This window comes from Lissotriton vulgaris, chromosome 2_1 (genome assembly GCF_964263255.1).
Source record: "Lissotriton vulgaris chromosome 2_1, aLisVul1.2, whole genome shotgun sequence".
NCBI lineage: Eukaryota > Metazoa > Chordata > Amphibia > Caudata > Salamandridae > Lissotriton > Lissotriton vulgaris.
In genome coordinates, this window is record NC_141687.1 from 651,831,254 (window position 1) to 652,984,686 (window position 1,153,433).

The window sequence follows — 1,153,433 nt, forward strand, 5'->3', positions numbered from 1 at the left end:
AAATAAATAAATACATTTTTACCCCGCGGGGCCCTTTTATGACCCCTACATCAAACCTAGGGGATCAGGGGGGGTCTACCCCTGCCCCCTTATGGTCATTTCCCCCTATGTTTTTGCCACCTCTTGTGTCTCGATCCTACCGTGACACAAGATGGCGGCCGCTCCGGACTGTTTGGAATGTTTACCGACACCCGAGAGGCAATCAGCTTTCTGTGCGCAAGTCGCGTGGTGCGCCCGGAGCGCTCCCCGGAGCGCGTACCGGGGCGCGCTTATAGATATATATATTTTTTTAACCTAAATTACTCATAATCCACTGGAGCACATATCTTGAGACATAGCAAAGGCACATCGGGCTACCAGTCCCTACAATTTTGCCAAGTTTGGTGTAAATCCATTCAGCCGTTCGGGCTAAAAGTTGACCGCCCTATGGAAATTAACATGGGGAAAACGCGTTTTGGGACCCCCCTTTTATCTCGGCCCCGGCTTGACGCATCCCCCCCAAACTTTCAGGGAAGGACCGGAGCTCAACGAGGCCATTTTGAGGAAATTTTCAGGCAGATACGTCAACCGGCGCCAAAGTTATTCCAAATAGAATTTTGAGATTTAACATTAAAAAAAATCCTAACTATAACTACCTACTGGCGACCGCCAGTAGGTAATATATATATATATATATATATATATATATATATATTCACTGAAAAAACCATAGGTTATAGACCATATATAGTTAGGGATTAGCATTTACAAAACCTTGAAAATTCACTGAAAAAACCATTGGTTATAGACCATATATAGTTAGGGATTAGCATTTACAAAACCTTAATTTACTCGCACAAAACCATAAAAATTTGCATATATAGTTAGTTGCAATAACTATATACCGCGCACCCGCAATCCACTGCTGATGATGTCACATATTACATCATTCATGACATGGTCAGTGACATCACTGATGACATCACTGATGACATCTCAAATGACATCACTGATGACATCACCCAGTGACTGTATGTTTCTGTAAAGTTAAAATATGTCTTACATATTGAAGAATGAGTGAATGTATAAGTGTCTGGATGAAGGATTTAGTAGGTAGTAGGTGCATGACTGACTGTATGAATGAGTGATTTAATGTGTCTCACTGAGTGCATGGGTTAGTGACTAAACTGTCTTAATTTGTGCATCATTATGTCTGTTGTTCTGTAAACTGCTGCATGTGTTGATCAGTAGCTATATGAGTCACTATATGGGTTATTGATTGGTTGCCCAAGTATTTGTAAGGAAGACTGAGTGTGTGTGTGGGTGGCTGGGAGGTGTGTGACTCTGTGCATAGATGTGTGAGCAGTTGATTCACTAGATGTATGGGTTCAAAAGTGCATGTGGAAACAGCTTATGGGCGGTTGACTGTCTGCATGAGTGTATTGGTGAGTGAATGGATATCTCAGTGCTACATGTCAAAGTAAGTACATATGTAAAACACAGTACATGTGAGAGTTGACATATATAAATAACTGTGCATAAGAGCCAGTGAATGTGTGAGTGGCTGTATGGATCATTGTGAACTTGTATCAGGGATTGTATAAGAGAATAAATATGTGTTAGTATATGTTTGAATAAGTAAGGTGTGTATAACTGTATAGTTGAGGAAATGGAAGTGTGATTGATTCTTTGCATGACTGACTAGGTGTGTGAGTAACTCCATGGATGAGTGACAGTCTGTGAGTGTCTGTTTACACTGATTGTATCTAAGGTTATATTAGAGTCTGAAGAGGTTCATCGTATTATCACATTAATGATATCATCAGTGATGTGATCAGTAATGTCAAATGAGATGTTATCAGTGATTTCATCAGTGATGTCATTTGAGATGTCATCAGTGATGTCATCAGTGATGTCATTTGAGATGTCATCAGTGATGTCATTTGAGATGTCATCAGTGATGTCATCAGTGATGTCACTGACCATGTCATGAATGATATAATATGTGACATCATCAGCAGTGGATTGCGGGTGCGCGATATATAGTTATTGCAACTAACTATATATGCGAATTTCTATGGTTTTGTGCGAATAAATTAAGGTTTTGTAAATGCTAATCCCTAACTATATATGGTCGATAACCAATGGTTTTTTCAGTGAATTTTCAAGGTTTTGTAAATGCTAATCCCTAACTATATATGGTCTATAACCTATGGTTTTTTCAGTGAATTTCAATGTTTTTTTAATAGCAAATATCAAAAGCTGTAAAATGTATTCTTTTTTTACGCCCCCCTTGCATACATTATACCTGACGCAGGTATAATGTGGCGCAGGGTTTTAAAAAGTGACCCATCTATCTAGATGCGTCACTTTTTAAATATAGCGCAACGAGGTGCATTTTTTTACACCGCTGGTGCGATGCATCACTTTTCTGTGCGCACTCCTTACGATATTCCAGATGTGTCATATTTAATGTATGACGAATCATGTCAAGTCAAGTCAAGTCAAGTCAAAAAATTTATATAGCGCGCTACATACCCAGAGGGTCTCAAGGCGCTTGAAGAGGGTGGGGACTTACTTGTCAAATATCCACGTTTTAAGTTGCTTTCTGAATGCTAGGTGGTTCTGAGTAAGGCGAAGGTGAGTGGGAAGTGAGTTCCAGGTTTTAGCTGCCAGGTAGGAGAAGGATCTACCTCCCATGGTGGTTTTGTTGATGCGAGGTACAGTGGCCAGGGCCTGGTTGGAGGATCGTAGCTGGCGGGGGGGGGTGTAGAAGGACAGTCGTGTGTTGAGGCATTCGGGTCCGATTTCGTAGAGTGCTTTGTGAGCGTGGGTTAGGAGCCGGAAAGTAATCCTCTTATTGACGGGGAACCAGTGGAGGCTTTTCAGGTGGCCGGAGATGTGTTCTTTACGCGGGATGTCTAATATGAGCCTGGCTGAAGCGTTCTGGATGCGTTGGAGTTTTTTCTGGAGTTTTGCGGTAGTACCGGCGTAGAGGGTGTTTCCGTAGTCCAGTCGGCTCGTGACCAGAGTGTGGGTGACTGTTTTTCTGGTTTCGGTGGGGATCCAGCGGAATGTTTTTTTGAGCATGCGAAGAATGTTGAAGCAAGATGAAGAAACGGCGTTGACTTGTCTGTTCATCGAGAGTGAGGAATCCAGGATGACGCCCAGGTTCCGAGCGTGGTCCGTCGGGATGGGTGCTTTTCCAAGGGCCTCTGGCCACCAAGAGTCATCCCAGGCGGAGGGGGAGGTGCCTAGGATGAGGACTTCTGTTTTGTCTGAGTTCAGTTTTAAACGGCTGTGCTTCATCCATTCGGCTACTTCTTTCATTCCTTCATGCAGGTTGGTTTTGGCAGTGTTAGGGTCTCTGGTGAGTGATAGGATCAGTTGAGTGTCGTCGGCGTAGGAGATGATGTTGAGGTTGTGTTGGCGTGCGATGATCGCGAGGGGGCTCATGTATACGTTGAAGAGGGTGGGGCTGAGTGAAGATCCTTGTGGTACGCCGCAGATGACTTCAGTGGCCTCGGACTTGAATGGTGGAAGGCGGACTCTCTGGGTTCTTCCGGTGAGGAACGAGGTGATCCATTCCAGTGCTTTTCCTTGGATTCCGATGTTTCTGAGGCGTTGTAAAAGGGTGCTATGACAGACCGTGTCGAAGGCTGCGGAGAGGTCGAGGAGGATGAGGGCGACTGTGTCTCCATTGTCCAGTAAAGTTCGAATGTCGTCTGTAGCTGCGATGAGGGCGGTTTCAGTGCTGTGCTTGGCTCGGAAGCCGGATTGTGAGGAGTCGAGGGATTTGTTGGTTTCGAGGAATGCGGCGAGCTGGTTGTTGACCGCTTTCTCGATTACTTTGGCCGGGAATGGAAGGAGTGAGATAGGGCGGTAGTTTTTGAGTTCGGTGGGGTCCGCTGTGGGTTTTTTCAGAAGGGCGCTGAGTTCGGCGTGTTTCCAGCTTTCCGGGAAGGTTGCGGAGTTGAGGGAGCAGTTGATGACGTCTCGAAGGTGTGGTGCTATGATGGAGTCTGCTTTGTTGAAGATGTGGTGTGGGCATGGGTCAGTGGGGGATCCTGAGTGGATAGAGTTCATCAGACGGAGGGTGTCCTCAGTGGAGATTGGCTTCCAGGAGTTACTTTCTCCTCTCATACCTTTCTGTTCTTTCTTACTCATTCTCCTTTCAATTATCAATGCACTCTATTTCACTTACTCTTTTTCATTCTTTTAAGAATATAGCTCTTTGATGAGAATTGGAGGTAGTTCTGAAAAGAACTTTTGGTTTTCTTCTTTTTCAAAACTGGAACAAAAACAGGGAATGGAAACTGCTCAACAGGAGCAAAAAAACCAAAAAAATTAGGGGTGGGAAGGGCAGCGATGGTTCTCCAGTGCTCGAACCATGAGCTGGACACTTTGCTCCCCATAGGTGAGGAGTTGATTGCAGTATCTGCATCTGACGACCCCATGGTTAAATGCAGGTTGAATGTTTGGCACCTGCTCCTGTGATTGCTCCCTCCCAGAAGAAGTTGCTCCTCCGGTTGATGTAGAGGCCCCATCTTTGGGAACCTCTTGTGCCAGAGCCCTGACACTTTCCCTGGCGAAATTTTGGGGGTGCTTCCTCTCCACATGCCGGATCATTGTAATGTTCCCAAAAGAGTACTTTTTCAAAGGATTACCTCGAGACAGCTCTTCTTTGCAGATCCTGCACTGTTCTTTTGGAGCATTAACCTTTTTTAGTCCAGGTGGGATTATAAAAAATTTCCAAATGAAATGCTCCTTAACTTTTCGTTGAGGAGGCTGTTCATTGATGAATTCATTGGAGTCATCCTCACTGCTGGATTGTCTGGCAGCCATTGAAAAACCAAGAAATATCCTGGAGCAAAAAGGCAGGTCTTTCAGTCACAAAAGTGAAAGAAGAAGTGAAGGAAATGGGTGGGGATTTCATTCTTTGTAAAAAAAACTGTTAGCAACCAATGAAAAGTGTTATTTTAAGGTCACATGACCCGACGCGCTTACGCTGCGCGCTCAGGAGCGATTCTGGGTGCGTTTACGCGGCGCGAACGTAGGCGCTTCCGGGGCTCAAACGCACAAACGCGGCGCGAACGTAGGCGCTTCCGAGGGCGCTTACGTTGCGTGCCGAAGTGACGTCAACAAACTTTTACGGAAATGCATAATTATTTTCCTTATCTCTACTGATATATTTATTTTTTTATGCAAATTTCAGCACAAAAAAGGAAGGAGAACAGAACGTTTCCTTTGAAAATTGCCCTAGAGATGAACAATGAGAAAATCATTGAACGCATTGACTTGATATTCATGGACGAATCACGAGACCAAGAACTTCTACAATGTGTAGAATCTGTGGATTTGTTACTTCATTATGAGGACGATAAAATGTGGGAAGTTATGTTCACTCAACAAGAGGACATTTCGGACAGTCAAATATTAGACAGTCTATTAAATATTGAAAAAGAATCAGAAAAATCAGAAGAATACATTTATATTTAATAATCAAAAATTGTTCGAGTCTTTAATCTTTTTTATATGTAATTCATAAACTAGTACCAAATTGATTATAATGTAAAGTCAGACTTATAGTATACTGTAAAACTTGTTTATGTTACGTAGTAAATTTCCTCATAGTTACTTCCTTTCTCCAACTATATTATCTCCAATGTGTATTTAACATCTCTTTATCATCTCCTGCCTCCATATTGTTTCGGCTTTCCAGACAGACTATGGTATGAATTCCATATACCACAATAACTTCTGAAACAACTTGCAAGATATCTACAAAGGAGACGGCGTTTATTTATTTTTACACTCTGCATTGGTACCTACATGTTGCTACGTAAATAAAAATTTAAAAAACCAAAAAAACGAACAATCAATAAACATACAATATTTAAAAAGTCTTTCATTCTTGTTTCCCTATAGTACGCTCCCTGGACCGCTTTCGAGTGCGCGTACCGGGCGCACCCCACGTAAAAAAAACACATTTTTTTTTAAAACCCCGCGGGGCCCTTTTAAAGCCTCCACATCAAACCTAGGGGGTCAGGGAGGATCTACTATGCCCCCTTATGGTCATTTGCCCCTTCGTTTTGGCCTCCTCTTCTTGTCTCTTGATCCTACCGAGAGACAAGATGGCGGCCGCTACGGACTGTTTAGAATGTTGACAGACACAGGAGAGCCAATCAGCTTCGCTTCGCAAAGCTCCGTTACGCGAAAAGTACGCAAACTGGTTCGCTATCCAGGACGCTGTCACAGATATATCTGTTTTTTTAAATGTTAATTTCTCAAAATCCACTGGAGCACATATATTGAGACCCAGCAAAGGCACATCGGGCTAACAGTCCCTACAATTTTGCCAAGTTTCGTGTAAATCCATTCAGCCGTTCGAGCTAAAAGTGAGGCCAAACGCCCTATGGAAAACTGAAGGGGAAAAACGCGTTTTGGGACCCCCCTTTTTTCTCGGCCCCCCCTTGACGAAACCCCCCCAAATTTTCGGGGGCTGATCAGAAACAAAATGTGCCATTTTCCTGAAAATTTCAGCCGATTCCGTCCACAAACGCCAAAGTTATTAGACATAGAATTTTCAAAAGTTCCATAGAGAAAAAATCCTAACTATATATACCTACTGGCGACCGCCAGTAGGTAATATATATATATATATATATATATATATTTTTTTTTTTAATTTTTTTTTGGGCAGGGGGGTCTGCCAATAAATCATTTTATGCTCTGAAGCTCGGAGTGCCGTCTACTTTTTTCTGAAGAGAAAGCAAGTGTTCGTCGATATATATTTATCCATCTATATAAAGTACCATCTATTGCATTTAGGAAGGCTCCTTCTATGAGAGATGCCCCAATAAAGAGTAGCCCAGAGGTTGTAGAGAAAAGAAGTTGGCTACAACCAAGAAATGTTTTTCATAAGTGTTTGACATGCCGCGCCTGTAAATTGGATAAAAACATCCATGAGTACTCCACACCATTTAATAAAAAAACACATAAAATCAGAGGCACATTCAGCTGTAAAACTGAATATGCAGTTTATGGTTTGGAGTGCCACTGTAAACTCAAATATGTAGGAAGCATCAAATTACCGGTCCACCAGAGAATCCTTCAATCAACATCTTAGAGCGATCACAAATGTGGACCAGAATTACCCTGCTGCACACCACTTTGCTGAAAAACTAGTAATTTGAATGACATCAAATATATATATAGACTAAATATATTTTTTATCTTGATTCTAGATCTCCTAATGGCTTAAACTAAGAATATGACTTCTACACATTTTTATTGTTGCCTTGATATAAGGTATAGGCAATATAATGTTCACTAGATGTATTCATCTCTCCCTTAAATAATTTCAGCGCTTCGTTTCCCTATGCATTTATTTCTTTATTAAGTACTTTAATCACATGATGTTGGTTTACTTTGTTTTCTGCACTTAAACACTTTACATGAGGGCTGTGATTGAAATTAACACAACTTTAGATTTGATTTGATTGTAGAATCCTACGACTGATTATGTTTGGAATTGACTGTTATTTAATATTTTAGGTTTTGGAAGCCATTTTATTGAATTTTGAGATATGGACTGAATTGATTTTTAGAATTGAACATTGCTGTTATAGATAAGTGACGGAGGCTATACTGATTTTTGACTGTGACCCACTAATAAGTGAACATAAATGGATCTATTCAGTAAGATAGTAAATTATTGTGGTAATGGTTTCCACAATTGTATGGGGGTACCATATGGACAAAAAGCAATACATATATACAGATATACATACTATACATACACATATATATATAAACATACACATATAAACATTTATATATATATATATACACATAAATAAATATATATATATATATATATATATATTTCCGCACTTGCACTTTTTTCTGCGACAGTTTCAAATGCCCGACCATCAAACAGGAAAAAACACGGAAGACCCAGAGTGCAGGTGAGTTTCTTTTATTCTTCAGCACACCACGGCAGCATAACGTTTCGGCCTACACAGAGGCCTTGGTCACATGGCGCACTGAGAGAGTTGCAAGAAATTTAAAGGGCTCATTCACCAACGATGGACACATTGATTGGTTACTATGTAAGCAGTGGGAGTGTTCAACTGCAACGGAAAAACTTTTTACAATTGCAATTGTAAGGGCGGGGAATCACTTATCATAACGTAAAAGCCCTGAACAATGATACCTGTGTAAATACATTTGTGGAATCCGACAATTCGACTAGATTATTTTAGATTAATTCATGGGCATGCAAGATATATACAGAAAATCCTACAAAATTACATGTATTTACATAAAGTGCATAGAGAAACCCTCAATCAGATCTCATAGGGATTGAGTATTCTAAGGCTAACGGCATAAATGCTTGAAATGCACCAAATCAAATGCACAATATATCAGTGGTACCTCATATATAAAATATATACACCAGATTTCATATATTTACATCTATATACATCATCAAAGTTACAACTAGTACCAAAAACTATTTAAATTCAGTGCAGTAGTGTCAAAGTCGGATATGCAGGGCACAATTTTGCGTACATTTTGACATCTACCCATACCTTTTCCAATATACATATTTTTACGAAACCAAACAGCCATCGCTAATGTGTGTGCCAAATTAAACAAGTGCAGTTAAAAAAATAGTGTGTGCATTTGTTTCTACTTGAGAAATAAGCTTAAAAATTGATGACGTAAAGTTTCTGAGGAATGCAACAACTATTTGCAGCAACATACAAAAATTACCTAGTGTTGTTTTTCCTTTTATAGTCATATTTGGGTACCAAAGAGATCAACACCACTGACAGAAATGCAGGTGACTGTTATTTTAGAGATTGCTAATATCTTGTTACCAGGAAAGAGGTGGGGATACAACAAGAAGCTTTAAGTAATAGAATTTTTTACAAACAAGTGTAAAAGTCCTCCGTGGAGTTGAGGCCATTTGGGCTCTTGCTGTCCATCTCCAGGATATATCTGGTCTCAAGAGCCCTTAAGATCCCATCCCGGTTACCACCTCTCCTCAAGGGGCCTACAGAGTCAATAGCATAGTATTTAAGGAGGCTGCTGTTGTTACCATGGAACTCCTTAAAATGTCGTGCGACCGGGTAGGTGGCGTCATTGGTATTAATTGCTCGTATGTGCTGGAGAACCCTTTTGTGGACCTGCAATTTGGTACTACCAATATATTGCAGGCCACATGGGCACTCCAGCACATACACCACATACTCCGATTTGCACGTTAGTTGCTTATTGATCTTACGGGGCACTGCTGAGAATGCTGTGAGGAACTCAGATTTATTGATCCCCTGAGAGCAGGCTTTGCAGCTGGAACACTTCCTAAACCCTCTACTGGCAGCTAGCCAATTTTTGGGGGGTATTACCTCAGGACTAGACTTAACCAGTGCATCCTGTAAAGAGAACGCCTTCCTGTATGTAATAGCTGGTTTGTTAGGCATGTGTTCGCCAATGACTGGATCTAGTTTGATAAGATTCCAGTATTGGTTGTCGATCTTTCTAAGTGCCCCGTGCTGGCTACTGTAGGTCCAAATCAGCCTGATAGGCTGCTCAGTGTTAGCATCAGTGTTTTTCTGTACTTTCTTGTGGGTCAGTGCTTGAGTGCGTGACAAAGCGTTGGCTTTTCTAATAGCTGTGTCAATTAGCTGCTCACTATATCCGCGGGCAAGGAACCTTTGTTTGCTAGCAGCTTGCGCACTTTTACAGTGGGAGTCCGTACTACACACCCTACGGATTCTAAGCATCTCCCCATAGGGGATGCTTCTAATCAAATGTGGGGGGTGATGACTTCCCGCACGCAAAATGGTATTGCCCGCTGTAGGCTTCCTGTATAGCTTAGTTTCAAGCCTACCCTGACTGACCTCCAATGTAACGTCAAGAAAGTGAGCTACCTGCTGACTGATGTGAGACGTGAAAGACAGATTAAATGAGTTGGAATTCAAAATCTCAATGAAATTAGTTGCTTCTTCATGTGTCCCGCGCCAAATCATCAGAATATCATCGATATACCTGTACCATCTGATGATATGACGGGTACAGGTATCGTGGTGAATGCCTCTGAGGACCTGTCTCTCCCAGTACCCCATGTGGAGACAGGCGTAACTGGGAGAGAAACAGGCCCCCATGGCAACCCCTCTGACTTGTTGGTAATATCGATTTAGGAACATGAAATAATTATGGTGCAGACCGAAACTGATCATGGTCAGCAACATTTTGTTGTGCTCCAACAGTTCTATGGGTCTCCTACCTAGGAAAAACTCAACGGCCCTTAGTCCATCTGCATGCACTATAGTTGTGTATAACGATGACACATCTAGCGTAATCAACCAAAAATCATCATTCCATTCAAACTCCTCTAGCTTCCTCATCAAATCACTCGAATCTTGAATATATGATTCAAGTGACAAAACATGCTCTTGTAGGAACAAATCAATGTACATGGTGGCTTTTTCCAACAAACCCCCGCACGCCGATATGATGGGTCTACCTGGCGGCTTGGTTGCGTCCTTGTGCACCTTCGGAATCAGGTACAATACGGGGGTTACAGGATGGTCATTCTTTAAACACTTCAACTCATCCATACTAATAAGTCCGCTGGATCGCCATCCCATTAGGAGAGAATGAAAGTCTGATTGCGCCTTCTTCAGTGCATTAAGGTCACAATGTCTGTAGCAGTTTGGGTCATTGAGCTGAAGGTAAGCTTCCTCCATATATAATGATCTAGGCCAGAGCACAATGTTGCCGCCCTTGTCTGACGATTATATTTCCATCTGATTTCATTTTGTTGATCAATTTCCGATACTCATTGTTATCATAATGTTTGCGATAATTTGCCTTCAACGTTTTCACATGCAGTGCCTTTATCTGTTTGACAGCAGCATCCTGAAAGATATCGATGTTGTCATATGGAGTTACAGGGGTGAAGGTGGACCGTGGCTTAAAATTACTTAGGCCACCAGTTTGGAAATTCACTTCTTCCTGCGTGTTTTGTGTGTTGGGAGCCTCTGCTCGCAAGCCCGCCAAGTCCTGCATCAACGGGATATCATGGACTACCAGGCCTTGAGCAGTGGACTCCATACCAGGCCTTTTAGCAGTCCCCCGTGACTTACTGTTGGCAAAATGTTTCTTCAGTTTCAATTTGCGCGTGAATTTAAAGAGATCTATTCTCGTATCAGCATAATTGAAACTGCTCGGTGGGCAATATGACAATCCTTTGGACAGGATGCTGATCTCAGTATCAGAAAAAGTAGTGTTGGTCAGATTGATGACGGATAGACCATTGTCCAGTATATTTACATGGTTGCTGGTTTGTGCTGTGTTAGCTACTTCTTTTTGGTGGCGTTCCAACGCTTGTAATTCCGTTTTTTGGGCTTTTCGCTTGGCGCAGCTTTTTCTGCGCTCTCGTCGCTTTTCGTTGGGGCTTTTTCTGGTACTGGGATGCGTGGGCGCAACGTTTCGCGCCTGTCCTGTCTGACACACTCCAGTTCTTCCTCCACAGTCAGTCGTGTAAACCCCAAACGATCTGAATATCTACCAGCTTCAACCTCAGACCCACTGTCGATGTTTGAACTTAGATCTGTGAGGCTTGAACCCCCAGGAGAGTTGGATCGCACCTGAGTAGTGCTGTGAGCTTGACTTTGCATTGTGCGCGAGTTCTTTAGTTTTGAGGCCTTGATCGCATCATACTTGCGCGCAAACGTGAAGATTCTCCCTTCACTATAATCTGTTTTGTCGCACTGGAACTTAAAGGCTTTGCGCTTTCTGATAACATCTTCTTTCTGTACACGCTGTTCCATTACCTCTCGATATTTTTTACACTCCAACGCAATGTTAGTATCTTCCTCACATAGGCTCGTTATTTCTGCCTCTAAAACATCAATCTCCGCCTGTAGTTTTAACCTATCACTCTCCGCATAGCGAACCAGCATTGTAACTAAGCGGCGTGATGAATCCAGGCTCCACTCAGCCCAATCCTTGAGCATTGCTGGGTCCATATACTCGTAACTAGGAGCCAGCATAACCCTTAGCCCGCGTGGTATGCGGTTCACTTCTAGGTAGCGACTCAATGAGCGATGTTCCCACCACTTAGACTGCTCCCTTTTTAGAAGCTTTTCCAATGATTTAAATTTGTCACGGAGGTTGGAACCCCCGGTAGCACCAGCATCCTCAGAAACAGTCACAGACGGCCCCCCAGCCGGGGAGTCGTCAAACGCTTCCAAAGCGGCAACCTCTCTCCCCTTGCGTGCGCCGCCCGCCATGGTGTTTGCTGAAATTAAAACTAATGTCGCACTCACTCAGAACGGGGAAGCTGCAGTAATCGCGGCTCGTCCTCCGACTGTGCACAACTCCTCCACCGGAACACTTCTGTGCCTCAGTTCGCCGTCGTAGGTAAGCGGGCGCCAGGGATTTGAGACAGCCGTCCCAACACGGCTCCCGACAAACAGCAACAGCAAACAATTTCCCAGATGTCCAGGGGCTCAAGCAGTAACTCCCCAACGGGAGAAATAAAGACTTCCGGGTCAGCGGACGCCAAGGTTTCCTGCTGCTCAGCCACTTACGGAGGAGGGGTCTTCCAAACGCCGGAGAAACACCCAACCGGCTCGAAATGTTTCCGCACTTGCACTTTTTTCTGTGACAGTTTCAAATGCCCGACCATCAAACAGAAAAAAACACGGAAGACCCAGAGTGCAGGTGAGTTTCTTTTATTCTTCAGCACACCACGGCAGCATAACGTTTCGGCCTACACAGAGGCCTTGGTCACATGGCGCACTGAGAGAGTTGCAAGAAATTTAAAGGGCTCATTCACCAACGATGGACACATTGATTGGTTACTATGTAAGCAGTGGGAGTGTTCAACTGCAACGGAAAAACTTTTTACAATTGCAATTGTAAGGGCGGGGAATCACTTATCATAACGTAAAAGCCCTGAACAATGATACCTATATATAAGTTCCACAAGTTGTGAAAATATATTTAGAGTGGATACTTTGTGTTTTATTACGAACTATGAGGCTGATGCAAATACTGCTGTTCCCATAATGCATTTCTGTGAATTACTTCTATGAGATCACAAGGCCACACCTGAAGGCAATAAAGGGATATGTAAAGCAGCAGTCTTTGCTTTTTATCTTGATGTCGCTCTGCCTGTGATCAAGGACAACTTCTGTCTGAAACGCGTAAGGCAATTTTATTAACCAGTGAGTTGCAGACTGCGCTGTTGCCTTACTTTTCCGATGGAGAGTGCAGCCTAAAAGCTTTGGCAACTTATGGAACTTTATATTGTGCGCGGCAGCCATGCCGTGAGGATTGCACCGCTGCATTAAGTTCATGCAGTCTCGAGGCTGCGGATGCTGTGAGCCACCTTCAGTCCACCTGGATGGCTTATTATTTTGAACAGCGTTTTTATGCTTTCCCTGTTGAGCCCACTAATGGCTAAATTGTGAAAATATATTTAGAGTGGACACTTTGTGTTTTATTACGAACTACGAGGCTGATGCAAATACTGCTGTTCCCATAATGCATTTCTGTGAGATACTTCTATGAGATCACAAGGCCACACCTGAAGGCAATAAAGGGATATGTAAAGCAGCAGTCTTTGCCTTTTATCTTGATGTCGCTCTGCTTGTGATCAAGGACAACTTCTGTCTGAAACGAGTAAGGCAATCTTATTAACCAGGGAGTTGCAGACTGCGCTATTGCCTTACTTTTCCGATGGAGAATGCAGCCTAAAAGCTTTGGCAACTTGTGGAACTATATATATATATATATATATATATATATATATATATATATATATATAAAAACATATATGTATATGTATATTTAATATTACCTATATTACCTACTGGTTGCCAGTGGGTAGTTATAGTTAGAACCTAGTTTCCACAGGAAAAGCAGTTTTTTTTTTGCTAATAACTTTGGCGTCGTTTGAGGAATCTTCGTTGAATTCTACAAAAAAAGGTCTATCCAGGTCAGCTCCTATCCTGAAAGTTTAGGGGACTTTCGTTAAGCGGGGCTGAGAAAAACGGGGGTCCCAAATTTGTTTTCTCCATGTTAATTTCCATAGGAAACTTTAGCCACGGCTACAGCCCGAATTGCTGAACGGAAGTACACTAAATTTGGCAAAAAGTTTCAGTAAGCGACCTATTTTTAAAATGGTGTAAATCTGTTCAGTAGTTGCTGAGAAAATCAAAAAATAAAAATATCGATATCTAGAAGCGCGGTGGGTTAGCGAACCCTCCCGACCACAAGCTTCATTCTAATTGACTGCCAACACTCCAAACTAGGAAGTGTTGGCAGTCATCTTGTGACTCAGTAGAACAGAGTCACAGGAAAACAGTAACAGAAAGTGAAAAATGAAGAAAAGGGGGCAGGGTAGAAACAAGTTGACCCCCTAGGCCTGCTCGGGGGTCAGGTCCCATGGGCAATCGTATAATTATACCGCCACCTCCTCGGGGCTATGGAAATTAGGTGCGGGAGGGCACACGACCCTCCCACAGCACCAGGGACCACCACCACCCTGGGACGTTGAAAATAGAGGGAGGGGTCCACGCGGCCCCCCTCCTGGAGCGCTTGATGGCCTGGGGACCATCACCCCCCAAGGGCTGGCTCCTGCAATGTCCTGGGGTATCCTCCCCCGGGACATTGCCGTTTGCTATGACAGGGCGGGAGCATGGCTTCCACCCTGTGATAGCAAACCCTGGTTTGCTTTGTTGAAGCGTGAGGAGAACAACCTCCTCTCACTTCAATAAAGGAAAGGAGAATTGCTTTTGGGCAAGGGAAGCTGCATGTTATCAGCTCCCATTGCCCAAAAGGAATGCCGGCTCCTGCAGGAGGCGGGGAGCCAGCAGGACTGTGGGAGCATAGGGGTCCTCCCACAGTCCCCAACCTGGAGGCCAGGCCTCGGTGGATGGGGTCCCGGGGCAAGTAGTGTCCTGGGAGGGGGGTTTGCGGTCCACCTACCCTTTGAAAAGAAAATACAATTATGTAGATGTAGGCATGCCTCAGGGGATGGGGTCCCCGAGGCGAATGTAAATTAATGAAAGTGAACGTTTTTTATTTTTACCAACAAGTTTAGAGCTGCGACTCTGGCACTGCCCCCTAGTGTGAAAATGAAGGGTGCTCGGCTCTCAGCATTGCGCCCTAGTGTGAATACGAAGGGTGCGCGGCTCTCAGCGTGGCCCACTAGTGTGAACGCACTGGTTGCGCGACTCTCAGCGCTGCACTCAAGTACTTCTCAGGTCTTTATAACACCGAGGGGCATATTCTCAAGGACACATCATCGAGTTAACAGCACTTTATCGCAGCCAAAATGGTGATACATTTAATGCACCATTCACAAGATGGTGCAAACAGCCCATATCACCAGTTTACCAGCGATAGCAGCTTAAAAAAACATTGTCACGGATGACCCTGGCAAATATCGCTAATGAGATGCAGAGTACGCGTTCCCGTGCAAAAAGCAGCAAACACACCACTTCGCAACTTTCTCAACGACCAGCAAGATCAGCAAAGAGAACACAAAACAGGCGATAGGGTGGGCTAGCACCAGGCAGTTTACATCTGCTCTGACCTGGTGTAAAGTCGGACTACAACCTGCAACATGAAAGGGAGCCCAGCCTACAGCCACACCTGAACTACAACAAATGCCATGGAGCCAAGGATCATGCAGCTCGGACACCCAACAGTGCCCCGACACACCCTGCCACCACCCCCTTGTCCGCCATCCCCCTTGGCCCCCAACAAACAAATGTGACAGCAATCTTCCGAAATCTGGAATGTAACAAATTGTCTGATGTCACACAAGTATAACAATCAAGACGAATGTGAGGTTGGACAAATGAGAATCACAGTTATCTATGGATTTACATATAAAACATTTTATTTAAACAAAACAACAAAATAAAAGTAGGTACAGCCATGGCAGGTCATCCCTCAACAATCTGTGAATCACAGCCTGCAAGCCATAAAGCAAGATAAGATTGTGCATCCTGTACCCATCAAAGGAGAGAGAGAGAGAGAGAAAAAGAGAAAGAGTGAGAGTGAGAGAGGAAGAGAGAGAGAACGAAAGACAGAGAGAGAGAGGAAGACAGAGAGAAAGAGAGAAAAAGTGAGGAAGAGACAGAGAAAGAGAGAAAGAGTGGGAGAGAGAGAAGGAGAGAAAGAGTGTGAGAGGGGAAGAGAGAGAGAGAGAGAGAGGGGGAAAGAGTGCGAGAGAGAGGAAGAGAGAAAGAGAGAAAGGAAGAGAGGGAGAGGGAGAATGAGTGCGGACACTGCGGACAAAAGCCTTACAGCTCACCTTTCCTCCACTGGTGTGTCTCCAACCACGTGCCAGGACATGCTGCCGCCTCAAGCTCACTCATCTGAAATATAGTATTGAATCTGTAATGGCAGAGTACATACAACTGCACACGCCTTCATCGCTGCCCTGCCCTTGCGCACCCTTTTATTTCCAGGGTCACATGTCCAGTGACGTCTGTGCTGGATGTGTGTGGGGTGAATGTAAGCCAGCCCTCAGGGAATGTTTAGTGCTGGCAACAAGTACAACATTAATTATCGGATCACAAACAGAGATTCAAACATAAAGGGTCTATGACTTGTACTGCACTAAGGTAGGGGCACCAGATGTGAAGTAACACACAAAAGATTTTATTGTAAAGGGTCCATGACTTGTGGTGCAATGAGGCTGGGGCAGCAGATCTGAAATGATACGCAAAAGATTCTATCATAAAGTGTCCATGAGTTGTGGTGCACTGAGGTAGGGGCATCAGAAGCATTCCGCGTGTGCACAGCCAGCGATGATGCGTGGTCCGGGAGGGCCGCACTGGTAGCAATGTATGTTGCCTACTGGACTGCGTCATCTGAAATCGTGACTCAATCTGAATTGTGAGTCCGGCTGTCCGCAGTGTAGATCAAAGGCAGTAGTCAGCACAGACTTCGAGAAATGCTTTTTGTCACTTCCTCTTGACAAAATCTGAGGACATAGAGTACAATTCTCTCTGCAATTATTAAATCAAGACTGAATTCAAATTGTGAGCTCTGCTGCCCGCAGTGTAGGCATATGGAACAAAAGATGAAATATGTATGGACTACATTGTCTAAATATGTAGGCCTTCAGGGACGTTATAGTTAGTTGCCTACTGGTCTCTGAACTTAATGAATTAACACGGAATTCGAATTGTGAGCCCTGCTGATCGCAGTGTACGTTGGAGGCAGAGGTCAGGAAGGGCCCACAGCCACGTGGGGTTGACTTGAGCTGCACAGATTGGTAGCATTTGGTCTTCTTAACCAATTATAGTCTCTTGGGCAATTTGCATTGGTGCTAATCTTGAATTGTGAGCCCTGCTGACTGCAGTGTAAGCCGGAGGTAGCGGTCAGGAAGGGCCCACAGCCATGTGGTGTTGACTAGAGCTGCACAGAGTTAGTGGCACCTGAAGCATTCAGCTTGTGTGCAGCCTGTGATGATGCCTGTTCTGGGTTGGGTCGCACTGGGAGCAATGTCTTTTGCCTACTGGAGTGCATCATCTGCAATCGCGACTCTATCTGAATTGTGAGCCCTGTTGTCCGCAGTGTAGTCCGGAGGCAGCGGTCAGCAAGGGCCCACAGCCCCGTGGCGTTGACTTGGACTGCACAGTTAGTGGCACCAGAAACATTCACAGTGTGCGCAGCCTATGATGATGCCAATAAGTACTAACACAAGTGAAGCATTGAACTTCACATTCTTTACACCATACTCAAGCTCCTTTAGAGGTGTTTTGCTTTACCGCCCACCTGGTTCCCGCTCAGCATTTCTATCATCCCTGAGTCACTTCTTGGAGCCTGTAGCAGGTGAAAATAATTTCACAATCATAGGTGACTTTAATTTTCACCTCGATCTCTGTGATGATCCTGATACCATCACCCTTCTTACCGAAATGGATGCAGTAGGCTTAAATCAACTCATCCATTCTCCCACGCACATAGCAGGACATATATTAGATGGAATTTTTTCCAATCTTAAATCTCTCTCTATAGAGAAAATACTGCCCCTCACATGGCCCGACCATTCAGCTGTATGTTTTAACATTTCCCCTTCCAGTCCGCTTCCCACCAAATCTTATAATACTAACTAGCAGCCCGTCCCGACGTTGTCCGGGAGCAATTAGGCTTCAGGGCCCCCGCCCACCCGACGTTGTCCGTGGATCCCCCGGAGCCTTCCTCCATATATTGCAGTATTATACCTCTATGTTTACTTTGTACGCTTTTGTAACCTGCACACGTAACTTTTTCCTTCTGTAATGCACCGTTTGGCTCACTTTTTTAATGCTCCGTTTGCTTCCTCTTGCTACCTGCACACGTCACTTTTTCCTCCTATACCTCTATGTTTACTTTCTATGCTTTTGTAACCTGCACACGTAACTTTTTCCTCCTGTAATGCACCGTTTGGCTCACTTTTTTAATGCTCCATTTGCTTCCTCTTGCTACCTGCACACGTCACTTTTTCCTCCTATACCTCTATGTTTACTTTCTACGCTTTTGTAACCTGCACACGTAACTTTTTCCTCCTGTAATGCACCATTTGGCTCACTTTTGTAATGCTCCGTTTGCTTCCTCTTGCTCACGATTTTCATTTTTGCTTCATTTTTCCGCCGCTCACCGCTCCTAAATAAATAAATAAATAACCTACCTCATCCGCCGCTCACCGCTCCTCCCCGCCTGTCCGCCGCTCCTCACCGCCTGTCCACCGCTCCTCACCGCTCCTCCCGCACCATGTCCGCCGGTCCTCCTCGCGCTCCTGGTTGCCGTTCCTCCACGTTGGGCACGCACATCGCAGCCGGCGCTTCTTCCAAGGGACTACTTTTTTTCGGTACATTTTTTAAATAACGTATATTTATTAAGTTTATATATCCTATGTTCATCTGCACACCCTGACGATTACAACGATGTATCGGGTGTGTGGATTGGCGCTGTGGTTCCCGAGTTTACCCGCCTCAAAGGTTCAAAGTTCTTCCTTTATAATAGTAGTATAGCTACTTTCAAATCATGGAAAAGTATCAATATTGACGACTTTGAGAATAAATTACACACGATGCAGGATATTAACACTTCTAATCCCGAAACCGCAGCCACCATTTACACCAATTGCCTTCAAAGCCTAGTTGACACCACTGTTCCTACTAAAAAAAGATCTACCAATAGACAATCTAACTCTGCCCATGGTTCACTGAGTGTCTGAGGCTCGAAAAACAAAGTTGCAGATGACAAGAACGTAAGTGGCGGCAAAAATACGACCCTCTTGAAAATATCTGTTACAAAGAAAAATTAACTTAATACAAAAATATGATCATTACTCAGAAAAGGTTATTCTTTAACAATCAAATAGAGTCAGCGCAAGACTCAGTTAAACAACTCTACCAGGTTGTCTCACATCTCACAGGTCAGAATAAATCTACTTCTATAGAGGCCTCTCAATCTATGTGCGATGCCTTGTCAACTTACTTTCAAAATAAAGTTTGTGACATTTACTCAAAATTCAATAATCTTAACTACGATATCACTATTTCCCATACCACCTCTGACCCCATTTTTACTAATGTACCCACTTTTTCTTTTGACCAAGACCTGGTTCTTAAACTTATGATGACCATTAACTCTGGCTCTCCCAATGATCCTTGTCCTCCCTCAATATTGAAACTGGCTCCTGTTATCATATCTCAAACACTTTCTGACATCTACAACGCCATGCTCACCTCAGGTATTTATCCTTCAATATGGAAAAGAACAGTAATAAAACCTTTACTCAAAACATCTACGCTAGATCCTTCCAAGGTAACGAACTACAGGCCTATAGCATGTCTCCCCTTTCCTTCCAAAATCATACAAAAAATTATGAATAGCCAGATCTCGGAATTCATCGACAATAACAACTGTCTTGACAACTCGCAGTTTGGATTCAGAAAGGGTCACGGCACGGAGACGGCATTAATAAAAGCTTCTGATGAGATCAGTATGATCTTAGATAAAGGAGGTGCAGCGGTGCTTATAATGCTCGATCTTTCCGCAGCTTTTGACACGGTCGATCATTCCATCCTGATCGACAGTGTCAAAAAATCTGGAGTTTCTAGGATCGCCATTTCCCTTCTTTCCTCCTTTCTAGCTAACTGGGAACAATCTGTGACCATGGGCAGATACGCCTCCTGTTCCTTCTCTCTTCCCTGTGGTGTCCCCCAGGGATCCTCGCTGAATCCAACACTTTTTAACATTTATGTAGCGGACTTAGCGAGGATCATTGAAGCTCATCGCCTAGCAGTCACATCTTATGCTGACTATAAGCAGCATGTCCTGGCCATTAATAACAATGGACTTGAAGTAGCCAATAACTTCCAACGGGGAATGCCTGCGATTAGCAACTGGATGAGTAAAAACTGTTTAAAGCTCAATTCAGACAAAACTGAAGTCATGGTATTTGGTAAGCTCACTCCTAGTTGGTCCCCCACTAGGTGGCCTCAAGATCTTGCACTTCTACCTGTCCCTGTCACCAAGGTCAAGAACCTAGGAATGATCTTTTTAAACAAACTTTCCTACAAACATCAAGCAAATTCTATAGTTTCGGCTTCATTTCTCACGTTAGAAATGATTAAAAAACTACAACCTTACCTCCCTGTAAATACTACCAATACCTTGATTTCCACTTTACTCATGTCTCGAGTTGACTACTGCAATGCTCTTATGCCTAATGCACAGGAACAGGTGTTAAACAAACTCCAGTTGGTACAGAACGCAGCCGCCAGACTTGCCACTGGAACACCTAAGTTTAAACCCATTTCAAATGTCGTTCGAAAACTTCACTGGTTACCTGTGAGGCAAAGAATTACATTTAAGGCTTTGTGCATAGCCTTCAAATCCATCCATGAAAAAGGTCCAATTTTCTTAAAACACGCCCTCTGCCCATATAGACCTTGTCGCACTCTCAGATCCGCCAAGGCAAATCTTTTGGAGATAGCCAAAACAAAAAAAGTTACATGGGGAGACAGATCCTTCTCAATTGCCACGGCCAAATTATGGAATGCCCTTCCTAATCAACTTAAGAGCACTCCCACACTAATTCTTTTCAGGAAACACCTAAAAACCTGGTTATTCAACCAATAGTTTTGAGCTAATTCACTTATAAATCTAGCTCTATTTCGATCTTCTGTCTAGCGCCAAGACACCCCCGGGTAATCGCGCGCTCAACAAGTTGTATAAAATAAAAATAAATAAATGTGTGGTCCAGGCGCACCGCACTGGTAGCAATATCTTTTGTTGAATGAATTCTGCCTTAATAAGGCTATGTGGCGATGACTTGTGGTGCACTGAGTTAGTGGCACCTGAAGCACTCAGCGTGTGCGCAGCCTGCGATGATTTGTGGCCCAGGCGGGCCGCACTGGTAGGAATGTCTGTTGCCTACTGGACTGAATCTGCAATCGCAACTCGATCTGAATAGTGAGCCCTGCTGTCCACAGTGTAGGACGGAGGCAGTGGTCAGGCTGTCAGCAAGGGCCAACAGCCACGTGGTGTTGAGTTGAGCTGCACAGTTAGTGGCACCAGAAGCATTCAGCGTGTGTGCAGACTGCGATGATGCGTGGTCTGGGCAGGCCGCACTAGGAGCAATGTATTTTGCCTAATGAATTCTGCCTTAACAAGGCTATGTGGTGATGACTTGTGGTGCACTGAGTTAGTGGCATCAGAAGCATTCAGCCTGTAAGCAGCCTGCGATGATGCATGCTCCGAGAGGGCCGCACTGGGAGCAATGTCTGTTGCCTACTGGACTGCGTCATCTGCAATCGCGACTCAATCTGAATTGTGAGCCCTGCTGTCCGCAGTGTACATCGAAGGTAGCAGTCTGTACAGACATAACTCTGCTGTGCTGTGCTGTGGGTTCCGAGGAGTCCTGTGTCAAGAAGGCCGGCAGTCATGGCGGCGGCCTTGTGGCATGGAGAGGGTCGCCGCTCTGTCCGATGCGTTGGCCTTCCCAGAAGTGAACCACACCCAGAGCCCTGGCCTATTTATTCCCACTCCTTTGCTGGAGTGGCGTACATTGGACCAGCCCACTCCACGTCCGCTTAGAGGGGGGACGGCACAGCTTCATGACCGAGATCTTCCCCACTGCCTGAGGAAACATGGTTGTGTCCACTGTCCACAACACCACAAGCACCAGCAGTATATGTACACATAGAGAGGTCTGTGCTCTGCATAGTGAGGTCTGTCCAGCACATGACCGCTACACTTGGAATTGTGTGCATTGTTATTGATGGGTGACTTGTGTCTTTCACACATACTTGGTTGCCACCTCTCCCAACATTCAGCTATTGTGTGGCTGAGGGGCCATGCCGTTTTGGGAAGGTCCGCTGTCCTGTTCTTAGCTGCCTCGGTGATAGTGGGGGGGCGGTAGTCCGTGGGGTGATCCTGGGGGTGGTGGCAGTGGGTGTTGTGGCCTTCTTGGTTGTCGAAGCTGCATGATCAGTAGCTCTATGACATGTGTTGGTCTTCAGATGTTGGTCTGGGTTAGGCTCCATTTCATACTGTAGGTAGTCGCCTTGCTTTATACCAGTAAAAGGCAGATGTTAAATTCTTACTGGTAACCTTGCTTATCGCCTGTTTTTGGATCGCATCGCAGATTTGGCTGGTCATTGAAAATATCGGGAAGTAGTGTTTTCGTATTTTTTTTGCACGGGAACGCCTACTTTGCATATCATTAGCGTTAGTTGTCGCTCTCTTTCGTGGTGATGTTTTTTGTGGAACCTGTAGCTGGAAAACTGGCGATATAGGCAGTTTTCACCAGGTTGAGAATGGGATGATAATGTTTTCGCCACTTTTACTGAGCTACAGTGCAGATAACTCACCGATAGGTCCTTCAGAATATGCCCATTCATCTTTTTTCAATAATTGTTGGGCCCTGGGGTTTTTTGTGGGATACCCTGAGCAGGCCTAGGGGGTCAGGGTGTTTGTACCCTGCTCAAGTTTCTTGTTTTTTCATCTTTTTTCTTGTGATTCGCATGTAGCTGCAACAAAGTCCTAATAAACACAAGGGCTTGTTTTAGAGTCACCCTATAACCCAACAGTGGGGGCTTATCACCAAGTTATTGGCACTTTAGCGCAGCAAAATTGGCGAAAGAATTATTGCCCCATTTTCATGTTGGTGCACACTGCCACATTTCCCACACGCTGACGGTACCAACACTGTGGACAATCAACATCCTTCCACAGACAAAGCTGCTGGCTGTGCTGCACCTGTTGCCCTCTGGTACCTTCTAACTAACGACCGCCAGAGTCGGAAGAGTCTCACAGGCAGCCCTCTTAAACTTCCTCACACATCTTGGATGCATGTCCACAAAATCAATGTAGGGCCCCTGTATCCGCACCACCCGTTCGTCCCAATTCGTAGTATTCCTGCACAACCAATCACAATCCCAGCCGTTGCTTGTTGCCTCTGTCACTGCCAGTAGTCACTGAAATGGGGGTGCACCAGGTCATAAATTCCAGTAGTGAACAGTAGTGGAAAACAGAACTCTATTACAAAAACATAAATTAACAACACAAAAACATCAAACAACAAGTGACATTAACAACGGGAAATATAAAAAGGGCAACTTGTGGATCCAAATAACTGCAGATCGTCCCGGAAATCCCCACACTCCACATTCAGAAACCTTTTGGATAAATGGTGAGAATGGTCAAGTCTTAGTATGGTCACAAACGTAATATTGTACAATGTATTGCACTTGGACCAATTGGAATGCTTACTGGGATGATCAATCCTGCACAAAATGACCGTAACAGAAGAAAAGGTATAATACAATCACACGAACTTCTGTTACGGTCTCATTATGCAGGATTTATCATGCCTGTAAGTATCACGGTTTGTTTCAGCTTCATACACCTGCATCTTCATTTCACTCACAGTGCGCAGGAACAGCTGGAGACCAAGCAAGGTAACCTGCTATAGCAGGCTTCCTGCACGTGTTGGGGGCAATTGACTGCACAAAGGACTACTTATGCCCACTGTCGACCTGGTACACAATCACCGCAACAGAAACCACACGCATTCTAACTATGGGCAGGCAAAACTAGACCACCGGGCCTGTCCACTAAGCTTGTCTCAAACTTCTCAGGCAATGTGCATGATTCCTACATCTTTCGCAAGCATCATACCCTAGTTCCCAGACCAGTCTGCCCAGCGATGACTGCCGGAGTCTGCGCACCCAGACCTCAATGCTCACCTGCTGCCACCAGCGTGTCTCCAAGAGAACCCACCAAGTGCAGGACCAACCTCCTCAGCCGTCGCTGGATTCCGCGGCAAAGGCCCCCAGCGCATCCTGCTGCACCACATCAAGGAGTCATGTCTATACAGCCAGCAGCCTTAGGCGTACACGTGGTCCATTCAATAACAAAAATCCCTGTACCCTGGATTTTAGTTAGCAACCGTCTACTCGACATGAGAACCAAAACTGCGGAACCATTACTTTGATTCCAACAACACCTCCTTTGAATTTAGGGTTAGGTGTACGTTCTCTAATGTCATACTATCCATAACAAACCACTGTTTGTAACTATAAGTAGGAGACTCAGGGTAGGATTCAACTCGACACATCCATTGATGTCCGTCCCACTGAAACAGTCCATCCAACCACACTCAAACCATGCGAAGATGAAAAAATGTGTGGCGGAGAGGAAGGCACCTCACGGGCGAACAACCCTCGGGGGATCTTGGCAGATATTACCAATACTCAGCCCCCTTTCTCATCATTGGTTGCCATTCCTTTTCCAAGAAAAGAACAGTGTCAAAACAAAATAAAGGTGCTAAGCAGGCAGCTCAGGAAAATAGCTACCTGATGTGACAAAACAAAGAGAAGTAAAGTTTAAAATCAACAGACACACAAATTGTACAACTTTAATTACTAACTCGGTGTGTGCTGGTGAGTTAAAAAGGCTGGTAGCTTACTGTCGCATACCACTACCTGTAACCGACATGTTTCACTGCCCGGTAGACTTTATGGAAGATTCATCAGGGTTCACCACTCTGTCACCGTATCAGTGTTGGACATTTTTAAATAGGAAACTATCGAGTTGAAAAACAAATCCTACTTAAAATTAGTTTCTGGACCAAGTACACCTCCCTCTCATACCTAGTAGTGATAAAATAAGGAAAGACGAAGTCATTACCCTCAACCAGCTTTGTCCACTCATACCAGCTGGTCAGGACAATTCTCCGCCCTGTTGTCGATTGTTATATCAATCTGCAAATAAAATTAGAAGTTTGAGTTACGTTATCTAACTTTACTTCTGTCATCATTATGCATTAGCATCATCACTAAGCCATTAGTACTGACAACACACAACAATAGCTGTATATATCAACCATGCTTGTTCCCAAGCTGTGTGCAATGCACCGAGTCTACAACCCAAGTTTAGATGTCAATGTGGGCTTAAACACACTTGTGCAACGCTGTCAATGTATGAATACTCAGGTTGTGGTCAGCGATGTACAAATTGACCCAATCCTCATTCAGCCATATTTCGCAGTGGTGTACCCGGTAACACATAAACCATCACCATTCTGCTGTTCTCTAAAACTCCAATAAGCTAACCCTCCTGTTAGCACTGTCTAAGTTTTCAATATCGGGTGCACCGCTTAATTCGTATTTCCGGCACCCACTTTAAGTGAACCATCTAATCTTTAGAGTCCAAGCGCTCCCGAATGAAGACCAAGGCGGACAAGTCAAAGTACAATCGGCAGGGATGCAATCTCCCACCCTCTACTCCTCACCGTACAATTAGGTGCCAGGACCGTATCTCATCCCAGGAACACCGCCATCAGCGTGTTCCTGGTTTTTAAAGTTCCCGATCTGGTGCCGGTTCCTGTGCGCTTCCGATCACGTGTTCGGAAGGACACGCAAAAGGGGAGGGCCAGGTTGGTAGTGCAGCGCCAAACCATTGGCAGCTGCGGATGCCATATTTGAATAGGGTTTGTAGGCTTATGAACACCCACGCCAGTTCTAATTCTAGAAAGACACTCTCCCTATTCGAACGCTGTTATGCAAAACTCCGAGAACTTTGTAGGGTAAGCGAACAATTATCTGAAAGACCTTCATTTTGTCCATCATAACTCAGAATTAATCACATTTATCGTTATTCACATGTAGTCGATTACTACGGGCGCCATATTGTAGTGGGGTGTATGGCTATGTGTTATCAAAGCCGATTTTCATTATGGAGCCAGTTATAGTTAAAACCCAGTCCTATTGGACTTCATTTTCAAGAAAAAGCATATGACTTTGTATGCCACCATCTATGTGCCGGTACCCGTTTTTCCCTCTGAGCTCCTTTGTGATTACATGTACACGTGGTCCAGTCAAACTCACAGTTCAAATCGGTCTTGATTGGCAGGATGATGTATCGAGGCCTACGCATCATCGCAGGTTGCCGATCCGCTCAGCGCTGGTGGCACTAACTCATCACCATGTGCCGGGAGGCCCGTTTTGGACAAAATGCCTCAGCTGCCACCAACTCTTTGCACCTCAAGTCATTGCCACAATGCGGGAGGCCCGCGTCGGCCAAAGTGCCACGGCTGCCACCAACTCTGTGTACCTCAAGTAATAGTGCGAGAATCAAGAGGGAGAGAGAGGACCAGGTAGCTAGTCCAGATCCCCGGGTTATATGTAAGCAAATCAAAAGGAGACTAGCTAGAAAAGGGGGTTAGTCTGACATTGTTTTGTTATTGTCATAGCGACTCAGTATTGTTGGCGGTGGCACCTGTTGGGTGTCTTTAGAAAGCCCTCACCCACCAACCTAGTTGGTGGCATGCTTCATCATCGGGCCCACCCAGTGACACCTAGCGTGTCCCGAGTGTGCTTCGACGCCTGATTACAGCGGAGCAGGTATGTCACTGTGTGTGCGGTGTGAGGTGTACAGAAAGGTGAGGTTAAAACGGCTTGGCGGATGGTCCCTGGGGTGAGGAAACTTTATTAAAAGGGCCTCCGTCAGCGTTTAAAAATAAGGCTGAGGGACGTTAGAGGCGGGTTACGACCTCCTACGTCCTAAATGTGTCAACATGTTTCAGCCAGTGCCTTATATTAATCTGGCTTTCTTCAGGACTGTAAAAATATGTGTAGGTTAAAATTAGGGGAAGTGTAGTGTAGTCTATGTGTCTACACGCCCTAAAGTGTATATAACTGTGAGAGGGGGGATTCCCTTCTCAAGATCACCTGTACATTTAACATTGAGAGACAGGGACAAGACAGACATAGGAGAAAAAGAGTCACTAGAAAATATTGATCATATTTTATGACAGCCGGCTTAATAGCGAATTGGTGCAGGCTATGAGCGGCTCAAGTGTAATGATACTGGTGGTATCATTATTGTGGAATCGCACTGGAACTTCGAGGGTGAAGTGGTTAAAACAGCGGTAAAAATACTGCAGTAGTGAATAGTGAAGTATAGTGGCGCAAGGACCATGTCTTACGCTTTTAGAGGCTTGCTTGTGCTCCAAGGCTATTGAAGTGGCAAGGGGTGGCCCTGGTAGGGAGAAAGAGGACCACTGGGGTAAGGAGACCTGTGGGAGAAAGGGTAGCGCTTACCTATGGTAGAGATGTTCAGCATACTCACAGGATTTCTGGTCAGCACCAGCGTGGGACCTGTTGTGCCTCCTTCGCATAACCGGTAGTGAATGGCTGTGGTGACCGGTTTTTTATACTGTTGTTAACTGCATGATTAATGGCACCTGGAGGAGAGAGTAATGGTGGAAAGACTCGCTTTTCGGATCGAAATCAAGCTCAGGTGAGTTCCCTTCGTTTCGCGCTAGTGCGCGGAGGAGTGCTGCAGGCTTGGCGCATGCGTGCGAGTGGTGTGTAACCGCACGCATGCGCGGCCGGGAGGCGGTTAGCGCATGCGCGGCCGGGAAGTGGTCCGCGCATGCGTAGTGACCCGGGTCCTGAGTGCAGCGCGATTGGGTTGGCGCCCGCGCACAAGTGACTCGGTCATAATTTTCAGTAGCAAGTGCAGTGGCTGAGTTGATGGCGCTAGGGGCACAGGATGTTGCCCAAGTGCCAGTGGGTCCCACTGTGTAATGAGAAGATAACAAGGGGCATAAGGAATAAGCTGGGGGCACATGGTTGTTCCCAGGGATGTCCCACTATTTATATGGGTGAATAACAAGGGACATGGAACATGGTAGCAATAAAGGCAGAATGCCTAATGAGAGGGGGTAGCGCCCTGATGGGGTGCGTTCTGAATAGTCAAGCTGGTGCTGACCAGAAATCCTGTGAGTATGCTGAACATCTCTACCATAGGTAAGCGCTACCCTTTCTCCCACAGGTCTCCTTACCCCAGTGGTCCTCTTTCTCCCTACCAGGGCCACCCCTTGCCACTTCAATAGCCTTGGAGCACAAGCAAGCCTCTAAAAGCGTAAGACATGGTCCTTGCGCCACTATACTTCACTATTCACTACTGCAGTATTTTTACCGCTGTTTTAACCACTTCACCCTCGAAGTTCCAGTGCGATTCCACAATAAAGATACCACCAGTATCATTACACTTGAGCCGCTCATAGCCTGCACCAATTCGCTATTAAGCCGGCTGTCATAAAATATGATCAATATTTTCTAGTGACTCTTTTTCTCCTATGTCTGTCTTGTCCCTGTCTCTCAATGTTAAATGTACAGGTGATCTTGAGAAGGGAATCCCCCCTCTCACAGTTATATACTCTTTAGGGCGTGTAGACACATAGACTACACTACACTTCCCCTAATTTTAACCTACACATATTTTTACAGTCCTGAAGAAAGCCAGATTAATATAAGGCACTGGCTGAAACATGTTGACACATTTAGGACGTAGGAGGTCGTAACCCGCCTCTAACGTCCCTCAGCCTTATTTTTAACCGCTGACGGAGTCCCTTTTAATAAAGTTTCCTCACCCCAGGGACCATCCGCCAAGCCGTTTTAACCTCACCTTTCTGTACACCTCACACCGCACACACAGTGACATACCTGCTCCGCTGTAATCAGGCGTCGAAGCACACTCGGGACACGCTAGGTGTCACTGGGTGGGCCCGATGATGAAGCATGCCCCCAACTAGGTTGGTGGGTGAGGGCTTTCTAAAGACACCCAACAGGTGCCACCGCCAACAATACTGAGTCGCTATGACAATAACAAAACAATGTCAGACTAACCCCCTTTTCTAGCTAGTCTCCTTTTGATTTGCTTACCTCAAGTAATAGCCATGTTACATGAGGCCCGTGTCGGCCAAAGTATCTCGGTTGCCACCAACATAATAAGCACAAGGATACACCCAGATAGAAAGTGGAAATGACGTCGAGCTCGTGCGCCAGGCCCTTTTTTTTGGCAGGGTCACATGTTCTGTGATGCCTGTGCTGCATGGGTGTGGTGTGAGTGTAAACCAGCCATGAGGGAGTGACTGGGCCATGCTGACAACTAGACCTGTGGTCAGCAGATCACAACAGGGAAGACCTGGGACATGTAGCTTTGTAGTTCCCTCCATGTAAGCTTAAGCGGAGTGGGCTGACTGAAACGTGCATCCTTCACAACTTCACCAATATGGTGGTTTGAATTCACACACCCACCGAGATAGGTACACGATGGGTGCACGACTCCACTTTTTTATCAACAAAAAAAATATATATATGAATATTTAATAACATCAATAACAAACACAAAAACTATTTTTAGGATATTGAAGTTACAAAATTTCACACCATAAAAAATCAAAATTACTGAAAAAACCATAGGTTTAATAAAAATTAGAAATTAGCATTTAAAAAACCTTTGAAATTCACAAAAAACTATAGGTTTCAGGGACATTATAGTTAGAAATTAGCATTTAAAAAACCTTAGAAATTCACTGAAAAATCATAGGTTTCAGGCACGTTATAGTTAGTTGGACATTTCACTCGTACAAAACCAAAGAAATTTGTCCGTTATAGTTAGTAGAGCTAACTATAACTCGCGTCCTGCAATGCACTGCTGATGACATCATATATTACATCACTCATGACATGGCCAGTGACGTCACTGACGACATCACTGATGACATCTCAAATGGCATAATTGATGACATCATCCATGTGATAATTTTATGCACCTCCTCACACCCTAATATAAGCTTTGATACACCCACTCTAAAATATAGACTACCATTTTTGAAACCATAGAAAAACCAATAGCAGTTACTACATACCCACTGACTGATTCCTAGATATACACACATCCATTCATTCACCCATACAGTCACTCATACATGCAGTCACTCATCAATACAGCAATATCATATGCGCTCATACACCTATACAGACACTCAAACACTGCCACTCATCCATAGAGTTATTCACACACCTAGCCAGTAATGTAAATAATCAATAACACTGCCATTTACTCACCTATCCAGTTATACATTCACTTTCTCACCTATTCATACAGATCCTAACATATACTTCCTTGTCTTTTACAATCACTGACACAAGCACACACTCATTCATACAGCCACTCTCACAATCACTCACTCTCACATATAGTCATTTATATACTCCAACACTCACATACACTGCCTTTCATATGTGTAGTTGCTAACACTTATACCACTGAGGCATCCATTCACTCACCAACACACCCATACACACACTCACCCACCCATACAGCTATTTCCACATACACTCTTAAACCCATACACCCAGTGAATCACCCACTCACACATCAATGTAGAAAGTCACATCCCCCCACCCACCCACACAAACACTGAGACACCCATACAGATACTCACACAACCAATACATAACACATATAGACACTCGTGTAGCTACTCACCAACCCATGCAGCAGCTTACACAACAATAGACAGACTGATATAGACATTCACACAGTTTAGTCACTAACCCATCCATTCACTAAGACACATATATTCATTCACTTATACAGTCAGTCACACATCGATTAAATCCTCTACCCAGACACGTATACACCCACTCATTCTTCATTTAAACAAGCTGAGGGTAGGGGCTGTTGAAATCTGCACCTGAAAATATAGTATTGTGAGTAGGGTGTGTCAGTGCAAAGAACCAAGGAGCGCTTCCGTCTATACTCCTCACCAAGGAATACATTCCTATAAACACATTAAATCATAAAGGCTCAGCACTTTTACAATATAATCATACAATTAAGTTCCAAGCAGTGAGCACGCAAAGAGAGATCCAAATTCCAATTGTCCTTTTTTGTGCACAGGCTGTTCTTTATTACATTTTCATTAAAATGTCAAAAAATCATAGCTGACACGTTTCATCTCACACTGAGACGTCTTCAGGGCTATGGAAAAAACATACAAACATATATTTAAAACTAAATTTATAAATATACCAAATACATTTTTTCTTTTCATGAGAAGATGCCACTGTCTATTTTGCATATCAACCACCATTTAATTTGTTACATGAACTAGATCAAACTATTGTTTTAAGTGACATGATACATGATATTTGACCTATTTACATTTATTTACATGATGGGGACTGACTTATTGATGAATCATATTCAGTACATTATATAATGAACCAGATTATAACACTGGGAATATTTCTTATCAATAGGAGTAGCATAATTATTAATGGTAGCATACCTCATTTAAATGCAAAAGACGCTTTCAATGATTGCAACAGAATTTCATGGTCCCTGGACCAGACAAGTTCATTTATTCAGTGCTCGTAGCCGAAAATCACAAATGTATACAACATAAAGGATATATTCATTGCTACCATTTTTGTTCAGACAAATACATAAGTAAACAATTTAGTTTGCATTCATAATATTAGACATATTTTCACAAAAATGCCTGTTATTGTTACATTAAAGAGAGGGAGACTGAACAACATTATTGAATTTTATGGTCATCGAATTTCAATGATATTATAACGCTGTCAGTGATACATCTAAAACAGATTTTAGAAAAATAGTAAGGGAGACTGACAATCCAAATATTGTTTGCTTAAAAACCGTTAAAAAAAAAGATGGAGTTGTATATTAGAATCAAATGCTGGACGTTGTATTTCAACAACAAAAATTGGAAAACTTTTTTTATCTGATTGAACAAACACTGAAAATGGAACCCTATTTTAATTAAGCAAGTTCTTGAAAAATGTCACAAAGTATGGTTGATGAGTAAAAATCTCTAGGCATTTTCACAAACATTGCATGTTACATAACCGACAACGCAAATCATCAAAGATGCCACCGTATAGTGTTCAATTAGCATCATTTATTTTTTCATAACTGAATGGTTATGTAGAGGCAGGATAGAAGTAAGTGGCAATTTTTTAAGAACATTGGGGCATATTATCAAGGGGGTTTATCTCCGCTTTTTTGGCTTTAAAAGCCAAGAAAGCGGAGATAAAATTATCTCCCTATTACCAAGCTGTCGCTAACACCAGTTAGTGACAGCTAATAGGAGATAGCGACCATCTTGGGCCCCGCTTTGCATGTCAGTGATATTTATCACTAATGATATGCAAAGTGGGCGTGCCAAGATGTTAGCTACTGGAAACAGTCCCTAACATCGCTATCTCCTATTACCAACGTTTGGAGATATTCGCGCTAAGCACGAATATCTCCAAAAGCTAACACCTGCCCTAAGCAGTTCTTAGCCATGTTATCCAATGGGAGGTGGATAACATGGCTAAGAGCATTTGCTCGATAATGCATGAATATCGCTGACTTTTCAGCGATATTCATGCATTGCGGCCGTTTTTTATCGCATTTGCGATAAACCTTGCAAATAGCAAGGTTTATCTGCGATAAAAATCGCCGATGTGCGGCGATAATTTTTGTCTCTAAACAAGTTAGAGACAAAAATTATCGCTAGTTGTTGGTAATATGCCCCATTATTCTACAAAGTGATGTACTTTTTTTGCGTTAAACGTAGAGCCTCCTAAAATGTTGCAAATATGCAACATTCCAATACGAAGTCATACAATTCAACTTAAACATTTTATATGTAAATACGATGTCATCGACGTCAAGCAGTTAGTTAAAATAAAACAAGCAAATAACTCGCAAAAGATTTTGGCCAGAACACTAGCTTGATACGTTTTCACTCAAAAGGATTTATATGGAAAGTCCACATAGAAACAAACTAACCAAGTTGCATGTAACATTTTTGGCCAAGACACTCGCTTGATCCTGTATAGGTATATCTCTCTCCGTGTGCTCACTGCTTTGAACTTTATTGTATGATTATATTGTAAAAGTGCAAAACCTTTATGATTTAATCCTCTCATTCTTCAATACACCTTGGCATATATATATAAAACATATTTACACTTTATAAAAACACACAGTCACTGGATAATGTCATCAGTGATGTCATCAGTGATGTCACTGACCATGTCATGAGTGATGTAATATGTGACATAATCAGCAGTGCATTGCGTGAGCGCGAGTTGTAGTTAGCTCTACTAACTACAACGGCCAAATTTCTCTTGTTTTGTATGAGTAAAATGTCCAACTAACTATAACGTCCCTGAAACCTATGTTTTTTTCAGTGAATATGTATATATATATATCATTGATGGAGTCCCTAAGAGCATCAGAGGGGGTAACAGGGAGAAATCCCTCAGACAATTAGAAAGCAAGTACATTTTACTATTGGACACGAGGATCCCAAACGGCCTCAATACAGGGGAGGACCTTCATTGCTTTTTATAACATCACGACCCATGATTCAGCTATGCTGACTAGGTTAGGTGCATTATCCAGCCCCTCCGGATAACCACTATCTAGCGTCTTCAAATTTTGGGGAAGGCCAGCTGAGTTTTTTTTTGGACCTGTAAGAAGTGTGGGCAGTCCATAGTGTACCATCATACCTGCATCCATAATAAGAATTCCATCTTCATACTGCAGTGGTATCTGAGGCTTTCACCCCCTTGTGTTAAATCAGTTCCCCTCACTTTGGTGTGTATATATCTTCCTTTAAACACATCATTGATTATAATTTGGACATTTTGATCCATTTTATCTTGAATTCTGTGTTTACCAGCTGGAAAGTAATGACCAAACTGTCACGTTTTGATACCCTTAAGGCACTATGTCTGAATGTTATCTCTAATAGTTGAGATTGTATATATACTTCGGTATTTATCTGTATGGGGTATCCAATTTGCAAGTACTATAGTCACGTTTTATTTAGGGTTGGGAAGTAGGTTGAGTAGTTGTATTTACTCTTGCACATGCAAACCTCCTAATTGGCATAACATGGTTAAGCATGAGTATCTCCCAATTTTTATACTTTTGACCAGTGTGTTAAAACTTTGATAAACTAGTCACATATTAAATCACTTATTTTGATCCCTTTTTTTGAATTTCAGGTTATGGGTTTGCCCTTTCCCCCCCCGTTTTTTGCACACTAGGTGGTCACGTTAGGGGTTCAAATACCAATCAACTCGGGTTTGTGAGCGGGGAAATTTATATATTGAACAAGAAATATAATTGCGTACCATCTTTTGATTTTGCAAATATATGTAATGTAACACGGCATTGGGTTTGTAAATATATGAAAACAGCAATCTCGATGGATTCACGTGTACATAATGTATAGCAACAGTGATATAATGAATTGATGGATTGTACATAGTTTGTGCGTACGAACAGTGTGATCAGTTGATGGATTGTAAATAGTTAGGTATTTTTATATCCATTTCTTTGTTTGTTTTCCATGACAGGATGATGTGCATGAAGTGATTTTTTCAGTTTCCATTATTTCTCCCGCCCCTCTTGTTGATTGGTAAACCCTATATATACATTTTCATTGGTTTTGTTCGTCATGTGATCAAGGTCACCGTGGAGTGACCGAAACGCGTCATGCTGGCGAAATCGTGTGAATAAACTTTGAGAATATTTCATCCTTGCGCTGTGGAGTGGTTTGTACCTGTGGTATCCGGTGTGGCAGATTGGATCTTGGTCCTGATTTGAGGCAGCAGAACAGGACTGTGAATTGCATATATATATATATATATATATATATATATATATATAGATGGCCCAAACAAAGCTGCTTCTGCTGCAACGCTGTGACCCGTAGAAAAGTGGCGTACTCTCCGGTGAAGCACCCGGTAAATACTATGTTAAAAAAAGATAACGATATCTTGTAAGCTCTCAGGAACCACAAAAACAATCCAGTAGTTTTAAATCTTTGGTTTATTCACACAACGCGTTTCGGCGACTTGCCTTGATCACGTGTGATGAGTTTGTGTGAGTGAGTGTGCTATTTTGAATAAAGTTACATACATCGAAATCAAGGTAGGACATACATGTGTATACCATTGCGTGTCGGCCATCTTGCAACATATCTATATACTCTTGCAATATGAGGTTTCACACAGTTTAACAGATGTTCACGATAAAACGTACTCTGTTGTGGCCATGGATATGTACAGTGTAACACAAATTGTACCATAATCAATCCAAACACTTTTAAAATAATAAATGTAGGAAATGAAGTATATACATGTTTTCAGCAACCGTATCGTACATCACGTTCAGAGAATTTAGACGAACTGCACTATATTCAGTGTCTGACAACAGATGGTTAGGACAAAGTTCATACTGAATTAAACTATCAACATGATCTATACATTCATTGGGAATTACACCCTCCACTATATGTTGGAGAGCCTGCGCGGTATAACGCAATAAATTCATGTGATTCCCAAATATCGCACCTGAGGATTGTTGACAAGTGTCAGAATCTTCTATAGCCTCAGCTATGAGTAGAAGATATAGTCTATATACATTTGGAATTTGGAATTGGATTTGTAGAGCGCATAGCTACCCTTGGGCATCCCAGCGCTGAGAGGACCTAGTTTTTCCAGGGGGAGGGGGATGTCGGAAAGACAGGGTTTTAAGGGAAGAGCCATGTTTTTAATTGTTTCCGGAAGGAGAAGAGGTTGTGTTCTCTCCTCATGGCTACTGGAAGGATGTTCTAGAGCTTTGGCGCGTTGTAGGTGAACAAACGGCCGCCGTATCTTGACTTTTTTATTCTTGGGATGTTGGCAAGGGCAAGTGCGTCAGATCTTAGATTTTTGGTAGACTGGTGGGGCTTCATCAGGGGTCTGAGGATTGGGGGGCCTTTCTCGTGCATAATTTTGTGCGAGATGCATAGCGTCTTGAAGGTGATGCGCTCCTTCACTGGGAGCCAGTGTAGGCTTTTGAGGGCCTGTTTCGCCGAGCATCTTGCTTTGGTTCCTGTAAGGACTCTAGCTGCCGCGTTCTGAGCCACCTGAAGTTTCTGAATGACTGATGCAGGGGCTCCCAGGTACAAGACGTTCCCATAGTCTAACCTGGAGTTGACCAGCCCCTGCATCAGTAACTTCCTGGACTGGAAGGGGATCAGGTGGAGGATCTTTCGGGACATGCGAATAAGGCCGAAGCAGGTCCCTGAGGTTTTTCTGGCCTGGGTTTTGAAATTAAGGTCCTGGTCGAGCCAGATGCCTAGGCTTTTGACCTCGGTTTTTGGGGTCGGGTAGGTACCCATGCAGGGTGGCCAGGAGAGATTTGTTGGTAGTTTGTTCGGGTTGCCAAGGAGAAGGATCTCCGATTTGTCACCATTAAGTTTTAGTCGGGAGTCACACATCCATTGTGAGATTCCTTTGAGACATCTGGCGAGATTTTCTAGGCTGGTGTTTGATTGATTGATGGAGACCACCAGCTGAGTGTCATCAGCGTACATCACTGTCTTGATGTCGAAAGGGGTGATAACGTCTTCAAGGGGGGACATATAAACGTTAAAAAGTGTGGGGCTCAGGGAGGAGCCCTTGGGGACCCCACACTGCATGGGCAGGGCTTTGGACGTGGAGGTGCCATCTGACACCTGAAAGGATCTTCCTCAAGGAAGGACTTAATCCAGGCAAGGGCAGAGTCGGTGATTCCCACTCGACTTAGCCGGTGGACCAGGATGGCGTGGTCCTCCGTGTCGAAGGCGGCACTTAGATCGAGGAGGATCACTGCCACTGATCCTCCTGCGTCTATGATGCTTCTCGCCTCTTCGACAACTGCCAGTAGGGCGGTGTCGGTGCCTTGCCCCGGTCTGAAACCGGTCTGGGAGTCGCGTAGTAAGTGATTCGACTCCAGAAAGATGGAAAGTTGCTGGTTAGCTATTCGTTCGGCCACTTTGCTGATCCCGGGGAGGAGCGAGATGGGTCTGAAGTTGGAGGGATCCGTGGGGTCCAGGTGGGGTTTTTTCAGGAGGGCTTTGACGGTAGCCTTCTTCCAATTGGCCGGGACGGTGCCCTCTTTGAAGGAGGCATTGATGAGGTTGGTGAAGGGTTGGGCTACAGTGGGGGCAACCAGTTTTAACTTGCTGATGGGGGCTGGGTCAGATGGGGAGCCACTTTTCACAGTTTGCAGAGTGGCTAAGAAAGTCTCCGTGGTGATCTGATCAAAGGCTTGTAGGTATGGAGCCTCAGGATGAAGGGGAGGTGAGGTGGCATGGTGAGGGGCAATGGGTATAGGGAGTGAAGTAAGTATTTTGTCGATTTTTGCGGAGAAGAAGTCGGCCATTTGATTGCATCTAACGCCCTCTGGGTCTGGCGGGGGTAGGGGATCCTGGATTTTTGTCAGGAGACGTACAATGCGGTAAGTTTCCTTTGCAGAATTGGCCGCTGCTGCAATCTTTCCTTCGAAGAAGGTGGCCTGTGTAATTTTTATGGAGTTCTTGTAGAGCTTGATAGCGGCTCTGTACTCGTTTTTGGATACTGTTGACCAGGTTTTCCTCCATACGCGCTCAAGTTTTTTGCATATCTTTTTTTGGTTTCGGAGTTCCTGAGTGAACCAAGGTGATTTGGCCGTTTTCTTCCTGCTGGGCAGTTGTTTGAGTGGCAAAGTGGTTTCTAGGGATTGATGGATCCATTCATGTAGTTGGGCGTCTGCTTTAGATGGATCATGGTCGAGATCAGGTGTAGCGGAGGATAAGGCATGGGCCCAGGCGTTTATGTCCAATTTTTTCCATGGGCGATCCGAGGGTTGGGGGGGATGTCTGTCGGGGGCCTTGGTTGATAGATGTAATTTAAAAGGGACCAAAAAGTGGTCTGACCAAGGAAGGGGAATGGGGGGTTGAGTTGTTAATCTCGGGAGGTTGGAAAATACGGGATCCAACAGATGCCCTTTGATGTGAGTCGGTAGTTTATTAAGCAATTTGAGACTAAGAGAGCCCAAATCTGCTTTGAGGTCCATGGCAGGTTTGCTGGAGGAGTCATCGAGGTGGAGATTTAGATCTCCCAGTAGCGTGAAGTTCGGTGATAGGCAAGCAAGGGAGGAGACAGAGTCAATAAGCGACTCATTGAAGCGTCGTACTGGTCCCAGAGGGCGGTACACTAGCAGTCCCGAGAGGGTGAGCGAGGGCGGTCGGTGGACGGAGAAGAAGACGTTTTCGCAGTCTAGAATAGGGCTGTCTTTGAATTGGCATGAGAGGTAGTCTCTGTGTACGACAGCTATTCCTCCACCGATACCTACGGGTCTATTGTGGAACTTGATAAGGTATTCCGGTGGGAGAGATTGAATGATGTCTGGTTCTGAGCCTGCTGTGAGCCAGATTTCCGTTAGGAAGAGAACTTCTATATCTGAGTCCTTTAGGAGTAAATTAATTTCAATTTGATGCTTTGGAAGGGATCTGCATATTTAGCAGGGCCATGTTAAGGCAGATAGGTTTTAACGGGGGCTGAGGACAGAAACTGTAAGGGCAGTTAAGGCAGCGAGAATGTCCTTCCTCTGGGGAGATCGAGCCGTTGCATGAGGGGGCTGGAGGGATTCTTAGTCCTTGCAGGGTGTCACTAGAGTATTTGATGATGGCTTGAGTGGGGTGAACAGGGGGTCTGGGCTCTGGGCGCGGTCTGGCGCGGACGGGCGCAGACGGGCTTGCCTTAGGCGCGCCTTTGGCGCGCAAGCGGCGCGCCCGCTGCGCGTCCGGTATGAGCACATTTTAGTAGTGTGGAGGGGTGTGGCCTGAGTAAGTGGGCGTGGCCTCAGTGCTCGACCAAGGTGGCGGCAATTAGGATGATTTCCCTACGTCAGCGCTAAGGTCCGCTGCGTGGGAGTGCTCAGGGGGAGAGGCAGGTGAAGTAAAATACACAGTATAACAAGTTTTACAAGTTTTAAAAAACAAACAAGCAGTCTCCCGGCTTCCGCCTCAGGAGTAAACAGTCCTCTGGGCGCATTATCAGTCAGCGCGCCTTTTGTACTGGATGCGGGGGGCGTGGCCTGAGTAAGTGGGCGTGGCCTCAGTGCTCGACCAAAGTGGCGGCAATTAGGATGATTTCCCTACGTCAGCGCTAAGGTCCGCTGCGTGGGAGTGCTCAGGGGGAGAGGCAGGTGAAGTAAAATACACAGTATAACAAGTTTTACAAGTTTTAAAAAAATGAACAAGCAGTCTCCCGGCTTCCGCCTCAGGAGTAAACAGTCCTCTGGGCGCGTTATCAGTCAGCGCGCCTTTTGTACTGGATGCGGGGGGCGTGGCCTGAGTAAGTGGGCGTGGCCTCAGTGCTCGACCAAGGTGGCGGCAATTAGGATGATTTCCCTACGTCAGCACTAAGGTCCGCTGCGTTAGAGTGCTCAGGGGGAGAGGCAGGTGAAGTAAAATACACAGTATAATAAGTTTTACAAGTTTTAAAAAAACGAACAAGCAGTCTCCCGGCTTCCGCCTCCGGAGTAAACAGTCCTCTGGGCGCGTTATCAGTCAGCGCGCCTTTTGTACTGGATGTGGGGGGCGTGGCCTGAGTAAGTGGGCGTGGCCTCAGTGGTCGACCAAGGTGGCGGCAATTAGGATGATTTCCCTACGTCAGCGCTAAGGTCCGCTGCGTGGGAGTGCTCAGGGGGAGAGGCAGGTGAAGTAAAATACACAGTATAACAAGTTTTACAAGTTTTAAAAAACGAACAAGCAGTCTCCCGGCTTCCGCCTCAGGAGTAACATCAAGTAACAAACGATCAACATAACCTGTGCAATAAGGGTATTTACCATCTACAACATATTAGAACACCAGCGTGATAAAACGCAATAAAGTCATGTGGTTTCTAAATGCTGTGCCCAAGAATTATTGACAAGTGTCAGTAGTCCAAATCATATGTATAGGCACGCGTAGGTGACCACCTGGAAAGCTCCATGGAATTATTATTGTGTGACATTGCCGACAGTCTTAAGTCTCTACCATTAGACTTGTGTAACTTCTTTTGTGCTTAAAAGTGAAAAAATGAAAAGATAGCTGACCGTGACCCTATGTGCCTACGAATGGATGAAACAGGATGGGGTGCCCGTGGTGGTGAATCAATTCATGCTGGGAAACCCTGCCTGTTCTCCTGTAAAAGAAATACACAAAAGACCAAATTATAATTTAAATAAATAAAAAATAGTTCTAGCACAGATTTTAACATGTACATAGAGGCATAATTGTCACAATTGTTAATTATTAAATCTAAAGCATCCACTGTATACTCATGCGGATGTCACTACTTAACACCAAGAGTGATTAGATTTAGACGGGAAAACTCAGTTAAGATCTAGGACTGGATCTAAGTGTTATCTCTACGAGCCCTCTTTGAGATGTACTGATAATTCTTCATCTCAGTTAAGACCACCCAGATGTTTACTTTGAAAGTTGATTATATGCCTGGATTCATGTTGTCTGAGGGATAGCAATCTGTCCCTCCTCTTGGACTGGCATGGATTTGTTCAATTAGCATATAACTCAACAGGTTTGCATCAGAGTAGTGTTTGTCTTTGAAGTGTTGTGCCACCGGGTACTTAGGGTCCTGGTTGGTAATGGCCCTACGGTGTTCTAGTACTCGTTTTTTAGCACTACACTTGGTACTACCTATATACCATAGTTGACAGGGGCATTCTATGATATATACGACATAGCAGGTACTGCATGTGAGAAATTGTGTAATCTTTCTCCTTACTCCATTGTATATCAGTTCACTTTTATATGTGCTGTTGCTACAAGCTTTGCAGTGACTGCACGGATAAAATCCCTGAAGACCATGCTCTGTGTTATCTGGATACTGCGTGGCATCATTTCTGGCAACCAAATCCCTGATATTGAGGTTACGTCTGTACGTGATACTTGGTCTTTTCTGTACTTGACTGCCTATGACATTATCTTGTTTTAAGATGTCCCTATGTTTGGCGATCACTCGTTTAACCCCCTCAGATTTGCCATTATAAGTCAGTATCACTCTTGTAATGTCCTCCATCTCATCAATTTTTGTCTCTTGATTCTCCAGAGTATGTTTTCTGTCAACTTTTGCTGCCCTCTCTATTGCACGTTTGATAACCCAGTAAGGATATCCCCTTTCCTTAAATCTGTCTGCTATGATATCCCTCTCTGTATTATATGCTTCAGTAGTGTTGCAGTTTCTTTTAGCCCTCAGCAGTTCTCCATAAGGTATACTCCATTTGAGCACCTCTGGGTGACTGCTGAGGACATGCAGCACACTATTTCCTGCTGTCTCTTTCCGGAAAAGGGAAGTACAGATTTGGTTGTTTTTATTTTCAAGGCTGACATCAAGGTACTCAACATTAGTGTTGCTGATGGCTCCCGATAATTTGATGTTATATTTGTTGATATTCAAGTTATCAACAAATGTTTCGGCCTGTTCTTTGCTTCCCCTATAGACAATAAATAAATCGTCTATATAACGGAGCCACACCACCACCCTTTTGAAGTCTTCTTTCAGGGTGAGACTGCCATGGATCTCCTGCTCCCAGTATCCCATGAATAAATTAGCGAAACTGGGAGCAAAGCAAGAACCCATGGCAGTCCCATTGATCTGCCTGTAGAGGGCGCCATCAAATGAAAAAATATTGTTTTTTAGACAGAAATCAATCATGGACATGATCATTACATTATGTTCATAAAACCTCATAGGTCTGTTACGTAGATAAAATTCGAATGCTTCAAGTCCCTGTTGATGGTCAATTATTGTATACAGTGAATGTACATCAAGCACCATGAAGTTCAAATCTGTCTCCCATTTCAAATTTTCTATCTTACTGAGAAAGTCTTTAGTATCCCGTAAGTAGCTGGGTAATTGTACTACATAGTCTCTAAGGAAGTGATCTACATATTTTGAAATATGTTCACATACACTACCTATAGAAGAGACTATCGGGCGTCCTGGATGTTGAGTCTTATGTTTATGCAGTTTCGGTAACAAGTACAGTATAGGCAGGACAGGATGATCCTTTTTTAGGTAACAATATTCCTCCCATGTGAGTAGTCCTTTATCTCTCCACATGACGAGTTTGTCCCAAATTTCCATTATGCTTGCAATGTAAATGGATCGCATTATTTGTACATAAAACTTGCTATCACCCAATTGACGCATGCCTTCAGAAATATAGTCATCCCTATTGAGGATCACAATATTGCCCCCCTTGTCTGCAGGGCGTATGACAATGGAGGAGTCTTCCTGCATGGATTTGAGGGCTTGTCTTTGTTTTAATGTCAAATTATTGGGTGAATTAGACTTGGAGTTATTTCTACCTCCCTGTTGTTTTCTCAGTTTGATCAGATCTTTGACAGTACACTCATGGAAAGTATCTATATAATCATGGGCATGAATGTGGAACGTATTTTGAAATTGGTTATAGCAGCTGCTCCCACCTCAAAGCCTGCATCCCTGAGTATATCCACTGATGCTGGCTGAGTGTTATCTTGTTCTACTGGTGCATCTAATTCAGCAATTGCTAAGAGTCTGTCTACGTCTCCCACATTGAAGTCATTGGTATTATTTCTCTGTGATTGATCCGTATTGGGTCCATGTCCCAATCTTTTTAGTTTGTGCCATTTTTTCAATTTGATTTCATGCACAAATGTAAAAAGATCTATACGTGTCTCAGTGAAGTTGAAGTTAGCTGTTGGACAAAAAGAAAGACCTAAACATAAAATGCGTTTTTCTAGTTCACTGAAAGGTCTATTTGAAAGATTAATCACTGTCCGATTTACCATTTCCACATCCATCAGTTTGCTTTGTTGGAGCGAGTTACACGTTTTCCCATGGCTCCCTTTCCTTTGTCTGTGTTCCCAGCGTTGTTGAAGTCTTTTTTTGCGGTTTCTTCGTTTTTTTGTTGTTGTTGTTGTGATGTTTGACCTCTGCCTCGTCCCCGATCTCTCCCTCTGGATTTCTGTGGGGTATCCGCTCTTGTTTTTTGTCGATCTTTTTGCATTACTCTGAGCTCGTCTAAAAAATTCACCTGTTTAGGTATTCGATCTGGTCCCGATGCTTGTTCTTGTGAAGCATCCGAGTCAGTGTCACTTATTATTGGGATCTCCATTGATATATTCGAGGCTGCCGCTCCGACTTTTTCGTTTCTTTCCGCTCTGTAAAGATGGTCATATTTTTTACTAAAGGTAAGGATTATTCCACTTTCATAGTCTGCGTAATCCCTATTCATTTTCCGTTATTTTCTCAATTTGATGTCTTCCTCATGTTTGGTCAGACGTTCTTTCATTTGTTCCAATAGTTTTTTCATGGTGGATTTATCCACCGACGATTCTATCTCGTCCATAATGATTTTTATCTGCTTCAAGAGTTCTTCTCTGTCTTCCCACGCATATTTGATGAGGATTTCCATCATAGTCTTTGAACTTTTAGCAGAGTGATTTGACCAGTCTTGTAACATGTTGGGATTAGGTGACTCGTATGTTGGCGTTGAGGATTTTTATTACTCCAACATTATTTATTTAAATCATAATTTGGTCTTTTGTGTATTTCTTTTACAGGAGAACAGGCAGGGTTTCCCAGCATGAATTGATTCACCACCACGGGCACCCCATCCTGTTTCATCCATTCGTAGGCACATAGGGTCACGGTCAGCTATCTTTTCATTTTTTCACTTTTAAGCACAAAAGAAGTTACACACGTCTAATGGTAGAGACTTAAGACTGTCGGCAATGTCACACAATAGTAATTCCATGGAGCTTTCCAGGTGGTCACCTACGTGTGCCTATACATATGATTTGGACTACTGACACTTGTCAATAATTCTTGGGCACGGCATTTAGAAACCACATGACTTTATTGCGTTTTATCACGCTGGTGTTCTAATATGTTGTCAATGGTAAATACCCTTATTGCACAGGTTATGTTGATCGTTTGTTACTTGATGTATATAGACTATATCTTCTACTCATAGCTGAGGCTATAGAAGATTCTGACACTTGTCAACAATCCTCAGGTGCGATATCTGGGAATAACATGAATTTGTTGCGTTATACCGCGCAGGCTCTCCAACATATAGTGGAGGGTGTAATTCTCAATGAATGTATAGATCATGTTGATAGTTTAATTCAGGATGAACTTTGTCCTAACCATCTGTTGTCGGACACTGAATATAGTGCAGTTCGTCTAAATTTTCTGCACGTGATGTACGATACGGTTGCTGAAAACATGTACATACTTCATTTCCTACATTTATTATTTTAAGTTTTTGGATTGATTATGGTACAATTTGTGTTACACTGTACATATCCGTGGCCACAACAGAGTACGTTTTATCGTGAACCTCTGTTAAACTGTTTGAAAGCTCATATTGCAAGAGTATATAGATATGTTACAAGGTGGCCGACACGCAATGGTATACACATGTATGTCCTACCTTGATTTCGATGTATGTAACTTTATTCAAAATAGCACACTCACTCACACAAACTCATCACACGTGATCAAGGCAAGTTGCCGAAACGCGTTGTGTGAATAAACCGAAGATTTAAAACTACTGGATTGTTTTTGTGGATCCTGAGAGCGTACAAGATATCGTTATCTTTTTTGGATATATATATATATACCTATTATATATATATTACCTAGTGGCGGTGCCAGTGGGTAGTTATAATTAGAACCTATTTTCCACAGATAAAGCGGTTGTTGATTTGCCAATATCTTTGGCGCTGTTTGACGAGTCTTTGTGAAACTTTCAAAACTAATGGCCCGCTACGGTCAGCTCCTGTCTTAAAAATTTCGGGGTGATTCGCCAAGCAGGGGCCGAGAAAAAAGGGGGATCCCAAAACATGTTTTCACTGTGTTAATTTCAATAGGAACTTTAGACATGGCTAGAGCACGAACTGATGAACGGATTTACACCAAATTTGGCAAAAAAGTAGCTTTTGGTGCAGAAAGCACTCTTTTGTCTAAATAGAGTTAATCCAATCAGTAGTTGCTGAGAAATTCAAAAAAGAAAAATATCGATATTTGAGCACCGAGGAGGAGTTGTGACTCTTCCCAGGCAAAAGCTGACCTCTGAATGGCTGCCAACACTCCAAACCAGAGAGTTTTGTCAGCAATCTTGTGACTCAGTAACAGAGTCGCAAGAAAACAGAAAAAATCCAGGTTAAAAAGCAAGAAAAGGTGGCAGGGAAGAAACACCCTGACCCCCTAGGTCTGCTTAGGGTGTTCTACAAGGACCACATAAAAGCATTTTTTTAAATATTTGTGGCCGAATCGTGGCCTCCCGCACTTTGTTTGTTTCAAGCCCCCGGGTGGGCCAGGTCCCAGGGGCAATTGTTAACTATGGTGTGGGGGCCAGTGGGGGCACCCACAGCCATTATGACTGCTACCTCCCAAGGGCTTTATCAATTGCAGGGGGCACGTCTCCCCCTGCAGCCCCGTGGACTGCAACCTCCCCGGGGCTTATTCATAAAAATGTGTGGGGGGCTTCTGCCCCCCATGCAGCCTGGTGGACTGCCACCCCCGTGGGGCATTCCTATTTATGTGGGTGTCTTTCATGGACCCACCAAGCCCCAGAGACCACCACCTCCCTGGGTCTATATTCAAAATTAAAGTGTGGGGGCTTGAGCTCCCCACACTGCCCCAGGGACCACCATCTCCCCGGGGCACTAATTATTTAAATAGGGGGTCTGTTATGGACCCCTGGGGACCACCACTTCCCCCATGGAGCCCTCAATGGCTTTGGGGACTGCCATCCCTCAGGGCCGGCTCCTGCAATGTCCCGGGGTGCCCAACCCGGGACATTGCTGTTGGTGTACTGTTGGTGGGGCAATGAGGTCCTCTTGTGTCCTGAGGACCTCAGGACACAAGTGGACTTCATCCCCAGAGCAGCAGTGCGCAATGTTTGCATAGTGGTATAAAAAGGGGCAGACCTCAGACCACCTCTCAGCAATCCCACTGTGTGGGGCTTACTGGAGGTATCTAGTGGGCTAGTTGGCCCCTAAGAAACTCCAGCAGCGAAAGGGACTTCAATACCATCCAAGAGCACACCAGGGAGTGCATTTGCAGAGTAGTGGGCAAAGGGGGCGTGGCCTGTTATGAGAACTTAACAATCCTGCTGTGTGGCACTTACTGGAGGTAATAGGAGGGGTAGTTGGCCCCAAGGATGTCCTTGTGGGCCAACTACCCCTCTTGTTACCTCCAGTAAGTCCCACACAGTAGGATTGCTTAGACGTCTTCGGAGGCCACGCCCATTTCTTCACCACTCTGCAAACGCAGCTCCAGGCAGACTATGGGATGGAGGGTGAAGTCTTGTTTACTCCTATGGGACTTTGGGGGCCAAGAAGCCCTCCTGGTACCTCCTGTAAGTTCTACATAGAACCCTTTCTCCACCACTCTGCAAACTAGTGAAAGAAGCATTTGCAGTGTAATACGTTTTGCATTTGCAAGAGTTAGAGCTATTGGCGTTGTGAATTTAAAAGATTTTTACTAATGTTTTTTGGTGTAGAGTGGATGTATGTTGTGTGTATTGGAATTATGTGGTATGTTGTGCAGTTAAATTATGTGGCTAGAATGTATGTGGTACTCAGTGTACAGGAACTATGTAAAGTGGGAATATGTGTTATGTAGAGTAATTATGTGGTATTGTAGTCTGTATTGTGGAGTGGTAACCTCAGGTTTAGTCTTCTCATTTCCACAGAAGTTAAAGTATAAACTCAATAAGATGAATAAAAAGAAGGAACCACTGAAGAGCACTTCTAGGCCTAGTTAGAGGTATGAGCAGGGCACTGGAATTGTGTGACTGTTTGGCTGCACCAATTGGCACATAATTGAACATTTTGCGCTTTTGCCAAATATTCCATCATCTGCTGCCTAATCTGCAGATATGGACAAAAAAGCCTTGTTTCTAGCTCAAACGGCTCAAATCTTCCCAAAAATGCAGCTTCATGTGTTACAGCGTGGTGGAAGGCCCTTTGTAAAGATGGGATGGTCATGTGTTACTTATTGCTAAATGTGGGTGTTAAATTGGTACTAATGGGGCGGTAAACATCGTTTACCACGAAGTTTTAACAACGCGGTACCTTTACCATGCATCCATTACAATGCAAGTTGTTACCACGACTTGCACTGGAGGGCGCTAAAGGATTACAAATAGTAAATTTACTATCCCAACACCTTCCCTAGGGTCCACGGGGACTGGTGTTAGAATAGTAAACTATACTATTCGAAATCCGCACCCCCAACGCAAGTCGTGGTAACGACTTGCGTTGTAAGGGATGCGTGGTAAAGGGATGCGTTGTGACGGTACGCGTTGTACTGTCATACATCCTAATGGGGCACAAACCTCTCTTCTTTCTGTGCCTCTCTTGCCTCTTTCCGCATTTCTCTTGCATCTTTCTGTCCCTTTCTTCCTCTTTCTGCACCTCACTATCTTCTTTGTGCACTTCACTTGCCTCTTTCTGCACTTCTCTTGCCCCTTTCTGCACCCCTCTTTCCTATTTTTGCACCTCTGTTGGTTCTTTATGCACATCTTTTGCCTGTTGTTGCACTTCTCTTGCTCTTTCTGCACCCTTCACACCTCTTTCAGCACCTCTGTTGGTTCTTTATGCACTGCTCTTGCTTCTTTCTACACCTCTCTTCCCTCTTTCTGCACCACTTTTGCATCTTTCTGTACCTCTATTTCTTCTTTCTGCACTTCTCTTGCCTCTTTCTGCACCCTTTGTTCCTCTTTCAGCACATCTGTTGGTTCTTTCTGCACTTCTTTTCCTTCTTTCTGCATCTCTCAGGCCTCCTTCTGTACCTCTGTTGCTTCTTTCTGCACTTCTCTTGGTTCTTTCTGCACTACTCTTGCCTCTTTCTGCATCCCTCTTGTGTCTTTGAGCACCACTTTTGCTTTTTTCTGCACTTCACTCTCCTCTTTCAGCACCCCTCTTTCCTCTTTCTGCACCTCTGTTGCTTCTTTCTGCACTTCTATTGTCTCTTTCTGCACCTCTCCTGCTTCTTTCAGCACCTCACTTGCCTCTTTCAGCACCTCTGTTGCACTTTCCTGCAGATCGCTTGCCCCTTTCTGTACCACTCTTTCTCTTTCTGCACCTCTCTTGTCTTTTTCTGCACCCTTGTCCCATTTCTGCACCTTCCCTGCCTGTTTCTGCACATCTCTTGCTTCTTTCTGTATCTCTGTTGCCTCTTTCAGCAATTCTCTTGCTCTTTGTGCACCCTTTATGCCTCCTTCAGCACCTCTGTTGGATCTTTCTGCACTGCTCCTGCTTTTTTTCTGCACATCACTTGCCTTTTTGAACTTCTCTTGCTTTTTTTCTACACCTCTGTTGCTTCTTTCAGCAATTCACTTGCCTCTTTCTGCACATCTCTTCTTTCTTTCAGCACTCCTCCAGCCTCTTTCTGTACCTCTCTTGCCTTTTTGTGCAACCCTACTACCTTTTTCTACAGTCCTCTTGCCTCTTTGTGCACCTCTGTTGGTTTCTGCTATGCTCTTGCTTCTTTCTGCACCTCATTTGTCTCTTTCTGCACTTCTTTTGCTTCTTTCTACAGCTCTGTTGCTTCTTTCAGCAATTCTCTCAACTCTTTCTACACTTATCTTTCTCCTTTTTGAACCCCTCCTGCTTCTTTCTGTACCTCTGTTGGTTCATTCTGTACTGCTCTTGCTTATTTCTGCACCTCATTTGCCTCATTCTGCACTTCTCTTGCTTGTTTCTGCGCCTCTTTTGCAAATTTCTGTATTACTCTTAGCTCCTTCTGTACCCTTTTCCTTATTTCTCCACCTCTTTTGCATCTTTCTGCACTTCTCTTGCTTCTTTCTGCACTGCTCATGCTTTTTTCTGTACCCCTGTTGTACATTTCTGTATCCCTCTTGCCTCTATCTGCACCCTTGTTCCCTATTTCTGTACCTTTCTTGCCTTTTTCTGCACCTCTCTTGCCTCTTTCAGGACCTCTACTGCTTCTTTTTGCACTTTGCTTGCCTCTTTCTGCACCTCTGACTTAGAGGTAGTTTTAATCCCAGTCCCTATTATGCACTAGGGCCTTACAGAGAAGGTCATGCCAATCACAGGAGTACCCCAACCCATAGAAAACCCTTGTGTATGTAGGTGTTTTCACTGTATTCTAAGAGGTTTTTCAGGATAGCGCTGGCTCTGGGACGGGTTAGTCAAAGTCCGGTACCACCAGTACCAATCGGCAAAAAGTTGGGGGCACAGGATGACTTTGCAACAAGGCCTCTTTCAGCACCTCTGTTGGTTCTTTCTCCATGTCGCTTGCATCTTACTGTGCGTTTCTTCCTCTTTCTGCGCTTGTCCTACCTCTGTAGGAATAGTTAAAAATTAGCATTTAAAAAACCTTAGAAATTCGTTGAAAAAAACATAGGTTTCTGGGACATTATAGTTAAAAGTTATCATTTAAAAAAACCTTTGAAATTCACTGAAAAAATCATAGGTTTCAGGGACGTTATAGTTAGAAATTATCATTTAAAAAACCTTTGAAATTTACTGAAAAAAACATAGGGTTCAGAGACGTTATAGTTTGAAATTAGCATTAAAAAAACCTTAGAAATTCACTGAAAAAACACAGGTTTCAGGGACGTTATAGTTAGTTGGACATTTCACTCGTACAAAACCAGAGAAATTTGGCCATTATAGTTAGTTGAGCGAACTATGCACTGCTGATGATGTCACATATTATATCATTCATGACATCATCCAGGTGATAATCTGATGCACCTCTTCACACCCTTATACAACTTTGATACACGCACTCTACAATACAGACTACCATTTTCAAAACTATAGACACACCAATACCAGTTACTACATACCCATTCACTGATTCCTAGGTCACACACATCCATTCATTTACCCATACAGTCACTCAGTCACTCATACATGCAGTCACTCACCAATACAGCACTATCATATGCACTCATACACCTATATAGACACTCACACACCGCCACTCATCCATAGAGTTACTCACACACCTAGTCAGTCATGCTTAGAATCAATCACACTCCCATTTACTCACCTATACAGTCATACACACACCACCTCACTTATTCATACAGGCACTAACACAGACTTACTCCACACGTTTAATGACTCACTTTTACAGACAGTCACGCACCTACTAAATCATCCATTCAGAAACGTATCCACCCACTCTTTCTTCATAACACCATGGTATATATATATAACTGCCCCCAGTTAATCCGAAAGGTGGACTAACACCGGGGGAACTTGAATCATGGCATCGTCAGCAGAGGCTTTTTAAGTGGTTAGCAAAACATCAGGACAAATATCCACCACCCACTGGAGGGTTTCAAAATAGTTTTTAAATTGGACGCTGGCTACACTACAGGTACCAGAATGCTGTCATCAAACGGAAGTGATTCCTAATGGGCGGAGCTATCCGGAGCCATTAAAACATTGGAAAATCTTACCTGTAGCAAACCAGCGAACTGATTTGGTGGCAGGCGTAATCTTTGAAAAAGTTTCCAGCAGAAACGAAACATGTCGGAAAAGACACTTTGCCCTGTTACCCTGCATGAAATAAATGGCTAAAGGCAAGTTTGTGCGTCTCATGTTTCTCTCGAGGGAGATGCTTTGGTGGAATATATATCAGCGTGGTTCAGCTGAAGAGAAACGCACAACGGAACGAAGCGCCATGCAGCCCCGCACCTGAACCTTCCTTGCCAGAACCGTCACACGGATCAGGGGTCTGCGGTGCTCCCGGGGACTGGACTCCGGTATCCTGCCCCCAGTTAATCCGAAAGGTGGACTAACACCGGGGTAACTTGCATCATGGCATCGTCAGCAGAGGCTTTTTAAGTGGTTAGCACCACAACAGGACAAATATCCACCACCCACTGGAGGGTTTCAAAATAGTTTTTAAATTGGACGCTGGCTACACTACAGGTACCAGAATGCTGTCATCAAACGGAAGTGATTCCTAATGGGCGGAGCTATCCGGAGCCATTAAAACATTGGAAAATCTTACCTGTAGCAAACCAGCGACTGATTTGGTGGCAGGCGTAACCTTTGAAAAAGTTTCCAGCAGAAACGAAACATGTCGGAAAAGACACTTTGCCCTGTTACCCTGCACGAAATAAATGGCTAAAGGCAAGTTTGTGCGTCTCATGTTTCTCTCGAGGGAGATGCTTTGGTGGAATATATATATATATATATATATATATATATATATATATATATATATATATATATATATATATATATATATATATATATATATATATATATATATATATATATATATATATATATATATATATATATATATATATATCACTGCTCCCAACTTTCACCAGATCTCGCTCATCCGGTAAAGAAACAGCACTCACAAGGGGGGGTTCAATCCAATTTTTATTGTAACCCTTCGCACACAAGACGCGTTTCGGCAATCAGCCTTTGTCAGTTGTGAAGTTGGATTGAACCCCCCATTGTGAGTGCTGTTTCTTTACCGGATGAGCGAGATCTGGTGAAACGTAGGAGCAGTGATTTTCGAGCGGGTACACCCCCGCTGAACGAGCACCCGCTTTTTGAGTGCAGCAGGCTGGTGTTTCTGGGAGCAAAGATATATATATATATATATATATATATATATATATATATATATATATATATATATATATATATATATATATATATATATATATATATATATATTTCCCATTGCCGGTTCCTATCGCCACTCAGACAGCGCTCAAAACGGGTGCGGCGCCCTGCAGCTGAACCACACTGCTAATCCATTCAGCAGTATCCCTTACGGGGAATTTCTGAGAATCCGAAGGATTTGCAGCAAAAAAGATGAGTGGGAAAAACATAGCACTGCAACCTCGGAGAGATTCAAAAAACGCAAATATAACAATGGCATAGTGAAAAAATGCTGGGAAAGAACAGATCAAAAAAGCAGAGAGGAATGTCTTCAGAGAAAATCCAAAAAACCAACAGAGGAATCAGAACCTATACGCATGATAATTAACTATTCAAATGAAAGCAAAAAAAATGCAAACATCCTCAAACGCAATTGGAAAATTCTTCAATTGGATGAAACAGTAAAAGACATTGTAGGAACACATCCAACGATCACCTACAGAAGGGCAAAGAACCTCAAGGATCATCTGATTCACAGCCATTTTAAGAAAACAAAAAAGGATGAGTGGCTAAAAACAACGGGGTTTGTGAAATGCTATGCCTGCAAGGTGTGTCAGATTGCCAAACCGACTAAACAAGTACAAATGTCAAACAAAAAAAACTGGGAGATAAAGGAACTGATCACGTGTAAAACAACACATGTTGTTTATGTCGTCGAATGCCCATGCCCCATGAGGTATGTGGGCAGCACAGTGTGCGAACTGAAAAAACGCATTCTTGAACACGTTCGTGGTACCATCCATAAAGACAAGGCTAATGCAATAGCTAAACACATGGAACTGTATCATCGAAGTGACTGGAGCCAATTAAAATTCTTTGGTCTGGAAAGTGTCCCCAAGAAAGAAAGAGGGGGAGACAGAGAAAGGCTCCTGAGACAAAAGGAATCCCGCCATATCCTAAACCTACGAACCTTAACGCCCTATGGGCTGAATCAGTCTGAAGAGTTATACATACATTTGTGAGAGTTTCGCTTTGATAAATTGTTTGTTGCCCAATATATACTCACAGCATCATGACTGGGTATGACACGCGAAAGAGTATATTGATGAGAATGGAAATGTTACTAATGTTTGAATTTCATAAGCGGGACTCTAATACTATGATATGAACCTGAAAAAAGCATTATGGTAAAATGTTGGTGTCTAGAAGGTAGTCTCATTAAGGGGCAATAAGAGTCTAATTCTTAGTAATCAAAGATACCTAAGTCAATGTTTTCTGAATTAAGACCATTAAATTAAATACGTAATGTCATCCCACTAGAGGGAAAATATCAGTGGTAAATATTGCAACTGCTTATGTACTAACGGAGGTAAATCAGTCATCAAATTAAACATGATATGAAATACTACTAACCTATCCCACTAGAGAGATCCCAGCATCACTAGTGTGTCAGAATACATTAAATCATAATCAATGTGATGTAAAATTTGCAAAAATTGGGCAAATATGGAGTAAGGTTAACAATTTGATAAAAAACTACATGTCCCATAAAGCTAAGAGGCACTGACAAACCCCTAACAGGAAGTGATGTAATGAATACAATGTAATGCAGTATATCATGGAGGGGGAGTCAAGTGAACGGTTGATCGTGAGCAAGGTATTTGAAATACCGAAACGCGTAGATCGTAACATCTTCCTGTGGAATGTAATGAGAAAATAAAAAAAATTGCAAAAGATAACCCGTGGAGTGCGACCCATTTGTTTCCTTCGTGAGGGAGCTGTGGAGAATATATATATATATATATACTAGCAGCCCGTCCCGACGTTGTCTGCAAGATGTGAGGAAAGTCTTGTGAATGCGCAGTCTATTGCGTTTCTCCGTTAAGAAATGTCTGCTTTTTTTGTTTGTGTTTACCCCCCTGTGACGTCGTTGGTCAATGGGCAATGGTTAAAGACTTTTTTTTTGGTAAGCCGAAGTCGTGTGTGTGTTTTCTTTAGTGCGTTGTGATTGGTGTAGTATGCGATTAATCCTGCCCCCTGTGTGGCGTCATTTGACACTCCTCGTCGATGGAAGGCCCGCCCGGTTTCTAATGCAAAGGCGTCAATGTTGGTTGGGTAACTGCAACGAATGTGTGTATATTTCTTATAGCGCGCACCTCTGCTGTTCTTGTATATTGGTGTTAACGCGCTGTATGTGTGAGTTTAAATTCATCGAAAGGGCATTTCCGCTGTATGTGTTGGGATTTGCAAATGTTTGTTAGAAATTCATTGAAAGCGCATTTTCGCTCTATATCTGCATATTGTGCGTTCTAAATCCAGTAAAAGCGCATTTCCGCTCTATGTGTGCATATGTAAGTTTGTTGTGAAGTCGCTTGGCCTATGTTTGTTATTTGCACTTGGCAGGTCCCTGTAAACGCCCACATTTGTTGTTTGAGACGCCCACGGCCACGACCATGCCCCCAAGGGACTACTCTACCACTTTTGGTGTTTTTGCTTTTTTAATGTATATGGTGTACATATCTATAGCCTATGTCCTTCTGCCACATCTCCCCTTTCAAATGGTGTATTGGGTGTAGTGATTGGTGCATTACTTTTGTAGTTTACCTGGCTCAAAGGTTTGTGTTCTCTCTTTATAATATTAGTATAGATATATATATATATATATATCATATTTAAACTTTACAGAAACACACATTCACTGAGTAATTATGAATACAAATTCCTATACAAAAAACTTCCAACGGTAGCATGTTTTTACATGCTAACGAAAATCCACAAAGACAGCATCAATCCCCCAGGCAGGCCCATTGTCTCTGCAAAAGGTAGTCTACTAGAAAACACCTCTATATTCCTAGACTCATTTCTTTTACCCTATGTGTTAAGCCTCCCATCATACTGAAGGGATAAAACAGATTTCTTGAACAAAATTGAAGGTATCCCCTGGCAGAAAGATTTTACATTTGTGACCATTGATGTGGTGTCTCTTTAGACCTGTATAAAACATGTCGATGGTATTAATGCTTGCAAACAATTTTTCAGTGACAGGTCAGTATTTGTATAAGACCAGATGAATATGGTAATTGAAATGTTGACCTTGTGCCTCAATAAAAACTTCTTTCTTTTTGATGATAAATGGTACAAACAAGTGGTTGGGACCACGATGGGGAGTTGCTTTGCGCCAAGCTAACCTTGCATGATGATGGGATGGTGGGAGGAACAGATTGTAAGGAGCGATGTGAATGTGTACCTGATACGACATGTGGTCTTCTGGACCTGTTACATTGATGGTGTTTTTATGATCTGGGATGGGAGTGAATCTGAATTAGACCAGTTCCTCACAGGTTTGAACTCTAATGAAGTTAGCCTCCGTTTCACCCACTAGATTGACAAAGAGGAAATGGATTTCCTAGATGTGCATGTGATGGTGGAGGATGGTAACCTATCTACTTCCTTACATAGTAAAGCCACAGCAGGTAAAAGCCTCCTCCACGCCAGTAGCCACCACCCACCCAAACTTAAATGGAGCATCCATTATGGGGAATACATAAGGACTAAACGCAACTGCAACACCAACACTAGCTATGAGAAGAAGAGGAAGATCATGACCCAGAGGTTGAGGAAGCGTGGCTATCCTGATAGAGTCTTGAGTGCAGCGACCAAAAAAGCTGAAGGGGCTTCCCTACTAGTGAAAAGACCAGGCCCCAAAGATGGAGGAAATTAGATTAGCCTAATAACAGAGTACAAAGTAGAATGAAACAGGGTCCGGGAAACTCTGAAGAAACACTGGTACATTGTCAAGAATGACCCGGTGATAGGGGCAGTAGTTAGCAAAATTCCCTTGGTGACCTACAGGAAATCCAGATCCCTGAAAGACATTTTGATTAACCGCTACATGGGTGGGACTAAACAACAAAGTTGGATACAACAACAGAGGGGATTTTTTAAGTGCGGCAGGTGAAAGGCCTGTAGCACTAGTAAAAACAGGAAAACATATCCCCTTCCCACTGGCAAAACAGTTGACATATCTAGATTTATCAACTGCAATTCTGATTATTGTGTATATGCCATTGTTTTCCCCTGTGGTAAAATGTACGTGGGTAGTAGGATTTTCCCTGTGAAAAAGAGAATCCTAGAACACATCAGGGCGATAAAAAATTGTGATCTGAGCTATTCGACTGCAAAACACTGGTTGAAACATCATGACAAAAATGCTAATAATCTATCTTTTGTTAGTGTTGACAGGGTGGCAGTGAGTCCCCGAGGGGGTAACCGAGAGAAACAACTAGGAGTGCTTGAGTCTAGGTACATCTTGCTACTCGACACCAAGAACCCATTCAGTCTTAATGAGGACGAGGAACTCTCAGTCCACATTGGATGAGTACGACTTGGTTATTTGGACTCTGTTTTTGCCTTGTACAAGTGATACTGGATTTCTCTATACATACTGTGGGGCGGGGAGGGCTCTCCACCGCAACACAGTGTCAGTAGGTTGGAAAACTTTCACGTAAGGCCTGGTTTCTGCTATTGCCACCCTAGCTCCTCCAATTGGGTAAATCCCCTTCAGGACTTCCCTCCTTCCTTTTCCTACCTTAAATACAGGTTGTCACCTTCCCGCAATCAATAGATACAAAGAACCAAGGCAAACATAATAACCATAATCAGCCTGCATCCATTTGTAAATATTTTTCTTTTTTCACCCTCCTTTGTAAATAACCCCTTTTCACCCCCGACCACCGCATCCGCCAACCCAAGCACCAGCAACAACCACCTCAAGTGTATCCTGCTCAACACCCGCTCGGTCCACAGGCACGCCGTCGAACTCTGGAACCTCCTAGACACAACAGCACCAGACGTCGCCTTCCTCACCGAAACCTGGATGAACGCCTCTTCAGCCCCTGACATCGCCATAGCAATCCCGGACGGTTACAAAATCACCTGCGGGACCGCGCCAACCAAACCGGAGGAGGCATCGCCATCGTCCACAGAAACACCATCCGCATCACGACCAACGTCGAAGACACCCTCACCGCCGCCGAACACCTTCACTTCCAGATACACACCGACCCCAAGACCACCCTCAGAGGCACGCTCATCTATAGACCCCCGGGACCACGCACACAATTCAGCGAAGCCATCACAGACTTCATCAGCCCACACGCTCTCACCTCCCCGACTACATCCTCCTAGGGGACCTCAACTTCCACCTGGAGAACAACAAGGACTGCAACACCACCGCCCTGCTTGACAACCTCGCCAACCTTGGACTCAAGCAACTGGTGAACACCCCCACCCACCTCGCCGGCCACATGCTTGACCCCATCTTCTCCAGCAGCAAACACATCACCTTCAGCCACTCCACCAGACTACACTGGACAGATCACAGCTACGTCCACTTCAACTTCAGGAGACCCACAACCCACCACCACCAGCAACAGGGCCCCCGTAGAAGCTGGAGCAAGATCACCACCGACCAGCTCACCACCTCCCTCAGCCAGAACCCCCCTACCTATATGAAGGACCACAACGAAGCAACCCGCAACCTTACACAGTGGCTGACAAACTGCGCCAATAACTTCGCACCCCTCAAGAACCCTCCCAACAGATCAGGCAGCAAGAAAACCTCCTGGTTCTCCAACGACCTCAAACACTCCAAGAAATCCTGCCGTACGCTTGAGAAAGCCTGGAGCCACAACCAAACAGCAGAGAACATGACAGCCCTCAAGAACGCCACCCGCAAACACCACCAACTGATCCGCACCACCAAAAGAACAACCCTCAAAGATCGACTTAATAACAACACCCACAACAGCAAGGAACTCTTCCGCATCGTCAAAGAGTTCTCCAACCCCAGCGCCTGCAACATAGACATCACACCCTCACAAGAACTCTGCGACTCCCTCGCCCTGTTCTTTCACTGCAAGATCGCCGACATAAACAACAGCTTCGGCGCACAGACCACGCACCCTACGACCGATTCAGCTCCCTCCACCACCACCCTCTGATAGATAGATAGATTTTTTTTATTCAACAAATGCCCTGGAGCTTCGGGAGGGCACAGGGCAGCAATCCAGCCATCCGGCTTTCACCTTTAACTTTCCTCTGCATTCCAGTCAATGGCATGCTGGGATATGTATTTTCCCTCAAGCAGTCAATCTTCCCTCAGTGGGTTCCTGAAAAAATTCAAATTGAAAGTCATTTTCACATCCTTGATAGGACTCCGGGTGCAGAGAAAGGTTACTCATTTTTCCCACCACAGCCTAAGCAAGATGGTGCACCTCCCAACGACCGTACTGCTGTGTGTAATTTTATTCAACAAATTCCCTGGAGCTTCGGGAGGGCACACAGCTGCAATTCAGCCATCTGGCTTTCACCTTTAACTCTCCTCCGTATTCCAGATTGTTTATTCTTAGGCTGACGTGTTTCAATGCATTAGTATCTTCCTCAGAGGCTCACAAGAATTTGCTCAGGAAAGGCTCTCTTTTATGTTTACTTTTTGACATGCATGTCTATTTCCTGTTCCTTTAGTAGGTTTTGCATAGTGCAGTCAATGGCATGCTGGGATACGTATTTTCCCTCGAGCAGTCAATCTTTCCTCAGTGGGTTCCTGTAAAAAAATTCAAATTTCAGTGTACAGATATCAGGCAGCATATTTTGATTCCATATACGAAGTAACCTCTTCAAAATGGATGCTGTTTTCCTTTCTTTCACTATGCATTGGGATATGTAGTCCTACCTTTATTTTTGTGTAATTGCACTATATGTGTTTTGACTTGACAAGCAGTCTGTGACCCGTGACGAAGTTGCGGCAGCACTGAAACACGTTGGGTGTTTGTTTGCCACATTGTTATGATTAATTAAATAACGCTTTATGGATTTGGGCTTGAGTATGTTTGTTGATCTACAAAAGTATTTTGTTCATATATATATATATATATATATATATATATATATATATATATATATATATATATATTATTCCGTGTGCCCTGTGCATAGAGGACGCCACTCCATGAGGATTGAATTCACTGAACATTTATTCTCGAAACAGCCTTCCAAACAGAGTATTATTTCCAGCAATCCCTGACGCGTTTCGAGGCAAACATACCTCTTAATCATAGGGAAATAGCAGTGGGTTCACGGCTGCGCACTACAGTCTATTTCAATGTTCATCATCGCATACCGCTCACAGGTGAGTTTTCTTACGGCATGCTGGGGGTTGTAGTGCGTTGATTGTATGCCTCCAGTGGCTGCCGCGCACCAACATCAATGTTCGCTTTTTTCAATGTTTTTAGAGCCCTCCAGTGGGCCTCTGCGTTGAAAGCTGTTTGGTTTGGAGACAATCCTTGTGCCGCTTGTCCGCCAGCATGATTCCGACGAGCAGACCCGCACTTCCTTTACGCGGGCGGTGCATCCTCCCACGGCCGGGCTGCCGTGTAGAATATTATTCCGAGTGCCCTGTGCATAGAGGACGCCACTCCATGAGGATTGAATTCACTGAACATTGATTCTCGAAACAGCCTTCCAAACAGAGTATTATTTCCAGCAATCCCTGACGCGTTTTGAGGCAAACATACCTCTTAATCATAGGGAAATAGCAGTGGGTTCACGGCTGCGCACTACAGTCTATTTCAATGTTCATCATCGCATACCGCTCACAGGTGAGTTTTCTTACGGCATGCTGGGGGTTGTAGTGCGTTGATTGTATGCCTCCAGTGGCTGCCGCGCACCAACATCAATGTTCGCTTTTTTCAATGTTTTTAGAGCCCTCCAGTGGGCCTCTGCGTTGAAAGCTGTTTGGTTTGGAGACAATCCTTGTGCCGCTTGTCCGCCAGCATGATTCCGATGAGCAGACCCGCACTTCCTTTACGCGGGCGGTGCATCCTCCCACGGCCGGGCTGCCGTGTAGAATATTATTCCGAGTGCCCTGTGCATAGAGGACGCCACTCCATGAGGATTGAATTCACTGAACATTTATTCTCGAAACAGCCTTCCAAACAGAGTATTATTTCCAGCAATCCCTGACGCGTTTCGAGGCAAACATACCTCTTAATCATAGGGAAATAGCAGTGGGTTCACGGCTGCGCACTACAGTCTATTTCAATGTTCATCATCGCATACCGCTCACAGGTGAGTTTTCTTACGGCATGCTGGGGGTTGTAATGCGTTGATTGTATGCCTCCAGTGGCTGCCGCGCACCAACATCAATGTTCGCTTTTTTCAATGTTTTTAGAACCCTCCAGTGGGCCTCTGCGTTGAAAGCTGTTTGGTTTGGAGACAATCCTTGTGCCGCTTGTCCGCCAGCATGATTCCGACGAGCAGACCCGCACTTCCTTTACGCGGGCGGTGCATCCTCCCACGGCCGGGCTACCGTGTAGAATATTATTCCGAGTGCCCTGTGCATAGAGGACGCCACTCCATGAGGATTGAATTCACTGAACATTTATTCTCGAAACAGCCTTCCAAACAGAGTATTATTTCCAGCAATCCCTGACGCGTTTCGAGGCAAACATACCTCTTAATCATAGGGAAATAGCAGTGGGTTCACGGCTGCGCACTACAGTCTATTTCAATGTTCATCATCGCATACCGCTCACAGGTGAGTTTTCTTACGGCATGCTGGGGGTTGTAGTGCGTTGATTGTATGCCTCCAGTGGCTGCCGCGCACCAACATCAATGTTCGCTTTTTTCAATGTTTTTAGAGCCCTCCGGTGGGCCTCTGCGTTGAAAGCTGTTTGGTTTGGAGACAATCCTTGTGCCGCTTGTCCGCCAGCATGATTCCGACGAGCAGACCCGCACTTCCTTTACGCGGGCGGTGCATCCTCCCACGGCTGGGCTGCCGTGTAGAATATTATTCCGAGTGCCCTGTGCATAGAGGACGCCACTCCATGAGGATTGAATTCACTGAACATTTATTCTCGAAACAGCCTTCCAAACAGAGTATTATTTCCAGCAATCCCTGACGCGTTTCGAGGCAAACATACCTCTTAATCATAGGGAAATAGCAGTGGGTTCACGGCTGCGCACTACAGTCTATTTCAATGTTCATCATCGCATACCGCTCACAGGTGAGTTTTCTTACGGCATGCTGGGGGTTGTAGTGCGTTGATTGTATGCCTCCAGTGGCTGCCGCGCACCAACATCAATGTTCGCTTTTTTCAATGTTTTTAGAGCCCTCCAGTGGGCCTCTGCGTTGAAAGCTGTTTGGTTTGGAGACAATCCTTGTGCCGCTTGTCCGCCAGCATGATTCCGAAGAGCAGACCCGCACTTCCTTTACGCGGGCGGTGCATCCTCCCACGGCCGGGCTGCCGTGTAGAATATTATTCCGAGTGCCCTGTGCATAGAGGACGCCACTCCATGAGGATTGAATTCACTGAACATTTATTCTCGAAACAGCCTTCCAAACAGAGTATTATTTCCAGCAATCCCTGACGTGTTTCGAGGCAAACATACCTCTTAATCATAGGGAAATAGCAGTGGGTTCACGGCTGCGCACTACAGTCTATTTCAATGTTCATCATCGCATACCGCTCACAGGTGAGTTTTCTTACGGCATGCTGGGGGTTGTAATGCGTTGATTGTATGCCTCCAGTGGCTGCCGCGCACCAACATCAATGTTCGCTTTTTTCAATGTTTTTAGAGCCCTCTAGTGGGCCTCTGCGTTGAAAGCTGTTTGGTTTGGAGACAATCCTTGTGCTGCTTGTCCGCCAGCATGATTCCGACGAGCAGACCCGCACTTCCTTTACGCGGGCGGTGCATCCTCCCACGGCCGGGCTACCGTGTAGAATATTATTCCGAGTGCCCTGTGCATAGAGGACGCCACTCCATGAGGATTGAATTCACTGAACATTTATTCTCGAAACAGCCTTCCAAACAGAGTATTATTTCCAGCAATCCCTGACGCGTTTCGAGGCAAACATACATCTTAATCATAGGGAAATAGCAGTGGGTTCACGGCTGCGCACTACAGTCTATTTCAATGTTCATCATCGCATACCGCTCACAGGTGAGTTTTCTTACGGCATGCTGGGGGTTGTAGTGCGTTGATTGTATGCCTCCAGTGGCTGCCGCGCACCAACATCAATGTTCGCTTTTTTCAATGTTTTTAGAGCCCTCCAGTGGGCCTCTGCGTTGAAAGCTGTTTGGTTTGGAGACAATCCTTGTGCCGCTTGTCCGCCAGCATGATTCCGACGAGCAGACCCGCACTTCCTTTACGCGGGCGGTGCATCCTCCCACGGCCGGGCTGCCGTGTAGAATATTATTCCGAGTGCCCTGTGCATAGAGGACGCCACTCCATGAGGATTGAATTCACTGAACATTTATTCTCGAAACAGCCTTCCAAACAGAGTATTATTTCCAGCAATCCCTGACGCGTTTCGAGGCAAACATACCTCTTAATCATAGGGAAATAGCAGTGGGTTCACGGCTGCGCACTACAGTCTATTTCAATGTTCATCATCGCATACCGCTCACAGGTGAGTTTTCTTACGGCATGCTGGGGGTTGTAGTGCGTTGATTGTATGCCTCCAGTGGCTGCCGCGCACCAACATCAATGTTCGCTTTTTTCAATGTTTTTAGAGCCCTCCAGTGGGCCTCTGCGTTGAAAGCTGTTTGGTTTGGAGACAATCCTTGTGCCGCTTGTCCGCCAGCATGATTCCGACGAGCAGACCCGCACTTCCTTTACGCGGGCGGTGCATCCTCCCACGGCCGGGGTGCCGTGTAGAATATTATTCCGAGTGCCCTGTGCATAGAGGACGCCACTCCATGAGGATTGAATTCACTGAACATTTATTCTCGAAACAGCCTTCCAAACAGAGTATTATTTCCAGCAATCCCTGACGCGTTTCGAGGCAAACATACCTCTTAATCATAGGGAAATAGCAGTGGGTTCACGGCTGCGCACTACAGTCTATTTCAATGTTCATCATCGCATACCGCTCACAGGTGAGTTTTCTTACGGCATGCTGGGGGTTGTAGTGCGTTGATTGTATGCCTCCAGTGGCTGCCGCGCACCAACATCAATGTTCGCTTTTTTCAATGTTTTTAGAGCCCTCCAGTGGGCCTCTGCGTTGAAAGCTGTTTGGTTTGGAGACAATCCTTGTGCCGCTTGTCCGCCAGCATGATTCCGACGAGCAGACCCGCACTTCCTTTACGCGGGCGGTGCATCCTCCCACGGCCGGGCTGCCGTGTAGAATATTATTCCGAGTGCCCTGTGCATAGAGGACGCCACTCCATGAGGATTGAATTCACTGAACATTTATTCTCGAAACAGCCTTCCAAACAGAGTATTATTTCCAGCAATCCCTGACGCGTTTCGAGGCAAACATACCTCTTAATCATAGGGAAATAGCAGTGGGTTCACGGCTGCGCACTACAGTCTATTTCAATGTTCATCATCGCATACCGCTCACAGGTGAGTTTTCTTACGGCATGCTGGGGGTTGTAGTGCGTTGATTGTATGCCTCCAGTGGCTGCCGCGCACCAACATCAATGTTCGCTTTTTTCAATGTTTTTAGAGCCCTCCAGTGGGCCTCTGCGTTGAAAGCTGTTTGGTTTCGAGACAATCCTTGTGCCGCTTGTCCGCCAGCATGATTCCGATGAGCAGACCCGCACTTCCTTTACGCGGGCGGTGCATCCTGCCACGGCCGGGCTGCCGTGTAGAATATTATTCCGAGTGCCCTGTGCATAGAGGACGCCACTCCATGAGGATTGAATTCACTGAACATTTATTCTCGAAACAGCCTTCCAAACAGAGTATTATTTCCAGCAATCCCTGACGCGTTTCGAGGCAAATATACCTCTTAATCATAGGGAAATAGCAGTGGGTTCACGGCTGCGCACTACAGTCTATTTCAATGTTCATCATCGCATACCGCTCACAGGTGAGTTTTCTTACGGCATGCTGGGGGTTGTAGTGCGTTGATTGTATGCCTCCAGTGGCTGCCGCGCACCAACATCAATGTTCGCTTTTTTCAATGTTTTTAGAGCCCTCCAGTGGGCCTCTGCGTTGAAAGCTGTTTGGTTTGGAGACAATCCTTGTGCCGCTTGTCCGCCAGCATGATTCCGACGAGCAGACCCGCACTTCCTTTACGCGGGCGGTGCATCCTCCCACGGCCGGGCTGCCGTGTAGAATATTATTCCGAGTGCCCTGTGCATAGAGGACGCCACTCCATGAGGATTGAATTCACTGAACATTTATTCTCGAAACAGCCTTCCAAACAGAGTATTATTTCCAGCAATCCCCGACGCGTTTCGAGGCAAACATACCTCTTAATCATAGGGAAATAGCAGTGGGTTCACGGCTGCGCACTACAGTCTATTTCAATGTTCATCATCGCATACCGCTCACAGGTGAGTTTTCTTACGGCATGCTGGGGGTTGTAGTGCGTTGATTGTATGCCTCCAGTGGCTGCCGCACACCAACATCAATGTTCGCTTTTTTCAATGTTTTTAGAGCCCTCCAGTGGGCCTCTGCGTTGAAAGCTGTTTGGTTTGGAGACAATCCTTGTGCCGCTTGTCCGCCAGCATGATTCCGACGAGCAGACCCGCACTTCCTTTACGCGGGCGGTGCATCCTCCCACGGCCGGGCTGCCGTGTAGAATATTATTCCGAGTGCCCTGTGCATAGAGGACGCCACTCCATGAGGATTGAATTCACTGATCATTTATTCTCGAAACAGCCTTCCAAACAGAGTATTATTTCCAGCAATCCCTGACGCGATTCGAGGCAAACATACCTCTTAATCATAGGGAAATAGCAGTGGGTTCACGGCTGCGCACTACAGTCTATTTCAATGTTCATCATCGCATACCGCTCACAGGTGAGTTTTCTTACGGCATGCTGGGGGTTGTAGTGCGTTGATTGTATGCCTCCAGTGGCTGCCGCGCACCAACATCAATGTTCGCTTTTTTCAATGTTTTTAGAGCCCTCCAGTGGGCCTCTGCGTTGAAAGCTGTTTGGTTTGGAGACAATCCTTGTGCCGCTTGTCCGCCAGCATGATTATATATATATATATATATATTGCGACCAAACCAACCTTTTCATCAAAAGAAGGCGCTGACTCCGTGAATCATAATCCAAACGATATTTAATTGCTCAGTTTGATGCTTAGACGCGTTTCGGCGGCTTGCTCCCGCCTTGTTCACTACATCTGCAAGAACATTGTGTTAAACTATATATACATATACATGTTACATAATCACATGGTTATTCGAATGTTTCACAAGTTTTAATTGGCTAAAGGTTGTTATGGTTACAGGTTCATGACCCTCATGGAAAGGACATAGAAGAGTTCATGACTTTGCACATTATAACATCATGGCAGTCTTTTTACACTCTTGTCTGAAACTTTGAAAACATATATAAATCACAGTTTGTAAAAACGTCTCTAGTATACTTGATGTTTATAAATTCACACCCGTATTATTTAGACACAGAGATCACTCTAACATATCGAAAAAGTGCATCCTCACTAATTCAAGTTTTAACTTCATACATGTTACATTGTCCGTGGCATGCTCCATTGCGCCTAAAATTTGTGTGGCTGATGTTAACATTGCAGTCACAATCCCGGCCCAGTGGCTGTTGGACTTTGGCGCGTGCAATTAAAATTTGGTCGCTTAGTGAGATAGCATTCCAGGGTGTATGCCCATTAGCAAAAATGTGCTCGCTACTGTTGTGAGGTTATTACTACACTGATACGAGCAAAAAATAGCACTTAATTATCATTTATTTGCGGCATATACAATATGAATGAAAAGATTCCTACTAACATTCTTATGCACAATGTTAATTAATTACTGTTAACATCCTATGGTGTTGTGCATGTTTAAATGTCTCACAGCCAGTACTCGTGCCATGCTGGCAACAATTGTATATGATCACAGCACCGCGTAATTGCGCAATGGACACAAATCGTCTCCAAGTGAATATATATACATACTAGCAGCCCGTCCCGACGTTGTCCGGGAGCAAAAGGCTGCATCAGGGCCCCCGCCCACCCCGCAGAAGAGTTGTCTGTGCAAGTCCTGGCCCTGTTCAACTGATTTGGCCCACTTGTGTTATTTTTTTAATTTGTATGTATTGTTTTCCGCGTTTTATGTTGTCCGCAAGATGTGAGGAAAGTGTGTGTCACCTGTTTAATGTATTTTTTTCTTTCGAAGGCTCTTTCCGTGTGTTCGTTTTTGTATCCCTTCAAAGAAGTTTCCCTTTCGTTTAGTCAATTGTGTGGTGAAGTCCTGGCAGTGCTCGAGTGATTATGGGCAGTTGTGTTATTTTCGTTATTCGTATGTCTTTTTGTAAGCGTTTTATCTTGTCTGCAAGATGTGAGGAAAGTCTTGTGAATGCGCAGTCTATTGCGTTTCTCCGTTAAGAAATGTCTGCCCGCCCGGTTTTTAATGCAAAGGCGTCAATGTTGTTTGGGTAACGGCAATGAATGTGTGCATATTTCTTATAGCGCACACCTCTCCTGTTCTTGTATATTGGTGTTACCGCGCTGTATGTGTGAGTTTAAATTCATCGAAAGCGCATTTCCGCTGTATGTGTTGGGATTTGCAAATGTTTGTTAGAAATTCATTGAACGCGCATTTCCGCTCTGTCTGCATATTGTGCGTTCTAAATTCAGTGAAAGCGCATTTCCGCTCTATGTGTGCATATGTAAGTTTGTTGTGAAGTCGCTTGGCCTATGTTTGTTATTTGCACTTGGCAGGTCCCTGTAAATGCCCACATTTGTTGTTTGAGACGCCCACGGCCACGACCACGCCCCCAAGGGACTACTTTACCACTTTTGGTGTTTTTGCTTTTTTAATGTATATGGTGTACATATCTATAGCCTATGTCCTTCTGCCACATCGCCCCTTTCAAATGGTGTATTGGGTGTAGTGATTGGTGCATTACTTTTGTAGTTTACCTGGCTCAAAGGTTTGTGTTCTCTCTTTATAATAGTAGTATAGATGTGTGTGTGGTCGCACAGACACTACAGAAGTAAAACTAAGGGATGAAAAACACAGGATTTTGGAAGTGCGCACACAGCAAAGCATGCAAAATAGCAATCAACAAGCAAGAATTCATCACAGCAAGTGGTAAAATCTTATAGCATATTAAAGTAAAAGTAAACAAACATAAAAGTAACACGGTGGTGAAGCATATGGAACAAGATAATAAGAGCAACTCGGAAAAACTTTAGTATTATGCAATCGATCAGGTAACTAAATCCAAGAAGGGAGGTGACAGAGAAAGTATACTAAGACAAAGAGAATCATGTCACATTTTGAAATCAGGATGAAGAATTAAATGACTACCTATAACAAGTTGAAAAAAAGTTTCAGGAATTAACATGGGACTCCCCATGTCTACAACAAAGGATGACACTGTTCTCACTTCAGTCTCTGTGCTGTTTTTCTACTGGCAATAAATTAGACACACTGAAGAGATCACCTACTGAGGGGCAAATGGGTACACATACTGTAATATAACAAACGAAGGGTTGGAGCAAGATGCCTGCACCTGTCGTAGTCAGTGACACTTGAATAGTGTGATGGTGCTTGAGAAACCTAGGAACACAACCCCATAAGTTCCTTTTAAGGACAGAGTCCAAAACAAACAACAAAAGCTATGGAATCAGCACCCATCTACAAAGTACAATTGCAAATAATGTCCTTTGAAACAGTAGTACGCATCCGTGTCGAATGAACAGGTCCGAACTTGGCAATCATATATTTTCAATCCTTTATTTTGATTTCATAGTAGAAAAAATGATCCAATTCACAAACGATTTTCTTTTTCTCTTTTTTCTAGCCAACGCGTTTCGTCTCTACAAATGAGACTTCTTCAGGGCTCAAATATCTGTCTTATGTTATGCAGTATGAGCTGGCGAGTTCTTAATATACTTGAAAAACTTGTGAGAGATCTGTCATGTCCCACGAGTATTCAGAAATGACTTAGGAACGGCATGATGGCCCACTAAAACGAACAGCACGGATTCAAAGTAGCGAAAACATTTTCTTTTTTCGCTACTTTGAATCCGTGCTGTTCGTTTTAGTGGGAATTATGACTGTGGCTAGAAATGGCAATAAGCCACAGTTAAAACACAAATGATAATGCAACTAACTTTGCCACAATTCAGAGTGGGGGTGTCACCAACCACCAATGAAATTTAACTAACAATAATTCTCAGAACTATCAGGTGACATTTGACACTGGAGCAAATCAGTTAAACACGGAATAAAGATACACTGAAGTCATAGTAACTGGCCAATAATGAACTAAAACATACATAAAAGCTCTGCAAACCTCAAGAATATTGCATAGCATAATTCAGCACTTTACACTTGTATATTATCATTTGCAAATATTGCGTCTTAAAAACGATGGAATGATGTATTCATCGTTGCACATTATTTAAACTGAGAAAGCTTGTTTAATTTCTCTAAAAATGTTGCATTCATCATTGTACATTATTTGAATTGAGAAAAGTTAATTTCTTTTGTTTAAATTGATAAATGGAGGCAAGAGGGCATAGAAAGGAAAGAAAGACACTACTCAATAAAAAGTGTTGTAGGACTTAATAACAGCAGCCCGTGATCAAGGTCCAGCGGACCGAAACACGTCAGGTGCGTTTGCTGAGCCGACTCTGTTGTGTGAATAAAAAGGAATCTGTGCCGCTTGAGAGTGCAACCTGGTTTCTTTGACCATACAGAGAGGGAATATATATACGTAGATTACCTTCTGGCGGTCGGTAGTAGGTAGTTATAGTTAGAACCTAGTTTCCATAGGAAAATCATTTTTTGATTTGCTAATAACTTTAGCGTCGTTTGACGAAATCTACCCAGATTAGATCCTATCCTGAAGGTTTGGGGGTCAAGCGGGGGCTGAGAAAAAAGGAGGGTCTCAAAACGTGTTTTCCCCATGCTAATTTTTGACTGGGGTGAATGTGTGACATTGATCCACATTCGGTCCATCACTTGTTGTTTTTGCAATTGCCGCCCTAAGTGCGCTGGGGATACCCAGACGTGGGTCCCAGGCACTCCACACCACTTGGAGTCAAGCTAGCCGGGCTGATGAGAGGTGTTACCTTGAAACCGGTCTGGTCCTCGGATGCTTGATTCCGTTCTGGGAAGGACATGGCTTTTGTAGTTCGGACTGGACTGTTCCCATGGGGCAACAGGGTCAGAGCTGATTTGCATATCGCCATTGTCTAACCCAGGGTGGTGTGGAGTGCAAAAAAACGATGGATTTGGGCCCAGATCTTTTGACTGGGGTGAATGTGTGACATTGATCCACATTCGGTCCATCACTTGTTGTTTTTGCAATTTCCATAGGACATTTTGCGACGAGCTACAGCCCGAACTGCAGAAAGGAATTACCCCACATTTGGTAGAAAGGTAGAGCTCGGTTTAGAAAGCGACCTTTTTTTAAATGGTGTAAATCCGTTCAGTAATTTTTGAGAAATTTTAAAAATAAGAGTCAAAAAATCAATCTCCCATAGGAAACTATGTGCAAGGCTACAGCCGAATCTACTAAACGGAATTACTCCAAATTTAGCAGAAAGGTAGTGCTTCGGTCAGAAAGCGAACTTTTTAAAAATGGTGGAAATCCATTCAGTAGCTTCTGAGAAGTTAGAAAAATAAAAGTTTCGATATCTGGGCGGAGCCTAAGTTGTGTGCGCGAGCTTCACTGTGATTGGCTGCTAGCACTCCAAACCAGGAAGTGTTTGCAGTCATCTTGTGGCTCGGTAGAAGTAAGTCACCCAAAAACTGAGAAACAAAGGTATAAAGCAAGAGAAGGGGGCAGGGTAGAAAAGCCCTGACCCACTATGTCTGTTCAGGGGGTCCCAGAAGGACCCCCAGGGCCCAAAAAATCATAAAAATAATAATAAAAAATCGGCAAAAATTCACGCTCGGGTCGCGGGTTCTCGCATTTTGTTTTATTGAGGTCCTTGGGTGGGTTAGGTTTTGGGGTATTTCTTAAAAAAATAATAGCATGGGCTCACAGGGGTTGTGGGTGTCCGCTGCGGTCCACACAGCCCCAGGGCTACACTCATATTGGTATGTGGGTTTTGTGGCCCCCCTCCGGGAGTCTTTTATGTGCTTGTATCTTTGGCGTCATTTGACGAATCTTTATGAAATTATCCAAACAGTTTCTCTTTTTTTAATTAGCTCCTATATTGAAAGTTTGTGGTTGAATGGTGTAGGAGGGGCTATGAAAAAAAAGGGCCCTAAAACGTGTTTTCTACATGCAATTACCATACAAAACTTTACAGGAGACTACAGATGAAACTGCTGAACAGAATTATGCCAAATTTGGCAGGGAGAAAGGTGATGGTCCAGAAAGCACGCTTTTGTTTGAATGGTGTAAATTTGTTTAGTCGTTTTTGAGAAATATGTAATTTTACAGATATTGCTATTTGAGAATTTTGACATGTGATTGGCTGAGGGGTTACAAGCACCAGCTTGCGGCTTATTCACTGTGAATGGTTAAAACCAGGAAGTGTTGGCAGCCATTTTGTGATTTACTCCGTCAGCTCGCAACTCTCCGTGTAGAAGCCATCATTTTACCTGTGGGAGGCAACACTGGCATGTGTGTGAGATATGCCTTTTACGCTGCCTCTCCTCATATCACCAGGTCGCGAGTATGCCTTTAGAAGCCCGTCCGTCGGCTCGTATAGCGCTCAGCTACTCCGAGGAGTATCCCGGCGCTTCAAACCCAATGAGGAGCAGGGCAGGCAGAGGATGGCCGGTTCTACTGAACGAAAAGCCAGGACTTCATGTCTTTCCTAAAAGCTAGCAGGGTGACAGTCTTTCTCAGAGTGACCGGCAAGGAATTCCACAATTGAGGCGCTAGGCGTCTAAAAGAACGGCCTCCGACACGGACTCGTCGAATACCAGGAACGGCTTCCAAGGCCAGCGAAGCTGATCTAAGTGATCTAGATGGCTGGTAGAAGACCAGCCGCTTACTGATATACTTCGCGCCAGTTCCGTGGAGAGCTTTAAAGGCCAGCGTGAGCTTCTTGAAAACAATATGTTTCCGAATAGGAAGCCAGTTTTCAGAAGATCTTTAGCACTGGCTCTCCGGTGAAGGCCAAAAATGGGGCACGCGGCCGAATTTTGGACTATTTGAAGACGTGATAGGAGATACTCGAGAAGTCCGAGATAGAACGCGTTAGCATAGTCCAGGCGAGAACCTATAAGTGCCTGCACGGTGATTTTTCTATGGCCAGGGGAGAGCAACAGAAGAAATTTCCAGAGCATCTTAAGAATGCGAAAACATTTACCAACTAGGCCAAGAATCTAGGGCTTTAAAGTGAGGCAGTTGTCAATCATTACGCCTAGATTCTTGGCTGTGGCAGAAGCGGCGGAGGGAGGAGACATAGTGGCAGCCCACCTAGCCTTCCACCTAGGGGCTGAAAGGCAGCCAAAAAAGAGCACCTCTGATTTGTCCTAGTTGCACTTGAGGCTGTTTAGCTGGAACTATTTGAACACGGCCGCAAGGCAACCTTTAATACTCTCTCCATCAAAATCAGCGCCCTTCATGCAAGAGAAGAGGAGCTGGGTGTCATCTTGACGGCGATCCGCTAGAAAAAACTCGAACCAGCTGAACACCGTCTCCCGCAGACCAATCTCACTGAGTCTTGAAAGGAGACCGCAGTGGGGGACGGTGTTGAAGGCCGCCGAGAGATCCAGCATTACCAGCATCGCCTTTCCCCCCTAAATCCAGAACCTCCTTAATTGCCTCCGTAACTTCTAATAGAGCAGCCTCCATGCTCATATTAGTGCGGAAGCCGGACTGGGTGTTATGCAGGATGTTGTTGGTCTCAAGGAAGTTGGAGAGCGAGCAGTGGACATGCTTCTCCATGACCTTGGCAAATGCTGGAAGGAGCGAGATGGGCCTATAATTGGCATGTAACAAAGGATCCAGATTAGGCTTTTTGAGAAGCGGCAAAATAAGAGCCTGCTTCCAAGCCAAAGGGACCACTCCCGTGCTGAGTGAAAGGTTAAGCACAGGATTAATTCGAGCGTTAGTAGCTTCTGCAGATTTTGCGGGAAAATTGGTTGGACAAGGGTCCAAAGGGGAACCAGATTTTAATTTAGTCAGAAGATCCAATGAGGCTGACAGAGAGAGAGAGGAGAAGTTAAAAAGGGTAGGGCCGTTGGTAGCAAGGGGCGAAGAGGGGAGAACCGTAGTACTGGGAGCTACCGCTGCATCAGAAAGTAAAAAAGAGTCCCTGAATGGACTTGATTTTATTTGCAAAGAAATCAGCTAATTGGGTGACCCAGACTTCGGAAAAAGAGTAAGCAGGCGTGCTCGTATTGGGGGACGTGAATTCCTTAACAATTAAAAATATTTCTTTGCTGGTATTTATAGCTGCTTCAATTCTTCTAGCTAGGTAGGCTTTCTTCTCCAAGATGATGTCACAGTGGTATAATTTGATAGATACTTTATAAGCCATCTTGGCTCTGGGATCATAGTGGCGGCGCCAGACCCTTTCGGCTCTCTTACACTGCTGCCGCTTCTCAACCAGCACAGCTGTGAACCACGGGGCAGACGCGCGGCAGGTGGGCTTACCGGTGGTCACCGCCGGAGCTAATTCGTCCAGTCTCTCGGCAAACCAAGTCTGCACGAGGTCGAGATCGGCCTCAAGATTGCTTGACAGCTTGCAGGGCTGAGATAATAGTGCTTGTGCAAGCATGTCAGGGGATACGCGATGATAGGCTCGCGTGGTTTGGGTGAGGCGGCTGTGCATACTGAAAGGTAGCTTATCAGAGTGAAAGACCTGAAAATTCACTAGGTAATGGTCTGACCATAGGACAGGGGCTGGGGAGGAGATACCAATTGAAATGGTAGAAAAGATTTGGTCGAGCGTGTGACCTTTGTTGTGTGTGGGAACAGAGAGATAAGGAATGAGACGCAGTGGAGATGCAGTGTCAAAGAGCTTAACAGTGTCAGCATCATCTCTAGTGTCCATGTGAATGTTGAAGTCCCCCAAGAGAAGGCAGTGATCAGCTTTTAAACAAAGCGCTGAGACCACTGCGTGGAGCTCTTCTTGAAAGGAGCCAATGGGGCCAGGCGGTCTGTAAATCAGTAACCCCGAACAGGATTGATGAGGTAATAAGGAAAGGGAAAACCTCAATTCCTCACACCCATGAATATCGTCGGTTTGAATGATTGAGCAGGTGAGACGTTTGTTCACTACCATCGCGACGCCACCCCCCCCTTCCGTTGACCCTGTCTTTCCGAAGAATAGCGTAATTGGGTGGGAGTGCGGAGACTATGTCCGGGCCCGAGCAGTCATTCAGCCACGTCTCCATTAAAAAAATGCAGACGGGTTTAGTCTCGGAAAGTAAACAGTAAAGCTCTAAGGCATGTTTACTCAAAGACCTGGTGTTCAGGAGTAAACAGGTGCTCATTTTGGGCAGGTTAATGGGGGTGGTAACAGGGGCATTTCTCGGTAACCAGTCGTAGCCAGGGCACAGGCTCTTGCCTCTGGGTCGACTGGAGAAAACCGTACAACAATTCCCAGCCTTACCCCTAAGAGTGATGAGCTCCTTCACAGTATATTTCAGCATGACGACATTAAGAAGGAGCAGATCTCCAGCTCCACCCGCACCCTTCCACCTCCGGGACGCTGACGGGCGCAGACAGGCTTTCCCTAGGCGCTCCTTTGGCGCGAATGAGGCGCGACCACTGAACGCGTTCGCTGCGCGAAGTCGAGGGCCTCTAAATTTATGGCGTTGCAGGCGAGAGAGACCGCACCACTAGTCAGCCGACCAGCCGGGCGTGCCTTCCCCCAATATGGCCGCTAGCAAGGTGATAAACCTACAGGTCCCAGAATCCCCTTCGGTGCCAAATCAGCCGTGAGGGTAGGGGACAATGAGAGAAAGTGTTGCGCGGCGCGATTTCCAAAGGCAGAAGGATACAGGTGAAGATCGTACCAAAGACAGTAGAAGAGCAAGATGTTACCCGGCTTTCCGCCTCAGGTAACGAAAAATAAAGTCAAAGGTGCACAGCTAAACACAATGAATGCAGGATACAAGTTAAAACGCTAGTAATCAGCGACAAACACACAAAATGTTAAAATTGGAACCAGTCCTTGGCAAACAGTTATCAGAAAAAGGCACCACTGGCCCGCACGCAGCAACCATCTCAGGCTTAGGGGTTAAAGATGACCCCTCTTGCTGTGAGTCAGTCTGTCGGTACGATACCCTACACTAACCAAAGACTACTCAAACCCCACTGCATTGTTGTAAACTCCAAAACACTACCCTCAGCAGGACCCCTACACTACACAGACACCACAGCACAACCTAAACCCTACAATACTACCGCCAGCACAACCCCCCTACACTACCCAAACACCACTGCATACGAATACCCTAAAACAATACCCATAGTACTACCTCTAGAAGGACCCCTTTCACTATGCAAACACCACTGCAGTACCCTATATCCTAATACACTACCCGTACAGTACCGAAATACCACTGCTCTACCCTAAACTTTAAAACACTATCCCTAGCACCAACCCATACACTACACAGACACTACTGCTCTAACCTAAACCCTGAAACCCTACTTTCAGCTAGACCCCCTACACTACCCAAACACCACTGTTCTACCCTAAACCCTAAAAGACTACCTCAGCATGACCCCCTACAGTACACAAACCCCACTGCAGTACCGTAAACACTAAAACACTACTCCGAGCACGACCCTGTACACTACACAAACACCACTGCACTACACTAAACCCTAAAACACTACTCCCAGTAGGGCCCCCTACACTACCTAAACACCACTGCACTGCCATAAACCCTTAAACACTACTCCCAGCATGACCCCCTACACTACACATACACAACTGCACTACCCTAAACCCCAAAGTAGTACTCCCAGCATGACCCCTTACACTACCCAAACATTAGTGCATTGTTGTAAATTCTAAAACACTACCTCAAGCATGATTCTTACACTACCCAAACACCATTGCACTACCTTAAACCCTAAAACGCAACGTCCAGCACAAACCACCTACAGTACACAAACACCACTGTACTACCCTAAAGCATAAAACAGTACCAGTCCGTCGGCTTGCAGCTGTGCATCTGCGAGCCGTTGTGTCCATAGCTGTACATGTGCGAGTCAGTCCGGTAGGTGTAGGTGTGTCTCTGCTAACAGAGCCGTTGGCTCATTGGTGTCCTTTTGCGAGTTAGACCCGAGCTCTTCCTCAGCGAGCCAGTACGCTAGTGTGCGTTTGCGAGCTGACGGCCCGTAGCTCACACTGTGCGAGCCGAGCCGACGGGCCGCAGCTGTCCCTCTGTGAGCCTGCTCGACAGCCCGCAGGTGTACCTGTGCTAGTTGGATCAGAGCTGTCACTCTGCGAACCGATATTGGGAATATAAGGCGGCTCTAAAAAGAGGCCCTGTGTTTTTTAGTTGGAGCTACACATAAGTGTGGATGCACAGCTTCAGGTTATTCGGAAAAACTTGATTTCCCTGATCTGTGAAGTGTACTCCATCACTTCTGTAGATATCAACCATATCAAAATGTATGTTGTAGATCAACCCCATTCTATGGTCTCTGAGGTATGCAGACACAGCTTTGTTGACATTCTTCCTCGATTTTTCAATCTAAGGACAAAATTGGTTTGACCATTTCCACTTCTGTCTTTGGCATATATTGGAATATACAAAGACAGTTTGAGTCAAAAGCAACATCAATTGTCTAAAGGTGTTATTCATTAGCATTTCCAAACCTACCCCAGTCAATGTGCCTAGGTCATTTCGACCTTCAGTGCAGGATCAGGGTGTTGGAGATGCAAACAGCTTTTAACCAAAAGCAACAATTGGTGCCCCTTCAATCCTCTATGCCCAAACCATTTAATGTCCACATTTTGTAAACCTAGGTCTAAATCAATATGTCTCTGTTCTGCACACCTTTTGCACCAGAAAACATAGCTATGTCCTACGATACACACTAGCATGTTGACGGTATGGCTGGGAGGTATGGATAGATGTCTGTAGCTCATGCAGTCCGTTTGTAGAATAAGAGATATGTTTAAAGATGGGGGAACTACTTTTTTCCCTTACAAAACGATAACTAATTGGGAGATGAAAAGCATTGTTTTTTAAAAGTAGGGTGCACATTCGTTTTGTGAAAAAGCATCTTCGCGATTGGTTAAGAAAAAGCAGTTTAAACAGATATCATAGGATAAAATTTGCTCAACTCAACCACACCTGCTACTTGCATTTGGAAAGCACTGTTCGAATTTAAAAAAATCGTGAACTTTTAACCTGCATGTGCCATTAAATGTTTGAGAAAACATTGCAAAAAAATATTGTTATGTTTAAAAAAATTGATGAACTTTTAACCTGCAGGTGTTGTAGAGTGTTCTACAAAGTGTGTTGATAGAATACATTGCACTTCTGACTTCTATGTGTCCTTGAATATTAAAAAAACTGTTTATATGGAAAATTAAAAAAACAATAGAGAGAAATTTTGCAATCTAAAAGAATCAAGGAACTATTCTAATTTGTTCTTTACGTGTATTTATGTGTGGCGCAACAAAATTACAGACACAACAGCACCAGGAAGAGGAACAAGCAGGGAGTGGGGGGACGGGGGAGATTGGCACAATGGCACACCCACACAATTAAGTACAGCACAACTACAGACAAACCATGGCCAAAATGAAACACACCAACAAGGAGCACAAGTCACCCAACCCACCAACATCACACCACTGAACAAGCAAAGAAGTGAAAACCACACTGCCTGAAAGGGAGAAGGGTGAACAAAAGCTCACATGAAGGGACATCTCACACATAATGCAGCACACACACATAGGAAGCAGAGTACACCAACATTCAACACAATGTTGTTCAAACACAAACAGTCGCACAATCGATCACAGGACACAACTTCACTCGCCTGTGGTGGATAAACGTCCAAAAGCGTCAGTACGAAACAGGCACATGAGAACGCATAAGTACAAACCCACAGTCAGGATGGCGTAGCAATTCAAGTATGGTAGGCAGCCAGAGAGTCTGTGACACACATTGGCATCGAAATGGAGACACAACACATTTGGAGACAAGTTAAAATGTGGAAACTTTATTAAAAAAAAGTGTGTGTCAGTACAGCAAAAAGTAGTGCCACGATATGCAGACGAATGCAGAAGCATGCCTGAACAAGGAACGTAGAAAAACCTCGGGGTAGTCCATCACAAATACACGTCAGTGTCAAGCATTTTGGTTGTCCGCGCCTTGGACAAGAGTCAATGCGAATGCAGCAATGTCCTCTGTTGTCTTGGGACATGTAACCAGATGTAGAACATGTAATGATGCGGCGGGACACGTGCAATGTGGCACATCGAGTCATGGTTGCAGGTACCTTGTCACTCGTCCATGAATGCGAGTGCAGCGGCGTAAGCTACTATCTCTAATGAGTGATGGTTGGCCACAATATATGACATGTCAACGTCATCCATCAGCTGACCAGGACAGATGTGCTGACTCCAACCACTGTACCCAATGTGCACCAAATCAGAATTGGGAAGTGGGTGAATTTTCTCACTGCATACTACGACACCTGTAATCTTCCAGGCCCAGTTCCCAACATGCACGTCAAACATCCATGCATGCCATGAACGGGCATCACCATGACACTCCTGGTCGTGGGCCAACAGGGGGTGCACACACTCATCGTAATCCATGTGAGCTACCCACCCGTTGGAAGGGGCACACGTCCATGCACCACTCGGATAGGCCCATGCAACATTGCAATACAGGTTGAATGCAGGTGATGTCCGCAATGCCAAAGCTCAGCCAGAAAGTGATCCGCAGTCCTGCCAAAGGCAGTGCCCCCAGGACATGCGTCAGATGTGCAACGTATAGCTGGACGTGAATGGAGCCGAACATGTGTTCGGGATGCCCTGCCATTGCGTGGGTGGCTCTGCTTGTAGCTGCACTGGCTTGCCGTGTGCCAGTCTTGTGGATGAAATGGTACAGCTTGGTGCAATGAGCCGGGTATTTGTGAAATGGGTGCAAGGCAGAGGTGTGGTGGGAGTACGTGTGAAGGCCCTTTCATGTACGCTAACTACAACAAAAGACTTTTAAGTGTGGGATGTGTACTTGTTGTTCTCAAATCGGGCACTGCATAGTGTGGGAGACAAATGCAAATATTATCGTATCTGTCGGGGGGGGGTGGCCACTTGCAAGTTCCTTCTCCAAGCAGCAGATGTGCTAGCGCAAGATAGCTCAGACAAATAATCCTAACAACAAAAGAACCGGGGGTCTATAACGGAGCTTCAAGTACTCCGAGCTAATGCAAAACTCCTACATAAGTGAGTTAGGCGCTAATAGAGCTATATAAGTCTCTATATCAGAATGTGTGCCAGGACAAACCTGTCGAAGGACCTACTGAGATTGTTGGTAAGACCGGTACAGAGATGTGTTGGATTCCCATCAAATAGGTATGTAGATCAGGTGTTCTCATTTGGTCATCCAAAAATGGGGTGGTATGTCTCTTGATCAATGAGACCCATTCATCGCCCTTACTCAATTGGGTTGCACCATCAATCGCTAAGGTACCCATGAACAAATGATAAAGATGTGATCGAGTGCAGTGCAAAAATCAAAAGATGTGGGAGTTAAAAACAAGGGGTAAAAGGATCAATAGGCGAAAAACTTTAATGTAATTTGTCCTTTCCCCCGGTAGGGACAAGATCCCATGGCTTTATTCAGGGCCAGAGTTCTAAGCATTAGCTACTGCATACATAAAGTGAACGTAACGACAATCTGTAAAGGATATACATAAATAGTCCAAAATCGTGTTCCTCTGTACCAAACGGTGTCTCTTACATCTGAATAGTACAGGGAGTGTACCTCACCTTTCCTGGAACCCAGCTCAGGAAAAAGGAGGCCCCGCTCTGTCCGGCGTTGTCTCATCGCAGGACCCGAGCTTCGTGGAAGGCACGGTGAGGTACACTCCCTGTAATATTCAGATGTAAGAGACACTACCGGCTGAAACATGTTGGCATTGTAAATGCAGTTATATGTTTAGACTGCTTCCTCTGCATTGTTCTTGTTTGTTTGAGGGAAAGGACAAATTACATTAGAGTTTTTCGCCTATTGATCCTTTTACCCCTTGTTTTTAACTCCCACATCTTTTGATTTTTGCACTGCACTCGATCCCATCTTTATCACTTGTTCATGGGTACCTTAGCGATTGATGGCGCGACCCAATTGAGTAAGGGCGATGGATGGGTCTCATTGATCAAGAGACATACCACCCCATTTTTGGATGACCAAATGAGAACACCTGATCTACATACCTATTTGATGGGAATCCAACACATCTCTGTACGGGTCTTACCAACAATCTCAGTAGGTCCTTCGACAGGTTTGTCCTGGCACACATTCTGATATAGAGACTTATGTAGCTCTATTAGCGCCTAACTCACTTATGTAGGAGTTTTGCAGCAGCTCGGAGTACTTGAAGCTCCGTTATAGACCCCCTGTTCTTTTGTTGTTAGGATTACAGTTAGGGGGATACGAACTGGGCAGGTCTTTAAATTTCCCTCAGACCCTCCTTCAATTGTTTGTGTTTTACTAGCTCAGACAAATAACCTTTCATCCCTACAGTGACTTTTACAGCTGCATTCACACAGGATATGTACCAAGGCCGGTTGTGGGTGTTGTGGGATGTCTGCGACACTGGTCATCATGGATGAGATGCTTAGCATGTGGCACATGTGTGGGTTCACTGTGTGTTACATTGCCAAACAGCTGCTCCTCCCTCCCATGAGCCACCACACTTTTGTGCAGTGTGCTGTTGTATCTTGTGCACTCCTACGGCACACCATTGTAATGCCTATTTATTGTGCATGTCCTGCGGCATTCAAACCTCACCGTGACTCTGCCGTTTGGAGGTGGTGCATGCCACTTTACAACATTGACTGCTGTGGCCCTTGCGGCGGCCACACCAGACCACGGAGACACACTTACCGCACTTACTGCGCACGGACATGTCCGAGATACCCCGTTTCCCTTGCCCCCGTTCCCATTGCTGGCACACCCCTGCGCTGAAGTGTGTACACCTGACCAGCACATGCCGCTTGTGCATGCAAGGGGATGCGTACATAGCTACATGTCCAGGCTCACTGCCAACGCTGAGATGACATGGTAACGTCCGCTGAAGACAGCACACTGATGTTGCATGACCCGTGCCCATCATACTAACACAATGACCACACAGACACACTTGCTCAGATGTAGGTTCGGGGGCGTTGGCAGTCCAGGGGTTGTTGCGATGAGTGTTGTGGCCCTCATGGGTGTCCATGTATCATGCTCATTGACTCTATGGCACCTGTGGGTGTTCCAGTGTTGCATCGTAGTTTTTGTCTTTTATTGGGAAAGTTGTGATGTGGTTTTTTCAGGTACAGAAAAATAAACAAACTGGGCAGTGTATTCGGTCAAGATCCAGCACCTGACTCACTATTCCCAATCAATTTAAATACAATGAGATTTCTTCATTGATTTTGTGTTTACACTGTAAATGTACCCACTAGCACAGTGCAAATCAATCCAGGATTTTAATATTTAGAATATATTGCAAAGGTGCACCTCATGTCTTTTTGAACAGGAATGCCTACTCGGCATCTCATTATCAGCACTTTAATGCAACTAAAGTTGAGATAAATCTAACATACTATTCAGAAGCTGGTGCAAACTGCAGACATTGCCAGTATTCCTGCGATAACTGCCCCTAAATTTAACCCCATGGTGGACACCACCAAATAACAGTAATGAGAACGAGAAAGAGTCGCACAGCACTTAAGTAAGAACCAAAAACTTAGCAAACTTTATTTTTCCGTTAACGTACATTTAGAGGATAAACTAAATTTAATAAACTCAACACAAAACAACAAAGCAGAAGACTCCTCTTGGGACCATGTATGTCGACGACACAGCCTGGAAAATAAAGCACAAAATAACGATGTGTGTAATGCGCATATCACAGGAGTGAGACATAGAGAAAGAAAGAAGGAAAAAAGCCAGAGTGAGAAGGAAAGAAAGGGAGTGAGAAAGGGAGAAGGGAGAGAAAGTGAGAGAGATAGAAGGAAAGGAAGGAAGAGAGTGAGAGAGACAGTGAAGAGAGGGAAGTGAGAGAGACAGAGAGAGACACTGCTGCCCCTCCGCATCCATGACCAAATAATGACCTGCTGCCACCAGAGTGTCTACCAGGGGGCACTCCACGTGCCCATGAAAGCTCCAGGGCCCGGTCCCACCACCATGGCTTGGTGCACATTATGTGGACCCGCTCCACGGCCCAGTAGATCTCACACATGTCGCTGAGTCCTGAGTCATCAATGGCAGCACCACATCATGGAGTGGAGTGGCTCACTGGCTAGAGGCGGCAGACCCGAGAGCAGAGAACGGCCCGGGACCAGGGTTTGATTCCCGACGCGGCAGGGTCTTGGACCAGGATCAGCGGACTCGATAATTCTCGCATCGGTGCCTACTCCAACCAGAGATCACACTCGGCAACTCTGGGCATTAGCTTGCCTCATCTCCACAACGGCCCCTCACAAACGCCGGGGATGCCTGGTTTCACCTTGGAGACTCCCAGGAGGGACTATCTCACAGGGAAAGCCAGGACGGGTTACCCAGCAGTCTATAGCGCTACGAGGCCTGCGGTGCGGGTAGAAGTGCGCTTTACAAGACACACACAATTTGCAAGACACACACATCAACTCCTGGTGCTGGTAACCCTGTGCAACGCAAGTCAGTGCCATGTGGTTGTAGGCCGCTGATGGGTGTGAGAAAACAAGGACCTCCTGGGTATCAGTAATATACAGACTCCTAGGGCAGGGTAATCACCTATGTGGGTAAAAAATCCTAGGCCATCAGTAAAGTAAGTGAGCAATTAGTCTAGAACAAGTGGCGAAAAGGAAAAACAAATATGAACTGTATAAAAATATATATTTAATAGATATAAATAAAAATCATATAGAGATTCAAAAAATCAAACTATATGATAGGATAAAAGTATGGTTCATAAGGAAAACAACAACAGGTTTTATAAACAATAAGTACATATCATATAAATCATACAGGCTACAATAAAAACAATACATTCACATTAATTAATGACATGAAAAGTACTGAAGAATTATTCATTAAAACTCGACGCGCGTTTCGGCAGAAAAAACGCCTTCTTCAGGAGTCTCTGCTGATATTCTGGAAAAATATTTACAAGAGAAACATATATCAGATCAATGGTTTTGTTTTACATAACTAACACAAATTGTTAACAATACATGAAAAATTATTACAAAAAAGGACACATAATAAAACAGGTACATATTCTATAGATCAAATTCGTAAATCTTCGCCAACTATCAGGTTAAGACTCTAAATTTGGTCACTTATTGTCATATGATAGACAAATGTTATCATCGAGATTGTACAGTACTTAACTAGCAAACATCTGATCATAATTTATATAAGGTATAATTTTCTTAGCTTTTCTCATGTTAGGCTGTTTAAACATAAACTCCATATCGAGAAGATAGTGACAATAGACTCGTCCTAATCTTAATATAGCATTCCATGGTACATAGAAATGAACTTACATTAACAATACTGTGTTTCTATGTAGTATATTGAAAGTTGATGATATTTTCTTACATTCAAATAGTCAGAGCCACTTGATAAAGGCTAATTCCTGATCAAATGAAAAATGAAAAATAAATAAAATAAATAAATACGATCATATAATATGGGAAATGGAACATGATAGGTCACTTTGAACACATGGCGCCACACAGATTATGAAACAGAATGGTCTACATAATCTCATTAGGTAGGATATGGAACTGGAGGAGGGAATGCTGAAAAAAACCTAGATAAAAGAAGGTTCCATAGAGAATAAACATGATTTAATCAAGGATAACCTTATTAAGGAAATATATCAGGGTGTGGCAATGATATAAGATCAACCCCAATCTTAAGAACACGTGGAGAGTAAGGAGTTGCTTCCGCAGTTACTGGACGGGGAATACTCCTGATTCCCTGGTCAAGGATTAGAAAAGAACAATTGAAGGAGTATTACCCGATGAAGGGGATGAAGGTTTATTCCAGATGAGGAAGCACTGTTCCTTTGTAGGTAAACCCCTCACTCACCACCTAGTGGTGACTTGCTTCATCATCGGGGCCCACCCAAGTGGCCTAGCGTCACTTGGGTGTGCTTCAACACCTGAGTTGCAGTGGAGCAGGTAGTGAAGTGTGGGTTGTAAACAAAAATAGTGTGAGTGTTAAAATTGTCCTGGTTAATGCTTTTGTATAGATTTTAATAAAAAAGTAACTGGACAATATTAAAAAAGAACGGTGAGATAATAGTAGGGGAGTTACGGCCTACATATCTCGGCTATGTGTTGGTCGACATGTTTCTACCATTAGGGGCAATCCCCGGTATTCTTCAGGACCAAAACAAGGAAGTGGGAGGTGTGGGTCCCCTAAAAGACGCACCCTGTACTAAATCCTTGGTCATCCAGAAGGAAAATATGCTTCTGGGCAGACACTCCTAGAATGTAGGGTGCCAATAAAAACCTAGGGAAAGAAGAAGAGCAAAGGAAGTAGTTACTATCCTGTAACGTAGTGCAGAATTATAAGTGCAGAATACGTGCAGTTATCCTTGCTTTCCACAGTGGTGAATGAAATAGTGCCTTCATCAGTATAGAGCGTGTCTACCAGTGTTGTGGAAACGTGCTCATTATTGTGGGAGTAAACGTAGCAGCATGGTATATCTAAAGTCAGGAATTTAAGTTGGCGTCCTCTGTGCGTGCCTGGAATAGCATGCTTATGCCGTACATTTAGAGTGCACTGAACTGGAGTGCTCATATTATTACCGTCGTGGAGCATACTGTGCCAACTGGTTGTTTGCCATATAATACTTATTGTTTGCCATATAATCATTATGAGCTCGAAATAATCCTAATCAGGATCAGTGTTGTACATACAAAGACAGACTAGACTCATACAAACAAATAACATGGAGCTTATCACGAAGCGTGGCATGTCAGGAAAAACGGGTTTACTGGAGAAGTACTTCAGTTGGGTTTCATCAAGCAGGGGGTAGGTGCTTCGCTAGTAGCAACATATTCTAATTGGAAAGGCATATGTTGCAGAAATCAGTAAAGGAAAGTTAACCTGCATTTCGGTTTACGGGCTCAGACCGTTACAGGATCCTGAGTGGAGGGGGGAAGTTTTACTTACAGTTGCAAATCGCGGAGTAAGACGGTTCGCCTACATCTACCTTCTGCTGCTCGGATGCAATGAGAGAGCGCGCGCGGTAGGAGTTTATGGGCTAGCCTTCTTCCGGGGTGGATCACGTGGCCGCTACGGCGGCCCGTCCGGGAAGGATGGTTGTTATGGGAACTGCTGAATGCTGCGCATGCGTCTTAACTGCATCTCGGGGCCGCTGCTAAGGATCTTGGCCAGGCGGCGGTTGGCATGGAGACTAGTAAACGCTGCGCTTGCGCATATAAAATAGAAAGAGGCAATAGGGCAAGGTGCCCGTTGTTGCGCGGAAATGGGTTATACTAAGACCGTCAGTGAATGGGATATCAACTACTGGCCGCATATGAAGTGCATACATGTGCCAGGGAACTGAGAGGGGGGGGTTATTTGACTGAGACTGATGCCACCTGAGTAGTGATTCAGTGAATGGGAGAGAAGAATACAGTAGCAGCATGTAGGGTCTACATGGGAAGTTCAATTTGACTGAGCTGCGTTTGGATTATAGAGTATTCCTGAGTCAAGGGACATAAGATAGAGCTGGAGTTATTTGAGTACAGAGTTCCACGGGATATTATCGTTAAGACCTTGTGTATGTGTGGAAAGTCTGTAAATCCATCTCTGTTCTTTTTCAAATAGACGAGCCTGGATATTAGGGCCCGCTTGCAATTGTTCAATAACTGTCCACTTCATATCGTTGGTGGTGTGATGGACAGTTAGGAAGTGGTCCGTGAGTTTTGTTATGTTCTTCTTACATCTTATCGTGCTCCTGTGTTCGCAGATACGTTGTTTTATTTTGCGTGTCGTCATACCTACATAGGGTTTTCCACAGGTGCAGGTGATTAGGTAATTGACGTTATTGCTATTGCAATTCGTGTGGGATCTCTGTTCCCATATTTTCCCAGGTTCCAAGACAATTGTCTTGGTATTTTCTGTCAGGTGGCAGACCCTACAGTCCCCGCATCGGGAATGTCCAGTAATTGGTGGGAGACCCCATATCTGGGTTAATGTTGGGTCTCTGGTGGTAATGTTATTTTTTGGTCTAGTGTTGACCAAGGTGTTTTTCAAACTGCTCGCTTTCTTGTATGAGAAGAGAGGTTTTTCCCAATTGAACGATCCAGAGTTTATTATTGACCAGTGTTTTCTAATGCTTTTACTCACTTCATTGGAAATCACATTGTATGTGGTCACACAGGTCAGGGGTATATTGTCACTGTTATTTGTGGTTTCTTCCAAGAGTGCTTGGCGTGGTTGATTTCTTGCTCGTCGTTGGCAGTTCTTTGTGATTTTCGTTGGATACCCCCGTTGTGATAGTTTTTCTGTGAGGTCTTTCGCCTGTTCTTTGTAGTCCCCAAGGTTGCTACAGTTCCTACGTAGTCTTAAATATTGACCATAGGGAAGGTTCTCCCTCAATGGTCGCGGGTGAAAGCTTTCAAACCTTAAGAGGTTATTTTTTGCCGTAGGTTTAAAATGTGTTTTGGTGGTCAAAGTTGCTCCCTCTTTTCGAATCTCAATGTCTAGGAAAACCATGTTATCCTTGTCCACACTGTGGGTAAAGTGCAGATGTTGATCACAGGTGTTAAGCCAGGCGATGAAAGTTGTTAGAATTTCCTGAGGGCCCTTCCAGATTGCTAGCACGTCATCAATATATCTGCGCCAGAATACAATATTCTCCAGATATGGGTTGGTGGGTGAGAGAATGTGTTTCTTCTCGAAATCAAAGACATAGAGTCCTGCTATGCTAGGCGCAAAAACACTGCCCATAGACGTGCCCCCTATTTGTAAATATAGGGATCCTTCAAACTCAAAGAAATTTCTTTTGAGGGCCAAGGTTGCACATTCAATGATGAATTCCTTTGGTGTTCTGTGTTCCCATGTGGTTTGCTCCAAGGTTTCTTTTAGAACATTGATGGTGGCATCCTGAGGGATGTTTGTATATGCGGCCAGTAGTTGATATCCCATTCACTGACGGTCTTAGTATAACCCATTTCCGCGCAACAACGGGCACCTCGCCCTATTGCCTCTTTCTATTTTATATGCGCAAGCGCAGCGTTTACTAGTCTCCATGCCAACCGCCGCCTGGCCAAGATCCTTAGCAGCGGCCCCGAGATGCAGTTAAGACACATGCGCAGCATTCAGCAGTTCCCATAACAACCATCCTTCCCGGACGGGCCGCCGTAGCGGCCACGTGATCCACCCCGGAAGAAGGCTAGCCCATAAACTCCTACCGCGCGCGCTCTCTCATTGCATCCGAGCAGCAGAAGGTAGATGTAGGCGAACCGTCTTACTCCGCGATTTGCAACTGTAAGTAAAACTCCCCCCCCCCACTCAGGATCCTGTAACGGTCTGAGCCCGTAAACCGAAATGCAGGTTAACTTTCCTTTACTGATTTCTGCAACATATGCCTTTCCAATTAGAATATGTTGCTACTAGCGAAGCACCTACCCCCTGCTTGATGAAACCCAACTGAAGTACTTCTCCAGTAAGCCCGTTTTTCCTGACATGCCACGCTTCGTGATAAGCTCCATGTTATTTGTTTGTATGAGTCTAGTCTGTCTTTGTATGTACAACACTGATCCTGATTAGGATTATTTCGAGCTCATAATGATTATATGGCAAACAATAAGTATTATATGGCAAACAACCAGTTGGCACAGTATGCTCCACGACGGTAATAATATGAGCACTCCAGTTCAGTGCACTCTAAATGTACGGCATAAGCATGCTATTCCAGGCACGCACAGAGGACGCCAACTTAAATTCCTGACTTTAGATATACCATGCTGCTACGTTTACTCCCACAATAATGAGCACGTTTCCACAACACTGGTAGACACGCTCTATACTGATGAAGGCACTATTTCATTCACCACTGTGGAAAGCAAGGATAACTGCACGTATTCTGCACTTATAATTCTGCACTACGTTACAGGATAGTAACTACTTCCTTTGCTCTTCTTCTTTCCCTAGGTTTTTATTGGCACCCTACATTCTAGGAGTGTCTGCCTAGAAGCATATTTTCCTTCTGGATGACCAAGGATTTAGGACAGGGTGCGTTTTTTAGGGGACCCACACCTCCCACTTCCTTGTTTTGGTCCTGAAGAATACCGGGGATTGCCCCTTATGGTAGAAACATGTCGACCAACACATAGCCGAGATATGTAGGCCGTAACTCCCCTACTATTACCTCACCGTTCTTTTTTAATATTGTCCAGTTACTTTTTTATTAAAATCTATACAAAAGCATTAACCAGGACAATTTTAACACTCACACTATTTTTGTTTACAACCCACACTTCACTACCTGCTCCACTGCAACTCAGGTGTTGAAGCACACCCAAGTGACGCTAGGCCACTTGGGTGGGCCCCGATGATGAAGCAAGTCACCACTAGGTGGTGAGTGAGGGGTTTACCTACAAAGGAACAGTGCTTCCTCATCTGGAATAAACCTTCATCCCCTTCATCGGGTAATACTCCTTCAATTGTTCTTTTATAAGATCAACCCCGCCTATCTAATGGTGAATGCCAACCAAGTTTTTAGCAAATGTCTGTGCCGTATAACGCCACTTACATAGTCATGGCAGTTGACAAATGAAACGTGTGAATTGCTGCAATTTAAAAAACCAACATGGTGTAAGTACGTGGTACCTTAAACAAAAGGGACAATACCCGGACATAAAGAGTCTTCCTAAATAACTGATTACTGCTATTCAGCTCCAGAAATATCAAAAAATGGTCTGGTAATAAAACTACCTGATGTACTCTGTAATATTCTTGTCAGATGTGAGGACACGTTAATTTCAAACACGAAAATCATGTAAGGCCGCGAGGATGGATGGAGAGAAATTATTTAATGATGCCACAGATATCAGCGTAGACGATGGAACTATAAAGGTGGAGGAAGGGGGGGGGGGGGGAAGGAATAATAAAGGACCAAGCAGGTAGCGTGTTAGCAGTTGACGATATAAAATAAGATGTAAACAGTCAAGCATTTGAAATATTGCGTGAGTGACTAGCGAGTAGATCACAATTTTTAACAAAAGAATACCTTGCATGTTCAGATGCCAGTTCTGAGTTCATGTGGTATGGACTACGTCAGTAGCTTTAAACGTCAGCTTGTGGCCAATAGTTCATGGCTGTGGTTAAAGACAAGCAAACGATACCTTAAAATAGGTAAGACGCTGCTCAATCTAAGCTAGCTAAAGGGCTCTCACCAGCAGAAGGCTTGTGTGAGTAGCAACAGTACAGTATCATGACAGATACAAAACAGACAAGTACCTTGTATATTTAAAAGGAGCTTCTTGGTTCGTACTCTATATTCTAAAGTTAATGGAAAGCGGCGTCTGAAAGCACCGGGTACATCATAACTGTAAAGAAAAGAAAAAAGATATTCTACGTGAGTGGCACGAAAGCTAGTCTAAGCTAGGTGAAAAACGCCAGCGTAAGGGTCGTATATCTAGCGATAGCGTATATTCAGAAACGCTTGTTAGTTCTTACCTAGAATGGATGAAAATCTCATGGGCAGCAAGATGGTGCTGTTCCAGGGGACAAAATGTAGGTCAGGTAACTCCGGCCGAGAAAGTGAACGCTGCGGGTGAGGCCGACATTTAAAGCCCCAAAACGGCTCGTAAACTCGAAATAGAGTAGTTCGGTTGTAGAAAGTGATAACGGACTAATACAAACATGGTATTGAAAAAAACCTATTCCAAGATGGCGCTCGTGGATAGAAAGAGCGCGCAATAATAATATGACCGCAAAGATGGAAAAGAGCGCTGTTTATATAAGCAAAAATGCAATTCTCGAACGGGCATTAACATATTAAGCTGGAGCCTATATTGGTCAGTGAATGTAATATAGGGGATAAAAACCCATGCAAAAATGTAGATAAATCTATTCGACCAAGAGGAAGCATACTGAGCAAAGTAGCATGCTGTGGAATATGAAAAAACCACAATAATATACATGTCAAAAAGGGGGACACAGTCAAAAGTTCTATAATAAAGACCAAATATAACGAGTCGAAGAAAGGAGTTCTTTTCTTCCCAAAAGTCTTTTCTATTTCTTGTAGTCTGAATAAATCGAAGGAATGTATATATATTACAAGAGAAATTGCAAGTTCAGTATAATATGTAGAAGATCATAATTTAATAAGTTCCATGTAAAGTTACAGAGGCCTGGAATGTGAACTATAGCTGTAGACACGAGAAATTTAGATTATGGCATTCTCCCAAGGGATTTCAGCATTAAGTCCTTTCTTAAAGGTTCCCAAAGCAAAAATCCAAAAGACTTCCCTTTTTCTCCTGACTTTGTCACCACCTTTACTGTCTGGGAGTCTAATTTTTTCTAGAATGCGCCATTTCAAATCATCAGGTCCATGATGGTTTTCTGCGAAATGTTTAACTAGAGGTGCCAAGATCTTGTTTGTGCGGATGGCTGACCAATTTTCCGTGAGTCTAGTTTGTATGGGTCTAGAGGTTTCGCCAACATAACCAAGTTGGCAAGGTCATAAAATGAAATAGATGCAATTAGCCGTTTTACAATTCCACATGTCATTGGCGCTAAAATGGCAGCCATTGTGTTCAAAGGACTCACCTGTTATGATGTTACTACAAGACTTACAGGATGAGCATCTAACAGTGCCTCTGACTGGAAAGTTGTCACTGATTGACCTTTGAACAAATTCTGAACAGACATCATTTGCAGTGAAGCGAGAATGTACAATAAGATCTTTCAGGTTTTTGTTTCTCCTGTGAGCAAACATGGGTTTATCAAGTTTGCAATTGGTCGGGTTAGAATTCAGGATGTGCCAATTTGAATTCACAATATGTCGGACTGTGTTATTAAGGGTAGAATGTTTTGTAATGCAAACTAATTGGTTGTTTTTTGTAGGTGGCTTTGATTTAAGTAACGAATCTCGATCACAGAATCTTGCTCGCTTGTATGAATCTCTAACTAACCTATGCGGATAGCCTCTGCTTAGAAATTTTTATCGCATAATGTTCGCTTGTATATCAAAGTCAGCTAGACTGGAGCAGTTCCTTCTGACTCGAAGGAACTGGGAGAAGGTTATACTTTCTCTTTGACACCGGGGGTGAAAACTTTTAAAGTGAAGGAGGGTATTCCTCGCGGTGGGTTTGACAAAAAGATCGACAGCCAGTTTATTGTTCAAATGTTTAATGACTATATCTAAAAATTCAACTTGATTATCGTTGTTTTGAGCAGTAAATTTAAGATTTGCATCTGCCAGATTGATCCATTCTAGGAATTCACAAAGTGGGTCTTTCCCATTGGTCCAGATAAAAAAGATGTTGTCGATGTATCTGGACCAAGGGGAAATGGACTCAAAAAAGGGTGCTATTTCGTTATAGATGACTTTGGTTTCGAAGGCTGCCATGTAGATGTTGGCGATAGATGGAGCAACCGAAGCCCCCATACTGACGCCTTTTATTTGGCGATATTACTATATTAAGATTAGGACGAGTCTATTGTCACTATCTTCTCGATATGGAGTTTATGTTTAAACAGCCTAACATGAGAAAAGCTAAGAAAATTATACCTTATATATATTTTGATCAGATGTTTGCTATTCAAGTACTGTACAATCTCGATGATAACATTTGTCTATCATATGACAATAAGTGACCAAATTTAGAGTCTTAACCTGATAGTTGGCGAAGATTTACGAATTTGATCTATAGAATATGTACCTGTTTTATTATGTGTCCTTTTTTGTACATAACTAACAATTTGTGTTAGTTATGTAAAACAAAACCATTGATCTGATATATGTTTCTCTTGTAAATATTTTTCCAGAATATCAGCAGAGACTCCTGAAGAAGGCGTTTTTTCTGCCGAAACGCGCCTTTCGAGTTTTAATGAATAATTCTTCAGTACTTTTCATGTCATTAATTATTGTGAATGTATTGTTTTTATTGCAACCTGTATGATTTATATGATATGTACTTATTGTTTATAAAACCAGTTGTTGTTTTCCTTATGAACCATACTTTTATCCTATCATATAGTTTGATTTTTTGAATCTCTATATGATTTTTATTTATATCTATTAAATATATATTTTTATACAGTTCATATTCGTTTTTCCTTTTCGCCACTGGTTCTAGACTAATTGCTCACTTACTTTACTGATGGCCTAGGATTTTTTACCCACATGTAGGCCGGTGATGGCAATACAACTAAGGGTGCGACTAGCCCTTTTCAACTCAAGTCCACGCCACATGGTGGAAGATGGCCACATCAGCTTTGGGTCGCACTAACCCTGTGCAACTCAAGTCCACGCCACGTGGTAATAGGCCCCTGATGGCCATATCAGCTTCGGGTGGCGCTAACACCGTGCAACTCAGATGCGTTGTCCGGGCAGGTCGTACTGGTAACAATATCTGTTGCCTAATAGACTGCATCATTTGCAATCGTGACTCAATCTGTATTTTGAGCCCTACTCACCACAGTGTAGGCTGGAGGCAGCGGTGAGGAAGGGCCCACAGCCATGTGTTGTTGACTTGAACAATGTCTATTGCCTACTGTACTGCGTCATCTGCAATCTCAACTCGATCTCAATTGTGAGCTTTGCTATCCACAGTGTATATCAAAGGAAGTAGTTTGTACAGACATAACTCCGCAGTGCTGTGCCCCTGGGGGCCTGTGTGGCGGAAGCCAGCGATCAGCTGAGGAGGCTGGTGGTCATGTTGGCCGCCTCGTGGGAGGGTGAAGGGCGTGGCCCTGGCAGACGCTTTGGCCTTCCCACAAGCAAACCACGCCGGGAGCTCAGGTCTATTTAGTCGCACTCCTACACTGAAGAGGCGTACGTCGGACCATCCCACTGCGGTTACGCTTATGCTTACAGGGGGGGCGACACAGCTACATGCCTGAGATCTTCCCTAGTATTTGACGTAACATGGTTGTTTCCACTGTCCACAACACTGCAAGCACCAGTAGTGTTTTTGCACATGGAGAGGTGTGTATTGTGCATACTGAGATGTGTCCAGCACATCACTGCTACACTTTGCATCATGTGCATTGTTATTCATGGGTGAATTGCTTCCTTCACATATAGTTTGTTCACACCTGTCCCAATATTCAGCTATTGTGTGGCTGAGGGGCCTTGCTGTTTTCAAAAAATTTGCTGTCTTGTTCTGAGCTGCCTCGGTGGTAGAGGGAGGGCGGTCCTGGGGGTGGTGGTGGGTGTTGTGGCGTTCTTGGGTGTTGGAGCTGCTTGATCAGTAGGTCTATGACATGTGTTGGTCTTCAGATGTGGCTCTGGGCTGGGCTCCCTTTCATACTGTATGTAGATGTTTAATATTTTAAAAACAAGAAGACATTATATAGTTTAAATAATAATTAAAAAAATTACACAAACTATTTTTAGGATATTAAAGTTACAAAATATAAATAAAAAAAATCTAAATTACTGAGAAAAACCTAGGTTTTTTGAACTTTATAATTAGAAATAAGTACTTAAATAACCTTTGAAATTCACAATAAAAATTGGTCAGGAACATTAAAGTTAGAAATTAGTACTTTAAAAAAATATTCTAATTTACTGAAAAAACGATTGCCACATTTCCCAGCATTAAGCTATTATATGGCTGAGGGAACATGTCGTTATTGGAGGGTTTGCTGTCCTGTTCTGCACTGCCTTCGTGGTAGTAGGGAGAGGGGTGGTACGGGGGGAGGTCCTGAGGGTTGTGGCAGTGGGTGTTGTGTCCTTCTTTGGTGTCGGAAAAACTATAGGTTAAATGAACATTATAATTAGAAGTTAGCATTAAAAAAACATTGAAATTCACTGAGAAAACATAGGTTTCAGGCCCTTTATAGTTAGAAATTAGCATTAAAAAAACCTTAGAAATTCACTGGAAAAACCATAGGTTTGAGGCATGTTCTACTTACTTGGACATTTCACTCATACAAAACCATAGTGTTCCCCTGTTATAGTAAGTTCAGTTAACTATAACTTGCGTTCCCACAATGCTCTGCTGATGATGTCACATATTACATCATTCATGACATGGTCAGTGACATCACTGATGACATCTCAAATGACATCACTGATGACCTCACTGGTGATATCATTCATGGGACAATATGATGGACCTCCTCACACCATAATATAACCTTTGATACACACCCTGTAAAATACAGAGTTCCATTTTCAAAACCATTGAGACATAAACACACTCACTAACTCCTAGGTCTACAGACGCATGCACTCATTCGCCCATACAACCATTCGTACATGTAGTCACTGATCAATACAACAATATATTATGCACTCATACACCTATACAGTCACTGACACACCACCATTCATCTTACTCACTTGTGCACTCATCGTAGTCAGACATTGAAAGAATTAATCATAGTTCTATTTACTCACCTATACAGTTATACACACCACACCTCATTTATTCATACAGATATTAACGCATACTTACTATCATATATAATCACTAATACAAGTACACACTCATCCATACAGACACTCTCACAATCACTGACTCTCACATATAGTCATTTATATACTCCAACTCTCACATATACTGCCTTTTACATATGTAGTTACTTGAAAATGTACCACTGAGACATCCAAACTTTTACAAATGCATCTATACACACCACTCACCCACCCATACAGCTGTTTCCACAGGCACTCTTACTCCCAGTGAATCAACCACTCACATATCTATGCAGAGTCACACACCTCCCGCCCACCCAAACACATTCAGTCTTCCATACAAATACTCAGGCAGCCAATCAATAACCCACCTAGACACTCATGTAGCACCTGACCAACACATGCAGCAGCTTACACAAAAACAGACATACTGATACAGACATTCAGACAATTAGGCACTAACCCATGCACTCAGTAAGACACATTTAATCACTCACTTATACAGTCAGTCACGCACCTATTAAATCCTTCATCGAGACACTTATACACCCAGTCATTCTTCAATACAGCTTGGTATATATATAAAACCATATTTAAAGTTTAAAGAAAAACACATTTACTGGATGATGTAATCAGTGAGATCATCAATGATGTCATTTGAGATGTCATCAGTGATGCCATCAGTGATGTCACTGACCATTTCATTAATGATGTAATATATGACATCATCAGCAGTGCATTGCTGGGGCACGTGTTATAGTTAGCTGAACTAACTGTAACAGGGGGATTTCTATGGTTTTGTACGGGTGAAATGTCCAACTAACTATAACATGCCTCAAACCTATGGTTTTTTCAGTGAATTTGTAAGGTTTTTTTAAATGCTGGAGTGGAATGGAGAAGTGTGGCTCACTGGTTAGAGGAGGCAGACCTGGAAGCAGAGGTCAGCTCGGGACCAGGGTTCAATTCCCGGCTCGTCGGGGTCTTGAGTCCTAATATGTCCATGGACTCGACAATTCTCGCTCCGGTGCCTACTCGATTCACGGGTTCACACTCTGCGACTCTGCGCAATAGCTTGCTTAATCTCCACAACGGCCCCTCGCGGCGGGATGCCTGGCGTTCACCTTGCGGATACCCTGCCGGGGTTATCTCACAGGGGAATACCAGGACGGGTTCCCTAAGCAAGCGCTTAGAGACCGGTTGGTGATTTGCGCTATATAAATTCCTGTACAATGCTAATTTCTAACTATAACCTGCCTGAAACCTATGGTTTATTCAGTGAATATATATATATATTCACTGAAAAAAACATAGGTTTCACACTTGTTATAGTAAGCTGGACATTTCACTCATACAAAACCATTGAAATTCCCCCGTTATAGTTAGTTCAGCTAACGCGCCCGTAATGACCGTGATGTCATCAGTGATGTCATTTGAGATGCCATGAGTGATGTCACTGACCATGTCATGAGTGATGTAATATGTGATGTCATCAGCAGTGCATTGCGGGCACGTGAGTTATAGTTAGCTGAACTAACTATAATGGGGGAATTTCAATGGTTTTGTATGAGTGAAATGTCCAGCTAACTATAACATGTGTAAAACCTATGGTGTTTTCTGTGAATTTCTATGGTTTTTTAAATGCTAATTCCTAACTATAACGTGGCTGAAACCTATGGTTTTTTCAGTGAATTTCAAAGGTTTTGTAAATGATATTTTTAAATGTATTAATTGTTATTTTTTTATACTAATTTACTACATTGTTTTAAAGTATTTATTTTTAGATATTTTATTTTTTAAATTACATTACATATTTTTTATATAAATTGAAAAAAAATGTTTTTAAAAATATTGAAATTGTAATATCTTTTTATTTTATTTTATATTTTTTTAATTTATATATATTTTATATAGCAGGCAATGATATCCTAAGGAAGGAAATTCAAGTTACTGGTAAGTTCAGTTACATTTACTTTTCAGGAATAGTAGTGAGCTAAAAGATGCAGCACTGAGTTCTCTCCAGATAACAGGTGAGTAAATCGGAATTCATAGTTCGACTGATTTTTGAGGAATTTTTTTAAGTTCCAAAACTCCACAATTAGAAAAATTTCCAAGTGAAACCAGTCAATGTTAGCCTATGGAAGGAAATTCAAGTTACTGTAACTACGATTAGAATTACTGTTCAGGATCAGTAGTGGGCTGAAAGATGAAGCACTGAGGTCTCTCCTGATAACAGGTGAGTAAATAGGAATTTGTAGTTTGGCTGATTTTTGAGGAATTTTTTAAAGTTCCAAAACTCCACACTTAGAAGTGAAACCAGTCAATGTTAGCCTATGGAAGGAAATTCAAGTTACTGTAATCTCTCCTGATAACAGGTGAGTAAATCGGAATTCGTAGTTTGGCTGATTTTAGAGGAATATTTCGCTCAATAGTGAAGGAAGGGGGCGGGCCTGAGGTGATATGTGTGCAAACACGCCCTGTGGCACGTTTTAGTTTGGGGAATCAATTCATCTTCAATCCTGAGGTCCCCTGTGAGCCAACTAGCCCACCATGTACCTCCAGTATGCTCCAGTGAGCTGCGTTGCAGAGAGGTGTTCAAAGGGCACGTCCCCTTTTTACAACACTCTGCAACGCAGCTCCGTGGCGCTTACTGGAGGTCCCTGTTGGACTAGTTGGCCCCTAGGGGACCTCTGGATTGAAGAGGAATTTATTCCCCAATTTAAAACGCGCCACAGGGCATGTTTGCACACATATCACCTCAGCCTCCGGCCCCTACCTTCACCACTGTGCAAACACGCTCTGTAGCATGTTTGCACAGTGGGGGGTTGGGGGATTAGGTCCCCTTGCATACTGGGGATGCCTGGGGGCCAACTAGCTCACCAGGAACCTCCAGTATGCGCCAGGGAACTGCGTTGCAGAGAGGTGTAATGAGGCCACGCCCCTTTTTACACCTCTCTGCAATGCATCCCCCTGGCACATTTGCAGAGGAGAAACTAATTCCCTGTGCATACTGGGGGTCCCTGGGGGCCAACTAGCCCACCAGAAACCTCCAGTATATGCCCCTTTTCACAACACTCTGCAACGCAGCTCCGTGGCGCTTACTGGAGGTACCTGGTGGGCTAATTGGGCCCCAGGGACCCCCAGTATTTAAGGGGAATTACTTCCCCTTCTGCAAATGCACCAGGGGGCGCGTTTCCAGAGTGGTGCAGGGAGGGGGCGGGGCTTGAGGTGAGGATTGCACCACTATGCAGACACGCCAGGGGTCGCGTTTACAGAGTGGTGCCTTAATTTGGGGGGGGGATCGGCAGGGTACGCGTACTATACGCGTATTCCGCTATTTTTAAAAAAAATAATTGTTTTGGCCTTGGGGGTCCTTGTGGAACCCCCTGAGCAGGTCTAGGGGGTTAGGGTGTTTCTAACCTGCCCCCTTTGCATGTTTTGCAGGTTTTTTTCACTGCTTTCTTATGCCTCGATTCTACCGAGGCACAAGATGGCTGCCAACACTTCCTGGTTTCGCGTGTTGACAGACAGTTGACAGCCAATCAGCATACAGCTCGTGCTCGTAATTGTACATTTTACAGTATGCTTACCGTACTCGGATCGTGATTGCAGCGTAGCCCAGAATGAGTGTAGGGCTAGGTTTTTGAGGAGGGGATATCAATCAGAGATTGTGTAGAAAGCCATGTGCCGAGCAAATATGATGGGAAGAGTACAATTAGATCAGCTGCCCACTACGACTCCTCCCACATCTCAAGATGAGATCAGATTAATTCTAACATATAGCAGGCAACATCAGGCCAAACGTAAAATTATACAAAAATATTGGCCTTTGATCTCCAGTGACAATGTCCTGGGAGTTCAGCTACAGACCCGCCTAGCATCACATTTAGAAGGGCTAGATCCATGCGCGACAGCTTGGTCTCTAGCAGTCCTGAAGTCAAAATGACAGGTAACTGGCTATCTAGTAGTAGGACGGGGTTTCTCGGGGCTAGAAGTGGCCCGGGAGGGGGGCCATGTGGCACCCTCCCCAAACAACTGAATTTGTATTTTTTTTTTCTAAAAAGGAGGCAAGCCGGCCCCGGGGGATGGGGTTCCCGGGGCTAGAAGAGGCTAGAGATGGGGGCCACGTGGCCCCCCTCCTCTAAAAATATTTAAATTCAGGGTAGTTCTTTTTTTAATGGAAAAATTATGATACGGTACGGAGCAAGGCCTTCAGCACGACCTCTGGTGTGCACGCCTTTGGTACGCGTACGGTACCCCGTATGCTACCGTACCCAACCAAAAAAATAATAATTCAGATATCTATCAAGCTTATGTGTTTATATGTTGGGTGGCTCTAAAAAGAGCCCTTGTGTTTATTGGGAGATTTTAGTACCTAAAAGTAAGTACAAATGCAGAGTCTAAAGATGTTCCCCTCATCTGTAAAATGTACACCATCTCTCCTATAGATGCCATGCATATTGAAACGCAGATTGCTGTGGTAAATGGACCCCATTCTATAGTCTGGGAGAAAAACAGAAACAGATTTATTCACGTTTCCTAGCTGTCTCAATCTGTGAACAATTTTGGTTGGACCACTTCCATTTCTGCCTTTGGCATATATTAGAATAGACAAATGTAGTTTGGGGGAAAAGTGCCATCAATTCCCCAAAGGTGTCCTTCATAAGCATTTCCAGACCTACCCCAGTCAAAGAGCCTAGGTCAATGCCACCACAGTGCACTATTATAAGGTCAGGCTGATGGAGATATAAAAAGGATTTAAACAATGGCTTCAATTGGTGCCACTTTAACCCTCTCTGTCTAGTCCATTTAATGTCTACATTTGGTAAACCTAGGTCTTTGTGAATTCCTTTCAGTTATGTAGACCTTTGGCTCCAGAAAATATAGCTGTGTCCCACAATCCACACTCTAAGCATCTTGAAGAGAGGTGTGGATGCACTCAGATGGTCTCTGTAAATGAAATGGCAGTTTTTCTAAAATGGTGGATATCATGCAGTTTTGAAAAAGAAAAGAAATTATTGGTTGTTTGAGAACATTCTACACTGAAAACTAGGGTGGATGTTTCTGTTTTTTAAAAGCCTGATTTTTATTGGTTAACAAAAACTGATAGAAAAGAACATTGCATAAGATAAGCTGGTTTATTGACAAGTCAAGCACACTTGCTGTTTTGATTTGCAACATTGTGTGATGAACTTTTGACCTTTGTGCTCAGTTAGGTGTTCCATGAAGTGTTTCTATGGTAACAGGCAGAAGGCAGAATGAGGGTAGGGTTGAAAGTTATGTCAGTTGGAAAGGGTTCAAATGTTCAAGCAATCAAAACGTGTGTTTGCTTTTGAATTAATGTGGGAAGAAATGTGATTTGTTATTTATATGTATATGTGTGTACATTGAGAGTGTAGATTGAGAGGAATAGTTTGCTATTTGCCATAGGACTTCCTGACCCCTAGGCCTGCTCTGGGTGTCCAACAAGGACCCTCAAGGCCTAAAAATATATATATATATTTTTAATCGCGTGATACTCATACGCTACGTGTACGCCGTGAAAAAGAAAAAAAAACTAAGCCGCTTTATTGTTAATTAGCCCCCGGGGGGCAAAGTACTTATTTATATTGGGGGGCCCAGAGGGGCCACCAGCCCCGGGGACCGCCAAGCAGGGGCTTTAACACTATGTATGCTGGGGGCTCACAGCCCCCGCAGCCCTGGGGACCGGCACCCCCGGGATAAAAAATACCTGTGTAGGGGGCTCAAGCCCCCCCCACATGCCCTGGGGCCCGCCACCTCCCCGGGGCACAACATTTTAAAATGGGGGGTCTGTGAAGGACCCCCCCACCCCGGGGATCACCACCTCCTGGGGCTTTTAAATGTTGGGAGGGGGCCACGCAGCCCCCCTCCTGAAGCCTTGTGGTGGCCCTGGGGACCGCAACCCCCCAGGGCTGGCTCCTGGAGTGTTCCGATGATCCTACCCCCGGGACACTGTAGTTGCTATGGTAGGGCTGCTCTCTCTTGCAAATAGGAACGCAGATTGCTTTTCGTCAGGGGAGCAGCATGTTAACTGCTCTCCCTGATGAAAAGCAATGCCGGCTCCCAAAGGACGCGGGCAGCCGGCTGGGACCATGGGGGCATTGGGGCTCCCCCACGGTCCTCAGCGTTTTATATGAGCCCCATGGGATGGGGTCCCTGGGGATAATAAAAATTAGTGATAGCGGCAATTTTTTTTATGGTAAAATTAGTGTACGCCTACCAAGTGCGGCCGTACCACGTATGCTGCAGGGTTTCTAAGTCGTCCCGTACGTGTTCCAAGCAAGAAAAAAACAATTAACAAAATATAAATTTCAGATATCTATCAAGCTTATGCGTTTAGATGTTGATTGGTTCTAACAAGAGCTTTTCTCTTTACTTGTAATTATAAGTAAGTGCTTATGCAGAGTCTAAACTTGTTGAGGAGGAATGTTTTACAGTGTGCTTAACATTTTGCCTCTGTGGTCAGATGAGTTTTGAATTATCTGTTGGGGGTAGGGTTCAAAGTTATGTCAGTTGGAAAGGGTTCAAATGTTCAACCGATAGAAATGTGTGTTTGCTTTTGAATTAATGTGGGAAGCAATTTGATTTGTTATTTACATGTATATGTGTGTAGAATGCGAGGGAAAGGTTGCCATTTTCTGGTTTTGTTAAGAACACTGAAATACAGAGATTCTGTATAAGAATATCTGCTGTGTGACTGACATTCTTAAATTACAAATCAATTTGAAAGGTGAGTTGTTAATTTGTAAGGGGATGTATGTGGTGCATTTTGTTTATCCTCTTAAAGTGCAAGGAGTAGTTTAGTTGTGTAGAATCACATTCTGCATTTGTCTGCATTTGGATAACCACTGTGATAAAAGCATTTGGTAAGCTAATGTGTTTGGTGAGTCAGCTTTGTGCAGTAAAGTGTAGTTGTAAAAAATGTAGAATGTGTGAAGTCAGTTTTCCAGTTGTAAAGTAGTTAATAGTGCTGCTTGTTTAGAATTAGACTTGTGTTTCAAATCTACAATTTATCAGTCAGTATACATACACTACTGCAAACTCTCTGGGGCAGATTTACAAGCCTTTTGCACGTCTTTGTGATGCCATTGCGTCACTTTTTTATGCAATCTTGGCACAAATTATTTTCAAAATGAGTCAGGGGTGTGCACTTAAATGTCTAGAATCACACTGTGCGTCTGTGAGCATTTAGGAATAATTTTGAGAGAAACAGTTTTGTAGGTTTTGTGTTTGCAGACACATAACTGCCTACAACTCTATCCTTTTTTCAAGTTTTGAAAGAATTAGAAACTAGTTATTGTTTTTGTATTTGAAAAATGACTAATGGGTGTACAGTAAAATGTAGTATTTATATTTCTGGAATGTGTGCAGTTATATTAGCTCTTCAAGAATAAATAATAGTGTTGCTTGTCTAGAATCAGACTTGGGTTTCAAATCTACAATTTTCCAGTCAGCATATATACACTGCTGCATACACTCTGGGGCAGATTTACAAGCCCCTTGTGCTTCTTTGTTGTTCTATTGTACCACTTTTTTGATGTAATGTTGGCGCCAATACTGCAGGAAATTGATTATGTATTTGCAGAATGAATCAGGATTGTATAGTAAAATGCAGCAGTCATATATATAGAATGTGTTTAGTCACTTTACCGTTTCTAGACTAGTAAATGTGTTTTGATAAAATGCAAGATCTAATATTTTTTGTATAGAATCACACTATATCAGAGTGCATTTAGGAATTATTCTGAGCAAAGCTTTTATGTATGTTTTGTGTTTGCAGGCACATAACTGCTTAAAAATCTATCTTTTTTTCAAGTTTTGATAGAATTAGAAACTAGTTATTGCTTTTGTATTCGCAAAATGACTCATGGTTGTACAGTAAAATGCAGTATTTATATATCTGGAATGTGTGGAGTCATGTTAGCCCTTCAAGAGTAATTTATAGTGTTGCTTGTCTAGAATAAGACTTGTGTTTCAAATCTACAATTCCCAGGTCAGTATACATACACTGCTGCAAACACTCTGGGGCAGATTTACAAGCTCCTTGTGCCTCTTTGTGTATGTATTGTGTCACTTTTTGACGATATGTTGGTGCAAATAGTGCAGCAAATTACTTATGTATTTGCAAAATGAGTTAGAGTTGTATAGTAAAATGCAGAAGTTAGATATATAGTAGGCCTTACGGTATGGACTGCTTCAAACTCCTATGCACTATGCATGCACTCTTGTATCTACTTGCACATTTGTTTTTTATACCTTCAATTCCCCAGTCTGTATCTTTACACTTCCACCAAACACTCTGTCACTGCTGTTGCACTATTGTAGTAACCCATTTAGCAGTATGTGATTATCCATTCACTGTGCTAAAACTGAACCACTTATAAATTCAGTTAGGCACTCTCCTTGCAGAACTGTAATCATTCAGTCAGTACCCAAGTACTCATGCAGCAAAGTAGGCCTCAGGGCATGCACTGCTTCAAACTCCAATACACTATGCATGCAGTCTTCTATCCACCTGCAAATTTGTCTTTTATACATTCAATTCCCCAGTCTGTATCATTACACTTCCATCAAACACTCTGTCACTGCTGTTTCAGTATTGTATTGAGCCATTCATCAGCAGTATGTGCTTATCTATTCACTGTGCTGAAATTGAAGCACTTATAAATTCAGTCAGGCACACTCCTTGCAGAACTGTAATCATTCAGTCAGTACCCAAGTACTCATGCAGCAAAGTTGGCCTTAGGGCATGGACTGCTTCAAACCCCTATACACTATGCATCCAGTCTTCTATCCAACTGCAAACTTGTCTTTTATATCTTCAATTCCCTAGTCTGTATACTTACACTGCCATCAAACACTCTGTCACTGCTGTTTCAGTATTGTAGTGAGCTATTCAGCAGTATGTGCTTATCTATTCATTGTGCTAAAACTGAAGCAGTTATAAATTCAGTCAGGCACTCTCCTTGAAGAACTGTAATCATTCAGTCAGTACCCAAGTACTCATGCAGCAAAGTAGGCCTTAGGGCATGGACTGCTTGAAATCCCTATGCACTATGCATGCAGTCTTGTATCTACCTGCACACCTGTCTTTTATACCTTTGATTCCCTAGTCTGTATCCTTAAACAACCATCAAACACTCTGTCACTGCTGTTTCAGTATTGTAGTGAGCCATTCAGCAGTATGTGCTAATCTATTCACTGTGCAAAATAAGTCAGGGTTGTGCACTGAAATGTAGTAGTTATATGCATGGAATGTGTGCAGTCACTTTACCGTTTCTAGATTAGTAAATGTGTTTTGGCAAAATGCAAGGTCTAATTTTTTTTGTCTAGAATCACACAGTGTGTCTGTGTGCATTGAGGAATAGTTTTGAAAGAAACATTTTTGTATGCTTTGTGTTTGCAGACACAAAACTGCTTAAAAATCTATCCTTTTTCAGGTTTCGACAGAATTAGAAACTAGTTATTGTTTTTGTATTTGCAAAATGACTCATGGTTGTAGAGTAAAATGCAATATTTATATTTCTGGAATGTGTGCTGTCATATTAGCTCTTCAAGACTAATTAATAGTGTTGCTTGTGTAGAATCAGACTTGTGTTTCACATCTACAATTTTCCAGTCAGCATATATACACTGCTGTATACACTCTGGGGCAGATTTACAAGCACCTTGTGCTTCTTTGTTGTTCTATTGTACCACTTTTTTGATGTAATGTTGGTGCCAATACTGCAGGAAATTGATTATGTATTTGCAGAATGAATCAGGATTGTATAGTAAAATGCAGCAGTCATATAAATAGAATGTGTTTAGTCACTTTACCGTTTCTAGACTAGTAAATGTGTTTTGATAAAATGCAAGATCTAATATTTTTTTATAGAATCACACTACATCAGAGTGCATTTAGGAATTATTCTGAGCGAAGCTTTTATGTATGTTTTGTGTTTGCAGGCACATAACTGCAATAAGCCGACTGGTCGTGTACTGTGCCAACTCAGCTTATAGCTGGTATGGGAATTTATATGACGAGAAGCGAGGCCAGTTCCCATCAGCACTATATACAGTGACCAATCTTAAACCCGCTTAGGGTGGTACCTCAGTTGATAGTGCCCGAATTATCGAGACCCCTTTGGTACCAAGACTGTTAGTCTTGTTAGCCAGGATAGGCAATGCGCACATTAATCATAGGACCTGGGAAAAAAAAAAAAAAGGCAAGTAAACTCTCGCATTTTCAATATGGGGAGGGGGCAGGAAAGTTACTTGCCTGGAAAACAAAATCTGATCGGGTCCGTAACAACATATCTTCAGTCACATCAGCGGAGGGCACCGTTTCCAGGGATGAGGAAATTAGAGCAGTTTTCAGAATTTTTTTTCAATCTATATATCAAGACGATCTTAAGCCCAATAAGAATGACATAATTAATTGGTTCGAGGGCATATCTCTTCCGTCCTTAACAACAGAACAGTCCTGCTCCTTGGACGGGGAAATAACCATATTAGAGGTTGAGGAGGCCATAAAGAAAGCAAAGAGTGGAAAGGCGGTAGGTACTGATGGTATGCCTTGCGAGATTTACAAAAAACTTATCTCAGAGGTTTCACCAGTTCTGGCCACTTTGTTTAATCAAATTCTTAGAGAGGGCGAGTTACCACCAGAGTCATGGAATAATGCCTCTATAACCCTCATCCTGAAGCCTGGTAAACCCGCCTCTGACTGTGGCTCATACAGGCCCATTTCTATACTAAACGCCGATTACAAAATTTTTACATCTATACTAGCTAATCGGCTGGGTCGGGTAGCTCCTGATATCATAGCTCCGAACCAAAAGGGGTTTATAAAAGGGAGACAGCTTTGTGAGCTTACATATGAATTGATTGGTTCAATGGATATTGCTATAAAGGAGGAAATTCCACTGGTTGTTCTTACTCTGGACGCTACCAAGGCCTTCGATAGGGTGAATTGGTTGTACCTGTCGGAGGCCTTGAAGAGGTTCAACATTGGGGACAGATTTCGGAGGACGATAGAGCTTCTATATCGTAATCCATCTGCTTCACTGCTAATTAATGGAGGCTTGACAGAGCCCTTCAAGGTCATGAGAGGAACCAGACAGGGTTGTCCCCTGTCCCCCCTTCTTTTTGACGTATATATAGAACCATTCGCTCAGACTCTCAGGGACAACATACTCATTAAACCTTTTATTTATGGTGGCTGGGATAAGAAGGTGGCACTTTATGCAGACGATATTATGATTTTTTCCACAAGCTATGAAGAGGCATACCCAGAGATAATTGAACAGGCCCTTACATTTGGGAAAGTGTCAGGGTATGAAATTAATGCCCTCAAGACAGAGTCAATGTCCTGGAATTGTAATAGAACTAATAACAATGGGACATCCAAAAGCCAAATTCGCTATCTGGGGGTGAACATAGTTAAGGACATCAACGCGATTGCTTCTCTTAACTTTAACAAAGTAGCTGCAGAGTGCCGGAAACTGTTGAGAGATTGGTCTCATCTTCCGCTTTCTGTTCTGGGTAAGCTTAATTTGGTGAAGATGAGTATTTTACCGAAAGTTTCTTTTTTATTTAATTCAATACCACTTTATTTTGATCCAAAATTAATTTCTAAATTACAGAGTGCGATTACCAGCTTTATTTGGAATAGTAAAAGTGCCAGAATTTCGTGGAAAAAAATTAGGCGTCGTAGGGAGAAGGGTGGGCTGGCTGGCCCAGACCTTCAAATATACGCATGGGCGTTCCAGCTATCGCACATGCGTATGTTGCTTAAAACCCCTATATCTACAGGGATGGGCCCTCTTTTTTCTATATTATTGGAATGCGAAGGAGTTAATCATGCCGGTTTCTTGTTTAAGTTTGGTGACCCCAAATTCTTTAAGAAGATAAAATTGAAAGTTCTAAAAGGGATTGTATCTACTTGGTACAAAATTAGGCAAGCAATAAAGATTGGCTATTATTCAGCGAAGGCTCCGATATGGAACCTACCCGCTCTTCCCTTATGGACAATAGACGCCCTTAATAATCCGCTAATAGAAGCTGGTATTTATAGTTGGGATGACCTGTTTATGGACGGGGCCTTACTCCCATGGGATTATCTTATTAATAAAGTAGGCCCAGGGTTGTCGAGATTTAAATATATCCAGATTTCCAGCTGGGCTCAGTCATATAAAGATCAGCCAAAGGGACGTAACAAGCAGCCTATAGGCGGCTTTAGTGACTTGGTAACTTGTTTATTAGACAGCCCAGTGGCAAAAAAAGAAATCTCGCGTTGGTATAGCAAAATAATAGATGAAATAGATGTCAGTTTTCAGTTACCGACTACATTGTGGGCAGAACTAATGCCAGGCTTGGATGTGGAAGAGCTTTGGACTGCTTCTTGTTCATTGCTTTGGGATTTAGTTAAACCTTCGTGGCTTCGTAGGAACCACCTTTTTACCATACATAGGGCATATTATTCTCCCTACAGGTTAACTAAATTCTCATTAACAGGTCCAGTTCTATGTCCTAGATGCGGGTTAATTGCAGCAACGGATACACATATGTTTTTAGAATGTCCAAGTCTATCAGAATATTGGGAAGCTATTAAGAATAAGCTATCACAATCTTTGGGTGTACATGTCACTATAGACCTCGCACTTGTTATCTTTGGTCTGAGAAATAAAACCTGCAACGCAGCAACCAGATTGACATTTTATTCCATTCTTGCGGCACGTAGGGAGATATGCAGACATTGGAAAGATGTTCAACCACCAACAGTACATGAATGGCTAACATCACTCCTTCAAATTTCCAAACTTGATCTAGCCAGGGTAGGAAATCTGAATAGTAGAGCGTTCTGGGCAATGCTTGGATAGTCGTGATCACGCCTGGGTTTTTTTAATTTTTTTTTATTAGAAACTAGTTATTGTTTTTGTATTTGCAAAATGGCCCATGGCTGTACAGTAAAATGCAGTATTTATATTTCTGGAATGTGTGTAGTCATATTAGCTCTTCAAAACTAATTAATAGTGTTGCTTGTGTAGAATCAGACTTGTGTTTCAAATCTACAATTTTCCAGTCAGCATATATACACTGCTGCATACACTCTGGGCAGATTTACAAGCCCCTTGTGCTTCTTTGTTGTTCTATTGTACCACTTTTTTGATGTAATGTTGGCACTAATACTGCAGGAAATTGATTATGTATTTGCAGAATGAATCAGGATTGTATAGTAAAATGCAGCAGTCATATATATAGAATGTGTTTAGTCACTTTACCGTTTCTAGACTAGTAAATGTGTTTTGATAAAATGCAAGATCTAATATTTTTTGTATAAAATCACACTGGATCAGAGTGCATTTCGGATTTATTCTGAGCGAAGCTTTTATGTATGTTTTGTGTTTGCAGGCACATAACTGCTTAAAAATCTATCTTTTTTTCAAGTTTTGATAGAATTAGAAACTAGTTATTGTTTTTGTATTCGCAAAATGACTCATGGTTGTACAGTAAAATGCAGTATTTATATTTCTGGAAGGTGTGGAGTCATATTAGCCCTTCAAGAGTAATTTATAGTGTTGCTTGTCTAGAATAAGACTTGTGTTTCAAATCTACAATTCCCTAGTCAGTATACATTCACTGCTGCAAACACTCTGGGGCAGATTTACAAGCCCCTTGTGCCTCTTTGTGTATGTATTGTGTCACTTTTTGACGATATGTTTGTGCAAATAGTGCAGCAAACTACTTATGTATTTGCACAATTAGTTAGAGTTGTCTAGTAAAATGCAGAAGTTAGATATATAGTAGGCCTTACGGTATGGACTGCTTCAAACTCCTATGCACTATGCATGCACTCTTGTATCTACTTGCACACTAGTTTTTTATACCTTCAATTCCCCAAGTCTGTATCTTTACACTTCCACCAAGCACTCTGTCACTGCTGTTTCAGTATTGCAGTGAGCCATTCAGCAGTATGTGCTTATCTATTCACTGTGCTAAAACTGAAGCAGTTATAATTTCAGTCAGGCACTCTCCTTACAGAACTGTAATCATTCAGTCAGTACCCAAGTACTCATGCAGCAAAGTAGGCCATAGGGCATGGACTGCTTGAAACTGCCTATACACTCTGCATGCAGTCTTCTATCCACCTGCACACTGTCTTTTATACCTCCAATTCCCCAGTCTGTATACTTCCATCAAACACTCTGTCATGCTGTTTCAATATTGTAGAGAGCCATTCAGCAGTATGTGGTTATCTAGTCAATGTGATAAGACTGAAGCACTTATAAATTCAGTCAGGCACTCTCCTTGCAGAACTCTAATCATTCAGTCAGTACCCAAGTACTCATGCAGCAAAGTAGGCATTAGGGCATGCACTGCTTCAAACCCTATGCACTATGCATGCAGTCTCCTATCCACCTGCAAACTTGTCTTTTATACCTTCAATTCCCCAGTCTGTATCCTTACACTTCTACAAAACACTCTGTCACTGCTGTTTCAGTATTGTATTGAGCCATTCATCAGCAGATTGTGCTTATCTATTCACTGTGCTGAAATTGAAGCACTTATAAATTCAGTCAGGCACTCTCCTTGCAGAACTGCAATCATTCAGTCAGTACCCAAGTACTCATGCAGCAAAGGGCACGGTCTGCTTCAAACCCCTATACACTATGCATGCTGTTTTCTATCCACCTGCAAATTTGTCTTTTATTCCTTCAATTCCCCAGTCTGTATCCTTACACTTCCACCAAACACTGTCACTGCTGTTTCAGTACTGTAGTGAGCCATTCAGCAGTATGTGCCTATCTATTCACTGTGCTAAAACTGAAGCGCGTATATATTTTTGTGTAGAATCACATTTTGAGTTTGTCTGCATTTGATAACTATTGGGATAAAGGCATTTGGTAAATTAATGTGTTTGGTGAGTCAGCTTTGTGAAGTAAAGTGCAGTAGTAAAAAATGCAGAATGTGTGAAGTCAGTTTTTCAGTTGTAGAGTAGTTAATAGTGTTGCTTGTTTGGAATTAGACTTGCATTTCAAATCTACAATTTTCCAGTCAGTATACATACACTACTTCAAACTCTCTGGGGCAGACTTACAAGCCTTTTGCGCGTCTTTGTGCTGCCATTGCGTCACTTTTTTGATGCAATGTTGGTACAAATAATGCAGCAAATTGCTTATGTATTTGCAAAATGAGTCAAGGTTGTGCATTGAAATGTAGTAGTTATATACATGGAATGTGTGTAGTCACTTTACCGTTTCTAGATTAGTAAATGTGTTTTGGTAAAATTCAAGGCTAATATTTTTTGTCTAGAATCACACTGTGCGTCTGTGTGCATTTAGGAATAATTTTGAGAGAAATATTTTTGGATGTTTTGTGTTTGCAGACACATAACTGCTTAAAAATCTATCCTTTTTTCAAGTTTTGATAGAATTAGAAACTAGTTATTGTTTTTGAATTTGCAAAATGATTCATGGTTGTACAGTAAAATTCAGTATTTATATTTCTGGAATATGTGCAGTCATATATACGCTCTTCAAGAGTAATTAATAGTGTTGCTTGTCTAGAATCAGACTTGTGTTTCAAATCTACAATTTTCCAGTCAGCATATATACACTGCTGCATACACTCTGGGGCAGATTTAAAAGCCCCTTGTGCCTCTTTGTTGTTCTATTGTGTGACTTTGTGATGTAATGTTGGCGTCAATATTGCAGTAAATTGCTTATGTATTTGTAAAATGAATCAGGATTGTATAGTAAAATGCAGCAGTCATATATATAGAATGTGTTTAGTCACTTTACCGTTTCTAGACTAGTAAATGTGTTTTAATAAAATGCAAGGTCTAATATTTTTTGTCTAGAATCACACTGTGCTTCTGTGTGCACTTAGGAATTATTCTGAGTGAAGCATTTTAGAATGTTTTGTGTTTGCAGACACATAACTGCTTAAACATCTCTCCTTTTTTCAAGTTTTGATAGAATTAGCAAAGTAGGCCAGATACAGACTGGGGAATTGAAGGTATAAAAGACAAGTTTGCAGGTGGATAGAAGACTGCATGCATAGTGTATAGGGGTTTGAAGCAGTCCGTGCCCTAAGGCCTACTTTGCTGCATGAGTACTTGGGTACTGACTGAACGATTACAGTTCTGCAAGGAGAGTGCCTGACTGAATTTAAAAGTTCTTCAGTTGGAGCACAGTGAATAAATGCATCCAAAGAAGTGATGTGGAATACTACTGAGTTATTCCAAATGAAAGAAGCAAAGGTAAGTCCCATGAGTGTATAGGAAGAAAGCTTGGATGCTTGTTGTTTCCCTCAGTTGTTTCCAACAGGAAAAGGTGGACGATATGATGAACGACCTGTGCAGATTCCTGCATCTGAATACCGGACATCAAGATTGTATGCAGAAGATCCAAGATTTCGACAATGTATGTATGTCAATGTATGTTTCATCTTTTGTTTGAGAGTAACTTGTCTGGACTTTCTTATGTAGTCGAGCATGTATTGAAAACAGGTGTACATCTGCTAAATGTTTTGGCAAAGGAAGATCTCCGATTCTCTGATCGCAATATGAGACTTACTGGTGTCTGTTTTGGCACACTTAAGTCACTCAGTCGTTTTTTCCCTCTGCTCCCTCAGCCAGCCAAGGAAATGTTGACCCTGGCACTTATCTTGTCTCACTTAGATTACGCTAATGTGCTTTTTTTGAACATTCCACGCTACTTAATGAATAAACTCCAACTGATCCAAAATGGGCGGCCAGACTCTTATTTAACATCTCCAAGAGAACCAGCATAAGGGCACGCCTCTGTGACCTCCACTGGCTACCGGTGGCCCAGAGGGTGCAGTTTAAGACCCTCACCTTAGCACACAGAGCCCTGCATGATTCGGAACCCTCCTATATTAGGAAACGAATGTCCTTCTATACTCCCCATTGCTCTTTGCGTTCTGCCTCGCACCGTCTGATGGCCACCCCCCGCTTTCGACGTTACAGACTTGGGGGACATTCACTCTTGGTCAAGGTAGCAGCACTCTGGAACAGTCTCCCAGCTGCCCTTCGCCATACGCAAGATCTCAGTGTTTTTAAGAAACTTCTAAAACCTCACCTCTTCAAACAGGCTTTCTTTTAAGGTTCCCTCTCTCACGCACAAGTCCGTATCGCGCCAGGATACTCCAGAGTAGTTGTGCGCGTTATATGGCTGAGATACCCGCCACCCCCTCTCGACGCAATCCCCAAGGATGGGAAACAGAAACGGTTCTGCACTTTTGCAAGGCGGGAGGGAGTGACCCTCCCGGCCGTATTTATTAAAATATGAAACAAAATCAAAACATTAAAATAACAGTTTCATATTATGTACAATTTCATTTCCACATTACGATGTTTGGCTAACCTTAACATATTTCTAATACAAAGGTTCTCCTAGCCGAACTAACATCCTACAAAACATTTAACTTGAAATTGTACATCCTAACGTTAAGGGCCAACGGTAAGGTCGTAACCGGTGTCAGATCCCTAAACCAGAATTACCCCCCCCACTTGGGAGGGGCGACCGCACAGAGGCTGTACCTCAAATGCATCTACCAATTTCCCTTGACTTGACGGGGGCCCCAATGAACTCGACGCCATTTAAAGGTCGTCCGAGGACTCGTGTGAGGTGTCTAGAAGGTAGCGTAAACCCCCTCCCCACCCCACACAACTTACCACATCTGCCGTCGCAGGTGTCCTGGCCCCGGGAAATTCCCCAGGAGGGGCCCGTAGCCCCTCCTATCAAGGAAGGGGCCTTGACCGCCTTTCCTTTTCTTTCGGCGGCCCATCCTTAGAAGGGACCGCCTCCCCGTTGAGGGGCCAATGGCCACCTCCCCCGGGCGCTCCCATCCGTAATGGGTGACGCCCCCTCATAGGGATCTTCCAATTACTGCTCACCGATCATGACCTTACCGCCCGACCAAAATAAATACGACAATTAACTAAATTACTAAAGTAAAAAGACAACCATAACTACTTCACGTATGATTACTGATCAACACTAGTGCAAAACTTTATTCGAAAAACATACTCTAAATGATCATTCTCTTTATTGCATATACAAATGACACGTCAATCATCACAACCTGTAAGAAATAGAGTTACCACATCAAAACTTTATTTAAAAAAACCACTTGCTGTCTTCAGGGGCTGGTGGGTGGGTCAAAATTGGCTCTTCGTTCCGTCTCGAGCTCACGTGCAGCGGGGAGGTGCAGCTTCAGAGCACAGGAACAAGAGGATGCTTTCTTGGCTTGTTGCTCCTTTTATCCGTCTTCGGGCGGGCGTAAACCCGCCTCCGCCTGCCTCCGGGGGCGTGGCCGGCGGCGTCAGCGTCTAGGACAACCCACTCCAGGGCGGGAAAAGGCGCGCCCCGGCTACGCCGCTTCGGGCATACCAGCCGAGACTCGCCTCCCGCCCAAGATGGCCTCCCGGGGGGATCGGGGTACTCCACCATACGTTCGGGGGGACCGAGTGGTCGCCCCTTTCCATATGGCTGAGATACCCGCCACCCCCTCTCGACGCAATCCCCAAGGATGGGAAACAAAAACGGTTCTGAACTTTTGGAAGGCGGGAGGGAGTGACCCTCCCGGCCGTATTTATTAAAATATGAAACAAAATCAAAACATTAAAATAACAGTTTCATATTATGTACAATTTCATTTCCACATTACGATGTTTGGCTAACCTTAACATATTTCTAATACAAAGGTTCTCCTAGCCGAACTAACATCCTACAAAACATTTAACTTGAAATTGTACATCCTAACGTTAAGGGCCAACGGCAAGGTCGTAACCGGTGTCAGATCCCTAAACCAGAATTACCCCCCCCACTTGGGAGGGGCGACCGCACAGAGGCTGTACCTCAAATGCATCTACCAATTTCCCTTGACTTGACGGGGGCCCCAATGAACTCGACGCCATTTAAAGGTCGTCCGAGGACTCGTGTGAGGTGTCTAGAAGGTAGCGTAAACCCCCTCCCCACCCCACACAACTTACCACATCTGCCGTCGCAGGTGTCCTGGCCCCGGGAAATTCCCCAGGAGGGGCCCGTAGCCCCTCCTATCAAGGAAGGGGCCTTGACCGCCTTTCCTTTTCTTTCGGCGGCCCATCCTTAGAAGGGACCGCCTCCCCGTTGAGGGGCCAATGGCCACCTCCCCCAGGCGCTCCCATCCGTAATGGGTGACGCCCCCTCATAGGGATCTTCCAATTACTGCTCACCGATCATGACCTTACCGCCACAGGCCGGATAGTTGACCGGCTATCCGGACCCCCCACAACAACTCCTGCCTAAAGCTCATGTTTCAAACTCTTTAGCCAAGCTATGAGGTCTCCTATGAGTAACTCATTCCCCACCCGGGACAAATGGACCCCATCTCCCAAATACATACTGTCCCCCTTGATACAACCATGCGGAATAGAATGCAGTGCCTTTGAACGAAACAATCTACCCAACTTGTTATTTACTTTCTTCACTGAGTGATTCAGAGCAGAAACCGAAATCGCCCCCCGCCACACTTTTCGTGGAATCATATGGGACCATGCAATTGTGCACCCTGGAACTCTTCTCGCCAACCAACTTACAGTGGAAAGCATTGCCTCGAGAAGCAGTCGTCTACCAGTGGTCACCAAATCATTACCCCCAAGATGGACTATGATTATAGACGGCGGTGACCTTGTCCGCCCTAACAAACCCTCGAAAAAGGATTGAAACTGGTCAATACAGAGCCCGCCCCTTCCATAGAAGGTCACCCTATACCCGTATTCCCCAGCCATGTGAATCATGTCACCTGCTTCGAATACGTCCGCGGCACGCCTCACGTATGAGTGGCCCACGACCCACACCACTTTTTCCGCAGCCGGTGATGTCTGGCCGGTGGTTCCCAGGTGTCGGGTCGACTGCTCAGTCCGCCCCGCCTCTTAAGCTTGCGAAACTGTAAACCAAACAAAAACAAGAAGCGTGAGAGCATCATTACCGCTTCACAACATGTGCAACCGCACATACCTCTTGTAACAATTCGAGGACCAACGCCCCAAACGTTTCACTTTTTCCACACTCAGACCCCTGGCTGTAGCTTCAGTAGCAGCCCCTATCCAAAAGGAATGGGTCCCAAACTCGCCGGGGTTCAAACCCGCGGCCGAAATTGACATTGAAAGCACCCGCTGGAACTGAAACCTCGTCAGTGGGGTGGCGTCAGAGTGTCTCAACAAGGTCCCCCCCCATGATGCCACCCTCTGCGCTAAATATTCCTCTACGCAAACAACAGGGCACATGGGAGATCCGGGAATCCTATGTATGACTATGCAGTCCCCAATCGCACCCTGATCGGCCTTGGACCTGACAAACGAGACAGTCATCCTCCCCATCTTAACCTGAATGTGCTCTCGGCACAGTCCCCCCACCGTATCCTGCTTGTTCTTTGCCCCCAGTTCGCTTACCCGCATAGCCCCATGGAATGCTAACGCAAAAGCGGCTCGGAATAACACTGTTTCATACTGGGATGAACACGTCGCAGGGAGTACGGAAAATAACAGGGCCAACCTATCCAGACCTATCGGGTGTCTCTCATCTACTCTGCGACCCTCAAGGCGTTGCCACCCACGTAGCGCTTTCTGCACCACGAAAGACGCTGTCGGGTCCTGGATCCCATGAGCCTTTGCAATAAAGGAAAGGCGGCCCGATGCCTCTGGGCCATAACTACTGATTTGCCTGCCTGATGTAAGGACAGCAAAAATTTTACGACAAACTCTTCCTGGCCCCAAAGCTCCCCCCTAGCAGAACCCAAAAAGGACCAATAGGAACGAAACGCCCCTTCATATGCCTTCCTTGTCCTGGGTGCTAAACTCTCTCCCACGAGGTTTTGTAGTTCGGGGCACCGAGAGACCAGAGAGCTTCGGGAAAGGGTGCCGCCACCGGGTCCGCTGTGGGCAGAAAACCCCAGAAGGCCTGCATACGGAAACAAGAAAGCGCATCAGCCGCTTGGTTCAGCACCCCTGGGACATGTCGCGCCCTAAAGAGCACATTCAACTGCATACACAACAATACAATTTCTTTAAGCAGTCTTAGAATCCATTTACAACGTGCTGCCTGACTATTGATACACTCAACCACGGTCATGTTATCAGACCAGAACACCACAGAGTGATCTCGGAACCCCTCAGGCCATGTTTTCAGGGCCACCAAAATAGGGAAGAGCTCGAGGAAAGCAATGTTACTTGTCAGCCCGCACTCGTGCCACCATGACGGCCATTTCTGAGCCGACCATTGCGTACCGAATATGGCGCCAAAACCTACACTCCCCGCCGAATCTGTCCACAGCCCCAGCTCCTCGGAGGACACCGCCGGCTTGTTCCAGACAACTCGACCATTGAAATCTGCCAGGAATGCCAACCAAATGCGCATGTCCTGGCGAATCTCTGCCGAGAGCCTCGTGCGGTGATGTCCCTCCTTAAGGCCGACCATGGCTTGTGCAATCGAGCGGGAAAAGGGGCGGGCCATTGGGATTACTCTAAGGGCAAAATTCAACTGGCCCACCGTTTGTTGCAATTGATGCAGGTTTACCTTAGTCTCTCGAATACATGTTTCAAGGGATGCCCTGAATTTCAACACCTTCTCTTTGGGCAACCGAAAACAACCTTCCTCCGAGTCGAGCTCGATCCCCAGAAACTCGAGTGAAGTCGAGGGGCCCACAGTCTTACCTGGTGCCAATGGCACGCCAAAGTGATTCATTAAGACACAAAACTCTTTTAAAGCCTGTCCACATTCCGGATCCCCGGCTGCCCCCAGGAACAGAAAGTCATCGAGATAATGCATCACATGCTGAAAACCCGTCTTTCTTGTGAATACCCATTGCAAAAAACAACTGAACTTTTCAAAATAAGCACAAGATATGGAGCAACCCATTGGCATACATTTATCCATGTAATAGCGACCCTGAAACATGAAACCAAGGAGACGCTGATCGTCTGGGTGTACCGGGAGCAACCGGAACGCTGACTCGATGTCCGATTTGGCCATCAGCGCTCCGGGCCCCAGGCGATTCAACATGGCGACGGCCTCATCGAAAGATGCGTACCGCACCGAACACACTTCCGGGTCTATCGCATCATTCACGGAAAGACCTCGTGGGGCTGACAAATTATGTATTAGCCTAAACTCACCCGGGTCCTTCTTGGGGACCACCCCTAAGGGGGAACAAACAAAGTTAGCAACCGGTGGTAACTCGAATGGACCGGCAACCCGCCCTCGAGTCACCTCTTTCCCAATCTTTATCTGTACCACCGCCGTATGCTGCAGGACCGACAGTTGGTTCTTACCACTTGTTTTACCCTGAAAATCCCCCACCGGAATGCGGAAACCATACGAAAACCCGTCTCGCAACACCCCAGCGGAGACATGATCCGGGTACTCATTGAGCCAAGGAATCATTGCCATGGTATCAACCGGGGTAGGTAAAGGCGCCCCTCGGACTATTTCAGACCTGTTTGGCGCTTCCCCTACCATCGTTATCACCCGTTTTGGCTCTGCACATCGTCTCGGGATGAGAGGACTGTCCACACCCCCCACATTCGTGTCTAAACTTGCATGACCCCTGAGGCCTTGTACATTTTCCCCTGTTAAAATTCCAACAAATCCCCTTTTTACCTGCGTTGCCACTCGACTTCGAGTGATGCTCGTTACCTGCACCCGTCCGAAAGGGTGTCCCAGAGGTTTGGCGGGAAGACTCACCCCCGATACCCCCCAACAATGGTACCTTTAACATGCCTGAATTCTCCATTTTTTGCCAAGAAATGGAGTCATAACAATCCCAAGTTAGGGCTGGGTCGTGCTCCTTAGCCTTCCTAAAAATATTGTCATAACAAAACCACTGATTGCCCTCGTATGCTAGAGAATATTCCATGATACGTGTCTGATAAATAGGTAATTCCGTCAACAACTCAGGCCTTCGCTCACCCATAATGGAGGTGAAAATGCCAACGCTCTGCCCCAAGTACCTATGTTCTCGTTGACCTTAAAGGCGGCCATTTTTGCACGCCAAACACTCGGATGCATAAGCTCTTTTTGGCCCTTCACATGCTCGATCTCGTAATGATCAGTAAGCAAAGAAAACATGTTCACATACTTATCAGCCCAAATCTTTTCCTTAATTTCGAGTGGAACATGCTGGGCCACTTTCTCCCTTCGTGAGGGTACAGACCCCTCCCCCGCAATCGGCAGTAGCCGCTTACCTGAACTAGGTGCTGTACTTGCTGCCGAACTCGCGCCTGCTGCAATCTCAGCCACCGGAACCTGTGGGGGAACAGAAGATGGTGCCTTCGCAGCCTCTCTAGATTCCCGCAATTGTCTCATTACTGCCCTGGCGTCGTCCGCCGTGGTGCCCTCACTATCTTTTCCCAACCACGCTGCCAGTTGTGCAGCCAACTCGGGAGGCATATCTTCCCCGTTCACGGGGGTGACTACCACGGGGATCGGATGCCCCTCCTTCGGAACTGGGATTGGCTCCTCTGTCGGTGTATCGGGAACCGGGGCCTCCCCCCCAGGTGCCCCCCTCTTAGACCTCTTGCCTCTCCCGCTAGGGACAACTCCCGGCAATGCTGGTCCGACGATTCGCTTCGGGCCTCCCTCCCCGTTCTTTACCGCCATCTGTTTCTTCAACTCGGCTACCTCCTTCACGAGCATGCGGAGCATCTGATCGGTGCCGACCCGCTTTCCGACCTTCTTGCCCGGCATTCTCCAACGAAGATATCTGAAAGAGCAAAGACAAAAATTACAACGCTCAAAATTGGCTCTTCGTTCCGTCTCGAGCTCACGTGCAGCGGGGAGGTGCAGCTTCAGAGCACAGGAACAAGAGGATGCTTTCTTGGCTTGTTGCTCCTTTTATCCGTCTTCGGGCGGGCGTAAACCCGCCTCCGCCTGCCTCCGGGGGCGTGGCCGGCAGCGTCAGCGTCTAGGACAACCCACTCCAGGGCGGGAAAAGGCGCGCCCCGGCTACGCCGCTTCGGGCATACCAGCCGAGACTCGCCTCCCGCCCAAGATGGCCTCCCGGGGGGATCGGGGTACTCCACCATACGTTCGGGGGGACCGAGTGGTCGCCCCTTTCCATAAGTCTCTTATAACATAACATAACATAACATAAAGTACAGCAGAAAGATAATGTTTTGGAATCTCAGCTGATTAATCTCATGGCATGTCAGCGTGGCACTAATGAGTACTGGTACCGTCATCATGGAGAACTTAAATGTATCCTAAGAAACTTAGGAACTCCTACATGGTTCCTTACTCTAAGCTGTGCTGAATATGCTTGGGATGATTTACTTCAAGTTCTTCGAAAGGCAATTCCAAATATAGTAAATACTGAATACAAGACACCTGGAGAATTGTGCTCTTTGGAACCAGTTAATATATGCAGATTTTTCAATCATAGATTCGAAGCTATGATGTCTTTTATCGCCAATAAAAAAAATCCTCCTCTAGGAGAAGTTGTGGATTTCTTTTGGAGAAAGGAGTATCAAGAAAGAGGTGCTCCTCACATACATATGCTAATATGGATCAAAGATGCCCCCAAATTCGGAACAGATTCAGATGATACTGTGTTATCTTTTATTGAAGAATATCCTACATGTGCTATACCCAAAAGCACAGAAGAAAATAACTTAAGACAACAAGTCTTGCGATTCCAAAGCCATCGTTGTGGGAAATACTGTCGTCGAAAGTACAAATCTAAGGACAAGTTCTACACCAAATGTCGTTTTGGATTTCCACATCCTGTAATATCAAAAGGAAGAGTGAACAGTTTTATGGCATCTTTGCGACATACTATCACAAGAAAGTCTCCACAAAAAACCTATAACTTAAGAAGAAAGGAAGAGTCAAAATATATAAATGACTACAACCCAGTTATTTTGTCCATGTGGAATGCTAACATGGATATTCAATACGTTGCGGACAATTCCATTGCTGTTGCTCGATATGTAACATCCTACATAACAAAATCAGAAAAGACGGAATTGAAGGAAATGTGGGAAGAGATTTCCCATGAGAAGAGTCTAAGTAAGAAATTATACAGTTACAGTTTCAAGATGTTATCTCATCGAGAAATTGGAGCGTATGAATGCTCAGATCGCTTATCATCTGCAAGGCTATACTCCAAATCTAGAAGAATCATTTGGGTGAGTCTAGGTCTTGCTGCAACACGAAATCAAGTAGTTAAATCTGTATAAGAAATTGAATATTTAGCTGAAAAAGAGCCGGAAAGTACGGATATTGTGAAAACAAATATGTTGGATACATATTATCCAAATAGAAGTCATTATCTTGAGAACATTTGTCTCTATGAAGTGCTGCAAAACTATACTTTTAAACGGACTATTACAGAAAACATCAATAATGGTATATATGCTGTGATTGGTTCTGAAGGATGTTTGGTGAAACGAAGAAAAGGACATTTGATTAATCACCGTAAACTGAATTGCGATACTCCTGACGAAAGGGAATTTTACTATTTAGCTCTTTTGCAACTCTTCAAGCCATGGCGTTCAGAATTGGAATTACTTGGAGATTTTCAGAGCTACGAAGATTCGTTCAACGCAACTAAAGATACTATAGAATGTCCTGTTTTTGCTAATTATTTGAAAATGTTGAACGACGAAATTGAGCAAGAAGCTACAATTGCAGCTGAGATTGCTAGAGACAGTTTTCAAGACAGTCGAACTTCTTCTCCGTTGAGTCAGGATCCACTAGGAGAACTGATTGTTCAAAATGAAGCAGCAACTGCCATGGATGAGGTGGAAACAGCAATGTTTCAAGAAGATGTAACAAACTTAGGAAACTTGGAAGAACAACTAAATGTTGAGCAAAAACAAATATATGACCAAGTGAGAGAACAGATTGACCATGGATTACTTCATGAACAGAAAGAGTGCTCATGCTCGTCATTTCAACCTATCCGAATGTACATGAGTGGACAAGGGGGAACAGGAAAAGTTTTTTTTAAATTAAAGTAATTACAACTTATCTACAGAAAACAACTGAGTCGCATTTGTCTTGTGTTGTCACTGCTCCAACTGGGTTGGCAGTACTCAATATTAAAGGAATTACTTTACATTGTTTACTAATGCTACCAGTAGAGCATGAAAACAAGTTGGAATACCACAAGCTATCTGGAGAAGCTTGTTGTGAAGTTTCAAGAGTCTAGAAGAAAATGAAACTTCTCATTATTGATGAGGAAAGCATGGTATCAAACTTAATGCTTGCCATTCTGCATTTAAGAATGCAGCAAATTCTTGAAACAGAGTACGACGTGTTATTTGGAGGAAAACACGTCATAGTTTTTGGAGATCTACTACAACTTACTCCTGTAAAAGGACAACCAGTATTTGAAACACTTGCGCATTAAGATACCAGAAAGTCTTTGGGTAGCTTTGGAAATGTTAACATTTGGTCATATTTTGAATATAAGGAACTTGTTACAAATATGCGACAGGCAAATGATGCTGATTATGGAACTATTATTCAAGATATTAGAATTGGAAAAGTGACTGAACATGGAAAACAAGCTTTACAGAGATGATTACTTTCCAATTTGATTCCCAATGAAAATATCGTTCCAGAGAAAATATATATGAGAATTGAAGAAAACAAATCTGTAATCTGCTTAATGCCAACACTGCGTGAATGTTCTATATTCAATGAAGAAAATTTAAAGTTGGAAATTGAAGAAATTATACAACTGAAAGCTATTGATAAAATAGAGCAGGAAGGAATCACTATTATTTTGACTGAAAAGTTGAAGAGAAAATTGGATTCTTTAGAGAAATCTATATCTAAAACTGCTGGTTTTGAAAATAATCTATATGCATGTAGAAACTGTTGGGTAATTTTACGACATAATTTGAATGTGGAAAAAGGTTTAGTAAATGGAGCAGTGGGTAAAGTTGTTGATTTCATTAATTATGTAAACAGAGATGGTATTGAATTTTTGAAAATCAAATGTGATCAAATTGAAGAAGTACAACAATTTAGTCGTTGTTCAACTCAGTTTTTGCTTGTAAAAGATTTGTATGTTCGCAGAAAACAGTTTCCTGTATCTTTGGCGTATACAGTGACCATTCATAAATCTCAAGGTTAAGTGTAGGTCGTGCTTTGGTGAATATTGGAAGTACTGTGTTTAAAGAGGGTATGGCATATGTTGCTTTGTCTCGAGTCAGAACTTTATCTGGATTGTACTTAATTGATTTTGATGAGAGGAAGATTAGTGCAGATGCAAATTGTGTGAAAGAGTATAATAGGTTAAGAAGAGAATATGCTCCCAATTTAGGTCAATATCCTGTATTTGAAAAGCGTGTGGTAGGTCGAAAAAGAAGATATGAGAATATCTGCAGTGAAGCTGTAGAGAAAGAATATCTATATGCATGTAGAAACTGTTGGGTAATTTTACGACATAATTTGAATGTGGTAAAAGGTTTAGTAAATGGAGCAGTGGGTAAAGTTGTTGATTTCATTAATTATGTAAACAGAGATGGTATTGAATTTTTGAAAATCAAATGTGATCAAATTGAAGAAGTACAACAATTTAGTCGTTGTTCAACTCAGTTTTTGCTTGTAAAAGATTTGTATGTTCGCAGAAAACAGTTTCCTGTATCTTTGGCGTATACAGTGACCATTCATAAATCTCAAGGTTAAGTGTAGGTCGTGCTTTGGTGAATATTGGAAGTACTGTGTTTAAAGAGGGTATGGCATATGTTGCTTTGTCTCGAGTCAGAACTTTATCAGGATTGTACTTAATTGATTTTGATGAGAGGAAGAGAGGAAGATTAGTGCAGATGCAAATTGTGTGAAAGAGTATAATAGGTTAAGAAGAGAATATGCTCCCGATTTAGGTCAATATCCTGTATTTGAAAAGCGTGTGGTAGGTCGAAAAAGAAGATATGAGAATATCTGCAGTGAAGCTGTAGAGAAAGAATAATAAACTAGATGAAGTTGTGATTGCAAGCAAAAAGAAAAAGGACACTGTTGAAGAGATTGTTGGTTATCAGTTTGAAAATAGTTCTGGTGTCAACTGCTATGCTAATGTAGTTGTTAATTTTTTCTTGAAAGTTTGCAAAAGCAAATTGTTGAAAATCGGGAAAAAAGATTTTGTTTGTTGTTGTATTCTGTTTATGAGAAATGTAGTAGTGATAAAAGTAAAATACAAAGTGTTTCTGATATTCGAAATGTATTTGATCCCGACCATGATGGCGGCCCCGTGCGTGATTGTAAGATAGGACTTACATGCAGAGGAGTGACATTTGGAAACTATATAATAGAGAGGAAAGACGGACCCAGACGCGATTGTTAACGCACCAAACCCAGGTGTTGATAAGAAATAGTGGATGTACCTGTAGTGATTGGTTATCATCTGCTGCCGGATTGAGTCTGCTTGTTGTTTATCTCCCTGTCCTGAAGAGGCCAGACTTGTTGGAAGGCCGAAAACGCGACCGCGTCGACACTTTCAAAAATGGAGGAGTCCATATATAAAAATTGATTTCGGAAAGTAATGCCTTGTGACACACATGTTGATTTAGGTTCTGTAAAATTTATGCATTGAACCAGTGTTGTCTGCCGACCTCCTAGTGCACCCCCTAGACCTAATGGGAGGGCACTTAGCCTTTGCTACAATCTTCTTCTAAGGGTGAAAAATTATCTAGTTCTTTGGTTTTTGTTTCATTTTTGTCAATAGTGTTTTTGTTGTTGGTTGTATATAGGTGTGCATATATGGATGTATATAGTTGTATATGGTGTATGAAGCATTGATACTAAAACATATATATTATTTCTTGTTGTTTGTTTGAAAAAAAGACTATACGAAATAAGATAAAAATAATTTATGTGCTGATTACAAAAAATAAAATGTGTAATGATGTCCCCTTGTGCAAGTGATGATGTACGAAATGCTTGATTAACTTCACAGTGAACATTTGGCATGAAAATAGGTGAATTGATTGTCCCCTATTTTGAGAATAGCGCAGAATTTGTTCCTCCTTTTTCCATCGTTGTGTTTTTTGTATTCGAAATGTATTGGACATTGTTCTGGTTGTACTCAATTTACGCGAATATTCAGCAAGACTTTCAGGAATTTCTAATTTATATGCTTGTTGTATTGGAAAATGAAGGTTTAGATATTGAAAATCTTTTTGGCCTTTCTTATAAATGGCAACATGACTGTGAACATTGTTTGTTTACATGTAGCACTAACATAGACACTGAAAGATTTATATATTTGACTTTACCAGACTGTGAATCAGTGTCTTTTAACAACCTAGTTAGAGGAGTAAGTCAAAACATGGGGGCCGACTTATGAAGGCCTTGCGCCGCCGGTGCGTCATTTTTAACATGGGAAAAAGTGACGCACCGCCGGCACCAAGTCCTTCATAAATCTGCCCCATGGAGTGTAGGCAATGTAAATTACAAATTTCATCAAGATTATTTATACAAAGATATGGACAGTATGTAATTTTAATGATACAACGATGTACAGCTGATGGAAGAAAATGTGAAACTTTAATTAAAAATGTTGTAGCTACTCAAGTATCAATATCAGGAAGAACTTTTGAAGTTGTAGCAATTATTTTTCATGATGGTCCTTCTACAACATCTGGACATTACACTGCTTATTTAAAATGTGCTAAAGGTTGGATACATTGTAATGATAGTCAATTGGTTTTTAAATAACGTTTGCCTAAAGAATTACCAAATTCTTACCTAATATTCTTAAAGCCAAAGTTTTAGGAACAGAATTTGGCCTTTCAGGATTACTGCTGTTAAGGTAGGCTGGTCGGTGTTGTGAAGTGCTTTGTGCGTGTGAGTGGGGAGCTTGAAGGTGATCCTCTTGTCGACGTGGAGCCAGTGTAGGTCTCTCAGATGGGGGGTGATGTGGCTGCGGCAGAGTACATTGACGATGAGACGGGCGGAGATCAGAAGGCTGGGAGGCAGACGCTCAGGATTACTATTGGACAACTTCCAAACAAAGGATTTGACGCATACTATTTGGCCATGAAGAAAAGTATCTAAAACAATGAAGGACATTTTGTTGTATATTTTGTCAGCATATATTTCCAAACAACATTATTTACAGTGTATGAAAATTAATAATAATGTTTTGTTATTTTATGATTGTTTGAGATCTCATATTTACGTAAGAAATTTCTCTTAGAAAAAAACATTTAACATATGTTTTATTTCTATTTTTTAGATTGTTATTGAGAATGTTGATTGATTGTCGTTTTATTGCCCCTGTTATGTGATGAGTACAATTGAACTCACTGTTTCTAGTGAAATTCAATATATTTCAGCAAAAAAGGCAAATGAAATGATTTACAAATTATTCTGTGTTGTAAAATATATATTGTAACTGTATTTATTCTTGTCTTCCACAGATGCTAATTTTATAATATATACTTTTTTTATTATGTTTTATTTTTAAGGTAAGCATAAGTAACTATAAAAAATGGTGAATGTGCTGTGCTTCTACACAGCTGAAGAAACAAGAGATGGACGGAGTACATATCTGTGCAAAGATGGTTTGTATCTTTTAAAGATATATGAGAAAGTTAATATACATACTGAATGTCCCTGGGGACCCACTATCTTTGAAGATATATTGAAAAAGTGCCACAGAGTTTAATTACAGAGATGTATAAAATGGGACATGGCTTCAGAACAGCTTTCTGCAACGCACCAGTATGGTATTGAATAGAAAGACATGCTTGGCTAGTAGAGACCAGGGAGTTTCAGGATTAAACTAGACCAAATTGCTCAACATAAAATACGTCACAGGGTGTGTTTTCAAATACTCTTTTATATTTAGAAGGACAGGACAAATTACTGTGTGTAGCTTTTCTTCTCTATGTAAATATGTCCTCATCATACACAATACTTTGTGTTGAAGGGGTGTTCTATACCTGTTGCTATGAGTATTTCCGACTTATATAAGCAATGACTAGCTTCTGAATATGTTAAAAGGTGAGAACTGGATAGGTCTTTAAGGATTGATGTGTGTCAAAACACATGATGTATTCAAAAACTAGTGTGAGAATGGTACCTAAATACACAGGAATAGACAGTGTTATTCTGGACAACCAACAGTATCCCTTGCATTTTACTAAAGCACATTTCCTAGTTTGGAAGGGGTAAGGTGAATAGACATATTCTAAATTTGTTAGTACAGCATTTTATTATAAGCGCCTTAGTCAATTTCTATAGTCATAAGGAGTGACTGGTTTCGAATTTCACGAAAACGTAAGAACAGGATATCTTTATAAGTAATTATATTTATATGACCTTATAAAGTACTAAAACTCTACTGTTGGAATGTTATTAGACAAAGGAATTTACATAAATTTTTTTGGGGCAAAAATAGTTGGTGACGAGGGCCTGGGTGACCGTCTTCCTGTTTTCGGTCGAGATCCATCGGAAGATCTTGCGAAGCATGCGAAGGGTGTGAAAGCATGATGAGGAGACGGCGTTGACTTGTCTGGTCATCGAGAGGGAGGAGTCCAGGATGAAGCCCAGGTTTCGTGCGTGGTCTGTTGGCTTGGGGGCAGTGCCCAGGGCCACCAGGAGTTATCCCAGGCGGAGGTTGATGGTCCCAGGATTGTGGTAAATATTTTACCGTATACGAGTTTGCCAGATAATTTCGGAAAATTAAAGAAAATAGCTCAATCAAATGAGAAGCAGAGTCCGTGGTGTCTGAGTCATAAGGGTTTTAATCATAATCGATGACTAAATGACTCGAGTCAATGGAGATCTAATCCATCAATACAAGGGTTCGGGTATGCAATGATGGCAGGAAAAGATGTCAACGATTTATTCACAGTACATGGCATATATAGTAAAATGACACAATAGCATTGAATACAGTAGGCGTGACAAGTGAAATGTATATGATAAGAACACATGTGCGTAGCAAAAAGGCGTGAACATGGGTGTGCACAGAGGCGTACACTAGGAACGTCACAGAAAAGTGTCATAAGTGGGTGGATGCTTCGAGAATTCCTGCAGAGTCAGCTGAAACCTGTGGCCTGGATGCGCGCGCAGCTAATATGACGTGTGATTGACGTGCAACGGGAGGAAGCTAAAGATCTGACTTTTAACACTAGTAGAAGATACAGAAGTCTGGCATGTCAGATCGACCTGTCCCTATAACATATCTGATATCTAGTATTTGGAGGATGTTTAATCTAGAGGAAAAGGTCTCTTGGGCAGAGGCTACTCTATACTGAATGTTGGTGCGTGCATAGGTGTCTGCGTGTCTACGTGCGGATGCTCGAAGCCAGGGGCCTACCATGGTAACGGGAACTGTAAATTACTTGCACGGAGACAGGGAGACTTGCTCTTTGCTCTGCAGCCGGGGATATGTTTACCTAAATCACTAGACAGGAATGTGTTTTCGAGAAGCTGAGCTGGCTACGCTGATAACTTGAAGGTAAAATACTGTTTTTGGCAGACAGACCAGGCCGAGCCGGGCACCGCTCGGTTGGCAGGAAGTAAGGCAGAGGTCAGGGATGCATCTCCATGCTGCAGCTTTCAGAGACAGAGGCAGAAGTGGCTTGAAGACAGAAATCAGGGCCTAGATCGGCAGAGCCAGGAAAAACGTGAAAGTGCACCATATAAAGACGGTGGCACGGTATACTTAGGAACTGAATTATCAATCCATTCATGTTGGATCTGATAGAGGACATGTTAACGGTGGACGCAAATGTATTTGCGTCTTCAGATTCGGTCGTGGAGGGAATTTACATGTACTTGAAGTGCGTACATGGAGCCGTTGGGGTCTACGTTAGGGGACACAATTGACCATAAAAATTTCAATTACCTCATTCCCTCCTTGTCCCCTACGGACCCTTCATGATATGTCGATGTTCATGAGACCATCAATCTGTTCATATAACATCATTTGCTCTTCCTTCTTTCTTCTGGAATGGGAACGTGCACTTGAATGGGGAACACAAGCTGTGGCGCACAAGCCGCAAATCGCTGGCCCACATTGTAAACATAGACAACAACTGAAGACTATGGCCAATATGATTCCTAGGAAAGACAGTAGTTTCCATCCCCAGGCTGTTATTACACTCCAGAGCCAACCGGACCAAGTCCATGAGCCTGGATTCTGATGTATTAGATGGGCAATTTCGTGAAGTCGGGTAATGGCCTTATAGACTGATGGCGCATTATTTGGAATAAATACGCAGCAACTGGATCCGATGACTCTACAAGCCCCGCCCCTATCGGCCAGGATGACGTCAAGGACAAGGCGGTTCTGAAGAACAACAAGTCTCATAGCAGACTGTTCCTCTGTTAAGTTGCCCAAAGCTGAAGTAGTCTCGTTCACTACTGCTTCTAACGTTCTAGTTAATTTGCGTATCAATTTATTATTCTGGACAGGACCTACAAAGAAAAAGAATCCTTTATTGAAATCTGTATATTGTTCCCATGTAGTTTCAGTCTGATCAACTATTGGGATGTCTCCCCTGTGTCTAACAATGTTAAGGCGGGAATTCCTGTGATAGTCAGATGGGGCTAGAAATACTGGTGGCAATAAGAATGCAATAAAACAGGTACCATCCCAGTCTGGAGGTAAACGGACATAGGCTGTCTGACCACATATAAAATAGGAATGTCGGGAAGCTTTGAAAGTAGACTTGCCTTGATCACTAAATTCGACCACAGTAGTACAGTCACTGTGACCTAGATGTACTGAACCATTCTTCCTGACACATAACACACCTTTCACTGGTAGAACTGATATGGATGGCAAGTCTGGACTGGTTTCTGACTGAACATTTAGAATCATGAGGTTAAGTGTAAAATTGCCTAATCCATACACTTCGTTTTCTAGATCGGTCCCTGTCATTTGTGGAAGACCCTCTTCGTTCGGGAAACATGCTTTGTTCATGACTGTGTTCAGATTTCCCCATATCCAATTGCCTTGGGAAACCTTAGAGTCAGTGTCTATAGAAGATATTAAACTAAACCAGGCACCACAGGAACCATTATGTGTAAACGGGTATGGAAAGAGAGGCAGAGCTCCCTTGTAGTTCTGATAGGGAGGGAGTCGGCCACATATCCAACAATTAGTAGCATTGTTGATCTGGTGAGAATGGTGTAACATACGAATGAATGTATTGTTGCGCAGCGCAAGTCGATAAGACAATTCGTGTGGGGGTAGAGCACTAAACGTGTGTTCTGCAGTGTTATTAGAAAAATGTGCAAGAGGAAAATACATATATAGCATCCAACTAAAAACAATAATCGTAAGACTCAGAAAAAACATAATAAGTAATGTGCAGACGCATCTGCTCCGGAGACTTTTACAATATTTTCATTTCTTGGTCTCCTGTCTATCTCTCTCTCTATTTGGGTCTAACTTATTCATTGTCAGAACTGCCTAACCGCTTCACCCAGGGGGGGACTTAAACAATTAAATTGTCTGACTTACTAGACCTCAATTTCTGGCGATACTCCTCTTGGGGAGTTTTCTCTAGAAGGGGGAGTTTGGTATCAGTCACTGGTACGTGGGAGTTCTGGGATTCAGAGTTTGGCGGAAGTCCATGAAATCGTTTAACGTGACTGGAGTGCACCCAACCTTTGCGCCCCTCCAGTTTCACGGCAGTCCTGGTTGTTAACAAAACGATCTTCGGCTCCTTCCAGAAGGGGCTCCAACGGGCTTGACCGGTCAAAATTCCGAACGACGACAACGTCTCTCGGAACCAATTCATGGGGCTTCACCTCGGTGTGGTCTGGGAAGGCTGCCGCGACCTGTGAACGACATGATTGTAGTGCAGACATCAAGGAAGCAAGGTAATCTGTCAACATAGTACTATCAACATCGGTAATCTTTCGCGGCAGAGGCGTCCCCCACATATTAGGAGGTCTACCGAAGACCACCTCATACGGGGATAGCCCTGTCCTAGAGTGGGCTACCATTCTCATATAAAAAAGAGCAACTGGCAATGCTACTATCCAATCCACTCCCTTCTCTTTACACACTTTTGCAAGGCGAGTTTTCAGAGTCTGATTGTGCCGCTCCACGAGACCTGCTGCCTCAGGATGCCGGACACAGTGAAACTTCCACTGGTACCCCAATAGAAGCAAGACCTGCTTCATTAGTTCGGATGAGAATGGCTGACCGTTATCTGAATACACGACACGGGGCAAACCGTATCGAGGGAAAAACTCATGAACCAACTGCTTGGCAGTGGTCGGGGCAGTGTAATCTGGGATGGGATATGCTTCTGTCCATCGGGATAGGGCACAGACAACTACGAGGACATACTTGAATCCTCGGCATCTTTCCATCTGAATATAATCCATCTGGAGGACTTCAAAAGGGTAGTCGGGAGGATGGAATCCACCTTGCTCTACGGGAATCCCTTTTCCTGGATTGAACTGACAACAGATCTTGCAGGTACGCACTTTCTGTTTCGCTGCTGCTCGTAAATGCTTGTTGAACCAAAGATTCTGTACACTATCTAACATGGATTTTTCTCCTAAATGTGCTGGACTATGTGCTGTGTTAATGATAACTTGAACCATAGAGTCGGGGAGAAACTATGTGGTCTTTCCCTTCGTCATCCATCCTTGGTCTGTCTGGACCCCTCCTTGTTCAGCCCATTTCTTTATTTCATCTGGAGTAGCATGTGTCTGTATGTCGATGACATCTTGTGTGGGGTCCCTGACTGTCATGCAATATGTCAGTGAAGTTACATCTGTCTTGGTCATATCCGTCGTTTGAGTATGAGTCAGTGCTGTATGTTTCGCTAGTCGATCTGCAAAGTCGTTACCCTGAGAAATCTTGTCTGTGACTTTCGTATGTGCTTTACACTTCATGATAGCTATAGCTGTAGGCAAATGTATTGCTTCTAACAGAGCTTGAATGAGGGGGCCATGCTGTATCTTGGCTCCGTGAGAGGTCAAGAAACCTCTTTCTTGCCAGAGGACACCGAAGTCGTGAACGACTCCGAATGCATAACGTGAATCTGTGTATATGTTTACTTTCAAGTCCTTGGCTCGTATACAGGCTTGGGTCAGAGCAATAAGCTCTGCTGCTTGAGCAGACAGGGTGTCAATGCGATGTGTTTCTATGACTTCAGTTTCAGTGGCCACTGCATATGCGGCCACTAACTCTCCTGTACTTGTTCTTAAACATGAACCATCCACATAAAGTGTCAGGTCTGGATCGGATAATGCGACATCTGTCAAGTCTTGTCTGGGTTTCGTAACTGTGTCAACTACCTCCACGCAGTCATGTGGAGTGGGATCTGTTGTGCTCGATGGTAAAAGTGTAGCAGGATTCAGTGTATTACAGCGTCTGATTTCTATGTGTGGCTGGAATAATGTTAATTCATAACCTGTCAGTCGTGCTCCAGTCAAGTGTTGAGTCTGTGTTCTGTTTAAAAGAACCTCTACAGAATGTGGTACTTGTACTGTCAATTGATGTCCTAATACAATGGAATCGCTTTGTCGGATTGCTAGAGCTGTCGCTGCAACTGACTTTAAGCACGCAGGCAAGGCCTGGGCTACTGGATCCAATGTACTCGAAAAATAAGCACACGGTCTGTGTTTGTCTGCTTGCAACTGAGTGAGAACCGACAACGCTGTGCCATCGCGTTCTGTAACAAAAAGTGTAAAAGGTTTGCTGTAACATGGTGTTGCTAAAACTGGTGCCTGACATAAGGCTTTCTTTAATTCATCAAAAGCTTGTGTATGTTCCTGAGTCCAAGGGAGAACAGTCGAAGACGCTGCCTCCTGTGTTGTCAACTGTATGAGTGGTTTAGCTAGAAATGCATATTGTGGAATCCATTGTCTGCAATAGGAAGTGAGTCCAATAAAGGCTCGCACTTCTTTCTGTGTCTTGGGTTGCGGAAGATGTGCAATTAACTGAATTCGTTCAGGTGTCAGCTGCCTACCCCACTTGGACAGCTAGTGCCCAAGGTACACCACTTGCTGGGCACAGAATTGTAGCTTCGAAGGAGACACCTTGTGTCCCTTGTCCGCCAAGAAATGCAAAACTGTCAGTGATGCTTGTTCACAATCTGGTTCACTACGGGCGGTGATCAACAGATCATCGACGTATTGGAGTAGGGCAGTGTTGGCAGGCATGTGAATACTGTCAAGTTGTCATTTTAATGCTTGGCTGTAGATGCTGGGGCTTTCTGTGAATCCTTGAGGTGCGCGTGCAAATTTGAAGCTTCGGCCATTTAAACAGAATCCGAAAAGATATTGGCTTTCCGGATCAATGGGGACACTAAAGAAGGCGTTCTTGAGGTCAATTACAGTAAAGAACGTCGCCTCAGAATCAATAGCAGTCAATAGGGATGAAATGTCTGGGACCACGGGATACTGTGGTATAATACATTTATTCAATTCTCGTAAATCGATGACTAATCGATAAACAGGAGGTGCATTAGGATCTGTACGTTTAAGAATTGGAATGATCGGGGAATTACAAACATTGGAGTCGGTTTCTACAACCACTCCTTGTGCAATGAGCTCGTCAATGATTTTCAGTAAAGCCACTACAGCATCTGGTGGTAACTTGTATTGTCGAATGCGTGGTAGTACTACTCCTGGCTTGAGTGTGACACGGTATGGAGTAATGTGCATACAACCTACATCAGTGGGGCCTTTTGCCCATAAATGTGCAGGAACATTCTGTAACCTGGGGTCAAAATCTCTCAATACATAATGTACCTTAAAGTCACGAAGGAACAACCTTACTCCTTCCGGAGAACAACAAATTACAGCTCCTAGAGCTTTCAGGGTCTTTATACCAAGCAAGTTTTCTGGGCATGATTTCGTGAGCAGTAAATCTGTGGTGCGGGACAATGGACCAACTGCAAGAGGAACAGGTTTCGATACTTCATTGACTATAGGCTTTCCTGAAAATCCAAGGGAAACATTCTATGAGCCTGAGAGGGGTGCCCCTGGAACCTCTTCATGACTGATGGTTGTTCTGCTTGCCCCTGTGTCTATCAAAAATTTTCTATCCTTCCCTAATACCTGACTGTGTACATAAGGGCCTTCTTGATCTACAGGAACCTCGATAAGGGGCAAGCCAACCTCCCTCTCTAGGCTGTTTCATGTGTATTGCTGGTAATCGGGTTAGTCGGATTGCGCATACTGGTACATCTGCTGTGTGACATGTTGTGTTGCGGCAATGGGCTGTGGCAGCGGTACTGCTACGGTCTGTTGTGGAACCTGCATAGGCTGGACATTCTGTGGAACGTGTTAATGGACCTGGTCCTGTCTAGGAGGACGCAGTCTCTCTTTAGTTTTTCCCGTGGCTATGTTGTGTTTCAAAACTGCACAATCGTTTACATAGTGACCTGGCTGTTTACAATAGTTGCATATCCCTTTAACAGGAGCTGCCGAATTCGAATTATTTGATTGTGTCGTACCCCTTTTATGACCGTCAGCTGGAACTGACTGAGCAACTAGTACCTTCATTTTCGTGTCTTTCATACGTCTCTGTTCGTGATCATGTTCCTCCCTAATTCTGTTCTGGTGGTACTGTAACATTTGTAACATTTGGGAAGGCGTATTAGCTTGCCATGTGCTCTCGACTTTCAGTACACGGTTCTTAACCTGGGGCAGGGAATTCTCGACTAGTTTCGACACAAAAAGGTGTGGGTATGACTCGCTACTTGTTTTCAGGCCACTGTTGATAATAAAACATTTCTCAAATCGGGAATAAAAATCACTAGTGTCTTCGTCGGGTTTCTGTTTGCAGGCTGAGATTGCATCCCAGTCCTCCTTTTTAGTTGCTAACAATCTTGGCAAAACCTGTACTAACAATCCAGGTAACGTTTTAGTTTTCTCCCCAAGACCTACACCTGGGGTTCGACCAGTCTCTTCGGCTTCTAATGCAGCCCAATCAATCTTTTTGTCTCCCACCTCCCATTCTTTTTCTTTGAGTTTCTCGTAAATACCGGCAGGCAATAACACTTTCAATATTTTCATAATGTCGGGATAGGTATAATCTCCCATGAGTAACATGTCTTTTATTTCACGGTGGAAACCTGCAGGGTCTTTATCATGACTGGGCACTATTTTCTTCATTTCCAATAATTCCATTTTAGTTATGGGCGTGTATACATACACACGTGCAAAGGTATCATCAGGGTTCCGGATTGGATGTACTTCTCGTAAAGGATTCTGTTTGTCTAGGTGATATGGTTGCCTGACTGGGGGTGGAACGGAAACAAGATGTGGAGTCAAGAAAGTTCTATATTTGTGACGTTGTTCTAAGATTGTTTCAATTAGATCGGTACCTAGACCTCTCCATCTTCTCAGGAGTAAGTCTTGCAATAAACTATATAACGGACCTGGATCAGATGCTTGGTTTTCATACTGTATAATGAGGTGTTGGGTCATGTATATACCAGCTAATCGCTGTTCTTCTGGAGTAAGACTTAAAAATGTTTGCACTACTGAATCGTCTTTGTATATGCTGTCATCTCCGGCCCACTGTACTGCGGACCGGGCTAGTTCCTGGTCACGTAAGGTATTGAGTTCGTGATAACCTACCCTTTCTTTCAGTACTTTGTCAGTAGCTTGAAATACATGTTCAAGGGTACATCACTCTGGTATCGGACAAAGGTAACGTTTCTTATTTTCTAAACGAATGGGTCTGTTGAAGGGGCTATCAAGAGGGTACGGTTTAGGGAGTTTCTCTCTACCTACATATGCCACTATGTCTCTATTCGCCTGTTGCGATGTTTCTGCTGGATTCTCTGTTTCTTCCTCCTCTGAGGAGTCCTTTTCCTCTGACCCAGAATGCCTTTCAGATTCTCGACGGACATGTATTGCTATTATTTCTTTACGGATCTTTCTAACCATAGCATGTACACTCCTCTCTCTATCATGTTTACCCTCCGATATATTCTGACTCCATCTGATCAATCTATCCATCTCTCCTTGTGGAAAGCTGGGCTGATCTTGTTCCCTTATCAAACAATTAACCAAAAATCGCATTATTAAACCTTGAGTCTCAACTTTCTGACGTGACATGGCTTCACCAACACACTCCGGTCTTTCTCCTGTTCTAATAAAATGATACATATTGTCTAGATGGTCTGGCATTTCTGGTAGCAATATCAAATAATCTGTAACACGTCTTAAACGTAGGGAAGCTAACAACATGGGTCCTGTCTTTCCAGGCACCGTGTCATATCTGCAATCTGTAAGCTGTTCTTTAAGTTTTTCGGCTGGGGCTCCTTTAGGTGTACGCTGCATTGCGAATTCTCTCATTGTCATACGTTGTACTTGTGGCGGGGTGCGATAACCTCCTGTAGCACCTCCTGAGGCGGAGGCTTGAGCATAACCTGGCTGTAGGGTCGGTATTTGTAACGGGGTTGGAATCTGGCCGGCGCCAGACCCAAAGGGATTAAGCGGATGAATATCAGGGAGAACAATAGGGGAAGTGACAACAGGTGTAGGTGCGGGAAGCGGTGCGGGAAGCGGTGCGGGAGGGGTCAGTTGTTGCGGACCTGGGGGCAGATGATCAGCCGGTGGTACAGGTATATGGGCAGGTACATTGGTATAGGCGGGAGCTACGTCGTCTAAATAGGACGAAAGGAAAATGTCTGCTGCGGTCTTGTGACGTAATTTAGTCGGAACCAATGGAGGGGGCAGATCTTTCGGTGTTTCCGGGGTCGCCTTGGGCAGGCCCTCGGCCAGGACTGGATACAGTCCTGTCATAATGGCATTACTCTGTCTGTCGTGTTGTTCCATTCTAACTCGTTCTCCTTCTTCTAGTAGTTCTTTTTCTTTGGCTTTTTCAGAATCCTCTCTACTTTTCTCTGCTTTTCTGAGTGCTTTCTCTGTCCGTCTATGTGATTCTTTACGCCATAATTCAATGGCATCTTTCTGTGACTGTCTGGCTTTCTTTTTCCACAACGCCTCCTCAACTCTCATGATGCACTCGGCATCCCATGTCCCTGTAATGGGCCATCTCTGATTCTCTGCTAAGTCTTTCGTGTAGTCCACCCACAAGTCGAGAAATAATATGGCATCTAAGCCGTGTTTGTGGTACATAAAATGTCCAGGAGTGTCCCTGGGTGGGATGGGAACAGCTTCTTCAAGTATCCCTTTCCTAGTTCCTATCTGTCGTAATTTCGAGAATAAAGGCATTGCTACCTCGATCTAGACACTATACACTATAAACACAGTAAAAATGCGAACAATCACTCATACCACGACATTAAAACACATTTAAACATCATGAAACGAACAACAATAACTGGATAACTAGATACTAGATGCACTGCTAAACAGTACAGATACACTGCTAAAACAGTGCAGACCGGGTCTGTGTACCCAAACCCGTCTTGACCGGACACAAATTAATGCACCTGTGTAGATGCATCCCCAGCAACGGTACTCACCGGGAAGCACGGAATGGAAGGCCTCAGAAACTCGACTGGACTGGACTGACGTCACTGCTTCTGCTGCGCACTACGCATGCGCCTCGACACTACAGGTGGGTCTCTCGATACCTCGGACACTGCTCTCTCGGCTGGGCTCTGGTCGGGATCCTCCGCACTCCTCACCGCCTCGTCTGGATGTCGGCCGCAGTCTCCGTCACCTCCGTAGGCCTGAGGGAGATACAGGAAATCCTGCAGATGCGCATGGGGTCCGTCACAGCTGTAGTCGGGGGCAAAGCCTGCGACGCATCACCGGCGCGTGGGGTGGGGGAGGGGTCCCTGTTCGGGCACCAAATTATGTGGTAAATATTTTACCGTATACGAGTTTGCCAGATAATTTCGGAAAATTAAAGAAAATAGCTCAATCAAATGAGAAGCAGAGTCCGTGGTGTCTGAGTCATAAGGGTTTTAATCATAATCGATGACTAAATGACTCGAGTCAATGGAGATCTAATCCATCAATACAAGGGTTCGGGTATGCAATGATGGCAGGAAAAGATGTCAACGATTTATTCACAGTACATGGCATATATAGTAAAATGACACAATAGCATTGAATACAGTAGGCGTGACAAGTGAAATGTATATGATAAGAACACATGTGCGTAGCAAAAAGGCGTGAACATGGGTGTGCACAGAGGCGTACACTAGGAACGTCACAGAAAAGTGTCATAAGTGGGTGGATGCTTCGAGAATTCCTGCAGAGTCAGCTGAAACCTGTGGCCTGGATGCGCGCGCAGCTAATATGACGTGTGATTGACGTGCAACGGGAGGAAGCTAAAGATCTGACTTTTAACACTAGTAGAAGATACAGAAGTCTGGCATGTCAGATCGACCTGTCCCTATAACATATCTGATATCTAGTATTTGGAGGATGTTTAATCTAGAGGAAAAGGTCTCTTGGGCAGAGGCTACTCTATACTGAATGTTGGTGCGTGCATAGGTGTCTGCGTGTCTACGTGCGGATGCTCGAAGCCAGGGGCCTACCATGGTAACGGGAACTGTAAATTACTTGCACGGAGACAGGGAGACTTGCTCTTTGCTCTGCAGCCGGGGATATGTTTACCTAAATCACTAGACAGGAATGTGTTTTCGAGAAGCTGAGCTGGCTACGCTGATAACTTGAAGGTAAAATACTGTTTTTGGCAGACAGACCAGGCCGAGCCGGGCACCGCTCGGTTGGCAGGAAGTAAGGCAGAGGTCAGGGATGCATCTCCATGCTGCAGCTTTCAGAGACAGAGGCAGAAGTGGCTTGAAGACAGAAATCAGGGCCTAGATCGGCAGAGCCAGGAAAAACGTGAAAGTGCACCATATAAAGACGGTGGCACGGTATACTTAGGAACTGAATTATCAATCCATTCATGTTGGATCTGATAGAGGACATGTTAACGGTGGACGCAAATGTATTTGCGTCTTCAGATTCGGTCGTGGAGGGAATTTACATGTACTTGAAGTGCGTACATGGAGCCGTTGGGGTCTACGTTAGGGGACACAATTGACCATAAAAATTTCAATTACCTCAGGATGAGGACTTCCGTCTTGTCTGAGTTCAGTTTCAGGCGGCTGTTCTTCATCCACTCGGAGATGTCTTTCATCCCTTCGTGGAGGCTGGTTCTGGCGGTGTAGGGGTCTCTGGTGAGGGAGAGGATCAGCTGGGTGTCGTCGGCGTAGGAGATGATGTTGAGGTTGTGTTGGCGTGCGATGGCAGCGAGAGGTCTCATGTAGACGTTGAAGAGGGCGGGGCTGAGTGATGATCCTTGCGGGACGCCGCAGATAACTTCGGTGGCCTCGGATCGAAACGGGGGGAGGCGGCCTCTCTGTGTTCTTCCGGCGAGGAACGAGATAATCGACTTCAGTGCCTTCTCTTGGAGGCCGGTGTTGCTCAGGACTAGGGTGCGGTGGCAGACAGTGTTGAATGCTGCGGAGAGGTCCAGGAGGATGAGTGCCGCTGTTTCCCCGTTGTCGAGCAGGGCTCGGATGTCGTCGGTGGCTGCGATGAGGGCGGTCTCGGTGCTGTGGTTGGCTCTGAAACAGGACTGCGAGAGGTCGAGGGATCCCTTCGTCTCGAGGAAGGCGGCAAGCTGTCTCGATGACTTTGGCAGGAAAAAGGAGGAGCGAGATGGGGTGGAAGTTTTTGAGGTCGGTGGGGCCCGCTGTTGGTTTCTTCAGTAGGGCGCTGAGCTTGGCATGCTTCCAGCTCTCCGGAAAGGTGGCAGTGTTGAAGGAGGTGTTGATGACGTCCCGGAGTTGGGGTGCGATGGTGGAGTCGGCCTTGTTGAAGAGGTGGTGGGGGCAGGGGTCGGTTGGAGAACCGGAGTGGATGGTGTTCATCGTGCGGGCTGTGTCTTCGGTGGTCACCGTGGTCCAGGTGCGGAGGGTGGCGGTGGGGTGCGTTGGTTCGGTGGTTGGGTGCGTGGATGGTGCGCCAAAACTATTGTGGATGTCGGCAATCTTGCGGTGGAAGAACGAGGCGAGGGAGTCGCAGAGATCTTGTGAAGGAGTGATGTGGTTGTTTCCGGTGCTGGGGTTGGAGAAGTCCTTGACGATGCTGAAGAGTTCCTTGCTGTCATGGGCGTTGTTGTCCAGTCGCTCCTTCAGTGATTTCTTCTTGGTGGTGCGGATGAGCTGGTGGTGCTTGCGAGTGGCGTGTTTGAGGGCGGTCATGTTGTCAGTGGTCTGGTCGAGGAGCCAGGCTTTCTCGAGGGTGCGGCAGGTCTTCTTGGAGTCCTTGAGTTTGTCGGTGAACCAGGGGGCTTTCTTGCTTCTGGGTCAGCTGGGAGGGTTCTTCAGTGGTGCGAGGTCGTCGGCGCAGGCAGTCAGCCACTGCGTGAAGTTGCGGGCTGCTTCATTGGGGTCCGATGTGCTGGCAGGTGGGTTCTGGCTGAGGGAGGTGGTGAGCTGGTCGGCGGTGATCGTGCTCCAGCTCCTGTGAGGAACCTGTTGCGGTTGGTGGTGGGTTGTGGTTTTTCTGAAGCTGAAGTGGACGCAGCTGTGGTCGGTCCAGTGGAGTCCAGTGGAGTGGCTGAAGGTGATGTGCTTGCTGGATGAGAAGACGTGATCAAGCGTGTGGCCGGCGTTGTGGGTGGGTGTGTTGACCAGTTGCTTGAGTCCGAGGTTGGCGAGGTTGTCCAGCAGGGTGATGGTGTTGCGGTCCTTGTTGTTGTCCATGTGGAAGTTGAGGTCCCCTAGGAGGATGTAGTCGGCGGAGGGGAGGGCGTGTGGGCTGATAAAGTCCGTGATGTCTTCGCTGAATTGTGTGCATGGTCCCAGGGGTCTGTAGATGAGGGTGCCTCTGAGGGTCGTCTTTGGGTCGGTGTGAATCTGGAAGTGGAGGTGTTTGGCGGTGGCGAAGGTGTCGTCGGCGTCGGTCGTGATGCGGATGGTATTCTTGTGGACGATGGTGATGCCTCCTCCGGCCTGGTTGACGCGGTCCCTCCTGATGATCTTGTATCCATCCGGGATGGCAATGTCGGGGGCTGAGGAGGCGTTCATCCATGTCTCAGTGAGGAAGGCGATGTCTGGTGATGTTGTGTCGAGGAGGTTCCATAGTTCCACGGCGTGTCTGTGGACGGAGCGTGTGTTGAGCAGGATGCACTTGAGGTCGCTGCTGGAGTTTGGCTTGGCGGGCGCGGAGCAGGTTCGGAGGCAGGTGAACTTGCAGGTTGTGCAGGTGAAGGGTCCGTGAATGCGTTTCGGGGCGGCCCGGCAGCAGGTGGGGTTCCGGCCGGCATTGAGTGCGTTGAGGGCCGCGGCGTCGTAGGTCTGTCGGGTCGTCTTGCAGCGGTGGGGACCAGAGGTCCTGGCACTGGGTGCGGTCCAGGCGCGGACGGGCGCAGACGGGCTTGCCTTTGGTGCGCCTTCGGCGCACAATCGGCGCGCCCGCTGCGCGTTCGCACGGTCGCCATTTATGGCTAAGTGGGAGGGAGGAGCAGCTGGGAGGCGGGAGCGGGGAGGACACAAAACAAAAGGGGGCGTGGCCGCGTGAACGACGGCGGGAAGCGGGGAGCGGGGTGGGCAAGGCACAGGGGGACGACAATAAAAATAATACAAAGGCAATAATAACGCACACAGGCACAGGGGGACAACAGCAAAGATAAAACAGAAGGCAATGAAAAAAACACAGCAGAACCACAATAAATTGCGAAAACACGGCGGAGGGGCAGGGAGCAGCGAGGCAGGCAGCTAGGGTGGCAAAACAGCACAACGAGGCTGCGAGCAGCAGGGAGGGGCACTCACACAGGTGGTGGCCGTGCGGCGTGGGGGTGTCCTGAGAACAGGGGATGATGGAAGGAATGTTGAACAATGCAAGCACTCACCCCCAGTCAACTGATCTGGGTTTAATTCACCATCATTCTTTAGCTCACCCGCCACTCCAGTTCAGATAGGGCCATATGCAAATCAGTCTGACCCTGTGCCTCATGGGAACAGTCCAGCCAGAACTGCCAAGCCATGTCTTCCCTGGACCAGAAAAAAGCATCCTGGGATTGGTTTCTGGCTAATCAGCCGTCATCAGCCAGGCTAGCTTGAATCCAGTGGCAAAGTGAGCAAGGGACCCACGTCTGGGCATACCCTGCCAACCTAGGGCGAACAATGCAATACCAAAGGGGATGATGGATGAAGTTTGAACAATGCAAGCACTCACCCCAGTCAACTGATCTGGGTTTAATCCACCATCATTCTTTAGCGCACCCCGACACCCCAGTTCAGACATGGCCATATGCAAATCAGTCTGACCCTGTGCCTCATGGGAACAGTCCTGCCCGAACTGTTAAGCCATGTCTTTCCTGGACCGGAAACAAGCATCCTGGGACCGGTCTCTGGCTAAACAGCCATCATCAGCCAGGCTAGCTTGAATCCAGTGGCAAAGTGAGCAAGGAAAAGTGTCACCCACTTGAACCTTCCGGTTCAAAAAGGACTCAGTGCCATAAAGTGTAGAAATGATAAATAACAAATTCATATAGTTAAAAAGGTTTAGGTTGTAAATTCAAAACAAGGAAAATATTGGTCATCCCTGCATATGCACTATTTTATTTTATTAAGCTGCCGCTACTACAGTACATCAAATATTGAAATGCCCCTATACACCCACTATAAGTAAGTGTAGACGTCTTCACTCGCATTAAACCCTGCTGGTCTCTTTGTATCGAGCTCCAATATATATCTTGTTTCACATGACAGAGTTGGGCATCGCGATTTCCTCCCCTTCTCAGAGGGGAAATCGAATCAAACAAAAAGTACAGTAGGTGTGTTGGGTTACTGTCATGGCTCACCTCAAAGTGCCTAGCCTTGATCCTTATTTGTAATTGCCCTTATGTGCTGGAGTATCCTTTTGTGTACTGGGAGCTTAGTGCTACCAATGTATCTTAAACCACAAGGACACTGCAGCACATATACAGCAAACTCCGTCTTTCAACAGTCTTTTACTGATGAATACCGGGTCTGACTTGAATGGGGTTGTATAGCTTGTTTTATTGTTTGCAAATTTGCAAGCTTTGCACGTCGGGCATTTGATGAATCCTTTATGTGAGGTAAGCCTGCAGATTTTACAATATGGATATTGCTTTTTTTATAACATTCATTATCACTTAATTGAGTGTAAGCCTCCTCCATATACAACTTGCGCAGCCACAAAACAACAGTTCCTCCTTTATCTGATTGTCTTACTATAAGGTTATTGTTGTTTTGTAGCTTTTTCATGAGTTGTATGTAGCAGTGATTTTGTTGGCTGCATATATGGCTCGCGTTGTTGATTGATTTGTATAGATGTTTCAATTCCAATGTAACCTGTTCATGATAAGACATCCAAATTGTCATGTTTGGTTTAAAAGGTGTTTTCACAGTTCCGCTCATGTCGGTCATCTCTAAGCCAAGATTAGTCGCTGCAGCAAATTGTTCATTCTGTAGAGCCACAAGGTCTTGAAATAAAGTAACATCCCCTGCTGTAAATAGGGATGGACTCCCAATTGTTTGCTCCACAAGCAAATCCAGTAACACCGGAGTTCCACTACTTCAAAATAGAGGAACCTCCAGCGGAATACGTTCCTTTTGAGGACTTTGAAATTCCACTAACTTACCAAGAGCATCTGCTCTGGTTTATAGGGCCCTAAAACATCAAAATCACATTACCAGGCTTGGTCCACTAGGTAGACCAGGAGCTATCCCGAAGGATCATCTGGAGACAGTGGACTTGAATGAATGCATTCAGGTTGAAACTGCAGACACCAGGGTTAGTATACCCCATAAGTTATATGAAGTAACACTCCGGATGGAGGGGGACATAACTAGAAAAATAAGAGCACTCTTTTTGGAGAAGCTCTCTTAGGGCCATGACATTTTTCTAGCTGAACAAGACTGGCCATCTGAATTTGTCAGGGAGTGCCCACATGGCGAAGAGATAATTATGTCTGTTATGGGGGTGGACCTGCACACCTAATTGCTCCAGTTAATCAAAATTATCTCCGAGTACTCAGTTTTAGTGTGCGCACCAGTTATAAGGGGGCGTGCCCTGCTCCCTAAAACGCAACAACAATGTAAATATGAGCCCAAGGAAAACCCTGAGGTACTGGTGGCACTGCTGTAAGGCAAACAGCCTTTTAAAAGTTTGAACACATATTTATCATTTTTTGCACAAGTATTATATATTTATTTTATATTCCATAGAATGTTCTTCAAGGCAAAAGTAACAGTTAGTAATTCAAAAAATATATATGATGGTATTTCTTATTCATACATTCTTAACTTGACAAAAGGCAATGTTAAAAATCACAATCTCAATTTAACATTTCTTGTTTCATTGAAACTAACAACCAAAGTTCATGAGAGGATGTCAAAAATCCCAATGCATTTCAGGTTTAAACTCAACCCTTCGTCAGGTGATGTATAGGTAAAAGGAAAAGTTTGTAAATTGCAAGTGTTGACTTTCAATGATGTAGATTATTCAGGACCTACAAAACAGCAACAAAGGTCTATTTTACATATCTATCGAGAAATTACATATTTTTATTCAAGAAACTAAGGAGTGCTGCCAGGAAAAGAAAAACAGCTTGTGTTTAAGTAGTGAATTAGGCGTGAAAAAAAACGCAGCCCTCTTGAAATCAAGTGGGTTTATGTGCTCTGTCCGGCCACCATGAGTAACTGAAGAAAAACTAGTAATATAAGTGGCTACATATAGTGCACGAAACCCCAGAGGCGTGATGGAAAGCTGTGGATCAATAATTCATTAAACGTACTTCCACATCCTCTAATAAGGTGTTAGAAAGGTTAAATAACCTACACCTTTCTTTGTTCGGCCGTGTGAATGTTATTAAAATGTTAATTTTTCTGAAGTTTTTATATTTGTTTCTCACAATCCCTTTACTAATTTCATCACATTATTTTACTAAAATTGATAGAATGGTATCTAGATTCCTCTGGGGCTACCATCGCTCAAGACGTGCCTTAAAATGGTGTAGTCTGCCAAGATCAAGAGGCGGCTGGAGAGTCCCTAATTTCCGGCTGTATTATTGGCTTATCTTTTTAAGACATATGGGCATATTACTTTTTAGGGATGTTACCATTGAGGAGTCAGTGTATCCGTCTGTTTATGAATTACTGTTAGGTGATAAAGTATCACAAAGCTTGGTAAAAATATTAGAACCCAGCTATTACAAAAAACCAAATTTAAAATTATTATAGCGGCAATTACTATTTGGCGACAAATAAAGAGGAAAATGGTAGGTTTAAAAGAAATTCACTACTATTCTCCTATTCTGAATAACCATAGCTTGCCAGCAGTTTTCCATGATCAAATTATCAAAAGATGGTATCAATCCGGCATTTACGTACTAGGAGATTTATATCAAGATTCTAAACTTATTTCTTTTGCAGATCTTCAAGCTAGATATAGTTTGTCTAAAAATGATTTTTTTAAATACCTTCAGATTCGAAGTTTTTTAGAATCTAAAGGCCTTCTTGATAATAGCTGTATGAATAAAAATTCTATTTTAGAAATAAGTAAGAAAGTAAAAAAAATAGGTTTAATTTACGCTACTGCAATTAATCAATTTGAAGATGATATTTTATTAGTAGAGAGCAAATGGAAAAGGAAATTTGAACTTGAGAGCGTGGATATTGGAAGATCAATTGAACTATCAATTAAGATTCTTTTTAACGGCTCACTACAAAGTCAACATTACATGTCAATCTTTGATTTGTATTATTCTCCTATTAAAATAGCGAGATGGAAAACAGGTGCTGATGATAGCTGTAACCGATGTAACAAGACCGGGGCGGATTCTATTCATATGTTTTTTAACTGTCGGAAACTTTCACAATTTATTACTGATATAGAACTTTTCATTAATAATTGTTTAAAACTCAATGTAAAGTTAACCCCTGAATTAGTAATTTTAGGTATACAAACGGATCACATAGGTACTAGATCGACAGCTGAAGAAGCTTTTTTGTTTATTTGTATGTCAATTTTTCGTTATTGTATTACTTCTAGATGGATTGATGTTGAACCTCCAATTTTCCATCATTGGCGCTCCAAATTGCTCTCTATCTACCGTTTAGAAATTGCAATGTATAAACTTAAAGGGATGAAAGGTCATTGGGTTTAAAAATATGGGAGCCTATAATCAACTGGGTTTAATGTGATTTAAGTACCCTATAATAATTGTTTGTATGTCAGAAGTATCATTTAATATCTGATATCCTGATTCATTTGCTCTAGTCTTGATATATTTTTTCTTTTTGCTCATTGTACAGCTGACTGTTGAAATAACTGCAAAATAAAATAAAAAAATAAATAAAAAAAGACACTGTGCAACAAACCTCTAGTCTAGGCATAGCAAAAATAAAAGAATAAAATAAACCGTCTATACTAAAGCCCGTACCTGAAAATAACAAAACTACAGAAGGGGAGATAGACGTACAATATGTTTTCAAATTGAACAGAACTAGTCCTAATTGGGAAAAATGGTTAATCTGGCCCACAGACACCAATAACTGTCAAGATAGATTCCTGAACAAAACACAGGGTTTAATTCTTAACAGGCCAAATCCAAGATACTCCCTTAGACAACATCCAGGGATAGTAACAACATATAGTGTAGGGAAACTATGCCTTGAATGGCTGAAAACTTCTACACTTCCAGAAATTAAACAACACTTGACTTTACTTAAAGAAAGCAATGATTTGCGAGATTTCTTATTGGGACCTCGCAAACCACGGCAAAAACGTTTCATATACACCGGTATATATGCTGCGTACAATGCAGCTTGGAAAATAACACAATTAGAAACTACAGAAAGAATACGAGAAATTGATCGTATTAACTTGGAGAAAGCTCTCTCTGTAGTGGACAATGGGTTAACTACTCTGTCCTCCAGAATATATTCATTGGACAGCATTGTATTCTCTGCAATTGACATAATGGAACAAGACTTGCTAATGTTACAACATGGCCAGTCTCAATTACGTTCTATAATGCAGCTAGACTGGATATTGCAAAATCTGCGTTCAGGCTACGTGCCATGGAGGCTTATCAACACAACGTCATTGTTTACTGGGTTTAACCTTACAGATAAACAAATCTCTTTGGCACAAAGAAGAGCAGACTATACGGTGCTGAGCATTGAAAAACTGGAAAGAGTACCATTGACAGTTTCTGAGAAACCTGTAATAGAATGGATAATTCATGGCACCATCATGATTCCAGTGACGATTTTCCACTTTAAGTATTGTCTACAGCATATACCAGAAGGCCTGTATGAAAGGTTGGGTAAAGAATACATTAAGTCAACATGGACTTTACCATATGCACACAGTTGTTGGAATAAGGGGAAAGAAGTATTCTTTAGTGGGAAAAATTGTAAAAACTCACTAAGTGGTACACTTCTGTGCCAGGGTATTTTTTACACGGAAGATGGTTCTGCGAATAACTTTCATGCTACCTGCACGGTACTCCCTCCACACTGATAGAACCCGTTTTCAGGCAGCTATCCAATGGCAGTCACGTTATGTTAAATGATCACTGCTGCTGTGGAATGGTGCCAGGAAAAGTTTATCAGGTTAGTGTGTCGTCCATGGTCACTTGTTGTATGCAAGTATTGTATCCAACTGGCAATTCAGACAGTCAGACGGCAATATGGCCTTCATTGAATATCTCTTCTATATCAATTGATACTTTAAGCAGACTAAAGTCCATTCTTTTGCAAAAATCTGTGCCACTGACATCATCAAAAGAAACGTATGATCTGCAAGTTGCAAGGACATCTGCAGAGATATATGTATTATTATCAACAAACTGCCCTGTACATTTCGCAGAAATGTTAAGTCAAATTTTAAACATGTCTGATTCCAGTGGCATCGCATATGTATTTAAGATGATTTTTCGGGACTGTTAGCACCATTTGAAGCAGTCCTCTGCATTTTCCCAAATTTCATGCACTTTGTGTTCGGCGGCCTGCCTCTCATCTTGGGACTCGTAGCAGGAATACTATTTTTATTTCTTCTGCTCCGATATGGCAAGTCCAGTAACCGGCGATACCCAGAACATCATGAAACAGACGGTCAGTGCCCAGAGGTATCGTGAGAGGATAACACAGATTCTCAGCTTGGCTTGTTTAAGAGATCTGAATACGACATGGCTTCTATTGTTCAGACCAATCTGGCAAGATTGCATCTTACCTGTTCTACAATGCCTGCTTTGCGGAGAGGAATGCATGTTAGACATTTGTCTTACTCTTCCATCAGTCCTGCCATCGGATGTCGATGCCTTGCTAGGTCCTGTAACAGCTCATGCATTGTGTTGTCCCCAACGGCTACAGATCCTGATGACAGCATTCATTGAGATCTCACCAGTAAGTCTAACTGAGGGTGAGGTACGAGAAACACCAGGCACACAGGTACTATCTGATATGACCATTGCTAACGCGGCAACAAGCGCTGACGGCAATGCTTCTCATCTATGCACATTTGATCTGCTGGATCAAGTGGTTCCACTTTCACCTACTGTGGTAGACAAATTCTTTGCCAGCCTAGACGACTTGATATTTTCTCCTGACACCGAGAATACCTTTTGAGTCATAGACACAGTGTTCTCTGAACTCTGAAATTCGGCCTTCATTTTTTCAAAACAATGACTTCTAACATTTGGAACTATATTTTCTGATCTTCTGTTCATGACAGAAACATGGATGGGTCAGGCGTCCGACCCAGATCTTGTTATTGCCGTTCCTGCTGGGTTTACCACTCACAGATTGGATAGGCAAATAAAGAAAAAAGGCGGTGGCATTGCCATCCTTGCCCGTGACACCTTCGCAGTAAGGCCCAAAATGATTACACAAACCTCCTGTGAAGCCTTAGAATTTGCGATCAAACTGTCCCCTTCTCATACCTTCAAAGGGATTCTCCTCTATCGACCTCCTGGGCCCAGGAACAATTTCATTGCTGATCTTAGGTCCTTTTTGGAAGCATCTGCGCTTGACAACTCCCTCACTATTCTAGGTGATTTTAATTTTCACTTTGACACCCTAGACAATCCTGATACTGCCACGCTCTTAGCCGACAAGTCCACTTTTGGTCTTCTCTCCTTGGTTCATTCCCCCACACATGAAGGAGGTCACACGTTAGATGGCATTTTCACCAATGCCTTGGGCTTCCAAGTCACTCAAATACTTCCCTTAACCTGGTCTGATCACCATCTTATCCTGGCATCTCTGCCAGCGCAGGATTCCCTGGCTGACAAATCCAACCCCAATCCCCGCCAACCTTATTTGGCATGGGATGACATAGACGAAATCAGGCTGGAAACCCTGCTTAAAGACACCTCCCCCACACTATCTTCCGACCCTAACGCCGCTACCTCCCAATTCTACAACTGGGTGAGCTCTGCGGCCACAGACTTGGTTCAAGTCAAACAACGGTCTCCCAATAGATCAACCCCGTCGGCCCCATGGTATTCTGAGGAATTACGCACACAAAAGCAACAGTGCAGGAACAGAGAGAGACATTGGCGGAAAGATTACACAGTCGAAGCCAAATCTTTGTACAAAGAATCAGTGGCAAAATACAAAAACCTTATTTTTGACGCTAAGAAAAAGTATTACTGTGATAAAATACAAACTGCAAAAAACTCGAATAAATCTCTATACGAGACCACCAAACAATTAGCTGGTCTCTCTGTTGATCTTACACCTCCCCCGTCCCAAGCTCTTTGCGATGCTCTGTCCAAATTTTTCTTTAGCAAAGTTGATATCTATCGGATTTTTGCCAACAACGCCACCCCTTCCCAAAGGCCTTCAACTTACCATCAGGGTCCCATCTTTCCGCAGTTCAGAGAGGTCACTTGTTCACAGGTACAGAACATCGTATCGTCCATCAAATCGTGCTTGGCCCTAGACCCATGTCCCCTGAAGGTCCTACGTCCGATCATGGAGGCAGTTCTTCCGGCTATGACTGCTATTTGCAACTCCATGTTCTGTACAGGTATTTACCCAGAGACATTAAAAAAAACCCTTATAAAACCGCTCCTCAAAAAACCCACCCTCGACAAGGAAGAACTTAAAAGTTACCGCCCTATTGCCAGTCTCCCACTACTAGTGAAAATAGTGGAAAAAATCATGAACTCCCAACTCTCTTCCTTTATCGAGGAAAACAAATTACTGGATGAATCTCAGTTTGGCTTCCGCCAATTCCATGGAACTGAGACCGCCTTGGTCAAAGCGGCGGATGATATCAGATCCATCCGGGATGCGGGAGGAACAGCTGTTTTGATCCTCTTGGATCTATCGCGGCCTTCGACACGGTCGACCATGCCACCTTTGTCGACCGTGTCGAGAGCGTAGGCATCCGAGGCAATGCTAAGAATCTCCTTGCCTCCTTCCTGACAAACAGGACCCAGGTCGTCACTGTCGGACCTTTTGAATCCTCCCCCCTGTCACTGCCATGTGGAGTTCCTCAAGGCTCATCCCTAAGTCCGACACTATTCAACATTTATGTGTCGGACCTTGCCAAAGTCATCAGGGCACACAGGATGAGCCTCACTTCCTACGCAGATGACACTCAACTGGTCCTCGCCGTCAAGAATGACGGGTTTAAAATAGCCAACAATTTCAATCAGGGCATGTTGGCAATTGGGAGCTGGATGGCTCATAATTGCCTGAAATTAAACTCCGATAAATCGGAAGTTGTCATTTTTGGCAACCTATCCCCGGAGTGGTCCCCCCTTTGGTGGCCTTCATCCATGGGCCAGCCCCCAAACCCGGTCAACAAGGTGAGGAACTTGGGAGTCATGTTCGACAATTGTCTGAACTTTTTACCACACGCAAACCAGATTTCCTCCTCAGCCTTCCACAAACTAAGGCTTATCAAGAAAATTCTGCCTTTCCTACCCGAGAATGCCGGCAAAACATTGGTGAGCTCCCTGGTCTTGTCTACCCTAGACTATTGTAACGCCTTGTTTCTAGGTGCCCAGGAGAGATTGCTACTGGAAATGCAGGCTATTCAGAATGCAGCCGCCAGGCTCCTAGGGCGAATTCCCAAATACCAACCGGTGTCACCCACTATAAGACAGCTTCACTGGCTACCGGTGAGAATGAGGATCAAGTTCAAGTCTCTGTGCCTGGTATACAAGGCTCTACATAATGCTGGACCCGCGTTCTTCACCAAAATCTCATCCCCTACTGCCCATCCAGAACACTGCGCTCATCCAGCTCATATGAACTGGTGGTCCCCTGAACCAAATCTGTCACATGGGGTGATAGAAGATTTCTTGTAGCCGCACCGAAGTTGTGGAACACACTGCCACATTCAATCAAAACCAGCACCTCCCTCTGGTCTTTCCGCAAGCAACTTAAGACCTGGCTTTTTAATCAATGAACCTCAGCCCCCCTTGTTGGTTAAACACTACAGTAACTTCAGCGCCGAGATGCCCAAGGGCCTTCGTTCGCGCTTTACAAATGTTGTTATAAATAAAATAAATAAATATTTTCACAACAAAGTTGTAGTTTTTTTTCTCTTTCCAAAACATTGAACTTTAGGCACAGACTAATCTGCTTAAAGTAGAACTATTCCTAGAGAACAAGTCATTTTCTGAAGACTGACTAAAAGAACTATTTAGGACTCATTCCTATTAATAGAAAGATTGCTATGACATGTTATGTTATGAAATGATCTCAACTTTTTTTTTTTATTGGTTCAGTTCAAAGCCAGATATACAAAAACATTAAGTCATAGCCGGACATCATATATACGGACTTATGGTGCAGATATACACGAAACCAAGAAAAAAAATAAAGAAACATTACAAGGAGCAATACCATCATATACAATCAGACAAAGGTCATTCCAACGGGCCTAAATGGTCTATCATTGCCTGCCACATTTTACACCCCCTTTGCATTTTCCTAGGTGATTTAATACGATAAAGATTATGTTCTAAATAAAAAACATTATAGAACTTTGCTCGCCACATTTGGAACTATATTTTCACAACAAAGTTGTAGTTTTTTTTCTCTTTCCAAAACATTGAACTTTTGGCACAGACTAATCTGCTTAAAGTAGAACTATTCCTAGAGAACAAGTCATTTTATGAAGACTGACTAAAAAAACTATTTAGGCCTCATTCCTATTAATAGAAAGATTGCTATGACATGTTATGTTATGAAATGATCTCGACTTTTTTTTCTGTATTTAAGAGACGTTTTCATAAACGTAATCGCATGATTCTTTTCAAATTGCATACATTTAGACTAAAAGACTTTATGCTTAGAAATTTTTCCCTTAAGTATATTGTGTACTGTAGAAATGCTAAAAATATTTTTTCTGCTTACCACGCATATGACGGAATTGCAGCAAGGAAGAGGTGTTTAAAACAGAAAGGAGTAAGGCATTGATGAGATTTACGACCAGAGGATATAGCCAGGAGATAACTGCGAAGGCTAAGAAAAGGGTAATGGCTCTAGAACGTAACTACTTACAGACCAAAAAACTAAGAAGAAAAATGATAACAAACAAATGGTTTCAGTCATTACTCCCTATAATTCCATGTCACATGTTGTACAAAATCCCCAACAAAAATTGGTATATTCTAAATGTCGATCCTATTGTGAATAATGTCATCACAAACAGTATTATTTGCTAAAAGGGGCAAACAATACGGAACATACTTTGTCCAAGTTTCTATAATCCCAAAAAACAAAAGGAAGGGACACACTGGTTACACTCTCCACCAGTGGGCTTTTATAAATATTGACACTGTAATGTTTGCTCTTACACTGTGGACAGGATCAAAACGTTTAAATATTATAATACTATGGAATGTATAACTCAAACATTCATGAACTGCAAAACTAAATTTGTGGTCTAATCTGTCATTTGTGTGTGTAACAGCATTTATATTGGCAGTACGTTTAAACCTTTGAAAGAAAGAATACACAAACGTATAAGAGCTATTAGGAATGGTATTAACTATCCAATGGCGGTTCATTTCAACACAGTAGAGGTGGAGACTGGACACACTCTTTGTGGAAACTTAAAGCCACTTGGATCACTAAATTGAAGTCAGTAGATCTCAGCCTAAATAGAGACAGAGAACTGTTTGTTTTCCTAAAAGATTGAACAAGGTGACACAATATGGGTGCTAACTATTTGTGCTGACTGTTTTAATTAGAGATGGTCTAAGTTACAATCTATGACCATGTGCTAGCATCCCTAATTCCCAACTTAGTAGACATATGAACTGGTTGTTATTGCCAAATGCGAGTGATAGATTACATCAGACATGCAATAATAATTTGTTCATTGTGCACCTTGTGGCTCTACTGAAGTAGAAAAACCTGCCTATATGTGATGTAAAATGCATTTGCAGAGTTTCTTTAAAAACAATGTAGAATGTTTGATTTCAACTAATATGTCGCTTGAAACTTACATGTATGTTAATCATGTAACAATTGCCATGCCCAGAGGGACTGGTCCATTTGACGAAACTGTCTTTTTTAACATGTTTATTTCAAATCATTTTTTAGCATTGACTTATACGTCTGTGGGGTTTAACCGGCAACGTCACAGTAATTTTGACTAATTAATGTTTATTTGATGCGACTAACCCACTTACTCATTTCTTATTTTGCATGCTTCGTCTTATATACAATTTCATGGGCATCAAGTCCATGGGTTTGGAACACTTCACCATTTAAAGATGGGGCCCATGGTCCTGTACACGTTTCATTTTCTCACTTCGCTTTCTATGTTGATGTGTCTGCTGGTGTGCTCATAAGGATAAGGCCACTGTGCAGGCCACAGGAGACTATTCCATTGTGATACTAGTCAGAAGCCGCTACAGTGAGTTTTTCTCTTCCTTTACTGCTGTTGGCGACTTTCGCCGCAACAGAGAAAGTACGACGTGCTTTTGGTAACGTTTGGACTGAGAATTACCACTTGTGTATTGTACGCTTTCTGTGAGAGGACTTTGGCCTGGATAAAGGCTACGTCCTTCTACATTGTTCCCACTCTAACTCAGTGGTGAATCACGGACTAAGTGAGAGGTACGTTTAGCCATTAGTTATAATAGGCACTGTGCTACGGGTGTGCTGATTTAAGGAAAAACATTAAATATTATGAGGATTACTTAACGAATATAAAAAAAAATGTGGATGTGTGCTGAAGCCCAGTGTTTAAAGCATTGCTTGCTATACACTGGGACTCAATAGATTATCTAACTCTTTTAAAAATACTATTTTAGGAACCCTTTACATTTTCTTTGTACTCATGTTTGGGAATAATACTAGGGGTTGGCCTAACTTCTGACTGCATTATGTTTGGTTCGGCTGTCACAATGACCTTCAGAGTTTAGACCTATGACTCTTATACATTGCTATATGTTCCTCCTCTTCCAGTACTTGGGAGCATCTTCGGAGGTCTTTATTAGAGACCTATCCAGATCAAGTAGGTCGTGAGGATCCTAAAGTTTGGACTGTGTTAGACTTGGCATCTTTTGGTGTGTTTCCCCCGAGTTTTTGCTTTCTGACCTCCCGGTTTGACTCTGTTTGTGCTGGCTTAGTGTTTCTGCTCACTTTTCTCACTGCTGATCAGAGGTAAAGTGCAAGTGCTCCTGTGGTAAAATATGTTATGGATTGGTGTTTCCATGATTGGCCTATTTGATATATGCGTCAATCCCTAGTAAATTGCACTGAGTGCGCCAAGGCCTGTACATCAAATGCTGTTGGTGGGCTGCAGCACTGGATTTTGCCACCCACACAAATAGCCCGTAAATATAACTCAGGCCTGCCTATGCAGAGCCTGTGTGCAGTCTGGTACTGCCATGTCAACTTGCACCCACTTGTCAGGTCCTAACCTTCCCTTTTCTTACATGTCAGCACCCCTAAAGTAGGCCCAGGGTACCCCTGTAGGCAGGGTGCAGTGTATGTGAAAGGTAGGACATGCCCTGGTGTGTGTGGCATGTCCTGATAGTGAATTACTGCCAATTTCGTTTTTCACTATTTCAATGCTACCAGTTTCCCATAAGACAGAATGGGGAGTTTGTTTATAACATCTTATAAACATAACTGGCCCTGGGAACTAGGTAGGAAAATAAACGTTAGTATGCCTGAACTCAGAATCTAAAGATGCATCTTTTAGGGAAGTTGAATATTACATTCTGGGTTTGAAAATACCACTTTTAGAAAGTTTCTCCAAGGGCTTGAGGTAGAGTTTGTCCCCTGTTCAAGAAGTCTCAGGAACAGCAAATACTTCAAGTTCTTCTACCCTCAGCACTGGGGACTGTGTGTTGTGTGCTGCAACAGAAGAAAAATCAACCCGATGCCGCCTACAATGCTGCAGCGGCCTCCATGTCCTGAAGGCACCACAGAGGGCACCACCGCAATGCCACACCACGACCCTGATCCCACCAACGACGCCTGCTGCCACTGCCACCGAGCCGCTGCTTGCACTGCGACCTGTGTTCAACACACTCTGCATCGCCTCGCTTCACGACACTGCCTTGATATCCCCGACAAGGCCGCTCCACGCCGAAATCAATGCCTCTGCTTGCACCATGGTTCGAGGGCAGCGCTCGTAAAGTTACACGACGCACCGCCCTCATCTCGCACTGCAGTCTGGGCCTTCTAACACCGGTGCCATCAACTCCAGTTCGTCAGCGGACGACAGCACTTCAGCATTGACGACGCTTCTGTCTGCACCGTGACCTGCCAGCACGCCGATGAGCAATGCATCACTTGCGCACAGCGGCCTGAGGGCATTGCACGCCACACCGCTGCACTTCACACCGCAGTACCCGATGCCTGCTGACTCCTGCGCTCCTGACTTTAACCGCGAGGAGTTCGATCTGCAATACATATGACTTCAGGGGCCCAACAACTCCTACACCGACCTCTGGAACCAACGCCTGCGGACGCCGTGCTTACGGAAGCTCAACGAGAGGTCGCAGATGCCCTGCATTTCTAAAGGTACTGTTTTGCGGGACTTCCTGACACCGTAGCTGGCTGGCGATCCCGCGGTCAGCCAGAACTGTTTGGATTTGTTTGTTCACGACGCCATGATAGGCCTGGACGGAGCTATTGACTTCAAGGAACTGTATTTCAAGGATATTTTGAGAACTGAAGATGTCAAAGTACTGTATTGTGGATTTTTATTGTTTTTGGTCTTGTCTTGAGTGTATAAAAATATTGGATATTTTTCAAAACTGGTGTGGTGTCCTTTTGTAGTGCTTACACTGTATTACTGTTGGTTATGTACAACTGCTTTACACACTGCCTCTAAGATAAGCCTGAGTGCTCGTGCCAAGCTACCAAGGGGGTGAGCAGGGGTTATTTTAGGAGTGTAACTCCCTTAACTTGATAAAGAAGAAGGATCCCCATTTGGACAAAGGTGCAAGCCCTTGTCAACTAGAGATCACCATTTTTAACAGGCTCATGCACAGAAGAAAGGAGGAGCATAAGTTGTCTCCTTCACATTGAAAAGGATTACAAGGTGATCAAGAGTTTGTTTCTAGGGGTTAGTACTGAAACTGATCACTTAGAAGCATGTTTTGTGATGTGGGTAGATCTTTTGATTGAGTACACATATGAATATAAAAACTGAGTTAATCTATGTGTCACAAGCACAAGACTAAATATATTAACACCGGGTGTTTTGTTTGTTTTTCTCCTTCTTTATGGAACTGTGACTTTTTCTTACAGTGCAAAACGTGTGCACGGTCTCTAGTATTGTTTACATTATATATCAATATTTCATGGGCACTGTTAAGACCATTTCTTACCGGTGGTGGGGTACTACGTATGACATATAACTTTGGTGCCAAGGTGCCACCCATACAGAAGTTTTCATCTAATATATGGAATGTATATGTCCTTTTGTAAACAGCCTTGAAAAAGTTGTCAATACGACGAAACATGTGTCGACTATGTGCTTCATTTATTTGACCTGCGTGTCAACATACTTTTATTATCAGTGCCTTTTACTTATGGACTTCTGTATTATCAACCTTTGTTTTTGTATTTTCCAAATAATTAAATTGGATCTGCAATATTGGCGGACCTTAATTACTGCATCTGTGTAGTGCTCTGGAGTATCGAATAACCTTCTAGTGCATGTGCATAATAATTGGCTAACCTCAACAAGAATATCTTACCCTTAGGTAAGACAAGGTGTGCAGAAAGCCTCACTGGTGTAAGCTGTCTCCTGTAAGCTGTAGTGCAATTTTGCATGATTCACAGTCATGACTTTGTAAACATACCTTTGAAGCCCTGAAAGGCTGTAGGCAAAAGATGGCAGCTGTATCATGCCATTTTAGCCCCGTAAACACCTACTAACTGTGACTTGATGCCCCCAAGGCCTAGGTACATAGTGCACACAAGTTAAAGATGCAAAATATCTTACTTTGGCTGCCTCTGCAAAAAAAATTATTCTTGAGTGTCAATTAAAGCACAAGCTAAAGCAACTTCAACATTGGAGGGAGCATGTCTACTTCAACTATATAGCCCCTCAATCTACATCTCAACATGGGAAATGCTAAGAAACCAACTTTCTACATTCTGGTCAGTGTTTTAAATCTGATTTACTACCTAACAGACTTTTGGTATCAATTTTGCAAAGATATTTTTTATTTAAACTACATTGTTTTGCTACTGCGGTGATTGTGATTTGGATTCTTTAGTCCATGACCAACCTGCATTAGGTGTGGATGACAAAGATCAGAGGCTTCTGGGAGATCAAAAGGCCTTTGGTTCGTGATAACTTGCTGAAGGATCTCTGGCAGACGATGGGGGAGTTTACGGAGAAGGACATCCCCTACCACTTATCTTATGAGTGTGTAGGGATCAAATTCTCATACATGGCGCCTTCACTGACTTTGTAATACTACAATCTTTTATTTTAAAATAGAATTACAGCTTAGGCCTGACTTTTATCTGAGTCACGACTCAGGCATGTTGGCTACTTTTACTCAGTGAAGAATCGGTGGCACAGGACTAGTTTGGGGAGGTTTCCCACAAGGGAATGTACCTCATCTTAACAGACATTTGGGTGGGAGGACTGAATGATCTTTTGTGGAAAGCTTTTAGTCATCTTGAAAAAAAACACTGGGATTGCGGGAGGCCTGGGATTGTTTTTACCTTAAGTAAGGAGAACTGCATAATGGTTAGGGAGAGCCAAGTATAAGAACTCTGCTGCACTAGGCACACAGTTATCCACCAAACACCATTGAGGTGCCACTTTCTCAGGCACTTCAACACATGGAAGTCAGCATAGAAATTGCCTTGGAGAAGACATAAGAATGAGAGAAAGTTTGCGTGTCACTTTCTGCCTAGGAGAGGAATACATTTTTGTATCCTGTCTTCCCTAGAACCCAATACTCTGTAAAGAAATTCCCAAGGTTCAAACCACCTGCCTTCTTGTGTGACAAGGAAAATGAAGTACAAAATGGCGTCTTTGAATCTGCACACCCAGTGAGGCTGGAGTTTTGAGTGTTGCCCGAAGGAAGATGAAGCCTAGAGTAATCCATCTCTCCTTTGCAATTGTGGTTTGGCCCTCCCAAGAGAGTTACTTGAAGTCTTGGGGCACTGGTCAGCTTTTGACATAGGTGAAATTGGCCCTAAGGAAAGGTGTGGAGGAATTGGAGCCCTCTTCAAATCCATAACTTTTGTCCACACAAAGGAACAGTTGGAAAGCTCAGGAGTAGTGGAGTGTGTCAGCCTGTAAGATAATTGACTCTGCTCCAGCTCTTTCAGCCTTTATGAGGTAGAGCAGTAGTGTGCTGGTAACTGTTTTTCATTTTTGGTGCAGGAGTTTCTTTTTGTGGCCATGTTTGTTAATGCACAAAGACTAAATCTAACTTTGGTTGCTCCTTTGTTTCCTAAGGGCATTTTTAATTTTTCTTGCCCTTCCTTAAAGAATTTGTAATTGTTGTGATGCACTGAGAGAGGTACAATAGGGCCCACTCAGAGTCTCCATTTTTATTTCACATTTTTGCTTGACATAGTTTTCTAATGGTGACTTTAGTACACATTTTACACTTACACGATTATTCACTGGGAAACTATCATCCATGCACTTGGTTTTTAGCAAGTATTTTGATCATGTTATTCATACACTCTGTCCACGATTAGGTACATAGAAGACAATAGGTGTCAGTGTATTAGTAAATGCTCTTATAATTCCTTTTGGACTCACTAGACTAATGCTTGGAGAGAGGGAGAGAGCTCTTATAGTTCCTTTTGGACTCACTAGACTAATGCTTAGAGAGAGGGAGAGATGATCTAGCACCGGCATACAGAATATGTGATTCTGGGAAAGGACTCACAACGCGCGTCTGATATCCTCATTAAGAATAGACACTTCCACAACAAAAGTCCCGATTTGGTAAGAAGAAAATGGCAAATATTTCCACAAAACATACCACAAATACTGAAAACACTCCTTCAGAACAAGAAGTGCGGATTGACACTGTATTCAGCGAGGCAGAGGTCACAATAGTTTGCTAGAATGTTTGAGTCGCTCAGATTTTGAGAACAACTAATGAATTTATTCAAGTTGGAACACTGGATCAGCCAGTTAGCCCTCCAGATAGATTTTATGATGTGGGGTGACATACCACTTACAATCAAAGTAATTTTCTGGGAAAATTTAACAACCACCTATAACATTCTCATGGCTGAAATGGATTGGCCACCTGAGTTTGTTAGAAAAGTCCCATAAGGAGAAGATGTCATAATACTTTTGTTCTCTGTTCGTGTTCCTGAAGTCGATAAACAAGTATATGCCAGAGAATGGGCTCTAGCACACGCCCCAGCATTATATTGCAATCATGTAGGCTGGGACAAGGAGTCACAAGGAGTCACCTCCTACCCATAAGGTCCAGTCCACAGATGCAATCAAAATATCCGATTAAACATGGAGAAAAATGACCAGTTAGGGAAATTCTCTTACAATTAGAATATCAAGGTGTAGTAGAGCCTTACATTTCAGCAATGAACAATCCATTATTTCCAGTAGCCAAACTGGATCGTTCCTATTACTTACTTTTTAGTCATACACACACATTTGCAATTCAAAATTCACATAGCACCGCTCCAATGAACAACATAGTGCACAAAAATACAAAACCACTTTGGACATTTCCAATGGCTTCTTATGCAAAAGTATAGCACCTGAAGGCAGAGACTTAACTGTGTTTTGCGCTTTAGGAGTTCAGAGAAAAATCTGCAGACTTCCTCAGGGGGATAAGAACAGCCCAGGTCTGTTTTATGCTTGAGTAACTTCAATTCTACATGACACTTGTATCACAGCGCCAGGTTACCCGTAGGGTGTCAGTTGCACTCTATAAGCAATGATAATAATAATTGACACAGAAGCATTGTCTTATGTTGATGACCTATAACTCAAGTAAGAGGACTTAAAGACACACTAAGCCAGAGTAGATCAAATGTTCAAAAAACCAAAATTACTTTTCTCAGTGTCTTATTTTTGTCCTATTTTTGGGATACAAGTTCTCTAATTAATTCAAAAGCCTTGTCCCACATTTCCTAGAGAAATGTGCTCTCTCGCACACCATCAAATAGCTACATTCACATTTAGGTTTTCTCAACTTAGGTAGCAAATAAATACCAGACTACTCAACGGGTTAAACCGTTGTATGAATTGATCTATCCAGACTTCTCAGTACACATTTAACATCAGAATATACACAGATTCTCATATCTCTACAAACTGAAATGGTTGCATTTAGACACTTGCGCCAACACAACCAACCTGGTTGTGAGACCGACTGGCCATACATATGACACCTTTAACAAGGGCGGTACTGTTCCGATTGCCTATTTAAATCACATGTGTTATTTCTACCCACAGATGCAATTGGTTCAATCTACAGAATGGATCTGCTAGTGCTTTCATTGAGGGCTCACCTTCAGTGCTGTCCAATGAGGCTGTCATTGCTGCAGAATGCTTACTTTAAGCTATTATTACTAGCCAGCATGGCTCCTTCAGCTCAAGAATTCTTGGAAGCTAGCTCTCCTACTGCGGTTACACTACTTGCTGCTGCACCATCAGCATCTACTGTTTGGGCTGAATATGACCAGGTTTGTTGCTTGTAATTTGCTCTTAAGGCGACAGTGGATGCAGGTTCCTTCCTGGACCCGATGGACACTCGGAGCATGTTAAACATTCTAGGAGCCTCCTAGATATGTAATTCAGTCCCTTGTTCTTAAATCAATTTGACCTTTAATGGTTTTTTGTATTTGCATGTTTTTAATTGCCATTTTTTTATGGCTTTCATCAGCATTTGTTATTAAAATATATTTTTTTAGCATTTAATTAACATTTTAGGCTAGCTAATATGTTTTTAGCTGAGCCTTCCTTTGGTCAAGGGAAGGGTGTTTTGAGGTGCTGGGAAAGGTACATACAAAAGGGCCAGAACAGAGTCTCCATTTTAGCAGCATGTTTTAGCTGGACATCATTTTCTAATGGTGACGTTTGTACATTCCTTACACTTACACAATAATGTACTGAGAAACTGTTATACATGGAGTTCATATCTTAGCCAGCATTATCATGTTATTCGTTCACTGTGTTCAAGGCTATGCACATAGAATGGGATGCCCTTGTATTTGGTTGCCCGGTTGGAGACAGCTCTATGACTCCAGACAAAACATCGCATCAGCTCTGCATCTTCAACACAGTGCTAGTCGAACAGTGATTTTGTTATATAAAAGGCCTCTGTGCTACAGTCGGCAGAGGAGCGCTTCTGCTGGGAATGTAATCGAACACGACGCACTGTGAATGAGATAGAGCCCTGCAGACTTTGACCTCTATCCTGCAAAGGACAATAGCCTTTTCTGCACAGGCCGACTTCCCATCACATCATACTTGGGTAAGGTGGGTCAGGTTATCTCAATGGATCTGGCAAAGAATACTCCCCCTATGCTCTCAATAGTATAGATTTGTTATGTAGGAGTATGGTTGAACTGTTAATCTTCTCACCATTCTTGTAATGCTAGATACAATGCTTTGTTTCTTCTGCCTAATAGTTGCAGTTCAATCTTTCTATTCAAGAATCCAATTGTTTCAATAAATATTTGAAAAGTCATAGTCAGACATATCTTGTGTTTTACCCTGGGCATGCAAAATTCAACAATGAAACGGTAGATCTGTTTCCATGTTTTCCTTGGGGAATAAAGAGTGGTCATGTTTAAGGTTGCTGGTACCATCCGGTACCCTGATAAGGCTAGTAGTTCAGATGGGGCACTGTGAGCAAGCTAGGAACCAGGCCAAGATTTTCTGATGGTATGTTTAAACGGAGTTCCAATATTCTGAAGCTTATGTTGTCCAGATGCACAGTCCTAACTAATTCGTAGGAACCATGTAACATAAATCCTTGTCCTCTGTATCAATTATTTAAACATTACAGCATTCTTCATTTTAATAAGTTGGTTTAGCAATGTGGCTGTTTGATTTTTTGATTGTAATGTTTTGCTGCTGCTAAAATATTTCATACGCTTTTCTGTGAGGTAGGCCTGTCACTTAAGCCATACAATACCAGAGACAGTCAATGATTCCATTTTAAAGGTCTTTTTACTTCACAAGCATGGAGTGAATAGCTTTGTGAAAGTACATACACACTTATTTTCTTAGCCAATATTCTGAACATTTACAATAATTAATTGAAAATGATAACGTCACATTACTTTTTCATTGTTTTTCATTAAAATACACCTCCAATTGCCCAAATTCTTAAGTGTACATTGGTGTATGGTGTAGGTGCTTACCATTCTGGTGCCACGTTAAAGTACTTATAGAGTTCGCAATTGGGTATTACCTGGGAAGTCAGGTAGCTGTGCTCCTACCGACATCAGGAAAGCTTTTAATAAAAGAAATACCTGTGGGGCGTGGCTAAGCACGCAACTGTAATGGCTGCCTTTGGGAAGAGCTCCGCTCCGAGCTCCCCTTCCTGGCGAATTTATCCGCTAAAACACCACTCACAGCTGGCCGAAAATAACAGGCGCCGCTGCAGGACATCGAGAACGTACACTCGGCCGATTTTGGAGGAAATCGGAGACGACGAACGGCACCGAGGTATTTCCGGAGCAGTGGCCGGGTGGATCGGCTCTGGACCCGGCGCGGGCGCAGGAAAATCTGAGGCTCTGGTGGGAGAGGTAGGCCCAGAAGTGCGGCCTGCGACCGACGCTGACGGAATCCGGCCGGGCACACATAGGACGTGCCAGGGACATGCTCCGGAGGACCAGAGAGTACCGATTTCTACGCGCTGTCCGCCTTGAGGCTCGCTCACGAGGGGTAAGAAGCAGCGAGGCGGTGGCGGGAAGATGCGGCGCGTCGGCCTGAGCGCTGACGGCAGGAGAGAGGAGTGACCGAGTGGCGCGATCAGGCCAGAGACCCAGAACCAGCAACCACCGAGGCCCCGAACCAGACCCCCAGCCACGAGGCCAGCGCCAGGACACTTGTGGACAGCGGGGGTAAGCAGCGGTAGCTGGGGAGACGTGGGCGGCTGCAGCCTGGGGCACGGGCAGCAAGAATGCACAAGTGAGGGGGGCCGAAGAAGACACAGCCAACCACCGCCAAAGTGAGAACAGTGCAAGCAGTAGCCTGCGACTGGGAGAACGCCGAGCCGTTGACAGGCCCCACGCGCGCAGAGACAAGAGCGGGGGGGTGAGGCATATAGCGCCCCCATTGCTGCCTGAACCACTCGAAGAGGAATCACTTGTGGGGCACGAGAGACGCTACCGGTCCGGACGGCGAGATTACATCCCCCCCCCGGGACGGAGGCTCTGACGCGACGTGGTACACGAGCGATGACACTATGACCTGGCCAGCACTGGGATTTGCCGGACGTTCATGCCGTAATCGGGGGGAAGACTGAAGGTACCCCGGAGCGCTAGCAGAGTGCAGGTGGGCTGCAGCTGCCCCGGGATTCACAGCTACACAACTTTACACCCCGGCCCACCATCCGGGAGATAGGCCATCGCTACTCCTGCTGAAGCAACCGAGAGCGCAACAGTGCGCTGATGTCTGGCGGGACCAGAACCCGGACTGGAACCGGGGCACGAACACTAAGGGCAAAATGGACAAGACTGGGAAGAACACCGACCCGGATCAAATGGCGGCCAAGCTCGACACCATGCTGGCCGCTATGGAGCTGCTGGAGGAGTCCATCTAACTAACTCGTACTTCCTTGGCTACTAAAATTGATAGCGTTGTGATTGACCTCACGCACCTGAGAGCCGACCACAAAAAACTGGCTGACCGCACCGCGTCCTTGGAAGGCGATATGAAGGACCTCCAGCCCCAAGTCAGCCAATCGAATAAGCAGATGCAGGACCTCTTGAATAGGGTGGAATTCCTAGAAGAAAGAGATGAGGATGCGGAAGGTGGGGCACGAAGAAACAACGTGCGACTAGTGGGAGTACCAGAAAAATGGGAAGGAAGGAACCCGGAGGAGCACGTGGAACGGTGGTTGAGAGACATACTACCAGAGTGGTCACTCTCCCCGCACTTTGTGGTGGAACGTGCACACCGAGTCCCGACGAGGCCATTACCACAGGCTCCAACCCACGACCTATGCTGCTCTGCATACTGAACTACAGAGACAGAGACTCTATCCTGCGCGAAACACGCAAACTTCAAGACATAAGGATCGAGAACATGACGGTAATGTTCTTTCCGGATTACACGGTGCAGGTGCAAAGACAAAGACACTCCTTCCTGGCAGTGATGAGGCACTTGAGGCAGCTCAGCCTGCAATACTCTCTTCTGTTTCCTGCGAAGTTGAGAGTGGTGGCTCGCGAGAAAACTCACTTCTTTACCGACCCAGACGAAGTGGAGGCATGGCTCGACAGTGGCACGGGCACGACCCCTAGGGGAGCCGCTGACATGGCTGCCCGGCGTCACACCGGGGGAGGCCGGTGGAGACGCAGACCCCGACAGGGGCCGCAAAGCGGTACGCGAGACGCGGCAGGAGCCCCTACCCCGGCAGACGCCGCACAGCAGGAGAAACAAGACGCCCTTCACCTGGTGATGGAACTCAGTCGATCCCCTGCGCAGAGTGAAGCGACGGGCGGTAGCCCACGGGATCTCCCTAGCGACGACGAAGCCATATATGGAGTACCGGACTCTCAGGCCTCGGAGGAACGACCAGACGTCACACCTCAGACAGCGAATTTCATAAACTGACTGAACACCGGGCCATGATGCCCCAGGGACGCCTGCTGAGACGTTACGACCCGAGCCCAACTATAAATAAACAGGGCGGGAGTACACCGGATGTCTTCTCGGCGGACTCACGGCATGGGGATAGAACAGAAGCCCGTGAGTGACCGGCGCACGGGACCTGCAGTGACCTGCCTGGCGGCGAATTGATTGGGACACGTAACGTATGATGTTCAATGCATGTCCAACAAGATTCCTGCTTATACAAGTATGTTCTAGACTGATATGCATGTCCCGGGAGGGTGTGGGGCCCTCACACAACAGACTTTGCTAACTAGAAAACAGTTATAGTGCTACTTGCACAGCAACCCCCTTCGCTTTAAACTTTGTTACTCTCCTCGAGAGTATGGACGGGGGAACGTTTGGCAACCGACCTTTTGGTATTTTATATGTACATTACATTCCATGGCTTCTCGTTTTGCTAGTCATGTTTCTCCCCCCCCACCCCCTTATCCCAATGATGTGGTGTGTGGATATGGACACGATTTCGAGATGCACTGGTGGGAATGTTTTCTCGTTGGGAATTCTGCGGTCCACTGGGAGGTGGAGGGAGGGCCGGAGAGGGAGATTTGTTGATAACTTGCAATGTCTACTCTTAAGATCTGTACACGGAATGTGAGGGGCATGCACACCGTCCAGACGCTATCAGATTTACGCATACCTCAAACGCCACCACATCCAAATAGCCCTCTTGCAAGAGACACACCTCAGCGAGACGGAAACTCGTGTCTTACGACGCAAGTGGCGCGGGCAACTATATGCCACGCACTACTCCTCCTATGCTAGAGGGACGTTGATGTGGGTGAAACCGGGCACCCCTCTGACAGTACTGGACACACATATAGACCCCGGCGGAAGATACGTAGTGATAAATGGTAGGCTGGACGGGAAGCCAGTGGTCTTGGCCTCGATATATGCACCTAACACAGGCCAGGCGGATTTCCTAGCACAACTAACAGACACGTTAGCGCCCTGGCATGGAATCCCGTGGGTACTGGGTGGGGACTACAACTGTACACTAGATCTGACGCTCAACCGGTCTCATCCCCCGCCACCAGGCACACAGACACAGAACGCTGTGAAAACCTTACAGGCCTGGTCCGCGCAATGGAACTTGCAAGATGCATGGCGCAGTCGCAACCCCCACACCAGGGTATATTCATACTTTTCAGGAGCACACGCCTTACACGTACGTCTGGACAGATACATGATCACCAGCGAACTGCTTCCATACGTGACAGACACATATTATATGGGCCGCACGCACTCGGACCACAACCCACACTTCATGGACCTGACGTGGGACCAACCACGACCCCCGGTGCCTACCTGGAGACTACAACCAGATCTGCTTCTGGACGGTCCATTCAGAAACTCCATATGCGCAAAAACAGCGCAATAATTCGAAGATATCACGGGCAGGGCGTCCACTCCACAACTTGAATGGGACGCGTTTAAGGTGGTACTCAGGGGACAATGCCTGGGCACACAGGTTCACTCCCGGCGTCAGATAGAAAAAGATCTGAAACGTTTGGAATCGGACCTACTACAGGCAGAACAGGAAGCGACCGAGGGCACTACCGCTGGGCTACTGGCGGCGCGAGCGGAACATGACAAATTACTGGATAGGCTGCGACACGTTAACTACATAGAACACTCAGCCCGCACACATCACGCTGGGGATAAACCTGGCAAATTGTTAGCCTGGCTGATAAGCCATGAGGATCGATCGTCACCTGTGACGGCGATATGCCCCGCTGGCGGCCCAGTGGTGTACACACAGGTGAAGATACATGAGGCCTTCGTCACACACTATCGCGCGTTATACGAGTCGAGACTCCAGACGCCCCAACCGGGCATTGCCACATACCTCGATGAGGTCACACTGCCTGCACTGACTGACGACCAACGAGATGACTTGGGGCTGCCGCTCGCATCAGACGAGCTACGCTAAGCCATTTTTGCTCTCTCGAATGGCAAAGCTCCTGGCCCGGACGGGCTGCCGACCGAGTACTACAAAGCCTGTTCTGACATACTGATCCCGGAGCTCCTCCGGATATACTCTGTGGTGCTGGAGGACTCGTCCTTACCCCAGTCGATGAACGAAGCGACCTTAGTGTCTCTACTCAAGCCAGGTAGGGATGGCACACTCCTCGGCTCATACCGGCCCCTGGCACCCTTAAATACGGACTACAAGAACCTAACGTCGACCCTAGCCCAACGACTGGCGACCTTGGTGCCCACCTTACTACACAGAGATCAGAACGGCTTTGTGCCCACCAGGTGCACCTCCCAAAATATCAGGAGGTTGTTCAGAGTGCATGAATACGCAGTGCGACAATGGCCACGATCGGAATGCTTGGTTTTAGACCTTGAAAAGGTCTTCGACTCGGTTGAATGGCCCTATCTGCTGACAGTATTGCGTAAATTCAACCTTGGGGATGACTTCATCGAGATGATCGGTCTGCTTTACAAAAGCCCCAAAGTGTGAGTCCGCACGGGCAAACTGCTATCTGATGCCATTAAAGTCAGACGAGGCACCAGGCAGGGATGCCCGCTGTCCCCTTTACTTTTCTCGCTGGCGATCGAGCCCCTCGCAGAGATACTGCGAAGTAGAGGCGCAAACTGGGGTATCCCGTTAGCAGATGGCACGCATATAGTCTGGCTGTATGCAGACGACCTGCTCCTGTACGTTAGAGACCTAACTCAACTACCACCGGGGCATGCGGACATCTTCCGCACCTTCGAGGCTATGTCGGGCCTAAAGGTAAATTGGGCCAAATCAGGGGTGTATTCATTCGACCCGGACACCCCAGAGCCGGAAATCAGGATCAGTGGCGAAGGATTACCATGGTACCCCACCACGTTCAAATATTTAGGAATATATATATATAGAACCTCTCCAGACATATTGGATAGCAACCTGACGCGAGCCATCACGTCCATACGATCGCAGGTCACCTTTTGGAAAACCCTCCCACTCAACGTGCCAAGCAGAGTGACACTGGCGAAAATGATAGTGATACCTAGGCTGCTATATTACTATGCCAACATCCCGGTATACGCCCCAGCCTGCACGTTCAGGGAGCTGGAAACCATGGTTAGATAACGGATTTGGAACACTGGAAGGCCCAGAGTGGCACTGAGAAAATTATATACGCCTGTCGACGACGGGGGTCTCGCAGTGCCAACCCTGGAGCTTTATTAACTGGCGGCACAGCTACAATGGGTAGCGGCCTGGCTCGATGGCAGAAATCTGGACGATACGGCCACCGACGCAGACACGATGTCCCCTCTACAGATCCACACATTGTTCCACCCACTGACAAAAGTGAAGAGACAGATACAGCTACACGTAGCAGTGGCCACAAAATGCTATAGCAGGAGCCTTCGTCTTATGAAAACGATTAAGCCATATGCCCCAGCACTCCCGCTCCTAGGCACCCCTAAGACCACAGGTGTGGTAACCGAAGCAACGATGGAACACTGGACCCAATCGGGAGTGGACACCATGGCGGACCTGTACGCTGATGGCGCCCTGATACTTTTCGCAACCCTCGCTGACGATACGGGACTGCCGGCTGGACAGTTCTTACAGCATGCTTCCATAGTTCGGGCATACACACAGCGATGGGGAAGCATTGCGGAGGAACCACCCACACACCAACTAATACAATGCCTACATGTCATGGGAAAGGGCACACATGTGGTACACTGGTTAACGCAAGCACTGTTATCGCACACGCAACACACTCTACAGCCATTACGTGACAAGTGGGCGGTAGATAGGGGGAAGAATGGACGGACAAGGAATGGACGATGGTAATAGCGAGCCCCAGATGCATCCCACGAAACGCACGTTTTAAGCTAATACAATTTTACATATTGCACAGAGCGTACCTCTCACCAGACAAAATTAACCAGTACTTTCCGGGTGCCTCAGCGAAATGCCCGAGATGCATGCTGACAGGGGCGGACCTGCTGCACATGTTGTGGCACTGTCCGAGAATCCAGTCGTACTGGCAGACGGTGCTGCCGTTACTTGAGCGGAGCACGGCCATGCCAATACCATACACTTGGGAGGCATGTCTGCTAGGCCTCTACAATTGAACTAAACTTAACAAAGTCCCCTCCCGCTTCTGGGACCTAGGCCTGCTCACAGCCAAGAGACTCCTCACTAGACATTGGAAGCGCACAGAGCCACCACTAGCTGAACACTGGCGCGCCTCCCTCGACAACTAGGCGAGAGCAGAGAGCATAACCCTTCATAATGAAGAGACCGCAGGACTGCGGAAATTCCCCATTGCGACTCTATGGGACGAGACGTTGAGCTCCTTCCATCGAGAATGCCTGACACAGGGAATCCCCTCGAACACTACCCCCCTGACACAAACACGACATACCCGACAGGATAGACACCGCAAGCCACAGCCCCGATGGCCCCATCGAAAACAAACACGAATCTCCAGATTGGGACACCCCTTGACCTAATGGCAGCAATTATGCCTAGCCTTCGCGAAAGCGTCCCTCATCCCTACCATGACCCGCCCACTGACCGGCATACTACCCTCCCAGGAACGGACAAGCAGTCATGAACAACATGTGGCGGTATCTCCTAGCTCCCACCACCCTGATACGCTCTCACCATAACACACGATACACACCTCCTAGTTGACTACCCCCCCTCCATATCCCCCCATCTTCTTCTTCCTTCCCCAATTGCATCCCTACTTACCCTTCTCCTCGATTCTCCCGCCTTCTCCACTACTCCTACCACGGTCATGAATTTCCCCCTCATTTCCTAGCCGATCTCTTGACCGCACTGACAGACTCTCTTGGGCTACAAGTGTCTATGAGGCGGCCGTCACTCCCGACCGCCCCCACACGGAGATGGATATGCACGGAATCACCTGAACGGGGGAGATACACACTATCACATCTGACATGGCATTGATTGCAACCGGCAACCAGGTTTAGGACCAAGCCGCGGAGGTGGCAGGCCCTCCTGCTCACCCCGACACATGAGAGTGGCGCGTCAGTCCCACATCCTGGCCCCGCAACTGCAATGTCGCACAAACTACAACACTAACATCGAGGCATGCGATACCAGATAGATCCCCCCAATAGCCGCGACCTGGTGGCGGACGAAGGGAGCAGGGACCACAGTACCTCACACGTTGCACAAATATTGGGACTACGCGGGCTCCATTGCAGCCCGATTGCATGTGACATGAACCTGATGATACACCAAATGTGATGTAACATTGTATTTCATGAATAACCCCGTGGAGATACCATACACTGTGAGTTAATGAATGATGCACAGTTCATGTTTTTGTGAAAACAATAAAGATATATTTAAAAAAAATACCTGTTAGGTAAAAAGGATCAGCTGTTTTATTGTATCATTTGTTTGTGGATTTCCCTAGCTAATTAATAAAGGAATAAAAAAGGACCTTAAGGGTCCATCCAATAAAAAAACCAAAAAAAACATTTCAGAATGGCTGTTTTGTCAGTGATGACTAGTTGAACTTTGACACTTACTGTGAAATCGCTCATTGGACGTCCTCATGAATGACCAAGAACTTGGAGACTGGTTGTGTGCCTGATATGTACCCAAGACAACATTTTAATAGTAATGTCAAGTAATTATTCAAAACAAAAAAATTCTGGGGAGCTTCTATGAGAGCACTTGCAAGAAAACACCACACAGAATGTTTTCAGTAAGCTCCTTTGGCAAATTCCTCATAGACCACTGTGAATCAGCCTAGAAGTGCCAACGTTTACTGCATAATCAATTATTGTTCACAGTAGTCAGACCACTATAGCATGAACTTTAGCTGCCATAAACTCAGTTCACATTGAATTATAGGGTCTGGAGCTGAAATCTCCAGTTTCTGAAAGCTGCTATAAGATAGATGGCCGACTGATGGAAGAAAAAGTCCACTGAGTGCTTTATCGACCAACTGCCATACGGTGAACAACGGCAATAAAAATTCATGGAAAATTAGAAAAGGTGTCAATTATTCTAATCACCTCTCGCGGGCCTAATAACGTTGCACACAAATGCCAAGAACCAGACACACCACGTTAGTTAAAAAGTCTGCAATTTTATTTGCATATAAAGGCCGCTAGATATATATCACAATAAGATTAAGGAAACAAACGCTTTTCTAAAATCCATTAACAATATGACGGAAAACATAACGAAGCAAAATAGCATTTACAGTGCTGGGACAGAAATAACTAGCTGCAAAATCATTTTGAGCTAGAAGATTGCATTTACACACAGTGCAAAATTAAAATGAAAAAAATACATATGTAAAAAGTTTGAAATACAAAGGACAATAGAGCCTTAAATTCGACTTGATTGTTTTCGTTTCATTCTTTACATGCCAGAACCGCACACAGATAGCTCAAGCTCTTCACGGCTTCAAACTATTGGAAATATCTTGCATCCTTCATAATTTAGGTGAGATGTACAGCATCTACACTTCCAATAAGCTGTCCCCCGTGTCTTGCAACAATGCACAAAAAATACATATTATATATATTTATATAAATTCATATTTAAAAAGTTTGCATTTACACGCTGTAATGCATGACACATTTGCTTTTTAAATTTGTCCAGCATTGTACTCAGTAAAGCTAAAATAATTTATAAAAAATGGAGATCACAAAAATGACACATAATGTGAAAGAAAAGACACTTAAAATGAGGCAATAAGTTCCACCCTTATAAAGTTTGTTTTATCACTGAAAGAAACATTTCAAAATGAAATATATACTACACATAAAAAATTAACAATTACAAAACAAGTTAACAGTTGTGCAAATGTGGGTAGTTTTTGTAATGCTACCTGCATTTTTAGCATTATATGTACATTTTATGTATGTATGTATATTAGCTCACTTCATGAAAGAAAGCTTGGCTGTCCTTTACAGCTCACTAACAATTTACATTGGCGATTTTATTTCTGTTAACAAAAGAATTATTTTTTTACAATTTCAAATGCCTTCTTTACCTTTTCATTTAATGGATGATGCATTTTTCAAAGCACAACTTCTAAAATGCTGGTTCCAGGATACAAAATTTGAAAGAAGCAAAGTAACACATATTTTGGAAATAAACATGTACAATAAAAAGAATGTAACTTTATTATTAGAAAATTGGCAGTTTAATGACTCACCCCACCCACCCCGCCCACCTTTTCTGGCAGAATTAGTGCTTCATGAACCTTGAGGGTTTGGAAGGTCAAAAATAATAGGTGGGTTGGTTGGCTGGAAGCTGACAGTACACGTAGAAGCATTGATGTAAGTTGTGTAGCCGTCCGTCATAATGCCATAACCTGGGAGCAGAAAACAACACATTTAATATAAAGTAAAAAGAAAATTACAAATGACAATCATAGAAGTACTGGATATAGTGGCAGTCTGTCTGCTATAACATACAACATGTATCATTTGACTAGAAACCTTCAGCAAAATCAGTAATAACTCTTCTGTGGTGCTATCACATAGAGAATTTTGATGTTCTGATGACTCTGTCAAAGATGAGTCTTATAAAAATAAAAGACAATATCCCAGAGAATAAAAGTAATGCCTGGAAAACGTGCACTGGGCGTGCCACGGTTCAAAACTCTACATTGAGGCCACTGATGTTGAGCTGTATACAATTCATCCTGATATGCCTTTGATTTGGTCCCATAGAATTATCAACCAACAACAACAAAATGGCAGGCAAGCCCCGGCACACGACCATTAATGAACAGGCAGCCTAAAACTGGCATTTTATCAGTCATTTTTTTTTAAACAACTGAAGTCACAAATATTTTTGAGTACCTTGGTGAAGTCATCGCACATCTTCAGTCCAATGTGCCTGAAGAAGCTAAGCACCAATCATGCATTTGACAAAAGACAGGACCAACAAGCATCTGCTCTTCCTTACTGCACATATCTGATTCTGTCTCCTTCGTGTATATAGCCCTTCTTTTGGGGTTATTGTGTGCATTGTTTCAAAACTGAAGTCAATTTTATTTGGGGTGGCAGCCAATAGTCTTTTTAAATTCATGTCTGTATGCTTCCAGTGACTAAAGGTAAAAATTGGCAACCTGGTTTTTGAAGTTTTTGTAGCTTTTCCAAAATATTTTAGACGGACAGAGTTATTATTGCAAAGGCACGAGCTTAAAGCGTCTTCAGCTACATATCCTCTCTTCTTACAAAAAGAAAATCTGCCATTTGGCTCATAAACCGATATAAAACTTGCACATTTTCATAAGATTATTCACCTCTACCCCAATTGGTGGGATGCAGTCAAAAGTGAAGCCTAACTTTCAACCTTTAGAGGTTTATTATGGACAACCAAACTAACATAAGTTCACAGGCATCCTCCAATTCTAAGATACTCACTCTACACCAGGCAAACATTCGCTCATTTATTATTTGTGACATTGAGAGACATGCTTAACATCATAGTTATCCATCAATTTTTAAGCCAAGGTAGCATTTAGGGAAAGAAATTCCCTGCAATATATGTGGAGCCACGGTGTGACAGGAAATGGCAATAGCCAAAGTCTGATGGCTACTGGGGGCAGTGAAAAATGGATCAGGATGAAATGCAACAGCATACATACTGCCGGGGCTACACCTCACCCCATGCTGCCACAGGAGGTGGGAATAGAGAAATGGAATGACCACTCCAGTTTATCTCTCAGTTTAATGGCTGGAGAAGCCTCGCTAACAACCTACCTGAAGGAATACACGGAATAGCAAGAATTCACTGTCAATAGCAGATGGGATAAGGGAGACGCTAAGCTCCCTAGCGGTAGGAACTTTGATGCAGTGCAAACAGGATCAGAGGCTGCCCGGGTGAACCACATGTGAGTACCTCAGCGGCTTCTAGAAGGAGCCATTGGCAAGAGTTGCATGACAATATAGGTATAATTTAACCAATGGAACTCACCAGTGGCATTACAAATTACAGTTACCGTATCATAAAAGCAAGGGGAAATGCAGTTTTCCGAGAAGTTGCACATAGAGATGCAATGTACTTTATGCAGGGACAGTGCTCGAATTAGCAAAAGGCTTGATAATAATTATGGCTGAAAGACTTTTGTGGTCACTGAGGTGGACGTCGTGTTGGGAATATTTCCTGCATGGATGATAAAAATGCCCAAAATGCTGCTGGATGAGGGTAGATCTTCTATAGGCTACAATGTAACAACATATGATGTTCATGTTTCCTTTACTGCCTGCCTCTTCATCCTGATAAAATAAAGCAAACACAAGGAATTACAGGATGGAGAAGCGACCCTTGACAGCACCAGGTAGGTCGCTCCCCCTCGGCACAGCACCGCCTGTGTGCCCCTGACTCAGGAGCCGCTGCTGAGGAAGTTCAAGGCCCTTTACCACCCGCAGGCTACCACCTGCGCCTCATCCCTGGTGGCCAGTGGTAGGCCTTAGGTTTGTATGTCATTTGCCATTCCATTGTATTGCCCTTTCTTGGTGTCTGTCTCCCCTTCGTTGCCCCCGTGATTCTGTGCCTTTTTTCTCCTTCTGTACCCTTCACTGCCCCCGTGGATTCTGTGCCTTTCATCCTTCTGTCCAGTTCGCAGCTCCTGTGATTCTGTGCCTTTTTTCTCATTCTGTCCCCTTCACTGCCCTTTTGAGTCTGTGCCTTTTTCTCCTTCTGTCCCCTTCGCTGCCCCATGATTATTTGCTTTTTTTCTCCTTCTGTCCCCTTCGCTGCCCCAATGATTCCGTGCCTTTTTTCTCCATCTGTCCCCTTCGCTGCCCCCATGATTCTGTGCCTTTTTTCTCCTTCTGTCCCCTTCGCTGCCCCCATGATTCTGTGCCTTTTTTCTCCATCTGTCCCCTTTGCTGCCCCCATGATTCTGTGCCTTTTTTCTCCTTCTGTCCCCTTCCCTGCCCACATGATTCTGTGCCTTTTTTCACCTTCTGTCCCCTTCGCTGCCCCCGTGAATCTGTGCCTTTTTCTCCTTCTGTCCCCTTCGCTGGTCCCGTGATTCTGTGCCTTTTTTCTCCTTCTGTCGCATTCACTGCTCCTGTCATTCTGTGCCTTTTTCTCCTTCTGTCCCCTTTGCTGCCCCGTGAATCTGTGCCTTTTTTCTCCTTCTGTCCCCTTCGTTGCCCCCGTGATTCTGTGCCTCTTTTCCCCTTCACTGCTCCCGTGATTCTGTGCCTTTTTTCTACATCTCTCCCTGTGATTCTGTGCCTTTTTTCTCCTTCTGCGCCTGTGATTCTGTTTCTTTTTTTCTCCTTCTGCCCCCATGATTCTGTGCCTTTTTTCCCCTTCGCTGCCCCCATGATTCTATGCCTTTTTCTCCTTCTGTCACCTTCGCTGCTCCCGTGATTCTGTGCCTTTTTCTCCTTTTTTCCCCTTCGCTGCCCCCATGATTCTGTGCCTTTTTCTCCTTCTTTACCCTTTGCTGCCCCCGTGATTCTGTGCCTTTTTTCTCCTTCTGTCCCCTTCGTTGACCCCGTGATTCTGTGCCCCTTTTCCCCTTCGCTGCTCCCGTGATTCTGTGCCTTTTTTCTACTTCTGCCCCAGTGATTCTGTGCCTTTATTCTCCTTCTGACCCTGTGATTCTGTGCCTTTTTTCTCCTTCTGCTCCCGTGATTCTGTGCCTTTTTCTCCTTCTGTCCCCTTCGCTGCCACTGTGATTCTGTGACTTTTTTCTCCTTCTGTCCCATTTGCTGCCCCCGTGATTCTGTGCCTTTTTCTCCTTCTGTCCCCTTCGTTGACCCCGTGATTCTGTGCCCCTTTTCCCCTTCACTGCTCCCGTGATTCTGTGCCTTTTTTCTACTTCTGCCCCAGTGATTCTGTGCCTTTATTCTCCTTCTGCCCCTGTGATTCTGTGCCTTTTTTCTCCTTCTGCTCTCGTGATTCTGTGCCTTTTTCTCCTTCTGTCCCCTTCGCTGCCACTGTGATTCTGTGACTTTTTTCTCCTTCTGTCCCATTTGCTGCCCCCGTGATTCTGTGCCTTTTTCTCCTTCTGTCCCCTTCGCTGCCCCTGTGATTCTGTGCCTTTTTCTCCTTCTGCCCCCTTCCCCGCCCCTGTGATTCTGTGCCTTTTTCTCCTTCTGTCCGCTTCGCTGCCCCCGTCATTGTGTGCCTTTTTTCTCCTTCTGCCCCCGTGATTCTTTGCCTTTTTTCTCCTTCTGCCCCGTGCTTCTGTGCCTTTTTTCTCCTTACGCCCGTGATTATGCGCCTTTTTTCTCCTTCTGCCCCCGTGGTTCTGTGCCTTTTTTCCCCTTCCCTGCCCCGCGATTCTGTGCCTTTTTCTACTTCTGTCCCCTTCGCTGCCCCCGTGATTCTGTGCCTTTTTCTCCTTCTGTCCCCTTCGCTGCCCCCGTGATTCTCTGCCTTTGTCACCTTCTATCCCCACCGTTGCCCCCGGGATTCTGTGCCCTTTCTTCTGTCCCGCCGATGCGTCCCCCGTGGCCCCACCCCCCCTGGCTGCCCATTCGCTGCCCCCGCCTCCTGCCTCCCATCTGCACCTCCCTCCCACCTATCCATATATGGCGGCTGCTGAGCGTCCGAGCCACTGGCGCGCCGAAGGCGTGCCTAAGGCAAGCCGTCTGCGCCCGTCCGCGCCTGGACTGCCCCAGCGCCAGAACCCCTGGCCCCCGCGCCCCCCACGATGACCACTGCCGCTATGATGCCAGCACACTGCACACCCTCAACCCCGGACGGACCCACACCTGCATCAAGGCCACACCAAAACGCACACATGGTCCCTTCACCTGCCAGAACTGCAGCTACACAAGCCTCAGAGCCGCTTAACCACCGGCCAAAAAAAAAACGCAACCACCTCCGATGCATCCTACTGAAAACCCGCTCTGCAGGCAAGCACGCCATTGAGCTCTGGGACCTGCTTGACATATCATCCCCGGACGTCGCCTTCCTGACAGAGACCTGGATGAACGACTCCTCCGCACCCAACATCGCCATAGCCATCCCAGATGGTTACAAGATCACCCGCAGAGACCGCACCAACGGAGTCGGAGGAGAAGCCGCCATCGTTCACAAGAACAGCGTCAGGGTCTCGACCAACACCGACAACACTCTCGGCACTGCCGAACACATGCACTTCCAGATCCACAAAGACCCCAACACCACCCTCAGAGGTACCCTCTTCTACAGACCCCCAGGACCCCTACCCCAATTCAGCAACTCCATCGCCGACTTCATCAGCATGCACACCCTAACCTCCACAGACTACATCCTCCTCGGAGACCTGAACTTTCACCTTGTGAACAACAACGACAGCAACTCCACCACCCTGATTGACAACCTCGCCAACCTCGGACTGAGGCAGCTCGTCACAAGGCCTACCGATTCCGCCGGCCACAAGCTCGACCCTGTCTTCTCCTCAAGCTCCCACGTCTCCTTCAGCCACACCACCAAACTTCTCTGGACCGACCACCGCTGCATCCACTTCACCTTCCAGAAACCCACCACACACCACTGTACCCAACAGATCCCCGCCGCTGCTGGAGCCAAATCATGGAAGACCAACTACACGCAAACCTCGCTCTCAGCCCACTCACCGACACCTCCAACATCGACGACGCCACCTGCAACCTCAGACGCTGGATTAACGACTGCGCCAACACCCTCGCCCCGCTGAAGAAACCAACCCACAGAGACACCATCAAGAGAGCTAGCTGGTTCACCCCAGAACTCCTAGCCTACAAGCGAACCTGCCGGAAACTAGAGAAGAAACGGCACAATGAAAAGACACCGGACAGCCTCGCAGCCCACAAAGACGCCATCTGCAAACACCATCACCTGATCAGGTCTGCCAAGAGGACCTCCTTCAAAGACAGCCTCGACAACAATGCACACAACAGCAAGGAGCTCTTCAACATCGTAAAGGAACTCTCCAACATCCCACTGTCACAAGCCCTGTGCGACTCCCTCACCACCTTCCTCCACCGCAAGATCGCTGACATCCACGACAGCTTCAACGCCCAGACAGCCCCAACAGACATCAACACTCCAGACACCCCGCACACCATCTACCACAACCCCCTGCCAGCCTGGGCCAACGTGAACATAGATGACACCGTCAAGACCATGAGCACAATCCACTCCGGCTCCCTTTCAGACCTACTCCTGCACCACATCTTCAACAAAGCAGGCAGCTCCATCGCACCCCACCTGCACATGGTCATCAATTTCTCCTTCAAGACTGTGACCTTCCCAGAGAACTGGAAACACACCGAAATCAACGCCCTACTCAAAACACCCAAGGCCGACCCGAGAGACCTCAAGAACTTCCGGCCCATCTCCCTGCTTCTGTTCCCAGCCAAGGTCATCGAGAAGATTGTCAACAGACAGCTAACCCGATACCTCGAAGAAAACAGCATCCTGGACCCATCCCAGTCAGGGTTCTGCAGCAACCACTTCACCGGGACTGCCCTCATCGCCGCCACCGACAACATCAGGACCCTGCTGGACAACAGTGAGACCGCGGCCCTCATCCTCCTGGACTTCTCCGCCGCCTTCGACACCGCCTGCCACTGCACACGCCTCCATGATGCAGGGATCCAAGACAAGGCTCTGGAAAAGACCACCTCCTTCCTCTCTGGCAGAACCCAGAGCGTCCGCCTACCCCATTCCGATCCGAAGCCTCCAAGATCATCTGCGGCGTACCCCAGGGATAATCCCTCAGCCCGACACTGTTCAACATCTACATGGCCCCGCTCGCACAAGTCGCACGGCAGCACAACCTCAACATAAACTCCTACGCCGACAACACTCAACTGATCCTCTCCCTCACTAAGGACCCGCTCACCTCCATGAAGGAATGAAGGCCGTCGCCGACTGGATGAAGATTAGCCGACTGAGGCTGAACATGGACAAGACAGAGGTCTTCATCCTCTGCTCCAACCCTTCAGCCTGGGACGATTGCTGGTGGCGACTACGCACGCAACCTGGGAGTCATCCTCGACTCAACACTCTCCATGACCAAGCAAGTCAACGCAGTCTCCTCCTGCTTCAACACCCTCTGCATGCTCCGCAAGATCTACAGGTGAACCCTACAGATACAAGAAGAACAGTCACCCAGGCCCTAGTCAGTAGCAGACTTAACAATGGAAACGCCCTCTACGCGGGAGCCCCGGTGAAGCTCATCAAACTACTGCAACGCATTCAAAACGCCTCTGCACGCCTGATCCTCGACGTACCACGGCACAGCCACATCACCCCCCACCTGAGAAACCTGTACTGGCTCCCCGTCAACAAGAAGAATTCCTTCAAGCTCCTCATCTACGCACACAAGGCACTGCACAAGACCGGCCCAGCCTACCTCAACAGACGACTCTTCTTCTGCATCCCCAACCGCCAGCTTTGTTCCGCCGACCTCACCCTAACCACTGTCCCTCGCATCCAAAGAACAACCACCGGCGGCAGATCCTTCTCCCACCTCGCTGCCAAGACATGGAACACCCTCCCACTGAGCCTACAACAGACCCAAAACCTGCTGATGTTCAGGAGGCTACTCAAGACCTGGCTGTTCGATCAGTAGCGCCCCCCCCTTTTTTTCCCTCAGCGCCTTGAGACCCTCACGGGTAAGTAGTGCGCTCTGCAAATTTTTGATTGATTGATTGAAGAAATAGTTTAACAGTACTCCAAACTTTGTGAGCTGTCTTTCAAGCACTCAGTGTACTACTGTGGGATTGAGACATCTGAATATAAACAGCATGATATTTGTTACCCTCAATAAAATGAGTTCAAATTAAAATGACTAAACAAACATCAATCAATTTTTTCATTTTGAAGGTACCTCATCCAGCGCTATGAGACCGAGACTTTTTCACCTTACTGTAGGGAACTACACATGGGAAGAAACTTCTGCCGCATTATGAAAGGATTTGAACTCCCAGGGATAGGCTTCTATTTAAGGCATGTCCTCGTCAGCTCTACACCCAACTTCTATGCCAGTGGACAGGCGGGTACTGATTTGTCTGGGAGGGTTTCCCATACAAAAAAGGTGCAGGCTTCTCACCTTGTCAGATATTTATATCAAAACAGTATTATGGAACCAACCCTTCAAAGGCCTAGAGCAGTTGTACTTAATCTGTGTTCCATGGACCCCTGGAGATTCCTTATCCCTACTCAGGGGGGCCATGACTGCTTATGTAATTAATCAAAATTAGCATACTAATAAATTCTACATACATAAACATAGCAAAATTGAGTATCATAAAACGCTCAGTCAGTGCGAAGGCATTTAAAATTGTAAGCTAAAAAGTACGTTTGTTTCATTATCTTGATTTGTGGGAGTAGTACAAATACAGCAAACACAATCTAGAAGAGAGATCGTGGCCTCAAATGTACCCCTGGTGAGCACCAACAAAAGAGAGAGCATGCATCAAAGCAAAGAAGCCAAAGGGGCTGATTACGAGTTTACCAGTACAGGAGCGGGGCAGTCCGCCACCACCCAATTCCCACACCGCCAAACTCAATTGCCGGCCAGATTAGGAGTTTCCTCCTGGTCAGGTGGGCAGTCATTTGGCAGCACTGCAATAGGAACATCAAAGTTCGTTCCTGCACAGCATGGACTGTGAAGTCCATGCCATGCAGGAAAGGGGGTGCATGCTCACAGGGGGAACACTATGTGCCCCCCTGCCTACATCCCATGGGTCATGAGGCACCAGGGGGCCCTGTAGGCCCACTTTGTTTCTTCACCACCACCCTAACAAATGTGGTCTCACCACTGTGGTTAGGTATCAGAGTGAGGAAATTTGTACTATGCTTGGCATTGCTGCAGCAGCATGTCAAGCATATTGCTGCCTCGAGACTGCCGCACCATTGTCAGGGATTGGTCCACTAAACTCATGATCAGGCACAAAATTACTTTGCACAGCACTTCTTTCAGAAATAAAAGTACATTTTGAAAAGCTCCAACCTTCCCATTAAAATAACATTTATGTTTTATGATTTTATTTATATTTGTGAACTAAATTGTATAATTCAACATATCTATATTCGTTTTATGTATACTTGTTTCTGTATATTTCTGTAATGTTTGAGTTTTATGTCGTACAAAATTGCTTAGGCGGGGGCACTTGGCTTTCCGTAGTGATTCATTGGAACCCTAATTTGGTGGTATATCATGTCATGTTTTTAATGTCTGGGTATGAATGCGATAGAGTGCATGTAGTGGGGCAGACATGAGTATGGATGTGATTTTTTAACTTTCGAGGAGTTTTGGGGTTTCTGTCACTACTGGTTATTATATTAATTGTTTGTAAGTCTACATCTCCTTTTGATATATTGAATTGGGAGATGCTAAGACATTCACAATATGGAATATGTTGTGGTACGACAAATGGCTGCAACAGATCTTCTAGAAACATGCTGCATTGTTTTCCTTTGAACACCATTCTTACTGGCATGGATCCAAAGAGGCCCTGAGGACCCCTTTATTTTTAGAGGGAGAACACCAAAAGAGTTGGAGGCATTTAATTGACAATTACATTTCCATGTCTCTTACTAAATATTACATAATGGTTATACAACATCATATTTAAACTAAATTGTCTAGGTCTGTTTTTTTATTTTTTGTTTGAATCTGTTTTATCGGTTTTCGATTAACAAAACGGACACATATAGTGTAAATCACATTTTGTATCAGCTATTAAAGGCTGGATACAGTGGTGAGAGTGTAAATTGATACAAATACAACCAGGACATGTTTGCGCTTCCAGGAACAGTAGTTGAGTGCACATGCCCAGTTTAAATATGTATCACAGATTATCTTCGGGGTACAGTCAGCGGTCACTTAGCATCCAAGTTCAGCTTGTTAGTGATTTCAGTGAGTGTCCATTATGTGGTGGTCTGCAAACTGGGGCAGCAGGTAGGAATGAACATGGACAAAGTAAAACATAACAGGGGGTTGTGTGTCAGACTGGAACTCGTCCTGGTCCCCCGTATCTACGCTCCTCTTATGTGTATCATGCTAGGCTATTGGGGTGCCTACTCTGGGTCCAGCCCTAAGCTTTGCATGAGCGCAGCCAACAGTCATAGACTCTCATCTGCGGTCCTTTTGGGCCCCTCAGACCTCCCCGGGTGCATGTTCTATGGTGTAGTGTCATTCAACACTAGTGTGCCTATCTCAGTGATATGAATGTTGTGAAGTTAAGCTAATATTACGTCCCAGCTTGGAGCAAGTGGGGTTTTATGGATCCCTAATATGTCTTTTTGGTGTAGCGCTATACTCTCTGCCGTAGCCCATATCAATAAAGAATGCCTCCAAGCCAGTGCATGTGGGGGCTCAGGGGTCTTCCATTTCTTAGTGATCAGCCACTTAGCTACTGCCAGTACTAAGTCTAGAAAGTGAGATGTCACTTTACGTTTTTCCTTCTCCTATAGAGGTGTAGGATGTAAGTCTCCCACTAAAAAAGAACATCAGCTGGAGGGTGTGCCAGTATATTTGAAGACACGGCCATCTCCCCCACATTATATGAAGTATGTCTGCATCAACAAGGCGACAGCGATGGCAGACGGCATCAACTTGATGGAAATATCTGTTGATTTTGGCTGAGATATGCGCTCTGTGTGATGTAGTATAGTATGTGGCGAAGGCGCATATTTCGAGGGATGCGCCTGGGACCTTCTAAGACAGCAGCCGATTTGGGGTCCGAAAATGAACGGTCTAGGTCTCCCTCCCATTGGAGCCTCAGTGGTGCTAGCGTGATTGCGGTGTGTTGCCTAAGGGAAGCAGCAAACCACCTGGTGAGGTGCTCAACACATACTATCATGTGCAGGTATTGGAATGTGAGGTGTGTTGGAGGTTTGTTAGTTATGTCCCCCATTCAGTGGCGAGTGCTGCCAGGAGTGATTGACGTAACAGAATTGGCCTGGTTGCAATCCCTCTTCTTTGACCAATGCAGCATATGGTATTAGGACACCCTCTCAGTACAGGTCCCCTTTGTCCTGGATCCAGCCTCCCACCAGCTGCACAGTTCAGTTGCTGAGGTTATGGCATGTCCCCTGGGTGTGGCTCGGAGCGGTAATGCTGACGAGTACAGTGTGGTGGAGTGGGTGATTTATAAGTACCTGCTATAACATCAGTATGCCACATTAAGTAGCAAAGGCTCTGGTGTTTTTGATTTAACACATGGGTGAAATATATAGTCAGGGTGGCTAGAGACCAGTGTGGTTGTGTGGTTGCTGTATCGCAGAGATGGTCTTCAGCTAGCCATCTGGCCCCCACTGCAGCTGCGCCACCAGATATTATTGTTCCATGTTTGCCGCCGCACACCTCCCTGGTCTCTAGGCAGATAAAGTTTTTTGATAGCTACCTGGTGACGATTGTTACCCAAATAAGGTTTTTGATTATCTTTTCTATGGTGTGAAAGAATAATGGAGAGATGTACAGTGGCAAATTTGCAAAGTAGTATAGGAGTCGTGGTAGGATCACCATTTTAGTGAGGGCCACCCAGCCTGTCACTGATAGTGGAAGTGTGCCCCAGATGGATACTTGAGAGCAGATGGCAGCCAAAGCTCTGCCTAAGCTGCTGTCTAGTAGGTCTGCCTGTTGTTGGTAAATATGCATGCCTAGGTAGCAAAAGGTATCAGCTTGCCACTGCACGCGTACTCCATTGAGAATATATATCGGGTCCCGGCATACAGCAGTAAAGGGATACAAGCAGGACATCGCCGCGTTGACCTTCAGTCCTGATAAGGCCAAAAAATCCCTCAAGATGCACGCTAGTGGTAGGGGTTCGATCGGAAGTCCCTGATGTACACCATGATATCATCTACGTATAGGGAGATTGTGTATACTCCAACTCCGAGCGGGATACCCCCAACCACTCCCGTACAGATGGCCTCTGCCAAGGGTTCTATGGCTAGAGATAATAGAAGAGGGGATAACGGACATCCTTGCCTGGTTCCCCGTCCCACCACAACTGGCTCAGATATATATGGGCCCGTCCTCACCAGTACTGTCGGCTCTCTGTACAACAACTCAACCAAAGTGTTCGTCAAGACCATAGTTAGCTAGCACGGCAAACAAAAATTCCCATTCCAGGTAGTCAAAGGTTTTCTCTAGGTCTAATATTAAACATCCGGAGTGTGGCCGGTGGTGTGCTGCATATAAGGCGCCTCTGAAGAAGTGCATCAGATTTAAGGAGGTGCTCCGTGAGGGTACAAACCCATTTTGATCAGTATGGACCAGGGTAGGGACTGTAGGCGCTAACCGGTCAGCTAGAATTTTCACCAGTATCTTGAAGTCTACATTGAGGATGGCCAATGGCCTATAGGAGCCTAGCTCATTGGGGTCCCTGTGGGGTTTCAATAGAGACACCAGTCTTGCCTCGCACATCAATAGAGGGAGTTTTGACTCTTCTAGGGCTGTGTTGTTGAGGACGTGTAGGTGTGGGGTCAGTGTCATAGAGTATGATTTATAATATTCAGCAGGGAGCCAGTCCGGGCGCTTTACCGGTCGCTAAAGCTGTTATAAGGTCCCGGATTTCCTCATGGGTGATCGGATCGTCATGTGTCATGCGTTATGCGTTCTTCGGGTGATTCACTGATTTCAGAAAGCCATTCAATTGGTCTCTGTCACAGCAACTCAACGACTTGTACAATGTTGTTTAGTGTCTCACCATTGCTGTGTGTATTTCATGTTGCATGCATAACTGTGTCCCATGTCGTCATGGAGAACGTGTATGGGCCTGTTCCTGACATAACAGCGATGCGAGCATTCGTCCCGCTCTATCAGATGTTGCGTGTGCAGAGTGTGCTGCATAATTGTGGCATCAAAGTCTTTCCAATAAATCTGTCCAGGTCGGCATTTTAATGCAAACTAGCAGTGGAAGATGCTAAAACTGTCAGTGGTGATATAGTCTTGTAGTTCTTAAATCTGTTTTACTTAGAAAGACATAGGTTTGATTCCCAGCTCCATATTGTTACCTACTGTTGAAGAAATAAGAACAAGTACCCATGAATGTCTGCTTTGTACAATCAACCAACGAAAGTAAGCTTTATTCAGTTTTAAGGAGAAAAACATAAAAGAAGGGTACCATAAGATAAAACATCAGGCAAAATCCAATCACAATAAATACAGTTAAAAATGTACATGCAATATAAAAAACATAAAAGCAATTCAAAATAGGTAGACACAATTAATACAGTACATCTTTAAGAGGGTTTACCACTCTCCTAGGGTGCCTAGTCACAGCTATTTCTTAACCTTACAGCAACTTTGAAAAAAATGCTGTTTTAAGAATAGGAATGATATCTGTCTACCGGGGCATCACATAAAAATTACAAAACATGCTACAATGCAAGGTATCTTGCGGAGACCTATTGTCGCAGCCGCAGGATGCCAGTTTGTGACCCCTATTCCTGTTATGTGGATAAGCTAGTAGATATGTCCAGCCGGAACCTAGCTAACAAAAAGCAATCATACCTACTTTTAACAAAGAGGAGGTATCGCTCTGTGATTGGCCCAGTTTTCAACATAATATATCATCAGGCAAGGGGCTTCGCTAGGACAATCTCTGCTCTAGCCATGAACCTCTGCCTAAAGAAATGTTCTTTCACACATGTGCGGTCTGCTTTATGTATCCCATCTGTGGAAATCAATAGGTCTCCCCTGCCTAAACTCTGACGGATTACGGAGTTTAACAGGTAACTAAACATATAAATAAATAACATTAATTTCACTGCGTGCACTGCATCGCATTTGGTGATGCAGTGCACGCAACGAAATTCGTTTTATTTATTTATATGTTTACTTACCTGTTAAACTCCGTAATCCATACATTACTACCCCCCACCCTGCCCCTCCCCACGTCACCGCCCGGCCGGTACTCCCACTACCGTCCGCAGCTGGTAGAGTGGCAGGGTCATGCGTACGATGACTAGCAAAAGATTCCTTATAAAGCTAATATTTATTGTTTATAATGTACTTAATTGTATAATGCCATCAAACTCTTCGGGTGCTCAATGGGCACATGCACAAAACATTAAAAAAATATTAAGCAGTCATGTGCTACGGAAACAAAGTAGACCACAATTCATGATGCACCAGGCTCAGCCTTTGGAAGACATTTTGGGGTGAAGGATTTCATGATAGACAGGGTTCACAACACAGTCTCCTGTGTACTTTGGATTAACAGGATTTTGCACATTGTGGTATATTTTTGCATAAATGAGCCATTTACATTACTATGTCCCTGCCAACCCACCAGCATGCAACAATGGAGCCTGCACCTGTATTTTCACATGTATACGTGGACACATACATATATGTGTGCAGAAGTGTCTGTGGTTAGCACCCATACCCTCAGTGAGTAAGCATCTACAAGACTTAGCTGCATGCAATTAAGCTGCCCAACGGGTGACTTGGGCTGTATACTATTGGCTAGGTCTGCAGTAAGCATCCAAAAGGTGCTGTTCCTGTGCCTTCTTTATTTGGCCTTGGGTTATCGGAGGACAACTGTCACCATTTTCATGTATATTCCATAAGAAAATGAGCTTCCAAAATGTATTTATTTCTCATTACAAAATGTTAAGTCCATAACATATTAAAGCTGAATACTGAAGCGATATTTGTCATTCACAGACTGTTGGCTCCTTTGTTTGACTTCATTTTCCTGAAAACTGCATTTGCATATTGTGCAATTACTGCAAAGTGTTACATTGTCTCAGCTGTGTTTTACCAATTAAGATTCTGCATTATAATGGAGGCTTTCAATCTGCTGCCTATTCAGTCTACATCTCTCAAATACACTCTCTGGCTGTCAGTCTTTTATCATAAAAACTCTAATTTCTACCGCTGTACACTTCTACAAAACATGTTTTCCATTGTGCCAAATGCTCAAATCCACTTCACCTCGCCAAAACATTGAGTCCTTTTAAACACAGAAACACGTGTAAGGTTTTCTGGTCTTAGCATATGGCAGTGAATCAGGAGAGAACAGCTCTTTGTGTGGATGCACCACAAACTGCTGGTCTCAGTGTGTTGCTATTTTTATCTGTAATGAGATAACTAAGGGCCAGATGTACAAGCATTAGGAATACCAATTTCCTAATTGCGATTCTCTCTGATTCACAATTAGGAAATCTGTATTCCTAATGTATATAAATCTTTGAATTTCATTTAGGAATTCCTTGTGGGAGGGAAGAGGAGTGGTGCAGCGGCCAGGGTAACTGACGCTGGAACACGGGGGCTCACGGTTCGATCCCCTGAGCAAGCGGCAGGTCAGCCCAGCACCCTGTGACTCTGGGAATTAGCTCGCTTAATCTTCCCGATGGCCCCCAGTGACTTGACGCCTTTGCTTTACAAATACAGGATGTTAAAAAAAAATTCTGATAATTAAGGAGGTAAGTCGCAGTTTGCGACTCATTAGGCATCACAACCATCACAGGAATGGTGGCCGGTTGAGGTCAGGCGACACCATGTCTGTGATTGGTTTTAATAAAGATTTTTTTTTAATGCAGTCCGTTTTCCTTTAAGGAAAACGGGATGCATTTAAAAAGAAAGAAATGAAACATTGAAGTTTCATTTTTCAATAGTAGGCAATGGTCTGTGGGACCACTGCCTGCTCTTAAAAAATATTTTTATTTACATTCTCAATGGAGAAGCGGTCCCTTAGGGACCTCTTTCCCTTTCCAAAAGAGTTATCACCAGCTTTAAACTGGTGGTAAAATATTACTGCTTTGCGACTGGAATTCGGTCGCAAACTGTAACATATACCATCAGTATTTGGAAGGGATGCCCTAAACACACCCCTTCCAAATACGGAATCACAAATGCAAAATGCAATTCAGTAAAAAGTCACCGTATTGCATTTTGTACATCTGAAAAAGCATTTATTAATTCGCGAATGGCCCGATTCTGTGAATCAGTACGTTTGCGACTGGAACAATGCTTTGTACACATAATGATTCTTCACTAATCATCTACAGATGGCGCTTTAATGTAGGGCAAGTGACCTTTTAAAGGTGGTATAACAGCTACAATGGTTGAGGAAATTAATTCATGCAAAAGAACAAAAAACACTCACTACATACAAATAAGACAAAAAAGTTAGGACAGAAAAGATAATGATGAAAAGGTACCCACAACAGTTGGTTGAAAAATAATTTCTTGCAAAATGTTTATAAAAACATAAAAAATACAAAAATGCAACATGCAATATAAAATGAGTGTTCACAAAGTTATAGAAAACAATCAATTACAAATACAATTCATAGTGTAAACAAAAGACAATGGCACAGGGAAAAGAATACAAAAATAAATCTAATGAGAGGAACAAAAAGCTAAATCTTCTTTAATTTGCCAAAAGATGGGGACACACCTATGACTCAGACCTTAAAGATATGACAATCAAGGGAGTGGGTATACTGGCCCTTGTGGGCTCATTTGTCAGCTGAGCCGTAGCCAGAACCATTGGAATTATGTTTCAGGGGAGAACCAAATTATGCAGCAGGGTTGTCTAAATTATGCAGCAAGAAAATACAAATTATGGAGCATAGCATGGCACATTTTTTGGGAATTTGTACAAGTAGTAATACTATCTGGGCAAAAATTTCACCTCATTAGGCCCAGTACAAAAGCCGTAATCAGATATAGGGAACTAGATGATGACTAGTTAATCTTTGTGCAGGGCCTTCAACTGCATGCAAACACATTTTTGGGTACCTTTGATTTGTTTAAATTAGAAATATTCTTTTTGTTTAATCCAGCAGATTATGCAGCAGACAATGGATTATGTGCCAAATGCAGCAAATCCATAATTATGAAAAAAATCAAAGGCTGCAGAATCGCATAATGTCAGTGGCCCAGGACATAAGGAAAATGCTACTTACCAGTATGCATCTGTTCTTGGCATGTAGAGCTGCAGATTCACACACTATGCATAGATCACCATCTGGTGTTGGGCCCGGATGTTTGCAGTTGTTTTTGTCCAAAGTAAAGTCTTTGGAAGTCACGAGATAGGTGACTCCTCATGTAGACAATAGTGCGCATGGGCATGAACTCCATCTTCAGATTGTTTTTTCGTCAAGAAGGGAAATGATGGACTTTTGTGAGAACAGAAAGATGTCCATGTATGTTGTATCTAAATAAGATAATATTGGAACAGATAAAGGTAGCCGGGGAAGTGGGTGGGTGTGTGTAAATATGCAGCTCTACATGCCAAGACCAGATGCATACTGGTAAGTAGCATTTTCCGTTTGGGGCAAATGAGCTGCAGATCACACACTATGCATAGAATGTATAGCTATACCCATCCCTTAGCGGCGACCACCAGTATCTGTTGCGGTCGTTTCAAATAGTGTTTTGAGTACAGCCTGGCCCACAGTAGCTTGTTGTTTTGTTTGCACATCTACACAATAGTGTTTTGTGAATGTGTGCGGTGTAGACCATGTAGCTACTTTGCAGATGTCATCTAAGGAAATGTTCCCTATAAATGCCATTGAAGCCCCTATCTTTCTTGTAGAGTAGGCTTTAGGAGGAATCAATAAGGTATGTTTCGCTTTGTGATAGCAAATTTGTACGCACTTAACAATCCATCTTGCTATCTATCGCCAGATTTTGATATGTGGTGGTGAGAAAGATACAAAAAGTTGCTCGGTCTTACGAAAAGGTTGTGTTCTCTAAGTGTAATAAAGCAATGCTCTTTTACCATCTAGAGTATGAAGAGCTCTTTCTGCGACTGTTTGTGGTTGCGAGAAGAACACTGGCAACTCCACAGACTCATTGAGGTGGAAGGGAGAAATAACTGCATTTGCCATTTCAGCAGCAAGCTTACCTGCCAGCACGCCAGCACGCCGATAGCCCCAGCTCCTGGGTGGGGAACGCTGTAGTTTCGCTGCCATTGCTCCAACCACGCGGCTGGAGACTACAGCTCCCAGCGAGCTTTGCGGGCACTTCCTGCCTCCCGCACTCTTCGCGCCCGGAGGCGCTACAAAGATCAGACGCTCCCTCCGTGGAGCGGGGGGCCACTTTAGCAGCAAGCTTACCTGCCAGCACGCCAGCACGCCGATAGCCCCAGCTCCTGGGTGGGGAACGCTGTAGTTTCACCGCCATTGCTCCAACCACGCGGCTGGAGACTACAGCTCCCAGCGAGCTTTGCGGGCACTTCCTGCCTCCCGCACTCTTCGCGCCCGGAGGCGCTACAAAGATCAGACGCTCCCTCGGTGGAGCGGGGGGCCACTTCAGCAGCAAGCTTACCTGCCAGCACGCCAGCACGCCGATAGCCCCAGCTCCTGGGTGGGGAACGCTGTAGTTTCGCCGCCATTGCTCCAACCACGCGGCTGGAGACTACAGCTCCCAGCGAGCTTTGCGGGCACTTCCTGCCTCCCGCACTCTTCGCGCCCGGAGGCGCTACAAAGATCAGACGCTCCCTCGGTGGAGCGGGGGGCCACTTCAGCAGCAAGCTTACCTGCCAGCACGCCAGCACGCCGATAGCCCCAGCTCCTGGGTGGGGAACGCTGTAGTTTCGCCGCCATTGCTCCAACCACGCGGCTGGAGACTACAGCTCCCAGCGAGCTTTGCGGGCACTTCCTGCCTCCCGCACTCTTCGTGCCCGGAGGCGCTACAAAGATCAGACGCTCCCTCCGCGTCGCGGGACGCGCGCGGGCGACGCCGGGCGGAGCCCGGGCAGAGGGCGGGCCGTCTGTGGCCGTCCGGGGCCGACGAGGGACGGGACGGGCCATCTCCCTTTTGCCCAGGAACCTGGACTCTGGATCAAAATGGGTAAGAGAAAGTTACCCTCCCCTGCCGCTGGTGGGACCCCAAAGGTGAAAGCACCCAGGAACTCAAATAGTATTCTCTCCTTTTTGACTACGGAGGTGGGGAAATTGACCACAGAAATTGCTAGAACTGAACGCAAACTGGGATTAGAACCATCGTCGATTAACAAGGGGGGTATTACCCAATCGCAGACTGGTATTACAACTATCCCCCTTGAACCAAGGATTGTTATTGCCCCGCCAAAGGAGAGAGTTATACTTCTACCATTGCTACCGTTGAAACTATTGGGGTGATCCCTAACCTTTCTGGTGCTGCCGGGGTTAGCACAGCTGTACGCCCAAAGCAAGTCAAAAGACAGTACAAGAAAAAGACCACAAATAAATCTAAAGGAGGAAAGGGCACTGTGGACTCACTGGAAAATGCTATTAGAGACATGGTGGAAAAAGCTATTACTGAAAAGGTGGAGTCCACACTAAAAAAAATCGCTTCAGACATTATTGACGTTTTACATCAGTGTGTTGATGGTATCTGAAGTAAATGTGAGCGCTTGAATGTATGCCTAAAAACTGCTGAACCTGCTACATTTGTCTTTAAAGGGAACACGCCGGTGGTATCAGGATCCTCATGCACTCAGCTAACTAATGGTTGCAAAAGACCAAGGGAAGAATCCACAGTAGCCAAGAGTGCGGCAGCCACTTCTTCTAGTGGCCCAGCCCCCACCCGGGCAGATGCTCCCAAAATAGCAGGGGGGAACATTCTGTCTTCCAAACACGAGACTCCGGTACAACAGAAGTCATCTCTTTTGCCCAACCCGGCACGTCAACCTATAATTAATTTGCTCCCTGAGGCTGCGCCCTTTGTAGCCATTCTGGTTAATGTTCCTCCACTTAAGCCAGGAGAGTATGAACAATCGCCCCAACTGTTAGCCAGGGCAAAGTCATGGTCAAACACGACCTGTTCGGGAGACAATGATATATCCAGTGCGATTCTTTCTGCCCGGCGGGTGGGCTGGATAGGGCGCACAACCAAATCAGTAGAGGGCGATTGTGTGATAATAAACTTCAATAATCCTGGCGAGGCTCGGAGATTATTATGGGACGCTTCACCTCTGGAGGGATTAGATGCTGGGCCCGAGCTGTTCCTTTGGGCTTCTTTTACCCTACTACTAAACCTAACTTAACACTGAACAAGGGTCACGCTTATGGTAAGGAATACAACAGGATAGCTCCCCCGCCTACTCAACCTGCCTATACTCCCCAGGAACCTGACCATAGCTGGACCATGAGAAATAGGCCAAACAACTTTAATTCTGGCATATATACACCATTGACCTCAAACAGACCCATTCTCTTGCACAATAGATTTACGCCCCTGGCTTGGGCAGCTGACCAGAATTGACGCCCAGCCATCAATGATCCTTTGTCTATTCTACCCTTAGCGGATAATCCCCTGCCAGGAAATTTTAGTAGAAGGCTTAAAATTGTAAGCTGGAACATAGCCGGGCTTCGCAAAAAAAGGGAGGATAGTGCTTGGCTGAATTTTTTAAACCAATACGACATTATAGCCTTGCAAGAAACCTGGGACTGCAATAATAATTTTTGGGTCCCTGGGTATACATCTTATTTTGTCCCAGCTATTACATCCCCCATTGGTAGGGATAAAGGGGGCCTTATGATCCTGATCACCGTTCATCTGGCGGGAACTGTTAAACAAATAACCACCTGCTCCCCCAACTTCCTATGTTTAGAGATCAGTTTAGCTAACGGTCTCAAATTTATTCTTATTAACTTTTACAACTCCGTATTAGACGGAAAGCCAACTGAGCACCTTCGCTCCTTAGAGCATTTTATGATTAACCATACAGAACGTCAAACTACTTTTACGCACACCATAGTCATGGGGGATTTTAACACTCATCTCTGCGGGCTCTCTTGTCATATAGAAGATGTTGATTGCCCCACTTCAGCCCACTACCAACATTTTGAACACGGCCCTAAAGGTTATGCTCTTGAAAATCTCCTATCTATGGCTGATCTTTATGAACCGGGGTTCAATGACACTAGCGATCGTGTGATGACATATAGCGCTAGAAATTCTGAATCAATAATAGATTATATTTTTGTCTCCCCTGGTTTATTAAATTTGGTTTTCTTTTATAATGCAGCTGTGGCTGCGTTTAGTGACCACAACCCAGTTATCCTCGAGCTCGCTAACTCGGTTGGTTTGCTTAAGGAAGGAATTAACAAAACGGTAGTACCGGCTGTGCGGTCCACAGACCAAGGCAGAAGGGTGAAGTGGTCTAAAGTAGTACCTGTAGACTTTTTTAACAGTATAACATGTAAAGCCCGCAAAGAAATTGATATATGCCTAGATATCTCAAAACAGGGGGAGGAAGTGATCCCCGCCTATACTAACATGTGTGCACTAGTTTCTAAAGAACTAACTGTCAAATCCAGAAAGAATGCACAGCCACATAAGGGATGGTTTGACAGAGCCTGTTCAAAAGCACATAGCTGCCTTTTGGCAGAACTCAAAAAATCACCAAGGGATAAGGGGGAAGTGTCCAGATTAAGAAAAGAATATAAAAATACTATTCGTGCACGTAAAGATGCACTTAAAAAGGATGCATGGTCTGCACTAATGGAAAAGGCAACACTAAGAGATAGTGCTAGCTTCTGGGTCATAATAAATAACCCCCTCTTCTCCGGTGAGGATAATGACAACTTGGAGGCCAATATCAGTGAGGAAGATTGGTTAGCACATTTTAAAATCATCTATGGGAGCGACCACGTATGTGAAATTCCCTCTCTCTCTATAATTAATCCTCCCAGGTCGGCACTTTCCTTCTCCGTGGAAGAAGTTGAAAAGTCCATTATCAACACCCAAGGGAAAAAAGCCCAAGGCCCGGATGGTGTCCCAGCCGACATGTACAAGGCCAACTCCCCCTTTTGGGCCAAAATCCTGACCAATGTTTTTAACGCTGCCACCATCCATAGTCTGCCTGCTTCTTGGTCACAAGCAACCATTATACCTATCTTTAAGAAAGGCCAACGGGGAGACCCGAGGTGTTATCGCCCCATCTCACTCATTGATTCTTCATTTGAAATTTTGGGGAAAGTGATATTGGCACGAATCGATGAGTGGGCTGCTAGTAACAATATTCTATCAAATGCCCAATATGGGTTCAGAAGGGGAAGGGGGACTGAGGATCAGTGCCTTAACCTACACCTGATCCTAGGAAAGTATACAGTGGCATCTAGTGGATCAATCTACTTAGGGTTCATGGATTTGTCCACAGCCTTCGACCTGGTCAACAGGTCCAGGCTGTGGGAAATTCTCTTGGACCTGGGAATGGACCATTCCCTGGTACATTTTTTGGCTGAAGCGCACCGGGACCTAGAAGCCTCTATCAGGATGACTCAGGGGGGAGCTTGCACCGCTGGCTTCAAGTCCACTAGAGGGGTGCGACAAGGTTGCATCCTCGCCCCAGTGTTATTTACACTATACATAAACCACCTCGAATCCACACTGGGTCTGGCGACATTAGACGTCCCGCATTTTGGAGGGTTGTCCACCCCGGTCCTCCTTTATGCGGATGACGCCGTGCTCGTGGCACGCACACCTCTTGGACTACAGAGACTATTGGCGGCCTTTGACGCCTTCATGACCTCCCTTGACCTAAAAATAAACACAGACAAATCACACGTCATGTCAGTGGGCGGGAGAAAGAACAAAAACTTGAAGTCCTTTTTTTGTGCCAACACACCAATTTCCAGTGTAAAAACTTTTACATATTTAGGGGTGGTTTATGACGAAAATGGCACCTGGGCACACCAAATATCGGTAAAAGTTAATGCCATGAAAAGATCTGCGGCTGCTATCGCCGGCTTTGCAAAACGACTGGGAGGCAAACCTACAGAAGCAATGCTAGCAATTTATAGAGCCAAATCAATTGCAATAGCAAGGTATGGGGCTTCTATATGGGGCTACACCAACAACGCTGTAGCGATTCAGGTAGAGGAAAACAAGATCTTCCGCATGTTTTTAGGTTTGCCACAGTCCACGGCTACCTTTTCTGTTCATACGGAATTAGGCCAGGGGTACATAAGCGACATTATTAAACAGTCCCCAATCTTGATGTGGCTAAGAACTTGGCTAAACCCCAACTTAACCCTGAATCATACAATCTTAAGGGATTGCCTACGGTTGGACAACATGAAAAATATCCCGTGGTTAGCATACATTAAAAATACCCTTAGCTCCTTGGGCCGCCCTGATTTATTTTGTAATCCTGAATGTATTGTTAGAGCTGACCTGGAATGGTTTAAAACGACTTTTACTAAATATAGAGAATTAGAGCGGGAGAGCGGTGAGCTTGTGAAACCCACAGTGAGGGAGCACTATATTTCCAAGACAACCATAGCTATCGAACCATATTTAACGGTTGTGTCAATCCCGTTACACCGCTGGTTACTAACTAAATTAAGATTTAACCAGATTCATCTTTTGTTAAATGATTTTAAGGTGTGGGCTAAGCCCGAGGATTTGCCCGTCTGTAATTGCGATAGTTATTCCTTGCAGGATACTTTACATTTTATGTTTTTCTGTAGTTTCTATGCCCTGCCTAGGAAAAAATATATTATCCCGCTGCTCAAAAACGAGGGGTTTGTCCAAGCCGAACCAGCTCTCCTTTACCTAAAACAGCTAGACTCCCCACTAATAATGTTTAGTGTTGCTAATTTTCTGGTGTCTGCCTTTCGCCTTAAAAAACGCATCAGGAACAGACAACATAACACCATTGGCGATATCTTATGAAATCACTGATCTGCCCCTACTTTTTAAAATTTGTAAATATTTTAACTGTTCAATTTTAATAGTGTCATCAATTCTATGTAATTGTATTCCCCTGACTATGTATTTGTGTCTATGTGCTTTTTATGAATTATTATTATTCGAAATAAAGTTGTTTTGAACTTGAACTTGAACTGCATTTGTAAGAAAGGGTCTTGAATAGTTATTCTTGTAGTTCACTAACTCCTTTAAGAGAAGTGATGGTCACTAGGAAAGCAACTTTCCATGTTAAAAACAGTAGCTCACATTTATGTAGAGGTTCAAAGGGAGGGCCGATTAGTCTTGTGAGAGCAATGTTTAAATTCCACACAGGTGAGGGTGAGGGTGGTACTCTGGGAGGAATTATTCTTTTGAGGTCTTCCATAAATGCTTTGATGGCAAGTACTCTGAAAAGTGTTGCCTATTTTGTAAATAGGCTGCTATGACTGTGAGGTGCAACCTAATAGATGTATAGGCTAAGTTACACCTTTGGAGATGTAGTAGGTAACCTATGATGTGTTGGATAGACACATCTAGGGGATTGATGGTGTTATGACAATATATGATGATTCTTTTCCACTTGGCTGCATAGCGGACTCTAGTGGTGGGACGTCTAGCCTCCTTAATAACGTTCATACAGTCAGGGGGAAGGTTAAGGTAACCGCATTTAAAGACCTCAGCAGCAAGATCACAAGGTTGAGATGAGCTGGGTCTGGGTGTCTGATCTTTCCACGGTTCTGGCTAAGAGGCGTGGGGAGAGGTGTAGTTTTTGGTGCGAAACTACTGACCGTTTTAGTAATGTGGTGTACCACAGTTGTCTGGCCCAAGTTGGAGCAACTAGAATGAGAGTCAATGAGTGTTGCTGTAGCTTGCGCACCACCAGTGGAATGAGTGGGAGAGGCGGAAAAGCATACGCAAATTTGTCTGACCAATTCATCCATATCGCATTGCCTTTGTACAATGGGTGTAGATATCTGGCGGCCAAGCTTGGGCATTTGGCGTTTTCGTGTGTGGCGAAGAGATCTATCTCTGGTTGTTCCCACATTTGAAAAAATGTTTGAAGAACTTGTGGATAAAGTTCCCACTTGTGAATCTGCTGTGTTTGACGGCTTAACAGATTGACTATGTTGTCCTGGACTCCGGGGACATGTTGGGCTAGGAGAAAAATGTTGTGAGGTATAGCCCGTCTCCATATGCTTTGTGCTAGTTGAGAGAGCTGCAGAGAATGTGTTCCGCCTTGTTTTTGTATGTAGTACATGGCTGTCATGTTGTCCGTGCGGACTAGGACAGCCTTGTCTGATATTTGCTTCTGGAATGCCTTTAAGGCTAAGAATATGGCTAGTAACTCCAGGTGGTTGATGATGAGTATCTTCTGTTGAGGAGTCCACCTGCCCTGTATGGTGTGATGTAATAGATGAGCTCCCCAGCTCGAGAGCGATGCGTCCGCTGCCAAGACAATCTGTGGAACTGACTCTAGGAACGGTCGCCCTTTGGAATGGTTTTTGGTGTTCCACCACTGCAGAGAGCGATGAGTGCGACCGTCTACCAACACCAGATCTGTTAGCTGACCTTGAGCCTGGTTCTATTGGCGTACTTGCCACTCGTGGAGAGGACGCATTTGGAGTCTTGTGTGAGGCACTACGAATAGGCAAGAGGCAATCATCCCTATGAGCTGCTTGAACACTCGAGCTGGAACAGAGTGTTGAGGCTGAAATGTGGTTATAAGGGTTTGCATGCTTGCTATCCTAGCTGGACTGGGATGAGCGAGCGTTTTTGAGGTGTTTATTGTGGCCCCCAGGTATTGTTGTATGTGGGACAGTTGTAGATGAGACTTTGTGTGGTTTACTGTAAACGCCAAGTTGTTGAGTAGTTGAATAGTGACGTGGGTGTGATTTACACACTGACTGTATGAGCTGGCTTTTATAAGCCAGTCGTCCAAATATGGGAAGACGTGAATGTGTTGTCTTCTTAGATGAGCTGCAACTACTGCTAGGCACTTGGTGAATACCCGTGGTGCTGTTGTGACTCCGAAAGGGAGTACTTTGAATTGGTAGTGTTGACCGTCCACTACGAACCTGAGATATTTCCTGTGATATGTGTGAATGGGAATATGGAAGTAGGCGTCCTTGAGATCTAGAGTGGCAAGGAAGTCACCTTGTGAAAGAAGAGGAAGGACCTGCTGAAGTGTGACCATGTGGAAATGGTCTGAGTGAATGTACAGGTTTATGGGTCTGAGTTCTAGAATAGGTCTCAGAGAGCCGCCCTTTTTTGGTATGGGAAAATACAGAGAGTAAACTTCTGTATTTTGTTGGTGCAGGGGAACTGGTTCTATTGCACTCTTTTGTAGGAGGGAGATGACTTCCTGCTTGAGCAGTGATAAATGTTCTAACAGCATTTGGAGCTGTTTGGGTGGTATGTATGGGGGTAGAGGTAAGTTTCAGACAGTAAGCTGATTGAACGATTTGTCTCACACACCTGTCTGTGGTGATGTTGCTCCAGGCAGGAAGGAACTGTTGCATTCTTCCCCCGATGGGAGTGGAATGGTCTGGGGGGAGCGGAGGGAAGTCATTGGGTAGGGGTGGATGCAGATCGGGTATTATTGGTCTTGCCTCTACCTGTGTTATTGTTGCCCCTGTAGCCTCCTCTCTGGTAACCTCGGGTGAATGTAGACTGGGTGGGAGCCTTGTGAGAGGTGGAGGGGTTGTCAGAGGAGTAGCCTCTGGAGGTGCTATGGTGTCTGTGCATCATTTCTTAATGCACTTTCTTTATATAAAAAGGTTGGAATGTTACTTTGTGCCTGCCAATGTATTCCATGTATTACTTGTTTAGAATGTTTGGGCCAGGCACTGGAATTGCTTCACAGGCAGTTGGAGCTACCACCTTGAGCCCTTTATACATGTATGCTGCTGTATCCTCTTGACTGCAATAAAACCTTTCAAAGATTGAAGACTCCTGATTTATATGAGTGACCATCCGTATTACAGAAGAGAACACACTTCAGGTGCCTTTGTAGAAGGAGCGACTAAAAATACGTCTGGGAGCTTGCGATTGCAAGGCTCCCATTGATTTAGCTGTGTCTATGTCTATCTTCATCTTTTCAAGTGATGAATCTACATTAGGCCCAAATAAGTGTTCCTGATCGAATGGCTGGTATAAGATGGAACTTTGTACTTCAGGTTTAAAACCTGAAATGCGTAGCCAAGCATGTCTACTTAGGAGAATACTTGTGTTGACGGCTCTGGAGGCGGTATCTGCTACGTCCAGATCGCAACAAATGGAGGTGTTAGTGATGATTTTTCCCTCCTCTATGAGGTCATTGGCCCCGTTTTTAGGTTTTGCCTGGCGAAAAGATGCGCTCTGCGCATCTTTTTCGCGCAGGCGAAAACCTAATGAGAACTGTAGTGTGGGTTTGGGTCGGCCCTCGTCATTCATTGGCTGGCTCCATAAATGGAGCCTAGCCATTGGACGAGGGGCCTGTCCGTCAATGCCGGAGGAGACTCGGGGGCGTTCCCGAGATTCTTTGGCTTTTGCCGACGTCACGCGACGCCGGGAACGCCCCCGAATCTGTCCCGGCATTGAGCCGGCACCCTTTCCTGCTTGCGTGAGTGCTTTGCCATCCGTGTCCCCTCCCGCCCCCCGTGTCCCCTCCCGCCCCCCCACCCGCCGTCCGTGTCCTCTCCCGCCGTCCGTTTTGTAACATGTTGTGTTTTCAATTTGAGAAAACACAGTCCTCGGTGTTCCGTTTCCTCCCCCCCCATTGCTCACAGTGACTCAGCAGAGCCTGCCTGACAAAGGCGACGCTAATGACAAACGCTCGCTCTCCTCCCCCGCCATCTTACTACAGGGCCGCTCCCTCCCCTGCCTGAGCTCGCATCTCCCCGGCAGCATGAAATGCGCAGATCCGGTTGGCTGGCAGCCGGCCTCTGCTGGCCAATCAGCGCTCCACCACCCGGATCACAGGGTGACAACAGTGTTCCCACCGGTGCGTGCCTCCCCCGCCATCTTACTACAGGGCCGCTCCCTCCCCTGCCTGAGCTCGCATCTCCCCGGCAGCATGAAATGCGCAGATCCGGTTGGCTGGCAGCCGGCCTCTGCTGGCCAATCAGCGCTCCGCCACCCGGATCACAGGGTGACAACAGTGTTCCCACCGGTGCGTGCCTGGGCCTGTCACCCCTTGCGGCCTTTGATTGGTCAGCCTTTCAGGCAGACTGTGCTTCTCTTCCGTGTTTGGGAAAGCAACGAGACACCCAACAGACCCCTGCATTGTTCTCTAAAATCTAATATTCACTGTGCGTGCGGGGCTCATCCGAAGTCTCCCACAGCAAGGCCTGTGCAGTCTCCATGACAGCATTTAGCCCGGCCGGCCAATCCTAGCGCGGCCGGCCGGAAGTGCCCGCCCCCCCCGCCGCCCGGGGGAAGAAGGAAGACGGCGGCCCAGAAGCAGTATGGCGGCCCACGCGGGGCTCCCGTGGCCTGCCTGGAGGGAGCCCCGGAAGAAGCGGAGGACGTTGCCGGTCTTCCATGCTGAAGAGGGAGACCGGAGAAGTCAACAGATTGCCGCCGTCGCAAGGAGCCCCCCGGCGGCGGCGGGGGGGGGGCGGACCGGAGAGCGCGGTGAGAGCAGAGTTGTGCATGTATATCTACTGGCATGTTATAACTCAACCATCTCTTACTGTGCACAGACTACAGTGGTGCTATTGTGGTCTTTACACAGGCTAATACCAATATGTGTACATTTAATTTTTATTGTACTCGCATGGTTAGGGTGCTTACGGAGTGTTTGTTGCTGCGAGCCCTATGCTTTTGTGTCTTCCCTTTTTAAGTACTGGCGGGCCTCACTTTAACACTCGCATGACCATGAGTGCTAACATCGTGTTTAGCGTAGGAAGCATACTTGTGACCACATGATGACAAACAGGTTGCAATATAACTCTCTTGACTATTCGCCCACCACAGGGGTACAAATAGTTCTTTGCACGCGCTGTTTCCAATGCGGGACACTGAATTTTAAATAATATGGTTGAGATGAAAGCATTTTCTGATGTCAATTATGTCTGTTGCACCAATGGGACTCTACGGAGCTCCTGGAGACATAGGGAACACGAATCATGGGTATTGTTCACTGGGACATGCTCACGCTCTCAGGGGCTACTGTGTACTGCCCATGTTGACTTAAATATACCATTATATTGGGAGCAGCTTACCTCATATCATAGGGCTAAAATACTCTAAAGCTCATAGGGGGTTTCATGTTCACTTGTTACAGCCATGATTTGTTACTAGGCCTTTAGACCTGGGCGCATGCACATAATGACTTGTATACTGTAAGCTTTTTACCCGATTACACCAAGACTGCCTTTTCACCCATGGACGTTGCTTCGTTACAGAGACATATTCATGTTTATCTTATGATGGGTGATGTCAAATGAGTTTCACTTAACATGGTTTATACGAGGTTATCCTGAACCTGTGGTGATTCTACCTTACCTTGATTATGATTTACAAGAGATTGGGATTATCGCTTGTTATTAGGTACTTTGGGTAATATACATTAGTTTTTACACAGTTTTATATATAATAGGTTATTGCATATGGTCAAGATGATGCCATGGGAATTCCCATCACATCCAGCGCAATAAACTGGAGTGACTAAAGCAAACCATTTCATGCCTTCACTCCAGTAATATGGTAGAATAAGTTATCAGGAGTTGGGTGTTGTCACTAGTGAGTGGAGGTTGTATGGCAGTTCATGTTTGGGACTGGTAGGTGAGCTAGAAGAGGTTGCACATGAGGGGTTTGGCTTTAAAGATGGTTGTACTTGTGATCTTTGAAATGAGCTGTGCGGAAGTTGCAGAAATGCTTTAATAGAGCTTCAGGCATGCACGTGACTTGGAGAAGATTGTGCCCATGAAGAGATGACCTGCAGTGGATGGGGGAAAAGAAAAGGTCTTTTGAAAGGGGTTCTAGTTCGATTTTAAGTGACTGGTTTTCATGCTGGATTTTATAAATGGAGGGCTCGTTTTGTAACTACACGCAATTTGAGGATGCAAAACTCGGACCGAAGCAACAGTAGTTCAGTGTCAAGATAAGGCTACGTGCAGTACTTTTAGGATTCATTAGAATCCGTTGAACAGTCTGCAATGCTAGGTTCCTGCTAGGCCACTCCTTCAGCAAGGACAGCTCAGAGGTTGGAAGCTTACAATGACTGGCACGAGGCTTGAAAGATTCTGCGAATGCTGGAGCGGGTGACTGAGATTGGCTCAGAGTACGAATATGGCAGCTGACTTTCACTTTCTCTGAGTCACTATTTCGAAGCGCAGATTACAAGGGAAAACTCGGCAAAGCAATAGCTACGACCTATATATTGGGCAAATGGCACTGGTTTCCTGACCCACACTTCACATGAATTATGTCAAAGCTGAGATTATTACTTGTTCACAAATTACATATTTTAGCCAATCGAACGTGTGCACTTTCTAAACTTGTAGGATTGCATATTCATAAAGGTTACAATGTACAGAGACTTTATCTGCCAGCCTATGGCGTTACTTACCCAAGCGAAGGGTCGTTTATAGGAATTCCATTCCATTGTTTGACCCTCTACCCCTTTCCTAAACAATTCCATGTTCCGCATTTTATGCAGTCTATGCTTTATAGCATGTATGGAAAACTTGGAATCACTGAAAAATCATAAAAATAATGCATGTAGGAGGCGAGAAATGATCCACGCTTTGTAGGCAACGGGCATCTCTATGTAGGATCCTGGGCAACACCCACCCTCATGCTGAGGCAGATCTTTTTATCTTTTTGTTAGGAATGTCGCAAAGCACACTTTTGAAAACACTGCACTTCACGTGCACAACTCGACTTGTGTCATTTGTATCAGTGTAAACCTAAGATTTTGTGTACTTGACTGTACGCTTCTCCACATTTCAGTAAGTCAATGCCAAACATACTTTTATGATGCTAGTAATACAAAATATATCTCTCTCTCAAAAAAAAATATATATATAGATAGATACACATAGAGAGAGACAAATTGTGTTTATAACTTCTTGAACTACAGTAACTCATTATTCCTCTAATAACTAGTATATCTTTTCCGGAAAACCAACTGGCTCTGCAGATTTTCCTTTATTTATTCCAGTATTTTCTAAAGTGTTAATTTAGGGAATTGGATATCCTTAAACAAAGTAGCTTAACTTCCTAGTTGAAATATTCTCTCTATAGGTCAGAACTATGATCTTGAAACTCCAAATATATTTCCCTTACATTTTCTATTGTTGTTGAAATATTATTTCTACTTTTTTTTGCCTTGGTCTTCTACAATAGAATGACATTCCTAGCATACAATTCTCCAAAAGCAACCCCACCTCAGCTTACTCAAATTATGATTCAGAATGCCTTACGCCTAAGAGCTGTTTACGTGCCTCTGTTGCCTGCAATGTGTGGGGGCTCGCAGTGTGTGTGGGGGGGGGCTCGCAGTGTGTGGGGGGCTCTGTGTGGCTGTGTGTGTGGGGGGGCTCTGTGTGGCTGTGTGTGGGGGGGCTCTGTGTGTGGGGGGCTCTGTGTGGGTGTGTGTGGGGGGCTCTGTGTGGGGGGCTCTGTGTGGGTGTGTGTGGGGGGGGCTCGGTGTGGGGGGGCTCTGTGTGGGTGTGGGGGGGCTCTGTGTGGGTGTTTGTGTGTGGCATTTGCGAGAGATTAAGCTATTGGCATTGTAAATGACAATGCCATTTATTTATGTTAAAAAAACATAAATTAAAATAATGTCAAGAGCAATGCCAATAGCTCTAACTTTAACAAAGGCAAAACCATTGCATTGTAAATGCTTGTTAAATTTGTCCGGGAGGTGCTGCAATAGGGTCTCTAGTTCATCGTAATGTGCCCTATCGTACCTGGCTTACAGAGCTTGAGTGTTGGCGATACGCCATATGTTAGCTGCTTGTGACGCTGTTCTTTTGCCAGAGGCGTACAAGAGTTTTGACTCTTTATCGCGTTGAGCGTCCCCTGATGTCTGAGAGTTGGCCCTTTTCCTAGCATTGGAGACTACTAGGAAATTTAAAGGTACGGGCCACTAATGTAGGCTGGGTCCGCAGGGACAGCTTTGTATTTTTTCTCAATCCTGGAGTTAATAACTCTAGCCCTCACAGGATCTTTAAACACTTCAGGTGCATGCTTGATGACCCCTTTTAGCATAGGCAAAATAGAGGTGGACCTTTGTGAGGTATCAAAAGTGTCCATTAGGAAATCCTCTTCAAAAGGGTCTGTATGTAAGTTAACCCAGTGGTATTGGGCAGCTCTGTGGAGTAGCTGATTAAAACCTGTTGTGTCCTCTGGAGGGGAAGGCCTAGAGGGTAGATGTCCTCCTGTGGAACATTAGGGACATCTGGCGTGTTGTAATCGTCCCAGGGATCAGGGGAAGTATCCATCTGACACACACGCCCACCGTGATGTCAGGCGGCTGCCCGACGCATGGAAGGCGTTAAGTGGTTCGACTATATGTTGGCGTTTAATTACATTTCGCTTTTAGGTATTACTTATTGGTATATTTATTGTTAGGTTATAAGCATTGCATTTGGTATGCGAGTTCCAGTTTGCAAGGCTGGTGTGTGAGTTATGGATTGCGCTTCAAACTAAAACTGAATTTCAGTATTTTTTCAGTTTAATATCAAAACCATAACAGCACTTTTATATGTTATGTATGTGAATTTCTAAGGTTTTCTTAAACATAGGCAGAGGTGTTTTAACCATATCTTCATATAACTTCTATTTAACCTCTGCATTTGTCAGTGTACTTTTTTTTTGTTTATATACCAAGCCCAAGAATTCCCTATGCCTATGAAGGCGGCCAACACCATACACACAACCTTAGGCCATGCCCAGGGCTTGACCTCTGGTCAGACCCTGCGGCCAACCTCCTTTGGCAGCCAACATCCACGGCGCATGGTCTTCAGACGTGATCAGCAGGGGTTGGCAACAAAGCCAGGTTTCTGGATAAGCCCTGCGCCCTATTCTCTGCAGGCAGCAAACTACATGATCTTTAGTTATGCCCAGCATGGGTAGGATGAAGGGACTCCAGGCACCTTATCCTCTGTATGTACAGCCTTAAGCTGTATGTAGCATTGTTGGCACAGGACCTGCTTTCTAGCCTAGCCCTGCGTCCAGTCTCTATGAATGTCTGTTAGCAAAGTGGAGCAGTAGGGCTCTAAATACTTCTCAAATACAAATACTTTTAATATTTTTTATAATAGTTTTATTACTGATGGTGCCAGATGGGCGGGGGTAGGTTTACCCTTCCCACTACACCGGTTTTCTTGTTCCTAAATATGGTTCTCATTTCACCATGTTGGGCAATGGCAACTACAACTTAAATGTTTTTGTGGCAGCTAGCCAAGCAGAAAACCACAACAATGCCGCAAGTAGTAGAATTTAAAAACGATACATACATAGGTAGGGGGATTGATAGATTATCCCGAATAAGAGAACAAATCATAAAACGCAGCATAAACTAGTACAATATTTAACTACATGATAAAAAGTGTAGTGGAATTTTATTTGAGAATATATGGTTTCTGTAGGAGTGGCATCTAGCCGTTGTGACACTGTAGAAGCATGAGCATGTGATTGTGATGAGGTATAGGCTAGGAGAACTTGGTGGTTTGGGTATTTAGACTAGTTGATGTATGTATGTGTCCGTACTATGGAGGGTCAGGCACATCTTTGTACCAGTGCAATACCAGCTACTATGAATTCCTTTTGCAATTTTACCTGCATGTGTTTCACAGGTATCTTCTTACAAAATATCATGTGCTTTGTCCTGCAAACTCTTGTTTAATTGCCCCTCTTCTTCTCTGCCGTAAATAAATAAACTGAACATCGCTGTCCAATTTTGCCTCAAAAATTGCCCTTGGCTTAAAGTAACGTTTGTCTCACTTTGTGCATGTTCACAAAGTTGCTCTGGTTGGCAATTTTGGATTGTCTCATCCAAGAAGGTTCCACGTGATATTATTTTGACCATGAATTTCTTAGGGATTCATCTTCTGAGATTAATCTAGGGGTAATCAATTTCGGGATCCTATATTTACAAATATATTTGTATTGATGTGGGGTTAATGGCATCATTTTAATCTACTGTTAATCTCTTTGTTTATGCTAACCCTATCCTCTATTTGTAAATGTTTCCAGAAGAGACATCAGCAGGAGGCCTACATGAGGGTAAAGGAGCGTCGTATCGCTGCTGAAAGTGAAGGGAAACATGAAAAATAAAATGGTAATACAATTAATTTATTACCATTTTATTTTTAATTTTGGCAAGCACCCAAGTCTGAGAGGGCGGGCCAGCAGCAGGGAGCAACAGTGGGCACAGTGCACTTCAGTTTAAAGTGCACATGTCACTTTGGCCGGCTGTCTTGCGATAGCCGGCCAAACTGACATGGCCGGCCTGACATGCACACTTTAAACACTTCAACCCGAGCTGTTTTAGACAAATGGTAGAGAGACTGCAGAGGCCTCCAGTGCATGAAGGAGCTTCGGACCAGGGCACTGTAGCCAATCCTGAAGCTGCTCTCATGTTGCTGCTCTCATGTTGCCTGAGCAGCATGAGAGCAGCGCCAGGATTGGTAGAGGGGACTTGGACGAGGCTTTTTACTTGCTGCCTCTGCTGGAGGAGCCACAGAGGGCTGAGATGGGTAGGTACATCTTTTTTCAGTATTTTACTTTAAATTAACTCCCTGACAGGCACTATGAGAAACTCACAGTGCCTTCCGCCTCAATTCCAGGGTTCTCAATCGTGGACCGATGTAAACAATGTTTAAAATGGAACACGAGTGAGAGCTGTGGCACTGATCCTATGGTCACTGCTGTTTTTTGTTTTACCAGTGGCCGTCAGTGGGTTAAATATTTGCCCAACCAGTTTTGTTTGCTGCTAGCCACCACCGGGAGACGTCCCTAGTGCCACCTTTTTCGACACAGGTACAGAACCTCACTCGTTTAACTCTCCTCGGCCCCAAATCAAGATCCATTCCCAACTTGTGAGTCTGCCCTGCCTTTTTATCTTCCCAGCCTGTCACCTTTGCCCAAAAGCCACCTTGGCCTAGCACATAAGCATCATGGAAGATGGTTCACTGTCCTTGCTCAAGCATCAGCCCAGCCAAAGTGTTGTCTGGGCCCAGCAGTGTTATATTCCCTTGAAAATCGGTGCAATCTAGTGTCCTGTGTTATTGTCAAGGCTGGACTGGCCATTCTACCACTTCGTGGTGAGGGCCTCTTTAAGAGTGGGCTGGTAGGAACCTTCTAGCCAGGGCTGATTTTGGTTTCCAGTCTGGCACTTGTTTTCGTTCCACACTGCGTCTGTGTGTGACGCGCCAACAGTTAGTTAGTACGTACAGTTATGATGAGATCTGGTTTGCTACGATGTTATGGGAATGGTGCATTCTATGGTATAGTATTGTGTGATAACACAGTTTAAGGTGCAGTTTGATGGGATAAATGGACGCAGGGTGTTAGGGGATGCAGTACTGTGCAGAGTGCTGTGTTGCTGGCGTGAGGTCATATGTTGTGACATCGTGAGGTGTGGAGAAGTTTACAGAGGAGCGGTGAGGAGTACAGCTGCACACTGTGGTTGATATTGTACACGGTTGTGTGATTAGCTACTTTTGTGTGTATTTTTTCATGGTACGTGCAGTGTGGAGCGAAAGGGTGCCATATATTGGAGGTGGAATTTAGTATTTAAGATTGTGTATACATGAAAACGAGCCAAGGAGAGCGAACTGTAACTTACGCATAAAAAGCCCCTTTCACTGCTATCAGTGGAGAAAATACAAATGATGGTCTTAAAATTGCGACAGAGAGGCAGCAGGCAGTATATTTCTTACCTTCGTGAATCCCACCAAAGACGTGCAGCTTGGGCCGCACTCGCCGCTGCACCGTGTTTAAGAGCTCCACGCAGCCCACTCTTTGCAGCTCCTTTGGAACCCAGTCTCGGAAACCTAAGGCGAAATGCAATCGATACTGTTAATTTTCTCTATTCAGGTATGGTTTCGTTTAGGCTTTCAGGAAGCCATAATTCACCGCAGGTTTATTACGTTATCTGTAATCCTAACCTCCCCATTAAAGCCTGCAATTGCTTTTAAGAAACTTTTCTGTGCCACTTTATCTTCCCAGGGATCGTGTGCTTTTTTTTTTTTTTAATTCTCTTCTCTAATTAACATTTTTTTCCATAGGCCGTCTGATTGATTAAACTACATGCTAAGAATCGTATTTTCGTAGCTAGAAGGTCCAGAGCCTTATTTCCCAGCAGTGGTGCAATGTTTAAACCCTGCTCCCCTTCATGTCCCTTTCAAGCCAACGGGATACTGGAAGAATTCCGTGTGCTGGAAACATTACTCTACATTATGGCTCAAATAAGCCCTGTGCACTCCATCAAGGGCAGGATGAGGGGAAATTTGCACGAGACATTTCAGTCCGGACAATTATAGCGAAAGCACAGGTACCCAAGTTCCATATTTAGCGTTACAGCGTGCAAAATATATAGAGGCCTATTTACAAACTGGTCGTGCGGCGCAGCAATTCACTGTGCTAGGCTGTACTGCGTGATGGGAGGAGAGCAGGAATGAGCAGCATTTAAAGCAATACAGCGCACTCCTACTGTTTCTCCTGCTCTGGCGCCCTTTTGACAGCCTAGCGCAGTGCAGAAACCCTTACACTGTGGTGCAAGGTGGTGCATGCAGGATTGTTTTTGTGCAGTAAAGCGGCCCCTTCCTGCACAAAAAGAACCCTGAGAGGCACATTCCTCTTTCTATGTGTGCTGCACAATGCACCACACATTGGCATAGGTAAAACTGATATTTCTCCTCGTTATGCCCATCCTAGGAAGGCGTATCTTTTTTTCTCATTTCCAGGTCCACCAGTTCTGTTAAATGTAGCAATGCATCAAAAACCACGGGAGTTGCACTGTGTTGCCTTCCTCCAGATTTATGGAGCCACTCAGGCCCACGCAAAGTGGCCTTGCGAGGTTTCATAAATCAAATGTTGTTGCTCTTGCCCCACATTACGTGGTGCAAAAGCGACGCAAACCGGCTCCTAAATATGCCCCATGGTTTATGGTGCAATCATTACCTTAGGCCAGAGTAATCCAGTGTAGGCCCAGGCGAGATGGGCGCAAATCAGATTTTTAGGATATCCAAAGTACTTAAATATGATATTTATATGCGTTTTTTTTAATGTGGCTTAAATCTAAAATCATTAGGTCATTCTGAAAATCTTTCAAAGGTGTGCCCCAATTGGGCCTTGGATAGATTCCTGGTTTAGGGTCTTCACATCAGTGGTATACTTCTTGGAGACTCAATAACCATGGGCCTCTCTGACGAATAAAATAAGATTGATATTTTAAAACAAAGATAAACGTTTTTTTCCTACCACTGCAATATCTACACAATCTCTTGCCATGATTTCATGTCACCTTCCCCCCGTTTTAGGAACCAGAAAGGCCATTTTCAGTGCGACTAGGTTGGCTTTCAGGTTCAATATACAGGGCACTTGGGTGTGACATGCAGAGGCCTTAAACAGCAGAGTGTGCGGATTACCATTTGCTCAACCCACTCTATCGGCTTTTCGTGCGGGCATTGCAACACCTGTCCTCCAAAGGAACAGAGGGCATAAAGTGACAATGGATCACACACTGAGAGAAGCGTCTAGGAAGTCAGACAGCAGCTGAGGGAACCCTGCCTGCTTCACGAGGCTCGCAGATGGTCACGCCATACCCTACTTGCACTCTGCACTGTCTGCTGCTTGGGAAGGTATTAATCACTTCCTGCTTCAGGAGCACGCGAGCTTTCACTAAGCGATGCTCCACTTTGTTGCAAAAGGCATGGAGAGAGCTGACATACCACGTCTCCTGCTCCCTTGTGAACCACAATGTTGCAACCGCAATTCGCTGTGACAAATTGCAATGTCCATTTTTGGCGGTGCTGTACAAACCTGCCCCTGGGAGCATGGCTCTGCCTTTAACACACCAAGCCCTTTAGCGCATCTGACCCCCTACCAATGTGCGCCCTTTACACAGGGTCAAAACTCTTAAGAAAACCAGACTTATGTCAGGTCCTCAGTCAGCTGCAGGAAGAGCGAATCAGCACCGCCAGGCAGGTCGGTGCTAATTCACCATTTTATAGTAAAAGCCACTTAGTTTTACAGTTAAAATAGAACATCCATAAAAAAGAACATCAATTACAGCAAATGCCTTCTGTCTGGATTATTTAAGTAAGGTGCATAAAATGTAAGGGAGGGGAAGAGGAATAGAATAAGAAGGGATACGAAGAAACAGTGGAAAACCTTTAAATGCTGCTGTCATAGTTTGATTGACAGAATAATATCAGAGAAATAGTTAAACAAATTGAGTAGTAAAGGCACATCTGCCCCGATGTGTTCCCCCCCATGAACTACATCTAAAGAGATGCACCAGTGCCCCCTCCCCACTCCCCCCAGAGTTACCTGTGCTTCAAAATACCAACCAATATGATCTAGCTAGGGTTTGGAGAGGGAAGAAGGGCCTCAAAATTGTGAGAGTTCCTATTCAACTTTCTGATAACAAAACTGTTAGTTTTGGAGGTAAAATTAAAGTACTAGAAAGTGGGCTTAAACAGACAGTACTGTTCTAAAAAGGCCAGGGAACTGTGCTCCAACCAAGAGTTCTAGGTAGATATCTGGGTAACAGCTACTGACAGCTGATTCAAAGAAGAGAGATATGACCTGGATAAAACAGACTTTACACTTTAATCACTAGTTACAACAACACACTAATTTAAGACGCAGACCACCACTTATCCAATGAAGAAGGCATCAATAGCTTTAAAGCTAAAAGGGCAACTAAGTATGAGTTCCAGTCTGGCAATGCTCCAGAAGCACTGGTCACTCTGAACTTCCATTGCTAGCTCCTAAATCTTGATGCTACCTTGTGGCAGGTACAGCCTCCCAGGAGGACAACAAAAGGCACAGGTTGATGAAGCGAAGGCTAAATACCAGGGAAGAAATCAAATCAGAAATATAAAACACATCATGGGCTTCATGGAACTGAAAACATCATCACTGGGATCCAGTGGTGACTACAGAGAGTGGAGAAGAATGCCTTATGTTGAAATAAGTCCTTCACCCTGAAGCTCAAAGAACTTTCCAATGGAAGGCTCTGTATAGAGTGCAGCGCTGTAGAGCGAAGCCACTGGAATCAAGTGATGAACCAGTGACTCAAAGTCAGAGGTTGCCTTTAGAATATACGAACTTCACGAAAAAATGCCCAAACTGCAGTGGTGAGCTGTGTACAATTGTCTAAAACTAAATCCGAATTACCTTCAGGGTGTACATATTTCAAAATGGAAGAGGTCATGATCATTTAATCAAAAGATAGGAAGACAGTGATCTCTTGGACTTCACTCTAGTTTTATAAGGTTTAAGGCTTATTTATTAAGCTGTATTCAATTAAAGTCGAAAATAATGATAATAAACAATTTACGTAAAGTTTTCTACAGCACTTGCTGACACAGGATCTTACACCAATAAATAATAAAGTAAATACAAATTCACTTCAGTCTCTATGAGACAACTATTACCAAATTGAGGTGGTAGCTGAAAAGGTTATCAACGATGGATACGATTCTCCAGACACAACTTTCTTCTGACAGTGAGTGATTGCACAACAAACAGATCCTCATCAACATTGTAGAGTTTGCTTGATAAATCAATACAAATAAATGAAACGTATTTCAATTAATGTTAAAGGTTAAGGTTAAAGTTAGAGTACCACCTCAAAATAACTGCAAATATATTACATAAACTTTAATTTAAAGGTTCGTTTATTGAAACAAATAAATTAAACTAAATGAAGGCATTCATTTAAATGTTTGGGTTAAAATATTGTTTTGTTTAATGACATGTTTTAAAGGTTTTTGTTTTTTAATGTACGAAAAACATAAACCAAACTTCAAAACCTCAGGTTATATATAGCCGTCTTCTGGCCATATCATAATTAACAAGGCTAGTGTTGGCTCCCTCAAATTCGATAACATCTCTTTATACACACCCACCCAATAAACAACAATAAAGAATTGTCCTACATTACCTGAGGTTAGAAAAAGACCAGATTGCTGTCTTTATGTTCCCCATACGTTATCACATTTATCTGGGAAGCATCTAGATCACCTTATCTGCCTCCATACACTTGACTAGATTCCGACTCCATTAATCCTACAAAGCTACCATGAGACTGCTGCCTGGGCTATATCTCATTTTGCTATCACCAACACCAAGTTAACAAATATTTTATGATGCCTATCACCCCAGACACCCAGAAGTGATAACTAGCCCAGGCGAGAGCCCACAACTACTCGAATAGATAATAGTAATGCATATTCAGAAGATCTATACCACCATCATACACTGCTGTACAAAAGACAATCAGTGAAATTGTGTGAGTTCCAACCCCCACATGAATCCTTGGGTTATCACTCAAAGTTGTAATAGTATGTCCCCGGCATCCACAAAGAGATAGTCCGCAGTGCATATAGGAAAAGGGGCAGTTCAGTCATTTTAAAAAGTGCTGGTCTTCCAATCAGATATAGGGAGGGTGTCCTCCAACATACCACCTCGGCTCTTACAGCCACATGCATCAAGTGATTTCGGAATCGCAAACAGTGTGAATCGCAAAATTCGGCCGTTTGCGATTCCCAAATCACTATTTGGGATGCATCAATCCAAAACTACAAGAAATCGCTATTTTTTGCGATTTCAGAAAATGCGATTGCATTTAAGGAATCGCAATTTGCTTAAATAATCGTAGCCTGTGTGATAAGCTCTCAGTGACTGGTCCATTGGAGGACATTCACTTTCTCAATGAAAAATAAGTAGCAATGAAAACAACTGATTAAAAGGTAGAAATTATATGGGGGTTATGCGATAAGAGAGCTTCTGCCGCAGAAGTAAGAATAATATTTGAAACCTCACAAGGGTATAAACGAGCCATTCAAGGGTGGAGCGATCACACTGTGGAACTCACTTCTGAACAACATGCTGTCTCTACACAACCTTGTTTCGTCCAGAAGGTCCTCCCTAACAGATTTCTTCCAGCTTGGACTGGTATATATGTTTAACTCTTGAAACTCCATCAACCGTTCACTGTCCAAATGTCATTAAAATGTTGCTTATTGGGCACACTATACTTTTTTTTAGCATAGTGCTCAAGACAATGGTTACATATTGCATGTGAGGCTAGCTGACGCGAAGAGACAGTACAGAGTTACTTTAGTGCTATAGAAATTTGATAATCATGTTATAGTTATATGAACTATATAGGAAGTTCATCAAGAATCGGAGCCAGGGCAACAAAGGAACTAGCCGTACACCGCAGCCACAATAGGGTACTAAAAGAAAAATGGCCTAAAATGTTATTTGCTAGGGGAAAAGGAAAACTGAAACACCAATATGTGATTTTCCCTACGGATTTTAACATCCTTGCAAAAGAGCTAAACACTGTGGTGCATAGCTCCCTGTGAGCAACCAGTAGACATAATGCAGCTGACTGTATTCAGAGTGTGGCTGTATTCAGTGCTTAATTTGAGCCATTTTCTTCTGGTGCTCGGCATCGGCACTTAATTGTCAACACTAGCGCATGTTACAGTCTACCACAGGGTGGCATTGTCTGGCTAAATTAGAGATGAGAACAACAGTTAATTATTAATTCAATATACATTTAAAAATTACTATTACCCTCCATCCAAGCCATTCTTATAGCTTTGGGGGCCTGAAATAGGTCCAAGTGTCATACTTGAAGGACTGTGGTGGTAAGTATTTGTGTTGCTACTATCATTGGCAGCAGGGACAATGTGTGGTGCAAGCTGCAGTGACCTCCTGACGAGAGCCCTGTCACTTATGTTTTTTGCAACTTAAGTACTGGCTGTATTTGTTAGAGATTATAAACATTTCACAACACCTTGTGCACAAAAAAAAGTTTTTTTACTCTGTGCATAGACTAAAAGGGAAAAATGAAACTTGGTTCTAATAAACTGTGTAATGTTGTTTCATACAGTATGGCCTTAAAAGGTACTCTGAATCTAAGGCTTAATTGTGCACATCTACCGGCCCAATTATATAAGAAATGCAACACAGGGGCTGTTGTCACAAAACATCTTCTTTCAAAAGAGGATATTCAGTGCAAATAGTTTTTATTTTCTCCATAATTTAAAAAAAAAAAAATATATATATATATATATATATATATATATATATATATATATATATATATATATATATATATATATTCACTGAAAAAACCATAGGTTTAACACCAGTTATAGTTAGCTGGAAATTTTACTGACATAAAACCATTGAAATTCCCACGTTATAGTTAGTTGGACTCACTATAACTTGCACGTGTAATGCACTGATGACACCATCCAGTGAATGTGTGTCTTTCAGATAAATAAATATGTTTTATATATGTATGTTAAGGTCGATGGAAGAATATTTGTTATTGTCTTAATGGATGTTTTTTTAAAAAAAATAATTGGATATCTGCCTTATTAAGTGTATCTTAGTGAATACATATATTAGCGAGTGAAAGTAGGTCAGTCTCTCTGTCATCAGTGATGTCATGAGTGATGTCACTGACCATGTCATGAGTGATGTAATATGTGATGTCATCAGCAGTGCATTACACGTGCAAGTTATAGTGAGTCCAACTAACTATAACGTGGGAATTTCAATGGTTTTATGTCAGTAAAATTTCCAGCTAACTATAACTGGTGTTAAACCTATGGTTTTTTCAGTGAATTTGATAGGTTTTTTAAATGCTAATTCCTAACTATAACTGGTGTGAAACCTATGGTTTTTTCAGTGAATTTCATAGGTTTTTTAAATGCTAATTCCTTTCTATATCGAGTTTCTAACCTTTTTTTTTTTTTACAATTTGCTTTTTTTTTTTAAGTATTCATTTTTTTAATATATTTTTTTTCTTTTGCGCTCTGGGTGCGCGCACCGGGAAGCTTTCAGCTAAGCTCTCCGGTAAGCTTTCCGGTGAGCTCACCTGAAAGCGCACCCAGAGCGCTACTGTCGTTCGTGAAAAAAAATATGAATGAAAAGTTAATAATAATGCAAAACATTTCGTTCCATACAAATAAAATCCGTTTTTTTTAATAAGGAAAATGATTATGTATTTCTGTAAAAGTTTGATGACGTCACTTTGGCGCGCAACGTAAGTGCCCTCGGAAGCGCCTACGATCGCGCCGCGTAAACGCACCCGGAAGCGCCCAAGATCGCGCCACGTTTGCGCCCCGGAAGCGCCTACGACCGCGCCGCGTAAACGCACCCGGAAGTGCTCCGGAGCGCGCTGCGTAAGAGCGTCGGGTCATGTGACCCTAAAATAACACTTTTCATTGGTTGCTAGCAGTTTTTTTTACAAAGAATGAAATCCCCACCCATTTCCTTCACTATTGCTTTGTACTTGGAGAGAGCAAGAGCTGTTCTGTGTACTATCTTCATCTCCTACTTTCCTGATCTACAGCAATGGCTGCAAGAGAGTCATCCAGCAGTGATTCAGAGGCATTTGTAGATGAGGACCCTCCTAGGCAGAAGAAAAAAATCCATTTCATCTGGAAATTTTATAACATCCCTGAAGGAGAAAAAAAAGTCAACGCTCCAAAAGTAACCTGCAAAATATGTGGTAGTACTTTATCCAGAGGCAATCCTCTGAAAAAATATAGTTTTGGAAATGCCAATTTAATCAGGCATGTCAAAAGAAGACACCCAAACAACTTTGCGAGGGAAAGTGTCAGAGACCTGGCACGGAAATTACCCACAGATGGCGGCAGCACCTCCACTGGTGGAGCAACACCTTCGGGACCATCCCGTAGAAGAATGGTCCCTAACATACAGCCAGAGTTTGCAGGCATCAAATTTCTGTGCACGGAGTGTGACGAACTGCTCTGCTATGGGGAGCAGAGTGTTGAACTCATTGCCCAAAAGAAACAGCAACACCGCTGCCCTGACAGTCCCTAAATTTTCACATTTTTTTGCTCCTGTTGAGCCGTTTTGGAATCCCTGTTTTTTGTTTTTACCTTGACAAAAATCCAAAAAAATTATAAAATTGTTTTAAAAAGCCAAAAAAAGTTCAAAAAGTTCAAAAAACACAAAAAAAATATAAAACAACAAAAAGAAGAAAAAAAAAAGTTCTTTTTAGAATTACCTCCAATTTCTAAATAAAGGCTTTTTTTTTTTATAAACTGTCATCTTTTTCCCTCATTTTACGCTCCCCGGTGCGCTACCTGGTGCGCGTACCGGGCGCTTCCCCCGCGCAAAACGAAAAAAAAAAATATTTTAAATGCCCCGCGGGGCCCTTTTATAGCCCCCACATCAAACCTAGGGGGTCAAGGGGGGGTCTACCCTGCCCCCTTATGGTCATTTCCCCCTTTGTTTTGGCCACCTCTCGTGTCTCGATCCTGCCGAGACACAAGATGGCGGCCGCTCCGGACTGTTTAGAATGTTTACAGACAACTGAGAGCCAATCAGCTTTCTGCGCGCAAGTCGCGTCGGGAGCGCACTCCGGTGCGCGCACCGGAGAGCGCCTATAGATATATATATTTTTTGGAACCTAAATTACTCAAAATCCACTGCAGCACATATCTTGAGACATAGCAAAGGCACATCGGGCTACCAGTCCCTACAATTTTGCCAAGTTTGGTGGAAATCCATTCAGCCATTCGGGCTAAAAGTGAAATCGACCGCCCTATGGAAATTAACATGGGGAAAACGCGTTTTGGGACCCCCCTTTTATCTCGGCCCCCGCTTGACGAATCCCCCCCAAACTTTCAGGGAAGGACCGGAGCTCGAAGAGGCCATTTTGAGGAAATTTTCAGGCAGATTCGTCAACCGGCGCCAAAGTTATTCCAAATAGAATTTTGAGATTTAACATTGAAAAAATCCTAACTATAACTACCTACTGGCGACCGCCAGTAGGATAGATATATATATATATATATATATATATATATATATATATATATATATATATATATATATATATATATATATATATATATATATATATATATATATATATATATATATATATATATATATATATATATATATATATATATATATATATATATATATATATATATATATATATATATATATATATATATATATATATATATATATATATATATATATATATATATATATATATATATATATATATATATATATATATATATATATATATATATATATATATATATATATATATATATATATATAGTCAAAATACACAACCAAAACCCCATGTCAGCACTTTGTTTCATGCAGGATACCGCTATGGTACCTGTCTTTGATAGAACCTATATACTACATCCACAATGTACAAGAATAAAACACACCCTCATTCCATTACTAAAAGATTGTGACTGTTAGCGCCTGGATTGGCCAAATAGTATTTAAGACTAAACACTCAAATTCACAGATCTCAACCTTTGGAAATCCTGTTGGTGCTTGACAGGTCAGATAGACCATGGTGCAAATGGAGCTGAAAGAAAACATGTGATGCATATATCATCAACTGCCAGGTTCTTAATGTTCAGTCAATGGTGAGAAGTTGGATACGCTTTTAAAAGCTTTATTCATCTTAAATGATTATCTTGGTTTTGTCATCTTTATTCAGATTAGTCCAGTGTACAGAAATAGCGAGTAAAACATTTGATTAGTAACAGCATACAACAATACAGAGTGTTTTATAAAGGAAATCGTCACTAACTAGCTAAGAGCCTAACCTACTCTACACATAGAAACCTATTTAGAGTTCCTTTTCAGAAAAGAGAAAGATTTCAGAGACTAGAACTTCCTAAAAAGAGTCCTTCAGGGAAATCAGCTGAGCACCCTACAGCTGCAGTAGAAACAAGTCAGAATATCAGTGATAGTGGAATGATCAGTAGAGTAGCATTGATCAGATAAGCCAGAATGAAGTCACCTTTAGCAGTAGCTGTCAGCAACAAAGTGTGAGGGTGAAATAGAGTGACTCTCCCATAGCAGAGTTATGTTGGAAGAAGATCTCCAAGTAGAACTCAGAGGTCAGAAGGCGGGAAGAAGGAATCTCTCATAACTCACTAGGAATACTCATTAATATAAAATTATAGATTAATGTAACAAAAGTTAGTAGGTGTCCAATAATCTCTTTCAAGGGAAAATGTTCATCCGATGGGGTCGTCAACATCAGTTGCTTCTCCTCTCGATCCCCGCAGTGAACATTCATGCCGGTATATAATAGAACACTATTACCACTACTAGTAACATGGAGGAAATTTCTCATGAGAAAATTCTTACCTAAGGTAAAAGCTGCCTTCAGTGTCTTTTGTGAAAACAAAGGCTGGTTAGATGCTCTGAAACTAATATGCCAATGGTGTTCTAGTTAAGCATACATAAAGTATATCTACATTATTGCTCATTCTCACAGTCTATTAATTATGAATTCACAGCAAGGTTCAGTGTTATATGAATGAACTAATATGGTGTGATGAAGCTAAGGAAACATAAGACTGAAGACATCACATTCTTTAGCAGAATCCTGGTGCTAGGCAAAATGGTCTAAATAAACGTCTACTTAGCTATGATCAAGAGCCAAAAGAAAAGGATTGGGCCTAAATATAGGAGCACATTTAAGAATGATAGCTAAGTACAAAAGGTTTTCTTTATGCTATTTTCATATATATATTTAAAGCAAGCACATGTTCCTTATGTGCTATCTTCTATGTGAAAACTTTTTTTATCAAATCTGAAAAGCATTCTAAAGTGATTCTTTTACAAGTTTAAAGAAAGCACATTTTCCTACGTGTTATTTTTCGCTATGTGAAAGAATGTCTGCAACAGTTTAAACGCATTCTAAAATGCAATTCTAATATGGTCTGCAAGCCGGTATTTGTTTCAAAATTAATTCCTTACACAACTAATGTCCCTATAGCTGCCCCAATCCATATCCATTTGCCATTGTTCCACCCTCCGTGGTGTGACCACACCCCATAAGCATACAACATTTTGTTTCACCACTGCGAATCCCAGAGTGGATAGCAATCTGGGGAACTGGCCTGGGGTTTCCTCCCCCCACTTGTTCAAAAGGACCATTTTAACAGTGGTCCTGGTACCAAGACGCGCCTCCTTTCTAAGTTCTTCTCGAACCTCGTCCCAGAAGATCCTCAACTTCGGATAGTCCCAAAGTGTGTGCAAGAAGCCCCCTAGTAACCCACACCCCTGTTACTCCTGTTTGAGGAAGCCCATCCCATCCTATGCATAAGCACCCTTCTACAGGATCTGTGCAATAAGCGCAACTGAACTAATGGAAAGTGTGCTCTTATTGCCACCTCCGTGGATGACCGAATAGTTTCCTCCCATTCCTTATGGTCCATAGTTCCTACATCTACCTCCCAGGCCTCCCAAAGCTTTACCAGGGGATCAGGGGCATTGTGCATCAATTTACTGTAAGTAAGGGAGATCGCCCTCGTACGCAGAAGTTCAGTCAACAACCTATCCTCAAGAGCGAGACATCCTCCAATACAGTATTCTGCTCCAGATGTACCATCAAGGCATGCCTCAACTGATAGTATTGGAGGAACTCCCTGGGTGCCATGTCATACTCCTTCCGTAATGTCTCCTAGGCAACTCACTTCCCCCCATCCACACGTCCCCAGAACAAAAATCCAGATCAGTGGCATAATGAAATAAACTTGCGGGGGCTCCCCTGCAAAGTACATAGAGGGATCCCCACAAGCTATAGACCCAGTCAGGAGATCTCAGCCACCGCCTGTGTATAGTGCTGAGGGGAACCTCTGTATCTCAGGCCACCCGCACCACAAAAACTACGGGGCTATTGTTATGCCACTGATCCCGATTAAGTCCCATCTAGCACAGCACTTGAGCCTCCTCACCTCCACCAGCATATCATTGTCCCAGAGTGGTGTCATCGACGTGGGTTTCCCCAGTCAGACAAGGACTCTAGTAGCTATCCACCATACTGATGTCACAACCCTCGTCAGGGGAGTGAGCGATCTGTAGCCTCCCTTGGATTATAGTGCTCTCAGATAGCCCCCTGGGCTTATCACTATACCAAGTGCCCGATCTGAGAGCTCCTCCTGATGGGTAAAAACCCACTCTTTAATAGGATCAAATGGTAAGATCTGTAGTTTTTCTCCCCATCAGGGAGGGTAATGCCTCCATTATGCCACCCCCTCTTGAGTTTAGTGACTGCTATCCTAGCTGTTCAGACCTAACAGTCTGGTTAACTCGTCCAAAGAACTTTGGCAGAACCCGATATTGCAAATTCTGGAGAACATATAGGGGCTTCAGCAAGTTCATCATTTTATACATAGCCTCCTTGCCATGAAGCGATAACAGAAGCCTCCTCCAGTGCTGCACACTAGCTCTAAAGCAATCTAGTACAGAGTGCAGATTGACTGAAAGCAAGAGATCAGGGCTCCTAATAACATAAAAGCTGAGATCTTTAAAAGCCACATGCTCCACCATGTAGCCCACGCACAAAAGGGGTGAAGGAGGGACTTGCACCAGTCGATCCGAAAGCCTGAGTGGGTCCCATAAAGATGAAATACATGAATTAACCGGGGAAGGGTAGACTTAGGACTAGTCACATAGAGGAGGATATTGTCAGCATAAAGGGATATTCTTTCCTCCCAGCTTCTTCCCCAGTCCAATCTGCTTACCAGCAGGTCCGCCTGTACCCAGCATGCTAGGGCTCCACGGCCAAGGCTAATAAAAATTGCCGACAATGAGCACCTCTGTCTGGAGCACCGGTTTAGCAGGAACAAAATAGTGCATACTCAATTGACTTTGACCTGTGCCAACAGTTTGCAATAAGTAGCTAGATCCACCCGATATAATTAGGGCCAAACCCCATCATCACCTGGAAACGCCTGGGGAAATCCCATTCCAGGGTGTCCAATGCCTTGGCTGTGTCTAAGGACAGGTACGCCGATGGCTTGGTCCCACCCTCCGTGCCCTGAATGCAAGCATATAATCAACATAAAGCCATATTGATCAGGGTGTACCAGTGCCGGTATCACCCTCCCCAGCCTGTTATCCAAGAGTTTTTTTTTTCAAAGAATTTTGAACTTCATATTTACGAGTGAGATTCGTCTACAAGAGGCATTGCCTGTCCTCCTTATAGAACACTATGATAGTAGCCAGCCACTGGTCACGGGGAAGGACATCCTGCTTCCTAGGAGCCCGGAATAAATTACATAGATGCAGGTAGAGGTTGCTCCCCAGTATGATATATAGCTCTTCCGGGAGGCCGTTTGGGCCTTGTGCTTTCCTGTCTGAATTTCTCTGATGGCTAATACATCATCCTCTTGGCAAATGTCCTCCTCCATATCATTCTGTGCCTCCATCATCAGCTCCTGTACCATCAGGCCTCTCAAAAACTCCCTAATATCAATATCAGACCACAAAGTGGACTTACAGTAGAGGGAATAGTAGTAGGTTGCATATTCATTCACAACTACCAAGTGCCTCTAATTACCTCTCCCGTCTCTGTACGCAGTTCATCAACCCAGCTCCTCTCACCCCCCGATGCTCAATGAAGCCTGTAGATTTTCACCTGTTAGAAATGGGAGTCGCTAGTCGGCAATGGTTTGCCCAACTAGAGACCCTTCCTTCTTCCTAGTCAAAGTAAGAGGATACACTTCTAAAATACCCCCTGCTCACCCCCTTGGCAGCTTGGAACATGCAGACAGGCTTATCTCAGAGGCAGTGTGTAAAGCATTTGTGCATACATACAGTAATACAGTGAAAACACTACAAATGAACACCACATCAGTTTACAAAAATACGTAATCTTTACCTAAATCAAACAAGACCAAAATGACAAAAATCCACAGTACAGTAATCAAAGTATGATTTTTAAAAGGTAGAAACAGTTCTGTCCGTAGTAAACTATAGTTGCAACATTTTTCACACAAAGTACCTTGGATGCGTCGGTTCCTTACGCCAAGGTAAAGCATGAGTCGCTTAGTTACTTACGGGGAGCTGGTCCGTTGGTTCCTTACTGCCACGCAGGGGAGGTGATACGTCAGTTCCTTACTGAAGGGGAGGTGATGTGCCGGTTTCTTACTGGGGCACAGATGTTTTTGCATGCGTGGCGCCCTTGTGCGATGCGTGAGGATCAGGGATGCGCCGGTTCTTGATATGGCGGTGGCAACAGCACTGCATTGGTTTCTCCAGCTGCGGTCCCATGATGCATTGGTTCATGGAGCCGCACAGCAGGGCCTGCTTTGGAATCGGTACAGTGATCTTAGACTTAGTAGATCAGTGTACTCGATGCAGCGATTTCTGCACTGCAGGCAGGCACTGCGTTGGTTTCTTCGGTGGTGCGTTCCACAAATGATCTAAAAGTCTGGGGTCTTGGCCTCACTTTTTGTAGCACAATTTCCTTTGTTCTCTGGTGGCAGAGAAGGTCTTTGCCCAGGCAAAACCAATTGTTTCCTCTCTGGTGCTGCTTCCCGACAGGAGGTGGAGACAGCGTTTTCCAAGGCAGACCAGGCCCATTCACGTGTAAAAGAAATCTCCTTCCCCTTCTCTGAATGCAGCCCTGGTCTTATCAGCCCAGCCCTGACTCACTCTGGAAAGGCAGGACACACCCAACCCCCCAGGTGGCTGTCTGAACAGAATGCACATCCTAAGCCCATGTCATTCCAAAGCCAGACAGTCAATACACAAAACCTAGCAGAAGCACATAGGATGGCTACAGAAGAAAATACCTACTTTCTAAAAGTGGTATTTTCAAGCCCAGAATGTAAAAATCACCCTTACTAAAAGATGCACCTTTATATTCTGAGTTCAGGCACACTAAACGTTACCTTCCTATCTTGTCCCAAATGAAAGTTATATTTATATGATGGTATAAATAAACCCCCATTCTATCCTGTGGGACAGATAGCCTTTCAATAGTGAAAAACAAAATTGGCAGTACTTCACTATCAGGACATGCCACACATCAGGACATGCTCCACCTTTCACATCCACTGCAGCCTGCCCACAGAGGCACATTGGGCCTACCTTAGGGTTCACTCACATGTAAGAAAAGGGAAGGTTAGGGCCTGGCAAGTGGGTGCACTTGCCAGGTTGACATGGGAGTACTAGAATGCACAAGGCTGCTTGGGAGGGTGGCATTATCAGTGCTGCAAGCCCACTAGCAGCATTTGGTTCAAAGTTCCTGGACACACACAGTGCACTGTACTAGGGGCTTACCAGTAAACCAAATAGGTCAATTATGGAAAAACGAATCCATGCCAACAATTTACAGAGGGAGCACTTGCACTTTGGCACTAAACAGCAGTGGCAAAGTGCCAAAAGCATCAAGACCAGCAAAAAGGAAGTCCAAAACACAGTAAAAACACAGGAGGTAAAGGCAAAAATATATGGGAAACCCACACCAAGGATGCCAGGTCTAACACCACCTAAACACCCACCTCTCTGTAGCGAAAGCAATGCTGTGGCCTGAGTTCTCTGCCCTGTCCCTAAATTCCTTTTGCTTGAGCCTGAGCCTATGACGCTGCTCTGGTGTAAGCGGAGCCCCCCCACGTCAGTTGCCAGAGTCAATATTTCTTCCTCAAATCTATCAGCCAAACACTGTTTTCCTCCTTTTTCCCCACATTATCAAGGACATGGAATGACCATGTTATGTTATGTTATGTTATGTTAAATTGCGTTTGTATAGCGCTCGGCTACTCTGAAAGAGTGTCCCTGCGCTTTCCACAGGCAGCTCAAGTGTAGAACAACATAACAAGAAAAAGCAGACTCAAAAGAAGAAGAAACCCACCTAAACAGAAAGATTAAAAAAGCCAGGTCTTCAGATTGTTCCTAAATTGAAGCAAACTGGGGGTACTGCGTAGTGCCAACGGGAGCGAATTCCACAGCTGGGGGGCCTTGAGGCTGAAAGAGCACCCCCCGATGCGGGCCTTCCTCACACGCGGAACCACAGCAGTGAAGAGGGATTCAGAACGCAGTGAGCGGGCAGGGCGATAGAAAGCCAGTCTCTTCTGCAGATATCCCGCGCCTGAGCCAAACAGTGCTTTGTGCACCAGCGTCTGGGATTTAAACATAATCCGCTTCCGGATAGGCAACCAGTGGAGCGTCTGCAGCAGCCCAGAAGCTCGTGCTCGCCTATGCAGACCAAAAATCGCACGGGTTGCAGAGTTTTGTGCCACCTGCAAGCGCTGGACCAAGTAATCCGGGAGGCCTAAAAAAGGGCGTTGGCATAGTCTAGCCTGGATCCGATGAGCGCCTGCACCGTAATCCGCCTGTGCTCCGCAGATAATAAAGGAAGAAACTTGCGGAGCATCTTCAGAATGCCGAAACAGGTGCCGGATAGGCCGAGAACGTGCGCTCTCAATGAGAGCTTGTTATCCAGCTTAACACCAAGGTTCTTGGCAACCAAAGAGGATTGTGCCGGGGGACACATGGCAGCCGGCCACCATTGCCGCCACTTGGGGTCGGTGGCACAGCTGAAGAATAAAACCTCCGACTTACTGGAGTTGGCCTTCAGACTGTTCCGCTGGAACCATCCAAAAACCATGCCCAGGCAATCCCGAATTCTCTCCCCATCAAATGGCTGATCTTCACCACATGTGAAGAGGAGTTGCGTGTCATCGGCGTAGGACACGATCTGGGCTCCGTAAGCCTCCACCGCAGCCGCCAGAGGGGACATAAAGATGTTAAACAACGTCGGGCTCAACACAGAACCCTGTGGAACCCCGACTCCCAATGGCGGCATCTCGGCGGAGCTCTGGGAAACCCAGATCGTCTGGCGGCGGCCATCCAAAAAAGATGTAAACCATTTGAGCACCGTCCCCCTTAGGCCAATGTCATAAAGCCTGGCGAGGAGCGCCTCATGGGGGACGGTGTCAAAGGCCGCCGACAGGTCCAACATGACTAACATGGCCTTGCCACCCACATCCAAGGTCTCCCTGATGATCTCTGAGACCTCCACCAACGCCGTTTCCGTGCTAAAATTCGGACGGAAACCGGATTGGGATGGATGGAGCAGATTGTTGGATTCTAAGAAGCTCGACAAGACGCCATGGACATGTTTCTCAGTGATCTTAGCCAAAGCCAGGAGAAGTGAAATTGGCCTATAATTGGCCAAAACCTCGGCATCAAGACCAGGCTTTTTCAGGAGGGGGATCACCATCGCCCTTTTCCAGGTGCGTGGGACACTCCCCTCCCTCAGGGAGGCATTGAGGATCGGGTTGACCAGAGGGTTCACCACCGCCGCCATCCCAGCCAAAAATTTGGCAGGGCAAGGGTCAAGTGGCGAGCCAGATTTAAGACTGGCCAGCAGCACCCGGGACGCATCACTGGAGACAGGTGGAAAGTCTACCAGCACTGCCGTCGACATGGACGATGTTCCATGTCCTGCCCCGGGGCCGCAGCAACCCTCCTCCGAGCTCTCCAAGAAGGAGGCCTGAATCGCCTTGATCTTGTCGGTGAAAAAAGTGGCAAGGTCACACGCCCACGCATCTGATGATACTGGCGGGGGTGAGTAGGAACTAGGGGACGTGAACTCCTTCACGATCGTGAAAATCTCCTTACAGGAGTTCGCCGACGCCTCAATCCTCCTGGCAAGGTATTCCCTCTTGGCACCAAGAATGTCACGGTGATAGGCCTTCACAGCCGACCTGTAGGCGAGTTTAGCCTCCCCGTCATATTGAAGGCGCCAGGCCCGCTCAGCAACCTTGCATTGGCTGCGAGCCACACGCAGCGCCTCCGTGAACCACGGCGCAGATTGCCGTATTGCCGTGGACCGAGTGGTTGTCCTTGGGGCAAGATCGTCCAGCCTCTCAGTCAGCCACTGCTGCAAAACCTCAGTGTCTCTTTCCGGATCCCCCGAGAGATGACAAGGATGTTCCAAGAGCGCCTGCTCCAACATATCAGGCGTCACTCTGTGCAACGCTCTCGAGGCTGATCTAGGCACCGTGGGGGTGCAGTTGTCAGACCGCCCATTCTCCAACACGGAAAACCTAATCAGCCTATGATCCGTCCAGAGCACCGGACGCGTTTCAGTGTCAACAATTGGGACTGACGAGAACACTTGATCGAGGGTATGCCCTTTCTCATGTGTAGGCCCTGACACAAACGGGGCCAGGCCAAGCGGAGATGTAATGTCCAGCAATTTGATCGCATCCGGATCGTCTGAAACATCAAGATGGAAATTGAAATCGCCTGCCTGCAGACAGCGCCAGCTCTGAAATGGATGTCTGTAGGTCCTCCCAAAAAGAACCCACCGGGCCAGGTGGCCTGTAAACCAACAGCCCCTTAAGCGCTTGACCCGGAGATAGTTTGAGCAAAAAGTCAAGGGACTCAGAGCCCTCGATGGGATTCACAGGAAGAACTGAGCAAGACACGTTCTTCTTCACCACCACAGCGACTCCACCCCCCCTTCCCTTAGCTCTATCCTGCCGAAAAATGTTATAGGTTGAAGGAATAGCAGTGAAGATGTCCGGGTTGGACGCCTCTCCCAGCCAAGTTTCGGTCAAAAGAAGACATAGAGGATTTTCCCTGACAAGAAGATCGTAAATGTGCAGGGCATGGCTTCCTACTGACCTCGTATTGAGCAGCAGGCAAAGATGTTTCACACGCGCCTCGGCTGGCCTATGGACGCTGACCAGTGTCCCAGTAGGCGACCAGCGGCAGGCCGGACAGCGCCGTTTGCCCTTATAACGCCCCGGAAAAACTGAGCGACACGAGCATGATGAAGTACGCATGGCGCGAAGCGTCGCTGAAGTATAGTGGATCATCCTCACCCACGCCTGACCGGATCGTCGTCCTCCGCCGCCCCGCCGCCTCCGGGACGCTGACGGGCGCAGACGGGCAGGACTCCGGCACGACTCAGGCTAAGCGAAGGCGTCCACCTGCGCGTCCCGCTGCGCGTAGGGAGCGACTTTAAATAGGCTCTCCAGTGACCCCTTGGCGCGCGAGTCCGCTCCAAGATGGCGGCGGCCGCCGGATAAGAAGCCCCAAACAAAGATGGCGCCCGAAGTGGACCCCAGGTGCTTTAGAGGCACAAGGTGCACTTTTAAATGCGGTAAGGGGAGTGGGGCGCGAGCTGCAGGCAACAAAGTTAAAAACAGGGGTAAATATAAACAAAGAAGTAACCCAGATACAAAACGAGGGAAGCTTAAAAATACACAGTGCTAATGCAGCGCGATCGCAGCAGTGTGGTAGGTGGTATAGACCGCCACCACACGAAGTACTGCTTTATAGGCCTCCCATAGCATAATCACAGACTGTACCATACTCGCATTTTCTTGATAGTATGATTTGCTACCTTTCCTAATATAGTCCATAATCTCTTATTTACCCAGTTACCAGGGGTCCCGCCTCCATCCTCATCTAGGCTCTGAGATTGGGCTTCAGCAATCTACCCAGAGTTGTGCATGGTCTGAGATGCAGAGCACCAGAATCCTGGTATTACGGAACCCAGGCAGGAAGTTTACATGATAAGGAAAGTTGATTATGGTGGAGGTATTGTGATACACAGAGTAATCAGTGAAGTGTTTCTTCCTGAGGTTACGAGTCTTCCAAATGTCTCCCAGACCCATGACATTCCCCACATAAAGAAACCCTCACCTCCTAGAGGGCCACAGTCCACTGCAGCATCCAGGATTTGGTTAAGGTCACCCCCCAGAACAAGAACGCCTTCTGTGAACTGAAGCAGGATCTCCCCCAACTTCCTTAGGGTCTGTGGCTTCAATGTAGGTGGAACATATACTGCACACACATTCAAAGTCAGCACTATCCATGTGACAGTTTGGGCCATGTATCTCCCTAGGTTATCAATCCAAGTATAATGTGGGGTGCACAGTGTAGGTTTTTTCAGCAGGATTCACACCCGCTTGAATCGGATGTAAAGCCTGCATGAGCTGACAATAAATATCCCTGTATATTCAACATTTTAATTTTAGTACCCTTGAAGTGAGTTTCCTTTCAGGAAATACATTTAATGCATCACCCAACACCATCCTAGGGGCACAGCTCAAACAGCCACTGAAGAAAAAGCCTGCAAAGTTCTGAGGCATTGACTGCTCACAGTGTCCTGCAGTGAATCCAGGATTATAAAGCATAGACGTGTCAATGACATGTTAACATTAACTCCCTACCAACGAACCCCCTGCAAGACAGGATTCAAACTGTCTACCAACCTCAATTTGCAGGGTACCTGTCGCCCCATCAAAAGCATATCCCTCATGCTAACAAGAGCTCCTTTGTGTGACTAGTCACAATCCCCTTTGACAGCAGCAGCTACTGTGTCCGCAACCATCCCCCCTGGTGCTTTGAGCAGGAACCTACACAGTACTTACTTAAGGCACAGTCAGGGGCGTCCAGAGGCCTCATGCGCCCCCATCCTCAAGCACATCAGAATCCTCTCCTCAGACTTCAGCTGCTTCTCCTTCGGTATCAAGAATGTTTCAACACTCCAAACCTGCCACCCTCTGCTCAGGTACTCCCTCCAATGTACCCTCATACTTCACGTCACAGATCCATCGGTCCCCATTACTTCCTGGTATCCCCAGTTCGACACCTCACCCCTGTGCTCAAGCCTTAAGCTAGCTCCACATCTCCTCAGGCATACCAAAAGACCAGCATTTGCCCTCATGTAGCACCCTGAGGTGAGAAGGCAGCAGCATTATGTACTTTACTTCACTTTCATGCAGTTTCTTCTTCACCTCCGAAAAACTCTGTCTCGGTTGCTGGACCTTAAGGGTGAAGTAAGGGTAAATCTGTATCTTTACATTTTCAAACTGGAGTGTATCCCCATCCCTGCAGTTGCAGATGCAAGTGAGGATTGTTTTTTTGGAGGCACTATGGATCTCAGCAGGAGGACAGGCGCCCCTTGAGCCCATAAAACTGAAAAAAGTTGGCTAGCCTCTTGGACTTTAGCATTTTGAGTATAAAGTCCTTCACAACCAACTCAGCACTAGGTTAAAGAAGGAGCTCCAGAAGCTAAAATGGAAGCATATTTTCTGTATTTCACACTATCTTCCATGGCCATGCAAGAATACAGTCTGATATACTGAGTTAAACATGCACTTCCAACAGTAGCAGCCTTCCAGTTTTGCTATAGGAATTACATTTTGTCTCCATTTAAGATTTCTGTTTTAACTTAGCATCTTTCTGAGATGGTGGTTTGAAGATATTTTTCACTAGCATGACAAAATGCCATGTACACATTTATTATAGTTAGACATTGCTATTCTGTAGTCTGCTCTGTTAGTTTCAAGAACACATAAAAGAAAGTGATGTCCTTGATTTATTTTGTGTTTGTAGGAGACAACTCTTTTCCCCAGACTAAGTAAAGCGATTTTTCTGCGTCTTGTGCACAAGGAGATAAGGCTGGTGTTTTCATATTTAACAGTGTTGATTTTGAACTGAGGAGAGAGGCACTTCACACTGGAGTTAACATGGATGCTAGGGAGAGGTATGAATTAGATGCAGCTCAGCTGGCCCCGACATTCATTCGAAGCAGAAAGATAGGAGTAATATTTGGAATAATGAGCCTAGGCATATTATTCATATTTTTCACCATACTAATAATGCTTATAAAGATGTGTCTCATCTGACTAATAATTGCAGTTCATGTTTTATACACAAGGATTAAGTGTTTAAAAAAATATTTTTAAATGTATTATTGTCTCTTCTCTGTGAAACCTTGGGCATGCAAAAGAGGCAAACAAAAGGGTTAGATCTGTTTTCACACATTCCTTGGGAATTAGGGTGGCCATGTTCGAGGCTGCTGACAGCATCTAGAACTCTGGAGGTTTGGAGGTTTCAGAGTTTAGATGGAGAACTGTGAGCTTTTTGGTTCAACATTTACTAATGATAGAAGAAGACTCAGTCCTTGTATTAGTACTAGACATTATCGAGGAATATAAATGAAAGGTTACCTTTCATTTATATTCCTGGATAATTTCTAGAACGAGTCAAATGTATCTAAGCATGTAGAGTCATACAACGAGAATTTGTTACTTTTCCCTGAACACTGAATTTATCTTATATTAGTTATTGTTTGTATTATTTGTAGATGTAATCCCCTGAAGAAGGGCCAACGGGGCCCGAAATGCACTGGGCATTAACATGAAATGGAACACCCTCACGTCATCCATTTCGATTTCTGTGACAACAGAATAAATTATGTTTTCATTATGAAGCACTAATCTTGTAATTTCTGTATACTGTTGGAGTTGTGGTGTGGTGTGGTGTTTATACATATTGTGTTTTGAAATAGAATTATACAATAATTATTGTGTAAAGTAAATAGCAACAGCAAAAAATAAACAGTGCACAGAGGTCAAGTTGTAGTACTTGTAGTATGTTGTGTTATGTGTTTGACATGTTTAGACAGCATGTCTCCTCTGTAGCACGCTGAAATAAACAGGTTAGTGTCACCAAATAATTAAAAAAAGCAGGGAGTGCTCCATTTTTTTGCAATAATATTGTGGCATACCTCAACCCATCTTGATTGAATCAAAGCTGCTGTGAGTTATTTGGTTATTAGTTGTGTAATATATGAGGCCTTCACAAGAAACAGGCCCAAAATTGTCTCCTTAATGGGAACCAAGTACCCCATTGTAGCACTTGACTCTCCCAGGGTAGTGAAGCAGAGCAGTACAAAGACTACACAGAGGAGCTGCTGTGGGCTAGCAATCTCGATTTACTGGCATGCAACAGCAACACTCAATGAATTACTGTACAGTCAATGCTTTTTCTTTGAAAAAGGAAAGGCACATTTATTATACGCACACCACTAAATGACATGCATTAAGTTACAAATATATACATCAGGCAGCTGGCAATACCTCTAATGAGAATACCAAATCACAATACCTTCTAGTCAGGCAAGGTATCCTTGGCATGGTTTTCTCCTAACGTTTTGCTTTCAAACCTCCTATTTTTGCGGACTTTGTTTTTGCTGGCCTTAGGATGCTGTACACTAAACAGTGCTACAGTGCTTGTGCTCTCTCCTTAAAACAGGCTAACATTGACTTCTACCCAATTGGCATATTTAATTTACTTATAAGCCCCTAATAAAATGGCACTACATGTTGGTCACATGACTGGGTGTAGCTGACAGTTGGGCTTTGAGTATTCATCCTAAACAGCCACACACAATGGGGAGCTTAGGGGTGACTGCATGGGCCATCACAGGTGGGATGGGAGGGAAGAGCTGGGCACAGCCCTACTTACACTTGAATAGGCTGTGTCCTGCCTCCACACAAGGGGCTGCATACCTCTTGTAGTTAGTCTGGAGCCAGGAAGGCAGTGCATTTATGCAGTTCAAGGCCTGCCTCTAAAACCTCCTCCCAAATGCAAGGGCACAACTATGCATAAATACTGGACCTCAGACACCACCAGTTCAGTACACTTCTGGACCTGTGGATACTCTGACAGGAAGAAGGACTGCTGTGCTACTACACGGACTGGCACTTTTTTGGACTACTGCTCCAAAGCAACTACTGCCCTGCCTTACTGGCCTGCAACTTCATCTTGAACCCAGGAACCTAGATTGACTCCAAGGGCTTGTCTGCTGGCCTCCAGATCTGAGCATCAGAGATATAAAAGGGACAACTCCTGGTCCCAGCTGCGGCAAGCTCCTGACACCCAAGTGTTGCCCCTCAGGTCCAGGACCTTTGGTGTGGCACAGTATGCTAAATTCAAGCTTTTGGGTTCTTCACAACCGTGAACGAACCCATTTGCACTGAGACCACGCCACTTGCATCTGAAATCTCTGCGAGCTGCCGCCAGTCTCTTCACACAGCAGCATTGACCGCTTGCGGGGGACTGCCAACGCAAAGCACCAACCTGCCCACCTGTGACACTCTCCTTGCTCTGTACGGCCCTCTCAAACGTGAACTGGGGCCCTTGACACAAAACTTGAGAAGGAAAAACTTCAGCAGGACTAATCTGCATCCGACTAGTGCTCCATCGCAGTTGGCCAAAACGTTTTTCCTTGATCTGGTTAAATGCGACCAGATATCCCCAGTTGGCACTATCTGCTTTTTTTTTTTTAAACATACTTTTATTGTTTTTTCATAACATAGGTCTACATATCATTCCAATATATTACATTTGCACATATTTAGCCGCACTCTATCAAATATTCATACCTTTCCTAACTCTGTTTGGCACATCACATATCTATTACATTCTGTGGTGTTGCATTATTCACCACCTAACACTGCGGACATAAAACCAAATTTCCCAACATTGCCCCCCTCCCCCCACTCCCTGGTACTGTACAAGATTAGGGCACTTTCTCTGATTGCTGAGACATCTGCTGGGATACTTGTCACGCTTCCTGCACCAACCTAACCTCCCGCTGCCGCACACTCACCAGCTCGTTGTGTGGCCGCCGAGTGGAGGGGGGGCCACGCGGGTGAAAAACAACTTATCCCATCAGCCCTAGCGCCGCACCTGGGAGCAGCACGCCAAGCGGCGCATAAATCACAGCATTAGCCCCGGGGGAGCGGGGCACTTTCTCTGATTGCGAGACATCTTCTGGGATACTTGTCATGCTTCCTACACCGTCCTAACCTCCCGCTGCCGCACACTCACCAGCTCGTTGTGTGGCCGCCGAGTGGAGTGGGGGCCACGCGGGTGAAAAACTACTCATCCCATCAGCCCTAGTGCTGCACCTGGGAGCAGCGTGCCAAGCTGCGCATAAATCACGGCATCAGCCCCCGCGTCGCGGGACGAGCGGGCTGAGGGCGGGCCGTCTGTGGCCATCTGGGGACGGCGAGGGACGGGACGGGCCACCCCCCTAAGAACCTTACCCTGGTGGCTCTTGACTCTTGGTATGTGGACTGCCAGCCCTATAAATCTTGCTTAGTCCTACTAGTTGTGTTATTGTATATATTTCCTCTTCTTCTCTCCAAACCTCTTCCCTTTATATTATGTCAACACGATCTGGGAAGAGTCAGAGGGGGGAGGCGGGTGTGTGAGTGGAACCATGAACTAGTTTATCACTCGCGCAGTCACGTTAGTAGAGAATGAGATTGCGCTAACGGAGCGCTGCCTTTCCCCTGAGTCGCTTGCTCACAAACGCTCCTCCCTGGGACCCTTGGCATCGATCTCCTCCCCTCTGCAAGTTGCTATTCCCTTGCTTGAGGACTGTCCTGGCCCAGACGACCAACTGGTTAGTACCGTTAGAGCCAGTTTGGACAGACTATATTCCATAGCTCAGGGTGGGACTCTTGGTGCCACTCTCCCTGAATCCTGGATGGGCGCTGAGGTTGTCCCGATTTTTAAAAAAGGGAACCGGGACGACCCATCTAACTATCGCCCCATAAGCCTAATTGACTCATCCCAGAAAGTTGCAGGGAAGGTGGTCCTTGGTAGGGTGCTTCAGTGGGCGGAAGAAAACAAGATTTTGTCCGACTTTCAAGCAGGATTCAGGTCTGGCATGGGGACTATCGAGCAGTCATTTCGTCTACTGATGTTATACTGGAAGGTGGTGGTAGTGGGCAAAGGCAGTTTGTATCTCGCATTCATCGATCTGCGAACTGCCTTTGACCTAGTGCCCCGAGACCGCCTATGGAGGGTATTGTTCGATTTGGGAATGCCTCCGTATCTATTATCACTATTAATGAAGCTCCATTCCGGGAACTTTGCCCAGGTACGGTGGGGCAATCAGGGCCAAAAGACTGCTCGGATAATAGTAAATAGAGGAGTTCGCCAGGGGTGCGTCCTTGCCCCCACTCTGTTTTCATTTTATGTAAATGGAGTGGTGGAGGACCTCTTAAAAACCCCTGCTGAATCACAACTGGGGGGGGAGGAGAATACCCACTTTATTATTTGCAGACAATACCCTTCTAATTTCCAAATCCCCGGTTGGTCTTCAGACCCTACTCGACAACGTCCAATCTTTTTGTGAGTTAAGGGGCCTAAAGATCAACACAGAAAAAACTAAATACTTGGTCTTGAATCCTCCTAAAAAACTTGGCCGACCACCCGCTCTAAACATGGTACCTTTGGATAGAGTTAAGGAGTTTGATTACCTTGGCATTCGCCTCTCTGATACCATGAGGTGGAATAGCCACCTCCACAAAATGTTACTTAGCCATAAAAAGGTGGTGGGGGCCCTCCTTAAGGAACAGAGGTTATCTACCCTTAAACCTATTGCCCCGGTGCTAGATATTTATACGGCAAGAGGCGTTAGTGCGGCGCTCTATGGGACTGAGCTTTGGGGAGCTCAGAACGTAGATCAGCTATCCTGTTCTGAAAACAAATTCCTGAAGGACCTCATGTTTCTCCCCAATAGTACTCCCACTCTTCCGTTGCTTTTGGATATGGGTTGTCGCCCCATTAAAGACTTGGCCCGACTAAGACCCCTCCTCCTTTGGGCTCGCATATGGAGGGTTCCAGAACTTGGCAGCTACGCAGAAGGACTGAAGGAAATATTATCCATGCCCGGCTGGTCAAAAGTAAGGTGGCTAGTGGACGTAAAGAACTTGCTTGAAGAGCTGGGCCTCGGTGAGGCGTGGCACTCCAGGTCCGCACCCCCTAAGGAGGCTCTGAAAAGGTTTACTGGAACTAGGTAATGAACAAGAGAAATAACGACCCCAATTTATGTCAATCCTCTAGCGTTTTCTTAATGGTAAAAGATGTAGCCCTTCGGGAACCCTATCTCGATATTATTTCAAAACCTAGAGATAGGGCTTTATATTTCAAATTCAGACTGGGTATTCTTCCCGTGGGAGAACTGACGGCACATTGGAAGATATCGGCGCAAACTGTTCCTTATTGCAGTTTCTGCCCTCTCAGGACTGAGTCAGTGTCCCATCTCTTGTTCGAATGCCCTACCTATAAAGCGCCCCGTAATAAATGGCTAAAACCACTGTATAAAGATTTGGGTACCAGAGACCACAGTGTTGCTATGCGAATTTTAAAATCTGACACACGGCCCCTGTTTGTTTGTGGTATGGCGAAGTTTTCAAGTTGGGCATGGCTAATTAGGTCAAAAAGGCTTTTGCACATTGTTTAATTCAGGTCAATTGGACTGACCGTTTTTTAAAATAGTTTATTACCATCAGTTTTAATTGTATCTTACTGGCATTCTGTTTAAATGTAATATATGGCTATGTTTTTATCCTTTTATTACTGTTATAACTTGTATGCACTGCTTTTTAAGATATTTTGTATATCGAAATAAAGCCAATTTGACTGACTGACTGATTAGGTATACAGTAAAATTGTCACCTCCATTCTCCTCTGCTCTTATGAAGACTAAACACTTGTGAGTAAATACAGCAGTATTTGTGAAGTTGTGACACTCGATAGGTGCTCTGCGAGTTATGTGTTTTATTGTGTGCAGGCAGGGGTAGGATATTGCTCCAACTCCATCGCCTTAAGAGTCTCAAACATAACATCCCTCTCCAGCGCAATAGGGACTCTACGTAGGCCTCTCAGTTTTTCTCAGCGCAGGGCAGGGCACTGTCTGCTTTAGGTGCTATTTTACACTTTAGTCTTTAAAAAGTCTTTAGTTTGGTTCTACTAATTGGATTTTTGCTGTTTTGTTTTTGTTTTATTTATTAATTTCAGTTCTATTTTTCTCATCTGGTGTTGGATCCTTTTTGTGTGGTGTTAACACTGTTTGAAGTGTTGCCAATATACTTAGCACATTGCCTCTAAATTAAGCCTGACTGCTCTGTGCCAAGCTTCCAGGAGGTTGAGCACAGGTTAATTTGGGGTTTGCTTGTGCCTTACCCTGACAAGGATTGTGGTTGCTGCTTGACCAGGGCTCACACCTCAGTCAACCAGTAACCCAATTTCCCACACCCCATTATTTATACCAGGTGCAACATCACAATATAAGAGGCTGTCATTTGAAATAAAACATGTATATTTGCTTTGTCAAGGGGTCCCCACATCAATATATAAGGCAAGACTATTGGCTTTGCCAAGGGGTCACCACATTATAAGAACCGTAACCACATGAAGTAGTCATAAAACGACATGTATTGTAATGTTCACAAAAAATTCATTGTTAGCAATATATTTTAAATAAAGCAATGGAAATCGCAATGAAGTCTGTCAGAGTGTTTCTTCCATACCTTCAGGTCACATTAGGAGGCCATTACACCAACCACTAACTCACGAGCTGAAGAGAATCAAGCCCCAGCTCTGGAAATGCTTAAATGACGCTTAAGAGTGGGGCTGCTGCAACTTCTGAAGCCACCCTCCACAACACTTAAGTTAGTGGTGCCCCTGCCCCTCCTTTAGGCACCCACAAGAAACGAAACCTTTGCAAATAGACTCTAGCCAGGCATTATGGGGTGCTCCCGTGACATGTAGGAATGACTATCTATTCAGCTGGCCTCCTGCTGCTTTCCTTTTGTTGCTGAGCTTCATGCCATTTTCTCTATCTATGGGTTTATTATTATCACTGCATGGTTGTCATCTAGCTGCCAGGTGACAGTTGAATACTTACAAGCGTTTGGCTGAAAAATTAGAACGTTTTAAAAATACCTGTTACTTAATAGGTAGACAGAATTCTCTATTAAACTAGATACCTATAAAATGAGTCCTTGAACTATTTCTCTAACTGCTGCTAATCCATATTTAGGATTTATTTACAAGTAACAATATTTCCCAGTGTTTCTCTATGGAAGTGGACAACTTTGATTTACTGAAAATAGCTTTTGGGATACTGCACTGTGTGGACATATTCAACATTAATTTCTACATGTCTTACTTTTAAATATCATGCACTTTGCCTTTATGGATAATACGACCTACTTAGCAGCAACTTATTGCAATTTAGAGGAAGGCCTATGCCTGACAAAAGGGGTATTTTGGTAGGTCATATATAAACTCCCACAGGCACGCTACCTGTGTGCAGCTACCAATGTGCGTATGATGGTAGTCTCTCATGTGCAGCTCGCACACATTTGCGTCCCCATAGGTTCACTTGTAACCATCCCAGTGCCCCTTACCTTAGATGAACCGCAGCTGCTTTATCTTAAAAAGCAGACACTGGCGGTAAACGCACAAAGTCCAAATCATTAAAACACTTCCTTTACAAATTAGAAAAACTAGGATACATTTCCTAAGTAGGGTCATGAGTAAAACATTGACAACAAGACTGAAATCTACTTCTAACAAAAGCAGCAGCAGCACATCAGTTAACTCAGCTGCACATTTACTGGAGTGTTCTAATGTGCCATTAGAGTGCTAACATTCTCCATTTATGACATAAGTGTAGCACACCTGATCATCATCTAGGTGGACTCAAAGCTGTAAATCTGAAAGCATTTTGTGTAGAGGATATGACAGTAAATGAAGCATGAGGGAGCTTGCTAACAAAAAAGTCTCCCAGTGTGGCTGCCAGAGAAAGAGAGCACACATACAGCTCAAATATCACCCAAATGTGTCCCAGTGATAGAAGTGCACAAAACACTCCAAAAATACGTGCAACAAATAATCACGTTATCAACTGGATAAAGAAAACATAAAGACCTTTGTTGCTAAATAAGAACTCAGAAAATGGGTCTTTTTAGCTTTCTGGAGCTCTAACCATCATTTCTGTCAGAAAAAGAACCCTCTTATTTTGTTCATTTCTTAAGGAAATTCTTTAGGTTTGATTCCATCAAGATGACTTTAGGTATGTCACACTTTTCTCTTAAAAACAAAATGTTAGCGCTCTAGTTGTCTATTGGAACACTGCGGGGAGGGAGTAAGTAGGGGGGCACAGATTCAGAAAATGAGGAGAAGAGGCGGGGGCTACAAGTTGACAATGCAGGCCAGACAGGAGTGGCAACACAACAAACCATACAGGACAAGTGAAAGGGTAAAGCAGACCATGGAAGGCAGGAGAAAGGGGCAGTGGCAGCACAACTGACCACAGGGGTAGGAGAGAGAGATAGAGGCAACACATCTAACAATGGAGGGCAGGGCTGAGGGGTGAGGATACAGTGGCAGCAAGCTGACCAAACAGGGCTGGTGGAAGTGCCAGCAGAGGAGACCTCACAAGGCTAGTGGGTGGAGCAGGGGCAATACAATGGACAATGAAGAGCAGGAGGGAGCAGTTGCATGGACTTTGGAAGGCATGATGGAGGGGTTGGCAGGAACAGCAAGCTGTTCATGCAGGGCAGGTGGGAGGGGCAGTTGAAGCATAACACACCATAATTTGCAGAATGGAGTGGGGATGGGGTGTGCACATGGACAATGAAGATAAGGTGGGAGAGGCTAAGGGCCAGGGGCAGCAAACTGGCCACGTAGGGCTGGTGGGAGAGGCAGTGACAGCACCATGACAGGTGGGAGGGCTAATAGCACAACGGCCCATCATGTGAAAGAGGGAGGGGGACATGCACATGTACAAAGGATAACGGAGAGCACGAGGGAGAGGTTTGGGGCTGGACTCAGACAACGGAAGGCATCGGGAAGGAGGCAGAAGCAGGGACAGCAAGCTGACCAAGCAGGGCGGGGAGAAGGGGCAGTGACAGCACAACTCACCGCACATGTCAGAAAGGAGAGGCAAAGGTAACATGGCGTACCATGGATGGCAAGAGGGAGGAGCAGCACACTAGATCATGAAGGGTAGGAGTCAGCAAACAGGGACATTGACTTGGACTATGGATGGAAGGTGGAGGGAGCAGTGACAGAGGCAGCAACATGGCCATGCTGGGCAGGCAGGAAGGGCAGTTGCAGCAAAACAGACTGTGTAGGGCAGGCAGGGGCAGTGGACATGAAGTGTACCATACAGGGTAGGAGAGAGGGGGGAAGGGCAGGTACATGGACAATGGAGGACATGGGAGGGTAAGGGCAGCAAGCTAACCATGAAATCTTCCAGTTTCAACACTTATCAACCACGCTCTGAGCATTATTCTTTCCCTACCTCTACTATAACATTCTCTTTTGTGGCTTACATTAAGGGAGTTAAATGCTAAACAAATGTGAAATTCCATTTAACACAAAGTCTGATGATGATTCAACAGGTTAAAGTTGATCATTCTTTGCTCTTGTAGAGCAATCACCATTACATAAAGGAATATTTTTAGATGGAAGTAAGTGGCTCAGTAACCACTAGATTAGAAATACTGAAAATCCTAGTGTTTTTATATTGCCGATTATTTTTTCAAACATTCCCAAGCATCAAATATCAAATATTGTGACTTGCATGCAATCAGAAGTACTACATCCTGAAACCATACACAATGTGCAGCCAGACACATTGAAACCTAGACATCTCCATTTCAATTGCATGAAGTTTATTAGTACGGAACTCTAATATCAAGCCTAACAACCCAGAAGCAATGTTCATAGAAATCATTTTAACCTAATACAAACAGATATTGATGAAGACACAGCTTTAACATTCAGTGTATTGTAAAATCATCACAATTAACTGCATTGGGTGGACCTTACAGCCGGCCAGGGAGTGCATTTAATAGAAAAACTTCAAATATGTAATCTCAATAGAAATAGTACTAGCCTGGTACACAGATAAACAGTAGGGGACTAGGAATTAAATGCCACATGGCAACTCAGACGTGCCTGAATCCACAAACATTTATTAAAGATAGCTCTACCCCACTTCTATAAAATGTTATAAGATACATAAATGACATAGAAAGTTGAATAAGTAGTATAGTTAAGGCTATATGGCAGAGACATGCTGTGATATCCTGCTGCTCAGTTAGAATGACTGCCTGATGGAATGTTAGTGTTTGGAATGTGTGCGTGTGTGAATCAGTTGAATGAAGGGCTGAGCAGCAGGGAAGCTGCTCCTGGTGGGGCTCCTACTACGACTCTTACTTTACCTGTCTATGTATCTAATTCACCACTTAAATAAATCTACGTGGTAAACTACCTGGCTTGGAGCGTCCTTTCTTCAATACTACATTTTGGTACCAGGAGTGTTTGACTTCAGTCTGGGAAATCACCCACTTCAAGCATCAAGCCATCGTTCAACTTTGTGAAGCTGTAGAAACCTCCAGCCCATGATCAAGGTAAAGGATTCTCTCCAAATTTAAAGCTACGCATTTGAAAGTTTACTGACACCCGAGCCTCACCAGTGACCTTCCACCTGGTCGCCCACAACGTTTCTGTGCCAGTTCCTTTCTGCCTGCTACCTTCCTGCTGTTTACTGCCTGCTTGCCTTTGCTACTGCCCTGGAGCACTGTTCTGCTACCTGCCAGTCTCTGTTGTAATTTGCTGCCTGCCGGCGTGCTTGTCCTACAATCCTTCCAGGATTCCCCTGCCTTTCTGCCAAAGGTGCCAGTTCCTTCTGTATGCCCTGCTTTTCCTGAGCGGCGTTGCTCTGGAGAGCTTCTGCATGGATTAAGATACATTTTCATCGTGATGAACTTATAGTCAGGTAAGACAGGATCCCGTTTTCTCCTTCCCATGAGAATGAGCAACTTTCATTTGCTGTGAGACAGTGTCTACTTTTCTCCTGTTTCTACAGTTTGCACGTTTACCATCGTTTTGCTGCATTTGACTATTACTTAATTTACCACTCTATTATTGGCAGTTTAACAGCTTCCGTTTTTTTTTTTTTCATTGCTGCGCCATTTTAAAAAAATACGTCACGGAGATATGTGTTATCCTGCTGCTCAACTAGAATGACTGCCGATGGAATCTTAGTGTTTGGAATGTGTGCGTGCGTGAATCAGTTGAATGAAGGGCTGAGCAGCAGGGAAGCTGCTCCTGGTGGGGCTCCTACTAAGACTCTTACTTTACCTGTCTATGTATCTAATTTACCACTTAAATAAATCTACGTGGTGAACTACCTGGCTTGGAGCGTCCTTTCTTCAATACTACACATGCACAGAGCTTTCAAAAATATATAACAGATGTTTCCTTCATGTTGAAAATTATAAAGATACTTATTAAACAGTTACAGTTGTATGTTTTGAATGAAATTATTTGAGAAATCAGACTTCATTAATTAAGTGAATCAGGTAAATTCATTGTCTCTGTGCTTTGACCAAAGGTTGAAAATGTTGAACGGGAAAGAAGGGGAAGAAAATAATTCGCTTGAAATACAATAAAAGGTCAAAAAAAGAAGCTTTTGCCATAGAGGCCACCATTTTGTGGATATTCAGTGATACCTAGCAGTTAAATATGCAGGGCCTTAAACAGAGTTTGGCGGATGTGGAACAGCCGCCAAAACATAGCGCATGTCCCATCCACCCCCTTTGAGTGCAGAAAGACTGTATACAGTTTAAGCATAGAAGGCAAGTAATGTAGTGCTTTTTTTGGCAGATGTCTGGTATCCACCAAACTACATCAGTCTCATAGTCTTAAACGACATTTAAAACTGATTATTCAAACTGCAAACCACAAAACGTTGAGTCAGTAAGAGCCAATGTTAATTAATTTGTCAATAGACAAAATGAAGTCTGGTACATGTTTTGTAATCCCTTGAATGAAACTTATATGATAAACAAATAATAAGTGGCAAGTAATGCTTCTCTGATGACAAGGAAATGGGAAATTTAAATATATCACGAACAACCTCAGAGATTAAAATCACCCCATAACACATTCCAATAATAATCATAATAATTATTTTTTTAAAGTGAAAGCTCTGTAGAAAATTAGAAATATTGATGCACATAAGCAACGTTCATTTCCCTTTTCTCACTCCTCTCCCTGCGCGTACCATGAATACCGTAAAGCATTAACTACATCCTACTGCCAGCAAAGGCCTGTACCCATGTATACATGACAGCCATTTTAGGCACCCTGGCCCTTTTGCCCGCCTAAGATTAGAATCACCGGCTCCCCTTCTGCGTGTACACGACCCTGCCCTGAAAGGCAGCCCCTTTTGCTCGACCCACGCAAACCCCCCATTCCCTCTTGAAGAGGCACCCTTCGCCTTAGCGGACATAGCCCTCCCCAGCTGCACCCGACTGCCCCCGCTCTCTCATGTACGGGTCATAAGATCTATCTCTCTCTCTCTCTCTCTGTGTGACTCTGACCCTGTGTCCACCCTGGCTCCCCCTCCCTTCTCCTCACACAGACAAGTCATAAACCTTCTTTTGCAAGACCCTGTCCTTGAGAGTCGCGGCCGCGCCTGACCAACACCTCCTTCCCTTCCATGAATGCCCCTCTGTTGACAAGCCTTCCCTCCGCGCTCGATTGTCCACGCGGCATGAATACCACTCCTTTGATGACCCTTTCCCCCGAGTCCGGCTGACCACACATGTCCGAGGCCATCGCCTGGGCCAGGAGATACCATTTACTGCCCTTATTGTACGGAGTCACTCCTCTTCAAAGGATCCTCTATTGGTCTTAGCCACCCCACCCCCCCGGGCTATGATCCGGCGCACACATCCTACAAAACACCCAGCTGCGTGATTGCCCTCCCCTCTTATCAGCAGGTCAAGGGTCCCCATTGTGAATGTATATGGGTAGGATCACCACGAGGATTATAGGGATGTCTTTCTTTTGCGTCATACATTCCTGATTGTGTTATCAAGTGTTCTGTAGAGTATAAAAGCCAGAGTCTCAGCTCACTTGTTAGAGCACCTCCCGAAAGACACTGTGTTTCGTGTCCGAAATGACTTGCTCTCCTCATGAGAAATAAACTCTGTTCTTGATTCCTGCTTCCAGCGCCCGTCTCTTTATTTTAATAACTATTCAACATGGGAACTAAGAGGCGGTTTGCGCCAGCAGCCTGGGCATCGATAGGATTATGGGCTCATTTTCAACAATTGGCGTCCCAACGCGGGGCCCATCAGTGACATGGGGTGCGGTAAGAGAGATCCAGACGAAGAAGTGAACATCTAAATGATCGGAGCATGCCTGCCTTGAGAGGGCTCTCGCCCGGCTGCCGATCGACAGAGCTTCACCAATTCTGAACGGACCTCTCTTGCAGTGACCTATTGTCCTGACTGGAATCCCACAGGAATGCTACATGGAGTAAGAGAACGAACGGGCGCTGGAAGAGGAAGTCGAAGAACTGTCCGTATGGTCCGGTCCGGGTAAGATTAAGTAGGGCGTTCCTACGCCTGATTGGTAGGGTGGTTCTATCCACCTAATTGTTGATTGATTGTATTGAAAATCGGTATTTGTATACCGAAATTGCTGATTGTTGATTGTTTGTATTGAAAATCGGTATTTGTATACCGAAATTATTGGTATTGGTTCATTTAGCTTTGAGGGCTACTTGACATATTGGTTCTCTTCTGAGAACGAGACATTCTCTGTTTTCAAACAGCGGCGAATAGGAACGTCGTCCCTCTTTGCAGATAGAGAAGGGTAGGTAATACAGACTTTTGTCCCCGGTATTAATCCGTCATGCCTACTTTTCTCCCCACTGAATTGTTTGAAGTCGATTGATAACCGATTGTTGTTCTTTAAGAATTGTTGAAGTCGATTAATAATCGATTGTTGTTCTTTGAGAATTGTTTGAAGTCGGTTGATAGTCGATTGTTGTTCTTTGAGATCTTCCCTGTCTACAAACTGAGACGAGTAGAAATATTCTGTCTTCCTTTTTGGATAGCGAAGGGCAGGTAATGCAGACATTTGTCCCCATTGTAATCCGTCATGCCTGTTTTTCTCCCCACTGATTGGTTGGTTGCCTGGACATTGTTGTTCCAGGAATTGTTTCGTTTGAGGTATTTTCTGCCTGCAAACAACGTGGAATAGAAATATTCTATCTAGTCTTTGCAAGTAGTAAAGGGTAGGTTATGCCCCTTTGTGAATTCGTCAGTCCTACCCACTCCCCACTGTTTGGGGGGTAGCTCGCATGGTCCGCCCAGGAGACTACCCTTATGGAGGACATATGCTCCCCGCTCATGGGCCATTTAGTGGAGGTAGACCATCTGGTCCGTCCAGGAGGCTACCCTAGTAGATGGAAGTACATCGCTCGGTCTGTCCAGGATGATACCCCAATGAAGGAATATATGTTCCCCTTTTGATCGATAATCTCGTTCCACCCCGGACCATTTATTGGAGGGAACTCGTCTGGTCCGCCCAGAAGTACCCCCTAGTGAAAAGGACACATAAAAATATGAAGTGATCACCGTTCCCTACTAACAGAAAGCCTTAGCTCGAAACACGCTAAGGAAGAGAAAGAAAACTAAAAAGAAATCAGGCTAAGTCAGTAACCCCCTGATGAGCTTTTGACTTCACTAAAAATAAGAAACATTAGAAATAGTTCATAATAAGAAATATAAAATGGCGAAAAGTTTGGCAGCAAAGATAGCCACGAGGTAGCTAGGCTTCAACGCCTGTTCCTGCTCCCGACATGCCTGCCTCATTGCCCGCCACGCCCAAATAACGATCACATGAAATAGAAACAATCCGATAGGTACCTACCCTCATTCCGGAAGCTCCCAAAATGCAACAGGTCCGCGGTTACGCCCATCCGGAAGGTGAGGCCTCGAGGCACGAGGGGCTCGCCTGACCACGGTCGGGAGGAGATGATGTTGGGCAGGCGGTCCAAAGAATGGCAGAGTCCTCTCCTTCTCTCCTCTTCCGCTGCCCTGCAGGCCACGGGGGGGGGCTGTCTTGCTTCAGCCACCGACCACCCCCCCCTTCTGTCTCTCGCCTGGTCCGACCCACGAAGAAGGCAGAAGCCGAAGGCGAGAATGGCGGCGAATCAAGTAGTCCCGCCACATGTCAAATTCCCTGGATAGTTACAGGTAGTGCTGCCACATGTCGATGCCTGGACAGTTCCAGATAGTCCCGCCACATGTCAAGGGAAAGGGGGGGCTGTCTTGCCTCAGCCGCCGACCACCCCCCCATCTTCAATAGCCAGCACGGCCAATATCGAGACGACGGAGCCGAGTAACGGCGCGGGGTCGCTGGAAGGGGGAGGTGACGCGAACGAGCCTCCCCCACCTCCCTCCAGGTGGAGGCTTCCAGCGACACCCCAATGCTCTTACTTAAAGAGGGTCAACATCATAAAGTGGTCTTCTGCCCGGGATGGGCACACGCTCCATGCCTTCTCCCCTCAACCTTGAAGATTCTATAAGAGCCGGGGGGCACCTCGATCCCTCCGCATGGGTGCCCCCGCCCCCTTCACTGGGAACCACGACACCGGTACAACTCCTGCCGGCACCAGCCTCGGATTGGAAATGGCTAAAATGAAGCCACGGCACGGACTTGTTCAGTTCCGGAGGAACGCCAGGATGACCCGGTAGGAAAATTGTTGCCGCCCTTCCCACTCTTTGACTCATGGTCCATATTTGCTAAACTGTTAACAATATAGCACAAAACCTTTTTGAACTGCCAACGGAAAGTTCTGGACCAACCACGCGAGACTAGAAAATTTCTGACTGTGCTGGAACTTGCCTGACCCCACCTAAAATGGCGTCGCCGCAAAATGAAACGTACTTTGAATAAACTCTGTTACACCCAGATTGCGCAGCTTGTTGTCCCGAGATCTATGTGCAGTTTTTGGATAATGAAAGTAGATATGAAGGGCGTTGAGTATGTGCTTGAATAATGAATTGACTTAGGGTGGGTACTGATTATGATTTGGAAAATGAATTGGTATAACTTAGATAACGAATGAGTATTGGATAATGAATTTTTGAATTAATTAAAAATGAATTCTTGAACATGCACCATGCTTGCTCTGTAAGGGAATTTTAATACGATTTTATTTGCACTGCTGCACTTTATGCAATGAACTGCCACCAATTTCGTTTATTAAAAGTATTTTGAAGAAGAAAGCATGGTCGTAGCAGTTGCATTAATGAGTTTTGGATGCCTTACTACTGTGAGCGAAGAGTAAGTATGATGAAGGATGTAGATCAAAAGGGATCAGATATTTAGCAGCTACCTTATGTGCCACAAGCAGCCGGAAAAGTGTTTCAGATACCCTTAAAATGACACCACAGAAAATGCCACCTGACCGTCACCCTTGCACCCGATAAAGAGGGTTACGACCAAGTAGCTCATGTAGATACTCAGATCGTCAATGATTATCTATCTGACACCACTGGTCCCTCTGGGCTGAAATGCCGAAATGGCAAGGGAATGCAGTACGAGGAGATCGGGCGAGTATATGGTAGGTAAAAAGATTTTCAAACTACTGCATGATGATGTGCTTTGAATGCTGCCCCCCCACCCCTTCTTTTCCTCCCTTCTGCAGGTCACGTCAGAACGTCGGCTGAGGTGTGGAAGAGCGACGGTTGGACCACCGACGAAAGAGGGAATGGGGGAAATATGTGTTTAGTCGTTATAACAATAAGATTTTAAAAGACGTAGGCTTAACATGACTGTTCCTCCTTAGGACATAGCGACTGAGAGGATGGACTGACATAGAAACTGGACAGGTACTGAATGACGAAACATTGACTAGAAATGACGTGTTAAATAATGTAACTGGACGTTTGACTAGGTAGGGAAAGGACAAAGAAAATTTATACGGGTGAGGGTTGCCACAGCACCACCCGTCTAGGAAGTTAGAGATGTTGCTGATGTTCAAAAATGCACTACCCCCTTTTCTCACACTCTTATAGATATAGCCAAGCTGTCCGACTGTTCTCCCGATCAATACTTGCCGTTGCCTCAGCCTGGAGAACCTCCCACCAAAGAAGGGAACAGAAAAATGGCTTAAGATTCAACCATGGGTAACTAGCACGACCAGGTTAATTACTAATCGACCAGCCGACGTGTGAGTATTGGTAATTGGGAACGCTCGCAGGCGTGACAAGCGAGAAGGGAAAAGGGGGAAGGGTAGAAGGAACTAAGCACGTAGATAAAACAGGATAGTAAAAGATACGTAGGATATACATATAAAAACAGATCTTGTAGGCTAACAATTGTTTCCTGTCTTGTCGTAAATGTCTTATATATGTGTAATACATGTGCCGTCTTCCCTGTCTGAGTTTGTGTATAATGTACGGATTTATGTCTTCCCTCTGTCTGTATCTGCATGTTACCTAACCTTTGCTGTTCTGTGTTGTAAGCGCACTAAATGACCTATTTTTGTACACGTCTCCCTCTCTCTCTCTCTCTCCTCTCTCTCTCTCTCTCTCTCTCTCTCTCTCTCTCTCTCTCTCTCTCTCTCTCTCTCCCTACATGTCATACGTGTACCGAATGGCTCGTTTAGATTGCGGACGACTCTCACTCTCTATGAGAGTCTTCCTATTCTCTCTCTTTTGGTAAAATCGTGCCCCACCGGCACCAGTCTGATTGGATATTTATTGAACGCGAAGGTGTTCAGCGAAATTGGCTGAAACTAAAATGATTGTACCTTGCCATATTACTGCCTCTCCTTTCTGCAAAATGAATGAACTTGAATTGGCTGAGAAGGAAAGGACAGGTAAGACGACTAAAGTCCCCCAAATCTGGCCATTTATAGGGGAACTGTATGTCAATGGCACCGTGTATCTGTTCTACAGAAACGAACGCCACGTCCAGATTGAACCCCCAACGCCCGGATTGCCCCACCCCCCCCCTTTTTTTGCACCCAAGCGCAAGCGCTCGAAGCCTCCCCGCCCCATTTTTGATAAACACCAATTGCTGTCCCGAATATAAACTTGATGCACATGAGTAGCCGTTGACCCTCGAGAAGACCATGTCTTGCCTGACTCTCGATAATGGCACCCCCGCCCTGTTCGTAAAGGTTAGCCAGTCCTGAGGGGAAATGCTCTGTAAATGCTGAATATGATGTGATGCACAATTAATGGGAACCCCATTTACCTCACTTGATTTATAAATAAGACGATGAATAGACCTGCCATGAACCCAGTAGGAATACTGACACATGCACTGCTTGGTAATGGACCTCTGACTGTGACCAATGAGCGTATCTCCCAAATGCGTAGAATTGAGGAAGGAATTCACATGCGTAGATATCTTCTTTTGCCATTTCACTGAAACCTTGTCTTGTACCTATTCAAAGATTCACGATCACCGAAGGAGATGGGTCAGAAGTGACGTACAGCCTGGCTGCGGATCTTGGGACTCGTGTGACCTCGACCAAAGGTGGAGCCGCAGAGCAACAGGATACGGGACGAGACCGCAACTTCAACGTGGAAAATGAAAAACGGCGGGCCACCTCGAAGCCACCCGCCTGCTAAACCCACGTGTGCCTGGAGTCTCCGTCCCCCTTCCTTGAGCCCGATGGATGGGCCTGCCTGCTTGTTATCCTTTGCTCCCTTGGTCCCTTTTGTGTGTCCGAGGAACTCTGACCCAACTCCACCCTCTCCCCTATTGACTATTTGGACCACACTCACCCTCTTTTCCACGTGACTTTTTGCCAAAGGAACGAACAGCATCCCACTGGGAATAGGATGCTGCCATAGAACTATGGGTGCCGAGCATGAGGCGCCACCAACCGGATTGTTTAGGGAACAGGACTGTGGTCTAACAGCAGAGGACTGACCGCACCCTGCAACGCGAAAGGATAGAACAGAGCTGGACCTATAGCTCCACCGCCGGTGCTCAACAGCGCCAACGAAAGTACTCGGACTAGAGCCTACCAGTGATGGCTCACTGACAAAAAGACACTGGGATGAAGAAATATTGTATATTGAACTGAATTCCGCTCTCAACTACCTGGTCAAAACTGTTCATTGGTTACATTTTTTTAATCAGAAACATTTATGCTATGTAGTGCTTTGAAATGGTAGGAACTCGACAAATGCAATATCCTATGTGCCGTATTCTACCAAACACATCAACTGTCCATGATTATATACCATATGCTAATATTGACAGTGCTAATTCTGCGACCGTGCCTGTTTATATGTACCATCATCAATCACGAAAATGAACTTTTGCTATGTAAAAAGGGGCGACTGTAGAAAATTAGAAATATTGATGTACATAAGCAACGTTCATTTCCCTTTTCTCACTCCTCTCCCTGCGCGTACCATGAATACCGTAAAGCATTAACTACATCCTACTGCCAGCAAAGGCCTGTACCCATGTATACATGACAGCCATTTTAGGCACCCTGGCCCTTTTGCCCGCCTAAGATTAGAATCACCGGCTCCCCTTCTGCGTGTACACGACCCTGCCCTGAAAGGCAGCCCCTTTTGCTCGACCCACGCAAACCCCCCATTCCCTCTTGAAGAGGCACCCTTCGCCTTAGCGGACATAGCCCTCCCCAGCTGCACCCGACTGCCCCCGCTCTCTCATGTACGGGTCATAAGATCTATCTCTCTCTCTCTCTCTCTGTGTGACTCTGACCCTGTGTCCACCCTGGCTCCCCCTCCCTTCTCCTCACACAGACAAGTCATAAACCTTCTTTTGCAAGACCCTGTCCTTGAGAGTCGCGGCCGCGCCTGACCAACACCTCCTTCCCTTCCATGAATGCCCCTCTGTTGACAAGCCTTCCCTCCGCGCTCGATTGTCCACGCGGCATGAATACCACTCCTTTGATGACCCTTTCCCCCGAGTCCGGCTGACCACACATGTCCGAGGCCATCGCCTGGGCCAGGAGATACCATTTACTGCCCTTATTGTACGGAGTCACTCCTCTTCAAAGGATCCTCTATTGGTCTTAGCCACCCCACCCCCCCGGGCTATGATCCGGCGCACACATCCTACAAAACACCCAGCTGCGTGATTGCCCTCCCCTCTTATCAGCAGATCAAGGGTCCCCATTGTGAATGTATATGGGTAGGATCACCACGAGGATTATAGGGATGTCTTTCTTTTGCGTCATACATTCCTGATTGTGTTATCAAGTGTTCTGTAGAGTATAAAAGCCAGAGTCTCAGCTCACTTGTTAGAGCACCTCCCGAAAGACACTGTGTTTCGTGTCCGAAATGACTTGCTCTCCTCATGAGAAATAAACTCTGTTCTTGATTCCTGCTTCCAGCGCCCGTCTCTTTATTTTAATAACTATTCAACATGGGAACTAAGAGGCGGTTTGCGCCAGCAGCCTGGGCATCGATAGGATTATGGGCTCATTTTCAACAGCTCCATAAATAATATTGTTTTCATCTGTTGCTGACCCAAAGGACCATCAACCACATTTAGATTCTGCTTCAGCTTCACAACCATGGTCTTCCCACAGCACAGCATGCTTGTTTAACTTGTCGTAAGGTACGTATCGTACCATAATATATTGCCAATCAACCAACATTCTTAACACGTACATAAAGACATGCACCTGGTTTTGTTTATCTTAAATCGTATGGTGCTCTCTGGGAGTATGTTCTAATAGCTTTAAGGAACATTATATACGTTATTAACAAAGTTAGTTGTTACTGACGCTCGTTAAGTGCCTTACTTCTGAAGAAGCATAACTTTGTGCCAAATATCACATGATGACGTCCCCAGTAATGTGCATTAATAGCAAAAGAGGTTTTCCATCAGCATACATTTTTCTAGAATCCAGCGTGACTTTCATAATTATCTAAGGTTAATTCTTAACTCCTACGAGCCAATGTGGATCTGTGATGCTGTGAGATAAAAAAAAAGTAGTGAATAGAAAACGCTCCCTTCGGTGTGAAATGGTGTTTACTTCTCTAGGGAACAGATTTGAAGCAAAAGCATTGGAGTACTTGTGTAGGCAATCCATTCAGTATGTCTTTAAGGAAACAGAGTTTGGCATAATGAAAATAAAATGAGTCAGTTGATATTAAACAACAAAAACCTCTTATTTTGTATAACTTGGATTGGTGAGAGGTGTATAATTTGAAATAACGCATATTTGAAGACACTTTGTGATAGACGTTTCTGGTAGTGGGAAGAAACAAAAGCCTAATGTTCTACATAAAATGTTCTATTGCACCCAGACAAAGCTTTGCGCTAACTAACATCGCTCAAGTACAACTAAGTTACACCAGGCTCTCTATTTTGATAACATGAACAACCTCACGGCTTGACCATTTAGGAGGCAAAAAAATAAAAAACATCAAAAAGACAGTATAACAATTAATACGGCAGAAGAGATTACAAAAGCATTGTCCAATTAAAGGAAATTCAAAAAAATTGAAAGAGTAACTATAAAAATAGATATCACTATTGACCAAACAAATTATTATTATCCCAAGAATGGTCAAAATAAACAACCAGGGATAGGAATTGAGTTTTAAAGCATGGAAATATTTGAGATCTAGCTACAGCCCTCTGTCAGGTATTTAGTCAACGATTCTTCCCCAGATTCAAATGGAGGGAGTTGGGCTTGGGCCATTGTTTGGGGACGTGTCAGATTGTGGGCGTACATACTCTTGGGACCAAAGCAAGACTTAAGTAACAAATTAACTGAATTTATAGCCCCACATATCTTAGCGGCAGATAACTTCTTAATGGTCAGAGACTCGCTATCACACAAAATTAACATCTGACCCCGACACTACCAGTCTAATCACAGACCTAAAGTCACTAGGTATATATCCAAAGGTGATTGGACCTATATCTATTGAAGGGCACACCTTAGACCTACTGTTCACCAATGAATCAAAAATCTGGGTCAATCCCCCTTCCCCACTTTTCTGGTCACCATTACGCTATCGAATTCCACTTTTAGTCAGGATTTCCAGTGCAGGGGCTGGTTCCACCCGCAAAACCAAGCTGGACAAGGAGAAAAATTGATCGAGACACTTTCACCTCACATTTTCGTCCTCCCTCTTTAATGGGCCACAATAGTCCGGCTGAGGCCCTCAAAGCCTTTGAAAGTGCCATCTCTCAAGCATTGGACAAGGTAGCTCCTGTCTCGATGGAGAAAGACAAAACTAAGCATATGACTAAGCTGGCCCCATGGTTTACGGATCCCCTGAGAATAAAAAAGACAATGTGTAGGAAATTAGAATGCAAATAGAGGTCATCGAAAAAAATGAGGACCGATTATCTTAGAAAAGGACCCACAGACAATACTATGATAACATTAATTGTGCAAGGAAAGCGCATATTGTCAATTAGAATTGACAAAGCAGCCAACTCACATAAAGAACTGTTTAGAATTTAAAAGGAATTCATCAATCCCAAATCCTGTGAGGCATCGATTCCAGCCTCCAAGGACTTGGTAGAAGAGTTAGCAAATTTCTTTGAGGACAAAATAACAAAAATCTACAATACCTTTGTTAAGGAGAAGGCAGAAGAAAATAATAGGGAGTGTAGAAGGATGTAAACTACCCATAAAGTATTATTGAAGGAGTTCATCATGGTAACACAAGAGGATGTTAGTATTAAATAGGGTTAGGTCAGGATCATCGGGAGACCTCGCTCTTCCCTATAATATGTCCACCCTGGCCCCTGTATTTCTGAACAGTCTCACAATCCTGCTCATTAAATCTGGAAGTAGTTCCAGTAAAATGGAGATCCACGAGGGTCAAACGTATTCTTAACAAACCAATGGTAGATCTTAGGGAATTTGGAAATTTTAAATACATCTCCCTACTTACTTTTTTTGGGAAGGTGATGGAAACATTGGTAAACACACAAATGATGACATACTTGGAAAGTCAACAAATGCTCGACCCTTCCCAGTCAAGTTTCCATGCATGGCATAGCACTGACATAGCATTAGTGAAAGTACTAGACAACGTAAGACTTTCTCTTGACGATTGACACACCGCAATGCTTGTCATATTGGATCTGTATTCAACACCATCTCCCATGTAGTCTTAACTAAAAGAGATTGGTGCTGGATGGAAAGCCCTTGGCTGGCTAAAGATCTTTCAGAATGGACAGACACATGTGTTGCAGCTAGAGTCGTATGTCTCAAGAACCATATCCTTACACAGGGGCGTGCCTCAGGGATCGGCGTTGAGCCCTACTCTTTTTAACATACATGTGGCACCACTTGCACAAGTGATAAAATCATATGGCTTTGATGTCATGTCTTATGCAGATGACACACAGTTGGTCATCACAATGGAACTCAAGCTGAAATAGACTAAAATAAGATTTCGAGACTGCATGAATCCTATTGCCAAATGAATGCAGAAGAATTATCTAAAACTCAATGCAATTAAAACAGAGGTTGTACAGTTTGGGAAAAGTCATGAGTCTGGTGAGATGTCTGGTGGCCCATTAGTGTAGGCCCTATTCCCATAGCAAAGGCAACTGTAAGAAATTCAGGAATTATAGTAGATGACGAATTGTCAATGAACGAACATGTAAATCACATCTCAGGTACATGTTTTGCCATTATGTGCGCCCTACAGAAAGTATTTCAATGGATTCCACTCAGATCTAGAATATCAATTGTCCAGGCCCTTATTATCAGTGCCTTAATGGCCTCCATCAATGAAGAATTGTTCACCAAACCTCAGCTGGTCCAAAACACTTCAGTACGTCTAGTATGCCATCTTCCTTCCCTATCACCTTGAGGTCCCATTCTAAGAAGGGCAGACAATTAGAAAGCACACTCAATTTGAACTCCTTGCCTTGGCACACAAATCTCTATATGAAAATGGTCACCTGTATCTACAGAGAAAACTTAATTGGTATGCTCTGACTATGAATCTATGGTCCTGCGGGAAACATCTGTTACATCCCCATCGGAATTCAAACCACCAGAAATGGTGGAAGATAATTTTCATCCCCAATAATGGAGCCAACTCCACTTACAGCTTCGTGTCTGCACTGACCATAGACACTTTAAAAAAAAGCCCTAAAAACATGGATGTTTTAACCTGTTGCATCTCCACTGTTAATATCCCTTCAGAAGTCTTCCACCAGCAGCTTGAGACTCTTTCAGGGTGATTTGTTGCGCTTAATAAGTGTCCAAATAATAATCGTGAAGTCTTTCCCTCTCACTATGCTTTGAGGCATAATGTTAAGCTTCTGAAGGAGTGCTTCATTTGATATGCAAGAGGTTCGTAGATGTTATCATATGGCAGGGACTGTTTGTTGAATGCAGATATCATGAAAAGAAATCAACCTACATAAGTATATAGTTAAGTGGAATGATTATGTGGATGCACAATACCACTTTAGTTTGTGTTGAAAAGAACACCAAAATATAGAATACAAACATTTTCTATTAAAGAAATGAGCCCTGACAAGTATTCTAGGGTGACCCACAAGGGCTGAGAAAAGGGGGTAGATTTTCTATTTTTGCAAGATACCTAAAGGTAGGATCCCTGTTGTTATTACGCATGCTCTCTGAAGAGCCCACATTCACCGTACACTGAGCCAACTTCTCTCAAAGATTGACTTTCTGCTATATCTTTCATGGGCAATCTCACCTGCGATTGAGTTTTTTTTAATTGAAATCCATATAACAAGAAGTTTTTTTATCCATACATACATACATAAAATTCGTTAAATATGTTAAGTGATACAGAATTGTTAAATAACACCGATTGACCGGAAAGCAGTAAATCCTAAAATCAATAAAAGAGAGACAATATATACATTTGAGCCAGTATACAAAAAAATGAAACGCATAATATCTTGGAACAGCATCCACTGCCAATAATTAACACAAACTAAACAGTGGATTAGACCTTAGAAACCTTAAGCATATTCAGAGAAATCATCGAGTATTGCCAAAATACTATTTCATCCTGTGTTAATTAATATACCTGCATTACAAGAAGATAGAACGTGTCATATAATAAATTAAAATGCTGATATTACAATACATAGGAGTCAAGCATGCTGAAAATACTTCCTGAAATATAAGCTACATTTTGTGATGTTAATCAAAATAAGCTGCCCAAACCCTCTCAAACTTCTTAAGTCTGCCAATTCGCAGTTCATAGGCTTGTTCGCTTTTGTTAACCTGCTTCATTTTCCGGACCCATTCATTTTTAGATGGTATAAGATCCGATCTCCATCTCTGTAGCAAAAGTGATCTGGTGACAGCCATTGCAATATATAATAATTTAATCATCTTGTCTGAAAGAACAAGGTCTGGGTAACAGCCAAACACTATCAGCCGAGTATTCAAACCTATTGCAATTAAGCATTCGGCTTCCAAATACTGAAAAATGTAATTTCATAACATCTGGATAAAGGGCATTGTAATATGATATGTGTCCAATTGGCTGAAAGATAGTTAAGGTACTGGAAGCACTGCCCAGATTGGTTGGAGTAAACCTTAGATAGGAAAAGTGGAGTTCTATAAAGGAGCCATTTACTAAAACATAACATACTTCGCCAATTAGCCCCCCTTAATGTACTAAAATTGAGATTATTAACTACTGACCACATACTTGCTGTGATTTCCATCTTCTCATCGTCCACCTTGGGGCCTTAATAGTGAAGAAGAACTTTGGTCATTTGTGGGATGAAAATGGGTGAGAGAAATGCCCATCAAGGGCATAATTCTAATATTTGGGATTCCCCAATTACCGAAAAGTCGTGAGAACTGTGTGATAAGGTGTAAGACAAGTAAGATAAGGAAGGTCTAGCTAATGGATTCATTGAGATGGTTGAGAGTCAAGACTGATAATAGATCCTTACGGCTGTTGAGTAAACCAATTCTATGGCCTGAATAAAAATGCAACATTTATTTGTGAATATACAGTGCCTTTTTGTGTAAATAAGCCTTGTCATTTAACAATGTATGGATTGGGGCTCAGGGTCTGTTTGCCCATTGAGGGTGCAATTGGAATTACACGTGAAACATGATATTGTTATAAGAGATTCATGACATGCTCATTTTGGGCTTGATTGTAAAAAACGGGAGGTTGCCTGTGGGAGGAAATGGGCATAATATAAATGTCTTGTGGAGTGAATCTCTTCCACGCAAGATGGCCCAATCATGTTTTAAGGTCCCGCGTTGGATATTGTAAGCAATTATTTTTATAATAATTCCTAGTGATTTTTCTGCGATTATTGAGAAATAGCGTCCCACACGTATATGATGACTTTAATAAACTGCATAGTTTACTGGGGCAAGGACACAAACAACAAGCATAGCAAAGATGGCCGCCATGGAAATCCACTGTAGCGAGTAGAATAACTTTTCTTTGTTTTTATGACCTTTTTGAATGATTAAAAGTACAAAAAAACGGTGCATTCACATGCCTCCATCCATGCCTGCCATAAAGCACATCCCGCCCTGCACCAGGAAGTGAATCCTGGGCCCTAATACAGTTGGAGTGGTATTTATTAGGCAAAAGATAGCAATGTCATTATGCTATGCCACACTGCATACTCAAATCACGTAGAGGGCAGGCAATAGCCCCCCTCCCGCTCTTCCTCCTGAGCCGCCACAGTGTAAAGTGTAATCACAGAGCGACAGGTGTTGGAGCACTTTGTTAGTGTTTATATCTCGGATCATATGTAACTCTCACTTCACACTTTCTGTCTGTGTAATTTACAGCACTTACACATCTTCTTCATTGCACTAGTATCACTACTTTGAAGACGTTGCAGGCCGGTCTCTTCCTCGTATATTTACAATCTAACAAGTCGTCGAGAAGGCACTTTATTGCAATGCAATATGTCTCGCATTTGTGAAAATTTAAGCTATTAGTATTTTAAATGACAATGCCTTTTATTTATGCTTTAAAACCCAAAATATAAATAAAAGGCATTGTCATATACAATGCCAATAACTCGTGAATGCGAGACCTTTTGCAATGCAAATGCTTGTTCTAATAGGAAATTGGACGTTCCAAGGCTTAGGTACAAAGGCATCTAAGAGTACGTAAAATAATACTACTGTATTACTACCTCCTGTACACCCGAATGTTTTGGTGAATCGGCTCCAACATCTGTATAAAGAAGAAGTCGATACCTAAGGAAAGCATGTACTAATTGCACACTTCGTCATGAATAAATTACAGGCCTTGCAAAACTACATGATAGTTTCATACTGTTGCAGATTTCCAGTGACACAAATTATATTAGAGGACCTTAGGCTATTTGTGGCTGAACACCCCCTGCTCAAATGACACCACCTGACTATATTGTATCACAATTAATAAATGACGAGTTGAAATTACATATGAGCTAATTAATATTCAGCAGTAGAGGTTGCAAGCATGTCCTTTAACCCCTTCGCTGCGGGGTTTATTTTCCCGCTGTGCTGGGGGGCAGAGGGGGCGCGCATGGCGCACGCATGCTCATGACGAGCTGAGCTCGTCATGAGGCACGGCGCTCCTGTGCTCATGACGAGCTCAGCTCGTCATGGCCACACACATTCCCGTGGAACGCTCAGCATCGCAGGGGAATTATCCCCGCATGCAAGCGTTCCACGGCTCATGACGAGCTGAGCTCGTCATGAGTACCGGAGCGCCGTGGCTCATGACGAGCTCAGCTCGTCATGAGCATGGAAGGAGTTAAGACAAGTGGAGAGTATGTGATGTTAGTGGCACTATTTATTTATTTAATTTTTACAATGGACAGATGCAATTCAGAGATTTAAGAAGTTTAACGATTCAAAGGTACTAGGGAGAAGCATATTTGAAGAAAAAACGGAAACGAAGAAGCATTTGGAGTGAAATGGTGAGCAAGGGAGACAAAATCAAGAAGCAGCTTAAGCAGGACTGTTGTAATTTTAGACATTGCAACAAGTCCACTCCTCTCCTTTAAAAGCGCATTATGCCAGGTGCGTAGCCAAATCATGATTGATTTTTAAAAGATACTTTTCTGAACGTTTCAGACAGCCTCAGTCCTACTTCATGCAAGACTCTTGTACGTTCCGGGCGATCTTTGTACCCCACTTTCACTCCCCAAATACTTTCTTTCATACCTGCACCTTGGCATCGCCAGCTTTTTACAGTCTTGGCTCTGGGCTGAGCAACCCCCCTTGGAGAGTTTATCAGTGATATATTCTGTTTGCATTATTTAATATGATTTTGTATATGGTACAACATAATTTGAAAAGGCCATGACCTTGCATGATAAGTCAATTAAGATCAACAACAATAGGAGTGATGTACTCTCAAGCTTAGTGCAGGTATCCGGTTTGGAATGAGGAAGTGCCAGCCAGCAGGAGCCTGTGGTGAATCTGCGACCCCTAAGGTCTCTAATGGATACTATTTATAATCTCTACTCTTTTCTCCTTGGCTTCTTTTTCGAGATTTCTACGTTGAACCCTTTCTTTTCCTTTACCTTGAATATAAATAATTATTTAGGGAAAACGAGAAATAATCAACAATTAATTTTAACATTTTAGCCCAGATTTACATATTTTTTATGCAGCGCAGCAGCCACATTTACTGCACTGCACAAAAGTGAAAACAACACAGTGCCATATCACCAGCACTAGCCTGATGCGACTGTCATTCCCTGCTTTGGCTTTCATACACAGTCTCGCACCATGGTGCAGAGATGAGTGTGAGCTGTTTAGCACAGGATAAGTCAGAAAGCATACCCTTACAGTACAAATACCTAGACAAACTCATCCAACATGTGAAACATCAATGTGTCCATTTGTGCCTATTTTCTAAAGCAAAGCTGGACAGTCTATCTCAGTAGGTCAGGCTTTGCTTCAACACCTGTGGGTGTTTGTGCTGATACACCTCAGTAACACCCCAATGATTCAAAGTGTGCCAAGATGCTCAAATTGCTAACTGCAGTAAGAAAGGGGCACACTTTCAGCACAAAATACCTTGAGCATTGAACAGTAAATAGCATGCGCCGATTCGTATCAGTGCAAAGCCAGAGTAAATCTTGGCCTAAGTTTGAAATTCCAGTTGCTAAGTTCTTACTTAGATGACATACAACATCTTCTTGAATACAGCACTGACAGTGGGATTTGGGTTTATGCATTAGTGATGGTCGCAGAGTTTGTTTGCGATACCAACGTTTGTTTGAGCAAACATGGAGACAACCCAGAAATACTAAAGAACCATCTACCTTCTTCTTTGTTGTCATACTGTGCTAAACTATCAGAGGCACATGTGGTAGAAGATACAAGACATCATCTCCAAAATTACAACTACTTGGATCACAATAAGATCGGCTGTGTCCCAGACACAACACTGAAACATGATATTATCTGTCATTGATGATCTTAGATCAGATCTTGATGAGAGGTTTACCTCAGCATTGATACTACTACTTGACTTAAGCGCAGCCTTTGACACACTAGACCATCAAATCGTACTATAACATGTCCAGGCTACGGGGATAATTTAGACTCCATGTAAATGGTTGACATCATATTTGGAGAACAGATCACAGGCAGTGCAGGTATCCTTTTTTGGGGGAGCACCAATTAGCATAGAATGTGGCGTACTACAGGGATGGCCATTATCACTACACTTATTTAATATATATATTTGACTTCTAATATATGAGCTACTTCACAGAGGCTGTCAGATATAGAACTATGATGACAACTCCCAGATTCTGCTCCGTTTAGATGGCCATGCCCCTTGACACCGAAAACGTCAGGTCATCATGTGTTTTATTAGCGGTTGGGTGGAAAACAACTGCTTAAAACTAAACACAGAAAAAACTCAAATAGTGGTAATGAATGCAAATTAGGCACTGTGGACTAACCAGTTCTGGCCCAGGGAGATAGGACCTCTCCCTGAACCCATCAGCTTTCTTTGAAAACACATATCAGTGCAGCCAATTCAAAGTGTATAATGCATACATATATGTTATATATATTTTCTCACTATTGGTATTGAAAAGTATTATGGCGGTGGTCATTAGTTAAAGGCTAAATTACTCTAACACAATATTTCTTGGCCTACCTAAATGCGATCTTTGAAGCCCTGCGGAGAACCCATATTGCACTTTTGGTGTAAAAACTCCACTGGCTTAAAATCAATTAACGGATTCAATTTAAAACCTGTTGCTTAGTTTTCAAACCTATACATCGTCAGGCCCCTCAGTTTGTATCCAAACGAGTTTCTAGTTTCACAGACACTCAGATCATCTTCAGCAAGGTCAGCAATAGTCGCAAGATTTTGCACCACTAAATGGGGGCGGGGAGCAAACATTCTCTGCGCTAGCACCAGCATGCCTTACCACTTGATCTTCTCTCCCAATCCGATTTGGTGTCTTTCAGGAAAGCGTTAAATACATGGCTACTTATACAAGCCTTTGGTTCTTAGTTTGTAATTCATTACTCCTCTCATATCCCACCACATATAGCTCTCTATCAGTGAGCGCCAGGAAACCATGGGTGAACGTGTGCTCCATAAATATAAATTAACATTAACATGATAACAAACTTTTCACAAATTGAGTTCTGCTATCTAATAGCATTAACGGGTATGAATAGTGGTGTTTTGCTGTTGAAACCTGCTAAAAAAATTCAGATAGCAACTTTCACCTGAATTATTATTGCCAAGTGAAACATATACGCCATAACCATAAATGCTTCATTACAACTTAGGGACCTTTGAACAATTCATTATTTCATTGCTGCATTGGCTGCCAGTCCGAGAAAGGGTGAAATTTAAATCTCTCTGCCTTGCACATAAAATCTTGCAAGGTAAAGGCCCTCCCGCCCTTCAAAAGCTGGTGACCCTGTATAAGGCAAGTAGAACACTACGCTCAGACCAACAACACCTACTTAAGATCCCCAGGGTCAAAAAGGCCCGTTCAGGAGGGAGGAGATTTTCCGTAAAGGTTGCAACCCTCTGGAACTCACTCCCCCTAGGTTTGCGCTCTGAGCCATGCCTTTTGCGTTTTCGTAAACAACTGAAAACGTTTCTCTTTTGTTAAGCCGCTGTGCCTCTTACTCTCTTAAATTGTTACTCTGTTTGGTTAAGCGCTGGGATGCTCTAGGGTAACCACGCGCTATACAAAACTGTTTTAATAATAATAATAATAATAATAATAATGAGCCTAATCCTACAGTTAAAAATTACAACTGGAATATTTAACACAGGAAACGGTAAATTTACCAAGCACGGAAACGTGTCAACATTCAATTCAGAACATCTGCATAACAGAACATGACATTGAAACCGTTAAACAGTTTTCAAGTTTTCATGCTGAGCCATAGATGACGGATATATATTCTGGCCCCAAGAATCAATGGATCATAATTTTTCAAAAAAACTCTGGGAGCTCAGTTACTAAAATACACTCTAATAAATTATTTAAATATTTCATTTGTCATTCCATTTTTGAGTAGGTGATTTTTCACTTTAAAAGCAATGTGTTTGCATTCATTCTACACAATATCCTTCTTTGCCACACTTACCAAGAGGAGGTCCATGTGTCATTAATATGTCAATTCCCTCTGGGATTTGGTTCCACTTGTCTAGAAGTGACTGGCCTCTTGGAAGATTAAATCCCCATCCATTGAACCAAGGTGTCCTTAAGGGGAAGAAAACAACAAACTACAATGTTATACATGTCTTGCTTAAGTCGTATACATATTCCTTCATTAATGCTTCTATATTTGGTTAAATTCCAAAATCAAGCAAGTTTCAAAATGGTAAGTGGTAGCTCTAAAATTAAAGCATAAACAAGGGGAAGGATGAAATGCTTGAATTAATCTCAGTCTCTGGCAATCGCTCGGGCCGCATCCCGATATATAAATTTTCGCCCACCATGCTACATCAGTTTGGGTTCAGCCATATGCAAATCAGCCTTGAACGTGTTCCTCGTGGGACCAGACCAGCCCGAACTGCCATGCACCACCTGAACCAAAACACAAGAACCCCAGGACTGGTTTAACCCTTGTTATGGGCTGGCCATAGCTTGGTTCCAGTCGCACAGTGAGTCTGAGTCCCACGTCTGGGCATACCCATCACACTTAGGGTGTCAACTGCAACAAAAAAAGGAGCTAGATAAAATGCTTTAATTAATCTCTGCCCCTGGCTATCGGTAGGGTCGCATCTCAGTCCATCATTGCCAGTAGTGGAGATTAATCCAGGTTGATCTGTTCCCATAAGGAGCAGGGTCAAGATTGATATGCATATTGCAGGGTCCAAACTGAGGTAGCATGTTGGGAAAAAACAATGGATTGGGATGCAGCGATTCCAGTGGCTGAGATTAATGTAAGCATTTCACCCATCACCTTGTTGTTATAAAGCTAAACATGATTTAAAAGATAGCATAATGTCATTCTAAAAGTACCCAAAATAACCAGAGCATGGAAAAAACAGCATCAACTATGCAAAACTTTGAAGTTCTCATAGAACTTAATGGGTCAGTTTCATCATAGTATTTATATAATATTGCAGACATGCAGTGTCCTTTGCATTCTCACTTCATTAGGACTTCGTTAGCAAAATGTCATAAAAGCCAACACATCTGCTGCACATCTTATGCGTGGGCTAGAAAAAATGCCACATCATGTTTCCTTTATTTAGGTTCAATAGAACCATATAAGGTACAATGAAAAAAACATTTAAAAGAAGAAATATACTAAAACATGCAGATTGGTTTTGACAATTGCCGTCCACCAATACAAATTCCTCATGTTTCAAAATCCCTAATGGTATGCTAAAAGTTAATGAAAAAAATGCCATATTATAATAAACAAGTTGCAAGCCCAAGCCCCATGCAGTGCATCTCTAAATGTATACCTTGCCACAATTAACATTGTAGCAGTGCTTAGGTGCACAAAATCACTGGACATTTTTATAAGCCTGCTCCCTAATGGAGTTTTTAATACCAGTCCTTCAATGTAAAAAGTGCTTCCTCGCAGGGCTGATGCGAACATATAATTCAAAGACGATGCAATGTTTGTATAGTAGCTATTTTCAGGGGCCAATTTACTGAGGGTTATCAATGCTGAGTTATGGGGCACGTCAGAATATGTTCTTGTCACAACCCCTGCAAGAGAACCTAAGCAACTCCATGCAGTATTGTGATATGGTACAATCTGTGCTGTTTGCAAGAAATGCCTCAAAACCTGAGGGAAAGATGTCAATAACCAAATGGACAAATTAACAAATTACAAAACGCCAAAAGCTAGGCTATAGACTTAACTTTAGCCTCAATCAACCTGGCATTATGCCACCTACCTTTCAAGGACCCAAATTGCTTTTGGAGAAGAAGATTTATAGAGCACAACTAAAGCGGAGGAAACACAGCTCTCCGTGGTCTTGCCCCAAGATAGAGAACTTAAATATTTCAAGCCCATCCAGCCTCCCAAGCACTGCCCCATTTTATATAGATTTACATTTGATGTACTGAAACACAAAGGAATACACTTTATTCCGATATATATATATATATATATATATATATATATATATATATATATACAACCAACGCCCACTCAATTACGAATGAGCCCGACATATGCTGACTTGCCAACAGGATTTATTTAAGCAAAATTAGCAGAGTTCAGGAAACGCCAGGCAGACGCGTTTCAAGCAGAGATGTGCGCTTTCATCAGTGCCGGTTCCCGTTTCCTTCTTTTCAGAGCCTTGCACCTGCGGGTAATTAAAGTGTCCTGAGCAGTCTCTGGCCACTCCTTTGTTGGTTCCTCCCTGCCTCTGTTTGATGTTGTGCTGCCTCCTGTGCACGTTATGTACCCAGGGGAATGCTGGTGCTGCGAGTCCATATATATATATATATATTCACTGAAAAAACCATAGGTTATAGACCATATATAGTTAAGAATTCGCATTTACAAAACCTTGAAAATTCACTGAAAAAACCATAGGTTATAGACCATATATAGTTAGGAATTCGCATTTACAAAACCTTATTATACTCACACAAAACCATTGAAATTCCATATATAGTTAGTTGCACTAACTATATATCGCGCACCCGCAATCCACTGCTGATGATGTCACATATTACATCATTCATGACATGGTCAGTGACATCACTGATGACATCACTGATGACATCTCAAATGACATCACTGATGACATCTCAAATGACATCACTGATGACATCTCATTTGACATTACTGATCACATCACTGATGATATCATTCATGTGATAATACGATGAACCTCTTCAGACTCTAATATAACCTTAGATACAATCAGTGTAAACAGACACTCACAGACTGTCACTCATCCATGGAGTTACTCACACACCTAGTCAGTCATGCAAAGAATCAATCACACCTCCATTTCCTCAACTATACAGTTATACAAACTTTACTTATTCAAACATATACTAACACATATTTACTCTCTTATACATTCCCTGATACAAGTTCACAATGATCCATACAGCCACTCACACATTCACTGGCTCTTATGCACAGTTATTTATATATGTCAACTCTCACATGTACTGTGTTTTACATATGTACTTACTTTGACATGTAGCACTGAGATATCCATTCACTCACCAATACACTCATGCACACAGTCAACCGCCCATACAGCTGTTTCCACATGCACTTTTGAAACCATACATCTAGTGAATCAACTGCTCACACATCTATGCACAGAGTCATACACCTCCCAGCCACCCACACACACACTCAGTCTCCCATACAAATACTTGGGCAACCAATCAATAACCCATATAGTTACTCATATAGCTACTTATCAACACATGCAACAGTTTACAGAACAACAGACATAATGATGCACAAATTAAGACAGTTTAGTCACTAACCCATGCACTCAGTGAGACACATGTAATCACTCACTCATACAGTCAGTCATGCACCTACTAAATCATTCATCCAGACACTTATACATCCACTCATTCTTCAATATTGTCATGTGCTTATCTAGGTTCCTGATCGATACTGTGACCTTATGCCCCTATTCGGCTATAAATCCATTTATTCCCTATATTGGCATAACCGTTCAAGTGCGATTTTCTGTAAAGTCATCTCTGGCCTCACACGAGCAGAGCCACAGAGCCACATTCCAGCATGACTCTCTGCTACTTCCTTTGCGACCAATTAGTGCAATGACAGAGCAGCAGTCACTATCTGATATTCCTAGATAACACTCCGAGTTCTTCAACAAGATAAAAACTTAGCAAACCTGGAAATCCCCGCTTGCTATGTTTTGATTAGTAATGGAACTCTAATGAGCAACTGATAACTATCACTTCCTAGTGACATCTTTAATTGACGTCTTATGTCCAGCAAACTTGCGTCAAACCCGGCACCTGTCAGGTATAAATATTACCAACGTTGCCTTAAGCAATGAGCGAACATGTTGCTGATGCCAGCTGCCTGCATGACCCCGTGTTGGTAAAAACTAGCACTCTGTCGCTGCAGCCTGCTATCCTGTGGTGGTGAAGCTACTGATTACCATTATCGCCGCTACAGCGCGACCTATGGTGCAGTACGCTTGAGGAGCCGTGCAGCCGTCCTCTGCGAAGACATCCAGCCCAGCTGCCCGCGGACGCTGTCACCCCTCCTTCCTCGACGCGCTGAGAGAAGCCGCTGCCTTTCTCGTGCAGAGAAATCCAGTCCCGGCGCTTCCAGTTTACCCTCGCAGGTGACTGGGATATCGAGAGAGACCCCTGAAGGAGATACCAATCCTCCATCATTCTATTCAGAGGTATGGTGTTGACTAAACCCTTAGACGAGAATTCTTGAAACAAACCTTGGCAAAACCAACTTAACTTAAGCTACTTACTTACTCCCCCTTCTCACGTGTTAGGCTTAGGTCAGGCACACTGGGGTAGGCGTAGTTAGAAGCACCAGTTGAGTATGTTAGCCTAATGTATATATGACTGTATATATGTTTTATTACTTTTAAACCATTGTATGGCTAAGAAACCATATCAATGCTTTTACAGTTCTATTTCGCTATTCTTATCTTACTGTACGTACTTTTCATAATAACAGTTATTGCAATTGTGGCAATACATTTCTCTTGTATGAGAAGAAAGACTGTTCAATAAATGTTAACCCTTTATTGATAAACGCCCGTCTCTCTATTCTCTACATACTGTGAAAGTAAACTGCACTAGACTGACTGAGTGAAATCTATGTCTATTGTTTCACACGACCCTAGAGATCGACTCTTGATCTGAGGAGCAAAGTTGTCATGTTGCACGGTTGTTGGAAAGCTGAATCCCTTCTTGTCTGTGCCAAGGAAGCTGATCACTTCCTATGCAGAGAAGAAAGTTTCCAGTGACCTCTGAGCTAGTTGGTAACACAACCCAATTAAGTTTAGCATAGTCAGTGGAGGCCTGGAATATAAGCAGTTCCACGTCGATACTACTGTTTATGTTATTCCAATGCGCAGGGCCTAGTGGGAAACTAGGAACTACACTACATGGCGCCCAACGTTTGGTAAGGCGATAAACTAACGTAAGACTTGTAGAGTAACTCAGTCGTGCATATTTCACACCCCTTTCTCCCTTAAATACTCCAATAGACGTCTGGAGTGGGTGAAAGGTTAAAATCCGCCCGACCTTAGTAGGAAGAGATTCCTATGTAAAGCTCTGGTTTATTCAACGTTGAAGGATACAGTGTTCCAAAATATTGTGCATCTAATCTTTGTCTCCTGGGAGACCTACTCTGCAAAAAACTGCATTTATACAATGTCAGTAGAAAACAACGGCACCACTGGGGCCGCAGTAGATGCGACTCAGCAAGGTCCCGAATACACAGACCCGGGTGCTATTATCATCCCGGTCCAGTTAAGAAGATCTATAACTTTAAAACTTATAGAAAACGGACTGCCACCTCAAGGTGGTACAGTAATTTTCGTGATAGAGGCTCACGAGTATCGGCAGAGAGAGGTATTCTATTCATGGATAAACTTTCCAGCGGTAAACGCTATAACACAAGAGTTTCACTATTACAAAATAGAGGAACCTCCGGAAGAGTACGCTCCTTTCGAGGAGGTTGAAATTCCACTTAAATTTCAAGAGCACCTGCTCTGGTTTAATGGCGCCCTAAAACATAATGATCACATAACCAGGCTCGGTCCACTAGGTAGACCAGGAGCCACGTGGCCGGTTCTAGCCAGCTACACACCACATCCTGACATTGCAAGAATGTCTAGAGAAGAGCTGTTAGCACAGCTAAACACATTAATAAAAATACATAGGCAATTAGTCCAATATGTAATACGGACTGCAACAGTCCAGCCAGCTGTTAATTCACACCAGCTGACCCCTCATCAAGGGAACACAAATAAAATTACACCACAGAACATACAGTCATGTCTTGGTAAAACACCCGTAAAACGGGAACAAATTCCTTTCTGGTTAGCCCAGAAAATCACTCAAATAGAGGCAGTATTTCCTGATACTACCCCTATTGAGAAACACAGAATCTTGACCATCTGCCTTCCTATGGGAATCGCACCACACGTGGAGGACTGCGACACTTGGGGTACAGTCTTTGCTTCCATTTACACAAAAACACACGGTGTTCCGTCTATGGCGGTAATACCAGACGTGCTAAAACAGATTCAAAATGAATTCGGTCCAGAACCCGCTTTAAATCTAGGTATGAAATTACTGAAAGACTTCAAGCAGGTCACGGCTATATTATTAGCCAACGTAAAGGGAGAAGCAGCATCTGTGGCGATTCGCCAGAAGTTGAAGGAAACAGATATAAAAGATCCTGTTGAGCTTGCAAAAATCATAGAAAAATGCTATGAAGAATTAGGTAGAGACAGCTTGGGTGGGAAACCAGTTAAGCCCCAACTGCTCGAAAATCCTGAAAAATTATTTATTAAAAATAATTCAAACACTCCTAAAAAGAGCTGGGATGGAAATAAACAATCCACTCCCAAGGAAAAAGTTTTCCAGTCCAGAGGAAGGTCTCCTCGACGGAAGGAAAGAACTCCGACTCGAGAACGCCAGTCTCCCCAACGGGAGCCCTCTGAGAAAAGATATAACCTTAGAAATAGGGATAATATAAAAAAACCTGATAGATATCAAAGTATTGATACACGTCCCTCTCGATCTTTTCCACAGAATTCGGAAAGAAGAGGACGGTCAGACCTAGGAGAGCACACCAAGTCCAAAGACAAGGAACCTGCTCAAAATAAGAAATCTCAATTTCCTAAAAAGAAGGTAGCCAGTATTAGAGTAATCAACCATGCCGAGAATACTGAGGACACAGTTGAAAAACGGGGAGTGGGCATTGACAATGTTGGACAGTGCAGCAGAGATCAGTATAGCGCGCAAGATCTTGATGAGTCATCTGGAGACAGTGGACACGAATGAATACATTCAGGTTGAAACTGCCGACGCCAGACTTAGCGAGCCCCATAAAATATACGAAATAACATTGCGTATAGAGGGTGATAAGACTAGGAAAATTAAGGGTCTATTTTGGGATAAGCTCTCAAAAGGCTATGATATTCTGTTAGCTGAAAAAGATTGGCCCCCGGAGTTTGTCAGGGAGTGCCCTCGTGGCGAAGAAGTGATTATGCCTGCCTTCTCGAATCACATACCGATTCACAAAAAATACACATATGCAAGGAAATGGGCTGTAGCCCAGGCACCTGCATTGTATAAAAATCATGTAGGATGGGATGAGGATTCTACGCCTCACAAAATCCAACTAAAAAGTGAACCAACTGCCCAACGGCAGTATCCCATAAAGCAAGAAGCTAAAAAACAAGTCAGGGAGATCTTAGATCAACTTGAGTACCAGGGGGTGATTGAAACATGCACCTCTCAAATGAACAATCCTTTGTTTCCTGTCTCCAAGCCAGACAATTCATATCGTCTAGTTTTGGACTACAGACACCTTAATACATGTTGCAAAACTTTTGCAGTACAAAACTCGCATAGTGCAGCCCTAATGAATAACATAGTTAGGAAAAAATACAAAACGACATTAGACATTTCTAATGGTTTCTTTTGTCAAAACATTGCACCAGAAAGCAGATATCTGACCGCTTTCTCCGCATTTGGGTCACAGAAAAAATTCTGTCGTCTCCCACAGGGGTTCAAGAACAGCCCAGGACTATTCTCAGCTAGGGTAACAGAGTTACTACAAATCTATGATGATGAAGCATTATCTTACGTAGATGATATTTATCTCACAGACGACGACTTGGATACTCACTTGAAAAGAGTGAACACCATTATACTTGGGTTCGCAGCAGAGGGTTACAAATTCAACTTTAAAAAGTCTCGAATTGCCCATCTGACAGTACTGTTTTTAGGGTACGAATTATCAAGTGAAGGGAAAAGCCTAGCGGACAACTTCTTAGAGAAGTGCGCTGTACTCCAAGCTCCAAAAACGCTGAAGAATTTACAATCCATACTAGGTTTTCTGAATTTCGGAAGAACTTACATACTAAATTACGCAGAGAGGGTTAAACCTCTCTACGAACTAATAAAACCTGATTTAAAACAAATCAATTGGACTCAAAAACACACAGAAATTTTGAGATCACTGCAAACAGACATGTTAGCAAAAACAAAATTAGATACACGTGACAACACGATCGATCTTGTAATCCGAGTCATCCCAGGAAGATGCGGATTCACGTACCTAACCTCTAATGAGGGAGAAAAGGTACCTATTTCAATTAAATCTCACTTGTACACACAAGCAGAAAAAACATTCAGTCACACAGAAAGAACTGTGAACGCAGTGCAAATCGCATTAGCAAATGAAAGAGAACTAGCACACGGCAAACGGATTAATATCCTTACAGCGGAATCCGCCTTCGAAGCGCTATTCAGCCCAGTAAACCTGCCTACAGTGTCACTGGATCCGAAATGGATACAGTGCATAGATTCTCTAGGAGCGGAAGACGTGAAATACTATTTCGCCCCGCAATACGAAGAACTGAATGATTTAGAATATGAAGAAGAATATCCTCTGCCAATCGAAATCCTGCCTCTCCCACAATACGCATGTATAATCTATACAGATAGCTTTGTACAGCATTTCAACGTAGAGAGAAAATCCTACGATGCAGCATGTGCGATCATTAAAGGTCGTTGGCTGTGCGGTAAATTCAGACCGAAAGTAACAAAAACTGAATCAGTAAAGTACTGTTCGGTTCAAAGAACTGAAATCAGATCTTTAAAGATGGCGCTCGAAAATGCAGAACGCGAATTCCCCACACTTATAGTGTGCGATTCTCATTTTTGCGTCAATTCTTACAACAACAAACTGCAGAGTTGGATCGAAAACGACTACAAAGATGACACAGGTGCCACAATAAAGCATAAAAAGCTCTGGAACGAGGTAGCTCTTTTACACAAAGAACTACAAAAGACTCACGTGATTCACGCACAGAGTCTTCAACGTGATGGCGTTCACGTTGCAGGGAATTCATTGGCTAATGCAGCCACCGCGGAAGCAACTAAACCGGCTTCCGTAGCCACAAAAAAGCGTACAGATAAGTATATAGACGGGGAAACCATGCTGGCAGTAAAAACGACCGTAAAAGGCGACTGTGCAGCACTACCCGTAAACTATCCACTCAATTATGCATACATAATCGATGCAAACTCCGTTCCTTTTGCTCGAATCCCTGGAGTGGGGGATAGAGTAATTCCAAACAGGAGCAGGAGGGGCTTCCTCCTACTGGAAGCACACATGGGGTTGGGTCTGAGACACCAAACAATCAAAGCCTCTCTGAAAGAATTGCAATCAGAGTACTGGTGGCCAGGAATGAGTATAGATATTCAATGTTTTGCTCAAAATTGTGAAAACTGCAACAGAGATCGCAGAAATGAACAGGCCAGGGTAGTTTCAGGATCCCTTCTAGACAGCATAAGGCGGTCTATCTGCGCAATCAAAGAAGAGAAGCGCGTCCCAGTGTACACCATTAAGACGAAAAGCACTTAAAAAAATGAGGTCTCCAGCGCTCGGCTGACGCTAGAACGGTTATAAAAGATTAGCGAGTCCATATCGGCATACACGCAATTACCACGTTCCATTCTGACCAGGGTCCTGCTTTCAGCTCTCGAGCCTATAAGGAGGCCATGGCTAGCATGGGAATTGGGTTGTGGTATTCTTGTCCGTCGCACAAGTGTGGTAGAAAGAAAAAAACGGGACATAAAGCAATCTATAACAGCGAAGGTATTAGGTTCAGGCGCTGGGTGGGTCAAACATTTAATAAGTGTCCAGACTAGTCTTAACAACATGCCAAGAAATTCTCTAAAAGGTTTCAGCCCATACGAACTATTGTTCGGAATAAGAATGAACGTTCAGGACCTCGATAGTCAGATGTCAGTGGTACAAGAAGAAACAAAGCAGTTTGAAGTAAAAGACCGTTTGGCTGTTTTACAGGAACTGAATGAAACAAGAAAATCATTAAGCAACATAAAATTAAAGCAACAGCCAAATACCACTGACGAGGCACCACCCGCAACAGCCCCAGCAAGGCCTGTCTGGATTCCAAAGATTGGGGATCTAGTCAGAGAAAAGATCGCGGTTAAGAAGGAATTTGGGCCTTCTTACAGAAAAGCAGTACCTGTCTTAGCAGTCACCGGAACAAGATCAGTTGTGCTACCGCCCCTTGCTGGTAAAAAGGAGAACAGAGTCGTGTCTATCGATCTGGTAAAACCACAAGCATGTGGCCTATAATCAACAGTAGGCCCAGTGGACTCCCAAGAAACAATAGAATACCCAAACTTGCAACAATCCAAGAGGTTCAAACTGAAAGACTAATCACATTCGATCAGCCTGCAGTGCACAATGAAGGACTATGCAATAATGCCATGGAACTCGTGCCTCTTGAAAGACAGATTGAAACAGTTCGTCAAGAAACAACACCAGTCTACACTAATGTGGCATCAGAAAGTGCTACCGAGAGACAGATTGAAAGAACAATCCCATCAATTGACAGAACTGCCTCTGGTTATTTCATCAACTTCGACAACTTCTCTGAAGATTTTAACGACCCCGAAGTGATGCCAGAAACAAAAAAGTCTTTTAAAGAAAAAGCAACGGAACTCTTTCATCAACTGAAGGAAATCTACCTAATTTCCCCTTGGCTAGAGTTCTGGTTCGGTCTAGGTGTATTTTTCCTCCTGCTTTGGCTCATCATGGTACTATGTTTGGGAAAATTCATTGAAGGAAAATATATTACAATGGACACAGCAAGTCAGAACATCAACCTAGTCCTGAAACCACACAGATCATCCCACGTGAAGAAAAGAGACCTGTCAACAGTAAATGTCACAGCAATTCCAATACCTGGTGGGGTAGTATGGGAGAAAACAGACTATGAGATCTATGGTCCGGTCGAAATCCTGAAGTATCCTCATCAACTAAAGGTTTCCTTAAGTGACTTTGTGACACCAAGTACATTCTCTGATGATTGGGACTTTAACAGTATTAATGACATGATGTCTGATTTAGTAATGTCAGCTAGATTCACAGATCATGATTATTTACAAGGTTCATCTAGTTATGAGCAGTTATTCTGTTATACCCACTATGGGGATCATTACTTGCATAAATCTGCACAGCCTAGAAATGTTTTTATGTATAACCAATGGGAACATTGTTCTACACCACCTAAAAGCAGTTCTAAAGCATTTTTTGAGAAATTCAAATATTTTTCAGGGTTTAACACCAGTGATGCAGAAACGTTTTATTATAAACTGTTAGATAAAACAGGCATGAAAACAATGCTGACAAATTCTAAATTGATATATTCAGAAGCATTTTATGACAAAATGATGACATTTGGTTTTGATTATTGGAAAAATAATATTGAAACGAAATCAATTTGGGGTACAAAAGATTGGCAGGTGCAAGGCATAGAAGCACTATTTAGAACCTGCATGATACCAGAACAAATGTTATTTTTAAATGACACTGTACACCAAACATCTTGTCTTGGCCTAGCTAAGAACAAAGACCTTAAAACACCGTCTATACCAAAGCCAATAGCTGAGAATACAACTGCAGATAATGAGTTAGACGTGTCACACATTTTACATTTCAACAGAACACATCCTGATTGGAAAAAGTGGTTAATCTGGCCTACAGACACAAATAGCTGTCAAGATAGATTCCTGAACAAAACACAGGGTTTAAAAATGACCAGATTAGACCCTAGATATTCCCAGAGACAACATCCAGGAATTATAACCACATACAGTGTAGGTAAACTCTGCCTAGAATGGCTAACTACATCCACACTGGCTGAAATTAAGCAACACTTGTCTTTATTAAAAGATGGTGCTGATTTGCGCGATTTCATTCTTGGACCACGCAAACAGCGTCAAAAGCGTTTCATAGCGACCAGCATCTATGCTGCTTACAACGAGGCTTGGAAAGTAAAGCAAATTGAAACTGCTGAAAAGATACGAGAAATTGATCGTATTAATTTGGAAAAATCACTTTCTGTGGTAGACAATGGGTTAATGACTCTGTCTTCCAGAATATATTCTTTGGACAATATTGTATCCTCTGCCTTTGATGTGATAGACAGAGATTTGCTAATGTTACAACATGGCCAGTCTCAATTACGCTCTATTATAGAACTAGGCTGGACGCTGCAAAATCTTCGTTCAGGCTATGTGCCTTGGCGTTTAATCAACACAACGTCATTATTTTCCATTTTTAACCTTACTGATAAACAGATCAGTTTGGCACAGAAAGGAGCAGACTATACAATTTTGAGCATCGAGAAACTCGAGAGATTATCATTGACAATGTCAGAGAGCCCTGTCATTGAATGGATAATACACGGAATTATCACAATTCCGATAACAACTTTCCGATTTCATAAATGCCTTGAATACATACCTGCTGGCCAGTATGAACAATTGGGTAAGGGATATGTTAAATCCGAATGGAAATTACCATACACTCATTCTTGCTATAGTGACAGCGACAAAAATGTATTTCTTAGTGGTGACAATTGTAAACACTCACTAAGCGGTATACTTTTGTGTCAAGGTATTAATTTACACGGAGCATGTGATGGAAATTCAAACAACCTCTCATGCCACCAGCTAGTCACACCTGCAACTCAGATAGAGCCCTTCTTTATGCAACTCGCAAACGGGAGTTACATTCTAAGAACGGATCACAGGTGCTGTGGCCTCGCGCCCGGACTAAGTTATCTAGTAGAAGTAACGTCCATGGTCAAATGTTGTATGCAAGCATTGTTCCCGAGCGGGCCTCCAGACACAGTGACTCCCCTCTGGCCTCGTCTGAATCTCTATTCTATACGAATTGATACATTAAGCAAAATGAAATCTGTGCTTTTACAGACAACAGTGCCTATAACGTCATCTAAAGAGACGTATGATCTTCTAGTCGCAAGGACGGCTACCGAGGTCCATGACCTTTTATCAACAAATTGCCCCGTGCATTTCGTACAAATGCTCGACCAACTCTTTAACATGTCTAGTGCTACAAGCATCCCAGGCATATTTAAGACAGTCTTTACGGGACTGCTAACACCCTTCCAGGCAATTTTGGGAATCTTTCCTAATTTTGTGCACTCCATCTTTGGTGGTATTCCACTATTTTTTGGACTCATCGCAGGGATTCTATTTTTGACCCTTCTGCTACGTTATGGCAAGCCTCGGCTCAGACATAGCTCCCATGGGAATGGAAGAAACAATCCTAGCAATGCGCTACAGGGACAGGATAACTAACGTCCTCGGATTGGCCAGGCTGAGAGATCTAAACATGACCTGGTTCCTTTCATTCAGACCAATATGGCAAAATTGCATTTTACCTGTGCTACGGTGTATGCTTTGCGGCGAGGAATGCGTGTTGGACATCTGTCTTTCACTTCCATCAGCAGTACCAATGGACGTCGATACTTTGCTAAGTCCAATAACGGCTCACGCATTGTGTTGTCCCCAGCGGCTACCAATCCTGATGACGGCATTCGTGGAGACTCCTGTACTACAGCCAAGTGGTAACAGTGGAGCGAGTGACAAAAGCAACATCATCCAGGTACAACGTTCTGTGAGCATTGCTGATCCTGCATTCGATGACAGCAATCATTCTCACACCTGCCAAGTTTCAGCGCTATCTAATTTGGTTGAACTATCACCTGATTTTGTAGACCAATTCTTTGCGAGCCTGTCTGATACGATGTTCTCACCCACAGAGAAACAATAACTTTTGAGAAGCTTTCCGACACACGGCGTTCCCATGAACTCTGAATTCGGCCTTCAGTTTTGATCAACATAAAACTGCCAGGAGCTTTGGTAAACTGATTTTTTCTTTGAATTGGACAATTTTTAAAAAAATATTGACCCTCTCTTTTTGGCACGAACAATTCTTTGCTTAACGTAAAAACTATTCTTAGAGAACAGAAGCTTCACACTTCTATTTCTAAAAACACATCTAGAGACATAACAACATAACACCAGCCTCTAGCACACATATTATTACAATGCATTTTTATGTGATGATTTATCTCGCATTTCTTCTGTCAGAGATACTTCATGTGTAATTCTTTATGCATAATCGTTCATTGATTCCATATGCAATACCTTTTGAATGATTACTATGCTTTAAAAAACGTACAGTACCTAAATTCCATGTATTACAAGTACGCCTATTTCGAATGCATTTATGTATTTTGGGGTGGGCAATGTTACACATGCATCTAATTGCTTAGTTTTAGTAATTTTGATGGACATGAATTCGTGGAGTGGGTGTCATGTGCTTATCTAGGTTCCTGATCGATACTGTGACCTTATGCCCCTATTCGGCTATAAATCCATTTATTCCCTATATTGGCATAACCGTTCAAGTGCGATTTTCTGTAAAGTCATCTCTGGCCTCACACGAGCAGAGCCACAGAGCCACATTCCAGCATGACTCTCTGCTACTTCCTTTGCGACCAATTAGTGCAATGACAGAGCAGCAGTCACTATCTGATATTCCTAGATAACACTCCGAGTTCTTCAACAAGATAAAAACTTAGCAAACCTGGAAATCCCCGCTTGCTATGTTTTGATTAGTAATGGAACTCTAATGAGCAACTGATAACTATCACTTCCTAGTGACATCTTTAATTGACGTCTTATGTCCAGCAAACTTGCGTCAAACCCGGCACCTGTCAGGTATAAATATTACCAACGTTGCCTTAAGCAATGAGCGAACATGTTGCTGATGCCAGCTGCCTGCATGACCCCGTGTTGGTAAAAACTAGCACTCTGTCGCTGCAGCCTGCTATCCTGTGGTGGTGAAGCTACTGATTACCATTATCGCCGCTACAGCGCGACCTATGGTGCAGTACGCTTGAGGAGCCGTGCAGCCGTCCTCTGCGAAGACATCCAGCCCAGCTGCCCGCGGACGCTGTCACCCCTCCTTCCTCGACGCGCTGAGAGAAGCCGCTGCCTTTCTCGTGCAGAGAAATCCAGTCCCGGCGCTTCCAGTTTACCCTCGCAGGTGACTGGGATATCGAGAGAGACCCCTGAAGGAGATACCAATCCTCCATCATTCTATTCAGAGGTATGGTGTTGACTAAACCCTTAGACGAGAATTCTTGAAACAAACCTTGGCAAAACCAACTTAACTTAAGCTACTTACTTACTCCCCCTTCTCACGTGTTAGGCTTAGGTCAGGCACACTGGGGTAGGCGTAGTTAGAAGCACCAGTTGAGTATGTTAGCCTAATGTATATATGACTGTATATATGTTTTATTACTTTTAAACCATTGTATGGCTAAGAAACCATATCAATGCTTTTACAGTTCTATTTCGCTATTCTTATCTTACTGTACGTACTTTTCATAATAACAGTTATTGCAATTGTGGCAATACATTTCTCTTGTATGAGAAGAAAGACTGTTCAATAAATGTTAACCCTTTATTGATAAACGCCCGTCTCTCTATTCTCTACATACTGTGAAAGTAAACTGCACTAGACTGACTGAGTGAAATCTATGTCTATTGTTTCACACGACCCTAGAGATCGACTCTTGATCTGAGGAGCAAAGTTGTCATGTTGCACGGTTGTTGGAAAGCTGAATCCCTTCTTGTCTGTGCCAAGGAAGCTGATCACTTCCTATGCAGAGAAGAAAGTTTCCAGTGACCTCTGAGCTAGTTGGTAACACAACCCAATTAAGTTTAGCATAGTCAGTGGAGGCCTGGAATATAAGCAGTTCCACGTCGATACTACTGTTTATGTTATTCCAATGCGCAGGGCCTAGTGGGAAACTAGGAACTACACTACAATATGTAAGACATATTTTAACTTTACAGAAACATACAGTCACTGGATGTTGTCATCAGTGATGTCATCAGTGATGTCATTTGAGATGTCATCAGTGATGTCACTGACCATGTCATGAATGATGTAATATGTGACATCATCAGCAGTGGATTGCGGGTGCGCGATATATAGTTAGTGCAACTAACTATATATGGAATTTCAATGGTTTTGTGTGAGTAAAATAAGGTTTTGTAAATGCGAATTCCTAACTATATATGGTCTATAACCTATGGTTTTTTCAGTGAATTTTCAAGGTTTTGTAAATGCGAATTCCTAACTATATATGGTCTATAACCTATGGTTTTTTCAGTGAATTTTCAAGGTTTTGTAAATGCTTATTCCTAACTATATATGGTCTATAGCCTATGGTTTTTTCAGTGAATATATATATATATACATACATATATAAACATATATCATCTGTATATCTATATAAATACAAACATAAATGCATGCATACATATACTTATATGCATACAGATGCATGTTATTTACATGAAAGTTGAAAAAACACTAATAAAAGCAAAGCTAAAAAGCCACCTCATTACAAACAGAATGGCTTTAACTTAAACGAGGGCGAGATCTATTGCATTTTCAATGCTTGTTTACTTTGGTTCCATCAAGAAGGCATTCAGATGTGTCACACATTTGCCATAAAGTCTGAATGTTAGCACTCTAGTTGCACATTAGATCACTGTAGTAAAGCTACTGCTCACCAGGGACGTCTGCTGCTGGTATTCAAAGTGCATGTTTCAGTCTGCATGTCAGAATTTTTTTTATGAAATAGAAGAGGATTTGAGAAGTCACTCAAAATGATCCCTAATTTTTCTTTCTGAAGCACTAATCATACTTTCTATGGCAAAATTAACCCCCTCATGTTGTTCCTTTTTAAATTGAGTGTTTTCAGACTTACCACTTCATTCCAATCAAGATGGCTTCTGGTGTGCCATACTTTTGTCATAAGTAAGACTGTTAGCGCTCTAGTTGTTCTTTAGAACACTCTGGGACATTCTGTCTTTGGGCTATACTTGGGGTACATCTGGGTGATATTTGGGCTACATTTAGGCTCTTTTGTCTCTGGTGGCCATCTTGGGAGACTGTATGTCAGAATTTTTTAATGAAATTGAAGAGGGTTTGAGAAGTCACTCAAAATGTGCCCTAATTTTTCTTTCTGCAGCACTAATCATAATTCATATGGCAAAATATACCCCCTCATTTTGTTCCTTTTTAAATTAAATGTTTTAAGAGTTACCACTTTATTCCAATCAAGATGGCTTCAGGTGTGCCATACCTTTGTAATAAGTAGGACTGTTAGCGCTCTAGTTGTTCTTTAGAACACTCTGGGACATTCTGTCATTGGGCTATACTTGGGCTACATCTGGGTGATATTTGGGCTACATTTGGGCTCTTTTGTCTCTGGTGGCCATTTTGGGAGACTGCATGTCAGAATTTTTTAATGAAATAGAAGAGGATTTGAAAAGTCACTCAAAATGTGCCCTAATTTTTCTTTCTGCAGCACTAATAATACCTTCTATTGCATAATATACCCCCTCATTTTGTTCCTTTTTAAATTAAATGTTTTAAGAGTTACCACTTTATTCCCATCACGATGGCTCCAGGTGTGCTATACCTTTGTAATAAGTAGGACTGTTAGCGCTCTAGTTGTTCTTTAGAACACTCTGGGACATTCTGTCATTGGGCTATACTTGGGCTACATCTGGGTGATATTTGGGCTACATTTGGGCTCTTTTGTCTCTGGTGGCCATTTTGGGAGACTGCATGTCAGAATGTTTTAATGAAATAGAAAAGGATTTGAGAAGTCACTCAAAATGTGCCCTAATTTTTCATTCTGCAGCACTAATCATACTTTCTATGGCAAAATATACCCCCTCATGTTGTTTCTTTTTAAATTAAATGTTTTAAGAGTTACCACTTTATTCCAATCAAGATGGCTTCAGGTGTGCCATACCTTTGTAATAAGTAGGACTGTTAGCGCTCTAGTTGTTCTTTAGAACACTCTAGGAGGCTGCAGTAGAACACAAAGGAATCAACTGACAGTCTCTGTCCTTGTTGGATGTACATGTTTTACTGAGAATGTCAGACTTCATTTTCACATGACTGAGAAAGATAATGTGAATTTACAGAAAATATGCTTTCAGTTTAGCTTATAGATCCCCTTCCAAACCACTGTGGGAAAATCATGAGATATTAGTTTTCTTTCAAACAATATTCATGATATCACAGCAGAAGGTTTTTTCACATGGTAAAATCACCTTAGAACCCACCACAATTCCTAAAACGAGTATGGTACCATCAACAAATGATTTATAATGTAACTAAAGTCCTAAAACCCTCTATTAACTACAATGCTTTTTAATGAGGTGCTATCATGTATATTGGTCCCAAGATGGCTGCCAACACTTCTTGGATGAAGTGCTGACAGCCAATCAGATCAGATGTGTGGTTAGGCTCCGCCCAGATATATATCTTTTTTTGAACCTAAATTACTCAAAATCCACTGGAGCACATATATTGAGACCTAGCAAAGGCACATCGGGCTAACAGTCCCTACAATTTTGCCAAGTTTCGTGCAAATCCATTCAGCCGTTCAAGCTAAAAGTGAGGCCAACCGCCCTATGGAAATTAACATGGGAAAAACGCGTTTTGGGACCCCCTTTTTTCTCGGCCCCCCCTTGATGAAACCCCCCCAAATTGTCAGGGGCTGCTCAGAAACAAAATGTTCCATTTTCCTGAAAATTTCAGCCAATTCCGTCCACAAACGCCAAAGTTATTAGACATAGAATTTTCAAAAATCCCATAGAGAAAAAATCCTAACTATATATACCTACTGGCGACCGCCAGTAGGTAATATCCATCCATCATATGATTTATATTGCAGAACATTTTATTAAAATGACTGTGTGTGTGTATATATGTATATACAACATTTTCTGCAATATAAATCATTTGATGGATGGCCTTCATGACTTTCTCTTTTCTGTGTCCACTCATGTAATGCGGTGAAAACTACAAAATGCAAGCAGTCCAGTGTCCTCTGAAAACAACATGATGAGGCAGACCTATATTTGTGAATGTAAGAGGTGGGCTATTTGATGGGGTGTATTATCTCTAGGAAATTGGTCAATAGACTCGGGAGCATATAAAGCACAACCCTAATAAACTAAACAGCAAGAGGACTGCAGCAAGGATTTTAGGTGTTGATGTGGACTAATTCCTGGTCATGTTCTGACACAATCTTTCTGCAGCTTGAAAAGGGCCAACTGGCAAGACTGAGCCCGAATCGCGTTGATAGGGATAAACATAGGTCCCTCTAGAAAACGAATCAACATCCACCATTGATAGAACTTGTGAAATCCTTCCGGATAACAATCCATCAAAACACAGCCATTGCCCTGACAGTACTGCCTCTATCACAAATGCATGGTCTCTCTGATTTTCCCCCCAAAAAAGGCAATTAGAAGTTGGAACCTTGGAAATCTACTGAGCATAAACCTTATGAGACTGACACCATTATTTTTGGCCAGGTTTTGTCTTTTCTGTGAAATAAACTTGTTGGGCTGTTAGAATTCAGGAAGGATTTCAGTCTTTGCTACGTGGAAAAATAGTTTCGAACTACTGTGGCTTAATACAAGTAACAGCTTAAGGGCAGTCACAGAATGGAAGAACTTCCAGAATGTGGTTTAGAGAGCTCTAATGGAATACAGAATAGAAACATAGCAGGATTAAAAGATGAACACAATGTACTCACACAAATTACACCAAATTAACACAAACATAATTCAGTGATGGGAGAAACTATCGCTAATCCCAAGCAACAAGAGAGAAATGTTCTTTAATAAACAGGGAAACTGGAGACACCATCAGCTTCAGAGGCCAGACTGACTACCACATGATGTTTTGAGAAAGGATTAACAGGATTGTTTACAGGATACTTGCTACTCATGAATTTTGAATGTAGCTATGATTTTCAACCCCGGTATGTTGTTACCCTAGTATGAGAAGCAGGGTCAAGGGTCCCATTCTCAAGGCAAATGTCCCACTGAGCTTTTTGAAAATGCTCTGGAATCTCTTACAATTAGCATCAGCAAACTCAGGTGCCATCACCGTCCTATATAAAACAGACGGAGTGAAGAAGGTTGTTGCAGGGAATGAAGCTTTGGAAGCATAGCTACATATTCCAGATTACTTTGTTGAAACAAATGGTCCATTAACTCCTCGCCTGTCTTCCTGAACAGTTTTTAAATTTGAGAAGTTCCCTAGCTAGCCTAAAAAAATGCACCATCATAGCTGCTGTGTTCCCACCAGTCTCGAAAAAAGAGGAATTTACACCAGCACTTCCTGCATTTTCTATTTTTAAACAGAATGTTCCCTTAGCTGAAAAACATATGAGATAGTTTTATTCTGGTTTTTAATAGTATTTTATGCTTAATATATGGTATTTCCCCCATTGGAGATTAGCAATAGCAATCTCCCCCTTTTATGAGGATGCAGCACTACTGTCTTGCTTTATTATTTCTAGATCTGTTAGTTCTGATTTTAGGTAATCAAAATTGAATTTCTTCCATGCTCGATAAATGGGTACATGCAAGGTGGTATTTCTTGGGTATGTTCATTTGTAGTGTTATATGTTGGAAAGCTACCAAATGGTGGTCTGTGACCATGTGACTGGAGTAATCCTTTGAAAGGTAACTGGTTCTGGATTTGTCAAACTGCCATCTAGTATATGTCCAGCAATGTGTGTGAGTTTGTGTACGATCTGATGATGATACTTTTTGGATGGGGCATATTGGGTTTGTCAAATCAAATCTTTAAGTCACCAAGAATGCATAGGTTGGAGTTTAGTGTTCTAAGGTTTGAAACTATGTCTAGAAACGTGTCTGGGAATTTTGCATTGCTAAATGTCGGTCTGTAAAGCGGGAGGAAGTTAATGTAGGGTTGCGTCTGGTGATGCTGGCCTCATAATCTAGTATGGAAAGTGTTGGTCAGATGTATTCTTTGCTTGTATAGAATAGCTAGTCCACCTCCTCTTTTGCCTATACAATTTTTTATGATAGTTTGATAGCCTGGAGCAATGGCTTCATGCAACACTGGAGCCATTTCATCTGCCAACCATGATTCAGTTATGAAGAGTGTGTCAGTGTGTTAGGTCTTAGATGTGGTGCTGGTTTTATAACAGTGACCAAGCATTTATAAGTAAGCAGTTTAGAGATTGTGTTTTGCTGGTGCTGTGACTTTGCTGTCAAGAAAAGTGAGCAGTATTGTTTTAAACGTGTAGCAAGTGTATCATTTGTGCTGGTATTAACTGTAGGAGGGTAATAATAGTGTTGTTTTTCTATATCATATTCTGTATCCAGCATACTTAGAAGACACGTTGTTGGGTCTGCATGTACAGGTGGTGGAGATGGTGGTTGAACACAATTGTCAGTAACCAGCTCACTCCTCTGCTTGCGGTCCGTGGATGATTCTGCTCGTTCAGCGACATCAACAGTCACTACTGTGCAGACTCACCATACTGTCTCCCCGAATGCTGAGTATCTCCTACCTGGTATTTCTAGTCTTTCACTGATTTTCACAGTCACTACTGCTCAGACTCTCCTTGGCAATGTGCTCCACAACGCATCTGAGTGTACGAGCCCTTAAACGCCTGACATGAGATAGTGCACTATACGCACGTGCTGCTCATGACATGTATGCGCCTCCATTGTCAACGAACTCCTCATCACAGCAGCACAGCCACATAAGGTGATTCCTGGACACTACGGATTCAGACAGCTTCCCACAGCTGCCTCCTGGGGAAGTACAGTTGGCGCGCATCCTGCCAAACAGGAATTGCAGCGCAGACTTAATCATAGTGTGATGTGCCCTGGTGACACGTGTCACACTGCTCCAGAGCAGGGACACATAGTAGTCTTGTGTGATGTGCACAAGTTGACATGCTTCACACCAAGACTAATCCAGGCACATTGAAGTAGGCTGCCTGCAGGCTCAAGAGCTCCCTGCATAAGCTGATGCTGAGGTCGCGCCAACCATTCAATACTCTAACACGCAGTCATCGTGTAGTCCTGCCCCTCAAGTCAAGCCATTGCGGGGAGTCCGTTTGAAAGTATGGATGCAACGGAACACCCAAATACAGTTCATGAAATTATCTTTAGACGTAATACCTGTCCAAATAGGTGCGCCACTGCACTGGCTGCCAAAGTCCCCATGGCAAAATAAGCATTGCTAGATCTGCCAGTTAACTTCACAACCCGCTGCAAATCTGCATAACAGTGCTGCTAGTTCACAACAAATTCTTCCAAATGCGACGCTGCCAGTTAATTCCCCTCCAGCATGACTGGCCAAATGACAAAATCCGGCATCTTTAATCTGAGGAGCCGCCCTCAGGATCTGCTGCACACATTACGCTGGCCTGTAAAAATGCATTGGCCTGCTGGCTGTCTGATGTACATAAACACTAGTGGGGCTACCAGGCATAAAATACTTCCTTACAGGAATTTACAGGATTCAATCTATTTTTACTTTGTCATACTTAGCTTCTTCAGCAGTTCCACTAGTTTCTTCTTAATTTCATGTTCCTCACACATAGTTTATTTTCCGCACATCTCCAGTGTTACAATTAAGATACAATGAAGATGGATCCTTGTAGATTATATAGATGTAAAATGTAAAATGATTAGCTTAGTTGTAGGTTACAGACAAAGACCCACCAGGAGCAGCAGCCTGCTGCTCAGCCCCTCTCACTCCAACTGTCCACTCATCCAAGCACAAACACTCTCAACATTCCAGCCATATAATGACCTCACTCACTTGCTGAGTAGCAGGGAGCATCAAGGCTGTGAGGAGAATAAATAATATAGTAAGTGGCCACAACACACAGCCAACTCCAATCACTGGTAGCGGAACTTGAAACTTGGAGACCTCAATTGAGATGGAGAGGAGATGCCACTTGGACCTTACTTTGAGGGAGAGAGAGTAGGGGGATTGAATGTGTTCTTGCATGAGAAAGACAATTGCCATTTGGACATGGGCTGTATAGAAGCCAAGGAAAAATAAAAGGAAGCCGTTCTCACCGCCACTAGTGCACAGCTCTGGGAGAGTGACGTCTGGAATCCCCACAGTGTCTCTGCCGCATGAATTGAATCATGTACCCAGAATCAAAGAATCCCATGGGACTTGACCATGCACATATTCCTCTGAAGAAGCTGTACTAAGAAGCATCAAGGCACAAGAAAAGCTTCACCCCAATCCATGGTGAAAGAGCCAAAATGTTGGATATTACAACAATGCTATTCTGTCTTGGTACAGAATACTGGTAATCAGTCAGTCAGTATTTCTTTATTCTGTCCATATAGACCAAAAAAACACCAGAAAAACTGCAGAATACATATTTTAGTAATATTTAAAACATGATTGCACCTGACTCTTATGTAAATACCAACATGCCATTGAATTATGTGCAAATGACAGATAATAAGACTCAGTTAAAAAGCAGAAATAAGAAACAATATAAAAGGCTAGACCAACAAATAGTTGACATCAAAAACTTTAAAAAATAGGTCTGTCATGCTATCAGAAATTATTCAGGACTGGCAAAATATATTATAATTTGGCTAAAACGATTACAATTATTACTGGTAATCTTAGATGGATGCAGCTGAATAAGTGGGAGTTGTTTCTTCCCATCCCCAGTTTCAAAGCTTTACATTTTTTTTTATAGTCAACGTATAGCACCTGTCTATCTTATTTAGGGTAGGGAACACATGGTACAGACCCATGTTGAGAAGACTGTAAACCTTATGACCATGTGCCTAATCAGAACTTTTATTTTCACCCAGCAACCCTGTCATCGTCCCTAAACTCAGAAAAGCATCTGATGTAAGCAGGTAACAAGCGTAGAACCAGGTCCAGAACCTTCTTCTGTACAAAGGCATCCAGCGGTGGTTCCTCCGCAATGGCAGAGGACCATTGACCCAGTCAATTAAACATAAAATGAATGTTCTATAGCATTGCTTTATTTTTCATTTGCCGGCTCTGAGCCAGCCTGTTCAGGGAGAGGCAAGCAGGGCATGGGAGGAGGAGTACTATGTGCACTTCCGAAGTATGCATATGTGTTTCGGGCATCGCACGCCGCCCAAAACACACAAGCGCACTTAGATTTCTCCAGCCAGGCTTCACTGAACAGCTGGAGAAACCCCCACAGACTCCCTGGCCTAAGTGGAGCATCTTTTCAGCACGCTTAGGCCAATCCCCGTACTGCTCTCCTAGCAGGAGAAATGTGCGGGATTTGATGGGAGTCTGTCCCAGGGGCTGCCGGGATGAGGAAGAGAAGAAGAAGCGGAACGCTAGATGTGGCCGGAACCTTAAGGTAAGTTTATTTTTTTATTATTAACACCCCCACTCCACACTTTCCTTCCTCCCCCGAGCACCCTCCCCCGCCCCACCACCTTTTGTTTATGGTGGCCACCACTGAAGGCATCTATCATCTACCAAATGTTTTCCTTTTACACTGGCTGCAATCTACGAGAAGATAAGATCAGAAGAACAGGGCTTCTCCTTCAATCAATGTGCCTTATAATAGCCTTTACATTGAGCAAACTGAGCCAATCCCTGTGCACCTGTTATTAAAATAAGCCTACACAAGCAGACATGAATAATTTTGAAAGCATGCAATGGATTTTTGATGAGGTGGGTTTGTGAAAGCAAAGAGCGAAGCAATTTTTCAATAACAAAATTGGAACATCCGTAGTAACATCAGTCTCTCCATTAATTTAGTCAATGTGGTATGCCTAAATAGAATACAGCGAATGAGCACTCAGATGAACTCGAGTAGAATGTACATCTAGAAGAGACATATAGACGTTTCACTTGATGTGTGGCTGCTTGTGCGAGGAAACCACCTGTCTACTGCAGTCAAGAATTTGGAAAGGACACGCAGCCTTTTTTATCCTGCACATCAAACTAAATCAAAGAGAACGGATTTGCTCACAACGAATTGAATCTCTCTGCTCTTCAGTGTCTTCCACATGCCATGCAGCTGTCATTCCGGCCTCTGGCTCTTCTGACAGCTCAGCTCTCCCCTCATCATCTAGACCTAGCGAGCCGACCAGCCTGCAGCACGTCAAACACAACATGTCCCCTAGAGGACACAGCGCGCCATGTTTTCTCCAAGGTGGCTGCATTTTTAAACAGGGATCCACAACACCCTGCAACAAGACTTTCCGGCAAATCACGTCAAACTAATGTGGTTCGAGAAACATAACACACAAGGTAACCGCTTCAATTCAGCTATGAAGCAGCCTATGTATACATCACATGTCAAATAATACCTGATACAAAATTAACACATGCTTTCCAAGGATTTTTTGGCTATTTTTTAAGGTAACAATGGTCAAGCAATGAAATGGTAGACGAAGTTGAGATACCAAAGAGCAAGGTACATGTAGAGTAAACATTTTTGAAAAAAATGAAAATTAAACAGAAAATAAAGCAAGCATTGAAAAAGCAATAGGTTTTGCCTTTGATTAAGTTAACCATTATAGAAAATGGGGTAACCCAAAACGGTTGTTGGACCTGGGTGATCAGTATTATCAAAAAACAATGGCCCAACCCGTGATTGATTGTTAGCTCAATAAATCATATGCTCACAGTTGATCATTTACAAGGTTAAATGAGGATTAAAGTTGTTCTCCTCTTTGTTGATTAAATCAAAAAGTATTCATTCTGTTAAGAAAGCAACCACCTATCAAAACTGATTTATTTACAAAAAGGAGTTTTAATAGAATACTCCAAACACAGCGAGAAATTTATTTATATACATTTGTACAATATTCAAAGCAAACGGTAGAAGAAAAGGCAACGTGCTTCTACAAGGGTGCCGGAAAAAAGAAGAAAAAAGTGGTTTGAAGAAAAGGGGTGTAAGCCTCAACAGAAAAGTGACATAGGGTTTTATTAAATTGAAACAATACTGGAAATAATCCAGCGTATTATTCAGTCAGGCCACTAATGATATTATTCCATTTTTAACATTCATACAGTCTTGACTGGCATGTATAATGTTCGAAAGAATAGTGGTCCTGTTTATAGAGAAAGGGGGGCGTTCTTAACAGAATGAATACTTTTTGATTTAATCAACAAAGAGGAGAACAACTTTAATCCTCATTTAACCTTGGAAATGATCAACTGTGAGCATATGATTTATTGAGCTAACAATCAATCACGGGTTGGGCCATTGTTTTTTGATAAATTTGATTAAGTTAAAGCCATTTGCTTTGCTAGTGGTATTGGATAGCAAAGCAAATGGCTTTAGCTTAATAAAAGGCGAGACCTATTGCATTTTGAACACGTACGAGTAGAGAGTTAAGTTATAAACCATGTAAATGGGTTTAGGACCACTACAAAATCTGCCAATCTAAGAGCTAGCTGTGTAACGTCAGGAAACAAAGGTTACAAGCGCCCCCATACACCACAAAAACGTTACCTACACTGCCAAAGAGCACACGTTACAATAACCCCCTCCCCGACACACACAACTTTTGCAAGCAACCCCTTCCACCACTTACAGATCAAATAAAGCAGACTTGGTGGGGAGCAAAACCCCCAGCACACATCAGGCAAAGAAAGGTATGCAAAGCTTTCCCCAACACACGCAGAGCTTAAGTAAGCCAAGAGCTCTCCAACACATCAGACAAATGGAGCACATTGTCTTCCCCAATAATCCAAGATCAGGACAGAAGTAAAAAATAGCAGGAACCAAGACCTCCAACCAACAAAGGAGCAGACGACTAATTGCAAACTGGGCAACACCAATGATGGCCTCAGGTTAAGCAACCCAGCGGGAGTTGAGGTCCTAAAGAATTAAGGGCGCCATGGGGCAAGGGGGAGCTGATGTGAATACAGAGAGGCACTACTCTCCACCCCTCACTACACACATACACCCACAAGGAGGGCGGTCTAAACACAGGGATAACAAAGGAGCCTGTGCGTCTTCAGCCAAGGGGGTCAGAGCATCATTATCAGGAGCACAGGAAGACATAAATGTTGCTGTGCAAGAAAGGTGCAGACACCAGGCCTAAAACAACTACTACCCCCACTTCAGAAAGCCAGCAGCTTCAACATCATACAACCCACCCTACTAATAACAGCACATCCAAGGAAGAAGGAATTTAGTAACCCCTTAAACTAAAATTCAGGGAATGCACAAAAATATAATGAGTCTGGGACCACAAAACCAAGCCCTCACAAAGAAAGGTGCAATAAAAGGGCTTGATAGCGCAGAAACAGGGCGCCCGGTAACTCCTCTAATAATATAAATACGAAAGATAGGCCCCTAACTTTGAGACATGTAAGGGCGTCCCCACCAAACAACACAGGGCTGCGAACAATAAAAGCATTGTGGGTAAAACAAAAACAGTGCATGCAATCACCTAATAAAACAACTATAAATGCAACACAAAACAAGCGCGGTACCGCAAAGGCAGCTGCATGTTTATTTTCCCAAATGAAAGTGCGATGCGAAAATAAACACGCGGCTGACTTTGCCAAGTTGAATGTGAAGAAAAAAGTGCCTACCGAGTAATGAAGAAGAGAGTGTCACGCCGCCATTAAACGATTCAATTCCCTGTGGGCGGGCCAAAAGGAGACAAGGCGGCAACAAGGAGGGACATTTACAAGCTTCCTTACAATGAGAAGCCTGCGTTTAGCCTAAGCTATTACGCGAACCAAGCGGAAGAGGGGGCGGGGCTTCAAGTCCCCTTCCTCAACCGTATCGTATTGCTTTCAAGAAGCTCTCGGATGCGCTTCTATCGCCAGGCGAGACAATATTGCTCTTGTAAATCGTTGAGGGAAAGAGCAGAAGTTTACTGGGTTACTGACCCCCAGACTGCTATTACAGCATAATATGAGCTGCTTAGACCTGCCCCCTCATAATAAAATGTAATAGCCAGTGCATTACCGGTAATCTCTGGGATATTCAAAGTAATCCAACTTTATCGACAAATTCATACCCATGCCGAACAGCCAACTCTTAGGATGTTTCGACATATTGTCATCCTTATCGCTATCCCTGTATTGTTTTAACAACTCAACCCCAGTGATGAATGGATGCAGCCAATTCCCACTAAGGAGAATTTCTAATTTGTCACTGAATAAAGGGCTGAGAGAGCAAGGGTTGCTGATCTTTTATGGGGATTTAGGCTAGTGGAGAATTACAATGCGAGATGGGGTGGGGGCAGGAATAACAACTGAAGGACAAACCTCACGTGAGCGGCAGCTGGCCACCCTAGACCCACGGGAAGGGGGCACAGGGCCCAATTTTGGTTGCTGAGCACTGGGCCCTAGTCCGTTGCCCGCACTGCTCCTACCTGGCGCCGGCCCGAGTATGTGTGCTCTGCTGTAGTGCCCCAGTGCAGAGGTTCCACACATCGGATGTGAAGTGACTCACAAACATATGGCTGGTGGAGGGTTATTGCAGGGGCACCCAGCGGCATCGTGCTTTCTGGATGTGAGGTGGACAGGCTATCAAGTGCAGCTTTCGATAAAGCTAGCACAGCTCTGCTCAGATGCCTGCCTCCAAGAACACTCCAGAGGTCTTCGAATGACTAACGGAGCTGTAGACACAAGCACCAACAACCAGCTGTGTAGCACACACGCTCACTCATAAGTCATAACCCTCCATCCATGAGAGAGGGAGTCATCCATGTACTAGGATATTGTACCATCAGCATATACATTCAGCTGATAAATGAATACTCGAAGAGGCGCTTAGCTTGGTCATCAGACCGAAATTAATTGGATTGATTGTATTTAACGTCATTTGCTAACAAAACATTCAATTAGTTGGTGCTGTACCATTTACTTTCAGTACCTGCAGGACGGCTGGCCGTAAACAAATGTTCAGAGTGTTCTGGTTTTAGCCAGTAGATGGCCATCTAGGTCCACGGAAATATCAGAAGCATCCAGGGTTTGCCGGTTAATTCAGCTCATTTAGTAAACTGCGAACAAGGGCACAAATATTACTGCTGTTCTACACGTTCAAAAACTTTGGCCAAGGCGATATGATAGGTTGAGGCCAGGACAGATTCCAAGAAGCTGTGTGTGGCTGTATTACTTGCACATGTGTTGGTAACCGTGTTCTCTGTGTGTGCAACCGTGACTCTAAGTGCTAGCTGTGTGTGCTCCTGTGCACACTGAATGCATCGTCCCTGTGCGCAATGCCTGTTCCCTTGTGCATGTGACTGGAGGCCGGCCCAACACTAATATATTGATCTGAATGTAACATAAGGGCTGGTGTCCCTGTGTGACACGGCGTCCGGGCGGCTGCAGCTGCTTGAGAGAGGCTGGCAAGGCTGGGGCTCCTGTGAGGTGCACGCCGGCTTCCTTTATCTCTGGGTCCATCGCACTAGTGCACTGTTTAAAGTGAAAATACAAAGCCATTCGCGTGCACGTGCACATCTCTTGACGAAGACAGAGTTGAAGGAAGATGGCGGTGGACTGTCCACTCTCCCAGGAACACGTACATGCTATCTGCTTTTGGACAGATGGCAAGAGCAGCCATCTTTGTCCATGCAGACGCATGCATGAGCCCACGGGGAGAATTGATTCCAAAAGGTCCTCTCTGTCGAGAGCAGCACATGCGCTGCTTTCGCCAGGCGATACCTAAAAGATTTGAATCCTAAAATAGGGAGCTGCTACTTTAGAGACTAAATAATCAGGGTATTTATAATCTTACATACACTTGGTATGTATATATACCAAGTATATGTGTGTGTGTGTGTGTATATATATATATATATACACACACACACACAGTGGCGGCAAACAGTGGGAGTGCTGCGGGGAGCGGGGAAGGGGTAGGGTGCGGGGGTTGTGGAGTCAGACATACAACGTCCACGAATAAGGTAAATAGTATATATATATATTATATATATATAGTTACGGTGGATTTACTCTGAAAGATTCATGGAAATAATATAGTTGTTTATTACTTAAAATCTCTCAGTTTCTTTCATTGCTTTCTCTGTACTCAGCAATAGCTTTCCCAAAATCAAGCCAGAGGTTTTCCCCGCCATTTTCTGAACAGTCTAATAGGTCACAGGTCAAGGTCCACTACTCCCTTTTTATCTGCCTGTGCCCACAAACCACTTGCGAGGTAAATACCAGCTCTCACAGCTTTTCATAAACAAAACCATTATGTTCTCCTTTACTTCTCATTCCCCTGGAACAAATATGAGAAAAACTACCTAGCTTGGAGAGGAGGGTAGCTGTGAAATTTGGGCAAGGGCTCCACTGCCACTCAGGAAAACGCATCAAGCCCAGACATTTTGGAAAACTAAACACACAGGGAAGTCTAGCAAGTTGTGACTCGTGTAGATACCAAGGCATTTACTTATCCATATGGTCTTGCAAACCTCTAACTATGGCAAAAAAATACATATTCTACACATTTCTGTGAATGAAATTCAGGAATCCAAGGGGATCCACAAATTTCCTACCACCCAGCATACCCACACGTATCCAGATAAAAATTAGTGTCACACTTGTATGGGTGGGATGCAGCACTTGAGAGAGGAAAAGCCCCAAAAAGCAACACTGACAGATTATGTTTTTCCACTCAAAAAGAGATTTGTAATGCAGCATGGAAGTTATTGGCAAAACAAAATACGATTTTCCTATGAAAACTTTGGTCCTAACTATAACTACCTACTGCAACCGCCAGTAGGTTAAAAAAAGTATATCTATTACCTGCAGAACAAGCATGCAAGGAGCCCTACATTTTATCACCGACCAAAAATCCATAAAGATACAACCAATCCACCGGGACGACCGATTCTCTCCTCAATAGGAGGCCTGACTGAAAATATGTGTAGATATGTGGATTATTTCCTGTTTCCCTTTGTATCACAATTGGCTTCACATACAAGAGACACAAAAGAGTTTTGAAACAAATCCAAGGGATAGAATGGGAACAAGGGGCCAGATGTAGGTAGCCCAATACCGGTTGGTAACAGCCGAAATTACTGAATTTCTGCCGTTACCGACCGGTATTGGGCACTCACTTGAGTGCTCCCTACATTAAGGATTCAGTACTTTACAGAATCAGTAATTTAAGGAATATGTAAATTACTGATTCCTTAAAATACCGATTCGGTAAAATCCTTTATGTAGGGAGCACTCAAGTGAGTGCATTTTTGAGTTAAGGATTCGGTATTTACCACCAACTAAAAGTTGGTGGTAAATATCGAAAACCTTTGAAAAAGCAAATTTGTGCTTTTCCGAAAGTGCAATGTGGCAGACATACATGCCCTTAGAGCATGTATGTGTGCCACATGTGCACCCATGCACTATTCAGGGGTGCAACAGGGTGTCAATGTGACACACTGTCACCCTTGTAAGTCTTCCCCCTATTACAGATTCAGTATTTACCGAATTGGTAATTCCCATTCATTCCTATGGGCCTTCAGGAATTACCAAATCGGTAAATACCGAATCGGTATTTACCGAATTTTACCGATTCTGTAAAATTTACAGAATCAATACCTACATACCATTTACCGATTCTGAAATACCGAATCGGTAAAATTCGGTATTTTAATTGGATTACCTACATATATAAGATTTCTTGATGATTACATTAGATGTAACAAATTTATATACCAGCATCAGGATGAATTGGAGTCAAATACTATCTGAGAGGACAGCCCCGGGAATACCTGGAACACAGTGATATACTATATTATTATATTAGAATTTCTCACTTTCTGTTTGAATAATTACATCTTTATTATCCAAGATCAGAGATACAAACAGATACAGGGAACGGCAATGGGAAATGGGCACTTGCTTCACCCCAAGCTGTGCAAACTCGTTTGTGGGCTAGTGGGAGAAGCGGGTGACCTGGGCTGACAATATGGATGAGTGGGTTGATAGGATTGTTTGCTGGAGGAGATATATATCGATGACCTCTTCATAATTTGGAGAGGGTCACTAAAAACAGCAAATCGCCTGCATCAACAATAACTGCCTGAATTTTAAATTCACCAGGGAAAATAGTACCAGTCAGGTGAATGTTCTTGATCTGAGAGTATTTGTCTGCTCAAATAAGGTTGATACAGGAAAACGATGGCAGGGAATTCGATGCTGCACGCCCGCAGCAGCCATCCACCCAACCTCATAAAGATTATTGTCATCAGTGATGTCATTTGAGATGTCATCAGTGATGTCATCAGTGATGTCACTGGCCATGTCATGAATGATGTAATATGTGACATCATCAGCAGTGGATTGCGTGTGCGCAAAATATAGTTAGTACAACTAACTATATAGGAGCAATTTCAATAGTTTTTTAAATGCTAATTCCTAACTATATAAGGCCTGAAACCTATGGTTTTTTAAGTAAATTTGCAAGGTTTTTAAAATGCTAATTCCTAACTATATAAGGCCTGAAGCTTATGGTTTTTTAAGTGAATTTGCAAGGTTTTTTAAATGCTAATTCCTAACTATATAAGTCCTGAAACCTATGGTATTTTAAGTGAATTTGCGAGGTTTTTTAAATGCTAATTCCTAACTATATAAGGCTTGAAACATACGTTTTTTTCCAGGAATTTGCAAGGTTTTTTAAATGCTAATTCCTAACTAAATCAGGCGTGAAACCTATATGTTTTTTTCAATAAATTTCAAAGGTTTTGTAAATGCTAATTCTATTAGCGGACGTTTATATATGTTATTATCCTTCTGGGACCACCTGAGCAGCCTTCTTGTTTCTCAGGAGAAGTGAGGCACAAGAGAGCACAAAACAAGAGTGGAAAACGCGAAAAGGGGGCAGGGTTGAGACCCCCTGACTCCCTAGCCCTTCTCAGGGGGTCCCAGAAGGACCACCAAGTGCAATTGTTTTTTTTTTTTTTAAATCATGGGGTACGCGCACGGTACGCGTACCCTACGCGTACGGTGCGCGTACCATGCAATTTTTTTTTTGCCCTTGGGGGTCCTTTTGGGACCCCCTGAGAAGGGCTAGAGGGTCTCTACCCTGCCCCCTTTTTGGAATTGGAATTGGAATTGGAAGGTTCTTATATAGCGCACGGCTACTCGGAAGCATCCCAGCGCTTGAAGAAGGATGTAAATTGATGCAGAGACTAGGAAAAAGAGAAGACTGGATTATGGCCTAGGAAACAATGATGTTTTTAGTTGTTTTCGGAACACCAGAAGGCTGGGTTCTAGACGAAGTGATAGTGGTAGGGCGTTCCATAGTTTCGCCGCGTTTCGGGAGAAAAGGCGGTCCCCAGACCGGACTTTATTGGTCCTGGGCGTTATGAGGAGGTTTTGGTGGTTAGAGCGAAGGTGCCTAGATGGAATGTATGGTCTGATCATATCCTTCAGAATGGGGGGGCCGTTCCCATGGAGAGTTTTATGAACCAGACAAAGAGTCTTGAAATGGATTCGCTCCTTTATTGGGAGCCAGTGTAAAGCCCTTAATGCAGGGGCTGCGGTGGTACGACGGCTGGTTCCGGTAAGTAGCCTTGCTGCAGAGTTTTGAGCTATCTGCAGTTGACGGATGACTGAGGTGGGGGCTCCTAAGTAGAGAGCATTCCCATAGTCCAGCCTGGATAGAATGAGGGACTGGACTATGGTTTTCTTCGCAGTTTCCGGCAACTGGGGAAGAATTTTCCGGATGGTTTTTATTAGACCGAAGCACGTAGCCACTGTCTTTTTCGCCTGAGTTTTAAAAGAGAGCTCAGTGTCGAGCCAGAACCCTAGGCTTTTTATCTCCGTTTTGGGGGTGGGCCCGGGTCCCATGCAGGAAGGCCACATGGAGGGGGTGTTAAAGGAAGCCTTTCTTCCGAGCAACATCAGCTCGGTTTTTCCTCCATTCAATTTTAGTTGGGAGGCATCCATCCATCCTGCGACTTCAACCAGGCAGCTACAGAGATTGTTTTGAGGGGAGTCTGCCTGGGTGAGGGAGACTACTAGCTGGGTGTCGTCAGCGTAGCTCACCAATTGGATTCCAAAGGGGGCTACTACCTCTGCCAAGGGGGCCATTTTGTGTTTTCCACTCTTGTTTTGGGCTCTCTTGTGCCTCAGTTCTCCTGAAAAACAAGATAGTGGCCAACACTTCCTGGTTTGGACAGTTTGGAATGTTGACAGTCGACTGCAAGCCGATCAGAAACTCGCTCGCGCACGTAAGGGTACGTGCACGTACGCGTACGGTACGCGTACCGTACGCGTACGGTGCGCGTACGGTGAGCGCATATAGATATATAATTTGATCAAATTCAAATTTCTCAACAACTACTGGAGGGAATATAGAAATGGCACTACTGCATACCTGTCCCTACCATTTTGCCAAGTTTGGTGTAATTCCGTTCAGCCGTTCGGGCTGTAGCCGTGTCTAAAGGTCCCATAGAAAATGCCATTTGAAAAATTTCAAATTCAATTTTCTCAAGAACTACTGGAGGGATTTTCACCAAACATAGCAAATGCACATCGGCATACCAGGCCGTACCATTTTGCCAAGTTTGGTGTCATTCCATTCAGCCGTTCGGGCTGTAGCCGTGTCTAAAGGTACCTATGGAAATTTACATGGGGAAAACACATTTTTGGGACCCCCTTTCGGCCCCCACTTGACGAATCCCCCCAAAACTTTAAGGGAAGGAGCGGAGCGGAGCTGGCCAAAATTCTGAAAAATTACACACAGATTCCTCAATCAGCGCCAAAGTTATTCCCAATAGAATGTTGAGCGCATAAAGATATATAATTTGCTCAAATTCATTTTCTCAACAACTACTGGAGGGATTTTCCCCAAATATAGAAAAGGCACTACTGCATACCTGTCCCTACCATTTTGCCAAGTTTGGTGTAATTCGGTTCAGCCGTTCGGGCTGTAGCCGTGTCTAAAAGTCCCATAGAAAATGCCATTTGAAACATTTCAAATTCAATTTTCTCAAGAACTACTGGAGGGATTTACACCAAACATACAAAAGGCACTGCTGCATACCAGTCCCTACCATTTTGCCAAATCTGGTATAATTCCGTTCAGCCGTTCGAGCTATAGCCTTGTCAGAATGTCCCTATGGAAATTAACATGGGGAAAACACGTTTTGGGACCCCCCTTTTTTCTCGGCCCCCGCTTGACGAATCCCCCCGAAACGTTCAGGAAAGGAGCGGAGCGCAGCGAGGCAAATTTAAGGAAAATTACAGGCAGGTCCCTCAATCGGCGCCAAAGTTTTTCCCAATAGAATGTTCGAAATTTTCTATGGTAACTAGGTCCTCACTATATATACCTACTGGCGACCGCCAGTAGGTAAAATATATATATATATATATATATATATATATATATATATATATATATATATATATATATATATATATATATATATATATATATATATATATATATATACACACACACACACACACATGTATACCTACATATACATAGTGAATACATATATTCAGTAAAAACCAAAGGCTAAAATGAAGATTTAGGGCCTCATTAGGATCGCGGACGGACTTGCGTCCGTCCGCGACCCCAGAGGATGAGGGAACGTCCGCATGGGCTATTAGGATGTGACCGCCACCGTGGCGGTCACATCCTGGATATTTAACATTGTGACGGGTGCTGCTTCAAGCAGCACCCGCCGCAATGTTAAAAGTGCATGTTTAACATTTACATGCACAAAGCGGCAGGCACAGCGCGGTGCCTGCCGCTTTGTGCAAGTAAATGCTGGGGGGTACCATAGGTACCCCCCATGTGCACCCCCCCCCCCCGCCAACACCCTGGGGGCCCGCAACGGGCCCCCAAAATCAAAAGTACACATGCTTTTCCACGGCGGAAAAACTGCCGCGGAAAAGCATGTTTACAAATGCTTCCTAATTTGGCTGGCGGTGTCTGATAGACACTGCCAGCCAAATGAGAGCTTTTCCGCCGCAGTTGTAATCTGACCGCGGCGGAAAATCAGTGGACAGTAACCAAGACCCACCAGCCATCGTAATGCGGCGGTGGGTCTTTGGTGAGTCCGCAGAGGATTTTCCGCCTCCTCCGGGGCGGAGGTGGCTTCCCCCGGCCCGGAGGAGGCGGAAAATCCTCCATCATAATGAGGCCCATAGTTAGGTGAAATTGTCAGTTTAAATGTAACATTTTAAATTTAAAAAAGCACTGAAATTCACGAATTATAGTTACTTCAAATAACTATACCTTGCGGCAGTGCCATGCTAAGTGCGGTTGTCAATGATATTTCACATGTCTCATTTATGTTATCAACATTGTGATAAAACATGTAATGAGTGATGTAATATGTGAGGTCATAAGCAGGACATGGCAAGGGATCAAGTTATAATTACTTGAACTAACTAGTGAATTTCAGTGTATTTTTTAGTTTAAAATGTTACGTTTAAACTGACTCACATTAACCATTGGTTTCTTAGGGAATTGAAATTGTTTTTTACCGTAAAGTAATATTTTATCACCATACGAAATTATGCCAACCTCCTGCCATGAGGTTGGCCGCAAGGCTTGCTTGCGCCCGACCTTCTCATGGTCTGCCACCTCCCAGCGTGCATGCCCTTCTGCTGTGTGTAGTGGGGGTTAGCCACAGGGCCAACCAAGCAACCCAACACAGTCTTTACCCCCACCCCTCTGTTTTCTTTTATGGTTGCCACGATCCTGCAGGACTCTCCAGGGACTACGGTGATGTAATTGGCTCCTGCAAGATCGTTACAACCCCAATTCTTTTTTTTGTTTACTTTCATTATGCCCCATGGCGCCCCTTTGGGACTCCTCCACAAGGTCCACGGGGTCAGCGTATCCCTAACCTGGCTTTTATACCTTATTTGTTTTTAATTTTCAGGACACAAGTGCCTGAGAGCATTTCTATCGCTACGCCTACCATGAGAGCATTCTAAGGAACCAAACAAAGGCCCAATGGCAGAGAGGTGCTCTGAGCTGCCCAATTTACAAAACCTGCACACCAATTTCTCTTCCTCCAGCGCACAATTCTAAAAAATGTATGGTAGTGTCATCTTTAGCATTTCCTAATTAATTCAAATGGTCCTTGGTAACCATTTCACATTTCGTTTTCCAATCCTAATGGTGCTTTCCTTGCTTGCACCCTGGGTCCTCTCTAATCTTAGAAATGTAAATGACCTTTCATGCGAAGCTCTTTAAGTTAGTCTTTCATAGTACAACCAAAGAAACTTCATCTTTGTAATGGCATACATTCTCTACATTGGCGCAGAAAGCACTTGCCTTTTTGATGAATCATTTTTATCATGTACAATGCTAAGAAAGTCATACATCCTTTCATTCTGGAATATAATTAGGAATTGAATGATATGTTGTTAAATATTAGCATTTTTCAAATGGAAACTCAATTATTTGGCTTTACCATCTCAATAATGGATCCCATGAGGCACTTTCAATTGCTCCATGTGGCAAACAGCTATCAGTCAGCAAATGAAATTACATCTGTGCACCGGGTTCAACCAGTTAGGAAGCATTACTGTGTAAGAGCTCTAGTAAACACAACAATGCAGGAACTTGAAACATACCAATGACCCATGCGTTGGTGTTTCTTCAATGTACTTACCTAGTACACAGAACCAGAAAGTGCACTACATATTTAGGTCGAGCTTAGTGGCAGCGTGCATGCCCTGCACACTCTGCAAGGCATGCTGTAGAAACCTCCTCCACTCTCCGCCCATATTTGTCATTGGCTTTGTGTCAGTGTCCTTCTTAAATGCTGGCTTCTGATTAGTAAATAGGCTTTTTAGTCCCTCCTTGGTACTGCCTTGTCTCTATTTGTTACTGCCCATAAGGACTGGACCTTTTACTGGTCATGCTACGCGGTCTGCTTCATCACGGCTCTTGTTTATTCAGTTAATTTGCAGCGCGGGCCACCTCCACTTTTGCAGCTGCGCTTGTTGATTTAATTAATTTACAGCACGGCCCGCTCACTTTAGCGCTGCACTTAGTTATTTAATACATTTTCTGTTTTCTTCTGCTTGAGGGTACAGGTGGGCCTAGAGCCAGGCGCGTCATGCTAGGCTTGGTTCTGTTGTGGTGAAAGGCAGGCACTTTTACCTAAACAAGCATCTGCAATGCAATAGGTCTCGCAGTTAAGCGAATTTGAGCTACTGACATTACAAATGACAATGCCTTTTATTTTGGTTTTCGCTCTTAAAATATAAATAAAAGGCATTGTCATTGACAATGCCAATAGCTTTAACTTGCGTAAATGCGAGACCTATTGCATTGCAAATGCTTGTCTCATTTATTCCCAGGCACTGAATGAAATCTGCATTTATCAGTGCAGAGGTAGACTGCTTCCTTTGCTGGTACACGCAGGTCCTTTAGGCCATGACTCCTTCAGTAATCAATTAGCATTGTGGAGACCAGCTTATTACTATTAGTCGTCCGCAAAATGAACTTTAACCTTAAATCAGGATTCTTTGTATTTTGACAGAGGTGGATATCCAGGCATTCAGAGGAGAACACAATGAACTACTGAGGATGTAAGTATTACATTGAACAGTTTTCTGTTTTTCACAATCAGGTTTTGAATGACTTATTTGCAAGAGCAGGACAGGAAAGTGACATACCAGCTGTTTGAAGAGGTGGGACTCAGTATACAGAAAATATAAAATACTGTTTTATATAATGTTTTTGCAAAGTAGACAAAGAAATAAGTGAGCAATTTAAATAGGGTAATTAAAATAATGGATTAAAGTACCAAAACAGATGCACTTTAAATAAAGTTAAAAAGACTTAGCTCATACTTGTCTTGATATGATTTGGATATGGTTCAGTAATAAACCATTAGGGTTAAGAAAATATGCATTTCCTCAGATGCAGAAATCATGGCATTATCCAACCTCCTAAATCTTTAAGTAGCTTTCAAACAAATATCTGCCCAGCTATAAGCAACAGCAGCAGGAATGTTTCGGATTATTGATTACTTACATTTTCATTTGATATTCATGATTTAATATTTGAAAGCACGTTTAATGTGATTCATACTATCTGAATGAAGATTTTCTTTTTACTTTACACTTCGTATGTAGATGTGAATAGGATACATTTTCCTGAGAATTAATTTCCATGCTATAAGCATTTTGTTTTCTAATGCTGTGTTTCTTAAAGTAATGCTTCAATATTCCACAGGTTACTCGTCATCATGTGTATTTTAGAAATACATGTTTTCCATAAATCAAGAATATATTTTAAAAAACACATATACCACAGGGTTACTCACTTATTCTCAGTGATGAACAAGCTAGTTTATCTGTGTTGTGTCATGAGGAATAATGTGGGGCTCACTGTACAGTTTTACGCTTGTATTGCAAGAACAAATGTACACAGCTCTTCCCTCCTTAAGACTCCAGCATGATCTCCAACCAATGACATCACTGAAAACATAGGCCATCACTGCAATACACATATATTGTATTCACCCACTACACTAATGCAGATAACATGTCATGTTCATGTTTAAAATATATTCAATACGCCACTTACTGCCAACCATCAGGTGAGTGGATGAATTACTCTGACCTACTTAACTCTTGGTGTGTATTCAAATTCCAACCATCTTCATGCAGATGCTATGGCCCATATAACTTGATTTAATCCCCCTTCTTCACAACAACTTCACAAACTTATTTCCCAACACCAAAACCTTCATCTATTCTGATACGCCTTCTGATCACTCTCTTGAGCAAATCATGCTCGTACATTTCTACTGTTCCTCTTTTTCTATTTCAACTTGCTGCTTTCAATTCTACCTCTCATCACTTCAAATACAGTAGGTGAAGTGACAATATCACTGGAAGTGGTGGATGCCCAAAACATCTCAGTTATCACACATTCCCACATCCCAACAAGCCTTCTAACGCCACTTGAATGCTTTTCTTCTCTATTCTATCTGGATGTTTCATTAGCTCATTGATTCTGGATTTCCTGGAGGAGTATCTTGTTGAGCATGATCAGAATGACCTGCTAGCTCCATGAAACAATCAGGACACAACACTGCAAGGCACAATTATGTACTGTTATGATTAGATGTGCTATCTCCATAAAATAACTTTTCCAACATCCTCACCACCATTTTAGTGTTAACACTTGGAACAAACGCCACCTATAGCTACCCGCAATGATCAATTTGGGATCATGACTTGTGCAAAATCATAATTTACACATAAATGGCCATTTATGTCCAACAACAGCTTTTACTGTCTCCCCCTCTGCCAGGTACGAAATTGGAATCCACCTAATTGGTTTAGTCGCTGTAGGCACACCAATGCCTATCAAATTCATCCAATCTCCTGTCAATGTCAATTAAAAGTACTGGTATTTCACCTACCTTTTTATCAAACCTTGGCACAAACGATTCTCATGCCCCAACCCATTCATCTTCCACCTCATCCCTTGTGGGTACATCAAGATGACACCTGTTACTAGACTCCTAGGAATGACACACAACTCTGTTTCCATGAAACTGAACTTACCTGTTACTTTTACTGTTTTCAACCACCGAGCTACATCAAAAACATCACCTCTTTGAACCCCAAATCTTTACCCAAAGCTGCAAGTCACTCCTCTTTTCCCTCTTCAACACTTTTTGAGGATCTCTCTCTTCTTTTTGAAACCCCAGTTTATTTAAGTCACGTATTTTCCCTTCCCTATACTCAATTGCATATGTTGACAAATATGAATACATTCCTCTTTAGATTTCCAAAATATAGCCTTACCTCCTGCACCTTCCTTCTTCCACCTTCTTTTTACGGGATCTACAGTCACTGACTCACATCTCTTTCATTTTATCTCTCCTTTTCTCTTTTTATTTTCTTTCCTATTTTCATCTTGAGTCTTTTTAATCTTTCATCTCATTCACTATCTTGACCACTATTGTCTCTTAACACACTTCAGTCATCTTTGTAAATCCCCCTCCCTCAAAAACTAGTTCACACTCTCCTTTCTTTTATTCAGAATATTTCTGTGATGTCACCATTCTCGATATTCCTAGAAAATCGTTTCCCCGTCCTCTCATCCTCTTCAAATTGTATTTGTTTTCAGAATTCCTGTTCTTAAGCATGTTGCCCATAAACAGCTGGTATTTTTATATCGATGCATATTCTATTCTGTTCTAGTGTCAATTAAGGTATTAGCACCACTGATTTCACTGGAACTGGTCTCTGGGTAGTAAATTATATAAACTTGGCTCACGAACCTAGGCAAGCCTCCTTTCATAAACCCATATATATTTCTACCACTTTTTACATAATTTCATCTAGCAGGTTAATACAGGAGTCCCAGGTTCTTGCTGCTTTCTCTTTCACCAATCCTACGTCAAACAATGCATTTTTTTCTGATAGGTTCTCTTCAGTTAAGGAAGGACTGGATGCCTTTTTATTTTCTTTCTTAATCTAGCTGAAACAGGAATCCCGTTCTTTTCTAACAATTCATCCATTAATTTTACTTCCATGTCTATATTTAATGTCCCTGGTCTTCATTCTCCTTTTCATCAACCATATTCCACTCTTTCTCCAGTCACATCTACTATGTTGCTTGTACACATAAACATGCAAAATGTCCCATTTCCAATCTTTCAAGTATTTACAATTCTAGCTTCTGCTCCGGCTCTAATCTAGTTCTGTCTGGACCCCCTGCTACTCCCTAGCTCCACCTCCACCGCAGTCTATTTGCAACTCTTTTATTTACTTCTTTTTTTATATTCACCCACCAATTACTTTCATATCTCTCACCCCCTTACCTCACTTCAGTGGCTCCACTTTCCGCTTTGTTTCCCCTTTTGACAAGGGTTTGGAATTCTTATAGCTCAATGTCCAGGACATAATGTTTGGCGACAAGGACAACAACGTTTCACGTTTGTCCTTGGGATGAGTAGGTCCAACACCCAGCAGCACAAACCTTTTGCCAGTTTACAGTACTACATTATGGATCAGGAAGGGGAATTATCTGCAGTTAAGGTAATATTTGTGTTTATATATTAATGCAGTTTGAACTTGTATTTGTGGTACATTAACACCTTAGATGTGGCGCAAATATCCCTCCCCAGTGCTGCGCTGTCCATTGGAACTAGTGCTGAATGGACGTCCAATGGTCGTGCGCAGCACTGGGGAGGTAGTGCTGCCGTCGGCCAACGCCCCGACGCAGCACTTAAGAGGTTAATGCAAAGCCTTTATTATTAGAGTGAGTCCTCTAAGGAAATGTTATAAGCTCATACTGCACCACTGACAGTGGTGCCTGTATAAAAATGTGTACACACATTAAAATGTGCGCAGAAAATGCAACTGGGGAAAAACATTGTAATAACCCACTGCGAAATTTTAGGTACCATTTCTTTGAAGCATCCTGTAGTAAAATGTGTTGATGCATGCTAGTATTCCCCCAAAAATATTTATAATGGGAAATCAGTGCAACCAGTTTCAACAATATTATGGGACACATGAAAATAAACTACCATTGCCAAAGCCAATAGATCGGACATTGGTGGTCAGACTTTTGTTTTTTTCAATGTGTGTCTTATTTTGACATGGTTTTTGTATACATTATTGTTATAGAAGCTGCTGGGTCATCACCAGAAAAACAAACATTGGCAAAAAGCAAAAATATGTTTTGAGCTTAAAAAGTACATATTGCATCAATAGTTTCTAGCATTGAACAAAACTACTTGGTGTGTCTAGATGCTCCTTGTGAAAGAGCAGAATGCTGCCACTCACTGCGAAACCAACTGATAGACACCCATAGAAAGAGAGAAATACTATTTTAATTAAAACAAAATGTCTTGGTTAAGGCCAGACATAATTAGGGCCCCAATTCTTTAGGAAACTCACAAAAGTACACCCAAACATATCCTTGCATTAATGCAGATTTAGGCTTTCATGAAGCCACAATAATTTACAAAAGTAGGCCAGGATATCATACTCCTAGAAAATATTTAGCACGAGCAAATATGAATGTCTAGAGTTGCCTATATGAAAATCTGTTAAGCATTTACAAGTTCACTTTCCCTCCAACCACTTTATTCCCAACCCTGGAAAAAGTTTTACTACTGCCCTTGTCTATAGTAAATTTCTAAGCTTTTTTAAAATGGGAAAAGATTAGAGAAGAGCTAGTGAAAACCCCTAAAACATGCAGGTTAGCAGGTTTGCACAGACTCAAAAGCGCATTCCAACCCTGGAACTATTGTTTACTGCCACCTCCAGACCCAGTATGTAAATCTGAGGAAAGGTTGCGAAATAAGGGAACTGCTATTATTCAAACCCTACTATAGCATCATCCCTGGTATAATCAGAGAGGTTATTATCAGAGCTCTTACATAGTGAGATTACTGCCATCATTTTTAAAATACACACACATCTGCTTTTGGTTCCTATGTATTCAGCCTAGCCCCTCGAGCATCAGAGATAACCAGGTTTATGTTCATTATGTGACCCCTCTTAATCCCTTTTCCCTGCTAACAAGCATCCCTATCTATTAATTTGCCTAATGGGCCTGTGTCACATATGATTGTTTCCTTATAATGTTTTGACCATACTTTACTCCAGTGTTTGGATAAAAGTCAGGACACCAAGAGACGTTTGAAGGCGTTATTGCAAGAACCAATGGGCAGAACTATTCCCCAAGTCTCCAACCAATGACTCGCTGTTCCACAGAACATCCTTTCCAGATTTGTAACCAAACAATCAGTGACATTAAAGAATTCTGAATGCCAAAAACTGGTGTCTGCTATCTTGAGAACATTTCGTGGTTTAATATACGAGCATGGCCGAGGACAACAGCACGTTCAGGGTAAACATTTCAAGTTTAATTAAAAAGGAGGTGCAACTAAAAAGGATTCTGTGAACTCTGAATTTTACTACATTTAAAAGTTTTCAGCCAAGGTGGGCAAGGTCTGTCCATCTTTGTTTGAGATCATGCAGAACTAAAAACCAGGGAAGACCCAGAAATAGCTTTAAAATTAAAATCATGCAAAAAAAAAACACTTCATTATACTTGTCTGTAAAATCAAGGGGCAAAACCCCAATGCTCTTATTGCATTCGGACAAATGGGTGGTGTGGAATTACTCCTGGATTTCCAATCCTAAATTGGGACCTTGAGTGACAGCCAACGCATTGCCAATTAGTATTGGAGAAGCAGGAGACCCAAGAAGTGAACTTATTCGGTCGCGGTATGAGACCTAAAAGTCAATACCTCGTTATGGTTCGAGGTCAAGGGACGATGCCCGTCTCAAATTTGTACCCACTTTCACCCAATAGGTTAGCACAGGACCACATGCCCAAGTCATATGTTGGAAAGCAGCATTGTACTCAGGGCGCCTTGCAGAAGCCGGTGATCAATCTGGGTATATTTTGAGAATACTTTCAGGCATTAGATACATGCAATGCAAGAAATAAAAATGTATTAACTTAAATTGTGCTTTACTTGCTATGAGCTCGCCAATGCACAGTCTCCCACTCCCGATCAGTCAATGGCTCAGGTAAATTTCCCTCCCATCGTGGAGGAGTCTGAGACCTATCTGCCTTAAATGTTGTCAAGGGGCGAGTTATGTTCCATCCCCAGCAAGACATCTAGTGTATGACTGGGCCTTGGGCGCCATATTCCACTCGCAAAATTAGCTAACTTAGCAAGCTGCAGAAATCATGCCCTAACCACGTTAAAGGTCTCACATGCCTTTTCCAACGTGATTAACGTGTCAGTGGGATACGAGTTCTCCCACTGTGCCAGTGACATACTACAACTGATTTTCTGAAAGGGGTGCAGGTATCTCAAATGGAGGTCCCTAGAATAGAGGACTCTTGTCAACACCTTCTTAACTGATGTCTCCCAAGCTCTTAACACAAATTGCACAATGTGCAGCATCTCGTTGGATTAATTTGAGCTCTTCATTAAACACACCAGAAGTGTTGATGCCTCCATCATTCCCCTGAGCAGTCATTTTTTCCAACTATACATGTCACTATATCACATCGTTGCATACTGGAGTTCTGTTGCAAGATAGTAACGTTGCATATCAGGCAGCTCTAACCATCCCTGCCATGGTTCCCTCCCTAATATAGCCAATTGCAGCCTACTTAACTTGCCCACCCCCACCAAAGTCAATTTGTTCAGCTTCAGAAAAGCTACCTGGTGGACAGGGTACAGGGAACTTGGTAATGTATACAAACATTGTGGAAGGAATATCACAGTCACCAATGCAGTTCGATGAGAAGTCAGAGGGCAGTGAGCGCAAGCCGCTTTAAGTATGACAAGGTATTTTCCCCCGCAAACAAATGATGGACTGAATGCTGAATAAATCATACATTCACCCCCAGTCAAGAGATCTGGGTTAAATCCATTGTTCTTTTGCTCGCCATGCCACTCCAGTTTAGATCCAGCCATATGCAAATCAGTCTTGACCCTGTGCCACATGGGAACAGTCCAGATCGAACTGCCAAGCCAGGTCCTCCCGGGACCGGAAACAAGCATCCTGGGAACGGTGTCTCGGTATTACCCTTTATCAGCCAGGCTAGCTTAAATCCAGTGGCACAGTGAGCATGGGATGGGACCCATGTCTAGGCATACCCATCCCACCTAGGGTGAAAAGTGCTACGCAAGCAAATGATGGACGGAATGCTGAATAAATCATACATTCACCCCCAGTTAAGAGATCGGGGTTAAATACATTGTTCTTTTGCTCATCATGCCACCCCAGTTTAGAACGATGGATTTAGGACCAGATCTCTGTACTGGGGTGAATGTATGACGTTGTTCTGTATTCTGTCCATCTATTGTTCTGTTTGCATTTGTCACCCAGAGTGGGATGGGTATGCCCAGACATGAGTCCTGTGCTCTCCATGCCAGTGGAGTCAAGCTATTCTGGCTGAAAGCCCGAAACCGGTACTAGGATGCTTGTTTCCAGTCCAGGGAGGACCTGGCCTGGCAGTTCGGGCTGGACAGGTCCCATTGGGCGCAGGTCAAGACTGATTTGCATATGGCTGGGTCCAAACTGGAATGGCATGGTGAGCTAAAAAACAACGGATTTCAGTACTGGGGTGAATGTATGACATTGTTCTGCATTCTGTCCATCTATTGTTCTTTTTTGCAAGGAATTGTCCCCAGTCTAGTGCCCCAGTGTCTCCTGCAAGTATATCACTAGTCTACACAGCTGAGGAAAATAATAGTGTTGACAGTGGGCACCGCTGCTTTGCACCTGTTTCCTTCATCCAACTTTGTGACACCATGCCTACGGTGCATACTCTAGCAATGGGGTCAGTGTACAACATTTTAACCCAATTTTTAAACTTTATCCCAATACCAATTCTCTTCATCACCTCCGCCATATACTTCCAATCTAGTGTGTCAAAAGCCTCTACACTACCCAAGGTGACCAACACTCCCTCTAGGTCCATGCAAGCCTGCAGTCTTATGTAACAAGTGGCTAAGGTGTCTCAGGTTCATATGAGTATCTCACCAGGGAATAAATCCTCACTGTTCTTCATGAACAAGCCCTGCCACCACCGGCACAATCTATTGGCAAGTGTTTAGACAGAATTTCGTAGTCAATGTTTCGGGAGCATGATTATAATACGCTTTCTCACAGAAGCAGGCAGTCTTCCTAGCCACTGGTCTTCATTAAATGCTCTAGGGGCCTCGTGGAGAGCTTTGCCTGATACATAGAAAAAAACTCTGATGGAAGACCATCCCGCCACTAGAGCTTTCCCTCTTGACATGTCGTAAATGGCCTCCAGCAGCTCCTCGGCACTCAAGTTCCAGTCCTATTCCAGCGTCTGAGCCCAAGTAAATCTCGGTGTATCCAGTTCCCTCAAAAATTCCTCTACAGTGATTGCCTTTGGCAAATTCACACCTTTATATACTTCACTAACGTATTGCTTAAGAGTATAACTTATAGCATTCTGGGTTACTGGCCTGGTCCCATCTGCCATGACCAAAGAGATGATAGTAGGAAGTAGCCGTTTTGTCTTTATCAGCTAGGCAAGCATTCAGACAGATTTGTATCCTATGCACAGAGTCTTTGTAGTCTGTGTGGCAGAATCTATATAGTGCATCCCAGATATTCCCCACCTCTTGCTGTGCCTCCAGGAGATCTTCAGCATTTGAGCAGTTCTCATGAAGTATATATAGAAGTGCCTCCACCTGTTGCATAGTATGTTGCAGTTGTCTGTGGATACCATAGATTGACTTCATACACTCTCCACTCAGGGCCACTTTGAGGGCCTCCCAGTCCCTCTAAAATCTGTCAATTCCCGGTTATGTTCCACAAAAGTATCTATAACTTTCCATTTCCCACGCTGACAAGATGAATCATTGAGGGCATTGGTGCTCAGTCGCAATTAGGGTATTCTAGTATGGTGGAAACCTGCCTAGATGTTATGCCTCTTTTATTTTTAATGCCAAGGAATGTGAAAGTACAAACTCCGGAAATCTACTGGAGGTTATGTGGCCAGCTGAATAATAAAAATATTATTGGGTGTCTGGATTCAGTGCCCTCCAGGTGGTAACACAATCATTGTCATCTATTACCAATCTTAACAAATCCAACATGCCAAGTCTAATGCAACATTTTGGCGGGCGTCTGTCCATTCCCCCATCCAATCCACAAAGTCTCCAGCCAACCATATGAGGACATCTATGTTAGAAAATACTAGGTCATAAATGCCTCAGAAAGAGTACCTGTCGTCCACATTTGGGCATAGACATATCTTCCACCCCATCCAGAGTACCATATAGTATGATGTGCGACATCCACTATGGCCACTCTATGCAAAGATGACACTCGTGGGTCCATATAGATTGATAGCCCTCTAGCATAACCACAATATGTTGCCAATAATAAGTGTACCCTCCACTTCTCCACACCTTACTCTCCTCCTCCACTGTAAAGTGTCTCCTGAAGGAAAGCTATTTGGACTGAGTATCTTCAGAGGTATAAGTACACCCTGTGTAACTTAATGCATCCATTAAGGCCCCGGACGTTCCACGTGAGGAATTGAATTTCACTGTGAATAACCCTGTTGTGAAACTAGTTACTGACATGTGAGAGTGCTGCATGCCACCCCCCATTGTGGTTCCGGATCCATCTTGATACTAGTGTACTGAACACGTCATGGCCTTGTGTATACTGTACACTGTATAATATAACCCCTTGGGTTACAGTAAAACAAACCAACAAAACGTGTTTCTCGATTGTGCTGCCTTGCTGAAGCCCCATTCAACAGTCAAAAGATAACATGAAACAATTTGATAATTCTCTTTGATGGTTCCTGTATGTGTTAGCAGGGGATACAGATCAATGGGACATTGCAGACCTACAAAGCCCTGGAGACCTTCATCCAGGAGCGGCCTTATCATGTAATATTAACACAATACACAGAGATGGACCTTGGATTACCTTTAGCAACTTTAGCTGGGTCCTGGTAGTGTTACGCAGAGCAGTCAGGCATACTCAGAGGAACAGGTGTTATGCATTTCACACTACCAGCATTGACAATAAGTAAGTGACATGACTTGAAAGAAACCTTGACACCAAGTTATATGAATAGATTTTATTTTTATATAAATATAGGCACCAAAACGAAATTGAAACGTTATAACCAGAGTTATTGATTTTCAAAGTATTCCGATAAATGCAATGAAAAGCTGTCAAATGTTCACCACTGAAATCAATGGGGAAAAACACTTCTTAGCAAAACAATAGTTGCAGGATGAGTTCAACTGAACCCTCTTGTAGTTAAAGTTCAGTGGGTCCCTAGACCAAGACTCGACAGCTGTCACTTTGTTACCTTGCCTAGTGAGTCCAGATGCAGAGGTTACTTGACTGTCCTTGCTGCTGACGGGATCCACTAGTGTTGTCAAAAGTTTAGTGCTAGGCAAACCCACACTGTACACTTGAACTGTAGAAGTCTTTGGGGTCCAAGGACCTTGGTGCAACAGCTGGATTTCTTCTACCTTGCTCAGCAGCTCTGGGTGCAGAGGTAGCTGGCAGCTGTCAAAAACAGGGGCAGGTCATGCTAAAGATGTTTTGCCTCACACTCGACGACTCCAACTTCAGATTGCAGGGACACAGCAGCGGGGTCATTGCCGACACCAGTTGCTGTCACTGTGAGTTGCTCTCTGGCTGGAGATGTCATTCAATGGGTCGATCAGACGACTAGCGACCACCAAGCCCTTGGCTTCGGCAAATGTAGTCCTCTGGTACTTCAGCAGCTGGAGGTTGACAGGAGTGGACTAGCAGCTCTAAACTTGGTGTGACCTTAGATACCACTCCTGGCTTGTTATACTCTTCTTCAGGCTCACTCTTGACACGGTCCAGTGGGTTTTATTGTTGTGATGCAGCACATCAATTTTTCTGCCAGTTGCAAGTCAATGGTTCCACCAGCCTGGAGAGTCTGCTTTGGTTTACAGCATCCACTGTAGTCCCCCTTGCTAGGCTAGGAGCAATGAGCTTTTGCCACGGACACACGTCGACACACTCCTCTAGTATATGGTCTCTTCAGGGCACTTAAGGGTCCTCTCTTTGCGCTGTGGCTGAGTCCAAAGTCCTGTTGTTGGTGACAGTGTCTTCTTTGTGCCTCTTCTCAGATTCCAAGTTAGAACTGAGGTTCTGGTGCCAGGGGAGCCCCATAAATTCTAGTTTAGGGAATGTTAAGGGTGTGAGGGACAGTGGCCAATGGGCTACTAGACCCTGCAGCTAACCTGCCCCCTAAGTGACAACATCCTGTGGGTGTAAGTCACTGTGCTACCCAGATTACTCTATTTCAGGGTCTGTCAAAATGGCAGAACCCTTCCTTTGAAGCTCACTGCCTTGATGACTGTAAACATTAGTCATCCTGGGAGGGTGCGGGTGTGACCTCCTTCCTGCCCAAGCCTTGTCTCCATACTGAGGTAGTGCTAGCACATCCCACAGCAGGGCAGACTCTTATCTTGGTGGCAAATGGCTCGGGTAGCCTGCCAAGGGACTGGAGCTTTGTATCCTAGAGGGGCAACCACGCAGGGTGGCACCCCTGTGCATGGCAGCTCACCCTCGACATGATAATCTTGTTGGGGGTGATAAAGCACAGTGTTTAACACCAAACGCAACTGAATTTGGTCGTTCCACAATGGAGCTGGCTACCTCGAATTTCCTCAGTAGCCAGCCCATGTTAGTCTATGGACTGCGGGCCACTTCACATAATGCACTCTACCTCCTGGGCTTGGAAGTACAACCTTAAGAGTGACTTACTCCCATTGAGGCAGTGGTAAACTTGGAAACTTACTCAAAAGTAATTGTACACAGGTAGCAATAGTTGTTCTAAATGAAAGGCAGCACTGAAGTCAGAATGAAGAGGAATGAAGGCCATCCATTCGGCAACGGCCTTCATTCCTTCGTGCATGCACCCTCCCCTTTATATTTTTGTTTCAGCTTTGGGGGTTGGGGTTCCCAGAGCATTTTGAGGGTCAGAGAGGGTGCTGTGTGCCTTCCCCTTGGATAAAAACTGTGGCCCTGGTGTATGGGGTCCCTGGGGTAGAATTTGGGGGGGCTCCACACAGACACCCTTCTCCAAATAATTAAATGTTGACCCCCGGCGCAACCTGGGGATAATTAAAAAATGTAAATGGTGGCTGACATTTAGTTTTTTCTATTGTGATCCTACAGGAGTACGATAGGATTGCGACCCCGTAGGAAAAAAACTATAAAATATTCATGCTCATTCCTTGCATTTTTGCGGTGCAGACTGGATCCCACTATCCCAAAGATACATTCTAAATATATTACTATATAAACAATTTCAAATAATCCCACCCCAAACCTGTAATTCTGGTGTGTCTGAGCACAGAGGAAGGCTGCAACACTACTCACCAATGAATAGGAACAGGTAGGGACAGTGCCAGGAGGCATTGCTTAGGGTAGTTTTGACTTCTGTGGACCGTCACTTAGTCTTTACTGGAACATGGGGACCCCTACTGAATCATTATTGGAATCAGGAGACCCCTCCTGTGAGTAATTATTCGAAATCGAGGACCCCGGCTAAGAAATGTTGATGATTTGAACCGCAAAACAATAAAAAAAATACAGAAAGTTATATTGCAATGCCTTCTTGAAGAGGTATGTTTGTTAAGTCCCCGGTTAGTGAAATTGCGATTTTAAACAGACAATGCAATTGTTTGTTTAAACACTAAACATTGATTTTATATAGGTTTTCAACAACATTTTAAATACTTCAGTAGCCTTTCCTAGTCTAGTCTTCCATTTTTTTTATCTGACTATAGTTGGTCAATTACCTCTAGGCTTTTGCTGCGGTAGATATTTCATGCGGGATTCTGTTTCTATAAAGATTTTCATTGTGGGATAATGTCAGATTGTCAGCTCAGGTGCAAGTCTAAATTGTCGAGTATCAAAACCATCCATTGGTGATTTCAAACTAATTAGTTGTGAACATAAAACTCGGAGTGCGTAGGGCTTTACCAGTAAGGGAAGGCTTCCGTTTGAGTGCAGATTTCAGCAAGGTGGTGTGTTTGTCCTCTAAAAATAGGCTGTTGTCTTCAAAATGTAGATTTATCATTGAATCCTCGGCAGACGATTGAGAGGAGATCATATGGAAGATACACCTTTTATATATTGGGCTGTAATTATAAATTGGGGAAAAGTATGTATTGCTGCTGTATGCAATGAAGGCACAAAAATCTTCTATAACATAATATACACCGAAACAGGAAAGTGGAAACTTACTAAAAAGTAATCGTACAAAGGCAGCAATAGTTGTACTAAATGAAAGGCAGAACTGAAGTCGGAGTTGTGTGTGTCAAGAAGTGGAAATATACATGCTTTTTTACGTGTTTTTTGCTGCCACCACAAGAAGATGCCATTAATGACTATACCATCGCATGCACATTTCTGTCTAAACATTCTGAAATAGAGAGACAATTTGAAGAGGTCATCAAGGTCAAGATTTAGGTTTGGGTAGCAAGAGAATGTAACTTCTGCTAGCCAAACCTCTGCTGCTTCCTCTGCCCATGCACATTTGAGGCTAGAGATGGCAAAGACGCCAAGGCGGTTTGTAATTTTCCCCAGAGACCACTCTTCAACTATGTATTATTTCTTTTGAGAAGCTTCATTCAGCTGGGATAGGGACAATAGTGCCAATCACTCCTTGGGCAAGGCTGTTCTAGGTATTTCCTCTCTCCATGTGTCATCTTCAAATATGGGCATGAGAGAATTTTTGACACTACTGCCAGATCTAGTACATGTTCATATTAGGGGTTCATTAAATCCCCAGATGTCCTCTTTAATGGGAATTGTAAGTATGGGGACAGCACTCAATGAGGCTTATAATCTCTAGGATTATCTCCGTCCCCAGTGATTGATATGATTTCCATTTTTACCCCTTTACTGCTGGAAGCACATGAATAATGTGTGGTCAAACTGAGGCATGTCCAACCCATTTGTGGATGAAACTTCAAGTTCTCCAAGCACTCCAAGGCTGCCTGGTGGACCGGGCATTAGCACTGCAGCGCGACCAATTTAAGCCAGTTTAGTGCCCTACCATGGTCCAGGCGCCTGGAGAAAAAGGATGACCTGTTGCCATGGGGAGTTATGAGAACAAAACTTGAGTAGACATGGTTTCTCCAGCCAAATATACGTAGTAGCATGTGATGATAAAGTATTGCATGAAATAGGATACTACAGTGGTGCAGACATAGCTTTAACAGCGTTCAAATGAGACCCTTATGCATTATACTGATAACTTTCAAAAGTAAAATATGGCCTACAAGGGCTCCTCTAGACCCGTGTTGCATTAAGTAAATTCAACCGCAGAAATAAAACTTAAAGCAGATGCTCCCCACACTCACCCAGTCACTGCTGCCGATAATACCTTGAAATGCTTTGAGTGACCTCCTTTCTAAAGCTTGTACGATTCATAAAGAATGCAATAAGAATGAAATGCTATTAAGGAAATCAAATTTAAAGACAAGGAACCAATTACCCAAGTGTCTATCTTTAAATCAAAGTCAAAGTCACAGAACCATCAGCATAAATTTGACAGCAACTATACATCACCCATGCAAATGCAATATAATACGATTTCTAAAATGTCTTTTTATCCACTGAATTATGTACAAGAGAGCTTTCTACATTATTTTTCACCCATGCGGTAATATTTATTGCCTTGCCCAAAACATTTCTGAAATGTGTCAGTCTGCAACTTTCCTAACTAAATTTGCCTGCACAACAGCACCAGCTCCATGTGTTGAAATCAATACAGGTGAGCAAAATATAAATACTGTATTTTATCCTGCAGAAAACTATTTATAGAACAGTTCAGTGACTCATGCACCAAAGCAAGATCTTTCAGCTGTACGGTGCACGGTATAATAATCCCAATAATTTCATTAGAACTAGATGAATCCTTTCATATTGCAAACAATTGAATTATGGCTAAATAAGCATCGATTTTAGTCCATATTTTATGACATAAAATAAAACCCATTGCTCCTAGACTGCTCTTGTGCCTTGGGTACCGCATTTCTACGTGACCTGTCCTGTATCGATGTGAAAAGAAACAGATTTTGGTCCCATCTTCGAATTCATTGTGTGCTGAATAAGGCTCTGAATACATCACCCTTTTAAATAAAACACCTTAGCTGCTATGGAACGTCCAGCTCCAGTGCTGAACGTTCCATTGCGCAGGTGCAGCTGGAACGTCCAACGGCCGACGGCAGCACTCCCGAGGTAGTGGTGCCGTCGGCCGTTGGAAGTTCCAGCTGCACCTGCGTAATGGAACGTTCAGCACTGGAGCTGGACGTTCCATAGCAGCTAAGGTGTTAAAAGCGCTATTTTTGCATCTTACGACACGCAGCTTTTGGATTGTGGACATTCTTAGGTCTTAAGAAACAGCATCGCAAGAGCCTCCTCTGTAGCTTAAACTAGACCAAGAGTTAGGTGTTCAATTTTAAATTACATATTTTGTTATTAAGCCATCGAGAAAAGTGAGTAAAAAATCTGCATCTGAATCATTTTTCAGTATTCGTCTGTATAACAAATGTTATGTATACTGCTTAGTTACTGTGGTATGGGCATAACCTAAAAAACATTATACATGGGGTACATCATTCCGCCTTGCACATTCTAAGAATTTTGAAAGCTTTTGTAGCATTACCTTGTAAATTCACAGAACTTTATGGTGACTTGGAAAAGCCTATGACATATAGTGTGTGGTGTGTTATGTAATGTATGTTATGCATATTTACAAATGGCTCACCTTCTGCCATTTATATGATCGTGTTTAAGACAACTAGGCGTGGCACCTTCATACACATTCAATAACAATGTAATACACGTTTTCACATAAATCTGACAACATATGAAAAAAGTTTAATTACTACAAATACATATATTTTCAGGAATGTTTTAACATTCCCAATTATATTTCTTTAGTGCTCAGTTCTTCAGAAATATTTTAATCTCTTTACCTGGGTTTTGATGACATTGTGTCAAGTCTGAATATATTTGATTTAAAACACTTCAACTGACCTTTATAAGACAACTTATCCAAAGGGCCTACATTTTATATGCAGTCATTTACGTGGCCAATTTGCCTCCAATTTCTGGGTTAAAGACACACTAAACAATGCTAATAAATACACTTTCAAAATGATTTAAAACAATATCCTTATCTAATTATTTAAGCACTCCTAGTAAATATCAACCCACAACTCACATCACCCTCAAAGTCAATGCCTGATTTTCAGCTAGAAGTGTGAGTAAACTGCCTGATTAAAAATAAAAACCTGAGTGCCTATACTTCCTATAGTGTTTGAGAGATGTGTAGCGGAGTACGCATACTTAATTGGTTCCGGAGAAAGTTTTGGGAGTCTAGGATAGAGGGTAAAATCTAAATCCCTAAAGACTTGAGTGGACTAAAACTCTTCGAAGGAAAAATCATGGTTTAGGAAATGAAACTCTAAACAGAAATTTAAATTACAGCACCAACAGGGAGAAGCGAAATCCCTCCATCACAAAACACACCAGGTTCTGTCTAGGCTTGGAGAGCGCAGGTGTTCTCATTCAGAGAATCAAGCCAACGGATGTGTTGTGTAGAAATGTATTACTACCAATGACATTTGGACCACAATAGTAGCAAGTCCAGACCTCTCAAAGGTATCAAAAGAACCTGTTTTAAACTTTGATTTGAAGGTATTGCATGGGTATACCACAAGGTCTTTCTTTTTGTTTGCAGTGGAGAAAACCTCATGTTTAGTGTCTTGCTGTCGATTTTTTGTTTCTCCCTGTCACATAAATGCACTGAATAAGGAGTTAAAATGGCCTAAAAGATTTCATGTAATGATATATGTGCATATTTCGTTTTAAGATTTTGAGGGCTTGTATATGCTTAATAGGTTTATTAAGCCCATTTGCATTCCATGGTGACATTCTGCACAAACCCGTCAACAGATCATACACCAATCTACTACGACCATTATACAGACTGGCTATGGTCTCCCCATTCCGATATCCTCCCGAGTTCATTACTGTGACTAATGCCAACAATAAAATCTCATTCTCTTAGCAAGTATCTCTTAATGCCTGAAGCCTCACCCTACACTTCAATGGTCAGTCAAATGTGTCCAAAATATGCCTGAGGTTGCCTGACATTGCCTGTCTTGTGCATATGCTGATTAGGTACGAGCCAGGCAGCTTATTTTGTGAAAGGGATTTTCATGAAGCTGGGTCCACTTCTACAAGACTAATGAAACCGAAAACAACCAGATGTTGCCAGATGGCACTCCCTATGGTAGAGAAAGTATTTTAATTGCATGTTCTTCTTTGACACCAAGAAAGTCATAGCTGATATTAAACATTGAATGGATTATAGAACTTCTCCTGAAGCCAGATATGCACATCTAGCAAATATGCAATAAAGACAAAGTGTCAGATGCCAATTTAAAGCAAAACTGAACTGAGTACCAGGCCCAAAAATGAGATGCTGCATATTGGAAACTTTACTGGGAAGAATGTAAGCTCTTTGATTGGCCACACAAATATTAGATGTTGAGGTGTTGGATTAACATGCTAATTATGTGGGGAATTTGCTCCTCAGATAATATCATGTGGATGTCGCAATGTGCCACTTTTGTTTTTAGGTATGTTTAGATCTTTCTAAAGACAGTCTTAGCTTTGTGCCGGACCTCATGTCAATCCATCACAACATATAATAAATGGAAAGGGGCCCTCTTCAGCCACTGGCTTGTGTGGTCGAACAACCTTCGCTCATTAGCTTCCTGTGTTGTCCGTCAAGGTTTGGCATCAACCCATACCTTTTTGCACAGGGTTATTTTGTCAGCAGCAGTTTCTATCTTCAATTGTAAAATAACTCTTTAGAATTGGCACCAGGTTTTTAAAAACAAACTGTTATTTTGAATTATTTGAGTGTTTGCTTATGTCAGCATCTGCAGTGTGATGTATCTTTTTTCGTAAGCACACAGTTCTTTCAGTATTGTGGTTAAACACCACGTTTGCTCCCATTACATTCAGTGCACTAGGTAACCTTCCTCTGATCTACCCCTGGTAACTTTTCTTTTACTCTTAACTTCGGAATGCTGTGAACCTCTACCTTTATCAAGCCCACTGGCTCTTCTGCTGGCCCCACGTCTCTGAACTGGTGCTGGGTGCCTGCCTTCTGTTTGTGCCCCACACCTCCTTTTGTCTCTGGCACATCTGATCTTTGGGGCGCAGTCTGCTCCTCTCCTTCTCAGCCTTTATGCGGATCCCGCTTCTCTGAAGTACAAAGAGCTTGCCACTTCGTAGCTTGTGCCAGTTACACCCTTTTCAGCACACAACACCTAGCACATGCTGCTACAACTGTGAGTGTGATCTGGCAGACTAATGCCCTGGCATGCTACTGTTATGTCCTAGATGCAGAGATGGCATAATTCACAGCCATCCTCCTCCTTGTCCCTTCACATCCTCCTCCTTGTCCCTTCAGATCCTCCTCCTTGTCCTATATTTTACTTCAGACTTTGCTGCCCATAGAGCCAGGTTTGTCATGGCTACCTAGGTGTGTGAGAGTTGTAACTATCGTGCTCTATTACAACAAACAAGAAAGTTTGGAAACATGGCGCAGCCACCTGCTTACTATAGTTGATAAAGACATTGACTACACTAAAAAGGGAGGTAATTGTGGATCGTTGGCATGTCTGTGACTGCAGCTCCACCGGATACTACGTCATTTGTGCATCATTATGACAACTCTGCTGTGGATCCTTCCATCGTACGCACCTTTGTTAATGTGAAACTTTCACATGCGAGTCACCCTGCAACTTGTAGTAATCAATATGCACAGTAATAATATATTAAGTAAATGATGGTTAACCCGAATGTTTTATCTTTGTTTTAACCTTATGTAGATTATGCAGGATTTTATATTGCAATGTGACACAGGCACAGTAGCAATTAGTGTGCAAAGTACATCTGGCAGATGCATTTCAGTGGGTTTGTTGCAGGACTAATGGAACCAAAATATCATCCGAGTATTTAGGATTAATATCGAGTTACTACCACAGGAGCAATTGTTACATTAACTTCAAATGGATGTACACCTTCATCAAATACTACTATGTGGCATGTGTGAGTGAACTTTCGCCTCAGTCTCAACAGCTCAATGGCCTGTCTTGGCAATATTATGTCCTTTCTCATTTATCAAGCAGGAATTTGCACATACCAGCTGGCTCCATAATTTCCATCTTGGCACTCTACACCAACTTCTTCCTCCTCTGGCCTTTCACCATTTGAGGTGTCTAGTGGCCTTGTACCATTAATGAGAGAGTGAAGCCAGTGTCAGAGGGGCGCGGACCACAAGCCCCATTTTGCTGAGCAGCAGGAAGCTGCCTACGCAGCAGTCAGCATCCGGAGGCGCTTATTTCTTCCCGCGGGGTTCCTGCTGCGCAGGCAAGATTGAAGCCTGTGTCTGTGGGGTCCAGACCACACGCCTGAGTTTGGTGAGTGGCAGGATGCCGCCTACGCCGCAGTCAGTGCCCGGAGGTGCTTATTCCGCTGCACGGGAGAGTGAAGCCTGTTTCAGTGAGGCCTGAACCGCAAGCCCCAGTTTGCTGAGCGACAGGAAGCAGCCTAAACCACATACGGTGCCCAGAGGTGCTTAGTTCTTCCAGTGGGGTTCCGTCTGTGGCCGGACAATGTTGGGCAGGGCCATCCCTCTTGGCTCGGGAAGCCGAAGATCTTTACTGGGAACTGGTGGCCCACAGAGCAGGGTAAGAGTCTTATGAACATTCATTATGAAAAAACGCAGGAATGAAAGAAGCAACAACATTTTACGCCCCACTGTTTCTATTGATACGATGCTAGAAAGAGTTGTTGGGTATGTCTCTAATGAGACAAACTTATTGGAATACAAACTATCATTGGATCTTGAGAGGTCGCAAATATTCTGGTAGATGGAGTAGATTGGCATAGTAAATCTAAGACCAAGGTAATGGTATCCCCGCAGCCTTATACATTAGGCTTAAATATAAGTGCAACCTCGTACAATAACCTAGACCTACCCAAATACTTGACAACATCAGAGGATCCACGCCCTCCCACCGCCACAGCAGCAAAGCAGAATAGAGCCATTGGCAAGCAGGTTCTCGCTAAAAGGAAACAACTGAGTCAAGCCGCAAGCAGTAACAATCGCCTCCTCACAGCCAATACAGTCCGCACCTGTCCCGGAACCACAGCCCCAGCTCCAATTACCTTCAAAGTTGAAACTTTGGGCAGTGAGAATAATGTCGGTCAACACGTGGATCCCCCCTTCTTGGCATTGTTTTGCTCTAGGCTCAGTATCATTCTGTGAAAAATAAATACAAACTTAGTGAACATTATCGGCGCCATCTTGCCCCTTTCCAGGCCCATTCGTGCGCGTAAGCGACAGCCATTTTGAGCATCATGGCCTCCCTGCCCCTCACTAATAGCCAGCGCGTCTCTCTCTCTCTTAACCTCGCAAGCATTCCCCCGCACGCTGACAACCCCCGCTCTCTCATGCCTCGGGTCATAAACCCCTCTTCAGCGCGGCTTCACCACGGAATCCCATCCTGTTCCCAGCGCGACACCTCCCCTCATTCCTTTCATGGCCTCAGATCCTTCTGATACAAACCCCTTTTTTCCTGTGCCCCCGTTTGTCTTCCCTGTTCCCAGGCCGCCACCTGGCTCTGCGGATACTGTTTATTACCCCGTACAGTAGGAAGCTTCCCCTCTCCATCAAAAGACCCCCGAACCGATCAAAGCCCCCACCCCATGAGATCCGATCAACCCCATGCATTCCGTGAATCGGCGGAATGCCCTGCTGTGCGACGACCATCACCTGTTGTGACCAGGGTGGGGAATCCAACTGTAAATGTGTGTGGGAACGGGTCTGAAGGGGAGATTCCGAGGATGTTCTTTCAAGTTCTAAAGTATTGCGAGAATGTGTTATGTGCAATAAAGGTCGTAAACCCTAGTATAAGAGGCCAGGCCTCAGAGATGTGGTTAGAGCACCTCGTGACGATACTTGCTGTCTGAATTGATGTGTTCTCCTCCGGAGAGAATAAAATCCTCGTTTCCCGCCTTCCAGTCTCCAGCGCCTGCTTCTTCATTGATTAATATTGGTGGGTCATAGAGGCGATACTGCCGGGCAACATAAAAGGGTCTTTGGTTACCGGTTGTCTTTGGAACCCTTTTTAACAATTCCAGACAAAAAACTTAGGCCATTGGTGAGGCGTTTGGCCAGCTTAGAGAAGAGTGTGGAAGCAGTTTATAATCACCCAACGTTGATGACTAGAGAGGGGGGCAATTTAACTCATGAGACTCTCCCACCATCTGCATCCACACTTCAGATCCAAAACTTAAATCCTAACGTGGGGTCAACTGATGTAGCCTTGTTAGCGCATCGCAGACCAGCTCAGCCTGTTAAGCACAATTCTGCAGGGAATATCTCAACAGCAGTCACCATGACCACTGCAGAAAAGGAACCATCTGTGGAACAAATGTATTGACTGGCTCTTCAAACATAAACATTTGAATCCCTCAAGGTGTAACGAAATACTGATTGGTTGGGTGGGTAGGTCGTAGGAACAAAGACATTGAGGGAGATTGTATTGTCATCAATCTTAATATGCCATCAAGTGTTTGGTGACCTCAACTCCAAACTTTGTTGCCTCCCTCTTGGCTACTTTTATAGACCCACAGCTTTAGAAATTCTTTCTCCCTCCACCACAATTGTCCGTTCACCACAATAGTTTCTCCACTTTAGAGGGCCTGACAGCTTAGACTGACTGAGGTCCGATCCAAAAGACAGGACCAGGCTCTTATGTAACACCACGGCTTCTAAACCTCCTTGAAAAGCCCCCCTCACTCGGAATTTAACTCAAGGCAATGATGATCATTTACTGAAAATTGTGAGCTGGAATATTGCAGGGCTACAATCTAAATTACTTGGTCCTGACTGACTTGCCTATATTAGCCAGTTCAATATCCTAAAGTTTCAGGAAACCTGGACGACCCAAGAAATATTTGGAGATGGTTTCACCTGCTATTATAATTTAGCAACCCCTTCTAGATCAGGCCGTGCAACAAGTGGGTTAGCTACTTGGGTGAATATTAGGCATTAAAGATGATTGACAGTAATATTCAGGCAGTGAGGTACCAAAGAGGTCTAACCATCTTTTTAATTCATTTTTATAATAATGACTTCACTAACATGCCCAATACCAAATTCCCAATTGTGTTTGAATACATTTCATCTCTACAGCTAGCTGTAGGGGTTAGCAGCCAACTAGCTGTTTTTTGTCTTGGCGTCGATCTTAATGCTATTTTAAACCCATCAAGCATTTTTTTTTAAATCCTTTCAACACCACCCAGGACACTGACACTGCCTCTTATACTCTGAGCAGATCAGATGTTAGAGGATTTGAGGTGGCATTACTTCTGGCGACTTACGAACTAGATAATGTTATGGATCTAGGAGGTAGCCACACAGACTCACTACCTACCTTTAGGGGGAGGGCATATGTCTACAATTGACCACTTCGTTATATCTCCTAATCTAGAAGGTCTGTTGCTATCAGCAAAAGTTACTTCTTCTGGTTATAGTGACCATAACTCAATAGATGTAGTCCTTTGCTGAGCCCCAATACCCTACTATAGAAAGGAAATCGGAGCTGGTAGGCTAGAACTCTCATCAGCTGGTGTTAGATTAACTTGGGAAACAGTTGCACCCGCACGCTTATTTCAGAAAGTGATCAGTGAGAATATCCATGTGGTTATGGCATGCCTTACTGTTTACCCAGCAGCCGTGGCTTTTGTCCAGCTCTGTTCCCTCATTAAGAGACGCATAAAACCTCACAGTATTAAAACAGAATTGTTTAGTCATGGGTGCTCCATCGCTAATCGCCAACTGCGACAGACACTTAAGGCCTCCCCGAGGAACCTGTAAGTAGTGGTGGGTCTACGCCAGTCATATAAGCAAGTAGTCACAGCCAGAAAAAGGAAGTAACAGATCAGCATTGGGACTCCCTTGTTTTATCGGCCAACTCCAAGATCAGGAAACTCTTTTGGTTAGCAGTGAACGAGATGAAACAGCTCAGTCAAGGAGAATCAAAGATTAGCTGTAATATCTCAAGTGACACATGGGAATTGCATTTTTTATGCATATGTACGGATCATATCCCGTACCCAAATTTTGCCTCCGTTCAGCTAACCATGGGGGAAGTTGAGGATGCATTAAATCAGAGTATTGGGGGCAAGGCCTACGGCCTTGATGGGATACTGATTGACCTCTTTAAATATAATCCCAGGATTTTATCATGATGTTACTGAACGTGTTTAATAACTTAGGACATTTCCCTTTACTAAGTACATGTTCAACATCAACAATAGCTCCCATTTTTAAAAAGCAAGACCATTCGCAGCCCAGATGTTATAGGCCCATTTCCCTAATCGCTAAGACCCAACATATTTGGGGCAGGTCTTATACAATCAGATAAAAGAATGGGCAAGCAAGAAGTGAATTTGTTATCCTTGCCAATATCGTTTTAGACCTAAGATTGTCACAGTAGAGCAGTGTCTCAATCTTAACTTACTGATAGGAAAATATACTATTGCACAAAACTCCTCAATGTACCTGACATGTATTGACCTGACCACACCACAGAGTTCAATAGTATAAATCATTCAAAGCTGTGGTACATCCTTTTAACTTGTGGTATGGATGAAGCACTGGTGCACTTTATAGCATATTTGCAAAGGGACATGAAGGTCAGAATAAGAATAAATAATCAGGGGGAGGTGTATCAGGCCATCGGAATTGCTAGGGGGTGACACAAGACTGTTTTTTAGCTCCAGTCTTACTTATTTTATATATCAACGATCTTCATCCTTTCTTATCATCCATAACCCCCAATGTTCCTAAAGTTAAAGGCTAATTTTTACCATCATTGCTTTATGCCAATAATGCCATGCTAATGGCCCACACCCCGAGTGCTCTGTGACTGTTAGTGCAAGGTTTTGTAAATGTTATGGCGTCACTCGATTTGCGCACTAATTTGAATAAATCTTATATAATGTCATGCGGCCTGAAGAAACATAATTTGACTTCACTTAAAGTGGGTGAGTCTATTTTATAAATGCACTTGCATTACACTTTTTCTTACTTGGGATTAATCTTCACTGATAATGGCGACTTCAAAGGCAAGTGTGGTGACCTACATGAATATTGGAATTAATAACTTGATCGCAGGGTATTTAACAAAGCCGATGGGGTACTGGGAGTTAAGTTTACTGATTTGTTTCAGGGCAGGTCCCGTAAAATATTTGTTATGTTTCCCCTTGGGATTTCAGGCAAACCTGGATCGATATTTACCCCTGCCCTTGTGGTGGAAGTTCAGGCCATTCTCGGTTACTTTTCCTATTCTTCTGTGACTTTTATCGTACGTGCACTAAGAGCATTTTACTTCCCCCAATTAAAATGTTTGCCATCAGAGATTTTAGAGTAATATATAGTAAGTTGCTCCAACTCACTGACGATGAGAGTATTTTCTATGTGGGTACATTTTGTAAAATCGCTTTCCGGGCACTAATGACGATGGGCACTTATTAGAATTCTTTTATAGTAATACCATAGTCTAACGACATAACTTTTCTTAATTTTATTGTGATGCTGTCATTTTAAAATGTACTTTTATGGATACTTTTGATTCCGAATAAAGATATAATTGATCGATTGATTTGACATCCTACAGCAGCGCCTGTCAGGTACCAGGTCCGAAGTCTTAGCTGCAGGAGAGGCAAGATCAACTTGGGGATATCTTCTCGTCCATGGAGTAGTTCAGTGCTTCTTGATGTGGATGTCGGCAGCACTGAGATATGTTTCTGTGTTTTAATCTCTCGTGGGCCACAGTGCCAGTGAAAAAGACACAGTCTCCACCATATCTGCATCAATTGAGCATGTGAACAAGAATAGTGCTGCAGTCTGACACAGAGGCTCTGTCGCGTCCTCTAGTTCGGCATCTGCTGCACAAGGAAGCTGTCAGTCCTCCACTTTGCTTTGCAATTTCTATCCAGCATTCAGAAGCTCCAGTAGAATTCTTGTTATTTTTCTTGCATCTAGTTTTTAACTATCTAGTCCCTGCACCAGTTATCCCTTCCTCAGTGAACCTTTTATTTCCTGTTTGTAGCTTATTACATGATCCTTGTCTTGTTGAGCTTTCCACTTTTTCTTCAGTCTCCATCAGCTTCCTGTTTTAGGTTGGCACACTCCTGACAAGTTCCCCTTTAGTTGTACATTAGTCTTCTGATTAACTCAGCTAGAGTACTCCACCTGCCTCTTCTCGCCTTATCAAAGCAGCCCAGAAGCTTCTTGCTTTAGTCTCTTCTGCCTGATTTCCAAGTACTTTGGTGGAGCTTACCCGGATACTCTTCAGTGCCTATGAACATCATCTCATTGGGTGAAAAGACTATCAGGCTCAGGGATACTAGTCACATCTGTCAGTCCAACGTGACAGCGCCAGCCTCAAGAGTGACGGCCTCAGTTGCCGCTGGTATTGCTGATGGATATGAATGACTTTCGTCTTAACTCACCGTTTCTGCACAGCTGTTCGTTATGTAAATTACTTCTCTGTGGTGGTCATTGTGTTGTACAATCACCATCTCAAGTGACTTGTTCAGCTTTTGATACCACCAAACACGTCTTGACGTGCAGCAGCGAGACAATAGCGATGACTGTAATGTCCTGCAGATTGCTGGGGTCTTACAGCTGTGACAGCAGGGGACGGAGGGCAGCTGACTGGCTTCTTTTATGAAAAGTCACTGTGACCTGTGGAGCGGGCTCTTATGCTCCGCATCTGCTCACCCTTCTCAACCTATTGCATGTGGTGGAATTCTATGGAAGAGACACTTTCATTGATGAGATAGACCTTTTGGCTTTGCCAGTGCTTGTTACAAAAGGTTCTGGGATACTACAACTGTATAGAGGAGCTGCATCTCTAAAGATGTGGGAATGAACAATGTTGGACACATAAAAAATAAGACCTAGTTTGCATGAAAATCCCTTGGGTTGCTTTGTAATCCACTATTTGTATGTTTTTCTTCTATCAGCAGCATGCACCAAGTCCCCACATTATTTACAACATACTGTCCACTGCCATAGCCATTAGTTTCCTTACAGTGCTGTGCATTGTACATGTTTTATTCACAGCCCTCTGCAGGAACAGAATACAGGTTATCAGCTTCCTGCCTGCCTATCAGCCAGGGCGATCTGATCATATCTGAGGCGCACAGTAACCCATTATCTAGGCAGACTATTCATTTCCCATTCACCTTCTTGTCATGGCGGTGCAGAGGTCATCTAAAGAGGGGACCTAATTGATCAAGCTGTCAAAGGCAATGAGAAGGAGCATGTTAATGGGACTTTCATTTCACCCAGGAATGCAGGGGTTTGACAGCAACCAGGATATATGCTCCTCGTGTTGCTGTTTATTAGCAGTGGCGATAGACTGGCGGGAGCGAGTCAGGCAGCCGGAGTTTGATGAAGTGCGAGGTTTTGAGGAAACCGCAGAAAGCGGCCAGCCTCGAGGCGAGGGGGTCGACGTCATTGTGTGGAGAGTTGATAAGTAGAAAGGCCTATTAAACACAGATGCACTGAGAGCAAGGGCGAGTGAAAAGTGTAGCAAACAGCTATACAATGGACTTCTGCCAAAAACCACGAGGCACGATAGGAATGTTTCTCACAAATAATTTTAGAGCCCAGTATTTTTGTTGGTGGGCACCGCGGAAGGCATCCTGGGCTGGCGAACAAGTGAGCTTGTGGCTGGGCGTGTTAACATCTGAAATTAATTAGCAAACATGGATCCTGGAATGTGCCCTTAGGTGGCAAGCTGGCAATAATGGCAACAATGAGAAATATTCAATTCTCAAAGTGTAAGGCTTTCCTAAAAATACACATGGCCTAGGCTGCTGCAACCAGAGTTTCATTGGTGTTCTCAGACGCCCAGGCAGGGCCGGACTGGCCATTCTGCCACTCTGTCATTTCCACAATCGTTTGCGGGCTACAGGGTTGCTTTCAGAGAAGGATGAGTTGGCTGCGGCATTACCTCAAGGCCACCGTGGCCCCATTCTAGTCATTGACTCCTGCAGTGCGGACGGGTTTGAGCACTTTTTGCCAGGGCTGATTTTGGTTACCAAACCGATCCCAAGGAAGTTTGTGGTGCTAGACAGAACCCAGAGCGTCCCACAGGCCTCCTACAAATGCACAATCAGAGGAATTTTGTAGGCATTTCTATAACTTTAGAACAATAAAATGTTAAGTCTGGTGTTGGGACCCAAACATGGATTACTAGGATAGAATCACAGCAGCTTGGACAGAGTACACTATTGGAAACTGTGATACTACATTATACATTTTCAGACCAGAGACAAGTGACACTAGTGAGAAAGAGGAGTTCAAGGCAGACGTGTACTGATAGTCATTCTTTAATCATACATGTTGCATTCTTTTGTACATTTTTATAATGCTTCACAACACCAGGCAGACCCAAAAATGCTGCCACATGATATAAGCAACCAACCCAGGATGATCATTCACGCCAAAGGTACAAGAGACTGTTGGTAAGAAATAAAGTGGTTTCAATGCTCTAGCAAGGAACCGAGCCTTGTTTTTCAAGTACCCGAACAACGGGCCAATGAATGGTTAAGATGCCCATTTGAAGCTGATCCTTGTATCACTCTTCAAGTGGTGAAGGCAGACGAGTTATGCCTCCTAGATAGTGGGCACCCTCTGGTATCCTCACCATGCGCACCAAGTCCAATAAACAAAAGGAACCTTCAGGGGCCATGTGGAGCCTAACTGCGGGGGTCTGTGGTGGTAATCAGTTTACATTTTATGAGGTATATTGCGTCTTTCAATGCAATTTTGAGAGGCAGTCCTTGCTACTAGGTGCCCCTAGATACTATATGTGTCTAGGGGCACCTAGTAGCAAGGACTGCCTGTTGTTTGAAGCACTTGACCACCAATCTCTAAGGTGGCAGCATGACCAGGCTACCGGCATGCCTTGAAGGATGTGTTACATACATCACTTTTAAATGACGCAGACACTTTTCCTATTTACTACCAAGGGCCAATTACCAAGCTAAGAATACTATGCCGTGTTTACTATTTGCTAAATGTTTCCGATTTATTTTTAACATGCTTCACTTGTTTTATCCACCAGATTCTGCTTTTCCAAGCACTGGATGCAGTCCATTCTTTATGTCTGGAGCCGATTTTGGTCCATCCTTCTCTCTAAATCCCCACTTTGTCAAAGTGTTTCTAATAAAACTGCAGTTACTTTCCTATGTGGCAATGCACATATGTTTGCCTTTTGATCCTGCAATGACCCTCCACAAACGAAATCTCTTTACAATGCTTATTTGATTCTTATGTTAGTATTCACAATCTTCCTTCAGATTTACTTTCAAATAATTTAGTGAAAACCTCAGACAATTCTGAATAACCTGCGATGTGGATAAGTTAATAAATTCACTGAGAGAGCAGAGCAGGAGCTGACCTAGGGATATGGATTGGCCTTAAGAACCAAAATGTGAATCACCACATTGAAATATTTGGTCTGTAATCCATACTTTAAGATTCATGTAAGAATTGTTTTTAAAAATGTATTTCTTGAAATCTGTGTTTACATTTGGTACATTAGATTGTTTCACTTCACTGAGTAGTTACTAAAGTAGAGAGGGAGGCAGAGGTAGAGGCTAGGTTTATACTCCTGACAGTTTCGTAGTTAGACAAAAATCGAGTATATCGAGTATATCGAAGAAAACCTGTTCTTAGGGAATTAGATACGATACAGCAAGAATTAGTTGTAATCCCTTGTCTAGAAAAATTACTTTTATTCTAGAGACCCCTCACCCACCAGGGTTGCCCCAAGGTGGCATGCTTCATCATTAGGGTTCCTCTCAATCATCTACGGATTGAGGTGTGCTGCGACTTGAAAGTTAGCTAGAAGCACTTTTTATTGTAGACTATGTGTAGTGCAGTGATGTGGAGTGGAAAGGGAAAGATAATTTAAAATATCTAACAAGTTGGCCACTCTTTTTTTCTGCCCCTAGTTGGCATGGTTAAAAATCAGGGGTCATTTACTGAGAAGAAACCGGACCTTAATAAGTCTGGTTGTCTCTGTAATGTGTTTTTGTCAACATGTTTCGAGCTGTTCCCCAAATAGCTCTTCATCAGGACCCAGGCTGGGCCAAGTTAACAGAACTTGAAAGAAACCAAATCTAGACCATGGATCAGGATCATGATGACGGAGTATCTGGGAGTAAATGCAGCAACCCATGGTTTGCTTGTATGCAACAAACCTTTCATTTTCCAACAAGATAAAGCATTCCGGAAGGATTGGTTGTTGTTTCATCACGGTTCTTCTTTCTGTCTGAGTCTGCCAGCACCAGGATGCCTGCTAGGTGACAGTGCTCTTTATACGTTAAATAAATAAAATAATCTGTAATTGTACCAGAGACTGGTTGGTCCTCATTATTAAGACAGCAGCACAAGAAATGAAGGATGAGATTCACACTTCAGAGGTTTGCCTAAATTCATCAACAGGTAGAAACCCCAGATACAATACAGATAGTGATGGATCAGACACCGGTTCTGACAGTTCAGACACTGGCAATAATAGGAGAGGCACCTTCAGAAATAGGTGAAACTAGGCAAGATGGCTGGGACACCAAGGAGGACAATTGTAAGTGTGACCTCCCTTCAACGGCCCCCCACCTTATCCAGTACCCCCTTTTTTGTATGGACCACCACAATTCCAACAACAGCCATAAGCATATTGGAATTCAGCACAACAACCTGAATTCCCAGAACCATCGACTCCTTTTTTAGGCAGAGGCAAAGGAGCACAAAGAGGATGGACGAAGAAAGGGCAACAAGTGCAGTGGTCGAACCCACTAGAACTCAAAAGGATGACAACGAGGAGCATGGACCCCCAGAACGACCCAGGTACCAGCAACCACCCAGCCTAGTAGTCAATTTGACAGACAAGACTATCATCAACCCAACTCAAAGTGCTGGAAAAAGGTCTAGGATTCGTCCCTACACCTAGTCTGGATAATTTCAAAATAAGCTGCAAGATCAATTAATTCATTTGTAGAATTAAACGACAGGTTTTTTTGCCAGCAAACCAGCAATTGAAACCAGTGACAGTGACACAGGACTACACCTGAAATCAAATTTCACTCCACCATCTGCCAAATAACCCATCGAACGCCTAGCTTTTGAAAAAGCGATTCTGAAAGAAATAGGGAAGATTGATCCAGGACCATCGAAATCTTCCACAACACATGCAGAGAAGAACAGTCGGCCATCCAACAACTGGCTAACGGCAAGGATGTAGTAGTGAAACTAGCAGATTAAGTGGGTGTCATTGTCCTACAAACTACGTGAGTGCATGCGACTACTGGAAGACGAGAGGAATTACTAATGCATCAGAGATGATACCACAGAACGCCTAAGGATACGGATCACGAGTATGGTGGAGCAGGCGACACTACATGATTGAATCACTAAGAAAGAAGGGGATTTCCTGATTAACACACACCGGGTGACCCCCTATTTCAACACAATACCCAAAATACAGAAATCTTGGGAAAACCTACTATGGCGACCGATTGTATCAGGTATAGATTCGATATTGGTACCTCTTTCAAAATTTACGGACGCCTTCTTATGTCCTCTAATATAAGGAACAGACCCATACCTACAGGATACAAAGGTAGTTCTTTGTCTTCTCAAGGGCCTACAGTTCCACCCTGTCACCAGCATCCTCATAGGGTTGGACGTTGAAAGTTTATCCACAAGCCTCCCACACAAGGAGACTTTAGAAATCATCGAATAAGTCTTGTATGTGTTTTATCTTCTTAATTCTGCGAAGTTGGAAGAAGCAGGAAGATATCACTAAACCAAGCTGCGCTTTTAGAGATAACACCTTGTCAATATTGAAGCCAACCGACTTCTTTGGAGATGGGGGAAGTCCATCTAATTGGGCCAAAAGGAGGGACTCCAAAGGTCAAACTTATTTTTGGTGACTACTATCTCTGTCTTGTCAGTGTTTAGTTTCAGATGGTTGTTGTTCAACCAATCCCTGAGGAACAGCATGGTGCCTTGCAAATGCAACTAGGAATTAGGAGTGTTGTCAATCGTAAAGAGGAGTTGCATGTCATCAGCATAATTAACATTTTTGACTTTCATGTTTTAGAAAGATTGAGCCAGGGGGCGGATATATAAATTAAAAAGATGAGGGGAAAGAGAGGAGACTTGTGGTACCCCACAATTCAATTGGACTTCAGGGGAATTAAAGGGGAAAAGTCACGGCTGGACTGGGAACCGAAACCGGCCCTGGCAAACAGTTAGGCTGGCCACCGGAAAAAGGGGTGGGTGTTGCTAGCGCAAAGCATCACTCCCATCTTATCCTCTGCAGCTTTTGTTACATGGGGCAGTTTTGCAGCTATACTATGCTGCAAAACCGACCCCCTGTAACAAAAAATGGCCCCCGGGGTCCAAACCCAGCCCTCACCATGGCAGCCCCCTGGGGAAACGCCAAGTGCCTGCTGCGGCTAGTCTGGCCCTGGGGAAAGTCTAACTGATTGACATATGTCCTTGAGAAAGGAGATAATCCAGCTGATTGCGGAGTCCTGCAGCCCCGCGGCTCTGACACAGTCAGCCGGAAGATTATAGTCATCCATGTCAAGGAATACTAGGCTTGAGTATTGCCTTTATCCACTTCCTCTCGCATTTCATCTACTAACCAGAGGATCACTGTTTTTATTGAGTGAGCTGGGCAGAGGCCCGCTTGGCAGGGATCAAGGAAGTCTGAGGCCTCAATAAAGGAGCAGAGATGACAAGCTTCATGTGTCTCAAGTAAGTTTGCCAAATAGGGGATGAGAGAAATTAGCCAATAGTTTTTCAGGCTGGGTTTTGTAAGGGGGACTACAGTTGCCTTTTTTAAGGAACTAGGAACTGTGCCTTGATTGAGAAACCGATTAAGAAAAGATAAAGTCAGGTCTGGGTAATGGGTAAATACCCTTTTTAGGATTTTATATATTTTTATTTGCATTTGAAAAAAAGGTACAAGTACAGTCGCCGATATCCAATAACCGGCAGCGCACAATTGGGTGGAGAGAGAAAGTAGGGGGGGGGGGGGGAGGGGGACAAAATCATGCATAAACAGTTACATATAAACCAAGTAATCATCTATGCTCTGACATATGGAACCTCTAATGATCCCTTTATCCCTCCCTTCGTCTGTAGGTCTTATGTGTAGTGCTCCGTATCTGCCGTACGTTGGAGCACCCGCAAATATATCGGGCAGGTAAGCTCCCCAAATGTATTAGACAAGTATATCGTCAGGGTCCCCACATTTTTCCAAATTTGGGAAGTGTGTGGTCTACTACTGCTGTCAATTTTTCCATGGCTAATAAGTCCCAGAGATGTCCAGTCTGCATGTGTGGGTATGGTGTTCGTGCCACTACGCAACAGCAAAACCTGTTTAGCAGCACATAGTTTCAGTGCTAAGGCCCTCCCCTAGCTGAGTAAATACCCTTTTTAAAACATTTGGAGGACAGGTATAATTGGGAGAGCCCAATTTGACCTTTGTCAGTAAGTCTACTAGCTCCTCTTTACTGATCTCAGGGAAGGATGAAAAATATTTGTATTTATATTCTCAGATGGCAGAATATTTTGTAAGGGGCTAAAGAGGATACTCTTTTTGATGGTCTCAATCTTCTTGATAAAAAAATAATTGAGCGAATCACAGATTTTGAGAAGACGTGATCGGTAGAGTGATTCTATCAGGGTTTGAAAGTTCAGAGACAATTTTTTTAATCTCTTTCGATTTGTTGGGAGCATTCAAGAGCTTACTAGCAATGACTAGCTGTATGACCTATACCACAAATGATGTATCTTTACTACTACTGCCAGTAGTGTAGCTATCATGAGTGTAGTGGGTGCAAAGTTACGAGGGTACCAGTGCTCAGAGGTGCGTTGGCCCAGTTAGCATCCCCATTACAGTTGTTTTGTACTACCCAAAGGGAAGTAGGCTATTTTCATTTACTGCTTCGAACCCATGGCACCCTAGCTATGTCACTTAACACTTAGACTGATGGGGAGACTCACTGTAGTTTTACAAAACACGCATTGGCTGTACTCCAAATAAATGACTCAGAGAATACCATAAAAAAAACTGTGGGAGCACAAAAGCAGCACTGTAATCATCCATGACTTGTCATGTTTACTAAGTGCAACAGTTATTGCTTCACACATGTTCCGTGCCCACTAAGCGACAGGAATCAAGTTGTACCCTGCTTGTTCCTATCAAGATGGGACCATACCTGCCAGTTTGGGATGGACTGTCCCTCTTGGAACAGGGCCAAGACAGATTTGTGGACATCTGGTGTTTGTCCTGAGTGGCATACTGGGTGCAAGATGATGGACTGAAATGCAGCACTAATCGATTGTCATTGGCGGATATTATTTTAAGTAAGCTACATGCTTCAAAGTATTCCTCATTGAAGGGGCATTTCAAGGCTGAAATCAGTCTGGGATTGCTTGTGTTTCTGTCTGGAGGAGGCATGCCCTGGTCCCGCTCCAGATTGGCACAGACGGTGAAAAACAATTAATTGGAATGCAGCACTGAGCAATTGCCAGTGGCTGAGATTAATGGAAGCATTAATTTCAATCTGCCTGTTGCTTGATGGACAGCCTATCCAAGCAATGGGCAAACCAATAAAGACATTTGAAAGCCAGAAGATGAAGGAGGCTGACCCAAAGCGCGCTCACTATACTTATTATGTTTTAAAGGACATATGAATGAGGACTTCTAGACAGCTGTAGCTGTCTGTAGGCAGCCTTAGAAACTTGACATCATCATTCATGGTGTGACCGATGGAATAGAATGAAATATTTGTCTCTACTCATTTTCTGAAAGCACACTCTTTAATACAGCAAATAAAAAACACATTTAAAAATGGACATGGTTTTTTACGCTGCATCTTTGAATTTGAAAGGCTTTGAAACCGCTTTAAAGCATGAACAAGGAAATCTGCACCTCAAATTCAAGACCACAGCTGATAAAATAAGCAATTCCATAGTTCAAACCCTATTAAATATCAGCCTCAGTAAAGAGCTAGATACATTTACAATAGGTTTACTGGGATAAACAGCTGTATAACAGCATTCAACAACGCACAATATGACCTCAGTCATGACCACAATTTGTATTAACCCAGAGTTGAGGATAATAGCGTAAATTAAGTGACACAAAAGAGAGGAATGTTTTTTGAAACGCAATAGCTACAAGATAAAGGAGATGACAACAGAACGGAAACAAGCCCAACTAGTCACCCTGTGGTGAAATTAATATACTGGCATATGAATAAACGTATTTTTCCAATAGAGTAGCTACTGATGTCCTGGAGCCTTGAGAAATTATGAGGTTTTAGTTAAATAAAAAAAAACCAGGATGCACAAATCAAATGAACAAATGTTCCTATTCTGAGGTCATTGTTCCTGTCAGACTGTGAGTATGGGTAGATTTTGTGTGATAACTTTGATTCAATGAAATGCAGCTGTGTTGTCTTACTTGGTATTTTTATTCTGTGCTCCTGCTATGTCATTGTGGCACTTTTCTATTTGGTAATTCTATTTGGAACCAAGCAGGACTCTCTTTATACCAGCCTTTGACATAGCTGTGCACCCTAAATATCCATAACAGCCTAGTAAACTCTAGGATTTCACCCTCCCTTAAATATTACCCACTGCTTAAGACTCAAATCTGCCAATAACACTAACACTATTATCAAGTCCAGCCCTTAAATTCATGTTCCTTCATGCAAAAATCTCCATCAACCTCTTGCTCAGTTGGCCCGCACGTGGGCCTGGCTGTTTACTACAATTCTATTCTTTAAAATGCTTTTTTACTTTGTTTTAGTGCTCCAGCCATTGGCCTTTCCTGTTCTGCCAATGGCGTAAAGGTAGCTCTCTCTTTTATTACCACCAGAAAAACTGTTCTCTAGGTTGTTCTTTCTGTCTCCTCATTTCCCTCTATTGACTACCTTCCCTGACCATTCTTCAAACCCCCCCATGACTTTAATCAAATAAATTCCATTTGCCAGCAAGGACATATGCACCCCTTCATGCTTGAACATTATCGGTCATCTGTATCCAATATCAACATGTCTATTTCTAGTGTTTTAGAAATACCAACTATTTCACTATTAACCTCCTTGCATGCCTTGTTACTAGCCGACACCTTTAAGGGGCCTCTCCAGGCCATCACTAGGAAATAGAGCGTTCAGTTTTCATACCATTCTATTTGTCCTTAAACATCCTTATGCGCTTTTCGTCATTTTCACAAGCTTTAGTCCAGTCAGCAGAATTAGATAATTCTCCAGTAGGTAAATCAATCTAATCTCCCTTCTCTCTCGATTCCCACAGTCAAGGAAAGTTTCCCCAATATCTCCCCAGGATATAGCAGCTGACCAAAGTCTTATCATACAATCTGCCCACTTCATATATGAATGGCCGCACAACCACACCACCCTCTTTATCGCGTCGCCATACCCCGAACTGTCAACATTAATTCCATTAGTACTCTCATACCTGACCCTCCCATGGCCTAACATAACCTTACACATGCCTCAACTTCCCTCTGCCCGACTTATTGAGCCTGTCCTCTCATCACCCAACCTACACAAAACTGCCACAGCATCTGTGCTAAAGAAATGTGTCACAAAACACTTTCGAGACCAACCTCTGTTCCGCAAACATTTCTTCAACATTGTCAACACTTGTCTGTTTGATGCTGCACAACCATTTCAGCTACTGAATGCTCTACATGGTTCCTTGCCCTTCCTTCAATGTATTGACCACAAGCCACTATTGGACAAGTTTTTTTTCGTTGTGATGGAGCATGATTTTTGCGAATAGAATCTTGCTTGATCAAATCTGCTTTCAAGCGTGTTATTAACAAACATATGAATAACAAGTGTGAACATTATTAACACTGGAAAATTAAAAGAAATATTATGAACGCGAAAATGTGCAAGCAAGAAACACCATATTTAGTCATCAAAAGCTGAAATGATTTCTGTGTAGAAAGCAAATGAAAACATGGACTTTTATGTAAAGACACATAGTATAAAGGAGAGACTTGATAAATATGCATTAAACCTTTACAAATAGAGTAATGATAGAAAAGCGGCGTTGTGTGCCACTTATTTTAAATGTTATAAGTTTACCACCAGGGTCCTCTTTGACGGTGCACCTTATTTTCTCAGGTGCGTCTGTTCCCGCTCTCGTTTTGGAGCCCACCTGCCCACCACTCCCCTCCAACTACACGTGGAGGTTTCTAAAAGGTAAATGTTTTGAGCCAGGTGCGCTTTTGGTTGTTTTTAAATAATTTTCCATCCTGACCCTAATAGACTAACATATGCCTCATCCCTAGGCCCCATCCCCTTGACCCTGTCCTGATGAAGACCTCGCTGTAAGGGAATCAATAAACTACGAACCAGGGGTCGAAACATCAACTTCTTTGTATATAGCCAGTCTGATCAACAGCGATTTTCCACTGTGACAATGTGTATATGTATGGCTAACTGAATATCTGTGTATAATAAGAATGCGTTGGGTTTGAATATAAGCCCATCTTTGTATTATTAATATATGTGTGGGATTTGCACTCCTAGCCGATCCCTTATCCTCACTTCTAAACACGTCACTTCCCAGTTTTTTTCCCCCACCCACATCAGGGGCACTTTTTGAAAAGATTTGTACAATACTATGGCTAACGCATACAACCGGTGTGATTAAACAACACTGTGTTCAAATGATAACTATTTGTTTTGGAGTAATTGTTCTTTGATTACTATCATTTGTGCTTTGGTGCTTTGGTACTTTGTGTACTGGGATCATTTTCTCTATATCCTTTTCTTATAAAAAGAAAACATTGATTAATAATAAGTTTGCATTTAGAAATTAGATTATGCTATGATTTTAATTAGTATGATAAATCTTTAAAAACGATTTTCTTATGTATTTTCATGTGTTCTCTTAATGGAAGTGTGTTTATTTCTTTAGAAAAAAACAACGGTTTAATGGTCTCTCCAAGAAGGCCTCAAATCCTGCTATAGTATTTTCTTTTCTAATACAGGCCTTAGAGGAACATATATATTCATAATTTCCACAAAAGCTCATTTATTTGTTTAGTTGCGTACAAATGTAAACCTATCACTAGGAATTTTTCTTCCTACAGTTTGAGTATTTCTTTCTATGAATGATTGTGTTGACCATGTGACAAGCTGATGTGAAAGCGAGCATGAGGACATGAAGTAACTACAATCTATTTTCCTGCTTTCGAACAGCGATGAAGACATTAATTTCAACAAAGGACTTTAACAGAGAAATTCGGATGAAGGGGCTCGGAAGATGGTCACCTCATAAGCCTGACCAATGAAATTGAGTGAATTGTAAAAATGGAAACTTTAAGTGAGTTGGATTCTTGAACATTTGGGGTATAATGTTACTGTGAGAAAAGAATTTGGCAGTAGCTGTTTCTATGAGAAGAGCGCCTTAGCTGCTGTACTCTCTATGCTTCTCTGGCTGGCTATCATCCTTGCAATTCCTGAGAGAGACTATACTGATTCCTTTGCACTTCATCAGCTGGTGATGTTGCTAAAGTTATACCTTTTCAGCCGAAGGGTTAGCTATTTCTGACTATTGCACAATGCGCATTAGTTTTCATTGATCTAAATTTGTATGAAAATCTGATTTGCATATTGATATTGCAATAAAATATTTCCTTTTGTTTCTCTCCCTCCTCTTGTGCTGTTATTGTTTATATATGTATTTGTCAAAGGACCGTAATTCCTTATTGTGTACTTATCTGTAACATTGAAATAAAACAAAATTGATGAAACTGTTAGACTGTGGTCCTTTCACTCGGACAGGGAAAGACTGTCAAAAAGGAAACACGCTTGGGCAGTAATCTCCAATTTTAAATTGGGTGTTCAGCCGCCCTATCGATCAAGTACATATGCACTTTATTGAGTTTTTAGTCCTGAGGATGGGTGACTGGGCCGTTCTGAAGAACCTTCCAGAATGGCACAGGCTAGGTACCAGTACTGAATGCAGGTTGAGTGGCTGTCATTCTGAAGCAATGGAACACATCGTTTGTGTATGCCCTGCATTGCTCATGGTCAGACGGTCATTATTGCGGGACCAATGGATCAGGTTGGGAGTTCGATCTAGCCGCCAAGCAATAATGGTCGCTCTAAATCCTGACACCACCAAGTTGAATATTGGGCTTACGAAATGTGTCCACAAAGCATCAAAACTACTGGAAGCCACAACAGCAACCAAACCCTCCCCATCTCAGCATGGTGGCCGAGTTAAGAGGCTCAACAATTAAATTAGAGACTACATCAGAAAACCAGAGGGAGGCCTTTCAGCAGAACATTATTAGCCTATAATGATCTCCCTAATCTTTAGTAAATAAAACCCCAACGTTTTTAACATTTACTATTGTAATTTTTTTATTGTTCAAACCAGTTGTGTTTTTAATTGTAAATGTTTTTTTAACCAATCAATAAAGAATATATATAGAGAATTGATGATTCCTATGTACTTGTGTATTGACCATTCATATTTGAAATATTTAGATAAAAGAAACTTGATAAGTATTCAGAGTTTGTCTTTATTAAATAATTATTGACATATTGCATATTATGACTATACTATAGTTGTTAGTTAGGCATTTTCTTCATTATAGGTCTTCATGAAGGAAATAGCATCCGTCTCTTATTGTTGAGTCCCTATTAGCTCTACCAAAGATCTATCGGAGGACCTGATTTTGTAAGTGGTTATTGAGTTGCCATGTGCCCAAACTTTGTTTATGGTGAAAAATCCAATGTAAGATATAATAGGGTTAATGTGTATGATTATAAAATGTGTACCTCTTCCGCTCGATCAGTTGCATGACACCACATCATCTGATCATGGCTGTGTTCTTGTCACCATTGCACAGAATGTGTAAACCGAAACTTCCTGCACAGTCAGATGAACGATGAAACTGAAGCGGGTCACCTATGTCACACGCAACACATCACATTTCATCCTTCCCAATGATCTCTATGCAGAGGGCAGCCCGTTCTCCTTAGTAAAGGACCTGCCATGTATTCCTGGGTCCGCAATAATGGAGGACTATCCATATTTACACATTAACTTTAGAACTAAATTGGTCTCAAAACGTGATTCTGTAAATGCATATGTGGAATTCTTAGATTGCAGTTCTAGCAAACAAATTGGAGCAACGTTAGTGACCCAGGACCTGTGCATGCCCCTGGGAGGTTCAAGTCATTAGGAATAAGTTACAGATCTCACAAAGTTTACTTGGCATCTTCCAACACCAGTTCTTCCTGCCTGTAAAGCCTTCATCACAGGACAGCTTTCTTTGGGTCAGAAGGTAAGTTTAAAATAGTTTTAGCATAAAGTTCCAAACATTAAATTAATTTAAAAAACATCGAACCAAGGCAGTAAAATGTGGACAGACACACTAATCAATGTATAAAACAAAGCATTTGAAAATTTCCTAAGTAAAGTACACTTAGGAATTATTAGTCGCATTCAGATGTAGAGGGTACTGAAAAGGGTGCCTGTTTGGTAGTACATTTCTCAGGTTTGTAGTAAAAAAAAAAAGTGTATTCTGCATCTTGTCGAAAGCCTTGATATTTTTCTCTACTACAGATTTTTATTACGGTGATATTACCAGTGAAATCTAATTTTAACTGGCAATCATGGTAATAGGGCAGGCACATTGGTAGGATAGGAACTTCAGCGACCATATGATACAACATACCTTTACAGTAAACCAGATTTGAGAAGAACCTGTCTGGAATGGATGTATTCAAAAAGTGGCCAAGATGGTGTATTTCTAAGCTCTACGTGGATGCAGGCTGCTTTTTCCCAACCTTTTTAATGTGCAGTAATATTTACATTTGCCAATTATGCCTCTCCCATTACTTTTTATTAGTAATATTTCCAAAATTATCTACAAATAAATCTTTGACTAATCCGGATGTATGTTTCTATCTTTGAACATTTTAAAAACATACATTTACAATGAAGAACCTCAACTGTTAGCACAGTTTACATTTGGAACACTGCTCTCAATAGACCAGTTACGATATATTACTACTGTAGACCTCTCCTTCCATAGCAGCACATATGGACGATAATAAATGTAACAATGTTGTTGCAGGGATATCCGAGCAGCTTCACAAACGGAGTAGTGCGAAAACAACTACTGGTTTATTCTTCAACAAAAGAAAACATAACTAAAACATGATATAATTTTATTGCACTCAAGTCCACAAGATAAGGCAATTGTTGAGAAGAAAAACAATACCACCTAGAGGGACAAGCTTTCACAAAGGCACTGTACGAGTAAGCGTTTAGACTCTTGTGTGGGAATGGAAACACTCATTGTGTGGTCTGCACAAAGACAGGAAAGCCAACCAGCTGTAATATTATGTTTAGTTAGGTTTTGTTTAGTGTGCTTCTGTAAAGTATTTTAAGTACACCACATGTCTGCTCTGCAGCTTCCTTGTGTACTTCTTGTGAGCCCTTATTTCTAACATGCTCTTTTGCTTTTTTTTTTAAACTTACAACTAGTGTCAAAAAGCTTTTCCTTATAGTTGACCATAAATATATAGCCCAGTTATATAGAATAATATGCCAGTGTTACTTGCACAAGTTTTCGAATCAGCAACCATGAAGCGCTTAATTTATTTTAAAAAGTGCCAGGGCGGTCCTCAGGAGACCACCGCAGCTTGCACTGCCTATTGCTACTGCCAGCGCGACCAATGACAGTACCTACATAACTACTATCCATCATACGACTACAAGTGTGGCAATTCAAACTGTTTGAGGTCCCCAAAGCTATAAGAATAGCTTTGCTGGCAGGTAATAGTTGTTTTAAATGTATAATGAATTAATAGGCAACTGTTCTGCTCTTGTTTAAATTACACAAACAGTGCCACTCTCTGGCAGCTGTCATAAAGGCCGGTGTTGACAAGCACCCGAAACCAGCGGCTCAAATTAAGCACTCTCATTAGGACAAGAGTACAACCTTTTATTACTTCTGTGTTCACTGGTGCTCCTTCAAAAGTACCATATGGTCTTAATTTCTTGAGCAAACCTGTGAGCAAATGGTATTGATTTTAGTATTGGTGACGGGTTTGAGTTATGTACATGAAGTAATGGCGCTCTGGCATGTGCGTTTTGAGAATCCAGACTCAAGTGAAGGAGTAAACGGTGCACACAGGTCAGGGGAAACAAACCCAAACAAGAAACAACCCCTGCATGAATGTAGGTCAAGACCCACACAATCCAATATAAGCCAAAGTCCTGTGCACACGTGTGAGCATGGTAGGTTTTTATGTCAAAACCAAACATTAAGACAATGTTTTTGAAGAACTAACAGAGATCAACTTCACAAGTTTCATGTAGAAGGATTTATATATCAATCCTGATCAGTACAGAAAAACACAAAACCAGCCGACACGTGTTTCGTCACAACGTGTTTAAGATTGTGACTCTTCAGGGCTGGGAAGGAAATAAAAAAACAAATAAGATAAAGGAAAAGGAAAAAAAACTCTAAATATACATTGTTACACATGGTGAAGGAAGGAATATGCACACGTGATCACACGGAAAACACCTCTCTGAATGTGGAGACCCTATGGCGTGGAAAGTACATAAACAAAAGTGACTGCATGATTCATAGGATAACCAAGACTGTGGGGTATGTGCATAGAACTACATGAGTAGGCTGTATATTGGTAGCGCAACACTTGTCAGTAATCTAAGAGAGGACAAAAAAACGTAACCTTTCACTCTTACAACTCACTGTTTTTAACGTGTTAGGTCATTTGCTTTAGTTGTGTGTGCCAGGGACCACAATTTTGACACGTGTCTGGTTACATGCACAGAGCGCCACGCTAATTATTTTACAGATGTTTTGTTCCCCTTTTACAATTTTTCCATATCCATTGAACTACCTCAGAACAGCGCTGTTTGTGTTTTCCAAACATTTCCATTATGCGATCATGCACAAACATGTTTTTATCTTCTCTTAGATTGCTGACAACTGTTTCTGGAATGCGTTGTACATATACGTTTTTTGTCTTCTCTTAAATTACTGACAAGTGTTGCGCTACCAATATACAGCTTACTCACGTAGTTCTATGCACATACATCAAAACCTACCATCCTCACACGTGTGCACAGGACTTTGGCTTATATTTCAAATGGTATTGATATTAGCAAAATGGGTGCAAACCCAGAATTAACAGTGTATTCTGCATTACTTAGTACATTCCGGTGCAAACACACAATCTCTACATGTTGCACATAGAATCTGAGGTGTTATAGATCCTTTATGCCCATGCAGGTCTAAATCCCCCTTGAAATGAGAGGCGCAGATACAAGCAACTGCTCTAGTGAACGTTTTATAGCATCGTTAAATCGTGTACCCATTCTCAGCGCTCTACTCTGTGAACAACATGACTTTTCCACAGGTCACTATACATCCCAGATTCAGACGTTCACTCATTCCTACTTTATAAGTAGAAATTAAAATTCTAAAAGAAATATAGAAATTTGAACATATAAAATGTACTAAAACATAATTTGTACAGCAAGTTTCAAGTGGTTGAAAAGTACAATGGTGGAAGTGGAATCCCTAAGCACTCCTACAAACACTTCCACAGCCACATTATTTACCTATGGTGGGGTAAAAAAAAATCAATGTTACCATATTCTTTTGCAGAGCTCTCAGGTAATTACAAGGTTGTCTTGGATGTCCCTGAAAGTGAAAGGGTTTGCTTGCACCTGTTTCACTTTTCCAGTTCTCAACTGCTTTGTCCCTTGCTGGCCGAGCTGAGGATTTTATAGAGCAAGTGCTTAGTCGGTTTTGACTTCACTTGAGTGAGGTACAAAACCTTTCAGTGTCACCTGTTGCGGGGTTTGATAGTGATTCGCCTCCTGCTCTTTACCCATTGTGCCTGTCTGCATAAAGCGGCATTTCCACGTCGCTTTAATGGACAGTATTTCCTTGTTTATTTTCTTAGCTTTTATTCTCAACTGCATATACATTTTGCTAAAGATTTACAGATTTTTTCTTTTTTTGTATGTCTTGCTGATTGTGTTTAGCCTTAGAATATAGATCTTGCTTGTACATAATTGCAGTGCTGCTACTGATATTCGTATTTAGTCTAGCCCTTTGGATTTACTTTCCAGTGTGCTTTGGCTGTCTTAGCGTTTTGTCGTTTCTTGTAGTTTTTTTTGATGACTCCTGACTAAACCTTTGTGGTTGAAGTAGTTCTCAGCATCATTTGGTGCTTGATGGCTGCTGTAAGCAAATCTTTACCATCTATTTTTCAGTAACGTTGTGTGTTAATCACTCATGGATCCGCATCGCCATGTCTAGGATACTGTCTGATGCCTCATAAGCTCAAACAAACTACTTATTAATCCATTTCTGCTAATATTACGATGCATTAAAACGCAGAGGTGCATTGGTTCAATGTTCTCTTTGGAGAGTATGAAAATAAGACTTAGGATGCAGCTAGAAGCAGGTTCGTTAGCAGAAGGTTTGTTTTTTAATAAGCATTCTTTTTATTGTGCCCTATTAAGTGGTGTAGGAATTGGCTTCATCCTATTCTGCAAGGACAATCGACCAAAAGGTATTTTGATCAAATTCTTCTCAAATGTTGTCTGAATGTAGGGCCTCATTGGAGGTTAGACTTGGGGTCACTAACCCCTGTGAACCTCGTCAGGACCTGGGTACTCAAGCCCCCAATAATCCACGTGACAGGAGGTGAACCCCCACACCCGTGCCTGAGGGGGTGGGGCCTCCTCAAGCAGCTTTATGTCTCTAGATCCCGGCTCCCTGGGCATTATTGGAGACTCGACTTGGGGTCACTAACCCATGTGAACCATGTCAGGACCAGGGGACTCACTCCCCCAAACGCCACGTGCCAGGAGGTGAGCCCACACACCGGTGACTGAGGGAGTTGGGCCTCCCCCAGCAGTGTTAAAAAACACCTTTGCATCCCCGCACCGCGGGACGTCCATGGACTGCTTCCGGGCAAAGCCTGCGCCAAGGGAGGGGCCTTTCCATGCCTGTAGAAGCCCACAGGGGGCTGGGCCACCCCCTTTGGTCCTATGACAAGATGTTGACAGCAGTTCTAGGCCCAATATATTTTATGTCTTCAGGTACTGTCTTCATTTTCTATCTGGCATATCTCCCCCGTGTCTATCTTTTGGGTTGCTATTTGGTCAAGGCAGAACCAATCTCTTTTGCAGAGCCACGTCCATGTTTGCATGGATTGCATGTAAAGTGCATTTTTATCCACACTCTATAAACACTAACTTGTTGTGCACTGTTCCAGTGGTGTGTTTTCCCATACCTACTGATGGGTTCATCGTTTAAAATTTTATTTATCTGTGTCATCATTGGTCATGCTGCCGTGTCACATTATACTGGGCTAGACTATTTGTGTCTGTGGCGGCCTAAACGGGGAAAGCAAAGCGTGAGCGGTTATAAAGATTGGTATATTTCCTGATTCTATTCGCAAAGATTAACATGCTGCCCACTACACATCATTAACAATCCTACGTTAGTACAACACAAGGGGGTCCCTGGGGCCATGCCATCAGGATTATTATCTGGGCTGGGGGGCAGATTTGGATTATTGGGAGGAGCACACTCTGCTTATAAATTGGGAGGTAGGACCAGTTAGCCCTGGGGGATGGTTGGTTTAGTGACTCTTGAGATCATTTGGGTGCAAACTGATTGCTATCACATCTTTAAATGACCAGCTGATAGCTATGGGCAAGCGGAAAGCTGCTGATGCTGCCCCTCCCGCCAACAAACCTGACAAGTGGGCTAGGAGGCCAGAGGTTCCAGCATCCTCAGTCACATTATCAACTTGATAGAGGAGGTTGAGACAATACTGAACCCTCCCGCACATAGTATGACTTGCAGATCAGGGAAGAGTGCTAAAATCACCCTTCCTGATATTTTTGGGAAGATGCCCGATAGGGTACAGAAGGGCAGAAATAAATCACCCACACTCAATGTCTGCACAAAAACTGGCACAGATGGCGACCCCACCCTGGTATGCTTCCCGCCCCCCACTAGAACCAGAAGTGGTTTGTTCCAACAGGTACACCCCTCTGATGGAAAGTGCTATGGGAGGTTTGCGGGTGCAAGGAGGCTAGCATTACTACTCGATCACACGACACAACATCTAACCTGTATGAAATAGCTATGGCACTGCATGATAAAATAGCTGGTCTGTAAGAGGTGTTCAAATCCCTGGAATGCAAACTGAATATCTGAATGCAAATTCTAGCTCGGTCCAATTCCCAGCAGGGAACTGTAGTCAGTCCGACCCTGCTTTTTCTCTCACCCCCCCCCATCCCTGATATGTCTGGGGAGTTTAGAACCAGGGAACCTCTACATACTGGAAGGTCAGCACTAGTATGTTCCGATCATTTACCTCCGACCATTGGGCTTCAGAGAGGGCAACTTGGACCACCTGCTAAGGGGGCCTGTAGCCATCGCAGTAATATGCCTGGTCATTTTAGTCTAGCAGGTTCTAGTTAAACTGTGGCACCACGTTTATCTGGATTGCCGTATAGAAGAGGGGCTTCATGTCTAGTAACACTTGTGGCTTTACCTGTCTAGAGGCACCAATCCAGCTCAGGCTTAGCGAGGGCCACTACAACTTCAAGCTAATTAATGGGGAGGGAATGCTTTGGGAACAGGGAATCTCTACACCATTAAGTTTTATATTGGTTAAGGGGTCACTAAAAGTGTAAGTCAATCATTATGCAAGATATTCTGAGTGCCTTTAGATACTCCTTAGAGTTTGAGTCGCATGATACCATTATTGTCTCAGTGGGCTCCAGGGCGAACCTCAATGCTTTGCTGGCAATCGAAGAACAAGATATCCGCACCACAGACACTGAGATTCGGCATGTGTTTAATGACACTAATGGAAGAGTCTGTGATTTACGATCAAAGGAGAGTGCCACTAGAAGAGAACCGTCGAGCAGTGTGGACTGACTGCAATCTGCTTTCATACACGGTATACCACTGTTGTGGTGCCTTTTGAGTCTGCCCCTGTAGTTTTGCTGTTCCCCAGGGAAACTGAGGCAAATGCTGTTCTAGAAGGTAGGTGAGGTTCCGTGACGGTTCCGTGACGACTTGAACCCGTGTTTTTCAAGTTTGTCGGAAATACATAATATTGGTATCAGTGAACCGCAAATGATCCATTTAGTATATCCTAGTGTTTTCGCTACGCTACGAGCAAGAGCACTCCTTCCATTGACATATTTCTGATATACCCACGGCATCCATCTTAGATCATGGCCGCCATTTTGTGTTTCCTTGCCCTCACATATGCAATAGCCTCTGATCATTTCATTCACTCCACTTTGATTAAGGACACGTAGCCTTAGCCGGAGATTCACCTCTTACATGACACGTGCACCTTAAACCAGATCACGCTGTAGCTGCATGACTCGACAAAGGCTGCCTCCTCTGCCCGAGGCCAGTCTTGCCAAACTGGTCTTCGTGTCCATTGTACCTGATCATGATTAGGCGGCCGAAGTCGGTAGCCTTGCCCATTTACGACCCACAAACATCCCTTATCCCACTTTTCTATCTTCCACACCTGGCTCTGTTTTCTTTCTTTCTGAATCTTTATTAGGGGGAGGTAACGAACTTTACGATGAGGCGGTCCGGGTCCTGAATGCAATATTGACAGGGGATTGTGATGAACTAGTGGGAACCCCTCTTCGTAGATGTTTGGTATCAGACTTTATCGACGGTTCCTGTGTAACGTCAAATATTTATTGTTTAGAGACACAAAGGTTTGGGAATGTACCGACATGTGAAATATTTGCCTAGAGCACAATTTTTAGTATATAAGGAGCAACCCACTTTGTACAAATCGAACAGGCTCCTAGTTTCTGCCCGTGCGTAGATTCTGTGACTTCTGTGTCCCTGCAGTAATAAACCTTTGGTCTTTGACGCCACCATCGAGAAGCCCGTGTTTCTGTTCATTTGTGCACCAAGGCAGGTGGAACTCCGGGGTCTTTGGGTGTTGTACCCTGACACCTCTGGACGGAACCAAAAAGTCCAGAACTCCAATTGGCGCCCAACGTGGGGCGACGTCATTCGGTACCGGTCCAAAAGCCTGAAGAGTTCGAGAAGCTTCGTGTGAAGATTCCTGAGGGAGGCGCCCCACTTCATCGATCCCGGCATATCGCAAAAGTGGCCCGAAGTTCTCTTCCACGAGGGTTTCCCGTTCAGGACGGCTGCAGTGGGCCGTTGCCTTGACCGTCGCCCTGTCTTGGACCCGAAGTGGTGCAGTCCTTAGTACGGCGAAACGTGACGGGTTTCTCCTTGGTGACGTCTTCAGTGCCTCAGTTAAGTATTTAGTGATAGCTAGCTGGTTACTTTGTGAGGATTGTTAAAAATCCTTGATCGGTTCTTGGTTTGGTTTGGTTTTGTTAGATTATCATTGGTTGTTTTAGTTACGATAATCTATTTGGTTTAGTTTTGGGTATCGATACATCAGTTCGTTTTGGTAGGCCTAAGTTCTTGGTTCGAGTGCACATATTTGTTCCGTGTTTTGTTTGTTTTGTGTTCCGGACTGAAAATGGTAAGTCGGAAAATGTTGTCTTGTTTTAGTTGCAACAGTGACTCGCGATTGGAGGACTCTTGTCTGGTTCCTCCGATTGGGACTCCCCTATATGATTTATATTGTAAGTATGGCGTGGGTCCTATAACTTATAATGAGATATGGGTCCGCTATTGTAAGAAGGATGGTGTCCTTAGTTGGCCACTGCATGGTAGTTTTGAGCAAGAGATTCTTGACAATTTAGAAGCGAAATTGTTCAAGAAGAAAGCCCGGCCGGCAATGTTTGATTCCTTCCGTTATTGGCGGAAAGAATCCAAACAGAGAGAAATGAAAAGGTTGAAGAAAGAACAGAAAGAACAAGAAGGGTTAACTCTAGAGCAAGCGACTAAACAGTTGCAAGCTAACGAGTGTGAAAAGGTCATAGATGTAGCCATTAGAGAGCATAACCTAGCGATTGACAAGTGCTATCCTGCCTTGCCATCGAAAATGGCTAAGATATTGGAGGACTCCGAAAACGATCCTCTGCTGTCTTATCTGTTACGGTCACCTCCACCGTATGCACAAGGTGCTACGGCTCCGCTCGTCCCGAATGTTCAATTGCCGGTTGCTGGACAACCTGGTGCTCCTGCTCCTGTCCCTCAGAACCAAGTTCCTGTACTTCCTGTGGTGAATGTAAATGTTCCTACAGCTCCTCCTCTTCCTACACTGCCAACTCTTATACCTACCTCTGTACCTACTGCTCCAGAAGCTATTTTCCTCGATACTCCTACTGCTTCCTCATCTATTCCTACCTCCACTGCATTCTCTATGTCTGCGAGTGTACTAACTCCACTTTCTGTTCGTCGAAGAATCACTGATTCAGTTACTAATATGCTGTCTCCTATATATAAAACTCTGATTAAGACTCCTACTCCTGACTCTGTACAGAGACGGAGTCAGCTTCCTAGTACTGAGGAACGGGGAGTTTTAGACTCCACGGCTCTCAGATGGATTTCGAAGGGTAGAAGATATAGTACGAGAGATGTGTTAGACACATTTATGCAGTGGGGAGAACCAACGCAACGATACGTCTTTGATGAGATGTGCTCGTTGTTACGTGAAGAAATAGAAGAAGACGATGTCGAATCAGATTTGGAAGATTTAATTAGGGTTCAAAAGGAGTTTGCTGCTGGAATGATAGTGGGTGAGAAAATAAAGCAAGCGATGGAACTCATTTTAAGTTTTAGGAATGATCCATCTCTTCGTTCTCCGAGAGATTTAGAGAAAGGTAAAATGAAGCTAAGTCGCCAATATCCTATGAGGGAAGTTCCTCCAATCTGGCGCGAAGCAGTGCCACGTGATGATAATGCTGGTATTGCAGGTGCTCCAGCGCAGTTCCAACGAGTGTGGATACACATTCCATGGAAACGAGCAGAAGTGTTAGCAGTGAAGCAGGCCTTGCCAGATCCGCGTAAGAATCCAGCCGGATATTACAAGGAATTAACACAGACAGTTGAGGCTTGTATAATGAACTTAGCCGACATTGATATGTTATTTGGTAACGTAGTTCCGCAACCAGTGTGGGCTAAAATTCGTAGAGAGGATCATCAGGCTGCTTTAGGTGGTGATTGGGCAGCTATCACTGCAGCAGATGGTCAACAAATAGGTGGTGCGAAACCCGAACCTTTGATCGCTAATCTGCCAGGTAGAATAATTGATCTAATGAAGACTCTGATGCCAGCATTGCGTGTTAATTGGGACAAGTTGTCAGCATGTAGGCAAAAGAAAGACGAAAGTGTCTCGGACTTCTTCACGAGGTTCGAAGAGACTTTTGTGGATCATAGTGGTCAGGACATGAGTACAGAAGGAGGGCAAAGACTATTTGTCGATAAATTTGTGCATAATTTGTTACCTGAATTATGCAATAAATTAAAAGACTCAGAAAGTGCGTGGGCTGTATCTACGACAGCGCAAATACTTGCGACTGCACAGTACTACGAGAATAGAGATAAAGAGGAGAAGGAAAAATCAGAAAAGAAAACGAAAGATTTAAAAACTAAAGTTCTTTTGCAGCAGGCGTATCCGCCTCGCACGAACCAGACTAATACGCAGCAGAACTCATACCAAAGGACAGATTATAGTACATCAAGACCTCAATATCAATGGAATCAATGCGCGTACTGCAAGAAAGAGGGTCACTATAAAAATGAATGTCCGATCTTAGCGCAAAATAATGCAACAGCAGCTCAGAGAAGTCGTGGTGGTTTTGTGCAGAATTCTAGAGGACGAGGACGAGGTGCTATGCCTCCACAAACTAATGATCGTCCATCCAATCACTTTGATCAACGAAATGGACAATCTGTTCAGCAAAATAGATCTCAGCAATATCTTGTTGAAGATTATTGTGAAGTAGAAGAGGGTTTTCAACAAAATGGGTACTAGGACAGCCATGGACAGAGAGAGGGAGTAGTATCAGTTCCAGTGGATCAGAGTGGGCCTTATGTCGCAGTAGCAACATCAGGTGTAGTCGAACCGTTTCTGTTGGATACTGGTGCCGCAAAAAGTTCTATCATGCATGCGAAACTCCCTGGCGCACCTTTGTCTGGCTCAACAAATATTTCCGTAGGTTTTTCAGGCGCCCCTGTGTACAATCCGATATCTGGTCCTTTGTCTATTTCTGTTGGACCGTGCCAATTGAAAGCACCCCTGATTTTGACGACAGGTTGTAATGAAAATCTGCTTGGTTTAGATTTGTTAAAACGACTCTATGCGACATTGTACTGTTCTCCGGAAGGAGTACAGCTTACACTGGGTAAAAACATCACCTCTCCGATGTACTTGTCAATGGACGCACTCCCGCCGGAGCTCCGTTCACTCCCTGATTCTCTTTGGGCGACTGGTCCTAATGATGTAGGTCTCCTAGAAATTCCACCGTATGTAGTGACTTTGAAAGCAAATGTGAAATTTCCAAGAATTCCCCAGTATAAAATATCGAGTGAAGGTGAGCGTGCACTTTTATTGATTGTGCAAGACTTGATTAAGAAGGGTGTAGTTGAAGAAACTAGAGGAAATGTCTGTAACAGTCCTGTATTACCGATTCTGAAGCGAACTGACCCTACAAAACCTCCAGTTTATAGGTTTGTCATAGACCTTAGAGAAGTTAATAAGATTGTAATTCCGCAGTTTCCTGTAGTGCCAGACATTACTGCCTTGTTAACATTGATACCTGCTACAGCTACATGGTTCTCAGTTATAGACCTAAAGAATGCTTTCTTTAGCATTCCGATAGCCGAAGAGAGTAGGGATATTTTCGGCTTCTGTTTAGGAGGTCGCAGTTTCAGATTTAAACGCGCTCCACAAGGCTATTGTGAAAGTCCATCCATTTATAGTCAAGCTTTAAAAGGTCAGCTAGATTCTTTTGTCCTTCCTCCAGGTTCTGCCCTAGTACAATACGTAGACGATCTTTTAGTGGCTGCCGATGACAAGGAAACTTGCAAAGCAGCTACAATTTCGTTATTGCATCATTTGTCCAATTTGAATCATAAGGTGTCTCCTTCCAAGATGCAATACTGCTGCCAAGAGGTAACCTACCTAGGTCACCTCTTATCAAAGGAGGGAAGGAAGTTGACCCCAGAAAGAATAAAAGCAATTACGCAGATGAGTGTTCCACGCACACAGAGAGAAGTACGTGCCTTCCTAGGTATTACCTCTTATTGTAGGCAGTGGATCCCAAATTTTTCTCTTTTAGCAAAACCGTTGGTAGCTTTGACTGGGAAAAATGTTCCAAGTCCGGTGCCATGGTCTGATGAATGCCAAGAGAGTTTTACTGAATTACGAAAAGCATTGTGTTCAGCTCCTGTATTAGGTACACCTGATTACAGCAAGCCATTCACGCTCTACGTTCACGAAAGAGAAGGTTGCGCGTTGAGTGTTCTGACACAGAAATTTGGTGATAAACAACGCCCTTGTGCGTATTTTTCATCAACATTAGATCCGGTAGCCAGAGCGTTACCTAGTTGTTTGAGGGCTACAGCGGCAGCTGCAGCTTCCATTCGACAATCTGCTGGTTTGGTGATGAACAATATGCTAGTGGTCATGGTTCCTCATGCAGTGGATACACTCATGAACCGAACGAAGACTCAACACCTTACTAGTGCGAGATTATCTGGTTACGAGCTGACATTATTAGCGAGTCATATTCAGATCAAAAGATGCAATGTATTGAATCCAGCAACATTGTTGCCGACTGATCAAGAGTCGAGTGATTCTGAGCCACATGACTGTTATTTCAAAACGGAGGAAGAGACAAAAGGACGTATCGATTTAAAAGATACTCCCCTGTCCGACCCAGATGGTACGCTATATGTGGACGGGTCATGTTTTAAATTGGAGAATGGTGATGTGACTGCTGCCTACGCGGTAACGACTTTGAAGACGATTGTGGAGACTGCAAGAGTGAGTCAGAATTCTGCCCAAGCTGCAGAATTAATAGCTCTAACGAGAGCGTGTGTTTTAGCTAAGGGAAAGAGAGTGAATGTGTTTACAGATAGTCAGTACGCATTTGGCGTGGCCCATAGTTTTGGCCGGTTGTGGAGAGAAAGAGGTTTCATTACGTCCCATGGGACTAAGATCCAACATGGTCAGCTAGTTAACGACTTGTTGGAATCTCTAACCTTACCAACTGAAGTTGCGATTGTGAAGTGCAGTGCTCATAAAGCAATCACGGATGATGTTGGTCGTGGGAATTCCTTTGCTGATGAAACTGCTAAACAGACAGCTAGAGACACGATGAGTAGAATGTACGTTGCTACGTCTGCAAGATGGATTGCTGAGTCTGGAATGTGTGAGGACACTATGGAAAGTGTGAAAGAGATTCAGAAAGAAGCGACTGAGGAAGAGAAACGTGTATGGAGAGAAAGTACGGGCAAGTTGGACTCGAATGGATGTTGGATTGATTTGACAGAACAGCAGCGTTGGATGTTGCCTGATGCATATGTGCTTGCAGTAGTGACGATGGCGCATGGAGTAGCTCATATAAGTTCTAAAGGGATATGTAAGATGTTAGCTCCGGTTTGGAAGAATGAGGGAATCAGTAAGTGTGCAGAGAGAGTGGTGAAAAATTGTATGGTGTGCTTGATGCATAATCCTGGCAAGGGAACTCCAACTCCAGCTGGTCATTTTGCTCCTCCTTCCTGCCCCTTTGAGGTGATTCAGTTAGACTTCATTCACATGGAACGCTGCAACAATTTAAAATACGTCCTGGTGGTAGTTTGTGCTTTTTCCAGGTGGATAGAAGCATACCCATTAAAGGACAACACTGCCCTATCAACTGCCAAAATTCTTCTCAAGGAATTTTTTCCTAGGTTTGGAATGCCACGGATTGTATGGTCAGATAACGGAAGTGAGTTTATAGGGAAAGTTATGCAGAGTGTGTGTGCTGGTCTAGGAGTGAAACAAAAATTCCACAGTGCAAACCATCCCCAATCTGCTGGTTTAGTCGAGGGTTACAATGGCACTCTGAAGCTTAAGATAGCCAAGATACAAGCATCCACAGGTTTAGCCTGGCCAGACGCACTTCCTTTGGCCTTGTTATCAACGAGAGCAACAGTGCATTCTAGAATAGGGCTTTCTCCATATGAGATTGTGTTTGGCCGCCCGGCAAATATCTGGGGTGTGCCAAGGCCTAAACAATTGTGCTCCATTGAATATCCTATGTTGATAGACTACCTTTACGACTTGACTGCTAAATTGAGTCTTATTCATCAACAGGTCTTCGATGCTTTGCCAAAACCTCCGGAGAGTCCAGGGCATCAGCTGAAACCCGGCGACCACGTGGTGGTCAGAAATTTTGCGAGGACAAAGAACCTTCAGCCTCGCTACATCGGCCCCTTCCAGGTCCTACTGGCAACGAGGACAGCTGTACGTGTCGCTGGCCGTAAACATTGGATTCACGCCTCTCATGTAAAGCGTGTTCCTTTGCCGCTGCCTTACGACGACTGGGTGAAGAAGGGAATTGGTGCCTCCGAAGCTGAAACAACTCCGAAATTTGTCCCTTTCAGCGATGCCGATTTGATTACTGACACTTTGAAACTTGACTCTCCTCCTGAAAGGACTCCTTTGAACACTGAACATTTGTCTCCAGCATCACAAGAAACTTTGCTATCTGCGAACTTAAACTCTGCAACAGCTGCTAGTAATACACTATTTTCCGATCAGACAGTACCAGCGAAGAAAAGATACAACCTTAGAAGCCATAAAAAGGACAAATAAAGCAGGCAACTGCATACTGTGATTCTGATATATTTATATATATATTGAACTTTTGCCTTCAGCCAGGAAGTTTGCTATTGTTTATTGTTTTTAAAAATTGCCTTGCCGTCTGGGTAGCCGTAGGGTCGTGGCTGTGTGCCTAGTTTGAATTTGCAGGGGTCTGACACAAGGTCGATCTTTCTGTTGGTTCTGGGAACTCCCAGGGCTGATAGAGGCATTTTCATCTACGTACACATCATCAGTGGTCGCGAGCGGATTGTAGAAGATGGAGCTTCCTGCGCTGCAACGAAAGAATGTGATTTACGTTCGCAGAAACAGACTTAATAGAATTCTTCACAGCAAATGTTTCTTGATACAATGTGCCGTTACATTTTTGATTGTTTTAGCAACATTGGTGGGTGGAATCGTCTTTAGCATAAATTTGATTTTTGTGCCAGTTTCTACAGTACCTCCCCTTGATCCTGCTATTTCTACTGTTTCCTCTATACACTCTTTTCACTCGTTTCCGGAACATGAGCAAGCCAGACGCTCAGAATTCATCAACAACACTTTTGTACAGCTCTTGCACCAACACCAACTGGTAGTTAACACTACAGACTGCTGGGTATGTGGCTTGATACCTCACACTATGGATAAAGGTATTCCATATCTGGTTTTGCCTTACAGCTATAATGGATCATTTCAGGCCTTCCAAACCATCTTTGCTTATGCCCTTGAAACCTATCCTCCACGTCCACCACGTTCCACTAAATATAACTCTGCTAACAAAGCTTTAGTCCAGGGAATTATTGACATGGTCAAGGACGTCAATAATACTCCATCATACCCTAGAGACGAATTGCGAGTATATTTAAGTTGGAATACTTCAGAGTATCGCCTTAGTTTAGGAGAAAGCAAGCGTAAAAGCTCAACTCCAATCTGGGTCGTACCTCACCGAGGTCAGGTCTGTTTGCAAGGTAATGGGAGAAATCCGAGAGCTCAGCTAGGGAGGAGTGAGTGCGTAGAGACTTATGTGTTTCCAGCTAACTCTTCCCCTGCCTTTCTTACTGCTAGGGGTACCTATTTCATTTGTCGAGACAGAGCTTATACATGGTTGCCTGCCGACTTCTCAGGATCATGTTATATTGCTCGATTATTGCCTCCGACATACACTGCTTCACCTGATTACCACAGAACAAGAGTAGCGAGAGGTGTCTTCAGCAAGGAAGATACCGCTGGTCAGGAAGCTGGAGACTTCTTCAAAGGCTTCCTTCCGTTCTGGGGACCTATGGCCAATAGTAGAAACATACGTCAGCTAACACGGGTAGTTGAATCTACTGAAACTGCTGGTGCCCTTAGCAATCTGACAGCTGAGCTTCAGGCGGATAGGCTCATGACGTTGCAGAACCGTATGGTTCTAGACGTTATACTTGCAGATCGAGGTGGGGTATGCAGAATGATCCAATCGAGCTGCTGTGTCTTTATTCCTAATAATGCTCCAACAGTCTACGAGGCGATCTCTAAGTTGCACAAGATTTCGGACTCCATTCATGTAGACAAGGGAAACTGGTCCTTCATGGAGTGGTTTTGGACTCTGATCTCAGCGTGGGGATGGAAAGTTCTAATGGTCATTGGTGTCATCCTAGTATTCCTATTCTCGTGTTGTCTGATTATCCAGTGTGGTCCTGCTCTGTGTAGTCTTTGTGCTACGACTTGTCTCAGAAAACCACCTGCGTTTGGAGAAAAGACACGAGAAAGGATGATGATACAACAACATGTCACTGACCTGATGAGCATAGAACTAGATTCTGACATAGACTGAGTAATTGCCTATGTAAGGGCAAAAGGAGGGTCTGAGGTTCCGTGACGGTTCCGTGACGACTTGAACCCGTGTTTTTCAAGTTTGTCGGAAATACATAATATTGGTATCAGTGAACCGCAAATGATCCATTTAGTATATCCTAGTGTTTTCGCTACGCTACGAGCAAGAGCACTCCTTCCATTGACATATTTCTGATATACCCACGGCATCCATCTTAGATCATGGCCGCCATTTTGTGTTTCCTTGCCCTCACATATGCAATAGCCTCTGATCATTTCATTCACTCCACTTTGATTAAGGACACGTAGCCTTAGCCGGAGATTCACCTCTTACATGACACGTGCACCTTAAACCAGATCACGCTGTAGCTGCATGACTCGACAAAGGCTGCCTCCTCTGCCCGAGGCCAGTCTTGCCAAACTGGTCTTCGTGTCCATTGTACCTGATCATGATTAGGCGGCCGAAGTCGGTAGCCTTGCCCATTTACGACCCACAAACATCCCTTATCCCACTTTTCTATCTTCCACACCTGGCTCTGTTTTCTTTCTTTCTGAATCTTTATTAGGGGGAGGTAACGAACTTTACGATGAGGCGGTCCGGGTCCTGAATGCAATATTGACAGGGGATTGTGATGAACTAGTGGGAACCCCTCTTCGTAGATGTTTGGTATCAGACTTTATCGACGGTTCCTGTGTAACGTCAAATATTTATTGTTTAGAGACACAAAGGTTTGGGAATGTACCGACATGTGAAATATTTGCCTAGAGCACAATTTTTAGTATATAAGGAGCAACCCACTTTGTACAAATCGAACAGGCTCCTAGTTTCTGCCCGTGCGTAGATTCTGTGACTTCTGTGTCCCTGCAGTAATAAACCTTTGGTCTTTGACGCCACCATCGAGAAGCCCGTGTTTCTGTTCATTTGTGCACCAAGGCAGGTGGAACTCCGGGGTCTTTGGGTGTTGTACCCTGACACCTCTGGACGGAACCAAAAAGTCCAGAACTCCATAGGGACGGTACTTTGGCAACTGCACTCGATCAATCAAGACCTTGGGGACAACTGCAGATTCTCTCCTGGAATTTGGCAGCCTTCTGAAGTGAGCTTAGCGACCCATTATGGGTTGATTTGATCAATTCTCTGCTTCTTCCAGGAACCTGGGCCTTAGAGTCAGTTCATAGATCCATCTTTGCAAACCTTTCAGTATACACACTCCCTTCTTCCTCTGGTCGCTCTCTGGGGGCCTTTTCATATGTGTCAAAAGCTCCTTTACCTTCAATATTGAGCTTCTCCAAATTGAGTCGTCGGACATCCTAAAGTTGTCTGTAAGGACTAGTAAAGGGCCCTCTGTTAATATTTACAACATCTACAACCGTAGTGTGGGTTCCAACTATCCCTCGTCTCTACTGTCTGACCTTGACAATCACCTAGAGTCTTTGATGTACAAACTAAAACTGATCATTGGGGCGATTTTAACACCATTTTAGAGCTGCTGGACTACATCTTGCTGTTAACTAAAGCAGGGGATTCGTCCCTGGGTATTCCGGGATTGAATGCTCTCACCCCCCCTTAAACATATGCCCTGTAGTGGCTGCGCAATTGGCCCTATTCACTATTGCCCATAGGGTTCAGGCATGTAATGGCAGGGCAGATTCTGACCAGATTATGGATTATACATTCATCAGAGGCTAAAACAAAAGTAGGATTGCCTACATATTGTTATCTTTTGACTTATGTGAATGGTTGGTGGACTTTTGTGTTCTGGTTAGGGCAGAGAGTGATCACAATCCTCTCCACGTAATACTTAATCAAGGGCTGGATGAGATGCTGTATCAGCCCAGATTACCTGGGGATCTAATTGTTGGGAATTCCAGGAGGGCCTTTAAATTACCTAAAATTAATTCTTGCCTTTCACTGCTTGCTTCTATCCATAATCTCTACGATTTAGCCCTCTCTCCATATGAGGCACTGGAAATCATAAGAGGGCCACCTCTGAATGTGCCCCCTGGTTCTCTAAAGACTGCAGACAAGCCAAATCAAACCTACTAACTGCTATTAGAACGTGATGCCCCCAGCAGGTTCGTGAGGCGAGGAACCTGTACAAAAAGAAGGTGCTAGGATGAGAAAATTTGGCAGTATCCAAATTCCCTCTTTTTGCCATATAATTGCTCATGGCAGCTCGGAAGTTTGAACTCCTACTGCCCATCATATTCATCAGCAGATCTGGGTCAAACATTTTAGTCATCTTTATTCTACGCCTTACCTAGCCCAGCTGCTTTCTAGCCCTGTCTTGCACTCACAGGATAACACAGATCTAGTGATGCTTGATACTATTACCTTTTCTCTAGAGGATACTAAAGAAGTGATTTTATCTCTAAAACTGGGAGAAAGCACCAGGGCTTGACCTTATGCCTGGTGACCTTTACTGTTCTGGGATCGAGGCCTAGGCCCCTTACACCAACATCTTGTCCAAATCCATCATGTAAAGCACTACTCTCCCTGATTCATGGAGAGAAGCAGTGATTATTGCAAATTTTACAAAGGGTGCCAGATCAGATCCAAGCAATTATAGGCCTATCAGCCTTATTTACATCTTGCAGAAGGTGTTTTGCCGCCAGGTCTTGGCCAAACTCCAGGTGTGGGCTACCAACTTTGATGTGCTCTCACCGTTCCAGGCCTGGTTTAGATCCAAGGTAGTTACTGTGAATCAAATATTTAGATTTTCCTCGATACTCTGGAAGTACATTAAGATCTTAAAGAGTCATCTATATGTTGCCTTCAGTGATCTGAGGGCAGCATTCTACCTTGTTCCTTGAGCTAATCTCTGGACCACTCTCAGACCAATAGGGGCTCCTCCAACCGTTGACAGGGGGACAGGCACTAATCAAGATGATTAGCATCACACCGGGGTGCACCAGTGCGTATTGGTACCAATGCTGTTTTCCCTCTATATCAAGTATGCTTTTAATTACCTCCATGATTGCATCAATGACAGACCTAAACTTGGTGGTGGCCTGCTGTTCGCCGACGATATGCTCTTTATCTCCAGAACACCTGTGGTGGATTCAGAACTTGTTAAACAAATTTCAGGAATCCTGTAGTAATAGGGTGCTTGTGATTAATGCCAAAGAAACTAAATTCATGACTCTAAGGCCGCACAGATCCTTTCGTAGGAACACTGGTACTCGGGAAGTCAAACATTTCGATAATCTTGGTATAAGGTTCAGCAGGTCCTTGAAAATGTCATACCATATAGAGAAGTCCAGAGCTATTTTATCGCATAACTCAGCTGCTATCGGAACGATGCACAAGGATTCTACCCAGAGCGCAGTCTATCCAGTATTTGAGGTTTATAAGGTTGCAATACAGTCGGCTACACTTTATGGGGATGAGGTTTGGGGCACAGGTTCTATGGACAGTTTCTCTTTTGTCAATTCTTTACTTGGTCTGTGACTGCACTTAGCTTAAGCTACTACTTACATTATGATATCCATGAACCTTTAATTTGGGCATGGCGGACCACGTATGTTTTTGCCTATGTTTTGTGCTTGTGGATTACCTTCTGTGCAATGAGGTTGGCATTGGGACATTCGAATGTAATATTTTTATGTAATTTGCTGTATTGTTTTATGAAATCAATGAATTGTGCTTTTAACTGTTTTATTGTGTTACTTCAATGGCCTACACCCGAATAAAGTTCTTTTACTACTACTACTACTACTACTTGTGATCCAATACGGTACAGAACCAGCTGGACATGAAAGCACTTTTTCTTGCACTGTAAGGAGGATCAATTCTACTCAATCTAGCACAAACATCTGAATGATAACTTCCTAGCTTTTCCCACTATGTCCCACACTGAAGCAAAAAAGACGTCCATGTTTAATCACAGTGGGTCGCAAGTGAGAGATGCTCACTCAATAAGAATGAGGTTCTCAGGGCCTGGCCTACTTCAGTTCTGTAAGAAGTACAGAGTCTGAGCAAAGTTTTTTTTTTTTTAAAGAGATGGGTACCTATCCGAAGTATAAAAAATTGGTGTTACAGTCAGTCCTCCGAGGATTACTTTTTTTTATTTCAAAGTATTTTATTGAAGATTATATATATATATATATATATATATATATATATATATATATATACAGTGCAGTAGTAGTGCGTGAGGGTGAATACAGACGCCTTTGGGGTTACATAAGGCAAAGTGGCTTTAAGTAAGTCACAAACGCTCGAATTGCTGGTTGGCGTAAATTGTTCCAGGTAACACTGAGGTACCCTCACTAAGAATAAAGAGAGGAGTGAGGAAAGGAGGAGTAGAGGAAGGTAGGTGTGGGGGAGGGGAGACAGAGCATTATGATGTTTGAAGTTTCTCCGCGGTGAGCATCCAGTGCCCATTATTGACTTCGGTGAACGTGGAAGCATACAGTGCAACAGCAAATAGAGTGATAGTGACACTAACATGTCCCCAAGGACTGTGCCAAGAAGCATGTTACAATGTTGTAATCTAATAACCGAATGGGGCTAAAACAAGCAAGCCAGTGGTTAGGAGGCTGAACCAAAGCCCACTCTAGCTCACCAAACACAACAGGTATGATAACTGCAAAGTCAGACAAATAAGGCAATATCAAGATGGTAGGCAAGAAAAGAAGACCAACAAGCATTTACAATGCAATGGTTTCGCCTTTGGAAAAGTTAGAGCTATTGGCATTGCTCATGACATTTCTTTTTTTTTTGTTTACTTATAAATAAATGGCATTGTTATTTACATTGCCAACAGCTCTCTCAGCCCACACAGCTTGCTCAGCTCTCACAGCCCACACGTCCCACACGTCCCACACAGCCCACACAGCCCACACAGCTCTCACAGCCCAAACAGCTCTCACAGCTCTCACAGCCCACACAGCTCTCACAGCCCACACAGCTCTCACAGCCCACACAGCTCTCACAGCCCACACAGCTCTCACAGCCCACACAGCTCTCACAGCCCACACAGCTCTCACAGCCCACACAGCTCTCACAGCCCACACAGCTCTCACAGCTCTCACAGCCCACACAGCTCTCACAGCCCACACAGCTCTCACAGCCCACACATCTCTCACAGCCCACACAGCTCTCACAGCCCACACATCTCTCACAGCCCACACAGCTCTCACAGCTCTCACAGCCCACACAGCTCTCACAGCCCACACAGCTCTCACAGCCCACACAGCTCTCACAGCCCACACAGCTCTCACAGCCCACACAGCTCTCACAGCCCACACAGCCCACACAGCTCTCACAGCCCACAATGCAGCAATCACATAACACTACACATGCCTTCACAACACACCAATTAAAGAAAACTCACAATTTAAGACGGTTTGTATTGTTCACAAGTCATTCCATGGAAACAACACTGGATATTTAACTTAAGTCTCCATCAACCACAAACCAACAAGGCACCAATGATTAACAATTAAAAGAGGGTTGCTGTCCTGGGCAAATCCAGTGGGTAAAGCTCATTCCTGTGGCAGAAACCAATACCTGAATGGTTTGGAGGACTGAATAAAGGGTCACAGTTGTGCCTGATTTAGCAGGAACAAGTTCCATACCCTATGTCAACGAGCTGTGCCAGGTGAAGTAGACGGAGTGATTAGAACTGTACCAAGTAAGGGTAGAGAGACTGGGGAGTAGCTCTGCACAGATGCTTTTACTGCTGTGTGGTGACAATCGAGTGCCAGTTTTAAGGTGAGAAAGAACCACACACGGTGTCAGAGGTCAGTGCTCTGTTGTATGCGAGATCAACGGCCACAGTTGTACCTGTAGTTGTATCTGGTATGACATGAGTAATTAACGTGCGTGCAGAAAAGAGCAATGTTATGTCGGAGTATTGTGGCTACATGCTGTGCAACTGTGATCAGGAGAGCTGTGCCCAGAGTTAAATTAGGGGTGTGTGGCTTTACGCAATATTGAGTAAGAGGTGTAGAGTTGCAAATCGTGCCTGGCTGTAGTCACTGCAATCATGCCCAGGTGGATGACTGCTGAATCCTGAGGAGGTCCTGGTGGAAGTGGGTGCCATTGGGGAGTGAGCGGTGATTTTGGGAAGGGTCACAACTGTAACTGGTGTGACAGATGTGAGGGTCACAACACAGTGTATGGTGGCAGTGGCCTAAGGAGATGATGTACTCAATGTTATTGAAGGGATTAGGACTGTGTGCTCAATGCTGTAAACAGGTCATGGCTGCCCTTGGAGTGAGGGGTGGGTGGTAACTAATGCAGGGGGCAGTGCCCGGTGTCGGGGGGGCAGGCCCGAAAGAGAGACCGCCTCTGGCCCAGGCATATCAAGGGGTTGCTCACCTCAGACACTTCTTCCTCTTTACTCCCGGAGCCCCCACATCCTCCCGGGGATAGCACAGCAGCCGCCAGCTTAAAGTCCAGCCGGTCGTTCCCAGCGTCACCGAAGAGCCTGAGAGCAGCAGACCCTTGGGCGGGCACAGGAGACCGCGGGATTATGGAATCTATCTCATCTTCGAAGCCGTCGGGCAGCAGCTCGGACCCGGCCTGTGTCATGTCCGCCGCTGCTCCCGCGCTGCCAGAAGCCCTAAGTGCGGTGCAAGTCCCGGGTAAAGCACCGTGGGAGCAGAGCAAGCCTTCCAGCAGGAACTGCCCTCACCTAGCATGACGCACGCAAGCCCCGCCCAGCAGTCACTTCCCTTTCCATGACTGCCCTTGGAGTGAGGGGTGGGTGGTAACTAATGCAGGGGGCAGTGCCCGGTGTTGGGGGGCAGGCCCGAAAGAGAGACCGCCTCTGGCCCAGCCATATCAAGGGGTTGCTCACCTCAGACACTTCTTCCTCGTTACTCCCGGAGCCCCCACATCCTCCCGGGGATAGCACAGCAGCCGCCAGCTTAAAGTCCAGCCGGTCGTTCCCAGCGTCACCGAAGAGCCTGAGAGCAGCAGACCCTTGTCTAGCAATATTTCTATGCCCACAGTGGATGCTGTGATAATACCCTGCGCTTATCAACATTGGACAAACACCCATACTTGCAAGTCTACAAGACAAGAGGTAAAATCAAGAAAATAGAAGGGGAGAACGGATACTAAATTGGAAGAGAAAGGGGTTGAACACGGGTATGGGACGTGCCACTCAGTGTTCTGTAATGAGTGGTGAGCAGAGATGGAAGCATCAGGAAGCATATACAGAAACTGCCGATCCTGCTCAAAATTCTTCTCAGATTATATTAAATTTACTCTTCGTCAATGTGATGACTGTACCAGAGATCAACTAGGTTTCCCCACTTATAGCTTCATAAAGCTTGGTAAACAAGAAATCCCCTTTGAATGTGAAAGAATAAAATACACCTGCACGGTTTACAGTGGGTCGTGCATGAGCTCGTTCATTGCTTGATTTACAAAAATAAATAAATAAGTAAGTAAGTAAGTGCAGGCGCCCAAAGTTTTTCTTAAGATTCTGTAGCTGGTGCTACAGAATTGCTCGGGTGGAAGAGCGCTAATGCTGGCTAGTCTTGATTCCACCTCATGACTCTTTCTACCACCCCCTCCACTTCTTGCCTCTTTTTTATATTTTCTCTTTCATATGTTCTCATTTGCCACTGTTTTCCCATCTTTCTCCTTATCATCCCCTCTTCTGATTGCATCTGTTGCTCTAGGTCCAAGTGTGAAGAAAAATAAGTCACAGTGCTCAAAGAAACGAGTCCTAGTGCCTACCACCGGCAACCCCGGCACAAATTAAGCTGTAACTCGCTTCAACCTAATACAACACTGGAGTGAAATGTTCCCAGCAGGCAATCAAAGAACAGATATTCAGCCGATCTCAGCACAAACAAATAACTCCACTATCAAAATATGTTTGTCTTGCTCGGTTTTACTTCGATTATGTGCTCTTACTTCAGCTCGGATGTCCAATCGTTATGAATCCATGGCGCAGCAATCTGCCCGGCCGCCCAGGCGTGCTCGGGGCTGCTCCAGCGAGCTGGGAGGCCGGCCTGCCTAGCAATGCTCAGACCATGACCGGCGGGAACAGCTTGATAAATGGCCAGTTTATAATGCTGTCATGCCCGTTTTGCCCTATGGGAAATGTGGGAGTCTCTCAAACCAGGTTATTACCAACCTGTGGCTGGAGCAATGATCAATCACGCTGATCAGATATGGCAAACACAGTAACTGATATAACGAAGATGTCTTACACCGCGCAGTTGAGGTGAACATGACAAATGGTTGGGGCGGGAGGAAATGACTGAACAGGAGGAGACGAACGAGATAGCGTACCTGCGCGCGAATACAAAGATCACCGGGGACCGAAGGGCTGCGTTTGACACCCTTGAACAAACACACGCTCTGCAGATCGGTAGAGTGGCCCACGGATGCTGGAAACGGCCTGCGACAGCGGGCTACGGGAGGGTGCCTAACTCTGATTCAGGATCTTACCCGAGCCCTACACCGGGACGAAGAGGAGTCGCAGGGTAGGCCCCGCCGTAGACCCAGTTGGGGCCCACAGACAGAGAGAGGCGGAGGAGCGGAGACGCCTGGCGGAGCCTGCCTGACAGTCCCATCCGAGTGGGAGGTGAGGAATTTTGGGGCTCCGGGAGCTGCGGCAGCGGGAGGGGGGGGGGCGGGAACCGCACACGGACAACGGGAGGGGGGGGGCGGGAACCACACACGGACAGCGGGAAGAGGGGGGGGGGGAACGGCACACAGACAGCGGGAAGCAGGAACGGGCACTCACCTGGACTTCTTCCGCTTGCACACATTTTCCGAAACATCGGGATCAGCTGCGGCTCGGGAGGCGGGGATCTGCTGTGGGAGGGGAGGGGGAGAGCGGAGGCCGTGTTACAACGGCATCGGGACCTGCTGCGGCTCGGGAGGCGGGGATCTGCTGTGGGAGGGGAGAGGGAGGCGGGGATCTGCTGCAGTGGCGGACGGCGGGAGGGGGCGGGAGAGGACACAGGGGGCGTGAGGGGGGCGGGAGAGAACACGAACGGCGGGAGAACGGGGCCGCGGGCGGGGTTCCTCTCCTCCTGGGCTCTCCTAGATGCAGCAGGGCTCCCTCGCATCACGGGAGCCCTGCAAACCGGCTGCCAGGCTTCTTCTTTCTTCCCCCCGGGCTGCGGGGGCGGGCACTTCCGGCCAACCACTTCCGGGTCGCTGCGGGCAGCGCAGCGGCCCTTCTCCTTAGGCAGGCAGGCGGGGGCTGATTTTATCAGGCAAATGCCTGGGTGGGCACCGAAGCGGGTCGCTGCGGGCAGCGCAGCGGCCCTTCTCCTTAGGCAGGCAGGCGGGGGCTGATTTTATCGGGCAAATGCCTGGGTGGGCACCGAAGCGGGTCGCTGCGGGCAGCGCAGCGGCCCTTCTCCTTAGGCAGGCAGGCGGGGGCTGATTTTATCGGGCAAATGTCGGGTGGGCACCGAAGCTGGCGCCATGATGACAAAATAACATTAAAGCAGTGGCGGACGGCGGGAGGGGGCGGGAGAGGACACAGGGGGCGTGAGGGGGGCGGGTCAGAACACGAATGGCGGGAGAACGTGCCGGGGAAAAACACTCACGATGCCCAGGACAGCAGCAAGCACGGCCCGGCCGGAGGAGACTCGGGGGCGTTCCCGGCGTCGCGTGACGTCGGCAAAAGCCAAAGAATCTCGGGAACGCCCCCGTGTCTGGTCCGGCATTGACGGACAGGCCCCTCGTCCAATGGCTAGGCTCCATTTATGGAGCTAGCCAATGGGACGGGGGGGCGTGTTCCAGAGTGCTTACTGTACTCAATAGATTTCTCTGGAGGCGGAGCCTAACGGCTCCGTCCTCCAGCGAAACCTAAAAAGGGAAAGGAAGAAATGAGAATCAGTGGGAGAAATGGATGTGAGAGAAACGGGAATATTAGACAGAATCCCACTCCTCAACAACAATATTAGGTCTCAGAATAGCCTGAATGCTAATATGTTAGATGCAGGAACTGAATTCAACATAAAAAAGACCATTACATTTGAGATCATTACCCCAACTTTAATGCAAAACTATACTTGAAGCACAATGAAATACGCAGTCGAAACAAGAGAGAAACAGCAGTAATAATTTGAAAAAATCTATACTAATGATTTCAAGAAAACCATGAAGACCGTTGCTAGGACATTAAAGCACATTTCTGAGATGCTGTGCAAGTGAAAAATGACAACTCTTTAGATAGCTTCATAAAGAACTAACCTAATGTTTCCCCTCTATTTTTCAGAAGCCAGCTAGTCCAATTTTGTCATAGTAATCAATTGTCTGAGGTCAGCTTCTAAACCACATTTATCAAAGGTCAAGTAGTTACATATGAGCAGACCAGTTCTTAATAGAAGAATTTCTTTAACAGAAAAACTCTTTAGTCCAGCTCTTCCTTTTATTCTCAGGGTTAATTTATCACAATCCCGCGTACAATAATTAGGTTGAATACTCGGTGAAAAGGTTGAGGCGCGGAGGAAAGGGAGGAGGAGGAGAAATGAATCTTGGAAGAACTCAGCTGGCAATGTGAAGGGTTATGAAGGGCTTGGTAATGAGGTGAAAAATACTCACGAAATAAGGCAGTCTGGGAAATTAAAGCATATACTTCACTGCTAAATTAAGATGGCAGACTACGAGACTGGGTTTCGTATAACAATCTGCATTTACTCGGGGAAATTGGATTGCTGAGATGCATTTAAAGGCTGTGCAATTGAGTTTCTCCATTTCAATTTAAATCCTAAAGGAAAACCCAAACAGCAAGGTCTGTGCCTTGAGTTTTCAATGCCTTTGTGTACACATGCACCTGTGTCACACAGGTGTCCCCTCGGTACTATGTAAAGAGATTCTACATCTCATCAGGGTCATCAATTTAAATCGTCCTCGCACCACCTGCTTTCCAGGGCAGTGCACCGATGGGAAAGACAGGAAATGGTTTCTTTAATGCAATCCATAAAGTAAAATAAACTAAGGAGAACGCACAGAGGCTCTTTCTTTTGAAGAAGGGGAATGTTTGCTTGTTTAAAGAAAAGAATTATAAAAATAGAAAAGTCAGAAAAATAAAATGTACATTGAAAACTTTAACATAGACATCCGTATCCACTTTCATAGTTCTATAAATAAATCTGGACATCAAATTTGTGCTGGGGTGTTAGTACACAGAGACACATAAAAACAGCATGTATATAGTAACATGCGACGCAGCAAACAGGGACAAAAGAGGACCTAAGAGTAAGCTGGACTTGACAAATCACAAAATACCAAATGCTAAAAAAGATTTGCATGGATCACAACTGTAGAATAAACATAATTTGAAAATTACTTCGGGGGGTTGGGTATTTTTGGCTAATTAAAATATCTTGAGGACAATCCATTTCCAAGTTTGTCCAGGTGGGAGGAGAAATGGCTGTTACATTTAAAAAAAAAATCAAATAATTATTGACCGCCATGGGCCATGAATAACTAAACAGAGTTTCTATGACTTTCATAACACAGAACTAAGTCGTATTTCAGCACAGTCTGGGAAATTGCAATAATTCCCCCTTGATGAAAGTGAGGATGTTTCACTTGAATGTATGTTCAGGTGTGATGATGGATATCTGGGAGCAACTTTCTTTATTAAGGTCCACGGTGACTCAGTGGAGCTCTGTTTTGTTCTTTCCCTTTCCCATACTTTCAATGAGGTGCTTTTTCCTTGCAGGGATGTATATCCTGAAAGCCAGCGTGATATTTGTTTACTTATAAAATAATTCTGTTGGCACTGGAAATACAGGTTCTTTTAAATATACAATTCAATACTTTGTGTCAGGTTTTACCGCTAATCTACCCAATCTTTACTAACCTAAAACCATGACTTGGTGTCTGCCTCAGTGTTCTCCTTCTACCAATTCACTTCCTCCATGGAAAACCATGGAATGATTTTACTTTTGTTAATGTGACATCCTAATGCTAGCAGACAGGCAATTGAATGCATTAACTTTATGTTGTTAGTGCAAAGTATCTCGACAATTCCTATATGCAAACACTCTTGCTTTGAGTCCTTTACAATGGCAGTGATACCCAGCAATTCAAGTCTCCTTAGGGATAGGGAAATTCCAAAACATGGGATCTGAGTGACCAGCACCCCTAACCTGCCCTAGAAAAATAATTTAAGACAAAGGTATGATGGTTTAGTAGTTTAAAGAAAGGAAATTGGTAAACACACTGTTTAGAATTCTTCATTTCTTTATCCATACACCGAGATGGAGTGTCCAACATTGGTCAATTGGACTTATTTTCATTATGTTCACATTGAATCATTTACTTAATCAGCAGGCAGCTTGAAAATCTGGCATGGATATTGCCCTCGAGTACTAATGCTGGATACCCCCGCACTTCTAAACAGGCTACGCTAATTTAGGAAATTGACACAATTCATTCTTATGCAGTGCCTGGCAATCAAATCAGGGAAAGTGACTTCAACTAAAGTACACATGGGGTAAGAACAGAGGCCATGCTTTCCTTGTGGGTGACAGGTAGTGTGACACTAAGTGGCTTATCTCTGACAAAGAAAACCCATGCATGGAATACAATTGACCATTGAAAAACCCTTTTCATTAGATCAATATTATAACCATATGTTCCACGCCATGGAATGTAAATGCCACCCAGCCACTTGATCCAAATTAATATGTCAGAGGGGACATTCTCAGACCAGTATCCACTCTTTCCTATACTAATTGTAGAGAAATGTACAGAACAATCTTAGAACTCAAGTAAAAATGCACTGGCCCCACCTGTGAAAAAGCTCAAACCTATAATGTATTCTAGCAGTGTCTAGACACCTTCCTCATCTATTGAAGGGCTGAAACATGCTGCCTTCTGTGAGCAGAATCTGAATATTACTGGCTTTTTGTGGGTCTCTAGTGGCGTGTTTCTGGGTATCAATAAGACTCTGTATTGTGCAGCACTGCTTGTTTATCTGGCTTCTAACATAAGATTACTGTACGGTGACACCATACAACTTCTAATGTATGTATGTATGTATTTGAGCTTATATAGCGCACATCTACCCACAAAGGGTTTCCCGGCGCTTGCTTAGGGAACCCGTCCTGGTATTCCCCTGTGAGATAACCCCGGTAGGGTATCCACAAGGTGAAAGCCAGGCATCCCGCCGCGAGGGGCCGTTGTGGAGATTAAGCAAGCTATTGCCCAGAGTCGCAGAGTGTGAACCCGTGAGTCGAGAAGGCACCGGAGCGAGAATTATCGAGTCAGTGGAATTTTTTGAGCCCAAGACCCGCCGAGGCGGGGAATTGAACCCTGGTCCAGGGCCGATCTCAGCTTCCGGGTCTGCCGCCTCTAACCCCTGAGCCACACTTCTCCAGCTTCTAAAGCAAAGCAGAGTCAGTGTCTCCCATCCCAGGCAGAGCACAGATTTACAATCATAAACTGCAGTAAGAACATTCTAGCCAATGAAGACAGTATGGTTTGGATTCAAAATGACCTTTTCTATGGAACATAAGGGGTGAAAAATGCATACAAAGATTTCCTTTTTTTACCTTATTGAAACCTTAACTATCAGGAGAATTTTGACATCCACAACCAAGTTGGAATTGTGGTCTCCAATTGGTCTGAATGCAATGACAACGAACAGCAGCTTTAGAAATTATTGCTACTGTTGCTAATATAGATTGTATTGAATCAGGGTTATTGTTACTGTAACATCTTCATTGTTGAACTTTCCAGCTTCTCTGAATTTCCCTCACAAACCCACCGGCCTTTCAATGGCATAGCAGGCATAGCCGCCCACCTCTCTGCCAGAATTCTGAGCTCCCACAACAGGTCGAAAGAAATCTTCATGATGGTCAATAATCTTTGTAACGCAGAGAGAGAATTCTCTACCCAAGGCTTATGCAATTCCTTGAATGACTATTTAATTGGATGAAATTTCCAGCATTAAATCCAGCATATCCACTTCCAGACTAATGGAGCCTCCCGACAGTATGATAATCAATACAGTCACCATGGACCACTTTCCCGCCATCTGCTCCTAGACCTTCTTAGACTTACTGGCCCGAGTCAAATCAGGCTCCCCTAAAGACTGCTGCCCTCCTTACATTCTAAAGAACATTTTCTCTGCCCTACCACATACCCTATTGCCCTTCTTAAACGAGTCTCCAGGGCAGGGTCCCAAACGCATTCAAGAATGCAATTGTGGTCCCTCGCCCCCTGAATTCCTCAAACTATCGCCCCATCTCCTTGCTCCCCTTCTTGGCCAAGATATAAGAGGCTCATGTTGCCAGGTGTCTATCCAACTTCATTAAACACTCCGAACACCTGGATCCTCACCAAGCAGGCTTCCAGCCCACCCACTCTTCTGAGACTGTAATCCTCACGGTTTTAGACGCATTACAAGCTAATGCAGACAAGGGCATTCCTCAGGCCTTGGTGCTCCTAGATCTGTCGGCCGCTTTTGACACGGTCGACCATATAATTCTGTTGGACAGTGTCAGACAGGCCGGCATACAAGGCTCAGCTCTCAACTGGATCAAGTCCTTCCTCGAGGGCCGCACCCAAGCAGTACGCCTTGTCCCTTTTACTACCCCCAAGATCGCTACCACATGTGGGGTCCCACAAGGTTCATCATTGTCCACACACCTGTGTAACCTTTACCTCCTGCCCTTGATTCACTCTCTAAGGAACAGGAAGGTAACCACTTTCAGCTACGCTGATGATCTTCAGCTTGCCTTTATTATTGACAACTCCCCTGACTAAATTCAGGAATTTCAAGACACCATACTCCATATCCAGAGGTGAATGGACCTTAACCATCTCAAACTTAATCCGGGCAAGACTGAACTAGTCCTACCCGGGAAAGGCCAGGTTTTCTGGGGTCAACACTATTGGCCGACTGAAGTGGGACCTGCCCCCATCCCATCCCCCTCCTTAAAAAGCCTAGGAATTACCATAAATGCTGATCTTTCACTCAGAGGCCAAGTAGGGGCAGTGGTCTCCTCATGCTTCTTCCAGTTATGCAAAATTAGGAAGATTGCCCACTTGCTTACCCACACCGCTCTCATACAGGTTGTGATTGCCCTGGTACTCTCTCATCTCGACTTCTCTAACTCTTTCTACCACAGCCTTCCACTTTTCTTACTCAAACGTCTCAAACTGGTACAAAACCAAGCTGCAAGATTAATCCACAAACAACCAAAAAGGCAATCTGCCAGACCTGTACTATCAAAACTTCACTGGCTCCCAATCGCCCAACGTGCAGGTTTTAAGACAGGGTGCCTAATCTTTAAGGCCCTTCACTGTAGGCGCCCTAAATTAATCCGTTGATTGATATCAAGACATGTTCCCCCCCGCAATCTCCGCTCAGCACACCTCCAGTTACTAAGTACCCCTACCTTTAAGCTCAAACGCCAGGGAGGGTGTAGGTTCTCCCATCTGCCCCCCAAATTCTGGAACTCCCTTCCACCAGCGATTCGATCCTGCTACAACATCTTGGGGTTCAGAAAAATGCTCAAGACATGGCTGTTTGAGCAGGCTCATGCATAATCGTCTCTGCCTTGACACTGCCCAAAGTCTAGCGCCAAGAAACCTCTCGGTGTACGTGCGCAATAGAAATTTTTATTAACATAACATAACTGACATGACATAAAAATCAGTTATTGCAAAACACCAACATTAAGGAGCAATTGCTCCTGTCCAGGGAAATTGTATGATTCCATAGACAAAAGGTGCAGAATTCTTCACTGATGATGCTTCTCGAAAATCAATACTGCAGCGATGAAGTGTTAGTAGCTAGTTAAAGAAACTGACAAATCATTCAAATGTACTCCTGGAGCAAGTTCATCTGGCCTAAACATGTGACGTCAATCCCAGTGAAATAAAAATCAAAACTGAGATGAATGTAAGCAGAAATAACTGCTCTTTTGATTGAAAAATCTACGTTGGCATGACCCTTTCCTCAGTCTCATTTTCTTCTGTGCTGACTGCCCTCTCTCCTTTTCCTTTCTCATTTCTCTTTCATTCTATCATTTACTTTGAAGTGTATCCTGATATTATATGAAGATTGAATTACTCGCTTCTTAGTTTTGATGTATATTGCTGATTAGCTTCCGTTTATATTCCATAGCTATTTTGCTAATTTGTAGGATACATACTGGTTTGGATGTTTTGACTTCTTTACATTTTTTTCTCTCTGGCTAGACGGTTTTCTGAGTAGTTCCCAGAGTACAAGTTTCAGAGTTAAATAGTTGCATTTTTTATTTTTGAGCTCTACATTATTTTACTCCTCTTGATTGGGTACGGGTTGTAACCACAGAACAGATGTGATCGGTTTGGTGTGGCACAAGCCACCTGGCTTATTACTACCATTATTCCCATAATAATAAGAATGCTCTTCCTTTATCTGCACTTATTACGTTTTGTTTTTTACACGGAGATAAAGCCACAAGGCGAACACTTACATCATTTTCTTTAATGATCGTTGTCATGCTGGTACGAGGTGATAAACATTAAATATCAATTATAATCTGTTATTCATCTTCTCTTCCTTATGAATATAACTACACTGAAATATGCAATGTCTTTTTCAAAAGTAAGAAAATGTTATCCTGAAAAATTAGCTGCAACAGACTGCAGAAATAGGCTTCCTATGTCCATGGCTTACAAAATGTTTTTAATGCACGGGGATTGGTTTGATGGCTGTAACAAAGTCTGTGAGGACGAAACACGTCGCCAAATAAAGAATTGCTTGAAGTACATTACCTCCTCGTCCTGGTCTCCCCGTCCCATTCCTGATACATGAGCAGCTAGTCTGCTCTACAGAACCCCTACCTAGCTGAGCTGTTGGCACTTCCCCCTAGGATGACGTCACCATCACGTGACTACAAAAGGGGGAAGTGCCGGAAGAATCATCCTGTTTTTTCTATTCTGCAGTCTACGACCGCGTTCCTGGCTGTGCTGTTTGGAGGCTTCCTGTGTCCTGGTAAGTCTCCTGGCTGTTTTCCTTTGTTTTTGCGGCGACCTGCTCTAGCGGCCGCCGGTGCTTGTTGCGCTGCCTTTCCCCCACGCTGGCTCCGTTTTGGGGGCTTGTTTCTTTCACGCGGCTTGCGTTAGCAGCCGGCTCTGTTTGGGGGCACTACTTTACACGCGGCTCGCGTTAGCGGCCGTTTTTAGTATTTGTGCTTCGTGATGCTCACCTGACTTGGGTTGGTCTGCTCCAGCGGCCGTTCCTGGGCTTTCTCCGGTCCTTTTTCGCCCTGCTATAGCGGGCAGGGGCTGTTCTGTGGAGTTTGGTGTCCTGCATCCTCTTAAGGGGCGATTTTGGCGGCTGGCTGGGCTTTTTATGCCGGCCTGGTTTTTTTCTCCTCCCACAGGTGTTCGGGTCCTCGGCTATGTCTGGGGTCCTAGTTGGGATGTTTTTTGTCCTTGTTTGTGCCTGTTGGGAGTGTTGTTTGGACTTTTTGGCTTCCGCTATGGATTCGGATGCTTCTTCTTCTGCGGCTCCTCTTGATGCCCTGCGCCTCATTATCAATGAGGCTGTGGCTGCTGCTTTCCTGGCTAGGGACGCGGCTGGGCCTCCTCCCAAGGTGCCTCGTGTGTCTTTAGATCCACAAGATGCTCATGAGGATGATGTTGATCCTGGTGAGGATGAGGGTGTCCGTGGTCGTTTTGTTCAGGGTGCTGAGCTCGCTGACATGTTTGCCCATGTGAGGTCCAACTTGGGTTTTTCTCCTCCTGCGGATGCTGTTGTTGAGGATGACTTTTTCACACAGTATGTCCAGCCTGCTCCGGATACTTTGCCTTTGCATGGTGCAGTGCGCAATGTGCTGGCTCACGAATGGAAGGAGGTGGACAAGTCTTCTTTTCCTCGTTTCCTGTCCAGACGTTACCCTCTTGAGGGTTTTGCTGTTGAGTTCCCTCAGTCTGTGTAAGTGGACAATTTGATGGCTGGCCTTTCCTCTCAGGGTTTGGTTGTTTCTGAAGACGCCCTTCCTGCGGACGCTGTGGATAAGCGTGTTGAAGGGGCTGTGAAGCGTTCCTATGCTGCTTCTAATTTCTCTGTCCGGGCGACTGCGTATTCCAACTATATGGTTCAGTCGCTCCTTAAGGACTTCCAGTCTCTGTCTGTTCTGCTGCACGACGGCGAGGATGCCACTCCTCTTCTGTCTTTGATGGAGATGCAGGTGCGTTACCTGTCGGACATTTCCTTCGACAATTTGGGGGCGGCGGCCGCCGCTTCTGGTGCTTCCATTGCTGCCCAGCGTCATATTTGGATGCGTTCCTGGAAGGCGGACTCTTCGCAGAAGTCGGTCCTACTCAAGTTGCCTTTTGAAGGTTCTAAGGTGTTCGGTCCTCAGCTGGAGGGCATGGTCAAGCAGTCCGCGGAGAACCGCAAGCTGGTGGCTCCGGTCCGTCCTCCTGCTCGGGGGCGCGGATTTGGTTATCGTCGCGCTTTTGGGCCTCCTGCTCGTGGCGCTTCTCAGCCCTTTCGAGGCAGGGGTCGTGGCCGGGGGGCCCCTGGAAGTGCCAAGCCCCGGGCCGCTGCCAGTGTTGCCACTGCCGCTTCCTCCTCTTCACAATGACTGTCTGCCTTTGCCCGTTGGTGGTCGACTCCAGTGCTTCCGCGCCCAGTGGTTATCGGTTCCGGATGCCTGGGCGGTTCAGACTGTTTCGGAGGGTTGCCGGATCGAGTTTTCCTCTCCTCCTCCTCCGGGTTTTGTTCGGACTCCGCTGCCCCGTCTTCCCTTGCGAAGAGTAGCTTTGTTGTCGGGTGTTCAACTCCTGTTGAAGAAAAATGCTATTGTGGAGGTTCCTCCTCTGGAAAGGGGCGAGGGTTGCTACTCAATCCTATTTCTGGTTTCCAAGAAGGACACTTCGGATCTTCGTCCTGTTCTGGATCTGAAGCGTGTCAACCGCTTCGTCGTCCATCGCCCTTTCAAGATGGTGACCCTCCAGTCCATCCTACCTCTGGTCCTTCCGGGTGGCTTACTGGCGTCTCTGGATTTGATGGATGCATACCTGCATGTTCCTATCCATCCTGCCGACCAGCGTTTTCTGCGCTTTGCTGTGGAGACCCATCACTACCAGTTCCGGGTGCTGCCTTTCGGCCTGTCCTCTGCGCCCAGGGTGTTCACCAAGCTCCTGGCCCCTCTGGTGGGTATTCTTCATTCCAGGGGGCTGCTGGTGTTTCCATATCTGGATGACTGGTTGATTGTCTCTCCCTCTTTTTCGCAGGCTCTGTCGGATGTGGCCCAGGTGTGTCATCTGCTGGGTTCCTTTGGCTTCCTTATCAACCACCGGAAGTCCTCCCTGGTGCCCTCTCAGTCCCTGAAGTTCCTGGGGGCTTTCTTCCGGATGGACCTGGGCATGGTGTTCCTCTCCCAGGAGCGCCAGTTGACTTTGTTTCGCCACCTTTCTTGGCTTCTTTCCCAGTCGCAGGTGTCTGCCCGACTCTGGTTGCGGAGTCAGGGGGAGATGGCGTCCACTCTCCATCTCCTTCCTTGGGCCAGGCTTCATCTGTACCCCCTGTTACATCATGTCCTGTCTCACTGGGATCCCGCCTCCTTGGACTACGAGACTCTGATCCCTGTCACTCCGGGGATTCGGGCGGATCTACAGTGGTGGTTGTCTCCTCTCTCCCTTTCCGGGGGGTTCGATCTCCTTCCCCCTCAGTCTGTGGTCGTGTTGTCCACGGATGCGAGTGCGTTGGGATGGGGGGCTGTTCTGGGTTCTTCCAAGGGTCAGGGTCGGTGGTCCCGATTCGAGTCCCTACAGTCCTCGAACTGGAAGGAGTTGCGAGCGGTCTGGCTTGCTCTCCTTTGGTTCGCTCCTCTCCTTCGGGGTCGGGCGGTCTCGGTGCAGACAGACAATCAGGTGGTTCGCTCCTATGTGAATCACCTGGGGGGCATGTGTCATTCTCGCTTTCTCCTGTCCCGGGAGATCGGCCTTTGGGCCGAGTCGAATCTGTTGTCTCTGACGGCGGTCTATCTTCCGGGGAAGGAGAATGGGCCTGCGGATACTTTGAGCAGGGTGTTCCCCTCCTCGGTGTCCCTCTGTCTGTCCCCGGATCTGTTCGGACAGATTGTCCTCCGATTTCGCCTTCCTTGGCTGGATCTTTTTGCCTCGGAGGATTCCGCCCTTCTTCCTCTGTTTTGCAGCATCATTCCGTCTCCATTGGCTTGGGCGACCGATGCTTTCTCGATTCCTTGGTCGGGGGGTCTGCTGTTTGCCTTCCCTCCATTTGCATTAATTCCGAGGGTCCTCCGGAAGATTCGTTTGGATCGGGCGGAGGTTCTCCTGGTGGTTCCAGAGTGGTCTCGGCAGTCTTGGTTTCCCCTGCTGCTGACTTTTGCCGTTTGCCCTCATTGGAGGTTTCCCCTGTCTCCCTCCCCCCTGCGGGCTCCTCTTCTCAGTCTTGCCTCCCTGCGTCGCCTCCGGCTGGGGGTTTGGCACTTGAGAGGTTGAGTTTGCTGGGTCTGGGTTGCTCATTGGAGGTTGCCCAGTGTCTTCAGCTTTCCCGGCGTCCGTCCACCTTGAAGTCTTATGCCCGTCGCTGGAAGAATTTTTCCTCCTGGTGTCATGGGAGGGATCTCTCTCCTGTCTCCTGTGAGGCAGTGCGGGTGTTAGACTTTTTACGGGATGGTTTTGTCTTGGGACTGGCTGTTTCTTCCCTGCGGGCGCAGTGGGCTGCCGTTCTTGCCTTTCGGGGTTCCTCTGTTTCGTCTGTGTCCCCGTTGGTGGCTCGCCTTCTGAGGAGTTTCTTGCTCCAACGTCCTGTCTCCCGTTCCCCTGTGCCTCCTTGGGATCTGCCCTTGGTTCTACGGGCTTTGACGGGTCCCCCGTTTGAGCCTTTGGACTCCATGGCCCTGAAGTTCCTTTCTGCCAAAGTTATCTTCCTGGAGGCCATTACCTCTGGGCGTAGGGTTGGTGAGATTGGTGCGCTGATGGCTTCCCCCCCCCTTCTTGCGCTTCTGCGCTGACAAGGTCGTTCTCAGACCGAGTCAGTTTTTTCTCCCTAAAGTGATTTCCACTTTTCACTGTCAGGAGGATATTGTTCTCCCTGTATTTTTTCCTGCTCCTGCCTCTCCTGAGGAGGAGCTCCTCCATTCTTTGGATGTGTTGAGGGCTCTCCACATCTACTTGGAGCGTACGGCTGGTTTCCGAAAGGTTGACTCCCTGTTCGTCACCTACGGCCTGTCGGGTCTAGGGCTTCGTCCTTCTTTGTCCTCCTTGTCTCGTTGGGTCAAGGGCGCAGTGGTTTCTGCTTATGATTCGGTCCAATGTCCCCTGCCTTCTACTGTTCAGGGTCGGTCGACTCGGAGCGTTTCGTCCTCCTGGGCCATGTTCAGGGGTGCCTCTTTGCGAGACATTTGCAATGCTGCTACGTGGGCTTCTCCCCACACTTTTGTTGCCCATTATCGTCTGGAGTTGGGGATGGCGGCCTCCGCTGCCTTTGGGACTAGTGTCCTGTCTGCGGTGCTTGATTTATGATTTGTACTGTTTGCTTTGATTAAAATGGACCTGTTTTCTGGCATACTTCTGGTCTGTTTTCTTCTTACAATCACCATGTGCTTGGGTATGGGCTCATGTATCAGGAATGGGACGGGGAGACCAGGACGAGGAGGTAATGCCCGGTTACTCACCGGTAATACCCATTACTCCGAGTCCTGGTCTCCCCGTCCCATTCCTGAGCCCTTCCCTCCCTCCCTGTTTTGGGTTTTCTGTGGGTGATTGTATGTGTTTCGTTCTGTTGTCTTTGGTATTTTCAGGATGATTCTTCCGGCACTTCCCCCTTTTGTAGTCACGTGATGGTGACGTCATCCTAGGGGGAAGTGCCAACAGCTCAGCTAGGTAGGGGTTCTGTAGAGCAGACTAGCTGCTCATGTATCAGGAATGGGACGGGGAGACCAGGACTCGGAGTAATGGGTATTACCGGTGAGTAACCGGGCATCCCGGAGTACCAGCATTTTGTTGTTGCCAGGAAGGGCACAACTTCCTTTGATAGAGATATATATTATATATATATATATATATATATATATATATATATATATACACAAGATAAAATTCTAGTAAATACAAGATTAAATTCTAGTAAAATTCAGCTAAAACAAATGATTTCTACCATTTACAAGATTAAAAACATGTAAAAAAAAAATCCTGGATGAAAATACCAATAATTTAAAACATTCCATAAATTATTACTGTAAACATTATGTATTTAAAAAAAATGTGTTGCCTCATATCGGGATGACTGCCCAACATGAATTGTAAAGACTTAGGTTAAGTTGATACATGTATGAATACATATTGTAAGCATCCCTGATTGAGTATGTACTTTCGTTTGCAAAGCCCCGTTTTTGCCAGCCTTCACATATGACCCATGGGGTAAATGCCCCTAGTTGTGGGTTCAACCAACTACGTGTGTGAGTGTGAATTGTGTGAAGAGTAATAACTAAAATTAAACAAAATTTGTGTAGGCTACTCCTAGACTACATCAATTAATAGAATGACCACACTTATCAGAACCGGGCTGTACACTCATAACACTAGCTGTTCTAGCTGAGAGTACAATTTTTGCTAGTAAGGTATAATGGATCAGTTTTTATAGCTGTTCACCAAGATGTAATCGATAGGTGAGCTATACAGGTGTAAGAGATAACACTGAGGGATTACTGGTATTCAGAGGCACGTGTAGAAATCCTCCGTTGAGTTAAGACCCCTTGGGGTCTTACTGTCCATCTCTAGAATATATCTAGTCTCCAGAGCCCTCAGAAGGCCCTCCCTATCTTCTCCTCTTCTCAGGGGGCCTACGGCATCTATGGCATAATACCTCAGAAGTGCACTTTTGTTGTCATGGCACTCCTTGAAGTGCCGAGCAACCGGGTACGTGGCGTCGTTAGTGTTGATGGCCCTTATGTGCTGGAGTATCCTTTTGTGGACCTGCAATTTGGTGCTGCCAATATATTGCAGGCCACACGGACACTCCAGCACATATACCACGTATTCACTCTTGCATGTCAGATGTTTGTTGATCTTCTGGAGCACTACCGAGAACGAATATATATATAGTGATTTAATACATCTACCACTTTGAAACATCACCTGAGTAATTGTCTTATTTTGAATTCTGTTGTTGAATTGGAAGTTCGGTGTGCCCTGCGCGCGTAGACTATCCTACTACCCAGGGAATATGAAATTATATATATGAAATTATATATATATATGGCAAGTTGCTCTCAGCAACTTGCCATGTGACCAAGCTTTGCAAGAGGCGAAACGCGTAATGGCGGCGGCAGGCTTGCTGGAGAATAAAGACTTCAATTGAGCACTGAATCTGGGTCTGTTCCTTCGTCATTGTATAGCTGTGTACTGGGGCGGCTGCTCCAGTTTGACGAATTTACGTTCATTTATTTTACCGAAAGAAAACTTCCACGGTACGAACAGAACCCCTCCTGACTTTTGGGCTACGCGGCAGGAAGTGACCCCTTGACTGGTTTCCGGACGAGGACCTACGTGACTCCTGGAGGAGTATGCTGCAAGCGCCCCCGAGCTCCGGTGAGAAGTAATCAGCTGCTACAGCCGACATCGAAAGTGGAACGAACGCCGTTGGTGTTTGGATGATCGAGCGGCAGCAGATTTTAAACGGATTGCTCGGTAAGGAGTGTGCTGGTGTCTGAGGCGGGTGATTGAGAGCCGACCGGACACCATTTTGAAGTAGAGCGAGTTTTAGCTCCCAGCCTAAATTGCCATAATGTCCGCCAACAAGTTGCGTGAACGAGAGGAGGCGGCAGAGAATATGTTTCTTGACTCCCCGGTCGGGGGGTCGAATGCAGCTCCGCAGGCGGCACAGACTGCAACAGGGAATCCCACCACCCGAGACTTGTTTAAAAAACTAGAGAAGCTGATGCGCTCGGAACAGTCAAAGTGGTGGGAACATAGATCCCTTTCTCGGTACTTGGAGGTCAACAGGGTGCCGAGGGGGCTCAGAATAACTTTAGCCCCAAGTTACGAGAATCCCGACCCTGCAATGTTGAAAGACTGGGCGGAATCCAATCTTGAATCCTCAACGAAATTGATAAAAATTTTAGTAAAATATGCAGCAAGTGACCGCATAAGGCTACAGGGCGACATTGAGAAACTTGAGGAAGAAATTAGTGCCCTGGGCGTGAATGAACAAGTTAAAAAATTGCGTGATGAAATGATGATTCGGCTCAATAAGGAGGAAGAGGTAATAAAGAAAAGGAAAGCATATAAATTCGAGAGGGACAGACTGGATTACCTCAATGGCCAAATCTTTACCTTTGCCAGGAAATATGACGCTGTGAAAGCGAGGGTTAAGGGAACTCAAAACAGAAACCCTACCCGGCGTGAAACTTCAGTGTCTGGCTCTGGTTCAGACCTTAGTTCCATCATCGAGAGCGAGACAGAAGGGGATAATATTTCTGAACCTACCTTGGGGTTTACCAAAATGACTATGGCAGAGGAGGTAGACTGTCTCTGCGTAGATCGGAGAGATACGTTGCGCTCGAGAACGAAACAAACACCAAGCGCAACTTCAAGCGGAGCCAACGCCGGAAACGAAACCGGATCCGCCAGAGGAAAGTCAAGGGGAGCCCCAAGGGGACGGTGGAACAGGTCCCAGAGACGCAACCCGGCACAAGGGGGTACAACTCAGTCATAAACCTCACAGGGACGGCTCTAACGAGACAGGAAGAATCAATACTGTCCCTTGGTTTATCGTACTGTCCACCATGTGATTTCAATTATGCGGACGCGAGAATGGACACTTACAGGTTTGTCCGCAAACTAAAATTAAATAAGTTTCACAGTACACAGTCCAAACGCAACCCTGTGAATGCGAACAGAAGTCCTACTTTATTAACTGTAGGGGATCAGGATACAATTGATGAGATATGGTCCCTACAGCAAGAAACCATTGGCAGTCAAATAGGAGAGATCAGTTCAAATAATGACATTGCAGCAGCTGGTTTAACTCCATTCAAACCCAAGTCCACGTTCCAGCCAATTATGCTTCGTGACAATATCGATGTATACCACGACTTAGTAGTTAAAGAGTTGAAACAACTATACTCTGTTACCAATGGACGGCGGAAACATATGACGAAGCAGAATCTGTGCTATAACCAATTGATTAAAAAAATAGGCACTGATGATAACATTGTGGTACGTCAAGCAGACAAGGGGGGCAATGTTGTTCTGTGGCCCCGGACTTTATATCTTGAGGAGGCCGAAAAACAATTGAACGACATTGCTTGCTACAGGAAAAGTAACTGGCCTACACTGAGGGCGACATGGGGGGATCAGAAAGCAAAACTCCAGGCATGGAGGAGTGCAGGCATCATAACGGAGGATGAATTTAAATTCATGAGGAATGAATATCCGGTGGTGTCTACATTTTATCTGATCCCCAAGGTGCATAAGTATTGTGAAATACCACCGGGTCGCCCCATTATTTCGGCCATTGGTAGCTCCCTGGAAAATGTATCCAGGTATATAGACTTTTTTTTGCAGGACTGGGTGAAAGGGCTTGATTCTTATGTGAAGGATTCAACTGATTTTATCAATAAAACAAAGAGACTAGAATGGAGCCCAGGATTTCTGTTTATGACCCTGGATGTATCATCATTATATACATCAATAGGACATAGAGATGGACTGAAGGCAATTGAACACTTTTTGAACAAGCGTCCTATATACTTTGGGGTACACAACAGAATGTTGTTAGCAATGATTCAGATGTGTTTGGAGCAGAATTTCTTCCAATTCAACAACCAAATTTATCAACAAGTAAGAGGTGTTGCAATGGGGGCCTGTTTCTCCCCGAGCTACGCATGTTTGCACATGGGGCTCTGGGAGGAACAGGTCCTGGGGGGGGAACTGCGTACCACTATGGATCAGCATGTAATAACATACCTAAGATATATAGATGATTTGTTCTTTATTTGGAGAGGAACGGAAGAATTGGCAAAACAGTTTGTTGACAAGCTAAATGCTAACGGCTTGAATTTACATTTTACATCATGTATTAGTGCTAATGCTGTGAGTTTCTTAGACATGGAGGTCTATGCAGAAAGTAATTGTATTCGGACCAAACTGTATAGAAAGCCCACTGCGGGCAACACCATCCTGCATGCCTCTAGCCACCATCCACGCCACCTGATTTGCAGTATTCCCTATGGTGAGTTACTGCGGATCAGGCGGATTTGCAGCAGTGATGAGGAGTGCGAACTAGCACAGAGAGCCAGTATCAACAGGTTCCTTGCCAGAGGGTATTCCAATGATGTACTAGAGAATGCCCAAAAGAGAACTAGGCTTATGTCTCGTGAAGTTGCACTATTGCCGAGGGTTAAAGAGGTACCCCAGAGTGGCGAGCTAATTAGGCCCCGCATGATCATTACATACAGCCGCCAGCATTCTGCCATTAGAAGAATTTTCAATCGTAATTGGAACTTGATATTGGGGGATCCAATTATTGGCAGTAAGGTTGTCAACAGTCCACTCGTCACTTTTAGGAGGTCTGTATCTATGGCCAGATCTTTAGTCAAAAACAGCTTGGAACCACAGATGTCAAATACCTGGAAGGCCCTGGGGAGGGGTTTCAAAAAATGCTCGCAGTGCAAAGCTTGCAAGCACGGAATTAATAAGACCAATTATGCTGTTCCATTCTCAGAGACCCCAAAAGAGATTTCCAAGCGTTTGAACTGTAAAACAGATTATGCGGTCTATGTGCTGGAGTGCAGTTGTGGGCTCCGGTATGTGGGGAGTACCCGCCTGCCGGTGCACCAACGTGTGCTCCAGCACATTAGAGCCATCAAAAACAAGGATCAGGCCTATCCTGTGGCGAGGCATTTCGAGTCAGACCATAATTCCAATCCAGTTCATCTCACATATTTTGCAGTAGACACAGTTTGGCCCATGAAGAGAGGTGGCAATCGAGAGGCGAGGCTTCGTTTACTCGAAACCAGATATATTCTGGAAATGAACAGTAAGCAACCACATGGGCTTAATGCAACTGAAGATTTGTACACATGTCTGTAAATAATTTGCATTATTTTAGACATACATTCTTTTCTGAGCAGGTGCTTTTTTAACAACTAGATGCTAGGACTGTTTTGACAACGTGTTCTAAAAATAGCATATGGCTAATTCAGTTGTAAATACACTATTAGTAGGATATCAAAACTGTGGTAGATAGTACTTTTAAGAAGGGATTTTCGTTGATATGAAATGTACAAACACATAGGTATATTGATTGTTGTCGTTTTGTGCCAAATGCTCTGGCTGCAAGTAACTTATATTAATGGAACACCAGGTTCATTAATACATTCTGTCTTTTCTCGTTTCATGTATTTATGAGAGCAATAACATCTAGAGAGGGCAACCTTGGATGGCTATCCATGGAATTTTTGTGTTGAAACAAGAACATATAGAATGTGGATTTTTTTAAATTTATCACTTGCACAAAAAAAGAGGAAAAGTAAAAAAGAAAAAATTATATAATTATGCACTCATTGTTTTGTGCCGAGAATGAAACCTACACCAAATAGCGTAGTTATGAGTTTTCCAATGAAGTATATGCTCACTTGAGCTTTATTTTCACAAACAATATTTGATGCTGCCCACTTGGGCTTTATTCTGTGTGTTTGAATTTGTGCATACTAAATGAGAGAGTTAATTATACAACCTGACTAGCATGAACTAAGCAGGGGATTTAATCGTGCCCCCGCTTTAGGTCAATGAAATGTTCCCGTAAATGTAAATAGATCAAATATTGGATCAGGTGGTACAGTTTTAAAATATTTAAAATGTTTAAATATTTATTTATTTACATATTTTATAACTTGTATGTATGCACAGGTGAAATGTACAATGTAAACATGTGAAACAAAGTATTTTTTCCATGTTTGTTACTTCTGGTGTAAAAATAACGCGCGCACTGGCACTTTAAATCTCGGCACTTGCTCTCAGCAACTTGCCATGTGACCAAGCTTTGCAAGAGGCGAAACGCGTAATGGCGGCGGCAGGCTTGCTGGAGAATAAAGACTTCAATTGAGCACTGAATCTGGGTCTGTTCCTTCGTCATTGTATAGCTGTGTACTGGGGCGGCTGCTCCAGTTTGACGAATTTACGTATATATATATATATATATATATATATATATATATATATATATATATATATATATATATATATATATATATATATATATATATATATATATATATATCCTAATGGTGGTTGCCTGGAGGTATAGTTAAGACAGAGTTTCCATAAAAACAGTTATTTTTTTTTGTTTTGCCAATAACTTTGGTGGCATTTGATGATTCCTTCCAAATTTTTCAAAACTAGTTAGCCACTCACTTCAGCTACTATCTTGAACATTTTGAAATGATACGTCAAGTGGAGGCACAGAAAAAAGGGTGTCCCAAAACGTATTTTCCCCATGCAATTTCCCATGGGGATTTTAGGCACAGTTACAGCCCAAACTGCTAAACGGAACTACACCAAATTTAGGAGTAAGGTAGCTGTTGGTCCAGAAAGTGACCTTTTTGTAAATTGGTGTAAATCCATTCAGTAGGTTTTGAAATATTAAGGGAAATGCAAATTTGTATATATAGGGATGCGGATCCTACGAGGATCCAATAGTCCCTCGGCTGAAATGTGATTGGTTGCCAACACTTCAACCAGGAAGTGTTGGCAGTCATCTTGGGACACAGCTTCAGCGAAGTCCCTGAAAAAACGTTTAAAAAAAAGGAAAAGAGGGCAGGGTAGGAATACCTGGACCTCCTACTCTGGTCCTGGGCTCCTCCTGGGACCCTGACAGAGCCAGAAAGTTTTGTAAAGAGCCCCAGTGTGAGCCAGGTCCTGGAGGCATTTCTGTTTTAAAAAATAAGGAGGGGAACAACAGGTCCCCCCTCCTAGGGCCTATTATTGCCCCAGAAACCAACATCTCCCCTGGGCTCTTTTTCATAATAATTTGTGTGGGGAGGTGGGGTGCACAGACCTCCCTTGGCTCATGGGGCCACCACCTCCTCTGGGCTTTAAGTTAAAAATTAGGGGTGGCCGAGCAGACCCCCCCCCAACCACCGGGGGACCATCACCTCTCGCGGCAAAATAGTTTTTCAAAATGAAGGTAGGGGACAGCGTGGCCCCCCTTTCAGGCCATATACAGCCGTGGGGACCACTAGGTGCGGCCCATGCAGGTGTGCCCCTTGGAACCGTCACACCCCAGACAGGGCTGTTTGCTTTTGCCTGGAGGGAGCTTTAGCAGCTCTCGCCAAGCAAAAGCAAACACTCTGGTTGCAGCGGACGAGAGCTGTCAGTGTTCCTGAAGGCAGGGAAAGAGATGAACCATTATTCCTGCACGGAGGGAGCTGTCTTTCCATGAGCCCCCTCCATACAGCAGCAATGCCATCTCCCATAGGAGGCAGGTAGCCGGAAATGAAAAAAAGAAAGAGGCAAAATAAAGGTCAGCCACAAGCAGAAAGAGGCAGAATAAAGGTCAGAAACTAGCAGAAAGAGGCAGAATAAAGGTCAGCAAAGAGCAGGAAGATGCAAGATAAAAGTGAAAAACAAGCGGAAAGAGGAAGATAAAGGTCAGAAACAAGCATAAAGATGACAAATAAAAGTCAGCAACGAGCAGAAAGAGGCAAAATAAAGGTCAGCTACGAGCAGAAAGAGGCAAAATAAAGGTGAGCAATGAGCAGAAAGAGGCAGACTAAAGGTGAGAAACTAGCAGAAAGAGGCAGAATAAAGGTAAGAAACAAGCAGAAAGAGGCAGAATACGGGTCAGGAACAAGCAGCAAGAGGCAAAATAAAGTTGAGAAACGAGCACAAAGATGCAAAATAAAGGTGAGAAAAACGCAGAAAGAGGCAAATTAGAGGACAGAATCCAGCAGCAAGAGGCAAAATAAAGGTGAGAAACAAGCCGAAAGAGTCAAAATAAAGGTCATCAAAGAGCATCAGGAGGCAAAATAATGGTGAGAATTTAGGAGAAAGAGGCAAAATAGAGGTCAGAAACCAGCAGCAAGAGGCAAAATAAAGGTGAGGAAGAGGCAGAATAAAGATCAGTAAAAAGCAGCAAGAAGCAAAATAAAGGTGATAAACGAGGAAATAAAATCACAATAAAGGTGAGAAATGAACAGAAAGAGGCAAAATGCAGGTCAGACACCAGCAGAAAGAGACAAAGTAAAGGTCAGCAAGGAGCAGCAAGAGGCAAAATAAAGTTGAGAAACAAGCAGAAAGATTCACAATAAAGGTGAGAAATGAGCAGAAAGAGGTAAAATGGAGGTAAGACGCCAGCAGCAAGAGGCAAAATAAAGATAAAAAACTAGCAGAAAGAGGCAAAATAAACGTTAGCAATGAGCAGATAGAGGCAAAACAGAGGGCAGAAAGACAAGCAGGAAAGGCAAAACAGAGGCCAGAAAATGCAAGACAGAGCAGAAGAGAGCAAAACAGATAGCACTCAGGCATTCACACAACCATACTTAGACACTCTCACACCAACTCACACACCCACTCAGAAAATTACACACCCACTCACAGACTTGCTGAGAACCTCATGTCATCACTCACACACGCCGTGTCACAGGTTAGTGGTTACATTTAGAAAATACAATTTTTTAAAACACCTCAGAGATTCACTTAAAAGGTTATAAGGGTGTTATAGCTAGGAAATAAAAATAAAAAAACATGGAAATTCACTAAAAAAACAAAGCTTACCGGGATGTTATGGCTGTGTGAGTGGCTGTATGGGTAAGTGAGTATGTGAGCTTGAGTGGGCATGTGAGTGGATGTATGAGAAGTTGTATTTAGGGGTGTGAGTATGTACGTACTTCTGTTGATGATGACATCAGTGATGTCATTGACCCATTATGAGTGATGTAATACATGAGGTCATAACCAGTGCATTGCAGGGGTGCAAGTTATAGCTAGATCAGCTAGCTATAACAGTTGAATTTCACTGGTTTTGTACGAGTGAAATCTGAGTCTAGCTATAACGTCCCTGTAACCTTTGTTTTTTTCAATGAATATAAATACATATGTATAAATTAGAGTTTAAGGGTGGGTAAGGTTATTGGGTGGTAAGAGTGTTTTAAGGGATATGGAGTTGGTAGGAGTATAGGGAGGTAAGGGTATTTTTATGGTTTAGCGGTGGGTAATAGTATAGGGTCTTTTTGCATTTATAAATGGGTAGGGGTATAGGGTGGTAAGAGTATTTTTAAGGCTTGGGGTGGTAGAGGTATCGGGTGGTAGAGGTACAGGGTGGTACAGGCATTTTAGGGATAGGGTGGGTAGGGCTATAGGGCGCTAAGGGTATATTTAGTGTTCAGAGTTGATGGAGGTATAGGGTGGTAAGGGTATTTTAGGGTTTATGGTGAATAGGTGGTAAAAGGGTTTTTAGGGTTTAGGGTGGGTAGAGGTATAGGGTGGGAAGGGTATTTTTAGGGTTTAGGGGTGGGTAAAGTTATAGGGTGGTAATGGATCTTTAAGACTTAGAGGTGGGTAGAGGAATTGGGTGGTAAGGGTATTTCTGTGGTGTTTAAAGTGTGGGAGAGATATTGGATGGCATGGACATTTTTAGGGTTGAGGATTGGTAGCCATATGGGGGAAAATGTATTTTAGGGTTATGGGGGGGTAGAGGTATAGGGTGGTAAGGATTTTTTAAGGTTTAGGGGTGGCTATAGGGTGGTAAGGAATTTTTTGGGTTCAGGGGTGGGTAGAGGTATAGGGAGGTAAGGAACTTTTAGGGGTGGATAGGGGTAAAGGGTGCGAAGGATATTTTTTACAGTTTACAGGTGGCTAGAGACTTAAGTTTGTAAGGTTATAAAGGCAGAATAAAAATAATGTTATAAGCTTTTTGGTTTGTGGAGACCCAATAAAGAATAATGTCAATCTATATATCAATTCATATGAATTTCACTTACCTTACCATATACTTTCCTTGCGGTTTAAAGGCACTGAGTGGTAACGGCAATGCGTGGTAAAGCCATGTGTTGCATTGCCATGCATCCCTTAAACAATAGTGTCTTATCCAGTATTTACGTGCTAAACATTTGCTTTCATAACATTTGATCTTCAGCACTTTCGATATTTTTTTTAAGTGTGGTAATCACTGTTTCAACAACCACATTCTTTTTTCTTATACTTCATGTGAATTTCCTTGTTTTTTTACATCCAATCACCGTTGACACATTCTTTATTACAATTACATTCTTCTTCTTCTTGTACTTTAACTGATAAAAATCCAAACCATTTTGAATCCAGCATATGGTGCCAAAGCACAGAAACAGAACACAGATTCTTTAGTCAAACAAGGAAGATATGTCTCTTGAAGATATTCCTGGGAGGAATGGAGGCAAAACACACAATCAAGAAGAGAAAAGGTGAGTCCTTAGGCGTGAGAATTTGCTAGTGTTCACCATTACATCCAGACTGTACAGTCACAATATCCCAACGCATGACTGGGTTCCTTAAACTCATCTGACTGTTGCAGCCATTCCAGATTGCCAAATAGGCAAAGTAGCCACTGGCCTATGGGCCCCGCGACAACGAATCAAAATACAACTTAAAGTACTTAAACCGGAAACATCAGAATCACATAACAGTTTGTTTGTCTCTTAAACGCTCATCTTCTAGCAGCTGTATGATTCTGTAAAAATCTGGTGCATTGCGTATTAGGAGATATTTTGCGAGGGGGTCCCCGAAATTTCAACTGCCGAGGGGCCCCCATAAGGTCCAATACGGCACTGTTACGCAGCGACTTCTTGAAAGGCGGCACATATGGATACACAATCAGCTGATGTGTGCATGAGTGTGAAGAGCCGGAACACATCAGAAAACACAACTGATACATACGGTGGTGTCTTTAAAGCCAGCACCCATTGATACAAAAACTAGTGATGCACGTGCACAGCCGTTAAGTGGCGGGAAGTTTTGGAGAAGACGAGTGCAAGTTAACGTTTCAGTGTGCCCGGGGGAGCTCAAATCACGATGGTGGGCTGGTGCTTATAAATGAAATTACAAAAGAAACATCCCAATTAAGATAAGGCTACCCTCCCCACCTTAGCACAACAATCCTTGTGCCTATTGAAAAGGTCAAAGTTGCCCCACAGCACAGCAGCAAATGTTATCAAAAAGCAGTATCTGTAGATGTTTAGTAGCTCAGTTGATATGGAATCCTTCCTAATATAGGGTTTGTATTCACAGACATAACCCAGAAGTATTAACAATTGTATTCAAATCTGAATGTCATTTATAGCTGTTTAAAGCTTCCCTTGAATACGTTTGCTAATAGTCATGGGTGTAGTAGGCCTGGAAACCACATAACTTAGGTTTGTGGTTTGTACGTTTTCTCGCAGCACAATTTTACTTTCAGACTTGGTAAGTGGAAGCGAGACTTTGGAGAATAATGAACCTAGTATTGAATAGATTCGTGATATCTTCTCCTCAATACCTCTCACACCTCCTCTGGGAGAATATCCTCCCACCAGCTCATTAGATATGTTTTCACTTAGAGTAACAAGTTGCTGTCAAGTGATTAACCTCCATTGACTTCTATTGAGAAAAGCACATATATGCTGGTCTAATTTCCAATGAATTTTAGCTTTATGCTCCAAATGACCATTTTCTAGCAAAGGCCCTGGTCAGTTAAAAAGGCCATAGTCACTCAAAGTAGGAATGTGGGGAGTGGTGCAGCACCCCCAAAATAACCATGCTGGAGTTTTGAAGATGAAAGAGCTGTAAAGATGCCTTTAAAGTTTCTTTTTATCTTGTCACATTTGATGGGCCCTCAAAGACAGAGCTCAAATGTCAGGCTAGGTCTTCTGAAAAACTGCTGCTTATTCTTTCAACATGGAGAATAATTTCTTCCTCTGACTGCAAAGTGTGACAATCTTCCTGCGGTACAGGACGTCTAAAAGGAAAGGCTATAGTGGGACAATTGCTTCTAGCCCACAACAATATTTATACCTGTAAATAATCTGTACAAATACTTAGAAAATATGTCAGCAGTTAGGAAAATACAAATGAAACCTATTTTTTTGTAATTCTGAAGTGTGAGAGAAACAAATATTTTAATAGGATCAAAACAAAACAAAAAAACTAAACTGGCTACGTAGAAATGTTCGCTGAAACCCGATTCCTATACATTATCATATGTGTACTCTAAAGTTTTAGCAGTAAAACTACACATCTATGCAAAATTAGTGACCATTCAATGGAAGATGTGCTGTTTGTAAATGACAGTGCACTACCACACCAGGCTTTAACAATATATTTATAATAGTGTGCTCCAGAAAACACCATTGGCACACTTACTTACCACTCTTTAGCTAAATCTGCGTGCCTCATATGCTACACTTTATGTGATGCTTTGATTTTTCACAATCCTTATAACATCAGTGATATAACATTGATGGCAGCACCCCTACTCTGAAAATTGTTCCAGCACCACTGGAAATGACAATAGTATTTGATCCTTTGGTATGTTGTCTGTTATTTTCCATTAAACGCCAGTTAGACTTTAGGTTTATTAACTACTGTGTTTTACTTTTAGCAGGTGGCCCTTTCAAGAGTGGGTGGTAGGTGGAAGAAAGGGATCTACGTGACGAGTGGAAATTGTGGCTAATGGGGTATATCAGGGCATGGAAAGATGTTACTGGAAAAAAGTGCATTTGATTGCACAAGAGGAGGATGAAGGATGTTTTATAAAAATTGCAATATTTCTACTTAGTAAATCATTTTTAAAAAACAGTCATCAGCAATAAACTCGTGAGAGATGTACCTATTTTTTAATTTTCACAAATGACGGACCACCTTTATTACTAACTTGATATTAACCCTACACAAACTCCCCGACATGTCGGTCTCTTAACAGTGAAATAAGAATAACAGTGAGTTGTCTACGAAGTCACATTTTGTGCACATATATTATGTTGCATGGTTGAGTACTACTTTTTTAAAATTATGTAATGGAATGCTGGCAAAGTAGCTGCCATTTTCTTAATTGCTTCACCTCCGGAAAAAAGTTTTTTTGTCGTTCAACTTCCCTACCAGACTACCCTCCTGGGTGAGTAGTGCGCTATACAATTTCACATAATGTAGCATAACTCCAGAATCCTGGCAAATTAATATGATTTTCTGTTCACGCCATCGGCAAGTACCAAGAAAGGGTTCTACAAACATCAAATTTGGAGATGTCATTAAATGGGTAATACATTCATGGTCTCTTTGGGGGTCGTGTGACAGTTGTAGCTGTTGTGAGAGCTCATGTCACTTTCATAAAAAGAATGTATAGAAAGGGGCTTTGGGTAAGCTCCCTAGAGTCATTGGCTTATTAGGGCCAAACCCTTCCATCACTTGTCCATTTGCTGTGTCTTTAAGGTTTTGGGCCACCCACAGACTTTTGCAGATTTTTACAATACTTCTGTGATGTCGGAGATTGACTCCTTTCTCGCAAGAAAGGAGTCAGTCTCAAATATCACAGAAGTGAAGAGCTTCTAGTCGGTCACTGGAGATGAGCGCTCTTGGTACCTGTAAAATGTGACTGGTCTCACTGTACACTGCACCAAGCAGCTGGCAGGACTGGTTTGCAGTCATAGTTGGCAAGACATGGTGCCTGCGCTACAACTAATGTTGATATTGACAGTCACAAGATGGGTACTGACTTCAACAATTACTGCCCATGTGCATTTAAAGTGTACACAGTCAATGTATGCTCAATCAACACTCCTCCATTTATGACCCATTATTGGCTGCGTGCTTTTAATGCCCGCAGTTGCAGTTTTAAACCCACGTGCATTGCTGTCAACCTGTTGACTCCCTCAGCACCTTTGTCTGTTTCCTGCTGACATTGCACCTCAGTTGATATTCGGTATTTGATGGTCCATGCATTAATGCCAGCCACTTAGGCCAGTCTGCGACTACAGAGTTGTATGGTGACCAGGCAGTGATGTGGCGTTTGTGGCTCATCTGATCCTACTGCCCCGTTGCTGCCCGCTGTGCACCTCTTTCCTAATTGTGATGTTGCTACGCTTTTCTGACCCTTCCTTGGGTTCTAGTACTATAGTTCCATGGTGAGAACAGACACTTCAGGAAAGAGGTATTGGATGCTGGTCCTCGCTGCCTGTGAGGGGGAAGTCAGTGCTGGCTCCTGCATTTTGCTGTAAGAAGCTCAGCTGTACGTGTGGAGTCGCCTATGCTTGCTGTTAATCTGGTTCTGAAAGTCACATCAAGCGTTTGTCAAGAATGCCCTGTGTGTCAATCCCACCCCTATGCAGAGACGACACCGTCACCATGGCGACAACCTTCCATCGTTCCTCTCAACCAGTGATGTAACAGCACTTTTGTTTTGCCCCTCACTGCCTGTATAAATGAGAGACAAATGTCTGTATAAAACGAGAAAATACGTCAGGGGTTTAATTTTGGTGGAATGCTGCCTCTGACAACAATAGCTGAGCATGCAGCCATCCCATAAACACAGATTAAACTACTGATTAGCATACAAATAAAGTAAATTAAGAAAATATGATAAAATGACATATTGTTGTCCTCATGAACAATGTACATAAGATGTAATGGCAAAATAATAGTAAAATATACTTCGTTTAGCTTCCACAAGATCTCCTCCCATGTCCATCTCATATTTTCCCAGAACTGAGCAGTAACTAAACTATTCTTTTTGAGGTTACATATAATTATCTACATCATATTCACTAAGGATTTTGCTGCCTCAAACTGTGTAAAGACACACACCATAATCCTTAGTAACACTTTCCATTTAACTTGGTTCCCAGGGATAGATCTAGTTTTAGTACAAGCACTTCCTTCTTGAGATGCAGTTGTAGTCGCTTCTCCTGCATCGACTTGCTATTATCAGGAAATACAAGTATCTTCACCCCACTGAATGACGCATTCAATCGCATAATAGTCACTCTCAGAACCAACTAATATTTTTGTACGCTACCTGGAGAGTGTTCACTGTCCACTTTGATTCCACAACTCTCTCCCCATTCATGGTAGGCAGCCTGTAAGTCAACCTTGCACACTATTACCAAGCAAGAAGAGTCAGAAGAAACAATGGCCCAACTTCAGAAACTGTGGATTGTGGTGGAAAGGAGCATATCTTCAACAAGCCTCAACGCCACCAGCAGTCATACATTAGCACCATTTGAAATGCCCTCCAAGCCCTCTACATGGGCCTCCAGGTGCACTACCAGGAAGAAGACTGCACTGTCCATAAGCGACTTCCCATCAGCTGTAAGATCCATAAACTATGGCCTACAAAATCAAAACCTTTGCTGACACTTACGGAATCACACACTTTGATCTATTTAGATGTTTGACAATTAATATCAAAGCATAAACTATGAACATCATCATCTTCAAATTTGCCATGGTGTGTTACAGTCCATGCAGGGCAATGAAAACTGGGGATTCACTTGTGATGTGATCATCTTGTTTGGAGCCACAAAGATCTACGTAGCCACATCAGGTCTAACTTACTCTCTTGACTGAGTTACTTCTGCCCTCCTTAGGAGCCTTGTACTTTTTTAGGTCTGTCACAGAACCCATGCCTAAGTGGTCATTGCTGGGGTGCACCAAAGGTAACAAAGAGTTCTAACAATCAGGTACATCTTCTATGGCTTCACAAATGTCAGTTAATAGAACCATCTGTGCCCTCGGTGTAAAAGCCAACTGATCGATGTCAACACATACAGTTCTAGTGACCCCCCCCTGCATATCTTTTTGTGCATCACAGCCACCCTGGAAGCAGATATGGTATACAATACAGTCAGCATTAGTGCAGTGAGTTATCGTAATAGATACATCTGCGAATCAAGTGCATTAGTTGGATAGACAACTCTGAAAGGCCCCTTCTGGAGAGATGTTGTGTATCCAGCACTACTAGGTTCTCTCTTCTTTCCTAAAGTGGGGCCTCTTTTCCTGAGCCGTTGCCAGGTGAGGTGGGTCCTCCCCTCGTCAGATACGGGTGAGATTAATGATCAAATTGTTGTTTTTCGGCATATTTCAGTTGCAGATATGTACCGATGTAGATTTGCTATGCATCATGGTTAAAGTTGAGAAGGCTGCAGCTTTTCTCTGGTTGCTTAAAATGCTTTTATTGTTTCGGGTGCCACCTGTATCACATGTTTGACAGACGACTTGAACACATGAAAGTCAGGTTATATGGTTGCATTGAGTCCAACCTTAAAAAGACGTATCATTTCTTTATTTCTTCATTTTTTCACATATCGCAGTAGCAATATATGGTCCTGGAGAAAGCTTAGGAATAATTCTCTGTATGGCTGAAACATGTAGACCTACAAATTACATCGACACTGTAATTATTTAAAACTGTTTGCACTGTTTTAATGTGGGTACCAAGAGATACTGAGTAAACATATTTTTCTCTTGCGATCCACTTTTAATCTCACTTTCACTTTTCATGCACTGCGCCCATCACTCTTTAAGAACTGCCCTTTCACATCTGTGGCATTACAGAGAGCGTTCTCTCTTGAATCTCTCCATCTTTAAATAAAACGTCCATGAGCTCCCTTCTCAGTGCCCTTGGTCACACTAGCATGTAGCCAGGAAGAGACCCAGATGATGAAGCATGTCACCTCGGTGAGGGATGGGAATCCGTCCTTTTTGAAGGGTTTTCCTCAGTAAAGGATTTTCCTTTCTGGGGTATATCCTTCCTTTTGTCATAGAATACCATTGAGTTGCAGCCTCTTCATTTTAGTCCTGTGCTCTTTCAGTGGACCTGCGGATTTGGTACTGTTAGTGTAGTGTATCCCGCACTCCCAATATCCGTGTGTTCAATTGTCTATTCAAGAATGATTGACCACTTTGAAAGTGAGTGTCTCAGCAACAATTTTCACATTACTTGTATTATATCTGATGGTGAAAATCTTCAAGTGCATGGGAATGGTTCTTTCCCACAAAACGGTGCAGAGCAAATGCTCCTATTTTAAGGTTTAACTTAATTGAAATATTTTAGCAATTTAACTACAAAGACATACATGAAAGGTCAGTGGTCAAATAATTGCACGTGGTAATTTCACTGGATCAACCTTTGAAAGGCCACCCGTAACGCAATAAACTGAGGACAGAGGATTGTGATTTTCAGGGGGTTTCTATATCATCGACACTGAAAATCCTGCGGGAACTCATGCTAGTTGTAAACTGATGATGAAGTCTTCTGTCATTACACAGCAAAAAAAAAGAACTTTACAGTGCTGGAATATAGCGGGTGCTAGACGAATTGGGCTTAGCAATATGTTTAAAAAAATGCACTTCCCTCCTAGGCAGAGGTACAATGTGCATGACAAAAAAGCACTCTGATTTCCTTCGTAACATATACAAAACCATTAACTTGGATTTAATAGGACCGGGCTTTAATCCAAACGGTAAAAAAATCTCTCCAAGAAAAGAAAAGAAAGAACTAAATCACGTCCGGCTGGGGGTATGTAAAGGGTTATGGGGACCTTTGCACGCTCCGAACAGTTAAAAATGCGCACAGCGCCTCTCCCCATAAGACAGTTCCCTATCGCAGTGCATTTGCACTTTTAAAAACGTGATTAGAGTAGGAATATGTAAAATCAATACTAAAAATAGTTCTCCAAAGAATCTGTGAGTTTTTTACTTTTGCCAATAGTGCAATGTGTAGTGACCTGCTGGTCACTGTTCTAGTTGGCTGGCTTACACCCCACCCCACACATATCCACAACAAGTGTCACTGGACATGTGACAATGCTAATAAAAGTGGTCAGGCGCACGTGCCTTGGGCAAAACCTACCAAGTAACTATCGGTGTCTGTGCAGTCCTAGGGCCCTGCACCATTACATTGGCGACAAGCGGGACCTGCCCGCTTGTGCAGCTGTCTTGTTGGAGGTGATTGAGGGGGAGAGGGCTGCCTGTCTCGAGGGTACTCGCAGGAGCAAGCGCACCTGATGGTCCGCGGGGCATGTGACGAGCTCCGGGGTGAAGGAGGTGATTAGGAGCCCAGCCCGCACCAGGGGTGCCTGGAATATGGTGGCACCAGACAGAAGTACACACTGCGTGGTAAGGGGGTTTAGTGAAGCCAGCTGAAGCCCACCCGCATCAGAAGAGCCTGTCAAGCTGTGGGCCTGAGGTGAGCCCCGGAATATGGTGTGAACGAGCCCGTCCGGAGAAATGTAATGGCGCAGGGCCCTAGGCCCTCATGCATGCATAATGACTGCACAGACACAGATAGTTACTTGGCCCAGGGGATTTGCGCCAGACTTCTTTTATTGGCAGGTCACATGTCCAGTGACGCCTGTGGTGGATGGGTGTGGGGTGGGGTGTAATCCAGCCCTAGGGAAGTGGCTGGTGCTAAAACAACTAGAACAGTGACCAGCAGGTCACTACACAATGTATTATTAGGGTGAATATTTAAGCCATTAAAGTGGTTTCACTCAAAATCAAAACAAAACGCCGACTACCCTATACTAGCAGAATGACACGGCAGCTTCAATAGAATTATTATTTTTTACACAAGTGATGCAGCAAACCGAGCCCTGCACGCAGCCGAGGAAGCAATGTACAGCGGCGTCCGTGACGCCCCTAATCGGCAAGAACTAATGGTTTCTCGGCAAAGGTTAAGATGTGTTTAACTGCTCCCTTGGATGCTAAGCCGTGCCCTTGTGCATCTCGGCTCCCCACAATGCGCCCGCTGTTCCCGCCGGGGCCGAGGCCGAGGCCTGCTCTCGGCTGCGTGCTTGCTCTCTTTCCACACCTTGCCAATGCTTATCTGCTTTATCAGCTTAGGAAGAAATGTCTGCACAACTCTTCCGCCGGTCACCGATATCTCTGGGAACCCAATCCATTAAGATATTCCTGACCCGGCGTGTACTATTTTAACAGTCTGGCATGCAGGAAGGAAATGATAAAAATACGATCACAATGCCTGTCCTGACAAAGGAGCCGGCCGTGATTGATGCCTGAAAAAATATACAATGCGAGCCCTGTATGTCAACGCCACCTTCGATGCAAAGAATCCATCAGAGTGAATGCTGCTTTGAATATAGTCAAGGACTTTTATTTAAAAGCATACTTTATAAAGATGCGTTTCTAACCAATGGTGCCAAGCAGGCCTCATTGCTATCCTAAAGTAGGCTTTAAAACAGAATATTAAACTGCGAGATGAGCCGCCAAAATCTACACTCCTTCACTTCCGAATCCGAGCAGCATTTACTAGAGATTGTTAGGGCCATGTGTATAATCATGAACATTTGCGATTTCTAAATAGCGATTTTTAAGGAATCGCTATTTAGAAATCGCAAAATGGTATGTATGTAGGAAATCGCTTCTTTTTAGCGATTCCTTAACATTCCTAAATTGCGATTAGCAAATTGCTAATCGCAAATTTCCCATTCATTTCTATGGGCCAGGAGGCCCATAGGAATGAAGGGGAAATTTGCGACTAGCAATTTGCTAATCGCAATTTAGGAATATTTTCAAGGCTGCAGGGGTGTCAGAAGAACACTCTGCTGCACCCCTGAAAATGACATGTGTGGGCATATGGCACACATACATGCCCTAAGGGCATTTATGAGCGTCATATGGCACCTTTGGATTTTAAATAAATTGCTTTTTTAAAAGAATTCGCAACTTACCACCAACTAGAAGTTGGTGGTAATTTGCGAATCCTTATGGCCATTTTTGAATGAATTTTCCTTTGATACATTGCATTTAAGGAATAGCACAATTTGCGATTCCTTAAGTGCAATCGCAAAATAAGGAATGGCAAATTTTGCGATTCCTTATTTTGCTGCCAAAATGTTTCATACATATCATTTAGCAAATTAGCATTCACAAAGGCCGAAATTCTGCGAATTTCGGCCTTTGCGAATGCTAATTTGCTTGATACATATGGCCCTTAATCATTTACCTCTTTTCCCACGAGGACTGCTGGTGCTTCAACCTCCTAGCAAGGGTGATATCCCATCACGTCTCCGAGATATTGAACCCTGTCTGATCGATGCGCCTCAGTCTCGGGGATGTATACCCGATTTAAGCCGGAAATGTTTTGATAATTATGCGGTTTACAATCAAATAGTGTTAATTCCGGATATCAACGCCGAGTTTATTGTATCTACATCTCAGGTGCTCACATCATGCTTCAAGGCTGTTCTTAGCTGCTCTGCCGCTTCTGTGATTTAATTTCTAGCAAGAAAACTTGGAGCACTTCTGTTTAATGTAAAAAAAAGTACTTACAATATTGTCAATTATGAGCAATGTTGTGGGGTAAACTACCTGATAATTAAATGAATCTTTCATTGAAAGTTCTCATTCTACTCAGCAGCATTTCACTCAAATAAAAAAATAACATAAAATGTATTTATAAAGCTTTTCAAAAATTATTTGGTGATGCCGGCGTATAAAGCCTAACTATGATCATCTAGAATAAAACAAGAATAATTTCGAAATGGAGGTAGGGGAAGCTAGATACCCAGGCTATTATCAGTACGAAAATATTATCTGAAGATATGAGAAGGCATCCAGTGCCCTGTGTTGCATAATGCGGGTGAAGGGAGAACACGGCTGGCAGATCAGAATCCGTTCCCCATTTTAGCCTGGCAGCTTCCGTCTTTACATTTTCACTAACTCACAAGTAAAGAAGTACACACCATCATTTTGTGCTGCTACCGTGTATTCCTGAAAACGTATTCTTCCGTTTTATTGCCCCTCTTCAAAGTGAAGAAGCAGTCAAGCTTGAGGATGCCTGAAATGTTGCTTATATTTCATCTGGTATAGTACCAATCCGAAGCACACAAGTGTGAGGAGCGTCAACTATTCTCCTCCTCCCACTCATCCCCACCCAAATTGTGTAGCATGCCCACTTTTGAGTATGCACTGTAACCCTCTGAACTCCCTTTCAACTAAGCTGTCATTGACACCTTTCCAGGTCAAGTTCATATACAAAGGAACACTTAAGGAAATTCCTCATGGGCAAGAAATTACCAGTCTCTTGTCCATTTGCCTTCACAGACCTTTCAGAAGAGTACTCAGGATAATTTCTGCAGTCTTCCTAAATCTTTTGGATGATACGTTTAATTATGACCCCAACTACTCTATCCTTTAGCCACAATGTGTCTATTCTTGCCCTTAGGTACACACCTTTCCTTAGTGCAGTTACAACGTCTAGTATTGGTTATAAAGACATAGAAAGAACTTGTGAAAGTGATCCTATCTCAATTACTTTTATTTTAACAATGTGTACTCTCAATATGTGAATACCACCCACCAGACGGAAAAGAACACATGAGTAGCACAATGCTTTACAGACAGATATGCCCAGTAGGTCGCGCAAGAAATCGGGTTATTGGTTGAGGGGATGGAAGCCTCACTCGGGCAACAACAATCATTGTGAGGGTGAACCACAAAGGTTACTAAACTAACCTGTGATCACACCCATAGGCAGTCATACTTAACTTAGAGGCAATGTGCAAAGTATTTATGCAGCACACAAACAGTAATAACATGAAAAATCAAGAAATGAAAAATCACATGTCTACTTGGGAAAATAGAGCAAGTTCTAATACATAAAATAATGCCATATAAACACAAATTCTATCTTTAGAATCAGAGATATGACATTTCAAAGTTTTTGGTAAAAAAAATAGCTCATAGAAGCCCAAAGCTCAACCTGCTGTAATCTGGTCACACTGGACCGAACAAAGTTACAAGTTCAGGCCAACCGTGCTGGAGTGCGAGCCGGAAATACAAAAACCAGGATAGTTCAGCCGAGAATAGTACTTTATATTCTAAATGCGAGGTGTTGCTTTGAGCTGTGCTGCACTAGTTTCCAAGGGGAGCTGCAACATGCGGTTCTGCATCGGGTTGCGTCGTGCTGCACAAGTTCCGATGAGGCTTCCAATTTGCAGCTGAAATGCAAGGTCCTGCATCAAGTTGTGTTGCTGCATCGGTATCGATAAGGCCGCCAATCAGGAGCTGCGAGGAATTGTAAGGTGAGGCCTTGTGTTGAGTTGTATCACGCTGCGTGGTTCTAGTGAAACCATAACTTACGCAGGAGAAGTGCACTCTGATGCCAGCCAAGGGTCCTGGACCTGGGGGGCAACTCTTGGGGATCAGGTTTCACTTGTGGCAGAGACCTGCAGCAATGCTCAGACAATATCTTGTTTCGAGTGAGGCATGTACTCTTTATTCATAGTAATGCAGCTAACGCTTTATCTCGCTCCAGGACTTTTGGAGATACCATCCCAGAGAGTAGTGAATGGCAAGGAGCTGTAGTAAATGATCTCATGGCAAGGAATAGAAAGGATAGGCATAGGCTCCCTATAACCTTCACAAGGATGAAGTATTGCCTTCATACAATGATGAAATGGAATTTGTAGGTAAGCACAGTGTAACACAAACATGTAACAAGCACGTGTAAATAATGTAAATATGTGCTTTTATAGATCAGGTTTTATATGTGACTTATTAAAAAGTTTCTGAATTAAGTACTTTTGTAACTTTTGATAACTTTATTCTTGCAAATGTGTGAATTCAAGTATGGTTTGTGTTTTAGTTATGATTTAATAAACATGATCTGTCTGGGCAAAATTCAGTTGAGTAGAAGGGGGGGCAGGATCCAGACTGGGTATATCTTTGATTTGACCACCATGGGAGGCAGATCCTTCTCATACCTGGCTGCTGAAACATGGAACTCACTCCCTACCTACCTTCGCCTTACCCAGAACCACCTAGCATTCAGAAAGCAACTTAAAACGTGGATATTTGACAAATAATCCTCCTCCCCTTCCTAAGCGCCTTGAGACCCTCTGGGTATGTAGTGCGCTATATAAATTCTTTGACTTGACTTGACTTGACTTTGATTTAAGAGCAGAGTCAACTGTGCCGAACTCTTTATCCATAGTGAATTCATCCAGTGCTCTTATTCCCCTGCGAGAGTTCATCAACAGAGAGATACAGTGTGGCTAGAATCAGTCTCATTTAGGATTTCTACCTACAATCAAGCATCCTTTTGCAAGCACCAAACAGAGAAGGGGGTAAAAAGGAGGTTGTGATGGGCCAGCAATAGAAACATGTTAACCCACACTGCCGGCTCTTGCACGTTCAAGCACATCTGCTAGTTTTGTGGGCTCCAACCTAACTCTGAATTTCAGTGCATCAAAAAGTTTAAACAAAAATATAAAGGAGCCCAGCAAGTCCACAAATTAGAATCCATTACCACACTATTAAAGACAGAACAATTGTTGCCATGGCTCAATATGGACCCCGAACACAGAAAAGGCAGGTTTTCAGATTTTCCCCACGGTTTTAGGAAACTAGCTTCAGAAGCTATCCATGCATATTGTAGGATTCAGCTATCCGTTTTAGTGCACCGAGAAGTTGTGCCATTCAAGTTGCAAAAGAATTGTCTATTGGAAGAATTGTTGACCCGTCGGATGTTTCACCGCTGAAGTGATTTGTGTGTTGGCCACTGTGCATTCACAGTCCATAAGAAAGACAAGGGCCTGTACTGGTTGTTCCATAATCCCTCTGTCCCAAAAGACCCCTCAGTTAATGATGTCACTGATCTTAAGGCCTGTTCGGTGTGTTCCATTTCCTTAGATCAGGCCTTTGTTAAATTAAGGGAGTTGTGGCGTGGCGTTTTGCTGGCCAAGGCTGGTGTTGAATCGTCTTTTAGAGTGCCTGCTTTCCACCCTGATGATTGTCTATACTTGAGGGTGTTTTAAATATAATAACTCTTATTCCCTTGCCAAATGCATTTCCAAAAGCTGTGCAATATCCTGTGCATATTTTCAATAATTCAGCTCAAGTGCTGAGGGGATTTTGTCCCACAAACACAGGCTTTCATAATGTCATCCATTACCTAGTTGCTTCCTCTATAGGTAGAAAGGTAAAGATGCCTTCAAGGGACTTTATTCAATCTAAGTTTTGTTATTTAAAATTAATATGAGAAGAACCAATTTATCGTCCTTACAATGAGTGAATCAAAACTGATCAAATTGTGTTGTCAACATGAAACATATAAACAAAGACACAGGGTGTATACGAAAAAAGTGTTTTTATCAAATAATTCATTAAGAAAAATCAGCTTCATATACAGACAGATAAGCGAATAAGATTTTAGGACTGTGGGTACACATAAAAATAAATTGCTAAGTGACTCAACAGAACCTAAAAGACACCTATCCCAAAACACATTGAGTAAAACAAAGCAAGGGATGAAGTGCAAAGTCGACGTTTCGGTTTCTTAGCAGTTATTTGATGAAACCATCCTCAGGACTGTAATCAGTTCAGATCTGTATAGAAATATTGTAGTCCAGTGTATGTTAGGTGAATTATTATCAAATTTCTGAGAAAAATCAGGGGTCGATGCACATAATTTGCGCTTAAACGCGTGTCATCAAAGTGGCTTCACTTTGATGACACGCGTTTTTGACTTCACCTCGCTGCATCTTAAGACACTGCAGGATCTCTGACTGCTCACAGGCTCGTTTAAGCGCAAATTATGTGCATCGACCCCTGATTTTTCTCAGAAATTTGATAATAATTCACCTAACATACACTGGACTACAATATTTCTATACAGATCTGAACTGATTCCAGTCCTGAGGATGGTTTCATCAAATAACTGCTAAGAAACCGAAACGTCGACTTTGCACTTCATCCCTTGCTTTGTTTTAATCAATGTGTTTTGGGATAGGTGTCTTTTAGGTTCTGTTGAGTCACTTAGCAATTTATTTTTATGTGTACCCACAGTCCTAAAATCTTATTCGCTTATCTGTCTGTATATGAAGCTGATTTTTCTTAATGAATTATTTGATAAAAACACTTTTTTCGTATACACCCTGTGTCTTTGTTTATATGTTTCATGTTGACAACACAATTTGATCAGTTTTGATTCACTCATTGTAAGGACGATAAATTGGTTCTTCTCATATTAATTTTAAATAACAAAACTTAGATTGAATAAAGTCCCTTGAAGGCATCTTTACCTTTCTATATTTACTTACCCAAGCCCTCAAGGGTATTCCGGGTTGCTCACTTCCTTAATAATTCCTCTATAGGTGTCCTGCAGTTTCTGGTAACGCTTTGTCAGCTTTTATTATCATCTTGCATGAGTTTGGTGTCTCCATGGTGCATCACAAAACTGTAGGTCCTTTCACTTACATTAATTACATTCTTGGGAGTGGAGATTGAATCCATAGTGGGGGAGTTACACTTGGTGTTATGGTGTGGCATTTGCTGCAGGGTATATTTATGGCAAAGATGTGTGCTATGGAACAAGGTGTATCATGAAGACGGCTGGCCGTTTCAATCTTCTTCACTTTGCTAGCCACATTAAGATCCCCATCTTCTTGATGCATCCTTCCTTCTTGAACATTCATCTCTGCATTCATAGGGACTCAGCATCATCTTCTTGCTGTATGCTTCTGCTAGCGAAAGGCAGAGAAACCAGCTTTCATGTATTCTCTTTCTTCTTTTTGCACCAACTCATATTTCAGGGGAAGAACACTTGGCTTATCTCATGCTTTTTCTAGAAGGTCTTCATGCCCGTCTTTGCACGTGTTTTAGGTCTGCTCTCTGTCGTTTCCTCTAAAATGAAAGCATCTTTGACACTTCCAATCTCTTTTTCTTTGAACACGTTTACCCACACAATAAGAATCACCAACCACAAACAACCTACTTTATTTTAAATTATCCTGATTCATGTTTCAGGGTGCCCTCTATTGTTGAGCTCTGTGTTCCACTCTAGTCAGATTTGTGAATTACAGTGACCATTACATACAATGCACAGATACATGCAAATTCTATGTGTTCTCTTCTATATGATTATTGAGTACCAGGTCTGAAAGTGTCTTCCATTTACCAAGAGTACAAGATCAGAAAGGGTTTACCATCTACGCTGGAACATAGGAGCCTGTTGCGTTATGAATCAGCTGAGATACAGGATTGCAAAAGGAAGAACAAAACCAAGAGAATGTAGATGTCTAGGCAAACACCACCTAACCTGACAATTCACCCCGTACAGCAGCACAGCATCACCATCTGCCCCTAACCTACAAAAACTCAGGAATGCCACTAAAAGCTCTGGCTCAACGAAAACCTGGATAACAATCCTACAAAGTACAAGGGTGTACTCAAGTTTATGTACAAAGTTTCAATTTTAGGCATCCCTAAACAGTGCAGATGTTAGAGGTGCACTGGAGCAAGAAAAGGATTCAACACAAGGTATGCTGGGACCCAATTAAATTAAATATCTGAAAGAGCAAACAGTTCTTTTCTTGCATGAACAAAATCAGGTAAGTAGAACTATCCTCAAAGCCTTTTAACACGTATGAAGAAACCATATGATTTAAGTGCAGGTTAAAAAGGGCAATTACAGGAAGTAGAGGTGTTGGGAAGCAATAGGCCAACATGGCTTCTTAGTGGCTTCTCAGAACAAATTTGAACAAATTTTGAGAATCTATTAACAGCACTCCTAAGAAATCGTATTCCTGATAATCCGGGCAAAAGTAAAGGACCCTCAATGTAACACACTCTACTAATATTAGAGTATTCCACAAAAATCAGATAACAAGGTTAAATTCAACGGGGATTTCCAAAGAAAGTTCAACGTATAGTCCAATTAATTTGTTTTCTTCAGACTTTTCTTTATTTTCAATTTCGTAAAACAAATATTCCCAGCAAAAAAAGGTCACACTACTACCTATGCTTCTCAGAACAAACACAGATCCTGCAAACTTCACTTGAGTGCATTGAATTGTTAACACATTTTTGATTGCTGGGGACTTACCACTGTATTTCATCAAGTAGCCACTGGGTCAGTGACCCTCTTTCGCACTTGCATAGTATTTGATAGGTCATCCTCATAGGCGCATTTCTCTCCTTATAGGAATCCATTGCTTTTTACTTTCTGTGGTCCTCATTTGATCTTCTGAATGTGGAGCGATCAGAAAGGAACCATTGCATTGAAGACCATTTCCTGCCTGAACACAAGGTGTATCTATATCAGTCTACCAATGTGCAAAGGTACCTGGACAAGTCAAATGTGCCACAAATAGAAATGCCAGTTTCAATGTATCACAGAAAATAGATCTTTGAATTTAGTAGCCATTTATAACCTTTATCTGTGAGGTTCCTTACTAATTGATGTAGTTCTGGAAGCTAGTAATTTAACGTAGAGTACTCTAAAGACTCTTGTGTGACCAGGTCTGGAGTCTGCATGAGTATGAATGCCAGCCTCCCAGAAGTGGGGGTATCACCTGAGGTCTGCACAACTTTCTGTAGAATCCGACGATCCCCTTTGTGAATCCTGAGGTTGAGCTATTGTCTCCACCGAAGCAGGAACTGATCTCATTTGGAGGCAACAATTGACCTAAGAAGCACAACCCCCGGTGTGATTACTGGGTTGGAGGCGTCAATTGTACCACAACCACCTGTCAAATCTTGACCTTGAGGGGGGCGTGGCTTGAACGCCGCACAAGATGGCGGCTTAGCACCGGAGCTCCGCAAGTCGTTCACCGGAGCCGGCGACTTTCTCCGCACTCACCGGACCTTCGTGAGCGCTGATGTTATATCTGGACGCCGGAACGTGAGCTGAGCAGGAAGACCTGTGCTGCTCTCCTCTATTCCGACGGAATGCGCTTTTCTCGTAAGTGACGCGCTTCACCTCCCGGCGGCCGCCATTTTCTTTCACTTGCCGCGAAACTCCCTCACCAGCGAGCGCCGCTTTTATATCTCAGCGTGCGTAATGCGGATGATTTCTACACCGGCCTCATGCCTTAAAAGACCCCTTTCCTGCTTCAAGTCTCACAACTTGTGACTCCAGCTATTGGTTCTTGGAAGAAATACCGTCATTTTCTCTCAACATATCTCATCGCTGTTCCTCATGTCTGACGCTTATCTCCACATAATTTGGCGGCGCGCTACTCTGCGTAAAGCCTATTGAACATTTCCAGTTACATTCAGCGTCTTAATCTGAAATTCTCTGACATGAGGTGATAGTTTATATCCACGAAACTCGTTTAGCTCTATCTGAGGAAAGGTTATATGTTTAATGACTGTCATTTGATTGCATTTCGTCATTCCTCGTGCAGCAACTATACGCTTCTTGGGGGGGGCGGAGCTAGCTGGCGTCCATGTAAGACGCGCGAGCGCGAAGCTCCTCGCCGATAACCCGCCAAACTCCTGCAAATTCATCCTAAACTACCCTGCTGGCGTTCACAACAGCGGCGGACCTCGGCACAAAGCTCCGGTAGGACGGCGACCCCTTTGTCCGGCGGAAAACGGGTGCGGCGAGACTTGGCGCCGAAGAGGACAGAGCAGCAACAGCCCAGGCCGCGATCCCCGACCTACATTGCAGGGCTGCCCGGGTTACGTCGCAGTACGTGCGGCGTGAGTGATCGAGGCGGTCCCGGCCGCCTGCAAAGACAACTGGTTGGTCGGCGCACACACGGCCGGTGCTGGAGGCAACAACGAGGTCCGGCCCCTACCCGGTGTCCACGGTGTGAGGGGGCACACGGAGTGCGGAGCACACATTGGCTGTGGGAAAGACCCTGAAGAGCCAGGCACCCCCGAAGGCGGGACGCACAGCTCGCTACCACCACGTTGTGAAGGGCCATTGGAGGGGCGGTGAGTGGCTCACTCCCGAGAACCGGAGCAGTTCGGCCACCCGCTGGAGGAGCAGTTCGCAAGGGGCGCAGTACGGGGGTGAGGCCCACGCAGCGGCTGAAATCTGCATTCCGGTACGTGCGACCGCCATCTTGGGCACCGGTCCTGCTGAATACCACCCTGGTCGTGGGGGTCCCCCGACGCTTCGCCCACCGCAGAGCTTGACCAGTGATCACGTGTAGTGGACCTCACACCTCTGGCCAGACGGCTGTATGTCCACCAGAAATACCATGGGGAAGGGGGACAGATCGCAGCCCAAGCTCTCTTTCGACCAGAGGAAGGCGAAGGGGGCCGAGGGGACAGCACAAACCACCCCTCCACGCCCGGCAACATCTGAGAACTCTCTGTGCTCGGAGATCCGGGACATGCTGGGAAGCATGGAAAAAGGCCTACAAGGCAGCATGGCAGAGATCAGCACCAAAATCGATGCGCTGACGTACCGGATGGACCGCATGTCCGAGAGGGTGGACAAGCATGCGGAGAGGCTGGACATGGCGGAGAGACGACTTACGGAGGCGGAAGAGGCGCAAACGGAGTGGGATAAGGACCGCAGACAGTTTGGCCGACTGCTCCAGGTAATACAAGATAAGACGGAGGATTTGGAGGCGCGCTCGAGGCGCTCCAATCTACGCATTACGGGAGTGGCGGAATCCACAAGCACCGGTAAAATGGAGCTGTTTGTGGAGAAGCTCCTTCAGACTCTGTTGGGGGAAGATGTCTTCTCCCCTATGTTCATTATTGAGAGGGCCCACCGCACTCTGGGGCCGAAACCACAACCGGGCCTCCCCCCGCGACCAATAATAGCGAAACTATTAAATTACCGGGACAGGGACTTGGCGCTGCGTCTGGCCAGGGAAAAGGGGAAGCTTCAGTTCGAGGGCATGAACATCTCACTATTCCCAGACTTCACGGCGAGAGTACGGGAAGAAAGAAAGCGATTTGCCCCCTACAAGAAGCAGCTGAAAGACCTAGGCCTCGACTACGCCATGCTGTATCCTGCGAGGCTTCGCATCAACAGGTAGGGTCACTCCCACTTCTTCACCGACCCCGCTGAACTTAAGAAATCCTTAAAGGAATGGGAGAAGGACAACCGCAATAGCCAGAGGAGTCAGCGAGAGGACTTGGATGCCACATCCCACTTGGACGAACAGGAGTAGCCGGACACGAGCGCGTTGCTGCTGAACTGAAAGCGCCGTGTGGAGCTGGGAATGGCGCTCAGTCAATGCGGTCCCGTGGAGATGTGACTTTGGGGTGAGATCTACCTGGTTATTACTGGGATGGTTTATCTGCGCTGTGGTCTGGGTGGGGGGCTGCCTGGTTGGCTGGGGGTCAGCTGCGGGGTTGTCCGCTTCACATAAGGGTCTGGACTCAACAATCTGCGAAAACTGGAGCTGGCAGGGCTCGAAGCCACCGGGCGGGGGGCGGGATGGGAGCACGCGTGTGGTTACTAGCTCTGGTCTCCCTGCTGAGTCGTTGGCTGGCTAGACTCCTCTGCCCCTGCGCTTTTGGCCTTTGGCTCCCTCGGGGGCTACTTGGGGTTCAGTAGAGTTCATTGTTGAGTAGGGGGGGATGGCGGGTGGGGATGAGTCCTGTCTGACCGGGTTGGGGATGGTCGGCTGTGGGTGGGTGGGTGGCTGTTCTCTGGTTCGCCTGTTGGGTCTGTTGTGTGGGATGTCTGTGGGTGGTGTCAGGGGAGGGTTTTTGTGGGTTCAGAGTTGTGGAACTGCTCATGACAAGGAGTGTACATGGTTCGGGGGGACGCAATGTGTAACGCTGTGTGTTGCTGCTTATCGGATGCCTTTGGTGGTTGCCATTATGGTGGGAAAGACTACCCATGCTGCCCGTGGTCTAATGATTGTACAGTTGACTTTGCAATGTCGAATGCCGCCCTGATTGATCGCATGCATACCCCGCACACTCTCAAACTGCTGACGTGGAATGTCCGGGGCCTAAATGATCACCGCAAACTGAGGAAGGTCATTAGTTACCTACATCGTCATAAGGTGGACATAGCCCTGTTGCAGGAAACTCACCTACCCATTCATAGCAGGATGCTACAGACACGAGGGTTGGCGGGACACATAGTGGCGTCTGGCTTTACGACACACTCTAGAGGGGTGCTGACCTGGGTTAACCCGTCCTCACAACTGAAACTGGCTCCGGTGGAGATAGATACTGAGGGGCGGTATGTCCTGGCCAGATGTGTAGGCAAGGGGCTTGATCTCATGCTTGTTAATGTTTACGGCCCTAACTATGACAACTCTGAATTCTATGCAGCCCTGTCTGCACTATGTAGGAAGCACACTCAACCTGGGTTGTTATGGGGAGGTGACTTTAACTTTATTTTTGACCCCGAGAAAGATCGTTCCTCAGGACCAGACCGAAGGCCGGTGGCCTCAGCCGCCTATATGAAAGCCGAAATGCTCAAACTAGACTTGGTCGATGTCTGGAGGGAGAAGCACCCCACGCTAGGTGGCTTCACCCACTACTCGGCCTTCCATAATGTCCACACTCGTATTGACTACTGGTTGGCGTCGTCTTCGGTCCAGCGGAGTATTGGCAAATGCGAGGTGCTGCCACGCACCCTCTCTGACCACTCTCCAGTGATGTTACATATCACCACTACCAGGAGAGGTGTCCCAGCATTTACCTGGAGGTTCCCCCCCTTTGCCCTGCTAGACGAAGCGTTCAGGGGTGAACTGGCGGAGGATATTGAGGGGTTCTTTGCTGCGAATCTGGGCTCAGTAGATCACTTCTCTACGGTCTGGGAGTCGTTTAAGGTCTTCACCAGAGGCATGGCTATGTCCAAACACTCCAGTACACTGCGCTCTATTAGGAGGGAGTTGACCGCGATGGAGGCCACACTAGCGGACTTGGAGGATAAACTGCTCAGAGACCCTGGCCCCGATGCTGACTCGAGATTCGCTCCTCTGTTAACAGAATACCAGGAGCTGGCGGATAGGGAGGTCCTCTTTATGGGGAAATATGCTACGGCTCGCGCCTACGGTGAAGGGGACAGGCCGGGTGCACTTCTGGCCCGCATGGTACGGAATTCACGCAAACCGCTGGTAGTAGAAGAACTGACCACCCCCGAGGGAGACGTGGTCACGGATGAGGAGCAAATCCTAACCACTTTCCGTCGATATTATGCGGACCTCTATCAGTCCAGGTCCCTGGGCGTGGAGGATGCCATAGACGACTACCTAGGGCATATAGCTATGCCATTTTTGCGGAATTCCGACAGAGAGTTCCTTATGGCCCCCTTTCATGAGGACGAAATACTGGAAGCCTTGGCGGGCATGAGGGCGGGCAGTGCTCCGGGTTCTGACGGGCTCACGGTGGGCTTCTATAAAGCCTACGCTGGGATCTTACTTCCTCATTTGATCACTCTCTTCGATGAGATTTGTGAGGATGGGGAAATGCCCCTCACTATGCGGGAGGCACTGCTTGTCACAATCCCGAAGCCGGGGAAGCCACTGAACATGTGCAGTTCCTACAGGCCCCTCAGTCTGCTAAATGTGGACGCTAAAATATACGCGAAAGTACTGGCCAATCGCCTAGCCCTCCTAGTCCCGGAACTGGTTGCGCCTGAGCAGTCTGGGTTCGTACCGTGTAGAAATCTGACGTACAATATACGCACAGTCCTGGGTACCATGCAACATGTGCGGCAGGAGAATAGAGCACTGGCGATTTTCCTGGATATGGAAAAGGCATTCGACTCTGTCGAATGGCCGTTCATGGTCCGGGTGCTTCGGAAGCTGGGTCTGGGGGAACCATTTCTGCAAAGGGTGGGTGCGCTGTATCACCGACCGTCGGCAAGACTGAAATTGGGAGACAGGGTGTCGGCACCAATCCATATCGGCCGAGGAACGCGGCAAGGCTGCCCCCTATCGCCTCTCCTTTATGCGCTGGTGGCGGAACCGCTTGCTTGTGCCATCAGGGAGTACCACAGCTTGGAGGGGATCAGCTTCCCCTGCTACAAGATAGGCATATCTACGTACGCAGACGACACTTTACTATATGTCCGTGACCCTGAGGCTAACCTAACATCAGTCCTCAGAGAGGTGGTCCGCTTCGGCTCGCTCTCAGGACTACGTGTGAACTGGGACAAGTCTATCGCATTTCCCCTCACACCTGTGACGCAGCCCTTCCCTATGGAGTACCCACTAAAGTGGACGACGGACTCGGTGAGATACCTGGGCATCCACTTACACACCGACCCGGAAATTCTTGTCCGTGATAACTATGGCGTGGCCTTTGCCAAACTGGTGGAGGATGTGGACGCTTGGTGCAGGCTCCCACTGTCCTTATTGGGCAGAATAGCTATAATGAAGATGATTGTCCTACCCCGGTTTCTGTTCTTATTCACGAATCTACCAGTGGTGCTCTCGAGGGCCTTCTTTAAACAACTCACGCAGGTTCTCATTCGGCTGGCATGGGCTGGCAAACAGCCCAGGATACGGTGGACGACCCTCATTCTCCCCTGCGAAATGGGGGGCCTGGGGGCCCCTGACATGGAACGATACTATCGTGTGGCACAGGCTACCCACTTGCACTCCTGGGTTCACGGAGAGGCGCGTACACCGCACTTGCTCCTGGAGCGGCTGTTTGCAGACCCACTCCCTCTGCCAGCAACGATTAGTCTTCCACTTGACCGATCGGTCGGGCGCCTTGACTCCCTTAAGGCGACTAACCACGCATGGCATGCACTGGTGCGCGCCCGTGATTGCGATCGATTGTATTCACCCCTGATGCCGATTGAATGGGCACTGTGGTTGAGCCCCCTGAGAGAGAAGGGCGTTGCAGAGTCCCTTCGCTCTTTGGGCCTGGAGAGGATGGAGGATCTGTTCGAGGAGGGCACACTTAAAACTTGGGGACAGCTAGCTCTGAGGACTGCGAGCCCCACACTGCTTCAACAGTTTCAGTTCCACAGACTGCGATCGGCTTACCGAGACGAGATGGGCCCGACTATGGAAGAACCTGAGGAGATCCCAGAGCTGTCCTATATCATTAAAACTAAGTCCCCGGCTAAACTGCTCTCGTCGGTCAACAAGTTAGGCGTAACACACCAGAAACTAACGCAGTCTAAAGCCAGAGAGGCATGGCAGGGGGATCTGCAATCACTCATAGATGATGCCATGTGGAGATATAGCTGCTCCAGCACCCGCAAGATCTCACTCAATGGCAGGCACAGGCTGGTGCACTTTAAGTTCCTCCAGAGGGTGTACTATACCCCAGAGAGACTGCACCGCTATGGCCTACGGCCCTCGCCGGAATGTGAGCGCTGTCGCGCCCAGGTTGCCGACTTCTTCCACGTGGCGTGGCTTTGCCCCGGTGTGCAAGCATTCTGGAATGCGGTGTTTGCGGAACTTGATCAAATGCTAGAAGAAACGCTCCCCAAGACACCGATGCTGGCTTTGCTGGGCTTTTCTAAGCCACTCCCACCATCACTTCGCCGACTAGCTGATATGGCGTTGTTGCTCGCCAGGAGAGTGGTTGCGTCCTGCTGGATGCGCGGACCGCTGCCCACTGTGGCGAGGTGGAAGAGGGATCTGCGCTTTTGCTGTACCCAAACTGAGCTATACAGTGAACTGTTGCCACCTAGGAGTAGGCCAAAAAACTTCTGGGACCTCTATAAGGAGTACTTACGGAAGGGGGAGGAAGGCGATTCTGACACATCTGAGGTGGAGGATCTCCAGGACCAAGTTTCGGAATAAGGGGCTGGGCGGACGGGGGGTTCCCCTACGGGTAGGAAAGTGGGGAGGTTGCTAGGGAGGGCGCTGAGACACACATGTAGTCACCTACGTGGGAGGGCTTAGTGGGGGGGTCACCAGAGGGTTTGACCATTGGAGACATGGGTTGGGAAGTAGCACGGGACATGGTTTTTACACGACACGTTTACATGACAAGTTTACTCTGAATTGGACTGACTGGGCATTCCACGGAACACACTGGGGTGGGTGGGTAGAGTTGGGGGTTGGGGTTAGGGTTGATTTATGGGCATTCTAGTTCTACTATTGACCTTGCACATGCGAGACCTTCCCAGTTGTTGTTAATGAATAATCAGTAGTCGTGCTGCGATGAGTGCTGCCTTGATGGGGAAGCTTACATCACTACAGCTGAGTTGAGTCCACTAAATATCGCCGCCGGGCCCCCGGGATGCCGGCAATCATGGCTGTGTAACATCTTTGCCTGAGGACTTGTTTGGATCCGGTAGCCACGAACTGTATGCTTGCTATTGTATTTGTAATGACGCTGGTATTGTTGCTAATAAAGGTCTTTAAAAAAAAAAACTATACGCTTCTTGCAGTTTTTCACTATAAAGAGCGCCTTTTGCTTCCTATTTACAACATTTTTCTCATCCAAATTTTGTGGTATCTTTGTACTTCCTTCCCCTGCCATTTATGGGGAAGCTCCGTACCCTCAAACTCACAGCATCAAAACCAAACCACAACTTTCCTCAGACTCTGATTCCACGACACTTACTATGGATGATCCTGCTTCTCTCAAACCAAACGCTACTCACGGCGCATTTCCTAAAACTACTTCAGCCAGTAAGCTTTTACAACCTGGTTCAACGAAACGTTTGAAAAAAGACCCTCCATCTCCTGGCTCTTCAACGCAATCTGCGTCAATGGATCTTATTCTGGAAGAACTCCGTGCACTCAAACCCTTTATGGCTGAAACCACTAAAACCTTACAATTTCTTCATGACAAGTGGTCTACTTTGGAATCGAGGGTTCTTTTGGTGGAACAATCTACAGAGACTCTTCAATCTTCCTGTGCAAAAATCTCGCTCTTAGAAAAAGATGTCTCTCTCCTGAAGCGACAGTCGGAGGAGTTGGAAAATCGCAACCGGAGGAACAACCTACGCCTTTATAATCTTCCGGAACTTACAGAGGGGTCCAACCCAACAGCTTTTTTCCAAACCTTTCTACCAAAAATCTTGGATCTCCCTCCTTCCTCCTCTCTTAATATCCAACGTGCGCACAGACTTGGCCCGAAAGTTTCCACTAAACCCCGCGGTGTCATCATGCTGTTCCTCAAGTATACTGACCTCCTTCAAGTGCTATCAGCAGCAAAGACTAAAAAACAAGTTATGTGAGAGGGTCACAGGCTATACCTTTCTCAAGATGTTGCTAAGGTCACAGCGGATCGTCGAAAGCAGTTCCTTGATTTGAGACCACGTTTGAGAGCCCTTGGCGCCAGATATGGACTACTACATCCATTCCTTTTCAAGGTAACCTACAAAGAAAGAACAACTACATTTGAAGATCCACTCGCCCTTAAAGAATTCCTTCGTCGCCACGAAACCGAAAACATGGACACTGCAAGACCTGTCTAACCAGTTTTGTTTTATCCGTTTTACCATGTTTTCTCATTTGTCCGACTATATGTTCCCCTGCAGTTTTTGTCTCTGATCCCTGTATATGATTGAGTGCCTTCTACCCTTATTTATCCTACCTCTTTCGTGCAATGTTCTCGTGCTATTTCTTTATTTCGTCCACCATATGTATTTCTAATGTTTTCTTCTAATTTTTTATCTTCTTACAGATCCTCTCCCCGTGTTTCTTCATCCCGGTGTATCCGTACTTCCCTTCATTTTGTTCCTTCGCTGGTTCCTCAAGTGTTCGACGATGTGAGTCTCCGTTGTTGATGTCGTCCTCTTCTGGCGTCGTCATCCCCAAGTTTCTTTTTGACTTGTTTTTATCTGTTATGCTGTTACTACTTTCTTTATACTTTCCTCTATATTTTCTATTGTTCTCTTTTTCTCTTCTTTCATTCAACTCTTTCTCTACTATTTCTTTTCTATATTCTCTTCATTTTCTTCTGATCTCTTTCTCTTACTATTCTTGTTTCCTCCTCTCTTATTACTATTATCTCCCTTTTCCTATTCACTTTTTAATGCATCTTATTTTATATCATTTTACTGAAGCTGCAAATTCCGAGTAGTTACTTGGAATGTTAAGGGGTTAAACAACCCCATTAAACGTCAGCGTGTCCTAACTCACTTGACACGGCTTAAAGCTGACGTAGCTCTCCTCCAAGAATCCCACCTTTCGGACAAGGAGGCTAACAAACTCAAACGTTGCTGGGTGGGACATGTTTTTCATTCTCCTGCTTTAGGTAAGAAAAATGGCACTGTTATTTTATGTCATAAAAAGTTAAATGTTTCAGTTGTATCCCATGAAAATGATGATAATGGCCGTTGGGTTATTACTAATCTTCTTATTGATAAAATTCCTATCGTTATCTTTAATGTTTATGCTCCTACAGGTATTGATAAGTTATTTTGGCCTGCTATTTCTGACAAATTTGTTACAATTAATGAGCAATATGTTATTTTTGGTGGTGATTGCAATCAAGTTTTGGACCCCTTTCTTGACAGGAATTCCAAAGTTAAGTTTATTCCCTCTAAGATGCATTCCCAATTCACTACTTCTATTCGAAATTACGCTCTAGTTGACATTTGGAGACTATGTAACCCTGACCTTAAAGAGTACACGTTCTATTCCCCCACCCACCACTCCCAATCTCGTATTGATTACCTTTTCCTCAGCAAGCCCCTAGCACAACTAGCCACTCATTCCGACATTGGTTCCATTTTGATCTCAGATCATGCTCCCGTTTTTGTTGATATTGACCTTATCCCCTTCTCTCCGCATTCAGGACGCTGGAGATTTAATAACTCTTTACTCCTAGACCCCATATTCTCCACTAAATTTACAGCCTTTACCTCTGAATTCTTTGCACTAAATCATCTCCCTGGGTCTTCCTTTGTTACGGTGTGGGATTCCTTCAAAGCAGCTGCTAGAGGTTTTATCATCAATTTTGTTTCTCAAAAGAAAAAACAATCAATCACCAAATCAACTCAACTTCTAGATAAAATTAAGAAACTAGAATATACCTATTATAACTCTTCCTCTGAATCCTCACTTCGCGACCTTATTTCTGCCAAAATTGAGTTTAATAAATTTACAACAAATGCGGCATCAAATTCTCTCCTTAAATGTAATTCCCGTTATTACGGAGGCCAAAACAAAATGGGCAAACTTCTAGCTAATTACCTTAAAATACGCAAAGAGAAAACAAAGATTGAATCTCTACAAGGTCCAACTGGTGGTTCTTTCTTCAAAGACAAAGACATATTAGCTCAATTTGTTTCTTTTTACCAAACTCTATACACTCCTGAATCTAGCCCTAATCCTGATGATATTCTTGCTTATTTTCGTGATATTCCTTCCCCTCAATCTTCTCATGTTGATTTTCAACCATTGAATTTAGATATTTCCCCCTCTGAAATTTCTCATGCTGTTTCAATCCTACGTAAAGGTAAAGCTCCGGGACCAGATGGTTTCACCATTGAGTTCTATAATCATTTTTCTTCCCTCCTCCTCCCTAAACTTCTCTTATTATTTCAGTCCTTTATCGATTCTGGTTCCTCTCGAGGAACTTTTCAAGAAGCATTCATTTGTCTAATACCCAAACCAGATAAAGACCATACTCTCTGCAAAAACTATCGCCCTATCTCCCTGGTCAACACAGATTATAAAATTTTTGCCAAAGTTCTAGCCCTTAGATTAGACCCTCTTTTACCAGAACTTATCGGTCCGGAACAGTCTGGATTCGTTAAAGGTCGTTTGTCATCGGACAATTCTCGTGTTTTCTTTAACATTTTGAGCAGGGCCGCCTCACTTACTTCTCCACTAGCTGCTATTTCTCTCGATGCCGAGAAGGCTTTTGATAGAATAGGCTGGGATTTTATGTTTCAAGCTCTTCGTTGGTTCGGTTTCCCACCTAAATTCATTTCTCTTATTTCTTTACTTTACTCTAGCCCCCATGCCTCCATTTTTGCTAACGGTATCACCTCTGATTATTTTCCCCTTCAAAGAGGAGTTCGTCAAGGATGCCCTCTATCTCCTCTTTTGTTCATTTTAGCTTTAGAACCCTTTTTAACCAAAATCAGACGTGACGAGAATATTTCCGGTTTTCAATATAGTCCCCAACAACAAGTTAAATTATCGGTATACGCCGACGATATTTTATTTTACTGCTCAGACCCTCAAACAACCCTACCTTCCTTCCTTAATCAAGTTTCTGCTTTCTCTAATGTATCTGGCTATAGACTTAACACGGACAAATGTGAGATCCTACCCCTGAATCCTTTATGTCTAAAACATTTATTTGATACCTCTGGTTTTTCCTGGCAACCCTCTAAGATTAAATACCTAGGTGTTTGGTTCGCCCCTCGTCTCTCTGATACTCTCAAATTTAATTTCGAATCCCTCTCTACTAAGCTCACTTCTTCTATCAATCGCTGGCACCCTCTCTTTCTTTCTTGGTGGGGTCGCCTGGATTCCATAAAAATGATGCTAGCTCCTTTGGTCCTCTACATTATTTCTATGATTCCCATTCGCATCCCTAATCAATACTTCAAGTCAATAGATTCTATTCTTTTGAAGTTTTTATGGAAAGACAAAAAATCCCGAATAGCCCTCTCTGCTTTAAAGAAAGACAAAACTTTGGGTGGAGTCAAATTTCCCAATTTTAAATCATATCATACTGCCTTTTCCTTAAAACAAGCCTTGCGTTGGCTCTCTTCGGATCTTCCGTATTATCCTCCACTTTGGCTGACGCTAGAATCATCCTTCCTTCATCCATATGAATTCAGTCAAGTTCTTTCCTTTACCTCTAATGTAACCTCTCTCCGGTCTCCCATCATTTCTCACACACGTTCTCTTCTTCAACCTTACTTGTTATCCTCCTACCCTTCTACTTCTTCTACTCACACCCAACCTATTTGGCATAATAAACACCTTAAAATCCGTAATCGCTCACTCTATTGGAAATCTTGGCATTCACGTGGTTTAAAATGGATTTCTCAACTTATTTCTGATACTCATCCTCTTCCTTTCCACCTCCTTCAAACCCAATTTTCGTTGCCTTCCTCTTCTCGTAAACAATATTTATCGCTGATCCCTTCCCTTACCCAATATCTTTCCTCCCTCCCTGCTACCAACTATATTCCTATACCTCACCTTTCTATCTCTAATGCTCTTGACCAATCCCCCTCTGCTTCTTTTCTGTATAAATCTCTACAATCATCTACTGAACGCACTAAATCTAAGATTGAGTTGGCTTGGGAGGAAGATTTGTCTCAAAACTGGACCCCTGTTCTTTGGGATAAAATTTGGTCTAAAATTCATAGTACATCTAGAGCTGCCAACACTACCCAAACCCTATTTTTTATCTTTAATCGTACATTATATACTCCCGTGAATTTGTCTTCTTTCTCCCCAGACACTTCTCCCACTTGTTGGTCCTGTCCCTGTCCTTTGGCTGATTTGAAACACATGCTCTTTGAATGCCCTCCCATTCTCCAATTCTGGCACTTAGTTTGGTCCCAAATCCATAAAATTTTCAAATTCACTCTCCCCTTTTCAATCCTTCACATTTTTCTAGGTTCCCTTTCCCCTGATCTCTCTGGACCCCACCATAAACACAAACTACTCGATCTCCTGTTAGCCATTGCCTTTCACCATATTACTTCACATTGGAAACAGGCTAAAGATGTTTCCTTCTCTGCATGGTGGAACGCAGTTTGTTTTAATCATCGTCTAGATACCAACTTTGTCTCCCCTATCTCCCTAGCAATTAAACGTGACCTTTTATGGCTCCCTCTTACCGACTATTTATCCAGTATTACTAGACCATCTCCCACTTCTCCACTACGTAATGTTGAAGTTCAAAAACCACCGTAAATGTTTTATCTTAGTATATGTTAATTTATTATTGCATTCTATGTTTACCTTTATATCACTTTTGTGATATATGATTCTACTGCACCCCCCTAACTCTCAATATTCATGAAATTTTAATTTATATAGTTTTTGCTACACATTATTTCTTTGATCAATTCCATTCCGTTGTAAGAGAGATTTCTTGTTTTTTATAACTTCTGATTGTTTCTTCATGTACTGTCTTTTCTTCTTTATGCTTCAATAAACTTCAAACTTAAAAAAAAAAAAATCTTGACCTTGAGGCTACTTCTGCCTGGACCCACCGAGCATTCTTGCTATGCGCTCCCTCACTGCAGCTCCAATCCTATGAAAAACCACACCTGCAGTTTTGATGGGGAGGCACTTATGAGAGCACCAAAAACAGCAGCACCCGCTAGTGCCGGCCGATTGTGATAGCATAAACAAGTAAAAAGCTTAACAGTTGCATAAGGCCATGTACTGCAGCAGCAAAAGTGACTACTGCCCAAAAATCCCTCTAATTAGAAAGAAAATCTTGAGCTGAACTCCTCTTAATGAGACCTACTAGAGAACATCTGTGCCTGGTCAATACAAGTGAACATCTGAGCAAACAGACTTGATCATAATGTGTTTTGCTGTGGTAATAAAGTCATTTTTACAAAGACAAACACTGAGCTGGTGTACTTAATTATTGTGACTGTTGAGTGATGAGGTCTTGCTCCCACGCAACCTCCCTGAGAAGCCTTGGACTGCTCACCCTCAGTACTTTGAGAGTCTAGTGCAGGACAAGTAATACGTGTCTCAGTTTGTAGAGACATAGTAGGAGAGATCCCAGGAGAAACGAGGAAAACAACCTCAACTACCACTGTTGGGACCTCGTAGAGCCCGACTTCCCCGTGGCTCCGGAGTCTGACAATTGCCAGAAAAATATTGAAAGGGAGATAGAAAATATCCTCCTAGGGTATAAATGGCTATAAAGCACATGCAAGCTTGCAGCTGTTAATGATTTTTACACCAAAAATAACTTTTCAGCAATTGCATTTGGGTCTGATATAAATATAAAAGAGAACATTAATATAAATTCAATAGAGAGCAGTTTTGAGTGAAACAATATGACTGAAAAGTTGCTACAAATAAGCGCCCAGCTTCTCACAAGCTTGTATGGTCTGCTATAACCTGAACAGTGCCAGGCTTGTCTCTCAAATAGTTGGGAAAGAGGTTGATGCATTTAACAGATTTTCTGCACCTCTCGAACAACAGTAGCAGATACTGATAACACCTTATTTACAATAAAGATAGCTCCATCTGGAACGTTTCACAAGCAGCTTAGGGATTAGCGGAAGCAGCTATCTACCTCATGTTAAACCTGAAAGGTCAGCCAGATCAAAACAGAGCCTAATAGCGCAGCTCCCAAAAGCCAAGGAAAGATCAACAGACCATCACTTTCAAAGAAGGCCAGGCTCAAGCATGATGGTGGATTGTTACTTGTAGACAGTAAACTTAACCCTTTGCTCCACTTACCACAAAAACAAGTTATTTAGCTGATTATTGAGCTTCCTTTGAGGTTCAGTGCAAAGATTGTCAAAAGTAAGAGATATTTAAAATAAAATGCATATGCTAGTTTCCAATAAAAAATAACTTTGTCTCTCTGAATTTAAATCATTTATTTAATTTAATAGAGAATTTCATATAATGAATTTACACACTTTCCTTGTCTTTCCCCATTTATCTGTTTATGGCCATGATATAGAAAAATGCAAGCATATGTCCATATTATGTTAACTATGCAATAGTTTAATTATCCTTTCAATGGCGTTGGATCTGGCCACTTTATTTTTGCCTTAAACATTTATAATGTTAATTTCCCTGAACAATGACTGGTAAAACCAACGCTGTAAAGGAAACTATTGCTGATGACTTCAATGGAATGGATTCATATTAGAAAATATTAATTAAACTATCTCATACTTACTTGGGGGCTTACATCTTTCTTTGACTTTTTATTTGAACAGGTTTTCAGCTGTTTACCATAGCGATACTGCATTGATTCTCAAATTCAGAAACTTCATACCAAAGTTGATAGAGTACGGAAATAAAGTGTAAATGTCCTGCTTATCGAGCCCAAAACACAAAGAAGGGTATCTTGAACTTATAAAGTTCCCTGATATCATTGTTCGCCTTTTTTTCACAGTAAATCTTATACATAGATTAATAAACACATGGAATTGCTTGAGTGACTAACACTCTCATACCCACTCGCTTTGGGAGTGGGTATGAGAGTGTTAGTCACTCAAGCAATTCCAGTGTTTATTTGCATATCCAGAGACGCAGTACCTAGCATGCGGGTTAAAAGAGCTTAATACATATATTCAACTCAAGAGTATCCACTTATGCATCGCTTGCCAACTGGGATGGAACGTCAGTGCCCAAAAGAGGGGGAACTGTTATATCTGCTTGTGAAACATAACAGAACATTCGTTTCTATTGGACCACATTGTCTCTATGCTGTGTGTTATCATGTCTTTGGGTGGGGCCTAGGAGTACAACACCCCATGCCAGGGTGGACATATCTTGTTAGAAATGGGGTCTCTAGTTGCCAGTGGTGTGCACCCTGTCCAAGTACGGACCCTCACTCTGGACAGGGTAAGGGAGTCACCCAGCTAAGGTAACCCCTGCTTACCCCCCTTGGTAACTTGGCACAAGCAGTCAGGCTCATCTCAGAGGCAATGTGTAAACTATTTGTACACACACACACATGGTAACACACTTAAAACACTGCAAAAGGAGAACACACCAGTTTAGAAAAATAGCCAATATGTATTGGAATAAAACAAGACCAAAATGACAAAAATCCAACATACACAAGTTAAAATAATACTTTTAAAATGTTAAGCAAGTTTAGTCCAATTAAATCAACGGATGAGTTTGGTTTAGCACCAATAACTTAGATGTGTCAAAAATCATCAAAGACAGTGCAAGTCGCAGTGGAGGTGAGGCACCGGCACAGCGAATCAATATATTGGCTCCTTACTACACAGGGGAGGTGATGCGTTGGTTTCAAACTGGCAGGGGAGGTGATGCCTCAGTTCTTTAGTGCTATGCAGGGGAGGTGATGCATCTGTTCCTTACTGGAAGGTGTAGTGATGCGTCGGTTTCTGTACACAGGGCCTCAGTTTCTTACTGCAGTGCAGTCTCAATGAAGAATCAGTGCCCAGGGGCGATGCGCCGAAAACCCAGATGTGCTGCATCGATGTGACAGTGGCAATGCAGGTTCTGCGTTGATATCACAGCCACGAAGGAGACGCTACGTGGGAGTGCGAAGGGAGTCATGGACGTCAGAGACACGGGGCTCGAGACTCATGCTGTGGGGATTCTTCTGACATGCTGCGATGGCAAGCTGGGGTCTACAGTGAAAGCTGTGTTCGGTACTTCAAGCGGAAACCATGATTCAAAGCAGGCAGCAGCAATGTATCGATCTTTTGCAGCGATGCGTCGATACATCAGGCGCTGGGAGTCAGTGCGTGAATTTTATCCTTAACCTCATCGCTGCTAAGGAGATTTTCCTGGTGTGCTGGATCCTTTGAAATGGGTGTGGTCATGACGGAACTGTTCCGTCATGAGCACAGCTCAACCGATGCTCATGACGGAACCGTTCCGTCATGAGCATCGAAGGGGTTAAGGTCACTAGGTTACACTTCCAAGGACCCAGGAACTAGTTTTGGCACCACTTGGCAAGCCAGGAATCTCAGTAGAAGATCCCAGACACTGGCAGGTGAAGTATTTAATGGCCCGCGGTCTTCTTAACAGGAAGCAAGCCCAACTCAAGCCCTTAGAGAACCTTGGAAGCAGGATACAAAAAGCAAAGTCCAGTCCTTTCACTCCCAGGACAGAAGCAGCAAGCAGCACGCCAGCACAACAAGCAACAGACAGGGTGGCAGACCCCTCTGACAGCGTCTCCAGCTCTTCTTCTTGGCAGAATGTCCTCAGTCCAGAAGTGTTATGATTTTGGGGAGCCATCCCTTTCTGCCTTTGAAGTAGGCAAACTTCCAAGGAAAGTCTTTATAGTGCACAAGACCTTGCCTTTCCCTGACATGGTCCAGACACACTACATGGGGGTAGAGACACATTTGTATGAGGACATGCCCACACCTTTGTTAGAAGACAGGCCCAGCCCTATTCAGGTGTCAGTGACAACTCCTTCCACCACTTTAGCTCTGGAAGGCCCGTCAGCCTGTTGATGGGCCATCAGGATATGCAAAGCACACCTCAACTCCTTCTGTGTTACTGTCTAGAGTGAATGCATAAGAGCCTAACTGTCATCCAACCCAGATGTATATTCTACATCCTGCAGAGGCACAGAAAGGTTGAGCAAGAAATTGCCATTTTCTGAAAGTGGAATGTGAAAACATGCAATTTAAAAACCAAATTCACCAAAATATGTGTTTATAAATGGGGAGTTCGGAGACCCCCAAACTCCAAATCTCTACCTGCTCCCATTGGTAAATTACACTTAAAAGACATTTCATTGCAATCCCTATGTTACCCTGTGGGAGAGATAGTCCTTGCAATAGTGAAAAATGAAATTAGCAGTATTTCACTATTAGGACATGTAAAACACACCAGTACATATCCTAGCTTTTAAATACATTGCACCCTGCCAATGAGGCTGTCTTGGGCCTACCTTAGGGTTGACTTACATGTAGTAAGAGGGAAGGTTTAGGTCTGGCAAGTTGGTGCACTTCCCGGGTCGAAATGGCAGTTTAAATCTGCACTCAAAGACACTGCAGTGGCACATCTGAGACATGTTTGCTGGGCTAATCGTGTGCGTGGCACAATCAATGCTGCAGGCGCACTAGTAGCATTTGATTTAGAGGCCCTGGGCACACCTGGTGCTCTTTACTAGGAACTTACCAGTAAATCAAATATGCCAATCATGGATAAACCATTCACCAATACAATTTACACAGGGAGCACATACACGTTAGCACTGGTCAGCAGTGGTAAAGTGCCCTGAGTCCTAAAGCCAGCAAAAATTAAATGCAGCTCAAAGTCAAAAACAGGAGTTCAGAAGCAAAAAGAAAGGGGTAATCATGCCTAAAGATGCCAAGTCTAACAAATCTCATATGTATTAACGTATCCGGGAGATGGATGTTAGTGTCTGTCCTATTGTATCCTGACCTACCCTTGGCTTGCCTGTTCTTGTGCTGAATAATATGTCCTGTTTCCAGCTGTCCCAGGTGCAGGAGGACTAGTGGGTATGTGAGACGTGGACCCTCGGGAGGAATCTTTCATTGTTTTAGAAGTAAGTTTGTCCATATATGTGTCCCATGCATCCCACTGGGTGGGGGATCGCCCGATGCTGTATTGGCAATGAGTGCCAGGTCATAATTTCTACATTGGCCTACTTGGACGGGTAATATAGTCAGAGTCATAGGAGAGGGAGCAGCTGGGATCTTCCACGCCATCGCTTTACGGCGTTTTAATAGGACAAAGGCAAGGTCAGTAGATTTCATGGTGTACTGTTCTTGCATGTACAAGGTAATATCCCCAGTAAGCATTATAGGTCATCTTCACACAGGGGTTGACTGATAATTTCCGACAGCATGGTCCACCGTCTCTGACCAAAATTTCCTGATCTCTGGGCAAGTATATACCATGTGATAAATATCTGCTTCCTGGCATGTACATGTTGGCTATTTCAGGGCCACCCCAGTGAACATGTTATAGAAATGGTTGGGGGTTAGACATGTCAGGAGTAGGCATTTAAGTTGGGTGCAATTCAAGAGGGGGATTCTGGAAACTCTTTGGACATGTTCCAGTGTGGAGGTCCATTGTCCGTGTGTGAGGGCCTGTCCGACACAGGGGACCATTTGACCCTCAGGGCAGTCAACACCTCAATGCAGACTTCCAAATGCACCCCTTACAGGACTGTGCCAACCCTTTTGTTGCTTCCATAGCTGAGCAGTTGCTGTAGTGTGGGAGATGTTTTGGGTTCTGTCCTTTCTGAACCCCCATACAGTCTTAATTGTGTTTGCCAAGAAATTATATGTCAAGAACTATCCTTCATCTATGTTGTACTGGTCGCTGTGACCTCAGAAGGACATCAGGGTTTTGTGCATGTAGAGATTGCCCAACTTAATGAGGCCTGCCTCTGTCCACGGTCTTGTATTAGGTTGGTCAGCTACCTCATGAAAGGATGGGAGCAGTCACAGTAGAGTGGTTGATGAGTATTGTAAGGGATTGTCCTGAAACTGCACAAAGATGTGTCAGCAGTGTTTAGTCATTCTGACTAGGCATCAGGGCATCTGACAGGGGATTTATCAACCAACCTATCTTATGTCCCCCGGTTTCTCTCATAACATCCACCTTTTCTGGAGTGGGAACATCTGAAAGCCACTGCTTGGGCCATTGCAGCTGAGTCACTGCATAGTAATGCTTGTAATGTGGATCTCCAAGTCCTCCTTTGTCCAGAGGGGCATATAGTTTGTGAAGTACCACTCTTTTCCTCCTCATGTCCCAGAACAGGTCAGAGACAAACATATTCAAATCTGTGAAAGAACGCCCGGTCAAGGTAAACGGGAGCACTGAAAAGTCATATAACGATCTAGGAAGTGCCAATATCTTGGCTACAGCCACCCTAGTTATCGGGGATAGTGGGAGAGATCTTCAGATAGGATGGGAGAGTTGCACGCCTGCCACCACCTTTCCCAGGTTGCCCTGCACAAGATCCTCATCTGAATGATGGATGTTAACCCCTTTGTATCTTAAAATATTAGTCCTTCATTCCGGGCCTGTGGATGGGAGGACACCGTGCCTATCGATTCGAGAGCCGTCTTAGTGGGAAAAGGCACGATTTTGCCCAGTTTAGCATTAAACAGGAGAACATTCCAAATTCACTTATTGCTTGTCTGTTATGATTATTAACTGGAAAATGAATGTTCCTAATATATTTGATCATTATGAGTAGCATTGTTCTACCAGGGTAACAATGAATTAAGATCTCCTTAGGACTCTTCTATCACAAACTAGAGAGAACATTGCAATAGGAAAACACTATAAGTGTCCTCTAAGATTCTGCCCAAGTTTGTAATGTTTGCTCCTTGTGTACAGCACCACGCCCAATCAGAACCGTTAGCCTTAAATTGAATACAATACTGTCTATAGTCAGGAAACACAAGTGTAGCACATTGTTTTCATTACTATTCACTGTATATTTATGTAAGGTATTTCACTTTTCAGGATAAAAAGCTAAAAACAAGTAAGCGTCCAATCAAAGACAAAGAAAATAGCTAATATCAAGGTAACCGTGTCAGTTTACTTGGAGGCCAATTTATACAACAATGGTACATGCCCATTTAGTGTTATGAATAAAAATGTTAAACATAACTAAACCTCTATTAGACGTATACTCGTGCAGAGGGTTTTAAACATGCTAACAAATCCAATCTAAAAGGCAAAAAACATGACACTATAAAGGAAGAACTCAGGGGATTGGACACAAAATATAGGGTGAACCAGGTGTACCCTGATGATGTAACCCAGTAAGTTACACTGCGTGGTAACCAACCTCTCAGACTGAAAAACATGAAGTAAAAAGCTGGAAATTAAGAATCAGAATACAAATCTATACTACTATTATAAAGAGAGAACTGTGTCCTTTGAGCCAGGTAAACTCGAAAAGTACACAACCAATCCAAACACCCAATACATGTTTGAAAACATCAGGGCAAGCAGAAGGACATAGGCTATATAAATTTAAAAAATAAACGTTATTTACAAAATTTATATTTAAAAAAAAAGTAGTCCCTCCAAAGTAGCGCTGGCCGTGACGTGCGTGCTCACGTCAGGAGCACTGGGAGGAGAGGCGTCCGAGGAGCGGCGTACATGGTGCGGGGGAGGAGCGGTGACCTGAGGAGCAGCGGACAGGCCAGCGGTGGTGCGAGCAGCGGAGAGGCGGACATGGCGCGGGGGAGGAGCGGCGGCGGACAGGCGGTGAGGAGCAGAGCGGTGAGGAGCGGTGAACTGAGGAGCGGCGGCTGAGGTAAGGCTCCGGGGACAATGTCGGGGCAGGCGGGTGTCGGGCCAGGCGGGGGACGGGGAGTTACAACAACACAGGCGGTGAGGAGCAGAGCGGCGAGGAGTGGTGAACTAAGGAGCGGCAGCTGAGGTAAGGCTCCGGGGACAATGTTGGGGCAGGCGTGTGTCGGGCCAGGCGGGGGACGGGGAGTTACAACAACACAGATCGGCTGAGGAAAGTCAATGTCGGGGCAGACGGGGGTTGGGGCAGGCGGGGGAATTTGGTGGGCGGGGGCACGGGCTGCTTGCCAATGTTGGGGCAGGCGGGGGTAGGGGAAGCCTGAATGCTCCCAGACAAGGTCGGGACGGGCTGCTAGTAACTAGTTTATGGAAAAACATTGAACGCTAGCTAGAGTTTAAAGGACTAGTTGGACCTTTGCCTTTCAAGAAGCATATCCTTTATTCCTGTCAGCATAGCGGAGTTAACTTTCCTATGACGGCCACAACTGTGGCAGTGTCTGTTACCATGCTTAGGTTATTACAATGTATTGTCACACATACAAGTATTGAAAAGCAACTGGCACGGCCTCCTTTTAAGTATCTAGAATGCAATAGTGGAGCCGTCTGTATGCAGCGGCTCACCTTAAGGTTGCAGTATCAAATGTTTCTATATATTTGTTGCTAATTCAGAATGCCCATTTGTGCGGTCGAGCTACGAATAGCTCCAGCTGTCTATTGCAGACAGGTCTGTTTACGATATTATACAGAGTCAGCCCTTGCTCATAATTAGATGACTTTCTTGTCAATCTTAGGTCCCTGATTATTATTGGTAGCTTTCCTCCCTAATCTGAGTTTGTCTCTCTCCTGAAGCATAAGCTCTTTACCCTTGCTTTTGATTGGCTCAGTGGAAGCCATTCATTGCTGATGCCATGGCACTACTTATTTTCTTTAATTTCATTACCGGTTTAGCACTCCATGGGTGTTCATGTCTGAGTCTTCAGAATGTGTGTGCATTCTTTACTTTCAGCCCCCATCAACTCCTGATATCTTTCCCTGGCTGTCTTCACTTCTGATGGTACCGCAGTTTTGGTGACGCTGTCGATGTTGTTCCACTGCAGTATCTTGTGCTGATAGTCAACACAGCTTTTAAACTCGGCCGGCACTGTCAAAGCCAGTATCTGCTACCCTTGTTAAAAGTAAATAAAACTATTAAAGCTCTGTTTTCAAGATAGTTGTGTCTTCATGTTGCAGCAAAGCATGCCATACATGGCCAGTCGAGCTAGGGCATTGGCAAAGCCAATCTCGTAATTTGCTCACTATTGGCAGAGTGAGACCAAGAGGCTTTGCCAGTGCTTGTTATAAGTGTGAAGACTGCTGTGGGATTACAGATATTCATCGCAGACACGCTTGATATTCTCTCGACCCTATTACATCATTTAACATGTAGAATTACAAATGTAGCCTCTCCACTCTTAGAATGGGACTGTACAACAACCAGTGACTACACGTACCTTCCCAGGCCACGCAACAAGCACACTGGGCTAAATTCTATTTAAAACTTAATTTATAAATGGAGATATAAAAAAAAAATGTTCTAGCAAAAATTGGTACTAGCGTTCAGATTTCAGACTGAAAGTCAGAGAGTCATCAGAGATTATTTATAAATGATTTTATTTCACAAAAAGTTTAAAACTACCGTACTATTAATCTGTTTGTATTTATGAAAAATGCACTAGTTTCGCAATTTATTGTTGGAGTTTTGCTGCTTTTTTTTCTAAATCGCTCTATGTATGAGGAAAAGAAAATACAAGTCAATATTACTTAATTACGGGTGTAGGAGAGTAGGGTCTGCTTTCTATGGTCAACCCCACTTTTTGCTGTGATTTTCTGGTTTTTCGACTTTAGTGTGGCTGTGGGCCTGCTAATCAGACCCACAGCCCAGCTGTTCTCTCTCTAAATTAATACCATGTACTTTAGATACATACCTGATTGGGTATTGGGTCACCTTTGTGAGCCCCTCTATAGAGTGCCATAGGTGCTCAGGGCATAGGTGCATCCAAGGCCTACCAGGGGCTGTAGCATGTATTATGCCACCCCTGGCTGGCCATCCAAACTGACACCACAGGCTGATCCCTCAGCTTGGGTTAGGTGGTGAATCACCCCTTACTTGGATATAATATACCTATATCTACCTTTATATATAGACACATATGCACCTATAAGTCACTCCTATGGTAGGCCTCGACAATCCTGGAGGCAGAGTGCTTGGTTTTATGTGAGAGGGTGCCCTAGCCTGAGCTGAGCCCCTCTACAGCTTTCGGAACCATCTCGTTATAGATGTTCTATGATATAGCTATACCATATACTCTTAAGTGCATTATAATCCTTGCGGTTAATGCTAACTTTGGTTTGGCTTTATCAAAACATGTCGTGTAAGGTGTCAAACACTTTGGAATACTACCTCCCAGCCAATTCTGGCAGCAGGGTTAGCATTCCACCCTTCTAGAGGGAAAAGACATGTAGGTTACTGCTTTTCCCGGTTAAAGTTAACCAGAGCCCCAGCATCACAAAATGGATGCTGCTGCCACAGACAAAAGTCTGACCTCCAGCTGCTGGACGAAACTCCGGCAGGGGAGGCCTGGATAATATGTTTCCTGTACAGGGAGGTGCCAGCACCTCCCCAGATAGGCTGATGTGTATTGGGACAGGGAGGGCTGCATCAGCAGATGCTTTTTGAGACATTGCCTGGGGCACACAAGGTGCTCCATGCATAGCCCGGTTCAAACCAGTTACTGGGGCACTCCAGCCCCGCTCTGGCACAAAACTGGACAAAGGGAAAGGGGTGTAACCACCCCCTTCCCAGGTCCACCCATAGGAGGGACCTAGCAGGTAATCCAGCCCCTTTTCCTAGTATAAGTATAGGAGCTGTGTCCCCAGGACTTTAGATTATCCTGGAACGAAACTTTGATACAGAACTCTTGGACCTTCGATGTTCTATTTCGATTAGAAGACTGAAGACATCTCCCTTGTGGTCAAGGAGTGACCACCCTGTGCAAACAGGCACCACCAGTAACTTGCCGGTCTGCTTTGTCGACGCTCCTGCCGGAACCCGAAGGCTCAGTGACACAGAAACTGGACTTCCAGACTTCTCTGACTCCGACCCACATCCACAGCAAAGCTGAGACCCGTGGCAGACACGAGAGACCCTGGACATCTTGCTTTTTGCTAACAGCTCGACTACTGGGGTCCCCTCGCAGTTGTGCATTGGGGTATGAGAAGCCCCAGACCCGAGCACCATGTGCACCGAAGCTCAGCTCTCCACACTCTACGAGTGCCGCGTGGGGCCCACTCTTGCATTTCAGCTCAATGCATCTTCCCGGTTGCTAGCACGCTAGCTAGTGAGCCCCCTGAAGACAAACCTTTGAAACCAAACTGCTTTCCTGGTTGCTCCAGACTTGCTCCAGCTTCCCTGCAGAGGAGAAGTTCCTCAGACCTTGCTGGTCTGACCCGAAGCTCATCTTCACTACCTGCGTGGATTGCATTTGCCAAGGCTTGTTGGGTCCATTCCGGATACCAACACTGCAGTCAACTAGATCCTTTCTGTGACAGCTCGAATCCAGCTCCTAGTCATCGTCGACACCTCCTGGTCCTCGTGGCCGCAGAGACAAGCTTCACCTCTTCAGCTGAAATTATCGCGACAACGCCTGGTTCCTTCCTGATTCCTTCCTGGTCACTGGCTAGTGACCCAGACTCTGACCCCTCTGCTTTCAGGTTCTTCACTTCACCGATTCTTCATGGATCCACCCGGACACTTTTCCTCTGGTCGCCTGCAGCACTTCTTTGCAGATCTCCATAGAAAACGACGACGAAACCCGTCACGAAAAGACACCTATGTGCCCGGCTTCCCTGGGTGAGGTAACACGAGTACTCCGGTGCTCCCGTGGGTCTTGACTCTTGAAGTGTCCTAGTCTAAAGGGGTTTTACCGTAGTCCATCCGGAAGTAACTTTGTAACTTCTTTGTTCTCCATTATAAGTCAATGGTAACTCGCAACTGTTTTTAGACACTGCACGCGTCTCCCATGGGTCTCCTACTTCCTAACCTTGGGTTGTTTAGTGTAGCCCAGCGATTCCCTAGGCCCTAGGCCTGTTCACTATTTCTGATGTGGTTCTTATACCACTTACTTAGTATACGGTTTGTGAGGCCCCTAGGGCATAACTGTATTTGTGCAACTTATCGTATGCTAATTGAGTAACTTGTGATGTACTTCAATCTCTTACCTCATAAAGAGTGCAGAGGGGTTGTGCTAGAAATAAATACATATATATTTGATACATACCTGGTGTGGTGTCCTTTCATTTAGTATTCAAGGGATTATAATTTATAAAACAGCATGCTTCACATGCTCTCTGAAGTCTTAGCCTATGACTGCTGGTCCATGCTATCCTAGGATAGCTTGTCTGAAAGGTTGACTTTACAACCACCATCAATAAGGGTCCTTTAGACTGGTGCAAGGTGCTCACTAGAATAGTAGATATCAAATGCCAGGCTAAGTTCTCACAGCGGGCAACAGGACCACTGAATTCAATCTTTACTACCTTTACGTATGCTTAGAACGACAAACAGAAATTAAAAGGAATACCAAATATTCCAAATCATTCTTGTCCCAGAGCAGTGGACAGCGAACAAACAAAAGAATAATTTTTTTCAAAATACACGATGCTATTATTTCTCAAGGTAAGATTTGTCGAAGGTTATTCAATTGATAATCTTTGCGATTTTCATAATTTCAAATGTAGTTTGCATGTAGTTTTATAGCTAAAAGAAAGGAAGGAAGGTATTGACAGGCAAGGCTGACCAAGGGCAACATCAGTAGAACATTTGGCATCATGTTCGACAAAAGCCAGTACAGATAAACTAACTTACATGCACTACCTTTTCTGCTCTCTCATATGTAGGGCTTCTGTATTGACTCATATATGCACAATACCATGATTCCAGTCCAAGGCTTTTAATTAACAAGCCAGTGAATTCTGGAACCTTAGCCTTTGCTTGTCTCATTTGACTTAACAGTTCCAACACACCGATTAACCCCTTCGCTGCAGCGGGAATTCCGCCACAGCGCTAAGGGGGCGGGGGGCCGAGCGGCGCTCGCATGCTGGTGACGGAGCCGCTCCGTCACGAGCCGCGGTTGAGCTGTGCTCATGACGGAGCAGTTCCGTTATGGCCCCGCCCGCTCAATGGAAAGTCCAGCGCAGGCGCGAAATTCGCGCCGCGCAGGCGCGCCGAGCGGGCCATGACGGAACCGCTCCGTCATGAGCACAGCTCAACCGAGGCTCATGACGGAGCGGCTCCATCATGAGCATAGAATGGGTTAATAGGGATTTCTATAAGGGATTCTATTCCTTTTGACTTATTTGGACTCCACTGAACCAACACTGGATTCCAGTGAACCCACTGAAAGAATTCTCGAATCCGGGCACCTCAACAAAATCACTAGTGGAAATCATAGGATCTAGGGCAGAAATGTGTTAATAAGTAGTACTTTGACTTCTTTCTTGAAAGATGCAGTTGAGGGATTCAGTCTGATTTTAGGGGGCAAGCCGTTCCAAAATCTCGGGGCGATTCCAGAGAAAACACGGTTGCAGGTTTTCTTTTTGAGGAATCTCTGAAGTTTCAGCAGTAAGGTGTTAGAGCTTCTGGGGGATCTGCTGCTGCCAGAAAGTGTGGTAGTTTCTTTTTGATCCGGTGATGAACCTTGCAGCAGAGTTGAGAGAGGCCCTTAGAGGCGGCGTTTTGAATCTAGGCAAACTGCAGAGGGTTGCACTTTCATAGTCCAACCTGGGAATGCTTGCACTGCAGACTTGAAATCATTGGGGGTGGGGGGAAGGGTTTTAATTTTCTTTAAATGTTTATTTAGAGGTTCACTCCTTTAGTCGCAGCACTGATGTGTTTCTGCATGTTACGGTTCTTGTCGACAGTTAATCCCAGTGATCTCACTGAATCTGTAACTTCATCCATGCTGCAATGATAGGTGACTGATGGATGGAGCAATTAGGAGGAATTCGGATTTTAGAGTACTTAGGTTGAGGTGGCTGCATGCCAGCCAAATTTATTAATTTTTTGTTTAAATTCCTTTCCATTTACAGAACATTGTTACATTTTTAACTTTCCCTTTTTTTCTCCCTCTCTCATGTCTATCCATCTATCTATCTATCTATCTATCTATCTATCTATCTATCTATCTATCCATCCATCTATATATAGATATAGATATATATATATAGATAGATAGATATATATATATGAGCAAAAATCAAGAAATTGTGATTTCTAAATCTGACAAAGGTGGAAACATTGGCATCTGGTCACAACTTGATTATATCACTGAAGCATTCAGGCATCTCCATGATCTGACTTGCTATGAGAGGGTGGATTACCGTCGCTACACTCAGGCTAAAGATACCTTGAATAACTTGCTGTCAAAGTGGAAAAGAGATGGAATGATATCCAATGAAGAATTCAAATTTATGAAAGTAGAATTTTCTATAGTGCCCAGGATATATTTAATCCCCAAGGTCCAGAAAAATTGTACCCCAATACTGGGCATGCCTATTATCTCTGCTATCGGTAGTATGGGAGAACACATCACTGAATATGTGGACCTTTTTTGCAGGGATTTGTAAAAACTTTACCCACGTATGTAAAAGGCACTGGTGATTTTTTGACAAAAGTTGAAAACATAGTTTGGGGAGAAGATCTTATGTTTATTACCTTAGACATAGAATCGCTGTATACCAGTATAGAACATCAAGCGGGTATTAATGCAATTGAATTCTTTTTAAATGCCAGGCCGGCAGAATACTATGCACACAATAAGATGCTCATTGAGGCCATCACATGGTGTTTAAATAATAACTTTTTTGTCTTCAAAGAGGAGATGTATCTTCAAAAAAGAGGTGTGGCGATGGGGGCCTGCTTCTCCCCCAGCTATGCGTGTTTACACGTTGGCTGGTGGGAGGAGCAGGTCCTGAAATGTGTGCATGCACAAATGTACAATGAACATGTACTTTATTGGCTAAGGTATATAGATGACATTTTTATTGTATGGTGGGTGATGCCTAGAGTGCAACTGATTTTATTGCTGGTATTAATCACAATTCATTCAATTTGATATTTATATCTCATACGGATAAAAGCAGTATTGAATTTTTGGACATTAAGGTGTTTATAAAGGAAGGAAAAATAGCTACTACACTTTATAGAAAATTCACTGCAGGCAATTCTATCTTGCACGCCAGCAGTGCACACCCCAAGCACCTTATAAACAACATCTCCTTTGGTGAATTACTTAGATTCAAGAGAATCTGTAGTGATCAAAATGAATTTGAGATATGTGCTCGTGAAGCCCTTAACAGATTTCGCGCCAGGCGGTACGTTGAAAAATGTCTTCAAGTAGCTTTGAATAAAGTCAATACAAGATCTAGAGAATCCCTTTTGCCTAAAGTAGATACCATCATTGAATCAGAGAATATGGTGGAAGATACGCCTAGATTAATAACTATGTATAGTAGGCAGGAAAGGAAAATTAGGTCAATTGTAAAGCAAAATTGGTCAATAGATTTAACTGATGGGGTACTTGCTCCAAGACTCCCCCAAGCACCAATGATCACTTTTAGAAAGGGTCCTTCAATGCGATCACAAATGGTGAAGAACAATCCTGAAACTATTACCATCAACACGTGGCTCTCTTCCAGGAAGGGATTTTACAAGTGCAGTTCCTGCAGGGCCTGCAAGTTTGGGATCAATACCACCCACTACAAGACTCCGTTTAGTCCAACAGCGGTAGAATTAGATGGGAATTTCAATTGCAGAACAGACTTTGCGGTCTATGTTCTGACGTGCACCTGTAGCCTATGATATGTGGGCAGCACGAAGTTACAGGTGCACGTCAGAATTTTACAGCACCTACTTGCAATTGTCAATAGCGACGCCCAATACCCCATCGCGAGACACTTCAAAAGTGAACACAATAATGAGTTGAAGTGTCTTCAATATTATGTTATAACGGTAGTTCCCAAACAGAAGAGAGGTGGTGATAGAGAAAAGAAATTACGCCAGTTGGAATCTAGAACTATAATTGAATTAGACAGCAAGATTCCAAATGGCATGAATAACAAAGAGGACCTGCACTATTGTTAAAATCTAGTTTGCGACATCAACATTATCGGTGCCATCTTGTCCCTTTTCAGGCTCGTATGTGCGCGCAAGTAGCAGCCATTTTGAATGCCATGGCCTCTCTGCCCACTGCCGATAGCCAGCGCGTCTCTCTCTCTCTCCCTCTAACCTCGCAAGCATCCCCCCGCATGCTGACAGCCTCCGCCCTCACATGCTTGGGCCATAAAGCTCCCCTTCAGCGCAACCCTGCCTCGGAACCACATCCCGTTCCCAGCTAAACACCTCCCTCCATCCCTCTCATGATCTCGTATCCTTTGATAAACCCCTTTCCTCTGTGCCCGATTGTGCTGCTCGTTCCCAGGCCGCCACCTGGCCCTTCGGATGCAGTTTATTGCCCCCATACAGTAGGAAGCTTCTCTCATCAAAGGATCCACAACCGATCAAAGCCCCCACCCCATGAGATCCGATCAGCCGCACACATTCCGGGAATCGGCGGAATGTCCAGTCATCACCTGTTGAGACCGGGGTGGGGACTTCTACTGTAAATGTGTGTGGGAACGGGCATGAAGCGGTGATTCCGAGGATGTCTTTCCGTACATCAAAGTATTTGCAAAAATGTGCCACATGTAATAAACTGCAATAAAGACCATAAACCTGTGTATAAGAGGCCAGGCCTCAGAGATGCGGTTAGAGCACCTCAAGAAGATACCCTGTTGTCTGATTTGATGTGTTCTGCTCCATCGGAATAAACTTCTGTTTCCTGCCTTCCAGTCTCCAGCGCCTGCCTCTTTGTTTGATAAGATTCGAATGGTATGAGAGGCGGTTAACGCCGGGCAATACTTAAAGGTTCTTGGTCGACATCGGCTCTACCTTTTTCTACACTATTGTTTATAATTTGATACTAATACCATCATAGATCACTATAGTAGAGGTGGTTTCAGTGGTCCTGGTTTTTCTTATATTAATTGTCATGTCATCGGTCTATACTCAGTACCTTGGATCAGACTTGTATATATTTCCTCACAGCATTCTCATTTTTGTTTTTCTAAGGCAATATGAGGCAGAATTTGTACCCTTCCCGGGGTTTTTTATTTTTTATTATAACACACAACTTTTTAATCATGGTGTTTTAGGATTTGATAGTGTTTTTAAAGAGGAGGAAAAATAACATAGTAAAAAAACAAAAATATGAGTAAGAAGCACTTGCACTTTTATAAGAATAGGATTTCCGTCTGGAAATATATTCTTTTCTCTTATTTTTTTATAAGCACTGTCACTTTCTAGGCGTAATATTTGCACACTCATGTTTAAGCACAATGTTTCCATGTGATTGAAACAAAAAACAGAAGAGGTTTTACATTGTGACTGGTATTTGATCTACTACAGGATAGCTCTGATTTGCGATATTTGCACAGGAGGTCTAGATGATTCATGGTTAATAACTGTATTATTGCACATGTCAACAGTTTACAAATATGCGGTATTTTGCACATGTAAATAGTTGAGTTGGTAGCTGTACTATTACACCTATCAAGCAGTTTACTAATATGCTGTATTTTGCACATGTAAATAGGGGTTGAGACTTAAACTTGACTTAGGATTTATCTTGTCAATTAGTTTTAGTCATACAATTTTTTAGCACTATTGTTTATGTGTTTTTTAGCGGATGGCTTTTAACTAGAATAGTGCCTCACCCCTATTTATTTTTCTATTTATTGATGTATTTATATATTTATAATAATTCTATGTGCAATATTGTTTACAGTCAACCTTTCACGCTATGACGATGACCAACAATGCACCAACGTATTTATTTATCTGCATTAATGCAGCAATTTATATGCTATCTGAGAAAAGGAAAGAAGAAAACAGACTACAATGAGGTGCATGCAAAATGTCTGTAGAAAGTGTTTTCTTTATGTTTATACATCATGTGGTGTTTGTTCAAAAAAATGCATTTAAAAACCATGGCGAAATGTATTCCTACGTATGTGAGCAAGGACTATAGTAGTCCGAAACGCGTCAGATCGTGATAAAATAAAGGAAGAACAAGCCTTATCTGTGGTTCGTGTCCCTCTCTTTGCCGGTTGGAAATTGGAGTGGAATTGGTTATAATATATATATATATATATATATATATATATATATATATATATATATATATATATGTATGTATATATATATATTCGGTCGAACTCCTTTCAAAAAATAGATTCTCGCACTCGCTGGGGTATTCCAGCAGAAGGTTTTTATTACAGATTTGACCAACAACAGACGCGGACATGTTTCGGCAAAAATGCCTTTTTCTATATATATATAAACAACTCCGTCTCTCACACACTGGAGCCTTGATTCTGACCAGCGTACAGGAACAGACACGGACCCGGTATTGTAGATGCCAATTATTTATTTAAAGTGCTGCCGCCATAACGTTTCGGCTCCACAGAGCCTTGATCACATGACAGCGTGACGTAGTGCTTCTGCTGAATTTAAAGTGCAAGTGCTACCAATTCATTAGGTCACGTGGAATGAACATGGAAGAAAGATTTTGTTAGAACCAGTATATGGCTACATTCATAGCTTATTCAGAGTGTGTGCTTATATACATAGTTGCAATTAATGATTATAAATAAGTAAATAAATACACACAAAATTTACAATAGTATAAATATGTGCTAAAATATATATATCTCATATTGCACTAAATTGCTTAAAATCACAATAATGTTGATATCCGCCACTCACTTCATTTGCCATTGCCTTTTTGTGCAAATAACACGGTGAATGCATATAAACATACACCGATAATCATATTGGTCACTGGCTCCTCTGTCACACCCATACCAGTAAAAGGTGATAGAATAACAATTCTGGGTTAAATCCCCTGATGTATCTAGCATTATAACCTGTTCATTCGTGTGACCAGTACCTATAGTGCTTTCCTTAAATACACACCGTTGTCTCCTAATATAATTTCATTTATCAGTCGCGGACCCCATGAGCAGGTGTCTTGGACCCCCCAGAGGTACACAGACCACAGGTTAAGAACCGCAGCCATAAATAAAAGCCAAGGCATTGATATATGATCTTCAATGTATACAGAGCTCCCAAGAAACCCACCATCTTATGCATCAGTTTCACAATGTTTAAAAAAAATCACGACCCCGGCTTTCAAAAACTACTGGAGGGCAAAGTTCCTCCAATGTTTTTTAAATTCCGCTACACACTTCAGTAAACGCAGGAGTGGCTGATCTGAACACAAGTAACCCCTGAACAGCTGCTATGACCCCTGCATGAGAAGAACACGAGCTGCTACGAAAGAAAGCATCTACGCCCGAGGTCTGATTAATAGAAATCGCCTCTTAGGAGTAATCGCCGGCCCAGGCCTGCGGTGCAGATTAATGACACAAAGACACGAGGCCAGAGCGCAGGCAGCCGCCGCCGAATACAAATAGGCAAAGGTGGGGACGATCCTGGCTTGATTGTAACTACACGGAGACAACATCGGGTGTTTGCGCCCCAACTGTAGGACTCTGCAGATAAATCAAAGCGGCTTCCCTCGGCCGAACAACAGAGGAGGGTGCGGCTCTGAAAGGTTGATCAGTCCACGGATATCAGGACAATCAATCTTTCTGTGAGCCCGGAGAACAATGTGATTAAAAACCGAAACAGAATCTTCCAGCGGAATGATGCATCACTGGAGGTAGTTTCCAGAGTCTTTCCGTTGGCGACTGATGACGTGGATGGGTTTCTAAAAGCTCCAAGTGCTTTTCCACAGACACACGGCTGCCAGATGTTGTGCACACAGGCACGTGCTGACGCACGCGGTAAAAGTCATAAAAAGGTATCAATCACGGTGCGGGTGAATAGGGCAGGTGAGACCAACACAACTCTGGCACCTGCGCCCGGAATTCATACAGATCGGCAGTAATTAGACTCTGAGCTGCACCGCACGTGTACAAGATACAAGCCATCCGCACCGTCACATTAGTCAGTGTCCTTTTAATTAAAAAGCATGTTTCCCTACCGATTAAAAACTAATCGACCCCTTTTATGCATATCCTATTATCACAGAAACAATCCATAGTGGGCCCAGTAGTCACAAAATAGAACACAATGATGCGACTCATTAACACTTGGGCCCATGACACACACACACCTATGTGCGAGTTTGTTCTCAAGCTGTGGCTAATCACTCACTATTGATAACATGTTACAGTTGAAGAAACACGTGTCAGTTATTACAACAGAATCATACCTCTCCCTTCTGAGACTGCTTATAACCTAACACATGACATCACAAGCATAACTGATGACATCATTGTGTCGTCACATATTATAACACCACTGGCATCAGCAATGACCTTACTGTGGCTGCAAACTGTTTGCTGAGCTATCTGTTATTTACTGAAAGCATGTGGCATTATGGGCATGCAGGTTCAGGTCATGCACCCATCCCCATCGGTATAACTCCCAGTGCACTGCTTCTGGTAATGTACATCAAGGGCCGGGCATGTGGCCTTGCCTTTTAATAAGCCCCAGATCTCAGCATGGACTTTTGGCTCTGTGCATTTGCAGTGAAAGTTGTAACTTTTGAATCCACTGTTCTGGATTCAAGACCACAGAGCCAAAATGGTGCAGAAAATCTATTGTGGTGAATGGTCCCACTCAATGAGTAGGAGATAAGTTTGAAGAGGGAATAATCAAAATTCATGTCTACATCGGTTTACATACACAGAGGCACCACCATAAATACCACACGGATAACCATGAGCTTTTTTCCCCTATAATTTCTGGGTGGCAGTATCTACCTTTCTATGTCCCATGCCCACCATAACATTCCCTAAGTGAGTGGGTGCTTACCTACCCCTTTCTACCACTGACCCCAATTTTTGTTTTTTCTCCTGCAAAACCTAAATAACAATGAGGAACACGGACTGTGGCCGACCTTCTTTCTCTCGATAAATCCTGGTCAGTTAGCAGAGAGGTATAACACTGACAAATGTTTTTAGGGCAAATGCACTGCAGTATTTCACGTTATGTTATTGAAATATTTGTTTGTTTTGTTGGTGCTCCAAAGGTGGCGTCGAGAGTCCCACGACGTCAAGAATACAGTAACTAAACGTGATGCTAACAGATTTGTTAATAAGACATTGCCTGAGGTGAAACATATATACAAGAAGCAATTATCAACGAATGAAAAATGTGAGGAATGAACATATGAATGTATAAAAAATAAAAAACATGAGAATGAACTAATTCGCAAAACCAGTGTGGAAGTCTCTTTCTAGTAAGGAGACATGAGTGTGTGCCTAAAGGGATGAAGCTAGTGACTCACTAGCATCACGTTTAGTTACAGTTAGCAGAGAGCACACATTAGACATGCCCACTTTAGAGATCCACTAAAAGAAGGTGTCCTCTATATGGGCTAACACCTATAACAAGTTGGGAGACCATTCTTATGTGGTATGAAGGAGTATATTTAACCCTAATGTGTGACCTTTAAGTAAAATGCCACTTCTGGGTGGATAATAAGAATTCATTGTAGTGTAGCCTGTGTGTTCCCAATCCTTGTATGCCTGAGCTGGTGTCTGGAATACTGAGAATGAATGACGTAATAGAATGTTGGTGTGTGCTCTGGAGTGAAAGCTAAGAGAGAGTTACAGTGGAGGAAGAATGGAGCCCTTAAAGGTGCTACCTCCTGTTGCTGTATCCTGAGAGCATAATTATAATTTGATTTACATAGTGCTTACTACCCCTGACGAGGCGTTGAAATGCTTTAAAGCGAGTAGCATACTAATCTGTAACGTTAGTGGTTAATCTGGTGGGCATTGTTAGTTAATTGTCATTCATCTTGTGCTCGCAAGAAAAAATTGTATGCATTTACTCCTGTTACTTTGTTATATAATTTATCACTTAGTGATAGATTATAAAATACCAGTTAGGTGAAATCATTTGTGGGGCTATTTTGATTCAGGTGAGTGGTTGGTGAGATAAAATAGGCTGGCAGAAATTAGGTGAGATTACGCTACAGGGATAGGGTTCTGAAAAGGAGAGTTTGTGATCTATGAAATGAGGTATCAATCAATTGCAGAATTACAATAAGAAGCATTGAGACAGGAGTGAGACTGAGAGGAGGCTATGGTAAAAAAAACAAAGGCATGCTGCGGATGAAGGTAAAAAGAAGGGCAATCCTGAGGAAAGAAAGTATGTCAACGTAACATTTTAGTGCAGGGTTTTAGGAGTATAATTGTAGAAGGCTTTCGGAGACAGTAAGTACCCAGAAATTGTTAGAAACAATGTAGAAAGAACAGTGCTTAATTTGAGCTGGCGGTTTCTGGTGCTTGACACCTACACATATGGCAGTCTGCCACATGGTGGTGATGTTTGTCTTTTTTAGAGACTAGCACAGCAACAGTGGATTGTTAATTCAATGTACAATAAAAATGACTAAGACCTGCTGCCAAAGCCATTCTTATAGGTTTAGAGGCCTGGAATAGTCGGAATTGTCACACAAGTCCGAAGGAGTGTGATGGTAAGTAGTTTGGTTGTTGCTGTAATTTGCAGAACTTACAGTGGCATTGAGCAAGCAAAAGTGTCTTCCTGACGAAGGTATGGCAGTATGTTTTTTTTTTTACAAATAAGAACTGAGAAAGAAACAACCTTATAAATAGTGCTCCATATCCGAAGCCGACAGCTTAAATGTGATTTTGAGTGAGGAAATCATTTTTTAAAATAGATCACCCAAGTGCAGGCAAGCTAAACAGGAGTTATTGAAAGATAAATAAATAGCTACATAAATAAAAGTGAATTTTGAACCAGCTATTTTACTGTACAAAGTGTTTATTTTAAGGTGGATGTGAACAGTGGGACTCAAAGGCCAGTCCAAAAAAGATACCCCTACCCGTATCCTTTAACTTCAACGGTTATGTATATAACAGTACACAGGTATGTGGCAGTGACATGGACAGAGATAACCATACAGTTTTACCCTGAAGTGGCTTCTACACTATGGACACACACTTTGCCTTGGTGGTAGCAACCCAGTACCTCTTGGGTTAACATTTTCAAGATCAGTGCTCACTGCATGAGGGACTGGCAGATGCTATTACTTAGTGGCAGAGAAGAAACAGATGCGCTATTTTTGCATTATTTCTCTAAGCCGCATGAAAACATCACTGAGCTAATTAGGTTTCTTCGATGGTTGGTAAACGCTGGTTCCAAAACCTCTCTAATGTCTCAGCAAATGTAATGTTAATAATTTAAGGCAGAAGAAATCATCTTAAAATGCAGCTACAGTAGTTCTAATAAAAAGGTAAAATATCATTTTATTCAAAGGTCCAAGCAACTTTATTTCACCTTCATATACCGTTACTCTCCCTTCAGAAGATGCAGTTTTTATTGAATCTAATCTCATATGCCTACTACAAAGTGTGGCCTGTAGCTTCACTGTCCATACTCTGCTGCTGCTGTTTCTGTCACACGGTATGCAATCTCACGAGAATTATTGCTGCCAATGTCTGATGTCCAGCAGTCAACAGAGATGACATGGTGAGGGTACTCAACATTTTACACAGTGTGTGAGGAAGCAAGGGAGGAATGAGTGGGAATGGTGCATGGCTTACCCGATTGCCTTCATGCTTAGCTGGTATCTTGGCACACTCAGGCAGAAATCACAGACGATCAACAGGACACCAACTAACTTTACTTAAGCTTGAAGGTCCTGATCTGCTGGACATGTACTTTACATTATTGACAGATATCAACATACAGGGACACTGGCATCAACGTCCAAAGCAGATCATCGCTACACAAGGCCAGACAACACAGACCAGCTTATCAACAACTCATTGTTGACCTTAGTGCCAATCAAAAGGACATGGGCTGCATTGTTCTTACGCCCTTTATCTGAATGAGATGATCTAACGCGTACCAACGGTTTACTTTGTGGCTGGCATCTTTGTCCCGCAGTGGGCACCAAATAGAATCAAGTGGTTTTAACTCCCCATGCCTCAACTTGTAATAGGTGCAATGTGAGAACCAACTGTCCAATGTGCTATCTAATATGGTCACATTATGTTCCACCCAGCTCTCCTCACATCATCAGTTTCTATCCTCCATTAATATCTCCACACACAAGACTTTTGTGTTCACAGTCCTGCATGTTTGATATGCGTCTGCTCTAAAAAAACAATCTCATTAAAGACCTCCACTGGCTCTTTGTTATATTACTTTGTATAGCACCCACCTCTACTGTGAGAGTAGACAGTGCCTTCACTATCTGGGTGCAGTTCCGGGAAAGCCATCCAATCACACCTGGAAAACAGTATTTGACCAAGCATGTTTTTTTCCTTGGTGTCTGGTTATGAGCAGGTAAAAGTGCATGTGCACAGTGTCAAGTTTTAACCATTTGGATACGAGTTAGTGGGAAAGTATTGTGAATTTGAGGTCAGAGGAACTTTGTGTTATATTTTATGTGTATAGATGAGTGTGGTTAAGGACTTTTCTGTTGTATTGGGGGTAATTATTTAATGTTTTGCGTTACCATAGTATTCTTGTATAAGCATCACAACCCAGGTTGGTGTTTTATCATACAATGTTGGGGTTCCTAAGTTTTTTTTACTCTGACCCCGCTTATTACCGCTCCACTATGATTCACATTTTACCCATCCCCTCTCCCTCTTTCCATTCTCTCACTCCCCTTCTCTACACCCCTTCTCTCCCTAATTTCAACTCCCTTTTATCCCTCTTATTATCCTGTTGTTTCTCTGCCCCCCTCAAGCATTCAATTCAATGTTTTACCTTTTTGTGAATGGTTATGCACATTGAAAATTGTTTATTATTTCTAAATATGTCTACCTACCTTGTAAAGCGCTCTGATACTCTTGGGTCCAGCAACGCTATATAAAACTTCATAAATAAATAAAACTGTGCTAGACAGTACCACCGATCTGGGTGTGATCTATCAAGTATAAGACTAGGGAGTTGTGTTGGAAGCTGGATGGTGAGTACTGTATTAACGTGACCATTTGTAGGTGAAACTGGAATAATAGCTTAGCACTCCATCAAATATAAAATGTAAAAAAACAGCCCATGACACCACAGTAATTGAAAGACAAATCTGCAACTCAAAAACAGCCAATAACTGTTGTGGAGTGGGCGCCAGTGCAGGTGTCCCTACGGCGCACATGATAACTATGGTGCAGATTTAACAACAACCAAGAGATGAGGGGCAATGTCCTTGCTTTTATTTGAGTCCATGGCATTCCTGTTGCGCCACAGCGGCAATTATCAAAAATGTTTTAAAGTGTGTTTAAAAAAAATGCATGTACACATAGGTGTGTGTTTAAGAATGTACTGCTTTCTTTCCCCTTTAATTTGCTTCCATAAAATCATGTCAGATATTTATACCATACTTCATTTTATAATGCAAAACCCTTCACAAGTGGAGACTGGGCAACGTAAATGTTCATTTATTCACGAATTATTCAGGAGCAAAAACAGAGAAAACAAACCTATTTGGGAAATGCATTGCATATCGACACACACGAGGTTCAAGTTCGTCTAATCAAAACACAGGCTTCCATTTCAGGATAAAATGGAAGAGTCTCATGGGACATGAGGATACAATGTCAACTTATTTAATACAGAAAGTCGAATGACATTCCCCAAGAGTTCAGTATGTAAACAAAACTTTGCAATTCTAGACCTGGAAAATGGAGCCATCCATTTTCGAAGGCGCAGGAGCATGTGCCAAGAAAAACGCAACACGAGCTTGTGCTTTTAAACACAGCCATGTTACAGCTCTTACTATTGACTCAACGCACAGCCAGAAAATTGTACCCGCTGCCAAGATATGTCTCAATTGCTGACTTTTGCTACTGAATTCAGAGACCCTTGTGTTTGTAGGCTCGGGCACCCAACGGCTACCAAGTTTACCGACCCTCTGGGTCTAGAAAGCGCTTTTCCATCTACATAGGAGGAACAAAAAGCAACTTTTTTGCTGAGCACAGACATTTTGTTCCATTTTAAAGCCCAGTTAATTACCAAGTAAGCCTATGAAAATAAAAGAAATTAGGCCATTTTTACAATGAGTATCTCGATCCATGGAACTGCCAATTGTTTTTCTTATCATCACATTCAATATCTCCTCTTAATTTGTATACCAATTCAAAAACTTTGAGGGCTGTCAGCAAAACCCTGTGATGCATTGCAGAGCTGGTAATTGGAAAATACACATCAAAAAGCATTTTGGGCAGGCTAAACAGAAAATATAAAAAAAAATCACTTATCGGGACTAGCCTTGGAGCTATTTAGACAAACACATCAGCACGTTCTGCTCTGAGAAATATGGGGGCAGGAGTTGAGTTCAGACATTCACCCACAGAGCTCCGAACTTGTACTGTATAAGCAAATACATACAAATAGAAGTTTCTCCTGTTTGGAGCCACAACAACAAAACGTCCATCTTTGGTCGGGCAAAACAGTCTACCGACATCTTGGAATCCCAGACTAGGCCAAGCCCTACTTGCCTTTCAGGGGCACCCACTTGTTAATATTGTCCTGTAGGCAGAAATCTGCCAGAGACTGAACAAGCCAGGAGTGGAGCAGGACTGGTCGGTTTCAGACCATTTTAGATTCTGGAGTTTGTAGTTGGAGTGATTTGCCTATAAACTGTGAGTTCTTGGGATGAAGAGTCCTGGAATGTCAGGCACCAGAGTCTGATTGGCTGACGGGTTTGGAACACTCTGATGAGATACTCGGGCAGTGTTAGTGCCAGGGGTCCTGGTGAAAGCACATCTGTATGGCCCCATGCCACCGGCGAGGTAATACAAGACAGCCATCCACTGAGGCAGGCGGGCCCTTCAACTACCTCTGAACCTGTTTCATTAACAGACAGCTCGAAGGAGGCAAGCATGGTCTGGCATCACAGAGAACTATCTTTTTTTTTTTTTAAGATTTACAATTTTCTGTCAACAAAAGCTGGTTTGATTAGAAGGCTCACAGTGGTGTACATTAACATAATGAAATGGCATTCTGGAGGAAAAGAAACACCAATATTAAATTACAATACTCCATTATTATTTAATGTTTAGTTATTTGAAAGCAGTGAGCATAGTGTGACATTTATAGTTGGAGCACGCGTCAATAAACCAGTAAAAAAGAATTCTAGAAAATATAGTCGATGTTTGGGACCAAACCGAACGTGTTCTGCCGCCTTGTTTTCCTGGAATACCACTCCTTCAATAGGAATAAGTGCACACCTTTCTGAAAACCTGTTGAGCCGTTTTATACAGGAAAACTATGCAAATATGAGATCTGGCAAAATTTAAAAAACAATAATCAGTTAAGATAAGTATAGACCATTATTATTCTTAACAATGGTTCCGGGACACACTGCTACTTTAATCTGCAACTCCAAATAATTTAAAGCCAGGTCGCTGCTGCATCAGGAACTAACTATGCACCTTGTACCTAACTACCTCAACTAGTACATACTATTATTCTACCACCCCCTTGTCCTTGTAAAGCGCTCTGATATCTGCAAAGATCTTGTTCGCGCTATATAAAACTTTCAAAATAAATAAAATAAATAAACTCCCCACCAGACAGTCTGTTAATCGAAAAAGAGACCAGATATAAGATTGACAGATCAATGAGATTACAAAATATCTCACTTGTGCTCAGGATCTCCAGAGCCAAGACAGAGCGATCTGATCCGGTGAAGGAGGCCTGCTCTCGAAGAATACCAGCATTAATAAACCCCTTTAGCTGTGTTTGATCTGATTCCGGCCAGAGGTCACATTATCTCGTCTGTGTTTTTTAACCTCTGGCATGTTGGACATTTCCTCCGGAATTACTGCAGCTTGCTTCGGAGTCTAATTTAAGGCCAAAGGGGGGCGTTTGTTCTTGACCTCCGCCTCACCCTGGTGTATCACGTTCCACCGCTGGAAGCTCTGAGCAGCATTCATGGAAAGCAGGGGAGGGGCGGCTTTGTACCCTCTCTTCTTCCAGGGGAGGAGGGCTTAAACTTGACAAAGGTGCAGGATACAGAGGAACAATGCCCCTTCCTCTGGGCTCGGAAGGCAATCGGGGGAGGGGTGGCACAGAAAGGGTGAAGTGTATTTTCCAAGCGACGGAGGGAACTGGGCAACAAATTAAAAAAAAAGTTTTTCATTTTTACGAACGCTACTTATATGTGACCACGGTGGTTGAATGATATACCAGGCACCGACGTAAATTGTACTTAATAGCACAGGGAGTGTGAACACAAGATGCATATGCTTTATTTACTGTTTGCACAGCCCTTAATGCAATCTCACACAAAGGAAGCCCCTGACACAAACAAGGGAACGTTCATTGAATCGACTGTTCCCAGCATATAACGTCACTTGGGCGAATTCTGAGCCCTAGGAACTAAGGATTCAGAAAGATGGATAGATGACCGGTGTGGAACTGGGACAGACAATGGGCCCAGGCTCCAGATACATAAAAGCGTACCCCCATTGGTGACTCAGAGAGCTAAAAAGGTGGTCCGTGTTTCCAAATCAGGGCAGGTTCAACTGCTAAAGACAGACTATAAAAGTGTTTTGCAAGGTGTGGGAGACTGCATGCATTTGGGCTTGCTGAAGGCCATGTTTGTGGTCATAATTGAGAAATCAACAGTAAAAACCGACCCAGAAGACCAAAAAACAGGCCCACATACATACCGCCAGAAAACCAGCCACACACTGATCAGCGAGACCGGCCCATCGGGCACTGCCAGAGTGCCCTAGGCCAGTCCGTCCCAGCCAAGACCCCAGAAACGCCTTTGGTGCTTTCGGTCTCGTTTAATGCTGCTCTCACAGGTTCAGCTTTCCTGAACTCAAGGTAGTTGTATTCAGCTTGGCACAGATGATGGTTCAGAATCTAGGATAATGGGCTCCCAAGGAACTTTCAGCCTACTTAAGTGGAGTCAATGGATAAGACGAGTAGGGACAAGCCCATATTGGGGCTCTCTTTTTGTATTTATGAGAGCACACACTGTCTCTCAGCTTTGTGTACCAGTTGTAACGTGGCAATATGAAAGGCCTACATTAAAAGTAATACTCCTCGCTTCAGCAAGAATCGTTACTCACAAGATTGTAAGCAGTTATTGACTGCTCGGAACACAAAAGAAACAGCCACATTAACACCTTTTTGTTCCTCAGAAATAAACCCCTCTGGCAAACTTAGCCTTGGGATGCAGCGTAATGTCCTATGGCCACACCACCACACAGAGATAAGTAGGCATTATGCAACTTGGGGCCCTTTGCATGACAGGAGCTGAGAGTCCTACAATACACTATATTGCCAATCACATACAGGCACCAAGGGTAATGCTGTATGTTACATTTCCGCATGCAAGACAATTAGAGACAAACACTTTCGAGATCTCTAGTTTAACATGTCACTGACAGCATGAAAATTAAATGCAACATAAGTCATTTATTTCTTGAGATCTATCCGGTGTCAATGTGTGTTTTCTAAGTGCATGAATAAATGCTGTTAACCAAGACAGATGTCATTTCTTTACTAGCAGCATTTTATTTAGAGTATGTTTGATAGTATTATTGGATTTTGTTAAATGCAAGTCTTTGCCTGTGTGATATCTGTGATTACATCACCTCACTCCACAGAACGGTAGAGACTGGCTGAATTTGAATTTGATTATGGTAATATTCCTCTTTAGCAAGGAAGGGAGCTCAGCGGCTGGTGTGTATTTAACCCGTATGCAAGCGTATGTGTGAAAACCCACGTTAACCAGTTTATAGTCCAGCATGAGAGAATACCCAGCAAATATCAAGTTCACTTCCCAATATAATAATTAATACTTTCTTACACAGTCTTTGTTTGGGGACAAAGCTACAAACTGGAACTTTCTTGAACTGCTATTTTTGAAGAAGAGATTGATTAGGAGTGAACTGAAATTAAAATTATTAGACACCAGCAAATGCACCTCTTTGTAAGGGAGCAACTTGATATGTATTGGAATTTGAGAATAAGGGAATATGAATGTTATAATGCAGCTTGTACAAAAAGGGTAAGAGTATTGGTGAAGATGTTCTTACGTGTTCAGTTGATAGACATGCAATGCAATTCATGAGGCTCGCAAAGCTTGGTGCTGAATGTAGAAAGAGGGATCAAAGGATGCATCGCTGCCAGTGTACCAATAGGGTTTAGGATCAAAAGTACTTGTTATGAAAACTTCAGGTACTGTGGGGTTGGAATCACACACGGTCCTTCAGAAGGCAAAATAAAAATTGGCCACACAACTTAAAGTGCAACAAACAGCCTACTGGTCCCACATCAAGAAGATATAGAGAAAGTAAGGTCACACCAAAAACTGTCCACCAGGGTTAAACACATGGGTACAATCTACTGCAGATCACAAAACCACTGCTTAGCTCAAATACACTATGGGTAAATACCAGAAATGGTGCAAGGATTTTTCAGCACTCCAAGCAACATATACATTTGCCTGCTATAGTGCTCCCCAAACACTGATTTCTGTGATATACAGTTCTGTTTTAAAAACCCATTGTAAGCCACATTAGGCACATAAAAGGTAATATATACCTCAGGATCTACAAAGCGAAGTTTTGGCATTTGTTGTCATTGGCACTAGTTCAGAAATCTACTTCCCTTATTGGTTCCCCGCTATGTTTACAAATAATTGGTCATGTTGACTGAAGATTCGAGAGAACTGTGAAACACAAAATGTTTTTTTGCGTGTTTGTTGACACTTAGTTAAAATCTAACTCTAATTGTGGCAAAATTATGTTTACACTGCGAGCAGGGTGAATGAAATAATGTTTAGGTAATAAACTGAAATTAAGCAAATAGAGATTAAATGGTCGTTCGGTTTCCAAAGGCTCAATCATATGGTGTGGAATGAAAAGAGGCGAAATAAATAATTTGTAAAAATGTATTGCTATGATATTCTTGAAAAGGATAACTATTTGTTTTCGATTTGATTCCTAAAAAACTAGAAGAAATTGGGTATAGAAAACCAGAAGATATTGAATAAAACACCAACCAGGAGATATCTATGTCATATCAAAATTGAATCCACTTCACGAAGATCCGAACTTTCCAAATTCAGATGCATTTTTGGCAGGCACTTCTGTTTCTAGTCTGATGTTTATTGAACAATATTTTGCAGGGTACATGGAGACAACAGACTTCATCTTTCAATTGTAGTCGAACAGCTCAAATTAAATAACAGGGACATTTTATTTTCATAGTGCCACCTTAACAGAATGCACATTTATAGCGAAGGTCACGCTTTTCAACGCTAGATAGATGTGAGTAGCCATTTCCCACAAAACCTTTCTTCTTCCATCAATGTTCATGCCCCGTTACTTTAAAAGTTTTAAAAAGGTCAACTACAACAAAAGCAACAAAGCAAAGCAGCCTTAATAAATGATGCTTAATACGAGCACAAATATACTCAAAACAGTAAAGCTTAGGTGAGGCCACTCATTTATTACAGAGTATCATTTTCTACAGCAAGACCCAAGCTGGGCACTTTAGAACAATATTATCACTAAAGACAAACAATAAATAAGCATTTGTAATGCAATAGGTCTCACATTTGTGAGAGTTTAAGCTACTGGCATTGTAAATGAGAATGCCTTTTCTTTATCTGTTTTGATAATTAACATATAATAAAAGGCATTGTCATTACAATACCAATAGCTGCAGCTCTTGTAAATGCGAGCCCTATTTCATTTTAAAGAAGGGCCCGCCATTGTCCCGGGATGCTTGGAAAGTAAAAGCGTGCATAGCTCGCTAAATGTTGTAGGAAAGCATGTTGTGCCTGCAGTAGGAGAAACTCATTAAAGAAAATAGTGCTCACAGACTAAATAAGACATACGGTGTAACAACAGAAGTAAAAGATCCAGTCCTCATGGGAGGTTACAAATGAAGACAAGGCACTACTAAGGAGGGACTAACAAGACTATTAAGGAATCAGAAGCCAGCATGTGCAAAGGGCAATGACACAAGCCAATGAAAAGTATGGTCAGAGAGTAGGTGGAGCTTCAACTACATATACAAATACAGCATGACTCGAGAGCAGCGCACGTGCTACCCAGGCTCAACCTAAAAAGGACAAGCAATTACAAGTCTGAGGTGAGAGCATCGGAACTCCATGAAAGAGCAGAAAAAAATAAGTCTTCCAAATTCAAGAAGGTTGGAAATGGAAGTTGCTCTAGGTTTTTACTGCTCATTATTTCTATGCAGAAGTGCAGTCTCTTTATCTTAAAAGGAGATGGAACTTAGTCTGGATTTAGAGAGGACCAGGATTTGTTCTCTACACCAATGGGAGCAGTCAGAGAGCAAAAAAAGATAAAGGTGACTTCAAATCGGACTCATGTCAAAATAGCCCAGCCTAATTGTTCTATTATATCGGATTAGTTCTCTTGGTCATGAAGGAAAGTTTGATAAAAAGCCAGAGTCATTGTTTGAAACTCTAAAGAAGATAGGATGTTAAAAGTTACTTAATACATTTTTCAAAGTCCATTGCAGAGTGGATGGTGGCTTTCTTTATTGCAAGGAACAGAAGCTGGGAATGTTCTATCTTTTTTTCTTTACGCCTTACAAAAAGCAGAAATATTAAATTTCTAGAAGAGACTAAGTCTTACCAAGCATTGATAAACCACATCTCCAGGGAGTGAATTAGTAGAGGTCTGCAAAAATAAAAAATAAAAGCACTCTTGTGCATCAACCTGACAAGCAAAGTTCTACTGCTGCACCTACTAATCCACCTTGTGACACTAAATAGAACACTCCTACTGTCACAATAAGGCTATTGGCACATTTTTTACTCTAGCCTGCCAGAAACAAAAATACAATAGTTACAGAGAATACGAAATCATGTGCCTAAATCCGAGGAGACAAGAGCACATACTAACTGGCCCGAGATCCAGTCATTGGCTCACAGTGAAACAAATAATGCAACTTAAATTAAAATACTATGCACGGAGCAATCACAGCTTTCATAAACCAACCACAAGACAATATGCCCAGAAAGAATGAGAGATCAGGCCTTACAGCTTAAATCTGTCTTAGTATGTACAGTGGAGAAAACACAAGCTTAAATCGCCTGTTGTCCAGAGTACCCATTCCGAAATATATTCAAAGTTCAAAAAAAGAAAACACAACCCAAGGAATGAGCAATTCACTTGTAGACCGCTTCCCTTTCCATGCAGAACAATATAGCATCAGGTGTCCCCTCTATTGTAGCCCCCAGCCGGGTGAGGGACAAGGTGAAAGTACAGCATATGGAGGTGGCTAGAAGCTTCATATGTTTTATGTGATCTCCAACAATACCTTAATCCAGCAGTCCACAAGCAGAGGTAGGCTGAAAGCCTCTGAGTTACATTTTGCTCACCGCTAGGTGAAACGGCCAAGCTCTATTAAAGGTGCTGGTGGTTAACATGCCAGAATAACCAAATGCAATACACTCAAGAGATAAAGATTGTAACATCCAACCATGAACGAGGCACCATTAAAAAGTTGTGGGCAAAAACATAACTCATGTTTTTCTGCAGATGTGAATCTGTCTTAGTGTCTTTATGAAAAATCTCTGCATTAGGTTGATAAGGGGCAGGCTGATAACTCTACCATCAAAATCTAAAATAAATTTTTCTATAAGGTTCAATGTCCACTTTGAACAAATCCCCAGCAGAAACAATAGGGTGAACAGGTGACTCGAAGGGACAAGCCCTTGACCAATATGAAAAGGAGAGTTTGAGAAGTTCATGTTTAGTCATTCTCGTGCAGTTTCTTCTGACAATGTACTTAATGTTACAGAAGTTATCTTTAGGTTCCACACAGCATAATTTCTAAAGTAGAGATCTTCATATAACAGAAATCATAGAGCCAAACAATATAAATGTATTTACAAAGAAATGGTTTATCATCACTTCCTCATAAATGATATCATCATCAGCTTAACCGGTCTGAGCCTTTTGAAAGCTCTTATACTTTCTGCAACAGACTAAGATCTATATACCTTCACAGCTGCCAATATGCACCCCCCTTCCCATCCATTAGTAGCATGAGACAAAAGAATACACTTTAAATTCATGTGGGTTCATTTACTAAATGTGGAGTATCACTGATATCATATCAGCTGCAATGACGTGAACATACGGCAAATATATATATTTTTTATGAACAAAAAAAAAGAATTTTATTTTAAGCTATGTGTTGTTTATTCCATTCCAGGTACAAGTAATGTCTTCTGGTAAAAATAAATCAATGATCTGTAAATAGTCTGGTTTGCGGACAGAAACCAAATAAGGATCAATTCTAACCTCATGCTTATACTGTAATGTTTATCGATCGGGCATCTGCTATTGGCTATGTCAAGCACACAGATGCTTACAAAATAACAGGTGCTGGCAAATTAAGTCTAGGGCATCATCAAGTTTATTTTATGTGGTGATGAGGGCCTATTTTAATGCAACTGTGGAACAAGTGTTTAACAAGATTGTATTGTACAAGAAAAATGTGCCTTCAAGTGCTCAAGTAGTATATATCATTGTGATTCGAGAATATGTTTGTATACGTGGTCTGTTTGCGATTAAGCTTGAAGTCCCCATTGAGCTTGTAAATTAAAGTAACAGGCACTGCTACCACCTTTTGTCCCAACCTTATCTAGCACTTGTGGTAGTCATCCAGTTTCACTGCTAGGCCTAGAAATCTGGTAATTGCGATTTGTTACACCTTTCTCCTCTCTTCCTCTATAATTATCAAACATGGTATGTAGTCCCTCAGTCGGCATCTGTCTCTATGCTATAGTCTATTCAGATACATCAATGACCAAAATCATTTCACAATTATTATGTGTCTGGTGACACAATGCTAATGAACCAGATGTTTCATCTAAAACAAAATCAACAAATCTAAATAAAAAGTACAATTTGTTTAACAAAACACAAGAAATGCTAATATAAGCAGTGGAACATCACAAAAATGCATCCCTTTAGCAGATTCACTTTAATCAATACACGTCATCAAAACATTATTTTGGTGAGCAATCTCTACTATATGAGAAACGTACACTTGATTTAGCTTAGAAAACCCAATTTTGCTGCATCACTCCCTTGGGCTGCTGCGTAAACCATTGTTAACATCCTTACCCTACTGGCCATTCTCAACTGTATTTAATACTTAATCAGTACAAATAACAAAGGTTCTGACAAGTGAGCCCAAAATGGTAAGTAGGCAGGCAATCGGAAGGATTATACAGGTCAGAATCACTTATGTTAGCGCACAATAATTGGTCCTTCTCTGAGCTCCTTCACATACTCAGGCAGAGTAATCAATAAATGGGTGGCTAAATTCATTGCTAATCAAGTTACCACACAACCCGAACGCAGAGCGAAGTTTGATTTAAAATGGGCACTTGGCCTATGACATCTGCCATGAGGCAATCTTTTAAAAGGTCCTGAATAAAGAAAATGTCATTGTTCTGCCGAATTAATGTATTTAACAAAAATACCTTGGATATAGTGAAGTGGAAATGGATGCACCTTCAACATAATTATTAAGAAAGGAAGGAGAGCAACATACTAATGTTGACTGAACATGTACCACATATTTCAAATAGAGTGAAAGAAATGTCACTATTGAGAAATATGTAGGTATCCATTTTTTGGTTTCAACTGATTAGCCAGAGTAAAAACCCACCAAATAGAAATAGGGCTTCTCCGTTGAAACCATAAATCCCCTGGAATTTTTTTTTTTTTATTTTTTTTTTTTTTTTTTGATATAGCTAAAAAACTCCAAGCTATTATAGTGGGTCATAATTCATTATATTTACAGTATAAAATCAAAATGCTAAATTATTCAATTTGATTTAGCTGAAACACTCCAGGCTATGATAGGGGACCAAATCCTTTCCCCTCTTAGTTTTGTCTTCACCCCCCCTGGTGGCATAGATTGCTGTCTCATGATTGAACAGGCCCAGGAATCGAGCCAGCCACATTTGGAAGCTTGGAGGATCGCTCTCCTTCCATCGTGCGGCAAGTATGATACGATATACTGCAGCTCCTATAAAAAGAGTAGCTTCCTCATTGTGGTTCAAATTTAGCGTGCTATCATATCCGAGCATACACATAGTAGGTGACTCGGGCAATTTGCGCCCGAAGACCTCCTCCCAAAATTCCCAAATCATTTTCTTCAGTAGTGTCAACTTATCGCAATCACAAAACATATGCAAAAGTGTTGCAGGGCCTTGTTCACACCTAGGGCAGTGATCGTTAATTCTTTTCCCCCATGCAAACATTTTTTGCGGTGTATAGTAAAGATTGTATATTGTTTTATATAGTTGTGCCTTCAAGCTGGAAGAGAGTAGTAGTTGAGAAGCTAGTGCCAAAATCTTGTCGATGTCTATTTCTGGGTTATCGAGTCTGTGTGCCCATGCCAATTCAGTATGTTCCATGTCGTCCGGTGATTTTTCGAGAAGAGTGATATAAAGTGTGCCAATTCTGATTGAGGGTCTTAGGATATTTTCAATTAAAGGTATTCTGTTCCAGCTTAAAGTGGGTAGGATAGGTTTAATACTAGATCTTATTTGATAATATTCAAAATAGTCCCTCCCAGGTATATTAAACTGGTTTTGAAGAGTAGTAAAGCAAATCTTTTTCTCATTGCCTAGGAGGTCATAAAGAGAGGAAATTCCCTGTCTCTCCCAGTTGGCAGAGGTCCTATCGTTTACATGCTGTGGAAGAATAGACAAATGCCAGAGTGGAGTGTATCGGCTAACTTTCGGTATTTGCATATGCTTTGTGATTCTTGACCACACTTTCCAAGCTCCAGTGATAATTTTAAACTTAGCTTTTTTATAGTAGCTGGGCTCGAGTTGGCTTAAAAGTAGTCCTCTAGCTTTGGGACCCAGGGCTAATTCGTATACTGATGGAACGCCCCCCTCTTCATCGTTACGCATTGGGTTCACCATTGGAGCAAATTGTTGTAGATATGCTGCCCAAAAATATAACAATAATTGCGGTATTGCGAGCCCCCCTCTGTCGAACGGTAGAGATAGGAATTTAAGGGATCTTCTAATCTTGCCGTATTGCCAGATGAATTTGGAAATCTGGGAATCAAGTATTTTAATATAATTGTCTTCGACTAATAAGGGGATTGCTCGAAATAGATACAGTATCTTGGGAAAGATAGTCATTTTAATAAAGTTTCCTCTCCCAATAATAGAGAGGTGGAGGCTATTTACTCTTGTTAAATCTTTTTTAATTGAGTTGATAAGGGGTTCATAATTCATTTTAATAATATTTGAGTTCTTGCAGAAATGACAACCCCTAAATATGTCGCCTTTATTGTCCGTCTGGGATCAATGCATTGTGTGTTTTCTGTGCAAAGTATAACTGTTTTGGTTTTGTTTAGAGAGTAACCAGAGTGGGACCCAAATTGATGAGTTATTGCCTCTATCTCGGACATAGCCACATCTGGGTCTGGTGTTAAAATGGCAATGTCGTCAGCGTACGCTAGCACTTTTGTTTCATATATTCCTGTCACTGCTGGTTGAATTCCAGGACTAGCTAGAATACTCAGTATCAAAGGATTGATATAGAGGGCAAATAGAATCGGGGAGCACGGGCAACCCTGCCGCGTGCCTCTTGAGATATTGATGCACCTGATTCGTATCCCATAATTTTTAGCTTTGCTTTCGGATCGGTGTACATGGCTTTGACTGATTTAATAAACCTGTGGCCGAAATTATAGTGTTCTAGTATAGCCCACATAAATTCCCATGACACCCGGTCGAATGCCTTCTCGGCATCAAGAAGAATCATTGACAACCTGCCGCCCGTGGCTGATGTAATGTCAAACAATGAGATTGCTCTATGAGTGTGGTCGGTGGTGCCCTTCCCAGGGATAAAACCATGCTGCCACGGGCTGACCAGGTGTGCAGCAACTCTCCTTAACCGATTTGCCAACATTTTTGCATATAGCTTGGAGTCTGAATTTATCAGTGAAATTGGGCGGTATGATGAGGTGGAGTCGGCAGGTTGGCCTTTTTAGCGAAAATTATAATGTTCGTATCTTTCCAAGATCCTGGTGTATTACCACTCCACTGTATCCCAAGAAAGAGATCTAAGTGCAGTGGCAATATGATTTTACCTAAGATCTGATATAACTCCAGCGGGATCTTGTCGGGGCCTGCCGCTTTCCCCGCGACAAAATTCTGAAAGTGCGAGTTCGAGTTCAGCCAATGTTATTTCTTTATCCAGATCATTTTTGGTGGTATTTTCTAAGCTACTATCTGTACTATCTGTACAGGTTAGAAAATCGTTAAGGAATTTTTTATTATCTTCATTGCTGTATGTAGGGTCATTTTGATATAAATTCTGATAATACCTTTGAAATACTTCAAGTATATCCTCTGTTTGGGTGTATTCTATATCATTAATTTTAATAGAAGATATTGAATTAAGAGAGGCCCTTTGTCTAGTTCGTAAGGCTAGTTGCCTGCCTACTTTCTCCCCATACTCATAAAGGTTTCTTTGGTTTTACTATGTTCCACATAATTTTAAATGATTCATGCCACATATTCTCAACACTAATACCAGTCATATGTATAGACCATAGCTGATCTGGTAACAGGAACTCACCCTCTGCTTCATCCAATAACATATTGTACCATAATGAGACTTCTTTCTGAAATGGGAGTCTATCAGTTAGTAGTGACACTAATGTGCTATCGCCTCCTATCTGAAATCTACCTTTAACACGTGACCTTGCATTTGCCCAACCTTGGATTTGGAGATATTTGAACCTAGAAAACCTAGGCCCCACTTTTGAGCTTAAAATCTCCCATGGTAGTAAACTTCCTTCAACAAAGATGTCCCCCCAAATTACCATGCCCGCCTCACGTAATGGTCTTGCAAGACTATCCAGAAGCCAGCTCGGAGAGCCAGGAGAGTTCCATAGTGGGGCTTTAGCAGAATAGTAGTCAATTTTAAGGGTACACCTAAGTTTAGTCCATGTTCTGCATCCATCTCTGAGTACCTTTAGTTTTATTTTCTTAAAAAACTTCGGATCCCCAAATTTAAACAAAAATTCATGATCTGCCACTTTTTCTCCTCTAAGCAATGTAGCAAACATGTGTCCACAGGCCAAATTTATAGGGGATTTTAACAGCATCCTGACATGGGACATTTGAAAAGCCCACCCATAAAGTTGTAAATCAGGCGCAGCCAAACCTCCCTTCTCTCTGCGACGCCTGATCTTCTTCCACGAGATTCTTGGGTTATGGTTATTCCAAATAAAAGAACGTATATCACTTTGGAGCTTGGTTAACATTTTGGAATCAAAAAAAAGGGGAATGGTATTGAATAAAAACCATCTTGGTTACGCCGCAATCATCTGTTCACTCTACATAGGGCCTACTATTCCCCCCAACGCCTGTCGAAGTTTACAGATAACACGCAGGTTTTATGCCCTAAATGTGGTTTGGCAGATGCTTCGGACTTACACATGTTCTTGGAATGCCCACTGCTAACACCATTTTGGAACTCTGTCTCGATTTCAATATCCACCTCTTTGGGATCTCCACTAACTTTAACACCTGCTCTTGTTATTTTTGGAATTTCTCCAGAGTTTCATGGTCCAGCAAAAAACTTACTTTTCTTCTGTATCTTGTTGGCAAGGAGGGAAATATGTAAAAAATGGAAAGATCCATCACCTCCAATCTTGCTGGATTGGCAAAGGTCAGTTCTACAAACATCAAAGATGGACCTCTTAAGATCCGGAAATCAAAGCAAGAGAAAATTCTGGAGTCTGCTAAATTGGTAAAGAGTTTTGGTTGATCTTGGGGTTTTTTTTTTTTTTTCCCCAAGGTCCAATGATTAAGCTGCTTGGCATCCTCTTCTTTTTCTGTTCGACTATACCCAATATATTCCAACATGATGGGTATATGAACGCAGCATGCGTCCCATATGGTTATTTCAAGGTGGCTTTGTCGGAATACGATACTACTTACTGAGGGGCAATTAAAGCGGCACTCCCCGGAGCTCCTTCCAGTTTATCTGAGACAGTAAGATCGCTTCTACATGCCACTAGTTGATCACCAAGGGCGAAAATGAAGACACAAAAAAAAAAAAAAAAAAAAAAAGAACAAAAAAAAAAAAAGGTTTCTTTGGTGACTTCTAAAGGTTTCAGCAGATTTTTGTGCTAATCCTTTGTTTAGATCGGTTTTGAGGATTAAAATCTGACGAAGTATAACTGATCCATCAGTTTTATCTGCAATTGATGATGTATGTGCAGCTTCCTATTTGGCTAGCTTTCCTAATTTCTTAGAATATTCAGATGCCTGTTTTTTCTTGAGTCTAGCCACATAACTAAGGGTTTCTCCCCTAAGTGCAGCTTTGTAACTATCCCATACGGTGTTTCTTGGGGCGCTATAGCGATTAATATCAAAATACCCCTGTGTCCACTGTCTAATAAAACTAACATAGTCGTTATTAGCTAGCAGTCTTCTGTCAAATGTCCAATTATATGGTTTACGGGTCGAGCCGATTAGATTCACAGTGAGGGCCAAGGCATTATGATCGGATATCAACTTGGGGTGTTTGACAATAGTTGCAGGACTTGAGATGTCTCTAGTGGTGAAGATATAATCAATTCTTGTGTATGTATTATGAGGATGGGAGAAAAATGTGTATCCTGGGTCATCTTGGTGCCTAAGGGACCAAATGTCGACTAGGTTGTGGCTAGCTATGAGAGACTTAATTGCCTTGAATACTTTAGACTTTCGTAGAGTCAGAACCAAGTGTAATATTAAAATCCTGCGCAAAAATTAACCGACCCGGCCATCCTGCTAATTCCATTTCTAAAGTATCAAACACAGATAGATCATCCACGTTGGAGCCGTATACTGTACATATGGTTAGGCCTAGAGCGAGTTCTATCACTGCCCACCTGCCATGCTGGTCTGAGGCCAGGCGTAGCGGCTCCCCTACATGATTTTTTCCTAATATAGCTACGCCCCGAGTATTAGTTGTATGGGTTGTAGTTGCTAGAACGTTGTATCCCGGAATTTTAAGTAAGCTGCGCTTAGCCCAAGGTAGATGGGTCTCTTGTAGACATACAATATCTGGTGAGTCGCGCTTGATTATTTCGCAAAGCCGCCCCCGTTTATCTCCATCATGTAGCCCAGCTATGTTCCAGCTCCAGATAGTTAACTTCCCCATAAAGCTAAATGAATTGGTCCCTGATTTGTTACATTAATTGTGTTTGTTTTATGAAGAATAGTTATGTAGTTGAAAAATATATTTTGATTTATTTGGTATGGAGTTGTCTGCATTTTCGAATTTTTGCTCCCCTTCCAGCCCAACCTCCCACTTCCCCACCCAGCCAATCCCACCCCCCTACACCAAAAATTAGGCAAAAAGACTCCATTGGAGTCTAGAAAAGTGATGAAGGTGCTGCGCGCTGGTAGGTCCCTATCGGCATGCTAAATAATAAAAATAAAAAAAAGAGAAAGGTCTAAAAGAACAGAAAAAAGGATGTAAAAAGCCCAACTGTGAAAAAAGCAAGAGATTAAAAAAATAATAAAACAATAAATAAAATAAAATAAACATGCAACCAGTCCCAATTAATGAGCAGTGAATCCAATTTTTCTCTGTATATTATGACTCACATTCTGCTCACACTGCTCACACTGTGCGGTTGATTTTTTTTTTTTTAATACTTATTCCCCCTTTTTTTTCCCCCTTCAGGACCTACCGCCTCCTTTTTTGAGAACATTTTTTTTTCACTTTTTTTTTTTTCCTTTCCTTTTCTCCCCTTCCCTCCTTCCCCCTTCCTTTTATCTTTATCACACACATTATACACATTCTACACACATATGAGCATTATTTATACATTACTTATACATTCCTATTCCTATTTTACTCATAGGTGAAGGGTGGTGGAAGGTGGCTATGCAGTTCATATAGTTCATATAGTCCGTCAGATTCAGACAGTGTGTTGAAGTTAAGACATCACATCAACAACCAATATTTGAACTTATCTATGTTGATACAGCTATTTTAGCATTATTTTAGGCTGTCTAGGTATTCCTGTGCAACGATCTCAGAGACAAAGAACTTTGTCTGCCCCCCATATATGACCTTAAGGCGTGCAGGGTTGTTTAGGTAAACTATTGCTTTTTTGTCCTGAAAGGGTTTTAAGAGTTGGCGCAACCTCCATCTTCGCTCTACGGTAGTATGGCAAAAGTCAGGGTGTGAGAAATATGTAATGTCTTTGGAGGTGCGCTTCGCTTCAGCCCTTGCTTTCTTGAATACCGACTGTCTCAATAGAAAGTTCCCAAAATAGACTAGGATAGCTCTTGGGTATGCGCCAGGTTTAGCGGGGGCCCTTAATGTGAGCGGCATGCGGTGGGCTCGCTGTATCTCAGTGTCCCAGTCCCACATAGAGAGCTCAGGGAGAGAGTCGCGGAGTAGGTTAATCACGAAGGTACGTGTATCTTCCCCTCAGATTTTTCAGGGACACCTAAAATGCGCAAGTTGTTTCTGCGCTGGCGATTTTCGAAATCTTCCAATTTCCATCTAATGTCACCTATTTGGGCTTTGTTTGACTCAACCCATTCTCTAAGGGCAACCGCTTCGGTCTCGTTTACAAGAGTTCTGGACTCAACTTCCGTCAATCGATCTGCGAATGAGTCACACGTTTTCACCAGCTTTCGAACTACCCATTGGACCCTACGGAATGCTGCTTGTGCCCGGCACCGGTCTTGAGAGGTCTCTTCACGATGAGCCGCTATTGCCTGCAGGACTGCATCTATATACTCGGGTGCAGGAGTGGTCAATGGGGTTGGAGCTACTGCTGGAGTAAGTTGTTCTGTGTGTGTGTGATCCCAATCTAGACCTGCCCCATGGGGTTTATTACCCCGCGTACTACCTGCTTTTGGCTTTGGTTTGACGGTACGGGTAAGAGCCTCTGTATCAGATGGGCTATCTGACTCATCTGTTAGAAATGAAGTATCTCCCCACTCCTCTTCCAGGTCGGCCTCATCAGAAAAGAAAAAAAAATCTGTGGCTTCTTTTTCGGGGTCTCTGTCAGAGTCTTTGTTGGTGATACCGGCTTCGGCTGGTTCGCAAGTAGCATGTATAGCAGTGCCTGCCATTGCATTAGTCATCGTTTGGTCGTTGCTTAAGCTGGGACTAGTGTTTGTTATGCTATCCTGTGCAGCTGAGCACGAGTTACCTTGCAACAATGACTGATTATCAGGGTTGCTTGCAGTACCTTTGTCTACATAGATGCCGGCATCCAAAGAGTTTTCAGCCACTGAAAGTGCCACATTCTCATAGATTGCTACAATATTGCTGTGCGCACTAAGTATTGCAGCAGTGCTCACCTCAGAACTTGCGGAGGCTTGAATTTGATCTGCGCCGTCAGTACAATCAGTGCCGTCTTCTTGAGAGCGCTCGGTGGTCTCATTGCTCTCGGTCTCTGTACTCATGTTTTCTCCCACCGTGATATTCGAGCCCGAGCACGGGCTGTTTAACCCGTCGGAGGAGCTCTGAGTGCGGCAATCAATATTGTCTGGGTGTGTTGCCTGGCTCTGCTTCCCCTGGCCCGGAAGAGTAGCCGAGCCTCTTCGCATCAACTCTACCACAGACGGCCCAGTGGCGTCCTTACGAGCGTCCTTCTTCCGGGTCACGGCCTTCGACCCGACTGAGCCGAGCGCTGCTGCTGCTGCTGCGCCCGTCGTCTTGGGTGTCTGTGAGAGCAGATCCGCTTTCTCCTGTGTGGCCATCTGTCTCTCTGCCCCCCCGACGTTCTGCTACCTCACGTTGAGCCTGCCTCGCAGCCCTTGCTCGAGCAGCCGCCGATGTAGCTGAAGCAGCGGGCGGAACGGAGATCTTGGGAGCCATCACCCCTAAAGCCGATCTTGCACCAGGACTGGACTCAGCATCCGATTGTCAGCTCCAGTGTGGTGAGTGCTACTCTCAGGATAGCTTTTCAGAGTTGCAGGGCTTCCGAAAAAGTGTCTGATTACAGCCCGTCCGATATAGGAATAAAATACCCAAACTGGACACGAGAAAGGGTTATAATTCATCCAGTATAGCTGATTCGAGCGACTGGTTGTAGCAGGAAATCAGAGAGATATCTCGATGTTTTAAGACTTAAGCATTATTATCCAGGTTGAATCACATAGTCGTAGTCACTCCTGTGCCTTGGTTGCGGTTTCCATAATCTCTTTAGCGAGCATACGTCCAGGAGCTCTTACTGCTGCATGACCGATCGGGAACCTAGAGCGCGAGCACTGCGATCCGTGTTAGATCGCCATCTTGCCTCCTCTCTGAGCCGTGGTTTCCAGTGCTCAGCATCCAATCCCCTGGAATTTACAGCACTAGATAGCAGCAGAGCATTATTTATCTGATTAATAATGCTCTTCTTGCAGGTTTTTTTTTGTTTTGTGCTGAGCTGACACCCGATGAGGAGGAAATTGTGAATTTGCAGCAGCTTGAAGGAGATCATCTCATCTTAAGGCACTAATGTTGCAGAGCACAGTGCCTTACACACTCCACATCCTCCAACTTCACCCTGCACACTAGCTTCTAGGAAGTTCTCCTTTGAATACACTCTTTTATAGTCCCTTGGCCTCATCTTCTATTGATGACTAACATCTTGAGTCCAGTGTGCACCACACACAAATTTGGTCCAAGTTACGGCCATTCATATGCGTGGGCTGAATTACTTGCTGTTCCAAGTTTAAACTATCAACAGTATCAGTGAGGTAGGCTGCTTGCTGCTCTCCTTTTTCCTTATTTGCCCAATAATTAAAATCCCCAACCAACAGTATATTGGCTTAGTCAATGATTAGAATTAGAAGGGAGATAGACTTTGCTAGAAATTGAGGAACATTTAGCAAAAGATTTGGCGGTTTGTAGAGAAGGGCACACGTCAAGGAGGAGGTGGAAGCTTTGAGTTGGATTACGAGATTTCTGACTGAAGGAAGACTTAATGAGGTAAATTTAGAGAATGTAATATGTTTCCTCATTACTGTTGCTAGGCTACCACACGCGTTTCATGCTGCTCTGTTTGCTTGTAAAATATAGTAATCGGTCAGAAGAGCTGATAAAATATCTGAGGACGACTCGTCCATAAGCCAAGTTTTGGTTAATAACAACATATCGGGAGATATTGTATTTAATAAATGGAATTTATCGGTCTGGTGTTTAACCAGGAAATGGGATTAAGGTGAGTCACCGAGAGTTAGGTGGAACTTGGCTTATGACTATTGGTGCAGGTGCTGTTTGAGGTGGGGACTGACAAGGGTTCAGATGGATAACAAGTACTGGAGATGAAATCACAGGTGTTTAAATAGCCCAATTTGTGTAGTTTCATGATTAGGGAAGGTGTTATATTTAAACCTACTGAATCGAGACTTCAGAGCTCTTCTGAAGATTATGCGATGGTTCGGGCAAGAAGACTGGTCCCTGCCAGATGTGGACAGGTACTGACGGGCTTGTCTTTGGTTCACATTTTACAGGTTGACGGAGCGTCCGCTGCATGTCCATGCCATGCTTCACATTAAAAAGGTGTAGATCCTAACACCGTACTTACGCCCTAAGCCTTAACAGGGCTTTTAGGAAGAAGTGCAAAGTTCAATTTTTTAAACGAAGAAGCTGCTTGAGCAAGGTAACTGGGTCGTCCATACGCCCTAGCCCTTTACAAGGCTTTAAAAAAGAAGTGCAAAGTAAAAAATTTAAAAAACAGATGCCGCTTGAGCAAGGTAATTGGGCTGTCCACGCTACGCATTGAATAGGCACAGAGCCTAACGTAATCTGTATGCCTTAGCCCTCACAAGGACTCTAATTGGTTCCCCCCACTAGCCAATTGGATTTCAGCTATACCGCCAAGTTTCACAATGCGGTTATCAATACAGTACAATTTCAACTGATTACAACTTTAAAAGAAGAAGTGCGAAGTGCAATTTGTAAAAGAGGAGGTCGCTTGAGCAGAATTACCTACCAGTAGAGTTGTTTAAAGTTTTTTTGATGTGTAATAAGTTGGGCACTAAGTATTTATGTATTTCTTCTGTATGTCCTGTTTGTGTCTTGCTTTATCTGCTTACATTAATATTTTACAATGCTTTTTAAAAATTATTGTGTGGGCACTGTATTAACATTTTTGTGGATTTTTTTTACATTTATTGATTTTGTAAATATTTCTTACCTTGTATTGATTATGAATGATAGGGTCGCCCTTAACTATTCAGAGGAGTATCATCAAACTCAAAAGTAGTCCCTAGGTGGGGTAATGATTCCTGATAAGGCGACCGCATGCTCGCCCGAGATGTTGATGTAACCTGTGTCTTCTGTGTTGAATTTTCAATAAAAGATTTAAACCAAAAGTAGTCCCTTATTATTGGGACCCTCTGTGAGCCCCCCAGTTCTGAGTGAGGATCAGGCATTATTGGATGAATTGTAAAAATGTCACAAATAACATGTGTGCACTACACTCCACACATTGATGAAGACAGAATATTTAAAGTCTGATACAATTCCATTAGGATTAGAAGTCTGAAGTGTACCTGTGATTTTCACCAATGACTGTAGATCCTGCAAAAGCTTTAGTCATATTGCTGTCATATGTTCTCGTCATTGGCTAGTTTTAGGCATTGACACAGGATGGATGGAACATATCAAGAAGGAACTTGAGATCATTGCTGAATTAGAAAAGAAAATTTTGGAAGGCAATAAATAGTTTATGCCAAATCTGTGATTGAGAAAGGGAATTAGACTACTTTAAATTTCATTCAGAAGGACATCAACTTTATCCAGGAGAAAGTTCACCCTTATATTGGCAACCCAAGACCATGGGTTAGATTAAACAAACAGAAAGTGATTGCTTTCTCAGAATCCCCTGGAAGTTCTGTGGAGGGCTCTAGCACTGGTCAACAACAGACACCTGGAGGGGAAGGGGCCGCAGACGTGCGCAAAATTGGAATTTCCAACAAGGGGAGAGACAAGCAAGGAGAACGTTTTACCAGTTGGGACCTCCACAATAACTGATGATAATCCTTCTGAGCTTATTCCTAAAATCAACTTGTCAGATAATGTTGGCATCTGTTGAGGTTTCTTTATAAAGCAACGGTCTGTGTTTTGTACCTACAGAGTGGACTCATTTTTTACATAAAACTTGAGTTACTACAGTTTTTCTGCAAACTCAGACTCAATCTTTTTTCAGAAATGATTGCCCTAGTGAATATTTTAAACCTACTAAACTGAGGCCCCTCTCTACTTTTAATTCTGCACGTATCAAAATAACAGTAGAACCTCTGGCTGTTGAAACTGTGGTACTCAAGGAGGTTACCAGTCTTAAAGAAAAGCATAACCATATTCCATATAACTTAACTTTGGAAGAAAGACAGGCTTTGTTAGCTCTGAGAGAGAACAAGGCCATAATAATAAAACCTGATGACAAGGGTAGGGGGGCATAGTTGACAAGGGTGGGAGGAGATAGTGGTCCAGAAAGTGGCTGCTTACAAAGAGGAGATCCTACATCAACTACTTCATCCTAATCACTATTTACTTCATAGGGGTAGTCCCCTGTTACACATCCAGAAAAGAATAGGAAACAACACATTGAAAAGAAAAGATAACGGATTCTTAAGTCCTCATAGGTTTTTCTTTTTTAAATCTTTTTATTAACAAAAGCTCGAGAGACCAAATCATACAGAGACAATATTATGAGTACAATAGTTGCCACGTACAGAGAAACAAAGTAAGTCCTCATAAGTTTGATTTGCTCAGCTCTAAATAACCTAGGACATAGATTTTGTACACTCTTCTGAAAATTCACAAGGATCAGCAATGGCCGCCCAGAAGACCCATTGTGTCTGGCTGTGGCTCTGTCCTTGCGCCTCTCAGTTATACTGATTTTTTCATCAATGACTTTGTAAAACATACTAAGCGATATGTTTGTGACAGTGGTGATATAATTAACCAAATAGAGGACACATGTTTCAATGCTGATAATGAATTGCTGGTTTGGATTCTTTATATACTAACGTCTCGCAGGCCTAAGGGATCAGCATCATAAGAGATGTCCTGGATAACCACCCCATCTCTGTGATTTTACCTACTGAATTTATAATTGACTTACTGAATGTTTCTCTTATGTGTTATTTTAAATTTGGTGGGCACTTTTATATGCGGATAAAGAGACATCTATGGGGTTTCTTATGCCCACAACTGTGCACTTCTGTTTGTTTGATGATTTTGTGAGGAGATACATTTAAGATCTGGACACAAAACTTTTCTTTGAGAATATAAGTCTGTGGAAACGATACATAGATGATTTTGCTTTATGTGGATTGCTGACCATACTTTGCTTACTGAATTCTTACATTGGATAAATTCTTTGCCTACTGACTTTAAATTCATGTCACATTTTAGCAATAGTTCCATTGACTTTCTGGATCTCACTATTGTTACTTGTGAAGGAAAACTAGCAACAAGTTTGTACACCAAACCAACCGCTCACAATACATTGGTTCAGTACACCAGCCATTACCCAAGGGGCCTCAAAAGTGGCCTTTCATTTGGTCAGTTTCTACATATTTGACGGAATTGTAAATTCAAGGATGATTAAATTAGCGAAGCTAATGTTTTGGACAAGAAACTAGAGGCTCGGGTCAACCCATCAGGTTTAATAAGTGCTCCTTGAAACGTACCACATGGAATTCTTATTAACTCCCAAGGCTAAGAAGAATACGGACAAAATTGTATAAAACATTGGCCACTGATTAGATCTATTGCCATTTCTAATGCCCTATCCTTGTTTTCCTTTAAGAAAGGGAAAAACCATAGGAACTGTTTGCTCCATGCTGATATTCCTAAAGCTTCATCTGATTTGGCCTCATTATAGGGATAGAATAAAGTTGTGGGTCATTTCAAGACTGGCAATTCCATAATGTATGCATCGACAGGCAATACTAAGCAGTCTGTTCATGGTGATATAACATATAATTTGAAAGACTATACCAATTGTTACTAACAAAGTGATGTCTATGCTATAAGGTTTCTGTGTAATGTGATTTATGTTGGAAACACCACACCGAGGATAAACTCACGGCTGTCACAACATAAAAAAAACAGATTTTCTTGCAAGGTCATCTCGGCCCCAATGGTCTTCCATTTTCATGACTGTAATCATTCTACGAATGACATTGAATGGCAATTCATTGAACTGATCAAGACACCTTCTCAAGCCAATGACACCCAGGCCATTCTTAATCGAGCTGAATGTCGCTGGATCCTGAGATATGACAGTATTAGAATTGGACGCAATACATTGGAGGAATGCTATTCTGTGATACTGCTATGATGTACATGTTTGATGATTCTTCTGCATCTGCATTCAGTCTGATCACTATATGTAGTCTTTACATTGTGCCATATTTTGTCAGTCTGAATCAGGTGAATTTAATACGACAGTGATATATACTGAATTGCTTCAAATTTTATATGAACATTTACATTGGCAATTTAGATGTTGTATTAGAATGATTGATACAATGTGGAATTTATATAATCACCTTTTGTGAATTTTCTTTTTTCACTTTTCCATATTTCTTTGGCACGGGTTCTTTTAAATCACAAAGCTTGAGCATTTTAATTTCTTAAAGTAGGTATCCTGTCTGGGCAGGCAGTGCTAATTTGGGTTGATCTTTTGAACAACTTTTCTGATCATGGCGCTTTCCAAGGCCGTTGCTTCAATGTATTTTATTCTACATTAAATTCCTTACCTTGTGGAGTGGCAAATTGGTTACGTGCTCTTTCAATTTCTTTTGCCCCATAAGCGTTTGTGTTTTTGCTATGTTTATTCTTGCTGCCGCCCATGATATCTTTATTTTTGGACGCCCAGCTTGCGAGTGAGTTCCCTAGTTTAGTGCGCGCACTCCTAAATAGTGCACTTGTGAAGGCACCAGGTAAACTTTGGGTTTCTGTGCCATCCCTCCACCCACAGCATTACGCGTGGTATTTTAAAACTCAAACCATTATCTGCCCTTTCTTTCTTTCTTTTTTCTACTGTAGAATAAGCGTTCATTATTTGTTTGGGGCAATGATTTTCTTTCAGGCCATTTTGTGAAAACATGTAAGTGGCTGTATTTTAGTTTTTAGCTTAATTTAGTGGCAACTTTTCACCGGGTGAATAGTAATTATATGATATATCAGGACTCGATTATATTTAATCTGTTGAGGATGGGTCTGTGGATAAAATAAGTGGCAGCCTATTGTTAAATTTATAGATTGTTTTAAAGAAGTGTCAATTCACTGGGTATATGGTCACAAATCCTAGCATTTTGCCGCTCTCTGGGTTTTATGGAATTGTGTGTCCCTAATAGGTGAGCTTGTTCTCCCCTTGGACCTCTTGTTGGCCTGATTTGTTCCGGGCCTATTCAAGTAAGCCTATTCATATATTGCTTGGATATAAGAAGCTATATTCTTACTTTGGGATTTGGTCTTTTTCTTTGCTTATTTTTAAACTAGCTAAGGTGCCCTCTATATTTTTTCATACAGACACAACTTTCTACCTATAGACCACATACTCTGCAAATATAAAAGACAAAGGTAATCCTGCATTCACAAGGCACATGTCTAACAATGCTCTCTCTCTATTACACTGCTCACACACAGATACACTGCGCAATAGGAAGGAGCACAGTTTAGTTAGTCAGATGGTGGCATAGGATCCAAAGGTTGATTTTCTCGTGCATCGGTCCACTCATGTAGTTCAAAGCTCTTGTAAATCCGTATTTGTAAAGCACGAACTACTCACCCTTGCGGGTCTCAAGGCGCTGGGGGCCGCCGTGGAAATTAAGTGAGCTATTACCCATAGTCACATGGTGCTCAGCTGCCGCCGGGGATCGAACCCTGAACCCTGTGCTCCGAAGTCTGCTGCCCTGGCTGCTGCACCACACCTCTCTGCGTGTAGTCTCTTGAAGTAAGTTACACAGAATCCTGAATGTCCACTAGGTTTTCTTGTCCCCCATCAGTCACACGTGGATAATCACTGCAGACTATTCGAGTCTGATCTTTGTGGACTTTTGTGAGGAAGAGTTTTGGCAAAAAAAAGTCTCCCTTGTCTTTTAAAAAACAAGGAGGTGGTTTTCTCTGGAGTGCAAGCATATGCCAACATAAAAATATTAATAAATAATGAAAAAAGATAAATAAAAAACATGGCAACTAAATGATGGGGGACAAGTGCTTCAATAAAACAATTTGTAAAGTAAAGCTCCACACTGATATCTTCGAACAGTTACACATGATGGAGTATGCAGAACACAGTTTCAAGATGATGGCATGGTTTTGGAGCTTGAAGCAGTGATGCCTGGTGCTCTGTCTAGTACTCAGTGTAAGAAAAGTAGTGGTTTTTATTTGGCGGTGGGGCTGCTGGTACTCTAATTACCCAATTATCACCAGCATGCATTTTCAGGTGAGTTGCTGAGGGATGAACTAAAATAAATATATCCTGAGTTCTAGAGCAGAGTAGGCATGCAAATTGCTGTTACTCAGACTATCTGACATTCTAATATCAAGAGGTTGTCTACTAAACGAAGTCAATGGCTGAACACGGCTAATCCACTGCAAAGTTGTGTGTATGCGGTTTTGAAGGGCTGAACTAATACGTGAATAACAGTCAGTCTGATTATTAGCTCTTCTCTAATCCAGTCTTTTGGTCAGAGCTGAAACACATGGAAAACGATAGAGCACAAGGAGCATGAGCGCAGGGACTCCATGTTTCATATGAAAAAGACAAAAAGCACTGGTCAAGAGCATCAAAACCTTCCCATAAATACATGGAACAAGGATGGGACTGCAATGCCAGCCAGTGCAAGTTTTATTCACATCTGGAACAAGTATGCTAATGCAGAACTATTCGGTGAAGGCTTCATTAAAACACCAGGAACACATGTGGTAGCCGGGGCCAGTGCAAACTTGCTTCCAAGACATGGAACAAGTGTGGTACTACAGGGCCACTTCAAACTTCTTTTAATGACGATAAAAGAATGGCACTGGGAAGCAGCATTTAATGCATCCCTTAGATCTTAATGAAGATGTAGCATTGTAAATTTGGCACAAAGTAAAGAGGCACTGGAGTGTATGAGTGCAGGCTTGATTCACACGCATAGCAATATTTCCACACACAAAACAGGTACAGCACCAGGAAGGAGTACACACTTCCCTCATATCCACAGAACACATAATCTCATCAGGAACAACGTAAGCTTCCCTCACATGTGGAGAACATGGACAGAATCACACACACACACAATGTGCCACATTTGGCAGCATCATAAGCTCCCCTTCCATGCAGCACAGGTACAAGATGGTCATCAGCAGAGCAAGCTAAGATATCCTCACATACACAACAGGTGTCACTCTGGAAGCTTATTTCACGTACAGAATACCCAAAATAGAGTCAATAAGTGGTAAAGCAACTGAAGGCTCAAGCTGTTGCTAGACTCAGGTTCAGCTCAAGCTGAATTTGTGCCTTCAAGCCCAAAATGAGCTGAGCTTCTGCCTTCTACCCACGCTCTACCCTCGTGCACCAAGAAGGAAAGACAATGTATTAAACGTTTACATCAAACAGGAGCGAGAACGGGAACCAATCTAGTGGCTGAACTACATAATATGGGATCATTTCACGTCACCACATGACCAAATTGCCTGCTCCTTGGCAATTATTTTGTTTTGCGTCCCATTTTTTTCATTATTGCGTAAGAGAAAATCTTGAAATACATGAGTATGTGTGCTGTACAAAAATCTCTCGTGTTTGACTATGATACTGCTCCCTGCCTAGTACTAGTACAGAAATGCAACCCACACATAGGGTGCACAAGACAACTGATTTGCCTTTGAGAGGACTAATGGTGTTTTCATTGTAATGGGGCTGGCATCATGAATTTTTTTACATGATCACTTATAAGAAATGTCTCTAAATGGAGTTATATAATTTAAAGTACTGAGGAAAAATGATTGCAAAGAAACATTAATGATTGATTGCTGAAGACATTTTATCATATTTTTGAATAATATTTCCATGCCAAATGTTCCCATGGCTCAGCTCATTCCTGGGCTCTTAGAACCAAAACAGACCCTTAACTCGGCTCTCCCGGTAAAGTGGTTAGCTTGCCCAACTCTACACCCGTAATGTGTACACCAGTTACTAGAGTTCCACCTCTCTCATTATCTTGCTTCTCTGGGGAGCAACATCTTGTTGTCCAAGATTCTGGTCAGCTTCCACGTATTTCAGAAGAATATCTATTCCTACATCTGGTTTTAGTAAGGAGGAATTGTGCATTAGCTACTCCAAGAAGTTGTTTAAAATTACTTGCACATTGTTCATCATAAAATGAAACAAACAACGCTCAAATCATTCATATTCCAGGATCCAGCACTCTGTCCTTAATAAGTCTATGTTCTTTTGCTAAATGCCATCGTCTGCCCTCTATCCGTCTGGGTGAGTGCAGTGATTACTGTGACTGTCTTGACTCCAGAAGCCACCCAGAAGTATGGGCATGACTTCTACTTTGACCTCTGCTGGTATCAGGAAGCCAAGGCCGTATGGTACACTCTGCATTTGCAAAAGTGAGCTTGTGCACCGCTCAGCCATTCAATGCACACACAATGAGTCCTTCATAATGACCCTGCAGGTGCTTCTGTTATTCATATTCTGCAGCTTAGAGTCTAACTCCTGCAGCTGAGGGCATCGGACGGAGATAACAGCAAGCTCCCAGTGCAGGAGGAGCTTCTGTGGCCCTAGTAGGCAATAACACTGGAACAATTTTCAGACTAGTGGTGTTGCCACGAATGTTACATCACTGAACTCATAGGGATTCTGAAAAATCCAAGCATCACACAAGTAACAAGTGTTGCAAATAAACCATGCCCACTCAGCATGGCAGGGGTGTAATATGTAGATGTTGCAGCATTTAGGAACACACAGTCAAAAATATTTTACTAAAGCATGGTGTGGTAGCCACTGACATTAAAAGACAGCACATTTTCCATTTAAATGACCGCTAAATTTGCACAGACATACAATTTTACTGGTAAAACTACACAGCGCACAACCGTTAATGTGCATCAGCAAATATTTGTCATTTGCGCATCACTAAGTAAAGTGTCTTGATTTGTTTTGATCCTATTAAAATCTTTTTTTTTCAATGGGACTTTAGAATGATGAAAAATAGCTTAATTTGTGCTTTCCTGTTTATTACACAAAATATGTACAGTTCATTTATGTTTACATTTTGTTGTGTTTAAAAAGAAAACAGCATCCTACAACCTTTCATTTCACATTATTATGGCGTTCTTGTATAGCGCATAGCTACCTGGAGAGTTTTCTAGTGCGTAGGGGACAGATAGAGCAGCTTTTAGAGACTTAAAAAAGCCAGGTTTTTTGTTCCTTGCAAAAGGCAGATAGGCAAGCACAGCGTCTCTGGGAGGAAGTTGCATAACCTGGGTCCCAGATTCGATAAGGAGCAGCAGCCCATCTAAGTACATTTGACTCTCAGAACTGCAAAAATAAGTTGGTTACTTGAGTGCAAGGCATGAGAGGGAAGGTAGGAAACTATCGTTAATGCTCTTTCCACATTCAGCTTTGTAACTCCAGCACGGTTAATTAGGTGCCCGCTCAAGGGACTGCTGTTGTTGGGCCACCTACCACCTCTGGGCCCCGGTGAATTGCGCCGGTTGCACCACTGGTAGCTACGCCCCTGCATATATTGAGCGGCTGCAGAGTTGTACTGGCTTATAGGTCAATCATGCAGTACCTGACGGGCTGGTCTGACAAGTCAGTGCATGGGCTATTTTTCTGGCTGTTTGTGGACTTGCTGTGCCAGCTTTTACTGTTAATTTCAGTGGTATTAAATCAACCATTTGCTGCAGCAGGCTCACATCTTGCATACCTTAAAAAATTCTGATACACAAGCTCAAATCTGCCTTAATTTGCAATCCTGTACCTCTTTTTTAGCTACTTGATTGGCTAATGGAGGTTACTTTTATTCTGGCGTCTGGCCTCTTTTCTATACAGGGCCAACCAGAGTATGGATATGTGGACCAATTACAAATTCATTATTTACACTCTCTCCTAAAAATCAGGATTGAACTCACAACGTATCAAAAGTCATTCTCTCTCTCTCTCTCTCTCTCTCTCGTCTTTCACATGAAATTAACAACTTTGTCCATAAGGACTGCCACATCATAAGATATTGTCCACCAAAGCCATTCACAAAAGCAGCACTCAGCTCCGCAGAAAATACTTATTTTACAGAATATTACACAATAAGGAACGCTTATCACAAACTTACCAGGGCGCGCCATATATTCGGAATCCTTTGACCGTCACCTCTGAATCTTGTAAGTATATACTGTTTGCCAGGAGTGTTTGAACATTGTCAAAGTCCTCTGGTTTCAATTTAGAGACCGAAGGGAAGCGGTAGTAGTCCTGTTTAACAAGGTCTGCCATGAATTCCTTATCGAAGGTCAGCTCATGGTTCCCGGCGATCACCACTTTGTAATCGTAGGGTAGGGTTCCTGGAAGGATAAACAGAGCTGAAGTGAGTTAAGTATCCTTGTCTAGAGATGTGAACATGAGAACAAGAACTACTAGTCTCTTTTGGAAACGAAGCGCTAGCAAAGGGAAGGGAAGCCGTCTAAATTTACAGGAACACAGACCACAACAGCTTCACGGCACCAGGCAGGTTCGTTCAGACCCCGTGAAAGACCCACCCTTCCTTAAAACTGAAGGTTGTATGACGTTACCCTGTATGCATTTACCCTGCATGCTTTTACCCCGCAACTTTCACTCCCCAAAATATTTTACAACACAGGGCTTTACAATGCACTCCATTACGACGCATTCCCCATTACAACGCAATTACTAGTCTAACTCCAGGGGGCGTTACTTTGGGGAAAGCGTTGTACCAGTTTGCAGAGTAAAGCTCTGCATTTTAAAAGTTTTTTCGGAGTAAAGAATTCGGGGTAAAGACATGCGGGGTAAAAATTGCAGGGTAAAGAATGTTTGCCAAATTGAACAGTTAGAAACGTTTCTTTATTCAGGGAATGTTTGATTGTAATGAAAGCTGGCCATAGTACGCTTGTCATTTTACACATTAGAAATGTATATCTTAAATCACAACATATGCTAGCTGATAAAATAGTTTAAATATAACATTCAAGCAACATATTCCAGATTTTCAGAAATAAAATCTTATCACTTAGTCAAGCCCTGGTGCTTATGCTCACTTAAAGGAAATTTGTCAGAATTGTGATACAAATGTGAGGCACACAGCTCATACCTGTCACAGCTCTTCTTTCAAGGAGGCTGTCACATTCTCAAAGTAAAACTGACAAACTGCCGTGGGCACCACATTGGGGAGTCTATTCATTCCGCAAATGTGTTCCAATGTAAAGCAGCAGTACGACTTCGAGGGGAATAATATGACTTTCCAATTACTTTGCAATTTCATCACACAATGGTTTGGTCCCTATTGGGGCACCTTCCCCTCCTCAATAACTGCTTGTAGCTCTTGAAAAATGTAAACGATTCAACAAAAACACATCCATCATCACCATATGGTGTCATCATCTACAGAATACACTTAAGGAACATGTTATGAGCTTTGCTTCTGTTCTTCTATAGGTGCCCCATAGGAATTTGCTATGGAAACTGATGACCAACATATGACAGAATTGGAGTAAATGCCACTGGATGAGCAGAAGAACGGAAAATGTTACCTGTAAGCATTTGTTTGTGGCATGCAGTGCTGTAGATTCACATGATGTGCATACTCCTGCCAACTTGTGTTGGGCTCCAATGTGTGCAAGTTTTTTTTCTTCAAAGAATTCTTCGGTACTATGCACAACAGGCGAGGACGACTGGGGCAGAGCGCCACAAGAAAGAGAGAGAAATAGAGACAGATGTCCACGAAGTGAAGCAGAAAGTAATGGTAAGTGCTACAGCCAAATGAGTCTGGGAGGAGGGTGAGAGCATGTGAATCTACTGCACTACATGCCAAGAACAGATGCTTATAGGGTAAGTAACAGTTTCCATTTTAGGCATGTTTGGCTGTGGATATACATGCAGTGCTTTGTCTGAAAGCAGTCCTTTCCTAAGTGGTGGTTACCCTGTGGGTGGTGCAGAAGACTGAAAAAGGGTATGTAGTACAGCTTGGCCAACATTTTGCATGCTGGCAAGCTAATATATCTACATAGTAGTGTTTTGTGAAAGTGGGTGCTGTAGACCAAGGAGCTGCTTTACAAATGTCTGTGATTGGGATGTTCCCATGTAAGGCCATAGAAGCCCCTTTATTTCTGGTGGAATGTGATCTAGGGGGAACAGGAAAAAACTATTTTAGCTTCCGCATAGCAAATTTGGATGCATTTGACTATCCATCCGCTATGCCTGATTTTGATAAGGCCTTTCTTTTATGCGGTTCCGAAAAAGCAACACACAATTGCTTAGTTTTTTTCTAAATGGATTTTGCTCTATCTATATAGTACATTAGGGCCCATTTGACATCTAAGGTATGAACAGCCCTTTCTGCAACTGAGTCAGGTTGTGGAAAGAAAGCTGGAAGTTCTCTAGACTGGATAAGGTGGAAAGGAGAAACCACCTTTTGAAGAAATTTAGGGATGGCAAGAAGGACCACCCTATCTCTATTTACATGAAAGAAAGGCTCTTCTAATGTAAAAGCCTGGAGCTCACTAATATGTCTAAGTGTTGTGATGTCTAATATAAAAGCTACCTTCTGAGAAAGAAACTGTAAGTGAAGTGACTGAAGGAACTTAAAGGGGGGACCCATAAAGAAGCTGTTAAAACAGGTAAGCTGCTGCCAAACCTGTCTCCCTGTATTTAAAAAACTCGGAGTGTAGACCCGTTTCATTTTAAAATACCATCCTTTTTACAGATAATGGCCCCATGAAAAAGACGCTGACTATTGCGCGTTTACTAACACAAAGTATCGGCGGTTCCCGCAAACCCACCGCTAGGTATGTACCGTGGACAGGGCAAGCGCAAATATGACTAAATCGGTTTAAAAATAGAATTATTTTCCCTAAACGATTCTGCATGGTTTTCAATTTAGATGTTGGCAAAACCGGCGGCCCAATGTTTAAAACGCCCACCTAAAACAGGCTGAATAACCAGGAAAGGATTAGTGAGCACTAAACTAAAGAACGAACAGGTATGCTTTTATCAGTGTAACCGTGCTAGGAACGCAAAATTTTGTTTAAACACTCATTAAAGAATTTGTTAATTACAGGAAAGGAAAACAACAGAAAAAGAAAATATAAGGTGCAAGCCACGCAATAAGAGGACTGCTTGTGCAAGAAACGCCGAAGGCAGGTACGTCCAAGAAAATGCTTAGGCATCTGTGACACTTAGCTGCTAGCCCCTACATAGAGTGACGAAACTTCACACTTTCATTGTAGGTAGCAGAATAGAAGGACATCCTTCCCTCATACAAAAGAAAGCAAATCTGTGGACCGATTGTTGCTGGAAAACAGGTACAACCATAATGAGTTAAGCATAGATATGGGACACTATTAGGAAGAGTAGTTAATTAAAACAATCTCGTTTTTATATACATCCCACAGACAAGTTAAGAACAGACCGCTGATGAGAACCTGAAAATTGACGTGAGAGGGTTCGAAACGCGTCAGGATTAGTGAGCACTAAACTAAAGAATGAACAGGAAAGGAAAACAACCCTAGAAAAAGAAAATATAAGGTGCAAGCCACGCAATAAGAGGACTGCTTGTGCAAGAAACGCTGAAGGCATGTAGCAGAATAGAAGGACATCCTTCCCTCATACAAAAGAAAGTAAATCTGTGGACCGATTGTTGCTGGAAAACAGACAAGTTAAGAACAGAGCCCTGATGAGAACCTGAAAATTGACGTGAGAGGGATCGAAACGCGTTGGCACATTGAAAAGCAATTGACTTGGAAGTCTTTTAGACCAATTAATTCATGTGTGGTCTTTTTGGAATGATTTGTTGCTTAGAGTATTTCTTACTTTTTTCCTTGCAATAAGTTGTAATGGACAGGAAATGAACTTGGTGTCAAGTTAGGGCACCCCACAATAATTGATGTCTGTTGATGAAATTGTCTCTATGTGATGAATTCTATTTCTATATATTGTTGAAATGTTCTAGAGTATATATGTTGTCCTGTATAAATTGTAAATAAGTACGTATATTGTTTTTTCTTTGATGAAATAATACAGAAACTCTTAAAAAATAACGAAATAAAATAGGTATGAACAAAGTATACCTTACAAACTTGAATTGATATCGGTTTGTAGTTCTCAAATGTGAGATATGAAAGAAATGTGCAGCTGGTAATTCTTTGTATATGTGTGCAAGGGATGGCACTTATGATATGATTTCAGGAGTACTGTTTCTGTAGCTCTTACACCACACTAAGTATGATACTTATAAAACAGCAAATGCATCAAACAAAAACATGTATGGTCCCAAAAATACTTCTCCCCATAATTGGGGTGTTGTAAGCCGCTCAAACTCTTGGACTCAATGCAACTACACCTGCTGCATTATTGATAACAGCAGTCCTTAGTAGCAGGCTATCTCCTTTATGGTGCCCTCGGTCAGTTAATGACAAAATAACAAAGTATAATATCATTCACATGGACGAATGACTTATTTTTTTACATTAGGCCCAAAATAATGTTCCTTGTGGTTCTTTTGTATGTATGAGTGAGTTAAGAATGGATGGTTGTGAATGTGTGATGGATGTGCTTTAAATCTATAAATGTAATGTATATTTAAATGTTGTTGCATTGAAATATATTGTTTTATATCTGTTTGTACATGCACTTAAATGATTGATATACTTTTGAAGTAATAAGGTCTCACTAGAAAAAAATGAAAAAATGACTCAATAAACTAGTGACGGTAAATAAAATACGGACCGGTATGCTTTATTCATAAAGGTCAATATAAATAGTAGAAAGTAAAATCCAGTATTGACAGTTGTGTTGTTCTTTTGTCACATTGGGCTTAGCCTTACTGGGTCAGAGCCACGACCCTGTGTTGTTCTTGCTAATGAAATACTAACAGCAGCAGAATATTAAGAGGATTGCAAGAACGCTTCAGATAAAGTACTAGAATTCTTAGCTTCAAATGGACATAAGGTGCTACTATAAAAATTACAATATTGTGAACAGGACGTCAACTACTTAGGTCACCTCCTGCTGAAAGGGGAGAGTAGACTGTCACCTGAGCGCATTAAGATAATCGAAAGACATAACTCAGCCTACCACACAAAAAGATGTACGTGCCTTTCTAGACATGGTTTCATTCTGTAAACTATGGGTACCAAATAAATAGCAAAACCTTTACTGTCCTTAATGCACAAAGACACAGTACCATGGCATCCTGAACATCAACATAGTTTTCACACCTTGAAAGAAGCTCTTTGTAATGCACCTGCTTTGGGTACCCCTGACTATACTAAACACTTTTCTTTATTTCTGCATTGAAAAGATGACTGTGCTTTTGCTGTACTAACACAAAGCCCAGGAGAGAAGAAAAGGCCCATGCAGCTATTTATTCTCAAAATTGGATTTGGTAGTGAGAGGCCTGCCAAAGTGGCTCCAAAATATTGTTGCAGTGGCAGCAGCACAAAAACAGGCAGATTCAATTACTTTTGGACATGAGACATTCTGTTGATATAATATTGAACAAAACAAAAATGCAACATTTAACTAATGCAAGAAAGACACAACATGAATGGACTCTGGTGGCCCCAAATGTCACTCTAGAATGATGTACCACAATAAAGCCAGCCACTCTTATGCCTCTTCCTTTGGAACAGGATGAAGTACAACATGACTGTGTGATTGTTACTGAAACTGAGACAAAGGGTTGAGTGGATCTGGTGGCTGTACCAATGTCAATTGTTGATGGCACTTAATTTGTAGATGTGCCTTGTCTAAAGAAACCGGATGGAACTATTTCAGTCACCTATGCAATAACCACTAATTGTACTGTGGTGGCAATATGTAGAACAGAACAGACATCAGTGCAGGCTGTAGAAGTGATAGCGCTAACTAGAGCATGTAAACTGTCAGAAAGGTTAAAGGTAAACATATACACTGATAGCCAGTATGCCTTTGGCATGGCCCATAACTTTGGCCACCTATGGGCTGAAAGAGGATTTATTAACTCTAGTGGAGCTAAAATACAGCATGGACATCTCATTTCTAGACTTCTGAATGCTATCACTGTGCCTAAAAGATTAGCTTTCATTAAATGCAGTGCACACAAGAAAGTGATAGATGACGTGGGTCAAGGAAATGCTTTTGCAGATGAAACAGCAAGGACTACTGCCTTGACAGAACAGTCATTGATGTATATGGTAGAGGGGACTGATAATAAAGGGAAGGAATATGATCCTTATGCAGGAGTAAAAGAAGTACAAAATTTGGTAGATGAGGAAGAAATGAAAAAGTGGAAGGAAAAGGAATATGTGTTTGGCCAACACTATCAGGCATGGATGTAAGTTTCAAAGGGAAATAGATGGATTCTACCAGAGTTTTATTTTGGCAATGGTCCCGATGACAAATGGATCAGCTCATGGTGGAACAGACTGGATAGTAAACACCCTTTCAAGAATATGGGAAAACAATACCATCAGAAAAGTGGCTCTACATTTTTTAAAGAATTGTATAATTTGTGCTGAGCACAATGTGCGAAAAGAAATTGCAGTCCCAAAGAGTCATTTTCACATGCTAGAATATCCATTTGAATGTTTATAGATTGTGTTTTTATCCAGATCCCCTAAAGCAATGCGAAGTGATATTTGCCAGTTATCATATGCAGTCTTAACAATTGGGTGAAGGCATTTTCCTTAAAAGACCACACAGCGTTGGTACTTTTTAAAAGAATACTTTCCCAGGTTCGGCTTGACCCGGACCATTTAGAGTGACAATGGAGTACACATTTTTCTGATGAAATAATGGCTTAGTCTGTATGGGTCTAGGTGTCAAGCACGAATTCCAATCAGTCTATCATCCTACACCTGCAGGACTTGTGGACTGCTGCAATGGAGCACTCAAAAACAAATTTGTGCATCTAATGAACTAAGTTTGGTGGATGCCTTTCTCTCCATGAGAACAACAGTAATAGCAAAGACTAGACTATCACCTTATGAATTGGTGATGAGTAGGCCAGCCAATGTCTATGGGTTTGTAGCTCCATCAAGATTGTGTGATATGCCACATCCTTCATTGTTGGATTACTGTAAAGAACTAACTGTCTATCTACAATTGGCTAACAGGACAGAGACACACGGTCTTCACCCCTGGAAGGACAAGTACATGATATCAAGCCCGGGACCCGGGTGCTGACCCAGATTTTTAAAGCAAAACAAGCCTGTCGCCACAGTGGAAAGGTCCGGTACAGGTCTTGCTGGCAACCCATGCTGCAGTACAGATTGAGGGACACAAGAACTGGGTCCACCTGTCCCACATGAAAAGTGCACCACCATTCTGGAAGGAGCAGTGTGTTGAAGGAAATGGTTAAAGCATCAGGAAAGTGCCCACTCCTGCAATAACATACAACCCAACTAATGTAACCCACTACAATTTGTGACCAAGGAAGATAAAGGAGTGGATAGGAAAGGACAGAACAAGCAACAACTGCTAGGCGCACAAGAGTGCCATCTTTAAAGGACAAACTTGTGCAGGAAAGTTAGCTTTGGTTGAGTTTTGAGATGCATCCCTTTGGCAAACCCATCACTAAGACCAATCTGGAAAAAGTAAATATAACATGAACTGTTGTAAATAGAAATATGGAGAGGAAGAAGAAATTGATAATTGCTTTTATAGCATTTATTATATGCATTTTGATATCTGCCTTGACTTGGTGCCTTAATGTTTACCACCCTGAACATATGATGTTAGCTAGATACCGCCGCCCGCAACCTGAGACAGTGGATCAACGACTGCGCCAGCACCCTCGCCCCGATCAAGAAACCCTCCAACAGTCACACCAACAAGAAAGCCAGCTGGTTCACTGAAGACCTCCGGGCCTCCAAGCAAACCTGCCGAAAGCTGGAGAAGATCTGGCTCCATGAACGAACACCGGACAGCCACGCAGGCCACAAGAACGCCACCCGCAGACACCATCACAGCATCAGATCTGCCAAAAGGGCCTCCTAGACAATAACGTGCACAACAGCAAAGAGCTCTTCCACATCGTGAAGGAACTCCAACCCCAGCTCCAACACCAATGACGTCCCACCCTCGCAAGACCTGTGCGACTCGCTGGCCACCTTCTTCCACCACAATATCGCTGACATCCATGACAGCTTCAACGCCATGACTGCCCCGACAACCACTGAGTCCTCCGCCCCCATGACCACCATCCGCACCAACCGCCTGCTCTCCTAGACCAACATCAATGAGGACGACACCATCAAGATAATGAACACCATCCACTTCAGATCTCCGTCAGAACCATGCCCACACCACATCTTTAACAAAGCCAGCGCAGCCATCGCACCCCATCTCCGGAAAGTCATCAACACCTCCTTCGAGACAGCAACCTTCCCGGAGAGCTGGAAGCCCGCAGAGATCAACGCCTTACTCAAGAAACCCAAGGCGGACCCCAAGGACCTCAAGAACTTCTGGTCCATCTCCCTGCTCCTGTTCCAGTCAAAGGTCATCGAGAAGACCGTCAACGAACAACCGACCTGCTACCTCGAGGAGAACAACATCCTGACCCTTCCCAGTCCGGGTTACGCAGCAACCACTGCACCAAGACTGCCCTCATCGCCGCCACCGATGACATCAAGTCCCTGCTGGACAATGGAGAAACGGCGGCCCTCATCCTCTTGGACCGGTCAGCCGCCTTCGACACGGTCTGCCACCACACACTACGAACACGCCTCCACAATGCCGGGATCCAAAAGAAGGCCCTGGACTGGCCACCTCCTTCCTCTCTGGCAGAACACAGAGCACCTGCCTTCCCCCCTTCCGCTACGAAGCCACAGAGATCATCTGCTGCATACCCCAGGGCTCATCCCTCAGACCAACTCTGTTTCACATCTACATGGCACCGCTCGCCCACGTCGCCTGTCGGCACGACCTCAACATCATCTCCTACGCCAAGGACCCCCACATCGCTAAAACCAACCTTCATGAAGGAACGAAGGCCGTCGCTGAATGGATGAGGTACAGCCGACTGAAGCTGAACTCGGACAAGACGGAGGTCCTCATCCTCAGATCTACCCCTTTGGCCAGGGACGACTCCTGGTGGCTGACCACACTGGGAACCGCCCCAACACCCACCGACCACGCATGCAACCAAGGGGTTATCCTCGACTCCACCCACTCTATGACTAAACAGGTCAACGCAGTCTCCGCCTCCTGCTTCAATACCCTCTGCATGCTCTGCAGGATCTACAAGTGGATCCCCACTGAAACGAGAAGAACGGTCACCCAGCCCTTGTCAGTAGCAGGTTGGACTACGGAAATACCCTCTACGCAGGAGCCTCCACCAAACTCCTGAGACGGCTCCAACGCATCGAGAACGCTTCTGCACGCCTGATCCTCAACATCCCTTGCAGCAGCCACATTACACCCCACCTGAGAGACCAGCACTGGCTCCCGGTCAACAAGAGGATAACCTTCAAGCTCCCCACCCACGCACACAAGGCGCTTCACAACACCGGACCAATGTACCTCAACTGACGACTCAACTTCTCCACCCCCACCCACCAGCTCCGCTCCGCCGACCTCGCCCTCTCCACAGTCCGCCGCTTCCGAAGAGCGACCTTCGGCGGCAGATCGTTCTCTCACCTTGCCGCCAAGGCCTGGAACACCCTCCTCATCCACCTACGGCAGACCCAAGACTTGCTGACCTTCAGAAAACTCCTCAAGACCTGGCTTTTCGAGCAGTAGCAGCATTCCCCACCCCACCCCAGCGCCTTGAGACCCTCACAGGTGAGTAGTGCGCTTTACAAACAATATGATTGAATGATTGATTGATTGATTGAGTGTTGTTCATAATCATCGTGCCCTCCCACCAGGTGAAGGTATATATTTTATATGTGGTTCCAAGGCCTACCCCTGGCTGACACCAGGGTGGGGGGATCCTGCTACTTGGGATTGGCTCTCCCTCATATTCAAGCGATTTCCACTGACATTGGGTTCACTAAATTACAGAATTCCCTTGGTCATCACAAGTGGGATTCCTCAAATATTTTTCCAATAGATTAGACAGATGCTGCAGGACAGGAAGCTTATGGCTTTGGGTTAGGAATACTACCTCTATGCTCTATAGCTACGAACTTGTGTTGTATTAGACGATTGGGACAATTACTAGAGGCCACCTTATATGAAACTACGTCAGCATTAGAAAACATAACAGTTGAAATGACCGCTATGCATTCCATGGTTCTCCGAAACGCATGGTTTTAGATATGCTGCTTGTAGAACGCAAGTATGTAAGGTCCTGCATACCGAATGCTGCCTTTATATCCTGGTTAATTCCAAAAACATACAACAGGCTATTGAGAACATGCATAAAATAGTACAACAGGTACATGCGTTTGCCAAAGAAGATATTTTCTCCCTTTGGGATCGTATTACCTCATTCTTCACCAGTTGGGGTTGGAAATTACTAATGATAGTGGTTATACTAGGGGATGTAGTATTAGGATGTAGTTTATGCGCACAATGCCTGCCAATGTGCTGGGGCCTTCTGGCAACAGTTTGCTGCCCCTCTCCAACACTCAAGCAGCAGACCAGTATGATAATGGTTCAAAAGGAGGAAGTATATGTTAATGTAAATAGATGAACACTCATTCTCCAGCAAAGAATAGTATATGATGCAGCTGAGCACACACTGTTTTGGATTAAAATGATACTGAAATGTTCAGAACTAATATTCTAAGGGTCGAGTGTGAATAACGTATTTTAATTCGTTGTTCTGAACATCAGTTCTACCATGTGTAATTCCCTGAATGTTTCTGATCATAACCTTTGGTGCCTTGCTGATGTGTTTTCAAGTCAGCACAAACAAACTTGTTCTGCTCCTGTCTTTGCACATCTGGTATTGACATACCTGCCTTTTGCCCGTCTGAGGCTAATTCATGCTTAATTGTTCAATTTTTTGCAGTTATAGGAGAAGAAACAAGCAATGTCAACTTGTATATGTTTATGCTCATTTGTGTCATTATCTGTCAAAGTCTTGAAGACCCAGCAATATCCACTGAGAAGGTTTGTGCTTGTTTGTTCCATTGTATACATTGTATGTTAGTCATTGAAGATCTCAAACAAATTTAACCGTGGTATCTAGTCCCGGATTGTTCATTCTGTAACTGTTTTGCACAGCCCCAGCTCGCTGTATAAAAACCCTTGCAGAACAATGAAAATTGTCCACTCTGGTCATAGCCACCTGAGAGCTATGATTCATGCGCACCCACGAGCTACTATTAAATACATGTTGCTTTGGCAGACCTCAGACTACTGGCTTCGTTATTTTGAAGTGGAGACTGAAAACTATCAACTTCCACAGGTGGATAAGCGTAGGCAAATATCCCTGACCAGTTCATCCATAGTGCATTGCCCATGGACTGTGGGTGTGGAATTCCGTAGCCGATGTTTGGCCATTTTGAGTTTTCTGCTGTGGTGAAAAGCTCCACATCCAGAAATAGCCATTGCTGGAAGTAGCAAAAAAGGACTGTTGCTTCGGGTTCCCACTTGTAGACTTGTTGCTGCATCCTGGTGAGAAGGTTGTTGTCTATTACCAGGAGGTATGCCGCCAACAGGTGGATCCTGAGCTAACTGAGAAAGCTGAGGGGAGCAGGTGCCCCTGCTTCGGATTGCAGTACATGGCTGTCATGATGTCTGTCCGTACAAGGACTACTTTGCCCACTAAGTGGTGAAGGAAGGCCTTGAGGGATTTATGCACAGCTAGCAGCTCCAGATGGTTGATGTGGAAGTCTCCTTGTGTGGGTCCCCACTGGTGCTGGACAGAGCGATTTTCTAAGTGCACCTCCTCCATCCAATGAGAGATGCGTCCATTGTGACAGTGCTCTGCGGGACTGGGTCAAGTAAGGGATGTCCCGTAGCAGAGTTGCTGGTTTTTCACCATTTCTGAGAGTGATGGGTACCAGGGCTGATCAACACTAGGTCTTCCCAGTGGTCCTCATTTGAGATCACTGCTGTGCTAAGCATTCCTGCAGATGAAGCATGTGCAATCTTGCATGAGATACTATGGCGATTCAGGAGGCCATCATCCCTAGCAGCCACATGACTGTCCTTACTGTGAGCTGTTGATTTGGTTGAAAAAGGGGTAACAAGGCTTGGAAATACTGTAGTCTTGCCAGACGGGGATATGCCATAGCGATCTCTGCATTGAGGATAGCTACCAGATGCGTTTGAACTTGAAGGGGCAGGATATGGAACTTTACAGCTTTGATGGTGAAGCACAAAGTGTACATTAGGTCTATTGTGGCTTGAGTGTATGTAAAACACTCTAGTCGCTCTGCAAGCCAATCATGCAAGTATGGAAATACAACTCTTTTCAGATGTGCTGCTACTACTGCAACGCATTTTGTAACGACTCTGGGCACAATGGTAACCCCAGAAGGCAACACTTTGAACTGGTAATGCCGGCCACTTACCACAAACTGGAGGTAGCGCGATGCTCCAGATGAATCAGAACATGGAAGCAGGCATCTTAGAGGTTGAGTCACAACATGAAGTCACCTTGCTGCAACTGAGATATGACATCTGGAACGGTGACCATGAGGAAGTGTTCTGAAAGGATGTACTCGTTTAGGGGTCTGGGGTCCAGAATAGGCCAGAAGGACCGTTCTTTGGTGCGAATGAGGAAGTATAGGTAATACACACCTGACCCCTGTAAGGTTGTTGTAGAGTTGTTGGACAGGTTCTACTTCCAGCTTGAGGAGGAGTGTTTGAACTTCTTCCTAAAGCAGACATTGGTGTTTTGGGGAGAGGGTGTATTGGCACATTGGTATGTTGGGTGGTGTGGAGGTGAGCTCTAGGTAGTAACCATGTTGGATGATGTCTCGCACCCACTGGTCTGATGTGACATGATGCCAAGCGGGGAAGAACATCTGCAGACATCCCTGACAGGTGTTGTGTGATCAGGGAGGAAGGAGCAGCAAGTCACTGTTTGGTTGGAGGGGCTTCCTTGGGGGAGCTACCTTTGCCTCTACCCTTGAAGCCATTTCCACAATAGGCACCTCTGAAATAGCCCCTGGTGGAAGCAGGCTGGCCAAGCTGGTGCTGAAAAGACGTGGAGGCTTCAGGGGAGGTGGTCTAGAAGCCTCCGCCACAAGCAGAGTGGCAAAAGGACGTCCGTGAGGAAGGCATCTGTAATTCACCTATGGCCTTTGCTTTTTCTGTATCTTTTTACATTTTCTCCAGCATTACAACCTGAGGTCCAATGAGATGTTCCCCATTGAAGGGCAGGTTGAGGAGATGCTGTTGAACATCTGGCTTGAAGCCAGAGACATGGACCCAGGCATGCCTGCAGAGGAGGAGGAGGCTTGAGTTAATACCCCAAAGAGCAGTGTCAGCAGCATCTAGGGCCCCTCTGGTGGTTGTGTTCGAAATCAGTTTGCCCTCTGTGACCAACTTCCTGCCCCTTTTAGGGTGCTCTTCCAGGATGTTTTGGAAGAGCTACACCATTTTGTCTCAGTGGGCACGGTCCTATCTAGAGAGTGAACCCATGGAATTGGCGATGCGCAAGTGGTTGGCAGATTGTACAGCGACTTACTTACCTGCCACATCTGTTCTTTTATTCTCTTTGTCTGGCGGAGCAACACCAGTGCTATGAAAGAGTTGTTCCAACAATGGCCATAATTTTTAGAGAATGGTGTACATCCTTTTACTTTAAATTAGGTGACAGAAATATAATCAACATGTTTTATTTTATTATTTATTTTATTATCATTTTATATAATTCCTTGTTATTCAATATAAAAACATTTTATCACAAATACACTTTATAAATATTTTTTCTCAAAATACATGATTTTTAACAAATACATACACATATCACAAAATAATTATAAATAAACATAGCTCAAAATGTGAAACATACATAGGAGGTGGACAATATTTTCTTCTCCACCTTTGCAGAGTCTGCACAGTAGATTGGAGTTCGTTTTTTTCCATGGCAGAGCGTGACTAAGGCCTGGCAGAATTCCAAATCTTGCGTTCATAAACCATTGTTTACTTCTTTCGGACCATGGTATCTCCAGGTATTCTTGTACTTTCTTTTTTTCGTAGGCATTTATTACTGTCCACGAGTGTTTTCTTTTAGCCACCACGTTTTTGTCATGTAAAAGTGATAGGTAGTTGGATGTTCGATTCACTATTTTTTTTAAATGATCCATTGTTTATCGTTTTATTCCATATAGGCATCAGCGAGAACTCTTCTTATGCCTCGTGAAGATATCTCCAAGCAAGTGATTTTTTTGTTGTTTTTTACTTCTTGCCAGAGTGTTTGTGAAATTTGATTGTCATGGTCATTCTTAAACCTGTACCACATTTTAATGAACTGACCTTTTCTTGCTAACTCTTGATTATTCAAACCGAATTCCAGTCTTATTTGTGCTGGCGAAGCATTGTTTGGGAGGTGGAAGAGAGATCTATATACTCTAGAAAGTACCTTATTAATTAGTTCCGCATCCATACCCATCAGTGCCTCACTTCCATATGTAATAGTTGGGAGCAATTTAGCTCCTATGATTTTCAACAGTGGCCCATATGTTAAATTCCCAAGGTATTTTTGTGCTATCTTAAATGCTGCTGTTAGTTGGTTGGCATTCCTTTGGATGTCCTGTTTCTGAAGGAGTTAAGTTCTCTTCTGGTCAAACAGTACTCCCAGGTACTTGTACACCTCTATTTGTTCAAGTTGATTGTTTCCATGAACCATTTATTTTTTTGTCTCACATTTTTGTTCCTGGACACCACCATAATTTTTGTTTTGGTTTCATTAATAGCCATTCCATTTTCCTTTGCATACAAAAGTGTTCTGTTGATTAAGCGCTGAAGACCTATTTTAATGTGACTTAGTAAGATCGCATCGTCCGCATACATCAAGTTGGATATCAGCTTATCCCCCAGCTTAGGAGAATGTGCATTGAGGTCATCCAGGTTGACTAAGTCTCCTAAAAATAGATTAAAAAGGAGGGGGGCCAGTATGCATCCCTGTTTCAGCCCTTCAAATGCAGGAATTTCCTTTGTTAATGATTGACCATCCCCCATCCTTACTCTTACCAAGGTTTTGTTGTGGAGCAATTGTATAAGAATTAATAGCACAGCTGGGATGCCTTTTTCCAGAAGTTTTTTCCACAATAAGTTTCTTTGCACATATTCAAAAGCAGACTTAAAATCAACAAAACATAAATATAATGGCAGTTTTATCCTCAGTGATTTTTCAATTGTTAGTGCTAATGCCATGATGTTTGTCATTGTTCTAAGCCCTTTAATGAAGCCAGTTTGGTTAATTGGCAAAATATTATTATCTGTTACCCATTCATTTAGTTTGTTTAAGAGTACTCCAGCAAACAGTTTTGCATCTGTGTCTTGTAAGGTAATAAGTCTATAGTTCTCAGCAAGAGACCAATTACCTTTCTTATATATAGGAGAGATTAGAGATCCTCGTCAGGAATCAGGGATTTTTCCCGTCTCTATCACTTCTTTAAACACTTTTACCAAGTATGTCGACCAAAATTCAGGATTTTCTTTATATAGGGCAAATGGTATCCCATTAGGGCCTGGCGCCCCATCTTTCTGCTTCTTAATTATTTTTATTAAGTGCACTTTAGAAATTACAAGTTGTTCTTGCATTTCGTCGCTAGCTGTACAACTGTTTTGCATGCTCACACTGATTTTTGCTGCACCGTTGTTGTTTAGATGTTTTTCTAGGAACATTGCCCATTCTTGTTCTGTTAATGTTGATGAAACTACCAATTTGTTTGGCCGTACTAGTTTGTTTATGATTTTCCAAAATTCTCTCGCATTAGCCTGCTTACTTGCATGCAATAGTTTGGACCATAATTCCTGTTTTGCTTGATATTTCTCATTCCATATAAGTTTTTTTTAGGTGCTGGTTCAATGTTTTTAAGTTTGTCAGGGTCTCTTCACCAGTAGATGAGGAATTAAGTTGTCTTCTTATCCTATTCCTTGCTCTTTTTAACTTTGTTATTGTATATGGAAGATTCATATACGAGTCTTTTTCCTGTGCTTTACGCTTCAACCACATATTGCTTGGGTTACTTGAGGATTAGGGTTTCACAAATTTTTTAGTAAATTCCACCCACCGGTCAACTGCTGACTCCTTCCTATTTTCAATGAAGCAGCTCCTTATAATATTTTCGACCGTTTCGTTCATACTGTCCTTATTGAAATTAGTCCAAATTAATTTTTTGTAGTTTATCGTTCCAGTGTATCCTGGCACAGTATAGTATTGTTGGTTAATATGGTTTGTAATATTGGTGGTTATTATCTGCTGACAATGGTCACTGTCTTCGACTTTAACCAAACTATAAGAGATTATATTTAGGAATATATTCAATGAGGCCATTGTATAATCAATCCTGGAGCTTGCATTATGAGCTATATATGTGTATGCAGGCGGTCTATCATCTTTAAATCGACCATTAAGGACTCGCAAACCGAGCGCTTCCATATCCTTGATAAATGTCGTACCTATTTGGTTTCGCCCCTCGTTGCTCGTAACTCCTTGAAGCTCTTGCTGCGGTATTGACCATTGTTGGTCCTGGGATTGTGATACATCGTCCCTTATAAATGGTATTAATAGGTTCAGATTAAAATCCCCAGTCATCACGTAGTCTACTAAAGGATTATTTAGCATTTGTTCCAACAGTATAGTATTAATGGTAGCACATATATCAGTTCTGCTTGCTTTTGTTGGCTGGATGTATACATTGATCAGAATTATTGACCTATCCTTTTGCTCAGTATTTTTGTATTTCAATTTTACTATGAGAATGTTTTTACTATTTGTTGCAATTTTTTCATGTTCTACTTGCAGACTGCAGGAGACAAAGGTTGCTAACCCCCCACTTGATCAACCGTATCTGTGATTTTTGCTTGCATTTTCATAGTAACCTACATAACCATTCAGTGCAAACGGGTGGGGTTCCCAAGTTTCTTGTAGAAATAATATTTGACATGTTATGGGTATACACCTTATATGTGCATTAGATATTTTGGGCCCTACTCCATTTATGTCCATGAACACATTCTGAGCTTAATTGCTTTTGGTTCGGAGATGGGATTTTTAATACTTCATTGTTCATCATTGTTATGCAGAGCCTGCACAATCCATTTTCGTTTATTCCTGATGTAATTTCATTTGCGGAAGGTGGCGGTGCCACTCCTGATGAACTAATGGATCTACCCCGAGCATTCCTTAGTACAGTTCCTTTTTGTTTGGTAATTTGCTCTGTTTGAACCAGATTTGCCTCTTTTATGAATGGAATTAGGTACACTTTCGGAGCCTGCTTTGTAATAGCTATCCCCCAAGCCTTAAATGTCGGAATTTCTTTTAAGATTTGCTCCGCTATTGGCATTGAATTAACCGTGACCAGTGTCATTTCTTGGGAGCTGTTCTTATCAGCAATAAATTCGATGGAGTTGATGTCATCGTTCTTTATATTGATTAATGCTGGGATTGATTTGAATAATCTGAGGATGTTCCCTCTATTCAATATATCGTATCTGCCTCTGGATTCATATTCAGGGTTGAAAATCAGTTGAATATTCTCAGCAACTACTTGATTTTCTTTACATGGTTTTTCCGTTATTTGATTTTTTTATATCTGATTGTTTTTTCTCCTTCTCGTTTCTCAATTACTAATTGATCCTAATGTAGAGATTTAATTTTATGCTCTACTATAGCTTCTGATTTCCATCTAGGTACGTTGTTCCTAGTTTCCCTCAGGCATGGCTCTGTGTTTCCATTGTAAAGCTCCTCTTGTTGATCGCAGGATTTACTCATTGTTTTTAGGGACTGAGACATTCCATTCCTATGACCCTGTTTAGAATCGTTCACCAGGGCTTCAACTTTCTCCATTCTATTTTGTTTTTTAACTGGAGGGTTCGTTCTAGCCATCTCATTTAATTTTATTTCATTTTGTCCATTTTTATCCACATTATGTGACAGTTGTTCCTGCAATGGTTTTTGTATGAAAATTGAGAATACTTTCTTAGGCTCCTTGATGGAAGGAGGAGAACTTTTTCTTTCCTTACTTGGTTCTTCTTGTTGCCATACTTTATTTTTTGTTATACCGTTAGATTTTATTGTTTCCTCATGTTCCTGGTGACTAGACTTTATTGCTTCCTCGTTTTTCTGTTGGCTAGACTTTTGATTTTTCCTTGCTTTTGCGTAGTTTTTTCTTTTGCCTTGTTGACATAGTATAAGTGCATATTTGATAGAAAACAATGTATGTTGGGAAGATGTACTGATATTTGAAAACAAAATTACCAAAACACATTGAAACTGCTCTTTGAACGATAGTTCATATCGAGTTGTGGAAATTGTATCTTACAGTATTTTGCTTGTGCCAGTAGGTAATTACTGCTATGACTGGTACGTCATTAGTCAAGTGGAGGCTTTTTATTATGATAAAGCTTTTCCTGACACTGCTGTAATATGCATCGGCATGGTTGGTGTTCTACTACAATCTCGATTTTTTTCATATCATACAGCCAAAATATTGCATTTAGAATATAAACTAACAATATCATGAAAGTAAGTATATAAAGGTTGTATTACATTCGTAACTCCACGGCTCCTTATCTTTAAGATATATATACATATCTAGATATGTAGATAGATAGATAGATAGATAGATAGATAGATAGATAGATAGATAGATAGATAGATAGATAGATAGATAGATAGATAGATAGATAGATTTAATGTATGGGGAAGTGGAATTTAAAATAGTAAATGTACACTCACCTATATGTGTATCTTTATGATTCTCCATTATTCAAAGATCTGGATATATTTTAGCATCACTCAATAATGTGACATACGTCTGTGTTGCCACTATTAGTATTTCAGCAGGGAGCGGCTGCTATCGGGATTGTCTCTGATGTGATCTCTACTGCAACAACTGCCAAGTTTTAAGGAGCTCAGAATTCATTTCATCGATTAGTTGTAGCTCTAGAAACACAAAGGTTTGGAGCCCCCTGTATCACACACTCACCATTAAACAGTCAAATTTTCAACATCAGTTGGTCTAGCCAATCACCTGTCCTGCCGCATGAAGGACCGTGTCCTGCACTAATAAAATATCCGGAACCCTGAGGTACAGCATAAATAACTCACTCACATCATTAATGGATATTGAACCATATTAAGGGTTGAATGCAGTACACTTGTTAATATGGAGGCTGTGATTAATGTAACTTTCTCCTAATAGCGGCCATCCTCAGCTTGTACCTCACAGCTCAGCCTCTCTTCATACAGGCAGATTTTATGGCACGACACGGAGGCCATATTATGCAAATTCTCCTTTATTACCACTGCTCAGAAGCAACAATTGAACATGAATTTCTGAAGATTATCCTGCAGTATCACCCAAGATTGTGTTCCATGGCCAGTGGTGTGGGTCACATTATAGGTGCAGACCTAGTACCTGAATATGCTTTCTGCTGTGTAGCATTTCCTCCTGCTGCTCCCTCAATGCAATCACAGACGTTTTGCATGGCCAGGAGGACGGGATGCAGATACCATTATATAAGGGAAAATCTGTGAAAACTGTAGCCATGCATCAACAGTGATATGCAGAGTTCTTACTTAGAGCTGGTGTTTGTCGGTGGAGACCACCAACATTCATTTTTGGAAACTGGCAGTTATTTTTTATCATCTGACATTTCCCCAAGAACAAGAGAGAGAAAACGCACAAAAAGGAAGGAAAGAGGAAGAGAAAGATGGGAAAACCTTCACAACGGGAGAAAGCAGGGACCTACAGGAGTGAGTTTAAATGAATGAGCCATACACAAAAAGGGTCAGGATGGCCAGGCTGCAACAGGTATGCAACTGTTTTTAAACATTAGAGTCGCTTCTTCCACAATTTATTCTCTAAATAGTCATACCAGTTAAATTTGCTTTTTATCAAATTGTAATCAATGGAAGAAATTTGAGAGCGATTTAATGACTTGCCTCTTCTTGGTCATCTCTTGCATTTTTTACCCCTCAGACACACTACAAGTAGAAGCAACCACTCCACATGACAAGCAAAGCAGTTTTACAGATAAGACTCGCTGGCATACTCTGCAACTAGCCACGGTATAAAGTCATCACTTATAAATAGGGTCTGATGCATCCATCTCACCAGGCACAGCACCTCTGATAGTGCATTGCTTCAGAGTTGGCAACGCCATGGACCCAGCTCCAAATAACTGAACCAACCTCTTTACACTACAGGCTCTGATGAAACTTTCACAGACTGAGATGGATTACGATGGCTACGTAAGGTTCTGTTATCAAGCGTGTTATGAAGAAGATGACAAGAGTGCACACCAAATCTTTTCATGTTTCATCGGTGATTCGTTTCTTAACATTTTAGGCGTGGAAGCCCGGTTTCGTGGCCTGCCAAAACGTTGAGTATAAATCACAAAAGGAAAATGAGGTGAAGTGTCACTCCATTCTGGACGCACAACCTTCATAGGTGCATGACAAAGATGCCACAATGTGTTCCAGTTAATCCAAAAGTGTATTCCTTTTTTTTAATCAATCTTTTATTCAATGCTTATCTTGTTTGTCCAGTCACATAAAAGACACTCCATGTTGTCATTAAACCCGTAAAGTCACAGCACAATGATTGTGTTTTAAAATTTGCAGGGTACCCCTGACAAAGGGCCAGAATGGGCCCGAGAGGCATTGGGTGATGAATATAAAGACGGAGGTTTACCCATGTAATTCCACGCTCTAGAACGAGCCCTGTATCGACACATCTACAGCATGAAGGGTTTCATGAAAACATGGAGTGTCTTGTATGTGACTGGATAAACATTGAATAAAAAATAGATGAAAAAGGAATAAACTTTTGGATTAACTGGAACAAATTGTGGCATCTTGGTTATGCACCTATGAAGGCTGTGCGTCCGGAATGGGGTGACACTTCGCCCCATGTTCCTTTCGTGATCGACGTGTTATGCCATCTCACTTCTGAAAGTTCATTCATACAGGGCATATGGCTGATATCTGGGAGCACAGGATATTTTCCATACACATGTAACACAGAAAGGTTTTATGTTTAGGTGTGTGTGATGCGGAATTATCACATTCAAAACGAACTCACTAGCTATGGATGGAAAACGTAGACTCTACTTGAAACTTTATAGGCCTTATTAATCCCCTTTCTGCTTTGGCTTAACGGTGTGGGCCGTGACTGCAGAGAAGAGTTCTTTCTGAGATCCAGTATAGTTTGTGCAGTTCTTATGCAATAATTTCTCCAAACCACTATATTATGCTGACAATATATTAACTATATTGCAGCGTCTTGCTGACCTTAAATACTTTTCTTGACTTTTTTCATTAACTGTTGCATGAAAATACTGCCAATAGGCCAGGTTTACATATTTATTTAAAACTAATAATAATAAAATGTTGCCCTAGCTTCTATTTAATGAAAAATGCATCGAACCTTCTTCGTTCTCATTCAAACGGGTCCTTATCTAAAATGAGATAACTCGTGGACGTCTAAGAAAAGATATAGCGCAAACATAAAGTGGATAGACGGCCCTACATGTTTATGCTTGAACAAAATGCACCTCATACATATTAATAACTATCTTTGGCATTACCATAAACTGAAAGCGACAAAGGACGCTGAGGGGCATTTGTCACTTCAGTGGACTGCACACATACACCCCGCCATCCCTCTTTATATAAGATAAAGAAATGTATTTACTTTGTGTGGCTCCAGGGAATGAGGCACAAATTAGAAGCTAGGGTTCTTGAAGCTTCTGGAATGGTTTTTGACAATCTTATCCACCATCTCACCTTCTGAAAATTAGTTCTGTGCAGAAAAATGCACTCACTTCACCCAATTAGAGTGGTAACGCGTAATAAGTGTAGTGGTAATAAGAAATCTGTTTTACAAGCAACCAAACAAAGAGTTGTTTTTTACAGTATATTTTGGGCAAAGCATGAAGTTATGACAATTTTTACAACTGTGAAGTAAGTCCCTGGTAAGTTCAGTTTCTGTCGATTTTAACCGCATCGCTGCGGCGGTTATTTTCGCGCTACGCGGCTTTTTTCTAAAAGCCGTGTTAGATGACGAGCTCAGCTCGTCATCCGCACACGCCCCCCATGGCTGATGACGAGCTGAGCTCGTCATCAGCATCGAAGGGTTTAAGTGATCTATTTTTGATTGCGGATATTTCAGAGTATTAAGTAATGCTGCACTGCTCTATTTTTTGTGCAGCATGCTGCTCTAGAAATAAAGGTGTGTTGGAAATTACTATCTTTTGCATGGTATTCACCCAGATTTTTGCCTTCGCTACCAATTTTTTTTTTGCTGAAACAGTTTATGTAGGTTTTAGTTCTCTACTCCTACTAACCATTGGTAAAGAGCTTGTGCTTTCCCTCCCAAACATGTAAAACTGGTGTACACCTAAGTGACACATTTCATTTACTTATAAGCCCCTAGTAAATGGTACTAAATGTACCCAGGGCCTGTAAATTGAATGCTACAAATGGGCTGCAGCACTCACTGTGTCACCCTCTAAAGTAGCACTGTAAAACATGCCTTAGGCCTGCCACTGCAGCCTGTAAGGCAGTTTTGAACTGTAATTTCGACCACGCAAAATAAATCTTCTAACATGTCTAAACCTTCCTTTTTAATTCGTATAGGTTGCCCTTAATGTAGGCCCTATATGGTCATAGGACATGGTGCATAGTATTTAAAAAGTAGGACATGTGTACTTAAGTTTTACTTGCCTAGCAGTGAACTACCCCACTGTAGCCAGGCTAGCTCTCACATAGACTAACACTGGGGTACCTTATTACATTTAATAAGTTATAAGTTCAGTTTGGGAACTGATAGAAAACTACTTCTTCCTCTCCTTTGAATAGTAATTTTAAATCCTCTTTAACTGTAAAGTCTGATTTGAAAGCATCTTCAGCAACTGCATGCAACGAGGTAACAACTGGATGACGTGCAACTGTCTGAAGTTGAATTCCAATAAAACCGAGGTGCAATTGCTGGGAAATAATACCTCGTTTTGGTCACCGGATTGGTGCCCGAAGGAGCTTGGATCCATTCCAACCCAGTCATTAAGGTGAAAAATCTGGGGGTGATTTTTAATAACCAGCTGCAATTCGATAAACAGGTGAATGCCATTACTTCAAGCAGCTTTTTTACGTAAAATATTCTGTGATAGATTTTACCTTTTATTCCTTTGGAGCTAAAGAAACTATTGGTAACTGCCTTCACTCTATCCAAAATAGATTAGCGTAATGGTCTGTATATCAATTTACAGAAACAACTTCTTAGCATACTACAAATTCTGCAGAACTCAGCAGCTCGCCTATTGCTAGGAATACCAAGGCAACTTTCAGTGGCTAAGGCTCTAGTGGAGCTTCCCTGGCTGCCAGTTGACAAGAGGATTTACTTTAAGGTGCGGTGCATCGCCTTTAAGCCACTTCATGGAGTAGGCCCTGACTACTTTAAAAATAAACTGGCCGGATATATTACCGCTAGGCTACTTAGATCCTCCTCAGCAGCCAACCTTAAAGTGCCCAAGTTTAGAAGAATACTTTGGGGGACGGGAGGGGTAGAAGCTTCGTGTATGGAACAACCAAACGGTACCCCTCAACTTAAAGACCAGTTCTTCCCTTTAGTTTTTAGAAAGAATCTTAAGACCTGGCTTTTTAACTTATTGCTCCAAAACTAGTTTGTCCTCCCACTCGTTATGCTGTGCTACCAGCATCAACACGTACTTGTGCATTTGAGCACTTTATAAAACGTATTTTCATTACATTTTCTGCTACAAATTACTATTCTGAAAATGCCGCTTTAAAAAAGTAATATATTCTGCGAGTCAAGACAAAGGTTGTTGCATCACTGCGGAGATAGCGTGAAACTAGAGCGGATTCTGTAACAGAACGTGATACCTGAGAAATTGTAGCTGGATTACGAACAGTTGACCTTTGTGTGTTTTATTTCTTTATGCAACAATACTTTTCAGTTTCAGGTCATCCATATTAGGAGCAATGGACTTTGCGTTTATATTCATTTTGATAAACAGATGTGCATTTATTTATCATTGTTGCATATATTGATTTTTGTCACAGATGATGGTCGGTATTTGCAAGGTGGAGTAATGGGGATTGCTGGGTTGTTAGTTTTTGGTTTTTCTTTGTTTCATGTTGGATTCAATCGTGGTACAGTTTTGGGGAGTACATTGTGGGAGTTGAAGTTGTTGTTGCACTTCGGAAGAATGTAGTGAAATGGTCACGGGGTCAAAAGCACTGAGATTGATTGGGTACACACAGGTGATAACTCGGTTTAAACCAAAGTATTACACGGTAGAGAGAACGAATGACTTTCTAATATACAGGGAGAGTTGGATGAGGAGGTAAGGATGCCGGTTGCGGCTTTAGTAAGGTAATTTTGTTTGACCTTGAAAGTACGAGAAAGGGGGAAGGCGGGCTTCAATTTGAAAATGGGTTAGAGGCACATGCGAGTGAAATAGAGGGGGTTGAATTTAGCATTTTGGGGATGTGACACAGGGCTTCATTTGCTTTTTGATTGCGTGTTTAGTTATGAATACATGGATGGTTGAAAGGGGTTTGAGTGATGGGAATGGGATTTTCTTGTTTGAATGAACAGGTTTCTAGTTAGGCGGGTTTGGGAGTAGCAGGGGCATGAGTGAGTCAGCGTGGGTGTTTATATTCTTTGGTATTAGTGAAGGCCAACAGTAAGTAGTTAGCGGAGTGTCTTTTTATTCATTACAGAGACCCCTGAGGAAGAGCCAGTGTAGGCTCGAAATGCATTGGGTATTAAAAAACAAACTGATTCTGTTGCACATTCTACTTTTTGAGTGTACAGGTTACTGTGAAAAGCCTGATTGGCACGTAGTAGTCATTTGAATTAAATGAAGATAAAAGGTGGAATGGCGCTGTCTCCACAGTGATTTGATAAGTTTGGATGAATGAAGAAAAAGAAACTGTATAGCTATTGGTTTCCAACAATGAAAATGGATAAAGGCTGTATAAAGGGTTTAATGAAAAAGGAATTTCTACCCACAACGCAGTGCGACAGATGGGATACGAGACGTGTGTCCTGAGGTATACTTTAAAAAAGTTGCCATTTTTCTGCCAAAGCCTAATGGGCTTCTCTGCCAGTATCCAGGGTCACACTACTGTTAATGGCTCTCCTGTGGTGTGATGTGCATTTCTTCCAGACAGGGAACAAAAGGGCCTTGGGAGTGGGGAAGTGTGTTCCTCTCCTGAGCAGAATCACCTGGTGGGTTGTACTCAGCCCTTCCCGAGCTTCAAAGAGTCCTTCCTGAAGTCTGAAACTGCCTACCCAGTCACTAGCAACTGCAGCTCCCAACTAGGCATGCCTGCCCTTTGCTACCCTATACAGACTGGAGCCAAACACAGGGGAAGGGGAGGAACTGACCAGAACCAGTTTAGGGTTAGACAACGGGGATGATCCCACACACAGGCTGGCACTGGTTATGAAAGTGGAACTGTCTGGGCCTCTCATCAGAACACTCCTGGGCCTGTGAAGACGCAGAAGGACTGCCCGAATGCCTGCTTCCCTTGAACCCAGGATCCCATAAATGACTCCAAAGGCCAGTTGGCTGACCTCCTGACTGAGCTACAGGAACACAACATGCTTCCAGAGACCTTTCTCTGCAACTGCCAAGCACCAACATAAGATCCCCAAAGGACTTTTTCAGAAGTCTATCCGATTCTTCCATTTCCAGGTGTACATCAGTAGATTGTCCGCAGAAGGGGAATGTACTGGGTAAAGGTATATTTCAATATTTTGCTTGTTGCTTCTCAATGAAAACGGATTTCCATGTGGGGAAATCCCTTCCCTAGTACCCCAAAAATGGAAATGCTTAATGCATGCGCAATTTAGAGACTTAATTCTGTGTTATCACTTATGTTACCACCTACATTAAGTTCATAAATTGAGTGTAAAAAAAGCCATGCGCTACTATTTGAACACAAACAAACTTATATTTGTTCACCACATTTCCAATTCCCACTAATCTATCCATCCCCGGTAAATCCCATATTCTCAAGACGAATCCTAACATTATGACTCCTCGATCCTCACATACTTTTAGCAGTTGCATGAAGGATTTAGGTTCAGACTAAAATCCTTATTATGTGACTAAGATTTGGGAATACTAATCCATAATTCAACTTTTTGGAGTTGTAAGTTGTCTGAACGAGAGCTTGTAAACTACAATTGATTAATAAATATAGACTATTGTAAAAATACTTAAATACGAAAAGAATACATTACCACAGCCTGAATCTAGTTAATCAATTAACATGTGATGTCTGAGATACCCTTTTCTATACACTTGTACTATTGTTTTTAACACAATTTGTAAATATAATAATTGGATAATTAAAAACATTCTACTTGTTTGACCATCAGTTCTCTCCATTGCATTCCTCTGCACACAACATTCTTTTCTGAACTACTCAGCAATAGTTTTACCACGCCAGAACAGGCATGTTAATGTCTGTTCATCATCCTGATTGCTGCTAATACAGCTGGGACAAGTCACTCCACAATTTAACCGTATTGGAATCGCCAAATCACACCTTGGCCTGGACTAGGTGACCTCCATCCCAAAGAAGATCATTAAGTCATATGGACATGAAAATAGAAATCAAGGTACAGTAGCCCCCAAGATTAAAAGTAAGATTTTTGATTTGCTAATGTGGGTGTTTTAAGAGACAAGCCTAATTCCCTAAATTGGTTTGTCCATTTTAGGCAAATGGCAGCTTTATTAAGGAGGGCACCGAAGGAATTTTTTTCAATGAATCCATCTTAAAATGCATGTCAGTGATTCAATTCTGAAATTCTTATTTTTTTTTTTACAGGGACACGGCTATGGCTAATCAAGCATTCATTTTTAATATCCACATAGCATGATGTAATGAATATATTGAAGAAAGGGGATTCCTTGATGTGGCAAGAGATCACCCAGTGTCTTCACAAAGATTAAATAGGAAGAACCCAGAATGGAACTTTCAATTGAGATGGAAGAAATAATCAATTGCACAGCAAATAAACGAAACTAGCTGAGCAGTGTACTTTCAAGATCCATTCTGTCATTTAAGAGTGTTAGGGTTATTATATTGACAACAATATAAAGTTTGGTTAATGAGTTTAGAAGGACCAGAAAAGTTATGTTGGTTTAGTGTCAATGCTATTCAATGGTATGCTTACAATGCTAACTACATTATGTAACAATTGTGTGTGGTACTGCTTTACACCCCACAAACACTGTTCTGTTAAATGTAAACGTGATATCATGCATAATAATGCTATCAAAGTTGGAACTATGTATAACCTGCTGAAAATCAATAAAGACAATAAAAAAATAAAAAGAAAGAAGAACCAGAAAAGAGGAGGTTCTCAATAAAGAAAACATTTTTATCATCCGCAATTTTGAAATGGGAGATTTCAGTTCTGTCAGCAAAACCTAAGTTAAGTGGAGATCTCCAAGGATATGATTATTTTTGGTGCAGTATTCCTATTGATTAGTGACACTTTATTACAGAACCTTAGTGAAGTAGTAGAAGCCTGCAATGGGTGTTGAGGTGACCACCAGATCAAGGCTGGCGCTTGGTTTCTTCAGGAGAGGCTACATATGTCCCATTTGAAAAGATCCTGGTGAAGAGCCCTGCTTTAATTAGGAGATAATGATATGTAACCATAGAAGGGAAAGGGCATCCAAGTGTTCCTTAGCCAATGAAGTTGATATGGGATATGGTTATAAACTGGACGGTGTGGTGCTATTAATAACTTTATCTATGGTAAAGGAATGAATAAATTCCAGGTTGCCATGTGTTTTTTCTTACTGAACGCAATACTCTCTGCACCAGAGAGGAGTATATTTGGTTATGCTGGCCCCAAATGACCTCTTCTGATTATATATAGATTCAGTCAGTGGAAGTGGTTCAGCTTCTGTGGCGGACCTCTGTGCGATCTAGAAAAATTACCTTTTGTGGTTTAGGCCCCCGTGTAAGCTACAAATCTTGGAATGAGGATCCTGCTTTGTATAGGATGTGCCTATATAATTTCCTTTCTTATTCGAGCAGATGAAAGATTTTGGGGCTTTTCTCTATTCTCTTTTAGTGCCTCTTAAGATTTTCTGCCTTTTTTAAAATCACTTTTGAACCAATCAGAAGTATTATAGAATGTATTCAGTTCAGAGGCAATCAGTTTGTCCACAGAGATGGAAAAGTTGTTATACTACAAAACTAAATTAAAAGTGCCAGTGTTAGACACGTGATAACTGTACAGAAAAGATCATCAAAGCATTTTTGCCATGATACTTGATGTATCTCGATTACATGATTACACTTTTAGGTTTGGCATGAGAAGTGAGTGCTCTCACAATGATTTTTAAAATAATCAGTCAGTTATCTGACCAGCCACATGTGAGAGTGTGGGAGGCAGTAATGCAATCACTCTTTACTGTTATGAGGTCCAGGGTGAAGCCCTCACTATGGGAAGTGGAAGTGCTAAATTGTAGTAAATTGTTGTTGGTTAGCAACCATTTGAGCATGTGTGAGTATTTTCTCCCTTATCCCACTGGACATTGAAGTTAATTAGAATCTCCACTGTATAGTGTTAGAATTAGGAAGAGTTATTAGAGTCAAGCGCCTTCGCTGGAGCAATTTACAGTAGATAATGACTACATCCCCCATTTCCCAGTTATTTCAGCTTTATGTAGATGACGCATGTTACCATGTTTGGTAGGACTTGTGAAATAAAGGCCTGGGAGAAACCAGATTTTTACGAGTGCAACAGCCTCTATGTCACAACCCTGGATAAGATCTGATAAGGTATTTGAGATCCCAGACCTACAGCTTAAGATAGACACTGTCATGTCATGAGTAAATTGTGGTTTATTACTTTGACTGGTGTTTATTCTTATGAAATTTCTCACGCAAGTCGGTCTGTGATTTTGTTTAGAGCAATGTTTTGTTGCATTGACATGTTATATAGTTCATTATTCAATTATAAAGTATCTTAATGTGCTTAGTGATAACAGCCTTAAATAAATTCTGCACTTAATTTTTTTAATTCAAGTAGATTTTGTTAAAACATTTCTGGGAATGTGTTTACCGTATCTCATGGCAATCAGAGGTTACTGGGTTCCAACTGTAGCCTTTTACTTTAGATGTTCTAGGACTACCATATTAATGGCCCCATAAACTGAGCACTGAGTACTCCTTTAGCACTAAATCCTATGAAGCAGAGCAATCTAATGCTTGCCCAGGGGAGTGGTGAGTGTTAAAGACTAAGGACTCAGTCCAGTACAATTACACCTAATAAGTCCATTGTCAGCCAGGGCTAAGTGTTTAAAAAGAAACAGTACCTTACTCTACTCACAAGTAATCACTACGCATGAAAAAATAAATGAACACATATACTTATTGGCTTTGACAAATGGCTATCATCAAACAAACTTTATTACGATGAAGTCGATGTTACAATCATGTATTGCAGTTATGCGAAATGAATTCTACTATGCAATGGGTTAGCCCTCACTCTCAGTTTTCAAGTCAAAAGTGGATAAATGATAAGGACAAATCCTGCTATCTATTACAATCCTGGGGTGCTTGTCTCAATATGGCTTCAAATCGTATCTCTAAGCTCCCTAACCTCCCCCACTCAACCCTCCCCCCAGGCATGTCACTTCCAACTCTGCATAGGTCGTGCTTGACAAATGGTTTTCATCATCAGTAAATCACGACTTAAGGGCTTTGAAAAAATTATTTCACAATAAATAGGCACTGCCTATCTGTTTTAACAAAATCTTTTCATGATCAATAAGCATTCACTTACTGGCCTTAACCAAGGGTTTTCACTCACAATAAATCACTGTTCATTAACGTTAACAAAAGAGGTTACACTATATAAGACCAGCCTCATGTCTTAATACACCTAGGTTGCTATTAGAGGTTCCACTGCCTATGGGGCATGTACTTTGTGTTAGTCTGATGTTTCCAAAGCTGACTCGAACCCTCCATTTACGCTCATAAAATGTTGTGTAGGGAAATTTGTATTCAAGTTAACATCTGTAATTTCTAGGCCAACGCTACAACAGCCAGTCTTTTCACAACAGGGTATCCCACTAATGCACTTTCAAGCATGAAGGGAGGACCAAGCAGGACACTGAGGTCTTGTTGGGGGCAAACAGATCACACTGTGAAGGGTTAAGGTTAAACAGTAGTCACCATAGCTCCAGGCATGCTGATCCTTTCCTTTGGCTACACAGACATGTATGTCATGTAGGAGTCGCCAGCGGTCGCAACTGCAACCCCTGTATTGCCCTTTGCTACACCTGGCACTGACTCTGTGACCCCTGGCTTCAGAGGTGGCAAAATCCGTGCCTGGAATACAGGAGCAGCTCACCCTAATGGATGTAATTTGGAGTTCCATTTTCATGTTTATCAAGTTTTTATCACACTAATAGTGAACAGTATTATTCACTATTGGTGTAATAAAAAAAGTATGTTGAAGGTATGCTTGTAGGGAACTGAGTTTACGTGAGTGTGTAAATGTGTGTGGAGGTTTAAGCATGTGCGTGTGTTACTCAGAATAAAGGTCAAATGGCGTGTGATGTCACTACCACTGGCATTTTGGTGAAAGGGGATGCAGGAAGATGCCAGTGGTCTCCTTTTTCACTTCAAATGGAGGCTAATTTGTGACCTCCAACTTACCGGGGTAAGCACATTCCAAAGTTCTAGTTATTTAAAAAAAACACAAGGAAATCTTGCCTATTTTATAATGGACCTTTTTGCTGTTCTGGAAGACACTAACTTGAAAGGAAATTCTTGATCAAAGATGTTGTTATCCACCTTCCTTATTAACTTCCAGGGTTCACTCAGGGAATAGAGTGGTTAAAGCAACTTGGAGGCATCAACTACAGGTACCCAGTGAAAAGAACACATAAAATTACCCTTCACTATTATTTTTTCTACTTAAGTTACCAGGAAGGAGTCCCAATTATTTTTTGCTATAATATTAGAGCTTTCCTGGAACTGGGAAAAAAGAGATGTGTAAATAATTATCATTGACAGGCGATTATTGGGTGCTACCAATATAAATGGAGTCCTGATGGTACTTAAGGACCGTCAGAAAAAAATTAGTTGTGTTTATCTTCTCCTGCGCCTTAGAAAACAATATAGCCTTTGAGCCCGACGTAGAGGGCTCTACCAGCCAATATAGGCCCGCCCCAACATTAAAGGCCCGAGCCGAAGGCAACGGCCTTTAACAATGGAGCGGACCTTTAATGGCAAGTACAGCCCGAAACAGAGAGCTCTAAGGCTATTAGAGCAGTCTGCTCCTCAGCGCAGAATTTTCTAATTTGTGAAACAAAGGCCTCACAGAGCCCGTGGGGGCTAAAATCCCCTCTGGCTTTGTGAGACCTATGTTCAGAGCAACAGCTGTGAACAAACATTGAAATGTAGATGCTCCAGGCTTCAACCAGACATCAGAAGCCCGGAGCACTCCATTGTCTTAAACGAGGCACTCAACATTCCAATGTTCTGATGTCTGAGAGAAAACTCTAGTGCGAGAGAGAGAATACAGAGTTTGCCCTACAACCAGATGGGGTGCAGAAAGGCAATGATCACTAATTTCTTTCAACTGAATGAAGAGTCCAAAGTAAATTTCACTCTTTGAATCCTGTGAAAAAGCCTGCAACAGTCTCCTACATCCAGAGAATGCCAGGTATACAGTCATCTGAATGTATCAAATTAAAAATGTATTCGGTGGCACTGTTCTTCACATCAGACAGGGCCCTGCTGCTGAGGTCGGAATGTATTGCCAAAGCATCCCACTCATTTACCTGATCTGCATCATGATTCCCTCTGCTCCCATCTACATTTTTAAAGACAGGAATGAATGTCTTGTGTACTCTTACCTGGATGAATTGGTGTGGAACCACCTTCTGTTATCTATAAAAGTTTAAAAAGATGTAACTAGGATATGCATTACTCTGAATCTTTTACAAGAACGATCATGAATGTGTCCCAATTCAGGTCCAGCAATCAATGAGAATCAAAGTCTTAGAGTATAAGAAAGCAGTTATCTAAATGTAGAACTCTCTGCAACGTTTTCTGTGGTGATAGGAGAATAATTTCCCACTGTCCTCTAACTTTCATGATAATTATTTTTGAACCACTAATAAAGGACAATACAGGTCAGTATATACTTATGTTTGGTGACGGGGATCGTATTTTATCAATCATACTCATCAGTCTGCTATTTTTGATGACATTTCCTCACAATGTTTACCTATAGAAGACGATAAAACAGAAGTCACTAATCATTGGTTATATTCAGGGTCACTAGAATTATGCCTTTCTGCATCTGCAGTGTTTCAGGTATAAATATGATTTTGCCACATAATGCATCATCTGCTGCGTAATTTGCAGATTTTAACAAAAAAGAATGTTTCTAGCTCAAAAGAATCAAAGGTTATTAAAAATGCAGTGATGTTTCTTACGGTGCAGCAGAAGACCCTTCGCAAAGGTTGACTGTTCACCTTTCATTTACATCTTGCTGTTTTGGCTGTTAAACTAGTACTAGTAAGGTGAAATATTTGTCCAGACACTGTTAACATGCGTAAAAATGAGAAAATAATGAATTGATACTATCACAAAATGTGCAGCTGTACGCCGCATAATTTGCATTTTCTTGCTGCGTAATTTGGTATGCCCTGCTGCATAAATTGGTCTTCCCTTGTCACATAATTCCAGCAGCCCTGCTTATATTGGAGGAATAGGATTAAATGTACAGGTCTGGTACCACTCACTCCTTCCTCTTGATAGCCAACAAGGAATCTGCAGGCTTTTATTTATGTCTCTGAATTCCACATTAGAGGCAGGAGGGTTGCCAGCGCCTGGGACAAGGCAAGTATTGCGACCTTTAACCCGTGGACCGTTAGCACTTCATGAGTCCCCTAAATGAAAAACCTCTTCTGGCATTCCTGCACGGCCTCTTGCACAGAAGTTTCGGTTGGTCCTTCTGGGGAATGTTTTGCAACGTACAAAGCCTTCTGTATAGTGAGCAAGCCCGGGCAGCATTGCAGTGAAGGAACCATCAGTCAAGTGCAGCAACATTCTGCAGTAATGCTCTGATACGGATCAAGAGGTTTGGCAGCAGCGCAGTGAGGCTATGATGTGTAGTTTGCGGATTGTTCATCTGCTGCAGTATAGTGTTAGGGGCCTTGTTACCGTTAGTGAGTGCATTGAAATGGACCTAGCATAGCTGCCAAGGTTTCAGATTGATACACAACATTTTTATCATTTCAGTGTAATTATGAATGGCATTTCAACGACTATGAGGGACACGTTCTCGCAAGCAAAATCAAGCAATTAAGACAAAGGAACAATATACATATCAGATATTACACCCATTTGAGCAACAAGAAACTCCAAGGAGATCTGAGGCTCTGGCTGGTGGGTAGGTAGAGCTTTCTACTTTTGGAAATCTCAGGTAGACCCTTCAGCAAACTATGCCTGAGCTCCATGGTTAGTGCAACTAGAAAGCTTCTTCAGAGTGGGCACAGGAGACCACAAAATGCTGGACTGGCCGGGACAGTTTAAACCTTTTCGTGATCTCTCCCTGTGTCCCAATACAGTTTTGGCCACGTGTCTGTTTTTTGGAGCTGATCGATTGGGCTGGCATCCCGCCACTAAAAAGTCGCATGTGTTCCCTTTCACGAGCGCTCCTGCTGTGTGAAATCACAAAACTGATTAGTGAAGAATACAGAAGCTTCATCATATCTCCAGGACACAACTTGTTTCGTGCAGGCTTTTCCTTTTACAATATATTATTACTTAAATCCCAAGTAGCAGTAGCTCATTAAGTCTACTTGTTTTTCTTGTAAAGCAAAAACCTTGAGCCAATGGCCTACATGCGCGTGGACCTAGGAAATTTAGGAGCTCTGTCATTAGGCGTGATTGCGGTTATCAAATTCGGCTTATCGAGACTACCCCAGAATGGAGTTTTATGTAAAAACCGACGCCGCACTAGAATCCTAATGCCTCGGCGACATAAAGGCAACTGGGAATCCTATCCTTTACCAGACCTCAAAGCCGGCTCCCATGGTCTACTGCTGGAAGTCAAGACTGGAAATGATTAAGTCAGGTTGGCACTGTGCACGGTTCACTCAAACGCTTACCAACTACACTGTACAGTCCATGCCACTGCTAGACATTGTAGTTTAAATATAATGCGGACTTTATCAGCATGTAAAATATTGGGACGGCCCAAGATCTACTGCGTTTTCTCTGTTTCCAGGTAAGGACAAACTACAGTTAATAAATGAGACGAGGACTCGAGGTGTACTTATTGAGGAAAAACTATGTGCATTTCCGCACAGGTGTCTGCAGAGGCCGCCTTTAAAAAAGTGCATGCAAAGCAAATTCGTATGAGACTTTGAACGCGTTTTCTGTCGGTAATCTCATTTCCTACCCCCTGTGAATGCTCTTTTAAAGCTCGCTGCTGGCGGTTCTTTTGTTACTCTGCGTGCCGCGGGGATGCCCGGAAAAAGAAGCAGAGACTGCAGCCCGCTTTTAATAAACCAATAAACCTGAGTGCTACAAATGCGATCAAATAACTGTAAAAAAAAAAAAGTGCGGAGCTTGGGTAAATAACCTTCCTTCGGCAGGGAAGCGTTTCTTCCATGCTGCAATGTTTGCTTCTGTAAAACCTAACATTCAGTCCACAGCTCCGGCTGCCTGGCCCGCGACGAACCTCAAAGCAGCACAAAAGACTTGTTTCTTTTGTTGAAAACCTTGTTAGATGCAACAAAAAACAGAACTGTTACACAAGAGCAAGCACTGCCTGTGACCTTTCACTCCAAAACAGTCAGGCCTCATTAATTTCCCGTAGGCCTGACAGCTGAAGCCTTAATGCTCACACTTGCTGGCGGAGCCTCACAGCGGAGGCCTGCTAAAGCACTGCCCCGTCCGAGTGACCTGCACTTTGTGGTCCGTGTCTGCGAGAGGGGGGAGGGGACGGCAGGCGCGGGATTTCAACCCTGCGAGCGCAGCAATGTGCGCTCAGGTGAGCCGCGCGCCCATTTATCACTTCAAACCGGTGGTAATTACGGGTTAATCAATGACCGGGGAGCGGCCCACGTGTGGTCACCGAGAGCCGGCAGGTGCGGGCTGCAGAGCACACGTCACAGGGGAGCCCGCTCTAAACACAATTAAATAGGAAAATAAAAAAATGGGAGCGAAAACAGACACGCGTCTGTGGCTGTAGGTCCTTTCTAACAAGAACCATAAAATGGCCTATTATTTAAACCAGAGCACAGAAGTTACTTTTTTTTCTGTCAGAAAAGCTAAGCAGTTTAAAAATGCTCAGTTGCCGGCAATGGTGTCCCCCGAACTCTGTAGCACACTTGTGTAGCTGCTAGCTGACCCTTTCCTGCTTTTCAGTTCAACAGCACCAAGCATGCTGGTACGTGGATGCCAATAACCATACTGGGAGGCGATAAACAATACACGGCACAATGATTAGCGTTAGATGCATGAACATTAAAAAAACAGGTCTCACAAAGGGACCCAGTTTTCCAGGTCATGCGCTAGTAGCACAACTTATGTTTTTGTTTTGTATTACATTGTATTTATATCGTGGTTTCTACCCTAAAGATTATGGCTACCCATTATAATAAAAATGGTATGGCACGTTAGATATGACCGGCGCAGGGGTCTCTCTTTAATGCATATGCAACATCAGCCAAAAGGACCTGTGTGAGCTTGAATCTAATGCACTACACCACCTAGTAGTTTAGTTTGCGACAGATAAAAGTGTCAACATCCACAATTAACAGAATTGTAATTCGGACACCTGGACACTACAAAAATGCTCCCGGGGTCTCCAACCTTTTCATAAGATCTACTTTTATTCAAGGAAAATCATCCACAGCAACTAATCATATTAGTGCTATTCACATAAGAAAAGGTTATATTAGTGGGCACCCTATGTAAGATTACCAGCCGTGATCAGCTCGGTGCAGAATTACTAGCACTCATTGCAAAAAAAAACTTTTTCAATTGTGAATGCCTTTACAAGGGCACTAAATAACAGCCACAACTGCAACGCCCCTGGCACCAAGGTAATAATAGCAAGGTAACAATAGTAGTCATAATTCTCCCAATGCTGAATGATTTGTCATTCGAATAGCCCTTTAACTATAGTACGGGAATTTTGGGTTTGGAAAATACACACATTTTCATCTTGAATACTCACTTTTCAATTATGGAATACATACATTATTTCAACCTGCAAAAAGCTTCAAGTTTAGTAGGCTGTGCTGCACACAGGAGAGCTACTGTACGGTAGCTGGACAGCTACCAGTAGCTCACGAGATACTCATTGGAGAAGCCTAGGCAGTAGATTACTACCTAGGAGTACCTGAAACAAGCCTTATTTAAGTATCAACCCATATATCACTACACCTTCCTCCCAAAACAGCTGCTGGTTAACAACACAGTGTTAATCATCTAGTGCACAGAATGTGCCTGCACTGGAGAAGACAGATTTAGAACCATTCCCTAGCATGTGCATGGGTACATGAAAATGTTTACTACGTCTGCTGCTCACGTTCTTAAAGTAACTGAGTGCTCAAAAAAATTCCTTTCCATTTGATTGAAATAGGTATTTTAGTTGACCCAGGTCTAAAAATTGTGCAGTCTATGAAAATTCGTCTAAAATGGCAAATTAAAATTCATTCTGATTTACAATTCCACTTCTTTTAAAACATGTTTTAATTAATTCACCTTGAAAGCAGTAGTTTTTAAGTTATGCAGAGCAAATGTTTTTTATAGACAATAAACGTATGTTTTTAAACGTGTTGTATAATTTCTTTATATTTAACTCACAATTTTGAATACAGGGCATGGAGCAACTATTGACAAAACAAAGTGGGAAAAAGTGAAGAAAGACAAGAAAAGGCCAAATAGCACCTACTTCATAGGTTCATACTACCCATTGCAGCAACAATCTATTAAAACTGAAACATGAGATTTGGCTATAGTTTCATGCAAATCTAAAAAAGCTACTCGCGTACAGTTAAATGCAATATAAAAAAAGACTATCATGAAGCCAGGTTAAGCAAATGTTACTATTTTAATATTAGGGAGGAATTAAGTGACAGAGAAGATGAGTAGCCAGAGTAAACAGACGTGGAAAGCGAATTCTGGATGTAGGAAGTGATCTCTTTCATTTTAACTATTGTTAACCTCTTTAAAAATACATAATGCCTTCAATGACTTAAACCCTCACTTTCATTTTAATCAACTGTTTCATATCTCCATTAACACACTGGTGCTAATTCAAGTGTTTCTGCTCCACAGGACAGGCTTTCAATTCAGCAGCTCCCATTTAAAAAAAAACATAACGCACAGGAATGCCGCATTTGTGTTTTGAACATAGAATGTATGCACTCTTGCTGGTCATTAGAACTCTGTGGTGCAGCAACATTAGATCACTGGGGAGTCAACTAAGAGACTGCTGTCGTTTATGTTAGGTGAACAGTCACACGACTCCGTATATCCCATTAAGACCACCTGTCCCCCGTACACAACTGGATGCCCACTCCCTACTGCCCAATGTCCCAAGGGGGGAGGCACCATGAGGGTGAGTAAACCTATACAGGCATCAATATTTGCAAATGGGATCCGCTTCATTGTTTTGGCCTCGCCATGCCACGGAGTACCCTCCAAATGTCTTTTTCACTGGTCCTCCACTGATGATAGACTGAGATAGATCTGATGATTCCACTGTTGAGGTTGTAGTTTTGTATGTTTTTCTAACAGGGCACTTCATTACTCCGAGGTCTGACGGATGTGAACATGTTGCTATGATAATCCTTGCTATATGATGGTGTTATGGTATATAACAAAAAATAAATGAAAAACGAAGAGACTGCTGATGATGTAGGAAGTATGGTTTACACAGCATGCCGATTTGTTCTTGCATGGGCCAGGAAAATATTTGAGATTCTATATTTAAAAAAAAAGTGCCCTCGTTATATCTATTAATAGACTATAATGTCTGTGACAAAACAAACCCCCTCATTTTGTTTACCTACTAATGTCTCCTCCATAGGAAATGAATGCCTTCAATTCTGACATTCCAATTTGAACAACATGGCATTAGGTGTGGCTCATACTTGTCAAGAATATCATATGTGAACACTCTACTTGTTTATTAGGATTCTGAGGTGAGGCTGCAGTAGAACACCTGGCAGTTAAGTGTCTCCTTTTTGTCTCACATGGCTGAGGAAGATATTTGTGAATTTACAGAAAAGAGTTTGTTTTAGCTTCTATAGCACCTTCTATGATTTCTACGAGAAAATCATGTAAGAAAACTGTTTTCTCTCAAACATGGTTCATCAAATTCCAGCAGAGGATCAGCATTTTCATAGAGTAAAATTCACATTAGGCACATGATAACACCGGAAAATCTGTGGGGCATGAACCTCTCATTTTGGTCAGTGTACATGGTGCAAGTGTGAGCTAATACAATATGACCAATATCAGTGGTGTAAGGAAGCGTTAGTTGGCCCCTCCTGCACGGAATGGTGAGGGGGGCCCCTTGCAATTCCCATAATCTCGAGCTGAGAAGCAGAGGTGGGGGGCCTTATTTAAGCGAGAAAACTGGGCCCCCCTGCACTGGGCCCCCCTTCACTTATGTGAAGAACAAGCATTGATTGGGGGGGGGGGCGTGGTGATGATGAGTGATGAGAAGTGAAATGAATGAGAAGTGAAATGAATGGGATCTGCCTCTGGGAAATATTGTGAGGTATGATATGGACAAAATCAGGATCTGTTTGCTACAGTTATCTCACCTGTGCACTGTCCACCAGGGTAACAGCTTTTTAGGCTTTCCCAGCCAAATTTGGGACATCTGGCTTAACAAAAGGAAAATTGAAAATTACACTTACTGTAATCACAGTCAGTCTATTCCATTAATTATTTATGGTGAGACTAAGGCTGGGGACAGTTTATCTCTAATTGGAATATGGCCCTTTTCTAACACCAAACCACGGTAACAAAAACCTATTCGTCCTGACTATGTATTGTAGATAGACGTATTTAATACATACCTAGTCCAGACTCCATGAATGGGATGCTTTTTATATCACGTTTCCCCACTGTTGGGTCAAACCTTCATATGCAACTGATTTCCAACAAGCTATGACTAGCATCTTTAAATTAATTTTGAGAATTTGAGAAGATGTCTGACTTGGTAGTCAAAGACATATTTCTTAAAATATAGCCCCATTACACACATTTTATGTTTGAGAATTCCGGCTAAAGGGCCCTCTCTCCTTGGTGCTTGCTGCTGAATATTTAATGAAACCCTGGACACCGGACAACCCCCTCCAGAAATTAATAAACACTGCACAACTTCAGCCAGTAATCTTTTTTTTAAGATACATCCATTTCCAAGGCTGGTCCCATGTGTGGGCAGTCCCATATGGTTTATGATTAATTTTGTGATTCTTCCTCTTTATAATAGAGCCACTTCTCAACCTTTGTTCTCTTTGCGGGCCTTCTCTCTCTTGCTTAACTGCCCCAAACTTGAATGTTGTTGTTTGGTTGCTTATTTTAGTCTTCTCCACCTTTGTCATTTCTTGTGTCAGTCCTCTGATCCTGTGCTGACACTGAGTGTACATAATAGTAAAGGTTACAACTTACTTTTTCTTTAAAGAGATTGCTTTGGTGCAGTTTTGACTCAGAGACTGCATGTTCCAGCAGTGACAGTTTTTTTTGGCTGCACTATTTAAGTACCTGCAAGGGTTCATGTAGTTGATGCCAAGAAGAAACACCTCAGAGCGGGATCTTCAGAACTCCTGCACGGACTCCTAATTTCAGAAGCCCTCTTTCAGTTTTGGATAGTAGCCCACTTTCAATACTTGCAGCCCCCTAGAGATTCTCTTGAAACTTATGCATGATCCAAAGCTCTTGTATACTCTTATCAGCTCCAGGTTCAGCGCAAGCCCATCAGGAATCTCCGTACAGAGCACACCGGACATAAAAAAGGCCTCCAATGCAAATACAAGACATTTTCAGCAGTTCCTTTTAATGTCTTTTAAAGTGAAATAAAAAACTGGTACCCTTGCTACCTGTTTAGATATCATACTTGTTCATTATGCACTCAACACACTGTAAAGTTGCTGCAACGTCTTATTGAATTTTCAAGTCTTGGTACTAGCAGTAGTCAGAGAGCAGCAGTAAGGATCATATAGTAATATTAGGTATACTGAACAAAGTCATTAAAAGAGGATAGTCCTGTAAGTGAATTGGTCTTATAGCCTGAGCTCACAAGATATTTATCAATTTTGACATAGGAATATACAAGAGCTTTGGTTGCCTAGAACAGCCTTTGATTATCTACAGTTTTTGGTCCAACCTGGACCCAAGATTAGGTTCTTGTTCAATAGTCTATGAATCTTGCAGCTGAGTCTTTTCAGTAATCCCATTGTCGTAGGCTCTGTCTACGTTGAAACAATTCTCTCCTGACCGGTTTTAAATTAATTTCCTTTCGGGGTCAGTCACCTGGTCCCCAGTTTCTCTACAGGGTATGGATAGTGCATGAGCCGAGTAGGACTGGAGAGCCTGGATCTCTAACATGAGTACTGTAAATTGAAAGTTGAAGAGCAATAACCTAATGATTCGTATGGCTCGATTAGTGCTACCTGACCTAGGAGTTATATTGCTTCTTTGATCCCACCAGCTTAGACCGACCTAGTGGAAGTTCCTGGAATCTGGCCTTGCTTGCTCTGAGGAGTCTGTCGCCATTTGAGTGTTTGTTTGCGGAATGGAATAATTCCCCTTGTGAAATGTGAGTAACACACTACGTATTTCATTATTATGTTTCATGGAAGATATTGTTCTCCTAGCCCCTACAAAGAACACAGCAAAACCATAGAAAATGTCCAACTCCTAGTGCAATGACAAAAGTTAGAGGGAAATTCTGACAAAACCAAGATTTTGGTCTGAGGTATAAACACATCTAAGAGAGGCTCCATTTTATTAGGGAATCAATACAGAAGATTACAGGGTAGGAACATTTGGATTTTGAAAACAGCAGCAGCTTTACCACAGGTTCCCTAGATAAGAACTTCTCTAAATAAGCTCGTCTATTATTACCAAGCAGCCTCTCATTTCAAGAGAAAATTAAGAGGCCAGACCACGGTGCAAGCATTAAATGTTTATTTGACAAGAGTGGCTGTGAAATGACTTCATAATTCATAACGTTTGAGCTATGCACGTTGTATGTAACACTGTAAATCCCCAGTGAATGTCTCCATTAACGTGCCAATCAACTGTGTCAAAACGCTGCTGGTAGCGTGTAGTATTCTTAGATGGACTGGATCCCAGCCTTGTATGGATGAGACTGTAGTCCACTTCTGAAGGTGGCATACTTAAAAACAATATTACAGATTGTATTGCGTTGTTCTTAAACTGGAAAAGTCAACAGAGATTCTGTGTCTAAGGGCCATATGTATCATCAAACCAATTTGCATTTCCTAAAAAGCGAATTTTAAGGAATCGCTATTTAGGAAATGCAAAATGTTATGTATGAACAAAATCGCTTTTTTACAGCGATTCCTTACCATTCCTAATTTGCGATTAGCAAATTGCTAATCGCAAATTACCCATTCATTTCTATGGGCCAGGAGGCCCATAGGAATGAAGGGGCAATTTGCGATTAGCAATTTGCTAATCGCAAATTAGGAATTTTTTCAAGGGTGCAGGGGTGTCTCAAGAACACCCTGCTGCACCCCTGAAAAAGACATTTGGGGGCATATGGCGCACATACATGCCCTAAGGGCATGTATGGGCGTCATATGGCACCTTTGGTTTTTTGGAAAAAAGCATTATTAAAAGAATTCGCAACTTACCACCAACTAGAAGTTGGTGGTAATTTGCAATTCCTTAACGGCATTTTTTCCATATTATTTCTTTGATACATTGCATTTAAGGAATCGCAAAATTTGCGATTCCTTAAGTGCAATCGCAAAATAAGGAATAGCAAATTTTGCGATTCCTTATTTTGATGCAAAAATGTTTGATACATACCATTTAGGTAATTAGCATTCGCAAAGGCCGAAATTTGCAGTATTTCGGCCTTTGCGAATGCTAATTAGCTTCATACATATGGCCCTTAGCCACATTAAATGATGCTGCATAACTTTAGCCTCTTATGATTTTGGGATAATGTAACGTACAATACACTACTAAAATACAAGAAACACACATATTGGAGTTGGGCTGAAAATGCTGAACGATTGTCACCTTTCCTTTTTTGCAGTGCTCGTTGGGCATAAAAAGAGATCTGGCTGTTACAGTTCCAAGGACTCTTAATAGCTAGATATGCTACCATGTCCTAAAGAAAATCAATGTGACACAATAATCAATAGTTGTTTATTCTGCTTAAAACTAGATTTAGCAAGCAGGGAGTGTGCGTTTAAAAAGTGCATAGAGGAGACAACATTGAGCAGTGTTTTTTATGACCTAAAATGTGAAATGAAGAGGGCAGCTGAGATATAGGGGGATACCAAGCTATAAGTATACATTGCGCTTATCTGGATTCACCCTGGGACTCCTTTCAAAGAAACGCGTAGGGTGGTGGATAGAGAGGGGAGGTACACTCTGATGGAGGGTCTCCTAGACGGACAACCAATCCTATTAGGCAGCATCTATGCGCCCAACACTGACCAAGACAAATTTTGGGACACTCTCTCTGGTGTATTGGCCCAATTCGCCTCCCTTCCCTGGGTACTTGGGGGCGATTACAACTGTGAACTAGACATTACATTAGACAGGTCCCACCCACCTCCACGACACTCCCTGGCCACGGCACGAACGGAGAGATTTCGCCGTTGGGTAGGCCGCTGGACGCTCATAGATGGATGGAGGGCCCACCATCCCCACACACAGTTATACTCCTTCCACTCCATCCCACACAACATACGCACCAGACTTGACAGATTTTTATGCACCCCGTCACTAATACCCAAAGTCCGCGCGCAGACTACCTCAGTCGCGTAGTCTCAGACCACGACGCACATATCCTAAGTATACGCTGGAGACCACCCCATCCTTCGGTACCAACATGGCGCCTCCCGAAGGACTGCCTCACAGACCAGGTATTCAAACACGAACACGCTCAGAAGGTGGAAGATTACTTCACCCACAACGCCAGGACCGCCACCACCAGGCTACTTGAATGAGTAGAGTACTCGCCAGTATCCGTGCCTCGGTAGGCTTTTGGAAGAATCTCCCACTTGCCCCAATAGGCCGGGTGGCTCTGGCAAAAATGATCATAGTTCCCAGACTGTTGTATTACTTCGCTAACCTTCCGGTCGTCCCACCCAGACAGTTCTTTCGTGAGCTAGATATGCTCCTTCAATCACTGGTGTGGGGAAGGGGCCGACATAGAATCGCCCTCACTAAGCTTCAGCTAGCCACCACACAGGGAGGCCTGGGTGCCCCGAACCTCGAGTCGTACTTCCTCGCATCCCAATTCCAGTGGCTGTCATACTGGATAGCAGGCAGACACTCCGGAGAGACCCTTACTGCACAAGGTCCCATCCCCATGCCAGAGCTCTGCCGCTTGTTACTCCCCGGCGGCAAACCCCGCCGGACCTACCCCCTACAAGTGTCAGTAGCACACCAATGCATGTAACTAATACATCGTATGACTCCCTGTTACGCCCCATGGCTTCCGCTCGTGGGGTGGCCCTACAGGGCAACATACTTCACGAACGCCATGCTGCGCGTTTGGGTGGATCTGGAAATCACCAAAGCCGAGGCACTCTTCGCAGACGACCAGCTTCGCCCATATGATCGCCTCATGGAAGATTACGGCCTCGCCCCGGGACAGTTCTTGGCGCACCGTCGACTCATTGACTGCTATCGCCCGCACAATGACCTTACAGTCAGTGAACCCGCAACACAACCCGTAGTGCACACCATCCTCTATATGGGCAAAGGCAGACACTTAGTCACTTGGTTGTACAAGTCAATCAGATAGCTAACGAACAAACCCCTACACACACTTCGGGCTACCTGAGAGGACGAGATTGGGCGACAACTTCATGACCGGGAATGTGATAGTGCGCTAGAATCCCCAAAGAAAGTGTCGAGAAACGCACGATTTAAAAAAATACAATACTACATCTTACATAGAGCCTATCAGACCCCAGCACGTCTCCAGCGGTTTTTCCCCCAACACGCAATTCGTTTGCCCAAGATGTTACTCCTCAGATGCACACTATCATCACATGTTTTGGAGCTGCCCATCCCTTCGGACATATTGGACGGCCATACTCGACTCCATTAGTGCCCTCACAGGCCTCACAGGACTGCACACCCGGGAGGCGGTCACCCTGGGCATTTTCCGTAAACCAAAAACACACAAGGTGCAAGTTAGATACGCTTCCTTGACCCTGCTACTGGCCAAAAGAAATATTGCCATGCACTGGCGCACGACCACAGGCCCCCCATTCGAGGCATGGGTTGGAGCAGTGAAAAAGTGGGCTACAGCGGAGGAAGACACCCTGAGAGAGGAGGAGGCGAAAGGTCAGCGTAAACACCCTATCTACCTGGAATGGGCCATGCTATCTCACCAATTTAAGCTAGCCCACACAAAAGCCTCCCCGCACACGTCCCAAGACGCTGCTGCCCCCCACAGCATCACCAACTCCATAAAGTGTCTGTCACCGGACCACATCCGGTCCCCCCCTCTCGGCCCCACCCTCCTCAGCCCTTCAGTCCCCCCCCCTCATTTTAACCACCCCATAGACGAGCTCTGAACAATCTGTCTGATTCCGCCCTTCTGACTCAGTCTTCACCCTATTACCTCCTCCTCTCCCCCCCCCCCCAGTTGCTTCCAACAGTCCCTCTCCTGCTCCACTCACTCCTTGGTTTCCCCTCTCCTAGTTATTCCCCGCGCGCACATGGCGTCCACCCTCAGCCAACATATGCCACTACCAACCTCCATATGCGCATATAGATTGATTCCTGACGGCATATTTGTATCATTGTAACATCTTTGCTCGAATAATATGGTACTGTGCTTGCTTTAAATGTAAAAAAGCTAATAAAAATCATTAAAAAAAATGGTTGGTAGCTTCCAAGATTTAGACATTTGCAGTTTCCTGGTGGCATGTAATGACTGCACCATGTTGACCAAAAGCCCTACCATGAGGTATCAGGTGATCCAGGGACACAAGGAAAACATGACCATAATAAGATAGAAGCCCATCCTGTCCAACCAGTTGCCCCAACCATAAATGTAACTCAAGAGAGGCTGCAGATGCTGGTGGATATAGCAATGTTTCAACCACAAAGCTTAGATAGCCACTTAATATTAGAAAACAAAAATCCATTATTGGTATAAACGGTAACTAGACATAATATCGAATACAAAATGTAGAATAGCCATAATATCGAAGTAAAAATATAGAATGGACAAAATATTGAATGGACACAATATAGTGGTGAAAAATATCGAATTGAAGGTACGTATTATATCGATTTTTAAAATATAGAAAGTCAAAATATCGAAGTATATAATATAGGTGTTGAAATATAACGAACTTTTTTATAATATCGAATTTTTAAAGTGTTGTGTATGTTAGTATATGTGTGAAAAGTGTATATTATTTTTGTAATTTATTTTAAGTAATGAATTTTATGTTATTTAATTTTTGCATAATTTAATTCTGTAGCGGGTTGTGGGTTTATAGGGGAATAGTGTGGGAAGTAATTTAATTATATTAAATTAAATATACATTTTTAGAAATTACTAATTATTTTTCATTTAATTTTGCGTTTTAGTTAAGTAGCGGATTGTGGGTTTATAGGGAAAAAGGGGGGGGGGAGTAATTTAATTGTAATTAATTAAATATTTTTATTTATTTATTGGTATTCATTTTGAATTTATGTTAATTAATTTTTAATTGGTAATTAATTTTATTAATTGATTAATTGATAATTATATTAATTTTATTAATTTATTTTCTGTAGCGGGTTGTGGGTTTATAGGGGACTAGTGTAATTTAATTGTAATTAAGTAAATACATTTTATTTACCTATTGGTATTGATTTAATTTATTGTTTATTAATTTTTAATTGGTAATTACTTTGAATTCATTGGTAATTAATTGATAATTACGATAATTGTATTAATTTAATTACATATTAAAAATACTTTTTGTGTATTGATAATTTACTGTTAATTAATAATTAATTGGTATTATTTTTATTAATTAGTTTTTGTTATTGAAAATAAATTAATTGTTAATTAATTATGAATAGGTAGGTAATTTTAATAACCAATATGTATTTGTTTTTCTAATTAATTAATTATTACATAATATTAAATTGGTAATTAATTTTAATGAATTTTTTATTGGTATTGATATATAATTTATATTTCTTAATCTATTAAATCATTACTTTCCCTACTGTTGCACTCTCTGGAGTGGGAATAGTAATTTTTACCCCCAAGCTATCCAACGCTCTCCCTACTGTTGCACTCTCTGGAGTGGGGAAAGTATTTTTTACCCCTACGCTATCCAACGCTTTCCCTACTGTTGCACTCTCTGGAGTGGGGAAAGTATTTTTTACCCCTACGCTATCCAACGCTTTCCCTACTGTTGCATTCTCTGGAGTAGAAATAGTAATTTTTACCCCTACGCTATCTAACGCTTTCCCTACTGTTGCACCCTCTGGAGTGGGAATAGTAATTTTTACCCCTAAACTATCGAACGTTTTCTGTACTGTTGCACACTCTGGAGTGGGAATAGTAACTTTTACCCTCCCGCTATCCAATGCTTTCCCTATTGTTGCACTCTCTGGAGTGGGAATAGTAATTTTTACCCCTGCTTTATCCAACGCTTTCCCCACTGTTGCACACTCTGGAGTGGGAATAGTAATTTTTACCTTTATGCTATCCAACGTTTTGTCTACTGTTGCATTCTCTGGAGTGGGAATAGTAATTTTTACCTCTACGCTATCTAACTCTTTCCCTACTGTTGCACTCTCTGGAGTGGGACTAGTAATTTTTACCCTCCTGCTATCCAACACTTTCCCTACTGTTGCACTCTCTGGAGTGGGAATATTCATTTTTACCCCATCTCTATCCTACGGTAAAAATATTGTATATTTTTTATTAATATTACATTAATATATATATATATATATATATATATATATATATATATATATATATATATATATATATATATATATATATATATATATGTATTAAAAAATATAATTGTATGTTTTTTTATAACTTTAAATATTTAATAATTTTAAGGTTATTTAAGTGTTTTTAAGTATGTTTTAGTTAATTATATGTATTATTTTGTTAATTCTAAATTACTTTTAAGACATTTAAAAAAAATGCGATATTTTGACTAACTATATTTATTACAACGATATTTTTGTACTTACCTGTTTGTAGATAGGAATTTGATATTTCTGCAGTCTATATTTTGTCATCGATATTTTGGTAAGTCTATTTTTTTGTATTTGATATTATGTCAGTGATCCGGTATAAACATAGCATTGTTGCCCAAAACACTACTGCAGCAGCTGTATCCACCCTAATTCTTGATAAATCGCCACAGTGCGTCTGCTTCCAAATAACAACTGCATGGCCTGTCTGACACATATGAACACTAAGGACCTTATTACAATGCGGTAAGAAATGGCTCTGACCGTCGGTCGGAGCCATTCTTACCACATTGTAATCTCCTGTTTGGAATAATTTATGTCCGACCCATTTTGATGACGTCGGTCAGAAATTATTCCAAACAGGAGTTCTGAATGGCTTACAATGGGCTTGGAGAGCCCGTCAGCCATTCGGAAGGCCCTCAGCAATCTCTTGGCCATCTCTTTCCAGCTGAGGGATTACGATGGCAGTTTCCCACTGCCTTTCTGTTCCAGCCTTTCTGACAAAGAAAGGCATTGGAAACGGTCTTTGGGGCCCCCAGCAGGGCCCCCATAGGTGCAAGGCTGCCGAATGGTGGCCTAGGGGGCACCTATGTTGCTCCCCTGTTGATCCCTGCACCTTGAGGGGCCTACCACGGACTACAGGGATGAACTGCACCTCTGTTCTTTGCTAGAAAGAGCATGCTTTCCGGTCAGATTGCATGCTCCCATAGCAAAGTATAGGATTGCGACCGGACAGGGTTCAGTCGTATCCTAATAGCTTGGCTGGAACAGATGAGAGGAGGTTGTTCGTTTCCAATTCCAGAGCGAAGTCGGACTGACTCCAGTCTGTCCGACATCAAAATTTGGCCCTAATGGGGCAATTACGATGCCGTTCAGAAGGGCTCCAAATCAGATTCAGTTTGCCAAATCCGATTCAGAACCCTTGTTTCCGACCGAATCGTACACAGTTCCCAACGACTGATCTTGATGCTGGGAAAATGTTAGGGCTGTCCATTTCGGTTCCAAATGGCATTTGGACAGGTCGCGTCTTTCGGAGCCGAATCGTACAGCTCTATGGACTCGGTTTCAGAGATGAGCGATGGTGCTGACCGATTTGGACAGCTCTTCCGTATTGGTTTTTCTGGAACGAATTAGCTGCCATATTCTGTATTTGGGGGCCTGTAGCAGGCCCTTCTTCACCCGGAGCTTTTTGAATGGGGCCAGTGGGGTACCCAAGGGACCCCCCCCCCCCCCGTTTCCAACCATGCACAGTGTGGCAGGCATAGGATGCACGATTTTTCCCAGCCACCCCTTCCTTCAATGGGAGCCTGTGTTGTCGTTCGGAACACAGGCTCCCATTTAAGTCAATGGGAGTCTGACCGAATCGTATGCGGAAGCATCAAAATCGGTTGGTCGGACTCCGCCGATTCGAATAGTTCAGAAAGAATTCCAGGCCCGATTCGGTAGGAATGGTTTCCGGGTGAGATTGTAATCGGCCCATAAGTATTCACAATTTTTAGGTCTCGGCTCTAGATGGCGCGCATGCTCTGTCTTGAACCGAGACATGCTGTATCTCCTTTGTGGGTTTCAACCCACCCATAGGCTTCCAATTTTCTGGCTCAATTGTCGCTCTCGCAGACTATCCCCCCATTTGTTCATGGCATGCATTTGTCATGCCTCTTCCTGTGTTTTCCACTACCCACACACACCATTCAAGTACAGTATACCTCCACCATCCCTCAATTTATGATTCATTTAGGAACTTCTTTTTGCTTCCTTTAGGAGTCCTCCAAGGAAGCGCTAGTGTTCTCATTAACATTGATTTTTGTTTTTTACATATCCCATGCATCTCCTCCTTCCTTATTTCAGGCAGAAGAGGCCACCTCCCCTCCCGTTCTCAATTTAAATGCTCTGCTTCCACTGCATGAGAAAAGCTGCTTTTCCGCAACGCAAAGCCCCTCTCTCCCACCTGCCACCTTGCCGTGCCACCCTTTCCCCACACCAGACTCAGTGTAGCTGCACAGCATGCTGGCTTGGGACATTGTGTGTTTACACTGGGCTTTTCACTGGCTCCTGCTCTTGACTTTATCAGACTGCTTACAGCTTCCTTTTTAAAATGAAAGCTGGCTATTAAAGGTAACCTGGTTTGAATGCCTCAGACCCTGGGGTCAAGAAACCTTTGTGATTCTTCCAGATACCTAACCAGGAAAAAAGTGCCAGGAGAATAACCGCAAAGAGAAAAACCAACTAAGACCAGTACATGCAAGAAAATAAATATCTGTCCAGTGTAGCACGCACAAACAATATAGTGGTAAGGATCAACTAGTAAGCAGCACTTCATAGCCCTGGCGCAGAGCTACATGTTGGGGACCACTGCTTTATCATGCAAACCAAGACATGCAAAAATGCTTTCTGCTTGTGTTGCCACATTAAATCCAGACCTATTGGCTTTTCCACTGTGAGAAGTCCCGAGTGACAAGAATTATTTACTGCCTTGGAAGTCCTCATCTGTTTTTCATTGTTACACACCTTGAGTCACTGGCATGGTGAGCATCGTAATACAACCACTGTACCCTCTCCCAGTAGCAGCTGCTACCGGACCTGGGTGGTGCGGCAGGGGAGGGGCGGGACAAAAAATGTCAATAAAAACCCACTTACATGTGACGGCAGGCCATCGCCTCTCTTCTGTCCTCTTCTTCCTGTCTCCTGTCCGACAGCAAGAAGCAGGATGAAGAACCCGGGCTCCCAGGCTCCCTGAGCCAAGCACAATGCTGCAATGCAGCGTTGTGATTGGTCTGAGCGTCGTTGATTGGCGCTCAGAAGGGGACATGGAGCATCTGCATGTTCCTCACCAGGCTGTGTAATGCAGCCTGGTGGGGAACATGCAAAGTGCGCATGACTGTTTGGCTGGCCTCAGGGAACTGGCCAAGTAGTCCTGTGCACTTCAGGAGTGCAAAACCACTCCTTTCCCTGCTCCTGCCAGCCTGGCCCCACCCAGAGAGTCACTGAAAACTATAATGATAATAACAATACGGTATTGTCATTTTAGTTTTCCTTTTGAGTAGTGGGGCGGCGCTCTTCCTCTAAACTGCTCTCCCAAGATATGTTCCTGTCCTTCGGGCACAGCAAGAAAGGGCCGACCTTGGGTGCTTTTCTCTTTTGCTGGTAGTATAGTGTAACAAAAATGAATTTTTTTTTTTTTTTTTTTTACAAAAAGCGATGTTCCACCCAGTGCTATAGAATGAATGTTGTTTAACCAATTGCTTTTAGTCAGTATGTTTTGAAAACGCCAATTGGGATGTTTGTGTCTGCAGCCATGGTAAGTAAATATCTCTCGCCTAATTGAAAATAGAAATCTCAGGCTCAATTGTCCACATTGGTGCACCTGAATGATCATTAAATATAACCAGGGCATAAGGTGTTAATTTCATGCAAGAAAACAAAATATCAGTGCACAAATGTTATTGTTTACTAGTTAAATTAAAACCTGAATTTATTGGATACCAACTTCTGACATAAGTGTGACCTTTAACTTGTCCAGGATTTTTAGGCTCCAATGCTAATTATTCTGGGGCTCTCGGTTTTGCTTTTACACACCGGCAGTCATTTTAATGCTGTGGCAGCACCTCGCCGGAGAAAAAATCTTGATGGTGATTTCTAATGCCCCAAATGGTGCAGCCGCAGTCCCACCACTACTACTGCAGTATGTGGGGGCTGTCAATATTGCATCTGGTACTACCAATATCTGGGAGTCAGCTGTAATTCTGGGTGCGATATTACTGGGATATTTTAAGTCATGCACTAAAGGCAGGGCCACTGCTCATACAGCAGTAGAGGACCAAACTATACGGCAGGGTTGATTAACATTAGGTGGCAAGAAAACATACATTTTCCTCCAGGTGCAACCTGGACAGCTGGTCCCGGGAAACTAAAGTGATTTCTCCTCAACTTGACATTATATCCCAAATCAAATTGGTTCTATACTAAGAGATGAAAGGAATGTTCTGTGAATTTACTTTCAAATACGTACCTTGTTGCTGTGCTTGAGTAGAAAATATAAGATGCTACAATCAATGCTACTCGATTTACCCAATTCTGTGGCTGTGACCGTTCCCGTATAATTCAAGTTCTTCACGCAGTGGTTAATTTGTAAAAAAGAATTAAAATGTACCAGGGCTCTCGCCAGGAGGCAGCTTGCAGCAGCCCATTTCTCCTGTTAGTGCTTCCTACAGCAGAAACAACTACTAACCATAAAAGTGAGGAGAGGATGTGGAGTAACGGCTAGAGCTGCTGACTTCAGATTTAGGGAACCAGGTACGAGTCTCTGCGTCGGCTTAACATCCTGTGATTCTAGGCAGATACCTTAATCTCCCCATGCCTAACATAAATGAATGTGTCCTTAACTGGTGCTCATGAAAAGCGCAGGGAATGATGATTAAGTGCCGGTGCTGAGAACTGGAAACCACTTGCTCAAATTAAGCACTGTTTTCATGAATAATTCAGTTGAGTCTGTTGCACAACTTGGTCCTTTGATGTTGCATAATTCTAGTTTCCATAACAGAATCAACATCACCCCTACTACTTCGCGGGTCGCCTTTTGCAGCACTCTGTTTCACAGCTGAAGAAATCACAGTCATTTTTGACAGTACTCTGCAGGCTCCTCAATGGAATGAAGCGCTATAAAATACTACAATACAAATACAATACATGCCTTCTTGCGACTTACCAAACTTTGGGGGTCATTAGGATGACGGGCGGACTTAGTCTGCCTGCCATCCCATTGGGGGAAGGGATCGCCCGCTGTAAGAGCGGGGTGTTGTGGGGGGTCTTAGGATGCGCCCACCACAGTGGTGGGCGCATCATGCATGTTTAACATTGCGGCGGGCGGTGTTTACACCAGCACCCGCCGCAATGTTAAAAATGCTTGTTATGCATTTGCATACAAAAAAGTGTCAGGCACCGCGTGGTGCCTGCCGCATTATGTATGCAAATGCAAGGGGTACCACAGGTATCCCCCATGTGCACCCCCCACCTCGCCTTCACCATGGGGGCCTGCAACGGGCCCCCAAAGTGAAGACCGCATGCTTTGCCACGGAAAGGCATCTGACGAAGCCCATCCTGATATGGCTGGAGGTGTCTGATAGACACCGCCACCATATAAACCCTTTTCCGCCCCGGTCGCAAGGTGACCAGGGTGGAAAAGCGGCAGACGGTCTTTCCGTCCGCCGCGGACCCCCCAGCCATGTTAATATAGCGGGGGTCATTGCAGCAAGGATGGCGGGCGGATCGCCCCCGCCAGGCCGTCGGTGGCTACTGCCAGCCTGGCGGGGGCGATCCGCTCGCCATCATAATGGGCCCCATAGTCTCAGATTCCCGAAGGCCTAACATGAACGTGTTTCGAGATAATCTCTGGGACAACATTTTTATGACATCCCTATTTAACTTCTCGTGGTCAAGATCTGCTCGTTGGTGACAGCCCTGCAGATCCTGTTAACAAGAATGTCTCTCCTAAATGAAAGTATCGCTATAGTGTGCAGTGATGTTTGTTGTCTTGCCTCAACTCGCGACTAGTGATTTTGTACCTCAAATAAGCACTTATTTATTGCACCTCTACCCTTGCACCCCAGGTGCTCCCACAGACCTGCTATAGCCAGCAGCTGCAGACGGGGATGGTGGCGGGGCTGTTGCTTGCTCAAGTAACACGGTTGTGTGTGCATCTGTCAATAAATGTCAGAAGTGGTGTCAGTGCACACGGAACATAATAATGAAGCCACCAACGGAGCATTACACATATCCCAAAGCGCTTGACTGTTGTCTTTTGTAGCTCTGTAGAAAAACTTACATATCAGTAAATTGGTCCATCTTGACTCTAGTCCATTGTTTTATAGAGCCAGCAAATTATTGCCCCATGCTTCCATGTAATGTACAGGAAAGATGTGGCACTTCTGGAAAGAGGAAAACCCAATTTGTATATTTGTATTGTTTCTGTTATACACTGAGCACCGAAATGCTTATAATTTTCAGGATTATAATTTCTTTAGTCACAGGTCAGTAACCGAGGTGCCACAAGCAACTCCCTTTGCATCCGTCCTTTTTTTCGAGCCACTTTGAAAAGACTGACCGGTCTACTAAAGCCCAGTGAGGTTCTTTTAAGCAAAAGACGCTCCTAATCGCACGCACACAGAACTAACAAAAAAAGCATGTCTTTGTTCGTAGTATATTGATTGCAATATAAAAGACACATTAAATAAAATAAGTTATTCGGTTACACAATAATAACTTCTTATTAAGGAGAAACTATCTACTACAGTCAGCCTAGAAAAAATAAAGATAGCAAACCTGAACATTTCAGTAAATGAAACAATGAATTCCACCACCATAACTGAAATGTGATCAAAAATAGGACAGTACATTTAAAATTGCAAAAAAAATGTCATTCTTTCCTGTTTGTTTTTCTGTAAGAGATTGGTAAATGTTTTCCATTTATACAACCTCCATACATTTCGTCTAAAGTAAATTTGCAAGCATATTTCTAGTCTAAAGTGCAGAAGCTGACACTAACCCAATAAATTAAAGCTTCCTCGATTTTTAAACTTTGAAAGCTTTTTCTTTCAGTGCAGCACAAATCAATTTCCATGGTTCTTTTCTCCAAATCCAAACCAAATCATGGGCTCCAATTGATTTAATCCATATTGAAAAGTGTGAGAGCGAATGCCCAAAAATGCAATTACTGCAAACAAACTCCATTTGCTCCACTCAGGAGGGAATTTCCAAAGAACATTTTATTGCCATCAAACAATATTTCCACAGGCATCACCAAGCAATTCTATTTCCCTTTCATAGCCTCTCTCACAATATAATGCAATCTACTTTAAAAGAAATCTCCTGATTTTAGAGTCATTCCACAGAAGTGGATATTACCAACCTCGCACATCCAGTGTCAATTTGAATGATTTGTACCTTGCCAGGGATGCGAGCAAACCAATCACCAGGGTCCCACACTGCACACTTCCTCCGTTCCTACAAACCATCCCTTTGTTTCTCTATTATTTACAGCTATAATCAAATGTATTGCGGTTCGAAAGAAGGAGGCAATCTTCAGAAACAACGATCCATACAATGAATCTCTCCCCATTGCAATCTTCTCTTCTTTCCATGTATATAAATCTACGCCGGATGTCCATTGCTCTGATTGATGACAGGGAAACATATCGTTGTTAGGTTATACGACAACAGAATGTTTTCTTTCACAGACTTTTTTTCTCTGTTTTTTTTACACGTGAAATGTTCAGACTATTGAAATAAAGACATAAAAATCAAGTCTGCTTTGTTTTAAATAGTTTTGCATACTATTTACATGTAAAGAAAGGAGTGTTCTAGCTGTACAGGGCTCCTTCCTGCCTTTACCTGCAAGAGCAATATTCTTTTCATGATGTATGATGTTAATTTCCCATATGCAAGTTCAGTCGATTAGTGCTGAATGGGTGGGAAAAGGGAGAGTGCGACGAGGGATGGGTGAAAGCGATGGGGTGGGCATTAGGTCTCCAATAGGTCTCCCCGATGCAGGAAATATGAGCTTTGCCAATATGTTTTAGCCATTGTGTTGGAGCATGGCTGCTGTTCAGTACTGGCTCAAAGTTAGTGGGGTCAATGATAGTGGCATGGAGTGGAGTGTCATAAAGTGGAGTGGAGGGAAGTGGGGTAGAGTGTTGTAGAGGGAGTAAAATGCTGTAGAGTGGAGAAGCATAGAGTGTCTTAGAGTGGTGTAGAACAGAACAGTGAAGTGGCATGAAGGGTGCTTGGTAGGCTACGAACTAAACAAGCATTTACAATGTAATGGTTTTGCCTTTGTTAAAGTTAGAGCTATTGGCATTGCTCTTGACATTATTTTTATTTATGTTTTTTTTAACATAAATAAATGGCATTGTCATTTACAATAGCAGGGCACAGGGAAAGGGGGGCGAGGAGAGACTAAGGAGAGCTGCGGGCTCAGGGAAGTGGGGGCGAGGAGAGACGAAGGAGAGCTGCGGGCTCAGGGAAGGGGGGGCGAGGAGAGATGAAGGAGAGCTACGGGCTGTTGTTGTAATGCTTGCATGGATGAGTTGGTGGATGCATGGATGGGTGCATGCATGGATGGGTGTATGGATGGGTGTATGGATAGATGCATGGATGGGTGGATGGATAGATGCATATATACAGCCAATCCCTCAACAATTTATGCAATCCACCAACCCATCCAACCAACAACCCATCCATGCATCCACCCATACATCCATGCATCATGCATACATCCATCCATCATGCATCCATCCACCCACTGCGTCCCACTCCGACCCCTCTAAATATAACTCATTTTTTCTGTATATAGAGATGACTGTATTCACTAGTATATGCAGTAGACCTTTCTACTCTAACATTCCTATGTGACTCTTGCAGTACATCTATTCATATCCCTTCCATATGTATATAGAAATAGAACGAGAATCAACATTCTCTTCTTTGTGTGACTACATCTAGTACATTTCAATTGTTTTCCTGTTTGTATCTTTTACTTAACGCATGTAAATCAAAGTCCTTAGGTTTGGCAACTGGTTCTTATTTAAAGCGCTCTGACACCTTCGGGTAAAGTTCGCGCTACATAAAATCACAATAAATAAAACTTTACCCCACAAATCCAACCATCCATTTGTGCCTAGGCTTACATTTGTGCCTAGGCTTACATTTTACGTCCTCGAAGCACACAGAGAAGGGACAGTTTACTAAGTCGCGGCTTTGTAGGGTGCATGGCAGGGGACAGTTTTAGGCGCCAAGGGAGGGTAGGGAGCAGAGTCAGAGTACTTCACGGAGGTAGGGGGCAGTTTTTTATGGTTCAGGGCAGGGGGCTGCGGTACTTTTTGGAGCATGGCCTTATTTTAAAGGGCTCAGTTCAGGTGGAGGAACGGCACAAAACACCAGGCCGAAGGACACAAAAACGAGGGGAAACAATTATAACTGAGGGCAGATTGGCACAAAAAACTAGGCAGACAGAGGGAAGAAGGACACAAAAACGAGGGGGGGATGATTCTAACGGAGGGCAGAATGGCACAAATCACGAGGCAGACAGAAGGCAGAAGGACACAAAAACGAGGGGGGGATGGATGATTGTAACTGAGGGCAGAACTGCACAAAACACGAAAAAGCGCAAGCGATACCTTTACAATAGCACTTCACCAAATACCACCTAGTCGTCACACAAATCCACATAAGGGGGAAAAACTCATTGCAAAACCCTCAGGGCGTCTGCACCCTCACACTGCACCCAGACTCTGCACGTTCACACCACCCCAGGACCTGTACTGAGATAATCCGCCTCATACCGGCATCAAACACTAAACAGAGTCAGACCCTGTACACTCACAATGCACTGGAGCTCTGCACCCCTTATATCGCACCTTAGCTATCCAACCTCCTACACGTGCCAGTCCCCAAACCCAGGATGGTCTCCAAAGTCCACGCTGTCAGGAGGACGCCGTGCGTTCAGCTCTGCAGTGATCCATTGGAAATCATTGCTAACGGGAGGGACCAGCCAAATTGGTGCGGTGTAAGTATCGCATGACTACAACGCCCAGATCACACGTAGTTGTAAAGTGAAGGCCTAGGGCTAGCGAAATAGTCTCCTCACCTGACGGCACCGAGCTAAGTGACAACCCTTCCAAGGCTCTGGACACCACCGCCCTCACACCTAACACTTGGACTGTCAGCCCCCTCACTCAATGCCCCCTCACAGATGCCAAGCGCTCTTGCACTTGCCAGAACACCACAAGCCCCTGCAACTTCTTCATTAAGGCCTACACTACTGCTAGGCACGACCCCCAACACCACAACTACGTTCAGCTACCCTCTACTATCAAATACAGGCCCTGAATGAACCTGCATCTTCGCACCGCACTCACACAGCATCCCAGACAACCCCCCCTAAACTGAGCACAGGCATCACAACATTTACCTTCCACCAGGCCCTGAACCCCCACTTTGACCCCGCGCTTTCACAAACACCACCACACTGCACTCACTGCCGCCTGAGTGTCGTAAGCTATCACTCTGTCACAGGTCGACATGGTACACACCACCCCTTCACGGGGCACACAAAGGAGCTGTGCCCACACCCTAGAAATATACCGACTGCACAAACACCATGCCCTGGACCGCCCCTTCCCTATTACGAGTAAATGTAATGTCTCTGCTCAATCTCTTCCCCTAACAACGCCCCTGTCTCCTCCCAAACAACCTCTTGTTCTTGTTTAAAGACTATGGTCATAATCAACATAATCTTGACTTGACTTGACTATGGTGTGTAGGCACAGAAACCACATAGACTGATACTGCTCAGTGAAGAGAAGAGTCGTGGTCCAGGAGCAGGTATAAGGTGAGTTTATTCAGGAAGCACAGCAGTACAAGTATCAACCATCCTGCCTCAGCAACCGCCAGGATCAGAATGCAGAACATGGAATCATACAGGTAAGGGAATACAGAATACATGCTGGCATAACACTCTAAGCTTAGAAGACAATGTGATAACATTAAGATGAGAGGCACAACATATCTCCTCCCCTTAAAGAGAAAAAAAAACACTAAAAAAAAAACAAGAAAGAAAGAAAAGAGAAAGAACAACAAAAGAAGAGAAAGAGAAGAGAGAAGAAAAGAACAGAGAATAGGAAAAATCAATATCTAACAAATTCATCACATTTCTTAGGAACACGATGAGTTCTCCCATAAGAAGTGCGACCCAAACTAGAGGCCGCTCCTTGTGAAGACCCTGGAACAGAAGAAAACTTCTTAGAACAAGTGGGTGTCACAGGGGAAGAGTCTGGCAACTGAAAGGTGCCCTGAGAAGGATCTGAAGCAACTTGGGAACCCCCGAGAAGAGAGTCACCCATCAAGGACACATCCCTGGATGATTGCTCAACCACTCCCCCATCAGAAACCTCCTTCTTGGCGTACAAGGCAATCCTGCGGAAATTCCAATTTTGTCCGTTCTCTAGCACAACATGCCATTTATGTACTTCCTTAACCCTCATGGGATCGGAAAACGTATTCATGCCAAACTCTCTACGGCCCAACTTGATTTTGACCAAGTCGCCCACTTCAACTCTACCAACCTTTCCAGGAACTACCTTAGAAGCAACATTTCCTTCCCATAGCCACTGCGGGACTAGTTTAGTTCTGGGAGTTCTGCCACGCATGCATTCAAACGGGACCAAATCAGTAACTCCATGGGCTGTGGTATTGTACGACCACACCATATCTTCCACCGCCCTGCGTACATCCTTTTGTCCTTGCACCGACAACTGTATAGTACCCTTAATCAATCGATTCATCCGTTCCACCAAACCATTTCCCTGGGGGTTGTAAAGGGAAGTGCAAATGTGTTTAATTCCATGATTGGTTAAGAAGGAATGCATAGAGGACGACGTGAGTTGGGTGCCATTATCTGTAACAAGGATTTTCGGAAAACTTTCCTTAAAAAATAGAGACCTTAATTGCTTTATAACAGCATCAGTGGTGATATTCCTCATAAATTCTACACACAACCACCGAGAGGATACATCAACGAGAACTAAAGCAAACCTACAATCAGCAGGTAAGGAATCCATGGGACCAATGAAATCTAAACATAACTTATCCCAAGGCATGACGCAAGAGCTGACAATGGAGCCCTGTGAAGGAGAGGAGATCTTCAACCTCTTTTCACTCTCTTTACACAGAAGACAAAACTCAACCCACCTACGCACATCATCGTCAACTCCAGGCCACCAAAAGTTTTTTTTAATCCTCTTAAGAGTCATGTTTTGCCCGAGATGTCCCTCATGAGCTAAACAAAAAACTTTCCTCCTAAGAGAGGACGGTGGAACAAACCTCTCACCACGCAACACCAAATCATCGGAAACACCCAAACTCAACTCTTCTTGTAATTTGACAAAGGAACGCAGAGAAGGCTTAACATTCCCTTCCCTTCTCCATCCCAAACGGATAGCATCAACCAACTCACCAAAGTCAGCATCCTCTAAGACGGCTTGATGCCATTCTTCTCTAGAGATAGAGCGAAACTCAGAAGAACAAACATCCTCAAAGGCAGCAATTAAACAGACACTCTCATCCTCCAAATCCTCACCAACATACTCCGAAAAAACAGGAAGGCGTGATAAGCAGTCCTCTTGTGTGTTCCTCCAACCAGATATGTGCTCTAATCTATAAGTATAGTCTTGTAACTTGGCAGCAAACTTCATCAGGCGGGGAGAACCATTATTAGCCCCACCTGGTGACAGGATTTTGAGGAGGGGCTTATGGTCAGTTCTTAGACAGAACACCATACCCCACAGATAGGTGCAAAAGTGCGAAACGCCCCATACAGCGGCTAGAGCCTCTCGCTCGATGACAGCGTAGTTACGCTCAGAGGAATTGAGGCAGCGAGAAGCAAACGCCACAGTCTTCTAACTTCCCCCGCACCTCTGAGACAATACGGCACCAATACCATATGCACTTGTATCAACTGTAACATAAGTATCTCTACCAGGTTCAAAAGTTGTCAAAATGCCCGCATTGATAATATCACTTTTAACCAGTTCAAAAGCTTGAGACTGTTGAGTTCCCCACTCGAAATGCACACCTTTCCTAAGTAATGTTCGTAAAGGTTCAGTTTTATGTGAGAAATTAGGAACAAATTTGGAGTAGTACTCCACTAAACCAAGAAACGACTTGAGTTGGCCTTTGTCAGTAGGAATAGGGGCACACGTGATTGCTTTTAGAAGATCTTCTTTTGGCTTAACACCATTCTGTGAAATAGTGTACCCCAAGTAGTCAATTTCGGTTAACAAGAACTGACATTTGTCTTTTCTCAAAGTAAGACCAGCAGTTGATAAAATTTGTAAAACTTTTGACAAATTACAATTGTGTTCAAGCTCATCTATGCCTGTAATCAGGATGTCATCTTGGAAGAAGTGGACATGCTTTAAGTCTTTAAAAAGGGAATGCATCATGTGTTGAAAAACGCTTGCCGCAGAGGCTAGGCCAATAGGCAACCTTTTAAATTGAAACACCCCTTCAATGGTAACAAAAGCAGTAAACTTTTTGGAGTCAGGGTGTAACACAACTTGATGATAGGCGGACCTTAGGTCTAATTTACTAAAGAATTTAACCTTGTCCATTAACAGAACCATTTCTGAAATGTTGGGCAAAGGAAATTTGTCAACTATAATGTTCTGGTTAAGAGAACGAAGGTCAACACAAAAACGGAGCTTACCGGCCTTTTTCTGTGTGACTACAACTGGCGAAAGCCACTCAGAAGCTTCCACCGGTTCAATTATGTCTTGCTTTTGCATGTCATCAAGCATTTCCTTTACCTCCTTCCTAACAGCAATGGGAATTCTTCTTAAAGCATGTCTAACTGGGGAAGCATTTTCCTTAACCTTAATTTCATGTAAGTAACCTTTCAATTTACCCAAAGTAGGACGGAAAACGTCAGTAAATTTAGAAAGGACATTTTCAACATTGTAGAAATCATCGACTGCAAGTACCACGTCATCAGATCTTGGGTCAAGAATAATATGTAAATCATACTGTTGCAACCACCCAAGAATTGCTGGGCCTTCTTCGGAAATGAAAACCTTGCCCAAAGCAGATCTCCCTTTAAATTGAAAAGAAGTATCCATGACTCCCTTCAATTTAATTACTTTTCCTGTATAACCTTTCGGCATAAAATCACTGTGTAAAAGTGGTACAGATGGCCAATATCATTGAGCCTGGATCAACCATGAGAGTAACAGGAACATCGTTGAGAATAAAAGAAGCTCTTGGCCTCTGTAAGACAAAATGAGTATTGTCATCATCAGCGTCACCGTCCACACATAAGAACATTTCTTGAGAAGAAGCATCATCTTCAACAAAATTAACTCTATTAAATGCAGGTGATTTGCACACTTTGCTAATGTGACCACGCTTACCACACTTACGGCAGGTTTTGTCTCTAGCAAAACAACCCTGAAAATCAGCAGCATGAGACATATCACCACAACGAAAACATCCCACAAATTTCACCTTCCCACCAGGATTATTAGAAACAGACCTAGATTTGGGAAGAATTTTTTTTGGTTTAGAGTTAAATTTATCAACATTTGAAGCTGGTTCTTTATCAGACTTGGTGACAATGTTGACAGTCTCTTCCTTCTTTATTTCAAGAAGCCGCATCTCTTCCATGCATTTATCAGATTCCTCGACTACTTTAGCAATTGTGATGGCTTCCAACAATGTAGGGTTCTTGGCTGCCCAAAGCTTTTGCTGCATCCACTTGTTTTTACATTGCACTATCAGTTGATCTCGAATCATCTGGTCCGCCATAGCTCCAAAGTCACATTTCAGCGATAATTCTCTTAAGCGAGCAACCATTTGATCAACTGTTTCTTTGCCTTTCAGGGGAGCAGTATAAAATTTGTGTCTTTGCATGACGATGTTAATTTGCTTTCCAAAATATTTTTCTAACCTCAATTTCGCTTCATTGTAGGGGTTATCAATAGGCTCACCATCATCATTTAGGAGTTCTGGCAGAAATTTGAAAACATGTTGTCCCGCTTTGCCTAAGGAGTTTAATAAGATAGCCTTCTTCCTGGTCGCAGGAAACCTAAGGCCATCTATGGCTTCAAGATAATTTTCGAAAAATCCTAGCCACTCTTCCCATTCTGTAGTGGGAATTTCACCTTCAATGAGAAAGGCAGGTGGAGGAGAAATCGTATGGTTGGCAGTGGTAGCCATGTAATTTATATACGTATATGTATATTGCGTATTTAATGCGGATTAAAGCTGAGGCAGGTGAACTGGAACGTATTTGTATTTAAATAAAGATTTTTGTCATAAACTGTGCTAAAAACCCGTTTGCCCAGAAGAAAAGTATTGAAAGAGTGGTATTTAGTTCAATAAAGTTGTTTGCCAGTTGAAATAAAACGTGGTTGGCAAAACGGCAATGTTAATCAGGCAGTTTCGGATGCGTGGTTGGCAAAAACGAAGAGAGGTCCCAAAATGGCCGCCAGACGCAGTGCGCGATGACGTCAGCGCGCATACAGCGTCTCTGGCAAAGCAATCGGGAGACGCGCTGAAGAGTTCTCGTGAGGAAGACGCGCTGAAGAGAATGGCGCTTGAGAACGTTCACGCTGTGTTGCTCACGCTGTGTGCCTCGCGCTTTGTGCTCGAGCGCACAGCGACACCGCCAAATCCCAGAAAAAAATACAGTACCTTGGGGTTGCCGGTCTCGAAGGAAATACCGGAGCGGGAAGCGCTGTGAAGGGTAAGCGCTAAGCGAGAGTCAACGAGGAAACGCCAACCAGCAGAGAAGAATGAAGTGTGGGCAAACAGCTCTCCAGGAACAGCTGAGACTCCTCGATGACGTGGAGGGCCAAATCGTCGCCAAAATGAAGAGAAGAGTCGTGGTCCAGGAGCAGGTATAAGGTGAGTTTATTCAGGAAGCACAGCAGTACAATTATCAACCATCCTGCCTCAGCAACCGCCAGGATCAGAATGCAGAACATGGAATCATACAGGTAAGGGAATACAGAATACATGCTGGCATAACACTCTAAGCTTAGAAGACAATGTGATAACATTAAGATGAGAGGCACAACACTCAGGAGAAACGCAGAGGTCATGGTAGAGTTTGTTTGGCTCCTGAGAGATAGGAGGATGAGCCTGCAAAAAGGGGCAGATGAGGCCAGACGGTGTGTATATACTCTCTTATTAGGTCTCAAAGGCATCACTGGGACACACACCACCGTGGTCTGGGGGGAAAAATAAGGTCTAATAGAGAAAGTAAGTAATCTCGTTCTGAATAGGCTGTTTACTAAGTAAGTAAAGCAAAAAATATTTTGGAGCAACTATTATTAAATAAACCTTCTACTCAAACCATTTACTCAAACCAACCATATGAATCTATCAGTCTTACACATTCCTCATGCATATATGTAAATTAATGAATGAACCCTGAAAAACAATTGTCGAATTATCCAACCACACATATAGCTTATCTCTATGAAAATTATTTTTATTGATACTCATAGAAAAAATAAATGTTACCTTTACATTTTTTTTATGTTTCACATGTCTTCTGTGGCTCAAAATATTTTAATATATTGTTTATATTTGTAATATCATTTTGTGTAAACACGCTTGTGATATTGTATTGCACTGAAAAATGTTTTTCTATGAGTATCAATAAAAATAATTTTCATAGAGATAAGCTATAGGGCTCAGGGGGGGTCGGGTTGTTTTCAGGGCTCAGGGAGGGTGTTTTTAGGGCTTTGGGGGGTCGGGTTATTTTTAGGGCTTCAGGGGGGTCAGGGTTGTTTTTTTGGACTCAGGGGTCGGGTTGTTTTTAGGGCTCTGGAGGGGGTTCAGGGCTATTTTTAGGGCTGGGGGGGGGGGGGGGGGGGGTTCAGGGCTGTTTTTAGGGCTGGGGCGGTCAATGCTGTTCTAAGGGCTCAGGGGGGGTCGTGGTTGTTTTTAGGGCCCGGGAGGATCTTTACCATACATATCCCTTTACCAATCATGCCTTTACCACAAACTTGTGCAGTAAAAGGCATGCGTGGAAAAGGAGTGTATTGTTACGATGCATGCGTTGCTCTTGCAGCCCTGTACGGCACGCGTGGTTTAGCCATGCGTGCCTCTGTCATACAACCGCTTTGAAGGGGGTGGCTAAAATATGAGCTTTGGTTCTCTCTGTTCTTATTTTAGCCATGCACTGCGAACCTGTGACGGTGTCAAATACTGAAACCTTTGTAGAGGCCCCCCCCCATCCCTTGGAATTAAACGCAGAGATTTAATGCCAAATGAAGTGTGTCTTCAGAGGAAGAATACTTAGGAAAGGCTGATCGGCATTGGCAGACTACTAATACTAAATATTCTCTCTTATAATGGGACTTGATTTAGCTTAAGGCTGCCACAACTTTTCCGGCCCAAAATAAATACATTTCATGAACACTAGACATTTTGAATTAATTCGTGAGTACCTTTTGTGCAAAATTCCTTTGCAAAACTCAGCAAGAGTATTGTTTACGTGTATATTTCTGTGAGTAGCGCACATGTATTTGCCAGGGACAGGAACTCACACTCTCGGAGCTTAAAGGAATAGGAGTGAATAAAAGTAAGAGCACATGGGGATAGCATTACCTACGAGGAGTTGGTTTCGAATGTAGAAACCACAGCAAGCAAGGAGGAGAGGGGGAGAGGCTCCTCTTGGATCTAATGACGCTGCAGTGATCAGCTCGCAGGCATCCTCTGGCGCACACTTCTTTCTTTACCCCATGCTGGCTTCTTCGTTGAAAGACGATGCAGAAACCCTGTTGTTGTACGAATCAATACATGTGGATTTGATATTTTGTAAATGGAAGTGTGACCCGCGTAGCAGGTTATTTCCAAGTAATGTGCGAGCACAAGGGAGACAATCGCCAAAGGTCTGCGTCCTTTCAGGCGCTGCTTGTCTCCCCGCCTTGCACCGAGAGCGGTGATTGAAAAAGAAAATAACAGACTGGGATTGAATTTCTATGCATTGAAATTTCTGTCCTGAATTTGTTCGCATAGAGAAACTGATTTTACTAGCATCAAGGCATCACGCGTGTTTCAAGTACGAACGAGTGAAAAAACGTAAGCCAGTGAAAATTAGATCTCTCCTGCTTTACACATTCTTCACTATAACACGATATTGTTGTTTTGTCGCTTGCCCCAAATATCCCGGCTATCCCTGTCTGTATACTTGTTTTTCCAGCCTCGATCTATTTTTCATAAGAGGTTTCTTATCCTTCAATACATTATGAAGGTTTTAGACTTACCAAAAGCGCTACCTATATCCAGTTTATTCTGCTCCAAACAACTTGTTCTGGCATCTTCGGCCGGTGCTGCCATTGCGAGGCCAGCATCAGGAAACAAGCGGGAGGGGGCGGGAAAGGGGGAGGAGAGACACTGACGACGGCCGGAGCAGGAAGGCGGGTGCCGGCAATGCTGGACCAGATTCGGGGGTGTTCCCGGCTTTTGGCTGACGTCGCGTGACGTAGCCAAAAGCCAAAAATTCTCGGGAACGCCCCCGAATCTGGTCCGGCATTGATGGACAGGCCCGTCTTCCAATGGCTAGCCTCCATTTATGGAGCTAGCCAATGAAAGACGGAGGCTGTTCCTGTCTCCCGTATATATCTCAATAGGTTTTCGCCTGCGCGAAAAAGATGTGCAGAGCGCATCTTTTCGCCAGGCAAAACCTAAAAAGTATTAGGATCAGTAGCAGGAGAGAGAAGGGGCACACATACAATGAGGACAGTGTCTCAGGAACAAGCACAGTTACCACTTTGATGAAGGAAGCAGAAGTTACATAAAGACTATGTTGGTAGAAAGAGGGAATACAGAGAGTGGTGCACGCAGTTCCAACATACAGAACAGTGAAAGGGAACTGGAGAGAAAAATGGCTTACACAGTTGGATGGACAGGAGAGAAGAATAGAGGAGAAATGGTAGAGGAGATGGTAGACAGAGGTAGAAGAGACTGCAGAGTTCATGAGAATATCCATGTGTAAGGAGGGGGTTGCAGGTGCATACTTAGCATAAACGGGGTGCTAGATGTGCAAGAAACTTGCCCCAGATGGTAAAAGGGACTCAGTGGTCAACATAGGTCGAAGGCAACTGAAAGCAAAATAACATGCCTATTCACTATTCCCTAATCCTTCAGCTGATGCATCTATTGTTACAAGTCATAAAATAAAATGCTCCCTCTCAAATTTGTAATTGTTAAAAGTATCTTTATATGCTTTCTCTGCTAGAGTGCAACATATTAAGGTTGTATCTTGCTTAAGGCATTCCCGACAACGGTTAAATGTAAAGTACAGCATCCATGACCAATCAAGAACACTATACTGAACTGAACTGTAGTTAAGTTATTGAAATGATCATACTCACAATGTTAATATAAAGATCTTCATATTATAAACTGAGAATTATTTCATTTTCAGAGGATATTATGTGGTGTGGGTAATGCCATATGTAGTACATGATTATGGCTTCAGACTTAACTGGGCATTAATCCAATGAAACAAGTACCCACTTATTTGTGCAGCACGTCTCCAATAGCAACATATAACCACAAAAATAAGATGTTAGGGGGTTTATGACAGAGCATGCTGCCACACAGTTTTACCACAATGCCCCTTTCCATCCTGAAGCAGACCAGGCCATCGCAATCCCCCTGCTAACTGTTTCAGAAGAACCCAAAGGCTTTGCACTTATTCCGCACTTGGTGCATTAGAAATAGGGTGGCTATTTCTCATTTGACAGTGCACACAAGTGTCCACTGTGCCATTGCACCAACCAAGTCTGCAGCACAATTACTTACCAATTACATAGGTATTTGCGATTCATTTAATTTTCATGTGTAAACATAACTGGTGTACGGTTTTTGTACCTCAACTCTACTTAAGTCATAATGGCATTAGGTAATTCTTGAAAGTATGTTAACTCGCCTTTCAGAATTTCAGATAATGAAGTTCACGTTCAATTTCGCTAAACGTTCAGGTGCACGAGTCATGTATTTATTTAAAGGTGAACAACATATAGCACTCTCTGATCTTGACATCTTTTAATCTCAGATTATAAAAAATATATATATTTGCAATACACTTCAGTGTATAACTCTTGGCACCTCCCCGTTTTCCCTCCTCCTTCTGCGGGGAATGAGATTTTGATATCAATTTATGATCAATCAGCTAACCTATCTCATTCGTCAATTTTGGACCGTTGGTATCTGTCATTGAGTAAAAGACAAACCCCGCATAGGTTAGATAAACCCCATAAACTGACGCCACTCTGAAGAACCACTTACAACTGATAAAGTTTGAAAGTTTTATATAAAAGTCATATTTATATGCGAATACAATCCTTTCAGGATAAACCTCAAAGTATACAAAAGAATACAAAATCAGCTCCAGAATCAGCAATTTAAAGCATCGATGTGAAGTGGTTCCTTTGCGTCATCTACAGAAAGAGAAAAGTATCAAGTTAAATCTGTCCCTACTCTATACTAAGTGTCATCCCTACTTCGCAAGTTCCTAACCTAAAAAGGTGTCAGCAGTTTGACTCCCAAAGAAGTTCAAACTCTCTTAGCCTCTAAAGGTAACTTAAGTTTAAGAAGCAGTACCCTCTCTGCCTACCCATCCGCTCTCTAAGGGTCCTCGGCCTACTGCTCTCTTGCTCTCTGATCTCTCTCAGCGCATCTGCTCAAGTCATCTACGCTCTTGCTTGCCCTGAGCTCTTCGCTCTGAGCTCCCTCTGAGCAATTCGCTTCGCTGTTCCCTTCGCTAATTGCCAAATGCTCTCTTCACCCCGGGGTGCTGTCCCTAAAATACACAATCACAATGTGGGTGAAACGCCCCTTGACGCCCACCACGGACTTTCCCCGATGATGTCAGTTTCTGGCTTCTTCCATTGCTTCATCTCTTTGCGTCGTCCGTTAAGTTGACCTTTCTCCTTAGATGTCACCTTCGTCTTCTTGTTGGCGACTTCTACTGACACTTTCAGATCAAAAAGTCATATGAACTTAAACAAGACTTTAACTTACAACTGCGATTCTTTGACCCTTCTAGGTCCTGTGAATGGTCATTCAAAACAAGTCTCAAATTCCAAGCGTCTCTCCTCACGTTTAGGCAATAAGCCCCGTCCGGCATTGTCACCTTAAATCTAACAAGTGCTAGACTTCTTGGCTCTCATGTCCACATCAAGCTATTCACGACTCCTGTGAGTCCACTAAATTACACACATTGGACTGCGCTACTACGAACCCTTGGTCAGTCAGGTTAAAATCACAAATGACCTAAACCCTTCTAACATTCTTACAAAAAGGCCTTAACCTTTAACATATATATATATTCGTACTTAGCAAAAGTCCTTTACGTATATGTGAATACATTGTACATAGAATATAGACTACGTAAAGTATAACTTATTCTCATTCGCTATATCGTGTTATACATGTTCTACACATTCCTTCACGTTTCATTTCTCGCCGCTTCTCCGGTTTAAAGTTACACACGTACATGAATTCTACTTTGCACGTTCTACATTTCGTAAGCATTTCTACACATTTCTACATTAGCCCACTACGTATACGGGCCTTCTAAATCTAATACATGTTCTAACGTGAATACAGTTACATTTCCTATATTACTTTTGATTATATCGGTTATCTATATGCTATAAGTATCAACTTCATATTACGATATACATTTTTCCTACGTTATACGATGTGCTTGTAAATATGGCCTATACATAATTTTTATTCAAATTTGCGCTCTCTCAGTCCCCCCTTTGATGACTTCTAGGAGTCATCACTAAATGCAATTTGAATAACATCTCTAAACAGGACTAGTTACAATATTCCCTCTTTTCATCGTTTCGAGTGCTCTTAAGCTTTTGTACTGTTGATCTTGTAAAGCAGCTAATCTCCTTTCTTGCTCTCTCATTGTTCGTTGTAACCGGTTCGACCTATACCATTTATACAATTTTACTAAACCTAACAATATGATTATACAAATTAATACTATCAATACAGGTTTTAATATATACCATACTATGCTTTTACCAAGGTTGGCAAACCAACTCCCAACCTTTCCTACTCCATGACCAACTTTTTCCCAAACGTTTATTTTTGATAAATCTTCGATCTCTTGATGAATCTGTGTAATGTTCTGTATGACTTTCTCAAGTGGTTTTGAATTATCAGGAATATAAGTACAACATTCCTGAACCTTCAAAGCCTTACAAACTCCGCCTTCTTTTGCTAGCAGTACATCTAAAGCAAGTCGGTTCTGAAGAACCATTGCTCTAATCGACTGCATCTCCCCTTCTACTAACATTAATGACCTTGCAGTGCTTGCAGACAATCTATCTACAACTGTAGCCAGTCTCCTAATCTTAACATCGTTAAGTATTAAACCTAACATAGGAAACATTGCTCCAAATACATCTCCTACTACTTCTGCATCTCCTACATCCCTTTTCGCTCTCTTCGAAGCCTTTCCTTCTATTATCGCTACATCCTTTGCATGATATATTTTGGGGAAGACAATTGCCAAGTAACACGAACCATACCAATTGTCAGGCAGTTTTACATAGGCATTTCTTCCACATACAAAATATACATTAGGAATCGCTTGCATCCCTTTCATGAAATCTTTCGTATAATACTCTAATCTAAAAGCATGTTCGCAATTTACTTCACCTACAAATACACTCTCATAATACGTTTTGCTTCGAGTTAAACATAACTTCCCTTTCTGCGTTCTATCCAAAGCTATTGGACCATTGCTACCTTTCTTTTTATGTGCTTTCTCTTCTTCGGTCCAATCCGTTTTGCATTGTCCTGACATTTTCAGAATCTTCTGCCTTCTGTATCTATCATCTACTTGTCCTATGAACTTTTTCTCAACCTCTGACATCTTACAAGTCAGGTTATTTCTACGTGCATATGAAGTATCTAGTGTATCCCAAGGAAGAAAGAATTTGGCTAGTCTATCCTCCTTTTTGTAATAGTCCCACTTATTCATTTGTTTATAATTCGGAACTTCAGGCAGTACCGAATCATAATTTGAAAAGTAGTACTCAAATCCTTCCCTACCATAAAATATACTGAGCAGTAAACTACATGTTATCCCATAAGTCAGTGGGAGATGATGATATCTAATGCCTTCGTCTACAGAAGCCGGCAATTGCATACAAACATAGCAATCTTTGGCCTCCATGGCATCGATATACTCGTACAATAGTTTAGCATATGCGTTTGACCTAAAGTTTCCCTGTGACTCGTCTACATGTAATCTACGAGCTTCATCTGCCAGTAACGCCTTTTCACGTATAACATTGCTCTCCTCGTTCTTCCCCTCAAGAGCAGTTCTCAAAGTCGTTACAGGCTTTACATCTGCTGTTTCTTTATCGCTTTCATGTCCTATTATGTATTATATAGTCACTACTGTAATTATGAGAGAAATTACTACTGCTATTAGTGTACCTATTATACATCTCGCTTTTCGGTTTGGGTTGCCGTTCTCCATGTCATCAAACAGCGTAGCTCCTTCTTTGCGAAACGTTTTTCCTTTCCAGTCTTTGTTGGCTTATTTGCTTTCTCAGTCTGTAAAGTGCTCTTTATCAACAAAGTCTCTTTTCGCAACAATGTCTTTTCTCCTTTAGCAACAGACAACCCTAACCCTTCTCCGTCCTCTAAATGTAATCCCTAATTTTATTCTTCTTTCCACTCGGCGCTAGGTTATCTTCTTCTTTATAGCTTATATACAAAAGTCTTTTATGCATCAACAATAATTCTCGCACCAGCAGCTTTCACAACAATTTCCAATAATTCAAAACGAATGACTTTTTCTTCTTCCTCTGGAATTTGATGACCAAAAGTCGGAAACTGTAATCTATTTAGCACTAGATCTTGAATTTGACTCAAGTATGGGGGTATGGGAAGTGTGAAAGTCAGTAACCCCTCAGTCTCGAGTCCAGGCGTCAACATCCATATCTCCACTGCCACAAATGGATCGTGATCGATTACTTTCACTTTCTTCACTCTCCCAGATTTCTGTCCCCAAGACATCTGCTAAATAAGTCCACTCTGGGGTGGCGTACCTTCTGCAGGGCACACGTACCCTTCTCGATCTCCTTGGACTTTCAGTTCCTGAGTCTGTAGTTTCCTCCTCCTGATCCGATTCCTCAGCGATCGGGACAAGTGTTCTTCCTTGATCTGCTTTTAAGCTTGGCCTTCTCCTTCTCTCCGGCCAACTAGCTTCGTCACTCCTTGTCCTCCCGCCCCTTGTTCTTGGACTTATCTCTTGGTCATTCTCAGTTTGTTCGGTTTCTGATTCGATCTCCCAATCACTCTCTTCTCCTGAGGCGACTTCGGTCTCACTGATGTCCTGACCTTCGTCGACCTGTTCCGTCTCAGTCTCAGCCTCTTCGATCACCTCCACAGCTTGGCTTTCCCCCTCTATGGCTTCTCCGCTTTCCGCTGGATTCTCATCCGAGAGAGGAGCTGTTTCTTCTAGAGGTGTTGGCACTCTTCGGGTGTGTGAGGCGTGTATCCAGTTTGGCAGGCCTCCACACTTTACTGCAGTATTCGTCACAAGTATGACTTGAAACGGTCCTCTCCAGCGCACGTCTAAGCAGTTCTTCCTGACGTGTTTTTTCACCAGGACCCAGTCCCCCGGACTCAGGTCATGGCACAAATCTTGTGCTGATGGAACTTCTGCAGCCTGGACCTGGAGGGACACAGAATTAACGGCATCAGATAGTCCCTTACAGTAGTCCAAGATCAAATCGTCTGTGATGTTCACTAGGGCTGCAGTCGGAACCGATGGCAATCTCATGGCTCTCCCCATTAGCACTTCATGTGGAGAGAGACCTGTTTTTCTATCTGGTGTGCTACGTATGCTCATAAGAACCACTGGAAGTGCGTCTGGCCAACTCAGGGATGTTGCTGAACAAACTTTGGCAAGTCTGGACTTTATCGTGCTGTTGATTTGCTCTACAATCCCTGAAGCTTCTGGTCGATAGCTGCAATGAAGTTTCTGATCGATACCCAAAGCTGAACATAGCATCTTCACTATTTCGCTGTTAAAATGAGTTCCTCTGTCCGATTCCAAAGAGGATGGCACCCCAAACCTCGGTATCAATTCTCTAAGTAACAATTTTGCTACCGTAAGTGTATCGCACCTACGTGTAGGGTAAGCCTCAACCCATCTAGAAAATATGCAAACAATCACTAAAACGTATCTGAGTCTATTGCATTTAGGCATTTCTATAAAATCAAGCTGCATTCTACTGAAAGGCCCCCCAGACCTCCCAATGTGACTCAATGTAACTGGTGTTCTCTTGCCCACATTTAGTTGCTGACAGATCGTACATCTCTGACACACTGCTTCTGCCGCTACTCTAAACTTTGGGTTAAACCACGTTTGTCTGAATACTCTCACCATAGCATCTCTACCTATGTGCGCTGATCCATGCAATTTCCTTGCCATTGGACTAACAAGTTCATTTGGTAAAACTGCTCTCCCATCGGCAGAGATCCAAAAGTTCATCTCACTTCTAACACAACCCGCTGTTTCCCAACTCTTTTTCTCATCATCTGGTGCATTTTCCTGAACACTTCTTAGCTCATCCCATGTATCTACAGTATCTAACAACATTGTCAGTTCATTTCTTTCCTGGATTCCTCCCACTTTCACATCAGTGTGAGAATATCCCTGTTCTGCGCAGTAACGCGCTACTTCATCCGCATAGCGGTTACCTAGTGATACAAAATCGACATTTTTTGTATGCGCTGCACATTTGACCACTGCAATAGCTGTTGGGCCTTGCAATGCCTCTAACAAAAGTCTCACGAATTCTCCATTCCTAATGGGAGAACCCGAGGAGGTCATGTAACCTCTTTGAGACCATAGCTGCCCGTAATCATGAACTACCCCGAAACCATACTGACTATCGGTGTATATGGTGACTCGAAGTTTGTCGCCTGCTAAACAAGCACGCGTCAAAGCAACAATTTCAGCTACCTGAGCGGAGTGTACTCCTTCCAGGCAAGCGGCTTCTATTACTCTCGTAATTGTGCAAACTGCATAAGCTGCTCTCAGCTGACCGATATCGTCTCTTACACATGAACCATCAACAAAGAAAATTTCATCGGGGTCAGTCAATGGCTCATCTACGATATCGGGTCTCGGTTTGGTGCATAGTTCAGTCACATCAAGGCAGTCATGGTCTGTACAAATTTCTTCATCGATCTCGTTTGGAAGTGGCATCAAAGTTGCAGGATTCAAGACGGAGCATCTTTTTAGGGTCACATTCTCGGCAGCCAGTATGACTTGCTCGTAGCGTGTGAGCCTGCTATTCGTCAGATGCTGAGTCTTAGTCCTGGTCATTAACAATTCTACAGAATGCGGTACGTACACCACTAACTGATGACCCATTACCACATTTTCAGAACGTTCAATGCTGACACCCGTTGCAGCTACGGATTTGAGACATCCGGGCAACGCTGCGGCTACTGGATCTAATGTAGCCGAAAAATACGCCACTGGTCTACGCGCATCTCCATGTATCTGGGCCAAAACTGCTAACGCGCATCCCTCTCTTTCGCAGCAGTAAAGCAAAAATGGTTTTGTGTAATCAGGCATTCCTAAAGCCGGGGCACGACATAAGTCCTCCCTCAGTTGCAAAAATGCCATCAAACAATCCTTGTCCCATGGTACCGGATCACTTACTCCTTTGTGCGTCAGTTGTAATAACGGTTTTGCCTTCAGTGAGAAGTTGGTTATCCACTGCCGACAATAACCGACTATGCCTAGAAACATCCTGACTTCTCTTTGTGTTGTAGGCGCGTTCATTTTCATGATCGCCTCTATCCTGTCTGGAGACACCTTCCGTTTTCCCTTTTCAATCCTATGGCCCAAGTATTGCACCTCAGTCTTACAATACTGCAATTTACTTGGAGACACCTTGTGTCCGTTCTCGGCCAAGTGATTTAACAAGGTTATGGTGTCTTCTCTGCAAGCTTCCTCCGTTTCTGACGCAACTAGGAGGTCGTCTATGTACTGGACTAGAACCGAGTTCTTGGGCAGTACTAGACTTTCAAGATTTCTTTTCAGTAGCTGGTTAAAGATCGATGGGCTTTCTGTATACCCCTGAGGGATACGACACCATGTTAAAACGCGATCTTCCAGCTTAAAAGCGAAAAGATACTGACTCTCTTCATCTAAAGGAATCGAAAAGAAAGCCTGACACAAATCTATCACGGTAAACCATTCAGCTTGGAACGGTATCTGAAATAATATCACTGATGGATTCGGTACCACTGGACAACATGAAACAACAATATTATTAATCTTCCGAAGATCCTGCACTATTCTGTATTTTCCACTAGGCTTCTGCAAACCCATAATCGGGGAGTTACATGGACTTCCCACGATCTCCTTCAGTATTCCCTGTTTAATCATGGATTCGATCACAGGCTTTATTCCTGCAATCGTCTCCGGAGTCAACTTGTATTGTGGAGTTCTTGGATACTCAGCATTGGGTCTTACCAAGATTTTTACTGGTTCTACTCCTTTGATCAGTCCTATTTCTTCTCCAGTAAAATCCCACACCTCAGCTGACACTTTCTCCCTCAAATCCTGTGGAAGCTCCTCCACTGTTAAGGTAGGATATAGTTCCACGCACTCTTGCGAGTTTACAACCTTAAAATCGGCATCCTCATCATTGGTCTGTACTTCTACTCCTTCAGGTGTGCAATGTATTGTGCAATTTAGTTTACACAATAGATCTCTTCCTAGCAAACACACAGGGCTAGAATCACAGATCACAAACTGATGTTCGTCACTGTAATTCCCTATCTTTACTGACACTGGTTCGGTCAGAGGATTAGTCATCCTCTTGTTTGCGACTCCTACCACCTGAATCGTCTCTCCCGATATTGGCAGACCTGGGACTACCGCTGATCTCAACGTGGATCGAGTGGCCCCTGTATCCACCAAAAAGGTTGTAGGACATCCAGCTACTTCAGCCTCTACGTATGGTCCTCTTTGATCTACTTCCAGGGCTGCTCCTAGAGTGCAGTCTTCCTCCCTATTTACTCGTTGCCCTGTAAGGGGATCAACGTAGTAGCATTCTTCTCCTCCTACAAACAATGGCATTTGTCTATAGGTTTTCCCTCCATTTGTAATGCGAGGTGGTTGAGGAAACGGGGCCCGAGGAGTCTGAGTCCCCCCTTTGATAAACTTTCCCTTCGGGGCTGCGGCTCCCTTAACCACGTTATTCTGTACCTCTTCCTCCTCTTGTTCTAATTCCCCTGTTTCAACGTTGTAAGGACACTCGCGTCGCCAATGTCCCACTTCGTTACACTGATGACACCTCGTTGTCTTTTTCAGTGTCGCGATATCCATTCTCGGTCTCGGTCTTTCTTCCTCATCTCTGCTCTGATTATTCTGTTTCTTTGCTTGCGTTCCTGTTCCCTGTTGCCGCTGTCCACCCTTTCCAGCTGCTTGCATTTGTACCAGCATTAACTTTTCCTTGAGTTTCTTTGCCTTTGAATCTATTTCATCGCTACAGTACCTTGCATACCTCAAAATTTCGTCTAAAGGTTTGTTCTGCCAACAGATCAGATGCTGTTGTATCATCAGGCTTATGTCTGGTCTCAATCCTAAAACAAACTTCGACACAAACTGTCCTATGTCCTTAGGATCCATTACGTCTAACCCACTGTATTGTTTAAACGCTTTCAATAGCCTCTCATAGAACTCGTGAACTGTCTCTTTGGGCTCCTGAGTTGTTCGATCTATCTTAACCCAGTCTATGTCTTGCACTGGCACTTTCTCTTTTAGCCATGTTATTACTCTTTCATATTTCTCCATGACTCTATCAGATGGACCATTTGTCTGGGTATCTCTCGGAGGCTCACAAGTAGGCCATTCAACATTTAGCTTGCATGCCGTCCACAAAGCTCCGGGCACTACGATATCGAACAATGTGTTCAAGTCGATCCACAGCACCTTAGAGATCTTCACGAACCTCTCTACCTGCTTGTACCACTCAACGGGATTTTCTCTAAGCTTTGGGAAGGAATTGGTAAATGCCGCCAAATCCCCCCTACTCCAGGGTACGTGAACGTAGTTTCCGTTCGCGATTTCTCGCAAAGGGAAAGCTTCCATTCGCATTAGGTCTGTGCCCTGGGACTTCACAATTGCACTTCTTCTGACAGATCCCTTCTTAGACCATTTTTCCTCCCATCTATCCAGATCTCTCCATATTCTGATACACATGACTAGTTCCCGTATGTGTACTCTTAGTCCAATCGTTCTACGTTCATCCAAATCTAGGTCTGTGCAATTCAGCCTATGATTGGGCTGTAAAGCTTTGGTTCGTGACAGGTCTATCATATACCTATTTGCCAAATTAGATAAATTTTCATGAGCTGACCTCGCTCTCCGAGTAACATCCTTGGATAAAAACAATATTTCATCTGGTGCGTACAGCTCTAATCTCTCTATTGCCACTGTGCCATCAATTATTTCGTCTAAGTCTGACTTCAAACCCATTACATCAATCCGTCTTGCTTTTATTTCAGCTCTCAGTATGTCAGTCCTAGGTGGTTCACTCATACCCCTCTCACCTCCACTATGCGCCCTACGCCTGAACACAGGTGAGTTATGAGGAGTTTTCTTTCCATCCCTTTGTTCCCATCTCTCTAGATCCCAAGCCTTTCCATCTTCCCGTGGGGTGTGGTGGAACATTACTCCATCCCCCATCCCTACATTGCGTCTTTTCGGCTCGGTTTCTCCAGATACGAGATAGGATCCACCGTTCTGTTCTAAATCACTGTAACTCGCTTGCTGTCTGGTGTCGCTCAATAACCGATAAGGTCCTTCATGGCCCTCCATGCTCCCGCGATCTCGTTCTTGATCACCAGAAGTATGGCGGGACGTTTCGCGACTCCCTATATTCTCATGACTTCGCCCATGATCACCGGATGCATGGCGAGACCCTTCACGACTCTCCATGTTCCCGTGATTCCAATGTTGCACTGTTTCACCCGGGGTATGGTGAGTGCATCTGAAAGTATTACGGTACTCCTGCGTCCTTCGTTCCCCCTCACTAAAGGTGACGCGAGGCACTTCGCCACACCCTGTACTCCTGTCGTCGCACATTTGCCTATTGCCGCTGATAGTAGGACAATTAATTCCTCTGCTTTCCTGACTCCCTCTCTCCCACTCCGGGCTGCTTTCGCCAGCTCCACAATGAGAGAGGATCCGGTTATCCTGATCTCTCCACTCTGCTCCTGTTTCTAAACTTTTACTCCGAACCTCTTCGGCAGTGTCCCATTCTTTCGGGTATTCCCTTAATTCCTTATGGGTTTTCGGTTTTGGTCCCCTTAAGTCCATTGGCCCTCTTTGACCCCCTTGTTCTACCCAGGGACCTATTGCGGCATCTAATGGGGTACTCCGACTCATCGGTGCTAGTATCTGCCTCTGAGGATTCATCATGGTATTCCTATTCTCCATCTCTGCCCTTTCCCTGTCCCATCGTGCCTGTTCCTCCTGCTGGACCCCTTCTGGGTTGTAGATTGCCACAAAAGGGCCTATGGTAACCGGTACTTGTAAAGCATCCGGCATTTGGTAGGACCTTGCATGTTGCGTTTCTGGCATTTTCTGGACCACGAATCTTCCCACTACTCTCTGTTCGGAACTAGATTGAGGTACTTCCTCCTCTTTCTTGGCATCCCACTCTGTTACTGGGATCGATTTATATTCCCCCCATCTAGCTCCGTCCTCTTGTGGTAATATGGGACTTGCGGCCCCTCCGCTGTACGGAGGTGGTCTATCTGTCAATAGCCTCTCTATCAGATCCTCTTCTGTCTCGCTTTCCTCATCTTCCTCTAGAGGTTTCCTTTCTCCCGTAACTTCTAGCATCGGGTACAGTTTGTCTGCTTCTATCTTCTGCACCCTCCATTTCTTAGCTTCCTCGTCCCATTTGGCATCCTGTACTGCCTTTACTGATCGTCTCACTCTTTCTTGGCGCCTCTTTACGCTCTTTTCATGTGCTGTTCTAAACCATACACTAAGTGCTTCGAACTGTGTTGGCCTCGGTAGAGGTCTTGTTGCAAGCATTACCGCTTTTAGTTCGTTCAACACATCTAGCTTAAACGTTCCGAATCTCGGAAACGTCAGTTCCTTACTCCCTTCAGTTAGCTTATTCCACTCGGAGATCCATAGTATCGAGTGCAAGCCTACATTTACTGCCATATAATAAGCTGGTGTGCCTTCTGGTGGAGCTTCTTCTCCGGCATATAAGTTTCTTCTATTCCTCCTAAAGAGTGCTCTTAAACTCTTAAAACACTTCATTTTCGATAATCTACAATTTTCCCTTTACTCTTCCTTGTTTACGTCCCGATGACAACCACCAACCAATCCCTACGTGGCTTTCTCTGATCGGCCTATCTCAGCGCGATTCTTCGCCGACGTCTGACAAACTAACCAATCTCAGCGCGGTTCTATGCTGACGTCACTCGTTTCCTCTGCAGCAGTTCTCCTTCTTTCTCAAACTCGTCTCACGATTTCGCATGCGTTTTCATTCATACACCGAAAAATGACTACTTCCGTCCAAGCGATCACTTTTCTCTGACTGTACGGCCACAGTCTAACTGTAATTGCTACCTCAACTGGCGAAACGTCTTCCCTCTGACGGTCGGACGATCGCCTTAACTGATAGGTTACTTACACACAGTAAACGTACGACCAGCGTCCGCTACTCATTCACTCACTCTTACGCTCCCCCTATCATCGGTCTGTCGGGCGATCAATGGTACCTCATGACCCCCTTTCAATGGTAGACAAATTACTCTGGGTGTTCGATACACCCGAACCACTTAAGTCCTTCCCTGGAGCTTAAGATTTCATCCGGTTGCGCGCGCTCACAACCTTCCCTCAATCACACTACAGGCATTCAACTCCGCGTGACATTACAACACAGGAACAACATAAAACACCGCAATCTTACAGCGCATGACCCTTATACTCACTCTCGACCGACTCTGCTGCTTTTCTCTCGTCGCGCCGTCAGCACCGTCTTCGGCTGCAATTCTTCTTCTGGTCGTCGATGACTAGGGACCTTGGGGTAAACTAAACCTGGCCTAGGTCGTCTTCCTCAAGAAGATAACCATCTTTACTCTGCTACCAACTGCGGGGAATGAGATTTTGATATCAATTTATGATCAATCAGCTAACCTATCTCATTCGTCAATTTTGGACCGTTGGTATCTGTCATTGAGTAAAAGACAAACCCCGCATAGGTTAGATAAACCCCATAAACTGACGCCACTCTGAAGAACCACTTACAACTGATAAAGTTTGAAAGTTTTATATAAAAGTCATATTTATATGCGAATACAATCCTTTCAGGATAAACCTCAAAGTATACAAAAGAATACAAAATCAGCTCCAGAATCAGCAATTTAAAGCATCGATGTGAAGTGGTTCCTTTGCGTCATCTACAGAAAGAGAAAAGTACCAAGTTAAATCTGTCCCTACTCTATACTAAGTGTCATCCCTACTTCGCAAGTTCCTAACCTAAAAAGGTGTCAGCAGTTTGACTCCCAAAGAAGTTCAAACTCTCTTAGCCTCTAAAGGTAACTTAAGTTTAAGAAGCAGTACCCTCTCTGCCTACCCATCCGCTCTCTAAGGGTCCTCGGCCTACTGCTCTCTTGCTCTCTGATCTCTCTCAGCGCATCTGCTCAAGTCATCTACGCTCTTGCTTGCCCTGAGCTCTTCGCTCTGAGCTCCCTCTGAGCAATTCGCTTCGCTGTTCCCTTCGCTAATTGCCAAATGCTCTCTTCACCCCGGGGTGCTGTCCCTAAAATACACAATCACAATGTGGGTGAAACGCCCCTTGACGCCCACCACGGACTTTCCCCGATGATGTCAGTTTCTGGCTTCTTCCATTGCTTCATCTCTTTGCGTCGTCCGTTAAGTTGACCTTTCTCCTTAGATGTCACCTTCGTCTTCTTGTTGGCGACTTCTACTGACACTTTCAGATCAAAAAGTCATATGAACTTAAACAAGACTTTAACTTACAACTGCGATTCTTTGACCCTTCTAGGTCCTGTGAATGGTCATTCAAAACAAGTCTCAAATTCCAAGCGTCTCTCCTCACGTTTAGGCAATAAGCCCCGTCCGGCATTGTCACCTTAAATCTAACAAGTGCTAGACTTCTTGGCTCTCATGTCCACATCAAGCTATTCACGACTCCTGTGAGTCCACTAAATTACACACATTGGACTGCGCTACTACGAACCCTTGGTCAGTCAGGTTAAAATCACAAATGACCTAAACCCTTCTAACATTCTTACAAAAAGGCCTTAACCTTTAACATATATATATATTCGTACTTAGCAAAAGTCCTTTACGTATATGTGAATACATTGTACATAGAATATAGACTACGTAAAGTATAACTTATTCTCATTCGCTATATCGTGTTATACATGTTCTACACATTCCTTCACGTTTCATTTCTCGCCGCTTCTCCGGTTTAAAGTTACACACGTACATGAATTCTACTTTGCACGTTCTACATTTCGTAAGCATTTCTACACATTTCTACATTAGCCCACTACGTATACGGGCCTTCTAAATCTAATACATGTTCTAACGTGAATACAGTTACATTTCCTATATTACTTTTGATTATATCGGTTATCTATATGCTATAAGTATCAACTTCATATTACGATATACATTTTTCCTACGTTATACGATGTGCTTGTAAATATGGCCTATACATAATTTTTATTCAAATTTGCGCTCTCTCACTTCCATGATTGCTCTTGCAAATAGATAATAAATAACAATTACTTAACTTCTAAGTGCTAAATAAAAAAAACCTTAAGTAGCTCATGATAACATAAGTTTTATACCCCTCATCCTTGCAAATATGCTTCAGCAAGTTTACAGTGATGAATTAACCTTACTGGCATTCAGGGTGCCCACAATTCTCCATATCAGGCACCCTGCTCACCCTTTTATTTTGACATTGCAATAACTTATCAAAGGAACTGCGGGCCAGATGTACAACCCATTTTAGCATGCGCAAACTGGTTTGCGAACCCGTTTGCGCATGCAAAAACTTCATGGGCCATGTACAAAGCCTATTTAGTGAGTCGCAATTTATTTGCGACTCGCTAAATAGGTTTTGCGACTCACTATTAGGAAAGGGTGTTCCCTTCCAAACACCGAATCTCAAAACCATGTACTAATGTTTTGCAACTGCAATTGTGCTAGCAAAACACTCGCAATTACCACCTACTTCAAGTAGTTGGTAATTCATTTGCAAATGGTAAGGGGTCTCCAGGGGACCCCTTACCATTTGCAAATGCATGCAAAATATTTATTAAGGGCCGGCAGAGGTCCCGGGACCACTGACGGCCCTTAAAAAAGGAAACAAAAGCGTTTCATATATATATATATTTGTAATGCAGCCCGTTTTCCTTTTAGGAAAACAGGCTGAATTTAAAAAAAACTGCTTTATTTCAAGCAGTCCCAGACATGGTGGTCTGTTGAGCCCAGCAGGCCACCCTCCCTGGGAGGGACTGTCATTCCTCACAAAGTGCGAGAGGCTCATTAATAATAATGAGCCTCGCAATTTGCGACCCCATTGGGAATTGCAAACAATGTTAAACACACTGTTGTACATTGTATATTGCACCTCGCAATTTGCGACTCGCAATGAGGCGCAAAATAAAATGCTCATACATCTGGCCCTGTGTCCTTTGTTTGTTCCACCTCATCATATTCAGTTTACAGTCTGAGGGCCTGATTTAGAGTTCGGTAGATGGGATACTCTGCCTCAAACGTGACGGATATCCCATCTTGCTATATTACAAGTGCCTTAAGATATAATGCACTTAGAATATAATGGCCATGCATGTAGCTCAAAAACAGCGGGACCCAACTACTTTTGTACTGTTGCATCGCTATCCTGGGGAAAGTGAAAATAGATTGTTCTCCTAAACCCTGGGGTGGCTTAATGTGTTTTATACTAATCTTCTAATACCATCTGTAAGGATCTGAGAGTAGACCGCTATTAGCATGGCTAACTCCCTTCTCGTCAACACTCCCGAGTCATAATTGTCTATTTTATTTTTGCACTCTGAATTTCATGTGTAGCACTTGACAGTGTCGCATAATTAAACTCCTTTTTCTTTATAAGTGAAAGCACCAGCTAGATAATAATGTATTGTTTATTATAATATGCCTTATTGGGTGACGGATCTCTACCCCACACAATCGCACTAACGTGGACCACTCTATCATGCTATGCTGAGGGTTGAGCGTTAAGGGGGGTTTCTTGCTGTTCAGTTTTGAGTTCAAACCAAGTGAAGCCACAGGACCATAGAGGTAAAAGGTTCTCACTGTTACATTTTAATCAAATTAAACCGGATTGCCCTGGCACAATTTAATCAAAGTAAACCTGATTGCCCTGGAACTCCTGAAAACGTTCCCATAACGTGTCTTTTAAGCTCCCAAAATTGTCCTAGCTCCCAGTTAAGAGGAAAATGATTTTCAAAGTATTTTGCTTTGTGCATTCACACACTCTTCCCTGCCTAGGGGGGCAAGCAAAAAAACTGAGGCATTAGTCATAGTCAAATGGATCAGAAGACAGTTCGGAGTTCAGGGAGAAAAGTTATGCAATTCCTATACACCCCCGTTTAATTCTGACGGAGTGGATCCGTCACGAACATGGCGGCGCTGCGCGGCTCCCCCTCCCACATAGCGCCGCGGCAGAATTGCCGCCGCGGCCAAGGGGTTAAAGGCGCTTGATGGCGTATGCTCGCAGCATATAAATAGCCACATAGAGAAATAAAATACCACTAACAAACACTAACATTGTATCTTGGAGGTGGTGTTTTAAAAACTCTGTGCAGTAACCGAGCAAGCGTGCACGTTCAACAACATGACAGAATGGGGCCAAATTGGTAATATTTGACTAAGATAGTTTATCTGGTCTATTTGACCAGCTGCACATTCACCTAGTAATAAACTACATTTAGAAATGTTAATCTGGATGCTAGTCCTGAAGCTGGCATGGGGTTCAGACTGATTAAAAAAATCATAGTTTTCTGTTTCCCTCGCCCTCTTTTCTGTGGAATGCTAGCTGCCACAATGATGTCATGGAGCAAACAGAGATAACTAACGCACATTTAACCCCATAACTCATCGTTCTGTTCTGGTGCACTTCTGCCTAATTATATTGAAGCATGATTTATTACCTTAAAGGACGTCCATTTTTCAACCTCCCCCTTTTAAACCAGATATTTTAAATAAAAGCGACTTTAGAGACGAACATCTCATTAATATTGATGTAAATGGCTTCGAATTAATTTTTGTGAGAGCGATTCATATTGGGATGCAAAATTAAGAATGTACACAGACCGCTAGAGAAGCTAAAGCCATTAAGTAGGAATAAGTGACAACAACTTTTTTTATGAATAGCGTTATTCCTTGGAATATAGTCGTATACCTCTGTGAAAACAAAGGGCCTAATTTACAGATAAAGCCATATATCTGCACGCCTAAATTTACACCTATGTGCTAGTGCAGTTTTACAACTTTTATGGATTCACCAAAATTCCCAGTAATCTACAACAAAAGCTGTGCCAGATGCAGGGTTCCAGGCAGATTTGTAGAAAAAATAGAAATATTGATGTACATAAGCAACGTTCATTTCCCTTTTCCCACTCCTCTTCCTGCGCATATCCTGAAATACCGTAAAACATTTAACTACATCCTACTGCCAGCAAAGGCCTGTACCCGTGTATACATGACAGCCATTTTAGGCACCCTGGCCCTTTTTGCCCGCCTAAGATTAGAATCACCGGCTCCCCTTCTGCATGTACACGACCCTGCCCTGAAAGGCAGCCCCTTTTTGCTCGACCCACGCAAACCCCCCGTTCCCTCTTGAAGAGGCATCCTTCGCCCTAGCAGGCATAGCCCTCCCCCAGCTGCACCTGACTGCCCCCGCTCTCATGTACGGGTCATAAGATCTCTCTCGCTCTCTGTGTGACTCTGTCCTTGTGTCCACCCTGGCTACCCCTCCCTTCTCCTCACGTGGGCAAGTCATAAACCCTCTTCTTCTGCAAGACCCTGTCCTTGAGAATCACGGCCGCGCCTGACCAACCCCTCCTTCCCTTCCATGAAAGCCCCTCTGTTGACAAGCCTTCCCTCCGCACTCGATTGTCCACGCGGCATTAATACCACTCCTTTGATGACCCTTTCCCCCGAGTCCAGCTGACCACACATGTCCGAGGCCATCGCCTGAGCCAGGAGATACCATTTACTGCCCTTATTGTATGAAGTCACTCCTCTTCAAAGGATCCTCTATTGGTCTTAGCCACCCCACCCCTTGGGCTATGATCAGGCGTACACATCCTACAAAACACTCAGTTGCGTGATTGCCCTCCCCTCTTATCAGCAGGTCAAGAGCCCCCATTGTGAATGTATATGGGTAGGATCACCACGAGGATTATAGGGATGTCTTTCCTTCTGCGTCACACCGTCCTGATTGTGTTATCCTGTGTTCTGTAGAGTATAAAAAGCCAGAGTCTCAGCTCACTTGTTAGAGCACCTCCGAAAGACACTGTGTTTCGTGTCCGAAATGACATGCTCTCCTCATGAGAAATAAACTCTGTTCTTGATTCCAGCTTCCAGCGCCCGTCTCTTTATTTTGGTAATTACTCAACATGGGAACTAAGAGGCGGTTTGCGCCAGCGGCCTGGGCACCGATAGGGTTATGGGCACGTTTTCCACAATTGGCGTCCCAACGCGGGGCCCATCAGTGACATGGGGTTCGGTAAGAGAGATCCAGACGAAGAAGTGAACATCTAAATGATCGGGGCATGCCTGCCTTGAGAGGGCCCTCGCCCGGCGGCCGATCGACAGAGCTTCACCAATTCTGAACGGACCTCTCTTGCAGTGACCTATTGTCCTGACTGGAATCCCACAGGAATGCTACATGGAGTAAGAGAACGAATGGGCGCTGGAGGAGGAAGTCGAAGAACTATCCGTATGGTCCGGTCCGGGTAAGATTAAGTAGGGCGTTCCTACGCCTGATTGGTAGGGTGGTTCTATCCACCCAATTGTTGATTGATTGTATTGAAAATCGGTATTTGTATACCGAAATTGCTGATTGTTGATTGTTTGTATTGAAAATCGGTATTTGTATACCGAAATTATTGGTATTGGTTCATTTAGCTTTGAGGGCTACTTGACATATTGGTTCTCTTCTGAGAACGAGACATTCTCTGTTTTCAAACAGCGGCGAATAGGAACGTCGTCCCTCTTTGCAGATAGAGAAGGGTAGGTAATACAGACTTTTGTCCCCGGTATTAATCCGTCATGCCTACTTTTCTCCCCACTGAATTGTTTGAAGTCGATTGATAACCGATTGTTGTTCTTTAAGAATTGTTGAAGTCTATTAATAATCGATGTTGTTCTTTGAGAATTGTTTGAAGTCGGTTGATAGTCGATGGTTGTTCTTTGAGATCTTCCCTGTCTACAAACTGAGACGAGTAGAAATATTCTGTCTTCCTTTTTGGATAGCGAAGGGCAGGCAATGCAGACATTTGTCCCCGTTGTAATCCGTCATGCCTGTTTTTCTCCCCACTGATTGATTGAAAACCTGGACATTATTGTTCCAGGAATTGTTTCGTTTGAGGTATTTTCTGCCTGCAAACAACGTGGAATAGAAATATTCTATCTAGTCTTTGCAAGTAGTAAAGGGTAGGTTATGCCCCTTTGTGAATTCGTCAGTCCTACCCACTCCCCACTGTTTGGGGGGTAGCTCGCATGGTCCGCCCAGGAGACTACCCTTATGGAGGACATATACTCCCCGCTTATGGGCCATTTAGTGGAGGTAGACCATCTGGTCCGTCCAGGAGGCTACCCTAGTAGATGGAAGTACATCACTCGGTCTGTCCAGGATGATACTCCAATGAAGGAATATATGTTCCCCTTTTGATCGATAATCTCGTTCCACCCCGGACCATTTATTGGAGGGAACTCGTCTGGTCCGCTCAGAAGTACCCCCCCCCCCCCAGTGAAAAGGACACATAAAAATATGAAGTGATCACCGTTCCCTACTAACAGAAAGCCTTAGCTCGAAACACGCTAAGGAAGAGAAAGAAAACTAAAAAGAAATCAGGCTAAGTCAGTAACCCCCTGATGAGCTTTTGACTTCACTAAAAATAAGAAACATTAGAAATAGTTCATAGTAAGAAATATAAAATGGCGAGAAGTTTGGCAGCAAAGATAGCCACGAGGTAGCTAGGCTTCAACGCCTGTTCCTGTTCCCAACATGCCTGCCTCATTGCCCGCCACGCCCAAATAACGGTCACATGAAATAGAAACAATCAAATAGGTACCTACCCTCATTCCGGAAGCTCCCAAAGTGCAACAGGTCCGCGGTTACGCCCATCCGGAAGGCGAGGCCTCGAGGCACGAGGGGCCCGCCTGACCACGGTCGGGAGGAGATGATGTTGGGCAGGCGGTCCAAAGAATGGCAGAGTCCTCTCCTTCTCTCCTCTTCCGCTGCCCTGCAGGCCACGGGGGGGGGGGCTGTCTTGCCTCAGCCACCGACCACCCCCCCCCTTTCTGTCTCTCGCCTGGTCCGACCCACGAAGAAGGCAGAAGCCGAAGGCGAGAATGGCGGCGAATCAAGTAGTCCCGCCACATGTCAAATTCCCTGGATAGTTACAGGTAGTGCTGCCACATGTCGACGTCTGGACAGTTGCAGATAGTCCCGCCACATGTCAAGGGAAAGGGGGGGCTGTCTTGCCTCAGCCGCCGACCACCCCCCCCATCTTCAATAGCCAGCACGGCCAATATCGAAACGACGGAGCCGAGTAACGGCGCGGGGTCGCTGGAAGGGGGAGGTGACGCGAACGAGCCTCCCCCGCCTCCCTCCAGGTGGAGGCTTCCAGCGACACCCCAATGCTCTTACTTAAAGAGGGTCAACATCATAAAGCGGTCCTCTGCCCAGGACGGGCACACGTTCCATGCCTTCTCCCCTCAACCTTGAAGATTCTATAAGAGCCAGGGGGCCCCGACCCCTCCGCATGGGTGCCCCCGCCCCCTTCACTGGGAACCACGACACCGGTGCAACTCCTGCCGGCACCAGCCTCGGGTTGGAAATGGCTAAAATGAAGCCACGGCACGGACTTGTTCAGTTCCGGAGGAACGCCAGGATGACCCGGTAGGAAAATTGTTGCCGCCCTTCCCACTCTTTGACTCATGGTCCATATTTGCTAAACTGTTAACCATATAGCACAAAACTTTTTGAACTACCAACGGAAAGTTCTGGGCCAACAACGCGAGACTAGAGACTTTCTGACTGTGCTGGAACTTGCCTGACCCCACCTAAAATGGCGCCGCCGAAAAATGAAATGTATTTGAATAAACTTTGTTGCACCCAGGTTGCGCAGCTTGTCGTCCCGAGATCTATGTGCAGTTTTTGGATAATGAACGTAGATATGAAGGGTGTTGAGTATGTACTTGGATAATGAATTGACTTGGGGTGGGTACTGATTATGATTTGGAAAATGAATTGGTGTAACTTAGATAACGAATGAATATTGGATAAATGAATTTTTGAATTAATTAAAATGAATTTTTGACATGCATCATGTTTGCTCTGTAAGGTAATTTTAATACGATTTCATTTGCACTGCTGCACTTTATGCAATGAACTGCCACCAATTTCGTTTATTAAAAGTATTTTGAAGAAGAAAGCATGGTCGTTGCAGTTGCATTAATGAGTTTTGTAATGCCTTACTACTGTGAGCGAAGAGTAAGTATGATGAAGGATGTAGATCAAAAGGGATCAGATATTTGGCAGCTACCTTATGTGCCACAAGCAACCAGAAAAGTGTTTCAGATACCCTTAAAAATGACACCACAGAAAATGCCTTCTGACCGTCACCCTTGCACCCGGTAAAGACGGTTACGACCAAGTAGCTCATGTAGATACTCAGATCGTCAATGATTATCTATATGACACCACTGGTCCCTCTGGGCTGAAATGCCGAGATGGCAAGGGAATGCAGTACGAGGAGATCGGGCGAGTATATGGTAGGTAAAAAGATTTTCGAACTACTGCATGATGATGTGCTTTGAATGCTGCCCCCCACCCCTTCTTCCTCCCTTCTGCAGGTCACGTCAGAACGTCGACTGAAGTATGGAAGAGCGACGGTCGGACCACCGACGAAAAAGGGGAAAGGGGAAATATGTGTTTAGTCGTTATAACGGAAAAGCTTTTTAAAGACGTAGGCTTAACATGACTGTTCCTCCTTAGGACATAGCGACTGAGAGGATGGACTGACATAGAAACTGGACAGGTACTGAATGACGAAAAAATTGACTAGAAATGACGTATTAAATAATGTAACTGGACGTTCGACTAAGTAGGGAAAGGACAAAGAAAAATTATACAGGTAAGGGTTGCCACGGCACCACCCGTCTAGGAAGTTGGAAATATTGCTGATGTTCAAAATGCACTACCCCCTTTCTCACACTCTTATAGATATAGCCAAGCTGTCCGACTGTTCTCCCGATCAATACTTGCCGTTGCCTCAGCCTGGAGAACTTCCCACCACAGGAGGGAACAGAAAAATGGCTTAAGATCCAACCATGGGTAACTAGCACGACCAGGTTAATTACTGATCGACCAGCCGAGGTGTGAGTATTGGTAATTGGGAACGCTCGCAGGCGTGACAAGCGAGAAGGGAAAGGGGGGAAGGGTAGAAAGAGCAAGCACATAGATAAAACAGGATAGTAAAGATACGTAGGATATACATATAAAAACAGATGTTGTAGGCTAACAATTGTTTCCTGTCTTGTCGTGAATATCTTGTATATGTGTAATACATGTGCCGTCTTCCCTGTCTGAGTTTGTGTGTGTGTAAATGTACGAATTTATGTCTTCCCTCTGTCTGTATCTGCATGTTATCTAACCTTTGCTGTTCTGTGTTGTGAGCGCACTAAATGACCTATTTTTGTACACGTCTCTCTCTCTCTCTTTCCCTCTCCCTCTCTCTCTCTCTCTCACTCTCTCTCTCTCTCCCTACATGTCATACGTGTACTGAATGGCTCGTTTAGAATTGCGGACGACTCTCACTCTTTATGAGAGTCTTCCTATTTTTTTTCCTCTCTCTCTCTTTTGGTAAAATTTTGCCCCACCGGCACCAGTCTGATTTGATACATATTGAACGCGAAGGTGTTCAGCGAAACTGGCCGAAACTAAAATAATTGTATCTCGCCATATTTCTGCCTCTCCTTTCTGCAAAAATGAATGAACTTGAATTGGCTGAAAAAGGAAAGGACAGGTAAGACGACTAAAAGTCCCCCAAATCTGGCCATTTATAGGGGAACTGTATGTCAATGGCACCTTATGTCTGTTCTTCAGAGACGAACGCCAACGTCCAGATTGAACTCCCAACGCCCGGATTGCCCCACCCCCTTTTGCACCCAAGCGCAAGCGCCCGAAGCATCCCCGCCCCATTTTCGATAAACGTCAATTTCTGTCCCGAATATAAACTTGATACACATGAGTAGTTGTTGACCCTCGAGAAGACCCTGTTTTGCCTGACTCTCGATAATAGCACCCCCGCCCTGTTCGAAAAGGTTAGCCAGTCCTGATGGGAAATGTTCTGTAAAATGCTGAATATGATGTAATGCACAGTTGATGGGAACCTCACTTGATTTATAAATAAGACGATGAATAGACCTGCCATGAACCCAGTAGGAATACTGACACGTGCACTGCTTGGCAATGGACCTCTGACTGTGACCAATGAGCGTATCTCCCAAATGCGTAGAATTAAGGGAGGAATTCACATGCATAGATATCTTCTTTTGCCATTTCACTGAAACCTTGTCTTGTACCTATTCAAAGATTCGCGATCACCGAAGGAGATGGGTCAGAAGTGACGTACAGCCTGGCCGCGGATCTTGGGACTCGTGTGACCTCGACCAAAGGTGGAGCCGCAGAGCAACAGGATACGGGACGAGACCGCAACTTCAACGTGGAAAATGAAAAACGGCGAGCCACCTCGAAGCCACTCGCCTGCTAAACCCACGTGTGCCTGGAGTCTCCGTCCCCCTTCCTTGAGCCCGATGGATGGGCCTGCCTGCTTGTTATCCTTTGCTCCCTTGGTCCCTTTTGTGTGTCCCAGGAACTCTGACCCAACTCCACCCTCTCCCCTATCGACTATTTGAACCACACTCACCCTCTTCTCCACGTGACTTTTTGCCAAAGGAACGAACTGCATTCCACTGGGAATAGGGTGCTGCCATAGAACTGTGGGTGCCGAGCATAAGGCGCCGCCAACCGGATTGTTTAGGGAACAGGACTGTGGTCTAACAGCAGAGGACTGACCGCACCCTGCAACGCGAAAGGATAGAACAGAGCTGGACCTATAGCTCCACCGCCGGTGCTCAACAGCGCCAACGAAAGTACTCGGACTAGAGCCTACCAGTGATGGCTCACTGACAAAAAGACACTGGGACGAAGAGATATTGTATATTGAACTGAATTCCGCTCTCAACTACCTGGTCAAAACTGTTCATTGGTCACATTTTTTTAATGAGAAACATTTATGCCATGTAGTGCTTTGAAATGGTAGGAACTCGACAAATGCAATCTCCTATGTGCCGTATTCTGCCAAACACATCAACTGTCCATGATTATATACCATATGCTAATATTGACAATGCTAATTCTGCGACCGTCCCTGTTTATATGTACCATCATCGATCACGAAAATGAACTTTTGCTATGTAAAAAGGGGCGACTGTAGAAAAAATAGAAATATTGATGTACATAAGCAACGTTCATTTCCCTTTTCCCACTCCTCTTCCTGCGCATATCCTGAAATACCGTAAAACATTTAACTACATCCTACTGCCAGCAAAGGCCTGTACCCGTGTATACATGACAGCCATTTTAGGCACCCTGGCCCTTTTTGCCCGCCTAAGATTAGAATCACCGGCTCCCCTTCTGCATGTACACGACCCTGCCCTGAAAGGCAGCCCCTTTTTGCTCGACCCACGCAAACCCCCCGTTCCCTCTTGAAGAGGCATCCTTCGCCCTAGCAGGCATAGCCCTCCCCCAGCTGCACCTGACTGCCCCCGCTCTCATGTACGGGTCATAAGATCTCTCTCGCTCTCTGTGTGACTCTGTCCTTGTGTCCACCCTGGCTACCCCTCCCTTCTCCTCACGTGGGCAAGTCATAAAGCCTCTTCTTCTGCAAGACCCTGTCCTTGAGAATCACGGCCGCGCCTGACCAACCCCTCCTTCCCTTCCATGAAAGCCCCTCTGTTGACAAGCCTTCCCTCCGCACTCGATTGTCCACGCGGCATTAATACCACTCCTTTGATGACCCTTTCCCCCGAGTCCAGCTGACCACACATGTCCGAGGCCATCGCCTGAGCCAGGAGATACCATTTACTGCCCTTATTGTATGAAGTCACTCCTCTTCAAAGGATCCTCTATTGGTCTTAGCCACCCCACCCCTTGGGCTATGATCAGGCGTACACATCCTACAAAACACTCAGTTGCGTGATTGCCCTCCCCTCTTATCAGCAGGTCAAGAGCCCCCATTGTGAATGTATATGGGTAGGATCACCACGAGGATTATAGGGATGTCTTTCCTTCTGCGTCACACCGTCCTGATTGTGTTATCCTGTGTTCTGTAGAGTATAAAAAGCCAGAGTCTCAGCTCACTTGTTAGAGCACCTCCCGAAAGACACTGTGTTTCGTGTCCGAAATGACATGCTCTCCTCATGAGAAATAAACTCTGTTCTTGAATCCAGCTTCCAGCGCCCGTCTCTTTATTTTGGTAATTACTCAACATGGGAACTAAGAGGCGGTTTGCGCCAGCGGCCTGGGCACCGATAGGGTTATGGGCACGTTTTCCACAGATTCCTGTGAAGTTGTCATTTTCCCATAGGGCTCGCGGTCCTCCACAACAAAGTTCTTCTTACAGGAAGGAATATGGGATCCCTTGTGTAAACACACATTTTTTTCTCAATATTGGGAAGATAATATTCTCTGTGGAGAAAGCACTTCCCCTAAACACTCACTATGTTTTGGGGTAATTCTTTTCCCCTCTCTATCCTGGAAAGCGATTTACGCTAGCAACTGTGCTGGAATAATAATACTATTGTTTCTACGATTGTACGAAATTACAACGCATGCCTTTACCATACATTTTTTTATAACATACATTTTTTTTATAACACATGCCTTTACCACACATATGCTGTTACCATGAAGGTAAGTATAAATAAGGTAAGTGAAATATCTAAATATATATATTGCAGCTTGCTTTGGGACATATATATAAATGTGTGTGTGTATATATATATATATATATTTTTTTTTTTTCCCCGCAAAATTAGAACGCTGCACTCGGGAATTGTAAGTAGCTAGTTTTTATTCAGCAAACTCCACCATAAGTCTTTCACACCGACGCGTTTCGGGCATGCGCCCTTTCTCACGGTAGGTGACATTACTCTTTCCACAGTTTTTAAGGCTATGCATTTTGACCTTCCCCCATAGAATTCTGGGATTGGTAGTTTTTTAAGGTAGCAACGGAAAACACCTTAAGTGACAGTGTTTTGATTATTTCAAAATATTTACATGACACATTAACACAATACTTGGGCAAATCAAATAAAAATTAGGAAAACCAAGGCAGGTGAGGACCTTTTTGGTTGTATTCTAGGTATAGTACCTTTTTATCCTAAGTTGTTTGGTAGTTATGCTTACAGTATGTGTTTCTGATTACTCAGCATTTATACATCACAGTCTGAAATTATAGGTATAGTACCTAAGAGTGTCCTTTGTGTTACTGAGTCTCGAACTTCCTTTACCCACAGTTCTTACAATGATGTTTGTTCTGCTCATTGTACAGTTCCAGGAATGTTAGTATGTTTGTTCTCTTTCACAAATGTACAAAGAGTTCCTCATCCAAATTCATCCCCCTCGGGATCTTACTTTTCATTCGGATGATATATTTTGATTCCAGTTGGCGAAGTTTGGATTTCCGATCTCCCAGTCTTTCATTTTCTTCTACTTGATCTATGCCGTAGAATTGCATTTTCCTCCAATCTCCTTCTTGGCATTCAAGCATGTGTTTGGCTGTGGCGTAAGACATGTCTTTGTTTTTTACAGCTCTTATATGCTCGAGCATTCTCTTTTTCAAAGTGCAAACTGTACTCCCAATGTACATCTGTGCGCAATCACACTGTATTACATATACCACATACTGAGTGGTACATGTGATCTTCGACTTTATCACAATTTGTCGGCCTTCTGGATCTCTGACATGTTTTGTATTTTTGCCTATTTTGCACGCTTTGCAATGTCCACATTTTACGAAACCATTTTGTTGTGTTTTCAACCAGTTCGATGATTTTGTGTCTTTACTTTCAAAGTGGCTGCGTACGAGCATGTTTTTTAATGATGGTACTTTTCTGAAGGTTAGCTTTGGCTCATTTCCCAATATTTTCTTCAGGTCAGGGTCTTGGTGTAATAATGGCCAGTATTTTTGTATACATCCTCGTATTTTATGTGCCTCTTTGCTGTAACTCAAAATTAGTCTTGGAGGATCGTTTTTGGTTGAAATGGTTTGTCTTTTTTGTATTAAAGTTTCTGATCTTGATCTTTGCTTGATTTTATCCATGTTTTTCTTTAAAATGCTTTTCTTATAACCTCTCGCTTCCAATCTCGATGCACATTTTGAGATTTGGTTATTGGCTTCCTTATCTGATGAGCAGTTTCTTTTCATTCTCATAAATTCTCCAAAGGGAATATTGTTTATTACAGACCTTGGATGAAAGCTTTCGGCATGTAAGATGCTGTTAGTTGCCGTGCTTTTCCTGAAAAGAGTCGTGTTTATTTGGTCATTTTCAATGTACACTGTGATGTCCAGATAGTCAATTTTATTTTTGCTGGTGTTACATGTAAATGATAATCCCATTTGGTTGTTGTTCAGTTTTGAAAAGTATTCCATGAATTCTGCTTTGGTCCCCTTCCATATAAGAAAGAGGTCATCTATATATCGTGACCAGAGCATTATTTTTTCCAATTCCTCCTGATGTTCTGGCCCCCATGCTACCTCTTTCTCCCACCACCCCATTGTCAAATTTGCATAATTTGGGGAGAAAGAGATGCCCATGGCACATCCACACAATTGCTGGAAGATGTCATGGTTGAAAAGGAAGATGTTATTGGTCAAGCAAGTGTCAATCATGGTTAGCAGCATTGCTGAGTGTTCCAACTGAGATATGCTTTTTTGTTTTAGAAAATAAGCGCAGGCATTCAATCCTATATTGTGTTCAATCGATGTGTATAGGGACACAACATCTATTGTCACCAATAAGAAAGAAGGGTCCCAAGTGATTCCAGATAGTATTCGTAGGAAGTCTCCTGTGTCTTGGACATATGAGGCTAGGCTTTTGACCATAGGAGCCAAGTACTGATCCACATATGATGAGATATTTTCATAAATGGAGTCACATGAGGATACTATCGGCCTCCCTGGTGGGTCAATTAGAGTCTTGTGAACCTTCGGTAAGAAGTAAATTGTTGGTATTGTTGGGTTTTCTTTCCAAAGGTATTTTACTTCCTCACTGTTTAGTATTTTCAGTTCTTGCCATTCGTCCAACATATTTTTCAAATTTGTCTGCATTCTTTTAATTGGGTTAGATGTTAATTTTTTGTATTTTGACCCATCTCCTAACTGGCGGTAAGCTTCTTTCATATAATCTGAGGTGTTAAGGATGACGTTGTTTCCACCCTTGTCTGCGGGCTTTATTATTATTTCCTTATTTTGCGCCAATGCTAGTAGTGCTACATTTTCTTTTTTTGTGATGTTTTCTGCCTTTGTGTTCCGTTCCTTTTCTATTTTTTCCAATTCTGTCATTACGCCTTCTGAGAACACATCTATTTTGTTCCCGGGATATAATTTGGGACAAAATGTTGATTTTGCACGTAAGTTGCTCATTTGGTGAGTTTTGGTATCTAGTCCAAGTTCCTGTAGCATTATCGGTGCTGAGACTTCGTCATGCTGTTCCTCTGTGTTGTTGTCTTTTTTATTTGCATGAATTTTGGCCAATTTAATTTTCCGTATAAACTTGTATATGTCAACTTTTGTGTCTGTGTAGTTGAAATGTTTCTGTGGACAAAAACTTAGGCCTTTGTTTAAAACTTGGTTTTCCACTGATGTCAGGTTGTGTTTGGATAGATTAATTACAGCAGGCAGTAGGGACAACTGACACCAATACATCAGAACCAGAATTGACAATCGATCTTATTCCACATCTAAAGGTTCTATATGATCTGGCTAATGAATATGAGGATGACGAAGTCTCAGCACCGACAATGCTACAGGAACTTGGACTAGATACCAAAACTCACCAAATGAGCAACTTACGTGCAAAATCAACATTTTGTCCCAAATTATATCCCGGGAACAAAATAGATGTGTTCTCAGAAGCCGTAATGACAGAATTGGAAAAAATAGAAAAGGAACGGAACACAAAGGCAGAAAACATCACAAAAAAAGAAAATGTAGCACTACTAGCATTGGCGCAAAACAAGGAAATAATAATAAAGCCCGCAGACAAGGGTGGAAACATCGTCATCCTTAACACCTCAGATTATATGAAAGAAGCTTACCGCCAGTTAGGAGATGGGTCAAAATACAAAAAATTTACATCTAACCCAATTAAAAGAATGCCGACAAATTTGAAAAATATGTTGGACGAATGGCAAGAACTGAAAATACTAAACAGTGAGGAAGTAAAATACCTTTGGAAAGAAAACCCAACAATACCAACAATTTACTTCTTACCGAAGGTTCACAAGACTCTAATTGACCCACCAGGGAGGCCGATAGTATCCTCATGTGACTCCATTTATGAAAATATCTCATCATATGTGGATCAGTACTTAGCTCCTATGGTCAAAAGCCTAGCCTCATATGTCCAAGACACAGGAGACTTCCTACGAATACTATCTGGAATCACTTGGCACCCTTCTTTCTTATTGGTGACAATAGATGTTGTGTCCCTATACACATCGATTGAACACAATATAGGATTGAATGCCTGCGCTTATTTTCTAAAACAAAAAAGCATATCTCAGTTGGAACACTCAGCAATGCTGCTAACCATGATTGACACTTGCTTGACCAATAACACCTTCCTTTTCAACCATGAAATCTTCCAGCAATTGTGTGGATGTGCCATGGGCATCTCTTTCTCCCCAAATTATGCAAATTTGACAATGGGGTGGTGGGAGAAAGAGGTAGCATGGGGGCCAGAACATCAGGAGGAATTGGAAAAAATAATGCTCTGGTCACGATATATAGATGACCTCTTTCTTATATGGAAGGGGACCAAAGCAGAATTCATGGAATACTTTTCAAAACTGAACAACAACCAAATGGGATTATCATTTACATGTAACACCAGCAAAAATAAAATTGACTATCTGGACATCACAGTGTACATTGAAAATGACCAAATAAAAACGACTCTTTTCAGGAAAAGCACGGCAACTAACAGCATCTTACATGCCGAAAGCTTTCATCCAAGGTCTGTAATAAACAATATTCCCTTTGGAGAATTTATGAGAATGAAAAGAAACTGCTCATCAGAAAAGGAAGCCAATAACCAAATCTCAAAATGTGCATCGAGATTGGAAGCGAGAGGTTATAAGAAAAGCATTTTAAAGAAAAACATGGATAAAATCAAGCAAAGATCAAGATCAGAAACTTTAATACAAAAAAGACAAACCATTTCAACCAAAAACGATCCTCCAAGACTAATTTTGAGTTACAGCAAAGAGGCACATAAAATACGAGGATGTATACAAAAATACTGGCCATTATTACACCAAGACCCTGACCTGAAGAAAATATTGGGAAATGAGCCAAAGCTAACCTTCAGAAAAGTGCCATCATTAAAAAACATGCTCGTACGCAGCCACTTTGAAAGTAAAGACACAAAATCATCGAACTGGTTGAAAACACAACAAAATGGTTTCGTCAAATGTGGACATTGCAAAGCGTGCAAAATAGGCAAAAATACAAAACATGCCAGAGATCCAGAAGGCCGACAAATTGTGATAAAGTCGAAGATCACATGTACCACTCAGTATGTGGTATATGTAATACAGTGTGATTGCGCACAGATGTACATTGGGAGTACAGTTTGCACTTTGAAAAAGAGAATGCTCGAGCATATAAGAGCTGTAAAAAACAAAGACATGTCTTACGCCACAGCCAAACACATGCTTGAATGTCAAGAAGGAGATTGGAGGAAAATGCAATTCTACGGCATAGATCAAGTAGAAAAAAATGAAAGACTGGGAGATCGGAAATCCAAACTTCGCCAACTGGAATCAAAATATATCATCCGAATGAAAAGTAAGATCCCGAGGGGGATGAATTTGGATGAGGAACTCTTTGTACATTTGTGAAAGAGAACAAACATACTAACATTCCTGGAACTGTACAATGAGCAGAACAAACATCATTGTAAGAACTGTGGGTAAAGGAAGTTCGAGACTCAGTAACACAAAGGACACTCTTAGGTACTATACCTATAATTTCAGACTGTGATGTATACATGCTGAGTAATCAGAAACACATCCTGTAAGCATAACTACCAAACAACTTAGGATAAAAAGGTACTATACCTAGAATACAACCAAAAAGGTCCTCACCTGCCTTGGTTTTCCTAATTTTTATTTGGTTTGCCCAAGTATTGTGTTAATGTGTCATGTAAATATTTTGAAATAATCAAAACGCTGTCACTTAAGGTGTTTTCCGTTGCTACCTTAAAAAACTACCAATCCCAGAATTCTATGGGGGAAGGTCAAAATGCATAGCCTTAAAAACTGTGGAAAGAGTAATGTCACCTACCGTGAGAAAGGGCGCATGCCCGAAACGCGTCGGTGTGACAGACTTATGGTGGAGTTTACTGAATAAAAACTAGCTACTTACAATTCCCGAGTGCAGCGTTCTAATTTTGCGGAAAAAAGATTCCTGGACCTGTGGTTGGTCCCTCGCTTGCACCCGCTGCAGAGCGCTCCAGCTGTAACCACCCTTGCTTTGCTATATATATATATATATATATATATATACATATATATATATATATATATATATATATATATATATTCCAGTTCAAAGAAGTCCCTTCTTGGCACTCATGGGGTCCTTATTGCTTTTATTATTGCGGCGGCAAAAAGATCACCTTTCTCAATGCTTCAAACACATTTTATCAAAACACACAGCATTCTGGGTTCATTTAAAGTTTCAGAGCCTGGTTTGCATTGGTAGGTTCACTAAATGATGATAAAAGAAAGACTTCCCTGATTTCTATCAACATCACAGCTGCCATAGTGGTGTATAACGTATGCAGCATTTACTACACTGTTCTTAAGACTCGGAGGTTTCAAATACACTCACCCCAATAGGTAAGTATTCACGAAAAGTCACTGCCTTGCCACGTTGTTACCATCATTAACTACAGCCACACTTTGGCTCCCTTAGGCTGTGAATATCAGGACTCCTCGCCTGCCACTGGATTTTCCAAAAGATTTCAGAGTCGGAGTCAATCCAATTACTGAAGTCCATTAATTTATATAATTCACAACCTTCTATATACAACACTCCTCAAACCTCCCTCCAACACTTTTTAAAATAAATAATTTTTTATTTGTATTTGGGGGAACGCCCAAACTTCCATTTCTTAATAAACCTTACCACCCTGTGCCCCTACCCACCCCAAACCCCTAAAAATACCTTTACCACAAAATACCCTCAGCAACCCTTAAACCTTAAAAACACCCTTAAAACCCAATACCCTTATCCAAACCTAAATCATTAAAAATACTCTCATCACCCCATGCTCCTGCCCAATCCTAAACCCTAAAAATACCCTTACGATCCTTCACCTCTACCCACCCCTAAACCCTAAAAAAATCCCTTATTGTTATTGGTATGTTGGATTTATAACGCGCCAAATCACCTACAGGTCTCTAGGCGCTCGGAAATCGATAGAATTCATACAATAACTACATACAACACAGAGAGATAATGCAGCAGCCAACCTACACTATACCTAAAACCCTTCCAAACAGCAATGTCTTTAAAGACTTTCTAAATCGCAGAAGATTCACCTCTCTGCGTAGCCCCTCGGGTAGCTTATTCCAGAGCTTAGGGACCAACACAGAGAAAGCTCTCCCTTCCTTGGTTACCAGTTTATACCGAGGGCAGATCAGCAGCTGAGAATCAGAAGATCCCGAGTGTTCTTTTTGGGCTATACACTTTCAGACGATCTCTGATGTAGACAGGTGCATGGCCATAAATTGCCTTATGGGCCGTGCATAGACTCTTGAACTCTACCCTCTCTTTTATAGGGCGCCAATGTAAGCTCTGTAATAAGGGAGAAGCCTTGGTCCTTCTGGGGAGTCTAAAAATCAGTCGCGCCGCGTCGTTCATCACGACCTGCAACCTGTTAGTCAGAGTTTTAGGGAGACCTAGATAAAGGACGTTCCCATAATCTATTCTTGAGATAATGGTCGCCGCTACAACTGTTCGCAACATGGACTGAGAAAGAACAGGGGCTAGCTTACGTAACTGCCTGATGATATTCGTGCAGCTTCCAACAACAGAGGAGATTTGGCTGCACATTGACAAGTCACAGTCCAGCCTAATCCCCAGGCTCTTTACATTTGCACTCGGCTTTGGAGTTGACCCTAACTCCTGTGGCCAGTAGAGATCGCTCCAGGGTGATGTGGAAGATTGAATTACCAGTACCTCGGTCTTATCCGGATTGATCTTCAGCAGATTTCCAGTCATCCACCCGACTGTATACCTCAAGATGTTCTGCGCTTGGGACTGCGCGGCCTCAGTGTTATCAATACTCAGCACAAGCTGAGTATTACCCTAGTCACTTACCTACCCTACACCTAAAATACTCTTACTACCCTATACCCCTATCAACCTCTAAACCCTAAAGATTCCCTTTCAACCCAATACCTTTGCCCACCCGAAAGCCTAAAAATATCCTTACTATGCCATTCACCTACCCATCACTTAAACCCTAAACCTACGCTTACCACCCGATACCTCTGCCAACACACACACATATATATATATATATATATATATATATATATATATATATATATATATATATATATATATATATATATATATATTTATATATATATATACATATATATATATATATATACACATACACACCCACTTACCTTAATGATACGTATCATTTGTAGTAAAGTCATATGACTTGTAAAGATTTGTGTAGTAAATGTGTGGTAAAGACTTTATGTGGTTACAACTGCGTTTGTCAAGAAGTCTCCTGTTTACACACTAGAAAAGGGACAAAGAATAGTTTGTGAATGCTCACACAAGTACTTGTTTGTGAGCATTCTCAAACTTCTGAGGTTAGCCATGTCTGGGAAAGCCCACATTCCCACCCCTTGATTAGAATTTTCAGGTGGAGAGAAATCCCACTTGTGGCAGAGATCCCAACACATATAAATGGGTTTGGGCCTGCCAAGAATCTTTTTGTGAATTCCTGGCAGGTGTAAATAAGGTAAATGTAATTGTAAACTTAAGTTTATGGCAACATTTACTTTTGTGAATAGGGCCATTGCATTAGTCTATACTACTATTATAAAGAGAGAACTGTGAACCTATGAGGCGGGAAAACTCTGGAAGTACAGCATCAATCACAACACCCAACACAGCGTTGGAAAGGGGAGGTCCAGGAGATGGGCATAGGCTATACAGCAGCACACCATATACATTAGGGGGGGAAGAAAGTTAGGGGAAAAGTAGTCCTTGGGCGTATGCATACAGTGATATGAACACGGCGTATACAACGCTTCCGAGAGGCGCAATGGCGTGTGGGCATGGTGTTACGTAAACGCGGCGTTCGGAGTCCGGACAGAAGCGCAGGGAGGAGCGCGGAACCGACACCTGGTTCACTGCAATGTCCGCCACCATCATGGTGAAGAGAGCGGCGGTGAGAGTGGAGCCGTGGGGAGGAAAAGTAACGCGGCGTTCGGCAACCCTGTCGGTCAACGTAAGTCGCGCCTGACAGCTTCGCTGTAAGCCCGCATGCATGCTCGCAGCCCTAACTACTAAGCTCCCATGTGCTGCAGGTAGGGTGGGGGCGCGGCGGGGCAGAAGCTGACGGCTGTTAAGGTGCGGGAAACTGTGCAAATGGTGTGGATGGTCTGAAGCTCTGCAATTGGCGTGTTGGGGAGGAAGAAAGAGGCACAGGGAACTTACTCGGACATCCCGAAGCTGAGGGCTGTAGAGCTGGGGGAAACTGTGCAAATGGTGTGGATGGCGCATTGGGGAGGAAGAAAGAGGCACAGGGAACTTACACATACAACGTCGGGACGGGCTGCTAGTATTATATAACTGAATTATACTCATTTTAATACACTTAAAATGAGAGGCTGAGCTTGCCCCATTAAGGATCAATCTTGTACATATCGAGTTACCAACCGGTCTCTGCTATGGAAGCATTAGTCCACTGAGTAATCCTGCTTGCGCTAGGAAAAAGGTGTGCATAGTTCTAACCCTCGTGTCTTTTGCAACTTCCCAGGGACTGGCTGTGACATATCACCTTTTAAAATGAAAACGTATAGACAACATGAGAATAAATGGAAGGGTTGTTTTGTTTCATGTTTACAAAATAATGGTATGCCAGATCCCACCACTGATCATTAATAAACACAATTTTATAAATTGTGTTTATTAATGATCAGTGGTGGGATTCGGGATTCGGCATTCGGAGGCTTCAGTCCTCCACAAGTCTATTTCACAAAATATCTTAACTTATTCGCCTCCAATATTATCCTGCCAATTTCATCCCTCTCATCAGTTTTATCAGTAGTATGCAAATATACCAGCGATGCCTCCCGAATTGGTAACAACCCTTTTAGCAAAATAAGTTTGAGTGTGGTTTTGCATAAAAACATCTTAGACTGTGCTTAGCAAAATGAAAGTACACAACAATATCTATAACATCCAAGCTTACTATTATGGGGTGGATAACCCATCATCTATTTAATTGAGTACGTCTAAATTCAAGATGAGCGATATTTATTCCAATTCCAATTCCAATTCCAAAAATTCTTTATTTCGGTCATATAGACCATAAAAGATGCAGTGCAAGATACAGACATTAAAATACATTATTAATAAAATACATTTACATAAAATCCACTCTCCCAGCAAGGGTAATTTAAAATTACATAGAACAAAGTTCATGGTGCTTCAGTGAGTCTTTTCTTTCTGATCAACCATATGGCCATAAGAAATTTTGAAACAGCAAACACAATGTGGCCCAGGGTGCTGGTTTTCAAAATCCTGTATGCCTGTGCATACTCTCTGAACCCCAAGTTCTTACATAGCGGCCCTATCCAGTATTTTCTGGGCCTTTGGTAAGCAGGGCACACAAACAAGATGTGGGGGTCATCTTCCACATGGTAGTTGCAGCAGGGACATAATTTCTTGCCCCCATTTGTCCACTTACACGTGTATGAGTTAATAGGGAGCGTGCCAAGCCTCCATTGAACGTACAGTTTCCTTGCCAGGATGGGAAAAATAAAATCCATAAAAGGTTCGAAAGCATATGAATTTTTGGATTCTAAAAAAAGCATAGTTAGGGTGCCGCTATTTTGGGCGTCCATCAGGAGAGCAAGGGACCTGGCTTTATAGATTTGTGCCAGGGCTTTGCGCGAGATTGATAGGCAACCACGCGCAGGGTCCTCCCACAGGTCACGGAGATTGATGTCAGTCAGTTCTTTTTCCACAAAATTGAGCCAGGGGATTTTGGCACTGCGGTTAAGACTCATGACGTGGGTAAGATCCTCCCTATAATGATGGAGTTCGTCCGTAGACCAGAGCCTGTGCCAGAACTTCACTGGCTTTGACACAAGCTCCTCAGCAATAGGGGGGAGACCCATGTCCATTCTCAGAGGCTGAAGTGGCGTGGAGCTTGGAAGGGCTAGAAGGCGCCGTAAAAAACTGTTTTCAACCATTGATAAATCCTTCACCGCTTTGTGCCCCCATAGTTCGCTGCCATACATGGCCGCAGCCTTGGCCTGGGTCTTGTAAGTTTCAAGGGCCGGGCTTATGGGCTTGAAGGAAGAGGAATTAGCCACTTTCAGGATTGCCCCCGACAGTTGGGACAGTTTGGCCCTAGATCGTACTATCTGGCGGTCCATGACAGGTTTTCCTGCAATGTTACCCCCAAATATACGAAGGTAGATACCCTCTCTAGGGTGGCAGTCCCCAAGATGGGATTGGGCCTGGTTTTGGATGGGGGGTTGAAGATCATAAACTTGGTCTTTTCTGTGTTCACTTCCAGCCCATGCTGGTGACAGAAAAGACCAAAGCCATCCAAAATCCTCTGGATCCCCATGGGGGATTTTGAAAGGAGGAGGGTGTCATCGGCAAACATAATTGCCGGTACCCTCCTACCTGCCAAACAAGGGGCATCATTATCCTTAACGCTTTCCAGGTGTGAGATGACGTTGTTGATAAATAAACAAAACAGGGTCGGAGCCAGGACACAGCCCTGCCTCACACCTCGACGGACTGGAAACCTGGACGAAAGTTTGCCATCCCTCCCACACCTGACTTGTGCATAGTTGTTTTCATGCAACCTGGCTAGTATGTGGAGTAGCTGGGGGGGGATTTCTAGCTTTTCCAGCACCTCCCACAGTTTCCCACAGATATTTATTCCTATCTTGTCGAGTAATTGTTTACCTCATTCTACTGTATTCAGGTAAACAAACCCCTCCTTTTGAAAAAAAATCTTATGTTCGGCATAAATCATTACCAAGGAAAGCTCAACCACTGTCATTCCGTCTTCATCAGAGAAACTTTGGTATTCATTTCCTACATCTATCTGGTTAGTGCTATGGTGGTACAAAACAGCGCTGCAATTTATCTAGCCTTTCCTAGAAAGATAGCAATCTCTCTGTGTGGCTAATTGATATGTATGTGTGGCTATTCTTGTTATTACCTCAGTACATCAGAAGACAAGTAGAGTGAAGTCTCGCCATCTTACCCCTGAATCCAAGTATGTGCACAACGTGGGATTCTTGAATGTTGGCAGAATATGATGACATTCCACTTTACAACCTTAACCTCCCACTTTGAGTAACATTTAGAGTATGTAAGAGTCTATTCTAGTTCCAGTCCAGGTGACATACATTTTTGATGCCCCACACCTGAGATGACAGTCAGCAAAACTTTACTTTAAAACAGATCCTCCGTTTGGCATTTTAGCCACTAATTTTAGTCATATTGTTACTATTGTATGTGTTCTTTATTTTATTGTAAATAACATTAATACATTTTTGTGCAGTATAAATCTATAAAACAGTTAAATAAAATGTAAAAACTCCTTAAACGTTCTAACGGGACACCTAGACCGTGAATGGCAATGTTATGCACAAGCCTCTTTTGGAAAGATTTCATTTTCTAAATATTATAGGTTATCTTAAGTTTCTTCATCTCTTTGTAAATGTATCTTGTGGACTGATTCTTCAGCTTCACAATGGTAACACATAAAAAAACCTGTGTTTCAAGGTTCAATAATTCCACCTTCTCCTCCGGCCAGAAAGTTTATCACCACACAGGCGCTCTTAATATAGTTTTGAATGATCGGTATTTCGAGAATCTCAATGGTGAAGGAGCCAGACCAGTCACTGTGAGCCATTTTTAAAACTGGCACAGCCAAGTACTGTAATCTATGCGTTTCGTACTGTTCTGTATTTGCATTTGTATAGCACGTCCGATTCAGATGATGCAAAGAAGAGCAGTATAGGATAAATGGAATACTACACCTAAAGAATGCGTGACTAGTAAGATTTGCGTTGCAGTATGGTGTATATAAGAAGCATTTTGATGTTGTGCCCGCTGACCTGGTTTGTTCTCTTATCCTGACTTTGGTCATCAAACTTAAGTAACTAGTGCATATGAGTGACACACAGAACTTTATATTAAATGTGTTCAAATTATTTATATCTAGTTGGAAGGGTCTATGTTATGTGTATGACCTATGTGGGAAGTGTTTGTGTCATTAATGATATGTAGAGCAGTTCATTCCTCGTGTTGCTGTGACTGTATAGCCTTTAATAGAGAGAATACAAATGAGAGATATTTATGCATATAGCTGTGATTTACACTCCTCAACTGGGAATACGTTGGGCAACAGAATTGGCTAGTCCTTCTTATTGTTTCTTTTATGTTGGAGAAGAGTCAGGTCTTCACTTCCTGGGTTCCAAGTGAGCATGGCTACTTCTTGTTTTAGTTGCAAGCGCATTCCATAATTTGCAGTCAAAATGGAGAGGGGGGTTCCACAGATATGCTCCCTCTTGTTGGGAGAATTGGGCCTTTATTCCCATCATTGTAAATGATTTAAAACAAGCCAGTTCTTTATTTGTTTGCTCAAATCCAAGAAATCATGGATGTTTCTGACCTTTGATGACAGGGGTGGGAAGGAGAAAATTCAATAAATTTGTAGATTTAAATGATACACTGATGTGTTTTTTCTTGTAGGGTCAAGAGAACTATCAGAGGAGATGCATCTCTAGAGTGGATATGTGAGTATCCTTGGAACTCTGCTTGAATGGTCCTGTGTACAATGGAGAGTTCTTTGAAGGTGGTTCAGCTGACAATAGGGATGCCAGCAACTGCTGGGGGTTCTAGAGTGATGCTTTCCTATGGACACAGGTATGAAGTTATGATGCAGAATTCAACAATAAGCTTTATTCGGTTATAATGAAAAACCATAAAAGCATACAACAAATACACACTCAGATAACATATTTACAGATAGTTAAACTCATCTTCCTGAGGTTTTGAAAAAATAGCAACATTAAAAACAAAGAACGGGCATTTGTAGAAACAGAGAGTAAGCCATGTGTTGTACATGGACTTTGTCTCTTTTCCCCAGGTTTGCATTTCCTTGATACTCTCTTGATGTCACTGCTTGTTTACCAAGTGACATCATAGAATGTTGTAGTGACTCCACTTCAGCAAAAAATGTAGTGAATGAAATGATGGATAGTCAGGTAGTTTCTTGAAGCTCTTTATTTCAAGTAAGATGAACAGGAGGAAAAAACCCCACCAGGAGCAGGATGGTCACTGCTCAGCCCTCTCTCATCAACTGTCATTCCACATCCACACCAGGCACACTAACATTCCATTCACTCTGTCATCCAGCATTCAACATTTCACACAGTCATCACATACATACTGGCTGAGCAGCAAGCAAGGAGATAACATAAGGCACAACATATCCCCTTTTCTTCAACGGAAATTAAACACAATAATATAATACATAGCAATACGAGAGGAAGCAAAAGATAAAACTTGCAATATATGCTTGTTTAAAATCTCATGCTTTTAAAAGAATGGCCAAAATGGCCTTGCTTTAAATTTCATAAAAGTTACAAAACAGAATAAAATGCATAGTAACCTGCGGAGACACCTGGTCACAGCCACAGGGTGCTAAGGAGGAGGTTTCCTGCCAACCCAGAGGCCTAAATCTAGTGAGCAGAAATCGTGTATGACTAAAAGTGATAACTCTGAGGTAGGGTTCTATGGAAAAGTTGGTTTTCTATAGCAAATATCTTTACCCGGCACTTTCTGGAGAGCCAGAGACTCTCTTATCTGTAATCTGTGTCTCAAGAAGTTGTCACTAATCCAGCCTCGATCTGCCTTTACAATCTTGTCAGGGCAGGTCAATTGAGCCCCCCTTCCTAAATTCTGAAAGGATACTTTTATATACTTTAACAACGGAATTTGCAAAACAAGACTTTCCCCCCTCATGCCTAAGTTGGTTAGTGAACATCAGCATGGCTTTGTAGTAGGTAGAGATACAACTCAACATGTAAACACGGCTATTACTTTGTTTGACATAGCAGCCACTAATCCCTCCCCACTCGGAATGATACTACTCGACGCTGAAAAAGCTTTCGACCGAGTGGGGTGGGGTGGGATTATCTCTGGGTAATTCCTAAAGAAATTGGGTTTAAAACTAAGTTTTTAACGAAAATTCAAGCACTTTATGACTGCCCTAATGCTGTAATTGGGTACGATTGTTTACTTTCTTCTAAATTTTTAATTTTGAGAGGGACCCCGCAGGGATGTCCGCTTTCACCTTTATTATTTGCTCTTGCCATGGAACCTTTTATTAATGCTATACAAGAGCAGGTGTTGATAAAACCATTTACATCTGGGACAAGATCGCTTAAAATTACTGCTTACGCGGATGATTTGGCAGTTTATACAACTGATGTGATGGAAGCTATGGCAGGAATTATCAAAGAAGCAGATGCATTTGGTGAAGTTTCAGGATACAAGTTAAATCTAGGCAAGACTCAAATTATAGCCAATTACAAACCACAGATACCAGTAACGGGAATATGCCATGCTGCTACCTATCTAGGTGTCAAGATAACATCTAATATCAAGGATATAATGGCATTGAACTATGATGTTTTACTAAAAGACACTCAGGCTCTCCTTAATAAATGGCATAAGGTGCCTTTAAACCTTATTGGGCGAAATAATCTTATTAAAATGAATATTTTGCCAAAATTTTTATACTTATTTAGATGCATTCCTTTGAAGATAAATAAAATATTTTTTAGGAAACTTGACGGCTTATTGGGCAGTTTTATATGGGGCTTTAAAAAGAATCGTAGAGCACTTTCTTCCCTGAAATTACCTTTCATTAAAGGAGGGCTTAACTTTCCGGATTTCAGAATGTACTACTTTGCATCATTTTTGGGACGGTTACAGAGCTTGTTTAATTCTAGTAATCCATATTTCTTCCACCAATCTATGTTAGGATTAGATTCCTTACAATTCTTGGCCAGAAATAATGACCCAAACTATTTTAAAAGAGTTAAGTTCAAGACTGCGAAAGACATAATCATCATATGGAAGATAGTAATGACTCAGAATTAAACATCATTCTATCATTCTCTTTTAACCCTGTGGAATAATCCGGGATTGCCAAGTATTTTTAGTGATTCGGGATGTAAGATATGGGCGAACCGAGGCATAATAAGATTGGGGGACCTATATGGGTCATCAGGTTTCTTTGACTTTGATACACTTAGGCTATTATATAAATTACCAGCAAATACTTATTTTAAGTATATACAAATACGCGACTTCCTTATAGGGAAATTAAACCTTAAAGAGATTGTTGACTCAGACTTTTGGCTGTGCATGTATAAAGGAGTGGGGAATAAGAAAAATACCATTAGTCAAGGATACAAATGTTTTATTGAAGGCAAGATAGATGATTGTCCCAAATTAGCACAGAAATGGGATCTACGGTTTACGACCGGTATTTGTTCAAATGACATTTCCTCTTTTTTAAACAAAATTGATACATTAGTCCACTCTTCAAGCTTAAAAGTCCAAGCATATAAAACGATATGTCAACTTTACTATACCCCTTTACAAATAAGTAAATGGGCCCCCAACAACGTTTTCAACGATCGTACTAAATGCCCAAAGTGTCATACTCAGGCTACTGATTTAGAACATATGCTGGTTCTTTGCCCTGTTCTCACTCCATTTTGGGACAGCATAGAAAATATTCTGAGATCAAAACATCTAATCGAGGTACCATTATCATCAGACATGATTCTTTTAGGCTTGCAACTCAACTCTTCTCTATTTCAAGACTTAATTTTTATTCTATTAGCATGTGCAAGGCTGGTCATAGATCGAGCATGGATAGTGGAACAATCACCTCATATAAACGAATGGTGGTGCTTGGTGACAGAGATACATCATATGGAACTACTGTTAGCTAGGAAAAGAGGTGCTAAAGCACTGGTTAAAATAGATAGAATTTGGGGCTGCTTGTTTCCTACCTGTGAACTGAACTAATGTGAAATTAAGCCCTGTTTCATCTTATAATTTTGTAGTTTCTTTTACTCATTCTATTCTTTCGTTTTTTTTCTTCTTTTACTGCTTCTTGTAATATTTACGCAGATTTTGGAATTTTTGTTAAATGAAATAGTCTGTATGTGTTTAAATTGCTTGTGTCACCTTTAAATAAAAATGTTTAAAAAAAACAAAAAAAAAAACAAAAGGAATTTGCAAAGCAAAATTAAGAGAAAGACAATCCTGCAGTATTGCTCTATTTAATTGAGCTCCTTTGGTCCAGCTATCAAGTTAACATAAAAGGGGGCAGAGAGCTATAATATCTGTAATATAGCTTGCCCCCAGCTGTTCGTATATTACATAAGAGGGGGTTCTCTGCGAGACACAAAGAAGATGTCTCAGAAATGTGTTTTCGGCAACCTACAGGGAGTCATGCTTTGTATAGTTCATGATGGCACTCCCATAAGATGCTTTGGAGACGCTCTTAGATCAATAGACGTGTAATAGGGGGCGATCAGTTTTTTACCGAGTCTGAAATCAAACTGCCCAACAACTGTACTGATGCAAGCAAGGTCCGACAGCACGCCAGATAGTAAGGGATTCCAGCGTCGATTGGCATCAAACAAGACACTCAAGTACGGAAAAACGTTGTCACTTGTGAGAGTTTGAGTGCCTATTTTGAAGGTTTGAGTCTTTGGCTTTCTTGGACCAATTACCATCCCATGGGACTAACTGATATTGATGCGTAGATCCAACTCTTCATAAAGCCCACAAATCAATCAATAAAGGCTTGCAAGCCTCTGGTCATTGTAGCCATAAGCAGGGCGTCGTCCACATAAAGCAGAACAGGCAGGGGATGACCTTTTACTTGCGGACAATCAGTTCCCCCCTCCACCAGATTTTGTTCAAGTTTATTTATGTAGGTTGAATAGAGAGGGGGCCATGATGCACCCATGCCTGACACCACGCTTTGTATTAAAATTCCCTGTACATTGGCACTCAGATGTATATCTGACCGAAGCCATGGTATGAGCATGGAGATCCCTCAAGAAGTAAACTATGTCCTGGTCTACCCCCATGTCCAAGACAATTCTCCAAAGCTTATCGCGTTTAACCCAGCCAAAGGTCAAGGTTAAATCCATAAAGGCTAACTGGATAGATCCCTTTTGAGCCACTGTGTATTTATTCAAGAATATATAAAGATTCAAACACTAGTCGATAGTGGATCTTCCGGGTCTAAAGCCAAATTGGAGATCAGAAAGGATGTTATGATCCTGGGACCAAGCTGTTAGTCTAGCCAACAAAACCACCCCATGGACTTTAAATACAGAATGAAGCAGGGACGTGGGTCTGTAGCAGAACGGGCTATCCCTGTCCCCTTTTTGAATACTGGGACAATAACTACAGAAGCCCAGGAGGAGGAAGGTCCTTCCTTCACAGAGGCGTTCAAGACATTGGTCAAAACAGCGGTCCAGCTGTCAAAATCACTCAAGTGTAGATCTGGATGCATCCCATCAGGTCCAATGCATCTTGATTTTGGATAGGTCCAGGATTCCCTTTTTTACCTCAGCTTTGGTGAAAACTAGGTGGGATATCCCTTTAGGAAACTCTACTTCCTCCCAGTTTTCTGAGACTGACCTAGTATTATTTACCCCCTTGAAGAGGGAAACCCAAAGGTCTGATTCAATGTCATGCACTAGGGCAGGAGCATCGGCCTGAACAAAACAAACTGGTTGATGGTAGACCAAAACTTGGAACTGTCCCTTAAATAACCGGGGTCAAGTAAATAAACCCATGCTGCATCTCTGATCTCAATTTTGCGCCTACTTACTTCGGCATTATAGTTTCATTGGTATTGAACCACGAGAGAAGCATCCTTAGGGAGTGCCCTAAGGGCCTTTTTCAGCTCTCTCGAGGTATGTGAACACCCTTTACCATACCATTTTGGGACAACTAGCGCTCTAGGGTTTCAGAGGGCAACTAAGAGACTCGGAGACTGAACAGGCAATATGGGAGAAAGCATCCAAATTCTTCCTGGAAAAAGACCCATCTAAACACATTGCCATTTCTTTTGAACATTTGGTGGAAAGGGTATACCTGAAATGCTCAGGAGATACTTGTGATCACTGTAGCCTTCTACCTTGACTAGTGAGACCCAATGCCTTCCCCAGTCTCAAAGAGCTCTGCTAGATTGCCTCACAACAGCATACAGAAAAACAGTTAGGGTTATAGTCACTGTAGGGGATACACCCAATTTTTAACCCCAACGTTTGAGAGTAAATGAGTGACAAAATAAAAATGAAGTCTATAAATGAGGCACAATCTCTACCAGTAAAGGTCACCATCAACTCACCGCCTAGAGAACGGACACATTTATCCAAAGTGAAGACTAAAACGTACTTGTCCGGGGTATCATTTAATAGATTTTCTTGAAGGGCGTGGTCCAAATGCAGACCCTCTGGTGATAAACAACTGAGAGTCTTGGGCAGGAAGGAGATAGGGTCCTCGCATAGGTGGCAGTTAAAATCACCCATTAGCATAATGTTTGTGGACTCCCATTTGGACCCCTCCTGGTCACCAAGAAAGGAATCCAAACTGTTTCTGCATCCAGTGAGGAATTTTTAGCATTATAAAAATTTCACACCAAGGTTGCATGACCTTACAAAAGAAAGTAGGAGTGCTTGTAGTTTGGGGGACCCAGTGTCTGAGATCTTAACAACCCCTTGGACAGCAAGTGATATAAAAACTATCATTCAACCTTTCGTACGACCCATTCAAAATTCACACACTGGAATAAGAGAATACTTATACCCCTCCAAATAACAACTGGATACTGTCCAGGTCTCCTGTAAACATATAACTTCAAACTGTTTCACATAGTTAGTCCACACTGGGTCACGAATTTTGGATTTAAGGCCTGCCATGTTCCAGTTGATGAGCGTGAAATCTTTGGAGGTCCCGTTGGTTATAGCCACAGCAGGTGGAGTGCAAGTCCCAGGTAAAGCAGGGCTAAGTGGCAGAAAGTGATTGGATGTTGCCAGCACAAATTATACAGCTGACCCCTTATTCTGACTAAAAAAGGACTAAGGGCAAGTGTCCAGGAACTGGAATTTGGGGCACTTGATCCGACCTATAGAAAATACCCAACGCAAGGCTGAAATCGTACTTGTGTCTGGTCTGATTGAGGCAATAATGCACCCTTCTATGCCAGATATTTTAAAATTAACAATCACACAGTCTCCTGGAAGGGACTTTCTGGTGCTTCATATGTAGTGCACTTGTCTGACCATATAAATCTACAGGCCCCATGATGCATTTCCATAGAAGTATGAGCCCTCAACTATGAGTCATCTTGTTTTTTTAGCTGCAAATAGTTATCCAAAGAGTCAGGGTGGAGAGGAGGTACGTTTTCCAGTACTACAACATAAGGAGTTGCCTCCAGGGGCAAGTTGATGATAACTTTGGGAGTCTTAAACGTATCCATAAATTCGCTCTGGTTAACTGAGGGCAAGGCGGGACTAGAATTCCCTTGTGGCATAGATTGAGGATGTTTGAAGAAGGTCTCTCTGTTTAATCTGCCCATAATAGTTGGTCCACTGCCTCTTTAGCTGTCACTGTTACAGACCTTTTGATTCATTTTTCTTGAGGGACTAGAAACTGTTTATAAGCAATAATCACTTTCAGATTTGTTACGTCTTTTGATGTTACTTATGAGGAATTGTGTTCATGAGGACAGCTGGCGGTGGGATGGTAGTTTCATTGTGTGAAACCTCAGATTGCAGACCTGAAGAGTTAAGCTTAAGGTGGTTATCCAGCATCAATTCACTAATGGCTTGGAGGTAGTAGTCAAGTCCTCATGAATCTAGATCCTTTTTTGGTTTCCCAGTTTTAAGATGATCTCTGTTTTCCACATAGTTGTTATAAGATAGGGTAAAGTACTTTGTAAGTTCCAGTAGCGGAGTCAGGTGGAGTTTGAACAGGAGTGATAAGATGAAGTCTTAAGGTGCCCCAGAGTTGGTGGTGAAAGATGCATTCAATAATGGGGGTAATGAGATTATCCTGGACCTGTCAAAGTCCAAATTACATTATGTGTAAGATGCTTCCTGGGATGCCTAGATCGTTTAGTCTTATTATTAGAGTTTGTTGGAGAACCTTGTCAAAGACGGAAAATCGATCTTGCTGTAGTGTTGCAGTCATTGTTTCGGTCGGCAGTCATTTTGAGATCATGATGGACCCAGTGCCACTGTGGTGACTGTGGAGCCCTTTGGGGTCTCTATAATTTCTTACACTGATAACACGCAACTTATTGTCATTTTTTCTGTGGATGTATCCAAAGACAGTTTCTTTCCAGAAGTGTATGACTGCAGTGGTCAGTTGGATGGGAAAAAAACAGCTTAGAGCTTAATACTAGTAAAAGCAAGATCCTGTTGTTTGAGAAGCACACCCATGTCTAGGGAGACCACTGGTAGCCAGAAGGCCTTGGGCCTTCCCTTATACCTAAATCATGCATAAAAAACCTAGGATTTTGGTTGGATGACACCTTTTTGTTTGAGACCCAAGGGATAACTCTTGCAGGCACTAGCTTTGGCCTTCAGAGAGAACTCAAACATATTACGGACTTCTTTCAACCTCAAATTCGGTAACTGATTATTCAATTGCTTATGCTATCACACCTGGATTACTGTAACACCTTGTACCTAAAAAGCAAGAAGTTGGTTATTAAGAGCCTGCAGTCAGTCCAAAATGCTGCTGCCACATTACTGTTTTCACTCCCTAAGTTTAGTTTCACCTCTGGACTCCTTCAGAAACACCACTGGCTGCTCAGTGAGAAGCGCATACAATTTAAAGTTCTAAATCCAGCCCATAAGATCATGTATGCATCATGAGCCCCCATTCTCTCTGGACTCATGCAGCCCAATCCACCCACAAGAACTCTTAGCTAAGACAACTTAAACCTGGCGGCGATTCCTCAGTTTCGAAAAAAGAGACTAGGAGGCCGTTCCTTTCTGGTCCTGGCCCTTCGAAATAGTTTGCCCCCAGAATTAAGGAATACCCACAATCACCTTTGCTTTATGAAACAGCTTAAAACTTGCCGTTTCGCTAACTAGGTTATCTCCTTGCCTTCTCATTGTACCCATTCTCTCTGATTTTCTCTGTTGTGTAATACTCTTATTCTGTGGGAAGCGCTGGGAAGCCTTGTTGATTGGGGCAGCCATGTGCTCTATAAATGTTATTCACATAACGTTAACACTTTGTGGACTCCCCTGTGTACTATTCAGTTTGCCAACAAACCATTCAGACTGGTTCATAACTTAACCTATCTTATTTCTAGTAATGAAATGGGTCACAAATTGTGACACCCCGACTGGATGTCACTGCATGGATTCTGGCTTGCTGGTGTCAGCGGAACGTTCTGCCTGTAATTACATTTAAATATAATTTTTTTTAATGCAGTCTGTTTTCCTTAAAGGAAATGGGCTGGATTAAAAAGAAATACTTTATTTAAGAGTTTTAACAGTTGGCTATGGTCCCCTAGACCACTACCCACTCCCAAACATTTATTTTTACATTAACAAAGGGGAATAGGACCGAAAAGATCATTTTCCCCTTTGTGAATGGGTATCCATTCCCTTTGAGGAGTATGCAACGGTTTACAATTGTAACTGCGGGCGCAAACCACTTATACACTGCATTCATAATCATAATTTTAATGGGACTCCATAAACACATTCTTCCAAGCTACGATTCAGTGCGCACTTTTTCACCCATCTAGCGATTTGGTAAGTGCTTAGTGAATTGTAAAATGGGGTTAGTACATATTAAAATGCAATTTTGGGGTCGCAAACCCTGTTACTTAGTGTCTCATAGGGGTTGAGATAATTAAATGGTTTCATACATCTTGCCCCGAATTCTTGATGACTGAGTGACTTTTCAGTGTAAAGCATTATATGTTGCTATGGAAACACTTCTCAAAGAGGGAGAATGGAACATCAAACAGCCATTGTGAGAAATGTATACTACTCTTGAGTGCCCCAAGATGTGTTTGACAAACCCTTAAAGCAATGTGTGAAGTGGATGAACATACACTGTTAGTAGCCAAAGCGGGCTGACACCAGTCTACTCTCTGCATACTGGAAGCATTAGGTCAGGCAGTCAGCGGATAAGGCAGGCTTTCTTCTCACACTGGTCTGGTAGGGAAAAGTACTTTACCTGAGGAGGACCCAATTTCATTTCCGTATATTTTATACATTTAAAAAAAATATATTGTATGTTTTGTTCACAGTATGCTTATTAAAAACTGCACGGACTCAACTAAGTGTTTCAAAAGTTTCGTTTTTTCATTATGGCAAATTTTCATTTCTTTCTATTGCTCCAACAGTTTGACATCCCACAAGTTACTCAGTCACACCTACAAAGTTTGCCATCCAGGATTAGCAAGAAAGAAAGAGTGCAGACAACAACTGCAGGGTACTGTGTGTCATATGTTTCTTCATTTAGACTTTATAGTTGAATTTCTAAGTGCAGGTTATCTGAAAAGTTTGAATAAACGTATATATTGTGGCACACACCAAAGCAGACTGACAGCGCATAATGTCTACTAGCCTGAGCAGTCTGCCCATTTCTCACACTACAGACTCTACCTGGGCCTTCATTGCAAGTGACCCAATAATCCTGTTTTGACTTAAAATAACCAAAAAAGAATTACAAATAGCAGTGTTACCACACTTGGAATTCTTGAGTATTTTACCAGGAGCAACTTCTCCAGTTAGAAACACAGTCTTGCATGTTATTCCCATTATGTAGGAGACCGTAGGGCACCAACTTGTGATGCAAAGTTAATAACAGGAACCCATTATGACCAATACCATGGTTTCTGAAATACCAGGGTGGTATTATGTTCTGAAAACACTGGGCCACTTTTAGTGGCTATCTTTGAACTGTAAATTAATGATTAGAATTCACACATAGAACTCTGCAAAAGACTTGTGTACACTATCATAATGTTGCAGAACCATTCTGGTGTGCAATACAAAACACCTTTTTTCTAGGAGACACCCAGCTTCTGCACAGGGTCTTGAGACACCACTAAAGTCCTACACTCAGAACAGTTCAGCTTCTGCACGTGGCTCCTCAGATATCACCAATGTTTCACACTCCGAACTACTGCACTACACACAATGTGGTGTTTTATTAACGACAATGAGTACTGCAACAGAGATCCAACACGATTATGTTGTGTTATACATGTCTGTATGACAGTCTTTTAGCGACTGGTACGGACTTACAGTACCAGATGGGTATTGCATCTTCCTGCCAAGGTTTGAGGACTCCATCACAGACTGATTTGTACGGTTATGTATATGGCACTTTCCATACCCCTTGCGAGGCCTAAAGACCGTCTTGGACATTGGCTCTCAGGTGAAGGGTGAAGGGCTGCTGGCCTTCGCCCTTTAACTCTCTCTCTGGGTTCCTGGCATCATGCCGCTTCCCTATGCTGGGAGTCCGTGATCTGACTTTATCTCAGGTGGATCTCTCTGGTTATTTGGCAACAAACGTTTACATTCCCACTATTTAACAATCTGAAGTACTAATCAGATAATGCGGATGCTGTTTATCAATTGACAGTGATGAAACCAGAATGAAATTAAGCCAAGCTGTTCAAAGTGTTAACACTTGCACGTTTGTCATGATGCTAAACTATTCGAGATGTGTTTATTCCTTGCACCTGGTGTTTATGCCTTCTCGATCACATGTCGTAGTGTATCACTCAAGCTATTCCGCACACGTTACCGATGCAAACTGTTTCATCGGCTACCTCGCAGGTTTGTGGCTGATGTGAGAATATGTTTCACGTCTGTTGTTGGTTGTGAGTTGCAGCAAGCAGTGGGTAGTGTGAGGAGAGGTGATGCTTGGTGGTTCACAACAAGTCATAGGTTTAACCAACGATAAAGACGTTCTAAAATGCTGGCATTTTGATTTCATATATGTAAACATCTACTCTTCGTTTATGAAGTCTCTACTAGCTAAAGTACCTTTAATGACAATACCACATGAGATAATAAAAATGGAACTTGGGTATAGTTGTTGCTTTAACAAGAAAACATGTGCGTCATTAACGATGCATTATTGTTCAAATACAAAAAAACTGACTACACCGACCCGAAAATACCCTTATCTACCTTCAGGGCCAACTGCGCCCTTTACTTACACTGGATATTTTTCCATCTTGGCTTCCGCACGCCTTGCCAGGAGGGTATCTTCCGATACTAAACACTACTGCAAAAATCATTTGCGCTTCTCTACGGGGCGCGGGCCACCGACGCCACAGGGGTTAATTAGGAAATCCTCGAGCCTGGGAGTAAAAGGCAAGGAGCGCTGCTCTCCAGGCTCACGCGCGCTTGTAAATAAAGTAAAGAAACTGCAATAATTACACACGCACTCGCCAAGACCCCGAAATGGGTCATTAACGCAGAATTAGGGTCGGACACACTTGCATGCGCTCCAGTGTGCTGGATGTGATCCATACCTAACAGGAATGCCCTTGATACCAGCGTAAATGCAAACACCACCTCCTAGGGAAAAAAATACATTAAAGGTTTGTGTTGTGCAAAAATGAAGCGATTTTCACTCTGACTCGTCGCAACTAATTATTTAATTTCATCAACAATGTTTTCCAAACTGTGAAGCTAGTAAAATAGTATGGGCTTTGGACTCTGGGGCGTACAGTCGGATGACATAAAATAACGCTGGCAATAAAAAACACGACAGCACAGTAACAGATAGGACACTGCCGACCAGTTTTAAATTGAATTACACAGCCTGCTAATCTTTACGACTAGATAACAATTCTTTGAACACATTATACAGTACTAAACCCTGCAGTGCTACCCCATCCCCTAGAATCCATGCAGTTATAAATCCTCCATACAACTGTCTTACAAAGCAGAAATTCAAAACAAAAGCAAATGGATTTCAGGGTGGATGTACAGACATATGAAGGATGACGAATTCCTCTGAACCAACTCTGCACAACGCTTTGTACAGTTACTTTTGAGACAGCTCCAATTAGGCCTGTGCTGCAAACGAGAAACTAGTGGAAGGCAACTGAGAAGCAAGAGATTGTAACCAGCAAGTATCTGTGGTTCCCAAAGAGGTCAGGATTACAGGGTATCCATCATAAATATTCATAAGACAATTTAAATAGAACATTCAACACGGGCATCATTTGCCTACCAGTAGTAATCTTGCCTGGCCCATTTAGAGCCCTCAAGGATGAGAGCTGCAAAAACACCTAATTTACGGACACAAGGTTCTATGATTTTTGTGACCACAAAAACCACTCTAGCGAAATACTGATGTCAGACTGTAGTGGCTTTACCCCAGGTGGAGTTTGCTCCCCAATTTCAGACTCCATGGACAAGTAGAAAATGTGGTAAAGTTGTAGTTTTATCAAAGATGCAGTTTCTCACATGCTGAAAAACACACCTTTTGCCACATCTTAACCTGCTCCCACACAAGTTCTTGCAGGTAGCATCTGGAGACATCAGCCTATGGAAACACGTTTCTTCTAAGTGCAAATTTCACTCTTCTTGGAATCCGACATTGGGCGCACTTGCACCTGATTTTGGATTTTATGCAAAACCTAGACTGGGCCCATAGGAGCCTATCATTATACACTTGATAGCAAAATATGTCATAAGGTAACCAGCAATTATCTGGTAGGTGTTGTACAAAAACAGGTATTTGGTTCAAAAGATACAAGCACTGACCATCTATCTAAAAGTAGTAAACCAAAGAGATGGATAAGACCAGTCTGAAATGTAAAACAAATGGTTTTAGATGTGATGGGCTAAAGGTAGTGCCTATATCCTATTATAGCACAAGCATCGCCATGATTTGTTCCTGAAGACAGGAACCAGTTATATAACCGCTCTGCACTCAGTATGAAAACAATTATGTTTAAAGTTGCAATCAGAGGCCTCTCATCAAGGTAGAGAATCAGTTATTGAATTCCACATACAATGGAAGTTTACGCTTGAGACTAGGTGTTGATTCACAAAGGAATATTTAAAGGTCAGAAAACGGCATATCTTAGGTTCAAATTTTTACAGTATGCTCAGAAATGCCTGAAATATGCAAGGTGATCTACCCAAATCGCTCATTGCCATGTGCAGTCCTACTACCATATATTTACTCCTACAAAACCACTACACGACAGACGATCCACAAGGACATTACAGACAATTTCCACCGCCAAGTGAAGAAATACATTCCCATTCTACCAAATAAATATGCAGATATGGGATGTTTGGATGTTTTTTACACTAAATTCCACATTGATTATGTTAGTCCTTTTCAGCACTAATAAAAAGTGTGTGAACTGGGTAACGTAAGTGTAGGAAAGACTGGAGGACTCGAGGAGTTGAATATAGCAGGAGTTTATTAGAAGCACGTCTTGTCAAGTCTAGTGCATCAGTTCATAATGCCATAGTTCTAAACAGCAGATCTCAGCTAGCACATTCAAAGGATGCAGACCAAGGCATGTGCACAACAGCCAGAGACAGCCACGAGATGTCACAGGCAAAGCCATGTGCCATCTCGTGGTCACAGATAATAACAGTATACAACACACCTCCCTTCCTGTAAATAAAAAAAACAACAAAAAAAAACAAATCTATACAGTAGTAAAATCTTAATACATGACAAAATTCTACTAGGGAAGAAGAAGAAAAAAAAAAAAAAACAACAACCTATACAATCCTAAAATTTTAATTCATGACAAAATCCTTGTATCTCTCGGGGAGACGGTGAGGCCTAGGACATTTTTTTGAAACCACAGTGGAAAGAAAGGTCCTTACAGCCTCAGGATTCCCATTCTCACTTGAAAGACATCCTGAAGAAGTTCCCACATTACCAGATTCAAAATCAAGAAAAACATTGCTGTCATCCCTTGACACAACAGCACCACTCGGCATACCTTGACCTTTAAATACAGAAACTCTGTTCAAGTTCCAAACACTCCCATCCTCAATCCTGACAGCATGCTTGAAAACTTCAATAACTTCCATGGGACGGGACCAAATCTGACCCCCTTTCAGAACACCTTCCTTTCTTTTGATACGGACAAGATCTCCAACTGAGATGATATGTTTGCTAACAGATCCCTGCTTTGCTCCCATCCTTTCCTTCATCTTATCCTTATATGCGCTGACTCTATCTCGAACCAACTCATAATCTACTCTTGAGGAAACACCATTCTCACCCAAACTTTTTTTTAACCACCATGGAGTTAAACGAGTACTGGGTTTCCGACCCCTTAAAAGTTCAAATGGACTAACTAAAGTGACAGAGTTAGGAGATGTCCTATAAGACAATAACATAGACTGAAGGGCATTACGCCAATTTAATTGACCTTTAACAGAAAGTTGGATCGCCTCCTTCACAACTCTGTTGAATCTTTCAACTTGGCCATTGGCTTCAGGATGGAACACAGCAATTTTATTGTGCAAAATCCCACATTTGGTGATAAAGCCTTGAAAATCCTTACTAGTAAACTGTGGTCCATTGTCCGTCACTATTTCTTCTGGAATTCCTTCCCTGCAAAAAACATCATCCAAGAACTCTACTACGTTCCTAGTTGTTATCTCTTTAACCATCTTTACCTCTGGCCATTTTGAGAAGTAATCTATCAAGACCATCCCAAATCTCTCACGCTCAGGTAGGACAGAGAATGGACCAATGAAATCAAGACCTAATTTCTGCCAAGGACCAAGAGGATATTCCACAGGACAAGGTTCAGGACGTAAAGGAACAGCAGACTTATCACTGTTGGCACATTCTGGACACTTTTGGACATAGTGTTCAACACAACCATCCACTCCTGGCCACCAAAAGAAATCTTTTACGCGTCTCCTGGTAAAAGAAATTCCTAAGTGCCCCTCATGGGCAATACTAATAATAGTATTTCTTAAAGCAAAAGGAGGAATGAATTTATCACCTCGCATCAGAACCCCATTTTCAACAGCTAACTCGTCTTGAACTTTGGCATAACTCATCATATCACCTGAAAACTTCCTTTGTTCAGGCCATCCTTGTAGAATGTAATTCTTAACTTGAGTCAATTCAACACTATTCTCCATTTCTTTTGCCCAGGACTCTTTACTCAAATCAAACTTCTCCCCAAACACTAGCATGATGTCTTGCGAAGTGAACGCAACTTCACATTCGTCATTGTCAGATGGAAGATCGCAGGGAGTGTGCAACCTAGACATACAATCAGCATGAATGTTAGTTTTCCCCTTTACATACACCATCTCAAAATGAAAAGACTGTAGCCTAGATGCCAACCTGGCTAAGCGAGCTGATAAAGTTCGACCTCCACCTGGTGCCATCATGTAAATGAGAGGCTTATGGTCCGTCTTGATAACGAATTTTGTTCCCCACAAAAATGTTTTAAAATGTTCGGCTGCCCAAACTGACGCCAATAACTCTCTCTCAATAACTGAATAGTGTTTTTCAGCGTCCCTCAAAGCCCTTGAAGCATAAGCGATTATCCATTCTTTTCCACAGTCATTCTGCATGAGCACGGCTCCTAACCCTGTGCTACTTGCATCTACCATGATGGTACATTTTTTCCCAATAACAAAAGGTCTTAAACACGGTGCATTCACAACAAATGCTTTAAGATTCTGAAATGCCTCTGTCATAACATCAGACCATAAAAACCTTGCATTCTTCTTTAGAAGTGGTCTAAAAGAATCAACTTTGGAAGAGAAATTTGGAATGAATTTGGCATAGAATTCTATTAATCCTAAAAAAGCTACCAATTGTTCTTTTGAAACAGGCACCGGAGCTTTAATGATGCTCTCTACGTGTTTTTGCTTAGGTCTGATCCCAGAACCACTTATGGAATGTCCCAAATATTCAACTTCTCTTTCTCTTATTTTACACTTATCAAGGCGAAGAGTAAGACCTTTAGAAGACAAGGCGGAAATGACATTCCTTAAATTAATATCATGCTCTTCCACATTTTTCCCAAATACAAGAATATCATCTTGAAAGGCGATTGCCCCTGTCAACCCTTCAAGTGTCTCTTTCATCAGTCTTTGGAAGACGGAAGCGGCACTAGCCAACCCAAAAGGCATGCGTTTGTATCTAAAGAGGCCTTCTGGCGTAATAAAAGCCGTCAAATTTTTTGAATCATCATCTAGAACGACTTGATGATAGGCGCTTGCCAAATCTATACATGAGAAAATCACAGCACCTCCCAATGTTTAAACCATCTCATGCAAATTTGGCAAGGGATGAGCATCCACCCAAATAGAATTATTTAAACTGCGAAGGTCAACACAGAGTCTCAATTCGCCGTTGGATTTGACCGAAATAACGATCGGGGAAACCCACGGGGAGGACTCAATGGGCTCAATGATATCCTTGTCACACAAATCTTTGAGAAGAACCTTAAGTTTATCTCTGTACGTAAGAGGGACATTCCTGACTCTGTGCCGAACAGGAACAACACCATCATTGAGTTTAATAGTGTGTTTAAAACCCAAAAACTGGCCGAGTTTTCCACTGAACACATGAGGAAACTCAGACTTCAGATTATCAACCATGAGATTACGATCTGGATCATTGGTGTTAGTAACAGAGTAAACAGGGGGATTAGCTCTAGGGTCTATTTTAATGCCCAATTGATCTTGGTGTGGCCATCCTAACAGAGGTTGCCCAGACTTAGCGACATATATTTTACCATATGTGGATTCCCCAGAAAAGGTGATTTTCCCCCAAAAATAACCTACCAATTCAATCCTGTGTCCGGTGTAACCCCCTGGAGAAATGTCGGACTCAAGTAAAATCTTGTTGGGCCAATTTTTTTTTACAACATCTAAACCCAATAATGTATACCATGCACAGGTGTCCACAAAAATGTTAATTGTCTTCCCCTCTATAATCACATCACAGGATGGAAATTTACTTACACCTTCACTACCACAAATATTAATGACCGTATTGATATCATTTTCAGTAGAATCGTAGTCATCAAAATCTTGAACAATGTTAACTTTTTTCGTAGTAGATTTACAAAACTTTGTTAAATGCCCTTTCTTATTGCATTTCATACACATCTTATCAAGGGCAGGACAAACTTTAGAATTTGCTAAATGGTTTGAACTTCCACATCTGAAGCAAATCCACTGAGTGTTGCTCTTCTTATCACTTTTAGTGTACTTAAACCTTGAGTCACTCTTATTACTAGCAAAATCACTTCTAGAAGTAAATGGTTTCCTGAATTTCTCTCCTTCTTTGGAAACGCTAAAAACATCTCCCTTTTCATTTCCTCTTATCTCCTTTACGAATTTCTCGGAATGTTCAATTGACCTGGCAATGTCAATGGCTGCATTTAGAGACATATCCGAGGTTGTCCAAAGTCTTTCCTGGACCTTTTTATTATTTGTTCTCATCAGTATTTGGTCTCTTAATACCTGTTCATAAGTTATATGTTCAAAATCACACGTTACGGCAAGAGATCTGAGAGACGATACAAAGTCATCAATCAGTTCATCTGCAGATTGTTTGCGAGAATAGAAAATAAATCTCTCCATAACAACGTTCTTTTTCTTTCCAAATCTAATTTTTAGTTGTTCTGCTGCACATTCATACACATTTTTTTCTCCTGGATTTGTTAAGGCTGGAAGAGTGACGAATTCTTTTAATCCAATTCCACCTAGGCAATGTTTTAAAAGAGATAATTTTCTCTCAGGTTCACATTCAGTGCCATCCATAACCTCAACATAGGCTAGAAAAACAGGTTCCCATATTTCCCACTCCATGGGGGGGTCACCTTTATTAGCCAAAAACGAAGGAGGAGGAACAATACCACTCATGTTAGAATTGTTGATGTAAAACAATTATTATGATGTGTAAAAAAAAAAATAATTTTGAAAGTCTAAATAAGAGTACTTTTAATATAAGGCTGGTTGAAACTGTACCTTTATATGAGGTCGAGTTGATAGACTATCGTGTAGAATGAATTCCAGGAAGCAAAACAGCTTGAAAGTAAAAAAAACGGTGAAGAAAGAAACAATCCGATGATAGTTACCAACTTAAAATGGCCGCCGTGGAAATTGCTTTCTCTTTAAAGAAGATTGCCCTTGTCTTGGCAGCGTGTGACGTGATGACGCCTTTCACGTAGTTCGCGCATGCGCGCGTGAAGTCAGAAGCTCGTGGGACAGATAGAGACTCGCGCTGGGAACTCGCGCTATGAAAAAGTCTTCAGAGCCTGAAAAACGATGAAAACACGTTTAAATACCTCAGAAACAGAAGGGCGAGTCGTCGGAGTAGCTGCGAGGATCCGCTTGCGTCGCTGCAAAGATTTCCAGATCGAGTAAGCCAAAAAAAATATTTGCCGAAAATACTCTCCTTTTATTTTTTTTTAAATGTTGACGAAATCTTGAATAAGAAGATGAGAAAGTCCTTTTACCCTCGTCGCCAGTGTAGGAAAGACTGGAGGACTCGAGGAGTTGAATATAGCAGGAGTTTATTAGAAGCACGTCTTGTCAAGTCTAGTGCATCAGTTCATAATGCCATAGTTCTAAACAGCAGATCTCAGCTAGCACATTCAAAGGATGCAGACCAAGGCATGTGCACAACAGCCAGAGACAGCCACGAGATGTCACAGGCAAAGCCATGTGCCATCTCGTGGTCACAGATAATAACAGTATACAACAGTAAGCTATTTGTAATGTTTGCAAACACCCACAAAGGTACAACGCTTTGCCAGTGTGCTACATTCCCAGGCCGCCCCTCCCCTAGGAATACCACATTCCTGATTCCAATTTAAACATATAACTGCTGCAAATCCACCACACTTTGGGATTTTCAAAAATCATTATTTGCATTATGTAGGTAAATGCCCTTCCATAAAGAGCGTAAAAAACTATTAATTACACAAGAATGTCTCCCTGCATCCCCACCCAAGCCCCATGGCCACTGGAGTGCACCAAGGAAATTATGGCAACTGATGTCTGCAGCACACACAATGATCTCTGGAGGGGACAAAAGGCAGCTATTCCTGCTAATAATGTGCAGTCTATAATCATCTTTGAACAGTAATTATTGCAAATTGGACAGCAACTTAGAAGGATTTAGATTTATAATGGATTTCTTCCTGCTTTGAACCAAAATTAGGCATATACTTAAAAAAATGTATTTGAATATGTGCTACTTTCCTCACTACCGAATCAGTAGGTTACGGGGCAGGATTTAAAGAACTACTTCATAATCTTAAATGTGACATGCACTCAGAAATAGCAAATATTAACTAAGCTCTGAAACAATGTTCTTTCTTTTGAGTGTGTTGGTTAGGCCATAATTGAAGTAGAAAAACAAGCAAGAGTAAGTGAAAGTATAAATCACTGATTCCAGCCAAACAACCAGCCTGATCTCAATGGTAGTTTGAGAGGGCACAAGCTTGTTATAGTTTGACTTCAAGGTGGTGAGCACTGGCACAGCTTCAGCGAACTTTTCTTCCTGTCTGCGGACAGTGAATCTGTTCTACAGGTAAGGTTTATAGAGAGACAGGGGTTCAGAACTCTATATACAATGGCTCTGGCAGTCTAAAGTGTTCAAGTGTGTTCAACTTGTAGACGTCTCTTTCTGACATAGCAAGTCTACCCGACAAGAACAGTACCATAAGGAAAATGTCTGGATTTTTTGTATTCACATGATATGGACTGTAAGACAAAAACAATCAATAAAATCCAGTTTTAACTACAACAGCTGTTTAGACAGCTTGAAAATATAGAATAGAGGCTCAAATTGTACACAAACTCCTGACAGGACAGGACTCCACTAATATCGTTGTGGCAAAATGCGGAGTTCAAAATGGCGAATTTCTCCCCAAGGTTCCTGTTCTGTGTGATTTTCTCTAGAACTACCGGAAGAAGCAGTACATTAAACCAAGATAACTATATTATTCGCCAGTTGATCTATTATCTATACCTCCAACTTACCATAACTGACTATTTCAGCTAAATTATGTGGTACATGTCAGTAGTCAATGCATTGTCCGTTGATGAAACAAGCATTGGCAAAGCCAATAGGGTTGGATTTTATTTTGATTCCGGGTAAAATATTTTAAAAAGGCTTCTGCACTGAAAAGAAATAATTCATTTACAATGCATATGTCAGATAAAATATTGAATGTGTGATGGTTTATTTTACTTTTTGAGATATATAACAGTCCCCTATATAGGATGCAAAATAATACATGAAATAGCCAATAGCATTAGGTCAGAGTGAAAAGCTCTTCTGAGCGGAGCCAAATCCCACTTTATGTAAATTTGAAATAATTCTGAACAATCAGGCATCAAACAGGCCCTAAAAAGGAGCTTTCTGCAGTGCTTGCTCATCGCTGCATCTTGAAAAATAAATGATAATTGCAAATATATCTTAATTGGACTTTAGAGTTTTAATATAAGCGACAAGTGGAAACCAGACTAACATGTAAGCATGCAGAGGCGCAACTAGAGCCAAATTTCGGGGCGGGGGCTAAGAAAAAATTTCGGGGGGGGGAGGGGGGCTGAACTTTTAATCAGTAGGCAGAGTGGAGATGCAAGGGCTCTTAGAAGGGGTGAAACAACTGCAAGGCCTAATTAACATTCAAATGGTCTTTTAACGACCTGTGAAACGTTCGGGTGCGGCTCTGTGTGTGCCCAGGATCTGTCTCATCCCGAGCTGCCACACACGACGGGGGGGGGCAGAGGGCTGAAGCCCAGTGAGTGCAATGGGTGTTGCTCGCCTGTAAGCATGTATACAACCACTTCTAACCTCGGAGACAAAGGACCTTCACAGTGCAGAGGACAAGATTGTTTTATCACTTCAGAACTCAATTGGAAAGTAGTCACATGTGGTAAATTCAATTAAATTTTTTAAGAGAGAAATAGATATACCTCAACTTGTCTGGTATGTCCTTCAGAGGAATAGACAATGGCATTATAGATGTTGGAAAAAAGTAAGCAGTAAATTCCCCAAATGTTTCTATTCAAGGATAGTGGAGACTCCATGACGTGACGTGACTGAGAGCAAATGTTTACATTAATAGACTCTTTTGGGACTGAACACTGTTATATCTCCATGAAAAATATTCAGACTTCTGGAGCATAATTCATTCAATACATTTCTGGAATATTTAAACAGTTTAAAGCTACTATGTGCTTTTTGTGCAACATGAGCATCCCAAATTCAACCTCTTAATAACAATTGTTATTTCTTCATAGTTTTTATTAACACTGATTTTGGACTTTCACTGTGCTTTGTGCTTCTCTTGTCTTTTTAATCCAAGTGGAAAAACAGGAATAGTATTGAGTCTGATTTTTAATAAAATTTGAAATCGGCAGATATCTCTCTACTGCTCTAATGCTTACCAATCCTACATCAATGGAGAGAAATTATAAAATAACCATAAACTGGGAACAAACTAAATATAATTCAGAGGGACATTGTGCAACAGCACGATTGCTGTTCATTTATCTCTTGTCCCATGTTCACTGCAGATCAAACTCTCAAGATGCCATTGGGGTTTTTGGTCAAAGACCTACTGTGAACACTAAGTTACATAGATTGGGCTTTGGTGAGCCCATTCCTTAGGTTTTGATGCAATTATTGTTTACTTTACTTCCCTGCACCTGATTACATCGCTCAACTCCCAGTTCTTGTCTTTGTCCCGCCCACAGTGCATTCAGCCTCACCAGGTTTTGATTGCATGGCATGTATCCTCATAATGCTGATGTCAGAGTTTGCAATGCAATGCATACAAGGGACTATCTATTCTCTTTCCCTGCTCTTACACTTCCCTCCCCAACCTCCCAACTGCATGTCATTTTATTATATAATATTTTGCAACAAATGCTTGACACCTAACCACAATGTGCTCTAAATGCCACCCTTTTCTGTGCGGTCAGACATGGCTGCCCACACATGTGAATTCACAAATATTTGTGGTGGCCATTTTCTTAATTATTTTTTTTTAAATGATTTAAAGATGACCACTGCACATAGATGCCCACACATTGAGGCCATTTTCAATGTTTTTTATTATTGCTAAAAAATAATTCAAAGATGGCAGACACATGTATGCCACCCATTTTGATTCTTTTTCTTCAAAGAAATGCATTAAAAATGGCTGGTGCATAGGAATGAGCTCTCTTGGTGGCCATCTTTGATTGATTTTCCTTAAAGTATAAAAAAACATTCAAAGACAGAAGCCACACATTTACAATAGCTATCTTTGAACGATTTTCTTCAAATGTGACTACCACACATGTGCTTGTGGCAAACCTCGCTGAATTCATTTTACTGAAGTAAAAGGAAAGCCGTTGCAAGAAGCCTGTGGTGCATGCATGCACACATGTGCTGCAGTCATCAAAATGATTTAAAGATGGGTGCTCCACCAATGCATGCAGAAATGCTCAGAAATCTAGAGAATAGATTAAAGTAACTTTGACAAACTCAGGTGAACAATGGCATACACTGAACACTCTACAGTTGATTTGTAGTAAACAGAGCTCATTAGAATTCTGGTATCACTTCCTTTATCAGTGATTGGGAGAATAGAAATAGCTAACATGATTGGGTTACCCAGATGTCTGTCATTATTTCACTGCAGTCCACACACAATACCACACCACTATATCAAGCAACTACGGTCACTAATAAATATTTTCAAATGGGGCAAAAAAAGCAGTAGGGTCAAAAGGATTTCCCTTACATGCACTTATGACGAGGTGGGGTTGCAGGTACTTGAAATAGACATCAACTACCTGGCAGCCCAGTTCCAATATGTAGCAAGCTGGTTTTATCCAGACGACAGTGATAAGGATATGTTAAGAGAGTTGTTGGGAGGAGAGGAACTATCCAACCAATTGTTTCTGAATACTGAGTCGCTTGGTGGTGTCCCTGTTTGGTGAGAGAACGTCTCTGATGTTGAAGAGATATCAACAGATATAAGGCAAACAAATGCCATATATACATGATTTATCACTATTGCATGTATCAGACTAAATCTTCTTAGAACGTAACATGGATATCTCAGGGTGGAAAAGAGGAGGATGCACCACGCTGGGTGATCTATGGAAGTCGGACTCATTGTTCTCAACTCATAAAGCCAGAGACAGGCTTTAGGAGCTGCAGGACACATTTTGCAATATGTGGCCATCTGTGGTGCTGCACATCACATGTGAGGCAACCTACAAGACATCCGAGTGATATCCAATACCCTAGGACTAATAGTCTTAGCGGATCATGGTCTAGGGATTTTCCCTTGATTATATAATGCTATTAGAAAGGATACCGTAAAGTTAACATAAAGTGCAAAAGAGATTACAACCTGAATGTTTCTGCTGATGGAAAGATGCACTTAAATTAATAAAGAAGGTGTCAAGTAATACAGATTTCGTTTGTTGCATTTGAATTATTTAAATATACATATTTAATGCTATATATGCAACACAGACTAAACCCAGTCTTTAAGCCCTGTGCTCTAAAAGCAGCAAACTGGTGGTCACATATTTTCACTTAAAGCGGGACTGCCCCAGTGTAGCGACATACTGGAAAGAGGTAGCAGATAGATAGAGAGAGTATGTTTAAAGCTCAATACCTTCACTTTATAATTTATATATATGCCCACTACGCATGTCTGTGGAGGTAAAGAAGACATTTGTAAAGTTCACACTGTTGCTAGCAAAGAGAAATTAAGCAATGGGTTGGTTAGCAGGCAGGGGTCCTGAAATAAAGAGTTGGATCTGAGGTGTTATTGAATGGACACTAGCAGAAGAGATCAAAACGAAGTTGACTACAACTGACAGAAAACTGCAGCAAGATCTAGAATTCTGGAAAATGCTACCACAAAACTTGATTTCCCCTGCTGAAAAACAGACTACAATGAATCTCCTATGATTTTGTATGTTGGTAAAATAAATAGATAGCGCATTGTACTATTAATGCTTGATAGCACGCGTTGCATGCTGACCTTTATATGAGTGAAGTTAACCCTATTGTGTCCACGCCTTCTCTAAATGCATGACAATCTTGCAGTCTTCTGTATGCTGTGACTCTGTTGTAACCAAGAATAAAAACAAATATAAAATGTTTTAATAGAAAATAAAACAATCATTTGCAAATCAAACAGCTTTGACGTGCAACCTATTGGCTTTGCCAATGCTGGTTTCATTTATTCATCCTGCATTTGAGTCTACTGATCATCATTAGGACCTACATATTGGTTATGTTGCAAAGTGTACTGTAGTACCTCTGCCTTATATCATGTGGTTTTAAAAATATTTCCTTTTGTAAACAATTAAGAGCTATGATTAGGTTTTCTTACCTTGATGAAAAACTGATTTCTTTTTACATGCCTTTGGACATTTAAGGTTTAATTGTGTGGTCTCCACAGCCCTTTCAATAGATCTATGAAAGATGCTAGAGAGACTTTAGCAAGGAAAAGTTATTGAAGTGAGGTATGTACATTCTTCACTTGGGGGGATTGATCCTTTTTATATGCAATTAATTGAGATGTGTGCCATGATTATGTTTGTAAAAGTGGTTCACACACATTTGTGGCTCAAGAGAAACAAAAATGTATAGGACCATGTAATGAACAAAATATAGTTGTGAATATTGTTCTCACAAGAAAGCATTTCTCTTCACTCTGCAATGACAATTGGCCGCCACTAACGGTGTAAATGTCCAAATGCATTAGTTTGCCATTTTGTCAGTGGATCTGAATTTTGAAAGATAAGAGCTGATCTGAAGGAGAAAGGGTCTATCTTAACAGTTCAAACAGATATTGGGAATTAGTGGGACTTCTATAATCTCAGAAAAGAAATGAACATCTTAACAGTGGTACCGGGTTTCATCAACCAATATTGTTCAATACGAGTCATCCAGATTCCAGGACAAAGAAAGGATTTTTTTATGATGATATATCTCTTAAGATCCTATGACATAGCAGGCGGTGGATCTGTGCATTGTATAGGATAGAGGTGTTTCTATTGTGCTTCTAATTTGCACACTAGACTAATTTGCTTTTACCTCATATCCTAAGAATATCAGCTGCTTCAAGGACTCTGAAAGACAGTTGATGCATGCCAAATACAATGGGGAATTTAGTACTCAGTTTCTGGGCTATAGGAGCAAGATATATTTTAGAGATGAAACTGACTTCCTCAAATGTACTTCTTGTGAGGTATCTATAGCAGCCCAAGATATCTCAGTGTCCCACTCTTGCTGAAATGACCCTGGAAAGGTGGCTGGCTACAGCTACAGCATTGATTATTTATTCTTGGCTCACTCATGCTCAAACCTGCATTATTGCTAGCTGTGGGACTTAAGAAAAACCAGTACTCCATAGAGTTCAAGGAGCAAGAGGCTTTTCTTGGCCAAACATATACTAATAGACATAGTAATATACCTTTCACACGTGCAAAGCTATGCAGCAGAAAGTGCTTCAAAACCTGGCACAAGAGCTGAGCTCCTCAAAGGGTATAATTATGTCAGATGATGAGGAAATTGAGACGCAGAACAAATCTCAACAATATTTTTATTTGCTAGAGACATTAATGGGCTTATGGGACTTTTTAAAGAGGAAGCCACTTCAACCTCTCTGAACATTGATGTTTTGTCTCACAGTATAACTTGTAGGCAAGCAGAAGGTTGGGGCTCACAATCCATGAATGTCCTGTAGCTTCTTCTCTTAATGACCGATGCAGTAGCCCTCCTCAAAATCCTATCTTATTTCTGTTGGTAGAGGAGCAGCACTGCAACTTGATCACCCCACTACTAAGCTTTTCTGTGATGGCCATTCTCAATGCTTTTCTCAAGGTTAGGGACTAGGAGCCGTGAGGAAGCTTGACTTAACACCTTTAGCAAGCTTCAATGTATCCTGGTGATGTTAGACCCAGGCTTGAGGCCCAGTTCTGTCTGCACAGCAGTTGGCTGCTGACATTTGTCTCTTCTCAGTCTCTCTACTCTAGCATCTTTCACAGATGTGCTTTGTCATCCTGAATGGCCCTAAAAGGAACTGTTCAAAAGTCTAGAGATTCCACCTTGGGGAAAAGCTACCAGGAGTTAGAGGTGACCATACTACAGAAAGATGGGAGGGATGTCTCCCTAACCACGTTTACACCACTCTTCCCTGCGCTGGTAAATTCCTAAATTTCTAATTTTGTTTTCTGAATTTTCCACTAATATTGGTTAAATGCTGGAAGATTAATATCATCTAACCTAAGTGTCACCAGCCAGTCAATCGTGAGATACCAGTTGCTCACAGACACTTCAGAATAGCTTGCAGCCTTAAGTTAATTTTGAAATAAGTGTCACTGGGACAAAAAATAAGTGTTGTATCTTTGTTTTAAAGTTAAGGAAAGGCTGTGTTTCCTTTACATTATTAGCATCAGGCTGCAGATAGCAGGCCCTGATAATAACCAGCTTGGACTTATATTTATGACCCAGGGTGTGCACAGAGGTGAAGCACTGAGGTATTTAAGCTTTAAACAGAAGTCCTTGTCAACTCAATATTGGAGCATGAGAACAAAATGGTGTTACTGAATGCTTTTAAATGGTAGAAACTTTTAATTAAAAGTTAACTTCGTGATAAAGTTAACTCTTAATTTTCATTTTCACCTATTCAAAGTGGCCCATTTACAAATAGTAGGCCTCTTGAGCCCAGTGCCTAGAAGAGATGGTCCCATATTGAAAACTGAAAAATATATAAGTTTTTTTAACAGGGAAAAATTTAAACCGAAGAAGAATGTTTCTGTGAAACATTAAGTCGTCATATTTTTCTCCACTGTGAATTAAGCCAATTACGTCTAAGGGACCGATTACAAAGTCGGGTGGAAAGCCGCCTCCCGCCAGTCAGAATCTCCTCAGCAGCGTCGGAGCCTTTCCGACCAAATCGGTCCGATCTTGATGTTCGCGGTTGGAATGTAAACCTTGCTGTCATTCCGAATCGGTTCAGAGTGACTCGTAGAGTATTTGTGTTGGTCAGAACTGCATTGTACACCCCTTTGGACAGCGTTTACACCTTCGGGATTACGATGTCGATTTTCAACAGCCTTTCAGCGTTGGCCTGTCTGACACGGAAGGGCTGCCAGAAAATGACTTTGGGGCCCATGGCAGGGCCCCAACGGTTGATGGCTAAGGGAGTACCTAAGGGAACCCCTTGTAAAACCCTGCACTGTGTAGCAGGCACTGTGGGGTGCCTGCGACTGGGTGCAGGGTTTTCCACAAACACCCCATTTCCCTTTAGGAGCCTGTGTTACGGCCGGCATGGGGTGGAACTCGGGCTCTCTTAGGGAAAAATGGACTCTGACCGAACAATGTTTGGCTGCATCGTAATTCAACAGTCGGAACCGCCGACCGCAAGTCGTTTGGTCCCAATTTTGAGTCGGTGTCGGGCAGAAAGCCTCCGAACAACATCGTAATGAGGCCATTAATGTTTTATGCAGCATGTCTCTACACTTTCAATTCCTTCCATTTAAACAAATGGTTATATATTTTTGTTATAAATGTGGCATCATCCCATGCTCCCTTGAGACTTCTATTGAAAATACGGCGCTATAGAGACAATGGAGGTACAGCCCACTATGGCTTGCACCCCCTTGATCTTGAGTGTTTAAAGTGTGAGAGATGCTGTCCACTCCCTATTGTTTCCCCAGCCTTGTTCGACCCTCACCCCCCAGGAAATATATACTGTGCTCCTATGGCTTTTACCCATGCTTTGAGATAATACATAACAATGCCGATGTTACACGGTTTTATTTTGTATAGTATACTGTTTTCATAAGGTCAGTGACAGGCACTGCTCATGTATTTTATACTCCTACGCCGTTTTTATCATATGACATGTATTGTCTTGCACGGAAGTTACCAGGCAAGCTGTGAAGTGCGTGCTTTTAAGGGAGTTGTATAAAAACAAATGGCATTACGTACAGTCTGGGTATTACTAAAATATATATTTTGGAAGCACCTTTTTATGTTAATGCTTTTTGTTAATGTAGTGGCAGTCTATCTTATGCTGTGTATAATGCAAGTTTAAAATAATTACTTACATATTCACAGTGCTTTCTGTCACTGGCTGGGTCATCGTAGCACTAAAACTACACAAGTCACTTTTCAACACTACACCAACCTAGATTCAATTATGATTACACACACAGGACCTCTGCAGTGTCTCAACTAACAGAGGTTTCATAATGAACTATAGTACATTTCCCACTGATTAACATAACTTTAAAAACATTTATTTTTCATTTAAGCTATGTGTTATTTCATATGTAGTTACCAGAAAGTGAAAGAACAAACTTTGACCCCGGACCCATGCTCACTGACCCCACCTCTTTTGCATGCAGTATCTTTTTAATGTACTTTGCCCATTGGGAGTGGGTGGAAGCAAAATGTGGGTGACACAAAAGCAGACCAACGGATGAAGAGTGCTGGCTAAAACCCCTACAATAATAGTATATATAATGTATTACTATTAAAAAGTGTTGTCCAATACCAGATCTGAAAATGTTAATATACTTTCTAAAAGTTCGTGTAGCTATTTAAAAAAAGAACAGGCAAGAAAATGTAACATGGACCTGCAGCCTTTATGTTCTCTATTACAGAAAAGGGTTTGACAGGATAACCACACAAATGTGGTTTTAATGAAAATTATAGTATTTCATTAAATGAAGGTTTCAAACAGAACGGCAGTAGCACAATACACAACTCAAGAGTAAAAAGGCTTGCCTGACATAAGCACAATCCTTCGTTCTGCTTGGTCGCTCAAGCCCTGTAACACAGCCCTGCACATGCCCTTTCACACATCTGTATTATTGTTTTCCTTCACAATACAGCACCTGCATTGCTAGGGCTCCTAGCTTGTCTGATAAATGCATTTTCCATCCCTGTCTTTCTTTCAGCTAGGCTGCCAGCAAAGTCAGCATAATCTAGTATTTCCTGCTTGGTACGGGGTCATGGAAGTTACAATAAGGGCTCCATAATAAAAACAATTATACATCTGAACTAACAGAGTTTAAAGCAATCAGCAGCCGGCAGGGTCAAGTGGTTGCAGCACTTACAAGACCCAGGGGACCTGTTCACATGAAAATAATGTGAATATATTATCTAAGCAGACACATGCACTCACTAAGTGGCCACACAAGCCACATAGTGGACATGCCAGCTAATCCTGAAGCAAACTTAATCTTGATAATTTACCGAGCCTGGACAAAATGCATTTAAAGATAAAGGCAGAAAATAATTTGACAGGGAAAATACAGGTCTTATTCTAACGGTTTGGGGCTGCAGGATCTAAAAGCATAAAGTATAATATTAATTAGCTACCATGACATAGCTGGCAGGTGTTATTTTTTAACCAGCTCACAAAAGAAGACTACAAAGGCATAGCCATGCTTGTATGATTTGAGAAGGTTTTCTCCTCAATGTCTGGGATTTACAGAATTCACTACCATACTCCAAAATTTAGTAGCGTCTGCAGTGTATGTTTTCAGCCTTGATCTTACAACTGGAGAATGTCAGTAGAGTGGAAAACCTTCAAGTGTAGGCTTAGGTTGCAGCGTAATTGCCCACTTAATTGTCAATTTGTTTCTATTCCTTTGAAATCCTATTTTAAGGTAAATAAATCTCTAACTCTTCCTCTAAAATCAGAGTGTTTAGGAAACTTTGTTACTCTTATTGCAACATGTCTGACTGCCATAAACGTGGAGTTAATGAAGGTGCAGTTGCCTATCCAGTCCCTTATGCCTGGTCTCAGTGAATCAATTTTGCTGCCAAATGATGCTTCTGCCCTCACATTCTATTGACCATCCTCTTTGTGCCCCTTCCTCCACCTATAACAACAGAATGAAAATCAAATCTGGGTCACACTCCTCCACTGTCACCAAAGGAGAAACATCAATCCTGGGCAATAGCAACATTATCTATAGGTACCTCAGAGTCAATACAATCAGGAAAATCCAAAGGGCTCAAATTCAGACTGTGTATACTGTCCTTGGCCTTCAACATACCCACTGCATCACCCGTGCTTTGACTGCCTTACAGTGCTTCAGCGTTAGAGATTGCTCAAACATCAAGGGCACCTGCCTAACTTACAAAGTTTTTTATGGAATGTCCAGGCTGCCTCTGCCTTTATAAATTGTCAGGAAACCCAAAGCCAACCCCCAGATAAGGTGTATACAAGAGTTGTTAGAGTACAGCTGGTTTAATGTTGAAGAGTTCCTTCTTCCATCACTTCCCATGTTATGCCCATCCCGTCTGCTGCCTCCAACCTTCCCTGTTAGCCTCGCACAAGCAGTCATCCCCATTACACTACTGTAACCCCTGTGCCCAGGATGCTGTATGCCTGTTACTTGGTCTCCCTTTACCCATCTTCTTTACTCACTAGTGTAATCCTCCCATCACGTACAGAGTTCTGTTGCTAGGCTTATATTGTATACATTATATACATATACATGTACACATACTGTGTTGCATCCTGTGGAACTACTTTTCTACATACTTTGGACTTGATATCACAAGACAACTTTCTTAAGGACCTCAGACTCACCTGTTCTAGGTTGCCTATATCCCATAGATATAATGCCCAAATATTCGATTCACAAACACTTGTGTGAACTGCTTCCATGCATTCTTTCCCATTCCCAATAGCTATGAGGCAGATACGCGACGGTGTAAGCTACATTATAAGGACTGCAGTAAAATAAAAATACTTGAGGGAGGTGTAAATTCAGAAGTACACTGAGTTTGGAAAACAGCATAGAAATAAATGTTAACACCTACAAAAGCTCCACTTATTGGAAGCACACCACATTTGTAATGGCTACTCCAGTGGAAATGTGCTCCATAAAAGTTACATAACCAAACATTATCAAACCCACATCTCACACTGGTGATTGAGAAAAATCCACCCACCTAGAATACTCTACACAGCCATGGATCTGCAACAAGGAAATTCTGTAGATTCTCTGAAACAAGACCTGGAATTACTCCATGCAAGCTTGGTTTATGTGTGCAAATAATTTTGAATAGTCCACAAAGAGCAAGTTACTTCCCTTTGGTAAGGTCTTTCTAGTAAAGACTATCTAGCCACATACTCCTCAACTTTTGAATGTTCCCCAGGCATTAGACTGGATCCAGAAACTTTTCAGCAGTACCTCAGTGTGCCACCAGGTGGCACCATCTGGCGTCTGCAGTGATGCCGTTCTGCACTGGAAATGATGTGCAGTTGGTTTCAAGGGATTCTGTGATCCTAGACACAGAGCCCCAAGAGCAAATTGGTTGTGACCAGTGAGCAAATTCCTAGACTTGAGATCTTATTAATGGAAATAATCAAATCACAGAGACTCTACTCAGCTCTATCAGAAGAACAAGTTACTTACCTTTGATAACAATCTTTCTGGTAGAGACTTCTAGCTGTGAATTACTCTCCTTTTGAATACAAACCAAAGCAGTACCTATTTGTAAATGTGTCTGACTCTAACCAGAAAGTCTGGACCAAATACTCCTCTTGTTGAACCGGACTGTCCAGGCAATACTGCTTCATGAACATATGGCAGGACGCCCATGTACTTGCCTAGCATATGTCAAGAACAGGGACAGCTCGTGCCAATGCAGTGGTATGAGTTTTGGCCCTGGTAGAATGAGTAAACAGTCCTTTCGGGTGCTGCTTTTTGGGCCATTCCGTAGCAGATCCTAATGAAGGACATGATTCAACAGGAGAATGGTACTCTTCTGCACTGCCTTTCCTTTTTTCGCTTGAAAGAACCCCACAAAGAACTGATCATCCACCCAGTGTTTCTTGGTACGGTCAATGTAAAATCTGAGCACTCTTTTGGGATACAAGTGATGGAGCCTGTCCTCCTCTTTAGAGGGGTGAAGTGGAGCAAAGAATGCTGGCAGGGTGAATAAGGGTGTGTAATTTGTACTTGTGGCACAGGACATATCTTTTGCCATATGTGGCACCTGTACATGTATAACACAAACATACAACTATTTTTTTAATTGGAGAAATTTAAACTACAGGAAATGTTCACAATATGGAACATTTTTTTTGCATTTTAAATGTCTCCCATTTAAAAATAAATAGCTGTATTTTTTAGCTGTAGAGATGGCACAGTGTCTACCAGCCTAGGAACATGATAGCTGCTGTATGTTAATGTGACACTTCTAAATGGGAAATCATTTAGACTGAAGAGTTAACTTTGTTTATATGTATTTCCTAAAACTCATCAGTTTAATTTTCTCCTATTTCAAATTCTTGCTTTTACATCCAGCAGGCATCTTGCTTCCAGTGGTCTGTGGACAAGGTGCCATATTGAAAAAAAAAGAAATTCATTTTTTCAAAACAATACAGGTCATGTCATAACAATGGGGTATAAAATACATGAGCAGAGCCTCTCTAGGAACCACTCAAATGTTGCCAGTCAATGACCTTATGAAAACAGAATATGATACAAAATGAAGCAGTGTAACATCAGCATTGTCGCTCATTATCTCTCAGTGTGTGTCAACGCGGTAGGAGCACAGTACATATTCCCTGGGGGTGTTAGGAGGGGGCGGAGAAGAAGGTTGAACCATGTGGGGGAGGACAGCATCCCTCACACATTAAACACTCAAGATCCAGGGGGGTGCCCACAACAGTAGGCTGTACCTCCATTGTCTCTAAAGAAGCCTATTTTCAATGGAAATCCAAAGGGAGCATGGGACGATGTCACATTTATAAAAAAAAGAATATATATATATATATATTTTTTTTTTTTTTGAAAAAATGGGGCCCCTGCCTATTAGGATAAACCCTGGCAAGGTCAAATTGTTTTTTTGAAAGGGAAAGTGCACACCGGGTTTCGTGTATTATCGAACTGAGAGTGATTTAGACATGTGTATTAGCAACAAATAATTCTTCACCCATATAGTTGTGGTTGATGTTATTTATTTTTTTGGTTTTAAAGTATTATAGGTTTCTATTTTTCTGTCTTTTTTTTATATTGTTATACCTTTGCTCATCTATATACTTTTTTTGTTTGTCCAAAACATTATCATATACTAAACATACAAAAAATGTTCCTATAAATAGCTGCTTATTTTAAAATAACCACATAATCATCGTAAGAAACTTAATGTAAATGCAGAAATATTTCCTTCAACGCGTTTCGGCTGTCGCCTTCCTCAGGAAATCTGCCTTGTTCTGTACTATGGTTAGCGTGGCTTAGTATTGAGAGCAACCAGCTTCCACTTGGTATGTGTGGTTTACTTTTGTGCGAAGGCCGAGGGTCCAGGTCTGTGTGTCTTATCTAGTGTTTATATAATGTTGGATGTCTCCGTTTACCAGTCTTGTATGCCGCGCTGCAGAGTGGATTCCATAATATTTGCTGGGTTAAGCGGGGGTGGTTAAAGTCACCTACTTCACGATGTCCGAGGACTTCACCATAATTATTGCCTCATTCTGTTTCAAGGACTTGCTTTCCGGTTCTGGCTACTTTTGGACCTAAGGCTGTTCTACCGGTTCTTCCGTGCACTGCTGCGTAATTTACTGGGTGTGTTAACTTTTCAGGGTGCTCTGGCTCTGGATACTGCACGCTAAATGTTCTGATATGCGAGCGTGTCGCGTCCTCGTTGTGTCTCGATTGTCTCGAAAAGAATATAGCCATTAGTTTACAAGAGAGGAATTTAAAGTGTAGAAACATGCTTCATGAAACATTATGCCACGATTAGCTTAACTGAAAGTGGAGAAAATATTAAGACTTAATGTTTCCCAGAAACATTCTTCTTCACTTTAAATTTCTACCACTTAAAAAACTAACAAATATTTTAGTTTAAATATGGCACCAAGTCTTCTGGGCACTGGGAGCAAGAGGCCTAATGTTTGTAAATTGGACATTTTGAAAGGGAGAGAATGAAAACTATGAGTTAACTTAATCACTAAGTTAACTTCATTTCAAAATTCTCCCATTTAAAAGCATTCAGTAGCATAATGTTGTTCTCATGCTCCAATATTGAGTTGACAAGGACTTTATTGTAAGGCTTAAGAACCTCAGTGCTACTCCTCTGCGCCCCACCCAGGGTCACAAAGCTGAATAATGGCTGCTCATTATCAGGCCCTGCAATCTGCAGCCTGATAATAACGTAAAGGAAACACAGCCTTCCTTTAACTTTAAAACGAAAATACAACACTTATTTTTTGACCCAGTGTCACTTATTTAAAAATGAACTGAAGGCTGCAAGCTACTCTGAAGTTTCTGCAAGCTACTTGTAGCTTACGATTGACTGGTTGGTAACACGCAGGTTAGACAGTATTAATCTTCCAGCATTTTACGAATAATAGTGGAAATTTCAGAAAACAAAAACTAGGGAATTAGAGAAGTAGGGAATTTACCAACACAGCGATGAGTGGTATACGTGTGGTTAGATAGACATCCCTCCCTTCTCTCTGTAGTATGGTCGACTCTGATGATTGGCAACTTTTTCCCATTCATGATGACAAAGCAGATCTGTAAAATATGCTAAAGAGGAGAGACTGAGCAGCAACAAAGGTCTGCATCCAACTGCTGTGTAGACAGGGCTGGGCCTCAAGACTGGGTCTGACATCACCACAGGGATCAATTAAGGCTTACAGAAGGTGTGACATGAAGCTCCCTCGCGGCTCCAAGCCCCTACCTTGAGAAAAGCATTGTGAGTGACCATAAAGATTGGTGGTGGGTGATCAAGTTGAAGTGCTGCTGCTCTACCAACAGAAATACGATAAGAGTTTGAGGTGGGCCACGGCATTGGTCATTAAGAGGAAGAAGCTACAAGATATTCATGGATTGTGTGGGCCCAACTAGTGTGCTTTATCTGCTTGCTTGAGAGTTATACTCTGAGACAAAAATCAGTGTTCAGAGGGAGTGAAGTGGCTTCCTATTATTAAAAGTCCTATAAGGCGATGAATGTGTCTAGCAAATGAAAATATTGTTGAGATCTGCTCTGTGTCTCTTACATTTATCCCCCTCTGTCATAATTATTCCCTTTGACAAGCTGACATCTTGTGCCATGTTTTCAAACCCTTTCTGCTGCATAGCTTTGAACCTGTAAAAGGTATATTACTATGTCTATGAATACACATTTGGCCAACGAAAACCTCTTGCTGCTTGAACTCTTTGGAGTTCTACCTTACTTGAGGCCCAAAGCTAGCATTAGTGCATGTTTGAGCATGAGTGAGCCAAGAATAAATAATCATGCCGTAGCTCTGGCCAGTCACCTGTCCCGAGTCATTGCAGCAAGAGTCAGACACTGAGATATCCTGGACTGCAATAGATATCTCCCAAAAGTACATTTGAGGCAGCCACTTTTGTCTCTAAAATATATCTTGCTTCTATATTTCATTAATTGAGTACTAGAATCCAAATTGGATTCTAGCGTGCAAGAGCTGTCTTTCAGAGTCTCTGAAGCCGCTGTTAGATATTGTTAGCAAATGAGGTTAAAATATTGACCGATCTTTGCATCAGACTAGGGTGCAAATGAGAAATGCATCTTCTCATTTCAGTTCTGCATTAGACTAGGAACACGTTTAGGTGTACAATGCACACATCCACTTCCAGCTACATCAATAGGACCTTCTGAGATATATCATCATAAAAAATCCTATCTTTGTCCTGGAATCTGAATGACTCATATCAAACAATATCGCTTTATAAAACCCAGTACTACTCTCAAGATGTTTATTTCTCTTCTGAGAGTGTAGAACCCACTAATTACCAATATTTAGTTGAACAATTAAGATAACCCCTTCACTCCTTCAGATCATCTCTTACCTTTCAAAATTAAGAGCCGCTAACAAAATATCAAACTCGTGCACGTGGATATTAACAGCATCGGTGGTGACCAATTGTCACTACAGAGTGAAAGGAAATGCTTTCTTGTGAGAACAATATTCAGAACAATATATTTTTATTACATGGTCTTGTAAATGTTTATTTCTCTTGAGCCACCACTCTCACAAACAATCTTGGCACACCTCTGTATGATTTGCACATAAAAAGGAGCAACTCCCCACCCCCCACACCCAAGTGATTGGCACAACAATTTATACACCTCACTTAAATAACTTTTCCTTGCTACAGAAGGTGAGGTTACAGTAAGGTTAACTGCACACATATAAAGGTCAGCACGGAACGTGTGCTACCAAGCAGTAATAGAACAATACGCAATGTATTTGTTTTACCAACATACAAAATCAAAGGAGGTATATGGGAGTCTGTTTTCTGGCAGGGAAAATCAAGTTTTGTGGTAGCATTTTCCAGAAGTCTAGATCTTCCTGTGGTTTTTCATTGGTTGTAGTCAACTTCATTTTGATCTCTTCTGCTGGTGTTTTATTCAGTAACATCTCAGATCCAACTCTATTTCAGGACCCCTGCCTCCCAAATAACCAATTGCTACATGTCTCTTTGCTAGCAACAGTGTGAACTGTACACATTTCTTCTTTACTTGCATTGATCTATGCCCACTAAGCACGTCTGTGGAGGAAAAGGTATTGAGATTGGTGCATACTCTCTGTATCTATCCACCACCTCTATCCAGTATGCCGATATGCTGTGGCAGTCCACTTTAAGTGAAAATATGTGGTCCCCAGTTTGCTTCTTTTAGAACAAAGGGCTGAAAGACTGGGATTAGTCTGCGTAGCACATTTAGCATTTACTATATCCTATGTAAATAAATCAACCACAATAAACAGAATCTGTAATGACAGACCAGATCAGAAATCACAAGCATTGATAATCTGTTGGCCAGGACACCAATTTGTGTGCTTCCATCATATTGTTTCTGATGCCAAAGGTACTAGTCAGTATGCAGGTATGTGGGCTCCAATTCATGGAAGCTAGCTGTACAAGAAGTGTGTGTTATATACAGACCATTAGGATAAAGGAACCTAAGTGATAGAACATGCTCTTGTACATTCTGACCCGTATACGCCCACCATTTTACAGGTGCGCCTCTATTTTCATAGGAACAGTTGACTGCGTCTTTGCCGTACCCTCATACACTTGGGGCAATGAGGCTTGGGGTGTGTAGGAATTAAAAAAGGGTACTCGGTAGACCCCATCTGTGCTCTACTCACAAAATGAACATCTACTGCCTCTATTCAGCATCCTCATAGTACTGATAGTTATGGGGATGCACTCTCTAGAACTTTTTGTAGGCAAATGGAAGGGTTTTCTCTTCCACAGAAGCAGCCAAGGACTGTGCATGTGCTACACAGAAATGTCACAATCTGCACAGCGCAAACAAAAACCTGACGACTTTCATCGTGACCCAATGTCATATTTGACACCTGCAGTGAACACCTGACTTTTTAGCCCGCAATAAGGTGTATTTTGGCATCTGTAGTTTCACTTTTAACACCAAGCATGGGTTCAAAAATCCAAAATTGCCCAGTGCTATTGGCTAAATTGCAAGAAGTTCTGACTCAAACATATCCCGGGGCTATTGGGCAGCTGTGCTATTAAAATTAAACAGTGCATAGAAATAAAACACTAACGTCCACTGTAAGCCCTCCACATCAATTTAAAAAAAAACACCTGGACGCAGCAAGCTTTGAGACACTTCAAGATAATATCATAAAACCCGTCCTTTTTATTTTAATTGTGTCTCCATATAACATTAGAAGGACCCCGTGATCTTTCCCTCAGAGGTTTCCAAAGCTGGCGCGTGCAAATGATCTATCAAAAAGTAAATGCTTGGAGTCACGGCATCAGAGCATCGCTGGTAAAAATGATTTCATTAACACATGCTCATTATTAAAGTTCATTTACCGCTCTGCGGCCTGCGGGGGTTCACCTTCTTTATCCTTAACAATGCAGAGCAGCAGGAGCCCTTGTTACCGCGGACATCACGGCGCTGACGAGAATCTCATTGAGCTGCTCCTGTGTTTCAACAAGCACTGATGTCTGCGGACCTGTGAAGTGCATTGGGCCTTTTCATGGGCTCTAATGAAATGCAGGGTTGAAATGTGTATTTGAAGTGGCAGGGCCAGAATGTATTACTGCTCTAGGCACTTAATTGAGTTGAACTTTGAAAAGTGTTTCTAAGTAGGCCTGCTCAGAGTTATGCAAAATACAAAGGATTGTTTATCACTGGTAGCACCGAGTTCAAGTGTTAATCCGGTATGGCACCTCTGTGATCCTTCCTTCTCCTGGCTGAGCCTTCCTCTAATTAAATTAACAACCATGCTTTCAATTGTGCTCACTTTAATGAACTAAGAAGATAATAGAATTATTTTATAGCTACAGAGGACCTCGCAATTGTATCTATCCACAACTTATATATGGTATTATACCTTAAAACACACAAATATGTATTCAAATACAAGTTTTGTTGCAGAATCCACATAAGCGCTATGTAACCGAAATGGAATAAAAAAAAAGCTACCACCCATATTCATGACCTCCCTACACAGATCTGTAAAATGTGTTATCTGTATAGGCCCTATCAGTGCCCATAAATGCTTTTCATGCGCTCAGTCCCATATCGTATTGGAATTACTTCCAAGACCCTTCAGCATTGGTCGAACCCTTCAGGATCTGAGACCTGTTACACAAGGTGCCCCGGGACGCAAAGGGCGTTTCCTCCTGCTTTGCGCGCCCCCAGGGCACTTTGGTATTATAGAAGGGGCCGCAAATGCTTGTGCATCTCCTTCTGCAATACTGAAAGAGCTGGCACACATACAGCACCAGCACTTCCTAAATAGGGTGTTCCCTCACTTGAAGCGGGTGTGGTCATGTAAATGAGGTAATCTCTTTGCCTCTGAACCTTTTGAAAAGGTGCACCCAGCACAATCCAAGAAAAAGCACTTCATCCATAATATGGATGCTGGTCTCTTATTGACTGTCCTACATTTGTAGGTTTCTCTAAGGCAGGCATGTGTGTCTCTTTGAGACATGCTGTCATCTATTCTGAGGGCTTTTGACATATCCATGCGTTTTATTTGTTGTTCTGTGTACTTGTGAAAATAGCAGTGTTTTGTTTGGTGAATCCTTCTCAATCGTCCCTCCTTCTGCTGTTTTTCTGATGACCTTGAGACTGCTCCTGTTACGTGTATTATTGCTTCCTTGCCTATTTGGTTGCTTCATTGCACTCTTTGTTCTTTTTTAGTTTGCTTTAACTGGTGTTTACAGTTCGCATAATCAGCAGTTGCATTTCCTTATCAGCATTCCTAATTTTTTTAGTAATGATGATCATGTATTTTTTTTGTAACGAACTGTATCCATTTACATTCTATTTATTTTTTGTCACAGTTTTATCGATTCCGGGACTGAAACCCAGTTCCCCAGTTCCAAAGTGAACAGCTCTAAAGGTTATGCCACAGGCTCCTCTCTTGCTGGGCATTGAAGTCAGTGTGTCTTACCTGTAGCTTTCCTAATTCTTTTTTCTTGCTTAAAGCGCACACTGGCCCTGTCATGTGGCCGAGACCTGAGTCACTGGATGAAGCTCCTAGATCCCAGGAGCCTCTGCAGATATGGCGGACAATGGGAGCAGGTTTGTTTACTTCAGATGATCCTTCATCCTTACCTCTTCCCTAAAGCCCAGTCCGCCATGTCCAACAATCCAAGCCCCAGGAGACCTTCACTTCTCCTCGGCTGTGAGCTGTCTCTGGCTCCGGCCCCTTCATTTTTGAGGTGCTTCCAGCTCTAAGCTGTCCAGAAAAAGGCATTGTTTGCATCCTTTCCTATTACAGGCTCTCGCTGGCCCCTCTTAGCCTACCCCTTTTTCATACTACTTAAAGCCCTGTGCCCGCATTATTAACATGACATTGCTCCTGCGAGGTAGAGGAGGGTGGCCTTGACACATAACTTCCGTGGAAGTTACAGCATCCCCGCCTCCAATCTAGCAACAACACATCAATGAATAACAACCACCTACTTTTTGCAGGGCACAAGCCCCTTCTTCTCCTCAAAGACCCTGATGCGACAATTAACAGCGTCATACGTCACAGACACTCTGACTTTCCGTCCCATGGTCTGATCTATAGCAGAATTCTCCCTTCCTACTGCAGCGCCACGAGGCCTGGCTTGGGCGGAGTGGACTCGGCGGGGGGTGCTTCCTCAAGGCTCAACCAGCAGCAGGCTGGGAGCAGGAATATTGGCTGTAGAATTTCTGCCGGGGTGGTAGAGATAACTGAACTGTGCCAATCTCCATGGTATAGAAAGGAGGTGGTCTGGGTTCTGTACCCCTGTAGGCAGACCCGCTGTGATACTCCAGTGCTTCTCTTCTGCGGGAAGCGGTCTTACTCGCTTTTACCCAGAGGTTCGTGACAATGCATATCTCCTGTTTGCAGTACTCCTTTGCTTTCTTTCTCCCGTGTACCCTTTAGCATTCTGTTGCCTCTCTCTACCCTATTTTCTGACCACCCTCATACATTTTCTTATCCTGTCTTAACCTGCAGCCATACTGCTTCTGTATATGACCGCTAGGCCTCTGATGTCACGTGACAAGGATGTGGCTTAATGGCTAGAGCGGCCGACTTCGAGGCTATGGGACCAGGTTTGAGTCTGGCAGGAGGCTCAAATATCCTGTATCCACACCACTATAAACAACCAAACATAAATAAAAAAAACAAAATCATTTCCAACGCCAAAAACTCTAACTTTAACAAATGCAAGACCGATTGCATTACAAATTATAGTGTAAACATCTTGACAGAGGCAGACAGACTTTCTGTTGGTATGGACTCCCTCTGCATTTCGCAGCTTTTTCACTGCGGCAAACTAAATGCGACAAACCTTTGTGTTTTGGAAAGCTATAAAGTCCCGGTTGTTTCCCTGTGTGATCGTGAATGGATAGTCCAGGTTTAGAGTCATGAAGCTCTCCGGCACAAGTCTAGCAGTTTTAAAGTATCAGATTCATTAATTTATTTATTCATTTATTCCTTCATGACTCTTCACCTTATGGCCCCAGGAAAAGTTGAGTTGTATGGATCACTGGGAAACGTATACAATGGGGCAACTATTGTTACTGTTTAAGCAACATGTTCTATCTGTTAGTGTGTCCTTCACTGTTGAACGGCATGCCAGGTAGTACCTATATGAAAGGAGCTAAATAATACAGATATGGAAATTTGAAATATTAATGGTGCTTCGCATATCTAATCAAGAAGTTTGCAAAACAAATTCTGGATAAATGAGATAGTGGGTTCGACATCAAGATGGAAATGTTTACGGAAAAAGTGGTTAAAGGCCAGGCTCCATCACTGCAGATTAACACAGGTGGAAGAAGGTTGAATAATTCAACGGTGGTAGCCTAATAAGAAAGCTGTAGGAATAAATAAAACAGCTTTGTTGAGCACAGCAAAGACCACAAAAGTAAACTTGGTTCACCAGTAAACCCCAATAATCGGAGACAAAGGGTTGGCTCATCTTCCAAATGTACATACAGCAGGCAAGTAGACTCCAAATGAGTTGTTCTTTTGTTACTGGAGCAAGTCTACTGCCACAACCAGTGCATGGACAATAGGTTTTCTCCTCCCACCTCCCACTTCATCCTGGTGAAAGGATGTTTGTCAGACTTCACCACATTCAGCAAACTCACAGAAAAAAGTGAGATGTGTGCTCAGATCTGCAGGAAGAAGCCAGTCTAGATGCCAACAGCACAGACAGCAGTGTCAGCGCATTAGGCAGGAGGTCTAACCTGAGTCTCAAGAGAAAAGCATCCACATGGAAACTGAAGTATATCAAGTACCAGATCAGTGGCCATTACGTGATGTCATTTCTGAAGCCTAATTCCTGGAGAACTACCTTCCCCTTGTGAGACTGAAGTGTGATAGTGGGGAGGGAGCATCAAGTTTTTCTTTAAAGGGCTCTTCAAAAAAGCAATGCCTCGCTAAGAATCTGAAGAGGACAGGGTTTTCATCTTTAGGAAAGAATACCCACGTTGAATGCACCAACTGTCTCATCCTGCCACTTTTCACATTTTACCCAAAAAACATCACTGCCCAACTGGTATCCAACACCCCTCCCTTACGCCCTCTTTTCCCCTTTTGCAGAAATTGCTGTGGCTGCCAGTGCAGAATCTGATCTGTTTCAAGATCTGCTGCATTGTGCAACACATCTCTAAACGGTAAAGGCCCCAGATATGTGGCAGAAAAACTCACAAAATACCAGCCTTGTCGGGCATTACCCTCAGGGGCCAAATCTCTACTTGTGGTCCCAGGCTTCTGAAGACCACATTGTTTTAATCTGCTCTTTTTCTCTGGCCAACATAAGCAGTTCGCTAGCGCAGAAATACCCCTCTGGGGGTGATTCAGGCGCTTTATAAATCATAGATCAAATCAAATCAAGCTACCATCATTTTCTATTGTTTGCCTTCCTCTTGAGTCTGTCCCTCTCCTGGAGAATATCCTCCTTACCAATCTTTTGATTTTGGCTGATTTCCATCCTCCCACTGCTCACATTCAGGGAACCACTTTTTCTTTAAACATACCATTAGAGTACATGCTTTCCGGCTCTCTCCTTTGTGTACTGCTTATTCCCCAAAAACTTGCCTCCACACACTGTATGCCTCACCACATTCTATCCACCTTATGTGCTGCTTTTCCAGTTGAACACCCACCCCATCCAATGTCATCCCTGTTGCTCTCTTCTCCCCAACCCAGCTTGATTTTTATTTAATCCCTCATGACCATACATCCCGTCACCCACTCTCGTAGCTTCCCCCTAATTGCAGCCCCCATCCCTGAAGTCCTTCAAATATTTATTTTTACATTTTCAGACTACCCAGCAGCCTCAGTTTGCTGCTGGGACCCTCCGCTTGCCAAGTATGCTTTTGCAAAAGTGAAAATGTTTTCTTTATTTGCTGCTCCGATTAGAGTCTGCCATTTTGGATCTGTGAGAACTAGGGTCACCAATTCGTCGGGGGTAGCTTGGCGCGAGCAGGAAGGCACCCGGAAGCTTAGGTGTAAAGTAGCAATGCAGCACACACTCCCACTGAGACAGGAAACACACGCAATAACTGACACCACATCAGCTTGTCTTTGAAAATCAATATGCTTTCATCTAGATCAAATTCAGGGTTGGCAAATCATTCATTGTAATCAATTCAGCGTTAACTCATCAACAACATTTCATTGTAGGCATAGGCAAAACCATTTCATGAGGACTCAGGCTACATCCCGTTCTAAAAGCATAGGTAAGTAATTCATTCAATGAGAACTCAATCAACATTTCATTAAGCAGGTTTCAACATCAACGTGGGACCTCAGCAGGATTAATAAAGCAGTGGTTCAGAATCATTAAGCATAAGAACCTCTTCGAGCATAACCTCAGCATTGGTCTGAACAAGGTCCATAAAATCAGTATGGCACATTCCACATTAACCACTCCCCTAGTCAGTGGTTAACTTAACTAACTAGCAGTCACCAGAAGCCTAATTAGCGTATTTGCCCAGGTCAGGTGCTCTCAGTCTCCTCCTGGCGTTACTCCAGGGCTCCTTAATACAACTGGGGCCAACGGGGCCCAACTACAGTTTCTTCAGAGGGGAGGGGCGGCCATAGGGTTCCCTTCCTACTCCCTGGGGGCCCGCTCTTCTGCCTGGCCTTCCGCCCTCCTCCCCAGGGAGTTACCTTGGTCTTCGGGCCTCCAAGGGCCCCTTGCGGCGTGGTGCAGGCTGATGCAGGCAGGGATCAGACGGGGCCCGCACTCCTTCTCCAGAGCTCCAAACAGGCCTGGAGCCAATCAGGTCACAGCTTCAGGGGAGGCGCGGCAGCGTCCGCCTATCGGAGACTCACCTTTGGTGGGTGTAGCTGCGGCAGCCAATCCGTGTGCGGCGTTGGCGGGGGCGTGGCCGGTGACGCGGCCGGTGCCTCCGTCACGTGGTGGTGTGGTGGCTTTGGGGCCCTGCGCATCCTACCAGAATGTGGCGGCGGCCCTCTCCTGGCTCCGGGAACCGCTGCGGAGATGATGATGGCTGCGCGGACTCCGCCAATAGGGCGCCGGGGCCGCAGTAGTGACACTCGGACTCAGGCGCACTCCGGTGCAGCGCCTCCGCCGCCATCGGCAGACTGGCGCCTCGTCAGGCAGTGTGGGGGCCGCGACGGAGAGTTGACCGGCTAGCGCTTCTCTTCACCACAGCGCTTCGCAGGGGGGCCCAACAGGTCGGGACAAGCGGCGCTTCCAGGGCACAGCACGTTGGGTCAAAGCGGCGCTTCCAGTGGCAAGGGGCGCTTGGCAGGTATAGCGCTTGGGGCTTTATGGCGCCTAGGCAGGCAGCAGTTTTCAGTGTCACAGCGCTTCTCAGGGGCACAGCAGGAGAGCGCTTGAAAGGCAGTCTCTGGCAGTTTAGCAACATAACTGTGGTAGGACAGCACAGGGGGGCACAGATCGAGCAGGGGAGCGCATGGATGATACAGCTCTGATACCTAGTTGATCCCCCAGCAATCCTTCTTGTAAGTAGGTGTTCTCTTGGCGTGTGATTGCTTCAGCGCCCTTCTCAGGCAGTTCCTTGGGGGATAGGAGATAGGGGGGGTGGAGTTTGTGGCTTAGAGTCAGGATGGTTCCCTTAGATCACTGCAGGTGGTTCCCTGGGATCCCCCCACGCTGGGCCAGATCAGTGGGTTTGGTAGAGTCCCTTACTCAACTTAGAAGGCAGTGCCTAGGCCCAGTCACTTCCAGTGATATAGATTCCTCCCCTAGGCCCTACCGCCTAAACTCCTGCCGAGGTTCCCCCGGGTCCAGTGATGCCCCAACTGACAAAAAGTTTTCCCTCCTTTACCTAAATATCCCTAGGTCAGGTGACCACCCTCTAAGGCGGCAAAGTGTAGCCTCTGCCCTATTACAGAAGGTTCCAGGAGCTTCGGAGCTTCCACTGTCTAAGCTTTGGGCAGAAAAAGCGGGCTGGCATTGCTACAGTATCCTAAGGTCCCAGCCAACTCCTGGCTACTAGTATGCTACTAAAAAGACTACTCCGCAGTAGCAGGGGCCTGTGGTAGCCATGTTGGTAGGAGAGAGCACCTGCACCTTAGCACTGATTAGCAGTGGTAAGGTGCCCAGATACCTAGGTCCAACAAAAAAAGGTGGTGGAAAAACAAGGCAAGGGCGAAAAAAATGGGGAAGACCACCTTAGGGCTGACAGGTCCAACAGGATCAATAAATAAAAAATAAAAAATGGTGTCCACATCATTCAATAATCATGCTAGTGTTACAATTCAGAGAAGCATCAGAAAAAAACATTAGCATGACGAGGTTTCAATGGTGAGAACTACTGGTGTTGCCAATGCTTGTTTATTTTGGCATGAATGTATAGCCCCTAATTTAAAGAATAACAAGTAGAAAAACCACTACCCTGAGGTGTACAAAATCCACCATATCAATGCCACGTGGCCCAGGTAATAGTGGACCTATTCCTTCTTAACCCTAGTGTATGAGCACCATGACCCAATGAATGGACCTGTAGCTCAGTGCTGTGTGTTCAACAGCATGGATACGCATACATCTTCCTAAAATGTAGGCCTTATACTGTGCAAGTGGACTGGCTGTGCTATTATATGTGTGATTTATCAAAGACCTGCTCACATTTATCTGCAAACTGGGGAGCCCCTGTTTATTAATCGGCAAAGCACACAACACTTTACCGCACTTAAGGACTCTGAAACCCACATCGTCGGGCGGCAGGAGCCGCCTACGTCATCAGGATTTGTGCCAGGCGGCATTCATAAAGGGAACCCAGCTCCCGCAGCGCGGGAGCCGCAGTTCATGAATTGGCAAAGCACACAGCACATTACCGCGCCTAAGGACTCTGAAGCCCACATCCCCCAGTGGCAGGAGCCGCCTACGTCATCAGGATTAGCGCCAGGCAGCGCTCATAAGCGGAACCGGGCTCCCGCAGCGCAGGAGCCCCTGTTCATTAATCGGCAAAGCACACAGCACTTTACCGCGCCTAAGGTCTCTGAAGCCCGCATTGCCCAGTCGCAGGAGCCGCCTACGCAGTCAGGATTCGCACCAGGCGGTGCTCATAAGCGGAACTGGGCTCCCGCAGCGCGGGTTGCGTGCGGGGTGCCTGGGCCGCTCCCGGGTGCATCTCAGGCAAAGGGCTGGACCGTCTGCGTCCGTCAGTGGCAGGAAGAGGCAGGGCAGGGCCTATTCCATTGGCTCTAGCTTCTGGTGATTAACAAAGTTTGACGAGTCTGTAAGTTACTTTAATTTTTTACTTGATTGCTTGTGATTTTGAGTCTCATACCCTATAGAGAAAAGAAAACACACCAGCTCTGTATTAAATAAGCCACCGCCAAGATCACGTCAGTCAATCATGAACTAAATCACAGTGGTCACTGAGAAACAGATTATAAACGTGGAAGAAACCCTAAGTTTAACTACATGTGTAGAGGATAGCGCGGGACCTGGCTCTTGGTTCATCGGGTTTGTGTTCTGCCAAAGTAACTACAGAGCTCAGGGTAGTTCAACCTGACGATTTACAAAATAGTGATCTAGCGTTATTGAACAAAGATAAGAATCTTAATCTCCTTGAGCCGTACCCACCCTTTAAATGGCCTACAATTTTTAAGAAACGCAGTGCAGATGATTGTGGGATCTTATCTGAAGGGCCAAATAAGATGAAAAAGAAGGTTCCTGTACAAAGGCGAATAGACACTACCAAGTCAGCCCAAGCCGGGGATGTTGCTCCACAAGTGACACTTTCGAACTATACTTCAATGGTCGAATCTGTACAAGCATTAACTAATCTTGTCAATTTTACTTTTTGTTCTATAGCAGACAGACTTAAGGCCATTGAGTCTGCTGTGCTAAAATGTGTAGAACGTTTGGGTTCTTTTATTTGGGTAATTCATTTAAACACACTACTAACGGTCAATTCACTAGTAGCGTGGCAACTAACAATAGTACTTTACAACATCCTGCTTTAGAGGTCCCGAATGCAACTGCTTGTGTAATATCCAATCCAGAGGTTTCATCCCAAAAAACAATAGGAAATAGGTTGCCCGAGAATAGGGCCGTTCATAAGACTCGGCTTAACAATCAGGGTACAACAGCTGGCTTTGCTCCTATTAGGACTAACGATAACAGACTTGACCTCCTGCCCGCCGCAACTCCTTATGTGGTAATTTTAGCAAATGTCCCGACCATAGGTTTATCTACTGAAGAAACCTGGGTCTGGTTAAGAAACAAATCACTTAATTGTCTAAACACTAAAGTTGGGTTGGGTGGGGTACTCATTGCAGATTTCAAAATGGTCAGAAGAATTGGGTGGGTTGGTAAAGGCCCAAAAAAACTGACTGGTGACTTGTGGTACTCCCCTTAAAAACTCCATTACAGGTAAAAGACTTAATTAGTAAGCTTAGTCCACTGTGGTTGAACCCAAATCAAATTTCAGTGTTACCCTTGGGATTCTTTTACCAACCATCTTCACGATCTCATAACCACCCGACTGATTCCATACAATCTTTTTCCCACTTACAATCTTTTCCTCAACCACCAGCTTGTAATGCAGAATATGCCCGCCCTTATGTGCATCCTATATCCCTGTCTAATGTAAATGTAAATGTAGTATACTTGTAAAGCGCACAGCTGCCCCAGCAATGGGGCGTCCCGGCGCTGTATAACGCTCTGGAACCCTTCCTGGCTCTCCCTGTGAGATGCCCCTCCTGGGCACCCCCAAGGTGAAGCCAGGCATCCCAGTGTTGTTGGGGCCATTGTGGAGATTAAGCAAGCTATTGCCCGGAGTTGCAGCATGGGACCCATGATTAGAGTAGGTGCCGAGGCGAGAATTATCGTGTCCGCGGACATTGAGCCCAAGACCCTGCTGCGTCGGGAGTTGAACCCTGGTCCAGGGCCTGATCTCTGCTTCAGCGTCTGCTGCTTCTAACCAGTGAGCCACACGTCTCCAAGATTTGACTGTCTGGGATAGATTGCCTGGGGGTAGATGTATCAAATGGGGTTAATGATGATAAATCTGTCACTGTAATTACATCTTTGTCACCTAACAATTGCCAAGTAGAAGTAGCAGAGCTGGTGAACTCTTCTCAAGAAGTGAGGCAGATTCCACTAGGACCCATGGCAAGGAAGTGATAGAGATCATCATAGGGATAAGAATCCCTTGAACCAGCAATCACCTTTCGAGCAGACCCCCTTGAGAATTGAGAGTAGTATGGACTATATTATGATCTCTGCAAACTATATTACAGTTTTATGTTGGAATGTAGCGGGGCTTCGGAGTAAGCAAAATATACCAGATTGGTTTGAATTTATGACAGGCTTTAGTATTATGTTGTTACAAGAAACATGGGCCAGTGAGCCTATCCATTTCACTGGCTTTAAGACTTTTCCTTCACCAGCCATTCCATACATACACGGGAGATCTAAGGGTGGCCTTCTATGTATATGTCTAACAAATTAGCCTCCATTAACGTAACAGCTAACTTGTTTAATCCTTTTTACCAAATTGTTCAAGTTGAATTTTCAGCTTCCTCTTCCATAGTCCTAGTCAATTTTTATAATAAGGCATGCAAATCAGATGTATTGGATATCTTATGCCGGTTCGACGAGGAGTTGGAACCAATAATGGTCAAGGGAGTAAATGATAAAATCCTGATATGGGGGGGAGGGGTGATTTTAACATTCAACCCTGTTAATTGTTCGCTAATAAAGTCTGTGACATGATTTCTCCTACTGGTGATGGGGTCACTCACTTCTTCCATTTAGGGTATGGAGAGAAACCTAATGACTTACTGTTTAAATATGACTTAGGTTTTGGTAACGAATTTGGTGAAAATCCGGTGGAAGTTTCTTGTACATTTGACTGTAGTATGGGTAATAGTGTCATCCATTTCCTTATTTTATTTATTTATTTAAAAAGTTTTATATAGCGCTAGCTAGACCCGGATGTATCAGAGCGCTTTACATGAGCAGCAGATCATAGTAACATGTTACATCGTTACAAAGGTTACACAGTTCTTAGAGCATGGCAACATAGTTACTTGTAAGGTAGGGATAAACAATAAGCACAAATACGAAAGGGGAACAGCAGGCAAGGTGAGAGATTCAGGGGAGGGGGTTGGAGCGGGGGAAGTAGGCAGATAATGAAGGCGCGAAGGAGGAGGGGAGGGTGAGAGACACAGCATGGGAAGAGGAGGGGAAGGGTGACGGGGACACAAACCGGTAGACGAGTCAATGCAACGTCCAAAGTCCAGTAAGCTGTGATCCCAAGGGAAGTGGTATCACTTCCCTATCTTTGTTGCGAGAGGCTCCCTTTACGCAGTGGACTCTCTCAGAGGGGTCTCAAACTCCAAGGCCTACACACTGGATCCTTCCCCAAAAAGGGGAGAGGGAGCGCTTTGGCAAAAGGGTACCATACCATACCTCAAGTGTGAGTGGCTCCCTTGGCGCAGTGGCCTCACTCAGCAGGTTCACTGAGACTCCAGAGTATAAATATTGGATCTTTCCCCAACAAAGGGAGGAGGAGTGCTTAGTCAAAGGGCACAAAGGACAAATTTAACAGATAACAGGAGACACAGAGTGGGGGGGGGGGGGGAGACCTGAGAAATTCTATCAGTAGAGTAGCAGGCAAGAGGGGAGATTCAGGGGAGAGGGTATAGGAGCTAGGGAAGAGACAATAAGGAGAGACGAAAAGAAGTCTGCCTAAAGACCGACTGGGTAGGTGACGACCAGGGAGGGAATCCACGGCCCATCTCCCCTATAGCTAAACCAAGTAGCTCCATCAGGCATCAGACAAAATAGTTTAGTCTCAATACATTGAGAGAGGAGGGAAGGAGAGACATAAATAGAGGGAGGATGCAGTAGGAGACAACAGGAGAGACAAAAGGAAGTGCAACAATGTGGTTCAACAATATACCAGAAAAAGATCAACAAGTAAACATTATATCAAACAATCAGCAATACATTAGGGGAGGAGAGAAAGGAAAGAGAGAGTAGTGGGGGGGTAGGGGAGGAGGGAAAGTGAGGATAAGGGAAGAGACAACCGTAGAGACAAAAGGAAGTCTGTCTAAAGACCGACTGGGTAGGTGACGACCAAGGAGGGAATCCACGGCCCATCTCCCCTATAGCTAAACCAGGTACCTCCATCGGGCATCAGACAAAATAGTTTGGTCTCAATACAAAGAGACCTAATCCATCTTTTTCTTGCAAATTCATATGCAGGGCAAAAAAAACAGTATATGTACATCATTTTCCATGACCTCTTTTGTACATAAGGAGCACCAATCATGGCTAACCATGGCTACTGTCCACCTTGTTTTTGCCCCATCTAGATTTATTTGCATTTGTCTGCAAAACCCCATATCTAAACTTCAATGTATCATACATCAGAACACTGTGCTAACACACTTGGCATGCACCAATACACAATCAACATGGAAATAAATACAACAGAATTTAAATATTCTAAGTGTAATAAATGAAGACTTTGTATCATGAACTACAGCAGAAAGGTGGAAATAAATACAAGAGAATTAAAATATTCTAAGTGTAATAAATGATCAACATTTTTTTTTAATGCTGCAGAGCAGAAAAGTATTCAGTTACCTATTTAGCCAAACATTATTCCACTCCACACTATTAGAAGCCACATCCGAGTAAGGGGAATCATTTAGTCACTAGGGGGAAGCAATATCAATTCAGGCTCTAAACCCACAACCCATTCTATAAAACAAAAGTTCAACAGTTAGGAGGATAACATGGCGGCCGCAAGCTGAGCGGTCGCTTGCTACCGGTAGTACTCACATCCTGAAGTCTAGGATGTAGGCGATGTACAGTGCCTTCGCCTTCCCCTTTGTTCTTGCCGGTGTTTTTCTGTGCCTTTTTTTGGGTTTCCCTGCTCTCCCCGATCCGTGCGGCGCAGTGTAATGTGCCTCGGTGAACGTCCGGTTCTGCCACGCTGGTCTCTCGCAGCCCTGGAGTTGAGGAGAAGCCGCAGAGCAGCAGCTCGCGGGCTCCTCCAGGTCGATACTGGAAGGGGCAGCACAGTACGCTTTCCGGCAATACTGCAAGAGAGCTTTCTGAAAGAGCTGCGCATACTTCCAGAGGACGAAGACAAAGGATTGTAGCAAGCAGTTGTATTACCGTAACAAAATCAGGTGCTGGAGAGGCAGGAAGGGGGCAACATAGGCACAGTAAGTTCTACTCTGGCTACTTTAACAGCAGAGGGGGGCAGGCTTGTAATTACGCCTCCACCACTGCCACAACTACTTTCACAGAAACCGGCTAGTCATTTAACAGATAACAGGAGAAACAGAGTGGGGGGGGGGGGGGTGGGGAGACCTGACAAATTCTATCAGTGCAACAGGCAACACAATTTCCACGGCGCACCCAATAACAAGAGGGGAAAAAGGGCAGAAGTAAGGCAGCAAAGTAATAAGGGCAGCAAAAGCAAAACAGCAAAACAGGCTAATAAAACCAAAAAGTGTAGCCAAGAAGGAAGTCTTGAAAGTAAAAATCAAAAATCAAGATCAGTCTGAAGAGGAGAAAATAAGTGAATCTATCGAGCCCACAGCCGCTAGCCTTTCTACCTTTCAATATCGGGAGGTAAAAGGTAGAAGAATCAAACTAGATAAAGCTAAAAAACACTCTTTGGATCCAAAGATTCAGGTTAAGATTACACCATCGCTGCGGTCCTATTTTAAAGTTCAGCCTTTGGTGCTAGAAGTGTTTGAACAGGGGGCGAAGTACGTTAAGGAATCAATTCGTACTCAAGATAGAATGGAAGTACTAGAAAGTCCTCATTTATTGATACAGTCTTCCTCCGATATTCCTGATCAAAGCAAGACATATAGTGGACTTCGGCAGGAAGAAAGCCAAGTTGAAACGGGAAGTGATAAAGTCAATGCTGAAAACCCTGAGGAGGAGGGAAATGCTGGACCTTCAGGATCAACTATGGCGGCTCTCTTTATTTCTCTATCTGTAGATATCAGAAATTGATTCTCCATCTCCGAAGCAAATCAAGGGGAGATTCGGCTCTTTTGTGAATCACTAGAGAAAAAAGTTGATCTCTTAAACTCCAGAACTATGGCTTTAGAAATCTCGGTGGGGGAAATGAGAGATGATCTGGAAGCTGCTAAATTAGAAATTGTTCAACTAAAGAAAGGTGAGGCATCACTACAGGACAGGCTTGAGTCATTAGTGAAGAACTCACAGAGAAATAATCTCCGTCTTCTGAATGTACCGGAAGGAAGAGAATGAGATGACATCAAATCCTTCATAGTGACTCTCATAAAGGAGTCGATACAAATAGAGGAAACAGAGGAAGAACTGAAGAGAGATATTCAGAGGATTCACAGAGATCCTTTTAGGAAACATCCAAACCGCCCTAAGCCAAGGAAGATTCTTATAAACTTCCTAACATTTTCTTTAAAGGAAAAAATTCTAAATTGTGCTTTAAAAAAAAATCATTAAACCCTAGAGATTTTTTCTTTGAAATTCGTTCCGATCTGGCCCGGGTCACGTTGGTTAGACAATGGGAGCTGGGGAAAAAGATGGAAGCATTTAGAAAATTGGGCGCGACCGTTCAACTTAAGTTCCCTGCACTCTTAAAAATTATGCATAACAATAAGATGCATAATTTAAAGTCAGTTTCGGAGGCAGATGGACTTTTGGAATGTCTAAACAAAACTCCAAAATAGATAAATAGTGAGTTTTTGTACTATGACACCATTTCTTTTATTTTTTTTGGGGGGTGCAGGTTTTTTCCTTTTTTTTCTTTTTTATTCTCACATGGATTAAAACTAAAACCAAGACCCTAATTTAAGCTTGCATTTCAAGTAAAAAAAACAAAACAATTTTTCAGAAGAGAGAAAAGGAAAAAAAAAAATTTATAAAAGGGGTCCTGGTACACCATCACATACATCATTATATACAGGTAGTACCACAAGCCTAGAGGGACTTCTTGGGTGCCCAGGTAGCAAAATATGGACCTTTAGTCCACTTCCTAAAAGGCTCGAGAGGGAATAAAGGGTGGGGAGCATAAGGGGAAAAAAAGAAAAAAATAATACTTGTAAGGGAGAGAACGTCCAAAGATATGGACATTCAATCGCTCTCTATTATTTGATGAATTTGAAACAGATTATTTATCTTTGGAGTATTTTTTTAACATAAATATAGGTTACGGTGAGATCTCTGTAATATCGGACGCTTGGAAGGCCTTTATAAGGGGCACAGTTATGAGTAGGGTTAGTTATAAGAACAAGAAGTAGAGTGAGGAGGTTATGCAAATAGAGTCAGAGATTAAGTTAGTAGAGACGATTATGATCAATGAGACAGGCTCTCTAAACCTCCAAGAACATCTGGCTCACTAAAAAATGAGAGGCTAGCAAGCTTGCCCACTTTGAATATGGAGAGGGGGCCAGCAAAGTATTGGTGTGGAAGGTCAAGGCTGACAGAGCGCGTAATTTCATAAAACAGATAGATAATGAGGATCATAGTATATCGGTCTTTACGGATGAAGAGATTGGTGATGCTTTTTTCACCTTTTCCGAGGACTTATATAAGGAAGACAATGTAGTTGAAACTACTAGTACTATTGATTGGTTAATTGAAAGTGGGCTTGCCTCCTTAAACTTCTCACAGCAAAAGAACCTGGATCAGGCTATATCTCAGATGGAGGATAGAAAGGCAATCTCCGCTTGTAAAGGTGGTAAGGCTGCGGGGCCTGATGGGCTGCCCGCAGACGTGTATAGATCTTTCGGAGAGGCAGTAATTCCAATTATGACAACTCTTTTTAATAAAATTCTCGTAGAAGGTGCTAGGCTACCGGCTTCATGGGAAGAAGCCACCATTTTACTGATTTTGAAGTCAGGAAAAGATCCAGCGGAATGTGGGTCTGATAGACCCATTTCACTCTTAAACACTGATTATAAAGTATTAATGAGGATTTCAGCGGATAGGTTGGGAACAGTGGCTGGTGGACTACTTCATTCTGATCAGAAGGGTTTCGTGAAGGGTAGAAATCTTTCAAATCTTACTTATGACTTGATAGGCGCCATAGATATGGCCTTAACCTTTTCGCTATCCCTTGCAGCTATAACACTAAACGTTACCAATCCGTTCGATAGGGTCAATTGGGTTCTTGCTGCAGTATTGGATAAGTTTGGTTTTGGAGAGAAATTCTGCCGAGCTATACAGCTTATTTATCACAACCCCTCAGCTAAACGGTTAAAATCACTGGGGGAACTAGACAGGGCTGCCCCCTCTCCCCACTTCTTTTCGACCTATATATAGAGCCCTTTGCTCAACGTTTGAGAGATAAAGTAGGCATTCCACCTTTCAGATTCGGGGAATGGGAGAGGAAGGTAGCTCTTTATGCAGACCATGTTTTAATCCCATCGCATGATTTGGAAACGTCTTTCCCTCAAATTATTAAGCTGGCGCAAGACTTTGGGCAGGTTTCCGGTTATGAGATAAATGCAGATAAAACAGAATGTTATTAAAAACACCAGACCATACAGGGACATTGGTCATGTTCTCCGCCATGTTAAAAGAAGGGGATCTTCCTCAAGAGGGATTTTTGTTCAAATTTGGGGACCAAAAATTCTTCAAAAACGTTAAACTGAAAGTACTGCTGGGGACGGCTCGTAATTGAGCTAGAATTAAACAATGTACATGCCTAAATTATTTCTCGAGTATGGCCCCTCTTTGGGATTCTCCAGGAGTGCCAGGGTGCCTAAAAGATAAATTGGTTATGCCATTAAAGACTGCAGGAATGAAAATCTGGCGGGACCTGACTTTTGACGGCTCTCTTAAACCATGGCTATTACTTCATAACACACTAGAGGGAGGTATGTCTAGATTTAAGTAGCTGCAGCTCCAGAGTTGGTCCCAGAGTCTTAAAAAACCAACAGGCATAGGGAATACCTTGGAAGAACAACTAGTTTCTAGGCCACCGGGAAAGAAGGAAGTTTCCTTTTTTTATTGGGCTATAGAAAATACCATTGATGGAGATTTTAAATTGGCTGAAGAACAATTGGGACCCCATATGCCAAATGAACAACTGGAAGATATGTGGCAAACTTCCTTCAATACTTTGTACATGACTGTGAAACCAGCCTGGCTAAAAGAAAATCACTATTTTACTATTCATAGGGCTTATCTATCACCAGCACTGCTATCTAAAATAGCCACGGGTCCGGCTGTTTGTTGTAAAAAATGTGGACTGGTGAATGCTTCAGATGTCCATATGTTTAAAGACTGCCCAGCAATAATTGAATATTGGGAGAAAGTGGGTGTAACAATAACGGGCATTTTAGGATTCTTTGTCCGTATATCCCTCACCCTGGTTATTTTTGGCATAGATAGTGAAATAACAGGGCCTGCTATGGGGTTTCTTTTCTATGCAATATTTCTGGGAAGGTGGGAGATCTGTAAGAAATGGGTAGAAGTAACACCTCCCACACATGAAGAATGGCTGTTCTCTTTATATAAAACCTCAAAGATAGATCTGGCCAGATCACAAAACAGCAAAAAAAAAGCAACATGGGAATGTTTGGTAAGGTGGTCTCAGACACAGTGCTGGGGGCGGGACAAACGCTGGAGGCGTGTGGTATGTTCTGCCCTTCATGTCATGCCTCATATCGTGTGCTAATCCCACCCTGCTCCCTTTAAATACCCCTGCACCCCATAATCATAACCCACCCTTACTCCTTAAAATACCCCAACACCCTTAAACACTAACTCATCTTAACCCTATAAATATACTCTGTACCCCAAAACCCAAACCTATACCTAAACCCTAAAAATACCCCAGTACCCCAAAACCCAATCCTAGCCCTGAACCCTATAAATACCCCTGTACCTCAAAACCCAAACCTACCCCTGAACCCTAAAAATACCCCTGTACCCCAAAACCCAAACCTACCCCTGAACCCTAAAAATACCACTGTACCCTAAAAACCCAAACCTACCCCAAAACCCTAAAGTACCCCTGTACCCCATAACCCAAACCTAGCCCTGAACCCTTAAAATACCCCTGTACCCCAAAACCCAAACCTACCCCTGAACCCTAAAAATACCCCTGTACCCCAAACCTAGCCCTGAACCCTAAAAATAACCCTGTACCCCAAAACCCAAACCTACCTCTGAATCCTAAAATACCCCTGTACACCAAAACCCAAACCTAGCCCTGAATCCTAAAAATAACCTTGTACTCCAAAACCCAAACCTACCCCTGAACCCTAAAATACCCCTGTACCCCAAAAACCCAAACCTACCCCTGAACCCTAAAAATACCCCTATACCCCAAAACCCAAACCTAGCCCTGAACCCTAAAAATACCCCTGTACCCCAAAACCCATACCTATCCCTAAACCCTAAAACTACCCCTGTACCACATAACCCAAAACTATATCTGAACCCTTAAAATACCCCAAAACATATACCTCAGTACCCCAAAACATATACCCCTATACCCATACTTACCTTATCCAAACATTAAAAAAAACATGCTTTACCATTCATGCATTTACAACGAATTTCGTTGTAAATGTATGCGTGGTAAAAGCATATAAAATGTAATGCCATGCGTTATAATGGCATTGCAGAGTCATGGTACTTTTGTAATGAAAGTTTGCGGAGTGATGGTATGCAGAAAGAAAGTTGCGGAATAATGGGTGTTTAACCTCAGCCGGTAAATACATTGGTGGCACGGCGGCCCACATCTCCAGCAACATACTCATATTTTTTCACCACCCATGTGAAAAATGCACAGGTCTCTCTCATTGATGGCCAGCACCGACATACACTTTTAGACGCACCTCCCGCCACAAGTTCTAGAATTGCGAACTTTAGAGCTGGGGAGCTACGTTCTAATCTCTGCATCAGCTCAACATCGTGTGATTCCAGGCAAATCGCTTGGTCTCCCCGTGCCTACCACAAATGAATGTGTTCTTCTGTAATGTAAATTGTGCTCATGTCATGTTGTTGAGTTCGCACTATATAATATTGCATGGAAAAATAAAGTAGGGAAACTCGAGTTCACACACTACTGAACGCGCACTCTTAAGTGCATCAGCAGTGCACTTTAAATCGGAGCGTTTCACAGGCCTGTCACAGATAAGAAATGCTATCTAAACGAAATCCTACAAAACAATATACTACTGGCCGGCAGCAATTCATACCCGGACAACATTGGGACGGGCTGCTAGTGAAAAAATAAAGCTATACGGGGCCAGGGTAGGGATACCCTGATCCCCTAGGTCCCCTGGGTGGGAAATCCCTCACCCACTGGGGCCGAAAAAGAAAACAAAATGACATTAAAAGTCACGATCCTGTGCGGCGCTCGTGAGATAGAGTAGAAAAAAAATGATGCCGGGCCGCATCTAAATAATTTATGCCCCAGTGAGCCTAACCCAGGGGTTGGTTTCATGAAGGGGAGTGAGGCTGCTTGGCTCCCCTCCCCGAGCCTCCAAAGGCTCTGAGGAGCCCACCCCCCATGGCCAAAATGTGTTTATATGGGGAGGAGGACTGCACGGCCACCCTTGAGACTTCAAAGGGTCTGAGGATGCCAGGGCTGACATGTTTGTATGGGCAGAGAAGCAGCGTGGCCTTGAGAGGCCCAGGGGATCCCACCTACAGAGCTGAGATGTAAGAAAATGGGGAAGACGCCATGCGGCTCCATTCCCTGAGCCATTAAGGACCCCGGGGACCCCCTCCCTGAGGGCTGGCTTTGATGCTATGTCCTGGGAGCCTAGCCTCTGTACATAGCGGTTTCTTTGACCGCCCCAGGGGTGGCAGGGAAACCTGTGTTTGCTCTTGCTTGGCAGGAGCATTTTCAAATCTCCCGCAAAGCGGGAGCAATGACCAAGTCCTCGCCCGCTGGGAGGGGACATTTGGTCTGTTTACCTGCCAACAGTAAAGCGGACGGGGAAACAGATTAAAAGATTGCCCCCCGCTGTATGTGGGGACCCAGCTAAGGCCTTGGGGCTTGCCCCATTGCCCCCAACAGTATGGTAGGTGCCCTGGGTGGGCACCCACCTTTCACAGTGCAAGCCACGGGGAAGGGGTACCCAGGGCCAACATCCGACCGGGGAGGGAGATGGTGTGTCTCTCTCCCTCTGAAAAATGTCCAGGCCCGGGGTGTGGGGTACCCCGGGCAAAAATTGGACCGGCCGGAGAGGGGAGCCACGTGGCCCTCTTCCCCTAACCATAATGCTACACATTGATGCCCTCTCCCTCTAAACATCTATTAAAAAGAAAAACCGCAAGAGGAAAAACACCTCTGAGCCTTGGTTCTCAGAGAAATAAAATTGCAATAACGGACATGTAAGCGGGCCGAAAGGAGATGGAGGGTTAACTATGACGATAAGGAGAAAGAAGTTTACTGCAAATCACTAGCTACCTATAAGAAACTGATAGCTGAAGAGAAATCAGCTTTTTTCGTAAAGAAAATCAATGAGGCCAAAAACTCAAGTAAGGAACTCTTTGCCACTGTTAGAAAACTCACTGAGCCAGCTGCTAAACAGATAGAAGGCAGTTTAGATCTTTGTAACAAATTAGGGCTTTTTTTCACTGACAAAGTGAGACTCATTTACGAATCATTCTCTACCCCTTACTGCGACTCCCATGCAATAGGAAATTCCCAGTCTAACCCAGGAAAGCACTCAGAGTCAAGTTCCCCAGACTTCCAGTTCCCAGCCCCATCAGCAGAACAGATTTATCATCTCATATTATCAACCAAGTCAGGGGGCCCCATGGACCCTTGTCCCCCTAAGGTCTTGCATATGTTTCCTGAGATGCTCAGCAATCAACTTCAGCTGCTCTTTGCCAAAATAATACAGTTCAATTGTTTCCCGAAAGCTTGGAAAGCGGCCTCTGTCTTACCTCTCCTAAAAAAGCCTAACCTTGACCTTTCAATCTCAGCTAATTATAGCCAATCTCGAGAATCCCATTCCCGGCCAAAATTTTAGATAAACACCTGAACTCTTAACTTTCCGGGTTCGTTAGGGACTCCAATGTTTTAGATATTTCACAATACGGGTTCCGGGAGGAACATGGAACCGAAACCGCTCTGATTATGGCAGGGGAGTAAATTAGGAGTATACTGGATGCAGGTGGGAAGGCTGCCCTAATATTGTTAGACCTCTCGGCAGCCTTTGATACAGTCAACCATGGTATACTCCTGACCCGTCTTGAGGAAATAGGCCTGCATACATCAGCAATCGCATTACTGGCCTCTTTTCTGGGAAAAAGATCCTTCATGGTCCAGCTTGAAGAAGTCTCATCAAAATCCTTCAACTCCCCCTGGGGGGTTGCACAGGGCTCGTCATTAGGCCCCACCCTCTTTAACATATATGATGCCCCATCAGCAAACATCATCAGAAACTGTGGCTTCCTACCAGTATCCTTCGCTGATGACACCCAAATAGTGGTGGCTATATCAAACATCACAACCGAGACAGCGGACAGATTTAGGCACTGCATGGATCGGGTTAGTCACTGGATGTATGCAAACTGCTTAAAATTGAATGGTGACAAGTCAGAGTTCTTGCTGCAGGGAGCCGAACCTAACATCTGGTCACTCAATTGGTGGCCCGACAGTCTTGGCAGCTGTCAGACACCTGTGGACCACGTAAGAAACATGGGGTTCACGTTTGACTCCAAACTTACTTTTAAGGCTCAAATTAATAAACTTGCCTCCTCTGTATGGTACACATTGAAGATGATTAGGAGACTGTTGCCATATATCCCTTCTGATTCCTGCAAAACCCTCTTAACTATGCTGGCACTATCCAAATGGAATATGGGAATGCCCTGCATGTAGGGCTTCATAAACAGTTATTACTAAAACTTCAGCGACTCCAGAACACAGCAGCCAGGCTAGTATTGGATATTCCAAGGTTCGAACCGGTGGTACTTAAAATGAGAAGTCTCCACTGGCTACTCATGGAAAAAAGAATTCAATTCAAGTCAGCTTGCCTGGCTTATGAAGCCTTGCATGGATCAGGCCCTCACTTTCTCAAAACCAACCTCCTACATTACGAGCAGCCTAGGACTCTTAGGTCAAGCAGTGCCAAGCTTCTCAAAACTCCTAGATTTAAACAACTAAGATGGGGGGAGGAGGGGGTTCCTACTGAACACAGCTAAAACTTGGAACAAGTTACCTATAGAAATAAAAAACACCCCATCACTGTTGTCTTTTCGAAAGAACCTTAAAGACCTGGCTTTTCTCAGCATAGCCCATTTCCCTGTTTTCGCACGGCTCTTACCACTTCTGCAGGCATAGTCTTTTTTTAGCGCCAAGACACCCTCGGGCATTCGAGCGCTCTACAAATCCGACAATCAAATCAATCAAATCAACATAACATGAGACCTGGGCCGCAATTGACCAGGGAGGGGGGTCACATACCGCCACTCCCACTTGAAAAGAAAGCCGGACCCAGTGGATGGGGTGCCCAGGTCCAAAATTAGCCCCAGATGGGAGGGGGGGCTCCTGCACCACCCTATATTTCATTTAGAAGAGTGGCACTGGGCGGATAGGGTCACCAGGGGCTAACAAGTCATAGGGAGGTGGCCACAGGGGGAGGGGACCCTAACAGTTCTGAGAGGCGGCCACGCAGCCCCCCCCCCACCCCCCTTAACAAATACACAGCCCTGCGGGATGGGGTCCCCGGGGCAAAAAGAGGCTCAGCAAAGAGGCCATGTGGCCTCTCCCCCCTTAATTTAAAAACAAACAGGGTTGTTGCATTTATGCATGGTAATTAAGTATTACTTTATGCTAAAAAAAACTAGAAATTCAATGAAAAAAACAAAGGTTAAAGAAAATATAATTTAAATATTCTCAAAGATGCTGATAATACTCCTACATTTAGGAAAAGTGTTAGTCCTTCGATAATAGACTACAGCATAATTTCCGAAAATCTTGTAAAGGCAGTCCAAAGTTATCAAGTTGTACCAAGGATCGAGAGTGACCACAACCCACAAGTTATTACTCTTGCTTTAGCATTCAATTTTCTGCCCGAGTCAAAAACAATTAGAACATCAACTTCCGCTTTTAATTTAAAAAGGCTCATATGGAATGATAAAATTAAAAAGGATATCTTGGACTTTCTAGCTGGCCTAATTGCTGATTTACAAGATGCGATACTTGAGGGACAAAATTCAGTAGACCTTTGGCCTTGTTTATGTACTGCACTTTTGTCAAATTTTTCTAAATTAAAATCTACAGGTGGTAAGACGTTATCTCAAAAGAACCCAGGATGGCTTTCCCCTTGTGTAAAATATCTTAAAAGAAAACTCAATAAAATGATAAGATCACTATATAGGAAAGCGAAAGGGTCCATTTGTGCTGTGGTCGCTCAACAAATTAGACAATTAAAAAAGATTTACAGGAATGAAATTTGGAAGTCCAAACAAGTCTATTATGAAACAATTTGGTCCAAATTACAACACGCCTGCAAATCGAAAGACCCTGGGCTCTTTTGGAGTTTAATTAATAATTTAGAAAATGGAAACAATAGAAGCAACAGCGCAAATATTGATAAATCAACTTGGGTATCTTTTCTAAATAACTCTAAAATGGCTCAATTAGGCCCTCAGTTTGTTCAAGACAAATCTATTCTTATGGGTAATAAATGTCCAGAGATCACCGTAATATCTGGGCAACCCCCGACAAATATCCCGGTTATTGAGCCATGGACAGTTGATAAAGTAAAAAAAGTGGTACATAGGATTCGATCAAATGGTGCGCCTGGCCCTAACGGAATGCTAAATGCCATATTTAAAGCTGCCTTGAAGGATTGGCCAGAGGTTCTTACCCTGCTGTTTAATGATGTACTTAGAACCAGTAAAATTCCAGACTCCTGGCAGGGTAGTATCGTTCAACCAATCTACAAAAGCGGCCCTCAAGATAATCCAGCAAGTTATAGATTAATAGCCCTAACTGATGTTGATGCTAAAATATTCGCAACCTGCTAGCTAGAGGAATTGGAATTATGGGCCTCAAAAGAAAAACTGATACCAAATTTACAAACTGGCTTCAGAAAGGGAGTACTTGGGTCCAGATTAAAGTAGGCGACGGTAGTCATTTAACCCGACGCCTGGAAACAAACATCGGCTTGAAACAAGGTTGTGTTTTGGCCCCATGCCTTTTTAATCTTTTTATGTCTGATCTCCCTGCCCATTTTAAAGATATTAATGCTCATTCCACCTTTGTGATGGGCCAAGAGATTAAATATTTACAATACGCTGACAATACTATTTTATTAAGTCAGACAGTTATTGGCCTTAAAAGATTCATAGACTCTTTTAATGTCTATGTCACAAGGAATGGTCTAAAAATAAATATTAAAAAAACAAAAATAATGACCATAAGAATAGGTAAACTAGGTGTTAAAGAATGGAATATCAACGGTATGGTTGTTGGCTGTGTAAAAACCTATAAATATTTGGGTATTCCATTTGATCATAATTTATCTTTCAGGAAACATTTTAACAACCTAGAAGCTAAAGGCTCATCTCTTACATTTGCCTTTAGACAATTGAGAGATAAGTTACTATGCCCAAATCATGACCATTTGATGAAGGCCATGAAAGTGAAGTTAATTCCTTCATTGGACTATGGTTCTATTATTTTTCGGGGCAAAGATGCGAAACTTTTAGATGATATTGAAATAAGATCATATAAATCGGTATTTAGAATCCCAAAAAACATCAGTCGAGCGAATTTCAGACTGGAATTTGGATTGAAGAAACAGTGTCTCGTTAGGCAATCTACATTTTTAAAATCTTTACTGTTATTATCCAGATCAGAGGAAAGCTCGCTGGCCAACCTTTGTTGGCTTGAGATTTAAAGAGGGGCCTTTTCGGGAAGATGGCGATCTTATTTAAACAAATGTTTTCTTGCCTTTGATTGCCCGAACTTAGAGGACGAAACAAGGTGTAAAATGGTCTTTAAAAAAACAATCAATCAATCAGCAGCACTTTTGTCTTGTATAAGGGATAAAGAAGATTTAAGGGGAAAAAGAAACATCTTTGGACAATAGCAAACTCTTTTAACAATTTGTATCCCCAGCCTAATTTGAAATTTTATTTAAGACCTTATATTAAAAATAAATTCATGCTGCTACAGTTTGGGAGATACCCAACCAAAGATGGAATCCCAAAATGGGAAAAAAATTGGCCCTCTAATGTCTGTAGATTATGTGGTAAGAACGAAGAAACTCTACAGCATATTGTAACTTTGTGCCCAAGATTGCTTGTTGAACGAAAGATGCTTTTAAAACCGCTTTTTAAGGAAATGGGAGTAAGAACGTGCAGAACTGCAATCATTGTATGTCTAAGAGGTATTACACCCAGTTTGTTAAATATATCCTTATAGTGGAAACAAAATTATGTAAGGAAGACACTACAACCGATGGAATCCATGTAATGAATGCTATCTAAAATGTCAATGACTCTATAATAGCAAATGCTTTTAGGTATCACAAGGAAATTTTATAGAAATTTTTAATTTTAATTGTTATAAATGTATTACTTCATTTTATAGATAATATTTGCTGTTAGCATACAATTTTTTTAATTTGTTGCCTTAAAGTACGGCAATTCAGTTGGGGAGATAGTATATTAATGTTATTCTAAGTTTAAAATGGTTTTATCAGAATTCTTTGATTAGCATCTAAAGTATTTGATATGAAACTAGAGTGCACATTGCATTTTATTTAACTTTTGCTGCTAAATCGTTCATTGTCAACTCGTTGCACTTTATTTCACTTTCGCTGCTAAATTGTTCATTGATCATCCTACTACAGCTGAACTAAGTATGTATATGAGCGCTGGATAATCTGGTTCTGTGTTTATATTGCTTTTCTCAAATCAGGTTGTAAACTGAATTTACTCTTTGCTGTTTGTAATGGTTTTAATTAATCAACAAAATAAACTTTACATGTTTGCTAAAAAAACAAGCATTGGAAATGCAATAGGTCTCGCATTAGGAAAGTTTGAGCAATTGGTATTGTAAAGGACACTTTTTTTATTTATGTGTTGGTTTTGAAAATAGCAAAAGTAATAGCTTTGTCAGTTACAATGTCAATAGTTTTAACTTTCGCAAATGTGACACCTATAGCATTTGTAATGCAATGTGTGTTGTCTTTACGTGACTTAGATGTATTCGCATCGACAGGCGAGACCTAAAAAAGACACGAGGAGCATTCGCCACGAGTATGAGCTGCTTTAATAAGGGAGGGGGGGGGGTCTTATCTTTATCTTTTCTGTCCCTTTTTCTAATATTATTGTATATCATCATATGAAATTGGATATTAAGGTCTGTGTTTTATAAAGTAAATTGTTATTTGTTGGTAATGAAATGAGTGATGTTAAATATGGAATTATGATGTGTTAGTGCTTCTATATACCTTTGTACCTTGTGGCTAATAAAAAAAAATGTTTTAAAAAAAGTTTCACCCTTCCCAAGTAAATAAACATATCAAAGGGCCCTGGGCTGCTATGGCCACTGCCAAACAAAACACTCTTGTTAACGCACCCATGGTGTGAAGCTGGGGAGTGCAACATCAGGATGCCAGAGAGAGACTGACAGCTCAGAACAGCTGATTGTGAGAAACCCGCGACTCACCGTCTAACTGTAACCCATGGCTCGAACGTGTCTTAATCCCCTCATATTTTTCACTCATGAAAGACAGATTTCTGTACGGGCTCCGCGCTAACGTCGCCAGGGAGTTCAACAGACACGTCAATAAAGCTGCCCTCGGGGCACACTATGACCCCACACAGCGAGGGTCTCGAATGTTGCCAGACTAGAAGAAAGGTGCACGTGGTAGGCCGGCTCGCCATCCTTTTGAAGAACTACTACGCAGCAGCGCAAGCCGGCGTGCTGCGCAGCGGTGGGGGAGGGGAAGAGTTGCTTGGCAACAGCGATGTCACTGGTGAAGCCACTGTAAAAACACTGGTTTCCAACCACGTGGAAGCACGCTCCGTATTGTCAAGCAGAGAAGCCGCGCGCACGCTTCCAGTCGCAGCAAAATTCACTAATAGTTATCACGGACGGTCGCGATACAACGGCAGAGTCGGAGGAGGCGCGCCAATGCGCTCCTGGTTAATGAACAACAGGTGGAGTGTGCTTGGGCTGCGGCGGTTCCAGGAATTAGTCTAGGGCAGGGGCATGTTGCAAGAGAAGCAACACGAGTACACAGCAGGAACTGGTTGCTAATTCAACTGGCCTCACTCAAGGGAGCTGCTCAATGTGATCCACATGTGTGGCAGCGCCATGACATACTAAGGACACCAAAAGAGCCGCGGCCGCTGCAACACAAGCCTGCTCGCTGCAGCCAGGGTATGCGCATAAGGAAGGGCGCGTTTCTGCAGTGTTTAACAAACGGAGGGAGGTATATCCGGAGAGTGGCAGCAGACGGCCAGCTAAACTATAAGTCTGCAGACAATGCACAGCTGTAGCCATAATTCCAACACGAACACCCTGTGGGTGATGTAGATTCTTCACTTTTGATCGAGTGCTCTTCTCTTCTTGGACCACATATTAGAGGGGTGAATATTACAACGCCATCGTCTCAAAATGCTGTCGATAAATTTAATGATTCGGATGATAACTATTTTTGGGATACCGACTATAATGGCAAATACGTATTTAAAAACAGATTATTCCAGTTGATGTGGTCCTGCAGAAAAACAAGAAAACAGAACAAGACGGAGGGAAGGAAGATAAGGGGAGGGGGGAGGAGAAATGTGACACGGCGGGCAGGGGAGGGGGCGGAGCGGGGAGAGGTGCGACACGGCAGGCAGGGGAGGAGAGTAGGAGGAGGAGGGGGCAGGAGAGTAGGAGGAGGAGGGGGGAGGAGAGTATGGGAGGCACGGCCTAGCAATCAAGTGTGCTTGGGCTGCGGCGGTTCCAGGAATTAGTCTAGGGCAGGGGCATGTTGCAAGAGAAGCAACACGAGTACACAGTAGTAACTGGTTGCTAATTCAACTGGCCTCACTCAAGGGAGCTGCTCAATGTGATCCACATGTGTGGCAGCGCCATGACATACTAAGGACACCAAAAGAGCCGCGGCCGCTGCAACACAAGCCTGCTCGCTGCATCCAGGGTATGCGCATAAGGAAGGGCGCGTTTCTGCAGTGTTTAACAAACGGAGGGAGGTATATCCAGAGAGTGGCAGCAGACGGCCAGCTAAACTATAAGTCTGCAGACAATGCACAGCTGTAGCCATAATTCCAACACGAACACCCTGTGGGTGATGTAGATTCTTCACTTTTGATCGAGTGCTCTTCTCTTCTTGGACCACATATTAGAGGGGTGAATATTACAACGCCATCGTCTCAAAATGCTGTCGATAAATTTAATGATTCGGATGATAACTATTTTTGGGATACCGACTATAATGGCAAATACGTAATTAAAATCAGATTATTCCAGTTGATGTGGTCCTCCAGAAAAACAAGAAAACAGAACAAGACGGAGGGAAGGAAGATAAGGGGAGGGGGGAGGAGAAATGCGACACGGTGGGCAGGGGAGGGGGCGGAGCGGGGAGAGGTGCGACACGGCAGGCAGGGGAGGAGAGTAGGAGGAGGAGGGGGGAGGAGAGTAGGAGGAGGAGGGGGGAGGAGAGTAGGGGAGGCACGGCCTAGCGGCCGTGCAATCAAGAAGTGAGGGGGCGGAGCTGGGGGAGGCTGTGACACAGAGAGTAGGCAAGGCAGGCGGCTGGGGGCATGTGCATGCGCTTTTAAGCTCAATGCGCATGCGCATTGAGCTTAAATTTCTCGTGCACTGCAAGGAATCGCCACGATTCCTTGCAAGTTGGTTCAAGAGTGGATAAGCCCCCATAGTCTCGCAAGCTCGATGCGCATGCGCATCGACAGGCGAGACCTAAAAAAAAAGGTTAAAGTAACGTTATAGTTAGATGTGAGAAAAAGATCTGTTTTTTTTTAAACCCTTGTAATTTACTGACAAGCATTTGCAATGCAATCGGTCTCACATTTGTGAAACTTAGAGCTATTTTTGTTGTAAATTATATTTTTGTTGTTTGTAGTGGAAGTGTGTGGCTTGAATGGGAATTGTTAGTTGAGGAATTGTGTGGGGTGGAATTGTGTGGTGTGCAGTGTATTTCTGTATTGGAAATATGTGGAATGGTGAATAGATAGGAGGGACAACTGTATAAAATAGATAAAGCAAGATTGAGTCTGATAGGTAGTTTGTGTATGGAGTGGTGAATGAACTCTAGATAGAGTACTAGATAGTGCGCGAGAAAGAGAGGATGAAGGGGAGTGAAGGTTATAGATGCACAAAGCAGCTGCGCTTGTGCACGTAGGAAACACTGAATGAAGAGGGTGACAGTGTGTATTTGTGGTTTGTATTTTTTAAGTCATGGGAAAGAAACTGTGCTGAAAGACCTGAAGCGAACTAATATGAGAAATGCTGGATCAGTATGTGTGTGTGCATTAAAATTATTTGGCTAGTAATTATGTGGTATTAAGTGTAGTGGACCTATGTGTAGTGGTATTGTGTGTTGGGGAGTAGTATGTATTGAGTAGGAATATGTGCTGTGGTGTTGAAATTTAGGCATGATGTTGAATTGTGTGGTGGAGATTGGATGTTTATGATGCATAGTGGAATTATGTGGTGTGCATTGGAATTTTGTGGGATGGAATGGAATTGTGTGGACTTGAATTGTATTGTGAGAAATTGTATGGCAGGGAGTGAAATTATGTTTAGCGGAATAATGAGTCATGGTGTGGAATGTATTTATTTGGAGTGTTGCTGTGTGGCATGGAGTAGATTCATGTGGAGTGTAATTATGTGATGTGGAGTGTAATTATGTTGTGTGGTATGTAATTGCGTAGTGTTACATTGTATGTGTGACATTGTGTTGAATTGTGAGGCATGTTATGTTATGTTAAATGGGATTTATAAAGCACAACTACTCAAGAGAGAGTCCTGGCATTAACAGACCAGTAAGGGCAAGACAGAGAGCAAAACAGCTGTCTACTGATCATGGAGGAGGTTCAAAGCATTTTACTAAAACATTTTTCATCCTCTGTACACCTAAGTTCTAAAGGGAGGTTGTTCCAACCCACTGGCCCCAAAAGAGAGAAAGACCACACACCAACTCTAACACAGTAGACACTCAAATACGTGGCCAAGTAAATGATGGAGGAACGAAGCTTTCTCAAAGGCCTGTAGAAGGAAATCCTTGCACAGGAATATTCTGGTGCCGAGTGGTAAAGCGCTCCGTGCACAAGGAGGGAGGTCTTAAAAAGAATCCACTTGTGCACAGGAAGCCAGTGCAAATTCCATAGATGAGGAGAAATGTGCTGTTGAAATCTAGTTAGCGACATCAACATCTTGTCCCTTTTCAGGCTCATATGTGCGCGTAAGTAGCAGCCATTTTGAATGCCATGGCCTCTCTGCCCACTGCCGATAGCCAGCGCGTCTCTCTCTCTCTCCCTCTGACCTCGCAAGCATCCCCCGCACGCTGATAGCCCCCGCTCTCACATGCTTGGGCCATAAACCTCCCCTTCAGCGCGACCCTGCCCCGGAGCCACATCCCGTACCCAGCTAAACACCTCCCTTCATCCCATTCATAATCACACATCCTTTGATAAACCCCCTTCCTCTGTACCCGATTGTCCAGGCCCGATCCCAGCCCACCACTTGGGCCTGCGGATGCAGTTTATTGCCCCCTACAGTAGGAAGCTTCCCACTTCAAAGGATCTACAACTGATCAAAGCCCCCACCCCATGAGATCCGATCAACCGCACACATTCCGGGAACCGGCGGAATGTCCAGCTGCGCGACAGTCATCACCTACTAAGATCGGGGTGGGGACTTCTACTGTAAATGTGTGTGGGAACGGGTTTGAAGCGGGGATTCCGAGGATGTCTTTCCATACTTCAAAGTATTTGCAGGAATGTGCCACGTGTAAAAAAACTGTAATAAAGACCATAAACCTGTGTATAAGAGGCCAGGCCTCAGAGATGCGGTTAGAGCACCTCGAGAAGATACCCTGTTGTCTGATTTGACGTGTTCTGCTCCGTCGGAATAAACTCCTGTTTCCTGCCTTCCAGTCTCCAGCGCTTGCCTCTTTGTTTGATAATTTCGAGTGGTATGAGAGGCGGCTAACGCCGGGCAATACTTCTTCTAGGTAAACTATGTACAAACCCAGCAGCAGAATTCTGTACAGTTTAATGTTTCCTCAACAGATATTGCAGGAGACCACCGAAAAGGGCTTTGGCATAGTCCAGCCTGGACATGACTATTGTCAAGACCACTTTATCCGTATTGAGACAGACAAAAGTGTAAGAATTTCTTGAGCATGCATAGTATGCCAAACATTTGACAATCACAGAATTAATTTGATTATGGAAAGACAATTGGTTAACAATTTTCACACCCAGGTTATTGACTTTTTCCATATGCCTATTGGGTGGAGGTGTTCCCTCTGACCAGAACACTTCCAACTTGGGGTCAAAATTAGGCCCCACATTGAGCACCTTCGTCTTCTTGGGATTACCCTTTAATTGGAAGAAACTCATCCAATAGAAATCGTCTGAGAGGCATGGTTTTATATCCTTTTGTTCAACTGACACCCTTTTGTCAAATGTGAAAATAATCTAGGTGTCATTGGCACAGGAGGTTATTTTGGTGTGGAATTATGTGGTGTGTAAATAAAGGGCACCTTGCAAAGTTGAGTTTTGTTCAGTGTAATTATGTATTTTGGAGCTGGGTGGATATATGTGGAGTGTAATTACGTGGCATGAAGTGTAAATATGTAGTTTGAAGAGTGCAGTTTTGTTTAGCGCTCTGGGGGGAACAACAGCTTTAATATCAAACAATAAACCTGGTGATAATTTGTATTTTACGTTACATAGTGAGATGTTACACTATCACTTACTGCCTTCAACCAAGTTCCCTCCTCAGCCAGAAGAGATCCTCTGTTTTAACTTCAATCCCCCCTTATAAACTCTGCGACGGATGGATGGAAGGCTGCTCTGTTCTCCCCTTTATTGCAAATCTTGGGCACCACTGCCTCATTATTGCACAGACATGCAAGCAAATATAATGTTGGAGGTGATGACATGACAATATGCAGCATTTTTCTGTATACTGCAGGCACTGCCTCAAAGTTGTGGGCTCTGGAGAACTAAATAAAAGAATATTTGCTAAGCCATGGTAGATCAACATCTCACAAACACAAGGATGTGGCAAAATAAAAAAAATAAAAAAGTGTTGTTAGAAAATATATATACTTACAAAATACAAAGTTAAAACAACAGTAGTTCAAAATTCCATTTTCTTTAAAAATGTCAAAATACCACACAAAAACATATCCCAAGGAGAAACTGTATATCCGATCTTTGACAAACAAACAGAGGTGTTGTGTAAACAGGATCAGCTCGGATGAGTTCACAAAGTTGGTCTGGTCAGAAACAAGGCCTTTTGCACAAAGCTCTACTGCATATGTCTATGTGTAGTCTGCAGTGGGGCTATCTCTCACAAAGAGTTACACATCCTACATTAGATTATGATCCAAACAACCCTAGAAATTAACTGGAAAAACCAAAGGTTAAGGTGACATTACAAATAGTTATAGAAATATGACCATAACTTACAAGAAAAAACAGAAATGTGAGATGTCATCAGTGTTGTAGTGTGACGTAATATGTACAATCATAAGGAGTGCATGACAAAGGTTCAAAGTGTAGTAAACTCACTGAACCAATACCGTCGAATTTCAGTGGTTTCTCAGTTTTTAAACTGTAGTTCTTGTGAGACTGTCATTCAGCTATAACATCACAGTGGTATGTAAGCTAAGGTCTTACCTCTTGTAACATCACATTAACCTTTGGGTTTTTTCAGTGAATATACATATATAAGAGGGGATACAGGTATAAATGCAAACCTTATGAAGGAACCAAAAGAGTTAATGTGTTTTCAAGATTAGTGGAATTCAGTTTTTTTTTAAATAACACTCAAAAGGCAATTTTGGAAAACAGGCATTCTATGATTAGTTTATATAAAATGGTAAATGGGATTCATCTAAAAGAATCTATTAAACAGTTTATATGAAATGGTTTCTCTGTAATGACAGTCGGTGAAATAGTTTTTTTACAGAACTTCATACAACTAGTTAAGAGCAGGGAGGGAGGAAATGATGAGGAAATAAATGTGTGTTAGCTTTAGAGTCAGTGGATCTAGTTTTATCTGAGGTGATTTTTATGCAAGCAAGTGATATTTGGAAGAAAGTATTCATATTCATAGAATTTACATTATTAACCCAGAAGATTTAAATCTCCAAGAAAAGTGTCAGACATTTAAGTGTGAGATTGTTGTGTATCTGAGAATTTGAATACAGAATGAGACCATGATTTTATACATCTTGTAAAAAGGGTTTAATAGAGTTATAAAGTAATTAGCCAAAAAAGGTTTATGTAAACATTACTTGCAGAGAACGTATTGCAGTGTGCATCTGGATGGCTTTCCATGTGTATTTTTGTGAATGATTTCATTACATAATGGAGCAACAATCCTCACAGTCCCAGGTACAGAGGTTCCTCATTATATTATGTAGAATATTTGTTTGCTGGGAGATACAAGAACAGAGCCCCTGGAGTTCTGGTCTAGACCATAATAAAGAAATATATGTTGATTGTCTAAAAAAATGTTAAGTGGTAGCAATGGCTTTGAAAAGTGGTAGTAGATGTTATACAAGTGCTTTGTATAATGAGGTGTTTCTGTGGATGATGGCCATGCCACCATGAGTGTATGACAGGTCAGTCAAGTGTGCTGCATTCATCTAGGAGGAACGTAGCTGTCCAGGATGAAGAAGGTGTTAGTTATATTATAGTGATGAAGAAGTAATCTAGATTGTTGTGGAAGATGGTGACTGTTTTTAGGCTCAGTGTCCGAGTTGGTTGCAGGTGAACATGAGCATCACTGAGATAACAGAGTAGTAACTGTTAATTTGACAAGGTCTTTGCATAAGGGGTGGATCACTCCGGCTGGTGTGCATGTGTGTTTAATGCACATTCTTTTTGTATTCTGTGGCTGTGCGGTTGCACACCATTGGGGTAGGGGTATTGGAGCCGGCTGTTGAAGACTATGCTGCTTACCTCGATGGCTGGAGGAAAGCTTTGCACACTTTGGCTTTCTTGGATGAAACAGTACAACCCACATATCAGTTGTATTTTATCTGACACTTGCTAAAACCCTAAAGCTGAGATGACCTTGGGGTACATGTAAGGGGTGTGGGCAAAAGGTGAAAAGGGCATATGACATTCTTTCATCAAACGACAGTAGATAAGCAGCCTAGATGCTAAATTCTGCTTTCTACGAGAAGCGGTGATATTTACATCTTGAGAAATATAAGGCTTAGCTGCTCGAATACCAATTGCACATCAATGATGGCAATTAGCAGAATGCTGCACAACATCATACATAATAGTGAACAACATCATCCACAGTCTGTATATGTTTCAGTGAAGTAGTGTGGCTCACTGGTTAGAGGCGGCAGACCCGAGAGCAGAGGACGGCCCGGGACCAGGGTTCGATTCCCGGCGCGGCAGGTTTCTGGACCAGGGTCAGCGGACTCGATAATTCTCTCGCCTCGGTGCCCACTCTGATCAGCGATCACACTCGGCAACTCTGGGCATTAGCTTGCCTCATCTTCACTAACGGCCCCACCAGACCGCCGGGGATGCCTGGTCTCACCCTGGAGATACCCATTAAGGGACCATCTCTCAGGGAAGCCAGGAAGGGTTTCGCAGCGGTCGAAGCGCCTTGGGACCCTACGGGTAAGTAGTGCGCTATATAAATGCCTATACATTTACATTTACATTTCAGCATTAAGACTGTATTGCATACAGGAGTGTGCATTCAATTCCTTTTTACACAAAAAATAACATAGAACTATTTATGGATATATTGAGACCTGGCCATCTGCTACACCTAACAACAAAAAGTAGACATGTTTACTAATTATATATATGATTGAAGTTAACTAATTTCTAGTTGTGAGTTTTTTTCACGGTACATCTGCCTTTTCCTATCCATTTAATTATGCCTGGCAACATGGCCAAAGAGAGCCATGCTATATTGAGCTAACTGCTTACGGAACTGTACATCTTTTCCTCTTCAGTTTTCTAGCAAACTAAAATATAACTTTATCATCTCTTCTTTGAAAAGAATTGAAATATTATGGATTTTATTTTAGCTCATAAAGCTAAAAAAAATTAGAAGTGAAAATTATTTCAGTTATTTTTTTCAGCTGAAGGTTTTACTGGAATATTAAATCTTTTCCATGGGAGAAAAGGAAAAATAACTGGAAGACACCATTCTACAAATGTATTCTTGACTTGGCCCTTAAAACAGTAAAGTAATTTGTCTTGCTATCACCTTTTTATTTCCAATGTGCTCTTGGGAAAGTACTGGTGCTACATTCAGAGACCCCAAGAAGTGCCTTTGGTATTCCCTACAAACATTTCACCATTCCCTTTTAAAAAAAGAGCTCAGAACATAAATACGATAAAGTTCGATGTAGGTGTTTTTAGCCTTATAGCACCACATTCAGTACAGTGCTTCCGAAGAACTTGAGGCTCAAGTTGTTTTATATTTGTATACTTTTTGATAAAGAGCAACCTATGCCCAAAGTGTTCTTGGAGCTGTAGGAAACCGGAATGTTGACTCAGTAAAGAAACCATGTTTTTGGGGACCAGGCAAGATTTGGCTAGTTTACAGAAGGAGGGCAATTTAGACCAGGGGTCTCCAAACCGGTCCTGGAGGGCCGGATCCATGCCAGATTTTTTGGATATCCCCATTGAGATCCTTGTCATTTACCAGAATGTACTGAAAAATGTGCATGAGTTGGACTTAAGTAGAATTTGTTTCTAAATAACTTTTTAGTGCCTGCAGTATCTTCATGCTTTAATGAAATGTAAATTGCCAGCAATAAACTGCAGTGATTTTAAGATAATCATGGACTCAAATCATTTATGTTTTCTGAACACTAAATGCCCTTTGGAGAATTCAGTGCACATAAGGATTTTCTTGAAGAGCATCCGATCCATCATTTCTGCTGATCATCTGTCTCCACCCGTCCATAGACCTGATATTTGGTTTACTACCAGAGTTCAGAATGCGTGACCTTTTGACAACACTATCTTTCAAGAGTTCTGATAACCCTGTGGTTGCCAACCGCTCCCTTCTCCTTCACCTGATGCTTTGGTGGAAGACTTTAATCCTATGGTGGAGCTTTGTACAGCTTCAAGCTAAACTCGAGTATTGCAGCGCTCACTAAGAGGCATACACAGCATGGTCCGAGCGGTAAAGTACAAGACCAACACATTGCAGCGAACATTCTTGTTTCTTAATTAAATCAGACCAAGCCACTCAGAGATTACTGAAGGTGCACTGATTACCCATACAATAGAGGCTCCTTATTAAGTTTTCAACCTTGGAATTCAAAAACAGCTTATCATACAAAATCATTTTGCAAATATGTCCACCTCAAATGTATGCCTTTTTGCCTTTCCCTAGGTCTAATCCTCCAAGTTTGAAAGTCACTTCTCTGCCAGACACTCCTTCCCTCAAGACTTCTTTTTTTTAAGTTAAAGAAAGACCTAGTAAGCATGTGTGGTGTATGTACAGGTGATGGTAGTAATTAAATAACATGCGTAAGAGCTACACCTCCTTATGGCACATTAACTTGAGAGGGACCACGTAATGGCATCTATTTGTAAGGGAAAAAAGTAACGAAAGTACCAATGTAGTGGAAATGCTTTTACTTTGTATGTAAATAGCATTCTTATCTCATTGGTGGGACACCATTGCACAAAACCGAGTACACGGAGAACTATTACTTGTGATTAGTGCTGCTTCAGATGACACTCTCTTCAGACAATGAAGAGAAGCCTCTGATTTCAAAATATAAAAACAAAAAGATTAACCATTGCTCGATTCTCTCACTAAAAACACAGTGCCTCTGTGAAAGTTTTGTAGGATGGTGCTCCGATACATTTCTTCTCTAAAATGCAATTAGCTAAATAATTATGAATAAAAATATATCTCATTGTTGTGCACTGAAAACTATGCAGAGGGTGGAGATGTGGTCTGCCAGTGGAACTCTATTATGTTGAAAAATGACATTGCTCCCGAGTACTCAACAGTCTTGTTAACAGATATTGTATTCCTTCATTGCTATTTTGAGTGGCACATATAGAGATCTTACATTTGCATGTCTGTGCTGCACAGACTAAGAAACATAACACAAATACATAACTCAAGTCATAATCAGACCGAATCATGTAATCGGACCCTGGGCAAATCACTGTGAGTCAGACCTTGTATTCTCAAAAAACTGCACAAATGGCAACATTTCCAACATTTACATTAAACTGGACCTTCACATTACTACAAAATATAGAACCAAAAAATGTGCTTCCCTGTGCGGACATTAATGCATACCACAAAAACCTTACTAACATGCTGGCAAGAGCTTCAGAACATCCATAATTCCTTCCTGGGCTCAAGTCCCAGCTTAGGTTAAAAAGCCAATCTTCACAGACATAATTTCACAGCCATCAGACAAGACAACTCACTCGACATTTCACCCCGAGCAGATTGTATCACCACAGAGTCATGGCAAGATTAATTCGCTCCAGGTCCTGTACGCCTAATTGATGCATGTGGGAGCGCATCGTTTTTAGGTCTGGCTTGACAATGCAGCTGCCACCAGACATAATGTCATCAAATTAAAACCAGCATTGTCATAGCCAATAGGTCTCGCCTTTGGGACCTCATACGTATTTAGCCATGCAGCACATTATCCTGGGCGCTACAACATCTACTATTCTTTACCATGGAAGCTTTGACACTAATATGCATATTATAGCACTGTATTGTGAATTATTTAAATTGTTATTTTTGTACAACTGGTAGTTTTAACTCACATATTTGGAAGTGCTTTCATACGTAATAAAAAAAGCATTCGCAAAGCCGCGGACGGTAGCATGAAGTCAAGTGGCGTAGAGTGGAATGGAGTGGCTTAGAGTTTCATGGCATACGGAGAATGGGCAAAGTGGAGTGGTATAAAGTGGCGTTGAGTGGAGTAGAGTGAAGTAGTGTAGAGTGGTGTATAGCATTGTGAGGAGTAGAATTCCAACTGCTTGCTCTCTAGTGAATGGTCACCTGTAAGCAATTGTGCTCTCTCAACACTCATTCTATCCTTAGCCTCTGTCACCACTGTGGTCCTTTACCACAATGAGCTACAACTCCCACATTGATGTGAAGAGCCACAGGCTTACTCCGTATGGAACACCAGGGGCACCATTTGTTTATGGACTGTTGCACTGTACTCGCATTTCACGGCGTCCGATCCAGAGATGCTGCCTGCACCTGCCTTCTATTGAACTATACCACGGGCTGAAACTAAAACTGTTTGTTCTTTCCGCAGAGCCCAAGTACCCTCGGCTGCTGCCCGGTGGAGCTGTCCTGTGCAGCTATTGCGAAGTCTGTCTCTGGGTCACCCCCTTGGCCGTCACCTACCCAGCTGGACATCGGACATTGTTTTTCACGGTTCTTCACAGTTTTATCCGTCTCTCTCCTCAACTGCCTTGTTCCCCTAGGAGTACTTTCCCCCTTCAGATCTACCTGACTAGGTCTGCTTTCCTCTCCCCTGTCTACCTTTCCCCCACTTCCTTCCATTCCTCATATGACGTGTGTCTTGGATATGCTATTCGCTACTGTCTTATGTTTTTGAGTAAGCTCACGTTTTTTTCCTAAGCATATACTGGTAATTGCAACTGTAACTGATGTAACTATGTAACAACATTCTGAAACAATGTCCTATCTCATGTAAAGCGCTCTGATACCTCCGGGACTAGCCAGCGCTAGAAAAAAAATTCAAATAAATAAATGTCTGCTTGCATGTGGAAAGCATGTGCTCAGTATACCCTTCTTGAATTGGTTAAGGTGACAGGCCAAAGATGATGGCTATAGATCTGATTATTAAAAGATTTTTATTATTATAAAAAGTTATGACAAAGGTAGTAGGCCTAACATACTGACTGATAAAAGCATATGTTAAAGTCAATTGGCATTTATGGGTGGATTGTTATTACTATGAATAAACGGGTACCCATAGGTTTTTTTGCTATATGGAATCTCACAGATTACCTTAATAGCAAGGGTTTTGGCTTTAGTTAGTTCCTCTGACACACTATGGATATAAAGGATTTGCAGTGTGAGAATCCTTGTTATACCCTGTCAGGAGGGATAGTATTTTACTTTGCCAACTGTAATTTTCTATATATTTGCAATTTTATGACTGTATGCCTGATGGTTGCCTTGAGGGAAATCTTCTGCTCAGTACAGTAGTCCTGAGGTTGTTACAGTGAGAAGTCAATGACAACATTTGCAGGTTTTGCAGACTTTTAAGGATAGTCTGTTGTTGTACTATGCTAAAGCCTGTAGGCCGTTTAGCAAAGCTGAAGCTCAGTACTTGAGGCCTCAGTTGGCTATGATGAAAAGCCAAGGATAAAAGCTAGAGTCCTGATTGATTCACTAGGAAAACATATTTCTGATGCCAAATGACTGATTTGTTATGAAAAGTTATGATAAAAGCAGTAGACCAGACATATTGTTTTAGAAAACCATGTATCAAAGTCAATAAGCATTTATGGATGGATTGATATTTCTCTGTATTAAAGCCTACATACAGATAGGTATTTTGTTACATGAAATGTCACAGATTACCTTTGTAGGGAGGAACTTTGGTGCTGATTACCACCTCTGACAAACCCTAGGGGTAGACAATTTACACAGTAATAGTTATAACTAGAATATCCACCTATATGGACATATAAATGTACATTTCAATATTGATACACAGAGGGCCTTTGGGTCAGATGTCTTCTGCCTTTGACCTGTCTAGTTACACTCTGCTTCCACTCATGGCATCTTACTGCAATGGGGAATGGTTAATTCAACATCAGTCACTGGCTCTTCTGCCCTGTGAATGGCACTATTTTCTGATCAAGTGTACATCCACCTGAAACAAAATATGTTTCTGGGTCAGGGCTGGTTGGCTAGTCCTTTAGTTACCAATCTTTTCCTTGTATATCCCTCCTTTCATTTCCTTGCTTCTCTTTTTATTTTAATTAGTTTTGTAAGAGGATACTACAGCTGTCCAGGCACTGCTAATGGATTGCTGGCTTGCTGCTCATTTCATCTGCAGTGTGTCGCCTTCCACGTGGCCCCTTCCTCTAAACCAGGAGTCATTATGGAATGCATCACTGTTTTACCAATCCAAGACCGCCAATGAGTTGGTTTTAAATGTGGTGGCCATGCTGGATCTATAGAACAAATATATATACTATTTACAATACCTCAGCAAGGAGGACACCGCTACTAAGTTTAATGTCTTTATTGCCAGCCTATGCCCAACATGTTTAGACTACAGCATGTTTTTTTTGTCCTTCTTGTATTTTTTCATATATCTTGCATATGCTGTTGAGTTTGTGTGTGTTGTATTGTGGTTGTGTCAAAAAGGTAAAAGCAGGAATAGGTCAGTGGATGGATGTAAGGATGCATGGGTCCAAAGATGAGTAATAGAGTGCATGTATTAGGACTTACATGGTCAATGCTTGTTCAGTATTTTGATTCAAAATGCCTCATGTATGAAAGTGGAATTTCACAGGCAATATAAAAACTGCTTAATTTGCTACTTTCATTTTATTTAAAATCTCCCTTGTCTGCTCATTTCTAAAATGGAATTTTCCTTTGAATTTTATATGTTTATATATTAATAACTTTATGTTTCTGGGTAGCACCACCCTGCCCATTAATTGTGTGTTGGTGAGTTTCACAATAAACAACAAAAGAGTGCCCTAGGCCCCGGTTCTGTCTGCTGGGCCTTTATCCCTGACCTGCTAAGCACAATATCACTACCCTGTTCAGTGACCTCGCCCTGGTGCTTGGTAAGTGCAGAATCACATTGCACTGGAAACATCCTACTGGTCCCCAAGTTGAAGGGGAGGGCGGATTTGCTGTGCTAGGCGTCATGGGAACAAGCTGCATTGCTCCCGAAGGCGCGTTAGCAGGAGTCCTATGGAGTTTGCTTCAGCATGGAACATGATACAGCCTGATCTACTGGGGGGCGAGATGGAGGGTGACGACGATGGCTCTGCCTAGGAGATCCACTAATGAGCTGCCTTAGTTATCTGGGGTCGGCACCTCACTGGGGTTAAAAGAAGACATAGCCTTTCTACTGGCTGTTGCCCTCACTGCCTTCTTGACATGTGAAGGCCAACAGGGGAGAGTGCCCGGCACGGTCGACCGTGGGGGGGAGGCACGGAAGATTGCCTAACCTTTATTGGCTACCTCGGGAGAGCAGGGGTTCATTAACATCGTAGGTGAGGGAGGGCAGATAGGATGATTTTATTAGAAAGCACTCCTAGTTAACTCTACCCTGGATTTTTCTTCGTAATTGAACGATGAGTGTTCGTGTGGACCATCTATGATAAGAGCAATTAAGATGTACAGTTCTATGCCATGTTATTCTGAGTACTTATTTTGATTTGCTCACTATTATGGTCTGCCCTGACAGGGACCTTTGCCTACAGTGGTCCACTTTACGATGCTGACCATGTATATGGGCGCAACTAAGGCCCCACTGTATGTGTATGACAAAAAATATATATTTTTAAAAACAATAGGAGAGATCGCCTTCTCATTACAATATAACAATGAAGTTTAAACACAACCAGCAGAGGAGAGAGCGTAAAACGGGAAATAGAACAATACGTATTCGTGCATCATCAGAGCTCATGCTTTCATCCAAAAGGAAGGTAGACGCCGCTATTATGAACGCAGCAGAGGAACATGATGAGGTAAGGGGGCATGTTTGCATCATGCTACTACTATCCAGTGTGCCGAATCGCATGAAGCATACATAGTTTGTGCTTCAAAGTGGTGGTCGAAGTGGATGGGATCGGAGGAGCATTACGTATCCATACTTTTTGATTTATGAAAAACTGTTCCCTAACTTTTTGTAGAAAGACAACCATCCTGAGACGGGTAATGTCAATAGTTTTAAATGCTTCAGCTGAAGGATCATTCAGTGAGTCTCTAGTGCTGTGAAACCAAAGCTGGGGCAGACCACTAAACAAACCTTCCTGCCAGGGAGCCTGCTTGATGAAAGAAATGGAAATGTGCACAAGAGTTAATCTGCAAATGTAAAGGGTAAACTGCAAATGCAAAAAATGCTTGGGAAATAGTGCTGTCTTTAAATATTCGAATCACTGGAAGCTTTGTGATGACCAAGACTTATTGTTTTTGAGTGGTAGTGCAAAGATTTAACAATTCATCTGTGAAGTGCTTACTGTTAATTACAATTCCATTTATATAGCACTTAGAGGTGTTAAAGTGACAATTATGTAAAAACAAAAATTGCATTAAGTACAGTCTGGGTATTACGTAAATCACATTTTTGGAAGCACCTTTTATCTTAAACCTTTTTGTTCATTTTGTAGCAGTCTATTTTTTACTGTGTGTAACACAAGTCTACAATAATGACTTACATATTCACAATGCTTTCTGTCACAGTCTGTGACTTCAAAGCACAAAAAATACCCAAGTCACTATTCTCTGTACCTACCAAGGTTTAATTCTGTGGCTCGCTGGTTATATACAGACCTCTGCCGTCCATTAACTACTGGAGGTTTCATAATGTACTATGTGCATGTCCCACTGAAAAAAAACTTTATAAAATGTATTTTTCTTTTAAGCTGCGCATTATTTCACATGTAGATACCTGATGGTAAAAGACCAAAAACACTTACCATTTTTTGGGTTTTTTTTGCACACCTTTGACCCCGCCCCCACGCTCACTGAACCCTCCACCATTGCATGCAGCATCACAGTTTTTATGCACTTCGACCGCCGATGTGGAAATAGACTTCCACAACATGTAATCAGATTACAATTAAACAAACAATAAAACAGGACAGTGCAATAAAACACACCAAAAATAACATAAAAGAATCGTTCTTTAGTGCGAGTGAGCAAAGGCTAGCAGCATGCTCGTGCAGTTACCTGTTAGTGGAGGCAGTGCACGTTAAGAATTCCTCTCTGGAATAAACAGCCCCGTGACCGCAAGATCACGCGCGGCGCCGTCACTCGAACACTTCGTATGTCCCCTTATATTAATAGACCGATATTTAAACAAGGGGAAGGGCATTACACGAGCGGCAGCGAGCCACGGTTTCCGCGCGCTTAAATTCAATTAGGAGGCCTGGAATGACACTTGGACCGCATAAAAGGTTAATTGGGGTCAGCGCAGCGCAGCAATCACTTACCTAACCAGTCATTAAACTTCTTAACCTCGGAGGGCAGGCCCAGCTCGGTGAAGTCGCCGGTGTGCAGCAGGACGTCGCCGTACGGCATCTGCATGCCATCTGTCCGGGAGTGCGTGTCCGAGATGCAGACAAAGCGTGTGTGGCCCGCAGGCTTCGGCGTGTCATATGGGATGGGGTCGACCCTAGGGCAGACAAAACATATCCCGTGACAGTTAAACAGAGCCAGTTACAATCTAAAAAGGCATAGCATGGAAACCACCGGGGAATATATATATATAGATCTCTACTTAACCGTTAAATTCTCCAACAACGTCTCTCACGCTGAAACTGCAGACAGAGTAAATAATGCGAAAATAGAATCATTTAGAACACACACTACGGGGAAAAGAAGTGTGCAGCTGTAGCGAAAACCTGGAGGCAGGCCAAAGTGCAGAAGCAGACACTTGTTACAAACCTCACAACTGTAAGAAATAAAAACAGGTGCACGCAAGTTTTCTGATCTATTCCCAATCGGCATAACATGTGTGTAGGATCTAAAATATTCAGTAGTTGTTTGCTTTACTATTAGGCCTCAAGTTCCTTGCGTACTGTACACTACTTCGAGTTTGCAGTCATTTCAACAGCCATCATTTCAAAACAAGTAGCACATAACATTTAATCAACATTAAAAGAATTACATTTTTAGGTCTTGCCTAGGCATCACTTGCGCTGCACTGTCTCTTTGAGGAATGCTGTTCTGAGGTATGGACTTGAAGCTCCGCCCATCTTTTTAATTAGCTCCGGTCACTGTCCTGTACAAATGGTGGCTTTTCATTAGTCAATAGGCTTAGTAGTCCCTCTTAAGTACCGCATTTTCTCTTCTTGTAACGTCCCATTAGGACTCCCCTTGTTACATCTGTTGTTACTCAGTACTTTGTAAATCCAGCCTCGCATGCAGTGGCGGTTTCTTCCCGAGGGTGTCGGGGCTCGGCCCCCGCTCTATGCTCACCATATTTTAATTTAAAAACGGTATGTGTGTACTTCAATGTTCCAGTACTGCGATGATAATCTACATATTATTGCTGCCAGCGCCGTGACAGCAACTGTTCCTCGCTGGTGGCATGTCACGTGACTCTTTCTTGCATGCATGCTCCCCCTTGCGGGCCCAAAGAAGCCTAACTGTTTGCCGGCTGAGAACCTCACAGCCCTGAAGGCTGTGATGTCATCAGCTCGGCAAAGACCTATCTTCAGGGCCCAGTCTCCACCCCCTGATGGCGTGGAGGCAAAGTTAGCTCCGGGCGTTTTAAATCCTAGCCCGGTATCGCTAACCCTCCATGTCAATCAGAGAGTGGAGAGCTTTCCCAACTCATTACAGGGCGTGGTGGGGCCCACCCCACCCTGTAACGAGTTGGGAAAGGGGTGTGGCAGGCGGGAAGCCGAGGATCCGAGTCACTCTTTTGCACAGACTCGACCCTTCCCGCGTGTGTCTGCACTCTCTGGTACTGGTCACAGTGGAACTTTCTGGAAGGAAGGAGCCGGAACTTTGCCACTGAGCACAGCAGTTCACCAGCAGCTCAGGTGACAGGTAAGGCCCAGGCGAGCATTTTTTAAAGTAGCGCTTCTACTCGTGACAATCGGGCCCCTGATCACATTATCGCGTGGGCCTCCACTGCTCAGCTGCAGATGTACCTCGTCAGTCTTGGCTGGCTGTTTTCCACCCTGGCTGAAGATTTGCCAAAAGGACTTTGAATCTTCGCTTTCAGCAGCCTCAAGAAAATCTTCCCTGTCTAATTTGTTATATCTTAAATCTTCCCTCTAAAGAGCTCAGGATTCCCTGATATTAACTGTGTCTCCTTGTTTTATAGCAGCCAAGAGTGCTTCCTTGGCTGTCCTACAAGCTGGAATAAACCACTCCTGTGTTTTAGGCGACCTGTTTGCTTTTTAATATCATTCTGGTAATATTTTTTCAAATAAAAAAATAATCCATTCTATGCCTGAAGCATTGCAATGGGGTGTTTCCGGATTTCAGCAGTCGTCCCAGGTGGGCAGCCACCATGTAATACATTTTGCGACTAAATCAGATGTGCAGATGGCATTCAATGTGGCGGCGGGGGGCCCAAGTGTTGTGGGTCACTACTTGTCACGGACTATGATGGGTGTTGGTGAAGGGCTGTTGGAGTACATTTCTGCTGGTGGTGTTCTGCTGCCAATGCTGTCTGGCACTGTTGATGGCAAATGTGGAACAGGTAGAGAGATACTCTGTAATGACGTGGGCAGTAAAAGTAGAATGCAATATGCTTGCAGGGATAGGAATTAAATGGTAGATGTGGCAGTCAGAGTTCGACACTGGTGGATTACCGTTCCAGGTTTTTTTTTATTATTGATGTAGTGTGGTTGCATTTACAGCTGTATTGAATGTGTTTTACAATCAGTGGCAGCCACATTGGTTGTGCAGGTTATAATAACGATAACAGTGAAGGCAGTGATTGACTGTAGATATGATTACTGCTCAAAAGCCTGCACTGATCATACAGGAGGCAGTAAGAATATTGATGAACATTGGAGCAGTGAGTGACCTCTAAGAGCATAAGTGAGTGGGACCCCCAACAGGTGGTGTTGCAGGAAATAATTTGAGATTCAGTGCAGGCATCTGGTGTATGAGCAGGTCATGTTTGGAAAAATGCTGGCAACAGGAGCATTGGTGTTTTTTTTGTTTGGCCATGTAATGGCAAATAGAAGTAATTACAGCAGTGAATGCATGATGGACGCGTGGGTCACTGCGAACCAGCTGGGCATACTGGCAGTGATAACAGAACATCCCTTTGAGTATAAGTGCAACCCATTATTGGGGACACCACAGGTGGTTATTATGGGTGAGAGCTGCAATAATTTTGGGAGTGGCTTGAGGAGGGAGGATTCTGTTGGGGCATGGTTGGCAGAATATTCTTTTTTTTAATGATTTTAATACACATCTTAGGGTATGTGAAGAATTAAAAATGCAATATTAGGCCACCAAATAAATCGTGTTTGTTGTAGACGGATAGGATGATGCTTGTGATGCTGATCTTTGTGCACGAGTCCTACCACAGATACAGTATGAGTGACAATGGAAGGTGCTGTTACCTATCAAGAGTGTCAATGGCAGGTGCTGCTGCCTATCATGGGTGTCAATGGCTGTTGCTGTTGCTTATCAACAGTGTAAATGGAAGGTGCTGTTACCTATCATGTGGCAGGTGATGTTCCCTATCAGGTGCTGTTGCCCACCACAATTGCAAATGTTAGGTGCTTTCGCATAGCACGATTGTCAAAGGCAGGTGCTCCTGCCTATCATGAGTTACATCTGTGACCATGGATTGGTAACCAGTTGATGAATGGGATGGAATATATCACCACTGGAATAGCAATCGTACCAATTTCACTGTTTGGAGAGGATTTGGACATCAGTGCAGGTCTGGGTGAAGGTGGTTTTAGTGATGACACTTAAATGATCGGTCGTCAGTGAAGATGAGGCCACCGGAAAACATTGGGCTTGTGCCATGAATAATTGTGCCATTACCATTGATTATGGCGGCAATGACATTTGTGTTCAGGTCAGTGGGATTGTGAATGATAGTGCAGGTTTAAGAGGGCCCGTGTAATGGTGAGCCTAACAGAGGCAGGGCCAGTGTCACCAGCAGAGCAGTTGATGGTGACCTGGCATGAATGATGGAGAAGACCTCAGTTCCATCGGGATGCCAATGCTGCCTGTGCTGATGGTGGCAGAGGCATTGGTACCCATAGCCAATGATCAAAGTGTCCATGATGGCTGGGGCACTGGGTGAAGAAAGCACAGCTTCAGCTGGCATTATGGAAGAAATAATGCCTGCTGGTGGGAGTATCAGCAGCACTGGCAGAGATGCTGTGACATTTTATGCAACAGTAATGGCAGTCGGCACGGAACTGGCAGTGAGACCATTTTCAGTGGGGTGTGAACTTGATGCTTTTGGCAGCCACGATGGCACTGCAGGCGTTAACACTGACGGTAAAGATACATGAAGTGATGCTGGAGGGAGCTGTGGTAATACTGAAGGGTGGTCGCAGTTATGCCAGTGATTGCAGGAAGCACTGGCAGTAGTGATATTCTATGTGGAAAAAGTAGGCATTTGACTCTGTTGGGCCATCTTGAATGCAACGTTATCTCACGTAGGCACTGGCTTGAAAATGCACCATTTGCCCACTCATTTTTCATAATTTTCTCAGGGGGAAAACCCCTGAACGACCCTTTGGTTGTTCAGGTCGCTCACCACGCTCGCTGCAGTGAGCTCCACCACTAATTTTACGGCTCACCACTTTCAAATGTCACCGGCCGCCACTGCTCGCATGAGCACTATTTTGTTAATTTTTTTTTCCTGCCTGCTGTTGCAGGTAGTACACGCTCTCCCACAACACTTTATTTTTCATTTAACTGGCGCGGCGCGCTGGCTGCATCTTTCTTTTCTTATTTGTGGTGCCAAACGCAGCCACATGATTTTTTTTCTTAATATTAACTTTTGTTATAATGGCAGTACCCGCGCTTTAGCTTTTAACATGTTATGCTAAATTGCAGGTGCAGTGATTGCTTTAAAAATAAAGCAACAGAAAAAAACATCATTTTATTCCTTCTTTCTTTCTTTACTTTTGAAGCAAGCGCGGCAGTCGTGCTTTAGCTTAAGATGTTTAACACAAAATTGCGGGTTCAGTCGTTGTAACAAAAGTAAATAAATAGAAAAAAAAGCTCTAGGCCGCAATTTTTTTCCCCATTTGTTCACTTAGGTTGCAATCATGGCACCGCGCTTCAGCTTTAAACATCTTGAGCTAAAGCACGGGTAGCACGATTGGTTCAAAAGTGAAGAAATAGAAAAAAACATGTTTTTTCAATTTCTTTACTTTTGGTCCAATCGCACCATCCGTGTGTTAATTTAAGATGAGTATAGCTGGAGCGCGGATGCTGCGATCCATTTATGATGCGATAACTCCTGCATTGCAAGGGAGCAGGAAAGAAAAGGGACGGTGTGGAGACCTTTCACTCAAAGAGCCGGTTTACATTCTGTGGGGTCTGTGCTTGTCCTATACTCTTATCCCACTGATTTGCTCTGCCGCAGACTGCATTGCTAGAGGGGTCTTTGGTTTCACAACTATGTACAGCTATTGAAATGTTAAACATAGTGCCGAAGAATAATTTGTTGTAGGCTTTTTCACTTTTATTATTCTGCCCTCTGTCGGTGTAGGCCTGCCCAGAAGTATTTATTCACTATACACACACACAAGCTAATCTCGTAAGTCTTTGCTAGGGTTGGAATAGTTATGGCACTGCAGTCTATGCGTTGTTAAGCATTTACAATCTCTGCAGTGGAAAAACTTTACGCTTTTTGACATTAGTCGATCTCCGAAAATGATCTGTCCAAGTAGAGGAACGCTGTCTGGATTCTAAGTGGCGTCTTCTCTCCACTTGACCAAAAGAGTGTTTAGCAGTTGAGTGTTTTTGGGGTTGTTAATCACCTCCTGGTAACGTTCCACACCTTTCCTCCTTTGCTTCTGCTAGCCTACTGGCTTCTTCTCACAACCCACTTACTCCTCTTGTGTTTGGCTTCAGTGCTTGGGTGTAGTAGGTTAAGTCATCTCATTGGGCACAGCACAGCGCATGCCTGCCTAGGCTTCTTCGCTTAAAGTGTTTGAATCCCGTTGGGGCCTTTCCCACCTTTATCCTTCCATGCTCCAAGTTATCTGGTCTGTTGAACAGGGTAAAACGTTGCTGCTACTATTAGGATTTTCGAAAGTGCCTGCACTTTATGGTAATTATATGATACCTACTAACCTTTAAGTGTGTAGCGGTATATATGCATGTGCATATATGGAAATGCTGAGTTAGTACTTTTTTTAGAATCATTGTAGTGATCGATATCTGCTCGTTGAGTATTGGTAGATCCCACAATCTGTGCAGGCCACCGTGTATGGCTGTATAATGTTGTAATCAAGAAGGTGTTTTCCCTAAAGATGTCTTCTTTGTGTCTGCACTACTTGTAGTTCAGCTTCAGGTTGGTCTGTAATTAAATTTTTTGAAGTATCGCCTCCACCAAGGCTTTAAGACGGATGAAAAAACTGGGGGAGGGGGTGTCTCTCAAAGGGGCATGGCCGATGTAATTAGGGCATGGCTTTAAACACATCAACTAAAAATCTGTGCTTAGCATAGTGTACCGCCCAACTGGCAATATGCTGTTTCTGTCATTGCATCTAAATATATAATACAACAAGTAACATTAAACCTATAGCCAGGACTATTGGCTTTGCCAATGGCTGTTAGTTACATAAGATAAAAAAGCAACAACTATGGCTTCGTTGTATAGAAAATTTAAAATGCTGAAATTCTGAAATGATGAGACTGAGAGTACTATAACATGTCTATTTGAAGTTACACTAAATCAGTGAAGAGTTGAACTATTGCAGAGTAAAACAGTTTTTCATCCTGAAGGTGAAAGCAACAATGGAGAGCCCAATAGACACCTCCTTTTATGAACTGCCGGTTCCGAGCACCGGCAGGACCCGACCTAGGTCAGCCTTCGATGTAATTAAAACAAGCATTTGTAATGCAGTAGGTCTCGCATTTGCGAGAGTTTGAGATATTGACATTGTGAATGACAATGGCTTTTATTTATGTGTTTTGAGAACTTGCAAGCAGTGCGTAAAGTGCGTAAACACGCACTTTGTAATTATAGTCTTTGTTTACGAGAAGCAAGGCTGGCGATAAAAGAGGTGCAGTTACTGCCAACCTTGCTTCTCGTAAGCAACAACTTTAAGTGCAAAGCGTGTGTTTATGCACCACTTGCACACAAATAAAGGCATTGTCATTTACAATGCCAGTAGCTCAAATTCTTGCAAATGCGAGACCTATTGCATTGAAAATGCTTATTTTCGTCTTGTTTCTAAAATATAGGTGCTTCCGGAGCATCCACGGGACCAAAAATGCTGTGGCTTAATGGAAAATCATCAGGCCCCACCCATGCACAATGTGATGATCGGCCTCTGAGATTCCTTTATTCACGCAGGTATTCATTGATCTTGGACTTAATAGGGACCCATGACAGGTTGATGGGCACTTGATTTGTTGGGGCCCCCACATAAAATGTACACAAGTGGTTAAAACACGACTCCAAGTCCCTGCATCACCGAGTTTCCAGTTATGGAATTTTATTTAAAAACTGCATCCACTGTGGGAACTGTAGTCCTCACTCAGTTGAATTTAAGTAGGTGGTATGATGTGGCAGATTTTATTGTGTTAAAGAAAAACAAGGATTTAAAATATAGGTTTGGTTTCACTGTCAATTACTTTATTTAAAATGGAAATAACGTTTTTTATCATCTGCTTCAGCACCATTCTGAGAAAATAATATTTCTATAGTTAGCAAGACACTTTTAACTTTAGCGAGCAAAACTGTTTTTTTGGATAGCTGAGGAATTGCAAGGCAGAACCATTTAGTTGATTCCTAATAAACCTTGCAACTTTATTTTATGTCTAGTAGGCACTGTTAGCTTAAATTGGTCTTTTGCACTAAGCCAGTAAATTGATTCACTTTTTCCAATGCATATATGTAGTATGTGCAAATGCAAACAGACGATAACCGAATCTATAATACTATGTTTGAGTCCGAACGTCTTTTTTATTGTACCTGAAAAATGCTGCATCACACCCCCATGAATTTTTCCATACCAAACAGGTCATTCTCTCAGAAACTGAGGCATGTGATTCCTGGTAAAATAGTCCAGGCATACTACAAACTGGGAACCCGCAATTGCTCATTATTCACTGGGAAACATCATTTAGGGCAAGATCTAGAAAGCCATTATATAGTCACAAGGCAGGTGGGGCCCACTGGCAATTATTTTTCCTCATCAGACTTTAACCCTGAACAAGAGAGAGAGAGAGAGAATAGTAAAAAAGGGGGGCTGGGGGGGGGGGGGACGGGGGGGGGGGGAATAAAGAACAAGCGCATCAGCAGGCGAGCCCTAAAAAACGAAAACAGGGACAAAGGGAGAACGCAGAGACAAAAAATAACATATAATAGTGAGCTAGAGGGGCAGAGAGTGTTTGAGGATAGATTGAAGATACACGAGGGGGAATCAAGACTACACAGCCTTTCCATTTACCACCCACCCTTCTGCCGTGCAACAGCTTTAGAGCAAATGTTTGGGCCTGGCACATATTGTTTTATAAATTAAGCTCTGGAAGCATACAGTGGTAAATGGGACCACGGCCTCCACCCACCAGACCTGAGAAGGTTCCAAAATCAGTACTGAATCCAATATGAAACACAGACTACTTAAAATAAAAATCCTGATTAAGAATGTAAATGCAGGGATATTGGTCTGCTGTTTCTGGTAGGCTATCTTGCCTGCGTTTGTGACCAAACTTGAGGGTTGCACATGGTGATCCGCCTGAATAATTTTTATTAGTCAAGTTGTTCTGCAACCCATAAGACCTCAATATTTTGCAACATGACCCATTAGTACATAGGATACATTGCAAAAACCAGTGACGGAGTTAGTGGTCGGTGCAAACATTGCTACAACTATTTGCAACAGGTCCTTTGTACATCAGGCCCCTGATCCTTAACCAGGAAAACCTGATGATTGTAACAACCTTTTATCAACAGCTAAAAGACCTATCACACACTAGCATTTAAATTAAAAAAAGGTGAACGATAGTATTGTTTTTGTAATAACAATATCTATTAATTCGAAAGATTTCCTATATGGACTACATGCAATGTCTGGTAATGTCCAATGAATTTCTTTACAGGAAGATAAAAACCTATCCCTGTGATGAATATCCGCAATAATTGTAGTGGTAGACTGACTGCTGAGTGGTGCTGTGGGCTCTCAATTTATACCCTGATTCTTTTCATGACTTGGCACAATCCTCATGAGATAAATATGTGACTCATGTTTAGAGATAATTTTAACATGCAAAGTAGAAATTTGAGTAGTAATGGGGAGGCATACATAAGGAGAAAGCATGGGCTTTTGCACATATGACTCTAAACCTTATGACAGACAGACATAAAAACACCTTGATAATGGAGTGGTATCCCAGGCAGCTTCTACAGGTAAAAAGATACAGACATTCTTCTAGTCAGTCCTGAGATATACCTGTGTGCTTCATACTAGATGATTTGTAGCCAAGAGATAAGGCCTTCTGGCAACCCAGGTAGATGACATTGCCAGAGAACAGGAGAATTTCTAGTACAGAGCCCTAAGGTACACCATGAAAAGAGGTGAGTTAGAAAGAGAAGGTTAGTCAAAAGGGGAAATCCCTGGAGTCAACTAGTCCATTAATCACTGTTTGCCTTTCTTGTTGTAAAAGGAAAGGTCACAATATGCCATGGGTATTCGGACAAACATAAAAAATAGGTTTCCACAAAGAAATAGTCTTGTTTACAATCTAGATTTATTAAAATTACATTAAATTAAACAATAAAAACAAGATAAATTCATACAATTCTTCCAAAACAATTAAAATCCAAGATTAGGTGTCTTGGAGGGATAAAAATGATTATTCAACAGTATTACACAAACACAATATTACAGTACACGATAAATGGAAAAACAATCAAAATGTGTTCATAATAAACAACAGACGAAACATAATCACAACAAACCCCTCATGTGTAAGTGGCCCACTTGATATCTCTGCCACTGTATTACACTAGATCCAGTGGCCGTAGATAATTTGGTTACTCTGAAGCTTTAGTGGAAAAATGTGATACCCATCTAAAGTTTTTTCTCGGCCCTATCTGGATTCTTTTAAACCAAACAGTGCGTTGTCGCGTTTCGGTGCTTAACACTTGATATCGTGGCACCTTCCTCAGGACTTCTTATTTCTGGGGTTTCGAGGAACGGATGGATACACCGTATCCTCGGGACCGTGTAGGAAACGTTCCTAGATGGGGTCTATTTGAAGTATCACTTTTTGCTACTACAGATGAAGATCTTGGAGCCTTCTCTCTCCTGTAAAGGGAGCTCCTTTTTATGGGGTTCCTTGGTTTTTTGTTTATCAGGCGATTGCCCACTTGTCGTATATCTCAGATGTTTTTAAAACGTTCTTAGAACGGGCATACAAAGTCGTTGGTCTACTCCTGAACTGGATATGTTCGGGTTAGCGCTGTTTGTCTGCTTCTGCCTCGTTCCTTCACTCGATCCCTCTCTTTTTTGAAACGAGTTAGAAAGAGAAGCCTTCTAAGAGACCAAAAGGCTGCTGCCTGACAGATAGAACTGAACTTTAATCAGTGATCACTACTATATGAAACTACCCACCTGGATATGCACTGCTGTTTCTTTCGTTGTAGTAGTGCAATGAGGACAAGGACAAGCTAAAGGCGGCAGGGAAAACCCAGAAAAAAGACATTCTAAAGTAGCAATCTGTGACAGAGAAACATAACTTGTGAGCCAAGCTGCAGATGGGCTGCTTGAAATAAAAACCAGACAAGCGGCACCACACAGCCACACAATACATTGAAGGTTCAAGTAGTGTAAGAGGAGGAAGTATGATGAGTGCAACGTCACTCATCACTGCTACACAGCATTTATTTGGAAAGAGTAATACAAGAACACTCAATGCAAAACAATATGTTTAAGAAAATATATTTTATGAGAGCATTTCACTAGTGGCGGCTCCTCCTCTAAGGCAGAGGAGCATCGCCCCACTGAGCAATTGAAAACGGAAAAATAAAATGATAACTTAAAGTTATTATCATCTTGTTTAAGCAAACTGGCAAACTGGCTCAGTTGGTTGGGGGCGGGTTGGGCTGTTTGGAGCCTAGGGGAGGAGTGGTAGGTACTTTCTAAGTGCGCCTGACATTTTGCCTAGCAATCTCGGACCAGCCAAAATGTCATGTGCACTTTGCATGTTCTCCAACGAGGCTACATTACGTCTAGGGTGGAGAACATGCCCAGCCTCCCAGCTCCTGTCTGAGTGCCAAACTATGGCCCTGAGACCAATCACAATGCTGCTGTAAGGCAGCGTTTCAGACCAATCACAACGCTGCTGTAAGGCACTGTTATGATTGATCATTGGATTATGGGAGGCTGTGTGCTTCCTGCTGCCCTGGGAGAAGAGGACAGAGGAAAGGTGGCAGCCGCATCCCTGTAAGAGTTTTTTAATTCCCTCCTCCTACGCTACCTGAACCTGCCCCCCATAAACACCCGTTCTGTACCAGCTGCTACTGGATTTTAGAATGGAAAGACACTAGCATGACTTTGATGCAGAATGCTTACTAAATTCCTTTGGACAAAATTTGACATTATCATCTAGCAGGACATGAGACTCCCAAAGGGTAACAATAGTCAGCGTAGTGGAACGATGCACCAGTGGAATGAGGCATATAAGCCAAGTACAACAGCAGGAGAAGAAATATTGTGATGACAATCTTGATGTAGAAAATTAAAGAAAAAGAAGGATTAAATAGCCAGGGTCAAAGCCAAACCGTTAAGCAAAAAGTAAGTTGTTTCAAAATAAGATTACACATGAATATGCATGCCACGCTTATAGATTTTAGATACAAAATGCATTAAAGAACTGTGTTGATATATAGAGGAATATGAAGAATCCTCTGAGAAATATTTTTAACTAGAAGAGAGGCAGTAATAGATTTATAGATGAGAAAACAGAATTAGATAGTCAGATATGATTATAGTATGCAATAGAAGATAGACCTGATACTGAATTTAGGCCCACATGCATCAAGCACTTTTGCATTCGCAAACGGTGCGATTCCTTAAAATCGGCCGTTTGCGAATGCAAAAGTGCTTTTTCAGATGCATCATTATTTTTGAATGAAATTCGCTGATTTTGCGACTTTCCAGAATGCGATTGCATTTAAGGAATCGCAAATTTGCGATTCCTTAAATGCAATGCATCATTCTGAAATCAAATTGCGAGAACAAGGTTTGGAAGTGCAAATTACCACGAGGTTGAACCTCGTGGTAAATTGCGAAAAATGTTTAAAATGTACTAATTTACATTTTAAACAATGTCATGTTACAGACACCCATGTCCTTAGGACATGTGTGTGTGAAACATCCATTTAAAAATACATTTCAGGGGTGCAGGGGGGGGTCCTTTGGACCCCCCCCTGCACCCATGAAATTTTCTAAGTGCCACTCGCAATTTCCATTGATTCCTATGGGCCTTTTGGCGAATAGCGAATTCGCAATTTTGAAGTCACATAATATTTGCGATTCGGTAAAAATTGCGATTTTTACCGAATCGGAAATATTTTGCACTTTCTATGATGCATCCCGTTTTGCGAATCCATATTTGCGATTCGGTAAAATTCGCAAATTTGGAAACGCAAAACGGGAGTTTGATGCATGAGCCCCTTTGTCCATTGCTAATTACTATTTAGCCGCCAGTAGCAGCCGGGGCTGGTGCAGGTAAGAGTAGTGAGGCCAGGTGAGGGGGGATTTTGAGAGACGACACAATGGAAAAATAAATAAATAATTATTTTTCTCTCGTGGCCATCCCTCGAAATCCCACCTCACCTGGCCCCACCGCTCGTACCTTCAGCGGCCATGGCGGACCAGTAGCTGCCTCAAGTTTTCAACAACCAATTTTAAAATTGGACCCTGACCCATTGTTTCCAAATATCATGGGATGGTAGTTTACTCTACATTAGTTCAAAGGGCTTGTGATACCACTTTGGCCACATTTTGGTGAGATGGCACCACCATTTTTTACAGTGAAAATGCCACAAACCTAAAGGAACACTATTTAACTCAAAGTTCTGCACCCATCAGCTAATATTTGCATAAATGCATCGATGTTGGGGCCCATATTTCCAGGCTGATCTAGGGGTGTACAAAACTTTTCTACAACATTTGAAGACATTTTGTAATATTGGGCCGTTTGGTGGGAACTGTGGAGAAGAATCTTCCAGAACTTTCGATTACTTATTAATTATGTGTTTCTTAGCTTTCAGCAAACCCCGTCCTGACTGCGCTGAGAGAATAGCTTTATCATTTCTGCTGATTCCCCCTGCCTCAGTTGTTGAGCTTTATGCTTGAATAGCCCTCTCTTTCCCTTAGTACCTTAACTTGGTTCATCTGATGCTCACACCTTCTTGAACTTCCCCTCGCCACTTTCAGTGCTTAATAGAGAATAGGGAAATTGCTTTATGGAACCAATCTAGTTCATATTCTGTGCGCGTTACCTTGCCCGGTTTTCCATCTTTTTAGATTTCATCACCATATTGATATGTATGCTTTTTTGGATAAACTGACTAACTACTTGATGGCTTCGTACTCGGACTAATGTGTTAACAAAACCTTCATGGTTTGGACATTATCCTCTCTGTCGTTTCTGTGGAGTCGAATTAGTTTCACTTTAATTTGTAAAGCATTACTGATGCTAGCTCCGTTAACATCCTTTCAGTAAACAATCAGCTGCCCATACTACCAGTGGAGTATAACGACTACACAAGAACATTGAGATACAAGTGGATCTGCTGCATCACGATTAAAGCTTAGATCTCACTTACACATGCAAGTAGATGAATTTCCATCTGCCAAGTATTCACAAAATGTTACCTTGCATTCATGTATATTTCTAAACATACACAACATTGCACCACAGTCACATAATACTTAATAGTTATGAATTACACTCAAGAAATGGGAAATAGACAGTGTAGGACATGGCTCTCCATGAAAGTTTGGGAACACCCACATCACACACAAAACCATAGGTTTGTGGGCATTCTCATCTCCGAACCCCTACAGCCATGGACAAGGTCAATAATTCAGTACTACAGAGGCCTGGAGTATAACCCTTTAATGGAGGGTAGGGAAAGGTAACACTTCCAAAAGTAGCAAGGTTACATGTGAGGAGACTTCACCATGAGGAAAAGATTGGTCCTGGTGAAGAAAAAAAGTGCAACTGTACAAAAACAATAGCATTGCAGCAGCCATCATTGAGCATGCACAATTATAACAGCAGAAATGCCAACAAATAGGTAAAAAAGAAAGACTGAAAAGACTGAAAGAGGTTTTTCTGAATTGCTCTTGGAAATCTGCAGCTGGCACACATTTCCACGTGTAGTTGGTGAACATTTTGAGACTTGAAATCTGCAGCGGGCAAAACTTTCCAAACCTAAATGATTAACATATTGAGACTTCTGAAAAGAAGTTGTATATTTGCACCCAAAGTAAGGGAGAAACTCTGAGGTGCAGATAGGAGACTGTCTTTTAAAATAAGGCCTTGAATATTTTACTACATTGCCCAAACCCTATGGGGTGGCAAAGCGTTAGATGGCCAACAGATTAGATGAGAAACCATGACCTTAAAGCAATTCAGCAACATTTTTGGAAAGATTGCACATGGGACAGTCAAGCAGGATTCTCTATATGTACATAAACAGAAGCTTTCATACTAGGAAGTGTGAGACAGCTGAGTAAGTTACTGAATTGGCCAACACATTATGTGTTAATGGCATTATTTGCAATATTGCACTCCTCCTTGCACTAGGTTGTGTCCGCCACCCTCTGGTACATTGTATATGTAGTACATCAGTATGTGGGGATTTATATACCTTTGATTTTATCAGGTTAAAACATACAACGAAAATCTTTTATCAAGTATATTCCCTGTACAATAAAAATAATATCTTTTATTTTGACTCAAGCTATATGTAATATTTCATCAGTTCTTTATGAACATTACCCGTCACCGCCTATACTAAAACGTATTATAGGCCACAGTCCTTTGTTGCCGGTCAAAAGGGCAATATAGTAGAGTTTATTTAAAAATCAAGTGCGCGTGCTTAAGGTCAGTCAGCTCCTTGGAACTGGAATCTTAGCTTCAACTTACAATGTGACGGACAGTATTTGATATTCGTGTAACCATGAATATGTCATACATTTGAATATTAAATGTACATCTGCTCAAGCACCATATTATTGTCAAAAGGTTATATATACTTCTGCAAAAACAGCCAGTCACATGTTTACTAAATACGACTCAGGTGCACATGTAATCATTAGTTCCACTTCCACATCACCGCTACACTACCAGTGTCCTTGGCTTGTCTCATACTTGAAGCCCAACAATGCTTTACTCCCTACACATCTGCTGTTTGCCTTCCACCTATACTGTGCCTTTGTGCTGCCCTTTCTATATATTTTCTCAGATATCTCTTCTCGCAATGCACGCCTGTGACCTTCCATTTCTACTGTGCCTAATAATATTCCTCTATTCTGCTAAAGCTCTTATCTACTTACCCCCAACCCCCTTGCGGCCGGACTATATCTCTGCTCTTTTTTACTCTGCTACCAAGGACAGCTTAGACCTGTATTTCTCCTTTAACATGTACATCTGTGATCACGGCTTTCTGCTGGTGCATCATAGACCTGAGTGAGCCTTTCTAAATTTTCTTGATTCATTATGACACCTTCCACAGGGGGCAAACAAAAGAATATCTGAAGTGTGTTGTAAAATTTGAGTATAAGATAATAACCCCACCAGGAGTGGCCTCCCTGCCACTCAGCCTGCCTGCCATCAACTGCCTCTCCACACAGCAGCCAGGCACCCAAGATTCTATGATGACATCAGGCATTCCAATACCCACACCAGCTGAGCAGCAGGGAGGTCACACAAGCTAAGTATAACAAAGTGACATTTAATTGATGTGACTATGTGGCCCAATCACAAGAAATTAGAATGTGTGCTATCTACGAGATGTGCAAATCACCGTCATGCACATCATTACCCTCAATGATGCAAGCATTGTTACTAACCTGTACACATGTCAAAAACAACCAAATGGTATTCAACCAAATGGCAAACCACAGGGCAAGTATTTAACTGAAGATGAAGCCTGATTATTTGTGTTTTTTTAGAACTATAATTATTGAAGGAGCAAACTTAATAAAACCCAAGAAAAACACCTTCAGACATATCATCGAATTTATGCGACGAAAAAAAATTGAATCAGCATTGCAATAACACACATCATTAACTAATCAGCTGCAAGTGAGTAAATGCACAACTATATGACAAAAGATACATATGTGAATTTGGACTATGTTCAGGGGAATATCGGTTTAAAACATGCGCACCTCTGCAACTCCTTCAAATCAAGCAAAACCATTGCAATTAACTTTTCTAAGGCATTATGTCATGAGGCGGAGTATACACAAGCTGAAGTGGAAGAAGCTTGTGGGACAAAAGGTGAAGACAGCTGCAAGAGCTTGCAAGAGATTTTTGAGGCACCCAGATGGGGTGAGCTCCATGTCAAACCATGGAAGCAAAGTTATGCTCACGCTTTTTGCCTACAGGATTCGGTGTCTTAACTATCAGACAAGGCGTTCAACTGAGCAGCCTTTTTCCATGTTTACAGTGTCTGAAATCGTGTCAACAGTTATTTGTGAAAGAAAAGAATGCTATATTTGGATGGTATGGTAAGAAATGTATTCCACATTTCATTAACAATAAAGGTAAAAAGACAAGAGCTGCCAAATCACTAAAGTGCCTAACACCCCAACCATAAAACAGATCCGCAAACATAACACTCAGCCCTCACTTACACCCGATCATGATTTTAAACCCCTTCCCATTTTATTTATTACACTCAGGACCACAATCAAAACAGAATGCCATGGTTGCCAGTACCCTCAGGTGTCAACCACAAAATATCTATTTTTTTATTGTGTTTAACTGATCCAGAGCGATCACTAATTTCAGAACTTGTGTGTATAATTCTTTATTGATTGGTTAAAAATTTACAATTTATGACATGACAAAGATTAATAAAAATGACTGTGATAAAAGCTTTAAAACAATTAAATTGAAATAGTTTAAAATTCGAGGGCCAATAGGATCTGATAATGTTCTGATACAGTACATAAATTCAGGTTTCTTATGGTCTCTGTTTTGGAGGTTGTAACTCTTTAAGTCGACCGCTCTGCTATGCTGGGAAGACATTTAGGTTGGAGAGTGGATTCGAGAAGATTTAACACTTTATGGACAAATTTTGCAAGCCCAATGTTTAACTTGGTGTGGTCGGTGTCAAGAGCGGCCATTATTGCTTGACAGCAAGATCGAACTCCCAACATAATACATTGGCCTCGCAACAGTGACCGTCTGGCTGTGAGCATTTCAGAACTTGTCATTTTCACTTTATTCACGGTTTTGCTCATTATGGGGTTCTTCATTTTCACAAAGTTTATTGAAGTGGTCAGAAAAGGAGAAAGGTTTCTTCCAAAGGACATATTTCTGCTCCCTGCACAGGAATTCTAGCAGATGATGGATTAAGAGTTTTTAACCGCGAAAGGCCTGTCTTACCATCAAAAAAGACATTCACTAGTGGCAATTAATAACTTGAGACACCTATTTTAAAGGTACTCATGTAACTACCATTGGAAGTAGAAAAAGCAAAAGAGACACTAATATTTTGTTTTGCATTTTGTTTGCTCTACTTACAAATTCTTTCACCTTGGAATCACTAAAGGACTTTAGAACAAATTGCAGAAGGACAAGCGGGTACTACAGACCTAGAATCTGGGAAGGAATTAGGGAATACCCTCTTTCTCCACTATCAAATGAACGGCTGACTCCAAACATGAGGAGAATAAAATTATAGGAACTTCACAGCTATCACTAATTGTAAACCCAATCTGTGTCCAAATAGCTCAGCTCAGCTGTGGTGTGGTACATTACACTTCTTCAGGTATCTCAGTGCATTGCTCTAAACACATAATATAAAAAAAACTGTAGTACTCCCTCACTCCCAGGTATCATTTTATTAGGTAATGAAAATAACCTGGGCGTAGTTTGCGTAGTGGCGCTACGCATAGCTATGCGAGTGCACTTCGCACTACGCAAGGTACGCGTAGCTACAAGAACTGCGTAGTGCAGTAGGGAAAATGCTTTTCGCACTGATTGCAGTGCCGGAAGCTTGTCCGCACTGTGTAATCATTTCAAACGGCATCTTGCACAGTGCAAGCAGTGGTTTTCTGCCGCTCGAGTAGATTTGTACTCAAGCAGCAGCTTTCTCAACGTGGACTGATAGTTTCTCATTGTGAGTGGTCGCAAGCATACGCGACCACTCACAATGAGAAACCTGATCTCCCCGTGTTGAGAATCTCACCTGGAGGTTTATTTTCCACGCTCATGATCGGCAACTTGATGTTGCTGATCGCAAACGAGGAAAAAGTCTAGCCAGGATGTTGATTTTGCTCGCTCGCAGTCGCGAAATTGACGTTGAGGACCGCGAACAAGTAAAAAATGCCGCACCGAATGTGATACGTGCAATTCACGTAGCCCGTAGTAGCGTGAACTACGCACGCTCGGCTTGCGTAGCATAGTCCGACGCCCAGGGTTAAATGAAAACACTTGTTTACTATACTAAGAAATGGGAAACTGTGATATTAAATATTTAAAAATAAACTATTATAATTATTACTAGAGCAATAATTCTTCTCTTTAACATGCCAACTAGTTCCTTCTACCCATTGCATATATTGAGGAACATGTTGTGCCTCTGATAATGATGCCAAATATTTAGAATGCTCTTTACCCATGATTTACGCTGCAGCAAGTCGATGTTCAGCACACTCTTACATGCTTCAAGCCACATGATACAACCAAAAGACCAACCTCAAGGGGTCACTGCCCCTTTCACAAGACCTGAAGATTCTTGATTCTTGCTGGTGGTTATATGCCTGTTTGGAAATAGCAAGAGTTTACTTCATGTTACATGAAATGTTGATTCATGCCAGATTTTCAGGATATCTAAACAGGATGCATTTATATACATTTAATATACAAGGGCCTGTTGGACAAACCCCAAATAAAATATTACACTTATAAGTCACTCTTTGATTCTTTCTTGCTGATACTGCACACAAGACACATTTACAAGCATTTTGTTCTTACATGCAATGCAATAAACCTCCACGTGTGCTATACCTCTGTCAAAGCACACCTCATGAGGGTCCTTTAGCAAGAGGTCAGGTTATTTGGGATCACATTTGAATGTCCACACAGAGGTGTGCAGCAGTCTAGTGTAATACCAGTGAAACTGGAAAACTATAACATTTGTGCAGCTTATGACCTCACATGTTACATCACCAAAAGTTGTGTGTAGCGTGGGATCGTGAGGCCAGGTCCTGCACCATGTGTAAAAGCCCTGCACCCAACCTCCTACCTTTGCAGCCTTCGGTTTCTGCATTCAACCCCGACAGGCAGTCAGCCGCCCAAGTACTCCACCCCCGCTCCTCCCAAAAACATTCTTCCTTTTTTTTTCTCTTGCAGGTGTACATTAGGGGAACTGGGGTTCAAGCTGGCTTCCATAGGAACACATGGTTGCTGCAAGAGCTCCTGAAGTAGTCACACAGGACTTAGATGAGCCTATATTTGTCAATGGTTTTAAAGCTCATATTTCACAGAAAAGAGGACTAACCGTGAATTATTTGCCATAATTCACAGTGTTGCATACATTTACAGGGTATTTAACTTACCTAATAAAAATAAAAAGTGAAACACAGCATTTCATATTTTCAGTGCTGGCAACAACACAAAAAATGCTTTAACAATGATAGTGCTATTCTTAGACCATTAATCAGCACATTGAACAAGCTCACCCTTGCAGGCTCATCCTCAATGCAAGCACATGCCAATGTGCATGCAGGCTCCCTCCCTGAGCCTATTTTGGCCTGGCAATATTTAGGATGGGGAGAGGGGGCATACTATGGCCCCGGGCCCATGTGTCATTTTATTTTATGGGTTAGGTTGTGCAGCCCTTCTCCATAAGCCCTATTTTGGCCGGAGGGACCCCGTTCCCTCGGGCTCAAATGCCTCCCGCCAGGTGGGAGTAAGCATTTTCTTTTTTTTTACTATGCCCGCAAGCAAGGAATTGAAAACATGTATGTTCCCAAGTGTGGGAGTGTACTGTAGCCTGGCTCCCGTGAGCTATTTTTGGGAGGAAGGGGTGGAGTCCTGGGTGGGCACTGCAGCCCCCCAAAAAACAAAAAGGAGGCCGGCTACTGCTAGGAGAGCTGGCAGGGGCCCAAAAACAAATATGGGTGTACCGGGTGGTATGAGCACACCTACTAAAATAATAATGCTTACTGGCGCGTTTGCAGAGGGGGAACTAATTCCCCTTGAATACTGGGGGTCCCTGGGGACCAACTAGCCCACCAGGAACCTCCAGTATGCACCAGGGGGCTGCGTTGCAGAGACGTGTAAAGAGTCCTCGCCCCTTTTTACACCTCTCTGCAACGCAGCCCCCTGGACCCACAGTATTCAAGGGGACTTAACCCCCCCAACTTAGAATGCCCCACAGGGAGCGTTTGCACAGTGATGAAGGTAGGGGGCGGGGCTTGATGTGATGTTTGTTCAAACATGCCCTGTGGCGCGTTTTAAGTTGGGGAATTAATTTCTCTTCAATCCAGAGGTCCCCTAGGGGCCAACTAGCCCACCAGGTATCTCCAGTAAGCGCCACGGAGGTGCGTTGCAGAGTGTTGTAAAAAGTGGCGTGGCCTCTGAACACCTCTCTGCAAAGAAGCTCCCTGGCACATACTGGAGGTACCTGGTGGGCTAGTTGGCCCACAGGGGACCTCAGGAATGAAGAGGAATTAATTCTCTAACTTAAAACGCGCCACAAGGCGTGTTTGCAGACATGTCACCTCAGGCAACCCCCTCTTCCTTCATCAGTGTGCAAATGCGCCTGTGGTGCGTTTTAAGATGGGGAATTAATTCTCTTTCAATACTGAGGGTCCCTGAGTGCCAAATAGGCCAACAGGTATCTCCAGTATGCGCCAGGGAGCTGCGTTGCAGACAGGTGTTCAGAGGCCACGCCCCTTTTTACACCTCTCTGCAACGCAGCTCTGTGGTGCTTACTGGAGGTACCTAGTGGGCTACTTTGACCCTAGGGATCCTTAGGATTGAAGGGGACTTAATCTCTCAACTTAGAACGGTGACAGGGCGCTTTTACACAGTGGAGAAGGGAGGGGATGGGGCCTGACGTGATGTGTGCAAACACGCCATGTGGCGCGGTTCAAGTTGGGGAAAAAATTCAACTTCAAACCTGAGGGACCATGGGGGCCAAGTAGTCCACCAGGTGCTTCCAGGAGCTGTGTTGCAGAGAGGTGGTGCATGCCATGCTCCTTTTTACATCTTTCTGCTAGGCAGCTCTGTGGCGCTTACTGGATGTAGTACAAATTCCGATTTACTCACCTGTTATCAGGAGAGACCTCAGTGCTGCATCTTTAAGCCCAGTACTGATCCTCAAAAGTAATTCTAACCATACTTACCAGTAACTTAAATATCGTTCCATAGGCTAACATTGACTGGTTTCACTTAGAAATTCTTTTAAGTGTGGTGTTTTGGAACTTTAAAATATTCAACTAAAATCATCCGAGCAATGAATTCCGATTTACTCACCTGTTATCAGGAGAGGACCCAGTGCTGCATCTTTTAGCCCAGTACTGACCCTGAAAAGTAATTCTACCCGTACTTACCAGTAACTTGCATTTCCTTCCATAGGAATCCATTTTCTGGTTTTCACCAGAAAAGTTTCTAAGTGTCTATTTTCACAAATTAAAAATATTCCTTAAAAATCGCTTGTATGACTTGAATGCATTCTTTCGACTGTTTACAGGAGATGCACCAGTGCTGGCTCCAGGATCCACCACTGATTAAGAAAAAGTAATGATAACACTACTTACCTGCTAAGTGAATTTACTTCCATAGGATAACATTGACTGTTTGGAACGTTAAAAGATTCCTCTAAAATTAGCCGAACTACGAATTCCGATTTACTCACCTGTTATCCGGAGAGACCTCAGTGCTGCATCTTTCAGCCCAGTACTGATCCTGAAAAGTAATTTTAACCGTACTTACCACTAACTTGAATTTTCTTCCATAGGATTTCATTGCCTGCTATATAAAATATATATAAATTGAAAAAAATATAAAATAAAATAAACATATTACAATTTCAATATTTTTAAACGCGTTTTTTTCAATGTATAAAACAAATATTTAATGTAATTTAAAAAATGAAATATCTAAAAATAAATAGTTTAAAACAATGTAGTAAATCAGTATAAAAAATATATAACAATTAATACATTTAAAGATTACAATTTACAAAACCTTTGAAATTCACTGAAAAAAACATAGGTTTCGGCCACGTTATAGTTAGGAATTAGCATTTAAAAAAACCTTAGAAATTCACTGAAAAAACCATAGGTTTCAGCCACGTTATAGTTAGGAATTAGCATTTAAAAAACCTTAGAAATTCACTGAAAAAACCACAGGTTTTTCGCATGTTATGGTTAGCTGGACATTTCACTCATACAAAACCATTGAAATTCTCCCGTTATAGTTAGCTCAGCTAACTATAACTCGCGCGCCCGCAATCCACTGCTGATGACGTCACATATTACATCACTCATGACATGGTCAGTGACATCAATCATGACATCACTGATGACATCTCAAATGACATCACTGATGACATCATCCCGTGAATGTGTGTCTTTCTGAAAAATAAATATTTTTACATATGTATATCTAAAGGTCGATGGAAGAATAAATGGGTAAATACGTGTCTAAATGGATTTTTGTTTGTAAAATTGATTGTATAATTGACTTATTAGGTGTATCTTAGTGAATACATGTATTAGCGAGTAATGTTTAAATATTTAAATATCTGTATCAGTGTCTCACTTTGTGTATAAGTGGCTGCATGGGTTGGTGAGTAGCCTTCCAGGCTGTAGTGAGTCTTGCAGGAGCTCCAGTTAAAAAAATAGAGCACTCTGATTGGCCCAGGGAGCTTTTTCTTCTCTTGTGCCATCTTGCTCCCTCTGGAGTAAGACTCCTGTAGGAGCAAGCACTCTGATTGGCTGCAAGCAATATGAGAAAAGGTTGCTGGCAGCCCTTAAAGGACTTGAGGATTTAGTTCCCTGTCGTGGACTTAAAAACAAGTAATATAAGGGGCAGGGTAGAGGAACCTTCTTTCCTGCCTTGGCCCAAAATTGAAAATAAAAATGGCACAGGGATCACAAAACAAATGTTTTAAAAAATAGGGGCCTAAGGTGCATTTTGTAATGGAACGGAGGCCTGCAGTCCCCCATCACTGAGCCGTTTTGAAAAAAAGGTAGGGGGGCCACGTGTTGCACTTGCCCCGGGGACCCCAAACCCAGGGGCCAGCTCACTTGATTTTTAAACGCGTTTTTTTCAATGTATAAAACAAATATTTAATGTAATTTAAAAAATGAAATATCTAAAAATAAATAGTTTAAAACAATGTAGTAAATCAGTATAAAAAATATATAACAATTAATACATTTAAAGATTACAATTTACAAAACCTTTGAAATTCACTGAAAAAAACATAGGTTTCGGCCACGTTATAGTTAGGAATTAGCATTTAAAAAAACCTTAGAAATTCACTGAAAAAACCATAGGTTTCAGCCACGTTATAGTTAGGAATTAGCATTTAAAAAACCTTAGAAATTCACTGAAAAAACCACAGGTTTTTCGCATGTTATGGTTAGCTGGACATTTCACTCATACAAAACCATTGAAATTCTCCCGTTATAGTTAGCTCAGCTAACTATAACTCGCGCGCCCGCAATCCACTGCTGATGACGTCACATATTACATCACTCATGACATGGTCAGTGACATCAATCATGACATCACTGATGACATCTCAAATGACATCACTGATGACATCATCCCGTGAATGTGTGTCTTTCTGAAAAATAAATATTTTTACATATGTATATCTAAAGGTCGATGGAAGAATAAATGGGTAAATACGTGTCTAAATGGATTTTTGTTTGTAAAATTGATTGTATAATTGACTTATTAGGTGTATCTTAGTGAATACATGTATTAGCGAGTAATGTTTAAATATTTAAATATCTGTATCAGTGTCTCACTTTGTGTATAAGTGGCTGCATGGGTTGGTGAGTAGCCTTCCAGGCTGTAGTGAGTCTTGCAGGAGCTCCAGTTAAAAAAATAGAGCACTCTGATTGGCCCAGGGAGCTTTTTCTTCTCTTGTGCCATCTTGCTCCCTCTGGAGTAAGACTCCTGTAGGAGCAAGCACTCTGATTGGCTGCAAGCAATATGAGAAAAGGTTGCTGGCAGCCCTTAAAGGACTTGAGGATTTAGTTCCCTGTCGTGGACTTAAAAACAAGTAATATAAGGGGCAGGGTAGAGGAACCTTCTTTCCTGCCTTGGCCCAAAATTGAAAATAAAAATGGCACAGGGATCACAAAACAAATGTTTTAAAAAATAGGGGCCTAAGGTGCATTTTGTAATGGAACGGAGGCCTGCAGTCCCCCATCACTGAGCCGTTTTGAAAAAAAGGTAGGGGGGCCACGTGTTGCACTTGCCCCGGGGACCCCAAACCCAGGGGCCAGCTCACTTGATGTGTCCTGTGGAGCCCAAACCCGAAACAGTGGTTTCCCTGCCCACATCGGCATGGACAGGGAAACTGGTTTACTCCTGTCTGGTGGGAGCATTTTTTAATCTACGCCAAATGGGAATTCTGTTTTGCCATCTGCACAGAAGCAGGCAGAGAAGCAAACTAAGATGTTGCTTCCACCTGGAGAGAGCAGCATATATAACTGCTCCCTCCGGGTGGGGGCAATGCCGGGATCCTGCACTATGCAGAGAACCGGCTGGGGCCATGGGTGCCTGGGGAATGCATACATGCCGACATGGGGCGAGATGGATGGAGCATGTGATCTACTGGGGCAGGTACATCGATGATGTGATCATGTTATGGGATGCACCTGCCCCTGAACTTGTGGATTACCATGCCTACTTGAATGATAATCCTTTTAACGTTAAGTTTACCATCAACCAAAGCAGGGAGGAGATTGATTTCCTGGACGTCACTTTCTTCGTACAAGACAGTCGAATCCACAGTCGCACACATAGAAAGAGTACTGCTTGCAATAGCACATTACATTTCCAAAGCGCCCATCCCCGACATGTGATCAATAATATCCCCTATGGGGAAATGATCTGTATGAGACAGAACTGTAGCACAGAGGAGACATTTCAAATCAACCTGAAAGTGACAGAGAAGCGATTCCGTTAGAGAGGGTACCCAGAGGTCACTCTTAACAAAGCACACAACAGAGTGATGAAAGTCCCAAGACAAGAAACCCTCAAGACAAACAGAAGGACAGGACCAAGAGTTCCCCTGTTGCCTTCAATACACAATATAATGAATGAAGCAGCAGGGTCTATATTGTACTCAGAAAGCACTGGCACTTAATAGCTGAAATACCCAGCTTAGGTGAGATACTGACTGCCAAACCAAATGTAACATACAGGAGGGGACAAAATTTACGAAACATATTGTGCCCAAGCTATGTGACCACCCCTAAGCGTCAGACATGGCTCACGTCAGCAATGACAGGTTTCTACACATGTAACGAGTGTAGTGTCTGCAAGATAGGCAGGAATACAACAAAAGTTTCTGTTATAATGCCAACTGCAGATATGAAATTAATCATTTGATTAATTGTAATTCGAAATATGTGATCTACATTTTGGGCTGCCCTTGTGATAAGATTTACGTGGGCAGTACAAAAAGAGCCCTGAAGATCAGAGAGCAAGAACATGTACGAGAGCGTCACAATGGGGATCTCAAATATCCCTTCCTTCCATATGAAGGAAAACCACACAGAGAATGAGGAGCTATGGTTCATTGGGATAGATCACATCCCGGTAAACCCAAGGGGTGGAAATAGGGAATTGGCCCTAAGGAAAAAAGAAGCGGGATGGATCTGTAGGTTACGCTGTGTTGAGCTAGGGCATAGTAATGATGATGAAATGCATTATTTTTTGTAAAACCGTTGCCATGCTGAAACTCTTGGACTCTCTTGCAAACATTAATATGTTGTATCCTCTCTCTTAGATCGGATGGACACTATCATGTGTATAGACGTGGCTGCTGCCTTCTCTCCTCTACCACTTAGACTTTGCCTCGAGATGATATTACTATCTTCCTTGGGAGTAAGCTTTTACACCTTGTAGTTCCTTGTCTTTTATACTTATCCCGAACACTGAACTCCTCTCACATCATACTAAAAGACGTTCACGCACCTAGGATTGTGCCGACTTCATCGTGCCAGGTCCTTGTTGAGCACCTTTTTTAATCCCACAGAATATCTTATAATGCTTCATAACTACTCTACTGACCAATTATATAGAAGCGCTTACTGATATTTGTATTTGAATATAATTCCGTTAGGTTGCCTTGCCTTTTTTCAGAATCGCCGACTTGTACTCCTTGACCACAACAAAATGACCGCTCAGGTTGAGTAACCCATATGACACGGCTTATTATGCCCGGGTCCCATGACAGTAGTACTTCGTTTTTGATGCTCTTCGAGGTCGGAAGTTAAACACACGTGTTTTAGGTTATTAGATACGGTAGTTGTCTATATTGGCTTCCAGATTGGTGATGGCAATGGTAGTGCAGGCAATATTCCACCCTTGAATGTTATTGGACTTTGAGTGACAAACTCGTTTGGTTTTATTTTACTTCAATATTTATCCTTCACTAATTTACTCTTATAAAATGGCCACCGTACTGGAGTTACCATGATGACGTGCATTGGAATATCCGGCTCACGTGACATCACTGTTCCGGGTTGTCAGGTTTACGCTGCTCTATTTAAAACAATCACGATTTGTTTTGTTTGCACTGCGGTCTTGCTGTTTTCGTTCCGCAGCGCCCGCCTGTATCACTATGCCTGGCTTGATGAAGTGCTCAATTACGTTGATTGTTGATCGTTTCGCCTCTGTGGCCGGTAGGGACAGTGGGACAGCGCTTGCTTTGAGCGTCTGGTTTTGGCCTCCAATGCAGGTTTTTTTGCTCCTTACGCAGTGGGAGGTAGACTGTTAACACGTTTTGGCTTATTAACTTGTCGCCTTATTGATACTACTGTGTGGGAGTGCTTTTGATTCATGACTATCTGTAGATCTTCCACACTGACGCCATTGCAGGGTCTTCTGTTCCTCATGCAGTAGGAGGGAGACCTATACTACATGGGTCTTAACAATTCGTCACTGTGTCGTAATTTGACATATAATTAAACAACAGGGGGTGGTGATGGACAGAGTTTCTGAATTAAGCAGAATACTCTCACCCAGTCAAGAGATCAGGGCTTAATCCAACACCGTTTTTTAGCTCACTGCACCATCCCAGCTCAGAACCTGGCTATATGCAAATGAGTCTGTCCCTGGCCCAGTGTATCATGGGAACAGGGCAAACCAAACTACCAAGCCAATTCTTTCACTGGGAAGGAAACAAGCTACCGGGGACCGGTTTCTGGCATTTCAGCCGTCTTCGGCCCGGCTTGCCTGAATCCTGATGGTGCAATGAGCTAGGGACTCACGTCTGAGTATACCCTTCCACGCTTATGGTGGACAAAATAATTAAACAACAGGGGGTGGTGATGGACAGAGTTTCTGAATTAAGCAGAATACTCTCACCCAGTCAAGAGATCAGGGCTTAATCCAACACCGTTTTTTAGCTCACTGCACCATCCCAGCTCAGAACCTGGCTATATGCAAATTAGTCTGTCCCTGGCCCAGTGTATCATAGGAACAGGGCAAACCAAACTACCAAGCCAATTCTTTCACTGGGAAGGAAACAAGCTACCGGGGACCGGTTTCTGGCATTTCAGCCGTCTTCGGCCCGGCTTGCTTGAATCCTGATGGTGCAATGAGCTAGGGACTCACGTCTGAGTATACCCTTCCACGCTTATGGTGGACAAAATAATTAAACAACAGGGGGTGGTGATGGACAGAGTTTCTGAATTAAGCAGAATACTCTCACCCAGTCAAGAGATCAGGGCTTAATCCAACACCGTTTTTTAGCTCACTGCACCATCCCAGCTCAGAACCTGGCTATATGCAAATGAGTCTGTCCCTGGCCCAGTGTATCATGGGAACAGGGCAAACCAAACTACCAAGCCAATTCTTTCACTGGGAAGGAAACAAGCTACCGGGGACCGGTTTCTGGCATTTCAGCCGTCTTCGGCCCGGCTTGCCTGAATCCTGATGGTGCAATGAGCTAGGGACTCACGTCTGAGTATACCCTTCCACGCTTATGGTGGACAAAATAATTAAACAACAGGGGGTGGTGATGGACAGAGTTTCTGAATTAAGCAGAATACTCTCACCCAGTCAAGAGATCAGGGCTTAATCCAACACCGTTTTTTAGCTCACTGCACCATCCCAGCTCAGAACCTGGCTATATGCAAATTAGTCTGTCCCTGGCCCAGTGTATCATGGGAACAGGGCAAACCAAACTACCAAGCCAATTCTTTCACTGGGAAGGAAACAAGCTACCGGGGACCGGTTTCTGGCATTTCAGCCGTCTTCGGCCCGGCTTGCTTGAATCCTGATGGTGCAATGAGCTAGGGACTCACGTCTGAGTATACCCTTCCACGCTTATGGTGGACAAAATAATTAAACAACAGGGGGTGGTGATGGACAGAGTTTCTGAATTAAGCAGAATACTCTCACCCAGTCAAGACATCAGGGCTTAATCCAACACCGTTTTTTAGCTCACTGCACCATCCCAGCTCAGAACCTGGCTATATGCAAATGAGTCTGTCCCTGGCCCAGTGTATCATGGGAACAGGGCAAACCAAACTACCAAGCCAATTCTTTCACTGGGAAGGAAACAAGCTACCGGGGACCGGTTTCTGGCATTTCAGCCGTCTTCGGCCCGGCTTGCCTGAATCCTGATGGTGCAATGAGCTAGGGACTCACGTCTGAGTATACCCTTCCACGCTTATGGTGGACAAAATAATTAAACAACAGGGGGTGGTGATGGACAGAGTTTCTGAATTAAGCAGAATACTCTCACCCAGTCAAGAGATCAGGGCTTAATCCAACACCGTTTTTTAGCTCACTGCACCATCCCAGCTCAGAACCTGGCTATATGCAAATTAGTCTGTCCCTGGCCCAGTGTATCATGGGAACAGGGCAAACCAAACTACCAAGCCAATTCTTTCACTGGGAAGGAAACAAGCTACCGGGGACCGGTTTCTGGCATTTCAGCCGTCTTCGGCCCGGCTTGCTTGAATCCTGATGGTGCAATGAGCTAGGGACTCACGTCTGAGTATACCCTTCCACGCTTATGGTGGACAAAATAATTAAACAACAGGGGGTGGTGATGGACAGAGTTTCTGAATTAAGCAGAATACTCTCACCCAGTCAAGAGATCAGGGCTTAATCCAACACCGTTTTTTAGCTCACTGCACCATCCCAGCTCAGAACCTGGCTATATGCAAATTAGTCTGTCCCTGGCCCAGTGTATCATGGGAACAGGGCAAACCAATCTACCAAGCCAATTCTTTCACTGGGAAGGAAACAAGCTACCGGGGACCGGTTTCTGGCATTTCAGCCGTCTTCGGCCCGGCTTGCCTGAATCCTGATGGTGCAATGAGCTAGGGACTCACGTCTGAGTATACCCTTCCACGCTTATGGTGGACAAAATAATTAAACAACAGGGGGTGGTGATGGACAGAGTTTCTGAATTAAGCAGAATACTCTCACCCAGTCAAGAGATCAGGGCTTAATCCAACACCGTTTTTTAGCTCTCTGCACCATCCCAGCTCAGAACCTGGCTATATGCAAATTAGTCTGTCCCTGGCCCAGTGTATCATGGGAACAGGGCAAACCAAACTACCAAGCCAATTCTTTCACTGGGAAGGAAACAAGCTACCGGGGACCGGTTTCTGGCATTTCAGCCGTCTTCGACCTGGCTTGCTTGAATCCTGATGGTGCAATGAGCTAGGGACTCACGTCTGAGTATACCCTTCCACGCTTATGGTGGACAAAATAATTAAACAACAGGGGGTGGTGATGGACAGAGTTTCTGAATTAAGCAGAATACTCTCACCCAGTCAAGAGATCAGGGCTTAATCCAACACCGTTTTTTAGCTCACTGCACCATCCCAGCTCAGAACCTGGCTATATGCAAATGAGTCTGTCCCTGGCCCAGTGTATCATGGGAACAGGGCAAACCAAACTACCAAGCCAATTCTTTCACTGGGAAGGAAACAAGCTACCGGGGACCGGTTTCTGGCATTTCAGCCGTCTTCGGCCCGGCTTGCTTGAATCCTGATGGTGCAATGAGCTAGGGACTCACGTCTGAGTATACCCTTCCACGCTTATGGTGGACAAAATAATTAAACAACAGGGGGTGGTGATGGACAGAGTTTCTGAATTAAGCAGAATACTCTCACCCAGTCAAGAGATCAGGGCTTAATCCAACACTGTTTTTTAGCTCACTGCACCATCCCAGCTCAGAACCTGGCTATATGCAAATTAGTCTGTCCCTGGCCCAGTGTATCATGGGAACAGGGCAAACCAAACTACCAAGCCAATTCTTTCACTGGGAAGGAAACAAGCTACCGGGGACCGGTTTCTGGCATTTCAGCCGTCTTCGGCCCGGCTTGCTTGAATCCTGATGGTGCAATGAGCTAGGGACTCACGTCTGAGTATACCCTTCCACACTTATGGTGGACAAAATAATTAAACAACAGGGGGTGGTGATGGACAGAGTTTCTGAATTAAGCAGAATACTCTCACCCAGTCAAGAGATCAGGGCTTAATCCAACACCGTTTTTTAGCTCACTGCACCATCCCAGCTCAGAACCTGGCTATATGCAAATTAGTCTGTCCCTGGCCCAGTGTATCATGGGAACAGGGCAAACCAAACTACCAAGCCAATTCTTTCACTGGGAAGGAAACAAGCTACCGGGGACCGGTTTCTGGCATTTCAGCCGTCTTCGGCCCGGCTTGCTTGAATCCTGATGGTGCAATGAGCTAGGGACTCACTTCTGAGTATACCCTTCCACGCTTATGGTGGACAAAATAATTAAACAACAGGAGGTGGTGATGGACAGAGTTTCTGAATTAAGCAGAATACTCTCACCCAGTCAAGAGATCAGGGCTTAATCCAACACCGTTTTTTAGCTCACTGCACCATCCCAGCTCAGAACCTGGCTATATGCAAATTAGTCTGTCCCTGGCCCAGTGTATCATGGGAACAGGGCAAACCAAACTACCAAGCCAATTCTTTCACTGGGATGGAAACAAGCTACCGGGGACCGGTTTCTGGCATTTCAGCCGTCTTCGGCCCGGCTTGCTTGAATCCTGATGGTGCAATGAGCTAGGGACTCACGTCTGAGTATACCCTTCCACGCTTATGGTGGACAAAATAATTAAACAACAGGGGGTGGTGATGGACAGAGTTTCTGAATTAAGCAGAATACTCTCACCCAGTCAAGAGATCAGGGCTTAATCCAACACCGTTTTTTAGCTCACTGCACCATCCCAGCTCAGAACCTGGCTATATGCAAATTAGTCTGTCCCTGGCCCAGTGTATCATGGGAACAGGGCAAACCAATCTACCAAGCCAATTCTTTCACTGGGAAGGAAACAAGCTACCGGGGACCGGTTTCTGGCATTTCAGCCATCTTCGGCCCGGCTTGCTTGAATCCTGATGGTGCAATGAGCTAGGGACTCACGTCTGAGTATACCCTTCCACGCTTATGGTGGACAAAATAATTAAACAACAGGGGGTGGTGATGGACAGAGTTTCTGAATTAAGCAGAATACTCTCACCCAGTCAAGAGATCAGGGCTTAATCCAACACCGTTTTTTAGCTCACTGCACCATCCCAGCTCAGAACCTGGCTATATGCAAATTAGTCTGTCCCTGGCCCAGTGTATCATGGGAACAGGGCAAACCAAACTACCAAGCCAATTCTTTCACTGGGAAGGAAACAAGCTACCGGGGACCGGTTTCTGGCATTTCAGCCGTCTTCGGCCCGGCTTGCTTGAATCCTGATGGTGCAATGAGCTAGGGACTCACGTCTGAGTATACCCTTCCACGCTTATGGTGGACAAAATAATTAAACAACAGGGGGTGGTGATGGACAGAGTTTCTGAATTAAGCAGAATACTCTCACCCAGTCAAGAGATCAGGGCTTAATCCAACACCGTTTTTTAGCTCACTGCACCATCCCAGCTCAGAACCTGGCTATATGCAAATTAGTCTGTCCCTGGCCCAGTGTATCATGGGAACAGGGCAAACCAAACTACCAAGCCAATTCTTTCACTGGGAAGGAAACAAGCTACCGGGGACCGGTTTCTGGCATTTCAGCCGTCTTCGGCCCGGCTTGCTTGAATCCTGATGGTGCAATGAGCTAGGGACTCACGTCTGAGTATACCCTTCCACGCTTATGGTGGACAAAATAATTAAACAACAGGGGGTGGTGATGGACAGAGTTTCTGAATTAAGCAGAATACTCTCACCCAGTCAAGAGATCAGGGCTTAATCCAACACCGTTTTTTTGCTCACTGCACCATCCCAGCTCAGAACCTGGCTATATGCAAATTAGTCTGTCCCTGGCCCAGTGTATCATGGGAACAGGGCAAACCAAACTACCAAGCCAATTCTTTCACTGGGAAGGAAACAAGCTACCGGGGACCGGTTTCTGGCATTTCAGACATGAGTCCCTTTCTCACTGCACCATCAGGATTCAAGCAAGCCGGCCCGAAGACGGCTGAAATGCCAGAAACCGGTCCCCGGTAGCTTGTCTCCTTTCTGGTGAAGAATTGGCTTGGTAGTTTAGTCTGCCCTGTTCCCATGATGCACTGGGCCAGGGACAGACTGATTTGCATGTAGCCAGGTTCTGAGCTGGGATGGTGCAGTGAGATAAATAACGGTGATGGATCAAGCCCTGATCTTTGGACTGGGTAAGAGTGGTCTGCTTAATTCAGACACTCTGTTCATCACCACCCCCTTTTCTGAATCGTTTTTGGCCACTATAGGTGTGGCAGGGTATACTCAGACATGAGTCCCTTTCTCACTGCACCATCAGGATTCAAGCAAGCCGGGCCGAAGACGGCTGAAATGCCAGAAACCGGTCCCCAGTAGCTTGTCTCCTTTCTGGTGAAGAATTGGCTTGGTAGTTTAGTCTGCCCTGTTCCCATGATGCACTGGGCCAGGGACAGACTGATTTGCATATAGCCAGGTTCTGAGCTGGGATGGTGCAGTGAGATAAATAACGGTGATGGATCAAGCCCTGATCTTTGGACTGGGTAAGAGTGGTCTGCTTAATTCAGACACTCTGTTCATCACCACCCCCTTTTCTGAATCGTTTTTGGCCACTATAGGTGTGGCAGGGTATACTCAGACATGAGTCCCTTTCTCACTGCACCATCAGGATTCAAGCAAGCCGGGCCGAAGACGGCTGAAATGCCAGAAACCGGTCCCCGGTAGCTTGTCTCCTTTCTGGTGAAGAATTGGCTTGGTAGTTTAGTCTGCCCTGTTCCCATGATGCACTGGGCCAGGGACAGACTGATTTGCATATAGCCAGGTTCTGAGCTGGGATGGTGCAGTGAGATAAATAACGGTGATGGATCAAGCCCTGATCTTTGGACTGGGTAAGAGTGGTCTGCTTAATTCAGACACTCTGTTAATCACCACCCGCTTTTCTGAATCGTTTTTGGCCACTATAGGTGTGGCAGGGTATACTCAGACATGAGTCCCTTTCTCACTGCACCATCAGGATTCAAGCAAGCCGGGCCGAAGACGGCTGAAATGCCAGAAACCGGTCCCCGGTAGCTTGTCTCCTTTCTGGTGAAGAATTGGCTTGGTAGTTTAGTCTGCCCTGTTCCCATGATGCACTGGGCCAGGGACAGACTGATTTGCATATAGCCAGGTTTTGAGCTGGGATGGTGCAGTGAGATAAATAACAGTGATGGATCAAGCCCTGATCTTTGGACTGGGTAAGAGTGGTCTGCTTAATTCAGACACTCTGTTCATCACCACCCCCTTTTCTGAATCGTTTTTGGCCACTATAGGTGTGGCAGGGTATACTCAGACATGAGTCCCTTTCTCACTGCACCATCAGGATTCAAGCAAGCCGGGCCGAAGACGGCTGAAATGCCAGAAACCGGTCCCCAGTAGCTTGTCTCCTTTCTGGTGAAGAATTGGCTTGGTAGTTTAGTCTGCCCTGTTCCCATGATGCACTGGGCCAGGGACAGACTGATTTGCATATAGCCAGGTTCTGAGCTGGGATGGTGCAGTGAGATAAATAACGGTGATGGATCAAACCCTGATCTTTGGACTGGGTAAGAGTGGTCTGCTTAATTCAGACACTCTGTTCATCACCACCCCCTTTTCTGAATCGTAATTTGACATATGGCACACATAATTTCAAAATAAAATTTAGACCACAACTCATTACAGATAGATAGCGTGTGGCTTGCTAATACACAAACGCACTATGGTGATTAACATAGCTTATTAGATGATGGTTTTTGAATGTTTTCTCATGTAAGTTCTGACAGAATAGGGGGCACTGACTATAGGGGGCACTGACTACATGCAAGTCCATCTACTCAGCTATTCACTGTGTAATAGTAGCATGTTTTCTATCCCGTGTCATTTTGGTCTTACCTCAACATATTTACTTTTAGGCTGGTATTGAGTTGCCATTTGGACTGACATCCATCAAGTTGACCTGAATGGGGACGCCCGCCTTATATGAAATAGTTTGGGGTAAGTTGATATATACCCTTTATTGATTCTGTCCTTTACTGCGTGGAGAGGATATCTAATGGCTAAGGTCTCTACATAGGCTATTAGGACTTTTGTGTTGATCTATATAATCACATGATGGCGATGTCATAGTACTTTTATGATGTAACATGATGATCGCTCCTAAATAGATCTGTATACTTGTCCACCAGGTGCAACACGGTACTCACGGTATTAGGCTCACATCCTGTATTAAGGGATCTCCTTAAGAGCGCTACGGGACACAATCTCAACCGTTTTGAAAGGTTTGCTTCAGCTCACAAGATTACTGCTAACGTTGACAGTGGTCAGCTGGCTCCTGTGAGATATTGCTGATTTATATTGTCACATGATGCTCTTCCCCTTTTTTTTAACTGATTTTTACACTTGTCCCCCAGGTGCAACACGGTTCCCATTATATTAGGCTCACATCCTGTATTAAGGGATCTCTCTAAGAGAGCGACGGTATGTAAATTGAACCATTTTGAAAGGTATGTTCCAACTTTAAAGATTTTACTAACCTTGAAACTGTTTCTCTGGCAACTGTGACTTCTGAGAAGTTGCCAACTGGTAGACAGCACAGGGAATAGTTACCAATCTTGTCTCTTTTAATTCTGTCGATTCTAGATATTTCTGGCTGCTATTGTATTATTGAACCCAGTTTTGAATATGGCTAATTAAGACGCCTTTAAACTTGGACGTTGCCTCACTGGTCATTTTTAACTGTTACCGAGATACGTACAGTGTAACATCTCTGTACACACTAACTATATAAGGCTTGAAACCTATGGTTTTTTCAGTGAATTTGCAAGGTTTTTTAAATGCTACTTCCTAACTAGATCAGGCGTGAAACCTATATATTTTTTCAATAAATTTCAAAGGTTTTGTAAATGCTAATTCTATTAGCAGATAACGTTCATATATGTTATTATCCTTCTGGTACCACCTGAGCAGCCATCTTGTTTCTCAGGAGAAGTGAGGCACAAGAGAGCACAAAACAAGAGTGGAAAACGCGAAAAGGGGGCAGGGTTGAGACCCCCTGACCCCCTAGCCCTTCTCAGGGGGTCCCAGAAGGACCACCAAGTGCAAAAAAAAAAGTATTTTTTTTTTAATCGCGGGGTACGCGCACATTACGCGTACCATACGCGTACGGTGTGCGTACCCCGCAATGATTTTTTTTTTTTTGCCCTTGGGGGTCCTTTTGGGACCCCCTGAGACGGGCTAGAGGGTAGGGGGGGTCTCTACCCTGCCCTCTTTTCGTGTTTTCCACTCTTGTTTTGGGCTCTCTTGTGCCTCAGTTCTCCTGAAAAACAAGATGGTGGCCAACACTTCCTGGTTTGGACAGTTTGGAATGTTGACAGTCGACTGCCAGCCAATCAGAAACTCGCTCGCGCACGTAAAGGTACGCGCACGTACGCGTACGGTACGCGTACCGTACGCTTAAGGTGCGCGTACAGTGAGCGCATATAGATATATAATTTGCTCAAATTCAATTTTCTCAACAACTACTGGAGGGATTTTCACCAAATATAGAAAAGGCACTTCTGCATACCTGTCCCTACCATTTTGCCAAGTTTGGTGTAATTCCGTTCAGCCGTTCGGGCTGTAGCCGTGTCTAAAGGTCCCTATGGAAATTAACATGGGGAAAACACGTTTTGGGACCCTCCTTTGGGCCCCCGCTTTACGAATCCCCCCGAAACTTTCAGGGAAGGAGCGGAGCTGGCCAAAATTCTGGAAAATTACACACAGATTCCTCAATCGGCGCCAAAGTTATTCCCAATAGAATGTTGAGCGCATATAGATATATAATTTGCTCAAATTCAATTTTCTCAACATCTACTGGAGGGATTTTCACCAAATATAGAAAAGGCACTACTGCATACCTGTCCCCACCATTTTGCCAAGTTTGGTGTAATTCAGTTCAGCCGTTCGGGCTGTAGCCGTGTCTAAAGGTCCCTTAGAAAATGCCATTTGAAAATTTTCAAATTCAATTTTCTCAAGAACTACTGGAGGGATTTTTACCAAACATAGCAAAGGCACATCTGCATACCAGGCCCTACCACTTTGCCACGTTTGGTGTAATTCCATTCAGCCGTTCGGGCTGTAGCCGAGTCTAAAGGTCCCTATGGAAATTAACATGGGGAAAACCCGTTTTGGGACCCCACTTTTTTCTCGGCCCCCGCTTGACGAATCCCCCCGAAACTTTCAGGGGAGGAGCGGAGCGAAACAATTTTAAGGAAAATTACACGCAGATTCCTCAATTGGTGCCAAAGTTATTCCCAATAAAATGTTGGGGATTTCCTATGGTAACTAGGTCCTAACTATATATACCTACTTGCGACCGCCAGTAGGTAATATATATATATATATATATATATATATATAGCGCTCCTCATCCCCTCGCCCTTTTCAAAGAGACACAGCACTCACGGGGGGAAAGTCTTAGGTTTTATTCTGACTTTCAAACGCACCAGACGCGTTTCGGCATACGCCTTCTTCTGTGGTACAGGGGTATGTCGGGCGGGATTTATTTTGAAAGTTTTATAGAGCGCAAACTAGACCCTTTCGGATATCAGAGCGATTTACAGGCAGTGATGAAAAATTATATAACAAAAGAGAGGTTGAATGCTAATATATGTGTACATAATTGCAAACAGACAGCAAACAAATGAGGTAGATCAGATATGAGTAACACATTGTGCAAAATAAAACAAAGAGAAGGGTGTGAGTCGAGAGAGCATCTGTGCAACGTAAGTTGTCTGTTTGCATCCATACACTAAAAGAGCTACCAGAAGGGGTAGTGGAGAAGTCATGGTGTCCTTGGGTGATGATATCATGTGAATTTTTCCATGAGAATCGCCTTTACTTCCTTTTTGAAAAATGCAGTAGATGTGATAAGTCTGGTTTCTGGCGCTGCTTGTCATCCATTGGGTGGTTGCAAAGACCACAATGTTTCAGGAGAGCCTCTTCACATACGCTGGAAAAGTACTCTCAGAAAGGATTTCAACCCAGCCTCAGTGTACTGTTCTCAGTGTGAGAAGCTCTCTTTACCCTGTGTCCAAGAGAAGGATGCTGACACCGAGTGACACGCGGAGGCAGAGTCGCACCATGTGAGTGATGCGGCCTGCTGGAAAGTGCACTGATGGACAAGATTTGTAATCCGACGACGTGGAATCCTAATGTGAAGGAAAGATTATATTTCTGAGGATAGCATTACCTTCCTCCACATTTCAAAATGTTTAATTGTGTGGCTGCTAGACAATTTACTCTGGAGTTAGGATTACCTTGATCGACCTTTTCCCATGAACACAGATTGAATCACTGGCTACAATTCAGAACTTGGCATACCGTGTTCCCCCTTCAAAATGTTTAAATATGCACAGGGAGCGTTGCCCCGAGTATCATTAACTTTCCCTTTATGCAACAGGTAGCTGTTTTACACCTTACTACCTCAACAGTCTAATTCCATGACTAAAGCAATAACACTCAGAGATCTTCCAATATCCCATGACACTAATATTGCAGCGACAGTGCTGCTTCATGCATAGCGACACATTTGGAGTTTAATCTTAGAAAACAGAGCACACTGGGACATAAAAAGGATCCCATGGTGAAGAAAATTAGCAATCGTGGATGCACAACTATAAAACGAGGACTCGTGCTATTTTTGAAGCTTCCAATTTAAGGAAGCATTAAAAAACATGTCTAACAGCAACCTACATAGAGTGTGAAATAAAAAAATTATGAGGCCTAACAAATGTATTAACTAGGCTGCAATAGTATGTACATAATAATGTCTCACTCCCAATCCCCATAATGCACATCCACTATTTTAGGGCCCATCTCACGAAAAATTAACACATTTTCACTATATGCATTTCACAATAATTTATGCATTTTCCAACATTCATGACATTCCAAATAATATGCAATGGAAATCGGTACAATTTACAGATTTGCAGGCTAGAGAATAAACATTGTTATTGTGAGAACCCCATTACAGTACACCTACTTTAAATATGAAATATGAGGCGCCAGTCCCACCCATTTTACACCCTGTAAAAGCCTACTTCTTCCGGCACGTCACATTTGTAACTCTGCAGGGTGGGAAACGGTCTTAAAAATATTACCAGTTTATGTTCGGTTACCAATTTTATACTGGGAAATTACCACACAGCACCTAGTACCCAGTGTGATAAAGACAAGCTTTAAATGAAAAAGTAGAGCCATCTTATTTTAATTCCGAAACGTAAACTAGAGTTTTGAAGCAAACCACACTTCTTGAGAATTAAGATGAAATGAAGAAAGACGTCAAAAAAACAGTACCAACTGAGGTAGCTTATGTTATTTATTCATTTAGAATATTCTAATTACAGCTCCCAATGTTATGATATATACATTTTAGGACTGTGTTTGGACATCATAGATGTCAAAAAGATCTATTTACAATATGCAAGCAGTGGGCTTTGCATCAACCCCGATCAACCACTTGGTTTCTTCGAACAGTCTCTGTCAGCCAAGGGCTTGAGATGTGCTTAAGCTATGCCTACTGTAGTATTTACTTTTTACTTAATGCTATGAAATATTTGGATGTATTCAGTGGCGGCTACTCCTCAATGGCGGAGGAGCGTTGCCGCCACTGCCTGGTGCAGAGCTCCAGCATTGTTTTATTCTTTCATTTGCCGGCTCTGAGCCAGCTTGTGCATGAAGGGGTGGGCATGGGAGGTGGAAGGAGAAGTGTTTGTGCACTCCCTAAGTACACAAGTGTGTTTGGCCAGCCATTTCAGGCTAACCAACACACACATGCTCACTTAGGTTTCTCCAGCATGACTTCCTTCAGCTGCTCGGGCCAATCCCAGCACTGCTCTGCAGCACGGTGATTGGCTGGGAGTCTGTCTCAGGGGCTGCTGGGACCCAGGTAGAGGCCAGCAGGAGCGACGTGACGCAGTAGGGGGTAGCATGAGGCAAGTTTTAAAAATTATTATTATTAACCCGCCCCAGTGCTCACCCTACCCTCTGTTAGTAGTGGCCTCCAGTGGATGTATCCGTTCACCCACATTTGAGTGCTTGCATTGAACTGCATGTTGGACTACATCCAGTACAAAGCTACTCTAGATGATTTAACTCACAGTATAAAAGTCCTGATTCTTACAAAGAAAATGCAAGTTCTTATATCTGCCTACAATTTTTTAGTTTTGTCAAGAAGGTGAGGTGAATTAAATACATCCGCCTTCCTTTGAATGGCATTATCATTTCTTTTCACCTTTAGCAACCCCTTTTCAAGCCAACATTTTGTTTAATATTCAAGAGTGATCTAATTAAATTATGGTGATTGAATACAGCCATTAATACTGTTGCACCAAACTACAGTGTTACTGTATCCTTTATAGATAACATACTGTGGCACATCCTACTGAACAGATTTACAATTTTCCAACTAAAGAATACATTTGAAAAAAATGTGAATACAAGGTGCTTAGATGAACCCAACTACAAATGATAGAAGCATCCACTGTTCACTGTATAAAGATACATCACACAAACTTGGTAGTCTATCTGCAGACCAATCAGGAGTGACTTTTGGAAGTACTATGAAATCAGCCCAACAGGAAAAATCCAATTGCATCCTTTGAAGCATCCACTGTTCACTGTATAAAGATACATCACACAAACTTGGTAGTCTATCTGCAGACCAATCAGGAGTGACTTTTGGAAGTACTATGAAATCAGCCCAACAGGAAAAATCCAATTGCATCCTTTTTGGAAGCTGACCAGTTTCACGGGGCTTGGGCACCATGCAGTGTTTGAAGTGGGCAGAATTTGAGGTGCACGGCATGCATGCCCATACTTTTTAAATGTAAGAAAAACTGTTACCATACTTTTTGTGAAAAGGCAACAGCCTGGAGTCGGATAATTCCAACTGTTGAAATACTACAGCTGAAGTGTAAGGCAGGGAGTTGCCTTTGGTGAGAAAACCAAGTGAGGGGCAGGCAGTTAAACAAACCTTCGTGCCAGGGTGCCTGCTTGCCTGATGTAAATGTGCACAGCTGGTTAATCTACAAATGTAATGGGTGCTGAAAGACGATATTGGCTTTAATTGATGGAATCGGTTGAAATGTCCTGATGACACAGATGTATTCTTTTAGAGTGCTTTGCAAGGGAGTTACCAGCTGAGCTGCTGTGAGGTGTGTGCTTTTCAAGGATGGTTATAAAGAAATTGCACCACCTACAAACTAGGGGGTCGATTAGGATGTAGGGCGGATCGCTGCTGCCAGCATGGCGGTGGCGTTCCGCCCTACAACACACCCCACCCGCCACACAGGTGACCGGGCAGAAAAGGGGCCTGATATTGTGGCGGTCCATATTAGGAAGGCAGCGGGGAGCTGCCCTTAATGCTGCCACAGAAAGGCATTCAGATTGTGGGTACGGGGGCCCGTTGCGGGCCCCCAGGCTATTAGGTGGTGGGGGTGCACACATTGTCATGGACAAGGTGGCAGGCACCGCGCGGTGCCTGTCACCTTGTGCATGATAATGCACACAGTGCTTTCCCAGCATTGTGTCGGGCGGTGCTGTTAGCACCACCCGCCACAATGCTGGGAATGGAGGATACCACCTCCACGGTGGCATCCTACTTGCAGGTGTGGGACCGCCGCACCACTGGCGGCTGGCCCAAGCACTGCTAGGGTGGCGGGCGGACTAAAGTCCACCCGCCATCCTAATCGACCCCTAGGTGTTACTAAAAACTGTATGTTGGAAGCACTTTTCTATCTTAAACCTTTTAGGAAATTTTTATTGTCTTATCCTGTGTGTATTGCAGTTTTAAAATAATTATTTACAGTGCTTTCTGTCACAGATTGGGACATCATAGCACTAAACATACACAAGCCACTATTCTCCACTGCACCAACCAGGATTCACTTCTGTCGCTCTTTGGTTATAGATAAAGCCCCTGCAGTGCATTAACTAATAGAGGTTTCATAATGTATAATATTGGAGTACCCACTGATTAACTTAAATTGCATTTATTTTTCATTTAAGCTGTACTATATTTTACATGTAGGTACCTGAAGAAGAAAAACCGAACAAAGTTACAGAATATTTCGTTTTTTTTAGCCAAGCTACTTACCCAGCCCCTGCCCACACTCACCCCAACCCCATTTGTGCATAGCATCACATATCCTAAACTGTTTTAATGCACTTCGATCACTGGCATCATGAATTATCTAAATAACACTCCAGTCTATGGTGCCAGGAGTTCAGGAGGCAAGGATGTAGACCTTTGTGCAATTCCTTAAAACAATACAATATCACGTACAAATCAGGCACAAAGTTCAACAAAATTCAGATCAAACTATTTTGTTAACTAAGCAACTGATAACGTGTGGAACCAATAACTGTATGAATTACGGCAAGGACCAGATAAGCCATGAAATAACATATCTGTACAGAATACTGCAGGTAGACCACTGGAAGAATAGAACGGGAAGTGACGAAACAAAACGTACACCAAAGAAATGTAGGGATTTCATGGGCGTAAGGCATGCTTGGTCAGACAGGGTAATCTAGAGCCTGAGGGGCAAATGCCAAAAAATGGTAAAAAGAACAGAGCACATTTTAAGAATCAACAAGCAATGGAGCCATAGCTTTTATGCTTATTGAGGTGGGGAGGAAAGACTCCCTACGATTACAAGGGATTAACAATATTGTAATCAATGCTCGATTAGTTACTACTTTTGGTGAATCAGAGAATCTTAACTAACAGTAGATTTCTAAACCTACGGAGAAAGAAAATGCTGAAAATGCTAAAAAGTGAATGCATTTCTGAACCAGGGCAACGATGTAGAATGAACCAGTTAAAGAAAAGTTCTGAGCATGGTGGTCATACTGGATCAGCATAATTTTAACAAAAATGATTTATATTCACAGAAAAATATAATGAATTCGTAATTGGTAGTGAGGGAATAATAGTTTTAGCCCTGCAGCAAATCATTGTCAATCAAGCATTGGACTTGCCACTTAAGAGAGGAAGAAAAATCTAAGACAGCGATTACTCCCTGATCAATCGGGAACTGGTTCTGTGAAAATCACTACTCTTTTCCAAATTATAGACATTTTCCTTACCCTCAATCTAAAAGAATCAAAATTCCTGGGAGCACATTTGTTCCATGGAATTATGAAATGAAAAGGAGTAAAGTGACCATCACAACTGTAAGGTGAAGTGCAAAAACTGAAACTAAATCTAACTCCAAATTAATATATCCAGAATAGTAAAGAATTGAACCAATATTTTCACTTAAAACATTAGCAAAACTAGACCCTTTGATTTTAGAAATTTGGCTTATCCAAAATGAGATACTGTACCAGCTGCTACTGAAAAGATCATAACAAAATAAGCAACAAATAAGGACATGTGTCCTTAGAAGACACCAGAGCGTAAACGGGTTTCAGCAAACCTAAAATATTCAGCTTACCTTAGTACTCATGGATGCTCTCACCCTAACCTTCCTAATAGTGCAATTCTAGGTTTGTAGTTGCTACACGCCCTTCGTCTTGGTCTGCTTACATTTGCAAGCTGCCATAGATGTCTTCGGTCAAGCTGCAATGGTAGCCATTGACACTTGTACTCTTAGTGAGAGACGCTGTGCTTGTCCTTCCATTCCTTGTAGGACAGATCCCAAGCCACAAGTGGCATTCAAACGGGGTGCTTTCATTTCTTTGATGAATGTCCTGGGGAATTTAATTGTTTGGGATGTGTGTTGTGCTCAAAAGAAACACCACTATGGTTATATCACTTTGATTCACATATCAAGGAACATATGATGTTAGTCCAGGGTTATGTATAAATGATCACGGAGAATGTGTTTTTTCTACTGTACATTACAATGAAGATGTTTTATAAATACTACTACCTCTACTATTCCTACAACTAATAATAATATTAAAAATAATAACAAAAGCAGTATTAATATTCCCTCTTAGAGAAAAGAAGGCTAAATCGTCCTGGCCGGGATTTGAAGATATGACCTGTTGATAGAGCTCATATTATGCCACAGTGTTTTATAACACAAATAAAACACTCTTAATGCTTGATGTTTAATTGTTCATGTATTTTAGCTACTAGATTTGAAATAGAAGCATGTGCTTGGCTCTGACCCCAAAATGAGACAATTTTACATCAGCATTACAGCAGCTTCTCAAAAATGACAAACAAACTTGTTTAGTGGGTGGAGCAAGCCTATGCGTGGATCATGGGTACCATGTAATGGGATGTATAATGCAGCACTACGTAAACAGCACACTCTTACACTGCACAAAGATGCATTTTTTTACAACTTTCTTTATATGGCATGCAGATAGAATTTACCTGCACAGGACCACTTAGAGCCCGAAGAAAGAACATTGTCAGAGATCTCAACCTGCACACATTTTTCACATATTTTTCAAGCTTCCTGGAATTCAGGTATTACCTGAAGTATTCCTGGACAAAAAAGCAGGTGCAGGTGTCTATGTGCACATCTTGGAAGGTTGTTTGACATTTCCAGTGGGATCATATTACCACTATGAAGGGTTGTAAAAGGCAGAGTGCGCTGCACAGAGGTGAATACTATCCACTGTGCAAAGCAGTTCTTCTTTCTTACACGGGAAAACAGTTTTCCTTCCCTATAGCCCCCATAAAATCTGGGAGTGATTCATCTCCATTCTCCCCTGGAAAGGGATCTATGCCAGCTCCTGACTACAGCAAAAACCCTATCCATGGTGCCGAAGGGAATTCGAAGAGTTTGTGAAAGTAGACTAACATACAGGTTGTGGACACTCACAAGAGAAACATCCTTTACCCCGCATACAAAACCACGACCTGCCTTTACTCCGCAGTCACTACCCTGACTGCGACATTACTTTGCATTCCTTTACCACGCAAGTCGTTACAATGACTTGCTTTAAGGGGCGCGTTGCTGGACTGGTGTTGGATTTTAAGTCTAACATATTCCCTACTGATACACTGACCAGAGTTGGAATAGTAATTTATACTCCAGCGCCCCCTAAGGCAAGTCGTTGTGATGACTTGAGCTGTAAAGGAATACATTATAACATCGCAGGCATGGTACTGACTGCAGAGAAAAGGCATGCGTAGGAAATACATGCAGGGTTCCGTCATACATCCCACTCACAAACATTATAGTTATCAATGCTTAGCAGCACATACTTTTCCATTGCTTGAGTTGAATTTACAGGTACAGAGAATTCCACACTTGTGGTGGAGATCTCGTTTCATGTAATGGTGTTTGCCTGCCAGGGATATTTTTGTGAATTGATAGCAGATGTTAAAAAGGTAAATTTCCTTCATAAACATACGTTTAAGAAGTAATTTACCTTTGTGAATAGGATCCTTCGTGGTTACCATGGATCACATGCTTTTGGTGAAGTATCTAATCTCTTCTTAGAAGACAAGACTACATTTTCTTCTGCATTTCATTAGCATGGGTTTGGTTATCCATTTTTAAAATGTCAAAAATTATGTCTCAAGTGTTGTCAATATAGGAGATTGTGTATTGTTTATTAAATGTAACTCCCAAGATGATAGGCAGCATGGAACACATTATGCTCTCACAAGAATGCAACATTTCAGATTTTTTAATGTTACGTATTTTCTAAGTACCTAGTATAAAACTTTCAAACGTAATCAATTCCTCATAATTTATCTTATAGACCAAATGTAGGGACATTCTTGTGCCTGCAATGGACAGTCAGTCAAACAGTTATCATAATTTCTGGACTAATCCAAGAGATATATTTGTTACCCTTAAATAGCAACCAATACTGGGTTAAAAATTAAACAGCACAACCTAACCGCATGCAATGAAATAATAAAAAAACACAATTTAAATGAGTAAAATTATAAACAGCATCATAAAAAGAAATAAGAAAAGCACTTTGTACAAATAGCTCATTTTAAATCAGGTCTAACCAAAGAAAAAAGACAAAAGAAACATAGTACAATTCATCATGTAATAAATCGATAAACAAAAGAGAAATGCAAAGAGAAAAAAGATGAACAGAAAATAGAAACGTGGCATTAAAGGGGAAATATATAAATTTGCAACAACCCAAATCCAAATTATTTCACCCTTATTAGGACTCACAGAAAAACTGAAGCCTTTTTTAGACTGAGACAGCCTCAACCTAATACCCCCTTCTGGTCAATGTAAAAAAAAAATGAAGACGTAGTCAGATTCCAAATTCATAAAAAAGAATATGCAAAATATTAGTCACTCTGTAATATCAAATACTGTTCAGCATCTGCGAGGTCTGAGCTTCATTCAAATGGACATTCAGAGTTTGTAATTAGTAATACCTGTTCTAGCACAGTCTACTTTAGGGCAGGAGAAGAAAATTGGAGGACCCTCTGCATCTAGGTATCCACACACTGGACACCTAGCAGAAGAAATTCATTATGTATGATTTTTTATAGTTATGTTTTGTCATTACATAGCAAAAATGGGCTCATGTGATATAATGTTTCATCTGTATGGGACTGCTGACAATACCTAAATCTAAAGCATGGCTGAACCTGTGTCTACTGATAAAGGATACAATCTAGAAACAGATGTCTAGAGATTAACAGCACTACCTGCACCAACAATGGTGAAATATTACTACTAATAATCATGTAAGCACTAATTGTGAACTGTATTATTAATATTATTATTATTACATTTATAGAGTGCCTGTTTACACTAACTAGTGTGTCCCCGCGCTATAACTGGCCCCAATTAACTCGTTGAACTCTGCTGGGAAGTGAAGCAGTGTGCTCCCATTCCCCTTCTGTTTAAAAAGGCTCCCTTCAGCCAGTAAGCTGACAACCATTTGGAGATACACCTGTGCACCTGTGAGAGGTACTAAGACTTGAAAGGACAGTGTAAGCATTCTCAGCAGCAATCCTTGATACAATTTGTTTTTGATCTCTACTGATGAAGGATAAAATCCAGAAACACGTGTCTAGAGATAAACAACACTACCTGCAGCAACTTTTGTGAAATACTACTGCTAATATTCAAGTAAGCACTAATTGTGAACTGCATTCACCGTAATCCAAAGGGGCGAACTCTGCTGGAATGTGAGGAAGTGCGTTCCAATCTCCCTTCTATTTAAAAAGGCTTCCTTGAGCCAGTGAGCTCACAAGCTTTTGGAGATGCATCTGTGCACCCGTGAGAGGTACTGTTACCTGATAGGACTGCGGCAGCATTTTCAGCAACCCCTGATAAAATGTTGTTTTAATTTCTACTGATGAAGGGTAAAATCCAGAGATGGGCATAGAGATAACCAGCACTACCTGCACCAATGTTGGCGAAATACTACTACTAATAGTCAAGTAAGTGCTAATTGTGAACAGCATTCACCATAATGTAAAGAAGTGAACTCTGCTGGGATGTGAAGAAATGTGCTCCCATTCACCTTCTGATCTTGAGTGTGTACTCAGATCCATTCTGATTGCTGCTTACTAAATAAAGTGAAGGCCAATCAGGAACAACTCTGCTGTAGTGTCTTGCATACTGCTATCCAGATGTAAGGGCTGCAAAAGTAAATGTAAATGTAAAACAGCTTTTATAAAGCGCATTCTATCGCTCCAAGGAGCATCTTGGCGCTGTAGTCCGTAGCCAAGATGGTAGGCCGGAAAACTACTTACATCATATTACCCGAGTATCATTTAGAGCCTAAACTAGCAGTTTGCTAACCGTATCTGGTAAATTAAAAATCCAGGTCTTCAGGGCTTTCCTAAATTCACTCTCAGTGGGAATTTGCCGTAGGCTTTGTGGGAGTTTATTCCAGGCCTTAGTACCTAGAACGGCCAAGGACTTTCCTCCTTTAGTGGCCAATCTGAATCTGGGGACTGTCAGGAGACACATATCTGATGACCTCAGGTTCCGAGCTGGTATGTACGGCTTGAACCGTGGGAGCAGATATTTAGGCCCTTTTTTGTGGTACGCTCTAAAGGTAATTACCACTATCTTAAAAAGCACTCGCTTATGTATGGGGAGCCAGTGTAGCTGTTTTAGGGCAGCGGAGGCAGAGGACCTCCTAGGCAGATTTAGCACCAGGCGTGCAGCAGCATTTTGGACAACCTCCAGCTTATGCAGGGTAGCTCTATTCACTCCTGCATATATGCTATTGCAGTAGTCCAAACGTGATGAAATTAATGCCACTGCAACTGCCTTCCTTGCTTCCAAAGGGAGAAAGTTTAAAAACTTTCGAAGTCCACGAACGATGTTAAAGCATGATCCTGCCACTGCTACCACTTGCTGTTTAAAAGAGAGTTTTTCATCGAATCTGACTCCCAGATTGCGTGCAGATACTACTGTTTTTGGCGGAATTTCCTCATTTGGGGGCCACCACATCTGAGGGGAAAACAGATTTTGGGAACCCACAGGGAGAATTTCGGTTTGCCCGTATTGCATTTTAGATGGTTAGCCTTCATCCAATTGAAGGTTGCAGTAGGCAATTTCCAAGATTCTCCTCTGCTCTTTTGGACTTGCTGTCTAATACTAGGATGAGCTGAGTATCATTCGCGTATGATACTATGTTGATGTTAAATGATGTTATTAGCTCGATTAAAGGAGTCGTATATAGATTAAACAGCACCGTGGCATCTTGGTGGACATGCTTGCATTACCTATGAAACAACCTATGTGGAAAATTTAGTACGTATTTCATGATGTCCACACACTGCCAGACTTGAAATCAATTGATGCAACAACAAAAAATGCCAGAAAGAACTTTCTCAAACTATAAACTAAGGAACTACAATTACATCCTTCCAAACACCAGGCTCTCTCCTTCACATCATGACTTTAGAAAGCTCTCTAAACACACCTCTTGTACAGCACTTCATCCAACAATGAGGGTGAACCCCCGTTACTCTTCATAAAGGCCCTCCAACATTAAATTTTTTATCAGTCTATCCCACTTATGTAAACAATGGCAAATCTCTTGCTAGACCACTACTCATGTTTTGCACATGCTTTCTTTTTGTCTAGCATGGCTAGTGCACTGCAAGTATCATCAGTTCATTAAAAACGCATAAAACTGAAACACTAAATGATTTGTGAATGTTGTACTATACAGAAGAAACTCTAGAAAATGGGGGGGGGGGGTTCATTATATAAGAAGCCATAGGCAAACAAATAAATAGAAAGCAAAATATATAAGAAACAGTTGAGAACCGATTTCTGAAACTTTAGTGACCAAATTCAATGAGAATAAACAAAAGGTACCACTAAAGCAGGTAGGGGGGTATCTACTGAAGCTTGGAAAACTGCAATATGTTCTTGAAACATAAGAAGTAAAAAAAGTTTTGGATAATATTTTAAGTCAATTCTTTGAAAAAACTGGAATCTACAAAATAAGATAGGTAATAATAAGCAGTTGAAGTGATCCAATATTGTACATAAAAACATTAAGAAGAAGAACATATCAGCAGGCCATAGCAGATAAGAGATAACATGCAAACAAGGAACCATCAATGTCTTTTTAAAGGCAGGGACCTAACAGTATGACCTTTAGGAAGCATAATGCATAAGTGCTTCATTGAAATGTTAGTTAATGTGCTACACTTTGTAAATAAACCTACTTGGGGACAATTAAAAGAAAAGAGACAAATGTATAAGAGAACATGTTGGCAAAAGTGACATTTTAAGAAAGTTCAGTTTTCAGATATGGATAGATGAACATGTCAATTAGAACCAAACAATTTAATGATAGCTTGTAAGTCTGCAAACAAATGTAATTACATGTTTTCTAATCATCAATGAAAGTTGTTACTGCGAGATATCTTGCTACATTTAAAATATTTACTGATGTCTGGGCTTACATAACTTTAGTACGTTACCTCATTTTATGACAAATTGCTTTGCAAAAGACAATTTACCAAAGTCAGATAAATTATCAAAAACTGAATCAATTACACAATCTTCTGTTGTCACAAATAAAGAACTACACATAGTTTGGCATTTTTGGAGTTGGCACCACTGTTTTGCTGAGCCACAACGGAGGTGAGTTGTGTGTGTGTTTTCGTAGCTCCCTCAATGTACACACACAAGCACTGTGTGATAAAATGTAAATGAACATAAGTCTTACTGTGTCCACATGGAGATAAAAGCATTCTCCAATACTCAAAAAAGCTGTTTGGGTTAACAAAACTTAATTTAATTTCACAAATTAGTTCTTAAGGAGAGACTTGTAACTTCGATGTGTGCAGGTATCATAAGTGCTCTGGGCCAATACCTTCCAACCCATATCTCAGAATAGCAGACACAATGAAAGTAATATATACTCAAATAATGACGGTATTTACCTGAGAGGAATGTGCAACCAGGTTCTTGCCTCCAGACATACTTAATCTCAAAGTCATGCAGTCTAGTTTGCATTGCTTAATCAGTTTTAAGGCAACATTTTAAATACTTGGGAAGAAGTGAAAATGTAATGTCTAATTATGCATAATTATGCCATTTTAGCAATGAATTTATAGAACACAGTAGGGTTGTGAACATTAGGACAGACAGTGTCATGTGTTAATCCACCATGAGGTGTAGGGTGTTGATAAGTATTTATTCTATGACAAAATAGAGCAGTCCGCTTTACATCCACAGCACAGCTCGGCCCACTCTGTATCCACACTGAGAATCCATTACATCGTCAATGTAATCTCGGGATACCGTCTATGATTTGTCCAAAAGAAATAAACAGCAACAATTCTGGGAATATTTCAACCGCATGGAAAGGGATAAAACTGGCCATCATAAATCTGTGACCACGGAAGCATGATTAAGCCATGTAGCAAATATACACACAGAAAATCCAGGTTGAACACCAGGAGGAAAAAGGAATGGGCTGTTAGTTGACATTGCAAACAAAACAGGTGATGGACCGAATGTGGATCAATGTCACACATTCAACCCAGTCAAAAGATCTGGGCCCAAATCCATCGTTTTTTTGCACTCCACACCACCCTAGGTTGACATGGCAACCAAGGAAAGTGCAGTGAGCCTACTGAGGACAAAGGATGTAAAACACGGGACAAGCAGACAGATATGAAAATCATAAATAAGGATGAGGCAAGGGACCCCAATGGAGTCCCTGGTGGAATGTTTAAGGAGGATCCAGCATATTGGGTAGGGATTCTCTCCGCACTGTTCAAAAGATGCAGGCAGCAAGTGGATGTCCAGGACTCATGGTGAAGCTCTTTGTTACGGCATTATTCAAGAAAGGCGAAAATACTGACCCCAAAAACTATAGATTAATTGCTCTTCTGGACATTGAAAGAGAAGTGAACATAAGTACATTACTATCAGAACTATCCAGATAGATTGAGGAAGAAGAGCTACTACCCTTTTACCAAACTAGATTTTGCAAGTACAGATCAACAATTGATAATAATTGGGTGCAGGGCGAGGCAATACGTGGTGGGGTTGGGGGTTCACTCACTGAACGGTTTTAGAGTTCAAATGGGCTAAAAAGTTGGAATCCCTTTTTGATCTTATAACCAAGCCACTAGAGAGAGCGTTATATTTAAAACTAAGATACGGGACCCTCCCGGTGCATGAATTCACCGCGAGGTGGTCCAACTCTGGTGGCCCTTCACGTTCGTGCCCTGGTTGTGCAGCACCTAAGGAGTCTGTGGCCCACCTACTTTTTGCCTGCCCCGACTACAAAGTGGCACGGAAGATCTGGCTGAAACCTGTAAGCAGGGAGTTGGGGCTGAAGTGTCACAGACTGGCCTTACGTGTACTTTCTACTGACTCATCATCCACTGCCATGATATGCGGGGTGGCAAAATTTTTGAGCAGTGCATGGCTGACGCGCTCAAGGATATTGAAGCTGCACTCTAGGCTACCAACTGATTGACTGTATGTAATTGATGGCTTTCCTACTTAACATAGTGAACTGATGAGGTTGTTTTGGCTAAGGTCTATATTAATTATACTGCCATATTTTATCTTGTTCTAGAGGGGGAAATGTACTTTTATTGTGTATATGTACTCTTTTATGGTGAACAATTTTTACCGAATAAAGATATTCAAACAACAATTGATAATACAGTTGCTCTATCCTACTTAACACAACAAGAGAGCAGAAAAAAAGGATGCCGATGTTTTCATGCTTTGTAGACTACTCCACTGCGTTCAATAAGGTCACTCGTATCAAGCTATGGAGGAAACCCAAAACCTGGAAGATCCCAGACAACGTCCTGAACGCCATCATCTCACTTTGTAGCAGTTCCTGGGTAAAAATAGAATTGGCGCACGATACGGACTCCTAAAACTTCCACACAGACGGGGGACTGAAAACAGGTCCGTGTCCTTGCAATCAGTCCTTGTTCAGTTGTATATTGCCGACTATACCCCCTCTGATGGATGTGCAAATTAGCAAAATAACGTGCATATACGGCCGACTTGGGCAACGATCTGCAAAGAGCCCTAAACATAGGGCTGAAAATATAAAAGCAGGTCTATGGAAGGAGTGAGATGCCTTATAAATTTACAACCAATGCAACAACCTATTGGCTAACGCCCAAACAAGTTCTAAGTTGTGATCTTTGGCTAATATGCAAAAAAGGCCTCCCACAGATATAGATTGGGACCCTGGACCATAGCAACTTCAAGAAACAACACCTACCTTGGGACATGGATTAGCGAACCAGGAAAGCTGTTAATTCACCACCATAAGATTTAAAAAAATGCCCAAATGACAACCTATGCTCTGTGCAATCTTGATGGGAAGCTGTCACCCAACTATGGTACCGATCAGTAGAGTCCTAAAAGCAAAGCTATTGACGATAGCAGAGTACACACAACAAGCATTTCCAGCTCAAGTAAATGCTGTGCTGGAGAAAGCCCAGTTCCAGGTCTACAAGTGTATCTTCAGACTACCAAAATACATGTGCAACACAGCCAATATTCTACTGTCCGGACAGTAAGGCGAAATATTAGTATCAGGCCAGAAAGCAACAGCAGGACCCATGAAGGCAGTGCTTAAATCAATCTATGAAGAAAAGAACAGCCCCTGGAACAGCTATATTCAAAATGTGGTGACATCTCTAAACCTGGCAACCGAAAACTGGGCAACAAATGGCATAAGTTGCATGGCCATGAAGAATGCACTAAATAAACAAATCCACCAGTTATTGGGGAAGCAGATATAGCCAGATACAAGGACAACAAAATGCAGTCAGCACTTATCGCATCATATGAGATGCACAAAATATAGCCATATCTAAACCATGCTCTGGTGCCTCTACTGACAAAAGAGTTAAATCCAGGGTGGAACTCACTAGCACACATCAAATTCAGACTTTGCAATAATAAAGAGGAGCCCCTGCTGCACCTCAAATGATGTTGGCCATCTCTCCTACAACGACGCAAACTATTAAAATGAATCTTTCTGTCCATAGGAATACAGTCCTGTGCAGAGGCAACATCAGCTTTTATCTCCAGCACTGCCACCTCAGATTTGGCCAAATTCGTCAAATTTATGCTAGAAGTAAGAACTCTGCTGAGTGAATACAAGCAAGATAAGAAAGATGAACCTGCCCCTGACAGTTGGTAGATGCTGATGAACACTCCCTGATAATTTTTATTTATTTATTTATTTATTTCATTTTGGAAAACCTTTATTTGTATAAAAAATACACCGCTATTCAGCCATACATCCCGGAGGCCAGGCAGCATTGAGGTAGCAGGTAAATTCGTGTACCAAACTGTTTGCAGAAGCAATCAGGTTTAATTTTCAAATAGAACAAAACGCAAGAATAAATAAACCATGGAAAAAGAAAGCCACGCAGGCTAGGAAAAGAAGTATGAGAAACAAGAAAGAAAAAGGAAAGAAAGAAGAAAATAGGCTGAGGACGAATCTTAGACAGTGGGTTTGCATCGCGGGGAGAGGTCAAGGGCTACACACCCTAAGCAGCTCACAATACTATTAGCAACAGTAAGTCGTGTGGGGAGTGTCACAGCAGGATAAACAGCATGGAACCACGGGTAAGGGGGCACTACGGGGACAGCTGGACATCAGAGTCCATCTCCACTGGGGGTGCACAAATATCACCTCGGTACGAGTTCCAAGCTCCCCACACAGACCTCCACATTCTGGGTTTGCCCCTGGCCACGTACACTGTCTTCTCACGCAGCATGCACCAGTCCATGTTGGTTTCCCACAAACTGAGCGAGGGAGGAACAAGCGCACCCCACTTCTGAGCGATGTCTCTCTTGGCCACCATGTTGCCCAGGGTGACCCAACGGGTCTGGGCAACACTGTAGTCATTCGGGCCCCAAATGTTGAGGAGGCATCGCCGGGCCTCCGCTGGTAGAGCCACACCAGTCACCTCCTTCATCACGTCATGCACACGTGCCCAATATCGAGTGACCTCAGGGCATTCCCATATAATGTGCATGAAGGTCGCAGTCATACCACATCCTCTCCGGCACATACCATCCAGTGAGAGCCCCATATGTATAAGTCTGGGGCCCGTGACGTACACTCTATGCAATATCTTCAGCTGGACAAGGCGGAGCCGCGCCGATATGGCCACCTCCCTAGGGGAGGAGACCGCCGATTGCCACTCCTCATCGTCCACCTCTATGCCATCGTTCACCCAGAGCTCCCTCAATCGCGCCAGTAGGTCAGCACGCACATTAATGAGCTTCTTGTATGTCAGGGAAATAGCGCTATCCGGCATATGACCGTCCAGCACCCGATCCTCCAGGGGAGATGACTCAGGTATCGTCTCCCCCTCCGAAATGTGGGAAGAGAGGGCATGCCTAAGCTGGGCATATCGGAAGTATTCCGTCGCCCCTAGTTGGAACTTGGACTGTAGTGCCTCAAATGACTTAATCCTTCCCCCAGCCACCATGTCCCCAACCTTAGATATACCAATAATGTCCCACCTGTCAAAGCCCTTGGTATGCCACAGTTTTCCCAATATGTCTGAGTCGTACAGTGGAGTGGCCATGGTAATATTGTCCTGCCAGCCCAAGGTTTTAGTGACTGCCCGCCATAAGTGTATCGCCGTCTTAGTGGGACCCGTTAACTTCCGATCCAGAGACCTGGAGTATAGCGCTCTATAGTAATTTCCATCACTCATGAGCCACCGATCCATGGCATAGCCCGGGCTGGTCGCTGGGCCATAGAGGCCATGGTTGATTGCCGCGAGTTGAGACGCCCAGTAGTAACGCCGTATATCGGGCAAAGCAATGCCCCCATCATAACACGGTATGGTCAGCTTGACCAGCGAGATCCGTGGTCTACCGTCCCATAACAACGCTCGCTGCAAGGATTCGATCTCCCCGAAGTATTTGGCCGGTACAGGGTCCTGGGTATTCTGTAGGGCATAAAGGAAGCGTGGCAACGCCATCATTTTAAACAGCGCAGCCCTGCCCATCAGGGAGATCGGTAGTTTTTTCCAGCCCTCGACGTCTCGGCGCAACCGCGCCAGAGGCGGAAGCAAGTTATGTGAGTATCGGGCTCGGGAGTCCTGCGACACGTAAATGCCCAAGTACCGAAAACCCTGCTGGGCAATCTGTATTGAGCACCCACGGGGAAGGCGCGGAGTGTCACCACACAGCGTGTACAGTGAGGACTTGGACCAGTTGATTACCAGGCCCGAGTGGGTCACTCCCTGATAATTAACACAGACTGTTCTCGGACTGAGTGACCCTGCACGTTATTTTGCTAATTTGCACATCCATCAGAGGGAGTATAGTCGGCAATATACAACTGAACAAGGACTGATAGCAACATTGTAATAGTGCAGAAGGGACATGCAGCACTTTACTCTAAAACTTTGCACCCCGCTCAAGTGAGGACCACACATCTTAGCTCCTTTAATGAACACACTCCCGTTATCAGGCAACTTTTATTATATAACGCCTTACTGCACATAGACTTGGCACTTTAAATACCAGCAAGTTGTAGAGTAGTAATAATCAAGGACATACAGTGAATTAGGGACAACCTCATGAGAGAGTCCCCGCACCTCATCAAGCGAATTTGAACATCGCTCCAATTGACTTAGCAGACCCAAATCAAATTAAATCAGGAATATTTATTTAGCGCAACATATCATCCGAAAGTCTCATGGCGCTTTGCGGAGGCTCAGGGGATTGGTTTAGACAGACGCAGGTAGGAATTGAACAGCCAGGTTTTTAGTTCCCTGCGAAAATCAATCAATCATATCATTTGTAAAGCGCACTACTCACTCGTGAGGGTCTCAAGGCGCTGGGGTTGGGGATGCTGCTACTGCTCGAAAAGCCAGGTCTTGAGGAGTTTTCTGAAGGTCAGCAGGTCTTGGGTCTGCCCTAGGTGGATGGGGAGGGTGTTCCAGGTCTTGGCGGCGAGGTGGGAGAATGCTCTGACACCGGAGGTCGCTCTTCGGAAGCGGGGGACTGTGGCGAGGTCGGCGGAGCGGAGCTGGCGGGTGGGGGTGTAGAAGCTGAGTCGGCTGTTGAGGTACGTTGGTCCGGTGTTGTGGAGAGCCTTATGTGCGTGGGTGAGGAGCTTGAAGGTTATCCTTTTATTGACCGGGAGCCAGTGCAGGTCTCTCAGGTGGGGTGTGATGTGGCTGCAGCGAGGGATGTCGAGGATTAGGCGTGCAGAGGTGTTCTGGATGCATTGGAGCTGTCTCAGAAGTTTGGCCGAGGCTCCTGCATAGAGGGCGTTTCCATAGTCCAACCTTCTGCTGACGAGGACCTGGGTGACTGTTCTTCTCGTTTCAGTGGGAATCCACTTGTAGATCCTGCGGAGCATGCGGAGGGTGTTGAAGCAGGAGGAGGAGATGGCATTGACCTGTTTAGTCATGGAGAGGGTGGAGTCGAGGATGACCCCTAGGTTGCGTGCGTGGTCGGTGGGTGTTGGGGCGGTTGCCAGTGCGGTCAGCCACCAGGAGTCGTCCCAGGCCAAAGGGGTGGATCCAAGGATGAGGACCTCCTTCATGTCCGAGTTCAGCTTCAGTCGGCTGTTCCTCATCCATTCAGCGACGGCCTTCATTCCTTCGTGAAGGTTGGTTCTGGCGGTGTGGGGTTCTTGATGAGGGAGAGGATCAGCCAGGTGTCATCGGCATAGGAGATGATGTTGAGGTTGTGCCGACGGGCAACATGGGCGAGCAGTTCCATGTAAATGTTAAACAGAGTTGGGCTGAGGGATGAGCCCTGGGGTACACCGCAGATGATCTTGGTGGCTTCGAAGCAGAAGGGGGGAAGGCGGACGCTCTGTGTTCTGCCCGAGAGGAAGGAAGTGGTTCAGTCCAGGGCCTTCTCTTGGATCCCGGCTTTGTGGAGGCGTGTCGTAGTGTGTGGTGGCAGACCGTGTCGAAGGCGGCTGACAGGTCCAGGAGGATGAGGGCTGCCATTTCTCCGTTGTCCAGCAGGGACTTGATGTCATTGGTGGCGGCGATGAGTGCAGTCTCAGTGCTGTGGTTGCTGCGGAACCCGGACTGGGAAGGGTCCAGGATGTTGTTCTCTTCGAGTTAGCGGGTCAGTTGTTCGTTGACGGTCTTCTCGATGACCTTTGACGGGAACGGGAGCAGGGAGATGGGCCGGAAGTTCTTGAGGTCCTTGGGGTCTGCCTTGGGTTTCTTGAGTAAGGCTTTGATCTCGGCGTGCTTCCAAATCTGTGCTGTCTCGAAGGAGGTGTTGATACCTTTCCGGAGATGGGGTGCGATGGCTGTGCTGGCTTTGTTGAAGATGTCGTGTGGGCATGGGTCTGACGGAGATCCGGAGTGGATGGTGTTCATGATCTTGATGGTGTCGTCGTTGTTGATGTTGGTCCAGGAGAGCAGGTGGTTGGTGTGGATGGTGGTCATGGGGGCAGAGGTCTCAGTGGTTGTCGGGTGGTCATGGCGTTGAAGCTATCGTGGATGTCTCCGATTTTGCGGTGGAAGAAGGTGGCCAGCGAGTCGCACAGGTCTTGCGAGGGTGGGATGTCGTTGGAGTTGGGGTTGGAGAGTTCCTTCACGATGTTGAAGAGCTCTTTGCTGTTGTGCGTGTTGTTGTCTAGGCGGTCTTTGAAGGAGGCCCTTTTGGCGGATCTGATGAGGTGATGGTGTCTGCGGGTGGTGTTCTTGTGGGCTGCGTGGCTGCCCGGTGTTTGTTCACGGAGCCAGATCTTCTCAAGCTTTAGGCAGGTTTGCTTGGAGGCCCGGAGGTCTTCAGTGAACCAGCTGGCTTTCTTGTTGGTGTGACTGTTGGAGGGTTTCTTGATCGGGGCAAGGGTGTTGGCGCATTCGTTGATCCACTGTCTGAGGTCGCGGGCGGCGGTGTCGGGGGGGGATCAGCCGGTGGGCTCTGGGCGAAAGAGGTGGTTAGCTGGTCTTTGGTGACTTTGCTCCAGCAGCGGCGAGACATCTGTTGGGTGCGGTGCTGCGTGATGGGTTTCTTGAAGGTGAAGTGGATGCAGTGAGGTCGATCCAGTGGAGTTCGTGGTGTAGTTAAAGGAGACGTGGGGGCTTGCGGAGAAGATGGGGTCAAGCTTGTGACCGGCGGAGTTGGTGGGTGTTGTGATGACTTGTCCGAGTCAGAGGTTGGCTAGGTTGTCGATCAGGGTGGTGGAGTTGGTGTCGTTGTTGTTCTCGAGGTGGAAGTTCAGGTCCCCGAGGAGGATGGAGTCCATGGAGGCAAGGGCGTGTGTGCTAACGAAGTCAGCGATGGAGTCGCTGAACTGTGGTTCGGGTCCGGGGGGTCTGTAGATGAGGGTTCCTCTGAGCGTGGTGGTGGGGTCGGTGTGGATCTGGAAGTGCAGGTGTTCGGTGGTGCTGAGGGTGTCGTCGGTGTTGGTCGAGACTCTGAGAGTGTTCCTGTGGACGATGACAATTCCTCCTACTGCTCCGTTGGTGCGGTCCCTGCAGGTGATCTTGTAGCTTTCCGGGACGGCTATGTCGGGTGCCGAGGTCTCCATCAGGAAGGCGACGTCTGGGGAGGTTGAGTTGAGTAGGTCCCAGAGTTCAATGGCGTGTTTGCGGCCAGAGCAGGTGTTGAGAAGGTTGCATCTGAGGAGGTTGGGTTTTTCCTGGTCGGCAGCATGGTGGGGCGGATGATTGTGAAGCTGCAGTTTCAGCAGGTGAAAGCTCCGTAGGTGCGCTTCGGGTGGCCAGGAAGCAGGTGTATGATCATCCGGTGTTGGGTATGTGGAGGGTTCTGGCATCGTAGCGGTGTCGGGCGTCATGGAATTTGTGGGGTCCAGGGGTCTTGGCGTTGGGCACGGTACAGGCGCGCACGGGCGTAGACGTGCTTGCCTTAGGTGTGCCTTCAGCGCGCCAGCGGCACGCCCGCTGAGCGCGGCCTACATATGAGGGAATGTGGGAGGGAGGAACAGCTGGGAGGCGGGGCGGCGAATGGGATTGCAGGGGGGCACAGGGACGCAGCAGCGGGATAAAACAGGCAGGGGCCGCGGGGGAACTGGCACGGGAAGGAAAAACAAGTCTGGGCAAGAAAGCAAGTACAGGGACAGAGGAATAAAAACAAGTCTGGGCAAGAAAGTAAGTACGGGCACAGAGGAATAAAAACAAGCCTGGGCAAGAAAGCAAGTTAGGCACAGGGGAAAGATACAAGATTAGGCAAAAACAATGCAGGCAGAGCCGTGCAGCAGTGTGGGGAGCGACCTGCCTGCCTCAGTTGTGATCTGAGGTGACGCTTGAGTATAAGTGTAAATTATTCCAGAAGGCGGGTGTGAGAAAAGAAAAAGATCTCCCCCCCATTCTCGTGGCACGAATTTTGATAGGTGTTAGAAGAAATTTGCTGCTGGATCTTAGAGTCCTGCACAGGTGGTACCAGATGAGTTTCTTTTTCCAGTATCCGGGAACCTTGCCATGTAAATTCTTGTGGGATAGGCAAAGAATCTTGGAATTCATCCGTTTCCTGACGGGAAGCAAGTGAAGAAGTCTCAATCTGGAAGCTGAAGGGGCTCTTGGAGGGAGATTCAACACCAATCTGGAGTCTAGTAAGATCTTCATTTATTGAGGACAGCACAGCATTACCGTAATCCATAAGGTTAATGATCAAGCCTTGGACTAGTGGCTTCCTGGCTTCCATCGGGAGCCACTTAAAAACTTTGCATATTGCCAAAACAGGAGCCAATCAGGTGGTTGACCTGATCTTTCATAGATATTTGATTGTCTATGGGGATGCCTAAATTCCGAACTGATTGTTTTGGCACTAGGCAAAGTCCCAGGGTTTGAGGCCACCAGTCATTTGAACAGTGTTCATGAGCTTTGCCAAAGAGGACTATTTCAGATTTTGCTCTGTTTAGTTGTAGATGATGTAGAGTAATCCACCTGTGGATATGGGTCATGCAGTTTTTAAAACGTAACTTAGTGTCAGCTGGATCTGCGACCAAGGTGATCAGAATCTGAGTATCATCGGCATATGACACTACATCAAAGCTGTAGGATCTGATCACCTTGCCAGAGGAATTGCGTAAAGATTGAAAAGCATCTGGCTCAAAATAGAGCCTTGTGGCCCTCCCATCCTTACTGGCCTGTTGTTGGAAACAATGTCATCCATCTGGATAGCTGTGACTCGATCAGTTACATCGCTCTTCAGCCATTTAAGGGCTTTCCCACAGACACCAATATCCCAGAGTCTTAGATCTAAAATGCTGTGGGAGATGGTGTTGAAGGCAGCGGATAGGTCTAGCAGGACGAGAATAGATGATTGGCCTCTGTCCAATGCTAACCTGATGATGTCTGTAACTTTGACAAGCGCAGTTTCAGTACTGTGGGCGGCCCTAAAACTGGATTGAGACGAGTTCAGTAGACCGTGGCTTTCCAGATGAGTGACAAGCTGTCTACTAACCAATAACTCAAGCATCTTCCCAAAATATGGGAGGAACAAGATAGGACGATAGTTTATTGGGAAATTAGGGTCTGCAGTGGATTTTTTTAGGATAAGCCTCACACTGGTTGCCTTCCATATCTTAGGAACAACTGCTTGCGATAGTGAGCTATTAAATAGATCGATGAGGTGATCCAAAAATACAAAAATACAGGTGCATTGATTGGGAGGAAACGCGGTGGTATGGGGTCTACAGGTGATCCTGATTACATTTTTTCCATAGCTCTTATCACATCTTTCAACTTACATAGAGAGAATTCTTCCAAAATGGGAGGGGAAATGGTAAGAACTGGGAGATGCCTTTGTGAGATGTTAATGTTCTCTTGGAGTGGAAAGGAGCTATGAATTGCGTTAATTTTGTCATCAAAGTATTCAGAATGGGAATCCACCCTGTTATGTGAGGCGGGAATAGATGTCTGTGGTGGAAGCGACGTAAACTCTTTTAAGATGTAATAAAGCTTCTTGTAAGAATTCGCTGCTTTTTCCATCTGGTTTAAGAGGAACTATTTTTTTGCTAGTTTGATGTTCTCCAAATAACTCCGGTGAATACTTCTATATTTTCCACGGTCAGACTGGCTTTTGTTTTTTCTCCATTTCCTCTCCACTGTCCTACGAGAGCTTTATTTCCTTCAGTTGTTCCGTAAATCAAGGTGTGGTTCTAGGCTTAAATTTAACTTTAGTGAGGGGGGCAATTTTGTTAAGTGCAGATGTTATGGCTCCATCAAGGGAAGTTGCTACCAGGTCAATGTTATCTGCTGTGTGCCACATGGCACTTTTAAAAATGCAAAAAAGTGAATTTTTCAAAGAAATCGCAAATTAACACCAACTTGAAGTTGGTGGTAATTTGCTATTTCTTAAGCCTAAATGCACAACTTGGGTGCTTCTTGCATCACATGTAAGGAATCGCAAATTGCGATTTCTTAAATGCAATCACAAAATAGGGAATCGCAAATTTTGCGATTCCCTATTTTACAATTCCCTTTTGGGATGATACATCCCAAAAGTCCTTTTCCCGTTCACAAATGGACCAATTCTAAGAATCGGCCAGTTTGCAAACGGGAAAGGGCTTGATACATATGCCCCTTTATCTTTTTACATTGAGATTGTACTAATTAGTAAATTGCAATTATTTTAAGTAATTGCACAATAAAATATAATGAATTCTCTCAGGATGGCGTACTAACCTTCGATTGAACATAATACGTGTAATTAACCATATAACAATTTGCCACTATGAAACAGCTCAACTCGGGCTTCTTTGGGAGATCACAGCTGATAGACCAACAGGACAGGTTTCGGTGTGACATATCGTGACCATGAAGCTGGTTCACACATAGTTAGAAACGTTAGTTGTATTACCAGCCAGTCATTACCTGTGTCCCTCTTGACCAAGCGTCAGATAATAAGTGCCTTTATCTAAGGGGATGTGAGATTTTGAAGAAGCATAACTACTGCATGTCTAGGAATACTTGGACAAAATCTCTTCTCTTCAAGTACTAGTCAAACCGTTAGCAAAAGAGGAGCATTAACCCTAGCTCACAAAAGAACTCTATGTGACAGTATGGGCGCATACTATGGCAGTTAACTGTATACCACCCCAATAACTTCGTACCGAGGAAGTGCTCCTGGGGGTACAGAGTCAACACTCATTACCATTTAAACAGTTACGCACAATGTTGGGACACACCTACACACGAGGCATAAAAAGAAAAAAACAAATAAAGGAAAAGCAGGATATATAGGCTGGTTACAATAAAAGCAAATACATATATTTTAGATCAGGCTTTGAAATGCATCATTTAGTCAGGTTAGTGTGAAACACACTATAAATAACTCTTTTTTGTACTATGACCAAAACATAAGCAAATGAACTCTGTACAAAAAAGTAGGCATGCCTAAAACCAGTTTTTTTGTTCTTTCAGACAAATAAATATAATGCTATTTTTGGTAACAAGCAAGAGTTCTATCAGGAATGCATTTAATGGCTATTCCAAAGGCAATGTTTGTAGGGCCCTGCAAATCTCATGTAAAACACGGTAATGGTGATGGAAATCACAATTGTGTGAATGTAATAAATGAAACAAAAACATGATTTTGGACTAGCTTCAGATGAAGCAACATCACGCACTTTAAAACACGTTCCTATGCTAATGGACTTATTTGCATCTCCATAAAAGATGTGGTATTAATTTGCAGCAGCTGGAAGGAAAAGTGTTCACTTTAACCAAAATTAATCACGAAAAAATTAATGTACTAATGTATAGTTTACTTAAGAGGGAAATATGTACATGTCCTCTTCCTAGCTTTTCTTTGAGCACCAGTAAGAACTTGTTGCGAGTTTATCAGCCTACACCTCAAGAATGTTAACTGACCACTTTCTGCATGAAAGCTGTGGTGCAATCCTGCTGAGATACACTTCTGCCTACGTCGAATCCAGTGTATTGGCAGTATCACTGAATGCATCAATATCAGCTGTGAAAACTGAAAATCAAAATCTCCTTGCAGCAAGGTAGCCATCCATGGAAGCTCCTCCAAGAATAAAAAAGGTGACAATCCTGAAGTTGAGCTCTTTGGGACTGCAAATGGCCTATTTGCATCAAGACTCTGCCACCTGCGACAACTCCCAAAGCAAACTTTCAGCGAGACCTGCTCTTCATGCCAACAGCAAATGTCCATGATGACCAGCAACGCAAAACCTTCAGTTCGTGCTACAGTGACAACAGCCCACGGTGACCACCATGGTGAAGCTCTGGTGACAACTGACTCTTCACACTACATCACTGAACCGCTGCACCCTTGAGCTGCTCTGTGTAGCAAAAGCCACCACCTAATTGTGACCTATTCCAACACGAACTGAGCTCACTGTGCCGGACTTTAAATGGCAACTCTTCAGCGGACTAACTTGGTCCCCTTACCCCACCCGTTGCCCATGGTGGTCAGCCTGAACTTGTGACTTCTCCCTGTCTACGGTGACAGACGGGCATGAGTGGCACTTTGTGCTTTTAGGAGCCATTCTAATTAAAAACCTTAAAATTCAAAATCTCTGGGTCTAATGATTAGATTTTTGTCATTCTGTTATCATTTTATTTATCAAAATGTTCTATATTGGTTTGGAATTTCTCTTGTGTTGTGCATTGTATTGCTGTTTGTGTGCTGCATAACTATTTTAAACATTGCTTCTAAGTTAAGCCTGGCAAGGACTGTGTTTGATATCCTTGTGTGGCTTCTACACCCTCTAAACTAATCACCACATTTCTGACAACTGTGTATTGATTATTATATTCAAAGAGCACAAATAGCAATATTTGCCACAGGACTTTAAACCAGGCACTTAGTCAGCGAGATACATGATGGAGCATTTGATAAAGTCTGGCGGATGGTTTATCCTGTCACAACAGGACGGATATCCATCAGCCTTATTACAACTGTCAAACCATATCATGCACTTGAAACAAGTAGGACATGACATCTGTCACATTGTGATGAAGTAACTTGTCTGCTCAATTCTAAATCTGTCCCAAAGTTAAGAAATGCAAAATGTAAATTAATTGGGCAGATCTTGTTCAGAAAACAGTTGAACACACTACCTTTAGTGCATCTGCCAAGGATAACCAGTCTTCAATCCACCAACAGCAAATATGACAGCCCTTCATCGCCAGTTAATATACAGAACCTAACTGTTGCAAAGTTATCCTGTGCCCTGGACACCCCCCCCCAACGTTTTGCTGAATGGCAATGGTGGTAACTGATTCTGACTGACAATGGGCTTTGCCTAACCAGGCCCTGGACCAGTGCTATGTTGAAAGAGAGACATTTAGAATACAGTGAAAACACCTACATACACTAAGGTACACTAAGGGTTGGGGTAACCCTGTGGTTGGCATGACCTACCCTATCAGACCCTATTAAAATATTAGGGCAGGGGGGTTAAAACTACCTATAAGTCCCTAGCCCACAATAGGGCATGGCAGTTCGGAGGTCAGCAGCTTTTCTGCAATTGCATGTGTGCACTGCTGAAGCCTGACTGCTTTTAAAAAGTAAATTGTGCTCAAACTCGACTTTGGGGTTTTGGGCACTTAAAAATGAATAACCTACAATGTTCTGGCATATTAGGAACACCCAGGGTCTCCCCTAGGTGTCCCAGGGGTGGGGGTCAGGTATTTATAAGGTAGACCCTTATAACATGAGTTTAAGTGAAATTTTACATTTCACTCCCCATATTGTGATAAAGAGCTGCACAAATTCGAATTTGATACTAGGAGCCATGTGGAGGGAGGATCTGCAATATTTCTACAGATTCAGAACCCCTAAAGTCTCCCCTAGTTGTCATATGGGGTGGGGGTCCTTTAGATATAAGCAAAGTTCTTATAAAATATGTTTTTGTGAGTCCTGGTGCTGGAAAAATTGCCCAAGTCATATTTCCCATTGCAAATTCCCTACCACATAGGTTGACATAGCAGGAATTTATTAACTAATAACTCTTGATAGGAGAGGGCTGGAAGTACCATTCAAAGACTTCCCCGAATGGTATTAATAGACTCCAGAATATTATATGGTTGAATTTCTCCTAACGTGTACATACAAGAAGTTATAAGACTTTCTTGTTTGTAAATCAAGATTCAGCCTTCCAGTGGTCTGTCCTGTTTGGTCAGTTAAGTGGATTAGCCAGGCTGCCTTGAAGAGGTGATAAAGAGCCCCTGGGGTTAACCAGCGCTGCTGGGAGGGCAGTGTGCTGCTACACAGGAATGCCAGCGCAGGGGGAGGAGTCTTAAACCATAGTCTTCAAAGAGAGGAGGCCTTAGTGTCATTTACAACTCTAAACTTTACACTTCAGCCAGAGCTAGGCTTATGGAAGGGATGCACAGATGCAAGGGGGCGAGTTTATGAAAAGTAGCCATCCTATGGGTGTGTTTAGCCAGCTCTTACCTCCCTGCTGGAATATCAGCCATTATGAATTTGGAGGATTTGGTGCACTCTGGGACAAATACATGCTACACTCTATAGGATGTGGTCATATTCTTGGGGGTTTGCACTGCTCCCATTGGTCAGCAGTGACCTCCTGCTTGACCCAGAGAACTTGGAATAAGTATCTGAGAGAAGCAGAGTCTCGCAGATCTGCTGCTTGAAACTTAAGGAAGCAAGGTGTTGCCATGCTGAGAAGTTGGGGTGCAAAGTTCTAAGGCCTGTCCACTAAAGACTGCACTATCTGAAACTACAGCCCTATGGATTACCTTGCTGCAAAATAATTGAAGAGTGGACTCCCTGCAAGCTACAGGTTAACAGAGCTTACCTGAACCATCACCACCAAGGATCCTCAATCTGGAGAACACCAGCAGATTTGTAATGGTTTTGTTCAAGTGGATTCTGGGAACTGAAGTCCTCAACTTTCAAGGACCAAGTTGGAGCTTCCAGATCCTTGGAGTGGGTTTGAGACACTTTGGGACCCCTAGAGGAACTTCAGGAAGAAGTTCCAGAAGTTTGGTGAACTTTGGAGCAACTTTGAAAAAAAGCTCCATAAGGGGACCGATTCAACCTGGCCAGTCAAGCCGCCTGCCTTCAACTGCGAGCCGGCCAAGCTATTCAGGTTAGTCCCACTAATAGCTCCTTAGGTCCTACTTCCAGAGTTTGACCGGGAGTGGAAGAAACCGAAGGCCGGAGAACCCTTCCCCGATCCGGCCGGGCGAAGAGCATCGAGGGACCCCGCGAGAAAAAGCTCAGTAAAAGTTTCTAAGTCTGAACGAAGAAAAGGTGACTGGGAGCAACCGCGAAAGCCACCCAGCTGCCTTCAACCGCATGTCGGCCTGGACATTGTGTTTGCCCCGCTGGAACGCTCCGGAGGTCGGACTTCCATAAGGTTGACAGGGAGTTCATTGCAAGGCTATATGGCGAACCCTCACCGAATCCGGACTGGCTGAGAGCTTCAAGGGACACCAGGATGAAAAGCTCCAGAAAAGATTCTAAGTCTGAAGCCGCTCAGGGCTCCATCACGGTCGGCCTGAAACTTTGACTTTGAGCCGGTCTATCGCGACCAGATATCCCAATAAGGTGCTATATGTTTCTAAGTGCTACATAATGCTAAATCTTTGAAAATTCATATCTCCAGTTCCCTACATTGGATTTTTGTCGTTGTGGTGTCATTTAAAAGATAAAAATATTTTCTATTATAAATTGGTGTTGGATTCTTATTATGTGCTGTGTATTAATTATTTACTGAATTGTTGCTTTTAAATGCTTTACATACTTGACTTTGAAGTTAAGCCTGCCTGCTCACAGCCAAGCTACTAAGGGTTGAGCATGGGAATTTTTTTCAAGACCTATGCTGAATCCTATCATGTGTTAGAGGCCTTATTGCCAGTGGCAGACCTACATTTGCCCCTACCAATAATCCACTTTCCAACACTAACATAACTGTGTAACACCACAACTATCCCTCACGAAGAAAGAAGCAATGATCCATTGGTCCCCAGACAGGTTAGCCTTATGTAGATACCAACAAATACACTAATAAGTAAATATATATTGTAAAGATATGGAGAATGACAGAGCTAATGAAGAACTCTGCTCACATTTTGAAATAGCACCAGGAGTCGATAAGATATTTCAAACAAAAGAGAGATCATCCAGTTATGTTCCAGTGTAAAGAAAATACTCAATTAGTTTGTTGGTGGGGAAATGTTCTACAACACCAGTACATCTGCAAATCCTGACTGCAAAAGAGCATACAAAGAGTTTACGTTACTTTTGTAAAACATCCATGAATCATCAACCTCTAAAAAAGGGACTTATTTCAGAAGATGCTTTAACACAACTACCTCGAAAACAATGCTGCATTACAGGATCACTGATCCTATTCCACATCATTAGAGAATAAGGCAGAGACAGGCATTAAGTTGAGAACCCCAGAAGGGGTCAGTATCATGCATTTGTAAATATACAATATTAAGCAAACAGAATAAAAAATGTTTTTATATTTATTCAAATTATGTAGCAGACATACTAAATTGTTCCTTTCTAGAATTAGACCCCATAAAACTAATAATGATACTATTTATACACAGCACACTACAAAACAAATTATTTTTGATGTTCACTGCTAGATGTGACCATGCAACTTAATGGTACTAAATTAATCAGCCTCCGAAACATAATAGTCTTAGCGAATAGCCAATGGATGACAGCATGTGAATGCCTGTGGCAAACACATTAGAGGCTGGGATATCTTATCAGCAAGAGAGTTAATAAAAACATTTAAGGAAAGGGGATGCACATTGGGGCATTTACATGTAATCAAAACTGCAACCTGTATATTTATGACTAAAGTGTCGATTTTGAAAAAAGCTGATGCAACCAACCATTCAGACGTCCCTTCAACTCCTCACACAGACATTTTCTGCGACTTCACACAACTAACATGCAAAGATTCTTAAGAATATGCATCCCATAGTTAGTTATTTTAATGCAGAATCAAAGGTTAAAAACAGACGGTTTACCAATGATTCATGCACTCCAGCCCCAGCTCTGGGGCGAAACTGGACAAAGGGAAAGATGTGTAACCACCCCCTTCTCAGGTCCACCCATAGGAGGGACCCAGTCAGGTAATCCAGCCCCCTCTCTTAGTACAAGTATAGGAGCTGTGTCCCCAGGAGTTTAGATTATCCTGGACGGATCTTTAAAAGACATATCTTGGACCTTCGACATTCCATTGTGACTGGAAGATGGAAAACATCTCTCTTGTGATCAAGGAGTGACCACCCTGTGCAAACAGGCACCAACAGCAACTTTTCCTATCTGCAGTTTCAAGGCTACCATCGGAACCCAAAGACTCTGCGACTCAAGAACTGGACTTCCAGACTTCTCTGACCCCAACCCACATCCAAAGCAAAGCTGAGACCCGTGGCGGACACAAGAGACGTGGGACCGGTCATCTTGGACATCCTGCCTTTTGCTACCTGCACTCCTTTCCTGAAGCCTCAGTAAGTTGTGCATTGGGGTACAAGAAGCCCCAGCCCGAGCACCATTTGCACCGAAGGTCAGGCCCCCACACCCCGCAAGTGTCCCGTGGGCCCAGCCATATTTCCCATTGCAAATTCCCTACCACATAGGTTGACATAGCAGGAATTTATTAACTAATAACTCTTGATAGGAGAGGGCTGGAAGTACCATTCAAAGACTTCCCCGAATGGTATTAATAGACACCAGAATATTATATGGTTGAATTTCTCCTAACGTGTACATACAAGAAGTTATAAGACTTTCTTGTTTGTAAATCAAGATTCAGCCTTCCAGTGGTCTGTCCTGTTTGGTCAGTTAAGTGGATTAGCCAGGCTGCCTTGAAGAGGTGATAAAGAGCCCCTGGGGTTAACCAGCGCTGCTGGGAGGGCAGTGTGCTGCTACACAGGAATGCCAGCGCAGGGGGAGGAGTCTTAAACCATAGTCTTCAAAGAGAGGAGGCCTTAGTGTCATTTACAACTCTAAACTTTACACTTCAGCCAGAGCTAGGCTTATGGAAGGGATGCACAGATGCAAGGGGGCGAGTTTATGAAAAGTAGCCATCCTATGGGTGTGTTTAGCCAGCTCTTACCTCCCTGCTGGAATATCAGCCATTATGAATTTGGAGGATTTGGTGCACTCTGGGACAAATACATGCTACACTCTATAGGATGTGGTCATATTCTTGGGGGTTTGCACTGCTCCCATTGGTCAACAGTGACCTCCTGCTTGACCCAGAGAACTTGGAATAAGTATCTGAGAGAAGCAGAGTCTCGCAGATCTGCTGCTTGAAACTTAAGGAAGCAAGGTGTTGCCATGCTGAGAAGTTGGGGTGCAAAGTTCTAAGGCCTGTCCACTAAAGACTGCACTATCTGAAACTACAGCCCTATGGATTACCTTGCTGCAAAATAATTGAAGAGTGGACTCCCTGCAAGCTACAGGTTAACAGAGCTTACCTGAACCATCACCACCAAGGATCCTCAATCTGGAGAACACCAGCAGATTTGTAATGGTTTTGTTCAAGTGGATTCTGGGAACTGAAGTCCTCAACTTTCAAGGACCAAGTTGGAGCTTCCAGATCCTTGGAGTGGGTTTGAGACACTTTGGGACCCCTAGAGGAACTTCAGGAAGAAGTTCCAGAAGTTTGGTGAACTTTGGAGCAACTTTGAAAAAAAGCTCCATAAGGGGACCGATTCAACCTGGCCAGTCAAGCCGCCTGCCTTCAACTGCGAGCCGGCCAAGATATTCAGGTTAGTCCCACTAATAGCTCCTTAGGTCCTACTTCCAGAGTTTGACCGGGAGTGGAAGAAACCGAAGGCCGGAGAACCCTTCCCCGATCCGGCCGGGCGAAGAGCATCGAGGGACCCCGCGAGAAAAAGCTCAGTAAAAGTTTCTAAGTCTGAACGAAGAAAAGGTGACTGGGAGCAACCGCGAAAGCCACCCAGCTGCCTTCAACCGCATGTCGGCCTGGACATTGTGTTTGCCCCGCTGGAACGCTCCGGAGGTCGGACTTCCATAAGGTTGACAGGGAGTTCATTGCAAGGCTATATGGCGAACCCTCACCGAATCCGGACTGGCTGAGAGCTTCAAGGGACACCAGGATGAAAAGCTCCAGAAAAGATTCTAAGTCTGAAGCCGCTCAGGGCTCCATCACGGTCGGCCTGAAACTTTGACTTTGAGCCGGTCTATCGCGACCAGATATCCCAATAAGGTGCTATATGTTTCTAAGTGCTACATAATGCTAAATCTTTGAAAATTCATATCTCCAGTTCCCTACATTGGATTTTTGTCGTTGTGGTGTCATTTAAAAGATAAAAATATTTTCTATTATAAATTGGTGTTGGATTCTTATTATGTGCTGTGTATTAATTATTTACTGAATTGTTGCTTTTAAATGCTTTACATACTTGACTTTGAAGTTAAGCCTGCCTGCTCACAGCCAAGCTACTAAGGGTTGAGCATGGGAATTTTTTTCAAGACCTATGCTGAGTCCTATCATGTGTTAGAGGCCTTATTGCCAGTGGCAGACCTACATTTGCCCCTACCAATAATCCACTTTCCAACACTAACATAACTGTGTAACACCACAACTATCCCTCACGAAGAAAGAAGCAATGATCCATTGGTCCCCAGACAGGTTAGCCTTATGTAGATACCAACAAATACACTAATAAGTAAATATATATTGTAAAGATATGGAGAATGACAGAGCTAATGAAGAACTCTGCTCACATTTTGAAATAGCACCAGGAGTCGATAAGATATTTCAAACAAAAGAGAGATCATCCAGTTATATTCCAGTGTAAAGAAAATACTCAATTAGTTTGTTGGTGGGGAAATGTTCTACAACACCAGTACATCTGCAAATCCTGACTGCAAAAGAGCATACAAAGAGTTTACGTTACTTTTGTAAAACATCCATGAATCATCAACCTCTAAAAAAGGGACTTATTTCAGAAGATGCTTTAACACAACTACCTCGAAAACAATGCTGCATTACAGGATCACTGATCCTATTCCACATCATTAGAGAATAAGGCAGAGACAGGCATTAAGTTGAGAACCTCAGAAGGGGTCAGTATCATGCATTTGTAAATATACAATATTAAGCAAACAGAATAAAAAATGTTTTTATATTTATTCAAATTATGTAGCAGACATACTAAATTGTTCCTTTCTAGAATTAGACCCCATAAAACTAATAATGATACTATTTATACACAGCACACTACAAAACAAATTATTTTTGATGTTCACTGCTAGATGTGATCATGCAACTTAATGGTACTAAATTAATCAGCCTCCGAAACATAATAGTCTTAGCGAATAGCCAATGGATGACAGCATGTGAATGCCTGTGGCAAACACATTAGAGGCTGGGATATCTTATCAGCAAGAGAGTTAATAAAAACATTTAAGGAAAGGGGATGCACATTGGGGCATTTACATGTAATCAAAACTGCAACCTGTATATTTATGACTAAAGTGTCGATTTTGAAAAAAGCTGATGCAACCAACCATTCAGACGTCCCTTCAACTCCTCACACAGACATTTTCTGCGACTTCACACAACTAACATGCAAAGATTCTTAAGAATATGCATCCCATAGTTAGTTATTTTAATGCAGAATCAAAGGTTAAAAACAGACGGTTTACCAATGATTCATGCACTCCAGCCCCAGCTCTGGGGCGAAACTGGACAAAGGGAAAGATGTGTAACCACCCCCTTCTCAGGTCCACCCATAGGAGGGACCCAGTCAGGTAATCCAGCCCCCTTTCTTAGTACAAGTATAGGAGCTGTGTCCCCAGGAGTTTAGATTATCCTGGACGGATCTTTAAAAGACATATCTTGGACCTTCGACATTCCATTGTGACTGGAAGATGGAAAACATCTCTCTTGTGATCAAGGAGTGACCACCCTGTGCAAACAGGCACCAACAGCAACTTTTCCTATCTGCAGTTTCAAGGCTACCATCGGAACCCAAAGACTCTGCGACTCAAGAACTGGACTTCCAGACTTCTCTGACCCCAACCCACATCCAAAGCAAAGCTGAGACCCGTGGCGGACACAAGAGACGTGGGACCGGTCATCTTGGACATCCTGCCTTTTGCTACCTGCACTCCTTTCCTGAAGCCTCAGTAAGTTGTGCATTGGGGTACAAGAAGCCCCAGCCCGAGCACCATTTGCACCGAAGGTCAGGCCCCCACACCCCGCAAGTGTCCCGTGGGCCCAGCCTTTACAATTGTACTCGATTCGTCTTCCCGGTTCCTTGCCCGTTGGCTAGTGAGCCCCCCATCTTGAATCTAACTGGATTTCCTGGTTGCTCCAGGCTTGCTCCAGCTTCCCTAAAAAGGAGAAGCACCACAGACCTTGCTGGTCTGCAACAGAGCCAATCTCGACATCCTGCGTGGGTTGCGGTTGCCAAGGCTTGTTGGGTCTGATCCAGATACCGATGCCGCAGTCATCTAGATTCATTGTGGGACAGATCGAATCCAGCTCCTGGTCATCGTCGATGCCTCCAGGACCTCACAGCTGAAGAGACAAACTCACCTTCTTCACCTTAAAGCACCCGACATCGCCTGGTTCCTTCCTGGTGCCTTCCTGGTCACTGGCTGGTGACCCAGACTTTGTCCCCTCTGCTTTCTGGTTCTTCACATCTCTGATCCACCCTTGGATCCACCTGGACACTTTTCCTCTGGTCGCCTGCAGCATTTCTTTGCAGCTCTCCATAGAAAACGACTACGACACCCAACACGAAAAGACACCTATGCACCCGGCTTCCCTGGGTGAAGTAACACGAGTACTCCGGTGCTCCCGTGGGTCTTGACTCTCGAAGTGTCCTAGTTTAAAAGGTTTCCATCCTAGTCCATCCGGAAGTGTCCCTAAACTGTAACTTTGTAACTTTTACGAGCTCCATGGAAAGTCAATGGGAACCCGCTCCTGTGTTTAGACACTGCACGCGGCTCCCGCGGGTCTCCTACTTCCTAACCTTTGGTTGTTTAGTGTAGCCCCTGCGATTCTACAGGCCCTAGGCCTGCTTTCTAACTCTCATGTGGTACTTATACCACTTTCTTAGTATATGGTTTGTGAGGCCCCTGGGGCATAAGGTATACTGTGCAACTTATTGTATATTAACAGTGTGACTTGTATTGTATTTTTACCTCTGACCTCATAAAGAGTGCATAGGGGTTGTGTTTAGATTAACTAAATATATATTTGATATATACCTTGTGTGGTGTCCTTTCATTTGGTATTCAAGGGATCATATATGGTAAAACAACTTGCTTAACTAGCCTGCTGAAGTCTTAGCCTGAAGACTGCTGGTTCATGCTACCACTAGGATAGCTTTCTATAAGGTTGACTTGACAACCACCATCAATAAGGGTCGATTAGACTGGTGCAAGGAGCCCACTAGAACTAGTGGACATCATATGCCAGGCTAACTTCTCACAAGCAGAACAGTGCCACACCTCAGTAGATATTGTGCTGATCTGTTCTCTGTTCGCACAACACAGCACAGCAACTTAAGTTGCTGTGCTACTTGGTGTGATTTCTGTGTAAATTTGGGCCTAGATGTTTATATCTGTCCTTAGACCAACCATTTGACAGATATAAGAATATACATGGTTAAGGATCACACAACATGCCCATCCTCTGTACATATATCTCAGAAGAAAAGTATGCAGAATAATTAATATTGACGCTTTTGGAATGCTCTAAAATGTCTCTAACAAACCAAGTACACTGTTATTTTAATGTTAACTATAGTTCAAATGTATTTTTATGTTTATGGAGCAGAATATGGAGGGCTGTCTTTGACACATAAAATTACTGTCTGGACTACATTCTGCTACACTTTCTTAATTTTTAGTATATGAACATACTAGTGGGGCTACTTTTCTTTTCTTTCCGTAGTTTTGAGCTTAACAATAATTTTAATTTTTCTCAATGGGCATGCCATTTGTTAAGGCTGAGAAATCACAGTCTCATGTTTATGTGTGCAATTCATACAATTTTACTTATTTTGGTATTTCAGAGATACAAATTGAAACCTGCACTTTAAATATATGAATTTTTAGTATGCATATAAACCTATTGCTCTTGTGAATGTCTTTGTATCACCATTTCACTTCCTTGTGGAGTTCTATACTGCACTAACATGCCACATTAAGGGCACTTCAGAATGTTGTTGGCCACTGCAAACGCAGAGAAACGCCACAGTGAGCAGAGGCATCATCATGAATTAAGTGGTAAAGTACAAGAGGCGATGCTCCACCCCTTGAAGCCCTTGAGTCACTCCAGGTGGCTTTGAGCTCTATACTACTATATTTCTGTAGACCACGACTGGAATCACTTACTGTACAATAACTGTAGATGATAGATACCACATGCACATGGTTGACCAATGGGGGACCCAGGCCTTGTTTTAATGTTACCCTTCTAATAGGGTCCCACATCTTATTATTTTTTGTCTGCTTTCTCCTGATTAGTGGCACTACATCCATTTTGAAATGCCACTACACTATCACTCACTGCACATTTACCTTGGTCCTGAAGAAGCGCTTGGGATCTCCTCCTGAAACTGTTACTGCATGAAGCATGTTGACCTTCGGCATGCCCATTAAGGGTATGTTATCTGTCTAGCTACAGAGGGCCAAGATCTCCCTCAAGCAGCACAAGCTTTTGTTTTTTTACTGATGACAGAGTGATTATTTAATATTAAATTCTCCGGCTACCCCTTCAGTCATCTTTTAACTTCACACTAGGACACCACTGTCACCCAGACCCACACGCAGCCTTAAGGCTTTATCTCTTAAAAGATCTATGACAAAGTGACCCTTCAGGGGACGCGTAGGGCATTGCAGCGCCTGCCCGATGAGGTGCACTGTCCAGTGATTAAGCATGACATCCTTCGGGGTGTGTGAAGGCACCAAGACCAGTACACACTGTTCCCAAACACTATAATTTGAGAACAACTACAATCTTTCTTTCCACACTCTACGTCTTTCTTACAGGAACTGTGACTCTCGCAGAACTTGATTCAAATTTTCAGGAGCACGAATCACTGGACCTACATTTAGCTCCTTGTCTCCTCTCCCCCTTATTGTTGTGACATGAGAAACGCCCCAAACATATCAAACTACACTGTGGTGAACAGGGTCCCACCTCACAATATGTGATGTTTAATTTGCTAGGAGTAAAGTGCCCTTGGCAAATGTGTGCAGCAGCACAGTACTTGACTGAAGTCCTAATTCACAGTATTCTTTATGTGATCCCACTTCCTGCCTGCTCTCATATTATGGAAATATCTTCTAATCACAGATGGAGGTCTATCAATCAATATAAACTATAGATTACATGAAAACAATGGTGATAGCAAGGCATAATCATGCACCATCCGTCAACCTATGCTTGTGCTTCTTCTAGTCTTACAGTCGCCAGAGCCCATCCTTCACTCATTTTTAGGATTTGCCTTCCAATAGCTCACCTTCCCCTCACAACTTCCACACAAGAACATTACATAACAAATTCAGAGCACGCCAAGTGAACACTGGTATTCAAGATCTCGAACCCTCAGCCGTTGTCCTTTTTATTTTTTAAAGTGTGCTGGTAATATAATGCAACTGGAGAGGTGAAATAGGTGCATTTCTTCCAAGCACACATTTTCTTTGGTAGGCAATACCAACACCCACTCGCAACTGGAGTCACTCAACTGTCAATTTTACAGCACCTCTCCTCCAAGGTAACTCCAGCATTTGCAGTTACTGAGGGAATTTCTCTTTTTATCTTGGCTAGATCAATAGTTTTCCTTTCAGGTATATCCAGCTCAACAAGATAGTTCAGTGGGTTAACCGGTCATCACAGCAACGCATGTTAAACCTGCAGGTTTCAATTTCAAATCCCAGCAGTTAGATTAAGGCTTTTATTCTTAGGAGGTCAATAAAAGAGATATCATTAACCCCTTCGCTGCGGGGTAATTATCCCCACGTGCAACGTTCCAACGGCCGTGACGAGCTCAGCTCGTCATGAGTGCAGCTGCACTGTGTCTCATGACGAGCTGAGCTCGTCATGAGCATAGATGAGGTTAAGGTAAGTTACAATATCAGTTATTTAGGCATAAGGGTAACTAGCATCATCATTAAATCAGTTTACTTCCATTTAAAAATAGTCCTAAAACCATTTACCTAACCAAGTGATACGTACCATTCATTAGCAAATTCTACAGAATTATAATAAACTGCTTTCAATAAATTACTTTCGATTTCTTTATGCTAGACCTTATAATATTTGAAAAGGTGCCTTCCACGGGCTACTACTTCTTTAACTCAAAAGAAAAGCATTACTCCTTAAATGTATTTTTTTAATCTTATCGAAGGGGATGTTCTGGTTGTTTTTAATTCTTCTAATCTTTACTGATGACCTCCTAACTTAAGGGAGTACCTCATAATAAAAAAAAACTAATGATAATAAAAAGAGTATAATGCCACACTTAAGGTTGAGCGGTTTGCCACCATAATGTGCCATCATTTTAATATTATAGGCGGTTCAGGTACTCGACTGAGTTTTAGAATTGTAAAAAAAAGTAATCAATTGCATCTCATACAGATTGTAATAATCTTTACTATGCTTTTTAAATTGACTTTTATTTGGCAGTCCAATCCGTAGTTATTTCCCAATTAGATAACAGGTGTGCAAGTCTTGCAGGCCTTCCCGAAGCAAGGCTAGCGCCACTAAGAGCCATGCTGAACTTAGCAGCTAGACTAGTCACGGGATCCATAAAATTTGATCACATCATTCCAGACCTAAAACTTCTAAATAGGTTCACGTTCGAAGCAAGGATCCAGCTGAAAATAGCCTAAATGGCACACGAGGTCCTTCACCACTACACTCCCATTAATCTGCCCAATAAACTAAAACTGTTGAGGACAATTGCTCCTTAAGAAGCACCAACTCCCTAATACTGAAACCACAGAAGCTGAACTAAGAGAAAACTTACAACTGCTCATTCACTGGCTTAGTCCCTAGAATATGGAAATGCACTGACACTCATAATCATGACCAACCCCCTTAACGACCTCCTTCAAAAAAGAAATGAAAAGGCCCCTGATGACCAAATGTCTCAATTAACAACCCTGAAAAATACATCTGGATGATTTTCATGGTGATAATTTTGATCATAAATCTACCTAACAGATGGTTACTTTGCAGTTTTTCTGTTCTTATTTATATGTATAACTTGTCGGCTATTTGTTCAGCGCTCTGATACCCTAAACAGTCATGTTCAGGCTTGATAAAACTCCTCAAATAAATAAATAAAATGATACAAGTGTATTCACACAGTTGCAACTAATCTGGTGTTAATATAAAAATATAATTCATGAGCAGGAGCTGACTGGACATAATTTCTCAACTGGCTCATGATACATATATACAAACACTAGATTGGCATTTTGAAGTTGAGATGTCAGTCCTAGCAGTAGACTTGCGCAGTAAGTAATCCATTTATTCAAAGTACATCCTGTGGATTGTATCATTGAAGAATGCTCTATTTGTAATTAACCAAGCACATATGTCATTGTTGTGTCAACACTAGGAATGAAAGCACTATTATATTATGGGTGTAAACCAGTTATTCACCAAATGGACTTCTGAACATTAGACACCATTGGGACCTTGTTGAACTTTACATTACTCCTTTATGCACGGACGCATCCTAAATAATCTCATTTAAAGAAGTCATTCCTGAATTCGCCAAGGGCACAGCACTGCTATTTTTTAATTCAATAGAAGTAGTGTATTCACTACAGGTTTCCATAACTTACATTAAAAAATGTAAGTTTGCACTAATAAAAACGTAGGATAAACAAGTTTTGGCAGTCGCACTATTTTCTCTCGCACGATTTTGAATATTGCACAACTGATTTACAAACGGTTTGCTGATACTTCACAGTTAATAATGCCACCATCTATAAGGTGCATTACACATTATGTTATGTATTACGATTTTGTGTACTAAGGAAAGCCTATCATGAACATGTCAAACTATGCTGAACAAATGTTGTTCACCAGAGGTAAGCCAGAGAAACATCTGCTTTTGTTTTTTTACTTTGATATTTGTCTAACCAGCCACAAAGTAACATTACCTTATTTGTTATATATGTATGGTTTACTTTTCTTAACTGCTCTAAAGTATGTTCAGTATTTCATTTAGTTAGTACTGTTCTGAAAAGGGCTGGCTAGACCAGTGATCTGCAGAGTGCTGTAGAACAAGTAAAATAATATACAATCAGTAAATCCACAAAGTCAGTGACATAAAGACATAGGCCAGACTCCATTTAAAGGAGGCCGCAACTCAATTTTCTGTATTTTTGCAGAATTATCAAAATATGTATTTTTGAGATGTCATCTATCCTTATCTTTCCAAGAACTGTGAGGGTAACATTATTTAGATAGAGACATAAACAAAACACCTGATGCGATATTAGTAGGGAACAAGTACCTTGTGATCTCAATTTAGAATATGAACAATAGGGGGGCGTGGCTTGGATGCCGCGCAAGATGGCCGGCTAGATACGGAGCTCCGCCGCATCGATCACCTCACGGCGTGTTTCCCCGATGTAAACGGGACCGCTCCTGAGCCCCGTCGCTGGATTTGGCTTGCGGAACGTTGGCGGAGTCGGCGGAGCGGCTTTACAGCGCTTGTGGTGCCGTTTTCGCTCCTCTTCGCGATGTTTTCACAGCCCCTCACGGAGCCACCATTTTGAGGATCTCCCGAATCTCGGAGCCTCTGCTGCCAGGCTTTACCGCTCCACGACGTGTCACCGGACACCAACGACCCTCACAACGCTGATTTCAGGGGTGAGCAATACCTATAATGTGAAAGACTCTTTTGCTACGTTTTTCTCTTCTGTTATTCTACATTGGAAGACACGGCCAACACGTACTTTTCACAGCGCTTCACCCCTGACAGCTGTGTTTTTCATATCTTAACATGCTCAAAGCCCTGAAATACTTTTTCTCCTATAAGCTCTTCCTCATGGCGCTCTACTAACAATTTTCTCTGAGACTTTCTGGTCATTTTTCATGCGCCTCAGTTATTTCATGATGCACTTCCACATGCTCCCATTTTAGTCACCCTCTCTTTTGTAGTCACTAAATATTTTTTTTTCGCTCTAATTCCCTGACGCTCTCTCATATAAGTTACAAGCACTTCCTTAGGAGATACCATCGTTTTCTCATCGACATCTATTTTTCGGAGTATTTTGTACTTTATGGTGCTTCACCCTCTCTCCGGAGGTATTTCTGGAACATTTCAACCGCACCTTTAGTTGCCTCTCAGGGAATTGAGATTACTTAGTGGCACAAGAACTCATTTCTATGGTCAGACTACGTAAACCTCAATTTGTCTTTCCGCCTCGGTGAGTACTTCGGTGGCTTCTTCATCTGGTACAAATAAAGCCAATTCCTCTACAAAAATGACTTCTCAAAAATCATCATTGGCTCATGCAAATGCCAGTAAGTCTTCCCCACCTGCTCCAGCGGGCAAACGCCTTAAGCAAAATTCTCCTACGCCAGAAGACAATCCTTCAACTTCTCCTACTGACCAAATTCTGGAGGAGCTGCGAGCTCTGCGTCCATTTATTGAAAAAACAAGTACGGATATGCAGCTTTTAAAGGACAAGTGGGAGAATATGGATGCCCGACTTTCTACTGTTGAACAACACCTCCCTGAGATTCAGTCCAACACACAACGTATAGCTACCTTAGAAAAGACTGTCCTCTCACTGCAAAAACACACAGAATATTTGGAAAATCGCAATAGGAGGAACAACCTCCGTATTTACAATTTGCCGGAAAATCTTGAGGGTGACAATCCAGTGTCTTTCTTTACCACTTTCCTGCCGAAACTTCTGGACCTGCCACCTTCTACCTCCATTAGTATACAAAGAGCTCATAGACTAGGCGCCAGAATGGATTCCTCTTCGAAACCTCGTGGAGTCATCATCCTATTTTTGAAATACACGGATCTCCTATTGATTCTCTCAGCTGCGAGGAATAAAAAACAAGTGACTTGGCAAGGTCAAGATGTCTCTAATGTCACTGCCTCCAGACGTAAAGAATTTCTGGCTATGCGTCCTTCTCTACGCTCCCTGGGAGCAAGATATGGCTTGTTTCACCCTTGTACTCTCAGAGTCACCTATCGGAATAAGACTTGGTCATTTCAGGAACCTGGAGAATTAAGGAACTTTCTTCTTCTACAAAGTGAAGAAGGGATGGACGCCTCCTCCTCTGCTTCGAACAGTGGCTGAAATTTGACTTTTTATTGTCTGCATGTCTTGTTCTTCTAGTAGCTTGTCTCTGACTTCATGTACTTCTCCATACTCCTTATCTCAGTTTCTTACCTTCTCATTTTGCGTATCTTCTCTGTGAATATCTTTCTCTTGCGTATCCTATATATATCTACTTTCTTTTTCTAACCTCTGGACCTATACTTTACGTCACATGTTCTATATGTTAACAATTTTTCCTTTTTTTTCCCCAGATGGATATGTATCGGATACTCCTTTCACCATTTTGTCCCATCCTATGTTCCTTTTGTGCGGTCTCGATGTGGTTCTGCTCCTGATCCTGGTCCGTCCGTCTTGTAACGCATTACCACCTCCCCACCTTCCCTTTGTGTATACTTCCCCTTCCAGGTATGTTCAATACAGTCATCCTTTTGGATTTGTACTGTCTTCTGTTTATGTTTATGTTTATGTTTATGTTTGGGCCATTTTTAGAGCGCGCAAATACCCGGGGGTGTCTCGGCGCTAGAGTACAGAACCATCGCTGAGGTGATACATTATGCTGGGAAGAGCCAGGTTTTTAGTTTCTTCCTGAAACTAAGGAGAGTTGGTGCGGTTTTAATGTGGAGGGGCAGTGTGTTCCAGAGTTTGGATGAAGAGATAGTGAAACACCTGTCACCCCAGTTGACCTTTTTTGTTCGCGGGACTTTCAGCATATGCGCAGTTGAAGAACGGAGAGTTCTGGGATGATCAAGCGGGCAGAGAGCTGCTCTGAGGAACTGTGGGCCCACTTCATTGACTGCCTTGTAAGTGATGCACAAGGCTTTGAACATTATTCGGTTCCTGACCGGAAGCCAGTGCAATTGACGGATGTGAGAGGAGATGGATTTGGATTTGGGGATGTTTAAAAGGACTCTGGCCGAAGCGTTCTGGACTAATTGAAGTTGATTGATAACTTTTTTCTGAGCGTTCAGCAGAAGGGCATTACAATAATCGGTTTTTGAAAAAACCAAGGTGCTAACCAAGGTTTTGCCGGCTGATGATGGAAGGTAAGGGAGCAGTTTTTTAATTCTTTTTAAAACATAAAAAGATGAGGAGACCACTGAATTGACATGATGCTGAAATGTCAATTTATCATCAAATATGACTCCAAGGTTGCGAACCTTGGAGACAGGTTGAGGTGGATCTCCTAGCTCTGAAGGCCACCAGTGGGCGGACCAAATGGGGTCCAACCTCCCGAATGTCATCACCTCTGTTTTGTCAGAGTTTATGCCTTCTCTCTTTTCTTCCTTCTTCCTCCTTCCCTGATCAACTTTCCCTGTTCCTACCCCTCTCCCCTTCCCTTTTTCTTTTTCTTCTTCATTCTCTACCTGTTCTTCCTTCTACCTTTTTGACGAGCTTTATGGTTATTATCTCTCTACAGTTTGAATTACTAAATGTACAGTATGTTTTTGCATTTTTCGATTTTGATCAGTTTAATAAGCTTTCACCTTCAAAGTTGTTTCATGGAATGTGAAAGGATTTAATCACCCTATCAAAAGGCAAAGAGTACTCTCCCACCTCTCCTCTCACAATCCAGATATTGTTCTTATTCAAGAAACCCACCTCTCAGATATTGAATCCTTAAAACTAAAGCGATTGTGGGTTGGAACTGTCTTATTTTCTCCTGCTTCTCAAAAAAAGAATGGGGTAGCTATATTGATTCATAAACGCCTTCAGTGTAAAGTAGTTCTAGAAGAAAAGGATGATGAGGGGCGCTGGGTTTTAGCTAAACTAATCATTAATAATATCCCACTTGCGGTATTCAATGTTTATGGTCCTACATGTTTTGACTCCTCTTTTTGGCCCTCCATTACAGCAAAATGTGTTCAATATAAAGGTGGAGACTGTAATAAGATCGTTGACCCATTTCTAGACCGTAGATCCTCTGTTCGCTTTTCCTCTCACAAACCACATAAGCAATTCCTTGACACTATCACTCAAACTCATCTTGTGGACTCATGGAGACTTACTCACCCAGATGTTATGGATTTTTCCTTTTTCTCTCCTCCTCATGCTTCTTTCTCCCGTCTGGACTACATTTTTCTATCTTCATCTCTATCTCAACACCTTATATCCTCCTCTATTTAATCTATAGTTATCTCTGACCATGCTCCTATTATCACTGTTTTTGACCTTCTTCCTCCTACTCCTAAATCTTCTCGCTGGCGTTTTAACCCTTCTCTTCTTGCTGATCCTCTTTTTTCTTCCTCTTTTCGCTCTTTCGCCTCTGAATTTTTTCACCTCAACTATACACCTGATACCCCCCCTCATATTCTTTGGGACTCTTTTAAGGCCACAGCCCGAGGTTTTATTATTGATTTTGTCTCTAGAAAGAAGAAAAAATTCCTTCAAAAACGTAAAGTTACCCTTGCACACATTAAGTCGCTGGAACATCAATTCTATACTTCCTCTACTAAGATTATGTCTCCTGAACTACTTAAAGCTAAGATTGCTTTTACCAAGCTTACTACAGACTCTGCCTCCTCTTTTCTCCTCCGGAGCAGCGCACGATACTATGGAGGTCGCAATAAATCAGGTAAATTATTGGCTAACTATTTAAAATCACGTAAAGAACGAACTAATATTGACTCTATCTATTCCCCCTCTAATACTCTTCTTCATACAGACGCGGAAATTTTAGAACAATTTCACTCTTTTTATGAAACTTTATATACTCCAGAAAACCCCCCCACCCCAGAGCTTATTCAATCTTATTTTGATAACATACCTCAACCAGATACCTCCCACCTTAATTTTTCGGCCATTGATTCTGATCTCACTATTTCGGAGTTATCCTCTGCTCTATCCTCCCTCACTAAAGGCAAGACTCCAGGACCCGACGGCTTTCCAGTTGAATTTTACCTACATTTTTCAGACCTCCTCTTACCTAAACTTCTATCTCTTTTTCAGTCTTTTTGTTCTACTGGATCAGCCCAAGGCTCATTTCAGGATGCTACCATATGCCTTATCCCTAAAGATGGTAGAGACCATAAGTTTTGTAAAAATTATCGACCTATATCTTTAGTTAATGTGGACTATAAAATTTTTGCAAAATTACTAGCTCTTCGCCTTGACCCGCTCCTACCACATCTTATAGGGAAAGAGCAATGTGGCTTTGTTAAGGGCCGCCTAACATCGGATAACTCTAGACTCTTCCTTAATGTTTTAAGTAAGGCCCCTTCACTATCAATTCCCCTTGCAGCCATTTCAGTAGACGCTGAGAAAGCCTTTGATCGGGTTGACTGGTCCTTTCTCATGGCCTCCTTAAAATGGCATGGCTTCAATCCTAAATTTATATCTTATATTTCTTTGATATATTCTATGCCCAAAGCCTCTGTTCTCGTCAATGGTCAACTCACTTCCCCATTCACACTCCAACGTGGAGTTCGTCAGGGCTGTCCTTTATCACCTCTTTTATTTATTTTGGCGCTTGAACCCTTCCTTACTTCCATACGTAATAATCCCTCCATCTCTGGTTTCCCGTATGGTAAACAACATCTTAAATTGTCTGCATATGCTGATGATATCCTTTTATTTATTTCAGACCCGACCACCTCTGTCCCCTCTTTATTAAATGAATTTGAGAAATTTTCTTTGGTCTCGGGTTACAAAATAAATTCTGACAAAACAGAGATCCTTCCCTTAACCAAATTTTGCCTTCCCCACTTTTCCACAGCCACTGGCTTTGCTTGGAATTCTACGAAAATTAAATATCTTGGTGTTCTTTTTTCTAGCTCTATTTCTTCTTCTATTCAACTCAACATGAATGCAGTCATCTCTAGAATAGACTCACTACTCACTTCTTGGAACCCACTATTTCTTTCCTGGTGGGGCCGTCTTGACTCCATCAGGATGATGATTGCCCCCATTTTGATCTACTTATTATCCACGCTTCCACTTCGCATCCCAACCTCATATTTCCGTTGCATTGACTCTGTGTTGTCCAAATTTCTTTGGAAGCAGAAAAAAGCTCGCATATCTCTTTTACACCTACGTAAATCTAAACTTAATGGTGGAACCAACTTTCCAGACTTTCGCCTTTACCACAAGTCCTTCTCACTTCGACAGGCCTCCCGCTGGTTATCTCAGGAATCCTCCCCTTTTTCTCCCCTCTGGCTTTCTGTTGAACAGGAGTTATTGCTTCCATACTCTTTACAAGAGGTAATTCGCTTCACTTCTAAAGCCCCATGCCTTAATCCCCTTTTATTCAAACATACTTCTTCTCTTCTACGACCTTTAGTCTCCCCTACCTCGGTATCTCAGGAATCCTTCCTACTATTGCCTATATGGTACAATTCACTCATATTAATAAATAACAGACCTATTGCATGGCCCTCATGGAGAGCGAAAGGTATCATCTGGGTACATCATCTTTTTGATGGTTCATCCCCCTGCTCATTTCCTAAATTTCGATCTCAATTCCACTGCCCTCCTTCTTTTGCAAATAAATTCCTCATCCTTATGGAAACCATTCTAGATCGTTATTATTCTCTTCCTTCTGAAAGCCTATCCGCTTCGTCTTCCTCCCTACTAACCGTCCTTTCTACTATTCCTAAAGCTTCCATTATTTATCGGTACTTCTCAGCCCCCGATCCGGACCGTCTCAAATCAAAATTGGAATTGTCTTGGGAAACAGATTTACATTCTTCATGGCCAACTTCTCTTTGGGACAAAATATGGGCCAGATCCTTGAAGATTTCCCGTACTGCCTCTCTTACTCAATCCCTATTTTTCTTCTACCACAGACTATACCTTTCTCCTCTTTCTATTTCTCGCTTTCAACCCAATTCTGTATCTAATTGTTGGACCTGTAATGCTCCCTCTGCAGATCTTTTACACCTCTTCTTTTTCTGCCCTTCAACTCGTATTTTTTGGTCTCAGATATGCTCTCGCCTTTCTCGTATTTTTAACATCTCTATTCACTTCTCCACCTCTTTTGTATTTCTTGGTAGCCTTTCAGAAGACTTAGATCTCCCTCCACATTCTCACGGTCTTTTTGATCTTATGCTAGCCCTTGCATTACAGCATATTGTCTCTAATTGGAAATCCTTGAACACTTTGTCTCTAAATTGTTGGTGGAATTTTGTATGTCAATCACACAGACTTGATGTTGCCTTTGCTTCCTCCTGCAAACCCTCCCGAAATGTTGAACTTTACTGGTTACCTCTTACTTTATACTTAGATCAATCTGCCAAACAGATTTATTCTCCACTTTCCTCGGATAATTTCAAACCCCCCTGAACACATATGCTCTTGCCTGTAGTTTATGATATTTTTCAATTTTGCTATTGTGATTTTTTTTAGCTTTATACTTGTCTCCTTTGCTACACGTTCTTCATTCAAGTAATTGCTAAATATGATGTTTTCTACTGTACTTTCTGATTGACATCCAGTGTATTTTCTATTTTTATTTATTCATTCTCTATGATAATACCATGTTTTCTTTCCATCCCACCCCCTCCCCCCCTCCTCCCCGTCACATAATTCAAAATGCTTTGTTTTTCATTGTGATATTGGTTGCTTCTGTTTAATTTATCCCATCATATATCCTTTTCTCATATTCTGCCGATGTCACCTTATTGTAATATCTGTTTTTCTTTTAATAAAGCTTTCAAACATAAAAAAAATATGAACAATAGCCAAAACAGCATAGTCAAAATTGTCATACTTTTACCTCATAAGTTTAAAGGAATGCATCTTAGACCAGCATCTTGATGCTCATTGATTATATCAAACATTCCTAAGGTGAAGTTGAAAATTCCTTCTCAGATAAGATACAATATAAAAGGACTGCCACTTGACCACCTGTCAAGAGAGGTCTTTCGCCTCAGATTATCACAAGCAAGATACTGCCAGATCAGAAAATGATCCTGCCTGCCAGAGATGCTGCGCCTGTATCACACTTTCTACTGAAAGCTGATATTGAGGCTGAGTCAGGAGGGATTTGATGCTGAAAGCATGCTTGCCTTTACAGTGCTTTTCAGCAAATAAGGTAGGCAGCGCATTCATTCCCTCTGAGAAAATGTAGACTCTCTCCTAGCTTACCGCATAGAAGTAGATTTTAGGGTGTTAGGTTTTTAGATGGCAGTTTAACCATTTTAGAAATGTTAATTTTATTTTAGTTTTTCACAACATGCATTTGTGCTGTTTTAATCATGTTATGTGTGGTTATTGTAGATGAGTTCAGTAACAGGGAGCACTGGTTGAAATAAACAAGCTTTTTCTTTAAAGTATCTTTTCCTTAGCACATCTTGTGTGTGTTTGAAGCGAACGAAAAAATTTTGTTACTGATCACCACAGTGTCACTGGATCTCTATTTAGGGACTGTTTGTAACCCAAAAGCACTGACGTCGCTTCTGCTATGCATTGGGTAGAGTTTTGCAAGGCTATAAAAACCTGCCTTTCACATGCAAGCATTGAAGTAAGTTCACTTGTAATACTCGTGGGTGAGAAAGCAAACCTCGTAGAGCTGAGCCAGAGAGTCGGTTTACACAACATCAAATGGTTAAACAATTACTGTTATCTCAGTACAACTTATAATTAATTTATAAAGTACCAATTAATGAAAATATAGAAGGTGATAATTTATTAAACAATCATTGCTAAAAACCAGTAGCTCTGAATTAATGAGTTTTGAAACAGTGTCAGTACACTAAAGCTTGCATTTATTACAGAATTGTTATTGTTTATATCTGAAATGAAAGTGAGACAGTAATACAGCCTTCATAAAACTTTGTTTCTTTCTCTATTTTGTAACAGCAGAGGCCCTATAATGCACTTTCTTTTGCCACCAGATGTTCATTTTACAAAGATAAAACATTAATGTAATGAAGGCAAATACGCCCTCATTGCAGATTATCTTTAATTTCTGAGGCCACTGAGAGATGGGAGCAAGGAATGAGTAGCAACACAGAGAAAAGGGATGTGGGAAAAGGACAACAAAATGAATGAATGGATGATGGAACAAAAAGCGATACACAGGAAATGGAGGGAGGGAGGAATGAGAGGGAGGTACAGTCAGAAACAATAAGGAGTGACACCCAGGGTGAAAAGGGTGAGGAAGAAGTGAGGATTTAAGGGGGGGGGTTAGAAGAGTTACTCACTTAGGAAACAGGGAGAGGTGTCAGGAAGCATGCACATGCGGACAAAAGAGGCAAACGTGGAAGGAACGAGAACAGAATGGGGTGCAGTTGTAAAACAGTCTTATGAACTTCATTGCAAACACTCCTGACAAGGTGGATAGACACACCGTAGGAGACAATAGCATCAGCTGAAAGAGTTCCTCTTGGGTGAGCCAAGATAAGATGACCCCAGTGTCAATCGAGTCACTTGGAGAGGCAGGTCAAAAAAAGCCAGTGGTTGAAAAGGGGTGGACTCAAAGCCCACTCTTAACTATTTTTTAGGAAATGCGTTTGTTTGACAGCTACACTGTCAAAATCCAGACTTAAAAACAAACAGATGAAAAAAGTATTAGAAAAGTAGCATGGGGCATCAGATATCTCATAAATGGAAATCGTCAGCAAATAATTGGACAGGTATGTAAGAAATGAGCAGAGAGTTGAGATACAGCACCACAGAATATATTATTCCAGTAAAACAGTGAAAGCTGAGGGTCCACATGCAAAGCGTAACAATGTTTATGTTTGGTATATCGTGTGTGTAATATGAGGGAGGAGCATTATGCTTAGGTATCCATTAAATCCATTCAGTAAGAGCATTCATTACAAGAAAGGTGTACGTGTTGTGTTTTTCAAAAGAAGCTGCTACCGAAAATAACTATTTCATTTGTTTTATCTTTTTTTTTTTTTATAAAGTTTTTTATTGAAAAATATAAGTGGCATATACATTGGCAGTTGTATACAGTACATTTGTGTTATCTATATTTCTTCGTTTGTCGAGGAGAGAGAAAAAGAAAAGAAAGAGGGGGGGTGGTCATTGTGTTGTCTTTAAGTGTTTGTCGAGTGGTTCCCACATGAGCTCCTTGGGGGTGTGTTCCTTCGAGAAGTTGCCTGTAATGTTGTCTGCTCCTCTTAGGAAGGTGACCCAGTTGATCCATGTTTTGAAGTTTGCTTTCGCCGTATTCTTCCAGTTCGTTAGGATTATCTTTAGGGCCGCTGTGAGCAGCAGGTCTAGTAGGTCTCTCTCTTCTCTGTTGTTTAGGTTCGTTGTTAAATGCCCTGTCGCCAAGCTAGCATAGCTGATTGTTAAGTCTGTTTTGAGCATGTCGTTTATGAATGCGTTTATCTGGGCCCAGAGCTTCTTGACTTTCACGCATCCAAAGATGAGATGTTCGAGGGTGCCTTCCTCCTTCTGACAATTCCAGCAGTCACTTTATTCTGCAATGCCGGCTTTATGGAGCCTGGAGGGGGTCCAGTAGGCTCTGTGGAGGAGCCAGTATTTCGTTTGCGCCAGCTGTGGGGTTATTTTGTTTTTTGTAGCTGTGCACCACATTTGTGCCTGTTCTTTTTCGTTTAGCTGTCTGCCTAGAAGTGTCTCCCATGAGTTTGTCGTTTTCTTGTTTAGAGACAGGGTGGTGGGGCTAAGTAATTTATAGATCTTCGCAGTTTGGTGGCCTGCCGAGTTCAGGGTTCCCACGTATTTGACGATGCCTGGCTCCGCTCTATGTAGGTTAGCTCTAGTTATAGCAGTTCTGATCTTTAGAAAGGTGTATAGCTCTCTGTTGGGGAGGTCATATAGTTGTTGTATGTTTGAAAAGGTCAGCTGTTTCCCCTTATTTTCCATCTGTTTGGGGAGGCTGATTCCCTTCTTGATCCATGTGTCATTGTTCATTGTTGACCCTTGATATGTTATTTTTGTATTGAACCAGATGGATTCCCATGTTGTACCTCTCAGCTTCGGTATCATTCGCCTGTCTATTTTCATTAGCGCTTCTCTGGTATGCTTCAGTATTATGTTCGACCCTAGGGGGTGTTTGTTTGCCGTTAGTATCGCTATCGGGTGCAGGCCTCCAAGGAGCTCTTTCTCCAGCTCTAGCCAGACTGGCTTATACTGTTGCGTTTCGTCGATCCATGCCATCCCTTGTTTCGCCAGGCATGCTGTTTGGTAGATTTTAAAGTTTGCCAGGTTGAGGCCTCCAAGTTCTTTCGCTAGTCTCAGTTTGGGTAGGCCGATTCTTGGTTTTTTGTTTCTCCATAGGAAGGTGTTTATCATGCTGTCCAGTCTTTTGTGGAAGCTCTCTGTCATTGGGATCGGCAGCATGTTTAGCGTGTAGTTTATTGCAGGTGTTATCATCATTTTTATCGTCTCTATCCTTCCCCACCAGCTGATGTATTTTGGCGACCACAGCTCTAGTCTTTCTTTTACTTTTTTTAGCAATGAGTCCTCGTTGTGTTGTATTGTGGATGTTAGGTCTCTTCCAAACTGTAGTCCAAGGTACTTGAGTGGTTTTGTTTGCCAGGCTAGGCCTGAGTCCCCGAGTACTGATCTTGTGGTATGGATGTTCATTGGTTTGCATTCCGATTTGTCCTTGTTGAGTTTGTACCCGGATGCCTCTGCGTATTCTCCTATTGTGTCCATGAGTGCTGTGATCCACGTTGATGGGTTTGTGGTTGTGATGAGGATGTCGTCTGCGTATGCTGCCAGTTTCACTGTTTTCTCTCTGATCGTAACACCGGTGATTCCCTCATTGTCTCTTATTTTTGCTAGTAGTGGTTCAAGTGCCAGTAGGAAGAGGCCCGGTGACAGTGGGCATCCCTGCCTAGTTCCTCTTCCTAATAAGAGTGTTTCAGATGTGCTTCCATTCACCACTATTTTTGCTCTGGGTTTGTTGTATAGGGCCATCACCATTGCTATGTATTTTTCCCCTAGGCCGAACTTTGCCATGCAGTTCCTGAGGAAGGGCCACGAGACCCTGTCAAAGGCCTTCTCCGCATCCAGTGCTATCATGACTGCTTGCTCATTGCTTTGTGTTGTGTGGTTGATTAGGTGGCATAGCAGCCTTGTGTTATCTTGCGAAAGTCTGTGTTTGATGTATCCCACTTGTGAGTTGTGGATGATGTCCGGTAGGACTCTGTTCAATCTGTTTGCCAGCACTTTCGCATATATTTTGCAGTCGACATTTATGAGCGAGATGGGCCTGTAGTTTTGCGGGTATTGAGGGTCTTTCCCTTCCTTGGGTATTATTGTAATGTTGGCCTCCCGCATGGTGTTTGTCATCTCGCCATTGTGTATGCAGGCGGAATATGTTTCCGATAGTATTTTTTTTATTTTTTGGCAGAAGGTTTTGTAGAATACGGTGGAGTATCCGTCCGGCCCTGGCGCTTTGTTCCGTTTTAGTTGGCTGATTGCCGCTTCAATCTCTTCTTCCGTTATGTCTGCTTCTAGGGGTGTTCTCTCCTCCTCTTTGAGTTCCAGCAGGTTGATATCTTTTAGGAGAGCGCAGCCTCCGTCTTTGCTCAGGTTCTTATCCTCGGTATATAGTTCTTGGTAGAACTGTCTGAAGACCTCTAGTATTCCTTTGTTTGTTGTTTGCGATTTGTTTGTTTTATCTGTTATTGCTGCTATTGTGTGTTGCCTTTGCTTCGCTTTGAGGTAGGACGCCAGCTGTTTCCCTGCTTTGTTGGCCCTGCATAGATTCACAGATTTGAATTTTGTTAGCCACGAACCTGCTCATTCGCTCAGGATTCTGTTCAGTTCGTATTTTTTTTTTGTGAGCGTGGTAAGTGTGTTCTTGTCTGTTATGTTTGCGCAGTGGCCTCTTTCCAGTGCTGCTATTTCGCCTTCTATCTCTGAGATTTTCTTGTTCCTGCTTCTGTTCATTCTTGATTTGATGTTTATTAGTTTGCCTCTTAGTGTCGCTTTGAGTGCATCCCAGATGGTGCTTTTCCCTACCTCGCCGTTGTCGTTGTCTTCAAGATAGTCCTTTAGTGCCTCCTCTATTTCTTTTACATTCTCTTTGTTCTGTAGGATGTCATTGTTCAGTCTCCATCTTCTAGTCAGGCTGTCGTTGTGTTTGCCATTCAGGGCGAGAGATATATGCGCGTGATCAGAGATGGTTATTGGGGCTATCTCCGTGTTGTCGATTAGATGTGTGTGGTTGTTGGACATCAATATATAATCGATCCTGCTGTAAGAATTGTGTGGGTGCGAGTAGAAGGTGTATTCACGCGCTGAAGGGTGTTGTAGCCTCCATGGGTCTGCTAGGTGGTGCTTGATGCATAGGTCTTTGAGGGTATTGCTGCTTGGGGAGTTGTGGCTTGGCCTGCTCGGGTGTCTATCCGTAGCCTGGTCCATCGTCTTGTTCATGTCACCTGCTGCGATCAGAAGGTCTTCCTGCGGTAGGTCGCTGAGCTTGCTATCCACCATTTGCCAGAACTCTTTGTCTTCAGAGTTTGGTCCATAAATGTTCGCCACGTGTAATCGGTTGTTTCCTCTCTGGACGCTTGCTATCAGCAGGCGACCGTCTCCATCCGTGTTTGTCTTTTGGATGGTGAGATTGGCTTTCTTGCTTAGGATAGGTATTACACCTCGTTTCTTCCCCTTTGCTGGCGAGCATAGGATGTCTCCTATCCATCTTGCCTTGAGTAGTTTAGCTTCTTCCTCTGAGAGCTTGGTCTCTTGTAGCGTGTATATGTCCCCTTTAAGTTTTGCCAGGTGTTCTAGTATTTTCCTGCGTTTGATTGGATGGTTCAGGCCTTTAACGTTCATGGATACCACCTTTAGGTTCGTGGCTAGGCTGACTGTTGTTTGGTCTGTCATGGGGGTTTTTTGTTTCCGCTGGTGCTTCTATCTTCTTCCTGACCTGATTCCAAGAGGCCAGTCCTCGTTCCGTTGTGAAACCTGAGTGCCCCCCCCAGGGGTTTGAATGAGCGGGAAGGGGTTAGAAGTAAGGAATGGGTATAGCAAAGAAAGAAAAAGGAATTATACGTTGCACAAATGTCTGTTATCTCGTTAGCCTTCATGTCCACCTGTCCCGCCTCATCTGACCTCCCCCCGCCCACCCCTCCCCCCTCCCCCCGCCTGTAGAAAAACAGGTGTGCGACAGCAAGGGTCCTCACACTCCCCCCCCCCCCCAAGTCTAGCATTGTCTCTTCCGCCGGTGTGAGGGCTGATTGCCACGCCTTGAGTATGGATGGAGAAAGTAAGCATGTACAGCCCCCTGCGGAAACAAAGGAAGGATATGCCGGTTGTTGGTCCTTCTTTGTCGCTCTTGTCGTTGCCGACGTTGAGGTAGATACGTTGGTTTGTGTGTGCATGTTCAAGGTAGATAAGTTCGCTTGGGATCAAAGTTCAGTGGTTCAAAGTTCAGTGGTTCTTAGGTGTGGGCTTTATGTTCTTATCATGTAGGTTCAGAACCGGGTGTGCGACGGCAGGACACCTTACACTCCCCCTCCCCCCCAGACCTTACATTGTCTCTTCCGGCGGTGTGGGGTACTTATTCCTGTGCCTGGAGTTGACGTGTGGGATAGGCTTGTACATCCCATTGCGGAAGCGGGGGGGAGGATGTGCCTGTTGTTAGGTCTTCCTTTGTCGCTTCCTGTCGTTACCGACGCTGAGGTAGATACGTTGGTTTGTGTGTGCAAGATCGAGGTGGATGTGGTCGCTTGAGTTCAAGGTTCAGGGGTATTTTAGACGCAGGCTCTCTGTTCTTGTCATATGTCCTCTTCTTCTGCCCCGTCTGTGGAGGCTCTCCTCTTTGCTCCTGGGCTTTGGTGCTCCATTTCTTCTGGGGCCGGCCCTTGTAGGTACCTGTGTAGCTCGTTGGGGTCATCGAAGGTTTTGCTCCCGTGTCTGTCTGTGATTCTCAGTTTTGAGGGGCCAGCGAAGGAGAAGGTGATGTTGTTTTTCCGCAGGGTATCCCGCTGGGCTAGGAAGCCTTTCCTCACCTCCACCGTTAGCATGGAGAAATCCTGTGTGATTGTTACCTTCTTTCCGTTTATCGCCATTGGCTTGCCCTTCCTGGCCACAGCGAATATTGCATCTGTGTGATTGTCTCGTAGTGGTTTGCATATGATTGGTCTGGGGGTGTTGCTGTTTGTTTGTTTCTTTGCTGGGATGCGGTATGCTTTGACGAGCTCGAGCGGTTTGTCGAAAGTGAGACCTGTCAGTTTGGGGATCATGCCTTCCAGCATCAGGGCGCACGCTCCCGGGGTATCGCCTTCTTCCTCGGGTATACCCAGTAGTCTTATGTTCCCCTTGCGGCTTCTGTCATCCTGCTCTGCCATGGATCTCTGTAGAGCTGTTGTTCTCTTTATGACTAAGCCTAGGTCCTTGTGTGTTATATTTGCGCGGTCTTCTAGCTGGCTAATTCTTTTCTCTGCCTCATCTATTCTGCCGTTGGCTTTACTTTGCTCGGCTCTTATTGCTATTAGTTCCATTTGGATGTTGTCCACTCTTTTTTTTGTTGCTTTTGCTAGGTCATTTCCCTCTGTTATCTTCCTTAATAGTGTATCCAGAGTGGTTGTCTCGCTGCCCTGATCTCCGCGTTCTTTCGCGGGTGATGCAGTTAGGTCGTTTTTGTTCTTCTTTTGGACATTTGTGATTTGGTTGCCTTCTTTCCCTGCCATTACGTCGAAACCTCTTCTGACCTGGTGTGTTTGAGGTCTCACTTCTGTTGGTTGTTGTTTTGTGGGTCCTTTTTTTAGTCTTCTGTCCTCTTTCTTGCTTGGGATAGGCACGGTGGTTAAGTTACAGTCCCTGAATCGGGGTGGCCACTTGACCACTCTGGTCTTGGTCCTGGACTCCGCCAGCCTCCTGCGGTGTCGCCCTTTTTATTCCTTGCTCTCTTGAGCTACTGGAGGTGCTTGCCGGCTTCGACCTTATGTTTGTTGGCGGTTGGTGCGCTGTTCTGGCCACTGCAGTTGGTGCCAAGTTATCTGTGGGGTTTTTTCTGGACGGTTGCTTACTCCTTACTACGGTGTAGTGGCTTCTTCCTTGTGCTCAGTCTCTCGGACGGTTAGGTGGACTTCTTGGCTCTCCTTGCTCGCCGTATCGCGCTGCGCTTTGTATTCCGCCTTCCGGAGTCTTTCTCGGTACGGCGTGCTCCCCCCGTTGGGGCGGGTTCAGTGCGCTGAGGCGCGCTTCTGTCTATGGCTCTTCCGCGCCGGTCGGCGTTCCTCTCCTTCCACCTGAACCAAGATGGTCTCCCGCAGCTCTATCCTAGCCAATATGGCCGCCTCCTGTTGTTCGCGTAGTGCCCCCTTTCTCCCCCTGCGTTTGTGTTGCTCTTGGCTCTGTCTTTTAGCGTTCCGCCAAGGGGGGGGGCTGCTCCTGTGCACGTATTTTCTGTGGCTCTTTCGCGCTGGTCGGCGTTCAGCTCCTTCCGCTCCTCCCGCCTGTACCAAAATGGCCGCCCACCGCTTCAGTCCTAACCAATATGGCCGCTTCCTGATGTTTGCGTTGTTCCCCCTTCCTCTCTGCGCTTGCACTGATGTTGGTTCGGTCTTTAAGGATTTTGCCTGGGGGGGTGGGGGGGGAGCTTCCGCTTCTGTGCGCTTCTCTCTGTGGCTATTTAGCGCTGCTCGGCGTTGGTCGGCGTTTCGCTCCTTCCGCCTGCACTAAAATGGCCGCCCCCGGCTTCAGTCCTGACCAATATGGCTGCCTCCTGATGTTCGCGTTGTTCCCCCTTCCTCTCTGCGCTTGCACTGATGTTGGTTCGGTCTTCAAGGATTTTGCCTGGGGGGGGGGGGCTTCCGCTTCTGTGCGCTTCTCTCTGTGGCTATTTAGCGCTGCTCGGCGTTGGTCGGCGTTTCGCTCCTTCCACCTGCACTAAAATGGCCGCCCCCAGCTTCAGTCCTGACCAATATGGCTGCTCCTGTTGTTCGCGCTGTGCCCCCTCTTCCCCCTGCGCTTGAGTTGATGTTGGTTAGGTGGCTTTTTAGGATCGGGGGGGGGGCTGCTGCATGGAAAGAACAGCGCGCTGCTTATTTTCCGGCGTCCGCACCAGGTTGCTCTTACTTGGAGGCTTGCGGTCTGTTGTGGTCTCGGGTCCTCTCTCAGGAGCTTGCCGCCATCTTGCGCCTCATATTCACTCGTCTTTCCAGTTTCTTCCTCGGCTAGATCTGCCTTCCCAGCGGACGCTGAAGGTTATGAATGCCCGTGGCGGGTGCCCCTTCTGTTCATACACCTCTCCTTCTGTTTTTTTTTAGTGCTCGTTGGCTTTTGCTTCTTTTGCTCGCCGTTCTTTGACTTGGGGGGTCGGGAGCTCCGGACTTAGGTCTGCTGCCTCCTTGCCATCCAAGCCACGCCCCCCTCATTTGTTTTATCTTAATCCTTCTAAATGAGGGAGCCACAAAAGTTACATTATTCCAGTGATTTACTCTCGCTCTTTTGTCCCCTACAGACTGAATACGCGAATAGGCAACAGGAGCTGAACTCATCACGCAAATAACTGCAAATGCATTATTTAAGTCATACATTTCAAACATAGTCCGATAATTAATAGACACCGGAAGATATATTTGAAGGAGCTACAGGAACACACAGTAACAAATACAAAATTAACCTAACTAAAAAATCGTTAAAAAAAATTAAGAATGAAGAAAGACTACGAAAACAGAGCTCGATCTGGCTTTTGCCTATGTACATTGAACATCGAGAATGTTAAAAGACAAGAAGCACTTACGAAGCTACAGAAAGTACCACAGGTGAGCTGTAAGAAATGTTTTGAGCTCACTAAAACTATTACAGGGTACAGCATTCTCGCATAATTAAGCCACCAGGGACCCTTAACTAGAAACGATGCTGGCACCGCAACAATAAGCCACGAATTCATTACAAGTTGCACTCGAATTCAAACTTCAAAAGCACAATCCTCTTCAAAACAAATGTCCTTCAAGATGGTGCAAGACATTTGTACCGGTAAGCAACGATATTCATCACACTTGCCGTTTGCTTTACAAAGAAGATGCACCAAGTGAATATATCTGAGAAGACGTTTAATTCTGAGACAGTTGTACGTCTGTGTGCATGAATATTTAGGACTGGAATGTTGCTGAACAGCTGGAAATAGCATAAAAACATAGAAATAACTCTAAACATTTGCCCACCCATATGACTAAAAATTAGGGACCACTTGAATCAAATGATTTCCCAAAAAGTGCATACTACGACGTTCTTATTTGCGCTGTCTCGCATTAATAGTTTAAGTGATTAATGTCTTCTGTTGATGCCACTATATATACTTTATGAGTTTAATGACTCATTATATGACATGAATAGAGTAGAAGTAAAGTGAGACAGGTTTTACCAAGTTTACAGACCACAAAAGCACCTGCTTGATAGAGGGAATCAAAGCCTGTTTGGAAAAAAAACCACAATAGCTTTGAAACCCCTCTGGGGGCTCTTAAATAACGGGGTGCACATCACTGCGGGTCACACAGGAATACCAGAAAGAAGAGATCATAATGTTTTTCTGACAAAGTCTCTCACTTGTCAAATAATTCCTTGGGCCCAAGTGGCCTGTTTCAGAAAGGAAGACAAAAAGTGATTTGTAACTTGTTCAAAACTACAGGGGAAGAAAGGATAAAATTTAATTAAAAGTAATTACTGACAAATAGTTCTAAGTGCCTTGTACATAAAGATGAAAACTTGAAATCAAAACTCATTAACCCCTTCCCTGCGGGAGATTTTCACCTCCTGTGCGGGGGGAGGGAGGCCGCACGCGGTGCCGCCATGCTGGTGACGAGCTCAGCTCATCATGAGGCACAGCGGAGCTGCACTCGCTTGTCACAACCACACCCGTTTTTCGAACGTTCAGCACAGCGGGGAAATTATCCCCGCGTGCGAACGTTCCAACGGCCGTGGCGAGCTCAGCTCGTAATGAGTGCAGCTCAACCGTGCCTCATGACGAGCTGAGCTCGTCATTAGCACGCAACGGGTTAAAGGTTCTTTTTTCCAAAGGTGGAAAGAAAATTATTTCCAGCAGGTAAAAAGGTGTAAACACATTAAGATCTTAAAGGTGGTAGGAGGTATAGGTATGCCATTTATTAGCCATTTAAGAGCTTGAGTGAAATCCATAAGTGGTTGTGTGACATGTGGTATTTTAATCCAGTATCTTGGAAAATCTCTGCAGCCAGGAGCAAACAGTACATATTAATCCTTAGAAACATTGTCATAAGCAATTACATTTCTGGATCAATACTTCAGAAGTAAGCAATCGGTCAAGTATGAATCCACAGTGCGCTATTACAAAAGGCCACAGCACAAGCGCCCATAGGGAAATAGGAGTCAATGCAAATCCCTGCACCATGAGGCAAGCACCTCAAGGCACCATAGGTGCCCCTTTAGCACCCAACTGGAGGCCGCTGAAGAAGGGGGTCCCTGCTAGGGGCCAACAAAGTCACTTTCCGACAGGCTTTCTATGTTGGAAAGCCTGACAAGGAAAGCCTTTCGGAAACCAACATCATAATCATCGTAATCCCGATACGGGAAACGCCATCTGTCTGGGATCATGTTGAAGGTTCCGCTGGCCGACGGGCTCATTGAGATAATCACGGAAGCCACGGACGGAGGAGGAAGCACCACAAGGCTGGGGGTTGACTGGACCCTCAAATACCCTTTTGTCCAGAGTTGGCTCATGGGGCATTGAACCCCTCCTTGCCAAGCATACTACCACAGTATTTCAGTATTAGCAAGGGCAGTGTATTAATATAAAATATATATCTATGCACATTGATCAAGACTACTACACCATATTGTACATACACGAATTGTGGAACGACATTAGTGAGTGACAGGGGGATCTGACCCCGGTCCTGACGAAGGGGCATGGCGCCCCGAAACATGTTGACCCGCACAGGAAAGTAAGCCCATTAATCTGCTTAACCTTTCCGAAATCACATTTTTTAACAATACCAGCCAGTGTTTATTAAATAGTTTTTCTTTCACCAGGCCAGGTATTTTTTAACATCACTTTTCTCTATCACCCCTGACCCTACTGACACTCACTCCTATTCACTCACATAGCACCCGCATTTAATAGGTGCTCCAGCGTAGTCGCTTGTCGCAGCACTGCCCCGTCCGGCAGCCGGGCGGGAAGACCCCGATGATGAAGCATGACACCAAGGGCCCTTTTGGTGTGTGAGGGGTATTTTAACACATTCTGTGTATTCCAACAACAACAGGGTACACACTAACCTTTTCGGAGGTGGACCTTTCTTGATTACCAGTACAAATTTGGTACTGCACATACATTCTTCTGGAAGCCCAACCCGTGCTTAAATAAAATAATGTGGGTCCTTATTATGAACATGTATTAAAAGAACCATCATCCAACAGACAAAATATGGAGCAAAAGGTACTTAACAGTGAAGAAATCCCACACTTATCTGAGGGTCTCTCCATGCACGGTCGAGAAATAAACAGATCTTTGCCCAGGGTCACAGTGGATGTGCTGAGAAGTTCACTATTATTGTTCTAACTCATGATGATGCATCTGGGAGGGATTCCTAGAAGGCAGCCCTAGTTAAGGCACTTATTTACAGCTGCTTTTGCACAAAACCAAAGTTAAAACAATTTGCCCGATTATTGGTGCATTAAAAACGGCCTGTTTAATTTGTTGAATTATTTTATAGGTAATGTAGCTTCAAAAAACCGTTTTGCCCGTAAACTACACGTATTCATATTATGCTATACGGGAAACTACTCAAGTCTTATTTTGTAGCTATTGATATTGCCTCTTTCCCTCATTCTCAACATGTTCCGGTATGCATATTAAATATTTATTGTTTCATTTTATAAAATCTCAATAAAAATGTACATAAAAGGGCCGTTTAGAACACTTTTGCTTTTAACGAATTTAATCTTTCAAGTTAGATTATCAGCCAACAAAACAATGCAGACTCTCTTAACCCCCCACCCTTTCACACCCCCATACGTTCTGAAAAATTACTTTACTTCCTTTCGAGTTTGCATCTACAATGTTAAAACTTGACATGATGCTTGTTATGCAGTATGTTCCTGTCTAACACAAGCTTCTCCTTGTAGACACCATGCCCCTCCGGTGCCCAAGTTATATGTGGTTTTGCCTGCAGCCATTTTGTACCTCCCGTCACTGGGTAACATGAACATGTGCTTTTGCCTGCAGCCATTTTGCTCCCCTGGTGACCGAGTCCCTGGGCTCCCTCACATCGCAGACGTCTACAGGTGCAGACAGCCGCGAGGTCTACTGGGAGTGAGAAGACAGTGGATTAGAGGACCCAGCAAAGGGACAAAATGTAAGTGGACAAAGATTCCAACCATAGTGCAAAGAATGGCTACAATGAGGCATTAAATATATTTTTTACTTACACTGCGAGTTGTGTGATATGTGTGATCGACAGGTTTGTGCAACAGTAAGTCGACATAAACAACTCTTGTGGATTTAGCTGCAGAGATACCTTTCCTTTGAGGTAAATAACTCTCACTTCTGTTTCAAGCCATCAAACAAAGGACTAAAATGTTTTTCTGTGACTGAAACAATAGCCTGATGATTCTGTCTGTTCCCAGGACAGATAAGAAACACAATATGAGACCTATCATGCTACAAAAACATATATAATAGTTTGACACAATTAACCGTAGGTATAACATATTGGTTAATCTGTCCCGGAACTTGTGAATGTCAGCAGTTCAATGGCCACCACTAATAGTGCAAAGAGCCATAATGATTTGTTTGTAAAGCTAATATGTGGAATAGGCTGTATAATAGATCAGTATTATTGTCGCTTTCTTATAGTATCTGATGGTAAATGTTGAGCAGAATGCTAGATGCAAAATAGTCAAGTCAAGTCAAGTCATAAAATTTGTATAGCGCACTACATACCCAGAGGGTTTCAAGGCGCTTAGGAAGGGGAGGAGGATTATTTGTCAAATATCCACGTTTTAAGCTGCTTTCTGAACGCTAGGTGGTTCTGGGTGAGGCGAAGGTAAGCGGGGAGTGAGTTCCATGTTTTAGCAGCCAGGTATGAAAAGGATCTGCCTCCCATGGTGGTCTTGTTGATGCGAGGTACAGTGGCGAGGGCTTGGCTGGAAGACCGAAGTTGGCGGGAGGGGGTGTAGAAGGACAGTCGAGAGTTGAGGCAATCTGGTCCGATGTCGTAGAGTGATTTGTGTGCGTGGGTAAGCAGTCGGAAAGTGATCCTCTTATTGACGGGTAGCCAGTGGAGGTCTTTAAGGTGACCAGAGATGTGTTCGTTGCGTGGGATGTCTAATATGAGCCTGGCTGATGCGTTTTGGATTCGTTGGAGTTTCTTCTGGAGTTTTGCGGTAGTACCCGCGTAGAGGGTGTTTCCGTAGTCCAGTCGGCTCGTGACCAGAGCGTGGGTGACTGTTTTCCTGGTTTCGGAGGGGATCCAGCGAAATGTTTTTCTGAGCATGCGAAGAATGTTGAAGCAGGAAGAGGATACGGCGCTGACTTGTCTGTTCATTGAGAGTGAAGAATCCAGGATGACGCCAAGGTTCCGTGCGTGGTCTGTCGGGATGGGTGCTTTTCCGAGGGCTTCCGGCCACCAGGAGTCGTCCCATGCAGAGGGGGAAGTACCTAAGATGAGGACTTCTGTTTTGTCTGAGTTCAGTTTCAGACGGCTTTGTTTCATCCATTCGGCAACTTCTTTCATTCCATCGTGTAGGTTAGTTTTGGCGGTGCTGGGGTCATTGGTGAGAGAGAGGATTAGTTGAGTGTCGTCCGCGTAGGAGATGATGTTGAGGTTGTGTTGGCGTGCGATGGCCGCGAGGGGGCTCATGTATACGTTGAAGAGGGTGGGACTGAGTGAGTATCCTTGAGGTACGCCGCAGATGACTTCAGAGGCCTCGGACTTGAATGGAGGAAGGCGGACTCTCTGGGTTCTTCCGGTGAGGAACGAGGTGATCCATTCAAGTGCTTTTCTTTGGATTCCGATGTTATTGAGGCGTTGTAGAAGGGTGCTGTGGCAGACTGTATCGAATGCTGCAGAGAGGTCGAGGAGGATGAGGGCGACTGTGTCTCCATTGTCCAGTAGAGTTCGAATGTCGTCTGTTGCTGCGATGAGGGCGGTCTCAGTGCTGTGTTTTGCTCGGAAGCCAGATTGTGAGGGGTCGAGGGATTTGTTGGCTTCGAGGAAAGCGGCGAGCTGGTTGGCCGGGAATGGAAGAAGCGAGATGGGGCGGTAATTTTTGAGTTCGGTGGGGTCCGCTGTTGGTTTTTTCAGAAGGGCGGTGAGTTCAGCGTGTTTCCAGTCTTCTGGGAAGGTAGCAGAGTTGAAGGAGCAGTTGATGACGTTTCGGAGGTGCGGTGCTATGACGGAGTCTGCTTTGTTGAAGATGTGGTGAGGGCATGGGTCTGTGGGGGATCCTGAGTGGATGGAATTCATCAGGCGGATGGTGTCATCAGTGGAGATTGGGTTCCAAGCGTTGAGGGTGTTCACGGGGGGAAGATGGTCAGCAGATGGTAGGGTGGGTTGGTTTCCGGGTTGGTTGTCAAAGCTGTTGTGGATGTCTGCAATCTTGTTGTGGAATAAAGAGGCTAGGGAGTCGCAGAGGGTTTGAGAGGGGGTGATGTCGTTGGAGTTGGCCGAGGGATTGGAAAATTCCTTGACGATGTTGAAAAGTTCCTTGCTGTTGTGGGCGTTGTTGTCGAGTCGATCCTTGAATGCTGTTTTCTTGGCTTTTCGGATCAGTTGGTGGTGAGTGCGGGTGGCGCTTTTGAAGGCGTCCTTGGTGCTGGTGGTTGGGTCTTTTTTCCAGGCCTTTTCAAGGGAGCGGCAGAGTTTCTTGGACTTCTTGAGATCATCGTTGAACCATGAGGCTTTCTAGCTGCCAGGTTTGCTTTGATGTTTTTTCAGTGGAGCTAAGGTGTCAGCGGTGTTGGATAACCATAGGGTGAGGTTGGCGGCGGCTTCGTTGGCGTTAGAAGAGAGGGCTGGGGAGTTTCGAAGGAGCGATGCGGAGATTTGGTCTGTGGTGATTTTGTTCCAGTTTCTTTGCAGGGTAGGTTGGGAGTGGTTGAAGGGTTTCGGCTTGTTGTAGATGAAGTGAACGCAGCTGTGGTCGGTCCAGAGGAGATCCGTAGTGTGGCTGAAGGAGACATGATTGCTGGATGTGAAGATGGGGTCGAGTGTGTGACCTGCGATGTGGGTGGGGGAAGTGACTAGTTGTTTAAGTCCGAGGTTGGTGAGGTTGTCCAAGAGGGTGGTGGTGTTGCGGTCGTTGGTCTTTTCAAGGTGAAAGTTGAGGTCTCCCAGAAGGATGTAATCTTTGGAGGGGAGCGCGTGTGGGGTGATGAAGTCCGTGATGTCTTCACTGAATTTTGCGCGAGGTCCTGGAGGTCTGTAGAGGAGAGTGCCTCTGAGTGTTGTTTTGGGGTCGATGTGGATCTGGAAGTGAAGATGTTCGGAGTCGGTGAGATTGACGTCAGAGCTGGTTGAGATGCGGATAGATTTCTTGTGGACGATAGCGATTCCTCCTCCTGTGTGGCTGGTACGGTCTTTGCGGGTGATCTTATAGTTTTCAGGGATGGCAATGGTGATGTCTGGGGCGGAGGAAGCATTCATCCATGTTTCCGTAAGGAAGGCGATGTCCGGAGAAATGGTGTCTAGTAGATTCCATAGGTCAATGGCATGCCTGTGGACCGATCGGGTGTTGAGAAGGATGCATTGTAGGTGGTTGGGGTTGGGAATCTGTGGTGTGGTCGTAGCAGAAATGTTGTCGGTGCCGCTGAATTTGCAGGAGTAGCAGGAGAAAGGGCCATGGGTGTGTCCAGGAGCGGCTTGGACGCAGTTGGGGGCGCGACCAGGGTTAAGGGCTAGGAGGGTGGTGGCATCGTAGGTGATGCGGGAGGGCTGGGCAGCGCGAGGGGCAGGGGGTCTGGCGCTGGGCGCGGTCCAGGCGCGGACGGGCGTAGACAGGCTTACCTTTGGCGCACCTTCGGCGTGTACGTAGCGCGTGGACGCTGCGCGTGGGGGCATTGGCCATAAATGGATGGTGGGGGGGAGGGGCGAGGGCGCTTCAGCTGGAGGAGTTTCCAGATCCAAAACCCGAGAAAAATCATGTATTATATTCCAGACAGCATTATTTCAGGCATATTTTCCATCTGAAGTAACAAATTAAGAAGAAAAAAACAAGCCTACAAGTTAGACCTGCCTTGTGGCAAGGAAACTAATCACAAACAAACCAGAAACTGTCACATGAATATAAATGTAGGGTTGCCATGCACTGTCTAACCCAGCCTGTTTTTTGCGCAAGAGTGCACTAAATTGGCATGTGCACTGCAAAGTCGAGATTAGATTCTACTTTATGACAAAAAGATGCTCAACTGTTACAAGGATCCTGCTCATACACAGAACTGTGCACAGAGACCTAGGACAACAGTGAATTGTGGTGTACCAGAAACTCACCTCAGTACCTAGAAAAGCCCCAACCAGCTAGCATCAGTGTCACATTAGCTCTTCGTCCTATAGCACAGTAACTAATGATTAGACAACCTAGAGCATGCGACTTAGTACAAACGCAGGAATGGTGGGAAGTGAGAACACTCTTTTGTTATACTCTCATACCAGTCCACAACAGGAGTAAAGAAGAGACACAGCAAGGTTAAAATATGTATTTTAACGACGTGATCTGATGTGCAATATCTTAGCCAGCATAAGCAGACATATAATTAGAAATAATATGGTCAGCATAATTACAATTCCATTAAATACAAAAGGAGAAATCATATTACAATGATGGTGAAAACAAGTCTTATAGCACCTAGTTTTAACACCCTCCTTATATAGGAACTATGTATTATAAACTAAAGAAGGTCTCTTAGGCTTGTTTGGGAGACCCCATTACCTTTCCGCTCAGTAAGAGTAAATCACAACCGGATCAGCTAAAGCTCACTGCATCCCTGGAAACGGAAAATCTTCTAAGTGTGTGAAATCATGGCAAGTGTGCAATAATAAAGGCGCCAGAATCTTAGGTGGCTCACAGCTGCCTAATTATTGTGTCTAGAAAACGTTACTCGATCATGTCGAAAAACAGCAACCCTGTTTAGATAAACTTGATGGCTTCAGCACTCACTGTGCAGACTAGGGGCACGATGTAAGTCTAGATATGTCAAAAACAAAACCCTTTCTCATGTGTTCTTCACAAAGGATAACTTACAAAAACAGCAATGCAGTGTTGTGTGCAAAAGCGGCAAAAGGTAAAATGGCGTTTAAACTTCTAATAAGCCATGCTAAGATAACATGCGTGCAAAGCAGTCCTTAGGCCATATTACACAACCAGTAAAAACATGGAAAATTGAAAAAGGTAAAATGGCGTTTAAACTTCTAATAAGCCATGGTAACATAACATGCGTGCAAAGCAGTCCTTAGGCCATACTACACAACCAGTAAAAACATGGAAATGTGATGAAGTGACACTGACAGCACAACTGAAAAACCAACAAATGCAAACCCTGCCAAGCAAGATATTAACGTTTTAGATTTTCTTTTTAGTATTTCAGCAAAATAGAAATTTTTTCTGAAAAAGTTGCACTTGGTAACATGATAACTGTCCATAAGCTATTATCAGGTTAGTTTAATACACGTGTTAAGAACATGTGTGGTTTGCTGGCCAAGAAGATCAGACACTGTTTTTTTGTAGAAAAAAGAAAAAAATGACTGTGGCCTCGCCTAGACAAGACTGCAGCTTACACCACCCATCGCTGCCAATGTCAGTACCAACACAAGTACTAAGCATCACACTCCTACAAGTGTGACAATAAAGACTATTCAAGGCCCCCAAATCTAAAGGAAAGGCTTGGGAGGAAGGTATTAGTCATCAGTATCCTATTAATAAATAACTGTTGTTGTGCTCATCTCTAAATTAGATAAAACAGCATCACCATGTGGCAGCTGTCATAAGTGCTGGTGTTGACAATTAATGCTAGTGTCGAGCACCGGAAACCACCGGCTCAAATAAAGCTCCCATCAGACACACATGATATATACATAAACTACCTATATTTCCAGAACTCAATTTTGATGGAGAGGGTAGGGTTACACATTTTAATGAGGAGGTTTACACGGAGTATGACAGCTGTTATGATATTCAAGTAAAGAGAGATAAGTTTGAATACCGTCTTGAGTACAGGGAGTAACATGAATGCACATGTCATGAGGAAGCTAGTTTCAATCATGGGGCAATGTAAACTGAAAGAATGGATGGTGGAACCTGCTGAAGGTGGTTTGGAATGACTAGGAGGTTTCGACTAGATGACCAGAGACTGCAAGCTGGGACACTGTGGGCCAACACTGAACAAATCCAACACCACATTACATGAAGTTGGATAAAATTCTTTGCATTTCAGATCCAGTAGGCTAGGCAGCAGTGCCAACATGTGGAATTAGAATTAAGGTACTGAATCTGTAAACCCAAACTTCAACTAACATAGAAATCGACAAGGTGGAGGCAGTGCCCCCAATGAAAAATGTAATATTTCAACAAGTCTGTACTGAGGGACCTGCACCAGGTTTGCATAGGCACTGCATAAACACAAAAACTGTCATTCAATTAAACACTGACAGAAACGTATAGGTCAGGAATCACCACAGACTAAAGTAAGAAACGCTAATGATACCTAAGCAACACTCCCAAGAACTGCACTGACAGAACTAATTTAAAACTAACATTGTGATGGATGTCTGAAGACCCGCCTTTATTGCCCAGGTAGGGTATTCCACCAAAATAATGAATCAAAAATATATCTGGTCATAAATATTTCAGTCAGAATATCGTGGGATTTAATACTGAAGTTAAGAACATCGCCTTTTTACAGTTATAATTATTATTTTTGTTTAATATAATTGTATACAATATAACTTTTTATGAGTTTGATTAATTTTTAGTTGCATTAATATTATAATTATTAAAATCATTTAATCTATTTTAGTAAGTTTTGTAAGCTTTAATGTGAAATATAAGTTTTTTTATTTAATTAGAAATTGTTAATGTAGTAGCAGGTTGTTGGGATTGTAGGGGATATGGGTGGGAAGAGTTTTCATATGTAAATTATTACTAATTTATCATTCTCTGTATTTCATTTATGTAATTGATAATTAGATACATTAGATACATTAATGTACTGATATTTTAATTGTTGATTTTTAATTAATTGTTAATTAGTTGATTAATGTATTTGTCTAATTGTGTTAAGTAATTTAATATTCGTTAATGGTTAATATTCATTAATTGTATCAATTTGAATTGTTTATTTAATGTTTATTATAATAATAATGTATCATGTATTATATTATTTATTTACAAGTTTAAATTGCTGGATATTTTCAAATGTTATCTTTTGCCTATCTATGTTTTATTTTTATTTTTTCAAATCAGGCGGGGGAATAGTAAATCTGACCACTTCCTAGGGCAACAAAACTACATGCAAAATATTCTTTGTCTATGGGTTTATTATAGGGCAATACTTACACAGTGGTACTCACTATTTGCACAACCAGTACTTGCTTTACGTAAAGGCAATAAGGCAACCTGCGTTGTTGTCCTTGGAAACATAGGAACTAAGTACTACTACGAGCTCCTCGAACTGCGAAGTACCTCTTCCTTAGATTTTAACTTTCATGGTGTAGCAAGGTCAAAGGGTCGAGGATTACGCTTGATGTCTGGTGTACAATCTACAGCTAAGACAGTGCATGCATCACTAACAAATATAATTCCCAATTCATTTTTATTATTTTTATATATGACTTCGTTTTTATTACGATAATTTGCTCAGTGACTTTAAAAACGTTATGACATTAACAACCCTTCTGATGGTGCATCTAGTTACTCTAACTTTGGTGCTCTGCATGACGAGTGCATGCATTTAACAAGAAATAAAGATGATATTAACAGGAGGCTTTAGCAAACTAGAGCATCTGTTTTTCATTGTCCCGGATATTTACAGTTCTGTACCAGTTTCAGTTTCCTGCCTTGATTTCTCTTCAAGCTACCCTGACATGGCTGCACAGCACTGATGAACGGTCGGTGAAATATGGCGGTCAGAGTTCAGGAATCAGAAAAGTAGCCGCGGAGGTACATGAGGCCTCGGAAACTGTCTGGTGGTGCAGCACGAAGGTCTCACTTGGGCATCAAAGTCGCTTGTGGAAGGCGAGTTTACCATTTCAGGGGAGTGAAAAAAGGAGCAATACGTGATCAATGGCGTAGGAGCAGACATAGTGCAGGTGTGGCAGACCGCACAAGGCCATCGGTGTAAAAGTAGTCCGTTACTTGACGAAAAGGGTCGCACACAAGGTGTGGGGAATGCAGGCATGCCGTGGCTGACAGTTACAGACAATGCAGGTGCTGCAACAGAGCTGAAGCACACAGGCTCTCATATTGACATTGGACTTCGCACTATTATCATTCTGCCCTACTTGAAGGCCACAGGAATTGGGGGCTTTGCCTACACCAGTCTCCCAATCTAAAAACGTTGGCAATATCATTGATGATAAATTGTCGTTCGAGAAAAAACATCACCATATCATTAAAATTCTGAGGAAGATGTTTCACAAGATCTACAGAAAATAGTGGTTACCACTCCTGTACTTTCAAAACCTGATTATTGCAATGCGCTTTATGTCAACCTACAGCAAAGACTTTTTAAAAAGTTGCAAGTAATGCAGAATGCCGCCTCACGTATTGTACTAAGATTTCCAAAATATCATTCTGCTTCTCTCCTTCTGGCTCAGCTTCACTGACTACCACTTGGTAAGCTGGTAGTCTTCAAATCTCTGTGCATTGCTTTCAAAGCTCTTAGCAGCATCAGCCCGGAATATTTGAAACAAAAATGTGCCTTGTACCAGCCATCCAAACCCTTGCGATGCTCTCCAGCTTGCAATGTTATGGCATTCAAAGTCAAAAGAGCTAATTAGGGTGGTAGAAGCTTTTTTCTACTGCACTGCAAACAGATGGAACTTTCTTCCTGTCTCCCTTGAGTCAATTACAGGCCTTCATGCTTTCAGAAAAGGCCTGAAAACATGCTTTTCATTCAATAGTTTTTCTTTTGGCTGGCTCCTTGTATGTACTGTGTCCCTCCGTTTTCTTCTACGGCAGGCAGTGCCTAGAAGGCCTCAGGCAGTGGTGCGCTATACAAATAATAAATTAATTTGTTTCATCTCGGGTGAGGCTAAGCAGAGCTCACAGACTCAAAATATATGAAGATTCAGACCTCCTCACATTTAAACTCAGATGGAATAAGGCAGATTCTCACAGGGCAATGAGGCCCTTTTCCTGTAGGTACAGCTGAAGTAAAGTCCTGAGAGTACAGTCCTTACTCCTCAAATCACCCCTCATAGCAGAGCAGCCAACTATTCTGCCTCTGCTTCTAGCCTCCAACTACACACGTTAGTTCTCGAAGTAAAGGGAGAACAGTGACTAACCTAAAAGGGCCTGTTTTAACCAGTACATAGGCATTTGACCAATCATATTCACAATAACCCTAAATGTTTGATGGCAACAAATCTTGACAAGGTTCCTTTTAATTTCAGGTGTGCTGCAGCACCATGGATACTTGCAACAGGTGAGCACTCACTATCATATATGGGGTCTGGTGGCTTAGTGGAATAATGCATCATTGTAGGAGCCAGTGTTTGTCCTTGTGGTCACAGGTTCGAGTCCGGATGGGTCCACTTAGCCTTTCATCCTTCTGTGGCTGATAAAATGAGTACTGTTGGGTAACCATAAACAGCGCCAAGATACCCTTCTAGGTGAACGTGCGCTTTACAAATACACATTATTGCCATCCAGAACACCTTCTGGCCGATCAAGTACTGTTGCCGGGCCTTCTTCCTTCAGCACAGCAAAACATATGATGTGGGGATGGGCAGGTAGCCCATCTCTTTATATCAAGGTGTGCAGCCCTTTGTCTACATTCATTGCTTATATGTTGCTTATGGTAGGCCACAAACTGACCAGATGAAACTGGTTTGGTCTAGGTGCAGTGAGCATAAAAGGCCCTTCCAGCTTCTATTCACTGGATGGGAATTAAAAACCAGCCAGATGCACTGAACCTTACAACAAATAATTCAAAAGTGGTTAGGAAATTAGGAGAGAAGTACGGGGGAGAGGATGGAAAGCATGGGGAGAATAAGATGGCAGCACTGACTGCCACTAAACTAAATGGAGAATTCATGGGTATCTTCCTTTTGTGTAAGCATGTGATCTACTGCACACTATGTACAACTGGGGAAGTCAGCCGATATGGTCATAACTTTCTACATGGATCTATCAAAAAATCAGTAGGCAGCCGCTCCACTAGAATGCTGGCGAAAATAACTTTACCCGACTAAATTAATCGCTGTCACAAAATTAGCAGTGTCATGGTAGTGCCTAATACTGAGGCATTTTCTTGTTTGCTATTAAAAGATATTTGAGGTTGTTCATCTGATCCATCCTCAACACCATCTTTTTTTGCCAATAAACTGTGGCAGAATTCTTCTACAACATTTTCCCATATTCTCCTTTCCTTCAGGCATGAATATGTAATGGGTGAGCCAGGGCATGAAACAAGGTAAACATCAGTGCTTCCTAGCAGAGTCCCAATGAGAACCCTGCAAAGTCATCATAAGGCCAATCAAGGGTGTTGTGTCTATATGCATCATGCTGTCAATGTTTAACATATATATATATATATATATATATATATATATATATATATATATATATATATATATATATATATATATATATATATATATATATATATATTTTGTTATGTTTTAGGACATGAAACTAATTTGCCTCGGAGGAGAAAGGGCATCAGAAGTCCACATCTAATGTGTAGTTGAACAACCATGATCAAGTTAGTGGGGAGCTAACGAAACGCGTTGGTTTTGCGCTGTGAATAATGCTGCAGAGGATCTGGAAATAAATTAACTTGCCTCATACAAATTGAGTGACTGGAGTTGCGGCTTCTTTTGTTTTGGACCGGAAGATCTGGGATCCCTGGGGGAAACGCAGTTTGGATATAGAGCGGTTTGGTTCCACCGCATGAAGCCACGCACTTGCAAGTAGCGCCTAACTCGGAAGGAGACCTGAACAGGTGGAGGTCAGAAATAACAAACTTGTCACGAGCCTCCACAGAAAAGAGACTGCAGGGAACAGCCTACTGTTTGCCACAAGTGCACATCCATATACTCTCATTCAGAGTATCCCCTATGGGGAGTTGTTAAGAGCTAAAAGGAACAATAGCAACAACAGTGACTTTGAAACAGAGAAAAAGGTCATGATTGACCGTTTCAAAGAAAGGGGTTATTCCGAAAAAACTATCCGCCAAGCGGTTACAAGGGTAGATGGAGTAGCCAGAACAGATCTGCTAGTCCCCAAACAAAGACCTCTGAATGAGGATGAAGAAAAAGTCAGGTTCATCACGACATACTCAGGGCAAGCCTACAAAGTAAGACATATACTGTCAAAAAATTGGCCAATCCTGACATCAGACAAACTTCTAAGTAATTATGTGAAAGAACATCCACAGATTACTTATAGAAAAGGAAAATCTTTAAAAGATGAGTTAAGCAAAAACATGGTCACACATAAGAAAACGGTATATTACAAGAACTTTGCAGGCTTTGAATGCTGTATGAAGTGCAAAGCTTGCAAAGGTAGCAATAACTGTAACAAAATCAGAGTGCCTAACAGTTCCAGATTTTTTAACATCAAAGGTCCTTTTAACTGCAATACCGAATACTGTGTGTACTGCCTAATCTGCCCATGTGGAAAATTCTACATTGGGAGCACAAAACATAAAGCCAAGATTAGGATATTAGAGCACAAGCGAGCAATAAGGAACACCAATGAACAGTACCCAGTTGCTCGCCATTTCAACACACACCACAATCAGAATGACAACTTGTTGAAATACATAGTACTGGATGCAGTTAAGGAGAATGTAAGAGGGGGTGACAGGCTGCAACAATTAAGGATCTTGGAATCAAAATTTATCATTGATTTCGAGACACTACACCCTGTGGGGATGAATAGTAGTGAGGAATTAGCAGTCCACCTCTAGAATCATTGAACATATCTTGATCTGACATTTCTTTGCGCTTGTTTTTATGTGTAAATAATTTGATATAATTGATTTTAAAATCACTAATTTTCTTTTTACTTAGGGGAATTTGACTACAAGCAAGAACAGGTTTTATACCTAAAATGGAATTGTCATAATTGTTTAGCCCACTGGGGCATCACTTGCACAACTACAGTGAAATCTGGGACAATTCAATAGCCCACTGGGGCGAGATTTATTTTGGTTTGAAGTAGGCAATCATTGTTTTGTACACATTAAATGGAGTGCTTCAAAACGGCACCCAAAAGGATGAATACTTCGCCAACAGGCGTAAATCCCTGGAAGTTGATTTCACTTGTAAATAACTGACTATGAGCACTGGATGGCCAGATTTATTTTGTATTGCACCTAGTTTTGCAAAAGTGTATCAGAACACAATTTGACAATATACGTTGAAATACACCATTCAAGGATGGCGGCCAAATCGGCCGAACAGATGAACTGTAGTCCTACCTCTATGCACTTGATTTCCACCATGTAAATAGCACTTTGAAATTGTACACGCTAACCGTGACTAAGCCTTAGTGGCGAAACGCGTCGGTAGGGAGCTGCTGATTCTGTGCCCTAAATAAATCTACTTGAAGCATCCAAAGGTAGCCTGTGTCGTTCTTCTGAGAGGGGGAACCTTGGCTTCGTAAAATAGGGTGTCCGGCACCCACACAGGCTCGCCGTAACGTGAGACGAGGAATAGCCGGGAGCGGTGTTCGAATATATATATATATATATATATATTTTTTTTTTGTTATGTTTTAGGACATGAAACTAATTTGCCTCTGAGGAGAAAGGGCATCAGAAGTCCACATCTAATGTATAGTTGATCCATCCTGCAAGCATCCCTTAGTGTGATTGAGTTTGCATCATAAAGTAAAGAGCAGTCGTTTTACTCCCTTCAAGCGTATTCGTGGCTAACCGTTGACCTCAGCGGAGGTTACCACTCTTATCCACAGAATTAAATCCGGGTCTCCCCATGACACCCCCAATTCTCTGGTACTGATTGGACATATGCTTATACAATATGTTATTGTATTGTATATATTCTTATTGATTATTTATAGTGTTCTGTTGACTTTGTATTTCATTTTTTTTAGATATGTGGTGTGATATTTGTGGCATGTTCCATGCATGTTCTATGTTATTAGTTTGTAGATGGAGCAAAATGTACATCTGACGGACACTTATATTTGTATAGAATGTAACATTTATATATTAGTAAAAGTGTTGTGTTTCATATGTTTTATATATTTTGTCAAAATTTCTTCTCGTTTGCATGGTCATTTTCATGGTATATCTTTTATTTGCTTGAAATCTTGATATATGTGTATTAATGGTGTATTTATTGATGTGGTATGTAATGTGTATTTCTTTCGCTTTGAATACTTAGTGTGTTTTCATATCTGTACTCTTTTCAGCCCTGACGACCTTCCAATGGAACGAAACGCGTTGGCTGAGGTTTTAAAAGATTGAAAAGAATAAAGGACTTTTTTTGACAAATTTGAAGCTCTCTTGAATCTTATTATTTGGTGCACCATCCTTCTCTACAAAACCATTCTAGCCAAAGTCGTCACTTCTCTGGCCACTCAGCTTTCCCCCTCAATTGAACATCTCCACAACCTTTCACTTAGAGACGGTAATGTCCCGTCAGAATGGAAAGCAGCACAGGTTATGTCCATTCGCCAAAACACCAAGGCCCCTGTCCAATCTCCGGTCTATCTTGTTGCTCCCCTTCCAAAGTTAACTTCTGGAGAGACATATTAACACTCATCTCTCAAGCCATGTCAAACGTACTGGGTGTCTTGATCGTTCCCAGTCTGGCTTTAGGCCCAAGTACAGTACCGAATCAGCCCTGCTATTGGTCACCGATAACATCAGGATGACCCTAGACAAGGGCCACTCTACGATTTTGGTGCTGTTGGACCTATCTGCCGCGTTCGACGCGGTTTCTCACCAAATATTGCTCAGATGACTGTAGGAGATTGGTTGAAGAAGCTCGGCCTTCCAATGGATGTTGAGCTTCCTATCCGGTCATCACAGACTGTCAATCTTGGCCCATATCGTTCGGCACCTATGGAATTGTCCAAGGGAGTGCCTCTGGGCTCATGCTTGAGACCCACTCTTTTCAATATCTATGTTGCTCCCTTGGCCAACGTCCTTAGGACCCATGGGTCATATGCCGATGATACTCCGCTGCTTTTCCCTTTTGACAAATTTACACTGGTGGTACAGCTGACGTTCTGCTCGGGAATGAGATATCTCACACTGGATGAAGAGTAATTTCCTCCAGTGTAACTTCGGAAAAACTGAGATTTTGCTCTTTGGAGAGGCCCTTTTATTGTGGTCTCCAGAGTGGAGGCCGCCTGATTTTGACACCCCTCCTGATCCTAAATCCATTGTTAAGAATCTAGGCATTCGCCTGGATCATGCCCTTACCCTGAAAGAGCACATTACTCAGACAGCTGGTGTCTGTTTCCACACTCTAGGACTTATTCGCAGAGTATTTCCTCTTCTTCTGGATTCCACCAGAAGGACTCTGATTCAGGCACTTATACTAAGCTGGTTGGACTACTGTAATGGTCTGCTGATCTCTGCTAGTGAGACCTCGATCAGCAGACTACAGGTGGTCCAGAACACGGCAGCACAGCTAGTTCTTAATGTGCCTCCAGGACTTCTTCTCACCCTCTTCTTGCACAGCTCCACTGGCTCCCAATAGGCCAGAGGGTAAAATTTAATATCTGCAGTAGCATTCACAAGGCGTTTTTCAATATTGGCCTCTCCTATTTGGCTGAGAAATGTTTGCGCTACTGTCATTCTAGATCCCTCCGCTTGTGTTCTAAACATGTGTTACAAGTTCCCCGAATTAAGAGGGCAAGACTAGGGGGAAAGGCCCTCTCCTACATCGGTCGTTGCTACTGGAATGAGCTCCCCCTACATCTACGTCAATGCCCTAACCATTTACAATTCAGGAAGCTGCTTAAGACTATTCTGTTCTGCTGATCCAGGCTGCAGTTGCATTGTAACGAAGCTCCTCATCCTTCAGGAGTCTATTGTGGCACATACAAATAAACAAATAAATAATACTGTCCCACAATCATGTGACCTATTTTATCTTTCATTCTCCAAGGTGTGATTGTTTCCACTGCTACACTCGCACGTTTTCCCATGTCTGGCCAGTTTTGTCTATGTGCATTATATGACCAATCGCTTCCCCTTCAGATCGTCTTTGTGTGACCAACCACTCTCAGGCCACTGTGGGCCCGGATCACTGCCGAGGCACCCCTTAAAGGGCTGACTGCTCCATTAAATCCTCTTCTGCAGAAGCTATCCTCTAAAGCCTGTTCATGAGTTGCTGAACACCTCCCTCAACACACTTTGTGATTGATGCCTGTGCTCTTCCTTCTGTATTAATACTTTGCGCCAAAATAAACTGAAAGGCAGCATAACAGCTACACAGGCACTTTTCAAGAGAAACCCGACCTTCTGGGACCAGGACTTCCTGCACTTTTAAATTTCCATTTTAAGCACTGACTGCAAGTTATAGCATTCTGCTCTTTCACAAGCAGCACATCCGTCCACATCCATTCACAATGTCGATGCCTCCAGTGCCAGGGACAACAATGGCAATGTGTGTTGCTTGAGACCAAACAAAATAGGTTTGCTTCTAGCAATTGTTTGTTATACTAGCGAGGTCCTCTTGCAACAATAAAGGTTTGCAAAAACCATGTCATAAGAAAACAAGCCTTGCCAAAGCAAAAGTCGAAAAGGAAGACAAGGGAACCCTACTCACAACGGAACCAGGGTGATTTAAGTATTTTAAGAAAACAGTGGTTCCTGTGGAAAGATACTTAATATTTATTAATAGCATAAACAGTGAAAGTCGCATGTATATGCAGGGATTGGATGGGATGTCTGACAGAAAGAGACTCAAATGCACTGATTACGGTTGTCCAATGATTGTATTGAAAAACAATATTATTTTAGAAAAATTCTACAACAAATATTTACAATTGTGTACTGTGTCCCAAGTGAAATTATGAACCAAGGCATATGAAAACATTTGTGAAACAATATGTGCAAGGTTTCAAATAAACTTTATTATATACAAAAAGCGACCATAGAATGATAGAATGCCAGTTATATTGGTTCGCTTTTCTCAATTGTCGACGGCGTTTCAACCCTAACATGTACATAGGGTCTCTTCAGGACTTATGATGTGGGGGACATCTGATGTTGGAATTGCTCAATGTAGGTGAAGTGTGTGAAAACCGTGTGCAGGTGAAGATAAAAATAAAGATACTCACTAAGAAACCCAGCCGCCTTCCTTAGTAAGTATGTGGCCTTAGCAATTCAGGTATGTTGAACAATGGCTGTCCTTTCTGCTTCGAGGTGTTACTTCAATTGAAGTTGCTTGTCCTTGTAACTGCAGGCGCTGTGTAGTAGTCACCGCAGTCTGGGTGGGATTCGTTTCCTAATATATTTTCAAGGCTCTGAGCCGAGGAACTGCTTTTGTCCATCCTCTGTGGTGAAATGACCATGCAAAAAGCATGGTAGTCAATGCCATTCCTACTGTCTTTGTCAACACCTCCTCTAAATTTCAAGTGGCGAAAGAATGGGCATTCAAGAGCTTCACTAAACCATTTGGATCAATAAGTATAACAAAGGCCAAATATCCAAATGTATGTAAGATAAGGCCATTGGTTTTGTTTTGGCCTAGAGATTGGTTTCGCTGTCTTGTAAACCACAAATCATTAAAAAAATGTATACATAGCGCGGCTTGAGTCAGCATTCCTTATACGCTAGTCTGTTCAAATGTTATGCACAATTTGCTTCTGCCCAGCTTAGATACAATATAAGGATAGGAGTCAGCCATTGGCTCTTTTTTTTTTATTATTTTCACTTTTTATTGGAGGCTTATGGCCATTACGTTCAGTCGGGCCATTATATTTTTCTTGTTTTCATTTTTGCGGCAATAGATAACCATCGCACCAACTTGCCAAGCCTAGTCCTTTTTGCTTTGCCAATGCTTGTACCTTTTTCCAGAAGCAAAACACTTAACACAGTTTCACTCTAGTCAGCACACTCACTGAAGTTTCAAGAAAAAAAAACACAGCAGAAAGCAGAACTAGTAACAAAGCATTCAAGAAACTACAAAGGCAACATTATTATAAATTCGCTTCAGAGGAATGTTCCACACCAGTGTCACGAGTGCAGGAGAGGGGGTACATACAGTCTGCTCTTTCATGGCAAAGGGCCGAGATCTAGTACCCTCTATCTCAAAGAAGTCTACGCAGAATAAGGAACACGGCTCTGTCAAGCGTAAAATCTTGATCCAAAAACACATGGGCGTATCTTCGGGGTTGGGGGGGGCGGGTGATAGGGCAGGGGGTTTGGGGTTTACACCACCCTAATAAATGTACTTTCTGATAAATAGTTGAGTACAGATGCTTTCAGTTTTGGGAGATGTCGGTGAGATTTCAACAGGGATGTTAACATACACACAGACAAGAAGGCAAACAAAACACTCTGTTTTGAAAGTCCTCAAAATATTGGTTAATCTTACAGATTGTGTTTTCTCTCTTAGTACTTTTACCAATCCGTATTCCTCTCCCTTTCCACTGCCCCATAAGCCCCCCTCATGCATCCTGCTTGACATATAATATATTGAAACATTTATTTTTTTCCCAATACATGTTATTGATTTTTATCATGAAAAGCAGTATAGAAAAAGTGAGTTGAATATGTAAGCCTCATTGTCAGAAAATCTGACGCTTAATACCCCACCCCCCCCCCCCCCAATCTTACTGACCAAGCTATGCCCCTGGCTAAAAATACATTTGCCACATACACTCACAACCGCTGGGCACAACCTCAACACAAGCATCTCCAGCAACACGGCACGCAGCAGGCGCATAATCAGTTTCAGGAAGACCAATAAAGGCAGATTTACAGGACACTGCATTACTTAGGCTAGTCAGAAGTGATAAAATGTCCTAAGACTGCTCTTAATTCATTTAGATGAATACTTAAAGTGACTGGCTGAGAGCAGCACAAGCTCCGGCAGCCATTAATGTCCTACCTGTGACAGCTGCAAGGTACAAGTTCTTCCAAACACTGCCATTTGTTTCTCAAGGAACCTGTAATGCTCAGCCTGCTCTTCCGGCTGGGAACCGTAGAGGAAGGTGTGGAATAAACTGAACTTTCACAATGTGAAAATGTGTCACAGCAGGCAAAAAAAAAACCAATGGCCAGATTACGTAGGCGGTTGGTTTGAGGGTGGAGTCTTTTGGTACTAGAAGCAGCACTCTTTGGCCACTAAATCTCTGCAGTGCAAATCGGGTGCGAACTTGGGACAGAGAAGGGTACTTAGGCCGTAACACATTAAATAACATATTCTAAATAGGGGAATCAACGGAATAGGAAAAACACAAAGCAGCAAAAAGGACGTGATCCAGAATGTAAAGGAAGCAATGCCCCCACCCACAAAATCAATAACTTTCATAATTTCAGAGATAGAGCGATATTTTAAAACAATTTTGCATATACAACTTTGCCAGCAAGGAAAACAAGACGGATCCAACCCCACACCTGAAAATGTCCACTTCAGTATCTTGCTTCTTTAATGAGAGCCCTCAGGTTGCGCGATAAAGATGTTTTGTTGTGGATTCTGAGGTGGATTATGTGCCTGCGTGTCTGTCCTTCACGCATAGATGTGTGGACAGATCCAGTGCACACTGCTGGACCCACCACCTACTCTACTCGTTGTTTCAGCTGCTCTAGCTACCATTAGCCCACATGTTTTTTCTTGCCTCATCTCACAATATAATGACCCACCTTCAGGATGGTAGGGCTTCCTTTAAAATATGATACAAAAACCAGGCACATAATCCTTGCCGCAAATTTCACTAGGCGTTTACTGATTTATGCATTATGTCTGAAAAAAATGTTTTACCACACATAAATCAAATTCATTCCAATTGTGCAAGTTATTTGCTTTGGTTTCCAATTTAGCTTTTGTGCTTACCACTGCCTAAGAGTTGTTGGTAGGTAGGAGCACAAACTACAAGCAAAAGCAATTTGCACCATGCTGTAAATCAACACTAATGTGAAAACAGGGACAAATACCATTTGGCTGATAATTGTACTCTCACCAGTGTTTAAGTGGCTCTGTTAGCGTGACCCTTCCTCATCCCACAAACGTAGCCACAAAGTCAATGAAAATCTGGCTTGCATCCGGCTCTGTAGACCATGTGCCCTAGTTTTAGCAGTTCTTCGAAGTCACAGGTGTTTGTTATATGGTTAAAGTAAGTAAATATCATTTTTAAAAAGCGCGTAATTGCTGAGGCGTCTTAGCGCTAAGCATTCCTGCCAAAAGACTGTAATCAATCTACTAATAATGAACAGAGAAAAGCTCTGTCCTTCACAATTTTCGAAAAGAAGATATATTGGACTGCGATCTCAAAGCAAAGGGTAGGGAGTTCCACAACCTACAGGCCAAAAAAAAAAAGTTTCTGCCTCCCCAATTAGCTTTCTTGATTTTGGGAACAGTTAATACTTTAGCAATACCGGATCTTAAATTGTGGTTCAGCAAATACCAGGAAAATGACTGCCGAAATTATGCAGGACCTTAACTATACAAAGCCTTATGAACAATGCAAAGGGCTTTAAATCTGACCCGCTGGGTCACCGGTAACCATTGAAGGTCACAAATAAGCCTGGGCGGCGGACTTAGCCTTGATTGCAGAATGTGCTAAGTTTTTCACACTCTGCAATCCGTGGAGTTCCGAAAAGCTCTGCGGAGCATATGCAGATTTTTTTCCTCGCTAGCGCTTGCCAACAGTAAGTTGGTGAGCACAAGTGTGAAAAATCCAATGCTAGACCACCACCCTGAGAAATTTCTCAACACGGGCGGTTGCGGATGGTCGCATTGAGAAACCTTCCGTTTGCGTTGAGGAAGCTGCGCTCAACTAGAACTTCTACTCGAGCAGCATAAAGAAGCAGCCCCCTTTTGCACTGTGTGAGATGCCGTTTACACTGATTTTAGAGCATGGGACAAACACCCGTCCATGAAAATCGCGTGCAAATGACATGAGGTAACCCACTCCGCTGCTCTTGGTACTCCGTGTAGCTTGGCATGGGTTTTTATTTCTCTTCGCGAAACTCCAAACTCCACCCAGGCTTAGTAACAAATGCCCTTATAGATTGAAGAAAACATAGGAATCCTAAAGATCAGGCAAGCAGCCGCATTCTGGAGTGACTGAAGTACCTTTTTTTATATGCCCAAGCAAAGTACATTGCAATAGTCTATTCTTGATAGAACTAATGCAACAATGACTATCTTCTGCAGATCTACTGGAATGAAAGGGAACATCTTCCTTCGAACCTTGAGAAGGTGAAAGCATGAAGATGTGAACTTATTTATTTGATGTGAAAAGCAGAGGTATCCATCGCAGCACACTCCAAGATTTTTTGCTTTCTGAACCAGACAAGCGAGGGTACCCAATGAAGAAGGCCACTAGGATGTATTCCAGAAGGACGCATTAGAACCAAAGAAGATTACCTCTGTCTTGCCAGAGTTCAGTTTTAAATAAGTGTCTTGCATCCAAATGACAATGTTAAGTAGACATTCCTCAAATTTGATAGCTACTCCATCGGCATCAAAAGAAATGTGCACTACAATTTCAGTGTCATCCGCATGTGACACAACGGCAAAGTTGTAAGATCTGATGAGATTTGCCAATGGAGCAAAAGGAAAGCTTCTAATTTCAAATGCTTTCTCATACTTGGATGTAATCCCACATTAAAATGCTGCAAGAGTCAGACAAACGTTATATGCAATAATATAGACTAACTTGTTCTATATTTTTTCTAATTCATGTTATGGTTTATATTATTTGTCCTTTTTATTACGTGCAATTTTGTTTAGGGTATTTAATGCAGTGCAACAAAATGTAGTATGTCAATGACCTCAACTATTTTATTTCAGAAACAAAAACTAACACTGGAGATTAGCCTTTCAAAGGTCTGACCTAACAAAGAAAGTCACATCTTCTGTGACAATGGGGGAGTTAGGTTTTGCTTTTAGAGAAACAGCCTGCCTCAATAGGAAATTTCCCAAATAAATCAAAAACAGACGAGGAAATTTGCTTCCTTTGTTTCTATTAACTAGTGGTAATCTGTGAACTCTTTGTAACTGAGAGTCCCAATCCCAGTCCGCGAGATCCGGAAATGCACGTTAGAAAAGCTTGACTATGTATGCCCGAGGGTCTGCCCCTTAAGCGCCTTCTGGAACCCCAAAAAGTCTAAGATTTTGTCTTCTTTGTCTATTTTCCATGTCCTCGATTTTAAGTTGTAAGGCCCGAATCTCTTCATCATGGCGAGAATTTTTCTGCTCAGTTTTGACCGAAGTTTCTTCTATCTGCACAACTCTGTGTTGTAGCTCTTCTACTTCTTGAGTTATAGTTTGTTAGGTCAGACCTTTGCAAGACTACCATGGAGAGACGATGGAACTTATGTCAATTAATTGACTCCTTTAAAGCAGCAGGGGCTCAGGTTTTCCTCCAAGAACCTGTGTGCTTAAAAGTTACTAAAACTGGTGATACGTACTTTCTTAACCAGGTTAAGGAGGCAGAGATGGTGTTAGAAAAAATTACTAATGCATAAGATACAAGGTTCACGAGTGCTGAGTCCACGTGAACATTATCTCAAAAGGTTTGACTAAACTGACAAATCGTTTTCATTTGGAGGGGGGTATGGAATGACATACTTAATGAAGTAAGGGAGGGGCATGCGGACGGCTGCACCGTCAAGAGGCTGCCCAACCAACGGCAGCAGGTATAAAGGAGGGGTGTTTTCCTTTGGTACGGGGGGGCAGATCAGAACTGGGGATGGAGGGAGCGGGGGTTGGGGGGAGAAAACTAAAAATGGCATGACAAGACAAAATGAAGATAAAATGCTGATAAGAACGGGGCAGCAATTTCTGATTTAATTAATATTCAAAATGACGTACTGTAGCTGTCTTGCTTGGAATGTACCAGGCCTGAATAATAAGACTAAAAGAAATTTAGTTTATCAAGAATTGAAAATGTATGATGCACATTTGGTTATGATAACTGAAACACATATTTGCTTTAAAGACAAAAAATTTCTGAATCAATTGGGATATGAACTAGTGGTTTGCACAACATTAAATGCACCAATAAGAGGGGTTGCAATATTAAAGAAAAGACAATTGCGGGGAAAAGTCATTAAAACTGCGGCAGATAAGGGGGGGGGGGCGATGGGCAATTATGCAAATGTGGATAGAAGATTGTATTTATGTTTTTTGTGCTATATATGGGCCAAATAAAGATGAGCCACACTTATTTGATTGGCTGAACATAGAACTACTATCATGGGAGGGCGAGCTTATTTTGATGGGAGACTTTAATTGTGCATTAAACTACCAAAAGGATGCAACGAAGAAAGGGCTATCCTCACGTATGCGCAAAACAAGAGCAGCAATACTGGAATTAGCAAAAATACATAATATAAGAGACATATGGCGCAGTCTATATCCAGGTGTACCAGGATATACATATTATTCGTCTCCTCATAAACTATGCTCCAGGATAGATTTGGCATGGGCTTCAGATGAATTAATGAGCTTAGGACATATGCAGATTATGCCAAAAATCTCCTCTGATCATAATCCTATTATTTTCACATTTGGGTTAGCCCCAAGGGTAAAAGAGGTGCGCCCTTTCACTTTTCCAAGATATCTACTATCGGACGAGGTTTTTGTAACATCCGTCAAAAAACACATAAAGGAGTTTATTACATATAATATGGATACTGCTAATGTTCTATCAGTATGGGATGCCTGCAAGGCCTCTATTAGAGGAGTAGCACAGCAATATATTTTCAAACAAAACGCAATAAGAAAGAAGGAGACAAAGACAGTGACGGACAACATCTTACATATTGAGAAACAGCTAGCTGACAGTCTTAGTGCCGAGGTACTGAGCAGGTCAGATATCGTGCTATTTGAAAATAAACTTTTGATTTTACGCTCAAATATCAAAAGCTCTCTTAGAGAAAAAAACAGCTGTAAGATACTTAAATATAAACTCTCTCAATATGAATGTGGAGTTCGAGTAGGAAAGCTTTTGGCTTACAAGGTGGCTGAAGACCGAGCATCAACACTAATCTATAAAAAGGTCCTAATGATATTCTGTATTCTCAGCCTATACAAATAATGGAACAATTTGCTTCATACTATGAAAAATTATATACTCCAGAGACTGGGAATATAGGAGATCAGATCCAATCCTATTTAAATTATAAACTCCCTGCAAAACAATATTTAGATCAGGATATTCTGGATAACTTGGAAGAGAATTACACTACAGAAGAACTACATTCAGCAGTGTTTTCCCTCCCATCTAACAGGGCGGCAGGGGAGGATACACTTCCAGTTGAACTGTATAAAATTTGTGCGGAAGAAATACTACCCCTCCTCTGTTTAGTTGTGAACTCTATTAGTACAACAGGAAAGGCTCCGGAATCCTGGAAAACGGCTAAAATCATGTTTTTAAAAAAATAAAAAAAACACCGACTGAATGCGGGTCATACAGACCAATTTCTTTAATAAACACTGATGCTAAGGCTTACTCCAAGCTACTATAAATGCGATTGGCACCTCTCATGTCATACTTAGTTAATGAGCAACAATATGGTTTCGTAGTTGGAAGGGATACCACAACCCATGTCAACATGGCGATCATGGCATTTGATGTAGCAGCAACTAATCTCATCCCACTCGGCATGATACTTTTGGACGCAGAAAAAGCGTTTGATCGAGTGGGGTGGGATTATTTGTGGAAAGTGCTAATTCAGTTTGGTTTTAAAGACCGGTTTCTTAGAAGCATACAGGCCATACATAGGGATCCCAATGCTAAAATTAGCTATGCCGGGTTACTTTCACCAACATTCGCAATTTCTAGGGGGACTAGGCAGGGGTGCCCACTCTCACCCCTGCTTTTCGCTCTCTCAATGGAACCCTTTATCAATGCCTTGCAAAATCAAGACAAGATAATTTCGGTTAAACATGAACATAAAATTCTTAAAATAACTGCATATGCAGACGACCTAGCTATCTATACCACAAATGTAACAGATGCACTAATTGGAATAACAGATGAAGCAAAAAAGTTTGGCGACATTTCAGGTTACAAGTTAAACCTTAATAAAATGCAAACTAATATGAATTACCAAACTAATCAGGCAGTTACAGGAATCTGTAATTCGGCCGTGTATTTGGGGGTGAAAATCTCTTCCAAAATCAATGAAATAAACAGATTAAACTACGACCCTTTACTAAAAGAAGTGACCACTTTGCTTAAAAAATGGCATAAAATTCCACTTAATGTCTTGAGCCGAATCAATTTGATTAAAATGAACATTTTGCCCAAATTTCTATATCTTTTCCGTCCGGAAATTAGATGTAATCTGTAGCAGTTTTATTTGGAGCTATAAAAAACCAAGAAGGTCGATGGCCATACTAAAATTACCACTACAAAAAGGGGGATTGGACTTCCCGGATTTTAAGTCTTACTTTCTTGCATCATTTTTAGGTCGGCTTAAGAGCTTGCTAGACAAAAACCAATTTTTCTTTTTTTACCAGTTTATGCTAGGTACAAACTCAAATCAATTCTTAGCAAGAGTACAAGATCCTAACTTTTTCAAACAAGTTAAATTTAAGACAGCAAGAGATGCCGTAGGTATTTTGAAACATTGTGATACTTCTTTTTTTTTACATACAGACTTACCACTTTGGGACAATCCAGGGCTACCCGCTATCTTCAGCGACAAGATAGGGAGGGACTGGGCTATTTATGGAATTAAGATATTAGGCGACTTATATGGCTCAGATGGCTTCCTTCAGTTTTCAACTTTACAATTGCTTTATAATCTGCCAGGAGCAATGACATACAAATATATGCAAATTAAGGATTACTTAATACGGAAAATGAAGCTGAAAAAAGTGAACAGCTCGGACATCTGGGGCTGTTTGTATAGTACGAAAAAGAAGTCGCTAATTAGCATGGGCTATAAATGTCTTAGTCAGTATAACGCGGATGATTGCCCAAGATTGTCACAAAAGTGGATGTCGAAATTAGGAATTAATGTGACACCACAGAACATCTCAAATGTTTTCGTTAACATCAATAAATTAGTTCATTCCTCTAGCTTAAAGTTACAGCTATACAGGACGGTCAGCCAAATATACTACACTCCATTAAAAATATCCAAATGGTCACAGAACAACTTAAACAGTAACCGCACTAAACGTCCTAAATGCGATCTGGTGGCAGCAGATCTCATACATATGATCTATTCATGCCCTAAGCTTGCAAAGTACTGGCCAGAAATAGAAAGTGCTCTATTTCAAAAACAACTGATTGATACTTCACTCACTGCACCCATGGTTCTATTTTCTCTACATACGATGGGGAATAACAATACAAGCTGGCTAAACATAGCTTTGTCCTGTGCAAGATTGGTGGTAGCTAGAGCTTGGATTTCACGAAATCCACCTTGCATGATAGAGTGGTTGAATTTATTACATGAAATATATACTATGGAAAAGGCCCTTGCTAAGGGCAGAAGCCGAGAGTCTGTAGCTAAAATGAAAAAGATATGGATTAATTTTGTATAACTTCTAAGGGATATAAGCTGTATCTCCTGCCTTCATTATATTTATAACTTTTGCGGATCAAAGCTGGAATGTTTTTTTTTGGTTTGTTTTTTCTCTTTTCTTTGTTTTTTCATCTCAGAATTTGGGCCAATGCTTTATTATTAGATGTATATGCTGATTTTACGATATATCCCTGTTATCACTCAAAAGTGTATGTTTAAGAATATGTATTGTATATTTTTTTGACTTGCTTGCCAAATAATATATATATATTTTTTTTAAAAGGGGATTAGCCTTTGTCCTACTGTTTGATTTTCGCTACGTATGTCTTCTTAAATTCCGTCCGAGGTAACAGAAGGAAAGGCAAGATGGCCTAAAACATGATACAAATATACTATCAGTGATACAAACATACTATCTGTGATACCAGAATAAAGGTCTGAAGAAATGGTGACCAGCATTTTAAGCATGAAAGCCCAGACAAACTATAGCAGTAACATTACAACAACGTTTAAACTTTATTTCTGCACGAACACTGACATTTTCCTATTTTGGCTGAATTGCCGCAGCCCCAGACTCCATGGCACTCACCAAACTAGAAATCAAGGGGCCCATTAGGATTGAGGGCAGATTTCCCCCGCCAGGCTGGCGGTAGCTAAATTCCCCCCCGCCATATTAGTATGGTGTGGGGACCGCGGCGGACGGAAAGACCGTCCACCGCTTTTCCGCCCTGGTCACCTTGCGGCCAGGGAGGAAAAGGATTAATATGGTGGTGGTGTCTATTAGACACCGCCAGCCATATTAGTATGGGCTCATTTAGATGCCTTTCCGTGGTGGCATCGAGGCATGCGGTCTTCACTCTGGGGGCGCCCAGAGTGAAGGAGAGGTGGGGGGTGCACACGGGGGTGGGGGGTACCTGTGGTAACCCCGTGCATTTGCATAAACAAAGCAGCAGGCACCACGCAGTGCTTGCCGCTTTGTTTATGCAAATGCATTAATGCATTTTTAGCATTGTGGCGGGCGGTGCTGAGAGCACCGCCCGCCACAATGCTAAAAATGCACATCCAAATACCCCCCACGGGACCCCCCCCCCATAAGGCGGGCGGTCCCATTCACCGAAAGGATGGCGGGCAGACTAAGTCCGCCCGTCATCCTAATGACCCCCCTAGTGTTCACTAGGGACAGCCAAGGTTCTCCCTATGAGTGGGGATCTACTCAGGTCCTTTCCCAATCCTTTTCTTACAGATGAATCCCAAGCCCTGATGTCTCTGCCCAGTTCATGAGTGGTGGCAGGACTCATTAGTTTTTTAGTTGCAGCAGCTGTGCTCAGGGGAGACGTCTACTGACCTGTACATTGCACCCAGTGACCTGGAGTAGAATGAACCTCCTTATGTTTATCTTTTATGAATTTAAACGTTCACAAATACTATATAGGTTGCCTTGGCCATACTGATCATGAGCATCATTGCAAGCCTGCACGAAAGACTGATTACCCTTTACTTTGGTACACCCAGTAGCGGCCCGTGGTCGAAGTGCTGTTGGGCGCTTATGTAGGGAGGGGGCGGGGCAGGGTGGGGGGTAGTAAACTACGCATTTCGGCCGATTAGCGGTAAGAAAACATATAAATAAATATAATGAATTTCGTTGCGCGTGCTGCATCGCATTTGGCAATGCAGCGCGCGCAACACAATTCATAGTATGTTTGTATCATGTTTTAGGCCATCTTGCCTTTCCTTCTGTTACCTCGGACTGAATTTGGAAGACATTCATTTTATTTATTTATATGTTTACTTACCCCTAATCGGCCGTAATTAGTCGTTTACTACCCCTCCCCCCCATCCTGCCCCCCCTCACGTCAGCGCCCAGCAGCACTCCCACCACGGGCCGTTACTGGGTACACCTGTTGTTAGGGCTGCCTTTAGATGACCGAAACCTCTTTTTAGTATGAACGAGAAGCACAAGAATGTGGATAGAATGATCTGTGGCCAAAGTAAAACCACAGGAGCAGCCAAATGCCCCATGTTTTCATTCCATTGTGGAAGTCTTTAGTAAGCAAAAGGAGCAATGAGACACAGAGTGCCTAGAAGGTCTGTTGACTCCTCATGAGACACCGAAGGAAGATACCCCAAAAACCATCCATTTAAGAGTGCACGTGAGCAGAGTGGGGGTGCTCCATGGAGAGCATATTTCCTCCCTGTGCCACTGTTCACTTCGTGACTATCTCCCACCTCTCTGGGACCCTTTGCCATTATCTGGGCCCATCAATAGCTCAGTGTCAGAAGAAGCGTCCCCCAGCAACAACTTGGGTCCTTGGAAAAGCCCTGTGGAGTAGAGCTCCAGCTCCTGGCTGACGTGCTTGATAGTGTGGTCCAGGAAACTAAGAGAGGCGCCTCATGGAACTAGGAGGTGAACTTGGGCTTGGGGCTCATACCACAATTTCTACTGAGAATTAGACTGCTGTCTTTCTCCCATCAGTACTGAATCAGTCCTCCCCAGAAGGGACATATGGCCATTCAGTTGATGCCACTGGGGCTCTCACGAGTTTGCAATGTTTTAGGAGTTACCATTTTGGCTTCATTATCAATATTCTTAGCATTCTCAATTGTACTACAAGTAGCACAGTGTTCTAAATACATTGGTGCTCATGCACAGTATATATTACATGCAACAAGGATGCCCTGATTTGCAAATTTATTTTCTTGTGCGATTTCATGTTTGGTTACTATTTTTTACTGCACAAATATTTATATACGTACAGGTGTTATTAGCTTGTTGCTCTTTCGATACAAAAAAAGACTTCTGGCTGCACATTATTCATTGTTACTGTAATTCTGATGTTGTAGTGTATCTAGTTTCAACCTTCATTCAAACTTCTTTGAGCTAATCCTTAACTGCTCACTTAGTCGATCAAGAGTCGAGGGGCTTTGGGAGGGCACGTTTCCATCATTGAAGTGGTAGCCAGTAAGTGGGATTTTTTACATAATATTGATCACAACAATATCGTGACACAGAAATATGTCAAAAATATAGTTTCCCTATACTTATAAAGAGAAGTACAAAACTATATTTTTTTAATATCATTTCACACCAATATTGTTATAAAAACATACAAAATACTGTTTTTTAAATATATATATATATATATATATATATATATATATATAAAAATTACACACACATATATAGATAAAAATAGTAAATCCTAAATATTTTATGTACATAATAAATATAATCTAAATTAAATGAATGTAAGTAACATTTAATACTATATATAAATATGTACTTATATAAACATTCAGTCAAACATAGATGTTTCTGTATATTTATATGTAGGTATATAATAAAAACACTATTATTATCAATATATTTTTATACTATGTTAATTGTTGGTGCTTTTTTTATTCACTACTGTAAAAAGCATATATATATATATATATATATATATATATATATATATATATATATATATATATTATAAAATCTAATGCAAAATATTAAATATTTATAAACAGTATGCAAAATAAAATATACATGTGCACATGTATATACATACATGTAATATAACATTAAACAAATATTATTACATATATTTTAAAAATATAAAGAAAAAAATGAAGTCTGGGAATAATAGAGATATTATACCTACTCAATCTGTGCAACAGTAGGGAATGCGTTGGACTCCAGAGGGGTAAAATCTACTACTCCCACTCCAGTCTGTGCAACAGTAGGGAAAGCATTGAACATCGGAGGGGTTGCATTTACTATTCCCACTCCAGTCTGTGCAACAGTAGGGAAAGTGTTGGACTTCGGGGGGGATAAATGTACTATTCCGATACCAGTCTACAGAAGGTAAAGCATTGGACTTTGGGGGGGGATACATTTACTCTTACTACTCTGGTCTGTGCAACATTAAGGAAAGCGTTGGACTCTGGAGCACTAAAAGTTACTATTCCCACTCTAGTCTGTTCAACAGTAGGAAAAGCGGACTTCAGAGTGGTTAAATTTACTATTCCCAAACCAGTCTGTGCAACAGTAGAGAAAGTGTTTTGGAGAGGTAAAAAATACTATTCTGACTCCAGTCTATGCAAAAGTAGGGAAAGCATTCACTCCGGAGAGGTAACATTTACAATTCCCAATCCAGTGTGTGTGACAGTAGGAAAAACGTTGAATTACGGAGAGGTAAAAATTGCTATTCTCACCCCAGTCTGTGCAACAGAAGGAAAAGTGTTGGACTTTGGAGGGGTAACAATTATTAATTCCACTCCAGTCTGTGCAGCAGTAGGGAAAGTACTTCACTTCAAAGAGATAATATATATGAAATACAACCCTACTAATTTATAACAAATATAAAACTCTTGATATGAACTTTATTATCCAACCCCAAAAAATATATATAAATATAAAAATACATTAAACAATTAACATGAATAGTAAACAAAATAATAATTATCAACTTAACCTGTTCGATGAGTCGGATGGCCCCCGGCCGTCCAAAGTCACATCACGGTGGGCATGTGCGGAGGATGGCCGGGGGCCGTCCGAACTACGCCTCCTCATTATTTCACCCGCGCCGCAGCAGAATTTGCGCCGCAGTCAACGGGTTAAAGAATTGCCTTTTATTTACTTAGTAAACTTACACTATACCCCAAACACCTACCAGCCCACACTTAAAATATAACAAAAATAAATAAATGTAGCACAATAAACAAAATAAATATTTCATTAAATTTGAATTAATAATTTAATTAATCGCCAATTACAAACAATTATCTACCCACCCTATTCCCCTACAAACCCAGCAGTCCACAAGTAACATATAATTTACAAAATACAATTATTACACAATTTACATAATTGTCAATTAATGTATATTGTTAATTATTAGTTAATTTTATTCTCACTATGTCCCCTTAGTAACTTAACAGCCTGCACCTAATATATAACTTAAAACTTAAATTATTACACAATTCTCATATTTATTAATCAATTAAATAATTAAAAATAAACTAATCATTAATTGTTAATTAATCATTACTTATTAACTTCCCTTCCAATACCCTACAAACCCAGCAGCCCATACCTAATATATAACTTTAAAAATAATATTATTAAACAGTTTACATAATAAATTGTTAATCATTACTCAAATTAACTTCCCAACCTATACCCCTACAAACCGAGCAGCCAGCACCAAACATATTTACAACAAGGGGTGGTGAGGGACAGAGTCTCTGAATTAAGCAGAAAGCTCTCACCCAGTCAAGAGATCAGGGCTAGATCCAACACCGTTTTTTAGCTCACTGCACCATCCCAGTTTCAGAACCTGGCTGTATGCAAATTAGTCTGTTCCTGTCCCAGTGCATGATGGGAACAGGGCAAACCAAACTACAGAAGCCAATTCTTACACTGGGAAGGAAACAAGCTCCCGGGGACCGGTTTCTGGCATTACAGCCGTCTTCGGCCCGGTTTGCTTGAATCCTGATGGTGCAATGAGCAAGGGTCTCACATCTGAGAATACCCTTCCACGCTTAGGGTGGACAAAAATATTTACAACAAGGGGTGGTGAGGGACAGAGTCTCTGAATTAAGCAGAAAGCTCTCACCCAGTCAAGAGATCAGGGCTAGATCCAACACCGTTTTTTAGCTCACTGCACCATCCCAGTTTCAGAACCTGGCTGTACGCAAATTAGTCTGTTCCTGTCCCAGTGCATGATGGGTACAGGGCAAACCAAACTACAGAAGCCAATTCTTACACTGGGAAGGAAACAAGCTCCCGGGGACCGGTTTCTGGCATTACAGCCGTCTTCGGCCCGGTTTGCTTGAACCCTGATGGTGCAATGAGCAAGGGTCTCACATCTGAGAATACCCTTCCACGCTTAGGGTGGACAAAAATATTTACAACAAGGGGTGGTGAGGGACAGAGTCTCTGAATTAAGCAGAAAGCTCTCACCCAGTCAAGAGATCAGGGCTAGATCCAACACCGTTTTTTAGCTCACTGCACCATCCCAGTTTCAGAACCTGGCTGTATGCAAATTAGTCTGTTCCTGTCCCAGTGCATGATGGGAACAGGGCAAACCAAACTACAGAAGCCAATTCTTACACTGGGAAGGAAACAAGCTCCCGGGGACCGGTTTCTGGCATTACAGCCGTCTTCGCCCGGTTTGCTTGAATCCTGATGGTGCAATGAGCAAGGGTCTCACATCTGAGAATACCCTTCCACGCTTAGGGTGGACAAAAATATTTACAACAAGGGGTGGTGAGGGACAGAGTCTCTGAATTAAGCAGAAAGCTCTCACCCAGTCAAGAGATCAGGGCTAGATCCAACACCGTTTTTTAGCTCACTGCACCATCCCAGTTTGAGAACCTGGCTGTATGCAAATTAGTCTGTTCCTGTCCCAGTGCATGATGGGAACAGGGCAAACCAAACTACAGAAGCCAATTCTTACACTGGGAAGGAAACAAGCTCCCGGGGACCGGTTTCTGGCATTACAGCCGTCTTCGGCCCGGTTTGCTTGAATCCTGATGGTGCAATGAGCAAGGGTCTCACATCTGAGAATACCCTTCCACGCTTAGGGTGGACAAAAATATTTACAACAAGGGGTGGTGAGGGACAGAGTCTCTGAATTAAGCAGAAAGCTCTCACCCAGTCAAGAGATCAGGGCTAGATCCAACACCGTTTTTTAGCTCACTGCACCATCCCAGTTTCAGAACCTGGCTGTATGCAAATTAGTCTGTTCCTGTCCCAGTGCATGATGGGAACAGGGCAAACCAAACTACAGAAGCCAATTCTTACACTGGGAAGGAAACAAGCTCCCGGGGACCGGTTTCTGGCATTACAGCCGTCTTCGGCCCGGTTTGCTTGAATCCTGATGGTGCAATGAGCAAGGGTCTCACATCTGAGAATACCCTTCCACGCTTAGGGTGGACAAAAATATTTACAACAAGGGGTGGTGAGGGACAGAGTCTCTGAATTAAGCAGAAAGCTCTCACCCAGTCAAGAGATCAGGGCTAGATCCAACACCGTTTTTTAGCTCACTGCACCATCCCAGTTTCAGAACCTGGCTGTATGCAAATTAGTCTGTTCCTGTCCCAGTGCATGATGGGAACAGGGCAAACCAAACTACAGAAGCCAATTCTTACACTGGGAAGGAAACAAGCTCCCGGGGACCGGTTTCTGGCATTACAGCCGTCTTCGGCCCGGTTTGCTTGAACCCTGATGGTGCAATGAGCAAGGGTCTCACATCTGAGAATACCCTTCCACGCTTAGGGTGGACAAAAATATTTACAACAAGGGGTGGTGAGGGACAGAGTCTCTGAATTAAGCAGAAAGCTCTCACCCAGTCAAGAGATCAGGGCTAGATCCAACACCGTTTTTTAGCTCACTGCACCATCCCAGTTTCAGAGCCTGGCTGTATGCAAATTAGTCTGTTCCTGTCCCAGTGCATGATGGGAACAGGGCAACCCAAACTACAGAAGCCAATTCTTACACTGGGAAGGAAACAAGCTCCCGGGGACCGGTTTCTGGTATTACAGCCGTCTTCGGCCCGGTTTGCTTGAATCCTGATGGTGCAATGAGCAAGGGTCTCACATCTGAGAATACCCTTCCACGCTTAGGGTGGACAAAAATATTTACAACAAGGGGTGGTGAGGGACAGAGTCTCTGAATTAAGCAGAAAGCTCTCACCCAGTCAAGAGATCAGGGCTAGATCCAACACCGTTTTTAAGCTCACTGCACCATCCCAGTTTCAGAACCTGGCTGTATGCAAATTAGTCTGTTCCTGTCCCAGTGCATGATGGGAACAGGGCAAACCAAACTACAGAAGCCAATTCTTACACTGGGAAGGAAACAAGCTCCCGGGGACCGGTTTCTGGCATTACAGCCGTCTTCGGCCCGGTTTGCTTGAATCCTGATGGTCCAATGAGCAAGGGTCCAACATATTAGCGCTATAGAGATTCAATTTGGCTGTTTTAACATTGTCTGCGCGTTTGCCAATAGCGCTCCGATCTGCTCCTCCCCCCGCCTCCATTTTGTTTGTTTATTGTCCTCCTCGTGTGCCCGACCCGCCTCCCAGCTGAGACGCCCTCGCCCCTCCCCCTCCACTCTCCATATATGACAGTAGTTCCCGCGCGCAGCGTCCACGCGCAGCGACCGCGCCCAACCCGCGCCGAAGGCGTGCCAAAGGTAAGCCCGTCTACGCCCGTCTGCGCCTGGACCGCGCCCAGTGCCAGACCCCCTGGCCCCCGTCCCTCCCAGCCCCCCCGCATTACCTACGATGCCGCAACCCTCCTAGCCCTTAACCCCGGTCGCGCTCCCAACTGCGTCCAAGCCGCCCCTGGACAAACCCATGGACCTTTCTCCTGCTTCTCCTGCAAATTCTGCGGCACCGACAACATCTCCGCTACGACCACACCACAGATTCCCGACCCCAACCACCTACAATGCATCCTTCTCAACACCCGATCAGTCCACAGGCACGCCATTGACCTATGGAACCTACTAGACACCATCTCTCCGGACATCGCCTTCCTTACGGAAACATGGATGAATGCTTCCTCCGCACCAGACATCACCATTGCCATCCCTGAAGAATATAAGATCACACGCAAGGACCGCACCAGCCACACAGGAGGAGGAATCGCTATCGTCCATAAGAAATCAATCCGCATCTCAACCAGCTCTGACGCCAACCTCGCTAACTCCGAACACCTTCACTTCCAGATCCACATCGACCCCAAGACCACACTCAGAGGCACCCTCCTCTACAGACCACCAGGTCCCCGCGCAAAATTCAGTGAAGACATCACGGACTTCATCACCCCACACGCGCTCCCCTCCAAAGACTACATCCTTCTGGGAGACCTCAACTTTCACCTCGAAAAGATCAACGACCGCAACACCGCCACCCTCGTGGACAACCTCGCCAACCTCGGACTTAAACAACTAGTCTCTTCCCCCACCCACATCGCAGGTCACACACTCGACCCCATCTTCACATCCAGCAACCATGTCTCCTTCAGCCACACTACGGACCTCCTCTGGACTGACCACAGCTGCGTTCACTTCACCTACAACAAACCAAAACCCAGCATCCACCTCCAACCTACCCTGCAAAGGAACTGGAACAAAATCACCACGGACCAAATCTCCGCATCGCTCCTTCAACACACCCCAGCCCCCTCTTCCAACGCTAACGAAGCCGCCGCTAACCTCACCCTATGGTTATCCAACACCGCTGACACCTTAGCACCACTGAAAAAACGTCAAAACAAACCTGGCAGCAAGAAGGCCTCATGGTTCAACGATGATCTCAAGAAGTCCAAGAAACTCTGCCGCTCCCTTGAAAAGGCCTGGAAAAAAGACCCAACCACTAGCACCAAGGACGCCTTCAAAAAAGCCACCCGCACTCACCACCAACTAATCCGAAAAGCCAAGAAAACAGCATTCAAGGATCGACTCGACAACAACGCTCACAACAGCAAGGAACTTTTCAACATCGTCAAGGAATTTTCCAATCCCTTGGCCAACTCCAACGACATCACCCCCTCTCAAACCCTCTGCGACTCCCTAGCCTCATTTTTCCACAACAAGATTGCAGACATCCACAACAGCTTTGACAACCAACCCGGAAACCAACCCACCCTACCATCTGCTGATCATCTTCCCCCCGTGAACACCCTTAACGACTGGAACCCAATCTCCACTGAGGACACCATCCGCCTGATGAACTCCATCCACTCAGGATCCCCCACAGACCCATGTCCTCACCACATCTTCAACAAAGCAGACTCCGTCATAGCACCGCACCTCCGAGACGTCATCAACTGCTCCTTCAACTCCGCCACCTTCCCGGAAGACTGGAAACACGCTGAACTCACCGCCCTTCTGAAAAAACCCACAGCGGACCCCACCGAACTCAAAAATTACCGCCCCATCTCGCTTCTTCCATTCCCGGCCAAAGTCATCGAGAAAGCTGTCAACAACCAGCTCGCCGCCTTCCTCGAAGCCAACAAATCCCTCGACCCCTCACAATCTGGCTTTCGAGCAAAACACAGCACTGAGACCGCCCTCATCGCAGCAACAGACGACATTTGAACTCTACTGGACAATGGAGACACAGTCGCCCTCATCCTCCTCGACCTCTCTGCAGCATTCGACACAGTCTGCCACAGCACCCTCTTACAACGCCTCAATAACATCGGAATCCAAGGAAAAGCACTTGAATGGATCACCTCGTTCCTCACCGGAAGAACCCAGAGAGTCCGCCTTCCACCATTCAAGTCCGAGGCCTCTGAAGTCATCTGCGGCGTACCACAAGGATCCTCACTCAGTCCCACCCTCTTCAACGTATACATGAGCCCCCTCGCGGCCATCGCACGCCAACACAACCTCAACATCATCTCGTACGCGGATGACACTCAACTGATCCTTTCCCTCACCAATGACGCCAGCACCGCCAAAACCAACCTACACGAAGGAATGAAAGAAGTTGCCGAATGGATGAAACAAAGCCGTCTGAAACTGAACTCAAACAAAACAGAAGTCCTCATCTTAGGTACATCCCCCTTTGCATGGGACGACTCCTGGTGGCCGGAAGCCCTCGGAAAAGCACCCATCCCAACTGACCACGCACGGAACCTAGGCGTCATCCTGGATTCTTCACTCTCAATGAACAGACAAGTCAGCGCCGTATCCTCTTCCTGCTTCAACATTCTTCGCATGCTCAGAAAAACATTTCGCTGGATCCCCTCCGAAACAAGGAAAATAGTCACCCACGCTCTGGTCACGAGCCGACTGGACTACGGAAACACCCTCTACGCAGATACTACCGCAAAACTCCAGAAGAAACTCCAACAAATCCAAAACGCCTCAGCCAGACTCATATTAGACATCCCACGCAACGATCACATCTCTGGTCACCTTAAAGACCTCCACTGGCTACCCGTCAATAAGAGGATCACTTTCCGACTGCTTACCCACGCACACAAATCACTCTACGACATCGGTCCAGAATGCCTCAACTCACGACTGTCCTTCTACACCCCCTCCCGCCAACTACGTTCTTCCAGCCAAGCCCTCGCTACTGTACCTCGCATCAACAAGACCACCATGGGAGGCAGATCCTTTTCATACCTGGCTGCTAAAACATGGAACTCTCTCCCCGGTTACCTTCGCCTTACCCAGAACCATCTAGCATTCAGAAAGCAACTTAAAACGTGGATATTTGACAAGTAATTCTCCTCCCCTTCCTAAGCGCCTTGAAACCCTCCGGGTATGTAGTGCGCTATATAAATCCTTTGACTTGACTTGACTTGACATATAACTCAGCAAATATAATTATTACACAATTTACATATTTATTAATCAATTCAATTAATAATAAATGAATCAATTATTAAATCATTATAATTAATGTCCCACCTATAAACCTGGCAACCCGCTACGACAATATAAATTACTATAAGCAATTGAATTAAAAAGTATAAATCACTTAAAATTACAAACAATATTTAAAGCTTATTAACAATTATACAAACAATAACACATAACATTGATATATATATATATATATATATATATATATATATACTAACCAACAAAGATAATAAAAAAATATATATTTTTGCAACTATATTATTGAAAACGATATTAACAACAATATTATTGAACCGATATTCATGACTGATATTTCTGCATGATGATATTTTTGTATCACATTATGTTCCCTCGATATTTCTGCACCTCGATATTTCTGAGCCAATATTTTGACCATATACTCAGTAAGTGGAGGAACACATGTAACATTACCTTTGATACTGCTAGGCTGCGCCTGTGACTGAAAGGTTTGTGGAAAAGCTTGACTGATGTTCGCTAATGAGAGGTGGTCAATAAGATCCCATGTGCAATAAGGGACATAAACTGTTTTCTGTTATAGGGGATGCAACAGGAAAGGAATCTGTAGGACCCCAATATCAAGCACATATTCATGTATAAGGGAAGCCTATTATAAAGAATACTCCACAAAATAAACTGCACCTTTGTACTAATGTATAGTATTGCTTCACATAACGCCATATGTTTTTCAACTTAAAAGGATAAAAGGCTCAGCCAACCAGGATCGAAATGTGTCTCCTTAAGGTTACGCATAATATCAACAAGACCATTAACCTCTTCGAGGCTCATGAAGGACAGTGGGGCTGTGCTCATGACGAGCTGAGCTTGTCATAACAGCCGTGGAACGCCCATGCGGGGCTAATTCTCCTCCTGTGCGGTGCGTTCCATTTAGAGGGCGGAGTCATGATGAGCTGAGCTCATCATGAGCACAGCTCCACTGTGCATCATGACGACCTGAGCTCGTCACGAGCACCTCGCGCGGCCCCTCTCCCCCGGCACTGCAGGGGAATTAGCCCCGCGTGGAAGGGGTTAACCCACTGAGCCATTACCCCTTCAGAATACTAGAGGGGAGATTAACATAATTTTACGCTGAGTTTGAGTCACAAAAGTAATGCAAATAGGTGCAAAATCTTTATAGGGATTTACTTTCCAGTGCTAAACTTTTTTAGCCCTGGAAATAACATGAAAGTGATCCAAAGCAGTGCATAGCCCTGCTTTACATTACGTAGCATCAAGGGGGCAGAGCATGGGCGTCCCCATGCAACCACCCAAAGTTCCTGATGCTAAACCCAATTAACTAAACAAAGTAGACAGGGTTTAGCATCAGAAAACTGCGTCCTTTTAAAGTAGACACACGAAAGGAGAAATGCTTTCATTTCTCTTTCCTTTTTGGACTTTGTACGTGTGCCGCACTTTAAAGCGCACATACACCTATGCTAGACTCACGGAGACACACTTGCACCATGGCGCAAAGGTGTCTCCATAACGCACGGCTGCTAATTTCAATACCAGCGCTAAGGAGAGGGGAGTAGGGCGCCTTATTACAGTAAATGTGGCGCTCTCCTGCTCTCTCCTTCTCATGCAGCGCAGCATTGACGGCTCCTGAATTGCGCTGCGTGGGAACTTAGTACATCTGGCCCTAGGAATTTACCATAACCCTCTAGGTCGGGGCAGGAAGAATTTCTTTCATCACTTTCAATTTGAGATACAATATATGTTTTATTGCACGTACATTAGATGACAGTAAGATATACCAAACTGTGCATACAACTACTGTAACAATTTGGGAAATCACTCAAAGGATTTAACATGTTTACGTTCAAAAGTTCTAAAAACAAAATCAAATAGGTCTGAAAATTAAACCAGCTTACAGAAAATTCCTCATCGTTTAATCATCGTGTAGTAGTCACTTACATTGGAGGCCTTCCAATTATGAGCAAACAAACATTCCTCCTGAATTCCTAACAGGGTTTCAAAACACATATAAAACACTTGGCCGGTGCCAGGATATGAAGCTGCACAGAGTGCAGAGCATGCTTACAGGTGGATCAGTAGGTTGTACAGTAATCAGTGAAATCCAAAAACAAATTAAAAATCAGGAGACCTCTTAATAAGCGTCTTACCTGGTAAGATTCAAGCAATGTGTAATCAAGCATTGGCAAAGGCAATAGGCCTGTGATTTATTTTTATTTGTTTTGCAAATATATGCAGTAAACACTGGAAGGGGCCTATTATGGTTTCATTCGTAAAGCCACTGACCTTAGGTGGGAGGCTTTACGACCGACATCGGTTTCAATTCTGATCGGCTGATTACAATACAGCCAGTCAGAATTGAAACTGGCAGGGCATTCCAGCTGGCTTCCGACGGGCTCTAAGAGCCTGCCCGGCAGTCGGAACCGGCCCATAAACCATATGGGTGGAGTATTATGCTGTCTGGATTACGATGGTTTCCAGCAGTCTTCCCATGCCTGGCTTTCTGACATGGAAAGCCTGTCGGAAAGCGTGTTTGTGGGCGCCAGGCAGGGCCCCCTTTCACTTGCGGCCTCCGGTTGGGGGCTGAGAGTGCACCTATGGTGATCTCTTGTTAATCCCTGCAGCTTGTGGCAGGCACCTTGAGGAGCCTGCCACGGGGTGCAGGGATTAACGCCATCTCCCATTTCTCAATTGGAGCCTGTGTTACAGCTAGTTTACTGCCGTAACACAAGCTCCCTTAGAGAAATGGGAGCGGTCGCATTGTAATTCGGAAGTCAGGACCACCGCCCGGAGGTAGGTCGGTCCTGTTTTTGCCACTTCTTCCGACCGACATCGTAAAAGGCCCCTAAAAGTGTGAAAGTAATAAACAGCAAAAACACTGGTGTGTGAATGGTTGGTGCATAGGTTAGCAAACAACTACATAAAAATGACCCATCACAAAATAAATAAAATATATAATATGAAAGCTAAAATAAAAGCATCAATTGACCGACTAGCGTGGATACGGAAGAGAATCAATTTTTAGGCACATGTGCACCTTCGCAATGCATTCACTCACACTAAAGAGACCCAATAGCATAACTCAGCTAACAGCTGTATGCCGAGGTGGATGGAAAAAAAGGGAATGCCACTTTGAACAGACAAACAGGTGAAGAGGGTTGACCTGAATGTGTATGTACACACACATACATGTATATATACATGTTTTATTATAACTGGTTGGGCGATATGAGGCTGGTGATAAAGCGGCCACTCCGCGAACCCCAAAAAGCTTGGGCTTTTGTGGCAGGATTTTAACTTCAATAGGATTGATGTTCCATGAGGCCAGCAGCAGCACAAAGTACAAGGGCAACATGACCTGCCTCAGCCCCATCTTCTCTCACAAATGCCAACACATCATGGGCTGCGGCAATCAAAGACTCCCTCACAACAGGACAGGAAAAGCACAGAGAGCAGTGGTGCAAGGTTCTTGTAACTAAGCACTGGCAGTGCCAAAAGAACCGGATTGCATTTTGAGTCCTGACTAAAACATAAAAATCTTGCAGCAGTGAAAAAACCTTAGAATAATTTGATTTTGTACACAATACATCTATGAGTTAGTGCGAGATGCTTCAGTGCACCTTTGAGAGAATAACTAGACCCTCACGCTTCACAGTGCAAGAATTACCAGGGAGGCAGAATGTTACCTCACACAGCCAACAAAATTATGTGAGAGATATACTCCTCTTGGCAGAGCTGAAGACCATTCTATGTAAATGTAACAATGGGTCAATAGTCTGATTCCCTCAAACCAGAATTGGTACACAGAAGTTCGGAGCAGTCCGAGGTTTCCTCCCTAAGTGGGCAGGTTCAGCAGGGCAGCACATACATTATGCATGAGTACCTTATGGATTAATGAAGTGTCAGACGTATACGTCCAAAAAAAGGTTTATGAATTGTCCCCTCTAAGGTTAATAGCGGATTAGCAGTTACTCGACACTGGTTTTCGGTGTCCTTCTGGGTGGTCAGAAAGGCCAGAGAATCATCTTGCTGAGCCGTCTATGCAGAATGGCTTTGCTGCCCAGAGCATCGATAAACAAACGCCATCAGCTCCCATGAGGCGGACAAACGAGCAAAATGGTGTGAGGAAGAGGTAACATGTTGTGGGCAAATTGGAAATATTGAGACGACCGGCACGCTCTCGAAGGTTTCAGTTAGCTAAGCTAACTGTTAATTATGTAAGATAACAAAAATGAGTTGATAAATAAATGCTATGAAGCAACCTCAGGGTTTTGTCACTTAAAAAACAACCAGATTTATTATCAATAACAGCTCATATTTGATTTTGCTTGTTGCATCCGGAGATATTTCATACAGCGTATGATACAGAACTTACACGGGCGTAATGTGGAGGGGCATTCGGCCTCAGTGACGTGAAGGCTGTACTATTATGGACCATCACCACTTAACTCAGACTTTACGAACGATGTCTCAGTGCACACAACCTGGCATTCTGAGTGCTGCCTAAATGTGCCACGTAAGATATACAATTAGGCCGTTTTTTTGTGAAAATAAACGTGCACCAATGAAACATGTTATTTAAAGCAGCTATAATTAAGAAGTAACGTGCAAATATTTACTACTACAGTGCAAAGGTAAAATTCAATGTTGTTACCACAGTTCCCACAGTTCAGCGAAACTGGCATGGAGACAGCATGCTTTACTTCCTCACAGGCTGCATGTTACAATGGATTCACACAGGGGAAGAGCTCTGCTAATGCTCACAAGACCCCTGCACTGGGATTTTACCTCTTTGCACTTACATATCTATCCCCTTTAGTCCTGGTTTAAGTAAAACACCTTTCTTTGAAAGAAATGCACACTACACGTACTAATGCAAACTATATATACTAATGTGCAGATCATATACTATTCATTTCGAATGTTGATGCAGTGAGTGGGTGGGTATTGTGACCCATTTGAACCTCCAACTCGATCGAGTCATGGCCCCGCCCAACTCTCACTAAAAGTAACAAAAAGCCAATTACTCTCTGTGCAGCCGCATCAGACAGACAGACAGAAAGATCGATCAATCTAAGGAGGAGTGACAAAAACACAAGAGGGTCAATATTATTCACCCTGCCACACTGACTGCACAGCCTTCTCTTCTGCAACACAGTCCAGACCTATCATCATATTCTATTAGGATAACCTGAAACACTCCTGAAAGAGAATCATAACTAAAATAGGAACAAAAATATAATGCACATCCGAAGTGCCGATGCAAAGGAAGGAATTAAAGTACAAGGCCGCCTCACAATGATGCACACAGCTTGACACTTTCTAGTGAGCTTAAACGAGTCTTTATCAGTGAATAGAAGAGGTCACTACTGTCTCAACATGCATATTTTTCTTACAGAAAAACAGGGAACATCTTTTTTCTTTGAAAATTTGCTCACTCGGCAAATCAACAAAAAACAGAAGTGAGAACATTCCCCCTTTAAGAGTGAAAGAAACCGTGTTTTCAATGAGGAAATATGCACTTAGAGCCAAACCGATCATCCAAGCACTTCCCTTGGTGCACCTACTTTTGGGGTGCAAAGTGGACATAATCCATATGTTCAAGCATACATCAGTGCTTAATTTGTTAATTAGAGATTGTTTGTTCCCAAAGTGCTGCTCAGAAGTCAGTGACAGGGGCTATTGATTGTCAGATCACCGAAGAGAAAGGCTACATACTACATAGTCCTGAAATCACCTCAGGCAGGTGCGCAACACCCATTAAACTCACCGGGCTTCAGCCCCCCCTCCAACCCCCCCCCCCCCCGTCGTGTGTGGCAGGAGAAGACAGATCCCGGGCACACACAGAGCCGCACCCGAACATTTCACAGGTCTTTAAAAGACCATTTGAATGTTAATTAGTTGTTTCACCCCTTCTAAGAGCCCTTGCATCTCCACTCTGCCTACTGAATAAAGGTTCAGCCGCCCCCGAAATTTGGCTCTAGTTGCGATTCTGACCTCAGGCCTCTTTAATCCACTGCCAGACACTCCCCGCACCTTGACCTCGCTCTTGCAGGATCTGCTTTCTCCCTTGGTGCCGGCTTTTCCTTCTCTTCCTCCTTTTTTTTCCCCATCAGAGTGTTGTTCTCACTCTTGTGCAGTTGAAAATGTTTGATGAGTAGAAATAAGTGCTGGTCCCCAAAAACGAATGCTGGTGGCACCAACAGGAACCACATCTCAAATTAAGCACTGCATGCAGTACAAATTTGAAGATAGTCAATGAATTGTTCGTCATCTTCTCCCACTTACCAGCCTACTGAATTTTCGTGAATATATTAATCCACATTTGTTCATAGTTCCACTGGACGTGTGGCTGCTTGTTCAGCTTGGATAAACTGGCTGTGCTTTACCACTATATAAGTGCATGTGAGAATACAACAAAAAACAAGCACGGCCCGCAGTAGTATCTAGAACTGGTCAAGTGCAATGCACTTTGGATTCCTCTTAAGATGACCAGAAACATTTTTCAGTAGTATGGAACCACTGCATAACAGAATTAATCAATTAAATTGGAACATGAGGGGAGCACCTGTAGAATACAGTGTTAGAGCGGAACCAGGGTTCAAGTGCAACAGCACCTTCAAGTGAAAGTCAATAATTAGGTTTACAAACAAGCCCTAGTAACAAGATAGGTTCCGTTTTTCCAATGTGTGGCTGATTTAAAACTGTATAAAACCACTTACTACACTGCCACAGTTCAGGAGGGACCTCAAGACCTGGCTTTTTGGATGAACCCAGCCCTCAACGGAGGCGCCCCTCCTCCCCCCAGCGATTTGAGCCCCTCACAGATGAGTAGTTGCACTTTACCAACCCTGAGTGATTGATTGACTTAACCAACAGGACAAAGGTGCAGCAAGCCTCACCCCCATACTTCAGTGAACGTATCTGAAAGGGTAACTGCCCAGGCTGGGATCAGGGTTGCTCCTGTTGGGCAGATCCCCTACTAGAAACCCCCAAAATACCTCAAAGTCCAGGCAGAGTGCATTAACCTCATCACTGCGGCACGAATTCCGCTGCAGTGCTGAACATTCCAATTGTGGGTGTGGTCATGACGGCTCCCGGCCGTCATCAGCACACGCCCACCGTGACTCATGACGGCCGGGAGCCGTCATGAGCATCGAAGAGGTTAATGAGGACTCTGTATAACGAACCGGACACACAATAGAACCAATGTTGGACTGGCTATTTATTCCATCAGACTTTTCCGGTGGGGGGGGGGGTTGCCTTGGGCTGCAAACCTCGAAAGGTTTTGGTTTCCAGTCCAGCCCTGAACAGAAGACACAAAAAATAACTGCAACTCACTGGAACAACATTCCACCATCCAAGTAATGTGTGCCCATGGATGGAAACACACTCCGATGACAGAGATCACACCCTGGAGCACAGAAAAACACAAACCTGTGCAACCGTCCATATCCACCTAACGAATGTGCAGTTCACGCGCCACTTCTCAAATACACGAGCAAAGCTACCCAGTAAACTCTACTGATGTAATACAGCCACATTCACGAGGACTGCACGAACCCTACGGGTCACAAGCATTTTTATTAAAAAAGTATGTACATTTGTTTACATATCTACAGCATTGCTGACTTCTTCCTCTTCGGTACTACGCATCTAAGTATTAATTCCAGTTTACAACTAACTCCAATTTGAAGCTCACTTAAAATATATGAAATATTATAACAAAAACCAAACTAGGAAAAAAAAATGACAGGACACAAATCTGACTCGTGGTTACTGGAATTATGTGTTAAACGATACCAGTTATGTAAACCCATCAGCTGCTATGATGCTGTGAAGAATGGCATCTTTGTTGCCCTGGTGTTTTTTGTATCCTTTCCTTTGCTTCTCGTCTGTTTTCACAGAAACTGTTTTATTTTACGAGTTCTGGCTCACCGCCAGCACTTCAGGTCATTAATGATGTTGTTTGAAGAAGGAGCCGCCACTTGCAGTTGCTGCACAGTGTCTCTAGCACACATCCACGTTATTTCTATTAAATTCGCATTTCGTTTTCTGTTGCACACTTGGACATCTTATTCTGCCCAGTTTGACTTTCTTCTGTCTGATTCTGGAAGTCCCTGTACAGGCGTCACTGTGCTGTGTTCTTGCATTTTGTAGTTTCTTTGCAATTCCACTTATTAAATTGCGTGTAACGTTCTATTTACTGTATTCCTGAACCTGTTTTTCCTAAATGTTACTAGGTTTTATAAATACTTTTTTAGGATTCTCTGTGATCCCTGTGTTGTCATCACTTGGCGTGTGACCTCCGTATCCTATGTAACAGACAGGCTAGGCTCACAGTAGACATATAGAATCATTCCTTAATTCATGCATTCATTCAAAGTGAACAGTAACTATAGTCTAGAGCAATCTGGTCCCTGCAGCACCCCACAGAGAGCGGGTGACCTCAATATCCTCTGTAACAGGCACCCGGTATGGATGTACTCATCTATTTATTGATTCAGAGTGACCACCAACTGCAGCCGAGGACAAATACAGTACCAACCAAATCCAAGACACTTACCCAGGCATAGGAGACAATGCATAGGCACAGCTTCTTTTTTTTTTTTTTTGTTTTAAGCGTTTTTATTGTTTGCAAGTAGTGACAAAGTTCATAGTAGATCAGTTCCATAGTTAACATACAATTATAAATTCATTCAAAACATAGAGGAATATAAACATAAAACAGTATTTCTTGAATCAAAACTTCACATTACTTCTAAAGAAAGAAAGAAGAAAAGCGGAAAGGAAAAAAATATCAGTATTGGCCTAATCATGGCTTTTAACCCTCGAAAAATCCCCTCCATATCTTTTCTTTTTTCAAGAGAGCTTTAGGGCCTCTAAGTTTTGCTAGGGAGAGCTCCATTGTTCTAATTTCATATACCAATGCTAACCAGTCAGCAACCATGGGGGGTTCTTTAGAGATCCAAACCCTGGCTATGATTAATCTAGCACATGCTATCAAAATCGTTAAAAGATCTTTGTTGGGACAATTCATATCTTGAATATCTAACAGAACCCATTGTGCCGTGAAATCCATTGAACTAATTTGGTAAGATTGAAGATAATAGGATATACGATTCCAAAAATTTGAGAGTGCCGGACAATAAAAGAACATATGTTCAATCCCAGCCGCAGCAGTATCACATTTAACACACTTGGATTTATCTGTCAAGGAGTTACCTTGTGACCAACTAGATATCCTTTGTGGCGTATAGTATAGCTCCGTAACAGTCCTATAGAGTTGCATTTTCAAATTAGAGGAATGAACTATATCATTTAAATGAGATAGGGCATTACCAATGTGAACTGAATTAATGTTTTGGTTTAGTCTACGAGACCATTTAGCTGCAATTTGGGTTGTGTTTTCCTCCTTCACCTTAATGAGCCATTGATATCCCCATTTAATCAATGATTTAGTTTTTCCTGAATAAATACCTTCAAGAATTTCAGATTGGCCAACTTCCATTATCTTCAATTTGTTCCAAAAAAAATCTCTAATCTGTCTATATTTAAAAAACATATCGTCAGTGAGCCCATATGTAGTTTTTAAGTTATCGAAATCCATCAAGCCATTAATATCGTACAAGTCTCCTAGCGTGCTTATACCTAATCTCATCCAACGATTTCCCACACCATCCGAGAAGATACCAGGCAGGCCCGGATTGTTCCATAGTCTAAGCTCAGCGTTGTAAAATGTGGAATTGCTAATGTGCAAGATTTTATCCCAAATTCTGATAGCATGCTTAGCCGTCTTAAACTTTACTCTTTTGAAGTAATTAGGGTCGTGAACCCGTAGTAAAAATTGGTTGGCATCTGTTCCCAACATATATTGATGAAAAAATAAAGGAGGGGAATTCTTTAATAGACTCCTAATGCGCAAAAAGAAAGAAGCCAAAAAATAAAAATTAAAATCCGGAAAAGTAAGTCCCCCTTTAGAGATAGGTAATGTCAGATATTTAATGGCCCTCCGTGCCTTTTTGTACCCCCAAATAAAACTGCTACAGATCCCATCTAATTTCTTAAAAAACAGTTTATTTGGCAGTAGCGGTATAGCTCTACACAAGTAGAGTAACTTAGGTAAAATTTTCATTTTAATCAGGTTTACTCTCCCTAGTAGACTCAGAGGTATCTTGTGCCATTTTTTAAAACTTGCAGCTGTCTCTTTGAGAAATGCCCCATAATTCATTTCAACAATTTTCTCCACTTTAGCTATAAGCTTTATACCTAAATATACTGCTTCTTTACTGGTCTTATAAATACATGCAGCCGGGGTATAATTAAGTATGATTTGGGTTTTGTTGACATTTAACTTATATCCTGAGATTTCCCCGAACTTGTGTGCTTCTTCTATAATTGCTGGCATAGCTTTACACACATCCGGTGTATATATTGCGATGTCATCCGCAAAAGCTGTTAATTTAAGGGTTGTGTCCCCATGTTGAGCAGGTACTATATTTGTTTGGGTATTTAAAGCATTTAAAAAAGGTTCTAAAGATAAAGCAAATAATAATGGTGAAAGGGGGCATCCCTGCCTAGTACCTCTAGAAATCTTAAAGTTATTGGAATCCATGCCTCCGTAACTAATCACCGCCCGTGGTTCATCATAGATTGACATAACCCAGTCTAAGTATGGACCTTTTATACCCATTTTTCTTAATACTGTCCATAAATAATCCCACCCCACTCGGTCAAATGCCTTTTCCGCATCTAACATTATCATACCGAGTGGGGTGTTAGTAGTTTCAGCTACATCCAAGACTGTTATAGAAGTGTTAACATGCATGGTGGTGTCTCTACCTATCACAAAGCCATGCTGTTGAGGGTTAACAATATCTGGCATATGGGGCGCTAGTCGATTAGCTAAGATTTTAGCAAAGATTTTCACATCCGAATTTAATAGAGAAATGGGCCGATACGATCCACACTCTTTTTCTGGCTTCCCCTTTTTCAAAAAGAATATGATTTTTGCAAGTTTCCATGAAGAAGGAGCTTGTTTATAAACAATAATAGAATTAATAACTGTTTGTAATAAAGGAGCCAACTCTTGATAACAAAGCTTATACATCTCCCCTGGTATGCAATCTTCCCCAACTGCCTTACCTAAGGGTAAGTGATCAATAGCTATTTTAATCTCCTCCATAGAGATATTTGAGTTTAGATGTTGGATTGTTTCTTGTTTAAATTCTTGCGTTGAGTTCAAATGTTGATCAAGATATTTTTCGATATTTATTTGGCTCGGTAGCTCCTCTGGGGTATACAGGTGTTGGTAGAATTTAACAAATTGAGTTAAGATTTGATCCTCCTGCCCGTATAGCACAAGATCTGACCCCATTATTTCCTTTATTCTAGTTTTCGCTTTCCTGTCCGCTGTTTTATAGGCTAATATTTTTCCGATACGGTCGCCCCCTTCATATTGATCTAATTTATATTTATGTAGTCTAACCGCATATCTTTCCCTTAGCTTTTTCCTGAGTCCAGCTTGTATCCCTGCTAGTTGTGTTCTAATCTGATCAATATTGTTTTTTGATTGCAGTGTTGCATCCGCCAGTTGTGATTCCAAATCTAATAATTTAGAAGTCATATCCTTATTCTGATTGCGATTTTCTGTATTGAGCCTATATACATACTGTTGGACACAGCCTCTGATACTACACTTGCAAGTGTCCCATACAGTATTAATACTCGCTGTATTAATATTTAGCGTAATAAACTCTTGTATATGATTTTTGATTGATGTGATGAATGTTGGGTCACTCAATAAGTGTCTAGGAAAGGTAAATTTTCTTGCTTTTACGTTCTGATTGTCAATGTTAATTTCCATAAGGAGAGGATTGTGATCCGATGTTACTTTGGGACAGATTTCAATCGTGCATTTTTCTAAAATATTTTCTGAAGCCCAAATCATGTCGATCCTAGAGCATGATCTGTGCGGGGCAGAATAATAGGTATAACCTGGCGTCTTTGGGTGTTTAGACCGCCATATGTCTCTAATGTTGTTTAGTCTAGCCAATTCTAGAATCGCCATTCTAACTTTGTGCATTCTTTTAAAATTCCTTGGCCCCGTAGAATCCATTTTATAATTCATCACACAGTTAAAATCTCCGGCAATAATAATTTCCCCTTCCCATTCTAGTAATTCTATGCTTAGATCTTCATAAATTTTAGGTTTATCAATATTTGGGCCATAAACCACACAGAATACTAATTTAGCTTCAGCCCCTTGAATCTGTGCTATTGCCCATCTGCCTCTATTATCAGTCGCAGTCTTTATTGTATCTAGTTGCAGTGTTCTTTGTTTCAAAATAGCAACCCCCCTTATGGTCTCATTCAACGAAGTACAGATAACCAATTCATAACCTAATTGTGTAAGCCATTTTTTATCCTGATATTTTATATGAGTTTCTGACAACAGCACTATGTTCGGATTATACATTTTTATCTCTTCTTTTACTAGATTCCTTTTACTTTTATTGTTTAGGCCATCTACATTCCAACATAAAATTCTTAACTTAAGCATTTATTAATTATTAAATTCATATATAGTAAACTCCTATTCCTCTTTGTTTTAATCTTCCTTAACATTATATTGTCACCTTCTCTAAACCAAAATAAAACGTCAAAACTTGCAAACACATTTTTCCTTTTAATCACCACCCCCCACCCCTGACTTCCGTTGCCACCCTTGCCCTTGTGGCAACCCCACCCCCTCCCTTGCAGCTCCCTGTTTCTAGGGGGGGAGCTCCCCTCTAGCATTGCTGCCGCTGGAGTGGCAGCTCTGTGAAGAAGCATGCATGAGTGGTTGCTCAAACCTAAATTGAATCGTACCTTTAGTACCTTTAGTAACTATATTCAACTCATATTTCGGAGTATCACAAACTATCAGTCTATATTAGAGGAAGAAAACAAAGAGAGTGAAAAAGAGAAGAGATTGTACATACATATGCCTGAATCTAACCTGCCTTCTTTTGTATTAGAGATTAGAAAATAACGAAAAGGACAAAGAAAGAAAAGAACAAAAAAGGTATAGCACTAGTTCTCTTTTTCTTTTTGCTTTCTTCTTTCATTATCACAAGAGAATTTTTCCAAGCATTGTTCCGCAGTTAAAGGATCAGTGAAAAAAACCACTTGTCCATCCCGGATAACTTTAAGGCGGGCAGGCTCTTGTAAATAGGCCAGGCATCCTATATTTTTGAAGGCATCGATTAATTTCCGAAGCTCCCACCGTTTATCCATAGTTACTTTAGTTAGATCAGACTTCACAAAAAAAGTGAAGTTATCAACAGTTACCGGATTATTTGGTTTAGCTTTTAGTGCAACTGCTTGTCGCAAAAGAAAGTTGCCAAAATAAATCAAAAAAGGTCTTGGGAACTTGCTATTTGTGTTCTTTTGAACTAACGGTAGTCTGTGTACCCTTTGGAGTTGGGAGTCCCAATCCCAATCTGCGAGATCCACAAAGGCCCTTTGGAAAAGTTTGACCACAAAAGCTCTCGGGTCTGACCCCTCAATACCTTCCGGTATTCCAAATAATCTAAGATTTTGTCTTCGGGCCCTATTTTCCAGATCTTCCACTTTGGTTTCCAGTAAGGTCAATCTAGAAGTATTTAGTTTAATAGTTGAGGAGGCATGATTAACATCTTCTTCCACCTCCACTATTCGTGTTTTAATGTCTTCTATTTCTTTGCTGATTCCTCCTAGATTTTGGCAGATATCTCTCATAGTTCCTTGAATTTTAGTGTTATCCTCTCTCAATTGGAGGTATTGTTGTTGACTCTCAGCCCTCTGCTCTAGCAAAGTCTGCATAATTGCCTCCATTGATATGCCCTGTGGTGGTATAGAATTGAAAGTATGGATGGAACTTGGCTGAGAGGAGTTCCCAACTTGCAATATAGATCCTCCAGGTATTGGTTCGTGCAGATTTAATTGTGTGCCTATTGACCCTGCAACAGAAGAGTCCAGTTCCACTACTTCTCCTGCATTATTTTCAGAGTTCTTAACAGTTTGATCTAATTGTATCTGAGTTTTTCTCAAACTAGATACAATAGTTTCCTCGGGTACGTTTATCTCCTCACTATTTGAATCCAACATCTCACGATTAAATTCCATACTTGATTTCTTAAGCTCATTTGATATAATTTGCAGTGTAGAGATATCTAGAGCATCAATAGAAATAAAGGAAGCTCCAGGGGTCTCTGCATGTGTTTCTAGGTGTGTCCCAACATTTAAATCATTATTCTCCTCTTCAGAAACTAAGATCGTATTATTTGAGACCTCTTGATTCAAAGGAAATGCACTTCCATTAACATTGGTTAGGGGGTCAGTAGGTCTGTCCACATTTAAGCTTGTATTGTTGCTTAACTTATCCTCTTGATGTTTGTTCAGTTGCCCATTGAGCTCATCCGGGCTGGCCCCTGAGAGTCTTAAGGCCATATTTTTTACTCCACCTTTAGCTTCTATCCACCTTCTCAACGGACTATCATCCATTAAGCGACTTTTTTTATTTTCCACCATATCTTTACCTGTTACCTTTAATAGGAGGAGTTTTTGCTTCGTCTTGACCTTTCTTTTAGCTTTCTTCGGTACCAATTTTTTATTAGTTTTATTAATTATCAATTTAGAAGTCTCATTATTCCCATCTTCTTCTTCTGATAGTTCCTCATATTCAACATTTGAATCTTCGTCTGTCTTAGTTCCAGATTCCTGACTCGGATCAATCTCTCCTTCCTGCTCCCTTTCTTTTGGCTTATTTTTATCAACATTCTCACATATGGTACTACTAATACCAGAAATCTCGGCGCCTCCCACTAGATCTTGTAACATCTGTGGCGGTTTATTGGTTAGATCAGTCTCGATATTATTCTGAACCAGCTTTGTTTCACTAGTTCCCTTAATTTCCTTAGTTGCAGAGTTTATAGTCCCCTTGTCTATAGGTACTTTATCAGATCCTTTCTTACCATGAGACCTCTCAGTAGTTAGCCCAATATCCTGGATAATGTCCTGCGTATTCATCTTTGCCTGTTCCACTCCAGATATTTTACCTTGAGAATGTTGGTGCGCGGAAGGCGTGTTCTTGTTCCTGTGGTGTTGCTGCGTCGTTTGACAGGCAGACAGGGGAGGAGTCAAGATGGCGGGCTGAACGCCGCCGTGTGAAGACGCTGCTTGTGTGGTTTGCTCCCTGTAACTACGACTAAAGAACGAAGGAATGAGATATTTTCAACAAAAGACTTAACGGAGGACGGAGTACTGAGAGCGGAGTAGGGGAGGAATGAGAAGGAAGATCAAATTGCTTGCTGGCGATATATAACTTTGGCAAGCTGTACTCACGTGAAACAAGAAGATCGGCTGGAGACTGGTGTCGGCGGTTGCCGGTTGGCGGATTCAATGTTGTGGGAGTTGCTGCAGTACGGCAGGAGCCTGCTTCGCTCCCAGAGCCGTGCAGCGAGCTACACTCGCATTACACTGCCTTCTACTTTTTCGTTCAGCTGGGCGTTCCGAGCGGCAACTCAGAGTACACACCTGAGAGCTCTTCCAGGAACACGGCAGCAGGGACGCGCTGGGGAAAAAGAACTAGCGGAATCAGCAGAACGGACAGAAACAGCAGTGGGGCACGAATCGATGTCCTCACGCCAGACAAGATCCAGGAAGACCGCTTTGGCGCCTAAGAAACTACATACAGGTACTATTACTGCGGTGGCTGTAGGGGTAACGGAGGTAAGCACCCTGGGGGATAAGAAAGAGACTAGCCAAACGGCTTTAAAGGCAACTGTTAACCCAGGTTTGAATACCCTTGGAACTAGCGATGTTGATAAGGGTTTGTGCTCAGGAAAGATGAATGATTCCTCCATGGCTGCTAAAGGGGACGCCAAGGGTGTGCTAAATATGGACTTTAATGTATCAGAGGTGCAGTCTATCGGAAAGGACAAGAGCAATGAAAATATGAAAGGTGATAAAAATAAAAATAAAAATAAAAATAAAAACGATGAAACATATGCCAGAAATAAGGAACAAGCATAGGCACAGCTTCTATGGACTTTAAAAAGCACATCTGACAAAGACAGGGATGGAAATGGCATCCGTTTCGTGGCGGCGGTCTCAAAATTAAACTGTGCATTCTAGTTTATAAGTTCTATTTGAGACTGCCAAGGGGGGTGGTACATATTACAGGTGCATATTTTAATGAGTTATTGTGACTGACTGTGTAACATAGATTCCCGGTGCCTCCTCAACCTTTCACTTGAGCAGGGACAGGTGCCTTACAGACCCAATGACTCTTGCCCGTGTTCGGCACAATTCGTTTAAGCGTCAGACACGACCTTCCGTTTCTCGGCGCAGCCATATCTGTTGTTAAATAGTTCTCCAATCCCATGTCACGGGTTAGGGACCAGAGTAATGAACAGTCTGAGCAGAAGTAAACCGTCAGATTGAAAAACTTCTGCCCGGTCAGGCAATCAAACTGCTTAGTCACGCTTAAAAGCCCAGAGTCAGGACTCAGTCAGGAGACAATCACCTAAATCCAAAGCGAGGCATCCGAGGAAACCGTGATCTCATTTGAAGACAATTATGGTGGCAAAATGTGTGGAATTGTAGCCCCCAGAGATTTGAGAAACCGAACCTGGGCAAACAGATGCTTTATTTATCTTAAAAAATACCTTTCTGCAATGTGAGTCTCTGCACACTGCCTACAACTTCTAGAGGCGACGCTTTAGAAACAACACAACCGAAGTGCTTCCATCACTGGAAACAGAAAAGGGACTTCATTTTGATGGAACTAACTGTGTACCATGTGCAAAAACAGCACAGAGGTCAGTTTCATGAAGCATGGAATAAATCAGAAAGAGGAAGAAATTGCAACTTTACAATTTCTAATAATCAGGTTTCCTACAGGGTATTCAACAAACCCATAATGAGCACCTGAGTGCGTACAAACAAAAACACAGACGTGAGATGAATGAGAAGCAAAGTGTATTTTTTTGTTTCCTGACATCTCACAAGTAGCAAGTAGAGAATTGCACACTATCCTAGTTAGCAACTTGCATCCATTGAACTCACAGGTTGAATAGCTGATGACCAACACCAAACTGAGAATTCTGGCTGTTGGGTTTGATCATACATATTTTAGTATAGAATTGGCAAAGCCTTAAAATCAGTCAGTACTTAGACTCGCAAACACAATAGGTTTTGGAGTGTGGGATAACGTGTTCACTTCGGATGGCCGAAAAGGATATCTTTCCCAAGGAAGCTGTAAGAAGTCAGGTAACTAGTATATGGTGAAGTTTACCCACACACTGCTCAAACGAATTGGTTGTTTTACAGTTCCTGGATGTCCTGCATGTGAAGCACAGGTTATCCTTTTATTGGAGACATCATTTATGCTGTGAGGGAGATCAGGGCCAGACTGGGAACGAAAACCGGCCCTTGCAAAATGCTCCGCCAGCCCCCCCCCCCCCTTCCGGGGGTGGGAGGGGGGGGGGGTGTTGCGGGGTGACCAAGATCTGTGCCAGGGCCGCTTCTCCGCCGATTTTGTTACAGGGCCGATTTTGCAGCTATGCTGCAAAAACGGCCATGTAACAAAATCGGCCCCAAGGGGCCGCCAAACTCGGCCCCACCCTTGCGGCGCACTGGGGGATTGCCCAGGGCCCGCAACGGCCCTCCAGGCCTGAGGGAGATCACGATCCAGGGGATACAGTGGTGGGGCATGAGGCATGGCAGGTGCAGGTCCGAGAATGTGTTGCAAAATTGCACCAGTCCACCACTCCCCTTAGAAGTAAATATCAGAAGTAGGGAACATTTTCCAATTGCCTCTGGTGACTACTGAAGATGACATTTTGTCCCAAATTTTGCATGCTTCTCAACGGTTGAGAAGACAAAGAGCATGTTTCAAGTCTCACAAGTTTGGGAATTCGCACCCCCCTCCTGTTCACACTTACTTTTCATCATATCAGTCATTGCAGTAAACATTTGCGGACCTTGCAGCTTTTGGAATGCTAATTTCAGTAATACAAGGCAGTAGTCGATTTGAGAAACAACATGCAACCTATAATGCCAAGGTGGGAGTCCTACAAGAATGGACACATTCTGCAGAGAAGGTTTAGATTGCATTATACTAAAGCTTCCTGTGGTACATGTTTATCCACTGGCTCAAACAAGTGTCATCATAAGAAAGCCTTGGGGCAGTTAAATTCAGCAGGTTCGAAGTCATCCATGATCCAACCCTGCAAATACAAATGTTTTACCCAGCAGATTTTGTTCCAGGGTACAAGTCAGCTTAGATATCACTTGAGAGTCATCTGTGCGTTTATAAAATTAGAAGCTTAAAAGTTAGAGACAAAGAAGAGCCCTGGGCAATCTGGCAGATGACTAAAGCTTCAGACGACATGTGGTCCACAGACCTACTTGTCCATATTACAGTGAAAGCGTCTAAATCACTCCACAGCCTCAACACACTCTCACTGTCTCTATATTTAATATATGGGACTCAACTTCGTTAATGTTGTTGCATCTGATCCTTAGGTTAGTCTCCATGGATCTCTTCCTCTTGCTCTCCAGTATGGTAGAGACAGTGAGAGTGTGTTGAGGCTGTGGAGTGGTTTAGACGCTTTTACTGTACTGCGGAAAAGGGGTTACATTTATATATATAAAATACCGATCGGCAGTTGTCGCTGGGGAGCTATAGTTAGGTATGCGTTTCTCTGGACATGTTCCCAGGCTGACGCTGATCTACATCATATGTTGTTCACATGTCCGCATGTTCTTATATTTTGGAAACAGGTCTGGCACCAAATCAACAGTGCATTTCATACCACACTTCCCCTCTCCCCCACAAACATTTTTCTAGGTAGTTTAACATTGGACTGGAAAACAAGTCAATCTCAGCTACCACTCGTTGATTTGTTAATAGCTGTATGTTTTCAGCAAATATCAAAAAATTGGAAGGATTCTTCTAAATTGTCCTATTTAGCTTGGTGGTATGCCGTATGTCACAACCATCGCATCCAAATATTGCTCCCGCCCAGAGCAAGCAGCATTAGGAGTTGCTCCCTCCGGGAGGGAGTAATGCTGGCTCCAGCTGCATGAGGGGAGTTTGTTGGGGCAACGGTGGCCTTATGTCTCGCCCGTGGTCTGCAACAACTGAATGTTTAGTGCCCTGTGTGTCCACCGGGGCACCTACCTTAAGTGTTCAGGGTCCCGGGGGATTGCATGGACCCCTCTCCATTATCTAAAAAAGTATATGGCCCTGGGGGAAGGGGTCCCCAGGGTCTAAAGAGGCTCGGGAGGAGACTGTGCAGCCCCCCTCCCATTTTAAATTATATGTACGGGACAAGACCTTGCAACTCCCATGGACGAATAAGTCTCGGGAGTGGGGACCACACGCCCCCCCTCCAGTTACATTTTTAAAAATTATCCTGGGTGGTAGAGTCCCCAGAAGCCCAATAAGGCTCGGAGTGCCCAGGTCCAATAAGGCCCCCGCATCCACTTAGGAAATCATAAACATAAGGCCAGAGGTCCCCAGGGCCTAATGGGCTTAATTAGGCTCAGGGAGGGTGGCCACTTGGGCCTTCCTTCCCTTTAAAAACGTAAAGCCCTGTGGCCAACCTCTACATAAGGTAATACAATATTACTTTATGTTAAAAATAAAAAAACTAGATATTCATTGAAAAACCAAAGGTTAAAGTAGCGTTATAGTTAGGTGCGAAAAAAGATCTGTTTTTGATTAATAAAAAACGTCGAAATTCACCTAAAAAAAACAAAGGTTAAAGTGGCCTTATAGCATAGATAATTATAACTTGTGCCCCAGCCATGCACTGATTATGACCTCACATAGTACATCACTCATGCCCCGTTCTATGACTTCATTTACGAGTGTGCTGGTTTGTTTTATAGTTCGCTTCGTGGCGGGTAACTGCCATATTAATTTTCTACCTAATTCTGTATCGCGTGTGTCCAGCTATTGGGTGCGACGGTTTTTCGAAATGCATGTGCTTCTAATGGTGTGTAGAGGTATTGAACATGTTATAATCCTTTATATTGAAGAGTAACTTTATGTGTAGGTAACAGTTGACGATTGGTGCTCATTATGTACCATACACGTGTTTATGGTCCAATAATTTAAGTTTCCAGCACGGCAAAGATAATGTGCATCACATACTAAGTATTGTAAGCAACATTGAGTTAATAGAATAGTCTAAGGATGACAATTTATACTTAACATAGAAGGCTGTGTCCACCAAGTATGAAACTATGTACATGCATTTGTTTTTCTACAGACCATAGGCTATCTGTTAAGTTTTTACCACAGTATGAAGGCTGCAGTAGTATAATCTTTAGCACCTTGAGGCATTGCTTATTTTAAGTGAATCATGTCTTTTGTGCCATGTGTTGCATAGAGTGTACACTGTTCTTAGTTAATACTTTTTATTACTCTGCAGTGTATTTCTCATGAGAGTCTCACCATCTGCAAACAGTCTGGTACAGGGAAAACTCATTACATACAGTCAATAGTGTTTACAGAACCCACTTATCTATTAATATCAACTGCATTACTCAATGTAGTTTCGGTGACTGTCAGGGGTTTGATACAGATAAATGCTGTCCGTAGTAGGGCATTCCTTTTGGGACAGACGATCAGTATTTTTAGGAACTTGGCTTTCTCTGAACAGTTGTATAGATATTAAACACTTTATGCAATGAGGGGTTCCCATTTATTTACCCGTGAAGTGTATGGTATAGGGGAAAAGTGGCACATACCCATGCTTTCTACGCCTAAGGTAGTCGTTTCTGTGCTGGCATTAATGGGGCCTCATATTCTTCAGAGCTATTTTAATTACAGTCAGAGATCTAATACTATACCCATTTATAGAGCTTTGTGTACAAAAGAAGCTTGGATGATGTCATCAATGAGGTCATTAATGAGTCATAAATTAAGTCATAGAACATGTCATGAGCGACCTAATATGTGAGGTCATAAGCAGAGCATGATGGGGCACAAGTTATAGTTATTGATGCTAACTATAACTGGTGAATTTCTGTATTTTTTTTAGTTCAAACCGTTAATTTTGTCACTGACAAATACAGCGAACTATAAAGTTACTTTAACCTTTATTTTTGTGTGTGTGTGTGTGTATAAAACTTTTACACTGCTCATAAAAAGATGCTCACCCTCTCCCCTTTGCAAGTAGAATCACAGTGGGAGAAGGTTCTATTTGCCATCACTCGAACCCCACTTGGAGAGGGTTATCCTACGATAAACACAAGCAGTTGGAAAACATAATGCTTGCTGCAGCAGCGCCGAGTGCTGGCAGCCTATCAGCCAATCTCCTATGATGAAAATCAGCACCAGGCAAGCACCCTGCCCCTGAAAAACTGTTGGGTCACTGAGACAAACCTCACATGGGGTTCAGAGAGTAAATTTTGGACCTGCCCACTCCTGATCAGAGCTACAGTGGTGTTGGCTGTGCTGGGTTACTGGCCTCCATATGCTGCAGGCACCATCAATGCCGTCACCCAATTGACGCTCATGCCACTACCTTGCTCTCCTCCCCAACCCCCTCAATGCATGTGTCTACAGACACCTGTCGATTGAGGAAGCTGCAGAAGCAAGCAATCAGCCCCTAGAAGCAGACTTTCCGGAGTGCACCCATTCCACTGGGTGTTCAGTGGTTCTCTCTAGGCTCTGCACCACTGTACAGGCTTCACTACTGTTCTCCATGCTGCCTCTCCACTCAGACATCTCTAGTCACAGAGTCATTAGCGGCTGCAGCCTTGGCAATGCAGGAACATTAGTGCATGCCTTTTCCAGCTTTACTCTTTTGCCAGTGCACAGTCCCAAAACTACTGGTCTGCTGATCAGGGCAACACCAAAAAAAAAAAAAAAAAACAGTTTATTGCAAACTGCTCCTCAGAATCAGATAATAATAATAATAAAAACACAGGAAATTTAAATATTAAATCCAGAAAAAAATGTTACATACAGTTCTGTAAACTGTAAAAATGAAAGATCCAGCACCAGAAGAATGGGCGTTTATTTGGTTGCTGAACACAAACAAACATCAAGAAGATTATTCAAAGCGAGACCTTTGCTTCAGCATGTTGAGCTATACTTATGCGTGGATACATTTAGAAAAAAGATACCAGATACTTCAGCTTACGTTTAAAAATGTATCGTATTAACCCGCAAGTCTGACAAAATATTGGGGAGTTTTAGCTTTTCAAGGCGCATATGAAGGAGCATGGTGTCAACCTTCTTCAGGATGTTCAATATTGGAACTTATGCCCTACACGCCTTTACACAGGTTCTATGCAATATGCATTTTTATGTCGCCAAGACTGCTTTCAAACACTGGTAATAGAGCACATTGGAGTTGAAAAAATCCTTAATAAAAGGAGGCTGTTCCCCGGTCCAGTCAACGGCGATAGAAAGAAGGGTGCCAACCCCTTTATTAAATGCACTGACTGAATAAGATGATTTAAATTAGCATCCGCATTTTCTCAGACATACATGCTGGTGCATTTTGATTAGATTTGCTTTTATTTCAATGGACATCACAAATTATTTGATTTATTTTCTTCTCATTTACCAGACAACCTTTGGGAGGGAAATTGCTCAACCAAAGTAATAAGTAAGACCTCTACAATCGCTGTCCGTCTACAAGGATTTTGCATAGCACTTACATTTTGTACAATACACAGTTTGAGATTGCATTTGGTCAGAACCTTAGAAATCCCTAATTTCTTGTCAAACAGAGGCTTATTTGACCATTAAGAACCGAGCCTGACATTCAATTTAGCCCACAGGCTCCCAGCAGTCTAGCTGCCACAAAAACTATTCGAGGAATAATATTAAAAGAATTCCATCCAAAATGTGTCTGTGGTCTAGTGTTAAAACGGTTTAAAGTTGATTAACCTGGAGTTTTCCCCTCCTCCTATACACAGTTGAATTCACAGTCCTGCATCTTCCATAAACATGGTTATCAGCCAGGGACCTCAGTGCTATATCGTGGTGGAAAAAATATACTGATAGTAGATAATACAGTAAATCCCTACAGACAAAATCTACTCCAAAATCTCTGAAGTAAAAGAAGTTGCAGATGAAGGTGCAGTATGTTCTAAAAAAATATCTTTGTTATTTCCTGACTAACCACAATTGCATTCAGACATTTCTATGGAATTTTCAGCTTTGTGGAATGAAAGATTTTATTTAAATTTTTTTAGAAGAATCAAATCCCACAAAAATTTCACTCTATTACCTGAAAATCAAATCTCCCTCTTTTACTATTATTGAAGTGTGAGTCATCGTTAACTGTGAATATCATATGCTTCAATTGTTTTTTAACAATTTACCACATTTTACAAAGAGACGATATTGGCTGAATTTAAATAGATGTTTTCTTAAATATTGCCATGACTTGGCGGTACTTACATGTGCACATGCGGAGGCTGGAACCGGCTCTGGTTAATGTTGTAGTGGGTAAATGCCTGTGTCGGGTTGGAGCTGTATTCATCCACTGAAATGGTAACTTTGCCTTGTGAGGGAATTCCATGAGCCATGCTTCCGCCTTATAGACATGAGCGACCTACAAATCTCCAGATCGAAGAAGGGAAGGGCGCATTGTGCTTTCGCTGACGTTGGAGACCAGCGGTCAAGTCATCAGCTCTACAGGCTGGAGAAAAGAATGGAGGAAAGACACAAATAGTGCTGTGAGCGAGGAGAACCTATTAATAACATCTGCATCACAGGCCGTAAGAAGGTTAACTGAGCTCCAGTCATTCATAGCAACGAAAGAACAGATTCATCATCCATTGGCAACTTTCTAATTTTATTTACTGTACTCAGCTTAACAATTTATCTCTACGAGCATTGATCCACAATGTTGATGCCATAATCACAAATTATTGATCTGAGTTGTAAAGCAGACAGATAGACTGGCTACACATTAAACAGTGTTTAAGAGGAATATGGGATGATTCATTTAGTCAGGATTCACTAAAGGTTGAAAGGTGCGTGGTGGTGTGATGGCCATCTTCTGGTGTGACCAGCACCTTATGGGACTAGCTCCCCTGACGACATCACAAATGTAGAGTTCCCTCCCTTTTGTACACTCTCGAGCAGTGGCTGATTAAAAGCATAAAGAGTCCATTCCCTATCTTCCAGTGGTAACCAAGAGTGAAAACTAAAGGCCTTAGTGCACTGCTGTGACATTGCAACAGAGGACACTGGATATCCCTGTGCTTAGGAAGAAGGAGGGCCTGCAGCCTCTTTTCCATAGCTCACCAGGTCTCAGCACACCTGGGGTACCTGAGAGAAAGGCTGAAGCTGCCGTCCTCAGTTTTTACAGACTCATGGGAAGAAAAGGGAAGGTGGTAGCTACCACCTCCACATAGGTTTACACCAATCAGAGCAGGAGACAAGGGACCCTTCTCAGCAGCAGCAGCTCCATTATTCTATGACCTGCAGGCACGCGCAGCGGTTGCTACTAGGAGTGCATGCAGCGCACGCTCTAAGGGTCAGCCTCAGCACGTCAGGCATGGTCTATAGACACCAGGTCGTTTTACATTATTAAAGGGCAGAAAGGGTTTGGCAACTCTAGAAAGGTGTTGGGCGAGGCAGGTAGGGTTATTTCAAATACACAACAGATGTGGTTGTTTTCACAGGCTATAGGATGACAATCAGAGATCGCATACTTTAAAGGTCAGAAGGAGTGTGATGCGGTTGAAGGTATCAGGAGAAGAAGGGTACATGTTATCTGAAGTCTGGGGCACCCATAACTTCTCCTTCCATGTGTACACGGCAGGTCTGTGTAGACAGCTAAGGTGATAGGAAGGGATGCAAGGTGACCATTGATGAGTGGGCTGCTATCACTTGTCAGGTTGGAGCATTCCAGGACGAGGTTATGCGAGATCAACTGATTATGGACAGAAGTAGTTGAAACATTTGGAAACTTACAAAAATAGATCTTTCAGGAGAGACTCGGTTTGTCTAAAAAGATTAACAATGACAGCTCTATTGTAGATGTTTTAATTGCTTGTAACGTCATAGGGGAAATACAATTTATCCCAGAGAGAATTACACAAAATGTGAGAGTGTCATTCATTTATCTATATAAGCTTTGCTTAGCTAGTGAAAAAGCATCTAGGAAAGGTTGTCACAGTGGTCAGTTTACCAAATTGTTTTTAAGAGTAAAATGAGAAAAGTAGTTCAGGCCCAGATCTACTAACGCTGTGCGCCCGGTTTACATTACAAACCTGGTGAGAAGAGTTGACGTGGGATTTAGTATTGAATGCAAACCTAGATTTGCATTGGAAAATTCCCCAAAGTAAAGCAACGTTTGCTATGTGCTACTTCATATTAAGGGGGTGGTACATGGGGGCTTCCATGGATTTTGATGCAAAATTCTATCTAGCATTCATAGATGGGGATTTGAGCCAAAACCTTACGCCTGCTTGAGGCAGCCGTAATAAGGCAAAACGTTTCCTTCGTTTTCCAGTTTTGCATTTGTGCTACATTGTACAACACATATACAAAGTGGCAAATGTCTTAAAGGACATGTTTTATACTGGTACAAAATCTGCACTTTAGACGTTGTGGACACCCCTGCACTCTGGTAAAAGGGAGTGAGTGCCAATTGGTGGATGGCAGCCAAAAGTGTGCCAGACCTGGAGAGAGAAAAATGCACCATATCTAGTATATATAGTTCATTGTTTCTCTTTCCCTTTATCGCAAGACAGCGCAGGAGCTTAAGTTGCTATGATGTATTCAAGCAAATTTTGCTTAGTTCGGGTTCCAATGTGGAAAATTGAGGCTATCAGAGCTTATGAAGTAACTAGGAAGTGTTTATCAACTTTGCATATGCTGGTTCTGGTGGTAAAAGTGGGAGAGTGTTGCTGCACCCAAAAGAGGGTCCACTGTTTTTTTTGTTTCGTAAGCAGAACTTATGTAAACATTCAAACATTAGCCAATACAGGTTCCCCACATAGTAATGTTCTGAAAGAGGTGTACCAGCATTATAACTCAGAGAACCGTACACTACTAAAATGCTGCATTTGTATAATCTCCTAGCCGTTTGATATAACCCAGAAGATTCATATCCGGTACGCAAGACAAGCCTCATTACAGCATAAACCCACTGATCACTACTACCTCTTTCCATAACTATGCCCTGTGAGGACCACATGGTTCTAATAAAGAACTATAATGTTCATGCGTATGTGTACTACCTCACTCACAGAATGTGCGGATACTGGGAAACTTGATGCTGGAGAAGACAAATGAGCTCTTGAAGCCATTTCTGGCCATTTGTTTAAATTATACACTGACATCTGTGAAAAGTGTGTAGTTCATGGCAGATTTGACTGTTTTAAAACATTAGCCTCAACATTCAGTCTAATTTCCAGTAACATTTATTTTAAAATATGTTTTCATTAAATACCGTTGAATGAAACCATTTATATGGTATACTGAGTAACATATTTATATAAAATAATATATATTTTTAAACATATTTTCCTTATTTTTAACTCACAATAAAATGATTATAAGCCAGGAAAAAATCATGCTGGGAGGTGCAACTACTGACACAAGGAAGAGGAAAAAAATAAAAAGGAAAATTAAATGTCATTTAAAGGATCTTCCTACCAACAGGAGCACAAATATATTATTTTAAAATATGTGATAAGTCTGCAAATAGCTTCCTGCAGCTCTTTATCAATACACTGTCATACACTTAAATGGAAAATCAAAAAAACATTGTTAATTGACATGGAGGATGGATAGTCTGAGAAAATCGATGTGGAATGAGGATACTGGATTTAGGTAAGAATTTCTCATACTATTTGTAGCCCTTTAAGCCACATTATGTGCTACATGTCTAAAAAAAATCCATACTTCTTTTCCTATTTTCTAACCAGCTGATTTCATATCAGCATTATCACCTCAATGCTTACTTACTTCAGCCTACTCCAAGAGAAGGACTTTCAACAACTCCAATTCAGTAAAATAACATTCAGGAGTCCCTCACTTTTGTCAAGAATATAGAATGTTAGCACTTTAATTGATCATTAAAAATCGGAACTGAAGCTACAATAGAACACTGGGAAATCAACTAACAGACTATCGCTACATTTGGAAGTATGTGTATTACTCCGCATATCAGCCTTTTTTTCTTATACGGCTGAGGATGTACTTGTGAATTTATTAAAATGGTGTCCTCCTTTTAGTTTCTGGAGCACTTACCATAATTGCCACAAGAAAATCAGGAGAGAAAAATGTTTTCATCAATCCCAGCAGAGGATCATGTTTCACAGAGCCTATTTACTTTCAAATTCCCCACAATTCCAAAAATGAGTATGGCACTGGATATTTTCCCGGTGGGCCGGAAGGGTGGGGGCGGGTTTATTGCCCATGGGGGCTGGTTTTGTTACTGGGGCTGGTTTTGTAACCAAAAAAGGATTTATTTTGAGACTGAAATCTGTTACCACCTTTTTCTATGTGCTTTTCTGTGACCCTTCAAAATAGGCACTCACTACAGTGTACTTCAATGGGAAAATCGTAGTGCCTTCTCACCAAAAACAAATCCAACAGGTAAGTAAGCTTCGTCCATCCTTCCTCCTAAACAGTCCCATGAAAAACATAAAGTCTAAGAAATAATTTTGTAAATGTCACCCCATACATTAGGAGACTGATTTACAATTGCAATAGTACCCAGGGGAGAGGGCACTCCCGATTAGCTATTTACTGTGGCAGAGTAGGGCCATCTTCTTTGTCTTGGGCATTATGGCTCCACCCTGGCCAATAACTAAAGGGGAGGGACCTCCCCCTTGAATTATACTGCTTAATTAGGGGATAATTTAAGTTACCTGCTCCGATCAGATGTTTACCTTGTTGGTTTCCAATTTAAATCCACTCACATGATACAGTTTATTATTGTCAAGAGTAAGCACATTGAAATAATACACAAAGCTCTGTTCACAGAGCCTTCAGGCAGATATTAATGACTGTTTCTGTGTCTTTGTGACACATGTGAGTATTAATTAGTTTGCTGCAAGTTTTATTGAAGTTTTGGATCAACTTTGAGTTTGTTAAAAAAAGGCACAACATCCATTTGGGGTCCTGAACAAATGCCAACTTTTGAAAGAATAAAAACAAATATTGAGGTGCCACCATTCTTGTATCCTGGAGCTCCTTGTAAAAACATGACCTTTGGAAAATTGTTCCAGGGAAGTGCAGAGTAAAATTACTCTGTACTGAAGCAGAAGGAACATGCTTGTGTGTGGCAGTGGAAGCATTTATGCTATGCGTCCTTGTTATTTATTGACAGCAAACCTCTGAATTTACATTGTAGTCCATCCTGTATCAGAAAGGTTTTCTGATCTTTCTTATGAAGGATGCAAAAAGACAACCATTTACTGGAATACATTATCCATACTAGAGAAAAGTAAAAAAAAAAATGTTTTTTAAGAATACCTTACGAAATGCTGTCACAGGAGGAATGAATTCTGCTAAATCAATGTGGTGATCCCCACGGATCATATTCCCTGCTACAGCAAGTGAGAGTGTGTCTAACGAAAGAAAAAGGGTGAGCATAGAGTTCATCCAGAGAGTTAATGCCATATGCTTATGTTAAAGATTAAATATATTCATAAGGATGAATGTTGCTGCATACTGTGAAGGTGGTACCTCTTATATCTATATAACCCACATAGCTGTATTTGATCAACTGTGGTGGCCGAGAACGAAAGAGGGTGCACAGAATTGAGTGAATGGACGCACATGAGTGCTACCATGAAACCACTCGACAGTGTAGCAGGCCCACTGTGACACAACTTGGATTTCATCTGTCCTCCGACCACTTTAGAATGAGTAAGAGGATATGATTTTTACCCAAAACTATCAAACGAAACCGCCAGATGTCGACTCTGTAGAGGACCTTGTGGAAGAGTGTAATTTCTGTGTTAGCATAAGCGGCAGCCATTTCTACTGATGCGTCCATTTTGTTTCTGTCATATCATTTTATTCTCTGCTGCTCGCTTTTTCACCCAGCCTGTGTCCTCAACTTTAAGCTGACCTCTCTGGCATGGTCAATCAGGTGTACGTACTGGAGGGCGGCAGTTGCTGGTGCATTTGGTCTCAGATGTTATCAAATGATTGCTTATTGCTGCCATAAACATTCTTACTCCCCCTCCTCATCTGCTGACCACCTGGTCACCCACCTGCCCTTGTTTGCCTATAGCTATTTCTGTGCTTAAACTTGTTTCTTCCAGTTTTCCTTCCCATGCGATTACACTGCAACAACAGTATATAAGGATGATCGTTTTTGTATTCAAGGAACTTCCTCCCACAACACTCTAGGGTGTTGCTCGGATGCGGTCCCACTCATGAGTGATTAATAAACGTAGTTTGTTTTACTTCACTCCAGTGCCCATCTCTCCTTTGTTGGTCTTCGGACCCGTGGACAAGAGGGTGATTCTGCACCAGTGTTTCCTCACGGGGGTACATTTCCACAACCTTAGCAAAAGGAATTATGTTCACTGCAATGGTTTACCTCCTGATGAATGCTTTCAAGAAACAAATACTGCATAAGGCGTATGATGATGTATGCTTTACTGTACCAAACCTACAAACAAGTGAAAATATTTGATTGACTTATAAAATAATGCTTCCAACTGGCCAAGCTCAAGTCATACCACCATTTAAAATGTTGAGAAGGAGGACGATCTAGTCTGTTATAGACAAAAGGGGAGAAGGGTTAGTTTTCCTATGTCAACTTGAACGCTTCGCATGATTGTAAATGAACAAAGAAAAGACTAAAAACGTAGTTCTGTACCTTACTTTTCTGACAGTTCTGCACTTTTCTTTAAATATTCCAACACAGGATAATGTATTATTCTAAATCCAGTGCTACGATATTTGGGGAAATATATTATGCATGTGATATGTGCTCATACTGTATTTGCGCATGCTCAACAGAGGTGCTATGGCACTTCACTATGGAAATATTAAGAAACAGTATGGAAACAAAAGATCTTCAACATCTGCAACTTATGTGTGTGACAAGCACACAATCCATTTAAAGGACTGGGTAGCTCTGCCATTAACCAGGCATAGAATTCGATTACATTATAACCCCCTCTGCCTTACAGCAGTGTAATAATTTCCACAAAATTCAAGAAAAAGGGGAAGTGGCATCACAGAAAATGTAACTCTGATGAACTGTCAGCCAATGTAGTCACAGGATGTTAAGTCACGTGACCTTTTTTGGGTCTTGGCTATGTAGCGCGCATGCGCTGCATAGGAGGACATTTAGCAGTCACTCTGCTCTTTTTGGAAGCACACTCTCGTGCTTGTGGGGGCGTCCAGCTTGCGGGAGCGAGCAGGGGCACGCCACAAGCACGAGTACAGTGCTTCCAAAAAGAGCAGACTGTGCACACACTCATGCACCCCTCCCGGGCTCACCTCCTGCTCCCCCTCTCTCGCGCACGCATCACTTCTGGGCTTGTCCAAGCACGCTCCACGGAGCTCGTGCTGAGGGGATTTTTTCTGCCCTGTGTATGACATTTCCTGACCCAATGAAAGCTCTGCCACCCTGCTCCCCCACTGTAAGATGCTCTGACAATCAAACCACGAACCCCCCCCGATTTCTGCTGGTTGCACCCCAGCAATTTACCCTCTCACCTCAATGGTGACCTGCACACCTGCACCTCTTTAATTTCCCCCTCAGCCTCCTGAGCCCCTCCCTTTTAGAAACAAAACACACCAGGAGTCTTTTCTTTATTTATTTTTTTCAAAAGGATGGGTCGAATAAATAATATTTAATGTAAAAGTCACAAACAATTGACAAATGTTTAACTATTTAACTGCACTTTCCAGGGAACTGGACACGTGTGTTGCCCCAGTGCCCGACGGACACTGCTGCCCATGTTCTATGTTTTTTTTTCTAAATAATTATTTATGTTATCTCGTGTGCAAGCTGGTTACGATTTGGGGTCCGTTTACGCTGCAGAATTTCAAATAAACCATGCACGCTTTACCTCAGCGCGTCTCTGTGATTACTTGTGTTTCACGGGAGCTTTTGACAAGTTATTGCTGCTAACCCTGCCCCGCGACCGGAACCGCGGACCAGAGAGAAGACTGCACTGTCCCCTTTTCAAGAAATCTCTTCTGCCAACACACTAGGATGGAGAGTTATACATTTAAAAGTCTCAAAGAGAACTGTGAAACAAAAATAATGTATGTCTCATTCGCCTGATTTTTATTCCCTAGACTATTATTTAGAGGAATTACCATATTTTCCAATGAAATACATGAAACAGTAACTGCTTATTTACTTCTGATCCTTCCATTTACACACTGCAAATTGTGTTTTTTTATTCATGTGTGGATCTGTGTTCATTCATTATTGCTAATGTGCTTTTATCCACATAGTACTATTTACGCAATCTACTGAATCTCTATTTGTCTGCACCCCGTAAATATACATCTTACTCTCTTTCACTTCTTCAAAACTTTAAACTGGTTTCGCAAGTAAATCGCTACTGTTCTTTGAGTGAGTGCTTAAGTTAGAGTCACTGCAAAAACTGCATTTTCGGTTTTTTTGGTGTTTTTTTTTAAATGAATCCGCACGCCTTATTATTCCCAATAAAATGGTTGCATTTACTTGATTTGCTTATTTTCCATGATACCCATGTGGCAGCTAAAAAATACTGTTTTCCTCAACATGGCCCTTGGACGTCCCAAGCTGCTCTCTTTGTACTTGGTTCGCCTCCGTTGGCCGCACGGATGGACTTCCTAAAGCGCTGAAAGTCACACCAGCATCAAAGAGACACCTAATTAGCTGCTGAACGGAGTAGAGAGGGGGCTGGGCAGTGGGGATGGAGGTGCACGGCGCGGGAAGGTGGTGCTGCATCACAACATTTCTGAACCATTGAGGGGGCGGGGGCCAAATATGCCAGGAGACGTACTTGAGGTATAAGGAACGAGCGTCGAGAGCTTAGATTGTACCATTTGTGGCGCCACTGGTGCAGAATGAAAATAAACAGCCAGGACAGCTTTGCGCCAAGTCAATAACAAGCATTGGCATAACCAATAGGTGTCGCCTTTGGGGTCTTATAAGTATTTAGTTATGCAGCACAATATCCTTACTGCAACAACATTAACTGTTGCACGGCTAAACACTTATAAGGACCCAAAGGCGATATCAATTGGCTATGCCAATGCTTGTTCTTTAAAGACGGGCAGTGGTACCTTTTGTTAAACCAGCTTCGATGAAAACTCGAGGCAGCAGGAGGATATCACACAACAGAATGAACAACGATAGGGCAAGCAACCATAATTAGAATTCAAGTTACAGGCATGTTTAGGGACTTTTAATGCACATGCTGTACAAGCAGCAACGCCGAGCCAACAGTTGCTGTGCAATTTTATGACTATGCGAAGGGATTTTCCACCTTCCAAGACCTGTGCCATTATTTCTCTTCCACTGGCATTCATGTTGGCAGTCCGTACCAAAAGCGTTCTGCCAAAGGAGAAAAAAAGGCTGGAATTTCAACAGTGACGTGCTAGAGGTGGTCCTGAAGGTGCAGGGAAAAAAATCATGGGGATTTGGGGAACGTACGCAAACAAATGCTGTTGTGAAATAGCCAAATGACCAATTTCCAAACAGACCCAAAGTTCCCTGCACACCAACGCACAACTCCACTGCAGTTTTCAAAAATAAGTTGTGTGCTGGATTACAGACAGCTTCCTGATGCGACCGCAGCTTCCATGTATCATAGGCCAAACTTTGGAACTCTCTTGAACCCGATGTCAGGTCTGCCCCCACTCTAACCATTTTCAGAAGAAAAATAAAGACTTGGCTCTTCAACCAATAACTCCTTTCTCCTCCCCCATCATTCTGCTTCATCCACAGCGCTGAGACGCCCTTGGGCATTTGTTCGCACTCTACAAGTTGCATAAATAAATAAATAAATAAATGCAAAACTACAGAAATGTTATTCAGCACCATTTCCCTGCTTACATGAAATGGAATGGCGCAAAACTGTTTGTGCGAGGAAATATTACAGTAAGATTTTCAAAGCATGAGCAGAAAATGCAGCAAATCATTTTTCGTCACTTCTAAAATATACAAGTTAAAACCGAGCGTGACGCTAAATCAGTTAGCTGAACTCCCTTTCTTATTACAAAACTAGCTTACCCGACGCGCGTTGCTGCGATCTCAGATGAAAAGAAATATAAGGAAACTTGTTATGATAACATTCAATTTACATTGTGTCATTTTTATTGAAATATATTCATTTTAACATGGAAAACCTTTTAAAGTGTTGTTTTAATTCTGTTTATTTATTTGAGTGCTTGTGGATACACTGTATTTTTTGTTTCTCTGTCTGGTGCGTACACGAATAAATAAGAAGGTTTTCGGACGCGTGAGCTGGCCACATACAGTTGTCCATGTGAGAAGCATGGATTCTCCAAATCTAGTCCACACACTTGCAGTGATTGTCCTTGTGCTTTGTTGATGGTCATTGCAAAAGCGAGTCGCACCGGAAACTGTAAACGTTCAGTATTGGAAAGATTATGAGGGCCAGAAACCTTCGCAGGAGTGTACTCAACAACTTAAGTTTCATGCCGATCGGATGAATGGTGTAGTAATGCATAAAGGACAAACAGACAGACATACATTCGTTTTTATATATATAGATAAGCAACCATTGGGCAAATATAACGGTTGCTTCATTTGTGTAGTTATTCACGGAGCAGTCGTTTTACTTGCTAAGACCTGTATTCATTTAAATACTGAATAATGTAAAGTTTTAATTTGTTTTACATTTTTATTTAATCTTACCCAGAAAAAAATGTCGAAGTAGCGCAGGATAAAGGAAGACACGTTTGCATCAATCCGTGTTAGACAAGCAGCACAATCGGCGCCAACGACCATTTTCTACGTTTTGCATAGTGAAAAGTTTATGTAATACAGTCTATGTAAGTGTTTCGACACAGCTTTACACAGACACCCCTATAATGGATTATCAAGGGTTTCTGCATCCCCCTGCACCTATATATTAGGGTTTTGTTGCGGAGCGCGAGCACCTGCTCCGAGTACGCAGACCCGCTCCGGATTTTTCTCTGCTCCGTGTTTCGAGGACACTTAACGGCCCGCGTAAACCAGAGAGCGCGGCGAGTGCGCCGGAATAATAACCAGGAAACTGATTGGTGCTTTCCAAAGATCACGAGCAGATAAAACATCGTAAAAACGAAACAGCTCACGTGAAAAAAATGTGGAAGGAACGTTTTAAAGAAGGCTGTTTCTTGAAAAAACGGACCCGTGGAGCTCATGCTCCAAGAGGCGGAATGCTAACGGCCGTTCCTCCGTCGGAAGACCGTGTTTCCAACAACCTTATGTAGAGTTTGAGCACACCGTTTAAAATAAGGAACACGGTGCTGGGAGGTGCTTGTTTCAACACGGAGGTTGCGTGCAGTGTGAAAAGGGCGCATTTCAACCACATAGAGAGGCGAGTACACATAAACAAGGCAGTACAAAAATAGGTAGGAAAATGGAATGCAGTGAAAACATGATTTATAAATCACTGCAGAGTGGTGTCATGAGCAAGGGCATAACGCCAGGTTTATGTGCGGAATATTAATAAGCAAGACATTTCTGGGTTACATTAAAAAAAATCTTCAAAAATATAATTTGCAAAAACAGACGCTAAAATATAGTGTTCCGAAATGATAAATATATCCTTTCAATGCACCGAGTGGCGTTAAATGCTTTAAATCCCACACCGGGCACATTTAAAAATAGTCTAACTACAGCCCTTGTTATCAGGGCTCTATTGTGTTCGACGGTGGGAGTAGAGGATCAATATTTTTTAAGGGATTTTTTTTAAAAGGTGTATATTTTGGAAGCCTATGTTTTGAAGTCTAAATGTGGTTTTGCGCTCTTATGTTCTATAGGCTGCAGAGCCATGATATCAATTGAGCAGTTCTCACACGTATGACATTAGAGTAGTGCTGTAATGAATAAAAGTGCTGTTCTGCATCACAGTGCCCTTCCCACTACGCGTTCCTGTCGCTTTCTTCTCGCTTCGAAGTAGAAAGAACTACATTCAGCACAACGCAAGTTTACATTTTGGGAACGGCTTTGCACAGGTTTTTTTCTTTTGGGGGGGGTGGGGATCTAGGGATTGTAGAATAGTACACGCCTTATTAAGTGTATTTTCTTTTGCAGTCTGTCCTCATTGATAGCGACACACATAAAAGTAATGGCATGTAGGTATCTGAAGATTATTTTTGATGTTATCTACATGTGGAGAGATGTTCTAAATCTGTTTTTATTAAATAACATGGAGATTAAAATTGGAGGCTTTTTACTCTTCCTCACCTGACATTTCACAAGGCCCCTCAGTTGACCCATATCAACCTAGCGGCCTATCTCCTCGCTCCATTCACTACCTCTTGAGTAATCTTGGTGAGTAGATCTCTTCTACCAAACTAAATGTAACACTCTATTCTTCCAAATACCATACCTGATGTACTAACTACCACTTTAATCTCTCAACTGATACTGCCACGTAAACCACACTGTACTATAATGTTAAGCACTATTTTTTTCCAACCACTGACACTGTCCAACCCAGATCTTGCCATACAAGCGTGCTGGCACTGGACAGAGTCCTCCTCACCCCTATCTGTGCCATGACCCCTCAGCACAGCTGACTGGAAATTTTGGTTTCAGGGCTTGCAAGACGGACGCTATGGCAAGGGTCTGCTCTCACGTGTAAACGTCACTGGCTTATACCAATTCTCTTGCCATTCATTACAAAATAATAGCTGGCGAGGCCTAGCCACTGCCCCATTGTGCAGGGAAGAAAAGCAATGCCACTCACAGTCAGAAAAGTGCATTCAAATACATGGTTGTGCTTAATGCCTCAGAGCGAAAATCCGTGCATTTCTTTTATTATATTGGATACATACAGACTCCTCAACTGTCAGATAGTATAAACCTCACTCAGTGCCCCCATGACAAGACGCAAGTCTTGGCCCACTCAATAAATGATACAATACTACATGGTTTCAGGCAACATACTAGTCCAGAATGTTGAGTGGTTTGTAAATGTCACCAAAATCTGCAATTGGCATTACAGGGCATTTTACAAGATTTATAACACGTTTGGCTATTTTGCTTAAATAATTGCACTCTGCAGAAATTATTGTACAGTACATATTTTGTTCCTGTAATTCCAGGCAATAAAAAGAAGACCTGTGAATTATAGAGGTCAGCCAATCAGGGAAATAAAAAAAAATGGGTTTGAATATACTGAGAAAAAATAACTAATGGACAACTGATATTATGTTTGAGTAAAGTCTCCACTGCCTTACATGGATATTTCAAGAGACTCGGCTCTGTGATCACATAGACAACAAGGCTAAAGGACAAGTTCCTTCATACGGTCACATCCTTACAATGCATGGTCACTTGATCACATAAATCCTTCTGCTTTAGCTCCCTCATATTACTGAAATATCTTGTACACGAATGTGCAGAATAAATGTGTTTCCTGTACCGTGATATGACCACGATAATTTACAGCTTCGAATTGGTTTCAAAAACATATGAAGAAACTTTCAATGGTGACTGTAGTTCAGAGAGCATGGCACCATGCAGATTGATGCCAAGGTTAATGTAGCACACTAGAGCAGCACAAGACATAAACATACTGCCATAAATGTCACCTTAACACCTACAGCAGTGCGTCCCAAACTTTTTAGAGCCACAACTCAATTGTTAGAACACATTTTTGTAACCCACCTCACTTTAATGGACATGAGATAGGCTTTTCATTTTGTTATTTAAAATGTATAAAGCGCCCTATCGCTCCAAGGAGCATTTTGGCACTATACGAAAAGGAGAACAAAGGAGGCTCTAGCCCAGGCATCTCCAACAATTAGCTCCTGAGCTACAGCTACCTGCAAGTAGCTCTCCTATGTGGAGCCCAGCCTACTAAATCAGAGGCAATTGCTTGGATGAATTAACATATGCATACCATACCAACACTGAAAGGTGAGTATTCAAGATGAAACTGTGTATTTTCAAGGGATCAAGTTTGAAGAAAACTGGTAGAAGTTCCAAAATATATCGAAGTTCCAAGCTGATAAAACTGTTCTTCATTACTGGCAACCCTAACTGGTGCACTAAGGTAGTCACCACGGGCAGTCTTGCATGGGGTGGCCACAAACGTAATGTTGTCTATACAACACTAATAATATTGCCATCTGAGCATGATTTTCATCAAGCATAAGTAGCTCTTATTGCAGAGGAGTTTAGAGATGCCTGCTCTAGGCCAAATTTGAACCTATTTGGGGATCAGTTTAGTAAAAAGCATACGGAGTCCGGAGCTGTAAAGACCTAGGTTTTCATCAGATTCCTAAAGGCGGGTTCTAAGGACGTGTGTCTAAGATGGTCAGAAAGTAGGTTCCAGGCTTTAGCTTCAAGGACAGGCAACCAATTTACCACCTTTGGTTTTGCATCTGAAATGGGGCGGAATGAGAAGATTTGCAGAAGATTTAAGCGATCTCGACATGACATGTGAAGTTAACCTGGCCGCTAGATATTTAGGACCTAATGCTATTTTCGCTCTAAAGGTAATAAGCAGTATTTTAAAAAATACTCTTTTATGAATAGGCAACCAGTGTAGTGATTTGAGGGCTGCTGTCGCAGAGGATCGGAGAGGTAAATTCAGTACCAGACAATCTGCAGCATGTAGTACCCGTCCGTCAGTAGTTTTTTCAGAGTTGTCCTTTTGTTCCTTTCATAGATACTATTACAGTAGTCCAATCACTAGGTGACAAAGACAATGGCTACTAATTTTCTCGCCGTAAGAGGGAGTAAGTGACTTTTTTTTTTTTAGAGCTTTAATCAGCTGGAAACACTTCCCAGCTACTGCTAGCACTTGTTGACGAAAGTAAAGTAAGGTATTGAATTATACATTGAATAAAACCTGACTGGGGGCGGATCCCTGTGAAATACCAGATTTGAGTGGCTTTTCAGTTGACTAGTTATTACCAAGCATAACCACTTGCCTGCGATCAATAATAAAGGACTTTACACAGGCCAAGCCTACATTGGAAATGCCACACGCCTTCAGGCGATGCTCTAGAATATCTTGGGAGATTGTATCAAATGCAGCAAATAGATCTAATAGGATCAGAACACCATTTTCCCCAACATCCAAGGCAAATTGGAGGGTCTCTGTGATTTCTAGCAGAGCAGTTTCAGTGGAATAGTTACGTTGAAAACCAGACTGGTGAGGGTGCAAAATGTTGGTCTTTTCAAAGAACATGGTCAATTGACTATTGACTAATTTCTCTGCGATCTTACTAAGATTGGAGAGAGTAGTAGGATCCCTTAATTGCTTTTTTTGAAAGGGCTTTACAGCAGCAACTTTCCAATCAGTGGGAACATCTGCAGTTAACAGGAAAGGATTGATTATATAATTGATAACCGGGTTGAAAACATCAATGATAGAGTAGAGCACTTCCGGCGGGCAAGCGTCGAAGGACAACCCAGACTTGCAGGAAAGGATGGCTTGGAGTGACTCTTCTAGGCTAATGGTATGGAAGTTTTGAGGATTAAATGGGGCCTTATGAGATAAAGAAGACGTGTCTATGGGAAGAGCATATCCCATATTAAAGTCTATTTGTAACTTCTGGACTTTTTGTTAAAAAAGATAGCAATATTGTCACATGATGTTTGAGAAGGGGGGATATCTTGATTCAATACTTCAGGACGGGGGAACGATTTCACTATGTTAAAAAACATCTTTGATCTGATGCAGCAGATATAATTAGATTTGTGTAATATGTTTTTTCCTCCACAATAATTTGTTTATGATATGCTTTCAACGCTGTTTTGAACTGAGTTAAGTCTTCTGAATTGTATCCTTTCAATGCTCAGATTGTCTACACTGAAGATATCATTCAGTTAGATTTTGAGTACACCAGGGGGGTTGATACTTTGGTTGTCGATTTCATTTTCAACAAATTAGGGGGGACAAATATATCACTAAGAGTTATCATCCAATGGTTAAAGCTCTGGTTATCCTGAGAGATGATCCCTGAAAAGGTGGGTATACACCCTAATGCACAATTAACTAAATCTGGGTCCTTTATCATGTTGCTCAATTTGCATAATGTCTTTGAGGAGCTAGAAGTAGGCAGCCGTGGCAGATTAACAAGGGGTCATGTGATTCTAAACGGAATACATTTAAGTGTAACCAAGGCAGCGGACTCTGGGAGTTGCCAGTTAATGAACATAGATTAGAGCAAATTCCATCAAGGATGTGTCCAGCAAAGGGTGTGGGGGCACACGCCATCTGTTCAAGGCCCAGAGTCTCAATAAACAAGAATTTTCCAACTTCAGGTTCCTTTATACAATCTAAGCTGAGTTTAACATCCCCTTCTAGTGTAAAATTTGAATATCTTAAAATTAGGGGCCATAATTTATCCCCCAATGATTCAAGAAATGCCAAATTTGGGCAAGGTGGTCGATAAAACAGTGCTCTAGAATATGAAAGTAAGCCATCAATTTGGAAGCAAAAACCTACATTTTCTGCTCCTTTAAGATCAGGGATCTCAAACAGGGAGCATTTAATTGTGTCGCGATAAATTAAGGTCCAAAGCTCCTCCCCGTGATTCAGTCCGGTCCTGTCTGTGAATCAAATAGACTGGAGGAAGAGCCTGTACAAAGCCGGGGTTAAACCCGTCTTTAAACCAGGTTTCCCTAATAAAAAGAACATCTACATATGATTCCAGGATCAGATCAAAGTTTTGGTGCGTGCTTGGTCAAAGAGCATACGTTGATCAACCCACCCTGCATCACATTAGGGGAGACCACATCCGCCTCACCATCTATAGTAAATGGGATCAATGATAGTCTGCATTTATTGCAAGAAATGAGGCCTGCCCATTGATCAGCATTAAGATAAAAACCACAATTGTGGTGACACTGATTAAATGGAAGTAAGTGATCCTATGTCAGGTGGGTATGTGGTTTGAATTGGGCAGCATTCTTGGTGCTGAATGCGTTCCGGGCGCAGACGGGCTTGCCTCTTTGGTGCACCAGCGCTACATCGGCTGTGCGGCCACAGTGGCGGGCACATTAAACGGCTTCTGCCCGTCAACTGCTAAAGCGTTAAGCTGGCAAAATGGCTGCTCTTCCGGTTTCGTCACGTTCCACAGAGAGAAGGGATCAGTGTGCGATGACCGGAATACCCGGTAACGGCTAGCCCAAAACTCAATAGGGGGGCCACAACAGTTTTTGTTCCAAACAAAAAATAAACGCTCTCAATATTATAATGTAGCTAAAGCATTGTGTGGTAGTTCACTGTCATTTACATATAGCACATTTTCCACTGAAATGGCCACTAAAGTTCCATAGGCACACAGTTTTACTGATAAAACTGCATTGCACACAAACGATAATGTGTGGAAATTGGGTTGCAGTGAATATTTATACTTTGTGTTTCACAAGTAAAGTATCTTGATTTGTTTGGATCATATAAAATCTTTGTTTCCATCACACTTCGGAATTACAAGAAAAGAGTGCATAATTTTGCTTTCTTAACTATTGAATTTGCATGGGAAACAACCTTTACAATGCAACCATTACAGCGCAGTGCCTTTTCAATGCAGCTCTTACCACACATGCATTTACTATGCATGCATTTTTATGCATGGTAAGCCTATTTGAGGTAAGTTTATGTGTATATGTGTGTGTATATATGTATGTATATATACACACACACACACACACATTTAAGGGTTTAGTGTGGGTAGGCGTTGGACAGGGCTTCCCCAGGGGAAATTGCCCCAAAATGTTTTGCTTTTTCCTCTTAGTCTTTGCTGGCTCTCTGCATAACTCTAGGAATCTGGGCACCTTCCCCTTGTGCAGCAGAGGAAAGGTGTGTGCACCCGCCTCGTCCGCATTGGGCTGGGGGTGCATATACGATGGGTTCTAGGTGCCACACCTCTGTGTGCCTTGTAAACAGGTACATCATATACCCAGGGCGCGTACGGCACTGTGTAGGCGTGGGACGTAGCACTGAGTGTGCCACTCGGATTTATCGTATGGCATTTTCGTGTGTCCTTGAAAACCAATTGTTCAAATTAGAACCCCTGACGAAGGAACAATAGGTTCCGAAATGCATTGGGTCATTCATTTGAAATGTATTTGATTATATCTATTATGTTTTCATCGTTGATGTAATGTAGAATGAAATGTAAAACAAATGATTGATGAATAATGATCGCTTGAATTCCTGTGATACATGATTAAAATGTTATAAAGGAATACCACTCTTCGTTGTTGCATGTCAGAGTCCTAGCAGCCACTTAGGAGCTAGGCCACTTCCATTGACATATAAATGCGAGCAGGCATTAATCTGACATAGCACACATACCAAAATAGTTGCACTAACCCCGAAAATCGATTGCGATCTCCACACACATCCATTGACTTATAGAATATGGACATTTCTATGCTCCATGAGTCTCTGGGACCAAGGTGTCTGGCCCCAGTGGACACCTGGGGTGGGGAGCACATCTGTGCATTCCCCAATCGACAGCCATAAACTATGGGCATCCCCTGGAACCGCAGACTTCTGCCATTTGAGGGCCAAATGGGACAGATTGAAGATAGAGGTTATTGCACTTAGCCTCAAAGGGCCGGATCATGGTCCCACTAAAGAGTAAGATCTGCATTTCACAGCCCCATGGCAGACAGGCCAACAATTTAGGGAACACATCAATGGTTCAAAGGGAAAATCCCTAAACCATCCCAAACTTCATAGACACATGACAGAAAAACTTTGGGTGCCAGCCTTCAGCAAAGGGTAAGATACGCTTGTAGGGATGTGGGACTGGAGAACCCGGACTGCGTGGTGCACATTGTTAGAGGACTCTGTTGTGCATATGGAGGACACCTGTCCGAATAGAGGCTGGCCTGGGCCGAGGACCTGCTGAAGTGTAGCGCCCTGTAGTGTGCTCTCCAAGGGCCCGACCCGGGCCTCATGCTCTCACAGAGATCTTCAGGACATCAAAGATCTTCTGCAAAGGACCTACACCATCTAACTGTGACAGGTAGATGATGCCCTCAAGTGCCCACCTCGGCTACTGGATCTCAACTGATAGCGTGGTGCATGCATGGAACTAAGACTGGTGTCTGGAGACCGGATTGTCTAGGGCGAAGCCCCAGAAATCGTACCTGCATATCAGACATGTGGTTCCCTTACTGGGAGACCCTGACACTTATAAGCATCTAGTTGGTGGTGAGCGGATTCATCAGGTGCAGGACCTCGCGTGGACTGTTTCGTCGATCGTTCCGCATCATTCTCATGCGATGCGCCAACCGCATGCTCATTACATGCGGTGTCCGATTTAGAAGGTGCGACCCTTGGAAGATGGGATGTACCCGGAGTAGTGCCTCATTTACCTCATGTGGCTCTGGTGAACTTGGGCCTGTGTGTGTGACTGGACTAGTCTGGTTTAGCTGTATTATCTTGCATTGGACATGGTGCCTTCTTTCCAAAGAGGTACGGAATTGCATCTCTTCGCTGTGTCTGACCAGAACTGCCTGGTGCAATCCATCTCCACATGCACCGGTCATTGTGTCTTAGTTCCTCGGAGGCACGCAATTTGCAACTCATTGTGTTTGAAATCTGAAGTGCTTTGTGCGACTTGTACCAACGCACACCAAGTCCTGTGCCCAGGTTGCCTGGGCACAACCCAGATCATCGTGTACCAATCAGGGCTCCTCAGTGTTACTCTCCTTTCATTGATTGTTCCCTTGTTGACCCTCACCGCAGCAGACCAACAACCCTCTTCACTTCTTGCCCCTCCCAAAGACGTCTTGGCACCAGATAGTAGCGAGAGAGATTGCCTTGGTTGAAGAAACGCTTCAGAGACAGTTAGGAAGCGGGTCAAGAGACTGCATGACTACCTTGTGTTTTGAAACCTGTGGGTAAACTTCCATGGTGGCTGCTAACCTCTCCCTTATTTACGTCTACCTCATAATTAAAACTGTTACATATTCCCACTTGCATCCAAAGGACTAAGTGTGACTTCAGCCGCGTGCGGCCCAGTGGCTGAAGGCAGGTTTGGTTATCTTCTACCTTGGTGTATAGGACAATTGGGGTGAACTGGAGAATGGAGGGGGGCTTGGGCCACGGAGTCTGCAGAGGGTGAACCATTGACCTGCTGGGTACCAGTGGCACTGCATTAGGGTGCTGAGTATATTTGTGTGTGTAAGAGCGTGCCGTATGAACTAGTGAATACCTGTTGCACCGTGTAGTGGTAAGGTGCTTTCTCAATTGGGAGGGAGGGGAGTTTAGATTAGGAACTGTCCACAGTGTGCATAATAGTGTGGTTCCGTAGTTCGAGGGTCCGTGGTTCATAGGTTCCGAACCCGTTCAATAAAGGTCGTCGGATATAGACGATTTTGGTATCAGCGGACCGCAAATCACGAGTGCGGTCTGTACGAGTGTTTTCGTCATAATCAATCAATGAGAACACTATGTATTCAAGAATTTCGTTTGAACCCTCGGGTTCCATTTTGTGTACGGCAGCCATTTTTTGTGGTTGCCCTCACATAGGCCGATGACTACGGCCGAGCGAGTCCTTGGGACACGTACATCTTAGCTGACTCCTGAGTGACCTGGCCGAACTGACTCCCTTGCCCGAGGCTGACCTCGCTGAGCCAGTTCCTTGTTAAGCAGCTGGTCAGATAAAGATCAAAGAGCAGGACATTGCTGAGTTTACATTACACTGCACCCACCCTTCTATCTTGCTTCTCATCTGTTTCTGCTCCTTCCTTTACGACATAATCACTGATTTGGGTTGAGGTTTTATGATGGGTTTGTCCGGCCTGATCAAACAGGATATTGGAATGTGCTTGGTCATTTCTGGTGGGCTGGACAACGGAAAGTGGGATTGTCGTCATGCGCTACTTTTGAAATGTCACCATGTGATTGGTTAGTTTGTATGTAATCGATGCTAGCCTGGAATGTGATTTTTGGCATAAAAGACCATGCTCCGCTCATTGAATTTGTGCAGTCTCTAGCGAACCACCCGTGTTGTGCTTCGTAGACCTCTGTTCCTGGTTGCAGCCAATAAACTTTGGTCTTTGACATCATCAAGAAGTGTCCCGTGTCTCTGTTTGCCGAGGCAGGGGAATCCGAAGACTTCGAGCGTTATCCTTGGCGCTGCTGGGTTCTAAAACCCGGTTCTTCAGTTGGCGCCCAATGTGGGGCGACTTCAGTGGTACCGGTCCAAGCCCGAAGATCGGGAGGAGCTTCGGGTGGAAATTCTGGAGGAAGGCCTGCCACTTCATCGACCCCTGTTTGTCGTGGTGGTCCGAAAGTCTTTGCTGCAAGGTTCCCAGCTTTCCGACGGCTACAAAGGACTGCTGCTCTGACTGTCGCCCTGTCTTGGAGCCATTAGACGATTTGTAGAGCGAGACGATAGACGGGTCTTCTGGTGACGCCATTGACATTTCAGTTAAGTATGAGTGGAGCGTCTCCCAGTCCTTAGTTTGTTTTGTTATCCCTTCGAGGATCGCTTTGATTTGGTACCTGCAGGCCCCAAAGCCGAGGGACTTATGTATTCACGAGACTATCGTTTTAAGATTTCCCTTGAAGTTTGAAGCTAAACTAGTGAGCGAAGATGCCTGGTCTTAGCAGACTTGGAAAGATATTTGGTTTTGGTTGTTCTAGGGATTCCCGATTGGAGGATTCGTGTCCGGTTCCTCCGATTGGAACTCCGACCTATGAGCTCTATGTAAAACATGGTGTGGGCCCCATCGGATATAATGACATCTGGGTTAAATACACGAGAAAAGACGGTGTCCTACAGTGGCCCCGTTATGGTAGCTTTGAAACAGAGATTTTAGACAATCTCGAAGTTAAACTGTTCAAGAAGAAAGCCCGGCCGGCAATGTTTGACTCTTTCCGCATATGGCGAAAAGAAGCCAAACAGAAAGAAATTAAATTAGCGAAGAAGAATAAACGAGAACGAGGTCTGTTAATGGTGCAAGCTGCTATACAGTTTAGGGATAATGAGGAAGAGCAAGATAGCGAACAGATGCTTAGGATCCGTAAGTTAGCGGTAGATAAGTGCTACCCAGCTTTGCCACCTAAAGAGCAAGAAGAGAAGAAAGATCTTGTGAAAGATCCTTTAATGTCGCATCTATTGAGTTTGCCACCCCCTTATGCACAGAATGCTACGGCACCACCGCCACCAGTTGTAGTTGCGCAACCCCCGGTTGCTTTGCCACCTGCGATTCCTCAACAGCCAGCTCCTCTTCCGTTGGCTACTATTCCTTTGGTGCAGCCTTCTCAAGGGCCACCGACTTTGCTACCTCCTTCGTCTGCTACTCCTGTTCCGACTTTTGCTTCCTCTCATTCTGCTCCGTCTCCTCTTCTTTTGTCACCTTCTCCTTCTGTTCGATGGAGAATGACTGATGCGGTAACTAGTCTCTTTTCTCCTCTGTTGGGTTCACTGGGTATGTCTCCTGTTGTCGAGCGTAGACAATCGCGTAGTCAATTGCCTACAATTAACGAACGAACAGTGTTGGATCTCATGGCGCGTAAATGGATTACGTATCCCACGCAGTATGATCTTGAGGGTATTATGGATGTTTTCCATCAATGGGAAGCACCAAAGCAACGGTACGTTTTTGATATGATGTGTGCTTTCCTTTTTGAACAATGGATAGAGGAAGTAGGACAGGCTCCGTCTGAGTTGTACCTAATACATTCCGAGTTTGCAAAAGGGACCGTTGTGGGTCTCGAGAATGAAAAAGCAGTAGCGACATTGTTGTCATTACGGAATGCATCTCCTTCTGAGCGACTGTTCGAGCCTGATTCGTCAGTAAGGAGAAAGGCGCATCAATATCCGATGCGTGAGGTTCCTCCAGTTTGGAGACCTGCTGATGCAAATGCTGCTCCACCTGTTGTTGTACACTTTCAACGTGTCTGGGTACATGTTCCTTGGAAGCGTGTTGAAGTTTTAGCTACTAAGCAGTCTTTGCCTGATCCGCGCAAAAATCCAGCAGGGTACTATAAGGAGCTAACTCAGACTGTGAGTTCGTGCATCATGAATTTGGCAGACATAGACTTGTTGTTTGGGAATGTTGTTCCACAGCCTATTTGGGGTAAGATTCGCCACACAGATCATGCACATGAATTAGGTGACACATGGGCTCACCTTAGAGATGCCGATAATAGACAAGTAGGTGGCACTAAGCCTGAGGATTTGATTGCTGCACTTCCTGATAGGATTATTACTTATATGAAGACTTTGATGCCTGAAGTGCGTGTCAATTGGATCAAGTTGTCTGCGTGCAAGCAGAAGAAAGATGAAACTGTGTCCGACTTTTTCACGCGATTTGAAGAGACCTTTGTAGACCACAGTGGTCAGGACATGGCTACCGAAGGTGGTCAGAGATTGTTCGTCGACAAATTTATTCATAATTTGCTTCCCGAATTGTGCAATAGACTGAAGGATTCTGAGAGTGCTTGGGCCGTTTCCACGTCAGCGCAGATTTTAGCTACTGCCCAGTACTATGAAAATAGGAACAAGGATGAATTAGAGAAAGTGGATAAGAAGACTAAGGAATTGAAGACTAAAGTTCTTCTACAACAAGCTTATCCGCCCCGTACTAATAATCAACGCGATTATCAGCAGAATCAGCAATATTCGAAAAACTCGCAACGGTACGATTCTTCTCAACAACGTTTTCCGTATGGGCCTAATCAGTGTGTGTATTGCAAATAAGAGGGCCATTTCAAGAGTAGTTGTCCGGTTTTGTTACAGCGCACAAATGGTGCTTCTGGTGTGAGAGGTCGAGGTGCTCAACAAGCGCCTAACGGTAGAGGTCGTGGTCAGGACGCACGTTCTTTGCCTCCACAGAATTCTATGAATAGTTTTGATCAGCGACAGGGTGCGTCTGGTAGGACAGCTCAGTACTATACAGACGATTTCTACGTCGAAGGTGAGGAAGTGGATGGTAATGATTGCTAGGACAGCCATAGACAAAGAGAGGGAGTTGTTTCAGTTCCAGTAGATCAGAGTGGACCTTATGTTGAAGTGATTACATCAGGTGTGCCAGAGCCTTTTCTGTTGGATACTGGTGCTGTGAAGAGTTCTATTATGCACTCTAAACTGCCTGGCGCACCTTTGTCTGGCTTAAAGAATGTTTCAGTAGGTTTTTCTGGCACCCCGGTTACGAATCCGATTTCTAGTCCGTTGTCTCTTTCTGTTGGACCTCCTGAATTCGAAGCACCCCTCATTTTGACGACCGGTTGTGGTGAGACTTGTTGGGATTGGACTTGTTAAAAAGATTGTATGCAACGCTACATTGTTCTCCGTCAGGAGTACATCTTACATTGGGTGAGAGAGTGATCTCTCCGATGTATATATCTAAGATCGACTTCCACCTGAATTGTCTTCTCTCCCTGATTCTCTTTGGGCTACTGGTCCGCATGATGTAGGCCTCTTGGAGATTCCGCCATATGTTGTGACACTGAAAGCGAATGCTAGGTTACCGCATATTCCACAGTATCGTATCTCGAGTGATGGTGAGCGAGCACTTTTGGCGATCATCTATGATCTGATTGAAAAGGGTGTGATCGAGGAAACGAGAGGTAATGTGTGCAATAGTCCGGTTTTGCCTGTTCTGAAGAGGACTGATTCTTCACAGCCTCCTGTATATAGGTTTGTGATCGATCTTCGCGAGGTGAATAAGATCGTTGTTCCGCAATTTCCTGTTCTACCTGATATCACCGCTTTGTTAACTTTGATCCCGGTGGTTGAGCCACGTGGTTTTCGGTGATTGACTTGAAGAATGCTCTCTTCAGCTTCCCGATTGCCGTGGAGAGTAGAGATATTTTTGGATTCTCTTTAGGAGGACGAAGCTTCCGCTTCAAGAGAGCTCCTCAAGGCTACTGTGAGAGTCCATCGATCTGTAGCCAAGCTTTGAAAACGCAACTTGATTTATTGGTTTTACCTGATGGTGCTGCTCTTATTCAATATGTTGACGATTTGTTAGTTGCTGCTGACAATGAAGAGATCTGTAGAGAGGCTACTTTGTCGTTGTTACGCCACTTGTCTGATTTTCATCACAAAGTTTCTCTTTCGAAGTTGCAATATTGTTGACAAGAAGTTACCCACTTAGGCCACCTCTTATCGAAGGAGGGAAGGAAACTGACCCCAGAAAGAATTCAAGCTACTGCGAAAATGAGTGTCCCTACGACACAGAGAGAAGTACGTGCGTTTTGGGGTATTACGTCGTACTGTAGACAGTGGATCCCTAATTTCTCGTTGTTAGCGAAGCCTTTGATAGCTCTTACTGTTAAGGATACTCCAAATCCTATTCCTTGGACTGACGAATGTCGAGAGAGCTTTTCAGAATTATGCAATGCGTTGTGTTCGGCTCCTGTGTTGGGTACCCCCGCCTACAGTAAGCCTTTCACATTGTATGTCCACGAGAGAGAGGGATGTGCATTGTCAGTGTTGACTCAACAGTTTGGCGATAAGCAGCGTCCATGTGCTTATTTTTCGCCGACTTTGGATCCGGTAGCTAGAGCGTTGCTGAGTTGTTTGAGAGCTACAGCAGCAGCGGCTGTTTCGATTCGACAGTCTGCTGGTTTGGTTATTGACAATACACTGATTGTGATGGTTCCACATGCAGTGGATACCTTGTTGAATCGTACCAAGACACAGCACTTAACTAGTGCTCGGTTGTCGGGTTACGAATTGACCTGGTTAGCGAGTCATGTGCACATAAAAAGATGCAACACGTTGAACCTAGCCACGTTGTTGCCGATTTCAGCTGAGACAGATAATGTTGAAGAACAGCATGATTGTTTCCTTAGAACTGAGGAAGAGACGAAAGGGAGGATAGACCTTAGGGATACTCCTCTTACAGAGTGTGATGGTACTTTGTGGGTTGATGGTTCGTGCTTCAAGCTTCCGAATGGCAATACGACTGCGGCATATGTTGTTACGACTTTGCATACGATTGTTGAAGCTGCACGTATCACACACAATTCAGCGCAAGCAGCAGAGTTGATTGCATTAGCGAGAGCGTGTGTGTTGGCGAAAGGAAAACGAGTGAATGTGTACACTGACAGCCAGTATGCGTTTGGTGTGGCTCATAGTTTTGGACGTTTGTGGCAAGAGTGTGGGTTCCTGACTTCGCATGGGACGGAAATCCAGCATGGCCAGTTGGTGAATGAACTCCTTGAATCACTTACTTTGCCATTGCAAGTAGCGATTGTGAAATGCAGTGCGCATAAGAAAGTTACGGATGATGTTGGTCGTGGAAATGCGTTTGCAGATGAGGTTGTGAAAGAAACTGCGAGAAATGTGATGAGCCGAATGTATGTTGCAGGTCCGGCGAGATGGGTTCCAGATAGAAGCATGTGTGAAGATACGATTGAGAGTGTGAAATCCATCCAAGCTGAAGCTACAGAGAAAGAGTTGAATGAATGGAGAGAGAGTAAGGGTAAATTGGATTCGAATGGTTGTTGGATTGATTTGTCAGAGCATCAAAGATGGTTGTTACCTGATGCGTATGTGCTTCCAGTAGTTACAATGGCTCATGGAATGGCACATATCAGCGTGAAAGGGATTTGCAAGTTGTTGACTCCGTTTTCGCAGAATGCAGGAATTCCCAAATGTGCAGAGAATTTGGTTAAGAACTGTATGGTGTGTTTGATGTACAATCCTGGTAAGGGAACTCCATCCCCGGCTGGTCATTTTGCTCCTCCAACGTATCCGTTCGAGGCTTTGCAGCTAGATTTCATCCACATGGAAAGGTGCAACAACCTGAAGTATGTGTTAGTGGTTGTTTGCTCTTTTTCTAGATGGGTGGAAGCTTACCCTTTGAAGGACAATACTTCCTTTTCCACAGCGAAAGCCCTTAGCAAAGAGTTTTTCCCTAGATTTGGATTGCCGAGAATGATCTGGAGTGACAATGGGAGTGAATTTGTGGGTCAGGTGATGAAGAGAGTATGTGAGGGATTAGGAATAAGGCAGAAATTCCACGCTGCAAATCACCCCCAATCAGCTGGTTAAGTCGAGTGCTACAATGGCACCTTGAAATTAAAATTAGCCAAAATTCAAGCGAGCTCTGGTTTGCAATGGCCTGATGCTTTGCCCCTAGCCCTTTTGTCCACGAGAATGACTGTGCATTCGCAAAATGGGTTTGAGTCCGTATGAGGTTGTGTTTGGCTGCCCGGCGAATATTTGGGGCGTGCCAAGACCGACGAAGTTTAGTGAGATTGAACATCCTGTGTTACTTGATTATTTGTACGAACTGACGGCTAAACTGCGTGTCTTACACCAACGGGTTCATGACAGTTTACCACAGCTTTCTGAAGATCCAGGTCACGCCATTGAACCCGGCTCGTGGGTGTTTGTCAAGAACTTTCAGCGGAGCAAGAACGAGCAGCCCCGCTGGACCGGACCCCACCTGGTTTTGTTATCTACACGTTCCGCAGTTCGAGTGCACGGCAAGAAAAATTGGATCCACGGCGTACACTGTAAACGGGCTCCGTTGCCCTTGCCGTACGACCGGTGGGTCCAGAAGGGACTTCCAGACTCTGAGACTGAGACCATGCCTCGTTTTCTGCCGTTCAGCGATGCCCGTTTGATTGGAACAAACACTGAGAAAGAAAGTGACGATATTCTTCAAGAAGCTGTGCCTCCCTCGAATCGTTTGAACACTACTGAACCTGAACTCCTGTTCCGCAAACAAACATTGCCTGGCAAAGACCGTTATAATTTGCGACCGAGAGTCGCTGGACAAATAAACAAATGAAGTTTTTATGATTTTTCTGTTTGCAGGTTAACTCTCCTCCGAAGAACTACTTTGATTTTTGTTTTTCGAACCACCATCCGGGTTCAGCTGTAGGGTCGCGGTTGACAAGTCTTTGGAGTGCAAGCCTGAGACAATAGATCGACGGTTCTGGTTGGCCTAAGGGAGTTGCCCTGGGCTGACAGAGGCATTCCTTAGCATAGAACACCCTACCACCGCGAGCAGCATATTTATTGAGGATGGAGTTCTTCGAGTAGGAGAGACCTGTTGAGACAATAAGCTTTAAGAGCAAAATTTACAAACTAATGAAACGAAAAAGATTTTTAATATTGTGTTTATTTATGTTGCTGAGCTTAATGATATTATTAATTGGGTATGTGACATTTTCTTTTAAAGTGACATTTATGCCCACTGTGCAACCTACACCTCCTCCTACTATTTCTTCTCATTCTTTTCACCCTCTGCCCGAACATGAAGTAGTCAGATGATTGGAATTCACCAACAATTCCTTTATTCAACTTTTGCACCAACACCAGCTAGTTATGAACACGACAAATGTTTGGATTTGTGGCCTAATGCCCCATACGACCGATAAAGGTATTCCGTACTTGTTTCTGCCTTTCAGCCTAAATGGTTCTATTTGGGCATATAGAACGATGTTCATTTATGCTCATAGTGTCTATCCCCAACGTTCACTGAAAGATAATCCAAAGAATAGTGCTCTGGCCAGGGGTATAGTCAACATGGTTAAAGGGACTAACTCGTATGAGACTATTCCGAAAGATGAGAGACAACCATATAGTGGTTGGGACGTTACTGGATATGGAGTTAGTCTGAGTGTTAACCAGCGAGCAAAAAGTTCTCCACCGATTTGGATAGTGTCCCATCAGGGTCGCTATTGTCTGCAGGGTAATGGCAAGAATCCGAAAGCTCAGTTAGGGAAGAGTGTCTGCACTGAGACTTATGTATTTGCGTCTCAGACTTCCCCAGCGTTCTTAGCAGCTAAGGGTACCTATTTCATCTGCTACGACAAAGCGTATACATGGTTGCCCCCTGACTTTTCGGGCACATGTTTTGTTTCTTTCCTGTTGCCTCCCACTTTTACAGCTGCGGCATATTACCATAAGACCAGAGTTGCTAGAGGTGTCTTCTGTAAGGAAGATACCGCAGGGCAAGAGTTGGGAGATTTCTTTAAGGGTTTTCTGCCGTTCTGGGTACCGATGGCTAACAGCAGGAACATTCGCCAGTTGACGAGAGTGGTTGAGTCCACCATAGTCTAAACTGTTGGTGCTCTTAGTAACTTGACTGCTGAGCTTCAGTCGGATCGACTTATGACACTTCAGAATAGAGTTGCTCTTGATGTCATACTTGCAGACCGAGGTGGAGTGTGTAAACTGATTCAATCGAGCTGCTGCGTTTTCATTCCAGACAACGCTCCGTCAGTCTGCCAGGCCATTTCCAGACTACAGAAGATCTCCGACTCTGTACATATAGATAAGGGAGATTGGTCGTTGAGGGGATGGTTTTGGGGATTGATACCCACTTGGGGATGGAAGATTCTGATGGTCATTGGGATGGTCTTAGCTATCCTTTTCCTGTTCTGTCTCTGTGTACAATGTGTTCCTGCTATTTGTGGCCTTTGTGCTACTTCGTGTGCGAGGAGACCTGTCCAGAGAGAGGTACTAAGTACTAGGATGATGCTACAGCAACATATCGATGATCTGATGAATATAGACCTAGATTCAGACTGACATGGGTTTGGGTTTATTGCCTATGTAAGGGCAAAAGGAGGGTCTGTGGTTCCGTAGTTCGAGGGTCCGTGGTTCATAGGTTCCGAACCCGTTCAATAAAGGTCGTCGGATATAGACGATTTTGGTATCAGCGGACCTCAAATCACGAGTGCGGTGTGTACGAGTGTATTCATCATAATCGATCAATGAGAACACTATGTATTCAGGGATTTCGTTTCAACCCTCGAGTTCCATTTTGTGTACGGCAGCCATTTTGTGCGATTGCCCTCACATAGGCCGTGGGACACGTACACCTTAGCTGACTCCTGAGTGACCTGGCCGAACTGACTCCCTTGCCCGAGGCGGACCTCGCTGAGCCAGTTCCTTGTTAAGCAGCTGGTCAGATAAAGATCGAAGAGCAGGACATTGCTGAGTTTACAGTACACTGCACCCACCCTTCTATCTTACTTCTCATCTGTTTCTGCTCCTTCCTTTACGACATAATCACTTATTTGGGTTGAGGTTTTATGATGGGTTTGTCCGGCCTGATCAAACAGGATATTGGAATGTGCTTGGTCATTTCTGGTGGGCTGGACAACGGAAAGTGGGATTGTCGTCATGCGCTACTTTTGAAATGTCACCATGTGATTGGTTAGTTTGTATGTAATCGATGCTAGCCTGGAATGTGATTTTTGGCATAAAAGACCATGCTCCGCTCATTTAATTTGTGCAGTCTCTAGCGAACCACCCGTGTTGTGCTTCGTAGACCTCTGTTCCTGGTTGCAGCCAATAAACTTTGGTCTTTGACGTCATCAAGAAGTGTCCTGTGTCTCTGTTTGCCGAGGCAGAGGAATCCGAAGACTTCGAGCGTTATCCCTGGCGCTCCTGGGTTCTAAAACCCGGTTCTTCAATAGGGATATCACAACAATATGAGTGGGCCTAATACGGCTAGTAATATTTCTGAATGTATTTTATGCCCAAAAGTATATAATGGTCACCTTATAATGATTGAATATGTGTGCTGAATATAATTTTTTTTACATACATCCTGTGTGAAGTCTCTTTTGTGATACTCAGTGTATTTCTCGCGTGTTGCTGCTGCGCCTTTGCTTTACACATTGTCTCTGTAGTAAGCCTGACTGCTCAGTACCCAGCTACCCTTAGGGTGAGCACAGGTTGCTCATCGAGGGTAATCACCTGCCATTGAACGGAGTAGTAGTTCTGCCTGTATGGGGGCAACCAGACACTGCGGGTTCCACCAGTAGGGGTATAGGGTGGTATGGGTATTTTTAGGGTTATAGGGTGGGTAAGGATATTTATAGGGTTTAGGGCAGGTAAGGGCATTGGGTTGTAAGGGTGTTTTTAAGGTTTAGGGGTCGGTTGGGGTATAGGGTGGCCAGGGTATTTTTAGGGTTTAGGGGCCGGCAGGGGAATTGGTTAGCAAGGCTGTCTTTTTAAGGTTTAGGGAGGATAAGGGTATTAGGTGGAATGGTATTTTTAGGGCTTTAGGAGTGGGCAAGGGTATTTGATGGTACGAATGTTTTTAGGGTTATGGGGTGGTTATGTGTATAGTGTAGTAAAGGTATTTTAGAATTTAGGGGTGGGTAATGGCGCAGGGTGGTAAAGTCATTTTTAGGGTTTTAGGGGTGGATAGGGGTCTTGGGAGGTAAGGGTATATTGTGGTTTCAGGGGTAGGTAGGGGGTACAGGGTGGTAAGGGTTTTTTTTATTCGGGATCAGGGGCACAGGGTGGTATAGGTAATTAAAAAAAGAGGGGATTGCAAGAGATCCCCAATATTTTTTTTTGTTTTTTAATGAGAGTTAGGAGGTATACGTCCGAAAAAGATTCACAAAAATCATAACATACGTCACAGGGAAATACAATTTAAAAAAAAACTTAGAAATTCACACAAAAAAACCCAAAGGTTACAGGGACGTTATGGTTAGGTTCAGATTTACACCCAGAAAACCATAGAAATTCAGCAGTTATAGTTATCTCAAGTAACCATAACCCGTTCCCTAAGGTAACTATAACCTATGCCCCCGCCATGCACTGCTAATTATCCCACATATTACATAATTTATGACATCTTCTATGACTCATTGATAATATCACTGCAAGATTTACAGAGAAATTATTGATGAGAAAACTGTGCAAGGCGAGGGTGCGAATTATAGTTACCTTAGGGTACAAGTTATAGTTACTTGAAATAACTATAACTGCTGTATTTCTAAGGCTTTGTGTGTGTGTGTAAAATCGGAATCTAACTATAGCATCCCTGTAACCTTTGTTTTTTTTGTGAATTTCAAAGGTTTTTAAATTTTTATTTACTAAATATAAAGTCCCTGTAACCTTTAAAAAAACAAAAGGTTACAAAGATTTTATAGTTTTAAAGTGGCAAGCTAGTTTCAAAAATGTTGTGAAAATTCATCAAACTGCTCCAAAGTTACTAGCAAAACAAGAAACGCTTTTCCTGTGAAAACCAGGTCCTAACATTAGCTACCTACTGGTGTCCGCCAGTAGGTAAGATGTATATTTAACTTACCTTATTTATACTAACCCTTGTGGTAAAGGTATTTGTGGTAAAGGAGGATATGTGGTAAATGCATCCGTTGCAAATAAAATACATGGTATAGGCCTGAGTGCTTAATGCTGGTGTTGTATCGTCGTACAACCAATTTGCGCTGGTCCTTTGCAGGTATTTACTGTTTGTTGAGTGCTACAAAAAAATGACATCCTACAACCTTTCCTTTCACACACCTGTACCCCGGAACATTGTAACGTAATTAGCTGTACTTTTCTTTCTCTGACTGCAAAGTGACTGGAGTTTGTAAACACCAATGCCCATATTAAAAAAACACATAAGAATCAATTTGTCAGGAGACACAGTGTAACATTTGACCTCTATCTTTGCAGAAAACATGACAGGATGAATACGGAATTTAAAGACATCCTAATTTATTGGTTCACTACCCACCCACAGTTTAGGAAAAACTGACCCAAAAACTGACTTTCAGAGAAACAATAGCTCAGAAGTATCATTGAAAAGTTCCGCACCTCTCTTAGTAGGCAACAGTTGTAATTCTAGTAAGTGTGCTTTGGCAGCAGGTAGTGGCATGTGACGTCACAAGTAAAGTACAATAGATAACAGAACAGAGTGCTTATAACACTTTCCCGTCACTGGTGAGGAGGGATGTCACAGCCAAACCGCGATCAGGACATTAGAGGCAGGTTTTAGACGATTATTGCAGGCGTTTGCCTATTGTATTCTTAGAAGGCAATCGTAAAGTACAAACTGAAGCCCATGAGGATTTTAAAGGACAGACATTAATTAAATAGTGTGTTTAAGTGTGTAAAAAAAAATTTCAGTTGGTTTCTAGTTGAATTCAATCCGTAGGCACATGCAGGAATAAATCCGAGAATTCATATAAATGACATTATAGTTCTGCAAAATATGGGCTGTGAAAACTGCACTCTGATAAATAACAACCGCCGAACACGTGTTGCAAGTAAATCAGGAAGCAAATAGAATAATAACACAATGTCGCAGAGACAAGCGGATTAGATAGATGAGGCAATGTGTGCGTGCAGTATGAAGTAATGCAAGAGCTTTCAATGCAATTGGGAATATCACGGCTCACCAAAAACTACACAAAGGCCTGCACTATGCCAATGCAGACACGTTGTTCATTAAACAAAAGATACAAACAGAAAATAAATTACATACAGAGATGGCTATAAACAAAAAGGACAGAGATAACAGTTCCCACAAGCTCCTAAAAAATATAGAAAACATCATGGAAAAAAACCCAGAAAAAGCAGCATGGAAGTGGAACAGCAGACTGCTGAGTGAAAATGTTGAGTGCACAGACGGGAACATTATCTAAGTGTACTGCCAAAATATACACTGAAAGAGCAGAGTGATGTGGTTCTAGGTGGTTTGGGTGACTTAAATATCAGACGCCTCAGGCAACTTCGCACCAATTGATCAATGAATAAACAAGCACTTGATGATGAGTCAGTAGACATGTTGCTGCAAAACTGCCTGCCATTAGTGACAGTTACATCATGTGGCCGTTAGTTTAGGTAGAATGAATCTGTGTCCAATAAATGGTACTTAGCCACTTAGGGTATCCTGTAGGCAGCTGAGTACCTCACAAAGATTGGCTTCGTGGCGCTTCCAGGGACATGCAAGCTATGCTCAGAGAGGAAATCATGAGACAGCATGAACTGAGTACATATTATAAGCCAGGACAGCAAGAACAGGTGCAGCGACTTTTCTACAAATCAGCAATAAAACGTAAGGCTAACTCACAAATCATGAATAGAGTAAGTAGAGTAGAACAGGGCACAATCGGTATTGAAGGACCTCCAGACTGGACTCAGAAGATAGGAATTATATTTGAGAACTCAGCATCACACTTTTCAGTGAGGACGCTGCTCAGAGGAACATATATCTGGCTACATAAGGACATCATCCAGGAGGGTGGCTACAGCTAGAGATGGCGACTAGATATGACGTGGGTAAATAAATCAACAAGTATATTATGTACAAACAAGGGACAATGTAAACATTAAAATGCCCAATATTTAACCTAAGACAGTGGCTCTTGACCTGTTGTCTGGGGACCAATGGGGTTCTGTGAGGCCTCTTCAGGGTCTCTGCAGATGTTTTACAAAATTTAATAATATATAAATTATCAATAATAAAGTATATACAAATGAAGATTCAAAACTGAAAATGTAAAAACTTTTTCTGTATTTGATTGTGAATTTAACAAAATATTTCAATATTTGAGCATTTGCTTGGTTTATACTTGTTTTTGTATTTTTGTGTATTGTTTGGAGGTTCAAATCATAGAAATTGCTTAGGCGGGGGATCCTGGTTTCCAATAAGGACTTGGCGGGGGTCCCCGGGTTCCAGTAATTGAGCGGGGGTCCACGGCAGTAAAACGGTTAAGAACCACTGACCAAAAATATGACATAATCCTATAGCAGATTCTATAAAAGGAGAAATTATTATGTTCTCTGGTTTCGTTATTAAAATGAACTGAGGCAAAGAATGATGAAATAATTTGCCACAGATCACACAATGAAAACTAAACTGACCTCCTCCAATTATATTTATAGTGTTACCAATACTGTTTCCATTCCTGAATCTTTGTGTGATAACCTAATATATTCTGGATGTTATACTTGTATCGAACAAGTTAGGCCAACAACTGAAAACCATGGCTGTGGGTGAAAAGTTCAGGACTGGAGACAGCGTTTGTGATGGCCAGAAGTGAGGTGGTCACCACAGTGAAAACTGCAATAACAGCACACGACCTGTGACAAATGTCTCAGTAATTGAGGGTCCCGAGGAGGCCAAACGTTACCGCCCCTTTCAATTACCAGGCGTGATGCATGTATTACGAGGGAGGAGTGTAGGGGAGAAATGTCAGCATGCCAAAATTTAAAAGAGAGACAGGCATTAGAATGTTGAAATCCTGTAATAGTCAATATTTAAAGCAGCGATTATATCCTGAAGCCTGGGGCATCTGATTTTAATTGGTGTGGTGCGTGTTGTATCCCCTGACTGGGGCACATGTAATATAACCCGGAGTCAGCACTTTATGCAAAGCCTCATCACTCCTGTGGTGGAATGAAGTAGCTCAAAATAATGGTTTCACTTCTTTTTTTTCTTTACAGTGCAGGCAGCCAGAGTGGTGGCACTACCTTACAATGCCAAAGCCAGAGCAGGAAATACAAACATTTAACTACAAATTCAGAACAGTGACCTATCCGACTTCCCTTTTATAGTTTAGAAACTGGAGCATTAGGAGGGGGCGTGGGCTCGTGGGTACGTTGAAAATCTTGGAATCTAAAGCCCATGCAAACTCTGTACTGGCACTTAAGCAAAAATTGTGTTGATTCCGAGCACAAACCCCGTGCTTGAAACAGTAAATATGTGTGATGTGGAAGTCATGTGTGCAATTAACTCTACATGCAGTGCAAATGGAATTATGAGATTCTGTGGCCACAATGTTTTCCACAGAATTATGGATCTGCTGCACTTGCCACATAATCCATCTATTGCATAATTTGCAGATGTTACCAAAAAAAGAATTTCTCCTCAAAGGGACCCAAGGTTACGCAACTGTGTGCCTCGCAGTGGTAGGGCCTTTGTAAATATGAATTGGTCGTCTTTCTGCTGCTATATTAAAGTGTCAAACTGATACTAAAGAGGCGACACCTTTGTCATTTTAAATGGCTTGTGCTTTATCTTTGGACCATGGAATTGCACAGCACTTGTGAAGTTACACACGCAGATACTTCTGTCCTCATCCGATTGGGCATCAAATAGACTGCAAGCTCAGACCCTACAGAGCGTAGTGTGGGCTGTGTCGCAAATGTCATAAAAACATTGCATCTAGCACGCGTTCTCTCAACCTCAGACACCTCCCGCCTCAGCACACTGCAGGCGGTAACGACCATACCGACACGTCTGACCTTTCACGGAGATGAAAGGTGCCCTTGACTGGGGTCGTGGCCCCTGTAACCCGAGAGCCTGCCCCCGAGCTGCGCCGAATGTGCAGAGCAGCTCCGTCCGGGCACCGCTCGGAGCCTGAGCTCAGCGTAGACATGAGATCCTCAGGTGGACGGCTTCAGATTACAAACCGAGGGTGTGCAGCTCTGATGGTCTGGGCGCCTGCTGCGGTGGCGCGTCCAGGTAATCGAAATTCAAAGCACGCGCCTCAGGAACAGTTTAGCAATGTGAGAGTGATAGAAACACCGGCGCTTTGAAATGCTCACAGACAAGCGCTGTGAGCAAGAAAAGGGACTACAATTTAAAAGAACTCACGCCGACCTAATACTAAAGAGGAAGAGATGAAACGCGCGGCCCTTCGGGTTGACGAACCGCAGGTTCTGCTGAGTGCGGCGGCTGAAGCCTTCTTGAGGCCTGGACCGGGCACGGGGGCACTGCCCTCGGACGCTGCTATGGACAGTACCTTTCTGGCTGTCGGTTCAGATCTTCTCGCCCCTAGCCAGAGCCTTAATAAACTTGTATATTTCACGGCAACGTCACAAAATGGACCCTACACAACTCCAATGCAACTATTACAAGCCTTAGACTGGAAGATCCCAGAATGATGGATGCACCTCTGAACTCAAGTAACCCCCTCATCGCCCCTCTACCTCTACCCCATCACGGCAATCTTGGAATCTGACTGGAAATGCTGCAGTGCGCAGTAAATACATATTTCAAAAAATACACAGCAGAGCCGGTGCTTTTTGTTAGCGACGTGTTGCTGCGTTTGTTCATACCCTCGCCTCTCGCTCCCCACACCACCGCCGAGGGAGGGATAACACCACAACATGTCGACGTAGGTGGGTTCTATCCCACCCAGTGCGCTCTTCGGTGCTTAATTTGTGCAGGTGGTGAGCACCGCTGTTAGGTGGCTGGGCTTATTTTCACCACCAGAGTCTGACCAAGAAAAAGAGTGCGGAAGCGGTAGAAAACAACAAAAAAGGACAGGAAACTGCGATAACGAGAAAAAGAGCCTGCAAGATCGACATGAAGAGAAGGAAAGTGCGTAGGTAGGTGAGGAAAGAAAGACTGCGGTATGAGGGAGAGAACACTCGACTGTCTTGATATTCGCCAACCCCTGCACTGAAAGGGAACTTTTCCTTGAACACCACCAGTTAGTTATTAAGCATCCGAGTTCTAATTCACCTTAGGAAATGCCGGCAGCGCCCCACCTTTAAAGGGATGTTACCCACAGCTCTAAGTAACTCACAATAACACGTTTACTGACAGTAAACTGACTGCGTGACAACGTCACGACAGAGCTGAAACAATGACGCAAAAAAAAGGTTGGGGAATGTGGCTTATTATGAATGAATGGTATCCAGAAGGCAGAAGCACACATCTCCTCCAGGACAGACCTTATGCCAGCCGGCCCTGTCCTAACGGATGTCCCGAGGAAGACTGGTGGAAAAGCATTGCCCGGGCGTGTCTGACCCCAAGTCATTTGAACCTTGAATACCCCTGGGCCGTGAAAAGATGAGCTGTCCGTGCAAACAGGTGCTGCAGGGGGACTGCAGACGAATTCCTTCCGAGGGTGACCCAACGAAGAACAACTTCCCATGGCCTTGGAAGACCGCGGCGAACGCACGGGTTCAGGAAAGAAGGAAATGTTCCTATTTAACAATTTGCAGAAACGACTCCATACTGACTTGCAACTGGCAAATGCATTTCTAGCAAATAAACGTACTAATTTCTTGGGAAAAAATGTATGGAGAAGCTGGGGATTATAGCCGACATGGCTACACTAAAAAGGTCTAAAATTAGAATCACATTTAAAGCAAAAATAATTCACTCAGGCCTCGCAAGTATTAGTATTAGAACAGTCTGATGTAGAAAAGTCAAGCAGCGACTGCCACAGCCTGCAGTGCGGGTGAGGGAGCAGTGTCCATCCCTGCTTACAGGGTATCACGGAAGCACCACTCCTATATGTGGGGTACCACTGGGAGGTACCGTCTGATTTCGGGCCAGTGGTAACCAGTACTTGTAAGGGGTGTGTGTGTACCATAGTGGTGCCATTTGAAGATTCCTATTCCGCTGCCTCGTCATCTGGCTTTAGGCCTTCAACTCCGTGACCCGACTTCCTGGATCCATTCTACTGCCGCCTTCTCTGGCCTTCTACTCCTTGACCCTACTACCTAAGTTCCCATACCGCTGCCTCCTCCTCCCGCTGGCCCTCTACCAGGAGGTCTCATTCCGCTGCCTCCTCCTCCAGCTGACCCTCTACCAGGAGGTCTCATTCCGCTGCCTGCTCCTCCAGCTGGCCCTCTACCAGGAGGTCTCATTCCGCTGCCTGCTCCTCCAGCTGGCCCTCTACCAGGAGGTCTCATTGCGCTGCCTGCTCCTCCCGCTGGGCCTCTACCAGGAGGTCTCATTGCACTGCCTGCTCCTCCCGCTGGGCCTCTACCAGGAGGTCTCATTCCGCTGCCTCCTCCTCCAGCTGGCCCTCTACCAGGAGGTCTCATTCCGCTGCCTCCTCCTCCAGCTGGCCCTCTACCAGGAGGTCTCATTCCGCTGCCTCCTCCTCCAGCTGGCCCTCTACCAGGAGGTCTCATTCCGCTGCCTCCTCCTCCAGCTGGCCCTCTACCAGGAGGTCTCATTCTGCTGCCTTCTCCTCTGGTTCTCTGCTCCCTTACCCTACTTTCCTCTCTCTCATTCTGATGTCTCCTCTGACTTTTAGACCTTCTCAGTGTTCGAAATGAGAGGGATCAGCGAAGCACGATGTGCCCATACTTTTTTAATTTAAGGAAAACAGTTCCTCTACTGTCTGTGAAAATATAACCATCCCGGGACGGTTAATTCCGAGAGGTGAAATGCCTCAGCTGAAGTGTAACAACAAAGGACAGGGGAAACCCTACTCACTTGGAACCAGGGTATTGGGTTTATATGAATTAAACAACAGTTCTAGTGGCTAATACAGATGCAATTATGATACTAAGTACGCACAATGGCAGCAAATCATGTAAAGACCTTGTCAATATCAGAGGGCAGAAGGGACAATCTACACACTTAGATTCGAAGGGTAATTTAATATATACAGTTCAATAGTATAAAACACTTTTTTACATTCAAAAAGCGCTACACTATGTGTGTTGTGCCCCTAAGTGAAAACATGAAAACAAAACAACATTCGGGATTATTTACAATGTAGGATGTACGTTTTTCATGCAGACGGACATCGACCTTAAATTTCATTCATTTATGTACAGCCTTAGTGTAAGATTGCAGTGGCTGTGAATAGGTCTGATCTGTAAGGTTTGTCGACGACGTTTCGACCCACTATGTATGAGGGGTCTCTTCAGGACTGTGATTGTGGGGACATCTGATTTCTTATGGCGCAGCTACTGCGTGAGTGGTGTAATCCGGTGGTGAAAAGGAATGAAAAGGACTCACGTGAGGGCCCTGCCGGGTTCTCACTGTGAGGTGAAGATAGCTGGCTCTTCTATTTCAAAATCCAGAAAAGGGGCTCTAGAAAGTCCCTGCAATGGCTCTGTGAAGGTGAGGTACTCGGAGATTCCCAAGTCCTGTTGATTAGTCCTTGTAACGGAATGATCTCTGACTTATACAGAGGTCTGCTGAGAATTATGCGGCCTCGGCGTTTCAGTTCCCGCTCATGGTGCAATGAGTGGGAACTGAAACGCCGAGGCCGCAGAATTCACAGAGCCATTGCAGGGACTTTCTAGATCCCTATTCCTAGATTGTCCCTTCTGCCCTCTGATATTGACAAGGTCTTTACATGATTTACTGCCATTGTGCATACTTAGTATCATAATTGCGTCTGTATTAGCCACTAGAACTGTTGTTTCTTCAAATCAGCTGAAGTGTAGGGCAGGGAGTCTCTCGTCCTGTGGAGAAGTGTGGCTCACTGGTTAGAGCAGGCAGACCCTGAAGCAGAGGTCAGACCCGGGACCAGAGTTCAATTCCCGACGCGGCAGGGTCTTGAGCTCAAATGTCCACAGACTTGATAATTCTCGCTTCGGTGCCTGCTCTAATCATGAGTTCTCACTCTGCAACTCTGGGCATTAAGCTTGCTTAATCTCCACAACGCCCCTCCCCCGCGACGGGATGCCTGGCTTTCACCTTGGGGATGCCCTGTAGGGGCTATCTCACAGGGAAAAGCCAGGACGGGTTCCCAAGGCAAGCGCGGAGATACCCCTTCGGGGTCGATTCTGGCGCTATATAAGAAACATAATAATAATAATAATAATAATACCTATGGAGGGGCAGACAGCTAAGCAAGCTTTCTTGCCAGGGCGCCTGCTGTCTGAAAGAAATTTAAATGTGCACAACGGGTCAATTTGCAAATGTAAAGGGTTCTTGGAAGCCAGTATTGGCTTTGATCAATGGAATCACTTGACACTTCCTGATGACACAGATTTATTATTTTTAATAGAGTTGGAAAGGAGTTACCAGCTGAGCTGTAAAGTGTGTGTTTTGTTTAAAAGGAGCATAACACAGGCCTCTGCCCCCCAACTATTCATCACTGTTTCAACCATGATACAATTCCTTGGCTCTCTGGTTACAGACACAGAACTCTAAATGCATTAACTAACAGAGGTTTCATAAAGTACGACAGTGCATTTCCCACTGGTTAACTTAACTTGCATTTATTTTACATTGAAGCTGTGTGTTATTTTTATATGTGCATACCTGAAGATGAAAGACCGAAAAAAGTTACAGCATGTTTTTTTTTTAGCCATGACTTTCATCCCACCCTGCTGCCTCTTTCCAGTGACAATCCTTTCCCAACCACCAGTATGCACCCTCCTACTCTGGCTTCTGGCCCTTTACCCTGTGACCGTTCTTCCAGCTCCCATCACACTGCCTTCTCTTCTGGCCCTCTACTCCATGACACTACTTCCCTGGATCCCACTCTGATGCCTCCTCCTCTGTCACAGTAGCCAGTGGCCCTACTTCCGGGCTTCCATTCTGCTGCCTCCTCCTCTGGCTTCTGGCCCTCTACTCTGTGACACTACTTCCATGGCTCCCACTCTGCTGCCTCCTCCTCTGGCTTCCGGCCCTCTACTCTGTGACACTACTTCCCTGGATCCCACTCTGCTGCCTCCTTTTCTGGCTTCCGGCCCTTTACTCCATGACACTACTTCCCTGGCTCCCACTCTGCTGCCTCCTCCTCTGTCCCAGTAGCCTGTGGCCCTACTTCCCGGCTACCACTCTGCTGCCTCCTCCTCTGGCTTCCGGCCCTCTACTCTGTGACACTACTTCCCTGGATCCCACTCTGCTGCCTCCTTTTCTGGCTTCCGGCCCTTTACTCCATGACACTACTTCCATGGATCCCACTCTGCTGCCTCCTATTCTGGCTTCCGGCCCTTTACTCCATGACACTACTTCCCTGGATCCCACTCTGCTGCCTCCTCCTCTGTCCCAGTAGCCTGTGGCCCTACTTCCCGGCTTCCATTCTGCTGCCTCCTCCTCTGACTTCAGGCCCTTCATTTCATGACCTTACTTTCCTGCTCCTGCCACTCTGCCTCCTCCTCTGGCTCTCTACTCCCTGACCCAACTTCCACGGGTGCTATTCTGGCGCCTCCTCCTCTGGCCCTTTAATCCATGACCATACTTCTCCAGCCCCAATTCTGCTGCCTGCTTCTGCTTTTGCCCTACTTCCCCAGGTCCCATTACACTTGTATTGGTTCTGGTTCCACACCCTCTACTCTTGCTCTTACTCCCACAGCTCATTTCTGGTGCCTTCTTTTCTGAATCCAGACCCCTACTCCTGCTCCTTCTGCCTCCAGACCGCCAAACCCCCACACAAATTCTTGCGCCCCCCCCAAGCTCTAATTCCACTGCCTTCCATCTTTGGCTCCGGAAACTCAACTTGCGGCCCCTGCCATCACGGCCTTCGTACCACTGTATTCTACCTCTGAATCCAAGCCCCATACACTCAGTCTCTCTCCTACTCCCAAGACACCTTCAAGCTCCTTGCTCCTCTAGCTCCAGACACCCTACTCTCTGTCCCTACTCCCAAGTCTGACACTCCCGGTCTTCTATTTCTGGCTCCAAGCTCCCCGCACTGTCTCTGCTCCTACTCTGAAGGTTCTCATTCTGCTGCCTTCTGGCTGCAGACTCCTTGCCGCCTGCTGCCACCTTACCCTGAAAAATCTCTGCCTTCTTCACCTAGCTCCTGAAAGCCAGCTGCAAGACCCCCTGCATCCAAATAAGCGTATGCCATCCCCCCAAAGATGAATCACAGTTGACAGCTCCCTGAATCCGGATCACCGCTGACAGCTCCCTGAATCTAGATTACATCTTCAAGCTCCCCGCATCTGGATCAAAGCTGTGAACTCCGTGAATATGGATCACAGCGGAGAGCTCCCTGCATCTGGATCACAGACAAGAGCTCCCCAAATTTGGATCACAGCTGACAGCTCCCCGAATCTGGATTACGTCGCTCCCCGCATCTGGATCAAAGCTGTGAACTCCCTGAATCTGGATCACAGCTGAGAGCTCCCTGCATCTGGATCACAGACAAGAGCTCCCCGAATCGGGAGCACAGCTGACAGCTCCTGAATCTGGATCACAGCTGACAGCTCCCCGAATCTAGATCACAGCTGAGAGCTCCCCGCATCTGGATTACAGCTGAGAGCTCCCCGCATCTGGATCACAGCTGAGAGCTCCCTGCATCTGGATCACAGATGAGTACTCCCTGAATCTGTCTCACAGCTGAGAGCTCCCCGCATCTGGATTACAGCTGAGAGCTCCCCGCATCTGGATCACAGCTGAGAGCTCCCTGCATCTGGATCACAGATGAGTACTCCCTGAATCTGTCTCACAGCTGAGAGCTCCCCACATCTGCTACATAGTTGCAAGCTCCCCAAATCTGATACTTTGTCTCCAACTGCACAACTGCACATATGCTTGCTTTCATCTTTTAATACACAGCTGCCTACTCCCCTATCTTCTCATACACAGCTGCCTGCTCCCTCATGTCCTAATGCATAGCTGCCTGCTTCCCTGTCCCTTGTCTTCTACTGCACAGCTGCTTGCTCCGACCAATCTCGTAATGCACAGTGCCTGCTTTGCCCACTCCCTTAAGCAGAGCAGCCTGCTCCATCATGCCGTAGTGCACACTTGCCTGCTACATTATCCTCAATGCACAGCTATCTGCTCCACTCATCTTTTGGCAGTTGACGGCCCCCTTACCACCTACTGCACTTTTTTCGGGTTCGCAGTGCACACCAGCCTTATTCACAATCCCCTAACACAGAGCTGCCTGCACCTCCCATGTTCTAATACACACCTGCCTGCTCCACCACCTTCTAACAGAATACACAGTTGCCTACTGCGCGTACTCTACTAATGTATAGCTGCCTGCTCCCCAATCTCTTGAAAGTTGACTGCTCCACCATGCAGCAGTGCACATCAGCCTTCTCCACAAGCCCTTAATACACAGCTGCACTCCCCCCCCCCCCCAAAAAAAAATCTTCTAATGAACACCTGTCTATCATGACACAGCTGTCTGTTGCCTCCATTCCGCTCCGGACCAAGAAATTTCCGCTCTCCGCCTGATGCACCGCCTAGCATCTTGTGCCTGTCTCGACCTCCACTGCCTGCTCAGCGGCTCCCAATGCCTGGTACCCGACCCTCCCAGTAGCCCGAGCTCCTTGACACCTCCTCTGGCCACGGCACCCTGCTGCCTGCTTCCCCTGGCTGCGGCCAGAGCTGCCTTCTTCCCCTGGCTGCGGCCAGAGCTGCCTGGCTGCTTCCCCTGGCTGCGGCCAGAGCTGCCTGGTTCCCCTGGCTGCGGCCAGAACTGCCTGCTTCCGCTGGCTGCGGTCAGAGCTGCCTGCTTCCTTTGGCTTCGGCCAGAGCTGCCTGCCACCTGTCTGATTTTTGTTTGTATTAAGGTCTCCCAGGCTGATTGACAGATCGCATCCACGTTAGTAGCAGTGCTCTCCGCGGTGCTCACCGCGAGCATGCTGTGCGGCATTACACACACCCTCAAAGCCAGCACCGGAAGCGGTCGATCCCTGCACACCCCATCCCTGCCCTGTGCTGATGGCGGCGCCCTGGCACACTCCGCACCAGGGAGAGATCAGCAGCTACGTCATGCTCCCTTACTGAGGCCCTTAAAGTTTAAAGCACCCCCGCGTGCAGTAGAATGAGACTGCCGCAGCACCATCCATCATGTGCCCCTCAGGCAGCCCTGGGCCCTGCACAAGGAAGGCGTAGAAGCATTCCTGGTGTACTCGCTGGCTGGTGGAAAGAATTATGCACAGCACACAGAAGAGGACGCCGTGTGGTGTGCAAGTGCCCACCAGGGAGCCCTGATGCCCAGCACAATGAGCAGTACCGCCCGCTTTAACCGAACACTGGGTATGTGTGTATGCATAGAGCACAGGACACTGAGGGTTAGATACATGGAACCCTGGCAAACCTTCAACTCACACATGGCAGCCATGGTAGACGGACTCGATATTAGGGTGCATTAACAACACAATGTCTTGGCACACCCCGTCCTCCCTGTGCGGCTCCGGCACATAGCACACACACACTGTATTCAGAGAGGCACACAACGCTGAGGAACTTCATCACTCTACCCTCCGACACAATCCGTGGTACCGGAGGCCGGCCCACACCATGCCACGAGGAACCCCCCTACTCTCAACCCTCGCCCCCCGGATCCAGTCTAGCCAGTCCTGTCACACAAGGTAATATGGGAGTGACCCATTCTACGTCCAACGTTAAGTGAATGCACACAGGGACCGCAGAGGTGAACTGCAGCCGTTTTCTACCAAAACATTCTTTATATGGGCTTTTGTCTGCACCGATGACAAATACAACTAAGTCCTGGAACAATTGTCCTCTCGACGTTTTTAGCACGATAAGATTACTTCTTACAGATTCCACAACTTATCTGCGAGGGGTCTTGGATCTTCCTTTCAAACATCTTGTCCTGAGGATCGTCTCATAGCTGCATTTCAGAAGAGACCGACCCTCAACGCCCTAACCCATTTTCCTTTTAGTTTTGTTAAGAATCTTATTGGGGAATCCGATCCAATGTTAAGGACAGTCTCCATTCTGTGTCCGTTTGTTAATAGGTTTATGTGGATTGATGACTAGTGAATTGTAAGTGTAAACATTTGCTGTGATCTGTTATCAATGCTTTTGGAGTAGCTTCCTATTTTTGAAACCCAAAATGCAATCTTGTTTCTTTGACTACAATATAATGAACTAAGAAATACACCTGCTTGCGTTGTTTCATTCTTTTTCTTGAACATATATACAGTAATTTGCTTTTCATTAAGTGTTGATGTTATTGCTTGACATTTATGAGGTAATTTTTAATTTTATTTAAATCATTTTTAAATATATCCCTTGTTGGTACTATTAGCCAACACTTATCTTCCCAAGCCCACAAGGATATACTGGGACATATATATCAACATAGTGAGTAGTATGACCAAGCCGTACACTGGCTACACAACACAGTGAGGGGTATCACCCACTCCATACCCTACTACACAACACAGTGAGGGGTATCACCCACTCCATACCCTCCTACACAACACAGTGAGGGGTATCACCCACTCCATACCCTCCTACACAACACAGTGAGGGGTATCACCCACTCCATACCCTACTACACAACACAGTGAGGGGTATCACCCACTCCATACCCTACTACACAACACAGTGAGGGGTATCACCCACTCCATATCCTACTACACAACACCGTGAGGGGTATCACCCACTCCATACCCTACTACACAACACAGTGAGGGGTATCACCCACTCCATACCCTACTACACAACACAGTGAGGGGTATCACCCACTCCATATCCTAATACACAACACAGTGAGGGGTATCACCAGTTCCATACCCTACTACACAACACAGTGAGGGGTATCACCCATTCCATACCCTCCTACACAACACAGTGAGGGGTATCACCCACTCCATACCCTCCTACACAACACAGTGAGGTGTATCACCCACTCCATACCCTACTACACAACACAGTGAGGGGTATCACCCACTCCATACCCTACTACACAACACAGTGAGGGGTATCACCCACTCCATATCCTACTACACAACACCGTGAGGGGTATCACCCACTCCATATCCTACTACACAACACTGTGAGGGGTATCAGCCACTCCATATCCTACTACACAACACAGTGAGGGGTATCACCCACTCCATACCCTGCTAAACAACACAATGATGAGTATCACCAGGGCTTTAAGCGGGCTGGGGCTTGCAGGTGCTCTGCAACTGCAGTTATAAAAAGCAGGTGCTAAGACGGGTCCCTATCGGGCTCTACATTTTTGCTCTCACCCTCAGGGTGAAAAACAAAGCATAACTGCGCAGCAGTACCAGCCTTCAGTGCCTCTGATAACTTCAAATAGACTGGTTAGAGATCTTTCACAGTCCCACCATTACAGAGCTGCAGCATTTTCAATATTATATACAACGAAGCCATGGTTGCTGCTTATTCATGTTATGCAACTAACAACCATTGGCATAGCCAATAGTACTGACTTGTTGTAAGTATAATGTTACTTGCTGTATTGTATATTTGGATGTAATGACAGAAATAGCAAAATACCAGTTGGGAGGCACACTTAGTTAAGAATAGATTTTCAGCTTAGGTGCTTTTAAGCCAGGCCCTTAATTACATCGGCCACGCCCCACTGAGAGACCCCCCAGTTTTTTAATCCCACTTAAGGCCCCGAGTATCACCACTCCATACCCTGCTACACAACACAATAAGGGGTATCGCCCACTCTATACCCTGCTACACAACAGAATGAGTACATGACCCATTTTATATCCAGGCAGACAACACAGTGAGGGGTATCAAGTACTTCATACCATTCTACACCACACAATGTGTGGTGTGAACCATTACATATTCGGGTAAACAACACAGTGAAGGGTACCACCCACCCACTCCATTCCATGGATCACAACACAATGTGGCATATGGGACACTCTAAATCCAGGCGCATAAAGCAAATGAGGAACTTGACCCAGTCAAACGCTGCCATGGTCAGGAGCACTCAAAGAAGCCCTAACGCACACTACAGTAAGGAGTATCCACCACTCGATTCCCTGGCACAGTTTGACACAACCTGGAACAAAATGCAATGGAGAAGCACAGCATTATACCCTCCAGGATGTAAAAGACGCACACTTCAGTGAGGAATCTTATCCCACCTGCCCTGGTTCAGCCTCTCACTTTGGGTAACCCTGGCACAAAGCACAATGAGACGCATCACCAGCTGTGTGCCTTGGGTCAGCTTGTCATACTAAGGGTATTTTATTAACGTGTATGTTTTTAAAGTGGATGCCATTACCATGCATTGTTTATTTATTTAAAAACAATGTATTAGTAGGGAGGGACCCACAAGGCGCCTAAATCACCCTTAATGTGTGGTAAATGCATTTGTTGTAAAAACACACACGTTGTAAACACATGCGTGCTTAAAAATGCGTGGTTAAGTCATAATGTGGTAAAAACCTTCCTTGTAAAGGTTGTTTCCCCATACCAAGTAGGCCTGGCACACCTCACCATCAGGGGATGCGGAGTGTGAACCTCACTATATTCTGCCACATAACACAAATGAGGAACCTCGCCCATTTTATGCCCTATCACAACCTGGTACAACCTTTGCCTGGCAGAGTATCAACCAGTCTGCCTACACGACACGTTGGCACAGCCTAAGGCATTGAGTACCGCTGACACAGTACAATGACGGGTATCACCGACGTTTGTTATACTCTGGCACCCTGGAGGCAGCTATGGCACACAGTGCAAAGACAAGGAGCGTATCTACCACTGGTGCAACAGGTGCAGTGACACCGAGATCCAGAGGCGCCCACTGAACCCTGATTATTGCTGTATTTTATCATTCAAACAGCAGCCAGTGGGTAGGTCCCTTTTCTTTCATGCGCTAGGGCCTCGGACCTACTGGCATCACCCAATATACAGCCCCTGGCTGCCTTCAGGGCATCAAAGAGCTCAGCGAGCATCACTCACTCTGCACTTTAATACATAAGCAACCCTGGTCCATCATACGAAGAGGACTTTCTCTCGGGACCTACTGGGGGAATACCCGTAGCACTGCAGGTGAGCCTACCACAAACCACAACGAGGAGCACTGCCCACTCAATACCCTGGCAAGCAACTCTCTCGAGGTAGCCCGGCACGCATACAGTAAAGGCAGCCGCCCAATGTCTACCCTGACACACCTCGGGCAGTTTTCGCCAGCACTGCTTCACAGCCCAAGTGACGTGGGCAGCAAGGATCTCACACCCTTCTCGTAAAGCAACAACCGTAGGGTACGTAAGAGTACAAGCAGGGTTAGGGTACAATCTCAGACACACAACATTTGATTCGAGCATTTCTGGCGGCCTTGGGAGAGTGCGGCGCCGACGGGGCGCAGGGCAGCCATGGCACACAGCGCAGGTGCAGCAGGGCCCCTTTCTCATCCATCGCATGGCAGCCCAGAAAGTCCTGGTGCCCTACACTATGCATAGAAGGCGGCACTCAGCGCATATCACCCATGCCTCGTGCCTTCTGCGCTGTTCGTGGTGCACAATGAGAGGATTCCTAGAGGCAGAGCAACTCAGGGCATGTCCCTGGCACTATATCCAACGGGCAGCCCCGGCACAGCTCAGCAGGAAGGCATTGGCATTCAATTATCACCCCTGCACACTCAATGCAGAGGAAAAAGCACTGTGCCTCAACCCGAGAGCCCTGCACTCCGAGGCAGCGGCTGCAGCTCCCAGCATCAGCGCAGAACTTCACGATGAACAGCAAACAGGAACCAGGTGACCGCCCCCTGCTACACCTGAGAGCACTGCACGGTACCGATGAGCACAGGACATCCATCCCTGCAGCTCCCCGCGTGCACAGAGCAGCGAGGAACTAGAAGCACCACCTGCCCCTGCTATGCCCAGAATGCACTGCACAATGAGGAAGCTCTAGTTCCCGGTTCAAGCCCTGCTTAACCCCAAAGCACCACGAAGAGGCAACAGGATCTCTGCATGTCCCCTGCACCACCCCGGGTGCACTGCACGGCGAGAGCAGTGCTTACCCCTGCCTCAGCCCGGGTGCACTGCACGGCGGCGAGGAGAGAGCAGTGCTTAACCCGGGTGCACTGCAAGGCGATGACAGGGAGCACTCTGCCTATATCCCCTGGTCCACCTCGCGGAGAGGAGACAGGGGTGCCTATTCCGTGCTGCTTCACCCCGCGTGCACCGCAGTGTGAGGAGGCAGCACCCCTCACACTGCGTCGCCTGCCGGAAGCTCCTAGGGCGCCCGGCACAATGAGCGCCGCCTGCACCCGCTCTCACCGCTGTCCTGGATTCCCTCCCTTACTACACTGACCTTTTTAGTTTCACTTTCTGAACGGCTCGCAATGCATCTATTCTCCTCCCTCATCCTCACACTGAGGCAGCCCTGGCTGAGGCGCATCCCGTGACCCCCGCGCCGCCCCCTCGGCAGGCTCGGGCCTCGGAGATCGTGATCCCCCGGGCGGCCTCTGGATCTCATCTCGGCGGGGTGCAGCAGAGGAGAGCCCGGGCTGGAAGGCAGAGGCGGGCTTAGATGTCACCCCCGCCCCCAAACAGTGCACGCAGAGCCGGGGAAGGCTGCTGGAACAAACGAGCTGCGAGCTTCGGATCAGCAGCCCCGAGCACCCCTCAACCTGACCCCGCTCCTTCATCCGGGTCTCTGGCCTCCGCCTCACCAGGCATCAGCCACTACCGCCGGCTCGCCTCTGTAAACAACAGAAAAAAGCATCCCTCCGGCAAAAACGCAGAAGAAAAAACAACAAACGAGGCGGGAGAGTGCGTGGGGACGTCCCAGCTTTTAATAAATGCTTTCCAAATGAAAAATACAATCCGAAATATCATATTTCAGGAGCAGACACTCCATGCCCCAGCCGTGCTTTTGTTGTTTCTGCAGCAGCAGCAGGGACAGCCCCTGCCTGCGCCCTCTCTGACAAGCAGCCACCTCTTAACCCAAGTCTTTGTGTTCTGCTTGTATTCCCCTCCCCTCTGGTGATTTATTCCCCCTTCTCTCTGGTTACCTCTTACCCTGTGTCCCGGGGATGTCCTGTGTTCCGCTAGAGAAGCTCCTCCATGGGAGGTTGCGCCCCGGGGTCGGCTGGAGGTGGAGGTCGGTGCCGGGAGGGCGAAACCTTCGACCCTGAAGGTCCCCCGGCTGGTCGGAGTGGAATGAGAGAGAGAGGGAGAATGGAGCAGCCTCGCTCTGGCGCTGGCATCAGCAGCTGTGGAGAGAGAAAGAGAGAGAGGTGCAGTGCGAGGGGACTGCCACTGGGGTCAGGGAGCACAGCACCGGGAACTCCAGGAAATGTCTGCACACACCGCCTGCTGCAGCCTCCTCGGGGAGTCGGCAGCGTCTGCTGCAACCCTTTCATTTCACGCATGCAGCATCTCTGCCCCTCCTCACAGAGAACCATCCCTCGCTCTGACAGGGCAAAAGGGCCAATAACTTTTCTTTCTGTCAGCGGCAGCCACTGCTTCTCGTGTGATCTATTCCTGTGTTCTGGCGAGGGCAGAATTCGGCGGAGAGAGCCATAGGAGTCCTTGATGTATCCAGCAATGCTTAGTAAAATCAAAATAAAAACACACATTTTCGGCACAGGCATTAGAACAGGTAAAATAGGAAAAAACAACACATTCTAGCTGTACTCATTTTAAATAATAGAATCTCCACGTACTTCACCAGAACAGATTCCAGGAGCTCTCCGGGGCTTCAAAAGATTAGTAAATGTAAGTTCCAGGTATCATAATAACCAGTGTGCTCTAAAAAGAGATTTCTTAATGAAACACGAGCTGCGGTTTTTTCAAACGATCAGACTTTAACAGTTTTCTCTTCAGGTAATATGATAGTGTAATTGTCAAGTGTATTTTTTTTGCCACAAGTTACACATATTCCAACCAAAAATCTAAATCTGCCTTCGACCTCGAACATAAATCCTACATTTACACCCTCTCTCTTAACGGCGAGAACCTACCCTAATCCAATAACCTATCCCTAAATCTAACCCCAACTGTCAACACAAAGCTTACTCCGATCCCTACATCTATTCATAAACGCGAACCCTGATTTCCTTTCAACTCTTTGCGTTTCCTATTCTTTACAGTAAGGAGTTTATGTGGAGTTTATATTCTGTGTTTTAGATTTGGTGCTTTGAAAAATACCTAACCCCAAGCCTGTTTTTTAGCCTAGAATAATTACCAAAAAGAATCTGGACTGGAAACAACAATCCTGGGACCGGCATGGAGAGCACGCCTGGGCCTACCCGTCCCACTCAGGGCTGACAATTGGAAAAAGAACAATTCATGGACAGAATGTTGAACAATTTCAAACATTCACCCCAGTACAGAGATCTGGGTCTAAATACATCGGTTTTTGCTCCCCATGCCATTCCGGTGTAAACCCAGCCATATGCAAATCAGTCTTTTCCTGCTACCCATGGGAACAGTCCAGCCCGAACTGCCAGGCTAGATCCCCCCTGGACTGAAAACAAGCATTCTGGGACCAGATTTGGGGTTTCACCCCTCATCATCCAGACTAGCTTGACTCCAATGGCATGGAGAGGTCGGGACCCAATCTGGACATACCCGTCTCACTCAGAGTGACAAATGCAAAAAGAACAATTGATGGACAGAATGTTGAACCAAGTCAACCATTCACCCCCAGTACAGAGATCTGGGCCTAAATCCATTGTTATTTTACTACCCACGTCATTCCAGTTTAAACCACATCATCGGCAAATCAGTCTTGACCATGCTCCCCATGGGAACAGTCCAGCCTGAACTGCTAGGCCAGGTACTCCCTGTACCAGAAACACGCATTCTGGGACCGGTTTCACCAGCCAGGCTAGCTTGATTCCAGTGGCAGGGAGAGCATGGAACTCACATCTGGGCATACCTGTCCCACTTGTGGTGACTAATGCTAAAAGAACAATTGATAGACAGAATGTTGAACCATGTCAAACATTCACTCCCAGTACAGATATCTGGGCCTAAATCCATTGTTATTTTGCTACCCATGTCATTCCAGTTTAAACCACATCATCGGCAAAACAGTCTTGACCATGCTCCCCATGGGAACAGTCCAGCCTGAACTGCTAGGCCAGGTCCTCCCTATACCAAAAACACGCATCCTGGGACCGGTTTCACCAGCCAGGCTAGCTTGATTCCAGTGGCATGGAGAGCATGGAACTCACATCTGGGCATACCTGTCCCACTTGTGGTGACTAATGCTAAAAGAACAATTGATGGCCCGTTCCCTATCTGCTATGCTCCTCTGCCAACATCCAGTGGCGGTGGCCACAAAACGAAAGGGTGTGGGGGAACAATCGGGGGAGAGGGTTGGGGAATTTAGGGGAAAATAATGATTAAAAAAACATACCTTTCGCTGCCTCCAATGCTGATGGCTGCCTCAATCCTTCAATCCTAGCAGTCTCTGGGAATGCACAGGCTCCTCAGTCAATCCAGACGTTACTTTCATCCACTACAACATTATCTCTAGACTTCACAGTCGACCCACCCAACAACACATTCCCCCTTACAACCACCCCACTCCGTAACATCGCCAATTCACTCACCATCCTTCCTCACCCTACACTTTCTCCCCCTCCTCCTCCCTCCCCCTCACCGTTACTCCCAACACCTCCCATCAGCGTAGCAGCCCCACCTATACTCCCTCAGATCCCAGCACTGACACCCCACAAACTACTCACCCTGCCCTTTATATCTCTCCCGTCCCCTCACCTCTACTCCAGCCCCTCCTGTCAGCTTAACAGCCCCACCTGTATCCCCTCGGATCCCAGCACTGACTCTGAGGTTCCGTGGCAATTGTAAGTGGTGTTTTCTACTCGCACGAATATGGTCGAGTCTGGTATCTAGGAACCGCAAATGACGAGTTTAGTAAGTGTGCGCAGTTTCGCTGTGCTAACTTAAACCGTTCGTTTGTTACGTGGGTTTTTCATCTGTACCCACGGGTTCCATCTTAGATACGGCATCCATTTTGTTTCTTGCCCTCAAGTAGCCAGCGAACGGACGTTGTCCGCTTCGCGACCCTGGGATTCCCAAGATATCTGCGGAAGACACATGTCCTTTGAAAGTGTCTTTATGACGAGGGGGATGATACTGTAAGGCAGATGGCCCCGCTCGAGGCTCATCTCGCCGTGCCGGTTTATTGTCTCAGCCGTGCATCTCATTAGGCACGTCCCTTTGATGCCTGTAGCTCGTGTTTCCTGATACCTCCCCTTTTACACCCTTTCCAATCTCCCCACTGTCTCCATCTTCCTCCACACCTGTTCTTGTTCCTTCTTCAATCTGTTTTACTGCTGATTGGAATGTACTAATGGTGGGAAGATGGGTTTGTACAGTTGGGAACCGCCAAATGTTTCCGCACTTATGTTCCGGACCTTGAATGTATCAAAGTGACCAAAGCGACCCCTCTCGGGGATAATTGTGGGAGCCAAGTCGTAAACCTTTGTGTACCATGTAAACCTATGGGAGAATCGTGTATAAAAGGAGCGATCCACAGAACCAATTTGAAGCAGTCTCCCCGAACTACACTCGTTGTACTTCCTGTGACTTCTGTGTTTCCCTGCAGTAAATAAACCTTGAATCTTTGACGCCGAAGGAAGTGTCCCGTGTCTCTGTCATTCGTACGCCGGAGCAGGTTACCCACGAAGGTTTCAGGTGTTGTCCCCTGGCACCGCTGGGTCTTAAATAACCCAGTCCTTCAGTTGGCGCCCAACGTGGGGCTGCATCAGTGGTACCGGTCCAAGCCCGACGATCGTGAGGAACTTCGTGTGAAATCTCCGAGGGAAGGTGCACTCCGCTTCATCGATCCTGTTGTCGAAACAAGTGGCCCGAAGACTTTTCCCGCGAAGATTCCCGCCTCCTGACGGCTGCAACGGACTGCTGCCCTGACTGTAGACCTGTTTTGGCGCCTGGCGTAGACCTTGGTATAGCGAGACGATTGACGGGCCTTCCTGGTGACGCCATCGATCTTTGAGTTAAGTATTTGTGGGTCGCTCCCAGAGTTCTTGGTTGTGGTTGCTTAGTTGTTGCATGGTTCCATTGCATTTGAAGTTCTTGGTACTTTGTTGTGATATTTGACGTCTGCAGTCGCCAAAAACCGAGGGTTTTTGCTCTTTGCTGGGACTTGGTAAATCCCGTAACCCTTGACGTTTGTGAAACTCAGCTAGTGTGCAAGATGCCTGGTCGTAGTACTTTGTTTAGTTGTTTCAGACGTTGTGGTACGGATTCCCGACTGGAGGACTCGTGTCCGATACCTCCGGTTGGAACTCCAACTTATGAGCTGTACAGCAAACACGGGCTAGGCCCGATTACTTTTAATGATTACTGGATCCGTTACACTAAGAAAGATGGTGCCCTTAGTTGGCCACCTCATGGTAGTTTTGAGACAACGATCTTAGATAATCTTGAGACTAAATTGTTTGAGAGAAAGTCAAGGCCGGCCATGTTTGATGCCTTTCGGTTGTGGCGTAAAGAAGCCCGACAGAAAGAGATCAGACAGACTAAACGTAATCAGAGAGATGGTTTTGCTACCATTGTAAAGAAAGCAGAGCAGTTTCAGCGTGATAAGGAGGTTAAGGAAAAGGAAGTGTTTGACCGGCTACAGCGTATGTCCATAGATAAGTGCTATCCTGTTTTGCCAACGGAGTCGGATAAGAAGGACGAGTCAGTTGAGGATCCCCTAATGTCTTATCTTATGAAGTCACCACCTCCGTACGTGCAGGGTACCGCAGTTCCTGTGGCTCCCCCTGTACCTGTTCCTCAACCTGTTCCTCAACCTGCACCCGTTCTTCCGACTGTTCCCGCTCCTTTGCCCATTGCTATTCCTACTGCTCCTCCGCTTCCACATACTCCTGCTCCCGCTACTGCTCCTGCTCTACTTACTCCTGTTGCTTCTTCTGTTTCTACCTCTTCTCTTGTTAGTCCCTTGTGCTATACTTCTCCGTCTACTCGTAGTCGTACTTCTCCTGTTGCGGCTAGTTTTTTCCATTCTCTTGGTCCTGTTCTTGGGTCCGCTGGTTCGGAAGGTCCTCAAAGACGTAGTCAGCTTCCCGGTAACAGGGAGCGTGCTTCGCTATACAATATGGCGATGGGTTGGATGACTCACCCTCTTAGAAATCCTCCACGCGTTGTACTTGATACGTTCTGCCAATTCAATGTACCGACACAAAGATACGTGTTCGAAGAAATGTGCAAGGTTCTGCGCGATCAGATATCGGCCGATGCACCTGACGAGGTGTTGACCGCTTTGTCTGATCTACAGCTTCAGTTCTCGAATGGACTGATAGTGGATACTAATGCTCGACGTGCTGTTGAACGGTTGTTATCTTTCCGTCCCGCTCCTATACCTCAAGCTTTGTTTGTTGAGGATGTTGAGAGGCAGTTAGATGCGTCCGGTCAGTTTCCTATGCGGGAAGTTCCACCAGTGTGGATGCCAGGTAATCCTGCAGCTCAACCTCTGATCTTGCCGTTCTTTCAGAGAGTATGGATACATCTCCCATGGAAACGATCAGAAGTTTTACAGGTGAAGCAATCTTTGCCTGACCCTCGCAAAAATCCTGCAGGGTACTATAAAGAATTATCGCAGCTTGTAGACGCTACGGTAATGAATCTTGCCGATATCGATATGTTGTTCGGCAATATCGTACCGCAACCGGTATGGGCTAAGATTCGGCACGAAGATCACGCAAACGAATTAGGTGGCGATTGGGCTGCTCTTACTGCGGCCGATACGCGACAAGTTGGCGGGGCTAAGCCTGAACAACTCATTACTGCCCTCCCTCAAAGAATAATTACCTTAATGAAAACACTTATGCCAGCTATGAGGGTGAACTGGGACAAATTGTCAGCTTGTAAACAGAAGAAGGACGAGAGTGTCTCTGATTTCTTTACGAGATTTGAGGAGGCATTCATCGATCACAGTGGTCAGGATATGAGCACTGAGGGTGGTCAACGGTTGTTTGTGGACAAATTTGTCTCTAACTTATTGCCCGATTTGAGCAATAAATTGAAAAATTCTGAGAGTGCGTGGGCCGTTTCTACCTCGGCTCAAATATTGGCTACGGCACAGTATTATGAGAACAGAGAAAAAGAGGAGAACGACCGCGCTGATAAAAAGACGAAAGAACTCAAAACTAAAGTGTTGTTACAGCAGGCGTATCCCCCGCGCTCGAATCAGAATGCTTCGCAGCCAAATAGACCGCAGTCGCAATCAAATAGGTCACAACCTCGAAATGACTCCTCTTCCCAAAGATCTTCGTTAGGGTACAATCAGTGTGCCTATTGTAGACAGGAGGGTCATTTAAAATTTAACTGTCCCGTTTTAAACGATCGTAACAGTGGTAACTCATCTAGAGGAGGTCGTGGTGGTTCTCAGCAGACACCACGTGGTAGAGGTCGTGGTGTTCAAAATGACCGTTCAGATAACTCGTCAAATTCCGATAATTGTTTTGATCAACGTGGATCATCGCAAGGACGATCTGCGCAGTACAATGTAGACGATTATTACGTTGATCAGGGAACTGACGACAGTAATTACTAGGACAGCCATGGGCAAGGAGAGGGAGTGGTATCAGTTCCGGTTGATCAGAGAGGGCCTTACGTCGCAGTTGCTACATCGGGCGTCGTTGAGCCTTTTCTGTTGGACACTGGTGCAGCGAAAAGTTCCATAATGCATTCGAGACTCCCTGGCGCACCTTTGTCTGGCTTAACAAATGTTTCCGTTGGATTCTCTGGCGCCCCCGTTAGCAATCCAGTTTCACGCCCTTTGCCCCTTACAATTGGGCCTCGTGAGCTAGAAGCTCCGTTGATTTTGACTACGGGTTGTGGTGAAAATCTTTTGGGCCTGGATTTGCTAAAACGTTTGTATGCAACTCTGTATGTATTGTTCTCCTGCGGGGGTAAAGCTTACTTTGGGAGAGAGGGTTGTCTCTCCTATGTACTTGTCTCTCGATAAGCTTCCACCGGAATTGAGTTCTCTTCCTGCATCTTTGTGGGCAACAGGTCCCAATGATGTGGGCCTGCTTGACATCTCCCCTTACGTTGTTCAGCTGAAATCTAATGTACGGTTGCCACGTATTCCCCAGTATCGTATCTCTCTTGATGGTGAACGAGCATTATTAGCGATCATTTATGATTTGATCGAGAAAGACGTTATTGAAGAAACACGGGGAAACGTGTGCAACAGCCCTGTACTGCCCATTCTAAAACGTACTGATCCTTCGAAACCACCTGTTTATCGTTTTGTTATCGATTTACGGGAGGTAAATAAAATTGTGATTCCTCAGTTTCCTGTTGTGCCTGACATCACGGCGCTACTGACTCTGATTCCAGCTTCTGCATCGTGGTTTTCGGTGATCGATTTGAAGAATGCGTTCTTCAGCATTCCCATTGCAGAAGAGAGCAGAGACCTTTTCGGTTTCTCTCTTGGTGGACGCAGCTTCCGGTTTAAACGCGCTCCTCAGGGCTACTGTGAGAGTCCATCGATTTACAGTCAAGCCTTGAAGGGTCAACTGGATGCGTTTTCGTTGCCGGCTGGTGCGGCCTTAATCCAATATGTCGATGACTTGTTGGTGGCTGCAGATACTCAGGACATTTGCAAAATTGCTACGGTGTCGTTGCTGCAACATCTCTGTGACTTACATCATAAGGTGTCACCTTCTAAACTCCAATATTGTTGTCAAGAAGTAACCTATCTAGGTCACTTATTGTCAAAGGAGGGAAGACGGTTGACCCCAGAGAGAATTGCAGCAATTGCGCGAATGGCTGTGCCAACAACCCAAAGAGATGTGCGTGCCTTTCTAGGTATCACGTCGTATTGCAGGCAATGGATTCCAAATTTTTCATTGCTAGCGAAACCATTGGTGGCTCTTACGTGCAAGGATGTTTCAACTCCTTTACCATGGACGGACGAATGTCAGAAAAGTTTTTCTGAATTACGTGACTCATTGTGTTCGGCTCCTGTGTTAGGTACTCCTGACTATAGCAAGCCGTTTACACTATATGTTCACGAGAGGGAAGGTTGTGCTTTGAGTGTCTTAACGCAACCTTTTGGTGGTAAGCAACGTCCATGTGCATATTTTTCCTCGACCTTGGACCCGGTAGCTAGAGCATTGCCGAGTTGTTTGAGAGCAACAGCGGCAGCTGCGGTGTCCATCCGACAATCAGCAGGATTGGTCATGGATAATATGCTTACGGTGATGGTTCCGCATGCAGTCGATACTCTTTTGAATCGTACGAAAACTCAGCACTTGACGAGTGCGAGGTTGTCTGGGTACGAATTGACGCTGTTGGCAAGTCATATTCAGATAAAACGTTGTAATGTTCTGAACCCGGCAACTTTGTTACCCATTAGCACAGGGTCAGATGAAATAGCAGCCCATGACTGCTATTTGAGAACTGAAGAGGAAACAAAAGGTCAAGTGGACCTTAAAAACACTCCTTTGGAAAATCCAGACGGAACGTTGTATGTGGATGGTTCATGTTTTAAATTGCCGAATGGTGATGTGACTACTGCGTATGCTGTTGTGACTTTGAATACTGTTGTGGAAACTGCGAGATTGAATCAGAACTCTGCCCAGGCTGCAGAGCTGATCGCTCTAACTAGAGCGTGTGTGTTAGCAAAAGGGAAACGTGTGAATGTGTTTACCGACAGCCAATATGCTTTTGGCGTCGCCCATAGCTTTGGACGGTTGTGGAGAGAGAGAGGTTTTATGACATCGCATGGTACGAAGATTCAGCATGGACAACTTGTGAATGATCTTTTGGATGCACTTACGTTGCCTAAGCAGGTAGCGATTGTTAAATGTAGTGCGCATCGTAAGGTGACGGATGATGTTGGTCGTGGTAATGCCTTTGCGGATGAGATTGCTAAGGAGACTGCACGGAATCTTAGCACTAGAATGTATGTGATGAGTTCGGTTAGGTGGCCTACCGAATCGAGTATGTGTGAGGACACTATCGAGAGTGTGAAAGCAATTCAGAATGAGGCCACCGAGACTGAAAAGACGAAGTGGAAAGAAAGTACGGGAAAGTTGGATGCGAATGGTTGTTGGGTTGATTTGTCGGAACATAAGAGATGGATGTTACCGGATGCGTATGTGCTGGCTGTTGTGACAATGGCGCATGGGTTAGCACATATTAGCGTGAAAGGTATTTGTAAGTTGCTGTCCCATGTGTGGAAGAATGATGGTATCACGAAATGTGCTGAACGATTGGTTAAGAATTGTATGGTATGTATGTTGTACAATCCTGGTAAGGGAACCCCAACTCCTCCTGGTAGTTTTGCTCCCCCTTCATGTCCCTTTGAGGTGATCCAATTAGACTTCATCCATATGGAGCGATGCAATAACCTGAAATACGTTTTAGTTGTGGTTTGCGCGTTCTCCCGATGGATTGAAGCCTATCCCCTCAAAGACAACACTGCTTTGTCTACTGCGAAAATCCTACTGAAGGAATACTTTCCTCGGTATGGAATGCCTCGGATTGTATGGTCGGATAACGGAAGTGAGTTTGTGGGGAGTGTGATGAAGAGTGTGTGTAAGGGCCTTGGAATTAATCAAAAATTCCATAGCGTCAATCACCCCCAGTCAGCTGGTTTGGTTGAAGGGTATAATGGCACCCTTAAATTGAAACTAGCGAAGATTCAGGCTACGACTGGTCTTTCGTGGCCTGATGCTTTACCCTTAGCTTTGTTATCAACTAGGGCAACCGTACACTCCCGAGTAGGGCTTAGCCCCTATGAAATAGTGTTCGGTCGTCCTGCGAATGTGTGGGGGGTCCCTAGACCGGGTGTGTTCTCCAGTCTTGAATACCCAATGTTGATTGACTATCTTCATGATCTGACTGCTAAACTGAGGTTAATTCACCAACAGGTTTACGAAGCATTGCCGACGCAGACGGAGGGTCCAGGCCACCAGCTCCAGCCCGGAGACTGGGTGGTCACCAGAAATTTTGCCCGCAAGAAGAACTTGGAACCCCGGTTTACTGCACCCTACCAGGTCCTCCTTGCCACGAGAACTGCCGTTCGTTTAGAGGGCTGGAAAAATTGGGTGCATGCCACCCATACGAAGAAAGTTCCTATTCCTTTTCCGGCAGACTCGTGGGTGAGGAGGGGCATTGCTTCATCTGAATCCGAAGGATTGCCGGCGTTTGTACCTTTCAGTGACGCACAACCTGTCGGAGAATCCTCAGTGCAGCAGAAGGACACTGTTGAACATTTGTCATCAACAGACTCGAGACCAGAACATTCGGCTGATCAACAGGACTTTGTTCCCTAATCGGATCCTTTGTTTGATGAACATACACGTCCTGGGAAAACTCGATACTTTTTGCGTTCCAGTACTAAGGACAAATAAAAAATCCCGTTCTGCCCCTTGATAATTGCATTATCCCGTTTTCCACGATCAGTCCGAACACCCGTATTATTGTAATTGTTTTTGTATATATATATATATATTGAGTTTCGTTCCATATGTGTTTCTGCTTCCACAGCTGAGAGACATTTTTGCATATACATTGTGAATAAAGGCCGTAGGGCCGCGCGTGTACTTCCTTCTGGTTAGCAGGTCTTGACGCTAGGTTAAAGACCGTCGGTTCCTGGGAACTCCTAGGGATTGACTACTGCTACACAGAACGAAGTGCGTCAAGAAACGTTGCGGACGGTTGTAGGGGATGGCGTTTTCGAAGCTGATGGACTTGGAAGAAGCTCAGGCGCAAAGGTTCAAGTTACAACAACTTACTCGTACCAAATGTTTTATGTTTCAAATATTCGTACTGCTTCTGATTGTTTCTGCACTATTGGCGGGTGGGGTGTATTACACGATGTCTTACTTCTTACCTTCTGCTATACCTACTCCTACCTCTGACCCTACACTTACCTCCACTACATCCCCTCATTCCTTTCATATCTTACCCGAACACGAGCAGGCTAGACGTGCAGAATTCCGCAATAATTCCTTTATTCAGCTCCTTCACCAGCACCAGTTAGTGGTAAACACTACTAATTGTTGGGTGTGTGGACTAATGCCGCATACCACGGATAAGGGAATTCCATATCTGGTCTTACCGTATAGTTCCCAGGGTTCAGCTCGAGCATTCCAAACAATGTTTCGAAGCGCACTAGATTCTCACCCCAGTCGAGAGCCACGTTCTCCCTACCTTGGCCTTGGCTCGTACTATAAGCCTTTGTCCATAGCGATAGAAGATTTAGATAGAGATATCTATGAGCCGTCGCTCATCCCAGAGGAAGAGGTACAAGCCTATAGGGTCTTGAGTAAGGTCGAGTACAGTGCGCTCACGAGTGATAAACAGCTTAAAAGCTCGCCTCCGATATGGGTCGTACCCCACATTGGTAATTTTTGTTTAATGGGTCGTGGCCGAAGATCGAAAGCCCGACTTGGAGAGAGTGCTTGCACTGAAAATTACATTCTGCCGATGGTCTTGTCCCCTGTGTTTCTGGCTGCCAAGGGTACGTACTTTGTCTGCCATGATCGTGCGTATGCATGGTTGCCCTCCGACTTTGTGGGCTCATGTTTTATCGCAAATCTGTTGCCTCCGACGTTCACTGTAGACGCAGACTATCATAAAGCTAGAGTCGTGAGAGGCGTAATTAGCGAAGAGGATACTGCCGGTCAAGAGGCAGGAGACTTTTTCAAGGGTTTCCTCCCGTTTTGGGGGCCTATGGTTAATAGTAGGAACCTGAGACAGTTGACTCGAGTGGTAGAATCGACAGCTAATATTACTGCCAGTGCCCTTGGTAACATCACCACAGAACTTCAGGCGGATAGACTTATGACGTTACAAAACCGTATGGTTTTAGACGTGATCTTAGCAGATCGAGGTGGGGTATGTAAGGTGATCCATTCGAGCTGCTGTATTTTCATTCCGGATAACGCTCCGACTGTCTATCAAGCCATCTCAAAGTTGCATAAAATCTCTGAATCCATACACGTGGATGTAGGGGATTGGACGCTACTTGGGTGGTTTTGGGGCCTGATGTCGACTTGGGGTTGGAAGATTCTGATGATCATCGGAGTTGTTGTGGCGTTCCTGTTCACGTGTTGCCTTTGTGTGCAGTGTGGTCCTGCCTTATGTGGCCTCTGTGCTACAACGTGTATGAGACAGCCACCTGTTACCAAGGGGACTCAGTTGGACAGAGCTATGTTACAGCAACATCTAGATGGTCTGATGAATATCGAGTATGATTCCGACTAGTGCTTGCCTACATGAGGGCAAAAGGAGCGTCTGAGGTTCCGTGGCAATTGTAAGTGGTGTTTTCTACTCGCACGAATATGGTCGAGTCTGGTATCTAGGAACCGCAAATGACGAGTTTAGTAAGTGTGCGCAGTTTCGCTGTGCTAACTTAAACCGTTCGTTTGTTACGTGGGTTTTTCATCTGTACCCACGGGTTCCATCTTAGATACGGCATCCATTTTGTTTCTTGCCCTCAAGTAGCCAGCGAACGGACGTTGTCCGCTTCGCGACCCTGGGATTCCCAAGATATCTGCGGAAGACACATGTCCTTTGAAAGTGTCTTTATGACGAGGGGGATGATACTGTAAGGCAGATGGCCCCGCTCGAGGCTCATCTCGCCGTGCTGGTTTATTGTCTCAGCCGTGCATCTCATTAGGCACGTCCCTTTGATGCCTGTAGCTCGTGTTTCCTGATACCTACCCTTTTACACCCTTTCCAATCTCCCCACTGTCTCCATCTTCCTCCACACCTGTTCTTGTTCCTTCTTCGATCTGTTTTACTGCTGATTGGAATGTACTAATGGTGGGAAGATGGGTTTGTACAGTTGGGAACCGCCAAATGTTTCCGCACTTATGTTCCGGACCTTGAATGTATCAAAGTGACCAAAGCGACCCCTCTCGGGGATAATTGTGGGAGCCAAGTCGTAAACCTTTGTGTACCATGTAAACCTATGGGAGAATCGTGTATAAAAGGAGCGATCCACAGAACCAATTTGAAGCAGTCTCCCCGAACTACACTCGTTGTACTTCCTGTGACTTCTGTGTTTCCCTGCAGTAAATAAACCTTGAATCTTTGACGCCGAAGGAAGTGTCCCGTGTCTCTGTCATTCGTACGCCGGAGCAGGTTACCCACAAAGGTTTCAGGTGTTGTCCCCTGGCACCGCTGGGTCTTAAATAACCCAGTCCTTCAACACCACGCACTCCCCACAAACCACTCACCCTGCTCTTCATATCTTACCCTTCCCCCTCACCTCTACTCCCAGCACCTTACATCCCATCAGCTTAACAGCCCCACCTGTACCCCCTCGGATCCCAGCACTGACACCACACACTCTCCACAAACCACTCACCCTGCTCTTCATATCTCACCCTTCCCCCTCACCTCTACTCCCAGCACCTCCCGTCAGCTTAACAGCCCCACTGATACCCCCCTCGGATCCCAACATTGACACCACTCACCCCCCCAAAACCACTCACCCTGCTCTCCATACCGCACCCTCCCTCCTATCCATTACTCACAGCTTCTCTCATTGGCCCATCAAAGCCACCCTTACCACCACGGCTCTTGACACAGCTGTATCTAAAAAAACTACCTCACCGTCCACTCCCTCTGTCCTCCCATCCAATAACTTAACGATTTTGCCTGACACCAGACTTGACCTGATATTATCAGCCCTTCAACAAGTCAAATCGGACATTCAAACCCTTCACGACCTTATCTTTCAACAAACCAAGTCCTCTTGCACTAAACAGGAATATAGTCCGTCCCTACACCCCAAGATCTATAGTCAAATCCAACGTCTTCCTGCATACTCCCAAGCTCTTGGGTCTCCATGTTGGAGCACAGTCCCTCACCCTAATGCCATATCCCGCCCTATCAGGGGGTTAAACCCTCTAAAACACTCAGCTCTAGGGGCCCTCCTCCGTTCTTACGAGCTACCCTACCATTGTGGAAAATAGGTAGAGCTGATGGCCTTTTTCAAAGTTGCCCGGCGCTAACCGCCTCTTATACCATTCTAGTTATCAAACAAAGAGGCAGGCGCTGGAGACTGGAAGGCAGGAAACAGAAGTTTTATTCGGACGGAGCAGAACACATCAGATCAGACAACAAGGTATCGTTTCGAGGTGCTCTAACAGCCTCTCTGAGGCCTGGCCTTTTATATTCCGGTTTATGACATGTGAGCATTCTTTATTGCAGAAAAGACTCTTTGAAGTATGAGAAGACATTCCCGGAATCCCCGTTTCAGACCCACACCCACACGTATCCACAATAGAGGTCCTCACCCCACATACAATAGGAGGGGGCTTTCACGCAGCTGAGTGTTCCACTGATTCTTAGGATGTGTGTGCCTGATCGTATCCCAGGGCGTGGGGAGGCCATGATCAATAGTAGCTCCTTTGAAGAGGAGCGACTCCATACAATAGGGGGGCAATAAACTGTATCCCCCGGCTAGGTGATGACCTGGGACCCGTGCGGACAATCGGACTCAGAGGAAGGGGTCATCAAAGGAGAGGTATTCATGAAAGGAATGGAAGTGTTGGTCAGGCGCGGGTGCAGCTCCCAAGGGCAGAGTCATGCGGACGGAGAGGGTTTATGACTTGCGCATGTGAGAGCGGGGGCAGCCAGGGTGTGCAGGGGATGCTCGCAGGGTCAGGGGAGCGCGCTGGCGATCGATCGTGAACGGGGAGACCATGGTACCTAAGGTAGCTGCCCTGCATATAGTACATGGATGACAAGATGGCGCAGATGATGTTCAGTTCGCAACTAAAATTCCACAGTCCTCCCTTTTAACATGTCTCGCCAACTTGTCAATTCGGGTCTATCCCCATAAGGCCACGTACTTCTACCTCGTAGAGGGAACTCATGTGCTCAGTTCGGAAGTCCAAAGTCTTAGGGCACATGCAGTTAGAAATGAGTGCACACAAAGATGGCAAGCATTGAATACCTAGGCAACACCCACATAGTATCACAATCGGTATCAATATGAATGTAAACAACCTCCATCCCCAGCCCTTCAGAGTGTCCCAAAACCAGCTCCCAAGCGACCATCCTTCTTGCTCTTGATGAACTTCTGAGGAAAGTCTATGGAGGTGCTCAATTGCCTTGTAGACTGAGGGCGAGTTATCTGGTACGTAGGTGCAACAGCTAAATCCGATGATGCGGCATGCTCCTCCACCATTGGCTAGAACAACGTCTAGAACCAGGCGATTTTGAAGGGTCATAAGGCGGACCGCCTGAAGCTCAGCTGTGTTGTTGGCGAGGGCGCCAGCTGTGATGTTGATGGTTGTTTCTATTGCCTGGGTCAGATGTCGGATGGCGCGGCTGTTCGCCATCGGGCCCCACAGAGGAACAAGTCCCTTCGCTGCATCCAGGAACTGTGCCCCAGTGGAGTCGATTTGTCCAATGTCACTTGCGCGTCTCTGCCGGTGATGATCAGCAGGGGCTACATACGTGGGGGGGAGGACGAAAGCGATGTAGCAAGTGCCTTTCCAACCTTTCGGGAGCCAGGTGTAAGCTTTGGTGCCACAAACAAAGTACATATTCGGAGAAGCAACAAAAGAGGGAGGGTCAATTGAGTCCAGTGTCCTTGTGGTGTGGCAGGCACTGTGACCTACCTGCTGTCTTCCCAGGCCCTTGATGCACACCTGGCCAGTGACGTTGATGACAGACAGGGCCACAGTCAGAGTGGCGGCGGTTCGCATCCGTAGGTGGGAGAAGGCGGTTCTAGCTGGATTATGGAGCACCTGCATTTCTACTCGCTCCTTTGCAGGGATGTCCATAAGGAAGGCGGAACCAGAGGGAACAGGACACAAGGGAGCAGATGTCCTTCCGGTTGTGTTCAGCCAGAACCCATGGTAGAAGTGTGACACTGTTTGACCAGAAATGGTGTTGTCCTTGTGTCTTTCTTGCATGAGGATTAACCAGGCAAGGCAGGAGCCATGAACTGAGAAAGGAGAAGGGATGAAGGGGATGGAGTGACCGGTGGCATGCGGGAGCCGTCCGCAGATCCAGCAGTTGGTGGCATTTGCAGCAAGGTTGTGCTGGTGCAACAGTTGTACAAAGGAATTGTTCTAGAACTCCTTACGCCTCTCTCGGAGCTGAGGTGAGAGGGAGATCAGGTGATGCTCTTTCATAGTGGTGGGCTGCGCAGTGGTTAGCAATATCTGATGAGCAGGAGTGCTTTCCTCCAAGATCCAGAAGGAAGTCATGAGGAGGAGGCAAAAGAGGAAATCAATGAAGAAGGCGATTGTCTTTGATTGGTGCATATTGTCAGTCTTTGGGTTCCTGTAGTGGGTATTTCCGGCTGCTTCCATCATCTTCTTATCTGGCGCTTCCATCATCTTCTTATCTGGCGCTTCCATCATCTTCAAGGTGCTCGGTAGCGGGCAGAACCACAGACTTTGTTTAGCTTCTCTCCGGGTAACCCTTGGTGGTGTTTGGGTCACCGTTCTGAAATTTAACTTAGTCCGTGGTCTGCTTAGCCGAAGCTCCCTCCCTTCGACGCAGGAAATACCCTTCCCTGGTTGGCACAGTGGTATCAGGGAATTTTGCAAGTTCAAGTGCCACGGTATCGGGATAGCAGTTCAGCGATGGTCGATCCTTGTTCAGGAGCTCTTCTTGGTTGTCGATGTCTTCGGTGGTGGCCAGGGTCGAGGAGACCTTCTTGCAGTGGTGTGCGTGCAGCCAGCGCCGCTTCCCCTCCACTCGAAGAGCCGTCCGGGTGGTGATTAGTACTTGCCAGGGGCCCGTCCACCGGGGTTCCAGACTCTTCACCCGTTGAAAATTCCGGACTAATACATAGTCCCCCGGTTGGATGTCGTGGCCCGGACCCCTGGAAGCATCGGGGATGGCTTGCTGCACCTGCTGATGAATGACAGACAATGTTTTTGTTAATTTGTACAAGTAATCAGACAGCAGGACGTCCGGGACGTCATGAATGGAGGTCGGTTTGGGGGCAGTCCAAAGGTTCATTGGTCGCCCGAATACAACCTCATAGGGGGTCAAATGGTGCTTAGTGGGAGTGGAGCGCATTGATAGCAATGCCAGTGGGAGGGCATCTGGCCATTTAAGTCCTGTGGTGGCCACTATTTTTGACAATTTCAGCTTCAATGTAGCGTTGTGTCGCTCCACCAAACCAGCAGATTGGGGGTGGAAGACCGCATGGAACCTCTGCCTCACACCCAACCCCTTCAAAATTAGTTGGATAACTTCTGCTACGAAGTGGGGGCCGTTGTTGCTTCATAAAATTCGACAGAGGCCCTAGCGAGGAAAAAACTCTTTCAGTAGTACTTTGGCAGTAGTCATGGCAGTATTATCACGGGTTGGATAGGCTTCCACCCATTTGCTGAAGGCACATACAATGACCAGTACATACCTCAAGCTTTGGCATCTTTCTAGCTGAATGTAATCCATCTGGAGGACCTCAAAAGGGTGGTCGGGGACCCCAAACCCTCCCCGGGGCACCACAGTTCCTTTCCCGGGGTTGTGTTGCAAGCAGATAAGGCACTGCTGAACCAGACGTTTGGCTGAGTCGGGGATTTTGTCGTTGTGCCAGACTTTGGAAATGAGCTCGACCATGGGGGCAGATCCTATGTGTGCGGGGGAGTGTGCCATAGTCAGTATGGGGATCAGGTATGAGTCAGGCAGCAACCATTTGTTCGCATCCTTTGTCCGCCAGCAGCCTTCATCGTCCTTCAGACCCACCCGTGCCCACTCAGTCAGTTCGTGAGGTGTGCTGGCCGACTGGATGTCTCTAATCGTCTCCCTAGCGTCAGTCCATTTCTCTGCTTGCGACCTGGTCACATATATGCGTGTCGTTGTCCTATTTTCAGCTGTGGTTCGTGCAGTGATATCAGCCAGTGCGTTTCCTTGTCCGACTAAGTCCGTTACCTTCTTGTGTGCCTGACACTTGATCACTGCTAATCGTTTGGGGAGTAGTACTGCTTCGATCAGGGCAGAGACTAGATCCCCGTGGAGGATGGGTGTGCCGTGGGACGTCAGGCATCCCCTTTCCCTCCATAAGAGCCCAAAATGATGAACCACCCCGAAGGCATACTGGCTATCGGTGTATATGTTCGTTGTGATTCCTGCTGCTAGGATGCATGCTCGTGTCAGGGCAATCAGTTCCGCTGCCTGTGCAGATCGTTGTGTAATGCGGGCTGTTTCTACTACAGTTCGGACCGTGGTGACTGCATAGGCAGCTGAAGTGGTGCCATCGGGAAGTTTGATGCGAGAGCCGTCCACCCACAGCTCTCCGTCAGGGTCAGGAAAAGCCGCGTCTCTGAGGTCAACCCTACTTCTAGTCTGTTCGTCCGTGAGGGTCACACAGTCGTGTACAGGGGGCACATTGGGATCGTTCTCTGGTAGGGGTAACAAAGTTGCCAGGTTCAGTGTGGTGCATCTTTTCAGAGTGATGTGGGGTGCGAGCAGAGTCAGTTCGTATCCAGTCAGTCGGGCACTCGTCAGGTGTTGCGTCTTGGTTTGGTTCAGGAGGGTGTCAACCGCATGGGGTACTAGTACCGTGAGGGAATTCGAAAGCACGATCCCCTCAATCTGTCGGATAGAGATAGCAGCGGCAGCTACAGCTCGAAGGCAGGCAGGCAAGGCTCTGGCTACGGGGTCAAGAGTGGCAGAGAAGTAAGCGCACGGTCTTTGCTTTGGGCCAATGGACTGGGTCAGGACAGAAAAAGCGCACCCCTCCCTTTCGTGAGTGTAGAGGGAGAAGGGCTTTGTGTAATCTGGTGCTCCCAGGACAGGTGCTGAACAAAGGGCATTCCGCAACTCTTCAAAGGACGTTTGGCATTCGGGGGTCCAAGGGAGCGGGGAGGGGACATCTTTGGCCAACAAGGAAAGTAGGGGTTTTATTACGAGGCTGAAATTTGGTAACCACTGTCTACAGAAAGAGGTTAGACCCACCAAAGAACGGACTTGCTTTTGGGTTCTTGGGATGGGGGTGTCTAGGATAGTTTGGATTCGATCGGGCGTAAGTTTCCTCCCTTCTTTGGACAGGAGATGGCCTAGGTATGTCACTTGAGGCTGGCAGAACTGCAATTTCTTTTTAGAGACTTTGTGGCCATTCTCTGCCAGAATTGCAAGAGTTGGACAGTGGCTGTGATTGCAAGTGGGGTGGTGTCGGCCGCCAAAAGGATATCATCGACATATTGGATCAACACCACTCCATCTGGTAGCTGGACGGCGTCCAGCTGTCTTTTGAGGGCCTGGCTGTAAATGCGGGGACTTTCAGTGTAACCCTGGGGAGCTCTACAAAATCGGTACGAGCGGGATTTTAGGGTGAAGCCGAAGAGATAACGGCTGTCTGGGTGGATGGGGATAGAGAAAAATGCATTTTTGAGGTCAATGACAGTGAAGGCGGTGGGAGTGGACGGGATGAGGGTCAGAATGGTGGTGATGTCTGAGACTACAGGGTACTGGGGTACAACCACTTTGTTAACCTCCCGCAGGTCGATGATGAAGCGGTATGCTTTCTCATCTCCCTCGCCTTGCTTCTTAACAATGGGTAGGATAGGGCTGTTGCAGACATTGCTAACTACTTCTTCGACCACTCCTGCATCTACCAGAGACTGAATGATCGCTACCAGTGCCTTCTCGCCCTCGGGCAATATGCGATACTGTGGGAGTTTCGGGAGTATTGCGTCTTGTCTTACCGTTATGTGTATAGGGTCAATCATCATTCGTCCCACATCAGAGTCATTTTTGGCCCATAGGTACGGGGGCAGGGTGTCGAGCAAGGACAGGTCAGCGTCAGTTATGGAGTACATGTGTCGTGCTGGGCAGGATTTGGACATGCTCGGGTTGTCGTACAGGATGACTCGGACTCCATCTGGGGAGCACCTAATGGTAGCTCGAAAATGCTTTAGTAAATCAATGCCCATAATGGCGTCAGGGGAGTTGGAGGAGAGCAAAAATGTTGTGTCCATGAGGTTGTTTTCTAGGTCAAAGGAGATAGGTACGGACAGGGGGTTAGTGGAGGGCCTCCCATTGAAACCTATCGATGTAATGTGTGAGCCAGACAAGGGTGCCCTTGGAATCAGTCGTTTTGATAACACACTACGTGTCGCCCCAGTGTCTACCAAAAATGGAGACTTCGTACCCAGGACCTTAGCGGTGACGTAAGGACCTTGCTGGTCAACACAGAGCTCGACTGGATCCCGCCCTTGTCCCTGGCAGTCCTATGCAAAGTCGGGGGCATTCTCGCTGTCGGATAGTTGATACTGGTTCTGTCGAGGACAGTCAAACGTGTTCGTTCTCCCTGGTCTGTCATTGTTGGTGTCGTTTGTGTACCCTCGTCCCTGTCCCCTATTTCTCGGTCCACCCGCTACGTCCTTGGGGTCCCTATTTCTGTTCATTTCTAACAGAACTGGACACTGGGATTTCCAATGGCCGAATCCTTTGCAGAAGGCACACTGGTCCTCGCTAATGTCTCTACGTCCGATATGGGGTGTTGGGGTGTGATCTTTAGGAGGTGGATTTCTAGGGGTGGTTGATTGGTAATTTCCCCTGTGGGGCTCCCTTCCGACCGCTACCCCTTGTATCTGGGCTATCATCACCCTTTCTTTCAAATCTTTCTTCTTTCTCTCGGACGCTCTATCACTCTCATTCTTTTGATGTTCGTAATACTGAGCCATCTGAAGGATAGCTGCGGGTTTGGAGGCCCCCCAGCTACTCTCGCTCGTCTGTAACTTTTGGGAGACCTCTTGTGATAGACCCTTTACATAATTTTGTACAAACAGGTGTTGTCCGGTGGCGGTGGTCATGTCTTGGCTACTGTAATCGGAGAACACCGTCTCAAATCGGGAGAAGTATTCCGATACGTCTTCCTGAGGTTTCTGACGGCAAGCCGTGACTATCGACCAATCTACCTTTTTCTCTGGGATTAATGTCTTTAGCTTCTGAACTATTTTGTCTGGGAGGTCCAGTACATCTTTTACAGGTTTCCTTCTGGGCTCTCGCTGTCTATCTAGTTCACCGAGTTGGTTCCAGGTATGTCCGAACAGATCTGTGTGGTCAGCTTTCCGGATTTGCTTCCACACGTCAGCCGGCAGACATAACCCGAAAAACAAGTCAATGTCCGCTAAAGTCATTATCGTCGAACCCAAGGCTGTGCCTAATTCGGTTTAAAATGCTGTCGGGTTCTTTCTTAAATCGGGTAGGGTTTGCCTAAAAGTTAAGATATCTTGTCGATCCCAGGGTTGATAAACCCAATTGTACACAACCCTCCCCTTTGCATCTGTGTGGTTGATATCGTCGTTTGTTCCCTGACCTCGTGGCGGAACCCAGTAAGGGGCCGCCTCTCTGATAGGCATCATAGTGTTGGCTACTTCTAATGAGGACCCGGTCGTTTCAGGGACCGTAACCTTGACTTCTGGTTTCTGTTCCGTGAGGTGGCGGAAGACTTCAAGGGTTTGCATGAAGAGGTCCGTCACATCGTGTTCAGTCCCATCTCCAACATCGACCTTTCTATATAAAGTTGTCAATTTAGCGGGGCCCTTATTCTGATACCTATCCTCATATGCGTTCAGGGTGTGGTAGCTGAATCGTAAAATGAAATGCCGTCTGTGGCTACCGGCATGTGAATTGTGCATATCCATCGTATATTCTTCGCTCTCCTTCCGTTCTACTAGTGTCTTCACTATCTTGTCAATCCCATCCCGCTCATCTTTGCTCAATCTATTTGGTCTGGCTGGTGGTTGCTTGCTAGCCTCGGGGCTATCTGGTGTCGTTATTAATTCAGCCGGTGCGGAGGCCGCAAGGGCCGTGGCACTAGCGCTAAGGTCACTCTCGCTTGTATTTGGAGCTGGTAGGTGCTGTATCAGAGGTTGGCAGGGGGCATATGGAGGGGGCATGTAGATGATGGGAGGACCTAACAGTAACTCATCGTTCGCCCGTTGTTTGGAGGGTAGCTCAGGGTAGAGCGTAGAGGGGGTCCTAACAGGGCATTGGCCTGTCAACCCTGATTCTTGCCTTTGTGTAGCTTCCTTTCTTTCTTTTATTTCTTCTTCTAGTTGCTTAGCGGCTAGGTGGGCTGCCTTTCGTAATTCTTTCCCTATTTTTGCTTCTTCTCTTTTCTTTCGTTGTTCCGTTTCTTTGCGCCACATGCCGATACTATCGAGCATGGTGGGCGTAGTCTTATTTTTCTGGAGCGCTGCTTCTAATGTTTCTATTTTATGATCATCAAAGGAACCTATCAGTGGCCACTGACTTTCGGGGTCCTTCTTTGTATATTTATGCCATAACTTGTTATAAGCTATAGCGACTAGTCCATGCTTAATGAACATGTCCTTATTAGGGGTGCCCTCCAGTGGAGCTGGATGGTTCATCTCTAATAAGCGGTCCGGGCTAAACAGGCTACCAATCAGTGGGGAGAAGATAGGCACAACGGGGACAAAAGTCTGCACTACCTATCTTATCACTGCGTGCAAAGAATAGACAGAATATTTCTATTCTTCGTTGTTTGCATGCGGTGAATACCTCAAAAGAACCAATATCGAACAGTCAATGTTCGGTCAATCAAACAATCAATGGGGAGAATAAGTAGGCACGACGGGTTACAACGGGGACAAAAGTCTGCGTTACCTACCCTTTCACTACCTGCAAAGAGAGAACCTGTTCTTCCCTGTTTGCAGACAGAGAATCTCCAGAAAACAATCAGCGAACAATAGTTCGGGCCAAACAATCAATCAGTGGGGGAGGAAGATAGGCACGACGGATTACAACGGGGACAAAAGTCTGCGTTACCTATCCTTCGCTACCTGCAAAGAGAGAGCCTGTTATTTCTCTGTTTGCAGACAGCGAATCTCCAAACAAATCAACAAAGAGAGTAATACTAGTATTATCCAAATCAAACAATCATTTCACAATTTGTCGCATTTACACGACCTTACCCGGACCGCATGGACAGTTTCCTGTCTTCCGAATCCAGCGCCCGATCGTCCTCTATTCTTCGTGATCTTCGCGGCACTCCTAATGGTTCCCAGTCAGGACCGTAGATCACTCGAGAGAGGTCTGTTCGGAATCAGTGAAGTTCGGATGATCGGCTGTCAGACGAGGGTCTATCGGACAGGAGCTCTCCCGATCGTTGCAGTCGTTCACTCTATCTTCAGGACCTCTCCCACTGGATCCACGAGTCACTGATGGGCCCCACGTTTGGGACGCCAATTGTGGAAAATAGGTAGAGCTGATGGGCTTTTTTCAAAGTTGCCCGGCGCTAACCGCCTCTTATACCATTCTAGTTATCAAACAAAGAGGCAGGCGCTGGAGACTGGAAGGCAGGAAACAGAGGTTTTATTCCGACGGAGCAGAACACATCAGATCAGACAACAAGGTATCGTTTCGAGGTGCTCTAACAGCCTCTCTGAGGCCTGGCCTTTTATATTCCGGTTTATGACATGTGAGCATTCTTTATTGCAGAAAAGACTCTTTGAAGTATGAGAAGACATTCCCGGAATCCCTGTTTCAGACCCACCCCCACACGTATCCACAATAGAGGTCCTCACCCCACATACAATAGGAGGGGGCTATCACGCAGCTGAGTGTTCCGCTGATTTTTAGATGTGTGCGCCTGATCGTATCCCAGGGGGTGGGGAGGCCATGATCAATAGTAGCTCCTTTGAAGAGGAGCGACTCCATACAAAAGGGGGGCAATAAACTGTATCCCCCGGCTAGGTGATGACCTGGGACCCGTGCGGACAATCGGACTCAGAGGAAGGGGTCATCAAAGGAGAGGTATTCATGAAAGGAATGGAAGTGTTGGTCAGGCGCAGGTGCAGCTCCCAAGGGCAGAGTCATGCGGAAGGAGAGGGTTTATGACTTGCGCATGTGAGAGCGGGGGCAGCCAGGGTGTGTAGGGGATGCTCGCAGGGTCAGGGGAGCGCGCTGGCGATCGATCGTGAACGGGGAGACCATGGTACCTAAGGTAGCTGCCCTGCATATAGTACATGGATGACAAGATGGCGCAGATGATGTTCAGTTCGCAAACTAAAATTCCACACCCTCCACATAATGCGGGGCTACCAGTTAGCCCTCAATCAAACTCCCAAATTCAATCTATTCCGATTAACACACACAGAGGCACTAGACTCATTTCCAGAGGCATTGTTGAAAATAACCTCACTAGAATCCCCATCACAGCCGAACCCACCACAGTAATCACCCAGCCACGTCTAAGCTGTATCCTCCTAAACTGCTGGTCCGCCTCTAGACATGCAGTTGATATAGCCGACCTACTTATTATGAACAAACCTAACATTATGATCCTGACAGAAACCTGGCTAAATGAAATATCTACTCCCATCATGGACATCTTGCTACTCCCTAACTATGACATCACCAGACTAGACAGAACCGAAAGGCCAGGCGGTGGGATAGCCTGCATACACCAGATCAGCCTAACAGTGACCAACTCCAATGCCCCCGCCATATCATCTTGGGAATACCTATGCTTAAACATCGCCAACAACAACAAACAAATATGCTCCTTAAACACCTTCTACCATCCTCCGGGAGATAACCTCACTTTCATAGAACACTTAATGGACATTCTAGCATTTAACGACAACCAACATATTAAGCAAATTTTCTTGGGGGACTTCAACCTTCACTGGGACGACCAGAATGACTCCGGGGTAAACAGCCTCAAAGCCTTCCTCACAGACCTCAATCTCAACCAAATGAGTAACAGCCCTACACACGACAAGGTTGCAACTCTCAACCTAGCATCTCCAAAGCGGACTCTACACAGCTCGACTCGATACTGCCATGCGACTGGTCTGACCATCACATCATTACTTTCCAAGTCCTGGAAACCATTAAACGACCCCCTACACAACCCCTAAGAATAAAGATCTAGAAGAGAAACCAGAAAAACGTCGGATCTGACCTTACAGCCTTAGCTAACTCAAACCCTTTTTGCCCTCGGAAGACCTGACTGATGTACAGGGGCGGACAAATCACTACTTTCACTCCATGAACAACCTGCTAGACAAAATGCCCCACTGCAACTGAAAAGAACATCCTCAAAAGACTCAAAACCATGGTATGGTGGGAGGCTAAATGATGACAGACTACCGCTTAGAGTAATTGAACGACGCTGGAGAGATACACCCACAACTGACCTCCTCAAACTTCAGAGGCTATCCAAAAACGCTTACTTTAGAAAGATCAGAATATCCAAAAACAATTTCTTCAGGTTTCAACTAGACCTAGCCAAGAACCGCCCCAAAAAACTATTCGACCATATCAAAGCCCAAACTATGAGCCTGCCTAATATCCTCAATGCCAGCCCAATATCTCTACCAAATTGTTATGACTTTGCTTCCTTCTTCGCCTCTAATACAGAATCCATTAAATCAGATCTACTCAAGGACCTCATATCCATCTCCGGCTTGAAAAATAGCCCATCACCGCCCCTGGCTGGTGCCCTAGCTAATGACCTCCCATTATTTAAACTAAAAAATAATGCAATTTGGTCCCACTTCAACACTTACAGTGAAGACACCATATTAAAGACGCTTAACGCGCTGAAGCCCTCCAATCACTTTACTGACCAGCTCCCTGCGAACTTCCTAAACAACTTCATTCCTCTCCTACTACCCAGCTGGACCAAGATCTTTAACACATCCCTCCTTCAAGGATCCATTCCAGACATCCTGAAAACTGGGCAGGTCTCGCCTATACTAAAGAAAACCACTGCGGAACCCTCGGGCCCTAATAACTATAGTCCGATATCTAACATCCCCATGTTAGCCAAACTCCTGGAAAAATGCGTTAACATACAGCTGAACAGTCAAATTGATCGATTCAACTTGTTGAACCAATTTCAATCAGGCTTCAGAGGAGGTCACAGCACCGAATCAGCCATGACACATGAATTAGACAACGCTCTCAAAATCCTAAACCAAAATGAAGCCTGTCTATTAATCTTACTCAACCTATCATCAGCTTTTGACACCGTCAAACACGACAACCTGCTTGATCTCCTGAAACACAGAATGGGTATGTCTGGAAATGTATTTAACTGGTTCGCCTCTTTCCTCCAAAATAGATCCCAAAGACTCAAGGTCATTCAATCCCTGTCCAACCCCATTCCAGTCACATTAGGAGTTCCACAAGGCTCCTCCCTCTCACCCACATTGTTCAACCTTTTCATGGAACCTCTTACTGATCTCCTCAGACTCACCAAGATACACTTCCACATGTATGCCAACAACACCCAAATATACATCAAGATACACTCATTGGAGGACATCAAATCGCTCAACACCACACTACAAAAAACCCAAACTTGACTGCCCGAAAACCTTCTGAAACTTAACTCCCTCAAAATGGAATTATTTTTAATCGCTTCCCCCTAACAAAACTAACACCATCCTGGATTGTATGAAGCACCTAACAGCTCTCAATTGACAACCACTCATAGTCAGCTCAGTGAAATCTCTAGGGGTAACGCTGGACAGTAACTTCAAGATGCAGAAACACCTTAGCGCCTCAACAAAAGGAGCCAACTTCCACCTAAAGACCCTGCGAAAACTGAAACCGTTTATACCCGCATACGATTTCAAACAAGCAGTTCAAGGCCTAGTAATCCCCAGTGTGGAATATGGAGCAGTAACCTTATGCGGCCTTCCAAGGTCATCAATAGCCCTGCTAAGAGCCACAATCAACTCAGCTGCGAGACTCATCACAGACTTTAAGAGAAATGCTCACATATCTCCAGACCTGAGAGCCCTTAACTGGTTACCGTTTGAAGCCAGAATTCGTCTAAAAATCGCTTGTATGACGCACAAGGCCCTCTACCATAACGCCCCACAATACCTAGCTCAGAAACTGGTGCTCTCTGTGGGCAGCAGAGCCTCCAGGAGTGCCAAGACTCTTCTCCTCCAACCTCAACATTTTGCCATAAAAAAAAACCGTATAACCAGTCATTTTCTGGTATGACTCTGAGGATGTGGAATGCTTTGCCCTGTGAAACAAGAATGAACCCTTCCACTGCCTCCTACAAAAAAGAAGTGAAAGCTATCCTCATGGCTAAATTCATGCGAACTCTATGACTATTCATTGTATTTCTTTTACTGGTTATGTCTTTGTATACTATATTTTGCCTTCTACTTATGACCGTGTGTCAGACTCTTAAATACGCTTTTGTTTTGTAGCACAGGAACAGAGATGCCTTGTCCCAAATCCACCCTGACAACAATCCGGAGCTCGGTTTGAAACGAGACTCCAAAATATTACCTTGGGGGGAAGGGGTATATTGGATAAAACAACAAACGGAGAAGAGAAGAGACCGTCTTGGTTGTCCTTTTCGTCAGTCCGTCCTGCAGACCGTTCGATAGGATACCTGTAATGAAACTGATACTACTATCTGAGATTTCCTACTCTACTACTCTCACTAGATTTTATTTGTTAACTCTCTTTTACACCTACCTATAGCTTCCAAGAACTAGCCTCTCTCTAGTTTACATTAGACTGGTTTTCATCACTTGTAGCCTCTGTTAAGTCTTCACAGCGGAATAGTGACGCACTCCTTGTCTTTCTATGTTCTTCTCTCTTCTCTAGGTTTTCAAGTCTGCGCATTTAAAATAACATTCATTAATTCGCTCTTAACAAGACCTCCTGACCCTTATTATTCTCTAATGCTTTCTTTACTCACTTATAATTTTTTGACGTGTGTGTTAGTCTTCTTCCTAGTTATTTTTTTTTCCTCCTCGTTCTGCCTGATATCAATTAACAGTTGTTATCACGCTGTTAGCTACACCTTGACCCCTTTTATATTCTCTTATTATTCCCTTTACTCACTTAATTAATTATCAAGCTGAACTGTATTTTCTCTGCTCTCTTGTGTATGCTTTTCTTCCTTATTCTTTTTTGGTTTAGTTATTCTAGTTCATATCAAATCACTGATGCCTTGCTTCTCTTTTCTTTCCCCTAGAATGAATCCAGTATTTCTGTTCAACCTTTTCAAGAAAGTATTTCTATGCGAGTTATTTCGTTGCATACAAGGTAAGTGTATCAAATTATTCTATGTGATGTAATGTTCTAGCATTCTTTGCGAATATGTGACTTAGCTGGGGGGCGCTAGAGGGCGCCGGACAAGATGGCCGCATTTACGTGAGGCTCTGTCCAGACCTAGTCATATTCGCCCATTTATCCTGAAATATCTCGTGCCTGCACCCTGTGAGGAAGCTGTGAGGACCCCACTGATATCGGGGATCAGATGCGACGCTTCTTTCTGGCGCCTGAGGTGACACGGAGAGCCCCTGGGGGTTGAGACGCTCTGAGCCGCGATCGCGCGGGTGCAGACTGGTGGCCTCGTGGAGAAGACGTCCCGCTGCCGCCCGACCTGAGGACTCCGATACCTCCTGTGTGCGCTGTCCCAGAGGCGTGGAGTCGGCGGACTGCGGAGGTGCGACTGCGGCGGTGTATGACAGCGGAGCAACTCCGGAGTGGTGGCGGAGCGGCGAGCGGCCTGGACCCGACCCGCCGGCGTTGGTGAGTGGGGCGGGGCGCTACGCAAGCCCGGGGCTGCGGAGGTGGCGCCGGGCATGGTTGGGCCGCGCCGCGCGAGCTGAGGCTGGCGGGGGCAGGGCGGAGGGACCACGGCGCGTAGCGATGGCAGAGCAGCGACCCTGAGGAGTGAGTCCAATCGCCTGGGGCTGCGGCGGTGATTTGCCTTGAAAGATACAGAACCGCTAAGGTCATATGCTGCACTAGAGGGCTGGCGACCTGAAGCGCATCCGCCATTTCAAGGGGCAGACATTCAGATCGGGAGGCATTGGCCTTAAACAGGAGCCTCATCGACAGTAGCTGCGGACTGTGCCCGTGTTTGTGGTGCTCTGTTCCAAGTCATTGGAAGCTGTGCTGGCTGTGGACATATAGTGCTGTGGAGTGCCTGTGATTGCGACGAGGTGCGCTTCTGCTCTCTCTACCAGCGCTATACTGAAGAGCACTGCTGTGGGCTGGAAATAGCACGAGGCGGTACCTGTGTGTTCTGGACCTGAACCGTGGGCATAGCCTGGAATAACTGCATTGCTGCTTGGCGCCTCTTCTTGGGCTGAACTAACCGCCACCATGGGCAGGACAGACAGGAATCAGCCTAAAATAACGTTTGAAGCGAACAAAAAAAATGCGCACACCTCTTCCCAGGCGCCTGCTGACTCTGATCAGGGGGGGGCTGTAGGGGGCGCCCCGAACTTGGAATCCACCCTGGTGGCCATGCAAAAGACCTTACAATCAATAGAGGGCACCATGGAATCAGTCAATCACCGCCTCGATCAAATGGCGACACAATTCGACCGCCAAAACGAACGCATGGGGGAGGTGGAACAGAGAGTATCTGCCACGGAGGATGGGCTGGCCACAGTCTCTTCTAAAGTGTTCAGTATGGAGAGGGTGTTGGCGGTCATACAGGCCAAAAACGAGGAGTTGGAAGGGAGGTCCAGAAGGAACAACGTAAGGGTCACGGGCCTGCCGGAATCCACAAATGTGGGCCGTATGGAAGACTACATGGAGCGCATGATTATTGATATATTTGGGGCTGACCAACTGTCCAGAGTCTTTATAGTGGAGCGGGCCCATCGCTCTCTTGCCAAACGGCCTCCGCCTGGGGCACCACCGCGGCCGATTGTAGCCAGGGTACTAAACTACAGGGACCGAGATACTATTCTTCGGCTTGCGAGGGAAAAAGGTTCTATTGAGTACCAGGGCAACAAACTCGAGTTCTACCCTGACTTCACCATGGCGGTGCAGACGGCTCGAAAAGAATTTGCTGCGGTGAAACAGATGCTGCGAACTGAAGACGTAGCATATGCCATGCTTTACCCGGCACGCCTGCGGATCGGACCTCCTGCGGACAATAAGATATTTTCCTCCCCAAAGGCGGCCATGGACTACGCCAAAAAACTGAAAAAGAGAGCTAGGGAGCCGAGGGACCGCCGGGACGATGACGATGGCGGGCAGGAAGAGGCCGCCTGATCTGAAATGTGCTGTTGACTGTGGAGGGGGAATTGATGCGAGCTACTGCGTTATGTCACCTGCACTGTTGCTCGGGCTGTTATAGCTTCTAGGCCACTGGGGTCTGCTTTGCCCTGTTAAGCGTATATGTACACTGTGGATGGAGGGACACAATAACTGATGGGGACTTAGTGGAATGTGAGGCGCTGCTTTTTACTAGGTCATTTCACCCGAGAGTGCAGTGCAGGGCCGGGCTGCGGTCCGCTGGGTTTGCGCGCTATGTACACGTGCTGCGGTGCGCATGCAATGCGCTTTTGCCTGCAAGTTCTGATATATTCGCTGTGGACCCGGGCGGGGGCTACTCTAACAATGTACTGAGGTTTACTCGATTGTCTGTTACTGTATATATTCACGAAATGGGGCTGCAGGCATGGGGATGTAGTTCTAGTGTTAGGTCTACGCTCTCGTCAATTCCTGGCGGGAGTGGAGTGCCACTACGCCCCCCAGGATGGGAGATCCCCACACGCAGTTGTTGGTATTGTTGGGGTTTGTGGAAGGGGGGACAATGGGGTTGCTTTGGCACATTGGGTACGCCGAAGTGGGTGGCGGGATGGGGGTTGGATCTTTGGGGGATGTTGGGGGACTGTTATCTTTCCTGGTCAGGGCAGTGAGACCTATGATGCTGATAGACTGTGCTTGGAATTTTTGGTTCTGGTTCGGCCTCCGCATTGGAGGGTCTTATGTCATTTCTGTGCTGATGGTTGTGGTGGACGGGCCTCCGAGAGGGGAGCTGGGGAAAGCCTATTGCATTGAGGGTGGATTGCGGGATTGGTGTTATGGAGAGGGGGGGTAAAATCAAATGCATTACTTGTTATGTGCGGGGACTCAATAGGCCGCAAAAGACTAGACAAATGCTTGCCTTTTTGAATAGACATGGCGCGCAGGTGGCGTTCCTTCAGGAAACGCACCTTCAGGGCAAGGCGGCCGAAATGGTGGGCAAACAATGGGCGGGGGTGAGACTGGCTACGAAATACTCTTCCTATGCAAGAGGGGTGATGATTCTGATAAAGAGGAATGTACCATTTGAAGTTATACATGAAGACATAGACCTAGATGGTAGATACATCATAGTGCAGGGTAAATTGTGCGGCACACTGATAACTCTACTCAACGTCTATGGGCCAAATGTGGACGACCCTGATTTTTATGTAACTCTCTGGAACAAGCTTTATTTGCTTGCACCATCGGCTGTCATTTGTGGGGGGGACTGGAACGTCACACTGGATTCGGATCTAGATAGGAAACAAGACAGACTTCCTGTACGTAAGAGGGCAGTGGATGCGGTGTGTGAGGGTATGGATGGGTTGCGGCTGCTGGATGTGTGGAGGCTACGCAATCCGACCAAGCGGGAGGGCACCTGCTACACCTCAGCGCATGATACATGGTCGCGATTGGATTACTGGCTAACGACCCGAGATGTCAGCGGTTGGGTGGTGGGTGCTGAACATCTGCCTCGTACTATCTCTGATCATGCGCCCGTCACACTGGTGCTGCAGCTCCCATCGCATGCCCCCACTCCTTTCACCTGGCGACTTTCCTCTGGGGTGCTGACGGATCAGGTGTTGTCTGAGAGATTGAGGCAGATAATCGAGGAGTTTTTTACGAACAAAGTGGGGACTGTAGACAGAATGGGGACAGTCTGGGAGGCCTTCAAGGTGACGGTGAGGGGTGCGTGTATAGGGCTGAGGTCAGGGGTGCTCACGTCCATTAGGGGTTCCATGACAAGGTTGGAAAGAGAGTTACTGATTCTGGAGCGGCAACTGGAAGAGGGGGGAGATGGCACGATCCTTGCTGACATTCGAACAAAGGTGGACGAATATAACGATCTGGCGGAGCAGGAGGTGAAATTCCTCTCAAAGAAGGCTACAGCTAGGTATTACGGCGAAGGGGGTAGACCAGGAAAGGGCCTGGCAGATCGGATCAGGGATCCATGGGCGCGTCACTGCACAGTGCAGGAGATTGAGGATCATGGGAACGTGGTGACTAGCACGGAGGGTATACTGGCCTGCTTCTCCAAACATTATGCGCAACTCTATGAACATAGGGACACGGCTGATGAGGTAGAAGTGAATCAATATTTGGAAGACGTAGCCTTGGTGTGGCTATCTAGGGGACAGCAGGAATTCCTTATGCATCACATCACTGAGGCCGAATTTGGGGACGCAATAGCGGCCCTCCCTAGTGGTAAGGCGGCTGGTACGGATGGCTTGCCCTCCGAATTTTATAAAACATATGCAGATTTACTGATCCCGCAGCTGGCACAGGTGTTGGAAGAAGCGTTTGACTGCGGACAATTGCCGGCAACCATGAGGGAGGCACTGCTGGTGGCACTGCCTAAACCGGGGAAACCGCCTGATAAGTGCGACTCGTACCGTCCCCTTTCACTTATGAATACTGATGTAAAGATAATCGCGAAAATCCTGGCCACAAGATTGCGTTTACTGCTACCTGTTATGGTCTTACCGGACCAATCGGGTTTCATACCACTTAGATCCACTACACATAATTTAAGAACACTCTTTGCTGTACTGCATCTGCTTAAACCAGAACTGGCTGCAGCCGCGGTCATGCTGGATGCGGCTAAGGCCTTCGATTCAGTGGCGTGGAAGTACATGATGGCTGTACTGCACCGGATGGGGGTGCCGTTCTTCTTCACGTCACTAATTGCCCTCTTATATACTGCACCCACGGCGAGAGTCAGGGTCAACGGACACGTATCTTCCTCGTTCCCGATACAGAGGGGGACGAGACAGGGATGCCCTTTGTCTCCGTTACTGTTTGCCATCATGATGGAACCTCTGGCCTGTGTGTTGCGGCAACGGTACGCTGCAGCTGCATTGAAATTCCCGCTCAGATCTCTGGCGGTATCAATGTACGCGGATGACATGGTCCTGTACGTTAGGGAACCGGCCCTCCACCTGGAGAACATCTTACGCGAATTCATTAAGTTTGGTCATCACTCCGGACTCACTATAAATTGGGACAAGTCTGTGATTGTGCCGCTCACAGAGGCAACTCGTCAGACCCCGCTAGAATTCCCCCTGGAATGGGCAACGGAGTCAGTTCGGTATCTGGGCGTCTGGGTGCATAGGGACTGCCAGGAAGTCGTCCGGGCCAACTATGGAGTTGCTATATCTAAGCTAGAAGATCAAGTAGCGCGCTGGACTCGTCTCCCATTGACTCTAGCGGACCGAATATCCTTAATTAAAATGGTGGTGTTACCGAAATTTCTCTACCTTTTCATTAACATTCCTATTCTGTTGAAGTCGCATTTCTTTGCAAGGATTAGATCGCTTCTGATAACTCTCACATGGGCTGGCAAGAAACCGAGAGTGACTTGGGAGGTGCTGACCAAACCGTATGCGCTGGGGGGGTTCGCCCTGCCGGACATGAGGCTGTGTTATCTCTGCGCACAGGCGCACTTTGCGAGTTATTGGTTGCACGCTCCGCCATACACCCCGCATGTGGCGCTTGAGGCGAGTGCGGTTCTGCCGTATCCGCTGAGGGCCATGGTTGTTAACAAACATTCGGTTTTTGAGAAGGGAGAGATAGACACAGTGCGGATCACGGCGACAGCTTGGGAACCCCTTGGTCGACGGGCGGCCCGCCTGCCGTTGTATGCACCGGCTATGCCGCTACTTTACCACTCTGATGTCTCGGTAACCGGTGAGATTGGAGGGTTACAAGTTTTGAGGGAAGCCGGATTGCAATCCATGGGGGACCTTTTTCCAGGGGCGTCCTTTCTCTCCTTACAGGCCATGACGGCTGGATCGACCAACACGTGCATGCCTACTTTTATTTATGCCCGGCTGCGGGCTGCGATAAAAGATTTGTATCCAACGTATCCGGAGGAGCCACCGACACTCGGGGCATTGCAGTTGCTCTACACAGCTAAGGACAGGGCTAAATTGGTCTCTAAACTGTATAAGGCTGCGCAGGAGGATGAGGGAGGGGGGGCGGAACTGGCAAGAGCGCGGTGGGATAGAAGTCTTCCAGACCCTCTTAGTGATGAAGAATGGCGTGAGTGTTGTAACATGACGGGAGGATATGTGATAAACGGAAACTTCCGTCTTTTGCATTATAAATTTCTGCATCAGTGGTACTACACACCAATTCAACTAGTGAGGTATGGGCTTCGAACTGCTGCTCGGTGCGTGAGATGCAGTGAGGATGATGCTGACTTTATACATCTGGCCTGGGGGTGCTCGCGAGTGTATGACTTCTGGAGGGCGGTGACTGAGTGTCTGACGGTTATGACTTCAACTGAGGTTAAGCTTGATGTGCGTCTTTGTCTGTTGGGTATAGCCTCTGGGGTGGCAGCACAATCACGACGTCTAGTGGTACTGGCGCTACAATTAGCCAAGAGGAGAGTCGCTATGGGATGGGGGGGGAGGAGGGCACCAGACGTGCAGCTCTGGCTGAAGGATATGGCTTACTGTAGAGACCAGCTGCATTGTTATTATGAGGGTCTGCCGGAGAGATCACGCCCGCAAGACATATGGGCTCCGTTTACGCTTTACGTCTTGTCTCTGGAGGACTCGGATAGTGAGAGGAATACGACCACTGAATTGCTGGGAGAAGATCATGTATCTGATTGAGTGTTGCTCGAAAGCGGTGGTGATGAATGCGTCGTGAATTGTGCTCGTGCTGTTGTGCTCGGTATGTTCTGTACATTTGCTATGGGAGGTTGACCAGAATGGGCTGCCTTCTGCTATCTTGCTGTGATCCGAGTGTATGATGTAAGAATTGCGTTACGATGCCTAATCTCTCCATGCACACTGTGCCGTTTCCTGCAACAGCTAACCCTTGAGCGGTGTATGTGTCCGGACCGTAAGGCTCACTAAGACCAGGATTGGGAGGGGTGGGGGGGGGTTTAGATTGTTAGTCGGTTGACTTTGTTCTGCAAAATCGGAAAAAATTAGACCGAGATCACATAAGGGCTATACGGCCGCTATCAACGTGTTCTTTGATCATTGCAATTGGAACATATATGGTGCCTACAGGATCTCAGTCTGGAACTGCACTTGTAATGATGATGTATGTTATTGAGAACCACTGTGACTGTATGGAACACTAATTGCGGCCGGCCCTGCCAGTGGGTTGTAGGCGCACCGCTGTGTTTATTCGTAATGTGCAATAAAGGTCTACCAAAAAAAAAAAAAAAAAAAAAAATATGTGACTTAGCTCTGGTTTTGTCGTTATCTCTTCACAGATAACCGACTGCAGACTTCTTTGGAAAACATCCTTCAAGATGACGAACTTCGTGGAAAACACCCAGCTGGCAACTACTTCTCTTGACTCTGCGTTAGCGAGACGAATACACTCGCCTAACGCTTCCAAGAAAACAAATTCTGACTGAAATACTCCGGAGTCCAAAACACGCTTCCTCCTCAGGTAAGAACCGCGGTGAAGTGTGCAGCTCGAATCCAGCGCACGCCTCACCTGAACTCCGGTGACGATTCTCTGGACGACTAGACCGCTAACTCGAGTTCGCAACCGGCGGTCATTCTAAAATGCTGGTTCCGTGTTAACTTGGACCAAGAACCTCCTGCTGATCTAATTCTCCTACAATTGCACCCTCCATGGATGATTGAAGCTACCTGAGATCTGTGGGTCCTGACAGTACCCCCCAACAAGGTAGATTCCTTCTGTCTCGGCTTGGTAGGGAATTGTTGGTGAAATTGTTTTAGTAGCCCGGGAGCATGAACATCTTCGTCTTTTTCCCAAGATCGCTCCTCTGGGCCATAGCCCTTCCAGTCCACCAGATAGTATAGCTGTCCTTTAGACCACTTAGAGTCTAACATTTCTTTCACCTCAAACTCTATTCCGTCTTCGACCTGAACAGCTTTTAGAGGCAAGGTCTTTCGTAAATTTACTGAAGCCTTCTTCAACAAGGATACATGAAAGACTGGATGGATTCTTAGCTTAGGTGGCAGGGTAATTCGAAAAGTCACTTGACTTATTTTTTCTTCCACTGGAAAAGGACCTATGAATCTGGGCTGGAATTTTCGGTTCCCTTTTAATCTCAGATTTTTTGTACTCAACCAGACTTGGTCCCCTTTTTCGATTGGAGGTCCCTCTCTCCTTTTCCTGTCGGCATAGGTTTTATACCTTTCCTTCGCTAGTTCAAGATTTTCTTTAGTACTCTGATGAACCTGTTCTAGATGGGTCACTATTTCCTCAACAGCTGGAACTGATATTTCGGTTTGTCTGATCGTTGAGTTTGGGTGTCTACCGTAATTCATATAGAACGGGGAAAACCCAGTTGAGACGTTTTTTGCATCATTATGGGCAAACTCAGCTGCCCACAAATAATCAGACCAATTCCCTTCTTGTTTCAAAAGAAACAACCTGAGATATTGTTCCAACTCTTGATTTACCCTCTCAGTCTGACCATCTGTTTCGGGATGATAACTGGTGGAGTACCTAACTTTTGTTCCTAAACCCTCCATGAACGATTTCCAAAAATGAGAAAGGAATTGGGTTCCCCTGTCTGAGATTGTAATCTTAGAGATGCCATGTATTCTCACTACCTTTGTACTGAAATGATTGGCTAATTGTTTTGCATTTGGAATACTCTTTAAGGCAATAAAGTGTGTCATTTTGGTGAGAGAATCGACTACCACCAATATTGTGTTGTATCCTTGACTAAGTGGTAAATCTGTGATAAGGTCTAAGGTTACAGTGTGCCAGGGGTAAGGTGGTGTAGGCAAAGGCTGAAGCAGACCCTTCGGGGATTGCCGTTCAGATTTTCCCTGAGCACAAATCTCACAAGTCTTCACATAGTCCTCTATGTCTTTAGACATCTCAGGCCACCAATAGTGTCTCTTAATTAGTTCTTTTGTCTTCGTCTCCACCTTATGTCCTGCCAGTTTATCTTCGTGACCTTCTTGCATGACTTGTCGCTGCAACTCTTTAGTGGGAATGAATAAGGTTTCCCGAAAGTAAGGCAATTGACGAATGATGCTCCTTCCTTCTTTCTTTTTCGCCCAATGAAGCATGGCTTCAGAATCCATCACTTCGGAGATACTCTTTTCCAGATTAATCGAGGTCGTGTTCCAATAATCTTGTCACTCGGGATGATCGATTGGTTTTCTGCAGGAGTCTTAGAATTTTCTGTGCCTAACCGGGATAGGGCATCAGCCTTTCCGTTTTGCGCTCCTGGCCTGTAGGGGATCACAAAGTCGTAGTCTGCGAAATACAATGACCACCTTAACTGTCTTGGAGTAAGCGTCCTTGCTTTTTTCAAAAATTTCAGATTACGATGATCCATAAACACCGTTACTTGATGCTGTGCTCCCATGAGATAGTGTCGCCACTCCTTGAATGCGTCCTTTATGGCCAACAATTCCTTCTCCGTGATGGTATAGTTGATTTCTGCAGGGTTCAATTTTCTGGACCTACAGGCAACTGGATGCAGTTGCCCAGTCACCTTGTTCCATTGAGATAAAACTCCTCCCACCGCTTGATCTGAGGCAAAGGAAAGGTTCCGAGGGATCCGGATGCATTAGAATTGTGAAGTGAAGTCCTGTTTTAGGGCTTCAAACGCTTCTTCCGCCTCTTTTGACCATTCAAACTGAATTCCTTTCTTCAGCAGTTTAGTGAGGGGTAGAGTTTTTCGTGAAAATTCACTAATGAATCTTCGATAGAAATTTGCAAAGCCTATAAAGCTCTGAACCTCTTTGACACTCGCTGGTGACTTCCAACCAACCACTGCTTCAATCTTCTTCTTGTCCATTAGTATCCCATTAGGAGAAATGATGAATCCCAAAAACTCTACCTTTGAGACATGGAATGCACATTTTTCCAGCTTCACAAATAGCCGATGTTCTTTTAATTTGCTGAGGACCCCTTTGACCTGATCTCGATGTTTCTCCGTATCTGTAGAATAAATTAGAATATCGTCAATGTATACAATTGCACATTGATCGATGTACTCCTTTAAAACATCATTTATGAAATGCTGGAAAGCAGCTGGGGCGTTACAAAGTCCATATGGCATAACCTGGTATTCGAACAGTCCAAATTTTGTCCGAAAGGTGGGCTTCCACTCATCGCCTTCACGCTTCCTTACCAGGTGGTAGGCCCCTCTCAGGTCGAGTTTTGTAAATATCTAAGCTCCTTTGACCTGGTCTAGCAACACTGAAATTAGAGGTAATGGATACCGATTCTTCTTGGTTATTTTGTTTATAGCTTTATAATCGATGCACGTTCGCAAATTCCCCTCCTTGTTCAGCACGAAAAATAAGGACGATGACACAGGGGATTGCGACGGCCGAATAAAACCGTTAGCTAGGTATTTGTCCAAGTACTCCTTCAGATGCTGGTGTTCTTTTTCCGTCAGGGCGTACACTCTACTGCAAGGCAGATTCGAACCTGGTTTAATTTCTATCTTACAATCATAAACTCGGTGGGGCGGAAGTTGTTCTGCCTCCACCTCATTGAACACTTCTTCAAACTCCTTGTACTCTTCTGGTATCTCTTGAGCATCGATGACGCATATCGTCTCACCATTCTGACACAGTGAATAGGCTGGATTTGATTCTCGAATTCTTTCGTGATTCACAAAGCAATTTTCCAAGCAATAACTTGAATTCATTTGTATGGTTCTTGCACACCAATCAATCTTGGGATTATGCTCAGTGAGCCAAGGTAGACCAAGTATCAATTCGAATTGAGGAGCATCGATCAAGTTAAATTAGATTCTTTCTGCATGCCCATCACTGGAAATAAGGTGAATTATCTCTGTGTGGCTCACAATTGGACCTGAAGATAAGTTAGTTCCATCAACCGCTCTGACGGGTTCACTCTTGAATTTCTTGATTGATTGTATTCCAGCCTTACTGGCAAACTTCAAATCACAAAAGTTTCCTGTGGCTCCTGAATCAATCATAACCGAAACGTCTGTAAAAGTCTTGTTTCAGAATCTAATTTCCATTGACAAAATTAAATGTGGTGCTGCGTACTGCAAGGTATTTGCTACCCTATGCTCCTTGGGAGTTTGTTCTTGAATCGCACCCACCTGTCCAACTCCTCCAACAGGTGGTGCAATCAGTTTTCCTTCGGCTTGAATATTGTTTTGGGTTTCTTTGGACAATTCCTAACGAAATGGCCCCCAGATCCACAGTACATGCACAGGTTACCTGACCGTCTTTTTTCTTTTTCCTCTTTTGTCAAAGGACCACGTATGGTTCCAATTTGCATTGGCTCCGGAACAGATTCTCCATCAATTCCCCGATTGTTCTCAGATCTGACTCTGTCGAATCTTGGAACGGTTGGTCTAAAGTCTTTTCTTTTCTCTCCCTTTCTCTCTCCTTGTCGAAAATCTATTTCCAACACCAGGTCCACCAATGCTGAAATCTCTGTTGGTCTGTTTGGTATTCCAGCTAGCACATCTTTCAGCTCGTCTTTCAACCCTCGATAGAAGACTGCCGCTCTCTTGCTCTCAGGCCAGTTAGTCTCCACCACTAGTTTATTGAATTGTGCCAGATAGGAAACCACATCTCGATTTCCTTGTCTTAAGTCAAGTAATTTGTTGTCCACCGCCTGTGATATTCTTCTTCGGTCGAAGATTCGAAGAAATTCCTGTTTGAATTCTTCGTAATTCCGCAAGTTTGGATAATTTTTTGTTATGAAATGTAGCGACCAAGACGCTGCATCTCCACTGAGATACGATAACACGAAAGCGACTCTAGACTGTGCGTCAGGGAAAATTGAAGGGCGACATAGGAAATGTAGTGAACACCGTGTAATAAATATTTGCGCCTTTTGAGGGTCACCGCGAAACCGTTCTGGGGCTGCTAGAGGAATGACTGGAGATAAGGAATGGATTACTTGAGTGGTGTCCCTACTCGAACTCTCTGATAAGGAGCCTGAAGTGTCTTGACCTGAACTAAATGGTTGTCTAAGTCTTTGTGCCAGTTCTGCAGTTTCTTTTCTGGAGCTAACTATCTCTGCCTTAAGGTTTTGATTTTCTTCCCTAACTGCGCTCAACTCTTTTTGAATTGTATCTAGAATTACTCCTAAACTCTGGACATCTATTCCCTCAGCCATCTCTGCTCGGGTGCTTAGTGCAACGTGGGCACTTCACTCTGTCAGACTCTTAAATACGCTTTTGTTTTGTCGCACAGGAACAGAGATGCCTTGTCCCAAATCCACCTTGACAACAATCCGGAGCTCGGTTTGAAACGAGACTCCAAATTATTACCTTGGGGGGGGAAGGGGTATATTGGATAAAACAACAAACAGAGAAGAGAAGAGACCGTCTTGGTTGTCCTTTTCGTTAGTCCGTCCTGCAGACCGTTCAATAGGATAACTGTAATGAAACAGTTTTTACTATCTGAGATTTCCTACTCTACTACTCTCACTGGATTTTATTTGTTAACTCTCTTTTACACCTACCTATAGCTTCCAAGAACTAGCCTCTCTCCTCTAGTTTACATTAGACTGGTTTTCATCATGTGTAGCCTCTGTTAAGTCTTCACAGTGGAACAGTGATGCACTCCTTGTCTTTCTATGTTCTTCTCTCTTCTCTAGGTTTTCAAGTCTGCGCATTTAAAATAACATTAATTAATTCACTCTTAACACAAGACCTCCTGACACTTATTATTCTCTGATGCTTTCTGTACTCACTTATAATTTTTTGACGTGTGTGTTAGTCTTCTTCCTAGTTACTCTTTTTTCCTCCTCGTTCTGCCTGATATCTGCGCATACAATTAACAGTTGTTATCACGCTGTTAGCTACACCTTGACCCCTTTTATAGTCTCTTAATATTTCCGTTACTCACTTAATTAATTATCAAGCTGAACTGTATTTTCTCTGCTCTCTTGTGTATGCTTTTCTTCCTTATTCTTTTTTAGTTTAGTTATTCTAGTTCATATCAAATCACTGATGCCTTGCTTCTCTTTTCTTTCCTCTAGAATGAATCCAGTATTTCTGTTCAACCTTTTCAAGAAAGTATTTCTATGCGAGTTATTTCGTTGAATACAAGGTAAGTGTATCAAATTATTCTATGTGATGCTGTAGCATTATTTGCGAATACGTGACTTAGCTCTGGTTTTATCGTTATCTCTTCACAGATAACCGACTGCCGACTTCTTTGGAAAACGTCCTTCAAGATGACGAACTTCGTGGAAAACACCCATCTGGCAACTACTTCTCTTGACTCTGCGTTAGCGAGACGAATACACTTGCCTAACGCTTCCAAGAAAACAAATTCTGACTGAAATACTCCGGAGTCCAAAACACGCTTCCTCCTCAGGTAAGAACCGCGGTGAAGTGCACAGCTCGAATCCAGCGAGTGCCTCACCTGAACTCGGGTGACGATTCTCTTGACGACTAGACCGCTAACCCGTGTTCGCAACCGGCGGTCCCTCTAAAATGCCGGTTCCGTGTTAACTCGGACCAAGAACCTCCTGCTGATCTAAGTCTCCTACAATTGCGCTCTCCATGGATGATTGAAGCTACCTGAGATCTGTGGGTCCTGACACTGTGTGTCTTTATATACTATATTTTGCCTTCTACTTAAGACCTGTAAAGGGCTCTGATACTCGCAAGAGTCTTGTTAGCGCTATTTAAAACCTTCAAAATAAAGAAATAAAATAAAATATGAGAGCATCACCATGATTGGTCTGAGCGGCCTGGTCTGCCACTCAGACACTGCCTGGGAGAACTCCGCTTTTCCGCCACCCGGCTGTAAACACAGCTGGGTTGGAGGAAATAGAAGTGCGCATGTCTGTTTGGCCAGCCTAAGATGGCTGGCCAAACTTACATGCGCACTTCTATGTGCCCACCACTCCTCCCTTTCATGCCCTGGCCCGTCCCGCCCCACACAGGCAAGCCAGCCTGTCACAGAAAAAAATTAATTATATTGTTTTATTATCATTTTATTTTTCTGTGACGGACTCTGATGAGTGGGGAAACGCGCCTCCACCATCACGGAGGAGCCGCCCTTGCCATAATCCAAGATACCCATCTTCAACTTGAAGCACAGAACCCCTAGGCACAGCAAGAACTTCACAAAAGAAATCACTGACTTCTCACATCTGTGTATTTGCAGAATACCCATTTCACATTCTTTGGCGGTAACAGCCTCCTCTAGTATACAACCACAAAGATAACGAAAACACATTGTTCTCTCAACACCATGTACATCAAGAAACATATCCCCAAGCCTACACACTCCAAAGACAACACCATCACCTTCATCATAATTATCTCACCCTCAATGTAATGAAAGTCTTTGATAACCCCGGACTAGACAATTATCTTGTCATCCCTTCCTCCATTTACCCTTTCACTCCCCATGGAGTCACTCCAAGACGCACTAATCAGGCTATCCCACTGCCTTCGTCATAGAGCAGATGTGTACATAGTCTATGATGTAGATAACAGTCGCATGAAAAAACACGTGGGCCTCAATGCTCCACACAAATCACGATCCTCAAAACAGTCAATTTCTTAGTACCCTCAAGATCTCTCAGGGAAAAAATGAGCCATCTGAAGACAACACAGGAAAAACAAACCAACCAAAGCCAGTGCTTTAAATGGGCCGGTACTCACCGGTACTGAGTACCAGCACTTCTCTGTAGCCTGGTAGAGTACCAGTGCCCTTATCCATGGCACGCAGGCTCAGGTTAGGTTTCTCCTCCAGTGCAGAGCAGAGGCTGCTCTGCTTCGGAGGAGCTTGTAGTTAACTCAGCTGAAGAAGCCTTTTGCAGAGTTTCTGGTGAAGATTCCAGCAGCGCCCATTTGAATGTCCCCATACTGCAGGGGGATGAGAGGCCTTGTGTCACGCTGTGATTAACAGGACAGGTTCTCTAGACAGACCCTGCACTGTCAATCAGGTGCGCAGTGACCATTCGGGTGACAGTGCCATCATGAATTTCATTTTGTGTAATGAGTTCATGTGTTTTTTTGAAGTAAACGCATTTCTCTTGTGTTTTAATATGTGCTGCAACGGTTACAGAAGTCATTATGTATGACGATATTTTGCGCCTATCCCCGGCCCTAGCGCCCCTCACTTGCCACACCTCTATTTTAATGAGTACCTGCACTTATTTTAACCCATTTAAAGCACTGACCAAAGCCCCTGACATCCTTACTGGGGAAGACGTAATGTACATCAGACACATTGAAGGCTTGCCTATTTCTTTTAATTTTGAACAGCTTCCTAACCACTTAACCCATCCATGCATCTCCTGGTCTCAACTGTCTCTTATTATCCGGTGACATTAAATTTAATGATAGACGGTCACACATTATCCTTCTAGCTTAGATGGCACAAAACTTTCTTCTCACAATAAAATCAATTTAGAGACCATGATACAAATACATAAAACAAACAAAAAAAACATACTAGAGAGTTTTATAAACAAGAACACTAGAAAATACGCACTAACTCGAGACACCTCAAAATAAAGTCCTCAAGATAAGCATGTGTCTTTTTCTTACTTTAAATTCATCAATCAATGAATTTCTGTCTGCTCTCCATGCCATTATTAGGTAGTCTTCTCTGCCAGACATTTTCGTTGAGTATTATATTTCCTCTATTAATATCGCCAGATGTTTCTCCCTGCCTTGTGGAGAACCTGACCTTATGGGCCAGGCAGCGCAGGGCACGCCTAAGATCTCCGGGTTCACCTGCTTTGACAGACAGAGACACGTGACACTCTGTTAGGCATAGAAAAGCAGATTTATTAGCTGCAGCTAAGCACAGTGATCCTGTAAGTACACCAACTGGTAAGTTATCAGGAGACTGCCACTTCATTCCGTGGCGGACAGTCTATTATACTATACAAGTTTACAATGCCGGCTCCCAAAACATACAAAACTGACAAATAGGAATAGTTTGAAAACAAGCTATCGAATGTCTAAAACACACCCTCCTTTCAGACCCTGTGTGCTCTCCTCCCCTCAAGTTAATCAACACTAGTGCCCGTAATTCAATTTGCAGGTGGTAGAACATGTTTGAATGCTTCAAAGGACAGTCTATGTAACAGGAGAACACACAAAGAGAATATCGAAGGTCAGTTAAACAAGATAGAGATGAGAAGAATGGTGGGACCCAAACAGTGGAGTAAGACATGGATTAATCAGTCTAGACATGGATTTACAAAACTCGGGAGACCCTGACATCGGTTTCATAAACATGGACAGGAGTTACTCTTTAACGGGAGAGACACGTAGCAGCTGAAAAGGCAAAAACATCGCGTTCACCACGTCCGCCGTGCTGCCTGAGTGAGGCAACACAAAATGACGGTTAAACACAAAATGGCGGCTAGATACGAAAGGAAGTCGAAAACCACGTAACCTCAGACCCTCCTTTTGCCATACTCAGGCAAAGCACAAAAAAACTCATGTTAGTCTGAGTCGATATCGATGGTCATGAGGTCATTGAGGTGTTGCTGCAACATCATTCTAATGTTCTCTGTTTCTTGCGTTACGGGCTTAGAAACACACAAAGTCCGTAGATAGCTGGACCACACTGTAAACAAAGACAACAAGAAAAGATAATTGCTAGAATTGCTCCAAGGAAAGTTAACACTTTCCATCCCCAGGTGGACAGTAGTCCCCAAAACCATCCCATCACAGACCAGTCTCCAGTGTCCTGATGAATGGACTCGGAGATGACATGTAGCTTAGAAATGGCTTGGTATACTGTAGGGGCATTATCCGGAACGTAAACGCAACAACTGGACCCAATCAGTTTACAGACTCCTCCTCTATCTGCAAGGACAATGTCTAGAACCATTCGGTTCTGCAAAGTCATAAGGCGATCCGCCTGAAGTTCAGCTGTCAAATTATTCAATGCTCTAGAAGTTACATTTATGGTAGCATCGACCACATGAACTAGGCGTCTGATGTTTCTACTATTTACCATTGGACCCCAAAAAGGAAGAAACCCTTTCAGAAAATCTCCTCCCTCTTGCCCGGCTCTGTCTTCCGCGTCAATAACCCCTCTACCAAATCTCTTTCTATGGTGATCTGCAGGAGCAGTATATGTTGGAGGAAGAAGAAAAGCTATATAACATGTTCCCGAGAAATGTGTGGGAAGCCATGTATAAGCTTTGTCGTGACAAATAAAGTATGTAACTTGAGATGGCACTAACGGTGAAGGAGTCAAGGGTGTATAGACATATATGTGAGAACAATGACTCCTTTCTTGCTTAATTTTGGTATTCTGGCCATTTATTTGTAAACACAGATTACCTCTCTGGGGTAAAACCCAAATTGGTGCAAATCTCTTCTGTTAACCTTGTCAATGAGACTAGTGACATACCGAGTCACGTTCCATCCATCATATGCTCTCTTCTCATCCTTGGGAATTTTAATAATATCAGCAATTTTTGCCATGGTCCCTATTTCCTTTATCAAAGAGCTGTGACTGAAATCCACTCCACTAATATAGGACCCACCAGGAGGATATCGGAGTAGGTTCTGGTATGCATTAGAAAACATAGCCAGATAAGCCCAAGCAGAATCTTCATACGTAAATGCTAGGACTAAATACGGCATCCCTCTCTCTGTGTTATGTGTTATGAGCCCACAAACCCAACAATCAGTAGTATTAACAACCAATTCATGCTGATGTAACAATTGGATAAATGAATTGTTGAAATATTCCATCCTTCTCATCTGTTCATGGTCTGGGAGTGCGTAAAATTTATGGGGAGAAATAGTAGTAGAGGAAATCAAAGAAGTAGTAGGAACAGGTGTCGGCTACATACTGTGTATGAGCCATCCTACACATGCTAATAAACTGCATAAACATACTGAAATACATAATGCCACAACGACTGAATAATAATTTCTTATAATGATTTCTTTTCATTATCTTAACATCATTCTCTTTTCCTGCGCTATCCATTACTCTAAAGGCGTTGCTCTCGATAATCTTCCTTAATCACTTGGCTGTGATTGTTAGCCGTCCTATGACACTGCAAGTCCTGTTGACCTAGTCACTATTCAGGTCACAGTCTAAGACTCCTACCGTGACCGCAACTTGATGGATAATGGAAAAGGAATGTTTCTCTTTTTAACAAAGGCAAAATTATAAAGCACAGAGTTTAATTGTCTTTAGGCAACCTTTCTCTCAGGTTGTATCGTGTCTTGCCAGGTATCGTCTGGTCCTTGAACAAAGTTTCTGGATCCGACGTGTTTAGTCGTAGGTGTGGAGGTACAGCTTCCTGCAAAACATTGTTGTCCTCTTTCTCAGAACTGGTCCAATCCAGGCGTGCACTGCTGAAAGGTTTAAATCTGGGTACCTTCTCACATTCACTATCACCAACGCCTTCTCGGACCCACTGGTCATAAGGCAAAGGCAAGGGTACCCTTTTACAGTGCACGCCGTGAATCCAGTTTCTTTTACCAACGACTTTCACTGCTGTACGGGTCGTCAGTAGAAATTGTCTCGGCCCCCAACGAGGTTCCAGATTCTTTTTCCTCTGGAAATTCTTCAGACACACCCAGTCTCCGGGTTGGATGGAGTGTCCTGGATCTGAGGAGGCCTCCGGCAAAGCGTTTTGGACCTGTTGATGAATAACACGCAATTTAGTGGTGAGGTCGTGCAAATAATCAACCAACAATGGATACGGAATGTCCGAATACTTTTTGCGGCGAGGGACTCCCCAGACATTGGCTAGGCGTCCGAAAACAATCTCATATGGGCTAAGCCCCAAACGAGAATGTTCAGTCGTTCTTGTTGAGAGAAGTGCTAAAGGCAAGGCATCAGGCCAGGAAAGGCCTGTACTAGTCTGAATCTTTGCTAACTTAAGTTTGAGAGTGCCATTGTAACACTCTACCAAACCCGATGACTAAGGGTGGTTTGCGGCATGAAATTTCAGTCTAATTCCAAGACCCACACACACTTTCTGCATAATCTGACCTACAAATTCACTCCCATTGTCACTTAAGATTGTTGAAACGTTCCATATGGATGTAATCTATTTGTAGATACTTCAAAAGGATACGTAGGGGGAGCAAGTGGCCTGCTGGAGTTGGAGCTCCCTTTCCTGGATTATGCATCAAGCAAACAATACAATGCTTTACTACATTCTCTGTACATTTAGGAATATTTTCATTCTGCCATACTGGAGCTAGGAGTTTACGTATACCCCTTGCATTAATATGGGCTGGTCCATGAGCCATAGTGACCACAGGTAATACATACGCATCTGGTAACAACCATCGCTGATGCTCTGACAATTCCGTCTAACATTCCATCGTATCCAACATTCTCGTACTTTCTCTCCACTTACTCAATTCTTTCTCAGTTGCTTCCTTCTGAATCATTTTCACACTTTCTACTGTGTCTTCACACATACCAGCATCTGGGACCCAACTTGCCGGTCCTGTACCATACATGCGACTTTCAACATTTTGTGCCGTTTCCCTCGCTATTTCACCCGCAAATGCATTTCCTTGCCCCAGGTCATCAGTAATCTTTTTATGCGCACTACACTTCACAATCGCTATTTGAGTAGGCAAAGCAAGTGATTCAAGAAGGTCAGTCACCAACTGACCATGCTGTATTTTAGTGCAGTGGGATGTAAAGAATCCTCTTTCTTTCCACAAACGGCCAAAGCTATGGGCAACGGCAAACACGTATTGACTATCTGTGTAGACAGTCACTCTCTTTCTTTTCGCCAACACACATGCTCTCGTCAACGCAATCAATTCTGCAGCTTGCGCTGAATGCTGTGAAATGCGTGCAGTTTCTACTATCGTATGTAGAGTTGTAACAGCATAAGCTGCTGTCGTCTCGCCATTAGGAAGCTTGAAACAAGACCCATCTACCCACAGGATCCCATCCGGATCCGTAAGTGGTGTATCTATCAAATCAACTCGACCTTTAGTTTCTTCTTCCGTACGAAGAAAACAATCATGCTGATCTTGTACATTTTTCTCATCTAAAATAGGCAACAATGTTGCTGGATTCAGAACATTACATCTCCTGATATGTATGTGACTAGCTAAAAGTGTCAACTCATATCCAGACAAACGTTAAGTGCTGAGTTTTTGTCCTGTTCAAGAGAGTATCTACTGCGTGTGGCACCATAACATTAAGAGTATGATCCAACACCAATCCAGCAGATTGACGCTGCTGCTGCTGCTGTTGCTCTAAGACAACTGGGTAATGCTTTAGCAACTGGATCTAATGTAGCAGAGAAATCGGCACATGGCCTTTGTTTACCTCCGAATTGCTGTGTCAAGACTGATAGTGCACAACCTTCTCTTTCATGAACATAGAGTGTAAAAGGTTTACTGTAATCTGGAGTACCCAACACAGGAGCCAAACACTAAGCAGTACGTAAATCTGAAAAACTCTTTTGACATTCATCAGTCTAAGGAAAAAGTTGGGGCGTATCTTTCAGAGTGAGTGCCAACAAGGGTTTAGCTAGTAGGGAAAAGTTCGAATCCACTGTCTACAATAAGAGGTAATGCCTAAGAAAGCACACACCTCTCTTTGTATGGATGGTACAGACATTTGTGCAATCGCTTGGATACGTTCTGGGGTCAATCGCCTTCCCTCTTTCGAGAAGAGATGACCTAAATAGGTAACCTCTTGGCGGCAATATTGTAACTTAGAAAGCAATACTTTGTGGTGTAAATAAGACAAATGTCGCAGAAGTGACACAGTCGCATTCTTACAGACATCTTCCGAATCGACAGCAACTAACAAATCATCCACATATTGGATAAGGGTAGCACCTGATGGCAAAGAAAAAGTGTCAAGCTGAGACTTCAAAGCTTGACTATAGATGGAGGGACTCTCACAATAGCCTTGAGGTGCACGCTTAAATCGGAAACTTCGGCCTCCGAGAGAGAAACCAAAGAGATCTCTACTTTCCTCAGCAATGGGAATGCTAAAGAAAGCATTTTTGAGATCAATAACCGAAAACCAAGCTGTCGAAGCAGGAATCATAGTAAGCAAAGCAGTGATATCTGGAACAACAGGAAACTGAGGGACAACAATTTTGTTGACCTCTTGGAGATCTATCACAAAACGATACACAGGGGCTGAGAAGGATCAGTACGCTTTAAAACAGGCAGAACAGGACTGTTACAAACATTTCCTCTGGTCTCCTCCACCACGCCCTTCTGACCCAAGTCATAAACAATAGCCAACAAAGCTCTCTCACCATCGTTAGAGATGTTGTATTGTGGAATTTGTGGTAACTTAACATCAGGCTTCACAGTAATCACGTAAGGTGGAATTTGAAGCAAACCAACATCATTCGGACCCGCAGCCCAAAGCGTAGCAGGAAGTTAACGCAGTTCGAGTGGCAGTTGGTCTTTAGATACAAACATCGGAGAAGTAAACTTAGCACCTAAAGTAAGATGTACAACAAAGGGTGAGCAATACAACGTGGCATGCAGACGTTTCAATAAATCCAAACCCAACAAATTCTCTCCGCAACCCGTCATCAAAAGAAGTGGAGCTTCCAAATCGTACGGACCAATGGAAATAGGCAAAGGACAAGAAACAGGGCTGCGAACTGGGGCGCCAGAGAATCCCACAGAAAAATTTGTTAAGCCAGACAAAGGTGCCCCAGGGAGTTTAGAATGCATAATAGAACTTCTCATTGCACCAGTATCCAAATGAAATGGTTCTGTAACACCCAATGCTACAACATTAACATAAGGTCCATCCTGATCCACTGGAACTGATACGACTCCCTTACTCTGTCTATGGCTGTCCTAGCATGTGAGGAAGTCAGCATTCTCACCATCTGCGTAATAATCGTCATTGTAATATTGTGCAGACTGAGAATTCCGCTGGTCAAAATAATTTGCAGAGTCCTGAGGGGGAGAGGGACGTCGGTCCTGAGACGACGCACCGCGCCCTCTACCTCTGGACACCGACCGAGAAAATCCACGACCCCGTGGCTGATATCCTCCATAACTCTGCAACAGAATCGGACAGCTAATCTTAAAATGACCTTCCTCTTTACAGTAGGCGCATAGATTAGGACACAATTGAAATCGCGGAGCTGGAGATTCAGGTTTTTGCAACAGCTTCTGAAACTGTGGGGGCTGTTGAAATTGCGGCTGAGTAGAACGAGGAGGATAAGCCTGTTGCAGAAGAACCTTCGTTTTTAATTCTTTAGTTTTCTTCTCCACTTTCTCCTTATCTTCCTTATCCCTATTCTCATAATATTGAGCAGTAGCTAATATCTGGGCAGTCGAAGAAACAGCCCGTGCACTCTCAGATTGTTTCAATTTATGCGATAATTCTAGAAGTAAATTAAAAACGAATTTATCTACAAATAATCGCTGTCCACCTTCAGTACTCATATCTTGACCACTATGGTCGATGAAAGTCTTCAAAACGAGTAAAGAAATCGGAGACACTTTCATCAATCTTTTGTTTGCACGCTGCTAACTTATCCCAGTTAACGCGTACAGCAGGCATCATCGTTTTCATAAGATCTATTATTCTACCGGGCAACTCCGTAATCAGATCGTCAGGTTTGGCACCACCTACTTGTCCTGCGTCTGCGGCCGTAATAACAGCCCAAGTACCACCTAAAGCTTGATCATGGTCTTGTCTACGAATTTTAGCCCATAAAGCTTATGGGACTACATTTCCCATAAGTAAATCAATATCTGCCAAATTCATAATACATGCATTAACAGTCTGAGACAATTCTTTATAATACCCAGCAGGATTCTTACGAGGGTCCGTTAAGGACTGCTTAAGTGCCAACACTTCTGATCTTTTCCAAGGATCATGTACCCATATGCACTGAAAATGAGCGGGGACAGCTGGATTAGCGTTTGGGTCTGCCTCTCTCCATTTTGGAGGAACTTCTCGCATAGGATATTGTGCCATTTTACAACGAACCGCAGGATCAGGCTCAAGAGAAGTTTGAGAGAAGAAGGAAGATCGGAAAGTAACAAGCTTCTGAACAGCAGACTCTACATCAGGACCCACAATAAGTCCCTTATCAAATTGATCCCGTATTTCAAATAAACCCTGAGGAGGTGAATCCAAATCCATATCTTCCCACCCTTTGATAAGAGTGTTGCACATAGTATTAAAGACATACCTCTGCGTAGGCGCGTTCCATTACAGAAAGGTGTCTAAAATATCACGCACACTATACTGTAAACTACTCGTGATCCAATTACGAGCAAGAGAATCTAACTTAGTCCGTTCTTCCAAATCTGGGATCTGGCTACGAGATTGTCTTCGAGAAGAAGCAGGAGAAAAGAAGAGAGATCCAAGAAGAGGCGACAAAAGGCCAGAAACAGTTTCAGCTAAACGGTGTCGAGCTGTAGGGAAATCTGACACTAGAACAGGAGACAACGTATTCTGTAAAACAGGAGAAGAAGCAGTATCAAAAGAAGGTAAAGAACACTGAGGCACAGGAGTTTGGGGTACAGAAGTCGGTGGCAAAGGGGGTGGAGGTGGAATCACAGGAAGAAGCAACTGTGCAGGAACCAGAACAGCTGGATTAACAATAGGTTGTAATGGAGGTGCATTAGCGCCTAACACATAAGGTGGAGGTAACTTCAAGAGATGGGACACGAAAGGATCTTCGTCAGAACCCTTACTCTTTGAGACAGTAGGTAACACAGGATAACATCTATCTATTGCCATACGATGCTGTCTTTCCGAAACCTCAACCATCTGATCAGCTTCGTCATTTTTAAACTGTTGGGCAGCCTGCAAGATCGTCATATTCTGTTCTTTCTTATCTTTCTTCATTTGCTTAATTTCTTTCTGTTTGGATTCTTTACGCCAGAGGCGGAAAGAGTCGAACATTGCCGGCTGGGCTTTTCTCTTAAATAGAATCGTTTCCAAATTGTCTAATATATAACTCACACTACTCAGCTCTTTAGTCCAACTCATCCACCCGAACTAACCCTGGTATTGGCTTTCCGCTATTTCAAAAGGTGTCACTCCTGTGGCAGGATGAGGAGTTCATCTCAATGCCACAATCTTCTTTTTTAGAAATCCTACACAATTGTTTCCATTGCTCATTTTCATGTGTGTTTCTTCCTTTACAGTGTAACTATAACTTTCTACAATTACATTAGTTACTGGGTGATACAGCACACATGTCTTGTGCTAAATGCTTCTATCACATACAAATTACATCATTTACTTTGAAGTGAAGTCTACACCATGGCATGGTTAGTTAATAATGAATCCGTAACTATAGCCTTCCAAATATGTTGGGGCGACGAGTTGGCCTAATGGCTAGTGCAGATGATCTCGAATCTGGGGAACCGGTTCGAGACTCGGCAATGACACTGAACATCCTGTGATTCTGGGCATATCACTTAATCTCCCCATGCCTAACAACAGTGTATGTCCTCATGTAACGCAACTGGTGCTATGTAAAGCGCTCTCATACCCGATACCTTCTGGTCAAGTTTACGCTATATAAAACTCTGTAAAATAAAAAGAATGTTTGACATACTGTTGTATACTTGCATTTGCAATCCTGTTGTATACCTATCTTTCAACAATAAAAAAAATAGGACACACAAAAAAAAGAATGTGTCCAGAAACCCTTTCCTTTCAAAATTATCTTTCAAGAAGTTTATGACAGTACTGGTGGTTCTGTCAGACACACACTTAATTTCTGACCATCAAGAAAATAAAACAACACCAGCAACAATATGCATTGTTTCATTCTCCCCCAATACATATCCTAATATATGAAGGTCTCTTTCATCCAAAAGATTTGATGGTCAATCTCTACAACTCATGGGAAGCGTTCACACTTTTACAACACTTGTTTTTCTCTCTCACTGTTTTTTCCATCTCCTGATCTATTCCTAGCCCCCAAATATAAATTCTCAAACATTCCTTAGTTTTCTTCAATAAACAAATGCCCTTAGTAAGTTAAATTCAACCAGGGGTGGCTCCTTCACTAGGGTGGAGGAGTGTTACCCCACTGCTTTCTCGCAGTGCGAGGTGCAGAAACATAAAATGGAAAAAATAAAATGTTATGTTTCTGCTTCACGCACTGCGAGAAAGCAGAAGGGTTTGATTGGGGGCAGGCGGGTGGTTGGGCGGGTTGCTCTAATGCAGGAGAGGAATGGCTTGCCCACTGCTGAGGGCGCTGACTGTTTGGTTGGCCCTCTGGGGCGGACCAAACCAGTCCTGTGCACACTCCCTTTTCCCCATGTAGGCATGGAGAAAATGGCCTCCCATAGGTGCCTGGCTGGTCGGCGTCCAGACCAATCGCAACATTGCCATTGCAGTTTTGTAATTGGCTGAGGGGAGGGAGGCTGCCTGCTTCCTGTTCCTGTCAAAGGAAGGAGAGGATGGTTTGCTTCCTTCCTCTCTGATAGATCCCAAATTATCAAAATAGCGAACAGTCTTTCATCTCCTTTGTCGGTAGGTCAAGGTGTTCCTCAAGGCTCTATACTTGCACCCACATTGTTCAATCTCTAATTTGAACCATTGGGAAATTTCCTAAGTAAATCCGGAATCTACTATCATCTCTATGCGGACGACACTCAAATCTACCTTAAGGTGGCCTTCACTCAAGATATCTCCATCCTAAGCTCTATTCCATTCAAAACTGGATGTTAACTCATCAACTGATTTTGAATCCCTCCAAAACTGAATTCCTCCTCCTCTCCTCCTCACTTTCGTCTCCCCGGTTCAATCATGGATGGATCAGATGAATCTACTTAACAATAAACCCATCATTGTCGACAGCGCAAAATCCCTTGGTGTCATACTTGACAAAAAACTCAATCTACTCTCCCACATCAATTCCATTGCAAAGTCTGCTCGATACCAACTGTGCCTTCTTTGGGGGATTCGTCGCTTCTTTCCGGAGCAAGACCTTAAAACCCTGGTCCAATCACTGGTTCTCTCCAGACAGGACTACTGCAATTCTCTTCCTACTGACCTCCCCAAATCCCACCTGTCCCCCCTTAAATCTGTTCTCCATTCAGCAGCTCGTTTCATATATGGGGCCAAAAGAAGCGAGTAACTTATGTGATCCCACTTGCACTCAGTGTTCATAAAATGTAATCAATTGTCGCGTGCTATAGAGTGCACTCTCCGTTATGAGTGCTTGAAAATATGAGTAAGCAGCGTGCCCCTGAATTGGGTGACGTCCCCTAGTCACAGCAAATGCCCCTTTGCTGGGTTGTTCAAAAATATCATAAGGAGACATTGGGTGATTCTATCACAAGAACCTGATTTCAATAATATATTTCATGAGATGCCCTTATTTGCTTACCAGAGAGCAAGGAACCTTGGAAGTTTACTGAAACCAGTAGCGTTACCGACAAATGAGATATTTCAAGGGACATTACCCTGTTATAACTGTAACCATTGTAATAACATCATCAGAGGGAATTTTGTGACACATCCTAGTAAGGGATATAAAATCAAATTACGATTAACAGCCACGTGTGACTCATCGAATGTTATATATTGACTCAAATGTCCCTGCGGCCAGGGGTACTTTGGTAAGACCGAAAGGAAAATGAAAATCAGACCTAATGAACATAAATCAAACATTCGCACCCTGTCTTTGAAATCCATGGTTGCTACGGATTTTCGTGAAGCCAGACATAACATTAGCCAATTGAGATGTACTATATTGGAAATCGTGCTGAAAAAGGAGGGCGTTGACAACAACAAAAGACTTTTACAACATGAAAACTATTGGATTTTTAGATTGGAAACTTTGAAACCGACCGGAATGAATGATCGGGTGGAATACAATTGCTATCTGTGAAGACTTGATTAACATATAAGCTTCGCACCTTTGCCAATTTTTTTAGACTTTTATTTTGGAATTTACTAATGATAACCCATTTTTTAAGACAGAATTCACCTGTATATATTTCTGGTCTAAGACTCTAGAATTGCTGTCTTTTGATTTTTTTTTCACTATGGGGAATAACTTTATTGTTCCTCTGAACTTTCTTGTTGAAACGTACTTGCCCGCATTCTCTGATTTGAGGTCGATCCTTAAATATGTAGCATGACCTCATTCATTACCTACTTAATTTCACTTATATCTCCTGCATGAGTAATTTTTAGTATGATCTTCCACACTCCACCTTCCTAATACTAACATATCTTAAGATGGCCGCCACCTATATTGAGATTTATCAGTCCTATCTCTATATCTAGCTACACCCATAACACCACGGCGTTTAGCGATACACATATTGCAGGAGAACGGAGCACGGTCATCGTATAAGATGCGAGATCTTTGAAGTCCATTTACATAAGTGAAACTACTAATAATTCTTTTTAGGATAACCAGAAGCGATGTTTCGCGTTCACGATCTTTTTACCTTACGCACTATGGATTACGTCGTTAACCGTTTGTAACACCCTCATTAACGTAGCCTTTTAAATAATTTGGTTTTGACTCTTCTTTTCAACTCACTGTTATAAGCTTTCTTTCTGAACGAATGTTGGTTAACTTCACCATTCCTTTTAAAATCGGATGTTCACTGTTTTCATTGAGACACTATCGTCGATTATTAGAAGCACATCTTGGTGATTTATTCCATTCCACTGGGGAGTATAAGGTAATCTTTTGGCAATAACACGGGATTTCTACAATGTTTGGATCGCTATTTACGATATGTCGATATATGAAATGTGTAACTTTGAGTTATTTCCATATCCTCATGTATGATATATTTGATTTACAGAATCCAGTCCCTGATGAAGGCTCTTTATGAGCCGAAATGCATTGGATGATACTTTGGGATTAAATAATGGATTATTTCTTGTCATGAATTCACAATTTACTATGAACTAAGGTTGATACCTAATGGTTGAATAAAACATTTTGAATAACTTAACCTCTGAAAAATCGAACAGGATATTATTTCAGTTTTGGAATTTCACAACCCAGCAAAGGGGCATTTGCTGTGACTAGGGGACGTCACCCAATTCAGGTCCACGCTGCCATACGAAGCGACCACATCACACCCATTTTATCCACCCTCCTTTGGCTTCCCATTGAGGCAAGATCTATCTACAAGACTGCCTGTATCACCCACAAAGCCTTGCACTCCTCCTCTTCTCGCTACCTGGCAAATAAACTGAAACTCTCTGGAGGCTCTAGACCATCACGTAATGCGGAATTTTTTTTCGCTTGAACCTCCTACTTTCAAGAAGGAAAGATCGATGGCCCCATCCTTTTCAGGCAACACGGAGAGAATCTGGAATTCACTTACGCCTCAGCTCCGGACCACCACCTCTTCCCATGCCTTTAAAACTGACCTCAAAGTTCTCCTCCTTCAAAGACACTTTCAAATTTAATTCACACCCTTTCTATTATCTGAAGGAAGTCCTTCCATTATAGGAGATTCTGATCTCCATGACTATAGAAGTTCCTTCCCAGTGTGTTCTTGTGGTTTGAGTATCTGCCATTTATTGCAGTATTATACTTCTACTTGTATTTTGTACGCTTTCGTAACATGCACATGTCACTTTTCTCTTGTAATGTATCGTTTTCTACCTCTTGTATTTTGTTTAGTTTTGATACATGCACAATTGTCACCATTGCCTCATGTAACATAATGTTTATTCTTGTATTTTGAGTGTCTGCCATTTTTTGCAGTTTTATACCTCTACTTGTACTTTGTACGCTTTTGTAACATGCACACGTCACTTTTTCCTCTTGTAACGTATCGTTTGCTACATCTTGTACTCTGCTCTTGATACATGCACAATAACGTTTGCTTTTGTAACATGCTCACTTGTAATCTTCTTCTCATGTATCATTACTGTTCCTATTATGAAGCGCTCTGACACCTTCGGGTAAAGTCCGCGCTATATGAAAACGCATTAAAATAAATAAATAAAAAAATTAAATTGACTCCCCGTGACACCCCCTGTGACCCTCCTTTGCGACCTCTCTTCCGTTAGTCCTGACGGCCGGAACTGAATTCAACAATTGTGTTTTTTAACCTTTTCCAGAAGGATTAGCCTAAAACCCCTAAAAATGAAACTGCCTACTTTAGACAATGAACTTCTTAGTGAACCAAACATTTTTACATTGTTCACTAGCATAGTATTTATATTATATTTTCATTCAATATCTTCATAAACTATAACAATGTCTCATCATTAACAACTATATCACACCGTTCTTCTTCCATAACTACCCCTTGAGGCACACCCCCATCTTTTTCCTTTCAGTTGCTGAACCAGTTTTTGTTGGCATTAAGACTCTGTGCCCTTTACCCTGCTTACTACTGGTAAAGTGTGTGCGCTGACTCTAAAACATGGTATAATTGGCATTTATGTTTGTTACATTTATGGTACTAAATGTGCCCACGGCCTGAAAATTTAATGCTACTAGTTGGTAGCAGCACTCCTTGTGTCACCCACTAAAAAAGCCTTTTAAAACATGTCTCATGCTTGCTGCTGCAGCCCGTAGTGCAGTTTTAAACTGCTATTTTAACGTGGCCTTAATGTTCCTTCTTAATACTTATAAGTCATCCCTAGGGTTGTTTGAAAGGCTCACAGAGCTTAGTGCATAGGTTTTAAAAAGTAGGACACATGGTTAAGTTTTACATGTCCAAGGAGTGCTGAAAACTGTTAAAGTCATTTCTCACTGTTGAAAGGCCTGTCTCTCCAATATACTAACATTGGGTGATCTTATTACTTTTAATGAGTGCCAACTTTAGATTTAGAGCAGAAGAGATATGCTATTTACACATAAATTCATTGTAATTTTACATTTTTCTTGGATGATAAAGTTGGATTTCAAGTCACAATTCTGAAAATGTCTATTTTAGTAGTTGGCATGTTCTTGTCCCAGCCAACTATGCCTTTCTGCTAGTGTCCTGGGTCACATGACTTTGCTGTTGATGTTTGTGTATGGCTTCCAGACAGTGAGAAAAAAGGCTCAATTGTGGACAGGATGGGCCATCCTGGCAGGATGGCTGGGGGAGGATCTGTAACCAGTCTTGCTTACATTTCAAAGGGTTTCGCCTATAGCACAAACAAATGAACTTGACACCAGGCCTTCCCTGCCTTTTGTCACCCCTGGCACTTTGAAACTTTGGCCAGGGAAAGGGGAAAAGTGTTCCAGAGCTAGTGTTGGGACTAGGCCAGGGATTTCTTCACACAGAGTCTGACAACAGGTATAAATATTGGACTTCCTGAGCCACATATCAGAACACTCCTGGGCATTGGAAGTTACAGATGACTGCCCTGCTGCCAGAGGACTGTCCTGCTTCTCAAAGGACTACCTTGCTGTCTGAAAAGGAATATTAAACCTGCTTGCTTTCATCCCAGGCTACCCAGAGTGACTCCAGTCGTCAGTTGGCTGACCTCCAGTGTGAGCTACAGAGACACAAAATGCTTCAGAGGCCAACCTGCAACTGCCCAGCTGACCTATTGCAAATGGACTTTCCAGTACTGATCCCAAAGAGGTGCCCTCCAGGTCCTGGACCCATGGCTGACTTTAAAGGTTAATTTCCTTTATTGATTTTCAGTACAGAAAAATATAGCGTAACCGTGAGCTCAGAGCGCTCACCATCTATAATACAGATATGAGGAAGCAGAACATTTCCCAAATCCCCTCTCCCCTCTAGGAACCCCTGCACAATGGAGTATGGTGAAAATGGGGGCTCTCATGTCTTGTCCCCCAGTGTGTCGGATGTTCTGTAAGGCTGCTCCCAAGGCCAATCCGATCTGTCTTCCTCTACGGAATTTGAGAGGGAAGGTGAGAGCATCAGGCAACACCAGAATTTTGTAGGCAGGAAATAGCGGAAGCCGTTTGCTGAGGTGAGTGTCTACCTCATCTAATAATTGTGTTGAGTAAGCGGTAAGTTTTGGGCACATCCATAGCAAGTGCAGTAAGGTACCAGGGGAACTGAAGCCACTCCGGCACTCGGGTTTATGCACAGGATTGCTCCGGTGTAGGCGGACTGGGGTGAAGTACCAGTATGTGGCAATCTTGGTGGCTGTTTTAATACTGGTATTGTACTCAAAACAAACAGTAGTACAGTGATAACACCACAAATGGACACTACACCAGTTTAGAAAAATTATTTATCTTTATCTATACTCAACAAAACCCAAATGACAAAAATTCAACATACATGTAATAAGAATATAACTTTTCAAAGGTTTCAAATAACTGTGTCCATAGAAAACTATGGATGCGTGATTCTACACAAAGTAACTTTAGATGCTGATGGAAGTGACCCGATTAAGGCCACCTTGGTCATTACCAACCACCTCTCAGCCTTCCATACAAATGAAGAGTCGGGCAAACAGCAGAGAATACAAACCAAGTATATTTTATTCAGGTACACTCGAGCGGAGTCCAGTCTGACCAGCCTCCTAGGATTGCTGCAGAGGGACTGACTTCAGCCCACATAGAGATAAATTATGTACAGCTCTAAACCAAGAAAGTCCCTCCCATAAGGGAAATCTACTAGCAGGTGCAGCTAAAACAAAGGAGTACAGTAAGCCGGGCACACATTATCGTCATACCAAGGACATTCTGTTTGTGTCTACGACTAGGTTAGTGGGAGAAAGCGTCTACCTATGTGAGAAGAATTAGTTAATAAGAGCAGTGTATTCATTAGCAGAGCAAGGCCTAACCTTGGAGAAACTGCAGGCATTGACAAGCAGCGCCTACTGTGTGTGAAGCGTAAGAAACGCACACTAAACTACATCTCCCAGAAGGCCTTCTGGGAGGGAATGCTGGCATTTAAGTCACGTGCAACGCATGGAGCGTTGTACGTGATTCTCTTGGTACCCAAAAGTTTCCTGGTGCAGGGCAGCTGCTCTGCACTCTGTGATTGCGGACTTGTTTTTGTTTTGCCTGGAAGGCTTGGTGCGCGCCGTCCGAGCCACTTTCCCCTGGGTTCCGAGGTCAGTGGGGGAAGTTGATGTACCTTATTCGTATGGCTCGAAGGAGCGTGAGATTTCGGAAAACGTTACCCCTTTTTGAGGCTGCGACGGGAGGAGTTTTCCACTGCAACATACAACTGTGGGTTTACTGCCCCCCTTAAAGTAAACTGCTGTAGTCTACTGGCTGTGGGACTTTAATTGTAGAGGTGAGGAGTATCTGGAGGAATTGCGAGGTCCTCCGTGCCTAGGATCATTGAGGTACTGCAGTTATTGTGACATTTATGTTTAATTTTGATCAGTGCACATTGGAATCGTGTTCCATTTTATGAGTTCCAAAGGACAGAGGGAAAGCATGGATTGCCGTACTGACGAAGCATAATCCTTACCTCACAACCTTGAATTTTTGTTCCATTCCTGTTTCCTAGAGGATCTTTATTTTTTCTTTTTGCTTTATGGGAGACTGAGAAAGGGTGATTATTTTCTCCTGCGGTGAGAGAGGTATCTTGTTGGGCAGAAAAGATTCATTACAGCCAGGGAATGTTCTTGACAGGTACGGGAGGTTCACTAGTGAAAATATATAAGGGAAGTCAGGATTGTATATTTCACGAATAGTACGTTTTTTGATTACAGGTCTCCCTTTCCCTCGCTGCACCTACCCTAATCCCTATCCCTTGCCTGATTGCTTCAATACTCTGGAGTTTGTTAGTCATAGTTGAGGATGTCAGGAGGTGGACCCTTTGAGCATCATCCAGATCATAAGGAGTTCTTGTGGACGCAACAGAAACAAATATTTCCACAGCCTGCTTCTCGAGTCTGGGAATTCATGGCTGACAACCTGATTCAAAATGGCGACTGAACATAACATGGTGCCGCAAATGTTAGCTTAACACAAGAGCAAAGCACAAACAAAATATCAAAACATTTTCATTTCCTCAGACCTTCCTTTTAGCATTCGGTAAACCATCTATGAGGGGAAAGAGGTGCAGCATTCTGAAAAGTAAAGGACATCAACACTTGGAGCAACAGATACGCAGTATCGGGAATAGAAGTCTCAAGAAATGATGTGGAATCAAAAATGCCCTTGTCAATCTGCATCATGTTGGCAATATCTTTTTGCAACATGATGGCAGCATTAGTGTCAGTGGCTGGCTTTTTTGGTTTAGGGGTGAGAACACTTATACAATCAGTACAGCAAGGCGGGAGGCATTGTATGCAAAGACAACATGTGAAGATAATACCCGCAATCACAGATAGAAAGATAAGGATCTTCCAACCCCAGGACATGAACATACCCCAGAACCATCCAGAGAGAGTCGAAGTACCAGTTTCTTGGTGTATGTCATATGAAAGTCTATGCAATTTCTGTATGGCAGCATACTTATTAGGAGCGTGGGTGGGTATGTACCCACAACAGCTAATATCAATGAAGCGACAGGCCCAACCCCTATCTGCAAGTACGATGTCTGCAAGGTAACTATCCTCGTAGCCTGAAGCTCAGCAGTAATGTTTGTCAGTCTACCAGCTATTGTATTAATAACCCCTTCAACATCCCTTGTTAACCAATGAAGGTTAAGGCTATTAGACATGGGGCCCCAAAAGGGTTCAATACCCTCATGGCATCCTCAAATTGTTGTAAGGTGGTATCTATCCGATCTATATCCTTTGTGTCAATGACCCTTCTGACTTGGGGCAAGTATGCACTCCTAGGCTAGAGCCGATGATCTTTATGGTAATTGGAAGGAGCTATATACACACAGGGGGAAGGAGAAAAGAGATATCATTCTTTTTTGGTCCTGACAAAGAAGCCTTGGGAGGACTTCGAAATGTGTTGACGACATAGGAGACACTGCTCATAATGGCACACTGTCTCCACCTCATTCCCCACTTTTAATAACAACAGCCCAATGGAATATTAATGTTTTTTCTTCCAATAGGGCCAGGTGTTTTTCAAACTTGTTATCACTCCTTCACTCACTCCTGACCCTTCCACTCACTTTTGTACACTACACATAGTTTTAAAAAAAAAATCAGTGCTCCAACGCAGCCGTAGGTTGTAGCACGCCCCATCACGCAGTGGGGCAGGAAGACCCCTATGATGAAGCATGACACCAAGGGCCCTTTTGGTGTGTGAGGGGTATTTTAACAAATCTGTGTGCTTCCCACCACTGTAGGAAATGCACTTGATCTGGTTGATCACGGTTATACATTAGTTCTGGGGTGATACCTTTTGTTTCTTATATTGTGTCCAAGGCAGGGGTTCATGCACACCCTTTAGTGTTAGTGCAAGCAGGGGCTTAATAAGCAACAAATAGTCAGGTATACACTGCCTGCAATAGGAAGTGATACCTATGAAAGCATGCACATCTTTCTGAGTTTGCAGGACAGACATTTTAACAATGGTACTGATGCGCTCAGAGGTCAATCTCCTACCCTCTTTCAACAGTAGGTGACCTAAGCAGGTGACCTCCTGTTGACAATACTGAAATTTGGAAAGGAATACTTTATGGCCATGTTGAGCTGAATGTAGCAGCAATTTGACTGTCCTGTCTCTGCAACTTGTTCTGTATCCCAGGTGATGAACAAGTTATTGACATATTGAAGCAATACATTACCTGCAGGGAGTGACAAGGAATTCAGCTGACCTTTCAATGTCTGACTATAGATCCCCCAATGGTTCTCTTCCTTCCTACACAATCGCACTCCAAAAATCAAAATCAAAAGCTTCACATCCGACCTTCACCCAGTCAACGAGGGAGTCCCTCAAGGCTCAGTGCTCTCTCCGCAACTCTTCAACATCTACATGGAACCTCTCACCAAACTACTCAAAAAAGCCAATATCCGCCTCCATCTTTATGCTAATGACACCCAGATCTACTTGGAAACCAGTTCCATCAGAGACATTCATAGACTCAATGACGTACTGAGAGATGTGCAACACTGGCTGTCATGTAATCACCTTAAATTAAACCCCAACAAAACCGAACTACTCCTCATCTTGAACGAAGAGGAGAACCCCCAAATTGTGGAATGGCTAAAAGCCATCGATGCGCTCAATGGCAACCTCACCCTGGCCGACTCTGGCAAATCATTAGGAATCACTCTTGACCCAAAGCTGGACATGATCACATACATCAAAAACTCAGCTAAGAGCACCTTCATTAACCTAAAGCTACTGAATAAAATAAAACCTTTCATTCCGCCCAGTGATCTCAAACAGGCCACCCAAGGATTGGTGTTGTCAAGACTGGACTATGGGAATGCTGTCCTCTCAGGAATAGCAAAATCACATCTGGCTCCCCTCAAAATAACTCTCAATGCGGCAGCTAGCATGGTCACCGGAATCAAGATATTCGATCATATGTCTCCTGCACTCAGAGAACCCAAGTGGCTCCCAGTCGAAATGTGGGTTAGCTTCAGAACAGCTTGCCTCACACACAAAGTCCTGCACACCAGCAAACCCGAATATTTGGTGGCCAAACTCCAAAAAGCCGGTCAGGCCAGGAACCACAGAAACTCAAACTCCCTCCTACTCATCCTGCTGAAAACTCGAATACAAAAAACTGCGAAACGATCCTTCACCGGGAGCGCGCCCAAAATCTGGAACTCTATTCCCCCACCCCCACATCAGAACTGTTCCCTCATTTGTAAAATTCAAAACCCTGTTGCTAGACCTCTCCCTAGGGTACCGATAGGAACAGTCTTAGCGAGAAAGCAGACGCAGTGCACTGCTTCGACCCCTGTCCCCAAAACATCGAAACAGATCTCCCCACCACCGACCTGCACTACTAATTGTTGTTTTGTTGTGATTCTCTGTAATTTAACTGTTGTAAAGCCCTCCGACACCCTCGGGTCAGGCCTGGGCTATATAAAACTTCTTAAATAAAAATAAAAAATAGATACTCGGGCTCTCTGTATAGCCTTGAGGAGCGTGACAGAATCTAAAGCTTCTACCGGCAAGGGTGAACTCGAATAGATATCTGCTATCAGGATGAATGGGAATACTGAAGAATGCTTTTTTAAAGTCAAATGCAGAAAAGAATTTGGCAGAAGAAGGAATCATCGTCACAAGAGTTGTTATGTCAGGGACCACTGGAAACTGAGGAATCACTTTTTTGTTAACTTCATCAAATCAATCACAAAACCATAAACATCTTCGTGATACTCAGAGGGACCTGAAGGCGTCCGTTTGAGGATCGGCAGAATAGGGCTGTTACAAACATCAGAAGTCATCTCCTCAACCACTCCTTTCTCAATCAAGCCTTGAAAATTTGTATCAAAGCTCGCTCACCTGCCTGCAGTATTTGATACTGAGGGATAGGGGGTAAAATAGCACCTTCCTTGACTCGTATCGAAACAGGCGACATCTGCAACAAACCCTCATGCGTGTCCCCTGTTGACCACAGTGTGGTTGACACACCTTTAAATTGAGTAGGGAGGGGCGCATCTTGGGATAGACACTGTTTACCGCACACCACATCAGGTCCCATCGTCATATAGATGCTGGCTGGGGAGCAGTAAATCATAGCAGGCAATTTCTTCAACAAGTCCAAACCCATCAAATTCTCTCCACAATCAGACGTCAATAAGAATGGCGAATCCACATTGAAAGGACCAATAGTCAATGCAAGAGGTTTTGAAATGGGGCTCACAACCGGTACACCAGAAAATCCTACCGAAACATCATTATGATGAGACAGAGCCACCCCAGGGACCAAGCAACGAGAAATAGAGCTGTTTGTTGCACCTGTATCCACCAAAAACTCCTTAGTCAAACCATGCACATCCGCACTAAAGTACGGACCTCGCTAGTCTATAGGTTTCAAAACTGGTCCCTTGCCCTGTCCCCGGCTGTCCTAACTGTAAGACATCCCAGTCACCTCATCCGTATCGTAGTCATCATTATAATACTGTTTGCCCTGAGGGTCATCAAAGTAGTTCTGATCAGTTCATCCCTGAGATGTCCCAACGGTCTGAGCCCCGTCCTGGCCACCATCTCAACAACCCCGTCCACGAGACCTTCATCCTCTTGGGACCGCCACCTTCCGAAAAAGCACAGGGCCAGTGCCCCTCCTCCTTACAGTATGCATACTGATTCGGTCCTCTAGGCGTAGCATTCCTGCTAGTATGGGGAAGCTGTCGGGCCATGCCATCACGTTATGTTATGTTATGTTAGGAAGAATTTATAAAGCACGCGGACACCAAAGGTTTCATGGTGCTGATCAGATGAATGTTGATGTGGCAGGCCAAGATTAGTAAGGTTGCACAAAGAGCCATGTCTTCAAGGCCCTTCTGAAGCATAGCAAGTTCTCACAGTTCCTGATTGGGGATGGGAGTGAATTCCAGAGCCTGGGTGCCAAGTAGGAAAACCTGCGTCCACCCTGCCTTTTTAGTTTGATGGTAGGGGTGGTGCGGAGATGATGGTGGGCAGAACGGAGGTTACATTTGGGGGCATATTTGGTGATCCGATTTTTCAAACATTTTGGACTCGTACAGTGCAGTGTTTTAAAGAGTATACATCCTGTCTTAAAAGTGGCACAATGTTCTATGGGCAGCCAGTGTAGTTTGACCAAAAGATGCCTGGCCGATTGCCACTTAGGCTGTTTAAAGAGCAGTATTGCTGCCTGGTTCTGGACCATTTGGAGGCGGTTAAGCAGGCCCTGGGGAAGGCCAGTGTACAGTGAATTGGAGAAGTCCAGACGTGACAGTACCAGGGCGATGATCACTTGGACCAGGGCTGGATAAGATAGTAAATGTGAGATTTTTCTGATTTTGCGCAGTTGAAAAAGACTGGTGGAGACCACGCTGCCCACCTGTCCTCTCAGAGATCAGAGTCTATAGTTACCCCTAGACTCTTCACGAAGGCGAGGGAGCTGGGGAAGGACCTAATTCGGCCGGCCAGAAAAGAGGTCCCCAATGAATGGGACTCTTCCCAGGTAACACCAACTCTGTCTTACCGGGGTTGAGCTTTAATTGATTCGTATCCATCCAGTGCTTGATGTGACATATTGTAGATTGGAATTTGGTAGCAGCACTAGGAACTCCAGCGAAAATACAAGCTGGAGATCGTCTGCGTAATTGAAGACCGTGATTCCCCTGGTTTTGAGAGAGTGAATCAGGGGCCTGATGTAACGGTTGAATAATAGTGGGGACAGGGAGGAGCCCTGTGGGACCCCACAGGACGTGGAGCGATTAGGGGCAGTGAAGTTCCTAAGACGCACTGCCTGAGTTCTATCCATAAGGAAGGATTTTAACCACTGAGAGGCAGCGCCCCGTATGCCAGCTTGTTCGACACGGTTCAATAAGATGGTATGGTCAACCGTGTCGAACAATGACGATAAATCCAGGAGCACCAGGGCTTGCGGGGTTCCTGAGTCAGCTTTAGCCCTTAGGGTGTCCATCACTGCCAAAATAACTGATTCGGTCGAATGAGACGGGAGGAAACGAGCTTGGTTAGGCTCCAAGTAATCTGTTTCCTCAACGTCCTCTATCAGTCTCTCGAGAGGCCTGTTGCAACAACAACTTTTTCTTCAAATCTTTATGCTTTATCCCCATCTTCTCCTTATCCTCATTTTCCTTGTGCTCATAATACTGCGCCATATTCAAGATAACAGAAGGAGAAAAGGTGGACCAGGTACTCTCGGACGCCTGTAATCGTGTCGCGATCTCTGGGAGCAAGTTTGAAACAATGCTGCTGACACACAATCCCACACCACCTTCAATAGATAATCCATAAACACACTTTCAAACCTGGTGAAAAAATGAGACACACTCTCATCTTTCTTCTGGCGGCAAGCCGATAGCTTGTCCCAATCAGAGAATGCATATATGTGATAATTCCGCCAGGTAAAGCAAGTATCTCTGCCTAAGGCTTCTCACCAGGCTTCTTCTCCTGGTCCCATACTTTAATTTGATCCCAGGTACCACCCAGTTCTGTAATGTGATCCTGTGCATGTACCTGTCTCCACATATCAACCGGAACCAACAAACCAAAGAACATTTCAATATCCGCAAGCGTCATTACTGTCGAAGAAACGGCCTCAGTCAATTCTTTGTAATATGCAGTAGGATTTTTCCTAGGGTCAGGTAACTGAGTCTTAAGGGACAAAACCTCACTCCTTTTCCATGGAGTGTAAACCCACTGATCTTGAAAACCAACAGCTACCCCTGGTCTAGTAACAACATCGTGCTGATCCCTTTGCTCTGGTATTTCAGGGTGATATATGGGGTGGACCTCCCTCATCGGAAACTGAGATACCGTGTTCGGGCTCTACTCAAGCAGCCTACTCCGATAAGCAACCAATGTCGCAACATTACCAAAAACTTGATCCGGCGCCACATCAGCAACGTATACATGATCCTTAATATCATAGGTAATCTGCGGTGCGGCATCATTGAAACACTGCTCCCAAAGTCCAATCAAAGTAGCCGACATGTGTTTAAGGGCATGCTGTTGTACAAAAGGCTCATAATCTTTCATCACATTCCACACATCCTCCACACCATAAATGGGATTTCAGGCCCACTACGCAGCCTGATTAGCCACTACCTGTCACTCTGCCTCCCCCATGTCTGATCGTATCAATGTTTGCCCTAATCAGTCCTTAAATTTCGTCCAGTATCTATCCTCCAGGCCATGTACTGAGTCCTAATACTCTGTAATGTCGGGGATGGAGGAACACAGTGGGAGCGATCACAAAGGTAGTGGGCATTAACGTCGCTGCTGGCTGGGTCATGGGTGTAAGAGCTGGCAAAAGGGATGCCGAAGCAATACGTGTTGCAGGAATGCTAACAGTCGTAGTTGCCACAGATGGCGAAGAAAAAGAAAGGACAGGAGGTGCCATGGCCAAGGCAGATTGAGCAACAGTAGCAGAAGCTGAAACAGCAGAGACAGAAGAACCGGGAAGCTGGGCCTGTAGGGGACGAATGGGATATGCGGCATATGAAGGTAGGGGGTCGAGCATCTAGCAATTCTTCCACAAAAGCATCATTTTCCTCTCGGGCGACATAAGATTTATCAATATACAGTCGAAACCTCCTATCTACACATTCAATTCCTATCTCCTGCTTCTCTCTGTCATGTGCTACAGCTTTCTGAGTAAATGTCTGCATTCTTCCCTTCTGGGCCTCTTTCTATGCTTTCATTCACCTCTGTTTAGTCTCCCTTTGCCATGTTCTGAGGGTATCAAACATAGACTGCCTATTTCTTCTTGCAAACAACTTCTCCTGTAAAAAACACATTTTTTGTTAATCAAAAAGTACCGGTCATTGGCTACTGCAACTCAGCATTGCCCCTCGTATATTTGTGCCATAACGCACTTAACATAATCGGGCCGAGGTTATGTTTTACATACATATCAAAATTTGGAGTGCCTTCCGGAGGCGCTGGCTGACTTTCTTCCAGCCGAGCATCAGCAGAACAACAACGATAACAAGAAACCAAAAAAACGACTAAACACCGGCATTTTCAAAAGTAAGCCAAATTCGTTATGTTGCCGGGCAAAGTGCTCACAAGCACTTTGTATCCAAATCGGTCCTCAGACTGTACCAAATGCAAAACAAAATCGGTCCTCAGACCATACCAAAGACAAACCAAAATGGTACCATATATGCAAAGAACATAAAAAACTCACCTGGTGCACACAGGTCAAACAAATGTATTCTCCACTGCCGACTCTTTAGACCAAACTGTCAGATCCAAGGGTTTCACCATTCAGGACCCCACTTGGGATGACCGCTGGGCGAGGCACCGCCCGGTCAGACAGACAGGGCAGCTGCGAGTTCAGGACTCTCTTGTGCAGGGATCCCTGGTCCGCCTGTCCGACCTGACGATGGACTCGACCTCCACACCCATCTGCGGGCGAGGATGGGTCACCCAATGGAGTCCCTGTTTGGGTACCAACTGAAGGAAGTGACCCAATTAGGGCCACCCAGGTCACTAGCGACCACCTCTCAGCCTTCCATACAAATGAAGAGTCGGTCCGACAATAGAGAAAACAAATCAAGTTTTTTTTATTCAGGTACACTTCAGCGGAGTCCAGTCTGACCAGCCTCCTAGGATTGCCGCAGAGGGACTGACTTCAGCCCACATAGAGATAAATTATGTACAGTTCTAAAACAAGAAAGTCCCTCACATGATGGAAATCTACTAGCAGGTGCAGCTAAAACAAAGGAATACAGTAAGACGAGTTTCGACTCTGAGGTCGGGCACACATTATCTTCATACCAAGGTCATTCTGTTTGTTTCTACGGTTAGGCTAATGGGAGAAAGCTTCTATCTATGGGAGAGGAATGCATTAATAAGAACATTGTATTCATTAGCAGAGCAAGGCCTAACCTTGGAGAAATGAACATTTCCGCAGCCTGCTTCTCGAGTCAGGGAATACATGGCTGACAACATGATTTAAAATGGTGGCTGAAAATGGTGCAGTGAATGCTAACTTAATATGAAACCAATGCACAAACAAAATTGCAAAACATTTTCATTTCATCAATGCACAAAATTCACAAGGCCAAACAGCCACAGAGATTGGAAGCGTCGAAAGCAAAGAGATACGTCAGTTCCTGAGACCTTCGGGAGGCGATGCAACAATTCTGCTGAACACAGGACAAATGATGCGTCGACTCAAAGACGATTCTGGTCTGCGGGTGATGTGTCGGGAAAACTTGCTGCATGGGTGTGTTGCATGGAAATCCGGGATTCGTCGGCGATCGATGCAGTCGCGTCGAGTGGCACTGCATCAGTTTCTTCAGCTGCGATCACATCGATGCATCGGTTCTTGCAGCCGCGACAGGCACTGCGACGTTTCTATAGCAACGATGTGTGGAGATTCTTCTTGCACATCGGTGCTGTGTTGGAAAACCAGCTGTAAGAACAGCGATGCGTCAATTGCTTCAGTTTTTCTTTTCTTTCAGCTCCCAACAGTAGGAACAACCTCCAGAGGCCAGGAACAGGCACCTCCTGGTAGGTCAGACCTCTCAGCATTCCAGTTCAGGTGAGCTGGCGGAGAAGCCTTTACGTCCCTGAGCACACACAGGCCCTTGGAGATCTTCTTCAAGCAGGTTCCAAGTAAAATTCCAGTCTTTGTCCTTTCTATGGCAGAAATAGCAACTGCAGGCCAATCTCACACAGCAAAGGGGCAGTATTCCTCCTCAGAGCTCTTCAGCTCTTCTCCTTGGGAAAGGTTCCTCTTGAGTCCAGAAGTGATTTAAAGTTCTGGAGTTTAAGGTCTACTACTTATACCCTATTTTGTCTTTCTTCTCTTTGTGCAAGTGTCTCTGAGCCCAATAAAAACAAGTTCTGTCCTCATTCATGCAGTATGACCACAGGGAATGAAGACAGTATTGTGCAAGGGAGACAGGCTCTATTTAGGTGCAAGGAAAACTCCTCCCACTTCTCTAAATGCAGCCTAGGCCTGTTCAGCTCAGCTCTGACTCATCCAGGAAGGGCTAGGCACACCTAAATACCCCCAGTGGCTGTCTACAATTAATGTACATCCCCAGCACCTGTCACTCCAAAACCAGACAGTCAGTCCACAAACAGGCAGAGGCACACACGATGGTTAAACAAGAAAATGCCTACTTTCTAAAAGTAGGCATTTTCAAACACACAATTTAAAAAACATCTTAACTAAAAGATGTGTTATTAAATTCTGAGTTCAGTGAGCCTAAACCTTATTTCTCTATCTAGCCCCAACGGGAAGTTATACTTGTAAGGTGTTACAAAGTATTTCCTATTCTATCCTATGAGACAGATAGCCTTTCAATAGTGAAAAACAAAATTGGCAGTATTTCACTATCAGGACATGCCAAACACACCAGTATATGACCTACCTTTCACATACACTGCACCCTGTTCAGTGGGGTATCTTGGGCCTACCATAGGGGTGCCTTACATGTCAGAAAAGGGAAGGTTAGAGCCTAGCAAGTGGGTGCATTTGCCAGGTCGACCTGGCAGGTTAACAAACTGCCCACAGAGTTCAGTGGCAGGTCTGAGTTACCCTTTCAGGGCTACTCATATGGGTGGCACAATCAGTGCTGCAGGCCCACTAGTAGCATTTGATTTACAGGTCATGGCACACTCAGTGCACCTTACTAGGGACTTAACCAGTAAATCAAATATGCCAAGGGAGAACCAATTGAAATAACAATGTACACAGAAAGCGCTTGCACTTTGACACTGCTCAGCAGTGGTAAAGTGCCCAAAGCACCTAAGTCATCAAAAACTAAATCCAGCACAGCATCAAAAATACAGGAGGTAGAGGCAAAAAGTCAGGGGAAACCATGCCAAAGATGCCAGGTCTAACACCCTTGTTTGCTGAGAACCCATAAACAGAAGTACTCACCAAGTCCAAAGAGTTTAAGTGTAGCATCTAGGTATGGTCAATGGACCTGACTGAGTACTTTCTCTGTGTCTATAGCAATCGGTCTGGTATGATCACTGGGCCTTGTCAATTAAGTGTAGGGCCTATTTCGTATGATCACTATATTGGCAATGGGGAATAAGAACTGCCTGGCCAGTAACAATGAGATTTGGTAGAAGGAGGCCTAAGTGGGCTGCCAGAGTGCCAGTGTATAGTTTTCAAGGGATATTGGCCTATAAGAAGCACAATGGCTCTTATCTGCGCCTGGTTTTGGGATGACAATAATTGCAGACCCCCATCATAGAGGGCAGGATTGAGGCTGGGCTCTTGATGGAGTCGGGTTAGGAGGGGTGCTAAGATCATGCAAAATATTTTATAGAAGAGCGCAGGGATCAATTTTGTCAGGGCCTGTTGATTTAAGTATCTTCTGCCTGGCAATGATAGAGATAACCTCTTTAACTGGAATTGGGCGATCTAGGTCAGACGCTTGTGCCAGTGTCAATTTTGAGGTATGTGCATCCTGGAGGTATAGACCTGAGCTATCTTCAGGTAGGTCCTGCCCTGCGTATAGCTCTTTGTAGAATTCTCGATAGGCATAAGCAATGTGGACATCACCAGTATGTTCTGAGCCATCCACATTTTATTTAGCCTTAACTCCTGTGGCCTGTCTCTGCACTCTTAATCTATTGGCCAAGAAGTGTCCACATCTATTTCTGGTAACATAGAAAAGGTGGCAAAGTCGATGCATGGCATATTATGCTCTGTCGAGTTCAATTAGTATTTTATTTCTCATTGGAATGAAAACAATCAAACCAAAAAACAAATTACATACAGTAAAAATTATAAATCGCAAAGAAGAATTCCTTCAGCAAAATTGTACATTTACCATAAAGCAAAAACAAACACAAAAATTAATTAAAAATTAAACTCATCTAAGAGAAGACAAGGATTATGCATGATCACAGTGAGTGTGAGATATCATTACACAATAGCACGGACATGAGGTCACAGTAAGCATTCCGATCAGGGACTGGTGAGAACTAACATTTCTATCTCGTCCTATGTATGTTATTAGCTAGTGCATTAGGTCTTTAAGTCTGGCTTCAACATAGTTATTATACAGACTCCAAATTTTTTGGGGTGGTTTCTAGGGGGAAACAGCTCGCTTTACATGAAGAACTGGAATAATCCACTTACAGGGTCATGGCGGCGGGGGAACCGCCCAAATCTTCCATACCCTTCATATGTAGTAAAAAGAGACACAGGAGCCTTTGTCTGCCGGAGGAACCCAGATTTATTCAATAGCCGGGGCTATGGAACAGAGTCCCAAGCTAGTCAGAGACAAAACCCAGGAGGCTGCTACTTTACTCTGTAGCTTACAAGCCTTTTATTCATTTCTCATACCATTCTATTGGCTGTCAGTCCATTGTCCAATCAGGGCAGTGTTTGTAGTTGATAGCTTTATCAAGGCGATGCTTGTACTTGGTGACCTGGTCAAGGCTTGGTACACAGAGCATTGTCCACTCTATGCTTGTAGTTGGTGACCTGGTCAAGACTTGGTACACGGAGCATTGTCCACTCTGCTTTGATCAGGGCTCTTTCTTTCAGGTCATTGTTCAATTGCCTGATCAAAGCCTGGTCTTTCAAGTCATTTGTTTATTTACCCTGATTAGAGTCCAGCAGTCAGACCATTGTCTAGATAACCTGATCACTGTGTCGAGGATGTTTTATCAGGCTGGGAGCAGAAGAGGAAAAATGAATCATTCACTCGGGGTGAGGGCCATGCGGCTTTATGATGAACTGAAGAGAACAGGGGGTTGGGTGGGTGACAGTTCCTGGGCCAAAATGCAAGCCTGCAAAAATAGATTTTTGTCGTCCTGATAGAATTTTCCTCGTACATCAGGAAAAACTACCAGGTGGGTCGTGTGGAAAGTGTTTGCCACAAGATGGCAATGTAAAAATCAATGGAGTCCTGTAAAAATGATTGTCGTTCAAAAAATACATTTCCTCAGACCCTCCTTTTGCCATAGAGTGGCAAATACTTCATGAAATGTCAATGCTCATAAGCCCATCTGTTTCTTTCTGGACCATTACCATCATATTAGTGTTGTGAATGCTTGATGGCGGAGGCTTGATGGTCTGGGCACACATAGTACAGAGCACTGGCAGGCACTGAAAACACAGACAGCAGGAGACCAGGACAGCTACTCCTAAGGCAAGGAAGATGAGGACCTTCCAACCCCACTGGGAAAGAAGGCCCCAGATCTAGCCGGTGAGAGACCAGTTGCCTTCATCCAGATGCACTTCGGAAGAGAGATGATGCAGACGTTGGATGGCATCGTACACTGTAGGTGCGTTTTCCGGGATATACATGCAGCAGCTGGAGCCGATCAATTTACATATGCCACTACGATCATCCAGGATGACGTCCAGGACCATGCGATTTTGGAGCATTATGAGGCGGTCCGCCTGCAGCTCTGCAGATGTTGGAGAGGGCACCAGCTGTTACAGTGATGGTGGCCTCAAGGACCCTGGTCAGTCCTCGTATAGCTCAACTGTTTGCCATGGGGCCCCAGAATGGAAGCATACCTTTAAAGAAGTCCCCAGCTTCCTGATCTGCTGTATCTTCTGCCGATATGATACCCCTACGTGAGCGGCGCAGGGCGCCCTTCATTGTCAGATGGTAACCTCCATGGGTGGAATATGTTGGTGGAAGGAGGAAGGCCAGATAGCAGGTACCAGACCAGTTACGGGGGTGCCAAGTGTAGGTGGCAATCCCGCAGATAAAATAGGTGTTGGGGTCTTACAGCCTGATTCATCAAGCTTTTTTGCGCTCGCAAAGGGCCAGATTCTCAGAATCTGGCCCTTTGCGAGAGCGATTTTTGCAATTGGGATTCAGCATCCCAAATGTAAAAATCTCTAATTGCGATCTCGCAATTTTGCGAGGAATTACATTTAAGGAATCTCTATTTGAGATTCCTTAAATGCAATTCATCATCCTATTTTTTTTGCGAATTCATAATTTCTAGGCGCAATTTACCGCGAGGTCAGACCTCGTGGTAAATTGCGAAAACTCAGAAAAATGCATTTAAATGCATTTTTCTGAGTTGCATGTTACACACACACATGTCCTTTGGACATGTGTGTGTGCAACACATGTGTAAAATTTCTTTTGAGGGGTGCTACAGGGTGTCCTCTGGACACCCCTGGCACCCTTCAAATCGCTATCTTATTTGCGATTAGCAAATTGCTAATCGCAAATAAGGAATATTCCCCATTCATTCCTATGGGCCTTTTGGCCCATAAGAATGAATGGGGAGTTATTCCTTATTTGCGATTAGCAATTAGCTAATCGCAAATAAGGAATTGTAAGGAATCGCATTTTTTTTGCATATTCCTACATGAATCCCGTTTTGCGAGTCCTTAATAGCGATTCGCTATGAATCGCTATTAGGGCCTCGCAAAACGGGAGCATGATGAATCAGGCGGTTAGTGATGTCACATATACTGGTACCAACTTTCTTAGTCCCTAGGCCGTGGATGCAGACACAGCCTTGTACATTTATGATGTTCAAAGTGTCTCTTTCATTAGGCAGTATCTTTCTTGTGCGGAACCTGGAAAATGTTTGTTGAGTGGTGGAATTCAATACTACCATCCCACCGAGCTCATCTGGTGGTAGTAGCAATGTGGAAGAGATGGTCGGGCAAAAAGGAGCATTGGCATTGCCAGATCTTTTCCGCCAGAATCTCATCACGGAATGTACAAAGGACAGGATGGGCAGTAATATTGACAGTGTAGGCCTCCTGCATCAACATCCACCATGCAAGACAAGACCCAGAGATGGAAAATGGATAAGGAAAGAATGGGACAGGATATAGCATGGAATGTGGCATCAGTCCGCACACCCAGCAGTTGTAAGTGGTCATGATCAGTTCGTGGTGATGCAACATTTGGATGAAGGTGTTATTGAAAAATTCTGCACAGCGGGGTAATTCGTGGGCTGGTAAGGAATAGTACTGATGTTCTGTGGGAGTCGGGATAGGAGTTGGTGATGTAGCAGGATGGTAGATCAGTAAGAGCCAACCAAGGATTGATAGGAGGAGGGAGACAAACAGCGTCACCACGGTGACCAGGAAGCATCTGCTATGTCGGAGACTGGCATCTCGTTTCTCGATACGAGTGTTTGGGAAGGCGGCCATTGTGCTAAGCCAGGGACCCCTAGTGGCTGTATGTGATTGGTGGTTGTTTCACCAGATGCAGTGACCGAGTGCCCTTATGGTTTACCTCAGTCTTACAAATGGCACTACTCTCAGCCTCGGAGGATCACAGCCCTACAGCTTTTGGCACCTGGCGAAGTCAAGGGCAAGCCTTCCCTCTGGAACGTAGATTATACCTGTCGGAAGCATCGACGGTATTATCAGGAAACAGATGTTCTTGATGTTGAGCAGTGTTAAGGGAGGGCTCTGCCCTTCCTTTTAGAACGTTGTCACTCTCCGCTTCAGTGGATGTGGAATGCAACCTGGCGTCACTGAATGGGACAAAGGTTGTAACTGTCTCTGTCTCTGTGTCTCCCAGTCCTTCCCTCACCCACTGATCGTAGGGCAGAGGGGCACGCCGGCAGTGGGTAGAGTGGACCCAGTTTTGTCGACCATCCACTTTCCCAGGGGTGCGGGTGGCCAATAGGACTTGGCGAGGTTGGGTCCAGCGGGGCTCGAGGCTCTTGGTCCGCTGGAAGTTCCTCACCAGGACCCAGTCGCCGGGTTGAATGACTTGTCCTGGGCCCTCGCTTTTGTCCGGTATGGCCTCGTGCACCTGGTGATAATGAGTACGAAAGTTGTTGGTTAGATTGTACAGGTAATCAGTCAATACAGGGTATTCAACATCTGACAGTTTCTTAGGTCGAGGGTCACCCCAGACATTGGCAGGCCTCCCAAACACAATCTCATGTGGTGATAATCTTATCCTGGTGTGGGCCGTTGTTATAGTGGACAGTAGGGCCAAGGGAAGAGCATCAACCCAAGTGACACCGGTCTCAGCTACTATTGTGGCCATTTTAGTTTTTAAGATGCCATTGTATACCTCCACTAGGCCTGCTGACTGGGGGTGGTTGGCGGCGTGAAATTTTTGTTTTATGCCTAATGCTGTACAGACATGGTCCATGATATGAGCTGTAAAGTGTTTCCCGTTGTCGCTCCAGACCAAGCGGGGCAAACCAAAGCATGGGAAGTACTCCTTGAGTAGTACTTTGGCGGTAGTGATAGCAGTGCAGTCTTTGACGGGGTAGGCTTCCACCCATCGACTGAATGCATAGAACACCACCAGGACATATTTTAAGTTAACGTACCTGTCCATCTGGATGTAGTCCATTTGGAGGACTTCAAACGGGAAGGTAGGAGGAGAGAATCCTCCCTTAGGAGTAACAGTGCCTTTTCCGGGGTTGTTCATTAGGCAAACCATACATGTTTTAACCAGCTTTTCAGCATATGCTGGTATTTTTGAGTTGTACCATGTAGGTTCCAACAGTTTGCAAATTCCTTTCGCGCTAATGTGTGCGGACCATGGGCCATTGTAACTACTGCCAGCATGTGACTGTCAGGCAACATCCATTGTCTCTCCGTGGTTCGTACGGACCCAGCAACTATCACTTCCCTCCTTTGCTAAGTGACCTTCCCACACTCTAAGGGGCATATTACCAACAACTAGCGATGATTATCGCTATGTTGGTTTAGCGGCAATATTAATATCGCCGAGCTCCGCCGATTTTTATCGCTTAGGAGCCTTGCTATTATCAAGGTTTATCTCCTAAGCGATAAAAATCGGCCGAAATGCATGAATATCGCTGTAAAGTCAGCGATATTCATGCATTACCGAGCAAATGCTCTTAGCCTTGTTATCCACCTACCATTGGATAACATGGCTAGGAACAGCTCTGGGCATGCGTTAGCTTTTGGAGATAATCGCGCTTAGCGCGATTATTTCCAAAAGTTGGTAATAGGAGATAGAGATGTTAGCGGCTGTTTCCAGTCGCTAACATCTTGACACGCCCACTTTGCATGTCATTAGCGATAATTATCGCTGACATGCAAAGTGGGCACCTAAATCCCCGCTATCTCCTACTAGCTGTCGCTAACTGGTGTTAGCGACAGCTAGGTAATAGGGCGATACAATTATCTCCGCTTTAGAGGGAAAAAATCCCGCTAAAGTGGCGATAATGCCCTTGGTAATATGCCCCTTAGTTCTTCAGGAGTAGTATGGGACTGAATGTCAAGCACACTTTGTACTGTATTTTCAACCATGCCCCCTTCTGTTACCCACCTAGCGGGACCTCCTACATACATTCCTTCCCTCTTCCTCAGCGCTGTTCTGATCAGCTAGAGCATTGCCTTTCCTGACATCGTCTGTCACCTTCTTATGGGCTTGACATTTCATAATGGCCACCTTTTTGGGGAGTGACAGAGAGTCTAACAGTCGGTGTATTAGGGGCCATGTTGGATCTTGGTCCCATGGGAAGTTAGGAAATTCCTTTCTTTCCATAACCTCCCGAAGTTGTGGGCCACCCCGAAGGCATACTGACTGTCGGTGTAGATATTTACCGTTATACCCTTGCTTAACTCACAGGCTCCAGTGAGGGCCACTAGTTCTGCTGCGTGGGCAGAGCACTGCGGAATCTGAGCTGTTTCGACTACCTTTTCTAATGTTGTGAGTGCACAGGCAGCTGAGGTGTTACCATCTGGCCTTCTGAGACATGATCCATCCACATATAGTGTACCTTCTGGGTCCTCTATCGGGGTATTCTGTAAGTAAACCCGTCCCTTTGTCTCGTCCTCTGTCCTTAATATGCAGTCATGTGGGTCTAAGCGGGCATCTGGAGTGTCCAGTGGGAGTAATGTGGCGGGGTTTAGTGCAGTGCATCTTTTGAGGTTAATGTGGCTGGCAAAGAGTGTTAGTTCATACCCTGTAAGTCGTGCGCTAGTGAGGTACTGTGTCTTGGTGTTGTTAAGGAGGGTGTCTACAGAATGGGGGACCATCAGTGTCAGAGGGGAGTTCATGACGATTCCCGCACTCTGACGGACCATGAGGGCGGCCGCAGCAGTCGCCCGTAGGCATCCTGGGAGAGCCCTCGCATCAGGATCCAAGGTGGCTGAAAAATAGGCACATGGCCGTTGGTGCCCTCCAAACATCTGGGTCAGGACTGCACATGCACAGCCATCTGTCTCATGTACAAAAAGAAAAAATTGTTTGCTATAGTCAGGGGTACCGAGGACTGAAGCAGTACACAGGGCCCTCTTCAAATCTTTGAAGGCCTGCGCATGCTCTGTAGTCCATGGAAAGGAACTGTCTGATACATCCTTGGTGGTGAGGGCAAGAAGGGGTTTGACCATGGTCGAAAAATTTGAAATCCACTGTCTACAGTATGAGGTTAGGCCTATGAAGGCTCGTACCTGCTTCTGTGTTCGTGGGGCCGTCATAGCATTGATAATGGCTACACGATCAGCGGTGAGCTGCCTTCCCTCCTTCGAGGGGAGATGACCTAAATAGGTCACCTTCTCTTGACAAAACTGAAGCTTTTTTAAAGAGACTTTGTGGTTGTGGAGGGCAAGGTGGCGTAACAGAAAGAGAGTAGCTTTTTTACATGTTGGGGCAGAATTTGCAGCAATGAGGAGGTCGTCTACATACTGCAATAGTGTTGAATTTTCAGGAAGTTCCAAGGAATCTAGTTGGCTTTTTAGGGCTTGGCTGTAGATACTGTGGCTCTCGGTAAATCCTTGAGGGGCGCGGCAGAATCAGAAACTCCGCCCACCAAGGGAGAAACCAAAAAATTGTCTGCTGTCAGGATGTATGGGTATGCTGAAGAAGGCGTTCTTCAGGTCAATGACAGAGAAGTGTGTGGCGTCAGAGGGAACCATCGTCAAGAGGGCAGTGATGTCGGGGACAACAGGATATTGGGATAGTGTTATATATTTTGTTAAGGGCTCTCAGGTCAATCACAAATCTGTATATTTTAGGGGAGAGAGCATCTCCATTAGTTTTTTAAGGACAGGAATAATGGGACTGTTACAGATATTGCCACGTGTCTCCTCCACTACACCCTTGTCCATCAATTCAGATATTATTGTCAACAGGGCCATTTCTAATTCCTCGGGCAGTCGATACTGCCGAAGGCGGGGGAGGAGCGCACCTGGCTGGATGCGTACCACATGAGGGGGTATGTTGAGACACCCTACATCAGTGTCTGATGATGCCCAGAGGGAGGAAGGTAAAGACTGCAACTCTAGTGGGAGGGGACCGGACAGATACATGTAGGAAGCTGCAGTCGGAGAGATTGTTAGGGAAACACCTTGGGGACTACATGATATGGTCGCATACAGGGCTTTTAGTAAATTCAAACCTAGCAAGTTCTCACTGCAACCTGTAGTAAGGACCAAGGGAGCGTCAACATGTGCAGGGCCAATATCAAGAGGGAGGGGTTCAGAGACAGGACTGCTCACGGGCGTCCCTGCAAAACCCACGGAGACATTCATATTGCCAGAAAGGGGCCTCTGGGACTGATAGACGTGCAATAGAAGACCTGGTGGCCCCAGTATCCAAAAGAAAATTCTTATCATTCCCCACAACTGATATTTTAACATACTGGCCCTTTTGATCCACTGGAATTTGCACTCTGGTAATACCCCTTTCCTGGCTGTCCTATGCTTGGTAGGATCCTGTCTCATCAACTTCGTCATAATCATCATTATAATAAGTGCGTGTTGCTTCGTTCCCATCAAACCTGTTGGTCGGGCGCTGCCGGATGGGGGCATCAACCCTGGGCCTACGTTCTTTATCCTGTGGATGGGGCGGGTAATGATCCCGAGTCAGCCTCGCTTCCCTGGGAGCGCGAGGCAGAGTTCTCCCTGTTCTTATGTTTTCTGCTAATACAGGACACTCATCTATCCAATGGCTATACCCCTTACAATAAGCACACTGATCGGTTTAGAGGGCTCCCGTACCTTGAGGACTGGAGGGGGTGAACTGGCGAGCCCTTGGAGGGGGTTGGGATTGCGGTCTAAAATTTCCACGGGCATCGGGACCTTGGGGAGGATAAGCCTGCTGCAGAAGTGCCTTAGTCTTAAGATCCCTAACCTTCTTACTTTCCCTATCTTTATCTTCGTTCTCCCTATTCTCATGATATTGAGCCATAGCCAAGATACCGGTCATCGTTTGGGCAGACCATGTACTCTCAACCTTTTTAAGCCTGGCAGAGATCTCAGGAAGTAAGTTGCTGACAAATTTGTCGACAAACACTGGACCAGAACCTGGGGTCCGAGGAACCGGACTACTATGTCCATTGTATTCAGTCTCAAAACGGGTAAAGAAGTCAGCCACATTTTCATCTTTTCGCTGTCTATAGGCGTTTATTTTATCCCAATTAATGACAGTTGCCGGTAAAAGTGTTTTCATAAATGTCATTATTTTACCGGGCAATGTCAGGATGGCAGCTTCTGGTTTAGCCCCTCCTACCCTTGCTTCTTCCATAGCCTCTAGGCTAGCCCATTTACCTCCCAATGCCACTTCATGATCAGTATGCCGAATCCTGTCCCATATTTCAGTGGGTACAACTGCACCAAAAAGTAAATCTATATCCTCAAGAACGCGAGTACCTAATTCTCTGTAAAAGGCAGCCAGATTCTTCCGAGGATCTGGTAACTGTCATTTTAACTGCATTACTTCTGACCTTTTCCAAGGAACATGAACCCAAAGCCTGCGCCAGTGTGCTTCGACAGCCCCTCATCCATTATTTTGGGCGTCAGTAAGTGCACTAACAAAGACAGGGGCCGCCTCTCTCATTGGCATAGCTGTTTCTAAAGGGGCATTTGAAAAGGCAGTCATGTCACGGTAAGCTACTAAAACAGATATAGCCCAAACATCCCCTCTCCCTGAACATCACCCCTTTTTATTTGTGACCTAAGGTCCATCAATCCGGTAGGTATCTGAAAAGACACATTTTCACATTTTTGCATGATCAAAGCACACATGTATTCAGCCCAGGTGGTTTGTTCCATAATTGTCCATTGTGAAAAGGTGGACCATATTTCTTTAAAGGAATAAATATCTTTGTTATTCATCCAACATTCACACTGTTGCCTCTGTAGGTCTTTCTCTTGAAGGGACGAAAAGCTGACTGCTGTGCGTAAGGAGGCTATTCGGGGGGAATTAAATAATTTACATAAGTCTTGTTTGACTGTAGACCACGGGGAAGCAGGAGAAGGACGGGTAGGGGTAAAGCTGATAGGGTTGGACTGATGGAGACTTGTTAACATTCCCTCGTCGAGGACAGAGTTAATGTGTGTGGTAGAAGTCATGGGAAAACTCGGGAGGACTGGTGTGACAGGGGAAATGGTAGGAGGGGCAGTGGGGGCTGGAGCGGGTGGTGGTAGGGGGACATGCGGGGTGTGAGGCGTCAGGCAGGTACATTGGAGCATATGCAGGAGGGCTTTCTAGCATGGTATCAAGCAAGGAATCACTTTCTACTCCCCCCTCTATATGGACCTTTACTTTTTCTTCACAGACTGGATAACATTTCTGTACCCGGGCCCCATGCTCCCTATCAGCTATTTCTACCGATTTGGTCATTCTATTTTCCAAATTTTCTCTGGCGTGGTCGGTCATAGACATTAGTTCTTGTTTTCTTTCTTGCTCCTTCTGTTTCCTAGCTCTCTGTTCTACCTCTTTCCTCCCAAATCAGACAGACTCAAACATGGACGGGCGCGTTTTTATTTTAATTAATTGCTCCTGTAAGTTTGCAAGGACTTGGGAATCAAAGGAGCCAAAAAATGGCCACTGTAACTCCGCGTTACTTTTCTTGGTGTATTTCACCCAAAACGAGGAAAACAGTATGGCAGCGGGGCTATATTTAATATACATAGTGTGGCCAGGAGTTCCTTCTGGAAGAAGCGAGCAGGCCTCCTCCAGCTGGGAGTCCTGCATACACATACAACAACATAACTTCTTGAATTTACTACTGACCGGCATGCTTTTAAACAGATAACAGACACCAGCGGGTTCCTAAAACTCACCTCGCTTGCTTGTCTTTTGCAAAGGACAATAATTCATACAGATTTCATACAGAACAGACACCAGCGGGTTTTAAAATTCACCTCGCTTGCTTGACTTTGGCAAAAGTCAATAATAAATTGGCTTTTGCGAAAGTAAATAACAGAATCATACCGACTTGGTGGATGATCAGTCTACCCTTACCTTACAGGGGTAGTTCTCTTCTGCAGACGTAGGGCTGTGTCCTGCTCCAGAAATTATTTGCTAGGGGACACCAGCGAGAAGGCGGTCAAGTGGCCCAGACCGGCTGGGGAGGAACAACGGGTGAGGCGTTTGGTCTACCGGATTAAAACAAAAATCCTTGGGTAGGGCGCATCCGTCGGAGTCTCTCCATGCACCTCCTCACGTCCACCGGGCCTGACCTGCGTACTCGTGTAGTCCCTGTTCGGGCGCCATTTGAAGAACCGGAATAACCCACTTACAGGGTCTCGGCGGCGGGGGAACCGCCCAAATATTCCATACCCTTCATAGGTAGTAAAAGGAGACACACGAGCCTTCGTCTGCAGGAGGAACCCAGATTTATTCAATAGCCCGGGCTATGGAACAGAGTCCCAAGCTAGTCAGGGACAAAAGCCAGGAGGCTGCTACTTTACTCTGTAGCTTACAAGCTTTTTATACATTTCTTTACCATTCTTTTGGCTGTCAGTCCATTGTCCAATCAGGGCAGTGTTTGTAGTTGATAGCTTGATCAAGGCGATGCTTGTAGTTGGGACCTGGTCAAGGCTTGGTACACAGAGCATTGTCCACTCTATGCTTGTAGTTGGTGACCTGGTCAAGGCTTGGTACACAGAGCATTGTCTACTCTGCTTCGATCAGGACTCTTTCTTACAATTCATTGTTCAATTGCCTAATCAAAGCCTGGTCTTTCAAGTCATTTGTTTATTTACCCTGATTAGAGTCCAGCAGTCAGACCATTGTCTAGATAACCTGATCACTGTGTCAAGGATGTTTTATCAGGCTGGGAGCAGGAGAAGAAAAATGAATCATTCACTCAGGGTGAGGGCCATGTGGCTTTCTGATGAACTGAAGACAACAGGGGGTTGGGCGGGTGACAGTTCCTGGGCAGAAATGCAGGCCTGCAAAAATTGATTTTTGTTGTGCTGATAGAATTGTCCTCGTACAACAGGAAAAAACTACCAGGTGGGTCATGTGGAAAGTGTTTGCCACGAGATGGCAATGTAAAAATCAATGGAGTCCTTTAAAAATGATTGTTGTTCAAAAAATACATTTACTCATACGCATCTGATTGTGTTTCACAAAATATCATATCTCTAGACCATTGATAAAGAGAGGGTGGAGGACCACGTGACCAATGCATAGCTACTACTCTCTTCGCGACCAGAAGTCCCATGTCAACCAATATAGAAACAAAGTTAACAACCATTAGTACATTGTCCAATGGAGTCAGTGTTCAGGGTCCGAGTCCCTAGACCCCTGGCCGGCGCCCCCAACGGAATCCACCTGATAGAGCAATAACTTCACCGCAGGGTCATGCCATAGCTATGCCTGCAGAGTCTCCGGAGAGTGTCTCTAGGACTGCCTGTCATTCTCTGCCCATAGTCGCCACATCAGGGCAAAGACCTGTGGACCAAGCCCCAGCACACCTTCATCATTGACGTCTTTTTGACCCTCCATCACGCTGGACGGATTGGGATGCATCAGGTGGGGTGTCTTCGATACCAAGGAGCTAACAGGCCTCCTTGAAGGATCAAAGTTGATGGAGTTTGCTATTCAGGCAAAAAACAAGTTGGAAGGGGTGCCCCTAAGACTAAAAGATGCCTTCATTTCTAAGGTGGGAGGTGACAGGGCGAAATTCCCAGTGCTTCTGGAGAGTGGAAGCAAGTAAGTCTTGATAAAGCATTGGCTTAAATCTCTGAACTGTATTCACTCTATGTGCTCTATCAAGTTTAATGTCTGTCTCTGATGAATCCTCCAGGATAAAACGGAATAGTGTTATATCGGTATCTTCAGTCCAGGTGGGTATGCCTCTGATATCTATATTGTGGCGCTTTGATAATTTTTCTAAATCTTTGGCAGGAGTTGTTGGTCTTTGAGTCAAAACACTTGTGCTGCAGCTGCTCAATCTCTTCATCATGGCTTGTTTCCTGGTCTTCCGTTGAGGAGACTCTGTCACTCATGCTATCGAAGTCTCAGTGAACCTCCTTAATGTCAGTTGAGAGATCTTTCTTGAGGGTCTGGAGATCATCCCAAAGTGAAGCAAAAAGGGCCTCCAGAAAGGGACGAGTGACCAGGGCGTCCACCTCATCAATATCTGGCGCGGCTGCCAAGCCCGAGGGCGGCATAGGATCACCAGTCTGGGACCCTGTGGGCTTAGTGAGCATGTTTTTCAGCATGCGATCTTTATTCCTCTATCCAGTGGTCATAGCTTCTATTGTCAATTTGGGACTTGCCGCCAGTAGGGAGGGAAAGGTCTGCTAAACCCTCCAAACCCTGAGGACTCACCTCATGCAGGGGGCCTTGTATGGCTGGTAGGATGGCCAACGGAAAATTGGCGATGTTGCAAGGTCATCAGCTTGGGGGTTATCAAGTCGTAAGGCTGTACTCAAGGCAGGTTGTGCTGTTGTGGCTCGAGGCTTGTTGGAGGGAGCACGGAGACTAAGGAGGTGTGTCTATGGTACCTCTTGCCTCTTCCACGTGCAAGTACAGGCTATGCTCACAAGGCCCTCAAGATTCAAGGCTGGGTTTGCGACCAAGTCAGGACCAGAAATGAAGTGATGAAGGATTATGGGACGCTCAACATCAGGGCCCTTGAAGGTCTAATGGCATCAGACAGAGCAGGGAGAAAGATCAAGGCCCTGTGTTAAATGTGAGGCAGAGCCTGTGCCTGGCTTGGGCAACTCTGCATCACTTCAAAGCAGTGAAGGTTCTGGGACTGAGCCAGTCCTGTGGCTGTGCAGCTTGTTGGGGGTCACCCCAGTCCCTGTGGTGATTCAGCTTCCAGACGGGGGACCCCCTAAGGATTCACAGTAGGTTGGGATGGTGGCTCCCTAGGCTCCGGGGCTGCGGTCCAAGATCAGCTGCCATCTCTCTTCAGCCCCAGAGGCCGATGATGGCTGTGCCAGGCCTCTGCCAGGGTGAATGTTCACAAGGACCTCAGCCAGGGCCCTCCACAGGAGTTGCTTCAGGGCCCAGGACAGTCACAGTAGTGGGCAGGGACCATAGCTGTACAGAAGCTGGTCACTCTTTTTGCTGCCCCAGGGCCTCAAGTGCCTGCGGTGTGGCTCTCTTTATGCAGCCGGGGGAGGCCCCAGTTGGACGTCGGCCCTGCCTGTCTGCACAGAGTGTACGGTGTGTTTGAGATTCATCTCCCCCAAAGACTGTCAGGGTAGCAGGGTCCTGCTTTGGTTACTTCGGCGCTGTCTTTAAAGGTGATGGCCGAGGCCCTGGGTGCTACGCACAGTAGGCCCTATGCCCGGGTGTGCACTTCTGTGTTCAGTCAGGGCGGCTTATTCCAGTGTGCAGCAGTTGTCGTGTAGTTCCTACCAATCCATACGACCTGCACATTGTTCGGACAACATAAACGAAGTGCTTGGTGTTAAGACTGATTCCGGACACCACTACAGGATATGTTGGCATATAGACCGGTTAGCTCACAATGCCACCACAAGCCCTCCTAACCTACCAGGAAGCAAACAGTTTCTGGCATCCACGGAACATGACAACCCTGATTCTTCAGGAATCGTGGAAATAGTACAGAACCTTTCGCTCAGTCACTCGTGCTCACTTATTCTCAGAGGGACATTTTCAATAATATTTATTGAACCAACGTTGTTCTTACATAAAATACATATGCTGCAATGATTAGTAGACAGAAGTAGATAAACGTGATTACAAGCACCAACAACGTAAAGAGTAGATATAGTTCCACCATGGTGTTAAACAGTTGTATATGTGCAAGCATATAAACAAGGCAGTAATCCAGCGTACTCCTACTATGTGACCCCTACTCTAAGTGTACCTAGAGTATGTGTAAGTGTTGAGCAAAGAATCACCCCAAGGGACGATCCAACCCTATTACCTAATGGGATAGAGTGAAGGACCCCTTCTTAGTCTCGAGTTGGACACCCCTCACTGAATGTAAGACCGGGGCTTGGTGGATTCTCAGCATGCACTGAGCCTCAGCTTCGGCAATAATACCTCCTCTGCCAATCTATAGGGATGCCTATTATTTATAATAAAATGCGGCCTTGCGATGTGCGCGTTCGTTTAGTGATGTCATAGATATGTAGATAACATTGTTGCTTCATGGCTGAAGATAGGACGACTTTAGTATCAAGTGCATAGAGAGGCCTAGTACATGATGTTCAAGGTGTCGTGATAATGTTGTCCGTAGCTCGATGTGTAAACAAAGTAGTTTCAGAGAAACAAATCCAACATTGTGGTGCATGCAAATGTATGCAAAAGTTCACAGCTGAAATGTTGTTTTCTAGGGCAATGTAAGAAATAAGCTGCTTCGCAACATGGGCCTAACTCGAGAATACAACACAGTACAGTGCACAATGGATCTGTGTTGTAGACAGAGAGGCTCGGAAAGACGTCTCACTCGTATGCCATCCTGGGCACTCCCCCCATGGCTGACTTTAGAGTGTACTCCTCTTTAAGTTAATTTGAAAATCCTGAAGTGTGGCCAAGACTCTGCCGCTCATGACGACTGCTAACATGAAGCTCCGGTGAAGCCTGTTCTTCGTGCCGACAACAACTGTGTATTGGGATGTCAGACCTGACCTTCATGCTACAGCATCGACAGACTGCAATTACTGCCAATGCGACGTTACAGCAACAAATGCCTGCAAGACCCAACCTTCTTTGCATGTTACAACAGCAACAGTCCACTGCACTTAGCCTTCTCCTCGCAACCTCCTCCACAGAGAACAAAACTTTTTGCACTGAACTTAGAAGGTCCCTTCTCAGCATGACTAACCTGAGCCCTCTATCTGAACATACCTCTATGACGGTTGGTTGGATTTGTGACTTTCCCCATGTCTAGCGTGAGTAGAGGACCGTGAGTAGCAGTCTGTACTTTTAAGCGCTCCTTTCATTTAAAATTTTAAAATCAAATGTTTCTGATTCTAACGGTTGGATTTTTGTCATTATGGCATTATTTTATTTAGGAAAGTAGAGTAACATTTGAATAATTGGTTTGTAATTTTTCCTGTGTTGTGTTTTCCCTTTATTGTGTGCTGCATACATGCTTTACACATTGCCCCTAAGTTAAACATGTGAGCTAAGCTGCCAGAGGATTAAGCACTTGTTAATTTAGTGACTTTTTGGTTCAACCTGATAAGGACTGTGGTTGTTGCCAGAGTGGGGATTGCACCCCTCTCAACCGATATTCCAATTTCAAAAGTTCTTCCCATGGCATTGTGAAGAAACAAATCAAACAAAATTGCCTGGAGAGGAGGGGTGAGGTCCTGTGTCGATGGAGCCAGAACAAAAGGAAAGCCCAGAAAAGAAGGACACACGTTAGAGAGAGGGAGAAGTCAGGGAGGAGGCCAGAGGAGAAAACACAGGTATCAAAGGCAGGCTTATCACGACAGGAGCAAGGGGGTCTTGGGGGTCAGAGTAAAACACAGACCAGAGACGCTGTCAAAAGTTCGCTCATCTCCATATGTGGAAGATATTATGCACATTCAGTCGCGGCTGGTGACATTTGAAAGTGGCAGGGCGTAGCGCGCTTTCCCGAACCCTCCCCCGAAAAAATAAATCGAGTGGACATATGGTCAGTGACTGCACACACCTGCTCTAACTGTACTCGGCAACCAAATGCGACAAGAGTAGGAGATCCTCTGAAAGATGACATTAACCCAAATGTTGTACTTGCACACACAAGATGTCATTCTTCGCTAACCCTTTGTGTAGCGAATGAACAAACGTGTTTCACGACAGGGCTGCATCACTACTACACATTTACATCTGCCTCGGCCACAAAAATGAATGCATACCAAGCAAGAAAATTCGTACCCATTTAGTATTGCCCTTTGGCCTTGCCCAGCAAACTCACAAATCAATTTTAACAAATCTATCCAACAGAAATCTAATTTCACTCACTCTACCAACTGGACATCCCCACAAACCGAGCTAGACTCAGTCTGTTGTGGTATCAACCAAACCATTTTGGATAAGTGACCACCGGACCGGAATACTAGTGCAAATCCATACTAACAGATTGTGTTTTAACTCAAATAATAAAAACCCTAAACTATAACAGCATTGGAGCAGAGAAGCATGAAAAGATATTTAACTAGTATGTTCAACATTTTAGATTTGTTACATGTCTAACAAGTCATACAACAATTTTCAAAATAGAAAAATAAAGCTTTTGAATTCGGTGGGGGGGGGGGGGAGCGTGATAAATAAAATAAATAAAAGTCAAACTTACCTTCTTCCCGCCTTCAAGTTCCGACTCCCAGACTCCACGAGACTCCCGACTCCCGTCGACGCCTCCTTGTTCTTGAATTCCTTTCCCATGGTGCTCGTCGTCACGGAGGAAGGCTGCAGGCAGCCTCCCTCCCCTCCACCACAGCACAGCGCTGTGATTGGTTCGGCCGGCTGCCCTACCTGCGTCATTTCTCTCTGTCTGCTGCAGCATACAGAGAGCAGGGAGAGTGGGAGGGATTACTCGAGGGCAGGGGGGAGCGGCTTGCCCACTGTTCTTAATACAGTTAATACTGTCTGTTTGGACAGCCTCTCAGGCTGCCCAAACAGACAGTATTAATAACAGTGGGGAAAGCCACTCCCCCCTGCCCTAGAGTAACCTCTTCCACTCTCTCAAGCAGGGACTTATGCTTTCTCACCGTGCGAGAAGGCAGAAACAAATGGTAGTTCTCTACTATTTGTTTCTGCCTTCTCGCACGGCGAGAAAGCAGTGGGGCGGTGCCCAAACGCCCCCATGGAGGATCCGCCACTGTGCACACTAAATGAAGGGTAGTCTTGTCAACCTCTTATGCTTGCTAATAATGTTCCAGCCTCTTAAATGCATCCAGTCATCTGTTAGTCTCAGGCCAACTCTCTCTCAGAATCCTGTGACAATACATTCAATTAGACTACCTTTGGCAACGTAAACAGATAAAAGCAATGTTCAAAGCTGTTAAGAACTAAGTCAATCCTTTCAGAGACCCCCCAATCCAACATGTCAATTGATAAATGTGACTGCATCAATCACTTTGTGAAGACATACAGATGATGGACCATACTTGATTGTAGAAGAGTTTCTTTATTGATGAGGTTCTGTATGCATAAAATGTCCCATCCATAAACAGTCCAACAAGCGACTAACTCGATGGAGTTCTAGTACAAACACCACTCTTCAGATGTTAACATTCTAAGAACTTACAAGTTTGCTACAGGATACCACACATCTTTCTGCCATCAAACATTTAAGATTGTATTTCACAAGAAAGGGGTCTACAATCCTACAACAGAACAAAAACGATAACGGAAATATAATAATTTTAATAATACACAAGAAAAACTATAAATCAGAGCATGAAAAAAACATAAAATCAAGGCTCCATGACATAATTGGGCGAAGCTTTAGGGATTTTACAGATACGTGTGTTTCTATGCAAAGGTGACTATAAATCAAAGCTTCCCACAAGTGAGTCACACTTGGTTTGTACCACTGGACGAATCGCCACAATCCTACTAAGATTCCAGATACGATTATCATCTAGTTTGACGGCATTTTTAAACAATTTTATGACCTTCAAATGTGGTGAATATCTAGAAGATCCAGATTTCTGCGAGTGTCTCACTCTCACACTTTCGCCCACTTGCACATCAGTTTTGGAAGTAGCATGTCTTAAATCAAAATTCTTCTTCCTCTTGATGGTCTTTAGTCTTGTGTAGCCATCCACAATTCTGCCGTAGAGTCATCCACACTCTTTTCCTTATCTCTCATCCAAGACTGAAACATAAGCGTGTTGGACCTTCTGCCTCTGAACAATTCAAAGGGCATTTTCCCTGTGACCGAGTGAGGTGTCAGTCAGTATACATTTACCCCCTCCAAAATCTCAATTTTCCAGCCTTGCACTGAACCTTTGCAATTTGGATAGATTCCTTTAATGCTCTATTGAATCTCTCCACCATGCCATTCGTCTTGGGATGAAAGAGAGAGCAACGCTTCTGTTTGATACCTCACTTCTGCAAAAACTCTCCCATATTTCTTGAGACCAGTTGAACCCCATTATCCTTTAACAAGTACTCAGGTAGGCCCTGTCTGCTGAAGACACCATCTACAAACTTTATGACATTTTTGGGCTCAATGCTATGTGTAACTTGTATCTCGGGCCACCTATCGAACATATCCATCAAAATCATAACATATGACTGACTTGTTCTGCAGGTGGCAGGCCCTAAAATGTCTAGTGCCACTTTGTCAACTCCTTTTTGGAACTTCTCCTATCACCATAGGTTGCATTCCAAGCAATCTCTCACCACACTCTCTATGTGGACATCAATGCCCGGCCACCAGAAATGTAACCTGATTCTCTCCTTGGTCTTCGATATGCCTTAGTGACCTTGGTGTCCTAACTGAATTATTTACATTCTGACTGATACGGGAGGAATACCCTTAGTACCTCTCCGAAGCAAGCCACCACTCACTGACAGCTCATTCTGCATGTTCCAGCATTTGTGAAGTTCATCATTTACATCCTTTACCCCACTCCATCCTTCAGTCACCTTTTTACGTACTTCACAAATTTCGACACCAGACTTCCTTCATTCATTTTCACTGACTGACTCCTCCGTGACTTCACAGACCTTCTAGTCATCATTTTCCCATAACGTCTCCTGATCATTGATCCCAGTACCAGACTGGTCAGTAACCAGGAGAGAAAGGCAATCTAAAACTCTACACTCAGTATCAGGTTTGTAGTCCACTACAAAACTATAATCGTGTAGGGCTACTACCCACCTACATATCCTAGATTAAATGGATTCCAGTCTCTTCTTGCAAAAAACATCCTTCAAGGGCTTGTGGTCAGACCTGACAACAAAGGAACTTCCCCAGAGAAATTTCTTAATTTTCTTGATAGCCCAAAACATGCACAAATTTTTCTTTTCAATTACTGAACATTGGATTTCAGGGCCTACTAGTGCCCTGGAAAAGAACATGATGGTTTCCTCCTTGCCATCTTTCACTTGTTTGAGAGCTGCCCCTAACCCTTTGACACTTGCATTAGTAATCAAAATAGAGAGAGCGGAAGTATCAGATCTCTATAAAGAAGGCGGATTGCTAAGGGCTTTCTTTATATCAATTAATTCAGCCTCACACAGAGGAGTCCACTGAACCTTTACACCTTTTTACAACAAACCCCGCAACACAAAAGTACGACTGGCAAACTGAAGCACAAATTTGTTGTAATATTCGGCCATACCCAAAAAGTTTACCAAATCATCTCTAGACCCTGGTACTGGAAGATTCTCAATGGTTTCTACAAGCTGTTCCTTGCAGTTAACCCCCTCTTTAGTTAACTTGTGACCCGAATATTCTATCTCAGTAAGATTAAACCAGCATTTTTTCTCTTGCAATGCAAGACCACGAAGAATAAACTTCTGAAGAACAGATCTCAATCTGCAATTATGTTCTTTCTGTGAAGAACCATACACTAAGACATCATCCTGATAGACCTTAACTCCAGGGAGTCCTCCCAGACATCCTCCATTGCACGCTGAAACACTGAGGCAGCTGAATTTAGGCCGAACAGCAACCTCGTAAACTTGAAAATCCCAAATAGAGTTATGAACTCCGTCAAGTCTGTGGATTTGTCATCAAGCCGAATCTGATGATATTGCAGCTTTAAGATCCAGCAACCAAAAAACAGCAACACCTTCAAATTGAAGGTGAACCATGAACCAAGATGGCCGCCGGATAGGAGCTCTCCGCTGCAGCTCCCGAGTCAGGGATTACAAAATCGGTAAAAATCCCTCGGCATACCTGACCATCCACCTCAAATCTACAAACAACCTAACTCCTCTAGCATCAGACTACTACTGAAGAGTATCTTGCCGCCGGAGATGACCCCTGGCGACCCACCACTCCTCGCCAGGACTGGGCCCTCTGAGCCGTCCTCAGACGACCTGACTCTCCTACCTCGTTGCTCCAGAGTATGACTCCTTCATCCCCTGATGCACAGAGATTAGACTATTTTCTTTAGTGGGACACACCACCCCATAGCTGGCCGAACTCTCCCTTGGGTTGGGATGTGCTCCCTCTCGCTGACGTTCCCGCTAACATCGCGGGCATGGAGCATTAGAGTGAGGTCTTCCTAGTTGCCCCCATTGGCAGGGCTGCCAGTGCCTATGTTTGTCCTCTTTCGCTGGCCACATACAAGGGCCATTTCAACTCACTCCACCACTGGCAGGGCTGATGGTGCGAGTGTCTCTGATTGCCGTGAGGAGCCTTTCAGCACGGACCGCCGCTGGAACTCCGGGACCTGAGCAGAGGCTCCCCTATGCACAGCCATCTCCGTCTTCCTTCCCTCTCATCGGGCACAGCTCCCCGCTCATCTACGCTGCCAGGACTTCCTCCTCTTTGCCTTTTCTTTGAATTTCCCTGGCGACCAGTGTTCGGCAGATCCCGCCGCAACAATGCCATGGCCTCTGTATTTTCTCCTATGGCCGCAGAGGAGCCTAGCTGAGGCTCTCTCCCCCTGACTCTGCCCCCACCTCCTGACTTGACTGCCTCTGCTTTTCCCTACTGTTAGCCTGCCTGCCTTGCCTCCCGTAAGACGTCTGGGACTATTTGGAGGTTTATTTATTTTATTTTATTTGAGTGGAGGTAAGAACTACTCTTTTGAACTTTTGGACTAGGGCTCATATCCACCCCACCATTTTGGCACTATCTCTTAAAGACACTCTTGTCCTATCTTCCATCTTAGCAAGCTTGGTCTGTACCTCAGGTCCCGCTGGTCTCCAGCTGGGCGACCTTTCAATTGTCTCTCCTCTCCACGGATCTTCTCTTTGTTTGTAAATATTGCTGATGCTCCTGATCCCATCACTCATTTTGCGTTGTGACTACCTTCCTCGAGTGCTCTCATGTTTTAATGCCATGGATCTTACTGTGCAACATTGTATTTAACCACTGTGACTCTGTGTAACTTGTTTCTTACCAATACTCTTGTAAAACCCCCTGATACCTCTGGATCTAGCCAATATCCCGGTGATCCTGCCTATACCTGCCTGACCTTAAAATGGTGGCTGAAATATACCCCGGTCCTCATATTCCCTTTTCTCACCCCAACATTTGTTACTGCGGTCTCCATAGTCTGCCAACGCTCTCTCCACTCTATGGTCCTTAAACCCGCTTTAATCTGCTTGCTCACCCTTTTTAGTCCGTGAGTGTAGCTGTTTCTGAGTAACCTCCGATCTAAATGGCATCAAACACATATTAATTTATTGTTTTTTTCCTGGTACCACCAACATTGGCTGCATTGTGCCGCAGTCTGCCAGGCTACTGAATCAGCATCCCAACTCTCAATTTCCCAAATCTACAGTGAAGGACTTTCTCTACCAACCAGAATGTCCCAAATGTTCAACACTCTGTCTATCATCCCAATAGGGATGATGGACAGAGTGGTGAACATTGCTAGCACTCACCCTGAGTGTGCCCCTTGCCAAAGCACTCTTTCTCTCCTTGTTGGGGAGGGATCCAGCATGTATGCCCTGGAGTCTCAGAGACCCCTCTGAGAGAGTCCACAGTGATAAGGGAGTCACACATAGCGGAGGATTGGGAATTGCTTCTTTAACTCATGTATCTCATGTAACTACGCTCCAGAAACTGATGTAACTTTGTAACTATGCTTTGAAACAATTTTCCTTCTTCATGTAAAGCGCTCTCATACCTACGGGTCTAGCCAGCGCTATATAAAACTTTTCAAATAAATATATAAATAAAAGAAATAAATAATTGGGTTAACATCTCGGCAATGTTCGGGAGAGGATACTTGACAGCGACAACTGCCCGGTTGAGAGCTCTAATATCTACACACAGTCTCACTTCTTCAGAAATTTTGCGCGGAAGGACTTCTGGAGTAAGCCATTCTGTTGCCTCGGTCTCTACAATAATGCCCTCATCCTTTTATTTCTTATGTTCAGTGCGCATTGACTCCATCAAAGCTAAAGGCACACCTTGCACTGTGACCGGGTTTGCATCACTTTCAAGTGTGATTCTATAAGTGTAGTCTAAGAAACACCCCAACTTCTCATCAAATATCTGTTTGTATTCACAACGCAAGTCCAGCTCATCATTGTTTTTTATTAGTATCACAAGAGATGGTATCTACAGAAGGCTTACAAGTACCAATGTCTTTGAGAATTATGCATGTTTCACCACCAGGAATTAATAGCACACCCAGATCACCCAGATGTATCCAACTGATAATACTATCACCTCTGCAATAAATGTAAACCTTACCTACTTCAACCTGCCCGTATAAATTATGTCACCCACAAAGTAACCAAACAGTTTCATAGGCTGGCCCCCATAAGCCAGGAGCTTAATGTTGTGTAAATATTTTTACTTTCCCTTTCAAAGTCTTGTCATAAAATCTTTTCGGACAAGTGAAATTTTTGCTCCTGAATCAAATAGCATTCTGATACTATTTGCATTCACCTTAACTTCATCAATAGGACTCTTACCCTTATTCTGTTCAATCTGTAGTACTACTCCACACTGTAGCTCAATGTAGCTCATCAAATTCACAATCACCTTCTAGGATGACCTCTTTTACTCGTTTGTCTTTTTTTATCTTTTGAGACCTGCAAACTTTGACTAGGTGTCTGTCTTTACCACAAATACGGCATTTAGATGTCAGAGTAGGGCAAATGTGATCATTCGACAAATGCCCAATCATATCACAACGAAAATACCTGTCTTTAAATCCTTTCTTAATATTATGTGCAGGAGTATTGGGGTTCACATGTTCTGTATGTTTCGGGGACACATTTTGTACTTTCTCAGTATTGAGGCCGTTCTCTTACTTTATAACCTCTACACACGCAAGGGAAGGTTCAATCCTTTTTGTAATCACAACAACTTCATCTAAATTAGGATCGTCCTTCAGCCATAACTCATCCTTTATTTTTTCTATATCACATCCCAACATGAATTGCTCACAGAGCCTTTCTTCTAAGGATCCTTCGAACTTACATGTGGCCCCCAACTTATGAAGTTCTGTTACATACGTTTCATCCGACTTCTGGTACTTTTGAAATCTCCTCCCAAAGTGATATCTTTCCAGTATGGTACTCACCTTCTGTAAATATTTTTTGTCTAATGTTTTTAAACACATGTCAAATTCATTCCAATCTTCAGACTTACCACCAGCCAGAACTCAAATACTTCTTGGCCTCCTGGCCCTAAACAGTGCATCAGCAAAGCTGATTTCCTTTCTGCACTTAAAGACACCCACAGACACGGGCATAGTTAAGGAAAACTTTTCTTCACTTAGACCAACCAATGTTTTGTTCACTAGTGGAAGATAAGTAAAATGGTGGTGGGATAACATTCTGCATAATACTACAAGAATCAACACCCCACACAAAACGTAGGTGAGAAATTGACAAAATATAGACGCACCTAATTAGATGTCATAATGCAAATGCATATTACAATTTTTTAAAAGGAACTAAGGGCCAGATGTACAAAGGTTTTTTGCATGCGCAAATGGGTTTGAGACCCGTTTGGCCCACAAAAACCTGTGGCCCATGTACTAATCCCATTTTGCGAGTCGCAAAATAGGATTAGCGACTCGTTATTAGGAAGCGGCGTTCCAAGGGCGTCCCTTCCTAATAGTGACTCCTTAAGCTGTGTAAGAATGTTTTGCAACTGCAATTGCGGTCGCAAGCACTCATAGTTTACCCCCTTCTCAGAAGGGTGGTAAAGCACTCGCAAACGGGAAGGGGTCTCCATGGGACCCTTTCCCATTTGTGAATGCATGCGTAAATATTTTTTAAGGGCATGCAACGGTCCCAGGGACCACTGCCTGCCCTTAAAAAATGAAACTGAAAAGTTTCATTTTTTGTTTTTTAAATGCATCCCATTTTCCTTTAAGGAAAACGGGCTGCATTTAACAAAACAACTGCTTTATTCAAAAGCAGTCCCAGACATGGAGGTCTGCTGACTCCAGCAGGTCTCCATCCCTGGAAGTTCTAGCGATTCCCAATGGGGTCAAATTGCGACAGCCTAAATAATATGCATGAGGCATGCAATTTGGGACCCCATTGTTAATCACAAACAGTGTCTCAGACACAGTTCTACATCTCATTAAAAGCGAGTTGCAAATTGCGATTCACATATGTGACGCAATTTGCGACTCGCTAATTGGCGGGTCATACATCTGACCCAAAATTTGATGAAAATCAAATAGATGAAGTAGAAAAAAGCTTGAAATGGATTAGAGCAAAGTTCCTAGGAGCGTTGTGTTATTAAGCTGATGAGTTACTGTCTATTGCACTGGTGTGTTACACATACGCCCCCCCATCCCCGGTATGCGGCATCACACCTGAGACTGAAGGAATCGCCGTTGCAGGACACCCGCACCTGAACACCCCTGTAAATTACGCAAAATAATGAAGGAAGAAAAGGAAAAAAACTCACTGCAGTAAATACCGAGTTTAAAGTCTTCTCTCATCCAGATCAATAAACTGTGACATGCAGCGGAAGTGGTTGCTGTCCAAATCGCCTCAAACACAAATCACGTCATATTTCACTGTGCCAAAATAAGCAATGTATACACAGAGTCGGACGTTGTCAGGGGAACCAGGAAATAGTTTGTGCCTGACTTCTATATGCGTTGCTCCTTGACCTACGAAAGATGCAGCCTCCAGTGTAGGACGTTCTTATCTCTGAATAGGCACGGAGTTCAGAAGAGCACTCACTGTCTCTGCGTGCTGGATCTTCGTGATGCGTTGATGAACACACTCGGCTGCAAATGCATGCCGCTCATCGTAAGTATCGAAAACACTTAAACAAGAGCCCGACAAATATGCTCCTTTCGAATTACTGGGCAAAGCACTCCAGGGCTCATAGATGCAAAGACAGTACCTTGTAACAAGACGGAGCTCCAAGTAAGAGATCATATGTGTAGAGATCCCTCAAGATTTTCAAAAGGAAACTAACTGATAAAATAAAATAAACATTGACAATGAGTAGGGAAAATGGACATTTGTGATAAAGTTTTAATCTGTAACTTTTTGTCACAATGACCTAATTCACAAAAGCAATATACCATTACATCGGCTAGACTTTTCTGGTTGCAGGGTTATATAGGGTATATAGGTTCTCCAAGGACCCAAGGTACCCAAAGTCAGCAACCGAGCTGCACTGTAGAATGTTTTTTCATTGTGTACTTCGTATAGACCTGTTCAAATGCTGTAGAGTGAAAAATGGGTATCAAGGAAACCTATGTATTTTTTAACTGGGCACAAATTATATGGAGTTTATTAACAGGGGGGGCTTGGGGGAGGGCAGCCGACCCCTGGGAGGTCTCCTCCCCCGGGCGGTTTGGGAGATCTGGGTGGGGGTCCTTCTTCTAGCAGATTCTATTTGGGCGTTTTTTGGGCTGGTTTTTAGTTGTATTGTGCGGCCCCCTATAAATGGGCGGGGCTCCCCTTTCCGGGCACCATTTTGGGCTTGGTGACCTGGTGGCCGGTTGAGCTTAGAATTTTTGTCAGCAAATTTTGGTAGTTCGTTACCTTTCCTTGTAGCTATTCTATTTCGATATTATGGCTGGTGAAGATTATCGAGTGTTGGAGGCTATTTGCCTGCTTAGCGAGGCGGGGCGTTTGGACCTGGTTATTGGTGACCGGGGTCAGACCGAGCCTCCGCGTCCCCAGCGGGAGGCCTCAGCTAGGGTGTCGGCTGTGGTGGCAGCGTGTTATTCTCCGAAACGCCGGAGGCAGGACGGGGTAAGTGAACGGGGTCGTTCCAGGACTCGGCGGGCGGGTTCTAGGGCCCGTCGGGGGAGTGATTCTGGGTCTTCGGATCCGTCTGTTTCTTTAGATGCCTCGTTGGTGGAAGTGGTTGGGGAAGGTGATTTTCCTTCTGTGTCGGGGGAGGTTTCTAATGTTGGTTTTCGTGAAAGAGCGGCCTCTGCTCCCGTTTTGCGAGGCCGTCGTGCTTCCAGGCAACGTGGTTGCACGCGTCGTTCGGCTTCGGCCTCCGCGGTGGCGGGTACTGACGTCACCGAGGTAGGGGGGGCGGAGGCCATTTTGAATGTGGTTACTGTGGCGCAGCAGCCATTACGGGGTGCTACGGGTCAGGAGGTACAGGAGGTGGTCGCTCCTCTGAGCGTTATTCGTCACCATGTGGTTCAGGTCCCGGTAACGGTTGACGGTGGTTCTGTTGGTGTGTCCATCGCTCGGCCTTTAGTATCAGGTCCTGGGGGGGTCATGTCTGAGAGCTCTGGTGTGCTTGTGCGGTCCGTGGGGAGGGATCTGAGTAGTCCGGTATTGTTTTCTCCCACAGTGTCTATCAGAGGGGAGGCTGTGTCTGTCGGTAGCGGTTCTTTGGGGGAGGGGGAATGGGCTCAGATGGGTTTGGGGGAGGGTTCTGGGCGGACTGAAGTTCCTTTCCTTGGAGGGGATTTGTATGGTACGGGTACCTCAGTGGGGAGTTTCCGCCCGTCGGAAGTGGTAGGAGGCCTTCCCCTCGGGGGGGACGGGAGTGGAGATGGTTTTGTTCAGCAGGGTGATGTTGAAGGGGGTTCTTTCTATAGGTTGTCCGGGGATTTTCAGTGTCCTGGTATGAGAGTGGTTTCGGGGCCTGCATCTCGGGCTTCTTTTGGTGTTACAAGGGTTCAGGATTTTGCTGCTCAGGGGCCTGCGTCGCAGATTATTCAGGCTATGTTGGATGTTAGTTCGGATGAGGAGGTTTGCCCTCCGTCTCCTCGGCTTTGCGATGCTTTAAAAAGGAAAGGAGCTGGTGGTTCTGGGAGTTTAGAGGTGACTGGTAGGGGTGGTGGATTTAGTGTTGGCGGTTTGTCTTCTGCTCATAGAGTTGGTTTTAGTAAGGGACCCGGCACACCAGTCCGGCCTTTTTCTTTATAGGTGGGAGCTCGACCTGAGGCAGCAGACTTGGCAGGGCGGCAGGCAGCCCAAGTACGCCGAGGAGAAGTGCGGGTGGAGCCTGGCGCGGCACGTCCCATATCATCGAGGGATCCCACCGCGGCCATCACACGCAGGTTTACTACGACCTCGATGGCCCCAACGAGGGATTTCGACATGGGCGGTGCATCCAGGTCCAGCGCGACCTTCCCAGCCTCGACGGTGGAATCCAACGTTGTACATGGGAGCGGGTTACGCACGACCTCTCTTGTGCCACGTGGTGGTCATAATGCTGGCTTATCTTTTACAGGGAATCAACAGGTCGTCAGTGGTACTGGCGGGGGGATGTATAGACGGGTTCAGTCGTCATCCCCGCCAAGGTCAAGCGTGAGGGCTGGTAAGGCCCATGGTCGGTCTAAAACGGTGGAGTCAAGACAGACTTCGGTGGTTGTCAATGCCCCTCCCCAGTTAGATGAATCGCTGATTTTAGATTATGATGAGGACAGCCCTGAAGAGGGAGAAGTTCGTGAGATTGTGTCTGGGGGGGGACATGTTAATGTTTCTCATAGTATGTTACAGGAACAGGTGGTTCGGAGTCGTGCGGAATCGTCAAGGCCACGAGTGCTCGGCCCCTCGGTGAGGGCTCCTCGGAGGGCGGACGACGGTGCACAGACAGAGTGGAGGACGGAAGCCAGTCAACCGCCTCTTTTACGCCCAGGTGAGACTGTGGTTCAGGCCGTGCGGCCAAATATGGTTTCTATTGGTGTTGGTGTAGATTTAATATCTACTGAAAAAGATGGTAAATTATACAAAGGACGTGTTGTCAGAGACCAAGGTGTGGGTACAAACGTGGATGTACTCAGTACAGGTGAAAAAGTGGATAGTGGCACGTCCACTGTTGGTTTGGGCACTACTAAAAATGTACTTCACAGCAAGGAATTAAAAATTAAAAAGTTGCCGTATATGGGTGTTACGAAGCCTTTGGGGGCTCATTTGATGCTCAGTACGAAGGAAAGGATATGGAACGGTGAGTATGTGGAACTGTTAAAATTGCTACACAGGGAGGTTCGTGCTAAAGAGGGTTCCAAGGAGGAGGAGTTTGAATTGGCTAAACGCCCTAAGGTACCTTTGACTATTGAAAATTGGACAGCGGCCTTTTTAATTTATGCCAGCGTCTACTGCGAAAAGTTCCCTGAGCGCTGCGTGTCATTATTTAAGTACATGGATGTTATCCATAAGGCTCAGCTGACTAGGAATGATTACGCTTGGGCTCAATATGATGAGGAATTTAGGGCGCGTATGGCTTGGGATCCCGAGGCGAAATGGGGCGAGTTGGACACTGACCTTTGGCAGCACACTATGGGTTTGTCTGCCTCTGGTAAAACGATTTTTACAGCCAGTGGTCTTCCTTTAGTCTATCGTCCCTTTCAGTCCCGTCCCACCCGGGGAGGCGTGGGGGCCAACTCTACCACCCAGTCGCCTACCGGCACGTGTTGGGATTTTAACAGAGGGACTTGTAACAGAGAGTTCTGTAAATTCCGTCACGAATGTTCACAATGTGGTAGGAAGAACCATCCGTTATCCCGTTGCTGGGGTCCTAGGACTTCCGGGGGTCCCCAGGTTTCCCAACAGAGTTCAGGAACTTTCGTGGCACCACAGCAACCTCCAGCTCCCAGGGGAGGGAAGTCTTCATCCGGTGCTGGGCCCAAAGGCTCGTACACCGGTTAATGTTGATCGATTGGCTGCCGCTTTGCGGGATTACGAGCCCGCCGAGCTGCGGTCGGTTTTGTTATTGGGTTTCCAGGTTGGTTTTCGTTTGGGGTATGAAGGACCACGTTTGAGACGTTGGTCCAAAAATTTGAGGTCGGCAGGCGAACACCCTGCCATTGTACAGTCAAAATTGGACAAGGAAGTGAGTGAGGGTAGGATGGCGGGCCCGTTTGATGATTGGCCTCTGGTGAACCTAATTGTATCCCCTATTGGTGTGGTCCCCAAGAAGGAGCATGGTCAGTTCCGGCTCATTCAACATCTATCATGGCCTGAAGGTGAGTCTGTAAATGATTTCATTGACAACGAAGCTGCATCAGTATCTTATTCTTCGGTGGATGTAGCTATGCAACTGGTTGTCACGGCGGGCCCTGATGCTCTGATGGCAAAATGCGACATCAAATCCGCATTTCGGCTGCTTCCAGTCCATCCTGAAGACTGGTGTCTTCTGGGCATCCATTTTCTTGGAAAATGGTACGTGGACAAGGCCTTGCCAATGGGTTGTTCCATGTCTTGTGCGTTGTTTGAAACTTTCAGTACGTTTCTGCAATGGTGGTTTACTAAACAGAGTGGCCATGAATTAGTCACTCATTACTTGGACGATTTCTTCTTTGTGGGTACTGCCAATTCGTTGGTTTGCCAAGCTGCTCTCACATCGTTTCAATCATTGATGAGTTATTTGGGTGTGCCATTGGCCCCTGAGAAGACCATGGGTCCTTGCGCGACCATGTCTTTTTTGGGGATCGAGCTTGACTCACATTTGATGCAAGCTCGTCTTCCATTGGACAAGAAACAGAAAATGCTTGAACTGGTTGGAATCATGTTGGGAAAAGAGAAAGTGTTTGTGAAAGAGATACAAGTTTTGCTAGGACACCTTAACTTTGCCTGCAGAGTGGTCAGGGCGGGTAGGACTTTCTGTAGGAGGTTGGGCAGAGCTTTGTCTGGTCATTCCCTTCCACATCATCGGGTGAGGCTGTCTGCGGGGGTGAAGGAGGACTTACGCATGTGGGTCTTCTTCTTACATTCCTTCAATGGTGTGCCTTTGTGTCGGGAGGTGGATTGGTGTTGGGATGTGCAGATCTTCTCTGATGCTGCTGGAAGTGAGGGTTTTGGTCTTTACTGGCAAGGAAGGTGGTGTGCCCAACAGTGGCCGGTACAATGGAAGAATGGTGGCAGAAGTATTGCCTTTCTGGAACTCTTCCCTGTTGTTGTTGCAGTCACTCTGTGGGGTTAGGATCTGGCCCACAAAAAGGTTCTTTTCCGGATCGATAATATGGCTGTGGTCCAGGTAATTAACAAACAGTCGGCCAGGGATCCCCAGATTTTGAAGCTCCTTCGAGTGTTTGTGTTGGGATGTCTGAAACATGATATCTGTTTTCGGGCCCTGCACGTTCCTGGCGTGGACAATGACATTGCGGATGCTTTGTCTCGTTCACAGTGGGAGAGATTCCGTGGGCTTGCTTTGGAGGCAGACGAGGAGCCGACTCCCATGCCGGACCACCTGTGGACGGTAGGCAACAACGGGTCCTTCACCTGGTTTTAGGTTCATTGGCTCCTTCCACGAGAACAGCGTATGAGTTAGCCTGGACAGAGTTTTTGGAGTCGGGTGCGTGTTGGAGGGAGCAGGATTGGCAACGGTCTGAGGATGTGGTCCAGTTCATTTTGTGTATGATGGACAGGAATTTATCTAGAATTACTATTTCTGGCAAACTAGCGGGTATTTCTTTTATGGTAAGCTTTTGTGGGGTTACTCTCCGTCGGCTGGGGAGTTGGGTAGGAGAATGTTGGAAGGGTGGTCTAGAGAGAGAGGTGCTGTGCGTACTTTGCGATCTCCTTTGTCGTGGCAGAAGCTGTTTCAGGTGATTTCTGTACTTCCGGCTGTGTGTTCTGATAGAATGGAAGCTTGTTTGTTCGCCACGTTGATGGTGTGGATGTTTTTTGGAGCTTTTCGTGTGTCTGAATTGCTAGGCAACAAGTCCTCCCCTGGCCTTCTGTGGGGGGATGTTCAACTGTCGGTAAGGGGGGTCCACATTTGGCTCTCCCATTCCAAAACAGATCAGAGGAGTATGGGAAAAGGGGTTTGGTTGGAAGCGGTATCCCCTCCGGAAACGTGCCCCTTACGATGGGCTCTCTGTTGGAAGAAAATGTTGGGTGGGTTATTGGACCTTCAGGTTTTTCGACATTTAAATGGCTCATGTGTGTCGAATTATCAACTGCGCATGGTACTGCGAAAAGCGCTGCGACATATTGGTTTAGATGGGTCGTTATACGGTACTCACTCCTTCAGGATTGGGGCGGCCACGGAGGCCTTCCACAGGGGCTGGTCGAGGGAGGAGATCATGGGCCTGGGGCGCTGGACTTCTGATTGCTTTCGGCGCTATGTTCGAAATGAGGCTGCTGGAGCGCTGGCGTCTTCATCTGTTTTGCCTGTCTGATTCTGTTTTCTTTTTCAGGTTCTGTGGCTGGTCCTCGGGCTGCTTTCATTACGGTGTGGATCGTGGGCCATTCCTTCGTTAAGAGAGCTCAAGTGCAAGCTCGTCAAAGTTATTTTGGTTCATCCTTGGGTTTCAATGATCGTTTGTTCAATGTGGTGTGGAAGGGTAGAGGGGGCATGTTATGGAAGGAACTGATCCCTGCACTGAATTCTTGGTTAGTAGGGGGGGTTTGCCCGGATGTGTTGGTTCTTTACTTAGGTGAAAATGACTTGGGTTCCGTGAAGGGGGTTGTTCTGCTTCGGGCGATCAAAAAGGACTTGACCTTATTGCATAAACAGTGGTCGGGATGTCACGTTCTGTGGACAGAATTGGTGCCAAGGAGGGTTTGGAGGAATGCGGTGAAACCGAAGGCAGTGGATAAATCTCGGAGGAAAGTGAATCTGGAGGTTTCTCGTTTCTGCAGGGATTTGGGTATCGGTCGTATCGTTCATAGTGACATCAAATATGATGCGGTGGAATTTTTCAGGGGGGACGGTGTTCATTTGTCCCGAATGGGTATGGACTTATATCTGCTGGAGCTGCGGGAGGTTTTGTCTCGCTGTCTGACTGTGCAACAGTTTGTCGGTGAATAAGTGGTCGTTTGTGTTGTAAGTTCTTGTCTTTCCTTCTCTTTTTGGGTCCCCCCCCCACCCCCCCCCCCCCCTCTCCCCCCTGTTTTTAGGTCTGTGTAGGGGGGCAGAAAGGTGGGGCTCTCTCCGAATCAGTCTTTCACCCCACGGCTTTCTGGATGGCGGTTTTGCTATGTGATTGGCAGTTTTGGGCCAGGTTTGGACCCGTTAGTTGTAATCGGATCTTGTTGGGGGATGTTTCATACTGATTGAGGTGGGGTTCGGAGAATATGGGTCGGGGGATATGATCAGTTGGTTTATAATCGGTGATGTGATATTTTGTATTTGATAAGGTGATGTTATAATGTTATAATGTTATTGGGGTTTGTATGGTTTTTGTGTTGGGTATGCACGGGTGGGGGCGGGTGTGATGGAGGGTGTGGGGTGGGGGCGGGGTTTGGGGTTTGAAATAAAAACGAACAAATTTTGGTTGTGGTTTAGATTGTGAGGCGGTTGCCGAGTTTGTGTATTTGTAAATGTGCACCTGTTCCAATAAAGCGGCCTTTTTCACACTTCAATGGTTTTTGGGTCTGCTCACTCTCACCCACCCCTCTCTCCCAAGGGGGGCTTGGGGGAGGGCAGCCGACCCCTGGGAGGTCTCCTCCCCCGGGCGGTTTGGGAGATCTGGGTGGGGGTCCTTCTTCTAGCAGATTCTATTTGGGCGTTTTTTGGGCTGGTTTTTAGTTGTATTGTGCGGCCCCCTATAAATGGGCGGGGCTCCCCTTTCCGGGCACCATTTTGGGCTTGGTGACCTGGTGGCCGGTTGAGCTTAGAATTTTTGTCCCTCCCTCCCTCCCTCTTTTGGGGGTTGTTTCGAGTATTTCTTTCTCCTTTGGCTGCTGTTTGGGACATGTGTGCATGGGTTTTGGCGTTGTTCTTTTGTCGCTTGGGACAGGTGCGTGGCGGTTTTGCTATGTGATTGGCAGTTTTGGGCCAGGTTTGGACCCGTTAGTTGTAATCGGATCTTGTTGGGGGATGTTTCATACTGATTGAGGTGGGGTTCGGAGAATATGGGTCGGGGGATATGATCAGTTGGTTTATAATCGGTGATGTGATATTTTGTATTTGATAAGGTGAAGTTATAATGTTATAATGTTATTGGGGTTTGTATGGTTTTTGTGTTGGGTATGTACGGGTGGGGGCGGGTGTGATGGAGGGTGTGGGGTGGGGGCGGGGTTTGGGGTTTGAAATAAAAACGAACACATTTTGGTTGTGGTTTAGATTGTGAGGCGGTTGCCGAGTTTGTGTATTTGTAAATGTGCACCTGTTCCAATAAAGCGGCCTTTTTCACACTTCAATGGTTTTTGGGTCTGCTCACTCTCCCCCACCCCTCTCTCCCAATGGTTATTTGTACTTCTCTGGAATTGTGGGTAACTGTAATAGCATAAGATTTAGAGGATATTTTTCTAAATGTCTTTCTTATACACTGGCTTACCTTTGAAAGGCTCAAATACAGCAAAATTCAATTGGTAATAGCAAATTCTCTACTATTCTATGCTCCCATATATATTCCGATAAAAATGGTACCTCACTTGTGTGGGTAGACTTTGTGCCCTCATCAGTAAACAACATGGATTTATCACATTTTCCCACTGAAAACAGACCCTTTTTTCCAATGTGGGTTGCTGTAGATTTTGCACCCTAGCTCAGCCCGCACTAGGGAAACCTAGCAAACATGCACATCTTTAGAAACAAGACACCTGGGGGAATCCATGGTGGGGTGTCTTGCAATGCTATCAAAGTTTTTTTTCTACCCAGAATCCCTTGTAAGCCTCAAACCTTGACTACAAAAACACATTTTCTAGGGCCAGTGACAGGAAATGGCCCAAAACACAACATAGACACATTACATTTTTACACCGAAAATGGACCCTTTTTTTACATGTGGGTAGCTGTGGATTTTGGACCGTCTTTCAGCCGGAACCCAAGCAAATTTCCTAAACCTGAACATTTTTTAAAACTAGGCAAGCAGGGGAGTCCAGGGGTGAGTAACTTTCATGGCTCTCATCAAATAATTATACCCAGAAACCTTTGCAAACAACAAACTTTGGTGAGAAACACGCATTTTCCTCACATTTCCGTGGTGGAAAGTTCTGGAATCTTCAGGGAGCCACACATTTTTTACTACATTGAGTTCCCACATCTCCCGATAAGAACGGTCCCTCACTCATTTGGGTGAGCTAAAAGACTACGACACAAAAACCCCATATGTGCTACATTAAGAGATAAGGAATAGGGGATCAGCTGTATTTGGGGCCGTGCTGTGGTGCCACCCATTCAAACCTGCAAACCACAGACATTTTTAAATACCAGACCAGTAGAGCAATCCAGGATTGTGTGCCTTGTGTGGATCCCACACGTTTTTCTTACCCGTGATGCTCTGCAAACCTCAAAGTCAGACTGAAACAACGTATTTTCCTTAAAATCCCATGATGGAAATGTCTGGAATCCACAGGAATCTACAAAAATCTCACCACCCAGCATTACCCCACTTGTGCTCATAAAAACACTGCCCCCCTGTGTTGCTAGGCCTAGTTTCTGCCACAGAAACGGATCAAACCAAGGTTAATCGGAGTCCTCTGGCAAGAGCTCCCATTGCAGAAACAGACCTCTATCCTGAGACAACATGTTTGATGATAGCAATGCACAGATGGTGTCCTTCAAATCAGTATAATGGAGAAAGTTGATAGGGTAAACTGAATTAATAATGAATGAATGAATGGGCGTTTGTATAGTGCACTATTACTCCGGAGAGTGAACTGGCGCTCTGCACATCTTACATCACTGCACAATGGACCTAGGCAGTTTAGATCTGATTACAAAGCCATGCTTTTAATTTTTTTTAACAAGGAGGTGTCTGGGATGGTCTGGAGTCCAGGAGGGAATTTATTCCAAGAAGATGACAATAGAAAGGAAAAGGATCTCCCTCTGGCTTTCACACCCCGGATCCTAGGAATTTTGGCCAAAAAACCACTGGCAGAGCAAAGACATATGGATGGAACATAGAAACCCATCCTTGCCCTGAGATAACAAGCACCCGGCTGGTTAAAGGCCCAATGGACCAAGACAAGGGTCTTAAATAGAAGTCTCTTTTTTTATAGGAAGCCAGTGCAGAGCCCGCAGATGAGCAGACACAGAGGATCTAAGGGGCAAGGCCAAGATAGTGAGTACAGCTGCATTCTGGACCACCTGTAGTTTATTAGTAAGATATTCCCGAAGGCCCAAATACAAAGCATTGCCATAATCAAGTCTAGAGGATATAAAAGTCTTGTATCACCTGTTTCCTGGCAGTAAAAGACAGAAAGTGAAGAAACTTTCTTAGAACGTGCAAGAGTCCAAAATAGATCCCTACTATGGCATTCACCTGAGGAACAAAGGAGAGACAGTCATCAAATTTGCTTGGCTAGGTTCCTCACAAAATATACTTAGCACTCTGGAGAGGGGGCGCCTAATGGCCACATAGACTGCCATGTTTCTAGAGCCTTTACTCCAAAAAACATTAGCTCAATTTTTTTCATTTAAGCTGATGGTGTGAGGACCACTGGAAAATGGCTGTCACAGAGGTTCTGATTTTTCCCCAGGGGAATCTACATCCGGCTCCCGGAGACCAGTAACTATGTGTCATCATCATAAGAGATTATTTTTCCTCGGAGTAACTCAGCAAGTAGGGCAAGAGTAGTCAGACAGATATTAAATAAAGTGGGGTTTAATGCAGAGCCCTTAGGTACTCCTGAGGTACTGTGTTGCAGTATGATAGTCAAACCCTATTGGGCCAATAAATGACTACAATTTCCGGATGCCTATTTAAATGTATCCTATGAGTCTTGCTCGCTCTTTCCATCTGTCTTTTGAGATATGAATGAAACACAAAAGAAATGCAAAGCCCATTTTTAGTAACCTACTGAGGGATTTCAGAATGGTCACAATAGTTATGATCCTTGGCCACTAACCAACACATGTGAAATTATATGTGATTACATGTTTTATTTCATGTGTGGGTCACTTAAAATGATGATGCGGAACTCTGCAAAGTGGGCATGGCTTGCCTGGCTCAAAGATGGCTGCAGCCTGAGCGAGCTCCTGCAGCCGCCCGCAATATCCAACAATAATTTGCGCCATCGAGGCATCTGATGGTCTGATCGCTTGTGGTAGACGCTATTGACGTGATTGTGCAGCACCAGATTCGTGGTTGGAGGCAATTTTCATTCTCCTGAGGGAGTATTGAAGATCTACGCTATTGGGCCTATTGGCAGTGTGTTGCGGCAATCTTGAGTATTTCACGGAGCGGAGACGAACTTGCGCTGAACTACGGCTGGGCGTCTGACGAGTGATCTGCTGTGTGCTCCAGCTGCTGTGATCATTGCGGGTGCCTTCGGTGGTTGTGGGATCTACTCTGGTGACTGTCGGTAAATCCCAGAGTTACGGGGAGTGGTCCCGTGCCTGTCGGCTGGGAGTGGTGAGCTGCCGGGCCTATGCCGCGCAGCATGTCTGCTCCGCGCCGCATTGTCCTGATCAAGGTGGGGGTTGCTTGAACGGAATAAGCACTGTTGGGCCCTGGAGGTGTGCACAGAATCTGCATGCGGCCCTGCTGCCTCCACGTGGCCCTGCTGCCTCAACACAGCCCTTGAGGGGATACGCGGCACCACCTGGTGGACCGGCGGAGAAGCTGAGAGATGCTGTGCCACAATCATTGGCAGTTCTGCGGCCACAGTGGACTATTTGCGGCTTGGATTCAAGGTGCGGATCGGTCCCACTGAAATAAGTGCTCCTCTGTGGTGGTAACCTACACGTGGCCTGCCTCTATGATCTGGAGCTATGGAATGCAACCATTGGACTCTAGGCCTACATTTAAGTGCAACACACGCCCCATAAAAGGAGGTAGGATACAATTTGAGCGCTACCTTGGGTACAGCAATAGTGTTTGGGATCTTGACCACTCTGCACGGCTGCTCCGCATCAACATATGCCGTATCCTGTTCACACTTTCTCTGTTCCTACCTGAAATCAGCTTGCTGAGCTTGCAGCACATACCCTGCCATTTATCACACAAGGGCTTTCCAGCACCAAGGGCCGTGGGTAAGGGCGAAAAAACACAATCAAAGCTTCATTTCAACCAGCGCAAATCAGCCAGGCATCGGGACGAAGACCTTGATCCTACAGATGCCACGCTGACAGCGTAGCCGGTAGATCCTGATAAAGACATTCAGACATTTTTTGGGGCCATGCAGAGTAGTCTTTCCTCCATTGATGCTAAAATGGACTCGCTGGCATATCGCATGGATAGAATGTCCAAAAGGGTGGATAAGCATGCCGAAAGCATCAATGTGGCAGAGCGCAAGATATCAGATGCGGAGAACGCCCAGACAGAAATGGGGCAGCGCAAAAACAGATGGAGAAACTGTTGGTGGCAATGAAAGACAAGGCTGAAGATCTTGAGGCGTGCTCTAGGCGCAATAATGTGCACATTCTAGGACTGGCAGAATTCACAGCCACTGTCCCAATGGAAACATTAGTCGAAAAGGTGTTGGTGTAGCTGCTGGGCTGAGATACATTCTCTGAGTCTTCATAGTGGAGTGGGCTCCCCGCTCTTTGGGCCAGCGGCCTCCAACGGGGTGGCGCCTCGTCCAGTGATTGTTCGACTACTGAATCCGCAATGGCCATATCTCCCTCTTTTGATATGGTGTGGGAGGGTGTTGTGGGGGGGGTATCACTGTTAAATTTTAGTCAATTACATACAGAGTTTTGCACTATGTTAGGGGTTGCTGTGTACAATTTGTGTTGAATGTTGCATTTGTTATGTAGATTAGGAAATGTCCAAACCGGTTAATCGTAAAGTGGCTGTACATTTCCTGTCCTGGAATGTTAGGGGTCTTAAAGACCAAAGGAAAATACGTAAAGTGGTTGCTTATATACAAAGACACAATATAGACGTGGCTATCCTGCAGGAGACACATCTATCACCCAAGACTGGTCTGTTATCCCAAAGAAGGATGAAGGACCTATGTGTGGCTTCTGGGTTTTCATAGCATGCACGGGGTGTGCTGGTTTGGGTCCGCAGGAACGCAGGTATGCAGATACAGGCAATGGAAGTTGATGCAGGTGGCAGGTTTGTTGTGGCAAAATGTTGTAAAGATCATTTCAACATTCTGGGGGGTACCTTGACCCAATTATGATGGCCACAATTTTATCACTCATTACACCATAAGATTTTACAGTATTCTCATTTGCCAATACTTTGGGGGCGGGAGGGGGGGGTGATTTCAATTGTATTCAAAATCTCGACTTAGATCGCTCGTAGGGTGCTCATAGCCCCCATCCTGCGCTGCATGGGTAGGGAATACACACACTACTTGGCCGCCCATGATATTCACACCAGGATAGACTACTGGTATGCCTCCAGTACATTACTTTCCTCTATACGCAATTGTAAGCATATGGCTCATACTGTGTCAGATCACTCTCCCGTCTACCTCACTTTAGAATTACCCGACGCTTGTATTGCTACACAAACATGGAGATTTCCACAATACTCTTTATTAGATTCAGTCTTCTGCACAGAACTAGGCCTGGCAATCGATGAGTTCTTCCTTTCAAATCTGGGTGCTCTACATGGAAAACTTTCAACCCAACCTCTACATAATGGGGAGCACGATTTCAAAGCACACAGGTGTCCTTAAGTCCATTCGCACTCAACTTCGCAAGTTTGAAAATACACTGCAGATACTGGAAGGGAGACTACAGATTAGGACACTAATCAGTGAATATAACGAGCTAGCTGATGCAGAGTTTAAGCATCTAGGGAAGTAGGCGGTGGCCAAGTCATTCTTAGAAGGGGACAGACCCAGTTCCATGTTAGCGGTGAAAATCAGACCTCAAAGGGGGGACATTCATATTATTAATGTGTATAATGAAAAACATGAACTAGTGGATAGCACTCCAGCCATATTTGAAGCTTTTGCTGATTATTATACCGATCTATACACCTCCAGGGAGTCTACTGCCTCCGAATCTGCTGATGAGTATCTGGCCCTCATAGCCATGGCTTGGCTGAACAATAGTGACAGGGAGAGGCTCATAGGCCCACTTAGGCCCATCGAAATATTAGCTGCCCTAAAAGACATGCCGAATGAAAAAAAAAATGGTTGTGGATGGACTAACTGTGTCTTTTTATAAGGCATACCAAGATAAGTTACTCCCCCATCTGGTAAATTTGTTCGAAGAAATGGCCAGAGTGGGGAAAATGCCTCCATCCATGAGGGAAGCAACAATGGTTACCCTGCTCAAACCTCGGAAGCCCCCTAAACACTGCCCTTCCTATAGGCCATTATCATTGTTAAATACCAACAAAAAGCTATTAGTGAAGCTGCTGGCTAATAGATTAGCACCTTTGCTGCCCAAACTGGTAGGGCCAGAACAAACAGGGGTTGTCCCCGGGAGGTCATTGTCTAGCAATCTTCGCACACTATTTGGCACCATACCGCAAATTAATCCATGGGTCAGAGCTGCATCCCTATTCATTGAAATCAAGAAAGCCTTCGACTCAGTGGAGTGGAGGTTTCTATATGCAGTTCTGCACAGGGTGGGCATTGGGGATGTTTTTATGCAATTGATAGAGGTACTCTATACGCACCCAGAGGCTAAAGTCAGGATCAACGGTGCTTTATACCGCACAATTGCAATTATAGGGGTACAAGACAGGCTGCCCCCTCTCTCCTCTTCTGTATGCATTGGTGGCCGATTCTTTAATATGTGCAATGCGAGAATATCATGCATATCGCAGTATTCGGTCCTTGAATTACAATCTAACTATTGCTACAAACGCAGACGATACTTTATTGTATATTGGTAACCCGGAACACAATTTGGTTCCAATGTTACATGAGGTGGAGAGTATCAGTCAGCATTCAGGGCTCCACATTAATTGGCACAAGTTCATTTTATTCCCATTGACTCCCGATACCATGCCAGTGCAGACCACTTACCCATTTGAATAGAATTCGGACCCGGTAAGGTATCTGCGCATAAAAATTCACACTGATGCTGAAATTGTATTGTTGGAAAACTTTGGTTGTTCAGCGATTGACTGAAGTAGTAGAAAAATGGATTACACTTTTTTTTGTTGTGAATATATCTATTAGTCTGCCCAACTCCTTTTTTCATACCCTGCGGAAATTACTGTTGCGGTTAGTCCGGGCCGAGAAACAGCAGCGTGTAAAATGGGATCTTCAAACAAAACTGTATTCAGAGGGAGGGTTGAACTCACCTGTCATGGAAAGGTATTACAGAGCCGCTCAGACACTGCACACCCGCGGATGGATACATGGTCCTGAGAATTTCCCGCACCACTTGATTGAAAATAACATGGTTTTCCCTGCCCCTTTACCAATCTTGTTAACCGGGGCTGCGCGTACCTCTCCTCGCACCTCTCCTCGCACAATAGATCCTGTCAATTGCTTGGGACACCAACTTTCCAAAATAGTTGACAAGCACCAGATACAATTGATATACTCTTCCAAATTGCTGATACGTTGGTGTGATTGGCTACCACACAGGGAGGACAGAGCCACAATGAATACTTTAGCTAAACTGGACATACAGTACATGACTAGAAAAATTAAGAGGCCCCCTCTCTGGGTTTGTCTGGGATCGGGGGAAAGAGAATAAAAATCACGTGGTGTCCCTCACTACAAGTCCCAATGCTCAACTAAAGGACTACTGTATGGATATTATTATGAATCCGACAGTGAAACATAAACGGACCTGTCTGGGACTACTCAGGTATGGAAAAGGCAAGAGTTAAGAGGTTCTGGTACATCAAAATTGTAAACTCCCACAAGTTATTCTATAGTTTTTGCACAATTCTAGCACAAAATGGATTAATGAGGCTGTTCTCAAGAGGTTTTTTGTAAAAGCGTGTACAAATTTGTATTATTAATATCTCATACAGTTGGATTTGGCAATATCTTTAAAACATAGATGAGTACACATCTCAAATAAATACACAATTTATAAAATGCAAAACATAATACATAAAACAAGAATCCGGAAAATGTCGACGCAGCGTTTCGGCTTTTTTTTTATACAAACACCTTCTTCAGGACAGATTCTAGGTTAAAAGAACACAGAATTATCAAACATTGATTATCACAGTGTTGTCTTTGTGTACACATTATCACAATTTTCCCTCATACAAGTACAGCTGTTGAGTTCACATGCCCTCATTCCTTTTTACATATATACACAATTGATATAATTGCCCAATTATAGTCTGTTACCTCTCCCTTTTCCTTAGTCTTTTAAATCTATGTCTATATGGACTGACCCCTATACTGTTTTGTAATTATAGTAACCCCAAGATGTCACATACCTCGAAATTAAAATAATTTGTTCTGAACTCAATGGTATTTTGGAGTTCGTGCTGCCTCAGGATCCCTTCAATTATGTGGGTCAGTTGGCTATCAGTGCTTCTTATGAGAATAATGGCAACTGACTGTGAGGTAAGAAGGAAAAAAAAGTATATTATCTGCTTCATTTGTTTGTGGCCTTCCTGTCTTTGAAGTGGGAAACTTTATATTACCTTGAGCAATAGTAAGTGCGGCGGTACACACTGTCCAGGGGAGCCACCGTTTTGAAAGAGAATACTTCTTAATGGTATTTCTGTAGGTAAAATGATGACTGGTGTTATTGGGTGGTCTTGCTATTTTCGTTTAGCGTGCATCTACTGATAAGGTACAGGACTCACCATTCATAAAGTAAGCGGATCACTGAAAACACAGACCTTCTTCTGCTGCATTCACTGGCTCAAAAGGACTCAGGGGTTGACCTCCTGTCTTTATGAGGATTCAGACTCACTTCTGTAAAGACATTTTTGGTATATTGTTACCTCCCTGTATTGTGCGAACAATTAGGGATTGTCATAATTGATTGTTCCTTATTGACTGTTGTTTGGATGTTCTTTATCGTCATCCATAGGCTTACTGCGTCTATGTTTTTAAGATATTGCCAAATCCAACTGTATGAGATATTAATAATAAAAATTTGTACACGCTTTTACAAAAAACCTCTTGAGAACAGCCTCATTAATCCATTTTGTGCTAGAATTGTGCAAAAACGATAGAATAACTTGTGGGAGTATAAAATGTTGATGTTCCAAAAATCACTTGAGGAAGTGTAGAGGCACCCAGGACTGGATAGTGCTTATAATAAAGACTGCCAGCAGACTAGCATCAGAACTCAAAGTGGAGATCCAAGCCATTGAGGTCCGACTGAAAAGGTATGAGTCCCCGGCGGCACTCAAAAAACACCTGGACGAGTTAAACAAAACCCTCAATGATTTTGAGACTTCATTAAAATTAAGTAAATACGACAAATTCAAAAAAGAAACCGCAAGATGGACACAAGAAAAGATCTACCCCTATATCAAGGATGACTACAGATCTGCCAGAAATAACACCACAGATGGCGATTCTTCGGACAGCGGATCCACAGGCTCAAACTCGAGCAGAGGCAAAGGACGAGGATACCAGGGAACTCGCCAGAACTACAGGCGACCTAGCTATCACGGGGCGAGAGGATGGAACAACCACCCACTGCCAATGATGTTTCCTCATCAGCAATATGGCCCCCCGCCATTCCAACACCCACAAGGACCTTACCCACCATGGGCATACCCACAGCAGGATTATAGCTAGTACAACCATAATCTTTTTTTAGGGGTGCGCCAAGGGGCGAGCAGGGGATGCAACCGGAGGGGCACAACCGTGCACTGGACCGAGGAAGAAGAAGAACCGCCAAGAGTAGGCGCAGAAGAGCAAGAAGTGAGCCTCGTGGTCAACCTGACTAACTACACCAAAACAGAGGCACAGGCAAAGGTTTTGGAAAAGGGCTTAGGGTATGTCCCCACAGCCAATATGGACAAGTTTCTCCTCTGCAAAGAGGTCCAAGAATTCATTTGACGCTTGAAAATACAGGTTTTCTTCAAAGACAAGGAAAAGGAGACGCAATTGGGTGACACCGGACTCAGGCCCAAGTCAAATTTCACACCAATGGACAACAGCTTACCCGTGGAACTTCTAACGTTTGAAAAAGCTGTCATAAAGGATCTAAAAGACCTCGACCCAAGAGAAAGAAGGGTGTACCAGAACATTACCAAGGTGGAACGTGAAGCCTTGCATGAACTGAGCAACAATCCTGACCTGGTAATAGAGCCAGCGGACAAAGGTGGAGCGACGGTTATACAAAGTAAGGAGCAATACAACAATGAATGCGTGAGACTACTTTGGGATCAGCGCAACTACAAGATACTGAGAACTGATCCAACTGAGAAAATCCAAGTGAAAATCAACACAATGGTGGAAGAAGTACTAGCCCACAATTGGATAACCAAGAAGGAAGTGGAATTCTTGTGTCAAAAGAACCCAAGAATCCCGTACCTATACACATTACCCAAGGCACACAAGCAACTGGCCAACCACCCTGGACGACCAATCGTGTCAGGCATCGGGTCAGTGCTGGAACCGGTTTCCAAATTTGCGGACGCCTTTCTATGACCAATGGTACAACGAACATCTACATACCTCCGGGATACCAAAGATGTATTGAATCTTTTGGAAGATCTCCCCTTTGATCCAGACTCCCAATTATTGATCAGTTGTGATGTGGAGAGTCTGTACACTAGCCTCCCACACAACGAGACCCTCAACATCATCGAGGACGTCCTCTTTGAGGATGATTGGGAATACCAGACGCCAAGAAACATCATTATGCAATGTTGCTCACTTGCATTAAAGGAACATTTATTTGAGTATGACGGGACACTTTACTTACAAAAACACGGTACCAGCATGGGGAGCACATTTGCTCCCGGCATAGCTGGTCTATATGTGTACAATTTGGAAGTCAAAAAGATACTCCACCTTAACAATCCGTTCAGACAATATATAAAACTCTGGAAAAGGTACATCGACGATATCCTCATCATCTGGGATGGCGATGAAAAAACATCACAACAATTTTTGACATGGCTTAATCTCCAGGACGATTTCCTGAGATTCACAAGTACCGTCTCCAGAAGCAGTCTAGTTTTCCTCGACCTCAATATCTTCCCTAAAGAAGGAAGATTAATGACTAAGACACACTTTAAGAGTACATCAAGGCATTGCCTGCTCATGTACCAGAGTTTCCATCCGAAACATCTCGAGATAACCTGCCCTATGGGCAATTCCTCCTTCTCAGACAGAATTTCACCGAGATTGAAAGTTTCAAACTCCAATCAAAAGACCTGAAGAGGAAATTGGAAGTACGTTGTTACCCAGAGAAAATCATCAATCAGGCCTGCAAGAGCGCACGCAACAACTGCAGGGAAAGCCTTTTGGAGGAAAAGATACCAAAAGAGGAAGAAAAAAGACCAATATGCAGTACCACTTTCAACACGTGCTCTGATCAGGTCTCCAAGATTGTCAATAAACATTGAGGAATCTTAAACAGTGGGGGCCTCCAGCTACCCAAACCTATGTTCTTGCACAGGAGGGGTAGAAGCATAAGAGATATGCTTGTACACACCAGACCAAGAAACACAAATACCAACCAGAGCCAGGGAACGGACTTCGTTAAAGGCCACCATCCGTGTGGCAATTGTAAGGTATGCTGCTTGACAAAAAAGAGCAAGAATCTGACCTTCAAAAACAGTTCCACCTGGGAACAGAGGTGTTTCACTAGATATAATAGCAGCAAAGTCGTGCACCTCATCACATGCCCCTGCCATCTAGAATACGTAGGAATGACCAGCAGGGCAATAAAGACCAGGATTGGGGAACATAAAAGTACAATCAAATGTCAGCGAGCCAGTACAAAACTGACAGCACATTTCCTGGAAATGGGGCACAAACCAGAAGACATTTCTTGGACCATAATAGAACAAATGGCGAGAGAAGAAATGCTTCTGGAAAAGGAACAGAGGTGGGTGTTCCGTTTGGACACCAACAACACCGGTCTAAATGATGGCATTCTATGGGGACAACTTTAATTTTCTCTCTGCCCTCCCCTTTGGACAATACTCAGCATGCATCGCCAATTTTTTGACCAATTCAGAAGGACCCAATGATCCCACCTGCGTTTTGAAAGGTACCTGTTGTTATCACCAGCCACTCCCCACCGCTGCCTGAGGGTTTTGCATAACAGGCGACCCTACTAGCGATAACAAAGCAGTCAGGGTAAAAGCTCACGAATATCTGGTTACTGTCATAGCCTGTATGTTAATTTTACATTTCGAAACGACTGTGCCACCCTATTATATTTAATACGATCGAACATTCTTTTTCTGAAGTTCACGGCAATAACTAGTAGATTTGTACAAGGTGCGACAGAAATAGACAACAGACTCTACCACCCAGCAGCGTCCCATCGGGCGCGGCCATTTTTGTTAGCACTCTAGCCTTTCATACAGGTCCCGCATCACACAGCGCGCCAACTTCCGGTATAAGATGTCGGAACCAGCCGCGTCTACGGCAATTCATCGGAGCTGCCGAAGGGTATGGAATGACTTGTTCTGCTTGAAGCGGTCACGTAAGTGAGACCTCGGGTCTGTAAAAACATGGTCTGATACTGTTCTACTTGTACTAGTGAGAAAAGCCACACTCTTTCACTGGCACCTTGAGTGATTACTCCACAATTGTCTCCACAGTAAGCCGCTAATGCCGCTAATGGCTCATGAGGCACGGAACACATCTGCCAATGTATGTATTCTGAGCGTGAGATCAGTGCGGACGGATGCCTGTCTAGATGAATCGCCTTAATTTTTCTTTTCCTAAAAGCCAGTACGAATATGCTTATTTTATAAATATTTCTTGACTATCGCAAAAGCCCGAAGACGCAGGCTCACTAAGCGTGGCACTGACGGGCTCAATGCATGCGTTTTAACAGTCATACCAAGTACGGACGGATGCTTGTTAATTTTCTTCAAATGAACCATTTTGTCTTTACCATTAAATCCACATTGGTTTTGACCCAGAATTACCTCTTTTTTAACGAACACCAAGTTTGGAACCTCTTGTTTTATTCAGTGTGAATGTGTGTGTGTGATATTGATCGAGGTGTGAGCTCTGACTCGTGTTGAAGTATTTACCAACTAACCAAGGGGTATAAATCATATCTCACTGTTTCAATATGTATTTGAAGGCATATATAGCGTATTGATATGTGGTACTATGCCACATTGTGACTCACGCAATCAATGAATCCACAACATCGTTTGTCTTAAATGTTTTGGTTTTTTTCCCCCCATTTCCTTTACAGAGGCCACAACAGGTCTTTTTTCAAAACAGCTTCGCTCGGGCCAACTCAAGCCCAGAAGCAAGACCAGACAGCCGATTTTTGCTGCCGGGTCCTAGGACAATAGGCTCACTACATTTACTCAAAAACTGAGTACTTTTCTGTAGGGACAAACAGAGGTCCTGATGAGTAGGCAGGAGGGGACTGCCTACGAAACATGTCATGTTGACATAAGTAGACTACACGTTGTTCTACTTACTAACCCCTTTTTAACGTTCCCAGCCTGCGAAGCCATTAAATTAATTTTTTCGACTAGCCAGGGAATTTTTTTAAACCCTTTTTTGCACTAACACTCACTTATATAGGTCCCTACACTCCCTATCACTCACCACTGTCTGCACCAATCACATAGCCTATCGTCAAATAACTAAGTACACCCGCATATCACATAGGTTGTAGCACGCCCCGCCCCGTAGAGGGGCGGGAAGACCCCAATGATGGGAGAATGACACTATGGGAATCATAGTGTGTGAGGGGTATTTTAACAACATATAGTGCCCTCTTTCTGCCATTTGCAGAGAGGCACTTTTTTCCCACTGTATAGATAGATAGCCTACACTTATTTATACATAAAAAAACACTACAAATTATTCATGCATTCACATTGATAGAACCTACTTGTTTGCTTACAATTTTGATGTACCAGAACCTCTTACCTCTTGCCTTTTCCGTACCTGAGTAGTCCCAGACAGGTTCGTTTATGTTTTACTGTCAGATTCATAATAATATCCATACAGTAGTCCTTTAGTTGAGCATTGGGACTTGTAGTGAGGGACACAACCTGATTTTTATTATCATACAGTACATGAGCTATTTATTCCATGAAAGGGTCACTAAAACCTGGGGACAGGATTTGGCTTCGGTGGTCGGGGCCACTGCGTTAGATGCCTTTCAATATTTCATATTTCGTAGAGCCCCACGTGGGCTGTTAGGCCCAGCCATGTATAAACCAGTAGAGATGACGTCGCTGACATATCGATTGCAAACTCAGACTACGCTACATGGCATAACAATACTTTATGCACTCTTTAAAGGCCAGTGTGAGCCAGCCAAATTGAAATTTCAGCTGGACTGGGAGGAGGAACTAGGAATAGGCATTGATATGGCACAGTGGACTTGGTGTTTCAATAACATTAAATCAATTTTATTGAATAATGTCATGATTCCCATTCCTCACCAGCCTTACATGCACATACATGCAGGCGTAGTTTTCCCACTCTTGAAACCCACCCCTGTCCCTTGCAACCAGCACGCCAGAAATATGTTTGTGTATGATTGTTTAATATTCTGAATGTATTTTGTTACTGTGATTCATACTTTTGATGATACATATGTATTGTATTGTTACTGTATTTTTTCATGGTGTCATTTGTTTTTACCAAGTGCTTATTGAAATCATTGCCCAGTGTATCGAATTGAGAGCCAGGCTGAGAAGAACATTATGGCCAGAGAGTAGTAGGTATCAATGCAGAGAAAGTCAGCAGACTTGTGCTCGAGGCAGGAGAAAGCTCGGAAAGAGAGCGGAGATGCCGAGCGGAGATGCCGTTTTCAGCGCGCACGCTGGAAAACGGCACGCACGGATTTGGCGAGCTATGCGTCAACCTTCCTTGGGTGTGGCTGGGTGTGGCTCCTCTATAAAAAGCCACACCCAACGTAAACCGGCGCTTTGCCTTCTGTCTTCGCCACCCTTCGGAGGTGTTTCCTGGAGTCCCAAGACGACGGCCTTCACGACGGAGTTTGAAGGTCTGCTTCCATCGCGCGCATCATCTGAAAAGGAGAAAAGGAGACTTAAAAGCTAAGTTACAGTTTTTCTTCTTGTTTGAATTATTGGCGCCCAACGCAAGCAAGCGACCAGAGAATAATTGAACTAAAGACTTACCTGGAAAGGATTCTAGTTTTCCAATTCTGTAGAGATTTCAAGGAAAAGAACAAGTTACAAAGACTTCAGAAAAAGGATTTAGAGACTTTGAGAATTATCAAAGAGAGAGTGTAAATGTTATTTTGTGTTTGCCAATTTGTCTTTTGTTTTAATATGGTACATATTAGGGAGTGAAGGTGAAGAACGGCATGGTGAGAAGTCAGAGTAAGTGGAAGATAGTTTAAAGGGAAGCTATGAATAATGCAAACAATTTAGCAAGGCAGTAACTCATCATTCTTCTTTGAATACTTGTTTTACAGAGAATAAATACAGGACAATCAATCTTCTGCATCATCACTAACCTTGCCCAGTCTACCCCCTTCACGACGACAACACGGACGCGACGCCATATCTTAACCAGTCGCAGGTAGGACTCTTTAAAGCCCAATTAGTACAATAGAAAACCTGTTAGGAGTTAATAGACAGTACTAGAAATCAGTATTTACAAAATTTCTCCTTATTGCTTCGCAGGTCGACAATCAAGGAAACAGGTAGCGTCCACGATCCGGCCTACCTCCCTGATTTCTATTTAATTACCTCAGTGTTTTAAAACAGTCACTAGGTGTTGCCTAGAATTTGGGGAAGTTGGTCCATAACGTCTCTGCGAAACCATCTACAAGCAACCTACAGGTAAGGGTGCTTGTAACCTTGTCAGAAGGCAAAGCCCACGACGATATTTTCGCCCAGACGTTATGGATCCTTCCATCGCAAGTTCTTTGCAAGACATAACAACCTTGTTAACGACTATTCAAGCCGAAAACGCAGCCCTTCGTAGGGATATCACAGATATTCAGAGTAATATGCAATCTAGTTCTAGTCAGTGGGGGTTTCCCTCGACACAAAAACCAGTACTGAAACCAGCTACGTTTCAGCCAGGGCTTCAAACCTTGCACTCTGGTCCAGGTTCTTCCTCTACTCCAACTCAGATTCAGGTAGTTACTTCAATTACAGTACCTTTAGCACCTCCTGAACGCTTTTTGGGAGATAGTAATAAGTTCTCGATCTTTTTAAATCAATGTCATTTGCATTTTATAGCCAAGCCGGCAGCCTTCCCAGATGACTCCTCTAAGGTAGCCTTTATTCTGTCATACCTAGGGGGGGACGCAGCCCTTTGGTCTGTGCCAATTGTAGAACGCGATGACCCAATTCTATATAACCTTAGACTTTTTAAGAACACAATGAAAAAGTTATTTGCCAAACACGTTTTTGTCCAGTCCGCAGACCATGAATTATTGCATCTCAAACAAGGGTCTTCTGATTTATTACATTACATTTCTCAATTCAATAGACTTGTTATTGAAGCCCGCTGGCCTGAAGAAAAAAGAGTTTCCCTTTTTTACAAAGGGCTTAGAGATGAGCTAAAAGACATGGCCACACAGATCTTAGACCCACCAGACACCATCGAAGATTTCATAGACTTAGTAGTTAAGCTTAATCATCGACTTTTAGAACGCAGAGGAGAAAAAGGTAAAACAGAATTTAAAGTGTTCTCTTTTAAGGAAAGATACAACAGTGTTAAGCCTGAAAGCTCGTCAAAATTGGATTCTGGAGTAGAACCAATGCAAATAGGTACAATTAAAGGGCCCCTGAGTAAGGAAGAGAAGGACAAGAGAAGAAAATTGAATCAGTGTTTATATTGCGGCAAATCTGGTCATTTCGTCAAGGAATGTCCAGTTCGCCCAAATAAACCTAAGAGTAAGAATTCTGAGGTAGCTTTAGTACAACAGTCGGAAAACTAACAGGCTCGACTAATCAGGAGGTCAGATTGTCGAGTGAGTTATCTAGCTTGGCCTCAATAACCCCTGAAATTGCTTCCCATCATCTTAGCATAACTGTTACTTTGCAATCTGGAACGGAAAAGGGGAAGGAATGGACTGTTGATGCTTTGATTGATTCTGGAGCTACAGGCAACTTCATAGATACCATGTTTTTGCAGAGGTTAGAGTTTAAAACCAGAGCCAAACAACACCCAGAAGTGGTTAAAGCGGTGGATGGTAAGGAGTTATCATCGGGACTAATCCAATTCCACACCGAAACATTGTTAATGACCTGTTTACAAAAACATAAGGAGAACATAACTTTTGACGTCATAGATGCCCCTCAATTTCGCTTGATTTTAGGGATACCTTGGTTAGTCAAGCATAACCCCAAAATAGATTGGGTGGAAAGAACCCTGTTATTTGACTCAGATCATTGTGTATCTTCTTGTCTGACAACACCAAATTCCAAAGTGATGATCCTAGGAAATAATTTTCCCCTGACTTCAAAGAGCATACTTCTACTGGAAGGAATTCCAGAAGAATATTCCGATCTCCATGATGTATTTGACAAAAAAAAGGCCAACACACTACCCCCTCACCGGGATTTCGATTGTCGAATAGATTTGGTACCGGGGGCTACATTGCCATGTAGTAGAATTTATGCTCTCACCGAGAAAGAAAACGAGCACCTAAGAGAGTACTTAGACGAATATCTGGCCAATGGATTTATCCGACACTCGAAATCTCCAGTATCCTCCCCCCTCTTTTTTATTCCGAAAAAGGGGGGAGAGTTGAGAACATGCATCGACTATAGAGCTTTAAATAATGTTACCATCAAAAACAGATATCCTCTTCCTTTGATCCCGACACTTTTGGACCAATTAAAGGATGCTAAGATATACACTAAATTAGATTTGCGGGGAGCTTATCATTTGGTTAGAGTTCGCAGTGGAGACGAATGGAAGACAGCATTTCGTACTAAATTTGGTTTATACGAATACCAGGTCATGCCATTCGGGCTTTGTAATGCTCCCGCAGCTTTTCAATTTTTTATAAATGAGGTTTTGAGAGAATTTTTGGATATCTGTTGCATTGTGTACATAGATGACATACTCATCTATTCTAAAAACACCGTAGAACATGTACAACAAGTAAGAGCTATTCTTCGAAAACTACTTGACAATTCCTTGTACATTAAGCTGGAAAAGAGTGTCTTCCACACCACCAAAGTGGACTTCTTGGGATATGTCCTGAGCCCAGATGGTATAGAGATGGATCCTAAGAAAATTCAGGGAGTTTTAGATTGGGCCAGGCCTTCTTCAGTCAAACAAGTACAAAGTTTCTTGGGGTTTGCAAATTTTTATAGACGTTTTATACGTAATTTTTCGCAATTGGTAACCCCAATCACTAAGTTATTGAGGAAGAACACAAAATTTGACTGGAATAGTGATGCTGAAGAAGCCTTTCAAAATTTAAAGAATCATTTCACTTCAGCACCTGTGTTAATGCACCCTGACCCTTCCAATCCATTCATTGTAGAGGCGGATGCTTCACAGTTTGCTATTGGGGGCATTTTGTCTCAAAGACACAAAGAAACTGGTCAAATGCATCCAATCGCATACTACTCAAGGAAGCTAACCCTTACAGAACAGAATTATGCCATAGCTGACAAGGAATTGTTAGCCATAAAAGCAGTCTTCGAAGAATGGCGCCATTACTTGTTAGGGGCAAGACATTCTATAACTATTTACACAGACCACAGGAATCTACAATTTTTACGTTCTGTGAAAGCTCTCACTGCTAGACAGTTAAGGTGGACAATGTTTTTCAATGATTACAATTTTGTAATTACTTATCGTCCCGGAAGGGAAAACCTAAAGGCCGATGCATTGTCACGTTTGGGGACTGTAGAGGAGAAGGAGAGTTCTCTTCAAGAAGTTCGACCTGTATTACCTGAGGCTTGCTTCAAGGTGGGAGTGGTGGTCACTGATGTAGTAGAAGACATTAAACTAAGAGTTCAGGAAAAGACTTTTCAAGAATGGAAGATCTTGTATCCTTTAATGCAAATGAAAGAAGGTTTAATGTATTTGAATGAGCAAATTGTTGTACCAACGCAAGAACTGCAAAAAAAGGTGATACAATTACATCATGATCCTCTTATGTGTGCACATCCAGGAGTTGCTAAAACCAGTCAGTTAATCAAAAGAAGGTTTTGGTGGCCAACCTTGTTGAATGATGTAAAAGATTATATCGAGACTTGTGTGATTTGCATTCAACATAAAACACAACATCAAGCACCTAGTGGTTTTTTACTTCCTCTCCCAATTTCGCCCCAACCTTGGCACACGATATCGTTGGACTTTATTGTGGAACTTCCTGAGACCAAAGAGGGGTATAACACTATTTTGACAGTGGTAGATCATTTTTCTCGGATGGCTCATTTTATACCATTAAAAGGCATCCCTTCTGCAAGAGATTTGACTCAAATCTTCTCTAAAGAAATAATTAGGTTACATGGAATTCCCTCTGTAATTATTTCTGACAGAGGTCCACAGTTTATCTCTCACTTCTGGCAAGAATTGGGAAAAACTTTGAACATGGACATTCGCATGTCCTCCGGTTACCATCCTCAGACGGATGGTTTAACTGAAAGGACAAATCAAACTATAGAACAGTTTCTTAGGTGTGCTTTAGCAGAAGATGAAAGAGAGTGGTCAGATATTTTGTGGGTTTTGGAATTCGCTTTCAATAATTTAGACAATTCTTCCACTAGTCTGTCACCTTTCTTTTGTACTTATGGTTTCCACCCTAAAAATGTCCCAGAAAAAGTAAGTATCCCTTCAGTCATACCATCATTGGAGGAACACATTACTAGATTGGTTCATGTTCAGAAACAGGCTCAATATCATTTAGCTCAAGCGAAAGAAAGTCAAAAAGAATCAGCAGATTTACATAGAAAACCATCACCAGAATACTCAATCGGAGATAAAGTTTGGTTATCTACAAAGAATTTGAGAATGACTATTTGTAAAAAACTACGTCCCAAATATATCGGCCCTTTTGTGGTAGAAAAAATAATAAATCCTGTCAGTATCAAACTCACCTTACCCAGTAGGTATAAGTTTCATCCGGTGTTTCATGTGTCATTGATCAAACCCTGTAATTCAATGACTAGGTTTAACAAAAATCCACCACCCATTCTTATTGATGGTGTCCCAGAATTTGAAGTTCAAAAGATTGTAGATGCAAAGAGAGTCCGAGGAAAACTGTTTTACTTAATACATTGGAAAGGTTATGGCCCCGAAGAACGGACATGGGAACCTCTTTCCAACGTCCAAAATACTGCTCGATTGATCAAGAATTTTCATCTTAGTTATCCAAACAAACCGAGACCTGTACCACAGATTTTGGGAGGGATCTTGAGAGGGGAGTACTGTCATGATTCCCATTCCTCACCAGCCTTACATGCACATACATGCAGGCGTAGTTTTCCCACTCTTGAAACCCACCCCTGTCCCGTGCAACCAGCACGCCAGAAATATGTTTGTGTATGATTGTTTAATATTCTGAATGTATTTTGTTACTGTGATTCATACTTTTGATGATACATATGTATTGTATTGTTACTGTATTTTTTCATGGTGTCATTTGTTTTTACCAAGTGCTTATTGAAATCATTGCCCAGTGTATCGAATTGAGAGCCAGGCTGAGAAGAACATTATGACCAGAGAGTAGTAGGTATCAATGCAGAGAAAGTCAGCAGACTTGTGCTCGAGGCAGGAGAAAGCTCGGAAAGAGAGCGGAGATGCCGAGCGGAGATGCCGTTTTCAGCGCGCACGCTGGAAAACGGCACGCACGGATTTGGCGCGCTATGCGTCAACCTTCCTTGGGTGTGGCTGGGTGTGGCTCCTCTATAAAAAGCCACACCCAACGTAAACCGGCGCTTTGCCTTCTGTCTTCGCCACCCTTCGGAGGTGTTTCCTGGAGTCCCAAGACGACGGCCTTCACGACGGAGTTTGAAGGTCTGCTTCCATCGCGCGCATCATCTGAAAAGGAGAAAAGGAGACTTAAAAGCTAAGTTACAGTTTTTCTTCTTGTTTGAATTATTGGCGCCCAACGCAAGCAAGCGACCAGAGAATAATTGAACTAAAGACTTACCTGGAAAGGATTCTAGTTTTCCAATTCTGTAGAGATTTCAAGGAAAAGAACAAGTTACAAAGACTTCAGAAAAAGGATTTAGAGACTTTGAGAATTATCAAAGAGAGAGTGTAAATGTTATTTTGTGTTTGTCAATTTGTCTTTTGTTTTAATATGGTACATATTAGGGAGTGAAGGTGAAGAACGGCATGGTGAGAAGTCAGAGTAAGTGGAAGATAGTTTAAAGGGAAGCTATGAATAATGCAAACAATTTAGCAAGGCAGTAACTCATCATTCTTCTTTGAATACTTGTTTTACAGAGAATAAATACAGGACAATCAATCTTCTGCATCATCACTAACCTTGCCCAGTCTACCCCCTTCACGACGACAACACGGACGCGACGCCATATCTTAACCAGTCGCAGGTAGGACTCTTTAAAGCCCAATTAGTACAATAGAAAACCTGTTAGGAGTTAATAGACAGTACTAGAAATCAGTATTTACAAAAGTTCTCCTTATTGCTTCGCAGGTCGACAATCAAGGAAACAGGTAGCGTCCACGATCCGGCCTACCTCCCTGATTTCTATTTAATTACCTCAGTGTTTTAAAACAGTCACTAGGTGTTGCCTAGAATTTGGGGAAGTTGGTCCATAACGTCTCTGCGAAACCATCTACAAGCAACCTACAGGTAAGGGTGCTTGTAACCGTGTCAAATGATAGGCACAGACTACTCCACTTTAAATATATTCACAGAACATATAACACACCAGCTAGGTTGTATAGATATGGCGCGAGGGAAGATGACAATTGCATGTGATACTTTGCTACGAACGCACACTACACATATTTAACCTGGGAATGCCCTGGTATACGTGCATTCTGGAGTGAGGTGTTTCAAGTCCTGTCAGAAACCCCCTTGGTTGCCCTGCTGGGGTTTGATAGACAGATTCCAAAGGGTGTGCGTAAACTGGCAGCTATTGGCCTACTCTTGGCTACGCGTATGGTGGCAATACGATGGATGAGGGGTCCCTTGCCTACACTTGCAGAGTGGCATAAGGATTTAGCCTATTGCTCCACCCCTTAATGCCCGTCAGATGTGCCCCTAAAGATATTTGGAGTCCGTGTTGAAAGTACCTTTTGGACACAGCTGCTGATGACTTTCAGACAGCACGATTGCACAGGGGTGGGGTGAGCAATGAACGGTTGCTGAGCACTCACTGCAGTTTAGCTGTGTCAGTTATAAAGTAAGGTTTTTACCACTGTGTTATCGGGCACCCCTTCCAGGCAGAAGGTCTACTTTATAGGTCAAGAACTGGATGTATTGCAGAAATGATATTCTAATGATATGTTAACACTGATATATGGTTGTAATGCTTGATGTTTATATGGGAACAACTCTAAGGTGTGTACTCAGTAATAATTGCTGTAATGTTTTTTTGCGTAAGACGTTTTGTCTCTTCTCTATGAAAAATGAGAAATAAAGTTTAAAAAAACAAAAAAACTCTGCGAAGTGCAAAAAAAACTCAGCTGCGCTACAATGAAAGACACTATCTCTGAAAATGAAGTTACCACAAACAAAATATCAGCATTCTGTGGTGATGTGTGAAGCTATATTACATTGTACATTAATTTGGAGACAGCTGTATTGTTCATAAGCCACTGGGTGATTTATGCTGCATAGATAGATCCCAAGATTTAAAATACTCCAGTATTTTTCATTCTGAGCCACTATACCCATAGAGCAACCAAATACAATGGATGTTGCCCACCTGCAAGCCCAACAAGTAAACTGCCATAAACCTGTTTGGAATTTACTTTTTGCATATCTTTTGCTGTTTTGTGTGTTAGCTTAACTCTGGCGTTGTTCTTTTACTTCTTCTGCAATGGGCATTATTTTACCTTGTTTACATAAGTGATAGGTGCCAGTTTCTTAGGAAATCCATCCACAAAAGTGATTGTCAATGACACTGATACTACTATAATAATTTTCTTCATTGCAGAGGCTCAAAAAAGCATCCTAATTTAATGTACAAGTCCAAATCAAAAAGTAGTTATAAACTTACGTTTGAAGAAAAAGAACATTCATCTGCTTAACACACATCAAAGTCTGAACTTTTACAACATGTCTGTAATCACTGGTTTTTCCATAGGACAATTCTGAATCCTCCAGATACACTACCTACGTTGACCACATGCCCGTTCCCTTTTTGAAGTTCATGGATAAAGATAGAGTAGTGCCATAACTAGATTTATACTGCTGGATACACTAGTCAGTTATCTGAACCTCTGAAAACACTGGTCAGTATTAGAATCTTTATTGAAAAACACATCTTAAGAACTCTGAGATTGTTGCTGAATTAGCACAAAGCAGAATTGTACTTCATCGTCACTCTCTATCATTCATCCATAGAGTTACTCACATACCTAGTCAGTCATGCAAAGAATGAATTACATACTCATTTACTGTATACAGTTATACACACCAACTGGGTTATTTATACACACACCACTTCACTTATTTATGCAGATACTAACACATACATACTGTCTTATACAATCACTAATACAAGCAGACACTAATTTATACACCCACTCTTCAAATAACGTACTCTCACATATAGTCATTTATATACTCTAACACTCACATATACTGCCTTAAAACATATGTGGTTACACACACATATACCACTGAGACATTCATTCACTCACCAACACAGTCACACACACACTAACTCACCCATACAGCCCTTCCCAGATGCACATTTGAATCCATACTACCAGTTAATCACCCACTCAGATATTTATGCACAGAGTCACACACCCCCACCCACCCACACAGACCCTCAGGCACCCATACAGATAACAAATCACCCAACTCAGCCAACAAATCCATAACCCATATAGACACTCATGTAGCTACTCACCAACCCATGCAGCTGCTTACACACAAACTGACAGACCAATACAGACTTTCACACAGTTTAGTCACTAACCCATGCATTCAGTAAGACACGTTCAATCATTCACTTATATAGTCAGTCAAACACCTACTAAATAATCCCTTCAGGCACTTGTAAATCCACTCATTCTTCAATACACCTTGGCATAGATATATATGAAATATATTTAAACTTTACAGAAACACACATTCACTTGATGATGTCATCAGTGATGTCATTTGAGATGTCATCAGTGATTTCATCAGTGATGTCACTGACCATGTCATGAGTGATGTAATATGTGACGTCATCAGCAGTGCATTGCGGGCGTGTGAGTTATAGTTAGCTCAACTAACTATAACTGGTGAATTTCTCTGGTTTTGCATAAGTCAAATGTCCAACTAACTATAATGTCCCTGAAACCTATGTTTTTTTCAGTGAATTTCTATGGTTTTTTAAATGCTAATACCTAGCTATAACATCTGTAAAACCCATGTTTTTGTCAGTGAATATATATATATAGATTTAGATTTGATTTAGAGGGAGAGAACCTGGTCAGCAGAGCTGCTTTAGAGCCAGAGAACCAGGTCAGCAGAACTGCTTTAGAGCCAGAGAACCAGGTCAGCAGAGCTGCTCTAGAGGCAGAGAACCAGGACAGCAGAGCTGCTTTAGAGGCAGAGAACCAGGTCAGCAGAGCTGCTTAAGAGGGAGAGAACCAGGTCAGCAGAACTGCTTTAGAGCCAGAGAAACAGGTCAGCAGAGCTGCTCTAGAGCAAGAAAAACCAGGTCAACTGAGCTGCTTTAGAGGGAGAAAACCAGGTCAGCTGAGCTGCTTTAGAGCCAGAGAACCAGGTCAGCAGAGCTGCTGTAGAGCCAGAGAACCAGGTGGTCAGCAGAGCTGCTTTATAGCCATAGAACCAGGTCAACAGAGCTGCTCTAGAGCCAGAGAACCAGGGCAGCAGAGCTGCTTTAGAGTGAGAGAACCAGGTCAGCAGAGCTGCTTTACAGCCAGAGAAAGAGGTCAGCAGAGCTGCCCTAGAGCCAGAGAAACCAGGTCAGCAGAGCTGCTTTAGAGCCAGAGAACCAAGTCAGCAGAGTTGCTTTAGAGCCATAGAACCGGGTCAGCAGAGCTACTCTCTACTACTCACTCTCTACTTCTCTCTACTACTCACTCTCTACTACTCCCTAGTACTCACTCTCTACTACTCTTTACCACTCACTCTCTACTACTTACTCTACTACTCTCTACTAGTCACTCTCTGCTACTCTCTCTACTACTCTCTACTACTCACTCTCTACTCTCTATTACTCACACTTTACTCCCTACCTCTCTACCTCTACCTCTCTCTCTACTACTCTCTTCCTCTCTACCTCTACACCTCTACACCTCTCTCTACCTCTCTCTACACGCACACATATGCACATATATATATGCATATATATGCATATGCATTTACATATGTATGTGTATATACATACATATATATGAACATATATAGAAAATGCATATCAATATAAATATAAATGCATGCATACATATACATATATGCATACATATGCATGTTATGTACATGAAAGTTTGAAAAACACTAATATAAGCAAAGCTAAAAAGCCACCTAATTACAAGCAGAATTGCTTAAACTTAAACGAGGGCGAGACCTATTGCATTTTCAATTCTTGTTTACTTTGGTTCCATCAAGAAGGCATTCAGATATGTCACAGATTTGCCATACATTCTGAATGTTAGCACGCTAGTTGGTCATTAGATCACTGTAGCAAATCTACTGCTCACCAGGGAAGTCTGCTGCTGGTATTAAAAGTGCATTTTTTCAGTCTGCATGTCAGAATTCTTTTAATGAAATAGAAGAGGATTTGCGAAGTCAAAATGTGCCCTAATTTTTTCTTTCTGCAGCACTAATCATAATTTCTATGGCAAAATGAACCCCCTCATTTTGTGTCTTTGCAAATTAAGTGTTTTAAGTGTTACCACTGTATTCCAATCAAGATGGCTTCAGGTGTGCCATACTTTTGTCATAAGTATGACTGTTAGCACTCTAGTTGTTCTTTAGAACACTCTGGAACATTCTGTTATTGGGCTATACTTGGGCTACATCTGGGTGATATTTGTGCTACATTTGGGCTCTTTTGTCTCTGGTGGCCATCTTGGGAGACTTCTTTGTTATGAAGTTTCCTAATTTGCTCATTTACTACAGTCTCCTCAGTAGGAAATACTTTCAGTGTTTTACGTTGATTTCATCAAGAAGGCATTCAGACATGTCACACATTTGCCATACATTCAGAATGTTAGCACTATAGTTGCTATTAGATCACTGTAGTAAAGCTGCTGCTCACCAGGGAAGTCTGCTGCTGATATTGAAAGTGCATGTTTCAGTCTGCATACCAGAATTGTTTAATGAAATAGAAGAGGATTTGAGAAGTCACTCAAAATGTGCCCTAAGCTTTCATTTTTCAGCACTACTCATAATCTCCATGGCAAAATGAACGCCTTCATTGTGTTCCTTTTAATTTAAACTACTCACTCTCTACTACTTGCTACTACTCACTTTCTACTAATCACTCTCTACTACTCTCTACTACTCACTCTACTACTCTACCACTCACTCTCTACTACTCTCTATGTCTACTACTCCCTCTCTTCTACTCTCCACTACTCACTCTCTACTACTCACTCTACTATTCACTACCTACTACTCACTCTCTACTACTCACTCTCTACAAGTCACTCTCTACTACTCACTCTCCACTACTCACTCTCTACTGCTCACACTCTACTACTCTCTACTACTCTCTCTACTACTCACTCTAATATTCTACTATTCTCTACTACTCTCTCCACTACTCACTCTCTACTACTCTCCACTACTCCCTCTCTACTACTGAAGGACTGGGTTAAGTCGCTCTCAGAGGGGTCGCTTTGGTCACTTTGAAACACACAAGGTCCGGAACATAAGTGCGGAAACATTTGGCGGTTCCCAACTGTAAAAACCCATCTTCCCACCATTAGCAAATTCCAATCAGCAGTAAAGTAGATCGAAATAGGAACGAAGACAGGTGCAGAGGAAGACGGAGACAGTAGGGAGATCGGAAAGGGTGTAAAAAGGGGAGGTATCGAGAAGCACGAGATACAGGCATCAAAGGGACGTGCCTAATGAGATGCACGGCTGAGACAATAAGTCCGTGCGGCAAGATGAGCCTCGAGCGGCGTCATCTGCCTTACAGCAGCAACCCCCTCGTCATAAAGACACTTTCAAAGAACATGTGTCTTCCGCAAATATCTTGGGAGTCCCAGGGTCGCGAAGCGAACAGCGTCCGTTCGCTGGCTACTTGAGGGCAAGAGACAAAATGGATGCCGTATCTAAGATGGAACCCGTGGGTACAGATGAAAAACCCACGTAACAAACGAACGGTTTAAGTTAGCACAGCGAAACTGCGCACACTTACTAAACTCGTCATTTGCGGTTCATAGATACTAGACTCGCCCATATTCGTGCGAGTCGAAAACACCACTTACAATTGTCACGGAACCTCAGACGCTCCTTTTGCCCTCATGTAGGCAAGCACTAGTCGGAATCATATTCGATATTCATCAGACCATCAAGATGTCGTTGTAGCATAGCTCTGTCCGATCGAGTCCCCTTGGTAACAGATGGTTGTCTCATACACGTTGTAGCACAGAGGCCACATAAGGCAGGACCACACTGCACACAAAGGCAACACGTGAACAGGAACACTACCACAACCCCGATGATCGTCAGAATCTTCCAACCCCAAGCCGACACCAGGCCCCAAAACCAACCAAGTAGCGTCCAATCCCCTACATCCACGTGTATGGATTCGGAGATCTTATGCAACTTCGAGATGGCTTGATAGACAGTAGGAGCATTATCTGGAATAAAAATGCAACAGCTCGAATGGATCACTTTACACACCCCACCGCGATCTGCTAGGACAACATCTAAAACCATACGGTTTTGTAATGTCATAAGTCTCTCCGCCTGAAGTTCTGTGGTGATATTACCAAGGGCACTGGCAGTAATATTAGCTGTCGATTCTACCACTCGAGTCAAATGTCTCAGGTTCCTACTATTAACCATAGGTCCCCAAAACGGGAGGAAACCCTTGAAAAAGTCTCCTGCCTCTTGACCGGCAGTATCCTCTTCGCTAATTACGCCTCGTACAACTCTAGTCTTATGATAATCGGCATCTACAGTAAACGTCGGAGGCAACAGATTTGCAACGAAACATGAGCCCATGAAGTCTGCGGGCAACCATGTGTATGCACGATCATGACAGATAAAGTATGTACCCTTGGCAGCCAGAAACACAGGGGACGGGGACATTGGCAGAACGTAACTTTCAGTGCAAGCACTTACTCCAAGTGAGGCTTGCGAGCCACGACCCACAAGACAAAGATTACCAGTGTGGGGTACGACCCATATTGGAGACGAGCTTTTAAGCTGCTTTTCATTAGTGAACATACTATATTCCCCTCTACTTAGGACCCTATAGGCTTGTACCTCTTCTCTAGGGATAAGAAAAGGATCATGGATCTCATCTTCCATATCCTCTATAGCCATCGATAGCAGCCTCTGATACGAGGTAGGACCAAAGTTGGGGGAACGTTGTTCTTGCGTGGGGTGGGAACCCAGTGCGCTTCGAAACATTGTTTGGAATGCTCGAGCTGACCCTTGGGAACTATACGGTAACACCAGATATGGAATTCCCTTACCCGTAGTATGTGGCATCAACCCACACACCCAACAATTAGTAGTGTTAACCACTAACTGATGCTGATGGAGGAGCTGGATAAAGGAATTATTGCGGAATTCTACACGTCTAGCCTGTTCGTGTTCTGGTAACATATGAAAGGAATGAGGAGAAGCAGTAGAAGTAAGGTTAGGGTAAGGAGTAGGAGTAGGAGTAGCAAGGAAAAAGTAAGACATAGTGTAATACACCCCACCCGCCAAAAATGCAGAAGCAGTCAAAAACAAAACAAACAATTGGGATACAAAACATTTCGTACGACTAAGTTTCTGCAGCTTGACTCTATACGCCTGAGCTCCTTCCAAATCATTCAGCTTCGAAAATGCCATTTCCCTACGACCGTCCGCAACGTTTCTTGACGCACTTCGTTCTGTGCAGCAATAGTCAATCCCCAGGAGTTCCTAGGAACCGACGGTCTTTAACCTAGCGTCAAGACCTACTGTCCAGAAGGAAGTACGCGCGCGGCCCTACGGCCCTCAATACACAATATGTATTTATTTAGCACAATATTTCTCAGCTGTGGAAGGAAAAAGATACAAGGAAGAAGCTTGATATATATACAAAAACTTTCAATGATACGAATGTTCAAAATTGATCATGGGAAACGAGGATATTGCAGTTATCAATCTCAGCAAAGCAAGCAAATTTTATTTGTCCTTAGTGTGAGATCGCAAGGAATATCGATGTTTCCCTGGACGTGTCTGCTCGTCGAACAAAGGATCTGTTGAAGAGACAGCGTCCTGCTGATCAGTTCGTTGATCTGGTCTTGAGTCTTTTGCTGACAAATGTTCAACAGTGGCTTTCTGCTGCGCTGAGGGTTCTCCAACAAGCTGTGCGTCGCTAAAAGGTACAAACGCCGGCAATGTTTCTGTTTCTGTTGACGCGATGCCTTTCCTTATCCACGGGTCTGCCGGCAGAGGAATAGGGACTCGCTTACAATGGGTAGCATGTACCCAATTTTTCCGCCCCTCAAGACGAACGGCAGTCCTCGTGGCCAGGAGCACCTGGTAAGGTCCGGTGAATCGGGGGTCCAGATTGTTTTTTCGTGAGAAGTTACGAGTAACCACCCAGTTCCCGGGCTGGAGCTGGTGGCCTGGACCCTCCGTCTGCGTCGGCAAGGCGTCGTAAACCTGTTGATGAATTAACCTCAGTTTAGCAGTCAAGTCATGTAAGTAATCGATCAACATCGGAAACTCAAGATCAGAGAATATTCCTGGCCTAGGAACCCCCCACACATTCGCAGGACGGCCGAACACTATTTCATAGGGACTAAGCCCTATTCGGGAGTGTACAGTCGCCCTAGTTGACAGTAATGCTAGGGGCAAAGCATCAGGCCACGAAAGTCCAGTCGTAGCTTGAATCTTCGCTAATTTTAGTTTAAGGGTGCCATTGTACCCTTCAACCAATCCAGCTGACTGAGGATGATTGGCGCTATGGAATTTCTGATTGATTCCAAGGCCCTTACACACACTCTTCATCACACTTCCAACAAACTCACTTCCGTTATCTGACCACACGACTCTAGGCATTCCATACCGAGGAAAGTATTCCTTCAGTAGGATTTTCGCAGTAGACAAAGCAGTATTGTCTTTGAGGGGATAGGCCTCAATCCATCGGGAGAATGCGCAAACCACAACCAAAACGTATTTCAGGTTATTGCATCGCTCCATATGGACGAAGTCCAATTGGATCACCTCAAAGGGATACGAAGGAGGAGCAAAACTGCCAGGAGGAGTTGGGGTTCCTTTGCCAGGATTGTACATTATACACACCATACAATTCTTCACCAAACGTTCAGCACACTTAGTAATTCCATCATTCTTCCACACATCAGCCAGCAACTTGCAAATACCTTTCGCGCTAATATGTGCTAACCCATGTGCCATTTGCACAACGGCCAGTACATACGCATCAGGCAACATCCATCTTTTCTGATCCGACAAATCAATCCAGCAACCATTCACATCCAACCTTCCCGTACTTTCTTTCCACTTCATCTTTTCAGTGTCGGTGGCCTCATTCTGAATAGCTTTCACACTCTCTATGGTATTTTCACACATACTTGATTCTGTAGGCCACCTAACCGAACTTGTCACATACATTCGAGTGCTAAGGTTCCGAGCAGTCTCCTTAGCAATCTCATCTGCAAATGCATTACCACGACCAACATCATCCGTCACTTTACGATGCGCACTACACTTAATAATTGCAATTTGAGCAGGCAAAGTCAATGCATCCAAAAGATCGTTCACAAGCTGGCCATGCTGTATTTTCGTGCCATGCGATGTCAAGAAACCACGCTCTCGCCACAACCGTCCAAAACTATGCGCTACACCGAAAGCATACTGACTATCGGTGTACACATTCACACGTTTACCTTTTGCTAATACACATGCTCTAGTGAGAGCAATCAGCTCTGCAGCTTGGGCAGAATTCTGATTCAATCTCGCAGTCTCAACAACAGTATTCAATGTCACCACAGCATAAGCAGTAGTCACATCACCATTCGGCAACTTAAAACATGACCCATCCACATACAGGGTGCCATCCGGGTCTTCCAATGGGGTGTTTTTAAGGTCCACACGACCTTTTGTTTCCTCTTCTGTCCGCAAGTAACAGTCATGTTCTGCTACTTCATCTGACTCTGCACTAACTGGTAACAAAGTTGCCGGATTTAGGACATTACAACGTTTTATCTGAATGTGGCTTGCCAAAAGCGTCAATTCGTACCCAGACAACCTCGCACTCGTCAAGTGCTGAGTTTTCGTACGATTCAAAAGAGTATCGACTGCATGCGGAACCATCACCGTAAGCATATTATCCATGACCAATCCTGCTGATTGTCGGATGGAGACCGCAGCTGCCGCAGTTGCTCTCAAACAACTCGGCAATGCTCTAGCTACTGGGTCTAAGGTCGAGGAAAAATATGCACATGGACGTTGTTTACCACCAAAAGGTTGCGTTAAGACACTCAAAGCACAACCTTCCCTCTCGTAAACATATAACGTGAACGGTTTACTGTAATCAGGGGTACCTAACACAGGAGCCGAACACAATGAATCACGTAATTCAGAAAAACTTTTCTGGCATTCTTCCGTCCATGGTAAAGGAGTCGAAACATCCTTGCACGTAAGAGCCACCAATGGTTTCGCTAGCAATGAAAAATTAGGAATCCACTGCCTGCAGTACGACGTGATACCTAAAAAGGCACGCACATCTCTTTGGGTTTGTGGCACAGCCATGCGTGCAATCGCTGCAATTCTCTCTGGGGTCAATCTCCTTCCCTCCTTTGACAATAAGTGACCTAGGTAGGTTACTTCTTGACAACAATATTGGAGTTTAGAAGGTGACACCTTGTGATTTAACTCACAGAGATGTTGCAGCAACGACACTGTAGCGATTTTGCAGATGTCCTGAGTATCAGCAGCCACCAATAAGTCGTCGACGTATTGGATTAAAGCCGCACCAACCGGCAACCTAAACGCATCTAGTTGACCCTTCAAAGCTTGACTGTAAATCGATGGACTTTCACAGTAGCCCTGAGGAGCGCGTTTGAACCGGAAGCTACGTCCACCAAGAGAGAAACCGAAAAGGTCCCTACTCTCTTCGGCAATCGGGATGCTGAAAAATGCATTTTTCAAATCAATCACCGAAAACCATGAAGCAGTAGCTGGAATTAGAGTCAGTAGCGCCGTGATGTCAGGCACAACAGGGAATTGAGGAACCACAATTTTATTTACCTCCCGTAAATCGATAACAAAACGATAAACAGGCGGTTTGGTAGGATCAGTACGTTTAAGAATGGGCAGTACAGGACTATTACACACGTTTCCCCGAGTTTCTTCAATGACATCTTTCTCGATCAAATCATAGATGATCGTTAACAAAGCTCGTTCACCATCAAGGGAGATACGGTATTGGGGAATACGTGGCAAGCGCACATTAGATTTCAACTGAACAACATAAGGGGAGATATCAAGTAGGCCCACATCATTTGGACCCGTCGCCCACAAAGACGCAGGAAGAGAATCCAATTCCGGTGGAAGCTTATCGAGAGACAAGTACATGGGAGAGACTACTCTCTCTCCTAACGTAAGCTTTACACCCGCAGGAGAACAATACAAAGTTGCATACAAGCGTTTAAGCAAATCCAGACCCAAAAGATTTTCGCCACAACCAGTAGACAAAATCAATGGAGCTTCGAGCTCACGAGGCCCAATTTTAAGGGGCAAAGGGCGCGAAACTGGATTGCTAACGGGGGCGCCAGAGAATCCAACGGAAACATTTGTTAAGCCAGACAAAGGTGCGCCAGGGAGTTTCGAATGCATGATAGAACTTTTCGCTGCACCAGTGTCCAACAGAAAAGGCTCAACGACGCCCGATGTAGCAACTGCGACGTAAGGCCCTCTCTGATCAACCGGAACTGATACCACTCCCTCTCCTTGTCTTTGGCTGTCCTAGTAATTACTATCGTCAGTTCCCTGATCGACGTAATAATCGTCTACATTGTACTGCGCAGATCGTCCTTGCGATGATCCACGTTGATCGAAACAGTTATTAGAATTTGATGAATGGTCAGAGCGATCATTCTGAGCACCACGACCTCTACCACGTGATGCGTGCTGTGCACCACCACGGCCTCCTGTAGACGAATTACCACCACTACGGTCATTTAAAGCAGGACAATTGAATTTAATGTGTCCCTCCTGTCTACAATAAGCACATTGGTTGTACCCTAATGAAGATCTTTGGAAAGAAGAATCATTACGCGGCTGCGATCGATTCGATTGCGACTGCGATCTATTCTGCTGAGGCGCATTCTGATTAGAACGCGGCGGATATACTTGTTGTAACAACACTTTAGTTTTTAGCTCTTTCGTTTTTTTATCGGCACGGTCATTTTCCTCTTTTTCTCTATTTTCGTAATATTGTGCCGTAGCCAATATCTGAGCTGAGGTAGAAACGGCCCACGCACTTTCAGAATTCCTTAATTTATGGCTCAAGTCGGGCAATAAGTTTGACACAAACTTATCCACAAACAACCTCTGTCCACCCTCAGTACCCATATCCTGTCCACTATGATCAACGAATGCTTCCTCGAACCTCGTAAAGAAGTCCGAGACACTCTCATCTTTCTTTTGCTTACAGGCTGACAACTTATCCCAATTTACCTTCATAGCTGGCATAAGCGTTTTCATTAATGTAATGATTCGCTGAGGAAGTTCAGCAATCAACTGATCGGGTTTAGTGGCAGCCACTTGTCCAGCGTCTGCCGCTGTAATGGCATTCCAATCACCACCTAATTCATTTGCGTGATCTTGGTGACGAATCTTCGCCCATACCGGTTGTGGTACGATATTACCGAACAACATGTCGATATCGGCAAGATTCATTATCGTAGCGTCTACGAGCTGCGATAATTCCTTGTAATACCCAGCAGGATTTTTGCGAGGATCGGGCAAAGTTTGTTTCACCTGAAGCACTTCCGATCGTTTCCATGGGAGGTGTATCCACACTCTCTGGAAATGTGCCGGAACTGGCTGGGCACCAGTATTATCAATTGGTATCCAAACTGGCGGAACTTCACGCATAGGATATTGGCCAGACTCGGTTTGTTTTTCAATGTCCTCAACGAACAATGCATGAGGAATAGGAGCGGGACGAAGAGATAGTAAGTGCTCAACAGCACGTCGAACATTAGTGTCGACTATCAGTCCAGTTGCGAACTGGAGCCGAAGTTCAGACAGGGCGGTCAGCACCTCGTCAGGCGCATTAACCACTATCTGATCATGTAAGAACTTGCACATTTCATCAAACACATATCTCTGAGTTGGTATGTTGAATTGATCAAACGTTTCGAGGACAACACGAGGTGGATGTCTAACAGGGTTTATCATCCAACCCATCGCCATATTGTATAGCGCAACACGTTCTCTATTACCAGGAAGCTGGCTACGTCTCTGAGGACCATCAGAACCAGCAGACCCAAAAACAGGTCCGAGCGACTGGAAGAAGTTTGTCGCAAGGGGAGAATTACGATTACGAGTAGAGGGAGAAGAATAAGACACAGGACTAACAAGAGAAGGAGTAGAGACATTAGCAGCAACAGGGGTTAACAACACAGGAGCAGTAGCGGGAACAGGAGTATGTGGAAGCGGAGGAGCAGTAGGAATAGAAATAGGCAAAGGAGCAGGAACAGGCGGAAGAGCGGGTGCAGGTTGAGGAACTGGTGGAGGAATAACAGGTGGAAGAACAGGTACGGCAGGGACCACAGGAGCTGCGGTACCCTGTACGTACGGAGGTGGCGACTTCATAAGATAAGACATTAAAGAATCCTCAACTGCCTCTTCCTTCTTATCCGACTCCGTAGGCAAAGCAGGATAGCATTTGTCTATGGACATACGCTGTAATCTCTCAAACACTTCCTTATCCTTATCCTCCTTATCACGCTGAAACTGCTCAGCTTTCTTCACTATAGTAGCAACAGTATCTCGCTGACTACGTTTATTTTGTCTGATCTCTTTCTGTCGGGCTTCTTTGCGCCAGAACCGAAAGGCATCAAACATGGCCGGCCTAGATTTGCGTTCGAACAACTTTATTTCCAAATTATCTAAGATCGACGCTTCGAAGCTACCGTGAGGTGGCCAACGAAGATCGCCGTCTTTCTTTGTATATTTTATCCAATAATCGTTAAAAGCAATCGGGCCTAGCCCATGTTTGCTATATAAATCATAAGTAGGAGTTCCAACCGGAGGTATCGGACACGAGTCCTCCAGCAGGGAATCCGCACCACAAGGTCTAAAGCAACTGAACAAAGTACTACGACCAGGCATCTTGCACACTAGCCGAGTTTCACAAACTTCAAGGGTTACGGGATTTCGGGATTTACCAAGTCCCAGCAAAGAACTAAACCCTCGGTCTTTGGCGGCTGCAGTCGTCAAACAAATACAACAACAACAAAGTACGCTAGCAAAGTGTCACCGAAAAAAACACTCACACAGCGTGTACAACAAAAACACCCGCTAAAGTGTCTACAACAAAAACACTCGCTAAAGTGTTTACAACAAAGACACTCGCTAAAGTGTCTACAACCAAGAACTCTGGGAGCGACCCACAAATACTTAACTCAAAGATCAATGGCGTCCTCAGGAAGGCCCGTCAATCGTCTCGCTATACCAAGGTCTACGCCAGGCGCCAAAACAGGTCTACAGTCAGGGCAGCAGTCCGTCGCAGCCGTTAGGAGGCGGGAATCTTCGCGGGAAAAGTCTTCGGGCCACTTATTTCGACAACAGGATCGATGAAGCGGGGTGCACCTTCCCTCGGAGATTTCACACGAAGTTCCTCACGATCGTCGGGCTTGGACCGGTACCACTGATGCAGCCCCACGTTGGGCGCCAACTGAAGGACTGGGTTCTTTTGGACCCAGCGGTGCCAGGGCACAACACCTGAAACCTTCGTGGGTAACCTGCTCCGGCGTACAAGTCACAGAGACACGGGACACTTCCTTCGGCGTCAAAGAGTCAAGGTTTATTTACTGCAGGGAACACAGAAGTCACAGGAAGTACATCGAGTGTAGTTCGGGGAGACTGCTTCAAATTGTATTTGTGGATCGCTCCTTTTATACAGTTTTTACCCATAGGATAACATGATACACAATAGTTTACAACCTGGTTCCCACAAGTCGCTCTCAGAGGGGTCGCTTTGGTCACTTTGAAACACACAAGGTCCGGAACATAAGTGCGGAAACATTTGGCGGTTCCCAACTGTAAAAACCCATCTTCCCACCATTAGCAAATTCCAATCAGCAGTAAAGTAGATCGAAATAGGAACGAAGACAGGTGCAGAGGAAGACGGAGACAGTAGGGAGATCGGAAAGGGTGTAAAAAGGGGAGGTATCGAGAAGCACGAGATACAGGCATCAAAGGGACGTGCCTAATGAGATGCACGGCTGAGACAATAAGTCCGTGCGGCAAGATGAGCCTCGAGCGGCGTCATCTGCCTTACAGCAGCAACCCCCTCGTCATAAAGACACTTTCAAAGAACATGTGTCTTCCGCAAATATCTTGGGAGTCCCAGGGTCGCGAAGCGAACAGCGTCCGTTCGCTGGCTACTTGAGGGCAAGAGACAAAATGGATGCCGTATCTAAGATGGAACCCGTGGGTACAGATGAAAAACCCACGTAACAAACGAACGGTTTAAGTTAGCACAGCGAAACTGCGCACACTTACTAAACTCGTCATTTGCGGTTCATAGATACTAGACTCGCCCATATTCGTGCGAGTCGAAAACACCACTTACAATTGTCACGGAACCTCACTACTCACTCTGCTACTCTCCACTACTCACTCTCTACTATTCACTCTCTACTATTCACTCTCTACTACTCACTCTCTACTACTCACTCTCTACTACTCACTATCTACTACTCACTCTCTACTACTCACTCTTGTCTACTCACTCTCTACTACTCTCTACTACTCACTCTCTATTACTCACTCTCTACTACTCTCTACTACTCACTCTCTACTACTCCACTACTCTGTACTACTCTCTCTCTTGTACTCACTCTACTACTCTCTACTACTCACTCTATACTACTCTCTCTCTACTACTCTCTCTCTACTACTCACTCTCTACTACTCACTCTCTACTACTCACTCTCTACTACTCACTCTCTACTACTCTCTACTACTCACTCTCTACTGCTCTCTACTACTCACTCTCTACTACTCACTCTCTAGTACTCTCTACTACTCTCTACTACTCTCTACTACTCACTCGTTACTACTCACTCTCCAACTAACTCTTCTACTCTCTACTACACTCTCTACTACTCTCTCCCTACTACTCTCTCCCTACTATTCTCTACTACTCACTCTCTACTGCTCTCTACAACTCTGTCTCTGCTACTCACTCTCTACTACTCACTCTCTACTACTCACTCTCTACTACTCACTCTCTACTACTCACTCTCTACAACTCTCTACTACTCTCTCTCTACTACTCACTCTCTACTACTCTCTACTATTCACTCGCTACTACTCTCTACCACTTACTCTCTACTACTCACTCTCTACTACTCTCTACTACTCACTCTCTGCTACTTTCTCTACTACTCTCTACTACTCACTCTACTCTCTATTACCCACTTTCTACTCCCTACCTCTCTTCCTCTCTCTACCTTTCTCTCTACTACTCTCCACCTCTCTACCTCTACCTCTTTACCTCTACACCTCTACACCTCCCTCTACCTCTCTCTACACGCACACATATGCACATATATATATGCATATATATGCATATGCATTTACATATTTATGTGTATATCTATATCACTGAAAAAACCATAGGTTATAGACCATATATAGTTAGGAATTAGCATTTACAAAACCTTGAATATTCACTGAAAAAACCATAGGTTATAGACCATATATAGTTAGGAATTCACATTTACAAAACCTTATTTTACTCACACAAAACCATTGAAATTCCATATATAGTTAGTTGCACTAACTATATATCGCGCACCCGCAATCCACTGCTGATGGTGTCACATATTACATCATTCATGACATGGTCAGTGACATCACTGATGACATCACTGATGACATCTCAAATGACATCACTGATGACATCTCAAATGACATCACTGATGACATCACTGATGACATCTCATTTGACATTACTGATCACATCACTGATGATATCATTCATGTGATAATACGATGAACCTCTTCAGACTCTAATATAACCTTAGATACAATCAGTGTAAACAGACACTCACAGACTGTCACTCATCCATGGAGTTACTCACACACCTAGTCAGTCATGCAAAGAATCAATCACACCTCCATTTCCTCAACTATACAGTTATACAAACTTTACTTATTCAAACATATACTAACACATATTTACTCTCTTATACAATCCCTGATACAAGTTCACAATGATCCATACAGCCACTCACACATTCACTGGCTCTTATGCACAGTTATTTATATATGTCAACTCTCACATGTACTGTGTTTTACATATGTACTTACTTTGACATGTAGCACCGAGATATCCATTCACTCACCAATACACTCATGCACACAGTCAACCGCCCATACAGCTGTTTCCACATGCACTTTTGAAACCATACATCTAGTGAATCAACTGCTCACACATCTATGCACAGAGTCATACACCTCCCAGCCACCCACACACACACTCAGTCTCCCATACAAATACTTGGGCAACCAATCAATAACCCATATAGTTACTCATATAGCTACTTATCAACACATGCAACAGTTTACAGAACAACAGACATAATGATGCACAAATTAAGACAGTTTAGTCACTAACCCATGCATGCAGTGAGACACATTTAATCACTCACTCATACAGTCAGTCATGCACCTACTAAATCCTTCATCCAGACACTTATACATCCACTCATTCTTCAATATGTAAGACATATTTTAACTTTACAGAAACATACAGTCACTGGATGTTGTCATCAGTGATGTCATCAGTGATGTCATTTGAGATGTCATCAGTGATGTCATCAGTGATGTCACTGACCATGTCATGAATGATGTAATATGTGACATCATCAGCAGTGGATTGCGGGTGCGCGATATATAGTTAGTGCAACTAACTATATATGGAATTTCAATGGTTTTGTGTGAGTAAAATAAGGTTTTGTAAATGCGAATTCCTAACTATATATGGTCTATAACCTATGGTTTTTTCAGTGAATTTTCAAGGTTTTGTAAATGCTAATTCCTAACTATATATGGTCTATAGCCTATGGTTTTTTCAGTGAATATATATATATACATACATATATAAACATATATCATCTGTATATCTATATAAATACAAACATAAATGCATGCATACATATACTTATATGCATACAGATGCATGTTATTTACATGAAAGTTGAAAAAACACTAATAAAAGCAAAGCTAAAAAGCCACCTCATTACAAACAGAATGGCTTTAACTTAAACGAGGGCGAGATCTATTGCATTTTCAATGCTTGTTTACTTTGGTTCCATCAAGAAGGCATTCAGATGTGTCACACATTTGCCATAAATTCTGAATGTTAGCACTCTAGTTGCACATTAGATCACTGTAGTAAAGCTACTGCTCACCAGGGTCGTCTGCTGCTGGTATTCAAAGTGCATGTTTCAGTCTGCATGTCAGAATTTTTTTAATGAAATAGAAGAGGATTTGAGAAGTCACTCAAAATTATCCCTAATTTTTCTTTCTGAAGCACTAATCATACTTTCTATGGCAAAATTAACCCCCTCATGTTGTTCCTTTTTAAATTGAGTGTTTTCAGACTTACCACTTCATTCCAATCAAGATGGCTTCTGGTGTGCCATACTTTTGTCAGAAGTAAGACTGTTAGCGCTCTAGTTGTTCTTTAGAACACTCTGGGACATTCTGTCATTGGGCTATACTTGGGGAACATCTGGGTGATATTTGGGCTACATTTAGGCTCTTTTGTCTCTGGTGGCCATCTTGGGAGACTGTATGTCAGAATTTTTTAATGAAATTGAAGAGGGTTTGAGAAGTCACTCAAAATGTGCCCTAATTTTTCTTTCTGCAGCACTAATCATAATTCATATGGCAAAATATACCCCCTCATTTTGTTCCTTGTTAAATTAAATGTTTTAAGAGTTACCACTTTATTCCAATCAAGATGGCTTCAGGTGTGCCATACCTTTGTAATAAGTAGGACTGTTAGCGCTCTAGTTGTTCTTTAGAACACTCTGGGACATTCTGTCATTGGGCTATACTTGGGCTACATCTGGGTGATATTTGGGCTACATTTGGGCTCTTTTGTCTCTGGTGGCCATTTTGGGAGACTGCATGTCAGAATTTTTTAATGAAATAGAAGAGGATTTGAAAAGTCACTCAAAATGTGCCCACATTTTTCTTTCTGCAGCACTAATAATACCTTCTATTGCATAATATACCCCCTCATTTTGTTCCTTTTTAAATTAAATGTTTTAAGAGTTACCACTTTATTCCCATCACAATGGCTCCAGGTGTGCTATACCTTTGTAATAAGTAGGACTGTTAGCGCTCTAGTTGTTCTTTAGAACACTCTGGGACATTCTGTCATTGGGCTATACTTGGGCTACATCTGGGTGATATTTGGGCTACATTCGGGCTCTTTTGTCTCTGGTGGCCATTTTGGGAGACTGCATGTCAGAATGTTTTAATGAAACAGAAAAGGATTTGAGAAGTCACTCAAAATGTGCCCTAATTTTTTATTCTGCAGCACTAATCATACTTTCTATGGCAAAATATACCCCCTCATGTTGTTTCTTTTTAAATTAAATGTTTTAAGAGTTACCACTTTATTCCAATCAAGATGGCTTCAGGTGTGCCATACCTTTGTAATAAGTAGGACTGTTAGCGCTCTAGTTGTTCTTTAGAACACTCTGGGACATTCTGTCATTGGGCTATACTTGGGCTACATCTGGGTGATATTTGGGCTACATTTGGGCTCTTTTGTCTCTGGTGGCCATTTTGGGAGACTGCATGTCAGAATTTTTTAATGAAATAGAAAAGGATTTGAGAAGTCACTCAAAATGTGCCCTAATTTTTCATTCTGCAGCACTAATCATACTTTCTATGGCAAAATATACCCCCTCATGTTGTTTCTCTTTAAATTAAATGTTTTAAGAGTTACCACTTTATTCCAATCAAGATGGCTTCAGGTGTGCCATACCTTTGTAATAAGTAGGACTGTTATCGCTCTAGTTGTTCTTTAGAACACTCTAGGAGGCTGCAGTAGAACACAAAGGAATCAACTGACAGTCTCTGTCCTTGTTGGATGTACATGTTTTACTGAAAATGTCAGACTTCATTTTCACATGACTGAGAAAGATAATGTGAATTTACAGAAAATATGCTTTCAGTTTAGCTTATAGATCCCCTTCCAAACCACTGTGGGAAAATCATGAGATATTAGTTTTCTTTCAAACAATATTCATGATATCACAGCAGAAGGTTTTTTCACATGGTAAAATCCCCATAGAACCCACCACAATTCCTAAAACGAGTATGGTACCATCAACAAATGATTTATAATGTAACTAAAGTCCTAAAACCCTCTATTAACTTCAATGCTTTTTAATGAGGTGCTATCATGTATATTGGTCCCAAGAAGTGATGACAGCCAATCAGATCAGATGTGTGGTTAGGCTCCACCCAGATATATATCTTTTTTTGAACCTAAATTACTCAAAATCCACTGGAGCACATATATTGAGACCTAGCAAAGGCACATCGGGCTAACAGTCCCTACAATTTTCCCAAGTTTCGTGCAAATCCATTCAGCCGTTCGAGCTAAAAGTGAGGCCAACCGCCCTATGGAAATTAACATGGGAAAAACGCGTTTTGGGACCCCCCTTTTTTCTCGGCCCCCCCTTAATAAAACCCCCCCAAACGCCAAAGTTATTAGACATAGAATTTTCAAAAATCCCATAGAGAAAAAATCCTAACTATATATACCTACTGGCGACCGCCAGTAGGTAATATACACATATAAACATATATATAGAAAATGCATATCTATATAATGTAAATACATGCATACCTACATATATACATATATGCATACATATGCATGTTATGTACATGAAAGTTTGAAAAACACTAATACAAGCAAAGCAAAAAAGACACCTAATTACAAACAGAATTGCTTTAACTTAAACGAGGGCGAGACCTATTCATTTTCAATGCTTGTTTACTTTGGTTCCATCAAGAAGGCGTTCAGATGTGTCACACATTTTCCATAAAATCTGAATGCTACCACTCTTGTTGCTCATTAGATCACTGTAGTAAAGCTACTGCTCACCAGGGAAGTCTGCTGTTGGTATTGAAAGTGCATCTTTCAGTCTGCATGCCAGAATTTTTAAAATAGAAAAGGATTTGAGAAGTCAAAATGTGCCCTCATTTTTCTTTCATGACATTTCGAAGATAGGGACGCACACCAACTACTCATATTTTTCTGATTCTTGATCCAACGTTAAGCTGAATGCGTGCAGCTTGGCAGATGCCATGCCCAGACAGCATCTAGGTTAATAACATTCACAATTTGGGGGCGCCATCACCCCTATCCAAACGCACAGCCTAAATAGCCTTTTAGGCCGTCATCTACTTGTTCCAATTTTCACTTGAGTAATCCATATTAGAACATTGGAATGTTGGGAGCTTCATTGAAAACAATGGAGTGCTCTGGGCTTATAATGGCTGGTATAAGCCTGGAGCTTGAACATTCCAATGTTTCTTTGTTCACAGCTCTGGCTGTGAACAAAGGCTTCAGGGAGCCTGAGGGGATTTCAATCCCCTCACGTTCCCAAAAGGCTTTTTTTTTTGGTTAGAACATTCTGTTCTCTAGTGACAAAATGTTCTAATAGCCTTATTGCCCTTCGTAGATGGGCTATACCGCTATTAAAGTCCCTCTCCCTTGTTAAAGGCCCTCGCCTTCGGCTCAGGCCTTCAACGCTGGAGAGGGCCTTTAATAGCCGGTATAGCCCTCTACGGCGGGCTATAAGGCTATAGTAATCCATCTGTTAACCATCTTGATACATCTAATTTCGACCTTTTATCATCCACACGCAGAGTAGTTTTGCCAATTATCACAGTTTCTAGTGTTTAAGCTGGGCCATCTGAACCTCTTGCTAAAAAACATGAAAAGTGCAAATTCGTCTTGGGCAGTGCTGTTTATTCATAAAACCCAATGCATTTCGGTCCGCTGGTGACCTTCATCAGGGGTCACTACAATAACAAATAAAACAGAGCAACTGTTAACATTTCGATTTCTAACATAATCACTTTTTCCACATATAATTGTGCATTTACTTAAAAATGTTCCATGCGATATAACGTACTTCTTCATTTAGCGCCATAAGACCTAAAACAGCCGAAATGTTCAGCCCTTTCCGAATTTCTTCTGTCTCCCACCCCAATGCTTCCCTAAGAAACACAGTTTGGCAACTCCCCCCTTTTTTTTCCTTTTGTCCGAACGAGATCTTAATGTGGCTTCTAATTCATTCACAAATGCCTAAGTCTGTTGTTTACTCCCCCTGACATGCAACTCTTCAACCATCGCTCCCCCCAATCCTCCTGCGCTCACTCACAACAAACCTGTTAATAACCAAAACACCAGCCACACCCCTGTACCTCATACAACCCTCTTCTCCCCATAACACTCATACAATTACCCCACATTCACCTAGATCCTATCGTATCCCCTCTCAAACTTCGACAATCATCTCATCCGCTCACCACACGTCATAAAGCACTCCTATAATCCACTCAGTTGCCCGTACTTCACTAACATATTTTCCTATTCAAACATTCACTTGTGCTAGGCTCTCACAACAACAATATTGTGCTTTCTACACTGCAATGTGAATCGTCCATACCTGCCACTGCTGTTGCAAAGCAACCGGCCTCATAATCTTAATCAAACAAATGAGTTTACCTACCCTGGTTCCACCTCTTATTTAAACGTAGCTTCCCTCCCCCATTGGTCTAAAATGCTTTGCTTTTCCCGCCATACGTATTACATCGCCATAATGCTTTTACATTACATGGACTTCATCCCCCACAACCCATTTCCATTATCGGAGGTGTCATCCGGACATTGTAATCGCATGTCTTTGTGGAAACTCGCCGTGATTTTACGACATATCCACAAATTGCACTGTTCAGTCCACGTGGAGGTATACCAATTAATATCTGTGCAACACTTCCTTAAAAGACAAACTACGATCTTTCATCTGCCGTGTGAAGTCAAACAAAGTTCATGATTTTGCTTTGTGTCTCCATCTTTTTTTTAAAAAAAAATTCTTTCACATGGGTGTAATCTCGAGGTAGGGCATAATTATTAACATGACATTTCGAAGATAGGGATGCACACCAACTACTCATGTTTTTCTGATTCTTGATCCAACTTTAAGCTGAATGCGTGCAGCTTGGCAATTTTTCTTTCTGCTGCACTAATCATAATTTCTATGGCAAAATGAACCCCCTCATTTTGCGTCTTTACAAATTAAATGTTTTAAGTGTTACCACTTTATTCCAATCAAGATGGCTTCAAGTGTGCCATACTTTTGTCATAGGTAAGACTGTTAGCACTCTAGTTGTTCTTTAGAACACTCAGGGATATTCTTTTATTGGGCTATACTTGGGCTACATCTGGGTGATATTTGTGCTACATTTGGGCTCTTTTGTCTCTGGTGGCCATCTTGGGAGACTTCTTTGTTATGAAGTTTGCTAAATTCCTCATTTACTACAGTCTCCTCAGTAGGAAATACTTTCAGTTTTTTATGTTGATTCCATCAAGAAGGCATTCAGATGTGTCACACATTTGCCATAAATTCAGAATGTTACCACTCTAGTTGCTTATTAGATCACTGTAGTAAAGCTACTGCTCACCAGGGAAGTCTGCTGCTGGCATTAAAACTGCATGTTTCAGTCTTCATGTCAGATTTTTTTAATGAAATAGAAGAGGATTTCAGAAGTCACTCAAAATGTGCCCTAATTTTTCTTTTTTAACACTAATTATAATTTCTATGGCAAAATGAACCCCCCATTGACTTCCTTTTAAATTAAACTACTCACTCTCGACTACTCACTCGCTACTACTCTCTAACTCTAATCTCTGCTACTCTCTACTACTCTCTACCACTCACTCTCTTCTTCTCTACTACTCACTCTCTACTACTCTCTACTACTCTCTCTACTACTCACCCTCTACTACTCACTATCCACTACTCACTTTCTACTACTCGCTATCTACTACTCACTCTCCACTACTCTACTACTCTCTACTACTCTCTGTACTACTAACTCTCTACTAATAACTCTCTACTTCTCACTCTCTACTATTCTACTACTTTCGACTACTCTCTCTACTACTCACTCTCTACTACTCCCTACTACTAACTCTACTACTCCCTATCAATCATTCTCTACTACTTTACTACTGATCCTCTACTACTCTCTCTCTACTACACACTCTCTGCTACTCACACTACTACTCTCTACTACTCACTCTCTACTACTCTCTCTCTATTACTCACTCTCTACTACTCACTTTCTACTACTCACTCTCTACTACTCGCTCTCTACTACTCGCTCTCTACTACTCTTTCTCTACCACTCACTCTCTACTACACACCCTCTACTACTCACTCTCCATTACTCACTCTCTACTACTCACTCTCCACTACTCCCTACTACTCACTCTACTACTCACTCTCGACTACTCTGTATTACACACTCTCTACTACTCTACTACTCCATACTACTCTCTCTCTACTACTCACTCTCTACTACTCTATCACTCACTCTCTACAATTCTCTCTCCACTACTCACTCTCTACTACTCACTCTCTACTACTCTCTACTACTCACTCTCTACTACTCTCTTTTTACCACTCTCTACTACTCTCTCTCTATTACTCACTCTCTACTACTCACTTTCTACTACTCACTCTCTACTACTCGCTCTCTACTACTCGCTCTCTACTACTCTTTCTCTACCACTCACTCTCTACTACACACCCTCTACTACTCACTCTCCATTACTCACTCTCTACTACTCACTCTCCACTACTCCCTACTACTCACTCTACTACTCACTCTCGACTACTCTGTATTACACACTCTCTACTACTCTACTACTCCATACTACTCTCTCTCTACTACTCACTCTCTACTACTCTATCACTCACTCTCTACAATTCTCTCTCCACTACTCACTCTCTACTACTCACTCTCTAATACTCTCTACAACTCACTCTCTACTACTCTCTACTACTCATCTTCTACTACTCACTCTCTACTACTCTCTACTACTCACTCTCTACTACTCAATCTCTCCTACTTTCTACTACTCACTCTCTACTACCAACTCTCTACTACTCTCTACTACTCACTCTCTACTACTCTATCACTCACTCTCTACTATTCTCTCTCTACTACTCACTCTCTACTACTCTCTACTACTCACTCTCTATTACTCTCTTTTTACCACTCTACTACTCTCTACTACTCACTCTACTACTCACTCTCTAATACTCTCTACTACTCACTCTCTACTACTCTCTACTACTCACCTTCTACTACTCACTCTCTACTACTCTCTACTACTCACTCTCTACTACTCACTCTCTACTACTCACTCTCTACTACCCATTCTCTACTACTCTCTACTACTCACTCTCTACTACTCTCTACTACTCACTCTCTACTACTCACTCTCTACTACTCCCTACTACTCACTCTACTACTCACTCTCGACTACTCTGTACTACACACTCTCTACTACTCTACTACTCCATACTACTCTCTCTCTACTACTCACTCTCTACTACTCTATCACTCACTCTCTACTAATCTCTCTCTACTACTCACTCTCCACTACTCACTCTCTACTTCTCTCTACCACTCACTCTCTACTCTCTTTTTACCACTCTATACTACTCTCTACTACTCACTCTCTACTACTCACTCTCTACCACTCTCTACTACTCACCTTCTACTACTCACTCTCTACTACTCACTCTCTACTACTCTCTACTACCCACTCTCTACTACTCTCTACTACTCACTCTCGACTACTCTCTACTACTCACTCTCTACTACTCACTCTACTACTCTCTACTACTCACTCTCTGCTACCCTCTCTACTACTCTCTACTACTCACTCTCTACTCTCCATTACTCATCCTCTACCTCTCTACCTCTCTCTCTACTACTCTCTACCTCTGTACCTTTCTACCTCTACCTTTACTTCTTTACCTCAACTCCTCTCCCTCTCAACCTCTCTCTACACACACACACATGCACATCTATATGCATATATATATGCATATGCATATATATATACATATATGCATATATATGCATATATGTATGTGTATATTACCTACTGGCGGTCGCCAGTAGGTAGTTATAGTTAAGACCTAGTTTCCATAGGAAATCCACAACATTCTATTTGGAATACCTTTGGCGCCGGTGGACGAATCTTCGCGAATTTCTCCAAGAAAATGGCCTGCTCGGTTCCTCTCCTTCCCTGAAAGTTTGGGGGTCATTCGTCAAGTGGGGGCCGAGGAAAAAGGGGGGTCCCAAAACATGTTTTCCCCATGCAATTTTCCAGAGGGACCTTTAACCATGGCCACAGCACGAACGGCTGAACGGAATTACACAAAATTTGACAGAGAGGTAGAGTTCTGTACGCAGATTGTGCTTTTTGTTAAATGGTGTAAATCTGTTCAGTAGTCTCTGAGAAAATTGCAAGTAAAATCATAGCGATATCTAGAGATGGAGTTCAGCACGCGTACGGCAATCCGTTCGATTACGAGCGCGAGCTGCATGCCGATTGGCTGTGAACTGTCTGTCAACACTCGAAACCAGGAAAGTGTTGGCGCCCATCTTGTGCCTCTGTAGAACCGAGGCACAAGAAAACAGTAAAACAAAGTTGAGAAGTAAGGGAAGGGGGCAGGCTAAAAACATTCTGACCCTCAAGGCTTGCTCAGGGGGTCGTACATGGATGTTTAGGCTCTATTTTTTATTTTATTTTTTAAAGAAAAATCACGGCGTACGAGTACGGAAACCTGTACAATTACGAGCGCGAGCTGCATGTTGATTGGCTGTCAACTGTCTGTCTACACTCCAAACCAGGAAGTGTTGGCAGCCCTCTTGCTCGTTGCTACAACCGACTCACAAGAAAACAGTAAAACAAAGTTGAGAAATAAGGAAAGGGGGCAGGGTAGAAACATTCTGACCCTATAGGCTTGCTCGGGGGGTCGTACATGGATGTTTAGGCTATATCTATATATATATACTAGCAGCCCGTCCCGACGTTGTCTGGGTATGAATTGCTGCCGGCCAGTAGAATAAGGGAGAGCAAGAACAGATTTTTACCGAGGGGCTATTCCAGTAAAATCATAGATGCAGCTATCCAAAAAACGTAACAAAAAGACAGATCCGAACTGCTGTCAGGAGACCCTAAGTCGCTACTGGATGGGGAGGCTGTAGTCACCAGGCCACCTGAATTCAGAATAATTGTGCAGTACAGCGCACAATACAAACAAATACAATCCATCATTAGTAAGAATTGGCCATTAGTCCTCAGTGACCCAGTGATAGGGAATGATCTTCCCAAGAGACCATCTATCACATACAGCAAGGGGCAGTCTATGAGGGATGAGCTGGTGAAAACCAGCCCTGAGGACTTGGAGTCGACGGTCTGGTATCAAACACACACAGTCTTTTTTAATTGGAAGGTATGCAAGGCTTGTCAACAAGCAGTCAATAAATCTTGCTACCGCTCTCCATTCGACAGTTGGAAACACAAAATAGACAAGGTGTTAACATGTAAAACGGAATATGCCGTCTATGTCCTGATCTGCCCATGTGATCTGCTCTATGTTGGGAGTACTAAACATCCCGTACATAAGAGAATTCTTCAGCACTTAAGAGCAATCGGCAATCAGGACAACACCTACCCTGTCGCGAGACATTTTAAAGCAAAACACGACTCCAAGAGCAGTAAACTCAGGTATTATGTAATAGACTGCGTACCAGCAAGTAGACGAGGCTGCAATAGAGAGGATAAACTGCGCCGCCTTGAAACTCACTACATGCTTGCGCTGAACACTAAGCATCCGTCAGGTCTCAACATTACAGAAGATCTCTATACATGTTTGTAATGCGTCCACTTGAGGTACACATGACATTCTAGCACATGGTCTATTTTATTAGCAAAATGAATTAGCATGTTTTATGGATTTCAAATTTATATTTATTCTAATTGTTTTTCTTATTCTGTTATGCTTTGCCATCTTTAAGCAATAACATTTACTGTGATGGTTTTTAGATATACTTAATTCATAAATCAATTTTAGCCTTTATATACCATTTTAAGGTTTTAATTATTGGTGTAATGATGAATTGATTTGTTAATGTATATCAATTTATTTATTAATTACTGATGATGGTTAGCAACTTACAGACAGAGATTTAACTCTTTTTATGAACTTCTGAAATCCATTTAATGACATGCGTTGTTTTGCACATTGAACGGTGGCCTGACTATATAATTATGGTATTTTACCGGTATCACCCTGACCCCCCACACAAGTGGCTTCCAATTGAGTTTGTTGTTTTGCCTTTTGCACTTTATCTCCGCCACTTGGGGATCTCAAAATTTAGGGGACATTACAAACGTATGGGACTCCATATCGTTCCACCTAAAAACACACCCAGGGATGAAAACATTATGCTGCTACAATTAATATTGGATACAAATGAATCAATACAAACATCATGATCTATGCTGCACATATACTTAATAATACTGAATTTATGAATTTTAATATCACGTTTAATATTTTTCTCACCTTCACAAGATTTAGGTAATGTATGCTTTTTTACTGATGTACTGGAATTTATCTATTTATTGGCTGACATTTTATTCATTGTATAAATCATGTAAAAGTATAAATGAACTGAAATAATGCCCTATTATAGTTTGCACAGGAAGATTTCTTCCATGTCTATGCATCTTGTAGGCCAAGTTTCGTAACGTCTTCAGCATATATAAACCAATGCCGCAATCTTACCTGTGTCATGTGATCAAGCGCTCTGTGTAGCGCGAAACGCGTCATGATGGCTGGGAGCACCAACTTCGAATAAATCACTTTGCACTGAATTTAGGTCCGTGTCCGTGTATTCAAGAAAAGAGAAGCCTGCCTTGCTGCCGGATTATCCTTTGAATATATGCATATATATGCATATATGTATGTGTATATTACCTACTGGCGGTCGCCAGTAGGTAGTTATAGATAGGACCTAGTTTCCATAGGAAATCCACAACATTCTATTTGGAATAACTTTGGCGCCGGTGGACGAATGTTCGCGATTTTCTCCAAGAAAATGGCCTGCTCGGTTCCTCTCCTTCCCTGAAAGTTTGGGGGTCATTCGTCAAGTGGGGGCCGAGAATAAAGGGGGGTCCCAAAACGTGTTTTCCCCATGCAATTTTCCATAGGGACCTTTAACCATGGCTACAGCACGAATGGCTGAACGGAATTACACAAAATTTGGCAGTGAGGTAGAGTTCTGTACGCAGATTGTGCTTTTTGTTAAATGATGTAAATCTGTTCAGTAGTTTCTGAGAAAATTGCAAGTAAAATCATAGCGATATCTAGAGATGGAGTTCAGCACGCGTACGGAAATCCGTTCAATTACGAGCGCGAGCTGCATGCTAATTGGCTGTGAACTGTCTGTCAACACTCGAAACCAGGAAGTGTTGACGCCCATCTTGTGCCTCTGTAGAACCGAGGCACAAGAAAACAGTAAAACAAAGTTGAGAAGTAAGGGAAGGGGGCAGGCTAGAAACATTCTGACCCTCTAGGCTTGCTCAGGGGGTCGTACATGGATGTTTAGGCTCTATTTTTTATTTTATTTTTTAAAGAAAAATAGCGGTGTACGCGTACGGAAATCTGTACAATTATGAGCACGAGCTGCATGCTGATTGGCTGTCAACTGTCTGTCAACACTCCAAACCACGAAGTGTTGGCAGCCATCTTGTTCGTCGCTAGAACCGAGTCACAAGAAAACAGTAAAACAAAGTTAAAAAATAAGGAAAGGGGGCAGGGTAGAAACATTCTGACCCTATAGGCTTGCTCGGGGGTTGTACATGGATGTTTAGGCTGTATCTATATATATATACTAGCAGCCCGTCCCAACGTTGTCTGGGTATGAATTGCTGCCGGCCAGAAGTATATTGTTTTGTAGGATTTCGTTTTGATATAATTTCTTATCTGTGACAGGCCTGTGAAACCCTCCGATTCACAGTGCACTGCTGATGCACTAAAAAGTGCGCGTTCAGTAGTGTGTGAACTCAAGTTTCCCTTCTTTATTTTTCCTTGTAATATTATGTAGGGCGAACTCGACAACATGGCGTGAGCACAATTTACATTACAGAAGAACACATTCATTTGTGGTAGGCATGGGGAGACAAAGCGATTTGCCTGGAATCACAGGATGTTGAGCTGATGCCGAGATTCGAACGTAGCTCTCCAGCTCTAAAGTTTGCAATTCTAGTACTTGTGGCGGGAGGTGTGTCTAAAAGTGCATGTCGGTGCTGGCCATCAATGAGAGAGACCTGTGCATTTTTCAAATAGGTGGTGAAAAAATATGAGTATGCTGCTGGAGATGTGGGCCGCCGTGCCACCAATGTACTTACCCGGGGATGGTAAACACCCATTATTCCGCAACTTTCTTTCCGCATACCATCACTCCGCATACTTTCATTACGAAAGTACCATGACTCCACAATGCCATTATAACGCATGGCATTACATTTTATATGCTTTTACCACGCATACATTTACAACAAAATTCGTTGTAAATGCATGAATGGTAAAATCATGTTTTTTTAATGTTTGGATAAGGTAAGTATGGGTATAGTGGTATATGTTTTGGGGTACTGAGGTATATGTTTTGGGGTGTTTGGGTATTTTAAGGGTTCAGATATAGTTTTGGGTTATGGGGTACAAGGGTAGTTTTAGGGTTTAGGGATAGGTATGGGTTTTGAAGTACAGGGGTATTTTTAGGGTTCAGGGCTAGGTTTGGGTTTTGGGGTTTTTTGGGTATTTTTGGGGTTCAGGGGTAGGTTTGGGTTTTGGGGTACAGGGATATTTTAAGGGTTCAGGGCTAGGTTTGGGTTTTGGGGTACAGGGGTATTTTTAGGGTTCAGGGCCAGGTTTGGGTTTTGGGGTACAGGTGTATTTTAGGGTTATGGGGTAAGTTTGGGTTTTGGGGTACAGGCTTATTTTTAGGGTTCAGGGCGAGGTTTGGGTTTTGGAGTACAGGGGTATTTATAGGGTTCTGGGGTAGGTTTGGATTTTGGGGTACAGGGGTAGTTTAAGGGTTCAGGGCTAGGTTTGGGTTTTTGGGGTACAGGGGTATTTTAGGGTTCAGGACTAGGTTATGGTTTTGGGGTACAGGGGTATTTTAGGGTTCAGGGGTAGGTTTGGGTTTTGAGGTAGAGGGGTATTTATAGAGTTCAGGGCTAGGTTTGGGTTTTATTTGTACAGGGGTATTTTTAGGGGTTAGGGATAGGTTTGGGTTTTGGGGTACAGGGTATATTTATAGGGTTAAGATGGGTTAGTGTTTAAGGGTGTTGGGGTATTTTAAGGAGTAAGGGTGGGTTATGATTATGGGGTGCAGGGGTATTTAAAGGGAGCAGGGTGGGATTACCACACGATATGAGACATGGCATGAAGGGCGGAACGTACTACACGCCCCAGCGTTTGTCACAGCCCCAGCACACGCCCACAGCACAACGCAGACACGCCCACAAGGGACTACTTTGCTGGCACGGTTCTTTTACCTTTTAAATGTATATGGTGGGCGTCTGCATAGCCTATGTCCTTCTGCTGCAAATACCCTTTCCAACGCTGTATTGGGTGTTGTGATTGGTGCTGTGGTTCCTGAGATTACCGGCCTCAAAGGTTTGGGCTCTCTCTTTATTATATTAGTATATATATATATATATATATATATATATATATATATATATATATATATATATATATATATATATATATATATATATATATATATATATATATGTATATATATATACATATATGTATATATGTATATATATATATGTATATATATATATATATATATATATATATATATATATATATATATATATATATATATATATATATATATATATATATATATATATATATTAACACACTCCTGGCAGTGAAAAGCTTTTCACTGCCAGGAGTGTGTTAATGTTTAGGGGTGTGGCGATCCCGCCGGGAAGCCCGCTGCTGAGGGAGGCTGGAGCAAACACCAAACAAGTGTGCTTATATATATATATATATATATATATATATATATATATATATATATATATATATATATATATATATATATATAAGTCAGTGTCTGCTTGAAATGGTTTTTGACCACAGAGAATCACGGACCACCACGCAGCTCATCGAGTGTCACAGAAGAAGTTTGGCTGAGATACCCGCCACCCCCTCTCGACACAATCCCCAAGGATGGGAAACCGGAAACCGTACTGAACTTTTGGAAGGCGGGAGGGAGTGACCCTCCCGGCCGTATTTATTAAAATATGAAACAAAATCAAAACATTAAAATTAACAGTTTCATATTATGTACAATTTCATTTCCACATTACGATGTTTGGCTAACCTTAACATATTTCTAATACAAAGGTTCTCCTAGCCGAACTAACATCCTACAAAACATTTTAACTTGAAATTGTACATCCTAACGTTAAGGGCCAACGGCAAGGTCGTAACCGGTGTCAGATCCCTAAACCAGAATTACCCCCCCCCCCACTTGCGAGGGGCGACCGCACAGAGGCTGTACCTCATGTGCATCTACCAATTTCCCTTGACTTGACGGGGGCCCCAATGAACTCGACGCCATTTAATGGTCGTCCGAGGACTCGTGTGAGGTGTCTAGAAGGTAGCGTAAACCCCCCTCCCCACCCCACACAACTTACCACATCTGCCGTCGCTAGGCATGGGCGGAAAATCCGTTCCGCTCGCGGATTTTGCGGATTTTCGGGAAATCCGCAATCCGCGAGATTCGCGAATCTCCCGCAAAATCCGCAAATCCGCGAGCAGCGGATTTTGCTCGCACTGCTCGCACTGTTCGCGTGAGTTCGCGCCCCGCGAATAAGTGCAAAATTGCAGAAATACGATCTTAGCAAAACTGAAAGTAACTACTTACCAGGTTCAAAAGTTCAGGCTCATCATTAGTAGCCATTTCCTGTAGTGCTTCCTGAGGGGCCCCTCCAGAGTTCAGTTGCCAGTTGAAACTATTATGTGACCCTGCTCTGAACCTCAGAATAGTTACACATATGCCACAAAGGTCCTGAATTACAGCTAAGGGAGACAAGCAGGAGCCAGGCTGGAAGTTAAAATCCATTAATCAGCCCCTAATTCATTATTGTCAGTTGGGGCAGGGCAGGTGTTGTAACTAATTTTGCAACAATGAAAGCACTTAGCAAGTGCAAAAGATCACTAATCAGGGCGCACTAAGGAAGCAGGTGCCAGCTAAAAAAATATTCTGTGACACATTAATCAGCCCCAAATTAATTCAGGTCACTTGAGGCAGGGAAGGTGTGCTTTGCTTTGCCGAAAATAATGTACACTGGACAACCAGAGGGTGTGGTGATGAAACAGAGGGTGGCATGGGTGGGCCAGAGGGTGGCATGAGTAGTCAGAGAGTGGCAGTGGTGACAGAGAGTGGCAGTGATGAAGAAGAGTGTCCCAAACAGGCTGGACACGTAGAAACAACAAGTTCGCAAAACTTGCGACCCGACAGGTAAGTTCGCAAATTGCGAAATTGTAAAAACCCTCGCGAACTGGCAGAAACACGGGCAAACACAAAAAAAAAAAATCCGCAAATTCGCGGGAATTCGCGGATTTTGCGGATTGCGAATCCGCAAATCCGCAAAATTCGCGAACGCGAGATCCGCAAAATTCGCTCATGCTTAGCCGTCGCAGGTGTCCTGGCCCCGGGAAATTCCCAGGAGGGGCCCGTAGCCCCTCCTATCCAGGAAGGGGCCTTGACCGCCTTCCCTTTCCTTTCGGCGGCCCATCCTTAGAAGGGACCGCCTCCCCGTTGAGGGGCCAATGGCCACCTCCCCCGGGCGCTCCCATCCGTAATGGGTGACGCCCCCCCCATAGGGATCTTCCAATTACTGCTCACCGATCATGACCTTACCGCCCGACCAAAATAAATACGACAATTAACTAGAATTACTAAAATTAAAAAACAACCATAACTGCTTCACGTATGATTACTGGTCAACACTAGTGCAAAACTTTATTCGAAAAAACATACTGAAAAGAACCAGTCACTTTATTGCATACTCAAATAACACTTCAATCGTAACAACCTGTAAGAAATAGAGTTACCACATCAAAACTTTATTTCAAAACCACTTGCTGTCTTCAGGGGCTGGTGGGTGGGTCAAAATTGGCTCTTCGTTCCGTCTCGAGCTCACGTGCAGCGGGGAGGTGCAGCTTCAGAGCACAGGAACAAGAGGATGCTTTCTTGGCTCGTTGCTCCTTTTATCCGTCTTTGGGCGGGCGTAAACCCGCCTCCGCCCGCCTCCGAGGGCATGGCTGGCAGCTTCAGTGCCTAGGACAACCCACTCCAGGGCGGGAAAAAGCGCGCCCCGGCTACGCCGCTTCGGGCATACCAGCCGAGACTCGCCTCCCGCCCAAGATGGCCTCCCGGGGGGATCGGGGTACTCCACCATACGTTCGGGGGGACCGAGTGGTCGCCCCTTTCCATATGGCTGAGATACCCGCCACCCCCTCTCGACACAATCCCCAAGGATGGGAAACCGGAAACCGTACTGAACTTTTGGAAGGCGGGAGGGAGTGACCCTCCCGGCCGTATTTATTAAAATATGAAACAAAATCAAAACATTAAAATTAACAGTTTCATATTATGTACAATTTCATTTCCACATTACGATGTTTGGCTAACCTTAACATATTTCTAATACAAAGGTTCTCCTAGCCGAACTAACATCCTACAAAACATTTTAACTTGAAATTGTACATCCTAACGTTAAGGGCCAACGGCAAGGTCGTAACCGGTGTCAGATCCCTAAACCAGAATTACCCCCCCCACTTGCGAGGGGCGACCGCACAGAGGCTGTACCTCATGTGCATCTACCAATTTCCCTTGACTTGACGGGGGCCCCAATGAACTCGACGCCATTTAATGGTCGTCCGAGGACTCGTGTGAGGTGTCTAGAAGGTAGCGTAAACCCCCCTCCCCACCCCACACAACTTACCACATCTGCCGTCGCAGGTGTCCTGGCCCCGGGAAATTCCCAGGAGGGGCCCGTAGCCCCTCCTATCCAGGAAGGGGCCTTGACCGCCTTCCCTTTCCTTTCGGCGGCCCATCCTTAGAAGGGACCGCCTCCCCGTTGAGGGGCCAATGGCCACCTCCCCCGGGCGCTCCCATCCGTAATGGGTGACGCCCCCCCCATAGGGATCTTCCAATTACTGCTCACCGATCATGACCTTACCGCCACAGGCCGGATAATTGACAGGCTATCCGGACCCCCCACAAAACTCCTGCCTAAAGGTCATGCATTAAACTCTTTAGCCAAGCTATGAGGTCTCTGTTGTATCTTGAGTCTCCCTGCTGCTCAGCTAGAATGCATGTGTTGTAGAATGTTGGATGAGTGGAATGTTAGTATGTTATGAATGTCAGTTTGGTGAGGGCTGAGCAGCAGGACAGCTGCTCCTGATGGGGTTATCATTATAACTTAACATCTTAATAAAGTAACTTAAGAACCTACAGTTCCAGCTTCCTTTGATTACTTCAGTCTCCTATGAGTAACTCATTCCCCACCCGGGACAAATGGACCCCATCACCCAAATACATACTGTCCCCCCTGATACAACCATGAGGAATACAATGCAGTGCACTTGAACGAAACAATCTACCCAATTTGTTATTCACTTTCTTCACAGAATGATTTAAAGCAGAAACCGAATTCGCCCCCCGCCACACTCTACGTGGAATCATATGGGACCATGCAATTGTGCACCCTGGAACCCTTCTCGCCAACCAACTTACTGTGGAAAGTATCGCCTCGAGAAGAAGTCGTCTACCAGTGGTCACCAAATCATTGCCCCCAAGATGGACTATGATTATAGATGGCGGTGACCTCGTCCGCCCTAACAAGCCCTCGAAAAAGGATTGAAACTGGTCAATACAGAGCCCGCCCCTTCCGTAGAAGGTCACCCTGTACCCGTATTCCCCAGCCATGTGAATCATGTCACCTGCTTTGAATACGTCCGCGGCACGCCTCACGTATGAGTGGCCCACGACCCACACCACTTTTTCCGCAGCCGGTGATGTTTGACCGCTGGTTCCCAGGTGTCGGGTCGACTGCACAGTCCGCCCCGCCTCGTAAGCTTGCGAAACTGTAAACCAAACAAAACAAGAAGCGTGAGTACATGATGGCAGCTTCACAACATGTGCAACCGCACATACCTTTTGTAACAATTCGAGGACCAACGCCCCAAACGTTTCACTTTTTCTACACTCAGACCCCTGGCTGTAGCCTCAGTAGCAGCCCCTATTCGAAAGGAATGGGTCCCAAACTCGCCGGGGTTCAAGCCCGCGGCCGAAATTGCCATTGCAAGCACCCGCTGGAACTGAAACCTCGTCAGTGGGGTGGCATCAGCGTGCCTCAACAAGGTCCCCCCCATGATGACGCCCTCTGCGCTAAATATTCCTCTACGCAAACAACAGGGCACATGGGAGATCCGGGAATCCGATGTATGACTACACAATCCCCTATCGCACCCTGATCGGCCTTGGACCTGACAAACGAGACAGTCATCGTCTCCCTCTTTACCTGAATGTGCTCTCGGCACAGTCCCCCCACCGTATCCCGCTTGTTCTTCACCACCAGTTCGCTTACCCGCATTGCCCCATGGAATGCTAACGCAAAGGCGGCCCGGAATAACACTGTTTCATACTGGGATGAACATGTCGCAGGGAGTACGGATAATAACAGGGCCAACCTATCCAGACCTATCGGGTGCCTCTCATCTACTCTGCGACCCTCAAGGCGTTGCCACCCACGTAGCGCTTTCTGCACCACAAAAGACGCTGTCGGGTCCTGGATCCCATGAGCCCTTGCCATAAAGGAAATGGCGGCCCGATGCCTCTGGGCCGTCGCTACGGATTTGCCTGCCTGATGTAAAGACAGCAAGAATTTTACGACAAGCTCTTCCTGGCCCCAAAGCTCCCCCCTAGCAGAACCCAAAAAGGACCAATAGGAACGGAACGCCCCTTCATATGCCTTCCTTGTCCTGGGTGCTAAACTCTCTCCCACGAGGTTTTGTAGTTCGGGGCACCGAGAGACCAGAGAGCTTCGGGAAAGGGTGCCGCCACCGGGTCCGCTGTGGGCAGAAAACCCCAGAAGGCCTGCATACGGAAACGAGAAAGCGCATCAGCCGCTTGGTTCAGTACCCCCGGGACATGTCTTGCCCTAAAGAGCACATTCAACTGCATACACAATAACACAATTTCTTTGAGCAGTCTCAGAATCCATTTGCAACGTGCTGCCTGACTATTGATACACTCAACCACGGTCATGTTATCAGACCAGAACACCACAGAGTGATCCCGAAACCCTTCAGGCCATGTCTTCAGGGCCACCAAAATAGGGAAGAGTTCAAGAAAAGCAATGTTACTCGTCAGCCCGCACTCGTGCCACCATGACGGCCATTTCTGAGCCGACCATTGCGTACCGAATATGGCGCCAAAACCCACACTCCCCGCCGAATCTGTCCACAGCCCCAGCTCCTCGGAGGACACCGCCGGCTTGTTCCAGACAATTCGACCATTGAAATCCGCCAGAAATGCCAACCAAATGCGCATGTCCTGGCGAATCTCTGCCGAGAGCCTCGTGCGGTGGTGTCCTTCCTTAAGACCGACCATGGCTTGTGCAATCGAGCGGGAAAAGGGGCGGGCCATTGGCATTACTCTAAGGGCAAAATTCAACTGGCCCACCGTTTGCTGCAATTGATGCAAGTTTACCTTAGTCTCTCGAATACATGTTTCAAGGGAGGCCCTGAATTTTACCACCTTTTCTTTGGGTAACCGAAAGCAACCCTCCTCCGAATCGAGCTCTATCCCCAGAAACTCGAGTGAGGTCGAGGGACCCATAGTCTTACCTGGTGCCAATGGCACACCAAAATGATTCATTAAGTCACAAAATTCATTTAAAGCCTGTCCACATTCTGGATCCCCGGCTGCCTCTAGGAACAGAAAGTCATCGAGATAATGCATAACATGCTGAAAACCCGTCTTTCTCGTGAATACCCATTGCAGAAAACAACTGAACTTTTCAAAATAAGCACAAGATATGGAGCATCCCATTGGCATACATTTGTCCATGTAATAGCGACCCTGAAACATGAAACCAAGGAGACGCTGATCGTCTGGGTGTACCGGGAGCAACCGGAACGCTGACTCGATGTCTGATTTTGCCATCAGCGCCCCGGGCCCCAGGCGATTCAACATGGCGACGGCCTCATCGAAAGATGCGTACCGCACCGAACACACTTCCGGGTCTATCGCATCATTCACGGAAAGACCTCGTGGGGCTGACAAATTATGTATTAGCCTAAACTCACCCGGGTCCTTCTTGGGGACCACCCCTAAGGGGGAACAAACAAAGTTAGCAACCGGTGGCAAATCGAATGGACCGGCAACCCGCCCTCGAGTCACCTCTTTCCCAATCTTTACCTGTACCACCGCCGTATGCTGCAGTACCGACAGTTGGTTCTTACAACTTGTTTTACCCTGAAAATTCCCCACTGGAATGCGGAAACCATACGAAAACCCGTCTCGCAACACCCCAGCGGAGACATGATCCGGGTATTCATTGAGCCAAGGAATCATAGCCATGGTATCAACCGGGGTAGGTAAAGGCGCCCCTCGGACTATTTCAGACCTGTTTGGCGCTTCCCCTACCACCGTTATCACCCGTTTTGGCTCTGCACATGGTCTCGGGATGGGAGGACTGTCCACACCCCCCACAGTCGTGTCTAAACTTGCATGACCCCTGGGGCCTCGTACATTTTCCCCTGTTAAAGTTCCAACAAATCCCCTTTTTACCCGTGTTGCCACTCGACTTCGAGTGATGCTCGTTACCTGCACCCGTCCGAAAGGGCGTCCCAGAGGATTGGCGTCAAGATTCACCCCCGTTACCCCCCGACAATGGTACCTTTAACATGCCTGAGTTCTCCATTTTTTGCCAAGAAATCGAGTCATAACAATCCCAGGTCAGAGCTGGGTCGTGCTCTTTGGCCTTCCTAAAAACATTGTCATAACAAAACCACTGATTGCCCTCGTATGATTGAGAATACTCCATGATACGTGTCTGATATATGGGCAACTCGGGCAACAACTCAGGCCTTCGCTCCCCCATAATTGAGGTGAATATGCCAAACGCTCTGCCCCAAGTACCTATGTTCTCCTCAACCTTAAAGGCGGCCATTTTGGCGCGCCAAACACTCGGATGCAGAAGCTCTTTTTGGCCCTTCACATGTTCAATCTCGTAATGGTCGGTAAGCAAAGAAAACATGTTCACATACTTATCAGCCCAAATTTTTTCCTTAACTTCGAGTGGAACATGCTGGGCCACTTTCTCCCTTCGTGAGGGTACAGACCCCTCTCCCGCAATCGGCAGTAGCCGCTTACCTGAACTAGGAGCTGTAATCGCTGCCGAATTCGTGCCCGCTGCGGTCTCGCCCACCGGAACCTGTGGGGGAACAGAAGATGGTGCCTTCGCAGCCTCTCTAGATTCTCGCAATTGCCTCATTACTGCCCTGGCGTCGTCCGCCGTGGTGCCCTCACTATCTTTTCCCAACCACGCTGCCAGTTGTGCAGCCAACTCGGGAGGCATATCCTCCCCGTTCACGGGGGTGACTACGACGGGGATCGGATGCCCATCCTTCGGAACCGGGATTGGCTCCTCTATCGGTGTATCGGGAACCGGGGCCTCCCCCCCAGGTGCCCCCCTCTTGGACCTCTTGCCTCTCCCGCTGGGGACTACTCCCGGCAATGCTGGTCCGATGATTCGCTTCGGGCCTCCCGCCCCGTTCATTGTCGCCATCTGCTTTTTCAACTCGGCTATGTCCTTTACGAGCATGCGGAGCATCTGATCGGTACCGACCCGCTTTCCGACCTTCTTGCCCGGCATTCTCCAACGAAGATATCTGTAAGAACAAGAATAAAATTACAACGCTCAAAATTGGCTCTTCGTTCCGTCTCGAGCTCACGTGCAGCGGGGAGGTGCAGCTTCAGAGCACAGGAACAAGAGGATGCTTTCTTGGCTCGTTGCTCCTTTTATCCGTCTTTGGGCGGGCGTAAACCCGCCTCCGCCCGCCTCCGAGGGCGTGGCTGGCGGCTTCAGTGCCTAGGACAACCCACTCCAGGGCGGGAAAAAGCGCGCCCCGGCTACGCCGCTTCGGGCATACCAGCCGAGACTCGCCTCCCACCCAAGATGGCCTCCCGGGGGGATCGGGGTACTCCACCATACGTTCGGGGGGACCGAGTGGTCGCCCCTTTCCATTTCAGGTTAAATTAGGCACGACGCGTTTCGGGCAGCGGACTGCCCTTGATCACATAGCGGACATGCAGTAATGGTCACTTTTAAATAAAGCACACACTCTTTTTTTCTCATTCGTGGGTTCACCACGTGACCTGGTGATAAACAGTGAAAACATACTATGATAATAATGTGCTGAATAATAACTGGGTTTGTAGCACTCCTTTCCAGTGACATGAAAGCTAATTAAAAGCACATTTATATTACATTCTTAATTGTAAATTTCAGTAATATTTATACATTATTTCCGCTTAAATGCGTGAAACTGTGCAAAATAGGCTAGCAGCATTAGATCAGACTATACCAAAATAGCATGTTATGTACACATAATATTAAACATAAATAACATATTGATATAAATATGTTAAAACTACTATGTTAAAAAATCTCATGTAAAAAACATAAAATGATTCTATATTACATGTGCAAAAATTATGCTAAAATGAATGTGCAAATAACGCTATTTAGTAATGCAATAAATGGTTTTCTTGCATAAATTCATATTCCATTGTGCAAAATAGAGCTGCCTAGCCGAGATCTATATTAGGTGTTACTACAATCTTATATGTGCTGTTGCCGTCACAACCAAACAAAGTGCTAGTGCTTGGATAATTTTTATAGATTAAGGATCGATCCCGCTCCCGGGAAGGGCCAACTATTTCATCAATTATCCATGTCTGGCAAATACCCATTAGTATATAAAGTGCTGAGTGATAGTAGTGTAAATTCATTTAGTGTTAAAAAAAAGTGAGTGGAAAGTTCTGAAATTGAATGCAGAGAAGATAAAGATACTGATATTATCCATGACAAGACAGTTTACAAAAGAGTTTCAATTGTTGGTGTCTAGATTTAGATGCTAACATTTTCATGTGATACAAATATTGGACATGATTATGAGACAGATGGAGTGTGTTACAGAAAGGTGTGCATATCCTCTCTGTCATTAAGACCATTGGGATGTTTACTGTTGAGATTAAGTATATATCTAGTCTCAAGTTGTCTTAATGCTTTGTCTCTGTCTCCGCCTCTTTTTTGTACCGGTGCCATGTCGATCACAAAATAAGATAGACAGTTGACATCTTTGTCGTGACTGAGCTTGAAATGTCTGGCTACCGGGTAGGCCGGGCACGAATGTGTTGTAAAATTCGCATATATACTGGATTCTTGGTGCTGCCTACGTATCTCAAACCGCAGGTACAGGTGAGAACATATATAGCATATTCTGTACGGCAAACCATTTATGGTCGGTAGCCATGTTTGAATATTGGGGGTCTCAGTGGGTGTTTTCTGGGACAATAGAGTGGCCATATTTTTGGCTTTTCTAAATGTCACACTGAGGTTTTCTGGTAAGGTGGTTTTCAAGATTGGATCAGTTAGTACTATGGGCCAATTTGTGTTTAAAATGCTCCGTATTTTACGTTCTTGTCTGTTGTACGTGGTGATTAATCTGGGTGAGTCATTATCTTCAATTCTGTTTGCATCATGTTCAATGGTGTTGGGTAATAAGGCAGATCTAGGTCTCTCATTGGTTTTAAGTATGGCTTTGTTGAGGATGTCTTCAGTATATCCTCTATGTCTCATGCGATCTAAACTCAATTTACTACATGTGTCAAATTGTTCTGGAGTGCTACAAATCCGTTTGAGCCGTAACAATTCCCCATAGGGGATGCTGGCTATCAAATGTCGCGGATGCGCACTTGACGCATGTAGTATGGCATTGCCAGCAGTAGGTTTTCTAAATGCTGTTGTAGTCAGTTTATTCTCAATTATTTGTATGTGGACATCAAGGAATTCTATCTTGGTGGTGCTCATGTGCGATGTAAAATGTAAGTTAAACTCATTGGTGTTTAGTAAGTCAACAAATTCTTGGGCACTCTGCATGTCACCTTTCCATACAATAAAAACATTGTCTATATAACAAAGCCAAGAGATGACATTTTGATCAAATATTGCTCTGTGTACTTTCATGAGGACCTGCTTTTCCCAGTAGCCCACATGTAACCCAGCGTAGCTAGGGGAAAAGCAGGCCCCCATGGCAACACCTTGTTTCTGCCTATAAACATTCTTTTCAAAAGAAAAGTAATTGTTGTTGAAACACCAAGAAATGAGGGACATGAGCATTCTGTTATGCATAGCATATTCAGCAGGTCGATTTTTCAAGAAATGTTCAACTCCACGTAAGCCACATTCATGCCAAATACTGGTATAGAGTGATTCTATATCTAAAGACAGTAAAATCAGATCACTAGACCATGTCATGTCCTCAATGTGTTTCAAAAAATCACCTGTGTCCTTCAAATATGAGGGCATCGTTTTAACTAAGTCCTGTAGAAAGAAGTCTATATATTGGCCCACATTTTCCGTCATGCTGCCAATTGCAGATATAATTGGGCGTCCAGGAACTGGGGTGATGTTTTTATGCAGCTTAGGTAACAAATGAAGAAAAGATAATTTAGGGTGACTATTAAACAAGAAGTTGAATTCTTCATTTGATATTAGTCCCTCATTTTTCCATTTTTGTAGTTCATTTTTGATATTATCCTTTGCTTTATCATAGTTTTTCCATGTACTTTGTTTATAGCAGTCATTGTTATCTAGCTGTCTTTTAGCTTCTGCATCATATTGTTGTTTAGGCCACAGGACAACGTTGCCCCCTTTGTCAGATTTTTTCACGATGATAGCAGAGTTATTGGCCAACTTGTCGATGAATTTGTTAAAGGTAACTTCTTTTTGATTCAATTGATATTTTCTATTGCGATTGATTGAGCAATTCAGGTCCTTGATTTCCTCAATGATGCGATCATGAAAGACGTCGATGGCGTCTCTCGGCATCAACTGGATGAAAGAGGATTTAGGCTTAAAAGGACTTTCTCCTGCACCATTTTGCAACAGGTTTACTTCTCTTAGTTTGATTTGAGTGGGTGCTTGAGAGTTCAGTTCATCTTCATTATATAAAATTATATAAAAATGTATATATATATATATATTCATTCACGCTCACGGGGAATGACCAAAGTGGGAGGAACTCGCACACCACAACAGCTTTCCCCAACAGCCTTTATTAGGTACAGAACGCTGCTTTCACCGGTAAGTGGGCTGCTTCAACCGGACGCGTTTCGGGCATCTCCCTTCCTCGGCGGCATACAGTCCCTGAGAAACCATGAAGCTCCGCCTCCATATAGAGCTATAGCGCAAGCCAGGGATTGGCTGATCTGCATGATCAGATTGCGTTGCTTTGTGGGAGGCGTAGTCAGTTATTGCATGATGCTCGATTACACTGATTCAAAGCTCCATTGAGCCCCAGCGTGGGCAGCGTGATAATGGAAAGGGGCGACCACTCGGTCCCCCCGAACGTATGGTTGGGTGCCCCGATCCTCCCGGGAAACTATTCTGGGCGGGGGGCGTGTCTCGGCTGGTATGCCCGAAGCGGCGTAGCCGGGGCGCGCCTTTTCCCGCCCAAGAGGGGTTGTCCTAGACACCTACACCGATGGCCACGCCCAGTAGGCGTACCGGAGGAGGGTACACGCCCTCCCACAGAAGAATACATAGAGCGGGAATCCGAAGAAGCTTCCTCTTGTTCCTGTGCTCTGAAGGCTGCACCCACTCGTTGCTCGTGAGCCCTCGACGGAACAAGCAGCAATTTTGAGAACTTGTAATTCTTGTGTTTCTCTTTCAGTTACTTAAAGGCGAAGAGTCCAGGACCGTGTTGATCGACTCGGAGCGGATAATCGAAACCATGGCTGGCAAGAAGGCAGGAAAGGGTTCCGAGACAGATAAGGTGCTACGCATGTTGGTGAACCGAATGGCTGGCATGGAGCGAAAAATCGGACAAGTCCCAGCGATCGGTCGAGGTTTGGCGGACGTCAAAAAGCAACTGGCTGCACTGAGCAATCCTGGTAACGCTAAGAAGGTAATAGGCCCGGCCTTGCCGGGAATCGTCCCCGAGGGTAGAGGGAAGCGGGTCAAGAAGAGGGCGGTTGCAGGGGAGGTTCCGGTCCCTGAGGTGCCCCCGGTCACCCCTGTCACACCAGCTAACGACCCGTTACCAATCCCAGACGCGGGTCAACCGATCCCGGTTGTGATCACCCCCGCTAACGATGAGGATATGCCTCCTGAATTGGCCACCCAGTTGGCCGCATGGCTCAATAAAAAGGCAGGGGGTGCTACGGCGCCCGGAGACACGGTCGAAGAGGCCAAGTTACTAATCCAGCAGTTGCGGCAGTCGCGAGATGCCGCGAAGGTGAATCTTCCTCTTGTTTCCCCACAGGTGACACCGGTAGGACCGGCAGTTGGTCTCGAGAAAATGGCGGGAACAACGACCGAACTGGGTAAGCTCGCTTTGCCAATGGCAGGGGAGGGCTCATTACCCTCAAGGCGGGAGAGGGTGGCACAGCACATCCCTATTGCCACAAAAGAGTTAATATGGGGAGACAAGTATGTCAATATGTTTTCGTTATTAACTGACCATCGCGAGATGGAATATGCTAAAACCCAGAAAGATTTGTGGCACCCGAGAGTCTGGCGCGCCAAGATGGCGGAGTTCAGGGTGGAAGAAACGATAACGAATTGGGCGAAGGCCTTTGCAATATTTACTGCAGTTATGGGGGAACGTAAACTCGAGGTATTAACTGAACTGCCTTGTTATGAAACTCGTATAATGGATTTTTATGCAATGTATGAGGGAGAGGAATGGAAAGGTTATGACATGAAATTCCGAAAAGCGAAAGAATATGATGCCTCTCTGACATGGGACTGCCTCGACTCAGTCTCAGTGTGAGGGGAGCAAGTTGTATATGTAAGCAAAAAAGAAGTGTGAGGGGAGAAAGTTGTATAACCAAGCAAAAAAGAAGTGTGAGGGGAGCAAGTTGTATATGTATGGTTTTGAAAAAGGGTCCAGCCCCCCCCACGTCCCGGGACCTACAAGCAAAAAAGAAGTGTGAGGGGAGCAAGTTGTATATGTATGGTATCGACTCAGTCTCATGGCATAAGCAGCTCCTGCCGGGGGCGGCAGGTACACGTACATCCTCGCCAGGCGGGAGTGGGTCAGGGGTTTCCCGCCAAAGGCCCGCAGTGCCCTTTCGAGCAGGCGCCGGTGGCGATCACCAGCCGAAAACCGGAAGGAATGGTGGAAAGCGGGGGGTCTGTTGGGGCTTCAATCGAGGCAACTGTAACAGACCGCAAGGGACATGTAGGTTCAAACATGTGTGTGCGGGCTGTGGGAATTCCTCACACCCGGAGAGTTCATGTAGATCGAAAAATAACAGGGCGGGAGGAAAGGGAGGGTCCAAGCTGGAGTGAGGTAGATCGTTGTGACCAATTGCCAACACCTGTTGATCCCATGGCTATGACTCCTTGGTTAAACAAATACCCTGATCATGTCTCCGCTGGGGTGTTGAGGAAGGGATTCTTGCATGGCTTCCACATCCCGGCGGGGGATTTTCGAGGGGAATCCTTTTTTAAAAACCAGTTATCAGCGCAACATAATCCAAGTGTGGTAGAGAGAAAAATTGCAAAAGAAGTCAGCTTAGGGCGAGTGGCAGGGCCTTTTCACCGCCCACCGGTGGCGGATTTCATTTGTTCCCCGTTAGGGGTGGTCGCGAAGAAGGACCCGGGGGAGTTTAGGCTTATCCATAACCTGTCTGCTCCAAGGGGTTCCTCGGTGAACGAGGCCATTGACCCAGAAGTCTGTTCGGTGCGGTACGCATTATTCGATGATGCCGTCGCCATGTTAAATCGCCTGGGCCCCGGGGCGCTGATGGCGAAATCAGATATCGAATCAGCGTTCCGGTTGCTCCCGGTACACCCACAGGATCAGCGTTTGCTAGGTTTTGCATTCCAAGGGAGTTATTACATGGATAAATGCATGCCGATGGGTTGCTCCATTTCTTGTGCCTATTTTGAAAAATTCAGCTGTTTTTTAGAGTGGGCATTCGCCGAGGCCACAGGGCATAGGCATGTTATGCATTATCTAGATGACTTCCTGTTCTTGGGAGCAGCCGGCGACACGAAATGTGCGCAGGCGCTACATGACTTTTGCATCCTCATGAGGGGGTTTGGAGTCCCATTGGCACCAGGTAAGACGGTTGGACCATCTACTTCACTGGAGTTTCTGGGAATTGAGCTCGATTCTGTGGAGGGATGTTTCCGTTTGCCGGTGGGAAAGGTAGCCAAATTTAGGGCTTCCCTGAAGCTTTGCCTTAGTAAGGAGAAAGTGACCCTGCACCAGTTACAGCAAACAGTGGGTCAGCTTAACTTGCCTTGAGAGTTATACCAATGGCCCGCCCCTTTTCACGCTCTATTGCACAAGCTATGGTTGGTCTCAAAGAAGGACACCACCGTACAAGACTGTCTGCAGAGGTTCGCCAGGATATGCGCATTTTGTTGGCATTTCTGGCGGACTTCAACGGTCGAGTGGTATGGAGCAAGCCGCCAGCATCGTCAGACGAGCTAGGTTTGTGGACTGATTCGGCGGGGAGCGTGGGATTTGGCGCCATTTTTGGTAACCGATGGTCGGCGCAAACATGGCCGGCGTGGTGGCACTCCAGCGGTCTCACAAGTAACATTGGGTTCCTGGAGCTATTCCCTATTTTTGTTGCTCTGATGGCATGGCCAGACGATTTCAGAGACCGCTCTGTGGTATTTTGGTCTGATAATATGACTGTTGTCGAATGCATCAACAAACAGGCAGCACGCTGCAAATGGATCTTGAGATTGTTGAAAGAAGTTGTGCTGCTTTGCATGAGACTGAATGTACAGTTCAGGGCGAAACATGTGCCGGGCGTACTGAATCATGCAGCTGATGCACTCTCTCGTTCACATATGCAGGCGTTCAGGGGTTATCTACCTACAGCGGACCTAGTGGCGGCACCATTTCCCGAAGCGCTTTGGCTAATCGGTGCCCCGGATTACAAGACCTCGTGGCAGCAAGCTTAGCCCCCAGGACGAGGAAAGCATACGAAGGAGCGTTTTGTTCCTATTGCACATTTTTGGGTCCGACAAGGAATCAGAACTGGGGTCAGGAGGAATCCTTCCTGGGGTTCTTGGTAGCTCTACACCGAGAAGGCCGATCAGCGGCAACGGCCAATAGGCACAGGGCGGCCATTTCATTTATGGCGCAGGTGCATGGCATAAAAGACCCAACAGGTTCCTTTTTGGCGAAAAAAGCCCTTCGCGGCTGGCAGCGGCTTGAGGGTCGCAAGCAAGATGAGAGGCGCCCGATTGGCTTAGAAAGGTTGTCCCTACTCATGGCGAAACTAGTCGAGACATGCTCCTCCCAATTCGAAGCAGTTCTGTTCCGGGCAGCTTTCGCATTAGCGTTCCATGGGGCTATGCGGGTGAGCGAACTGGTCGCAAGGAATAAGAAAGACGTTGAGGGAGGCTTGTGCAGGGATCACGTCCTAATTAGGGGTGATTCGATGGTAGTCACGATAGCCAGGTCCAAGACCGACCAGGGGGCTACGGGAAATAGTATTATTGTGCAGCGCATGCGAGGGTCCCCCACGTGCCCGATAATGTGTATAGAGGAATACTTGGCACTGAGGGCTGCTACATGGGGGGGGAGTTTGCTGAGGCACAAGGATGGCACCCCACTGACGAGGTTTCAGTTCCAGAGGGTGCTAGCACTGACAATCGCTGCCGCAGGCATGGACCCGAGCGATTTTGGGACCCACTCCTTTAGGATAGGGGCTGCTAGTGAGGCTACAGCCAGGGGTCAGAGTGCGGATGAAGTGAAACAGTTGGGACGATGGTCCTCGAATTGCTTCAGAAGGTATGTGCGATTGCACATGTTGTTAGTCAATTGACATGCACTCACGCTTCTTGTCTTTTGTTTGAATTACAGTTTCGCGAGCCTGTCACGCGGGGCGGAATTTGCAGTCAACCCAGTACCAGAAGACCAGCGGTCATGGATCACCGTCTAAAGAGAGAGTGGTGTGGGTCGTGGGCCACTCATACGTGAGGCGCGCCGGGGACGTATTCAAAGCAGGTGACGCGACTCGCGCAGCTGGGGAATACGGGTACAGAGTGATCTTCCATGGGAAGGGCGGGCTCTGTTTTGACCAATTCGAGTCTTTTGTTGAGGGTCTCTTAGGGCGGCAAAGGTCACCGCCATCTGTAGTCATAGTACACCTGGGGGGCAATGACTTGGTGACACTGGGTAGACGAGTGTTGTTTGAGCAAGTTTTGTCTGCAGTTAGCTGGTTGGCAAAAAGAATCCCGGGGTGCACGATTGCCTGGTCCCACATGATTCCCAGGAAAGTATGGCGGGGGGGCCTTTCGGTGTCAGCACTGAACCATTCGGTGAAGAAGGTAAACAATAAAATTGGTAGATTGTTTCGCTCTGCGCAGTTGCATAGCATTCCTCATGGGTGTATTCGGGGTGATCACATGTATCTGAATGATGGGGTTCACCTGTCCCGGGAGGGGAATGTTTTACTCATAGGAGACTTCATAGCATGGCTAAGGGGTTTGAGGAAGCATGACCTTTAGGAGGAGTTTGGGGGGGCCAGATAGCCGGCCAACTATCCGGCCTGTGGCGGTAAGGTCATGATCGGTGAGCAGTAATTTCAAGGTCCCTAGAGGGGGGCGCCACCCAGTATGGATGGGAGCGCCCGGGGGGAGGCGGCCATTGGCCCCTCCCACGGGGAGGCGGCACCCACTAAGGATGGGTCGCCTAGGGGGAGACGGCCATATGTCCCTTCCAGGGGAGGAGGCGGCTATATGCCTCTCCTACTAATTTCCCGGGGGCCGGATATCCGCGACGGCGGATAGAGAGTGTGGGGATGGGGGGAGTCCACGCTGTCCTTCCTACAGATACCTCACAGGGGAACTCGGACGACCTTTAAGATGGCGTCGAGTGGAAAGGGGGGCCCCCACCAAGACAAGGGAAATTACAGTTGGCAATGAGGGTACAGTCCTCTGCGCATGCGCCACTCACACCGTGAGGGCGAGAGTTTTGGTAGTAGGGATCTGACACCGGTTAAGACCTTGCCGTTGGCCCTTAATGCTAGGATGTACAATTTTAATTTAGAATGTATGCATTTGCAGGATGTTAGACTCGGCTAGGAAACCTTTGTATTAGAGATCTGTTAAGGTTATCTAAAGAACATGTCTTCATCGAAATGTAATAAATGTAAAATTGTACATGATTATGAAACTTTTATTTAATGTTTTAAATTTTGTTTCATATTTTAATAAATACGGCCGGGAGGGTGACTCCCTCCCGCCTTCCAAAAGTTCAAGACTGCGTCCGAATTCCCATCCTTTGGGGATTGTGTTGGGAGGGGGTGACTGGCATTCCGGGGCCATATGGAAATGGGCGACCACTCGGTCCCCCCGAACGTATGGTTGGGTGCCCCGATCCTCCCGGGAAACCATTTTGGGCGGGGGGCGTGTCTCGGCTGGTATGCCCGAAGTAGCGTAGCCGGGGCGCGCCTTTTCCCGCCCTACAGGGGTTGTCCTAGACACCTACACCGATGGCCACGCCCAGTAGGCGTACTGGAGGAGGGTACACGCCCTCCCACAGAAGAATAAATAGAGCGGGAATCCGAAGAAGCGTCCTCTTGTTCCTGTGCTCTGAAGGCTGCACCCACTAGTTGCTCGTGAGCCCTCGACGGAACAAGCAGCAATTTTGACCCACCCTCCAGCCCCTTATGGCAATGTTTGTTTTGCAACAAAGTTTTGCTGTGATAGGCCCTTTTTCCTCTGCATAAAAGTAAATGAATGTTTAGGTTGAGGATGTGCCTTCTGTCTGTAGGATACTGTTTTTTCTTTTAGGAGTAAACAGTCTTGATACAATTAGACATGCTGAATATTTTCCTTCCTTAGTAGGTGAACAACTGTCGTATTTATTTTTTGGTCGGGCGGTAAGGTCATGATCGGTGAGCAATAATTTCAAGGTCCCTAGAGGGGGGCGCCACCCAGTATGGATGGGAGCGCCCGGGGGAGGCGGCCATTGGCCCCTCCCACGGGGAGGTGGCACCCACTAAGGATGGGTCCTTTAAGGGGAGACGGCCATAGGCCCCTTCCAGGGGAGGAGGCGGCTATATGCCCCTCCTACTAATTTCCCGGGGGCCGGATATCCACGACGGCGGATAGAGAGTGTGGGGATGGGGGGGAGTCCACGCTGTCCTTCCTACAGATACCTCACACGGGAACTCGGACGACCTTTAAGATGGCGTCGAGTGGACAGGGGGGCCCCCACCAAGACAAGGGAAATTACAGTTGGCAATGAGGGTACAGTCCTCTGCGCCTGCGCCACTCACACCGTGAGGGCGAGAGTTTTGGTAGTAGGGATCTGACACCGGTTAAGACCTTGCCGTTGGCCCTTAATGCTAGAATGTACAATTTTCATTTAGAATGTATGCATTTGCAGGATGTTAGACTCGGCTAGGAAACCTTTGTATTAGAGATCTGTTAAGGTTAGCCAAAGAACATGTCTTCATCGAAATGCAATAAATGTAAAATTGTACATGATTATGAAACTTTTATTTAATGTTTTAAATTTTGTTTCATATTTTAATAAATACGGCCGGGAGGGTGACTCCCTCCCGCCTTCCAAAAGTTCAAGACTGCGTCCGACTTCCCATCCTTTGGGGATTGTGTTGGGAGGGGGTGACGGGCATCCCGGCCATACGTCCTTGTTGCAATGCCCCACATGTGAAGCCATGGGATGTAGCTTCGTGGCCTCCTTCTCTTGAGTGGTGCCTTCCCAGCGGCAGGACGGCCGCTAATTTATTCACGCTCACGGGGAATGACCAAAGCGGGAGGAACTCGCACACCACAACAGCTTTCCCCAACAGCCTTTATTAGGTACAGAACGCTGCTTTCACCGGTAAGTGGGCTGCTTCAACCGGACGCGTTTCGGGCATCTCCCTTCCTCGGCGGCATACAGTCCCTGAGACACCATGAAGCTCCGTCTCCATATAGAGCCATATCGCAAGCCAGGGATTGGCTGATCTGCATGATCAGATTGCGTTGCTTTGTGGGAGGCGTAGTCAGTTATTGCATGATGCTCGATTACATTGATTCAAAGCTCCATTGAGCCCCAGCGTGGGCAGCGTGATAACGTCCTTGTTGCAATGCCCCACATGTGAAGCCATGGGATATAGCTTCGTGGCCTCCTTCTCTTGAGTGGTGCCTTCCCAGCGGCAGGACGGCCGCTAATTTATTCACGCTCACGGGGAATGACCAAAGCGGGAGGAACTCGCACACCACAACAGCTTTCCCCAACAGCCTTTATTAGGTACAGAACGCTGCTTTCACCGGTAAGTGGGCTGCTTCAACCGGACGCGTTTCGGGCATATCCCTTCCTCGGCGGCATACAGTCCCTGAGACACTATGAAGCTCCGCCTCCATATAGAGCCATATCGCAAGCCAGGGATTGGCTGATCTGCATGATCAGATTGCGTTGCTTTGTGGGAGGCGTAGTCAGTTATTGCATGATGCTCGATTACACTGATTCAAAGCTCCATTAAGCCCCAGCGTGGGCAGCGTGATAACGTCCTTGTTGCAATGCCCCACATGTGAAGCCATGGGATGTAGCTTCGTGGCCTCCTTCTCTTGAGTGGTGCCTTCCCAGCGGCAGGACGGCCGCTAATTTATTCACGCTCACGGGGAATGACCAAAGCGGGAGGAACTCGCACACCACAACAGCTTTCCCCAACAGCCTTTATTAGGTACAGAACGCTGCTTTCACCGGTAAGTGGGCTGCTTCAACCGGACGCGTTTCTGGCATCTCCCTTCCTCGGCGGCATACAGTCCCTGAGACACTATGAAGCTCCGCCTCCATATAGAGCCATATCGCAAGCCAGGGATTGGCTGATCTGCATGATCAGATTGCGTTGCTTTGTGGGAGGCGTAGTCAGTTATTGCATGATGCTCATTTACACTGATTCAAAGCTCCATTGAGCAACAGCGTGGGCAGCGTGATAACGTCCTTGTTGCAATGCCCCACATGTGAAGCCATGGGATGTAGCTTCGTGGCCTCCTTCTCTAGAGTGGTGCCTTCCCAGCGGCAGGACGGCCGCTAATTTATTCACGCTCACGGGGAATGACCAAAGCGGGAGGAACTCGCACACCACAACAGCTTTCCCCAACAGCCTTTATTAGGTACAGAACGCTGCTTTCACCGGTAAGTGGGCTGCTTCAACCGGACGCGTTTCGGGCATATCCCTTCCTCGGCGGCATACAGTCCCTGAGACACTATGAAGCTCCGCCTCCATATAGAGCCATATCGCAAGCCAGGGATTGGCTGATCTGCATGATCAGATTGCGTTGCTTTGTGGGAGGCGTAGTCAGTTATTGCATGATGCTCGATTACACTGATTCAAAGCTCCATTAAGCCCCAGCGTGGGCAGCGTGATAACGTCCTTGTTGCAATGCCCCACATGTGAAGCCATGGGATGTAGCTTCGTGGCCTCCTTCTCTTGAGTGGTGCCTTCCCAGCGGCAGGACGGCCGCTAATTTATTCACGCTCACGGGGAATGACCAAAGCGGGAGGAACTCGCACACCACAACAGCTTTCCCCAACAGCCTTTATTAGGTACAGAACGCTGCTTTCACCGGTAAGTGGGCTGCTTCAACCGGACGCGTTTCGGGCATCTCCCTTCCTCGGCGGCATACAGTCCCTGAGACACCATGAAGCTCCGTCTCCATATAGAGCCATATCGCAAGCCAGGGATTGGCTGATCTGCATGATCAGATTGCGTTGCTTTGTGGGAGGCGTAGTCAGTTATTGCATGATGCTCGATTACATTGATTCAAAGCTCCATTGAGCCCCAGCGTGGGCAGCGTGATAACGTCCTTGTTGCAATGCCCCACATGTGAAGCCATGGGATATAGCTTCGTGGCCTCCTTCTCTTGAGTGGTGCCTTCCCAGCGGCAGGACGGCCGCTAATTTATTCACGCTCACGGGGAATGACCAAAGCGGGAGGAACTCGCACACCACAACAGCTTTCCCCAACAGCCTTTATTAGGTACAGAACGCTGCTTTCACCGGTAAGTGGGCTGCTTCAACCGGACGCGTTTCGGGCATCTCCCTTCCTCGGCGGCATACAGTCCCTGAAACACCGTGAAGCTCCGCCTCCATATAGAGCCATATCGCAAACCAGGGATTGGCTGATCTGCATGATCAGATTGCGTTGCTTTGTGGGAGGTGTAGTCAGCTATTGCATGATGCTTGATTACACTGATTCAAAGCTCCATTGAGCCCCAGCGTGGGCAGCGTGATGACGTCCTTGTTGCAATGCCCCACATGTGAAGCCATGGGATGTAGCTTCGTGGCCTCCTTCTCTTGAGTGGTGCCTTCCCAGCGGCAGGACGGCCGCTAATTTATTCACGCTCACGGAGAATTACCAAAGCGGGAGGAACTCGCACACCACAACAGCTTTCCCCAACAGCCTTTATTAGGTATTGAACGCTGCTTTCACCGGTAAGTGGGCTGCTTCAACCGGACGCGTTTCGGGCATCTCCCTTCCTCAGCGGCATACAGTCCCTGAGACACCATGAAGCTCCGCCTCCATATAGAGCGATATCGCAAGCTGGGGATTGGCTGATCTGCATGATCAGATTGCGTTGCTTTGTGGGAGGCGTAGTCAGTTATTGCATGATGCGCGATTACACTGATTCAAAGCTCCATTGAGCCCCAGCGTGGGCAGCGTGATAACGTCCTTGTTGCAATGCCCCACATGTGAAGCCATCGGATGTAGCTTTGTGGCCTCCTTCTCTTGAGTGGTGCCTTCCCAGCGGCAGGACGGCCGCTAATTTATTCACGCTCACGGGGAATTACCAAAGCGGGAGGAACTCGCACACCACAACAGCTTTCCCCAACAGCCTTTATTAGGTATTGAACGCTGCTTTCACCGGTAAGTGGGCTGCTTCAACCGGACGCGTTTCGGGCATCTCCCTTCCTCGGCGGCATACAGTCCCTGAGACACCATGAAGCTCCGCCTCCATATAGAGCCATATCGCAAGCCAGGGATTGGCTGATCTGCATGATCAGATTGCGTTGCTTTGTGGGAGGCGTAGTCAGTTATTGCATGATGCTCGATTACACTGATTCAAAGCTCCATTGAGCCCCAGCGTGGGCAGTGTGATAACGTCCTTGTTGCAATGCCCTACATGTGAAGCCATGGGATGTAGCTTCGTGGCCTTCTTCTCTTGAGTGGTGCCTTCCCAGCGGCAGGACGGCCGCTATTTTATTCACGCTCATGGGGAATGGCCAAAGCGGGAGGAACTCGCACACCACAACAGCTTTCCCCAACAGCCTTTATTAGGTACAGAATGCTGCTTTCACCGGTAAGTGGGCTGCTTCAACCGGACGCGTTTCGGGCATCTCCCTTCCTCGGCGGCATACAGTCCCTGAGACACCATGAAGCTCCGCCTCCATATAGAGCCATATCGCAAGCCAGGGATTGGCTGATCTGCATGATCAGATTGCGTTGCTTTGTGGGAGGCATAGTCAGTTATTGCTTGATGCTTGATTACACTGATTCAAAGCTCCATTGAGCCCCAGCGTGGGCAGCGTGATAACGTCCTTGTTGCAATGCCCCACATGTGAAGCCATGGGATGTAGCTTTGTGGCCTCCTTCTCTTGAGTGGTGCCTTCTCAGCGGCAGGACGGCCGCTAATTTATTCACGCTCACGGGCAATGACCAAAGCGGGAGGAAATCGCACACCACAACAGCTTTCCCCAACAGCCTTTATTGGGTACAGAACGCTGCTTTCACCGGTAAGTGGGCTGCTTCAACCGGACGCGTTTCGGGCATCTCCCTTCCTCGGTGGCATACAGTCCCTGAGACACCATGAAGCTCCGCCTCCATATAGAGCCATATCGCAAGCCAGGGATTGGCTGATATGGAGGCGGAGCTTCATGGTGTCTCAGGGACTGTATGCCGCCGAGGAAGGGATATGCCCGAAACGCGTCCGGTTGAAGCAGCCCACTTACCGGTGAAAGCAGTGTTCTGTACCTAATAAAGGCTGTTGGGGAAAGCTGTTGTGGTGTGCGAGTTCCTCCCGCTTTGGTCATTGCCCGTGAGCGTGAATAAATTAGCGGCCGTCCTGCCACTGGGAAGGCACCACTCAAGAGAAGGAGGCCACAAAGCTACATCCCATGGCTTCACATGTGGGGCATTGCAACAAGGACGTTATCACGCTTCCCACGCTGGGGCTCAATGGAGCTTTGAATCAGTGTAATCGAGCATCATGCAATAACTGACTACACCTCCCACAAAGCAACGCAATCTGATCATGCAGATCAGCCAATCCCTGGCTTGCGATATGGCTCTATAAGGAGGCGGAGCTTCATGGTGTTTTAGGGACTGTATGCCGCCGAGGAAGGGAGATGCCCGAAACGCGTCCGGTTGAAGCAGCCCACTTACCGGTGAAAGCAGCGTTCTGTACCTAATAAAGGCTGTTGGGGAAAGCTGTTGTGGCGTGCGAGTTCCTCCCGCTTCGGTCATCCCCCGTGAGCGTGAATAAATTAGCGGCCGTCCTGCCGCTGGGAAGGCACCACTCAATAGAAGGAGGCCACGAAGCTACATCCCATGGCTTCACATGTGGGGCATTGCAACAAGGACGTTATCACGCTGCCCACGCTGGGGCTCAATGGAGCTTTGAATCAGTGTAATCGAGCATCATGCAATAACTGACTACGCCTCCCACAAAGCAACGCAATCTGATCATGCTGATCAGCCAATCCCTGGCTTGCGATATGGCTCTATATGGAGGCGGAGCTTCATGGTGTCTCAGGGACTGTATGCCGCCGAGGAAGGGAGATGCCCGAAACGCGTCCGGTTGAAGCAGCCCACTTACCGGTGAAAGCAGCATTCTGTACCTACTAAAGGCTGTTGGGGAAAGCTGTTGTGGTGTGCGAGTTCCTCCCGCTTTGGTCATTCCCTGTGAGCGTGAATAATAAATTAGCGGCCGTCCTGCCGCTGGGAAGGCACCACTCAAGAGAAGGAGGCCACGAAGCTACATCCCATGGCTTCACATGTGGGGCATTGCAACAAGGACGTTATCACGCTGCCCACGCTGGGGCTCAATGGAGCTTTGAATCAGTGTAATCGAGCATCATGCAATAACTGACTACGCCTCCCACAAAGCAACGCAATCTGATCATGCAGATCAGCCAATCCCTGGCTTGCGATATGGCTCTATATGGAGGCGGAGCTTCATGGTGTCTCAGGGACTGTATGCCGCCGAGGAAGGGAGATGCCCGAAACGCGTCCGGTTGAAGCAGCCCACTTACCGGTGAAATCAGCGTTCTGTACCTAATAAAGGCTGTTGGGGAAGGCTGTTGTGGTGTGCGAGTTCCTCCCGCTTTGGTAATTCCCCGTGAGCGTGAATAAATTAGCGGCCGTCCTGCCGCTGGGAAGGCACCACTCAAGAGAAGGAGGCCACGAAGCTACATCCCATGGCTTCACATGTGGGGCATTGCAACAAGGACGTTATCACGCTGCCCACGCTGGGGCTCAATGGAGCTTTGAATCAGTGTAATCGAGCATCATGCAATAACTGACTACGCCTCCCACAAAGCAACGCAATCTGATCATGCTGATCAGCCAATCCCTGGCTTGCGATATGGCTCTATATGGAGGCGGAGCTTCATGGTGTCTCAGGGACTGTATGCCGCCGAGGAAGGGAGATGCCGGAAACGCGTCCGGTTGAAGCAGCCCACTTACCGGTGAAAGCAGCGTTCTGTACCTACTAAAGGCTGTTGGGGAAAGCTGTTGTGGTGTGCGAGTTCCTCCCGCTTTGATCATTCCCCATGAGCGTGAATAAATTAGCGGCCGTCCTGCCGCTGGGAAGGCACCACTCAAGAGAAGGAGGCCACGAAGCTACATCCCATGGCTTCACATGTGGGGCATTGCAACAAGGACGTTATCACGCTGCCCACGCTGGGGGTCAATGGAGCTTTGAATCATTGTAATCGAGCATCATGCAATAACTGACTACGCCTCCCACAAAGCAACGCAATCTGATCATGCAGATCAGCCAATCCCTGGCTTGCGATATGGCTCTATATGGAGGCGGAGCTTCATGGTGTCTCAGGGACTGTATGCCGCCGAGGAAGGGAGATGCCCGAAAAGCGTCCGGTTGAAGCAGCCCACTTACCGGTGAAAGCAGCGTTCTGTACCTAATAAAGGCTGTTGGGGAAAGCTGTTGTGGTGTGCGATTTCCTCCCGCTTTGGTCATTCCCCGTGAGCGTGAATAAATTAGCGGCCGTCCTGCCGCTGAGAAGGCACCACTCAAGAGAAGGAGGCCACAAAGCTACATCCCATGGCTTCACATGTGGGGCATTGCAACAAGGACGTTATCACGCTGCCCACGCTGGGGCTCAATGGAGCTTTGAATCAGTGTAATCGAGCATCATGCAATAACTGACTACACCTCCCACAAAGCAACGCAATCTGATCATGCTGATCAGCCAATCCCTGGCTTGCGATATGGCTCTATATGGAGGCGGAGCTTCATGGTGTCTCAGGGACTGTATGCCGCCGAGGAAGGGAGATGCCGGAAACGCGTCCGGTTGAAGCAGCCCACTTACCGGTGAAAGCAGCGTTCTGTACCTACTAAAGGCTGTTGGGGAAAGCTGTTGTGGTGTGCGAGTTCCTCCCGCTTTGGTCATTCCCCGTGAGCGTGAATAAATTAGCGGCCGTCCTGCCGCTGGGAAGGCACCACTCAAGAGAAGGAGGCCACGAAGCTACATCCCATGGCTTCACATGTGGGGCATTGCAACAAGGACGTTATCACGCTGCCCACGCTGGGGGTCAATGGAGCTTTGAATCATTGTAATCGAGCATCATGCAATAACTGACTACGCCTCCCACAAAGCAACGCAATCTGATCATGCAGATCAGCCAATCCCTGGCTTGCGATATGGCTCTATATGGAGGCGGAGCTTCATGGTGTCTCAGGGACTGTATGCCGCCGAGGAAGGGAGATGCCCGAAAAGCGTCCGGTTGAAGCAGCCCACTTACCGGTGAAAGCAGCGTTCTGTACCTAATAAAGGCTGTTGGGGAAAGCTGTTGTGGTGTGCGAGTTCCTCCCGCTTTGGTCATTCCCCGTGAGCGTGAATAAATTAGCGGCCGTCCTGCCGCTGGGAAGGCACCACTCAAGAGAAGGAGGCCACGAAGCTACATCCCATGGCTTCACATGTGGGGCATTGCAACAAGGACGTGATCACGCTGCCCACGCTGGGGCTCATTGGAGCTTTGAATCAGTGTAATCGAGCATCATGCAATAACTGACTACGCTTCCCACAAAGCAACGCAATCTGATCATGCAGATCAGCCAATCCCTGGCTTGCGATATGGCTCTATATGGAGGCGGAGCTTCATGGTGTCTCAGGGACTGTATGCTGCCGAGGAAGGGAGATGCCCGAAATGCGTCCGGTTGAAGCAGCCCACTTACCGGTGAAAGCAGCGTTCTGTACCTAATAAAGGCTGTTGGGGAAAGCTGTTGTGGTGTGCGAGTTCCTCCCGCTTTGGTCATTCCCCGTGAGCGTGAATAAATTAGCGGCCGTCCTGCCGCTGGGAAGGCACCACTCAAGAGAAGGAGGCCACGAAGCTACATCCCATGGCTTCACATGTGGGGCATTGCAACAAGGACGTTATCACGCTGCCCACGCTGGGGCTCAATGGAGCTTTGAATCAGTGTAATCGAGCATCATGCAATAACTGACTACGCCTCCCACAAAGCAACGCAATCTGATCATGCAGATCAGCCAATCCCTGGCTTGCGATATGGCTCTATATGGAGGCGGAGCTTCATGGTGTCTCAGGGACTGTATGCCGCCGAGGAAGGGAGATGCCCGAAACGCGTCCGGTTGAAGCAGCCCACTTACCGGTGAAATCAGCGTTCTGTACCTAATAAAGGCTGTTGGGGAAAGCTGTTGTGGTGTGCGAGTTCCTCCCGCTTTGGTCATTCCCCGTGAGCGTGAATAAATTAGCGGCCGTCCTGCCGCTGGGAAGGCACCACTCAAGAGAAGGAGGCCACGAAGCTACATCCCATGGCTTCACATGTGGGGCATTGCAACAAGGACGTTATCGCGCTGCCCACGCTGGGGCTCAATGGAGCTTTGAATCAGTGTAATCGAGCATCATGCAATAACTGACTACGCCTCCCACAAAGCAACGCAATCTGATCATGCAGATCAGCCAATCCCTGGCTTGCGATATGGCTCTATATGGAGGCGGAGCTTCATGGTGTCTCAGGGACTGTATGCCGCCGAGGAAGGGAGATGCCCGAAACGCGTCCGGTTGAAGCAGCCCACTTACCGGTGAAAGCAGCGTTCTGTACCTAATAAAGGCTGTTGGGGAAAGCTGTTGTGGTATGCGAGTTCCTCCCGCTTTGGTCATTTCCCATGAGCGTGAATAAATTAGCGGCCGTCCTGCCGCTGGGAAGGCACCACTCAAGAGAAGGAGGCCACAAAGCTACATCCCATGGCTTCACATGTGGGGCATTGCAACAAGGACGTTATCACGCTGCCCACGCTGGGGCTCAATGGAGCTTTGAATCAGTGTAATCGAGCATCATGCAATAACTGACTACGCCTCCCACAAAGCAACGAAATCTGATCATGCAGATCAGCCAATCCCTGGCTTGCGATATGGCTCTATATGGAGGCGGAGCTTCATGGTGTCTCAGGGACTGTATGCTGCCGAGGAAGGGAGATGCCCGAAATGCGTCCGGTTGAATCAGCCCACTTACCGGTGAAAGCAGCGTTCTGTACCTAATAAAGGCTGTTGGGGAAAGCTGTTGTGGTGTGCGAGTTCCTCCCGCTTTGGTCATTCCCCGTGAGCGTGAATAAATTAGCGGCCGTCCTGCCGCTGGGAAGGCACCACTCGAGAGAAGGAGGCCACGAAGCTACATCCCATGGCTTCACATATGGGGCATTGCAACAAGGACGTTATCACGCTGCCCACGCTGGTGCTCAATGGAGCTTTGAATCAGTGTAATCGAGCATCATGCAATAACTGACTACACCTCCTACAAAGCAACGCAATCTGATCATGCAGATCAGCCAATCCCTGGCTTGCGATATGGCTCTATATGGAGGCAGAGCTTCATGGTGTCTCAGGGACTGTATCCCGCCGAGGAAGGGAGATGCCCGAAACGCGTCCGGTTGAATCAGCCCACTCACCGGTGAAAGCAGCGTTCTGTACCTAATAAAGGCTTTTGGGGAAAGCTGTTGTGGTGTGCGAGTTCCTCACGCTTTGGTCATTCCCCGTGAGCGTGAATAAATTAGCGGCCGTCCTGCCGCTGGGAAGGCACCACTCAAGAGAAGGAGGCCACGAAGCTACATCCCATGGCTTCACATGTGGGGCATTGCAACAAGGACGTTATCACCCTGCCCACGCTGGGGCTCAATGGAGCTTTGAATCAGTGTAATCGAGCATCATGCAATAACTGACTACGCCTCCCACAAAGCAACGCAATCTGATCATGCTGATCAGCCAATCCCTGGCTTGCGATATGGCTCTATATGGAGGCGGAGCTTCATGGTGTCTCAGGGACTGTATGCCGCCGAGGAAGGGAGATGCCCGAAACGCGTCCGGTTGAAGCAGCCCACTTACCGGTGAAAGCAGCGTTCTGTACCTACTAAAGGCTGTTGGGGAAAGCTGTTGTGGTGTGCGAGTTCCTCCCGCTTTGGTCATTCCCTGTGAGCGTGAATAAATTAGCGTCCGTCCTGCCGCTGGGAAGGCACCACTCAAGAGAAGGAGGCCACGAAGCTACATCCCATGGCTTCACATGTGGGGCATTGCAACAAGGACGTTATCACGCTGCCCACGCTGGGGCTCAATGGAGCTTTGAATCATTGTAATCGAGCATCATGCAATAACTGACTACACCTCCCACAAAGCAACGCAATCTGATCATGCAGATCAGCCAATCCCTGGCTTGCGATATGGCTCTATATGGAGGCGGAGCTTCATGGTGTCTCAGGGACTGTATGCCGCCGAGGAAGGGAGATGCCCGAAACGCGTCCGGTTCAAGCAGCCCACTTACCGGTGAAAGCAGCGTTCTGTACCTAATAAAGGCTGTTGGGGAAAGCTGTTGTGGTGTGTGAGTTCCTCCCGCTTTGGTCATTCCCCGTGAGCGTGAATATATATATATATATATATATATACCTTTTTTTAAAAAGAAAAATTGTGGCGTACGCGTACGGAACTCCGTACAATTACGAGCACAAGCTGCATGCTGATTGGTTGTCAACTGTCTGTCAGCACTCCAAACCAGGAAGTGTTGGCAGCCATCGTTTATTTTGAAGTATGCGGGGGGCTCACGGCTCTCCTACATTCTTCGGGGACCTTCCTGGGGCAGTAATATTTAAAATAGGGGGGTCTGTGATGGCACGGATTTCCCAGCTCCAGGGACTTCCACTTCTCGGGACTTTTTAATGTTAGGAGGGGGTCGCGCGGCCTCCTTACTGGAACCCTTGATGGCCCTGGGGACCATCATTTCCCAGGGCCGCCTCTTGCAGTGTCTTGGGGTGCCTATCCCCGGGACACCACTGTTTGCTATGGTAGGGCGGGAGCGCGGCTCCCACTTTAGCACAGCAAACCGGTTTACTATTTGAAAGAGAGAACAAGTTAATCTGCTGTCTCTTTCAAGTAGGAACACAGATTGCTTTTCATTAGAGAGAGCAGCATGTAAGCTGTTCTCACTGAAAAAGCAATGCCGGCTCTCGAAGGATGCGGGGAGCCGGCTGGGACCGTGGGGGCAATGGCGTTCTCTCCAAGGTCCCCAATGTTATTTTTTGAGTCCCGGGGGATGGGGTCCCTTTGCAACTCCTTAAACATTCGTACATATAACTTCTGCAAAATCTTTTTTTGTGTTGGGGAACAGTGTATTACTCCAGTGACTTTGTCATCCATGTATCTTTTTTACTTTTTCTTCATTTGAATTCCGCTTTATTTACAGTATGTTTCTACCTTTCTTCACAATGAGTCCCACAGCGTAGCGTCTTTTGCAGTGTTCCTAGCCTTTTTGTTCTTTTGGTGACTTACCAGTTTGTGTTCAAGATTTGGTGACCTATTTGTGTTGCTTTCCTTTGTGTATGTTTTATGCAGCCTTTTTATGTGTATGTTCTTTTGCAGCTAACTTTATTTATTCAGTGCTTCATCCAGTGTTCTAAATATAGGAGTACATCTGTAGACATGTAGTTTACTCCTTTCCTTTGCCTCCCTCATCCCTAATTGAGAACGTAATAGGGTGAGTCAAACTAAGGCAGTGCTGTCATCATTGTTTTACGTTTGCAAAACAGTAGGTTGTATAAATAAATAAATAAAGCACATGACACAATGCAGAGTGACTCTTGGGTACAACATAAGAGACACACCCTGGGAATGAGGGACATTGACAAACGGTGTACATGTTCTCCCACGCAGTAGTACCCTAACCGTCCTGTTCTCCCATATTATAATGCTCCTTTCGTATGGGATGGTGATCCTAGCAAACTATTGTTGTGGAGGTGTATTTTTGTACAGCTGTATTTAACATCCTACCTATATGATAACGGATGTGAAATGCCATGTTTCATCTGTGCAACCGCTGTACTATCTTGGTTTCCTGTACTCTCATCAAAGAAATGCAATAAAACATATTCAAACACAAAAAAAATGACACAATGCAGAGTGACACGGTATTTATTGTATTTAATTTTAGAATATTTTGAAAATAATATACACTCATGTAGAAAATATTGTTGCTTTATTTGTAAGATATTTCATATGAATCACCACATATGCTGATATTACAGTGAAGATAAAATTAAGTGTTTATGTTTTTGTACAAAGACCTACAACATAAGAAATTCAGTATGGAAAATCAACAAAATTTGAAAGACGGTTTCGACATTAGTACAGTGTCATAGAAGAGCTAAACATAATTTTTATAAGTAGGGAGAATGAAGAGGAAGATATAAATGCTGTAGATATCAGCTGTGATTTTCTAAACTAAACTTTAGATGCTGATTTTGTGGAAGCATTAGATGACATCGAGTACGATCATATGAATTTGTGTAATCAAGAAATTGAAGTAAATCATCCCAAGCATAGTCAGCAGAGCTTAGAGTAAGGAACTATGTAGGAGTTTCTAAGTTCCATAGCATACATTTTAGTTCTCCATGACGATGGTGCCAGGACTCATTACTACAACGCTGACATGCCATGAGAATAATGAGGTGAGATTCCAAAATATTATCTTTCTGCTGTACTTTATGCATACATTTGTTTGCTGAAACATTTTGCAGATGTACACCTGTTTTCAATATATGGTTTTCTGCCTAAGAAGTCCAGACAAATCACTCACAAAAGATTGAACAAATATGGAATTTATTGTTGAAATCTTGGATTTTCTGCATATAATATTGATGTCCGGTATTCAGATGCAGGAATCTGCACAGGTCGGTCATCCTATCGTCCTCTTTTTCATGTGGGAAGGAACTGAGGCAAACAACGATCTTCCAAGTTTTTTTCCCATATAGTAATGGGACTTCCCTTTGCTTCTTTCTTTAGAATGAAGTGGATGAATACTGTAATGTTCGTAGATTTCTTCAGTTATGGAAACATCCAGTCTTTCAATTTGTCCAGATGGGAAGTCAGTATCTTCTACAGTTATGTATTCTTTTCCCACATACACATTATTGTAATATTAATTTTTTATAGCAGATAGAACGTTGCCTTTTTCACTTTCCTAATATCCACTAATTCTTGCCAGATTTTCTTACTCCTAGTAGGAACGCCATTGACACGAATAACTAAATGTTCATCCTGTACATTTTCTACACCAATTGTCTGTGTTTTAAGTAAATCAAGATTGTATTGAATGTTTTCTGTAGTGCTAGCCCTCTTGGTATCTAGTTGTGAACTGTACTGAGTGGAGAATTGATTGAAAGCACTTCTCAGGACACATAGTGAAGAGAAATGTACATTGAAAGCTGAATTAAAGTTGTGAACCCCGCTCTCTGTAATGTAGATCGAAGGTAGGTATTGATACAAATATTGATGAATGCTATTTTGTACAGTTAATAGAATCTGAGGACAGAGTACAATTGTCTCTATGTTAAGGAAAGCAAGGGTAGATCCAATGGTGTCCTTAATGTAGAATGAAAGCTGAATTGAAGTTGTGAATCAGGGTGTCCGCAGTGTACATTTAATGGCGGAGTTTATCATCTGTAATCACGATTGAAATTGAAGACAGAACATGTATGGAATACATTGTCAAAATATGTATGTTTCAGGGACATAATAGTTCAAATTGTGACCTGTGTTGTCTGTAGTGTAGACTGTCATTAAGTGTTCTTTTATACTTGCAAGACGAATTTTGTTATTGTACTAAACCTATAACTGATATAAAAGAAGTTCATGAAATTCAAGAATTATTGATAACCCTAGCCTAGTAAGGTAGCAAGTGTGCAGATTTTTAACTGCGTTTGGGTGGGGTAGTAGCTACCTAAAAAAAGGCTCAATAAACTGCCGTGAGTGAGCGGAGAATTGATTGAAAGCACTTCTCAGGATACATAGTGAAGAGAAATTTACATTGAAAGCTGAATTGAAGTTGTGAACTCCGCTGTCTGTAATGTAGATCGAAGGTACTAATTGATACAAATATTGATGAATGCAAGTGTGCACATTTTTAACTGCGTTTGGGCGGGGTAGTAGCTACATCAAAAAGGCTCGATAAAGGGCCTCGAGTTTGAATCAGAATATGAAACTGAAGAATAGTTGATAACCACAGAGAAGAAAGGCAGCAAGTAGGTTTGTGGATGTGTGGATGGTATGTTGAATGAATGGAAGATGAATAATGTGAAAAATAAGAAATGCTGAAGATGTGCAAGCTACCCATTTCCTTGTAAGGGAAGTGGGTGTTTGATTTTCCAGTCCATTACACTGACAGAGTATCAGATTCTGCAGTGGGAGCCTGAGAAATGGGTACCACATATAAGGAGGCAAGCTAATGCACAAAGTACACACACAGTGCGGTAGAAAGGACGCAAGTGTGCAAATTACCCACTGCTATTCATGGGTAGTAGTTATCAAGAAGGGTCAATGAAGGGCCTGCAGTTTGAATTTCAATTTCAAAAAGAATAATTGATAACCCTAGCGAAGAAAGGCTGCAAATGTGGAAACTTCTACAACAAAAAGGCTTAATAATGGGCCTTGACTTTGAATCAGAATATTAAATTAAAGAATAATTGATAATTCTAGCCAAGAAAGGCAGCAAGTGTGCACATTTCCTACTGCCTTTGGATGGGGTATTTCTCCCAACAACAAAGCTTGATATATGTGTAGTGAGTGATGTTGAGGAGTGTGATGCTCCTTTTTTAAATTTTTGATGAGGTTGATAGACTATTTGACGTAACAGAAAATGTAATCGCATTAAATGCATAGAAATTTAAGTTTACCAAAATCAAGATCAATATGTGAGTAGGAACTGCTTGCTGAAGATGCTGTTTGCAGCAGTTGATGTGGTTGGTGCAGCAGTTGGTGGGTGGTGGGTTGTCCTGCAATCTCTGTGTTGCAGCTCAAGTGAAGTTGTTGGGGTGCAAGTTTTTACATGTCGCACCATAGTTGGTGTGCCAAAGGAGTATTTTTTGGATGGATCATCCCTTGAAAGAGTTGTTTGCTAAATTTTACAGATTAGTTTTGGAGTAATAACCTTCTTCTGGGGTAGTAGAAATGAGAAAAAGGTTCGATAAAGGGCCTTGACGTTCAATCAGAATATGAAATTGAGGATTAATTGATAATGCCAGCCAAGAAAGGAAGCAAGTGTGCATCTAAAGCAACGAAGTTCTGTGGAGTGTGTGATGATGTGTGGTGCAAGCAGCACGGATTGGTAGCAAAATCTTTAAAATCAAGTTTTCTAATAAATATTGGATGTCCATTCACTGAAGTAAGTTAAAGTATATTTTCAAGAAGTATGATGTATTTTTTTCTAAATAAGTCATCTCATTCAATACGGGGACATGGTGATGATTTGTGGTGCACTGAGTTAGTAATACCTTTGGCGCTGAGCTTGAATATACCCTGTGATGATGTGTGGTCGGGGTGAGGTACAGTAATTAAAGTAATGTCTATTGTTGATTGAATTCTGCATCCATTCCATTTAAAAGGGACAGTATGTCTCACTGTGACATAAAAGTGTTCACTCTTGTTTGTGATTATTTATGGTGCGCTGAGTAAGTAGTATCTTTGGCGGTGAGCTTGTATGTTCCCTGTGCAGTGTGGATTGAAGGCAGTTGTTAACAGACATAGATGAATGTTTTTTGTCACTTATTTAAACAAAATGTGAAACACATATAGTAGATTTTTGTCTGCATTAAACCAATGAAGGCTGAATTTCCTAGTGTTCAAAGTTTAAGAAAATGTGAGGATATTGTGCAATTGTCTGTGTTTTAAGTAAATCAAGATTGTATTGAATGTTTTCTGTAGTGCTGGCACTCTTGGTATATAGTTGTGAACTCTACTGGAAATAGTTAATCAATTGTCGACAAATATATTTTTTGGGCTTCCATTAATATATGTTCAATCAGACTTTGTGCTTGATATGTACTTTTTCTTTTTGTAACGATTTTAATTAATCAACAAATAAAAATGTCTCCTAGTGCTAGGCATTCCATACTGAGCGCAGAATTGATTGAAGGTAGTTCTCAGCACACATAGTGAAGACACATTTACATGGAAAACTGAATTGAAGTTGTGAACCCTGCTGTCTGTAATATAGATCGAAGGTACTAATCGATAGAAACATTGATGAATGGTATTTTGGACAGTTAACATAATCTTAGGACAGAGTAGAATTGTATCTGCGTTAATGTAATGCTGTCCTTAATGTAGAAGAAAAGCTACATTGAAGGTGTGAAGGCAGCTGTCCGCATTGTAGATTAAAGGCAGTTGTTGACACAAAGATCAATGAATGCTATTTTGTACAGTTAACAGAATGTGAGGACACAGTATAATTGTCTCTGCCTTAAGGAAAGCAAGGCTGAATGCTATGCTGTCCTTAATGTAGAAGGAAAGCTGAATTCAAGTTGTGAACCCAGCTGTCCGTAGTGTAGATTGAAGGCAGTTGTTCACACAAAGATTGAAGAATGCTATTTAGTTACAGATAACAGAATCTGAGGACACAGTATAATTGACTCTGCCTTAAGGAAAAAAAGGCTGAATGCAATGTGGTCCTTAATGTAGAAGGAAAGCTGAATTGAAGTTGTGAATACAGCTGTCCCCACTGTAGATTGAAGGCAGTTGTTGACACAAAGATCGATGAATGCTATTTTATCTTAGTTAACCGAGTCTGTAGTGAGGACACAGTATAATTGTCTCTGCGTTAGGGAAAGCAAGGCTGAATATAATGCTGTCCTTAATCTAGAAGGAAAGCTGATTTGAAGTTGTGAACTGAGCTGTCTGCAATGTAGATTGAAGGCAGTTGTTGACACAAAGATTGATGGATGCTATTTTGTGAAAGTTAACAGTATCTGAGGACGCAGTATAATTGTTTCTGTCTTAAGGAAAGTAAAGCTCAATACAATGGTGTCCTTAATGTAGAAGGAAAGCTGAATTGAAGTTGTGAACTGAGCTGTCCGTAGTGTAGATGGAAAGCTCTAGTGAACAGTTATAGATGAATACTATTTGTGACATTCTTTTACATAATCAGGACACATAAAATCCATTAGTCTGTACTTTAAATAAAGCAAGGCTGAATTCAATGTTTTCTGTAGTAGTGGAGCTCTTGCTATGAAGTTTTAATTTTTACTGAACGCACAGTATATTGAAAGTTGTTATAAGGATAGATATTGAAGATTATTTTAGTTCTAAAGCTGAGTTGAAGTTGTGAACCCTTTTGTCCACAGTGTAGATTGAAGGCAGTTGTTGACACAAAGGTTGATGAATGCCATTTCATCACAGATAATAGAATCTCAGGATACAATATAATTGTGTGTGCCTTAAGAAAAGCAAGGCTAAATGCAATGCTGTCCTTAATGTAGAAGGAAAGCTGAATTCAAGTTGTGAACACGGCTGTCCACAGTGTAGATTGAAGGCAGTTGTCGAGACAAAGATCGAAGAATGTTATTTAGACACAGATAACAGAATCTGAGGTCACAGTATAATTGTCTCTGCCTTAAGGAAAGCAAGCAAGAAGACAATGCTGTCCTCAATGTAGAAAGAAAGCTCAATTGAAGTTGTGAACCCAGCTGTCCACAGTGTAGATTGAAGGTAGTTGTTGACAGAAAGATTGGTCAATGCAAGTAATGAACGCAGCTGTCCACAGTGTAGATTGAAGGTAGTTGTTGACAGAAAGATTGGTCAATGCAAGTTGTGAACCCAGCTGTCCGCAGTGTAGATTGAAGGTAGTTTGTGACAGAAAGATCGATGAATGCTATTTTGTCACAGTTAACAGAATGTGAGGATACAGTACAATTGTCTCTGCCTTAAGGAAAGCAAGGCTGAATACAATGCTGTCCTTAATGTAGAAGGAAAGCTGAATTGAAGTTGTGAACGCAGCTGTCCACAGTGTAGATTGAAGGTAGTTGTTGACAGAAAGATCGATGAATGCTATTTTGTCACAGTTAACAGAATGTGAGGATACAGTACAATTGTCTCTGCCTTAAGGAAAGCAAGGCTGAATACAATGCTGTCCTTAATGTAGAAGGAAAGCTGAATTGAAGTTGTGAACCCAGCTGTCCACAGTGTAGATTGAAGGTATTTTTTGACAGAAAGATCGATGAATGCTATTTTGTCACAGTTAACAGAATGTGAGGATACAGTACAATTGTCTCTGCCTTAAGGAAAGCAAGGCTGAATACAATGCTGTCCTTAATGTAGAAGGAAAGCTGAATTGAAGTTGTGAACGCAGCTGTCCACAGTGTAGATTGAAGGTAGTTGTTGACAGAAAGATCGATGAATGCTATTTTGTCACAGTTAACAGAATGTGAGGATACAGTACAATTGTCTCTGCCTTAAGGAAAGCAAGGCTGAATACAATGCTGTCCTTAATGTAGAAGAAAAGCTGAATTCAAGTTGTTAACCCAGCTGTCCGCAGTGTAGTTTGAAGGCAGTTGTTGAGACAAAGATCGAAGAATGCTATTTAGTCAGAGATAACAGAATCTGAGGACACAATATAATTGTCTGTGCCTTAAGGAAAAGAAGGCTGAATACAATGCTGTCCTTAATGTAGAAGGAAAGCTGAATTGAAGTTGTGAACGCAGCTGTCCGCAATGTAGATTGAAGGTAGTTGTTGACAGAAAGATCAGTCAATGCAAGTAGTGAACCCAGCAGTCCGCAGTGTAGATTGAAGGTAGTTGTTGACAGAAAGATCTGTCAATGCAAGTTGTGAACCCAGCTGTCCGCAGTGTAGATTGAAGGTAGTTGTTGACTGAAAGATCGATAAATGCTATTTTGTCACAGTTAACAGAATCTGAGGACACAGTACAATTGTCTCTGCCTTAAGGAAAGCAAGGCTGAATACAATGCTGTCCTTAATGTAGAAGGAAAGTTGAATTCAAGTTGTGAACTCGGCTGTCCACAGTGTAGATCGAAGGTATTTGTTGACAGAAAGATCGATGAATGCTATTTTGTCACAGTTAACAGAATGTGAGGATACAGTACAATTGTCTCTGCCTTAAGTGAAGCAAGGCTGGATTCAATGCTGTCATTAATGTAGAAGGAAAGCTGAAGTGAAGTTGTGAACCCTGATGTCTGCAATGCATATTGAAGGTGCTACTCGACACAAACATTGATGAATGTTATTTTGTACAGTTAACAGAATCTGAGGACATAGTACAATTGTCTGTGCCTTAAATAAATTGAGACTAATGTGTCATACTCTGTCTTAAGAGTTTGCAGCATTCTTAAATGCACAAAGGCAAGCATTAAGTTTGATACCATGCTTATGTCATCAATAATGAGAAGTTTAATTTTCTTCAAGAGTCCTCACAACAAGCTTCTCCAGATATCTTGTGGTACTGTCATTTGTTGTTATGCTCCATAGGTAGTATAAGTAACTGATGTAATGTAGCATTGGTAATGTTAACATTTGGTTATATTTTTAATATAAGGAAGTTATTACAAATATGCAATAAGGAAATTATGCTGAATATGGAACTATTCTACAAGAAATAAGAATTGGAGAAATGGCTGAACATGTCAAAGAAGTTTTACAGAGACGATTAGTTTGAAATTTGTTTCCAAAAGAAAATATTGTTGCTAAGCTTGTAGGTACTTTTAAAATAATTGACAACCCCCGTGAAGAAAAGCAGCAAGTGTGAAAATATCCTACTTTGTTCGGCCGGGGTATAAGCTACAATAAAAAGGTTTGATAAAGGTCCTTGACTTTGAATCAGAAAATGAAATTGAGCAATAATTGATTACCTCTATTTAAGAAAGGCAGTTAGTGTGCAAATTTTCACTGCCTTCGCCCGGAGTCGTAGGTACAACAAAAAGCCTCAATAAAGGGCCACAAGTTAGTATCAGAATATGAAATTCAAGATCAATTGATAACCCCTAGCCAAAAAATGCAGTTACTGTGTAAATTTTCACTGCCTTCGGCCGGAGTCATAGCTACAACAAAAAGTCTCAATAAAGGGCCATGAGTTTGTATCAGTATATGAAATTCACGAACAATTGATAACCCCAGCCAAGAAATGCAGCAAGTGTGCAATTTTTTACTGACTTCGGCTGGGGTACTCGTTACAACAAAAATGCTCGATAAAGGCCTGTAGTTTGAATACGAATATGAAATAGAATAGTTGATAACCATAGGCAAGAAAGGCAGCAAGTAGGTGTGTGTACATGTAGATAATGTGTTGATTGAGTGGAACATGAATAATGTAAAAACTAAGAAAGGCTGTGAGTGTGCAAATTATCCACTGCTTTTCACGGGTAGTAGTTTGCAAGAAGGCTCAGTAAAGGGCCTGCACTTTGAACTAGACTAACAAAGAGAAGATTTGATAATCATAGACTATACTGGCTCTTTTTTACTATTGGTAGACTTTTGTTAAGCTTTTTTTCATACATGAACAGGAGAAGTAATAGTTACCAAGTAGGCTCAATAAAGGGCCTGCACTTTGAATTTGTATTGCAAGAAGGATAATTGATAACCCCAGCCAAGAAAGGCAGGAAGAGTTCAAATTTCCTACTGCCTTCGGCAGGGGTAGTTGATAGAATAAAAAGGGCTTGTGAAAGGGACTGCAGTTTGAATAGGAATATGAAATTGAACAATAGTTCATAACCCCTGCGAAGAAATGCAGCAAGTGTACAAATTTCCCACTGCCTTCTGCCAGTGCAGTATCTATATGAAAAAGGCTTGATAAAGGGCCTTGACTTTGAATCAGAATATGAAATTGAACAATAATTTATAATCCCAGTCAAGAAAGGCAGTAAGTGTCCAAATTTGCCACTGCCTTCGACTGGGGTAGTAGCTACAACAAAAAGACTCAATAAAGGGCCACAAGTTTGAATCAGAATATGAAATTGAAAAATAATTGATAACTGCAGCCAAAAAAGGTAGCAAGTTGGTGTGTGTTATGTGTAGATGATGTGTTGATTGAGTGGAAGATAAAAAAGGTGAAAAATTAGAAAGGCTGCAGACGCGCAAACTATCCACTGCGTTGTCAGGAAAGTGGATCTTTGGATTTCCAAGTCATTATACGGATAGGGCATCGAATTTTGCAGTGGGAGCATAAGAAATGGCTACGACATCGAAAGAAGCAATATAAGTGCATTAAGTTACCATTGTGGGGGGTAGGGCTGAAAAAGTACAACACCGGGCCCATTTCAGGGACTCTACTTTGAATTAGAATAATACTTGGCAAAGGCTGCAAGAACGTTAGGAGGTAGGTGTGTTTTAGGTAGTGGATGCAGAATAAGGTGAAAAGGAAGAAAGGTAGCAGATGTGGAAACAACCCACTGCCTTGTAATGGAAATGGGTGTTTGGTTTTCCAGTCCATTACAGACTGTGAGTCGGATTCCGCAGTGGGAGCCTGAGAAACGGGTATCTCATCTAAGGAGTTAAGCAAGTGCACAAAGTACACACGCTGTGCGGTAGAAAGGACGCAAGAAAGGACGCAAGTGTGCAAATTACCTACTGCCATTCTCGAGTAATAGTTACCAAGAAGGCTGAATAAAGGGCCTGCACTTTGAATTTGTATTAGAAGAAGGAAAATTGATAACCGCAGCCAAGAAAGGCAGCAAGTAGGTGTGTGTACGTGTAGATGATGTGTTGATTGAGTGTCAGATTAATAACGTGAAAAATAAGAAAGGCTGCAAGTGTGCAAATTACCTACTGTCATTCACGGGTAGTAGTTACCAAGAAAGCTCAATAAAGGGCCTGCACTTTGAATTACAATAACAAACAGAAGATTTGATAACCATAAACTATACTGGCTCTTTTTTAATATTGTTAGACTTTTAAGCTTTTGTTTATACATGAACGGCAGGAAGTGCGCAAATTACCCACTGCCATTCACGGGTAGTAGTTACCAAGAAGGTTCAATAAAGGGCCTGTACTTTGAATTTCAATAAAAAACAGAAGATTTGATAACCATAGACTATACTGGCTCTTTTTTAATATTGTTAGACTTTTAAGTTTTTGTTTATACATGAACGGCAGGAAGTGTGCAAATTACCTACTGCCATTTACGAGTAATAGTTACCAAGAAGGCTCAAAAAAAGGGCCTGCACTTTGAATTTGTATTATAAGAAGGACAATTGACAACCCCAGCCAAGAAGGGCAGCAAGTGTGCAAATTTCTCACTGCTTTCGGCCGGGGTAGTAGATACAACAAAAAGGCTCAATAAAGTGCCACGAGTTTGAATCAGAATATGAAATTCAAGAGTAATTGATAACCCGAGCCAAGAAAGGCAGCAAGTGTGCACATTTTCAACTGCCTTCAGACGGGGTCGTTTTTACAACAAAAAAGCTTGATAAATGTCTAATAAGTAATGTTGAGGACAGCACTGCTCCTGTTTCTTGTTTTTGATGAGGTTGATATAGTGTTTGCATAACACAAAAGTTCATCACAATAAATGCATAGAAATTTAAGTTTACGAAACTCAAGATCAATATGCGAGTATGGACTGTTTGCTAAAGATGGTGTTGCAGCTGTTGATGTGCTTGGTGCAGCAGCAAGTTGTTTTCCTGCAATCTCTGTGTTGCAGCTCAGGCAAAGTGGTTGGGGTGCAAGTAGTTTATGTGTTTTGTACTATATTTGATGTGCCAAAGGAGTATTTTTTGGATTGATCACACTTTGAAAGAGTTGTTTGGCAAATTTTACAGGTTACCAAGGGTTGGTGTGTTTCAGTTAGTATGTGTTTGGACTTCGCTTGAATCTTTAAGGGACGCATTAGGGATTCCATAATACAGAAATACTTTGCACTTAGTGACATCCAATTCTATTTTATGAAAAACGGTTGAATTCTACATCCACCTCTAGGACTAGTGGGAGGGTAGTATTTCAAAGTGTTTGACAGGTTACACTACATGTTTCTATGTAGCTAAAGAAAAGTTAGCTTGGTTATGTATGGGCATCCTCTCACAAAAAACTCAGCACTCAGCATTCAGGATTGCAAAGGCTTACCATAGGAGTGAGTGATGAGTTTACATATGTCAGTTTACAAAAGAGAAAACAAGTACGATTGTTTTACATTAGAGATATACAGACCTGAATGACTATGCATGTAAATTCATGAAATCTTTTTTAAAGGTTTGGAGGAAAGCAGTGAAAGGGTTTTTAGAAGCAATACTGTCCAGCATAAAAAGTGCATAAGTATGTTTTTAAGTAACATATGATCACATGCAAGATATCTAATTAGATATTTGGACACTCCTGCAGTCTAGTCTTGTGTCCAAATTATCTTAAAAAGTAATGTTGAGACACACTTTTTTTCACCTGCTACGATTTGCACAATGCTTTTAGAGTTGGAGCAGACTTCGTCTAACATTCCTACTTAATTTTCTTTTTGAAATTGAGTAATTATTTTGTTTATCTGTTGAAATATAAATTTAAATCTTCCTCTTTGAAGGTGAAGAAGCAGCACGGCTCCTCTACACATTATTGTTGAATAGTTGTCTAAAAAGTAGTGGTAATTCCACTATCACTAAGGTAGATATCTGACAATAGAATGAATTATATTTTTTATACCACTATTCTATAGTCCTAATCCAAAAGGTGTGTTTAGACTCAACAAAATTAACACATTTTTCACATATATCGGCAGTAAAAGGTAAGTATGATTTACATTTGCTTTTATGAATTGAAGGTAGAGTCATCTGCTGCATTCGAAACATTGGGCCTGTTGAGAAGAAAGTGAAAAGTATGTTGTAATTAATATTACATTGTTTAAATGTGAATAGCTTTTTGAAAAAAAAACTTTATATGTATTTACATGGTGAACATAGTTCCAGGGTCAGAATGGCCTTTTGAGTCTGTGCAAACCCACTAACTTCCATGTTTTATGTGTTTTTAACAACTCTTCTCTCATCTTTTGTCATAGTGAAGAATGTTGGAAATTTCTTCCCGACAATGGCATACATCAACCTTCTTCCTGAGTTGAGAAAAAAGGTGTTGGAGGAAAAGTGAATTTGTAAACATTCAGATTTTCGCAGGAGCAAATCTACACATGCAAATTTGCTCATGTTAAAATGTAGTTCACAAATATTTTCTAGGAGTACTATTTCTTGTCCTACTTGTGTACATTTTTGGGAATTCACAAAAGCTGTATAGCTGCACTTACTGCTAGGACATATTCCATGGGTGCACTTTTGAGACTTTCTTGAATAATTGGGCCCCTAATTTGGTCTGGCATTGACCGTGACCTTTTGCGTTTATTACATCTCTCTCTCTCTCTCTCAGGTCCCTCCACTCTCATCCACTCTGCTCTCTCTCCTGTCTCTCTCTCTCTCTCTCTCTTTCTCTGTCTTTGTATCGGATGGCTTCACTGTGAGTCACAGCATTATGCTGTTTCACAAGGAGCATATCGACACACAAAGTAGTTTTGTTCAGTGCCAGTAACTACTGTGGAAGTTTGTGCTTTTTAAAACCAAAAATATTTTTTTGCTTTTGCCAAAGTTTGTTATCATAGTGAGGGCGCAGCAGCTTACATGCCAATAACGTTTTACAAACACAATGCCAAAACGAGTCACACAATGACAAAAAAAAGGTGACCATCAATTTCAGACCTACTGTGCTTGCCAATGCTTGTTGAATTTTGTTTCCCATAATCTTATTGAAAGTAGTTACAGAGATTTTCCATAATGAATATTTTTGGGAAATACTAGCATGGATTAACACAGTATTAAATGATGCTGCAAAAAAATGGTAACAGAAATTTTTTAGTAGTTTAGCTAAATGTTTTTTTTCTGTTTTCTCGTTTTTATGAACATTTTATTTTGAAAGCAAAGTATTATCAAACTTGCTTTTAAGCTTCTGCAATTATTTGCATCAAATCGCAGAGCATTCTGGGAGCAGTATACATAGCCTCATAGTGCTAAACTTTGGAAGTGTGTGTACACTTTTTTTACTACAGAAACTGTCAGTAGTGCAGTCTGAGTTTACAACATTTATTTGGAACGGTCACTCTAATTAATAATAATGACTGCATCAATGTTGTACAAGTTTGAAGGTCTTTAAAATATGGACACAAATATTAACTCGGCAGCAGACACTTCTGATAAGCATACGTGGGTCAGGCGTGTTTCAGAGCTGCACGCTTTTGTATACTGGAGCCACTGACAGTTGTGCACTCAGATGTTACAACATTTACTTAGAGTGCGCGCCCGAGTAATAAATGCATTCAATTAATGATCCATAAATACAGGTTTGAACAGCATTAACATATGGGCAAACATATTACGTTAACTGCAGACAGTGCCCTTCTCTGACCCATTATGTGGTACTGCTAACTGGCAGCCATAGCGTTTGTGCTGCTGGGAGTTGGGCCTACTTGTGCCAAGGACACAATACACATGAAAACTTGTTGCCTTTGACCTCAAACAATATGTGCTGTGCGTCGGGCTATAGGAATTACACATCCCTGACGGTGCATAGTCAGCTTTCCAATTTAGTGCACGCAACTCAGAAAAGATTCTTACCATAAAGTTTTCTGTATAAGTTGCTGAAGCTTTTTGGTTGCAGACACCACAATACTTTTCAATAGACTGTAAATATAAAAAAGATGTATATATTAGGGAATCATAATAGCAATGCTAACCATTGAAAAGGTAGTTTGCAAAATATTGTACATGTTGCAAGTGTTTTAAAACGAAAGTAATGGGGCTGTCACAACTATTCAAAAGAATAGTAATTGTTCATATTAGGATTGGGGTAAAAAAACAATCATAGGTTTCAGAGCAACCGAGTTAGAACCATAGTAGTGGTGAGACAAAATGATATGCAAATAGCAATATCGTTCCGACGGGCACTATAGATTAGTTTGGTAGATAATCATAAATGTTATCCTTGAAAACCCTCTTTGATATTTACGAGTATTTTAAAGAAGTTGCATCAAGCAAAAAAATGGTCGCAAATGGGCAGATTCTCAGAATCTTTCCATTTGTGACCAGTATTTTTGCATTTGGGATGCATCATCCCAAATGCAAAAATCGCAATTAAGAAATCTCTAAATTGAGATTCCTTAAATTGCAATTGCATTTAAGCAGCCACGGCTCGTGCAGGGCGTTACGCTGGGTGGCTACTGTATTGATTTCCAGGCTTAGTGATAGCAAGCATGCTAGGTGGTGGCATGTGCAAGTGTGAGTGTGTGCACCAGCAATTAACAACAGAGAAAGATGGGGGCGGTGTTATCATGTGCGCAGAGGCAGGCCCAGAATCGGACCTCCAATGAGTGACCACTTCTAATCACTCTCCTTAGCGCGCCCTGAGCTCTGATTTGTCAGTGAGGCGGTGATTGCAATATACTTTGTACTGTTAATCATAATCAGCGTGTACCCGTGCATACAGTACAAATATGGTTTGACGATACGCGTCGCATCAAAACTTCCGTGTGACGTCATGAACGGCTCCCTGTACGCGAAAGGCGCCAATGATTCTATATGGTTAAAAATATATATTTATGTATTTAATGTACATACTAAGGGAAGATATTATTTGGGATAACTATAAATTTATTTTTTTACAGTTTTAACAATCATATATTACTTTTAAAAACAATTACACAAATCGCGGTAGAACATCATGCATCCCGGTATCGAAACAGCTGCGTAAGCGCATCATAAGCGTACACAAAGTCATGTGACTTCAAAAGGAGAGATTTGATTGGTTCACAACTTTTCCTATTGCAACTGTTGAAAGTTCCGTCCCATTATAATCATTCGACTTTGACTTTCTAAGAAGAAGCATTTTGTCTGAGAATTTTTTCAAACAGAAGGAAGAACATTATAATAAGAGCAATGGACTCATCTTCCAGCAGTTCTTCAGAGGGAGGTTTCATTTCTGAAGAACCTGCAATGAAGAGGAAAGAAACTTTAATTTGGAATTTTTTTACTTTTCCAGAAGGGCAAAAAAAGGTTAATGCTCCAAAAGTAACCTGTAAAATTTGCCAAACAACTCTTTCAAGGGGTGATCCATCTAAAAAATACTCCTTTGGCACAGCAAATATGGTGCGACATGTGAAGAACTTGCACCCCAATAACTTTGCTCGAGCTGCAACACGGAGGTTGCAGGAGAACCCACCTGCTTCTGCACCAAGGACATCAACTACTGCAGCAGAATTTTCAGCCAGCAGTCCACATCCACAAATTGATCCTGATTTTGCTGACGTTAAAATTGTATGCATTCATTGCGATAGACTTTTGTGTTATAGGGGACAGTCTATTGATCTGATGAAACGCAGGATGCAGGAACATCGCAGTTCTCAACATTAGTTTTTTTTTTCTTCATTCTTTTGTTCCTGTTTGATACTTTTAGGGTTCCAGTTCAATTTTATTGGTTTAAAAAAAAACTTGTTGACAAAACACAAAGCAAATTGAAAAGTAAAAACAGAAAAAAACCCCAGTTCTTTTTAGAACTACCTTCACTGGTCAAAGAAAGAACTATATTTCTATGTTAGTGTGTATAAGTTTGTGAGAATGAATGTGTAGTTCATAAATGAATGAATGAATATATTACTAGTGTATGGAGAATGTGAAAGTGCAGAACTATAAGGAAGTGCTACAGCATAAATCGTTAAGGTGTTTACCTATAGTATACTGTAGTATGTCCGAAGCACTTGAATATAACATATGTACATAAATATGTTACAAGTCTATGTTTCAATTTGCGCTGCTGGTGAAACTGCCTGGGTGAATTTGTATGTGTTAGCGGCGGATTTACAATCCCCTTGTGCCTCTTTTACACAGCCGTTGTATCACTTTTGTGACACAGCCGTGGTGCAAAAGATGTGCCATGTTGTGTTGTATTAAGAACGTGATGCATCTGGAGGGTACATTACATTGTAAAGCCCTGCGCCAGAATGAGACTTTCCTGTGCGTGAGGGGGTGCAGCAACGGCTCCTAAAAGTGACTGAGATAAATGTATAACATTTCATTCAGTCACTTTTGAGCTTATGCTGCGTCAAAACCTTGCATATGCTTTAAGCAGGTGTAAGGATTGATACAGCATTGTGAATATACGGCCCCGAGAGCATTGCTGGAGTTGTGTTATGCTTGCAACCGAAGTCAAGCAATAATTAATCCCAAACATTTTTTGCAATTTCGTTTTGTTAGTATTTTATAATAAGAATATGAAATATAATCTAAAAAATAAAATAAATATAAATATTTATAATAAAAATATAAGAAATTAGTATAAAAAGAAAGACATAATAATTAATACATTTATAAATTATTATTTACAAAACCTTTAAAATTCACTGAAAAAAACCATAGGTTTCAGGCATGTTATAGTTAGGGATTAGCATTTAAAAAACCTTAGAAATTCAATACTCAATACCTTTTGTATATGGAACAATTTAATTTGCATAGCAAATCTCATCCAAGGAGATTCATTGGACTTGAATCACACACCACAAATCGATGTCGATCCTCAAAAGACCCTATATTAACAGGAACTGCTCCTGAAATTGGGATGGATAATCTTTTATTTGTAACTCTTATAACTTGGATACTTTTTGTTGAGAGGGGTATATTAGGAACTTCTGCTGTTCTTACAGTAGAGTGGGTAGCACCAATGTCAACGAGGAATGAAACATGATTTCTATTTAGCTCACCATCCACATATGGACCACTCTGGTGTACCCCTATGGCTGTGCCAATCATGCAGGCCTCCACCCCCCTCAGGCGGAAGGGTCCTGTTTGAATCAAGTACTGTTGTGATACATTTTGATTTTGGTGTGAATTTCTATTAATCTGCTGTTTCTGGGCATTGCATCTTTGTACCTGAACATTCTGTTGTGGCATTGGAGCTTGGGGTATCTGCGTTGATTGGGATGTATTAGAATTTAGAATTTTCTGTCTTTGTGTCCTTTCAGTCTGGATCATGTAATTTCCCTGAAACTGTGTATTCCCTCCATTCGGCATCTGATTTCCAAAATGACTTGGATTATATTTAAACTCGTGTTTCCAATGTCCAAACCTTCCACACACATGACAAGGTTTAATTTTCTTCAAAATCGAGAAATCATACACCTGTTCTAGAACGCATTGGCTTACCGCAACCTCTACCATCTATCTGAAAATTCTGTTGCTGGAAACCAGTAGCGCCCAAATCACAGGAATTGTGCTGAAACTATATTGTCAATAGGACTATGACCTTTTTGTGCTGCTCTCAATTGTGCTACATTAACTTTTCCTTCTACTTTTTGTGCTTCAATTTCCATTCATTGCCACAAAATGTGGCCTAATGCAAAATATCATTGATAAGTTTGTTTAAATAGCACAGTAAACATTGCTGAATCAGAGATATAATCTCAGGACTCAACCCTCTCACAAATGTCCCACATTTTTCTCTGAAAATGTAATGAGGTTGGAAGCGCACACCTTTTTTTTTGCGAAGTAATCAAGTGTTTACAACAAAATGAAAAATCTCAACACAATGGTGCAGCAGTGCAACCCTCGCTGTCTAACAAGGGCCAGTACACAAAAAGGTTATATGCTACCAGGGCGGTCGCAACACTGCGCACTGTATTTATGTTACAGAAGTTCATCCTACTGGACAGCAAGGTATGCTTTATAGCTCAGGGTTGACACTGGAGATGCTTTGGGGTTAAGACCCACACATGTTGCTGCTTTCTTTCTGTAACGCTTTAGGTGAAGGGTTCTATTAACTTTCCTTTTCTTGCATTATTATCACCACGGCCCAAGACACGCTGAGTTGACTGGTTTTATTCACTTGAGCAATACGTGTTTTTTTTACTCCTATTGCTATTATCGATGTTAACATCAACACACAGTTATGGTCTCTTGTGCACCTCCGTGTAACTTCCTGCTGCTTTTACTCTCGCTGTTTGTTCGCGCAGTTATGTTAAGTGAAATTTGCTTATTGTTTTCCTTCTAGATTGGCCCCTGAAGAAGGGACTCTCAGGTCTCGAAATGCATCGGGCCCCTACAAAATTCATTGTATAGAATTGATTATCTGTATATATGTGAATTCTTTGAAGACAAATGTGATATGAATCGAACTTTGTTCCACATGTGAATACAATCAAAAAGTGATGTGAATTAACTTTTGATTCTACAAATTACATGTAAAGATTTACATTTACAAGTATATTTGCTTTTATGTGGTTTATTTTGGATATAGTGTCTTTAAATTGTACTCAATTACCTGGAGGGTCACTTCGTGACCATGTGTGAACAGTGCGCAATGTTGCGACCGCCCTGGTAGCATTTAACCACATTTTTCTCTGCCACATTTTCTGTTCCACTGTGCTGTCTGAAAACCTGAATCAATCTCTCATAAAAAAACATGAACTGATTGTTTTAGTTCTTGGATCGTTCTGTCAATCTTTTGCAAATCGATTTTGTAGGTGACATCTTTGTCTTTGTGTTTCAGGAGAGTAATCACCTGCTGGTATTTCTTTAATACATCTGTAGATGGGGCACCTGTTTTAGGATCCCTCTCTGGTTCTTCTTCAGACCAATCTACAGAAATTTTACATTCAGTCCACAAATCTCCAGGAACCACCGAAGTCAAGCAATAATGAATCCCAAAAATATTTAGCAATTTAGTTTTGTTAGTATTTTATAATAAAAATATGAAATATAATCTAAAAAATAAAATAAATATAAATATTTATAATTAAAATATAAGAAATTAGTATAAAAAGAAAGACATAATAATTAATACATTTATACATTATTATTTACAAAACCTTTAAAATTCACTGAAAATACCATAGGTTTCAGGCATGTTATAGTTAGGAATTAGCATTTAAAAAACCTTAGAAATTCAATACTCAGTACCTTTTGTATATGGAACAATTTAATTTGCATAGCAAATCTCATCCAAGGATGTTCACTGGACTTGAATCACACACCACAAATCGATGTCGATCCTCAAAAGACCCTATATTAACAGGAACTGCTCCTGAAATTGGGATGGATAATCTTTTATTTGTAACTCTTATAACTTGGATACTTTTTGTTGAGAGGGGTATATTAGGAACTTCTGCTGTTCTTACAGTAGAGTGGGTAGCACCAATGTCAACGAGGAATGAAACATGATTTCTATTTAGCTCACCATCCACATATGGACCACTCTGGTGTACCCCTATGGCTGTGCCAATCATGCAGGCCTCCACCCCCCTCAGGCGGAATGGTCCTGTTTGAATCAAGTACTGTTGTGATACATTTTGATTTTGGTGTGAATTTCTATTAATCTGCTGTTTCTGGGCATTGCATCTTTGTACCTGAACATTCTGTTGTGGCATTGGAGCTTGGGGTATCTGCGTTGATTGGGATGTATTAGAATTTAGAATTTTCTGTCTTTGTGTCCTTTCAGTCTGGATCATGTAATTTCCTTGAAACTGTGTGTTCCCTCCATTCGGCATCTGATTTCCAAAATGACTTGGATTATATTTAAACTCGTGTTTCCAATGTCCAAACCTTCCACACACATGACAAGGTTTAATTTTCTTCAAAATCGAGAAATCATACACCTGTTCTAGAACGCATTGGCTTACCGCAACCTCTACCATCTATCTGAAAATTCTGTTGCTGGAAACCAGTAGCGCCCAAATCACAGTAATTGTGCTGAAACTGTATTGTCAATAGGATTATGACCTTTTTGTGCTGCTCTCAATTGTGCTACATTAACTTTTCCTTCTGCTTTTTGTGCTTCAATTTCCATTCATTGCCACAAAATGTGGCCTTATGCAAAATATCATTGATCAGTTTGTTTAAATAGCACAGTAAACACTGCTGAATCAGAGATATAATCTCAGGACTCAACCCACTCACAAATGTCCCACATTTTTCTCTGAAAATGTAATGAGGTTGGAAGCGCACACCTTTTTTTTGCGAAGTAATCAAGTGTTTACAACAAAATGAAAAATCTCAACACAATGGTGCAGCAGTGCAACCCTCGCTGTCTAACAAGGGCCAGTACACAAAAAGGTTAAATGCTACCAGGGCGGTCGCAACACTGCGCACTGTATTTATGTTACAGAAGTTCACCCTACTGGGCAGCCAGGTATGCTTTATAGCTCAGGGTTGACACTGGAGATGCTTTGGGGTTAAGACCCACACATGTTGCTGCTTTCTTTCTGTAACGCTTTAGGTGAAGGGTTCTATTAACTTTCCTTTTCTTGCATTATTATCACCACGGCCCAAGACACGCTGAGTTGACTGGTTTTATTCACTTGAGCAATACGTGTTTTTTTTACTCCTATTGCTATTATCGATGTTAACATCAACACACAGTTATGGTCTCTTGTGCACCTCTGTGTAACTTCCGGCTGCTTTTACTCTCGCTGTTTGTTCGCGCAGTTATGTTAAGTGAAATTTGCTTATTGTTTTCCTTCTAGATTGGCCCCTGAAGAAGGGACTCTCAGGTCTCGAAATGCATCGGGCCCCTACAAAAATTCATTGTATAGAATTGATTATCTGTATATATGTGAATTCTTTGAAGACAAATGTGCTATGAATCGAACTTTGTTCCACATGTGAATACAATCAAAAAGTGGTGTGAATTAACTTTTGATTCTACAAATTACATGTAAAGATTTACATTTACAAGTATATTTGCTTTTATGTGGTTTATTTTGGATATAGTGTCTTTAAATTGTACTCAATTACCTGGAGGGTCACTTCGTGACCATGTGTGAACAGTGCGCAATGTTGCGACCGCCCTGGTAGCATTTAACCACATTTTTCTCTGCCACATTTTCTGTTCCACTGTGCTGTCTGAAAACCTGAATCAATCTCTCATAAAAAAAACATGAACTGATTGTTTTAGTTCTTGGATCGTTCTGTCAATCTTTTGCAAATCGATTTTGTAGGTGACATCTTTGTCTTTGTGTTTCAGGAGAGTAATCACCTGCTGGTATTTCTTTAATACATCTGTAGATGGGGCACCTGTTTTAGGATCCCTCTCTGGTTCTTCTTCAGACCAATCTACAGAAATTTTACATTCAGTCCACAAATCTCCAGGAACCTACGAAGTCAAGCAATAATGAATCCCAAAAATATTTAGCAATTTAGTTTTGTTAGTATTTTATAATAAAAATATGAAATATAATCTAAAAAATAAAATAAATATAAATATTTATAATTAAAATATAAGAAATTAGTATAAAAAGAAAGACATAATAATTAATACATTTATAAATTATTATTTACAAAACCTTTAAAATTCACTGGAAAAACCATAGGTTTCAGGCATGTTATAGTTAGGAATTAGCATTTAAAAAACCTTAGAAATTCAATACTCGGTACCTTTTGTATATGGAACAATTTAATTTGCATAGCAAATCTCATCCAAGGAGATTCACTGGACTTGAATCACACACCACAAATCGATGTTGATCCTCAAAAGACCCTATATTAACAGGAACTGCTCCTGAAATTGGGATGGATAATCTTTTATTTGTAACTCTTATAACTTGGATACTTTTGTTGAGAGGGGTATGTTAGGAACTTCTGCTGTTCTTACAGTAGAGTGGGTAGCACCAATGTCATCGAGGAATGAAACATGATTTCTATTTAGCTCACCATCCACATATGGACCACTCTGGTGTACCCCTATGGCTGTGCCAATCATGCAGGCCTCCTCCCCCCTCAGGCGGAAGGGTCCTGTTTGAATCAAGTACTGTTGTGATACATTTTGATTTTGGTGTGAATTTCTATTAATCTGCTGTTTCTGGGCATTGCATCTTTGTACCTGAACATTCTGTTGTGGCATTGGAGCTTGGGGTATCTGCGTTGATTGGGATGTATTAGAATTTAGAATTTTCTGTCTTTGTGTCCTTTCAGTCTGGATCATGTAATTTCCCTGAAACTGTGTATTCCCTCCATTCGGCAACTAATTTCCAAAATGAATTGAATTATATTTAAACTTGTGTTTCCAATGTCCAAACCTTCCACACACATGACAAGGATTAATTTTCTTCAAAATCGAGAAATCATACACCTGTTCTAGAACGCATTGGCTTACCGCAACCTCTACCATCTATCTGAAAATTCTGTTGCTGGAAACCAGTAGCGCCCAAATCACAGGAATTGTGCTGAATCTGTATTGTCAAAAGTATTCTGACCTTTTTGTGCTGCTCTCATTTGTGCTACATTAAATTTTCCTTCAGCTTTTTGTGCTTCAATTTTCGTTGATTGCTACAAAATGTGGCCTAATGCAAAATCTCATTGATAAGTTTGTTTAGATAGCACAGTAAACACTGCTGAATCAGAGATATAATCTCAGGACTAAACCCACTGAAAAATGTCCCACATTTTTCTCTGAAAATATAATGAGGTTAGAAGCGCACACCTTTTTTTTGCAAAGTAATCAAGTGTTTACAACAAAATGAAAAATCTCAACACAATGGTGCAGCAGTGCAACCCTCGCTGACTAACAAGGGCCAGTACACAAAAAGGTTAAATGCTACCAGGGCGGTCGCAACACTGCGCACTGTATTTATGTTACAGAAGTTCACCCTACTGGACAGCCAGGTATGCTTTATAGCTCAGGGTTGACACTGGAGTTGCTTTGGGGTTAAGACCCACACATGTTGCTGCTTTCTTTCTGTAACGCTTTAGGTGAAGGGTTCTATTAACTTTCCTTTTCTTGCATTATTATCACCTCGGCCTTAGACACGCTGAGTTGACTGGTTTTATTCACTTGGGCAATACATTTTTTTTACTCCTATTGCTATTATCGATGATAACATCACCACACAGTTATGGTCTCTTGTGCACCTCCGTGTAACTTCCTGCTGCTTTTACTCTCGCTGTTTGTTCGCGCAATTATGTTAAGTGACATTTGCTTATTGTTTTCCTTATAGATTGGCCCCTGAAGAAATTCAAGACAAATGTGCTATGAATCGAACTTTGTTCCACATGTGAATACAATCAAAAAGTGATGTGAATTAACTTTTGATTCTACAAATTACATGTAAAGATTTACATTTACAAGTATATTTGCTTTTATGTGGTTTATTTTGGATATAGTGTCTTTAAATTGTACTCAATTACCCGGAGGGTCACTTCGTGACCATGTGTGAACAGTGCGCAATGTTGCGACCGCCCTGGTAGCATTTAACCACATTTTTCTCTGCCACATTTTCTGTTCCACTGTGCTGTCTGACAACCTGAATCAATCTCTCATAAAAAAAACATGAACTGATTGTTTTAGTTCTTGGATCGTTTTGTCAATCTTTTGCAAATCGATTTTGTAGGTGACATCTTTGTCTTTGTCTTTCAGGAGAGTAATCACCTGCTGGTATTTGTTTAATACATCTGTAGATGGGGCACCTGTTTTAGGATCCCTCTCTGGTTCTTCTTCAGGCCAATCCACAGACATTTTATATTCGGTCCACAAATCTCCAGGAACCACAATGACAAACACGGTATTCAAATCTATCCACAAGACTTTTGAAATTTACAAAAATATTTAAATCTGTCCATACTATTCCACTGGATTTTCTCTCAATTTCAGAGAATCATTTGTAAATTACAAAATATCAGCTGCAGTCCATTGCACATGCACGTGCCCTCCACTAAGTACCTTCCTCACAGGAAGCATCTATACTTCACCTAATCCTTTATCGATCATGACTGGAAGTTTCTCTATTCTAATTTTCTGTACTTCCTTCTTTTTTGCCCATCTACCTTCCCATCTATCCCTGTCATTCCATTTCTTTATCATTATTCTCAGTTCTTCAATCTGCAGTTTCATTCCAGCTGGCTTCATATTTGAAAAATCTTCGTCACTGAAGTCTAATCTATACGTTCTCAGTGGGACTTTTGATTTCATATTTCTGAGCCAATTTAACTTGCTTTTCATGTGTCCATCTTTCCCGTCTGGTAATGTCTTTGGATAGGAAAGTCTAATTGGGATGTACTAAGAGTTCCCAATATAATTTCTTCTAGCTACACTTTCAGTTTGCAAACATCTAGAATTTTCCTCATTCCTGATGCTGGAGCATTGTTGAAACTCTGATTATTAATAATAGGGGTTCTAAACCCTTCAACCCTATCACCTAAATCTTGTGGAGTAATTCCAGATGTTTCTTTGAGATGTTTGAATTCAAATCTCCTTTAGTCAAATCTCTACTCATTCCAGGTTTCACGTCTATTGTGGATGTATCAGGGACTGAAATTCCTAAGGGCTCAGTCATCTCAATAGCATGATAGCTTATGTCAGGAAATGCACCTGTTCTGGGGACATAAGAAGGTGACACGCCCTGGGCAATTCTGTTTTTCAGATCAAATTGTGTCTGATTTAAATTAGGAATTGTACTTTTAGTACCAGCAGTACCTTTTCAAATTGGACCCATTGGTATCTGAAGAAAAGATCCTGTTGTCAAATATAATGGATCACCATTTACAGCATTAATTCCTGTAGGTACCATCAATGTGTGTGCAGTATGTACCTGCAACCCAGATTTATAAAGAGGTGCAACAGGTCCAATAGTAAATGGAACAGTCAGGAGCATTCAATTAATAATGGTTCAAGGAAACTGTAACTTCTGTTCCCCCTCCTCTTACAACAGAAACCAGGGCAGTCACTTTTGGAATTTCAGGCATAACAGGGGCATTTGGAATCTCAGCAGTATTGTTATCTACTGTACTCTCACTCTGAGTTTCATTGTCTGGTGGCGGACATCTTGACAATAAGTCATTTAACAAATTGTCATCCTTGTCATCCTCATGTTCTTCCACTTCAGCATTATTCTATTCTGTCTCAATATTTTTTTCTTTTCTCTTTCTGCTTTCCCAGAACTTCTCCCTCAACAGGTATCAAAGGATACACTATTGTTCCATCAACAACATCTGCTCTCCATGTGTTTTGCTATGCATCCCACCTAGCTTCTGCATAGTAATTTAGACTTCTCATATGCCTTCCCTGATATTCTTCTTTCTTTTTCTGATGAGCTAGGGATTCCTAAGTATTTAATGCTTCAATCTGTGTTGCTGTATGAAGTGGTCTCAACTTGTATAATTTTCTCCAAAAATTCTTAATGACTCTCATTTTAAATGTCCCATAATGAGCAAACCTAAGGCCCTTGTAATTCTCTGTAATTTCATGACAACATTCAAGCCACAGACATGTATGTAATCCTTTATTCAACAGTACAATGTATCCTGGTGTACCCTCAAGGGGTGTATCTTCTCCTATTCTCGCAGATATAGTCACATCTCCTTTTATCAGTTTTTGCAAAGCTTTAAAAAACATCATCTTGTTCAATCTCATACTTCACAAGTGAACTTCGGTAAAATCAGCAAATAACATTCTCCCACAACCAATAACAGCGCAACTTCTTTGAGGTTGTCAACCAATCCCAGTGAAGCTTTACACCAACTGAACACTCACAATGTGGCACACTGGGATGCCAGACTCGCTCCTTGAACCAGCTCACCATCCTTTACAATTTTCTTCGGCACAGTTTCTAAGCAAAATAATTTGCAAGCTTTTCAACATAAAGCAGTCTGCTCCACTTAAGGAAGAATGTTTCTCACTCAAAAGGTAGTACAAAATTTCTTATTTCTATACCTATTCCTCATTCACTTCAAATGACACCTTGACCAGCGGGATTTCACCCTTAATCGATTATTCCCCTTTGCACCTGAGATTAACTATACCAATCGATTATCGCTAACATACAAAAGGAAGTCCCTTTGCATAAGTTATTGTAGATGACGTCTCACTACACACACCACAACACAGCAGGAAACATACTTGGTGTTGTCTACACTAAAACCACCATGTTTACAAATTCAACTTCTTTGCATTAAGCACCACAATCATACATGGGCTTTAACCATTATTTGGACTTTAACCACTTTGTTACTTCATTTAATCAACAAATAGCCATCTTAAACACAGCAATCTTAACCCAAAGTAATTGCAATGCACAAACACTATTCATACTCGTGCTCCGTTTGCAGAAAGATAAGTACAATTGATTAACCCATGAATGACTGTGTGTAATGTACAAGGGCATTTTTTTATGTGTTGATTTTGTTTGTTACCCTAGCCATTTCCAAGAGTAATAATCAGGGTACACCTAGTGTCATTACATGTTTTGTTAGTGACGCAAAATCTGGATTTTGTAACTTTAGGACGTGGAGCTGTACTTACGTAGCCAATTTTAGAAATAAATTATTATTGGGCTGTACCATTTCTAGAGCCCAGTTAAACGAATGTGTTGTGGTTCTACTTGAACAGTTTGATGGCTATTGGCTGCACAGCCAGTGTACAGAAAAGTTTCCAAAATTGCAGAAGTTTATCTGTGAAATTAATTGAGAGAGGCTAATGGTTCAAGTCAAGTCAAGGAAAGCTTTATTCGACTGCTGTTTTAACAATCATAAAAGCAAATAAAGCGAAAAAGACACAAATTATCACCAAATTAAACACAATCTAAAAACAGCAATGCTATAATGATATTACAATGTCAGTTAATATTGAGGCTACAGTATTGAAACCATAAACATGTCAAGTGCCCGTTCTGTTATAATTCATCCGTCATAATAGATTTCCTTTGCAGGAGTGCCTTCTTGAAGAACATAGCTAAACACCAGGCAGTTTGTTCGTCCTCCAAGAACTGTAGCCTAATTAATGAAGGGTGGCTTTGCCGCAATCCCTGTTGTTTTAAAAATGGTAAAATCCATGCTTTCCTCAGCACTGCATAACTATTGCAGAATAAAACCAAGTGAATGGTAGACTGAGTGTAATGATTGTCACATGGACATGAAGGCAATTTCCATGAACAGTCATTGATTTTTGGGAAGGTCACGAGTCTATGGATGATGTCCAGCCTAAACCAAGTTAATAGCTGCCTGTCAAAACCGCCAGGTGCAAATGTATGGTAAGGTTCCATATAAGAGGCGGTTATAATTAACTGATGTTGCCTTATGCTGGGTTTTAAAATGTCTCCTCTCATTCTTATTGTAACTAATAGTTGAAGACCCTCCTTTCTTATGGCCTTTTTAGAGATTGCCTGTCTAGACCTAGGGTCAGTAAAGTATTCTGGGTGCCCAATATCGTTCATAAAATCACACACATACTTTACCCAAGGAATCTTTAAAACCCCTTCCAGTTTTAGGCAGTCCTGTAAGATCTCCAGATTTAGCTTGGGCTGGTCCTTTGACCAGATCCTGTGCCACAGGAGAATTGGTTCTAATTTAATAGGATCGGAGATAAAAGGAAGACCCAGCTTGGTGAGCAGTCTGGCACCGATAAAATATATCTTAAAAAAGAGTTTTCCACAGTTTGTATAGAGAGAGTAATAACAAAACCCCATACTTCCACCCCGACATTGCAGTAGCATTGCAGTTGGCCTTGTGGATTTGGACGAGTTTTCCTGTCGGCTTCCTATCTAACTTTCTTGAGAAAGATGCCAGGGCGGCTGTTGTCTTAATAAGTGCCAGTGTTTTTTGCAAGAATAGCTTGAGCCCACGAATTACGTTGAATAAATAAAATACAGAGATAAGAAAAATTCTTTGTCTGTACTAATTTTTGTCTGTCCACAAACATGATTTTTATCCTCTGAGCCCCACGGCCACAGCTCATGGTAAAAGTCTTATAAATATTAATATAAAGGCCAAGGTCTTTCATAAAATCAGTAAAGCTAACCAAAACCCTCTGGAGACCTATTTGAGTTCTTGACACTAATACTGTGTCATCCGCGTAGAGGAGAGCAGGTATAGGACGTGCATTCACAAAGGAAAAATCTTGATTGTTCCTAAGGAGTGCTTGGGACAATCCATTAATATAAAAGTTAAAAAGAAAGGGGGCCAGCACAAAACCTTGCCGAACCCCCCTCTTAATGGGAAAGGCAGATGTGAGCTAGCCCCCAGACCAAAACGCACGTTCACCAGTGCACCACTATACAGGCGCCTTTAAGAGACTAATATGAGGATCAACACCGACAACCCAGAGAATCTCCCACAGCCTATCATGTCTTACAGATTTGAAGGCTGCAGTAAGGTCAATGAATGCCAGATAAAAACGCCCTTTCTTGACTCTTATATATTTACCCACCAGTAAGGCCAAATTTAAACTCTGCTCAATCGTCCCCAATCCTTCTCTGACACCATACTGTATATCAGATAGAACCGAATTCTCTTCTGCCCAGGCTTGCAGGCGTTCCAAGATAACCCGTCCTGGTACCTTGACCAAAGAATCTAATAAGGAGATAGGCCTGTAACATCCGTGATCATCTCGGTCCCCTTTTTTAAAGATTGGGACGATGATGGATTCCACATGTCTTTGGCATAGAGGCCATACAACTGGCTTTAATAACTTGTGTTCTAATTGGCCAAAGGACGTTATTTGACTTAAACAGATCCACAGGTACTCCATCAGGGCCAGGGGCCTTACTGCCTTGGCTCGCTGACAGAGCTCTTTCCACTTCCTCCAAGGTGAACTGTAGATCTACATAATCAGTGGGCTCCACTGACGTATCACTAACTGGAAGGTAGGAGTTCGCTGCCCATTATACACCTTTGAAAATTATTTGATCCATAACTCCTCGGGTATCGCAATTTCTATTGTAGGAACAGCCGTGGATTGTAAAAACGGGGGTTTCACTGCTCTCCAAAAAGCAGCACTGTCTTTCAATTGTGCTGCACTACGGAGGGATTCCCATGCTTCCCTTCTCAGGAGACACCTACTTTCCTTAAGGGCCAATCTATAGTCGGATCTTGCCTGTCTGACCTTAGTAAGGTTTCTGGGCTGCCTGCAGAACTCCTCCTTTAGGTTGGTAAGTGCATGTGTACATTTTGTGGTGAACCACCCCTTTTTTTTACCTTATTGCGGGAATGTACAAATAATAACTCCCTATCCCCAGCTGCTATTTCCTAAAAAGACAATAAAATACCATCATGTGGGGCCACTTCACTCAGGCAGTTTTCAAAGGCAATTTTACATTTTGTTACTAGCTGTTTGTAACAGCAACTGGATCGACCTTTCTCCACCGCATGGTGTACCCATTGGTTCTGTTAAGTATTACTTTTCCCGTCATTTCTGTAGCATTATCAGCCCTAACAAACCTATGTGATGGCAAATTGACCTCTAGGCATAAGGGAAAATGGTCATTCATGGGATTGTCGCCCACCATAAAAGAATACAACCTGGGTGCATAGTTAAGTGAGACCAGTATATAATCTATTGTTGAGGATAAGCCTCTTCAATTGAATGTATAACACACAGGAAAAGATCTAGCCAATAAATCGTTCACAAAACCAAGCTCATTACTCACTATCAGCTAAACATCTCCCTCGTTGGTGTATGACCAAAATGGGTGCTACATACACCCTCCTCATCAGTATTACCACAAATCCTACTATCCTCATGTGGACATAAAGCCCAGTTAAAATCCCCCACAAAGATTATCATTGTCTCTTTTGCACTGGCATAAATAAATGAAGTTAAGGTCGCTACCAAGGTTTCGTACGACATTACCAAAATTATCTGGCGGAAATGTTATTATAAAAATTGACCAAGATAGTAGAATGGGTCAGACTGTGCTGTAATGTTGCCAGCTGATAATAGCTATTCCCCAACTTTAGATCTATTTTATCTAATGCAAGCCTATTTCAAATATACATACAAAGCCCACCCTTTACGCTACCCCCTTGTTCCTTCACTGCAGGCGTGTGGAGTGTTTTAAATCAGTTTATATGAATTGGTTCTCTGACCCATGTTTCCTGGAAATATAATATGTCCTGATTAGAGATAAATCACACCATATTTGAATATGTGTTTAATTGCGCAGCCTTGCAATATTCCAGGACATAACCTAGCATGGCAAACAATCACCACTGAGTGTAATTCAAGTGAGAGCCATACTCGGAGGGGGGGGGGGGGCTACCAATACGGGGTAATGCTTGAACGTTTTCGTTTGTCACATAAAGTGACCTGAGAGCTGAGGCCTCTTGTTCCAGAGTGCAGTCATTTAGGCCCCCATTTACTAGTACCAGTCAGTCATTATCCTTTAAGGTATTGAGGACATCGAAGTAGTTGCTGACTGGAATAACATACCTAGGCTGTCCCAACCCCCAATCTCTATCTACCCCTGGTATATACTGTGGGAGTCCATGTGGTATATAGAAAAAACCCAGGGGTAGAATATTAATCCCTGTAGTACTGACTGGCCAGTACCCCACCCTATCTAATATGGTTCGAGCTTCTTACCCAACCAATTTGTAGTGCTATCTTAAACTCAGCGAAAAGCGGGTTTGATAATCCTGTCCTTGCACTCAATAAGTGCAACAATTTATTTCTTAGTGTTGACCAATGTTCCATAGCTCTGCATGGCAAAGAAGGGACATTGGCCAGCACAATGGTACAAGGCGTTGCTTCTGGGGGGAGATGCATAATATTTGAACAGGGCAAGTTACCCGGGGGCTGTTTTTGCTGTTTTGGGTCGCTTAAAGACTGGGCTCTACACACGTTTTTATCCCTGGCAGGGAGGGGCTCTTTTTGAATGTTCATCAGTCGTTCTTGGGTGCTAGGTGTACTATGCTGAATCTACTTGCTTACAAGCGAGAGGTGCTTCTCCTGTGTACTGCGTGCCAGGGCCGACCAAGTTGTGGGGTTTGAGTGAAGAGTCCAAAGAAACAGTCTGGGGTGCTTTCCTAGTTCCATGCCCAGAAACATTAGACTGAATAGTCATAGCACCCCCGTTCCTGTTAGGCAGAACAGACTTAGTTCTACATTGGCATGTATCAGCAGATGAGGGAGGGTACTACTTGCGAGCTTTTCCAGTTTATCTTTGCTCGCTTCCAATAGTGATAACTTGAGTAAAGCTGAAACAACCAAACCCAATTTTGTCCCAAACTCCCCGTTGTTATTCTCCTGAGGCGGGGTTAAATTATTGGAGTGGAATTCTTATGAGCCAGATTAGGTTCCAGAATAGACTCCTCCTCCACGGGCTTAGTTTTACAGCCTCTCTTTGGGAGGGGGTGAGTTTGCCTATTGGAACTTTGCCCCTTTCTTTTCCTGGACAGGGGTACAGGAGTACTCGCCTGGCTAATTTTAACTTTTTGACCCCCTAGTTGTTACCTTTGGCCTGGTTGAAATGTCACTAGCCTTAGGAGCATCAGTGGACTTGGTTACCAAAATTTGCAGTTTGTTAGTCGGGGGAGAATTAATTGGGTTGAGAATGAATGTGCTCTACAGGGGCAGACATTACAGGCTGACTTAGGGGGTGTTGTGGCTCCAAATTCAGTCTGCCTTCAGTGAGTGCAATTTCATGAATGAGGGCAGACGCAGCCTTCAATAGAAATGCGTCCAAAGTCCCCACAACTCCCTGAAATATTAGTGATTTACGTTTCTGTACCATTTTCCAGTATTAACACTTGTTGAAATCAAAGCATTATACCCTCATATCTTGCTGTTACTGTCCAAACAAAGGTCCATAAAGAGTCCGCTAGGTCAGGAGATAACAATAACATGGCCCAGCCTGGCCTCCTCCTGCCTCTGACGGACTCAGATGGACCTGCCCTTGGCCCGGGCTTTGCCCGGCGCACGCCCCGTGCACGTCCCACACTGCGGGAGCACTCAAGTGTTCTTATGCGCCTCTGGGCACTGGAAGATTGCGTTGGCGCGTACTGGCACAAAGCTTGGTGGGGGATGGAGTCCCCAGAAGAAAAGTGCAGCGTGCTTTGGCCCCAAAGTGCAGCGTGCTGCTCCATGCAGTGTTCATTTTATAGAAAATTCATGACCACCCATTCGATGACATCAAGCTTGAGGGATCAGCAGCAGGGACCAGGGAGAGGAACAGAGAGTATGAAATGGCATGTGAGGAGCAAATTTGTTACTCAGATAGTGGGGGCAGTGCAGCAGCTGATAACTCTATGAAACGGAGAAACAAAGTTAAATGTAATCCTTTTTCCACAACAAGCCAGTACAATTTTTCAAGATGAGGTCAATTGTAAAATGACAGACAAGATGCTGGAGAAGACACTGAGCACAGTTTTGGAAAATTCACAAACATGTAGTCAAGTACTTAGGGAGACTAATGTAAAAAAGCATTGCAAGAGTCAATCCTCAAAATAATGGTGGATCCTATTACCAGTTGCATCCCCTCCAGATGCAGGGAGGGGGAGACTTTAGGTGTTTTGAGAATTAGAAAACATGCTAAAATGACAGTGTACATTTAGGGTAGAAAAGATGGGAGTCCTAACTGGTGGAGCATAAATATGAGTATGTGATGGTCAACATTGTTAAAGGTATCTTGATCTAGGAGAATTAGTGCCCAATCACCTCCAGCATCTAGAGCCAATCGAATGTCATGCAACCGCTCCTACAGTCCGGATTTTTCATTGCTGTCTTCTATTTTTATTAGTATTATCCAATTATGAATAGAGGACTAAAAGTATAAGAGTTCTTGAAAAATTTTGACTGGATGAGCTACTCAAGCATGGATCTAGGGAACGTTAGAGCTCTTTACGACACAGTACCCACAGCTAAGCACTGGATCCCATTGTGGGAAATGGCATTCTGGGTTCATGGACAGCTCGTTAATGTATGGCTGTTCTTTCCCTGTTAACTTTTTGATAAAAGTTGCAAAGGTTTCTGTTGTGGTAAATGAAGATATAAAGTGCAGGTAGCCAGATAGTTTATCCAAGATGTAGGTTTATTAGAAGATCAATACAAGTTCCATGTAAGTCTCAGGTAGTATCAAGAAGATAAGTAAATAGTAAATAGATAGTCCCACCAGGAGCAAGATGTTAGTAGCTCTGCCCACACTCCTCAACTGTCATTCCACAGACACACAGGCACTCTCACATTCTAAACTCACTGACATCACGCACTCCAACATTCCACGCAGACATCTGGCTTGAGCAACTAGAAAGGAGGAGAAACCAGGTACAACATATCCCCTTTTCTTCACAGGAAATAAACAGGAAATAAACTGAATAACTTACAACTAAGCAAATATCAAATGAAAGATAAACTTGCAAAGAAGCAAACAGATGAAAAGGAAAGGGAGAAAGCAATAGGTGAAAAGAATAAAGGAAGCAAAGAAACAAAGTAAAAGGATAAACCATAAAACATGGCACATATCCCCTTTTCTTCACAGGAAATAAACAAGAAGTAAACAATGCAAACTTGAAAAGGCTTAAAGTGCAAAAACATAGAGTAGAAACCCCACTGCATTATACATAAAATGGGAATGGGAAAACTTAATCTTATCAATAATAACGCTAAGGCGTATTCATACCTGCACTTCCTTAATAATAACGCTAACGCGTTTTGAAACCTGTGCTTCCTCAATAATAACGCAAACACGTCATAATACCTGCCCTTTAATTTATTAAGCTAACACATCTTAAAACCTGTACTTTAATTTATGAAGCTAACACGTCTTAATACCTATAATTCCTAAACATTGAAGCTAACGTGTTTTGATACCTATACCGTGTTTTCATACCTGTACTTACCAAATTGAAGAATAACGCGTTTTAATACCTGTATTATCTAAATATTAAAGTTTGCGCTATAATACTTGCACCATATACTTGCGCCATATAATATTAGAGAATTGCATTGCGTCTTACTACTTGCGCTGTAAAGTTAAATAGTACACACCTAAAGTTACACAAACTAGAGTGCACTATTAATAAATTAATTTAAAAACATGGCTAAAATAACAAAACTCACACTGCTGGATGTATAGTGAAAGTAAGTCAGGCATCACAAAAATATGTAGGTAGGGAACAGTTAAAGAGTGTGCGCACTACTCTCACTGAATAAATTAATAAGAGCAAGAAGACCAGCTTCTTTATGACAATATCCTATGAATAAAGATGGTATTTGTGCTCAAGAATATTAAATACGGTACCTGACTACTTTATGTGAAGGCTAAAGAAGCAGTGAATAATATAACATTCAGCTAGAAGGAAAATCGTGTTATATTATATATGTATCAGATTAGATTATTCATGCTCAAAAATTAATGTAGAATAATTAAAACAATTTGAACAATGTATAATACAACACCGGTGAGCGAACTCTCTCACCCGAGTTGACAACTGTCTCTGCATTCAGTTAATTTCACGAATTTGTTAATGTCTGCACACGATAAATACTTAAATACTTTCACTCATGTAGAAGCGAGGATTTAAGATATTGCCACATTTCAAAACTAACTTTAAATTTAAAAGCGTGAACTGCAAGTATCCTCTTTTCTCGACAGTCTCACAGATATCCGAGTGAACTTCACTTTTAAAGATGGTGGCACGTCTCTTGATACAAGTCCGGATGGCTCTGGGTACGTCTCTGGTGATCATTATGTAGCTACTGTACAGCCTAAATTCAGTATTTACTCAGACGGTGGATAAATAAAACTCCGGAAAAGGACAGCTGTCAATTTAACTTTATTGCCAGGTGCAGAAGAGCAAACGTGGTTGGCAGATGCAGTACAGCTGTAAGATAGTGTGACGTGACTCAAAAATAGCTCCTGTGTAAACACAATATGGCGGCACGTTTTTTACGTTGTCCAGGGTGGCTCTCGGCATGCCAGTGTACACAGGCATCCAGGGGCAGCTCTGATCGTTATGTAAGCTGAGTCGCCCTTGCGAAGAGAAGCAGGTGAGTTTGTTCTAAATTTGAACTAAGACAGCGGTTTACTGTCTGCGTTAACATAGACGAACTGCTTGCCAAAGTACTAAACCACAGCCACTAAAAGTAAAGTAGACGCAGTCCTCTAGTAAACCAACAGTACTTACTCCTCAAATGAATTAAATGCAAAAGTACGAGGAAAACCTTTCCGGGCAAATAAAGATTATTTTTACCTCCAATAGATGGCAGTACTCAACTATCCATACAATCCCGTTTTGTAAACGAATATAAATTCCTCTGACCTGTCAAAACGTTGCGATCGCTCATGTGAAAGCTCTCCAGCCACCCAGTTTCCTACACCGATGATCTCATTAGAGCCCCCATGGGCATGTGCTCCAGATCATCTTAACAATAGAATCCTCCACAGTTAGCACGCATATTGATCTTGGTTTGTTGGGATCCTTAAGCAGCAAACAGTAAACTGTAGGAGAACTGTAGGAACTGTTGCATGAAGAGCTCCGAGTCGTGACACACTTCAGCACTTCAGCACAATAAAATGTTCATTCAAATCAAAACCCTGGGTTAGTAGGCAGTCCGTTGGAGAGGGACACTGGTGGGACTTACCAGGGTTGTTCTCTTGTTCTCTTGTTTTCCGTTTCAGCAGAGATAATCTTAATTCGTTTTGAGTTTCACAAGTTCAAGTTCCTTCACTTCTTTATCGTCCTTGCACGCTGTAAGTTCTTAATACTTTTCCAAAACGTCGCCAAAATGTTGTGGTACATGAAGATATAAAGTGCAGGTAGCCAGATAGTTTATCCAAGATGTAGGTTTATTAGAAGATCAATACAAGTTCCATGTAAGTCTCAGGTAGTATCAAGAAGATAAGTAAATAGTAAATAGATAGTCCCACCAGAAGCAAGATGTTAGTAGCTCTGCCCACACTCCTCAACTGTCATTCCACAGACACACAGGCACTCTCACATTCTAAACTCACTGACATCACGCACTCCAACATTCCACGCAGACATCTCACTCATACTGGCTTGAGCAACTAGAAAGGAGGAGAAACCAGGTACAACAGTTTCTCAGAGCTGGGGAACAGTATTGACTCTTTAGGCCCCAGAAAAAAGTTCATTTTTAGGACAGAATGTCATGATACCTTTTACTTCACCTTACCTCCATCTTGTCCTTGGGACTCAACGTGCTTTCCCATTGAACCACCCAACACCAACAAAACAGCATTTATACAACAGTCTGTGGAGAAAATATTTCCATCAAAAGCAAATCTTCTGTGCTTAAAGCCTCTTAGGCGAAGGACAAAGGAAACCAAATACTGACACAGACAAGAGCGTTACACTATTAACAAAAAGCAGTAAATGCAACTTTGATACCAAATACATTTCGTACCCTACCCCAACCTTCTTGCAAGTTATGATATTATAGACTTTTCTGGTGGGTCTAGAAAAAACACTACCTTATTCATTCAAGCAGTGAACACCAGAAGTATCAGGCAACTGTGCATTCCCAATGCAGTGGTTTAGGGGCAGATGTATCAAGCCTTTTGCGACTCGCAAAGGCCGAAATTCGCAGAATTTCGGCCTTAGCAAATCGCAAAAGGTCTTTTTGCATGTTTTGGCATACATCAAAAATTTGCAAAATAAGAAATAGCAAAAATTTGCGATTCCTTATTTTGCCATAGCATTTAAGGAATCGTAATTTTGCGATTCCTTAAATGCTATGTATGAAGCCTTTTTGAATTGCGATTTATGTTTAAGAATTCGCAAATTACCACCAAGTTGTAGTTGATGGTAATTTGCGATGTCTTTAAAAAATGCACAATTTAGCATTTTTGAGGGTGGCATGTGACGCACACACATGCCCATAGGGCATGTATGTGCGCCATATGAACACACATGTACATTTCAGGGGTGCAGCAGGGTGTCTTTGAGACACCTCTGCACCCTTGAAATAATTTTCAAATTGCGATTAGCAAATTGTGAATTCGCAATTTGAGAATTACTTCACAATCATTCCTACAGGCCTCCTGGCCCATAGGAATGCATGGGAAATTATTCCTTATTTGCGAATTCGCAAAATGCAAATTCGCAAATAAGGAAGATTAAGGAATCGCAAAAAAATAGCGATTTTTTTCATACATTCTATTTTGCGAATTCTAAATAGCGATTCCTTAAAAATCGCTATTTAGGAATCGCAAAATAGAATCTTGATACATTTGCCCCTTAATCTTTCATGTACTAGAGATTTCTCCCTCTGCTTGGTTGCAGTTTCAGGCCAGAACAATTTTTGTTTTGTTATAACAGCACTTTATTAGTTTTATAAGACACAGAGCAATATCAAATATTGTTACTCCGTAAAGGGGGCCCCAGTAATTGCACTTGTAGCCTGCCTCCCTCAATCCATTCTACCCCCTTAGTTTTGCATAGTTGAAGTGCACAGTCCATAGTACTCCCACCGTTTCTCCAATATCTTCTGATATTTCTTGGGGCATCCACAGGAAACCTAAATAGGTTCCTCCAATTTAGCAGAACGGTCCGTGCCTGACTTCCATTGCCTCAGTGGTGGAGTCTCTTGTGACTTCCAGTATATGGCTATGTCTCTCTTAGCAAATAACATACCCAAGCCCACCAAAGTACGGCTTCCCTTGGTCCACCCAGCTCAATCACAGGGCCAAGAGGTGCAACTTTGGGGGAGGCTTCTAGATTCCCACTTAACACTAGTGACAGGGTCTTAAATATGGATTGCCTTTATTGCTGAATAGTAGGCTACCTCCAGACCATGTGGCAAGAATCCCTAACCTCCGCAGGCATCTTGTGCGCACAGAGTCTGATAATCTAAGAGCTTTCCACAGGCTTTTGGGGGTGAAGTTGAGGAGCCCGGCGATGATGGGTCTAGCCAGGGCAGGGAACAGACATCCAATGATTGATGTGTCCTTTCCACAACAAACAACTTGGAGAGCAGAACAGGGCCAAACAGTGAAATCAGCATGTCTTCTACAAATGTTTCCATTTTACCAGTGTTTTTCGAATAAGCAACTTCATGATGCACATATTATTTTGCCTGGATCTGGCCTGAGTCTTCATCTTGTGCTTTTATGAACATGAGCCCTTTATCCATTTGTAGCATCTTTTTCCTGTACAGCGCCAGGAATCCCCTCTTGGGGAGATTCTTTGCTCCACTTCATTTATCTGGTGTTCCTGTCAGTCTACTTGTGATGCCATAGAGCATATGAGGGTATTGAACGCGTCAATCTTCTCAATTGAGAAAATACTTTTATGCATTATTTTGAGTAGTGTTTTCATGCCAGTATCCACGTCAGTGTTCACCTGTACCCCTTGTCCCAAGTTCCCATGTGCTGGTTTCAGACTGAAATGGTAGATTGGGCTGTTTGGAGTTTGGTATTTTTCCCCATTTAATATATTGTGAAACATCGTAGAGCCTGTAGTCACTTTATTAGGCAGTTTGTAGTTAGGATTTCTCCCCAGTAGGAATGTCAGGCAGTTCACAACTGGCTGTTTATCCTGTGTGTGTTGGCACACTGTTAGGGTGTAGAGCGCTGTCGCACCTAAGTCACTTTTACTGTAATGAGACCTGCTATTCACCAGCGAATGTAGCCAGGGGCAAGCTCTTGACAGAAATAATGTGCAGGTCCAATATGTAGAAGGAAGTGAGTGTCACCCCTTTGTATATTTAGTGGGTTGGCGGGCTTTCAGTGTAGCCAGGTAAAGTTTCAAGCTCCATCAAGGTACTGCTAGGGTGGTATCAGGCCGCAAGACAGATATTTCCATCTGTTTCTAACAGAAGGTGCTTATGTGGGGTGATCTGAGGCTTGCGCTCTGCTGTACATTCCTGCCATTGTTTTGTTTTAAAAAAAATATATTTTTATTAACACAATTACAAAGAAAAAAAAACATCAGGTGGTGTCAACAGTTATCACATAAGTCATTATTACATTACCATACATAGAGAATATTAAAAACAAAATACACATTTTGGATCACGGGGACCCGTGAGCCTGCACTTCTTCTAGGCATATCGGGGGCGTACAAATATCTCCTCAGTGCCGGTTCAGGCCTTCCACACCTTTCCCCATTTCTCCGGGCATCCCCTAGCGACATAGACCGACCTCTCCCTGAACATACACCAGTCCAAGTCTTCCGCCCACCCCGTGACCTGGGGTGGCTGACTGGCACCCCACCACTGTGCTATGTTGCGCTTCGCTGACATACATGCCAGTGTTACCCATTGCTTCTGATACACATTCAGGTCTGTGGGTTCCCAAACGTTCAATATGCACCTGCGGGCCTCCGGTATTTTTTCCACTCCAAGGACATCTCGCAGAAGCTCATGGATCCCCACCCAATAGGCCTGCACCACTACACAGTGCTACAAGATATGCATAAAGGTACCAAGCTCCCTACAGCCTCTCCGACACTCTCCACTCTCCACTCTACCAATGCGAACCAGCCGTAGCCCTGTGACATATGATCTATGTACAATCTTCAATTGCACCAATCCGAGCCTCGCCTGTATCGCCACCACCCTCGGGTAGGAGACCGCCTCCCTCCAATCCTCGTTATTCAGTTCCAACCCATCAGCACTCCAGCTTGCCGTGACCGCCACCAGTGGGTCCTCCGAGTGATTTATGAGCTTTTAATAAATTAGAGAGTCAGTCTTCTCTTGGAGGTATCCTTCCAATACTTGGTCCTCAAGAGGGGATGCGTTCGGAAGTGTTGTGTCCCTAGGGATATTTGTAGGTAGAGCATGTCTCATCTGGAGGTAAAGGTAGTGCAAACTATCGTGAAGGCTGTACTGCTGCTTGAGAGAATTACATTTGTGCGCTGTGTCTTTCCCCATACGTCTCTAATCTGTGTGATCCCTATAAGGTCCTATTTATCGAAGCCCTTGGACTTCCACAAACTTCCGAACTTCTCTTAGTTCCATAAGGCGGTGGCAAGAGTAAGCATCCCGTCCCAACCGAGATGCCGTTTGGCAGCATGCCACACATGCACTGCATGCACCGTTGGTTCTGCCAGGGGAAACCGGCGAGGTCTGGCATATAATACCCTGGTAAAATCACTTTCCGGCACCTGCCAGCGGTCCATTGCATGCCCCGGGTCCCCTGGCGGCCCGCAGACTACATGGTTCACCTCAGCCAGTTGGGAGGCCCAATTATATTTCTGCAGGTCTGGCAATCCTATCCGCCAGTCGTACCAGGGGAGAGTGGGTTTAGCGAATGCTATTCGGGGTCTACTGTACCAGAGAAACTGTCTCTGGAGGGTCTTGATGTCTCTGAAGTAGGATGCCGGCACCGGATCCATTGAGTTCTGGAGCGTGTATAGGAATCGGGGAAGGGCCATCATCTTGAAAAGGATTGCTCTACCCAGGAGGGAGAGTGGAAGAGCCTTCCAGCGCTTCATATCCCTCCAGAGACGAGTCAAAGGGGGTCACAAATTATTGGCATATCTCAGTTTTGTATTGAGTGTGACATAAATCCGTCAGCTCAATCTGTATTGGGCAGGCCTGCGGTATTACCGGCGGGTCACCCCTAAGGACGAAGAGCACTGACTTTGCCCAATTTATCGCGATGCCGGAATACCTCACGAATATAGCTAGCGCATCCAGAAAACAAATAAGGGATCCTCTAGGATTCGTAATATAAAGCAGGATATCATTGGCATATAGCGAAATATTGTCCTCCCAGTCCAACGTCCATCGCAGACCTCGTATCGAGCGGTCCCACCGAACCTATGCCACCAAGGGCTCCAGGGTGAGCGCAAACAGGAGCAGGGACAAGGGGAATCCCTGCCTTGTTAGCAACATGTACGAAGGGACCCCCTCAGAAAAATACGTTGTGGCCCAGGAACAGAGGGGAAAGAAAACAATTCTAATGTGGAAGTTGTTCCTGCGATGGCCTGCTAATTCACTTAAACAACTAAGTTTATAAGTATCTAACCAGGTGACAAAAAATAGAAAAACTACTGAAATTATTCAAAACGTATAAAATTTATTTTTCTCTTTTTTTTATATATCTTTTAGTTTATGTGAGTTCTGTTATCAATCAGATTGATCTGATTGATAACAGAACTCACATAAACTAAAAGATATATAAAAAAAAGAGAAAAATAAATTTTATACGTTTTGAATAATTTCAGTAGTTTTTCTATTTTTTGTCACCTGGTTAGATACTTATAAACTTAGTTGTTTAAGTGAATTAGCAGGCCATCGCAGGAACAACTTCCACATTAGAATCCCTGCCTTGTGCCTCTACCAAGGGTGAAGTCGACAGACTTGTGATTATTCACAACTACTCTGGCCAGAGGAGTGGCGCACAGCAGTCGTACCCAACTAATGAAGTCCGGTTCGAAGCCCATCTTCCCTAGCACAGCAAATAAGTAGGGACACTCGACTCTATCGAACGCCATGTTGGTGTCCAGGGACACCAACACAGCCGGCTCCAGGATCGTTGGGGCCCTGCCTAGTATTCCGTGTAGCCTACGTAAATTGAGGGCCGTGTTACGGCGGGGCATAAAGCCGGACTGATCCGGGTGTAAAAGGTGGTAATTACTTTGGCCAACCTTGTCGTTCTATGTGAGGGACAGAGCGTCTTAGGCTTACCCGCCTTGTGGATGACCACAATATTGGCCACCCGTTGGTCATACAGGAGCTGGCTCCTCTCCCTGCTTTCTAGGAACATGGACCGGAGGAACTGGGCAATTTTATTAGCACTGAGTTTATATAGTTCTATCGGAATACCGTTCGGGCCAATAGCCTTCCCGGAGTGCACTCCTCTGATAGCCTGCACCACCTCGTCATCCGTGAGGGAGGAGTCCAGATACTCCCGATTCTCATCCGAAAGCTTAGGCATCTGAATGTCTCTAACCATTGCACTATTGTCTTCCTCTGTGTACCCTCCGAGTGAGGAGTACACCCCGTCATAATATTCAGCGAACTCATCTGTGACTGCTTGCGGGTCAGTGATTATCGTGGAATCCCTCCCCTGCAGTTCTGGCACTATTCTCGAAACCCACTCCCCCCTCTCTAGCCAGGCTATCAAGTTACCGGCCTTGTCCCCAGGTTCATGCATTCTGCTCTGAATATCTCTGTTCTGAGCTATCGCCCTGCCTCTTGTCAGGCTTCTATATTCTTCTTGACGCAATTTTAGAAGGTATATATTATCAGGGCCTGCTGCCCTAGCTACCTCTACTTCCACTTTTCTTACTTCCACCTCCGCCCTTTCCATTTCCGCTTGACGCTTTTTTTTCTTCCCCGCCACTAATGACAGTACCTCCCCCCGAATGACGGTCTTGTATGCTTCCTGCCATTGTTATGACTGGGTGGAAGGTTCTGCAATTGTACCTGCAGATTCTGAGCTGGCTCCACCCTCGCAGTGATTGGCGTCCCACTCCCTAATAAAAGTCGATCCCAGTGCCACTGCTCAAGGAGTTATCTGCCTGCCAGCACCAACCACTTCAAGCTAACCTGGGCCTGCGGTACAAGGCACTCTCCATGTCAGCTCTACTTCACCTTTAGCCACATTGCTGATTTCAATCTGAGGCACACACTGGCTGCCATCTTGTGTCTCTAGAGGGAGAGCCCCACCCGGCTGCACCACGGATGATCGGTCGCCACTCGCCGCGATCCAATGACAGCTATCTGGCGCCAAGGATTGCACACACCATGAGCCATGTATTTTGAAGTCAGAAGCACCCCCGAATGCAGCGATGTTGGTCGTTCCATCCCTTGGCCATGGGAGCTCAGAGCTCATGCAGACATTATGGCTGCTGGCTGAGCATAGCTCCTGTGAAGGGGAATCTTGCATTCTCTTGCTGCAGGTAGATAAATATTACCAATCTGACCCAGCTGCATAGGATTGGATAGGATGGGAAAAAGTGGCTAAAATTCAGCATAAAGAAAACTATCATGTTGGTTAATGCATTTGACCTCCTGGAGTGAAGTGTTTTCTTAGCAATCCAAAACAGAGACTGCCAATTCTAGTTACAAATGCAAGACACCTTCGCTCAGCTTTAATACCCAGTTATTTCTTGCACCCATCTCTAAAACAGTTAACTCCACTTGCGTTTATCATCTGAGAATTCTTCATCAGATTCTGCACTGCCTCTCCCTGGGCTGCCCTAAGACAGCTGAAACTTCCATACTCTAGGTTCTCCTAGGTTTACTTACATTTGTGGATCTCCTGGGTCTACTTACATTTCTTATGAGAAAAAGTCATAATATTGAGCATGCTAGTACTCTACTGATATCTCTCTGTCAGTTGCCAGAAGTGCCTATATTGTGGGTCAATGGCACACTGTGATGTCTTTAGTGTCAGTCTATTACCTTTGAAAGAATAATCTAAGAATCACTTTCATTTCAGAAGTATTTATTCTTACTCTTTGTGTCGCCTATCTTTACACCTACATTGGCATAAACTACAACTGCTTCCCTCCTCCATTTGGACCGTTTATTCTTTAGGAATGAGCTAAGTGCTTGTTCTAGAACCCTTGTAACTTCATTACCTTCACTCTCAATTAATCAATGATATCACTATCAGGGTGGCAAAGTTCACAAGTATCCTGACGGTATGCACAAGTAAATATACTGATGTGAGAGCAATAAAAGTCTAAAAAACCTGCTGTTGAACTGAAACAAATTAATTGTATTTCACAAGCCAAAAGGAATTTCATTTAATGATTTGGCCCCTGTGACTTGGAGAAGTTTATTCCCTAGCACAACATGTTTTATTTTGCGAACGTCCAACCAACTATGTACTCGGTACCTTCAATTCCTATTCGGCATGTAGGATCAAAGTGTAGCTAGCTCATCAATGTGCAGGACTGCCATGGTGCACAAACTTGAAATGTATTCAAATGTATCATGATAAGTTATTGGTAGGTAGTGTAATCTATGCAAAGTTGGGCTAATATTGTCACAAAAGATGAGCCCTCCTACTAGCCTGGGTACGTAACCCTGAATCCTTTTTTAAGTGGCCTCTGATTTTCTGAGAGGCATCAATGACGGTGGTACAACATTCATCCAGTCCAAAACCCATGTTAGTCCCCTGTCCTTAAGTTGTGGTACCTTTATAGTAGAGGTCGACCCATTATATAGAAATAGAAATTGACACAACAACACATCTTAACAAAATGGGCACAGATAGACCTCCTTAAGATGCTTATCAAAAAGGCACATGGGGAAATGAGCCCAAAAGTTACTCCAAAGACAATAAGGCAATGCACAGAATATAAATTCAAATGTAGCCTACAAGTACAGAGACAAAAATAGTTATTATTAGATTAAATATAATCAGGCCATGTTCATGTTCTAGCCTTTAAGAGGAAAATCATTCTTAATTGGATCTTCTTGAAAGTTTCTGAAAGCCGACGATCCAAGCACTCCACAGAATTCAAGTTAGAGGTAAGGGGAGCATGGTGCATAAGGTCAAGAACCTACGATCTGAAGCACAAGTATGGAAGCAAAGAACTACTTATGGCAAATAACTGTCATTCTGTAGAACCTCCAGAGGAAAAGACTTTCCCAAAGAATATTTCTTATTGTCTCCCTTTTGATAGTCAGAATCCCTTTTTGTAATCAGAGGAATTGTGTAAATGTAAGAAATTGGGTTATAGGTTGAGGGTGGTGGAAACCCTACTCAAGCAACAATCACAATCCTTGTCAGGGTGGACTACAAAAGTCACTAAATAAACTTGTGTTTAACCCCCTGTTAGGTTGGCACAAAAGCTCAACATAGAGGCACTGTTCCTCAACCAAATTTGAAACATAGAGAAACTTATGATGAATAAGATTATACATAATGACAAAATATAATCTGTACAATCAGAGATATGCAATTTTAAAGTTGTAAGTACATATAACATCTAAAAGCACAAAGTGCCAACAGAGGATTTCTAATTGTGCTGGAGAGGGACAAAATCACAAGTTCAGGCAAACATCGATGGAGGGCAGGCCTGGCACAGGACCAGGTTTGGCCCATAAGGATTGTACCTCATGTCCTTATTGCATGGTCTATGCAGTGCTGCTTTGCGAGGCTTTGCGTCGCTCAGCATAGGTTGTGATGAGGCTTGCAGCTTTGCTGTAAAATTTTGCGGGACTTTGCATTGTTTGGCTTTTCACCCGTTTTGATGGAGCCTTCAGTTAGTCAATGTGAAGATCTCTGTGATGCTAGCCAAGGGTCCAGGTTCTGGGGAGGCACCTCCTTTGGATCAGTGACTCACTCCAGCAGAGGCCAGCAGGTCCAGTACAGCAGGCGGGCTGGGCAGTTGCAGGAAGGCCTCTGGCTCCCTGTAGATCAGACAGGAGGTCAGCCAACTGACTCTTGGAGACACTCAGGTAATTGGGGTTGAAATGCTCAGGTCCAGTCTTCCTTTCCTTCTCAGAGATCAGGGCAGGTCTCAAGCAGCAGGACAGTCCTCTGGAGAACAATGCAGACCTCAAGCACCAAGGCACTCCTCTGGGGAACAAGGTTGGCCTCAATCAGCATGGCAATCTTCTGGGGAATAAGGCAGTCCTTCCTCTTGTGACGTCCACAGATCCAGCAGTGTAGTGAAGAAGTGTTCTTAATGGTCTATACTTATACATGGTGCCAGCCTTTGAAGTGGGGGAATCTTCTGGGCTACACCGACATGTGTTTTAGTAAAGTTATTCCCTTTTCAAGGCTCCAAGAAGTCTAGGGTGACAAAATACTAAAGTTAGGTTCCTTTGTGTGCGTTTCGGAGGCAGTTCTTTGAAATGCAATTGGGGTAAGGAACATCTCCACCTCCTCAGCAATACAGACAGGATGGCCTAGCCTGACAAGTCCTAGTGCTCCTTTGTTTTACTGTCTGAGAGGAATACACAAAGATCAACAGCTAAGCTAGTCACAGTCATGTGATCCAGGACACTGGGTGCAGGCACCTAATGGCTAGAGTAGGAAAATGCCATCTTTCTAAAGGAGTAATAAAAAAAGAGCACTCCTCTCGCACAAAAAGTGGGAATCAATCCAGCCAATATATTTCTCATATTTCCAGGTACTCCAGTGTAAACTCATTGTAAACATTACTTTTTTGTTGTCCAATATTAAATCTGTGCACTATTATTCTTTCATCACAACGAAGACAGTGTGATTGAATCTGCATTCTTTATTGACATCTTCAAATACCAGTTGCACGCCAATCCAGGCTTTATACACAGGTACGTTCAAATCAATCACGTTTTGAAGTTGACACACTGTGTAAATACCCAATGCATTTCGAGCCTTCATTGGCTCTTCTTCAGGGGTTACTAGGACAAATCCAATAAACAGCTTAATCACTTTTATGAACGGTATTTAAATGTAAAAGACAATGTTTTGTAAAACAAACTCATAAACACCTCTGTATTCTCGATCCTAATCAAACTTTTCTGTTCCCTGTTCGCTTCTCTCTCCAGCTCAACTCCCCTATACCACCCAAAATTGTGATTTACCTCAATATGCTATGAACATCAAAAACCTCATACCACCCATTCAACAAAAGGCCCATTCTCCTCCTCATTACCTTTCCCTGTTTGCTTCACTCTCCAGCTCAACTCCCCCCATCTCCATGTCCCTCATTTTCACCTTTCAGAAAAGGTCACCATCAGCGTTGGGGCTTCTCCTCCTCTCCTCCATAAACACTGTTTCTTCCTTCTTTCTGGTTGTTAATCCAAACTATCAGCTGCGCTCGCTCTTAAATATACCAGCTACCTATTGCGAAGCTGACACCACGTGACTTCTTTTCCAAGCTGCTACAATCAGTTGCCTCCGTAGCTCTGCCAAGAAACTCCCACTCCCATAATACACCTCTCACCCTCACTCAAAGTAACATACTATCCTCATCCTCTGAATATTTTGCATGCGTGTGTCTAAAACTAAAATCCAAACCCCTTTAACTTAACCAGACATCACCATTTCCCACATATTGTATAACAAAACTGCTAAGATGTCTAATCTAAATTCATACATCAACTCAATCTAGAAAACTGATATTGGATAATATAATAAAAAATTCTGCATTTCCTGAAGAATACGTGCACATTATTTGTACTAAAGAGAACTCAGTGTAAATAGAAAATAATGACAATGAGTGCCAAATAAAATTGCCAAAGTCCCAGATGTAGCTGTCATGTAAAGCAACTTCACTGTTTACTTTCTAAAAGAGTCATTTTCATAATAGTGACCTAAAATCCAACTTTACGATTAACAATTCATTTGAGTCCAAATATGAATTTCTATCTGCTCCCAAACAAAGGTATGTAATAATATAGACACAGTGGGACTATATTAGTTGAAGTGATGTGTCCAGCATTATGAAGCGCGGTGAGGCAAAGGGTCGTATAGCGAAGTACCCTTTCACTTACCAAGGGCTTCGCGATGTTGGTGCTTCCCAGTGGATTTGGTCCGCGTTGTCCTCCGGAAGGCAGTGAATTATTTCATTTTCTTTTCCCTAGGCTATTGTGTAGAACAATTTTTAGGCATAATACTTTTGTGTCCTGATGATGATTCCTTGCATTTCTTTATGGAATCGAAACGTCGTCGACCTCTTGTCACACCATATATGAATATGTATATTTATTGAGATATGCAATTAATGGTGTTCATGAATTTCTGTCATTTTTTCATTTCACAGAAATCGCTCACTTTCTGCCTAAATATCTCTTTTCTTTCCCTATTCTTTCACTTTGCCAATCTGTAAGCGTGAAGGCACAGGCTTGTGTCTCACTCTTTGTTGAATGTAAGAGAATTTTTTCCTTGTATATTCTGTTTATAGTAAAGATTTTTGTGATCACTGTCCGGCTGGACATATCACTTCAACTAATATAGTCCCACTGTGTCTATATTATTACATTCTTTATTCCTACCTTGCATAGGACCACTGTTGTTAAATATAAATTATATTACCCGAGGTCCTGTGCTGACTTATTGGGTGCCCTTGTTGTCCCTCAGCTACCCAAACAAAGGTTAGCACTTAGTAAATGTAATGAGGTAATCCAGTATTGTTCTATAGGAGAGGTAGACCTAATAGTAGTGAAAACGAATTTAGGAGTTTTTTCACTACCAGGACATGTAAAACTTAAAAGCACATGTTCTACTTTTTATACTTAAATACAATGCACCCTGCCCTATGGGCTTTTTAGGACCCGCCTTAGGGGTGACATATGTATTAAAAAGGAGGGTTTAGACCTGCCAAAAGGTTTATTTTGCCAGCTTGACATGGCAATTGAAAACCACACTACATGTTGCAATGCAATGCCTGAAACATGTTTTAAAGTCCTACTTTAATGCAAGGCACAATGAGTGCTGCAGGCCCACTAGCAAAAACAACAAGTGATGGACTGAATGTGGATCAATGTCACACACTCCCCCAGTCAAAAGATCTGGGCCCAAATCCATCGTTTTTTTGCACTCCACACCACCCTGGGTTAGACAATGGCGATATGCAAATCAGCTCTGAGCCTGTTGCCCCATGGGAACAGTCCAGTCCGAACTACAAAAGCCATGTCCTTCCCAGAACGGAATCAAGCATCCGAGGACCGGACCGGTTTCGAGGTAACACCTCTCATCAGCCCGGCTAGCTTGACTCCAAGTGGTGTGGAGTGCCTGGGACCCACGTCTGGGCATCCCCAGCACACTTAGGGCGGCAATTGCAAAAACAACAAGTGATGGACTGAATGTGGATCAATGTCACACACTCCCCCAGTCAAAAGATCTGGGCCCAAATCCATTGTTTTTTTGCACTCCACACCACCCTGGGTTAGACAATGGCGATATGCAAATCAGCTCTGACCCTGTTGCCCCATGGGAACAGTCCAGTCCGAACTACAAAAGCCATGTCCTTCCCAGAACGGAATCAGGCATCCGAGGACCGGACCGGTTTCGAGGTACCACCTCTCATCAGCCCGGCTAGCTTGACTCCAAGTGGTGTGGAGCGCCTGGGACCCACGTCTGGGCATCCCCAGCGCACTTAGGGCGGCAATTGCAAAAACAACAAGTGATGGACTGAATGTGGATCAATGTCACACACTCCCCCAGTCAAAAGATCTGGGCCCAAATCCATCGTTTTTTTGCACTCCACACAACCCTGGGTTAGACAATGGCGATATGCAAATCAGCTCTGACCCTGTTGCCCCATGGGAACAGTCCAGTCCGAACTACAAAAGCCATGTCCTTCCCAGAACGGAATCAAGCATCCGAGGACCGGACCGGTTTCGAGGTAACACCTCTCATCAGCCCGGCTAGCTTGACTCCAAGTGGTGTGGAGTGCCTGGGACCCACGTCTGGGCATCCCCAGCGCACTTAGGGCGGCAATTGCAAAAACAAGTGATGGACTGAATGTGGATCAATGTCACACACTCCCCCAGTCAAAAGATCTGGGCCCAAATCCATCGTTTTTTTGCACTCCACACCACCCTGGGTTAGACAATGGCGATATGCAAATCAGCTCTGACCCTGTTGCCCCATGGGAACAGTCCAGTCCGAACTACAAAAGCCATATCCTTCCCAGAACGGAATCAAGCATCCGAGGACCGGACTGGTTTCGAGGTAACACCTCTCATCAGCCCGGCTAGCTTGACTCCAAGTGGTGTGGAGTGCCTGGGACCCACGTCTGGGCATCCCCAGCGCACTTAGGGCGGCAATTGCAAAAACAACAAAGTGTGATGGACCGAATGTGGATCAATGTCATACATTCCCCCAGTCAAAAGATCTGGGCCCAAATCCATCGTTTTTTTGCACTCCACCCAACCCTGGGTTAGACAATGGCAATATGCAAATCAGCTCTGACCCTGTTGCCCCATGGGGACAGTCCAGTCCGAACTACAAAAGCCATGTCCTTCCCAGAACGGAATCAAGCATCCGAGGACCGGACCGGTTTCGAGGTAACACCTCTCATCAGCCCGGCTAGCTTGACTCCAAGTGGTGTGGAGTGCCTGGGACCCACGTCTGGGCATCCCCAGCGCACTTAGGGCGGCAATTGCAAAAACAACAAGTGATGGACTGAATGTGGATCAATGTCACACACTCCCCCAGTCAAAAGATCTGGGCCCAAATCCATCGTTTTTTTGCACTCCACACCACCCTGGGTTAGACAATGGCGATATGCAAATCAGCTCTGACCCTGTTGCCCCATGGTAACAGTCCAGTCCGAACTACAAAAGCCATGTCCTTCCCAGAACGGAATCAAGCATCCGAGGACCGGACCGGTTTCGAGGTAACACCTCTCATCAGCCCGGCTAGCTTCACTCCAAGTGGTGTGGAGTGCCTGGGACCCACGTCTGGGCATCCCCAGCGCACCTAGGGCGGCAATTGCAAAAACAACAAGTGATGGACTGAATGTGGATCAATGTCACACACTCCCCCAGTCAAAAGATCTGGGCCCAAATCCATCGTTTTTTTGCACTCCACACCACCCTGGGTTAGAGCCACTGGAGTCAAGCTAGCCGGGCTGATGAGAGGTGTTACCTCGAAACCGGTCCGGTCCTCGGATGCTTGATTCCGTTCTGGGAAGGACATGGCTTTTGTAGTTCGGACTGGACTGTTCCCATGGGGGCACAGGGTCAGAGCTGATTTGCATATCGCCATTGTCTAACCCAGGGTGGTGTGGAGTGCAAAAAAACGATGGATTTGGGCCCAGATCTTTGGACTGGGTTGAATGTGTGACAGTGATCCACATTCTGTCCATCACTTGTTTTGTTTGCAATACTGCCATAAGTGCGCTGGGGATGCTCAGACGTGGGTCCCAGGCACTCCACACCACTGGAGTCAAGCTAGCCGGGCTGATGAGAGGTGTTACCTCGAAACCGGTCCGGTCCTCGGATGCTTGATTCCGTTCTGGGAAGGACATGGCTTTTGTAGTTCGGACTGGACTGTTCCCATGGGGCACAGGGTCAGAGCTGATTTGCATATCGCCATTGTCTAACCCAGGGTGGTGTGAAGTGCAAAAAAACGATGGGTTTGGGCCCAGATCTTTGGACTGGGTTGAATGTGTGACATTGATCCACATTCTGTCCATCACTTGTTTTGTTTGCAATACCGCCATAAGTGCGCTGGGGATGCTCAGAATTGGGGCCCAGGCACTCCACACCACTGGAGTCAAGCTAGCCGGGCTGATGAGAGGTGTTACCTCGAAACCGGTCCGGTCCTCGGATGCTTGATTCCGTTCTGGGAAGGACATGGCTTTTGTAGTTCGGACTGGACTGTTCCCATGGGGCACAGGGTCAGAGCTGATTTGTATATCGCCATTGTCTAACCCAGGGTGGTGTGGAGTGCAAAAAAACGATGGATTTGGGCCCAGATCTTTGGACTGGGTTGAATGTGTGACATTGATCCACATTCTGTCCATCACTTGTTTTGTTTGCAATACCGCCATAAGTGCGCTGGGGATGCTCAGACGTGGGTCCCAGGCACTCCACACCACTGGAGTCAAGCTAGCCGGGCTGATGAGAGGTGTTACCTCGAAACCGGTCCGGTCCTCGGATGCTTGATTCCGTTCTGGGAAGGACATGGCTTTTGTAGTTCGGACTGGACTGTTCCCATGGGGCACAGGGTCAGAGCTGATTTGCATATCGCCATTGTCTAACCCAGGGTGGTGTGGAGTGCAAAACAACGATGGATTTGGGCCCAGATCTTTGGACTGGGTTGAATGTGTGACATTGATCCACATTCTGTCCATCACTTGTTTTGTTTGCAATACCGCCATAAGTGCGCTGGGGATGCTCAGACGTGGGTCCCAGGCACTCCACACCACTGGAGTCAAGCTAGCCGGGCTGATGAGAGGTGTTACCTCGAAACCGGTCCGGTCCTCGGATGCTTGATTCCGTTCTGGGAAGGACATGGCTTTTGTAGTTCGGACTGGACTGTTCCCATGGGGCACAGGGTCAGAGCTGATTTGCATATCGCCATTGTCTAACCCAGGGTGGTGTGGAGTGCAAAAAAACGATGGATTTGGACCCAGATCTTTGGACTGGGTTGAATGTGTGACATTGATCCACATTCTGTCCATCACTTGTTTTGTTTGCAGGCCCACTAGCAGCATTTAATTTACAGGCCTTGGGTACATGCAGTACCACTTTACTAGAGACTTAGAAGTTAATTAAATGTGCCAATCAGGTGTAGGCCAATATTCTATGTTTTAAGGGGAGAGCACAAGCACTTTAGGACTAGTTAGCAGTGATAGTGCGCACAGAGCCTAAAGCCAAGAAAAACTAATCTAGAAAGTAGGAGAGGCAAAGGCAGAAAAAGGTTCGGGGTGACCCTGTAGAGAGAGCCAAGTCCAACACATCTCCTCCATATCCCTCTCCCCTATTGGTAGAGACACCCTTGAAAGACGCTGCCACTCCTTGGTTTTTGACCACTTCACCAAGAGTATAGTAGCGGGCAGTACCTCTCTGGCATCATCTTCTGCACCTCTGCTTACAAAGGCATTATGTTAATTAAGTGAAAAAACAACCCAATGAAATTTAACCTGAAAATCTAATTGCTGAGTTAAAAATTTGGCAAAACTGAAAGCTGATGAAAGATTAACCACTCAGTTAACCCTGGATGAAAAAAAGAAAGACGTATCAACTTTGGGATGGTAATGTTAATACATTTCCCACAAAGTTTTAAGGATAAATCAAATCCAGCTTAATTACAAAAAATGTAAATACAGAAGAACTCTATAACAGCTCAAAAAGCATATCACCCATGGTAATCAAAATATTCTTGCTTGCTCCACAATCACAGGGGTAGATTTTCAAACGTTTTGCGCTTGGTTACCGTTACAAAAGTGACGCTAACCCGCACAAAATGTTTTTTGATCAATTTACTTTCCAGCGCAAAACTTGTTTTGCATTGGAAAATACCCTACAAGTAATGCAAAGCAGAACGAAGCATTGCTTTACGTTACTTAGCGCCAAGGCAGGGTTGCGTGCGTGGTACATAGGCGTTCCCATGAAACCACCCATGTCTTTGATGCAAAATCCAATCTACAAACAATTGTAGACAGGGTTTAGCTCCTAAAGGTAATGCCATCTGAAAGGAGGCGTTAAGAGGAGAAATGCACTGTGCAGAACACATATATGTAATGTTTGTATTTTCCCACTGAAGTGCACTGACACAAGTTATGGTGAACAGGAATGCGTTTATTCTCATTCCAAGTACAAGGTACAAAGTAAGGGCGCCGAGCGTCTAACCAACGACTGCTCCGATCGCCAACTGCCGATTTCTGCCTTCGCGCCGTTTCTCTTTACTCATTTGCGCATGCGCGCCTATGACGCTCTAGCCCACGGCGCATCACGTAATCCCGTATGCGCCGATAGGCTAGAGCGCACACCACATATCTCCCCCCTTTTACACAATACTAAACATAACATTTCCTCCCCATGGTGGAGTCCTCATAGTGTCCAAAGTCTATGTAGGGTGCCCGGGGGCTGGCACAACTCTAGTGTCCATTCATCACAAAGTCATTATAACGAGAGGGCACTACAACTGCCCTTCCGCTGCGGGTGTGTCTTACCGGCATGTTCTCTCTCACCGCCGTCTCTCCTTGGGGCATCTCAGTTCTTCTCCCGCCTGTACTCGGTTCCGCACTCACTTGTCTCGCTTCTCCGTCCATCGACCTGGCACTCCCCCCTGCTTCTTCATGGTCATCCCTTATGCTTTCCTCTTGGTCATCTACCACGTATTCAGGGAGTGGGACAGCCTCCTGGTGGTCCAAGCTCCTCTCGATTTCCTCAGTCTTGGGCCAGACTAGGATTTTGTTTACCCTGGCCATTCGATCCTGCGACCATACTCTGCCATCACTGAGGAGGGCAGCCCTGCCCCGCACCTCCTTGACCTGTAGCGGCTGGCTGAATTTGCTTTCGCCCTTCCTCTGTAAAGTAGGGAGCTTGATCCTCACCCACTCCCCTTCTTCTAGCTCTGTGTCCTTGGTGCCACGACGTTTGTTATAGTGTGCTGCGTAGATTTTCTGGGCCTTCTCCAGGTTGTGTTGCACCACGGCCGGGGACCACTTGCTGGTGATGGTCTTCTCCCTCCATGCCACGTTGTCCCTTGTGAAGGGATGCCTACCTCTTAACACTTGAAACGGGCTGTACCCCGCCACTGAGGGCGTTATCCTGTATGCCCATATCATGTTCATCATTTCTGCTTCCCAATCCTTGCCTTGCGATATTGCTGCCTGAATGGAGCCCATCAGCACTCTATTGAATCTCTCGACTTGACCATTGCAGGCCGGATGGTATACTGCCGTGTGTCTTACTTCGATTCCGTTCCTCTTCATGTATTTCTCCCACTTATCCGACACAAACTGCGGTCCGTTGTCACTTAGGATGGTTCTGGGTATTCCTTCCCTGAGGAACAGCCCTGTCAGAAACTTCAAGATCGTGTCGGTGTCCATCGACTCTTGTATGTCTGCTTCTGGCCACTTGGAGTACTTGTCTACTACCACACATATGTACTTATTCACTCCTCTGTTGTCCAGAATGGGCCCAAGGATATCTATGGCCACTTCCTCCCATGGGCCGTGTGGGGTGTCGAATTTTCCTAATGCAGGACGGAGTGGGCGTAGCACTTTGTCCGCTCCTTGACACTGTTCACACTCCCGCACCTGTCTCTCGATGTGGGCATCCATTCCTGGCCACCAGTACATTTGCTTGACCAAAGCCTTGGTTTTCACTATGCCCAGATGCCCCTCGTGAAGCACCTTCAGGAGTCGGGGTATCAGCGTCACTGGGGGCACAACTCTCTCTCCTCTGTACAAGAAAATTCCCGAGTCGCTCAGGGACAATTCTTCCCTCATCTCATAGAAGCGCCGGACCCCCTCCGTCAGTCTCTTCTTATCCGGCCACCCCAACGTGAGATGTTTCTTTACCTCCATCTTCTCCTCGTCGAGTTCATATGCCGCTTGCCACTCCTGCGCACTGATGGACGACTCATGGTCTTCCATGCTGGCCACCATCTCCTCTGTGTCCTGAGACTCTCCCGGAGCTTCCTCCATGGCCGCTGCCCGGCTGAGATAATCTGCTACCTTGTTTTGCGTACCTGGGAGATATTCCACATCGTATGTGAAATCCAGCAATTTCAGGGTCATTTTTGCTATCCTCGGAGTGGCCGTGTCGTGACCTGATGACGTCAATACTTTGATGAGTGGCTTGTGGTCCGTCTGGAGCCTGAATCTCGTGCCCCATATGAACTGGCGAAATTTGCCCAGCGCCCACGTGACCGCCAGCATCTCTTTTTCAATTACGCTGTACCTCTGTTCCGTCGGGGACAGCGCCCGGGATGCAAAACTGATGGTTTCTCTTGTTCCGTCTTCTCTCTCCTGCGCCAAGACAGCCCCCAAGCCCTTGTCGCTGGCGTCCGTTGTCACTATGGACTTGTCTGTGGGGGCGAATCCCTGCAAGGGAATGGCATGGCTGATACAGTCCTTAATGGCTTCAAATTCGGCCTGGGCTTCCTCATCCCATTCGAATTTCGTATTGAGCCTGGTCAGTAGTCTCATCCTGTGTGTTCTCGTGGCAAATTGTCTAACAAACCTGCTGTAATACTCGGCCATTCCTAGGAATGACCGCACTTCCTCCTTGGTTGAAGGGGCCTTGGCATCCTTTATCGCCTTCACGTTCTGCTCCTTTGGCGAGATACCTCGTGTTCCTATCTCGTGTCCCAGGTAGGTCACTGTGCGAGAACCGATCCTGCACTTGCTCCACTCCGCCGTCATTCCTTTGCCTTGCAGCACTTTCAGCACCTTATGGAGTTTCTCGTCGTGGTCACGTTTGTCCGTGCCCATCACTAGGATGTCGTCTTGGAAGTATTGCACCCCCACGATGTCCTTGAACAACCTGTGCATCAACTTCTGGAAAACGGCTGCGGCGGATGCCAGGCCGAAGGGCATTCTTTTGAATTGGTAACATCCAAAGGGTGTAATGAACGCTGTGTACTTTCTGCTCGACGGGTGGAGTTCTATCTGGTAGTACGCAGATGTTAGATCAATGGTGGAGAAGTGAGTAATGCCTTTTGTCCTGGCTAGCATCTCCTCGATCCTGGGGAGCGGGAATCTCTCCACTATGAGGTTTTTGTTGAGCTCCCTCAGGTCCACACAGAGCCGGACCTTCCCATTTGGCTTTTTCACTACTACCAAGGGCGATAGCCATTCTGCACTGTCGACTGGCTCGATGATCTCTAGCTCTTCTAGCTTCTGTAGTTCCAGGCGCACTGCCTCGCTTGTGGAGATCGGTATGTTCCGTACTTTGTGTACTACGGGAACTGCTCCCTCCTTCAGGGCCATCTTATGCACGAACTTATCCAGTTTTCCAACCGTGCCCTCAAATACCTTGGGGTATGCTGCTTTCCAGTCCTCCTCCTTCGACAGGGGCCATTCGTCCGTTAGCAGGATCTGTTCTTTCCCTCCGGGGTTGAGAACGATGCCGAGGGCACCTGCGTCTTTCCACCCCAGCACTGATGGGCCCTTTTCTGCTACGTACAGGGTGCATGAGGCTGACCGCCCTCTAAATTCGAACACCAACTCCTTGCATCCTACCAGCGGAATGGAATCTTCTGTGTACGAGATGGGTCTGATGTCCGGTGGCTCCAGGTCGGGGCCTAAAATTGGCTCGAAATCCTCTTCCCATATCGATCTTTGTATTATGGTCCATGGGGATCCCGAATCTACAGCCACGTATACCCTGACGCCTCCTATGTGCATGTGGGTGCGGGGTTTGTCCCTGCGTTTTCCGGATACGTCCAGCACCTGATCCTCGATGCAGAGCACTTGGTCATCCTCTTCCTGCTCGTCCTCTTCACTGACGTTGGCCGTGCCCGATTCGATGCACTTGACCGTGGATTTCGATCCTTTCTTCCGGCAGACCTTTTCAAAGTGCCCCGTCAACCCGCAAAACGAGCACTTGGCTCGAAACGCGGGGCAGCGCCTGTCCTGGGCAGCGTGCGCTGCACTGCCGCATCTGTAGCACGCAAATTTCGCTCCTGGGCTGGAACGAGGCATCTGCTTCCCCGGCCCTCTTGTGTCCTTCTTCGGGTCCCCGTGCATGCTTTTGGGTTTACTGGATTGTGGCGCTTCGTCTATTTTGTTAACCATCTGTCTGGGCCCGCTTTCTCTTTTCGCTGCGTCCGCGCCTCTCTTCGACATATCCGCCTTCTTGACCATCGCCACTACTTCTTTCAAGGTGGTTTCATTCATTGCCCATAGCTTATCTTGGACTGCTCTGCTGGTGGTGTGCATCACTATTTGGTCTTTTATGTATTCATCCTGTAAATTTCCATATCTACACGTGATGGCCAACCTGCGGAGGGCTGCTACGTAGTCGTCGATGGATTCTCCCGCCTCTTGTTTCCTCTGTTGGAAGTTATAGCGGTCTATCGAGACGCAGACTGCTGGGCGGTAATGGCTATCCAGGTCGTCCAGTGCGTTTTCAAAAACGTCGGCCTCCTCCACGCCCCTCTCTTTGGGCACCAAGTTCTTGAACACTCTGACCCCCTCTGGGCCTAAGTTGTGGAGCAGAAGCCTCTTCTTCCTTTCCGGCTTGTATTCCCCTTCACTCTCGTCTTCTAAGGCTTCGATGTAATTTAGGAAGTATTCCTTCCAGTCCTCCCATTTGAGTTGGGGTTCCCCTGGCCTGGTTAGGAATGGAACTGGCGCCATTAGGGCTGATGCCTGATTCGCCATTCTGGCCTCACCTCTGGGTCCTTCCTCCTGGGTTCTATTAGTGGGTACACCGGGCGCTCCTGCGCTGCCTGCCGTGTCTCCTTGACCCCTTGGGCTACCTGGGGTGTTGTCCCTCGAAGCGTGCGCTGCCTGCGCAGTCCTCCCCCCTTCCTCTGGCTCAGGGGTGTCTCCCTTGGTTGCCAGGTTGCTGCCTGGGGGCTTTATTTGCGTCTTGGGCCCCACTGACCTGGCTTTCTGGGGTTGGTGGCTTTCCTCTGGTCGTGCTGTTGCGCTGCTGCCACGCCCTTGCTCTCCTTGTCGGTCCTGTGCCTTATCTGGCTCGTGGGAGTGGGGGTTAATACCCTTGCTGTCGTCTGTGCCCGGTGGTGTCCAGGTCCCAGCCTCGTCGCCACTGTAATGTTTGTATTTTCCCACTGAAGTGCACTGACACAAGTTATGGTGAACAGGAATGCGTTTATTCTCATTCCAAGTACAAGGTACAAAGTAAGGGCGCCGAGCGTCTAACCAACGACTGCTCCGATCGCCAACTGCCGATTTCTGCCTTCGCGCCGTTTCTCTTTACTCATTTGCGCATGCGCGCCTATGACGCTCTAGCCCACGGCGCATCACGTAATCCCGTATGCGCCGATAGGCTAGAGCGCACACCACAATATAAAATGGTAAAAGTGTTTAAATTTGTCTGTGCATAGTATTTTGTACAGGACGAGTACCCTTCCTGTACAAAATCAATACTAGACTCAGGCATGCACCCTAGCACTATCGCGCAAACGTAAGTTTGTGGCGCACAGCAGCTGAAATCAGCGCCTCACCTGGAGTAAGGGGCGGAGAGTGCCATCTCTCTGTAAATATGGCGCTCTCCCTGTCACACCATGTACTGCAGCCTCTTTGTAAGCCGTGCTGCATTGCGTGCATTTTTTAAAAATCTGACCCACAGTCTTTTTACTTGTTCTACTGCGGCGGAATCACGGGAATGCAGGGCATGAGTGTAAATGGTGCAAATACAATGACTGATGGTGCCTAGAAGGAAATCGTGGAAAAGAATTAGGGAAACTGAGGATACTACCTATGGGGTTTGGAGATAAAGCTCCAGCACCACTGCGAAATTCAGCCGTGCTTTCGAACATTTAGCCTGTAAAAAAACATCTTTCAAAAGCGAATACAATATTCTCCACATACAGCTACTGGAAATGTACCATGGACTATGATGGCTGACCTCCAGTCGGCTCCGCCCCCGCCACTGGTGCTGCTGACATGACTGGTAAGACTTGAGCACACAGTTTAAAGACTATGCTCTGGAAAAGGCATTACTATGGCAGTGGAAATGAAACAGAAGAACACAGAGTTAAGGGATGGAAGACTTTAAGACCCTTATCTGTCTGCCACTGCCTCTCGATTGTCTCTCCACAGTAAAGCTATTGCCACCGGCTGAACATTTGAAAGGTCTTCCCAGTTTATGCCTTTAGAATAATGCACACGATTTCTCCCTCTTCCTACCGTGCAGGATTTTCCCTTTTCACTGCCAGTTGTGCCAATTTACCCATGATGGTTGATAACCACATTATTGATGATGGCATTTTACTTTAGCTTTCAAATGCCTTTATCAGAAGTAATGTTGTGAATAAATGAGTTTGGGCATTTCACGTCTGTATTCTATGCGGGCTAAAGGCGCTGAACCATTAGGTTCCAAGACAATTATTCTTTTAGTCTGACATTCACAATACATATAAAAAAACACACACAATATCTGAATTAAAAGTATCCAAAGCAATTGCTCAGCATGCCAAAATCATACACCATTAAAACAATGAATGCAAGGGGCGTAGGTATGACTGATGTATTGGCATTAGTACCAAAGTTTAAAAATGTGGACTATTCATGAACTAAAGTGCAAACTTTTCTGGTTCAACATAGCCGGCAACGTATATACCAATGTAAATTTACTTTTTCATACAAAACTCCATATCGGCACCTTTCCTGTCTCCAAATGTGTCTAGTTAGGTCAGTCAATGAATGATCACTCAATCAGCATTTGTAGAGCACGGCACTGCCACTACTGAGGGTATCTGGGTGCTGGGTTGCGAGGTCTCTGTAAAAAAGCCAGGTCTTGAGAAAACGGTAGGAAGAGGGAAGGAACGAGCAGGAAAAGGCAAAACAGAAAGGCAGAAAAACAAGCAAGCTGAAAAGGCAAAACAGAGCAGAGAGGGCAAAACAGATGGCATAAAAACAAGAAGAAAAAGACCAGACTGAGGGCAGAAAAATGAGCAGGAAGGCAGAGCAGAAGAGGGCAAAACAGACAGCAGAAAAATGAGTAGAAAAGGCAAAACGGAGGGCAGGAAAACAAGCGAGCAGAAAAGGCAAAACAGAGCAGAAGAGGGCAAAACAGAGGGCAGGAAAACAAGAAGAAAAAACCAAACAGAGGGCAGAAAAACGAGCAGAAGAAACAGAGGGCAGAAAAATGAGCAGGAAGGCAGAGCAGAAGAGGGCAAAACAGACAGCAGAAAAATGAGTAGAAAAGGCAAAACGGAGGGCAGGAAAACAAGCGAGCAGAAAAGGCAAAACAGAGCAGAAGAGGGCAAAACAGAGGGCAGAAAAACAAGAAGAAAAAGACCAAACAGAGGGCAGAAAAATGAGCAGAAGAAACAGAGGGCAGAAAAATGAGCAGGAAGGCAGAGCAGAAGAGGGCAAAACAGACAGCAGAAAAATTAGTAGAAAAGGCAAAACGGAGGGCAGGAAAACAAACAGAAAAGGCAAAACAGAGGGCAGCAAAAGAAGCAGAAAAAGGGAAACTAGAGTGCAGAAAAACTAGCAGAAAAAGAAAAACAGAGCAAGAAACGAGCAGAGGAAGCACAAACAGAGGGCAGCAGATAAACAGGCAGCAGAGGGTAGTGGGTTGCCTGGAAGCTGGGCAGAACAATTGTCACAGGAGGAGCTGGCACGATGACCTGGACTTTGGTAGGTAAGGACATTGAGATCCAGGAAGAAGCATTTGCTTGTTCAGTATCAAACTGGTGGAGTCATACCTATAGGTTTTAAGCACGTCTCTTCTACTATTGACAATGTCGAATATATTGCTTTACTTCCCTTCTTTCTGGTAAAACTCAATCTAAGATAGCTTTAAGTTTAGACAAGCATACATTAAATGTTGTTGATCCAGGAGCAATGATAAGAAGCAATGTGTTGTTTTGGCCGTAAAAACTCACAGTTTGACCTAAAATAACATTTTTGGGGCAATAATGGACTGACTCTCTGTCCTATTTTTCAAGTTCGACCTTGAACCTCCCAATCAGGCAGTGCCCGATGGGTGGTCTGACAAGTCAGTGTGTGAGTCGTTTTTTGTGCTGTTCCTGAGTCCGTTTTACCATCCACTGGGCAGGTTTTTATTGTTGATTTCTCTGATATTAAAAAAAACGTTGCTTTCAGCAAGCCCAATCCATACAGTCTGCCGTACCATGCAAAACGCTTATACATTGTGTCCTTCCAAATTCAAATCTACCCGAATTTGCAAATATGGGCCACTTTTTAAGATATCTAATTGACTAATCGGGGCAACTTTTATTTTGGTTCCTGGCCTATTTTCAGTCCCGGTCCGACCTTGGGATGGTTGTGTTATTCGCCACAATTGTTTTGAGAATAGTACAGGACAGCTCTTTCTTGAGTTTTTTCTACACTTCTTCTTTTTTCCCCATTGTTAGGCTGTGCACTCACAGTTATCTGGTATAAACCTAATGGGTTTCTATATCACTCAGTTTTTGTTAGCGCCATTAGTCTGACAGTATAATGAATGTGCCAAGCCTCATAACTGATGCAGCAGCAGAACTGCCTTAGAAAGTGCAAGGAAACCTTTCCCTTCTACCAAATACATCTTTGCTCTTCTGAACAGCACACATTTACCGACTCTTTCTGTTGTGTTGAGATTAATTGGGGAAAGGTGGGAGAGCTGATTTAGGGTCAGAGGCTAATGTAGATGCACATATGGAGTCTCATTCTTCAAAAGTGCTCTGCTCTTAATCAAGTAAACGGTGCTTCCCACACTGTGTTCACAGAAAAGATAGTTTTCATGCTTTACTAGCCAGTGATGCATCCTTGCCACAGACCCTGTTCATGAATATGTAAAGACTCAGCATGACTTATATATAGGGCCATGTGAATTTTACAGCTGGGGAGGGACAAAGTATGCGACAGGGGTGAGTAAAGTATGTGGCAAAATCAGGCAAATTATGCGGCATAATGTGGCATATTTTGTGATAGTATTCCTTCATTATTTTGTGATTTTCAAACTTGTAAACATTGTCTGGGCATTAGTTGCACCTTATTAGTACCAGGTTAACACCCGAATAAAGCAGTAAGCAACAACAAATTAACTAGTTAACCTTGCAAAAAGCCTTTCATTGTACTGCAATGCGTTTTGACGCCTTTTTAGTAACTTTTACACCGTTTGTGCTTGAAACAATGTTTTTTTGTTGGTAACATCTGCAGATTATGCATCAAACAATGGATTATGTGGCAAATCTATAATTATGTGAAAATCGCTGTGGCCGCACAATAACATAATTCCAGTGGCTTTGCTCATATGCAATAATTTTATTGCTCACGCTCTGTGTGGATGAATCCTGCGTCAGCCATTTCTCGCGTCTCGTTCTTGCGACTTCCTACACTTCATAGCAGATAAGCTAACACTGGGAATTGAGGAGGTTAGCTACAGCCAGGGATGACATCCGTGGACTGGATCCCAGAAGTCCTAAAAATGAGTTGGGCCACGACCGAGAAGAAGAAACCAGGATTTACTTTGCAGTCACCAACCCAAGCGAAATCAAAAGGGAAACTGGAAGAGCAGCACACAAGAGAATAGCCACAACGGAAGGTAGGATGAGGTGATTAGTGAGAAAGAAAATGACCCACCTGGTGTGGAGGATAATGGGGGAACCCTTGTGCAAACAAAGAAAACGAAGCAGGGAATTTAGCATGGGGTGTTGCCCAGAGTATTGTTAACAATGGTGAACAAATAATGTTAAACTCACATGGAACCCCAGTCACTTTTTATGTACATTTTTTGTTCTTAAATATGTTTTTATTGTTTTCCGAATAACAAAATGCAGGTATACAACAGTATTCCTTCTTTGTACATATTCCAGCCGCTCCTTGCGCTTCTCCCCTGAGCTCTAGCAGCTCGGAACTTCTGAAGTACCGTATTAACTATCACTTGATCCTACATCCCGTGCCCATTGTGCCTCTCTTAGACTAACTAATGGAGTAACCCCGGCTAGCATTCAATAACCACCACTATTTTAGAACAGAAATTACCTAATAAACTTGAATTCAAACCAAATTCCCCTAGTCTCCCTCCCCTACCACCGATGTGCCCTAACCAGGCGTAACGCAACAACTTCTAGCCTTGCTGTCGTGGATGTCTCGATAATATCAATACAGTACAGGTTAACATGTTATATTTGACATTCAATATTCATTTCAAATACACATATAGTGCTACTCCGCCCCCCCTGCGGAGCCCGGTGAATCCACTGGGACTTCCAAAAGTGAACCGTCCTCCGAATCCATCTCAGGTGCCTGCAGTGGAATCACCAATGCCTCCCATGCCCTTGCTGCCTCTAGTGATTTTTCATGATTAGTCCGCATAGCTTGTCTAAGCCTAAGCGTGCCTTTGCTCTGTGCCCATTTGAGTAGTTCTGCCTTCCACCTCCCCAGGGTGGGTTCTTACCGACTTCCAGTGCGCTGTGATCTCCCTCTTTGCTAAGACAAGCCCTAAATCTTTAAACTTACTTGTAACCTTCGTTTTAGAAGTATGCGGACACCAGTGCAATAAACAAGTCCCCGGTCAGGTTCCACACTATGATCCGTAACTCCACAAAGCAAACCCACCACTTCCTCCCAATAGCTCCCGAGTCGTGGACACCCCCACATCATATGCTGAAAATTAGCCCCTTCCAGACTGCAGCGCGGACACCGAGCAGAGGCCGTCCTAAAGTATTGCTTAATGTTATCAGGCGTTAAATATGCCCTATACAGAATGTAAAAGTGTATCAATTGAAATCGAGCTTTCCTCTTGCTTTTCCAAGCCCTTCTGATTAACTGGGACCATGTCTTCTCCGAAATCTCATTGCCTAAGTCCGCCAACCATTTCCCCCGCAGCTCCCGCAGTGGTTCCAACCCCTCAGTCAGCATGCACCTTAACGGTTCCCTTAGACATCACCACATACTGGCATGCCATTGTTGTCTGTGGTTCCAAGAATCCTGCCTTCCAATACCGTTGCATTGCTGATATTAGGGCTGAGTGCAATAAATAATCCCCCATAGGTAGGCCATATCTGTCCTTCAGGGCCTGAAATTGTAATAAAGCTTCGTCTTCGTACAGGTCTCCCAGTACCTGCACTCCTAATTCCTCCCATTCGGCCATCGCCGTCCAATCCCCGCCATGTGGGGATTGGACGGCCCAGCGTGATCTCCGGAGCATACGGACGAGCAAACCCAGCCCGGCGCTGAATCTTGTTCCAGCAAAGTCTCAGTGTCCGCTCCTCACTGATAAGCAGTTCGAGACGAAGACGTTGCTGGAGTACTATGAAGGACAAGGTATGATGCGGAATCCATTGGCCCTCTGGACCCTCCGGCCCCCTAAACTCCCGAGCTACCGCTTGAGTAAGCCAATGTAGCTGATCCGCTAGATAGTACAGCTCAAAGTCCGGCACTAACAAACACTCGTCGGCTCTTGGGCGCATCATCATGGACAGTGCAACCCTCCTCCTGCCAGACCCCCATATAAATCGCCCAGCCATGGAGCGGAGCAAAGTAAAGGTGGAGCCCAGCACTCAAATCTGCAGCGTCCAAAAATAATACTGTCACGAGAGCGGCATTGTGCTCCAAAACGTGAAACTGCTCCTAAGGGCCCGTACGGCCCTACCCACATTTCCCTCCAACAAGTCCTCGGAGCTGTGATAAATGTTAGTGCCAAGATAGGGCAAACAGCTGGGCTCCCAGCGAATGCCCGCAACTTGGGAAGGGCCAGTCTCAGACTGTGCCACCGGGAACAAGAAAGTCTTTGCCCAATTAGCATCCAGCCCGAGAACTTACCAAAAGTGTGGAGTAAATGCTTTGCACCTTCCAAGGCAGTTTCCGTATTTGCCAAGAAAATTAAGAGGTCATCGGCACACAGAGAAATGAACTGCATATCCCCACGGAGATCCAACCCAGGATAATGTCTCCCTAGACTGGCATGGGCAGCCAGAGGCTCAATGGCTAAAGCAAACAGCAATGGAGAAAGCGGGCACCGCTGCCGTGTCCCTGCCCTACTAAACAAGAGCTGGAGATCGTCCCGCCCGTCCTTACCGAGCCGTGGCTGACCTATAGAGAATCTCCATCCACCCCACAAAGGATTCTCCTAGACCGAATGTTCGCAGGACCCTAAACAAGTAGGACCACTCTAAGCTTTTCTATATCTACTGAGAGAACCGCTGCAGTGGGGAATGCATTATGATCTTTACCTAAAATTTGGAGGAGACGCCTCACATTAGTTGCTGTGGTGTGCTTCAGGATAAAACCTGCTTTGTCGCTATGGACCAACTGTTCCATATATGGAAGGAGTCGAGTCTCAAGAATCCTAATGAGTATTTTTGTAGTCAGATGTTAACATTGACAGAGGGAGATAATCTTTCTTATTTAGGGGGTCTTTCCCAGGTTTCAGCAAGGGAATAATAATAGCCTCCTGAGTGGATGCAGGTAGCCTCTCCAGGGCCCGAGCCCCCTGGTAAACTGCTAACAGTTTAGGAGCCAAGGTATCAATGTACGTCGGCACCTGGGGGTTTATTACGTGCAATATGTTTTACTGTGCCGCGTATTTTCCCTGTAATCTCTTGTCCCAATGAGTCTGCCTGGTCCGACTTGAGGCGCTGGAGGTGGACACCTGCTAAAAAGTCCTCCAGCCTGTTGCCCGTATCCTGTAGTTTACTCCTGTACAGGTCTGCATAATATTCCAGGAACATCTCACTGATCCCCTTCTGGGTATACTCCGGCACTCCAGTAGTCGCCGCCAAAGGCAATATAGGTGTATCCCTCGGAGCAGGGTTGGCAAGCCAGGCCAGCAAAGTGCCAGCTCTATCTCGTTCTGCGTGTACCCGGACCAAGTATGCTTTGTGATCAAAGCAGCGCAATCTCTCTACCTGTGCCACCATGTCCTCCCTTGTGACCAAAACCTCGCCCTGTAACCCCGGGTCCTCGGGCGGGCTCTCTCCGCTTGTCGCAGCCTCAGTTCCTCCTTTTCAATATCCAGCAGTATTGTTTTCCGCAGGCCCACCATCTTGGTAATGTATAAACTCCGCACCACCACGTTAAATGCATCCCACTCCATCACCTAGGTTGGACGCTGTACCCTCATTCTCAAGGAAATAGTGTTCTATACCCTCCTGTACCTCCGCACAAAATACTGAGTCTTCCAATGCCTCCGGGCGTAATCGCCAGGTAGGAACTACTGGCCTCTCCCGTGCCCATTTTATCACCAACAACAGTGGATTATGGTCCGATATCGTCCTTGCTAAATACTCGCTGTGTCTGACCGACGCGTGAATGTCCGGAGTGCATAGGATGGTGTCCAGCCGTACATGTAAATCATGTAGTGAAGAAAAATAAGAGTAGTCCCGCTCCCCTAAGTGTTGCGCACGCCATGTGTCTATAAGCCCCCATTTATCTTGCCAATCCCGTTGAACCTTCGAGAGCCAGTGTACGGGAGCTTCAGGAAATGGGGGGGGGGGTGAGATCTGTCCATCACCGTATCTGTGATGGAGTTGAAGTCACCACCCAGTATCACCGAGCCAGTCGCCAGTTTCCCCAATAGTCGATCGAAGAAGGTCGCCTGTTCCACATTAGGGGCATATGCATTACATAACACCACATCCTTCCCATCCAATCGCCCCATGACAGCCCCAAATCTCCCCTCCGGGTCCACTAACTGCTATAGCGGCTGAAAATTAACCCCCTTTCTGACCTATATCAGTGTACCCCTAGCAGAGGTGGAGTATGTGCGACCTACATGTGTTTCCTGGATGAAAGCAATCTGTACTATCCTACGCACTAAATAAGCATGCACCTTGTGGCGTTTTAACATTGTATGCATCCCCCATACATTCCACATAATACACTTCAGTTCAGGTGATGCCCCCATGATGCTGATGCTGATCGTTCCTCATCCTAAACTGCACACCATCAGGCGGAACACCAGTGGTTCTAACTACCCCAACAAAAACCCTCAAATTCCCCCAACCACCCCTCCCCAGAACAGGTTCTAAACAGCTAGTAAATGTCAAAAAGAAATTCCCTTTTGGGTACAAGCTTAAATCACAAAGACACTTTCTTACCACAACAATTCATTCAAACCGGAGCAAAGAAGGAAAAATCAATTAAAAAACTTTGACAATTTATTCAATTTGTAAAAAACGTATCATTTAAAAACATCAAACATAGATAAAAACTACACAGGTTATGCAAAACAAGACTCTCATTACAGAAGACAATCAAATTATCGTAGGTGGGAAACAGGGACAAAGAAATTGATGAATCCTATTGGCTTGAGATCAGTATAATAGCCACAAAAATAATCACACTCCGATGTAAAACAAATTTTTTCAATCAGAGATGTCGTCACCAGGGCTTCAAATACTTCTACTCAAAAGGGGCATCAACGCGTTTCGGTGGGCACAGTATTTAAAAGCCAACATCTTCTTCAGGATAACATTGATAGAATCCCACACATATATAAACCATCTTATTTCGAGGCGGCTCGCAGTCTCACATTTATTCGGGTTAAAATTTTAACGCCATCAGCATGGCTGTCTTAAAAATTGGCGCAATCTTAATCTCTTATTCTTTAAAAACCGCTCTTGTATCCACCAACGGTGCTGTCATCAAATCTGCCTGGCCATAGATTGCGTGTCAGCTATATTATTCAATATGCAACCAGTACGGGTGAATAATCACTCCGTGTGGTGCCGTGTTACTTCTTTATCCCAATCTCAACGGCCAGCTGTCTGATATTGATGTGGACTGCTCTACGTCACGGCACACGTCTTGTTGGTCCTAAAACAGCTAGTACCCATCCAAACTAATATCTAACTATCCCTCTGGTCACTACCAGAGGTCCACTCAAGAATCGGAACCGAGGTGGGAGCCCTAGTGCCGAGAAGATCTGATCTACAACTCCAGTGAGTCCTAACACCGTACCCCACTATAAAACAAAGCTTCCGCCTCTCCGAAAGGGCCCTAGGTGGAGGCAGCCACACAAGTCTATTGCCCTCTTGGTCCGATCATCTCTAACGCCGCTCCTTCCAATTGACCCCTGTGAAGAAAAGGGAGCAACAACCTTCCACCCCTCTCCCAAGTCTCTGGATCCAACTACTTAAGTTCAAGCATCGACAATCTCATGGGCTGTCCCAGGTGGCAGTGGGACACTACCTGTATCTGTTCCTTTGGATTCAGTCACCCCCATTGTCCCTGCTCCCTTCGCCTGGGATATCTCTGTCATGGCCTGTAGTGCGGCCGATCTCTCCTTCTCTGTTTGTGTCACTGTGGGTTTCCGGGTTCCAGTGCAGTTCCGCCTGGTGCTTCTCATGCGGCGCTGGTGCGATTCTTCCATCCACTGCCCCAGGGCGCTACCTGCTTCGCCCTTTCCTGCCCGGTAGGTTTCCAGCCAACTCCATGACTCCTCATGGTCATTGTGATAATACGTTTTACGATCCATGGTCACTCTCAAGCGTGCCGTAAACATCAGCGAGTATTGGACAACTTTGTCCCGGAGGGCCTTCTTGACCACCAGGAACGAGGCTCCATGGTGCTGCACATCGAATGTGTAATCCGGGAATAGCCTAACATTGTTATGGTCCACTCTATATGGGCTGGTCGTGCGAGCCTTGTTTGGGGAGCAGTTCTCTATCTTTGTAATGGAGTAGGCAGGCCACCACTGGCCTGGGTGGTCTTCCATGCACCAACGGTCTGGCTGGCACCCTGTGCGCTCTTTCCAGCGTTTAGAATGGTGTCAAACCCTCTGGAGCCACCTCGGTCCGCAGCCATTGCTCCAGATAGTCCACCATACTACCCCCTTCCACTCCTTCCGGCAGGCACACCACTCGTATGTTGTTCCGTCTATTGCGCCCTTCAGCATCTTTGGCTCTCTGTTCCAGTACATGCAACCTGCGAGTGACATCCCCCATCTGGGTCTCCATTGCTTTCTTGGAGGGTTCTAGGATCTCTAATGTTGTCTCAGTTTGTTTCACTCTGTCGGCCAGCTCAACATGATCCGCCCGTAGGAGGCCCAAACCCAGTGACACTTGAGCAATGTCCTGCTGCAGTGCATCTCTTGTGCCTTGAGTATCTGGTCGGCCTGTTGCTGCATCCGTCCCTCCGGCTGCGATTCAACTGCCTTGTGCATTCGTAGTTCCGCAGGCTTGTCCTCCTGCTCCGGTTGGGCCCCCCTGTCGGCCTCATGGTTTCCCCATAGCTCTCGACTCTCTGGACCCTCAGGAGCCATTAGATCTTGCAGCAACTCCCTCACCTCACCGGCCGCAGTTGTAGCCCCCCAGCGGCTGGGGAGAAAGGGGATCCCCACACACCAGTAACCACACAGGGCCATCAGACCCGCCCACACCTGATCTCCTGGGTGCTCTTCGCCTCTCCTCTGCACCCGTATCGGACAACCATACAGTCCACTCCTTGGGAGGGTGTCTGTTGGACAGGCCACATGAAGGGCTCGCTCCCTCCCCGCAGGACAGGGCCCGGACACCAGCTCTCCAGGTGCTACCCACAGAAGCAACCCGCAATCCGTCCCCTACGGGACTCCTGCCCCCAGACATCTCTGTATCACGGGCCCGGGCCACCGTCAGCACCATTGCCCGGCCCGGCCGCCATCTTGGACACTGCACCACGAGGCCGCATGGCCTCAGCTCGACCCCAACCCTGGGCCTGGCCAGGCCCCGACATCCCGGCACCACCATCCACCCAGGAGGTGAACGGACCACTTGGCAGGTCAATGGGAGGAAGAAGTGTCGATGGCTCTCCCCCGCCAGGTGCCGACCGCCCCCAGCCTCCCCGGACGCTGGCTCCACCCCCCTGCTGGGTGTCTGGACTCCCTCATCCCGGACCTCCCGACCTCCAAGTGCGAGGGTCCGGACATCAAAGGCCGCCAGACCTATAACTGTTGCAGCTCCAGAGCAGGAAGGCAGTTGTATCCTGGAGTCGAGAGACACCGAGAAGAACTCATCCTTGACGGACTGCTGGCGCTGCCGCAGCCCTGCCTTGTGAACTGTCGTCTTGTCCGCTGGCGCTGCCGCGGCCCTCTGCAACCTTCATCCTCGCCGGGACCTGCTGGCGCTGCCGCGGCCCATTGTAACTACCATCTTCGTCGGGACCTGCTGGCGCTGCCGCGGACCGTTGCCATCTTCGATCTCCCCGGGACCTGCTGGCGCTGCCGCGGCCCGTCCTCCTAGAACGCCGAGCTCGAGGATTGTGAGCTACCCATCATCTCATCGCAACTACCATATTGGTAACAAGACTGTCCCGCTACCCCCTTTCCCGTCCAAGAGACTAGAATCGAGGGGACCCCTGAGTCCAGACCTCCTTGTACCATTCTACCGTACCTCAAGACTGCTTATAAAGAACGTTAAACCTTATCTTTGTGTGGTGTCCATCTGTGGGGGGGAAGTTACTTGTCTGTACGATCGCTGGAGACGGCTCTCCCCGGAGACCTCTCCCCTTGTCCTCGGCCGACCCTCCAGGTCCCGTCTAACAGTGTCCAATGTATGAATGAGGGTGACCCTCTGCCAAGCCACTCAAGTCGATATCCTACCCCAGCTTCTCCCTAGCCTCCCCTGGCGTCAACGCACTCCATCCAGTCCTTCTCTGGCTCAGCCCCTCAGGAATTGCCACCTGCCACAACGATGATCCCCAAGATGACCCCCACTGTATAACTGCGTCCTGGGCCCCCCCAGGGGATGACCGTCCGTCTCCACTGGCTCAACAATTCCTAGTCCATAGAGTCCTGGACATGCACCAAGCCCCCAGGCTGAGCAACCAGCCAGCGCACATCACCAAGCACAGGCTGTAGGGGAGCCACCTTAATCCCCCCAGGCCGCCACTGATCAGGCCACCATCAGTCCACTCCTGCCTCCAGTGTTTGGTCCTCCTGGTTCGCTGTGTGGTTTAAGGGCCTCAGGGGCTCTCCCAGTGCACTGTCTCTTCACCGAGTCTCATACAGCTCTGCAGTCCTGGGCCGTCTCCTCCCCACCCTCCAGGCTATACTGCCGCACCCAGGCCCTCACGATCTGGGCATCAGCGGGACTCCAGCCCAAGGACCACCCACCTGAGGACCCCGCTGCTTAGGGGGCCGCAGCAGCAGTAGTCCCCGCCGCCTCAACTCGCTCCACTGGCAGCCTGTGCAGTGCATGCCGCCCACTCCTGTCCGCTGCCTGTCCTCTTCCTCCTCGCAGCTGTCCGCACTCAGGGCCTCACAGGTTCTGCAGCTCTTGTGGTCGCTCAACTCCCCGCTCCAATCTCGGCGGGGTATCCCGAACGTGCTGTGGGTGTTCGGTGTCTGCCTCGCCGTTGAGGGGGGTCTCCCACACCGCAAGATCGCAATCCGATCTAAGTCACCAGCCTCAACAGAATGTGCACTTGGCTGTATCGGCCGCCACACTGGGCTCATTCGGACCGGATTCTTTTCTCCTCCGGGTCATTAGGAGGCACCAAATGATAACCCTTCTGGCTCTCTGCAGCCCCTGCCACCGTCAGGCTCCTTCCTCAGTTCCAGCAGGGGAAGCTATCAGCCACTTCGGCCACCATGTTGGGGAATCGCAGATCGGGCTCCACACTCCTCCAGGTCACTAAGTCGAACCGGGGGCCAGATGGCCGCCAATCTCGTTCTCTTCTGGTCTCCTTCCCCGGTTCGCTGGAAGTCTATTCCGGCTCTCCTTGCAGGATAAACGGTGGGGTCGGCGCGACTGTCCTCATCGGCTCATAAGCCACACCCCCTAGCTTTTGTGTACATTGATAGAAATGCAGACATATTGCGCAGAGCTTAGATTCCGAGCACACATTTTGGCAGCGTTTGTAGCACTACATATTGCTTACATTTGAGTTCTGTAAATCAATATCTTACCAGAAAACCAAAGAGGAAAAATAGATAATTCACCTGAGAAGCAAAGAGCCCTTGGCCAATGTCCAATGCGTACTTCATGAAAACTATGGTCATCAATACACGTTTGGCTTCTTCATATACAAAACTTGTTCCTAAATATATAGATAGATTTGTACATAGATTTTAAGTCAGTTTGCCTAAGGCCTAATCCCTACATTGTGACTATCCCAGAGGGATAGCTCAATAAGCCGTACATTTGTCTCTGGACCTAAGGGGTGATCAACAGGAGCTTGAATCATGGCTAAGCCGACTCAGTCTTCCATCCTCCTGAAGGTCAGTAAATTGAGTACCATGAGTGGATAATAGTAGCATATGTTATTACAGTGCTTACAAACAGAAGAGCTCTGGTATGAAGACCTATGTAAACAAACAAGGTATTATTTTACAGAGCCCTGATATTTTGATTTAAATCTTCCCACAAACCTCTGCAGACTCTTTCCCCCAACAACCAACAAACATTGCAACCTGTTGTACAGCATATATTTCATTTTTTTAACTGTATTTTCTATATATAGGAAACAAAAGACAAGTCGTGGCATCAATATTCACATTAGAAAAAACGGTGGAGAAGATACTAAAGCATTAAATCAATAAGCAGTCAGTTGCAATACGAAATATACCATAATTTGCAGGAGACAGAAAAAAAAATAACCCAGAACATCAAAAAAGCAGTAAACAAATAAGATTCAACACTGCTTAATACCAGAAAGAATATTCAGCTCTTAGACCATTCCTCTAGAGGGGCCCATATCTTAGTGGCCATCTCCCGCCTTCTTCTCCCCCTTAATAGATACACTGAGGACTCCAGATTGTACAGGGCTAGCATCCTAGCTCTCCAATTCAAAAAGGTAGGGGCTTCTAGACTTAACCACTGAGATGTAATACAGAGCCGAATCATTGCCATCACTATATCCACTCCTGACTTTCTCAGTTTCCCCACCCACTTAATATCCTGTGCATCAAGATCATCAGGAAGACCTAATAAAAGATATTGATAAAAAAAGCCTATTTTAGCCCTCCTTGAGCCAACTCGATTAAAATGAACTTATCAAACATTGTGGGGGTATTATAATGATATTTATCTACAAAGCTTTTGACGTGGATATATTTGAAAAAACCTTGCGTTTGTATATGACATTTTTCCCTTAGAGAGGCGAAAAAGGCCATTTGCCCACCGAGCACAGGTGGCCTATGAGATTCAAGCCCAATCTCTGCCATCTGAAGATAACCTGGTCCTGAAAAATAGCTGGTAAAACACCATCGCATTGAATGGCGTATAAATATTAACCTTCGGAATAATACATTTACGGCGGATTTACTGCCATACCGAAAACATAGCCCCAATGACTTTAAACCTAGTGTTTTTTAAAGTAACTGGGTTCCAATATCCCATTAAGATACCCTTAGCCGCCTCCCCCAAAAGTAATTCATATATAGGTGGCCTACTGCACAGGGAAACAACTGCCCTATCACCCAACAACAGTGGCCCAAAGTGTTGCAACATGGTGGACCTATAATAAAATAAGAGATTGGGGACTGCCCAGCCGCCTCGATCCCTAGGAAGACAGATCTATTTGGCCGCCCTGCGTGATCGACGGTATCCCCAAAGACACCTAAGACAAATCCGGCCCTAACCAAGGTTGCTTGTGAGAATTCCAGAGGGATAGTCCTAAGCAGATACAGAAACTTTGGGAGAACCAACATTTTTAGTACGTTGCAGTGACCCTAGAGTGACAAATTCAAATGATCCAGCCTCTCCAACTTAGTCTTGACAGAGTCGACTACTGGAAGAATATTTAGGTCGGGAATTTTGGCGACTGCAGCAGTAATTTTGACCCCCAGATACAATGCTTCTGTAACAGCAGGAACATCAGAGTGGGACATAGCAGAGGACTGAATGACCTGCGTTTTTGTAATATTTAACTTGTACCGTGATAACAAGCCAAATTGTTCAGCAAGAATCTCCAAAGCTGCAAAGGCAGGTCCGACATCACTGGTTAAAACCACAATATCGTCAGCGTAAGCCAGCGTCTTGTATTCTACCCCCTGACCCTAATCGGGGAGATCTAAGCTTTCTTCGATTTTACTGAGAAAAGGTTCAGTGTAGATGCCAAAGAGCAAGGGCAAGCAGGGGCACCCCTGTCTGGTACCCCTGCTGATGTTAAAATGCCCTGACTCTTGCCCAGAGATCCGGATTGTTGCATCCGAGGAGATATATAATGACTGAATAGCCTGGATAAACTCAGAGTTAAAGCCTTTCCACCGGGGCAGAAGCCATAGGAACCCCCAGGAGACCCTGTCGAACGCCTTCTCGGCGTCCAACAGAATCACAGCGAGGGGAGACCCCGTGGTCTGAGCCTAGTCCAGCAGGGCAATGACCCGGCGAACATGGTCACACTTATCCCTGCCCGGTATAAACCCGTGCTGGTGCAGAGAAACTAACGGAGTGATAACCTGTGCAGGTCTGAAAGATAATACTTTTGAGTATATTTTGCTGTCTGTATTTATATGTGAAATTGGACAATAAGATGAGGGATTTCTGTCGGATTTGTCTTTTTTTTTAAACAATACAATCGTATTTTGGCACCAGGAATCCGGTATAACACCACCCTGCGCTGCCTTAAAGACTGACAACATGTCCTTACTGATTACTGAAGAAAATGCCTTATAAAATTCTAAAGGAATGGAATCCGGGCCCGCAGCCTTACTGTTGGCCAGAGATTTAATAGCCAGCTCAACCTCTTCCCAAGTAATTGGAGCAAAAAGTACCTCATTCTGTCCCAGTGTAATTTTCAAAGTGTCGATATTCTGGAGGAAGTAATCAGCCAGAATCTCGCTCTGAGAGCTCCAACTCTCCTTCTCATACAGCAAAGTATAAAAATTCTTAAAAACATCCGTGACCCTGTCGGGCGAATCCTGATTAACACCCTGATGATCCTGAACTCTAACGATTCGATTTGCCATATTTTTCTGTTGCAGTCTTTACCGAGAATTTTACCTGAATTTTCTCCAAACTCGTACATCATCGTACGAAACTGCACATACTTTGCAGTCAAATCTTGACCAAAAAATTCCAGAAGTTTAGATTTAGTTATAGCCACAGCCTGCTGGCTCTGGGCAATATTGAGGCCATACTGGATATTGCGTGTTAATTCCAGCTCAGCCAACCGAAGCTCCTCGAAGCAACCCTTAATCTGTGCCTCTATAATACTCCATCGATGAGCTGTAAAGCTTTTAGTCTCACCATGTAGTGCTGCCTTAAATGTATCCCAGACAATGCAATCATATGCGGTTTCCCTATTGATATTAAAAAATTTAATTATCCACTTCTCCATATGCTCCTGATAAGACTGCTCCAGAAGAAGCTTTCTTTCAAATGACCACGGTCTAGGAAATTTGACCGAACGGCCCCAGGGACACTCAACTATCAATGAATTATGATCTGATAGGATTCTTGGGGATACTACAATAGAAGCTGCCCAACCGACTGATCAGAAATAAATAAAATATTCCAAATGGACCAATTTATTTTGGGGGGAAGAATAGAATATAAAACCATCCTTATATTTATTATGTCAATGCCAGACATCGATCAGCTCATGTTCTATGACTAACGTCTGAAGAGCCTTAAAGACCCTGGGTTTCTTACCAAAATACTTTTGATCACTTACCAACTTAAAATTGCTTGTCAAATAAATATTCAAATCTGCACACAAAAACATAGGGTGTGGAAATGTTGCTAATTCTAGATTTAAACATTTTATAACTTCTGGGTCGTCCAAGTTTAAGCCATATATGGTACACACAGATAGGGACCTACCGTTGATGACAATTTCCACTATAGCCCACCTGCCTGCAATATCCTCTCTAACTTTCTCACAGGACCCCACCCCTCACTTTAGCATAATGGCCACCCCTCTAATCATGGATGTCTGACAAGACCAAGCTACAAGATCATAGCCAGGTATTTTCAAACACTCCCTCTTCCCCCACGGTATATGTGTCTCTTGTAAACACAAGATCTCTACCTGCATAGTTTGGACAATTTTATCGAGCAAGACCCGCTTTTTCCCGTCATTGAGACCACAGATGTTTCATGAACTTAAACGCAATCTATCCCGCCCCGTTTACACACAGGGTAAATCCTAATCTCCACTCAAAATACAGATGCTTTTTAATCATAAACTCTGATATAAAACAAAAACTACTGTCACCAATACCACGAATAAATATTAAAGCTGAAAACTTGCTCACCCCCTAAAAAACCCGACCCCTCAGCCCAAACCCACCCCTACACCCTACCACCCCCCACTCCCCTCTGCCACCAAGAACCCTTCATCCCCCTTATGAGGCATCAGGGCCAAGGTCCTTGTGATGGGATAAGTTGGTTCCCCCCACTCTCCCCTAGATCATACCACCGATTTAACCAACGTCTGAGGATCTGAGCCGACCATAGCGAAACAAAACAACACTCAAAAAAGTACATATCAACTCAGCCCCAATAGCAACACCGCAAGCCCCCCGCAATGATTACCCAAGAAGCAAACATTATTGACATTGTCATTATTGACTAAATAGAGTTAAAAAATTCCTTTGCCTGAACTTCAGATACGAAGAACCTAGTTTGTCCCTGATGGATTATTTTCAATTTGAAGGGATAGAGCAGGAAGGATTGGGCTCCCTTTGCCTGAAATGGGGCTATTAGCTGGTGGAGCTGCCACCTCCGCTCAACAGTTGCTGGACAAAAAACTGGTCTGACAAAAAATTCACAATCCTTCCCTACCCTCTTCCTATCTGGCCTAGCTAGGTCATAAACCTTTCCCTGGCCAAAAAATTATTCAAACAAATTAAGATTGCCCAAGGCTTGTCACCAGCCCGGCAAGAGTTCTGCTTCTGCTTGAACGGGAAACAATGTGCATGTTGGACTTCCAGTTGCCAGTCCCACTGTGTGACTTCCGGGAGGGCTTCCGAAAACAATTCCACAACAAATTGTCTAGTATCTGACCCTTCCCTGCCTTCCAGGATTCCTAAAATCCTAAAATTATTTCCCCTAGCTCTGGTTTGGCTCAACGTCAATCTCCTTTAGCCTCCAGCGTCTGCGTCTATCCTATTGCTCCTCTAGTACTATGGCTCGGAAAGTAGCAGCAAAGAATCCGACCGGGAAGGCACGAGCCTCGACTACACGGGTAACCAGCCCCGGCAAAGCGGTCAGTGGAATGAAGGAGTCAGTAGCCGGTGTTGCGGGCTCTTCAGAATCGGCATCTGCGGCATGCGGAAAGGGGAAGCAGACCCTGCCCGCTCTGTTTAACCCCTTTGCTGCTGATGACGAGCTCAGCTCGTCATCAGCCACGGTGGTCGTGTGCGGATGACGAGCTGAGCTCGTCATGTAACAAGGCTTTTAGAAAAAAGCCGCACAGCGGAAAAATAACCGCCGCAGCGATGCAGTTAAGTTACAAACAGGCAAAGTCATTACTTCAATTGGCGGGGAAGTACTTCAAAAACATCGAAGGATGCGGTGTCAAAGCCTAAAGAGGTGACTCCTTTGCTGTCTGTGCCTAGTGCTGCGGAGGTTGGTAGCGGTTGACCGCCACCCTCGAGAAAACCAGCGCTGGGTCTCCGGAACATACCCAGGTCAGTGCATTGGGCTTTGATGGGGCCGTCTCAGTTAATAATATGCTGTTGGTTGGGGGGGATGAGAAGTCTCTGGAAGTTGCCAAGCATGGTAATAATCAATTTTATCCAGGTATTCTCCCCCCTGTGAGGTGCATTATGGGACCCATAGTTCCAGTAACTTCTGAACCACCAAGTCAATGTATTACTGTTGGAAGCCTAGGTGCTCGAGGGGCTTGCTCAAATCGCTTCTTGGATGCTAATAGAGTTATGAAGGAGCCCAAAGGCACAGATAAATGTTACTCAATGTCCGACCATACCGGTTCATCAGCAGATGAAGGGCCAGACTGAGAATGGACAGACGACGATAGTGATCTTGCAGATTGGCGGTAAAATGAAGTATCTAAAGATGAGATTTCACTGCATGGTCCCCGCACGGTCCGCAAAGCCTTGAAGTTGAAAGACCAAGGGGCCCTGGCGTCAAGCAAGGACCCGGGGTCTATCGGGTCAATGATGTGGGATTATTCCTTCTCTGCACAGTCTGGCTTAGTTGGTAACAATGGATCTATAGCTGCAGGCGGTATCGTTGACCATCCTCTGGCGCCTTCCTCAGAAAATGACTTTGTCAATCATCTACCAAACCATTATGGCACATCGTGAGGAGACTCGACAGGAGAGTGCCCATACACAGGGTGCATGTCGTAGGGTGCAAAATTCAATTCAAAGAGTTGCTAAAACGTTTTTGGACATCGCAGCCAAAATTGTTGAGGCTGAGGAACGGATTTCGACACTGGAGGATGCGATGGCTACTCAGAAGGGACTTGCAGATACAATTAAATTACAAAGGGAGGACATGCTCTGGAAGTTGACTGATTTGGAAAACAGAGCTAGGAGGTACAGCATATATTTCAAATGTATCACAAAATGGATTTTACATATTTTTTGGAGTCTTCTGAAGTACCTCCTTGTACTTAATTGGATTTCCTTCAAGGTATATCTGTGTATGTCAGCGCCCCTCCAATGCCCCTTATCATTGTTATTACTGCTGTTTCATAGACCTGAAATTTGGATTAGACCTTTTTTGTTTTTTTTATGTATGGTGATGGGGCACAGATAATGAGAAATGTGTTTTTTTAACCAATTGGCAGAAATTGCCTACCTCTAATTGATAAATGATGATAGTAACTTTTGTTGGTTCAGAGGTTCATACTACTCTTCTGTTGGTAAGGATACGCAAATGACAGGTTTAACTATAGTCCAGTTAATGGTACTCCATTTACTGGCCTTGGAAGGATCGAATGGCTGCTAATCCTTTCATTATGCTTGGTTAGTAGATGTTATATTTATAGTGTGGACTCTATGAGATGAGTTTTGGTGTCATCCAGGAGGACCAGAAGAGTGCCATTAACATGTGAAAAAGCTGTAGCTGCAATGGGTATTGAATGAAGTAAAGCGGGTCAGATATTGTCACATGTCCTGAAAACCTTCATCCTTTTGCGGGTATCAGAGTACTTTACAATTGTTCAGAAAGCAGAGACAAATTAAATCAATAGTATCATGGTCGAGAAAAATATAGGATAATGCGTCACCCAGATAAGGGAGGGTACAGCACGATATCAGGGCCAATAGATCAAAAACAATAACATAGCAGGAAAGCAGTAGTCATGAGGGTCATTGATATGTCATGAGAGGTACGAAGGGAGGGGATCCTAGGATCTACTGCAGAAATGTGTTCATAAGTATAACTTTGACTTCTTTCTTGAAAGATGCAGTTCAGGGATTTAGTCTGCTTTCAGGGGCAAGGCGTTCCAAATTCTCAGGACGACCCCAGAGAAAGTTTCGTTGTAGGTTTTGATGGTAAGGCTCTGTTGGTAGGCTTGCCTGGCTTTAAATCAAGGATCCACTCTGCAACTTACACTATAGTAGAGGCCTAAAGTATGCATGCATCACTCCTGTTATTAGATCGTATGTTGGGTTTTTATAAAGTTGTTTATTAAATTTAACCTTGGACGAGTAAACCACAAAGCCATATTTTCTGTAACTCCTCATATATAGCCGGTAAGCTTTCTCTGGTGGTCTCCTCTAGACTCGTGGGAAGACCTGGTCCATTTCTTAGAGCTAAAAATCTTTTCAGCAGCTGCCCTGAGACCCTTCCCCTCTATTGTTAGCCCAAATATTGATCTTTGAGAGAGAATTAAAGTCTCTCTGGTTTCAACACGTTTTGAATATTTAGGCTCCTGGTTGCTTGTACATACTGCAGTGATTTGTGCTGCCCAATACCCTTTTATTAGCTTGTCAGCCTGCTTTATAATTGCAAAACACTTTCATGCCTTTGGAAGTTGTTTTTCAGTTAGCGATTCTTAGCAAGGATTAAGCAACTCTAGAAAGTCACTGGAGTCCTCGAGAATGATACAATGTTTGTGCTGAATTAAGACACCCCGAAACCGCCCATCTTTTTTTTAAAATGATACTACATTCATTTTTGACCATGCCTAAATGCATTCAGAAATTAAAAAATATGTATTATTTTGATGGACAAGAAGATACCATTCTGCCTTTCTTTGAAGTATGTATTTTCGATGTGCCCCTAAATCCGGAAAGGAATCAACACCTGAAGCATATGCCAAAGATTTTGCGGGGCTCCTTTCATGCTTGTGCACGATTTCCTATTTTTTGTATCTATTCTGCACCTGACAGCAAATAACTCTCTTTTGCACTTAAAGTAATCAAATTATCACAACTCAGGTATAATAATGTTTGAATGAGGAAACAATCTGTTACAAAGTAGTCATTAGTCGATCATACGTTTCTCATGTTAGGTTTATTAGAAACAGCCCCACACGGGTAGTCATGCGTGGGTCAGTGGAACATCTGTTATGACGGTACATGTCAAAGGGGGTCAACCAGGGAAGCATGGAATGTGGGGGAACCAATCAGGGAGGGCAGAGCACAGGGGAAGCTCACGCGCAGGGAAAGGGAAGGAACCAAGCGCAGGGCACGGGAGGGGTGGCATAAGTGAGATACAACACAATCCAATAGAAAAGTTCAGACTGCGGCTTATAATTCTCTGTTCATGCATTAATCAGATTGCACATTTAGTGGAGCAGTTTCATGGGCAATGGAGATCTGGTGACAAGATCAGGATCACTGGTAAACTTTTACCTTAGTGTGTGATTAATTAAACTAGGATTGGATGAAACTTAAATGTATCATCCATCAGTAGCATGATGTAACAGAGATGCCTCCTCTTTCCTGTCACCTCAGGAATTACTCATTTACTCTACCTTTTTTCTAGAAGTATTAATACATAAATATTCACATAGCCCACACCGTCGCTCTTCCAATTACTGATCTAATCAACCAGGCTTTAAAAGTGCCTTCAATTTGCTTTAAAAATGACAAAACACTGCGCAGAATTCTGCACATCACATTATGTGAATGGACACTGTCACTGCCCAAGACAAATGTAGCTTTTGCATGGACTAAAGGCCACAGGATGACTTGAGTGACAGTGAAAACACAATCCGGAGTCTGGAGTCAAATGCAATCTTTACACTTAGCATCATCTGTGCTATGAGATGCTTTCAATTAAGAGCTGACAACGAATCCTGCTTTGGAATACATGAAAACTTGCTTCCGACTGTTTTCAGTCCACCCTCTCTGAAAACCGGGATGTGCTACTCTCACTGACATTTGCTGGGGGAGTTGGTGAAAACCCAGGACTCTCTTGCCAAATCCGCCCCCCCTTCCTCCCAGCCAAGCAATAACTATCTCTGGATTAACCATTTTTATTGCAAGAAAATAAACGTACAGTAATCTTACAACACTTGCCGTTGGCAAATATGGGCTAGAACAATCCAATTAGCACAATTTATTAGAGAAAGTTAATCTCTCCCCCTAGCGAAAGAACATACAGTATCAAGGTGGGTAGAAAGTGAAAAAGTGATTAGATGGTCATAAAATATATGTAAACTTATAAATGTCGGTTATCTATGTATGCTCCACTGGCTCTATATTCCACCCCCGTGTGCTCCAATGAATGTATATTCTACCTTTGTTTGCACTGTGGTTAATGTTCCCGCTGACTGCTTTGCTTTGATGCATCGGATACACTTGTCCTTACTTTTCTTTGATTTTGTGTAGACGTCACTTATTACCATGGTTGTATCGATCTATGTAATGGAAGATTTATTGTATTGTCTTTTCTTTCTTTTTTCCTAAATTTTCAATAAAAATGATTTGAATTTAAAAAAAAAAAGATGGTCATAAAATATACAGGAATCCAGAGCTTAATTTTTTAAACAATGGGTGCCTGTGGCACAAGTAGTCTTAAAAAAACAGGGGGCCATATTTACTAACATTTTGCATCATGGTTGCACCACTTTTGTGGTGCAGCCATGTCGCAAAATGCTAGTAGATTTTCACAAAGCCAAGCAAGGGGCGATTGCGCCGCCTTGTGTGGCTGTGTAAAACAATATTTGTGACACAAAGAGCTGCTTGCGCTGCATTGCATTACATTCAGTGGTCGAAGTGGGTGAGACCAGCAGGGCACGGCTGCCCCAACTTCTTTAATTTCCTAGAGTCTGTTTCCCTACTTTCTTATTTTAAACATGCATCTCGGAAGGCAGAAATCGCCAAGGTTGATAGTTAAGGTTAGGCTTTTGGGGATGGGCAGAACGGGTAGAGAAGGAAAAGGACTCTGTCTTTCCTTCATGCCCAGAGAAGACAAGGCTGCTGCCCCCCCCACCACTCTGTGTTCCCCCTCTTCCCTCTCTTTCTGTCTCGCTCCTCCTCATTTAGTGACAACCGGGTACCTTCTCTTTCCTCCTTTCGTTTATTTGCTCCACTGTGAAATGGATCCAAAAAAGATAAACACTTTTGCTGGAAACATGATCTTTTTGTGACATTTTTCAATTTCTAAGGGCAGCCTTGGGATGGAGAGAAATAAAACATTCAAAATATGGAAAATAACTAACTAAAGTAAAACAGAGTGGTTGCAAGGTGGCCAGATTTATTTTTTCACACCTAAAAACATTAACCACATTACAGTGTTTGCCAGTGAAGTGCTACTTTTGCTTTCTCGTCTATCATTGAACAACATGCATAGGAGGGCTTTAGCCGACGCTCTGCTCATTTTCAAGCACACAATCGTGCTTGTGGGGCCGTCCACCTTGCGGGAGCGAGCAGCGGTTCGCCACAGCACGAGTGCAGTGCTTGAAAATGAGCAGACTGCTGTAGTGTATTACATTAACTCCTTGGACGCTCATGACGAGCTCAGCTCGTCATGATGTACACCTCCATACACTCATGACGAGCTGAGCTCGTCATGAACAATGGTAAACGTGGGATCCCAGCACCGGGGGGGAAAACCCTTAGCAGCCATGGAGTTAAGTTACTTAAGCATGGGTTGTTCTGTGAAATTGCTTGGAATGTGGAATTCTGAGGTTGCTATGGTAGGCTGAGCATCTGATCAGAAGACAGTTGCCAGTCCTGAGTGTTGGATGGGGTCTCTGATGTCTTGAACCTAATAAAGACTTTTAACCTTCACCTCTGCCTCCAGTACTCCTGTGAAGACAGATCTTACATTTGTCGACAATAGAAAATTGAAGAACCCCTACCTGTACTCCCAGAGACCTCAGCACACTGTTTCAAGGAATATCATTTAAAAGCAAGAATCTTCAATAGTCTACTCTACTCATCTCATCTCTTTCTAAGGAGATCATCACCCTGCATCCTGTGCTTTATACCCTGCACACCTGCTTCTAAGCAAGGACCTGGTGAGGTGTAGATTTTTGTTTTACTTGAATGCAAGTCCCCGATCCTACCATGCTAGCGCTACTCCAGACTATTTTTCAAGAATATTTTGTTTTTCTGTGTACTTCACTTTATGAGACTGGTACTTACCAAAGAAAATCTAACTGTTCATTGGTGGCAGTTGTAGCGAAGGAGCGCTAGGTTTGGTTGTTCTTGCTTTTTGTTGAAACAAGCTTGTGAACTTGTTCTTCTCTTGCGACCCTCACTTTATTTCACAGTATGTCATTTCACTCTTTCAAGATAAACTGCATCGGATGCACTCAGTAGCAATTGAGCGAGTGTGCTGTACCCACGCATGTTGAAAACTTAAAAATATGTAACAAACGGTCCTACCGGTGTCCGGTTACATGTTGCAGTGGATGACTTGTTGCTAGGCTGCATTGCCTTATTCTACTGTCCCGCGGCAACATCTTCAGTGCGCATGGTTACCATACAGCGTCACATCACTGGTACGTGGTTTTTTACTGATAGAGCGCGGGTTCACCTGCCCAGAATTTTACCATACTCACCTGGACCCATAAAACCATACACACTTTAAACAGGTAAACCTATGCTTAACCAGTGATTAATGTTAACCTTTTAGGACCTAAACCTTGGCTTACCAATCCTTGTCAGTGGTACCTAGATTCCTAAGGGATCAAGGAAGTTAGCAAGAAAATAGGTAGTAAATAAACATTTGCACTAAAAAATAACCACAGACTCGGAGAAGCTTTATCTAAATAATTTCTTTAAATGTCAATGTTCATACTAGATTAATCAGGGCTTGATCAATTAGAAAGAATAAAATCAAAGCAAGATGATGTGAAAATATCATGAAATGTTCTTTAAGCATTGAAACATAGCAAGGGTAAGAAGAGGGATACAGCACAATGACGTACCCACGCAGCTTAATATTTACCTAGAATGGTGCGAAGACCATCCCTGGCCACGGGCTGGGATAAAGGACAGGACCCCCAATAGTACAGGTGCCAACAGGGTAGAACAGGTGCAGACCAGAATCAGGATAAATACGGACCAAATTGGATCAGAACAAGACCACCGCAGGTCAGGACCGGCACCCACAGCTACAGTGCAACGCCAGCGACACAACCCTCTCTGCAGCTAACAGTCGGACCCAAATTGGGTTGGCGAATCTTCTCCCTCAGTAACCCCGATTGGGTTATGGAACTCCTCCCCAGAACCCCGATTGGGTTATCGAATCTTCTGACAGATTGCTCCGCCAGCACCTCTGCTCCCAAATCTTCTGACAGAGTGCTTCGCCAGCACCTCTGTTCTCGATCACCTATTGAGTGCGTTGGGTCAGTGACAGGTCAGCTATTCGGACAAGTCGGACAATCTAACTAGCTAAGCCTAACTTAGTTATACCATTTTCCAGGGCAGTGTACCACCCCCAATGTTGCAAATGTTTGTATTCCCTCAATTTGATTGGTCAAAAGACGAGGAGAGGTCATCACACCATACCAGTTATTAGGTCATGCTCTTCAATATTCAGATTCAAATCCCCGCCCAATATTTTATTTTCCCATGCACTTTTGTTCCACCCGGTAATGAATGTTTCAATAGTAAATACAATGTATAATTTGACATCCTCTTAGAGGTTCAGGAGGTCGAGTTCCCAGGAACATCTTCTAGCAAGTCAGGAGTTGGCAGGAATTTAATGCCGTGGCTTGTAGACTCTGGTGAATTCGACGCATGCCCAGTTTCATGACCCAAGATGGAACATCATTATACTCGATTGGTCAGAACACGAGCTAATAGCAAAGTCAAAGAGAAACAGTTTTCGAAACTTTTATAAATGAATGCACTGTATACCACTTATCTCTACTCTATTCCCATTACTTTATTTTTACTACAGCATTAGGGATTATGAAGAATGAACAACTTAGTAAAAGCAGCCATGCAAGCAATAGCGCATGAGAACATAGAGCAGCCATATTTAGTTCTAGTGCGCCGTAGCAAAGTTTTCCCACCAAGCTTAGGAATACTTCATGTCAGGTGAGTATGACAGACGGATGCGCAGAAATGTTCCTGCGTTGCAGCAGCCATTTTGGGTTAATTGAGTTACGGTTAGTAAAAGCACATATGCAAGCTTCCCCAGCTTACTAGAAATGTCGTGTTTTGCATTGTTAATAAGACGAAACATGTTGGTTAATACATTACTTATTCTTTTTAGAGGGTTGAGTCCAAGCAAGGCGCTTTACGTGCGAAACCTTGCTCCATCTATCCCCTCTTTGATGATATTTTATATCATCACAAATTATAGAAACAGATGCCAACTTTTCAACATTTACTCATTTCTATTTCTTCAAACACTCTTTTAGGCTTTTCCCCATTATTCATGAGGAAGTTTTTCATTTTCTTGTACAAATCCCCATTAAAATCTTCAAGCTCGATTTCACTGAAATTTCTTTTCTTCCCTTTTTTATTTACTTTATATGTTTTCTTGTGTTTGCGACATTTGCAAAAAATGATTATCCCTAAAAAAAGTAGTGCTACTCCCATCATTGGCATCAGTATTTTACCTACAAAACTCTTTCCTACGTTAGTGAACCAACTACCTATTGCGGAGAGACCACTAATTAGTCTCTTCCATGCACTGTCAACCTCCAGTGGTTTCAATTCTTCTCTCAAATTGGTAATATTTCTTGCATACCTTATAATCTCTACGCTTTCATCTGGAATGAAAGTGCAACAATGTTGCATCTTCAACATTCTACAGACTCCGCCCTCTTTTGCCAATAATATGTCAAGAGCAAGTTGATTTTGTAAAACCATTGTTCTTACCACAAATAATTTGGTATTTATCATCAAAAATCCGCTCGCAGTGTCAGCGATCCACCACTGTTGACAATTTGCAGATTCTTTGAGTGTTCAGAACCACTCCCACTAAAGGTATTATTGCACTAAATATGTCCCCTACAATTTCAGCAAATTATGCTCTTTTACTATGGGTTACTCCATTAGTTTCTTCATTGCTTCCAGTGATTTTCTCTACGTGGTACACTTTTGGGAATACTATTCCAAAATAGCAACTCCAGTACCAATGATCAGGCAATTTAAAATAGGCTTTGTTCCCACAAATGTAATAAATTCCTGGGAATACTGGTTCAGTTCCATCTTTGAAACCCCAACCCAATAACCTTGAAATTGTGTTCACATTCACTGGTACCAATGAATATATTGTTATAATAATCTGTTTTCTCTCCATGGAGACAGAGTTTCCCTTTCTTTTCGAAATCCAGCAACATAGCAGCTTGAGACTTGCCATTAGAGGTAAACTCTTTATTCTCAGCCCATTTAGGAATCTTTCGCTTATGATCAGTGGTTTTTCTATGGAAATCCGGTCTCCTTTTCTCGACTAAATCTAAAAACATCTTTTCTTTCTCTTGTAATATGCATGTTAGATTTTCTTTATGAGCCTTGGCTACATCTATTGATCCTACTGTTAGAAAATAATCTTCCATTAAGTGTGTAGAGTCTCTAGTACTAGAAATACGATTTAAGTTTCTAAGTAAAGGAACTTCAGAAAAGATTACATCAAAATTAGAATAATAATATTGTAATGTTCTAGTTCTATAAAACAGACTAGCTAAAATGCTACATGAAATACCATAGGTCAGAGGTAAGTGATGGTAAGTTACCCCTTTAGCTATTGACGTGCAAACTTCATGCACATGTAGCAGTCACTGATTTCCATAGCTCCTACATAATGTAATAACAAATTAGCAAATACATTTAAATTAGTTCTATTTCTAGCTCTTCTATAATGTAAGTCTCCCTCATCTGGTGCTTCTAAATCTATTCCAGGTTGCTCAAGACTAACTACTTTTTTCATGTGTATGTGTATCTATTGTCTTAGGTGAACTTACTTGTTCAGGTATATTAGTGTTATTCTGTATTTCATTGCTCGTTAGGTAAGGTATAGCTAATGTCAATCCAAACCATTCTATAACTACCATTACTATACTTTATGTGCATATTCTACAACATGTCTTTAGACAATTTCTTTTCATTCTTCCGTTAACATTATAATCAGACATTTCTGACTAAGGAGATTTTATCCCCTCTTTGTAACTTTTCCATAGACTTTAACCTGTGTTTCTTTTCTCAAGTTGGTCTCTTTTCTTCGTCAGTCTGATCAACAATAAGTTTGTCATCACTCAATTCTAGATTTTTGAAATCTTCAAGTATGACGTACGTTCACTCAGGTCCTCTGAACTTGTTATTTAGTCTTTACAAACGTGGACTCCTCCTTCTTTGTTGCTCTCTGGACAGTCCAGCTTGGCTTGATATTTCATTTACTTGCTCTGGTTCTTCATTTATTATTTTAAGGCGAAATTTCAGTCTTTTGACAAAACTAGGCCACTTATCTCCTTTTCTGAGTCTTTTAGCTGGTACTGTGCCTTGACTTTCTTCAAATGCTCTTTTATTTTCGTTGTTTTGGCACTACTTTTCTTTGTCAACTTCTGAATTCCTCTCTATCTGACTTGATCCAGGTCTTATTTTTGTTTCTTCTGCCTGGATATTAATCTGGCCTTGTTCAGGAGTTTGCCGTACTTGACTTTGACTTTGTTTGCCTTCTTCTTCCTGAACACGTTTTTCTACCCCTATATGGTCCTGCTCAGGTCTTTGGATTTCTTGATTGTCTTCTGCCTGAGCTTTCGCCTTAATACCTATCTTTCCATCCTCAGACTCTAGAGTACTGGCTGGAGTTTCAAATATCTGAGTCCACCGATTTTTCCTTATCTGGCCCTCCTCAGATTTACTTTTGACTTGGATTTCTGTAATCTGAGTACATTCTTCTATTCCTGACTCATCCTCACTATCACTCTGTGTATATAGATAGGTTTGACTTCTGGTTCTCACAAAATCTGCAGGTATGTAGACTACTGGAATCCATTCATCCTGACTGGTGCTTGGTTGTTCCTCATCAACTACTTCGGGATCAACTTCTTGAGACCCCTCAGCTGCACAACCTTCAGCCTCTATTTCATCAGGTTCGGTCACCCTCTTGGTGTGACTTGCTTGGATCCAGTTTGGAATTCCCCTGCACTTTACAGCTGTGGTAGTAACCAATATGACTTGATGTGGCTCTCCCTACCTTGGTGCTAGGCAATATTCTCAAGTATGTTCCTTTATCACTACCCAGTCACCTGGATTCAGGTCATGTGCTGGAGTTGATTGTCTGGCGTCAGCGTCTTCCCCAACCTGGTGAGAGATAGAACACACTTGGTCATCCAGTTCTTTGCAGTACTCGAGCACTAAATCATCAGATATATTTATCAGCTTGTGTCCTGGAACCCATGCCTGCCTCATTTCTCTTCGAATGAGTATTTCATGGGGACTCAAACCTGTGTTTCTTTCTGTAATGCTTCTGAGTCCCATCAGACCAAGAGGTAAAGCATCAGGCCACTCCAATCGGATAGATTCATACATCTTTCCCAATCGTGACTTGATTGTGCCTTTCAATTGTTCTACCACTCCAGAGGCCTCTGGGTGGCATGCACAGTACAGTTTTTGCTCAATTTGGAATGCTTCACAGATCAAATGAATTATTTCATCATTTAAATGAGACCCTCGGTCTGATTCAATCGTTACTAGAAAACCAAAACGTGGTATGAGTTCCCTCAGTAGTGATGCTATCATATCTGCGTGTAGGGTAGGCTTCCACCCATTTTGAAAACAGGCAGACAATGACTAGGACATACTTCAGTCTTCGGAAAGGGGGTAATTGGATGATATCAATCTGGAGTCGTATGAAGGGACCTTCTGCCTTTCCAATCTTTCCTGGCAACACTACAGTTCTCTTACCAGGATTCATTCTCTGGTATGTTATACACCTCTGGCAAAGACTCTCTGCTACATTCCTGAATCTCACATTGAACCAACTCTGTCTGAACTGTCTAATCATCTCGTCTCTGCCTATATGTGAGCTTCCGTGATACATCCTAGCCATAGGAGCAAGGATACAATCTGGAAACACAGGTCTCCCATCAAGGTAAACAAAAACACCATCCTCAGCCCTTCTCTGACATCCTGTTTTCTCCCACTCTTCCTTTTCCTTCATTTCTGCCTCATTTTGCAAATCTCTCACTTCTTCCCATGTTTTCACTCTTTCAAGCAACATAAGTTGGCAGCTGTTTCCACGTGCATCGATTTTTTTATTTATTGCCATGTTATGTTTGGCACAAGGCTGGGCTAGTTGTCCAGCATATCGGTTACCTGCTGTCATTCGGTCATTTCCAGATTGGTGAGCAGCACACTTGACCACAGCCACTTCTTTTGGTAATTGAATTGATTCTAGTAAGTCTTTTACATAATGTCCATTTTTAATAGGAGTACCTGAAGAAGTCAGGACCTCCCTTTGCATCCATAGTTGGCCAAAGTCATGCACAACCCCGTAACCATACTGACTGTCAGTGTATAGGGTTACTTTCAAATTTTTCCCAAATTTGCAGGCTCTTTTCAATGCAACTAATTCGCCTACTTGTGCAGACTTGACTCCAGGTTAATAGGTTGCTTCCACTTGACTCCACAAAGTACACACAGCATAAGCAGCACTTAATCCTCCTTCCTCATGTCTCATGCATGAGCCATCTAAAAACAGCTCATATTCAAATGTCAACAATGGCTCTTCTTTTATGTCTGGTCTGGGCTTTGTACTATACTCTGTGAGGTCAATGCAATCATGCTCGATTTCCCCTTTCACTTCTGCGAAGTGTGATTCAGGTAACAGTGTAGCTGGATTTAAAACAGTGCAACTGGCAATGGTCACATTTCCTGCACCTAGAAGAATTTGCTCTTACTTAGTCAGCCGACTAGGAGTCAAATACTGAGTACTTGCTCTGGTTAACAGAATCACCACTGAATGTGGAACATCCACAGTTACAGGGTGTCCCATAATGATGGATTCACTTTGCTCAAGACTCATGCAGGTTACAGCTACAGCTTTCAGACATCCTGGCAATGCAGATGCCACTGGATCTAGCGTGGATGAAAAATATGCCACGGGATATCTCATTAAACCATGAGTTTGAGTCAGAACAGACAATGCACAATTGTCACGTGTATCACAGAATAATGCAAATTCTTTTTTTGAATAATCAGGCATCCCTAAAGCTGGAGCTGATCAGAGACAGTCTCGCAGCTTCAAAAAGGCAATCATGCTTTCGTCGTCCCAATGTACTGGGTCTTTTGCTCTTTTCGTTGTCATCTGTATCAGAGGTTTAGCTAGGACTGCAAATCCCACAATCCAGTGCCTGCAGTAACCTACCACTCCAAGAAACATTCTGATTTCTTTCTGTGTCTGAGGTAGATTCATGTTTCTGATTATTTTGGTTCTTTCAGAGGTAACTCTTATAGCACCTCTTTCTATCTGGTGCCCCAGATACTTTACCAATGTGGTGCAGAATTGCAACTTCTCAGTTGACACTTTATGCCCTCCTTCTGCCAAATGATTCAGCAATGCAATGGTATCACCAACACAGTCATTTCGAGTCTTAGACGCCACCAACAGGTCATCTATAAATTGCACCAAGACAGACTGTCCGGGCAAGACCAGAGATTCAAGACGTTTTTTCAATATCTGATTGAAAATGGATGGTCTCTCTGTGCACCCCTGAGGGACACGGTCCCAAACGTAGACATAGTCTTTGAATTTGAACGAGAAAAGATATTTGCTATCTGAATTTAATGGTATGGAGAAAAATGCATGGCACAGACCTATTACCGTGAACTATCCGGCTCCCCACGGTATCTGATAAAGAATCACTGCAGGATTTGGCACAACTGTACAAAATGGGACGACAATTTTATTAATCTTGCGAAGGTCTTGTACAACCCTTTATTTCCCGCTCGGTTTCTTTATGCCAATTTATCGGTGAATTACATGGACTGCTCATTATTTCCTGTAAAATGCCTTGTTCAACCAAACACTTTATTTCTGCTATAACACCTGCTGTTACTTCTGGGCTCATTTTATATTGTAGAATGTTTGGGTAAACTGCACCTTCTTTCACTGTCACTTTTACTGGATCAACATCTGCCATTAATCCTACATCTTTCCCAGTGAAATCCCACCCTTCAGGATTCACTGTATGCTGTAATTCTTTTATGAGGTCTTCCACTAGCATCTTTTTTTATTTCTGTTTCTTGTTTGGCCCACATCAATTTATAAACTCTATCTTCATCTGGGGATTGAATTTCAACACCACCTGGGGTGCAAAAGATTGTGTAATTCATTTTGCACAGCAAGTCCCTACCTAATAGGTTTACTGGACTGGAGTCGCACACCACAAATTTGTGCATTTCTTTAAAACTCCCTATTATGATCTCCATAGGTTTTGTAACAGGGGTACTAATTTGTTTATTAGAAACGCCCACTACATGGATTGCTTCTCCCGAGAGGGGTAGGTTTGGAATGTCTGCTGTTCTCACAGTAGAACGGGTAGCGCCAGTATACAACAAAAAGGTAAAATCATTTCCCTCAACTTTTCCCTCACTGTATGCACCTGACTGATCTACCAGCAAGGATGCGCCAAGTACGCACTCCTCGTCCTTCCCTCTCAGGCACCATCAATAACTATCTTCCTCAAAAAATGGGGCACTCAAAAGAAATTGTGATGACAGTACGTCTCTCCTTCCACTTCCCTCCCAATTTGTGGTAGCCACCTTGTAATTTGCTTGGCTCCCAGAATCTGGCTTAGGTGCAAGTGGCTACTGGTTCTGAATTACCTGTTGCCGTGGCTTCCTTGACACCCCATTCTGCATCTGTGGATTCAAATTATTGTTTTGTACAAGGTTACTCAATACAGCTTTACACTTGTTCCTCTAATGCCCCATTTTTCTGCTCCCATGACAAGGAAATTTTTTCTTGGCCTCATCTCTGTTAATTCTACCTCTTGGTTTACCCCCATTTCCATCTACTTGGTTCTAATTATTTTTCAATTGATTTAACGGAAGTTCCTGTTGCTCTGCTAATTTTACTTGTGCCCACATTATCTTTTCTTCTAAATTCTTTCGATTACTGCTAATTTCATCCCAAGAATATTTTGCATACTTAAGTATTTCATCTATCGGCTTTGCCTGCCAACAGATTCTATGATCTTTAATCATCTGTGAAATTTCTGGTTATAACCCTGACACAAATCAATAAATAAAATGGGTCATGCCTTTTGTGTTAATGCTTTCCAAACCACTATACTGCTTAAATACCTGTAAAAGGCGTTCATAATATGCATGTACTGATTCATCTTTATTTTAGGTAGTTCTGGCTATTCTCGTCCAGTCAGTTTCCTTTGGGGGTACCTTTCCTTTCAAGTACAGTATTACTTGATTATATTTTTTCATAACTTCATCTGACTGTCTTCGGGTCTCTAGGGTACTCATCATTAGGCCTATCAATCGCTATCTTACATTCTGTCCATAGATCCACAGGAACAACAATGTCAAATGACCCATCTAAGGGGCCGATTAGGATGGTGGACAGATCGCCACGGCCATGCAGGCGGTGGCGATCCGTCCGCCATCTGTGCCCCTCCGTCACCAATTTCCGTCCGCCATATTACAATGGCGGGGGGGGACCCCGGTGGACAGAAACACCGTCCGCCACGTTTCCGCCCCGGTCGCCTTGCAGCCGGGGCAGAAAAGGGTTCATATGACTGGTGGTGTCTTCCAGACACCGCCAGCCATATTACGATGGCCGGATGCAGATGCCTTTCCGTGGCGGCAATACCGCCACGGAAAGGCATACAGGCTTTGCTTTGGGGGCCCGTTGCGGGCCCCCAGGGTGAAGGGGGGTGGGAGGTGCACATGGGGGGTACCTATGGTACCCCCCTGCGTTTCACAGTACAACATGGCAGGCACCGCGCGGTGCCTGTCATGTTGTGCTGTGAAACGCACAACATGCATTTTTGACATTGCGGCGGATGCCGCAATGTTAAAAATGTGGGATGCACCAGCCACTGTGGCGGGGGCATCCTAATTCGGGGCACAGTACCTCCGCCCTTGTGGCAGACGGTCCCTGCCCCAGACAGGATGGCGGACGGCTTTGTCCGTCCGCCATCCTAATCGACCCTTGTGTCTTTTAGCTGCACTTTTGAGACTTTTACAACTCCTTCAACCTGCCTGTACCACTCTACAGGTTTCTCTCTAAGTTTCAGGAAATCGTTCGTAAATGACAAAATATCTGGTCGGGACCTTGGAACATGCAAATAACCTCCCCAAGGCACTTCTCTCATCGGGCAACAAAACCTTTCCACTTTTCTGGTTCTTTTAATAAATATTCATTTGCAGTATTTTCCACTTGGGCCTCCTCCTTTTTCTTTGCCCATCTAGCTTTCCATTTGTCTAAATCACCCCACTTCTGTGACAATGACAGTAACTCCTTGATCTGCACTTTACATCCTGACACATACATGTTTTCTAAATCTTTGTCAGAAAATTCAGCATTGTAAGGTTTTAGATTTTCCAATATCAATTCCCATTTCAGAAGCCAAACTCATTAACTTTGCATGAAATGTTTTAGTATTGCGAGTGATACTTCGACATATAAACAACAATTCGTCCTCATTGAGAGTGTTTAACCTTTCTAAACCCACATTTCCAGCCATCATTCCTTCTAATTCAACTCTTTATTTATTTTGTTTTATTTCTCTGGACCATCTCTCTATTTCTTCTGTGGTTACTACAGTAGCACTTCTTGTGCCTGAGGATGTTTCCATCCGTACCTCTCTAGAAATTCCAGGAGTGTTTTTCCTGACGGAATCATCCCCCGGTTCCCTTATAGGTAAATCCATCAGGGAAATCACTGACTCACTTTCACTTGCTTGGTCATCAATTATCAAAGGTTCTTTTCTAGATGGCACTACAGGGGTAGTCAGAACAGGAGGTTTGGGACAGGACTGTTTATCTCCATATAATGGAACAAAGGGACCTATGGTTGCCGGAATGGTCAAAGCTTCAGGACTCATATTTAACTGTGAAATTTTCTGAATTAGTTCTCTTCTCGTTCCCTTTCCTGTAGCACTTTTTCTAATGAAGTTTCATGCATTACTTGCGGAACCAAAGGTGGTTTTAAGAACGGGGCGCTAGTGTTAACTCTATTTGCTTCTTCATGGTAAGGTGGCAGACTTTTCATTAACAAATCCTCCAAATAGTCATCATCTGATTCACCACTAATCATTACATTTTTTGTTTTCTCTATGCATTTGCTTCCTGATGCTTCCTCTAAAGTCCGTACAGGATATAATCCTTCTACTAACATAGACTGTCTCCATTTCTTCATTTGTTTATCTCTTAACTCTTTTGGAAACCTTGGATAAAATGTACTCCAATTTATGTCGCTTCTGGGTCTATCTCGCTCGAAAGCCTCGGTCTCCTATTTCTCTAATGCTTCGTACTGAGTTAATCTAGGTCTGGGATCTAATTCATTCATGCTTGTTCTCAAATTGTACAAAACTCTACCATTAAAGGTACCATGTTCTGGAAATGCCAAAACACCATCATCTTTCGTGTACTCTGTCCAGTTTTCTAACCACATACAAGTATAGTTGCCCCTTTCTACCATCATATATGATGCGGGCGTTTTTGGTGGAGGAATAATAATACCTTCTCTAGTTTTAATCGTTTTGTCCTTTTTAAAGAAATTCTTAATCTTTTTAAATAGCAACATTTTCCTCTCTCCTCCGTACATGATATAAGGTCTTCCCCTTATGTACTACTCATGCGCAAAACTTAAGTGCCTCCTATCGGGTATATTTCCTATAACTGTTGGATCTAAATGCCACATATAATTTGCACCAATGAATTTAATATGCAGCTACACTCAATTGTTTACTTATTGCTTCACCAATAGCAGCGCATTTCTTTTTTTTCGAAAACCAATCAGTGTTTAGAATTCAAATAACTTTTGACCAATGATTTGCGCGTTTGTTTTCGTGCAACAAGTTCCCACGCTCCTGCACTCACCCCTCCTTTACAATTACCTCAGCTACACACCCGCTGTCTCAACCAATAACAGCGCGGCTGTGAGTGACGTCAGCGCACCTCCGCAACTGACTCCCTCTTTTGCAAGTTAATACAAAACCTTATTTCTTTTCACTTTAAATGCAATACTCATTAATTAACAATGTAAAAACATTCACCACTGTGCCTAAGTGACTAAATTCAAAGGAAAGATGATTTCTTTTACTGTGAGTAAATCCCTTCCGCTTACTCTTCATACACTGCGAGTAGATCCCTTCCGCCTACTCTACATGCAAGCATTAGAGAACCTGTTAATCCCTCCGGCTTACCCTTTCTAGGTGATATAAATCCAAAGTTTCACCAGCGAACTCCTTTGCTATCATTTATTCACACATTTATACAGAAAATCCCTAATCAGTGCTTCCAGTTTTACCTAACCATGCACTTACTTCCTTAGGCAAGTGACCTCATTGCAAAGTGGCTTCCATTTACCATCCGCTATTCTGCCCCCGGGGATTCCAAACAAACATAGAACAATACAAACGGGTTTTGGTTAATACATAAAATCAATGCAATTTAAAAAAGTAATCAATACATGACTAACTACCTATCTTAACTAAACCCTAACCATCAAACTGCTACCAAAAGAAATACTGATAGAGCGCGGGTTCACCTGCCCAGAATTTTACCATACTCACCTGGAGCCATAAAAACATACACACTTTAAACAGGTAAACCTACGCTTAACCACTGATTAATGTTAACTTTTTAGGACCTATACCTTGGCTTACCAATCCTTGTCACCGGTACCTAGAGTCCTAAGGGATCAAGGGAGTTATCAAGAAAATAGGTAGTAAATAAACATTTGCACTCATAAAAATAACCACAGACTCGGGGAAGGTTTAAACGCTTTATCTAAATAATTTCTTTAAATGTCAATGTCCATACTAGATTAATCAGGGCTTGATCAATTAGAAAGAATTCAATTAAAGCAAGATGATGTGAAAATATCATGAAATTTTCTTTAAGCATTGAAA

General features: G+C 43.8%; 1 protein-coding gene across 1 annotated transcript; it reads right to left on the reverse strand.

Annotated features, from left to right (window-relative positions):
* Positions 1-168,878: 168,878 nt before the first annotated feature.
* Positions 168,879-867,924, reverse strand: MPPED2 (metallophosphoesterase domain containing 2). The gene is made up of 7 exons (XM_086955812.1): positions 867,618-867,924; positions 817,806-818,046; positions 657,984-658,165; positions 470,560-470,785; positions 258,395-258,510; positions 205,233-205,346; positions 168,879-170,133 (listed from the first exon to the last, which is right to left on the reverse strand). Exons 2-7 carry the CDS (start codon positions 817,931-817,933, stop codon positions 170,015-170,017), a joined length of 885 nt encoding a protein of 294 aa, XP_086811938.1. The 5' UTR covers positions 817,934-818,046; positions 867,618-867,924; the 3' UTR covers positions 168,879-170,014.
* Between the last annotated feature and the right edge of the window lie 285,509 nt (positions 867,925-1,153,433).

What these genes read in the sequence shown, in the direction of transcription:
- MPPED2 (XM_086955812.1), bottom strand. Translation starts at nt 817,933, where the DNA reads ATGGCTCATGGAATTCCCTCACAAGGCAAAGTTACCATTTCAGTGGAT. An exon ending in CAGCCTCCGCATGTGCACAT is followed by an intron (nt 658,166 to 817,805) that starts GTAAGTACCGCC and finishes TGTCTGCCCTAG; the next exon opens with GGTCGACCCCATCCCATATG. An exon ending in CTTTGGTGGGATTCACGAAG is followed by an intron (nt 170,134 to 205,232) that starts GTAAGAAATATA and finishes TTCTGCTCCCAG; the next exon opens with GTTATGGCATTATGACGGAC.